Source organism: Kogia breviceps, chromosome 9, assembly GCF_026419965.1.
Source record: "Kogia breviceps isolate mKogBre1 chromosome 9, mKogBre1 haplotype 1, whole genome shotgun sequence".
NCBI classification, from domain to species: Eukaryota; Metazoa; Chordata; class Mammalia; order Artiodactyla; family Physeteridae; genus Kogia; species Kogia breviceps.
In genome coordinates, this window is record NC_081318.1 from 44,567,059 (window position 1) to 45,720,491 (window position 1,153,433).

Below are 1,153,433 nucleotides of genomic sequence, written 5' to 3' on the forward strand. Positions count from 1 at the left end.
TCTTAATAGGTTACTCTTAATCATGCATTTTGCAATAACTTCCCCAGTTTGTAGTTTGCCTGTTGGTACTTTTTGTTTGTTTGTTTTTATTTTTGGCTGTGTTGGGTCTTCGTTGCTGCACACGGGCTTTCTCTAGTTGCGGCAAGTGGGGGCTACTCTTGGTTGTGGTGCGCGGGCTTCTCATTGCAGTGGCTTGTTGCAGAGCATGGGCTCTAGGCACGTGGGCTTCAGTAGTTGTCGCGCAGGCTCAGTAGTTGTGGTGCATGGGCTTAGTTGCTCCGCTGCATGTGGGATCTTCCTGGACCAGGGCTTGAACCCGTGTCCCCTGCATTGGCAGTGCTGTGTTCTCAAACAAGTGGGAGAGAGTTCTGGTGCTTTTTTTGCCACATAGCTTACACACTTTCCTTTTTCAGGAAGGTGAGACTGAGCCAGAAGACTGTATACCAGATGTCCCAGGCAATGAACATGCCAGGGAATTTCTGGCCCATGCACCAACCAAAGGACTTTGGATGCCACTGGTCAAAGTCATGCAGTGTGAGTGTGGAAGGGTTTTAAGTAACACCCTCAATACGTGCAAGTTATAGACCACCATTTACAAAAATGTTCACTTACTTAATTTGTTCTCACCACTGCGCTGTTAAAGCCAGGGTACTATCTCTCTTCTATAGATGAGGAAGCCGCCTAACATATGTTATCAAGTGGTACAAGGTAAGAGGCAGAGCAGTGCTTTGACTCCAGATCTTCTGGCTGCAAGGGCAATGGACTTCCACAGGGCTGTAGCTGCCTGCAGAGTATATACTTAAGTAATATGCCTGTAATAGAAAGGATATTCCATGTTAAGGTTTTATCCAGGTAACCTGAGAGGAGCTCTGGGCCACAGAGGGTGGGTCTGGAACAGGTAGAGCTCTGTGCACACCCTCCACCACACCAGAGCAGCAGCACCTTCATCCAGCGTAAGATGGTGTTTGAAGAAGGGATACGGGATACGGCTGCCTTTAAAGACATTTGTTCGTACAAAGATTTTTCACACACACAATTAAAATAGTGTTTCCCAGCCCCTTTCCTTCATTCCCCTCACCTCCAAGGGACCAACTCAACCTCTTTTAAGAAGTTATTTTGAAGTTTAGCTCTGGACTAAACATACCAAAGGCAAAAAATTTGCTCATAAACTCACCTTGTTTTTAAAAATCCCTTCCAAATCACTGAGCATCAATCAAAGTCATAACAGCCAAGAGTTAAGATGTGACAATACCCCAGCCTTTAAGTAGAAGTGGTAGGCTTAAATATTTCTTGAGTCTAATGGTTTTAGGACTAAGACTGGAACTTATTTAAACTTCCCTGGGGATCTTATGCATCCCATTCTTCACTTACCTGCTTTGCTTCATTCTTTGTACCCCAGAGGTAATCATCTCCCAGAGCTCTCCTTTGGGCCCTCCCTCCCGCCCCACTCCTGTCAGCTGTGCCCCCACCAGTCATACGATGGTCCAAACTCAAGCTTCAACCAGGTGTGGGGAGGCTGCTAGTCTAGTCCCTCAATCTCACCATTTTATGCCCCTCCCACCATAACTCACATGGAAAAGCAAGACAACTTCTCTTCCCAACTTCTGACTCCAGCCTTTTTTAAAAGATTCAATTCTGTTAGTCCCCTCACATATCTTTTACTCCCATGTGAATCAAAACCCTCACCACTTTTTTTGTTGAATAAAACTGGTTTTCAGCCATATAGGCACTCTTCACTCTAATTTCTCCTATAAAATACTGCTGGTTGAAATTCCTACGGCACATTTGTCTCATTACTCAATCTGGATTAGCCCCTTATTGCCTATAGGATAAAAATTTATAAGTGAAGAAAAACACTACGACTTTACCCCATTCTCCTTGGCCTATTTCCCAACAAGTCTCCCCTCTGGCAGGATGGTCTCGAGAGGAACCCTGCTCTGGCTGCCCATTTGAGCTCACGCTACTGTCTCCATTCCCACTCCAAACTTGCTCCTCTTTTGTTTCCAAACCACAGAACCTAAAACTGTCGAAATTCTCTGCCTCCACATGGACTGCCCATTCTCAGCAACCCAGCTAGATTGATGTTCTCCTGACTATCTCAGCCCAACTCTCCTTAACTGCTATCACCCAGCTCTCTGTCACCTTCTACTAGAGTACTTCGTTTCACATTACATTGCAATTTCCTAGAATGCAGTAACTTGGGATTCTCTTTGCAAATCCTATGACTATGGGCACCTACAGCTTAAGTGAAAACATACTTTAAAAATTGAGAAATACTATTGATTCACAGCTGCCTTTGCATCCAGGACCCAGTATGGAACCACCACAGACAACCAAATAAGATGAACCCCCTAGTCACTTATATTCCAATGGTTTGTGAGAGGCTCTCCTGGACTCCAGTCCCTCTGGCTTGGGCATAGTGTGTTTTCTTTGGAGGGTGACACCAGTGCTTTCACAGCCATCCTGTCGTTTCAGCTGGTAAACCACAGGGACGACGTGCTCATGTTCACCACCAGCTTGTAATGACCTGTACTTATTTCTGGTGGGCCAGACCATAAGTTGGGGAGGGACAGAGCACTCAGGTGGCATCCTGATTATCCTTCCAGCCTTCTGATAAGACTTTCCTTTGGAAGATGTCAGAGGGCCCTGTGGGCTCACTTCTTCAAGGAGGCATTCTACCTCATGCATTACATCTTCAACTTCCAACTCAGAGTCTTCTGAATCCTCAGGAAGCACAACGGTCAAGGCAGCGCTTTTCTTCAACAAATAGGCTGTCTTAACATTTGAGAAGCTGCTCAGGTCTTTCACCTTCCCGCCTTTTACAGTCTTTTTAATCTCTGCACACCTTTTCAAGTTCTCTTTATACCCCTCCCCAATCTCATCATTCACCATCACTTCATCTTTGTCTGCACTTAATCTCCTATTTGTGACTGGCTTTTTCCATGACCCCTTGGTTTTGCAGTCTGGTGAGGCCCCTTCATCTCTGGAGGGCATCCGCTGGGGGGATTTCTCTACCTGTGCTTCATACCAACTCATGTCGCACTGGATGCCCTCATCTACTTTGGTAAACTGGGCCAACCAAGTAGGGAGGAACTGTGCCCCTCATAGTTACTGTTCTCTACCTCACCTTCATCTTCATCATCTTTCTGTTTCCTACTCTCCAGCTGCTCTGCTCCCTTTCTCATTTCCCACTGGATGCCATCACCTACTCTACAGGGTGGAAGGAGGGGAGGAATAATGACACCCCTCATAGAGGCTATGAGAGTCACCTCCAGAGGGCCTTTGCTGAGGGAATTCCTCGAGCTGTATGCCCTCACCTACTTCATTTGGCAGGGGGACAGGGGGGCAGGGGACAGTATAGGGGAATAAAAATACTGCTCATAACTCTCAGAGTAATCATCATCATCATCAAATTCAAAGAGGTCCCTATACTTCCACCATGGTCCTTCACTGCTTTCTGATGATGGCTCAGGCTATGCATCATAGCACTGACCCATGGCACCCTGGGTGGCCTCATCTAGTTTGTTGATTGGGACCAACCAGGCAGGGGAGGAACCGTGCCTCATAGTTCTCTACCTCACTTTCATATTCATCTTCATCCTGGTTCCTACTCTCCAGCTGCTCTGCTCCCTTTCTTATTTCCCACTGGATGCCATCACCTACTCTGTACAGGGAAGAATAATGACACTCCTCATAGAGGCTATGAGAGTCACCTCCAGAGGGCATTTGCTGGGGGTATTCCTCGAGCTGTATGCCCTCACCTACTTCATTCGGCATGGGGACGGGAAATTACAGGGGAATAAAAATACTTCTCGTAACTATCAGAATCATCATCATCATCATCAAATTCAAAGAGGTCCCTGTACTTCCACCATGGTCCTTCACTGCTTTCTGATGATGGCTCAGGCTGTGCATCATAGCACTGACCCATGGCACCCTGAGTGGCCTCATCTACTTTGTTGACCTGAGCCAAGCAGGTCGGGGAGGCAGTACCTCCCTCAGGATAGCTATTGTTCTCTACCTCTTCCTTGTCACCCACATTCTCAGGGGAGAATGTATTCACAGGGATACTGGTCACCCTTACTATGTCATGGCTGTCGCCTTCTGAGTTAACATCTTGTTTTTCATTGAAGTTTTCAGCCTGTTGAGGTTCAGTTTCTGTGTCTTTTGTTTTCGTTTCTTCCCAGTAGCCACCATATTGTTGGAATTGTGCAGTGTTATAAAACATAGGAACCATCGGTTTTTGGTTGAGAGTAGTGGGCAATGGGGACTGAAGGACGAGGAAGCTAGGATACTCACTGAACACCACAGGATATGGAAAATACAGACTGGCATTTGTGAAACCTAGAAAGAGAATGGAATAGTTAGCTATTTTGTCTCATGCAGCTGGTCACTACATTCATCCACTACACACTACACCTGTACAGCCACAACTGTTCAAATCCACCACAGGACAACCACCCAGTCTTCTGTTACCTCTTCTGTTACCAATGCAGAGGACTGAAAAGTCCTCCCCAAGTTCTTACATGAATAACTACTAACAACTTTCTTAACCCATCTCCCACACATCTCACAGGTCTGTAATCCATTTTGCTTCCAGAACAATCTTTCTGGACAATCTGTGATCCTCACTTCAGTTACAGTATTTGAATGGCTTATCATTGCCTGTCAGGATAACGAGGAACAATGACCACATTTCTTAGGATGGCATAAAGCACCTCATTATCTAGTTTCTCATGGTATCATCTCAGTAAGATGTAGGTGGTCCAATAAGGACCTTGCCATAGACCGGTTTTTCCACATAAGGCAACTCCTCTTTTCCTCCTTTCCCTGCTACCAAACTGCTACCAAAGCCTAATCATTTTACAAAGGGAATCCTGCCAACACATGGACCTTGAGGCATTTTGCTAAGAAAAATCAGTTGGACAGAAAAAGGCAAATGCTGTATGATCACTTATGTAAATATATGGAAAAATGGAATCACAGAAGTAGAATGGTGGTTGACAGGCGAGGGGTGTTGGGGGAACGGGGAGACGTTGGCCAATGGCAAAAACTCCTCTAATTCAGCTTATTATTCAGAAGACAACACTGAGGCAAAGAGAAGTTAAATATTTACTAAAAGCCCATTTTTAAGAACATAATTCAGGGAATTCTGTGGCGGTCCAGTGGTTAGGACTCTGCACTTTCACTGTTGAGGGCGTGGGTTTGATCCCTGGTTGCAGAACTAAGATCCCACAAGCCTCAGGACGTGGCCAAAAACAAAGACAAAACCCCCATCCCCCATAATTCAGGCCTCTCTTTAAATTCTACAGCACTGTGTACTCCATGTCTTAAATATTTAAAAGGTGGTAGACATTCTGGATATGTAAAATGCTTGGAAGTAACTTACTCCCAAAACAGTAAAAAAGCTAATATATCACAAACTCTTCTCAGATCATTCACAGCAGTGGGTGTACAGGGAAAACTGCTACCCCCAGTATTGGAAAGACGTGAACAGATAACACAACATACAGGAACACAAACCCTGAAGGGGATCTCATCCCCATCTAGCCAACCAGAAGTGGTTTCACTCCTGGAATTCCAGGTTTCACAAGACAATACATCCTATAAATTTCTTCTCACTAAAATCTGAGTCATGTTGCAATTAAGAAAAACCGAGTACAAATCTTATTCCTACTTCCAGCACTTACCCCTTTAATTCTACTAAACCACAACTCTAAAGGACAAATAAAATATTGTAAACCTTAAGGGTGTAGAAAAACCAGGGGCATATATCAGCTCAGCCTGTGAATCCCAAGAATGTTTAAGATACAATATGGGGACTTCCCTGGTGGCTCAGTGGATAAGAATCTGCCTGCAAATGCAGGGGACACGGGTTCAAACCCTGATCCGGGAAGATCCTACATGCCGCGGAGCAGCTAAGCCCGTGTGCCCCAAGTACTGAGCCTGCGCTCTAGAGCTCCACAGCCACAACTACTGAGCCTGCGCTCTAGAGCTCGAGAGCCATAGCTACTGAGTCTGTGCACCAGAGCTACTGAAGCAGGCTGTGGAGGTCGCGGGAACAGACTGGCCTGCGGGGAGGGGGGTGCTAGGAGACGCGGAGCCGGGGGCCTGGACTCCCGGACTGAGGAGGGGTTCGGCCCGGGTGGAGGCTGGGGGGCAGGCTCGAGAGGCTGCGGACAAGGGCGGTGAAGTCGAGGCCTAGGCCGCGTCTCCCAGCGCAGCCGCGGGGCGTGGCCCCAGGCGTTTGGCGCCTGGCACTAGGTACCCCGCGCCTCCAAGGCCTCATCTCCCCATGGTGCTTCTGCCTGGGGAGCCAGACTTGCTTAGCACGACGCGGGCCCGGGCCTCTGGGCGCCGCTCCCCTGGTCGAAACGCACGCAAGGCAGCCCCCGCGTGTCCCTATTCCAGAGGAGCGGGAAGAGAAGGTAAGGGACCTGCCCACCCAGGCTCCGAATCCTGATGGGGGACAAGGACGACTTTCTTCCTTCACAGAACTTTACAGGGCAGAGTGCGGCTGTCCTAACTACAAACACCTGCTTTTCAGCATGGGAAATGAACTCTTCAGGAAACAACGAAAATTGTGAGGGCAGTAACTCCAGACCTTTCTTTTATGTGCACCCCGTGGCCCAGCAGCTTCACCTGGGTCCCTGGTACCAGAATCCTGTCTACAATCCATTCTCCATTCCTGGGGCAGGTAAGGAATCTGAATCCCCAAAGAGGTTCAGTGGGATTAGGGACCCTCCCTGTAAGCCAGAGCCTGAAGGTTTCTAACACCTGTGTCCATTACCTCCCTTTCCTCACCCTGTGCTCACACCAGAGACTGTAGCAGCGCACGGGGCAGTGTTCGTTGTTCAGGTTAATAGGAAACATTCGAATTCTAGCTATATGCCAGTTACTCTGCTAAGTGCTAGAAACAGTTTCTCTCATTGACCTCAGCAGCCCATGAGCTAGGTATTGTTGCTGTCCTTGCTCCCCAAATGAGGGAACTGAGGCTCCCAGTCGGTGCCTGGCCCAGGGTCACAGAGTAATCCAACCAAAGTCTCCTCCTGTTGTGAGACCAGAGGTGCCTTAGTGCTCCTAGTCCCTGTAATTTTTTGACATGGCCTAAAGGTTCTAAAAGCTGTTATGGTGAAGTCAGAAAAGTACTCTGGAGGAAGAATGACAAGCACGACTTGAAAATGTTTGGAAGGTAGACATCTAGCGTTTCATTCAGTACATGGGGGAAGGGGCTTTAGGCAGGCAGGAAGATCCATGGGGTGATTCTCCCATGCCACCTCTCCAAGTAGGAAAGATAATGTTAAACTTGCTCTTCTGAGTATCCTGCTGGAGATAAACATGTTGTAAATATTATGCAGCTTTTCCAAGTAGAAAACTAGGTGTGATGAGGAGAGCTTCTGAATTCATCACTGTTGCCAGCTGAATAGTAGTCTCAGTCTGAGCAACAGGGACCTGTGCCAGCGTATGGCCTGTGACCTACAATCCTTCACTGTGTCTCTACCTGCCAGATGTTGGACTAGCACCTCCACATGAGCCAGCTCCTTCAAGAAATCTTACCGTATATAAACTCTTGGATCTGTTTCTCTGGAGATTCCCTAGTTAGTACAGACATTGAAATGCTATTTTGAAATGGTGCAGAGACAGGAATTGTGTGAAGAAAAGTACAGTGTACTGGCGGGGGGGGGGTTCTGAGAGGAAGAAATTCATATTGTATCTTTTTTTAAAAAGATTTTAAATTTTATTTATTTATGGCTGTGTTGGGTCTTCATTGCCGTGTCCGTGGGCTTTCTCTAGTTGCGGTGAGTGGGGGCTACTCTTCGCCGCGGTGCGCGGGCTTCTCATTGTGGTGGCTTCTCTTGTTGTGGAGCACAGGCTCTAGGCATGTGGGCTTCAGTAGTTGTGGCTCGCCGGCTCTAGATCGCAGGCTCTGTAGTTGTGGCGCACAGGCTTAGTTGCTCCACGGCATGTGGGATCTTCCTGGACCAGGGCTTTACAGTGGCGGTCGGATTCTTAACCACTACGCCACCAGGGAAGTCCCCAGAATATATTATTGATAAGCGTTGAAAACAGTGATGCCCATTAAAAAATAAATGGATAAAGGTCTCACCTCTTTGACTAAGGACATATAGATTCTGATAAGGAAGAGTGAATTTTATTGTTCTGGGTCAGTTTCAAGATTGAGTTTTTCCTTTGTAAAGATAAAAATTATACCTATTAAGAAAAAATAATTCATACCTAAATACTGAGTCAGTGAAATATAGAAAGCAAGGATTAATGGTGATTAGGTGACCAGCATGGTCCTGGTGCCCTGTGCTTCCCACTCACTGACAGAGTCTCTAAGTGGTGAAGCTGGCAGTTGATCTCAGGTCAGCCTGATTCCCAAATCTGCTGCTCTTTGTCTGCTCCAGTCACAGGAGTGTGAGGTCATTTGGCATGAGGCTGGAACAGAGAATGGCTGGAAAAAACTGCGACTACTTTATTCAAGGTTGACCCTGACTGAATCTTAGGCTGTTAAAACATTTCGTTCCCGAACCTAAGAAGAAAAATCATGCATGACATCAGCTGGCCGCCGGAGGGCACTGTGGAACAGGCTATGAGTTGCTGAAGCCACGGGTGTTCGTTTTCCCCAGATCCTGCATTCCAAATCAGGTTCTGGTCTTCTACTCTGCTGTACCTACTTTGGGATCACACCACAAGGGCAGGTAAAGGATTGAATCCATACCATTTTACACTTATTTTTGAAAAGGAGGAATCTTTTCCTTCATATTTTCTACATGAGGTGCTGTAAAAAACTGTCTCTAAGTATATAACGTTGTGGATGAAAACATGGGCTCTAGAATCAGATTCACCTCGACTCTAGTCCCAATCAATCATTTATTAGTGTTGTGAGTTTAGGAGGCTACTTAATGTCTCTGGTTTCAATCGCCTCATTTGTAAATTGGGAAAAATAACTACCTCTCAGGGTTGGAAAAACTAAGATAATACATGTAAAGCATCCAGTATAGCTTTCAGTCATATGGTAAGTGCTCAATAAATGACAGTAGTCATTACTACTATTTTTAAGAGACCTTGGATCAACTTATTTTTATGGTTTTCCTGTCACAGCAGTTCCATTTCAGCAATTCAAGCTGTCACTTAGTCCACAACACTTCCCCCAAGAATTGAGCCCTTTGTCCTCTTTGAATCTTCTACCACAAAGCTCAGTGCCTGGGCACAAGGGTTCACGTGATTTGTTGAACTAAGTGGTGTCAATAAAGCTATCTTTTAAGACGAGCCTGAGAAAGTGGGCTTTATTACTTAGAAGATGGCTGAACTTGCAGAGCAGTTAGCTTTAAGGTTAGCAGAGGGAGTAAAATAAAGAGACAGGGAGATTTTAAAATATTCATGTTTATCATGAATAATGCAGTCATTTACTGAGCACCTACTTTGTGCCTGCCCTCCGGAAGCTCACTGCCTGGCTGGGAGGCACATCTCCCTAGCTGTGATACAGTGGGATGAGTCGGTTAGCTTTTGGAGCACATGGAGAGAGAGGAATGGGTTCTGCTTGTGGTGGGAGTGGGAAGCTGGAATACAGAGTGCTGATGAAAATCAGATCTGGCTCCGAATTGAGCCCTAGCAACATCCAGATGGTGAGGTTAAGGTATTCCCTTCTCTAAAGGATCTGTTTGTACCCTCCTTGTACCTTACAAGGAGGATGGGGAGTCTTTTGGAGGTTGTAGGTTCAGACCCATTCAGGCTTATCTGATGCATTTGGAAGAGAGGGGCTACATATTGGGTCTGCCAAAACGTTCGTCCAGGTTTTTCTGGTGAAATATGATGGCAAAACCCGAACGAACTTTTTGGCCAACCCAGTACCAGTACAGGTTGAAGGGAGGGATTTCAGAGGTCTTGGAATTTCATCAGAGGGGAACAAAGAGTCATAAGTATGGGGAAGTGGTTTCAGAAAGAAGCTGAGGATCAGCAAGGAGTGAAGGTCCTAGGAAAGCGACTATGCTCGAACTCATCCTAACTCATGCCTCCAGGGGTGCATGTCCTGAGGAGGAAAGGGAGTGTCTAAGAGAATGGTAAGAGCTGTCTCTCCAAACTCTGTATACATTGAGGGTCTGACTTTTTCCCTTGAGCACTTTGATAGGAGTACTGTGTCACTAGGACTATCTCAGTCACACTCAGGCAAAGTGGGAAGCTGAACAGTTCAGAAAGAGGCATGAAAAGGCAATCAGGAAACCTGAGTTTGTCGCCAAGTGGCTGTGTAACCTCAGGCAAGTCACCTCTTTTTTTTAGGACTTCAGTTTTCTCATCCATAAAACAGGAGTTGAATTGGATGTTTGGGTTTCCTTCCAGCACTCAACTCTCCACCTTTGGTTGTCTTCATTTCAGCGGAAGAGAAAATCAGTCAAGGGCCGGAGGTCCAAGTGGGGAGGAGGGGTGGTTAACCATAAGTGACAGGTCACGTCTGCAAAGCCCAGGCATGCTCATTCTTCCCTCATGTCAACAGCCACCCCATCACTGCCAGCTGTGGTGTGTTTGGAATCTGTTCTGTGTTAGTAGCCGTTGGGAATTGAGGGCATGTTCCCACATCTGCGGATTTTCCCATGACTTCTTGTCCCATGGGAATCTAGTGGTTTTTGGATACTGTGGCTAATCTTTTAAAGCTATGATGCTTCCTGTTCTCCTTGCTGCCTCTTCCTTTTCTGTTCTGTTTCAATGAGAGTGAACCTGAAAACTGTCAGAGCGGAAACCACATGGAGAGGAATCATGGTCTGGTGTAGAAGCTCTGTCAGTTATTCACTGAGTGAGCTCAGGCAGGCCATTTATCGTCTTTGGGTCTTGGTTTCCTCATCTTTTAAACCAAGACAAGAACTCATGCCTTTCCCATTCTACACAAGTGTTCTGAAGATGCAGGGGTCTCACAGATGTGTAATGCTTTAACTTGGCCAACTGTATGTATTGACATGGGGTCCTATTCTGGATCCCTATTCATTCTTCATTGGACACCAGCTGATAACATCCTGGTTGACTTTTGAATCTACACCCCACAGCTTTCCAAAAAGAACTGTGGTATCGACCGGAATGCCTGCAAAATAATTGATCACTCTATTTTCTATAAAATAGAGTAGAAAATCATGACCATGGAGTGTGGTGAATCATAGATATGTGGGTCATGGGCTCACATGCTTCCCCTGATCTCTGGCAAGGAGTCTATTTACTTCCTTTTAAGTATTTCCTTTTGTCTCCTAATTGCAACTTCTTGGGCCGTGGACCCCATTAACACTTCCTCAGAGCAGCCCTGTTACTTGTCATTGGTTTTAGCCATCTTCATGGTAACCGTCTCATGGGGATAGTAAGAAATGGGAAGGACCTTACTTTTCCCTCTGCTGAAGTGCCTGGAGAGCATCTCGTAGTGATTGCAGCTGGAAGTGTGACATTTAATTAGTGGAGAAAATTGAGTCAGAGAAGATGCAGGCTGTGCCAGCAAGAGGGTGAGAAAAGGCTGGGGAAGAAGTGATATGTTCAGTGTGGCAATTTGGCCCAGGTGTTCTCCCAGATCCAGATTGGGTGTTCACATCACCACAGGTGGAGATTACAGAAGCTTCAGGAATTTTCCATAGTGATGGGAACCACAAATGAGCCCCCAGGGACGCCTAGTTTCTTCTGTCCCACCCTTGCTTTATTTGGGAAAGCAAATGATGACTCCCCCCCTCCTACAAGAGGTGAGGACCTTGCCCAATGAAGCCTGGCCTCCTGCTGGCCTAGTGACTGGTGCTTGGAGATGACATAAGCTTGCATTGAGAGCTGTGGTCTCTTAGAGCTCAGGATCCAGAGTGTGACGAGTTGGAAAGGAGCTTTAGCACCTCTATGCCCTGTCCTGCACCGGGAGAAGAGGAGAGGAGAGGAGGAGAAGAGGAGACCTAGGTCCAGAGAGGGGCATTGACTTGCCTACGGGACTTAGGGGCTGAGCTGGAACCGGTGCTTAGGTCATTGATACCTGGTTCAGAGCTCTTGGCTATGCTACTCCATCTCCATAACTGGATGATGATGTTTGGGTTACACTGGATAAAATTACCCCCTCTCTCCCAGAAGCTGATTGAAATCGCTTGTGTCTGAGCACCTGCACTTCTCCATGTGTGTCTTAGAGATATGCATTCCCAGTTTATTTCAAAAGTACCATTTCTTCCCTGCAGGCGCAGTACTACTTGTAGTAATGCCTCATCTGCCTCTGGGCCCCTGGTACCTTGAAAAAGGCTGACAATCTGCAGCAGGAGCTAAAGGGTGCAGGGGGACCAGGAGGAGGGGCTTAGATGGAACAGGAGGCAGAAAGGAACAGGGCCCAATATGGAACTTAAAGGAAATGTGGGGATCTGGCTTCTAATACTTGCTCTGTTGTGTGCAAATTTGGCAAATTCCAAAATTCCATTTCCTTCTCAGTCCCCCTTTACCATTTCCCAGTCTCTTTTCTTAGGCTAAGCAAGATAAACCAAAATATAATGCTAAAAATATCTCCATTCTTACAAAAAAAGCGAACTCTTAATAAATTGCTTTTTACCTTTATGATTTTGATTATCTATTCCTCATGGGTCAATGACACTTGATAGAAAAGTGAACTCCCCACCTGTGGCTTAAAGCCAAACCTAGGTTTCAGCTTTGAGGGTATTCTTGAGGGTATCCCATTAATAACCCTGAAGCCCTTAGGGAAGAATGGGATGCAGATTCTAGTCAGGATCTCCATCACTCAAGCGGGGGGACCCAGGCATTTTGTAAATCAACTAAGAGAGTAGGTGGCCAGGAATTCGGGAAATGTGTGCTCACCTTTTCACTCGAGTGGTTCTGCAGGGCAGGACAGATGGGCACAACTCTCTACGCATTGGCAGGTGATATAGAGGGTGTGGTGTAAACGTCCTGCCCTCGCGGGCTTGTCCAAGCTCACAGCCACCAGCCAAGTGATCTTGAGTAGGTGACATTTAGTGTGGTTTTTGCTTTGTGTCAGGCAATCTTCTAAGCACACTGCTCCTCACAATGACCCAGTGAGAGGGGATGTATTATTGTCCCCTGTATCAGTCAGGGTTCTCCAGAGAAACTGAACCAATATGAGATCTCTATCTCTCTTCGTATCTCTCTCTATCTCTATAGATCTATTATCTATCCATCATCTATCTATCTATTTATCTACCTACCTACCTACCTACCTATCTATCTCAAGGAATTGGCTTACACAACTGGCAAGTCCTAGGTCCATAGGGCAGATCAGTAGGCTTGGGCAGGAGCCTATGTTGCCAGAGACAGAATTTCTTTCTCTGAGAAACCTCAGTTTTGGCTCCTAAGGCTGTTCACCTAATTGGATGAGACCTGCCCACAATACTGAGAGTAGTCTCCCTCATTTAAAGTCAATTGATTGTAGCTGTTAACCACATCTACAAAACATCTTCACAGCAACACCTAGATTAGTGTTTGATTAAATAGCTGGGCACTACAGCCTAGCCAAGTTGACACATGCAACTAACCATCACAAACCCTTTTACACATGAGCAAACTGAGGCAGAGAGTTCATGCCCAGGGTCTGGGCTGGGATGTGACAAGGTTAGAATTTCAACCCAGGCTCCTCAGCTGTGACCTTCCCTGCTGTGCTGCTCCATGGCCTAACTGATTGCGATTTCAAGTACAGATGAAGCTAATACTGCCTGCCTCTTTCTACTCACAGGATTCCTGTACTTATTTATGTGCTTTTATTCTCTCTCATCCCAAATTGGATTCGAGGAAGCTCTGAGAAATCAACAAGTGAATTCCCATAAAGGTATTTTGAAGACTATGATGAGAAAAAATAAACCAACACTGACCGTGCGCCTATATGTGCCAGACATAATGCCAGCATCTGCACGTTTGTTGTCTAATACTCACAAAAAATGCAAATCCTCCATTCCTCAGCATTCTTTGAGGGCAACTAGACTTTGCTCATATCCTTGTTGCTTTTCACAGGGCTGGGAGCAGTGGAGATACCCATTAAATGCCTATGAATCAATGGAATTATTGCCCAGTGGTGAAACATGAGACCAAGGTGATGGTTGCTAAGAGCTTCTTGAGCAGGACAGAGGATTTTATATGGGATCCAGTCTCTTGCAGGAGCTGAAAATTAGTCCCAGCTCATGTTGCCCTGAGAGGGAAGGAGGAGTCTTCTCCAGCGACTCATTAGAGAAATCATCTGCAGGTGAACTTGCTAAAATTACCCACTCCTTTGGTGCGACATACTCCCCAGGCTGGAAAACGCTGCCACATATGTCACCTGGACTCTTTAAAGCTTGCTCACCCTGTAGGCAAAGTCTCTCCACTCAGTGAGCACTGAATTCCTTTAATCCCCAGCCTTGAAAAGTGTTCCCCTGGAGGGAGGTAACATGAGTAGGTTTCTTCTCTGGTTTATTCTATATCAATCCCTCCTCATATAAACCCAAAGCAGCAAAATAGCTGGCCTGACGTGAAAAGGGCTTCGTGTTAAGTGGATGTGTTTTAAGGAGAGGTTTACCTGTAGGTAGGGTTTAGGTACTAATATGTTAGTATTAGTAGAAGATATCCTGGCAAACAATCAGGTTTATTTTACCTTTGGCTCTGTGAGGACTGGGGCTTTCTGAAGTTCCCAAGAATGTAAACTTGGGTCTTTTGATCTAAGGGAAATGTGCTGAGAGGTGAAGAGGCACTGGCTTCTCGTCATGTGTTAGGAGGAAAGGGTGTGAGGTTTTGGAGTTAACCATGCGGGTTTTTTTGCGGTTTGCGGGCCTCTTGCTGCTGTGGCCTCTCCCGTTGCGGAGCACAGGCTCCGGAGGCGCAGGCTCAGCGGCCGTGGCTCACAGGCCCAGCCGCTCCGCGGCATGTGGGATCTTCCCCGACCGAGGCACAAACCCGTGTCCCCTGCATCGAACCATGTGTTGTTTGAGTCTTGGTTGTGTCAATTCCTAGACATTTGAGATGGAGCAAGTTACTACCCTTTCCAGGTCTGTTTCCATATACATATGTATGTGTATATGTATATGTGTATATATAAGTATATGGGTATGTGTATGCATGTGTACAATATACAACATTGGGAGGACATTGTGAAAAACAGGGCTGTTTTGAGCATCACCATGAGACAATATATATACAGAACTGGGCCTGTAGTAGGTACTCAGTACTAGTCGAGTCTTATCCTTTCCAGAACCACTGCTGGGGGCTGGCCCAAGTCATGCCTCCCCTGTTGCTGATTGAATCTAGATGAAATCTAGTTAGAATAGACACCAGGAACATCTGAGAGGAGAGACTGTGGTTGAGGTGTGGAAATTGAGGGACCTGCTTGGGGAGTGGGTTCTGGGAAATGTAGTGGATGCTGTCAATATCCCTTGTAATTATCCCCTTGAACCTGGAGGTCACTTGTAACTTGGGCGGAGTTTTCCATATCACACCAATGACCTCCTACCTCAAGCACATGATTCTTTCTGTTTAAAGGTTTTCTCTGGCCTGGTGAGCATGCTTTGTTCTTCTTTCTCAGGGCTTTGTTATGTGTGGGTGTGAGGCTGGCACCTGCTGTAGCTATCTCTTTGCCAGTCTGAGAATGAGGGTAAGACATGGAGGAGGTCAAAGAAATGGAGAAAGAACCACCCTACTTCTGGTCTTACAGTTTAGTGGAAGGAATGCATTCCTTATAATAATTTAAGCTCATTTGGGTTGGAATTTTCTATTTTATTGTTTTTTTTTTGCTGCTGGAAGTATGCTAATCAATACAGAACTCTCAACCAATAAACCACAAGAATAATATTGTTCAGATCAAGTCTTCAGTATCCAGAATCTGTCACCCCTCTTGCATTTGTCCTATGTTTTTCTCATTCGATTGGGATTAATCCCAGTAGATGGTATTCTCATATCAAGGCCTCTGACTCTACTTTTGCAGTTGTTTGCAAAAAGTTCATGTTTACTGCGATTTTCATCAATTGATTTCTATTAAGGGTTGTTTCCTCTAATCTGTTTTGCAAAATGCTGAGGTCATTCTGTTTTTGCTTTTCTGCGAGTGGCTCTTATCTTTTTGCTTTGCTGAGAAGCACTCTCTCCATCTGACGCTTTATCTGGTGACTGTTCTCAACCTCAATGAACTTTCTCTGCTTTACTGCTGTACTCTCTGTGGCAAGAAGAGATCCTTTCTGATGGGGGTCTTGTCTGGGCACAGAATGACATCCCCACCCCATTGCATAACACTGTGACATTTCCTGTAATATGGTCTACATCCTCTCTAGCAGGAGTAGCACGAGGATGTGCCTGAACTCCAGGGCTCTTAGTACAGGGGCTAAATAAACACACAGGCCTTTTTTGTTTTAAAGGTTTTCTGCTAATCATAGGGAAGGAGCAGCCAAAGTAAATACGGGGAAATTACAGTGGTTCAAGAAATCTCAGAAAATTCCAATAGTAGTGGTTTTGTCGTCTGTACTAAATTATTCTCAGATCATTTTCTTTTTATGTTGTAGTCCTTTGCTACTACTAATTATACTCTGAATTTTTAAAAATTTTGACTTTAAAACTCAATAAAAAACAGGATGAATATTAAAGCATCAGATCTCTGTTTTAAACCTTGGAAAAGGGAATTCCCTGGTGGTCCAATGGTTAGGACTTGGCCCTTTCACTGCTGTGGCTCAGGTTCAATCCCTGGTGAGGGAACTGAGATCCCGCTAGCTGCACGGTGTGGCCAGAAAAAATAGAAAAAAAATTAAGCCTTGGAACATATCTTTATGGGTTTAGGAGAATGAATAGGGATAGAGGACCATTTGTTTTTTTTGTTTTTGTGGTACGCAGGCCTCTCACTGTGTGGCCTCTCCCGTTGCGGAGCACAGGCTCCAGACGCGCAGGCTCAGCGGCCATGGCTCACGGGCCCAGCTGCTCCACGGCACGTGGGATCTTCCCGGACCGGGGCACGAACCCGTATCCGCTGCATCGGCAGGCGGACTCCAACCACTGCGCCACCAGGGAAGCCCTGTTTTGTTTTTAATTGAATTATCTTGAATAAGAAATGTCTGTGTGATTTTCCCTTGTTGTGACAAGTAACTATTACCTTTGCTCTTACAGTATTTTGAGACGACAATCATATAATTGTATATAATTATATAATTTCCTTATGTAACATAAACACCCCTTGTGTAAATTCAGAGTTTACATATTTCTGAGGTTGTCAAAGATAACTTCCTATCGGGATTCCCTGGTGGAGCAGTGGTTAAGAATCCACCTGCCAGGCTTCCCTCGTGGCGCAGTGGTTGAGAGTCTGCCTGCCGATGCAGGGGACACGGGTTCGTGCCCCGGTCCAGGAAGATCCCACATGCCGCAGAGCAACTAAGCCCGTGTGCCACAACTACTGAGCCTGTGCTCTAGAGCCCGCGAGCCACAACCACTGAAGCCTGCACACCTAGAGCCCGTGCTCTGCAACAAGAGAAGCCACTGCAATGAGAACCCTGCACACCACAAGGAAGAGTAGCCCCTGCTCGCCACAATTAGAGAAAGCCTGCATGCAGCAACAAAGACCCAACACAACCAAAAATAAATAAAATAACATAAAAGAAAGATAACTTCCTATTAAAGCACTTTGTGTTCTTGTTTACATGTTATGAACATTTGAATAATTAGCCTTTATTTTGAGTGAACATTAGGAAATCATGAAGTACCTTGAATGTTGACTTTCAGGGTCAAATAAACCAGTTTAGCTATTTTGCTTAATTTGAACCAAACTTTATTTAGCTAAAAATGGCCAATGACTCATTTATTTTCTCATATGAATTAGAAAAATCAGATGTGATGTAATTATAAGTAAATGCAGTTTTATGAATTACCTCTAATTCAACTGGGAAATCATCATAACTTTTAAACCACCACTTCTTAAAACATGTGATAACTACTCACACTTACTTGAACTTCTAAATCTTAAAATTCCAGTTATGTACAGCAGTAGAGCTACTTGCTTTAAACTTATCAAATTGATGAGCAAATTCTGACTGTCTTAGTGAGTTGCAAATGGAAGTTGGAAGATGTACAGTATTTCCTAGTTCTTTGAGATGCATTTTAATATATCCTTCCATTTTGTTCATTTACATTGAACAAAATGTACATTTACATTTACATTTTTAGCTTCTACCCTTCCTTTTTCCCTCTGTAATTTTATGTTGTGGATTTTGCTCAAAATAAAGACTATCAAAATCCATTAGAATGTATCCAGTCTGGTGCTTTATTTTGCTTTTTCATATAAGAAATAGATAACTTTGTTATGAGTGTCTGCAAATGCATCAACACTCCCTTTTCTTTGTTTCTTTCTGTGTCTGATTAGTTCATTCATATTAAATATGCTTTTGCTTTTTGTATTATGAAGTGGCAAGTCTCTTAGGAAAATGATTGTTTTTTTTTTTTTTTTTTTTTTTTTTTTTTTTTTTTTTGTGGTACGCGGGCCTCTCAACTGTTGTGGCCTCTCCCGCCGCGGAGCACAGGCTCCGGACGCACAGGCTCAGCAGCCATGGCTCACGGGCCCAGCCGCTCCGTGGCATGTGGGATCTTCCCAGACCGGGGCACGAACCCGTGTCCCCTGCATCAGCAGGCGGACTCTCAACCACTGCGCCACCAGGGAAGCCCGGAAAATGATTGTTTTAACTACCAGATTTTATCTGAAAAATGCAGGTTGGAGAATGTCAAGAAAAAAGTACTAATAAATAAGCCTTAATTGTTTCATTAGGAAAATGTTCGAGAATTGCCCAAAGTAAAGGTGATGGTAGGGAGAAGCTCACTGAGGATTTTGTTGTTCACAAGCTGGCAGTTTACAACTTTTTCCTAAGTGAGACGCCATACTGCCTACACAGCTAAAGAGAAGGTTGAATTTTATATACAGATTGGCTAGACCTCCAACCGGAATAATTCAGATCAGAAAGAGAGGAGGGGATTTGCCTGGGTAGACAAAGCCTAGGAAGTTTCATTCTGCTGAATCTTAAGGAAGAGAATTACATCCTGATCTAAATTCTGTGAGTTGAAAATCAAAACTATTGATCAAACAGATTTGAATAGCATTTAGAGTTTTAGACTCATAGGTTAAAGTTGAAGCTAGCAAATAACAGTAAGTTATTTTGGCAGAACTGGTATACTTTACTGCACCTTCAAAAAAGTTTTCAAATGAGAACTTTATTTTAGTCTGATAAGCATTACAGTACAATGACATATCTAGAAAGAATTGACTTAGCATGATAAAAGGACCATGTTTTAAAGCTATGTAGGGACTTCACTCATGGTCCAGTGGCTAAGACTCCTCACTCCCAGTGCAGGGGGACCAGGTTCAATCCCTGGTAGGGGAACTAGATCCCACATGCCACAACTAAAAGATCCCACATGCTGCAACTAAGACCCAGGGCAGCCAAATAAATTAAAAAAAACCCCAAACTCACAAAAAACAAATATTTCTTTCAAAAAAAGAAGCTATGTAATAGTTATTATTTTTGAGAAATATATTAATTCTGCATTTGAATTTCTTTCCTTGAAGAAATGAAAATGTAGTTTTTGACCTGTTTATGAAGACATCTTGACATGCAAATACAGGCATGTTGGTGTGGCTAAAAACAGTTCATTTAGAGGTAAACGTTTTGCTTTGAGATTAGAGTCTAAGAATATACTGAACTAGCTTTAAAATAATGATCATTGGGAGGGGTAGCTGCATATGTTGAAGGATACAGCCTGTGGAATTTGTGCCTTTTGCAAGGCTGAAATTATGGCAGGTCCAAAAACTAATGCCCAATTCCATTTCACTGGTGTTAAAAAATATTTCACTGCTTTGATGGTCTTATCCTTCAAGTTAATGTTTAAAAAGCCTCCTATATGTATATGTATAGCTGATTCACTTTGTTATAAAGCAGAAAGTAACACACCATTGTAAAGCAATTATACTCCAATAAAGATGTTAAAAAAAAAAAACCCTCCAGCTGTGAAAGCAACATAAACAGGTTCTAAATGTACCTCATCTAAATCCCTATGCCTGAGGAAGCTAATATTAACTCATCATGTGGTACTCAATTTGTACAATAAATTATGAACTTGGAAAAAAAATGATCCTCAGAATATATGACTTAACAATCTGTATTGTCTTTCCCTAGCTTGAATTTATTGTTCTATCATTACTTAACATTACTTTTGTGTTTTAAAGTATTTTATACACATTTGTGAATTAATTAGGCTAGATTTAGCATACTCAGGGGCCAAATTTTTAAGGAGATTTGAGGGTTGCAATCCAACCCAGTTGATTAAGATTGTAAGCAGCAGGTCTCAGTGTTTTCCCGTCTCTTGCTCCTCACTGATCCAGAATCTGTGAGACCGACCACATTTTCTGGTCACATCTAACTGTTGAATGCAAAGAGACTCAACTTTTATCTAGTCAAATAAGGGAGTCAGGAAAATATGAACATGCAAAAGTCATTGAACCCAAACTTACATTATATCAACCAACTTACAGGTATTCATGTTAGATTATATTATATGCCAACAATATCCAGGAAGAGTGGTACTGTCATGTCTGTTTGGAATACAGTGTTCCTCCAATACCATGCTAAACATTTTCAATAAAATCATGTAGCAAACTGAAAACGACAAAGAACATCCCTTTCTTAAGAATATCTTATTTCTTCTTACTGGGGGTTTCTTGGAAGTTGTTCTAGTCAAGTGATCTCTGTGAGCTGAAGGAGCAAAGAAGTATATCAAAAACAGTTGGGATTCACAGAAATTTATACAAGAATGTTCATAGAGCATTATCCATAATAACCAAAAGGTGGAAACAATCCAAATGCCCATCAATAGATGAACAGAAAATTAATGGTATATCCATACAATGGAATATTATTCAGCCATGAAAAGGAAAGAAGTATTGATACATGCTACAGCATGGATGAACCTTGAAAACATCATGTGAAGTAAAAGAAGCCAAGCACAAAAGTCACATATTGCATGACTACTTTTATATGATACATCCAGAATAGGCAAATCCATAGATTTGGGAAAACCCATAGAGATTAGAGGTTATCAGGGATGGGGTAGGGGAGAATGGGGAGTGACTACCTAATGAGTACAGGGTATTTTTTATGGGGTGACAAAAACGTTTTGAAACGAGAGAGCTGGTGGTTGCACAATGTTGTGAATATACTAAATACCACTGAACTGTATACTTTAAAATGGTTAATTGTATGTTTTGTGAATTTCCTATCCATAAAAAAAAAAAAATGAGCGGGGAAGGTTTCTAAAAAATCTGAGCCCCTAGTTCTCTCAGCTCCATATATTTTTTTAAATGCTCACTTTTCTTTTTTAATTTCTTTTTAATTTTTTTTTTGGCTGCGTTGGGTCTTCGTTGCTGCTTGAGGCTTTCTCTAGTTGTGGTGAGCGGGGGCTACTCTTCGTTGTGGTGTGCAGACTTCTCATTGCAGTGGCGTGTCTTGTGGCAGACCACGGGCTCTGCACGTGGGCTTCAGTAGTTGTGGCTTGCAGGCTTAGTTGCTCCGCAGCATGTGGGATCTTCCCGGACCAGTGCTCGAACATTTTGTCCCCTTCAATGGCAGGCGGATTCTTAACCACTGTGCCACCAGGGAAGTCATCAGCCCCATATATATATATATATATATATATTTTTTTTTTTGTGGTACGTGGGCCTCTCACTGCTGCGGCCTCTCCCGCCACGGAGCACAGGCTCCGGACGTGCAGGCTCAGCGGCCATGGCTCACGGGCCCAGCTGCTCCGAGGCATGTAGGATCCTCCCAGACCGGGGCACGAACCCGTGTCCCCTGCATCGGCAGGTGGACTCTCAACCACTGCGCCACCAGGGAACCCCCCAGCCCCATATTTTGATTTGCATCCTAGGGAGCATATCGATGTGAAAGCTCACATTTTAAGAGATGTGTGTGAGGTGACTATCTGGCTTAGGGTGACTCATCATCGTTTATTAAGCAACCAGGGAGCTTGAGAGCAGTGCATTTCGGGCAGTTTGCTGATTCCTTTAGGCAATCTTAACGCTGAGCCCCGTGAGCAGCAAGAACTAGCATGTGATTAGAGCAGGAGAGATTACTCTTAGAAAAGCATCATTAATTTCAAAAGCTCTTGTCCTGAGCTATGTGGCTAAGTACAGACAAATTAGGATGCTGTCTAGAGGAGAGAGAGTGAAGTTGTTTTCCCCTCTTTAGGACAGAAGAGAAACCTAAACTCATCTGTTCCAAGTAGTTAATTCTTCCTCTGGGGGGTGGGAGTAGTGGGTTTGGGAGAGGGTGGTGGGTGGAATGTTAGTCATAGGAGGCATGGGGTTTGTATCAATTCTACTGCAAGATGCTTTGGTTCTTTGTTGCTTTGTCTCCTTGGTGATAAAAGGAAGCTGTTCATCTTTCCCATTCGAGTCCATCACAGAATCTTTCTGGGGTCTAATTAGTAAGGTGGAAAGGGCAGTGGACAGTTCTCAGGAGACCTGGTTTCTAGGGTCTGCTCTGGGATCTCTTTCTTGGGCCTTGCTCTTCAGTAAGGTAAATCAGAGCAAAGCAGGATCATCTCCCAGGTCCTTATTTAGAAACAGATCTTGAAACAAACTCATTAACAAAGTGTTCAAAGCATTTGGACAGTGTGCTCTTTACTCTTCACTTAAAAAAAAAAATTATTCATTTATTTATTTATTTTTGGCTGTGTTGGGTCTTCGTTGCTGTGCACGGGCTTTCTCTAATTGTGGCGAGCGGGGGCTACTCTTGGTTGCGGTGCACGGGCTTCTCATTGCAGTGGCTTCTCGTGTTGTGGAGCCACGGGCTCTAGGCATGTGGGCTTCAGTAGTTGTGGTGCACGGGCTTAGTTGCTCTGTGCCATGTGACATCTTTCCCGGACTAGGGCTAGAACACGTGTCCCTTGCATTGGCAGGTGGATTCTTAACCACTGCGCCACCAGGGAAGTCCCTTACTCTTCACTTCTGAAACCCCACTCAGACAGGATATAAAAACAAAACAAAACAAAAACCTCAAGGAATGCAATGGATATTTGTCAAGATTATTGACCTGATTACCTAGGGTAGTAGTTGCTCTCTCGCTGAGGCTTAAAATAACACACACATTGGGCAGATAGGATGTATTAAGCTTTGTACTATGTTCTTTTATAAAGAATATGTCATCGAAAGATATTTCGAGGCGTTACTATTCCAATTTTACTAAGGTCTAAAGAGATTACAAAACAAGCCCCGAATCTTGTAACCGGAGTTTGAATGTAAGTTTTTGCTTCCATATCCAGTGCTTTTTCTCTATCGCAGTATAGCTGATTTTCTTTGGGAGATGACTTAGCCTACACTACACTTCCTCTTCCCATGATCCTCCACTTTCTAGCTCCACAGTAGAATCTGTATTCCTTCGAAAGAAAAAACCACAGCCAATCTCTAAAATTCTATACCCCAATTTCATTTTATAGCCAGAGTAATGTGATTTCTGCTTCCATCTTTCCATTGAAACACTCTGCAAAGGGCAGTTTCTAGAACACATGGGCATATTTAATCATATTCTTATTGGACCTCTCCACGGTGGTTGCGTTGTTGACCACCATCTGACTTCCTCTGGTTGCCTGTCCTGGTCTCTCCCAGTCCTACTCCTTCTCTGAATGTTCCTCCTCAGCTCCTTTGAGGGATCCTCTTAACTCAGAATGATCAACAGTGGAAATGTCCGTGTACTGCAAGGGAAGCCCCATCACCACTCACAGTTACACAATGGTTAGACATAAGAGTATTTCCTGAAGGCCGGATGATTCAAGGTAAACAGCAACACCCGAAGTACAATTCCCAGTCTAGCCTGGGACCTCGTCTGTTTTCTTCACTTCTGAATCCTCACTGCTTGGCCTATTATTGGTGTAGAAGGAAGTATATGCGGATTTAAAAAAAAATTATGGGTAGATCTCCAAATAAAGATGGGTCCACTCCATGCAGAGGATGCAGAAAATGCCCAGGAATGTGGTCAGAAGTGTTTGGGGCTTTCCAGAGTAATTATGAGGAACACAGTATGGCTGTAGTTTAGAGTGGAGGGTTAGAGGCACTGCTGCCAAGGCTGGAAAGTGTAAAAAAATTGTCAAAGACTTTGAAATAGGAAAGGAAAAGAAAAGATTAGGAGGTGTCATATCAATAGAATGCTGGGCATTGACTTGTGCCCTCTTCCATATCATCTGGTTCTATAATGGTCTGCACCTTTCAGTGTCTTTGACCTTTTTTACACATTGTAAGTTATGCAACTCTGATAGCAATGCAAATGATTCTCTATAGAAATGAGAACGAATTTTGTCTGGCAGAGTTGAAGTTGATTCCCTGCCTCCAAAACACCCCAAACCCTACAGCTGGAAGCATCTAATTTTGCATCTGTTAACGAATTCCCTTCAGCATTTCTGAGTGCCTGTGTATGTTTCTGCTCTGTGGACACTCCTTTGAAGTGGGTTTTAATGCCTTATAAGTTCCTCATTAATTCATGGCTAAGTAAAATCTTTGACATGTGCTTACTTTATATTTGTCTGAGTCATGATTTTATCCTTTATGAAAAATGATACTTTAACAGAAAATAGATGAGAGTTCAGTTCTGAAGGGCCTTGAAATCCATTTTAGAGGGTTTAAATTTTAATAGTGTCAGAGGTTCTCAAAGCACAAACAAAATGGGTTTAGATTTGTGTTTTCAAACAAACACATGTGGTTGGGGTGGAGAGACCAGCTATTGGGCCACTGCCAGAGTACAGGTAGGAGAAGGTGGGAGATGGAGTAGGGCCCAGCACAAAGCCTTAACATATAGTGATGCCAGGTGCTTCTTAAACACTTAAAGATTAACAAAATGGACGAATTCAGTACTAACTTAAGGAAAGAGGAGATCAAAGAAGCATTTCTGAAGACAAGTTTCAATTAGGCACACCCACTACCTTCCAGACTCAAATAATTTAAAACTTTCTGGGACTTCCCTGGTGGCACAGTAGTTAAGAATCTGCCTGCCAATGCAGGGGACACAGGTTCGAGCCCTGATCCGGGAAGATCCCACATGCTGCGGAGCAACGAAGCCCGTGTGCCACAAGTACTGACCCTGAGCTCTAGAGCCCATGAGCCACAACTACTGAGCCCATGTGCCACAACTACTGAAGCCTGTGTGCCTAGAGCCTATGCTCCGCAACAAGAGAAGCCACTGCAACAAAGAGTAGCCCCTGCTCCCCGCAACTAGAGAAAGCCCGTGAACAGCAACAAAGACCCAACACAGCCAAAAAAAAAAAAAAAAAAATTTAAACTTTCTGATTAAATGCTTTCGATTTATATTTTCACTGACCTTATTAATATGATGTTTTTTGGTAACACTGAGTACCAAATCTTAACACATATTCTAAAATCCTCTTTAACTCAATTCTGTACTCATTGTTACAGCGCTGTTTCCATTGACTCAGAATCTTTAGCCCATAGGATCTCACAATTGTCCTGTCTAGAAAGAGTATTATGCTTCAAAGAGAGGTAAGTACAGAAATTGGTGCTTTAAGGTTGTGGTAGACAGTTTCAACAGGGCCTCCAGTGAACCACTTGTGGAGTTTCCTCCCACACTGGCCCTGTGACTTTTTTGGCCAATGGGACATTATCACGCGTAGTGTAAGCAGAGGCTGGATACACGGTTGTGTGTTGGGGTTTGTCTTCTGGAACATTCTCTCTTGGAACCCAACTACCATGCTCTATTGAAGTCTAAGTTTCCCTGTTGGAGAGAGGCCACCTGGGAGGAGCCAGAGTTGGAGACAGCACATGAAAAGAAAGGCCATGTAGAGGAGAACTGGGGTTCCTGCCAGCTCCCAGCTGAATGTAGGCTGCATGAGTGACCTGAGACACAGTCTTCCAGACTTAGGAGAAATGATAAATTGTTACAATTTTAAGCTGCTAAGTTTTGCTGCATATGTGCATGTGTATGTTTCATACAGCAAAGGGAAACTGAAACTGAAATAGGGTGAGAGCAGCTTTCCTAGAGGGCAACCAGGAAGGGTACATCTAAGCCAAGTTCACTGTTTGACAAATTCTCAATCAATGGCCCCAGCGATTCTGTTCAACCACAGTTCCTATCTTCAGTGAGGTAGCAAGTGCACCCCCTTTGTGAGCTGTCTTAGCCTCAGCTCTCAGCTGACTAAAGTCAATAGTTCTTTGAGCACCTCATATACTTTATCCCCTGCCTGTTCTTCCTGAATCTCAACAGAGGGAAAGGAAACATGGCAAGCCCTAAGGTACAATCGGATTCTAGAGAGATCCCAATAATTGGCTGTCTATGTAAGACAGACGCCTGTAAAATTGGTTTCACCATAGCAAGCTCTTGAGAAGTTTGGGGAATTGAGTCCATTTGGCTAATTTTTCTTTATATTTAACACACACACACACACACACGTATAAAAAAAAGTTTGAACATGAAATTAGGGCTAATGAAAATAAGGTATGACAACCCTAACTAACTTTGATTTGTTCTTGCTTTGGGTATATTTTTTCATCTCACAGAGACAGGAAATTTTTTTCATTTTTATTTTTTAATATTTATTTATTTATTTATTTATTTATTTTTGGCTGCGTTGGGTCTTTGTTGCTGTGCGCAGGCTCTCTCTCTAGTTGCAGCAAGCAGGAGCCACTCTTCGTTAAGATGCATGGGCTTCTCTTGTTGTGGAGCATGGGCTCCTCTTGTTGCAGAGCACGGGCTCTAGGCGTGTGGGCTTCAGTAGTTGTGGCTTGCGGGCTCTACAGCTCAGGCCCAGTAGTTGTGGTGCATGGGCCTAGCCGCTCCACAGTATGAGGGATCCTCCCGGACCAGGGCTCGAATCCGCATCCCTCACATCGTCAGGCGGATTCCCAACCACTGCGCCACCAGGGAAGTCCCAGGAATTTTAATTGTAGAACTTAGCTACTCTTAGGTGACCTAAAAAACAAACACCTGCTGGAAGATATAACAATAAATACTCTCTTTGCAATACTGTCTATCAGAAATTACTCGGCTTAATCTCCACCCTTTATCCCTTGCTCTCCTACTCATCTTACTTATCAACATCTATAATATTGAATAATTTTAATTGCTTTGCTTGAGGAATAATATTTGGTTCCAAACCCAGGAATGGCTGTTGGGCCTTTGGCTGAGTGGATAAAGTGGGCTGAAGGCAAGAGAGACTACTCAGGGCGATTTCTGTGGAGGGTTTGTGAAGGAAGGGCAGAGGAGAGGTGGTGAGTTACCAGGGTGGTAGGTCTGGAGGAGTGTTTCAAGGGAGAATTGTTGGGGTGAAGGGCTGTGCACTGAGGTTCTCCACTCCTCTGTGTCTGCTTCTATGGACTCTTCAGTGAAATGTCCATGACCAGTAAATTTGCTGAGGAACTGGTCTGTTTTGAGATGTATCAAAGTGCTGAGTCCTTGGGTGTGAGGGAAGCAGAGCCTTCCCACGGAGAGCCACACCACCTGGGTGCCATTGGTAATGTTTGTGGCAAGAACTTCCGTGGTATAGTTAGCAGAAACTGGCCTTCACACAAAGTGCCTCCCCACTCACTAAGAAGAGCTCTCTTCTTTTCTTCTGTGAGTAGGCCAGATGGATTTGATAAATCAAGGACTGACTTCTTGGGGAGGGGTAATGGGTAGGTTGGGAGTAGGAGCCACTGCTGCTGGCTTAGTCTTGTTAAAAGAAGCCCGATTTTGTTTGGGAGGTGATTCCTAGCCCCAGGTGAGGAATCAGGATTGGCTTAAGCTAATCATGGGATCTCATTTCTCTTTGCTAGTGTTTTAGGGAACTGGGCATATGACCTGGTGCTGGCCAGTGAGATGTAGGAGGGGACATTGCTAGGTGATTTCTAGGGACAAGTTTTTTGCCTAACAAAAAAGAGGTATGAAAAAAAAAAAAAAAAAAAAAAAAAAAAAAAGAGGTATGTACTAAGAGAAGGCTCTTTCCCACCGGTCCTCTTCCTTCCTGCTTGGATTGTTATTATGTGACTATGCAATGCTTGGCACAAGTTTTGGCAGCCATCTTGTGATCCTGAGAAGGCCAACACAAGTGCAGAAGAGCTGAACAATCTTGGATCTACCTATCTCCAGATATTTTCTTAGATGAGATAAATAAATACGTTTGTGGTTTTGCTTTCTTTTACTTTTCTACATTAAAAAAATAAATTTATTTGTTTATTTTAATTTTGGCTGCGTTGGGTCTTGGTTGCTGTGCACAGGCTTTCTCTAGTTGTGGCCAGTGGGGGCTACCCTTTGTTGTGGTACGCAGGCTTCTCATTGCAGTGGCCTCTCTTTGTTGTGGAGCACGGGCTCTAGGCGCGAAGGCTTCAGTAGTTGTGGCACGTGGGCTCAGTAGTTGTGGCTTCCAGGTTCTAGAGCACAGGCTCAGTACCTGTGGCGCAAGGGCTTAAGTTGCTCCACGGCATGTTGGATCTTCCTGGACTAGAGATCGAACCTGTGTCCCCTGCATTGGCAGGAAGATTCTTAACCATTTCGCCACCAGGGAAGTCTCTACATTTTTTTTTAATTAAAGAAAAATTCTTAAAAGGTGGTGGGAGATGAGGCAGTTGCAGCCACTGACAGCCTGTTCTTGGATGAAACTTTGTTATGTAGGGAAGTAGGAACCCAGAGCTGCAATTACAAGGAGGTGCGGGGTGAAAGGGGACTTTTCCTTAAGAGGGGAGGAAACTTGCTTTGTCTATAGTTGGATTGCCAGGGCCTAGCATAATGCTGGGCCACTCCCAGGGGGTCAGTGAAGCTTCGAGGCGCCAGGCTCGCAAGACGCTGGAGCCTTTCTTTTTGGATAAGGCAGTGACAGGAAGGCTTAGCCTGATCGCCAACAGCGTAGCACCCTCTCCCTAAGCTCACTCACCTGGGCTGCGTGGGAACGTGGGCTGGGAGGAGGGGATGCTCCTGTGCCCCAGAGCTGGGGGTGGGTGGAGAAAGCAAAGCCCCGCCCGCTGACAAGCTTTTATCTCCAGTCTCTCCGTTCAATGCATTTGTGGTTAAGCAAGCCTCTGTTGGTCAGGTTTTCCTGTTATTCCCAGCTGATATAGAACCAGCTATTTCCCCCTACTCTGTTCATGGGCTAAATGAAGTTGGATGCTTCACTGTCTTCACCTGCAGTGCAGAGTTGGAGTTTCCAAGTTGCAGCCTGAGACAGCTGCAGAATTGAGGTCCTGCTCTGGGGTCATGCTGGGTTTGCTCTGGTTGCTAGGCATCACACTGGGGTCTGGTCCCCACAGAGCTGTCTTTCTCCTTACTTTACCTTCATTTGCACTCCCTTCCTCCTTCCTCTAAGAACTGCATTTGCTGGCTGGGGCATCAGCCCCTAGCTTGGAGGGAGACCCCAGAGGCAGCTCATGCTTCAACTGGACCCGAGTGTGTTCCACTTTGGCTGAGATCCTTTCAACTTAGACAATGCTCCAGGAGTTCCCCACAGCTCATGGGTATAGACGCAGTGCTCCACCTGCAACCACCTTGGTCACCTCTGAGGCGTTCTCTGTTGTGTGGTCTGCCCCTTCCTTTCTTCTACTCCATGCTCCACACCTTAAGCTCTAGTACAAGTCCTGCTGCAGCATTTACTTAAAGGGTAAGTCATTTAACATGTCTATCTCACAGTTTCCAATTTGCTGGATAATCACACATGTATTTAATTGTTACTGTGGGGACCAGAGGAAGTGTAAATGCCCTGGTCCCAGTTGGGCACTGCCGGTTCTCCTGCTTTGACCTCCTGTCCTGGTTAGGCTGCTACTGGGCAACCCCTGGTTGCTGGGGGCCCAGCCCTGCTTCATACAGCAGAACTGGTGACTGATCTCTTGTTTGTCAGGTCATGGCTTCATAGTCTGTTGTGACCCTAGTTCCATTTTGAATAAATAGCCCTTTGGACAAACTGGCAAAAAAAGTTCTTCAAATGTTAAAAAATAGACAAAGTAAATGTGCACAGATCTAAAACAATTCTGTCTTTTTCAAAATGCTCAGATTTGATAAATGGTGGGAGTTTTGACATAGCACAGTGGTTAAGAACATGCGTGGGTCTGAGTCAGAAAGACCTAGATTTGAACCTGCATAAACTTGGACAGGTAGCTTAACCTCCCTGAACATAAAATGGGATTAATCCAAGCTTGACCTTGCTGTTATAATGATGACATGACTATACAGTGATGACATGCTAACAGGTGTTGATATGTACTAGGGCCAGCATTTTATATAGAGCTTTCGATGGCAAATTTCTTATTATCTTCACCCATTTCACAGATGAAGAACCTAAAAAATAGGTGAGATAATCTCCTAACATCATACAGCTATTAATTGTGCAGCTGGGCTTTGAATCTAGGACATCATCAGAAGCCCTGCTCTGAACAATCAGCTAAGTGCTGCATTTAACATATCCTCCAACACATAGAAAATGTTTAAGGAAGACTGTCTATGATAATAATTGTTATTAAGCACATTGTCTGAAGACTCATTAGATGAATTTGTTTAAAATTCCTTAAAATGCTCCAAAGATGGTAAAATAAGAATAATACAAGCTAACAGATGCAAAGACATTGCAGAATGTTAAAAATTAGTTTTAGTTTATAACATAACTTGTAATCATATAAATTATTTTAGAGGAGAAGAGGCCCAACTTCCTGTTGTCAGATGTGGCCTGCCAGCTTGTCCTTGTTATGTATCAGCTTCTTATAGCCTCCTGGTCACCATTTTTGCCTTCCTGCTGGGGCCCACTCCTGCCCTTGATGAAGCCTGGACAGGCCCTGGGGACTAGGCTTCTCTACCTGGCTTCTCTCTCTCCCAGGGCTGGGCACTGGGCCTGCCCCACACTGGCCATGTGTAATGTCCCTCCTAGTTTTGTTTGTTCCACTTTCTGAATTTCTGTTCTAACGCACAGGTGCACAAACTTAGTTTGAGAGTTCAGTAGCCCATCTGGAATAACTGAGTTTATTATGTGTAACCGTTAACTACTTCCCAGGCATTAGCCCATTTAACTTTCACAATGAGACAGATACTATTATGAATTCTAATCTTGATACAGACGTTAAAACTCTTTAAGTGAAAAAATCTAGCCAGAGTCATAGGTTTGATTTTAGCTTGTGCATGTGGGAGGAAAGAAAAGTCAATCTTTTCCCAGCTTAAAGAAAATTTCCAAATATTTGTACCTTCCAGAAAACAAAATATCAATTTAAATATCATTACAAGGGCAATACATTATTAAGAAAGGAGATCAAACTTTAAGAGGTGAAAGTAAAATGACAGACTTTAAGAGGTGAAAGTTTACTTTCATAGTCGGGGTGTCTTAGACGACTTCTTTGGTAGAAAAACCACCTGCAAGGGCAGTTTTGTGACAGAGTCCTCGCTGCTTTTCTGCAGCTGGAGGAGAGGCCTAGCTTGTGGAGATTTCTGTCATCAGCAGCTGGGGCGGCATTTCTCTCTCATGGCTATGACTGGTATTTTTCTCTAGTTAGTACTGATAGAAACAAACGCTGACCTGAGAAACTCAGAACCAACAAGGAGAAAGGGAAACCGGTAGAATAGGATTATTAACAAAAGGCACATGCGCGCTGTTCTGAAGAGTCTTATTTTGTAGCCCCCTCTCTCCCCACCCAGGCCATCCACCTCCACTCTTTTTTTTTTTTAACTTTGCTTTTAGTTGTCGCCCCTAAGCACATACCGGGAATCAGGGCCCAGGCTGGGGCTGCCCGGCTCAGCCAGCGAGTCTATACAGTGTGCGCAGGGGTGCCGTTCGCCCCCTCCAGGTAAATGCAAGGACATGGTCGGCCAGGTCCTGGGGGATTTGGGTGAGATGGGGCCAGGCTGCAGGGCTAGTGGCTTCCATCAGGCAGCTGTCAGATGTCGAGAGAGGAAGAGGGGACAGGGAGGGGGTTCGAGAGGGCATAGTGGGCACCGGCCCCAAGCCCCCAACGCCCAGCACTTCTCCCTGGAAGCTGCTGGTGTCCTTGCCGCCCAGCGAGGCGAGGTGCGAGTTGTGCGTGAACCGGACGCTGGTCACGTGGCTGCCGTGACCCCAGTCCAGGAGGCTCGGCGCCTTGGCGCACGCGCACAGGTACTGGAAGAGGTCCGCTTGGCAGAAGTCGTCGGGCACAGTCACCGTGCGCTCGTTGTGGGAGCAGCACAGCGAGTTGATGTCGGTTCCATCCGAGCCATCTGGCCACATGCCACAGACATGGAAGCCCAGCATGCAGGTGTAGGTGACCCACTCCCGGTCTCAGCTCTCACAGTGATTCCTCAGCAGCTTACAGCCTAGAGCCACGTCCCAGTAAAGGATCTCATAGTGCCAGAACTGGACATGAAGAAGTTCCTATCCTTGGACCAGTCAGGGTGAGTGATGAAGCTGCAGTGACCCACACAGTGGCCAAAGCGGCTGGACTTGGTACCATTACTGGAAGCTCTACTCTTTTTTATCCTGCTCTGTGCCCTGGGAGGTAGATGAAATACAGGAGGCCCAGTTTAATTTGAATTTGAACTTTAATAAACAAATAGGTTTTTAGTATAAGTGTGTCTCATGCAATATTTGGGACATACTTATACCAGAAAGGTATTTGTTGTTTATCTGAAATTTAAATAGATCTAGGCTCCTGTATTTTTTATTTATTTTTATTTTATATTGGAGTATAGTTGATTAACAATGTTGTGTTAGTTTCAGGTGTACAGCAAAGTGATTCAATTATACATGGATCTGTTCTTTTTCAAAAAATTATTTTCCCATTTAGGTTATTATAGAATATTGAGCAGAGTTCCCTGTGCTATACAGTAGGGCCTTGTTGGTTATCTATTTTATTTTTGGGGGGCCACACCACGAGGCTTGTGGTATCTTAGTTCCCCGACCAGGGATCAAACCTGGGCCCCCTGCAGTGGAAGCGCAAGAGTCCTAACCACGGGACCTCCAGGGAATTCCTGAGGTTATCTGTTTTAAATATAGCAGTGTGTGCATGTCAATCCCAAACTTCCAATCTATCCCTCCCCCTTACCCTCCCTGGTAACCATAAGTTCCATTCTCTGAGCCTGTGAGTCTGTTTCTGTTTTGTAAATGAGTTAATTTGTATCTTTTTTTTTTTTTAGATTCCGCATATAAGTGATATCATGATATTTGTCTCTCTCTGTCTGACTGAGTTCTTCACTTAGTATGATAATCTCCAGGTCCATCCATGTTGCTGCAGATGGCATGATTTCATTCTTTTTAATGGCTAATATTCCATTGTATATTATTATATTATTGTTATTATTAAACCTGGCAACCCTAGTTTGGGAGGCTGCATCAACAGGCTCCTGTCCTCTGGCTTCCCATTGTGTTTGATCAGTGGGAGGCACTGGTGGGAGGAAGGGGGCTGGAAGAGGAGGAGGTGGAGGTATTCTCCTCAGGCTCACTGCACATTGGCTGTGTCCATGTAGGCAACCGCTCTGGGGTTGGGTAGCTGCTCCTTTCCCTTACTCTTTTAGGCCTAAGATTGGTACCAGTCTCCTGCCCTTGCTATTCCTGGGATACTATGCTATCGCTTCTTGGTTTTTCTATACTCTGCCCACACCTTTATAGAAGAGACCCTTTGTTAAACTCTTGTCATATTGTCCAGTTTGTAGGTGCTGCCTGCTTCCTGTTGTACCCTAACCGATAAAAACATGTCATGTTTTACATGTAAAGAAGGCATTGTTGGGCTTCCCTGGTGGCGCAGTGGTTGAGAATCCGCCTGCTAATGCAGGGGACACGGGTTCGTGCCCCGGTCCGGGAAGATCCCACATGCCGCGGAGCGGCTGGGCCCGTGAGCCATGGCCGCTGAGCCTGTGCGTCCGGAGCCTGTGCTCCGCAACGGGAGAGGCCACAACAGTGAGAGGCCCACGTACCACAAAAAAAAAAAAAAAAAAAAGAAGGCATTGTTGTTATCTCTATTTTTCAGATGAAACCAGTGAGGGTCAGAGAATGGTGAAGTAACTTGCCCAAGGTTTCAGATGGTGTAAATGGTGACGACTAGGTAACAAACCCAAATCTGTCTATTCCCAAACTCAGTTTGCTCCTGTGCTGTGCTTTATTAATGAGTTTGAGGAGGCTCGAGGCTGGAGCTGCAGTACAGATGACATGAGCTTTATTGCTTATGCTTTTACAACAGTGTGCAGAGGCAGAGACAGATGCTTGTGAGGTAGACTATGTCATCAGCCCCGGTTCCTTACTCCTCCCTTTGGGTGGGGCCTACTTCCCTGACTTCTTTTTTCTTTTTCCATAACATTAATATTTATTGCTTTATATGAATACTGTATTGGAAGCCCATTCCCTGCCTTCTTGACTTGGGTTTGGCTGTGTGACTTGCTCTGGCCAATAAAATGAGGCAGAAGTGATGGATGCCATTGATGAGCCTCAGTGAACCCAGCAGGACTTGTAAGATCCCAGAAGAACAGAGGAAGGGAGCAGCCCTAAGTACAGTGAGGAAGGAGAAGCAGGGCTCTAGGTAGAAAATTGGGATTGGGACAGAGGGGATAACAATTGCTGATTGGCTGGTGCCATTCAATATTCAAGAATATGTTTCTAACAAATCAACAGACTGGTTTTGGGAAGCTGGTGCACCTTAGCTTAGTCTAATTTTTATAGAGTTTTCACTTTTCTGGTTTGTGAGAGTGGAAGCAACAGTGAATCAAAGACTTCATTTGAAAAAATGGCAGAACTTAAATTTTTAAAAATGTTAAGTAAAGAAATTTCATGGATTTCTCATTTTGCTGGGTAAGCTTTGAGAATATTGTCTTGACACCAAGACAGATACGAAAACCATTTCCTAACTCTAAGGGCCTTGCATTTCCATGAAGGCAGTGAAATTTCTTTTGGAGGGTTCTAGGTCAATAGTTCATTTAAGAAAAGCTTTAATTTATGTCTGCAAGAGATAAGGGGATGGACTGTTCTCCTAATAGGTTCTTTTATAGGCCCTCCCCCTCAGTGTAGGGCCGTGGCCACGTCCTCTTCATCTTTTTATTCCTAGCATTCGATGCAGTTCCTGCCATGTAGATAGTGGTTGTGTAAATGTTTGTGGGATTGAAGTGAATTTTAGTCTTTTGCATTTGACAGACTAATATACAAATAGACCATATATGAAAATATAACTCTGATTTTCTATCTATAGCAACCAGTCCAGAAAACCAAACAACTCCCGTAGGAACTGGCCCAAAATGGTCAAGACTTCATTAATAACTGACAGCTTCTCTAATTTTTGCCCCTACTTTTAACTTTGGACCGATTGGAGAAAGCCAAATGTGCTACCCTAACTAATCACATAAGGTGCTCCACTTCTAGTTAGCCTGCCTGCAGCTTCCCATGCCAACAGCCTTCAGTCAAGGGCACACCTCAGGTCTTCCCTTTTTTCCATCATAAAGCTTTTCCACTCCTCTGCCTGGCTTTGAGTCTCTTCCAAAACATGAGTGATGGTGGCTGACTCCTTTGCTAGAGCAGGCTCTGAAAATAATAGCCTTTGGAATATCTGCTTTATTTAATGAATTGAAATGGAAGATTTATTTTAATTAAATGCAACAAACATTCATTGAATGCCAAGTATATGCCAGGTGTTAGGCTATTTGCTGTTTACTACTTAAAAAGAAAATGGTTGTTATAATAATTTTTAAAATTAAAAACTTAAATGTAATATTTTAATTAATAAAATTTTAATATTTAATATATTAATTAAAACAACCATTTGTATTTTGATATTTTATCAAAACATTCAGACCGATCTATTATTTATTAAATTGTTTTAGATTAAGATGTATTATACTTTTTTTTTTTTTTTTTTTTTTTGGTACGCAGGCCTCTCACTGCTGCGGCCTCTCCCGCCGCGGAGCACAGGCTCCGGACGCGCAGGCTCAGCGGCCATGGCCCACGGTCCCAGCCGCTCCGCGGCATGTGGGATCCTCTCGGACGGGGGCACGAACCCGCGTCCCCCGCATCGGCAGGCGGACTCTCAACCACTTCGCCACCAGGGAAGCCCAAGATGTATTATAATAAAATTACATGAGTAAGTACAAACCCCAAATTGCTTGAAATCTTAACTACTTTTGGATCCAAAATCGAGGTTTCAATGCTGAATCTGTAAAAGAAACTAAGTCTTGGACATGATCATGGCCACTTTCCCTCAGAACTTTTTCTGTAAATGGCCAGACAGTGAATATTTTGGCTTTGTGGACCATTCAGTCTTTGTCAAAATGACTCGACTTGAGGGTTGCAGAGCAAAAGCAACAAGAGATAACATGTAAAGGAATGAGTGTTGGTCTGTTCCAGTACTAAAATTTGTTTATGAACCCTGAAAATTGAATTTCATATACTTGTCACATATCATGAAAAATTCTTCTTTTTATTTTTTCCCAACAATTTAGAAGAAATAAAAAACATTCTTAGCTCACAGGCTGTATAAAACAGGCAACAGACCAGATTTGGCTCGGGGGCCATTGTTTGCCTCATAACATAAAAATACTCTGAATATCTTTAAATATAACACCTGGCAATACAGATGATATTGAGACTAGTAGGTCCTTTTCCTATGTATTTCTGCTGTGATTTTATATGTCCTTGTATATGGTATATGGTACAAGTTATATGTCTTTCTATCTTAGTGAGGCTAGATTCATGCATATACACACACACACCCCACATACAAATTTCATATAAAATTGAAAGAATATTTTCACATACATATGTTTTATATATTACCGATAATAAAAAATAACATCATGATGTCTTTCTTCTCTGTCTTTGGCTTCCTTTAGAATTATGTTTCCTGTTTCTGTTTTAGACTGGCTCAGAACTGGGTGGGAGGGAACGAAACAGAATAACCAGCCCAGTAGGTGCAGATGTCCTTTAAAGTCTGAGGGAATTACAGATATTATGTTTCCTTTCCTAGCTTTATTTCCTACCACAGGGTAATGACAATTAAGAGCAATTGAACCACTCCCTGCTAACAGCCTCTAGATTTCAATCACAGGACCTTTGGCAGAAATTCAACCACAGTAAAACCCATGGTGCCTTGCTGGGAAATTAGTGGCATACTTGCCTCTCTCTCCCTACCTCTGTTTTTGACAGACACCTTAAAGCTATCCCAGCATCTTCCCTGCTGTGACTTCACTGTGGCTCCAGATTCCTGCTAAACACAGTGCTGCAGGCAGCCACTACCAATCAAATGCAGGCACACTAAACAAAACTGATTTGCCATGTATGTGATATTTTTGTCTCCATCTTAATCTAAGAAAGCTCAGTTGTTGAAATTTATCATGTGAAGAACAGTTGAAAATCTGGGAAGGGAGATTCATGGGACTTTCAGATTTGGCCTTTTTTTTACTTAGACCATGAAATCTAGTGGTTTTTTATTTTTACTTTTTTTATTCTTTGCTTCTTAGAAGTGGTTCAGTTTAATTTAATTTTTTTTTTTTTTTTGCGGTACGCGGGCCTCTCACTGTTGTGGTCTCTTCCGTTGCGGAGCACAGGCTCTGGACGCGTAGGCTCAGTGGCCATGGCTCACGGGCCTAGCCGCTCCATGGCATGTAGGGTCTTCCTGGACGGGGGCATGAACCCGTGTCCCCTGCATCGGCAGGCGGACTCTCAACCACTGTGCCACCAGGGAAGCCCCAGTTTAATTTAACACAGCTGAGGCAAGACATGAACTTAATTAGAGTAGAAATATATTAAAAATTCTTCATTTAGGTTTAAAGGCCTATGTACCAAACGGGGAAAGAAGCTTGCCCAAAACGGGCCTGGGGTTTTAGTAGATGGCATTTTCAGAACACTTTGATGGAAGTCTAGGGTCTGCTGGATTATATAGGAAGGAACAGTTCCAAAGTATTCATTCTATCCTGATTAGACCACACGTGGATCATGGTCTTCTGTCTTGTAATTCAGCACCCCCAACCCCCAGCAACAACAACTAGAGAGCATTAAAAGGAACACATGGAGGGAAACAAAGGGTCTGAGCAGCCTGTCATATGGAGATGAGCTGATGAAGCGGGCAGTTGGCTCGAAAGAGAGAAGGTTTGTGGGAGCACAATAGCTATCTTCATATACTCACAGTTTTATCACCTAGAAGGCGGCACAGGTTGATTCTCTGTTACTCTGGGGGCATCTTTCTTCGTTTGTTTCTTCCTTTTAAATAATTGGATTAAAAAATTGTGGTTGAATACACATAGCATAAAATTTACCATTGTAGTCATTTATAAGTGTATGATTCAGTGGTGTTATGTATATTCACGTTGCTGTGCAACCCATCTCCAGAACTTTTTCATCTTGCAAAACTGACACTCTATACCCATGAAACAACCCCCTGTCTCTCCTTCCCCTCAGCCCCTGTCAACTACCATTCTTTCTTTTTCTATCAGTTTGACAACTCTTGGTACTTCATAAAAGTGAAGTTATACAGTATTTGTCTTCTGTGACTGACTTGTTTCATTTAGCATAATGTCCTCAAGATTCATCACATGATAGTATGTGACAGAATTTCCTTCTTTTTAAAGACTGAATAATATTCCACTGTATGTGTTTACCACATTTTCTTTATCCATTCATCTATTGATGGACATTTGGGTTGCTTCTACCTTTTGGCTTTTGTGAATAATGCTGCTACGAACAGGGAAATCTCTTCGAGACCCTGCTTTCAATTCTTTTGCTTACATATCCAGAACTGGTATTGCTGAATCATATGATAATTCTATGCTTAACTTTTTGAGGAACTGCCATACTGTTTCCCACAGCAGCTGTGCCATTTTGCGTTCCTATCAACAGTGCACAGGGTTCCAACTTTTCCACATCCTTGCCAGTACAAGGACATATTGTAAAATACAATATTTTATGGGGTTTTTTTGATAATGGCCATCCTATTGGGTGTGAGGTGATTGTGGTGAGGAATGTTTCTCAACCTGTGGGAACCCATGCTCCTTTTGAAAAAAAAAGAAAAATCTCAAGCCCTTTAAAAATGTTATTTGAAATTTTAAAAGATACTGAATATCTTGTCCCCAAACAAATCTCAGCAATGGTAAATTTGCTTTCCCAATCACACAGATCCGAAGACTTCACCAGGGAGACTTTCTTCCTTTCCACAATAAACGTTTTCATTAGAATATCTAGAGCAGGTGTTGGCAAACTATAGCTCACAGGTCAAATTTAGCCTGCTGACCTGCTTTTGTACACTCTTAAAGCTAAGAATCATTTTTACATTTTTGAATGGTTGGGAAAGAAATCAAAAGAAGAATAATATTCTGTGACAAGTGAAAACTGTATGAAATTCAAGTTTTAGTGTCCAATTCAATTCTCAGGAAGGGCTGTATGCTGGCTCAGGCTGAGAGTGAGCCGAAGTTTGGAGGCCTGGAGGAAAGAGAGACGCTTAACCACAGTTTGGTTAACAAGCATTTTGTCCAGTTGATCAGTGGGGATGAAACAGTTCAGCTAATCATTTATGAGGCAAAGAATGGGAATTTGTAGGGTCAGTGTCTACCCTTGTCATAGATAAGTAAAGGGACATCTTTGAGTGTCATCTAAGTCATCTGGGAAAGGGTGTTTTTTGTTGTTGTAAGCTATTTTCCAGGACATGAAAGGACAGGGGATATCTCCACCTTCACTGTTTCAGATAATATTCAACACTGTCAATGGTAGAACCTCCAAGATCCAAAGTCACTCAACTTTGTAGCATGGGTGACTCAGATCTTTCCAAGGCCCCTCAACACACACTCTGCCGACCACCCACTGGTGGAACTGTGGCTGGATAGGAGTGCTCCTGCCCTTGATGGAAGAGGTCAGTGGCCTGGAAGAGGAAAGGCAAGGGCATGAGAATGACATCACCTACAGCTGGCATATTCTCTAACAGCTTTCTCTAACCAAGCTCTAGCTTTCGATACATGGTTTGTTTTTTTGTTTTTGTTTTTCAATGCAAGCAGAAAAGGAAACAGGGAAGATTGTTTCAGGCTCACCTCTTCCCACTTACAGGAGAACTGGCGAGAATCTGATTATCAGCAGTGTCAACAACCAAACTCTTAGTTGAGTTTAGCTTCCCTCCTGGAGGAGTGTGTGTGTGTGTGTGTGGGTGGGTGGGTTTAGGGTAGCAGCTCTTTACCATCCCATTCAAAAGTCCTATGTTTATGTAAATACTTTCCCAATGGGTACAGTCAAGTGGAGTATGTACTCCTAAGTAGGTCCAAAATACCTCCTTCCTCACCTCCTCCCATGCCCACATTTACATTATTGCTAATGATGCCTATGTCAGGTTTGCAGGAAAATCAAGTCAAGGTACAAGAATAGGAAATGTCTGCCCAGGGAGCTCCCTTTCTAAAAGGCCCTTTGGCCAGAGAGAGGATTTCTACTTGTCTGTCAAGTGAGCAAGGAAAGAATAAAAAGCACTTAAAAATTATAAAGAAGTTAATATAGCCATACACACAAATGGGTTGAGGGACACTGTTGCTTTCCTTCTGTGTGCCCTGAGAAGATGGGTTCCTGATGTTAGCAGAGGTGAGAGGACACTCCTGATGGTCCTTGCATGGCATGGGGATCATGGTGTGCATTTGCCTCCATGTAATGTTAGCTCAGGGCCTAGGACTTCAGCTTCTGCCCACTTCACAGGAAACAATGCCAAGCACAGAAAGCTGTGTTATCCCTGCAGCTGTCCCACTTCAGTTAATCCTCTGATTTAAATGCCCGTTGAGCATGGGTTTGTCCATCTGGAAGCCACCTCCATGATAGTACTACTTCTCGCATACTTATTTGTATGCCATTTCACAGATGACAGTGCCAAGAGTCATATCAGTGCTGGGCACTGAGGGAGGAGGGGAGGTTGGATCCCAGGCCAGCTGAGGAATCCCTGATAAAGTCACTCTCCCCTCACACATTCCAACTTCATATGCTGTGTATTTCACAATTGTCTTGCTTCATAGTTCAATGCCTGAAACCTTCAAGATGGGGAGCAGGGAGGATAGGAGACTGGGTTTAGAAAGAGGAGTCCCAGACACAAGATCCAACTCCATTGCTACTAACTAACTGGCTGTGACCTTGGGCAGGACCTAATACCTCTCTGGGCAACAGGGTTTTACCTGGAACTTAATCCCAGACTGCTCTTCCTGCTTCTGGATCCACATTAGGTGTCACCACCTTCTTACTGCAGTCAGAGAAGGGGTGGGGCCAGCAGGGCAGGCCCATTAATAGGGTCCCTGGCTGCTCTGGCTTCCCTTCATGGGAGCCCCCAGGGCTGCTTTCCTGAGGAATTCTATCAGAGTTGCCTCCCCTTGCACCTTGGCTGTCCTTTCTGGCCTCCATCCCCCATGGGAAGGGTGGGCATCTTCTTGGTCCCCACAAGGGGGAGGCACCCAGGATGAGGGGCACGGGAGGAGGTACGCTGGGGAAGGGGATCGCCTAGCCTTCCTCAGGGACAGCCAGGAGCCCAGCCGGGCTCAGCGGGAAGGCACAGCCTGGAAGAGTAGTGATATTGGCCCTAAGAAGAGTAATTGAGAAGAATGTAGGCTCCTCCTCTGCCCTCGCTAAACCCTCCATCCTCTCGGGGGACAGAAGCGGCCCAGATGTGTCGGAAGGAGCAGGAAGGACGTGCCAGTACTTTGGCCCCAGGTGAACAAAGTGCAGAAAGTAGAGAAAAAACCGGTATCCCTCACATAATGCCACGCCCTTTCCCCCCACAATCCCCAGTAAAACCTCTGGACAATCTCTGCGCACTGGCCCCTCCAAGTGTCCTCACCCACCCCGGATTATCGGACAGGTGCGGACACCGCCCGGGTTTTCCTCAGTCCCCGGCGTGGGCGCGCAGCCCTCCCTGCAGCCTCCTCCTCCTCCGCCTCCTCCTCCTCCTCCTCCTCCTCCGCCGCCGCCGCCGCCGAGGAGGGGCTGCAACCCGCGGAGGCACAGGAGGAGCAGAGGCTGGGGGCGCTCCGGCGCGAGGAGAGAGTAAACCTTTGGCGGGCAAGGAGTGCGGGTCCCACCGGGAGCCTTGGCCGCTCTGCCAGGCCCAGCCCGGCCCTCCGAGATGGGCTCCGTCTCCTCGGCGCTGGCGCGGTCCCGCAGCGCCTCGGTGCAGTTGGGCTGCTTGCCGCCGCAGCCCGAGGCGCCCCCGGCTGCTCACGCTGCTCGCAGAGACCCTGTCGCGCTCCCCAAGACCCGGAGCCTTGGACCAGGGCGTGGAGAGGCCGCCCTCCGGCCCGCAGCCGGGAAGGCACAGCGGGCCGCGCCGAGCTCGGAAGGGCGCGCGAAGTTAGAGAGTTCGGAACTGTCCCCGGTGCTGAAGCGTGCGGCAAGTATGTCTCGGCCCCGTTTGTCCGGAAGCCCCCGCTCCGCGGGTAAGTCTCCTTCTCTCGCTCAAGGATCGCGGGGAGCTGCTCCGTGGAGACCTATGGGGGCCCTCTTTACCGTCAGGGCTCGGAGACGTGAAGGCTCTGTCTCCCAACAGGATTTCGGTTTTCTTGTCCTCTTGCCCATAACTTGCCCATAACCTCTTGCCCATAAAACTTGCCCATTAACTTTCACAGATTAAGACTCATGTCTGACTCATGTTAATAAGGGGTTATTTCATAAGGATCATCTTTCACAGGGGTTTAAACAGTGGCTGGCAAGGCAGTTTGCAACCTAAGGATCCCTTTCCCCATCTTTGTACTGGTGTCGGCACCATGAGGAGACGTCTTCCTTGTTTTCTTGGAAAGACAAGGATAAAGGAAGTGCACCTTTTTCCCGGGGGAAGTGGGAAAAGGGCAGGAGATTCCAGCTTGTCCAAGACTTATCCATGTGTGAAGAAGGAAACCAGTATTTGAGCTAGTCTCTTCTGAAGGGACTTGGGGGTGTGTGGCTGGGGAGGACATTTTAAGGGTAGGCAGCAAGGGAGAAGTGAAAAGAGCACATGAGATTTGGAGTCGGTGGTGGGTCTGAGTCTCCATCTCCTGCTTTCATTGTGGTCTTGGGCAGGATACCCTCCTTGTGCCTCAGTTTTATCATCTCTGATATAGGGATGATAATACATTTCTCACTAGGTAGCTGGAAAATCTAACCAGGCACAGTGCATGCAGTAGTGCTTTGAAACTGTCAAGTGCTGTGCAAATACTGATGATCCCTGAACCAGATCTCTAAAACTCTTCAGCTGAAACTGAAGGGAATTGTGAAACGTTTCAATTTTTAGTTTGAGATATGCAAAGGTCCATTTCATAGGGTAAGTCCTGTTTTGTGTAAGTGGGAGGAAAAGTCCTCAGTTGGTTCATGTAATTTAAAAAATCACACTAGAAAAGTTACAAAATACATCAGCTGGGCTTTTGGTCACATACATAAATCCTCACTGCATCCCAAGCAATAGCTCATTGCTATTGTCTGTTGAGTGTTCAAGAAGGATTCAGTAGATTCAGTGGGCAATATTAGTTCCCCTGAAGAGAAAGATGAGGTTAGTGGAGAGGGGGATTGGCTCACACTTTGACTCATGAGAGGTAAGTATACATGTAACCTTATTCCCTTGAGAATTTCCTTTAAAAAAATAGTGTGTTTATCTATTAGCTTTTATTTGTTCTCATTTCACTCAAACAACGTTTTAAAACAAAAATTAAAAGAAGATACATGTACATTATGCTTGCAAGGGGGGATTTATCATTATAAAATATGTTAGTTTTTTTGCATTCATAGGATATCTTGTGGTGTTAATGGAAAGAGAACCAGATTTGGAGTCAGGATATCTGGGTCCTGCTAAGGTCTGTATCCTAGGCCAGGAGACCTATATTTTCTAAGCCTGTACTATCAGCTCTTTTAAAATGAGTACAAATAGAGTTGTGCCATCTCCTATGCCATGAAGCTGAAAGGAAATTATGGAGATAAAATTGGTTTGTAAACTATAAGTACTATACAAGTGTAAGGCATTATTAACATATCTGTAGACTTAATATTTTCCAATGTGTAGGATGGAAATTTCATTTTTATATAATCTTATAGTTACATTGGATGAAACATGGACTTCGTTTATGAAACAATTGAATACTAGATTGTGTGTGTGTGATATCAGTTGAATTACAAATATCTACATGTCTATGGAAGAATATTACCATATTTTTTCCTCATGCTTTTGATGATATGGACAGAAGAGTTGTATATTGCAGTTAATTCACACATTTGTAATTCCTGAAAACTAATTTCTAGGAATTTGAATTGAATTAATTTCTGTTCTGGATTTGATGAATACACGTTGGAAATACTTTTAACTTTAACATTTTGATTGTATGAGAATTCCTTTTTTCCGTTCCTTCCATTTTATTTCATAAAGAATATCTCAAATTAAAAATAACATTCAGAGTTTTATGTCACCTAGGATACTTACACAAAGTTATTCAGTTTCTATATTTTGCTGTTAAAAAAAAAAGAATGGTATTTGAGCTTGAATCTTTGAAGTGTGGTGGGTTTAGATAGTTGGAATTGCAGATGAGGCTCAGTTTTATCATCTTTAAAAGTGAGGTGAGTTGCCCTTACCTGTGAATCCGGGTGGCCCTTTGTTGGACTAGATTGGATTTCTCCAGATATTGGGTCGAAGAGCACAGAACTTGTGAATCTGGGAGAAAAGTAGATATGCTGCAAACTAAAACTTGTACTTTACAAACCAAACTGAATATATACATGTGTGCTATGTGCCAGATGTTATTTTATGAGATGGTGGGATGGGTCCTTTAATTATCATTTTACAGATGAAGATATCAAGGCACAGAGAGGTTAAGTAACTGGTCACACAGCTAGTAAATGACAGCCAGAATTTAAACCTTGGTAGTCTAGTTCTGGAATTATATTCTTATCTACATCTCTGTACTACTTGTCTTAAGTGCTATGGGTTTATTTCCCATTTTCCAGTCCTTTACTTTACTAGTATTTAGTAAGGTCCTTTGAAAGCTTTGTCTTATCTGAGCTATACTCAGGGGAACCAAGGGAAAGTGCGTTGGTCCTGGGAGGGAGATGTCGGAGTATTAAGGAAGAAACAGTTACCTTGGATATTATTGTGGTGGTAATTAAAGTGAAAAAACTTTAAGTGGAAAAACTCGGTGCACAAAGTCAGGGCAGTAAGGCCAGCTGTTTCTCCTCATCTTCATTAAAGGCTATGAGCCTCTGAGATGTGTTTTACTACGGATGGTGATAGTTCCCTACTCCTCTCTCATGACACTATTGTGAAGGTAAGGTATCAAAACCCAAGTGGGGACCTGGCTTATATTAAGCATGGGTGTTTTGTATGTTTGTTTTTTAGAGCTTTGCGGCCCTGCTCACTGGTAGAAAGTAAGAATCAGGTTGATCCATTTTCAATAAAAAGATACCTCAGAATAAACCAATAACCAGATAAACAAAAAAACCTTCCACAGCTACCTGTCTGTTGTGTAATAATCAGCAGTAGATTATCTGAGGCTCCTAGCTTTTGTCAGAAATTCCCCTGGATGGGGAGAGACTTTGACATTATTCATTAAGGTGGTTTTTGGTTAATAATCTGTGTATTAAAATTATTGGGGCTTTATCAATTTTCAGTTGTTATTCCCCCTGCCTTTTTTTTGTCCTGCTGTTTTAATGTTTGGAAAAGGTGTATCCTACAAGAGGTAGTTTCATACTGCAACCGATATTTGTCAAATGATGGTCTTGGAACACTGTCTTGCTGAATTTGTTTTTTGGTTATGCCTCACAGCTCATGGGATCTTAGTTCCCCGACCAGGGACCAAACCCGGGCCCTGGCAGTGAAAGCACCGAGTCCTAACCACTGGACCACCAGGGAATTCCCTGTCTTGCTGAATTTTATTTTCTGTTTCTTGGTTTTCATCTAAATCTTCTGTGACTCCTGAAAAGGTTATCGCCATTGGGAGGAAAAGTTTTCTTCTACCCACTTAGACTTATAGTCAGGAGCCTGTAAATTAACTGACAGTAGTTTAAGAGGAGAAAAGACAAGGTTTAATTATATTCACCTGAGGGAGTACTTAGTAATGAGTAACTTGCTGAATAGCTAGAGATAAAGGTTTATATACCACTTGACAAAAAAAGAGAGGCTGTTTAGGCCTTCAGTGGGACAATATGAAAGGTTTTATTGGGCTTTTTGATGCTAGTGGACAGCTGAATTTGTGTACTTCCCAGTGCTAAGGGTTAGTCTTTTCCCAATCTGGAAACCCCCTCGGGGTGGGGTGGTGGTCAAGGGCAGCTATATTTTCTGGAGGCTCTGCTTAAGTTTAGAAAGTGTTTCTTGCTGTTGATGCCAATCAGATGTTTTCAGTTTAAAGTAAACATCATACCACTTTGGTGGGCTATTAATCCCTTTATCACTGTTTGCCTCTAACTTCAGTCCTCTCATGCTAGGATCAGTGGTTTTCAAATCTTGGTGTTTATCTTAATCACACAGGAGAGCTAATTTCCAAAGTCCAGGCTTGTGGGTATGAGATAGGGCTGGGGGTGTTAATTACTCTAACCAAATTTCCCAGGTGACTCCCTTACCACCAATGTATGTATCACAGTCACCTGGAGGCTGGCCAGAACACAGGCTCCTGGGCCCCAACTCCAGAGTTTCTGATGAGTAAGTCTGGCAAGCAGTCTGAGAATTTGCGTTCATAACAAGTTCCCAAATGCTGTTGATGCTGCAGGTCAAGGGATCACACTTTGAAAACCACTGGTCACAATGCATAGAAACCACCTAGAAGGAACACTATTCTTAGATACATTGTGTAATAGCCATTATTGAATTCTTGATTTTGGATCTTGACAGATCCCCAAAAAGAGACTCTGGATCCTAGGTAGCTTTCATTTGCCCAGTCTCTCTGCTTCACCTGCCCAGCCCCTTAGCAACCACTATTGCTAATTTCTAAAATGACAGGATACTTATGATTCTTCACCAGTGATGCTTTTAATTTGGGATTAATTTTTTTGGAAATTTTCAGCCGAGCTAAAAGGACTGATTAATATAAAAAATAAAACAAAAGCTTTTATCATTTTTAAATACCAGAGGGTGGATGGTGATCCACTAGTGTCTTCATCTTTAACACTCACAGCATCTTCTAAGGTATTTCCCTGTTCCAAGTTAATTTAAACAGACACAAATGGCCTTCTAAAAGCTTAGGTTAGTGGCAGGCAATACTGATGAGAACGGACGTGTGATGGGCAAGTGTTGGACCCCTCTGGATTTGGCATTACCTGCAGGAACTGCCCCCACTTCCACAATGTCTTCCCCGTAGGGAGGCCAGCCCGGGTCTCAGTGCCCTATCAAGGCTGAAAAGTCTCTGAGTCACTTTCCTTTGATTCTCTTTCTTGGCAGTTACTGGAGTCATTGCTTGCAAAGCCAGTCTCAGCTTAGGGCAGGGCTGGGTAAGCTGTTTAGCTCTGAGCCACCAGTGGTGTATTTGCTCCTGTTGGGTGGGGAACTTGGGGAAGGATGCTTCACAGCTGTACAGTACTTTACAGCTTAGAAAGGCCCTAGAGAGTCTCTTTATGTTTGATCTTCAGGACAGCTTTCTGTGGTAGGTGAGACACGTGGCCTTATTGCTGGCCTTTAATAAAGAAAGATTTAAATCAACTTTTATTTTTTACTGATGACATGCTTTATCCTAGATCACTTGCAGTTAGTTAGACTTTCAGGTGGCCCATTATTAATTCTTCCAGCAAGTGGATACCAGGAAAATAGGCTCTGGAATCTTAATCCTTGGCTCTGATACATCCTGGCTCTAGGAACTTGCCTTCTCTGAGCCCATTTCCTTATCTGGGAAATGGAAATGGAAACGGTATTGGTATTGACCTCACCTACACAAGGTGATTTATGCAAGGAACTTAGTACATGCCTTGGGACATGATAAGCATTTAAATATTAATTATCTTTACAGATAAATAATCAGAGATGTAGACCCTGTACATGTAGATGTACAGATATGGGACTCTTTCCTGGAGTCCCACAGCCCATGGACTGGCAGAGCTAGCGTAGAGATCTTTTGATTTCTAGTCCAGTTCTCTTTTCACAATGTCATAGTGATTCTTCTGTGGAAATAAAACAATAACTGTAGTGAGAAAGATAGGAAGGAGAAGGATGTAGAACCAGAGAAATACTGGAGACAAAGGGGAAGAAAGCAAGAAAACACAAAGCCTTTGGTGTTAGGGAGCTGGGGCCCTCGATCACCTACTTCTGGGGTAAGGACATAGATCCCACATACATGTGTCCCCCTTGATGTGATATTGTCTGTAATTTCCTCAAACTGTTCAGCCTATGCAGTGGTCCGTGTGTGCATGTGTGTGTGTGTTTCAATCTGCTTTCTAGGGGCAGGTAGTTAACACCCTATTCAGAAATACTCAATAAGAAGTGTATTCCTACATTCCTCACCTATTCCTCCAACTGCTCCAATTATGTAATGCCTAATTGTGTTAAAGATTTTAAAATCAGAATAAAGGTAATTGGGAATAATTTTTCATTGGTCACAATGAGTGATGTTGAAGGTATGCCAGGGAACTTCTGCCCTTGCATGAGCGAGGAGTAAGAATCTGACGAGTCCAGCGCGCTATATACCTGCCTGAGTGACATCCTAATCCTACGTCTCTGATTTGGGTGGGAGACAAAGGCTGAGGCTAGCTGATTAAGTTGTGCATATTGCTTATAATAAGTGTTCTAAAAATCAGTTGGCCACATCAAAACAGCCATGTCAAAAAGAAATAAAACAAAGACAAAAACCAGAAACAAGACAACCATGTCAAAATGGACATCAAAATGTCCCGTTGTTTCTAATGTATGGATGTGGTGTGTTTCTTCGTAGAGAGTAGCCACTTGGCCAGATCCCTCCAAGGTTATATTTTGAGTTTCCTAGTGGAGCGGGGCAGGGGATGTGTCTACCTCTCTTTCCCTTCCAGACCACACACTGAGGGCAGGGATTTCCCAGAGGCCCTTCTCACCCCTGACCCTGAATAAATATCTAGGTCATTCCCAAGCACACTCTGAGCCTCTGCATCCCAGAGGGAGGGAGAGAGGACGGGAGGAGGGTTCTGGGAAGATCCTGTGATCTTAGATCTAAGATTCTCAATGTGTCCTTTCAGCTCTGCCCAGACCCCTATTTACATATCAGCACCCATCCAAGGCTCCAGTGGCAGGTACATCAGGCCTCATCACACCTGAAGGCTGCAGGGGTGGGAGGGGGTCCCACGCAGCATGCAGCCCCTCTGCACTGCTGAGGGAGGGACGGAGGAAAGCTCTCAGCCTGCTGCCCACTGCCCTGGCTTTTCAGAATTCTGAGGTTCCTTCCCTAAGAACCGGCCCCTGCCCAACTCAGGGGAAAACTCTTCTTCTGCAGGGATTTTCACTCACCGTGTGGTCTTGGCAATGACTAGCCTGTAAGCCAGCCAGCAAGAGTTTTTGCTTTTTCTGCCCTGTCACTTTTCCCACAGCCATACTAATTGTGGCCTCCCCAGGGAAAAGGAAGGGAGGCGTGTGCTGTCTGCTCCAGCCCTGTCCAGCTTCCAGCCTTTTGCTTTGTTATTATGTCCTCAGATTTGGGCTCCACTGGGTTGGGAAATGGAGAGAGGATGAGAGTGCCAGGTAAGTAGGGGCCCGCAGACCACTGCCTGCACCCCATGTCGCTTTTCAAGCTGTCTCATAATGAACTGACCCCCAATACTAGGTGAGTCCTCTTTTTCCCCTTTGAGAAGATTCCTCAAAAATTTTTTTTAAAATGGCATACTTGAACATACAGACTTCAAGGGGACTAGAAAAAAAAATCACATGTCTTTTTAATATTTCTTTTACTTTGTTATACCTATTTAAAAGTCTCAAGAGGCAGAAAATACTTTAGTTTAGAATATTCCTTTTTCCACTCTTACATTTCATAAAACACTTTTTTGTTTTGGTTTTCCCGAGGCCTGTTATTCAATAACTTAACAGATATCTGCATGTTCGTTATGTGCCCCAAACACTTTTATTTACTCTTCTTACGTGCCTTTTTATCACTAGTATTACTGTCTTTACTAAAGTCATTTTGGGATCATCTGACAGTTTTCCAGAGCACATCATCTTCACCTGTGTCTAAGCTGTTTGTATGACAGCACTTTTGGAATCTGTGAGCAATGCTGTTCCTGGAACTTTTACAAGGCATGTACTGACTGAGGTTTAGCTTTCAGCCATTCAGATTCACTTCTCCTCCTTTCGTGAAGTCTGACCTCTAACCTGCTACAAAGGAGAGACTTGAGAGCTCAAGTTTCAGTGAGTCCCTCTTTCCTGAGGGTTAACTTGGTGTGCGCGTGCACGCGCACAGACACACACACACACACACACACACACACACAATCCTTGCTCGTCATTTGGGCATACATGGCATTAATGAATCTTCATAGCTGGAAGGGACCAAGGAGATTGTCTGGTAGTAGATAGTACCAACTTCTTTTAGTATTTTAGTATGAGTTGAAAATGGCTTTATTGTTATAAAAATAATACAAACTTGTTGCAAAAATGTCAAAAAATGTAGAATAGTGCAAAGAATAAAGCAGTAACAAACTCAGCCAAAGATAACCACTGTTAACATTTTGGTGAACACCCTTCCAAGTATCTCTTTAGGCATGCGTGCGCGCACACACATACACACACACACACACACACATATTTTACATAAATTATATCATTTTATACATGCTATTTTATAATAATGCTTTCCACGCAATAATATTTTGTGAGCATTTTTTATATCAATATAGTTAAACATCATTGTTTTTAATGGGTGCTCTTCTGTGTATATGGTATAATTTACTTTTAACTCTGCAACTGATGGATTTTGGGGTTGTTTCCAGTTTTTAAAAAAATAAATTTATTTATTTATGTATTTATTTATTTTTGGCTGCATTGGGTCTTCCTTGCTGTGTGCGGGCTTTCTCTAGTTGCAGCGAGCCAGGGCTACTCTTCATTGCGGTGCATGGGCTTCTCATTGCGGTGGCTTCTCTTGTTGCAGAGCATGGGCTCTATGTGTGCGGGCTTCAGTAGTTGTGGTATGCGGGCTCTAGAGTGCAGGCTCGGTAGTTGTGGCGCACGCGCTTAGTTGCTCCATGGCATGGGGTATCTTCCCAGACCAGTGCTCGAATCTGTGTCCCCTGCATTGGCAGTCAAATTCTTAACTTCTGTGCCACCATGGAAGTCCCTCCAGTTTTCTTAATTTTATACACATCAGTGTATACATGTCAATCCCAATCCCCTAATTCATCACACCACCACCACCACCCCCCACTGCTTTCCCCCCTTGGTGCCCATACATTTGTTCTCTACATCTGTGTCTCAATTTCTGCCCTGCAAACAAACTGGTTCATCTGTACCTTTTTTTTTTTTTTTTGGTACGCAGGCCTCTCACTGCTGTGGCCTCTCCCGTTGCGGAGCACAGGCTCCGGACACGCAGGCTCAGCGGCCATGGCTCATGGACCCAGCCGCTCCGCGGCATGTGGTATCTTCCCGGACCGGGGCATGAACCCGTGTCCCCTGCATCAGCAGGCGGACTCTCAACCACTGCGCCACCAGGGAAGCCCCATCTGTACTATTTTTCTAGGTTCCACATATATGCGTTAATATACCATATTTGTTTTTCTCTTTCTGACTTACTTCACTCTGTATGACAGTCTCTAGATCCATCCATGTCTTAACAAATGACCCAATTTCGTTCCCTTTTATGGCTGAGTAATATTCCCTTGTATATATGTACCACAACTTCTTTATCCATTCATCTGTCAATGGGCATTTAGGTTGCTTCCATGATCTGGCTATTGTAAATAGTGCTGCAATGAACATTGAGGTGCATGTGTCTTTTTGAATTATAATTTTCTCTGGATATATGCCCAGGAGTGGGATTGCTGGGTCATATGGTAATTTTATTTTTAGTTTTTTAAGGAACCTCCATACTGTTCTCCATAGTGACTGTATCAATTTACATTCCTACCAACAGCACAAGAGGGTTCCCTTTTCTCCACACCCTCTCCAGCATTTGTTGTTTGTAGATTTTCTGATGATGCCCATTCTAACTGGTGTGAGGTGATACCTCATTGTAGTTTTGATTTGCATTTCTCTAATAATTAGTGATGTTGAGCAGCTTTTCATGTGCTTCTTGGCCATCTGTATGTTTTCTTTGGAGAAATGTCTATTTAGGTCTTCTGCCCATTTTGGATTGGGTTGTTTGTTTTTTAATATTGAGCTGCATGAGCTGTTTATCTATTTTGGAGATTAATCCTTTGTCCATTGATTTGTTTGCAAATATTTTCTCCCATTCTGAGTGTTGTCTTTTCGTCTTGTTTATGGTTTCCTTTGCTGTGCAAAAGCTTTGAAGTTTCATTAGGTCCCATTTGTTTATTTTTGTTTTTATTTCCATTACTCTAGGAGATGGATCAAAAAAGATCTTGCTGTGATTTATGTCAGAGTGTGTTCTTCCTATATTTTCCTCTAAGAGTTTTATAGTGTCTGGTCTTACAGTTAGGTCTCTAATCCATTTTGAGTTTATTTTTGTGTATGGTGTTAGGGAGTGTTCTAATTTCATTCTTTTACATGTAGCTGTCCAGTTTTCCCAGCACCACTTATTGAAGAGACTATCTTTTCTCCATTGTATATCCTTTCCTCCTTTGTCATAGATTAGTTGATGATAGGTGTGTGGGTTTATCTCTGGACTTTCTATCTTGTTCCATTGATCTATGTTTCTATTTTTGTGCCAGTGCCATATTGTCTTCATTACTGTAGCTTTATAGTATAGTCTGAAGTCAGGGAGCCTGATTCCTCCAGCTCCATTTTTCTTTCTCAGTATTGCTTTGGCTATTCAGGGTCTTTTGTGTCTCCATACAAATTTTAAGATCTTTTGTTCTAGTTATGTGAAAAATACCATTGATAATTTGATAGAGATTGCATTGAATTTGTAGATTGCTTTGGGTAGTAGAGTCATTTTCACAATATTGATTCTTCCAATCCAAGAACATGGTATATCTCTCCATCTGTTGGTATCATCTTTAATTTCTTTCATCAGTGTCTTATAGTTTTCTGCATACAGGTCTTTTGTCTCCCTAGGTATTTTATTCTTTTTGTTGAAGATTTTTTGTTCAGATTTTTCATCATTAGTGTATAGGAATGCAAGAGATTTCTGTGCATTAATTTTGTATCCTGCAACTTTACCAAATTCATTGATTAGCTCTAGGAGTTTCCTGGTGGCATCTTCAGGATTCCCTATGTATAGTATCATGTCATCTGCAAACAATGACAGTTTTACTTCTTCTTTTTCAATTTCTATTCCTTTTATTTCTTTTTCTTTTCTGATTGCCATGGCTAGGACTTCCAAAACTATGTTGAATAGTAGTGGCAAGAGTGGACATCCTTGTCTTGTTCCTGATCTTAGAGGAAATGCTTTCAGTTTTTCACCATTGATAATGATGTTTGCTGTGGGTTTGTCATATATGGCCTTTATTATGTTCAGGTAGGTTCCCTCTATGCCCACCTTCTAGAGGGTTTTTATCATAAATGGGCATTGAATTTTGTCAAAAGCTTTTTCTGCATCTATTGAGATGATCATATGGCTTTTATCCTTCAATTTGTTAATATGGTGTATCACGTTGATTGATTTGCATATATTGAAGAATCCTTGCATCCCTGGGATAAATCCCAATTGATCATGGTGTATGATCCTTTTAATGTGTTGTTGGATTCTGTTTGCCGGTATTTTGTTGAGGATTTTTGCATCTATATTCATCAGTGATATTGCTCTGTAATTTTCTTTTCTTGTAGAATCTTTGTTTTGTTTTGGTATCAGGGTGATGGTGGCCTCATAGAATGCGTTTGGGAGTGTTCCTTCCTCCGCAGTTTTTTGGAAGACTTTGAGAAGGATATGTGTTAGCTCTTCTCTAAATGTTTGATAGAATTCACCTGTGAAGCCATCTGATCCTGGACTTTTGTTTGTTGGAAGATTTTTAATCACAGTTTCAATTTCATTACTTGTTATTGGTTTGTTCATATTTTCTGTTTCTTCCTGGTTCAGTCTTGGAAGGGTATACCTTTCTAAGAATTTGTCCATTTCTTCCAGGTTGTCCATATTATTGGCATAGAGTTGCTTGTAGTAGTCTCTTAGGATGCTTTGTATTTCTGCGGTGTCTGTTGTAACTTCTCCTCTTTCATTTCTAATTTTATTGATTTGCGTCTTCTCCCTCTTTTTCTTGATTAGTCTGGCTAATGGTTTATCAATTTTGTTTATCTTCTCAAAGAACCAGCTTTTAATTTTATTGATCTTTGCTATGGTTTTCTTAGTTTCTATTTCATTTATTTCTGCTCTGATCTTTATGATTTCTTTCCTTCTGCTAACTTTGGGTTTTGTTTGTTCTTCTTTCTCTAGTTCCTTTAGGTGTAAGGTTAGGTTGTTTATTTGAGATGTTTCTTGTTCTTGAGGTAGGCTTGTATAGCTATAAATTTCCCTCTTAGAACTGATTTTGCTGCATCCCATAGGTTTTGGATCATTGTGTTTTCATTGTCATGTGTCTCTAGGTAGTTTTTGATTTCCTCTTTTATTTCTTCAATGATCTCTTGGTTATTTGGTAATGTATTGTTTAGCCTTCATGTGTTTGTGTTCTTCCCATTTTTTTCCCCTGTAATTCATTTCTAATCTCATAGCGTTGTGGTCAGAAAAGATGCTTCATACTATTTCAGTTTTCTTAAATTTACCGAGGCTTGATTTGTGACCCAAGATGTGATCTATCCTGGAGAATGTTCCATGCACACTTGAGAAGAAAGTGTAATCTGCTGTTTTTGGATGGAATGTCCTATACATATCAATTAAATCTATCTGGTCTGTTGTGTCATTTAAAGCTTCTGTTTCCTTATTTATTTTTGTTTTGGATGATCTGTCCATTGGTGTAAGTGAGGTGTTAAAAGTCCCCCACTATTATTGTGTTACTGTCAATTTCCTCTTTTATAGCTGTTAGCAGTTGCCTTATGTATTGAGGTGCTCCTAGGTTGGGTGCACATATATTTATAATTGTTATATCTTCTACTTGGATTGATCCCTTGATCATTATGTAGTGTCCTTCCTTGTCTCTTGTAACATTCTTTATTTTAAAGTCTATTTTATCTGATATGAGTATTGCTACTACAGCTTTCTTTTGATTTCCATTTGCATGGAATATCTTTTTCCATCCCCTCACTTTCAGTCTGTATGTGTCCCCCTAGGTCTGAAGTGGGTCTCTTGTAGACAGTGTATATATGGGTCTTGTTTTTTTTTATCCATTCAGCAAGCCTATGTCTTTTGTTTGGAACATTTAATCCATTCACTTTTAAGGTAATTATCGATTTGTATGTTCCTATGACCATTTTCTTAATTATTTTGGGTTTGTTTTTGTAGGTCTTTTTCTTCTCTTGTGTTTCCCACTTAGAGAAGTTCCTTTAGCATTTGTTGTAGAGCTGATTTAGTGGTGTTGAACTCTGTTAGCTTTTGCTTGTCTGTAAAGCTTTTGATTTCTCCATCGAATATGAATGAGATCATTGCAGGGTCGAGTAATATTGGTTGTAGGTTCTTCCCTTTCATCACTTTAAGTATATCATGCCACTCCCTTCTGGCTTGTAGAGTTTCCACTGAGAAATCAGCTGTTAACATGGGAGTTCCCTTGTATGTTATTTGTCGTTGTTCCCTTGTTGCTTTTAATAATTTTTCTTTGTCTTTAATTTTTGCCAATTTGATTACTGTGTGTCTTGGCGTGTTTCTCCTTGGGTTTATCCTGTATGCGACTCACTGTGCTTCCTGGACTTTGGTGGCTATTTCCTTTCCCATGTTAGGGGAGTTTTCGACTGTATGTGCCAGAACCACACTGTTCTAATTACTGAGGCGTTAGTAAGAGTAGTGTCTGCTCATTGCTTTCCTTCCTCAGAGATTTTCTGGCTGTTTAAATTTCCATGTGAATATTTGAATCAATTTTTCTAGTTAAAAATGAAATAGAGATAAAACTCTATTTGTTGATATTTTTGTTTGGATTAAGAAATTTATGTATTAACCTAGGAGGGAATTGACATCTCGATGATGCTGAATTGTCCTTTCTACGAACATGTCTTTACAATTATTCAAGTGTTTCATATATATATATATATATATATATATATATATATACTCACATATATGCATGTACACACATGGAATTATTCAAAGATTCCTACTTTATTTGGCTTAAATCAAGAATAGCCGTTGAAGTTTGTCAAATTCCCCTTTAGTCTCTAAGGAATCAGTCTGACTTTTCTCCTTAAATCAATAAATATAAATAATAGATTTCCTAATATTGAACCATTTCTGCCTTTGTAGAATCAATTTTACTCTGATATGACATATTATTATTTTAATGTGCTATTGCATTTTGTTGGTTAATATTTTATTTAGGATTTTTGTATTGATATTCTTTTTTTTTTTTTTTTTTTTGCGGTATGCGGACCTCTCACTGTTGTGGCCACTCCCGTTGCGGAGCATGGGCTCCAGATGCGCAGGCTCAGTGGCCATGGCTCACGGGCCCAGTCACTCCGCGGCATGTGGGATCTTCCCAGACCAGGGCACGAACCCGTGTCCCCTGCATCAGCAGGCGGACACTCAACCACTGCACCACCAGGGAAGCCCTGTATTGATATCCTTAAGTGACATTTGTCTTTAGTTTTTTTTTTTTTTTTGGATGTACAACAATTTGTTTATTTTTTCATCTATTAAAAACTGTTTCCAGTTTTTGGCTATTAAAAATAAAGCTGCTATTCCTGCACAAGTCTGTATGGACACATGCTAGTTTTTTCTTTTGGGTAGATACTTAGGAGTGAAATGGTTAGATTATATGGTAGGTGTATGTTTAACATTTTAAGAAACTGTCAAACTGTTTTCCAAAGTGGCTGTACCATTTTACTATCCCATCTGAAGTGTATGAGAGTTCAGTCCTTCACATCTTCACCAACATTTGGTATACATGTTTTTTAAGCCACTGTATTACATGTTCAGTGGTTTTGATTTATTCTCCCTTAAGTACTAATGATGTTCAGCATCCTTCATATGCTTATTTGCCATTTGTAAATCTTCCTTGGTGAAGTGTTGATTCAAAGCTTTTGCCTGTTTTTTTTAATTGGATTGTTTGTTTTTCAGAGCTCTTTATATATTCTGGATGGTAGTTTTTAATGTATATGATTTTTTTTTTAAGAAGAGGATTTGGCTTTCTTTTTTTAAAAAAAAAATTTATTTATTTAGGCTGCTCTGGGTCTTAGCTGCTGCACGCAGGATCTTCATTGTGGCATGAGTGCTCATAGTTGTGGCATGTGAACTCTTAGTTGCGGCATACATACGGGATCTAGTTCCCTGACCAGGGATCGAACCCAGGCCCCCTGCATTGGGAGCACGGAGCCTTACCCACTGGACCACCAGGGAAATATGTGAAATGTTTATTAGATTTTGATATCGATGTAATACTCTCTTTATAAAAATAACTTAGAAGATTTCTTTTTCTTTCCAAACTCTAGACAAGTTCAAATACCACTGAAATTACCTGCTCTTTGAAACTTTGTATAATTCTAGTGGAAACCTTGGACCTCGTGCTTTTTGGAGAGGCAGTTTTTTGGATAACTTCCTTTCTTTCTTCTCCAGAAACTGGACCAGTTAGATATTTGGTTTCTTCTGAGAAATCTTTAGGCAAACTATATTCTCCTAGAAAATTATCTATTCCATTCAGATTTGAAGGTGTATTTATTTAGGGCTGACTAGCTGTTTACAGAAGTTTTAGGGACAGAGGAAATGGGTAACATTGAGCTTAGCACAGCAAACCGCTTAAAATCATACATTAAACTCCTCTGTTTTTTTTCTTCTCCTCATCTCTTGGCCTGCCTCTTGTTGCTTTGCTATTTTCTCTTTCCTGCCTAGTAGCATCTTCCCACCCCTCAGAATTCATCTTAGCTATTATGGAGAGTTTTCTAGTTCTCTTAGTCTTACTTCTCCAGTTGATATGCTGGAGCTGATCTTTTCACAAGTAAACATAATAAACCCCAGCAATGATGGCGCCCTGGGATGATGAAATTCAAATATAACACAACTGACAATCTCTTCCTCCCTCTGCACAGCTGGATTTTAAATTCCAGTCACTTGTGGGGCTGAGGGAGTGTGGTGAGGTGTGGAAGTGACTCCTCTATGATCACGTGGAGCTTTCTCAGTTTCATGTCAATCGTTCCTGACTCCCTGTCTGAGCCAAGAAATGTCCTCATCAGGATACTATCTGTCTTACAGGGGGAGGAGGCCACCACCCTGCCTTCCCTGGCTGGTCAGGCACAGAGTCTGAGCCCAGTGTGATCCTGGCTCTTCCCTTCCTCTCCTGACCTGTGCAGGGTTTGAACTGGAACTGTGTCTCCCTGTGTCCCTGTCTCAGCCAAGAAGACCAGCGGCTTCAAGGAGCACCCCCACAGTCCCACGCACATGCACATTATAAAGTAACTGGAAGCTCTTCTGAAAAATATTGCTTTTCATTAACCTTGCAGTAATGCAACTTAAGCATTTCATGCAATTGGATTTTTCTGGATTACATTTTTTGCGTATGGTGGGGTTTTATTGTAAACATCAATACGTTATGCTGAACAGGAAGAAGAAAATCTGCAGCCTGCTTTGAGTAGCAATTTTTTCCCCATCATACACTAGAAATAGAGGTCATCAATGGCACCTAGGCGCATTTGGTGTTCCTCTCCTTACTGTTCTCTCTACAGTTTGTACCTGAGTGGAGTATACTCGAGGATTTTACTTATTTTCCTCTTCCAACCTGGGAGGTCCTAGGAAGGACTTCCTTTTCTTCTCTTTAGTTTTTCAGTCTCAGTTCCTGACCCCAAGTCTGGTTCATGGTAGGAGCTCAAGAAGTGTGGAGGAAGAATCCATAGGCGAGACCAGGGACTAAATCTCGGTGTATTGCCATGACAGGAGCCTGATGGTGCAGTGGAAAGACAGTGGGTAAAACCAGGAGGCTGCTCCTAGTTTTGCTTCCAGTTGCTTTTTGGCCTCTGTGGGATAAGACACGTAGCTTCTCTAGGCATCTATTTCTTTTCTATAAAATGAAGATAATCATACCTGTAATGTCTACCTTATGGGTTGTTGAGTTTACCAAAGAAAATAGCAAGCATGAAGGGCACTTATAAAAGTATTCTGAGCTCCACAAGCGTGATGACTCATTTATGTAATGTGTGAGGGACAGGTGTGCATCTGATGGGTACGCAGGTATACAAATAGGCTTCTGAGTTCCATCCAATCTTTACAGTGAAATAGGTATCCTGAAAAAGTCTTCTTACGAATTTCTAGAATAATTAATAGAGCACAGCAAACATCTTTTTAAATGCAGAGCTGAGCTTGCAGGAAATTCATGGAACCTCTTGGAGGCCAACGAAGTGAGGTGGGGCTGCAGATCTCTGTAACCAGGGTTTAACCTCGCTGGGGGACAGGAGACAAGGCCTCAGGCCTGAGTTAACTAGGGGATTGGAACTGAAACCCCTGTATAAAGCTAGGGCCCTTGTGGAGAAATGCGCTAAAAGAATTTTTGCCCACCAGCAATAAGAAAAAAATAACAATATGTCATTTATTTTATCTTGGGTTTGAGTCGAGAAAAGAAAGTCTCTTTTAAGTCTTTATCTCTGCAGGTTTGCTATTGCTTGTGTTTGAATTCCTGATTCCTGAGCCTATACTCCCTGTAGGCTCTGGGACATTACAAAGTAGACTTTATAATATTCGATATGTATAAAAGGCAAATATATACATTTGTATAATATACAGTAACATACAAAATAAAGTAGACTTAGGTTGCTAGTTCCTGGCTTCCATACAAAGAAAATTTAACACTTGCTGGAGCGATGTATCCTCAATCCACGCCCCACAGGGCTCCCACAGTCTCGCTGAAATAAATGCTCCATCTAAAATTTTAAGTACAGACTTAAGAACAAACAAGCCACCTTCAACTGTGGTATTTTAAATGAGAGGAGCTAGATGCATAGAAACATATTATAGCATAATCCCATTTTTAAGAGAACAGACACTCTTCTCTCTCACAGACACATACTCACATATACCCCTCTCTGTATAAGTTTGCGTATGATGAGATAAGCACGAATAAAGTACAAGATATGCATGAGTTGTTAACATGGTGATCTGGAGGGGGGGCTGTACCAGGAAAAGGGGAAAAGGGACAAGCAAAAATGAAAAAGAGGTTTATACAATCCTAGTTCCTTCCTTCTTCTGCCCACTCATTCTGCATCACCCTGTGCAGGATTTAGACTAGAGGGCATGTCTCCCTGCTTCCCTGTTTCAGCCAAGGAAAACCAAACAGCTCCAAGGAGCACCCCTATGAAGCACATGGGCACAAAGAATATGTAGAGTCATCAATGCCAGTGGACAAATAAATAACAGCTATTGAAAATTTAAACACTAGTGTAGATGCCATAATTAACAGCCCTCATTTATTTCTTCATTGCTATGTGGCAGGCACTTTCCAAATGCTTTACATGTATAACTATTCTATGAGGTAGGGGCCATCACTGTGATTCCCATTTTACCCACAAGTAAAGGGAAGCACAGAGTCCAGAGAACTTGTCCAAGGTCTCAGGTCCACCTGCCTAACTGGACAGGATCCAGACCCAGCAGTTTACTCCCCAGCCCAGGCGCTTAGTCACTGGGCTAATATGTATGTATGTATCGATATATGAAGGATTTGATGTAATAGTGACAATTTTTTTGTGTCGGGGTGGTAACAGGAGTAAGTTTTGAATTATTATTGTAATTTCATTTTTCCTTAAACTTACTACCCTTAAAATTAAAAAAAAAAAATAGAAGAAATGGAAAAAAGGACATCTGTCCTTTTCCAGCCCTCTCCCTCACCCCCAGTACCTAACACCGTGTTTGGTACTAAGTAAGAATGATTACTGCATGCACTGTTGAATCTGTCAACATAAAATGTGATTTAGGGAGCTCTCTCCCAAAGTGTAGGGGTATAAGAAATGTTTATTGAATGGAGTCAAATTGAATCATGGAGGGCTTTCACGTTGATTGCAAATCGAATCAACGGCAAACCGAGAAGGGCAAACTGAGCCAACATTTCTACGAATTTAGAGAGGACAAGAGTGTGATTGTTGAAAGACCTTTATGTTTCCATGCCTCAGGTCACCTTTAATGATCAAAGTGATGAGTGATTTTAGGACTAGTTTACATTTATGACATGGCTTCTTCTTTATAAGTGTCACTACTCCTCTCATTGCTGGGAACCAACTTGATTCATTCATAAGCGAGAAAGTGGTGAGGCAGATTTAAGTGCCACAGTTTTAGAACTCAGAAAAGGGCAAAGGGACAATAGAAATTGTGAGGAAGTGGAAGTCTGCAATAGAGAGAGGTGGGAATAAATGATGCTTTAAAATCACATAGCTGTCCAGGAAGCATGGAATCCAGGTCTTTAGGCTATGGTCTTTCTCCCACACCTTGGAGCTTAAATGATGTCAATTTATTAATTTAGTTGTCCTCTTATAGAACATTCCTGCTCAGTGAATTCTCTCCACGGAGAACTGAAATGCTTTCAGAAATCTGTCTGATGACCATGGAGTCAGAGTAGAAGTAGCTGATGATCTTAAAGCCGAGAGTCATGGAGCTGGGAAAGTCCCAGGCTTCCACCTCCGATTCAGGTGGGTCTGCCTGGCCCCGGGATAGGGCAGGGCAGGGCACATGCCCACACATTCTTGCCCTCACTGAGGCTCCCTGTAACCCTCTTTCTAACACCTTTTTTTTGTCAGGCAGGGCCTGACATGATTAACTTTCTTTACACTCTTATCCCGATGACTCACCTTGGCACCTTTCTGGGAACTCACCTGGCGATTCAACAATACCTGCTAACATTTATTGAACCCAGGTGCTGTGCTCACACTATACAAGTCCTATTTCTCTCCATTTCGGATAGAAAACAACAGAGGTAGGAGATGCAAGAGGGGGGAGATATGGGGATATATGTATATGTATAACTGATTCACTTTGTTATACGGCAGAAACTAACACACCATTGTAAAGCAATTATACTCCAATAAAGATGTTTAAAAAAATCTTCAGAAAAAAATAGACATTAAAAAAAAAAGAAAACAACAGAGGCTCAGAGAGGGTGAGTGTGGTAGGCAGTAGAGTGGGCAGGTCAGGAGTCAGGAATGTGGAGTCAGGCAAACATGGGCCTCGCTTTAGGCAAATGATGTAGCCTTTAGTGCCTGTGTTTCCTGAGTTATTAAATGGAGATAACAGTAAGTTCATTGCATGACAGACATAAGGATAGATAGCTAATGTGTATCGAACTGCTTAGCAGACTGCCTGATACCTAGTAAATCCCTAATGCACAGGTACTGTTAGCACTTAATGGTATGTGCCCAAAGTCACACGCCAGCAGGGAGATGCAATCAGAATTTGAACGCAGGCCCAGTTCAAGCTGAAGCCCATATTATCCCACACTCCGCTGAAATGCTGCAGATTCTCCCACAAAGGCTAGGTCACCTCTCTCAGAAGTAAGAAGGGCCACTCTAGCAGAGCTTGTCTGCTCAGCTTGCGAGCCTGAGGCTGCCTCTCCTTTTGCTTCCTTTAGGCTGGTAACCTATGGGAGGGCTTGGTGTTGAGCACAGAAGTCTCCAGAGTGAGGAGCATGCACAGCAGCGGAGCCCAAGGCAACCTGCTGGGGGCCGTGTGAAAACATGAGAGCTTTTACTTCTGTTTGTTTCCTCATCTGATTTACATTTCTATTTTCATGAGTTTTATGAAGTCACATTGTCTTAGGACAGCAGAACATACCCATACTTTATAAGTAAATATATTGTACATATCAAAATATTTTTATTGGTTTGCATATACAATCAAAACACTTTCAGACTTCCTTGATGGTCCAGTAGGTGAGACTCCGTGCTCCCAAAGCAGGGGGCCTGGGTTCAATCCTTGGTCAGGGAACTAGATCCTGCAGGCCTGCCGCAACTAAGAGTTCACAGGCTGCAACTAAGAAGCCTGAGTGCCTCAATGAAGACACTGTGTGCTGCAACTAAGACCTGGCGCAGCCAAAAACAAACAAACAAACAGAAATATATATATATATACACACACACATATATATATACACACGCACGTATATATATATATACACACACACATATATACACACACACACACACATATATATATATATACACACACACACACACACACATATATATATATTTTTAAAAAGTGAAAAGGAAAAAAAGCACTTTGGAGGACACTAGTTTAGAAAATGGTGCATCAGTTAGGTCCAGTCCATGGTAATTTGCCACGGGGAAGCAAATGGGAAGCCAGTGTTTGCTGGGAACTTGGATGGAAGATTGATGCATTTTACTCAAGAACCACTTAGGCAAAGTGAAGGTGGATTCTCAGAGTCATAGTGAAGAGCACAGGTCATCTGGGTGACTTTGGCTTGATGTGTGAAGGTGGGAGCTTGCTCAGCAGTGACCATATCAGGGACATGGAAGGGGACCTTCTGTATTAGGGCCCTACAAATACAAACGCTATCTAACAGTATGTTCATGATCTCACTGTCTTAACATTTGTGACTTCATTTCCACTGTCTAGCTTGAGTATTTTTCAAATTCACTTGGAGCTATTCTGTGACAAACCCGTAAAATGTCAGAGCAGGAAAGAGCCTTGAATGCCTTTCTAGTTCAGCATTTTCCAGCACCACTAACTCCATGAGAAGAGAAAGGTTTCCATGGCTAAATGCATGTGAAAATTGCTGGTAAGACAAAGTTAAACAGGTTTTCTCACTGCTGGACTTCTCAGATGCTTTGTGTTCTAGAAATGTGCATCGTGACTCCAAGAGCAGAATCTAGCCTGAAGATTTCCCAGTATTCCCCCCTCCTTTTTTTTTTAATTTTTTTTATTTTTTGCATAGAGCATTTCTCCATGGGATACACTTAGAAAAAATGGATGAGGAAATTCATATTTAGAGAAGGAGACTGATTTCCCAAAAGTCATGCCTTGAGTAAGAGGCAGATTTGGGATTAGAACTCAGGTGTCTTCATTCTCCATTCATGCAATTAAAAAATCATTCTCTGTGACAGACATTTCTGTGATTTCTGTGCCAGGTACCATGCTATAAACCTGAGTAAGAAAGAGTCTTTTTCTGTGGAGGGCTTACACTCTTGTTGGGGAGACAGTTATAACACGGCGTGAATTTAGAGACATACGCAGCGTGCTAGGTTCCTCAGAGAAGGAAACAATGAACTTTCCAGGTTTAGAGCTCTATCTACTACATCAGGCTATTCCAGGACTTTAAAAATAAGTCTTGTTCAGTTCATATAAGGATTCTACAAAGTATTTGCATCTATTATTCCATCATTCTACATCAGTGAGTTTAAGAATTGAATCCAATGCACGGACAAGGCTTTAAGGACAAGAAGTGGTGTGTTAGAGATGACTTGCCCTCTTGTAAGAACCCCTCATGCACATCTCTTCCCATTTCCTCATTCAGTGACCTCATGAAGGTAGCTTGAAATCAGCCATGATGAGAGTATTTACACCATGGAAGACACTACAAATCAGGGTCCTTGTCCCAGTTGTTAAATTTTTGCCAGCATAGCGCTAAATAAGGATGTTCACTCTTTATAATCGTCAAGAATTGGATATAAATTGAATGTGCGGCAAGAGGGAATGTTAAATTATGTGCTGGTTATCTTCTGTTTTATCTTCCAAACCCACCCTCTACTCTTCTCCACCCTCCTCTAGTCTGGGTGGTGACCTTTATTGTCTGCTTTTACCTTCTGACTTCTGTTTGTGTTGGACCAATGAAAAGCACATGCGGAAGGTTGGAGGGTGGAAGAGAGTGATGTCAGGTCATTTATTCCTCCAGCTCAGTCCCTGCGGGGTCACCGTTGGCTGGCTGTCCCTCAGCTGAAGGTCACAGCTCCTATCAAGTGATCCTGCAAATCATTTCGTGTCTGTTCATAGTGGTCTTCTCCCACCTGCCTCTTATAAAAATGTAAACAGCTCCAGAATCTTCTATTGTGTGGATGTCCCAGAGTTTATTCAACCACTTTCCCATCTATGGGCATTAGGTCGTTTCCAACATATTGCAATTACCAGTAAACCTGTAATGAATAACTTTGGGCATTCATTTCGTATTGTTGTATTTTCATATTGTTGGAGGTATTATCATATTGTTGGAGGTATTATCTTCAGGGTAAGTATCTAGAAATGAGATTGCGGAATGAAAAGCCAAATGCGTATGTAATTTATTACTAAATTCCCCTCCATAAGAGTTGTACCAGTTTGCATTCCTACCAGCAATGAATAAGAATGTCTGTTTGCCCCCAGCCTTGTCAATAGAATATGCTGTCAAGCGTTTTAATTTTCGTCAGTCTGTAATGTGAGAAATGGTATGTCAGTGTAGTTTTAGTTTGCATTAAAAAAATTATGGATGAAATTTAATATCTTTTTGCATGAATTATCTGTTCATGTATTTTGCTTATTTTTCTATCGTGTTTCTGGTATTTCTTGCCTCAATTTTTAAGAATTAACAATAGATTAGGACATTAGCCCTTTGTGATATATATTGCAATTTTTTTTTTCTTTTGGCTTTGGTTTTGGTATTTTTTTGTTGTGTAAAAGTGTTTCTATGTAGTCAAATTTATTTCTCTCTTTTTTTTTTTTTTCGGTATGCGGGCCTCTCACTGTTGTGGCCTCTCCCGTTGCGGAGCACAGGCTCCGGACGCACAGGCTCAGCGGCCATAGCTCACCGGCTTAGTTGCTCCGCGGCACGTGGGATCTTCCCGGACCAGGGCACGAACCCGTGTCTCCTGCATCGGCAGGCGGATTCTTAACCACTGCGCCACCAGGGAAGCCCTCTTTTTATTTTTTGTACCTGGTTTTTGAGTCATAGTTAGGAAACTTTACCCTACATTGAGGTTAGAGAGGAATTCACCCATATTTTCATGTAGTACTTGTTTGGTTTCATTTTTTACTTTTAGATCTCTGATCTTTTTGGAGTTTTTCCTTGTCTATGATGTGAGATACAGATCTATTTTCATCTTTTTCCAAATAGCTATCAAGTTGTCCCCAAGTCATTTATTAAAAATGTCCATCTCTGCTTTAAGTGGTTTGAGATGCTACCTTTATCAAATATTAAATTTCCGTATTACTGGGAACTATTTCTGGAATTTGTCATTTATTGTACTTGCTTGTGTGTCTGTTCATGTGCTGGTGTGACATTGTTTTGCCATTGTTTTTCAGATTTTTTCCAACATTTTACTATACAATTTTTCAAACATACATAAAAGTTGAAAGAATTTTACAGTGAATACCTACTTACATACCCATTAGATTCTACCATTTCACCATACTTGCTATATCACATATCTATCCATCTATCTGTCCCTCTGTTCATTCATCAATCCATCTTATTTTTTGATGCATTTCCAGGGGAGTTGCAGGCATTACAACACTTCCCCCCAACTTCAATATGCATATCAGTTTTAATTATAGAGGCTTAGTAATATATTTTGCCATCTGGCAGGGCTAGTTCCCACTCACACCTTTTCTTCTTTGGATTTTCCTAGCTATTCCTAGCTATTGGAAAAATGTTCTTTTTCCATATGAACATTAGTCTCAATTTATCTAGCTTTATTTAGAAAAGGCTTGTTAGTTATTTTTATTGTGATTGCATTTATTTTTAAAATTAGAGAATTATAGAAATTTAAATATTTTAAAAATATTTAAAAGTTTATAATTAACTTTTAAAATGATATTATGTTGTTCTATCTAAGAAGAAAGGATGTCTTTCCAGTTGTTCAAGTCAGTAGCGTTTTAAAGTTTTCCTCATATAGGTTTTGCTAGGAATCTTTCTATTAGATCTCTAACAATTTTTTAATTTTTAAATTTTTTTAAATTTGCGGTACGTGGGCCTCTCACTGTCGTGGCCTCTCGCGTTGCGGAGCACAGGCTCCGGACGCGCAGGCTCAGCGGCCATGGCTCACGGGCCCAGTCGCTCCGCGGCGTGTGGGATCTTCCCAGACCGGTGCACGAACCCGTGTCCCCTGCATCGGCAGGCGGACTCTCAACTACTGCACCACCAGGGAAGCCCTCTAACAAATTGTATTATATCTCTGAGAAATAGCTCTGGTTGCTACCGGTGATCAGTATTCTGCAGAACAACTGCTTGGCGTTACGGCTCTAACTAATTAAAATGTTTTTCCTTATACTGACCCAATATCTTTTTTCCTGTGTATTACAACTTTACCCCAGGTTTTAGTTTAGCTCGACTAGAATAACATGTAAGAACTATAATTTCCCTTCCTGGTTTGCTGGTAGGAGTTTAAGCCCATCCTAATTGGCCTCTGTGCACCTGTTCACTTCCTCTGCCACTACCTTCCACCCTCACTTTGCATCCTAGCATATGGAATCACAAATATCCCCACACATCCCACCCCTTTTTATCCTCTGTGCCTCTGCTCCTGCCTTTGCCTGTGGTTCCTTGCCCCTTCGTCTTTCTAGTAAACATCAATTTCTCTCTGTAAACTCAGTTGAAGAGTCACCTTTTCTAAGAAGGCTTCCCTGATTTTCCACAGCACATCTACTCTCATAGCAGACTCTTCCCTATCCCGTTTCGACTGCTGCTCTTATGGCATGGTGAGGTGATGTGTTTTACGTGTCTTTTTCTCCTTTGTGCGTGGTTTCTCCCCGTTCTTGTATTACTAGCATCTAGTATAGTTCCTGCACATAGTATGTACTCAAATGTTTGTTGAATAAATGAATAGTTACAGGTCAATTTATCACCTTTTCTGTACAGCAGCCCTTCAAGTAGTTGGAGATCCCTGTCATGCCTATTCTTCAGCCACTTTTATTCGGCTCTTTTAACAGTTTCCCCTGTGATGTTCTTTCCAGATAATCCCTTACTGTTTGAAGAAACATTTAACCAGAGCCATGCGTTACTAGCAGACAATGCACCTTAATTACTAACCCCAAGGGGTCCCAGTGGAGGGTCAGACAACCCAGAAGCTTTTTGTGTACTTATTTCTCAACAATTAAATTTTCCACAAACAGCCTTGTACAATGACAGCTCTATATGACGTCATTTCTGAGTCATTAGTAACTTGAATTTTTTTTTCTATCATTCTGAAGCAAAGCATAAAATGTATGTATTTCCCATAAATATTGAACTGTGTGACATTGGGAAAGTATCTCATAAAATGTGTTTAGGGGAAGACATAAAAGTGTAAATGTTCTCTTGGCAACAATAAGATAAAATATATGATTTGAGTGTTAGCACAAATTCAGGCAAAATACTTCACAGGGATTCTGAAGAGACCTCCAAATTCAAGTGGTATAAAGTTATGTTTTTAAATTATGTGAAGCCCAGGTCTGTGCTTTCTAAAAATTCTGAGTATTTCAGGCTCCTAGTGGCTGAAGCAAACATGTTTCCTGGAATTATTCAGGAAATAATTACTGAATAGGATGGCTGATCCATCCTAGGAAAATGCAATAATTTACAATTGAAACAAAGGCCAGTATTGCCGCTTTAAGTCAGAGCCTTGTAGATTAACTTAAACAATGAAAACATTTAAATGATAGACCACAGAATTTTCTTTAGATCTGCAGAGGATTAAATGTACTAGATAGGTTAGAAGGAGAAGAAATCTGTAAAATATTTTAGATACTTCTTTATGTTTTTTCAGGTTATCTGTTTCTGCTTGAGTCAATTTCAGTAAATTATATCTTTTTGGGAATTTGTTCATTTCAGCTAACTTGCCTAATTTGTTGACATAAAGTTGTTTATAGTAGGCCTTATAATTCTTTTTATTTATGTAATATTGTGTAAGGACACATTGAGGGATATTTTGGTAGTGAGATTTGAAAGTTGCCTTAAGACCCAGTGGTGAAAGGCCTTGAATGGGGTGCTTAGGTACTGGGAAAGCCACAGGAATTACTGAGGTGGGGAGTGAAATCTCTTATGAGTTTTAAGATTAACTAAGGAATAATTTGGTTATTATACTATTATTCAAATGATCCAGTCATGCATATACATAAATATATGGTTAATACAATTTTCATTACAACATAATTTATGAGAGTAAAAAATTAGAAACATCCAATTCCCATTTCCAAGAATATGTTGGATCAGGTTAATTCAACCAAACTTTCCCCTTAAAACAATTAAAAATACTAGGCACAAAAATAATGATGTGGCCTGGACTTTCAGACAGGAGTCAAGGAGAAATGGGCCTAACTCTAGGGAGCTGACTGGGGTCTTCCCAGAAAGCCCACTCTCAGAGACCAGGAGTGATGTCTGTGGACACCCCCAGGGTCAGGACTGGAGGTGGATGGGGGAGAAAAAAAGGTGTAAGTTGGGCTTCAAAGGGAGGGCTTTCGTTTCTTTCTGTTAACTCAAACAAGGTAAAGCCTTTCTGGGCTCTCCTTAGCTTCATTTGCTTCTGACCGGTTTGTCTTTCTGCTTGCCCACCTCTTCCTTCCCCCTGGGGGAAAAAGAATGGGGGAGGGAGAAAAAAGTAACAATTATTGGCTACCTACTAAATATCAGGCACTATGCCAGTGTTTTACAAACATGATCTTGTTTAATTGTCATAAGCATGGTATGAGAAAGGTGTGATTATCTCCATTTTACAGATTAGGGACCTGATGCCCAGACAGAACTGACTTGTTAAAGGTTATTCAGCCTGGTTTAGGGATGGCAAATATATGGTAGAACTAGGACTTGAATGAAAGCTGTCTGACTTAGGGGCTCGTGCTTTTTCTATTACCCCTGGTATGTTAGTATATATATATGTATATATCTTGATATATCACATTCTGACCTTTTGATAAGACAACCATGTTTTTAATTTTCTGGGTTATTCCCAATTTAAAACAGTTTGTCCTTTGGTCATCTTAACTATCCTCATACTTGATATATTCATATGTCCTGATTTTTAAAAATAGCACTGCCTGGGGATCTGCTCTTCTTGTTTACTCCCTGTTCCAGAATTATGACTGGAAGGTCATAATCTGATCTTCTAGTGATAGATCTTTCCATGAATGACACCCATAGTTACTGCTATTTCTTAAAATATGTGTCTTTTGTTCCATCATGGAACAAACTGAACTGTGATATATTATGTAATTCATATAGCTGATTTCATGTTACTGTCATCCTTATAGTTCTGTCACATTTTGGATGATTACAATTTTCTTTGTCTCTGAGGACGTTGGAACCTTGCATTATTTACTATATAGGAGAGGAAATTGTAGCCTTATAGGGAGATGTGATAATGTTCTTTTCCTGTTACTATATTTCTGAGAGAAAGCATCTAGTAAGATCCAAATGCAAGCTAGGGGCATAGATAGAAGTATAAATGAAACTTTCAGACCTGTGAGGGACCTTAGAACTCTTCAAATTCAAATCTATTTTTTAAAATTGAGGGCTCAGAGAAGAGAAGGTACTTACACAAAGTCATAAAGCTAATAAATAGTGGTGCCAGAACAATGTTCCTTTACTTTCAATATAATGCTTTTTCCACCCTAACCCAGAGTAAAATGTTATGGGGTTAATTGGGCTTCTACTCTGCAGCTATGACAGCCAAGTTAGGAATTATTACTGACATTTCTTAGGTTTCCCTTTGTGCTGAATGAAATAATATTGGGGGAAAAAAGAAGATAGAACCCACAGAGCAAGAGAGAAGAGATGGCTCTAAGAGGGTGCTTACCTGCTATTCTCCAGGAGGAGATTTATGCCACATGAAAGGGAGGTGAGTACGCTAATCACCTGGTGGGCCTAGATAGGCTGAAATTCATACATTTCATGAAATTCCACCATTTTTAACTTCCATTGTTAGGAGAAAAGTCAGCTGTCAGTCTAATGGTTGTTTGACTACAGATAATCAGCCTTTCCTTTTTGTCTGCTTTTTAAGATTTTCTCTCTATATTTAATGATTTGTAGTTTGAATACAGTGTGTTTGGTATGGTATTTTTGTTGTTGTTTTCATTCTGCTTGGAATTTTCTGGTTAACCTGGGATCACTTTAAACTAATGTTTGGGACTTCCCTGGTGGCACAGTGGTTGTGAATCCGCCTGCCGATGCAAGGGACACAGGTTCATGCCCCAGTCTGGGAAGATCCCAGATGCCGTGGAGCAGCTGGGCCCGTGAGCCATGGCCACTGAGCCTGTGCATCCAGAGCCTGTGCTCCACAACAGGAGAGGCCCATGTACCACAAAAACAAAAAAACAAAAACAAAAATAACTAATGTTTGAGTGGGATTTTTTTTGTCCCCACAGGTAGTGTAGATTCCATCTCTGAATCCACGTGAGTAAAGTCATGTGATGAAGAGTTCTTTAGGGAGAGTCCCCCTCTCTGTTTTTCATACTTGAGCCAGAGTCAAGGTCAAAGCAGTAAAGATATCCACTGTTTACCCATACTGTGGGAAAGATTTTTAAAAAAAATCTAGTTCATACAATTGAGGATGGTGCTTTTTTGGAGGTCCAATTTTTTGGTGAGAGCTCTACTTTAGCATTCCACCCCTTTTTGGTTTCAGACTTTATTTCCTGTGTCCTCTCATGCTCATGAGGCCAATTAAAATCAGTCCCTAAGCCAACAGAGATTGACAGATTTCTCCAGAGAGAATGCCAGTTTCAGTACTTGCTTATCTCTCTGGATTTATGGTTTCTCATTGTTCCTAACCTTTGAGCCTTTCTATAACTCTCATGCCAGCTCAGACATGTCAATGAAAAGAGGTTTAAAAATGTGTTAGTAGCATTTTTTGTATCCCTGTGCCAGGAGTCTTTTTCCTTGACTTCCAAGTCTGTCATATTGTTGAAAATGAAAGTCAGTCTATTTATATTCAGCATAAGAGTTAGACTATTACATTTGGATGTTATCTTGATATCACTCCAGTGCAACAGCCATATGGAACTCATAGTCTATTGAAGGAGGTAGTTTTTAAACCATTATACACAATAAATTGATGTGGAGGATATGTTGGTCATCTATACAGCGTAAATGGGGACACAAAGACATGAACAGAGGGTCCAGGGAAGTCTTCTGGCAAAAGCTGACTTGAGATGGGGTTTGAAAGGAAAGGGTGGAGAGACGAAAGAAAGAGTGGAGTGAGCTGAGTCAGTAAAGGCAGGGGTGTGTGTGAAATAGCATCTTTCCAAACCTACAGTCAGAGCTACTTGGTCACCCCAGTCTTTGAAACAGGTCCCAGTCTTGGTCAGTCCCAGTCCCACATCCAAAATATCATTGCCTAGACCAATATCAAGGAGCTTCTTCCCTATGTTTTCCTTTAGGAATTTTATGGTATCAGGTCTTATGTTTAAGTGTTTAATTCATTTCAAGTTAACTTTTGTGAGTGATGTAAGATAAGGGTCCTGTTTAATTTTTCTGCATGTGGTTATCCAGTTTCCCTACACCATTTGTTGAAGAGACCATTTTCTTCCCCATTGAGTATTCTTGGATCCTTTGTTAAATATTAATTGACTGTATATGAAGGGCTTCCTCCTGTCTTTCTTGTTTCCTGTGCCTGCTCCTTTCTGGGGCTTATTTGACCTTCTGGGACTTAAGCCCTGCCAAGTTCTTGCTAGTCCTCCTGGACATGGTACTGCATGTGACTACAGCCTAGCTCCCTCTCTCCACTCTCTGCTAGTAGGCATTATGCCAGACACCCTTCATAATCTTCTCTTATTTCTTTTTCTCAAATAGTGTATGAAGGAGATTGATTGAATTTGGATTTCAGTGGGTAGAAATAAAGTCCCCGGATGAGCTTCCCACCAGCCTCTGTGAGGGAGCACTCTTCTCCCTAGCAGGTCCCGACCATGTTTGCTTGTGCGGAACCCTGAGGGAGCAGTAGACAGGCTTAAGAAGGGGAGTGCCATGGAGCTACCAACTCCCTGGTCCCTGCCCCATTATATTGGAAGTATTTCAGAAGCTGCCAGAAGGAAGGAAATTGCAGCTCTAGCTTCTTTGGCATTTCAGAGAAGAGAAAAAAAATATATACCTACTGATGGCTCCCAGTTATCTGTGTGTGATCTAGAACTCTCTTCTGAGCTCTCTATCTGTATATTCAACTGCTTACTTGATATCTCTACTTAAAATTTTTAGAGGAACCTCATAAGAACAGTGTGTACAAAGATAAATTCATCTTCTCTCCTGAACTTGGCTTCTCCTTCTGGGCCCCTGTCTCGGTGAATGCCACCTTGATTCACTCAGATGCCTAAGCCAGGAACAGCAACACCATTCTTGGCTTATTCTCCCCTGACAAATCCTGTAATATTCCATCTCTGCTCATCTATTTCTGTTCCATTTGCCACTTCCTCAGCCCATTTCCTCACTATCACTTATCCAGCTGGTGTCCTTGTCTCCTTGGTTCTGCTCTCTTCCAATTCATTTATCAAAACTAGCTAGAGTGATCACTCTAAAACCTTGGTACTCAAAAGTGTGGTCCATGGACCAGCACCATTAGCACCACCTGGGAGCTTATTAGAAATGCAGAATCCTAGGCCCCACCCCAGATCTGCTGAATCAGAATTTGCATTTATAAAACAGCCAGATGATACATACCTAAGTACACTGGGATTTGAGAAGCATAGCTCTAAAATAAATGTCTCATGATATCTCTGCCTTGTAAAATCCCTTAAAGGCTTTCTACTACTGCCCTCAGGAAAATCCGTCCTCCTTAAATGAGCCCATAATGTCTTTTAAGATCTAGTCACTATGGACCTAGGCAGATATGTCTCTTTTCTTGGTACTGTGGTAGCCTCTAAGCAACAGTCACTGCCCTGCTTTCAGTTCTCTGTGTCTTCAGGATTTGCATGTGCTTTTTCCCTCTGCCTGGAATATTCTTTCTCTGAAACATTTCTTCCCCAAGGAAGCCTTTGTGACCTCCCATATCTGATCTTGGTTTCCCTTCTATGTGTTCCTGTGGATTTCCCTTATCTTGCTAATTAATTCTTTTTTTAACTTTATCAAATAGTATTTATACAGTACATGTACCTGTTTGCTCTGTGCTGGGATGCAAGCTGCTGAGAATACTCTGTAGATGCTGTGTTCACCTCCATCTCCCCCTCTAGACTTGAAGCTTAGTGTAGATGGAAGCCATGTTTATTTATTCACTTGTGATCCTGGGACCCAGCATAATACCTGGAGCAAAATGACACTCAAAAATGCAAATCAAAACTACAATGAGGTATCACCTCACACGGGTCAGAATGGCCATCATCAAAAAATCTGCAAACAATCTACAAACAAATCTCCTGCTGGAGAGGGTGTGGAGAAAGGGAACCCTCTTGCACTGTTGGTGGGAATGTAAATTGATACAGCGACTATGGAGGTTCCTAAAAAAACTAAAAATAGAACTACCATATGACCGAGCAGTCCCACTATTGGGCATATACCATGAGAAACATAATTCAAAAAGAGACATGTACCACACTGTTCATTGCAGCACTATTTACAATAGCCCCAGGACATGAAAAGCAACCTAAGTGTCCATTGACAGATGAATGGATAAAGAAGATGTGGTACATATATACAATGGAATATTACTCAGCCATAAAAAGAAACAAAATTGAACTATTTGTAGTGAGATTGATGGACCTAGAGTCTGTCATACAGAGTGAAGTAAGTCAGAAAGAGAAAAACAAATACTGTATGCTAACACATGTATATGGAATCTGAAAAAAAATGTTTCTGATAAACCTAGCGGCAGGACAGGAATAAAGACGCAGACATAGAGAATGGACTTGAGGGCATGGGGCGGGGAAGGGTAAGCTGGGACGAAGTGAGAGAGTGGCATGGACATGTATACACTACCAAATGTAAAATAGATAGCTAGTGGGGAGCAGCCACATAGCACAGGGAGATCAGCTTGGTGCTTTGTGACCACCTAGAGGGGTGGGATAGGGAGGATGGGAGGGAGGGAGACGTCGTAAGAGGGAAGAGAGATATGAGGATATATGTATACATACAGCTGATTCAATTTGTTATACAGTGGAAACTAGCACAACATTGTAAAGCAATTATACTCCAATAAAGATGTTTTAAAAAGATATATAAAATAAATACATAATTAGGAAAAAAAAATGACACTCAATAAAAACTTGTTAAATGGATGGGTGCCGCCAGCCGCGGTGGGTCCTCAAAGTGCAGCAACAATCGACGAGAGGGGGTAGGGAACTGAACGTACCAAGGTATGGGATCAGAAGGGCACAAGCAACTGATGGTTGCAAGGCAAGTTTAATAACAAAACATAGCCGTATATATACCCCTAAAGCAGGGAATTTGCTTAGTCATGCCTTATCGGCATCAGCTGGTTGATTGGCTTCTCAGCTCAGTCACGCCTTATCAGCATCAGCTGGTTGATTGGCTTCTCGGCTTCTCCCTCAAAGGCACCAATTTCCCCTCCAGGGTTGCTTTTCCTAGCTTTAGGGAACAACCAGGGACTCCCAGTAAGTGAGCAGGTCCCTGGAGCGATTTGGCCAAAGGCCATCTCCTTTTTTACGTTCATCCCATAAAGTCCAGGATGCATACCAAGGAGAGTACAATCGGGCCCTGAGGCTTATGAGGGTCGTAATGGCGCCTTCCTCAGAGGGCAATGCTCGCCACATTTCCCCCTCTTTTATTTTTTAAAGCTTGATAATGCAATTTCAACCCATACACCTCCTGACGAAGAGCAGTGAGACGGCCAACAACAAAGCGTAATAAACAAGGTAAGGCAATTAACATCAACAATACACATGACCCCACAGTAATCAATCCTGTGAGTCCATTTTGAAACCAATGCATTGGGTTTAACCATTGAAGCTGATCCAAGAGTCCTTGAATTAATTGTTGGGGCCAGTCTTCTTGTAGATGAGCTTCTTGAATTGCTTGTATTTCCGCATTAAGTTTTTGTATGTCCAAACTAATGTGTCCATCAGTCCATACACTTAAAAAGTGCATTTTTACTTTGTTCCAATCCCAGTCAGTTTCATTATAAGCGTGTTGAGTCACACAAATCCAAGTATATTTAGCATGGCAAATCAAACGCATTTTCAATTTTAAAGCCATAATTTGGTCTCCTAAACCTATGAGAGCATTTTTTAAACTCATCAACCTCAGTTTTTAGTTGAGTATCAATATGACTTTGTAATGCTAATGCAATACTGGTATTTTTAGACGATTGATTAACATAACGTGTTTGTTGTACAGTTTTACTTAATGCTAAACTGGCGGTAGCGGCTGTGGCTGTTAAAGCGGCTAAGGCTAATATGCTACATATTAATATTCCAATGAATCGTTTAGGTCTTTTTAAAGCTTCAGATAATTCTAGCCAAGTTTGCATGCTAGTACTATGATACCATGGTTCAGAAATATTTACAGGCAGCATTACATAGGAAGGTTGTTTTAACATCATAACAGAAAAAGTTCCTTTCATAGGCAGAATGCAAGTACTAAAAATACAATTCTGACAAGTTATATTATAACCTAAGGAACCAGAAATAAACTCAATCTGTAAATCTCCTATTAGCAAGGCATATGAGGGTGTAACACAAGTAATAACTGGTTGATAAGAATAAGACAATGCAAACTTCCCGAAATCCCAATGCTTATTAAAAACCAAACTATTATCAGTAACAGAAACTGAAGAAATTAGAATGGTACCATTATTATAATTTAAGGTGCACCAGATTTGAGAATTCAAAATCAGATTGGGGAAAATCAGAAGGAAAAAAGGAGGGAAACTTCAAACTTGTAACAGCTTTAACTAGCTTTAAACTATGGCTGGCCAGTAAAGTCCCTTGTCCTCCTACGTATATTTCAACACAAAAATAGTATCTTTGACTTTGCAGCTTCTATTAGAGCTCCACTTTCAGCTTTACGGTTAGACGCATCTTTGTTGCTGTAATTACCAGTCTCATTCTTTCCATTTTTGTTATTGTTGCCCTGTGAAATCATTTTTTCTAGAACAGCAAGAAGATGTAAAGCTTTCTCAGCTTGGTAGGTTAATATATACAGGTCTACGAGCAAAAAACACACTGCTTGGGCAAATTTTTCTTCAAAAGGTTCTATGAACTGATAAAGTTTTTCACCAACGGATATGGCTTCTGTATACTGTCGGACATGATACAGGATGACTGCTTGATTGTAATACAACATACTATTTTCAAGATCATCTAGTCCATCCATTTCTTCAACAGCCGAGTGCACCTGATTCTTCAATTGGCTCCTACTGTGTGGGATCTGAGGCCTCTTTGCCTCTCCATAGAATGCCAAATGTAGAAGAGATCTCATTAGAATCCAGTTGGTTCCATCTCTCTTTTCATCAAGGCTCAGAGACACAGAGTGACTTACCCAAGGTAACACAACAAATAAGTGTCTGAGCTGGAGCTCAAACCTGGACCTTTGAGTAGTCCGTTCAGAGCTCTATCCACTGGACTTTGCCACCTCGTATGCAATAGGTACTCAAGAAATGCTTGTTGATGGTGTTGTGATTGTTGCTCACTGCTGGGAGCTCTGGCAGTGTGTGGAATGACTCAGGCCTCAGTCAGAGGCAAGTCCCCAGTGATTTTTAGTAAGCAAAAGAGAAGTTCATGTCTTCAGCTATAATTATCTGTTCAAATTCCTGCAATTAGTGTCAAAGATAATAACTTGATTGTTATTATTAAATGTAAATGGGGATAGTCCTGAGATGCCCCAATGCAGTTGTCTGTTAATTTTGAACAGAGATGTACACTGGCTGAGGCCTTGAGGCCTTGCCTCATGACTCCGAGAGAGAGAGAGAGAGAGAGAGAGAGAGAGAGAGAGAGAGAGAGAGAGAGAGAGAGAGAGAGAGAGAGAGAGAGAGAGAGAGATGGAGAAAATGAGTGTGTGTGTGTGTGTGTGTGTATGCGCGTGTGTGTGCACATACACACATGCATTTGAATGTAACACTCAGAGAGCCAGGACAATATGTTTCAGAATTTTCTACCTGCTGTTGCCTTTGAGATGCACAAAGAGCAAGCAGCCACGTCCGCAGCCTGGGAGAGAGTCTGCCTGGCAACAGTGAGGAGGTGGAGGGACAGCACAGGCACTGGAGTCAGATGAACTGGGCTCAGTCCCACCCTGACCCTTGGCAAGTTTTTAAACTTTATAGATTTACAAAGTGGGTTTGATACTACCTCATGGGATTACATAAGGTAATGTGTGGGAAGTGCTGTACACAGCGCCTGGCACATTGCACGTGATTTGGGAATGGTTAGTGAACTGTACAGGAGTGACTGGTAAGGTTAGCTGGTAGGGGCTTGTGGACAGGCTTCTCCCCATGGGCTGGTTTTGGATGCAGTTACTACTAGGCTGCCAGCCATGTTCTGAGGGGTGAGCCGACTGCATGATGCTCCTGGGATGGGCTCTGTCCAGATAGCCGGATGGTTAGCGCCTGAAGGCCTCTTGGCCAATGCAGAACCAGAAGGCTTCTCGTCTCTGGGGAGGGCTCTTACAGGACCCAGTTCTGGGGACAGGGATTCTGGGCAGATGAGCCAAGACAGAGACTTAGGACTCTTTTACCAAAGAGTAAGATGGAGATGAAGCTACCAGAATTGGGGCCCAGCTGTCAGCAGGGCAGAGCCCTGTGAGCAGAGCTGGGGCCAAGGTCAGAGCCAAGGTTCTGGATGTTAAGTCTAGGCAGGATGGAGCCTCAAAATTCCTCCAAACTACACACTGAGCTCCTTAAGGGAGGTGCATAGTGGTGGTTAGAGAGCAGGTGCTCGGGCCAGACTGTCTGGATTCGAATCCTGGTTATGCCATCTAACTAGCTGTGTGATTTTGAGCAAGATGTACCACCTTTCTGTTCTTTACCTTCTTCTGTGAAATGGGAATGATAATCATATTGCTCACCTTGTTGTCTCTTTGGAGGATTAAATGAGTTCATTTATGTAAAGGACCCAAATCAGTGCTTCACATATGGCAGCGCTCAATGAAGATTTAGAGGCTCTTCTACATGCCAGGCACTGTTCCAGGCTCCAGGAATGTGGCAGGAGACCAAACAAGGTTTCTGTTCTCATGGAGCTGACATTATAGTGTGTGTGTGGGGGGGGCGGGGGCAGACAAATAATAAACAAATACACAAATACATATATACTGTTAAGGGATAATAGGTAAGGCACGCTGAGCAGGGCAGAAAGATCGAAGGGGAGGAAGTATTTTTTCCTTTTTTAAAATATGTATTTATTTATTTATCTTTGGCTGTGTTGGGTCTTCGCTGCTGCACACGGGCTTTCTCTAGTTGCAGCGAGTGGGGACCACTCCTCGCTGCGGTGCACAGGCCTCATTGCGGTGGCCTCTCCCAATGCAGAGCACAGGCTCCAGGCACGCAGGGCCCAGCAGTTGTGGCACATGGGCTCAGGAGTTGTGGCTCGTGGGCTCTAGAGCGCAGGCTCAGTAGTTGTGGCACACTGGTTTAGTTGCTCCGCAGCATGCGGGATCTTCCCCGACCAGGGCTCGAACTCGTGTTCCCCGCATTGGCAGGCGGATTCTCAACCACTGCACCACCAGGGAAGCCCTGGAGGAAGTATTTTTGATGAAGTGGTCAGAGAAAGGCTCTCTGGCTAGGAGACTTGAAAAGAGGCATGAGTAATTGAGAGAGTCGTGTGGATATTAGAGGAGAGTAGCTTTCCAGGCTGAAGAAAGAGTAACTGGGGGGGCCTGAGGTGGAAGCATGCTTGGGTGTTCAGAAAACAGTCAGGAGGCCAGTGCAGCCGGAGTGGGCGGGGGGAGCCAGCAGGTTAGTGGGGAGTGAGGTTGGAGAAGTAATTGAGGCAAGTGCACGCAGACCCAGGCGAAGACACAGTGAGGATTATAAGGGAGATGGAAGGCCATGGAGGGCAGGCAATTGAGCAGTTGAACTGTCAGTTTCACCCAGGGTGCTTGAGTAGAGAATACACTGGTGCTGTGGGGAAATGGGATAACCTTTGAAGCTATTGCAGTAGCACAGACCAGACAGAGCGGTGGTTTGACTTAGAGAAGTGGTGGATGGTAAGGAGTAACCGCACTCTGATGTAGTTTGAAGGCAGAGTGGAGGTGGAGTAAGAAAGAGCGGAGTGAAGGATGACTCTTAACCCCTTCGGTCTGAGCGACTGGAAAAATGGAGTTACTGTATCCTATCTCCTTGGATATAAAGAAGATGGGGAGGAGAAGGGGTTGAGGGGAAAACAGTCCTGCTCGGGACGTGTTAAGCTTGAGAATAGTGGGAGACGTCTAACTGAGGTTGCCAGGAAGCTGTTCAGGAGAGAGGCTGGAACTGGAGGTGTGGAACGGAGCGTGGTTAGCACGTATGTGGGCAAGTCCCCTGGGGAGTGAGACTAAATAGAGAAGAACTCAGCCCTGAGGCTCCCCAGAGTTGGAGGTCAGAAGGATGAGTCCTCAAAGGAGGCTGGGAAGGAATGGCCAGTGAGGGGGGAGGAAAACCAGGAGCGGGGTGTCCGGAAGCCAGTGAGGTGCACGTTTCCAGAAGGGGATAGCGATCAAATGTGTCACAGGTTTCGGAGGCCCAGTGAGGGGAGGCTTGAGGCTGACCATTGATTTGGGAACACAGAGTCATTGCTGAGTTTGATAAGAGCAGCGCCAGAAGAGTGGTGGGGTGAAAGTCCGCCTGGGGCAGGTTCGAGAGAGGCTGGGAAGAGAGGAGAAGAGGTGATAAGTATAGACCATCCTTTGAAGAGTTTTATTAGAAAAGGGAGCAGAGAATGGAACAGTATGTGGAAAAGCGTGTAGTCAAGTGAGAGAGGGTTTTCTTTTAGGATGGAAGAAATAACAGATTTGTGTGCTGATGAGAATGATCCAGTAAAGGGAGGGACACTGAGAGTGCAGGAGAGAGGGGGCAATGGCAATGGCTGTGTCCTTGAGTAGACAACAGGGGGTGGACCTGTGTGCCCTGGGGAGATGCTGGCCTTGCAGAGCTGTTCACACCCCCAACGGAGCCCTAGGCGCTGACTGGGCACTTCCGGGGAGGGGGGGGGAGGGGCAGCGGTGGCAGAGCCGAGAATGTTGAAAGGCTCATTCCAGAGACCAACGCTAAATTCTTTTTAGAGCTTCAGAGTTTTGGCCTTACATGTACAGTGAATTTGATGAACTTATTACCGGAAACCGAACAGGGCAGCCGCTAATAGCAGCTGTAGGAAGTTCTTGACTTCCAAATTATGCAGTTGTCCATCAACAGCTCAATTAAAGCTCTCAGGCAGCAGCGGTTTGTCAGCATTAAAAAGGGTCAGAGTGAAACCCTCAGGAAAATTAATGAGATGCAAGTCCACCCGTTGGGCTTATTCTTAGATATTCTAGGCAACTCTTGTAAGGGTGGAATCTTGGGCTGCTTTATGTCAAGGTCACTGCGCCGGGAATTGACAATCTGAGAGGCTGGCCCTTCAAATAACAGCTTCCTGCAGCTCATGGGCAAGCATCTTACTTTTTTACCCCAAGGCACAATTTCTTTCTTTTTTTTTTTTTTCAGGAATCCTGAGTTGTAGGCAGTCTCTATTTGCCAGCCCTAATTATGGCTTATAACCTTGCAAACTGGCTGGGGTAGCTTGTGGCATTGTCCTCAAACAGGGCATTTGGGGATTTTGCTGTGGCTGAGAGCAGTTCTATCTCTGTTTCTGATGTTGTTTCTGTTTTTCTTCATTATTGAAAGCCCAAACTTCCCTCTTTGTCCCTTTGGTTTGCAGCCGAAGTGTTTGTCTTGGTTAGTACCTCTGATCTTTCTCTCCTTAGCTCCACAGCGTAGGTCTCCACCTACGCTGTCCTAAGCGGTGTCTTGTTGTCTGGACTTGGGCCCTGTCTATCCTACCTGCCTGCAGGTTCTTGCCCTGTATGGCTACTGAGTTTCTGGTTGTCAGCCCCAAGATCTGACTGGCAGAGGAATGGTGCCCCAGGCCCTACCTGAGCCCTGAGGAGATCCACCTGCCTGCCTGGACCAGCCTCATACCTATATTGATGCTCTATGCTGGGTCAGGGCTATGCTTGGCCTTGGGGACTCAGAGACAGTTGGGACATGCCCTCAAGGGTCTGACAGTACAGTGGGGAGACCAACCACAGCGGGGAGTCACCATCCTTCTCTCAGGGAACTGCAAGTCCTTCAGGGCTGGAGCTGAAATGTGATGGGAGCTGGAGCTGGGGAAGTAGGCGGGCCAGATCTGGGACTTCACACTGAGGGCAAGGGGGAGCCACTGAGATTTTAAGAAGGTCAATGACATGTCATATTTGCATTTGAGATTTGCATATCTCTCTGGCTTCTGCTGCTGCTGTGAGGAGTACAGGTTGGAGGGGACAGGAAGACTGGTGAGCAGGCTTCGCTCATCTCTGCACCTGTCTGAGCCAAGGAGGTGGCGGAGGAGATGTGGAGGCAGACATCAAAGAGAGTAAATGCACTCAGTTGGCAGGACTCCCAGCTCGGCTTTAGAACACGATGCTGCTGAAGTTCCTTGCACAAACCTGATTTCCTTCGGTCCTCATACAAACCCCTTACTCTCCCAAACGTAGGGGCTTGGCAGTGGTGTGACTTTAAATACTGTTTCCTCCTCCCAGAAGTATTCTCTCTTTGTAGAGACTAGAGGAGGGGATTATCTTTCTTTGTGGACTCTAGTGCACCAGAAATTACAATCCCAGCCTATGGACCATTGAGACAAAACCAAAGAGGAAACTCATGTGCTGTTTTCACCTTTCCTTCCTCTGTTGCTGCTTTGTTTTGCTCGATGAGAGGTAACAGAGTATAGTGTTGGAAAGCACACATTTTGTAACTGGATTGCCTGGATTGCCTGAATCCCAGCTCCACCATTTACTAGTAACTCTGGGCAAGTTACTGAACCTCTCCTGTTTCAACTTCCTCATGTCTAAAATAAGGATAATAATAGTAACCTATATCATATTGTTACTGTGAAGGTTAAGAGAAATAATACCTGTAGGGTACCTAGACTAGGGGTTGGTCATAGTAGGACTCACTGCATCTTACCTATTATTGTTGGTGACTTGGAACGTTTGAGGACCAGAGGGCAAGGATGAAATGCTTCTCAGTGACAAAGTGACTATAAAAAGACTCACCAAAATAGTCCTTCCCAACTGGGGTACCAAAGAGGCAGTGATGGGGCCCACAGACTATTTTAAACTAGCTAATAGAAAGTGCACATTAATCTTAAGGCAAGCTTCACAGGTGAATTATACTGCAATGCACTATGGTTACAGTGTTGATATAAACAAAGTGCTTGGGAAAACAGAGTGATGCTCAACACTGCTTTTGGTGGGAAGGGTGTGGGCAGCAAGGGAGGTTACCAGGCTCCCGATCTCCTTCCCAGAGACTCAGCCTTACACTGACTATCTGGACCACCCCGGGGTAGCTTCCACTTTGCTCAGCTACTGAATATCCTGGGGTCGTTGTCTCATCCTTTCCATTTCATTCTTAGATTGACTGGAGAGTGGAAGGGTAGGGGGACAGGTGGCTGCAGTAGGGAACACGGTAATTCTCACCTGGGCCCCTAAACGGGGCCCACACTCAGGGAATGGCTACAGGAGGATCTTTGAAAAGGGGAAGGCATTGTATTTTTATGTTTATACAAAGAGATATGGGCTTAGGAGGCTCCAGCAAATGCTGATTTAGTCCACCCCAGGGTCCCTCACACCCTCCCAGGCTCAGACCACTGTGTCTGCTTTTAACAGCTCCCAGTCAGCAATGTTTTATTTCACTAAGCAGGCATTTATCTCCCAATACCTTCAAGGCAAGGTCATTGTAATTAACAAAGGGCAGAAGGTTTTTCTTTCTTTGCTGTCCCAGAGCATGGGAAACACTAAGTTTACCAAGGAGACATTATGGTGTCTTTGCCAGTTGACCAGTGTCTTGGATTTCCTGTAGTTCTAAAGTCTGAGGGTTGGCTAGAGCCTAGGTGATCATCTGCTCCAACATTCCATCCCCGTCCTCTGACAGACCATCCATTCATTCTCTGATGGAACAGAGACTTTTTTCCATCTGAAGGTGTTTCTTAGTTCCCCTAATGTCCACTTTGTGCATGGGTCAGATCCTGTTGTACAATCATCTTTCAAGATATTATCAATGGATGTCTTCCCAATGAGGAACACATCCCAGTGAAATGAAAAATGGTGGCCAAGTGAGTTATACTTTACACTCAAGAGTATCATGGGGGGGCGGGTACTTTCCTGGTGGCACAATGGTTGAGACTCCGAGCTCCCAATGCATGGGGCCCAGGTTCAATCACTGGTCAGGGAACTAGATCCCACATGCGTGCCGCAACTAAAAGTTTGCCTGCTGCAACTAAGGAGCCCATGTGCCGCAACTAAGGAGCCCGCCTGCCACAGTTAAGACCCGGCACAACCAAAGAAATAAGTAAAAAAGAAAAAAAAAAGAGTATCATGGGGGGAACTTGGGAATAAGTTTGTATCTTAGCTTAGATGGGGCCTTTGAGAAAAGCTATCTCTAATATTTATAAAACTTTGAAGCTCCTTTAGGAAATATCTATTTCATAAAGTTGAAGTGATAAGAATCACTGTAATTCAATTTCATTTTAATTCAGCTGACATTTGTTGAGTACCTCCCTTTTGCCAGACCCTGGGATAAACCAGGAGGGCTGCAAAGATAAATAAGGTCCCTGTCCCTGGGGAGTTCATGGTCTGCCTAGTATGCAGGTAAATAAACAAATAACTATAGTACAGCACGTTGGGAGATATCTTAGAAATAGGAACAAACTGCTAAGGGAACTCAGATGAGGGAGCTCCACACCTGGAGTGTTCACTCCAGGTGTGGAGAGGCAAGGAGAGCTAAGACAGGTAATGCTACTTACGATGGAACTTACTAGATCTTGAAACATGGGGAGGAGTTGACTGGATTTGGTAGAAAAGCAGAAGCAGTGGAAGGGAACTGGTGAGGTGGAGACACATAGTAGGAAAGGGAACAGTATTGTGACACTCTAAGGAGTGAGTGCCATGATGCCTTTTCTCTGTTTCAGTAGAAATCCGTTCACCTAGTGAGGTGCTGCAGTGCATGCTTGGAGCCTGACCGCCTCTCCTGGATGGGGTTGTGTGTTTTCTATTTACGGTAAGTCTGTGGTGAGGAATAAGGGAGGCTTGGCTTGCTTCAGGACTGGGCTGATCCCAGCAATCTTGCCTTACCTAGATGCTTTAGTTAATCAAAAATTCAAAGCTCCCCTTTTAACTGCAAGTACAGTTTAAATGGTGGTGACTGGCTTTCACACTTAGGCCTCCCTTTACCCGACAGAGCCATCTCTGGCTTTCTGAACTTCCTTGTGGGTGAAGGAGCTGGGGTGAGTTGCCTGCGACACTTTGAGCGCTGCAAGAGCCTCAGGGGGTTGGAAGGGCCTGAGAAAGACTTTGTAAAGAAGGTTTTAGAATTAAAAAGAAAGTCCTAAAGAGTGGTGAGGATTCTTAGACCTTGTAGAAATCTTCTAGCCCTGGGACAGCAAGTGTGTTTCCTCTTTTGCACTGTCTCTCATTGAATGGTGGTGGTTGTTTGGAAGGCTGGCTTGAGGATGCTCTGGACAAATGGGAAAGGGTCTCGTGAAGTGAGCGGCAATGACAGAATCCAGATCTCGTGATTCCTGGGCGGGACTCTGGGACACGTGGTGTGGCTGTTCTTAACCCATGGGGCGTAGGCTCGTTCCACGTGAGGATTTTTACAACCTCATAAAAGTCAGAAAAATTCAGAGATCTCTGGGAGTCAACTAGATAACAGCATCCTGACAAATGTCATGAGTGAAGAGAAAAAGAGGATTCTCCACATTCATCTTCATTGGCAAGATATTTACATTTTATCAGAGCTCAAGGGGGTGGCCTGGGGTCTGGCGTATTTTATTCTCCTGAAATCATTTGGTAGTTAGGTCTTTTCTAAGAGATTTAGATGTCATACTAATCAGTGAGGATTACAGTCTTGTGAGGAAAGAGGACAGATGAATGTCAAAGGAATGAATATGCTAAGAGTCCTGCCATTGTTGTGCATTGTTCCCTGCACCGGGGCACTCTCTCAGTTGTGCTGGTCCTTTGAGATTTGGGATTGACTTTGAAGGAGACAACATATGACTTGTAGGATCAGAAGAGATTGTATTGATGTCATGATACTCAGTTGGGCAAACTGGGAGTGAGGATACGAATGTCCCTATCTCAGCTCCAAAATGGACATTTCTAAAATAAGACTAATATGAGAAAGAGAAAAATATCTTCTCTAAGATCATTTCATAGACTCCTCCAAGCTTCAGATCCTGTAACATAAGAAATTTAAGCAATCTAAAAGGCAACAAATAATACGCAACAAATTAATTGCATGGAAAATATAGAATGGAGGTGATACCTATAGACTAAAAGAGATTTCAGCAAGTATCAATCAAGTGCCATGTACAGACTTTAGTTGGACCCTGATTCTAACAAACTGAAAAGGAACACTGCAACCGTTTGACTTTTAGGGGACAATTTGGATATTAGAACACTGAATATTTGATGATATTAAGGAATTGTTCTTCAGTTGGTTTAGGTATGGTGATGGTATTGTGGTTATATTAAAAGAAGGCGACCCTTTATGTTTTAGAGATAGTATTGTAGTATGTAAGATGAAATGATATGACGTCTGGGGTTTGCTTCAAAATGATACCGGAAGGGGAGAACTGGATGGAGGTGTACAGAGGACAAAATTTGTGGTAGATTGCTGGTAGTTGGGACTGGTCAGTGGGTACATGGGGGTTCATCGTATTGTTTTGTCTACTTTTGGGTATGTCCAAAAAAGACAATACAGAGGAATGCCACAAGGCAGGACACGGTTATGTATCACGTAATTGTAACGTATCAGGGATATGAATACAAAGTAAGGAACATACTTTTGTTCATAAAGAGACTTATTGCTCGCAGAATATTATTTTTTTTAAAGATTTTTTTTAAATTAAAATTTTTTTGTTAAAAAGGAACTATTTTTAAAAATGGAAGCATAGGGCTTCCCTGGTGGCGCAGTGGTTGAGAGTCCGCCTGCCGATGCAGGGGACGCGGGTTCGTGCTCCGGTCTGGGAAGATCCTACATGCGGCTGGGCCCGTGAGCCATGGCCGCTGAGCCTGCGCGTCCGGAGCCTGTGCTTCGCAACGGGAGAGGCTGCAGCAGTGAGAGGCCCGCGTACCGCAAAAAAAAAAAAAAAAAAAAAAAAAAAGACTCATAGTTAATTTATAATGTGTTTCAAGTGTACAGCACAGTGATTCATATATATATATATTCTTTCTCAGATTCTTTTCCATTATAGGTTATTATAAGATATTGAGTGTAGTTTCCTGTGCTATACAGTAGGTCTCACAGAATATTCTAAACAGAGCTTCTTTTTTGGATCCACTTTAATGAATAGCAGAGACAGCTCTAATTGACAAACTCATTCCTTAATAGATGTTATAAAGGCCAGTTTTGAAAATCCTTTGCTCTCAGTGTTCTTAGAAGACGGTTCTCTAGAGAGTACAGAAGTTAACTTTAGCCCATACATTTCTGGGTGAATTTAAATTTGGATCTCCTCTCTGGAACAGGCAATCCTGCCCTTTCTCTCACCCCCTCCTCACTCATCTGTGTCTTTATAGATCAAGCATATTTGCCCTGTGCCATGGTCTGCCCCACTGTCCCGAGTTCCTTAAGAGCAAGGATGTGCCTCAATCCCACTCTGTGTGCCCAGCCACGGCCCAGGGCCTGGAGCACCATGGGGTTCAATAGAGATGAACTGAACTGAATTGCATAACATTTGGTCCAGTCCCTGAACTTTCTGCCTTGTCTAGAGAACTCCCAGGAGGCCACAGGTCACCCTGAGGGCTGCCTCTGTGGAGGGGCTTGGAAAGGGTCCTTGACACTTGAGAATGAATTTGAAGTGATCCCTGTTTGAGGAGCCTGTTCATTTTTTCTTTGATGATGTGACGCCCCCTGGTGGTTCTCTATTGGAATAGCTTCTTCAGGGTGCTGTCATTCACTGCTTGGGCTGTGTGGCAGAAGAGAATTTAGAATCCTTTGTCATAAATCCAAGCTGCAGCTGGCGGCTCTTGTCATTTATTGCTCTTTAATATAGGAGTGGCCAGTATAGGTGAGCCCACCTCCATATGCCAGGCCATTGGATGGTGCAAATGGGGTGGCCATGTACAGCTCTGTAATAAGAGCTTCAGGGAGTCACTGGCTTAAGATACATCCTTTGCTGGCCTCCTACCCTAGATAAGAAAATGAAGCTGGATCTATTGCCTCTAGAAGGTCACTGTTAAAATGCACACTGACATTTTGGGTTAGGCAGAGAGGAGGAGTCTTCACATGAGTAAAGAGTAAAGTAACACTTAACTGTGTACCTGTTGTGTGCCAGATATTGCTGTAGGCCCATTCACATACCTTCCCATTTTAAGCTATGGCAACCACCCATTCTGATGTTCATGGGATAAAATTGATTTCAGACCCAGTCCCATTTCCCCTGTAAAGTCACTTGTAGTTCTCAGACTATAGATGCTAATATTCAGTTCAGTGAACACGGTTGCTGCACTTATAGTCTACTCCCATGAGCACAGCAGCTCAAGTGCCTTGATAAGATGTAACAATCTGTCTTAGGGTTGGACAGAGTTAAGGATGCCTCTTTTGTATGGGCAATAAATATTTTTCTTTCTTTGTCGTTTACGGTAATGAATTACCATAAACATAGCTGTTGAAAACAACATACATTTATTATCTCCCAGTTTCAGTGGGTCTGGAGGTTAGTATAGCTTAGCTGGATCCTCTGCTGGTGAGCTCATGAGGCTGCAGTTAAGGTGTTGGCTGGACTTCATTCTCATCTGGAGAAATATCTGCCTCTAAGCTCCTCCAGGTTGTTGGCAGAATTCATTTCCTTACAGTCCTGTAACTGAGAGCTCCAGCTTTTTGCTGGCTTTCAGCTGAAGGCTGCCTTCAGATCCTAGAGCTCACCCGCAACTCCCTGCCTGTGGGTTTCCTCGACATGCTGGCTTACTTCATTAAGTCAGCAAGGAGAATCCCTGACCTTGGGAAAAGCTCTCACCTGATTAAACCAGGCCCACCCTTGATAATCTCCCTTTCGATGAACACAAAATCAACTGATTTGGAACCTTAATTACATCTGCAGTGTCTTCACCTTTGCCATATTCTATTGGCTGGAAGCAAGTCACAGATCCTGCCCACACTGAAGGAAAGAGATTATATAGGGAATGACCACAAGGGGGCATATCATTTGTATTCCAGTATCACAGAAAATGCAGGTTCCATGAAGACAGACTAGCCAATAGGGTTCCACTCTTCCTTGATTCCTTAAAAAAATTCAGTACCATGTACTACCCGGGTATTGGCTGTACTGTTCCCCCTCTTGGCAGAAGGTGGGGGGATCTTCAGTTGCCCAGGTGTTCTCAGCCTCAGGACTGATAGTGTTTCCTTGGCTTTGGACTGAGGTGTCCCTGTCCTGTGCAGCTGAGTCTGGCGGCCTGACCAGGCTACCTTACGAGATGTGTGGATCAGTTGTGGGAAATAGGAGCGAGGACATCAGATTCTTTTCTAAGCAACTTTATTGAGATATAATTTGAATACCATAAAATTTACCCATCGTAAGTGTACAGTTCAATGAGTTTTAGTTTGTTTATACATTTAAACCAGCATCACAATCCAGTTTTAGGATACCTCCATTACCCTGAAAGTTCCCTTGAGCCTTCTGTACTCAATCTCTGCTCCCATCCCCCAGCCCCAGATAACCACTCATCTGCTGTCTGACTCTATAGTTTTGCCTTTTTTCCCCTAGAAATATTATATAAATAGAATCATGTAATATGTGGTCCTTGGTGTCAGCTTGTTTTATCAAGCAGAATGGTTGTGAGGTTCACTTATGTTGTTGCATGTATCATTACTTCATTCTTCTTTACTACTGCATACTATTTCTTTCAGGTCTGGCTACATAACTTGTAGGCCCAGTGCAAAATGCAAATGCCAGTCCCCTTGTTCAAAAAGCAGGAAAAAGTGCCATTAACATTATTAAAATATAAAGCTTTTCCTTTTCTTCCGCAGTCTCTTTCTTAGTCTGCCATGGTGCTTTTTATTTGCTATTTGGTGTTGTGTTTAGCACGTGGATACTTAACATGGCTCACTGTGTGCACATGGTCCTCCAGCTGCTGGGTTACCTTTCCCACCTGCCACTGGACATGTGCTGTGGCTTGGCTGGGGGTGTGCAAGTTGAGCCAGGCGTCTCTATTCCACATGGGTCTATTGCCCCAACCCATGGGGACAGGTAACCCCCAAGGGTAGTGCAAACTTTATGCTGGGATGTTCTGGGAACCTAGATCTGTCCCATGTCCCATTGGACTTCACTTACCAAACACAAATTCAAAGATAAACTTACTAAGAAGTTCAAGATGGTGACCACAGAGCATGAAACCCTATGTGTGGGGTCCTTCTGAGAGTGGTTTGTATGCATCTACCCTGGCTGCTTGCCCATGAAGCTGGCCCGGATTCCATTGTTTGATACATCATTTTGTTTATCCATTCACAAAGTGATGGACATTTAAGTTCTAGTTTTTAGTCATTATGAACGTTCATTTATGAGAGTCTTCATGTAGACATGTTTTCCTTCCTCTTGAGTGGAGACCTAAGAGTGTAATTGCTGGGTCATATGGAAAGTGTGGGTTTAACTTTTTGAGAAATCGTCAAATTGTTTTCCAAAGTGGCTGTACCATTTTACATTTCCACTAGCAATGTCTGAGGGTTTCTTCCTGTCCTCACCAACACTTATTATCTGTCTTTTTGATTATAGCCTTTCTGCTGGAGGAGTTGTGATGGTTTTTCATTATGGTTTTTTTTTTTTTTTTTGGTGGTATGCGGGCCTCTCACTGTTGTGGCCTCTCCCGTAGCGGAGCACAGGCGCCGGACGCACCGGCTCAGCGGCCATGGCTCACGGGCCCAGCCGCTCCGCGGCATGTGGGATCTTCCCGGACCGGGGCACGAACCCGTGTCCCCTGCATCGGCAGGCGGACTCTCAACCACTGCGCCACCAGGGAAGCCCTTCATTATGGTTTTGATTTGCATTTTCAGAATGACCAGTAATACTGAACATCTTTTCATGTATTTATTTGCTATCCATATATTTTCTTTGGTGAAGTATCTATTTAAATCTTTTGCCCATTTGTTTTAACATTGGGCATTGGGCATTGTTTTGCCCATCGGGTTGTTTGTGTTGTTGTTGAATTGTGAGACTTAAAAAAATGTTCTGGATACAAGTTGTTCTAGTTATATGATTTGTAAATATTTTCTCCTGGGCCGTGACTTATCTTTTTATTTTCTTAATGCTGTCTTTTGAACAGCAAATGTTTTTAATTTTAATGAAGTCCAATTAATCAAAATGTTTTTTCTTTTATGGTCCATACTTTTGGTGACATATGATTCTTTTTTTCTTTTTTTTTGTGGTACACGGGCCTCTCACTGTTGTGGCCTCTCCCGTTGCGGAGCACAGGCTCCAGATGCACAGGCTCAGTGGCCATGGCTCACGGGCCCAGCCGCTCTGCGGCATGTGGGATCTTCCTGGACCAGGGCACGAACCCGTGTCCCCTGCATTGGCAGGCGGATTCTCAACCACTGCACCACCAGGGAAGCCCTGATTCTTTTTATTACTCTCTTCAGGGGAGAAATTGGGGGCCATGGTGAAAGACAGTCACTGCTTTCTTATTTGTTTGGGGGCATTGAGGGACTGATTTATCTTGTTTTATAGAAACACACAGAGAGAATGAATGTGATTTTTAGATGAACAGGACTTTTGCAGCCTCCCCTTGCCTTCCTCCCCATTGCAGACGTGCAGTACAATGTGTCTGGGGAGAATCTTGTGGGGAGACTTAGAGATGATGGAGAAGAGTCATAGCCTGACAGTTCCACTCTCCACATGAAAAGGGAAAACATCACATGGAAATTTCAGGCATCGTGGGATCCTCTGACCCTGCATGAGGGATTTTTCCAGAAGATCTGACCTTATGATTATGCTGGAAGGGGAATGGTTTGAAGCTGAAGCTCTAGTTTTTCTTTTTTTCAAAATCTAAGCACCATTCAAAGTGAATGATTAGCAGAAACTTCAGTTTTAGGTAAAACTGCAAATAGGATGATAGATATGATACTCATAATATAAATGGTAAAGAGACATTTTATGAGTCAGGATATTTTTATATTATTAATATCTTTCAGTTAGTTTTAAAAGTATTTACTGAAGACCCGGTATCTGCAGGCACTGTTCTAGGCCCCCTTTGTCCTAAAAAGGACAAAGCAATCAAAAATCCTTGCTCTTGTGGAGCTTATCTTCCAGGAGGGGGAGACAGACAATACATAAAAAGTAAGGAAAATGACACAGTATGATAGAAGTGACACATGTTATGGGAAAAAATAGCAGGGGATGGGGGGTGAGGGATGCTGAAGATGTTTCATATCATACAGGGTGATCAGGAGAGAACTCACTGAAGGGGTGCTATTTGAGGTAAGGAAGTGTTATCTGGGGAAAGAGCAAAAAAGGAAGAGGCCCCAGACAGTGCAGAAGCTCCAGGACAATGGTTTGCCCAGCATGTTCATGGGCTCGTGTGGAGGTCCGGGTAGAAAGGGCAGGGAAGAGTGAAGCAGGAGACACACCAGAGAGGAAATGGGGCCGGATAATGTCGGCCTCAAAACCCATTAAGATCTGAGCTCTTACAGAGAGTGAACTAGAACACATTTTGTGCAACTGTAATATCCAAGTTTCTTTTCCATTCAGGTGTTTAACAGTTACATTTTCCTCAAATGATTTCCTGAAGAATACAAGGAATTCAGTGTGTGGCTGAATAGTAGTTAACTTTAAAACATGGCAAATGATGCTGTGTGGATAATAAAAGATAACAAGTGGATCTAAAATGTTATTATGGAGCTGCCAAAAAGATGAAAATACTGGCCTATGTACAAATGAATAAAATTTAAATATTAAAATGCATCTATTTTCTTTGAAATAGGTTTTAAATGGGTTATTAAAAATGGAGACTGGGAAATTACAAAAGATAATTACAAAGCAGGCTATAAATGGGGAAGTACAATGTTACAATGAAGTCATAGATTTAAACAGTGAGTTACCAGAATATGCCATTAGGTACAATTAAGATTCACGCTTAAAGATATTTTTACTTATACTTGAGTAATATGGAATAATATGGACAGTGATTCAATCAGAGTATCTCCGTGTACACTGTGGGAAGAAAGGTACAGCATGAACCCACTAACTCCTTAGGGAGTGGGCTGGGCCCACTGTTGGTGGTTTGTGAACCCAGCTCACCATCTATGAGAAAGTATGCGTCTTGCAACCAAACCTACAAGTGGGGTGTCAACGTGACTCTTTAGAAAAAGGTGTGGGCTATGTGGCTTAAAACTCAAACAAATATCAATCATTTAGAAGAGAAAGTTCTCCAAGCCGAAACTGGACCTTTAAATGTAAAGAAAATATCCTGCCTCAGAGGGACTGGAGTAGACCCAGAAGTCATTCTGGGGTAAATTGACCTGTTTCTTTCTGCCTTTCCCAGTGTTCATTTTTGCACAGCTTTGTCAGAAACCCATTGTTGGCGCCCTCTGGTGGCAGATTCAAGATGAGGCCTAGTGACTGGCGACACCTTGCAGTTAACATTGCCTAACAGCCCTTACTTCACGAGAAATGACTGTACCAACTCACTGCTTGTAAAATCTAGCATTTCCCTTTGTTAGTGATGCATATTCCAGAGTTTAATAAAATTACTTGAACACTGATTTGGGCTTACAAATAAATAAGCACGTGGAATATTTCTGCATAATAGCTAGTACTTTTGGGGTTCTTACTATTCTGAGTGCTTCACATTTATTAACTCATTTAAGTCATACAACAATTGTATGAGGTGCTATTATTATGATTATTATTTTAAACATCTTTATTGGAGTATAATTGCTTAACAGTGGTGTGTTAGTTTCTGCTTTATAACAAAGTGAATCAGCTATACATATATATATATATATATCCCCATATCTCTTCCCTCTTGCGTCTCCCTCCCACCCTCTCTATCCCACCCCTCTAGGTGGTCACAAAGCACTGAGCTGATCTCCCTGTGCTATGCGGCTGCTTCCCACTAGCTATCTATTTTACATTTGGTAGTGTATATGTGTCCATGCCACTCTCTCACTTCGTCCCAGCTTACCCTTCCCTCTCCCCACATCCTCAAGTCCATTGTCTAGTAGGTCTGCGTCTTTATTCCCATCCTGCCCCTAGGTTCTTCATGACCACTTTTTTTTTTTTTTTTTAGATTCCATATATATGTGTTAGCATACGGTATTTGTTTTTCTCTTTCTGACTTACTTCACTCTGTATAACAGACTCTAGGTCCATCTACCTCACTACAAACAACTCAATTTCGTTTCTTTTTATGGCTGAGTAATATTCCATTGTATATATGTGCCACATCTTCTTTATCCATTCATCTGTCGATGGACAATTAGGTTGTTTTCATGTCCTGGCTACTGTAAATAGAGCTTCAATGAACATTGTGGTACATGACTTTTTTTTTTTTTTTTTTGTTACATGACTCTTTTTGAATTATGGTTTTCTCAGGGTATATGCCCAGTAGTGGGATTGCTGGGTCGTACAGTAGTTCTATTTTTAGTTTTATTCTCCATAATAGCTGTATCAATTCACATTCCCACCAACAGTGCAAAAGGGTTCCCTTTTCTCCACACCCTCTCCAGCATTTATTGTTTGTAGATTTTTCAATGATGGCCATTCTGACTGGTGTGAGATGATATCTCATTGTAGTTTTGATTTGCATTTCTCTAATGATTAATGATGTCGAGCATTCTTTCATGTGTTTGTTGGCAATCTATATATCTTCTTTGGAGAAATGTCTGTTTAGGTCTTCTGCCCATTTTTGGATTGGGTTGTTTGTTTTTTTTTGATACTGAGCTGCATGAGCTGCTTGTAAAGTAACCCTTTGTCAGTTGCTTCATTTGCAAATACTTTCTCCCATTCTGAGGGTTGTCTTTTCATCTTGTTTATGGTTTCCTTTGCTGTGCAAAAACTTTTAAGTTTCATTAGGTCCCATTTGTTCATTTTTGTTTTTATTTCCATTTCTCTAGGAGGTGGGTCAAAAAGGATCTTGCTGTGATTTATGTCATAGAGTGTTCTGCCTATGTTTTCCTCTAAGAGTTTGATAGTGTCTAGCCTTACATTTAGTTCTTTAATCCATTTTGAGTTTATTTTTGTGTATGTTGTTAGGGAGTGTTCTAATTTCATTCTTTTACATGTAGCTGTCCAGTTTTCCCAGCACCACTTATTGAAGAGACATGAGGTGCTATTATATTCCCATTTTACAGAAGGGGAAACTGAGGTACAAAGAGGTCTCATTTGCACAAGGTCACATAGCTAGTAAGTCGGAGAGCTGGGATTTAAACTCAGGAAGTCTTCTTCCAGATTCTGTGCTCTTAATCACTACACTATACCATCGCTTATTTGGCTGGGTACACAGTTGATTTTGTCAATGCCTGGCTCTCTATCATTGACTGTCATTCTTCAAATACTTTGCTTTTTGTTTTTATTTATTTATTTATTTTTATTAATTTGTTTTGGAGTATAGTTGCTTTACAGTGTTGTGTTAGTTTCTGCTGCACAGCAAAGTGAATCAACCATATGTATACATATATCCCCTCTTTTTTGGATTTCCTTCCCATTTAGGCCACCACAGAGCATTCAGTAGAGTTCCCTGTGCTATACAGTAGGTTCTCATTAGTTATCTATTTTATACATAGTATCTGTAGTGTATATATGTCAATCCCAATTTCCCAATTCATCCCCCCTCCCCCCGCCCTGCCTTTCCCCCTTGGTATCCATACTTTTGCTGTTCTCTACGTCTGTGTCTCTATTTCTGCTTTTCAAATAAGATCTTCTATAACATTTTTCTAGATTCCACATATATGCATTAATATACAATATTTGCTTTTCTCTTTCTGACTTACTTCTCTCTGTATGACAGTCTCTAGGTCCATCCACATCTCTACAAATAACCCAATTTCATTCCCTTTTATGGCTGAGTAATATACCATTGTATATATGTACCACATCTTCTTTATCCATTCCTCTGTTGATGGACTTTTAGGTTGTTTCCGTTTCCTGGCTCTTGTAAATAGTGCTGCAGTGAACATTGGGGTGCATGTGTCTTTTTGAATTATGGTTTTCTCTGGGTACTTTGCTTTTTAAAAGCAAAGCAAGGTGAAATACTTGTATATATTTGTACATATACTGACTTAAAATATATATTAAGTTAAATATATTTAAAGACAGCTATATAAAAAGGAAGATTATATACATGAAGGAAGATAAATACATCGCTTTGACTTCAAAAGTATTTGAATTTTTTTCTCTGTGGTGATGCATATATTCCAATAACACTTGCTGTCATTTATTAATTCAAGTTGTTCTTCAGATTGGGGTTGAAAATGTAAAGTTTGCATGTCTTAATCTCTGTGTCTAAGTTTCTTGAGAGTAGAATTAGGATGTGATTTATCTTTGAGTGCCAGTAGTGGGGAATCTATCAATACTTATTGAATGAATGAATAATAGAGTAAATATATGAGCTAAACTTTATTCAAAGTAGTGAGTATTCATAGTATTGATAGCAAAGGCTCATATGCTCTTGATGATTCATCACTTTCCTTGCTACTTTACATGTACTAACTCAATCTACAGCAACCTTATGGGACAGGTACTGCTATTACTCAACATTCTATAGGTAAAGAAACTGAGGCACAGAGGTTAAATAAATTGTCCAAGCTGGTAAGTGGCAGAGCTAAGATTCAAACCAGGAAGTTTGGCTCTGGCGTCCATGAACTCAGCCACCATGCTACATGGCCTCATGCAAACAGGCCTGAGCTGGCCTTGGCTATGATGAGTGTGTTTACAGAGCTGCAGGGGTGTACCCTGCATGGCTTTTTCTGTGCTTAGTGCTTATAATGGAAAAAGTATTAGGCATGTTCTCCTTTCAGCTCCGGGAAACTCAGATTTCACACGCCTCCCCCCCACCCCACAACTGAACTCACCATGCCCTTGCCCCAGTCCCTAAACTCACTCCTCTTCTCTGCTCCCTGTCTCAGTAGGTGGCAACAACAGTCTCTTGTCAGGGCTTCCTTTCTCCAGGGTTACCCCTGTCCCATCCATGCTCCACACAGCACTCCAGAGTGATTTTAAAAAATAGACTTAATTTTTTCTAGCAGTTTTAGGTTCACAGTAAAATTGAACATAAAGTACAGAGTTCTCATATGCCCTCTCCACACAGCCGGCCTCCTGCACTGGCTTCTGCCAGGAGTATGTTTGTTACAATTGATGAACCTATGTTGACACATTATTGCCCAAGTCCATAGTTTACCTAGGGTTCACTCTTGGACTTGTGCTTCTTTGGGTTTGGACAAATCTATAATGACATGTATCCACCATTACAGCAGCATACAGAGTAGTTTCACTGCCTTAAAAAGCCCCTGTGCTCTGCCTGTTCATTCCTTTTTCTCCCCTAACTCATGGTAATTGCTGATCTTTTCTTTTTCCTGTCTCCATAGTTTTGCCTTTTCCAGAATGTCACATAGTTGGACTCATACAGGATGTAGCCTTTTCAGATTGGCTTCTTTCACTTAGAAATATGCCTTTAAGGTTCCTCCATGTCTTTTCACGGCTTGATTGCTCATTTCTTTTTAGCACTGAATAATACTCCATTGTCTGATGTATCAGTTTATTTATCAGAGTGATCTTTCAAAAACACAAATCTGATTGCAGTTCTCTCTACTTAAAATCCTTTAATAGCTTCCCTGTGGATAAAAAATAAACTCATTTGCATGTGTTCCAGAGTCTTCACAAAAATAGCCTTGCATTCTATCCATTACCTTCCCCATGGTAGTCAGTTCTCCATCCTTAATGAACTCCTTTCTGTTCCTCAAAGTGACATATTCTCACTTACCCCAGGGCCTTTGCACATGCTGTTCCCCCTTGCTTCACATCCTCCCCCTACTCTAGCTCTTTGTTCTCCTCCTATCTTGTCATTCTTCATGGTGACTTTAGCATCAATGTAGGTGGTCCATTCAATATTCTGGACTCTCAGTTCCTTGACCTCCGGCTCCAAAGACCTTTCATTTGACCTGATTAAGCCGCCTATTCGCAAAGTCATGGACAATAACTACCCCACCTCTTAAATCTGGATTTCTGGCATCCTGCTCTCTGATCCTTCCCTCCTATGTCTCCAGCTCACTTGTTTAAACAGGACTCCCACCCAGGCAAGTCCCAGACCACAGTGAAGCCTCTACTTCTATACCCATCCCCCTCCTCATACCCTCACTTCCCTCTCTGTGCAGCGTAGATTCTATGGCCTGGCATTTAAGCCTTCCCTTGCAAAGTCTTATAAAACTCTTGCCTCTCTCTCTCCTCTATTGTCCTTGCCTGTAAAAAACCACAACCTGGTTAAAGCCACTAACTCTGCCCCTGCCCCTGCGCAGCTGTGCTCTGCTGGAGAAGAGGCCATAACTACTTGTTTCAATACGTAAGACCAGAGAACCCAAACGGTGGCACCACAGTTCCCCATGAACAGCCTTTAATCTTGCTCATCTTCACCCTGCCAGCCTTGACCCCGCCTCCTCCTCCAACTATGGCCACATCTCTGTGCTTCTGTTCAAAGCTAAGAAGTTTGAGAAGTCATGTGTCCTCACTTGCTTGATTTCCTCACCTCCTGGTCTCTTTCCTCCCTACGTTTCCATAAGGCTCCATAACTCACTGTACTGAACGGGCTTTATCAAAGCCTCCAACGCCATATCTTGCCACCGACAGTTCTGTCCTCGTCTTGTTCAACCTGTTAGTAAAATGGACTACTTATTCATTTTTTTTATCCTTCAAAAAAATTAAAATTGTGGTAAAATACATGTGATACACAATTTACCATATTAACCATGTTTAAGTGCACAGTTCAGCAGTGTTAGGCACATTCACGTTGTTGGGCAGCCAGTCTCCAGCAGTCTTTTCTCTGCACCCATTAAACAACAACTCCGCATTCCTCTCTCCCTGCAGCCCTGGCAACCAGCATTCTACTTTCTGTCCCTGTGATTTTGACTACTTTAAGTACTGCATATAAGTGGAATCATAGAGTATTTGTCCTTTCATGACTGACTTATTTCACTTAACGTAATGTCCTCAAGGTTCATGCATGTGGTAGCATGTGGCAGGATTTCCTTCTTTTTTAAGGCTGTAAAATAGTCCATTGTATGTATATAGCATATTTTCCTTATCTGTCCACCCGTTGATGGACATGTAGATTTGCCTCCACCCTTTGGCTGTTGTCAATAAAGCTGCTATGAACATGGGTGTACAAATATCTGTTCAAGTCCCTGCTTTCAGTTCTTTGGAGTATGTACCCAGAGGTGGAATTGCTGGATCATATGGTAATTCTATATGTAATTTTTTTATGAACCTCCAAAACTCTTTTCCTTAGTGGCTGCATCATTTTACATCCCATCCAGCAGTGTACAAGAGTTCCAATTTCTCCACATCCTTGTCAGCACTTGTTATGTTCTGGTGTTTTTGATTGTAGCTGTCCTAATGAGTGTGAGGTGGTATCTCACTGTGGTTTTGATATTAATTTTTCTAACAATTAGTGATGTTAAGTATCTTTTCATGTGCTTGTTGGCCATTTCCATATCTTCCTTGGAGAAATGTCTATTCAAGTCCTTCATCCATTTTTAGATTGGATTGTTGGATTTGTTGTTGTTGTTGAGTTGAATGAGAGTTCTTTATATATCCTAGGTATTAACTCCTTATCAGATATATGATTTGCAAATATTTTCTCCCATTCTTTAGGTTGTCTCCTCATTCTACTGATTGTGTCCTTTGACACACAGAAGTTTTAAATTTTGATATAGTCCAATTTATCTATGTTTTCTTTTGCTGCCTGTGTTTTTGGTGTCATATCCAAGAAATCATTGCCAATTCTATGTCATGAACCTTTCCCCCTATGTTTTCTTCTGAGAGCTTTATAGTTTTAGGCCTTATGTCTACATTTTTATCCATTTTGAGTTAATTTTGATATGTAGCATAAGGATCCAAATTCTTTTTTTTTTTTTTTTTTTTGCATGTGGATATTTCATTTTCCCAGCGCCATTTGTTGAAAAGGCTCCACTTCACTTCTGAGACACTTGCTTTTCTAGTGCTCTGTGACTCTGCATGTTCCTGCCTTGACTCTTACCTCAATGACTGTTCCTTCTCCATCTATTATGCTGGTTCTTCTTCTTTCTGACCTCCAAATACTGGATCTCTATAAGCTCAGTACCTGTCTCTTTCTCCTCCCTTCCCTCCCTTCTCTAGGTGATCTCATTCAATTCCATATCTTTAAATCATGACAACCCCCAATTCTCTATCTCCATCCCAGATCCTGTATTCCGGGCTCACACATCCACTTACCTTTTTGATATCTTCATTCAGATGTCTAAGAAACATCTTAACCTCACCGTATTGATTACCCCATCAAAGTCTGCTCCTTCCTTGTTTTCACCATCTCCCACTTTGCTGATCTTCCCCAAAAAAGAATAATCATTTTTTAACAGCAACTTTTTTTTTTCATTTTACTGCACTGGTTTGGGTCTCCCAGTTACCTGCTCTCATAGCATGTGTTCTTACCTACCAAAGCACTCATGACTCTAGTTTATCGTAATTATTTGTTTCTAGCAATTGGCTGTCTCCTATACTAGACTATCACCTCCAGGGGTGTGCCTGCTTTGTTCAAGATAGAATCCCCAGCCCTCAGCATATTGTCTGGGACATAGTAGGGGCTCAATAAATACCTGTTGATTGAATGAATGAATGATCTGGCAGTGGAGTATGAGAGGTTTAGAGGTGAGGAGACTGGAGTTAGGGAACCCATTTAGGAATCTCTCTAAGTAAGAGGTGATAAATATCTGAGCTAGGAAAGTTGGGGTGGAAAGGAAGAGATATAGTTAAGAATCATGAAAGCTGATTCCATGGAATATGAATGTCTGGGGATGAGAAGGGAGGGGTGACTCAGAACTTGTGCAGAAAGTATGCTTCAGTGATGTGGCTTGGTACTTGATAAATCATGCTCACCAGAGTTGTTTAATATAATTTACTGAAACACTGTTAGCAAAGAACTATATTAGGTAGTTTCCTACTTTCCTGTAGAGAATTCTCTTCTTCTGTGTAGACAATTTTCTTTGCTATGGAAAGTTCTTTTCTATAGGCAGTTCCTGAAAAACTGTACAAATGTTAAATGTATGAAGGCTGTATAAGGTATTTGGATGCTACAAGGGAAACTCCATTCTCCAAGAGCTAAGACACACTTCCCAAGTTACATCTTGTGTTCTAGGTGCAATCTTGGATCATCTGGTTTTAGAAACTAATCTGTGTCCTTTAGCTTTTTTTCTTTTTCTGTCACAGATATACACACATCAGCTTAAGTTCAGTGAACTCCCAGTTGAGAGAGTCCCTGATTCAAGCTCAAATGACAATTCCCATTTTTGTGTCAACTGTAGTAAGGTTATGAGACTTAATGTGTCTAATCACTATAGTTACAGTCTGTCATTTTCCCATTGTCTACACCTTTATTTGACATAATAAGGGCAAAATGCAGTAAAATATTCAAATAAGTGTGTAAATAATCTCTAATGGGTAGAAGTGGGGTGCTGCTAAAATTGAACTATGAGCTGTTGGCTGGCACGACAGTTTGAACGGTTTGCTTGTTGGGTAATATACAAAAGATACCCCATGCTAAGGGCACCTTTGTTAAGAAGTGCCCTGCTGTTGGGCTTCCCTGGTGGTGCAGTGGTTGAGAGTCCGCTTGCCGATGCAGGGAACACAGGTTTGTGCCCCGGTCCGGGAGGATCCCACATGCTGCGGAGCGGCTGGGCCCGTGAGCCATGGCCGCTGAGCCTGCGCGTCCGGAGCCTGCGCTCCGCAACGGGAGAGGCCACAACAGTGAGAGGCACACGTACCGCAAAAAAAACCAAAACAAAACAGTGGAACTCTACTTATATTTCAGGAAATTTGCAGGTAGTTCTGTATAATACCTTTAATTGGACTCTCCTGCTTCTATCAGAACTAGTCTTTCTACTCACTATGTTCGTTTCTTTGACAGGAACCTGTTATGGGCTGAATTGTGCTCCACTCCCTCCCCCCAGCTGAATTCAGATGTTGAAATCCTAGCCCCTAGTACCTTAGAATGTGACTGTATTTGGAGATAAAGCATTTAAAGAAGTAATTAAGGTAAAAGGAGGTTATATGGATGGGCCCCAATCCAATATGACTTTTAAGAAGAGGAGATTAGGACATACACACACAGAGGGAAGACCATGTGAAGACCCAGGGAGGAGATGGCCATCTGCAAGCCAAAGAGAGAGAGACCTCAGAAGAAACCAATTCTGCCAACATCTTGATCTAGGACTTCTAGCCTGCCAAACTGTTTGAACATTAATTTGTGTTGTTTAAGCCTCCCAGTTTGTGGTACTTGGTTATGGCTGCCCCAGCACACTAATACAGAACTCCTTGACCAAACGCCACCAGCCTTGCTGAGACCCTTTGGACACCCTCTCAGCCTTGCAGGGGCCTCTTAGAGGTGGAGAAGCATTCCCTTAGGGCCCAAGCAAGGAACAGAAGTTATGGGTGGTAGGACGACTTGTCCAGAGGCACACGCCCAGGAGGAGGCCAGATTGTAGACTTGAGTTTACTGTTCACCACATAGCCCCCTTAAGAGATTTGGACCTGTCAGTTTTTTAGTCTATTTGATAAAATGCTGGTTAAGGCATACCATTTTGAATACGTCCATGTAATCACTTGCAAACAGATGCTGTCCTTCTTTAGATTTCATGATAATGTTCTTAAATGTTTCACACGAATGGCCAAAATGAAAGAAGTTGCAAGGGAGAGAGCAATGATGGGGGAGGGGAGATATTACAAACCTACACTTAGATCTTTGCCAAGATGTAAAAAACACCATAAAAGTAAAAATCAATTACAGGTCATTTTTAAAAAGAAGAATATTTTCTTAGGTTATTTTAAAAGTAATAAATATTTATGGTGTAACATTTGCAAAAGGCAAAAGTTTAAAGAAAGAAACATGTATCCCCCACAATCTGACCATTCAAAGATAACTCTTAGGAACAATTAAATAGCCATCTTTCTAAAATTTTATTCTATGCCTATGCAAACATACGTATGTATCACAAAAATGAAATTACAGTGTACACGTACAATTTTATAGCATTTATTTTATCCATTTGGAAATATATATATATATATATATATATATATATAATTTTATTTATTTATTTATTTTTGGCTGTGTTGGGTCTTCATTGCTGCATGCGGGCTTTCTCCAGTTGCTGCGAGCTGGGGTTACTCTTCGTGGTGGCGTGCAGTCTTCTCTTTGTGGTGGCTTCTCTTATTGCGGAGTACAGGCTCTAGGTGCATGGGCTTCAGTAGTTGTGGCACACAGGCTCAGTAGTTGTGGCTCGTGGGCTCTAGAGCGCAGGCTCAGTAGTGGTGCACGGGCTTAGTTGCTCCGTGGCATGTGGGATCTTCCCGGACCAGGGTTCGAACCCGTGTCCCCTGCATTGGCAGGCAGATTCTTAACCACTGCGCCACCAGGGAGGTCCCCATTTGGAAATATTTTATGGATATTCTCCCAAATCATCAAATAGTCTTTGAAAATGCAACTCTTATGGTTACACTTTTAATGTCCATTATACAAATATGCCACACTTTATTTAATTAATTTCCTAGTATTCAGGTAAAGTAAGTTCATTTTCTTCTTTTTTACCATTTTATTTATTTATTTATTTTTGAAGCATAAAATACATTTATTGGAAGAGTATTAGGTAGCTGACAGATTCAAAGGTGACCCTGTTGAATGAGGCTTGTTGAGGAACCAAAACTGGCAATGCTTGGGCAAAATTCTGCCACTGAAATAGTCATCTTGGAACAATGCAGCTGGCTCTTCAGCCCCAGGAACTTTCCACTGACAAGGCTTGGCTAGTATGTGGCCACTGGAAACTCACTGTGGCTCCCTTCTCCTCTTCACTAAGTTCATTTTCTAATCACAGATGTGGTCAAAATGTTAGTGGAATTATGCTGAAAAAATATAGGTCAGGAAAAAATTTTTAAAGGACATATTATATATTTAGTTACCCCCAAATTAAGGACTTTTATTTAGACAATTGCAATTGAAGTTATTCTTTCTCAGTAAGTATGTATTGTCACTGTAGGTAGTTTAGTTTTACTGAAAGAAATTTGATTAAATTATGAAATTAGAGTAAATTTACTTTTATGAATTTTATTTTGAACCTTCTTTTCATTGAATCATTAATTGGTGGTTCATTTTATTTTCAGTGTAAGTGTGTGTACCTGAAATGGTGTCTGTTCCATGAATTCCAATTTAAGGTTCCAATGCTTTTCCTCTTTGTATTTGTCTGCTTTTCTTTCTGAAATGACAGAGCCTGGCACGTTTTTAAACATTTTCTGAAAATGTTTATGAAGCAAGTTTAAAAGACCTGAACTTTTGTCCTCATTAAGTTGTGGAGAAAACAGAGAATGTTAATGTGTTTACTTTAAAACGAGTAGAATTGCAAGATCAACTATCTGCTATGTTACTGCAACTCTCTAGCATTTGTCAAGGGCTTAATACACGGCAGGCACTTTCCTGTAAATTATTTCATTTAATTCTCACTCCAGTCTCACAATTTATGTAGAATTTCATATGAGCAGAAACTGAGTCAAAGAGGTTGAATCACTTGTCCAGAGGCACAGAGATAAGTGGTGGACTCCAAAGCATGTGTTCTTTTTCATTACACAGCACAGTTTTATGATGACCAGGACAGCACCTCAGATCGTTTTTGGACTTCTTTAATGGGCATCCAGTGGCAAGGAGCATGCACACATAGACCAGGTGTGATGATTAAATAATCAGACTCATTTTGTGGGTGGTTATGGGAATCATTCTCATTGTTTTATAGTCACAAACTTACATTATGTACAGTATATATCCTTGTGGGTAGTGGGTGTGTACATATATATACAGGTACAAAAGCCTACCTTGAAAAGGATAGAATGATGTCTTTGTAGACCTCCAAAACCCAGCCAAGTCCTATAGTCCGAACACAGGTTGGCAGCCAAATGCTGTAATAACAGTACATCAAGGCTCAGAAAATTAATATTTGAAAATAAAGAGGTTTTACTATTTATTATTATTTTTTCATCCTCATTCTTTTAACTTGGTGCTTGGCACTGATTGGCTATGACCTTGGTTTACCTTGACTATGCTTTTGGTTATTTATTGCAGCTGTATTGCCTCAGGTTGCCATAGGCAAACACTCTTCCGAGAAGTTTTTAGAGTACATTTTTTTTTTTTATGTATAACATAAATATGTTTCAGTGTAGACAGATCACAAGGTACAGGTTGATGGATTTTCATGAAATGGACTCACCCATGTAGCTGACGCCCAGATTAAGAAAAAGAACATTACCAGCATCAGAGAAACCCCCTCATACCCAGTCTTAATCACCATCACCCCCTCCCCAAAAGCTTCCACTCTCCTGACTTTTATCACCAGTTTTGCCTGTTTTCAAACTTCATGTAAGTTGAATCATAGAAAATTTTGCATTTGGTTTCATTTTTCTTTTTCTTTTTTTTTTTTTGGCTGTATGTGGGCCTCTCACTGTTGTGGCCTCTCCCGTTGCGGAGCACAGGCTCCGGACGCGCAGGCTCAGCGGCCATGGCTCACGGGCCCAGCCGCTCCGCGGCACGTGGGATCTTCCCAGACCGGGGCACGAACCCGCATCCCCTGCATCGGCAGGCGGACTCTCAACCACTGCGCCACCAGGGAAGCCCTGGTTTCATTTTTCAATGTTATTTTGTGAGATTCATCCATGCTCTTACATGCAGTATTTGTTTATCCACTTTCATTTCTACACAGCATTACTTTGTCTGAATAAGTCACAATTTATTTTATCCATTCTCTTATGGATGGCCACTTGAGTTTTCCCCAGTTTTTTGCTATTATGAATAGTGCCCCTAAAAACGTTCTCATACATATCTTCTGATACAAATACATGTATATTTCATTGGGTAAATGCCTAGGAGTGGATTGCTGGGTTGTGGGCTATATACATATTCAGCTTTAGTAGATGCTGCCAAACACTTTTTTCCAAAGTAGTTGTACCAATTTAAAATCCCATTCATAATATATAAGAGATTTTGCTGCTCTGGATCTTTGCCAAAAATCGATACTCTTAGTGTTTTCCATCTTAGCCATTTAGTGGGTAGGCTCATTATGGTTTTAGTCTGTGTTTCTCTAATAACTAATGAAGTCGAGCACCTTTTCATATGTTTATTGGCAACTTGGATATCCTTTTTTTGTGAAATGCCTGTTCAGATCTCTTGCCCATTTTCTGTTGGGTTGTTTATGTTTTTTTTTTATTGATTGCAGGAATTCTTTGTGTATATATATATATATATCTCCCAGATAATGTAGCAGCTAGAGGCAGCATGAAAGTCCTGGGATCCTGGAAGGTGTGATATCGAGGGAAGAAGAACAGAAAGGAGGTTGGGGCACCTGGGTAAAACCCCATTTGCGTCTCCTTTCAGCCCTGACATGGGAAAGGTATTTTAGGCGGTCACGCCTTTAGTCCCTGGTGGCTCTGTGCTTCACCAAGGGGTAGGCTGGCCCCACCTCTTGCCTATTGATCTGGATTTTGAAGCCCCATCATCCGGGAATCTATACATTATTCCAAACTCACAATTTCAGATGCTCTTGTCTGGTTCCAAATGTGGGCGTTGTCTCTGTTTCCTCACCTCTCCTCCAAGCCCTCACCTCTCCAGTCCCACCAAGTCCTGGTGATTCTATGTCCAATATATGCATCCAGTTGGATCACTGTGCCCCGCTTCTACCACCAGCACTTGGTTCAAGGCACATTGCTCTTCCCCGAGGCCAATGAGATGGCTTCCAAATGGGCCTCCAACTGCCGCAGTGCACTGTTTTAAAACACAAAGTGAACCTTTCTTGAAGTTCTTTATTCTCCCTGTTATTTTCCCTCATAGCCCCTCTTCTATCCCTCATAGTTCTGTCACAGTTGTTAATTACTGTTTCTTTCTGCCTTTGTTTTCATGTCTGTCTTCTCCACTGACCTGTCAATTCCATGCAGGGATCAGACCTACTTTGTATACCAGTGCAGCTCCATAGTTGTTGCATTTGAACACGAGAGATTGAATGAACACCTCATGTCAAATCTGAATCAAGTCCCCAGCGCCCCTTTCAGGTGATTATCCAGCCTCTTCTGGATACTTCAAGGGATGGAGTTCTCACTACCCCTGAGGCCACCTGTCCTGTATTTGAAAGAAAAGCAACATACCTAACCTCAATGTTCAAAGAGGAGGCAAACTGTGCAAGCTGAAGGAATGCTGAGGTCCCAGTAAGACCGGAAATAGGAAAATCTTCCCAAGGCACCAATGTCCTTGCTTAATTGTTGTAGCTGGAAAACTCCCCTTAGTCATCAGATGCAGTTCCTGGCTCTTTGGCCCTAACTTCCCTCCCACCCACAGTGTTTCTAGGGAACACAGTGCACTTCTGTTTTGGGGGCAAAACAAGCTTAGGGGGGGCGGTGTCGATCTTGTTCCCATGCCATGCCTCTGACCTCTCCCTCTGGAACTGATGTCCAGAGAGGAACGCATCATGACCTGTGGCTCCAAAATGGGCCTCAGCCATCTCTCAATGGCTCAGCTCCTTACCCGAATGTGGATTACTGAACTCACTTTCATCAAAGGTGGTGGCAGGGAGCTAGATATCCAAATGCATCCCCTGAAAGAGACAAGGCTGCAGTTTGAAATTCTGGCTGTATTGAGGCCGTGTCCCCAGTGCTTAGTTGGTCTATTAAGTAGGAATCTCACCCTGTGATGATCTCAATTAATTTGACGTTTTCCCCAGTTCCCTTTAGATCGTCTGTACTCAGCACTGTGGGTTCATGAGCAATTTTAAATCCAACACAGGAAAGGTCCTCCTTGTATCCCCACAGTTCACAGCCAAGGCTAAGTCTATCAGGGTAGCTCAACAAGGCCTTGGAGCCAGAGAGAGCTGTGTTCTATGTGTTCTAGCTTGATCAAGCCACTTGTCAAGTGGGACCCCAGACATTCACTTACCTTGCTGAGTCTCAATGTCCTCATCTGCAAAGTGGAGCTAATTCTTACCTCCAGGGCCATTGTGAAGATTAAGTAAGTTATGGAAGGTGTCCAGCACTGTAGCTAGTATGACTAGATGTCCTGTATGAGATGATTCTTTTTCCAAACAGAGTCTCCCATCTTCTGGGAAAGATGGTCTAATATGGCTTACTGAATCTATTTGGTTGTTCTGGGAGATAACTACCTTTACTCCTGATTCTAGGACAGTATTTGCCGAATTGCTGTACTGCAAGGTACTGCCAGCCTCCTTGGCATCCTTGATGGGGAGACAAAGGCAAGGTGTAGAAGCTGATTTGAGCAAATGAGCTGGAAACAGGCCCAAACGCTGAAGCTTTTAATAATCTATCTTCAGTTCATTCCCAGTTAATTCCCACCAGTTACGGGCGTCGAGGACTTTAATTCCCTCCACTCCTAGCACAGGCCTGAATAATTAGAATCCCCCCAAAGCCCTACTTTGTTCAGCAGTTCCAGGCATGTGCTCTTGTGAGCCTTCTGAGCAACACTGACAGTAAAGGGAAAAAGAAAAAGCAAAGACTTGGAAGAGATCTGCTGATTTTTCCTGGGCGGTAGAAGTATGGATGGTTATTATTTTGCTCATCTGTGTCCCGCATTTTGTAAGTGATAATTTATTAGCATTATTATCAGAATCCCCTTCCCCCCAAACTTTCTGAATTAAAACACCGGGCAAGTTAATTTAAATGCTGCTGCACTTCTGAAGTAAGGGTGAACCTATGTAAAGTGGTCAAAGCAGGGAGCAGGAGGCCCAGGGAACCTCAAGTTCATGCATACTGGATTAAAAGCTCATCAGCATTAAGAGGGAACATGAATGTGGTTTCTGTTGCACAGTACAAGAGGCTTATTCCATTCATAGTAGGTGCTCAGTAAACAGTGGCTAAGGTGATGAATGAATGATGCTTCTCTGCCGATGATCTCAGAACATTTTGCTCTCTCTATTTTCCTCAGTGAGAAATGCCTGCTTAGCTTAGATTCCCCCCAGATAGGGATACTATTTTTAAACCAACCAGCCGATAAAAATTTATTGAGTTCTTATTATGTGCCAGGTACTGGGTATGCAGTAGTGAACAAGAGAGTCATGTCCTTGCTGCCTTGGACCTCATAAGCTGGTGGAGAAGACAGAATGTGGTCAAATAAATAAAGAAATAAGATGTGGAGATGTGTAAGTGCTGCAGAGGAAATAAACTCTTGATAGGGAAGTCAGGTAAGAGTTCCCATCTAAGGAGGCGACTTGTAAGTTGAGACCTGAAGGATTAAGGCAAGAAGGTGGGGTGGGGGATGGAGAGTGGGGCTGTGTTCCAGGCAGAGAGGACAACGTATGCAGAGCCCCTCAACTGGGACAGATCTTCGCTTGTTCCAGGCAGCGAAGGAGACGGGTGTGCCTGGAGCGCAGCGAAAGATGGGGAGTGTGGTTGGCGTGAGATGAAGTGGACAGGTGGGTAGAAGGCAGATCATGCAGGCACTTGGAGGCTGTGGTTATGTGCTTGGGTTTATTCTGAATTCAGTGGGAGCCTGCACTTCTTCCCCCAAACCTACTTCACCAGCAGTTTTTCCATTTCAGTTTTTGGCAATTCCATCTTTCCAGTTGCTCAGGTCAGAAAGTTTGGCATCATCCTTGACTCCTTTTTTCCCCTCTCAGACCACACCTGCCCTGCCAGCAAATCCAGCTGCCTCCTCCTTTAAGTTATAATAGAATCTCACCACTGCTCCCCACCTCCACTCCGCCACCCTGATCCAAGCCACCATCTCTCTAGTCTGAATTATTGCAATCACTTCCCAGCAGCTTGGCTAAGAATGCTGTCACATTATGTCCCTCTTGTGGTCAAAACCTTCCAATGTTTCCCCATCTCAGAGTGAAAGCAAACTTTCTTACCATTGTACAATCTGTCCTTTCCCTTTACCTCTTAGATCCTGGGTACAAAGCCAGTGGGTACACACTGTTCAGAATGGCCATCATCAAAAAAATCTACAAACAATACATGCTGGAGAGGGTGTGGAGAAAGGGAACCCTCCTACACTGTTGGTGGGAATGTAAATTGGTACAGCCACTATGGAGAACAGTATGGAGGTTCCTTAAAAAAACTAAAAATAGAGCTACAATATGATCCAGCAATCCCACTCCTGGGCATATATCTGGAGAAAACTCTCATTCGAAAAGATACATGCACCCCTATGTTCATTGCGGCACTGTTTACAATAGCCAGGACATGGAAGAAACCTAAATGTCCATCAACAGAGGAATGGATAAAGAAGATGTGGTACATATATACAATGGAATATTACTCAACCATAAAAAAGAACTAAATAATGCCATTTGCAGCAACATGGATGGACCTAGAGATTGTCATACTGAGTGAAGTGAGTCGGACAGAGAAAGACAAATATCATGATATAGCTTATATGTGGAATCTAAAAAAATGGTACAAATAGACTTATTTACAAAACAGAAATAGAGGCACAGGTGTAGAAAACAAACTTATGGTTACCAGGGGAAAGTGGGGTGGAGAGGGATAAATTGGGAGATTGGGATTGACATATACACATTACTATATATAAAATAGATAAGTAATAAGGACCTACTGTATATCACAGGGAACTCTACTCAATACTCTGTCATGGCCTATATGGAAAAAGAATCTAAAAAAGTGGATATATGTATATGTATAACAGATTCACTTTGCTGTATACCTGAAACTAACACAACATTGTAAATCAACTATACTCCAATGAAAATTAAAGAAAATATTAGATATGTGGACACCTCAAAAAAAAAAAGCCAGTGGGTAAAACATTGGAGGGGGAAGTCAGTGGCTGTAACCATTTATTCATTCAGTCATTCCTTTAACAATTAGTTATTGAGAGCCTGCCACGTGCCAGGCACTCCTCTAGGTGTTTGGGACATGCTGGTGACAAATCAGATAAGAAGTATCTGCCTCATGGAACTTACATAGTAAATAACTAAATTACATAATTTGTTAGAAGAAAATAAGTGTTGGGGGAAAAAGTAAGGGTAAGGAAAAATCCAGAGTCTTGGGTTGCGGTGAGAGTGTGGTCTTTCGTTTTTTAAAAAATTTAATTAATTAATTAATTATTTTTTGGCTGCGTTGGGTCTTCCTTGTACACAGGCTTTCTCTAGTTGCAGTGAGTGGGGGCCACTCTTTGTTGTGTTGTGTTGTGGTGTGTGGGCTTCTCATTGCGGTGGCTTCTCTTGTTGTGGAGCACGGGGTCTAGGCGCACAGGCTCAGTAGTTGTGGTTCGCGGGCTTAGTTGCTTCACGGCATGTGGGATCTTCCCGGACCAGGGCTGAAACCTGTGTCCCCTGCATCGACAGGCGGACTCTCCACCACTGCGCCACCAGGGAAGTCTGAGAGTGTGGTTTTCAATAAGGTGGCCTTGCTGAGAAGGTGATATCTCAGCAAAGCCTTGTAGGAGTGGGGGGAGTTAGCACTGCAAGTGACAGTGGTGATGAGGTCTTCAGGCAGTGGCCATGCTGGGAGTGGAGCAATGGCTGCTCCCTCCAGCGTGATGCAGGCTGAAGCTGCCATGGAGATTACGCTACCCACAGCCAAGGAGTGGGAGTGGTGGTCATGGTTAAGCCAAATAAGTTAGGTCAGAACAATGAGCTCTCCATGTAGCCTTGATGGCAATATATTTGTCAGATCCCTACTTCCTTTATTTTATTTTATTTTATTTTTTTTCGTGTAGCACTTGATTTTAGAGGGACAGGAGCTGAGGAATGGGCGGGAGGCCTGGGAAGGCGACTGTCATCTAGTCACTGGTTGTCAGAACTGGGATTTTTTTTTTTTTTTTTTTGGTGGTACGCGGGCCTCTCACTGCTGCGGCCTCTCCCATTGCCCAGCACAGGCTCCGGACGCGCAGGCTCAGCGGCCATGGCTCACGGGCCCAGCCGCTCCACGGCATGTGGGATCTTCCCAGACCGGGGCATGAACCCATGTCCCCTGCATCGGCAGGCGGACTCCCAACCACTGCGCCACCAGGGAAGCCCAGAACTGGGATTTTTATTAAATTGGAAACTCTATCCTATTAAGTCAGATGGGGTCGTCAGGGAGCGGTTTCGAGGCTGGGGTGGGAGGTAGCTGGTTTGGGCTCCGGCCACTGTGGACCACGATGTCATCATATTCATCCTGGGGGCAGAGAGGGCCAGGCAGAGGGGCTCAGGCGGCTGCCACCTTGCTCGCTGCCCGAGTTCTCCCACCCACCCTGAGAACCGGGTGCTGCCTTGAAGCCCAAGTTCCCCGCTCCCAGTTCAACTTCCCTGCTCCTAGTTCTCTAAGCACCACTTTGCAGGTCACCTGTGTTCTCCCAGCGCTACTGCGTGGGCTCCAGCCCTGCTGCCTCTCCAGCCCTTCAGCCGCCGCAGCCTGAGGTCTCCCCCTCTGCCCCTTCCGTCTGCCTCTACCCAAATTCCTCGACCCGAACCGTTCAACGACAACCCCTGCCCCCAGCAGTGTCTCTGCTGCCTGGGTTCTCCAGTGAAGCCTCCTCACCGCTGGCTTAGGTCTTTCCCCACCGCTGCCAGTATTTGAATCACTGCTGCCCCAGGTCATCTTTCCACAGCCTACATTCTCCAGCTCTTGCTCCCACAAAACAACTCCCCACGCTGCCACCCTCTGCTGCCGATGTTTACCACCCACTAGGACCAAGGTCTTTTCTCTCCCTCTGCCTGACTTCTCCCCGCCACCCCTATCCAGGTCTCGCCTGATCGCTGTCTGATATCCCTTTCACTGCTGCCTGAGTTCTCTAATCACAGCAGCCCAACGTCAGTCTCAACGTGCTGCCTAATTTCTCTCTCCCCCTTCCACCTGCCCGTTTACCCTGACCCCCAAGCTGGGCCGCCCAGTCTTTCCTGACTCACGCCCTCGTCCCCGCTGTCGCTGTCGCTACTGCTGCTGCAGGGGCCGGGCTTGTCCTCGTCCTCGGGCTCAGGGGCTCCGTGTGCACGGAGGAGGCGGGCGAGGATGGGGTTGGGCCGGAGCGCGGCACTGCCGAGTGGGGTGCGGCCACCATACATGCGGGTGGCGGGGTTGGCACCGGCCTTCAGGAGAAGCTCCAGCACATCGGCTGCCTGAGCCTCCACTGCCAAGTGCAAGGGGCTCCGGCCACACGTGGGCTCCGGTTTGTTGAGGTCAGCTCCGGCCTCCCAGAGCAGTCGGACCATCTCGGCGTCTTTGTGGATGACAGCCACATGGAGTGGGGTGTGGCCCTCATAGTTTTCAGCCTCCAACTGCAGCTTCCAGTCCTCTTCACTCTCATCCCCTTCCTTCTCCAGGTCAGGTTCAGGGTACAAGGCAACAGAGGTGTGGTCGGTGTCAGGGGTGTGGTCAGAGCCCTGAGCGAGGTAGGTGTTGGGGACTCCCCTGGGGCACTGGGGGCGGGGCTGGAGCAGCACACGAGCGCAGGCGTGTGCCCCGACACGGCAGGCCAGGTGCAGCGCCGTGTGGCCCCCACGCTCCGCCACCAGCAAGCTGGCACCCGCCGCATACAGCTTCTCCACCGTGGATGCCTCTTCCAGGATGGCTGCCAGATGTAGGGCTGTCTGGCCCAGGTCATTCTGCAGGTACAGGTACTCAGTACCAGCCGCGAAGCCTAGGAGGAAATCCAGGAAGGGCTCGTGCTGATGAATCACGGCCAAGTGCAGTGCCGCGTCGCCATCCTCAGTGACGTAGCCAAAGATGAGGGGCGCCCACGACAGCCCCGGGCCCAGCTCCACGCCTAGCCCCGGTCCTCCGGGGGCCGCCGCGTCCGGACCCAGAGAGCCCAGGCCGCTGTCGCGCCATTCGTCGGCATCCGCAGTGTTCCCCAAGCACGCGACCCCGGCCATGGCCCCCAAAGCCTCAGGGGACCCCAGCAGCCGCCTGCCAGTCGCTGGGCTCTGCCTGGAATTCTAGCGCTTCCGCCCTGGGGGGGAATTCCCCAACCCCTACTTCCTTTAGAATCAGATTCCCAAAGTGGATTCTGAGCAACAGTTCTCAGCAAAATGATTTCATGGGCAAAGAGTTTGGTAAATGTCCTTGGAGTTTCACAGGGACCGTCAGCATCTTAAAGGCTTTGTGGGATTCTGCGCTAAAGAAGCATGTTTGGCTCAACATTTATTAAGCTTATTTAGTTGTGGAATCCTTTTTTTTTTTTTTTTAAATGGAACTTCTAGTTAAATTCCATAGAACTACAAACTTGGAAATACTTACATAGACAGATTGGAAGCAACCAATCTGGGAAGATTTGACTGGGTTCTCACTAGGAGCAAAGTGCTTGTAGGAGCTGGAAAACAAAGCTAGTTGCTAGGGTGAGTGGGGTCCTCCAACCAGGAAAGTCTAGATAGTTATGAGATTAAGAATGGCTGGGAATGCATCTAGGGTCAAATAATTAGTAATCAAACATTTGTTCAATGTTTCCTTTCTTGTGGCGTCTACGTGCTGAGAGTTGGCAAACTTTTTCTGTAAAGGACCAGAGAGTAAGCATTTTAGGTTTTGTGGGCCATGTGGTAGTATGAAAGCAGCTATAGATAATACATTAATGAAGGAGCATGGCTGTGTTTCAATAAAACTTTGTTTATGGATACTGAAATTTGAATTTAACATAATTTACATGTATCATAAAATATTATTTTTCTTTTTTTTCTTTTCCCCACCATTTAAAGTTGTAAAAACCATTCTTGGCTTGCATACCCTTTATTTATTTATTTACTTTAAAAATTTATTTATTTATTTATTTTTGGCTGTGTTGGGTCTTCATTGTTGTGCATGGGCTTTCTCTAGTTGTGGCGAGCGGGGGCTACTCTTCATTGTGGTGCACGGCCTTCTCATTGCGGTGGCTTCTCTTGTCATGGAGCACGGGCTCTAGGTGTGTGAGCTTCATTAGTTGTGGCACGCAGACTCAGTAGTTGTGGCTCACGGGCTCTAGAGCACAGGCTCAGTAGTTGTGGCGCCCAAGCTTAGTTGCTCCATGGCATGTGGGATCTTCCCGGACCAGGGCTCAAACCCGTGTCCCCTGCATTTACAGGTGGATTCTTAACCACTGTGCCACCAGGGAAGTCCCTGCATACCCTTTAAGAGCAAGTGGTGGGCCACATTTGGCACACTGGTTTGCCAACATCATGTGCTATATGCCTTAAGGAGCTCCCAGCCTAGTGGGAGACATTTACATGGGTAATTACATTTTGTGGAATGTGATTACAAACAAACATTTGTTTGTGGAAAAGGTTGTAGTGGAGGTCAGCACAGGATGCTCTGAGAGACCAGAGGAGGCACTGGGAGGGAGTTGGATGGGTTAGGAGGGGAGCTAACAGCGAAGGCACTCTGGATTCTCTGCTTTGTCTTCAAGACCTGGTTGGATGTTGCCTGAAGGGTATGCCTGCCTGAATTCAGTGTTTCCTCTTCTGACTGGGCATTAGTGTTCACCTAGAGTCTCTTTTCTGGTGCTACTATTTTCCTTTTGCCTCCTTGACTTGTTTCTGTGGTTTCATATCCTCATTTGCCCCCAGTTTACTTTGGGGGCTTTAACTTTTGAGTACCCTCTTGGCTGCTGCAGCCTTCTGGAGATTGAGCACGTGTTCCCTCCCTCCTGAGTGCCCTGGGCCTGTCTCCCTTGGGGGGTGGTATTTCCCCACCCACCTAGCTCTCTGCTCCCTCAGTTTCTGACACTTAACTACAGGAACTTCACACAGAGGTGCCGGCGCAGATCGGCTCACGAGACCCAAATGTACACATCTCATCCCAAATGAGTTCAGTGATGTTTGGTTGGTAGCCTGAAATCTGCTGTGGTGGAAGTATTTACCCCATAGTAATTGGCAAAGAAAACCTGCAAATACAAATCAGCACTATCCCCTGCCCCTTCCCCTCGGCTGTGGCCATTTCTGCCCAGGAGAACTGTTTTACCGGCACAGCACTCCTTATAAGCCCAGGCAAGATTATTTTTTAGGATATTATACAACCCTACTCAGCCTGGGAGAAATCTGGATCTAGGTGTAGTGTCAATTACTAAACTGTTAAAAATGCCTGGAAGGTACCGCCCTCCTGTACCTTCCTGACACATTCCTACTAGACTCTCCCAGTTTGTGTTGGTCTCTCTTCCTTGGTGTGTTCAATCATATCACACTTTTGTGTCATCTTCTGATTCTATGTGTGTCTTTCATTCAACTGTGATCTCCTGGAGAGGCAGCCGTAGAGTAGGGATTAATTGCCAGGACTATAGAGCCAGGCTGTCTGGGTCCAAATTCTGGTTCTATCACTTATGATCCGAGTAACCCTGAGCAAGTTATTAAGTAACTCAGTTTACTTCATCTGTATAATTGGTCAGATTTGCAAGGGCTAAATAATTTCATGTACACAAAAGCACCTAGAACAATATCTGCCCTTAGTAAGCATTCAGTGAATTCAGCTATCATTAGTAATCATTCTGTTTTCAATTCCCATCTGTTGTCTGGCACATGTTGTGTGGTACACACTTAACACATTTAATATGTATATTAAATACTAATTGTATGAGCAGAAGTACAAATAGAGGTAGAGAAGGGAGTGATCCTTGAACAGCTGATGGGGTTTGAAATAGGGCTTGAAGGGTTGGTTGAGTGTGGATAGCTGGGGAAAGTTAATGGTTAATTCAGTTGGCAGTCCAAAAGTTAGGTCATTTGGTAAATATAGAAACTGAATGTGAAAAATAATTAGCATTAAGCTGATTTCATCTCAAGTTAGTAGCAGACCTGCTATCAAAATTTCATTTCTCTCCTCCCCAGTGTCTGCTGAGGTGTTACCAAGTGTTTTGCTTTAGGAATATAATAGATTTAAATTATTGAACGATGCACTTGAAGGGAAAGCAGGAAGTCAGGAATGTTCTGTAACTCTGGAGCATCAATCTTATGCATTCTGGAGAAATTAACATAAGATGGTGACATTTCCACAGCATCCAAAAGTAATTTTACAATGACTGAGAGATTGTGACCCCTTGACCCTTTCCATTCTCACATGCGTTGTCACTTTGCCTTTTGTGCATTATTTTTCCTTTCAGAACTCACCTGTGCTGTCTTTTGGCAAATCAAAGCCAAGCTAACTAATAATGCATGGCTCTGCCCCGTGATGGTGTTAAAAGAAAGACTGCTTCCCCACAGAAGGGAGGGGTATTAATTTGCCTTTTTTAGGACCTGCACAGTGATTGAGGTTGACATAATTCTCTTTGAGGTTTTTATTCCTTTGTCATTGAGTAATTGTTCTTCAGCTGCTAGGAGTAGATCAGAGCAAAGGGATGAGGACTGCTGTAGACGAAGAATCAAGACTGTTGTGAAATTTATCCTTCGTCTTCCCCCCACTCCAAAATTCATAGCCTCTGGGGCAAGACAGATCTGGTTTGAATGAGGACTCTGTCACTTTGCAGTGAGTGATCTAGGACCTGTGATGCACCTTTTATTTTGAGCTTCACTTTTGTCTTCTGTAAACAGGGATTATGACACCTACCTGGCTGGAGGCATGGATTTCAGTGAGATGGAGCTCTGCGGTGACAGTATGAGGCAGAGCCCCAGTGGCTTAGTAGGTGCTCAAGAAATGCTTCTTTCCTCACGTTTCAAAGTTTTTTTTCTCCCTGAAAGTGTCCTATGAATGGTAGGATTTTCCTTAAACATATTTAAATTGACAAAGATGTGAAAATTAACATCCAGATGAAACATCTGTTGTGTGAATGTGTACAGGACTATGGGTGTACATGTTTGTGTGTGTTTGCTCTTGGAGGGCAGGCACGTACAAGAGTGACAATATTTCTAGAACAATTACTTGCATACTACCTTCAACTCCAACTTTTTCTTCTTTTCCATCAAGAAAGCAAATCCATTAACAAAGAGGAACAGAAAAAAGTAGCAGACAGGTCTGAAAAGGCATTGGACAAGAAAACCCCATTCCATTCTTATAAAATCTTTGCTATTTGTGACAAGCATGATACTTGAAATTCACAACACACAAGCAATTGTCATTCTCAAAATATACTATACATTGTGTAGTCTCAGTGACACCCCAAATTTGTGAATTTTACAGCATGTCACTACAGACAGGAGTCTGTCAGTAATCTGCCAATTAGCAGGTTGAAGATTAACTGTTTAGGAAATTATCATTTTAAAAATGATAAAATTATTAAAGTGATAAAATTATTATAGAATTGACATAAAATCACAAGTTGGCTGGGTTGTGGGCAGGGAAGCTTTGCTCTGTGTCCAAGGCCATGGCATTCTGGATGGTCTTTTACCCACCCTGTTCATTAGGATTTGGGGATAGTAAAATGTATAATTATGTTTTATTTATCAATGCTCAGGAGGCATAAAACTATAGAAAACAGAGAATATGCTTTGTCATCGTAAAATACATGCAATTAAACACCATCTTAAGAAAAATTTCTGTAGGAGTATTTTCACTTTAGAATGGACTTAACTTTCCAGCCTTCGTATTCAGAGGGGTGGCTGCGGGGAAGAAGTAAGTGCGCTAGACCTGTTGAAGACCCATGTTCAAACCCTGACTTACCTCTTATGAGCTCCGTGACCTTGAGCATATTACTCAACCTCTCTGAGTTTATTTTCCCACTTGCAAAATGGGAGTCGTTATAACTACTCACAGAGTTGCAGCAAGTGATATTCTATGCTGCAGTTTGTCCTGTGTTTCTATTCCCGTCTCCTCTGGTCCAGTGCTCTCAAGATGCAGGAATATTTGCCTCCTCCAAAATGATTTGTGGGGATCGTCCCAAGTGTCTGGAGGAAGCTCCTCTCACTTTTCCAGCTGTTCCCTTTCCAGGGTTGGTTTGCCCATTGCCCAGATGGCTCAGTTGCTTCCTGTGCTGGCTGAAGAGATTAAGAGTCAATAGCACCCGAGGGGGTGGATGCCATCGCTTGGAGAGTGAGAAGAGAAAAAGGGTCTGGAACAGAACACCAGCGTTTAGGGTGCAGAGGAGGGTCAAAGGCCAGCCAGGAGGGAGCTGGGCATGGGAGTGCAGGAAGACCCAAAGTCAAAAGTGAAGGCAGAAGAACTAGTCAACTGCAGCACACACCCCAGAGAGGTCAGCGAGGATGGGCTCCTCTGGTTATCTTCAGGTGGCTGACGGCATGTTTCTTTTCTTTGCGGATAGAGGCAGGAGCCAGGAGGACAACCGTGGAAGAAGAGTGGAACAGCCCAGGGGAAACCAAGGAGAAACTCGAAGATGCAGGAGAGCAAGGTCAGCCCCCCTGTGCGCAACTGACTTGGTTCAGAATCCTCCAAACACTCTTCTTTCCTCAGCTCTTGCAACAGCTTAAGGGAACACAGAAGTGACCAGTACTATCAGTTTCAATGAAATGATGGAAAAATCAGGACTCAGAGTGCTAATGCTTTTTTTCAGCCATGGAGGAGCTAGGTTTGAATCCACCTCTTCTGAACCCTAGTCCTGAGCCCTTCTCACTGAACCGGCCGCGTCTTTCGGGAGTTTCCTAAGCGTTTACCAAAGCAGCAATGCAGCGCTTCCTGCAGGTCTCTTGGCCACGCAAAAGGCCACCATGCAGGACTCCACGCTGTCTCTCCCCATGGAAAAATATCCAAGCAAATGTGGTCCATCTTAACATCCTCATGGCTAATCACTTCATGATTTCTCGCCTTTACTCCTGCTCCTATGCTCATTGCCCTTCGCCCTGATCACTTCTGCCAGTTAAGTCGGGGGTGGGGGGAGGGGGGTCCTTTCGTTCCGGTGAGAAGAGACCAGGGGCAGCCCGAAATTGTGCTAGGAGTCCTGCCAGCACACGGGCGCCCTCCAGCGGTACTGGCGGTAAGCGCAGCTGTGTGGACGGCGCCCTAAGGACCTGGGCAGGGGAGGGAGAGCCTGTGTTTTCCAAAGTGAGGTTCCTGGTGCTGTGGGCTGTGGCAGTTTGGGGGATGTTGGACAGAGGAACCCTGTGAGACTTTGCAGGGATTTTTATCACACTCAGAAGGACGTTTGGTTTGGATTCTAAGTATTCCCAAATTAACCCTAGGTGTGGGGTTCTCCAATCTGTTGAATGTTGACAGTCACATTGTCTCCTAGTGCCATTTCCCTCCTTGTTTATGTGAAAATTAAGGCTTTTAAAGGAATTTTCATCTAAGAGCTAAGGGTTTAAAAAAAATTATTTTTGAAGTATAGTTGACTTACAATGTTGTGTTAAGAATTCAGGGTTTTAAAACAATTTTATAAAGTGTTGTGAAGCATTAGAAATAACATGGGCTGTCAGAAGTTCTGGTTCCGGAACTGCGCTAACGAGCTGTTAGGACAACCTGTTTCCCTCTCTGACCCTGTCACTTTACCTATGACTTCCTACCCTTCACAGGTTACTACTGTGCAAAAGTGCACCGAGATGCATAAGGTGTGAAAACAAAGTAACAATGACATGATAGCAGCAGCAGCTGATGTTTGTTGAGTGGTTACCTTGTGCTAGATACCTCTCTAAGCACCTTTCATGTGTTAAATCATTTAGTCCTGACAGCAGTCAAATAAGGAAACTGAGGCAAAGCCCAGGGCATACAGCCAGTAAGAGCGGTACCAGGATCTGACCTTGGCAGCTCAGCTTCAGAACTTGCACTGTTCATCGGTGATGTGTTACTGCGTTAACATGAGTGAGGGAGGATGAAAATGAGTATGGTTAGGGTGAAAATGACACCAATATTGTTATAAAAACAAACAAAAGACAAACCGAAACCTTATCATTTTTGCTCACTTTTTTTTTTTTTTTTGCGGTACGCGGACCTCTCACTGTTGTGGCCTCTCCCATTGAGGAGCACAGGCTCCGGACGTGCGGGCTCAGCAGCCATGGCTCACGGGCCCAGCTGCTCCGCGGCTTGTGGGATCTTCCCAGACCGGGCACGAACCTGTGTCCCCTGCATCGGCAGGCGGACTCTCAACCACTGCGCCACCAGGGAAGCCCGCTCACGTCTTTTTATCACTCTTATCTCAAAAAAAAAAGAGACTAGTGTGGATGTTATCTCCTCCAGGAAATTGTGGGCTGGACTAACGGCCCTATGCTGGGCTCCCACCACCACCTCCTGGACATCCCTCTGTCTATGCATCATGTTCAGTTATCATTTGTTCACTTGTGGGTCAGTACACCTAGACAGTGAGCTGCCTGAAGGCAGGGACAGTGAGCCTGGCAGGTAGATTGTGGAGCTTGGACATGGGCCTCTGGGTACTGTTGGCATTTTCTCCCCTTCCTCTCTCCTTGGCACTCCTTTGAGGCAGCTAGAGCTCCCTCCCATCTTCCCAGGGGAGTCCCTGTTAAGTGGTTTCCAGGTCCATCTGGGTATCAATCAGGGAGGCAGGTCTGCAATCCTCTAAGGGGCTGCTGACTTTACATGAGTATCATCATGACGCTTGGGTTTTCTCACTTCCCCTTGTGTAGCAGGAAGCTGAAGGTGGTCAGTGTGGCTGGGGCCTGGCCAGTATTGTGGATGGAAACCGGGACCACATAAGGTACTTGGAGGATGGGCTGGGGGAGAGGCTTGGGGTGGCTCAGGGCTCCTCTCCCAGGGACAGAAACCTCAAGGACAGCTCAAGGGCACAGTTCTGTATTCCAGGTGGGAGATGGAAAAGGAACAGGGCCTACTCTGTGGGCTCTAACTAGTACCTGTCTCCTCTCTGCTTATGTATTTCTTTGGACTTGATTAAACAAGGGAGAGGTTGAAAAAGTAAGAATGGGTGGAAGGGCCAACAGATGGGAGTGTCTGGAACTTTGCACCCTCTGAGAAGATGAAGACAGGCAGCCTAGCATGGTGGATGGAGGTCTGGGGAGAAGAAGTCAGATTGGTCCCCATTTAGATGTCACATCCACCTTGCTGCACCTGGCCTCAGTTTCTTAATGTGCAACATGGGAATTGTTGTGAGGGCTAAGATTCTTTCTGGAGATGAAAGGGTCTGTCTCAGTGGTTGGACCACAGTGAGGACCTCGACAAACAGGAGTTGAAACTGAGGACCCAGTGACTCTTCTTTCAATTTAATCACTGAGTTAACACCTCATTTTTACCCTTCTTCACTTCTTATTTCCAACAAGAGGTCTTGATTTCCAGCATACTTCAACAATTCAATTTTCTTGTGATTTGCTTCAGTTGTCACACATTTTGAGTCAATCCCGTAACGATTCGCTGAATGCAGGCCGCGTGTCAGTGACAGTGCTTTGTGGTTTGGAGGATATCTTCAAAATCACAGGGAGATTAATTAAGCCAAGAGGCAACTCATGTGAAAAGAGGAAACCAAATTGCTTCCATTCTCTCAAATGCCCTTTGTTGGCCTGAGAGGCATTTTGTTAAAAATTCAGTTGCCAGATGTATGTGTAAGAATTTATCACAATTAAAAAAATGCCTTTGGTAACTTAAATACCTGACAAAAGCATCTCAGCATTAAATCGTTAATACTCCCACCTGCTGCCAACATAACTGCTTTCTTTTGTCATGATAATACAGACTGTCTGATTCTCTGGTAGAGTTTTTGGGCGGCAGCATAATCAACATCTGGAAAAATGTCCTTGTGATTCTGAGATTTCAGTCATCTTGTCAATGTAGAGACTTTGTGCTTTCCCCACCCATGAAGGTTTTTATAATTTAAGATTGTAATTTAGAATTTCCACTACACAAGACTACAATCTCTTTCTTTTTGTACCAGCTTGCCTTGTATGGTGAACATGCCTAATTTTTTTTTTTTTTTTTTTCTTTTGCGGTACTCAGGCCTCTCACTGTTGTGGCCTCTCCCATTGCGGAGCACAGGCTCCGGACCCACAGGCTCAGTGGCCATGGCTCACGGGTCCAGCCGCTCCGCGGCATGTGGGATCCTCCCAGACTGGGACACGAACCCGTGTCCCCTGCATCGGCAGGCGGACTCTCAACCACTGCGCCACCAGGGAAGCCCATGCCTAATATTTTTTAAAGTACCAGTAAATAAGGTGTCACTGATAATGTGGTAGCAGGACTTTTCCATTAAGTCCTGGTATGATGGAAGAATGAAATCTCTTCTGAGAAGAGGAGCCCAAGAGTTTTTAGACAATGAATATGAATTCTCCTTTACACAATTGGTGGTAAAGTTGGACCATTTATCCTGATTCATGGAGGCTGGTTAGAGCACATCCTTGACTGAGAAGGCTGACATGTTAATTTCTTAACATATTTCTTCTTAAAGCTACTGTCAGAACCAGAATATTCATTCAACAAGTATTTATTAACTGCCTACTCAGTGCCAAGATTGTTCTAGGTATTTGGAATACATCAGTGAACAAAACAGACATAGCCCTCATGAAGCTTACAGTCTAGGCACGGGTCACTGATCTGGCTCAGGATAATTTACTTTAATATATTTTTTCAATCATAAAATTTTTTAAATAGGACAAATACAGGAAATAACTTAGAGACCCATGTTTGCATTGACAGCTGACTTTTTATTTATTTTATTATTATGTTATTTTTTTGACTGCTCCTTGAGGCTTGCGAGATCTTAGTTCCCCGACCAGGGATTGAACCCCGGGCCAATGCAGTGAAAATGCCGAGTCCTAACCACTGGACCTCCAGGGAATTCCCGACAACTGACTTTTTTTTCTTTTTTTCTAATAATGGGCAGAGTAAAAAAATTTGGAGGACACATAAAAGAAGAAACTAAATTCTACCAAGGTTTCTGGGTGGGAGGATAAGCCTGAACTTGTTGCCTCTGGGTAACCAGGTTACCTGTAACTCCAGCACTAGACTGTAATCACTATCACCATTTTGGTGTGTTTTCTCCCTGTCTTTCTGAAGTGCATTTTTTACATAGTTGTGACCATATTGTATCCTACTTTGCTCTTTTTCTTAAATATAGTTTTTTTACTCTCACCAACTATGTTTTTCTGTGACATTTTCTCCAAAACCCCAGCATGCTTATCATTATCATCAGCAGCAGAGACCGCATCCAGGACACAAACTGTGGGTGGTGTGTGTGTGTGTGTGTGTGTGTGTAGCTAGCTGTGTATATCTGTGTGGGTGTGTGTTTGCTGGTGATAAGGTACATGTTTGTTAATTCTGTTTGAAGTGAATCACTAAGCTGGAACAAAGTCCTGGATGAATTTAGCTGCTAGTGAACAACAGATGGGGGGAAAACTCTCTATTACAAGTCATTGGGATCCACTCTGGTGTCAGAAATCCCCTTCTGAGCTGCCTGTCTGTCCTCTTTGGTTCAGTGTTCTTGGTGCTCTTGATGATTACGTTGCAAGGTTGCCACCGAAAGGAGTTACCTTCTCCAGGGATTTCAGAACCACAGTAAGAAAGATTTCGAACTAAATCTAGCACCATAATTCCACCCTTTGTTATTGGAGGGCTTGAAATGAGACGCATGCATAAAATACTTAGCACAGAGCCTGGCACATGGTGGCTGTTAGATCCCTAAGGCCACTATGTTAGACCCCTAAGAAACCATGCTCCCTTCCCCACGTTCAAGTGCAGGTGCGTGCTGACTCTGCCTTTAACAGTTATCCATCAGGGACCCGTTGCTGTGCAAGTTGTAACCCTGGCTGCTCTGTATTTATTCTAATCTCTATTCCCCAGAGCCTCGTCAGATATCTTGGATGTGGCAGATTTTGCTGGCCTACAGAAGATTCTTCACCGAGTTTCTCTCTGTTTTGCCCCTTGCCTCATAACATACTGACATTTTTGTATTTCTGTATATTTATGTTTTCTATTTACAGAAAGGAAAAAATCATATGTCATAAGGTGATGTAATTTTCAGCTACTACTAATGAATTATTCTTCTGGCTTGCTTACTAAAGCCAGAGCTATAATGTACTGTTGAAATTGTCTATACTCTTAAACCTTCTGTAAGTGATAATACCAACATCAGGCCACATGAAAAAGAGGTGTTCTTTCTGGGGCAAAGCTTTAATTGGTATATCATGGCGGCAGGCTTAGGTACTTTTTTCAACTTCAGACCGAAAGTTTACAGCTGTGATTTGGGGGCAGATTTTTCCTTCAGCCCTTGGCAGACAGGTGTACTATGTCCGCACCTGGTGAATTGGAAATTTGGTCAAAACGGTGAAGAGGGTAGGGTTTCAAATGGATCCACATGTTTACCAAACCCTCTTTTCTTTCCTAATTTCATTTCCTGGAGCCCCTCTTGCAGTTTGATGGGGCCATATGACTAATTTTTGGCTAATGGAATGTAGGAAGAAGGGATATGTGTTTTCTTCCAGGCTCTTGGGGGAGGTCATCGAGGAGATGTGACTGCTGGTTGACCTGTGAGCTGGACCCAGGCAACTGGAGGCTCCCCACCACCTCCCCTGTCTTTGGCCCCTTGCCTTCTGCATTTTCAGAAGCTTCTCTAAGGATACAACCTTTAGAAATGTGGTGTTGAGACTATCTGGATGGTATATGTGACTGAACCCAGCTGAGTCCTCTATATAAACTTTTAAGATTTGGCGGGTGTGTTAGGAAACTTACTCATCTCGCGGCTGCCCAAGACAGGCCTGGTAAGAAAGTTCCCTTGTTTATTAAACCTGCCACCCACCAGTCTGGAGTGGTCTGCCTCTTTCTTCAATATCTCCCTGCCCTCTGCCTATAGGGCTTTGTAATGAGCAAGAAATAAACCTTTAAGTGGTGTCAGGCCACTGAGACTTTGCATAGTTGTTACAGAAATTAGCTACACAGAGCTTCCTTGGTGGCGCAGTGGTTGAGTGTCTGCCTGCTGATGCAGGGGACATAGCTTTGTGCCCTGGTCCGGGAGGATCCCACATGCCGCGGAGTGGCTGGGCCCGTGAGCCATGGCCGCTGAGCCTGTGCGTCCGGAGCCTGTGCTCTGCAACAGGAGAGGCCGCAACAGTGAGAGGCCCGCGTACTGCAAAAAAAAAAAAGAAAAAAAAAATTAGCTACACAAACTAATACAGGATTTGGCACATGAATATTAGTGTGTTTTTCTTTTGGTTCTCAGGAAGCACAGAGTGTCAGAATCCTCTCAAGGAAATCTGAACTGAGAAGGGTTGATACGTCTAAGCAAAGCCCTTGAGAGAAAGTCAGTAGTCAAGCAGGAAAGCCAAATACATCGCCAATGGCATATGGTGGGGTTTGCGAGGAAGACAGGGCTTCGGGCCAGGAGCCAGATAGGAACATCATGATGGAAACAGTTTGGAAATAGACCAGGAGTATTTGGGATGAATGTTGCAAACTGGCAGTGGTTCTGATCCTTGGCTTCTCCCTAGAATCATCTGGTGAGCTTTAAAAAATACCAATGCTTAGCCTCCCATCCCCATTCAGACCAGTGAATCAGAATCTGTTTTGGTGAGCCCTGATGTCTGTATGATCGACTCATTCCACAGGTGATTTCAGCATGCTGTTCTTGTTGAGAACCGCTGCTGTGAGCAGTATTGAAGCATCACTGCTTCATCTTTACTGAGCAGTGGGTACTAGTGTGAGGCAAACTTGGATGACCCAAAGGTACTGAGTAATATTATGGCATGCTAAATAAAGGTCAGAGATAGTTGCAGCCAGAAGAAATTACGGCTCAAACACACCGGGACATCTATGACTTTTTTTTTTCCCTTGGCATTCAGACCTTCCTTGAGGTGTAGAATATGATCCCTGCAGGTTCTCTGATTCCTGGGTCCTCTCAAGCTACTTGATGGCCACTAGTATCCATTTCCCATCTTCTCCAAATTCCTTCTTATTACCCTTGTATTAGTCAGAGAAACAGAACCAACAGGCTGCACCCATCCGTCTATCTATCAGCCTGTCTGTCTGTCTGTCTATCTATCTGTCTCTCCAGAGAGAGGTTGGTTTATTTTAAGGAGTTGGCTCATGTGATTGTAGAGGCTTGGCAAGTCCAAAATTTGCAGGGTAGATTGACAGGCTGGAGACCCAGGGAAGAGTTGCAGTTTGAGGGCAAAGGCTGTCTGTTGGTAGAACTCCTTCTTGCTAGGGGGAGGTCAGGCATTTTTGTAGTAAGATCTTCAACTGATTGGATGAGGCTCACCTACATTATGGAGTGTAATCAGGTTTCCTCAGAGTCCACTGATTTAAATGTTCATCTCATCGCCCCCCACCACCCCAGATATTCACAAAACATCCAGAATGTTTGACCACAGAGCTGGGTACCATGGCCTGGCCCAATTGACATAAAATTAGCCATCACAATCTTCTTGCCCCTCCCATGCACTCTCTACGTGTCAGAGCATGCATGAAAAATGAAGCATCCGAATGCCCATTCTCTGGCTTGTTCTCTGCAACTGTAGTTAGAGTCTTCTTTATACATAGCAAATCAGATGAGCGCAATGTAGCAGATTCTGTCAAGGCCTGGTCTCTGTCCCATGCTCTTACCACTCCCAATTGCTGAACTGGCATTTCTTTGCTTGAAACCTTCATCTATCCACCAGATTTTGCTCTGCTGCCATTTCAGCAGGCCAGGAATACAGTTTGTCTTCTGTTTCCACGGTTCTGCACCTGTGGATTCAGCTAACAGCATATCGAAAATATTTGAAAAAACATTCCAGAAAGTTCCTAAAAAGCAGAACTTGAATTTGCCATGCTCAGTCAACTATTTATGTAGCATTTAGATCGTTTTAGGTATTATAAGTAATCTAGAGATGATTTAAAGTTTATGGGAGGATGTGTGTAGGTTATATGCAAATGCTATACCTTTGATGTGATACTCGAGCATCTGAGGATTTTGGCATCCGGGGGCGGGGGGCTCTGGAATCAATCCCCTGCACACAGCAGGGGATGACTGTGCCAGGGAATTGGTGTCTTCTGGGAGCAGCCCTTCACCAGTGACTGAAGGAATGCCCCGGCTCCTTCTCTCTTCTGGTTGACAACTGAGGCAGGTGCCTCACACTGGCTCCTGATGTTCTGTAGAGGATTAAGCTGCAGTTGCCCACAGAACTAGCTTGTCTTGACTGCTGCTTTCCCTACCCTGTCAAACTTTCCCACTCCCTTCCTGATAGTCCCCATCTCCTATAAAAGCATTTCATGCTTTCTACTTTCTATAGGGGAAAGTCCAAACTTCCCATCATGAAAACCAAGGTCCCTCATGATCTGACTCAGACTTACCTCTCCTAGCATCACCTATACTCCCCTGGACTACTCCCAGTTCTCTCCAGGATTCTGTAGGGCCTTATGAGCCAAGGTAAGGAGGTGGGTTTTTTTGTTGTTGTTGTCTGTTGGTTTTAACTAACTTTTAAGTGTTTATCCTGTTAGTTTATTCTAAGAGGTTTTACTTTGTTCTGAGAGTTTTTCTAGAGTGATGGGGTGTCTCTGAAGTGTTTTAGGCAGAGAAAGGACAGCACTAAATTTTTGTTTAAAAAAGGTCATCTTGGCTGCTGGATAGACAAAGGCTTGGAGCAAGAATGTCAGCAGGTTGCAGGGTTAAGAGGCTGTTGTGACAGTTCACGTGAGAGACAGTGTAGCATGGGCTGGGGAGGGGGAGCATGGAGAGGGGTGGATGGATGCCAGACATTTAGGTGGTAGTTCTGTCGGGACTTAGTGGCTGTTTAGATGAGGAGCGAGAGGGGACAGTCATGACTCATAGGTTCTGATCCGATGGTAGAGTGCATGGGAGGACCATTTACAGAGATGGGGCAACTGGAGGTTAAGAGGGAGGCTTTGATGATATTCTGGAGGTATTATGGCAAGGAACCCCAAGATGCCTGAGGACTACAAGGACAGTGTGGGAGCAACACTCAGCCCATGTCCACTCACCAAGCTCTGTGTTTGTCCTTGCCTGGGCTGCTTCTCCCAGGGGAAGGGGACCCTTTTCTAACTCTCACAGAGGTGCCGGGTGGCTCTTCCTAGCAGAGATCCTTGTCCTAGTGAGTTTGGCCCGAGGAATGCCTTGGAACCCTAATCAGCCAGAGAAGAAATTGGAAGGAGGGTGATAAAGGTGGGCCTGGCCTGGGAAGGGGAGTAGAAGCATTATCCCCCTTCTCCAACACCCCAAGGGAACTCTGGAGGTGGGTTAGGAGGGTGAAGAGTTCAGATTTGGATGAGTCGAGGTTAGGTGCCTATAAGATCTTCTGAAGAAAAAGGAGATACCCTGTTGCTTGGAGAAGTGATCTGAGCTGGAAATAGACACTTGAGAGTCATTAACAGAGCTATCAAAGTGAAGAGGATTGCTCAGCAGAGAGGGAATAGAGTGAGAAGAGGTTCCTGGATAAGAGCTTCTCTGGTTAACAACAGTAAAGGTAGTGACTAAGAAAGCTAGAGGGAAAACCAGGAGCAGGTTGTGCCCTGGATGCCCAGGGAACAAAAGAAATCCTAAATGATGCAGCTGTGGTCCACAGAGTTAAACGCTGCCAAGAAGCTGAGAAGATGAAGGCCACAACATGTCCACTAAATGCAGTGATGCCTAGGTGACAGAAGTGTTGTGGAACAGGGAGGGGGACAGGGGCTGGTGGGTAGGAGAGTATCTGAGCATTTCCTGAGAGTGCTTTCTGAGCCAGGCCTTGTCCATGCTCCAGACGCCAGCTCTCAGGAAGCCCATGAGTGTCTGCAGCTCAGTTGAGTGATGGAGGCTTGGAACCTCTGGCTCCATTGCTCACGGGGTGATTGATACTCTGGGGCCTTGGGCCCAGGGTGAGTGAGCTCTGAGCCTGTTCCTCTTGCTTCTGAGTATGCATTATCTCAAACACTGTGCAGGAAACAAGCACAAAAGGGACCTAGTGTCCTAGTGATGATGATGGTGTTAAAAAATAACATATATTGATGGGAATTCCCTGGTGGTCCGGTGGTTGGGACTTCACGCTTTCACTGCTGAGGGCACGGGTTCAATCCCTGGTAGGGGAACTAAGATCCTGCAAGCCGCACGGTGTGGCCAAATTTAAAAAAAAGAAACAACAATACACCACATATTGAAAGTTTACTATGGGTCAGGTTCAGGGAACGTCTTTAATTTATCTCGGTATAACTCACATATTCCCTATAAGGTAGTTACTACATCTCCGTTTTACAGAAGAAAAAATTGAAACTCAGAGAGGCTAAGCAACTTGCTCAAGGTCACACAGCTAGCAAACAGAGGAGCTTTTTGTTTTATTTATTAGTTTCTTTTAAACATCTTTATTGGAGTATAATTGCTTTACAATGGTGTGTGAGTTTCTGCTGTATCACAAAGTGAATCAGCTATACGTATACATATATCCCCATATCCCCTCCCTCTTGCGTCTCCCTCCCACCCTCCCTAACCCACCCCTCTAGGTGGTCACAAAGCACCAAGCTGATCTCCCTGTATTTATTAGTTTTAAATGTTGTTAACCTGTTTATTATGAGCTGGCTCCAAAGCTCATCACAGAGGAAGATAGAGGGTGAATGGAGAGAGGGAATGACTGAGAATGACTCTTCTGCCCCAATCACATCACCTGCTGGCTGTGCAGCACTGCATGTTACATCTGTGTTCACTCCTTAATTGATCAAATGTTTTAGCAAGGGCCTACTCTGTGCCAGGCACTGCTGGGTATAAGATGGAAGACCCAGACCTGCCACCAGCAGCTTATATCCTTGTGGGGTGACCAGTGTGCAAACAAGCAGTGTGATGGTTCTAGTATGGAGATGCGGAATGGGGTCCAGGGGAGGCTTAAAGTGGAGTGGCCACCTCCCTCCAGAAGAGGCAGGCAGGAAATGCTTTCTGGAGGACCTGGGACATCAGCGGAGACTTGAAGGGTGAGGAGGAGGTCTCTAGGCAAACCAGGGGGGCTGAGGGGGGAAGAATAGTCCAGGCTTGATATTCAGGATTATGAAAAAGAAATTCAAGACCATCATTTTCGTCTCTCCACCTCCACTGCAGAGTGTCTCCAGTTCTAAAAATCTCCTAACTGCAAAGGCTACCAGAAAATTCTCCCTAAATTCTTAGAGCAAAAAAGAATTAATTTACTCTAAGTTGCTCCTGATGTTATGGGGGAAGCATCGCTCAGCTAATACGTTTTGAGACATGGAAGGATTTTTTGAGACACTGAAGGCAGGTATAGAAAAATAGTTATTTCCACGGATGAACTAATGATATGTAAACTTAGAAAAAAAGTTGAAAAATAGACAGTGGCCATTCCTATCACAAAGAAAAATTGCCTCACTGTGCAAATAGAATTCTGTAATTTCCATCAGGGCTTTCACGTCATCTTTCTGGGAACTTTCTCTGACCCTCAAGTGTGTAGGCACTTTGCTTTTTATTCTCTCTGTTTATTTAGATAGTCGCTGCCATCCCTGGGCCTAATAAATACGAGAAACAAAGAATAGGCTCTAGGGAAGCCTAGAGTAGGCTTCTAAAGTAGAAGCAAAATGAAACAGAGAAGGGTGTTAGTGACAGCTGAAGGGAGTAGCTTCCATAGATACAGATTTTCTGAGACTGCTCTCTTATTTGGACACCTGGTTCCAGAGACTGTTCTGGGACTTTCTCTTCTTGTAAAGTCCTCAAAGGCAGGGACTATTTCTTGGTTAGCACAATGCCTAACACATAGTTGGCACTCAGTAATGTTAATTTAATTCCACCCTTTCTTTCTCTGTTTATTTTTTCCTTCTCTCCCTGAAAGGGAGCGCGTTTGATGGATTAGTTAGGACTCATGTTTGCAAGCAGCAGAAACTCCCTTATGCTGGGTCACTCACAAAAAGGGAATGTAGTATAAGGTACTAGGGCATCTCATAGAATTTGGGAGGAGCTGATTTTTAGATGCAGGCTGGAACTGGGTGTGGAACTTTCTCTTCACCTCTCACAATTCCTACTCACAGCAAAGATACTCATTAGCCTTATCTGGACTGTACCAGTTACAGCCAGAAGAACAGGGTTGCAATTCAGAAACTTCATTGCCTGTAGCCATTTCTGTGATGATGTGACTGCAAGGGGGTCCTCTCCAAAAACTGGAGTAGTTGTCAAAGAGCTGAGGATGTCCATGAGGGGTATAAACAATGCTCTTATTGGGGCAACTTGGGTTTACAATTCTTGGGCCATTGGCTGTTGGGAGAATTCCAAATGGTAGATGGCTTCCTATCTGAGAATGGTTAAAATGCATTAATGAAGTGCTGAGTAGCTGTCTTCTCTTTGGTATGACAAATAAAAAGTTATTTTCTTAGAAAACGGACTTTTTTTGATAACATATGCTACACATATATATATATATATATATATATATGCTCATCTTTTTCTAGAGGTTTAAAACCAATGAACAATAAGTACTTTCCACTGACACTCTTTCTTTTACATAGAAACAGTTATCAGCCCCTTCACAAGGAGTATCAAAGGACATGCTGTTAGCACCTGAGTCAGAGGAGTATCCTGCCAGATTAAAATTTTTCCTTTATAGTTGTTATAGTTTGAAGGACATTATTTGATCCATGAGCTATGAACTAATTTAGGTACTGAATTCAGTTCCTATTCTGCTTTCTTGGGATGAAACCAGGGTCATGCATTATCTTGGGAGAAATTAATTCTAACCTAATTAATCTTGGCTAATAACTGGATCAAACTATTATTATGTATGTTGCTTTTTTCCTTCCTTCTTTCATTCATCAAGCATTTGTTGCTGTGCCTTCCTTGTTAGAATCCATTCCAGTAATTAAAAGCAGATCAATGATTTTCCAAACTTATTTTAAAGTAAATATAATAAAACTAGAAGTTATCTAAGCCTGGACAGGTGTAAGATATTTACTATAATCTAGGAGTCAGCAAACATTTTCCATAAAGGGACAGCCAGCCTTTTTTGGCTTTGTAGGCCATGCAGTCTTGGGCACAACTACTCAACTCTGCCTGTTGGTTTCAAAGCAGCCATGCACAATATGTAAATAAATAAGCGTAGTTATGTTCCAATAAAACTTTATTTGTGGACACTGAAATTTGAATTTCATGCAGTTTTAATGTGTCACACGTTCTTCTTTTGAATTTTTTTTTTCAATCACTTAATCACTTCTTAGCTTGAAGACTCTACAAAAACAGGTGACGGGCTGGATCTGACCTGCAGGTCTGTTTGCTGACCCCTGCTCTAACAATTAGAGCATAGGATTCACCCATCTGCTTGGGTATCTTGGTTTAGTTTCCTTACTTCACAGGCATTCTTAAAGGAGCATTTCTGAAAGAACAAGCAAAAGCAATGCTTCTTTTGACCTTAGTCTTGAACTCATTCTTTCTTGGCTTATGTAATGTCAGCACTTGACTTCACTTGGTTTCGTGTAAGAGCCCCACACTGAGAAGGCTTCTTTCAGGCTTTGCACTTGAAGCAGTGCATTCAGTGGTTCTGTAGGTGTGCAATCTCTAAAACCAGGGAGAGAGAACGATTCTGGGGAGAAGCAATTTAAAAACAATTCTAATTGTTCAGGCAAGTTATTTTTACCAGTTTTTAGGGGACAGATAAATGATCACATTGTTATTATTTTTATAGATTATATTTCAAAAAGCTTTTCTGCTAAGAGTGATTAAATACCAAGTTTTAATTTCACTCACTCAGGGAAAATTTTCCATCACATTAGGATTTCTTTTTCTTGGTAACTTAACCATAGGAGACTATAACTCAGGGCTTTCAGGATCCTCATTCCAGAACTTACAGTGCCAGAAAAGAAGGCATGTGATTCTGCTGAAGGTTTGGGAAAGTGGGAGAAATACAGGGAAATGAGAACGATAAGAAACTTTTGGGGGTACTATATTTAAAATACATTATATATAATACATATAAACATTTTACATATATAATTTTCTTATAAAATTAATGATAACAGGGACTTCCTGGTGGCTCAGTGGTTAAGAATCCATCTGCCAATGCAGGGGACATGGGTTCGAGCCTGGGTCCGGGAAGATCCCACACGCTGCGGAGCAACTAAGCCCATGCGCCACAACTACAGCCTGCGCTCCAGAGCCCACGAGCGCAGCCACGAGCCACGAGCCTACTGAAGCCCGCATGCCTAGAGCCTGTGCTCTGCAACAAGAGAAGCCACCACAAGGAGGAGCCTGTGCACCACAATGAAGAGTAGCCCCTGCTCCCTGCAACTAGAGAAAGCCCGTGCTCAGCAATGAAGACCAAATGTGGCCAAAAAAAAAAATTAATGATAACAGTAATGAAAATATATTATTGCTGTGAAGAATTTTCTGCACTGTCTACATAATGAAACTTGGGAGTCACCTGGTGATTGCAATAACTGAAGGCCCACTGCATGCCTAGGTTTCACCCATTTCCTCTCCTAATTCACATTGTAAGATGAGGAAAGCAGACTTAGGGAGGTCTAGCTTCTTGCTCAAGGTCATATAGCTGGTAAGTGGTAAGTGGTGGAGCCACATTTCAGACCCAGGTCTGTTTGTTCCTAGAGCCTTTTTCATGCTTTTGTGTTGTAACAAGTTCCAGTCTCAAGGAGTGCCTCAGGGTTTGAAGCACTCTCTTACTTCCAAGCTGGGACATGCCATTCTGTGTGACACAGGGTCTGTGACATCCATTGCCTTTTGGATCAATTAATCTTGCCATTGACCTGAGAAAACTATCAATATGGTTCTAGGTCTTACCAGAGAGAATTTATAATTGACGTTCCAACTACATCTGACATTTAAAAAATACCCATTTCTCTAAAAATATATGGTAAATTGAAGAAGATTCAATTCCTGAGATATTCACTAACCTGGTTGCCAGTGGGCTTGAGGGTTTTATGGGTCCCCTGAAATTGCATGTGGAATACTGCACATGTGTGTATATGTGCCTTTTTTTGGAGAAGACTTATAATTTTAGTTAGATTCTGAAGACATGTGGACCCACTGTTCTCTAAGAAACAATGACAGATATACCTGATTGTTAGTATTGACAAGTGTTTGGTAATTGTGTCAAATTCCATCATGACAAATGAGGTTAAATTAACTGTAGTCCCTTAATAACCTGACCGTAGCACTGTCATTCCATGGGTTACACTGCATGGACTCCACCAAGGGACTCAGCTCTAGTCTCATTACATGAGCTCCCCAGCCCCTGACACAGAACAGTGCAGCTGTAAATCCTTAGCAATTGCTTGCTGGTTGGAGGGAATGATTTCCCCTGTACAAACCTTTCCTAACTCAGTCATTTCAGGTACTGGAAGGACCAATGATTGTTTTGATGTCATAAAGTGAAACTCTTCTTTCCAAACGCTGCCACTTTTTACCTGTAGGACCTTAGTCAAGCCCCTGTCGACCTCAGTTTCCTCTACTGTAACAAGAGGGGTTAGCTGTAGGATTGGTTAAATTTCTGCCACCTCCACAAATTCCAGGAATCTTTACTTGGCAACACATTCCAGGAGTCTCTATTTGTCAAAACCAAATTGGAAAGAGCTTGGACAATTCGTTTGGAATGACTAGAACTTGCACATCTTAGAGCCTCTGTGTGTAAGCGCTTAGCTACAAATATGGGTTACTTTGATAATTACCTTCTGGCCAGGGACTGCCGAGAAGTAATCTTACCGGGATTCCAGGCTAGTTAGGGAGACAGCTGCTGGGAGGAAGTGGGCGTGGCGATTTTTCCCCGACTTCCTTGTTTGGAGCAAACTTTGGCAGCATCTGACCGGCTTAGATGTTTGCTTTTCCATCTGTTGATGTGCTTTTTGGGAGCTCTCTTGTCCGCCAGAGAAACATCTAGAAGAAGCCCGACGCCAAATCTTAGCCATCCCCTAGAGTCCCCAAACCCCACCAGCCTCCAGAGAGGGGAAGGCGAAGCTGAGAGAAAACAGGCGTGCCTGAAGCGTGCGGGCTTCAGCGGCTCCCAGGGAGTAGGGTGGCAAAGACAGGGATTTCGGCACCCACCCACCCACCGGCCTGCATCCACGCGCACCGGTCCGCGTCGCCTGCCTTTCTTAGCACTCCTCTCGTGGTGTCTGGAACCTGGCACTGGAGATGGAGCAGTTGCGACGCTCGCTGGCTGCGCCGTGTGCCTAGTGCGTTCGTCGACCTCGCGGTCGCGGTGCTTGCAGCCGGCGCGCTCCGCTCGCAGCGAGCGGCGGACCAGCGGAGCCAGCGCGCGGTGCGTCGGAGGAGGGGACACGGCCGAGCGCGAGGCGCCGGCGCGGGGGCTGCGCGCCCCGCCGCGGGAGACCCTGGGACGCCACCGGCCGAGCCATGACGGACGCCAGCAACAGGAAAGAGGGCTTCAAAAAATGCCGGAGTGCCACTTTCAGCATCGATGGCTACAGCTTCACCATCGGTGAGAACTTCCCGCCCTCTGTTGTTCTACTCCCGGCTGGGGCAAACCCCCTCTCCGGTGGCGCCGAGGGTTCTCGGGGTCGGGCTGGGCCGCGAGGCAAGGTGAGGCGCTCGCCAGGCGGGAGACCCGGGGAGCGGCACCGGGGCCGGGAAGTCGCGTGTGTGGCCCGGCCGCCTCACCGGGGCTGTCCCCGCGGTGCCCCTCCCGCCGCTCTAACCCGGCATCCCGCTGAAGCTGGTTTTTAGGGTCACAGCTTTTGGAACTGCTCGATTTCCTCTCTGCGATTTTAGTAACACAAGCCGGGAGAGGAGGGATAGAGACAGAGAGATGGAAATACCGGGAGAGAGAGAGAGTGACAGAAAGACGTGGGCATGACAGGCACTAAGACAGAGACACAGAGACACATAGAGAGACAGAATGACAGAGACGTCTAGACAGAGACATTAGTAGAAACACCTAGACAGCACGTCAGAAATACAAAGTCGGAGATGCCAAGACAGAGACTGACTGATATAGAATGTCAAAGACGTGGAGACAGTTATAGAAACAGAGGCAGAGGCTTTGAGAGACAGACACATAGAGAGATTCAGAGAAAGAGATTGAAGGATAGATTCTACAAAAATTGAAGCAAGAAGAGAAAGGGACACAAGGAGAGAGAGAGAGAAAGAGACAGGAAGGAGGGAGGGAGGGAGAGAGTGAAGATAAAGCAGAAAAAGAGGCACATTTAGAGAGAGAGAGAGAGAGAGAGAAGGCAGGGAGGGAAGGATGTATCATGCTTCTGAAATATTTGAGAAAAATCTGTCTGCTGTCCTCTGGACTCCTAGTGGCTCCTTTCCCAAACCCTGGGGGTGTCTTCATGGCTATTAGAGGGAACAGGACCACAGGGCTGACCCTCTGGAAGCTGAATTTGAAGAGATCAGTTCTTGGTGCTTTTACTGCCCATTCTGTGCTGCACACCAGCTGGTCCAGGGATTGCCTCCTCATCTTCCCAGGAGATGGGCTAAGCCAGGGCAGCTTCCTCTCTGGAATGTCAGAGTTTGGAGAATGGCAGGGCAGAGCCAGGTGTCAAGGAGCTGCTTCAGCATTTCTACTTCTGTGTGTGCTCAGGTCACTATGGCTTTAACTCTGAACTTCACCCCAGAGCCTTTGAAAGTGAGGGGTGTATTAATGTGTTTTTTGGAAGTGTAGCAGGAATTTGCCAGGGGCAAGAAGAGGCTGATGGACAGGAGCTCATCTCTGGACCGCTTTTGCTCCTTCTAATGAAGTGGCCCAAGATTTGGGGGGCATGGGCTGAACAAGTATTACCAGAATTAAGTCTAAACTCCTTTGCCTGCTTCCCAAGCCTCCCCATTCTGGCTTGAACTTGCTTTTCCTGCCTCAACTGTCACTTCAAACCCGTTTCTTCCACACACTCATGATTGTTTGCCCTTGCCCACATCCCACCCCTCAGAGCCTCTGCTCAGGCTGTTCCCTCAGCCAGGAATGCCGTTTCCCCCAACTCTGCATTGAGAAATCTTGTCTATCCTGTCTCTCATTTGCTACCTCCTCTGCTCTCCTTCCCCATCAGAAAGAATTTCTCTCTCTGCAGTCCTCTCAGCCTCTTAGTCCTCTGTGAGAGCTCACACCCGGCCTTGAATCACTTATTTCAGCAACTATTCATTGTCCTCTTACGTTACAGATTCCTTAAGGATGAGACTGTGTCTAATTTATCTTTCATAATGGTGATGGTGGGTGCTTGGGAGTTTTTGTAGGAATGAATTAAAGGTTGCCAAGGTCAAAAGTGATTCATTAAAAGGCCTTTGCTGTCTTAATATTAGTTTTTTTGAATCTGATAAGGAAGCTCCCCAAAATGATTTTGAAGTTTTACCTGGCAGTTCCCTGTGAAATCTTATCTTCCAAGAAGTGTGGCTTCTAAAACCGAGGTTTACGGTGTAGCCCTCCCCGCCCCTCTTTTTGCTCCCATCCTCACTAGAGGAAATGGTCTAGCACATTTGGTGTGGTCTGCTAGTCAGAAGGGACCTCAAAAGTGAGCAGGTCACTTCCTGGTGAGAGAGCTGCCAGCTTGTTTCAGATCTTTGGGCATTTATTCATTCACTCCTTTCCATCTGCCCTCTTCCTCTCCTGCCTTCTTCAAAAACTGCTTTTTGAATTTTACCGTATTAAAAGATACAATTTAATACAATGCCTGCCATATGGCAAATATTCAATAAATGGTAATTGTTGTAATTATTCAAGGCCCTAAGCTAATATCATGGGGACTTTATGATGATGAATCAGACTTAGAACCCAGTGTTCAAGGAATCTGTACTCTTGGGGTGATGCGATGTGTTCATACATAACATTTTACAAAGTAGAAGCTACTAAATGCCATAAGAGACATTTTAGAAGTTTTAGGCCAATATAGACATTTTAGCAAACACAGATAATCAAAAAGAAAGAAAGAAAATCAGTTGTAATTTTATCACCCGATGCTAAACATTATTAATATTTCTTGTCTAGACTTCCAGTACTTTTTTTTTGTATATACACAGGTTTTTTTAAACAAAATACAGTCATAATGTTTGGTAATGTTATTTAATATCATAATAGCTTTGTTTCAAGCTATATTCAAAGTTTTTATTTAAAAAAATCTTCAATTGTTGGCTATTTAGGTTGCTTTTGATTTTTACCATAATAGACAATGAAAACAGGCTCAATCTTTGAGTACATCCAATTAATACTTCTGAGAATAAATTTCTAGAAGTACGATTTCTTGGTCCAAGACTATTTATATTTTTAGGGATTTTAAAACATAATTCTCAACTACCCTCTGGAAATACCAACTTACACTCCCATCAACAACATATCAGGTGCTCACACACTCTCATGAGACCGGACACTATAATTTTTCAAAAGCTGTTGGTTCGAGAGGTGGAAGGTCGTATCTTACTTCCACATGTTATTTCACTTCTTTTGTGAAATTGCCATTTTATGTTCTTTGCCTGTATGTTTTTCCTCTGGGGGAATTTCATCATTTTTTTTAAATTTGCAAGTACAGTTGACCCTTGAACAACGTGGGTTTGAATCACGCAGGTCCACTTATACGAGAATTTTTTTCTATAGTAAATATTACAGTACCATACGATCCGCAGTTGGCTGAATCTGCGGATGTGGAATTGGGGATATGGAGCAATCACATATAGGAAAGGCTGATGGTTAGTTATAATGCAGATTTTCAACTAACCATAACCCCTGAGTTGTTCAAGAGTCAACTGTACTCTTAATGTACATAATACATGTTAGTTACACATATAATCAATATATTAATTATACATAATATATAATTATCACTGTATATTAATTATACAATATACTAATCACATAATAATTATATAATTAATACATATAATAATACACATTATATACAAACACGTACGTGTGTGTGTATAATTTGCAAGTGCTGTCTGTCATATATGTTACATGACATTTTTTTCTGAGCAGGGGACTTCATATTACTGCAACGTCAGTGTGTGGCAGGCAGGACTTGATCTCAGGACATACAGCTATCTTGTAGCCCGTGCCCATGGTTGCCAGCTTGTCCCATGGTTTCAGCAGGGTGGAATAGGTGGACAGTCCCCCTCTTACCATGTGAGAGGAGAATCCTGAAGAGATCCCGGTGCCCAGGTCACTCACTCCCTTTCTCAAGCGTCTGACATTCTGTCATTAAGAATCACCTTCTCTTCCAGTCTGTTAATTATGTAAAATTTCCAGGTCAGAGAACTTTACTAAAGGAATTTATGTTATGGTCCTGGTGAGTCAAGAGATTCTTACCAGGGGAGGCTTATGAGGACAGTGGGGGTCTTGAGGGTTCTTCAGAAGGAGAGGCGTGACCCACCCCTGTGGCAAGGTCAAGAATCAAGTGTCCTTGGAGGGCTCCTGACAGAACTTCTCTCTGTTAAATGGATGTCTCTGGGATAAGAGGAGGCATCTGGCTCAGAGACTCGTGGTTCAGATTGGCAGGGAGAAGGCTTCAGCTGTGGTTCTCTGCCAGGAATGGTACTCCCCGGGGGTATTTGGACACATATGGTGCACTATTAGTAGTTGCGTTCTAGGGGGCTGGGGACAGGCTCTACAGACAGTGAGCAGAGATCAGAGGGGTTAAATGTTCTGCAGTGTGAGGGGCAGTCCTGCACAGTGAGGAATTGCCCTAAACGCCAGTGACACCCTCGGGGAGAAACCCTGTGAGCGTTCCCTCTGGCATGGAAGCCTGGGGCTCCTGAGCTGGCCTGTGCCCTGTCTGCAGGGACTCTGGGACACTGACGGTCAAGGCTGCACGAAGAACAGGCCCTGCCATTTGCCATGCGTAGCTGTGGGGTGTGGGCCAGGCACTGAACTAGGTGCTCTACTCAGCTCATTTGACCACCTTTCACAACGACTCTGAAAGGTATGTGTCATGACCCCCGTTTTAGGAGAAGAAGCTCCTGAGACTCCTAGAGGAAGTAATCTTCCAGAAGTCACAAGCTAGGAAGTGGCAGGGTTGGGTTCAGACGACATCTGCCCTGACTCCTCAGCCCAGGGTTTGTGCTAACCGTGCTCCCTCCCATGGTGGACTTTATTTGTGCCTGAGCCTTGGGACCAGCCCATCATCCTGATGAGGACAGGTCAGGGAGTTTGCCGAGGTCTGATGAGCGAGCACAGGCTGGGGCAAAGCCAGAAAAAGATGGACCATTGTCACAGGTAGGGGAGGGCTGCTCCTGAGAGGAAGATCAGGTTGAAGAAATAGGCTTGTTAGTCCGCCTCCCACCAGGGCTGCCTGTTCAGCGCTCCCCTCAAGTACCTGGGAAATGGTCTGTGTCCTCTCTGAATGATATTCTCAGGTCATGAAATCAGGTATGCGATCAAGAGGTCTGGGAAACGAGACCACGAGCTTGAACACATGCCACATCCAGAAAGCACTACTGTCATCAGCCTTTGTGATTTGAGGGTCCCTTCCCTAGGAAACCACTGAAGTTATGATTGTAGCTAACGATTACAACTGTTAACATTAATTGAAGCCCATATGTAGAAGTTCAAGTGTAGTTTGACTGTGAACTCGCATTTGAATATGAAATGTATGGTTTTGCAGGAGTTGCAGTATCACTGCTTTCCAGAAGAACTTTCCTCGTCTTCGGGGGCTTGGTTATATATTTGGGTTTGTATTCAGTGGATTTGCAGATTCTTACTTTCTCCATGAGGCTGCCTGAAATACAAGCACACACCTTTCCCCCCAAAGTGAAGTATGTCCACAGAAAACAAAAGCACTTTTTTTTTTTTTCCAGCTGCCTGAGGGGGCCTCCCTCGATTTCCCTTGGTGCTACTCACCACTCAGTTTATAGCTGAGAAAATTGGGCTCGGGGGATCCTCATTTCCTCTTCTCCCCTCAGCCATGACCTCCAGGGTGTCAGAAGGAAGTGGGTGAAGCCATGGGCTGGGAGGATGTGAAGTTGGTGGGACGTATGGAAAAGAAGCTGCCTCCTTCAAAAATGAACCTGGTGGTGCTGTGGAAAATTCTAGGCCTGTACTGAAGAAGTGTTGCTAACAGAGGGATACGTTTCCTGTAGCAGCTGCCACTGGCCCCCTTGCCCCTGCGTTTCTCTCTGCAGGGTTGTCCCAGAGGAGGAAAAACAAGGGGCCCCTAGACAGCAATCAGAGGCCCAAGGGGGCTAGGAGTGAGGGTTCCTGTCCCACCCTGGGACTGCCAGGTGCTGGGAAGCCCCGCTAAGTGGGGAGGTCTGCTGGAGGATGCTCCTTTCACAGGGGTTCTGGGTGGGCAGGGCTCCGTGGGTGGCTGGGGTGATGGGACTGCATGCACCGGGGATGTGGCCCCTCTCCAGCCCAGGCATAGGGGCCCCTGGCCTCCCTTGGTGCGTATGGCTGGGGGCTTTCTCAGCCCAGACCGGTCTCAGTGCTCTCTTGGCTGAGTGTCACGTCTGCCTGCTAGTTTGTCTGGGTGGAGGCGAGACCTTTGGGCATTGTACGCCTGGTTGGGGGTGATGGTGGGTCGCAAGGAGCTGAATAAGGATCCAAGGCAAACTGTCCTGCCGCCACCTCCCAGTGCCTGTTGCCCTAATTCCTTCGTCCTCCTCACATCCCTGGGAAGACTGGAGCAGAGTGAGGGGAGGTGGTGTGTGGACCGAGGGCTCACGCAAACTGGGACTGCGGTCTCTACTCTGGCTCTCAACTGCCCCCCTCGATCCCCACTCCTGCATCTGAGCCTCAGTTCCTCACATGTAAGATGCGGAGTGTGATCCTTAGTTACGGGATGTGGTGAGGGTCAAGTGAAGTTATGCATGAAAAAATGTTTGTTAACCCTGAAATGCCATAAAAATGCTTCTTGTTATTAGGGGAGACTTAAATACTGGTTAAAACTTGTGCACCCCTCTGCACAGCATTTGCACTTCAACAAAGGGAAGCTTGAGGAATGAGGCTCTCATGACGGGGTTCTGATAGTCAGCCAGCAACTGGAGTGCATAGCTTTAGGGATGTCTGTCAGCCGAGAGAGGGCATTTGTAGTGGGAAACCCTGGGCTTTGGAGTCACACAAAGCCTTATTGTTCTGGTCAGGCAAGTCAGTTAGCTTCTCTGAGCCTCGGTTTCCTTCTTAGAATAAACGGGGCTAGTGACACCTTCCTCGTGCGTGAATGCGGCCTGGGGAGTGAAGTTCTATGCCCAGTGCCCACTGTCACACTGCATGTTTGCTCAGCAACCCTTCCCTTCCCCTGAAATCATAATGACTAGAGCTGGCTCTGGCTGCGAGTAGGTGAGGGTCGGTGGTGTGATCCTGAGGGTTTGTGGGTGTGTTCTGGGGGCAGGCTTAGACGTGGGGCACTGCTGGTCTGTGCTGGTGCCGGAGTGGCCACCAGGAAACCCTGTACTGTATCCTGGCCCCTGACGCCAGATGGGAACAAGAGCAGAGTGGGCACTGGACACCCTCCTGCCCTCTCATGGACCAATGCACCTTCTGGGGCCACACGGTGTCCCTGGCATGTCTGCCAAGCCTCGTGGACCTAGCAGAGCAATGGGCACAGTCCACCTGGGGCCATGGGGACGTTGAGGGTAGTGGGGAGAACAGCACTGCAGGAAAGAGCTTCTAAACTTGACTTGGGGATTGGCCGTGGGACACAGAAAGAAAAGGGGACCAGGATGGTGACCTGGTAGACCTCATAGAGTCCAGAATATAACAAGCTCTGGAGTTAGACACTTGGGGTTCAGATTCTGAACCTCATCTTTTGCCATGATCTTGGAGAGGTGGCATCAGGTGGCTAAAGTTTAGTGTCTTAAGCTGTAAAATGGACATAATAAACATAGTATCTACCTTGCCGGGTTGGGCAATTAAATGAGATAATGCAAGCAGAGCTCCTAGGCATTATCTTAGTCCATTCAGGCCACCATAACAGAATACCATAGATTGGGTGGCTTAATGGAAATGTATTTCTCACAGCTCTGGAGGCTGGGGAGATTTGGTGTCTGGTGAGGGCCTGCTTCTGGTTCATAGAGGGCTGTCTTCTCACTGTGGGCTGTCCTCACATGGCAAAGGGGTGAAGGAGCTCTCTGGGGTCTCTCTTATAAGGGTGCTAATCCCATTTATGAGGCTCCACCCTCATGACCTAATTACCTTCCAAAGGCCCCACGACCTAATACCATCACAGTGGGGATTAGTTTACAACATATGAATTTTGAAGGGACACAAAATCAGTCTATAGCACTATTATTATTGGGAGTTAATAAACATTTGCTGAATATAGCACTGTAGAAGAGCCAGGGGAACCACAGGGGAAAAAAATGCACAGTGTAGTGGAAAACATATATCAGACTCAGAATTGAAAGTTAGGGTTAGTTTCTTCCTAACTCGCTCCGTAATCCTGGGCAAGTCGCTTAACATGGACGACAGTTTCTCCACCTGTAAGTGAGCTGGCCGGGTACAAAAATCTCTGTGGTTCCTGCCACTCCAGGAAGGGAAGGCGGTGATCTTTGAGTCCTGAAGGCCACCGTAGCTGTCCCAGAGCCGGAAGGTGCAGGGGAATGGCTAAGTTTGGCGCTCTCAGGATTTCTGGTGAAAGAAATTTGCAGAGTTCAGAACAACGCAGAGGCAAATTGAATGTAGGACTAGCAAAGAGCTGAAATTATTCTTTTTTTTTTTTTTTTTTTTTTTTGTGGTACGCGGTCCTCTCACTGTTGTGGCCTCTCCCGTTGCGGAGCACAGGCTCCGGATGCACAGGCTCAGCGGCCATGGCTAACGGGCCCAGCTGCTCCGCGGTATGTGGGATCTTCCCGGACCGGGGCACGAACCCGTGTCCCCTGCATCAGCAGGCGGATTCTCAACCACTGCGCCACCAGGGAAGCCCTGAAATTATTCTTGAAGTAAGTAGACTAGATTTTGTGTACACAACTTTGTATGGTAATTCACTGTACTCACAGTGAAGTTTGATAACCGCTGAGCTCTAACCAAAGACAAGTCAATGTGTAGCTGCCTGCGCCTTCCAGCTGTTTCACCTTTGTGATATCAAATCCCATGAGAAATGTGGGGCTGGGTGGAGATTTCCAAGTGTTTCTGCTTGCCCGCGGGGTTAGCTCCATTCTGATGTGTTATGAAGCCTTCATGGCTTCCGTTCATGTTGCTAGATTCGTTTGTAATGAACAATAAATGTGATAATAGATACTAGTCATGGAAGCACCTAGCATGGATCCTGCTTAATAAATGTTTGCTGTATTTGGGAGGCAGTACGAGTAGAGGTTAAGAGTATGGATTCTGGAGCTTGACTACCTTGGTTTGAATTTTGGCTTCACAGTTTATTAGCTGTGTGATCGCTGTGACCTTGGACAAGTTACTTACCTATTCTTTATCTCAATGTGCTCATCTGTTAAATAGAGATAATTATATTAGCTGTCTCCTAGGGTGTTGGAGGATTAAATGAGTACTCTGAACAGCACCTGGTACATAGTAAGTTCTCTATAAAATGTCATGATATTTTTCCATATTATTATAATATTCATACTGTATGTAGTAATAATAATAAATTTCCATAACAATATTATTAACATGAAGATAATAATAACCATCTCTGAGTCCTGCTTGATCAAACACCCATTCATGCTGTTCCTTGAAAAGCTGTAAGGATGACCTTGGTCTTCTGCTTTCTGTTGTTCAAAACTGGCATTTCCTGCCAAAAGGCATTCACTTTTGTGTGTTCTTGGACATTGGCGTCCCAGTGCTGTACAATTGTTCTTGATGAATCCATGGTGGACCTACAGATGTTCCCATCTTCTTAACCAGTTAATCGTCTTTTAGGACTTAGTGTGTCACTTGTGATGGCTTTGCAGAGTGAGTCCCTAACTGCCAGGCCCTTTTTAGGTGGTTAGCTCTCCTAGGTCAGGATGTTATGTGGAAAGGAAGGAGAGGCAGAAGACCCGGGCTCTAGATCCAGGCCTGGGGCTTCCGGTCTCTGTGACTGTGGGAAAGAGCATCAGTCTTTCTGAGCCTTGGGTCCCTCATTTGTAAATGAGGATAACACTTCCTTTTTTGTTGTGTTGTTGGGGGAATTCAGTAGGATGGGCAACGATGGAACCCAGCATACTCTAGATGCCCAGTAATTGGTAGCTATTGGTTGTGACTGTGGAGAGGCTCTGAAATCAGGAGTGGGCAAGTCTCCCAGACCCACAGCTGCTTCCTTGGCTGGTGCTCCCCGGCCTGCCCCCTGGCTGCCTCTCATAGCCCCCGACCCGCCACTTATGTTGGGTGCTGGCGCGGCTGCAAGGCAGTCTTTGTTTTAGTGTAGGATTTCCCATCAGGCCAGGGATCTGGAGCCCAGACGAGTGTTTCCAGCTGCCTCTGGGTAATTGGTGCCAGCTACTCTGGGGAGAGCTGGCCGGCACTTCCTGTGCTGTTTGGCAGGCAGGCTCTGGAGTGTGGCAGCAGTTTGGCCTGAGAACCAGGCCTTCCCCAAGGCGCCCGCGGGGGTCTTGGAAGCCGAGCTGCTGGAAGTTGGTTTTTACCTGTTGGAGGGCAGTATCTGCCGGACAAAGGTCCAAACCACTCAAGACTCCATCTATGAGTATTAGTCCACTAACGCCGCTGCCGAGGTTCGTTTCTCGGAGAGGAAATCACGTTAATTGATTTGCCGATTCCTGCCTTTTCGCTTTGCTTCTCCAGACAGCTGTGCTTCCTCTCTTCTTGATAACGGCATAGAGTGGCTCAGGTGTGATTCCCTGGGCTTGGAGAAGAAAGTAGGAGAAGGATCAGCTATGCTGGACTTGCATCACTACTGACTACCAGCGTTTGTTTAGCCTTTAAAAAGAGACCTCTAGGGACTTCCCTGGCAGTCCAGAGGTTAAGACTCCAAGCTTCCACTGCAGGGGGCACGGTTTCCATCCCTGGTCGGGGAACTAAGGATCGACTGTTTGTTTTTTTGCACAAACCGGAAGTTGAATTGCTGAGCTCTGATGTTCACCACTGATGAGATATCTGACTACAGTCTTCACCTTTCTGAATCCTGTAAAGTAGGAATAATAATATCTATATTCGATTATGCCATTTATAAAGTGCTGGCCTAGTAATGAGACCATCCCAGGTACTTATAAATCTTAATTCCTTTCCCTTCTCTATTCTCCTTCCTTAGCTCATGCCAAACCTGAAGGCATTTTGGCTGGGTTAGATGTTCACCTGCGATACAAAGTATGGGAGCCCTCCAGTCCTTTGGAAACGTCATCTCTCTGAGAGGCCCCCCAGAAAAAGCTGGCATTGATTTACTCCTGACTCCTGGGCACGAAGATCCCAAACGAACACATGGGATTTAGGTAGCGAGTGGGAAAGTGGATAGATTTCTATTTTAAAGCCATTAGTTTACAATTTCCAAGAAAGGCTCATTGTGTCCAGTGACTCATCTTTCTTTAACATTTGGAAGTTTAGATTTTCAAAATTTGTCAAGTCAGTAAGTATTGAAGGGGAATCCAGCATCTCTTAAAGAGAGACCCAGCAGCATTCTGAACTGGACCAGATCCCAGCCATCTGCTGGACCTCAGAGAAACCCAACTTTCCAACAAGATGCCTTTTCTTCTTTTCTTATCTGGGTCATTCATGAGGCTAACTGTTTAAAAGTTTACAAGATGCAGAAATTTGGCCAGTTGTGTAAGACTATAAGCCTGGTCTTGGTGACCATTCCAAGGAGGCTGTTTTTTTTTTTTTGAATACTGGTCTTGCACAACTTTTTTCAGATTTATTCCTAGGTATTTGTTGTGTTCTTTTTTTAAAAATTAATTAATTAATTAATTAATTTTAGCTGTGTTGGGTCTTTGTTGCTGCACGCGGGCTTTCTCTAGTTGTGGCGAGCGGGGGCTACTCTTCGTTGTGATGCGTGGCCTTCTCATTGCGGTGGCTTCTCTTGTTGCGGAGCACAGGCTCTAGGTGTGCAGACTTCAGTATTTGCAGCCTGCGGGCTCAGTAGTTGTGGCTCGCGGGCTCTAGAGTGCAGGCTCAGTAGTTGTGGTGCATGGGCTTAGTTGCTCCGTGGCATGTGGGATCTTCCCAGACCCAGGCTCGAACCCATGTCCCCTGCATTGGCAGGCGGATTCTCAACCACTGTGCCACCGGGGAAGTCCCCCAAGGAAGCTGTTTTCTGGAGATGATTATGCAGTTGTTCTGTAAGCTGTTACCCCCATGTTGATGATGATAATGATAAGGTTTTACCATTTGTGAAGCACTTTCCCAAACAGCAACTCATTTGATTCTACCAATAACCCTGCAAGAGAACTATGAGCAGCTCCATTTCAAGGGGGCTTCAAGAAGTCAAAGTGCCTTATTTCGGGAGCAGTGACCTAAATCCAGTTTCTGCATTTTGGAAAGCTCATGTATCTGAAGCAGAAATCTGGGAACCATCTTAATTGACTCCTTTTTCTGTGTCCCTACATCTAGTCAGTCATCAGGTCCTATGGATTTTCTTCTCTAAGCTCTTCCCTCTCCATACTTTGCCCTCCATCTCCCCTGCCTTAGTTTAGACCCCTTTTTCTCTCTCTGAGTCTACTGCAATATTTCCAAGTGGTCTCCTCACCTCCCCAACTGGCCTCCCCTCCAAATGCCTCTCAGCACCACAGCTAGAATGTTCTTCTGGAACACACAGCTGACCCTGCTGCCCTGCAGTTTAAAACTGTCCAGTAGCTTCCCGTCGCGTGCAGGATCAAGCCCACATTCCCAAGTAAGGCTTGAAGGCCTTCTGTGATCTGGTCTTTTCTCTAGGCTCACACTTTGCAGTGTCCCTGCCTACCCGTGGATGGTAATCATTCACTTGGCCTTCTGTATGGAGTGCCCACCACATGCCAGCTATTGTGTTAGGCAGTAGGGATACAATGTAAGTCAAACTGACCAGTTCAGTGGAGCCCACAGTGGTGTAACTGTGCTCTGATGGAATGGCTGGGGTGCTGTCCAAGTTCCCAGAAATGGCATGGAACCTAGTCCAGGGGGCGTTGGGGTGGGCTCCCCTGATGGAAGGGGGTGGGAGAAGGAGGTGGGGAAGCATCCAGATGGAGCGGGCAGCCCAGGCCCTGCGCCTGGAGGGTGGGTAGAGGAGGAATATGGGTTAAGAAGAGTCTGGAAAGGTGGGCAGAGGTTCTTGTGGACCAGCTGAAAGGTTTGGTCTTTTTCCCAAGAGCAGCGGGAAGCAACTAATAGTTTTAAGCAGAAGTGACTTGAGGGGCTTCCCTGGTGGCGCAGTGGTTGAGAGTCCGCCTGCCGATGCAGGGGACCCGGGTTCGTGCCCCGGTCCAGGAAGATCCCACATGCCGTGGAGCGGCTGGGCCCGTGAGCCATGGCCGCTGGGCCTGCGCGTCCGGAGCCTGTGCTACGCAATGGGAGAGGCCACAACAGTGAGAGGCCCGCGTACCGCAAAAAAAAAAAAAAAAAAAAAAAAAAAAAAGAAGTGACTTGATCAGATTTGTGTTCACAAATGCAGGGGCTGGCTGCACTGGGGTGAATCACTGTGTGAGTGTTGACTGGTCCTGCTGTTGTGTCATAATGGGCAACTACTGTGCACATGGTGTTGCTCCTCTGTATCTGGGCCTTCCTATACCCTTCTGAATATTCATTCTCTCTTCGGAACAAACCAGACAAACTTTCAGGCTGCCAGAGAGGCAGGTGGTCCGTGGGGGCAAGAGGCTTTCTTCACTTTCCTAATCACTTAATTCATTTTTTAAACACAGTGAAGATGGGATTATTAATTTCATTTGCCTCTAAAAATGATCTGTATTCATTTTGGGAACTCTGGAAAGAAAAACTCATTATCCAGAGATGACCTCTGTTAATATTTAGGTGAATCTGCTTCCATATTTTTTTATCGTAAATTCACATAATATTCTATAGCAGTTTTATATTTAAATGGGATTATCCATGTTGTTCTGTTATCTGCATTTAAAAACTTAATTGTATGCATGGACATTTAAAATTACTCAGCTCCCTCTCTCTCTTAGTGCCTTGGCCCTCTTTTGCACTGTTCTTGGCTTCTTCAACCTGGATACCTCACGAGCCAGGTGAAACTTATCTGAGCATCTCACAGTGTGGCCTGTTTGGGCAGTGCTCTCTCACCAATTATACACACACACGTTTTATGTACAAACACACACACCACATACACTTATTTTCTCTCTCTCTCTCTGTGATTGAGCATTTGCTGTTCTCCAGGCAGTACTCTAAGGGCTTTGTAAGCACTAGCTCATTTACTTCCCCATTTTCTGATGAGGAAACAGACACTTGCCCTGGGAAGTGAGGAGCCCAGGGCTTGAATCCGGGGCATCTGAAGCTAATATAGTTGTGTGTGAGCCTGACCATGCATGGGAGATGTCATTGGAAGGGGCTTCTTACACCTGTGGCACATGCCTTTGGTAAAAATTCAAAGCACTTTTGGGACATCCAGCATCTCCTCTTAGCCTCCCAGTAAGAGGGTTTATGACCTTGAATGGGAGAGGCAACTGGGTATGAAGGTCTTAGGACCAGAATGTTTCTCAGAGTTTATTTCAACAGAAAGCTCGGTCAGCCACTCATTCCTTCTCTTACAAACATTTGCTAGGTGCCCTTTGACTGCCCTGCAAATATAAGGAGACATTAGACAATTTTCTCATTCTTGAAAAGTGTGTGGGCTTGTGAGGAGACTGATATTAAAAAAATAATATCCATGGGCTAAGTGTTGTTTGAGGGATTTATGAAGAATGAGGGTAACACAAGCGCAGGAGGGGCTCACTGCCTGCAGGAATTTGGACCCAGTTTTTTCCTGTCTTGTCTTATCTTGTCTTCCTTTTCCCTCCCCCTTCCCTTCCATTCATTCAGCTTTATTCAGTTTTTATTCAATTTACATACCATAAAATTCACCCCATTTAAAAAGTACAATTCATGATTTTTAGTAAATTTGCAGAGTTGTGCAATCATTACCGTGTATAATTACTTCACTGTTTCCATTTTTTGGCAACTGCGAATAATGCTACTGTAAACATTCACATACAAGTCTTTGTGTGCACACGTATTGTCATTTTCTTGGGTAGATTCCTAGGAGTGGAATTGCTGGGTTGTATGATCAATTAATGTTTAACTTTTGATGAACTGCCAAACTGTTTTCCAAAGTGGTTGTACCAGTTTACAATTCTACCAGCTTGTATAAGAGTCCCAGTTTTAAACCAAGTTTTAACGAAGTAGGAGTTAGCTATATCAGTGGTTTTCAGATACTGCAAGGGCAGGACTGGCTGCATACGAACCAAATGGGGAGGTTGTTAAAGATTTCTGGGCCCCATGCTTTGGAGATTCTGCTTCTGTAGTTATGGAGTGGGACCTTGGCATGTGCATTTTTAGGAAGCTGTCTAAGTAACCCTGATGTGTGGTTTTGTTTGGGAATCACTGAACTGGATGAGGTTCAGGAGGGGATGGGAAGGGGAGAGATTCTGGGAAAATTCTAGGCAGAGAAAATGGCATGTGTAAGAACAGCATAATATGTGCTTGTAGTGAATGGTTAGCAGTAGGAGTGGCCAGAGAGAGAGAGGCCAGTTAGGAGATTTTTGCCTTGGTCCAGTCAAGACCAATTAATTCATTGACCTATCCATTTAGTTTTCTGTGAAAATTTTTTAGAGGAACTAACTTTTTTTGAATACCAGGCACTAGGCTTAGAGCTTTATATTTAATTTTCAGCAATCCTTTTTAAACCTTATTATTCTCAGTTTACAGGTAAGGAAACTGAGTTTTCGGAGATTAAGTAGTAGGGTTGGGACTTGAAACCGGGTTCGTCTAGCTCTTTCATTATAGCAATTTGCCCCAACTCCGTGCAGAGCACTGTATGAACAGGGTCTTGGGATTTCATATTCATTATAGAAGAATTCATTATGCATTTTCATATTACACTTGATTCTCCAGCTTGCTATGTGATCACTGCTATTTGCTCTTCCTTTCTGTGGGTTAGAGGTGTATTAGATTTTCTCTAATGGAAATGACAATATTTAAACATTCTAAACACCTTGAGACTTTATGTCTGCTTCAGTAAAAGTCCTCTGGCTGCTGCTTCTTTCCTGGTCCCTGTTGATCCAGGTTGCATTTACTAACTGTGCCAACACTTGACCGGGATCTCTGGTGGCTGTCGTCTGCGCTCTACAGAAGGCGGAGATTAAGCCCTCTGTGAATCAGGAGTTGGGAGTTCTACGGTAGGGCTGTTTTCAGAGTTGGATGCATGATGAGGGGAAACTTCTAGTAATTACTGAACAGCTGCTCTTAATGAGGTCTCTGCTGGATTTCCAGCTGGCAGTGAGAGCTCTGCATTGGGACAGGGACATTGCAGTCACTGGATCATTATGTGACATCACATCCTCCCCTTGTTGTCATAGCAGCGTAATCATCCCACTGAAAGTGTCCCTCAGGGTGATGGGAAGCCACATCTTTTTTCATTAATGGGAATTCATGGTGCTCTCTTCCATGATGAGGGAAAAAGAACTAGCATATTACTGCTCTTTGAAAGGAGAATAAAGCTTAATGATTTTCAACATATTACTTCTATTGTTGTTATTATTTTAACAATTATTATGCAAGTTGTACACGTTGGTTGTGGAAAAATTTATAAAATAAAGATTGGCAAAGAGAACACAAAATCCTACTTATAATATCAACACGTACAGAGAATTACTGTTAACATTTTGAGAAATGTGTTTTCTGCTTGAGTTTTAAAACATATGAATATTCATTATTATTTTTTCAAATATGAGACCATTATTGTATTGTTGTTTACTTTTTTCCTCCTACCTAACAGTGTGTAATTAATATCATTTCATTCAATAGTCTTCCTCAACAGAGTTTTTAAGGTACCATGGTTTATTTAACTGGTCTCTGATGTTGGACGTTTAGGTTCTTTCTGCTTTCTTGCTGTCACAAATACTGCTCAGTGACTACCATCGTTTTTACATCTTTATAAATCCTTCTAAAAAAGTTTTTAAATTTTTGGCTGCGTTGGGTCTTCGTTGCTGTGCGCGGGCTTTCTCTAGTTGAGGTGAGGGAGGGTTACTCTTTGTTGCAGTGCGCGGGCTTCTCATTGCGTTGGCTTCTCTTGTTGCAGAGCACGGGCTCTAGGTGCGCAGGCTTCAGTAGTTGTGGCATGCGGGCTCAGTAGTTCTGGCTCGCTGGCTCTAGAGCACAGGCTCAGTAGTTGTGGCACATGGGCTTAGTTGTTCCACGGCATGTGGGATCTTCCTGGACCAGGGCTCGAACCCTTGTCCCTTGCATTGGCAGGCGGATTCTTAACCACTGTGCCACCAGGGAAGCCCTATAAATCCTTTTTGCCTTAGGATAAATTCTTACAAGTAAAGTTGTTGAGTAGAAAGAGTTGAATATATCTGAAGCATTTGAAATATATATTCTACCCGTGCAGTGTTGAACCAGTTTACAATTCCACACACAAGTATGACTTTGCCTGTTGACCCTTATATTGGATCTCAATCTTTAAAAAAAGCTATAATTTGGTAGGTCAAAAAATGGCATATAACCCTTCTGTTAATTTGTTTGATTATTTGTGAATTTGAACCTTTATTTATTATCTGTTATTTCTTTTATAAATAGCACCTGTATTTCTTTTATAAATAGCATACTCGTTTTTCTATTGGGGAGTTCTCTGATTTCTATAAACTTTTTATATATATAGTGCTGGTGGGCATCATCTAATTTGTGGCAGATCATGGGACTTCTTGCCTCCGTGATTGTGTGAGCCAATTTCTATAATAAATCTCCTCCTATATATCTCCATATGTATCCTATTGGTTCTGTTTCTTTGGAGAATTCAGATTAATACAAACAGCTTTATCGAGGTGTAATTTACCATAAACTTAACCTACTTTAAGAATACAACTAAATGGGCTTCCCTGGTGGCGCAGTGGTTAAGAATCTGCCTGCCAATGCAGGGGACACAGGTTCGAGCCCTGGTCTGGGAAGATCCCACATGCCGCGGAACAACTAAGCCCATGTACCACAACTACTGAGCCTGCGCTCTAGAGCCACAAGCCACAACTACTGAAACCCGCGTGCCACAACTACTGAAGCCTGGGGGCCTAGAGCCTGTGCTCCACAACAAGAGCAGCCACCGCAATGAGAAGCCCACGCACCGCAATGAAGAGAAGCCCCCACTTGCTGCAACTAGAGAAAGCCTGAGTGCAGCAATGAAGACCCAATGCAGCCAAAACAAATAAATAAATAAATAAATTTATAAGGAAAAAAAAGAATATAACTAAATGATTTTCAGTAAATTTACAGAATTGTGTCACCATCACTACCATCCAATTTTAGAACATTTCCATTACCCTCCAGAGAGCTCTTATACCCATTTGTAGTACTTGAATCTGGTTTCATAGCCAGCTTTCTGCCAATAGATTATCTCTTTAACTAGTTTTTCTTTTTACTGCCAGTCACTTTCATGCCTTTCTGGAACTCTTGTCTTAATATTCAAATTGTTGGATTACAAATTCAAGAGATTTTCTAGAAGCTCCTGTGTGAGCTTAAGAGCTCACATACCTGAAAATCTCTCCCTAACATAAATAAATTGGTGGCATAAAATTGCTGCATGGTAACTTTTTTCTTCTTTAAAATTCTGTAAGCATTGATTCAGTATCTCCTTGAATTTAGCCTAGCATTGGGGAAATCTGGGGCCTGACTTATTTTTCTTATTTTCTAGGCAAGCTAGTTTATCTGCCTGAGTACTTATATATTTTTTTGTTTGTTTGTTTGGTTTTTTTTTTGTGGTACGCGGGCCTCTTACTATTGTGGCCTCTCCCGTTGCGGAGCGCAGGCTCCGGACGCACAGGATCAGCGGCCATGGCCCCCGGGCCCAGCCGCTCCGCGGCACGTGGGATCTTCCCGGACCGGGGCACGAACCCGTGTCCCCTGCATCGGCAGGCGGATTCTCAACCAGTGCGCCACCAGGGAAGCCCCTATTTTTTTAATTAAAAAAAATTATCCTTGTAATTAAATAGTTGTACAAGCATGTGGGTAGTTGTGAGTTTCTTTTAATTGACTTTTATTTTCTTAACATCTTTATTGGAGTATAGTTGCTTTACAATGGTGTGTTAGTTTCTGCTTTATAACAAAGTGAATCAGTTATACATATACATATATCCCCATATCTCTTCCCTCTTGCATCTCCCTCCCTCCCACCCTACCATCCCACCCCTCTAGGTGGTCACAAAGCACTGAGCTGATCTCCCTGTGCTGTGCGGCTGCTTCCCACTAGCTATCTTTTTTTTTTTTTTTTGGTATGCGGGCCTCTCACTGTTGTGGCCTCTCCCGTTGCGGAGCACAGGCTCTGGACGCGCAGGCTCAGCGGCCATGGCTCATGGGCCTAGCCGCTCCGCGGCATGTGGGATCTTCCCGGACCGGGGCACGAACCCGTGTTCCCTGCATTCGCAGGCGGATTCTTAACCACTGCGCCACCAGGGAAGCCCCACTAGCTATCTATTTTATTTTATTTATTTATTTATTTATTTATTTATTTTTATTTTTATTTATTTATTTATTTTTTTTGCGGTATGCGGGCCTCTCACTGCTGTGGCCTCTCCCGTTGCGGAGCACAGGCTCCGGATGCGCAGGCCTAGCGGCCATGGCTCATGGGCCTAGCCGCTCCGCGGCATGTGGGATCTTCCCGGACCAGGGCACGAACCCGTGACCCCTGCATCGGCAGGCGGATTCTCAACCACTGCGCCACCAGGGAAGCCCTAGCTATCTATTTTAAATTAGGTACTGTATATATGTCCATGCCACTCTCTCACTTTGTCCCAGCTTCCCCTTCCCCCTCCCCATGTCCTCAAGTCCATTCTCTAGTAGGTCTGCATCTTTATTCCCGTCTTGCCCCTAGGTTCTTCATAACCATTTTTTTTTTTAGATTCCATATATATGTGTTAGCATACGGTATTTGTTTTTCTCTTTCTGACTTACTTCACTGTGTATGACAGACTCTAGGTCCATCCACCTCATTACAAATAACTCAATTTTGTTTCTTTTTATGGCTGAATAATATTCCATTGTATGTATGTCCCACATCTTCTTTATCCATTAATCTGTTGATGGACACTTAGGTTGCTTCCATGTCCTGGCTATTGTAAATAGAGCTTCAATGAACATTGTGGTACACGTCTCTTTTTGAATTATGGTTTTCAGGGTATATGCCCAGTAGTGGGATTGCTGGGTCATATGGTAGTTCTATTTGTAGTTTTTTAAGGAACCTCCATACTGTTCTCCATAGTGGCTGTATCAATTTACATTCCCACCAACAGTGCAAGAGGGTTCCCTTTTCTCCACACCCCCTCCAGCATTTATTGTTTGTAGATTTTTTGATGATGGCCATTCTAACCGGTGTAAGATGATATCTCATTGTAGTTTTGATTTGCATTTCTCTAATGATTAATGATTTTGAGCATTCTTTCATGTGTTTGTTGGCAATCTGTATATCTTCTTTGGAGAAATGTCTATTTAGGTCTTTTGCCCATTTTTGGATTGGGTTGTTTGTTTTTCTGATATTGAGCTGCATGAGGTGCTTGTAAATTTTGGGGATTAATCCTTTGTCAGTTGCTTCACTTGCAAATATTTTCTCCTATTCCGAGGGTTGTCTTTTCATCTGGTTTATGGTTTCCTTTGCTGTGCAAAAGCTTTTAAGTTTAATTAGGTCCCATTTGTTTATTTTTGTTGTTATTTCCATTTCTGTGGGAGGTGGATCAAAAAGGATCTTGCTGTGATTTATGTCATAGAATATTCTGCTTATGTTTTCCTCTAAGAGTTTGATAGTATCTGGCCTTGCATTTAGGTGTTTAATCCATTTTGAGTTTAGTTGTGTGTATGGTGTTAGGGAGTGTTCTAATTTCATACTTTTACATCTAGCTGTCCAGTTTTCCCAGTACCACTTATTGAAGAGGCTGTCTTTTCTCCACTGTATATTCTTGCCTCCTTCATCAAAAATAAGGTTAACATATGTGCATGGGTTTATCTCTGGGCTTTCTATCCTGTTCCATTGATCTATATTTCTGTTTTTGTGCCAGTACCATACTGTCTTGATTACTGTAGCTTTGTAGTATAGTCTGAAGTCAGGGAGTCTGATTCCTCCAGCTCCATTTTTCTGTCTCAAGGTTGCTTTGGCTATTCGGGGTGGTTTGTGTTTCCATACAAATGGTGAAATTTTTGGTTCTAGTTCTGTGAAAAATGCCATTGGTAGTTTGATAGGTATTGCATTGAATCTGTAGATTGCTTTGGGGAGTATAGTCATTTTCACAATGTTGATACTTCCAATTGAAGAACATGGTATATCTCTCCTTCTATGTGTATCATCTTTAATTTCTTTCATCAGTGTCTTATAATTTTCTGCATACAGGTCTTTTGTCTCCTTAGGTAGGTTTATTCCTATATATTTTATTCTTTTTGTTGCAGTGGTAAATGGGAGTGTTTTCTTAAATTCACTTTCAGATTTTTCATCATTAGTGTATAGGAATGCAAGAGATTTCTGTGCATTAATTTTGTATCCTGCTATTTTACCAAATTCATTGATTGGCTCTAGGAGTTTCCTGGTGGCATCTTTAGGATTCTCTACGTATAATATCATGTCATCTGCAAACAGTGACAGCTTTACTTCTTCTTTTCTGATTTGGATTCCTTTTATTTCTTTTTCTTCTCTGATTGCTGTGGTAAAACTTCCAAAACTATGTTGAATAAGAGTGGTGAGAGTGGGCAACCTTGTCTTGTTCCTGATCTTAGTGGAAATGGTTTCAATTTTTCACCATTGAGGATGATGTTGGCTGTGGGTTTGTCATATATGGCCTTTATTATGTTGGGGAAAGTTCCCTCTATGCCTACTTTCTGAAGGGTTTTTATCATAAATGGGTGTTGGATTTTGTCAAAAGCTTTCTCTGCATCTATTGAGATGATCATACAGTTTTTCTCCTTCAGTTTGTTAATATGGTGTATCACATTGATTGATTTGCATATATTGAAGAATCCTTGCATTCCTGAGATAAACCCCACTTGATCATGGTGTATGATCCTTTTCATGTGCTGTTGCATTCTGTTTGCTAGTATTTTGTTGAGGATTTTTTCATCTATGTTCATCAGTGATCTTGGCCTGTAGCTTTCTTTCTTTGTGACGTCTTTGTCTGGTTTTCGTATCAGGGTGATGGTGGCCTCGTAGAATGAGTTTGGGAGTGTTCCTCCCTCTGGCATATTTTGGAAGAGTTTGAGAAGGTTATGTGTTAGCTCTTCTCTAAATGTTTGGTAGAATTCGCCTGTGAAGCCATCTGGTCCTGGGCTTTTATTTGTTGGAAGATTTTTAATCACAGTTTCAATTTCATTACTTGTGATTGGTCTGTTCGTATTTTCTATTTCTTCCTGGTTCAATCTCAGAAGGTTGTGCTTTTCTAAGAATTTGTGCATTTCTTCCAGGTTGTCCATTTTATTGGAATATAGTTGCTTGTGGTAATCTCTCATGATCCTTTGTATTTCTGCAGTGTCAGTTGTTACTTCTCCTTTTTCACTTCTAATTCTATTGATTTGAGTCTTCTCCCATTTTTTCTTGATGAGTCTGGCTAATTGTTTACCTTCTCAAAGAACCAGATTTTAGTTTTATTGATCTTTGCTATCATTTCCTTCATTTCTTTTTCATTTATTTCTGATCTGATCTTTCTTTCTTTCTTTCTTTCTGCTAACTTTGGGGGTTTTTTGTTCTTATTTTTCTAATTTCTTTAAGTGTAAGGTTAGGTTGTTTATTTTAGATTTTTCTTAAATTTACCAAGGCTTGATTTGTGACCCAAGATATGATCTATTCTGGAGAATGTTCCATGAGCACTTGAGAAGAAAGTGTATTCTGTTGTTTTGGGATGGAATGTCCTATAAATATCAATTAAGTCCATCTTGTTTAATGTATCATTTAAAGCTTGTGTTTCCTTATTTATTTTCATTTTGGATGATCTCTCCATTTGTGAAAGTGGGGTGTTAAAGTCCCCTACTATGCTTTTGTTACTGTCGATTTCCCCTTTTGTGGCTGTTGGTATTTGCCTTATGTATTGAGGTGCTCCTATGTTGGGTGCATAAATATTTACAATTGTTATATCTTCTTCTTGGATTGATCCCTTGATCATTATGTAGTGTCCTTCTTTGTCTCTTGTAATAGTCTTTGTTTTAAAGTCTATTTTGTCTGATATGAGAATTGCTACTCCAGCTTTCTTTTGATTTCCATTTGCATGGAATATCTTTTTCCATCCCCTCACTTTCAGTCTGTATGTGTCCCTAGGTCTGAAGTGGGTCTCTTGTAGACAGCATATGTACGGGTCTTGTTTTCGTATCCATTCAACCCATCTGTGTCTTTTGGCTGGAGCATTTAATCCATTTACATTGAAGGTAATTATTGATATGTATGTTCCTCTTACCATTTTCTTAATTCTTTTGGGTTTGTTATTGTAGGTCTTATCCTTCTCTTGTGTTTCCTGCCTAGAGAAGTTCCTTTAGCATTTGTTGTAAAGCTGGTTTGGTGGTGCTGAATTTTCTTAGGTTTTGCTTATCTGTAAAGGTTTTAATTTCTCCGTCAAATCTGAATGAGATCCTTGCTCATAGAGTACTCTTGGTTGTAGGTTTTTCCCCTTCATCACTTTAAATACCCTGCCATTCTCTTCTGGCTTGCAGAGTTTCTGCTGAAAGATCAGCTGTTAACCTTATGGGGATTCCCTTATGTGTTATTTGTTGTTTTTCCCTTGCTGCTTTTAATATTTTTGTTTGTTTGTTTTTTGTTTTTGTGGTACACGGACCTCTCACTGTTGTGGCCTCTCCCGTTGCGGAGCACAGGCTCCGGATGCACAGGCTCAGCGGCCATGGCTCACAGGCCCAGCTGCTCCGCGGCATGTGGGATCTTCCCGGACCGGGGCACGAACCCGTGTCCCCTGCATCGGCAGGCGGATTCTCAACCACTGCGCCACCAGGGAAGCCCCAATATTTTTTCTTTGTATTTAATTTTTGATTGTTTGAATAATATGTGTCTTGGTGTGTTTTTCCTTGGATTTATCCTGTATGGGACTCTCTGTGATTCCTGGACTTGATTAACTATTTCCTTTCCCATATTAGGGAAGTTTTCAACTATAATTTCTTCAAATATTTTCTCAGTCCCTTTCTTTTTCTCTTCTTCTTCTGGCACCCCTATAATTCAAATGTTGGTGTGTTTAATGTTGTCCCAGAGGTCTCTGAGACTGTCCTCAATTCTTTTCATTCTTTTTTGTTTATTCTGCACTGCAGTAGTTATTTCCACTATTTCATCTTCCAGGTCACTTATCCGTTCTTCTGCCTCAGTTATTCTGCTATTGATCCCTTCTAGAGAATTTTTAATTTCACCTATTGTGTTGTTCATCACTGTTGGTTTGCTCTTTAGTTCTTCTAGGTCCTTGTTAAACGTTTCTTGTATTTTCTCCATTCTATTTCCCAGATTTTGGATCATCTTTACTGTCATTATTCTGATATCTTTTTCAGGTAGACCGCCTATTTCCTCTTCATTTGTTTGGTCTGGTGGGTTTTTGCCTTGCTCCTTCATCTGTGGTGTGTTTTTCTTTCTTCTCATTTTGCTTAACTTACTGTGTTTGGAGTCTCCTTTTTGCAGGCTGCAGGTTCGTATTTCCCGTTGTTTTTGGTGTCTGTCCCCAGTGGCTGAGTTTGGTTCAGTGGGTTGTGTAGGCTTCCTGGTGGCGGGGACTGGTGCCTGTGTTCTGTTGGATGAGGCTGGATCTTGTCTTTCTGGTGGGCAGGTCCATGTCTGGTGGTGTGTTTTGGGGTGTCTGTGGCCTTATTATGATTTTAGGCAGCCTCTCTGCTAATGGGTGGCATTGTGTTCTTGTCTTGCTAGTTGTTTGGCATAGGGTGTCCAGCAGTGTTGCTTGCTGATCATTGACTGGAGCTGGGTCTTGGCGTTGAGATGGAGATCTCTGGGAGATTTTCGCCATTTGATATTACATTGAGCTGGGAGGTATCTTGTGGACCAGTGTCCTGAACTTGGCTCTCCCACCTCAGAGGCACAGCCCTGATGCCTGGCTGGAGCACCAACAGCCTGTCATGCACATGGCACAGAATAAAAGGGAGGAAAAAAACGAGGATAGAAATAAAGTAAAGTAAAGTAAAAAGTAAAGTTAAGTAAAGTAAAATAAAATAAAATAAAAGTTATTAAAATAAAAAATAAGTATTAAAACATTTTTTTAAAAAGTAATGAAAGAAAGAAAGAAAGAAGAGAGCAACCATACCAAAAAACAAATCCACCAATGATAACAAGCGCTAACAACTATATTAAAAACAAAAACAAAAACAAAAACAAAACCGGACTGACAGAACCCTGGGGCAAATGGTAAGAGCAAAGCTCTACAGACAAAAATCACATACAGAAGCATATGCATACACATTCACATTCACAAAAAGAGAAAAAGGGAAAAAAAATATCATTGCTCATTCAGGCCGGGGGGAAGGGAGGGGTGCGGAGTGAGGGGTGAGCCTCTGGCGGCCTGCGTAACATTGCAGCAGCCTGAGGTGCGCCGTGTGTTCTCCCAGGAAGTTGTCCCTGGATCACAGGACCCTGGCCATGGCGGGCTGCACAGGCTCTGGGGAAGGGAGGTGTGGAGAGTGATATGGGCTTGCACACAGGCTCTTGGTGGTGGCAGCAGCAGCCTTAGCATCTCATGCCCGTCTCTGGGGTCCATGCTGATAGCTGTGGCTCACGCCCATCTCTGGAGCTCCATTAAGTGGCGCTCTGTATTCCTTCTCCTCGCGCACCAGGAAACAAAGAGGCAAGAAAAAGTCTCTTGCCTCTTCAGCAGCTCCAGACTTTTTCCCGCACTCCCTCCTGGCTAGCCGTGGCACACTACCCCCCTTCAGGCTGTGTTCACGCAGCCAACCCCAGTCCTCTCCCTGGGTTCTGACCTCCGAAGCCCGAGCCTCAGCTCCCAGCCTCCACCCATCCCCCACCCCAGCGGGTGAGCAGACAAGCCTCTCGGGCTGGTGAGTGCTGGTCGGCACCTGTCCTCTGTGCGGGAATCTCTCCACCTTGCCCTCCGCACCCCTGTTGCTGTGCTCTCCTCCGTGGCTCCGAAGCTTCCCTGCTCTGCCACCTGCAGTCTCCACCTATGAAGGGGTTTCCTAGTGTGTAGAAACCTTTCCTCCTTCACGGCTCCCTCCCAGTGGTGTAGGTCCCGTCCCTATTCTTTTGTCTCTGTTTTTTCTTTTTTCTTTTGCCCTACCCAGGTATGTGGGGAGTTTCTTGCCTTTTGGGAGGTCTGAGGTCTTCTGCCAGTGTTCAGTAGGTGTTCTGTAGGAGTTGTTCCACATGTAGATGTATTTCTGATGTATTTGTGGGGAGGAAGGTGATCTCCATGTCTTAGTCTTCCGCCATCTTGAAGCTTCCCCCCAGAAATTACCAGCCAACAAGTATTTATCGATCAACTCACTATGCACCAGGGAAAGACAGAGTAAATTGTTGAGCAGGAAATCATTCTATGAAACTATCCTCCAGATAAAGTTGGGCAAATTCCATTGTTTCTATCAGTGAGGAGTTGTTCCTTTTTCTTCTAGATCTTTGAAAATCAGAGTGAGAGTTTAGGTCTCAGGGTACACATAAAAGTTGTTTTTTGACTTTCCACTTCAAACACTGGTATTGGAGGACTAGGTTAAAATAACAATAAGGGATATAAATCCTCAGGTGGTGGCACACAGGCACGGAGATATTCAAGCAGAAATTCTGGGTGACCATCTATCAGGAATGAGTTCTGGAGCCTGAAGTTCCAAGATCAAGATGCCAGCAGTGTTGATTTCTCCCGAGGCCTTCTTAGCTTTTACTCTTCATGTGGTTGTCCCTCTGTGCACAAGTCCCTGGTTTCTAATTGACTTTTAAATGAATCCAAAGGCCCTTTTGATCTGCTAATGCAGTTTCTCTTCAGGTTAGGAATGATTTCTTCTATTATATCTTTGATGATTCTTTTCCATTTGTTCTAAATTCTCCTTCAGAAACATCCATCATCCCTATATTGACTTTCCATTCTCTGTTTTCCACAACTAGAATCACTTTAGGTTCCATGTTCTTCCCCTCTAATTCCTCTTTGATTTGACCACTGAATGGATTTCCTACAGCATCAATTCGTTTCTTTAACTGTTTCCAGTGTGTACATTACTTCTGCTATTGAATTTTTTTTCTTGGAATCTTTCTTTCTCTTCTGCATTTGTTTTCTTTGCAATTTTAATTGCATTTTAATTTCCATCTGTTCATGTTTCTACTTTTTTTTTTTTTTTTGCCATATAGTCTGATCCTCTTACCATGTTTGGGGCATGCTGGTATGCCTCACTCCCAGTACAGTTTCCTGTTTCCATTAGGCCATTACCTGTGAGTCCTGCTCTGTAAAGTGGCATCTTTTATCTCCTCTCATTGCCTGATTCTCTGGCATTCTGAGCATGAACAAGCCACAGTTACCAGCATGCGTTGCTATCAGGACTCATCCTGATGGTACAATGCCTTTATCTAAGAGGTGTGTACTGTGCTGTCATTAAGTGTCTTCTCATCCACATCAATGTTGTACTTTCTAGGATTTGTGGTTTCTGCTTAGATTTGGAAGAGGTAGGGGGTGCAGTTGGGGATGAGAATAAGGCAGCAGAACCTGAGACTAAGATGAAAGGGGAAGTTTGAAGCTTCTTACTCTCTCTCTCTCTCTCTCTCTCTCTCTCTCGTCTTGTGGTCTCCGTTTCATTCATCAAAGCTGCTGTGTCAAGAGCTGTAGTCTCAGCAGCTGTTGTTTTAATCCAGTGCCATCTATTCTATAATCCTCATCAGTTGCTCCGAGGTTCTGGTATTGGGCTGTGATCAATTTTAGTTTTGTTATGACTTTTTTCTATGCCTTCTTTGCTGTTAATGAGAACAAAGGAGCATCTGTATTGAGGACTTGTGCCTTTTCTACCGTTTTGGGCCAGAAGCATCGTATTTGATTTTCTAAGACTATTGTAAAACTTTTAAAATGCCTCTTGGCAATTAGTGAAGACTTTGTAAAAGTGAGGTTTATAGAAGATTAAAAGAGATAACTATATCTGAGTAGTGTCATATGTTGCTTATTGTGGGAAAACTTGGCATGGATGCAGTTTTTAAGTGATGTGGGGTGTAGGGATTTTTTTTTTTTTCTTTGAGTGTATCTAGGAGCAGAATAGTGAATAGTTGCTTTATAGAAGCCAGGATTTTGTTCTTTCTATGCTAACCAAAGCCACATTTTCCAGTTCTTTCTTTCTCCAGTGGTGGTAGTAGTGGTAACTGGTGTTGGTTGAGTGGTTCTTGCGGACCAGGTACCATGTTAAGGCTTCACGTGTAGTAGCTCATTTAATCCACACAGCAACCCTGTGAGATAGTTGTTATTATTAGTATTATTCCCACAGAAAGGTCAAGCGATTTGCTTAAGATCCCAGAGCTTATAAGTGGCAGAGCCAGGGTTGGAATCCAGGCTGTCTGGCTCTGGCGCTCCAACTCCTAAGCATCACATAGCACAGTCTCTCAAAATAGCTGCCTTTCCTGTAGTTACTCAGCCCTCCTCCTAGATCCTGAGGTTCCATTTAACCCCTAACTCTATCATTTAATGACTTTCTATTCTTGCATTAAAATGTGTCTCACTTGTGTTAACAGAAGAGCTGAAGATGATGTTTGGGATGTTTAACCTTTTTCTCTACCATGTTTTTTGAATCATGGGTAGATACCAATTAATATCTACATAGGAAAAGGCACATGTTCATTTAAGTTCAGTTTATACTTGTTTTTGTCAGTTCTAATATTTCATTTCTTGTCTTTGGCTCAGTTTTCTTTGCTGTAAAATGGGGCTAGTAGTAGTATCTATTTCTTAGGGTTACAGTGAAAATTAAAGAGGTAATAAATGTAGAGTGCTTATAACTGCTTGGTTACATGGTAATTGATCAATAAATCTAGCTATTATTGATAATATTAGTAGTATTATTGTAATACAGTTTTCTGTATAGCCATTTATGCCCCAAAGAAGTGAAAATATGTTTACATTTTCATAAACTGGATACCTTGCAGTTCATAATTGAGGTCTGCTGGTAGATTGTTTACCAGCAAGTATAGGGTCTTACTAAGTGAGTATGAATCATGTATCATGTCATTATGTCAGTGAATTTGCTAGATGTTTTTATCCAAATTTACCCAAATTTTCTTGGACACATCAGCAATTGTAAATATGTTAATTTATGTTGCAAGATTAGTTGTTTTTCTAGTGGAACTTGAAATAAAGCTTTTTCTATTATTTCAATTTATTTGAGATTGCAGGGTGAGTAGCAAAGCTCCTCCAGTTTGTTCCTACTGATAAGTACCAATCAGTTTTTTTTTTTTTTTGATCCTGTGTAACCAGTACATGACAGAGAAATACACTGGAATACACTGGAAGTGGATATAACACATAACCATCATCCTTTTAACCCCCAGTTTGAAAATTTTACATCCAACGAAATAGCATCCAGTTGATCTCATTTGCCTACTTTACAGTAAATAAAAGTTTTCACTTTTTTTTTTTTTTTAGATGTTGGGGGTAGGAGTTTATTAATTAATTAATTTTATTTTTGCTGTGTTGGGTCTGTTTCTGTGAGAGGGCTTTCTCTAGTTGTGGCAAGCAGGGACCACTGTTCATCGCAGTGCGCGGGCCTCTCATTATCGCTGCCTCTCTTGTTGTGGAGCACAGTCTCCAGATGCGCAGGCTCAGTAGTTGTGGCTCATGGGCCTAGTTGCTTCACGGCATGTGGGATCTTCCCAGACCAGGGATCGAACCCGTGTCCCCTGCATTAGCAGGCAGATTCTCAACCACTGCGCCACCAGGGAAGCCTTAAAAGTTTTCACTTTTAAATAAAATGATGATAAGTAAATACCATTATATCCATATTGGGGTTCTGTGTAAAATTCTATTTGAATAAAAGTTTTACTGTTAAAAATATTTGAGACATACTGGACGGTTCTAAGTGTCCTTCTATTCTAAAACCCTCTTAAGATTTAATGTTAAGCCTTCCTGTTGTTCTTTGGTATATGTTTGTCACTACGCAATCCTCCGTTTCTCTTTTCTATGGTGAGAATAGTGCTCATATCATGGTTTGAGATCTCTAGAAAAGAGGCAGCAGCAGGAGTTGATATTCTAAGTGCATTATTCTCCTTAGGAACCCAATGAGGTAGTGCTATTAGGAATCAGTGATTTTAGATTTGGGGCACTTTCTTTTTTTTGTTTTTGTTTTTGTTTTGCGGTACGCAGGCCTCTCACTGTTGTGGCCTCTCCCGTTGCGGAGCACTGGCTCCGGACGCGCAGGCTCAGCGGCCATGGCTCACGGGTCCAGCCGCTCCGCGGCATGTGGGATCCTCCCAGACCAGGGCACGAACCTGTGTCCCCTGCATCGGCAGGCAGACTCTCAACCACTGCGCCACCAGGCAAGCCCTGGGGCACTGTCATATTTGATTTTTGTGTCACCACAATTATGGTGTCTACACAGTTGATTTTGTTAACAAATCAGTCGGCTTCATGCTGACTACAGACACAACTACGGCTGCAGTGCTTCCACAAATTGGTTGTACTAGCCTTTGAAGGCAAAATACAGACTTCATCCTCTGATTCTCAAGGATGTCCTCCTCTGATCATCACTATGCTCAGCTGTCCAGTCGACTGAGCCCTAAAGTGAATTCTGTCGTACTATCAAGCAAATGCCAAGACCCAGTGGGTTTTGAAACTGAGTTCCAATTCTCTCTGTGATAACTTTATGTCTGCTGTGACTAAGGAAATAGTTGTGGGATGACATCTCTCCTTTGCTGTAACCCCAAAATACTTTCAGAAGCACTGTAATTACAGGAAGTTCTTGGTTTATGTTTATACATTGACTCAAAGCACAGGACCAAAACTTTATCAATTAATTTTTTTATGGATGGTTTTGCTTTCCTCTGATATGTTTTGCAAAATATTGGCTGCCTACTTCACTGGTAGGAAGTATGGCAGGCTCTACATTATTGGCCTCTGACTAGGCACCTTTTGCACTATGTCTGTCTTTGCTGCTACTGCAACTATTGTTCTTTTTTGCAACTAATATTATTTGAGTGCTGTGCTGCAAGAGTCACTCCCTGGGTAAGCTCCAAGCTGAAGTAGATGTCTCCATTGCCAAATGTTAGGGCATTTCCTGTTTAATAACCTGCTCCCCATCTCCATTTTGAGGCTGATGCTACAGAGGTAACTGATTAATTATTCTATATCTGATATCATAGGGTTAACTAAGCATATGGTAGATGCTTAATAAACACTTGTTAAAATTATAGCATGGGCCTGTCTTTTACCAAATGTATTGTTTTACATTGTTACATTTGACATGTATGTCCAATTAGAAAACTTTTCAATTCTAGGCTTTTGTTCTCCAGCTCATCACTTAATAGTGTCCATATGGCTGCCTCAGCAGTTATCCCCTTAAATCTCATTGGCTAGAACTGGGTCACATGCACATTCTTAGGCCAATCACTGGCTTAGTTGTCATTGTTCACTTAGACCAGTCATGAGTCATTCCATGGACTGGGTCCATTGCACCCAAACATAATCAGGATTCTGTTTGCTAGTCTTTGAAGGGAGAAGGGCTTTTGGTTAGACAACAGGCAACCTAACTCTGAATATTTTTCTGGTTGAAAAGTCAAAGTTTTTGCTATGTAATAAATCTCACTGCAGGCAATGAACTTTGGCCTTGAGACTCTATTGATTTGTGCAAATAAGTGTTTAGAATTTTTAGAATTTACTTAAAAATGGGAGAATCACATCTTTGTTGGTTCAGTGTGATGTAACTTATTTTCTGAAATTTCCTTGTGAAACAGGTGGGTGTATATATGTATGATGTGGTCTGATGGGATGTTTGGAATGTTTGTGCTGGATGTGTGAGAATTTAGTCACTTCTTAGTCTGGCTGCATCCCTCAGCACAGGTCAGTCAGGCTGGGTTATGAGGGCTCCCACTGAGTCTGGATCTCACCCTGCTCCATGTGCCTCATCATTCACTCCTGGCCCTGCTGCTCTTTCGAACCCATCTGTCTAGTCTCCATCCTCTTGACTGATCACAAGGGGCAGGGAGATCTGGCTAGGTTTCAGGACACTACACTGCTACACTCTCCAATCTACTCACCCAAGCTAATGAGCATCTTCACTTCTCAGGCAGGGTCCCTCCCAGGCTATGTAATAAATGATGCTGCTGGGGTGAACAGGTGAGACAAAGTGGAGGTGATTTATAGGTACTTGTTGGAACTAAATCAGTGGAAGGAACAGCAGGTCTGCAGTATCCCAGAAGTTCTCCAGCAAGAAGGCCCAGTTTATGTCCTCAAATTCTTCCCTTCATTGCTTCATCCTTTATTTGCAACAAAAAGCCCTCCAAGTTACCTCCCCAGATGTTCTCTGAGGTGGAGCTAGATAGACCACAGGAGGCTGCACCGCTGCCTGGCATTCATTTCATTTGCAAGCATTTTCCCATTTGTCATTATCCTAAGCTAGAGGCCCTGTTGTCTAGTCAGGAAAGGTTGGTGCAAAACCTGAGACAGGTGTGCCAGCTTCTTCCTGGTTTGCCTATTTGTCCATAAGGTCTTGTGGGACTATTAATTTTCCATATTTTCACAAGTAATTTATTTAAGTTCAACTAACTAATCTGATACCATAACTTCCTCTAATGTAATGGATTTCATTCTGATGAAAATTACCCATTTCATAGCATCATTCCTATTGCAGAAGTGATTGTGTTCCTGGATAAAAAAATTCTTTATTTTATTTTTTTTCACATTTTTATTGGAGTGTAATTGCTTTATAATGGTGTGTTAGTTTCTGCTTTATAACAAAGTGAATCAGCTATACATATACATGTATCCCCATATCTCCTCCCTCTTGCATCTTCCTTCCTCTCACCTTCCCTATCCCACCCTTCTAGCTGGTCACAAAGCACCAAGCTGATCTCCCTGTGCTATGCGACTGCTTTCCACTAGCTATCTATTTTACATTTGGTAGGGTATATATGTCCATGCCACTCTCTCACTTTGTCCCAGCTTCCCCTTCCCCTTCCCCGTGTCCTTAAGTCCATTCTCTAGTAGGTCTGACTCTTTATTCCCATCTTGCCCCTGGTTCTTCATGACCTTTTTTTGTTTTTTTCTTTTAGATTCTATATATATATATATGTGTTAGCATATGGTATTTGTTTTTCTCTTTCTGACTTACTTCACTCTGTATGACAGACTCTAGGTTCATCCACCTCACTACAAATAACTCAATTTCGTTTCTTTTTATGGCTGAGTAATATTCCATTGTATATATGTGCCACATCTTTTTTATCCATTCATCTGTTGATGGACACTTAGGTTGCTTCCATATCCTGGCTATTGTAAGTAGAGCTGCAATGAACATTGTGGTACATGACTCTTTTTGAATTATGGTTTTCTCAGGGTATATGCCCAGTAGGGGGATTGCTGGGTTGTATGGTAGTTCTATTTGTAGTTTTTTAAGGAACCTCCATACTATTCTCCATAGCGGCTGTATCAATTTACATTCCCACCAACAGTGTATGAGGGTTCCCTTTTCTCCACACCCTCTCCAGCATTGATTGTTTGTAGAAAAAATTCTTATTTTTAAAGTTTTTCTCTTACAAATATTTCTTTAAAAAATGGTACCTCTTTTTGTTTATTCTAGAATATCATAGCATTCTATCCTCCTACACTCTCATTCAAAGGAAGGGATGTTTACCCGGTTTAGCACAACAATATGTACTTAGGTTAAAAAAATCCGAAAGGATATATGCACCCCAGTGTTCACTGCAGCACTGTTTACAGTAGCCAAGACATGGAAGCAACCTAAATGTCCATCGACAGGGGAGTGGATAAAGAAGATGTGGTATATATATATACAATGGAATATTACTCAGCCATAAAAAAGAATGAAATAATGCCATTTGCAGCAACATGGATGGACCCAGAGATTGTCATACTGAGTGAAGTAAGTCAGACAGATAAAGAGAAATATTGTATGATATTGCTTACATGTGGAATCTAAAAAGAAATGATACAAATGGACGTATTTACCAAACAGAGATGGACTCAGAGACTTAGAGAATGAACTTATGGTTACCAGGGTGGGGGTGGGGGGAAGGGTGGAGGGAAGGGATAGTTAGGGAGTTTGGGATTGACATGTACACACTGCTCTATTTTAAAAGGATAACCAACAATGACCTACTGTATAGCACAGGGAACTCTGCTCAATGTTATGTGACAGCCTAGGTGGGAGGGGAGTCTGGGGGAGGATGGACACGTGTATATATATGGTTGTTGCTTTGCTGTGCATCTGAAACTATCACAACATCACTTATACTCCAGTATAAAATAAAAAGTTAAAGAAAAAATTCCGTCCATGGGCACTGCCTGAAGTTGGTTGGGTTGTCCAGAGGGCTGGCATTGTGGAGGGGACTTCTCAAAGGTCATCTCATTGCACAATTCACCTGGGCCCTGTTTGTATGTCTATTTTGCATGTGAGGAAATGGAGACGTAGAGGGCAGTTAAAGGGCTTCTGCCAAATGGCAAAGCTGGATCTGAATCTGGGTCCCAGCCACTCTGAAGCCCATGCCCCTGCACCGTGCAGCCCATGTGCCAGAAGACTGTTGACTAGGATCTTGAGGGTCACGGCATCCAGGCTAGGGGTGCCTCAGTTCTTGAGGCCAGGTGGCACCTTGGCCGCTGTTCCTAACCAGCTCCTTATTTGTGGAATTTTGAGTTTTCATGTATAAAGTTCTTTCCTCAGGTCAGGCCCCTGGGGACCAATTTCGTTTTCTAAAGGCCTTTTGGGGGACCTTGATGGGCAACGTGGGTACATTTGAAATCAGCCTGACTTCCCGAGAAGTCTTTCATCTCTTTCCTTTCTTGACTCTGCTTGTAGATATATTCTTGTCTATTAATCCAGTGAGAAAGCCTTCTCCTTGGCTTCAGAACCTTTTGCATATTTCTTTCTTCTGCTCTCTCTCCCCCACTCTTTTCTTCCTCCTTCCCTCCCTCTCTTCCTCTATCTCTCAACTCAAATGCTACTTGATTATTGTAGAAAAGAAAAAACGTTAGAAAATACGGTTGCACAAACAGAAAAATTAATTAAAATGACTCTAAAGTCCACCACCTGGAGATAAATACTGTTAGATTTTGTAGTGTATTATTTTAGATTTTTTACATGCAAAATTTGCATAAGAAATAGAATTGTTATGTATATACTGTTTATGCTCTGCTTTTAAATCTTTTTAATCGGATGGCCTCCTTTTATTGCCTAACAATATATCCTAAACGCCTGTTTGTGTGAATATATGTATATCCACCTCATCATTTTTCACAGGTGCACATTATTCCTATATACATTGGTTATTGTGTAAGCAAGGCCTTGCTACTCAAAGTGTGGTTTGCGGGTCAGCAGTGTTGTCTCATCAGGAAGCTTGTTAGAAATGCGGAATCTTGCTACAGCCAGGCCTGCTGGCTTGGAATCTGCAGTTTAGCACGACTCCCAGGTGATTCGTGTCACGTTAATGCGTGAGGAGCACTGGTTGAATGCAGTCTTCCTCGTGGAACATTCCAGTCTTTTAACTATAAACAACACTGTGATGAACACATGTTTAGCAGGCATTTTTCAGGAGGTCTCTGTATACTGCATTGTCACAGCTGTCGTGACAACGTGAGTTCAGCACTTTTTGGCAACTTGTGTTATATAACTCACTGTCTCTTTGAGGCCTCATGGGGAAAGAATTCACAAGATTTGAGAGGTTCTCGCCAAGTCAGGATAAGTAATAATTCATCATCAGGGGTGCTAGCTGGTTCTGTGTCCTCTCTTGCCCCCTCACTGACCGGCACACAGGAATCCTTCCATGTGCATGAGTTTGAGGATGGGGGATGAGAGGTTTAGTTCAATGCTATTAATTAGTGAAAAGCTGCATGTTATTTGAAATGTTACCTATTATCCTAAGTGCATTTAAACACTAGACTATTTCTCCCCTTCCCAGTGAAAGGCTGGAATTCAAATCATAGATATTAAAAACAACCTAACGCATTTCACTGTAGGCAATTTTTCCTCATTTTCTCCTTGAGCCTCTCTGTGGGAGAGCAGGCTCCTTAGTCTCTCTTTCACATTTACTCAGTCAACAAATATTTATCATGTGCCAGCTGCCTTAACTGTCTTTAGAACAAGGCAAGGTAGAAATAAATAAATGTAGAGCCTCTACTTTTTGTTTTTTTTTAACTGTAGCATTTCCTGTATCCTCCAAGTGCTGTGCTTTATATATTGTTATTCAGTCCTTCCATCATTCCAAAAGGAGAGGTATCATTAGTCTCATTTTTCTAGTAAAGGAATGGGGGCTGGAGCCGTTGGTGATTGGCCCATAGCCATAGGATCACTATTCGGTGGGGCTAGAGTTGAAACCCAGGTCTGTCTCCACTTCCCTCCCCCCGCCCCGCCCCTGACCCAATCTGTGCTCAGCAAGGCAGCCTCCTAAGCCTTTTGGGAAAATGTAGGGATGAATGCTTCAGAAACGTCGAGACCAAACTGAATTTAAATTCCTGACATCAGGTCTTACCCTCAGCACCTCAAGGCAAGGTCTAGGAAAGAACGCCCACAGCTGGGGCTCCGCATCTGGCGCAGCCCGTGTGGCTGGGTTGGCAGCCCTGCAGGAGCCTGCTGCTTCCCCACCTCCCTGTGACCATATCTGGTGCACTTGCCACGTCCCCGGAGCACTGCCAGCCCCTTTCTTTACTGATGGGCACATGGTATCACTTTTAGGACAGTTGTCCTCACTAAGCCTCTCTGAGCCTCTGTTTCCACTTCTGTAAAGTGGGGAGAATCATCCCTAATTCCTAGGAGTGCTGTGACGATTAAAAATAGCAATGAATGTAAAGTGCCGAGTGCTCCAGTAGAGGAGGTATTGTGATTGCTGTTTGTGGGTGGCCCCTGCTGGGTAGAGAAAGGAGACGGTGACCAGGAAAAAAAGAAGTGATTTTGGAGGGGATTTCCTCCACTGTGACATTATATCCCTTCCCTGCCAAGGGTGTGAGAAGAGACTCCACTCCGGGTGGTTGAGGGTGTCATTTGCTGGGATGTTAGGGGGATAGAGACAGAGAGAGACAGTGACAGAGAGACAGAGAGAGAGAGAGAGGGATTTTTCTGCAGTTTGAGGGGAAAAGGCCCTTTGGCTCCCTCTCCTCCCAGAAGCTTCCCTGCCTCCAGTGCTTGATGGATGGCCCCTTCCACCTGGCTCCTGTTTCTCGACCTGTTCCTTACATGGAGGTGCCCTGGGTTTGGGTCTCAGCCCACCCTCTTTTCGCAGTACACACCCTGAGGGTTCCCATCCACTTCAAGGTTGTGCCAGAGATTCCCAGAGCTCCCTCCCCAGCCCCGAGATCTCTCTCAAACTCCTGACCCCTGCTCCCTCCCGCCCCCTGGACATCTTGTGTCCCCTACGCGTCTCGCTCAACTTGCCCCAAACTGAACACACTCCTGTTCTCCCTCTGTCCTTAGATGAAGTCCCCTAACCCCAGCCTGTGGTCTGGCCTGTGCATCCCTTTCTGACCCCATCTCCACACTAGGCCTTGCTCACAGAGGCTTTCCCCCTCACCGGATCTGTAACTAAGGAGAGTAACTGACCGAGGGCCTCTCTGCAGTGTTTAGTGGCATTGGTGCTGAGGATGTGCCTCCCAGGGCCTCTCCCAGCCAGTGACTGAGCTTCAGGGAGACCGAGGCAGACAGGTTCCCTGAGCCGAGCCAGGGACTCCTCTGACTGCTGACTGTGGCTCCGGTACTGCCCTGCCAGGGCTCCTTTAGACTGCTTGGTGGTCTAGGATACCTCCACCCAGCCTTCTCTTCCACCCTCCTCCCCTGGGGTCAAGCTCTGGCATTGCACAGTCGGTGGGCTCTTCCAGCCTCTCCAGCTCCCTCCCTCTCTTTACTCACAGGCATCTCATCTCATGATATTCTTGCCTGTTTAATCCCATTTTGCACTGAGGATTGAGCTAACAAACTCATTCACACCCCAGGGCCTTTGCACGTGTGGTTCCCTATGCCTGGAGTGTTCATCCTCGGGGCCAGCTCATCTCCTCATCCAGGTCTCTGCTCAAATGCCGTGTCCTCAGAGAGGCCTGCTCTGACCTTTCTATTCTGAAGAAGAAAGAAGGCCACCCCTCACCCCTGGCCACCGACCTTATCTGTCACATCATGGATTTTAATTCCTTCATAGCCTTCTGAATTCTTTTTATTTGCCAAACTTGCTTTTGTTGCTACTCCTCTCCCTCACCCATCAATTGGAATGCAAGCTCTAAAAGGACAGGGATTTTGTCTGTCTTGTTCTCACCTGGCTTCCAGTGTAAGGAGCACTGCCTGCATATGGCAGGTTCTCCAAAATGGTTTCTTGAATTGTTAATTTGTTCTTTTCCAAGTCTCTCTTCTGCTTCTGCTAATGGGGCCACTTGCTCACCCTACCTCTACCTTAATCAGGAAGTTGGTATTCATCCTTGATTCCTCTCCTGGAGATTTTCTCTCTTACATATTCTCAAATCCACCCTTCTCTCCATCTCTACAGCCTCTTTCTTATCTGTGTTTCTCATCTGGATGCCGTGATTGGCTAGGCTTAAATCAGGTGACCACCCCTAGAGCTGAGGAGCTTCATCAAACCTCATCAAGTGAGAGGGCTTGAGTGTGTGCCCTGCCTAGATTTGCTCATTAGCTGTTAGTAGCAATGTAATTATCTAGGCTAAAGAGTAGTGAGACAGCTCAGAGTGCTGGTGAAATTAATTCCCTTCTCTCTTCTTTCTTGCTAATCTTGCCTTCTCTGAGTGGTCCAGCTATTCTGTTTTGTTAACTGCTTAAACCCATTAATACTCTTTTTTAAAAAACATTTTTTATTAAAAGATTTTTTTATTGAGGTATAATTGACATAGCGTTATATTAGCTCAGGTGTCCAATGTTTATGACTATTCTTAATTTTGTATATCTGAATGAGTTTTATCACAAACTGGACTATTGCCGTTTCTTGGCAAAGTCAGCCTGGATTCCAAAGGGAAATGTAATTCGGATTAAAGAACAATAGGGGGTATTGTAGTATGAACTGGAGGAACAAAAAAGCATCTGTTTGGACATTTTGGAAAAGCCTGCTTGAAAAGGGAAGGAGAAGTTCAGAAGGCTTCTAGGCAGGACCTTTGTTAGTGCTGTGTGGTTGGTTGTTTTCTAGCTCCATGATAGACCTAGAGAATGTGGGGTGTGGAACACTGTGGTTCATCAATGTTAGGACAGATAGAAAAAGGATAGGATCAATGTGAGCACTGAATCCAGTGGATCCTTTTGAATAATTCCTGGTGGACTTTAAAAAAAATAATAAATTTATTTTATTTTATTTATTTATCTTTGGCTGCAGTGGGTCTTTGTTGCTGCACATGGGCTTTTCTAGTTGCGGCAAGTGGGGGCTACTCTTTGTTGTGGTGCACAGGCTTCTCACTGCGGTGGCTTCTCTTGTTGTGCAGCACAGGCTCTAAGTGCACAGGCTTCAGTAGCTGTAGTTGTGGCTGAGTTGTGGCTCGTGGGCTGTAGAGCACAGGCTCAGTAGTTGTGGCACACGGGCTTAGTTGCTTTGTGGCATGTGGGATCTTCCTGGCCTAGGGATCGAACTCGTGTCCCCTGCATTGACAGACAGATTCTTAACCACTGTGCCACCAGGGAAGACCCTTCGTGGTGGACTTTATTGGCCATTCCTTGAGCATTGTACGTGGGCTGCACCCAGCCAGAGTCCTGGATGGCATGGGGTGTTCCTGCCTGAGGTCTCCAACCCCAGTGGACACAGTGTGATGAGACCTAACAGCTTGGATCCATTTCGGAGGGAATCGGAAACTAGCCGTGAAAGTAGTACTGTGTCAAAGGCACAGGCTTTTGAGTCAGATGGACCTACATTAAAATCTCACTGCAGTCACTTGGTAGTTGTTTGACTCTGGACATGTTAGCTAATCCCTCTGAGCCTGAGTGTGATTTTGTGAAAAAAATAAAAACACCTACCTCATAGGGTCATTGAGATAATGTATATAAAGGGCTTGAAAATAGTAGGCGCTTGATAAATGTTGGCTTCCGTTCCTTCAAATGTTATCTTTTATGACCCCTGTAGTTTGCACATTAAATCTTCAACACCTGCCAGTGTTTTTGGAGTTCTCTACCTAGTGGTTCTCAATTGTTTGGAGTATAGTGGTACCCCAGAGACCTCTCTGTGGGATGTGGGAGCATTTAATTATAATTTTGCAAACATCATAGTAAAGATTGGATCAGGCAAGAATCATCAATGGATATGTACTAAATCTAGGGGGTTGGGTGGGGTTTTGATGAAGGATAGTCTCATGGTCCTAAAGCATCTTGCAAGGGAAGAAATAAAATAGTAGGGATATTGAGAAAAAAATCTGACATCCCGTTTGATCAAGTGTTCAAAATTAAAATGACTTATGAAAGATAGATGGACATCATGTGCCTCTGACTGTGAGACCCATAGAGGGAAATGTCTGTGCAGTGTTCTGGCTGAGAATGCAAACCTCAATCTAATCACGAGGAAACTTCAGACATGCAAAATGAGGAACATTCTCTTATAATAAAGAACAAGGAGATTGGTTCAAGATGGTGAACTAGAAGGACGTGCGCTCACTCCCTCTTGTGAGAGCACCGGAATCACAACTAACTGCTGAACAGTCATCAACAGGAAGATACTGGAACTCACCAAAAAAGATACCCCACATCCAAAGATGAAGGAGAAGCTGCAGTGAGACAGTAGGAGAGGCACAATCACAATAAAAACAAATCCCATAACTGCTGGGTGGGTGACTCACAAATTGAAGAACAGTTATACCACAGAAGTCCACCCACTGGAGTGAAGGTTCTGAGCCCCACATCAGGCTTTCTGGCAATGGGAGGAGGAATTCCTAGAGAATCAGACTTTGAAGACTAGTGGGATATGATTGCAGGACTTTAACAGGACTGGTGGAAACAGAGACCCCACTCTTTGAGGGCACACACAAAGTAGTGTGTGCATCAGGACCCATGGGGAAGGAGCAGTGACCTGATATGAGGCTGAACCAGACCTACCTGCTAGTGTTGGAGGGTCTCCTGCAGAGGCGGGGGTTGGCTGTGGCTCACCGTGGGGACAAGGACACTGGCAGAAGAAGTTCTGGGAAGTACTCCTTGGCATGTGCCCTCCTGGAGTCTGCCATTATTCCCACCAAAGAGCCTGTAGCCTCCAATGCTAGGTCGCCTCAGGCCACACAAACAACAGGGGGAGAACTCAGCCCCACCCATCAGCAGGCAAGCGGATTAAAGTTTTACTGAGCTCTGCCTACCAGAGCAACACCCAGCTCTACCACCACCAGTCCCTCCCATCAGAAAGCTTGCACAAGTCTCTTAGATAGCCTCATCCACCAGAGGGCAGACAGCAGAAGCAAGAAGAACTACAATCCTGCATCCTGTGGAATGAAAACCACATTCACAGAAAGATAGACAAAATGAAAATGCAGAGGACTGTGTACCAGATGAAGGGAAAAGATAAAACCCCAGAAAAACAACTAATTGAAGTGGAGATAGGCAACCTTCTAGAAAAAGAATTCAGAATAATGATAGTGAAGATGATCCAGGACCTCAGAAAAAGAATGGAGGCAAACACTTAGAAGATGCAAGAAATGTTTAACAAAGACCTAGAAGAATTAAAGAACAAACACCTAGAAGAATAAAGAACAAATAAACAGAGATGAACAATATAATAACTGAAATGAAAAATACACTAGAGGAAATCAATAGCAGAATAACTGAGGCAGAAGAACGGATAAGTGACCTGGAAGACAGAATGGTGGAATTCACTGCCACCATAAAGAACAGAATAAAGAAAAAAGAATGTAAAGAAATGAAGACAGCCTAAGAGACCTCTGGGACAACATTAAGCACACCAACATTTGCATTATAGGGGTCCCAGAAGGAGAAGAGAGAGAGAAAGGACTCGAGAAAATATTTGAAGAAATTATAGTTGAAAACTTTCCTAACACGGGAAAGGAAATAGCCACCCAAGTCCAGGAACAGCAGAGAGTCCTAGGCAGGATAGACACAGGAAGAAACATACCGAGACACATAGTAATCAAGTTGACAAAAATTAAAGACAAAGAAAAATTACTAAAAGTAACAGGGAAAAACGACAAATAGCATACAAGCATACAAGGAAATTTGCATAAGGTTAACAGCTGATTTCTCAGCAGAAACTCTACAAGCCAGAGGGAGTGGCACTACATATTTAAAGCGTTGAAAGGGAAGAACCTGCAACCAAGATTACTCTACCAGGCAAGGATCTCATTCAGATTCGACGGAGAAATCAAAAGCTTTACAGACAAGCAAAAGCTAAGAGAATTCAGCAGCATCAAACCAGCTCTACAACAAATGCTATAGGAACTTCTCTAAGTGGGAAACACAAGAGAAGAAAAGGACCTACAAAAACAAACCCAAAACAATTAAGAAAATGGTAATAAGAACATACATATCGATAATTACCTTAAATGTGAATGGATTATATGCTCCAACCAAAAGACACAGGCTCACTGAATGGATACAAAAACAAGACCAATATATATGATGTCTACAAGAGACCCACTTCAGACCTAGGGACACATACAGACTGAAAGTGAGGGGATGGAAAAAGATATTCCATGCAAATGGAAATCAAAAGAAAGCTGGAGTAGCAATGCTCATATCAGATAAAATAGACTTTAAAATAAAGAATGTTACAAGAAACAAGGAAGGACACTACATAATGATCAAGGGATCAATCCAAGAAGAAGATATAACAATTATAAATATATATGCACCCAACCTAGGAGCACCTCAATACATAAGGCAACTGCTAACAGCTATAAAAGAGGAAATCGACAGTAACACAGTAATAGTGGGGGACTTTAACACCTCACTTACACCAGTGGACAGATCAGTCAGACAGAAAATTAATAAGGAAACACAAGCTCTAAATGACACAATAGACCAGATAGATTTAATTGATATTTGTAGGACATTTCATCTGAAAACAGCAGATTACACTTTTTTCTCAGGTGCACACAGAACATTCTCCAGGATAGATCACATCTTGGGTCACAAATCAAGCCTCGGTAAATTTAAGAAAATTGAAATCATATCAAGCATCTTTTCTGACAATAGCGCTATGAGATTAGACATCAATAACAGGGAAAAAAGCGTAAAAAACACGAACACGTGGAGGCTAAACAATATGTTACTAAATAACCAAGAGATCACTGAAGAAATCAAAGAGAAAATCAAAAAATACCTAGAGACAAATGACAATGAAAACACAACAATCCAAAACCTATGGGATGCAGCAAAAGCATTTCTAAGAGGGAAGTTTATAGCAATACAAGCCTACCTGAAGAAACAAGAAAAATCTCAAATAAACAAGCTAACATTACACCGAAAGGAACTAGAAAAAGAAGAACAGGCAAAACCCAGAGTTAGTAGAAGGAAAGAAATCATAAAGATCATAGCAGAAATAAATGAAATAGAAACAAAGAAAACAATAACAAAGATCAATAAAACTAAAAGCTGGTTCTTTGAGAAGATAAACAAAATGGATAAACCTTTATCCAGACTCATCAAGAAAAAGAGGGAGAGGACTCAAATCAATAAAATTAGAAATGAAAAAGGAGAAGTTACAATGGACACTGCAGAAATACAAAGCATCCTAAGAGACTACCACAAGCAACTCTATGCCAATAAAATGGACAACCTAGAAGAAATGGACAAATTCTTAGAAAGGTATAACCTTCCAAGAATGAACCAGGAAGAAATAGAAAATATGAACAGACCAATCACAAGTAATGAAATTGAAAAATCTTCCAGCAAACAGAAGTCCAGGACCAGATGGCTTCATAGGTGAATTTTGTCAAGCATTTAGAGAAGAGCTAACACCCATATGTCTCAAACTCTTCCAAAAAATTGCAGAGGAAGGATCACTCCCAAACTCCTTCTATGAGGCCACCATCACCCTGATACCCAAACCAGACAAAGATACTACAAAAAAAGAAAATTACAGACCAGTATCACTGATGAATATAGATGCAGAAATCCTCAACAAAATACTAGCAAACAGAAACCAACAACACATTAAAAGGATCATACACCACAATCAAGTGGGATTTATCCCAGGGATGCAAGGATTCTTCAATGTATGCAAATCAATGTGATACATCATATTAACAAATTGAAGAATAAAAACCATATGATTATCTCAATAGATGCAGAAAAAGCTTTTGACAAAATTCAACACCCATTTATGATAAAAACTCACCAGAGGGAACCTACCTCAACATAATAAAGGCCATATATGGCAAACCCACAGCAAACATCCTTCTCAATGGTGAGAAACTGAAAGCATTTCCTCTAAGATCAAGAACAAGACAAGGATGTCCACTCTCACCACTATTATTCAACATAGTTTTGGAATTCCTAGCCACAGCAATCAGAGAAGAAAAAGAAATAAAAGGAATCCAAATTAGAAAGAAGAAGTAAAACTGTCATGTTTGCAGATGCAGTGATACTATACATAGAGAATCCTAAAGATGCCACCAGAAAACTAGAGCTAATCAATAAATTTGGTAAAGTTGCAGGATACAAAATTAATGCACAGAAATCTCTTGCATTTCTACACACTAATAATGAAAGATCAGAAAGAGAATTTAAGGAAACAATCCCATTCACCATTGCAACAAAAAGAATAAAATACCTAAGAATAAACCTACCTGAGGAGGTAAAAATCCTCTACTCAGAAAACTATAAGACACTGATTAAAGAAATCAAAGATGACACAAAGAGATGGAGAGATATATCCTGTTCTCAGAAGAATCAATATTGTGAAAATGACTATACTTCCCAAAGCAATCTACAGATTCAATGCAATCCCTGTCATTACCAATGGCATTTTTAAAAATAGAACTAGAACAAAAAAATCTTAAAATTTACATGGAGACACAAAAGACCCTGAATAGCCAAAGCAATCTTGAGGGAAAAAAAACGGAGCTGGAGGAATCAGACTCCCTGACTTCAGACTCTACTACAAAGCTACAGTAATCAAGACAATATGGTACTGACATAAAAACAGAAATATAGATCAGTGGAACAGGATAGAAAGCCCAGAGATAAACCCACACACATATGGTCACCTGTCTTTGACAATGGAGGCAAGAATATACAATGGAGAAAAGACAGTCTCTTCAATAAGTGGTGCTGGGAAAACTGGACAGCTACATATAAAAGAATCCCTAACACCATACACAAAAATAAACTCAAAATGGATTAAAGACCTAAATGTAGGGCCAGACACTATAAAACTCTTAGAGGAAAACGTAGGAAGAACACTCTTTGACATAAATCACAGCAAGATCTTTTCTAACCCACCTCCTAGAGTATTGGAAATAAAAACAAAAATAAACAAATGGAACCTAATGAAACTTAACAGGTTTTGCACAGTAAAGGAAATTAGAAACAAGACAAAAAGACAACCCTCAGAATGGGAGAAAATATTTGCAAACAAATCGACAGATAAAGGATTAATCTCCAAAATATATAAACAGCTCATGCAGCTCAATATCAAGAAAACAAACAACCTAATCAAAAAATGGGCAGAAGACCTACATAGATATTTCTCTAAAGAAGACATACAGATGGCCAAGGGGCACATGAAAAACTGCTCAACTTCACTAATTATTAGAGAAATGCAAATCAAAACTACAATGAAGAATCACCTCATACCGGTTAGAATGGGCATCATCAGAAAATCTACAAACAACAAATGCTGGAGAGGGTGTGGAGAAAAGGGAACCCTCTTGCACTGCTGGTGGGAATACAAATTGATACAGTCACTATGGAGAACAGTATGGATGTTCCTTAAAAAACTAAAAATAGAATTACTGTATGACTAAGCAATCCCACTCCTGGGCATATACCCAGAGAAAACCATAATTCAAAAAGACACATGCAGCCCAATGTTCATTGCAGCTCTATTTACAATAGCCAGGTCATGGAAGCAACCTAAATGCCCATTGACAAACGAATGGATAAAGACAATGTGGCACATATACAAAATGGAGTATTGCTCAGCAATGAAAAAGAACGAAATTGAGTCATTTGTAGAGACGTGGATGGACCTAGAGACTGTCTTACAGAGTGAAGTAAGTCAGAAAGAGAAAGACAATTACCATATATTAATGCATATATGTGGAATCTAGAAAAATGATACAGATGAACCGGTTTGCAAGGCAGAAATAGAGACACAGATGTAGAGAACAAACATCTGGACACCAAAGGGGGAAAACGGGGTGGTGGGTGGTTTTGGGATGAATTGGGAGAATGGGATTGCATGTATACACTAATATGTAAAAAATAGATTATGAATAAGAACCTGCTATACTACAAAACATCAAATTAAATTAAATTTTTAAAAAAACAAAAAAAAACCATTGTGCATGGGTGGAGCTGTAGTCTTCAAAAATGTCAGTGTCATAAAAAAATAATCAAAGGCTATTGGAAGTGTCCCAGATTGAAGGAGGCTAAGGAGGCATGACAGTTAAATGCAATGCCTGACCCTAAACTAGATCCTGTTATGGATGGGAAAGGCCATAAAGGATGTTATTAGGTCAGCTAAAAAAATTGGAATATGGATGGTCACTTAGATAAAAATACTGTCAGTGCAAATTTATGAAGGTGAAAACTGTATTGTGGTTATTCCTGTTGTTAGGAAATATACCCATAAACCTCTAGGAGTAAAATGCCATAATGTATGTAACTGGCTCCAAAATGGTTCAGAAAAATAAATTTATATGTATATCCACAGCTACACCCATACCCATATATACACATTACATATGAATGAACATATACATATGGAGAGGGGAGAGAGGAGAAGGGGCAGCTGAGAGAGATAGAAAGGAAAGCAAATGAGGTAAAATGTTAATAATAGGTGAATCTGGGTGAAGTGTTTATGGGTGTTCCTTGTACCATTTTGGGGGCAACTTTTTGCAAAATTTCTCAACAGTTAAAAATAATTCATCATGCTTTTCTCACCTTCCCTGCCCCCAGAGACCTGGCGCACAAAGGATGTTGGCATGGTGGAGATGAACAGGTGTGCATAAGGAAAACTGTCAAGGTGATTCTGATATCCTCCCAACCATACCTGATTGAAAGGTGGGAGCTGGACTCTGCAGGAGGAATCCCACTTGACATCTTAGTTCTTTAATCACGACTCAGAGGTGGTAAAATCAACAGTCATAATTTTGCAGAGTCTTGAATGAAATGGTATTTGTGACGGAGGACTAGAGGATCCAGGAAAGAAAGAGGGAATCAAGGCCGTAAGGGGCAAGGAGAGCCTTTGGGTAGAAATTTTCACCCGCACACCTAGGTGTGCAAGACATACTATCTTTCTAAAAATCATTTAAAGCTTTATTCCAATCTCCTATCCCAGTTGGTTGGCAGGAAGTTCAAAGAGTCATTATGGGGGCTCACCTTCCTAGGTCCTAGGAATGAGAGTGTCACTGGTCCTCACTGGGGACCATGGAGTTCCACACTGGGGACCGTGGAGTTGCCTGGTCCCAGCCTGGTTCCCTGCAGGTCCCACCCTGGTTGGTGGCTTGGCTGGCTGATTCTCCACCATGTTCAATACACAGGGAGTCTTTGGCCAGTCTGGGCACCTGTGTGCCAGGGGTACTGCCATGCTGGGGGCCTCTTGCGGTCACCCCTGTGAGGTCCTCCCACTACCACCCTGGTGCACTGCCACATGGCAGGGTGTGGGCCACTGCTCCCCATGGGACCCCATCCCCAGTCTGGATTGCTTACCATCTGGGGGATGGTCTGCCTTTCCTTCTTCAGAACCTTCAAAGTTACACAGCACCCTCTGTGCCATCCTCCCAGACTAGCTACTCACCCATCAGCATAATTTTTTCAGTGAGTTTAGGATTTTACAAAAGACAAGAAGGGACCACAGACTTAGCCACCTAGTTACTTGCTTGGAATTGGGTGTGAGGTGGAGGTGGGAACCACAGAAAAAACCAAATGAATGTCAAAAAATATCTTGACACGTAACTTTTTATTTCCTATGTATACGTAGTCCAATTTCAAATTTTAAAAATATTCCCATCAAGACGGGCAAATCAGGGGCAGTTCTGCCTGGTCTTTAGAAGCTGTTTTCTCACCAGCTACTAGGTGTCACATCTGAAAATCTCAGAGCAGCCCCAGGTGTGAACCTTCTGTTTTGGGGTCAGCACACAATTTTATAAATATTTTGGTGTTCAGAATGGACTACTCAGGATAATTTTAGTCCATTAGAGATTTTTTTTTCACTAAGAACAATACTTTAAGACTGGTGGCATGTTAAAAGGAAACTCTGCAAAGTAGTGATATTGAACTGATGCGGAGGGAATGAATGATTTCAAAGTAGTGAATGACTTACACCCACCAAAATGTCTGTGTAGCTCTTTTGATTCCCATTGTTTTCCTGTCACATGACTAGACACTTCCTGGCAGGTTCAGTATAATAATCACAGTTGACTTAAATTCTGGCTTCTGATCCTAGAGGCCAGAAGTGAACTCACCGTGCAGAGATGGGAACTTTCTGGGTCCTCTCAGTCCCCCCGGGGTGAGGAAGATGACATCTCTCCCCAGAGAAAACCCATGGAGGGTTGCCCTCCACAGGCTGACCACTCTGCCCATGAAACAAAGAATTGGGGTGGGTGGAATTTGAGGGAAAAGTGACTCATGTTTCATCAGGACCTTCTTGGTGCCACGTGTTTTACTGGTACGTCAACCCATAATGCTTACAGCCGTCCTGAAAAGTAGAGGTAATTACGCATCCCCATTTTGCACATGGAAACACTGAGGCCCAGAAATTTGCATGGCTTTTCCAAGGTCATGTAGCTAGTGAGGGGTGGAGCCAGGCTTGCCTACCTCTCCACTGCTGACTGGTTAGTTCACTTACTTTCGGTTGGATGGTGTTAAATTTAGTTACTGCCCTTCCCGTCATTGCCTCCCTCCCCGACCTTGACTCTAATATTCACAGACTTCCTGCTTGGGGTCAGAAACTTGAAGCCAAAGTCCTAATCACTGAAGTCTCCTCTGGAGAGGTGACCCTCGTCTGTGAGACTGGACACAGGAAGATCTGCTTAGCATCTCTCAGGAGACTGGTTAGGCCCAGTCCTTGGGGTTTGACCACAGTTCTTGGGGAACAGCCCAATGTTTAGGTGAGACAGAGAATTTCTGGGCGCCCGTCCACGACTGGATGAAAGAAAGGACACGCTAGGGGTTTGTTTATGCAGTGACTCTGACAGATGTGTGGAGCGGAAGTGTTGAGAAGTCAGCCTGCAGAATAAATCGACTCATCCTCTGTTTGGAGGCTGGAGGAGCGAGTTGGGATGACAGGTGGCCTCTGTTGACAGTGCTCTCTATCTTTAGATTAATTGGGTCCACTTTGGCTACCTTAGCGAGATATCACAGGGTAGAAATGTAACGATGTTTGCTCAAGGCGTTTCTCTGGGAGTGGATGAGAGAGTAAGTAAAATCCTTCCTGAAGAGCAGTGTTTCTGCTTGTTTTGTTTGTTTGTTTGTTTGTTTTGCTTTTTAAAACTTAAGCCCAGTGTAGTGAGGAAACTGAGAGATTTTAAATCAGATCAAGATTCAAGTCCCAGGAATACCTCATCCTCCCTACGAGGACACATAGAGGTTTGGGAACTTGCCCAAGGTCCCCCTGCTGCTGAGAGGCGGAGCCCAAATTGGACGCACTTGTCCTGATTCCAAGGCAGTATCCTGTCTGGAGCAGAGACTTGTCCCGGGCCCACGAACATGAGGCATTTGCCCTGTACCTTTGGGGCACTTGTCCAGTCATGCCTACCTGTGCCAGTGCATGGGTGGAATTTAAGGATGCGCTGATGAAGGCAGAGAGGAAAAGGAAGAAAAAGGCAGGAGAGGGAAATTCTCCAGCTGAGGTCTCGCTACTGCCCCTCACCAGCCTTGGCCCTGTCATCCTCCTTGTTTAGAGTATGGGACAGCAGTTTATCGAAACTTCTTTTTGGCAGGATAAAAATGCTGGCGACACCTCTGAGTCTGGGAGTTGGGAAACACACACCATATGAAATGTTTATAAATCAGGACTTAAAAAATGTCTTTTTCTTTCTTTCTTTCTTTTATTTATGGCTGTGTTGGGTCTTCGTTTCTGTGCGAGGGCTTTCTACAGTTGTGACGAGCGGGGGCTACTCTTCATCGCGGTGCACGGGCCTCTCACTGTCGCCATCTCTCTTGTTGCGGAGCACAGACTCCAGACATGCAGGCTCAGTAATTGTGGCTCACGGGCCCAGCTGCTTCGCGGCATGTGGGATCCTCCCAGACCAGGGCTCAAACCTGTGTCCCCTGTATTGGCAGGCAGATTCTCAACCACTGCGCCACCAGGGAAGCCCAAAATGTCTTTTTCTTTTTGATAAACTTTTGCTGATTGCCCACCATATGCGATGATCCATCGAGGTCCAAACCATGGAGTGAGATAGGGGACCTGCTGAGGACCTCCATGCTGGCCATGACGAATATGTCAGCTCCTTCAATCCCATAGTTGTTCTGAGAGGTAGATCCAGTTGTTTCCAATTCACAGGTGAAAAGACTGATGCTCCGGGAGGGTCACTGACTTGGGTCTAGCAGGCCTTTTGAGAGCAAGAGCTGCCCCAGGAAGGAGCTCATCCTTTTGAAGAATTCTTTGAGGTTATGACAAAGGATATTCTTTGGCTTCAGTAAAAACAAAAAAAATCACAGAAGGCTGCAAGCTTGGCCAGAATAAAGTTTCAGGAAGTTGACTGCCTTGCCTACTGGGTTTCCTGGAGCTTCCATGTGTGAGCAAGTCCCTGAATTGAGTCACTTGCATTCACTGGCCTGGCTAGTTTTTTAAAAACATGATGATTCCTCAGGGACCCCAAAATCTTGAATTCCCTTGGCTGGCACAGGGTGTGCTCGGCACGCAGAGCTTGTTAGCTGAGAATTCGCCAAGGGTATGCCCTTGCCCTTGTCCCTGTGCACACCAGTCATCCCCATCATGCCACGTTCAGGGGCCCAGCTCGCACGGGGGAGAAGGGAAGCTCATGGAAGATGTGTTGGTGAGAGGGTTGTCAGGCTTCTGTGTTTTGAATTGGCAGGTTAACAGACAAGGGCCGATATTCATACCAGATTCAGTACAGATTCCATTTCCTCTTACAGTTTGGAATGTCTCTGATGTGCTGGACCTTGTGCTATGACATGATTTAATTTTTGAGAAGTTTGTTTTTTTAATCCCCATTATATAGATGAAGACGCATGGATTCTAAGAGGTTAGGGAACTTGCCCAAGGTCTCCAGCTGGTGGGAGGCTGAGAGCAAATTCGAATTCAGAGATATTTGTGCTGTACCTTTGGGGCACTTGTTCCTTCATCTGCTGCCCCTGGAAACTCTGCAGAGGGGTCTGGTGTCTTTGAGTCTGGCTGGCTGGCTCCTTGGAGATCAGCCAACTTGCCGAGCATGTAGATGGGATGGATAGCACGTAGCCTTCTGAACCTATCTCCTTGGCTGCAGGGCAGCCCTGTTTAGGGCTGGTCTCTGTCTGTTTCTTGCAGATGCGTTGTCAGGATGTGGTGAGCATATCTGGTTCCACTCCCAGAGACAGAATGTGGCCAAGCAAAGTCAGAGAGTGCCAGGCAGGGCTCTTCTGGTGTCTGGTGGGCTGGGGGCAGCACCCCCACCCGCCCCCCACCACTGGGGCCCTAGTCTCACCAGGAGCCTGTGCTGGGCTTGGGCAATTGAGATGAATGTGAACTTGAGTGCACTGTCTGTCCTGCTGCCCAAGAGACAGCCGCCACCTCTTCCATTTCACGATTGCTTAAGAATTGATAATAAGTAATGATAATGATGACAACAACAATAATAAAAACACTCATAGAATGATTATGTTGCCAAGCACTGTTCTGAGCATTTTATAAATATCTACTCATTTTAATCTTCACAACAACACTTTAAAGTAGGTGCAACCATTATCTATCTCTTTTATAGATGAAGATGCCGAGGCATAGACAAGTCACATAATTTGCCCATGATCACCCAGTAAATGATGGAACTGGGATTTGAATTAAGGGAGTTGGTTCCTGACGCATCATTTAAGTATAAATAAATCTTCTTCGAGCCTCCCTGGTCATCAAACTCTGGCTGAGAGGCTTATCTGTGAGCTCCTGGAGGTCAGGAACTGTGCGCCTAGTCATCTCAGCAGCTGCACAAAGCTTGATGCGTAAGCTGTTCTCGGTACATGTTTGTAGAACAGGGTGGTGGAGGGGTGGACGGATGGACTGATGAATTGGCTAAAAGTGACAAACAAGAAGCTGAAACTAGGAGGCTGGGTTGGAAGTAGAAAGAATGGACCATTTACTGATTTGCAGATCAGGAAACATTTTTATATACATTGTCATATTTAATCCTCACAATAGCCCACTTTAGGGGTAGAGCATATGCTACTGCTTCCATTTTACAGATGAGGAAACTGAGGGCAGGAGAAATGACTTGCCCAAGGTCACACTACTGTGTATCCAGTGGTTTTCCTACTGCTCTGTGGGACTGGTAAAAGTGTCAGCAGAGGGAACTGGCTGCTTGTGATAGACATACAGTCCCCCTGGTGAGTTGGCCGCCATTCAGCTCATGCTTTGGAGGAAGGGGAGCTAGGAAGTGGATGCCTAGGGCTTTGCCACTGGACAGCTGGCTTGGCACTCCCTTTCTTGGGCCTTCCCTCTTGTCACCTGGCAGGACAGTCATACTGCCAGGCTCACAGTGGGAGCCCCTTATCTCTAACTACAAATGGGAGGTCTACACTAAGCTTTCAGAAAGCTTCATTAAACAAGCTGCTTATACCTTGTACCCACTTGAGTGAAACCTTCTGGGAGACTCTGTTTGTTAAAGTTCAGATGCTTAGGTCTCTGAGGATTAATTCCTTACGTGAACCTTGCGTTACATGAACTATTAAAACACATAGGAAGCAGTGAGGGCAAGTCTTGTGAAATGTCTTTTGGTTTCCTTTCCCGCATCTCCTTCCCCATGTAATGACTCTCGGTCAGACTTTTGCCATCTTGCCTCCTGAAAGGTTTTCCTACTTCTAATCTTGGTCCTCCAGCCCACCTCCACAGTGGCCACAGTGCTCAGTCCAAAACACAGGTATGATTGTGTCACTTCTTTGCTTCAACATTCAATGTATCTTTATTCCCCTGAAATCCTGAGGTATTTCTCACCATAGTCTACCAGGCCCTTCCTGTGTCTGAACTAGCCTCTGCCCCTCCTGTCTGTGCATATTTATGTGTGTCTGGACACACAACAGTATGAGCCAGTTCACTCCCAGGCTTGCCATCTCTTGTCCTGCCTGTGCTTTTGTTTCCGCCTGGGGTGTCCTTTCTCCTCTTCCTGTGGATCCTTCAAGGCTTGTTGCAATGCACCTTCCTCGGTGAAGCTTTTCAAATTCTTTGCTTCCTTGCAGGCAGGACAAATATACTCTTTCTTTGGTTTCCATAGCATTTCATAATATTTGCAATGTTGTACTTAAAACAATGCATTTTAGTCATCTGCTTGTGCCTGGCTCTATGATATTCTCAGGGACAGGAGAGGGCATCTGTTCAGCTCAGTCCCTAGTGCCCAGCACAAGTTGTGGCTCCTTCTGATGAATGTTTCATGACTAGATGATGGTGAAGCCAGAGTCCAGTAGGGCTGTCCTCTGTAGCTGCGTTTTCTTCTCAAGAAGAGGTAAACCTTAAGGAACCCAGAGATTTGATAATATTTTAGTAAATGAAGGGGCGTGTGTGTGTGCGCGCGCACGTGCACGTGTATGCACGCACGCCATACTTTATTTCTGAGATTCAGGCTTCAGGGCCCCAGGATTCCAACTTGTTTTAGTACCTTGGGAGCTTGTTGCTCTCAGTGCAAAATTCTAGATTCCATTTAAAAGTCTAGATTCCATTTATGGAATGCTTCTCACATCTAGTCACTGAAAGACAGGTTCTCCCATGCGATGCCCATGGTGACTCTAGGTGATAGGTAGTGTTATGCTCATTCAGAAGATGAGGAAACTGAAATTTTCAAAATATACAAACAGCTCATGGAGCTCAATATCAAAAAAATAAACAACCCAATTAAAGACCTAAATAGACATTTCACCAAGGAAGACATACAGATGGCCAAGGGGCACATGAAAAGCTGCTCAGCATCACTAATTACTAGAGAAATGCAAATCACAACTACAATGAGGTATCACCTCACACGGGTCAGAATGGCCATCATCAAAAAATCTACAAACAATAAATGCTGGAGAGGGTGTAGAGGAAAGGGAACCCTTTTGCAGTGTTGGTGGGAATATAAATTGATACAGCCACTATGGAGAACAGTATGGAGGTTCCTTAAAGAACTAAAAATAGAATTACCATATGACCCATCAAATCCCACTACTTGGCATATACCCTGAGAAAACTGTAGTTCAAAAGGACACATGTACCCCAATGTTCATTGCAGCACTATTTACAATAGCTAGGACTTGCAGACAACCTAAATGTCCAATGATAGATGAATGGATAAAGAAGATGTGGTGCATATATGCAATGGAATAATACTCATCCATAAAAGGGAACGAAATTGGGCCATTTGTAGAGATGTGGATGGACCTAGAGTCTGTCATACAGAGTGAAGTAAGCCAGAAAGAGGAAAACTAATATCGTATATTAACACATATATGTGGAATCTAGAAAAATGGTACAGGTGAACCTTTTTGTAGGGCGGGAATAGAGACGTAGACATAGAGAATGGATGTGTGGACACAGGGTGAGAAGGGGAGGGCGGGACGAATTGGGAGATTAGATTTGACATAAATACACTACCATATGTAAAATAGCTAGCTAGTGGGAACCTGTTGTATAGCACAGGGAGCTCAGCTCAGTGCTCTGTGATGACCTAGCTGGGTGGGACGGGGGTGGGGGCGGGGGGGGGGCGGGGTGGGGGCGGGGGGGGGGCGGGGTGTGGGAGGGAGGGCCAAGAGGGAGGGAATATATGTATACATATAGCTGATTCCCTTCATTATACAGCAGAAAGTAACACAACTTTGTAAAGCAATTATACTTCAGGTAAAAAAAGAAAACAAAAGATGAGGAAACTGAGGCTTAGGGAAGTTAGGTAACTTGGCACAGGTCACAGAGGTAGTAAGTGGTAGCCCAGGGCTGCTCAAAATGTGGTCCACAGGCTGGGCTGCACTGGCCTCACGTGGGAGCTCGGGCAAAATGCAAATTCTCAGGCCTACACCAGCCTCACCAGCCTCACTGAATCAGAAACTCTAGGGGTGAGGCTCAGGAATCTGTGTTTTAACGAACTCTCCAGGTAGCTCTGATGGACACTCAAGTTTAAGAATTTTAAGTATGCTGACTGTATTTAAACTGAGGTATACGCATCTCCGAAGCCGCCTCCTTCCCTCCCTGTGTCTGCTCGCTCAGTGAAAAAAGGGAAGGATGTGGGAAAGGACCCCTCTGGCGTAGAAATAAATCTGGGCAGTTTATGTTGGTGTCTCCCATCTGAGTGGCCTTGACCCCCGTTAACTCATTAATGCTCTTAACAGCTCTGCAAGGTGATGTCAGCCACCCTGGGTTCATGCTCTGGGCTCTCACCCACCTCTGGGACCTCTTGTTATCAATGTGGGTGATTTCCAAAACAGAGTCTTGGGTTTCATAGCTCTTCTGGGAACAGTTTGGCAACGGGAAAAGGTTGAGTTGTTTCAGTTACTTTAGAATGGCTGCTTTTGACAGACTTCTAAGAGAAAGGAAAGATGTTTCTCCGAGTCAGATTTAAGAATGTGTATTTGACTTTCTGGGGGAGCCTTTATTTCCTGAGAGAATTTCATCAGCAGGAAAGGCTGTGTTGGAAGCATAGAGTTGATTGTAGGGTCCTAGACCCCTTTCTACAGCAGTCCTTCCTAGAAGTGGACCACTCCTCCTAGCGGGAGTCTCTGAGATGTCCTCTGCTCTCTCCTTGCTCACCTACACACGTGTGCACACACGTGCATCTACAGGCACTCTAACATGCACACACGTTCACATGTGCACACACATACGCACATGCCAGTGCACAGAGACATGCACATGTCTCCCCAGCCGGCCACACACACATTCACCCACTGTGGATGGATTTCCCTAAGTAGGTGCTATTTCTCATGAATAGTAGAGAGAAAAAGTCAGGATCGTTCTCTCTTCCCCATCTGCCTAAAAAACAGCATTTATTGATTGCTTTGGGAATCCGGTGATATCACTGAAGGAAGCTGTTGGGCTTTCTGGCTACATTTTAAAGTTGGGAGGAAGGGTGAGCGTTTTTTCCTTGCTCTCTCAGGGGGCTGAGTAGAGAAAAGTTGTTCTTTCCCACCGGGCACCACCCAGAGTTTTGTACCTTCTTATGAATGTGCAGAGAACCTGAGTTTCCTGGATCTGTCAGTACCCGTGAGGTCACATTAGCAAGTCAGATGTCACTGGATTTTGCCCCAACCTGCATATCATAGGACTTCCAGCCCCCTCAGAGTCTCACCGTTGTTTCCGGAGGTATCCACGAAGGGGTGTCATGAGTACGCAACCACTTTTTGGTGCTCTTTCAGCTACAACAAATAATGCCAAAAATGACCCACACTCAGATGTGGAGTCTGGTCCAGCCCAGATCCTCAGACATGCTCTGTATTGTCTCATCTCATGGTTTCATTGGTGCACAAGGCCCTTTGTGATACCCCTGTCCTTGTCCTGCCTTATTCCTTTTCCCTAATTCCCATACATTTTCTTGGTAGTGAGCTTCCTGTGGTTTCCAAATGCATCATGCTGATCTCACTGCCCAGGATGGTGTTCTTAGGAGTGTCTGCTTGGGAAATTCCTTTCCCTGCTTTAAAGATCAGCCACCACCTCATCCAGGAAGGCTTCCCTGACCCACTGTCCCCTGCCCTCAGAGTGGACACTCCCTCTTCCAGGTGTGTATGTCTGTGTAGGGCATTCACCCTGCAGCATTGCCTTTTATTATTTATACATTGTCTCCCTGTGTCTGTAAGCTCAGGGTCCAGCTCAATGCCTGGCACATTGCTCGTGCCACAGCAATGTTTGTTTGAATGAAATTGAAACCATCTTTACATGAGCCCTGTGAGTGAGCCAGAGCAGAGATCATTGGCTCCATTTTGTAGATGAGGAAACCAAGTCTCAGAGAGGCTGAGTGATGAGCACTGGTTCTTGCAGCAGATGCACGATAGAGGCAGGTCTCAGGTGCCTCCCATCTGTAAAGGCAGAGTCCTCTGCTCTTGTTCCTGAGCTGGGCTGCTTCTCGGCCCCCCTGAACCCTTCCCTTCCCCAGCTGCATAAACTCAATTGTCTCCTTTTAAAAGTCATCAGGACCTTTTGGAAATCCATCAGCTTAAGAGAGATGAGAAAATGGTGAAAAGCACAGCCCATTCATTGTAAGCAGATTCTCTTTCTACCTCTGGGGTTTCATTCATTGCAAGGCATTTGCATGAAGAATGGCAGCTGTGTTCTCTGGAAGGCTGGGTAATGCTGGTGGATCACTGTGGGGTTTCAGTAAAAGGCCAGTCGGCTGTAGATGGCATAGAAAGGCTATTTACAGAAGCAGCAATAAAGATCTTGTTATAAGGTCACCAATAAGGTGGCCCTAAGAACTGTATTTAAATAAGGCTTCAGAGAGCCTGGATTTACCAGGTTTTGGGAAATGTGAATGCTACTTCTGGAGATGACCTTAAATCTCACTTAATAATGAATGTTGATGACTCCTTTGTAGGTTACTGCAAGTGTTAAATATCATTCCCGCTAAGGAATATCATCTCTCACCAAGACACCTGCAAGAGCCCCAGTTTCCCCTCTGGCCCCAAAGGCATTACCCACACACCAGCCAGAGTGATCTCTGAAACCCAATTCTGAATTTACCTTACCCAGGCTTAAAGCCTTTGATGGCTTCCCATCCACCATGCCTCTCAAAATGTGGTCTGTGGACAAGTGCCTGCTTGTTACCAATAAGCCCTGAGAAAGGACACAAAGCCCTGAGAGCAAGCATTTAGAAGCTCCTAGAGTAACTGGCAGAATCATTTTACGTCTGTTAAATCTAATAGTGAAAAAAATTGGGCTTGTATTTTCTATGTCTTTTAATTTTTATGCTATTTTATAAAAGTGTCAGTCTGGGACACATTGGCAATAAATCATTTGAGCAGCACTGGCCTGCAAGGCCTGAAAGTTCTGGCCCTGCCTGCCTCCCTAGAGGTCCTCTCACATCCTCCTTTGTGCTGCAGCCACACTGGCCTCCTCACGTTCATTCTCCTTCCACGTGGAGATTTACAGACGCTGTTCCCTCTGCTTGGAATGCTTCCTCCCTGCCTGTCTTCCCCACGGATTTAATTCCCGCTTATTCTTCAGGTCTCAGCTCACTCATCAGTTTCCCAAAGAAGTCTTCTTTTTTTCTTTTTCCCTCCAGACTGACTAGTTATATGATCTCCTTGCACCTGGTTCTTCTTTATAATACAAAATCATCATCAAATAATTAATTGTATAACTTGTTTAAAGCCTATTTTCCGACTAGGATATTGTTCCATGAGGAAAGGGGCTGTTCCTGCTTTGCAGACTGCCCTGTAATCTTGGGATAGTGCACAGTGCCAGGCACCTAGTATATGCTCAATAAAGTTACTGAGTGAGTGAATGCAGAATCAAAGGGCAAATGTTCTTGGTACACATTGTTTATCTGATTATATTGGCTATAATTTTAAAACAAGAGAGCAGGTGCCTAAGAGTAGGCAGGTGAGAGAGGAGGGAATGCAGGTGATCTGTACATCACATGATTAGATCATCACCCCTGGAATAATTAGAATTTGCCTAGAATACTCATAATCCCTGAGTATAATAGAGGAATACAAAATGGAATCCTCCCCGGGCACATTAGCCATCAGTTGGGTTTCTTTACAACCCCAGGCTGAAATCAGATTGATACAGTCAATCAGATGAGATCTCAGCTAAAAGAATTTCACTCTGGCTGGCAAACAACATACCTGGAGAGACGACTATGGCCAACCTTTGTAAGCAATCACAAGGAGCTTGGGCTTTATTTTAATAGCACGAGGGAGCTCTGAAAGTTTAAGGGGTTTGGAGTAGAGAATGGAGAATAGGGGAAGGGCAAGAGGCTATAAATATTTTAATTAGGTCTTTGTTATTCATGGATCCATGGGTTAGTGTGTGTATTACCCTCCTCTGAGCCAGGTACCTCCTGAGTGCAGGTGCTGGGGAGAGAGCAATCCACAAGACAGGGAAGAATCTTGAGGCAGGAGAGCAGTTAGGAGACTGTTACAGTAATCCTGTGAGGCAGCATAGCGGCTAGAACAGGAACCTAGGATCATCCTGGTAGTGGTGGGATGGAAAGAGGCAGACAGACTAGGTAGAATTGACAGGAGTTGGTGATGGATTCGATGTGGAAGGTGAGGGAAAAGGAATGAAGGATGGTGGGTGACTAGGTGCCTGGTCTGGAAAGCGGGGTGGATGATGGTGCCTTTCCCTGAGCTGCAGCTTCAGGCTGCTTGTGCTATGCTTAGATTGGGCCAACCCAGCTTCAAATGTGCAGGCAGGGGTGGGTTGGAAAAGGACCTACGGGGCTTAGCCTGGGTTGTTTGCCTTCAGCCTAAGTGTACTGGTCTGTGGACATGCCAGCTGCAGGTGAATGGATGCAGAAGAATATCCAGCTGTGAGGGGCTGGGGACTGCGCAGGCCCGGAGCAGAACTAGGCTGATGGGGAATCTGCCGCCACAGTTCAAAGAATTTAGCATTAGCCGTGTGTGCGTGTGCGTATGTGTGTTTAATCCATCATTTTCTTTATCTACATCATGCTTCACTAAAGCTCTTGACTTAATCTAGCTTGACTTGTACAAATGTCACCATCTGGCACTAGATCGTGTGCCTTTTCAATCAAAAAGAGTGGAAAGATTCCATTCAGAAATGTAAGTCCATGACTGAATGCCTTCGTGGTGTGTTAGGGCCAGACTCGAACTTGTAATCAGCCTTTGGGGGTATCTTTTAAGTAAAAAGCTTGTTTGGATTAACAATAAAACAGACTTTATGCAGGAAAAGTTCTCACAGTTTCAGGGGCTTTACTCTGCCCTGAATCATTAAAGTAGATCCCGGGCAGCCGGATGTGCTTTTGGAAGGACTTGGGGGCACGTAGCCTCCGAGATGAGGGGTAAGAAGATGTGGCTGTGGTATTATCAGTCATCATCATCAAGCATTTTATTAATAGGCCTGACAGCACCAGACAGACAGCACAAACATGTGGTTTAGTAGAAAGTGTATAAAGCAGGGAGTTAGAGCCTACAGCAGGATTTCTCAGTGTGGTTGGTGGTTTGTCCACATCAGACAGAATCCACTGGGGAAGGGAGCCAGGATTCTGAGTCCATTGGACTGAGATGGACCTAGGAAACTCCATTTTTAACATTTTGCTCCCTAGGTGATTCTGATGCAGAATCACCTGATTTGAGAATAACACCTGAAAGCCCATGTTTTTGAATCATACAGACCTTTGGCTCCAGCTCTGCTACTTATTGGCTGTGTGTGTGACCCAGGGTCACTGCTTCCTTTCAGCCTCAAATGTGTCATCTGTAAAATGAGGATAGGAGCAGTGTCTACCCCATAGATGGGTGGTAGAGGGATTCAATAAAATGCTCAGCGCAGAGCTTAGCAGGCAGTGGGTGCCCAGTCAATGGAAACCATTCAGCTCCTGCCAGGCTAGCTGACATAGGGCAGCTCCTCTGTCTTAATACAAAGCTATAGAGTTTAATAGGCTATGCATATGGTGGAGCAGTAGCATATGCATGCTTGATTTACAAAAACTTAACTGTACATGCTCATTTTCCTCTCTTTTATGTAATTTAAAATTCTCCAAATTTATAGTTTGCATGTATATTCTTTATAAACACTCTACCTAACTGCATGCATTGATCTTGGGCACTGTTTTAGGATTGTATACATAAGACCAAAGAGACTCTACTTTACAATTGATTTAAGGGATTTTCAAAGGCAATCCTTGAGCACATGTGATTTTTGTCTTCTGAGCTAACTTTAGAACCTCACCCCCATGGAAGGTGTGACTCCACTATACTTAAGACACAATGATTGACTTATTTTTGTGCCTTGATTATTTTTTTTTTTTTAATCTGCAAAATTGAAATCATCTCATGGGATGTTGGGTGGATACATGAGATCGCGGTTGTGAAAGGTACTTATTTCTTGAAAAGAAAAAGTTTTAAATTAGTCCAAAGTAGAATTGACAAAAATAGTCACCAGTGTGCTGGGATGGCCCTTTATGATCAACTCCCAGAAACTGATCTGGGGCATCTTTTGTCCCCTTCCCACAGCTGTGAATAGCATTTTTATTAGGCTGGTGTTCAAGGGGCCTTTCTCCTTTCCCCCAGCATCCCATGGAGGGGACTGAGGGGACACCCTTGTTTACATCACTAGTGCCATTTCCCACGGTCCAAGTAAGGTGTGGACGTTATTGTTGACCAGATCCTCTAATGTGCAGTTAAATGCCCACTTCTGTGGGCCTGCATTTACCCACTGTAAGGAAAGGAGAGACCCACCGCTGGTTCTCCAAGCCATATTTTGAAGCATTTAGAAGCACCACCTTCAGTGAAATGATTTAGATTCTTTGCTTAAGAACTATCAAACCTTAGAATCTTAGAAGGGATTTTCTGTGACATACTGGAATGTGCTCCATAGCGTCCCTGATAAGAGGTTGTCCAGACCCTGCTTGGACAATTCCAGTGATGATAGGGAATCACTTGTCCTATTTTCGCCCAAGGTGGCCCACTTTCTTCCGAATATCTTTGACTATTGGATATTTTCTTTCTTTATAATGTTTCATGAAACATTTAACTCCCAAGAGCTTCCATCCATTGGTACCTTAGAACCTATGTCCAGTCCCTCTTCTGCATGACAGCTTTTCATACATTTGAAGACCGTAGATATTTCTCTTCTTGAGCATAAACAACTTTACTGCTGCTCCCACACAGCATGTGTCCTGCCTGTTCTTTAAATATGTGCAATGCACAGAAACAAAAGGAAGCTTTTCACAACGTCTTTCTCTCCAAATGTTTTGTTTTCCAAGTGTTGGTGCCATTTTGCCCAACGGCATGGTTAGAAGTTAATAATGCTTCAACATCTGGGTCAGAGAGTATTTGCTGCAGCAGTGGGTCCTGGCATGTCTGTTTGATGAGAGGCAGTAGTGGTTATTTGTAGAGGTTGTATTTTTCTGTAGTGAACCTTACCTGTCCTTCTAGGTCTCTGCTGAGCTTACCTCCTCCGGAGGTCTCCTGTCATTCTGTCATGTCATCTGGCTTTGTATCTGTGTAATTCACTGTGTAGGCATTCTTCCAGGTCCTGGGAAATCCCTTCTGGGGCTGAATCAAGCTGTTGTTTCAATTTTACATGCTGTTTTCATTCTCCATATGTTTCTCTCTTGACTCCCCCGCTAGATTATAAGCTCATTTAAGGTTAGGATTCTGGCTTGTACATATGAGTATTTGTAGTCCATTGATTTTCACATTCTTGGCGTTCAATGACTATGATATTGATTTGAAGAGGATTTGGTCTTCCCTTCAATACTAAATTCTTTTCCTTTGGAACCTCACCTGTTGAGGTGGTTTCTGTATGGAGTCCCTCGTTGTCTATATCAAACCGCAGACCCATGCGTCCCATTGTCACCTGAATCTCTCTATTTATACATCCCCCAGGGACCTCAGGTGCAACATATACCATATTAACTAAGTATCTTTTAAACCCTCACCTGGGCCGCCCAAGCCTGTTCTTCATGGCAACATATCTTACTTCAACTAACAGCCAGCCCTTGACCACACCCATATAGTATATTCAGTTATTTATTGAGTTGAGGTAATCCAACTTTGGAAATGTCTGTGAAATCCATTCTCTCCTCTCCATCCCTACAGTCATGACTCCCTGGAGGCCCTCCCTGCTACCATAGAGCTGACATTGTTTGGAGAGACAGGCAATAAATCAAAAATCCTGAGCTTGGCCAGCAAGGCCCTTGGCTCTCAAGCCCTAGTCCTTGTTCCCTGCTCCATCTTATACAGCATCTCTGCTAGTCATTTCCAAACACGCCATACTCATAAGTGCTTCTTGGCCTTTGCACGTGCTGAACTCTTGTTTTCATCTATTAACTCCTACTTCTCCTTATAGGTTCAAGTGTCATCTCTTCTGTGGAGCCTCCCTTAACTTTCCCAAGGAGGTTAGTCACTCCTTCCAGATCTCCACAGCACTAATTTTTGCACTTCTATTATTGAACCTGTAAGGTTATGATTATGATTATTTGTTTACATGCCTATCTCTTCCACTGAGTGCTTCTTAACAAGTTTTTTTTTTTTTTTTTTTTTTATTTTGGTGGTACGCGGGCCTCTCACTCTTGTGGCCTCTCCCGTTGCGGAGCACAGGCTCCGGACGTGCAGGCTCAGCAGCCATGGCTCATGGGCCCAGCCGCTCCGCGGCACGTGGGATCCTCCCAGACCGGGGCACGAACCCGTGTCCCCTGCATTGGCAGGCGGACTCTCAACCACTGCACCACTAGGGAAGCCCTTAACAAGCATTTTAAAAAATTAATTAATTAATTTGGCTGCATCGGGTCTTAATTGAGGCATGCAGGATCTTCATTACGGCATGCAGGCTTCTCTCTAGTTGTGAAGCGCAGGCTCCAGAGCTCGTGGGCTCAGTGGTTGTGGCATGTGGGCTTAGTTGCCCCATGGCATGTGGGATCTTAGTTCCCCGACCAGGGATCGAACCCACGTCCCCTGCATTGGAAGGTGGATTCTTAACCACTGGACCACCAGGGAAGTCCCCACTGAGTGCTTCTTTTTTTTTTTTTTTTTTTTTTTTTGTGGTACGCGGGCCTCTCACTGCTGTGGCCTCCCCCGTTGCGGAGCACAGGCTCTGGACGCGCAGGCTCAGCGTGCGGGCCCAGCCGCTCCGCAGCATGCGGGATCCCCCTGGACCGGGGCACAAACCCACGCCCCCTTCATTGGCAGGCGGACTCCCAACCACTGCGCCACCAGGGAAGCCCCCCACTGAGTGCTTCTTGAAGGCAGGCACTGTGTTTTATTTATCTCCTCAGCCTCAGCACAGTATTGTGCTTTGCACAGAGAAGTAACCCAGTTCGTTTAATAAAAATTATAGCCATTGTTTACTGACCTCTTAAGTGCTGTGCATTGTGACAAGAAGTTATTAACACGAGTTATCTCATTTTGTTTTCATAGCGGTATTCTGAGGGAGACATTATTATGAAATCCATTTACAGCTGAGGAGACTGAGGCTTTACAACATTAATGTGCCTAAGGTCACACAGCTGGTAATTAGGAGAGCCAGGGTTGACCGCTCATCTCTTGGACTCCAGAGCCCCTGTTCTTCACAAATGTGCCTCCCTGCCTCTTGCAATAGATATTTCTTGAAAGCATCAATGACAGGACTTTCCAGAAGTTATACATTTCCACGTTTCTATACCACTGGCTCACTTTTGCCAAGTGCTGCTTCTCTGGGTTCTAAGAAGATTCCAAATACATAAACATGGAATAGTATGGCCAATAGCACATTAGGGCTGTGTTCCCTGCAGGAGCTCTGAACATTCAGGTTTTCTTGGCATTATCTAGTTGGCTTTGGGGCAGGGAGAGTATACACCCCATCCCCTGCTCCTGCCTCTAAGGGGGCAAAGCCCTTCTTTCATCATGAGCTTGAGTCCATGCCTGATGCACTTGGAAGAGAACACAGGAGCACAGAATGCTCAGTGGGCTGTCATTCACTGGTGAGCAGAGAGCAGAGGTGGGATGGGAGGGGGTGGGGGTGAGAGGGGGGAGTGGAAGGGGCTGGGCTGGACTAGAGCCAGAAAATGGTATTAGGCAGCAGAGCTCACAGAAATGAATTCTGCTTTATTATATTGCATAATTATTTTATAAATGCAAGGCATTTCAGGATTGAAAGGGGTCTTAGAGGTTTTCTTGCTTCAGCTAAAGATAAGCCAAGAGAGGAGCTGTCTGTCTGTCTGCTTGGGCAAGACTGGATGGCAGTGCCAGGATAGGGTTACCACGGCTCCCACCAGTTTATTTATTTACAGGGAGAAATTTAACTTCCAAGGGCACTAGCACTATCGTGTTGAGGCCAGTGCATTTTCTCCTGCAGAGCACACATGGCAAAGAGCACGGCCTTTGGGTTCCCTCTAGCCTTGGCTGGATCCTGCCCTGCCACACACTGGTTGTGCAAGCTTGGCCCAGTCCAACAGCACGAGGAGAGAGGGCCAGCCTTGCAGGGCTTTCCCAGGGTCCCCATGAGCTCACATGTGTGGAGCACCCAGCACTGCTCCAACAGGAGGCTGTGCTCAAAGAGATTAGCTCTTCAGTTTGACAGTTTATGTGAAAAGCCAGGTGACCCTTGGAAGTGTGCTTGCTGAGATTAGAGTTCCCATTGAAAAATATATGCTTTTAATGGCTCCTCTGTCAGGTTGTGACCAGCTGAGGCAGCCTGCTTCCACCTGAGAGTGTTCTTGCTGGTGGGACTGTAAAAATCCTTGGCTGTTGTCAAGGCAGTTTCCCGAAAATTGTTAGTGTTCTGGCGTGTAACTGACACATTCCTTTTTTTGCGGTACGCGGGCCTCTCACTGTTGTGGCCTCTCCCGTTGTGGAGCACAGGCTCCGGACGCGCAGGCTCAGCGGCCATGGCTCACGGGCCCAGCCGCTCCGCGGCATGTGGGATCCTCCCAGACCAGGGCACGAACCTGTGTCTCCTGCATCGGCAGGTGGACTCTCAACCACTGCGCCACCAGGGAAGCCTGATGCCATCAATTTCTGCTCTTCGTTTCTTAAAGTCATGCCTTTCCCTAAAACTCTTTGTGAACTTCATTTTTTTATGATTCTTTTTTTCTTTAATTGAAGTATAGTTGATTTACAGTGTTGTGTTGTGAACTCTTAACAGTTTTGGAAATCCCGGGTTCAGTGGTTTTCAGACACAAGCATGGATCAGAATCATGTGGGGGAAGCCTGCTTAAAATGCAGATTCCTAGGACACCCTGCCCCCCTAATTCTGATCCAGAAGGTCTGAATGGACTTGGGAATGTGCATTTTATCAAGCTTCTTTTGTGATTCCAACACAGGAGGTAGGATGATGACACACTGAGAAATATTTGCCCTACTCCCGTTAACAACATTTTTACCCACAGTCTTTTTTTTTTTTTTTTTTTTTTTGTGGTACGCGGGCCTCTCACTGCTGTGGCCTCGCCCGTTGCGGAGCACAGGCTCCGGACGCGCAGGCTCAGCGGCCCTGGCTCACGGGCCCAGCTGCTCCGCGGCATGTGGGATCCTCCCAGACCGGGGCACGAACCCGTGTCCCCTGCATCGGCAGGTGGACTCCCAACCACTGTGCCACCAGGGAAGCCCTACCCACAGTCTTTTAATTCATGTGATATTTTTCAATCCATGGATTTATGGGAAAAATGGTAGTTTTGAGGAACAGGTATAAAGTACCTATCCTCACAGTGAGGTTGGTTAATGGCCCTAGATACTCATGTGACAATCAAAGAGAAACCTTAAAATCGAGATGGTCTTCATGATGCCTTCCTTCTAAGAGTATTCTTGGTTCAGCGAAATTGTCAGCCTTCCCCTCTTCTGAAGTCCTATAGCATCTTGTCTGTTCCTCTTTCATGATGCCAACATCTTTTAAAGAATCTTTGCATTCTTCCTGTTTATTTGTGGGATGAAGGAATTCAGAGTCTCCTCGCTTTTGCAGAGTCCAAATCTTTAGCTTAGGTCTGTTTGGTGGGAAGACATGCTTCCTGCATGGACTGTCTTGCAGTGTTGGTATACCATGGAATGCTCATTGGAAAACAGTGCCCCAGGCTGAGGGAGCCAGTGATTAGGTAGAAATAGTGAACACCCACAAAGGAAAAAGAACTAAAGTGGATTCCATTTTCCATGTTCAATGTCAGGGCTCACAGACACCTGCTGTCAGAATGCTGCTTCAGTGCAGGACTGGAAAGAGCTCTCGGAGAGCAGGAGCGTGATATTATCTTGTTTTTGTAGAGGAAGTGAGTCTCATAGTAGCTTTTGTAAAATGTATCTCCTTGGAAACCCACTGACATATAAATAAATCCTCACCTTGAAGGCTTTTGAGACGTGCTTCATTCTACAGCCAGTTCAGAAACTCTTGTGGCTAAGTGTGCTTCCTGATTAGGAGCACCAATATTTTCTTGTCCTCTTACTCAGGTCTGTATGTCCCAGATTTCAGCGTTTCTTTCTGGGAAAGAAGGTGATAAAGAAAACTAGCACTGATTTAGTCCTGAGAGTTCAGTAGACTTTCTCTTCACAGCTACTCTCAAATGTAAATATCATGATCCCCTATATTTACATGGAGAGGAACTAAAACTTGGAGAAATGACTTCCCCTAGGAAAGAGGCAGGATTTGAACCCAGGCCTGCTGACTCTTACCTTCAGCTGTTGATTATTAGAAGGACTTTTCCAGGCCCCACTATCACCAACTCTCCCCCCAACCACAATGTTCTTGAAGACCCATCTCTCTTGCTGATCTGTGTGATGGAGGAGGACTCTTTTGTTATTTGTTTGTTTGTTTTGTTTTTTTCCTTCCAGTTTTATTGAGGTATAATTGACATACAGTGTTTTGTTATTTCTGATGTGCAGTTTGAACGATTTTAAGTCCACCCAGAGCCAGTTCCCGTGACAGGTGGGTCAAGGAAAGTGTGACTCATTGAAAACCACAGATGATTTCCACATTCCGTTTAAAACTAGTGTCATGAGCTTCCTCCCACTCAAAAACATCACCCCAAGCTGCTGATCTTTAAGGACTCAAAGGGCTAATCTGAGTGTTCCTTGTTCTCTCTGCCTTGTAAGTAGTCTGTGCACTTCAACCCGGGAAGACAGGCACTGCCTGTGCGTGGAGCCGCCTCTTACAGCATTCGTATGTAAAAAGCTATTTGTCTTGGAGCCATTTCCCTAAAAATATACATCATGCAGGTGTTCACTGTGCAAGAGTGTGTAGGGCCCGTGTGATCCAGGCAAGCCCCGCTCTCCCTCCTCCTAACTGTCCCCCAACCTTCCCACCCCAATCTGCCCAATAGACCATCTCTCCCTAGTTGTCCATTGGGAGAAACTCATTTGTATCAGGCACCCCAGGAAGTCAAGACTCTGGGTCATCCATCACCATCTCCTGGACACTCATCTCCATATGGCTCTTGTATCTTTTAATTGGACTAAATCTCTCTCTTCTCCCTGTTCCCTTAAACCTTCCACAGGGCCCTATGGAACCCTCAGTATCTTATCAGTAAAATCCCCTGTGTCCTCAATCTTTCCTTTGAATGGCCACTTGACCTTTTTTGCTCCAATTCAAACTGGGCTGTCTTCTGAGGACATTGCTTCCACTGGCGATTTTATTCTCCCATGCCCACCAGGCTCAGGGGCGTGTACGTGAACTTCTCACTCCTCAGGCCACTTCAGGGCGTTATTCTTGCCTCCTCCTGAGAAGCCCCCAGGTCTTTAGAAGCTCCTGCCTCAGTTGGTACTGTCTACCACTCTTCCTCATTATAATCATCTACAAACCCTCTCTAGTCATTCCTTGCAGACTTCTGTACCTGATTCACTACTCTTGTCACAGTTTTTGGTGGTTTTGAGATACCAAGTAGGTGATCCTCGATTTCTATTTATTTCCTCACCTTGAATGATCTTGTCCTTTCTCAGCCACTCATTCCCTTGGGTATACCCCAGACTTTGTCGCTACCAATCATTGTACTCTCCACCCCCAACCCATAATTCCATTAGCAATATCCCACTCGTTGACTGATCCTTTCCTTCCTTCCAGATCATTCCTTCTAGAAGCCCACCTCCAACAATTATTCAACCCCCTGGCAACTCCAGATTGTTGAACCTACTTTCTTTTCACTGGCCATTGCCCCTGTCAGATCATCAGTTTCCTTCTTACCCATCTCGTTTCCATGGGCCACCATTATAATCACTCCTTTGCCTACCATTTCTACTTACCCTCTGTTTTACTTGCCTAGCACAACCCCATAGCCAGGTAAACCAGCAACCCTCTGCCTGCTCTCTGGCAGCTGAATGTGGCTGAGAAGAACATATTACCAGGCTGACTGTCTTATTTAAAAATTCATGACCACGAGATGGACTTGGAGGGTATTATGCTAAGTGAAATACAGACAGAGAAAGACAAATACTGTATGATATCACTTATATATGGAATCTACAAAATAAAACAAACTAGTGAGCATAACAAAAATGAAATAGACTCACAGATATAGAGGACAAACTAGTGGTTTACCAGTGAGGAGGGGGAAGGGGCAGGCGATAGGAGTAGGAGGTTAAGAAGTACAAACTACTATGTATGAAATAGATAAACTACAAGGATATATAGTACAACACAGGGTATGTAGCCACTATTTTATAATCACTATAAATGGAATATAACCTTTAAAAATTGTGAATCACTCTGCTGTATACCTGAAACATATAATATTATACAACAGTTATACCTCAGTAAGAAAAATTCATGACCATGAATGAATCTCATATTGGACGCTTGTACTTCCTGGCAAATCTTAATACCTTCCCCCACTGTGAGAGACAACTGTTTTATATACTCTCTTCTCTCCCCAAATTTTTCACTCTATCTCCTCCTCATTCTCTACTGATGACCTTGCTTCTTATTTCCCTGAGAAAATAGAAGCAATCAGAAGAGAACTTCCACATGCTCCTATTGCCACGTCTTCCACCCTCCTGCATCTGTACTCATAGACTTTGCGTTTATATCCCACACCTGCTGTTTCTCCTCACGTACTCTCTCCTGGTACAGCATGTGGACTGTGTCTAAGGCCAACATCTCCCTTGTGCAGTGGGCCCTATATCCTCTCACCTTCTCAGGAACTTTGCTCACAATCATTCTCCTCCATTTCTTCATCAATTTTTCTTTTTCTTTGGGTTCATTCTCACCAGCATGCAAACATGCTGTAAAAGCTTCTGTCTTAAAAAGAAAGAAAGAAATCCTGTGTGAACATAACATTCTCCTCCAGTGATTGCCCCATTTCTTGGATCTCCTTGGTAGAAAAATTTCTCAGCATAATTTTTATACATGCTGACTCAGTTTTCTCTTTTTTTCAATTGAAATATAGTTGACATGTAGTATTATGTTTGCTTCAGGTGTACTACGTAGTGATTTGACATTTGCTTTCATTATGAAGTGATAACCACAGTAAGTCTGGTAACCATCTGTCCCAATACAAAGTTATTACTATATTATTGACCATATTTCTTATGCTGTATATTGCATCCCCATGGCTTATTTATTTTATAGCTGGAGGTTTATACCTCTTAATCCCCTTCACCTAATTTCTACCATTCCTGACCTCCCTCCCTTCTGGCAACCTCATGTTTGTTCTCTGCATTTATGAGACTATTTTCATTTTGTTTGTTTGTTTTGTTTTTTAGATTCCACAGATAGTGAAATCATATGGTATTTGTCTTTCTCTGTCTTATTTCACTTAGCAAAATACACTCTAGATCCATCCATGTTGTCACAAATGGCAAGATTTCATTTTTTTGTTGGCTGAATAATATTCTGTTGTATATATATACCACATCTTCTTTATCCATTCATTTGTTGATGGACACTGAAGTTGCTCCCATATCTTGGCTATTGTAAATAGTGCTGCAGTGAACATTGGGGTGTATATATCTTTTCAAATTAGTGGGTTTTTTTTTCTTTGGGTAAATACCCAGAAGTAAAATTGCTGGGTCATATGGTAGTTCTATTTATAATTTTTTTAAGTCAAATTTTCTTTTTCTTTTCTTTTCTTTTATTTATTTTTATTTTTGGCTGTGTCGGGTCTTTGTTGCTGTGCGCGGGCTTTCTCTAGTTGCGGTGAGTGGGGGCTACTCTTTGTTGCGGTGCGTGGGCATCTCATTGCGGTGGCTTCTCTTGTTGTGGAGCATGGGCTTTAGGTGCGTGGGCTTCAGTAGTTGTGGCTTGCAGGCTCAGTAGTTGTGGCTCACAGGCTCTAGAGCGCAGGCTCAATAGTTGTGGCACATGGGCTTTGTTGCTCTGTGGCATGTGGGATCTTCCCGGACCAGGGCTCAAACCCATGTCCGCTGCATTGGCAGGCAGATTCTTAACCACTGTGTCACCAGGGCAGTCCTATTTATAATTTTTTGAGGAACCTCCTTATTGTTTTCCATAGTGCCTGCACCAAGTTACATTCTCACCAACAGTGCACGAGGGTTCCCTTTTCTTCTCATCCTTGCCAATACTTGTTAGTTGTTGCCTTTTTGACGATAGCCATTCTGACAGGTTTGAGGAGGTACCTTGTTGTGGTTTTTTTTTTTTTTTTTTTTTTTTTTTTTTTTTTTTTTTTTTTTTTGTGGTATGCGGGCCTCTCACTGTTGTGGCCTCTCCCGTTGCGGAGCACAGGCTCCGGACGCGCAAGCTCAGCGGCCATGGCTCACGGGCCCAGCCGCTCCGCGGCATGTGGGATCTTCCCGGACCGGGGCACGAACCCGTATCCCCTGCATCGGCAGGCGGACTCTCAACCACTGCGCCACCAGGGAAGCCCATTGTTGTGGTTTTGATTTGCATTTTCCTGATGATTGGTAGTATATCGAGCATCTTTTCGTGTGCCTGTTGGCCAGGTGGTCTTCTTTGGAAAAACGTCTCTTCAGATTCTCTACTCATTTTTTAATCAAGTTGGTTTTTTTTTTTGATGTTGGGTGGTATGAATTCTTTGTGTATTTTGGATTAACTCCTTATTGGATATATCATTTGCAAATACATTAAAGTCTTTAATCCATTTTGAGTTTATATTTGTATATGATGTGATAAAGTACTCCAGTTTGATTCTTTTGCATGTTGCAAAAGTTGAGTTTCCTCAACTTTTATTGAAGAGGAAACACAATTTATTGAAGAGGCTGTCTTTTCCCCATCATATACTCTTACCTCTTTTTGGAGATTAAAATAAAATTAATTTTTATTGGAGTATAGTTGCTTTACAATATTGTGTTAGTTTCTTCCCTACAGCAAAGTGAATCAGTTATACGTTTACATATATCCCCTCTTTTTTAGATTTCCTTCCCATTTAGGTCACCATAGATCACTGAGTAGAGTTCCCTGTGCTATAACTCTCATTAGTTATTTATTTTATACATAGTAGAGTATATATGTCAATCCCAGTCTCCCAATTCTCCTTTTTATAGATTAATTGACCCTATAAGCATGAGTTTGTTTCTGGGCTGTCTATTCTGTTCCATTGATCTGTGTCTGTTTCTGTGCCAGTACCATACTGTTTTGATTACTATAACTTTGTGATAGAGTTTGAAATCAGGGAGCATGAAATCAGGGAGCTAGTTTATGCTGCTGTAACAAACAGCTCTCACATTTATTTTTATTTATTTATTTATTTAACATCTTTATTGGAGTATAATTGCTTTACAATGGTGTGTTAGTTTCTGCTGTATAACAAAGTGAGTGAGCTATACATATACATATATCCCCATATCCCCTCCCTCTCACATCTCACTCCCACCCTCCCTAACCCACCCCTCTAGGTGGTCACAAAGCATCGCAGCTCTCACATTTAAGTGGCTTAAGACAAACAAATAGATAAACAAGTAGTCATGTTGTAAGTCCATTCATGGGCTGTCAGAGGCCTAGTCCAGGATCCAGGCTGAGAGCATTGTTGTCAGTCATGCAAAGGGAAAGAGAGATGACAGATTGCATACTGACTCAAAGGTTTCTACCTACAAGTGACACCTCTGCATACACTTGCTTGGCAGAAGCAAATCACACATACTTGCCTAGCTTAACAGGGTGGGGAAGTGCAATCCTACTGTGTACTCGGAGGAGGGGAACACAAACATTTATGAATAGGTCTAATAACTATCACATTTACACATACAGTTATAACCCTCTGTGAACCCCTTCCTGGCCCTCATTTTTCCCTGTCTCTAGAGACTATCACTATGCTTAATTTGGTGATATCTCATTGTGTTAATTTTTATTTCCCTGATTATTATTGAAGTTGAGCATCATTTTATATTTATTAACTATTTTGGTTTTCTCTTTTGTGAGTTGCCTGTTTATATAAACATATATAATTTTAAAAATTATATTATTTGTTGCTTTTATATTGATTTATTAGAGTTCTTTATGTATTTTGGTTACTAGCACTCTGTTGGTTATTTGTTATAAATATATTCTACTCCATTGTTTATATTACCCTTTATTTATGGAATCTATTGAAACACAGAAGTTTTTTTTTTTGTTTGTTTTTTGTTTTTTGTGGTACGCGGGCCTCTCACTGTTGTGGCCTCTCCTGTGGTGGAGCACAGGCTCCGGACGCACAGGCTCAGCGGCCATGGCTCACGGGCCCAGCCGTTCCGTGGCATGTGGGATCTTCCCGGACCGGTGCACGAACCCATGTCCCCTGCATCGGCAGGCAGACTCTCAACCACTGTGCCACCAGGGAAGCCCTGAAACACAGAAGTTATAAAACACTTTATTGTTTACTTTTTAATCTTTTGTTTTATGGTTTGTGATTTTTGCATCTTGCTTAAGAAATCTTTTCCTACCCTGAGGAAATAATACTTTATTTTGAAAGTTTTACTTTTCAAATATAGGTCTTTATTCTACCTTGAGTTAAAAGTTGTACATGGTGTGAATTAGGAGTTTATTTCTTCTCCAGTAAGGGTAATGAACAGTTCCAGCATCCACTAATTTATAATGCTTTTTCTCTTATATATCAAGTTTTCATATAGCAAATATTCCGGGACTCTTTATTCTGTTCCATTACTCTGTGTGTCTGCTCCGGGGCTAATTAAAACATTCTTAATGGCTTCATAATTAAGTGCTAATGTCTAATAGAATGAGAATTATCCTTCTTCCCACCTCTGTTCTGCAAGATTGCTTTGGCTATTTTTGGACCATTGTTCTGCCTTAAAAATTTTTACAACAAGCTTGTCAAGTTCCATGGAAAGCCTTGTTGGAATTTTGATTTATTTGTTTAACAACAGTTATATATCACTTATTATGTGCCAGGCACTGTTCTAAATGCTTTATGAATACTTATTCAGTTAAAACGTATACTTTTATTTGGAGAGAATTGACTTCTTTATGCTGTTGAGTCTTCCCATTCATGAACATGACAAAGATCTGGCCTTCTTTAATATCTTTCAATAACATTTTATAATTTTCTCCATAACAATCTTGATTGTTCAGCTAAATTTATTCCTTGGCACTTTGTAAATTTTTATTGCTCTTGTAGAGGATATCATCTCAAAAATTACACTTCCTAATTGTACATTGCTGGTGTAAAGGAAGCCAGTGCAAATAGATTCTTATTGTTAACCTTAAATCCAGCAACTTTGCTTAACTCTCTTGTTAATTCTGATTATTTGCCTGTGAATTCTCTTGGATTTCCTAGGTGAAAATTATAACCTCTGCTGGTTAGGACTCCTGGTTGAGCAGAAGTGATAATGGGCATCTTTGCTTCATTCCTGACTTTAAAGAGAATCTTTCTCATTTTTCACCACTAAGGAGAAGTTTTCTGTAGTTGTCTGGTAGGTTCTTTTTATCAGATTAAGGAAGTATCCTTATAATTTTAGTTTGCTGAGAGATTTTTGTTTTGTTTTGTTTTGAATTTTATTTTTTAACATAGAATTTTTTCTGGTGTATGGTTCTAAATATTTTAACTTATGCTTAGATTTGTATAAGCACTGCCAGTGAGTTTATAGAACAGTTCTATCGTCCCAAATACCTCCCTCATGCTGTTCTTTAAACCCTCTCTCCAGTTCTAACGTCTGGCAACCACTAATCTCTTCTCTGTCACTATAACTTTATTCTTTTCAAGAATGACACATGATTGGAATCTTACAGTATATAACCTTTGAGACTTTTTTCATTTGGCCTAATGCCTATGAGATTCATCCAAGTTGCAAATATCAGAAGTTTGTTGTGTGGCTGAGCAGTAACCCATTGCGTGGAGGTACCACAGCCTGTTTGTCTGTTTACTCACTGAAGGGCATATGGGTTGTTTCTGGGTTTTGATGATTATGAGTAGAGCTGCCATAAACATTTTTTTTTTTAATTTAAAAAAAATTTTTTTGTGGTATGTGGGCCTCTCACTGCTGTGGCCTCTCCCGTTGCGGAGCACAGGCTCCGGACGCGCAGGCCCAGCAGCCATGGCTCATGGGCCTAGCCGCTCCGCGGCATGTGGGATCTTCCCAGACCGGGGCATGAACTTGCGTCCCCTGCATCGGCAGGCGGACTCTCAACCACTGCGCCATCAGGGAAGCCCTGCCATAAACATTTGTATACAGGTTTTTGTGTCGCCTAAATTTTCATTTCTTTAGATAAATACTTAAGTGTATGTGTAACGTTGTAAGGAAGTGCCAAGTTATTTTCCAGAGTGGCTCTACCAGTTTGTATTCTCACCACATTTGAGAGTTTCAGTTGCTCTGCACTTTCACTAGCACTTCATATTGTCAAAGTTTTTTATTTTACATCTTATTTGTCCTAAGAAGTGTGTAGTGATATCTCATAGTGGTTTTAATTTGTACTTCTCTAATGGCTAATCATGTTGATCATCTTTTTATGTGCTTTTTAAGCCTAGTGTATATATTTTTTTGGTGAAGTGGCTATGTTTTTGCCCAGTTTTTAATTGTGTTGTTTCTTTTCCTACTATTGGGTTTTTAAAAATTATGGTAAAATTTACATAACATAAAATTTACCATTTTAACCATTTTTAAGTTTATAACTTAGTGGCATTAAGTACATTCCCAATGTTGTACAACCATCACCACCATCTATTTCCAGAACTCTTTCATCAGCCCAAACAGAAATTGTACCCATTATATAATAACTCCCCATTCCCTGTTCCCTCCACTCCCTGGTAACCTCTATTCTGCTCTCTATCTCTATGAATTTCCCCATTCTGGGTACCCCATATAAGTAGAATCATACAACATTTGTCCTCTTGTATCTGGCTTATATTACTTAGCATAATGCTTTCAAGGTATATACATGTTGTAGCATGTATCAATATCAGAATTCCATTCCTTTTTATGAATGAAAAATGTTCCACTGTATGGGTGTACTACATTTTGTTTATTTATTCATCTGTTGATGGACATTTGGGTTGTTTCCATTTCTTGGCTATTGTAAATAATGCTACTATGAACATTGGTATACAAGTATCACTTTGAATCCTGGCTTTCAGTTCTTTTGGGTATATACCTAGGAGTGGAATTGCTGGATCATCATTTTTGTTTTGTTTTTGTTCTTCTATTCATTAAAAAAATTGAAGTATAGTTGATTACAATGTGTTAATTTCTGCTGTACAGCAAAGTGACTCGGTTATACATATATATATATATATATATATATATATATATACACGCACGGACACACATTCTTTTTTATATTCTTTTTTCCATTATGGTTTATGTCAGGATATTGACTATAGTTTCCTGTGCTATACAGTAGGACCTTGTTGTTTATTCTGTTCTTTTATTCATGAATAAGTATTCTTTGATTTTTTTCAGACTCTTCCTACATCTATGGATATGATATTTTTGTTTTCTTCTGTAATTTCTTAGTATGCTAAATTATAACATTAATAGATTCTCTAATATTATTCTTACACCTCTGTGATAAGCAGAATTTGTTTAAACTGTATTATAAAAAACAGTTTTGCTTTCAGTTTACTAACTGGTGTTGGCTCTGGTGTTTTTTTTACTATTATTTCCCCTATCCTATGTGCATGTTTATGTTAGTAACATGAAAATATTAAACTTTCCCATACTCTTTCAATGTGTTTCTCTTTTAAATAATTATCCCCACATGCTGGCTTTAAGATTTACTTTGCCCCTGTGAAAAGATAAGCTGGTCTTCCTACTTTATAAAAATTGGACTCTAAGTGTAATGGAAGAGTGCTAAACTAGAAGACAGAACTGTTAGTGGTCACTAGACCCTTCTTCTAGGAGTTACATAAAAGCTTCTTCCAGCATCAGTTTGCAGGTAACTCACTAGTCTCTTCCCTCCTGGGCTGTGTGCAAGGTGTGGAACCTGGGAGCCTGGAGTCCTGGATACTCTTCCTGCCTGGTTCCTAACTAGCTGTGTGCTGGGTCAGTGTCAGTGACTCAAGCAGAGAATGGATGGGTCAGCTTCATGGAAGATGGGCGTGACTGTGTTCAGTGATGTCTAAAATGTCATCTCGTGAATGCTGTTGAGCCAGGAAGGACCAGCTCAGTGATTTCGAGCAGGTCACGCTGGCTCCCTAAGCTTCAGTGTTCAGAGGGAGTCTCCATGGTTCTAGAGGTTTTTAAGGCCATCATGCTGTTTAGCCTACCTTGGGGATTCTTGGGCTCCACTGTCTGGGAAGGAAGCTGGGTGGGCCTTAGGGCATCTGGAAGGGGCTGTTAATGAGGCACCAACAGGAGCAGAGCTGAAAGCAGCCTCAGAACGGTGAAGCGTTTTAATTGGCATCTTCCACGGAATAGGAAATTAAGTGCTCAAATTTCCTACCTGTGCTCTTTCTGCCTTGGCCCCTGTCATGCTGGCTGGAGCCCAGACAGAACTGAGCTGCTGCTTGGGGACCGTCACCATGGTTTTTAGGGGCTCCCAGGGAGGCCTGTGCAGAGTTTGAGTTCTCCCTTCAAGGTGGACGCCTACTGCCTTGAGAACCCCTGGGGAGGGCCTGGAAGCGTCCACTTAGCAACAGTTTCCCTCCCAGGCCCTGGCAGGCCTACAGAGGAACGTACTTCTTGCCTATGCTGGAGAGACTTCTGAGCTGTGGCCCCTTCAGTTCCCCCTTCCCTCCAACCTCCTTTGTTCTTAAGCTTGGACTTCAGAAAGTTGTCTGGTAAGGGATACCCCCTAAGACCATTCACTCACTGCCTCCACCTACAATTGAAAAAGTGATTCTGATGCAAAAAGTTGTGACTCTAGCCTAGATAATCTAGCTCTGATCATCTATGGTTGTGCTTAGAACAACTTTGTATCAGGGCTGGACCTGCCTTTAGTTGCACAAGATGCAAGCCCCAGCTGTGCCATAGCTAGCTGTGTGATCTTGGGCAGCTCACTTCCCCTCTCTGGGCCTTGTATTCTTTCAAAGCAGAAGGAAAGTTTTGAGATAGATTATTGATTGTCAACATTTTTTCCAGCTGAGATGGTCTTGAGGTCTATGACTCCATCTCTGCCAGTTGAACTGTGAAGATATGGAAATGCTTGGAGCTATCCTAAGGAAGGTATAGACATCTGGGGGAAAGAGCAAGGGCTTTGGAGTCAGACATACATAGGGTCAAATCTCCACCTACCAGCAAGGTGGTGGTTATCTAGTAGAACCATTGCTGACTCATATGAGCCTTTGTGCAGATTAGAAAAAGATTTCTGAAGTCACTTTCTGCTGGAAAATTTTCATGACAAATATATAAATCTACAGTGACTATGATGTGACTTGTGCTTCCTAGAGTTGTGCAGTGCCCAACCTGGCCAGCTGTACACAAGAGCTGTCTGTGTCCTTGGGCAAGTTACTCAATCTCTTTGGAACTCTGTTTGCTCATCTGGAAAAAGAAGATACGATGTCTATCTCACAGGGTAGTGGTCAGGATAGAATTGTGTGTAAAAAGCCCAGGACTCATATAGAGTAGTTGCTCTGGAAATATAAATTTCCCTTTTCTTTTTTGAGGAATTGTCTTCCTGGTATGTAGTCTTCAGGGCCCAAAGCACCTCCTCCTCCCAAAAGAGCAGCAGGTGGTGGCTTAGTGTTTCCAAGATGGGTTTGGAGCTTGGAATCACATTCTGTCAGTTTGCCTCAGCTTCTGATGCTGTCTTGGGAGTTCATTCCAAGATGCCTTGGAATGTTACCTTGGTTTGCCCCCAGTGGCAGGGCAATTACCTGGGGCATAGAGTGTCATCACTATTGCGAGGCAGTGGGGTGGCTCAGGAGAGCTGGGCCACAAAGGAAGAGTGGCATAGGCTGCAAGGAGTTCTTGCCTGGCTGGGGATACCCTGGAGAGCTCTCTACATGGGCAGGGCAAGCAGAGACACACAGGCAGTTCATGCCTCGTCCTGCTCCTCCCGGCAGGTAGGGCAGAAGCACTGGTCACCCACTGAGTCAGAGGAGCTGGGGTGGAGGCTGCTGTGGCCCCTGGTTGGAGTCATGGAGCTCTCCTAACACGGATGTGTTGTTAAGAGCACTGGCTCTGGTGTTAATTCCTCCTGCCTTTGAGTTTCAGGACTGCTACTTTTGTCCCCGCCCCCCTCCCAATTGATATGAATCAATGAATGTGATGGTATTTGGAGGTAGGGTCTTTGAGAGGTAATTAGGTCACGAGACTGTAGCCCCTGTGATGGAATTAGTGTCGTTATATGAAGAGGAAGAGAGCTAGCCCTCCTTTCCCCACCCCTGTCTCTCATCCACGCAAGGATATAAAAAGAAGGCAGGTGCCCTTGGACAAATTCCTTAACCTTTCTGAGCTTCAATTGCTTCACTTAGAAGATGTAAATAATTATTATTCCCACCTCTAGAGAGTGCAGACCCTTTAGTATAATATTCAAGGACCGTCAGGACCCAGCCCCAACATACCTTTTCAGTATCATTCCTGGTACCTTGCACTCTGGCCATCTGAGATGCTCTCCCATTTCCCAAACACACAATCCTCATGCACTCTCCATGCCTTTCCTTATTTTTTCCCCTCTGCAGGAAATACAGTGTTTGTCTCTTCTGGGCTTGGTGAAATCCTCCTTGTTCTTCAAAGCCCTGTTCTCTGAAGGTTCTCTAGTCCTTTCCCTTATCAGTTATCTATTGCTGAGTAACAAGTTACCCTGCAGCTTAGTAGCTGAAAGCAACAATGAACACATATCATTTCACACAGTTCTGTGGGTCAAGAATCTAGAATCAGATTAGCTAGGTGGGTTTTGGCTCAGGGTCTCTCATGAAGTCACATTCAAGGTGTCAGCTGGGCCTGCATTCATCTGAAGCCTTGACTAGGCCTGGAGGACCTGTTTCCATATGGCCACTCACATGACTGGCAAGTTGACGTTGGCTTTTGGTGGGAGGCCTCAGCTCTTCACCATGTGGACCCCTCCACAGGGCTGCTTGAGTGTCTTCACAGCATGGCTGCCTGGTTTCCCCAGAGAAGGGATCCAAGAGAGAGCAAGGTGTGAGTAACAATGTTTCTATGACCAGGACTTGGAACTCATACACCATCCCTACCCCAGTATTTTGTTGGTCCCTGGGTTACTACTGACTCAGTGTGAGAAGGGATCACACAAGGGTGTGAGCATTAGGAGGTGAGGCTCACTGGAAACCCTCTTAGAGGCCGATATCACGTTTCCCCAATAGAGTTAAGTGTTCTGGTGTTCAGCCACATTCATATATTTACAGGGTCTTTCTGTGCTATACAGTAGATACTTGTGTGCTAGTTTTATTTGTTGGATGCATTTGATCTGTTCAGCCTGCAGGCAGCTGGTAACGATGTGGTGATTTATGGTGCTGGATGTAGCAGTGCTGGCAGTGCATGTCTGAGCAATGTTTAGTGTGTGTGTGTGTGTGTGTGTGTGTGTGTGTGTGTGTGTGTGTGTGTGTGTGTGTGTGTGGTGTGTGCTCGTACTCATGCCCAGGCACATTGGTTCTCATGAGCTCAACTTCCTGCGAGGTGCTTGGAGAGAAATGGAGCAGCTCTGGTTAGTCGTGGCTGTGTGGTTGACTCGTACCCCAGATCTGAGGACCTCCTTGTTTGTTTCAGGCTTTGCGCCCTGCTGGTGGCTTGGCCAGGGTGGGCAGTGATCTTCTAGGTCAGCTGTTCTATTTAATACCTGTGGAGGGGGGTGAGTTTCCCTTGCCCTCTCTGCTTGGACCCTCCTCCTTCTCACATGCACACCCTCTCTGGTAACTGTTCTTTCTCAACAGCATGGCTGAAAGAAACCAAGGGAATTGGACATTGAATTCAATAATGTGCATTTTCAAAACCACCCAGGGGCTTGTCAGGGAGCTCTTAGAAAGTGTGCTTGGCTGTTCCTTTTCAAGGTGGGTTACGTCCTTCAACACCTTGCTTCTGGACCAGTACCATCAGCACCACCTGGGAGCTCGTTTGAGATGCAGAATCGCAGGCCCCACCCGAAACCAACTGAGACAGAATCTGCAGTTTAACAAGATCCCCAAGTGGTTTTCATGCACGGGGAAGTCTGAGATTCAGTGTTTTGGAAGGCAGCCTTCTGGAAAATTCAGTCCCTTTGGATGGCTCCTGAATGTACAACGCAGAAGAAGGTTCCCAGGTGCCCTGTTGTATCTCCTGAGAATCAAGCAAAAAAGAGGCTTGGCTGAGGAGGTGGAGGTTTGGCTTCGCCTGGAGATCATTGTGGACGTGAGTGTTAACCAGTGGGTTGCTGAGGCTTATTTAAAATAAAAACATCTCTCTTTTCTTTTGGCAACGATTTAAGTGATTTTACTTTTGTGGGTAAAGGGCTTGGGATATTTTTGTCAAATGAGGAGTGAATGAGGCTTGTCACTCTGGAGAAGAGGGGGCTCAAAGGGCTGAGGCCATGATCGTTGTCATCAAATGTTGGAAGGACCCTGAGGGGGAATGGGAATCAGGCTTGTTCTGTGAGGGCAGAAGCAAGACCTTCAGAAGGATTCCATAACCATGCAGATGACCTTGCTAAGGTTGCAGAACTAATTAGAGGTGAAGGGGGGCCTATCTCCACAGGGGCTGAGCTGCCATCTGTAGGGGCAGTCCAGGCATGAGCTGGACCTGCCCTTGTTTGGGACGTTGCAGGGGGTCTAAGCAGGACATGTGGAGCTGGACCAGTTCCAGTCCTGTGAACTGTCAAGAAAAGAAAAGGGCTCACAGAACTGGGTTCAGTTCCAGCTTTCCCATTTACTAGACCTGATTTGGGCAAGTTATTTAACTTTTCTAAACCTCCGTTTCCTTATCTGAAAATGGGAATAATCATACTCACCTCATGGGATGGTGTGAAATTTAAATAAAAACTATGGGTATAAAAAATTATGGGTGTAAATTTCTTGCCGGTGCCTGGCATGAAGTAAGGCGTAATACATTACAGTGTTTTTCCTTCCTCTTCTCTGTACTTATTTCCTTTGCCTTATTTGGGTTGGACTTAATTAGTTAACAGTTTGAACAGCTGGCTTGATATTGGATTTTAATCTTGTTCATTTCTGATTCTTGTTAACTGCTAGTGGTCCTGGTTTGCTCAACTGGGTTGTTTTAATGAGGCCAGAGTAGTAAGGTGGCCCTGTATGGGCACTGCGTTGGTCACTCAGGTATCACCCTTGTGGTGGGCCAGCAGTCCTGCAACCTGGGGTCTGTGGTTGTCACCAGGGCATCAGCCAGGAGGGCTGGACGGAGCCCCACAGGCTGTTACCATTGGGAAGCAGCCGGTGCATGTCGGGTGGCGGTGCTTTGGAGTGACTACTGACTCTGGACTGGTGTACCAGCACCTGAATTTAGAGCATGTTTAGACATATCTGCTCTTGGATAAATTCATGTGTCCATCCGCAGATGCAACACTTTTGTAGATGGGAATAGGAAAGAAGGCAGAGTTGCAGTGAGAGGCATTTTATAATGTATCAAGAGAGGAGAGAGCTCTTTTCTCTGCTTTTTACTACCCCCTCCCTCAATTAAAAGCTTTTCTTGCCTGAGAAAGGAGAGATTTAGGGTATGGTTGGTCCATCTCAGTCTGCTCCCAGGCCTTGAATGTACCACACTTCTCCCCTTTCCCTGGAACAGATCCCATCATCCTCTCCACCTCCCTGGCTCTCACCTGCCCCGGGTCTCCTAGAAGCCTTCTGGTCTCCTCACTCCAGACCACCACAGTCTCTACCTTCTGTGAACAAGGACCCTTCATTTGGCATTCAGCAGAGTTTAGATCATGTCATGTATTAATATTATGTTTCCCCAACTTGGCCTCGGGCTTCCTGAGGTCAGGACCTGGTAGCTTGGCCAGGTGGTTCCTGCAGAAATACCAGGTAGCGTAATAAATTTGTATTGCAATAACTCCAGTAATCTGTGTCAGGAAGCTCAGTGCCAGGCCTCTGGTCTTAGTGGACTCCTGCCCACCCAAGGACCAGTTGTATCCATCCTTGAGTCCAGCAAGACATGGGGAGGAAGGGGCTCAGGGAGTGAGTGCTCAGTAGAGGTTAATACATTGTTTGATCTGAGTTACTGGAAGCCATGGAAAGTCAGTCTGAAACCTGGCAACTTGGAAAGAGAGGCCAGGGAAATGGAGCCAGGAAGTGATTGAAAAACGTAAAATTTACTTTTATTAATATCCCACTTTGTTACGTAAAGGATTGGTGTACAGAACAAAATAGAAATAAAGTATAATTTGTGCAATGAGGTTGGATATAAATAAATAAACAAATGTATACAATTAGGACCAGGGAAGAAAGAAATATATTACATGAACTTTTTCATATGACCCCAATTCCTTCAAATTATTTTTTAAAAAAACATAAAGGGCAATCTGTTTACCAAGCTGTCTTCTCAGGTTGGCAAAGACTTATTTGATTTTCCTCTCTGTCTGTATTTCATCGCACCCTGGGTTGAATGAGCTGGCGAACCACTCTGCCCTCTGGCAGGCAAGCCTTGCCCTCTGCAAGGATTTGCCCATCACTCCAGGAGAGAAGGGCCTGGAAGGTGCACCATCCCTTCCACTCTTAAATTATCAGCACTGATGAGTCATCACTACAAATAGGTTTTATTTTCTTTTGTGCAAGAGCCTGATTCGGAGCCGATTTGACAGACAAATGGGCCCAAAAGGTATAATGAGGCAACGCCAAGCATTTCTGAATAAAGAAGTGGAGAAAGGAACAGGCTGAGGGGTGGCGAGGCCTTTATGTCTCTGGGGCACACAGTCCAGTTGGACTGCAGGGCTCTGTTCTGTTTATGGAGCAGGAGAACAGAGTGCCTCCCTCTGTGGTGCTTCTGACCTGAGGCTCAGTGGAGGGGAGGCAAGGGGTTCTCTTGCCAGGGCTGGGTTTCTTGGCAGTAAGGCTTGTCAAAGAGTACTGATACTCACATGCTAAAAGTGTGATGGGTAGCATGCAGGTTAAGAGCACTGGCTCTGGAATAAGGTGCTACTGGATTCAGTTTCCACATCTGCCATTCGCTAGTTGTTTCATCACAGGGAATTTACTTAAGTTCTCAAAGGCTCAGCTTCCATATCTAGAAAATAGGGAAATAATAGTGATAACCTCAGAGAGTTGCTGTGAAGATAAAATTAGGTAATGAACGAGCAGTGCTTAGTCTGGTCCTTAGTTATGTAGCAGCTCTCATTTTAAGCAAGTCAAGTAATATACTTTTATATAAGTATTTAATTAATTCAGTTATCTCTGTGAATTGTCCATTTTTTTGGCCCTATTATTTTATGGTCTATGCAACCTGGCGGAGATTTTCCCACATACCCATCCTACCTCCCCCCTCCAGCCTCTCCCCATCCCGCCCATGACAGGCTTTGGTAATGTATCACAGACACATCTTGCTAAACTCAGACTCAGCATCAGAAGGCTTCCTAACACAGTACTCTGCTCAGCCATTGCCAGTCAGAGTTGTGTATATTTATGTTTAAAACATATCCTGGGGTTGTCAAGCATCAATATTTATCAAACCCAATGGGGGCAAAGGAAACCAAGCCCTTTACTTTTACCCTTGACAAAACACTACGAGGGAGTTAAAGAGATGGGGTACATTCCCTTCTCTGAGAATGCTGGACTTGGAGCCGGAAGAAATGGATGTTATTTCCAACTCTGATGCTTGGCCTTGGTCTCATCTTGGACAAGCCACTTGATCTCTTGGAATGTCAGTTTCTTCCCCTGTTAAGAGAATAGGTCTTGCCTCCTGGGGGCTGGTTTTATGAGTTGTCCTGTTTTCATGCGAAGATGAATTTGATTCTAGTTCCTATTCCCTTGTTACTGTTTTCTAACTGTGGAAGATTTAATAGGGTTAGGGAGACACCTGGTAGCTGGGGGTTCTTGCATGAATGTGGCAATGAAGCTCGTCTTTTTGTAACTAGATTCTTCCTCTTCTGGATCTTGTTATTGTGAGTCCTGGCCCCTGTGACCATCTCACAGAAGGGCCCCTCTCTGCTGACCACCTCCTGGTCTTGTGCCAGGTATGAAATCCCCAGGCAGGTGACCTCCCCCAATCTCTGTAGGCTGGTACATGGCTCTCACTGGGGCTAGAGCCTTGGGGTAGAGGGTCAGGATTTAGTATGACTTTTCTCTAGGGGTAGCTCTCTCTGGAGCACAGCTCTTATCTGCCTCCCTTTCTTGGAAGGCAAAGAGGCTAAATGGAAAGAACCTGGGCTTTGGAGCCAGGCATACCTTGATTGGGAATTCTGACACACAACTTTGTGGTCTTGGAAAAGTTACCTGACTTTTCTGAGTTCCAATGCCCCATCTATCAAATGGGAATGACAGTCTTACTCGGTGTGAAAGCAGGGACCATGACTGATTGTTCAGGGCTTTATCTGCAATTTAGTCAATGCTTTATAAGTATTCCTGAAGGACAGAATGGATACTTCAAAAAAAAATTTATTGGGCTTCCCTGCTGGCACAGTGGTTAAGAATCCTCCTGCCAATGCAGGGGACACAGGTTCGACCCCTGGCCCAGGAAGATCCCACATGCCACGGAGCAACTAAGCCCGTGCGCCACAACTACCGAGCCTGCGCTCTAGAGCCTGCGAGCCACAACTACTGAAGCCCATGTGCCTAGAGCCCATGCTCCCCAACAAGAGAAGCCCGTGCACCTCAATGAAGAGCAACCCCCGCTCGCCGCAACTAGAGAATGCCACTGCACAGCAACGAAGACCCAACACAGCCAAAAATAAAAACAAATAAATAAATAAATTTCTTTTTAAAAAATTATTTATTTATTTGGATGTGCCAGGTCTTAGTTGTGGCATGTGGAACCTTCGTTGCTGTGTGTGGGATCTTCATTGTGATGTGGGATCTTTAGTTGCAGCATGCGGGATCTAGTTCCCTGACCAGAGATCAACCCTGGGACCCCTGCATTGGGAGCGCAGACTCTTAGCCACTGGACCAGCAGCGAGTCCCCAGAACGAATACTTACAGAACATTTAAATGCTCGGTGGGTGTTAATGTCCTTGTACCATCTTCTTATTCTGCTTCCAGTTCTTGGCCCCCATCGCACTCTGCATGGTAGGAGGTTGGTCGTGGATTCAATACTGTGTGCCAGGCATTTAGGCATTAGGGATATAGTAGCTTTTTCATTGGCAGAGAATCTGTGCTTGTGTGGGGATTAGACTGTAGTGGAAGGAAAACGCAGTAAACCCAGTGAATGAAGAACAGAGCATATGAGAAGGAGATAAGTGCTTCCAGGAGGGATCGTGCAGGGAAGGAGGATGAGACAGAGGGAGAAGGGGAGTCGGGAGCTGTGATCTTAATAAAGTGGTCATGGAACGCCTTAATTAGAAGGTGACAGCTAGGTAAGATGTCACTCAATCTTGGACGGGGTCTCTTTCTCCCCAGTATTCCATTCGGTTTTCCTTGCTTGGGTCTTTGCAAGTAGAAGGCCAGGTGAGGTGAGGCCAAGCATCTGTGAGCAATGCCGAACTTCACCTTCTACAGAAACTAGGAGGGTGCCTGGAACCTCATTCCAACACTCTCTTCTCTGAAGTCCCTTGTGTGTGGTTTTCCAGCCAGCAGTCTTCCCAGAGGACCTCACCTGGAGAGGGTCCCTGGCAAGCCCCAGAGCTCGTGGCAGAACAGCAGCCAGCCAGGCAGATTTCCTTGCAGGAAGTAAGCGTTTCCTGTGGAACAGCTTTCTCATTGTGTGTTTGCCCTGGCACCCAGCACCCCAGCTGCATTTATGCTCACCCAGGTGCCGGGGTTTTCAAAACCAGGGTGGCAGTGTTTTGGGTGCTAGTTTTGGTTACAAAGCAGTGTGTACCTGCCCATGCCACCACAGTGACTGTTTGGACCACCCTCCCTATCTTTTTCTGATGGCCTGGAATGTTTGTGACTCAGTTGGGGTTGGATGCTCATTGCTCTGAGTTAACTTCCTTTCTCACCATCCTGTCTCACCTGCCTCTCCCCACTGGTTTCCTTTGGAGAATCTTTAAGATTTGTTTCTGGCCAATTTTCTGGGGGGGAAACGTAAAGCAAACATACCAGGGGCACACTTCATTTAGAATGCTGCTTCTCAAACATTAAGTAGCTTTTGAGGCAGTTGTTTAAATTCTAGAATCTTGTCTTCCCTCGCAGGATTCCATTTCAGTGGGTCTGGAATGGGACCAAGGAATCTGTATCATATCATCATCATCATTATTTTAAAGTCAGTTCCCTAGCTGAACACACTTGGATAAACCCAGATTGAGAGACATAGTTTACCTCCCTAACTTGCTTGTATGTCAGAGCTGAATGAAATCTACTGTTGCAATCCTCCCAGAGTTTAGCCCAGTGTTGAGCTCCCAGGTGGCTCTCAGTACACATGTATTGAAGGTTAGAGGCAATGTGAGGAGAATCCTTTTATAAAGAACCCTTCACAATGTGAAAAGTTGCCCACTAATTGATCTCCATAGTTATGTTTGCAGTCTTAACTGTTGAATTTTTCATAAAGCAGAGGCATGTCTCTGTTCAGGATTTTAATGACAAAACAATAGCATCCTGAAAAGAAGAACTGAATAGGGGTAATTATCTTTGAAGGCATCTTCCTCCCTGAATGTTGCTTTGATAAAGGTGTCTGAAGTTACACCATTTGTTAGTGCTTCTCAGCCTTAGCTGCTCATTGAAATCATCTGGGAACTTGGAAAGTATGGATGCTTGGGCCCCACCCGCTGAGGCCCTATTTAATTGGTCTGGGCATCAGGATTTTTTAAAACTTCTCTAGTGATTCTTACTTGTGGCCAGGGCTGCAAACCACTGACCTAGAAAGTGTGGAACCCCCTGGAGAAGGGAGTGGGTGATTCATTTCTTGAGACTTATAGGGAGTCCCCTTGGACTAAAGATAGAAGGTCCCCTGGATTCTGTGATCCAAGACTGTTCTGAAATCTGAATCTAAAATATGTTTCATATAAATAAATATACATACATATATAATGACCCAAACTATATATTATAGTTAATTGTTTTCTACCCCTTTAATAAAAGCATTTGTTTCTGATTATAAGGATGGCACGTGCTTATCCAACTGTTGGGTTTATGTAGAAAAGTATTAAAAAGGCTGATAATCTCCCCAAATGCCAGCACATGGAAGAAATAACTGTTAATATATCTGGTGCACATCCTTCCGCTCATTTCTCTGTGGCTAAATACACATGCAGCCGAGATATACAATTCAACACCAGTGGAATTAATAATACATACCGGTCTACGTTTTATACCCAACATGTCTTTCGGTAAATCTACATAATAACTTTCCTTAAATGGCTAACTTTCCTTAAATCTACAGTCATTTTTATGAGATCTTGCCAAATTCGAGCTCTAATTGCACTTGATAAATGGAACATCTGCTTCATTGTTGAAGCTTGCTAGGTATTTTTTTTAAATAAAAGGCAAACAGCAGTGTAGGAAGGCCCCTTGGCTGGTCAAGAAGCCCCCATGTGTCTGAGCCGGCCAGCATTGTGCTGGTGGGCCATCAAACATGTCGGGGCAGTTTGTGGGCTCGGAACAGAGGGGCTTAGCAAGCTTGGCCACAACTGCTCCTTGTAGTGCTGGTCTCTGTTGAGTCTTAGTTTCATTCCTTAAGACCTTTAAGAGATCCTGTTTTCACCTGCCTTCTGGACCCACGCCAAGGGTATAGAAAGCCCACGGCAGTCAGCAAAGAGCTGCCTCCGGAACATCCGGGAGCTAGGCTCACCCATAGGGGGCGTCTCAGTGGTGACCCATTGCTGGCCCATGGGTCTGGACAGTTACTCAGTTATTGAGAGAAGCTGACAGTCTGCATTTATATTTGAAACCTCTTGATTTTTAAATGCAGACCACTAATTGTTTAAAAATTAAAGACATTGTAGGGGCCAAGCAGAACACACCTGGGGCTTTTTATAGTCCTCTGGAAGCCAATCTGAGGGCTCTCTCTACGGAGCCATCAGTGGCACTTGGTATGAATTTCAGTCTGCTTCATTCAGTTCTAAAAATATTGACTGAATGCATTATTCTGTGTGCCAGTCACTGAAAGATTGGAAACAAAAAGATGAAAAGTTATGATCCTTGTCTTGGGTGGGGTAATTTATAGTTTAGAACAGCTGTTCTCAAAATATGGTCCCCAGACGTGCATTCTCAGTGTCACCTGGAAACTTAGAAATGCAAACTCTCGGGCCCCATCCCAGACCCACTGAATCAGAACTTGCATTTTAAAAAACGCTGCAATTTATTTTAACAAACCTTCCTGGTAACTGTGGTGCCTGCGCGGGGCATCGCTGGTCTCACCGCTGAAGCTTGAGAAGCACTGGTCTGTGCTGGGAGTGCGGAGCGCGGGCAGAGATCTGTGGACTGCAGAAGCCATGCTGGGAGCCAGGGGAGCTTTTCAGAAATGAACGGCTCCTCCTGAATCTTAAAGGATGAGCAGGAGTGAAGCAGTGGAGAGGGGTGTGTAGAGGGGAGGGGGCAAAGGAGCAGTAGCAAAGAGGACAGAGAGTATGTAGGGTGTATTTGGGATTTGTCCGTTTAGAGCATGTGGGCCCTGATATCTTTTTGATATCTTTTTTATCCATGAAGATGGTGTCCATTTCTGGGCCCTGAAGGAAGCGCTGGGAAATACAGTGAGCTGAGAAGACTAGGTGGTACCAGGTTTTCAGTACTAGGTCAGGTTAGCTGGATTGCATCCTGTAGATGTTGGGACATCATGGGAGACCTTGGGGCACTGGGTCTGCATTTAGGAAAATAATGCTGGTAGCAGGGTTCAAATTCCTTCTGGGTAGAGACAACTCTCACTGGCCTAGATCTTGATTCCTGCCTCTCCTGGCATGACTTGGATCTGGGTCAGCAATTCCCACCCTTGGATAGGGTGGCGGGAGGGGAGGAAAAAGCCTGTGGGTGAGGAAGCAGCCATGGCTGCATGTGAAACTGTGACCATGTCGTGACCACCCCTCCTTTTTCCCTCAGGGAAAATATGCGCTCTCCAAGCTGAACATTTTAGTGCTTGCTGGTGTTCTCAGCAATGGCGATGGTCTTCATATTCCTACTTTAAAAGCCAGTTTCTGCAGCAAACATAACCTTGCTCTGTTTCTTTCTTTAGAGATCTGTAGTGTCCAAAGAGGAAACGATTTGAACTCAAGGCCAGGAAACTCACGTCAATAGCCAACTAGGTCTTGTTCCTTTCCCCCACCCTCCCTCTCTGTCTTCCACTCTCCATTTCTCTCTCTCTTTCTTTCCAAACTGCTGGGGTGTGAGAGATAATGGGAGCAGGATGCAATGTTACCTCCCCCTGCTGGTTGTTTTGTATAATGTCTTGTTTGTAATACATACAAAGAGTGCAGACAGTGGGGCAGTGCAAATGACAGAAGCACAAAGTAGACGGAGATTAAATTCATTAATTTAAAAAATTATGGTAAATTAAAAAATGTTCACCCTTGGAATTTTTTGACTCCTTCCATTCTTTGCAAAATGATGTAATATATTTCTGAAGTAGTTACTTCTTTTGTCTTGTACTGCAAATTCTCATAGATGAGAATGATTTTAATGATTACATTGGCAATCTCCTTTATTCTGCATATGTATTGGATGTTCTTTCCTAAACTAAAATGAACAGGTTTTTCCAGTTGATTGCTTTGAACGTTCCTTCAAGTTGATCACAAATATCTACAAAACACCCAAGGTTATAGTCATTATGGGCATTAAAAATGATATTTAAAGGGGATGAAACTTGTGTTGCAATTTAACAATTGATATCTTTTTTATCCATGAAGATGGTGTTCGTAAATGTAGGGGATAGTAATTATGACCCTATCAAGATGATAAATTATATAGAGGCTTTTCAGAGGAGGGTGAACGACCCTGCTGAGAAGCGTTAGGGGTAAGGTTTTCTAGGGCAGCTCTCTGGACAATTTTCTCCATCCTCCTATTTGTCAGACTCTAAATTTAAATATCCTTCTTAACAATAACCAACCTTACTATCTTCTGAAATCCCTGCCTTGCTTTGCGCCATGGATCAAGAAAATCAGACTGATGTCAGGTGGTTGGGGTGCATTTGTGTGCTGAAGGACATCCCGGTGAGAGGAAGCTTAAAACAGAAGGATGTGCACTGGCTTTGAAGCCTGGTGTGCATGCCTCTTACTCAGCGCATGCAAGCCAGTTAACTCCTGTAAGCCTAGTAAACTAGGTATTGTTTAGGTCGTCTCCAGCTTAATTCACTATTCTAATCAGAATGATTAAGACTCTTGACGTCGTTTAGATATTGAGAGCAGCACTGGAAATATAGAAAGAGAGGGAGTGAAGTTGCTTTTATCCTCTTACAAAGACTCAAAAACAGCTTAATAGTGAATCATCCAGAGGATTAGCTGTAGGTTGGGCATATTCTATGGACACTTGTGCCTTGCTCTTAATTCTATCTTCTGTGTTTTTTTTTTTTTTTTTCCAGTTGCAAATGAAGCCGGAGATAAGACTGCCAGACCGCTTGCCTACTTCTCCCGTGAGTAAATCTTGTTTCACTCCTTTCCTGGGCTCCTTCAGAGCCTTTTTGCCTGTGTGGTTCACCCTGCCAGGTGTCAGTAAAACAATGCCAGTAAAAGAGTAATATAGGAAATGTCTTCAGTGGGTTATTACTCCATTTGAGCCCCATCACCAGTGAGTTATTCATTGCTATTGCCTTTTCAGTCCTTAGAACTGTGGTTTATCAAACCATGTTTTAGGGCTTTGCTATTCGAAGTGTGGACCTGGGAGCAGCAGAATTGACAGTGCCTGGTGGCTTTTTGAAAATGCAGAGCCCCAGGCTCACCCCAGACCTACTGAATCAGGGTCTGGATTTCAGCAAATCCCCAGATTCCTGTGCACAATTGAGTTCGAGAAACACTGCACTGGAGAATCCCCTCAGAGTACCTTGCTGTGGGGTGAGCTTTTTCTGAAGAATGAGTGCAGAAGAGTCTATGAAATGCTTGTAGTTGTCAAGGTCTGTTACACGTGTGGAAGCATCGTCACCTCCCCATGTGGACTTAAGGCCTAGCTCCACTGGCTTTACCTCAGTTTGGTGATATTTTGAAGCTCAGATGGAATCTGTAACTGGTTCTCCTTTGGCACTGGGATGTTTGTAAGGGCCTAGGAGCTCCTCATCAATTTCACTTGACTCCTTTGTCTCCAGGTCTTCATCCCAATGGGTGAGCAAGAGTCAAAAGCCTCTTGATGTTTTCTGTGCCAGAGTGATCAGCAAGTAATACATTTGCAAGTTAATGCATTCCCTGGGATGAAAACCCAGATCCCAATGAAGGGAGTGGAAATACCAAGGGAGATTGAGTAGGGTTGGGTGGAGATGCTCCCCAAATGGGCTGAGCGTCCAGTGGAGAAATAGTGAAACTGTAAATAAAAATAGATGGACTTTTCTTTCCAGCACCATCACTACTTGCTGGCTTTCACTTAAAGTAATTTCACTTATGCTTTCCGAGCCTCAGTTTTCCCGTCTGAAAAATAGGATACTCATACCCATCTTCTCTCTTTTATAAAAAAGTTACCATCTTTTGAAGTGATGGCATGAGAGTCACTGCATTGTTCACACAGGGCTGACCAAGTCTTGTGTGTGGATTCTGCCAACGTTAAGTCTTAACACGTAGAGTCGAAAGTATCATTTCTCTGTTTATAGGGCTTCTTCCAAATTCTGCCTTCTAGCTCTCTTGCGGGGGGGGGGGCTTCAGAACTTTGGGGTTGATTCCTAAAAATGATTTTTATAGAACTGTAATAATATATGATAATGAAAGAGCATTAAGTGCTCACATTTTAGAAACTGTGTAATAAAACACTTGCTTCTCACAGGCCCCATTTTTCACTGCCCTCCTACCTGGAATCATTATTTCCAAAATAAGGATTTCATCCCACAGCTCAGTGAGGATGATGAATATGCTTTCAGTCCCTTTATTTCTTCGTCTCCTGAGCAGTAGTCAGGCAAATTAATAAGCTGGGGTGGTAATCCGACCACGCTGTGCAGGCTGTACCCCCATGGGAGTTTCTGCAGTTCAGAGGCTCATCACGAGGTTTGGGAAGGGGATGGAGCCCTTTAACGGAGAAGCTAGAATGAAACCTGGAGCAGTTTGGCCCTTCACAGAGAGAAGAGGGTACCTTCTCTTGTAAACGGCTTCTACAGATTCTAAATTGTGTGGCTGGGTTGGAGGGATGGTGTGTCACTTGAAAGCGTGTTAGTAAGGAGCTAAGTGAGGATATGAGGGAAAATAATATCTATATAGGAAAAAAGTAATTAGTGGCAAACCAAATTAAGTTGGGCTGATTCTGAAAAGAAAAAAAGAAAGGAAAAAAGTCTCCTGACTTTGTGCAATGTCCTGGAAAAAAGTCAGATGGCACATTAGCTACTAAATCTTTTTGTAGCAAATACTAGAGGGAAAAAATTAGGTGGCTTTTAGGAAGGGAAAAAAATCCTTAATGTAGCATTGTCTGATTGACACTCACCTCACTTCACCACATTGAAAATGACCTTTTTCATGTGAATGAAGTGTTCGGTTTGGGAAGACTGGAAAGGTTTGGATGATGGACTTTCCTTTGGAGACTGGAAAATGAAATACTGCAGCATTCTCTAACTTTTGCACCTTGCAAGACATATGAAAGCCCTGACAATGTTCGCGGCCCAGCGTGTAATTAGGAGGAATTCAGAGTGGGAGGCAAGAACACAGGCCAGTAATGTTGTGAAAACTGGACCCTCTGGGGGTTAAGCAGCAAAGAGCTCAGGGTAGGGAGGAAGGGGCTGGCCCAGTGGCCACCCAAGTAGTCCCAAGATTTTCATCCCCTTTGGGGTTTTCACATTCTGATTCCCAGTGCCTCATTTCTCTGTAGATTTTGCCCCTGCTTGAATCCATATACTTTTCTTGGCTACCCTCTACTGCAGTGGAAATGAGCTGTGATGATTATAGTGAGAAATCCAAAAGGAGAACCAGAGGAAATAGAGTGTAGGAGTCATGAAGACATCTGGCTTTTCCAAGGGCTGGCTTCCCATCCTACCTTGGCCATCTAGTTTACCAGCCGTGCAGGTTCATTCCAGTCCGTTTCCAAAGAGGGTCGCTTCCACAGTACAACCCTGTGCTTGGCTTTCTTCTCTATGTGACTGACACCACTGCCCAGGACACTGTGCTTTCCTCAAAGAAATTGATTCAAAAACCTATGGGTCAAGCTTATTTCCTATGATTTTTAGACTGGAGACACTTGCTGTGCCATCAAACAGCAGTGCTGAGGTGGTGGGTGCCGTGGAGTGAGTCCTGTGAGACTCTGGATCCTATCAGGACCCTTTGCCACCCCATCTTCATCATTTTAGTCTTAGCAGTGACTTTTTTTTTTTTTTTTTTTTTTCAGTACGCGGGCCTCTCACTGCTGTGGCCTCTCCCGTTGTGGAGCACAGGCTCCGGACGCGCAGGCTCAGCGGCCATGGCTCATGGGCCTAGCCGTTCCGCGGCATGTGGAATCTTCCCTGACCGTGGCACGAACCTGCGTCCCCTGCATCAGCAGGCGGACTCGCAACCACTGCGCCACCAGGGAAGCCCTTAGCAGTGACTTTTGATTGACTCAGCCTTAGTCAGAGCATCTATCTAACAACCACGGACACACAGAGTAACAAGGAAGTCACCCTCCTAGGAGTGGGTTGGGAGAGGAGCAGGAGGGAGAGAGGGGAGCCGTATTCAAAAAAAGTGGAGAATATTATCTTTCCCTCCAAAACCTACAGAAGAACGACAGTGTCAAGGAGAATGAAAGATTGAGAGTGACCCCGACTCTAAGGCACCGTGTGAGCCCAAAGCATGTTGGCTTTGGGTCAATGGGTGGTTTAGAATGGCTCCCACCATGAGGCTATCTATCCTTGGGTTGGAGTCCCTGTGTGTGGGGACCACCCCTCTCTGTGCAGTGGGTGGGGTGAGTGGGCAGAGCATCTCCCATGGGTTCTGCATGCAAAGCTTTCTGACAGGCATTGCTCACCCAGCTTTGTGGTGTCTCCATTTTTACAAAGGAGGACAATGAGGTTGGGAGAAAACACTGAGAATCGCTCACTGCTGGAATTCTAGATCTTTCAACTCCAAATCTTGGCTGTTTCCAGTGCACATGACTTCCTCTGTGGTCTAGGGGTTAGAGTTTGCTGATTCTGGGACTTGGGGATTGGGGGTCTTCCAGCTCAGTCATGGAGGTGCTCAAGCTTTACCACAGGGCAGGCTTCAGAGATCCATGTGGCTGTGACCTCCCCTACAGTTGGTTTCATCTGGGGCGGGAAGACTTCTCCTCCAACATGCCCTTCCACCAGCTTACTTCTATCAGAAATCGCCTAAAATAAGGGAAAAACTTGATATACAAATCCCCTCGGGAGTGGGAACACAGGGATTCATTTTTACTGTGGTGAAAATGATTGATAGCAGACCATTTAATTGTTTTCTCCAGATACCTGAAAATGTATTCTCAGTGTGTAAAGAGAGGGGACAAAGGGGTTACTTCATTTAATTGTTCACTTGCTCATTCATTTAGTTACTCATTCAAATAGGTACTGAACAGTCATCAGGGGACTGGCTCATCCTCGTGCTGAGGATACAAATGCTGATTGAAACAAGATCCCTGCCATCAAGGAGTGTAAAGCCTGATGTGAGAGGACAGAAAAGTTAGTCAACAATGAGGAGTGTGCTATCAGAGGGAGTCAGGAAGTGGGGGCAGAGGAAACACAGGGCAGGGCCTCTAAACAGGTTAGATCAGGTTTCTCTGGGAAGGGCATGCTTGCCTTGAGTGTTGAAGGGTGCTGCAAGTTCAACACCCTTGAGTGTTGAAGAGTGCTGTTGAGGAAGGTGTGGGAAGCATGTCCCAGGCAGAGAGAACACATGGGCACAGAGGAGTCGCGCACATTAGGGAAACTGGCTGGAGAGGCAGCCCAGGGTCAGGCTAAGAGGGGTCTTTGTGCTAGCCCACGGAGTGGACCCTGATTCTGGGGAAGCCTTTGAAGGGTGTCACACTTGGCCAGCATCTCCCCCTCCTCCTGGAGCTGGAGGTGGCCTCTGGGGACCAGAGCTGTGTGATGAAGAACTGGACCTCCCAGCCTAGCTCCAGACCCCAGTCAGGGGACGAGCTCCTGGAGCCCCCTGACACTGGGCTCCTGACATTGGGACTGTTGGGATGGAGTCAGCTGGCCCTGGGGCCGGGACTCCTTCTGGTCCAGATGTCTGGGGTGCTGGGAGGCTGCCCTCCAGCGCCAGCCCCAGAGAGCCCTCCTCTCTCGAGAGGTCTGTTTTATGTGTATGTCTGTCTCCCATTAGACAGTAGGCTCCTGGAGGCCATCGGACCCCTGGTTGAGCATGTATTGACCGTGCCTGGTGCGGGAACAACTGCCTGTTGAACGAAGACTGAGTAAACTACTAGCCTGCCTGCAGCTGCTCCCCGCTCCTCCTCCTTATCCTAACTTCGTAGGCAGGGTAGCCTCTCCCACTGTCAGCACACACACTCCTGGATCCCTCTGGATCCAGGCCTCCCTCAAGGCGCTCCCATATACTAACGTGAGGGTCCTCAGAAGCCACGAGGGACATGGGCTCTGGTGTCAGGGCTGGGTTTGGGTTCTGAGTCCAGGAATTCTGAATTCTGTGTGAACTTGGGCAGGTAACTTAATTATTCTAAGCAGGAATGAGTGCTAAAATGCTTAAAAACATGTGACGTGGTCACCCACCAATCAGGACAGATGTTGGCCATGGGTGATGTGAAGGAGGGTGCAGGAGGCCCTGATAGGCCAGTCACTGGGTAGTGTGGGGACAGCTGAGGTGTATATTGGTCCTGATTACTTGGGGTAAATAGTATAAAGCATAGTGTTTGCACACTGTAAGTGCTCAGTAAGTGTGGGTGATTGTCATTACATATATTATTACTCTGAGTCATTTTCCTCTCCCTGCCTACCTCTCTCCCCACCTCCCTTCCTCCTTTCTTCCCTCCCTTCCTCCCTCCCTTCCTTTCACATGTGTTTATTGAAGATTTTTCTCTGCTAGGCCCTGGGGACACACAGATGAGTAAGTTTGTCTTCCAAGAGCTCACATTCTAATCAGGGAGTTGGAGAAGTAAATGGCTCCAGTGCAGTGTGCGGAGGGAAATGCGAGAGATTGGTACGGGGATGGTGGGAGCTATATGGGGGAGACCTCATCTGGCCTGGGTTGGGGGTGGGTTCAAGGGAGTCTTCCTGGAGGAGACAAGCATTGGCTGAGGCTTGGGGAGTGTGTGGGGGTTAACAGGTAGAAAAGGTAGGGAAAAAAAAAAAAAAGAAGCGATACCACTCTTCAAGGAATAAAGGGCATGTGTAGTGTTCAGACGTGGCCACAGTGTGGCAGGAAAAGCTCAGATTTGGGTGTACATCTCTACTCCAGGAGGCTTAAAAGAGGCTGCATGCAGTGCAATGGACAGAGCACCTTTTGAGAAGGGAGTGCACGGCAGTGGAAGAGACTGTCCTGAGAGAGGAGTTGGCCCCAGAGCTTGTGTAGCTGGGCAGCTCCATCCTGGAATTTTGATTGCTTCCCTAATTGAGGAAGAACAATTTCTCCCCTGAGATGAGTAATGATTGAAAAGAAAATAGTGGTGTCAAAAGCAGTAAGAAAATGGAGCCTAATTAGTAATGCCTGCAAATTTGGCCTCTTTTGCTTTGGGAGGTAATAATCCAGTTACTGTTGAAAATAGATTATCCTGTAAAAGAGCTGGAGTAGTTTCGGTGGATGGATGCTAAAGCAAAGGGAGGTCGCCTAGTATTTTTCTATTGGGTGTATGATTGGGTGAATGGTCCCCTTTCCTGGGCAGAGATGGACAGGGGCAGGCAGGGATGTACAGCTAGGGTGGGTGCTGGGTGAACCTAGTACCTATTAAACGGTAATGGCCATTGTGGAGCCCCAAGGCAAATTCAAATCACGTCTGACAGAGCGCTCAAGTCCAGCCAGAGATTTTTTTCTAAACTGACTGTCACAGCAAGGAGGGTTTGTCACAAGCATCGAGAACTTGAGTTAGGGGTGGATGGGTTACAGAACTAGGATAGGATAAAATGGGTGGGAGTAAGGGCTGAGAAATGCCACGAGCAGGGATGGGCTGTGGCTGTTGGCTGGGTGTTCAGCATTCTCAGGGGTGTGTACTAGAGCCATATAAAGGGCCCAGGGCAGGGTAGGAAGCAGATATGGAGATTTCCTGATTTGTCTTAAACAACTGTAACTATTTCCCAAATGTTCAGATCCTCTGTGGAGCTCTAGGTCCTACCTCAATAGTATTCACAGACCAAGCATCTTCATTTCCTACTTGCTCCCGCAGAAAGTTACCTTCAGCAGTGGCAGCTCTAGGGGCTTATGGATAGCAATGCAGCTCAGTGGTCTTCAAAGTGGGGTCCCTGGGAACTTGTTAGAGATATGAGTATTTGAGCCCTTTACCAGATCTGCTGAATCAGAAACTCCTGGGGGTGTGTCTCAGCAATATGTATTTTAACAGACTCTAGTGGTGATTCTGATGCATGCCAGTATTTGAGAACCACTGCTGTAGTTGGAAGGACTATGTTTTGGTGGTGGTAGAGATAGAGGTAGAGGTAAAAGGCAACATGCAGAGCAGTATAGTGGTTTTATTTCGTTTATAGATTACAGAATAATACAACTAGCAGTTTTCGATAACTGCTTGTAATATGTAATTGCATACAGACATAAGACAGAGCACATGTTAATTGTCCTTGTCAAAAAATAGTATATTATTATTATTTTATTTTATTTTTATTGGGGGAGTTTGTGGGGGCTGATGGAGATTATGGGAAGATGATCTAAAGGTCCCCCTAATCCTCCCTTGTGACTGGCACTGCTCTACATCATCTCTGGAATCTAACCCTCTCTTTTCTAAGATCATCTCCTACCTCGCCCTGGCCTTTCCTACTCCACAACAAGGTCATTATAAGAACTGCTTGGTTGGCCCCTAGCTTCTTGCTTGTAGCTTCAGATCACCCTCCACACAGTAATCTGTACCGTCACGCTCTAGTTTTTGTCATGACATATTTGTGTTTCAGAACCACAGGGAGTTACTCCCTAACTTGTGTTCATCCAAGATTTATCTGCCTGACCACAAGGGTCCCACTGCTTGTTCTTACCCCCTTTCTCCATCTCTTTCATCAAATATAGTCGTTATCAGCCATGCAGATCTGCTTGGTTCAGTAAACAGATATATCAACCCATTATCTTAGATTTGAAAAATTTCAAGTTAGACTAGAACTTGCAAATGATCCAGTCCAAACCTCACTACTTCCTGTAAAACTTATCCTCTTTGTGACATCCCTGTCAGGGGGTCATGAGCTCTCTGAAGGAACCCATCCAGTGGTGGAAAACTCACCTTGTCTTAGCGAGGGTTGATGGTAACGGTCAAACGGTCATAGTGATGGACTGGAGTGTTATGTGTTTGGGGAACTGAAACTCACTCTGCTTTTCTTTCTTTTTTTTTTTTTTTTTTTTGTGGTACGCGGGCCTCTCACTGTTGTGGCTTCTCCCATTGCGGAGCACAGGCTCCGGGCGCAGGCTCAGCGGCCATGGCTCACGGGCCCAGCCGCTCTGTGGCATGTGGGATCTTCCCAGACCGAGGCACGAACCCGTGTCCCCTGTATCGGCAGGCGGACTCTCAACCACTGCGCCATCAGGGAAGCCCTCTGCTTTTCTTTTTTTTTGAATGCGTTTGATCAAGTCTTTGAATACTTCCACTATATCACTTGGTCCTCAGTATGTTAGTCATTGGTCCACCAGTCGATGGCTGATGATACTATAAGTAGCTTCTAGAAGCTTGTGGACAATATGTAACCCAGATGTTAGCTGGAGGCTCTTGGTCCATTGAGATCTAGTTAAATAGGCTCAAATCACTGTTGTGTGCCCTTTGGAGGTTCAGAGCAGACCTCAATGTTTCTGTGAATATCTGGGATCACTTAGTGTTCTTCTGGCCCTGATTTCCTACCTCTCTTGATTGTGTTCCTCTGTATGCTTCTGGCTATTTTCATATCTGCTCTGACATAGACTCAGATGCTGGCCAAAGCCCCTTCCTCTTCTCTTCTTCCGTGTAACCAGAGGCTATTGGTCAAAGCAAGACTTGACTGAAGATTAGGGAAAGAGAGATCACAATAGGCAATTGTGTGCAGACAATTTAAAGTCATAGTTCTCTTCTCAACAGTTCTTTCACCCATTCCACAGCCGGTAATTTTTTTAAAGACCATGCTGCCCGTGTAGCTCCTGGCCTACCACCCCTTGATCCTCCTCTATCCACCGTCCTCCATTCTTTACATTTTATTTCCAATTCTCTCTCAGGAATAAAAAGACACTCCTCCCAGTCTCTCGTGCAGAGCAGCATGACCATGATGTTCATTGCTTTGGTATTTGCTGACACCCTTGCCTTCACCATCTCTCCTTTACTTTCAACTTATTTCTTTTCCTCCATGAAGGCCAGTTTCTACTTCCTTAATGGGAATTGTGGTCCAATCTGTTGAGATACTGACAGATATTTAACTCCTTGCCACAAGTGTATAAGCTTACACAATTAAAAAATCTGATTAGAATTTTTTTTGTGTGTGTGTGTAATGTGACCCCAGGGAGGGCAGGAAAGACATGGATTGGCTGTTGTATGCCAAGCACCTCCTCCCCTGCCCTCTCAATGTATACTCCTTTGAATAAAGTTAGGATAAAGTTTCTGATTCCAGTAAGAGGTGGACTACGAAAACCTGAAAATCCTCCAATTTTTATAAGGCTGTAGGAATGCTGAGTAAAATATTTTTTTAAATGCCCTTAAATGCATAGTTAAACTTGCAGTATAGAAAGGGAACTCTGCAGGTGGTAGAAATGAAAGAGGAATTTAATATCAGTACAGCAAGCTGTAAACATGCCTGCTGATTCTGCAGCTATGCTGCATGGGGGTGGTGCTGCTAGTTCCATGGGATCTAGTAACACATGTTTTAACATCCACCTGGGGAAAGAAGTTAAGGCCTTGGCCTGTGCAGCCTGGGGAGTTGGATATGAGACTTCTGCCTGAACTTGACTCTTAAAACATATGGCAGATCGTGTTTTCCAAAAATATTTGCAGCTCTCTCTCCCATCCCACATGCTCTTCTTGCAGAGTGATGTTGACAAGCCTCCCACTGAGATGTGAAGCCTATGTTCCCTCCCCTTGAATTGGGGTGGCCTGTAACTGTGGCAGAATGTTGCTATGTGACTTGCAAAGTTACATCATCAAAAGTGATGCAGCTTCCACCTGGGGCCTGTTGGGATGCTTGTTCTTGGAACACTGTCATCATGCTGTAAGGAAACAGAGAGGCCATATGGTGAGCCCACTGCTGCACCACCCATCCCAAAGTACAGGTTTGTGAGCAAAATAAATGGTTGTTGTTGTGGTTTGAAGCCACTAAGTTTGGGGTGATTTGTTATGTAGCAATAGATAACTGGAACAAAGGGCTACATCCTCAGTGAAAGAGGGACCTGAAAAACAAAATACATCCATTAACACAGGGAGATAACAAGGAAACTTGTTTGCCTCCTCTTGCTCTTGAGAAAAAGTCTCCCCTGGGCAATGGAAACTACCTGCCTGGTCCAGGTACCCTTTCAAACTAAGAAATTAGTAAAAATTGGTTCTGTGGGCTAGTAATGGCAGAATCAAATGGAAAAACGCAGTAAAATCAATTGTAAAAATATTCTGAAATGCAACCCAAGTCATAATGTATTTTCATAAAGAAGACAAGGAGCACTAAATATCAGCTCACAATCAAAATTTTAAAAAAATCCACAGGGGCAGCAATCTACCAGGATGAGCAAGAGTCAGTGAGCACAATGAATAGAGAATTAGAACCCTAAGACCTCGAGGTAATATATTGACAAACTGAAAGAAAACATGAACTATATATATTTAAAAAATAAAGATATAAAAAGAATTGAAACTCTAAGAAAGGAACAAAAAGGAAGATTTTTAAGAGAACCTATAGAACTTCCAGAAATGTGAAAGTTAACATTAACAACAAACAAACAAACAGACAAATAAACCCAAACACAGTTTATCCACCTGTGTTGGGTAGGACTTAAAAGAGAAATAATGAACTGGAAGATATATCTGAGGAAATTATCCAGAATACAGCACAGACAAACGTGAAAGAATGGTTAAGCAATATGGAAGATAGAACGAGAAGGTCCAACATACATCAAATAGGAATTCTTGAATGAAAGACCAGAGGGAATATGGGAAAACTAGTAACTGAAAATCTAGTAGCTGAGAGTCCTGCATAATTGATTAGTGATATGAATCATCAGATTGAAGAATCATACCTAGTTTCAAGCCCCAAAATAAAAATTAACCCATTGCTAGACACATAATAATGAAACTGTAGAACATAAGCAATGAGAAAAAACTAAAAACAATTGGAGAGAAGAAAGATTACCTACTGTGTCTGAAACTGTAAGTTTAGTTCTTCTATATTAAAAGAACCTTGATTTTTTAGTGGGGCCTATGTCCCCATCCCTCCAAATAGAGTGCATTTCTCAGGTTCTCTTGAAGCTAGGTATGATGATGTAACTAAGTTCTGGTCAATGAAGTGTAAGCAGAACTGTTGGGGTGGATTTCTGGAAACTTTCTTGAGGGTCTTGTGCTCCCTTTCTTCCTTTTCTTATTTATCCCTTCTCCACCCTGCTGCCTGGAAGACAAATGTGATACTGAAAGCTCTAGCTGCCACCTTGGACCACAGGGATAATGGTCACACCAAGGGTTGGTAGTGTGGTAATACGAAGACTTTGTGGAACAAAGTGTAAAAAGTGTAAAAGTAATTCAATGGAGATAATATAGTCAAATGGTGTTGGAGTATTTGATCATTCATAGGCAAAAATTCAAACCTCAACCTGTATTTCAAAACTTATACAAAAATGGACTTCAAAGTAAAATGTAATACTGATACTATGAAACTTAGAAAAACAAAACAGGAGAAAATCTTTGGAATATAGGGCTAGGTAAGAAAGACGTTATTGAAAACATGATCTATAACAGGAAAAAAATGGATAAGTTGGACTTCATCAACATAAAACCTTTCTTCTACAAAATACTTTGTTAAGAGGTTGAAAAGACAAGCTACAGTCAGGGAGAAAATATTTGCAAATAATGCTGCTATCCAAGAAAGTTCTGGTATCTATAATTCTCAAAACTCAAAAGTAAAAAAGTAAACAATCCATTTAGAGTATGGCCAAAAGATATGAAGAGACATTTTACCAAAGAAGGTGTACAGGTGGCAAATAAGCACTTGAAAAGATGTTCAACATCAGTAGCCATTAGGGAAATGCAAATTAAAACCACAATGAGATACCTCTATATACCTATCAGAATGACTAAAATATGGAGAAAACCATGGTTGGAAAGGATACATGCACCCCGATGTTCATTGCAGCGCTGTTTACAATAGCCAAGACATGGAAGCAAACCTGAATGTCCATCGACAGATGAATGGATAAAGGAAATGTGGTACATATATATGCTGTGGAATATTACTTAGCCATTAAAAAAATGAAATAATGCAGCAACAGGGGTGGACCTGGAGATTATCATACTAAGTGAAGTAAGTCAGACAGAGAAGGACAAATGTCATATGATATCGCTTATATGCGGAATCTAAAAAAAATGATACAACTTATTTACAAAACAGAAACACTCACAGACTTAGGGAACGAATTTATGGTTACCAGGGGGAAAGGGTCGGGGGGGGGACAGATTGGGAGTTTGGGATTGACATGTACACACTACTATATTTAAAACAGATAACCAGCAAGGACCTACTGTACTGCACAGGGAACTTGGCTCAATATTCTGTAATAACCTAAATGGGAAAAGAATTTGAAAAAGATTGGATACTTGTATAGATATAACTGAATCACTTTGCTGTACATCTGTGACTAATATATCATTGTTAACCAACTATACTCCAATATAAAATAAAAATTAGAAAAAACAAATACATGATTTAAACATATGCAATTTATTACATGTCAGTTATACTTCAGTAAAACTATTTAAAAAGTCTTAAGAGAAAGAAAAAAGAATGGCTAAAATAAAAAAATAGTGATCACATCAAATCCTGGTGAGGATACAGAGAAACCACATCATTCATACATTGCTGGTGGTACAGCCACTCTGAAAAAGTTTGGCTGTTACTTTAAAAACTAACATGCAACTACCATATGACCCAGCAATTGCACTCCTTGGAATTTATCCCAGAGAAATGAAGTCTTACATTCACACAAAAATCTGTGCATGAGATCTCACACCTATTAGGATGGCTAGATACAGGGGTTGGTGAGGAAGTGGAGAAATTAGAACCTTTGTTCACTGTTGGTGGGAATGTAAGATGGTGTAGCCACTGTGGAAAACAGTGTGATGGCATCTCAAAAAATTAAAAATAAAATTACCATATGATCCAGCAATTTCACTTCTAGATATATACCCCAAAGAATTGAAAACAAGGACTTGAAAAGATATTTGTACTCTCTTGTTCATAGCAGCATTATTCACAACAGCCAAGAGGTAGAAGCAACCCAATTGTCCGTTGATGGATGAATGAATAAACAAAATATGGTAAGTACATACAATGGAATATTAATCATTCATGAAAGCAAAGGAAATTCTGACATGTTGCAGCATGAATGAACCTTGAGGACTTTATGTTAAATAAAACTAGCCAGTCACAAAAAGACAAATGCTATATGATTCTAGTTGTATGAGGTATCTAGAGTAGTCAAATACATAGAGACAGGAAGTAGAATCACGGATGCTGGGGACTCAGAGGAGGGGAGAATATTGTTTAATGGTACACAGCTTCAATTCTGCAAGATGAAAAGAGTTCTGGAGATGGTTGGTGGTGATGGTTGTACAACAGTGTGGATGTACTTCATGCCACTAAACTTCATGTCATATGATATTTTAAGTATGATACACTTAAAAAATGGTTAAGATGGTAAATTTTATGTGATGTTTATTTTAACCACAATTTATAAAACCCTATACATGAATATTTATAAAAGCTTTATTCATAATAACCTCAAATTGGAAACAACTCAGATGTATTTATCCAGTGAGTGGTTAAACAGACTGTGGTACGTTTCTACCATGGAATGCTACTCAGCAATTAAAAGAACAAACTATTGGTACATGCAACAACCTGGATGAATCTCCAGAGAATGATGCTGAGTGAAAAAGCCAACCCGAAGAGGTTATAAATTCCATGTATATAGGATTCTTGAAATGACAAAAATATAGAAATGGAGAACAGGATTAGTAGTTAAAGAGGGAGTGAGGTGGGAGGGAAGTGGGTGTGGCTGTAAGTGGGCAACGTGAGGGATCCTGGTGGTGAAGGCAGTGTTCTGCATCTGTGGCAATATCCTAGTTGTGATGTTGTACTACAGTGTTACAAAATGTTACCATCAGGGGAAACTGGGTAAGGATACGAGGGATCTTCGTATTACCTGTTACAAAGTTCTTGGCATACCACAAAATGCCCTTCAAAATCTGGCCCCAGCTGACCTCTTCTGTAACGCTAATTCATCATTTAAGCCCCAGAAACATGAAAGTACTTGCCTGTCCGTGCTGCTTCCCTCCTCCGTGCCTTTGCACGTGCGTTTCCCTTTGCTGATCACCAAGACAACCCCTTCATCTCTCAAAACTCTGGTCAGAGGGCACCTTTTCTGTAAAGCCTGGTCTGACCCCCAGGACAAAATTATCACTCCCTCATTTGTTTGACATCTATATATTTCTACACAGTTATATCATTACTTGCTTCATACTGTATTATATATAGCTCTTTATTGACTGTTTCCCTACTCGATTTTGAGTTATTTGAAGGCAGAAACTATGCCTTGCCAGTCAGTATATATAAATGTTCAATAAATGTTTATTTACTTGGACTGAAAGCAGAGTGAATGGGAATGTTCCAGATCTGTAACAATTCCAGACAAGGCAAGGGATCCCACTCATTGACTGGACAGCTCTTAGGGATCCATACTCAGTTACCTAACTAGAAAGAAGTCAGATGCATTTTAACTTACAGGACTCCCATGATTTACCAGTCACAACATCCTGTGATGCCTTCTTTTCAACAACTATTTATGGAGCACCTATTGTGTGCCAAGTACTGTGTCTACTCCCCTCCTTGGACAGGCAGGTAGGCCAACGTGGTACAGTGGTTCCTGCCATCATGTGCATTAGGCCCTGGCTAAGTCTTGGATTGAAGCACAGGGTGGACACCTATAGTCCTGTAGGTTGTGAAATGTGTGACTGCAAGGACATCGTCCTACAAACTAAGCTATGAACAACTTCCTCTGCAACTGTACAGTCCTGGAGGCTCTGTTGAAATTCTCCTGTTTGCAGGTGCAGTTCTTGAAACTTGTGAAAGAATTGCCTCAGTTCCAAGTCTGTAAATTTTAGCTTTAAGGAAGCTAGGTTCCCTAATTTAGGGCAAAATAGAAAGGGAGGTCAAGATGTGAAGCCAGTTGGGTGAGAAACTGAAGAAAACTCATGCATGATACAATTAAAACACATAGAAGAAAAGACTGACAAGAAATTCATTCATGTTTTTAATATTGGTTTACAGCCTCAGAAGCAGATATCTTAGAAGCAGATAAAAAAAAGTTAACCTTGAAGGACATTTTGGGTGCAGGAGTATGAAAATGAGTAAATCACAGTCCTTCCCCTAAAGGAGTTTACTGCCGACAGATGATCCATTGTTCTTATTTTATTACCGGCAATGGCTAGTTTGGGCCAGAATTAGAAAGAGTTCTTCTCTGTGACTAATATATTGTCCCCAAAGCCTCTGTTTTTCTGGAACTCTTGATTAAAATCTCCAAATCCCCAAGCGATTACTTTCGAACACTTATATTTTTGATCACAGTATACATACCATTTAAACATGTCTAGGATGAATGTGGCACATTATTCCAAGTGCTCAGAACACTTTCATGTAGACTATATTACCGAATTCATTCGCACCAAGTTTTTATAATAAGGTTAAAAATCAATCCTGGAACTTCCCAAAGGAATACTAGGCAGATTTACAAATGAATCATCCAGCAGATGGTAAGACTTGGGTTTTTGCATGCTTTGCAGACATTAGCATACTTCAAGGTAGTTATGCATTGAAAAATTTTCACAATTATGGGGGAGGTGTTATCTGAATTAGCAATAGTCTAAGTTATAGAAAACTTAAAAAATACTATCTTCTAACTCTCAAGTACCCAACTTACACTAACCATTAACAGTGTTTTTCAAGTAGATTTCACTCTTAGTAGGTAAAGCTTCTCTTTTAATTAGTATACTAAATGAATGCTGTCAAATTTCTTGAAAACAGTCTCCCTTTAATCTTGTCTACATCATTACTCTGCTGAACAGACTCATTCTTTTGATGTGTGACGAAGAGTAATCGAGACATTTCCTCTTGGAATTGATGGTCTCACTATATAGTGATCCACGGCACCAGATGAATTTCTAAATAGACTTTGAAAATTATGTAGGAGCTGTGCCCGTCAGTTGGGTAAAGACAGATGCAAGGCTTTGCTTCAAAGCAGATTGGGCACTGTTCTTACTGTTCTCTTTAGGCTTGGGTTATGCGTTACTTATTGTGAAAACTAGCTGTTTGAATAGGAATGTCAGTCTTACTCTTGGTTCTTTCTGCTGAATTTATCTGGCAGCTGAGGTAGACAGTGAGTGAAACCTAGAGTGACTTACATACCTTGCCTTTCAGAAAACAATGGGCTCTGTTATCAATCTTTTTGCATCCCAGAATGATTAAACTAGGGTTAAATCCAAAATAAAACTCCACAAAATATGAAGAACTAGGGAAATGAAGCACCATCCTAAAGACTTAGGGAATAGGTAGACTTCTGAAAAATGACGTAATATAGGAGCCAAAAGAAAAAATGTAAATGCTACTTTGCATTCTCCGTAAGAAGCAAAAAGACATAGACTCTGTGATATAGGAGCAGAAAGCTGTTAAGAAGAAAAGCAGGTTGATTTTGAGTTGAGATGCAAAAAGGAACAATGCACAGAAAGTAAATATGAAACATAGGAATTAAAATCCTCACTGAAATGTAGAAATGGCACTGAAAAGATTTTAATCAATGATTGGAAGACAAACTTGAGAAACAGTGTGTTAGACTATAGAGGAAAGTGATGAACAATTGAAAACACTGAGAAAAGATAGTAGGAGGTCAGAGAAGAAAGAACCAACACAAATAAATTAATCATAGATATTCTGAGACTAAAGCTACACAGTTGGAACAGAAGCAGTAATCAAAGATAAAGTTGAAGGCAGCTTGCCTGAACAGAAAAAAGTAAGGTCTGAGTTTGCATATTGAAAGAGCTTGTTGTGTTCCAGAAAAAAATTAAAAATCAGTAAAAGTAACCCACAATTACATATACGCTAGCAAAATTTTTGAAATACAAAGATAAAGAAAAATGTCTGCCTACAAAGGGAAAAAACACTATCAGACTTGGTTCTGAATTCTCTTCTACAGCATATAAATAGCAGAAGATAATTGAGAAATTGTTCAGAGTTTAATGTAAATTCAATAAATCTGTCCGTACATTGTTGTTCACGTGTATCTCATTAACCAACATATCATTCTTGAAAAGAATTATTCAAGGATATACTTAAGCCAACTGAAACATGAGTCAAAATAAATTCTGTAGAGCTGTTCTGTCCCATTAAATGTGGCTGTTGGGCACTTGAAATGTGGCTAGTCCTAACTAAGATCTGTAAGTGTAAATACACATTGGTTTTTGAAAAAAAAAGAAAAATATAAAAATCTCATTAATAATTTTTATGTTGATTACTTATTTAAATGTAATATTTTGGATTTATTGTCTTAAAGAACATAATTTATTAAAATTAATTTCATTTGCTTGTCTTTAATAAATGTAGCTACCAGAAAATTTAAAATTACACATGTGACTTATATCTGTTCTGTTGGACAGTGCTGCTCTTGAAGATAAATTATTATGTTGAAACACTGTTGAGCATCAAAACCAGGTAAATTTATCCTTAAGTTCAAATAGCTATTGGACATAAAGTTAGAAAACAAAATGTAATGTGAAACACAATTCTTAACAGTGGAACTTCTTAATATTAAAATAACAATTTAGAAATAAAATTCAAAAATTCACATAACATCAGTGAAAGTGAATAGAGGAATAGGAAGTCTAGGAAGACTAATTTAATCATCGCATACAGGCAAGAGTCAATGGAAACTGTGTTGTTATTGATGTTGGCAGTAAATTAATAAGAGAAAGAATAGAAGAATGTATATTCTTTTTTTTTTTTTTTTTCTTTCGGTATGTGGGCCTCTCACTGTTGTGGCCTCTCCCGTTGCGGAGCACAGGCTCCGGACGCGCAGGCTCAGGGGCCATGGCTCACGGGCCTAGCCGCTCCATGGCATGTGGGATCTTCCTGGACCGGGGCACGAACCCGTGTCCCCTGCATCGGCAGGTGGACTCTCAACCACTGCGCCACCAGGGAAGCCCTATTCTTAAATTTAAAAGTAATTATCATAGTTTTCCAATTATTACAACTATATATTATTTCAAAAGGCAAAATTAAAACAAAAAAATGATAAGAATGTTTCAGGTGAGTACAAAGGAAAAGGAGATAGCTGTGGCAGTATTAAACTTGATAAAATGCAGAACTCAAGAAATAAAAAGCTGAGTCATTTTCTACTGGTAAAGGATGTAGTCCACAATGCAGGTGGGATAGCTCTATACCTTGTTTTCTATACATAGAGTGAATCTTTTCTTTGAATTCAGTGCCCATGAAATAGTTACAAAAATTACCATGTGTTGGATGACAGATGACATCAATAGATTCCCCAAATCAAGATTAGATCACATAAAACATAATCTCTTACTATATTGTTACAAAATCTAGAAAGTAAAAAGAAAAAAAAGAGTTAAAGAAGGAAGGAAAAAAGGAAGAAAGAAAAAAGGAGAATGAAAGAAAGAAAGAAGAAAAGCTTAAATTACAGCAACCAAAAATACTTTAACGACTTGAAATACTTTTTCAGAAGTAGTCAACTTCTGGGTCAAAAAGGACCTGAAAATTTCCATTGCAGTCTTCTTAGAAAGGATATTCAATGAGAAGTTGGCATATCAAAACTGATGACATGCATCCAAAGCCATAGACACAAATGATCTGATTTAAAAAAGTAAATTATGGAAAAAAGAGGAATATAAACTTATTCAGAGTAGGGGAATGAAAATATCAATCTAAAAGCCAAAACAAGTGAATTAGAAATGAGAAAAGCAGTAGAATGTATATAGATTCAAGAGCCAGCTCCTTAAGGCAATAAAAGTAACTTATGGAACGGCACTGTCCAGAAAACATTCTATGATGAAAGAATGTTCTATATTGGCACTGTCCAGTACAGTAGCTACTAGTCACATGTGTCTGTTAAACACTTGAAGTGTGACTGGTGCAACCGAGGAAGTAAATTTTTAATTTTATTCCATTTTTATTTTATTTTAATTTTTTAATTGAAGTATAGTTGATTTACAGTGTTGGGTTTCAGTGATTCATACATATCTGAATAACTTGCTGTACAGTTGAAACTAACACAACATTGTAAATCAACTATCCTTTAATGTATATATATATATATATATATATATATATATATATATATATATATATTCTTTTTCAGATTCTTTTCCATTATAGGTTATTACAAGATATTGAATACAATTTTATCCAGTTTTAATTGATCTAAATTTAAGTCACCACATATGATTAATGGCTACCATATTGGACAAAACAGGTATAGTAAGTAAACAGAGAAGAAAATAAATAAGTAAAGAAATACTCAAAACTATTAATATATAGGTGAATATTAAAATACAAAATGTCATAGAAATCTGTGCTAACAAAATTGAATATCTCTACAAACTGGTAATTTCTAAAGGAAAATATTGACTCCAAAAGAAATAGATACTCTGAATGCAGCAATAACAAAAGAAGACATTGAAAAATTTGTGAAATGATTACTTTGCTAAAGATACTTTGGGTCCTAAGAGTTTTATAGGCAACTTTATTCAAATACCAAGGAATAGGTTATTCCAATGATGATGACTACATAAGAGATGAAACTAATGGCTTATTTCCTTTATGAATATAATATGCATAGTCTTAAATAGAATTCTAGCAATGCAAATCTCTAAGTATACTACAATAACAATACAACATGACCAAATAGAACTTATTTGAGTAATGCAAGGTGGCTTCACTATTAAGAAGCATTTTATAGTATAGTTCAGATTTCGTATAGACATGACTTTTAAGACCTATGCATGGTTGTCTCAAATCCCCACCCCACATCAGTTTCAATCTCTAAATTTCAATAAGCGGATTTTTCAGGAGTTTCTCTAGGTTTCTTCTCATTATCTCTGGCTCTCTTGTCCTGAATCTGTTGAATTTTCCCCTACACTTTGTGTCTTGCAGATGTTGATTCACTCTTTTCAGACAACAAACAAGTATGGGACACAGGCCATTCTTCATAATTTCTGAATCCTCTCCCCAATATTATTTTCACAAAGCAACCTGTGTGTGAGATCTTTACTGTTCTAGAGAGGTGGTTACATTGCAGTTCCACACAGCATTCAGTTTAAACACGGATGTCAGACTTATATGTTCTTAGAAAGTACTTCACTTATTTTTGCCAAGTATGGTTCCAGCAGGTATATTGCTCTGCCTTCTCTCTCTCCTCTCCTTTTCTCCTCTCCTTTGTTCTTGCCCTGCTCTAAATTCTGTGCATTTTGTATGAAGAATAGTTTAACTCTTTCCTTGTTGTTTCTCTGTCCCTTAATCATTCTCTGTCATAACAAGATATTTTTCCCACAAAGTTCCCTAGAAGAAACTTGATTCCATCTGGAAAATAAGTTTTTTTTCCTTTGCTACTAGTTTAACACATCAGTAGGTAAGAGTGAGAGAGTGAGAGAAAGAGAGAGAGATAGAAAGATGAGAGAGAGAGAGAGAGAGAGAAGAAACAACACATGATCATCTCAGTAGATAGCAAAGCCATTACCATTAAATATTTTGTTTCTTGCAACAATAACCCAAACAACTAGCTTATCAAAGGGAATTTATAATAATGCTACAACAGAAAATTTCATCTACATTTCACAAATAGAAAATGAAGTGAAGCCAGCAAAATGATAAGGTTGCTTGCTATTGGCAATGTGGTTTAAAATTCTTCTGGAAGTTTTAGCAAATGCAGTAGGACATGAAACAGAAATAAGAGGCATAACTATTGAAACAGAGAGTGAAAATTATTATCAATGATATATATGCTTACCAAACTGAAACAAAGAAACAAGGAAAAATTCTTAGAAAGAGTAAGAGTTTAGTAAGGATCCAGACTAAGTAAATACACCAAATGAATAGCTATTTTATATTCCAGCAATAACAATTTAAAATATATAATCTAAAAATGTACTCTATTAATGAGCGACAAGCATATAAAATGCCCAGTAAACAAACTTATTAAGAATTTCCAAGACAGAAGAACATTGAAACTTTACCGAAGGAAATTAAAGTCTGAAGTACATGGGAAGGCTTTTGGTTGGTAGGCGACAGAAACTCAACACAAACTCTCTTAAGTTCAAAAGGGGATTTGCTGGAAGGATACCATAGTAGTTCACAGACCTGTAGAAGAGCTGTAGAAAACTCATAGATCTGGGAATATAAGGCATTAGAACCAGCACATGCCACTCTCATTCTTTTTTCCTCCTTTCTCTAGGCGACTGGCTTCATTTTCTCAGGCTCCTCCATGCATTGACTGGGACATGGTTGCTGGCACTAGCAATCTAAAGAGAAGGAAGTGACTTTTCTTTTTGGTTTCAGTATGAAAAATACCACAGGGGAGAACTGTGATTATCTGAGATTGGGTTGTATACCCACTGCTTGACTCATTACTGAGGCTAGGGCCATGGAATAACATAGCTAGAAAGCCCACCAGACTCACATGGGATGAGTAATGGGGGAGGAGACATTCCCAAAATAAAGTGAGAGGGGCTGTTATAAGTAGGGAGGAAATGGTACTTGGGTAAACGAATATGATAGATATTCCATACTGAAAGGACATTTCATCTACCTGGATATGGACATCATATATTGTGAAGATGATAATGCTTATGAGAAATAAATTAATGAAACAATTAATTATACTTTTGTTAAATACCATCTCAATATAAATTCAGAAGGGAGATTTCTCTTTAGAAATTAAAAGAAGTGATTTTAACTAAGGTTTTCTTAGAGACTTAAACAAGTAAGAAAAGCTGAAAGAAAGGGGGAGGTCTTGCACTATCAGATATTATAAAGTTATAATAAGTAAATAATGTGATTCAGCTGTTTAAAAGGTTAATTTAACATGATAACTCAGAAATAAACCCTAACATATTTGAGAATTTAGAATATGTCATCACAAATCAAGTTGCATTCTTATATTTTGCTAGCCCCCCTGCCCCACCTCAGTGTGTATGATATCTGAAATGGACTTAAATTTTCAAATTTCTTTGAAATGGCAGGTAGCAGAATTTCTGAAAAGTTTCTAAAACCAAGACTTAGTATATTGAAAATAACAGAGCAGTACCTGTGTGATTCTTTTAAAGATATTCAAAACATTCTTGACACTTTACATTCTGTACCATCATTATTGTTCTATTTTCGTCAGCATAAAACTCTTCATCTGGGCTTTACTAGGTTCATTCCGGACCTCTGTACCCAAGCCCCAATTTTCCTACCCCCTGGGAATTTTAGGAGCCTTATCCTCGCAAAAAGAGAGAATGCCTATGAATGTCACATCATAGATATTTTGAGAATCGTCGAAGGTTTCCAAGGTTTTTTCTTTTTTTTTTTTTTTACTCCTTTCTGGAGAGTTCTCTTCTTTCCTTTGTAGAACTCTAACTTCTCAGCCTTCTGCCAGCATAATGCTTGTGTATTTATTTTTTTTAATCAGGAACCCAGTTGATAAGTCACTTGTCAGATTTCAATAGGATTACCACATCACCTAGGGCTCCTCATGCCAGCAGTTTATCAGGCTGCCACCATTAGACACGCTTCAAAATGAATCTGTAGTTATTTCGGATTTAGATTCTTCTCATCTCATTTTCTTGCCTTCTTGTCTTTTCTTAACCCATTAAACTCATTTTGCATTATTCATTTCTCCCTGCAGCCTGAACCTCCTTCTTTAAAGGAAGCTGCAAACATGCAAGAGACTACACGTCAAGGTTCTCTCTAGTTGCAGATGGGGTGTATTTTACTTCTTATGTAAAAGGATGTCTTTTCCATAGTAAAAAATGCATAATATTTTGCTTGATCTACACTATGTGTGTGTTTATTTACTCATAAATAAAATATAAACAGTGTGATGTATCACCCTGAGCCCTGGATTAGGAGAATGAGAATTTGGGGTCAAAAGCAATTTGTGTTTTCTAACTCTATGATCTAGGTGGTTTGATTTCTTGGAGACTTAATGTCCTAGTGTTCAATAGTGTTTCAATAATACTTACTTTGGAGGGTTGATGTGATGATTAAATGACGTAGTGCAGATGAAGGCAACATGACAATGCCCAGCACGTAGCAAATACTGAACAAATGTTGGTTCATCTGAATCTGAGCACTAGTTCTCCTGATAAGCTCAGTGATAAGGATGCTGCTACCAGAGTTTGTGACTCTGGAAAATTTATAATCAATCTGGAGTGTTCAGAGTATACAAAAAGTTGTCTTCGTGAAGAGAAGAGAGAAGATTTATGGCAGGGACAGAGGGGGTGATAACAGCAAAGGTGAATGTAATGGGCATTTAGTGAGAGTCAGGAACAAGTCAAAGGAGAGAGGAAAGCTGGGATGGGGAGGAGGGGGGAGTGGGCAGAAGCAGATGAGATGGAGTGGGCTGAATGGAGTTGCTCATCTCCTGCACCTGAGCCACATTATTTTTGGTACCCTGAAGGCTTAGTTTATCTATGATTTCCCTCGTGGGGTTTTTGATATTATTAAGAGAGACCTGTGTGACTGTTTCCATATTTTTGCTTCTACTTACTCAGAAACATTTCATGCTTTCAAAGTCAACTTAAAATAAATTAGAGCAGGGGAATTTTTGTGTGTGTGTGTCAGAACAGACCATTCCAGTGTCCCTGGAGGTTGCTCTGCCCACGTTTGTGGAGAATCAGAGGAAGAGTTCTTTCCCATTCTCTCGGATTTCAAAGAGGAGAGTGCCCAAAAAGCTAACATCACGTTGAGTTGGGATGAGCCGTGTTAGTAGGGGGCTGTGATCCTCCTAAGGCAGGAATGAGTAGCATATGGAATTCTGGTTGTATTCTCTAGGATCCAAAGACTGTGTGGAAACTCTATGAATTGGGTACCTTTTGAACTCAGTGCCACTCCTGTTGGCCCCCTTTTAAAACTCTAGCTCTACTGCATTCTCTTTATTTCTGTCCCAGGGAGTCTCTGATGATGTGGAAGTGGTGCCACAGTCATGCACAGTAGACCCAGAAAGCTAGGGAATTAATACCCTATGGTGTTACCCTTGTCCATGGGATGAGAGCCTGTAGATAAATGCCGTCTCATCCATTCCTCGCGAGGATCATTCTGAGTGTCACCTACAGCTCCTCTGAAGATCTCTGACAGCAATAGTATAAGAGATGGGAGGGAGGAGTTAGGATTATTTTGTTATTATAAGGTACTCAAACTACCTGTGAAGGGGTATGGTATTATTTGAAAGTGGACTTGGATTAGCTGTAAATGTATATTGTGAACTCTAGGGCAACAGCTAAGAAAAGTTAAAAAAATAACAATAAGCAATATGCTAAGAAAGAGGAATCATGTAAGATGCTCATTTAAAACCATAAAAGGCAGAAAAACAATGGAAGACAAAAATAAGAACAGAAAACAAAGGCAACAAAGAGAAAACAGTAATAAATATTGTAGCTATTAATCTGATTATATAAATAATCATTTAAATGTCAGTGGTCTAAATTGACCAATGGTGTCAATGTACTGATTAAAACATGGTTAATAACCAGCCATGGTGATAGCTCAGTTTTGCACCTGTGTGCTATCTTTCCCTTGTTGTACCCTGATTCACTCTCTCTGTCCTCCACTCCTTCCTGAAATCACTTCCAGATAACCTACTTGCCACGAGCCCTTGTCTCAGGATCTACTTTCTAGAAGGAAACTAGGCCACGACCCTACTTTGGAAGCAATTCAGGATGGGCTAAGAAAGGCCCCTTTCTCTGGATATGGTGGTATTCTTTGTTTCACTCTTAATATGTTTCCTGTGATATATTTTTTACTTAAAATTGTTGAAACCATTCTGTTCACCTTTTGCCTTAAAGGTTTATTTTTTAAAAAATAGTCAGTCATTACTAATTAATTTACTCAGCAAACATCTCTTCAAGGCCTGTTGAGAACAATCATAAGTTCATACTGATAGTTCTAATTCAGATCCTAAACGACGAGATTCTTCTTCATATTCTCCTGTTGCTTACTTGTATTTTCCTTTTCCTGAAGTGAGAACTCTGGATCCCTGAACCCTCATGACAGCTGCTCATTTGCTCTTTCCTACGATATGTATGACAGTTTAGATGACTACTTTATGATTACTACTGACTAGAAACCTGCTAATGGAAGTTCAAGATTTCTTTGCGGAGTATATGTTTGTGTGTGTGCCCTTAGAATTGGTCTCTGAGGATGTATAGTTGGAGTACGGTATTCAAAAGATATTTAAATTAATTCTTGTTTTCCATTATGGTTATGTTACCAATTTGATACACAGATTTGATAGTTTCTGTTTGTATTCAGTTTTAGGATTTCTTTATTCCTTCGTGATTTGATTTTCTTTTTGAATATTAAAACATTTGCATAGTTCAAAAGTAAAAACTATCTGCAAATGCAAAGTCTTTCTGTCATCTTTAGTGTATTCTGCCTACTCTCAGCCCATCCCCCTGTAGATAACCATTTTCATGGTTTCTAGTCTGTTATTCTTGTTTGTCTTTTTGCAAAAATATGCAAAGACATTTCCCCTATCTTTTACTCCAGAGATAGCATAATACACTATCAAATACTAGATAGCATAATATACAACTCATGCATGTTGCTTTTTCCCCACTTAGAATACATATTGGAAATCACTCCTCATCAGTTTACAGACTTTGGGATATTAGTAGTTCATTATATATATGTAGCATAGTTAATTCAATTGACTAGTATGGTTAGGTTAATTATAGGAATTTCTCAAGGGGTGCAGCAAATATTGGTTATGGACAGCATGAGGACTTTGGTATTGCTAAAGGATAATTTTAAAAAATCTTAAGAATCCAAAGTGAATATATGTTAAAGATCTTATTTAACTCATTAATTGATGAAGAAACCAGTAAGATGTTACAACTGGTTTGAAGGAGAATCCAAAGAGCAAATATACAAATCTGTCAGGAAAGCTGAGATGAATTTGCTTATTAGATGTAAAACTGGCAAAATGCATCATATATACAGGGCAATAATTAATTGCATTCCATGGGACAACTTTACATTTCTAAAACCAAAAATCATTTGCATTACTATTAGTTTTCTCCAATTTTCAGAACTGTGAAATAGCTACAAGATAATAGAAAATGGAGATAACTGAGATGGGTAAGCTAGACAGGATATTCACTAAACTTTTTTGTCCATTTCAAGTCTTTAACCATTTTTCTTAACAATGTTTATGAAGGGGATGGGATGAGGGGTAGGGGAAAACAGATTTATTTTTCCGAAGACTGGCTCTAGTCTGAACCACTCAGTAGCTGCCTCGCATTTTTCTGCCTCTCCAAAGTTTCTTGAGGGCAGGGATGGTGTAATAAGTTTCCATATGTCTTGAAGGATTCAGCACAGAGCTCTAAAGTGCTCCACACTGTGCTAGAGTATTGGGGGCACAATCGTAAATCCCCTTCGTTTGATGGTTGGCATGTATCAGTGGACTCATGCCCCAGGCATATCCACTATTCTTGTCTTCCCATTTTGTGCTGTGTTGTTCACGTACAGCAGACTGTTGTCAATAATTTACCTTCTGAAAGAGATTAAAACAGAAATAGCAAAATTCTCCTTATAATGCCTCGTGTTATGCCAGCTTCCTGAATCTCTCTCGGGTTTGTGCCTTAGGCCAGGTTATAGGTGATACGGTACTAATGAGCTGTTATAATTAGATCCTTGTGGGTGGAGCCCAAGTTCTACTTAAATTACAGCTTTTATCAAGTCAGATAATGGCTGGAACACTCCAGGACAGGGCTGGGGCTTTGATATTGCCCTTCTTTAAAACATTTATTATTATAGTTTTAAAAAAATTATTGTTTGGGTTCAGTGAGAAGGGTAATTTATTCCCCATTTTATCCTGCTGTGAAATTTTCTTATCTCAGTCATGATAGAAGTGTTTGCTGAAATAGAATATTCTCATTTGAATCACGTATTCATCATCTGTGTGCTTCCTCTTCATGAATATGGAGGGAATCTTTGCTTATATTTTCTATCTTGAAATACAGCTTTTCAGAGCACGGTTCAACTGCAGGCCCACGAGCTGCTCCACCCCCAGCATTTTCTAACGGCATCACAGTCTACCTGGCTGCTTAACCAGACACCTCAATCGATCTTGCCACTTCTCTCTTCATCGTTTACACCCAATCAGTTACCAAATCCTACTGATTCTACTTGCTTATCTCCTAAATCCACCTGTTTCTCTCTGTCTTCATTATCACTGTGCTTTTCCAGACCCCTCATTTTCTCACGGCCAATTTGCCTTTTGGTTGATCACCCAGTTCTAGGCTCATGCACACCTCCCAACTGGAACATCCTCTGTATTGCTGGTTCCCAACATTTTTTTGAGCAAACACCACCCCTCTCTTAAGTTAAAAAACAAAACAAAACAAAACAAAAACCAAATCAAAGACTATCCCATGAGAGTGATTGTTCTCTGGGTTCTCAAAGGTCAAGAGAACCAGGCCATTTCCATTTTTTGAGTTTCCCAGAGTATTAAAAAATGTGAGGAAATGCCAAAATAAGCTATAAAAATTGTAGTGTGTTATAACTGTTTGCATTTAACAAATTAATAATTTTAACATGAGAAAACTGTGCAGTATAGTTATGCCTTTCACAAGATAATTGGAGGATTTATTAAAATGTCAGTTCTTAGTACTTTATAGAGGGTGTATCATTTGGATATGGGGAGCACCTTTATGTTAATATGCTGAGCACACATATAACATTTAGGAAAGCATTTGGCTACAAACAACCAAATACCTAAGAATATAATAAGTCAGTATTCATATGTGTCACATCTAGAAATCTGGAGATGAGGGAGACCAGGGAAGCTGTTCAACTGTGTTGTTGGGGATTGAGATTCTTTCCACTTTTCTATTTTTCCATATGCAAGATGTAAGCTTTTGTCATAATGCTTGTCACCTCATGGTCACGAGATGGCTGCTGTAGCTCTAACACACATTCACCTTCCAGTAAGAAGAAGAAAGAAAAGCAAAGGGGAAAATAGGAAAGGCAAAATTTAAAGGGACAAAAATGTTTTTCTCCTGTTGAGACTTTACTTTTTCATTGGGACAGAGACACTAGTCCCAGGGATTTCCACCTGCATTTCGTTGGCCAGAATTATAACATATGGTTAGCCATAGCAGTAAGGGAGGCTGGGAAATTGAGTATATTGTTTTCTAGCCTCTTTGGAAGAGGAAGGCAAGTAAAAAGGGAGTTGGGAATGAATGTTGAGTGAATCCTATTTATAGCTTCTGTCATAGTCGTCTTCTTTTTTTTTTTTCCCTTCCTTTTTATATATTTTTTTTATTGAGGTGAAATTTACGTAACTTAAAATTAATCTTAAAGATTTTATTATTTTAACATCTTTATTGGAGTATAATTGCTTTACATTGTTGTGTTAGATTCTGCTGTATAACAAAGTGAATCAGCTATACATATACATATATCCCCATGTCCCCTCCCTCTTGTGTCTCTCTCCCAGCCTCCCTATCCTACCCCTCCAGGTGGTCACAAAGCACCGAGCTGACCTCCCTGTGCTATGCAGCTGCTTCCCACTAGCTATCTGTTTTACATTTGGTAATGTATATATGTAAATGCCACTGTCTCACTTTGTCCCAGCCTACCCTTCCCCCTCCCCATGTCCTCAAGTCCATTCTCTACCTCTGCTTCTTTATTCCTGTCCTGCCCCTAGGTTCTTCAGAACCATTTTTTTTTTTAGATTCCATATACATGTGTTAGCATACAGTATTTGTTTTTCTCTTTCTGACTTACTTCACTCTGTATGACAGACTCCAGGTCTATCCACCTCATTACAAATAACTCAGTTTCGTTTCTTTTTATGACTGAGTAATATTCCATTGTATATATGTGCCACATCTTCTTTATCCATCCATCTGTTGATGGACACTTAGGTTGCTTCCATGTTCTGGCTATTGTAAATAGTGCTGCAATGAACATTTTGGTACATGACTCTTTTTGAATTATGGTTTTCTCAGGGTATATGTCCAGTAGGGGGATTGCTGGGTAGTATGGTAGTTCTATTTGTAGTTTTTTAAGGAACCTCCATACTGTTCTCCATAGCAGCTGTCTTCTTTTAAACTTGCCAGTGTATCTTTGTAGCTGCTGGTACCACTTCTAAAGGTGTTATTGCATGTCCATCTCTGACCCCTGATGGACAGATAGCTTGGATCACATGACCCTTCTGATTCACTGACTGAGAAAATGAAAAACCTATTATGCATTCATTAGTGCTTTTACATAAATTTCTAATTTATTAATCATATCTATATATACTTAAAAATTAGTTGTATATATAAACTTCGTTATTTCATCTACAGATACAGTGGATTCACAGACCTCTTCATATAGCCTTGCTAGTCCCCATGGGTTCACTACTCTACAGCAGCCTAGTTTCCTTTCAGGAACACAGAAATGGTCATGTCACCATAACCTTGGTTAAAAATCTTTAGTTCTTTTTTGCCTACAGAAGAAATTCTAAAATGATTAGCATTTTATTCAAGTCCCTATACAACCAATTTTTGGCCTTATCTCTGGTCACTGTCCTCTCTCTCGAGCTGCTTTGTTCTGCCGCGGAGCCTTTGCACATGCTATTTGCACTGAATGCTCTTCTCTCTCTTCCCCATCTGCTGAACATCTGTTCCTGCTTTAGATCCATATCAGACATCACGTTCCTTCTCTGTGTGGCTTTCCCCAGGGCCCTGAGGCAGAGTGGGGGAGCTCTCCTCTGCCCCTTCTAGCACTTCTTTGTCCCTTTGTTATGGTGCATTGCCCATTTATTGTGATTGCTTATAGGCTGACTCATCCCAAGGGAACTAGTCTCATTCATCTGTCTATTTCGAGAGCCCAGAATGGAATCTGGCATATTTAGAGAATTCAAAATTTGTATATTGAATGAGTAAATGAAAGAATGAAGGGAAATAGGCAGGGAGTTTATTTTAAGTTCTTCTCTTAGATCAAATCTAAGAAAACAGGCTGCTGCTTTTGTCTTCCTCCTAGAACCAGACCTTCGTTAACACAAAACCAGACTTTCATTAATAGGACCAGATCTTATTAAGATATGTGTTTAGGACTTTGAAAAAGCTGTCTTGCATTTCAGGAGTTGGAGGGCTCTGTTTTCTGCTCTTAATGTGCCTTAATTTTCTCTGGATTGACACAAAAGCATTTTGGATGTGGGACACCCCCAAGGATCATTCGTGACCATGGTCATTAAAAGAGTTGTTTTCAGGGCTTCCCTGGTGGCGCAGTGGTTAAGAGTCTGCCTGCCGATGCAGGGGACGCGGGTTCGTGCCCCGGTCTGGGAGGATCCCACATGCCGCGGAGTGGCTGGGCCCGTGAGCCATGGCCGCTGAGCCTGCGCGTCCGGAGCCTGTGCTCCGCAACGGGAGAGGCCACAACAGTGAGAGGCCTGCATACCGAAAGAAAAAAAAAAAAAAAAAGAATTGTTTTCAGACCCATGGGTGTCCTTGGTGAAGGTTCAGGTGTCCTCATGAGGTGCTCCCTTTTGTGTGTGAAGTTCTTTTGATCTTAGCTGCAGAGACAACCTTCAGGCACAACAAACTATGGTGATTTCTTCTGTTGTGGGCTGTGGATGATTGATCAGGGAGGCATCCCCACGAGCATACGAATCTGTTCTCTACCCACCGATCACATGCATGTGCATTAGCTGGCACTGCTCCTTACCCCTCCAGGCCCACCTCCTCATGCCCCATAAAGAGTCTTTGTGTGAATTAGAAAAAGGTCCTCCTTCTGCACGGATGGGATAGAAAAAGCCAGCCCCCTCTGGATGGACACAGCTCCATGGGTGCATGACTCAGAGACCTGACAGTATATCTGAGCAAAGATAAAGGCTTTCTTTCCTCTGGGAAGAGGATAACCAGCACCGGCCAATGGTAACTGGGTAATGATAGTGGTCATGCCCTCAGTCTCTACCTTAAAAATGTAACTTGCTCATAGACATTTAAAATGCTAACTATTTTTATTATTTATTTTTAATACTTATTTGTATTTTTATAATAACTCTTAATTTTAGAACATTTTTAGATTTACAGAAGATTAGCAAAGATAGTACAAAGAGCTCCCAAATACCCCATTCCCAGTTTCCCCAATTATTAAGCTTTTATATTAGTATGGTACATTTGTCACTATTAATGAACCAATATCGATATACATTATTATTAACTAATGTACATACTTTATTCAAATTTCCTTAGTTTTTTCTAATGTCCTTTCTTAGTTTCAGGACCCCATCAGGATACTACATTTAGTTATCATGTCTTCTTAGGCTCCTCTAGGCTGTGACAGTTTTTCAGACTTTCCTTGTTTTTTGATTACCTTGTAGGTTTTGAGGAGTACTGGTCAGATGTTTTGCAGAGTGTCTGTCAGTTGGGATTTGTCTTTACCCTATGACTAGACTGAGTGTTTTAATGGGTTTTATTATTTTTAGGTGTGGTAAGGCCAACAGATCAGGGGATGACTGCCATTGAAAAGATAGTTTGTTAGTATTCACAGATCCCAAAAGAGGGGGTACACGTCATACCACAGAGGCCACGCTAAGAAGCATTGGGGCTGTTGTTGTGAGGCGGAGGGAGGGCGGAACTGTGGGCAAGTCTTTTTTTTTTTTTTTTTTTTTTTTTGCGGTACGCAGGCTTCTCACTGCTGTGGCCTCTCCTGTTGCGGAGCACAGGCTCTGGACGCGCAGGCTCAGCGGCCATGGCTCACGGGCCCAGCCGCTCCGCGGCACGTGGGATCTTCCCGGACCGGGGCACGAACCCGTGTCCCCTGCATTGGCAGACAGACTCTCAACCACTGTGCCACCAGGGAAGCCCATGGGCAAGAGTCTTTACTGTGGTTTCTGCAAGAAGGAATGGGTTCTGCCAGGTAAACAGGCTTGGGATTGGCTAGTTTGAATAATTTTAGTGGGCTCTGGGGCATAGGGACTGTCCCTAGATGTCTGGTACCTGTCTGGGGTTATTGGGGCCGGTGGAGAGTGGCTCAGGATGTGAAAGCTTGGTGAGGGAGGTGTTGGGGTGTGGTGCTGGTTTGGTTGGCTTATATCTGAAAAGCATGCCCCTTGGAGGGGGGACTCTTCCTGAGGAATGGAGGGGAGGTGACAGAGGCAGGAGGCCAAGGCAAGAGGACTCAGGTGTATTTTCTGGTTGTCCAAACAGGGCATGTCTGGGATATACATGTAGGGCAGATGTTAAAGTATTAAGTTTACAGAAGATAGAAACATGCTTAGTACTCTGGGGTTATATATCTTGGGGAGAAAGACCATGGAGGTAAAGTGCCATTTTCATCACATCATATCAAGCATATAACTTATCACTGTTGATATTGACCTTGATTACCTGGCTGATCAGGCCCTATTTTGTGGCACCATGTCTACTTCATGTCTGCCTTTAATGTTCATCTCATACGTTTGAAGTGTTTGTAGGGTAGGGTATTGGTAAACATCCAATGTAGTTTTCCTTGAGTCTTGATCTTCCAGAAGAATGAACCTGCCTGTAGTGGGTTCTAGTTCTTAGACAGGGGGCCCTCTTTGGGGTGGATGTCTCCACAGAATACAGTCTTGAAACTTGGGCCTTAGTCAAGATAAGTTCACAGGGGAGGCTTGTGCCTAAATATCCTGCTGTTCTCTGAAGTAGTAGTCCTTTGTATACTTCCAGTTGCTGAATAAATACTTCAGTAAATACCGACAACTCTGTCAGGAGTTGGAGTTGATTACCACTGAAATGAGACAGGATATATATTCATAATGCTTAGCTGTGAGTTAAAATGCTCAGAGTATTAACCTATTTTTGTATATGAATTTAAAAAATCCTGGTTACTACATAAGTTGCCTGACCAAAACCTTCTGGAGCCCTCTGATGTTGGTGGAGATCATGAAAGATATGTCAGTGTTCCTGCTCTGCTTTTGAAAATCCTGAGTTGGGCAAGGCAGGCCGTGGAGTTGGTTGGTAACTCACCTGCACCCCTTTTTCCCCCTCATGCCTCAGGGTCTAAGTCTCAGAACTGTCTGTGGAACTCCCTCATCGACGGTCTCACAGGGAATGTCCAGGAGAAGCCACGGCCGACGATTGTCCATGACCCCCGGCCACCAGAGGAAATCCTAGCTGATGAATTGCCTCAGCTTGATAGCCCGGAAGCCTTGGTGAAAACGTCCTTCAGGTTTGGTGGATTGCAACTCAGTTTGTTCCTTCTTATTTGCTTGTGGAGTTATTTCAGTCCAGTTGGATGCCATGTCAGCGTGGCCAGCAAATTACCTCATTTCTCTGCACTAAATAAATTAGAATTGATGAAGTAGTGTTGGAAGTAATGCCCTCTAAACTTCTGGCTGGATTTCCTGAATGTAGTGAAGACCATATCAGTAGTTAAGTTGCTGTTGGTATTTAATTGGTATTGGCATTTAAATGCTGAGGCAAAGGATTTACTGACATTGGCAATTTGAATTGGATTAATGAGTCTTTTGCTTCAAAGGAGGATGACGCAGGGAGATAAGTTCACAGGGGAAAAAGCTCGTGGTGGGAATTAACTCAGCCCCGTGCCTTTAGAGTCCCTTGCTGGAGGAAGTTTTCTACTTGTAAGAGAAGTGAGAGCTGCTGCCTTCTGAAATGAAGAGCGGATCTTCTTGTGTGGTTTCCCAGGTGGCTGTTGACTCTGTTCTTGTTCATCGTTTAGTCCTGCGTTTTCCCGCAAAGTTCTCTGGTGTTTTCTTTTTGTATTGTACTCCACTTCCATCATGAGGCACCTCCTTACCTTCTCACCTGTATTAAATAAAAATCAGTCTGGGTATGGATGCGGTATAGAAAAGTGATTCTTTTTTCTGAATGGGTCTTTCAAACTCACTTTTGAAATACGCAGTCGTACTGGTATCAGAAATTAAGATTTAATGATTTCGCCAGCTTGCCTTCCTCCCCTCCTTTCCCCCTGTTATTCTAATTTTACTTCTTTCATTTTTCTTTCCATTATATAAGGCTTTCATACTCTCCACATGGCTAGTAGTACATGTAAGCTTCCCTTTTCTTCCCTCAAACAAATCAGACAGGATTTGGAGTCCAGGAAATATACTTGAAAAATGTGCTCTCTTTTGCATCCGGGTGATGTGTGTAATCGCCCAGTAAAAGCCATTTCATTGTGTGAAGGTTCTTAGTGTGGACTGAATTATAGATGAGTTCTGAAAAGGAGTGATGAATAGGGGTTTGGATTTCTTTATATAATGTGACTGATGCAGTGGCGGGACCAGAATTGCAAGGCAAATGCTTTTCTTATTCCTAGTAAGGGTTTACTGCATTGTGAGGTTTAAATAAAATAAAAACCACTCAAGTAGAGAGAAGTACATTCTATGAACCTATGATTCTCTGCAAGTGACTGTGGGAGGAAGAGGGGAGGGTGAATGGGTCTCATGGTCTGTGTGTTCTCATCTCCAAGTGTCTCTGGTGGAGTGAACCCCTTCATATACTGTCTTCTGGTAATTACGCCTTCCACCTCAAACCAGGTTCATTGTCTTCTTCAGTGAATAGCTAAAGAGCTGCTCCCGTGAAAAGAACCTCTTATTTGCTAGCCCAACTCCATTACCATCATCCCTTCTCTTTGCATTCCCTCTGTGCTCTTTAATAGAGGTACTGATGGCCATGAACTTCTTTTGATCTGCTAGTTGTATTATGTGCCAATGTCTTGGTTCCAGAAAGAGATTAAGTTTTAAGTTTGTTAAGGTCAGGATTTATTTCTGATTCCTTGTGGCACTTGGTGTGTAGTAGGAAAAACATAGTAGGTATAAATATGCCAGTCCTATAGCAGTGGAAGCCAGAAATGTATTGGCATTTGTTGTTCATTTACTGGTCTCCTTAATACAATTCTGTGCTATCCTGGAACCATCCTTTCTTCCAAAGAAGATAGTTGATTTCAACAGCAATGTTAGAGGGTAAATATTCTCTAATGCAGTTGTCCTTAATTGTGGTAGTAACGTCGGTTGTGAGATTTGTTGCAGATAAGTTATTATAAGCAAAATGTGGGAACAGCTTACTTATCAAGAAATAATTTAGAGAAGAATCAAGCTTGCTCTTGTAGCAGAAGACCTAAATAGACATATCTCCAAAGAAGACCTACACATGGCCAAGAGGCACATGAAAATCTGCTCAACATTACTAATTATTAGAGAAATGCAAATCAAAACTACAATGAGGTATCACCTCACACCAGTTAGAATGGGCATCATCAGAAAATTTACAAACAACAAATGCTGGAGAGGATGTGGAGAACAGGGAACCCTCTTGTACTGTTGGTGGGAATGTAAATTGATACAGCCACTATGGAGAACAGTATGGAGGTTCCTTAAAAAACTGAAAGTACGGGTTTCCCTGGTGGTGCAGTGGTTGAGGGTCCGCCTGCCGATGCAGGGGACACGGGTTCGTGCCCCGGTCCGGGAAGATCCCACATGCCACGGAGCAGCTGGACCCGTGAGCCATGGCCGCTGCGCATGCGCGTCCAGAGCCTGTGCTCCGCAACGGGAGGGGCCACAGCAGTGAGAGGCCCGCATACTGCAAAAAAACAAAACTAAACTAAACTAAAAATAGAACTACCATATGACCCGGCAATCCCACTCCTGGGCATATACCCAGAGAAAACCATAATTCAAAAAGACACATGCACCCCAATGTTCATTGCAGCAGTATTTACAATAGCCAGGTCATGGAAGCAACCTAAATGCCCATCGACAGACGAATGGATAAAGAAGATGTGGTACATATATACAATGAAATATTGCTCAGCCATAAAAAGGAATGAAATTGCATCATTTGTAGAGACTGTCATACAGAGTGAAGTAAATCAGAAAGAGAAAAACATCGTATATTAACGCATATATGTGGAATCTAGAAAAATGGTACAGATGAACCAGTTTGCAAGGCAGAAATAGAGACACAGATGTAGAGAACAAATGTATGGATACCAAGTGGGGAAAGCAGGGGTGGGGGTGGTGGGATGAATTAGGAGATTGGGATTGACATGTATACACTAATATATATAAAATAGATAACTAATAAGAACCTGCTGTATAAAAAATAAATAAAATAAAATTCAAAAAAAAAAGGTTGCCCTTGTAATAGTACCACTTGTTTTCTAGATGCCTTTTGGATTGCAGAGAAGGAATGAGTTATAGCTGGATATTAAATGTGTGATAGGAATATATCACAGTGTGTTCCCCCCCACCTCCCTTTTTACTCCAGGAGTGAAAAAACCTGGTAATTGCTGACTCCAATATTAGTGACTCTGGAAAATCTAGGACGACCAGTGCATTATGCTCCTACAGTTTTAAACTTCACAGGTGCATCCATGATCAGCACTCTCAGTCCCTACGATAACTTCTTTAACCAAGCAGTACAGTTGTCCCTTTGCTGAGATTGAGGTGTTGGGTTCTTTTTTCTGACTCTGAAATTCAGTCTCTCAGCCACCGTGCCGTGTGTGTGTGTGTGTGTGTGTGTGTGTGTGTGTGTGTGTGTGTGTGTGTGAACACACTTATACACAACCCCACACACAATTAAGGGATCCGGGCATGTGACTGTGAACATCCTGCCCTTTGCAGTTCTGCAGAGTCTTGTTTGCTGTGGAGGAACACGTGGTTCTTGTGAATTGACATCCTCTGTCCTCATAGCTCCTCTGCGGGATCGTTACCACCGAGCAACAGGGGAGAAGTGATAGCTTTGCCCACTCCCTTCTCTTTCTCCTTATTCATACTTGGAGGGCATTTGGAATTTGGGGCCACAAAATATGGTCATCTTTTTTTTTTTTTGCTTGGGCAAGGAAATGCCTCTTTATTGGTGCTGAAGCTGTTCCTGAGGCAGTCAGACCATGGGACCCTCATTGGGACCCTTGCCCTCAGCTACTTCCACCTGTGGGAGATACTCTGTCCCAAGGGCACCTCTTCTACCAGCTTCTGTAACTGATGCAGAAGTGGGTGTGGTAGGTGGGGGTATCCTTCCGGGCAGCAGCTGGGGACGCACGTGCAGGTAGCGCTTGGCAGCCACCTCCCGCTCCTCCACGCCTTTGAGCAGATACACAGAGTGAATAAGATCAGACTTGGGTTTTGTGGGTCCAGGTGCAGACACTGTGGGCTCTGAAAGCTCACGAAGCCTCTTGGCATGAAAAAGTCTGCTTTCAAAACCAGAGACTTTTGAAAAGAGGAAAGTGGGAACCATAACTAAATAAAAAGGCTTGAGTGTCTCGAAAGTAGACACTTCTGGGAACTGTACCCAGGTGCCTGTTTTCCTTGTTCCTCACGACCTGTCCCTTTGAACCTTGTTCTGCTCAGGTTTTTCTTAAAAGGGATGAGAGAATATGCTGAGCATGAAGCTTAAGGAAGATAAACCAGTCCAGCCAGTCTGATTAGTGACCGGAATCTTAGTACTTACCACTAGAGGACCCAAGAGAACAGGAAAGAGCTGGCTGCTGAGACTGTCTCCCCAGCTTCTAGTGTGCACATTTGCAAAGGTGAGACCCAGCCCAGATTGTACTGAAAGTCAAAAAACCAATGTTTATCGAGCATCTGCTATATCTAGGAACTGTACATTCATTTGCTCATTTAATCTCCCCCAACCCTGGCAAGGTGTGTATTGCTATCCCAGTTGTGCAGGTCAGGAAACTGAGGCTCAGAGAGATCAAGTAACTTACTCAAAGCCACCCAGCAAGTGGCAGAGCTGGAAATTTCAACCCAGTCCACCTGGCTCCAAAGCCTTACCTGTCCACCATGTTCTACCACCACATCACCTTGGCTTTCCTGCTTCTGGCTTTGCTGTTGGTGAAATAAGGTAGCCTGATCGGATTTACTAATCTGGATGTGCAATTTGGATATATAGTTTGAGGCTTATCCTATGAGACTGACCCTGTTCTATTGTACTAAATCTTTTTTCTAGTCCAAACTTATGTTTTTGATCCACCTACCCCTTTCTGGTAGGAGCCCATTAAGGTAAACTTTATGTCCAATAAATTCGTTGAGGGATCCTGTTAAATGCAGACCCACATTCAGTAGGTCTGGGTTGCAGCCTGTGAATCTGTGTTTCTAACAAGCTCCCAAGTGATGTGATGGTCCAAGGACCACCCTCTGAGGAGTGAGGCATGGGCTTTGGAATATCACAGGCATGAATTTGCAAATGCTTTTCTCAACTGTGTGATTTTGAGTCATGGTTTTGATTTTCAGTTGCCTCATTTTACAAATGGAAACAGTGAAATAACAGCAGTGGCCTTGGGTCCTGTTGCTAGGATTAAGTGGGCAATGAATATGACAGCTCCTAATTCCTTCTCTCCCAGTTTTTCAAAATCCTGTTTAGGAGTGGATTGATCCTCTGCACCTTGACTCCCTTCTTCTGTGACTGGGCTGTGCAATGTGCCCCAGGCTGGGAATACGAGCCCAGTAGGTACTTTGTGAGCAAGGCCGGGCTTGCTCTGGCCTGACCTCCCTGGGCAGTAGTGGAAATTCTGAAGCCATCCAGCACCTTGGCCATCTCAGTTACTTACCTTGAATTGTGTGACTTAACAGAGGTTTTGATAATTTTGCACTTGGAAGAAGAATATGCTCACTCCCTGGAGAGTCACTGGGGGATTGATGAACTTCTCTTCCCCCATAGAATGGACTTATTTGGGCTTTTGGCAAAAGCGTTCCTGATTCTATACATAACTTACTAAGAAATGTTCCAGAGAGCATAACTGCATTGAGCCAACACCCTCGGCCGCAGATGAGATTAAGTCCTTGTCAGATCCCATTGAATGGATTGCGTTTTCCACGCAGAAGTAAATCATTGAACTCATCCTCATTTTGGCTTTTGGCAGTCATTTTTCCACCAACAGCTATAGCCAGTTTATAGGAGCCAGTTTCTGACTTGATTACTTTCAGGAAACGTGCAATCTGGCCGATGATATGGCTTGGTGTGGGGTAGCGACCCCTGCAGCTTCAGACCCCACCCTGGGATGAGTCATGGGTTAAAATTCCCAATTAGCTCATGGGAAGTCTGGTCACATGTCTTTCTCTATCACCATATGTTGGTCACCCACTGGGAACTTCGGTGGGGTGGGGGGGCTACTTCTGTGATTTAGTGCTGTCTCCCTGGAGTTGACATTTTTCCTTTCTAGTCTTCGCTAATCCAAAGCAGTAGAGTTTTGCTCAGGTCTGTGAAGGGGAAAAATGAAAGAATGAATTCTGATTTTTTTTTAAACTCAGAAGAGTTTCTATTGCACCTTTGGCTTCCCACAAGGGAAATATTTAGGCTTCTCTTTACAAAGCAAGTTTTTATAGACAGATTTTACAATGTTGGAAATTGACAAAGCATATATCATTTAGACACCGTTCCATTTGAATTCTTCCTGGTCCTTCCACTAGTATTTTGGGAAAGAGGGAGTTTGTCTCTGTGGTGGCCATGTGAATGCACCTCTCACATCTCTGACCACAGGGAATGTACTTGACCCATGGCCCCAGCTTCTGTGCGAGGATATTTGTCCCTGTGATGGCTGTGTTTCTCAAGGGCACTTTCAGCCAATGACTAAGAGTGCCAGGGATCCTAAGGGTGGCCATTTCTGGGAGACACGGGACTCCTCTTATGGTGACTTCAGCTTGAGGACTCCAAGTTCCTTGGTGAACTTTCTTTAGAACTGCACTGTGATCTGAGATGTTCCCACCCAACCTGCCATCCTTCTCTCCTTCATTGCGAGTCAGACCTGCATCTCACCTCTCCCTGCCTCCTCTGGCTCCTTCTCCATTTTCTCTTTCAGATGTTCCCCCTGATAAATTTCTTGCATATCTAATCCTTCCTTGGCACCTGCTTCTCAGAAGGCCCCGGCTAACGCAGTCTCACACCATGCTGCGATCCTCTGCTGGCCCACCACTGCCAGCTCTGTGCTGTGGGCACAGCTTCAGCTTCAAGGCTACTGGCCTAGAAATCCTGGGCCAGTTTTCTGTACTTGATTTTATATTTGATGCTGCATCTTCCCCATGGGCTCTAGTGGTGGGGTGAACATGGGGCAGGCCACAATTTTTTTTAGTCTTTTGTACTTTTATTGCCCACTGGAGACTTTGCTGAAACATTGAGATTAACTAAAGAAACTACAACATGAGAAGGGAGCATTTAAAATCGTACCCCAAATACAATTGTTTCTTTTGTACAAGGGAAATGCTAAAGAATGTTGGACATTGTACAGTTGGTTTGAATGCTTTGGTTGCCAGACAGTGGACCTGTCTCCAAGGCTAACTTCCCCTTAAGAGTGTATCCTTTTCCAAGCCAGATACATTCTCATCAGGCTATTGAGGAAGCCAGGGTTCTACGCATAGGAATGACACTCATCCGAGGTGTCCTCAACAACTTGGTGTATGCCTAAATCAGAATAACTCCTAGCAGCACATTTTACAAAGTGTGAGTGAGTCATCCTAGGAGAATCCCACAGGGAGGAGCGGGGCGCTTCAGTACTGTCGGGCGGGGGAGAGGCTCGGATACTCCTGGAGGCTTCGTCTCCATCTCTCTGCCAGTGTGCAGCGTGGGTCAACCTCCCGTGCTTCCCGATGAGCAACAGGAACTTCTGTCCTTGGTCACACAGAGACCTGAAGTTTGCTAGGAGTCTCTGAAGTTCTCTCTAAATGAAGGAAGACCTCCCATCTCTCTATGGCAGTGCTTTGCCTCCCATCGAGGTCTGGTCATGATTCTCATGTGCTTCTGGATCAAATGGTCTGGCCTTTAGCCCTTGGGTACTTTGTCCCCATGTCAACCTCATGGGCCAACTGCCCAATCACAATCCCTGGTAACTTCTGAGGTTCAACCTCAGAAGCTTGTGGGAACCTCTGGGGCCTGTCCAAACCACACAGAACCCAGGAGACAACTTGGGGAAGCTAAAACCCAGCCTCCTTCTACCTGACTCTACTGGCCACAGAATTTACTCAGATGTGGACCTTCTGGTTTATGGGTAGATGTCCCTCTAGAAAGAGAAGAGGAAGTCTCACTCCTGCCCTGTCTGCCTCATCTCCCTATAATCCCCCAAGTCCAAAAAACTGGGTCTCTGGCTTCCTGCTTCTCCCACATTATATCCTCCTCTTCCCCAGGGCCAGGCCTTGGGCTAAGTCTTAATGGTGGATGAGGTAAAGAGACAGATTGGCCTAACTGATATGGGACCCTACACTGGGAAATACCTCAGAAGCACCATATGTTATGCCTTAGAAACTTTCAGTGATGAATGACTTTACCTCATTGGTTTTTCTGCAGTAAAACGAAGGTTCCCTAAATAAAAAGAGAGCAAAACCCTTTGAAACTGTGCCCTGCGGTAATGCAAGCCTGGATATCCCTTGATTGGTGATTGATCCCTGTCCTCAGCAGTGGGGGAACCCCGGGTTATGTCATGAACCTTACGATAATGTTACCTTGTGTTTTACTTTGTAGAAATTTTTGTTCCCACTTGCAGCCTTAAGGCAGGGTTTCTGCCCTTGCTAGCAGGAAAGGAGAGATTTCCTTCTTATTGAATCTTTCTAATAACAGCACTCAAGTGCTCAGTGCTTGTTCTGCAGTCACATCCCATGCCCGGCACTGGAGCCACTTGAGGTGAACTGGACCAGCACATACCCTTGCCCCTGGACCTCACATGGATCAGTGAATATGTTGAATGACACTTGGTGTAACCATTGAAACAGGCCAGCCTGGATCATGGTGGACATAAAAGGGAAGCAAAAGGAACGGTGTTAGCCAGGGTCGGGAGGCTGGAAGACACGACATATGTTGAAGGAACTGTTGGATTTGTGTCTAAGGCATGTGAAAGTGAGGCAGTATTGGAAAAGTAAGGTTGAGATGAAATATGGCAGGGCATTGTTTGCCACGAGAAGAAGGTTCAATTTTATTCCGTAGGCAGAGATCTTTGGAGCTTTTGGAAATCTTTGGGGAAGCAGAAAGAAGACTGCATATTTTTTTCTAATTAAATTACAGAATTAGGATTTATATTTTCATGCCTCTGCGCTCTATACACAGAACATCAAGACTAAGGTTTTCTGCCCGGCAGCAGAGATGGAATAATGGAGCTGGAGAACAGCATGGGATTTAAAAACCTGTGGAGGAAGAGCATGGACAATCTGGGGAAGACACTTGTGAAAATATGTCTTCCCACATGGATTGGAACAGGGACCGTTGTTTTTTCTATTACTTCTAAATGTAGTAGCAACTAATGGTTATTGAATAGACAGCCCCATAACTGTAGTCTAGCTGCTCCCCATTTATTGATTACTGTTAAGTGCAGCAGGAGTTGAATTTGCTAACATGAATTACCTCTAGACCCCAGAGGCCAGCTCGGTTGGGGAAGGATGGTTATTTGAACAAGAGCTGTAGACATGCTTGTCCTGCTTTGGAAGGGATGATGATTCTGGCTCAGGTGATTGGGTCAAGTACTCGGAGGCAGACACGTTGCAAACTGCCCGAGAGTATAACTTGTACACACTCTGCAAAGCCAGAAACAGGAGGATGTGAATCAAATAGCAAACTTGGAATCCGGGATCCAAACCTTGATCTGTACATCAGTTTCATTCTTTGAAAATGGTCCAGATTGAGAATTAGAAAGGGGATGTATGCAGGGGGCTGAATTATATTTATTAAATTTTGTGTTTCTCTACTGTTCTGATAATTATTCTTCGACCCTGTCTGGCCCTGTTGGGGCTGAGTTTCCTTGGTCATTAGGTTTCCATGGGTAGCACTGAATCAGGATTTTGTGTCTAGCTCTAAGCCAACTGGTAGGTACCTACATTGCTTTTCAAAAAACTATTTTGACAATTTTTAAACCTTCAGAGAACTTGTAAGACTAGTAAAATGAACAACTGTCTGTCTTCCACCTAGAGTCACTTTTACTTGCTTGCTATCAAATCTATCATCTATTTATCTTTTTTTTCGAATCTTTTGACCTTAAGTTGTAGACATCATGACCTTTCAGCTTCAGCTTGTATCACTTAAGAGTGAGACCACTTTCTTGCACACACAGTGTAATTACCAAATTCAGGAAGCTTAACTTTGATATAATACTATTATCTAATATATAGCCCACATTCAGATTTCACCAAATGTTCCAATAATGTCTTTTATGACAATCTTTTTTTCTGATCCAGAACCCGTTCCTGAAGCACACATTACATTTAGTTGTCAGTCTCCTTTAATTTGAAGCAGCTTTTTAGTCTTTCTTTGTCTTGCATGGCATTAACATTTTGAAGCAAACGGGTCACATGTTTTGTGCTGCCAAATGTTTCTCAATTTGGGATTGGCTGATCGTTGCCTTGCAATTTGATTCAGGTTATTCATGTTGACAGGAATACTATATAAGTGATGTAGATGTTGCGTCCTCCATGCAGCACTGGAAGAGGGCTGTCGATCATCCCATTACTGGTGATGTTAGTTTTGATTATTTCATTAAGGTTGTTTCCCCTAATGTGTCCCCGGTAAAGGTGCCGTACTGCCCTTTGTAGGTAATAAGTTGTCTGTGGGGAGATAACTTTGAGACGATGAAGATAATCTCTTCTTTCTTTCTTTTTTTTTAAAAACATCTTTATTGGAGTATAATTACTTTACAATGGTGTGTTAGTTTCTGCTGTATAACAAAATGAATCAGCTATGTGTATACATATATCCCCATATCTCCTCACTCTTGTGTCTCCCTCCCACCCCTCTAGGTGGTCACAAAGCACCAAGCTGATCTCCCTGTGCTATGCGGCTGCTGATAATCTCTTTCTTAACAAACTTTTATGCAATGGTTTTAGCATCACTTGATGATTCTTGCCTGAATCAATGGTAATTTCTAACTGTATTATTCCTCCTCCATTTATTAAATGACATTTGATGGTAAATAAGAGCTTTCCCTTTCCTTCCTCTCTTGCTCCCTTTCTAGATTGTAGTGTCAGTATGGACTCTGGATCTTTCTTTCATCCATTGTTTTATAAGCCGTTCTATCTTCATCCTACCTGGAGCCCAGGGAGGGTGTTTGTGAGAGAAAGGACACAAAGAAGGGTGGTATGGGCAGTCCTTTAGTTTAAAATGCATCAACCCTAATGGGCAGAAATAAGTTTGACTTGGGATATGAAGAAGTATATCAGCAAATCCAGGCTCTAAATAATCCCCTGTCCTGCGGGTGGGGGCTCCGTGGGGTGCTCTAATCTGGTGGAAGGCAGTATCTTGACCTGAACCTGGTGGTGCCACTGGAATTATGGGAAATTGCAGAGTGGTGAGAGTGCCATGGAGTGGGTTGGGGGAGGCGTTACTTAGCCAGAGAAAGGAGTGTGAATGTGTTGTCTGGACTTTTAACTGGGTCTCCAAGTCTTTTCTCCTCGCCTCTTTCTGCCATGTAGCACTGCTCGCTGCTCCCCCTCCTGCTGGCCAGTGTCTGATGTCTGTGCCCAACCCCATGGTCTGAAGAGTTGCCCGCATCTTATCACTGACTGGTGTAGCGAGAGTGCCTGAGCTCTGGTTTTAGTCGCAGCTCCACTCCTCACCTGCTGTGTGACCTTGAGCAGGCAGTGGAAGCTGAGCCCCAGTTTCCTCAACCGTTTAATGGGATGAAATCTTCTTTTCCTCGAGGGATACCTGTGAGGAGTCAAGGGAGCTCTGCATGTGGAGCAGTGAGCACAGTGTCTGGTGCCAGCAAGTGCCTTGTGGTCATAGGTGATGTGATCCCGCATCAGCATCCTGCTGAGTGCTGCTTGTAGATGTAGTTGGCTGTAGGCCCTGTGTTGTATGAAGGAATTCACTTTATCTGGCTGTCCCTCAGGTGTGTCCCTTAGTACTGAAAAGCCACTCTGACACCAGGGACCTTTGAGGCACCCTCTCCCTCTCTTTAGTTTCTAGCGTTTTCCTCTTAATCCTTGCCCAGTCACGTTGTGTGTAATAACAGTAGCTAACTACTTGTGTCAAGCACTTTTCTACATGCTTTACATGCTGTCTATTCAATCTGCACAGCAATCCTGAGAGATTTAAAAATTTTTATTACCTTAAATTTACAGATGGAGAAACTGAGGCGCAAAGTTAACTTACCAAAAGTCAGACCACCAGTTGGTAGGTGTGGGTGGGATTTAGAGCCACACATTCTGGCTCCAGAACCGACATATAACCACTAGACCACACTTCCTCCCTGGTCTAGCATGGACGAGTGGGTCTGTGTCTTCTGGTTTGGTTGTTGGTGTGGATTTGCTTTCTAGCTAGGCTCCTGCTTCCTGCCTGCTTCCCAATGAAGTACCAGCATCAGCCTACTCTCTTCATTTCCTGCCATTTCCTCATGCCCAGTATGGACTCTTACTTCATCGCCGACTGGCCTGTTCTCTTGGGCTTCATTCCCTACCTGCCCCTTCCTCCTGCAGAACATAGCTCAGCCTACAAATGCCACTTTAGCTGCTGGGCTGGAGAACTAGAAGGCCCTTCTTAAGACTTACTGTTCGTATGCTAACACATATATATGGCCTGTAAGAAAAAAAAAATGTCATGAAGAGATTAGTGGTAGGACGGGAATAAAACACAGACTTACTAGAGCATGGACTTGAGGATATGGGGAGGGGGAAGGGTAAAAAAAAAAAAAAAGAAAGACTTACTGCTCTCCTGGCTGTGACCTCACACACTTGCTACCCACAGGCCTCTCCTACGAGCTTGTCACCAGCATCACCCTGCAGTCTTGCCAGAGCCCTTTGTCCCCAACGGCCATGAACCATGGTGGTGTGTGTGTGCAATACTGGGACCTGGTAGAGGAAGGTGGTTTAGAACTGGAGCTTGGAATCAGGCAAAGCTGAGTTTATATCCTAATCTTGTCTGTCACTTACCACCTTGGGAAAGTTACTCAGCTTCTCCTGGCCTCAGTTTTCTTTTCTGCAAACTGGAAATAGTAATGATGGGAGGATAAGATGAGAAAGTGTATGTCAAAACACTTAGCATAAAAACTCCTGAAATCTGAGTAAGGTCATATAGGCTAGGTAATTAAACTGTGTCAATGTCACCTTCCTGCCTTTGATAACATACTGTAATTGTGTAAGATGTTATCACTGGCAGAAACTGGGTAATGGGTATGTCAAAGCTCTCTGTACTAGTTTTGGAACTTACTGTGTATCTACAATCATTTCAAAAAAAGATTTAAAAAACATTTAGCATAGTCCCAAATCTCAATTAATTGTAGTTTTTTAAATTATAAAATATCATCAAGAATTCAGTTACTTGGCTCAAGTTCAACTTTTCGAGGCCTGTGTATTTGTGTGTGTGTGTGTGTGTGTGTGTGTGTGTGAGTGTGTGAGAGAGAGAGAGAGAGAGAGAGAGAGAGAGATCTAAGATAAAGTAGACCAGATAATTTCTAAAATTATTTCCCTTTTCTAATGAATAATATCAGTGGCATCAGCAGCAAGCACAGGCAAATTCCCTCCAAGCTGTAGTTTCATCTTCTCCCAGTTGAAAACCTTGTCTTTTACTTAGTAATCTCTATTCTCTTCAGATTTATTATTTACCTTCTATTTCAGGTGTTCTTAATCCGGGCTTCACAGTATACTCACGAGTGATTAAAACAGCATCCCCGGGGTAGCGCCCAGAGAGCTGTATGATTTGAAAGCTTCTTTGTTTGGTTTGTGGAGTGCAACAGGCCTGAGAACCACGGTTCTACCTGCATTGCAGGCTCCCCTTCGGCCTTTTCTCCCTTCCCTCCTTCTCCCACATCCACATTGCCTTGGTGTGTGCTGCTTCCACAGGGCACCATTTTTCTAATGACCATCAAGGCCTTTCCTGACCATGGTTCCCAGATACAGACGTTGCTCCCTTTTCTCTACAGTGTTTATCTGGAGCGGATGTCTGGAGTTTTGGAATCATCACAGAATGAGCTCTCCCACCCCTCGAGATGCCATATGTCCATGCCATTTTAGATAACTGAAGTGTCACCAAATGTCCCTTATGTTGTCTTTCTCCAAAAGCCAATTCAACAGAATTTAGGCGACGTACATGTTTTCTTTTGGGAATGTGATAGGTGGAAGTTTTCAGAAGGCACTGACTACTTTTGCTTACAGTTTCAGTGGCTGACGTGTTTTCACCACCTTCTGGATAAACTCACTTTGAGATATTGCCTCAGTTTCTTAGTCACCAGTCCTCCTTTATTCATCTTTTAAAAAATGAGATTTTGTCATAAAAATAATATACTTGTCTTGTAGAACATTTGATAAAGGGTGAAAGAAAAAAGATCCTGACTATAATCCCTGCTGTCATTTTGGCATCCTTCCTGAAGTCTTTATATCTGTGACTTATTCTTACAGTCATAATTACAGTGTGGATACAGTTTTGTATTCTAATTTTTTTTACTGAATGTTTTATCTTAAGCATTTTTCCAAGTTGCCATATAATGTGCGTGTGTGTGTGTGTGTGTGTGTGTGTGTGTGAGAATATATGTTGGACATTTGGGTTGTCTCCAGTTTTTCATTCTTTACAGGAATGCTGTGATAAAAGTCCTCATGCATCTAGATATTCCCATATTTTAAGCTGTATCCCTAAGAGTAGGTAACTAGAAGTGGAAACACTGGCTCAAAGGGCATCTTGACCCTTAATAAACTGTACCGGAAGAGGAGTCCTGGGTGCTCTTTTCAGTGGGACTTCTTCCAGCAATTCCAATCAGTGCTGAACCCCTTAGGTTGCGCGGGATGGTGCTCATACCTCACAACTTTGAGTTGACTATGATTACTATTTTTTTTCAAGATAGCTTGTCCTTTTTTTTTTTTTTTTTTTTTTTATTGCAGTACGCGGGCCTCTCACTGTTGTGGCCTCTCCCGTTGCGGAGCACAGGCTCCGGACATGCAGGCGCAGCGGCCATGGCTCACAGGCCCAGCCGCTCCGCGGCATGTGGGATCCTCCCGGACCGGGGCACGAACCCGCGTCCCCTGCATTGGCAGGCGGATTCTCAACCACTGCGCCACCAGGGAAGCCCAAATATATGTATCTTTTTGGGGGAGAGGCTTTCTTTATACATTCCCTGCCTGGACATATTGTTGTTTTAACTTCATTTTAGATATCACGTGGAATGCAAAAGAGCTAATTTTCAAAGTTAATAGAAAAAATATAGAAAAAAACCCTGAACTGCTCTGCTTTATCCTTCAGTATTTTATACCTCTTCCTCTCTGTGAATAATAATCCATGTTTATAGGGTAACAATTTACATTTATAGGATTGCTTTTTATTCCACATGATCCCTAAATGTTCCTCTCTGATCTCTGCATTCATCATTAAATAGCAGCAGTTACCTGGCAGAAACACCACTGAACCGTGTCCATGGCACAGAGGAAGTACAATCAGGGAATGTGGTCAGATGTGCCATGTAGAGGAGGTGGCTTAGAAAAGAGCAAGTTTTGAAAAGTAAGGGAATCAGGTCAGGCGTGGATGTGGGATCTTCTTAGGGTTCATTCATTCATGATAACCATTGTCGAACTCCTACCACATGCCAGGCACTGTAGTAGGCATTAGGTTTAACATGGAAACAAAATAGGTGTGATCCCTGTCCTCATAGAGTTCATAACTCTAGTACATGGCAGGGAGCTAAGGACTTCCTCAAGTCTGGACTCAAAGAGGCCCTCCAAAGTGACCATTTTTATTCTAATCAAACATCAAAGAAACCGTTGGACTAAAACCTAGCTTTTCTGCCCTGAAAAATTTAGGTCCTGTGGTCACTGGGTGTTTACCCCAGAAAGGCATTTCTGGAACTTAGAGTTACCAGGCATTCTTTGAAGGTACAAGAGAATCCCTCACTTCCCTATCCCACACTGACTAAAGTGAAACAATGTGGAGGATTTTTTTCTTGAGGATTCTATCCTGACTAAGGCCTTGGCACCTCCCTGTGGCTCCTGATGTTCAGTTTTTCTCCCTTGGGTTAGTATGGATGGGTGTTAAGTGTAGTGCAGTCTCTTAACCTGGGGTCAGGCACTAGTGGATGACTTCAGGGGGTCTGGGAATGCCTCAAAGGGGGCCTAGGGTTACATATTTATTTTCCAGGGAATCTGAACCTTTCAATAGATTGTCACGAGAGTTTGTGATTCAAGAAAAGCTTCAGAACCTTCAGTGCTTTGGAAAGAGCACTGTAGGTGGCAAGAAACCTGGGCCCTTCTCTAGCCATGTATCAGGCAAATTGTTAACTCCCGGTACCTCAGTTTTATCATCTGCACAACAGGGATAAATATTTTCCCTTTCTACCTATCGGGATCATTGTGAGATCAAAGGAGATGATTGTACATGAAAGTACTTAGAAAATGCCCAGTACCATGGAAAATCAAGTACACTGTTGCTGCTATTACCATGGCAGATCATGGTGGGGTTAGTAGCTGGGGCAGGGGATGCAGGACAGGGAGAGGAGTTGATTTGGGCAAGGCGTCTTTCCCCATCATCAGGGAGAGGATTAGCAATCTTTCCTAGTGCCTCGGTGTCCTTAATTCACCCAAGCCCTGGGGCCTTTGCTGTGAGCTCTAATTCATTCTGGGGTGAGAAACAGGAGTCAGGAGAAGGAAGAGAAAATCTTGTGTGGATGACATATGCAGGAAGGAGCAGAACCCCACACCAAAGAGAGAACACTTAACAGAGTAAGCAAACCTTAACAAGTATGATAGAGAAATGTACTTATTTCTCCTAAATACATTTACTCTGAGTCTGGGCCTCACCTGGGAAGACCTTTTGTTTTTGGATCCCAAGAGACCTGGGTTTGAATGGGGCCTCTGTCATATGTGACCCGGCCAAGCTGCTTAATCCCAACCCCCCCGCACCACCCCCAGCACTAGTTTCCTCATGTGTAGAACAGAAATAATCATACTTAAGCTTTGGGGCTATTGTGAGGATTAAAAACAATACATTTTGTAAAGCTCAGCACAGTGCTTGGTGAACTGCAAATGGTCCTGGTACTAGGAGGTGGTCAACCAGTATTGCAAATGAAGGACCCTTTCATGGTTCTTACTAAGGGCCTGGCCCTATTCTAAATGTTCCTTTAATCCTTATAATAATCTTTTGGGATGTGTACTACTAGCACGCTCATTTGACAGATGGGAATACTGAAATGTAGTTAAGTAACTTGTCCAAGATCACTTAGCTCTCAAGTGTTGGAGCTGGGTTTTGAACCTCTGTTCTGTTTGTCTCCAGAATCCAAGTGATTAACCACTGAACTATGCTTAACCCCTCAGCTGAGTTTGAATGGTTCTGCCTGTCCCTCTGGAAGCCCATCAGCAAGATGTGAGACTTTGACTTCTTGGCAGGGGTCGTTCTGCAAATTAGCCCTTGCTCATCCTTGGGATATCCTACCAAACTCGGAAGAAGGATGGTCTATTTCATGATCAAGGCTGGAGGGAAACCTAGGAGGTTTGGGAGTGGTCTTTGCCAGCTTTTGGCTTGCTGCAAGGGCACTTCGTATCCCAGTCTCTTTATCACTGAGAACTCAATGTGGCTTATTCTCTTAAAATAGTGTGAACAACATCTCCCAGAGCTGGGAGGTGATCAGCCAGTTGTGTAAGACAGCCCCACACTGTTGTGGCCCAGCGGGAAGTGGATCTGCTGGAAGCCAGCCAGAGTACTTCGGGAATATGAGCAGCTCTGCTGTGGAAGTTGAGTGTGTCTGCGGGCTGGACTCAGTTCTGCAGAGCTGTGTGACTTTGGGCATCAAGTTAGACTGTGGCCCTGCAGTTGTCACATCCTTCCAAAGGGTGGTGATAGCTCTTGGCTCAGTAGCTTAGACCAACAATTCAGAGAAAAGGATTATCTCCTTGGTTACAAGTGGAAGCCCATTTTCTAAACAAAAAATAGAAGAAGCTTTTCCTTTACTTGGGCTTTATTATCCATGGTGAGGGATGGACAAGGGAGTATTGAAATGTGTTTACCTGTTTGTTTAAAGGAAGCTTTTTTAAAAAAAAATATGTTTCTATTATAAATGTGATACATGCTCATAGAAAAAGGAAAAGGGAAAATGTTACGCATTATTCTTTCTTTGCAGATTGCTAAAATTTGATTTCCTCTATGAATATGTTTAACTTCTCTTTAATCTCACAGTATCATGTTCTAAAATTTAACATTATGACCCAACATTTCTCCATGTTTAAACTTTTATGAGCATCAGAAACTCTTAAATTTAATCACTTAGTGGATGTACTGTAGTTTAGTAAAGTTATTTGCTGATATTTGAAAATTTTCCAGTGTTTTGCAAATGTAATATAAACAATGCTTTGAGGGACATCTTTGTGTAAAATAGATTGTTGTAGATTTAGGATCATTTACTTGGGTTAGATTCTCATACCCCAGGCAGATTTGTGGAACTCCACAGAAGCACAGTGTGGTCTGAGATAAGATGTGCTCCAGCTGTTAATGCCTTTGATGTTCTTCTTTAGATACTGTTCTAACTCTCCTTCACTTGGCATTTTCTTATCAAACAGGTATTAACTGTAATCTCTTTGGTCTTAAAATATTTTGACTTGACTTTTGTCAAGCAACCATATCTTCTGCTAATTGATGCAAAAGATCTATGTAATTTTGATATTCATATTATCTATTGATACAGGACATTGGAGAGAATCCTTTCGCAGCTGTTCTGAGCATTCTTTGTGCACTCTGAAGTGTTTAATTCAATTCTACATACGTTTGTTGATCACTGAAGAGCAGCTGCCAGTGAATTTGAAGGAGTGTTAATTGGGAGTCAGAAAACGTAGGTTCAAAATTTGGCTTTGCCCTTTATTAAGTGACCTTACACACAGAGACTAAGCTTGTTCTAGTTTTGTTTTCTGCCTAAGATGTGGAAATAATATCTCTCTCAGTGGGTATTCATGAAGATGAATAGATGATGACCTTAGTAAACTGTGTAGTGTTATATAAGTAACAGGCACAATTATTGTCATACATGGAAAGTGTTCTGCTCGATACTGTGGGCGATACTAAGAGGAACCATTAATGCATTCATTTATTCAACAAACATTTATTGAGTAACTACTGTGTGCAGTGCAATGACCTGAATGCTGGGCATACAGTGGTGAATAAGGCCCTGTAAACCATTGAGGAGTTTATAATCTAGTAGTATAGATGGCTGTACTGTCCAATATGGTGGCCATTTCCTACATGTGGCTAGTGCCAGTGAGGAACTGAATTTTTAATTTTATTTAATTTTAAGCAATTTAAATATAAGCTTGAAAAAAGAGATAATTCAGTAACGGAGTCACCGTTAGTGATACTGTGTCCTGCACAGCTGAATAACTCCTACCAGCTGATGGGATGTCAACTCTGGAATATCTCTCCGGACTCTTTCCTTTTCATATTCCCTGGTTCAGGCCGTCCCTGAACACTGGACTACTGCAGATGTCTTCTCACTGGGCTCCTTGCCCACCTTCTTTCACACATAGTTCATCCTGTATGTTGGGTCAGAATGATCCTGTAAATCTGCCCCTGTCACACCGTTGCTTGCAAGCTTTAAGTCCCTAAGATATCTCTTTAAAGCATCACTTAGGACTTGCTACGGTAGGGCCTGAACTTTCTTTTACAGGCGCATTTTGCAGGACTCCCATTCTTCCCTGTAGTGTTCCAGCTAAAGTGAACCATAAGCCAGTCCTGACTGTTGACCATGCCCTGCTGTTTTCTGTTTTGGTAGTTCTCTTAGGGAGATCTCTCCACCTGGAATATTCAATTCCCAACTCTGCAAGACCAATAGCTGTCATCCTTTGATGCCACAGATGAATGTCACCCCCTCCCTTTTCCGCATTTGGAACTGCCCTAGAATGTTTTAGTTATTAGGGTCATTTGTATATACATTCTATATTAGGATAGGCTTGCCACCGTAATAAACAAGACAAGCCTCAAATCTCAGAGGCTTAACACAATAAAACTGTATTTCTCACTTGGCCACCATCGTAATGCAGCTTGAACATCTCTTCTCTCTGGCCACCTCTAACTCAGAAACTCAGGAATCTGGGCATCTTCCATAATGTGGCTTTACCATCTCAGAGACCTTAGCTTCCAACGTTCTGTCTAGAGAGCAGGAGAGAAAGAGAGAGAGGATGGTGGATGGTGTGAGATGTTTTAGAGGCCACACTGGGAAGTGGCACATGTTATTTCCATCTACATGCCGCTGGCCAGAACTGAGTCTTATGGTACCAGTCTAAAAGCAAGGGTGGCTGGGGAATGCAGTTTCCGTGTGAACCCTGGAAGGGGAAATGGAATCGGTGAGTCAGTTCCAGCTTCCTACTGGAGAAATTTGTCTCATCATTTCTGCACCCTTTGGCATTTCTGAGCAAAGTACCCTAAACATATAAGGTGACAGTGAAATTGACACCCATGAGGACCTGTGTACGGGCAGCACTGCACACATTATCTTTTGCTACTTTATTTTGCTTTCTTGCTCCTGAGCAGGGATAAAACCTTTAGTGCCTTCACTTTATACCTTCTCCCCACTTCTCCTCCCTCTTCTCCTCCTCCTTCTTCTGTCTACATTTTTCCTCCTTATTATCTAAATTTTTCCTATTCTCTTTGCCTTCTCTTAACCTACTTTAATTCTCACCCAAAAGCCAATTGCAAAAGGTATAAGTATACACAGAGTCAGGAATGGATATGTTTGTGTTCTTGGGCAGGTAGAAAAGATGATAACCACTCCAATTCCTTCTATTCTTTTTTTGGGGGGGGTGTTAAATAAACCTTTTATTTGGGAATAGTTTTAGATTTTCAGAAAAGTTGCAAAAATGATAAAGCATCTCCATATACTCCTCACCCAGTTTCCCCTAACGTTAACTTCTTATATTTATGAGGTACTTTTGTCAAAACTAAGAAACTAACATTAGTACAGTGCTATTAACTGAATTCCAAACTTTATTTGGATTGTGCCAATTTTTCCACCAATGTTTTTTTTCTGTTGCAGGATCCCATTCAGGGTAACACATTTCATTTGGTTTTCATGTCTCCTTAAGTCTCATCTAGTCAGTAATAGTTTCTCAGTCTTTCTTTGTTTTGGATGACTTTGACACTTTTGAGCGAACTGGTCAGATATTGTGTAGAATGTCCCTCAATGTGGGTTTATTTGATATTTTTCATATGATTAGTCTGGGTTCTTGGGAGGAAGACCACAGAGGTGAAGTTCTGTCCCCATCACATCATATCCAGGGATAAATGATATCCACATGATATCACTCATTATAATAAACTTGATCACTTGTTTAAGGTAGTGTTTGCTAAATTTCTGTACTGTAATGTTACTGTTTTCTTCTTTCCATACCCTTATTCACTGGCTACTACTCACTAAGTCCAGCTCAAGGGGGAATGGGATTAAGCTCCACTTCCTGAAAGGGAGAATATCTACTTAATATTATTTGGAGCATCCAATTCTTTATGCTTCCCCACTTAAATGCTTTCAAAGCCCCTATAAATAGATTTGTGCCTCAATGGCAGACATAAATCATGGCCTCAAAAACTATCTCTCTGAAAAAAAAACAAACAAAAAACACACAAACAAACAATCTCTCTGACAACTAAATGAAGAGCCTTGCAAATTCTTATACCAAGAGTCCATCCTGAGGAATCAAAACAAAGCAAGCAAATGAACCTATTAGCATCTAACCCTTCTGTTAAGTAGCACACCTTGGAGTCAGCTAATGACTGCAAAACGCTGCTTGACTCATCACCACTTCCATTACTCATGAATACACACGCTCACTCTTGGGTGAAGTGGTGAGGTGCCTAAGCTTTCCAAAACTGCTCCCGTTCTTGGTGGCAGGCTAAGGTGCTGAGGTGTTCTGTTGGTGGGTAAGGGAAGTGGGCAAGAGGGTGCATTTTGCTGCTGTAACAGCCACAATCATGCCCTCCCTAGCTAGCTAAGAGCATCAGGGATGTCAGAGAGGAACCTTAGAATGTTTGATGGGAGGTGGAGTTTCTCGCTTCAAAGCCCCCTTTCTCAGCTGTCAGGAAAAGTGTGAAGCTTTTGAAATAAAAATTGAAATGAATCACAGCTCTAATTGTTTTCCATTTATAATCATAGTTGGGTGAGATCATCTAGATGGATCACTTTATTCTACATGTGAGAAACTACAGATGATGCGAAAAGTAATGCAGCTGAGTGCAGGAACCAGGCCACCTTAAGACGTACCTGCTAATTCACATGCTCATTGGGACATACAGTTCTGAGAGGCAGGAGCTGGAAGAGAAAGAAGAATGTGGGTTTTGGCATCAGGCACACCCAAGTTTCAATCTTTAAAAAAAAAATTATTTTACTGAAGTATAGTTGATTTACAATGTTGTGTTGATTTCTGCTGTACAGCAAAGTGATTCAGTTATACATATACATTGTTTTTCATATTCTTTTCCATTATGGTTTATCACAGGATGTTGAATATAGTTCCCTGTGCTATACAGTAGGACCTTGTTGTTTATCCATTCTATATATAATAGTTTGCATCTGCTAATCCCAAGCTCCCAATCCATCCCTCCCTCACCCTCCTCCCCCTTGACAACCACAAGTCTGTTCTCTATGTCTGTGCATCTGTTTCTATTTAGTAGATAAGTTCATTTGTGTCATATTTTAGATTCCACATACAAGTGATATCATACGGTATTTGTCTTTCTCTTTCTGATTCACTCCACTTAGTGTGATAATCTCTAGGTCCATCCATGTTGCTGCAGATGGCATTATTTCATTCTTTGTTACGGCTGAGTAGTATTCCGTTGTATATATATGTACCATACCGTCTTTATCCATTCATCTGTCATTGGACATTTAGGTTGCTTCCATGTCTTGGCTATTGTAAATAATGCTGCACTGAACATTGGGGTGCATGTATCTTTTCGAATGAGAGTTTTCTTCGGATATATGCCCAGGAGTGTGATTGCAGGATCGTATGGCAACTGAGTTTCAATCTTGACACTGCCACTTATGTTAGTCAAGTAACCTTTGCAACTTTATCTCTCTTGAGCCTCAGATTTCTCAGCTGCAAAGTGGAGTTACTGAAATTTTCTTAGGATAGTTGTTGCAAGGATTAAATGAGGAGATACCTGTTATGTACCTATCTGGTATTTAATAGATGGCAGCTGCATCAGAATGCTTTTGGTGCAAATATCAGAAAATCCAACTGAAAATGGGCAAAGAATCAAAAGAATATTTATGTTATTTCACATAAATAGAGGAATAGTTGTTTTACTCCAAGATTGGTTGTTTCAGAGGCTCAACATTGTTATCAAAAGTCCAGGTTCTTTCCATTTTTCTGCTCTGTTGTCCTCAGCAGGATGGGTTAGTCTTCAGAGTAGCTCTCCTTACAGTCATAACATGGCTACTGACTTCCAGGCATCACGTTCATAGATGATACCCCAGAGGAAGATGAGGTATCTCTCCCAGTGTCTTTCTTAAGGGTGAGGAAACCATTTTCAAAAGCAACCCATCCGCATTCTTCCTTTCCTAGTTGACTTCTCTTCACATCTCATTGACGAGAATTACACCACAGATTTGTGTCTAAATCATGGGTCACCGTAATTGGTTTAGACCAATCAGGATCCACTCCTGGGACACTGTAATTGGTTAGACCAATTAGGATCCATCCTGAGGCAAACGCTGGTCCAGCCTCCCTGATACCTGAAAAAAAAATATGAATACTGTTAAGAAGGAGGAGCGGGCTTCCCTGGTGGCGCAGTGGTTGTTGAGAGTCTGCCTGACGATGCAGGGGACACGGGTTCGTGCCCCGGTCCGGGAGGATCCCACATGCCACGGAGCGGCTGGGCCCGTGAGCCATGGCCGCTGCGCCTGCGCGTCCGGAGCCTGTGCTCCGCAACGGGAGAGGCCACAACAGTGAGAGGCCCGCGTACCGCAAAAAAAAAAAAAAAAGAAGAAGGAGGATTATCTGAATATGTCAAAACTTTTGCAGGTTCAGCAAACAAGGTTATTGCGGTAATTCATGAGGATGGACATTGACCTGATTGATTAAAATGTAGATATCTCTTCCTCCCCTTCGAATTGGTTCACTCTTTATTTATTTTTTTTTTTTTTAAGTTCAGGTGCCACCACTTATTATCTTTTTTTTTTTTTTTTTTTTTTTAACATCTTTATTGGAGTATAATTGTTTTACAATAGTGTGTTAGTTTTCCCTCTACAACAAACTAAATCAGTTATACATACACACATGCTCCCACATCTCCTCCCTCTTGCATCACCCTCTCTCCCACCCTCCCTATCCCACCCCCCCAGGCGGTCACAAAGCACAGAGGTGATCTCCCTGTGCTATGCAGCAGCTTCCCACCAGCTATCTAATTTACATTTGATAGTGTATATATGTCCCTGCCACTCCCCCACTTCGTCACAGCCCACCCCTCCCCCTCCCCATATCCTCAAGTCCATGCTCGAGTAAGTCTGTGTTTTATTCCCGTCCTACCACTAACCTCTTCATGACATTTTTTTCCCTTAGAGTCCATATATATGTGTTAGCATACGGTATTTGTTTTTCTCCTTCTGACTTACTTCACTCTGTATGACAGACTCCAGGTCCATCCACCTCATTATAAATAACTCAGTTTCATTTCTTTTTATGGCTGAGTAATATTCCATTGTATATATGTGCCACATCTTCTTTATCCATTCATCTGTTGATGGACACTTAGGTTGCTTCCATGTCCTGGCTATTGTAAATAGAGCTGCAATGAACATTTTGGTACATGAGTCTTTCTGAATTATAGTTTTCTCAGGGTATATTCCCAGTAGTGGGATTGCTGGGTCGTATGGTAGTTCTATTTGTAGTTTTTTAAGGAACCTCCATACTGTTCTCCATAGCGGCTGTATCAATTTACATTCCCACCAGCAGTGCAAGAGGGTTCCCTTTTCTCCACACCCTCTCCAGCATTTATTGTTTCTAGAGTTTTTGATGATGGCCAATCTGACCGGTGTGAGATGATATCTCATTGTAGTTTTGATTTGCATTTCTCTAATGATTAATGAGGTTGAGCATTCTTTCATGTGTTTGTTAGCAATCTGTATATCTTCTTTGGAGAAATGTCTATTTAGTTCTTCTGCCCATTTTTGGATTGGGTTGTTTGTTTTTTTGTTATTGAGCTGCATGAGTTGCTTATAAATTTTGGAAATTAATCCTTTGTCAGTTGCTTCATTTGCAAATATTTTCTCCCATTCTGAGGGTTGTCTTTTGGTCTTGTTTATGGTATCCTTTGCTGTGCAAAAGCTTTTAAGTTTCATTAGGTCCCATTTGTTTATTTGTGTTTTTATTTCCATTTCTCTAGGAGATGGGTCAAAAAGGATCTTGCTGTGATTTATGTCGTATAGTGTTCTGCCTATGTTTTCCTCTAAGAGTTTGATAGTGTCTGGCCTTACATTTAGGTCTTTAACCCATTTTGAGTTTATTTTTGTGTGTGGTGTTAGGGATTGTTCTAATCTCATACTTTTACATGTAGCTGTCCAGTTTTCCCAGCACCACTTATTGAAGAGGCTGTCTTTTCTCCACTGTATATCCTTCCCTCCTTTGTCAAAGATAAGGTGACCATATGTGTGTGGGTTTATCTCTGGGCTCTCTATCCTGTTCCATTGATCTATATTTCTGTTTTTGTGCCAGTACCATATTGTCTTGATTACTGTAGCCTTGTAGTAGAGTCTGAAGTCAGGGAGCCTAATTCCTCCAGCTCCGTTTCTCGTTCTCAAGATTGCTTTGGCTATTCGGGGTCTTTTGTGTTTCCATACAAATTGTGAAATTTTTTGTTCTAGTTCTGTAAAAAATGCCAGTGGTAATTTGATAGGGATTGCATTGAATCGGTAGATTGCTTTGGGTAGTATAGTCATTTTCACAATGTTGATTCTTCCAATCCAAGAACATGGTATATTTCTCCACCTATTTGTATCATCTTTAATTTCTTTCATCAGTGTCTTATAGTTTTCTGCATACAAGTCTTTTGTCTCCTTAGGTAGGTTTATTCCTAGATATTTTATTCTTTTTGTTGCAATGGTAAATGGGAGCGTTTTCTTAATTTCACTCTCAGATTTTTCATCATTAGTGTATAAGAATGCCAGAGATTTCTGTGCATTAATTTTGTATCCTGCAACTTTACCAAATTCATTGATTAGCACTAGTAGTTTTCTGGTAGCATCCTTAGGATTCTCTATGTATAGTATCATGTCATCTGCAAACAGTGACAGCTTTACTTCTTCTTTTCCTATTTGGATTCCTTTTATTTCTTTTTCTTCTCTGATTGCTGTGGCTAGAACTTCCAAAACTATGTTGAATAAGAGTGGTGAGAGTGGGCAACCTTGTCTTGTTCCTGATCTTAGTGGAAATGGTTTCAGTTTTTCACCATTGAGAACGATGCTAGCTGTGGGTTTGTCATATATGGCCTTTATTATGTTGAGGAAAGTTCCCTCTATGCCCACTTTCTGCAAGGTTTTTATCATAAATGAGTGTTGAATTTTGTCAAAAGCTTTCTCTGCATCTATTGAGATGATCATATGGTTTTTCTCTCTTTAATACGGTCAGAGTTTGAAGGAATCTCTTTAAAGCATGTCTAAAGAATGATTACTTCCTTTTCTTGAACTCCCACCAGTATACAGGAGTCTGTCCCTGAAGCATGGATGAATGGCTTCTGGTGAACCAACCCTGGGGTTATATCTTGAGGTGATTATTTACATCAAAACTAATTGAAGTTAAATAAAGTTACAAGTTCAGTTCCTCAGTTGTGCTAGGCACATTTCAAGTGCTCAATAGCCACATGTGGCTAGTAGGTACTGTATTAAACAATGCCAATTATATAACATTTCCATCATTGCAGAAAGTTCTTCTGGACACCACTGCTATAGGTTATCCTCCAGACCGTTCCAGTTTTAAAATTCTGAAGAACAGACTCAGGATTACCAATGTCTATGTACAGATTTAATAATTTGATTGGTGTATTGATTGGGTGGAAAAAAAACAAAAATAATTTATGGGTCAACTTTTAGAAATTCTTACTATAAATTGTCAACTGATCCATGTGAAGTAGAATTAATGATTCTCAATGTGCCTAAATCTGCAATATGAGTTTTAATTAATTAGTATTTAATTTCTTTTGTGTTTATTTATTCCTGCAAACCTCAATTCTTGCATATTCTGGGAGTGATAATTTCTGACCTTATTATTTTCTCTCGTCTTGGTCTGCCCAGTACTCTGCATTTCCCAGCTGTTAACATCTTCATCAACCAGAAGATGGGGAAAGGAGAGTGTATTGAATTCAAATAGTGAAAAATTACAGCTTGTCAGTGTCTTGGGTGGAGGTTTGGTGAGAGAACATTGGTTCAAATAAGGAGTTTGGAACATCTGTTGATTTAACTATATACTGGTATCATTACTAATAGTATCTTATATAGGCATCTCCCTTTCACATTTTTTATTTCATTTAATCTTCCTGTAAGTTATTGCATTATCCTCATTTTCATACAAGAAAAGAGACTAAATTACTATTGTGTAATGTGATACATTAGTTGGGGTTAATGTTTTTTAATTTTATTTAATTTTATTTGAATTTGGCTTAATAAAACACACACTGAATACACACACACACACACACACACACACACACATAGCATGTGTTTCAAAAGGTTATAAAACTAGAATTTGAACACAGAACTTCTGATTTAAAATTTGGTGCTATTCATATCTGTGGCTGCTTTCTTTGTTCTTTTCTATACTTTGTACCTTTCCCCTTTGCCAGAGATAATTGACACATGGCCATGCTAAACTCTCATAGGAAGTTGTGAAATACAAAATAAAGGGACTCACTTCATAAATAATCATGAAAGAACTTGGGGGCCTTGACATGAAAGGTATGCTGAATTATAATTATATAGAGGTACATAGATTATAATAGAATTTCCTTTTTCAGTCAGAGATGTAAACACTTATGGGTTGAAGCAAGCCTCTTATTCACCGTAAGTAGCCATTTCTGTGTACATGCTGGGATAATGTCAAAGAGAATGGAGGGTGGGAGTAGGAGATGGTGAATTGAATGGACTGACTGACATGTCTTTTTTCTCTAATGTGTTCTCTGTTAATATTGTTTCCAGAGAGGAAACACTGTTTCAACTAATGTAGACAAAACTTGAATAATAGGTCGAGTGAACTGGATAACAGATATTGAAGTGGAAAATTGTTATTGGATCTTTTCATTATTTAATCTGATGATGAACATCCTTTGTCACCTCCCCTTCTGTTTCTTATCCAGTGGACAGAGGAGATACAACAGCTGGCAATGAATCCATCCCTCACCTGGTTGATTATTCAATTTTAGGACCTTTATTTAACTGTGGTTGCTAATCAGCTTTTTTCCAGGCAGTCTCCACATTGCTTTTTAATAATGGTGGCACCCAAGCAAAGCATGTGACAGGGATTAATTTAATTGTGTTGTCCAGAAAATGGAGCATGGGCTCTAAGGATGCTGCAGTTGTACAGCCCTTGAAGAACCAGGTGATGCTGACATTTTTCCTAATGGGGAGTGAAGATGGAAAGTGCTGGGGCTGGAGGTGGATCTTGTTTTATTTTTATTTTATTTATTTATTTACGGTACGCGGGCCTCTCACCGCTGTGGCCTCTCCCTTTGCGGAGCACAGGCTCCGGACGCGCAGGCTCAGCAGCCATGGCTCACGGGCCTAGCCGCTCCGCGGCATGTGGGATCTTCCCGGACCGGGGCACGAACCCGTGTCCCCTGCATCGGCGGGCAGACTCTCAACCACTGGGCCACCAGGGAAGCCCAGTTTGTTTTTAGATTGCTGTGGATTACTTGCTGTGCATCTTTGCTTGCAGCAGGAAAGCTGGTTTCTGGAAGCAAACTTCTCTTCATAATACATATTGTGTTTTGTATCTTGCAGGGTCTTTATTGAACCAGACCCTTACTCTGTAAAAACATTATGATATTCTCATGCCCCATCATAGATTACTATAAACAGGAATAAAATGGATGAATGGATGAATGAATACCTGACTCTGTGATTAGGGGTGAACTACGTAAAGAAATTGCAATGCTTTATAACTACTGAGTTTAAAAAAAGCCTCTTGGGTGTAATTACTTCCTTCTTTTTCTACTAAGGACTGCTAAATAAACAACACCAAACTACTTCCAATTAAACAAGTGAACTCTGCATGCCTTTTCACATGAAGGCAACTAGGCAACTTTTTGTAAAAGGAGGCAGACATTTTAGATTATCTGAGGCTCAGACACTTCCTCTGTTTAATTATGATGCAGTAGAGAATTTTTAAATTGAAACATAATTGACATATAATTTTACGCTTGTTTCAGGTGTACAACATAATGATTTGATATTTGTATATATTGTGAATGATGCAGTATAGACTTATCTTGGTAACAAAGAACTGAGGTAAAGCCTCCTCAACATGGATCAACATTTCAGCAACTTTGGCCTGCTGTTATTGATACATGCTTGTTTTGCCCCCTCTCTCTTTGTAACTAAATAATCATTTTTATCAGAAAGAGTCCTTTGATGAGAGGTAAAACCAAGAGAGAAGTAACATCGAGCACTTTGAATCAATTCATTCTTTCAACAAATATTTATTGGGCGTTTACTATGTGCTAGACACTTCTGGGCACCGAGGAAGCAAAAACGGATGAATGAATTAAGGTTAAGTTAGCAGAGTTAACCATAGAGGGCTATCTGTGCTTCCTTCAAAATTTACTTTGAGAGGTCTCACTTCTCACCATCACTACCCCAAAAGGTCTTTTTCAAAGTATTTCCAACAACCTACAGGATTTGCTATGAGAGGAGTTCTGGCAATGTTATTTTTTCTGTTGTGTCACATTTCCCTTGATGCTTTAGTCTTCCTTCTAGATTGGCATGTTGGGCAGCAACACTTAAGACTTAATCTGCTGTGAACTCTTTCTGGGGAAGACTTTAGATGTCTGTATGCAGGTCACTGAATGGTTTTGCTTAGGAGCAAGGCATAATGAGTTTTGCATTTAGAAGGAGTTCTCTGTCATCAGAGTGAAGGATGGAAGTCCTTGCCTCTCTTCTTTGCCTTCCTTTCTTTCTTCAACCTCTTCCTGTTGCACTTTTCTCTCTATCCCTTCGTTGGGACTGCTCTTGTCTAGGTTCCAACTGATTCCCACGTTGCCAAATCCGATTGCAGCTTGTTTGCCTTCATCTCATTGGGTCCATGCCAAAGGAATTAACCAATTCCTTCTCTTAAAACACTTTTTCTCTTGGCTAATGTGACCACCACATTCTCCTGGTTTTTAAAAAATACCTCATTGGCCATTTTTTTCTCAGTCTTCTTTACCAGCTCTTCATCCTCTATTTGACCTTTCTATCTCAGATGATCTTGGGGCTTAGTCTTCAGCTTCTTCTCTAGGCTTACCTTTGCTGATTTTATCTGTCCCAAACCTTTATCTTTTGTGTCAACACTTAGACTATTATGTGCCTAGGTGCGGTTTTCTTGAATGTGCTCTTGACTCTGTACATTTTTGTTTTTTACTAAATTTGGGAAGTTTGGGCCATTTTTTCTAGTATTTTTTTTCTGGCCCAATTTCTTTCTCTTCTCCTGGGATTCCAACTACCTTTATGATGGACTTTTGAAATTTTCCACAAGTCCCTAGGCTCTTTTAATTTTTTTCCCTTTTCTTCAGATTACGTGATTTCTATGACATCTATCTTCAAATTCACCTAATGTTCTTTGTCTGTCTGCCCCTACTATAAACTTAATGAAGTTAGGGTCCTTGTCTGTCTTGGTCACTGCTGTGTCTTCACTATCTGGAACACTGTCTGGCAAGGAAAGAAGGTAATGTCTGTGGTCTAGAGTGATACAAGGAGAAGCTGAACTAGAGCACTGGCAATCAGGAGGAAGAGAAGATAGACCCAGTAAGGTATCTTATCATCAGTAATATTATCAGATCAGTTTGAAATTCAATTCAAGCAAATTATCCTAAGGCAGAGATTGAGTGAATTAGGTTTAAATAGATCTCATTGACTCTAATGAGGTGACTTCATTAGGGCTCCTAAGCGTCACTAATTCATTCATGGGAGCCCAAGGCTTGGCTCTGATGTACAAATGACAGAGCATTTGCTTTCTAAACATTTAAGGATTTAAAATTTTCAGTTAATCCATCCAATGAACCAGTCATCTAACCAACAAATTATTACCCTTACTGAGAGTTGGATCCTGGGCCAGATCCTGAGTATACAAGGGTGATTATGTACGTACCTTATGTTATAAGACTAGTAGAGTCAGAAGTTCAAAACAGTCAGTGCCATCCAACATGATAAAATGCTCTATACAGGGTATGTGCCAGGGCCTGTCACTTTGAGAATGAGTATGAAGGGTTCAGGGAGCATTTTGATAGGAGATGCTTGAGTTGTGACATTTGAAGGACAAGTAAAACTCCTCAGACACCAAGGGAAAAGCTTGTGTTCAGTCAGATCCATGCAGAGAAACCATGAAGAGGTCCATAACCAGTGGGAAAATTCCAGCACCCTGTGGTGGAATGTGGCAGTCTTGACTCACATAGCTTTATCCTGACACCCTCAACTTGAAGAAACTAAGAACATGAAGCAGGGATTAGGATCCAAAATGCCCCAAAAAAGTTTGCAGTAATAATGGCACTTATTACCATTATTAGTATAATGGGGGCTGGGCAGAGATGAGCTCAGGAGGTTCTCTTGTACTTCTTGTCATCACTTGCCCTGTTGGAGGCAGTAAGGGCAGAGAGGCTGTCATTTTTCAGGGTCTTGCTTCTCTCCTTTTCCTCAATATATCAGTAATATTCATGGTGATGCCATCTAAGTACTTCATTATCTCTTGCACCAGAGTTGATCAAGGAGGAGAGAGAGGCACAAGGGAATCTGCTTTCTACTGGTTAGGTTGTTGGTGAACGCTGCAGGGCCAGAGGAGTTTGGTCATAAGTAGTTAGGGAAGTAAAGGACTGTGATCATTTTGCAGTTCAGGAACAGGGGGTCTAATGAGGGAAATTCATTATGCTGAGATTACAGATACGAATAATGGCCATACTAGGACAGTAATACTAGGAAGAGAGGAGAGGAGAAAAAGAGAGTAGAGGAAGAAATCCTTAATTAATACTCATATTTTGACCAAGTTTGCAATGTACTTTCCTGGTCTTAGTTATTTAGCTTCTGTACTTTTTAATAGACTTGTTAGTTCGCATTTCTTTCAGGAAAAAACTGTGGTATTTTTCCTTTGGAAGATAGATAGATACATAGCTTCTGTAATGAGAGAGAGAAAGAGTTGTTTTGAACATGAGTGAAAAGCTGTACCTGTAGGCTCTGCCTTTCCTATTTGCACATATTAGCACTATTTTCTGAAAATAAGAACAAACAACAACCAGAAAGAGAAATCTATATTAAAACTATTTAATCTAAGTAAGTGGTCAGCTTCGTTTTTGGACTTGTGTATTAGAAGTATTCTTTCATTATTATTGTATGAGGTATGTTGTTTCCAGGTGACAGGGAAGAAAAAGCTTGGAAGCTCAGAATCACAATTTTATAATTCTCTAACTTTGTAAAGTACCATATAAGAGAACTTTAGGCTTAATTATATTGGAACAATGTGTGCTCTATTTTAATCCTGAACTGAGATAACAGAGTCATTGGGAAGATTATTTCTGTCTTAATTTAGGAGATGAAGAAAAAATATATAAGCCTATTAAAACAACTTAGGGTCTTTGAATGAAAGCAGTAAAGAAGTTATACTATTACAAGACTTTTTAAATGTTATTTCAAGTTAATGTGGAGTGACTTGAAGAGATTAAATGCAAAAAGCTTTGAATCTGAGGAAAACTATTTAACAGCAAGACAATTGAAAAAGCAAGAGTGAGTTTATTAGCAGTGTTTTTTTCTTTTGATAAATCGCTACTAATGTAATGCCTTGATAAAAAGAAGCTTGAGAGTTCCTATTATATTTTAACAAATTAAAAATAATTTGTGTTCCTGTTACTAAAGTATTATGTCACATGTTCACTAATATACGGAATTTGGTAAGCAAGTAAGTATACATTAGACAACCCAGCAATCACACTACTGGACATATACCCTGAGAAAACCATAATTCAAAAAGAGTCATGTACCACAATGTTCACTGAAGCACTATTTACAATAGCCAGGACATGGAAGCAACCTAAGTGTCTATCGACAGATGGATGGATAAAGAAGATGTGGCACATATATACAATGGACTATTACTCAGCCATAGAAAGAAATGAAATTGAGTTATTTGTAGTGAGGTAGATGGACCTAGAGTCTGTCATACAGTGGAGTAAGTCAGAAAGAGAAAAAGAAATACTGTATGCTAACACATATATATGGAATCTAAAAAAAAAGAAATGTTTCTGAAGAACCTAGGGGTGGGACAGGAATAAAGATGCAGACATAGAGAATGGACTTGAGGACATGGGGAGGGGGAAGGGTAAGCTGGGACGAAGTGAGAGAGTGGCATTGACATATATACACTACAAAATGTAAAATAGATAGCTAGTGGGAAGCAGCCACATAGCACAGGGAGATCAGCTTGGTGCTTTGTGACACCTTGAGGGGTGGGATAAGGAGGGTGGGAGGGAGATATGCAAGAGGGAGGGAATATGGGGATATATGTATATGTGTAGCTGATTCACTTTGGTATACAGCAGAAAGTAACACAACATTGTAAAGCAATTATACCCCAATAAAGATGTTAAAAAAAAGAGTATACATTAGTACATTGAAATTAGTATAAAAATAATAAGAAAAAATTTAAAATGTAATTCCAATACCCAGATATAACCATTGCAATGTCTTTTATGTAGTTTTACTGTTTTCATATGTGTTTCTCAAGAACAACTTTATAATTTAAATTTATAATTAAATTTTATTATAAATTATGATTATAAAGCAAATTATAATGTGTTCTTTGCACGAACACTATATCAGGGGCATCTTTCCATATCAGTAGATGTTCATCTTCAATACAGTGGTCTCAACCATTTTGTTTTACTCTAGCATAACTGAGGGATTAAACACAGTATCGATAGTGGTATTCTGTCAATTCTTTTTTTACAGGGTGAGGAGATGGGGTGGAGAGGAGGGAGGAAAAATGGTCACTTTATGTCGAAAAAGCTCCACGTGACAAATACCTATCTGTAACATCACTTTTAATGATTGTATAAATTATAATGTTTTAAAAACAAATTCCCAATTGTTGGCCATTTAGGTTGTTTCTGATTTTTAAACATAATGTGTAATATTGTGATAAACACTTCTCCCCACCCCCATCTGATTTTTTCCTTACAGTAAATTTCGAGGTGTAGAATTACGCTATCAAAGAGCCTTTCCTGCACTAGCAATACCTTGATTTTAGGCCATTGCCAAATTGTTCCCAGAAGTGTCATTCCAGTTGATACTATTGCTAGTAGTTTATGAGATTGTCCATATTTTACCATTTAGGCCAAGATCATTTTAAAAAATCGATGCCAATTTGATGGCAGAAAAAAGTTATCATTGTTTCATTTACATTTTAAAACTGAATGATGAAGATGAACATTTTTATAATTTTATAGACTATTTGAATTTCTTTTTATATGTTTCATAATATATATCTTGTGAATTGTAAGAATTATGACATTACTCCATTTTTATGTCATTAACATGTTACAATTTCTCCCTCGTATATTGTTTACTTTTAATTTTATGTTGGGTGTTGACATGTAAGAATTCTTACAAAGCCAAATTTCTTAACTATTTTCTTTGTTTTTCATGCTTAGAAAAATAAATTTTCTAAGTAAAATTTATGAATAAAATGTTCACTTTCATATCATATACACAGTTCCTTAAGCTTTAATTTAGCATGTATGTATTTCAAATTTTTTCCATTTCTATCTTTAATGTACTGGTGTTTATTTTGGTGTTTTGCATAAGATAGGTACTAAATTAATTTTTTTACCAAATTTCTGTATAGCTAATACAATATTAAAATTCTTTCTCCACCAATGTTAAATGCCACCTTTTCATATTCTAAATTCTGAAGTTTACTTCAATTCTTTCTTGACTTCAAATTCTAAGCTGTTAATCTGCCTTATTTTTCCTGCACTAGTATCACATTATTCGACTTACTGTAGCTTTAGAAAACATCTATTAGTTTCTGGTTGGGCAAGTTTCCTTTCATTACTGTTCTTTTCTTTTTTCCAGAAACATCTTAATCGATGTATACATTTAACCTTCCAAGAAAAAATTAGAGTATCTTTTACATACATCTCAAAATCCAGTTGAGATGGCATTAAATGTATAGCTTATTTGGGGGATAATTTCCATATGTACAATATTGAATCTTTCAGTTCTGGAATTGGTGTGCTCTCTACTTATTCTAGTCCTCTTCTGTGTTCTTCAAGAAGGTTGTATTATTTTTTTATATGGTACTTGTTATGCTTATTTCTAGGTATTTGATATTTATTGTTGCTATTAGAAGATCCCCACCTGCCACATTATGTTGTCCTGATTATTGTTGATGTATATAGGAAATTTTTTATACTGTATTTTTTTATTTTTCTTTCAGAGTTCTTATTGGTCCTCTTTTGAGTTTTCCTGGTAGACAATCACAGCATTTGCAGATCAACCCAGAAAAGTTATCTTCTCTTATGTCTTTGATTATTACCCTTGTTTCATTAGTTCTGCTCCTTCATTAGGAGCTACTGTTATATTAAAGTATAATGGTCCCTAAGTATCCACGGGAGATTGGTTTCAGGAGTCCCTGTGGATACCAAAATCCATGGATGCTCAAGTCCCTGATGTAAAATAATACAATGAATCCAGAGGGCCCTCCATATCTGCAGGATTCAACTAAAGGATGAGAAACCTGAGGATATGGAGGATTGACTGTACTTTCTCAGTGTTTTTCTTTGCATTCTGAAGAGCTCTTACGTTGGTCTTCCACATTAATCTCTATATTAGTTAGGGTTCACTACAGATACAGAACCAATAGGATGTATGTATAGATAGAAAGAGATTTTAAGGAATTGGTTCACATGATTATGGAGGCTGACAAGTCCCAGGACCTGCATTTGCCATGCCAGTGACCCTGGAGAGTTGATGTTATGGTTCTAGTACAAATGCTGACAGGCTTGAGACCCAGGAAGGGTAATTTGAGTCCAAAGGCAGAAAAGAACCAATGTCCTCGCCGAAGATAGTCAGGCAGGGGCTATTCCCTCTTACTGACCAGAGGGTCAGTTTCAGGCTGTTAGGAAAACTGGAACCTTTCCTATTAAGCTGTTGCTTTTCTGAGACTCCTCTGTCAGCTCTCAGTAGGAGCCTTCAGTGAGGCAAGCTTAGACTTGCATTTAAGACTTTGGCTTAACCTGGAGCTTTTCACTGTCATCCTGTATGTTTCCAGTTGACAGTTTTGGCTTACTAGCTTGAGTGTTTGCAGTCTCCCTTCATTTCTTCCAGTTTCCTGAGAATCTTCTTGAGCTTTTTGTAGACTTAGAATATTAGTATAAACAAAGGATGTCCAAATATATCCATGGTCATTGTGAAAGGCAGGGATTCAGTGAGGGAGAAAAGAGAAAATAAAAACTGACTTTCAGTTTGCCATTGAGGCTGGTATTTTTCAGCTCCTCAGTCCCCATGCCTTGGATACCCTCTCACACATTATTTGGCCTGGCATTGGTGCTACTCCCCCCATCCTGGAGGAGTCCTTATAGAAGAAATTCTGGGTCAGGTCAGAAGTCAGCCATAACATCATAGTATCACAAAGAACACAGAGCAACTGCAAAATGCTTTATGACCTCGAGGTACAAGTACTGTCATGTTTTATTTTTATTTTTAAAATAAAATCAAACCTGGCTTTAAGCGCTGCTAGCTATGGTGGGGGAAGAATCTAATGTTTCTTTTTATTGGGGCTCTCTTTCTTCTCTACTGAATCATGCTAGGACCTCAGCAGTTATATGTGCCTCGTGAAATGGAGGAAGGAACTGGCCTGAAGTCCACAGTGGTCAGCATTATCAGTATCCTTCCATCTGCTCCTACGTGCTCCACTTGACACCTGGTCCTTCATTCTGTCAGGCTCTGCTTCTAGACTTGCATGTGAAGATGCTCACAGGATCCCTTCCTACTTGATCATGGGATGCTGTACAACCCCCTCACTTCCTTCTCCCTACCCCTCACTTCCTAAAACATACTCACATGACTTCCCAGTCTCTGGGAATCCAGCCCTTAGGGAAAGGACAAGTCTGTCTTCCTCTTGTTGCACCAGTGTTTATCCTGTCCTCCTTTGGACAGTCTTTCCTAAAGTATTGTCTTGTTAACTTTTCCCTGAGAGCAACAGAAATCAGCCTTTAAGGACACGGACCCCAGCTCCCTCTTGAGTGGAGAATGCAAGAATAGCTTTTGTTCTTGCAGCTAATGAATTCACAACAACATCCTGGCCCCGCCCTCCCACAAATTAAAAGCATGGTACCAATTTAATGTTTCAATAACTTACCTGATTCCAGAATTTTTTTAGACATTTAGGGGAGAAAAGGTGAGCAGTGCATTTTGAACATTCCTGGCCACAACCTATGATAACAAATAGACCTAGCCAGACTGATCAAGAAAATAAGAGAGAAAACAAGTGGCCAATATCAGGAATGAAGGATGGGACATCACTATAGATCCTGGCACACATACATGTATTTGTGCCACGTGTGTGCCCAGTCATGTGGTGAACTAACTGTTATAATAAACTTGAAAGACTTAAGACATAAAGAGGTGAAAGAGTACTTACTATGCTGGAGTTAGAAGTCTTATGTTCCTGTTACGTCTCTGATGATAATTTTTAGCAAGTCGCTCAACTGCTATGGATCTCTGTTTTATTATCTATAAAAGAGTATAATAAACCTGCACTCACAGACTCTGAGACCCAAAAGGAATCACATACATGAAATCACCATACAAACTGTAAAGTTCCATTTACACATGAGATAGTTTTCTTTTTTTTTTTTTTTTTTTTTTGTGGTACGCGGGCCTCTCACTGTTGCGGCCTCTCCCGCTGCGGAGCACAGGCTCCGGACGCACAGGCTCAGCGGCCATGGCTCATGGGCCTAGCCGCTCCGCGGCATGTGGGATCTTCCCGGACCAGGGCACGAACCCGTGTCTCCTGCATCGGCAGGCGGACCCTCAACCACTGCGCCACCAGGGAAGCCCGAGATAGTTTTCTTATAGTTGTTATTATTATTAGCAGAGTTTGGTCAAATAACTCTTGGTCAAATGGTTCGGAAAGCCTAGCCAGACAAACAGCTTGAGATGAATATTTTTCTCTTGACCTTTAAAACAAAATCTCTTTGAGGGGTTGAATAGAAAGAAAAGTTGATCATGTCAAGGGGACGAGAAATTTCAAGGCTGTTTTCCCTCTGATGGGCTTCCAGATGCATACCAAGTAACGGTTTTGATTTCTGCATTTTGCATCTGCCTACTCCCAAGAGCAGAGAAGCAGAGATTTTCACTTGCATTGCTGAGTAATAACTTGCAAATAAGAATGCTCTTTCCCAAATGGTCCAGGAAGTCAAGTGAGATGAGGAGTGCTAGCACTCCATTTTAATGTTTAGTTTATTGCCATGAAATGGGCTATAGGGTGCTGTTGATGAACTTGTCCAGAGATGTGACTGAAGCTCTGGACAGAAATAACTATGTAGCTATAAGGGGCACAAGTTTTATAATTCTGTAGTTTTATGGTCCAAAACAATAACAAAAGAGGACCCAAATCACCTAACAGGGAATGTGGACTGAAAGGGCTGACAGATCCACCTCTCTTGTTCTGGCTTCCTCTCACTCTCCGGCTCCCTCAGCTCCCAGCTTTCCAAGGTTACTGCACCTTCTAGGTTTCCAATAGCTCATCATCCTTCTCACCCTAGGTGGTGGAATCAGGAGAAGAAAGTACAGGTGGCAGAAAAATTCTGGCACCTTCTCTTTTGCGTTTTACCAATGTATGTGCCTATGATGAGCAGCCCCCCTGACATTTGGGGAGATCATCAAGGTGTTTACGTGGAATAAATATGACAAACTCCGCCTACTTCTTCGTTACTAGGATGCATCAGCTTTAATCAGAAGCAGCAAGGACACGATCCTCCCATCCCCTGAGAATAGCAGGTGTATTATCTTCTGGGGTTTGCTGAGCCTATTAGGAGTGTCCTTTGACAATGAGGTAGGTACAGCTCTGTGCTCAGAAGAAAAGTATGCCAAATCTCCTACAAACTGAGTAGCATATGAGCACCCCATAGCAGACGTAGATGCAGGAATAAAAAGGGGGATGGATTGACTAAGATGATGCTTCTAAAACATCCCCTGAAGTTTCAAAGCACCCTATAGTTCCATTCCAGGGAAATATAACATTTAAGGACAAAACTTTCTTGACTTATACTTTTGTAATGTTTCAGGGATTTTAAAGGCTTGGTCTAAGGAAACTCAGTTAAAAACCCCTCATTCTCTATTTATTTTTTATTGAAGTATATTTGATTTAAAATATTATATGAGTTTCAGGTATACAATAGAGTGATTCAGTATTTTTATAGATTATTCACCATTTCATTCTCTCTTTTTATAACCCCAGTCTCCTGGGATTTCCTTACACTTTTGCTTGAGCAGACCTCTTTCACCCATGCCATTTTGTCCCCACCAGCTTGATCCCTTTGCATAATGGACTTCTGAGAAGTCACATCTTTCCACTGTGCAGAGCATTTGGGAGGAGCAGTGCTTCCCTCTCATGGCTCTTCTCTTCAGAATCTGCCTGTGCAGCTTTCATCCTTTCTCTCCTCAGAGAGCTGGGGGCAAGGAAGAAGGTAAGAGAGCAAAGAAATGGAGGAAATATGGTAAAATACCCTACATTTATAATTGTGTCATATGAAGATGAAGTTATCACACTTGCTGACCAACTATTTGGCAGATTGCCTAGACTCATTGGCTTTTGAGGCTTATCTTTCCTCATTAGGACTCTTTAGCCTCCCAGAGTTTAGAAACTGGGAGATTTACAGTGAGCTCAACTTTGCAGATCTAGGTTGTAATTTTTCTTAGAAATTGTACCTCAGAGGCAACTACTGGCCAATCTCATTTCTGAATACAGATGTGAAAAATTCTAAGAACATTATCCAATTAAGTCTAGTAGTATGATGACCAAGTGAAGTGTAGGCCAGAAATGCAAGGATAGTTCAGTACTAGAAATGCATTATATTACGAGATAAATTGACTTTATTTTTTTATTTTTATTTTTTAAAATAAATTTATTTATTTGTTTATTTTTGGCTGTGTTTGAGTCTTCGTTGCTGCTTGTGGGCTTTCTCTGGTTGCAGTGAGCAGGGACTACTCTTCGTTGCAGTGTGCAGGCTTCCCATTGTGGTAGCTTCTCTTGTCGCGGAGTACGGGCTCTAAGCTCATGGGCTTCAGTAGTTGTGGCACATGGGCTTAGTTGCTCCACGGCATGTGGGATCTTCCCGGACCAGGGCTCGAACCTGTGTCCCCTGCAATGGCAGGCAGATTCTTAACCACTGCGCCACCAGGGAAGGCTGATAAATTGACTTTAAAAGGCAGTATCCGTTTCTTTTCTTTTTTTCTGTTATTTAAAAAATTTGTGGTAAGAACACTTAACAAGAGATCTACCCTCTTAACAGATTTTTAAGTGTAATGTTGGCAGTATTCATTTCTAAGTTATCTCTTACAAAAGTAGAATAGAAGGATAGTTATTTTTAGAACACAAAAAATAGTAATGGAGGAAGATTTTCACTGTTAGAAATATGTATTATAAAGCAATAATGATTAAAATGCTGTGTAAAGATTCAAGTGTAGAGAAACAGAGATGATGAAAACAGAGTAAAAAGTCCAGAAATGGACCCAAGTATATATGAGTTTTATGTGTAATAAAGAAGGTTTTTAAATTGATGGGTGAAGGATAGCGAGGTCAATAAAATATATTGGGATTACTGGCAAAAAATTTGTTAAGAATGAAGTTGGAGCACTTATGTCATTCATACAATAAGCTTTAGAAAGAAAAAAAAATATAAGAGGAAGAGGAGGGAGAGGATGAAGAAGCATGAGGAGTAGGCGTAAGAAGAGGAAGACAAGGAAAATAACCTAAGGAAGTGGGAGAAAGCGTAGAAAACATCATTTCCGAGGTGAGGAAGACTGAATGGGGGGGCTCTTCAGCAGCCTGGGGTAAAGACCTTAAATTGTGGGAAGATCCATGAGAGGCCTCATAGCCACCTTGAGGGAGACGCACTCTCTTTAAAACAGAGATTCCCTTATGATTCCCAGGGTGTTTAGAAAGTTTAGGTTTCTGATGACTCATCTTTTGGGAACAGAGAATCTGGTTTCATGATTGAAGGGTAATATTATAGCTATGAAGGAATTCAAGCAGTGTTAGAAGAAGATACCAAGTTGAGGTTGGAAGCACATCAAGGAAAACCAACTTTATTTATTTTCCATTGATATTTTCTCGTAAAGTAGGCAGGCAAGCAACTTATAGGGGTTTATTACTGAATCTTATTCTGTCTACCCTTCTGCCCCTATGCCATTCATGTGCTGACCCATAAAGGTGAGGTCCCAGCCTTTAAAGAGTAGTGGTACACCTCCCTCATTCCCAAGCTGTTCTTGTTCTCGTCCTGTCTCCTCTGACTTTTTCCCCTGCAGTTCTGATTGCTGCCTGATTGTGGTCCGAAGGTCTCCTGGCCTGAACCTCAGTCTCCCAAACAGACTTTGATTTGGGGGGGGCTCATGGCTCCTACCACTTCTGTGGCAGAAGAACCCACCCCACAACTGTGGTTCTACAGTCTCAGGCTAATTGGTTGTGATGAAGCCATCCTTGCCTGCTACCTCACTCCACCTCTAGTCCCTGCACCACTTCCCATGATGAGAGAGGCGTTCCAGCAAGTTAAATATGACCAACACCCCATACTCATACACTTTTGTGTCTTTAAAATGCTGTGAGTATGGTAATCGTTAGACGATTTCAGGGTCTATAATCAAATGTACCATCTTTGGTGTCGCAGTCGCAGAAACATCCTATTGTCACTTCACATCTGCCCTCTCTGCTCCGCGCTTGAAAATCTAGAGACTTGGAACTGGTCATATGTAATTTTTGAGGCTTCTGATTACATTTGCTTACATTTTTTCAAACTTTTAAGAGGTTTCATCCTTTTGAGCCTGACTCCGAGAGGGCTATTGAGTTTGCTGCGGGACAGAGAAGGATGGAACAGCAGCCTTGTTTTGCCATCTGGCTACAACCCCCTTTTCTTGCTGCCATGTGTGTGAAAGGCCTCACAACACGATTTTAATTCGTGTCAGTTCACTCCCTCCCTTGCCTCTGCCAACAGCAGCCTCCAGCTTTGTTCACTTAATGAGAATATGTTCGACGTGAGATGTCTTATTTCTAGCAAATGTGTAGCTATGCTTGGAGGCGCTCTGGAGCTTTTGCGATTTCTCTGGGGAGTTGAAGGAGATTTCTAGTTTCTTCTCAGGCAAAGTTGTCTTCTCATAAGCGGAGTTATTACTTCCCCACCTGGTTCTGAGATTTTAAATGCAGTTGTTTGGAAAATACCACCCATCTCTTGGGTTTGATCAGATGGCAGGCTCTGAAAGGCTGCTGGGTTGGTGGCAGCTGTACCATCTTGAGGGACGATGACTCATCGGCATCGTCATTACAGTGTGTATGGAGTGAGGTTAGTCTTTCACTTTAAATTAGGCAGAGAGAGAGGGAAAGGGCGGGGAGGGAAGGGATGATGACAGAAAGGACCAGGGAAGTGGAACGTGGTGAGACCACTGTGTAGCTACCGCCTTCTTTTGGTCAGTCAAGGGAAAGACCGATTCTTCCTTAGTTGTCATGGTTTCTTCAGGAGAGGCATCAGGACTTCGTAATGAAAGTGATGCTGAATTATGTATCTTACTATGTGCTGGGCACTGCTGTAAGCTCTTGATGCTAGATATCATTTTGGAGAAAGTTCACGGGCTTTGAAGACAGACACACATGGATCTATCACTTGTGTGTTGTAATTCTGGGAGAGTGACTTTTCTAAGCCTCGGTTTCCTCATCTATAGCCTTACTCTGAAGGGAAGTAAGAGAAGGTGCTATAACACTGGCCGGTGGCAGGCCCTCCATGGCAGTTTTGTTTCATGATCCTTCATTGATCCTTCTTGACCTGGGTGTGGTATACCTCATCTCAGCCCCAAACATGTCCTCATCTTGCCGCTGTGAAATATCCTTCCCTCACTTTGTGCATCACCTAGATCTGTTACTCCCCATCCATGTGATGGTCTGGTGATCTTGTTTGGCCGCCCATCCCTCTGTCCTGGGCACGTTCACACGTCTGTCTTGAAAGTGAAGCCCTGCAGAGGGCAGTGGTCAGCTCTCTGCTGCTCTCTCCCTGCTGGGCCAGGGTGGGGCCAGCCAGAGCTAAATAGATCATGAAAGTGCTGTGACAGCTCTCTCAGGGATTCATGAAGGTAGTGGATGAGAATGTCTACACACTTGCCCAGCCAGAGCCCACTCTGTGTGGCCTCAAGAAAGCTAATTCATGCGCATATACGAGGGTATTGGGAGGAACATGTGTACCCCTGCTGCTGAATTTGCATGCTTGATATTCAGGTATTTATTTAGAATGTTGGCATGTGCCAGGCACTGTTCTAGGCACTGGGCGTACCGCGGTGAACACCACAGACACAAGTTCCTGGTCATTTTTAGCTCACATTCTATAGCTAGTAGTAAATAACTAAAACACAGAGTGTGTCACCTGGAGAAGGGCTATGGGCAAAAAGTCAAAAACCAAACAAAATAGGGAAAGGAGTGGGTAGAGAGTGCTGGAGTGAGGAGAGGGCTTACAGTGTCAATTCCGGCCTCCCTGAGAAGGTGAATTTGAGCAGAGACCTGAGACAGGTGAGGGAGTGAGTCAGGTAGACCTGTGAGAGAGAACTTCAGGCCAAAGGAAGGGCCGGTGCAAAGGCCTGGAGGAGGGAGTTGGTTGAGGAACAATGAGGAGGATGGCGTGTGTGGGCTGGAGCAGAGGGGGGAGCGTGGAGGTGGAGGACGTGAGGAGGACGTGGGGGGGACTAGAGGGTCACTAGAGATCCCTTCCATCTCTGAAATTCTGCTATTCACTGAATGAAAGATCATCTCTATTTCAGGTATATCTAAGCATGGACATTCAAGGTCCAAGCACAGAAATAGTACGTTTCATTTTGGGTTTATCAACAAACTCCACTGACCAAGGCGAGTTCTTTGTTTCAACTTGAATATGCAGTATTTTAAAAATATTAATAACTCCTTAAGAAATACATGTTTAAGCTAAAAACATCTGAAGATACCTCAGAGGACAACCTCACTCTAAAATGAAGAAAAGACGAATCACCTGTTATCTTACCAAGCAGAGACAGCCATGGTGAAGGCTTGCTGACTAGTAAATACCCAAATCTACACTGTGTGCCCTCCAGGCTTCTTCATTTAGGGCAGCGATTCTCAACTGGGGACAGTTTTGCTGCTGAGGTACATTTGGCAATGTCCGGAAATATTTTGGGTTGTCACAGCTTGGGAGTAGCTATTGGCACCTAGTGGTGGAGTCCAGGGATGCTGCTAAAAATCCTGCAACACACAGGACCAGCCCCACAACAAATTATCTGGTACAAAACGTCAATAGTTGTGAAGATGAGAAACCCTCATTTAGACCTATTAGATGTTCTCTCTGTACTTTTATTAAAAAACAAAAATGGAATCGAAGGTATATATTATTTTGTAATCTTTTCCCTCACATAGTGATAAGCATCTATCCTTGTATATAAACCCATCTCTGTTATTATTAGAGTCTGTGTTATCCTTTCCTTCGTATGGATGTGCTGTGACTTAAATAACGTCTTCTAAATTTTCAGCTATTTGGGTTATTTCCAGCTTTTTGTTTTTGATTTTTCTGATCATAAACAACAGTATGAGGAGAATTCTTGTACATAAATATTTATGCATTTTGTTAAATTTTGTACCCCAGTGACTCACACTGTGCCCAGAGAAGGGTGGGAACTTGAAAAATGTATCCCAAGGGTGAACTTCCATCTCTCTCAATCCTCTGCTTCTACAGTATTTGTGTCCAATTCCCTGCGTGTTCCTTTGGCCCAGGGTTCTTATTTTATGTAAAGTCCTGGAGTGAGGACCAGATGAATCAGAGTATGTGTGTGCCAGGGGTAAGGTTGAACTGAAGAGAAGGCACGAACATTGGAACAGTAGCATGTGATAGCTGGAGTTCTGCACTGAGTGACTCAGATTTCATTTCAAGTCTCCAAGCTCTGGCACAACGCATAGGCCTGGTTCTGTGGGCCTAGATCAGGCCAGGGAGGACCTCGGTTGATATTTGACAATGTGGAATACAGGAAAAAAACATGGCCAGGTTTTCTAAATCATGATCATTTATGCTGTGCATCCTATATGCTTATTAGAACAAGGAGGGAGCAAATTGATACAGGTTTGGAGCCAAATGTTGATCTTTGTCATGGTACTGGGAACATGGTAAGTGCTCAGTAAACACTTAGGGAAGGATTGGGGTTGTATGTCTTGCATCTCTATAATTTCCTTCTGGCATCATGGCAGAGGCAAATCCTTTGAGCTTTCACTTTCTTCTGAACTGATCCTCTAATTTTCTCAGATTTTCTGGTTCTGCTTATGCATTTTTTCTTTTTTGCTCTATTCTGTGGAAGGATTCCTCAAGATATATTATGAGCTTTGATTGCATTTTAATTGTGCCCAGTTCGGGGAAATGTGTGGTATCATTCCTCTGATAATTTTTCCCTCCGTTTTCTCTTTATCCAGAACTCACCTCCGTGAGGTGTTGGATATTCTGCATTGTCCTCTCATTTTAAAAGATCTTTTCTAGGATTTTCCATGTCTTTGTCTTTTGCTTAACTTTATATTAGATTTTTCCAACCTTATCTTCTATCCTTTGTGTTGAATCTTTTTATTTTTTTCTAACATACTTTAAATATTTTATAGCTTTCTTGTTCTCTTTCTTTTTATTTGAGTAGCATCCTGTTTTTGTGTCTTGCCTGCAATATTTCCTCATATCTCCGTAGATATTAGTTATTGTTTACCTTCAGAAGTTTCTTCTCTTTCCCTCGTTGTATTGATTACCCCCCTCAAGTTTCTTTTTTTTTTTTGCGGTACGCGGGCCTCTCACTGTTGTGGCCTCTCCCATTGTGGAGCACAGGCTCCAGACGCGCAGGCTCAGCAGCCATGGCTCATGGGCCCAGCCGCTCCGCGGCATGTGGGATCTTCCCGGACCGGGGCACAAACCCGTGTCCCCTGCATAGGCAGGTGGACTCTCAACCACTGCGCCACCAGGGATGCCCTGTTTTTGATTCTTATCATGTTGAAGGATTTTCTTTTTTTTTTTTTTTTTTTTTTTTTTTTTTTTTTTTTTTTTTTTTTGCGGTATGCGGGCCTCTCACTGTTGTGGCCTCTCCCGTTGCGGAGCACAGGCTCCGGACGCGCAGGCCTAGCGGCCATGGCTCACGGGCTTAGTTGCTCCGCGGCATGTGGGATCTTCCCGGACCAGGGCACGAACCTGTGTCTCCTGCATCGGCAGGCGGATTCTCAACCACTGGGCCACCAGGGAAGCCCAAGGATTTTCTTGAACATATGACAGTCCTTGTCTGTCCGTTCATATTTAAGAGCACTAAAAGCTGACAGCAAGCCCTGTCTACATGATTAGGCTTGTCAACTATTGGGCTTTACTGTAGGGTAACTGCGCAGGTTTCTGGCTCATCATCTCTTTTTGGGGAATTGCGTCTTAGTACATAGTGGTATTTTCTCTGATGCTCTTCCAAGTCTCAAGAAAGAATCTTCCAGTCTCCCAGCTGGGCAGGAGTGGGTGGGAGATATCTGTCTGGCTGCCAGCATCCTGGGGGTAAGAAGTGGGCTAAGACTTGTGTCCTCAGCCCCATCCTCATCCCTACCTTCTACTGAACTTGACTTCTCTGGTCTCAGATTTTCCCAGTGTTCTGCAGGATGAATCAACTCACTCCTCTTTTAGACTGCAGTGTTCTCTGCTCTGGTAGCATAGCCAAACTTTATCCTTAGCCCTCCAATGATCTGTTGGAATCTTTCACCCTCTGGTACCTCCTCCATATTCTTTTTGCCCATTTTTACTCTTGTAGGGTATGGAGGGGGAGAGGTGAGATGATAAAACCCTGAACTTAATTGATTATATTTAACCAGCATTCCCTGGACCTGTGCTTTTAGCCCAAGCAACTCTCTGTTACTTGTAAGTGACCGCTGAGTTTCAGCTGGCCTAGGCAGAAACCTCTTTCTTTATGGAATAGGATATGATTTTATGTGGCTTGTCACATGCTCCTCAGTCACCTGGAGAAACCCCTCAGTCCTGACTTCTCTATGTGAAGCAGTCCCACTGAGGCCCAGGGAAGGCTGAGAGGTCTCCAGGTATACATTGCAGAGAGCAAGACGCCTGTAATGAACCCTCTCCCCCATGGCCGGCCCTTGGCAGCAGGTGAGTGGCTAGTGTCTCTGGCAGCAGTCCCCAGGAGGCCACACTAGAAACACAGTGGCTCAACAGCAGTCACCTCAAAAGTCATCCTTTGCCCCCTGTCTTCCTTTTGGCAGCGTGCCATGCTGTGCAAGCAGTTGTCACTCCAGACCCTTCAGGAATGAGTGCAGATTTTCCTGGACAGTTGCTTCCTGCCAGATAGGAAAGGAAGGAGGGAAAGGAATTGACATTGACTGAGGTTGGCACCCTGGTGCTTTATATAGGCTTGCTTACCTCATTTTTGTAACAATCCTTTGAGAATAGGATTGCTACACTCACGTTATAGAGGAGGAAGCTGAGATTCAGGGAAGTTAAACAGCTTGCCCAAGGGCATGGTCGTTAAGTGGCCGAATGGGGATTTGAACCCCAGTTTGTCAAGCTCAAAACTAGTAGACCCTCCATAGATCACTGTGGATGATGGTGAAAAAGGGGGCCTCCACTCCCAGCAGACCTCAGAGGAGCCATATTCTGTTAGGTGTGTACCCAGGAGGTGCTAAATAAATGTGCAAGTGAACAAATGTGATGGAAGGACTTTGCTTTTCTAATTACTTTTAGAGCTTTAAGAATACCTGAAATGATAGATTATTGTTTAGAAGAATCCAGAAGTTTAAGGTCCCAACCAACTTTCAATTGTCCTTGACCAAAGAAATGTATATTGGGTATCTGAGAATACTCAAATCAAATTTTTATCATTACTTTCAAGTAATTCCCTCTGTGGAGAATTCATTATAAGAATATCTTTGTTGGTTGATGTCACATCCCTATGTTTGAGAAGCAGGTTGATCTCCTTTTTGTGGTAGTTTTTGCAAGAACATTTAAAAAAGTAACAAGGAAAAAAACATATTCGGGAGGCAAGAGGATTTGGATTTGGGTCATGTTTCTTAATTTCCAGCACTATGGTCCTATGTTTAGCCAGGGATCCCAGTGTGAGAAGTGACATCAAGTGTGACCAAAACATTCAGTTGATCCTGTCTATTGTGCCATGTGGAAATTCCATTAGTTAGAACAGGGTGATGGTGAAGCAAGTCAGTCAGTTCTTAAGGGCATGTTTGTCCAATTCATTCTTTTTCTCCAGCATATTTGTTCAAGTGCTGGGGAGAACATAGGAACACCAGGTCTGGTCCCAGGTGGGGATGTTGGGACTAAGTTGCTGTTCCCGGGCACAGACTCGTCACCGAGGAAATAGGCATATTTTTAAAAAGTGCATCATGAGTACAACTGATAGTGGATGTAGAAAATGGGGAAGCATGATGTTTACTAAACTTACTGTAGTAATCATCTCATAATATATACATATATCAAATCATTATTTTTTGTACCTAAAACGAATGCAGTGTTGTAGATCAATTATATCTCAATTAAAAAAACAAAACAAACAACAAAAACCCAAACAAACAAAAAATAAAGCAGAGATGCAGAAGGTAGAACACACTGCTTTTATGCTGGTGGTGAGAATGATGAAGGGTGGGGACTTGAGAAGGTGAAGGTCCCAGAAGACGTCACCGAAGGGGTGACAGTTGAGTTGGGTTAAAGGAAGAGTCAGGGTGAATTGGGGGAAGTGCACCCACATTGTGAGGGAAGAGGAGGCAGAGCATGGACTTCTAACCAGTGGAAAGAGCATACTCGATGGCAGGTGGGTGGTACACTTGAGAAGAGGCTATGACTGTAGCCTATAAAGTATAAGAGTCATGGGAGAGGAGGAGCTGGAACAGCAGGCTTGCAGGGCCTTACTTGCGATGCCCAGGAGCTCAGGATGGATTTTGCAGACAAGAGGGATCCAGCAGACATTTTGGGTTTTTTTTTTTTAAAGTCGATTAATTTAGTATCTGTTTAACCATGTAATGTGTAAGGACTTGTACAAAATACACAAAGTATTCCACAACTTATGAAAATGTTAGAGTTGAGAAGGACCTGAAGTATCACTCAATCTGCCACTTTTCTTCCAGACGACAACAGAACACAGTGGAGGTGAAACACACATGAACACAGTGTTCTGCAGAATAGCACACAGATACTGAGTATAAATTTTTAGAAGCAAAATCAGATTTCCTGATTCTGTCCAGGGTTCTTTATAAGGCCGAAGATAACATTTTCTCCCTTTAGGTACTTTCTTCTATTGAAACCAAGGAACCTGTGAATAACTTTCTTTTGTAAAGACCTATGCCTGTTTTTTTCCAGGGGGCGGTGCTATTTAATATATTTTACTTCATTTTTTTCATGTTTATGTGGAAATATTAGTGAATCTCTTTTATAGTTCTATCCTTTTTGTATATTGTTAAGAGCCATTATTGTTGCTACAGCAATTTTTCAGAATAATTCACCCCACAGCATTTACTTAATTAACTATACTGTGATAAGGAATACATAATACACATTTTACCATTTAAACTCTTTAAGAGTGTACAGTTCAGTGGCATTAAGTACATTTGCATTTTTGTGCAACCATCACTGCTGTCCATCTCCAGATAGATTTTCACCTGGGTCTGATTTTTCATCATCTCAAACTGAAACTCTCCCCCAACCTCTGGCACCCTCTATGAATCTCCAATATTTTTAGTGAATAACTTCAAATATGTAGTTTAGGTAATAGAATTGTGCAGAGAACATCATATATCTACCACCTCGACTGTACAATTAACAATTGCTATATTTGCTTTCCCACAAATCTCTGCATCTATCCATCTCTCTGTCATTCATCAATCCATGTTATTCTCCCCCCTCTACACACACATGTTATTTGTTGATGCATTTCAAAGTAAGTTGCAGACATCAGTATCCTCTCCCCTAACACTGCAGCAATGAACATCTTTTGAGTTCCACATTTGTTTATGGCAGTAAATAGATGTTTGTGGTTTTTTTTTTTTTTTTTTTTTTTTGGTATGCGGGCCTCACACTGTTGTGGCCTCTCCCGTTGCGGAGCACAGGCTCCGGACGCGCAGGCTCAGCGGCCATGGCTCACGGGCCCAGCCGCTCCGCGGCATGTGGGATCTTCCCGGACCGGGGCACGAACCTGTGTCCCCTGCATCGGCAGGCGGATTCTCAACCACTGCGCCACCAGGGAAGCCCTAAATAGATGTTTTTCATTTCAACAATAGGGGACTGACTTGTTCAGAAAAAGTGCTCTGAGCCCATTCAATAGAAGAGATAAGAAGGGAATGATCTTAGGAGAAATTACTCAAAGGTGTATTGCCCTAGAAAGGCCTGAAGGATGTATAAGCAGAACAAAACAACAAAACAAAAACCTAATTGAGCAATTCTCTCCAGCTTAATTAAGTAAAAGGAGGAAAATCTTTAGAATCAGATAAATCTGGATCATCATCCCAGATGTCTTATACATTCATTTTTCTACTCATCCTTCTACTTTGATTCATAAAGGATTTAATTGTGGCTTATAAGAACACAAGAAAAAAATTGAAATTAAATAAAATCCATAAGCAGGGATTATATTAAGATCATTTGAATTTGAGTTTCATGGCATCTTTAATGAAGGAGCAAATACAATCATTTATATAATTCTCATTGTCCATAAGGAGAAAGGCTCTCCAAGGTCTTAAAACCTTGGGCAAGTCACCTAACTTCTGTGAACCCCAGTTCTCTCATCTATAAAATGGGGGAAACAAATGCTTACCTGCCTCAGGGTGGTGGTGAGAATTATGTGGGTCATTGTCTTTAAAGGGCTTGGCACATTGCCAGGCACATCAGTGCTCAGCAATTGTTAGTTCCTGTTTCCTTTCATGTCATGTTACCTTGTGACTTGTGTTCCTACTATAAAAGTGAAGTGTAAACAATGTTCATTGCAGCCCTATTTACAATAGCCAGGACATGGAAGCAACCTAAGTGTCCACCGACAGATGAAATGGATAAAGAAGATGTGGCACATATTACAATGGAATATTACTCAGCCATAAAAAGAAATGAAATTGAGTTATTTGTAGTCAGGTGGATGGACCTAGAGACTGTCATACAGAGTGAAGTAAGTCAGAAAGAGAAAAACAAATACCATATGCTAACACATATATATGGAATCTAAAAAAAAAAAAGGTTCTGAAGAACCTTGGGGCAGGATGGGAATAAAGATGCAGATGTAGAGAATGGACTTGAGGACACAGGGAGGGGGAAGGGTAAGCTGGGACGAAGTGAGAGAGTGGCATGGCCGTATATACAGTACCAACTATAAAATAGATAGCTAGTGGGAAGCAGCCACATAGCACAGGGAGATCAGCTCGGTGCTTTGTGACCACCTAGAGGGGTGGGATAGGGAGGGTGGGAGGGAGACACAAGAGGGAGGAGATATGGGAACATGTGTATATGTATAGCTGATTCACTTTGTTATACAGCAGAAACTAACGCACCATTGTAAAGCAATTATACTCCAATAAAGATGTTAAAAAAAGAAAAGAAATAGTGAAGTGTAAAGAGCCTAGCAGAATGGGGTCTTAGTTAGGGTCTCACTAATTGAGGCTTTAGTGCTTGCGGCAACTGTTCTCCTCTTTACCCACCCATTTCCCAGTGGCAGTCTCATTTTTTCAGGGCTGGCAGAAGTCTTCTGGGATGCTTCAATGTTTTTTGCTTTTAATACACACCAACAGGGTAGGGCTATATGATTTTAAAAAAAAACAACCCACTGCTCTCAGTGTAGGATTCTTTGTTTGATGGCTTAGAGCATTTTCTCTTTCATTTATGGTTCTCTAAGTGTTGGCATTGAAGTTGGAGCAACAATCATCTGATCTTTGGGGTCAGTCAGGGGGCAGCATGTAAGATTGTTAAATAGTTCATTCTAGCTATTTTATTAAAGGATTCCTTCAGTTATTTAGGCATCTCAGCACTGGAATTGGGTTGTCATTTGGCATTCCAACTTGATGCTTTTGGTACTTTGGTCTTCTGATAGCCCCAAATCCAAGATTTACTCAACCTGGTTAATTTGTAGCTGTATTTAGATTTTTTGTTTGTTTGTTTTGTTTTGTTTTGTGGTACGTGGGCCTCTCCCATTGCGGAGCACAGGCTCCGGACGCGCAGGCTCAGCGGCCATGGTTCACGGGCCCAGCCGCTCCGCGGCATGTGGGATCTTCCCAGACCGGGGCACGAACCCGTGTCACCTGCATCGGCAGGCGGATTCTCAACCACTGCGCCACCAGGGAAGCCCACATGACACTTTTTGAATTATGGTTTTCTCAGGGTATATGCCCAGTAGGGGGATTGCTGGGTCATATGGTAGTTCTATTTGTTGTTTTTTAAGGAACCTCCATACTGTTCTCCATAGTGGCTGTATCAATTTATATTCCCACCAGCAGTGCAAGAGTGTTCCCTTTTCTCCACACCCTCTCCAGCATTTATTGTTTCTAGATTTTTTGATGATGGCCATTCTGACCGGTGTGAAATGATATCTCATTGTAGTTTTGATTTTCATTTCTCTAATGATTAATGATGTTGAGCATTCTTTCATGTGTTTGTTGGCAATCTGTATATCTTCTTTGGAGAAATGTCTATTTAGGTCTTCTGCCCATTTTTGGATTGGGTTGTTTGTTTTTTTGTTATTGAGCTGCATGAGTTGCTTATAAATTTTGGAGATTAATCCTTTGTCAGTTGCTTCATTTGCAACTATTTTTTCCCATTCTGAGGGTTGTCTTTTGGTCTTGTTTATGGTATCCTTTGCTGTGCAAAAGCTTTTAAGTTTCATTAGGTCCCATTTGTTTATTTTAGTTTTTATTTCCATTTCTCTCGGAGGTGGGTCAAAAAGGATCTTGCTTTGATTTATGTCATAGAGTGTTCTGCCTATGTTTTCCTGTAAGAGTTTGATAGTGTCTGGCCTTACATTTAGGTCTTTAACCCATTTTGAGTTTATTTTTGTGTATGGTGTTAGGGAGTGTTCTAATTTCATACTTTTACATGTACCTGTCTAGTTTTCCCAGCACCACTTATTGAAGAGGCTGTCTTTTCTCCACTGTATATCCTTCCCTCCTTTATCAAAGATAAGGTGACCATTTGTGTGTGGGTTTATCTCTGGGCTTTCTATCCTGTTCCATTGATCTATATTTCTGTTTTTGTGCCAGCACCATGCTGTCTTGATTACTGTAGCTTTGTAGTATAGTCTGAAGTCAGGGAGCCTGATTCCTCCAGCTCCATTTTTCATTCTCAGATTGCTTTGGCTATTCAGGATTGTGTCCAGAGCTGGTGGCTCAACGTTTGCCTGGCAGCCTAGCCTAGGTTAACCAGGAATGCTGGTGGGGGAGAGACAGCCCTGACTTCCCACTCTTGTTGTCAGATTCAGGTCACCCGGAAGTCAGCGTCTGTCTAGAGCTCCCAGTTTCAGAAAGCTGTTTGAAAGCACCAGCGTTTTGTGGCCAGCAGGGGTGTGTGTGTCCAGGTACTGACCTGGGGTCTAGCACAGCAGGAGAGAGGATTTTACAGCCTTCCACAGGAGAGAGCATTGTGCAGCCTTAGACATGAAGGGAAGGAGTAAGACAAAGGAAACACTTTCCAAAGCTTGCTTTCCAAAACTTAAATCAAGTGAATAACATACACTTTTAAAGGAATTCCTTCCTGCCTCTTGTCACAGGGCTACATGGAGGGACATCTCTCTTATGAAAAGAAAAAGGGAAACATCTTTGGAAACTTTAAACATCATATTATTTTTCCCAGGTTGATTTTGAGGCTTTGAGAATAAGACAGCAGGCTTTTAAGGCTTGCCCTCTTAGAATGTAGGGATGAGCCTAAACAGATGTCAGTTTTGTTGCTTGGGCCAAAAACCTTAGAGTCATCCTTAACTCCCTCTTGCATATCAGGGATATGCTTCTCTCTATATCCACTGCTACTACCTGGCCAAGCCACCATTATCTTTTGCCTGAATAACTGGATGTGGCCTCCCGCCTGGTCTCCCCACTCTTGCCCTGGCCCCTGCTACGCTCCAGAGTTGTGCCAGCAGCCAAAGACGTCTTTGTAGGCTGGAAGTCAGCTTATGCTCCCACCCTGCTCTGAGTCTTGCAGTGAGTTCCCATTTCACTCTGAGTAAAGGCCAGAGTCCTTGCAGTGACTGACACATGGTCTTTCACAGCCCCCAGTTACCTCTCTGCACCCCCTCGCCTGATTCTGCCATGCTATAGCTCCTTGTTTCTTGAGCCACCAGGCATGCTACCGCGTGGGGGCCTGGCTCGAGCTGTTCACTCGAGCATCGAGCTGTTCCTCTATGCCTCTGCACAGCTCACCCCTTCACCTCCTTCAAGGTTTTGCTCAAATCTCACCTCTGGAGAGTCTGACACTCACCACCCTGGTCAGAGCTATAACCTGCCCCTCCCGCATACTCTCAGTCCCTCATCTTTGGCTTTTCCTGTTTCCCACAGTACTGGCCTCCAACACTGTATATAATTTATTTGTGTTCATGTCTTTGCTTTAGTCTCAGAGAAGATCACATCAAATGTTCATGAAGGTGCAGGGAGAAGGGGACAGATCTGAGTTCAAGTTCCACCTCTACCACTCATTCCCTGATTTGTGTAAGTTAATTTCTCAGAGGCTCCGTTGCCTCATCTACAAATTAGTAATAATTAATTCACTCAAATACTCAGTAAGCACCAGCACTGTGAAAGGCACTGGGGACAGAGAGGTGAATATGAAAGACACCGTCCTTGTTGTTATACAGATGTGAAGCGGATTAAATGCAAAAATGCATGTCATATGCCTGGTAGAGAACTCGACATATATTTTTTGCTCATTAAGCACAGTTCCTTTTTTTTTTTAAGAACTTGAATATACTTTTAATTTTCTTCCCTTTTTAGTTCATACCATTTTCTTTTGATGCTACGAAGAGCAAACACACACACACACACACACACACACACACACACACACCCACACACACACATCCCATGTCATCATTAAGCTACAGCAGGATTTTTGGGAAAGGGGGCTGGATGAGCTCCTCCTAAAGATATATGCAAATCATGGTATACACATTTTATTTAAACAGATAGAAACAAAGTCTGTAACTTTTATCAGATTCTCAAAGGGTGCCCTTGATCCTTAAAAGTTGAAAACATTTCCAACACCCAATGATTGGTCTGCTTTTCTGGACTTCTCTAAACAAAGATTTGTAATGGAAACTCCAAAATGATGATTAATTCCAGGGTGGAAGATAGCTTTTGTCTAGTCTTGGTGCTAAGCTTTGTGGGTGGTGAGAGGAGAGCCTGTGTATGTCAAGGTCATTGCCTTTTGAATCCCTGGTACCACTGGAATTTAGAGGCTTGCTCCCACGCAGATGAAACCACCCCTGAGATGACTGGGATGACAGTGCAAGAAGTGTAGGCACAGGTGTTATGAATGCTTCATTAATCTAGGTTGAGTACAGATCACAGAGGGCAGAACCCCTCCAGCCCTCAGCGTAATTCTGGGCTGTGATTTTGGGAAGCCTGAGAAAAGGACCATCCCAAAGAGAGTTAAATGCAGAAGCGTTATTACTTTATTATGACTGTTATTTATGTTATTACGGTAGGGCTGCTGGCTCACTTAGCCCCATGCATTGATTTCTTGCTTCTTGCAAGAGAAAAACTAGATGAAAGGAATGAGAGGAGTTTAAAGGCAAGAAAATGGTACCAAGAAACTGCTTTGCCTTGCCTTAATGAAGCAAGCAAGTAAAATTTTTACTGTGGTCTTCTCTCTGCTTGGAGAGTAGGAGAAATGCTGCCAAGCAAAAACCGGAGTGGGTGATGGAGGAGTTTCCCGGGAGATATGGGGATATAGGTATATGTAGAGCTGATTCACTTTGATATAAAGCAGAAACTGACACACCATTGTAAAGCAATTATACTCCAATAAAGATGTTTAAAAAAAAATGTGGGATATATTCACAATGGAACATTACTCAGCCGTAAAGAAGAATGAAATAATGCCAATTGCAGCAACATGGGTGGACCTAGAGATTATCATATTAAGTGAAGTAAGTCAGACAGAGAAAGACAAATATCATATGATATGGCTTATATGTGGAATCTAAAAAATGATACAAATGAACTTATTTACAAAACAGAAATAGACTCACAGGCATAGAAAAAAACTTATGGTTATTAAAGGGGAAAGGGCAGGGGAGGGATAAATTAGGAGTTTGGTATTAAAATGTACACACTACTATATATAAAATAGATAACCAACAAGGACCTACTGTATAGCACAGGCAACTATACTCAATATCTTATAATAACCTATAATGGAAAAGAATCTAAAAAAGAATATCTATCTATATATATATACACACATATGTATATATCACTTTGCTGTACACCTGAAACTAACAGAACATTGTAAATCAACTATATTTTAATAAAAATTGAAAAAAAAACACCAGAAAAGAGATTTACTCTCTTAGCAGTCCAACAGAGAGTAGCAGAGAGTAGGATGGTGGTTGCCAGGGGTGGGGGGAAAGGGGAAATGGGGAGATGCTGGTCAAAGGGTACAAAGTTTCAGCTATGCAGGATGAATAAGCTCTGGAGATCTAATAAACAGCATGGCAATTTTAGTTAATAACACTGTATTGTGTACCTGAGATTTGCCCTCAAGTGTTCTCACTGCAGGCTTCTTTTTATTCCAGCACTGCCACTGTCTGCAAGTGTGGCCTTGGGCTAGCGGTCTCTACTGTACTCATTCTTGTTTGTACAGCTGCTTAAACATGGCTTGAAGTGGTTGGTAACTGCAAAGTTCTGGTACCGTCATCAGAAAGCTTTGGGTCAGAGGGCTGTTAGTTGTTCAGACACAGAGAGTTAGCCTCCCAACTTATACAAAAACCCCGATGTCTGAGAGAACCCATAGTGGGGCAGTTCAATGACAGCCTTCAGTTAAAATCCAGTTCTGCCCTTTACAGTGTGACCTTGGGCAAGTTAAGTGTCAGTGTGAGGGTTTCATGGGATATCGTACTTGCAAAGAGGGAAGTGCACACATACATACAATAGAGAGTAGCCATTATTACTATTATTAACTGTACTACTACTGTTAACTGTTACTACTTATGTTGGGAGCAATATTTATGTCTGGGGAAAGAAGAGGGATTGGATAGGTTCTCTAGATATCATCCAGGGTTAAACCTGCCCTTTCAGTAACAGTGATGGCTTTGTCCACACGTGGCCTTTTAGAGCTGTATTTTGACCACTGCTCAATTACCCAGATAGCTGAAAAATGTTAGCCATGGGTCCCAATGCATTATTGATGTTGGCCCTTTTTTTTTTTTTTTTTTTTTTTTTTTTTTTTTTTTTTTTTTTTTTTTTTTTTGGCCCTTTTTCTAGCAGCTGCATTGCACGCTCCTTGTCTGCCGAGAACAGGAAGGGTATTCTCTCTCTCCTGTGTCCCTTGGAGGCAGGCCAGGGTGGAATCCTGCTCCAAAAAGTTACTTCCCTCCAAAGGTGAAAAGCGTGAGTCACATCTGGTCGTCCCGGTGGGTGACTTCCGCGCAGCCTCTCCTCCGCGCAGCTTCTCTCCTGCACCATTTCACGGGTGATTAAAGGCAGGCCAGCGCGCCCCGCTCCGCTGGAGTGAGGTCAGAGCCCGACGATGCGGAGGGATTTTCCCCCGCTTTGCAAACACCGGGCGACGTCACGGAGCCTCGGGGGCGCTATCAGTTGCGGCGGTGAAAGCGCAGGCTGACGGAATATTGATTCGGCGCGAGGGTTCGCAGCAGCTGGGACAGATGGGGCCTCCTCGCCGCTGCGGGGTTCCGGCCGTCTTTGCGACCTAAAGACAAGAAAAGCGTGGCCAAAGACAAGAGTGTTTGCAAATGCCAGGCGGGATGGGCTCAGCCAGCGGCACGAAATGACGCGAGCCAGGCTACAGCCAGGATGCCCAGAATAATGCGTTCACGTGTACTTTTGAAGAGCAAACTCAGATAAGCTCTCACATGTAAGCACCTGCTTAACTGGTTTAAAAAAAAGAAAGTCCAGTCACTACATTTTCAGAAGTCCTTTTGCCTTGAAATATTCCGTAGCTTTTTAAGGAGTGGTTTTTGTTCCTTCTTTCCTTTTTTTTCCCCCCTCCTTTCTTTTGTGTTTTAAATGGTTTATGATAAGACATTTATTAGTCGTGGCCTCCAGGGCTAGATAGTGACCGTGGAAGGTAGGCTGTCACTGAAATTCTAATCAAAATTTATAATCAAATTGAATGGTGAAAGTCTCCCTGCCAATATTCTAACATAAACACATTTTCATTTTGATGGGAACGTTGTTTCTAAAAGCCACAGTTACCAAATAAAACTCCCGAGGTTACCAGTAGTAAATGACCAGCCCTCTGTCAATAAACCCTTAACCAAGTTTGGCTTTGCTATGGGAGGTGGACAGGTTTTGAAAAGATCATGCATTGAAATTTCCTCTCTGACCAGCTGGCTCTGGCACACACAGGCAGATAAGTCCTGCAATAAATTAATAGGAAAAGTGGTCCCAAGTCTCAGGCAATGGTAGCATCTTGAGGAATTGCGTGGAACTGATCTGGCAGAAATGGTTGGTTTCTGGTGGATTGAATCACATACTATAGAATTGGAGTACATATATGGGAAATTATTATGAACATTAAAATTCTGATCATTAAAATTCCAACCTCCACGGCAGATGAGACTGATTTCTGCACAGAATGCAGAGGGCACTTCTGTTATGTTGTATGGATGGCTGAGCTGGGGACTGATTTTCACGAATGCTCTCTGTGCTTGGGTGGAGAAAGAGAAGTATTAAATGATGTTTTTCTTATTTAGAGACTAATTGATTCAGAAAGCTCTGTTTGGTTTGCCCATAGTGAAAGCAGAATGGCTTCTAATTGACTTACAATTGATCTTAATTGACTTGATTGGAGGTATTTTCAAGGACTCAGCACTCTTCCCTTTCAACGCTTTAGTTAAAATTCTCACGGTGCCTCCTCAATCCCATTGAGGAGAGTAATTTTCATGTTTTCATTTACATTAGCCCAGGCTGTGGGGAAGTCACATAACCATATGTGTGAGGGTCCACCTGGTCCCATGGTGGTAATGGAGGCATCTAGCACTTTTAGAGTCTTTTGCTAATTTGCTTTGCATGCTAATTACTTTTAAACTGTGTCCCTAAGTTTCCATTCCTCTCCATAAACCAAGTCCCACTCCCTGCTTATAGGAGTCTGTTTATATCTTAGAAGTAGAAATGTAAGCATACATCAACTTCTGATGGGTCTGACAGTCTGTAAGTGTGAAGGTTTATGGGCCAAATCAAGGTGCCTTCAGGGTCTTTTTTATTAGCCTGAATCTGTCAAAAGTGTGTGGGTTGAAGGTATTCATAGAGCTGCTGTTCTTTAACTCTCCTGGGTCTTAAAAATCCTTTCACTTCTGAGAATCACAGGGGCTAGAATGGACCATTTAGATGTACCCAAGGACAATTTTGAAAATACTGTCAGGAGTAGTTAATATCCCTCATTCCCCTTGTGTGCTGAATCACACAGAAAGTAACATTTCACTTCTCTGGAGGTACAGATGCCAGATAATTGAAAGTTAACATTTTATGCACCAAAATGTAACCTGGCAATGCTTTATTGCCTTTCCCTGGATAGTCCCACATTGGCTTTCGGTCTTGTTGAAGGTTCATTTGTTTCCATGTCTCAGGTTTGCTCTTTGAATATAGTTTATATGGCAGGAATCATCTTGGACCATAATGAAATAAATTTTACAGTCCTTCTCTGAGAAGCCCATTTGGTCATTTTTCATTTGGTCTGTTATGCACTCGAGGACAGTGATGGACAAGACAGTTGTGATCTCTGTCCTCCAGGAGAGTGGTCTAGTGAATCCTGTAGTAACCCCACCAACAGGGAAATTAGTTCATCATCAATGATGAATTAGTTTCGTATTGTCACTGTGGATTTTGGATGCTGGAGCTCATGTGTCTAGAGTCTGTCCTCAGTTCAGGTCACTTCTTGAGATCATTTAGCATCTTTGATTAAGCCAGGGGACATTCTTGCTCCTTTCCAGCCATTCTTCACACAGCAACCAGAGTGATCCTTTATGAACACACAGCTCTTGTAATCCCTAATGATTTCCCATTGCACTTCAAGTGGAAGCTGGTCTGTAAATCTGCCCTCAAGTCTCTGCTGTGGCCCTAGCCACCTGCTTCCTCCACCTAATCCCAGGCCTGTCTTCCCTTTGCCACATCCCTCCAGTCACAACTTGCCTCCTTCCAGTTCCTTGACCCCATCACATGCTTCTTCCTGCCCCAGAATCTTTGCATTTGCTGTTCCCTTTTGTCAGAAATGCTTTTCTTCTGCTTATTACTTGGATGACTCCTTTACCTCCTTCAGGTCTTGGCTCAGATGTCACCTGCTCACGGAGGCCATCCCTGACCACCTAGGTGGAGTAAAGATGGCTGTAAAATCTGTGTCACTTCCACCCTCCCCTCTGCCTTGAGAGGTGGAGTTTATTTCTCCTGCCCTTGAATCAGAGCTAGACCGTGTGGTTGCTTTAATCAGCCAAATGCAACAGAAATGATGCTGTACCAGTTCTGGGCCTGGCCTTTAAGAAGATGGCCGCTTCTACCTCCTCCCACTTAGAACGCTTGCTCTGGCAATGAACTTGCCATCTAAAGAAGTCTCAGCATGGCCATCATAAAAAAATCTACAAACAATAAATGCTGGAGAGGGTGTGGAGAAAAGGGAACCCTCTTGCACTGTTGGTGGGAATGTAAATTGATACAGCCACTATGGAGAACAGTATGGAGATTCCTTAAAAAACTAAAAATAGAACTACCATATGACCCAGCAATCCCACTACTGGGCATATACCCTGAGAAAACCATAATTCAGAAAGAGTCATGTACCACAATGTTCATTGCAGCACTATTTACAATAGCCAGGACATGGAAGCAACCTAAGTGTCCATCGACAGATGAATGGATAAAGAAGATGTGACACATATATACAATGGAATATCACTCAGCCACAAAAAGAAATGAAACTGAGTTATTTGTAGTGAGGTGGATGGACCTAGAGTCTGTCCTACAGAGTGAAGTAAGTCAGAAAGAGAAAAAAAGAAAAAAAATGGTTCTGAAGAACCTAGGGGCAGGACAGGAATAAAGAAGCAGAGGTAGAGAATGGACTTGAGGACACGGGGAGGGGCAAGGGTAAGCTGGGACGAAGTGAGAGAGTGGTATAGACTTATATACATTACTAAATGTAAGATAGATAGCTAGTGGGAAGCAGCCGCAGAGCACAGGGAACTCAGCTCAGTGCTTTGTGACCATCTAGAGGGGCGGGATAGGGAGGGTGGAAGGGAGAACCAAGAGGGAGGGGATATGGGGATACATGTATATGTAAAGCTGATTCACTTTGTTATAAAGCAGAAACTAACACGCCATTGTAAAGCAATTATACTCCAATAAAGATGTTAAAAAAAAAAAGTCTCAGCAAACCACATGGAGACCATGTGGACAGAGGAGAGGGGAGGGAGGGGGGGAAGGGAGAGAGAGGGAGTGGGGGGGGAGGGGAGGGGGGAGAGAGAGGGAGATGTCCTTGCCAAGGCCCCAGACATGTGAATGAAACCATATTTGTTATTGTAGCCCCAACAGACATGTGACTGAAACTGCATGAGAGACCGCAAACAAGATCAGCCGAGGAACTGCCTGGTCAAACCACAGAATCATGAGAGATAAAAGATGGTTTTGCTGTTGTTCTAAATTTTAGCCACTAAATCTTAGAGGGTTGTTTGTTACATAACAATAGTTGGCTCAAATGCCCAACTTATTTATAAATAGGTCCCACCACCATTGTTTTCTATACTGGAGAAAACAGTTTCTGTTTATTTTCTTTTCAGCACTTTTCACAATTGATATTGATGTATTTATTGTTTTATAATCTGTGTAGCAACTGTTACCCTAATTAGACTGATGTTCCATGGAGCAGGCACTGGATTTTTTATTGACCACTGCATACCTACTATCACAGAGTGCCTGGCACATAGTAAGCACTAAGAAAAGGTTTGTTGAATGAATGAATGAATGAATTTAAAAGTTTCCAGCATTTATTTGTGAGATTGTCTCCACCCACCGCCGCCCCCACCAAATACAGAGACAAGCATCTGCAAATCTTTTCTGGTGGCAGTTCAAAAACAATTTTTAAAATTTCTTTTTATCTTTCTTTATAAATCATACTTGTTAAATTACAGTTCTACTTTGCATCTGCTACACACCTGCTCAACAGATGTTAATGATTCTCTATCGACAAGAGCATAAAAAGACTAATGCTTTCCTATGGTAGTTCAGGCCCACCTCAGTCTGCAGATCCAGCCTTTCTCCACTGTCCCTTTCCTGGCCCCCTTACACCCATCACTCCTGGTTATGACCTGAGCCACCGCACACATTTCCACTTTCCTGGAGTCTCTCTTCCTCTAGTTTCTTCCCTTCAGGAAACCTTTGCCAGTGGCCTGTGGTTTTAGTGGGCATTTCTTCTTATCTGTGAACAAACCCTTGAATCAAATCCTCAGGTGGAAGCAAGAGCTGTTCTTGAGACCCGGGAAGGAAGTTCAGAGATAAAGGAGCCTTGGGCCGGGGGTATGGGGACATGGCTTCTGGTCCTGGCTTTGCCAACATCAAGCGCTGGGCCTTGTGCAGTTATCTAACCTGTTGGGGCTGCCCTTTTCTCTCAGTAGAATTCGGAGCTTAGGTAAAGGGATCGCTAAGTTCCCTTTCAGCACTGAGGTTTTCCACATTCAAATTTGCTTTATAGTGACAGAAGAACAACCCGCGGATTTATGTGCATTTGGGTCAGAATTTGGCTGACTGTAGCATCAGCAGTTTTACATGAACAAAATTTTCAATTTCATTAGTACAACCAAGTTAATTTTGCTGGGGTGGCAATTTTTCTGAGAGGCAGAGTGGCCCCTGGGGCCAGGAGTCAGGAAAGCCTTGTGCTGTCATGTTTCCTGGCCACTAGCTGGAGTGTAGGCCATCGGAGGGCACCGAGAGACCTCTCGGATCTCATCCACTTCCTTTCTAAACTGGGGATAAAAATAATATGTGTTTCATTCACTCTAGGGTTGTTCAGAGGGGCTAATGTGTGTAATATGGCAATGCTTTGAGAGGCCATTATCAAAAAATTATTGAAACACAATTTTTTTTAAAGATTTGATGAAAGTACATAATAATGCAATTGACAGGGAAATTTAGTTATTTCTGAGATATACATTTTAAAGTAATAACTAGAATTATGACTTATAATATTATACCAGAACATATAAGATTTTTAGAAATTTCATGTAATGTCTGAAACATTTATATTAACATATTTCCATACAAATAACACAAAGAAAGTTTAGTATTAGTTGTTTTTGTTTGTTTGTTTGTTTATACAGCAGGTTCTTATTGGTCATCAATTTTATACACATCAGTGTATACATGTCAATCCCAATCGCCCAATTCAGCACACCACCATCCCCACCTCACTGCAGATTTCTCCCCTTGGTGTCCATATGTTTGTTCTCTATATCTTTGTCTCAACTTCTGCCCTGCAAACCGGTCCATCTGTACCATTTTCTAGTTTCCACATACATGCGTTAATATACGATATTTCTTTTTCTCTTTCTGACTTCACTCCGTATGACAGTCTCTAGATCCATCCATGTCTCAACAAATGACTCAATTTCGTTCCTTTTTATGGCTGAGTAATATTCCATTGTATATATGTACCACAACTTCTTTATCCACTCGTCTGTCGATGGGCATTTAGGTTGCTTCCATGACCTGGCTATTGTAAATAGTGTTGGAGTGAACATTGGGGTGCATGTCTTTTTGAATTATGGTTTTCTCAGGGTATGTGCCCAGTAGTGGGATTGCTGGATCATACGGTAATTCTATTTTTAGTTTTTTAAGGAAGCTCCATATTGTTCTCCATAGTGGCTGTGTCAATTTACATTCCCACCAACAGTGCAAGAGGGTTCCCTTTTCTCCACACCCTCTCCAGCATTTGTTGTTTGTAGATTTTCTGATCATGCCCATTCTAACTGGTGTGAGGTGATACCTCATTGTAGTTTTGATTTGCATTTCTCTAATAAGTGATGTTGAGCAGCTTTTCATGTGCTTCTTGGCCATCTGTATGTCTTCTTTAGAGAAATGTCTATTTAGGTCTTCTGCCCAATTTTGGATTGGGTTGTTTGTTTCTTTAATATTGAGCTGCATGAGTTGTTTATATATTTTGGAGATAAATCCTTTGTCCATTTATTCGTTTGCAAATATTTTCTCCCATTCTGAAGATTGCCTTTTCGTCTTGTTTATGGTTTCCTTTGCTGTGCAAAAGTTTTGAAGTTTCATTAGGTCCCATTTGTTTATTTTTGTTTTTATTTCCATTACTCTAGGAGGTGTATCAAAAAATATTTTGCTGTGATTTATATCAAAGAGTGTTCTTCCTACATTTTCCTCTAAGAGTTTTATAGTGTCTGGTCTTACATTAAGGTCTCAAATCCACTTTGAGTTTATTTTTGTGTATGGTGTTAGGGAGTGTTCTAATTTCATTCTTTTACATGTACCTGTCCAGTTTTCCCAGCACCACTTATTGAAAAGACTGTCTTTTCTCCATTGTATATGTTTGCTTCCTTTGTCAGAGATTAGTGGACCATAGGTGCGTGGGTTTATCTCTGGGCTTTCTATCTTGTTCCATTGATCTATGTTTCTGTTTTTGTGCCAGTACCATATTGTCTTGATTACTGTAGCTTTGTAGTATAGTCTGAAGTCAGGGAGCCTGATTCCTCCAGCTCCATTTTTGTCCCTCAAGACTGCTTTGGCTATTCGGGGTCTTTTGTGTTTCCATACAAATTTTAAGATGATTTGTTCTAGTTCTGTAAAAAATGCCATTGGTAATTTGATAGGGATTGCATTGAATCTGTAGATTGCTTTGGGTAGTATAGTCATTTTCACAGTTTTGATTCTTCCAATCCAAGAACATGGTATATCTCTCCATCTGTTGGTATCATCTTTAATTTCTTTCATCAGTGTCTTATAGTTTTCTGCATACAGGTCTTTTGTTTCCCTAGGTAGGTTTATTCCTAGGTATTTTATTCTTTTTGTTGCAGTGGTAAATGGAAGTGTTTCCATAATTTCTCTTTCAGATTTTTCATTATTAGTGTATAGGAATGCAAGAGATTTCTGTGCATTAATTTTGTATCCTGCAACTTTACCAAATTCATTGATTAGCTTTAGTAGTTTTCTGGTGGCATTTTTAGGATTCTCTATGTATAGTATCATGTCATCTGCAAACAGTGACATTTTTACTTCTTCTTTTCCAATTTGTATTCCTTTTATTTCTTTTTCTTCTCTAATTGCCATGGCTAGGACTTCTAAAACTGTGTTGAAAAATAGTGGTGAGAGTGGACATCCTTCTCTCGTTTCTGATCTTAGAGGAAATGCTTTCAGTTTTTCACCATTCAGAATGATGTTTGCCATGGGTTTGTCGTATATGGCCTTTATTATGTTGAGGTAGGTTCCCTCTATGCCCACTTTCTGGAGAGTTTTTATCATAAATCGGTGCTGAATTTTGTCAAAAGCTTTTTCTGCATCCATTGAGATTATCATATGGTTTTTCTTCTTCAGTTTGTTACTATGGTGTATCACATTGATTGATTTGCGTATATTGAAGAATCCTTGCATCCCTGGGATAAATCCCACTTGATCATGGTGTATGATCCTTTTAATGTGTTGTTGGATTCTGTTTGCTAGTATTTTGTTGAGGATTTTTCCATCTATATTCATCAGTGATATTGGTCTGTAATTTTATTTTTTTCTAGTATCTTTGTCTTGTTTTGGTATCAGGGTGATGGTGGCCTCATAGAATGAGTTTGGGAGTGTTCCTTCCTCTGCAATTTTTTAGAAGAGTTTAAGAAGGATGGGTGTTAGCTCTTCTCTAAATATTTGATAGAATTCAGCTGTGAAGCCATCTGGTCCTGGACTTTTGTTTGTTGGAAGATTTTTAATCAGTTTCATTTTCATTACGTGTGATTGGTCTGTTTATATTTTCTATTTCTTCCTGGTTCATTCTTGGAAAGTTATACCTTTCTAAGAATTTGTCCATTTCTTCCAGGTTGTCCATTTTATTGGCATAGAGTTGCTTGTAGTAGTCTCTTAGGATGCTTTGTATTTCTGCAGTGTCTGTTGTAACTTCTCCTTTTTCATTTCTAATTTTATTGATTTGAGTCCTGTCCCTCTTTTTTCTTGATGAGTCTGGCTAATGGTTTATCAATTTTGTTTATCACCCTCAGACCAATCACTTTGTTCAGAGATAGGAGGTGGATGGCTCAGACTGGGTAACCTAGGCCATGTTTGTTATAGTCAAATCTAGCCAGGGGCTAGACTCCAGGTTTTCCTACAGCTTTTTTGGGTCAATGAAAAGCTTGGTTAGCTCAGGTCAGGCTGCGGGTTTTGAATCAGGGTATGTGAGAGCTGGGAAAAGATCCAGAGGTCACTGAGCCCAACCCAGCCATGGCCAGAGAAGAGAAGAGAAGGGTCTTGTTCTGGGTCACAGGTGATTCAGTGCTACTCCTCGTCCTTTCCTTTTCCTGTATTTACCTCCATTGGAAGGGTTATGAACTTCTCCTGTCAGAGCAACTGAAGGATCCTTCCAGAGATAGGGGCAAAAACTGGATCACATGCAGTTTACATCAGACCACCCCTGAGCTGGGACTCCATCCTGTCTCTCTTCCTATCTCCTCTCCCTGCCTTGCTGGGCTACACTCTGGATAGTTGAGCCCCATTTCACATGGGGTGAGAATAGGTCCTCTGGGCTTTGTCAGTCCACTGTCTCTTTTTGCATCTTTTTTTTTTTTTTTCCTGGTGGAGGTAGTTCCTAGTATAGAGTCTGCCCCAAACTATGAAACCAAAAAGAGAAGACATTAAAGGGAAAAGCAGTGTGACTGTCATCAAAGAGGCCCCTTGCTGGAAAGAAACGCCCATGGGAGAGAAGAGCCTGTGTTGACCGTGTGTCCTGGGGGCTGGCTCACACCTGGTATAGGCAGGAAGGAGGGGCTGCCTTCCTGATGGTGCTACTTCCAATGTCCTAAATGCTTCCCTAGAATTTTCCCATCAAAAGACTCTAGATGACGCTATTGCCAAATTATGAAAAATGTATCAAGGACACTGGCTTGCTTCATGGAGGTCAAAGCAAGCGGTCATAATCTTGTAGCTAGAAGATGGGTGTTCATGGGAGATAATGCTTTGCTTTTTCTGATTTTGTCTGTTTTCTTTGTCTAGCTCTTCCTTGGTAAGCTGAGGAGCTTGTTTGCATTTGGTAGTTGGATTCCTCTTATGGAGCCCTGGTTATCATTTGCCCCATGGTTGTTTCATGGTCCTGAGGCAGGTTCCCTGAGCTGACCTCAGTATATTATGCATATTCAGGCAGCAGGTACCCTCCACATGTGACCATGCTTCCCTCTGCCTAGAGCCACCCATAGCTCCCTATCATCTGCAGAAGAGAGCCCAAACTCCTTCCATGACCACACAGGTCTGGCTGACACTGCCAGCATTTTTCTCCTGTTCTTCTTAGTCATGCACTTATAGTCAAGCCACAACATTGTTTGCGATCGCTGGCTGTTCTACCCCTTCTCACGCTTCTGTGTATCCTCCCATACAGTTCCCTCTTTCTAGAATCACCTGCCTCCACCCATCTTCCACCTTCAAGATCCAGTTCAGATGTTATCTCCACTACATAGCCACTGTAATTCCCCCACAGTTTTCGGGACCCCTCATCTGTGCTCCTGCAGCTCCACCCTCTCTGTTATATACTTTTAAATTTGTCTTTTTATGTGTCTGCAGAGAGGAGATAATAACAAAGGGAAAAGAACTTTGCACTCTGGTCTTGGTTTAAAACCTGGCTTTGCCACTTTAGCAGTACATCTTTGCAAAATTGATCTGACCTTTGGGAGACTCTTCTGTCTTTACCTGTAAATGGACATAATGAATTCTTCTGAAGTATTTTGTTGAGGGTGAAACTGAACCAACATGTGTTGTGCTTTTAGCATGGTGCTTGGCACATGGTAGTTCTCAGTAGCTAGTAAGGGTAGTGGTTGTTTTTATTGGGGTTGTTATTGAATCGTGACATTGTAGCAATGAAAGGGAACTGAGGGGTCATTCTCATGCCTGTGAAGCCTGATTCCTGCTCCCTTGTCTGATAGTCATGCAGCTTCTCCTTGAACTCTGCCATGTACAGGGAGTTCACTTTCCTTCTGATCTTCTGATACTTAATGCTGATTATGCAGAGGTTTGATAGTACTTGGGCTAAGTTACTCTTTGTCTATTTGGGGCACTATTTTATTTTATTTTTTTTTCTTGAACCAAAGGTTTTATTTATTTATTTTTTTGTTTTTATTTTTTATACAATTTTAAAGGTTATACTCCACTACACAGTTATTACAAAATATTGGCTATATTCCCTGTGTTGTACAATACATCTCTGTAGCCTATCTTACACCGAATAGTTTGCATTCCCCCTCTCCCGTCCCTCTATTGCCTCTCCCCACCTCTCCTCACTGGTAACCACTAGTTTGTTCTCTATATCTGTGAGTCTGCTTGTTTTTTTTTTTATTCACTAGTTTGTTGTATTTTTTTAGATTCCACATATAAGAGAGATCATACAGTATTTGTCTTTCTCTGTGTGACTTATTTCACTTAGCATAGTGCCCTCCAAGTCCATCCATATTGCTGCAAATGTTAAAATTTCATCCTTTTTTATGGCTGAGTAGTATTCCATTGTGTATATGGAATATACATATCTTCTTTAGACATTCGTCTGTTGATGGACACTTAGGTTGCTTCATACCTTGGTAATTGTAAATAATGCTGTTACGAACATTGGGTGCCCATATCTTCTCTTTCTTTTTTTTTTTTTTTTTGTCGTGCTGTGCAGTTTGTGAGGTCTGAGTTCCCTAACCAGGGATCAAACCCATACTTCCTGCAGTGGAAGTATGCAGCCCTAACCACTGGACCACCAGGGAAGTCCCCATGCACGTATCTTTTCGAATTAGTGTTTTAGTTTTTTTTCTGATATATAGCGAGGAGTAGAATTGCTGGGTCATATGGTAGTTCTATTTTTAGTTTTTCAAGAAATTTCCATAATGTTTTCCACAGTGGCTGCACCAATTTACATTCCCACAAACAGTGTACAAAGATTCCTTTTTCTCCACATCCTCGCCAACATTTGTTATTTGTGTTCTTTTTGATGATAGCCATTCTGACAGGTATGAGGTGATACCTCATTGTAGTTTTGATTTGAATTTCCCTGATGACTAGTGATGCTGAGCATCTTTTCATGTGCCTGTTGGCCATCTGCATTTCCTCTTTGAAAAAATGTCAATTCAGTTTTTCTGCCCATTTTTTAATCGGGTTGTTTTTTTGATGTTGAGTTGTATGAACTGTTTATATATGTTGGATATTAATCTCTTATTGGTCATATCATTTGCAAATATTTTCTCCCATTCAGTAGGTTGTCTTTTCATTTTGTCAATGGTTTCCTTTACTGTGCCAAAGCTTTTAAGTTTGATTAGGTCCTGTTTGTTTATTTTTGCTTTTTTTCCCTTTATTTTAGGAGACGGATCCAAAAAAATATTTCTATGATTTATGTCAAAGAGTGTTCTGCCTGTGCTTTCCTCTAGAGTTTTATAGTATCCAATCTTAAATTTAGGTCTTTAATCCATTTTGAGTTTATTTTTGTATACGGTGTTAGAGAATGTTCTAATTTCATTTTTTAACATATAGCTGTCCAGTTTTCCCAGGACCACTTATTGAAGAGACTGTCTTTTCTCCATTGTATATTCTTGCCTCCTTTGTTTAGATTAATTGACCATTAGTGCGTGGGTTTATTTCTGGGCTCTCTATCCTGTTCCGTTGATCTCTGTGTCTATTTTTGTGCCAGTACCATACTGTTTTGATTACTGTGGCTTTGTAGTATTGTGTGAAGTCAGGAAGCATGATTCCTCTAGCTCTCTTCTTCTTTCTCAAGATTGTTTTGGCTATTCAGGGACTTTTGTGTTTCCATACAAATTTTAAAATTATTTGTTCTATTTCTGTGAAAATGCCATTGGTATTTTGATAGGGATTGCATTGAATTTGTAGATTGCCTTGGGTAATGTGGTCATTTAAAAAATACTGATTCTTCTAAACCAAGAACACAGTATATCTTTCCATCTGCTTGTGTCATCTTTAATTTCTTTCTTTAGTGTCTTATAGTTTTTCAAGTACAGGTCTTTTTCCTCCTTAGGTAGGTTGATTTGGCAGACTACCTTAAATTGGCAGTTATATGTATGTATATATGTGACTGTGTATGTATCTATATATATGTTATATATAATATATTTATGTATATATGCATGTCTATGTATAATTAATGATGTTTTACCATATAAGATTTTCTAAAAAGTCTTACTCAAAAAGCTGGGATAGGAAGTCACCATGGAAATTGACCTCCAAAACAAGATTGGGAGTGGCTTTGTGTTTTCCTAGATCTTTTGTTTCTGGGTAGATTTGTATCTAATTTTTTTTTTTTTTTTTTGCGCCTGCCTCTGAGCAGGATGCCAGTAGAAATTGTGGCTTGTAATGTTGCTCCAACATACAAGCATACCCTGTCTTTGATAGATAAAGAGAAAATAAAATCTGAGTAACATAATAACATGGTGTATCTAAAAGTAGTAGTATTTTGTTGGCGGAGAGAAGGCAAACTCTTCCTAATGTAGTTTAGAAAGAACCCTGAATGAGAAGCAAGGAGTCCTGTGGTGTTTTGTGGTACTTTGGCCTCAGTGTCCTCATCTGTGAAGTGGGAGCATTGGTCACTCAGAGATGGGATATGGAGAAAGCAGAGGTGGACTCTGACCCTGAGAACTAAGTATTCCACTTCCTCATTCAACCAAAGCAGCTCTTTCTTTACTTTTAAAATCTGAGGTAGGCATTAGAATCCCTTATAAGATGTTAATTTGAAATAAAATATTCTGTTGCTTAACAAATTCAAAGATGTCTAAATTAGATTATCTTTAAGGTTCCTCCAGCTCCAAAAACTACTATGGCTCTAAAATAAAGAAAAGTTATATCCTTATTAACTTTCTCATACAAGTGTACTTTTTAAGTTTTCTAAAATGAAACAAAATCATGTTTCACAAACTTTTTTAAAGACTATTTTTGATTCTCCTTCTCTGATTAGCTTACTTAAAGTGAAAGGCTATTCTTTTCCTTTTTCTTTCAAAATTTGCTTTTCTCTGACTTCATCAAAATCCCACTAATATGAGGAATAGTCATAGGTATGGTGGAGAGCAGGAAGTTGAGTATCATCCTTTATCATTCCCTTCTATCCTTTCATTGTAGGCCAGTCCTTGGAGAAACCATGACATAGTTAAAGTATGTATTCAGCAATACACATCTGCCTTTTCAGCATTTCCTTTCCCCACTTCTCTCCAGATGACCTCATAGAATAATGAAGCTGGAACAGACATAAAAAAATTTTTGCATAAATTCTTTACTTTAAAGATGTGGAAAATGGGAACCTGTGAGGGGGACAGTTTTGTCTTGGATACAGTAATGTCATAACTCAAACTCTGGTCTTTTCCAGTTCAGTTCTCTTTCTGGTAGGTCAAGATAACCTCCCTGTGCTTCAGTTTTCTGCTATAAAATGGAGATGATAATAATAGCTTTTGCTTCATAACATTGTTGCTAGTGTTATATGAGTGTAGAGCCCTGAGAACAGTATGGACTGGACCGTAGAAAGTTTCGGATATAAGGTTGCCATTATTATCATTACTAGCTTCCTATTCTGACAGCACGCTGCACAAGGTGCACAATCTGATGGAAACTCCATTTGGGGATCATACTTCTGTCTTGTATCCCCAAAACAAGTCATTAAATAATCTCTTGGATTGGAAGAATCAACATTGTGAAAATGACTATACTACCCAATGCAATCTACAGATTCAGTGCAATCCGCATCAAACTACCAACGGCATTTTTCACAGAACTAGAATAAAAAATGTCACAATTTGTATGGAAACACAAAAGACCCCGAATAGCCAAAGCGATCTTGAGAAAAGAAAAGGAGCTGGAGGAATCAGGCTCCCTGACTTCAGACTATACTACAAAGCTACAGTAATCAAGACAGTATGGTACTGGCACAAAAACAGGAATATAGTTCAATGGAACAGGATAGAAAGCCCAGAGATAAACCCACGAACATATGGTCAGCTTATTTTTGATAAAGGAGGCAAGAATATTCAATGAAGAAAAGACAACTTCTTCAATAAGTAGTGCTGGGAAAACTGGACAGCTGCATGTAAAAGAATGAAATTAGAACACTCCCTAACACCATACACAAAAATAAACTCAAAATGGATTAAAGACCTAAATGTAAGGCCAGACACTATAAAACTCTTAGAGGAAAACATAGGCAGAACACTCTATGACATAAATCACAGAAAGATCTTTTTTGACCCACCTCCTAGAGAAATGGAAATAAAAACAAAAATAAACAAATGAGACCTAATGAAACTTAAAAGCTTTTGCATAGCAAAGGAAACCATAAACAAGAGGAAAAGACAACCTTCAGAATGGGAGAAAATATTTGCAAACAAATCAGTGGACAAAGGATTACTCTCCAAAATATACAAGCAGCTCATGTAGCTCAATATCAAGAAAACAAACAACCCAATCAAAAAATGGGCAGAAGACCTAAATAGACATTTCTCCAAAGAAGACATACAGGTGGCCAAGAGGCACATGAAAAGCTGCTCAACATCACTAATCATTAGAGAAATGCAAATCAAAACTACAATGACATATCACCTCTCATGGTTTAGAATGAGCATCATCAGAAGATCTACAAACAACAAATGCTGGAGAGGGTGTGGAGAAAAGGGAACCCTCTTGCACTGTTGGTGAGAATGTAAATTGATACAGCCACTGTGGAGAATGGTATGGAGGTTCCTTAAAAAACTACAAATAGAGCTACCATACCACCCAGCAATCCCACTACTGGGCATATACCCTGAGAAAACCATAATTCAAAACAAATCATGTACCACAATGTTCATTGCAGCTCTGTTTACAATAGCCAGGACATGGAAGCAACTTAAGTGTCCATTGACAGATGAATGGATAAAGAAGATGTGGCACATATATACAATGGAATATTACTCAGCCATAAAAAGAAAAAGCAATTGAGTTATTTGTAGTGGTGGATGGACCTAGAGTCTGTCCTACAGAGTGAAGTAAGTCAGAAAGAGAAAAACAAATATCATATGCTAACACATATATATGGAAGTTTTTAAAAAAAGGGTTCTGAAGAACCTAGGAGCAGGACAAGAATAAAGATGCAGACATAGAGAATGGACTTGAGGACACGGGGAGGAGGAAGGGTAAGCTGGGACGAAGTGAGAGAGTGGCTTGGACTTATAAATACTACCAGATGCAAAATACATAGCTAGTGGGAAGCAGCCACATAGCACAGGGAGATCAGCTTGGTGCTTTGTGACCACGTAGAGGGGTGGGATAGGGAGGGTGGGAGGGAGACACAAGAGGGAGGAGATATGGGGATATATGTATATGTATACCTGATTCACTTTGTTGAAAAGGAAAAACTAACACACCATTGTAAAGCAATTATACTCCAATAAAGATGTTAAAAAATAAAATAACATAAAATAATCTCTTAATGTCCAATTCCATCAACGCACAGTTTCGCATTGGGTGACATTAGGTTGGTAAATTGATTTCCTCGGGTAAACGAATTTTATCGTAAGATGTTGACTGCTTAATGCTGTCTTTGCTTGAGAGTAATGCTTTAACTCACTGGAACTGTATGTGCTTCCAGAAAATCCTTAAGGGCTGACTTTAATGAGGTGACTTCAGCTTGTGTGGTAGGTGAGTGTGTAAGTTCTTTTCAATCAAAAAGTCTGTCATCTCACCTTGAGGCAGGTACCTTCTCCACTGCAATGAATGGGGCTAGCCATGCCATCCTCATCACTCTCATCTCTGATTTCTGGAAAGTAAATGCCCACTTCCAAATGGATGAGCATTTAGGATTTAAACACTGTTTTTAAAATTTCTTTATCAAGGCCACTTGAATGGAACTTTACTTGAGCAATGGAGGAAAAACTAGTTCTCACCTTTAAGTTTATCTGAATTTTGAGAAGCAGGCAAATATCAGATGGATAGAATAAGAATGCTGGGAGTGTGACTGAATCATTAACTGCCAGTGAGGGACAATGCCATTATAGGGCAAGCTGCGTCCTGAATCTCAGGAGCCCTGAGTCCCAGGTTTGAAATGGCCCTTGGGAAGTGGGAAGTGGTGGTGGCTGCATCTGGAAGGGAGCTTGACTACCAGTTCCTGTGATGTCCGGGCCTCAGTCAGCTTGAGCCAGGATCTTTTCTTTCTTTTCTTTTTCTGTCTTTGGTCTTTCTTTTAATCCCACCTCTCTCCTCCCCTCTTAACTGCATTACCTGGACCCACTCCACCTGAGCATTACACTTTATTGACATTGTGAATGACCTATTGGGGGACGCAGATACTGAGTTGTAGCTTCGTGGAGCTGAAACTCCTCTCCAGTGTCAACATCTGCCCAGGGACCCTTTGAGGAGTCTGTCATGAATCAGTGGAAACTCCAACTTCCTTACTTTTGTTTATATTTTCCTTTTTTCACACCATTTTGCGGGGAGAGAGAGAGAGGGAGGGAGGGAGGGAGGGAGGGGGGAAGAGGAGAGAGAGAGAGAGAGAGAGAGAGAGAGAGAGAGAGAGAGAGAGAGAGAGAGAGGGAAAGGGAGTGAGGGAGAGGGAGAGGGAGAGAGAGGGAGGGGTGACTCCCATTAGCAAGAACATATCGGGACTTTCTAAGTATGATGTGTGGTTACTTTAGTACCTGTCAATTGCTTTAATATTTCAAAATGGAACCGGCTCTCTGGCGGGCGTGAGCGCTGTGAATGAAAGCTCCAAGCACAAACTCCGCGGAACCTCGCCGTGGCTGTTTGCCCCACCGGCCCCCTGGGAGGAGACGGACCTCGGTTCCCTGGGATATCCGCGCGTGGTGCCGTGCTATTCATTTTGTGCGGGCTTCGGGAGCCATCGGTGCGCCGGGGCTGGGGGCCCTGTGCCTCGGCGAGCCGCCCTGGCGCGCGCAGGTCTCCGGGTGCGGGGCTGGAGCCCGGCAAGCGTGTGCCCTGCCGCCGGAGGTGCCCGGCGCGCCCCTCCCTCCGCGCCCGCGGGTGCCAGACCAGACGCCGGTCCCGGCGCGCTCGCAGACGACTCTTCTCAGTTGTCAGTTTTCTCTCTTGTCAGCAGAGCTGCTGGTAAGTGACAGAAAACAGAGAGGGGGCGGGAAGGCAGTGTGGCTGGGGAGAGAGCGACCGGGAGGGGGAGCCGCGGGGCGCCCCAGGGCAGGGGGCGCGGGTGGAGCCGGGGTGCACGGCCTCTGGGTCGGACCGCCCAGCCCCGCGTCGGCTCCCCCTAGACTCCCCCCCACCTCGCTCTCCCCTTCTCACTTTCTCCCTCCTCGCCGCCTCTCCTCCCCACTCGGTACTCCCTTTCCCCCCGCGTAGTCCTTCAGCTGCCAAACTGTTCGCTTCCTTGGCTTTGTTTGAGAAAAAAAAAAGAATCCGAATAGGTCTGAGGTGTTTTCTCCTAGAACAGGAGCACAATTCCTACCCTTGGCATTAGCCCAGGAGCATGGCTGGTTCCCGCAGCTGCCTCCGGGGGGCACCTGGGCCCGGGGTCGCCGGCCCTCCGGGCGCGCTTTAAGCCATGGTTTGGGGGTCGCAGAAGGGGGAGCTCACGCAGAAAGTGACAGGCAGACGCGCTCGCCACCTGACTGGGGCTCGAGGGCAGGGCTGGGCAAAGAGGCGGGAGGGGACAGGCCAAACTCTCTCGGCCTCACTCCCAGTGATAACCTGCAGCTATGGAGTCGCCAACCAAGGAGATTGAAGAATTTGAGAGCAACTCTCTGAAATACTTGCAACCAGAACAGATCGAGAAAATCTGGCTTCGGCTCCGAGGGCTGTAAGTAGATCTGTTTACTTCTCTTGCCCTATTTCCCTCTCATCAGTATTTTACTACACAGCCACAGTCACGACTGCTCACCCCCATTCCTGCATGACCCTTAAAAATACAGCCCTAGAAGTTCCACAACCGCTTCTCTGTTAATTACAGTCACTGCTACCTTCCTTTCAACAGCGAGACTTGTCTTTCTGAGTGCTTCGGAATGCCTTGCTGTTTCCAGGTCATGCTTTCTTTGGGGAAGAGGAGATGTCCTTAGATTTCAGTTATAGTAGCTCAATATTCATGGAGATATTTCTGTTTGTTTTTTTGTTTGTCAGGGGAGAAAAGTTTGGGGACTCAGGTCACAGACTTTTAATCAAAGGAAGAGTTATTCTCTGCAGAATGCTTGCAGACACCTTGGCAGGTGGTCCAAGAACTTACCAACAGTTCAAATTCAGCATGCATTCTGGCTCCCTCTCCCTAGGCTACTTCAACTTATGATATTTTCTTAGGATTCTTTCTAGCAGGAAAATAGTTACTGAAAGGAAGGACTATTTTTGGAGAAAGTAGGTTTCAGAACCAATATTGGAGTTTCCTAGTAATATTTGGACAGTGAAATAGGGCGTTTGCTTTCAATACAGTGGCCAGAATTCTAGTTGGACTGGCGAACAGAGATCTCTGAATTTCATTCACTTCATTGGGTGCTGTCTGTTTTTGGGTACTGAGGAGAGGTGACCTGAAAATACGTGTTATTTTCTGTGAAAAGGTTTCATAAACAATGAACTGCTGGTTATCCCAGTCAGGAAGCTGTAGTGTGACAGCTGTATGGTTACAGCTTGCTTCTCAGTTGACCAGGCAGGTCCCAAAGATACCTTCCATAACCACCAGATACTCATTTCCCAGATACTTGGCATCAAGTATCTAGTGCAGATTAAAAAAAATAGGTTTTCTCCAAGTATATTCTCCAGACCTTCTGTTCCTACCAAGGGCAGTGATGGGAAAACCAGCTCCTTGGCAGTTTGTTTTGCTGCAGTTATTGTTTTTGAAAGCGCACACACACACACACACACACACACACGCACACACCCCAAAACAAATCAGAAAGGCACTGATCTAAGTTATCTTTATCTTGGGGGAGACCACATTCCAACCAGGATATTCACAGTTTCTAAAGGGAAACAATAAGGTAGGTGTTTCTTCAAGGTATCCCCCCCATTTAAAGTGCAATTTATAAAAGCCCTTCCATCAATAATCAAAGTGAGTTTCATTGCCATTGATCTAAATGGGAAACCATGCCAAATAACATGATTTTTGGGTTGTCCGGCTGCTGCAAGCAGAGGCTGTAAACTTATTTGGAAATCTTGTCTTTCTGGCTGGCAGGCTCTTCCAACAGTTGAGACACACGCAATGCAGCACCTCTTTCAGAGAGGTGTTTACAATAAGCTCATGTTATATGTGATGAACACTCCATGTGATCGTATTGTGGTGCACACAGAAAGTTTGTTGCATCCACAAAATCTGGGACCACAATGTACAATGTCATAGTGTTGTCAAGTTGGTCTCCTTGACATCCCGGCTGGAGGGACTCATGTGCACACACTCAGGAACTGCTTCTCTCAGGCTGCTTTACAATTCCAACCAACTAAACAGAGCTACTCAGGCTGGGGAAGAGTGTTTGGGCAAATCAGCCATGTTGAGGTGGGAAACTTGTGCGAAAAAGCATTTAGAGCTTACAACCCACTGTCTTGTAGCTTCCTGTTTCATCTGTTAGGCTTCTCTCCCCAGATAGTTGTCTGCATTTTTGTTTTCAAGTTTCTCGTGTTTACCTAGCACCCTGTACCTTTGAACATAAAAGGTGTGGGTTGATTCTTTTCCAAATGTGTGTTTTTGAATCCTTCTCTTTTTACCCTTCCTACTGAGACACCCTGCCCAACAGCAGTCCCAGGAGATCTGTAGCTTCACTTTCTGATTTGAGAAAGGACATGTTACTATTGTTATGACATTTTTTTTTTAACTACTGTTATGGTTCTTACTACCACTTTTTTTTTTTTTTTTAAACAAAACAGTAGTGCTATAATCAGTTGCTAAAGACTCCAGAAACCAAAGCTCACGCTTTTTTATACAACTTGGAATAACACTTTTGCAGTTAACAAAACAGAAACCTTAGGAGATGGAAGGGTGTGTGTCTCTTTGTTCCTACAGTGGATTAACAGTAAGAGAAAGGAAGCTGTTCTTTCAACATTTTAGAAAAACTCAATAGCCAAAATTGAATTTTCATACCAATTTATTACCATGACACCTGTATAGAAGGGACTTTACAGGTGACCACAGACAGTCAGGAATTTGGTTCACCTTGTTTGAGAGCCATCTAAGTTTCAGGACTTGATCATCTCATGCCTGGACTATTTAGTGGTATTGTCAGTATCTAGCCTACTTAATCCATCCTTGAATTTTTCATCTCCTCCAGTAGAATGTCAGTTCCTTAGGACAGACACTTTGTGTGTCTTGCTCACTGCTGTACCTCCAGTGCCTAGAACAGGGTTTGGCACGTAGTAGGTGCTCAATGAATAGGTGATGAAGGAACCATAAAGACCCAAAGGTGAACTTTTCAGTATTCAGAATGAAGGTAAATGTATATCTGGGTCAGCTTGTAGGCCACGTGATACTATCAACACAATATTCTATGAACTAGATGAGAGGTGGATTTAATTAACATCATTACCCAGGTGGGGCACAGGAATCTAAACTGAGGTGGAAACTGGGCAAGATGTGGCAAAGCCACGACCCAGGGCAGAATCCCACTCTTATGTTTACCCAGGTTCTCTCTTTTCCTCCCCTTTTCTGCACTTGCCTACAGTGGTCTTTACCAGCAGCAGGAGGATTATTGCCAAGAATCTACAGTGTGGAGAATATAGAGGATGGTCCTCTCTATGTTACAAGCCCCACACATCCTCCTTTCCACGCTTTCCTTTTTTCTCTAGCGCATTTCACTGTCTTAATACTATATATTTAATGTATTTATTATGCTTATTGTCTGTTTCCTCCAATTAAAATAGAAGTTCCTTGAGGAGGGAGCCTCTTTTTTTGTGTTTCCATTTCCTCAGTTGTCCCCCAAGTGCTGTCGTCCTTACTCTATCCTCTGTAGGAGTGGGTGGAATTGTTAAGAGCCCCTCCCAACGCCTGTTTTGTTAGGGAATCTTCCAGTCAGGGAAAACATGACGACTGCACTTGCTTCCTCTGATGTTGAGGTCCGGGAGCCTCACTGCTGTGTGGTTTTGAGTCATAACTTGTACCCTGGGTCCTGACCAAGAGTTTTTCCTGTTATATGATGACAAAAGGGTGCGTCTATACTTTTTGTAAAAAAAAAATTGAGAGCAAGAGAACAGGTTTCACTTATTTCTTGGCATTTATTGTCACAATTGTAACTAAGCTTTTGTATATCTGTTTTGCCCAACTATGAGGTAATCAGTACAATAAACTATGCTTTTATAACACTCTATGAAGATGATGATGCTTTTTTTTGCATGATCTAAAATAGTATGATGAACATAAACGGAGGTATGGTTTATTATGTTTATTGTCTGTTTCCTCCAACTAAAATACAAGTTCCATGAGGACACAGTTTTTTTTTTTTTTTTTTTTTTTGATCTGTTTTGGTTACTGGAGTATCCCCAGGTGTACGGTTATTAGGGTCACAGACTGGGATTATTGTTTCTGTCTACTCAGCAAGCTTTCCCATCCCCCTTATTATGGCAGTAGACCCTCCCCCCTGACCCCCCAGCCCTCCATGGGCTCAAGATCCAGGATTGGCCAATCATAGAATTTTACCATTCTGGCAACAGCGGTTGGTCTCAAGTGTGGTGCAGAACCCAAGCAGAAGCGGTAGAGTCCTCCGCTGAGATTCTCTGTTGGCTGGGGGAGAGTGCTGCTTTCTCTTCTGGGTTTTCCTGGTGCCTGCTGCTGGCTGCATTTCTCACTGCGTGGAGAAGAGCTTTCAGTGACAGGAGACAGGCCAGAACTTACAGAGAAGCAGAGGGGAGAAGATGGAGTGGAAGTCCCTGGGTCTGTTCCCACAAGCCCCAGTTCCTGCAGTTGTTTCTCTGATTCTGTCTGCTGTCCCAGCTACGCGAATCCGTCAGGCTGTGTTCCTGCATAGGCTACTTCTGAGTTTGGTGTCTCTGAAAGTCTTCACTAATACCCCCACTGAAGTACGGAGAACTTAAGTGACTTTTCCAAAGTATACATCAAAGGCGGGGGGTGGGGGTGGAAATCCAGAGGCAAAGAAGCCTGGATCTTTGGTTTTGTATTTCTTATTTAATAAAGGCTTCTCACTCTGTATTTTCTTTCTACTCCTCTGAAATTTTTAATAGGGTCATCAGTGTTCAGGCAACAGAAGTTTAGTCGGTTAACATTTACTGAGTGTCTGTTATGTGCAGGGCACTTTGATAAACTGTGCAAAAGTAGATAAGCCATAAGGCTGTAAGATATAAAGCTATAGCTAAAGAGATGAACACCCGGAAGTGTTGGCTGTAGTTACAGAGGATACACGGGTAGCTACCTCTGCCTGGGAGGGCCAGAGAAGGTGTGAGCCGTGAGCTGCAGACTTACTTGGAGCAGAGTCCTTAGAGTCACAAGGAAGAAACTTGCACAGATGTCTTTCATTCATGTCAGCCTTTTGCAGAGATGTGAGGAAAACAAGGAGTCATCCAGTCAGCACAGAGTACATCAGCTCAGAATTCTGAGCTCTTTTTATGGACAACTGGAAAAGCTGTGTCTACTTAACTAGGAATATAGCCTGAGTCCTAGTGGACTTCCCTATGTTCACCTCTTACTGGTAATCCCAAAAGAGAGGGTGTGGTTGGGTCTAGCTCCTGTCATTCAGCATGGAGCTATTGGACAGAAATCTCCCAGGTCACCTCAGAAGCAGTTGGCCCCTACATTGGTCCCTGGTCCATCAGCTGTGCAGGTAACAGGGTTACCTTTCCTGACAAACCAACCCCCAGAGGTCTTAGATATTCTCCTTAAAAGGTAGTTGTGAGATATCCTCTTGCAGCTCATCTAGTACAATATTGAGGGATAGATAAAGCTAGTGAATGGAGGTAACAGTGTACAAAGGTACAGAGGTATGGGAGACATTGACACATCAAGGAGGAGTGAGAGGTAAAGTTGGGAAAAAAGGCATGGGCCAGGTAATGATACATGGAATTTTTAAAAATTTACATTTTGTTTTATTCAAAACTATACATGCTCTTAGTTTAAGGAGGCAGGTCTTCGAACACATTACACACACATACAAATGTGTTCCAGACACTCTCCATTCATCTTTCAGGGAATCTTTTTTTGAATGCTTGTAATTTTAAAGAGTTTACACTTTATCCCTTAAGTTCTAGGGAATTGTTAAAAGACTTTAACACAATGAGATTTGAATTTTAGGATGGCTATTCTGGAAGAAGTACAGAGGACAGATTGGAGAAGAGACTTGTGACCTGGAGATCAGTTGGAAAATATTCTTCAGTTATGGTAGTACCACTGAGGAGGAAAAAATAAGGGGCACAGTTGACATTAGAATGGAGCAGAGAGAAAGAGAGAAGGAGAAGTTGTCTTTCAAGCTTGTTTTGTCTCGGATGTATTAGTGAGATTGGTGCCATTTGCCTTGTTAGAGACCATGGAGAGAAGTGCAGGCTTGGATACAGCAGAATGATAAATTTGGGTTTAGACATGCTGGACTGGAGCAGCCTCTGGAAAGTTCAAGTAGCTGGTGGTGATAGCAGCCTGTTACTATGGAGAGACCTTTGGCCTAGAGCCTCAGGTCTGAGAGTCATGGTTCTGAGTTAAAGCCTTGTGAACAGATGACCCAGGGAAGAGGGGCTTCACCTGAATCTCACTAATAAAGCAATTCAAAAAGAATAATTTTTAAAAATTGATGTTTATTTCCCCCAGATTACATATTTTAGGGTGTTAATTGGGCCTTCCACTCTCCCATTTAATTGCAAATGTCAGATGGTTCAGCATAATTTTATTGGGCTCTTATTATATACCAGATATTAGGAGCTTCAGAAGAGAAATGAAAGTATCAGAAGAAAAGCCCTGTTTTCAGGAAACTGAGAGTCTAGTTAGGGAGACAGAAGTGAAAAGTTATAAAACAACAATAAAAGTATGGGCAATAATTAATTGCTAGGTAAATGACATTGACACAATGTCCTAGGATTTAGAGAAGGAAGACATTTGTGTTTGAGGGATTGTTTTTGAGTCCTTCTTTTCCTAGTAAAGGCCAGTTAAGTCTCCCTGAATTATGTTCTTAATGTATATTGAAGGAGAGAAAGAGGTGAATATCAAAAAAGGTTAAGTAGATTCTTATATTTAGAATGAAATTTTCTTTACTTGAATACTAATGTCATATATTAGTACATCATCACTTGCTTATCAGAATTTGGTTGTGCTAACTTATTAGCTAATTACAACTCAGTATTTAGCAGCTGTTTATTATTTTGGCTAAGTTTTACAGCCTCTGTTGGTAAGCAGCCCTAAGCAAAGAGATTTCTTCATTTCTAGCTCCATTTTCCGTCTTTAATTTTTTTCTTCTTTGGTTCATAGAAAACTACTTTCCTTGGTTCCAGTTTCCCCATATGGAGGGAAAGTGCTCACATGACCCACCTCATAGCTTTTTGAGAGATGACAAGAAAAATAATGATTAAATGTGAGACACATAATGTAGTCTGTAACAGCTTTGCGAATGACCATCACAATTTCCCATTATAATACAAATGAATTCTACAACGAATAAAATACTCTGTTTCTGGAGAATGTATACTGAATCCATGCAAAGTGCTATATTCTTCAGGCTTATTGGAATGTACTCTTTATTTAAAGACCTTTTGACAGCTCTTATTAAATAAAATAAATGAGTATAAGAAAAATCTAGATGTTCCTAGGTTGTGAAATTATGAAAAATCTTAAGAGAATAATTCAGTCAAGAAGACATCATTCATAACTATAGGTAATGAGTTTTATTTACAAATTTGAATGAATACACACTCATCTATATGCAGGAATCTCGTCTATCACTCATTCACTCAGCAAACATTTCTCTAGCACTTACCATATGTCAGGCCGTATGCTAGGCACCAGGGATACAGTGGGAAACAAGACAAATGTCCCCGCCTTTAGGGAGCATTCAGTCTACAGGTAGAGGCAGATGTTAAACATCTAATTCCCCAAATAGATATTTACTGTGATGAGTGCCACAAAGAAATACAGAGTGCTGTGGAAACATATAAGAGGGGGCCCACACCAGGTCTAAGAATCAGGAAAACCTTCTCTGAAGAAGTGAGATTTAAGCTGAGATATGAAGAATAAGTAGGTGTTAGTTAAGAGTTGAGGAAGAGTGTTCTAAGGTATCCAAGGCCTGGGAAAATAGCACGTGCAAAGAGCCAAAGGGACATGATGCCTCCGAGAAGACAGAAGAAGGCCAAGTGGCTGCGGCAAAAACAGTGTGGAGACAGGCGGCTCAAGGCACAGCTGGAGAGAGGGGCAGATCTTGCCTTTTCTTTTAGACCAGGGAGGCTTAGCAATGGGAAACCACTGTAGGTCAGTGGGGATAGATTTGAGAGATTTTTAGGAGATAGACTCAACAGGATTTGGACTTGGCATGTGAGGGGGAATGTGGAATTTGGAATAACTCCCAGGTTTTTAGCTTGAATCCACAGTTACTATTTACTTAGATCGGGATCACTGAGCAGGGATCAAGTTTGCAAGTTTGGTTGTGTGTGGCAGCAGAATGAATGCGTAGTAGAAATCATGAGCTCAGTTTTGGACATATTGAATATGAGGGGCCTGTAAGATATCCCTAAGGAGACATGAGCAGTTGGATAAGAGGGCCTGGAGATTTAAGGGAATGTCTGTGTTAGAGATATAAGGTACAGCCCAACAAAGTAAGAAGAAAAAATTATATATATATAAAATAATGATATAATACATATTTTAAATAATATATATAATGTGTATAAATATGTATATGTGAATATGTGTATTCATGTATGTGTCTGAATGATAAATTAATATTCCTATAAATTTTACAAGTAGAGAGAACATAGTTTAGTGGGACCTCTCTAAATAGTCTGAGAGAAGTTGCCAGAAGACTATGAGTTTATATATACTTTCTCATTGGCATTTACTTGTTCAGCATTTGGGAAAGACCAGCTAGTAGTCAATCTACATGACTTTGCTTGGAACCCTTGTACTGACTGCTTGGTGTCATGTCCACAACAACACGGGTTTGGAGCAAAGACAGAAACCTGAGGGCTAGGCAGAATCATTTCCAGTATTCCAGAGGCAGAAAGAGACCATGACCCAAGAAGCTAAGTGGAATGAGGCCCTCATCATGGACCTTGTGGGGACTGTCAGGCATGAGCCAGGCAGTGAGACTCAGAGCTTGGAGCCCAGCCCCCTGCAGAAGGGTCTGGCGGAGATTGGCTGGGTGGAGGCTCCCCAGACCCTGCAGGAGGCTGTCCTGTTGTCTAGGCTCGTCCAGCGGGCGCCGCCGCTGCTCCCAAGGTGTCCTACGTGCACACACTGGGCCTCTGTCTCTTGGGGCATCCGCAGTCCTGCCATAGTACTCACCCTGTACGTCAGCTCTGCCTCATTCATGGCCTTTTCCCCGGAAGCTCTTTAAGGCCTTCCAAAAATGGACCTTCCTCCCTTCTTTTCCACTCCCTTCCAAAGACCTGTTGCAGGGACCCAATATTCAATATTCTGCCAAAATATAGCTTTCCTTTCCCTTAAGGCCAGTGGAAGAGTGAGAAGCAACGTGAGGCTGCATTTTGACTGAAAGTCACTATTAGACATCCAAAGACCATTAAATTCTGTTTATCCAGATTCCAAACAACCAAAATTCTTAAATAAGCAAGACTTTTCCTACACTCTAGAGACACTGAGTAAATCTGGTAGTGAAAGATTAGTCTTTGAAAGCTACTTCCAGGTGTGTTCTTAGGAGTAGTTCAAATTCAGATTAATATCCCACTCCTTTTTTTCTCTACGTCTCTGAGTCTTGTCTGAGGATGACTCTAAGGGGTCTTACAATACTTTTAAATTAACCCCCCCCAAAGTATTTCATATTTAGTATACTACTCTAGGTTGTTACTTGGAACCCTGTCTGCTAACTGTGAGAACCTATAAACACTTTCATGAACAGGGTCCTGCATAGCTCATTTGTGAAATATAAGGATGAATTATTGTAAATCAAGCTTCATAAATGTTTAGAACTGCCATTCTGTCTAGAAAACTACTAACTGAAATTATTCATGGTTAAAACAATGAAAGAATTGTTCAAAGCACCCATTTCTGGGAGTCTTGGATACTTTCAGCACGGGTAACTGTAGCTGAGGAGAATCTGGTTCAAATGCTCAACTGATTCAGTTGACAGTGGCACTCAAAATGGTCCCTAGGAGTGCATCTGCTAGCTGAGTGGGTTGTTTTGTTTTGTTTTTTTTTCCTGTATTTTGGGGATTGGCCTTACTTTTGCCATATTTAAATTGTTGAAATTTACAGAGCCTATGTCCAGAGAAGAGCCTTCTATAGATGATTCTATTGTGAGAGAAGATTTTAGAGGAAATAGGAAGGACATCTGCTTTCAAGGAGCTGTTGTATTGACTTACATTCACCTGGAATTGTAAATGGCCAATAGCTGCTTTCTTCCGGGAGTAGGTTTTGATAACAAGTTGGGAGGAAAGGTGGAGGAGAGAAGGAAGGAGGTAGTACTTGGGGAGATAGGGAAGGCTTAAAAACAGTAGACTGGTCACTGAAGTTAAACTTGGCAGAAGACACAGTTTTTGTTCTGGCTAAATCTACATGGGGAAAACAGAGTAGAGAATTCAAGCATCTCTCTGGATAATTCAATTAAAAAACCTACCCCTCCCCTAATTACAAGGATATATCTGTGAAGAGTGAGGTTTTGTCTCAGTCCTTTGGATTTGTCTCCACTCCGGCAGTGTTGTCACAGATATTAAGAAATATTTTTGTTTTCAGCCTTTCTCATTGATGTTTATTGAAACAGGAGACAGGCTCCCAGGAAGGAGGTCACAAAGATCTCTTCCATTCCCACCCACACAGTTTTATTGTACTTAGAACACTGCAAATGGTTGTAAATGTGTGAATGGGGGGATAGATCATTTATGCAAAAAAGTACTACTTGGACTTCTATAAGCATGACATTTACTTTCTGTTTTCTTTAACAACCTTTCTGTATTTTTTCATTGGCGCCACTGATTAGCTCACTGCCCAGCTTTAAGCAGTAGATTTTAAGCTAGAGGGAAACGGTCCTTGGTTTGCTCAAAAATAATGCTTTTCAGAGGAAGATTTCAGCTTACTTTGGGGAGGGGTCCTATTTGGGGGCCTGTTAGACAGTAATCTGAGTGCTAGAATTTTTAACCGAGGCCCAGGAGAGAAACAAGCATGAACAGGAGATTTGGATTTTTGTGTCTGGCCAGCTGTCTGCAGCTAGACGAGGGGTCTGGGGAGGGGGAGCAATGAGGACACAGCCCTGTGGGAATGTGGGCGCATCCGGCGTGGGGTGGATTGACTCTGAGTTGGTGCCAGTCCAGGTGGGGCTTCCTGTGGGGTTGTTTAGTTTGAACTAAACCTTCTCCTCAAGGATTTCTCCTGTTTCCACTGCCCAGCCAGCATTAGATAGAAACACATTTGCTTCCAGAAGTGAGTTAAACATTGATCATCTTATTTACAGCTGTGTTTCGGATTAGCATTCTCTCATTTTTCTGATTTACCGTGCTCAACCCCAAACCACACTCTTGAAGGCTTTCTTCATTTGAATTTGATCTCATCACTTTGGGTTAAACATATTGGAATTTTGTACTTTGGGAGTTGCTGTTCCCAAACATGATCTTCCTTTTCTAAGAGCCCTAAATGAAAGGGTGGGAATCTGTAGGACAATTTTCCCCAATAGTCAACCTGGCAGAAAAATTCTCTAGAAAATGTAAGCAAAAACAACTCCTTCCTGGGGCTTCCCTGGTGGCGCAGTGGTTGAGAGTCCGCCTCCTGATGCAGGGGACACGTGTTCGTGCCCCGGTCCGGGAAGATCCCACGTGCCGCGGAGCGGCTGGGCCCGTGAGCCGTGGCCGCTGAGGCTGCGCGTCCAGAGCCTGTGCTCCACAACGGGAGAGGCCACAACAGTGAGAGGCCCGCGTACCACCAAAAAAAAAAAAAAAACCAAAAAAACAACTCCTTCCTAATTATTGGGTTATTCTAAGTAAAAGTGAGTTTATATTATTTCATTATTTTTTATTTTTTGTCCTGCCTTAGATCTTTGGCCAACCAGGAAAATAGAATTGTTGCCCATATGGATTTTCATTCTGTAGCTCATCAGTTAAGAAATATTTGAGCTAGTAAGAGAAGAAAGTTTCTTATTTTCTCTAATATCTTTCTTTTCCCCGCCTCTTCCCCAAATAATCTGCTGGAAGGTGCCAGGAAACTGCAATTTATATATATTTTCTCACTGGCATTTACTTGTTAAAAATATGGGAAAGGCCATAAAGCAATCAGTATATATAGCTTTTCAAATCTAGGTTTTAACATGGGTATCATGGAAATGAAATCACTGGGAGAAATGAGAAGAAATGTACAAGGGACTTCCATTCTCAGCAACATCTAAAGTAGTTCATACAAATGATTTAAGACAGATTCAGTGGAAGTTTCTAGCGATATCCAGTTTTGTTCGGTCGGCACCCCATATGCCAGTAAAAAACAAAAACAGAGGATCAGAGGATCATTCGGATCCTCGATCATTTCACGGATATTTGTGGCATTTTATCTTAGTCCACTTTCCCACGAGTGAGCCTCATGTGACCTGAACTTGTGAGAACATGTACTTAACTCCCTGAGTTTTGCTGTGCACTTTTTTTTTCTGAGCCTGTCCCCCAATCTCCTCTCCCTTGAGGGAACTGAAGCCTGAGAACCAACATTTCCAAAGCTTTCTGTGCATCGGCAGCAGTAGTGACCTCAGTAAGGAAGGATGGAGACGGGATCTGATGGGATCTGGGGCAGAGAGAGTCATTATTGCCCAGAAACCATGGAGAGCATTGCAGACAGAACTGGACTTCTCACTGTGTGTGTGGAGTTGTTGCATATTCAGCTTCCCAGACCAGAAAATCTTGTGCTCAACTGGGAGGTATCTTGCTGTCAACTTAGAGACTAAGCACAAGTTTTGGTTTTTCTAAGCCAGCTTGTTTGAATATTAAGCCTATTTATAAACTCATTATTGCAGCAACCATATGGCTCTTACTCAAAGATACTCACTTTAAAAAAAGTGAAAGACTGCCAGGTGCTTCATGATTTAACCTCAATGATTAATTGACTCTCACTCACCCAGGCTATCAGGAATGATTCCCAAGTCATCTGTTTGACTTTGGAGTCTGTGAAACTTACATGTGATTGTGGGTATGCCCAGTACTTTGCAAACTGCTAGCCATCAAAAAGCAAACAAAGCTCTTTAAAAGCATCCTGTGTCTGCCACACTGTTGTTTCTTTTTTGCTATTTCCTTGCTGTCTCTACTCTGCCATTAGGCAGGTCCAGGTGTACTGTGGCCGGAATCACTCCTTATGCTTGCATAGTTTTGTCCTTTCTCTCCCAAATTGGGGCCAAGAGAGCTAAAATGAAGTGCAAAGTCTTGAAGTTCAAGGTGTAGATGACACAGCCATGGACAGCTTTGGGGAACATTTTTAAATATTGGGGGTCAATGCTCTTTGCTCTTTAATGATACTCCCATCTCAGTAGCCATTTGTCAGAATGTGATCAGCTGGGCGTAAATGGACTGAAGCCTTCCAGGGGAGATTTTTCCAGCTTATCACTTCCCCTGTTCTGTACACATGCAAGCACACATAACACGTACACACTATTTGATACTTCTTGGGCAATCCACGATTTCATAGAAACATTCCAGAGTTAAATAGACATGGATTTTCAGTGAAGACCAGGAGTCTTTTAATTTGCCTAACAGGTAAGTGGATGTGGTCAATCAATAATTCTAGTTATAGCATGATATCTCTCTGCTGAGTTATAACTTCTAGAGGATGCTTAGGGATTCTGTGTAAGCAACTCACTGGGCTTCAGTTTTTAGGGAATTATCGATAAAAAGCCGTTTTCTTAAAAGATAATTTTAGATATTTCTAAGGATTACCATGGTGTCCAGTTCCTAAATATCTAATTTTACTTTCTTTTTTTCCTGCTTTCTGAGCAACGACCCAGCTTTGACATTAGAGGAAAGTGTGTGGGTCTGCTAGGCTAACAGGGACCATGCTGCTGGGTGGGTGTCAGAGTGTATACAGCCTTCAGGCTCCCTTGGGCATGTGGGGAGTGAGGAGAGCTGGGCAGAGTTTCAGTTCCTCCTCTGCTTAGTAGGACTGAGATTAGCACCTGCTTTCTTTGTGGCTCAAGTGTTCTGAGATGAGGAGAACTTGGAGTATTCAATTTTTCTACTTTAGAAAACAATCTTAAACTTCTTTTTAAAACTTTTTTAATCAATGAAAGCCTTTTTTTTTTCAAACAAAATTTGGAAACCTATGGAATTATAATACCATTATTACTTATGCAGTACTATTGTTATAAATATAGTAGCTGACTCGTTCTTGAACATTTACTGGATGCCCAACACTGTGCTAAAACTTTACATTCATTATTACATTCAACTCCCACATCAACCTGTGAAGTGCGTATTATTGTTACCCAGATTTTACAGATAAGGAAACTGGTGGTTGGGAAAGTGATGTAAGTTGCCAAAGGTCACATAGCTTATTGGACACAGTAAGTTGAAGAAGGGATTTAGCTTAGGTAAGTGATCCTAAACACTATACTGTAATGCCTCTCTTTGTTTTTTTTTTGGTATGAGGGCCTCTCACTGTTGTGGCCTCTCCCGTTGCGGAGCACAGGCTTCGGACGCACAGGCTCAGCGGCCATGGCTCACGGGCCCAGCCACTCCATGGCATGTGGGATCTTCCCGGACCGGGGCACGAACCCGTGTCCCCTGCATCGGCAGGCGGATTCTCAACCACTGCGCCACCAGGGAAGCCCTGTAATGCCTCTCTTTAAAAAACAAATGAATAGACAAACAAACAATGCCGTGTATGTGTGTGTGTGTGTGTGTGTGTGTGTGTGTGTGTGTGTGTGTGTGTGTGTGTGTGTGTTGAGTGAAGGGTAGAGGGCATTCCAGGGAACAGAGTTTGCAAAGTGCTCTAGGCCTTCATCCACGCAGTTTCCTCAGCCTGGCCTTGTGAAGATGGCCTGCCTTCTGCCTCAGTGTGCGAGTGTGCTCTCTCCATCCCCCACACTGCCGAGATACCAGAGCACAGCAGCTCCTGGTCATTCTCTGTGGTCTGAATTAGGTCAGTCTAGCTACGTGAATCTTGAGACTTGTGATGTATTGTTGTAAGTTCAAAAAATTATAAATTTAAAGTAAGTTTGAGAAACCAAAACAGAACATTTAAAAACATTCCCTTTGTCTTTAAGGTTATGAATCAGGGGCAAATTCTGTTGAAGTTCTTAAAAACAAAAGGCCAAGAATAAACTAGGTTCTTTTCCAGCTCATTTCCTGCGTTTGGATGGAAAGAGCCCAGTATGTTCTGTGGTTGATTTTGTCAAGTGTCTAAATTTCCTCCAGGCATCCTTTGACTTCTTTGACTAATTTCCTCAATTTTCTTTGAGGGCTTCAGAGTTTGCTTTCTGTCTCAACCAGTTCAAGGTTCTGTATCCTTAGTCAAGTTACTTAACCTCTCTGAGCCTCATTGCCATCAAGTATAAAGTGAGGTAAACCTCCTAGGGTCTGTAGGAGGTCAAAGTGAGTTAATTTATGTAACAGACATGGAACAGAGGAGATGCTCAACAATTGTGAGCCTCCTCCCCAGCTTCCCCCTGCCAGCCTTCTCTCATTGCATTCCTCCTGTGTGTAGAAAACCATGACTGTGGTAGATGGCCTCACTGCTTATAGTAAGTCATCACTAAACAGAAAAAAAAAAAGAGTAGAAAGAACGCATTTTGATCAGCGTCTTGATAAATTCACTCATTCACACAACAGCAGTATATTGAACAGCTGTCATTTGTCAAGCACCATGTTAGGCAAGGGAGAAACACTAGCAGATAGTGCACAAGCTATCGATCTTGCCATCAGCATAACAGATGAGCTCTGGCCACCATGGAACACACAAAAGGGATGATCCAGTTTGGGAGGCCTTAGAAGGTTTTGGGGAGAAAGTGATGACTCAGCTGAAAGCTGAAAGCTGAAGGATAAGTAGGACTCAAGCCTCACCATCTTGCCCAGTCAAGGTGATCTGTGAGTAGCATCTTGAGTAGAGTAAGTTCCATGGATCTTGTGCTTTAAGTGCTGACCTTCCAGCTCCAGTGTAAGCTGACACTGTTTGGGTTGGGTCTCGGGTCTCTTTGATTTTTTTGTTTTGTTTTGTTTTTTTCCGTACATAGGCCTCTCACTGTTGCGGCCTCTCCCGTTGTGGAGCACAGGCTCCAGACGCGCAGGCTCAGCGGCCATGGCTCACGGGCCCATCCGCTCCGCGGCATGCGGGATCTTCCCAGACCGGGGCACGAACCCGTGTCCCCTGCATCGGCAGGCGGACCCTCAACCACTGCGCCACCAGGGAAGCCCGAGGGTTGGGTCTCTTTGGATATGGGGGCTGTCTGTCTAAATGGGACAAGATGGGAGGGGAGAGCTTCAGAATCTGTGAAGTCTGGAATGCATCTGTGAAGCTGGGGAGTGAATGTTGGGAAGGTGAGTTGGACTGAAAATCAGATTTTTTGGTCTACCAAATGCACAACCCATGTTTTGATATGTGTGGGTGGCAGCTACAAATGATGTATTTATTTTGCCAGCAGACATTTGTTGTGTACCAACCATGAGCCCATCGATGTGCATGCCCTTGGGATAGATACAGAGACCCATATGACAGGACCCCTGAGCTCAAGAAACTCAAAACAAGGGGAAAGGGTCCTAAACCTTTTAGAATTCCCCTTACATGGCATGCATGGTACCTGGCAAATTCAGTGCATTACGTTCTCTGAGATCATCCCTCCCATTTTATAGATGTGGAAGCTAAAGCTTGCTTTAGTGTAGAGCTTGTCTGAATCACACAGCTAAAGAGGGATAAGTTGGATTTTGAACCAGGTTTATCACATTCCAGAACCCTATTGTCTTTCCACAAGGCAATACAACAGGTGACCCCTTCTCTCAGGTGTCATCTTTTTAAAAAGAAGTATACATTTTATTACTTTTCTTGATTAGCTCAGTACTTTTTAGCCTTAGAACCTTCTCTCTGCCTCTGAATCTGGCTGGGCTGAGCTGGGCTGGTTTGGGGTCATTAGGCACTCCCTTCTTACCTGCTTGCCCACGTACTTACGTATTCCTCCTTGTTGAACTCCTGCCCATCAATCAAAGCTACCTCTTTCTTGAAGCTTCCTGAGCCACCCCTTGTCTTGGTTGTTATAATATAACACTTTTGGTAACATGTATTAATTTCCTTTTTTAGGATTCAGGTTCTTTCAGAGAGTAGATTTTAGTAGAGTTATTATGAGGATTAGTGATGTATGTTAAGTGCTTGTTACTAGTAGGTGCTGAAATTGGAAGCTATTCTTATTTTTGTTCATTTTGATGCACTCAGCGTTCCCAGCAGTGCCTTTGTATGATCCTTGGCAAGTGTTGGGAGAATTCTGTGGAAGCCAATAGCAAAGGTTGTCTTCTTCTGGCCTCTGAAGATACACTCTGTTGACCGAACTAGTTGAGTTTCTGGGTGGGAACCAGGGGCATCCATGTACCCCGACTGCCCCCTTACCTTTGGCCCTTGCACACTCTCACTGGGTTATTTTCCAGTCTTGCCAGAAACTCCCGAGCCTGGTTCATTAGACAGCAGTTCTAACGAGGGCCAAGGGCATGGGTCACACCCACAGCTCACTATGCTCTGTGCCTGTGGATGAAACCTCTGCCTTTGCTAGTGCCTAGAGCATGTGAGCTATCACTGCTGGGGTCGGGGGGTGGTCCAGGATGGTCAGTGCACACCCATCACAGCTTTTGGAGGGAGTGCAAAACACTGTTTTAAGCAGTGGGATACAGTGGGGCGGCATACAAAGAATCTGCCTTTGGGGAGCTGACATTCAGGTGGGTTATCTCATTTATTTCTCACCACAAGGTCTTGAGAGAGGTGCTCTGATTATTCCCACTTTACAGATAAAGAAAGTGAGGCTCAGAGAGGTTGAATATCTGGTCCAACACTGTAGAGCTGAGTGCCACAGCCAAGATCGGAGCACAGGTAGTTTGCTCTCAAGCCCAAGACTTAACCCATCTGTTAGCTGACCTTCCTCCCTACATATATGATATAATTCAAACGTGCAAATATCTCTGTATATTCTTCCTATAGATGTATATATCTGTATATGTGACTGTATGTGAATATTTTATAAATTTTTATAATTATTCTAATTATAATCATAATGCTCATTTAAAATAGAAAATATAGAAAATTCATACAAGTAAAAATAAAAGTAATGATTCATTAACCTACTACCCTGGGCTCATGATTATCACTCTGATGTTTTTCCTTATAGATAAATAGGTATTGGTACCTATCAGGTCAAGACACATTGTGGGTTCGGTGCTGCATGATGCTTACTTCACTTAAACATGTCACACTGCCATGTATGTTTTCATTTAAACAGAGATATCACAGGTCATAGGGATTCTGAACTTGAAACATCTGTGCCTTTTTTTAAAGCATGTGTGACATGTAGCTCTATCAGCAAATCAGTGGCTTGGCTTCCTGGTGCAGTGACTGTAATGGGAATGTCGGTGTGGAACCAAGGACAGCTGTATTGCCCTTCCTGGAGATGCTACTGGGACATGCGTTTTCCTCTCCCAGCACTTCCTTTCCTTTAATCCCCTCCATTAAAGAGTCTTTTAAAACTCTTTTGAGGGTCTTCAGAGCCTAAAAAAGCTGACACAAATGTGAAAAACATTGGGATACACTGGAAAATAAACTTTTATGGCCATTTCCTCTTCAAATGCCACTGTGACCCAGGTGAGATAACCAGGGCAGATGTGACCTCCATTTGATAGATTAAGAAGCCCTGCCCCAATAGATTTTCCCAAGGCTAAGTGAGGACTCTAAACATTAGAGGTGGAGTAGAACTCCAGCTACTTGTGCTTCCTGGGGACGTGTTCTTCCAGGGGCCTGAGCCCACAGCTTAGCCAGTAGCAAGTTCCTGATTCTGCTCTCACTATTTTTGCTTCTAGACTTTCTCATTGTCCCTTTTCTCACGTCTTCCTTCTCTGAAGACCTTATGTCTTGTCTGGTCTTATGGTTTAGTTGCATGACATTTTAAAAGGCAGGTCTTTAAAGGGACTTCGGTGCTAGCTGATGGGGATAATAGTAACAGTAATGACAGTACAAATAGCTAAGAGTTGTGGACCATTTAATATGTGCCAGATACAAGACACGCTTCACAGCCTCTGCCCACTTACTCCGCAACAACTCCATGAACCTGGTGAATGAAGGGCTGATATTTGAACCTGGATCTGGCCGTCTTTAAGGTCTGATCTCAACCAAGATGCTACAGTGCTCTCAGAGGGGAAAGAGCAGAATATCAGGGGCAGAGCCATTGAGCTCTTGGGATGCTATGTGTAGCTGATAAGAATATGATTCTCTGCATCCAACAACAATGTAACACAATAATCCAAAACTTTTAAGTGGGCTTTGAGACCCACAAGCCTCACAGAGAGAACTTTCTACAAAGTGTTCACCTCTGCGTCCATCCCTGCTGAAGCTATCTTTTTCTAACCTACCACCTGCTGCAAACTCTTTTCTGATGTGTGTTTATGCTTCTTTTCCCACAGGAGGAAATATAAGAAAACGTCCCAGAGGTAAGAGCGCCCCTCTGAGAAAGGGGAACTGGTTGGTTGACTCCTTTGTGTCACAACTCTTCGCAAGTCTGGCTCATGGTGGACGTTCATTGTAATAAACAGTCTCTCAGTTCCTTCTCAGCGAGTTGCCTGCTTTATCTTAGAGTTGCTACTGTTTCTGTAATTAAAAATTGACTGCAGGCATTTAGTGTGGCACAGTAAGTGTACATCTTCACATGAGAGTGGATCCGGTGGCTTAAAAAGCTTGTTACTGCTAAATTATCTAGTGATTTTATTAAAGCCTTGACCAGAGTGGGGCTGGGCTGAGGGCATGTGTGAAGGATTATAGGTGGAGCAGAAAAGGTTTGCAAATGCACGTTTAGTGTTTGGATTCTCCTTTGCCTGATTTGCTGACAAAATGCTGTTGAGCTCAAAACATAGATACAAATTCCTTTAAGGGCAGTCTTTTGATTTAACCATGGAAAGGGTAATTTAAAGTAGAATATCATCTGTCTTCACCCTCCGTTACTCTGTTTTATTGAGAAGAGTTTGGAAAGCACATTTTAAAGAAATAGAGTTGCTTAGACCTTCTGTTCGCCAAGCAGCGGAAGACTGCGGCTCAGTCTAAAAGTCTAGTGTCTGCTTTTCATTGATTGACTTTGGCATTATGGCTTTAAACAGATTATATGAGATCAAAAATTGCTCTTGCAATTAAAATCTTCCAATAGGTTTCAACAATGGTTTCAGTGACGACTTTAATCTGACCTTTTCTAGTGGGTCTCATCTCATAGTAGAGGATCCTATGTCCTATGGTTTCCAAATAAAGTCAGTAATCCAAAGTAGTGGTATCATCATTTGACGTGCAGTGTGGAGATGCACAAATCATTGAGAGAAAATGAACTAAAACTTTAAAAGCTTCCTAGAGGTTGCTATACTTTTCTAAATATAGCGAGCTTATACAGATGGCCGAATAACTCTGTCTTGTTCAGGTTCATCAGGCTCATGGTAGTAATTGCATGTGAACCACTGAGCAGGGCGTAAATTAATCACTCAGATTAGAGGGCATAGTAGTCTTTAGTAGTAAAAGGTAATTTATCATTTTCACATGTAGTTAATTTAGGGTATGAGATGTTTCCAAGTTGCCTCAATTTTATTTTAAGGGGAGATAAATAGACAGGTAAGAGAGAGTTTCTGAAGAGAACTGCTCAAACCTGTCAGGTTTCAAATTACTGTGTCAGTTTTTTTGGAAAGCATATTTTTGCATATCTGATGTGAAAGCTGTTGCATTTTTATGTCGATGTAAAAAAAAAACTGGTTTGTATCAGCTTTATTGAAGTCTTATAAGGTGCAAATTAATAGAGGCTTGGTGTGAGCTCTTCTGCTTTTAATCACATGCATATTCTCACGTGAAATATATCCATGTCTACTAATCTATCATTGAGTAACAAACCATCCCCACACTCATGGCTTAGAACAAGGGTTTTACTTTGCTCATGATTTTATAGGTCAGGAATTCAGGAAGGACTTGTCTGGGTGGTTTGGATCTGACCCACCTGGTGTCAGCTGGGGCTGATGCGGATGGAGGATCCACTTCCAAGATTGATTCTTCACTCGCCTGTGGGGAGCTTTCGTGCTCCTTCTTTCTTTCACTCTCTCCACATGGCTTTCATCCTCCAGAATGTCCCCAGGAGTTTGGGCTTCTACTGCATGGCGGTCTCAGGGGTGTTGCACTCTTAGCTGTCTTCCTAGGCCACGTGTTCCAAGAGAAAACGAGTGGAAGGTGCTAGTCTCCCTGAAACTGGCTTAATGTTACTTCTTCTGTATCTTATTGGTCAAGCTATTGCAGAATCCACCCAGAGTCAAGAGAAGGGAATATAGATTACATCTCTTGATGGAAGGGTGTTAAAGAATTTGAGGCCATTTTCATGTATCAAACCTTCAACCTTCATCAGAATGATCTTGCTTGAGACCTTTTCCAAGGATGTGTAAATTTGGAGTATGCGGATACCTCATTTGATGAATGGTAGACACTTTTGAATATATCTTGATACCCTGTCAGATGCTGGTCTGTTTGAATATATGCTTGTCTATTGGATGATTCATTTGGACTGGGAATAGCTGTGATTCCTTTTTCATGTTAAGGACAGGTGTACTAGCGTGGACTCAACTGGTTAGTTGAATTCTAAGTGCAGTTATTTGGATTCAGTCAATAATCAGGTAAAGTTGGTGGCTTCATGTAGGAAAACTAAATGACACAAATGCTACATTAAAAAGCTTTAGATCTTGTAGGTTTGCTTTGGACATTAGGGGAAAAACAGCCCAGGATACAAAAATAATCTACCTTTGTTTAAACTTTTCTTGCTAAGTTTCATTTCATTTTACTCCTGTGTTTATTTACCTTCTAAAGCCATGTTAAAGAAAAAAAAATTGACTAGCTTTCAAAGTCATCATTATCCCACTACAACTCAACTGAGGTAGATATATTTCTTTAAATATTTCATAAATTACTAGGCAGATTTTAGTAACCCACAAGAATATATTTTTTTAACATCTTTATTGGAGTATAATTGCTTTACAATGGTGTGTTAGTTTCTGCTTTATAACAAAGTGAATCAGCTATACATATACATATATCCCCATATCTCTTCCCTCTTGCGTCTCCCTCCCTCCCTATCCCACCCCACTAGGTGGTCACAAAGCACCGAGCTGATCTCCCTGTGCTATGTGGCTGCTTCCTACTAGCTATCTATTTTACATTTGGTAGTGTATATATGTCCATGCGACTCTCTCACTTTGTCCCAGCTTACCCTTCCCCGCCCCATGCCCTCAAGTCCATTCTCTAGTAGGTCTGTGTCTTTATTCCCATCCACAAGAATATTTTGATGTTAGTGATTCTACTAAGTCTCACTTTTAGTGTTAAGGGAAACATACTCATGTCTTTCAAGACCAGAATTTCAACTGAAAGACTGATGTTATAAGTACTCTTTACTGGGTTAGCAAGGGCACCTGTAGTTAGGAGGTAAGCTTCTCCCTGCACTTTATTAGATTGGGCATTAAATAAACACAATTAAGGGGAACTATCCTTTTGCTTTCTGAATGGAGCTTGTCCACGAAGACCAATCATTTCAAGAGATTTGCTGAAGTGGTGAAATGGTAATTTGACAGCTAGAGGGGATTACACTGGAAACCTGCTTCCTCATAAAATTCTCATCAGGTTGTTTTCAATACAGCTGCAGCTTCAAGTTATCAGGTCTGGCTCTGAGAAGTTTGTATCTTTGAGAAAGAATGCCAGACCATGTACAAAATAATCACAAATACCTATAAATAATCTAATATTTCGGGGCTGCCCCTGAAGAAAAGAATTTCTATGAGGGATGATGTTATAAGCTGAGTCTATATTAGAAGAGCTTCCAACACACACACACATGCACACACACTCACTCCCTGTTTCAATGTGCTAGGGAATCTGTGAATGGTCAGCACAATTAGAGGCAGATGTACAAATAAAGACATATTCACAAACCTGAGGGACCTCCACAAACAATAGTTCTGTTTTCATATGTGTGGGCGGTGGAAATATTTTGGTCAGGATGGCCAGGGGTTGGAGTTTTAAGGCCACCAGATAGCAAAACTCTCAGTAGCATGAAGGTTTTTGTTGATTTGTTTGTTACTAACCCTAGCTCTGTTAAGATCATTTAAGTAGAAGTTCTGGTTCTGACTCTATCTGATTTACTCATTTTATAAATCTAGACATTTCTGTAAACAGTTAACTTTAGCCAAAGTTGTCTCTCTTTTTGTTGATAATCATATTGGATTGATAGTCACATGCATAGCACTTTACAAAAATCTCCCATTTTAACAAAAGTTTACTGAATACTTACTGTTGCCATACACTGAAATAAATACCGGAAATAAAAAGATACATAAAAAATAGCCTCTCTGAGGAGGTACACAGGCTTGTAGGTGTGACTGTGAAAAAATTATAATAAAATTTGGTTAAGTACTATAATAGATGTAAATACTGAATGTCATTGGGAATAATTAGATCTTTGGGGAGGATTCTTACATTATCGCATTCTCTTCTTTCACTAGATCACAAAAGAGAGCTGACAGTATTTTTTATTATTCATGGTGCTTGAACGTATGGGCGTATTAAAGTCTAATGGGATAGTTGAGAATTTTTCTTCATGTTTTCAGTGATTTTAAACATGTATGTTTTGCTGATTCTTTAGGCTTTTTCTCAAAGGGGCAAATGGCTCAAAAATATTCTGGACATTAGCAGGAAGACAGCCCAGGACACAAACGTGTGGAAATAATTGATAAAGTGCGTCTTGCACATGTAGATAACAGAATGGCCTCTATCTGTTGCAAGGCATAACAAGGAGTTATTTTTTTCCCTTAAGTGTCTAATGCCTTCTTTTACTTGGATTTTTATGTGGCTCAGTAATCACATTTGATAAGCCCCATAATTGATTAAATCCAGCAAATGATTTCTTTAGTCAGGTCTGCCCATATCATCCTTCATGAATCAGCATACTTAATGAGTCATCAGCAGAACCTCCACCTTTGCTGTTAATAATAGATTGTCGTGTGTGGGCAGGGATGGGTAGGAAGGTGAGTGGATATCACCCTTTGGCAAGACTGCCTTCCAAGCACTCATATTCTTGTGTTAGCAGGTGCATCTTTTGCTGAACTGTGTCCCGTTTCATTCTGGACATATTAAGACTCATTGGTGAATCCTGAAGCTCTTTTGGCGTCACTGACATAGACTCAGTGGATGTTGTCCCCTACCTTTGTGGTAAAAAAAAAAAAAAAGACAGCCAAATAACTTGTGGGGGAAGTTAAAGGGGTGATAGGGTATATCAATGCACATATTTGTGCATGCTTATGGATAACCAATCTTGCACACTACTACTTACTCAGTAGTATTGACATTTAGAGCCCAAGTATTAGTGGTGAAATCCGGGGCAAGAGGATCTTCTAAGAAATAAAGTCCTTTAAAAAATATTGTCCTATATGTATTTGTGATAACTGAAATTCTCAAAGTAGTAGGAATGTGTGCATCCGCTATGAGAATACATCCAGTTTACATTCCAAGTTTGCCAGCTGAGTCAGGGTGACTTTACAACGAATGGTGGCAGACAGAGTGCCAGAGGAAGGAGCAAAGAGGTCTTGTTAGGGCACAAATCACAGATGGACACTGAGAATTAGCCACAAAGGATAATGCCCAAGGCAGTTAACATGGGAAATGGCCTACAAGTACTGTGATTTCAGGTGAAACAGCCAGGGGAGAAAGGAGGGTGATGGAGGGTCCACACAGATAGTCTGGTCAGATTTCAAAGTATCAGGCAACTGCCACTCACCATCCCTTACTCACTCATTCGCCTTCTTAATAGATCAGCAGAGTCTGGGGAGCACAGGTGCAGGGTTCTAGACTCCGAGTGTGTGTAGCAGGAGTTGGGAGTGAGGTATGGTGAGAGGGTGCTCAGGTGGAGTAAGTAGCTCAGGCACTGAGTCTGGGTAGTATATTTAGACACTAGTAACAGGAATGACCTTGGCCTTGAACTGTCATTCTCTGAATCAAGAGGATTGTCTAGGCACAATTCAATCTTCTTTTCTCTTCCATCTTCAGGTCTGATCATTACTACCATTCTCCCACTCACCCAGGATCAACACTTTTGAGTCCTTTTATATGAGCTTCTGTTGTGTGTGTTTCTTCAACTTTTCCTTTTTGTTCTCCCCTTTCACCTGTGATACATGGGTCTCTAACAGGTTGTGGGCTTTTCCTCCTCACTATTTTCATTCTCATCATCTTGGTCCAGTCTCATTGTCCATCTCTTAGAGTCTTGAATAGCCTCCTAACCACTCTTGTTATTCTGGTTTCTTCATCTCCATTCTGCTTACCCGTGTCTGATTCCTTTTTCCACAGTGTCTCTGATGGTGTCACATCTGTTTAGAAAAAAGCAACAGTAACTCAACAGCAACAAACCTCCACTGGCTTCCTTTCAGCTAGTAAAGGCTATCTTCTTGTCTGGGATTTTAAGGCTTTCTTCATCTACCTCCATCTCAATTTTCCTGTTTGTCTCTGTTATCCTCTTTCATTCACCCTGAGTTCCAGTCAAGCTCAACTCCGAGGCCCGCGTACCGCATAAACAAACAAACAAACAAAAAACGAACAAACAAAACAAGTGATGTATGTACATAGTGGTATATGACTCCGCTGTGTGAAAGAATGAAATATTGTCATTTACAGGAATATAGATAAACATAGAGGTAATCATACTAAGTAAAGTCAGTCAGAAAGACAAGTATATGATATCACTTATAGGTGGAATCAAAAAATACTCACCTCTGAAATCATTGAGAAAACATAAACAGACTCAGGGACGTAAAAAACAAACATATGGCTTTCCTGGCGGCGGGGACAGAGGTGGGCCTGGCAGGTCCACGCAGCCTCAGGGCTGGAGCCGGGGTCCCCGCCCGCCCCAACGCCCTCCGCCGGCCAAGACCTGCGCCCTGCGCCTCCGTCCTGGGTCCCAGTGGCTGGAGGTGCGCCCGGGTCCGCGGGACAGGCTCAGAGGTCGCTTGTGTTGGGGAAGGTTGCGGCGAGGTTCCGGCGCCTCGTCGGGGGCTAGGGGCGCTGTGGCTTGCTCTGCTCTCCTCCCTTTCCCGGCTCTGAAGCCACGGCTGTTGGCCTGTGAACCATGTACAAGTATTAGTTGGGTTCATGTTATTCTTCTTGGCATCATTGTGATTTATTTTTTTTTGAGTAGGGACTATGCTCCCCCAAAGCATGATGCCTTGGACCTGATTAGTATTTATTACTGTGGATTGAATTTATGAGTGCATCAGATGGGGATCCTTCATGTATTTCTACCTTGGGTCAGAACTGAAGCCAGAATTACCAGGTGGAACTGCGGTAAATAAGCTCAGATTGATAGATGATTCATACTTGTAGATCACCACGTACTCCCACATTCAGGCTCTATTTGGCCCTCACACTGGCCAGGGTGGGGACCTATGAGGTCAGCAAGCCAGATGGCATGCATGGACAAGAATCAAAAAATATGCAGTTGCTTGGATCATTGACTCTGCTTTCCTGTTTAAGTTCTTTCAATATGAGTCTCTAGCTTTGGGTGGAAACTCTGAGAGTATTTTTGCTCTACATCAGTACTTCAATCTCTACCCCTCCTCCATTCGAACCATTAGTCCTGGAGATGTTTAGTGCAGTATCAATGTATTTGTTTGTCGTGCATTATTCTGAATATTTGATAACTGTGTGGTGTGCATTGACTGTTCTGTGGTGTTTTGAGAATGATTTTCTTAGATTGCCTAATAAGACCTAAGTGCTTCTTTAAGACTTTAGCAGCACTCATGCTGGGCATATCACTGTGCTTCAGAAGTTAAACCCAGACTTTCAGTTGCCCAAGTAGGCAAGTCTATGCCTTCTAATCCCAGTAGCCTTCAATACTAAAGAGGCAGAATTAACTTGATCGGTTCAATCATTGGTGAGAGCTTCCAAATTGGGGCCAAGTCCAATGCCCAACAGCAGCTTAAGAGGCAGCTTTTGGAGTACCGGGAGGCACTGGGTCCAGTAGTGTAGATCAGAGTTTCTTAACCTTGGTACTATTGGTGTTTTCATTGCAGGGACTGTCCTGTGCATTGTAGGGTATTTTGTAACATCTTTGGCCTCTACTCACTAGATTCCAATAGCAAACTCCCTATACCTAGTTGTGACAACCAGAAATGTCCCTTGGGGTGCAAAGTCATCTCTGGTTGAAAACCACTGGTATAGATGAAAGATTAAGAATCAGATTTGTATTCTGTTGCTAGTTTAGCTTTGCAGTTTAATCCTCTCTGATCTCAGTGTCCTCATCTATAAAGGGATGAGGTTGAACACAAGAATTTGTATGGTTCCTTTTGGCTCGAGAATGATACTCTCTGATTCTAATTACTAAGGTTTTCTACAAGAAAACCGAGACCACCAAACAACATTTCCAGTGATGACAAGCACTCTATGACCTATAACTGAATCATTGGGGAGGAGCAACATTGCTGATTAGCACGGAGGTCATTGGACTGGTAACATGGTCTGGCCTTATAGTGATGGTCCTTTGGCCACCAGCCAGATTACCCATGATTTAGATACTTCTAATTTCACCTAAATAGTGTGAACTAATCATGAGAAAGACATTAGAAGGGCAAATGCCAAAACATAAACTTTGGCAAAAACATAGATATGTCTAAAAGGCATTTTATTGATTAAATTTATTGTGAGTTTATCATGTGGCAGGGCTTCACATGCATTATCTTATTTAATCTTCACAGTGATCCTTTTACAGATGAAGAACCCAGGGAAAATAAGTAGCTTGACTGATGTCACAAAGCAGAGAAATGGTTGGGCTAGGGTTTAAAGGCAGGTATTTGAGATGCTAAAAATGTCTTATTTTTTTTCCATTCCGGTGTTTTTATAATTTTTTTACAGCTGTGGAACCTCCCCGCCCCCAAATGAAGCAGCTTAAAGCTGAATAAAATCAAAGGGTCAGAAAAATATGCCTTTTGGAGTTCATTTCCCTACTCTGCCAATTTTTATTTTCTCATCAAGACATTTTACATTTGAAATTTTTCATATTTGGCCTCAACACACAAGTTGAAGTTCTCAGGAAAATTCAATGAAGACTTAAAAAAAACCCCAACAAGCAATAGTGATATTTAAATAATGTGATTGAAAGGGGAAAAATCCTTCACCTCTACCACCAGGCTTTTTTTCAAAATCATCTGTTTTAGTACTTAACTGCTTAAAGTGCTTTTGAACAATGTAATCAGTCATACATGAATACATAACTCTTTATGCATAAAAAGTGAACAACAACATAGAATCAGATAAAGGAAAATTTGTCCTGTATTTTTCTACCCTCTGATTTAATATGATAATGCCTTTTCAAAATTCATGAGATCACTCCTTGAATTTTTCCCTTTGTCTCTGCTCAAGTAGAATGATTCTCTGCACTGTATTGTTTATTCCCATAACTTTGAGGAGAGGGAACCTGCATGAAAATTTCTAAGCAAGCTGGAAGGAGTAGACTTAGCCGAGAATGTGCTTTGGAAGAGGCATGTCTGTAGTCTTTGCTCATTCATGAAAGAAGGGCAGAAAGTTGGGTCAAGAGCAGGAGTTTGGAGTCACCCATTTCTAGATTGAAATATGAATACTTACCAGAACCTTCTTTTCCTGTAGGTCAGATGGAAATAATGATACTTCCTAGGGTTCTTGGGAGCCCAGAATGATATAGTATATGTGAAGCACATAGGAAGGCTTTGGTACTTGGAAAGTGCTTAGTCACTGAAGGCTTGGGGGATCCCTCAGAGAGAAACCAGCATTGAGTGGCCACTGTGCAAATGGCTTGTACTTTGAGACAGAGCAGGGTCAAGTAAGGGAACTGGTAGGAAGCAGATGGCCCTGCTCTTCAGGGGCAGGGATTGTGTCTTATTTACTGAAGAATGGAATCAGCCTTAACCAAGTGATTGGTGACCATCTTTTGGAAAGAAGGTTGGAATAGGTGGGGTAGGGGAGCCCTATGCAAGGTCAACAGCCACTGGGACATGGGCCTTAATTAGGAAAAAAGCTTGGAAGGGCCCAGTTGGGTGTAGTGATGGAAAATCTTTCCACAGGAAGACACTCATAGTTCATCTTCATATTTAGTTTTCTATTTTGAGGGAAAATATATGTCCTTTAAACTATCACAGAGTGAATAGCACTCTGTTTTATTGGTTGATGGCATGCCTTCTAGACTCAGCATGCCTGGCTTCTAATCCCTGCTCTACTTTTTTCCTAAGTATATGACCTTTAGTAAATTCCTTAATTTCTCTAAGCCAGTGGTTCTCAAGTGGAGGCGATTTTTCCCCCAGGGGACATTTGGCGGTGTTGAAGACATCTTTGGTTGTCACATCTGGGAGTGGGATATACTACTGGCATCTGGTAGATAGAGGCCAAGGACGCTGCTAAACATCCTACAATACACAGAACATCCCCACCATAACAAAGAATTATCTGGTCCAAAATGTCAACAGTGCCAAGGTTGAGAAACCTTGCTCTAAGCCTTACTTTCTTCATCTGTACAGAGGGAATAATAATAGTACTTACCTCATAGGGTTGTTGTAAGGGTTAAATGAGATAAAGATTAAACACATTCAGTGCACTTCCTGGCTTTTAGTAAGTGTAAAGAGTATTTTTGCCATTATTATTAACATTACTGTTTTGACCTATGATTCATTGTTTATGTAGCAGATTTATGAATTCTGTTTCATAGTTTATGAAGCTGACATATACAACTTTACAGGTGTTTAGATGCCTTTAAATTTTATAAGGAAAAAATTTTGAAGTACTTTAAATCATGCATTAAAAGAGATTTTGAAGTTGTCCTGAAGGGATAATATTGTTTGGCTTATGTATACTCTGTGCTGAAACAAATCAGATATCATAAGTTCTACATGCTGTTATAGTCTGTTAGACCTAAAAAGCATAAAATCACAGATCTTAAAAGAAATAATTTGATATTATTGCATATTGTTACATAGGCAATAAAACAGAACATATTTACTGAGAAATCAAGTCCCATCTCTTACATGCGGGGGTAGAGAAAGTTAATTATAGTAATTTGAGTGAAAGCTGGTAACTACAAAGTGAGCCTCAATATAAATTGGGATGGGTTCCTACTTAGTACACCAGACAACAAAAATTGATATTCATACAAGTCCAGAGCCAGTGCGACACCTCTGAAAGCTTGTCTCTATCTGGAGTCACAGGGCAAGCTCCTCTCTGCTGTGAGTTTGTGAATTGCAGTGCTCAGCCACTAGGGAATAGGGTTGCCCTTGTTGTCTTGTTGCCCTCTGATATAAATACAAATGGTTGAATATATATATAATATATATATATATATATATATTTTTTTTTTTTTTTTTTTTTTTTTTGCGGTACGCGGGCCTCTCACTGCTTTGGCCTCTCCCGTTGCGGAGCACAGGCTCTGGACGCGCAGGCTCAGCAGCCATGGCTCACGGGCCCAGCCGCTCCGTGGCACATGGGATCCTCCCAAACCGGGGCACGAACCCCTGTCCCCTGCATCGGCAGGTGGACTCTCAACCACTGCGCCACCAGGGAAGCCCCAAATGGTTGACTTTTTAATAATCAGTTACTTAGTCTTTAAGGTACGTTTTATCATTTACATCATAATCAAGAGTTTCTTAGAGTTAGCACAACAATTAAATAGCTTAAGAAAAGAATGTGATGTGTGCAATGTGGACTGTGTGATCACCTCTGCTGGTACGCCAAGTCCATAATTCCAAATAACGTTGTCATGATTTTGTGATAATTTTACTAATTCTAGTGTACTATGTTGTTAGTAAGAGTAATATGTTTGCTAGCTACCACTGCTCACTCAGGACCCATTATTAAGAAAGATGGAAAATTAAGCCTTTTGGTAATGCAAACAGTGCCTGTTTGATAGGTAAACAGAAGCCTCATTCATTAGAGGTCATAGTGCTTCCCCTTGGGAATGAAGTTATTTTATAATAACAATACCAATGATGGTGATGCTGATGGTGATGGTGATGACGGTGGTGGTGGTGATGGTGTTGGTGGTGGCCCATGAGCACAGCTATTCATTAAGACTGTAGCTTATGCTCGTTAGATCACACTAACTTCATACTTTCGCCTGTTTGCTTTACATCTGCTTTTTTCCCCTGCTGATTTCTCTGCGTTGAGAAATGTGTTCCGAGAGCATGATTTAGGGATTTGACAGATGAGGTTCTGATGAAGCCATTGTAAAGCTAAATTGCTTTTCATTTAGCACCATTATTTTGAATAGAAAGAAAATTTCCTTAAATTAGTCTCTTATGTGGAAAATGAATCACGTTTAAAGGGTACTTTTGATCTTTAAATTAATGGGGTGGATGGTTCCTCCTCCTTGAAATCAGTGACTTACTTCTGCCATTGGTTTTCATGGGACCTTGTAGGGGCATAATTACACCAGAAGTCTGTGAGCAAGACAATGCAGCATTGGCACTCAGAGCATAGATTTGGGGGTCTGAGAGGCCTAAATTTAAATCTCATTTTCACCCCTCCTTAACTTTGTGATTTTTCAGCTGGTTAAACATAAATTTTCTCAGGGTATGGGCTACTCATAGTACCTAACTCATAAGGTCGTTGATAAGGATTAAATGAGATAATGTATATATTGTATGTGACCCAGTTCTAGGTATATAGTAAGTACCTAATAAATATTAGCTGTTAATATAATGCCCTGCCTTCCAATAAAAATTAATGGCCACAGAATGCCATTCTTCATCATAATTAAGAATGAGACCTTGCATGTTCTCTGCAAAACTTGACCTCCCTCAAGGACTTATTCTACTTGTACAGGAAATTAATTCTTCATGATCTCATGTGGCAGAGGAGTAGTTGGAATGGTGCCAGCAAATTATGGGCAGGGGGTGGGAGAAGTTGCCACCTTTTGCTTCAGGCTGATCCACAAAGCGTGAAGATAAAGTACAGGTCTGTAGAAAGAGCCTAAAAGAAGGAATCCAGCCATTTTAGCTGGAGTCTAGGTGTCCTCTGTTCACTGGTGCTCTCTTGGTCCCTGTATTCATTCTCAAAGAGGTCCTGCAATGCACAGGTCAATGGGCAGACAGCTAACACACCCACCAGAGTTAGTAAAAAGGGAGGTCAAGTATGCAAAATGAAAGCCAGTCCACGTGGTTTGCATTGACAGTGTTATTTAGAGGTTGAATGACGAGTACATTAGAGGTGTTTAGTTTTAAAAATGAGTTCTACCAAAAGTATTGAGTAAAATCAAGTTAAGCATATTTTATTTATGGATGTAGACTTTGGCCTGTCTGACTCCACTTGCGGACTCTTTCTTTCACTTCATGTTTACTGAGTGTCAACTATGTGATGGTCAGGTACTGTGAGACATTCAAAAATAAAGAAAAAGAGTAAGATGTGGTTTCTACCCTTTCCTACCCTACCCTTTACTGAACCGAAACCCTGCTGAGTTTGGGTTCAGTTAAGGCTTGCTGGAGGTGATGCCTGAGCTGAGACTTCAGGATGAATGAGCAAAAATAGGCAGATGTGGAAAGGTCATATGGGTGTTTATTTAGAGGGAATAACATGAGTAGATAGTCGATTTTAATCAGTTTTGTTATCTGAGCTCCAGTGTCTGCTCTGAGTGAGGTTTGGTATGACAGCTTAAGGCAGGGTCACTGTGCTGTGGGTATCCTTGTGGGTGAGCTTCGAGCCTTAGCTGCTGCGCAGAGAAGTAGATAATCACTCCTCTAAGGGCTGTAAGCAAAGGAAAGTAGACAATTCATAAAGACTTCTCTACTTGAAGGCACGCAGTGTGGCCACCTGGGTAGTGTGGACCTATTGTCTGTCAGAATGGTTCATCCCAAAGAAACTAAGAGTCACTTCAAAACAAGAATCAAAGGGCAGATTAAAAAAATCTCCTACATCTTCCATAAGGGAGTAGAAATTAAAAGTAATGATTAGAAGTGTTCTCTATTTTCTCAAAGAGTTTTTGTAAGGCTGGTATTTTTCTTTCTTCTGTGTCTGATAAAATTTATTAGCCAAAACCATCTGGGCCTGCATTTCTTGTGGGAAGATGGTATTCAAGCAATTCTCAAATGATATCAGGATCATCAGGAGAGCCTGTTAAAACACAACTTGCTGAGACTGCACCCCCAAATTCTGATTCCATAGGTCTGGAGTGGGGCCTGAGGATTTACCTTTCAAAAAGTTCCCAGGTGTACCTGATGGTGCCATTCTGGAGAACCACACTTGGATAAACACTGCCTTAATAGGAATAGGGCTATTTGGATTTTCTATTTCTTCTATGTCATTCTTGATAAGTTGCATTTGTCAAGAAATTTGTTCATTTCATCTGTGTTGTGATATTTGGTATAATGTTGCTTACCATCTTTTTAATGTCTGTAAAATCTGCAGTGGATTTCATTCCTGGTATTAGTAATTTGAGCTTTCTTCTCATTATTTCTTGATCAATCTCGCTGCTTGTTTATTACTTTTGTTAATGATTTTAAAAGCCTAACTTTTTCTATTGGTTATCTGTTTTATATTTCATTGCCTTATGTTCTTATTCTGATTATTTCTTCTGTTTACTTTGGGTTTAATTTTCTAACTTCTTAAGATGAAACTTAGAGCATTGATTTTAAACTTTCATCTTTTCTAATACAAGCATCTAAGCTATACAGTTCCCTCTAAGTTCTGTTTCTCCTCTGTACCTCCCTGGTACCTCATCCATACTTGTAATGTTATAATTGTCAACTGGATTCTTGTTTCTCTCCATAACGGTCCCATAAACTCCTTCATAGAAAAGACCCTCCTACTCATTTTTGTCTCCCTAATAAACTCATAGGATGAGTATGTTGCAGCAGGTGGATGTGTGAATGTGTTTCATCTGGTGGCTTAGATGCTTCCTCCTTTGTTCTTGTTTCTTGCATGTGTGGTTGTCAGACAAAGGAACACCACTTATAGGAGGAAAAGTCATTTCTGAAGCAAGCTATGTGAGAGTAGAGCTGTCCTTGTTTTGAAAAACTGTTACAGTAGGCGTCAGTAAGGCTGGCCTGGCACTCAGAGAACACTGTTCCATTGCCTAAGTTGGTTGTTGGTTGAATTTTCTCTGAGTTTCCCCACCTCTGGCATTTCCTTGGCGGCCAGGCTACCCTTCGTGCTCAGTACCAAATGGAGTCAAGATGAGACTTCTCTCCATTCAGGTCGGATTTCACAATTGACCAGGTGCATTGTAGCTGAAAAGTGGAGTTGCTTTTCGCATTTCCTCAGCTGCAGCTGGTATCTGTGGCTGTGAGAGGCACGAACAGCCCTCTGCTAATGTACTCCCATCCTAGGGCAGATGCGGAGCCATCCTGTTGGAATTTCTAGCTCCTGGCTCTTCAGAGACAAAAACTGTCAAGTGCGTGGATTTTCTGACTTTTGGCAACTCCTTTAAAAGCAGAAGAATTAGGGTGTTTGTTTCCCAGGGGAAAATGGGAACTTCTTTGGGGGATTGAGTTTTGGGGCCCATCATTGTACAAATCATTTACAATAAACAATTATAACAAAATATTCTTTTTTATTCTCACACTTCAAAATCTACACCAGTGGTATAGATCTCAAAACAAACAAGCTAGGCTGAGGAGAAATCAAACTTTGATTTGAAATGCTAATGACTGTGATGGTAATAATAATAATAATAATAGCCATAATAATACATGGTAATACATGATAGTTATTATGTTCCTGGCACTGGGTTATGTGCTTTCCACATGTATCTCGTTTAGTTTTTACTATAGCCTCCGAGGTAGGGGCTATTACTGTCCCTATTTTATGGGTGAGAAAACGGTGTCTTAGAGAATATAACATTCTCAAGGTAGAAAATACTTGGACTTGGTTTCAAATGATGTTGCTTTGGCTCTTGACCCCAAACTTTAAGCCCTGTTCTATCCTGCCTCTGTGTTTGACTTTTGGGACATTGGGATGTGGTGACAAAAGTGGGGTTATGACTTGGTGTTTGCATTAAAATTCATCATAAGTGCTGAAAGCAGTTATTCTGATGTAGATGATTTGGACATCTTCTTAATTCCTGTTTAGTTTTCCTGTGCACTTGTGAGTGGGGCCTACCGTGAACATACCCAGGGCAGAACAGGAGAATAATCTTTGTAGAGAACAAGGACCTTAATGAAAACTCTATTGAAGAAAAGGATCTCCGCATTGTTGAGGCTTTCGTTTTTCTTCTACTGCTAAGGGAAGTCCACATGCCAGATTGGCACCTCTGTGCGAGGCACAAATCAGCTTTTCTTCCTTTTAGTGAGATTTATGAGATGTGGCTTCTGATTGAGCTGTAATTGGGGGAGGGGACGGAGGAAAGAGGGGAGTACCTAGAAGCTCCAGTCCCATCTGTCTGGCCACAGGAGGACTTGATTTCTTCCTCTGTCTGTTTATAGAAGCTTATTATATGAGGAAACTGGTTTTTCTGTTCTCTTTCCATGATTCTTCCCTTCTCTTTTCAGCAAGGGGCTGATCTGCAGGTGCTGTAAGGCAGCAAGTACCTTTCCTGCTTACTGTGACCCACAGTGAAAAACACATGAACACACACTGTGGCTCAGTATGTGTTCATACTCGTACACACATGTATGCTGTCAAACACACACACACGCACAAACTCTCATACTCACACTGAAATAAAAGTTTTATCTTACTACTGGTGACTACATCTGATATTTCCTATTCTATTGTTTTATTTTTTTTTATTTATTGTTTTTGTAGAAGGTGAAAAATAATACACCATTTATTCACAGCTTTTAGCACAGTGCCTGGCACTGAGATGGAACTCAATTCATTTTCTTTTTTTTAAAGTTAATTAATTAATTAATTATGTTGTTGAGGTATAGTTGTTTTACAAAGTTGTTTTAGTTTCCACTGTACAGCATAGTGAAGTAAAGTTCCATGTGCAATACAGCAGGTTCTTTTTTTTTAACATCTTTATTGGAGTGTAATTGCTTTACAATGGTGTGTTATCTTCTTTATAACAAAGTGAATCAGTTATACATATACATATGTTCCCATATCCCCTCCCTCTTGCACCTCCCTCCCTCCCACTCTCCCTATCCCACCCTCTAGGTGGTCACAAAGCACCTAGCTGATCTCCCTGTGCTATGCGGCTGCTTCTCACTAGCTATCTATTTTACGTTTGGTAGTGTATATATGTCCATGCCACTCTCTCACTTCGTCACAGCTTACCCTTCCCCCTCCCCATATCCTCAAGTCCATTCCCTAGTAGGTCTGTGTCTTTATTTCCATCTTACCCCTAGGTTCTTCATGACCTTTTTTCTTTTTTTCTTAGATTCCACATATATGTGTTAGCATACGGCATTTGTTTTTCTCTTTGACTTACTTCACTCCATATGACAGACTCTAGGTCCATCCACCACTACAAATAACTCAATTTTGTTTCTTTTTATGGCTGAGTAATATCCATTGTATATATGTGCCACATCTTCTTTATCCATTCATCTGTTGTTGGACATTTAGGTTGCTTCCCTGTCCTGGCTATTGTAAATACAGCTGCAGTGAACATTTTTGGTACATGACTTTTTGAATTATGGTTTTCTCAGGGTATATGCCCAGGAGTGAGATTGCTGGGTTATATGGTAGTTCTATTTTTAGTTTTTTTAAGGAACTTCCATACTGTTCTCCATAGTGGCTGTATCAATTTACATTCCAACCAATAATGCAAGAGGGTTCCCTTTTCTCCACACCCTCTTTAGCATTTATTGTTTGTAGATTTTTTGATGATAGCCGATCTGACCCATGTGAGATGATATCTCATTGTAGTTTTGATTTGCATTTCTCTAATGATTAATGATGTTGAGCATTCTTTCATGTGTTTGTTGGCAATCTTATACAGCAGGTTCTTATTAGTTATCTAATTTATACATATTAGTGTATGTATGTCCCTAATCTGCCAGTTCATTCCACCACCACCACCCTCCGCCTTCCCCCTTCGGTGTCCATGTTTGTACTCTACATCTGTGTCTCTATTTCTGCCTTGCAAACCAGTTCATCTGTACCATTTTCTAGGTTCCACATATATGCGTTAATATACGATATTTGGTTTTTTTCTTTCTGACTTACTTCACTCTGTATGACAGTCTCTAGGTCCATCCACATCTCTACAAATGACCCAATTTCGTTCCTTTTTATGGCTGAGTAATATTCCATTGTATATATGTACCACATCTTCTTTGTCCATTTGTCTGTCAATGGGCATTTAAGTAGCTTCCATGACCTGGCTATTGTAAATAGTGCTGCAATGAACACTGGGGTGCATGTGTCTTTTTGAATTATGGTTTTCTCTAGGTATATGCCCAGTAGTGGGATTGCTGAGTCATATGGTAATTCTATTAGTTTTTTAGGCACCTCCATACTGTTCTCCATAGTGGCTGCATCAGTTTACATTCCCACCAACAGTGCAAGAGGGTTCCCTTTTCTCCACACCCTCTTCAGCATTTGTTGTTTGTAGATTTCCAGATGATGCCCATTCTAACCCATGTGAGGTGGTACCCCATTGTAGTTTTGATTTGCATTTCTCTAATGATTAGTGATGTTGAGCAGCTTTTCATGTGCCCCTTGGCCATCTGTATGTCTTCTTTGGAGAAGTGACTATTTAGGTCTTCTGCCCATTTTTTGATTAGGTTGTTTTCTTGATATTGAGCTGCATGAGCTGTTTATATATTTTGGAGATAAATCCTTTGTTGATTTGCTTGCAAATATTTTCTCCCATCTGAAGGTTGTCTTTTCCTCTTGTTCATGGTTTCCTTTGCTGTGCAAAATCTTTTAAGTTTCATTAGGTTCATTTGTTTATTTATGTTTTAATTTCTATTACTCTAGGAGGTGGGTCAGAAAAGATCTTGCTGTGATTTATGTCAAAGAGTGTTCTTCCTGCGTTTTCCTCTAAGAGTTTTATAGTGTCCGGCCTTACATTTAGGTCTTTAATCCATTTTGAGTTTATTATTGTGTATGGTGTTAGGGAGTGTTCTAATTTCATTCTTTTACATGTACCTGTCCAGTTTTCCCAGCACCACTTATTGAAGAGACTGTCTTTTCTCCATTTTATACCTTTGCCTCCTTTGTCATAGATGAGTTGACCATAGGTGTGTGAGTTTATCACTGGGCTTTCTATCCTGTCCCATTGATCTATATTTCTGTTTTTGTGCCAGTACCACATTGTCTTGATTACTGTAGCTATGTAGTATAGTCTGAAGTCAGGGAGTCTGATTCCTCCAGCTCCGTTTTTTTTCCTCAAGATTGCTTTGGCTATTTGGGGTCTTTTGTGTCTCCATACATATTTTAAGATTATTTGTTCTAGTTCTGTAAAAAATTTCATTGGTAATTTGATAGGCATTGCATTGAATCTGTAGATTGCTTTGAGTAGTATAGTCATTTTCACAGTATTGATTCTTCCAATCCAAGAACATGGTATATCTCTCCATCTGTTTGTGTCATCTTCGATTTCTTTCATCAGTGTCTTATAGTTTTCTGAGTACAGGTCTTTTACCTCCTTAGGTAGTTTTATTCCTAGGTATTTTATTCTTTTTGTTGCAATGATGAATGGAATTGTTGCCTTAATTTCTCTTTCTGATCTTTCACTCTTAGTGTATAGGAATGCAAGATATTTATGTGCATTAATTTTGTATCCCGCAACTTTACCAAATTAATTGATTAGCTCTAGTAGTTTTCTGGTGGCATCTTTAGGATTCTCTGTGTATAGTATCATGTTGTCTGCAAACAGTGACAGTTGTACTTCTTCCTTTCCAGTTTGTATTCCTCTTATTTCTTTTTCTTCTCTGATTGCCGTGGCTAGGACTTCTAGAGCTATGTTGAATAATAGCGGCAAGAGTGGACATCCTTGTCTTGTTCCTGATCTTAGAGGAAATGCTTTCAGTTTTTCACCATTGAGAATGATATTTGCCATGGTTTTGTCATATATGGCCTTTATTATTTTGAGGTAGGTTCCCTCTATGCCCACTTTCTGGAGAGTTTTCATCATAAATGGGTGTTGAATTTTGTCAAAAGTTTTTTCTGCATCTATTTAGATGATCACATGGGTTTTATTCTTTACTTTGTTAATATGGTGTATCACATTGATTGATTTGTGTATATTGAAGAATCCTTTCATCCCTGGGATAAATCCCACTTGATCATGGTGTATGATCCTTATAATGTGTTGTTTTGGATTCTGTTTGCTAGTATTTTGTTGAGGATTTTTGCATCTGTATTCATCAGTGATATTGGTCTGTAATCTTATTTTTTTGTAGCATCTTTGTCTGGTTTTGGTATCAGGGTGATGGTGGCCTCATAGTATGAGTTTGGGAGTGTTCCTTCCTCTGCAATATTTTTGGAAGAGTTTGAGAAGAATGGGTGTTAGCTCTTCTCTAAATGTTTGATAGAATTCACCTGTGAAGCCATCTGGTCCTGGACTTTTGTTTGTTGGAAGATTTTTAATCACAGTTTCAATTTAATTACTTGTGATTGGTGTGTTCATATTTTCTGTTTCTTCCTGGTTCAATCTTGGAAGGTTATAGCTTTCTAAGAATTTGTCCATTTCTTCTAGGTTGTCCATTTTATTGGCATAGAGTTGCTTGTAGTAGTCTCTTAGGATGCTTTGTATTTCTGCGGTGTCTGTTGTAATTTCTCCTTTTTAATTTCTAATTTTAATGATTTGAGTCCTCTCCCTCTTTTTCTTAATGAGTCTGGCTAATGGTTTATTGAATTTGTTTATCTTCTCAAAGGACCAGCTGTTAGTTTTATTGATCTTTGCTATTGTTTTCTTTGTTTCCATTTCATTTATTTCTGCTCTTATCTTTATGATTTCTTTCCTTCTACTAACTTTGGGTTTTGTTTGTTCTTCTTTCTCTAGTTCCTTTAGGGGTAACGTTAGATTGTTTATTTGAGATTTTTCTTGTTTCTTGAAGTAGGCTTATATTGCTATAAACTTCCCTTTTAGAACTGCTTTTGCTGCATCCTGTAGGTTTTGGATTGTTATGTTTTTGTTGTCATTTGTCTCTAGATATTTTTTGATTTCCTCTTTGATTTCTTCAGTGATCACTTGGTTATTTAGTAATGTATTGTTTAGCCTCCGTGTGTTTGTGTTCTTCCCATTTTTTTCCCTGTAATTCATTTCTAATCTCATAGCGTTATGGTCAGAAAAGATGGTTGATATGATTTCAATTTTCTTAAATTTACTTTGGCTTGATTTGTGACCCAAGATGTGGTCTATCCTGGAGAATGTTCCATGTGCACTTGAGAAGAGAGTGTATTCTGTTGTTTCGGGATGGAATGTCCTATAAATATCAATTAAGTCCAAGTTGTTTAATGTATCATTCAAAGCTTGGTTTTCCTTATTAATTTTCTGTCTGGATGATCTGTCCATTGGTGTAAGTGAGGTGTTAAAGTCCCCCACTATTATTGTGTTACTGTCGATTTCCCCCTTTATAGCTGTTATATTTGCCTTATGTATTGAAGTGCTCCTATGTTGGGTGCATATGTATTTATAATTGTTATATCTTCTTCTTGGATTGATCCCTTGATCATTATGTAGTGTCCTTCCTTGTCTCTTGTAACGTTCTTTATTTTAAAGTCTATTTTATCTGATATGAGTACTGCTACTCCAGCTTTCTTTTGATTTCCATTTGCATGGAATATCTTTTTCCATCCCCTCACTTTCAGTCTGTATGTGTCCGTAGGTCTGAAGTGGGTCTTTTGTAGACAGCATATATATGGGTCTTGTTTTTGCATCCATTCAGCGAACTTGTGTCTTTTGGTTGGAGCATTTAATCCATTCACATTTAAGGTAATTGTCGATACGTATGTTCCTATTACCATTTTCTTAATTGTTTTGTGTTTGTTTTTGTAGGTCCTTTTCTTCTCATGTGTTTCCCACTTAGAGAAGTTCCATTAGCGTTTGCTGTAGAGCTGGTTTGGTGTTGCTGAATTCTCTTAGCTTTTGCTTGTCTATAAAGCTTTTGGTTTCTGTGTTGAATCTGAATGGGATCCTTGCTGGGTAGAGTAATCTTGGTTGTAGTTTCTTCCCTTTCATCACTTTAAATATATTGTGCCACTCCCTTCTGGCTTGTAGGATGTCTGCTGAGAAATCAGCTGTTAACCGTATGGGTATTCCATTGTATGTTATTTGTTGTTTCTCCCTTGTTGCTTTCAATAATTTTTCTTTGTCTTTAATTTTTGTCAGTTTAATTACTGTGTCTCTTGGTGTGTTTCTCCCTCGGTTTATCCTGCCTGGGACTCTCTGCAGGACTTGGGTGGCTATTTCCTTTCCCATGTTAGGGAAGTTTTTGACTACAATCTCTTCAAATATTTTCTTGAGTCCTTTCTGTCTCTCTTCTCCTTCTGGGACCCCTATAATGCAAATGTTTGTGCGTTTAATGTTGTCCCAGAGGTCTCTTAGGCTGTCTTCATTTCTTTTCATTCTTTTTTCTTTAGTCTATTTTTTATGGTAGCAGTGAATTCCACCATTCTGTCTTCCAGGTCACTTATCCATTCTTCTGCCTCAGTTATTCTGCTATTGATTCCTTCTAGTGTATTTTTCATTTCAGTTATTGTATTGTTCATCTGTGTTTATTTGTTCTTTACTTCTTCTAGGTCTTTGTTAAACATTTCTTGCATCTTCTCGATCTTTGCCTCTATGCTTTTTCCAAGGTCCTGGGTCATCTTCACTATCATTATTCTAAAATCTTTTTCTGGAAGGTTGCCTATCTCCACTTCATTTAGTTGTTTTTCTGGGGTTTTATCTTTTTGCTTCATCTGGTACCTAGCCCTCTGCCTTTTCATTTTGTCTCTCTGTGAATGTGCTTTTTGTTCTACAGGCTGCAGGATTGTAGTTCTTCTTGCTTCTGCTCTCTGTCCTCTGGTGGATGAGGCTATCTAAGAGGCTTGTGCAAGTTTCCTGATGGGAGGGACTGGTGGTGGGTAGAGCTGGGTGTTGCTCTGGTGGGCAGAACTAAATAAAACTTTAATCTGCTTGTCTGCTGATGGGTGGGGCTGAGTTCCTTCCCTGTTGGTTGTTTGGCTGAAGCGACCCAGCACTGGAGTGTACAGGCTGTTTGGTGGGGCTAATGGCGGACTCTGGGAGGGCTCATGCCAAGGGGTACTTCCCAGAAGTTCTGCTGCCAGTGTCCTTGTCCCTGCAGTGAGCCACAGCCACCCCCTGCCTCTGCAGGAGACCCTCCAACACTAGCAGGTAGGTGTGGTTCAATCTCCTATGGGGTCACTGCTCCTTCACCCCTGGGTCCTGGTGTGCATGCTGCTTTGTGTGTGCCTTCCAAGAATGAAGTCTCTGTTTTCCCCATTCCTGTTGAAGTCCTGCAGTCAAATCCTGCTAGGCTTTAAAGTCTGATTCTCTGGGAATTCCTCCTCCCGTTGCCAGACACCCAGGTTGGGAAGCCTGATCTGGGGCTCAGAACCTTCATGCCAGTGGGTGGACTTCTGTGGTATAATTGTTCTCCAGTTTGTGAGTCGCCCATCCAGCAGTTGTGGTATTTGATTTTATTGTGATTGCGCCCTTCCTACTGTCTCGTTGCACTTCTCCTTTGTCTTTGGATATGGGGTATCTTTTTTGGTGAGTTCCAGTGTCTTCCTGTTGATGACTGTACAGCAGTTAGTTGTGATTCTGATGCTCTCGCAAGAGGGAGTGAGTGCACCTCCTTCTACTCCGGCATTTTGAACCTATCTCCTCTGTTCTGTTTTATTAACGTACAAAATGTTGACTGTGGCCCAGCAAACTGATGTTCTTATTCACTGATGGGTGGCACCCCATAATTTGAAAATTACTGATGGTGATTGGTGGGACCTGAGTATAAGAGCATAAACTGTATCCTTTTTTTTTTTTTTTTTTTGCGGTACGCGGGCCTCTCACTATTGTGGCCTCTCCCGTTGCGGAGCACAGGCTCCGAACGCACAGGCTCAGCGGCCATGGCTCACAGGCCCAGCCGCTCAGCAGCATGTGGGATCCTCCCGGACCGGGGCACAAACCTGTGTCCCCTGCATCGTCAGGCGGACTCTCAACCACTGAGCCACCAGGGAAGCCCAAACTGTATCCTTTTGTGGATATATTTGAATGTCCATGTGCAGCCTGAGTGCATTAATAAACCCAGGTGCCATATCTTTTTTCTGTGGCTAACTCAATATCCTTTAGGAGTCTCTAGATTTTCCTCTAACCTGACTTAGATGCAAGTCATTTGAACACCTCTCTAAGGTTTGTGGGTCAAGCCAAAGGAAGTGGCCCACAGAGAACGAACCGGTTGGAGTTGCACACTGAAGGCCCAGGGCCCTTGGCCTTCTGCCTACATCATGCAAGGTGAAGGCATAAGTTATGGAGTTGACTTTGTCTATGGAACCACTTCTTACCCTAATAAGCCCTTGACAATCTGCATTCTTTGGGACTTCAGAGTAGGTAACAGCAATAATGGAAAGCAATTTTTGTTTTTTTTCCTTTGCCAAAGTACTGATGGGTGAAGGACATTTATCCTTTTAATGACAAAGGGAATTGGGCTTCTCTGATGCACAGGGTGGCATGACATGCTTGCTACTAACATATTCCATATGCGTTCTTCACCCTGCCTTCCAGACTGTAAGTTCATTAAATCTACTGAATGAATTCCAGGGTAGAGTAGATTAAGCTGTAATTTACTATATTTCATGGCTCGCTTCTCCCTTTTCTTTAAGCTCATTCAGCTGTGGCTGAGTCACAAAGAGAGAGCAAATTCACCACAGTGCATCCTGCATCCTAAGACAGCTTTGGGAACTGACATTTGATTCTGCTGGGATGCAATCAAGAGAGATACAGCCCCTCCCCTCTTGCTTCTCCCTGTCTGTGGGTTCTGTCCTCAGTTCACCATGGGAAGGTCTTAGAGTTGTCAGCTGATCTCAGTTGAGGATGAGTTTTGAGAAGTCACCTTCTGAATGGATTGTGCTGGTAATAGAGCTCCTGTTTTCCAGTTCATGGCCTGGCCTTCCCCATCTCCATCTCGCTTGTTAGTCCTTTGTATACCCATGCTTTGCTGCCTCATCACTCCTACACACTCTACAAGCAGCACTTCTCAAACTTTAATGTGATCATCTGGCAAGGTTGCTAAAATGCAAATTTTGATCTAGTAGGTCTGGGGTAGGGCCTGAGACTCTTAATTTCTAATGGATGATGCTGGTGTCCTGGGTCCTTGGCCGTTCTGTGAATAGCGAGACTCAACAGGTTGGTGTGTAGATGGCTGAGAGGGCACTGTCTGTGTGTGTGTTTATCATTTTCATAATGATATGTATGTGACTATGGGGTGGTAGATTTTAATCTATGAGAAGAGAATCAGGACTGATCATTCCTTCTAGGTAGAGTTGCTCTGTACCCTCCAGTCTGATCACTTCTCTTTATGCATTCATCTTGTATTTCACATGTGCCTTTTGGAAATAAAGGTCCTGTTTCCTGGCAGTGGCTGTCTCCACACACCCTTGGCAGTGAATGGATTCACTGTGACCTCGATTCTTGCCTTGCAGTTGTGAGGAGCATGGTATGCCCAGGTGGCAGAGAGATGGGAAAACTCTCAGGGTGTGAGAAATTCTTGATAGTGACACATTAAACCACAAAAAAAGCAGCCTAGGCTTGTTGTGAAATTCCTGCTGATCTGAGACAGAGCCTAACAGTCAGTCGAGTGACAGCAAGTAGCTTTGTTGTCCTCTTTAAGCCCTGGGGTTTCCACTCCTCTTCAGAGAACACCTCAATGCAGTCTGTTTTCTCCAGGACAGCACATGGCTTTTCTAACTAGTTATGGCATCCTGGATTTCTGTAACACATGTTAATATAATGCAACATGCCACCACCATCAATTTAGGAGGAATCTTAAATCTTATCTGTTCTTTGGATCTTGCTATAGCATCAGTCCTAGAAGGAATCTTAGATGTCATCTTGTTCAGCCTCAGGTGAGGCAAAAAGCTCATATGGTGAAGGGTTGTGCCCAAGGTCATACAGCCTTGCATCTCATCTCCTGACTTCTAGCAAAGTAGAGAGCTCACTTCACAGCCTCTTGGTGTTTTTCCACCAAGGAAAGCTGCTCCTCCAATACACACCTGTGGCTTCTGCTCTTTGGTGCCTCTGACAACCTCTGGATACAGAGCCTCCTTGCCCACCTCCTCCCACTTTCACACCCCCTGCTGTGTACATGCCCTTGGACCTTGTGGTGATGTTGGTGGGGTTTCCCTTTTTTTGCCACACCACATATCCACACTGTGTCCTTACATCTGTTTCCTGTGTCCTGCCAACTCTATTGATTCTGCTTATCCATCAAGACCCTGGTCAAATTCAACTTCTTCCTTGAACCCAAGATCACCGGGCTGGGTGTCAGGAGCCCTGAGTTCTAGCCTCTACCCAAAATAAGCTATGTGGCATGCACAAAATCTTTAGACCTTTGTGCCCCAGTTCCCTCCTATGACAAAGGAACTGGACCTTGATATTTCTCTGATTTCGTGCTACTCCAGTTCCACACTAATCACTCCTTTCTCAGAATAGTGGCGCTTCTCTCAGCTACACTTGAGTTTAGATTTCCAGCTCTACTATTTATCACTGTGTGGCGTTATGCAAGTTGTTTAATCTCTGGGTCTCCATTTCATCATTAGTGAAAGATGGGGCTGTTAGGAGGACTAAATGCATAGTAAAAATTATCTAATGCATACATATTAACACTGTTAAGATAATTTTTTTTAAAGTAAAATTATAACTCATTCAGATGTAAAATAAATGGCCAGGCAAAACTTCTTCCACCATGGAGGAGGGAAGTCAACTGATTCTCCACCAGACAGAATGTATTTGCATGTCTGTAGACAAGGATTATTTTGTATTATTATCAGTTATCCACAGTTTACAAAGTGGTAAAATAGCTCAAATGCTATGTGGGATGTGCCTCTTTTGGTGAGGACAGAAGCAAGAGAAAGACAAACCACTTGGTCACCTTTAAAGCTTTTGCTTCGTTGCAGTGTATGTCATGACTCACATTCCTTTGGATAAAACAAATCTTATGGCCGAATCCAACATCAGTGGATGGAGGAGTGTAGTCCTCCCATGGAGGGAGAAGAGGTCCATATTAGCAAATGACAATAGCATCTTCAGCAGTTAGCATTTATTTTATAAATTCTTGATCAGATTTATTATAAGTTCTAAATCGGCTGTATTATAAAGTTGATCAAAGATGATGAAGAGCTGTGAATCACAGTTGCAATCTTGCGTCAAGCTCCTCTGGTTTATTTCTGTTTTATTTTTATTTCATAGTATCACCAAGACCCTGATTCATACACAGATATGTAGAAGCATACTGATGTATTCAGTTTTACATGAGAAGACTTGCAGAGATCTGAATTTTTTAAAATAAACAATTCAGAGGAACTACTTCTCTGTATTTTAGAATCCATCCACATGTTCAAATACACACAACAGATATAGTGGGAGAAGCTTTATTCTTAGGTGAGCACAAACACCTAAGCATGAGTATGGTGGGTTCTAATGTATTAAATTTTGATTTTGGATAAGCACATTTGAGGGTGTGCCTTGTTGTCTTAAATTCTTTTTTTCTCAACAAGTAAAATATGAATACATTCTCTATAAAGAAATTAAAATATTGCTGAGAAGGCTGAAGTATCCAATCTCCTTTGACTCCCTGTCTGTCCCCTCAACCATCCTTCTCCCAGGTTCCTCTTCAGATAGTGTAACTTTCATCAGCATGGGATGTATACATATTTTATATAATAGGTATTTTTCTGCAACTTGCTTTTTTTACTCAATGATATCTTGAAAAGTTCTATATGGCAGCTCATAAAAGTTTACCTCTTTAAAAAATTCATAATATGGGTAATCATAATTAATTGGGTTGTTCTCCTAATGATAGGCATTTAGGTTGTTTCCGGTTCTTTGCTGGGATAAGTTATGCTGCAATGAAATAGGAAGGCCCATTATGTGTTTATTAAGCGACAGTCTTTAAAATGCACAAATGCAATGGCTAAACTCTGCTTTCTTGTTCTTTCAGATGTATTGGTGCATGTAATTAAGGTTCATTGTTCTGAAAACCCCTTTTATAACATTTACACAGTTTTTTAAAACCCAGGTCGCATTACCTGTTTGGGTGAAAGTCATTCAGTATGAACATCCTGCTCTTAAACTCTTGATTCCTTGAATTTATTTGTATGAAATGATGTTATGTCTGTCCTCCACCTCAGCTTTCTCTCCTCTGCTCCTTTCCTTTCCTCTCACCTCTCACTGCACTTACATCCACTTTTTATGCAGGCCCCAAATAGCATTGCACATGATATTTCTTGATTTATTCTGCATCTTGAAAATCTGTAGATTATTGTTAAGACAGAACTATGTACAACATCACTATGAATCACAAAGATAAACTTGAGATGAGAAATTCTTTGCTTTTTCAAACAGCATGGGAAGAATATGAACTGGAAATAAAATTAATAATAATAATAAAAATTGAAGTTGAACTGGTTTTCACATTAAAATAGATCTTAACTTTTTTTTAAGCTTTGCATAGATCGAAGCGGTGACTTAAGTCTATTACTGCTTCCTCTGGTGAAGTCCTTGTAGCAAGAATAATGACATGTATGAAGAGATTCAATAGGTGTATTTGAATGAGTAAATTAATATTGGAGAAGGGGAAACTTGGGACCATTTAGATTTCCACTGAAAGTCAAAATATGTGCTGTTCAATATGGTAACCACTAGCCACATGTGGCTGTTGATCCTTTGAAATATGGCTGCTGCTGCCACATATTAAAATGGTAAACATTTGGCTACATTGAGTTAAATAAAATATACCATTTGTATTAATTTCATTTGTTTATTTTTTAAAATGTAGGTACTAGGAAGTTTAAAATGCCGTATGTAACTGGCAGTATCTGTCTATTGGACAGCACTGCTCTAGCTGTTAACTGGCCAGGACTGCTTTTGCATCACCCTCTTTGTTAAGGACATACTTAAATTCTAATCCTACCTTTAGTCCCTAAAGATGATTAAGTCAAAATCCCAAGAAGACTTGCTTATTCTTTCTTTCTGATTAGTTTTTGAAGGTTTAATTAATGTGGTTTCAGTGTAAGACTTATTATATCATATTTTTGCTGCTCTGAAAACATAAAGTAAATAATTTGAGGAAATGGTAATCACTACATTAGCCTAACAGATAAAAGCAATTCCTTTTCCGAGTTTTCCTGCAGTAGTTTGTAATGCAGCTCATAGCAGTGAGGCTCATTTTGATAGAGAATCAGAGTTGTGGTTTTTGATTGATAAAAACTCCCTCCTTTAGCCTCTTCACCATTTTTTTATGGGCTCCTTTGCCTTTGCAAAGAAAACTGAAGCAATTGCATTCATTTCTGACCTACTTGAAGTCTTAGAGTTTGCCACATCTGGTAAAACCAGCATTCCTTTAGAGTGCTATAACTTAGTATCTATTCGAACACACACATAAACACACAACACACCACTACTTTTGTATGTCAGTATGTTTGTTTCGGTTTGGCTTTGTCAGTCTCTGAAGCGTTTTTTTTTAAATCAATAAGCTTTATTGTTTTAAGTCAGTTTTAGGTTCACAGCAAAACTGAATAATGGAACGCACAGGGAGTTCCCACATACCCCTGCTCCTACGCACATACAGCCTCCCCACTCTCAATCAAGGAACCTACACTGACATGTCGCTATCATCCAAAGTCCACAGTTTACATTGGGTTCACTCTTGGAGTTGTTTTTTCTATGGGTGTGGACAAATGCATAATGACATGTATCCATTCATTACGGTATCACATAGAGTAATTTCACTGCCCCCCAAATCCTCTGTGCTCCGTCTATTCATCCATTCCTCCCCCAACCTCTGGCAGCCACTGATCTTTTTACCGTCTTCATAATTTTGTCTTTTCCATAATGTCATATAGTTGGAGTCAGTCAGTATTTAGCCTTTTCGGATTGGATTCTTTCATTTACTGATATGCACTTAAGTTTCCTCTGTGTCCTTTCATGGCTTGATAGCTCATTTCTTTTTAGCAATGAATGATGTTTCATTGTCTGGATGTTCCATAGTTTATCCATTCACCTACTGAAGGACATTTTGCTGCTTCCAAGTTTGGGCAATTATAAATAAAGCTGCTGTAAACATCTGTTTGCAGGTTTTTGTGTGGACGAGTTTTCCATTCATTTGGGTAAATACCAAGAAGCATAATTGTAAGATGAGTATATTTAGTTTGGTAAGAAATTACCAAACTGTCTTCCAAAGTTGTTGAACCATTTTGCATTCCCACCAGCAATGAATGAGAGTTCCTGTTGCTCCACATCCTCTCCAGCATTTGGTGTTATCAGCGTTCTGGATTTTGGCCATTCTAATAGGTGGGTAGTGGTGACAGTTGCTTTAATATGACTAGATCAGTGAGTGATTCAGTTGGAATTCTCTTGTCCCAGCAGAATGCTGTTCTTAGAGGGAGGAGGTATGTTCTCGATGTTCTGAGATGGACAGTGAATCCCTTCTGTGGTGGCTGTTGAGAGGGAAGAGAAGATGGGGCACCCACATTTCACCCAGAATTGCAAGTTGTGGCCAGCTCTGCTCTATGGGTGAACGTAAGTATAGCACAGGCTGTGGACCTGGCAAAGGAAAAAGTGGGAATTCTGAGTCTAAGCTGGAGGCAGCCTTTGTTCTATTTGGTGCTGGGTTCATTCTGACCACACTTCATGAATTGTCCTGTTGTGTGTGTGCATGTGTTTGCATGTAGGGGAATACTGGTTACTTCAACATGCAGCTTTTGTTTTCTGAGAGCAGCTTGTGTAACCAGCTGTCGGTTGGAGGGGTCTCATTAGTGGAGCAGATTCCTGGGAAGTTGTTACAAGGAAACACACTGCCGGGGCTTGGTTGGCCTGAAAAGACACAGCTATGTAGGTGTTCTGATCCTCCTCCTTCTGATCAAAAAGAGACTGAAAGAGAATGTGCTCCCCTGTGAACAGAGCGGTGGAGGGGGCCCTCCACCCTGACTGTGTGACCTTTGGCTGTAAGAGTGGATTGGGAACTGCATCCGTAACCTTAACCGTCCTTTCGCCACTGTGGTGAAATCTCACCCATGGCGAACCTACCTTATGGCTCTGCCTCAGTTCTGAGGCTGTAAGAACTGGCTCACCTGGAACTGCTGTTCCTACTCTCCCGGGCACCTCCCACTTCTACCAGGCTCCTCTGGTTGTCTGTCTCATCTTGGAAGCCTCAGCCAGCCCTGCTGGCATCAGCTGCTCACGTTCTGAGTGGTAGCAGGCAGCCGTCTCAGTGATGTCTTCACGCCATGAATACATACACACCCCTGCTTCCTGTCTTCATGCTCCTTGGTTTCTGCTGAGTGTCCCTCCCCACCCCCTACTGTTGTATTTCACCACCACCTCCTCTCCACCCCCCTGGTCCCTGGCCTTGGGTTTCAGTCTGTCCTTGTGTCTGACCTCTCTCTTATGCTGTCTTTTTGGTGTCTAACATACAAATTAATGTAAAGAAGTAGGCACATTTAGAGATGGGACAGTGTTTTCTGAAGAGATGGCAACGTGATACGAAGATGACTCAGTGTGCTGCCCATTTTCTGCTGTGTCTGCTTTGACCCTTGAGGTCAGCAAGGACCCAGTGACCTTGGGATATTTGCCTCTCTGTCAGCTGATCCTGGGACCATTTCCTGCTTTGCTGGTCCTTGACCTGCTCGACTGTGACATTTTAAGCCCCCTGGATGGATTCCCTCATTGGGCCGGTACTTGAAGGCATCGCCTTTCTAGTGTTCTGTTTGCCATCTGTGCAGGTTATAATAATTCACTGAAAGGAAAAAAAAAAGTGGGGGGAGATTATATTCACTGAGAGAAGGGGAATTGCAGTTACCTTGGGAAGGAGACAGAGGTAGAGAGCTTAGGTGTTAAATGTTTGAAGCACGGCTCTTGTTAAAGTGCTATAACATTTCAGCCCCATCGCTGAATTGTGTATGGGATTCTGTGCTTCTGAGAGCTTATAGCGCTGTGACTCTGTAGTTCAGTGATTAAACGTAGGCCTACTTATAACAGATGTGCCTGGATGAAATGAGCTCTGATTTTATGTTTAATCTTTGCTGTCTCTGATGGTTGTTGAAGGAAGAAGACATAATTCTGTCAAGAAATAAGGTCATGCAATAAGGGAATAAGGAAAGAAGAATAAAATGATAGAGAATTTTCTTTTTCTTTTTTGTTTGCTTACTGGAAGAGAGTGAATACTTACTGATTCCCAAGCTCTTAGTAAATGCCATGGATGTTTCTTTAATTTGCACAACTACCTTACAAAGTTGATGGTAGTGTCCCCATTGTATAAAGGTATACTGAAAACTTAAGACAACTTTGTAACATTCTCCAAATCAGATTTTCATCAATTTTAGATCTGCTAGAGATGTTGCACATCTTCCTCCCTTTTCCCTCTCTCCCTTCCTTTCTTCAAAAAGCATTTACAGTAAGCCCTGCATATCCGTGGGTTCTGCATCCATGGATTCAACCAACCATGGATTCATCCCACAGATGCAGAACCCGAGGATACAAAGGGCCAACTGTACTACATCATGTTACATAAAGGACTTGAGCATCTGCAGGTTTGGTATCTGTGGGGGGGGGGGGTGTCCTACAATCAATCTCCCCTGGATACAGAGGGCTGCTGTACTTTGTACCTTAATCTGCGCTCAGTACTGGATTTAGTACTGTTGGAGTTCACTAGAAGTGATCCTCTGGCACATTCTGATATGAATTGACCATATATTTAAAATTTTTTACATTTTTAAATAGTAATAGATTCATAGGAGGTTATGAAGAAATGTACAGGTAAGTCCTGTGCATCCATCTTCTAGCCTCCCCCAGAGTTAACATCTTACATGACTATAGCATGATATCAAAAGTAAGAACTTAACATTGGTGCAATCCATAGAGCTTATTCAGATTTTATGCATGCACTCATTCATGTGTGTGTGTGTGTATAGCTCTATGCAGTTTTGTCACATGTATAACCTTGTGTAATGACCCCCACAACCAAAAGGCTGTTGTACCATTACTATGAGACTCCTTCATGTTATTCCTTTATAGCTATATTCCTCTCCTCTCCTCCATCTCTCTTCCTTGGCAACTACTAATCTGTTCTTCATCTTTATAGTTTTATTTAATGAGGGTTCCATAAATGGAATCATACAGTATGTATCATTTTATAACTGGCTTTTTCTCCACTCAGGACAGTTTCCTTCAGGTTCATTTAAGTTGTTGTTCATGACAGTACTTCCTTTTTATTGCTGAGTAGTAGTTCATGGTATGGATGGACCACAGTTTGTTTAATCATTCACTCATTGTAAGATGTCTGGGTAGCTTCCAGTTTGGGACTATTACAGATAAATCGGCTATGAACATTTGTGTATATAAAAAAGAGATTAAGTTCTTCTGATGTATGTTTAAAATTTCATTTGAACTGAGGCATGAAAATAAATCATCATGTTGTATAGGAAGTTTGATGTAGAGTGAAAACTGCATTAGAACTTGATAGTGGCTGAGGTTGTTTTTCAGCAAATATAATCTTTAACAAACATCGCTGTCAGAAGAGATTTCCCCCATTGTAAGCCGTATGTTAAAGCTTTTACTAATCTCACCGGCTTTTATATGATTTTGCTTTATCCATCTTACTCTAGAGTCAATATTTCTGCCAGGACCAGTTGTGCAGCAGCATGTCCTATTTCTTAGTTCTTTAATAGAAATAACTCAGCCATAAAAGCCAACGGGAGAAGTACTTTGTCCACCCATTGGTTGGCCAGTCTTTAACGTGTACATGTAATAAATGGTGGGGAACAAACAGGCAAGCAGAAGAATAGGAACAGAGCCCTTTTTGTTGACTTTTAAATGAGAAAATATCAGAAATAAAAAGAAAGGCACGAAAAGCAAACTCACACTGGATTTCTGTATTGGTAATAGGAAAATAACAATCTATTTCATATTGATTTTCCATATCCTTGGGATTCAAATAAAATGGCATGCAAATGTGAAATAATTAAAATTGTCATTCTCTTTTATTGTAGTACAGTTGATTTACAATGTTGTGCTAGTTTCAGGTATACAACATAGTGATTGAATATTTTTATAGATTATACTCCATTTAAAGTGATTATAAAATAATGACTACATTTCTCTGTCTTGTACAATATATTCTTGCTGCTTATTTATTTTATACATAGTAGTTTGTATCTCTTAATTCCACAACGCTATCTTACCCCTCCCTCCTTCCCTCCCCTAACTGGTAGCCACTAGTTTGTTCTTGATATCTGTGAGTCTGTTTCTGTTTTGTTTTATTAATTTGTTTTATTTTTAAGATTCCACATATAAGTGATAACACAGAATATTTGTCTTTCTCTATCTGACATTTCAAGTATAATACCTTCTAGGTCCATCTGTGTTGTTGCAAATGGCAGAATTTCATTCTGTTTTATGGCTGAGTAATATTCCATTGTATATATAGATCACATCTTCATCCATTCATCTATTGGTGGACATTTAGGTTGCTTCCATATCTTTGCTATTGTAAATAATGCTGCTATGAACACTGGGGTGTGTGCATCTTTTTGAATTCGTGTTTTCATTTTCTTTGGGTCTATACCCAGCAGTGGACTTGCAGGATCATATGGTAGCTCTGTTTTTACTTCTTTGAGGAACCTCCATCCTGTTTTCCATAGTGGCTGCACCAATTTACATTCCCACCAGTAGTGTACTAGGGTTCCCTTTTATCCATATCCTTGCCAACATTTGTTATTTGTAGGCTTTTTGATGATAACCATTTTGACAGGTACAAAGTGATATCTCATTGTGGTTTTGATTTGCATTTCTCTAATAATTAGTGATATTGAGCATCTTTTCATGTGCCTCTTGGCCATCTGTATGTCTTCTTTGGAGAAATGTCTATTTAGGTCTTCCACCCATTTTTTGATTGGGTTGTTTGGTTTTTTTTTTGATATTGAGTTGTATGAGCTGTTTATATATTTTGGATATAAACCCCTTATCAGTCATATCATTTGCAGATATTTTCTCCCATTCAGTAGGTTGTCTTTTCATTTTGTTGATGGTTTCCTTTGCTGTGCAAAAGCTTTTAAGTTTAATTAGGTCCCATTTGTTTATTTTTGTTTTTGTTTCTTTTGCCTTACGAGACAGATCAAAAAAATTATTTCTGTGATTCATGTCAAAGTGTTCTGCCTATGTTCTCTTCTAGAAGTTTTCTGGTTTCTGGTCTTACATTTAGGTCTTTAATCCATTTGGAGTTTATTTATTTATTTATTTTATGTTTTTTTGGTTGTGTCGGGTCTTAGTTGTGGCACGCAGGATCTTCCTTGAGGCATGCCAGACCTTTTGTTGCAGTGCGGGCTCAACGTTGCAGTGTTCAAGCTTCTCTCTAGTTGTGCTGTGCGGGTTTTCTCTTCTCTAGTTGTGGTGCATGGGCTCCAGAGTGCGTGGGCTCTGTAGTTGTGGCATGTGGGCTTAGTTGCCCTGCAGCGTGTGGGATCTTAGTTCCCTGACCAGGGATCGAACCTGGATCCCCTGCCTTGTAAGGCAAATTCTTTACCACTGGACCACCAGGGAAGTTCCTTGAGTTTATTTTTTTATATGGTGTGAGAAAATGTTCTGATAAAATTTCATTCTTTTACATGAAACTGTCCAGTTTTCCCAACACCACTTACTGAAGAGAGTGTCTTTTCTCCATTATATATTCCTTCCTCCTATGTTGTAGGTCAATTGACCATGAGTGTGTGGGTTTATTTCTGGACTCTCTATTCTGTTCCATTGATCTATGTGTCTGTTTTTTTGCCAGTACTATGCTGTTTTGATTGTAGCTTTGTAGTATAGTCTAAAGTCAGGGAGTGTGATACCTACCTCCAGCTTTGTTGTTTTTTCTCAAGATTGCTTTGGCATTCATTTTTTTAAATTCAAGTAGACCCAATTTGATGGAAGAAGGCTTTCCCAAAAGATCCCTTACAGAGAGATCGAAGTGTAATTTGCAACTGACATCAGCAGATTGATAGTAGAAGCCATATTCATATTCCTCTTTTATTGTTAAAGTGCCAGGCCTAACCTAATTCATTTGTTTATTCATTTGTTCATTCATTCATTTCCTTACTCATTCAAATGGTCTCCCAAATCATTAGTAATACTTCTGCTATATCATTATAAGCCTGGATACTAAAGGAACTCCTTTCTATATTCTATACTCCCTGAAAATACTTTATTTCTCATCCCATGATTTCTCACATTCCTGACTTCTGCTTGGATTACATTTTCCCCTTATGATCACTTGTCTGAATTCTACCTGATGTTTTCTCTATTGACTTGCTCCTCATCTCTCTTATCTAGAAATTACATAACTTTCTTTTGATTTTCCCCAACATTTTATCTGTAGCCCTTTAATATTTTCTACTTTGTATTATGATTATTTATGTACATTTCACATCTTTGCTACCTACTGTTAATTACTTGAATGATGAATTCATGTTTGAGTCTTCTTAGTATTTATTTGTTCTCTCCTTCTCTCCCTTTCCTTTCTTCCTTCCTCCTTCTTGCTCTTTCTTCTATGTCTCCCTCCGTTCATTTTTTTCTCTCTTATGGGTATTCATTAAATATTTGCTTACCACCTGCTATGTGCCAGAGACTATAATAGGGGTTTTGGGTAGAGAGAATAAAAACAAATACTAGGTCCCTGGGTTACCTTGATTATATATTTAAGTTATACATTAGGAATAAAAAAAATCTGATTGGTATATTGAGAGATCAGGGACATATTAAAAGAGAGAGTATGGAATATTCCTCTTCAGAAATTTCACACAAAGGTAAATTGTTTTTTTCCTGAGAGAGGGGCATGTAAATGTAGTCTTCCTTAAATAGGACCAATTTCACTCCTAGATTCAGGATTCTGTGAGTTTAAGAAAAATTATTGTGTTCCTAAGTTTTGCTGACAGACATCAAGAGAGTGTCAGCTGATGATAAAAATTGAAAATGTCAAATAAAACATGACTGGAATTCAAATTATGTTTCAAAATAACTTTTATTGGTACATAAAATGCTTCAGCCAAGCATTTTGGAAGCTCTGAAAATGTAAAAAAGATAAGAGGAAGTAGAGAATAAGCATTTGTTTTATCACTTACCTGTGTGGTATCTGATGTTGTATCTTGTCCCCTGATGTAGGTGCTTGATAAATGGTAAACAGGAATTGTGTCTATAACAGGTAGATGTGTTTTCCTCATGGCATCCTCTAACTCTTCTCTAAAAAAAGTTACTGTGGGGCTTCCCTGGTGGCGCAGTGGTTGAGAATCCGCCTGCCAATTCAGGGGACGCGGGTTCGTGCCCCGGTCTGGGAGGATCCCACATGCCGCGGAGCGACTGGGCCCGTGAGCCATGGCCGCTGAGCCTGCACATCCGGAGCCTGTGCTCCGCAAAGGGAGAGATCACAACAGTGCGAGGCCTGCGTACCGCAAAAAAAAAAAAAAAAAAAAAAAGAACAACAACAACAAAAAAAAGAACAAAAAAAATTTAAAAGTTACCGTGGAAAAAACATACCCAAAACTGAGAACTTTCACTGAGTATAATTTGTTTAAAGAGAAGTCAGCAAGGTAGCGATTTCTAGGGAAATGTCTACAAAGCTGTCAGAAGTTGAGTGCCCTGGATTTCAAGAAAAAAATTGTAAGGAGCCTGAACAAGTCCGTTTCTAAACAACAAAGTCTCGGGCAAATGTTCCTTTCAGTGAAGCTTGAGGAAGGTCTATGGAATGATGAATGTGGGCTTCTCAAGGAGATGGGCTGAGAAAGTGCAGATTCAGGGCAGCCTTTGATGACTGGCTTCACGTGGGATAAAATGGACAGTGAGGCTACCAGTATAACTGGATCATAGTGCAAGACAGGAAGGAATGTAGAGGGATGGATTGAGGAATTCTTTCTAAAATTCACTTATATGTCCTCCTCTGATGTTAGTTTTGTGGAGTTTTTCTTCTGCGGGTAATTGGCCTCTGTCCAGAGCAAAGCATTTGGCAGCAGAGAAATATAGCTGACCCACCTGTCACTGGTCCTAAGAATTTTACCAGATGGAGGGTATAGAAATTACTGCAATGCAAAACATGGCTTTGAATTTTATGTTCCTGGCAGTCGCGAGGAAAACAAAGTATAGGATCTGTACTTTGTCAGGAAGATTTTGATTTGCTCCCCAGAGTAAAATTTTAGATTTGTGTAAAATTCGTATGACACAGACTGAACTCTTTTGGGCCTTGTTTGAATACAGTCTATCCTTGTACAAATTGCCTGGATTTGAGGCTCTGGTGTGCTTTTCAGAAAATGTAACTGCAATTTTACTCTAAATGTTTTTACTCTGTAAAACCAAGAATCTGTTTTTTTTTTTTTTTCTGTCTTGATTTTAAAATATCTCCAAATTTCTGTGCTTTTAGATCTATGGGGTTTGTCCTAAGTGTCCATTTTTGAGAAAATGATCTGTTAAAATTTTGGTATTTTGGAAGTCCTTGTATCACTGTATGTGCTTACTATTTCAGAAAAACAAATCCAGAATTTATAAAATTAAATTACCTTCTTTTGGTTTTTGTCCACAAAAAAAGGAGGAAAAAATATGGGGAATTTCTGTATGTTTATTTTTGGTTATTGTTTTAGGTGTAATGAAAAGGTGCAGAAATTGTAAATGCATTGGTGGATAAGCTACATGGGAGATGTTGGTCCCCTTTTGGCTATCACAGCTGCTCCTTGAGTTATTAGAATTTCTACGAGTGTATTCACATATAGTAAAATGATTATAGACTAACATTTGTATTGCACTTTTGAAAGACACCCTAGTGAGCGGTACCTGGGTCTGGCTCATGGATTAGAATTTTCCTTTTAGTGCTTGCTGTTTAAAAACACAAACCTCATCAAAGCACTATCTGACTCAAAATCCTTCAGTGATTTCCCCCTTCTTGAGATAAAAGGATTTCGTCACTTGTGCTTTGAACTACAGCCATTCTGAAATACTTGCATCCCCTAAACGTTTCTGGGTGTGTTTGATTTCTCCCCTTCCTCTAAAATGCACAGGCTGGAAGCACTCTTTGCTGGGACCTGCCTGTACTTCCTGAGTAGAAGTATGTGCTTCCTGTGGGTGTGGCCCTCACTAGAGGCACTTGCCACGTGGGCCTGATGTCACTTGCATTCTTTTTGTCTCTCTGCCCAACTAGGTGTTTTTATAGCAGGGGATCTGTTGGTTTCTTTATACCAGCACCCAGGACAGTGCTTGGCACATAGCCTCACTTAATATTCTTGGGATGAAAGCTCATCGAAGGAGCACGAAGGGCTAGGATGTCTGTGGGCTAAGGAAGGAAGAGCATATCATTCCGTGGTCAGGCCATAAGTGCCCTGGCTGACCAAGCTCACCACTGTGGTCTTTTGTGTTTGACTTCTTTCAGTTAGAATAATGTCTTCAAGATTTATCCATGTTGTAGCATGTGTCAGTATTTTATTCCTTGTTATTGCCAAATAATATTCCATCTAATGTATATATCATTATCCATTCATCAGTTGATAATGATGACTTTATCCATTCATCAGTTGATAGACATTGGGTTGTTTTCACATATTGGCTATTATGAATAATGCTGCTCTGAACATTCCTCTGTAAGTTTTTGTGTGGACTGTTTTCATTTCTACTGAGTATATAAGTAGGTGTGTATTTGCTGGGTCATGTGGTGACTCTATGTTTAACATTTTGAGAAATTTCCAAATAGTTTTCCAAAGTAGCTATATAATATTACATTCCTATCAACAAGGAATGTGGGTTTCAATTTCTTCACATTATTAGCAACACTTGTTACCTGTTTTTTTGGATTGTTGCCATCCTAGTGGTTGTGAAGTGGTATCTCATTGTGGTTTTGATTTGCATTTCCTTAATGGATAATTATATAGAGCATTTTTCATGTGCTTATTGGCCATTTGTATATTTTCTTTGGAAAAATATCTATTCAGATCCTTTGCCCATTTTTAATTGGGTTATTTGTCTTTTTAATTATTAAGTTTTAAGAGTTCTTTATATAGTCTATATACAAGTTCCTTATCAAATATATGATTTGGAAATATTTTCTTCCATTCTGTTTGTTGTCTTTGTATTTTCTTGATGGTATTCTCTGAAGCACAAAGGCTTTCAATTAGTCCTGTTTTTCAGTTTTTTTGTTTTTTCACTTATGTTTTTGGTGTCATATTTGAGAAAATGTCTAATCCAACTTGAGATTTACTCCTATGTTTTTTACTAAGGGTTTTTAGCTATTTACATTTAGCTATTTTAGCTATTTATTAGCTAAAATTTAGTTTTAGCTATTACATTTAGATCTATAATCCATTTTGAGGTGATTTTTGTGTATAATGAAAGGTAGCAGTCCAATTTCATTCTTTTGTGTGCAGATATTCAGTTGTTCCAGAATCACTTGCTGAAAAGACGTTGATTTTCTCATTGAATTCTCTTGGCATTCTTATCAGTGTCCAGGTATTTTCATCTTACTTGTTCTCAATGTTATTATTATTTATATAAGTAATACATGGCAGAAAGCAGTAATAATAATTAGCATTATTAAGTTTTTACTAGGTATCAGGCACTGTTCTAGGAGATCTACCATTTAGTCCTCATGATAACTCTGTGAGATAGGCACTGTTATCCCCATTTTACAGATAAGGAAGCATGGGAAGGTTAAATAACTTGAAAAAGGACACACAGCTGGTAAATGTTAGAGCCAGGATTTGGACACAGGCAGGCTGACTCTACAGCCTGTGTTCTTAACCATTATGCTTTGTCTGACTGTGTCTTGTTCTCAGGAAAAATAAAAATTTAAAACAGCCAAACTTCAATCTCCAGAGTACTAATGTTGACATTTTCATATACATCCTTCCAAACTTTGTTCAGTGTAAAAAAACGTTATAACAATGGGATTAGACTACATATACATTATTGAGGTGGTTTTATTCAGTTTATTGATATATTATTACTGACTTTACTTGTCCATAAATCTGCATCTAAAGCATCATTCTTAATGGCTGAAAACTGTTCTACCACATGTCTGCACCATCATTGATTTAACCAATCCACTGTTGTTGGATGTTTAGGTTGCTTTCAGTTTTTCATTTCATAAACAGTGTTCTGATGCATGTATTCATTTATGTACTTTTCCACCTTTTTTTTCTTAGGATAGGAGAAAAATTCCTTTAGTGAGAATTTAAGGAGTATGAAAAATCTGTAGGGCTTTTAATACATATTGAAAACTTGTTCTCCAAGAAGTTTCCATAAGCTTACCATTGATATTTTATATTTGATAGGTGACTCTGATCCTACATTGCTTTAGTGTATATCTTTTCTATTATCAGTGAGATTGAACATGTATCAATGACTAATTTTTCTTCTGTGAATTACCTATTCATATTTTATTCCTATTTTCATCTAAGAGCTCTTTATATATTAAAAAAATATTAACCCTGTGTCCTTTTTTTGCATTCCCCTCTAGTTTATCATTATTTTTAAAATTTTTCTCATGACTTTTTTGATGTATAGAAAATTAAATTTCTTAGTAGCAAAATATAGTAGCAAAAATATATTAAGTCTTTCCTTTATGGCATCTTTGTATTTAAAAATAAAGTGTCAAAATACTGTTTTCAGTGTCTGGCTTCCATGAGCTGGGGCAGGATATGAGAAATAGTAATTTTCCCTTATATTTCCCCAGATTGTTTTATTTTAAACATTGGTTATCTATATTCCTTTAGCTTATAGAGAAAATAAACCATCAACTTAACCATTTGGCATTAAAATGTTAGCGGTGAGACAGGCTGGGATGGAGAACTCGGGTCCCTTGTAAATTGCATGGTGTATGGTTTTCGGCAGTATTTTAACTGCCCTCTCCATGGTGTGTACTCATTTAAGTTTGCTCCTAGCATTTAGACATGATATCTTAAAACTCAAACAACTTAATTTGTATGAGGTAATGTGTGCTTTCTTAGCAACATAGGTTAGAAAAATCACCTACTATCCAGCTATGAGCTTCACTCATGTGCCATCTCAGTTAGCATAACATGGAGATTTGGGATCTTCTGCCTGAGTCAACTGGTTAATCTTCAAGCAGTGGAACAATTTTCTGTTCTCCTAATCTGATTTGTGGTTAAGATGATGATGGCAAGCAGATTGATTTCACACAATGCATTTAGAAAATGCATTTTTTTCACTTTAGTCTGGTTTTCCCACATGGATGAAATACATTGCTAATTTTCTCCCAGCTCCATTTCAGATTTATTCTCTTTCAAAGGGTTTAGACAGAGGACTGGAAATGTGCCTGCCTTAAATACAAGCTAATACTAAGTACTTTCTTTTGCAAAGCACTGTTGAACACTTTATCAGCTTTATCTCATTTAATCCTCACAATAAAAATATGCTATTTTTATGCCAGTTTTGCATAGGAGGAAACTGAGTGAGGTCAAGTTAAGCTGCCCAAGATCAAAGATCTAGGAAAGAGTTCTACAGATTCAAATCCAGGTCTCCAGAGTATGGCTGTGCAGTAGCACATAGGGGAAAGGAGTTAGATAACAATTTTGACTTTAAGTATAGTTGAAACCTTACACATATGGAGATAAACTTTAGTGCCTGTACATACTAGAAACCCATTATTATTATAGTTTTTAACTTTTATTTTTTTATCTTAAATTCTTTTTTTAATGTACCCTTTTTATTTTTTTTATCTTTTTAATGTCTTTATTGGAGTATTATTGCTTTACAATAGAAACATTATTATTATAGGTGTTATTATACCTGTAAAAACCTACAGACTAGAGGGCCACCATTTATAAATTTTTTTTTTCAGTTTTTAAAAATTGAAGTATATAGTTGATGTACAATATTATATAAGTTAAAGGTGTAAAAGGGCCACCATTTATATTGTCATCTAAGCATATGATTCCTCATTTTTTGGCCATTTGTTCACTAATGTTTGTTTTGCCTCTGAAAGTTATAAATATACACACCTAGAAAGCTAGGCTTTCAGCATCATACATATAATTGAGATTTCTGTTCAAGACTGTAGACTGTCTTTTTCTATGAGCTTGGAAAATATGTGCTAGGAATAAATGAGTACTTTATAATCTCAGAGTTACAAAAAAGACGTTAATATATTTCTTAGAGATTCAGTAAATAAAAGTTCTTGAAGGTGTTTGTTCCTTAACAAAACCAGATCTGTAGGTATTAAAATGTCATTGCTTTTTCATTATCCATTGCTATGAAGGTGTGATCTTTTCAGTCAGATTACACCAGAGGTTTTTGTTGACTGGATAGGTTTTAAATGTTTTCAAGCTATCTTCTTACTGACTTGACATCTGATGCCTTTTGCATATAAATTTTCCTTATTTTATTTTCCAAAGTCTCAGCAAAGTACTTGTGTATCTTGCATTTTTACTGAATTATTACAGTGCTAAGGGCATCTTTCTAGGCTTGGTCTTCCACCCACATATTATGAAGACATTAATCAGACCTGTTTTTTCTCTTTGCACAATCTCACAGGCCTACCCACCAGTCTATGGGAGAGAACAGCAATCATGCATATGCTTTTTTTCTAGATGGTCTAAACCGCACTTGTATTAAAAGACCTTTAAAGTTGAACATTTTGATATGTGTGTGTGTGTGTGTGTGTGTGTGTTTAAAACTTGAAATGTGGTTTTGCCAACTGCAGTTGAAGAAGGATTACATATGTATGAAAGAGTGTTATTTTGCTGAGACTGTATAACCATTTATACCAGGGTAGGTCACAACTCACATTTGAAAATATTATTTTAAAGAATCCGAAAAACACACTTTTGACTTTCTGCCAGTGCACCTTTGATTTAGCAAAATTCACATTAGCACTATCTGAAACACTGAAGAAAGTGGAGAAGACTCAGCTTTCTAGGTTCTAAAACTACGGGCTGTGTGTCTTATCTTTCACGTTAGCTTTTATAGGAGGTTAAGTAAGAATGGGTAATGTTATTATTGTTATTGTTAATAATAGCTGCAAGTTATTGAGTAACTCATGTTTCACTGAGTTCATTATCAGCTGACATCTGCAATAACTGTGGAAGATAAGTATTATGAATTACCATTTTTACTTGGACAGTGTGAGGCTCAGAGATAACTTGCTTGAGGTAACAAAGTTGGAAAGAGATAGAGCCAGGACTTGAAACAGGAGCCCATCTGAATGTGAAATACACCTTTAAAAATCAGCTTTATTGAGTATAATTCACATGTAATGCACTGTACTTAAAGTACACAATATAAATTTTTTTTTTTTTTTTTTTTTTTTTTTTTTTTGTGGTACGCGGACCTCTCACTGTTGTGGCCTCTCCCGTTGCGGAGCACAGGCTCCGGACGCACAGGCCCAGCAGCCATGGCTCACGGGCCCAGCCGCTCTGCGGCACGTGGGATCTTCCCCGATCGGAGCACGAACCCGCGTCCCCCGCATCGGCAGGCGGACTCTCAACCACTGCGCCACCAGGGAAGCCCCACAATATAAATTTTGACATCTGCATACACCCGTGAAACCATTACCACATTCAAGAAAGAACATATCCATCACTTCCAGAACTTTGCTCAGGACACTTTTTAATGCCTCCCTCCAGCTGCACCCTGCCCTTCTGTCCCCATAAGCCCATTTCCAGGCAGCCAATTATCTACTTTCTAACTCTGTAGCTTATTTGCATTTTCTAGAATTTTACATATATGTATTTATACAGTGTGTGCTTTTTATTTTTTTATTTTTATTTTTTTATATTCAATGTTTCTATTTTTATTTTATTTATTTATTTATTTATTTATTTTTAACATCTTTATTGGAGTATAATTGTTTTACAATAGTGTGTTAGTTTTCCCTCTACAACAAACTAAATCAGTTATACATACACACATGCTCCCACATCTCCTCCCTCTTGCATCACCCTCTCTCCCACCCTCCCTATCCCACCCCCCCAGGCGGTCACAAAGCACAGAGGTGATCTCCCTGTGCTATGCAGCAGCTTCCCACCAGCTATCTAATTTACATTTGATAGTGTATATATGTCCCTGCCACTCCCCCACTTCGTCACAGCCCACCCCTCCCCCTCCCCATATCCTCAAGTCCATGCTCGAGTAAGTCTGTGTTTTATTCCCGTCCTACCACTAACCTCTTCATGACATTTTTTTTCCCTTAGAGTCCATATATATGTGTTAGCATACGGTATTTGTTTTTCTCCTTCTGACTTACTTCACTCTGTATGACAGACTCCAGGTCCATCCACCTCATTATAAATAACTCAGTTTCATTTCTTTTTATGGCTGAGTAATATTCCATTGTATATATGTGCCACATCTTCTTTATCCATTCATCTGTTGATGGACACTTAGGTTGCTTCCATGTCCTGGCTATTGTAAATAGAGCTGCAATGAACATTTTGGTACATGAGTCTTTCTGAATTATAGTTTTCTCAGGGTATATTCCCAGTAGTGGGATTGCTGGGTCGTATGGTAGTTCTATTTGTAGTTTTTTAAGGAACCTCCATACTGTTCTCCATAGCGGCTGTATCAATTTACATTCCCACCAGCAGTGCAAGAGGGTTCCCTTTTCTCCACACCCTCTCCAGCATTTATTGTTTCTAGAGTTTTTGATGATGGCCAATCTGACCGGTGTGAGATGATATCTCATTGTAGTTTTGATTTGCATTTCTCTAATGATTAATGAGGTTGAGCATTCTTTCATGTGTTTGTTAGCAATCTGTATATCTTCTTTGGAGAAATGTCTATTTAGTTCTTCTGCCCATTTTTGGATTGGGTTGTTTGTATTTTTGTTATTGAGCTGCATGAGTTGCTTATAAATTTTGGAAATTAATCCTTTGTCAGTTGCTTCATTTGCAAATATTTTCTCCCATTCTGAGGGTTGTCTTTTGGTCTTGTTTATGGTATCCTTTGCTGTGCAAAAGCTTTTAAGTTTCATTAGGTCCCATTTGTTTATTTGTGTTTTTATTTCCATTTCTCTAGGAGATGGGTCAAAAAGGATCTTGCTGTGATTTATGTCGTATAGTGTTCTGCCTATGTTTTCCTCTAAGAGTTTGATAGTGTCTGGCCTTACATTTAGGTCTTTAACCCATTTTGAGTTTATTTTTGTGTGTGGTGTTAGGGATTGTTCTAATTTCATACTTTTACATGTAGCTGTCCAGTTTTCCCAGCACCACTTATTGAAGAGGCTGTCTTTTCTCCACTGTATATCCTTCCCTCCTTTGTCAAAGATAAGGTGACCATATGTGTGTGGGTTTATCTCTGGGCTCTCTATCCTGTTCCATTGATCTATATTTCTGTTTTTGTGCCAGTACCATATTGTCTTGATTACTGTAGCCTTGTAGTAGAGTCTGAAGTCAGGGAGCCTAATTCCTCCAGCTCCATTTCTCGTTCTCAAGATTGCTTTGGCTATTCGGGGTCTTTTGTGTTTCCATACAAATTGTGAAATTTTTTGTTCTAGTTCTGTAAAAAATGCCAGTGGTAATTTGATAGGGATTGCATTGAATCGGTAGATTGCTTTGGGTAGTATAATCATTTTCACAATGTTGATTCTTCCAATCCAAGAACATGGTATATTTCTCCACCTATTTGTATCATCTTTAATTTCTTTCATCAGTGTCTTATAGTTTTCTGCATACAAGTCTTTTGTCTCCTTAGGTAGGTTTATTCCTAGATATTTTATTCTTTTTGTTGCAATGGTAAATGGGAGCGTTTTCTTAATTTCACTCTCAGATTTTTCATCATTAGTGTATAAGAATGCCAGAGATTTCTGTGCATTAATTTTGTATCCTGCAACTTTACCAAATTCATTGATTAGCTCTAGTAGTTTTCTGGTAGCATCCTTAGGATTCTCTATGTATAGTATCATGTCATCTGCAAACAGTGACAGCTTTACTTCTTCTTTTCCTATTTGGATTCCTTTTATTTCTTTTTCTTCTCTGATTGCTGTGGCTAGAACTTCCAAAACTATGTTGAATAAGAGTGGTGAGAGTGGGCAACCTTGTCTTGTTCCTGATCTTAGTGGAAATGGTTTCAGTTTTTCACCATTGAGAACGATGCTAGCTGTGGGTTTGTCATATATGGCCTTTATTATGTTGAGGAAAGTTCCCTCTATGCCCACTTTCTGCAAGGTTTTTATCATAAATGAGTGTTGAATTTTGTCAAAAGCTTTCTCTGCATCTATTGAGATGATCATATGGTTTTTCTCCTTCAGTTTGTTGATATGGTGTATCACATTGATTGATTTGCGTATATTGAAGAATCCTTGCATTCCTGGGATAAACCCCACTTGATCATGGTGTATGATCCTTTTAATGTGCTGTTGGATTCTGTTTGCTAATATTTTGTTGAGGATTTTTGCATCTATGTTCATCAGTGATATTGGCCTGTAGTTTTCTTTCTTTGTGACGTCTTTGTCTGGTTTTGGTATCAGGGTGATGTTGGCCTCATAGAATGAGTTTGGGAGTGTTCCTCCCTCTGCTATCTGTTGGAAGAGTTTGAGAAGGATAGGTGTTAGCTCTTCTCTAAATGTTTGATAGAATTCGCCTGTGAAGCCATCTGGTCCTGGACTTTTGTTTGCTGGAAGATTTTTAATCACAGTTTCAATTTCAGTGCTTGTGATTGGTCTGTTCATATTTTCTATTTCTTCCTGGTTCAGTCTCGGCAGGTTGTGCATTTCTAAGAATTTGTCCATTTCTTCCAGGTTGTCCATTTTATTGGCATACAGTTGCTTGTAGTAATCTCTAATAATCTTTTGTATTTCTGCAGTGTCAGTTGTTATATCTCCTTTTTCATTTCTAATTCTATTGATTTGAGTCTTCTCCCTTTTATTCTTGATGAGTCTGGCTAATGGTTTATCAATTTTATTTATCTTCTCAAAGAACCAGCTTTTAGTTTTATTGATCTTTGCTATTGTTTCCTTCACTTCTTTTTCATTTATTTCTGATCTGATCTTTATGATTTCTTTCCTTCTGCTAAATTTGGGGGTTTCAGTGTGTGCTTTTTAAAAACTGGCTTCTGTAACTGTTTTGAGAGTCATCCATGTCATTGCATGCATCAGTGGTTCAGTCCTTATATTGTGAAATATTATTCCATTGTATGGATTATATGCCACAGTATTTTATTCATTCACTGTTGATGGGCATTTGAGTTTGAAGCTTGGGGCTGTTACACAGTTGTTAAGAATATTCATAGACAAGTTTTTGTATGGACATAGACTTTTATTTCTCTAGAGTAAATACGTAAAAGTAGAATGGCTAAATCGTATCATAGCCACATGTTTAAAGATGTAAGAAACTGCCAAAGTGTTTTCCAAACTTGTGCCAGTTTACGTTCCCACCAGCAGAGTATGACAGCTCCACCTGATCCATATCCTTGAAGCACTTTTGAAGCACTTGGTATGGCCAATCTTTTGTTTGTTTGTTTGTTAGTTTCTGCTTTATAACAAAGTAAATCAGCTATACATATACATATATCCCCATATCTCCTCCCTCTTGTGTCTCCCTCCCACCCTCCCTATTCCACCCCTCTACGTGGTCACAAAGCACCAAGCTGATCTCCCTGTGCTATGCAGCTGCTTCCCACTAGCTATTTATTTTACATTTGGTGGTGTACATATGTCAATGCTACTCTCTTACATTGTCCCAGCTTACCCTTCCCCCTCCCCGTGTCCTCAAGTCCATTCTCTATGTCTGTGTCTTTTTTAAAAAATAAATTTATTCAATTAATTGATTTATTTGGCTGTATTGCGTCTTTGTTGCTGCACCCATGCTTTCTCTAGTTGCGGCAAGTGGGGGCCACTCTTCGTTGCGGTGTGTGGACTTCGCAGGCTTCTCATTGCAGTGGCTTCTCTTGTTGCGGAGCACAGACTCTAGGTGCACGGGCTTCAGTAGTTGTGGCTCGTGGGCTCTAGAGCGAAGGCTCAGTAGTTGTGGTGCACGGGCTTAGTTGCTCTGCGGCATGTGGGATCTTCCCGGACTAGGGCTCGAACCCATGTCCCCTGCATCGGCAGGCAGACTCTCAACCACTGCACCCTCAGGGAAGCCCTCTGTGTCTGTGTCTTTATTCCTGTCCTGCCCCTAGGTTCTTCAGAACCGTTTTTTTAGATTCCATGTATATGTGTTAGCACACGGTATTTGTTTTTCTCTTTCTGACTTACTTCACTCTGTATGACAGACTCTAGGTCCATCCACCTCACTACAAATAACTCAATTTCGTTTCTTTTAATGGCTGAGTAATATTCCATTGTATATATGTGCCACATCTTCTTTATCCATTCATCTGTCGATGGACATTTAGGTTGCTTCCATGTCCTGGCTATTGTAAATAGTGTTGAAGCTTAATTTTTTGCACATGAATATCCAGTAGTTCCAGCCCCATTTGTTGAAAAGACTGTCCTTTCTCCACTGAATTGCTATTACATCTTTGATTAAAATCAGTTTTCATGCATTTGTATGTCTGTTTTAAGACATTCTCTTCTATTGCTTTGTCTATCTTTATGCTAATACCAAACTAACATTATGATAAGACTTGAAAACAGGTTGCATTAGTCTTCTATCTTTCTTCTTTTTCATAGTTCCTTTGGCTATTTTAGGACCTTTATGTTTCCATATGATTTTTAGAATCAGTTTGTCCATTTCTGCAAAAAGTCCCTCTGTGATTTTGATTTGGATTGTGCTGAATATATACATAAATTTGCAGAGGCTTGACATTTTAACAACATTGAGTCTTTTGACCCATAAGCACGGTCTATCTCATCATGATTTTAGGTTTTCTTTAATTTTACTCAGCAACATTTTGTAATTTTCTGTATTCAGACCTTGACAACCTTTTATCAGATTTATTAGTGTTTCATATTTTTGATATTATTATAAATGGTAGTACTTTTTTTAAAATTAATTTTTATTGGAGAATGGTTGCTTTACAATGTTGTGTTAGCCTTCATTGCACAACAAAATGCATCAGCCATACACATGCAGATATCCCCTCCCTTTTGGACTTCACTCCCATTTAGGTTACCACAGTGCATTAGGTAGAGTTCCCTGTGCTATACAGTATGTTCCCATCAGTTGTCTATTTTATACACAATATCAATAATGTATATGTGTCAATCCCAGTCTCCCAATTCCTCCTGCCCCACCCCTTTCCTCCTTGGTACCCATACTTTTGTTCTCTACATCTGTGTCTCTATTTCTGCTTTGCAAGTAAGATCATCTATATAAATGGTATTACTTTAAAATTTCAACTTCTGATTGTTCATTTATAGTATATATAAATACAATTGATTGTTGTATGATGATCTTATATCCTGAAAGCTTGAAAACTGATTGATTAGTTCTAGTAGCTTTTTGGTAGAGTCCATCAAGTTTTCAATATAAAAGATCATGTTGTCTGTAAATACAGTTTTACTTCTTCCCTTCCAATCTGTATGCCTTTTGTTTCTTTCTCTTGCCCCAATGAACTGGGTACAACCTCCAGAATAACGTTGAATGGAGGTAGTGAGAGGGGACATCCTTGTCTTGTTCCTGATCTTAGGAGGAAAGTGTTCAGTCTTTTACTGTTAAGTATGATGTTAGTCAGGAGTTGCCTATTTTTTTTTTCTGTAAAGAGCCAAATAGTACATTTTTGGCTTTGAGGACCACATGGTCTCCATTGTAACTACTCGACTCTGACACGGTAGTACAGAAGCAGCCATGTCTTCCTCACATATATGCACTGACATTACTTTGCTGCATACTCAGGTGGGGATTCTCTGCAGATCTCTGGTGTTTTCTCTTTGTGCAGTTCTTCTTTCCAGGTAGTGTTTCCTGCACATTCTAGCTGCCTTGGTCTCTCTGGAATCTCAAATCCCTCTCCTAACTCAGAGTCCATGAGCCTTCAGCTGGGTTACCCCTCCTTGCACTGAGCCCTGGAAACTTTCTCAAGACTGTAAGCTGTGGCAGTCATAGAGCTCCCCTTGTTTGTTTCCTGAGTCTTAAATATCACTCTTCCTTAACTATTCTTTGTTGCCTTGATGTCCAGTGGAGTAGGGGATTGGGCCCATCGATCCAGACGGCACTAGGAATATCCATGCTTACCATTTTTTATGTCTAAAAACCATACATGAATTTCTATCAGAAGATTTTGTTTGTAGAAAACATGCTTCTACCACTTATCTTGGAAGTTTCCCTGAAACCTATTATTTAGTATTTTTCATATTATATTAGCTTTTACTTTTTATGACCTTCTTTTTAGAGAGAAGATCTCAAAGAAATATTAGATCTGACCATTCATTCAACAAATATTTTTGAGCATCTGCCCTGTGCCAGGTAGTGTTTTAGGGATAGAGGGTATAGAGGTGAAAATAACCAAATTGATTTTTTCAAGCTTCCATTTGAATAGTATGACACATAAAATGAAGAAAATAAATGAGTAAAATATGTGGAAACACCAGTGCTGTGGATAAAAATAAGGCTAGTTGGGACTGGTGATGATGGTGGCGATGTTAGTGGTATTGGGGTGCAAATAAAAACAGTGAGGTGGGGTAAGGCAAAGACCTGAAGTGGGTGGTCATTATTTATATCATTAGCTATTTTGATTATTTATCTTGTGGTGAACCTCCATGATATATTCAAAGTAACAATTAAAATCATTTTTCAAGCTCAGTTCTTTTCAGTAGCCTCGTTTATTCATAATCCTCATCCTAGCCAAGGGAATTAGGAATACGGCATATCTAATTTACAATATTCTAAAAGCCACTGGGCAGAGGCTTTATTAGGAAAAAAAAAAGTGGAGGGGGGTTGCGGAGTTCCCTGGAAGTCCAATGGTTAGGACTTGGCGCTCTCACTGCCAAGGGCCCAGGTTTAATCCCTGGTTGGGGAACTAAGATCCTGTAAGCCGCATGGCGCAGACCAAAAAGAACCCCCCAAAACAAAAAAAACGAAAAAGTATGTGTGGCAGGCCAATATGGTAGGTGTGCTGAGGTGGCTGTTTGGGGGAAAGGAATTAATGGGGCATATGTGAGCGTAAAGCTTGTTTCTGAGGCCACAAGGCTTAGGTACAGACAGAAGTATCGAATAGACAGCGGCATACAATTCACTTTGACACAGGACCTCTCTGGGTCCTAATAGAGTTAATTAGGCTAATTTAATGAAAAATATGTTGCTATGGGCTTTCCAATTCTGTACTCATTAATTTAGTCATGGTACCTGCACTTGAATATCATCAACAATAAGGTAAACCTTGGAAGACATGGGACTTTGATTATACAAAGGACCATCATAGAAATTGGGTGGGTTTTTAAAGTAATCTTCATACTGTTCCCCATACTGGGTACACCAATTTACATTCCCACCAACAATGTAGGAGGTTTCCCTTTCTACATACCCTCTCCAGCATTTATTATTTAAAGACTTTTTTTTTTCTCGGTACTCGGGCCTCTCACTGCCGCGGCCTCTCCCGCTGCGGAGCACAGGCTCCGGATGCGCAGGCTCAGCGACCACGGCCCACGGGCCCAGCCGCTCTGTGGCATGTGGGATCTTCCCGGACCGGGGCACAAACCCGCGTCCCCTGCATCGGCAGGCGGACTCTCAACCACTGTGCAACCAGGGAAGCCCATTTGCAGACTTTTTGATGATGGCCATTCTGACAAGTGTGAAGTGATAACCTCATTGTGGTTCTGACTTGCATTTCTCTAATAATTAGCAGTGTTCAGCATCATTTCATGTGTCCGTGGGCCGTCTGTATGTCTAATTTGTAAAAATGTCTATTCAGGTCTTCTGCCCTTTTTTTTTTTTTTTAAATTGCGGTACGCTGGCCTCTCACTGCTGTGGCCTCTCCCGTTGCGGAGCACAGGCTCCAGACACACAGGCTCAGCGGCCATGGCTCATGGGCCCAGCCGCTCCACGGCATGTGGGATCTTCCCGGACCGGGGCACGAACCCGTGTCCCCTGCATCGGCAGGCGGACTCTCAACCACCGCACCACCAGGGAAGCCCCTTCTGCTCATTTTTTGATTGGGTTGTTTGGGGTTTTTTTGATATTGAGTTTTATGAGCTGTTTGTATATTTTGGATACTAACCTATTGTTGGTCACATCATTTGCAAACTCATTTTGATCTACCATATGATTCAGCAATTCCACTCTTGGGTATATCTGGCAAAAACAAAAACTCAAATTCAAAAAGATATATGCAACCCAGAGTTCATAGCAGCACTGTTTACAATAGCCAGGACATGGTAGCAGTCCAAGTGTCCATCAGCAGAGGATTGGCTTAAGAAGATGTGATATATATATATATGTGTGTGTATGTGTATATATACATACATGCACACACACAGTGGTATACTACTCAGTCATGACAAAGAATGAACTACTGCCATTTGCAGCAACATGGATGGATCTAGAGAATATTATGCTTAGTGAAATGTCAAATAGAGAAAGGAAAAATACTATATGATATCACTTACATATAGAATCTAAAAAATAATACAAATCAATGTATATACACAACAGAAACAGACTCACAGACATGGAAAACAAACTTATGTTTACCAAAGGGGGGGTCGGGGAGGGACAGTTTAAGAGTATGGTATTGACAGATATGAACTATTATTTAAAAAATAGCTAAGCAACCAGGATTTACTCTATAGCACAGGGAATTATACCCAATATCTTGTGATAACCTATAATAGAATATAATCTGCAAAAAAATAAGAATCGTTGTGCTGTATATCTGAAACTAACACAATATTGTAAATCAACTATACTTCAATTAAAAAAAAAAAAAAAGAAGAAACTGAGTGGGGTGGGGAGAAAGGGAGACCAGTACCACCGAAGTGTTGATGTGCCAGGCGTTGGACGCTTCATATTCTTGTCTTGCTATTTGACGGTGAAGCTGGAGTGCAGCAGAGCTGGGACTTAAACCTGCCCTGGCTGACTCCATGGATCGAGCACTTTGTGTCATGGCTGCCCCTTTTTTCTGATTATGTTTGGTGGCTCCAGGGCCCACAGCATCATCTTCTTTCTTATGTCCATTGGCCCTAAGTGCACCTCACTGCCAGTGTCAATCATGTATCTCTTCCACACCCAACCTACCCATATATGGAATTTCACCATGTTTTTGTTTCCTGCTGTGCCTCTGGGTAGAAGGAAAGCATTCCAACATTGAGCGCTTATCCTCCTATGGAAAATGTCACCAATCTCCTGTACTGCCAGCACCAACTGTAAGTGATGGGCCTGGCAGTGGAGCACAGGGCTTCTGATCCAGGACACCCATCTACTGGTGTCTGAAGGATCTGGGACCCAGGCCATGGTTTATTTCCCCTGTAAACATCTGCTACTGTAGAGGCATTTCTTTTCTTTTACTCATATCCTCCACCCCCTTGACTTGTATAGTGTGGGAGAGGATTTTGTATTTTAAGGTGAAGAAGACAATTTTTCTAAATTGATCAGCCAAAGCAGAAAATGTTAATTCTTCTGAGAGCATCTTTCCTATAAAGTGAAACTGCTTCACCAATTTAGCATTCCAGGAGAACAAGAGAAGAGTCATTTCAGGCAAAGAAGTAGAAATCAATTACCTGTAAAAATTTAAAAATTCCTTTTTTAGGTGAATTTATTTATAGGTTAAATAAATGAAAATCCTTACCTTTTCCTGCCTGATTGGTTTCAGTCAGAACCAGTGGAGCCAAGAAAGTGATAATAGTGATATTGATCTGCAAAAAAAAGAAAATGCCACCAAAGAAAGGCAGTAATGACATTTTAAAGAAGTGACTTTTGAAAAAAATTTTTTCTTCATGAATACTTTAAGCTATCTCCTCTTGTTACACTGGAAAAATCTGATTTAAGTCTGGCTTGAGTCTTTCAGTCTGTTTGCAGATCTCTTTAAAATGACCACATTCAAAATGCCAAATCAGCAATTGGCTAGAAGCAATCCCATAAACTCTGGCTCCATGCTTAGTGGTAAAGTGTCTGTTCTGAGCTACACACCTTTCAAATATGCCAGCCAGTCTGGTGTAGTTTCTTGCTGGTGTGATTGGAGGAACTCCTTGTATACATTTATGGACAGGCCAGTGAGGGGTGTGGGGAGAACACAGTTAAAATTTTGGATCTGGAACTCACAAGTTGTGAGGTTTGGATGATTTCTCAGAATCTCCACTTCCTTGTTCAGTGTGGAGATGCTGTGTGATGAGGAGAGTAAGGCGTTGGTGGGGACTCAATAAAAAGGCCCACGTGTGGGGCAGTGGTGAGAGTTCATAAACTAAGGATTTGGATGAATCTAGTCTGATTCTCTGCACCTGCACTTCAGTGTTTTAGAAGTGCTCTATATCCTAGAAAGCTCTATGAATTAGTAAAGTGTTAGTAATTGTGATAGATTGTAGGATATACACTTTCAAGCCAGGGAAGCAATATTGTATACATTTTCAACCTCTGTAGGAACTGACACCAATAGGGACACATAATATGTGCCAAATAACGAATTATTGATTAATAGAAATCAGAAGAGACCGTTGTCTTATAACAAATGGCTCTTTGGATATATTGAGAGGTGTGTTCAGTTCTCAATAATTTGGTATTAAGGAGAATTTACCTATGATATGTGTTTGGACTGTTTCTGTGGCATGCGATTAAAAAAAAAAACCCGGGCTTCCCTGGTGGCGCAGTGGTTGAGAGTCCGCCTGCCGATGCAGGGGACACAGGTTCGTGCGCCGGTCAGGGAAGATCCCACATGCCGCGGAGCGGCTGGGCCCGTGAGCCATGGCCGCTGAGCCTGCGCTCCGCAACGGAAGAGGCCACAACAGTGAGAGGCCCGCCTAGCACACACACACACAAAAACACCCCATCTTCAACTACAATGGGGAAAAAAATAGTTAATTAATCAATGGATTTTGAGAGTCTGAGAACCTGTTGGATTTAAGTGTGGCTTGATCCAGGTGCTCAGATGAAGGCATCTAGGCCCAGTGTCTCACTCTGTCTTCCCACATCCTGCTCCACAGAGGCTCTGTTCTCTGCCAGGCTTACCTGTTGCAGCGAGGGCTCACATACCTCCAGATTCAGTCCAGCAGAAAAAAATGTTGTCTGTAGGAACTCTTACACAAATCCCAGGACTTACGTGGCCTGGAGAAGCTTGGGCCACATGCCTGTTGCTTACCAGTTCCTGGGGAAGGGAGGGGATTCAGGATGCCCACTGGCAGGTCTGGGTGAGGCATGCCCGCCTGGAGCTGGGAGCGGGTTCCTCTGAAAGCAGGTGATCTGAGAATGGGGGATGAAAGAGTGAGCTACTGCCAGAAGACAGGGAGAGGGGACACCAGGTGGCCAATATACAGCCAGTGTTCACTCCATCTGTGGACCCTTTGGTTGTCCTCTTCCGGCCTTTGTAACCCATTCCTGCTCAAGTAAAGTTTAGAGAAGGGATATTATCCTTAACGAGGTAGTGACAATTCAAAATAGTCTATTTTGTTACATGATTCCTATCTGTTTTCAGGTATCTTGGGGGTCATTTAAACAACAGAGGCTTTCCCCAAATGTCTAAACTACACTTAAGGGTCTGACATGGTCTCTCTAGGGATCCAGAGATTTTGGTGCTTGGAATTGAGTTCAAGTGTTCACAATCCATCTTAGCTGTGGCTTTCTGGCAAACTGAGCAATAGCTCCACGGAAGCTCTACGGAAGTATGAACAGAATAGCCATGTTAAATTCTGGGCGAAGGGCAGTTCTTTGCATGGATGGCCCTTTCTTGTCATCCATATTTCACTTCATCAGAAAGGCCTTTCTGATTCTTAACAATACATCATTATCTGAAAATAGCTTTTGTTTTATTTTATTTATTTTTTCCTCACTAATGTTAAACTCCATAAGAGCAAAAAAATTTTTTCTATTTTGTTTTCTTCAGTAGCCATAGCACCTGGAACAGTGTATGACACCTAGTAGGCACTCAGCAAACACTAGGGCATGAATGAATGGCTCCTACAAACCATTCTTCTACTGCTTGAGTAGGTGCGAAGTGTCCTCTGTAAATGAGGTTGGCTGGAGTAAATACAGTAGCTGAATCCAGCTATAGCTATGTTGTTATAATGGATGGGCCATGTAATATAGTGAAGTTATTAACTCCCAGAGTTTGTACTTTATTCAAAAGACATATTACTGGCTTTAGGCAAGGAATGAATCAGACCTCCATGATAGATGGGGCTTACACTTCAAGACAATAAGCGTTGTACTTGGGACTGTTTTACCTCGAATGACACAATTGCATCTTAGGACAAGCATGATAGACTATGTAGAAATGGAATAAGGTTTGTTATTAATGCAGTCTCAGAGCTCACGGTCTCACAATCTACTTGGCAGAGATTTCTAAGTCGTTAAGCACAGAATTTTACCATAGTGCCTGGAAGTGAGTTAGAGTTTCCATTGTTAATTCCTCCACACATGCCTCCCTTCTCCCAGCAAGCCGTGAGAAAGAGAACTGATTCCAGAGACTGCACTTGTTAAAGGGGGTCTGCACTTCCCCATTCTAGAGAGAACCTAGAGATTGGCTCTCTGTGTAGGTTTGTGGCAGGCTGGGCTCCTTGACAGATTGGATTCATTTGGTCAGATGTGTTGGCTTAAACTTTGCAGAAATGAAGTTGAATGGACATCGAGAGAAGCTACAGGGCTGATGGTGTAGCACATTAGTGGACCTCAGAGTACAAGTTAGCTTTATTTATAGATATTGCTTTTATGGTGAACTAGCTAAAAAGACATCAACAAAATGAAAAGAAACTGAATTTCAGTTCTCAGAATATTGCTTGTAGTCATCATTCTCTGAGTCTAAATGTTTCAAAAATTTTCACTCCATTTTGACATTTTTAACGAACATATATGAGCACTTTCCAAGTACTAAGCACTGAGGATATAAATTTGAATAAGATAAATCTGTTTTGGTTTCAGAAAAACACTCAGTCTAGAAAGGAGAGACAGATCTGCATACACCTAATTTGAAAATCTATGGTAAGTAGTGTGATAGAAGTCTGTGCAGAATACCATAAGAGGTGGCAAGTAATTCTTCTTGGAGTGGGGTGTGTGTGTATATATGCATGTGGTATTTATGCCCTGCCTATGGCTTTTTATCTCTAATAATAATGGAAGCAATAAATACACAACTAACATTCATTGAGTGCTTTTTATGTCAGGCACTGTTCTAATTACTTTATACCTATTATCTCATTTAATCCTTGTAATAGCTTCTATGGAGAAGGTATCTGGATCATCCTCATTTTGCAAAAGAGGAAACTGAGGCTCACAGAGGATCAGTAACCTTTTCAGGTTCATGAAGCAGAGCCTGTATTCATCTAGGTGACTCTTGTTACCTGTGGCCTCCCAGCACCACTGGACCCCTTGCTTCCATGCTAGTTGACAGGAGTCTCCTGGAAGTGCTCTCTGTGGATCCTTAGGGGTTGTTTCCTTCCCGTACGTACGGGTTACTCTCTTCCTGTGTGGAATCCATCATATGTGTGTGCCTCTAAGGTGACTTTACTAATGTGATGGTTCATTTTGTGCGTCAGCCTGACTGGCTATGGAGTGCCTAGATTAAACATTGTTTCTGGATGTGTCTGTGAGGATGCTTCCAAATGAGATGAGCATTTGACATGGTAAACTCAGTAAAGTAGCTCGCCTTCCCCATTGTGTGTGGACATCATCCAATCCATTGAGGACCTGAATAGAACAAAGGGTGGAGGAAGGAGGAATTTGCCTCTTTTTTATTTCCCACTACTTGAGCTGGAACATCTCACCTTATCTTCTCCTGCCTTTGGACTGAAATTTATGCCATCAGCTTCCCTGGTTCTCAGGCCTTCACACTTGGACTGAATCACACCACTGGCCTTCCAGGGTCTCCAGCTTGAGAAGAGCAGGTCATCCATAGTTGAATGAGCCAATTCCTCGTGATAAATCTCATTTTATGTGTGTGTGTATGTATACGTCCCACTGGTTCTTTTTCTCTGGAGAATCCTGACTAATACAGCTCGTGTCAGGGGAATATCTTAACTACATATGTGTGCAATGAAATGACATTGTTGGTCTGTTTTAGAAAACTCACTTCCTAGTAGTCCGAGCTGTGGTTCTCACTGGGCTCTCGGTATTAGTCTCCAGCACTGAGTCCCATCTGTTGTGTTTGAATGTGCCCACTACTGCTGATAGAAAGTTCTGCCTGGAAGTCTTGGGGACCTAGATTTTTCTTGAGCTCCTCTCCCAACTTTTTGACTGTTGGCCATTCACATGACTCCACTGGACCTCAGTTTCCGCATCTGCAAAATGGGCATAAGGATGAATTTGCTTCCTCACCCAGGGGCTGTGGGCAGGACATTTATTCCTGTGCGTTGGTTCACTCAGCTAGTCTGTGATGATGATCTCATGTGTGGGAGACACTGTGTACCCTGTGCGAGTACAGGCCAGTCCAGACAGGAGCTGTCCCCATGGAGCTCACAGCCTCACTGGGGGAATCTGATGTACATAACTGAGCTTGAGCACAGTTATTGCTGTACACATAATTATCATACAAATAATTATACCTTACTTATTAATTATGCAATAGTTCTATACAAATAATAACGGTAGCACAACAGGCAGCTGCCATTTACCAACAACAGTTAACTATGTATCAGGAAAATGTACTTTTATTTAGGCATTAGAATCAACTTCTGATGTGAGATTTCTTGCTTGTGTTTTAAAATCACTTAAAAATTTAAAATGGGACACATGCGTGGTATAAAATTAAGATACAAAAGTGCATTAAATGAAGAGTTCGTCTCTTTCACTGTAGATTTCTCCGTCCTACTCTCCAAGGTAATCTCACTGTAAACTTTTTTTGTATCCTTCAAGAACTCTCATTCAGGTACTGGCAATATACTCATATCCATTCTTTCACACAGAGGCGACCATATTGTGTACAATTCTACATCTTCTTTTTATACTCCATGCACTTTCTTTCTGTCTCTGTCTCTCCCTCTGTCTGTCTCAGTACACACACAGTCACACACACACACATACAGTCACACACACACACATGTACACGGAGAGGTCAATCTCCACCTCATTACTTTTGATAGTGATTAGTTCTCTTTCTCAGGGAATCAGTAGGTTAAAAAAGTCACATCATGTGAAGGTATTCTGTAACCATAACAATATAAAAGAGTAAACATAACCCCTAAGAACTGGCCGGGGTCTTGGAGCTCGAGCTAAGTGGCATCATGAAAGGACTCTGGTTCTGGGGTGGCTTACCTGAAGAGGTGGAACGTGGCTCTGTGGGCAAGAGGGTGGATGTGGAGAGAGTGTTGCTGAGCACTGCGTGTCCAGGGCTCATCTCAGGCACCTGCTCTGTGGGGAAAGCACTGATTCCCACCCCTCTGGCTGGTGGCTGAGGCTGGTGAGAGGGTGCTGTGCTGGCCCGGGTTGGATTGGGAACTGGGTGGGACAGTGCAGCTGATGACAGGGACCTGAGAGGGAAAGGGCTGCCATCTTGGGCCCCAGGCCTCCCAGACCACTTTCCTGGTCTGTTCGCCCCGACCCCTTTCTGCATTTCTACTCCACCCCCCGACCCAGGCTCTCACCAACCTTCCCTGGTGAAATCCTACTCTTCCTTCAAAACTTTCCCCTGCACCTTCATAGCTCCCTTTTAAAACACTGGGAGTGTAGCAGTGGTAAGAGCTGAATTGTTCCAAGTTCTCACTACATTCCAGACACTAAGTTCTTTACATGAATTTACTCATTGAATCCTCACTACCACCCTGTGAGAGACTCTTATCATCCTCATTTGTATAGATGAGGAAGGCTGAGACACAGAAAGTTCACGCATTTAATCAGTGGTGAAGCCTAGTCTCAAATTATGGCAATCCAATGAACTGTCTGATGTAACAGCCGTAATTGCTACCGTTTGGCCCTCACAATGACCTTGAGGTAGGTGTGGTTATCTCCATTTTTACAGATGAGGAAATGGGAGCAAAGCAACTTGGCAAAGGCATATGCAGAAGTAAGAGGCAGAACTGGGTTTTTTCCATCTGGTTCTCATCTCCTTTCCCCTCTAATTCGCTGTCTCTGCACATACACCTAGGGTACTAGAGGCCTTGTGCCTGCTGTACTCACCGCCACTGTAGTCTTCTGCTCTCCCCCAGCAACAGCCATGCTTGGCACTGCTCCTGGCCTATAGCCGATGCTCAGTAAGTAATTGTTTCATGACCAGTCTTTCTGTTGGCTGTGTGAGGGTTCTTACCTTACCTAAACTGAAAGGCATGTCTCACTGCAATCATTTTGAAATTATAGATGGAAAAGTGTCAAAACCTGTGATGGCTTAATGTTGTCATGTCAAGTGGAGTTCATCTGTATTCTTTTTTATTTTAATAGATTTATTTACTTACTTATTTTTGGCTGCGTTGGGTCTTCATTGCTGCACGCGGGCTTTCTTTTTAGTTGCAGCCAGCGGGGGCCACTCTTTGTTGCGGTGTGCAGGCCTCTCATTAAGGTGGCTTCTCTTGTTGCGGAGCACAGGCTCTAGGCACGCAGGCTTCAGTAGTTGTGGCAGATGGGCTCAGGAGTTGTGGCTCGCGGGCTCTAGAGCACAGGCTCAGTAGTTGTGGTGCACGGGCTTAGTTGCTCCGCGGCATGTAGGATCCTCCTGGACCAGAGTTTGAACCCGTGTCCCCTGCATTGGCAGGCGGATTCTTAACCACTGTGCCACCAGGGAAGCCCTCATCTGTGTTCTTGCCCAAAGGTGTTTTTACATCCATGTTGGAGTGCCTTTCCTTCCACATTCCTGATGTTGCATGAAATCAACAGATTTAATAATTTATCAGTGTCACATGGGGCTTGTCCTGTGAAGTGGCTTAAGGGTCCAAGAGCTGGGGAACCACAGGGATTCCTGGCACTTCTTCTGGGTTCTGCTGTGCTCTACTGAGGGTGTTTTACACATATCGCCTGGCCAAACCCACATACACCTGGCTGTGCAGACCCTGAGATGGGCGTTTGGATGGAGTTGTCATACAGTGTATATCAGTTATGTTGGGTCAGTTTCCCAAGTGCAACTTGAGCATGTTGAACAAGTGATGTGCCCTTATGAAGAGCATATTTGCCTATTAATGTGCCTGCGTTTTGATCCTAAGCCCTTTACTTCCTTAGGACTGTGCCACTGACGTTTGTGCTTAGGTCTGAGAATATCTGTAAGTTCTAGCAGAGCCAAGCCTGTGTCTAATGTAACTCTGCCCCCTGGCACAGTACCTGGCACACAGTGAGCTACCATAACATAAATATTGAGTGAATTGATGGTTGTGTCTTTAGGGAGGTGAGAATGGTTCTGGGTGGGAAAGAGTTTCTGAAAATGCTGCAAGTATATCAGTTCCTCTGTTACTGAACCCTGACATTTCCTTCATGTTTCTTTACTTGCAAATGTTTCGTGGTGTTTCTGACCACAGCCATTAGGAGGTGGCACAGTAACCTTGGCTGTAACCTTCTTGGTGCATTCATTGGCTTTTGGACAGAGAGTTGCTAAAATTAAACTGTTGCTTTGGCTTAGTGCTGTTGACCTGCCTTCATCATTTGAGAAAAAGTGCATATATTAGAAAATTTGCCAGGGCCCAGAATTTGCCTATGGAAATGAATGTCAGTTAATCCCACCTTTAACTAAAGAACTTCTAGCCATGTGTTAATCAAATTGTTAATTATGCTCAAAGCAGTGTATATGATGACTAAATTACCATAATTTTGCTACTAATGGTCATTTTCTGCTTCCATCCCTTCAGTTGTATTATGGACCATATACACAATCATGTAGCATTCTTTAATTTAGTTGAACAGTTCTTTTATGAATCACTGATATAATCTTATAGTTGTACCTAGATGTGTACAAGCGTAATTAATGATGATAATCCAGTGTATTACATTTGTTTTCCTGTTGCTGGAATTAATTGAAATAATATACATGCAAAGGCCTAGTACAGAGTCAGACATATGGTAGAGGATTACTAAGTATTTAGTCATCTATCTAATATGCATACATCCATTTTCCCATCTGGTGGTAGTGCTATTAAAATATTTTTTAGCAGCCATATAGAGGCATTTTATTTTTTGTTGTTTTTTTAAAGTAGGTGGCATTTATTCTTAAATATTCCAGGTTCAAATTATTGCTGCAGAGATCTATGATACAGAGTTCTAGAATCCCAATTCATTACTGTCTAAGCATTTGACTGGTTTACGATATATATTTTCTCTGAGACAAAGAATTAGCTTTGTCTGAAATCATGCCTATAGTCGGCCCTCTATGTGGACGTAGGATGGCCCAGTATCTGGGTGAGACAGTCCAAAAGATGTTCATCCCCCCACTTGGCAGTGAGTCCTGCAACAACTCCCTGATTGTGGTTGAGACCATTGTCAATCTAAGAGACAGACCAGCCACCATTTCTTCGGGTTCTCTGTTGTTGAGTCTGTCTAACAATTTATTTAGACCGTTGTGATATCTACACTTTGAGTGGAATGTCTTCAAGGGCATTAGGTCTCTGACTTTTGTTCCATTCATACAAAGACCTGAATCTAACCATTGTGAGTGGGGGCAAGGGGTGGGAGATGGAACCAATATTTTGTGCACCTGCTATTCAGGTACTATGTAAGATCCTTTGCCTGTGTTATCTCATTTAATCCTCATGACAACCTTAAGAGGGAGGTACCATCACCTCCATTTTAGAGATGAGGAATCAGAAGTCTCTTGTGCTTATGTAGCTTGACCAATGTTCTAGTTACTAATTTGAACTCAGGTTTGTCTACTGCAAAACCCATACTCGAAAGTTCTATGCTGACTTGCTTCATGCAGCACTGTTTGTTGTTATTTAATGTTTTGTTAATATTTGTCAACCTATCAATTCATTCTCTACATTTTCATGCAGTAAATTTCTCCTAAATTCTGTGCCAGAAAGACTGATCTTTCTATAAGCTGATGATGCTCCTTTTTATTAGATCATGAGGGTTATTTCACTTCTCATAGTTTCTTCTTGCTTGACTGGAGAGCCAAATTGAGTGCTCAGTTGTAACAATTCTCATCTCTGATTTCTGGTACTATTATCTCCCCCTTTCTATCTAGAATTTTCTGTTAATCTTTTTCTCTTATTTTAACTTGCCTCTTAAGCTTCCAAATTATTTCTTAAAGTATAAATTAGAAAATCATCATAGTATTTTTCAAACATTTAAACAGCTTTACTCATCTTGGAAATCAGCTTTAAAATGTTCAACAAATAGGGAGATACTGGATCCATTTAAGCAATAGCTTTATATCTTGCCCTTTCATGCACAAACATGTGCACAAGTATATCCATGTGCACGCACACACACTATTAGTGGGACATGCCCTTTGAGTCTCCTGCCCATGGCTTGCATCTGTCTGTCTTGTGTGGCATTGGGTTCACTGACCCTTTTCTCTGGTCACCTGATCTGACCAACCACACAGTGTAGCTAAAGGTCATCCATCCAGAGGACACTCTCTCTCACTTCTCTAACTCCCTCGCATTAAAGCTGTTTAAAAGAGGCAATTTCTGGGCTTCCCTGGTGGCGCAGTGGTTGAGAGTACGCCTGCCGATGCAGGGGACGCGGGTTCGTGCCCCGATCTGGGAAGATCCCACATGCCGCAGAGCGGCTAGGCCCGTGAGCCATGGTCGCTGAGCCTGCGTGTCCGGAGCCTGTGCTCTGCAACAGGAGAGGCCACAACAGTGAGAGGCCCACGTACCGCAAAGAGGCAATTTCTGAGTATTTGAAGACTTTACAGTAGATCTATGACCTTGAAATTTAGTTTTGGACATTATCTTGGATTATCTTTAAGTCTTTCAGGCTATAAATTACTACTGTAGCCTGGTGGCTGCGGCTGGAGTGGAGCGTGAGCCGGTGAGGTCCTTGTCCTCCCAGGCAAGGGGACAAGTCTGTATAGTAATCATGGTGGTTCTTCATTGTTCGACATTTAATGTTGCCAGCTTCTCTCTCCAGCTTGGGTTTCATACCCAGTCAATGCATAGAGGAGTGTGTGTGTGTGTGTGTGTGTGTGTGTGTGTGTGTGTGTGTGTGTCCTGAAGCGTAAAGAGGCAGATGGTTCTGAAGGCTGGCACAAAGTGGGAACTTCCTGCTGAACAGCTCTCCCTGTTGGGGTAATGCCGGCTGCCCAATAAACCTATGTTTTCTGGCACCTAAACCCATTGCCAAGGATCCTTCCTCTGCATAGGCAACCTGCACCTCAAGTAACATGAACAAGCACAAAGGCCTTTGTTTGGCCTGAATGCTGATGACAATTTAGAATGGATGCTTTTTGTTTGTTTGTTTTGGTCCTTGAATTTGGTGCTCTCTGCTAGGAGACCAGTTGGCCTATCAGCTATAAGCAGCACTCCCTCTGTATAGATATCAACTCTATGAGATTCTTTGCGGAATTTAAGAGTTGAGTATATAATCAATTCTTGCTCCCAAGAAGCTTGTGAGCCAAACATTTTTCCAATGCCAAAATCTAAGGGAGTTAGGGGAAAAAAAAACCCCTTTGGTGCAAAATTAGGCATGCAATATGATAATTACATTGTAATTTTTTAAATGGTTTACTATTAAATAGATTTAGTTACAAAGTTGGAAAAATGCTGAAGAAATATTCTCTACTATAGAACAGGGCTTCTGGGCATTGGAGGTGTGGTGGAGAATGAGTCGCTGCAGATGGGTGTGTAAGTTTGTATTTCGGGTCCTCAGAAGTTGCAGAATGGACTATCTTGTCCGTTAAGTATTTTACAAAATAGACCAAGAGGGGCCTCGCTGGCTCTCTTCCTTCCCCTTATCTTTTCACTGTAATTTTAGGAGGAACTTGCTCAGTAAGTATACCTGTAATTACAGGCATTACAGGGGGTACTCAGGGGAAAGAAAACGCTTCTTTTTTGGGGGCTTCCCTGGTGGCGCAGGGGTTGGGAGTCCGCCTGCCGATGCAGGGGACATGGGTTCGTGCCCCGGTCTGGGAAGATCCCACATGCCGCGGAGCGGCTGGGCCTGTGAGCCATGGCCGCTGAGCCTGTGCTCCACAACGGGAGAGGCCGCAACGGTGAGAGGTCCCCGTACTGCATAAAAAATAAAAAGCTTCATTTTTGAATAAGGAAAAATATCCAAAATAGTATCTAGAAGCAAGAATACCCATGAAATGAGCAAAGATCATCTAGGATTATTTGGGCTTCCCTCCAGGGTGGTCCTGTTTAGGATACAGGATGGAAAATAAAACATTTCTAGAAAGCGTTATCATGGTCCAGTCAGTCCTGACAACGTGGGTTTTTGTTCCATGGGTGAAGACCCATATCATTACAGACAAGCTCTTTCTACATTTTGAGTGGGACCAGGGATTTTGCTGTAATCATTGGTAAATAAGTATTTGCTAACCCCTCTACTGCTGTTGTTTTACAAACCAGTTAAGAATGATGGCTAAACAGATTCTGACAAGAATCAAGTTACTCTTCCTAGATTCGCATAAAGCTATGAACCTTAGGTTGAATTTACTTCCTTCGTAGATGTTCTTTCACTTTCTGAGGATCCTGAAGTTCCCTGTTGCCCAGTTGTTGGACCTGTGAAACCGAATGGCTAAAGGAGAGTGGGAAAATGGTCATTAGGTTCCTTCCGATTGTGATGAGCTATCAAGAGCTCACTTTTTATCGCCTGCTATAGTCCAAAGAATGCCATGCATTTCATAATCTCATTTGAATTTGGCAACCTTGGGGTAGACAGGGACGATTTTACAATTTGCCCTTATTAGATGAGAAAACTGAGAGAGAGAGGTCAGGAGGTCCTCCAGCTCATTGATAGTAAACCTGCTATAAATCAGTTTTTTATTCCAAGTTCAGTGCCGTTTCCATTAAGCACATTAGCTCTCAAAACTAGTCGTGCTTTCTATTCTTTAATGCTTTGATTCTGAATATTTTAAAAATATTTTTTCTTTTGATGACAAAAGTAGTTTAGATAATATTAATTACATATCCAGATGAGAAAACTAAGGCATAAGGAAATTTGGGGGCTTACTCAAGGTCATAAAATGAAATTAGAGGTGGAGCCTCAGAGAATTTGGCCTTTTCTACTGCACATTGCGATTGTTGTTTGCCTTTGTGTCCTGCTTCCTCCGGCTTGAAGCATTTGCTGCTACTTGAGATATTGAAGAAATACAGGAAAAGGGGACTTGGGTATCTGACACAGACTGTGATTCAGCAACATCATGGAATTTCCACTTTCTAGTTTCTCTGCCTTGGAGGTTAATGATTTATTCTGTCTTCTACATAGGGCGATTGAGAAGTGGGTTGTATGCTTTTTTACATAAATATTGGCCAAAAAGGGAAAATGTAGGACTGTTACATTTGGCCAGCAACAAAAGAGTTTTTTAGTTTTGTTTGTTTTTAAGAGATCACTTTTGTCCATCATTTTCTTTTTACTGATAAGCAAAGAGACTAAGAGAGGTGAAAAGACTTGTTAAGCTTACAAACTTTAGCACCAGGACTCAAGCCTTCTCATTTTCTGTTCTATTCACTTTTTACTCTATTACATCTTTTGCATATGTTGGCATGCAAACTATCTGTTATTTAATAATATTTCCTACTGTTTTGTAAGATTTTATGAGACTTCTCCCTCCAAAATTTCTTCCTTCAGTTTCCCATATCCAAAGCTTTTATATCTATAAACGATTATGTTGTATAATAGGAAAAAAATAGACTTATAAAGGGTATCCATTCATCCTCCTGATTTCTAGTCGATCACTTAGGAGATTTGAAAATATATGCCCCGCATCCCTATGTTTCTCTTTCTTGTTCTTCCCAAGTTCCAGTTCTGAATGCCTGCCAACTAGGCCCTCCAGCACTCTGCGTTTGCCCTCCTCCCCTAATTTCTAGCTCAAACTGTGATCCTTTGTGTATGTTAGAATGCTTTGCATACCCCAGAATACCCTTCAATCAGCCAACTCAAGTATTAACCTGGAAAAAGCAATTATTTATTGGGTTAGACATTCATATTGAATGATCACGAATGATCATGTTCTAGTTCAGACAGAGAGTAAGGTCACAGCTCTTCTCTATATGTCAGACATAGCTGAGGCATATTCACAACATCGTTTTATAGTATCTCAGTGTGAAACCACTTAAAATATTAACCAGTATGTATTGGCAAGTATTGGAAGACACCAAAAGCATAATTATTTTTTTTTAGATTCCATATATATGTGTTAGCATACAGTATTTGTTATTCTCTTTCTGACTTACTTCACTCTGTATGACAGACTCTAGGTCCATCCACCTCACTACAAATGACTCAGTTTTGTTTCTTTTTATATCTGAGTAATATTCCATTGTATATATGTGCCACATCTTCTTTATCCATTCATCTGTCGATGGACACTTAAGTTGCTTCCATATCCTGGCTATTGTAAATAGAGCTGCAATGAACATTTTGGTACATGACTCTTTTTGAATTATGGTTTTCTCAGGGTATATGCCCAGTAGTGGGATTGCTGGTCATATGGTAGTTTTATTTTTAGTTTTTTAAGGAACCTCCATCCCTTGTAAGAAATGTTCCCAGAGCAACTGGCATAAACTAATCAGAGTTTAAGTATTATAGACAATACACTACATAGGTGCTGATTGTATGGTGTGAAGATTAGAGATCAAAACTTCATTATGTTCTTTATAAAATGCCACTGTAGAATGGAAAACAATAAAACTTCAACTGCTTGCAATTGATATTTATATAGCGTCTTTCTCCCAAGATCCGGACAAGCCATCATTATCTATTGTTTCTGTGTGGCAGTGAACAATAAGGGTTCAGCATATGTTTGCTTAAAAAAGTCAAGCTTACTAATATTGGTGCCATAATATTTAGAAACTATGTTATTTACACAGCTGTAATGTAACCATTTACTCTGTTCTGCTATCAAGCCATTGAAACTGAGCTCCCCCAATGACTCTGAGCATGGCTGCAGACACCCCTTACTTAAGGTGCTGGACTTCTTGGATGTGCCCTTCTCTCTGTACCCCTCCTCAGACCTTCCCATCCTGTGATGCAAAATGAATCACATCAAGGGAATTCAAATTTTCCTGGCTGGCATTGCTACTGAGGAGGTATTACCACCTCCCTGCTCCCCGACAAATTCTTCCCCAGTTGTTTGGGAGTTCCAAGGGGTGTCTCAGATGGGATCATGAGAAGTCCTTTCAGGGTTTTCCTCTGTGAACCTTTCTTCCCTGATGTCCACATTGCTTGGAACCCCAGGTACTAGTGCCTCACTCATCCTTGCCCCTGTGGCTGGTGTCCTCTTTAGGAAAATGGCTTTCCCTGGACCGGTGTAGATTTCTATTTCTCCTAAAAGTGCAAACTCTGTGATAGTCCAACGGTATTGTGGTCCCTCGGGTGTCACTGAGCTGAAGTCACGGGTGTTCCATGCATACATGAGAGGGGTTTCTCTTCTCCATTTTCTCACACCCTGGATATCCTTGTGAAGATACTCCTACAGCCTCTGACTACATGTCTCCTCTCAAATGGGCTCATGCGTGGTGTGTGGGGGAGCCCACTGGCAGACAGATACTCTTTACAGGTCATTCTCTTTATACTCACCCCTGACTCCAAAGCCTTTTTCAGGCCTTGCAAATCAACTCATGGAAATAGATGTCTCCAGGCTGCCTCCCTACCTCTTTTCCAAATTAACCCAGAGATCTGGAATCAACTAGCAACCCTATAACGTATTACCAGCCATGACAATGGCTTTGTGACTGTTAGAAGAAACAGTGTGATTCGTACTGCAGAGGCTCAGGGACAGAATGGTGAGCAAGAATTTACGGGCTCTATCAGTGGAAAAGGAAGCACGCTGTTCAGTAGATTGCTTTGAGCCATGGAGACCTCATTTAACTCTGTACCCACTACCCATTTCCAATTTTTGCCTCCGAGGCCCTAACGTTATTTACTTCGTCAGGACCAGGGCTCAAAGCCTCTGAATTTGACCATTGCCCTTATTTTCTCCATGGAGGTGTTTGATTTGGTGACCAGATGCTATAGTATAACAGACTTTTTTTTAAAAAATTGAAGTATAGTTGATTTACACTATTATATTATTTTCAGATGCACAGCATAGTGTTTCAGTATTTTTGCAGATTAGCGTAATAGACTTTTGAGGGCTAGACTGGAAACCTCAGCAATACTAAATATCATTTCTATAGGAAAATGCATGTCACATTCCAATTAAACAACTTACAAATAAATTTTGAATATGTAATAGATATTCAAACATATATATGTAATAAATAAACTTTGAAAAATTTGTTAGTTGGCTATACATAGCATTAATTGAGTTAAATTTATTAGGAAAAAAGAGAACTATCTTCTTCAGTGTCCAGCACCCTCTTTCGTGGTCATGTGTGAGGACTCTAGGAGCCATAATGGAGGCAGCTCAGAGTTGCTGGTAAAAGTCATGTAGGAGGTTCCCTGATATGAGAAGAAAACTCTTGTGGTTTAAACATGAAATAAATAATAAGATCACAATGATGTATTGAACTTTTAAGTGTACTTTTCATTTAAATGAGTTTTTCCCCTACATCTTGCTACTCGAAGGGAATCTCCAGTAGAGGAACAATTTAATTTTGAAGCTGAATTAAGTTCAGTAGTCAGACTCAGCAAAGCAGAAAATTTCTCTTTACGCATATAGAATTCAAGTAAAATTGTATTAATGTCAGTTGAGGAAAGCATCTTTTGGCTGTTGCCACTGTGACTGATACTGTTTCCATAATTCTCAAAATCAACCAGATATTGAGGGTGTTTTTTAATCTGTCTAATTCCATGTAGCATTAGGGACTTGGTTTAGTGGCCCCTTCTTCTGGGAAGTCCTCTCTCATCCCTGCCCACCAGCCAACTGGAAGCCACCCTCCTGTGTGCTCCCACACGGCCCTGCACTAACACCCGTCTTGTTCCCAGACCACACTCACTGTAGTGGTCTCTCTGTTCCTCTGGGCCCCCACCAGACTGCAGGCTCCTTGTCGGAGGGGCTGCTTCAGATCCACCCCTTCCTTGTGCCCCGCAAAGTGTCTAACCCTCAATAAGCAGTTACTGAATAATCAAATCAGTGAATGACTAAATGATTCCCATTTTTTTCTGGTTGGGGAAAGCAAAGCTCAGACAGGATAATTGACTGTGACTGTATAAGTAAGTGATGGAGAAAGTGCCTGCCCAGAAGAAGGCTAAAGACAAAGACACAGCTGGAGAGACCATAGCCAGAGAGACCAAAGACAGTTCACCCATCAGGGGCCAACTACGGCTGTAATGAGCAACATTGATGGGGTCTCGTTAAAGCAAAAAGGGAGAAAGTAAATTTTCTCTGGGAAATACTGAAGAGACACTGAAGAGACAGACAGAGACACTGAAGTATAAGAATGTATAAAGTGTTTGGAAAACTACTTGACCAAAGGTGGAAACATTTTTCTGTCTCTATCTCTCTCCCTGTATCTATATTTGTATCTGTATCATCTATCTACATGTATATATGTCAAAATGGAAGAGGAAAAGTTGATTTAACAAGAAAATTTCAGTGTACAGTGTGTATGTGGATATAGAAGATATAATGTATATATGTATGTAATGTATAAAAACCAGCTATGCATGTTTATGGAAGTGTTCTTGGTTTCATGGTGATTTATGATTGACAGTACCCACCTGGCTAGAGCTTATAGCAACATAACACATTTATTGAGTATGTGTCTGGCACTGAACTAGTTACTGGCGTGGGAGGAGATATAAAAATTAGGACTATTTTGCCGTTGATCTTAAGGAGTTATTAGCTAGAGAAAGAGGATTTGACCTGAATACAAATGAAAATAAAGCAGAATGAGGAAAAATACCATAAGCAGAGTCCAAAATAATACAGTTTTAAAAAACATAGAGGCCCAAATGTGGAAGAAACTGTTTGCAGTTAGAAAATTTGTTAAAAGATTGTTCTTGAAGCATGGGCAAAATTTCAACAGGTGAAGGTGGAATGGAGAGAAGGCAGGTAAGGTGAAGTCAGTCGTCTTATGAGTTGTTGTGATTGTTTATTTGAATTACATGGACATATTCAAAATAGACTTACAGATGTTGGCATTGTTACTTATCAGTCCTGGTTCTGGCTGGAAACCAATGGCACATCTAAGGGTTTAACTCAGGGCTGTTTAATGAAGGTACTCTTTACAGACATGTGGGTAGAGTTAACAGAACCAAAAGGAATGGTAAGGCACACAGGGGCTGGCAATAGCCGGAAGCTGTCACTACCTGGGCCTGATGGGGCAGGGGGAGGGCTGGAGACAGCTCAGAGCTGTGTGAACTGTGACAGTTCCACCTGTCACTGTTGGAACAATAGTGATCTCGGGATAGGTCATGTCATAAGTACTCCAGCTTCCTTCTCTTTCCACTCTCTGATCTGTACTGGTGCCTCCAACAGAAATGCAACAGGGAGTGGAGGGCCAGAGTTATGCACAGTCCATGGGAGTCACCCCCATAGGAGCTGGCAGAGGATAACCAGCACAGATACATAGTATTTTCTATGGATTCCAGCTTTAAACTGAAAGTTCATTATAGAACTGTTTGCATCAGAGAACTCAGAAAAATAGCTCCATATTGGGTATCATTCAAAGAGATTTTATTACTGAAGCTACCAGAAATAACCTCTTTTAAGTCTACTTTGTATGCTAATGAAGCTATAACATGGTTCTCCAGGGGAAAAATTGTAATTATGCTTCAATAAGTTAGTTTTATTAGGGAAGGGGATATTTTGTTATCCAAGACCCTGCCCCTTCATTTGATCCTGGTACTTTGCAGAGGTGAGACTGAGAACAAAGCCCTGAGAGGAGACTGTAGCTGGAGACATTTTCTTGGTTTCAAAGCTCATTTTTTTCCCTTTAGGCTGGGTGTGGTTTTCTCTTTAGGCAATATAAGAAGTTCCAGATCTTGTATTATCTTCCAGTGCTCCAGAGAAGGGATTGAGGAAGGATTTAATTTAGAGACATTCTGAAAGAGTGAGATGGATGCAAGATGAGCTCAGCTGGGTGGACCCACCCTGTCCTGGTTCCTCAGCGCCACTGGGAATAAATGCTTTCAATTGCACATCTCTTTGTTTACTCTTCTTAGTCTCCTCAAGAATCCTTAGTGCATTAAGAGCTGGTTGTTTCTTGAGCAGGGATTTCCTGATAAACAGTTTAAAGGTCCCTTTCTAAAAAAACATTCCACTAAATAAATAAATACATGAATGAATAAATAAATAAAGAAAATAGTAGCTTAATCCTAGTCCATCTAAGAATGCTTTTTTCCACTCAGCTGTTTAAGGCACAGATTCAATGAAATTTAAATAGTTCTGACTCTTGTATTCCTCTGATTTCATCAGTGTTGATATTAAATTATATAAGTTTGGATTTTTGTCTTGAAACAGTTGTATTTCCCCTTCCCTCTTTCCTCCCTCCCTCCCTCCCTCCCTCCCTCCCTTCCTTCCATTTGTCTTTTGGAAAATGGAAGCTCCAGTAAGTGTTGCAATAATTAATCTTCATCAACCTTTCATCCCCCCAGTTAGTTCCTAGGGCTGCTGCAACAAATTGCCACAAACTTGGTGGTTTCAAACAATAGGAATTTATTCCCTCACAGTTCTGTTGGCTGGAAGTCCAGAATCAAGGTGTTGGTGGGCCATGCTCCCTCTGATGACTCTAGGGAAGAATCTTTCCTTGACTCTTCCAGCTTCTGGTGACTCCACATCTCTTGGTTTGGGGGCTGCGTGGCCCCCATCTCTGTCTCAATCTTCACTCTGTGTTCTGTCGTCTTCTTATAGGGACAGCAGTCATCAGATTTAGGAGAAACCCTATTCCAGTATGCTGTCACCTTAATCCTTAACTAATTACATCTGCAAGGACCTGTTTCCACATAAGATCACTGTAACGGGTTGAATAATGTCCCCCCAAAGTTCATGTCCACTACTGGAACCTCAGAATGTGCCTTTATTTGGAAATAGAGTCTTTGCACATGTAATTAGTTAAATTAACATGAGGTCATACAGGATTAGTGTGGACCTAAATCCAATGACTGGTGTCTTTATTAGAAGGGCAGAGGACCCAGAGAGAAGAATGCATGTGAAGTAGGAGGAAGAGATTAGAATAATGCAGCCACAAGCCAAGGAACATGAAGGATTGTTGGGGGCCTCTAGAAGCTAGGAAGGGAAAAGGATGGATTCTTCTCAAGTCTGCAGAGAGAGCATGGCCTTGCCAAAACCTTGATTTTGGCATTCTGGAGTCCAGAATGGTGAGAGAATAAATTTCTGCTGTTTTAAACCACCAAGTTTGTGGTCATTTGTTATGCGGTCCTAGGAAACTAACAATCATGCTCCGGGTTTCCAGGTCAGCATGAATTTGCCGGACCCTATTCAATCCACCATAACTCCTTTTCCTACTCCTCTTCTTTGCCACTTTTCAAACATTTACTGAACATCTACTCTTGCCAGGCACTGTGCCAAGTGAAAACCTCCCCAAAATAAAATAAACACAGGTCCTGCCTTCCAGGAGCTCCCAGTCTAGTGAGGGGGAGAAAAACACCACCTGGAGGATACTATTATAAGCTGCTCCAAGTGCTATGGTACGGTTGAAGGCAGAGTGATGTGGAAGCATGCAGGGATGCCATTACGTCAGGAGTGTGTGTGCGCGCACGCACGCATGCGCTGCACACGTGCATAGAGAAGACTTCTTGGAAGAAGTGACACTGTATGTGGTAAACTAGCCCGTAGTTTATGACCAGGTCTGGCTTTGGAAAAGACCAGGAATGAGAGTTATAACATATGGAACTTATTTGGGAGTAATTCTTAGCTATGACTAAGAGCCTGTGCTCAAATGCCTGGGAAAGTTGAAAAGAAAATGTTTGCAAAATAAGTATCTCTTGTTTGCTAAATTGTAGGACTTAGATAACTTTTGGGTATTCATGGACTTCTGTATTTCTGTATTAAAGCCCTGAAGTTTTCTCTTTTTTTAAAAAAAAGAAGTAACATTGTAACCAACATCCAAATTGAAATCGGAAGAACAAACCCTCATTTCAGGAAACCAGGAAGCCAGAACAGTGTGTGCATTTTAGGGGTCAGAGAGAGCCACTGGTAGAGGACATGTCCAGGCTTGGCTGGGGTCACACTCTGCTTATGCCAGTTTGGGGGTCTAGTGCAGGTGCCCTAATTCTAAAGCTGTCCTGGTGGTGAAGAGGGAGATCCTGGGCAGCATCTGTAGCTGGGGCAGGGCAGGGGCAGGCAGGAGCTGACAGGCTTAGTCTGAGTGAGGAAAAGGGTGTCTTAGGACATCTTGAGTTATAGGGAAGAAAGGGAGCTGTCCCAGGTAGGAAGAGCAACACTTTGCATTAGTGACTATTCACCCAGCTTAATTCAGAAACACCTTCATATAAATGAACGTTTTATTTGGCTCTTAGGACTCCTTACTTTGAGGGGTGTTGGCCAGTGTTGTTCTACCTGTTACACAAATGAGGTACTAAAGGAAAGCACAGAGCAAGAATTTGAGTTTATTTTTTATTTTATTTTATGTTACTTTGTTTTGTTTTCTAAATTGAAGTTCAAAACTCTTTTCTCTTGGAGATAAGAATTCTTGTTTTTTAAGAAACCATTTCTTTGGGTCCAGTTATAAATTTGATTTATCTGATTATATAAACAACACTGCTATTTAAAAAATGTCACCTAAGACCCTTCAGTGCAGTGGTCCCCAACCTTTTTGTCACCAGGGACCAGTTTCATGGAAGGCAATTTTTCTACAGACGAGGTTGTGGGGGTTGGTTCAGGTGGTAATGTGAGCGAGGGGGAGCGATGGGGAGCTAGGGGGAGCGAGGGGGAGAGAGGGGGAGCGAGGGGGTAAAGAGGGGGAGGAGGTGAGGAGTGAGGGGGAGCGAGGGGGAGCGCAAGGAGGGAGCGAGGGGGAGCGATGGGGAGTGAGGGGGGCAGCGAGGGGGGGAGCGAGGGGAGGAGCCAGGGGGAGTGAGGGGAGCACGAGGGGAGGAGCCAGGAGAAGCGAGGGGAGGAGCGAGGGGGAGCGAGGGTGGGAGCGAAGGGGAACGTGAGGGGAGGAGCGAGGGGGAGTGAGGGGGAGCACAAGGGGAGGAGCCAGGGGAAGCGAGGGGAGGAGCCAGGGGGAGTGAGGGGGAGCACGAGGGGAGGGGCCAGGGGAAGCGAGGGGAGGAGCGAGGGTGGGAGCGAAGGGGAGCGTGAGGGGAGGAGCGAGGGGGAGCGGCAGATGAAGCTTCACTCGCTCGCCCACCGCTCACCTCCTGCTGTGCAGCCCGGTTCCTAACAGGCCTGTACTAGTCCACAGTCCGGGGGTTGGGGACCCCTGGTTTTTAGTGCTTTAGTGGAGCGAAGGAGAATCATGGGGAAGCTCATCCCTTCCCTTCCCAGTGAGGATATGGTATTTTATTTCTGTTATGGTACTGAGTGACTCTCTCAGCCCTTCTCCCTGGACTGATAAATCTTTCCTCAGAAGAGAAATTATACACTCATGGCTTGATGGTTCTCAACAGCAGTCCCTCAGTGCTTTTCCTTTACGTGTTGATTTTTAATTATCATTTCCCTACATTTCTCCTCTAGTATTTTGAAGTAAGGATCATCTTTCTTTCAGAGGAGCTGAGGAATGAACCTGGGCTAAAAAGTTTAATGTACAGCTGCTCTGAAGGACGATGTCTTGTTAACTTCCTGGCTTTCCTGTCTGAGGCTTCCATATTGCAATTTGTTGATTTACTGGAATTTCTGAGACAGAAAATGAGTTTGTATTCCTCATGACAAGTTCCATTTATGTCAACATTTAGTTCAGCAGTCAGTGTTTTTATAAACTGAGGTTATAGAGAATCCCCAAACTGAATCAATTTTTAAAAGATCATTGCACCAGAGGTGACCTTTCTCAGGAATATTTTCCCAGAACTCTCCGACCAGACTGGCGAATCCCTAAATCTTCTTGGCAGGACCAGCTACATAATTTGTGCGACCCAGTGCAAAATGAAAACATGGGGCCCCTTGTTCAAAAATTATTAAGAATTTCAAGACGACGACACCAGAGCATTAAATCAAGTGGGGGGGGGGGCTGATGAATCCTGGTGGGCTTCCAGGATGATGACCCAGGATGAGAGAGTAGAGTGGAGGGTACATGTGGGGTGGGGTCCGTTAAAGTTGCTGAAGGCTGGCCAGAAGAAACAAGCAAAGAATAAGGCAAAAAAAAAAAAAGACAGGAAAATAAAGGCATGGGGAAAGACAGTCAAAAGGGAAGGAGGAGGAAGAGTAAGTGAAAGATGGTACCAGAGAGAAGGAGAGGCAAAGGGCTAGATGGTCTGGATGCAGTTTGCCACTGATGTTGCCTCAAAGTTGTTGTGCTTGTTTTCTCTTTCCCTAGGATCCTCACACCATCTTCTAACCTGAGCATCACTTTCTCTTCATGAAGAGTCAGTGCAGAGCTCTGCTTCTCATGCAGATGTTCCTGAATTCCCTGGCTGAGTGTGGGAGAGCAAGATACTTTCAGGGCTTTGCCGATAACTCAATATTTGCAATTTGACTTTCAGCTTTGCTAGACCTCTCCTCTTTTCCACTTTACCACCCTCACACTATGTTGCATCCTGAATGCGTGTCTGCTGGAAGGCTTAGTGCGTCTCCAGCCTGGAAGGATGATTCTGGAGAACAGAGCCTGGACAGAGGTCATTCTTTTTTATCCATAGCAACCAGAACTTAGCTTGGTTATAGTTCTTATCAATTGACTGGAAACTCCATCAGGTCAGGCTGTGTGTCAGGGTTTTTCATTGCTCTGTTTCCAGGGTCTAGCAGTGGGCCACGTACTTAGTAGGCATTAAATTATATATCTGTTTAATGCGTGAGTAAATACTCCAGATGATTACTGTTGGCTAACTCATATAATTACACTCTAGACTTTGAGTTATTTCCTGTAGCGGTGACTACAGGCATACCTCGTTTTATTGTGCTTTCCAGATAATGTGTTTTTTACAAATTGAAGGTTCATGGCAACCCTGCCTTGAGCAAGTCTATCAGCGCCATTTTTCCAACAGCATATGCTCACTTTGTGTCTGTCATATTTTGGTAATTCTCGAAATATTTCACATTTTTCATTACTTTTACATTTGGTATGGTGATCTGTGATCAGTGATCTTTGATGTTACTACTATAACTCACTGAAGGCCCAGATGATGCTTAGCATTTTTTAGCAATAAGTATTTTTTAATTAAGGCATGCACATTGTTTTTTTTAGACATAATGCCACTGTGCATTTAACACACTACAGTATAGAGTAAACATAACTTTTATATATGCTGGGAAACCAAAAAATTCAGTCTTGCTTTATTGTAACATTTGCTTTATTGCAGTGGTCTAGAACCAAACCTGCAGTATCTCAGAGGTATGCCTGTTTATTCTATTTCTCTCCAAATTCCCAGTGAAGGAATGCATGAATGATTCATTCATTGATAAGGGCCACCATAATATGAGAGGGAAATAGCCCAACTGTGTGGAAGAAATGCATTTTCCTCATTGTGGGTGAAAGTATTGCCCTAGAGATACAGCAAGGCGGAAGGTGGTGGTGGGGTGGGGAAGTGCTTCTAAAACAGTGATTCTCACCCTTGGCTGCACACTGGGATCACCTAGGGAGTGTGTGAGATCCTCAGTGCCCAGGCCGCACCCCAGAAGGCTTAAATAAGAAGCTAAGGCATCAGCATTGTTTAAGGTAATTCAAACATGAAGTCAAATTTGGGACCCACTGGTGTTGACAATGACTCTGATCTTTCCCAGGGAGGAGTAGGCTAAAGCTTCATCTGACAGGTTGTCGTAAAGTTTGGCTGACAACACATGCAAAACACTGTCACAATGCCTGGTGTTCACTAACCCACCTGCATATTGTTTATTTTACTGAATATATACCAGGGGTCCTTTTATGGATACTCTCCTATTCTTTTTACTTTGTTCTATAGATGTTATCTCCTTGCTACAGATAAAATAACAAAGCTCAGAAAGGTTTGCCCAAGGTTTCCCAGCTGGGTGGTGCCCAGATCTGTCTATTCCAAAGTCACTGGTCTTTCTAAGACAAATACTGCCTTTCAAAAGTTGGTAATCCTCAGTTAATGTTTTTACAGAGGGTTCAGGTAACTTAGTTTTTAAAGCCTTGTGTATGCCCTGAATACCTTCTCACCTACGTTTGGTTGGGTTGGCCACTTACTGGAGATTCATCTGCTTGTTGAAGGTTAGTTTACAAAGTATAAGCAGGACTCTTCTTATTCTTTCTTTACAATGTCCTATGTAGTTTGGTCACTCATTCTATGTAGTTTGGTCACTAATTTCTAAAATGACTTTCTGTATGGTTTGGTCACTAATTCCTGCCGGTGTTATTTCTTTAGAACTGACTGTAGCCAGCTGGGATGGCCGTGTGCTTGTGGCTGCAGGTTGCCTAAAAGGAGCAGGCAAAAATAGAAAGACCAAAGTGGAAAAGAAATGCTGGAATACAAGGGATGGTAGTGTACCTGAGAGATGAGGTGGGAGAGAAGGAAGAGGTCAGGGCATGAGGTGTGTGGAGAATGAAGTTTGCCACCTGGAGTAACTCAGAGGTTCTTGGCACCTTTGCCAAGAGTTACTCTTTTTTTTTTTCCTGCTTAGTTGGTTTTGCAAGCAAAATATGTAAGGTGTTGGAATTATAAATCCCAGGGTTTCCTAGTGTTTACATTAACTCTCATGTTTAGTGAAAAGGATAAAGAAACATTTGCATCACCCTTTGGGATGTGAAAGTTCTGTGTAGCAGTAGCAGTGTTCTTCCCTGTAAACTATAGCACTTTTTTTTTTTTAAGATTTTGTGTGTGTGTGTGTGTGTGTGTGTGTGTGTGTGTGTGTGTGTGTGTGTGTGTGCGGTACACTGGCCTCTCACTGTTGTGGCCTCTCCCATTGCGGAGCACAGGCTCCGGACGCGCAGGCTCAGTGGCCATGTCTCAGGGGCCTAGCCGATCCGTGCGCGGCATGTGGGATCTTCCCGGACCGGGGCATGAACCCGTGTGCCCTGCATCGGCAGGAGGACTCTCAACCACTGCGCCACCAGGGAAGCCCTAAAGATTTTTTGATGTGGACCATTTTTAAAGTCTTTTATTGAATTTGTTAAAATATTGCTTCTATTTTATGTTTTGTTTTTTTGGCCCCGAGGCATGTGGGATCTTAATTCCCCGACCAGGGATCGAACCCACACCCCATGTATTGGAAAGCAAAGTCTTAACCACTGGACTGCCAGGGAAGTCCCAACCATGGCACTTTTTTATTCTCATTTCACTTTTTCAGGAGCACTTGTTTCACTTTCTAATAATGACAAAATGTTTTGGGTTATCAGCCGTGATAGTAAAGGATATTCACGTTTCAATGCATTTGCTTTTGTGCCAGATTTTCTGTGTGTGTTAAGGAGTCATCCATCAACTGGTCTTAAGTAAAGGCTCTTTTTGTATCTCCCTCCTGGGTTATTCCTCCCCAGCCCCATTCCTGTCTTATTTCCTTCCTCTTTCACAGAAGCTTTCATGAGACTCTTTTTGATCATTCATTGTTTTGGGAAATTTGAGTTCACTAAGGAGTGTGCAGGCATTAGAATGTTAATCATCCCTATCTCTGAGTCTGTGTAATGAGGAGCAATTGTGAGATGTTTCTGTCATTGTTTAGCTCGGGGCAATTTGTCCTCTGACTTAAAAGGTGTGACAAGGACAGTTACATGAAGAGGGGGATGGGCTTAGAATATTTTAATTGCTGTTCTATACATGTCAGTATGACATGATCTGCAAAAGGAAATTTCTCTAAAGAATTTAACCCTATGCCAGTTACGTTTTGTCATTCAGGAGAGGTGTGAAGCAATGTGGATTTCCAGTTTCTCACGTGGTAGATTTCATGTAAAAATTTGGGTGGGATGGGGCTATACATGGAGAGACGAAGTAACTGGTTTGTCTGAATATGCCCCAAATTTATGCAAATTTCTCAAAGTTCATGTTTCAAAAAATTTCTTGTGAATTATTTCTTTTTCTATTTTACTTTTTTATTTCCAACTTTTGATTTTGAATTTTTTCCAAACATAAAGGAAAGTTAAAAGAATAGTGTAATGAACACCCTTACACCTACCACCTAGATTCAACAATTATTATAGTGAGTTGGATCTTGACTCCAATTAGGCGATTATTGTGTGTGTGTGTGTTATTCACAGGCCTCTTTCAAAATCTGTTGGTTTTGGCTTGTCACTAAGAATTTTCCAAACTAAGAGGGACCCATTGACTTCTGCCTGTATGCAAGAAAAAAAAGAAGCATAGAACCTTCTATAATATCTTTAATGACAGGAAGTTGTTACACCTATTGGTTCCAATTAAGTATTCTTAGTTTTTTGAATTTTGTTTATCTTTATCCTTTCACCTTCTTTTATGTAGGCTACCGAGAGTGGACTGTTATGCCTAGCTGAAAAGAGAGGTTGACATTAAATTCCTGGTTTGTATCTGACAATCAGATGAATATCATAGAGAACTGTTTTTCATTCTTTTGAATTCATACTGATGTGCTTGTTGAGAGCAATGTCTGAACAGCAGGAACCTCACTGTGACTTCTGCTGGCAGCCCCCTGTGACTAAATGGCTGCCAGATCTGGGGGCAAGTTGAGAGCCCTTCCCTGGGTTGCCTTTGGTTCCTTGGCAGAGACGCTTTATCTCCACATAACTCTGAATGTTTGCACACGGAAAGAACAGTGCTCTACTCTGCACTTCAGGTAGAACATCAGACCCGATAGTGAATGAATTGTGTTGTGCAGCTTAGAAGAGGGTTATCTAAGGTAATCTAATAGGCTATTTTTAAGGCACTGACGAATGGTATGATAGATTGGAGAATGGCTGTTTGAGTAGAGCACCTGGAACAAAGTCTCACAAGTGAAATGTGCTCAGAAAATGTTCTATTCCCACTTGCCAGGCATCAAGTTCATCTGTAAGATATGGAACTTTCTTTTTTCTATCTCATATGTAACTTTCAGATATAACACTTTCTAAATTGCTTCAATATCATGAAAAGATATAATATATGCAGGTAACACTTTCCCAGTTATCTCCTCTTTTCTTTTATGTGTTTTGACACGTACAACTGTATGTATTGCTATATAAGTATCATCTCCTTAAGCTAAGAAAGTAGGCATGGCTGTCTAGAAAAAGTGCTTGTAAGCAGACATAAGTTTTAAAACTAAAGCAGTGATTAAAATTTTGTCATTTGAGGTAGTGGGGTAAACCGTAGATCATGGTTTGTAAGGTCTTTATTCTTGAGTAAAAATTTTATTGATCAAAATCCAGAGAGAAAACTTGTTTTAGACTGATGGATCTATTGGAACATTTGAGCAAAGATTTTTTTGTTAGCAAAGAATTTTATAATTAAAATATATGAAATGGGCTAAAGACAAGTGATGTGCTATAATGTTAAATTTACTTAGAACTTGGTCTACTACATCTCAGTTATCTACAAATTCATAAGTATATAAATGCACAAAAGCAGAACTTAAGATTTAAAACTTTTTTGCTATACTTTTACACAGTTGATATTACAATGCCAATAGTCTTGGCTGTAGTCTAATATAACTTTCTATTTTAGGGTTGAGATGCTAGATGCGGACAGGGTGGTGTATAGTGGCAAAAATAACTTAAAACTCATTATTTTGGGCATTTAGTGGTTTTATAGAGTAGGAGAAAAGACTTTAAGAATTAGTCTTAAGGGTCAAGTGGCAGGTAGAATAATGACCCCGCCCTCTGCCCTGCTCCCCCCCCCCCAACTAAAGTTGTCCACATCCTAACCCTTGAAATCTGTGAATATGTTACCTTTGGTGGCAAAAAGGACTTTGTAGGTGTGATTAAGTTAAGAATCTTGAGCTGGGAAGATTATTCTGGATTATCTGGGAGAGCCCAATGTAGTTGTAAGGCTATTCATAAGAGGGGGCAGGAGTGCCAGAGATCAGGAGAGACTGAAAATGCCACACTGGCTGGCTTTAAGAGGAAGGAAGGGGCCATAAGCCATGGAATGCAGGCAGTCTCTAGAAGATAGAAAAGGCAAGGAAATAGAGCCACCAGAAGGAACTCAACACTGCTGATATCTTGTTTTTAGCCCAGTGAAACCCATTTTAGATTTCTGACCTCCAGAACTGTAGTATACGGATTGTGTTGTTTTAAGCCACTGAGTTTAGTCAGGAAGCATGTTGGTCATAGGTATAAATGTGTTTTTGATCAAGAAGGTGAAACCAGTTTATGGTTCATTTCCTAGAGTAGTAAACCAAAGATCTTATAAAATATAGAAAAAAATTGGTAATCCTGCTACCCAGGATTTACTGAAGCCCTTGGAATTCATCAGTTAGAAAGTGTTAGGCAAATTCAAAGTACTTTTATCAAGATTAGTCATCATAATTATATTAGTAGGTAGAAATTAAGCCATAATTTAAATCATTCTGCATGGGATAAAGCTTTAATATCTATATTTCTTAAAATTAAATATTATTTCTAAAAAATAATGGCTTCCTGAAATCTTAATCCCCGATACTTATGGACTCACTTTTTATTTGTGACTCACCTGAAACCTTGTGATGAAGTGGATCTGCACAGCTTGTGCTGGGGTACCAGCAGAATGCTAGATTGAATTGCTAGAAGAAGCCATCATCTGGCTGGAAGGCTCATCATTTGCAGAGCAGAGGAGAGCTGACAGCCACAGGGTACCTCCTTCCTGAAGTCTGAGCAAGTGTGAAGAAGGCTACTTTTTGCTAAAGGAGCTCTTTCTTGGAACATTTACGTAGGCTTCTATCTCCCCATGGTGATTTATATGTTATTTCTCCCCTACTGTCAGGTAAGATGAGTATTTTGAGGTCTTATGGTGTGATAAGGTTGGTCCTATCTGTCACCTGTCAAGAAGATGGAGACCAGCGTCTGCTCTAGCTGTTGACCTGCAGCAAAATAACCCTACTTGGGTCCAGACAAGTACGGGGTTGGGTTCTGTTTCTCCTTGTCTAGGACTTGGAGTAATAATTATGTATTTTTCTAGGAATTTTCACATGGAGATCTCAAAGCAAAGCCTGCAAATATGGGTAATCCATCATCCTTCCACCTCATCTGAAAGTGTTTAGCTCAATCCTTCAGCCCCAGGGTTTAGATGTCTTACTCTGGCTCATCCTCTGCTCTGAATCACCTGGTCTTCTTAGCAAGCACACGCATCTTTCATTCTGACCCAGCTTCCCAAAAAGACCAGTTTGGTCTGCCTGAATGTCAGCTTACTGCTTTCTAATTTGACACTCATCTTCCAAACATCTGTACTCAATTTAAGAGTCTTCTGGAACGTACATTCTCTAAGTGCCCATCAGTTAACATAATAATTTCGTGAGGTTCGGAGGGCAGAATTGGCTACTCCTGTGCCCAGCTTCCATCTGTAGGAGATCAGACTTGGGGCATCGCCACAGAGAGAAGGCCGCAACCCATGTTGAAGATATCCAGGCAGGCTCATGTGTTGGTTAAGAGTATGAACTTTTGGAATTGGACAGGCTGGGTTTGGACCCTGGCTCTGTAAATACCAGCTCTGTAGTCTCAGGCAGTTGAATTAACTTCTCTACATCTCAGTGTCTTCATCTCTAAAGTGGGGATGATGATGATTCTACCTCACTGAGCTCTAGGGAGAATTAAAGGGGAAAATACCAGAAAAGATTCTACCCAAGGACTGGCCCATAGTAAGTAGGCAATTTGGATCATTGTTGCTGTAAGTCAGGATTGAGTCTTTATCACTGTTATTGTTCTAACTTTATGTTAAGTGAGTTTATATTGGGTTTATTTATTAACTTATTTAGTAGCTGTTAAGCAACTATTGTGTTTAACCCATTGGGGTCCCAGGGATTGATTAGACAGACCAAGTTCCTTGCTCTCAAGGCAGTCATGTTTTAGTGTATAGACAGAAAATCAACACATGAAGCAAATGAGACAAAATCAAATTGGGCTAAGTGTTATGATGGAAGTAAATAGTGTGATATGATAGAGAGCAACTAGGGTCGGATACAGTTTTTACACGTCCATGGGGAAAGTGTAATCAAGGCAGTGATCTGGGGTAGGCACATTCTAGGCAGAGCTACAGTAAAATGCAAAGCCCCTGAGATGGAAAAGAACTGGGAATTTTCTGACAATAGAAAGAAGGCTAATGAATCTAGAGCAGTGGTTCTCAAATTCTGTTTTGCCGAATCATTGGAGGGCTTGTCGAAACACAGCTTTCTGGGCCTCAAACCCAGAGTCTGTGATTCAGCAGATCTGAAATGAGGTCTGAGAATCTGATTTTCCAAAAAGGTCTCAGGTAATGTTGATGCTGCTGATTCTGGGACCACACCTTGGCTGGTGAGTGGTAGATGATGCTAAAGAGGAAGTAGAGGCCAGGACATGAGGGTCATGGGCCCATGAGAAGGGATTTGTTTGTTATTCCAAGTACAAAGGGAAGCCTTTGGTAAGTGTTAACCTGGGGCATGATATAATTTGATATGTTTTCAAAGCTTCACTCTGCTTTGAGGGAGACTGGTTAGGAGGCTACCAAACTTGTCCCTATGAGGGACTGTAGTGACATGGTCCAGATGGTGGCAGAGGGGTGCACAGGTTCAACAAGCACTTTGGAGGTAGACCCTCCAGTGATTGCTGGTAGTTTGGATATGGCTAGAGGAAAAGGTACTAAGTAAGGATGACTTAATCAATGTTGAATATTTAATGGAGACCCCATATCTGCTTAGATATGTTCATCTTTCATTCTTTTACATACTTATTATGAATGTAATTATCACTGACCGTCAATCTTTTATTAATTCTGAGATTAAGGGCCCAGTAGCATTCTTCATATGTTCCTCTGTAATAAACATTCCACCTTCTGGACTGGTGCTTTTGCCCTTTCACTTATCATTTGTTCAACAAGTGTTTGAATTGGTTGTTGAATGAATAAATTTCTTCTTCCCTAAACTAGATTGCATACAGAGATCCCATAATTTTTCATCTACTGTGGAAACGTGCAATTACATATTATTTGATTTCCCAGGTTGTATTTTAATTCTTTACATGCTAAAATGTTATTTTCCTTTGAAGGAAACCTGCTTATAGCCCATATATATTTCCCTGCCTTCTTACACAGTGTTCTAAGCAGAATTGAGTATTCTCTTGATGGCTCATGGCCTGATGATGAACATTTTCTATTGGAATAAGCTGTACAGAATTGTGGCTTTAAAAGCAGATGGAGATGCTATGGGAGGTGAGAGACTGGCTGCCATCAGTCTCAGTTGTGATGCTGTTTTGGTTGGTCACCTCTGGGTCAAACGCGGAGGAGAGTGTAAGTCAGTGATGTGGTTCTTAGCACATCTGGTTTTCAATAATGTTAATTATTGACCCAGTGGCCTAAATAAGGAAATAGAAGTGAAATGACATCTGTAAATAGTGTAACTATTCCTTATAATAAACTGTGAGGTGTAGGTACAGCTCCATTTTACAGATGAGAAAGTTATGTGCTTGTCTCAGTTCAGGCCGCTGTAATGAAGTACTAGGGACTGGGTAGCTTATGAACGACAAAAATTTATTTCTTGCCCATCTGGTGTCTGGAAGTCTGATACCAGGGTACCTGCATGGTTGGGTTCTGACAAAAACCCTTTTCTGGGGTGCATATTACCAGCTTCTCATCGTGGCCTCATATGGTGGACAGCAGAGAGAGTGAACTCACTCTCTGACCTCTTCTTATAAGGGCGCCCTCAGGACCTAATTACCTTCCAGAGGCCCCACCTGTTAATACCATAACACTGGGAGTTAGATTTCAGCAAACTCCATAACAGTGCTCCTTGGGGAGGTTAAGTAACTTGGATATAACTAGTAAATGGTGGAGCAGGGTTTGAACTCAGGTCCCTGACTTCAAAGTTTGTTCTTACTACTGTACCTGAGAGGGTTTTTGTTGTTGTTGTTTTAACCCATTTTTTTTTTTTAATTGCTGCTGACATAGTTCTTTGACTTGTGTACTGCAAGCAGAATATAAACTTTATTCTCTTGGCTCCCTTCCACAGCGGATCACCTTCTTTTTAGCCTTAACACATCTTGCTCATTGTCTTTTTAGGTCTGAGGAGGAAAGGAGTGGTGCTACATGGATATTTTGATAGAATTGTGAGTGTCTTTGTCATCTTTAAGGAAGAAGTCTTTATAGACAGTGACTTAGCGGGTGCTTTGAGGGTACACGAGAAGAAATGGCCAATTCTACCAAGAGAGTCAGGAAAGCTTCCAGAATAGGGATTAGATTGAGCTGTGTCTTCTACCCCCATTCAGTGTTTGACGGCAGCTGCAGTGAGGAAGACTCAAAGGCGGAAGGCGAAAGAGCAAGGTGAGCAGATATATGGGGATGTAAAACACCTCGGATTTTACGGGAACTGTGGGTTGTTCAGCAGACAGAAGATATGCAGAATGGTGGGTCAGAGGGTTGGGGCAACATGGGCGGTAAAAAAAGATACGATGTGAGATAAGCAGGAGACTTATCATTAAGGATCTTACATGCTTTCATGAATTTGGCAATCCCATTACTTTTTTTTTTCAAAATATCCCAGCACTAAGACCTGTGGTTTAAAGTTGGGCTTCACCTGCATGTGACAATAGCGATAAGACTTACTGTAACACCTCATGTGTTTGTAGCACTTTCTTGCTATTATCATTTCATTTGGTCCCTAGAACAGGTCTGTGAGGTAGAAAAGGCTAGTACTGTCTACAGCATCGCCCCATATCCAGAAGATGACACCAAGGCCCAGGGAGGGGAAGGGACTTTTGTTCAGTTACACAGGCTGCAGGAGGGTGAAGCAGGGTGGGGCTGGAGCTAGGATTTTGGTTGTCATCTTGTCCTGGCCCAGTAGCTTCATTTGGTGTGCCCTCTTCTTCATCTCCCTAGCTCTGTAATACTGGAATCTTTTGAAGTGGAGGGTCTAAGGGTGTGTTAGTCAGCTCAGGCTGCCATAACAAAATACCGCACAGACTAGGTGCCTTACACAAAAGAAAGTTATTTTCTCATGGTTCTGGAGGCTGGAAATCCAAGGTCAAGATGCTGGCAAGTTTGGTTTCCTCTGAGGCTTCTCTCCTTGGCTTGTAGATGGCCATCCTTTTGCTGTTCCTTCTTAATGCCTTCCCTCTGTGCAAGGCACCCTGGTGTCTCTCTGTATGTCCTAATTTCCTCTTCTTATAAGGACACCAGTCAGATTGGATAAGGGCCTGCCCTAACTGCCTCATTTTAACTTAACTGCCTCTTTAAAGACCTTCTCTCCAAATACAGTCACATTCGGAGGCACTGGGGGTTGGAACTTCAACATATGAATTTTGAGGGGACACAATTCAGCCCATGACAGAGGGGTATCGTGTATCATGCACACTGTGACAAACCCTGAACTACATACACTATATCCTCATCAGTGAGGAGATGCTCTGCATAAGGACTGGTAGGAAGGGAACATCAGCTTTAAAAGTGTTACTTTCTCATTTCCTGCTCTTGCCATGAAGTGATTCAACCTAACTTCACTTTGGTCTTGCTCATCATCTGTCCTTCCTCCTCTTCCCTCTTTTCCAGTTTAGGGAGCTGGAAGCTCAACGTATGACTCTGCTGTTAATTAGCTCTGTGACGTTGGCTTGGGAGCATCACCTTTGTGGACCTGAGTTTCTTTAGCTTTAGAAAGGAAGGGGCTGGGCTTCCCTGGTGGCGCAGTGGTTGAGAGTCCGCCTGCCGATGCAGGAGACACGGGTTCGTGCCCTGGTCCGGGAAGATCCCACATGCCGCGGAGCAACTAAGCCCGTGAGCCATGGCTGCTGGGCCTGCGCGTCCGGAGCCTGTGCTCCGCAACGGGAGAGGCCACAACAGTGAGAGGCCCGCATACCGCAAAAAAAAAAAAAAAAAAAGAAAGGAAGGGGCTGAATGAACTCCGTGCTCTACACTTTCCTACCAAATGGAAACAATTCCATGATTTTGTTGACATCTCCATGCCAAATTTGCTGTTTTCTCCTCATGTTTTGGCTTGGTACCATTGTTTAACTTTATCTGCTGTTATTTCCAATATGTAAATGACTTCTGTGAAAAAGATGTGGGAAAAGTTGACAGGTGCATCTTAAGTCACTCATATAGCACTCAGATGAGGGTACAGCATTTGTTAAAATGTTCATACTGACGATAGTGAACATTTGTTGAGTAATTGCTCTCTGCCAGGTATGGTTCCTCCTGTAGTGGCTGACTGCCGTGGGTCTGGCACGGGGAGTGCAGAGGTAGACAGGAGGTGGAGCTCTGATAGCAGAGGTGTCAAGCACAGGCTGGGTTCTCTGAGTGTGTGCAAACCAGGTAGGGTCTGATGGGTATAGGATGCCCATGACATTTGGTGTGGAACAATGAGTGATGCTTTGATGTGGAACACATTAATTAGATGGCAAAGTGAGCTAAGTTTTGAGACATCCAGGTGGACTCATTCATTCATTCGTACATTCGGTTGTTCACTTACCCATTTATCAAGTATTTATTTTTTCCTGCTATGTGCTAGGCAATAACCCAAGAGCTAAATAGGGGTTGGCAACTGGAAAGATGACTGTAAATACAGAAGCATCCTGACAAAAAGGATAAATAGGTCTGGATGAATAGAGTGTGCGTGGAAGGAGGCCCAGATGACGAGGAAGCGTGGCTTAGGTGGCCTTATTCTTCATGGGCCCATCTGACTCCAAAATAGTCTGATGGCATATCTCTCTAATAGGAAGGAATTTTATAAGCATAACTTAATCCACAGTGGAATGCCCTAGCATCTGGGACAAAACCCAGCAGCTGTGTGGCCGTGTGGTGCAGTGTACAGGGCAGGGATTTGGTAAAAGTTATGTATCCAGCTGACATTGCAGCTGGAAATTAAGATTGGCAGAATATACTTATTTAAAGTGGCAAGCCGCCAGGTTCTCAGAGCTCATACTCTGTGCCTGCCTTGCCAGCTTGTTGATGACCAGCATTTGTCAAGACCACTCTTTTATAGCTCCATTCCAAAATGAGAAATTTTCAGTGATTCACTAATAATGTGAGGTCACTTATAAAATTGCTTCAAATCATCAAAACTGATTACAGTCATGTGAAACACTATGGCACATTACTTTGAATGTTTCATCTAATGGGCCTAAGCTTCACACAGCAAAACTGCACCAAAACAAAAGCTATAAAAAGATCTGCAGAAACAGCAAAAAGGAAACACTGAAGCAAACACAAATTTGAGTCTTTGAAAACATACACTACGCCTCTTTTGGATATTGCATCCAATATCCCTTGAGCTTAGAGCGTACAACTAAATGCCCATATAATTACTCTTTAACTGAGTAATTACATGCTTATTCATGCCCTGTGGATTGATTAGCAATTACACATGGAATTGCTAAGGAAAAAAATGAGACCTGCTGAAGTGGTTTCTGTCAAGTGGTAACTGAACATGGTTGAAAATGATTGTTTGCAAAATGACTCCGGTGGTTATGTCGATAATGATGGTTTCCAGAACTTGAAGTTTGTGATAAACAGTTTTCAGAAGGACCGGAGAAAAACTGTGTTGGCTACAGCTGGGGAGTCTTTCTCAAGATTCTATCAAGAGTCTTGGTCTTCTTTTTTCTCAGAGTAAAGTCAATGTTTCCTATATCATCAAATCACCAAATGGGTTTTTCTGTAATTGCTAGTTATACTCTAACAATGCCCTTCTAAGAATGGTTATTTAATAATATTTGGTCGTTTATAAACTTCTGCTGTACTGTAAATTACCATTGGCAATGAATCTTAGAGGTAGCTGGCTCCCTCACTTGCTAACATATGAATTTTGAGTTTGGGTATCACAAAGTGTTTGGCAGGGAGCAGACTCCAACTCAGATGGTTCAAGAGATTTTTAAGGAAGTGGCTACTTGCAAGCATGGGCACGGGGTAAGGGTATTTGTGTTCCCAGAGACTAGTAACAATGGGAAGCTGTTACTACCCTTAGTTCTGAAGGCACAAGGAGAAGAATTAGCATTACAGGAAGCCAGTGAGAGACAGGAGCTGGAGTCTCGGAGGGCCACAGACAGTGCCAGAAAATGTAGCTCACTGGAAGAAGACAGTGGGAGGAGATTCCTCAACTTCTCTCCTCCTGACCTGACCTCTAGTTAGTGGCTCCCATTGGTCTTGTCCAACCAGAAGCCTGCCAGTAAGGGGACTCTGGGTAATGTATCTTTAGGAGGAAGTCTCAGGTCATAGAACAGGGCAGAGAAGGCAGGAGGATGATCCAGAGTGGAGGTGAAAGCAAACAGAAGAATCTATGCAGATCCTAGTAATACTGGCTGCCATCTGTTGTGTTTTTGCTATATGCCAGGCACTGTGCAAACTACTGTACATCCACAATCATCATAGCGATCCTAGGCCCTCATAGTGCTCTGTATCCATAATTTTCAGTGACTGTAGACCCTCATACTACTCTATATACATAATTCTCATAGTGAGGCTCAGACTAGTTATAGCATAAGTGAGGCATATACACATAGGCTTGGGAACATAAAACTAGGGTTTGAATATCAGCTCTGCTGTTTACTAGCAAAAAAAAAAGTTTTCTCCCCATTTTATTAATGAAGAAACGAAATCTCAGTGTGATTAAGTAACTCTCTCAAGATCACACAGCTAGTAAGAACATATATGAAGAGCAAAACACCATAGTTCTTTATTGAGAGAAGCTCTAAATAAATTGACAAATATTCCACGTTTTTGAATGGGAAGGCTTCATATTTTAAGATAGAAATCATTTCATCACGCAGTAAGTGTCTAAGTGCATAACAACAAACAAACAAACCAGCAAATATATGCTGCACAATATAACCTTGCGACGCAGCATGGCATTTGGTCTCAAATATCTGTAAAATAGGCTTCAAAACTTTTTTTCCTTTCCCCGCCCCTTTTTTTTTTTTTTTGCGATACGCGGGCCTCTCACTGTTGTGGCCTCTCCCGTTGCGGAGCACAGGCTCCGGACGTGCAGGCTCAGCGGCCATGGCTCACGGGCCCAACCGCTCCGCAGCATGTGGGATCTTCCCAGACCGGGGCACGAACCCGTGTCTCCTGCATCGGCAGGCGGATTCTCAACCACTGCGCCACCAGGGAAGCCCTCCCTTTTTTTTTTTAAACAACTTTTACCACGAGGATTAAATAAGATAGTATTTGTATGCTTAATAGGGTGTCTGGCATATAGTAATTGATCAATTAATCAATAAATATAGGCAGTTATACTTTTTTTAACATCTTTATTGGAGTATGTATAATTGCTTTACAATGGTGTGTTAGTTTTCACAAAGTGAATCAGCTATACTTATACATATATCCCCATATCTCCTCCCTCTTGCGTCTCCCTCCCACCCTCCCTATCCCACCCCTCTAGGTGGTCATGAAGCACCGAGCTGATCTCCCTGTGCTATGCGGCTGCTTCCCACTAGCTATCTGTTTTACGTTTGGTAGTGTATATTTGTCCATGCCACTCTCTCACTTCGTCACAGCTTACCCTTCTCTGCCCCCCACCCCGCCGTGTCCTCAAGTCCATTCTCTGTGTCTGTGGCTTTATTCCTGTCCTGCCCCTAGGTTCTTCATAACCATTTTTTGTTTGTTTTTTGTGGTACGCAGGCCTCTCACTGTTGTGGCCTCACCCGTTGTGGAGCACAGGCTCCGGATGTGCAGGCCCAGCGGCCATGGCTCATGGACCCAGCCACTCTGTGGTATATGGGATCCTCCCGGACCGGGGCATAAACCTGTGTCCCCTGCATCGGCAGGCAGACTGTCAACCACTGCGCCACCAGGGAAGCCCCATAACCGTTTTTTTAGATTCCATATACATGTGTTAGCATACGGTATTTGTTTTTCTCTTTCTGACTTACTTCACTCTGTATGACAGAGTCTAGGTCCATCCACCTCACTACAAATAACTCAATTTCATTTCTTTTTATGGCTGAGTAATATTCCATTGTATATATGTGCCACGTCTTCTTCATCCATTCAACTGTCAATGGACACTTAGGTTGCTTCCATGTCCTGGCTATTATAAATAGTGCTGCAATGAACATTGTGGTATATGACTCTTTTTGAATTACGGTTTTCTCAGGGTATATGCCCAGTAGTGGGATTTCTGGATCATATGATAGTTCTAGTTTTAGTTTTTTAAGGAACCTCCATACTGTTCTCCTTAGTGTCTGTATTTACATTCCCACCAACAGTGCAAGAGGGTTCCCTTTTCTCCACACCCTCTCCAGCATTTATTGTTTGTAGATTTTTTGATGTTGACCATTTTTGATGTTGACTGGTGTAAGGTGATATTTCATTGTACTTTTGATTTGCATTTCTCTAATAATTAGTGATGTTGAGCATTCTTTCATGTGTTTGTTGACAATCTGTATATCTTCTTTGGAGAAATGTCTATTTAGGTCTTCTGCCCATTTTTGGATTGGGTTGTTTGTTTTTTTGATGTTGAGCTGTTTGTAAATTTTGGAGATTAATCCTTTGTCAGTTGCTTTGTTTGCAAATATTTTCTCCCATTCTGAGAGTTGTCTTTTCGTCTTGTTTATGGTTTCCTTTGCTGTGCAAAAGCTTTTAAGTTTCATTAGGTCCCATTTGTTTATTTTTGTTTTTATTTCCACTTCTCTAGGAGGTGGGTCAAAAAGGATCTTGCTGTGATTTATGTCATAGAGTGTTCTGCCTATGTTTTCCTCTAAGAGTTTTATAGTGTCTGGCCTTACATTTAGGAGATAAAAGACCTATGTGCAGAAGACTATAAGACACTGATGAAAGAAATTAAAGATGATACAAACAGATGGAGAGATATACCATGTTCTTGGATTGGAAGAATCAACATTGTGAAAATGACTATACTACCCAATGCAATCTACAGATTCAGTGCAATTCCTAGCAAACTACCAATGACATTTTTCACAGAACTAGAACAAAAATTTTCACAATTCATTTGGAAACACAAAGACCCTGAATAGTCAAAGCAGTCTTGAGAAAGATAAATGGAGCTGGAGGAATCAGGCTCCCTGACTTCAGACTATACTACAAAGCTACAGTAATCAAGACAGTATGGTACTAGCACAAAAACAGAAATATAGGTCAATGGAACAGGATAGAAAGCCCAGAGATAAACCCACACACATATGGTCATCTTATCTTTGATAAAGAGTCAAGAATACACAGTGGAGAAAAGGCAGCCTCTTCAATGAGTGGTGCTGGCAAAACTGGACAGCTGCATGTAAAAGAATGAAGCTAGAACGCTTCCTAACACCATACACAAAAATGAACTCAAGATGGATCAAAGGCCCTTTTTGTCTGTGTCACATGGCTTGGCTCTAGCATGGATGCAAGGTAATTTATCCTGCAGATGTTTGCATAAGAAAACATTTTACAACTTTAACTTTAGAACAGTTTGTACACAAGAGGAGCCTTTTTATTTAATCTCTGCCATGTATTCAAGGTTTAGAACTCCTCAGTGAGTGGAATGCCAACTGACTGGCATATCCAGCATCCCATGTAGGACCAGCTGGAGAGCCTTGGCTAGAAACTGTGCTTTTAATAAAACCCAGTTGATTTTCAGTCATTTATCATATGAATGGAAACTTGTTAAAAAATATAAAGCACTTCAGGTCCTGGTTGCTGCGCAATGACTTGATAGAGATGATGTTTTCTACTTGCCCTGTCCTCAGCCTCCGCCACTGCCACCGGTAACCAAAGGCACACCTGAGAAGTGAACTGCTGAGAAAATGCATGTTTGCTAAGCTACTCAGGAAAGGAACACCAGTGTAGGTAATGCTTCATGAAAACTAATGTGGCCAATGTTTCCCACTTTAAGAAAATGACAGTGCTAACAGCAAAAGGGAGAATTATCTTATTATATCTTACAGAGGACCAATTTAAATGTGCCGGTGATGGTGCAGCTCCCAGATACCTAGTCATTTCCTACTGTCCTCTTTCTGTGCATCTTGACTATTAGAACCCAGTGCATCACTGAGGGTTAGGTGGTTTGTTCTGTCCATACAAGAAATGGACTACCTAGATTCTACTGTCTGTAGCTGTTTTCGAGGACCACATAGAAAGACACTTTTGAATGACAGAATTGGGTGATGCCAGGGTTACAGGAATAGGTTTATATTTGTGCCTGAGCCACAGGTTAGCTAATGTCCACAGTAGAAGAACAAATAAAAAACTGACATGTTATCTTGTGCTTGAAATGCCAAATATTTGGTTGCATAAAACTTCTTTATGTCAGCGTCAGAGGAGTTAACTGACTTGGCTGTTAATGAAATAAAATGTAAGACTGGGGAAAATCATATACATTTTAAAACTTCTATTTTAGGGACTTCCCTGGTGGCACAGTGGTTAAGAGTCTGCCTGCCAATGCAGGGGACACAGGTTCAATTCCTAGTCCCGGAAGATCCCACATCCCGTGGAGCAAATAGGCCCGTGTGCCACAACTACTGAGCCTGTGTTCTAGAGCCCACGTGCCACAACTACTGAGCCCGCACGCCTAGAGCCTGTGCTCCACAACAAGAGAAACCACCACAGTGAGAAGCCCGCGCACCGCAGCGAAGAGTAGCCCCCATTCACCACAACTAGAGAAAGCCTGTGTGCAGCAATGAAGACCTAAAGCAGCCAAAAATAATTTTTTTTTTAAAAAAAGAAACAAAACTTCTGTGTTAATGGCACTATGGTTTTAATACAGAGCATTTTTTATGCCTCCTTAAACAGGATTATTAATGAGTTTTCCAATTTTTATTCCTTATAGTGCACATATTAGCCAGTTTTGCCTCTGGCACTGGCACACGTTTAGATTATTATCTCTTTGTAGAGAAATAGGTGGGCTTAGGAAGAATATTTGTACTGCAGGAGAAAAATCTCTTCTGCATAATTGGACATGTCAGTTTATAAAAGGGTAGCAGAAACCTATACAAATTGGTTTCATTGTTTATCTGCCCATGATTTTGACTGATTGATTTTCAATTTTCTGTTTGTGGATATTTTGAAAAACTCTTAGTTGTGATAAAGGTTAGGAATTTTGGTTTGGTTGTTGAGTCTTTGATTCTTGGAAAACAAGTGAGTTTGATTTTAGTTTGGGTTTTTGCTTGATTAACTCATTCTGAATGTTCTTTTCCCTGGGTGGCTGCAGGTGACGTGGTTCAGCAGGTTAAATAGAAGCAAATTTCAAGGCAAGATTCCTGAAAGGGCAAGTTTGAGGTGACTCACACATTGACCCTGTGGTGAGAAAGAGAGAAACTTATTAATTACAAGTCACTTCCATTCAAACCCTATTTAAGAAATTTTCATCTAGCTTAACTTATCTCTGCCTACTGAAAGATTTAAATAGCACATAGTCCCTGACAAGAAGGTTCGTGCACACATGTGGAAGTTCATTTTATTTGTAAATCTGTTATCGATCACACTATGACCATACATTTAACTCTGTGTTTTAAATATTAAAACATTAAAAGTGTAAATATTAAAAGTTTAAAAATGTTTCATCTTCATGACTTGCCCTCCAAGTCAAATTGATCATCTTCATCTTTAACTTGGGAAAGTATAAGCAAAGACAGACTTTTGAACTAATTCACGTGGGGACAGTTCCTTAAGCCTTCAAATTCACATCTAAAGTAGGAAGAAGAGTTTTCTCCCTCCTTGAGCAGGGCCCTTCTGCTTGTTTGCGTATGGGCACTTCCATATATATGAGCTGCAGCCTTCTATTTTTTTCTTTCTTTTTTTTTTAACCAGAATCCTCTCAGTAATGATCAAAGAAATAGATCAGTCAGGAGGGGTTTCGGGGCTTCCCTGGTGGCGCAGTGGTTGAGAGTCTGCCTGCCAATGCAGGGGACACGGGTTTGAGCCCTGGTCTGGGAGGATCCCACATGCCGTGGAGCAACTGGGCCCGTGAGCCACAACTACTGAGCCTGCGTGTCTGGAGCCTGTGCTCTGCAACAAGAGAGGCCCGCGCACCGCAATGAAGAGTGGCCCCTGTTCGCCACAACTAGAGAAAACCCTCGCACAGAAACAAAGACCCAACACAGCCAAAATTAAATAAATAAATAAATTTTAAAAGAAGGGGCTTTCCCTACTGTAATAGATTGTCTGACTGAATGTTGAGTCAGACAATCTATGTTCAAAAAAAAAAAGGCAGACACTTGCTGAAGCCACATTCACTCATTCAGTGCCAGGACAGAAGGCTCCATGGGTCCCCATCACATCCCCCTATTTAGCTCCTTTTATTAATCCCATTTTACTGCTGGGGAAACTGAACCTCAGAAAGGATGCGACTGGGTCATGGTTACTCAGCTTGAATCAGGTCACTATTTCCCCAGAGCTCTCAGCATTGTCTGTATTGCCTCTAAAGGAGGATGGTTCAGACAGAAGAGGAGCTCTGACACCAGAGTGACATGCAGCCAGGTGAGTGGGAGTCACTTGGCTGTTACATGGTAAATCAGTATGTTCCTTCAGTGACCACGGGCAAGTCACTTAATCTTCTGGGGCCTCAGTTTCCTTACTTTTAAAATGAGACAGTTGGACAGAATGCCATCTGGGCTTGATAATATTCTTTAAGTGTCCAAGTATGTACTTCCATAGGTTAAATGTCCAGTCTGGAGTACTTCAATTACTTATTGAGAGTAGGGGATTTTTCCATTTTAAGACAGTTAATCAGTATAAACTTCATACTGCCCCACTCCATTTTGGGAACAAGGAAATTTGTTTTTGAACCTACTCTCTGGAAATTGCCTTCTGAAGGCCACACTTTTTGACTTCTTTGTTGGACTAGCTCACATTTAACTGATGGTTTCAGCATGTGGTTTTGATTTGAGGGTGAGTAGTTTTACCAGTGAGGGTGAAACTTTAGCCCTATTTCCTTAACTGCCAGAATAAGGAGGAGGAAAACATCTGAAATGGGTATCCATGAATGTGTCCTGTTTCAGCGAGAAGGATTTAATGAAATGGGCCTAGTCGATGTCAGTTTGACAAATAAATGAGCAGCCACATCAAATTGTACATAACATAATCCAAATTGGGGGTGGGGAAGATTGTCAGGATAAACCTGCGTCAGATCACATGCGGCTGCTTCCAGATGTGCTTCTCATCTGTTACGTCAAACAAGATTCCTTAGTACTAGAATTATTGCCAGGTCTGTTGGGTGATGATTCAAAGTTGAAGAAAGATATGTATGAGACCGTTTGGGGACTAAGTGAAAAGTTATCTCTTCACATTTTGAGATGAGAGAATGAAATGTCAAAAGAGAGATAAAATGTGTTATTGTCCTTTTGCAAAGGAAGAAACTGAGGCTTGGCAAAAGTAAATAATTTGTCCATGGTTACCCAGAATCAGCTGTTAAACTTACATCTATACTCTACATTACAACTCTATTTTAATCACTTCCATCACATAGTAGTAGTGTGGTATGATAAGCCAAGCTGCTACGGATGAATGGAGAAAATAACAGATATATAACTATTTCAGTAAGCCAGAGGGACAAATTCTTGGCAATCCACGCCAGGATTAGATCAGAGAATCAAACTGTTAGTTATAGAGCAATAGACTCATTAAAAGACACGTCAAAATGAAAAGTTGTTTAATAGATAGAAAACTAAACTAGCAAATTGGACCAGTTAGGGTAAAGCTAGCTGCATAACAAACACCAGACTGTCGGTGCCTCAGTGTTACCGAACTTTACTTCTTGCTCTCATGTTCCTGGTCAAGTGGGCGACCACCCATCTAATCAGTGATTTGGGTACGCGAGATCTTTCTGTTCTTCATACAGTCTGTGAAACCTCTGCATTCGGCAGAGAGTGGGGAAAAAGAGTGAAGATAGGGCAGTTGCTCCTTAATATTCCTGGTCCTAGAGTGACATACATCACTATCACTCAAGAACTAATCCCGTGGCCTCCTCACCTCGGTGCAAGGGGGGTTGGGAAATGTAGCCCCTGACTGTGCAGCCACTTCCCAGAAACAACTCTACACTATGGAAGAGGCAACATGAGTCTTTGGGAGATCATCAGCCACTTGGCTACACAAATGGGCCTTCTAGACCTCACCTAAATGAGTTTCACTTACTTGTCACAGCAGAGGATTGACTTGGAGAATATATTTGGGAAAAGGGGCAGCGTGGTGCTTAACTTCAAATGGCGACGTTTCCAGTCATCACAGTTTAAAAATTCCCATCAAAATATTGTGCACAAGGTCCTAAGATACCCTATTTCTGTAGCTCTACTTCTGTTTTGTTGTTGTTGTTTTCTTAACATTTTACAAACTCAAAAGAACAGGACTTATTGCCTTTTTTTTTTCCTTTCTTTTTTCTATTTTTTTCATGCAAGAGATCATGAAATGGTTTCCCAGTTGTAGCTCTCTAAACACAGAGGCTTGCCAAGAGTGTTTTTAATGGCATCATCTGTGACAGTTTCTACAGCTATTCTGATGTGTCAAAATGCATTTCTCTTAGCATGGAACTCCTGTGTCAGAGTAGCTGGCAGGATGAATTGATATTTTCTCTGGAGAGACTGGTTTGAAATGAAAGCAAAATCTGAGCTTATTGACAAATCTAGCAAAGACTGTTCCTAGTGAAGGTGTTCTTATATAGAGCTGTCAAGTACCCTGATTGTTACCAATTTCCAGTTTTGGCTCTTATACTTTCAGTAATTTTGCTGAGAATCTGTCTATATCAAACTTACACAGTGGGGCAAATTATTTTGCATTTACTTGGAGACTAAAGAGTCAGAACCTTCCTCTTCACTCCCAAGGTTCCCCCTCTGCCTTCAGAATGGAGTGTGGGGTCCCTTAGCTATGGAAATGGGATATAAATGGTGGAGTCCATTAAGCTAAGTTATGGGTAGAACCTCCTGCGCTTACTAATTGAATCAGCACAGTTGCAAATCTGTGTTCTTGTAGGCCCGAACAGCTTTAGGCATGTTGGTCAAAGATGCAATTAGTAAACATGCAGTTAATTTTGAAATACCCTTTAATCTGCTGTTTTTAATGGCTGCCAGTTAATACCAGCTTTCTGGCTGTGACAGTAAATATACATATTATTATCAATTCAACCACATGACATTTTTTGAATATCTATCATATGGAAAGCATGCAGGGCACACTATTGGAAATATTAAGAATGATGAGTAAACAGTCTCCAAAATCGAGGTATTTATGGTTCATCCATGTTTCTAGATAGATGCATGTTAATAATACCAGCTGTGGCATTTGTCTTAGGGACAAGAGAGTGAAACAAACTGAATTCTTAGACGACTTTGGAGGAGGGAGGGAACTTGGACGGCTAGGATTGGTTTTCTCTTTTTTCGGTATGCGGGCCCCTCACTGTTGTGGCCTCTCCCGTTGTGGAGCGCAGGCTCTGGATGCGCAGGCTCAGTGGCCATGGCTCATGGGCCCAGCCACTCCGCGGCATGTGGGATCTTCCCGGACCGGGGCACGAACCCGTGTCCCCTGCATCGGCAGGCGGATTCTCAACCACTGCGCCACCAGGGAAGCCCGGCTAGGATTGTTATGTCAAGGGAGATACCATGGGTAATGGTATTCTTCCTTGAATTTTGATTAATATAAATGACTTAAGTTTATTTAACTTTTTGATTGACTGTTTATTGATTTTCCTCAAAACGCATTCACATGCAGCGTCTCATTTGTATTGTTTCAGCTGTTTGTAAATGTGAAAAGCAGGTATTATTGGTCTGTTTTCCAGATGTGGAACTTGAAGCACAGAAAGTCATAGCAGGAGCCCCACCAGAGATCCAGAGTGTGTGAAATCCAGGACTAAACCCAAAGTAGTATTTTTTCTACTAGACCTTTGTACCTCCCTATATAATAAACTTTTGCTAAAAATAAATAGTTCCCTAATAGGAGGCATATTCTTGTACCTAAGTTAGTAGGAAATTTATGCTTGAGTAAGCAGGGAAAGATAGTAGATAAAGCTTGAGTGTTGGAAGTAAAGTGATTAGAATATTCACTCTGCCATTTACTAGTTATATGATCCTGGGGGAGTTACTTAACCTCTCTGAGTCTCAGTTCTCACTTCTGTAAATACTTGGATTTGTTGAGAGGATTTGCAAAACAATATAAGGGAAATAGCACAGTGCCTAGCAAGCAGTAAGCACTCACTAACTAGTACTTCTTATTTTATTTTTAAAGTATTTTTTCCAGTTTTATTGAGATATAATTGACATGCATCTCTGTATAAGGTATACAGCCTAATGGTTCGACTTACACATAGTGTGACATGATTACTGCAGTAAGTTTAGGTCGATTCATCATCTTATATAAGTATAGTAAAAGAAAAGGCAAAAAGAGCAAAAAGTGTTTTTCCTTGTGGTGACAACTCTTAGGATTTACTGTCTAAACAACTTTCGTATATAACATACAGCAGTGTTCATTATATTTGTATTGTTGTACATTACATCTGCAGTACTTATTTATCTTACAACTGGAAGTTTGTACCTTTTGACCACCTTCCTCCAATTTCCTCCCTCCCACCTCTGCCCTTGGATAACCACAAATCTGATCTCTTTTCCTGTGAGCTGGTTGCTTTTTTTAAAGATTCCACGTATAAGTGAGAAAATACAGTTGTATATATATATCTTGAAATCAGGAAGTGCATTATATTCCAAATGGTGTATGGATTTCATAACAGTGGTAGGGCAAGTGGAACTGTAAGTTGGTGTCTCCTTGTGGAAGATCAAAGGGAGGGTGGGAAAGGTTAGTGCACCAACCTTTCCATGGAAGGCACAGAGAGAGAGAGAGAGAGAGAGAGAGAGAGAGAGAGAGAGAGAGAGAGAGAGAGAGAGAGAGAGGCCAGACTAGCTCTCTCACACACGTGGTTTAGGCTTAGCTGCCATTGGGATCAGATATTAGGCCAAGTAAAACAGAACTATTCTCCACGGAGAAGACCCATGAGGGTATGCTGGATAAAAGAAGGCCCTGCCAACTTGTGGATAGCTGTGAGGGGGAAGTCTCAGCCTACTGAGTGATGCCCACAGTTGGGAAGAAAAACTGAGAATTGTGCAGTAGCAAGTGAAATAACTGTTAGTTTCACCATTTCTCCTTTGCCTTATTGCTCAGACTTACTGGCTACCAATAAATGTTGATAGCAACCTCCAGTGAGAAAGAGCAAACTTGGAGAGGGAAAGACAGCTTAACTGAGAGCTGAAAAGTTTAGGAGCTAGTGGCTGAACTACCACATGTAGTTGGTAGGTCCCAAATCACTTAATAGGTTTGGAACCTACTTTTCTTTGAATCTATTCATGGATAATTTCTGGGTCAGATGGCTCTTACATTAATAGGAATAATAGGTAAACTCCTGGGAGGTTATCATGCAGTCAGGGTACTCTGTACCTTGGTGAAGATACTGAAATTTCTAATCTTCTTTAATTCTATTTCAAGTTGAGGTCTTTATTCTTTTTTAATATGTGGCATTTACATGAGATTAGAGTCTCTGGGTAATGTCCAATGTGGATTGATCTTGTGGGGTGTCGCAAGTAATTTGTTATTAATAGGAAAACAGTAAAGTTTGTGAATGAGTCACTTAAATTAATAAGTGGACTCAAGGCTATTCCTGTAACTCTTACTTTCCTTCAAATATACTTTTCATGAGTGAGAGAGAAAGGGAGTGGAGTGATAACAGGAACATACTTAGAACATACAAGAACATATGTGTGTGCATGCTTAAACTCACACTCACATGTACTGAAAGTCTCTGCCAAAGAGATCCCTTATCTGACATGTGGTTAGCAATTATGGCAATAACAATTTATTAGTTCTATTCTGCTCTGCATATTTTTAGGGTGCTAGGGAAGTTGGGGTGAGCTATGAGAGTATGCTTCAATTTAGTATTGACATTGGGGTGGGCTGTACAAGTGTGTTTCACTTTATCAAAATTGGGATGGGCTGTGAGAATGTGTTTCACATGTTTTATATTGATTAACGGTCAGCCCTTAAAAAGACCTCTGTTTTTATGTCACACTCTCTCGGACCCCTTGGGAGACCTTTGCATGCAGTGCTGATTGATTGCAGTGCCAGAGAGATTTGTAAATATTAAATGGGAATTTCAGTTTTTTAACTTGCAGAAGGATAGCTTAAGGAGTAGGTTAGTTAACTGTTACCAAAATAAAGCAAGAGAAATGGGCAAGAAACACTGTCTGCTCTAGTATAGAGCTTTTCTTTATTAAGTGAGAATAGAAAGACATGTACATTTTTTTTAATGTGGAAGCTGAAAAATTATACTTTCAAGCTTATGAAGCCTTCAGACTTCACTAGAGCAGGTCTTTGAAGACACAGGAAAGTCAAACACCAGTTAATCAGGAAAAAAGAAACTAAACTAGCAACTGTTTGTGATAACAGTTGGCTGCTTTTTTGGGCTCTCCGTATGCCTAAGTATATAGTTCATTTATGATCAGGCATCTTTGGAGAACAAAGTGCTCCATGTAACATAATTTTCTAGGTTACCCCTTTATGTCAAATTAAGAGATAAAAATGCTTTATTTGGGGTGAAAATTCCTGTAAAATATTGAAAGTTCTCAATCCAGAAGACAGTGAACCCAGTTCAACCTTTTGATGCATATTAATGACTTCATTTCTTCTATTGTAGATTGTAAGATATATCATTACTGAATTTCATTAAAGGAAAGAAACACTACTATGTTAAAGGAGCAAATCAGTTCCAAGACTGATTTCAATTTCAGAAACATTAAAAAGTGAAAACGTAGAGGAAAATGATAGTAATTAAGACCAAACTGGATAGGGCTATTGAAAATAGTTCCTCAGTCTAAAAGACCCCAGTCTTCGTGGTTTGAGCAGCTTTGTTTGCTCATTGTAGGTTTTCTCATGCCTGGTAAAACCTCCCACTGGAGACAGCATGTCAGCCTTCTGCCTTTGCCCACCCCTTAAGTTTGCAATTTCTAATGTGCTTGGGAGTGGTGAACCAGTCGTTACACAGTTAGGGCTATCTGTAAGATTAGGGGCCTTCCAGAAAACTGCACAAATTTGGGGGCTCTATTTTTGCTGTGCTCCAGCTTGGGTCTTGTCATGGATCTTAGTTGCCGGATTTGTGATTTCTATTAAACTGTGATCTGTAGCTTTAATAAAATATCTCTCACCTAGATGATCAGGAAAGAGTACTAGGTGTTAGGATAATTTAAAAAAAACCAAAAACCCAAACATAAAAATATCCCCCTCCCCAAACAGATACGTCCCTCCCCCCAAAAGTATAAGTAATACTAAAACATCCAGGACATGGAAAAGTAAGGAAAGAAAGTTGGGAGAAGGGAAAATGTCTGGAGAAGATGTCAAGAAGTGGTAATTTTGAACATCACTTTATTTTATGCTTAAAATCACAAGAATATGATTCACAACCTTCATGGAGCTAAGTGAATGTAAAGGAATGAATCATTTCCAAATGATATTAATAAAATAAAATTCAACTATCACTTTAAATAATTGTTTTTAAACTTCAGATGATATTTTTTCAGCCAGTATCTAGACTGTTGTATTAAAGGTAAACTGAACTATACTTGTGCAGAGTTTATCATTTACAGCTCCTTTTCCTGGTTGCCAATCAGCTAAGATATCTATGTTTACCGAGTAAGAGAGTTCCTATTAGTCAGGTCCAAAGTACACATAACTGTATTGATAAGGGAGGAACTCTCAAATGAGTCCCTAAAAGTGACATCTCTAGGGGAATTGGAATGAATTTTTATGTGAGTGTTTGAAAAGATGTCAGCTAGTTGCCTGGTGAGCTGGGTTGTTAAAAAGTCCCAGAGAGAAGTTGTGGTTGAGGACTAGAATGTTTCAGGAGCTGTACCAGTGGGCAGGACCTCATGGCTGATCTGGTTAGTATGGGGGTTCAGTCTCCCAATCTTTGACATGATCCTGAAAATAGAGGTAAATCTCTTAACATTGTTTGTCACATTTTACCACAGTCACCTGTGCATCTGACTACGTTTTCTTTCGACTGGTAATATAGCTAGAGTGGACCTCTCCAGGTAAATATACCTAGTATCTGGACTTGACCTCTCCTTAAGAGTGTGTGTTGAACTGATGCATTATATCTTATCTCTGCAACTACATTTTAAGTTCCTTGAGGTATTTACTACTGTTTATCTCCTACAATGACTTGATTACAATAGATGTTCAATCAATATTTTGAGTGAATGCTGAATTAATTTTCTAAAAGCTACTTCTGGACAAGGGACTATGAGAACATTTATCATTGGTGACCCTGATTATATGAAGATCACTGACACAGATCAGTAAAATGATATTTGGAGTTCTCTGCTTAGCAGCGGGAAATGATTGGAGGCTTTTCCCCTGTGATGAATGGAGAACTGTGAAGGCCTGGCTGACTTTGGAGGTGTGCAGTGATGCCTTTGGAAGTGAAAAAGATGCTGCCTAACTTGGCCTCAAAGGCCTGTCAGTTGTTAAAGGTTAATTTTTTTTTTTTTTAATAGAAGTAAATCATGGCTCTCATTCAGATTGTAATGGTTAATTTTATGTGTTAACTTGGCGAGACCATGGGACCCAGATATTTGATCAAACATTATTTAGATGTTTCTGTGAAGGTATTTTTCTTAAATGAGATTAACATTTAAATCAGTAGACTTTGAATACAGCAGATTACCCTTCCTTCTGTGGGTGAGCCTCATCTAGTCAGTATATCCAATCAGTTGAAGGCCTTAAAAGAAAAAATACTGACTTCCTGGAGGAAGAGGGAATTCTGCCAACAGACTGCCTTCAGCCTCAAGCTACAATATTAACTCTTTCCTGGGTCTCCAACCTGCTGGCCTACCCTGCAGAGTTTGGACTTACCAGAGTCTCCAGGAGCCAGTTCCTTAAAATCAATCTCTCAGGCTCTCTCGTCTCTATCTACAGATATAGATTATATATATATATATATATATATATTCTCTCTATACATATCATATATATATAGTATATACAGTAGTCTGTCCCTCCTTATCTGTGGGAAATATGTTCCACTACCTCCATCAGATGCCTGAAACCTCGAATAGTACCAAATCCTATATATACTATGTTTTTTCCTGTACTGATAGGTAGGTAGTGTACACAGGTAGTGGACAAAGGTAATTCACGACCTGGGTGGGATGGAGAATGATGGCTCAAGCTTTCATCATGCTACTTAGAATGGCACACAATTTAAAACTGATGAATTGTTTATTTCTAGAATTTTCCATTTAATATTTTTGGACTGTGTTTGACTGGATAACTAAAACTGCAGAAATCATGGATAAGGGGGGGGACTATTGTGTAGTATTCTATACATCTCTATGTATCTAATGATAATTTTAAAACCCTAAATATACTATATATATATCTCTACTATTGGTTCTGTTTCTCTAGAGAACCCTGACTAATATACATGCCAAATATTTTATTTAACTCACTTATTAATGAGGGAACTAGTAAGATGTTACAACTGGTTTAAAGGAGAACTCGAAGTACCAACACTGATAAACAAAGAATGTTTTAAGAATAACCACATTTACGGGTAATCTGGGCCTTGGAAAATGTTAACAGCGGTCAACAGATTTGAGAGATTTTATTTTTAAGCAAATTCCATCTGTGAGAGTGTGTGTGAATGTATGTTGTTGAAATAGATTTAGTGACTGAATAGAACTGTTTACTTAATTTCCTTAGCACCATATCTCTTCAAACATTGCTGATATGGCCGCTAGGACTATCTCACTTGAAGGAATTTAGAACTTTCACCGCCTGAAATTTGATTCTTCCATATTTAGGCAACCAAATCTATTTGGCATTACTAGAACTTAGTATAACATTTATAGAGCTGAAGAATGTACCTATGTAGATGGTTTGGGGATGGAAGATTATGATTTTTCTGTTAAAAACTTTTCCTAATCATTTGATAAGATGGTGGATTTCTATACTCAGTTATACATAAATGGCAAATCTTAAAGTAAAAGCAATAAAATGGTAAAATAGTAAGCTAGTCAAATTTTTGTGTTATGAAAATAGTTAACAAAGAACCAGACAAAAGCCTGTACTAAATATTAAAGAAGAGCAATTTATTATAGCTGTAAATACAGATAATGACCACTATATTAATTTTCTATTGTTGCTGTAACAAATTACCACAAATTTAGTGGCTTGAAACAACACAACCATTTTCTTGCTGACCATTGGCCAGGGGTGGTTCTCAGCTTCTGGAGGTTACCCACATTTCTTGGCTTGTGGTTCATTTCCTATCTTCAAAGCCAGCAATGGTGGGTTGAGTCTCTCTCATGCTTCAAATTTCTCCTGCCTCTTCTTCTGCCTCGTCTTGCTACTGCAGCCGGGAAAGGTTCTCAGCTTTCAAAGACTCATTTGATTAGATTTGATCCACCTGGATAACCCAGGACACACTCTCCATTCTAAGGTTCATAACCTTAATCATATCTGCATTCTTTTTTTGCTGTGTATTCAGAGGTTCTGGGAATTAACATGTGGACATCTTTGGGGGGCCATTATTCTGCCAGCTCCTAGCCATGTTGTGAATCATGTGCCACGTACTTGTTGACCCTGATGTAGGGGAATGCTTGAGCATGATCGTGATGGGGAGAGAAAATCAGCAAGAGCAGAGTAAGATGAGGAAGTCTCAAAAGAATTTGAAAGTGGTAAAGGGTGTCTTTTGATGGGTCTTGTTTTGGTGATTTGAAAGTGGGGTTTGGCCTAAGTGAAGTTTAAATACAAGGTAAGAAGGAAATCATTTTAGTTGAGGCGAAGCCATTGGTCTGGGGATGGGAGGGCAGGGAACTGTGCTGAGAGTAATGGGCAGCTTCTATTGGAGAACTCTATTGACCACAGGATGTCTGGGGTTGGAGTCCCACTGTGAAGATTGGGGGAGATTTAACAAATATGAATTTTGTCCTACTTGATGTTTATTTGATGAGATTCTGATATTCTTTGTTTTTTATGTACTCTCCATATCATCAAGAAATAGTATCTTAGAGATTCCACTCTAGTTTTTCTGAACTTACTGCCTTTCACTGGTAGGGATTCAATAAAATCCTCTAACAGTTTTGATCTGAAATTCTGATCCTATTCCAGTGAAATATGTAGTTTCCCATTCCTTGACAGGAAGCCCTCATCACATGCCTCTGGAAAGAAGACCTCGGTGTGTACAGAAATTCTGGGGAGAATTAGTTAAATACCTTGGAAAACCCTATTATTTAGGAGTTTATACTAATGGTAATTGATGTTTATAAGGCTACTATTGGTGGACTTGCTCTTACCTTAAGATTTGAGTACTAATTTTAGATTGACAGAAAATGAGGACTCTGATATCTCCAGGTATATTACCCTGGGTTAGGCAAATCAGTTTATTCATCTGTTTCATTAAAAAAATAGAAAATGAATCAACAATCAATATATCTTTTGTTGAATGAGACTTCCCTTGGAACAAATTCCCTGAAGTGGCTCCCACAGGTTTCTGGCCCCCAGTTGTCTGGTGAGCAGTGACTGCAGGGCAGAGGTCAAACCTCATGTGTTCCGAGCCTCACTGGGCTAGACTTCATATATGCTTTCGATGTTGGAGATAGATTATAGGCATATGGCTCTTAATTGTTACCTCACATGGAACTAAACCAGCAACACTTGTTCTGCGTTTATAGCTCTTCCACGTACACCCTGTGTACCCTGGAGCTCAAAGGTTTCCAAACTGCTAAAGGACGGGGTCTTTTTTAAGGGAAGCCTAACCAGGAGGCACTCCTAGCATAGGAAATTTGCATGCTTTCGGGCATTGGGAATTTCCTTTATACTGTGGACGTGTTCTTGGACACCTCAGCTACCACAGCTGTTTATTCTCCACCAATCATGGCCATTTGTGTTTTTGAGCATTGCGGACACCTTGCTTCTAAAATAGCCCACATGTGCTTCCCTGGTGGTGCAGTGGTTGAGAGTCCTCCTGCTGATGCAGGGGACATGGGTTCATGCCCCGGTCCGGGAAGATCCCACATGCCACAGAGCTGCTAGGCCCATGAGCCATGGCTGCTGAGCCTGCGTATCCAGAGCCTGTGCTATGCAATGGGAGAGGCCACAACAGTGAGAGGCCCACTTACTGCAAAAAAAAAAAAAAAAAGTGTAGTTTTTGTTTATGAACAACAGTAACTATTTTTAAAAGCATCTTAGTGACAGGAACAAGATTGTTAGGCTTATCAGCAGAAAACAATTTCTTCGGTGAATGTAGAAATATTTTGTTATTACACGTGAGGATCAGCTCTACTGGATGAAATGTAAATGAGGACAATATAGATTGTGTTTGCTTTTCACATTTGAACATATCCTAAGGATAGCATTGACCACCAGGATAGATCTAATCTAGGCGAGACTATGCTTATTACTGCCTCTAGACAGTAACTATCACTTGCCTCTAGAAATAAGTGGCTTCCAAGAAGAACGATCTCAAGTTACTATCTCAGATCCTTCTAATATTTTGCATTGCTGCTTACTTGTACAGCATCATTTATTACCTATGAGACAAAGGGCAGCACACATCCATTTTAATACCCCTTGAATCAATTTCAATCCATGACATTTCTAGGATGTATTTCTTCTGGGAATTCAAATGGCTTTGGCATCATTTTGCCAGGTTCATAAATTATTGAGGGTCATAACATAAAATATGTACCCATTTCTGGGGCAACACTGGCAGCATGAGGGAATTGGGTTATGATAAAAGGCTAGTTTAAGGTCATAAGTTGGGAGCTAGCAACCCTTAAACTGATAACTGTTCTGGAGAAGTTTGGAAGGGGTCATGATTCAGATTGACACAAAACACAATGCTTGATACAGCTTATGATTTCCCTCCTGAGCTTTGAAATGAGGTATCCATGGACTCTTCCACTTGAGTCTGTATCACACCAGGTTCTTATTAGTGTGGTTTCCTCAGGCTGCTCTTGAAGGAAAAAAATGGACTTTTTTCTTTATTCTTAGGAAGATATTTAATTATTGTCTTTAGAGGTGAATGTAAAAAGAAAACCCAGAAAGGTTATCTGCCTCCCCTCTATGTATTGACATGAGTAGATATCTGTTTCACAGATATATATCTGATTCTCAGTTGGAAGAATATTCCTTGTTTCATGCATCTTTTATTTTTTAATTTTAAATATCAACATCATTTCTATCAAATAAGACCACTCAAAATACCACTAAATTGTGATTAACAGTTTTCAAGGCACTTTCATACATCATCTTATTTGGCCTACATTGGAACCCTGAGAGGCTCACATCATCGTAAGATTACAAATGACAAAGTCCTTGATGTAAGAAGGTAAGGGATGTGCCCAGGTCACCGGGTTAAAGAGCAGTAGAGATAAAATTAGAAACCAGGTTTCCTGACAACTTTAGTCCAATGCTCTTTTCTCAAAATGTCTGAAAGATTTCGATTAGGGATGACGAACCGGAGGAGGATGTTGGGAGGGCAACAAAATCCTTGATATTTACATATTAATTTAGAGTACCGACATTATTTGGTAACTTCTCCCTGGATCTGTCAAGATCTCAGGAGCAGATATACCCTTTGATTCAATTCTGGGAGCAAGGAGTGGGGCCGTTATTAAGGAAAATAAAGGTTCCTTGAACACAAGCACTTTGATACCATGATTGTTGATCTGATAACCCAGATGGCTACTAAGTGACTAATAGGTGGTATATGCTAGACGAAGTGATGATTCATGTCCTGGGCTGGACGAAGCAGGATGGGGTGAGATTTCATCATGCTACTCAGAATGGCGCATAATTTAAAACTTATGAATTGTTTATCTGGAATTTTCCATTTAATATTTTTGGATCACATTTGACTGCGGGTAACTGAAACTGTGGAAAGTGAAACAGTGAATAAATGGTGGAGGGGACCACTGTGTTCATCTTTAACAGCCCTTCCATTAGAGAGTATGTTGTTTCTAAAAGCACACCATTTGGAGAGACTAATGATCAGTTCTTTGAGAAAGGGTAGGCGTACTTTTCACTACTTGACAGATGAAAAGCTCAAGGACCAGAGAGCACAGATACAGACCTGGGAGAAGGACAGTGGTTTGCAGACTTTTATTTCTAAACTCTCTTCCTAGAATCCAATGTCCAGTTTCCCAGACAAACATACCCCTGGGAGTAGTTAACATCCTGCCCAGGCATGTGGGTCTGCTTGGTGCATTCTAGGATGAGCACTTCCCCAGAGTAAAGACATTGCTTTGAAAATTTGGGCCTCCCACTTACAAGACCACAGTCATGGCATCAGGGCTCTGTTCTTCTTCCCTTCCTGTAAGAGCTAGTGCCCCTTGTCCAGGGGTTTTTTCTCTTCCCCCACTCTGCTTGTTGTATTCCACATCTTCCTCTTTCTTAGATTCATTCCTTTTACTAACCTTTAATTCTTTGAGAGGTGGTCTGTGGAGATACATTCTCTGAATTCTGGAATATCGGAAAAATATCTTTTTCTGCCTTTCCATTTGAGTGTTATTTTGATGGGGTTCCAATTCAAAATAATATCATTTATATTCACACTAAAAGAGTGGTCCTTTCTCTCTTAGCACCCGATGTTGGCAATAAGAAATTTGATGTCAATTTGTACCTTTGTAGGCAATCTGTTTCTTCTATTTTTAAGCTTGTATTATTCCCTTCCTCACTAACTTTGATGTTCTAAAATTTCACCACAGTATACAATGTGTGGTTTAATTCATCCTGCTTGGCACTTGATGAGCCCTTTCAAGTTGAGTCTTGAGTTTTTACCTCAAAAAAAAAAAAAAAAAGGATTTCTTTTTTCCTTTAAAATTCTTCCTTTGTTTTTCCTCCTTCTGAACACCTATTATACGTATATTGAAATATCTTGCTTGATCCTCCATGTCTTTTAACTTTTCTTTCATATTTAGGAACTCTGTATTTTTTTGTTCTGCATTCTGGGAGAGTTCCTTGACTTGTTCTTTCAGTTTCCCAAGTTTCTATTCAGTTGAATACCATCTACATTTTAGTCCCTCATTCGGTTTTCTTCCAGTGATTAAAGTTTTAATTTAAAAGATCTCTAGTTAATCTATTTATGGATATAATATCAAATCCATCTCTTGAAATAAGTAAGTATATTTATTCTAAGTTTATCTTCTCTTTGCTCTATTTCCTCAGGTGTTAGTTCTATTGAGTTCGGCATGAGTTTCCTAAAACATTTGATGATTCTTATTTATCTCTTTGTCTTTGTACTTTAAAATCCCTGTTTTCCCTACCATACTGTATTTCCAGTTAATGTGGAGAGGATTAGGACATTCTCTGGGAGATGTTTGCTGATCACTTGTCTTTTGGATATCAGCAAATTGCTGTCTCTCCTAGGTTTTAGTAACTACTCTGCCTCTATGACCCTAGCTCCACATCTACTGCTTTAGCTAGTGGTCAGTGTCCCTGCTGTCTGTTGCTTAGCACAAGAGAGACGGTAGTAAGGGGTTAAGTGGCAAGAAACTACAAATCTAGTTTCCTAATAGATCACTCTGATGAATACCCCAGGGGCTTCTTCTTATATCCTGCCTCAGTTGACCTTGAGTGTGGCTTTCCCCAAACATTTCTACTTTATAAGCAGTTTTTGCCTCTCTGGGTTTTGGGGTGTGGTTTCTTTCTGGTTTTGCTTCTGAGTCGAGCTGATCCTGCCTGTTTCTGATCTTTCTTAAACTCTGTTTCATCATGGGACCCTTTCTTTGTTTGCAAGGATGTTTCACACGTTTAAAAATACATTTTTAGTTATTTCGCAGAGTTTTAGGTGGGAGATAGGGAAGATTTATGTGCTCAGTTGGTCATCAACCTCTCCCTCCCATTTTTCTCATGCATGGGAGAAATAGACTTTAAAAAATTTCTCTTTGATTGGTTACATCACACGTTGTAACATCAGTGAGAAATCTCATTAGAGCTAGAGGCTTATCAGAGTGTAGCAGAGCAAACTCTTTCGAGGTGGGAAGTGGTAGAGGGTCCTCTGAGGTAGCAGGATAAATGTCTGACAGCAGTGTTCCTCAGTCTCACCCTCTAGTACAAAGGTTGGCAAACGTTTTCTGTAAAGGGCCATATAGCAAATATTTTAAGCTTTATGAGCCATATAGTCTTTGTTGCAGCTACTCAACTCTGCTGTTGTGGTGTGCAAGCAGCCTTAGACAGTATACAAATGAGTTAGTGTAGCTGTGTTCAAATAAAAGTTAATTTTCAAAAACGGTCCTGGGGGCTAGATTTGACTCAAGCCATAGTTTGCCAGCTCCTGCTGATTCAATTTGGGGTCTAGAGTATTATTTAGAATATAAAGTATTTCTCAGACCAGAATTTTAGGAGGAAGTTGATCCATCAGGTGGATCCCATGTATAGAATTTCAATATCAACATAATTTTTAAAATGTCATTTATCATTCTCTTTTTGCCTTGAAAGGAGTTTGTATAACTGCCTGGATCTTCACTTTATTTTTACAGAATGGAAAGCCATGCCTGAGGTGATGTAGGTGAATCAGGACTTGGAGTGAGGGCTCTGGTTTCCCAGTTTGTTGTCTGTTTCATGACATGTGATATCAATAGACGCCAAGAGATAGCTTTAGAGAAAAAAGTCAGAAAATTGTTCGAGGAGATGAATTCCAAACCCCTTTTGGCTGTGGTTTCTTTCCTATCAAACGATAGGAATGAAAATCATGGTTCTAAGCCCTGACTTTGTATTAGAATCACCTGGACATTTAAAAAATAATTTATGTACACAGATTTAACCTGAATCAAATGAATCAGTCTCTCCAGGTGGGTCTGGGCATCGGTATTTTTTAAGTTCCCCAGGCAATTCTAATGTGCAGCCAGAGCTGGATACCATTGGTCTGACATTTCTCCCATTTACATCCCCCAGTTTAGGGGGAATATCCTAGTTTCACAGTTTCTGTTTTGCACATCTCTGTGATGATGGGTGACTCATCCTTTCTCCAGGTTGTGGACGGCCAAACATGTTTCCTCTTTATGAATTTCAGTTGGTGCTAATTGGAGTCTTCTTTGGGCATTGCTGATACTTTTTATCTTTCTAGATGACTTCTTTTCATTCTTCATTGACCTTTGTCATATACTGTCTTGTGTCTTCCCTCTTCTTTCCTTTCTATTACTTTGATCAGTTTCTATCTTATTTTATTAGTCCATTCTGTATAGAAGAGATAAAATGATTTTCTTTCCCGAGCATGGCCTGATGAGTTAAGCAGAGTGAGAACTGTTCTTGCATGTCCTAAAACTGCTCTTGGAAATCTTTTTTTATATTCCTCATCCCCTCCCCCAACAGCAATTCTTTCCCCCTTAAAAATCCCTTGCTTTTCTCAACTCTCAGATGTATTTCTTATTTGTCTCATGTAAGATGCTTGTCAATGTCTCTTCTCTGATTTCTGGTATTATGGCAAAATAGTAATCATATCATTAAATATTAAAGTAGATCATATAACTCAATATTAAAAACAAAGCAAGGGTTTACCCTTAACACTAATTTTTCCTTTTTTTCCCTTTATTTTTTTATTTTTGGCTGCAATGGGTCTTCATTGCTGCGCGCAGGGTTTCTTTAGTTGTGGTGAGCGGGGGCTATTTTTTGTTGCAGTGCGTGGGCTTCTCATTGCGGTGGCTTCTCTTGTTGCAGAGCGCGGGCTCTAGGCGTGCAGGCTTCAGTAGTTGTGGCACACAGGTTTAGTTGCTCTGGGGCATGTGGGATCTTCCTGGACCAGGGCTTGAACCCGTGTCCCCTGCATTGGCAGGCAGATTCTTAACCACTGAGCCACCAGAGAAGCCCTTATTTTTCCTTTTAACTCTTGTCAAACTCTGTCAACTTTATGAATATCAACCTTGAAAACTCAGTGAGTCTGTCTACTCATTGTCCACCCAAGTCAGTTACACATAGGTTAATAACCATGTAAATGATTTAGCTCCTTTCTTTACTCTCTGTATGTGTATGTCTTGAAAAAATAAAAAACAGTCTAGCCACCTAAATAGTTTTGTCCCCATAATGCTAGAGCAATAATTTTAAATTAAATATTTTGCTGGTGCTTGGGCTTGTTTAATTTGGACTCTCTTAAAGGACTTGGATAACGTGTTTGAATTTTTCTGTGCAATACTTAGAACATGCCACTAGGAGCTAAAAATACTTTGGTGTTAGTAGTGGTGTTGCTGAGGGCTTGACAATGATGCTGTATCCTCAGTGCACTATAACCACAATTAAGATTAGAAATATACCATTTGCCTTTGTGTCACTGGGACCTGTAAGATAAACCACTCATTCAATTTTTCATTCTACCCCAAATTTAAATTATTAAATACTTATATGTGCTAGGAACTAATCATGATGTATGAAGATTTTAACAAAACTTTACAGTAAACTTTTGTCAGTGTTTTTGGCATTAGTGAGGTAGAGGCAGATAATTATAGCACTGAACACATGATTAAAAGGGAGGTATTCTAAGAGTAAATATTATATTAGGTATAAAGGGCTTTTTACCACTAAAATTGATACTGGCTTTAAGCTGTTTGGTCTGTTGATCCCCACTTTATCCAGTTGGCCTGCTCTTTTTTGAGATATTTTGCAAAACAAAAGCCACAAAGAAACTATTTTGGATTACCAAAATTTGTGAATAGTTTTGGAAATTGCAAATTCTAGACCTCTACAAATCAATTAAAAATGTGTTAGATGCCTATTGATTTTTTTCAGGACACTAGATTAATAACGATTATTGAATCAGAAATGGATCCATCTTCCAAAATGACATTCTTGCAAGAATTTCAAAGTCTCTTGCAACACCTATAATAGGTGTTAGATTGTATCTACACAATATGAAATGTGTGGTGAGTAATTAGCCAGAGGGCTCAATCAATATAGATTTCTAATCTGGATGATGAAGGATAAAAAAGGGCTTTTTCTTCATCATGAGGGGCTTTTTAAAAATGAGTACAAAACACCTAAGTAAAACAATCTTTTTCTTCCAGTTTTATTGAGATATAATTGATATACAACACTATATAAGTTCAAGGTGTACATACATCATGAAATGATTATCACAATAAGTTTAGTGAACATTCATCATCTCATATAGGTACAAAAAAAGAAATAGAAAATTTTTTCTTGTGATGAGAACTCTTAGGATTCACTTTCTTAACAACTTACATATATAGCACATAGCAGTATTATATTTATCATGTTGTACATTATATCCATAGTACTTGTTTATCTTATAACTGGAAGTTTGTACCTTTTGACCCACTTCATCTAATTCCCCCTCCACCTACCTCCTGACTCTTGTAACCACAAATCTGATCTCTTTTTCAATGAGTTTGTTTTTGAAGTATAATTGATCTACAACACTATGCTAGTTCCTATTACATAACATAGTGATTTGGTATTTCTATACATTTCAAAATGATCACCACAGTTAAGTCTAGTTACAATATGTCACCAAAAATATTACATAGTTATTGACTATATTCCCCACACTGTACATTTCATACCCATGAATCATTTATTTTGCATCTGGGATTTTGTACCTCTTAATCTCCATCACCTCCTTCTTTCTTCCCTCACCCCCTTCCCATCTGGCAACTACCTGTTTGTTCTCCATATCTACAACTATTTCTGATTAGTTGTGTTTGTTCATTTGTTTTGTTTTCTTAAAAATTATACAGTATTTGTCTTTCTCTTTGTGACTTATTTCACTTAGTGTAATACCGTCTAAGTCTATCCATGTTGTTGCAAATGGCAAGATTTCATTTTTATGGCTGAGTAATATTCCATTTTATATTTACATATACCACATTTTCTGTATCCCTTCATCTATTGATGGGGACTTGGGTTGCTTCTGTACCTTGGCTACTGTAAATAATGGTGCAGTGATGTAGGGGTGTATATATCTTGTCTAACTAGTGTTTTTGTTTTCTTTGGTTAAATAGCCAGGAGTGGAATTGCTGGATCATATGGTAGTTCTATTTTTAATTTTTTGATAAGTTTCATACTGTTTTCCACAGTGGCTGCATCAATTTACATTCCCACCAACAGTTCACACTGGTTCCCTTTTCTCCACATCCTTGCCAGCACTTCTTATTTGTTGTCTTTTTGATAATAGCCATTGTGACAAGTGTGAGGTGATATCTCATTGTGGTTTTCATTTGCATTTCCTTGATGATTAGTGATGTTGAACATCTTTTCGTGTGCTGGTTGGCCATCTGTATGTCTTCTTTGGGAAAATGTCTATTTAGATCCTCTGTCCATTTTTAAAAATCAGGTTGTTTGGGTTTTTTTTTTAATGTTGAATTGTATGAGTTCTTTGTATATTTTAGGTATTAACCCCTTATCAGATATATCATTTGCAAAGGTCTTCTCCCATTCAGGAGGTGGCCTTTTCATTTTGTTGGTAGTTTTCCTCACTGTGCAGAAGCTAAAGTTTGATATACTTTCATTTGTTTATTAAGACCAATGTCAAGGAGAGTACTGCCTGTATTTTCTTCCAAAGTTTTGTGGTTTTATGTCTTACATTTAAGTTTTTAACTCATTTTGTATTTATTTTTGTGTGTGGTGTGACAGTAGTCCAGTTTGCTTCTTTTGCATGTAGCTGTCCAGTTTTCCCAACACTATTTACTGAAGATTGTCATGGATTAATTACCCACGTAAGTGTTGGTTTATTTCTGGGCTCTCTATTCTGTTCCATTGGTCTGTGTGTTTGTTTTTATGCCAGTACCATACTGTTTTGATGACTGAAACTTTGTAGAATAACTTGAAATCAAGGAGCATGATACCTCCAGCTTTGTTCTTCTTTCTCAAGATTGTTTTGGCTATTGTTTGGTCTTTTATGTTTCCATACAAATTTTAGGATTCTTTGTTCTAGTTCTGTGAAAAATGCCCTTGGTATTTTGATAGGGTTTGCATTGAATCTGTAGATTGCCTTGCATATTGCAGTCATTTTGACAATATTGATTCTTCCGATTCATGAACGTGCTGTATCTTTTCATCTCTTTGTGTTGTTTTCAGTTTCTTTCATAAGTGTCTTATAGTTTTTAGAGTACAAGTCTTTTACCTACTTAGATTTATTCCTAGATATTTTATTCTTTTTGATAAAATGGTAAATGGGATTGTTTCCTTAATTTCTCTTTCTGATAGTTCATTGTTGGTGTATTGAAATGCAACAGATTTCTGTATATTAATTTTGTCTCCTGAGACTTTACCAAATTCATTGATGACCTCCAGTAGTTTTTTGGTAGTGTCTTGAGGATTTTCTATGTATATACCATGTCATCTGCAAACAGTGACAGTTTTAATTCTCCCTTTTCAATTTAGATTCTTTAATTTCTTTTTGTTCTCTGATTGCTGTGACTAGGACTTCCAAAACCATGTTGAATAAAAGTGGTGAGAGTGAGTGCCCTTGTCTTGTTCCTGATCTTAGAGGAAATGCTTTCAGCTTTTCACTATTGAGTATGATGTTAGCTATGGGCTTATCATATATGGCCTTTATTATGTTGATGTATATTCCCTCTAATCCCATTTTCTGGAGAATTTTTTATCAAAATGGATGTTGAATTTTGTCAAAAGCTTTTTCTGCATTTATTGAGATAATCATATGATTTTTATTCTTCAATTTGTAAATGTGGTGTATCACATTGTTTGATTTGTGAACAGTGAACAATCTTTGCTTATCCAGGATACATCCCACTTGATCATAGTGTGTGATCTTTTTAATGTATTGTTGAATTAGGTTTGCTGATATTTTGTTGAAGATTTTTGTATCTATGTTCATTAGTGATATTGACCTGTAATTTTCTTTTTTTGTGATATCTTTGTCTGGTTTTGGTGTCAGGGTGATTCTGGCCTCACAGAATGAGTTTAGAAGCATTCTTTCCTCCACAATTTTTTGGAATAGTTTGAGAAGGATAGGTGTTAACTATTCTCTAAATGTTTGTTAGAATTCACCTGTAAAGGCATCTGGTCTTGGACTTTTGTTTTGGGGACATGTTGTCCTATTATTGATTCAGTTTCATTACTGGTAACTGGTCTGTTCATATTTTCTATTTCTTCCTGGTTCAGTCTTGGGAGATTGTACATCTATAGGAATCTGTCTGTTTCTTCTAGGTTGTTCATCTTATTGGTGTGTAATTGTTTGTAGTAACCTCTTATGATCCTTTGTATTTCTGTTGATTATAATTTCTGCTTTTTCATTTCTGATTTTATTGATTTGAGCCCCCCTCTCTTTTTCTCTATGAGTCTGGCTAAAGATTTATCAATTTTGTTTATATTTTCAAAGATCCATCTCTTAGTTTGATCTTTTCTATTTTTTAGTCTCTATTTTATTTATTTCTACTCCTATCTTTATGATTAATTTCCTTCTACTACTGTTGGATTTTTTTTTTTTTTTCTTTTTCTGGTTCCTTCAGATGTAAGTAAAGTTGTTTACTGGAGATTTTTCTTGTTTCCTGAGGTAGACTTGTATCACTATAGACTTCCCTCTTAGAACTGCTTTTGCTGCATCCCATAGATTTTGGATTGTTGTGTCTTCAATTTCATTTTTCTACAGGTATTTTTTTTAAATTTCTTCATGATTGATTGGTTGTTTAGTAGCCTATTGTTTAGCCTCCATGTGTTTGTGTTTTTTGCATTTTTTTCTTATAGTTGATTTCTAGTCTCATAGCATTGTGGTCAGAAAATTTGCTTTTTATGATTTCAGTTTTCTTAAATTTACTCAGACTTGTTTTGTGCCCTAGCATGTGATCTGTCCTAGAGAATGTTCCATGTGCACTTGAAAAGAATGTGTATTCTGCTGTTTTTAGATGGAATGTTCTATATATATCAGTAAAGTTCACACCATTGTAAAGCAATTATAGTCCAATGAAGATGTTTAAAAAAAAAAGTTTAATTGGTCTAATGTGTCATTTAAGGCCAGTGTTTCCTTATTGACTTTCTGTCTGGATAATCTGTCCATTGATGTAAGTGGGGTGTTAAAATCCCCTACTATTATTATGTTACTGTCAGTTTCTCCCTTTATGTTTGTTAATATATGCTTTATATATTTAGGTGCTCCTATGTTGGGTGCATATGTATTTATAATTGTATCTTCATCTTGGATTGATCCCCTGATAATTATGTAACGTCCTTCTTTGTCTCTTGATACTTTTTTTGTTTTTTTAAAGTCTGTTTTGTCTGATATAAGTATTGCTACCTGAGCTTTCTTTTTATTTCCATTTTCATGGAATACCTTTTCCCATACCCTCACTTTCAGTCTGTGTATGTCTTTAGATGTGAAATAAGTCTCTTGTAGACAGTATATATATATGGGTCTTGTTTTGATATGCATGCAGCCACTCTTTGTCTTTTGATTGGAACATTTAGTCCATTTACATTTAAAATAATTATTGATAGTTGTCTACTTATTGCCATTTTGTTAATTGTTTTGGGGTTGTTTTTGTAGTTCTCTTTTGTTCATTTCTTCTTCTTTTGTTCTCTTCCCTTAAGATTTGATGACCATCTTTAGTGTTATGTTTGGATTCCTTTCTTTTTTCTGTGTGTATGTGTCTATTATAGATTTTTGGTTTGTGGTTACCATGAGGTTTATATATAGTAATCTCTCTCTATATATAGGTGATTATTTTAAGATGCTGATCTCTTAGTTCAAACACATTTTAACAACCCTGCATTTTTAATCCTCTCTCCCCAGTGTTCACTAATTTTGACATCATATTTTACATCTTTTTGTTTTGTATATGTCTTAACTACTTATTACAGATATAGATGATTTTTACTATTTTTGTCTTTTAACATTTTTGTCTTTTTTATTTGCCTTTACCAATGAGGTTTTTCCTTCCATAATTTTCATGTTTCTAGTTGCAGCCTTTACTTTTTCAGTTAAAGTAGTCCCTTTAACATTTCTTGTAAAGCTAGTTTTGTGTAAAGTGGTTCTGTCTTGTGTGGAATGGAGTTATATCACTATGGGTATGGTTTGTTAGAGCATAGTGTTGAGTTTCCTTTCTGAGTACTTTTTCTTCAAAATTTCTAGGAAAGAAATCTTAAATTTTTGTTGGAATTAGCAGAAACAATCCTTCTAATTAGTTTTTGGAGCATTAGCATTAACATAATTTGGATGTGGTGAAACTTGTTAGTGTCTATCCCAACACATGCAATGAGTTTTATGGGCCATTTCTAACTAATAAAAGCTATTTGTCAAGTATATAGCTATATGTGATTTAATCTTTAGGTCTTTAAAGCTGTTTATGCAAATATACTGAGTTTTTAATTTGAAAAATATGGATCTTTTTCAGACCACATGTCTCAATTTTTGGTCTGCAGTACATGGTCACTGTAGAAGTAGATAATTGGAAATAATTGAAACCTGGATAGAGGTTGCTGCTTATATCAAATGGGAGGTATTCTCTCCTATGTTGCCTTACAGGAAATGCAGTGAATCCTTATCCCTCTATCAAAATGTGAGAAGGGGGAATAATAGACCTTATTGGCCCTACCTCTCCCCAACCCATGAAAATGTAGTGAGCATTGCAGAAGTGCTGATACTGCTAGAATTGTCTTTCTTCCCTACTAGTTGTCCCATGCAAGTGTTTGCACTGATAAATAGGATGCCCCAGAGCCAATTAGGCTTTAGTGCAAAGGATCCCAAAACCCGATTCTTGGGACTACCATAGTATTTTATTTATACTGCTCTTAGCACATGTGTCTTAACTTTAATTCATTTTATTTGTTCCTGACAAGATTTTAAACACCTTAAGACAAGAGACTAAGTCGTATTTGTCATTATATTTGTATCCAAGGCCTAGTACTGGGCCTGCCACAGAGTAGATGGTTGTGAATGAATAAATGAATGTGCCCTTGTATCATTGGAATCTTTCTCTGACCTCGACACTGCTGTTTTTTTATTTGTCCCAAGAGCTGATTTATAGGTTTTCCTTTCAGAGATGTGAACTTCAGTGTGAAAAGCAAGAGCCAGAGGAGAATGAACTTGTGCCCTGAAATCAGTGAGAGGGAAGTTCTGTAATAGAGTGAAGTGTGGGCCTGGGGCATGGGACAGATCTGAAATAACTGACTTGATTGGTTAAGGAATTGGAGAACACCCAGGGCCCAGGGTTGTCAGCCAAAATTTTTTTTTAAGTATTGATTTCAATTAAATGAAGGAGTTTGTGTCAATATATGAAACTTTTTATCTCTTTCCATCTACCAAGGATGGTTTCTCTTCACTATTCAATGTCTTGACATTTTAGAATTTATAGATCCATGTATTGAGGATAGCTTTATCTCCTGGCTCTTATTAAAGAAGGCACTTGAGTTTTTGTTGCATTTGTTGTAAGGGAAGGTTATATGATAAGATAAATCCATTAACTTGACCTTTTAATCCTTATATGTGTGTGTTCCAGAAATGAGATTTTTAGTTTAAAAATACAGTATTATCATTGTATTTTGAAAATGAAATTGGACATAATCACTCACTCTTCCATTTTTTTTTCCTGAAATCAAGTGTTTGTATTATTGGAAAGAGAATTCAGTATCTGAGGACCTTGTTTCTTGTAGAATCAGACCTTCATGGTCTTCTGGCCCACAGTGATCCTACAGAGAATGGAAGTCAAGCCTGTCCATCAGTCACCTAAGAACAGCAAGTGCTAAAAATGACTTTTAGCAAAAGTTCTGGTCACACATGGGCCCTTAATAGAATGGTGGCATAAGAAAAAATTACTCTTCCTCATCTGTATTACAAAATTAGATAACTTTTGAGTATGAGTCAAACAGTTTTACTGTATGAAACCAACTGGCATCAGCTCATATAAGCTAATGTGAATTTTTATATTGGTTGCGCTAATTGAACTTGCTAGAGATGATTACATCACAGATTTTCTGCAATACTTCAAAGAGGTTGTGCTGTGAACCTAAACTAGTTACCATGCAAAGCACGTTACAAAGAAAAAGGTCACTGGAATAAATGACAGATGACATTAATTATTTTGTTGTTATCTGAATTATACCTACCAATAAAAATGTTGTTAATGAACTAAGGCTAAGAGTCTTAGAGATCTATACCCAAAACATTTGATTATAGTAGGTGCATTGTGAAAAATTGAATCATTTTTGAAATTGGTATAATTCTTACAGCAGAGATGTGCATCAAATATAGCAACTGTTTTCATGCTCTGAAAACCTGCTCTTAAATCAGGGGAGTCCTACATTTGATGGTGTCTTAGTGTTGTGGCAACCAGAAGACATAAGGATATGGAGACTCCTGGTAGAGACCTGGGAGGTAACACTTAGCCTTCTTAAAACAACTCTTTCTTCCCATACCATGGAAAACCATAAAATGGTACAGCACATGTTTAATTGCCTTGAAAAAGTAAAATTCATTCTTTGGTTGCTATTCATTTGTGTCATCCTCAGACTGCTACATGCTTTTTTAACATAATGGGCTCTATTGGCTGCGCTTGGCATAAAAACCTGTTATTTAGATGGTAAGTTTCTTCTAATATGATAATTGTTGTTAGAAGGCAAAAGCCTCCTCAGTTCTGGAAAATGAATTAGAAACTATTCTTCAATGACAGCATTCACTGTAGCATCACATTCAGAAATAAATACTTGGGCATTTATCCCTATCCATGTTTTAATTGTTTTAATAAATTGAAAATGCTTTATTGATAGATTTACTGTTTTATCCAATGAAGGAGAAAAACATCTAGTGAACTACTCAGATTTTCTGTTTTCTAACATGGCTATTTCTTTCAGAGGTTAGTTTCTAAAATGTTCATATGTTGGCATTCACTTTCAGCATATGTATCCAGCGTACTCATATTCCACAAACATTTATTGAGTGATTGCTTGGTCCTAGGATCTGAGTTAGGGGCTCTCACATGCTTCAGTTTATCTAACTCTCATGACAGTGCCATCTGTAGGCTTGACCATTAGCATTGTAAATCTTCCAGTAGGAAAATATTTTATATCACAGCCCAGTGAATGACTCACTGAGAAAGAAAAACCATTTGAGGACCCACAGTTGAAAAATACATGAATGTCAGGCTGTATATGTGTGTGTATAATCCTATGTGTGTACATGCACATACAGGCATGTGTGTAGGGTAGATACAGTGTTTTCTAGTTATCCACCATGACGGTAAAACATAATATTCTGTTTACAAGCTGTAACATGTAATAACAGGAATACTTGTATCTTACATTGTAGCCAGTTTGAGAAGAATGGCAGCCTTGTATGGGGGTGGGCTGGAGTGGGCAGGAAGAGAGAAATTTGAGACATAGGGCACAGAATGTACACATATGCACACATGGATATCAGTGTTCACAGTGCTGACAGACACAACTTGCACCTTTGCCAAACCTCTAATCATTTACTGAATACTATTTTTTCTTGAAAATGTACATCCCTTAGGTATAAAATATTTGAACACTAGGCAAAATTATGCAAACACATGGTTCTTTGAAATCGCTTTTTTCATTTTCAGTGAAAATGATGTCTACTTTAGAAAGTGGTGCTGTGACTTAAACACTTACTTTTTAATTATGAAATATTTAATACATCTGTACATGGTAAAAAAAATGTAGTCATGGTGATGGAAATTGAGTTTCCCTTCCACCCAAAGGCACCCCCCCCCCAGAGATTGTCAGTGGTTTCTTGTCTGTTGTACCAAAAGTCGACCATGTAATTAAGTGCACATACAAATACAAATATAAATAATTTTAAAATGTAAATGAAAGACTGTTTACATGATCATCTTTTCTTTCTTTCCTTCTCCTCCTCTCCCTCCCCCTCCTCCCCTCCCTCTCCTCCACCTCTCCCTCCTCCTCCTCCTCCTCCTCATTCTTCTTCTTCTTCTTCCTCCTTCTTGTCCCCCTCCTCCTCTTTCTCCTTCTCCTTCTCCTTCTTCTTCCCCAAGTATCTTGTACAGATTTTCCTCATTCTTTTTAGACTGTGTGAGATTTTATTGTATGGATGACCCAGTCTCTTAACTAGTACCTCACACATGATATACACTTGGTAAATATTTGTTGACTTAATAACTTTAGTAATTTATTTAGCTGCCCCTCCCACTGATGGAGAGGGGTATCTGACTGATAAGAGACATATTCAAGGGAAAAATGAAAACTAATAATGAGGTTCAAGTCAGCATTTCAAACCTTTATCTCTTGGAGTCTACTCAGTGTTGCCGCTGCTTAAAGAAATTCTTCAGCTCTGATCTTGGTATTAATGAATTTCACACACACATATAAAGACATGTCCGTGCCTAAAGAGCTGCTTCAAGTATATGGAATAGATTTTGTTTTTAAATTAAATTTATTTATTTTATTTATTTATTTTTGTCTGTGTTGGGTCTTGATTGCTGCACATGGGCTTTCTCTAGTTGTGGTAAGTGGGGGCTACTCTTCGTTGCAGTGAGAGGGCTTCTCATTGCAGTGGCTTCTCTTGTTGCAGAGCACGGTCTCTAGGTGCATGGGCTTCAGTAGTTGTGGCTCGCCGGCTCTAGAGTGCAGGCTCAGTAGTTGTGGCGCACGGGCTTAGTTGCTCTGCGGCATGTGGGATCTTCCCGGACCAGGGTTCGAACCTGTGTCCCCTGCATTGGCAGGCAGATTCTTAACCACTGTGCCACCAGGGAAGCCCTGGAATAGATTTTCTACCAGATAATTTCTATAAATCTGACCAAACGAGCCATGTATTAGGGAATTTTACATTGATGTCTGAGTTGACTGCTCTTTCTGCTCTGCTGTAAAAGCTCCTTGATTACTGTAGTTAGGTTGTGTTTGGTAGAACACTGAAGTTCTATCTTCTTTTCACATCTCAGAAAGGTATAGTTCTTACTTAGATCCATGATATATCACCTTTCACTCATTCATTTGTCTCCCATCTTTAATATATTTTGGCATTAGGTGGAATGTACATCAGCTGACTTGGTATATGTAATCTGAATAAATTATACTTCAAAAAGAATGGACTTCAGGACATGGGGAGGGGGAAGGGTAAGCTGGGATGAAGTGAGAGAGTGGCATGGACATATATACACTACCAAATGTAAAATAGATAGCTAGTGGGAAGCAGCCACATAGCCCAGGGAGATCAGCTCAGTGCTTTGTGACCACCTAGAGGGGTGGGATACGGAGGGTGGGAGGGAGATGCAAGAGGGAGGAGATATGGGGATATATGTATATGTTTAGTTGATTCACTTTGTTATACAGCAGAAACTAACACAACATTGTAAAGCGATTATACTCCAATAAAGATGTGGAAAAAAAAGTGTACTGTTGGCATGTAAGAGTTACAGTAGTCTAAGACTCTTCTCATTCTTTGCTGATGGTCCTGTGTTTGAACTTCACTCTTTTGGATCCTAAAATTATTTTAATAACAGGAACATATTGTCTCTATAGGCACCAACATTTTCCCCCTGAGGAAAGTGCAATGCTTGTACTTTCCAGTTAGTTCTAGCAGCAGAGCAGAGCATGGACTGCTGCCCATTTCCTTGAATGGGGAAGGCATCAGAGTAAACACTGCTGCAGTGTCCTCTTTCTGAACTCTGCCTGTATATAAAAGCGGGGTCCCCAAAAGGAAGGAGCAGCTGCTGGATCAGTGGAGGAAATGAAAGGCTCTTTACATAAACCAGGTGCCTGTGGCTCTCATTGATTTGTTGATCAAAGCTGTCTGAAACGCTGCAAGGCAGGGATTTATCAGTGCCAGTCATGTGCCTGCAGGCGACAAGCGAGTCCTTTAGGTTCCTTAGGTTGGATTCCAAAGCTGATCCCATGGGAGGAATGGGAAATGCTTGTCAGCTCAGAGGAATCTTCTATTCAGCTTTGCTGCAAATTAAAATAGGTGCTTTCACTTATTTGGGCAGAGACCCTGTATTACCCTTTTCTATTTAAAGTACTCAAAACAAACAGTGCTAGCCAAGATTATAGGAACCCTCACACTTGGATTTTAAAACTCAGGTTTCTTGGAACCCTGTGCAATAGAAAAGAAATTCACCTTAGGAAGTTGGGACTATTACACTTGCTACTGGAGAATACCTTGATATTCAAGCACTGGACTTGGATGGACCTCATCCTGGCTTTGCTGTGACCGAATCCCACTTCTAATCTCATGCAAGTTTCTAACTTTTCAATGTTTAAGCTTCTTGCAAGTATACTGTGAGACACAGACAAATATAGTTGACATAGAATATTTTCATTTATTCATAGTCAGTGTGTCATTTAAATTTTATAGAATATGAAATTGAAGATGACACAAACAGATGGAAAGATATACTGTGTTCATGGATTGGAAGAATTAATATTGTTGAAATGACCGTACTACTCAAGGCAATATACAGATTCAGTGCAATCCCTATCAAAATACCAAGGGTATTTTTCACAGAACTAGAGTAAATAATTTTAAAATGTGTATGCTAACACAGAAGACCCTGAATAGCCAAAACAATCTCAAGAAAGAAGAACAGAGCTAGAGGAATTACTACAGTGCTATAGTAATTAAAACAGTATGGTACCGGCACAAAAACAGACACATAGATCAATGGAACAGAACAGAGAGTCTAGAAATAAACCCATGCACTTTTGATCAATTAATCTATGACAAAGGAGGCAAGAATGTACAACGGGGAAAAGATAGTCTCTTCAATAAGTGGTACTGGGAACGTTCATTGTAGCATTATTCACAATAGCCAAGACATGGACACAATCTAAGTGTCCATCAATGAATGAATGGATAAAGAAAATGTATAGATATAGATATATACAGAATAGAATAGCATTCAGCCATAAAAAGAAGGAAATCATGCCCTGTGCAATGATACGGATGAACCCAAAGGACACTATGCTAAAGGAAATAAGCCAGACAAAGAAAGAAAAATTCTGTATGATCTAACTTACACGTAGAATTAAAAAAAAGTTACTCATAAAAACAGAGTAGAATGGGGGCTACCAAGGGTTGGGCAGTAGGTGAAATGGGGAGATGTTGGTCAAAGGATAAAATCTTTCAAGTATAAGATGAATAAGTTCTGGGAATCTAATGTATGGTATGGTGACTGTAGTTAATAATATTGTACTGTATTGTGTACTTGAAATTTGCTAAGAAAGTAGGTCTTAAGTGTTTGCACTTCCCCCAAAAAAGATAACTACATGAGGTAATGGTGATGGATATGTTAATTAGGTTGACTGTAGTAACTATTCCACAATGTATATGTATCATCACATTGTACACTTTGAATATATATAATTTTATTTGTTAGTTTTACCTCAATAAGCTGGGGGTGGGGAATAAGTGATGCTGGGAAAACTGTACAGCTACATGTAAAAGAATGAAATTAGAACATTCTCTGCATCATATACAAAAATAAACCCCAAATGGATTAAAGACCTAAATGTAAGACTGGAAACTATAAAACTCCTAGAAGAGAACATAGGCAGAATACTCTTTGACATAAATTGTAGCAATATATTTTTGGATCCGTCTTTTGAAGCAAAGTAAATAAAAGCAAAAGTAACAAGCGAGGCCTAATTAAATGTAAAATCTTTTGAGTAGCAAAGGAATCCATCGACAAAATGAAAACACAACCTAATATATGGGAGAAAATATTTGCAAATATTTGCGATAAGGGGTTAATATCCCACATATATAAACAGTTCATACAACTCACCATCAAGAAAATTAACAACCCAATTTAAAAATGGGCAGAAGGCCTGAATAGACATTTTTCCAAAGGAGACATACAGTTGGCCAACAGGCACATGAAAATGTGCTCAACATTTTTCATCATCAGAGAAATGAAAATTAAAATCACGAGATATCACCTCACACCTGGTAGAATAGCTGTCATCAAAAAGACCACAAATAACAAATGTTGGCGAGGATGTGGAGAAAAGGGAGCCCTAGTACACTATTGGTGGGAATGTAAATTGGTGCACTCACTGTGGGAAACAGTATGGAGGCTTCTCAGAAAGCTAAAAGTAGAACTACCATATGATCCAGCAATTATACTCCTAGGTATATGTCTGAAAAAACTGAAAACACTAATTTGAAAAGACACATGTGCCCCAATGTTCATAGCAACATTAGTTACAATTGCTAAGATATGGAAGCAACCTAAGTGTCCATCAAGATATGAATGGATAAAGAAGATGTGGTATATATATATATATATACACACACACACACACACACACATACACACACACAATGGAATACTACTCAACCATAAAAAGAATGAGATTTTGACATTTGCAACAACATGGATGGACTTGGAGTAGATTATGTTAAGTGAAATAAGTCAAATAGAGAAAGACAAATACTGTATGATATCACTCATGTGGAATCTAAAAAATACAACAAATTAGTGAATTTAACAAAAAAGAAACAGACTCACAGATACAGAGGACAAACCTAGTGGTTACCAGTGGGGAGAGGGGCAAGATAAGGGTAGAGGATTAAGAGGCACAGATTACTATGTATAAAATAAATAAGCTACAAGGATATATTATATAACACAGGGAATATAGCCAATAGTTTATAATAACTATAAATGAAGTATAACCCTAAAAATTGTGAATCATTATGTTGTACACTTGAAACATATAATATTGTACATCAACTACACATCAATAAAAAAATTTTTTTAAACTAAAAAAGTTTTTATTGAGTGCTAGCTGGCCTCTTCCATACTACTTTCATTTTACTCAGTCATTAATCATCAAATAAATTTTGCCTTCTACTCACCCTGAACCAGTGGTTCTCAACTCTGGCTGCTCCTTAGAATCAACTGGGGAGCTTTTAAAAATGCCGATGCCTTGGGATGCTTCATCCACCTCCCCTCATCCCCCAATAGATTCCAGTTTAACTAGTCTGGCTGGGACCTGGGCACTCATGATTTTAAAAAGTCCTCTACTCTACCTAATGCACTGTGGTAACCTAAACGGGAGGGAAGTCCAGAAGTGAGGGCCTACCTGCATGTGTGTAGCTGATTCATTCTTTTGTGCAGTGGAGGCTAACACAACAGTGTGAAGCAACCATACTCCAATCAAAAAAATTTTTTTTAAAGTCCTCCAAATGATGCTAACACGCAGCTACTGTGCCTGAATCCTACTGTGTGGTTCAGGTGAGAAGCAGCTCAATCCAAAATCAGGACATTTTAGATCATCTGCCACTGGAATTATTGATTTAGGGGCTCACATTAAATCCCTGTAGCTTTCTCTGTTTAGAGGATCTTATTAATGCATGTTGCTTTGATCTCCCTACTGTGCTTGAGCATCAGCTGCTCTGAGTACTGCCCCCCACATTTCTCTGCCCAAGTCGATTCAGCCTATGCCATTGGTCTATGTTTAGTTATAGCTTCCCAAATGTACACTACAGATACGATGAAAATGCACCCAAGCTGACAGAAACGTCTTTATGTAGAGAGAGATAGGAAGGGAAAAAAAAGGACAGAGGCTTTCAATTCTGGAATAGTGGACCCACTTTCCCAATTATATTGTCTTTTACATCCTTTCAACGACTTTTGTAATGAATTTTTAAAAAATAAAACTCATTTCTGACTCCACACTTTTATCTTGAAGATGAATATCCTTTTTCCCCTTTTGCTTATAAACCACTGAGTGAATAATTGTATTTCCTTCTTCAACTGTTTCTCTGAGCATAGCTGTCAGCTACACAATTGTAAAACTGTTCCATAACAGGATGCAGTTCATACATTTTGTCGACCCAAATCACTTTGTTATATCCTCATTTGCTTCAAATACCCAAATGTAATTTGGTTAACTGTGAGAGAAAGATATGCCAGGGAAGTTTTACGACAGCCTGTGCTTAGATTAAAGGCTTTGGAATACATTTTACCTCTGGAGTATGCTGCTTAAAGAAAGTAAATATTTATACTCATTCAGAAAAATAGGCATACAGAAAAGTTAGTATGATTACAGTCTCCAGATTGACACTTTTAGAATATAAATTTAGAATTAAAACTCTGTAAAGTCTGTATCACTATGCAAATGATGGAGAAAAAAGACTATTAAATTATAAGAAAATCTGGCTCTAATTTCAGAAAGAATTCTTGCTTGGGGCAATGAGATTTTATATTTTAAAAGCTCAATTCCATTGGTGTTTCCAGAGCATTTCCCTAAGATTGTTAACAAGTCTACCCAAAATAATCTGAAGTATTTATAAGAGGGGCCAAGGACATTGTACAATAAAGTATTTAAAGAAAACTTAAATATTATCAATGTAGCTTCTCTTTTCATTCTTCATGCTATGGAATTTCACAGCATACTAAGGTAGTATAATAATGAACTTAAGAGGTGAACTTTGTAGGCTGACAGGATTCAGACTATAGTTCTACTACTTAACTGTGCAACTTCGGCAAATTATTTATTGACCTTTCTTAATTCCGATTTTCTCACCTATACAATTGGTAATTAATAATATGTATCTCATATGGTTGTAAGGATTAAATGAGTTAACGTACATCAAACACTTGGCATAATGGCTGAAACAAAACAAATGTTCAAAGGAGTTATTTAAATTGTTAAATATTATAATTATTAATAATAGAAGCAGTATTGAGTCTGTTGATTCCATTTTCACAAAGAAAAAAATAAAAATCAGACTTGAGAGCAAGATGGTAACACAGGAGGCTCCTGGAGTTCCCTCCTCCTGTGGACTCACCAAATATACAGCTACACATGGATCAAGTCCCTCTAAGAGAAATCCAGAAACTAGTCGTGTGATTCCCACCCATCAGGAAACAGAGAATACACACATTAAATCGGGTAGTAAAGGCTGAGACATGCTCTCGCCATACACCCCACTAACGGCATAGCACATGAAATTGAGAGGGAATCCTCAACTCCCAAAGCATTTGGACCACATGTCTAGCACTCCAACTTTTAAGGCTACTACCAGAAGGACAGGCCCCCAAATCACATAGCTCTGAAAGTCAGTGGGACTTGCATTCATGAGTCCCACAGGACTATAGCAAACAAAGCAGTTGTTAAATGGACATCTAGCACAGTGGCTATACACCTGGGCTCAATGCAGAGGGAGGAGGCAAAAATGCCCATCTCCCAGATTCTCCCTGGAAGGGGTTTGACTGCATAATTTCCCAGCTGCTGCCTGAGGGTCTGCCTCCTGATCAGCCTGCATCTAGGTGCTGACTGTAATCCTCCCCTTTGGGGTCCTGATGAGTCTTAGCACACCTTCAACTACTGCAAGCCACTTAGACAATCACAAAAGTTTGAGAGGCAAATAGGGGCTCAGGCTGTGCTGGTTGATGAGGTTTATCTCCTACACAAGACTACACAATCTGTCAAAACTGGGAGAGGTGGCTAGTTTATCTAATGCACAGAAATCAACACAGAGAGTCAAGGAAAATGAAGAAATGGGAATGAGTTCCAAACAAAAGAATGAGATAAATCTCCAGAAATCTAGCTTAATGAGACAGAGCTAAGTGATTTATAGAATAGAGAGGTCAAAATAATGGTAATAAAGCTGCTTACCAAGGTCAGGAAAGCAATGCATGAACAAAGTGAGAAATGCAACAAAGACATGGAAAATGTTTAAAAAAATACCAAGCAGAAATTGAAGAGATGAAGGATACAATAGTTGAACTGAAAACTTGAATTGAGAGTTTCAACAGAAGACAAGATCAAGTGGAAGAAAAGAAGTGTTCTCTTATCATGTAATCTTTACTTCATCAACCTCACTCTTTTTACTTCCAATATGACCATATTGTATTTAGGGTTGTACGAGTTATCCCCTGACACCATGACTCAACTACTTCTGTTGTCCAGAGCATTCGTTCCTATTTTAAATATTTTAATAAGATACTAATAATTATCCAGATATTCAAATTTGAACTTTGGAATTTATCTGTAAGTCCCAGCCTAATATAATTTATTCATAGCAGTGCTGCTGATGATTATTTTTTGCATATAACCTGATCCATGGAAACAGAGGATCAGGAAAGAAGAAAAGGAATGCCATTCACTTTATTTTATCTTAGTCTGTTCCACATTAGAAGTTGGTCATCTTGAGCCAAGTAGATTTAGATTGGAGTTGTATACTGTGTATAGTACAGTGGAGACTTCTGGCAAAATGTGGCAGATTAAATACTTGAGTTTACCTCTGCTCCTTTATAAAACTCTTCCATGTGACAGTAAAGCAATGAAGAAGGCATAAATGTACAAGAACAGAAGGGAAGAGGAAATGACAGAAGAAAAGAGATATCAATAAAAAATTGAAAGCTGGGAATTGCCAGAAAAATTTGAAAGCTAGTGGTCACTGTCTTAGCAGACTGGACACAGCAGAAAAGCCTTCAGAAAGAGAAGGTGACAAGAAGCAAGCCCCTTTGTGCTGCATAACAACAGAAAGACTCAGGACCTGGGGGCTGAGGAAGCTCAAATGATGGTTAACACTCTTCACGGGGACAGTTGGACTCCCAAGTTCCCTCTGCAACATGCCCAGCTAAGCAACTCTCTTCTTTTTACTCTGGGATGAAGAGAAGTCACTTGGGTTTTCATGAGTCTACAGAGCTGGCCTGGGCATACATGCATGATGTGTTTATATACAAAAATGAATAATGCTTTGCCTCAGAGTTGGCAGTTGGATGCAAATTTTGTTTCTCATGGGATATTCCATTTTCAAAACTCTGAAGCCAGAAGGGGAGAAAATTGTGACACAAAATGTCCCTGTCACGCTTAACTTGAAACCAGGACACTGGAACTACACGTGAGGTGGGGGAGTCTGATTCATATTTTATTAATACCGCTCATTGAAATCGAAAATGAACACATAAAAAAAATCAGTAGCTATTCATGGATCTGTTTGATACAGTAAATCAATAAATGAATTTACATTCTAATTAAGGAGGTCTAATCACCTTGACCTCTTGTAAATCTCCTGGGGCTGGTATTGGAAAGGCCTTCAGTACTAAATATTTTTGACGGTCTTTGATATATGGGGTGTGGGTAGCACTCAGTATTATTTACTATTGTATTATTATTTCCACAGGGTTTAAGTCAGGCCAGTGGTTTGAATCTAAACTATTCAATACAGCATTTCTAAGAGAGGCTTTCCTAGTGCAGAGGTATAGATATTTTTAACAGGTCTTTTGGCAAGGCAAGTTGATTATCAAACATCATGATTGAAGATTAGTATTATACTGAAGAGTATGGTTACTTGGAAGAAACACAGAGAGTTATGACGAGTAGATTGATAGCTTGCCAGGTCCTTAATGTAGGTTTAGTATACTAATTCGGGTAAAAATAATATTATTGGTTGATCCTTACGGTTTCTCGTGTGTTTCTTTTTTTTTTTTTTTTGCAGTACGCGGGCCTCTCACTGCGGTGGCCTCTCCCGTTGCGGAGCACAGGCCCCGGAAGGGCAGGCCCAGCAGCCATGGCTCACGGGCCCAGCCGCTCCACGGCATGTGGGATCTTCCCGGACCGGGGCACGAACCCGTGTCCCCTGCATCGGCAGGCGGACTCTCAACCACTGCGCCACCAGGGAAGCCCTTGTGTGTTTCTTGTTAGGTTTGGTTTTTTCACTCAGTTGCTATATGATAAAGCAACTTACCCAAACCCAGTATCAAGGCAATTAATGTCATTAAGCAAAATATTTATTCGGCAGGCTTATTCGTAGAGCTGAAAAATTAGAACTACTCTACAAAGGCTTGGTTTTGGCAGTGTAATGAACCAAAATGCTCAAGAGACTCATAGGTCTGACTCACTTATATTTAGGTTGACATTAATTAGCTTTAAAAAGCAATGCCTGGGCTTCCCTGGTGGCGCAGTGGTTGAGAGTCCGACTGCTGATGCAGGGGACATGGGTTTGTGCCCCAGTCCGGGAGGATCCCACATGCCGCAGAGCGGCTGGGCCCATGAGCCATGGCCGCTGAGCCTGCGCATCCAGAGCCTGTGCTCCGCAACGGGAGAGGGCACAACAATGAGAGACCCGCGTACCGCAAAAAAAAAAAAAAAAAAAAGCAATGCCCATCTGTGGTTGTGTTGGTAAAAGGTCATGAAATTTTGAATGTGCCTCAAAAACCTTAAAATGAAATTGATGACTGTAAAAATCTTCTTTTTCTTTAAAACAATCCCTGGAATCTTAGATCAGATAATCTAACATAGCATATCTTCTATTTGTAAAAAGAGAATTATCCCCACGATAACAAATTCTCTGTTAACCTTGTGGTATTTGAGATGGAACCTGGGTTAGGATTGGGGCCAGTTACTTCTCCACCTGTGGCTGAATAGAAGTGATGCCTTTCCCATGCAGGAGAACTGCCTTACTTGGAGCTGCTGGGCCTTCCTAGGGGCCACTTAATGTTTCTGTTCATAACTGGTAGTTGGGATTCTTCTCTAGGTAGGTTGTAAAGTATATACTTTCAGCACAGGGATTGGCAGCAAGATAATATTGCACCTCTCTCAGCATCAAATCAATACATTTCCCTTCACCGACCGAATGTTGGGGGAAACTGGTCCAGTGGCTTCTAGAAAGGGATATGAATAAATGGGACATAAGCTGATATTATCATTACAGGTGATATAATGGAACAGTCCCTTAGTATCATGCTTCACACATCACAGTTTGATATGAAGGAATGTTTTGTTTGTATAAACTCTCTCTCCCTCCTTCCCCAAAATGTTAGCTCAATGAGGCAATGCTTTTTGTCTGTTTGGTTTACTGTAGTCTCCTTATACCTAATATAGAGTCTGACACAGGACTGCACAATAAATATATGAATGAATGAACAATGCCTAAACTACCCTATGCCATGTCCTTGCCTACGGAGAAGTAAGTTTACATAAGACAAGGTTGGAGTAAATGCATTAGGTCTCATATCATGAGAACAGTATGGTGTGAAGATGGTGTGTGGAACTAGCAGTGTGGGCTCATGAGTATCTTGCATTCTTGGCTATTTTGGTGACTTTATGTCCTTAAGTAGGTACTTGGATTTCTATGGTCATACTTTCTACAGCTATATGATAGATATAGTATTTCTAGATAGCTTTGTAAAGTACTCAGTAATTCAGTTTTACTTGAAACCACTTATTGCCTGAGATATGCAAATCACCCTTTAGGTCTGAGGAGTTTTAAGAATGAAAGAGACAATCTATCTTCAGAGATCCTACAGCTCACTGGAGGAAACTTTATTATTACAATCATAACTGTAATAATAAAGTCAATCATAACTGTAATAATAATACTAACACAGAGCATGTATTATCTTCCAGGCTCTACTGTAAGTTTCTATGTTTTATGTATTTATAAAACTTATAAAGTATATATGTGTAATATACTTATAAAATATATAAATTTAATCTTCAGAGTATCCTCTGTGGTGGATACTAGCATTATTTCTCTTTTACAGATAAGGAAACCAAGGCATAGAGAAGTTAGTATAGACATTTAACACTAAGCATTCCTGGAGAATAATTCCATGGATTCAATGAAATATGAAAGATAAGTGGATACCATTAATCCCCCATAATGCAGAAGTAGCATCAGTCTAGGCCAATTTTGTTAATTTCAAACTTGGAGGTAGGGTAGGTTTTCATGGTGAGGTAACTCAACTGCAGGCAGCAAGCATAGCAGGCAGTCAGGGATTTTTAGGAAGGTACAGCAATATCCATCCAAGACCTAGATGGAAGGACTGTAACTCAGCAGCTGAACCTTGAATATTGGAAACACTGGAGAACAAGGCCAAGCCTAGGTCGGGGGCTGCTGGGGAGCATCTGGGTTGGGATATTGTGACAGAGATTGGGACATGAAAGCACAACTCTCATTGGGTAAGGTAGGGTCTTATTGAAGGACACAGGCTCAGAACCTACAGGTCAGTGTATACACAGGAATACGGCTGACTTTCGATTAGATTCTTTGGGAACCTTAAGTCCCATCTCGGCTAGCAAATGGATTGGTTCTAGAGGGCTAATACAATGAGTGAATATTTGAATGAATGAATGGACATCGTCTTGGTGAGGCTAAGTAAATAGAACTAAATGAATTAGACTTATTTAGGGACAGACAGACAGATGCATCGTTGTCACATAAGTGGTTTTTCTGTGATAATGGATTTATTCTTGAGCAAACCCTCTCATAGCTTCAGAGGAATAGAGACTGTATTTCATAACTTGAGTCTTGTCTTCCAAACTGTTTTCAAATGGACAGGGATCTTTGATATTATAGCTGTTAAAAGGCAGCATTTATAATAGAAGAAAAAACCTGAAGTACCCATGAAGTTATATTTGTCTATGTGGCATGAACATCTTTTACCAAAGTTGTTATTGAGGTAATGTCTTTTTATTTATTTGATAGCTTAATATTCAACCTTTGTGATGATTGAAGAAAACGTCTGGTAATGGGGGAAAGAAAGGAAACAGTTTGCTTTATCCATGTATCCTTGCCTCGAAAACATGTATTTAGAGTGGGTTGACTATAGGTGAAGTGAGAGGTATTATGTTAGGGCTACTATTTGCTTTCACTAGATTCCTCTTATTTTCAAGCCAGTGTAAGCATCCCTATTTAATACACAAAGAAAAAGCAAGGCGTGTATTGACATTTGGATGTAGATGGATCAAGTTGGATATAGAATTGCTAAATTCTTCCCTGAACTCCTTGTCATAAAGCTTTCCTTTCCAGCCCATGCTTATTCTCACACATGTAATCAGAACTATTACATATGTTTTGATGTGATAGGTTTTTCCCAATGATAATCTCTACATTCTCTAAAGTAGACTGTATTTTAATTAAGTTCTTGGCCTTTGATTTCTTTTATAGTTGTTTTGGAGAATTTGTGTAATTGATTAATACTTGGTACAGAACCAACTTTGAATCTGACCTGTAAATCAGATCGGAGCTACTTAAAAGTCATCTGAGTGATTCTGAGACAATCTGTGTTAATGTTTATGTGAATTTATTTTAGCTAGTATATGCTTTTTTTGCCTTGGACCGAATTCAGACTCACTGTATGGAGTGTCAGTGAGAAGGAATGAAGATAATTGCTGGTTTAAATATATAGCTGTTGGACATAGAGAATGGACTTGAGGACACGGGGAGGGGGAAGGGTAAGCTGGGACAAAGTGAGAGAGTGGCATGGACATATATACACTACCAAATGTAAAATAGCTAGTGGGAAGCAGCCGCATAGCACAAGGAGATCAGCTCCGTGCTTTGTGACCATCTAGAGGGGTGGGATAGGGTGGGGGGGAGGGAGACGCAAGAGGGAGGAGATATGGGGATATATGCATATGTATAGCTGATTCACTTTGTTATAGAGCAGAAACTAACACAACATTGTCAAGAAATTATACTCCAATAAAGATGTTAAAAATATATGTATATAGCTGTTGTAGACTGAACTGGCATACAACCCTGAGATGTAGGCGGAAGGTGGCAAGCTGAAGGGAGATTAATGAAGTGGACTGTGCAGGTTCTTTTTGAAAAACTCTCCTCTTTGTGCTCACGAACAGAGATGGCAAACCAGCATGCAAATGCTGCTCAATAGCCACAGCTGAACTGGTCTTATGAGGCTAGGATTGGAGAACTCCATGTAAGGATGAATACTGGTTAGCGCTTGGTCCTTCAAAAGGGGTGCTGATGCCAGCACCCCTTTTGAAATTACTCCAGACTATTCTTGTTTTGGCCCCAGACCACAAACCCCAGACATGATCATTTGGGTTGCCTTTAAACCTCAAATCAGCCCACTGCTTGCCCTGTTCATTCTGGTGTCTTTTGTCTGCTATTACTCTGTTCATCCACAGTCGCATCTTTAATTTGACATCTGCTGCATCACTCCTGCCCTTCTGACTCCAGACTTTGTCTTTCTGGCCCAATGTTAATTGTTACCTTTAGCCTCCCTCCTTCTACATGACCCCAAGTGGCCACCACTTATTACTCAGGGTGCTTTTTTCCCCCAGTCCACTGCCTTATAAAATGGTGCTAGACACAGCTGCTGCACAGCATTGGCTTGTACCCTGGGGATTGCTTTTCTTTAAAGCAGTATTGAAATTTCACTGAAAGATTTTTCATTGAACATTCATGTGATTGACTGTGTACAACATAGAGGGGTAAAGTGAAAGTGAAAATAAGGTTTATGAATTTTAAAGAGTGTGGGATAAAGTATAGCCCCAAGTGTATGAATCCTTTAATGATGATGATGATATTGAACCCTTACCACCACCCCTTTTTAGGGGAGAAATCTGAGGTCCAAGATGTTTGTGTCCTCGAATTTATGTGGTAAATCAATAGAGCTGGGAAGACTTCTTGGGTCCTGGGCCCTAATGTCTCTTGATCACCAAAACTACAAGTTGAAATATGAAACACTTGGTCTAGCCAACTACTTGGGGTCATGAAGATAAAAATAAGTCCAACTATGTCAGCAAACATTGGAGTACTAATCTATGAAACAAATCATCCTCAGTGATTACCTGTTAAACATGTTTGTGTGTGCAAAAAATAAAATGTATTTTCCATATAATTTCTAGCCCACTAACTGCTGTCCTTATTAAAAACAGCCCTTATTGGATGCATCCTGCTGTTTTAAAGGGAACTAACTCCCTGTCTCAAAGGCCAAAATATTTTTTATTATCTATATTTTAATATACATTATATGAAAATAGTACTTCCTCTCCCCCAATAAACTTCATTTTAGAAATACATGTTTACTCAAATAGAAAGATATCTGTATGCCAAGTCAAAATATTCTGAATATTTCTGGTAATAACAGTGTGGCTATAAGACCATAAGATTAACTAGATTTGAGGTAGAGTTCTTTTTCTTTGTCTATTGTTTCAGAATTAATAAGTTTTACTGATTTTTATCCTCCTTTTTATCATGGTGACTTTGTATAGATAACTTTTGGTCTGTTAACATTACTTCTATCTCTGTAGAGTAACCCTTTGCTCCCTGGAAATTAATGGATTTAACATTTGATTAAAAGAAAACTAACCCGTTGACTTTAATACCACCTGCCTTCACAGGGAAAGCCGAGAAGATAAAAGCTCCTGTGACACCTTGGGTAGAAGGACATGGAGGGGTGGTCTTGAGGAGGAGAACAAAGGAATGAAACCAATTTGCTTCCTCAGGAGGCATAGATAACAGGCCTTTATCTTTAAAAGAAGAAGGAATCTCAGTGGCTGGATTGAGATACAGGCACGAGAGTTTTCACTTGTATTACTTAGTTGATTTGAGGGAAAGTTATTTATCTTTTCTTAGCTTCAGTTTTCCCATCTGTAAAAGGAGCATAATAAAAGTGTAGATGGTTACAAATGCATAGATGGTTGTGAAAGTTTTCTGTGACATGAGCACATCTGGCTCGTAGGAGGTGAAAGTGATTTATTATTTACTATTTTAGAGGGAACCAAGGGGCGGCATCATCGCTGGCTACACACCTCATGGGTGGGAGGAAGTTCCAGGGTGTGTCAGGGAAGCTGATGCAGGAATGGTGTTAGGGAGATTAACTGCAGGTGCTACCTTCTTTGGAAATGAGCTCACGGGGTGAGGTTTGCTTCCTCAGTTAAGACAACTCATATAAAATACTGTAGTCAATGTGGATGGCTCTGAGGGCCAGCTTAGAGGTTATATGGTTACTCGGCGCCTTGAGATTGTCCTGTTTCTGGGGCTACCCACCAGGCAGAAGGGCCCAGGTAGCACCATAAATACCATATGGGCCACTCTCTGTTTTCAAGGATTAAGTTTCTGTTAAGTATATAGATATTAATATTGAAACATCCCAACCATTATTTAATTTTTGTGATTCAGAAGCCACTTTATGATTTAAAGTCATTGTTTTATATCTCTCTCTATATATCTATTATAATAACAGGCATGTGCCATTGTGTAGTATATCAGATATTCAGAAGTGATGGTTCATAAAAAACTGCTAATTTTTACCATTACTAGCATTTTATGAGTTCGTATATATTTTTGTATAAACTAAATCTCAAATGATAGCCAAAGTCTGTTATCCTGCCCTGAATATATGTAAGCAAGTTGCTTATATATTTTTGCTGATTTTAGATTTAGTATTTTGATGTGAGTATTCTATTAAAAAATTAGGCTGATTGGGCTTCCCTGGTGGCGCAGTGGTTAAGAATCCGCCTGCCAATTCAGGGAACACAGGTTCGAACCCTGGTCTGGGAAGGTCCCACATGCCACGGAGCAACTAAGCCTGTGTGCCACAACTACTGAGCCTGCACTCTAGATCCCGTGAGCCACAACTACTGAGGCCGTGTGCCACAACAACTGAAGCCCGCGTTCCTAAGAGCCTGTGCTCTGTGACAAGAGAAGCCACCGCAATGAGAAGCCCACGCACCACAACGAAGAACAGCCCCTGCTTGCCGCCAACTAAAGAAAGCCCACGTGCAGCAATGAACCCAACACAGCCATAAATTTAAAAAAAAAGAAATTAGTCTGACAAATTGGAAACCAGACTGTCAAGCTAAGCAGAAAGTGCACCTCAGTTGTTTTTAGCGTTGGGTCACTGATAATCACAGATACTTCTCTGGTGTTTGCATGGGCCAGGCACTTTACTCTTCCAAGTGTTTTACTCACTAATTTTTCACAACAACTGCATGAAACAAGGGCTGTTATTTCCCCCTTTGACAGAGGAGTAAACTGAGGCAAAGAAGATCCATAGCTCAAGCTCACCCAGTTACTAAGCGGTGGAACGGGAATTGAAACCCAGGCTCTAGAAGCCATGCACTCAGCCACCCATGTAATGCCTCTCAGCTTACAGGCTCCTGAGGCAAGATGGGTTCTCTCATCAGATCATATTATGTTCAAATCATATTCTTTATTTGCCAGGGTTTCATCATCCTACCAACTTTTGAAAAGCCTTTGCTTGGTTTCCTCATCTTCTGGGGTGTGGGTTAGAGCTGGTACAGGCAGGACCAAGGGAGCAGGGGAGGCGCCACCAAGATTGTTCCTGCCCACAAAAGGCAGGTGGAAGGACAGGGGAGAGAGTGCTGTCAGCACTTCCAGAGTGGCTCTTCCAAACTGAAAGTGGAAACTAAGTGAACAGAAATGGGACATGGTAAGAGGATGGAAAGAAGTCTGGCTGGAGGACTGTGCAAAGCTAAAAAGGGGGAGGGCAGTAAGCGTAAAAATAAAAGAAGAAATCAGGGAAAAGGACCATCTTAAGGGGGAAATGTTAAGTTAAGGGGTGTTCCTGATTTCTGGAGAGGACCCAACTTATTTCTGGCTGCAGTGCAAGTCAACCTGGGCATGTCTTCATTTTTAGGGAGGAATATATATTGCATAGGAATTAAGCATGCTCTAGAGCAGTGATTTTTTAATCAGAAGCAGTTTTTGTCCCTCAGGGGACATTTGCAAATGTCTAGAGACATTTTTGGTTGTTACAACTTGGAGACAGGTGCTACTGTCATCTAGTGGGTAGAGGCCAGAGATACTGTTAAACATCCGACAATGTATAGGCAGCCCTCTATAACAAAGAATTATCTAGCCTACAATGTTAATGGTGCCAATTTTGAGAAACCCTACTCTAGAGCTAGACTTCCTGGGTTCAAGTACTGGCTTTGCCACTTACTCTTTGTGTGACTGGGGAAGAGTCTGCCTCTGTGCCTCAGTTTCCTCATCTGTAAAATGGGATGATGGTAAGACCCTATTTCATATAAAATAAATAAAGGTACACCTTCATTTTATGGAAGACAAAGCAGTGCCAACAGGGAGATCAGCTCTGTGCTTTGTGACCACCTAGAGGGGCGATAGGGAGGGTGGGAGGGAGGGAGATGCAAGAGGGAAGAGATATGGGAACATATGTATATGTATAGCTGATTCACTTTGTTATAAAGCAGAAACTAACACACCATTGTAAAGCAATTATACTCCAATAAAGATGTTTAAAAACACACACACACACACACAAAAAACCGTGCCAAATAAAGTCATGATATCCTATGGATTGTACAATGCATCTCTACTTCAGAGATAATAAATGTGACAATAAATAAATAAATGTCTTAGAATTGATAACATATGGTATGACCTGTTTAACAGGTTTTCTTCCTTCCTCCTCCTCAGTTCCCTGTTTGGTGTTAATGAACCTAGGAGAGCCAGTGCCCCGGGACTTTACCTATAACAGAGCATATATTCTGGATCCTGGTTAACAGCTCCAAGTGCAACAAAATAAAAGAGCCAAATATGAAGCCCCAGAGAGTCCAGGTAGTTGATGGTCCCAGGTGTGATAGGAAGGGTGGCTGCAGTCATTGTTCAGAACAGAGGGCATGGAGCCTTACTTAGAGAGTCTGGTGGTATGTTTATGGTACTAGAGTATATCCAAGGAGCTGTGTTTTCCTCTGACAATTTGACTAAGTCACTGATAACCAATGTGTAGACATAGCCATGGTGGCCAAAGCCATTTATTTACCTAGTTATAATTGGATACTGACATCTGAGTAACCATCTAAGAGAATTTAGGTTACATTTTTAAGAAGTTTTCTGTCTTTGGCTCGTTTTCCTGTTTCTCAGTGACGATAACCACATTTTTTTTTTTTTTTTTTTTTTTTTTTTTTTTTTGCGGTACGCGGGCCTCTCACTGCTGTGGCCTCTCCCATTGCGGAGCACAGGCTCTGGACGCACAAGCTCAGCGACCATAGGTCACGGGCCCAGCCGCTCCGCGGCATGTGGGATCTTCCCAGACCGGGGCACGAACCCGTGTCCCCTGCATCGGCAGGCGGACTCCCAACCACTGCGCCACCAGGGAAGCCCCCTATAACCACATTTTTATATTTTAGTGGTTATTCCATTAGGATTCTGGGTGAGAGTTATACAATTTGTAGGTGCAAAATACTGTCTTAAAATAAGAAATTCATGTGGAACTTCTGAAGAATGAAAAGCTCTCAAGCAACTGTTTTATCAGGAGCTATAATTTCTGTGCTAAACTTTTGCATCCTTTCTACCCCAAACATTGCAGTGAAGAATCTGAGAGAGAAATTTAGCACAAGAGAACTGCCAGCCAAATCAATTCATTCATTCACTCAGTTACTCATTCAGTTGTTTATTCACTTATAGGACATTTGTTGAGTACCTCCCATGTGTTCGTCACTGGAGTTATAAAGATGAGTAAGAGTTCAGGGTCTTTATTAAAAAATCCACATAGCCGTATCTTGTTCTTTTTAAAATTTTATTTTTCTTTAAAATGGTGATAGGAACTCCTGCTGTTGCTAAGTTTTAAATTGCTTCCAAACCCTGTTTGCTTCTTGAGTAGAGGCTGATAAATTAACTATAATCACTACAACTCTGTTATGTAAGAGTGCAAAAGAGTAATTGTATCACAGGAAATGGAGGCAGTAGGAGATGTATATTAAGAGAGTTATTGCAAGGAACAGGATTACTCAGTTCTGGGGGCTGGCTAGGTAAGTCCAAAATCTGCAAGGAGGGCAGCCTGGAACTGTCAGACACAGCTTGAAGTTGATGTCCATAGGCAGAATTTATTTTTATTCTGGGACGCCTCAGTTCTGCTTTTAAGGTTTTCAAACTATCTAATATAATTTACTTTATTAAGTCAACTGATTATAGACTTTAATCACATTTACAAAGTACCTAGATCGGTGTTTGATTGAAAAATTAGGGACTAGCCTAGCCAAGTTGACACATCAAAGAGACCTTCACGGTAATGTTTGAAAGAAATTTGTTTTAAATTGTATATTTAAATGAATTAGTAATAGCCAGAGTATATCCATCCACTATTAATTTTCAAATGGTACTTTGACATTATTACATTATTTGGGCTGTATTTATAAAGCATCAGTTAATTGATAGAGTCAATGAAATGAAAAAAAAAAAGATGCCTTTTTGCCTCAGTTTGGTCAGTTTATAAATTAAGGTTTAAAATGTATAACTAGTTGTGTCAGCATTTTGAGGACACAGTCTCTGGCTGCTAATATTTCTCTTCTTCACTTCAGTTCATTCATTGGATGGCAGTGTTCATAATACTGGATATGGTCTTTGGGATCTAATTTTAACTTGGGAAATTTACAAATCAAAATTTAAGAATATTCTATCTCAAACTCGAGAAGCTAAATAAGAATATGATCATGGTATTTATTTTATTTTAGTATGTCTTATTTGCTTAGTCATTTGTTAAATCATCCAATCTATATTATTTGTTGAATAATGATTTAAAACACAGGCTCTGGAGTCAGATGCCATCACTTTCTAGGGGTATGACCTCGGAAGAGTTAAACTAAGCCTTTTTTTCCCACTGTGAAATAGGAATAATAATATTAGCTACTTCATAGATTTGATTTGAGAACTAAATGAGGTTATCCTGCGAAGTCAGAGTAGTTACTTCTTCAGGTCATGGAACTGACTTTCAGTCTTTGTATGTCTTGGCACAGCACAGAGACTGACAAAGTCATAGAAACTGACCATTGCAACACACTGTGATGTGCCCATTAGTGGTGGATGTCCAGAGTGTGGTAGAAACACATTGGAATGAGAATTCCTGCATGCTCTTACTGTACAGGGACGTTTTGGCCCTCCACTTGCCACACAGAGAGTGAACCTTAGCACCACCTTCAAAACTTGGCATTGAGATTAATGACATGATTAAAGAGGAACTGTTTCATCAAGAAGCAACAGTTAAAGAAAATGATATTGAATCTTTGCATGGAAAGTTAGGTCCATTACCTCAAGAACTAAATTTAAAGATCCTAAAGAAATTTCTAGGTTATAGAGCAATATTATGAAATGACTGAATATCACTTTCTTAGGGATTTACCTACTGAGAGTTGTCAAATGACATCAAGATTATACAATAGGTGTCCTGTAATTAAATCATTGTGTGGTTACTGGCTTCATTTTAACTTTGTCTTTAAATTATTGTTTTACATCTTTCTCTCTTCCCTACCCCCTTTTTCCCCTTGCACTCATCTATTTTTTTTTCATAAGGTTTTATTTTGCTCTAGTATTTGGCTGTATATAAATACTTCTTACTTGTAGGAATAATTTTCACCTGTTCCCCAGTGATTTCTGATGTTGAAAGTAAATGACTCTATCAAGTATATTTTCAAAGAACTTCTGCGCAGAGATGTTAACTCGCTTTATGAATGCCTTCGTGTAAGAGATATTTTCCAGCTATGTATAATAAATCTGCTTATATCTTTGGGATATTCTTTCACATTCACAGATTTTATTGTTTTTTATTAGATTAATTTTTACCCTAAAATAAATTGCCTGCCAATGAGTTGCAATACATTAACTTTCAATGAAGAATGAAATGAAAGGGAGGAATATAAAATTATAAATAGATGTATAAATGGCATTTTTCTAACAACAGGAGACTTAACATAGTCTAGTTTGTGGGACATGTGATTACATTCCCATCATCGTTCACAGGCTGAACAGCCTCACAATAGTTCATATAACCCTTTTCGTTAGGCTCGTGTTCCATAAAATGGGACTCAAACACCTGCTTCCCATAAAGTTTTACAGGTTCAAATTTATTAAGTACCTTTATGCTTGCCGACTTTTCTCGGTGCTAGTCTCTGTATAGAAGGAGTTATGAGTCACAGTCAACCCTATCTATGGAGGCCTGTATGGTTTGGGAAGGGAAGAATTGTGCACAGAAATGCAGATGAGGCTAGATTCCCATATAATATTACTTGGATGCCACTTTTCTTGATCTTTACTTCCTTGGAAAAGGATATTTATCTTTAGGCTCAGAACTTCTCACTCCCTGAGGTTATTTTTGACTACACACACACACACACACACACACACACACTCATGACATTCATGACATATCTATTAGGAGGTGGTTGGCTCACTCTCAAAATCTATTCTTGCTCTTCAGTTTAACACTCTCTCTCTCTTTTAAAATTCTGCCTTGCAGCGTAGTTATTTATATACCTAGGAGAGTACATAGCACAAAGTATACACACACATGCACACACAGCAGCTACTGAGGGTTTAAAAGCACTGTGCTAAACTCTCTACATAAGTTATTTTATGTAATTATCACCTAACCTATGACGTAGAAACTCTTATCATCCCTATTTTACCAAAGAAGAAATGGAAATATTGGGAGTTTGAAAAACTTTGTTCAAGGTTTATACAACTAGTAAATGGAGAAGTTAGGCTTTGGATCAGAAGGCTTTATACTCCGAACACCACATGCTGGACTGCCGGGCTATCCCTTCTCTTGTTCACTCACTGGTGCATGAGTCAATGCTTGTCTCCAACACTCAACTGGAAGCTTCTTGCATCTTTTCTCTCTGTAGCCTATATGGCACCTGCCATGGAGTTGGCAACAACAAATACTGTTGACTCAACAGCACGCTTGGCCAAGGGCATGGAGATTTCTGATCTCCACATCTTCGTATATCAAGACCAACCAAAAGAAAGTGCGTTTCACTGTACAGCTAATATATTTAAAGCAAAAGCAAAGATAGGATTCACAGATTGATTGCCATCCGAGTATAAACTTATACTGTAATATAAAAAGTTAACATGCTCTTAGGAATTATTAAGAGAAGTTGACATTTGAGAGTTAATAACTAATTAGAAACTCTTAATACTAACACTTTGAAAAGAGCCTGCAGAAACTGGAAGATTTGTGTAAGAATGAGGGAGATGATTAAGGCTGTTAAATGTGGTATTTGTGAAGAAATGACTTGAGAATATTTAACATAAAGAAAAAAAGGTTATGGTTACATAATGACTTCAAATATAAGAAGATTTAAAAAGAAACTGATAATGACCCATTTTGTATTCAATTTACACCCAAGAGAAAATGTACTTAAAGTAAAATGTTTGGTTTTACATTTATTATTCATCCAACATAATTTACTTAATGTCCACTGTGATCAACCACAAAGGCTTTAAAAGTAGATAAAAATTTGTACACATTAAGTTATATAGTTGCAACTCTCTGTTGAAGTGGCAAAATGTTTCCTAGCTCTAAAGTGTAGACAGAAGTTATTTTACAGATCCTTGCAGAGCATAATTTTGCAAGAAAAGGCATAAACTTTTCAATAGACATTTTATAAAAACATCTTTATTGGAGTATAATTGCTTTACAGTGGTGTGTTAGTTTCTGCTTTATAACAAAATGAATCAGCTATACATATACATGTATGCCCATATCTCCTCCCTCTGCGTCTCCCTTCCACCCTCCCTATCCCACCCCTCTAGGTGGTCACAAAGCACTGAGCTGATCTCCCTGTGCTATGCGGCAGCTTCCCACTAGCTATCTGTTTTACGTTTGCTAGTGTATATATGTCCATGCCACTCCCTCACTTCGTCCCAACTTAAACTTCCCTCCCTGTGTCCACAAGTCCATTCTCTACGTCTGCATCTTTATTCCTGTCCTGCCCCTAGGTTCTTCAGAAGCACTTTCTTCTTTTTTTTAGATTCCATATATATGTGTTAGCATATGTGTTAGATAACATATATATATTCCATATATATATATGTTAGCCAAAGGACCTCCGGTATTTGTTTTTCTCTTTCTGACTTACTTCACTCTGTATGACAGACTCTAGGTCCATCCACCTCACTACAAATAACTCAATTTCATTTCTTTTAATGGCTGAGTAATATTCCATTGTATATATGTGCCACATCTTCTTTATCCATTCATCTGTCGATGGACACTTAGGTTACTTCCATGTCCTGGCTATTGTAAATAGAGCTGCAATGAACATTGCTGTACATGACTCTTTTTTTTTTTTTTTTTTTTTTTTTTGCGGTACACGGGCCTCTCACTGTTGTGGCCTGTCCCGTTGCAGAGCACAGGTTCTGGATGTGCAGGCTCAGCAGCCATGGCTCACGGGCCTAGCTGCTCTGCGGCATGTGGGATCTTCCTGGACTGGGGCACGAACCCATATCCCCTGCATTGGCAGGTGGACTCTCAACCACTGTGCCACCAGGGAAGCCCTATATGACTCATTTTGAATTATGGTTTTCTCAGGGTATATGCCCAGTAGTGAGATTTCTGGGTCATATGGTTGTTCTATTTTTAGTGTTTTAAAGGAACCTCCATACTGTTCTCCATAGTGGCTGTATCAATTTACATTCCCGCCAACAGTGCAAGAGGGTTCCCTTTTCTCCACACCCTCTCTGGCATTTATTGTTTGTAGATTTTTTGATGATAACCATTCTGACTGGTGTGAGATTGTAGTTTTGATTTGCATTTCTCTAATGATTAGTGATGTTGAGCATTCTTTCATGTGTTTGTTGGCAATCTCTATATCTTCTTGGAGAAATGTCTATTATAGTATCCTGTCATCTGCAAACAGTGACAGCTTTACTTCTTTTCTGATTTGGATTCCTTTTATTTCTTTTTCTTCTCTGATTGCTGTGGCTAACACTTCCAAAACTATGTTGAATAATAGTAGTGAGTGTGGACAACCTTGTCTTCTTCCAGATCTTAGAGGAAATGGTTTCAGTTTTTCACCATTGAGAGGGGTGTTGGTTGTGGTTTTGTCATATATGGCCCTTACTATGGTGAGGTGATTTCCCTCTATGCCTACTTTCTGGAGGGTTTTTATCATAAATGGGTGTTGAATTTTGTCATAAGCTTTTCTGCATCTGTTGAGATGATAATATGGCTTTTGTCTTTCAATTTTTAATATGTTTTATCACAGTGATTGATTTGTGTATATTGAACAATCCTTGAATTCCTGGGATAAACCTTACTTGATCATGGTGTATGATCCTTTTAATGTGCTGTTGGATTCTGTTTGCTAGTATTTTGTTGAGGATTTTTGCATCTATGATCATCAGTGATATTGGCCTGTAGTTTTCTTTCTTTGTGACGTCTTTGTCTGGTTTTGGATTCAGGGTGATGGTGGCCTCGTAGAATGAGTTTGTGAATGTTCCTCCCTCTGCTATATTTTGGAAGAGTTTGAGAAGGATAGGTGTCAGCTCTTCTCTAAATGTTAGATAGAATTCTTCTGTGAAGCCATCTGGTCCTGGGCTGTTGTTTCGTGGAAGATTTTTAATCACAGTTTCAATTTCAGTGCTTGTGATTGGTCTGTTTATATTTTCTATTTCTTCCTGGTTCAGTCTTGGAAGGTTGTGCTTTTCTAAGAATTTGTCCATTTCTTCCAGGTTGTCCATTTTATTGGCATATAGTTGCTTGTAGTAATCTCTCATGGTCCTTTGTATTTCTGCAGTGTCAGTTGTTACTTCTCCTTTTTCATTTCTAATTCTATTGATTTGAGTCTTCTTGCTTTTTGTCTTGATGAGTCTAGCGAATGGTTTATAAATTTTGTTTATCTTCTCAGAGAACCAGCTTTTAGTTTTTTTGATCTTTGCTATTGTTTCCTTCATTTCTTTTTCCTTTATTTCTGATCTGATCTTTATGATTTCTTTCCTTCTGCTAACTTTGGAGATTTTTTGTTCTTCCTTCTCTAATTCCTTTAGGTGTAATGTTAGGTTGTTTATTTGAGATGTTTCTTGTTTCTTGATGTAGGATTGTGTAGCTATAAACTTCCCTCTTCGAACTGCTTTTGCTGCATCCCATAGGTTTGGGGTCATCGTGTTTTCATTGTCATTTTTTTCTAGTTATTTTATGATTTCCTCTTTGATTTCTTCAGTGATCTCTTGGTTATTTAGTAGTGTATTGTTCAGCCTCCATGTATGTATATTTTTTACAGATATTTTCCTGTAATTAATATCTAGTCTCATAGCGTTGTGGTCAGAAAAGATACTTGATATGATTTCAATTTTCTTAAATTTACCAAGACTTGATTTGTGACCCAAGATATGATCTATCCTGGAGAATGTTTCATGAGCACTTGAGAAGAAAGTGTATTCTTTTGTTTTTGGATGGAATATCCTATAAATATCAATTAAGTCCATCTTGTTTAATGTATCATTTAAAGCTTGTGTTTCCTTATTTATTTTCATTTTGGATGATCTGTCCATTGGTGAAAGTGGGGTATTAAAGTCCCCTACTATGATTGTGTTACTATTGATTTCCCATTTTATGGCTGTTACCATTTGCCTTATGTATTGAGGTGCTCCTATGTTGGGTGCATAAATCTTTACAATTGTTATATCTTCTTCTTGGATTGATCCCTTGATCATTATGTAGTGTCCTTCTTTGTCTCTTGTAGTAGTCTTTATTTTAAAGTCTATTTTATCTGATATGGGAATTGCTCCTCCAGCTTTCTTTTGATTTCCATTTGCATGGAATATCTTTTTTCATCCCCTCACTTTCAGTCTGTATGTGTCCCTAGGTCTGAAGTGGGTCTCTTGTAGACAGCATATATATGGGTCTTGTTTTTGTATGCATTCAGCCGGTGTACGTCTTTTGGTTGGAGCATTTAATCCATTTACATTTAAGATAGTTATCAGTATGTATGTTCCTATTACCATTTTCTTAATTGTTTTGGGTTTGTTATTGTAGGTCTTTTCCTTCTCTTGTGTTTCCTGCTTAGAGAATTCCTTTATCATTTGTTGTAAAGCTGGTTTGGTGGTGCTGAATTCTCTTAGATTTTGCTTGTCTCTAAAGGTTTTAATTTCTCCGTTGAATCTGAATGAGATCCTTGCTGGATAGAGTAACCTTGGTTGTAGGTTTTTCCCCTTCAGCACTTTAAATATGTTCTGCCACTCACTTCTGGCTTGCAGAGTTTCTTCTGAAAGATCAGCTGTTAACCTTATGTGGATTCCCTTGTATGTTATTTGTTGTTTTTCCCTTGCTGCTTTTAATATTTTTTGTTTGTATTTAATTTTTGATAGTTTGTTTAATATGTGTCTTGGCGTGTTTCTCCTTGGATTTATCCTGTATGGGACCCTCTGCACCTCCTGGACTTGATTGACCACCTCCCCTTCCATATTAGGGAAGTTTTCAGCTATAATCCCTTCAGTATTTTCTCAGTCCCTTTATTTTTCTCTTCTTCTTCTGTGACCCCTACAGTTCGAACATTGGTGAATTTAATGTTGTCCCAGAGGTCTCTGAGACTGTCCTCAATTCTTTTCATTCTTTTTTCTTTATTCTGCTCTGCTGTAGTTATTTCCACTATTTTATCTTCCAGGTCACTTATCCGTTCTTCTGCCTCAGTTATTCTGCTATTGATTCCTTCTAGAGAATTTTTAATTTCATTTATTGTGTCATTCATCTCTGTTTGCTCTTTAGTTCTTCTAGGGCCCTGTTAAACGTTTCTTGTATTTTCTCCATACTATTTCCAAGATTTTGGATCATCTTTACTATCATTACTCTGAATTCTTTTTCAAGTAGACTGCCTATTTCCTCTTCATTTGTTTGGTCTGATGGGTTTTTACTTTGCTCCTTCATCTGCTGTGTATTTCTCTGTCTTCTCATGTTGCTTAACTTACTGTGTTTGTGGTCTCCTTTTCTCAGGCTGCAGGTTCATATTTCCCTTTGTTTTTGGTCTCTACCTCCAGTGGCTCAGGTTGGTTCAGTGGGTTGTGTAGGCTTCCTGGAGGGGGAGACTGGTGCCTGTGTTCTGGTGGATGAGGCTGTATCTTGTCTTTCTGGTGGGCAGGACCACATTCTTGGTGTGTTTTGGGGTGTCTGACCTTATTGTGATTTTTGGCAGCCTCTTTGTTAATGGGTGGGGTTGTGTTCCTATTTTGCTAGTTGTTTGGCATAGGATGTCCAGCACTGTAGCTTTCTGGTCGTTGAGTGGAGCTGGATCTTAGCGTTGAGATGGAGATCTCTGGGAGAACTTTCACCATTTGATATTACATGGAGCTGGGAGGTCTGGTGGACCAATGTTCTGAACTCAGCTCTCCCACCTTAGAGGCACAGGTCTGACACCCAGCTGGAGCACCAAGACCCTGTCAGCCACACGGCTTACATGGGAAAGGAAATACTCACCCAAGTCCAGGAAGCACAGAGAGTCCCATTCAGGACAAACCCTCTTTTCTTTTCCTTCGTGCTTCGTCTAGTTTCACTTGCTCACAGGGAGCCATGGGCAGAGGTCTCTCACACCAGCCCTTCAGACCAGAGTTCCTGGTGCAGAACCACTCTGCTGACACCTCAGCTTGAGACCATGTGCAGAAGCACCATTCACGGGACGATGTGATTCAAGATGGTGGCAGCAGGCTGTGTGCCTCAATAGACATTTTCATCTCTAAAATTTTTCTTAAAATAGATGGCATAATATTTTACCTTAATTCATTTTTTTCCCAGGCAGTCAAGGTAACAAAGTCCAAGTCTATTGATATCTGATGATATATTATAGTGATCATACTTAGTTAATCTATAAAAATAGAGGTGTTCTCTCATATTTGGATGTCTGGAACAAAATAGAACATTGTCAACTTGTGACCTATTTGCTTTGGCCTTCTTGGGTCTAGAATAATGTATACCACATTAGCAGTCTTCAAATGTTTATTAAATTAAATTGAAGCAATCATTTGATATCTTGCAGTGAACTCACACCATTAGGCTATGAGCAATATGAGAGCAAGATCCATGTCAGATTCCTCTGTTGTTCTCCACAGTGTCTCACATAGTATCTAGCCTACAGTAAGTTATGTTCATTTAATATATAAAAGAATAAATTTTTTAGGGGCTTCCCAAGTGGTGCAGTGGTTAAGAATCTGCCTGCCAATGCTGGGGACATGGGTTTGAGCCCTTTTCTGGGAAGATCCCACCTGCCACGGAGCAACTAAGCCCATGCACCACAACTACTGAGCCTGTGCTCTAGAGCCTGCAAGCCATAACTACTGAGCCCGCACGCCTAGAGCCCATGCTCTGCAACAAAGAGAAGCCACCTCAGTGAGAAGCCCACCACACTGCAACAAAGAGTAGACCCTGCTCACCACAACTAGAGAAAGCCTGCGTGCAGCAGTGAAGACCCAACGCAGCCAAAAATAAAAATAAAATTAATTAATTTTTTAAAAAGAATAAAATTTTTAAAAATTCAGCATAGTTTTTGCCAAGTGTTTCCATTAAATAACTATTGGGTAATACATTCAACTACTAATTAAGGTGCTGCTAGTTTATGATGATAAAAATCATCTCATCAACAAATATCATCAGTAGACAGAGCATCCAAATCATTTCCATAAGCCATTTAAAATTATATTTGCGTACCATAGAGGATAGGATGCATCATTTACTGTTAAAATATTAATTTTACCCACTTCATTTGAGATAGGAGGTCTTTATTGATTTGGTCCTTTCTCAGAAGAATGATGGGAAGTCAGTGAATGCTGGAAAAAATTCTTATTCTTAGCCATTTCTGTAGTGGGTTGAAGTAGTACTTAGCAGTGATCAGTAGGAGAATAATTATACGTAAAATCTGCTTTTTTCATATTTATGTGTCTGGACACACTGGATTTAGTTTTTTTTTCTTTTTTAAAGTGAGTGGAGATATGATATCGCCATTCAGGAGACAAAACTAACAAGTGTCATAGGACCCTAAATTTAAAAGAAATTTCTTTAATCATATATAGATTTTTTGTTTTTTGCTTTCAGTGATTTTGCTTGCAAATTTCATGTTGTAAGAGCAATGTCTCGAAATCCAGATTCCTTGTTACCCCCGATGAGAAATGCTAAAGTCTCCCACTGAGATGTGTTTGAATCCATTTTGCTCCTAAATGTTGTCTTTTAAATAATTTGAACTAAAAACAATCTATGCGTGATTTTGTCAAAGTTTCATTAGAATGATTAGTTCACTAAAGTTTAAAGTTGTTTCTCTTTGCTTTTCCATTTTGTTCTGTGCTTCTCTTTGGTGCATATCAAACCAAGAGATGAAATGATTTATTTTCTATTGCCTAGTCCTGGGTCAATTCAGGTTGAATTCAGCTTCTGCCCGGTGTGTTGGTGTGGAGCTGGAAGGACAAACATTTTCCAAAAGACTATACATAAAGCCCTCTATGTTCTTGTGTACTGAGAAGGTTGCTTATGAAATTGAGAAAATTCCCACTCTGTTTGAATTTTCTCATGAGCATAAGTTCACTGCTCTACTTAAGTATAAATAGGGAAACAAAGATCGTGGGTCAAAAAAGTTTAAGAGGGAAATTATCACTTTCTCTCTTGTCTCAATCTTATTTTTCTCAAAGATAGAGATAATCAAAGAAGAGCTGATTATTAAATAAGCATTAATGCTTGCCTTTTGATTAAAGTTGTAAATGTAATTTCCTAGACATCCCATGAGCAAATATAAAACATGATTAGATTGTAATAATAAATGAGTTTGGCCAATTCTTTTCCTGTTTGACTCAAGCTGCTGCCTTTGGAGAAATCTCCCTTAAGGAGGCAGTCTTCCCATTTCATACTCTGAAGCTTTGGCAGAAGAATGGACTATCCTGATATTTAAATTCTTACAATTATTATGGGATATATAGACTGACTAGAGTATCTAGTGCTCAAAGATTTGCATGTTTTACAATGAATATTAATGCAGGAATTGACCTAAGAATCTGGCCTTGTGGTATTTGAGTGCCATTTACAATTCACTGGGGTACTGATGTATGAAAAGTTGGATTGTTAGAATTTCTTACCAGTTGAATTAATTTATTTTATCATCAGTGTCAGTAAGATTAAATATATTTTTCTTGTGTTTCATGGCATATTTGTGAAAACAGAAATCTCTGGACTCTAGCAGCTAGCAGGAAATAAAATACAATTTATTAAAAATTTTAATCATTGTGTATATCTTCAGATATTTTTCTGTGCTCTAGGAAAAGATTTATTTTGGTATTTTAAACAGTTTATTTGTACCATCCTATGACCCCAGTATTTGCAAGAGCTTTATTTCCTTTCAAAAAGTTCTTTTTTCTTGAAAACAAATTAAATATTTTTGTTAGAAATGGAATGGTTTTATAAAAATTACTGATCACTATTAGTGCCTTCTTTCCTTGTTAATGATTATATCCTTAAGAAAGGTTAGTATAGCTTTGAACTTATTACACATTAGTGCATTAAGTTTATTTGTTCAAATAAAACATAAGATTATAAAATACTACAATATGTAACAGAAAAGAAAGTAGCACTCTGATTCTAGAATTGTCATACTTGTTTGGTATTTTCAGCATTTGGTTTGGGAAGGCAAGAAAGGTCTCTTATATGGATTCTGTAAAGTAATTGATAAGTATATATACTTACCCATTTCACTTATATTATGAACATCTTTCAATGTTGATAAATATAAATAATTATACTATATGTTCTATAGTTTTAAATTTCATGTTTTATAATACATAATAATAAAAATTGAAGATTCCCCATTGTATGGCATTGCAATAATATAGTTAATCAATTCTTATTAGTGAAAACTTTTCTGTTTCCCATCTTTGCTGCTATAAGGAGTACACTGATAAACATTTTTACAGATGAATATTTCCGAATTTTCTTATTTATATTTAATAGGTTGAATAAGTAGAAGGGAAATTGTTAAATCAAAGGATACCATATTTCTCAAATTTTGACAGGATGAGTAATTGCGTGGGTTTTTTTTTTTAATTGAAGAGACATATAGTCAATGGCATTGCTTTTATCCAATAAGAACCGATAACTAAACTTGTTTTTCTTGGAGCAGGTTTTCTTGGCATTGTTGACATTTCAGGCCAGATGAGACGTGGTTGTGGGGGACTTTCCTGTGCTTTATGGGATGTTTAGCAGCACCCCGGGCCTCTCATATCCTAGATGCCAGTTACACCCTCCTGTTACAACCAGAATGTCTCCAGACACTGCTGAATTTTCCTATGGGGACAAAATCTCCCCGGCTTGAGAACCACTGCCTGAGGACGAGGTAGTAAGAGTCAGTCTAATCTGATGGAAGCCTTTGGGCAAAACGAAATAGGTAATAGATTAATCTGCTTCCTTTCACTTATTGAGGGAAACACAGACATGTCCATTCTAAGGATTTTCATGTTTGTCCTCACTCCTTCCTCCTCTGCTCCATCCTTCTTTGCACCCCCTTTCTTTCTCTTTCACCTCCCTCTTTCAGCCTGCCTCTTTTTCTTCTTTTGGTCCTAACATCCTTCTCACACATGAACTAAATTCTGTGATACTTTTTTTGTTTTAAGACTTTTGTTAATAACTGGACATTTAGGGATCTTCTGGGGCTTGCAATATCAGTTGCTACTTCTTGATGCACTGTTACCTACAGTCAAGACTGACTGGGTATAAATGGGACATCTGTGCTCTTGGTAAGGACTAGAGCCTAAAGCAATGCTACACTAAAGGCACTCTGGCAGGAGGCTAGACTGCAGAAGTGATGGAAAGCTTCAGACTTGCTGGGCAGAGAAGGAGGGGGGAAGCAGTAAAGAAGATGACTTCTTTACTGTCCTATATTAGAAACATAAATAACTTGCTTCAGTTAAAATCTAGCTGGGGTGGCAAAGAAAGGAAAACTACAGTATTTGTAGAAGAGGCTCTGTGCCCCTTGTATGGACTTGACCTGCTTTTGTGGAAGAGAGCTTCAAAGATAACAGTAATGGTCTATTTCTTAAGACAGCTGTAGCCATATGGGTTTTCATTTTATTATTATTCAAACCACATATATACATTACCTAGACTTTTGAAGTATAATATATTAAGATGTATACTTATTAATATATAGTTATTTAACATAAAAAAAACCTAGTTGGAATGGAGGGAGCCATTCCAGTTAAAGATGGTCAACTTAGTTCAAGCTTTTTATTTTTCTGCTGTCTAAAATTTCCATTGAAAATCCAAAGAATACAAAAATGAGACAAAATATATATCTATGCAAATATATTTCCATTGCCTTTCAAACAGTCTTAACAGGTATTTGTGACGATCTGGAGAAGTGAGCATGCTCATGTTCTGCTGGTGGAAAAGAAGGGATTGCTATAAATTTTTTAGTGGGAAGTTTAGCAATAAGCAGCTAAAAGTTAGAAATATTTTTTTCCTTCAATCCTGAATATTGGACTTCCAAATTTTGTCCTAATAAAAGTGAAGTGCACAAAAAATACAGTTATAAAATTTTTATATAAATATATTATAGTTTGCAATAGCAAAAATTAGGAACAACCTGAATGTACTACATCAGTGGGCCGATGGGATAAATTATGATATATATGTAGTGGCAAATTTTGTTGTTATTAAAATTATGTTGGAGAAAAATAATAACATGGAAAGTGATTTATAATATATTAATGTTAAAGGATTATACCAAATAATATGTGTAGGGAAGATTTAGAAAATCATCATTAAAAAATCTATCTGTGGATATGTGATAAAATAGTAATAATTATTATCTATAGGTGGGACAATTTGATGTGATGTTTATTTTCTCTTATTTGCTAGCAGATATTTTATAAATTTTCTAATGATCATGCAATTGTTTTAAATTTTGTTTTAAAACAAAGGTTTGTAAAGTTTAAGAAAATCTAGTGGGGGACTTAACAGGGAAATGCCAATGACAAGTGTGTTTGTCATTTGTGAAATACTTAATTTCATTTGGAATCTTTTCTGGTACTTTTTGAAGATCACACACTGAGGCAAACTTTATTTTTATCTCGCAGTTTTACATGTGTTATAGTAAAAACAAAACAGTCTCAGTTACTTAGAAGAATGTTAGGAAATGTGTTAAATAAAACCTGAGAAAACTTACACACCAGTGGTGTAGTTGAGAATGTTCTATGGTAAGTAAATAACTTACTGGTTTTCTGACTACTGGAAAGGAAAGAAGTAAAATATTAATACATATCACGTTATTTATAGTCTTGCCCAGAAATTCTTCTACCCCAAAGCATGTGAATATGGAAGAATATATAGGTTAGGGCAGTCCTGTGCTTAATTTGGCACAGTATTCGTATTCCAATCCGGAGCAGTACACTTGAGAATTGGCAGTCATAACTATATGCCCTTTGTCCTTGTAAATTATGTTAACTGGTCATCAGTGTCCAGAGAGAGAAAGAAAAATATTAGGGAAAAATTAGATTCAGAAACAAAGGGAAAGAATTTTTTAAAATATTCTTCCATCATTGCAGAGGTAAAAATGAAATATATGAAAATAGCTGAGAATGCCTGTCATTTAACTTGCGAGATCATCGGTTAAGCATGTAATAACGTGACAAAATTGTGTAAAAGAGAAAACTGAAGTGGATGGAATGTTGGTAAAATAGAAAACTGGCTTCAGGGTTAGTTGAATGGTGGTTTTTCTATTTTGCATCCGTGAATGTATAATCTTGCATGTTTTCTACTCTTTATCTTTTTATCTCATTATATAGTCGAACTTTCAGTGCATAAAACTGTCTTATTTTAAATTTACAATCATCATTTCATCTCAGGTTTTCCAGATCTGTTGACTTTAATGCACGTGCACATCCAGGGAAGTAGGGCTCATTGACAGTGCTCCCTGAATCCCATGCAATAGAACATTTAAGTGCTGGGGGATTTACAAAGAAAAACACAACACTCCTTTGTCAAATCCAGCAGGGAAATGCTGTACCCAGTAGCTTTACCTAGGAGAGTATGAGTGAACATCAATGGAAAAAGCTCTGAGAAGGCAAAGACCAAGCAATCGTTACTTAACTTTTTTCATCTGGGTTTCCCAAACTTTTGCAACCGGGAAGCCTTTCATTAGCAAAGCCTATTAATATCCCGTGGGTCAAGTGTTCTACGGAACTCAGCTTAGAAAGCACTGGTCAAGACTATTCAAACTGTAATGAGGCAGTTTAATTATTCAGGTTATTTGTCTGAAAACATTACCTCCCATGCTGCAAGGTCAGAATTATCAGCACGATTATGTCATTTCACACTCTGGTCTCAAGTCTGGCCTGGGTTTCTATGTTTTTAAAAAAGATCCCTGGGAAATTAGAATGCAGTGTTGGCTTTGGGAATCATTGCACTAGAATCAATTTAGATTAATGCTAATATTATTACCAATATTAGTATTCTTATTACTGTGATAGTAATAGTACTATTAATTCTTTAGAACTCTTTTTTCCCTTCTTACCTCATTATCATTGCCTATTGACTAGCTGCCCTGGAGGCAAATATACCACAAAAATGCAAAAGAAAGGATTCTGGAGAGTATATTCAACAAGGTCCAGTTAGCTGCTCTCATTGTTAAATGACAGTGGTCAACAGTGATGGGAACAAATTCTTACCAAGTAGATGACAAACGCTAGTATGAAGCCCCTAAGGAGAAGGAAATTATTTTTGGTAATAAAATCAAGTAATTTGGTGACCCAACTTCCCCTGCCTTCCCCACTTCTGTCCATTCTCTGTGCAAGTCCCAATTCCACCCCACCCCACTCTCCTCCCTGTGGTCCAGGAGCAGACATCCTCCTGCCTCCCTGCAGAAGCCTCAGTATAACACTGGTGCCCCAAACACCCGCTCATCTAGCATCTGGACATTTTGGCTGGTCTTGGGCACCCAGGCAGCCTTTTTGAAGGAATCTTAATGGATGTTTAACATGTTTGTGCCTTTGTATTTACCCCTATGAAATGATCCCATGGCTTTGCTCCAGTGATATGTAAACTGTTTGAAATGACCAATATAGAGAATCACTCTGCAAAATCACTCTGCATAGTTCTGTCCATTTGCTCTTTATTTTTTAAACTTTTTAATTTTTATACAATTTTAAATGTTACTTTCCATTTACAATTATTGCAAAATATTGGCTATATTCTCCGTGTTGTGCAGTATATCGTTGAGCCTATCTTACACCCAGTAGTTTGTACCTCCCACTCTCCTGCCCCTATATTGTCCCTCCCTCCTCCACCCTGCCACTGGTGACCAGTAGTTTCTTCTCTAAATCTGTGAGTCTGCTTCTTTTATGTTATATTCACAGTGTTGTATTTTTTTAGATCCACATAGAAGTTATATACAGTATTTGTCTTTATCTGAGTGACTTATTTCACTTAGCATAATGCCCTCTAAGTCCATCGATGTTGCTACAGATGGCAAAATTTTGTTCTTTTTTATGGCTGAGTAGTGTTCAATTGTGTATATATACCACATCTTCTTTATGCACTTATCTACTGATGGACACTTGCGTTGCTTCCATGTCTTGGCTATTGTAAATAGTGCTGCTGTGGACATTGGGGTGCATGTATCTTTCTGAATTAGTGTTTTTGTTTTTCTCGGATATATACCCAGGAGTTGAATTACTGGACCATATGGTAGTTCTATTTTTAAATTTTTGAGAAACCTCCATACTGTTGTCCACTGTGGCTGCACCAATTTACATTTCCACCAACAGTGCACAAGGGTTCCCTTTTCTCCACATGCTCACCAACATTTGTTATTTGTAGACTTTTTGTTGATAGCCATTCTGACAGGTACGAGGTGGTATCTTACTGTGGTTTTTTTTTTTTGCATTTCCCTGATGATTAGCGAAGTTGAGCATCTTTTTATGTGCCTGTTAGCCAAATGCATTTCCTCTTTGAAAAAACGTCTATTCAGTTCTTCTGCCCATTTTTAAATTAGGTTGTTTTTTAGTTTTGTTTCGTTTTGTTTTGTTTTTTTTGAGGTTGAATTGTATGCAACATTTGCTATTTACTACTGAGATTCAGGTAGGATAAACAACCAAAAGTCACTACAAGAGCTGCCATATTTACTCATGTTTCTGTCCTTTTTGGAATCTCTTCCCTTCCTTACAGACCACATTTTGGGGTGAAGGAAACTTGATATTTTTTAATCATCCTTTTTCTTCCCTCCCCTTACATTCTTCTCTGTTTGAAGCAGTGACTACCACTGCCCATAGGATGCCATCTTGAGTGGGTGGTACCCCCCCCTTGCTTACCTCCCCCCTCCCTGTGAGTTTATGTTTACTGTTCTTCCACTCCCTCCGGAAGGTGAGCAGGGCTGTTGGTTAGCAGATGCACTGTTGATGCTCTAGGGAGACATGAGCAGTGTACTTGACTTATATTCACCTCCTTCTTCAGTGGGACCAAAGCTATTATATTCCCAAACCTGAAGGGAAGACGTTCAGGAAATACCTTAGAAATAATTTCATATCTTTCCCCTCATATACACCCTTTCTTGTAATATCTCTTTTAAAATACTCTTTACTCCTAAGGAGGGAGTGAAGGGTCCAATGAACTTTTGCACTGATTGCTTTCAACCTTGGGTTTCTTGGTGTTCTTCAGAAATTGAAGCCAACAAGTTCAAACTTTGTGAGTTCTTGCATGATGCCCAGTGCACAGTCTATTCTAAGACTTACTATGTTATATGGAATTTATCTGTTTGTGTCTGCCTCTCCTACCAGACTGTGCCCTCAAGATGCACAGAACCAGCGCAGTAGCAGAGATATTATGGGAATCCATAAAGTATTTGTTAAATTAAGCTGTTGAACCTCATTGTCATGTCGCAGCCTTGTCCTGCCATGACCAGGAGTAATTTCCCTCTTCTCTGGCCTGGAATAATATCTGGTTATAGTTCTACCACCGAATTTGCCATAAAGGTTTCTGGTTGTCTTTGCCATAAAGGTTTCTGGTTGTCTTTGCATTTGCCTCCCACACCAGGTATGAATGCCTAGGAAGTAGGCATGACATCCAATCAGCTCTGCTTCCTGTGTACCCTGCCTGCCACTGAGGAGCTGATTGATGCTGTAATGTAGCAGGGCCAGTCATTTCTTCATGGTGCACTCGAGATGTGCAAAGAAATGGAGGGTTCTTTACTTCCTGTGTGTGATCTGATCTTCCTGAGCCCTGCCTCCTGAGTCTGGGTCAGTAATGGGATGGTGTGTGTGTGTGTGTGTGTGTGTGTGTGTGTGTGTGTGTGTGTGTGTGAGAGAGAGAGAGAGAGAGAGAGAGAGAAAGTGAGAGAGAGAGAGAGGGGTAATGGTGGAAAGAGAGAAACCAATTATAATCCATTTCATGAAACTCCAACCAGTATAATAATTTAAGCAATCTTTTTAGGTAACTCATTTTTTGAAAAATTTAAATATTGAATACTTAAGACTTTCAGATTTCCTTATTCCTCTCCCTACTGCTGTCCAGGGCAGCACAGATCCATGTGTTCTTGTGTCATCCTCTGGTGTCTCTTGTTCACTTGGTCACTTCAAGTCTTGGTGACGACTCTAGCCACAGTCTGTGACTCTGTTCTTCCCCACCCACTTGGCCTGCTCAGCTCCTATGACACTGTGATCCTGCTGAGGTCTGGCTGTAACTCCCACCCAGTCCCTGGCTTGGGGGGAATGTCCCTGGGGCTCTTAGCCATGGTGGCATCACCCCTGCCAGTCAGCACCAGCAGCTGTTGCCCACATCCTGCTGCAGGGCACAGGGGACCTCTGATACCTTCTTCCTCCCTGCTTGGGAGCCGAGAGAGACTTGAGGGATCTAAACTGTGACTTGCCTCTAACTATCATATAGTAGCTGCTTTTCCTCTGATGGCGCCATCCTGGGTTGGTGTGAGGATGTCCTGGGAGTCACTTGGGAGGTCATCCCCTGCTGAGTCCAAAACAGGAAGAGGGACTGAATGCCTCAGCTCTCAGCTTCCCCCGTCCAACCAACAACCTCCAGACCAGGACCTACTTACCTCAGAGAATCCTCTTTACCTGGACTCCTCTTTTCACCACACCCTGGGGGCTCATCCTAGTGGGAATGGATGTTGACAGCAGGGGGGACAAGGGCGGGTGACAACACAAGATACACTTTTCAGTTCCATACAAATGAATTCAGGTGGTGGAAATCCTTACACTAGGAGGAACTAGGGTTTTAGGTGAGGGAAGTCTAGTAGGTGGGTCACCTAGGCCACAAATTTTAGCTTTTCACTTCCTATTCCAATGGTGCCTTTGGAATGGCGTTCAAAAAAATGGGAGGGTGTGGAGGCTAAGAGAACAAGGGAAGGAAGCGATCTGTCCCTGGTCCACAGCCAGCAGTGTTAAATAACTCAGAGCCTAAGGCACACACAGAAGTGGCCTGGGCTATTCATTGAGCCATTATGTGTGACTGTAACTTTTAAAGACCAGTCCCAACTCTAGTAAAGATGCTCCCATTGTTCTTATTTCACACCAGTGTGGGACCTGAGTTCAGCCACTTCTCAGGCTCCACGGAAGACCCATAATCAGGTGTCACACCTACTCTGGGTGGCTTTAGGCTCTGCCGGGTTGTGGACAGAGCAGGTGCCATCTCTATTGTGATGCTAGGTCAAATACTCACCGAGCCCTAGTTGTTTGTGTTTGTAGCCTGATAAGGAGAAAGGAAAGCTCCCTCTTTAGGAACACTCGATAGCATAGGTGTGAACACACCCCTCCATCGAGATTTGGCAAATCTCCTGTAAGCTTCTAAAGAGTCAATATCAAGTGTTGAACATTATGTGATTCCCTCGGTGTCTTGTTTCTTTAATAGAGAATCATCCAATGAAACTGTTTCTTCCTCTTTCCAGTCCCTGAGACAGAGTCTAAAGCTCAATAAAGCTCTTGTGAAAAAAATTCTTCTTTTTTACATTCAATAAATAGAACCTATTACAACACCATGTAGGTTCAAGTGTCATTAAAAAAAAAATCTTACAGAGTGTGTGCCGAGACTTAAGAGGTTTTTAAAATGCTAAATGGGGAAGTTCTAGTTCAGTGGAGCTCACCCTGCTCCTGAGGGGAAAACTCCAAAACATTAGACAGTTGTTTAAACTGCAAAGATTACCATCAAGACCAATGAGGAATAGTTTACTTGGGGCAAGTGGAGTGCTTTATCCATATTGATCCATCAGTATTTGCTATGACTACTGCTAATTCCTTTGTAAATCAACTCTTCTTGTAAATTCTGACAGAAAATAGCTAACAGGGGACGAGTTTGGTTCCTAAACAGTTATGGGAGTTGGGTCCTGTATTATTAGCATTTACCTCATTTAGTTACCTGAGTTACCTCAAGCTTGTGTTTCTAACCACAGAGAGAGAGGGTGCGCTATTTTAATAAAAGGGAAAGTGAAACAAGTCCCAGCCTTCATCTGCAAAGAGAGGGAAGCAATGCTGGTGAGTGAGATGGTAATGTCTGAATAAAAAGTCTCCCCAACTCTTCTTTTTCTATTAATGTGTAGCAAAATAATGAAGTTTCAGCTTTGGACACATTCAGTTATCAGAATTTGCTAGAGCAGACAGACAATGAATGATAAAAGCTAACGATAGGGCTTCCCTGGTGGCGCAGTGGTTGAGAGTCCGCCTGCCGATGCTGGGGACACGGGTTCGTGCCCTGGTCCAGGAGGATCCCACATGCCGCGGAGCGGCTGGGCCTGTGAGCCATAGCCACTGAGCCTGTGCGTCCGGAGCCTGTGCTCCGCAACAGAGAGGCCACAACAGTGAGAGGCCCAAGTACCAAAAAAAAAAAAAAAAAAAACACGAATGATAATGATAACAAACACTACAGGTCCAGAACCCTACCTTCACCCTACCCCAAAGCTATTGCAAAATGATTTATGGTTGGCAGGAAATTGAATGGCAACTTGGTTGAAAACAAATGTTAATACTATGCAAATTGTTTTCCTCTTTGATTGGAAATGACCATACAATGCACCACAATCACCACGGTAACAGCTCTCTCGCACCCCCGCTTATTTACCCCATGTCATCAACCTCATACCTAGCCCTGAATTTCCTCCTTTACAAATCCTTCATGGCCAACCTGTATGGTGAAATTAACTTCGGAATAAAACAAACTTCTAAGGATGAACTGAAAAGGGGGAGGGAAAATGCAAGAAGGGAGAGGGCCTCATACCATAGAGGGCCCAAGGGATAGTGGCCAGCAAAGGAAGAATCAGTGACCTGTTAGTCAAGTCACTGGGGTTCTTCCTCCCTCATCTTGTTCCTGTGCTGACCATTTGCTAGCATCTCTGTTGATCCTGAGAACCTCAAGCATGAAATCTTGAGTCTTTCTCTGTTTCTCAGCAAGCTCCAAACATCACTGGTGGGAAACCCTCCTTGGGTCCACAAAGCCATCAGACATGGGCAACAGCTCACCCATCAACATTTCTCCTTCCTCGCTACTGCGGCTGAAGCCAAGCAGGAGCATCTGGGAGACAGATACTAAATGGGCCACATGAACACAATCATGAAACCAGCCAGGGTAAGGACAACTCAAGTCCAGCCTATTATCATCAATTTTCCATGAGCTAGAGGACTGTGTCTCTTTTACTAAATTAAGCTTTTTATTTTGAGATAATAGTAGATTCACATTACTATAAGAAATAATAACAAAGAGATTCCCATGTACCCTTTAGCCAGTTTTCCCATTGGAAATGTCTTGCAAAACCACGCTACAACCAGGATATTGACATTAGCACAGTCTACCGATCTTCAGATTCCCTAGTTTTATTGTACTCCTGGGTGTGTGTGTGTGTGTGTGTGTGTGTTTAGTTTTATACCATTTTATTATGTGTGTAGGTTTGTGCATCCATTACTACAGCCAAGATATGGAATTATGCCATCACCACAAGGTTCCCTTTTTTACAACCATCTTCATTCCATGCTCCTCTCTCTCTAACCCCTGGCAACCATTAACCTGTCCTTCATTTCATAATTCTGTCATTTCAAGAATGTTATGTAAATGGAGTCATATAGTATTCAAACTTTGGGGACTGACCTTTTTCATTCAGGATCATTCCCTTGAGAACTATCTCATTTTTATTAGAAAGATTAGGAGGTTATCTCATAATTAGGATAATTATGTCTCTCAGTTTAATGGATTATAAAGTAAACAAGCCACTTTATTTTTTTTTATTTTTAACATCTTTATTGGAGCATAATTGCTTTATAATGGTGTGTTAGTTTCTGCTGTATAACAAAGTGAATCAGCTATATGTATACATATATTCCCATATCTCCTCCCTCTGGCGTCTCCTTCCCAACCTCCCTATCCCACCCCTCTGGATGGTCACAAAGCACTGAGCTGATCTCCCTTTGCTATGCGGCTGCTTCCCACTAGTAATCTATTTTACGTTTGGTAGTGTGTATATGTCCATGCCACTCTTGCACTTCATCCCAGATTACCTGTCCCCCTCCCCGTGTCCTCAAGTCCATTCTCTACATCCGCATCTTTATTCCTATCCTGCCTCTATGTTCTTCAGAACAATTTTCTTTCTTTTTTTTTTAGATTCCATATATATGTGTTAGCATACGGTATTTGTTTTTCTCTTTCTGACTTACTTCACTCTGTATGACAGTCTCTAGGTCCATCCACCTCACTACAAATAACTCAATTTCATTTGTTTTTATGGCTGAGTAATATTCCATTGTATATATGTGCCACATCTTCTTTATTCATTCATCTGTCAATGGACACTTAGGTTGCTTCCATGTCCTGGCTATTGTAAATAGAGCTGCTGTGAACATTGTGGTACATGACTCTTTTTGAATTATGATTTTCTCAGGGTATATGCCCAGTAGTGGGATTCCTGAGTCGTATGGTAGTTCATTTTTACTTTTTTAAGGAACCTCCATACTGTTCTCTATAGTGGCTGTATCAATTTGCATTCCCACCAACAGTGCAAGAGGGTTCCCTTTTCTCCACACCCTCTCCAGCATTTATTCCTTGTAGATTTTTTGATGATGGCCATTCTAACTGGTGTGAGGTGATACCTCACTGTAGTTTTGATTTGCATTTCTCTAATGATTAGTGATTTTGAGCATCCTTTCATGTGTGTGTTGGCAATCTGTATATCTTCTTTGGAGAAATGTCTATTTAGGTCTTCTGCCTATTTTTGGATTGGCTTGTTTGTTTTTTTGATATTGACCTGCATGAGCTGCTTGTATATTTTGGAGATTAATCCTTTGTCCATTGCTTCATCTGCAAATATTTTCTCCCATTCTGATGGTTGTCTTTTCATCTTGTTTATGGTTTCCTTTGCTGTGCAAAAGATTTAAGTTTCATTAGGTCCCATTTGTTTATTTTTATTTTTATTTCCATTTCTCTGAGAGGTGGGTCAAAAAGGATCTTGCTGTGATTTATGTCATAGAGTGTTCTGCCTATGTTTTCCTCTAAGAGTTTGATAGTGTCGGCCTTACATTTAGGTCTTTAATCCATTTTGAGTTTATTTTTGTCTATGGTGTTAGGAAGTGTTCTAATTTCATTATTTTACATGTAGCTGTCCAGTTTTCCAAGCACCACTTATTGAAGAGACTGTCTTTTCTCCATTGTATATTCTTGCCTCCTTTATCAAAAATAAGCTGACCATATGTGTGTGGGTTTATCTCTGGGCTTTCTGTCCTATTCCATTGATCTACATTTCTGTTTCTGTGCCAGTACCATACAGTCTTGATTACTGTAGCCTTGTAGTATAGCCTGCAGTCTGGGAGCCTGATTCCTCCAGCTCAGTTTTTCTTTCTCAAGATGGTTTTGGCTATTCGGGGTCTTTTGTGTTTCCATACAAATTGTGAAATTTTTTTTCTGTGAAAAATGCCATTGGTAGTTTGATAGGGATTGCATTGAATCTGTAGATTGCTTTGGGTAGTATAGTCATTTTCACAATGTTGACTCTTCCAATCCAAGAACATGGTATATCTCTTCATCTATTTGTATCATCTTTAATGTCTTTCATCAGTGTCTAATAATTTTCTGCATACAGGTCTTTTGTCTCCTTTGGTAGGTTTATTCCTATATATCTTATTCTTTTGGTTGCAGTGGTAAATGGCAGTGTTTTCTTAATTTCACTTTCAGATTTTTCATCATTAGTGTATAGGAATGCAAGAGATTTCTGTGCATTAATTTTGTATCTTGCTACTTTACCAAATTCATTGATTAGCTCTAGTTGTTTTCCGGTAGCATCTTTAGGATTCTCTATAGTATCATGTCATCTGCAAACAGTGACAGCTTTACTTCTTCTTTTCCTATTTGGATTCCTTTTATTTCTTTTTCTTCTCTGATTGCTGTGTCTAAAACTTCCAAAACTATGTCAAATAATATTGATGAGAATGGGTAACCTTGTCTTGTTCCTGATCTTAGTGGAAATGGTTTCAGTTCTTCACCATTGAGGACGATGTTGGCTATGGGTTTGTCATAATGGCCTTTATTATGTTGAGGAAAGTTCCCTCTATGCCTACTTTCTGGAGGGTTTTTATCATACATGGGTGTTGAATTTTGTCAAAAGCTTTTTCGGCATCTTTTGAGGTGATCATATGGTTTTTCTCCTTCAGTCTGTTAATGTGGTGTATCACGTTGATTTATTTATGTATATTGAAGAATCCTTGCATTCCTGGGATAAACCCCACTTGATCATAATGTATGATCCTTTTAATGTGTTGTTGGATTCTGTTTGCTAGTATTTTTTTTTGAGGATTTTTGCATCTAGATTCATCAGTGATATTGGCCTGTAGTTTTCTTTCTTTGTGACATCTTTGTCTGGTTTTGGTTTCCGGGTGATGGTGGCCTCGTAGAAAGTTTGGGAGTGTTCCTCCTTCTGCTATATTTTGGAAGAGTTTGAGAAGGATAGGTGTTAGCTCTTCTGTAAATGTTTGATAGAATTCACCTATGCAGCCGTCTGGTCCTGGGCTTTTGTTTGTTGGAAGATTTTTAATCACAGTTTCAATTTCAGTGCTTGTGATTGGTCTGTTTGTATTTTCTACTTCTTCCTGGTTCAGTGACAGAAGGTTGCGCTTTTCTAAGAATTTGTCCATTTCTTCCAGGTTGTCCATTTTATTGGCATATAGGTGCTTGTAGTAATCTCTCATGATCCTTTGTATTTCTTCAGTGTCAGTTGTTACTTCTCCTTTTTCATTTCTAATTCTATTGATTTGAGTCTTCTCCCTTTTTTTCTTGATAAATCTGGCTAATGGCTTATCAATTTTGTTTACCTTCTCAAAGAACCAGCTTTTAGTTTTATTGATTGTTGCTATTGTTTCCTTCATTTTTTTTCATTTATTTCTGATCTTATCTTTATGACTTCTTTCCTTCTGCTAACTTTGGGGGTTTTTTGTTCTTCTTTCTCTAATTGCTTTAGGTGTAAGGTTAGCTTGTTTATTTGAGATGTTTCTTATTTCTTAAGGTAGAGTTGTATTGCTATAAACTTCCCTCTTAGAACTGCTTTTGCTGCATCCCATAGGTTTTGGGTCATTGTGTTTTCATTGTCATTTGTTTTAGGTATTTTATGATTTCCTCTTTGATTTCTTCAGTGATCTCTTGGTTATTAAGTAGTGTGTTGTTTAGCCTCCATGTGTTTGTATTTCTTACAGATTTTTTCCTGTAATTGATATCTAGTCTCATAGCATTGTGGTCAGAAAAGATACTTGATACGATTTCAATTTTCTTAATTTTACCAAGGCTTGATTTGTGACCCAAGATATTATCTATCCTGGAGAATGTTCCATGAGCACTTGAGAAGAATGTGTATTCTGTTGTTTTGTGATGGAATGTCCTATAAATATCGATTAAGTCCATCTTGTTTAATGTATCATTTAAAGCTTGTGTTTCCTTATTTATTTTCATTTTGGATGATCTGTCCATGGGTGAAAGTGGGGTGTTAAGGTCCCCTACTATGATTGTGTTACTGTTGATTTACCATTTTGTGGCTGTTACCATTTGCCTTATGTATTGAGGTGCTCCTATGTTGGGTGCATAAATATTTACAATTGTTATATCTTCTTCTTGGATTGATCCCTTGATCATTATGTAGTGACCTTATTTGTCTCTTGTAATAGTCTTATTTGAACGTCTATTTTGTCTGATATGACAATTGCTACTCCAGCTTTCTTTTGATTTCCATTTGGAAGAATATCTTCTTCCATCCCCTCACTTTCAGTCTGTCTGTGTCCCTAGGTCTGAAGTGCATCTCTTGGAGACAGCATATATATGGGTCTTGTTTTTTGTTTGTTTTTTTGTTGTTGTTTTTTTGCGGTACGCAGGCCTCTCACTGTTGTGGCCTCTCCCGTTGTGGAGCACAGGCTCCAGACGCGCAGGTTCAGCGGCCATGGCTCACGGGCCCAGCCGCTCTGCGGCATGTGGGATCCTTCCAGACTGGGGCACGAACCCGTGTCCCCTGCATCAGCAGGCGGAATCTCAACCACTGCGCCGCCAGGGAAGCCCTGGGTCTTGTTTTTATATGCATTCAGCTGGTGTATTTCTTTTGGTTGGAGCATTTAATCCATTTACATTTAAGGTAATTATCAATATGTATGTTCCTATTACCATTTTCTTAATTGTTTTGGGTTTTTTATTGTAGGTCTTTTCCTGATTTTGGTGTCTGTCCCCAGTGGCTAAGGTTGGTTCAGTGGTTTGTGTAGGCTTCCTGGTGGAGGGGATTGGTGCCTGTGTTCTGGTGGATGAGTCTGCATCTTGTCTTTCTGGTGGGCAGGTCCATGTCTGGTGGTGTGTTTTGGGGTGTCTGTGGCCTTATTATGATTTTAGGCAGCCTCTTTGCTAATGGGTGGGGTTGTGTTCCTGTTTTGCTAGTTGTTTGGCACAGGGTGTCCTGCACTGTAGCTTGCTGGTCATTGAGTGGAGCTGGGTCTTGGCATTGAGATGGAGATCTTTGGGAGTTTTTCACCATTTGATATTATGTGGAGCTGGGAGGTCTCTTGTGGACCAGTGTCCTGAACTTGGCTCTCCCACCTCAGTGGCACAGCCCTGATGCCTGGCTGGAGCACTAAGAACCTGCCCTCCACATGGCTCAGAATAAAAAGGAGAAAAAAAAGAAAGAAAGAAAGAAGAAGATAAAATAAAATAAAGTAAAATAAAATAATTAAAATAAAAAATAATTATTAAGAAAATATTGTTTTAAGTAATAAAAAAAATGGACAGACAGAACCCTAGGACAAATGGTAAATGCAAAACTGTACAGACAAAATCACACACAGAAGCATACACGTACACACTCACAAAAAGAGAAAAAGGGAAATATATATATATATATTGTTGCTCCCAAAGTCCACCTCCTCAATTTCAGATGATTCTTTGTCTATTCAGGTATTCCACAAATGCAGGGTACATCAAGTTGATTGTGGAGATTTAATCCGCTGCTCCCGAGGCTGCTGGGAGAGATTTCCCTTTCTCTTCTTTGTTCGCACAGCTCCCGGGGTTTACCTTTGGGTTTGGCCCTGCCTCTGCGTGTAGGTCGCTTGAGGGCGTCTTTTCATCGCTCAGACAGGAGGGGTTAAAGGAGCAGCTGATTCAGGGGCTCTGGCTCACTCAGGCCGGGGGGAGGGAGGGGCACGGATGCGGGGCGAGCCTGCGGCGGCAGAGGCCAGCATGATGTTGCACTAGCCTGAGGCGTGCCGTGCGTTCTCCCGGGGAAGTTGTCCCTGGATCACGGGACCCTGGCAGTGGCGGGCTGCACAGATTCCTGGGAGGGGAGGTGTGGATAGTGACCTGTGCTTGCACACAGGCTTCTTGGTGGCGGCAGCAGCAGCCTTAGCATCCCATGCCCGTCTCTGGGGTCCGTGCTGATAGCCGCGGCTCATGCCCATCTCTGGAGCTCCATTAAGCGGTGCTCTGAATTCCGTCTCCTTGCGCACCAAGAAACAAAGGGGCAAGAAAAAGTCTCTTGTCTCTTTGGCAGCTCCAGACTTTTTCCCATACTCCCTCCCGGCTAGCTGTGGCGCACTAGCCCCTTCAGGCTGTGTTCACACCACCAAACCCAGTCCTCTCCCTGGGATCCAACCTCCTAAGCCCGAGCCTCAGTTCCCAGCCTGCACCCATCCTGGCAGGTGAGCAGAGAAGCCTCTCAGGCTGGTGAGTGCTGGTGGGCACCGATCCTCTGTGCGGGAATCTCTCTGCTTTGCCCTCCACACCCTGTTGCTGCACTCTCCTCCGTGGCTCCAAAGCTCCCCCTTCCACCCACCACAGTCTCCTCTGGCGAAGGGGCTTCTAGTGTGTGGAAACCTTTCCTCCTTCACAGCTCCCTCCCACTGGTGCAGGTCCTGTCCCTATTATTTGTCTCTGGTTTTTCTTTTCCTTTTACCCTACCCAGGTACGTGGGGAGTTTCTGGCCTTTTGGGAGGTCTGAGGTCTTCTGCCAGCGTTCAGTAGGTGTTCTGTAGGAGTTGTTCCACATGTAGATGTATTTCTGGTGTATTTGTGGGGAGGAAGGTGATCTCCACGTCTTACTCTTCCGCCATCTTGAAGCTCCTCCAGTCATGAGTCAATTTAATTGGAGATTCATGAATCTATCATCCTTGAAAGATCACTGTCCCACAGTTGGCCTTAAAGTTTTTTTGTTTTTGTTTTTGTTTTCTGGAAAAGCATATTAATGATGAAATTTTGAGCTTGTCCACAACTGAGAATGTATTTGTTGGCTTCACATATACATGACAGTCCTAGTATACATAGGTAGATATAGATAGCTTGAATTATACCATATTATTTTCAAAAACTGGTGTTGTTATTAAATTGCTTTTTGATATTTGGCATGGTTGAAGTCTTATGGCCAGCTTGAATTTTTGTTACTTTGTAAGTAATATATTTTTTTCTCAACAATTTTCACCTTTTTAAAAAATTCTTGGAGATAAAAAATTACAACTGCATATGTTGGATTTCTTTTTCTGGTTTTATTTGATCCCTTTTCCTCTGCTTATAAAGGTTTTTCTTCAGTCTAAGAAAACTTATTTAATTAAAGCTTCTTCTGTTTGTTTATTTCTTATTTCCCTTTTGTAGGAAGATAGAATCATCTGGTTCTTACTTCTGTTAGTCTTACAGTTTCCGTCATCATTTTTTATGTTTTGTCTTCTCCTCTCAGGTTTTGAGAGCTGAGATGGGTCCTATTAGGGATTCATGTCAATTCCTGGTAGAATCTTTAAGCCCCAAATCAAGGGAGAAAATTTTTAGAAAGTTTAAACTTACCCTCATTTTTCCTTGCCAGTGGAGAGTCAAAACAGGCTGGGGGTAGTTGGGCTCCTGGAGGTGAGAGTCAGAATTGGAGGCAGACTTAGCCAGGAATGTGTTTTGCTAACGAGCTTCCATTTATTATTTGGAACAACTCTCAGGGCTTGCCTCTGCAGTCTCCCCATTGTTTGGCAGGCTGGCTGTCCACTGTGTGTGAGGGACTGATAAACCCTTCCATGCCAACTCCCTGTCTCTCACTGCCTTTGAAACCAGAACACTTCCTAGTGCTGCTAATGGGATCCACAGGCTAACCCTCACCTCCAAGCCTGCAGAGGCCTCTGCTGATTTCCTTTGCATATTTCCCTTTCGCATGTTGGAGATTCACAAGTCAGGTAGCCACTACCCTCAATCTAATTTCCTCTGTATTTTACATCACTGAAATTCCTGGGAATTTATTTTGGATGGCTGACCCTCTTGCCTACTTTTTAAGGGTGATCCTGAGTTTTTCCTCTTTCTTTATTGTTGATCATTTTCATGTAGATCTGGAAGGGAGTAGTTTGTTTATGCCTTGCAGAGAAGTTGACCTGTGCTCTCTTAATGCAAATCCGAGGATAATTTGAAGTCAGGAAAGTGGGAGCAGCCTTGGGAAATGGAGACTTGATAATAATCTTAAGTATTCTGATGGCATGTTTCTCATCTGGTTACCTTTGATAACCAAGGTCACTGAACAACAATGACAATAATGATAACAAATGCCTTTTAAAAAAACAACAGGGAAATGGGGGAAGTTGTTCAGAGTACAGACTTACAGGTGTAAGATAAGTGAATTCTGGGGATCTAATGTACAACCTGGTGGTTATAGTTAGCAAGTACTGGTTTTAAGTATTGTATACGAAAGTTGCTAGAATAGTAAATCCTAAATGTTCTCACCAGAAAAAGAAATTAAATTTATGAGGTTTTGGCTATATTAACTAGCCTTACTGTGATAGTCATTTTGCAACATATATGTGTATCAAATCATCATGTTGTATAAGGACACAATGTTATATATCATTTATATTCAGTAAAGCTGAAAAAAATTACCAGTCGTAGGTCACATGGGTGATGTGACTACATCAATATCAATTTGATTAAATCTTTATATCAACCTAGGAAATTTGGTGGTTGCTTCTTCACTTTATAGCTGACATTCAGCTATTGCCTGGAGTTGCATAGCTAATACTCTGTGATGTACAATTCAAACCCAAGGTTGTCCTCAAAGTTTCTGTTCTTTGCTGGCTGTCAAAGATCCTGAAGAGTTGTCCAATCTCCATATCTCTGTGGTATTTACAGTGTTCCCAGTTGCTGGTCTTTGATAATCTGTTGGCATTTTATTGCTCTCATATGTACTGAGTCCTTCTCTGTGGGGATAGTGTTCATATACATAAGAGGAGGGCATGTTTTATTGTTTCTCTTTTACTGTCTGGAACTCTTTTTTTTTTTTTTTAATTTATTTGTTTATTTATTTATGGCTGTGTTGGGTCTTCGTTTCTGTGCGAGGGCTTTCTCTAGTTGTGGCAAGCGGGGGGCCACTCTTCATCACGGTGCGCAGGCCTCTCACTATCGCGGCCTCTCTTGTTGCAGAGCACAAGCTCCAGACGCGCAGGCTCAGTAGTTGTGGCTCACGGGCCTAGTTGCTCTGCGGCATGTGGGATCTTCCCAGACCAGGGCTCGAACCCGTGTCCCCTGCATTGGCAGGCAGATTCTCAACCACTGCGCCACCAGGGAAGCCCTGTCTGGAACTCTTGACTAGCAGTGGGAAAGGTCTTGTCCTCAGTACCTTGGTTTGTCATCCATCCTCCTTAAAAAAAACAAACAAAAAAACTAGAGTATTTGTCTGCTCCTAGAGGAATTCTTCCTGTCCAGTAAAACAGTTTGCCTTCATGTATTCCTTATGGAGCCCTCTGTGGTTATTTTGGTGGTCTAAGTCTCCTCACCTGTCTTGGAACATGTGTGGGCCATGGGATGGCTATTCTCTATGGTCACAGCTGAACAAAGTACCTGCAACATAGCAGGATCTCAAGCAGTGTTTGGTGATGTTGTTGCTGGTCATGCTTTACTACATACAGTTAGCACCAAAAAAATACGAAAATCAGAAGAGAAGCAAAATCACTGATAATTTAGGAAACTCTTAGCAAGATAAAAGGTAGTTAGAAAGTGTTGGGGGCTGTCAGTGCCTGGTAGATGAGAATATTTTTGTTCTTGATTTAGAGTGGAAAAAAATGTGTGTATTTATTTTATAACTTGCTTCTTTGAGAAATACTGGTCAGTTCCATCATTAGGTTTGTATTTTCCTTTCAGATATATTGGGATAAATAAAAACATTTAATGGCTATAAACTGTGTCCCTCTAATTGTAGTATTATCTTTGGTTTCCTCTAATTGTTTTTCCTCTATTCTGATTGAATCATGTCTTTTCCCCCCAGGTTACGGTCTTTGGTCAAACAATTAGAGAGAGGGGAGGCTTCAGTGGTAGATCTTAAGAAGAATTTGGAATATGCAGCCACAGTGCTTGAATCCGTATACATTGATGAAACCAGGTAAGCTAAAATGACAAGAAGTTGATGTGGTAATATAAATTTTCTGTTATATGGCTTTTCTGAAATGTCCCCCATGGCATGTAGGAGGTAGCATTCAAATGATTGGTCTTGGAGCTTTAGTTTTCACAAACAAATGGGGTAGATTTGGACATCACATATCCTCTGTACATTCTCATTTATTAAAAGGAGCTAATAGAATTTACCTCTCACATGCCCATTATGACAGTGAAGTAAGAAAATGTAAGAGGAAAAAAAGTGATTTTTTTAACATCTTACCAGATTTTTAATCAAATGTAAAGTTCGACTGGAATTATTGAATATTATTCATCTCAGCCTAAAAACATGTTCATACTGTCGCGGCCTCTCCCGTTGCGGAGCACAGGCTCCGGACGCACAGGCTCAGCGTCCATGGCTCACGGGCCCAGCCGCTCCGTAGCATGCGGGATCTTCTCGGACCGGGGCACGAACCCGTGTCCCCTGCATCGGCAGGCGGACTCTCAACCACTGCGCCACCAGGGAAGCCCAACATGTTCATGTTTTAATGCACGTTATCTATCTGTAAATGGAAGCTCCTGAAGGGATGGAGAAGCATTTGTTCTCTTAAACACCCAGTATTCCTTCCTTAATCCTTAGGTATGTTACTGATTTACTTAGCAGACCCTCTCCACTTGAATTATCCATAAATACTAAAGCACTTCTGGTTACTATTGTAAAATGAATTTGAAAGTAACAAAATTGCTTTTCTTTAGAAAAATGTGGAAATGGTAAACATGAAAGGCTTTTCTTCTTTTTTCTACTTCAGATAAGCTTCTCTGTTAGTATTTGTGTTGTATTACTTTTCTATACCAAATTCCAATCCAAAAGGATTTCCCAGTAATCTAAGAATTGTGTGGCTTGGTTTTCAGTGATATGCTTGGTTCCTAATTTAAGGAAATTTGATACCATAGTTTTTTCCCAAATGTTACATCTTTCTCCCCTACCTCCCAATTGATGGGTCTAAAGGGAAAAAAAAAAACCAAAACTTTCCATTGACACCTGTTTTTACTGCTTATTTTTAGTAGGGCTTAGTATAAGTATAAAATACAACATTCAAAGTTTTATTGTAATTTATTACTACTTCTGTTCTAGCCTGACCTATGAACACATTTGAAAAATCTGAGCACACCTGACAGATGACTTAAATCACTGTGTTCAAATAAAGAACTGCATTGTTTTGGAAATTTTGCTTAAATTTAGACATTTAAGTTTCTGTAATGTCCTAACAAACTAGAGAGAATAGCAGTTGATATTATTTGGTTTCATTACTTCAGAGGACTGGGTTGATGTGATTTGGGTAATACTTTGCAAAGTTTTTCTTTTTTAAAATTTATTTTTATTGAGATGTAATTGACATGTAACATTGTATAAGTTTAAGGTGTACAATGTGTTGACTTGATATATTTATATATTACAATATGATTACCACCGTAGCGTTAACTAACACCTCCTAATTATTATTTTTATGGTAGGAACTATTAAGATCTAGGCTCTTAGTAAGTGTGAAGTTTATAATACAGTATTGTTGTCTATAGTTTTTAGTGCCATTATTTTTAAAACAAAATAATGCCACATGGCCATCTATGAAATAAACCTCCCAGTGAATGCATTTTTAAATGGAAGGTTCAGATGCCATTCAAATTCCACAAACCATCTAGGAATAAAGATACTGGGTGCTCCTGTGTGCAATGTTTCTGGGACCTACAAAGCCTGAGATGAAGTATATTTGACTTTCTCTGATTCCTTTGTTCCTTTGTCCAGCCTGAAAAACAAATGGTGGGCTTTCACAAGCCTTGCCAAAAAGGTGCTGGATTTTTTTGTGGCCAACTTATTTTGGTTTCTTTGCACCTGTGTATGCAGGTGGGGTGGAGAGAAAGGACAGCTGCTTTGAACAGAGGGTTCTAACTTCAGATTTAATCTGTGTCCTGGTTCTGTTTCTTGGGTTCAGGAGACTCCTGGATACGGAAGATGAGCTCAGTGACATTCAGTCAGATGCAGTGCCTTCTGAGGTCCGAGACTGGCTGGCCTCCACCTTTACACGGCAGATGGGGATGATACTCAGAAGGAATGAGGAGAAGCCGCGGTTCAAGAGCATCGTCCACGCAGTGCAAGCTGGGATATTTGTGGAGAGGTAAAGATGGCTGTCATTCAGTGACCAAAGCAGGAAAAGGGACACCAGTTTCTAATAACCGAAGGCTTTGCTTTGATGTAGTTTTGGTATCTTTATAAATGCTGAAAATTCTGGGTGGAAAGACAGTCTTGAATGAGAGATGCCAAAAACATATCTCCGCAGCATCATTAGGACAAACTTTTGCCATTGCTTTGAATTCTTTTTGTTAATGTTAACTAGAGAAGATTTAGTTTGAGTTGAGTCCCTAATTTTTAAAGAAGGAATTCTCATCCATCATCATTTGACACATATGGATGATGTCTACATTTGGAACAGGTCAGGAATGCTTTGTTGAGGGTATTGAGCCAGGGAGAAGTTCATTCAAGGTGTTTGAGTTCCCCATGACACTTTCCAATTTTGTAAGTCACTTTGCTCTCTGAAATTAAATTGTCCCCCTTCCCCAAAAATGGATTCCAGAAATCGATTTATTCTTCCTACAACCCTTATCACACAATTACACATTTTAGAAATGCCATGGTCAGCTCGAAGTTCTCTCTAGTTTTTGACAGTTCTAAAGAACAAGCTCTTCTAAATGGTTTGCCCATAGGAGTTCTTTTTCAGGTTAAAGTACTACATTACATACTGTCCGTGCTGTACTATAATTCACTTCCAGCAGAAGAGGAGACCCATTTTAATAATTTAACTTCCAATTTGAAGCACATAGACTTAATATTTTTTATTTCCAATGCTCTACATGTTTGGGATTGCTTTAATTTCATTTCATAGGCCACTTGAATCACTATGAAAAAGGTTATAAAAGAAATTTTAGGTTCCGTGGGTCCATCAGATGACATGACTTAATACTGGTATAAGTCTGTGGCCTGCTAATTCTTCTTTGTAAGACATAATATTGCATTTTTCCCTTCTGACTTTGCCAGAATGTATAGACGAACATCAAACATGGTTGGACTGAGCTACCCACCAGCTGTTATTGAAGCATTAAAGGTAATACCAATGAAAAGGTCTTACAATGTTCAAGGTACCTTATAAAAAGTACAGTTAAATTTCTTGTTGGAAAATAAGAAATTTTCATTTACAATTCTATTTACAGTTTTCCTAGTCATTCCTGACTTTTTTCCTTCATTATCTTTTTGCTATTCGTTCTAACAGTATCACTATCTTTTCAGCCTTTGTACTGCCAAATTTTTAAAAAATTGAACTCTGTGGGTTTCATTTCTTTCTACTCTCTTGGAGTGGTTTAGTGATCTGTATAGCGATCTGGCATTATGAGACTCAGTCTGACTTTGGCCGTAGGAGATCAAATTTGTACTGGTTATAAATATTCAACATTAAGAGGATCTTTGGTGATTATAATTCTACCATTATCTGTTTACGTGCTCTATATCCATTTTATAGATGAAGAAACTAAGACTCAGTGAGACTAAAAAAAAGAGAGACAGAACTGAGGTTTGATACCAGAGTTCCAGGCACATAGTAAGCTAAGCTCTCAGTAACATATTACTGCATGAAAGTATGTCCCCCAGAGCCCTTGTCCTCTTCATATATCCTACTGTTTTCCCAAGTCCCTCACTGAGCCCAGAAGTTCCATGGGAAGTCACACAGATGCTTGAGTTTAAAGGGGCTAAGTACTGCAAGATGACTCTCGATCAGACAAGCTCTTGGAATTGTATAGAGTATCTCTAAGAGCCCCCAAGTAGATGTATTCCTGTAGAAGTGTGTTCATTCAGACCCATTGGTCTAAGGATATCCCAGCTGTGCTGAAGCTGATTTGACTTCTGGACTTGAAGGAGGGGCCGTGCTAAGGTTCAGGATCACAGAGCTGGTTGACATTGCCTGGTGCCTACACAGGGAGTTGTGTCAACCTGCTCAGGGGTATCCCAGCATTCCGACTCTTCTTAAAGCTATTTTAGTCTTTCTCTGAAACCTGAAAAGTGTATTCCTGATGAAATTTTCAGAAGATAATTTAAATTCCCTTTTCACAGAATCAGAGGTGGGAGTGCTTCTTGATCAATTTAAGGTCAAGAGAGGGCCCTTGAGGGTCATTTTGATTTTTATATTTCATAGTCCCTTTCTCTTGACTCAGAGACATTCACTAGCTGAATTTGGGAGACCCTATATATTCAGATCCTCAGTTCTCCATTTTATGTTTCTTCTTAAGTCATCTAGGACAGCAGTCCCCAAACTTTTTGGCACCAGGGACCAGTTTCATGAAAGACATTTTTACACGGATGGGGGGTAGGGTGGGGAGGGTGGTAACGCGAGCGATGGGGAGAGAGAGGGAGCCGCAGATGCAGCTTCGCTCGCTCGCCTGTTGCTCAACTCCTGCTGTGCAGCCCGGTTCCTAACAGGCCTCAGACTGGTACCGGTCAGAGGCTGGGGGGTTGGAGAACCCTGATCTAGGACAGGGATTCAGGAAGGAAACAGCAAGAAGACATATGTTTTCTCTCCCTCCTCTTCAACCCCCACTCTAATGCCCAATAAATTATTGTGTAATTTACAGCAACGTTTCCCATTTAATCTGTGAGATCACTTCATGAGATCTGATGTTTCATAACACCCACTATGAAGTTGCATTGATTTTCATAATTGAACCCAAAACATTCAGTGAAAATCTTGGGAACATTAAAAGCATCTTTTATCCTTAATTTCTTCCTTTATCATGAACATAAATACAGGTGGTTATACCAGTACTAAGAAATTTATGAAAATATTTCTTCCAAATTGGAGCATATTTTCTATGCAGAATAATTGAAGAAATGTGGAACAGCCTGTGATGTGCATGAATTGTTGTTTTATGCTTAGGGAAAAGTAATTCTCAGAGGCACACATGTTGTCTTTCTGAGGGGAACGTTACCTTGATGATTCAGACAAAAAGTAAATACTAACTCTCTGAATTGCTATCCTTCTCCACACCATTGCTGGTATGTACAGAAGGCTAAAGCTGTTGTTTCTCTTGGTTGTATGCTCTGTTTACTGCAGAAGTTCAAGACCTTTTTACAATGTAATATTTTTCTGCATCCCTAGACTCCAGTTTTATTTTCAGTGGATTGGAGGTGAATTGGAGATATGACATAGATTCTTTTTTTATGTAGTGCCTGTTAGAAAAAGGTTATTTTCACTCCACTGCAAGCAATTTATTTTTTTTTTTTTTTTTTTTTTTTTTTTTTTTTTTTTTTTTTTTTTTTTTTTTTGCGGTATGCGGGCCTCTCACTGCTGTGGCCTCTCCCATTGCGGAGCACAGGCTCCGGACGCGCAGGCCCAGCGGCCATGGCTCACGGGCCTAGCTGCTCCACGGCACGCGGGATCTTCCCGGACCAGGGCACGAACCCGTGTCCCCTGCATCCGCAGGCGGACTCTCAACCACTGCGCCACCAGGGAAGCCCTGCAAGCAATTTATATGGAATCACTATTGTTTTCTTCTATCACAGAAAATTTCCCTAAAGCCTGAGAGAATACAAGTCAATAAAATAATCATCATGCTACTGTCATGTTAACCTTTGTGATTTATGTAAGAACATGGCATAAAAAAACATTTAAGTAAAGAGAATACTTAACCACCACCAATTCCTAAATTTTAAATATGCTGCAGTTTTGTTCTTTTTATTTGTTTCCATGCAATGAATACTCACTTCTAATTTGGGGTGTTTTATCTCTAACCTTCTAAGGTGGGGTTATTGGAAATGTAGAATTGTGCTGTTCTTTAGAAGGGCATCTGTTGTGTGACTCAGGAAGAGAAACTCTGGACAGACTCCAGGTTTAAAGCGGGAAGAAATGAGGAGGTTCAGGCTTTCTTCACTTTAGACTAATAGGAAATTCATGCAGTGTTTCCAGAGGAACAGTGCTTGGGCCAAATTTGCTAAGAAAGGAAGAATGGTTTAAGGTGCTTGTTAAAATGCAGATTCCAGGCCACAAGCCAGGATTCTGCAGAGCCCTCCACCAGAGAATCGACATTGTTTTCTGAGTACCCCAGGTGGTTCTAAAAAACACTGAAATTTGAGAATCACAGCTAAGTCTTCCCAAAAATGAGGGGCTGGAGTGAATGTCTATCTCACTGTCTGTATTTACTCATCCTTCTGTTTCTCTAAGACTTAATATTCAGAATAAATCTTGACTTTTTACTATGATAATCTCTTGATTTCCAGTGTTAGAGAACTTTTCTCTTTTTCATTCATTCCAGTGAAGAGGATTAAAAATTGTCAGATATGACAAAGCGTTTTCCAATCTACTGAGTTGTCAGTGGACTTTTCTTTACGACTATTGGCTAGACAGTGGCTGTCATGACAATGCCAATTACAGTAGCCAAGGTGAAGCTTTAGGTCTTGGATTAATTTTAAATGACCCCACTGTCTATGGCCTAGGCCCTAGACAGTGGGGTATTTAGTGCATGAGGCTTGGGTCACAGCATGTATTCCTTGAGTTTACAATGTCATCTGTCACTAATGGTATCACCAAGGGGTGTCAGTGGTTTATTACCTGGTTCTGCTACCAGTTGGCATTAGACACTTCATTTCATCTCTCTGAGGTTGCCATCTGTGAAACTGGGGTAAGTGATACCCATTTCTACAGTTGTGAGGGTTTGCAAATGTGTATCAACACTTCCCACTGTGCCTGGCACTGAAAATGTCCTTAATACTTGTAGCTATTTCTTTAGTTATTATAATGGAGGAGAAATTATTGAAGGCTGAGGTGAGGTTACCACTAAGTGTGAATTGAAACAATCTATTTGAAACCCTTTTGGAAATGTTTGGTTTCACCTATATACAATTTGGTTTTCCTTGTGCCCTGGCATCCATGAGAGAGACTGTTCATGGTCTTGGGGTGATCTTGATGGTTGGGATATTTGTAGAGGGACAGAATTGGGATGGATAGATGATGTTGGAATGCAGTGAGGGCTGAGGTGGGGGTCACTGGATCCAGCAGTTCCTGAGAGCCAAGGTCTCTTCCAGGGGACCATCTGACACCTAGCCTGAACTCAGTGTGGTCTCATATGGGTCCTTATTGTCACACTCATGGCAGCACACTTTCCTTAACCACTGAAAGGGAGACTCTTGGTATACTGAGAAACCAAATGACTATTGCTTTAATTATCGCTTAAACACACCTTTGTTCATAACACCCACAAGTAGCTAGTTGTTATAAGTCAAAGACACATCAGACAATGTTTACATATATTTTGGAGTCACTATTTATGGACAAATAAGACTTTGAACTTCAGGAGAAGTGTGTGAGGAATGTGTTCAGCTTAGCTCTTAGTTTTACTTTTTCAGTAAAGTGACTTACAGATTTGAGGGTTCAGTCGCCAGATCAGTGACTCCAGAAGTGGTAGCATTTTTCCATCCTGTGAAATGAGGGCTCTCTCCTTGGTGTCAGCTCAACAGTTTGGATTGTTGAGGTGACACATTATTTTCTGATCTATATCATGCATGTTTCTGAACACTTTTGAGTGGGTTAGCATTCTCAATGGTGGACTAAGAGGACGTCAGTAGATAGTATCATGGGGCTTGGGAGAAGTTTAGAATAGGGAACACCCTAGGTTATTGGGAAATCAATTAAAGTTTGGAATTCGGCAGAGATAGTAGAAGGTTAATGGGAAGAGCCTGAGTTTAGGCATCAGTTGAGCAAGTGTCCGTGTTTTGTCCTTAGCACTTGCTTGCCATGGGTCTTAGGGAAATTCGGTAACTTCTCAGTTTTCTCATCTGTAAGCTATGACTGATCATACCTACCACTTAGAGTTGTCTTCAGAAAAGAGTACATGTTTATCACTGATCAGAATGCCTAGCATATGGTAGGTACCCAATAAATTATAGCTATTGTTATTACTAATAAAACTATTGAATATTTTATCAGTAAATGCTATGTAGGACTGCCATATTGGAAACAGTTTGAGAGTGGAAAGGGTATTAGAGTCTTAGGCTGTGAACACCCAGGTGAGTGCTGTGGACTAGCTCCAAAGTAGGGAGATTAGTAGCTGTGTAAGTGGCTACCAACTAATGAATTATTTCTCTCCATCCTCTACTGTAGGATGTTGACAAGTGGTCCTTTGATGTCTTTTCCCTCAATGAAGCCAGCGGGGATCATGCACTGAAATTCATTTTCTATGAATTACTCACACGCTATGATCTGATCAGCCGTTTCAAGGTCAGTGTCTAATTTTAAAAAAAAAACTGCACACATTTGTCCATCCTTGCATGATATGGGGGCTAAGACCAAGAGAATCCTTTTAATGTAGACTGAAAACTCTCTGGGGTGACTTGGGAAGCATCATCTGGACAGCCACTGCCATGAACTCCTCTGTGGTGGGAACTTTTCATTACTCCCTTGTCTAGTGGACTCATCAGCAGGGGAGAGGCTGGAGCTTCCCATTTAGATCCCAGTCGTCCTAGAAGTATGGCTGGAAGCCTGAACCAGCAGAGTTCCCCCGCCAGCTCTGCCCACAGATCTCATTTCAGCGAGACTTCGTGTGCTAATGACCACCACTAGCAAGGAGACAGGAATGGAGACAGAGTGCACATCTGTTATCTCCAAAAACTTCTCTTTCAGCCATTTGGCTCAAATTCACACAGATATTCTCAGTTATCATCTGTGACAGATCATTGGTATTTCCTAGCCATTCATGCTTCAAATTAATTCTTCACCTTTAAGTAAAGAGCGTGAATCGATTCCAGTGTTCCACCTCCTCGGCCTTCTAATTCCACAGACTCTGGAGGTGGGGTCCGGTTCTCCAGGGAACTTGAGCATCATCTGCTGGCATCTGTCATATCATGCCAATTACATTTCTCTCATCATATGGATGAGTCTCCGGAAAATGCAGGTCTTTTTCTGTATAACATATTGATTTCTCTGGGCAGCATGATTCTCTCTTTTTTTTTTTTTTTTTTTGCGGTACGCGGGCCTCTCACTGTTGCGGCCTCTCCCGTTGCGGAGCACAGGCTCCGGATGCACAGGCTCAGCGGCCATGGCTCACGGGCCCAGCCGCTCCGCGGCATGTGGGATCTTCCTGGACCGGGGCACGAACCCATGTCCCCTGCATCGGCAGGCGGACTTTCAACCACTGCGCCACCAGGGAAACCCCAGCATGATTCTTTATCACTTTCCTAAGGACTGCACATTTCGGGATATCTTTCTTACATAGCCATAAGCACTTTATGGCAATGGTCCTTAATTTCTTTTGCATCAGAAACCTGCTTGAAGATCCGATGGCTCCTCAAGACCTCAGAAGAAAGTTCCCGTGCACATGCACACACATTTACCTAGCATTTCAGTGGCTCATAGATCTCCAAAGAACAGCCCAAAGAACCGAGGTTCATTGGATCTTCATTTTTTTAAACGATAATGAATTAATCTCTCACATCTAAAAGGTTATATTTAAATTTTAAAAATCCACAAATAGTAAATATGGAACATTGTGCCCAAGGAAGAACATAGTATGGATTCTCATGAAGCACTCTAGTAGTATTTTCCTCATTTTTTCTTATGAATGTGATTTCTAGTCTCCTGGAACATACACTCTCTCCTTTTCCCCCAGTCTTGTAATTGATAATTTACCACAAACCAAGGATTTGATCCAGAAAACTATACAATGAATGTTTTCCGAGTCTCCTTATTTTGTACAGGCATTCTGCACTTACTCACTTTCTGCCAAATAGGAAACGAAGGTGTGTGTGTTATACATATTTGAGACAGAAAGCGGCTAGGATAACTGGAAGTATTTTTCCAAATTGCAAGACACCAATAATAAATTGCCAAGTAATAGACACAAGAACACAGCGTGTTTCTGTTACAGAACAGACTATCACTTGTATTTTGGTTTTTTTTTCTCACCTGTCCAGTGTACACATCACTCCTGCTACAGGGTGCAGTTTTCAGAAGGTGGCGGCTTGTGTTTGTTTGCAATCATTTTATAGCTTAAGATCTTTTTGTACTTATGTTTTCCCACAAGTAAGTGAGATGCTGCATAGTATGTGTTCATTTATTTCTCAGGAAATAAAGACTTGAGCCCTTGCCTGAGAAATAAATGAGCACCTACCTTTTTGCCTTCAATGTCCTTGAGATGATCCTGTGTCATTACCCTGGGCCTCTGAACTGGAGAACAAAGAACAATTTGCAGGGTGGACCAGGGACATCCTGTTAGATTTTCAAATTATCCAATACTTTGTTCAGTGACTTTTATTAACTTAGAAAAGTTCTGATGTCCTCATATGATATCTTACGCCTTCAGAAAGAGGCAGCTAGAGTACCTTAGACTTTTGCATCGTCACTCAAAGCTGCTAAATCACTAGCTAATTAATCTTGCCGCTCTCTTTCAGATCCCCATTTCTGCACTTGTCTCATTTGTGGAGGCCCTGGAAGTAGGATACAGCAAGCACAAAAACCCTTACCACAATTTGATGCACGCTGCCGACGTTACACAGACTGTGCATTACCTCCTCTATAAGACAGGAGTAGCAGTAAGTACAGACAGAAACTCTTAGATTACACAAAAGATTTGATAATGATTTTTTTTAATTGGAGGCTGTTTCTTTTCTGATGAGGTTGAACCCACAAGAAGTGCATGTTTCATGGACTTCCTGTTCCCCAATAATTATCTAACCAATCATGGAAAGTCTTGGGGTTCCTTATTGCCTTTGAATTTTTCTCCATCTTGGACTCAATGAAAGAAATATCTGGTAGTGCCTTGTATCCTTACTAGGCTATGGCCAAATTAAATATAATTTCTATAACTAAATATGTATTTCCAGATATGAAGAGTGGTACTATTAATCTCTTGCTATGATCATTTACAATGATATCCATGCATATTGAAATCGTATTGAGTATACTTGGGAACCATGCTATACACAGTTAGCTTTTGGTTTAAACCAGTAGATCTTTTTCACAAGGACTCTGTTTATTCTCATCTTATTTATGTGCATTTGATTTTTTTTGAACCTAAGGATTAGTCTTTACCTCTAACCATTTGGAATTTTCTTGCTTGTTTTGTAAGTTTTAGCTCTTTAAATATTTTTGAATCTCTGTTCTATAATTCATTGCATTAACAGACCTACTCAACTTGGTTATCTGTGCCTTTGCCCTCTTTACCTTAATATAAGCCATTCATTTTAAACGTATAGCTGTTAGTGACAAACAGCTAGGTCTCTATAGTAGATAGAGACTGTGACTTTTTACTTTGAAATCTTCTTAATTGACATGGAGATAGACATTTTTGGGGGGTGTGGTTATTAATTAACCCATAAACCCAGTACACATTTGTTATCTTTTTCTGCTAGGGTGTGTTGAGAGGCTTGGTCTAATATCTCATATTAAATATGGAATAAAGTGGGAGGAGTGTGGGCTCGAGCTAGATATGGTTGTATATAAATCTTTGCATAATTACTTATTAGATTTTGTGACCTATGATAAATTGTTTGAATCTCTGAGTCAGGATTTCCTCATTTCTAAAACAGTGAAAAATATACTATCTGTAAAAGTACTGTGATGGTTAGGAATAAAGTATCAAAAGTATGAAGTGCTCTGTCTCATAACGGAAGCTCAACAGTTAGGAATTGTTGTTATTAAAGATTTCCCCCAAACCTCGCAGCAGTTTTCATTTTTTCCTTATTGTAAAGCGGATTTCTTAAAAATATTGCTTAAAGAGCTGTGTTTTAAATTTTTAAAACACTACATAGGAATCCTGTTTCATATGATAGTTTTTGCCCAAAATTTAGAGCAAACGTCATAGTTAATGGTGGTTCAATAAAAGCACGGAGCAAAACAGGGATGCTGATATTAATATTGCTAGTGAGCATTTTTCTGGAGATCTCAGTCAGTGCAATATGGTATCTACAAAAGTTGAAGAAGCATCCTATGAAAATAATTTGATCATCTCCTTTAAAAAAACAACAAAAAAAGCCAACTATAAATTATTAGATCATATAAAAGGCCTCAATAAGATATGGATAAAATAACTGTCTTATACACTGGAAATTAACAAGTATAGTAGAAAAACATACATTCCCAATAGTTATTAAAAAATCTATAAATTTCCCATGAAGAACTTCAAAATTAATGAAAAGGAGACTATAAAACTAAATTAAGGGTACAAAAATAATGTTTAAATAAGTGAAGAAATACACCATGTTTTTAATGGGAAGCCTCAGTATTGAATAGATGTCAATTTTCCTCAAACTAATGTTTATAGATTCAAAGCAATACCAATAAAAATTCCAGTAGGATTTAACATGAAACATGATAAGCTGAGTCTAAAATTTATGTAAAATAAATATTTAACAACCTTAGAAAAAACAGTTTTGAAAAAGACAATGTGTATGGTGGAGTAGTTCTTACTCTACTAGATGTTTAAATATCTGCTGAAGCTATAGTAATAAAAACAGTGTGGCATTTGTGCAAAAATAGACAAATATATCAATGGAATTGATTGGAATTTTAAAAACTGAACCCAAATATTTATTGAACACTTTTTATGTGCCAGGTACTTCTTTACAGGATGAAGATACGTTGGTGCTCTTACAGAACGTGCATTCTAATGAGAGGTTACAGATAGAAGACAAATGAAAAAGTAAACAAGAAAATATCACTAGTGTTCTGCAGAGTATTAAAATAGGGCACCCACATAGGGAAAACTGGGAGTTTTATTAGATAGTCAGGAAAGGCATCTTTCCAGAAGTAATGTTTAATCTGAGACGGTTGTGATTTTAGGCTTGAGCCATGCTAAGAACTGAAGAAGGTATGCCAGCAGAATTAGTGCAGGATTAGTACAACATCCCTCATGACTAGAGGGAGTCAAAATGTATACACTTTCATTTATAAAGTAAATAAGCCATGGGGATGTAATGTACAGTATAGTGACTATAGTTAATAATACTGTATTGTGGATTTGAAAGTTGCATAGAGAGTAGATCTTAAAGGTTCTCATCACAAGAAAAAAAATTCTATAACTATGTGTGGTGTGGAGATTTACTGTGGTGATCATCTTGCAATATATACAAATATTGAATCACTGTGTTGTACACCTGAAACTAATGTAATGTTGTATGTCAGTTATACCTCAATTAAAAAACAAAAAAAAGTCCCTCATGAGAGAACAGCTTTGCTACATTCAAAGAGCAGTAATAAGGCAAGCACATGAGGGGGACAGAGGTGCAAGATAAAGTTGGAGGAGAAAATGGGAGTCAGACCAAGTCAGCTTTGTAGGCCTGGGTATTGAGTTCCAGTGTTTTTCTAAGTACAGTGTGAGGCAACTAAAGCGTTTTGACAATGGAATGAGATGATCTGATAAAAACTAGACAAGGATTACTGTGGAGAATGGATCTTGAGGCGGCTTGTTAGAAGAGATACTGGTGAGATAATGGTAGTTGGGACTAGGAAGGACATTGCTGGGATATAGAGACCAAAAGTTCTGTTTCTGAGGTAGAGTTAAAAGAATTGGGTGGTGAATAGGATTTGGAACACTAAGGAGAGGAATCAAGAGGACATCTTAGATTTGGGGTTTGATAAACAGGGTTGATGAGAGAACCTGGTAGCAAAGCAAGCTTTAGGGGAAGGGAAGTCAAGAGTTTTGATTCAGACATGTTGAGTTTAAGATCCTTATTAGATATCATTGTGGAGATGTCAAGCAGGAAGAAAACTAAGGAGTCTAGAGTTCTGGAGAAGGGTCAGGGATGGACATGGAGATTAAGCATTCAGGGGCATATCAATATTATTTAAGAACATGAAACCAGATGACTTGATATAAAGAGAGTGCATAAATAGAAAAGTAGAGGGGCTCTGAAGTGAGTCTTGGAGCAGTTCTAAAGTTTGAAATGAGGTAAGGAATTAGAGCCAAGAATAATAACTTTAAAAGTATGGCTAGTAACATTGGACAAAACCCAAGAGAGTGTGGGGTTATGGACACCAAGGAAAGAAAGTGCTCCAAAAAAAAAAACTGTGACTTATGCGGGACATGCTGAAAGGTCTAGTGGGATGAGGACAGAGAAGTGACCACTGCCTTTGGTAACATGGAAGTCATTGGTGCCCTTGTCATGACCAGTCCCAGTGGTTTGGTGGGGATGGAACATGGACTGGAGTATAAGGACAGAATCGCAGGTGAGAAGGTGAGGAAACATCTATAGAAAACAATATTAGAGGGAAAATTACTCAGTTCAAAAAATGTTTTGGGGACAGTTCATTTGAAAAAAACATACTGTTTTTGTCCTACTTGAAATCATTCACCAAATATCAGACAAATGAATTAAAGATGTGAACATAAAACTTTGATTATATTAGAATAAAATATGAGGATATGTGTATAGCCTTGAAAAAGGAAATCCTTAAATAAGCCTCAAAACATGAGTTATATAACAAAATATTGATTATTTTGAGTACATGGAAATTAAAACCTTCTGTAGAATAAAAAAAATCACCATAATGAAGTAAGTACTTGAGGAAAATACATAGAGAGCAAGGATTAAGATCCAGATTATATAAATAAATCAAAAAGAAAATGGCACAAATTCCATGGAAAAATAGGAGGAAACACATTGACAGAGTTAAGATTCTCCTATCGTAAAGTCTCTGGCATGGGCTGAATTTTGTTCCCCCTCCCTCAAATTTATGTGGTGAAGTCCTAATCTCCAGTGCCTCAGAATGTGACTGTATTTGGAGATAGAGCCTTTAAAGAGATAATTCAGGTAAGATAAGGTCATATGGGTGGGCCCTAAACCAATATGATTGGTGTCCTTATAAGAAGAAGGGATTAGGACACAGACATGCATGTGTACTGAGGAAAGATCTTGTGAGGCAGAGAAAAGGTGGCCCTCTGCAAGCTGGGAAGTGAGCTGTCACCACAAACCAACCCTCCTAAAACCTTGATCTTGGACTACTAGCCTCCAGAACTCTGAGAAAATAAATTTCTGTTGTTTAAGCTGCCTAGTCTGTGTCATTTTGTTATGGCAGTTCTAGCATACTAATACAGTAGCAGAGCCAGCATTTGGTTTCAGTCTAATATTTAAATATAAAAATTTAGATATTTAGCCATGCTTCTGCAATGCTGGTGGCAAAAAAGAACGCTTTATATTCTTATACCTCAGTATCGTCGTGTGGTACTTCAGAGTACTGTGGTGAGGATCAAAATGAATGTGAAAATGTACTTTGAAATCATCTGTTTGACATATCTTTAGTTAATACCTACTGTGTACAGTGTACTATGGAGATATAAAGGTGAATCATACACAGCCTTTTTACCCCCTAGAAAAACTCTCAAGTCTTTATACTAATACAAGTTATTACATAGATGTTATATCATAGCAGCCAATGATCATGATGTACTGCATACTATTCTCAAATGAGCTCATTTGCCATTTGCCATTGAATTTTCATTATCAATTCAGGCCGTATTCAGAATAATTCTTAAATATAGAAACTACTTCCCACCCACTCTCTTGGAAACGCAGCTCAAAACAAGCTTCTTTCATTGCAAGCTTATGAAAACAGTAGGAAGCATTCTGATGAATGGAGAACATATTGTTATGCTAACCTTTCATTACAAACCAGGCGGGGGAAAATGCTCGAGATCATTTCAACTTTATAAACTGTAAGACACATAGGGAATGAAAATATCCCATTGATAAAGTGATGCCTGGGCTTCAACATCAACAGTATTACTCATTGTAATCCGTTTATAGTACTCATTATTGCTTAGCTAAGATGCCTAGGAGATGCTTGAATCTTTTCATAATGACTTTGCTCACGTCTAAGAGAAGATCCTTGAACAGGATTAGATTGAAAAGTTGTTGATTGAATACATATGAATCTCAGCTCCAGTCTGCTTTTGAGTTAGGTCAAAAGATTCCAGACTCCAAACCTGTCCTCTGGCCCTTTCATTGCTTTTATCAGGCAAGATGCTGTTAATTTTCCCTTTGCTTATTTTTTTTTAGAAGGGAGAAGCTGTGTATCTTATTCTTTTGCTCATATATGACATCATTGTATTTACAAGGGAAACACTAAGGACATCTATCTAAATGGCATCTTGGTGCTAAGTAATTTGATAAAGGTTGTGGTCAGTAGAATTTTGGCCCCCATGACCTTTGCCCTCTGATGTCACACTTGTGAATAGGTTACATTAGATGGCAAAAGGGATTCTGCAGATACAGAAGGTTGCTAATCAGAGGGCCTTAAACTAGGGAGATTATGCTGGATTCTCCAGGTGGGCCCAGTGTAATCACATGAGTCCTTAAAAGTCAAGAGATATGACAGAAGAAGAGTGAGCAAGACTCAATCAGCTGTTGCTTGAAGATGGAGGACCCGTGGAAAGCATGAGAAGGAAATGAATTCTGCCAGTACCCTGAATGCACCTGGAAGCGGATTTTCCACAGAGCTTTCGGGAGGAACACAGCCTGCCAACACCTTGGTTTCAGGCTTGTGAGGTCTTCACCAGAAAATCCAGCCTCACGGTGCTGGCTTCTGACCTACAGAACCGTGTGCCAGTAAATGGGAGTGTGTGCCTTACATTTATGGTAATCTGTTAAGGGAGAATTTTGAAAGGTTTTCTATTGAAAACCAATAAGAGTTGGAAACAGATTACTAAAGAAACTCTATCATTTACCTATCAAAGTCAGAACTTGCTAATAATGTCTCCACTAGCAATGGGGAATTATCCGTGTATTTTCCTTCAGGTTTTCACTGACCCCCACGTGTCCCCCGCAACCCACATACATGCCCAGCTTGCTTTCCTGAGTCATACACAGCAGAATTCAAAGTCTACCTTTACCAGTTGTCAAGGTATCCCTGTCATTGAATTAGTTGTGACACTCATATTTTGTAGGTAGGGAAATTCTGGATAGGATCTGTGACTTGTACTTGTCACAGTTTGATAAATCTTGAATAAAATTCTCGCAGGACTTATATTTCTGACATTTTATGGACTGTCATAAAACCTTCGGGGTTCATAGTAATAATGAATTTGGAAAAGGCAAGGAAATCTGAGCTATATTAAAATATTAAACCCCATTTCCCTCAAAATAGCTTCTCCCACTTTCTCTGTTTCTATTAATCCTGCCATCTAACGCCACCCACCGTTTTTTCTTTCCGCTCAGGCTAGGAATGTCGCGGTCATCTTGAATGTATTGTTTTCTTTGACTGCAACCTATTCCTGCCCCTCTGCATTCAGTGAACTGCTCAGCTGTAAGGATTCTACCTCCATACTGTCTGTATATTCTATAAGGACTTTCCAATCCAAAAGTTCAGCCCTTGTTTCTTTCCTTTGTGCTCTCTGCTCTTCTTTCTTCCTTTCAGTGGCATGCTGACCATATTACTCTCTTGCATGTAAACTTCACTGCCTAATGAACCTGGTTTGTGTTCCTTTGGCTTTTAATGCCTGTCATCATAGGGCCCTAATCAACCCTCACTCCTGCTCCACTAAAGGGAATCACTTCCTCACTGGTGATGAATCAGCTTTTGCCACCAGGACTGGCTTCATTGTTCATTCTGAAAATGCCCAATTCCATTCTTGCTCAGTTCAACCTTCATTATGGTTTTATTGTTTGTTGTATGTTCATTTCATCATTGGTTGGTTTTGGTTTGTTAGAAGTAAGTTACACTTAAGATAGGATTTTGTCAGTATATTTGGATAAGGACAGGAGTTACACTGCTGTTTGTGAGAACTGTGATTATGTAGTTACTTAGACACTTTCTGCTGGCTGGGCTGATGCTCTGTGATTCAGATTTATTTAGATGGTACACTGTCTCCCATTCATGATCTTATTTTAACATGTTAAATTAACTTGCCATGAACTTGGAGAAAGAGATACATTGGCACTTGGGAGTGGTTAGAGGGAATTGGGGCAGATGCGTGGGGACAGGGTGTTGGGGAAGAAAAAAAAGACATTGCCAAAATGAGAAAAGTACATGTGAATGGAAAATATCAAGAAAATTTGTAATATAAAATCATACCTATGTAATTTTATGAAGAATTGAGTTAACACATGAACAATGACCCAAAGGAAACGTGACTTAAAAATTATAAGTAAGAATTCTGGAGTCAGAGGGTGTGGCTTGTATCAGGACTAGCTCTGAGACCTTGGCTAAGTTACTGACCCTCTCCCTGCCTCAGTTTTCTCATCTATGAAATGTGGATGACAGAGTACCTACCTTTATGGAGTTGCATGTATTGCATGAGTTTCTATGTATAAATAAGCTGACACAAAATGAGCTCCCATAAGTGTTAACCCTGATGAGGATGATACCCTTTGCTGCTTTCAGAAGCGTTTTTCAGTTTTCTTGCAATCTGCACTTATTTACCCATCTCTTTATTTAATTCTGTTGATTTTTTATCCTATTCTGTTTTCTCCTTGTGTCTTTCTGCTCCTAGTAGTACATCAATTTGTATTTTGCGACATCTTATCAAGGATTCCAAAACGTTTCCTGACATTTCATGCTGGATTCTGCTAGAAATCATTTTTGTTTGTTTGTTTGTTTTTGTTTTACATTTTCATAACATTTTAACACTTAATAGAAACTATGTACAATAATTTTTTTATTGTATCTTACGTAAGATAGCCACTACAGAAATTTACATAGGTAAGAAGTAAGATGGATGGTTAAGGAGGGCCCAGTCCTGTGAGCTATTTTCTCAGAGGCTATAGATCAGAGTTCATTGAGGGGAGGGGCTTCAGATTACCCAATTAGGTGAGAGGTGAGGAAAGTCTAAAACACAGGCTGCTAGACAGAGTTATCCAGCCATCGGGTCCATCAGTGTCCCAAGACTTGGGAAATAACATTACAAAAATCTCTCTTCCCTTAAGTAAGCACAGTCCCAAATACTCTCAATCCCAGCAGCTCTGACAGGAATCACCTATCTCTCTTCCTTGCCTAGAGTGGGAAGACATCCACAACTTTTAAACACTATTGGTCCCTTCCCCCAACGTTTAGCTTGATTGTAGCACTTGATAACCCGGAAGAAAAACGGGGTAGTCTGGGTTGTCCTTTAGTGAGAGACGGTCAGAAATACTTGTTTAAAGAATTTGAAATACAAATCCTCCAAAGACAACTGGTTCCCAAAACAAACTATCAACTGACAGAAGTGCGTTCTGGCTTCCCATCTGCAGTAGCCACTCTACTTTGAGGCAGTGGCACAGAGGTTTTCTCAGAATGGAAATCACACACGCAGGCTCAGGGGCCATGGCTCAAGGGCCCAGCCGCTCCACAGCATGTGGGATCTTCCCAGACCGGGGCACGAACCCGTGTCCCCTGCATCAGCAGGTGGACTCTCAACCACTGCACCACCAGGGAAGCCCTGGAAATCACTTTTTTTAATGTCGTTTTTTTCCTGAGTTATTTCTGTGCTCATTCTTTCCTTAACTCTGAAGTCTTTTTGTCATAGGTTGTATGTAGTTTATTTTTCCCTTAGCCTTCTTCAAAGAAGACAATAATTTCAGTAAGTTTCTTAAATGAAGATGAAAATTAGTAATAATTGGAAAAAAGTTAAAGTGAGAATTATTAAAAATTGACCTGTTCATTTTTATTTTTATTTTGGTTTTTGTGGTACATGGACCTCTCACTGTTGTGGCCTCTCCCGTTGCGGAGCACAGGCTCCGGACGCACAGGCTCAGCGGCCATGGCTCACGGGCCCAGCCGCTCCGCGGCATGTGGGATCTTCCCGGACCGGGGCACGAACCCGTGTCCCCTGCATCGGCAGGCGGACTTTCAACCACTGCGCCACCAGGGAAGCCCAACCTGTTCATTTTTAAATCATTTTGTTAACTTAAATCAAATAAATATATTTTATTCACTAATCTTTAATTCAGTACCCAGGCTGCTTTCTGAATTCTTCCAATTTAGGTACTCATATTTGTCTTGCATTACCCCTGCTCCTGTCTAAGATTTCTAGTTTCATTTCTTTAAAAGGAAATGGGAACTTAAAGATTCTCATGAAGAAAACTGAGTGCAGAATCTCCCTAAATTTTTATAATTGTTTTCTACTGTTTCCCAGTTGTCACACCTATTATGATACCAGTTCTTTTAGTGACTGTGCAAAGCATTGAACTTCTATGGACATAACTTCTTGTATTCACATTTTATTGGTTTAGGTTATATTTTATTACATAATTATAATAATAACTGCAATTTGTTAAAATTGGGTTTGGTATAAACCACACTGAAACTTGGAATCATTAACTCAACTAGTACAAAAGTAAGCAGGGATACCAAAGGGTGAGCTGAGAGTATGGAAGCTCCATCCTGTTGGGCATCGAGCAGTGTGGTTTACAGAAGGGAGGGGAGGCATCAATGAATCCATAGAGTCTCTGAAATGGAAGTCGGTTGAGGGAGCTTCAAACACAGCTGTGGTTCTCAAACTCCAGCATGTATCAGAATTATCTGGATGGCTTGGTAAAACACAGATTTGGTGTGCTGCAACCCAGAGTTTCTGATCCAGTGGGACTGGGGTGGGGTTTTGCATTTCTAACAACTTTCCAGGTGATAACTGACACTACGGTTCCAGAGAACACAACTTGAGGACCACTGAGCTACAGCCAGTTTTGGTGATGTGGGTGGGGACAGGTCTCTTCAAACATCAGCATGCACAAGGCAGAAGACCAGATGTTATCTTTCCATCTGTCTCTACCTATCGTCCTTCTAGTGGATAGGCATTAGGTTTTCTGTTACCCTTAGTTTTTGGTATTGTGTTGAAGCAAATTCTTTTTTTTTCTCTGTCTACTTAGGAACTTCATTTGGAATTTGGGAGAGGATGCAATGAGGGCTGTTAAAGTTTTCATGTTCATTGTTTTTTGCTTCTTTGAAAAATAAAATAAAAACTACTGGTTAGCTCTTTCAGCTGTGCTGGGCATGCTGTTTTCAAATCACACATCCACCAGTCTCCCTACAGAAGGAAAAAAAAACCATTTCTGTCTGTCAGAAAATGTGTGTTTGGCAATAGCTTGCCAGCTGCAGAGAGGAAAAGCAGCAATGTGGGTGTGTTGTCAGCAAGCTGAAGACTTTGAGAAGGAGACAGATTATCTGATTGCTCTGTAATCTCCCTTTCAGAACTGGCTGACAGAGCTGGAGATCTTTGCTATAATCTTCTCAGCTGCCATCCATGACTATGAGCACACCGGAACCACCAACAATTTCCACATTCAGACCCGGTGAGGATGTTGAAACGTTTGGAGAAGAGGCGAGAGGGGGCAGGGATAGAGTGTTGAAGTCAGAGGGGTGCAGTCACCTTTCTTTTGCATGGTGGCTCTATTTTGAGTTTCTGAAAAACTGAAATTATAAATAAGAGATTAGCCCAGTCAGCTTCAATCAAAACTTAAAGAAGCCATTTGCTCCTAATTCTCCTATGTTATTCACAATAAATATGGATATCCTTTTTTTCTCTATTATAATGCTAGCTATTTACGTATGTATGTACTATGCATACTCTACCCATTTCTAATAGGAGGTGGAAGAGTTTCCATAAAGGTGCAGATACCGTGTAGACTAAATCACTGAGGACGGGCAAGGATTGGAGTGAGTCTGTTGACATTAACAGTGGCAGAGCCATCTTACCCTCTTACCTCTGGAATTCTGGTGATGCTCTTCTCATCCTCCCTGATTTCATCTCTGCTCTGTTCAGTGCATATGTTACTCCCTCGCACCGGGCTTGGGGAGCTAGGTTGTCTCATGTAGGCCACTTTGCACCCTCTGTAAGGAACTTCACAGGTAGACACAAACGTCTGTGGGGGTATTAAATACAGGTCCAATTGCCTCCCTCTGAACCTCTTGACTGTAACAGGCATCACTAATTGATTTTGGATTTTTTTTCTTAACGAGCTGCAGATTTATCCTTAGTATTCCTCTCAGCACAGAATTCCAGGCAAGCAGTACAGTCAGCTGTCATTTCCATTTAGGTTGAAACCTTGTCTGCCTTCTCCAGGTCTAAGAACTTAGCTTCTCTTAAGACAATGATGTGGAACTGGGGAGACTCTGACAGTAGGATTAATTGGGTCTTGAGGTAGGAATCAAAAGAAGCTAGAATTGGAAAAAGGTGGTGAGACAGAGAAAGAATATAGTGGGGAGGGTTGAGAGTTTAAGGCTAAATAAATACTTGCTGATTTCACTTGAAAAAAGCAGGTGCACACTCCAGATAGATTTGTATTCGTTAAGTCATTCCATACATTATTTAACGAAGCCAGCACTTAATTATGGGGTACACGAAAGAAGACGATATCGACAACATCGTCTGATCTCTGCTCAGAAGGGGATTTCAGCAGAATGGAAGCGGACAAAAGGACCTAAGCCACATGCTTCATCTTCTGCCTCCTGCTTCCTCACAGAGTAGTTTTGGCTGCTGTGAAGCAGCCTTCTGTAGTGCTGTTGCAAGGTCTTTGAATACAGGGATTCCACAGAGCATCTCTGTTTAATGGATATCTGCCAGTGGAACCTTTGCTCTGAGGAAGAGACAGCCATGAATAGCACCTGCTGAAGGAAGAGAGGTGGGTGGAACAGAGTTGTACATGAATCTTGGCTGGAGACCAGTGTCAAAAGTAGTCACAACTCAGGGGGAAATGGCTCAATTACAGGAGTTGGAAAATAGCTTAATGTCACAAATACACATCAGTTGGTGCCTTACTTACTCAACGGATATAAGATTAGATCCTTCACCTGAGGATTTGCTTGTTTTGTGTTACGTCCATTGTAATGGAAAAATGCCAGAGGGTTCAGTTGAGCTTGCTTTGGAATGAAATTTAAACATTCGCCTTCTTTAAACTGAATTTTATCCAAAGCATCTCAGCCTGTGAGATCCCTGTTTAGGAAACTAAATCTGTGACCTGGTTCTTTGCCCTTTGATGGACAGACTGTTAAGCCTAACACTTTAAAGGTATGCTAAATATATCCCAAAGTTTGGCCAATGACAGGTGGAAGTTATCTTGGGGAGAAATGGCTCAACCGTCAGAAGACATTGCCTTCATCCCAGCGCTGCCACTTAGCCACTGTGGGGCTCAGCGAACTCTCACTTTGTATCTCTGGGATTTAGCCTCCCTGATGAGAAACGGATAAGCTCTAACAATCTAAGGTTTCATTAAATTAAATATATTAAAATAGTATACTGCCCTATGTTTGGTGTCATTCAGCTGTTTGAGAAAGTGACTAACAATTGTCATATAACCCTTTCTCAATTTCCCATGTATGCCTTCTGCATGGCAAGATTTTAGGGTCAAGCTACTAACAGAAGAACTTGAAAACTGTACCTGCCAGGTGGTATGTGTTCAGAGAATTACAACTAAAATAAATAAACACATTCCCTCATTGAATAAAATACAAATAAAAAGTCATTCCAGAAAATATAAGGACGTTTGACATGACCCACATTTTTAAAATAATCACCTTTGCCACTACTGCAGGTAATTGAGATCTGCTTACGGAATAGTTTTCAGAGAGTTCTCAAGTTGGATATCACATGTGAAATAACATCCACATATTGACATTAAAATACTCTGTGTACATCTATTGATAATTTGTAGTGTTGGTGTTAGCTTTTTGGTCGATATAAATGGCATGGGGGCAAAGGTAATTGCTTAAATTGGATAATGAGATGGTGTACTCTACCCTTAGGAGAGTTACCTGAAAAATCTCAGCTGTTCAACATCCTAAATTATTTTGGTTGGCTTTCCTCTCAGGTCTGACCCAGCGATTCTGTACAACGATAGGTCTGTTTTGGAAAATCACCATTTAAGTGCAGCCTATCGCCTTCTACAGGAGGATGAGGAAATGAATATTTTGATCAACCTCTCAAAGGATGACTGGAGGTAAGGAGGAGCTAAGAGAGAGATTAGGAGGCCAGGAAAGGAACTGTGAGGAGAGACGGAGCATGCCTCTTTTGAAGAAATAATACTCTGTTTGAAATTGTTATTGCTGTTCCTTTCTTTCTCTATCTCTCTTCTCTTTCTTGACACAGATACTCAAATATATTGTAGGCACCTTGGGAATATTTGCTGTTGGTTACCTTAGGAAACTTGTGTCTTTTTATCTTACCTTCTTAAACCTATATTTCATCAATTAACTTTTTTTTCACCTTATATTTGATTGGACTTCTTAAAAAAATTCTTTCAAAATTTGCTAAGGAAAGTGACACTTTAAAATAATCATGGGCACTTAATTCTGTCGCCTAAGTGGCACTATGTGTCTCTGAATTGGGGCAGACCTGAGTTTGAATGTGAACACAATCATTTACTAGCTGTATGATATTTAGGAAGTTACTCAACCCCTTTACACCTTTTTAAAATTTAATTTCTAGAAAATAGATAATAACATTTAGCTTGTAATTTGGTTAGGGTAATAATACATGATATAATCCATTTAAAATGCTTAGCACAGTTTGTGACACATATAGCAAGCCTGCAGATCCTTGTAGCCTGCAGATCCGTAATATAAGTGAAGGTGTTTCAAAGCTTGTAGGCAAAATCATTTAAATGCTTAAAAACTTCTGAATCTACTGTGATGCAAATAATACTTATATTTAAATTAAATAATCAGCTGTTTATTGAGTATCTCTGTACCATTATGCAAGGATTCAGAGAAATAAGCCATTCTGAACAACAAATCTGAAACTGATTTTCAGTAAGAGTTGGCTATTAGTTTCCATGCAACTCTAGTTCATTAAAACAGAGAGGAATATCTGGCTTGAATTTTATTGGAAAATATTAGATTTAAGCAGCATCTAAAAAATGCAGAGCATTTCAGTTAATCAATGCACATCTTGTAGAAAAGGGAGCCCTCTATCCAATTTAAATGTTTGTAAAAGTATAAGAAAAGATTTGAATATGGCAGAAAACAGCTTTACACATATTCAGATATATCCCTTTGATCCCAGAGGAAGGAGAGAGAGAGGGAAAATTGGGTATAAGCATCCTAGATCTCCATGCATCCTAAAAAATGTTCAGCAAGGCTGTCAGGAAATTCTTGAGCCAAAGTCGGCCATCAGAGGAGTCCTATGTCTCCCAGGAAGGGATGCCCTCAGTCATTGGCTTGGAGCAGCCCATTGGAAGCATGGCCTTGGGCAAAAATAGCAACAGTTTTCAGAATGTAGTAGCTGAGGCCCATAGCCAATTAAATTCCTGTAGTTGGAGGTCTGTGTGGTATGTTCTCATGGCCACTGTCCCATGGTAATTAAAATATATTAAATGGCTGTATAATACTCCATCTATGGAAGTCCCATAATTACTTTTGAGTCTGTGAGTATGGGTGTGTTCATGTGTTTTGGTTATTATAAAGAATCCTGTGATGAACATCTCTTTAATGTATTTTTTTTTTTTTGTGTGTGTGTGTGTGTGGTATGCGGGCCTCACTGTTGTGGCCTCTCCCCCGTTGCGGAGCACAGGCTCCAGATGCACAGGCTCAGTGGCTAATGTATTTTTATGTGTAGAATTAATGGATCAAAGAATGTTTGTTGTTTTAACGCTCTTGTTGAACTTTGTCAAATTGCTTTCAGGTAATGCACTGATATTGCTGGCCTGTGGGATTTGTGAGCACATGGGATTTATGGCTGGATGGGCATAATTGCCTCTTAATCTATTTTGAAAGCATAGATATGCCACCTCTGTTATCTGTATTTTTGTTAAGGGTTTTCTATTTCTGCTTAACTATACATTTGTCAAAATTTAGCTTAGATTTCTTGTGTTTCCACTCTGCTATGATCATAAGCCTCGTTCATTGTTCAGTCTGCTACTGTGTTAGTGAGGCTGGTTTCGGCAATATCTAAACGCAGAATCATTGCAACAGACCAGAGTATATCCGTTCACACTGGAATACACTGATATTCACCAGTGCAACCATCCTAATTATGTATCATTAGCTCTGCGTTCTTATTGGTGGGTATTTGTGAAGTACTAGTTGTGAATAATTTGAATACTGCCTCTGACCAAAGCAAGTTATAAAACTGAGTGATCCAGCAAAACTTAAGTGAATTTAATATGAAAAAAGTCAAACTAGTTACTTGAAAAATATAGTTTAATGAAATATGTTTATGTACTAGCCTTATATATTTGTGGTTTTTATTCAGCACTATCTTTACTATCACAAAGAGAGAGTGACATATAATTGATTTAGAATCATGGAACATCTCAGGTACAGGAACATTCTGATTCAGTGGAAACTTTATAATTATAGCCCATAGTACCATGCTTTTTTGCTACTCCTGTTTTTGAGGATTCTGTAGGTTAAGAAAAGATTGTAGTTGATGTAACTTAAGTTACATAGATTTAGTGTTCTATTATATTTTCATTTAAGGACAGTTTTAAAAATATTGTTTTATTATTTTATCATATTTTATTAATGTTGAGATACATTGCTCCAAGACAGTGGTATTATCTCACAAATAAAATATTAAGTTATTATTAAAGGCTCTCAGTTAAGCCCATCAACCCAAAGACAACATATGTTTAGTATCCTATGTCTTTCTAGGAAAGCAATTTAATATCTGATAGATTCTATTTGGATACATAAGTGCATTAGACTTTTAGGACCTTTATAAATGAATGTATTACCAGGTATTTACTGCATTTCAAAATGGAAAAATATGGAATTCCACTTTGGGCAGGCCAAATCAGCTACTGCTAAAGCAATTCTCCTGCAAATAAAGCTATAAACTATGGACAAAATACAAGATACAAATAAACACAACCTCCAATGATGTGAGAGCTGTAGAGAGTAAACAAAATCAGACACATTTTGGAGATGTTTTAAAATTTGGAGAATCTGACAGAATGAGGTGAGTGTGACGTTTTGTGTCTTTACTCTGAAGGCAGTCTCAGTCAAGGCAACACTAGATGGATAAAGCTATATTTATACAAAAACCTCCACTATGTTTCTGGCTAGAGAAACCAGTGTAGGAACTACCAGAGCTGCTAGCAAGTGAATTAGAACTCCAGAAAAGAGATTGCCAAATAAGAGGAAACTTAAATTCTGTGACAGTCTCAATGACAACACAGAGAGCAGGAAAATGTGACTTGTTTACAAGGGAAAGAAAATCAACAGATGCAATCTCCAAGATAAACTATTGTTGGAATTATCAGACTAGAACTTTTAAAGCAGTTATTATATTTATGCTCAGTGAGGTAAAGGAAAATATGCTTGTAATAAATAAAATACAGTAAAATTTAACCAGTGAAATGACAATATAAGCAAGAGCACACTGAAATTTTAGAACTGCAAAAGTAAAATATCTATATTGAAAATTCACTGTATTGGCTTAGTAGCAAGTTGGAGAGGACAGAAGAGAGAATTCAGTGAGCTTGAAAAGATCAATCCAAATTATCCATATTGAAGAAGTAGGAGAAAAAAAGATTTTTAAAAATGAGCAGTTTTAGGGATCTATGGGACAATTTCAGGTGGTCAAACATAGGGACAACTACAGTCTCAGCCCAGGTGGTCAAACATAGGGACAACTATGACTAAAAATAGTCTCAGAAAGAGAGGGGAGAGAGAGAGAGAATGAGACACAAGAAATGTTTGAAGAAATAATGGCTGAAAACTTTCCAAACATGGTGAATGAGATAAATGTATAGATTCAAGAAACTCAGCAAATTTAAACAGGATAAATTCAAAGAAAAACATACCTGCATGCATATTATAGTCAAACTGCTAAAAGTCAAAGATAAATTAGAGAAAAATGACACATTACATTCAAGGGAACAATTTGATTTACTTTGGACTTTTCATCAGAAACCATGGAGGCCAAAAGGAAATGGAATAATGTCTTTAAAGTGTTAAAAGAAACAACAGCAAAAAAGTTGAAACAGAATGCTATGTCCCATGAAAATATCCTTTAAAAGTGAAGATGACATAACATTATTTTTAGATGATGGAAAACTACAGAAATTTGTCGCCAACAGAGCTGCATTTTAAGAAATGCTAAAGAACTGCGTGATGACAGTATATCTCTTAATTTATTTAGGTCCTCTTTAATCAGCAGTGTTCTGTAGTTTTCAGTGAACAGGAGTTACACTTACTTTTTAAAGTTACTACTAAGTGTTTTATATTTTGTGCTATCATAAAATAAATTATTTTATTTATTTTCCAATGCTTTGCTGCTAGTCTTTGTGTGTGTGTGTGTGTATGTATAGATATATATCTATATATTTATATCTATATCTGTATCTCCATCCAAGGCATTCAATGGGGAAAGGAAAAGCTTTTCAACAAGTGGTGTTGGAACAGATGGATATCAATATGAAAAAAAGTTTATCCTTACCTCACATCATACTCAAAATTTACCTTGAAATTGATCATAGACCAAATACAAAAGATTAAAATGGTAAGACTTCCAGAGGAAAACAAAGTCCTTGGGGTAGTTGGAGGTTTCTCAGATAGGACCCCCAAAAGCATGAAGCATTAAAAAAAATTGTATTAAAATTTAGATTAACATACACACACTATTATATATAAAATAGATAACCAACAAGGACCTGCTGTATAGCACAGGGAACTCTACTCAATAGTCTGCAGTAACCTATATGGGTAAAGGATCTGAAAAAAAATGAATATATGAATAAGTATAACTGAATCACTTTGCTGTACACCTGAAACTAACACAACATTGTAAATCAACTATACTCCAATAAAATTTTTAAAATTTGTATTAAAATTTAAAACTTTTGCTCTTTGAAAGACACTGTTAAAAAAAAAAGCAAGGTAGGAAGTAGGAGAAGTTATTCACAACATATATATCTTACATAGGATTTGTACCCAGAATGTATAGTGTACTTCTACTGCTCAATAAGAAGAACACAAACTACTCAATTTTTAAAAGGGTAAGGTCCATGAATAGACATTTTGGCAAAGAAGACATACAGATGGCCAGCAAGCACATGGAAAGATGCTCAACATCGCTAATCATCAGAGATGCAAGTCAAAACCACAATGAGATATCACCTCACACCTGTCAGAATGGCTATCATCAAAAAGACCACAAATAACAAATCTTGGGGAGGATGTGGAGAAAGGGAATCTTTGTACACTGTTTGTGGGAATGTAAATCGGTGCTGCCACTGTGGAACACTGTATGGAGGTTCCTCAAAAAACTAAAAATAGAACTACCATATGACCCAGCAATTCCACTTCTCTGTATATATCCAAAGAAAATGAAAACACTAATTAGAAAAGATACATTCTTCCCAATGTTCATAGCAACATTATTTATAATAGCCAAAATATGGAAGCAACTTAAGTGTGTATCAACAGAGAAATGCATAAAGAAGATGTGGTATATGTATATAATACTATTCAGACATAAAAAAGAATGAAATCTTGCCATTTGTGACAACATGGATGGACCTGGAGGGTCTTTTGTGTAGTGAAATAAGTCAGACAGAGAAAGACAAATACTGTATGATATCACTTATATGATAGAGGTAGGAGATTAAGAAGTACAAGCTATTATGTATAAAATAAATTAGCTACAAGACTATATTGTACAACATAGGGAATATGGCCAATATTTTATAATAGCTTTAAATGGAATAAAATTTTTGAATCCTTATGTTTTACACCTAAAACTAATATAATATTGTAAATCAATCATAGCTCAATTTTTAAAAAGGGGGGGAGGGCCTGAAAGAGGCATTTCCCTAAATAAAGATATACAAATGGCCTATAAGTACATGAAAAGGTGCCTGACATAATTAGTCATCAAAGAAATACAAATTTAAAACACACTGAGATACCACTACATATCCCTTAGAATGGCTGAGATCTAAGAAATCTGGAACTTTCATACACTGATTGTCAAAACGTAAAGTGATACAAACCACTTTGAAAAATTTTGGTAGTTTTTTAAATAAAGTTAAACACTCATCTATCTTATAAACAAGCCATTCTACTCCTAGGTATTTACTCAAAAGAAATGAAAACATATCTACACAGTGACTAATACATAAACACTCATAGTTTTATTCATAAGGGCTCCAAACTAGAATCGAATAACCCAAATGTCCATCAGCTGGTGAATGGATAAATAAATTGTAGTGTCCTCGTATGATGGAATACCATTCAGTAGTAAAAACAAATGAACTATTGATGAACAGCTATGCGGATGAATTGCAAATCATTATGCTGAGTAAAGAAGGCTAGAAAAATAAGAGTACATTTTGTATTTTATATGTGTGTGTGTGTGTGTGTGTGTGTGTGTGTAGGCAGATACATATAAGTGTGTATACCTAGTGTTTAGTTTAATATATATGTGCATGTACACATGTACTCTACATATATGTGTATATACACATGCACATATATATCTGCTTTATGCCTCTCTAGTTTGCATTTTCTAGTTATATATATGTATGAGTACACACACACATACATATATAATAAAACCAGAAAGACATAAAGCAAACTATCTAGACGTAAAGCAGATCAAACGTTGCCTGGGGCCTGTGGGTAGAGGAAGAGGTGAGCTTTGTGCAAAGAGGTTTGAGGGCGATGGAAATGTTCAGAACCACGACTGTGGTGGTCCTTCCAAAAGTTTTACTCAACTGTTAAAACTAATTGAAATGTGCATCTTTTAGGGAAGCAGTTTATTCTATGCGAATTTTAATAAAGTTCTTAGAATAAAAAGATCAGTGTTTGGCAGGGGTTCAGCAGGAGGAATGAATAGGTGGAGCACAGGGGATTTTAGGGTGTTGAAACTATTCTGTCTGATACTGTTAATGGTGAGAACATGCGAGTATGCATTTGCCAAACCTCATAGAACTGTGCAACATGAGAGTGGACCCTCAGGTAAACTATGGACTGGAGTGAATGTGAGGTATTGATATTGGTTATCATTTGTAACACATGTACCGCATTAATGTAAGAGGTTAATATTGAGGGAAACTGCAGTGGGGGAGAGGGTATATGGGAACTCTCTATACTATCTTCTCAATTTTTCTGTAAACCTAAAACTGCTCTATAAAAGTCTATTAAAAAAAGTGAAATACCTATATCCAACATGTACTATGGATTATCAGTCCCCCTCCTAGGATTAATTTCAAATTAATTTTTTCTTAAAACTTGAATTCAGTAGAGAAAGGAATGCTTTACTACACTTTCACTTTCTTTGGAATTTTTCCTGTGAGTTAATTTTCCAAATGATATGTGCATTCCACATATCATATTCCTGATAAATGATACCCTTAATCTTTAACCTTCATTTATTCCTCATTAAAAAGTCCGCCTAAAAGACTCAAGTTAGATTCAAAATGTCACAACCAATTAACTGATTTTGGTTAGAAATGGCAAAGAATAAACTAATTTTTTTTCCATTTTTTACTTCTATCCTTTTTTCTCCATGGGGTCTTCCTGAAAGGGAGTTTCGGACCTTGGTAATTGAGATGGTGATGGCTACGGATATGTCCTGTCATTTCCAGCAAATCAAAGCAATGAAGACTGCACTGCAGCAGCCAGAAGCGTGAGTGGGCCTGTGACATCATGTGTTTTCATAGGTGTTTGACCTTGTCTTTGTCCATGTCACTGTACCTTTAAAGTTTATCTCCTTCAATATGACTTTATTGAGTGATCTCATAAAATAATGATGCTTGGAGGAGAAAGCATGAGAATTGTACCTATCACAGATATATTCTCATTAGGGTTGAAATAACAATTTGCCCCAGTAACAATTTGCCCCAATTAGAATGTAAAATATTTCCGTCGGGGCTTCCCTGGTGGCGCAGTGTTTGAGAGTCCGCCTGCCGATGCAGGGGACACGGGTTCGTGCCCCGGTCCGGGAAGATCCCACATGCCGCGGAGCGGCTGGGCCTGAGAGCCATGGCCGCTGAGCCTGCGCGTCCGGAGCCTGTGCTTCGCAACGGGAGAGGCCACTACAGTGAGAGGCCTGCGTACCGCAAAATAATAATAATAAAATAAAATAAAATAAAATATTTCCGTCAGAAACGAAATTATCGAATGCAGAGGCAACAGATAAAGCTCAGTTAGTGACTCTTGGATTCTTGTTGTCTTTTTAATGATGGCAGTCATTCCAGAAACGGTTTTGAGTCAGTTTTTGAGGTGTCCAGTTCAATAAACATGGAGACCTTGCTGATGAAAATCCCAGTTGTAGGATGAATTGATGATTTTCCCCTAGTTCAGCTGCAGTGGGGTTTGAGATGGGAGAATGGAAGGGATTTTATTTTTTTTTAATTTTTAATTTTATTTTATTTACTTTTTATACAGCAAGTTCTTATTAGTCATCAATTTTACACACATCAGTGTATACTTGTCAATCCCAATCGCCCAATTCATCCCACCCCCACCCCACACGGCTTTCCCCCCTTGGTGTCCATACGTTTGTTCTCTACATCTGTCTCTATTTCTGCCCTGCAAACTGGTTCATCTGTACCATTTTTCTAGGTTCCACATACATGCGTTAATATACGATATTTGTTTTTCTCTTTCTGACTTACTTCACTCTATATGACAGTCTCTAGATCCATCCACGTCGCTACAAATGACCCAATTTCATTCCTTTTTATGGCTGAGTAATATTCTATTGTATATATGTGCCACATCTTCTTTATCCATTTATCTGTCAATGGGCATTTAGGTTGCTTCCATGACCTGGCTATTGTAAATAGTGCTGCAGTGAACATTGGGGTGCATGTGTCTTTTTGAATTATGGTTTTCTCTGGGTATATGCCCAGTAGTGGGATTTCTGGGTCATTTGGTAATTCTATTTTTCGTTTTTTAAGGAACCTCCATACTGTTCTCCATAGTGGCTGTATCAATTTGCATTCCCACCAACAGTGCAAGAGGGTTCCCTTTTCTCCACACCCTCTTCAGCATTTGTTGTTTGTAGATTTTCTGATGATGCCCATTCTAACTGGTGTGAGGTGATAACTCATTATAGTTTTGATTTGCATTTCTCTAACAACTAGTGATGTTGAGCAGCTTTTCATGTGCTTCTTGGCCATCTGTATGTCTTCTTTGGAGAAATGTCTATTTAGGTCTTCTGCCCATTTTTCGACTGGGTTGTTTGCTGTTTTAATATTGAGCTGCATGAGCTGTTTATCTATTTTGGAGATTAATCCTTTGTCCGTTGATTCATTCGCAAATATTTTCTCCCATTCTGAGGGTTGTCTTTTCGTCTTGTTTATGGTTTCCTTTGCTGTGCAAAAGCTTTTAAGTTTCATTAGGTCCCATTTGTTTATTTTTGTTTTTATTTCCATTACTCTAGGAGGTGGATCAAAAAAGATCTTGCTATGATTTATGTCAAAGAGTGTTCTGGAAGGGATTTTTTAAAATGGTGATTTGTTAAAAACTCTTATTGAGGTTCTGTAAGTTTGGTCATCATGTGTTTGGATCCTTTGCGTTTACAGAATTGAAAAGCCGAAAGCATTATCCCTGATGTTGCACACTGCAGACATTAGCCATCCAGCAAAAGCCTGGGAGCTCCACCATCGCTGGACGATGTCACTCCTGGAGGAGTTCTTCAGACAGGTACCTTGTTGCTCTGCTAACCACGCTCCCACTGCTGTCATCCATGGACATATCCTGAATTTTATATTTCAGCAACATTGTGATAAAGACTATTGAGATTACAGTCATCTTCTTTGTGGAGGGAGAGTTCACAGCTTTTTTTTTTTTTTTTGGTCTTCTGGTCATGTGATATTTGAATCTCACCTAAATTCTGATTCTCAGAATGTTATGGTATTTCTATCCTATGCAAAAAAAAAAAAGAAATGCATTTCCTTGTGGCAGTCTTTTGTCAAAATGTTAGCTGAGGAATGCTTTTACTTTTTTGAGGGGTGGGTGACCAAATGGCAGTCGCTTTAACTCGCTTCTCTGTTATAATTGGCTGGGTTGTTCCTTTCTAGCAGACGAACCCATGTTGTCAAATTCCAAAGCTGGGTGGGGCAATTTGAGGTCAAGAAATCACTAGAAGCTACTGTTCCAATCATATTTAAACTTAGTACATCCTAAGACACAGGGTTGTGTTTTCTACAAGAATAGTGAGAGTCTTTAATGAGGATACATTGCTTTAAATTTTTTTTTAAAGAGGTGCATAGAAGTAGAGAAATAAAAAGGTAAATAAATGCATAGCCCAAGACTGCTGTCTTCTCAAACCCAGACATGTGAGCTAAGCTCATCTCAAGAAGAGCTGCCATTAAATATCTGCTTCGAGACGTGAGGTTCTGAGGTTGAAGGCAAGATGACATGTAGATTGTGGGACCTGAATTACAGTTAATTCAGATTAATACAGTTAATTCATTAATTCTTGTTTATTTACTGAGGGAGGTTACAGTACGGATTCAGAGACCTCTGAGATTCCATAAAACACTACATATTAACACCAGTCTCAACTTTGTCCTCTAAACTGACAAGAGGTGTACTCTTTCACTGGTTACTCAGATTTTTGGAAGCAAATTACTCTTATGATTACTCTTATTCTTATGATTCTACTTTGAATGGAGAAATTATAGAAGGCATTTCTGTGTTTGTTGTTTTCCTTCTGAAGCTGCACACAATATCCAGTAACAAAGTGGGACTAGAGTTAACAGCATATTAGGCAAAGTTCAGAAGGCCCTTTATTGGAATTTTTATTCCAACTGGTTTGTGGTCTGGAACTAATGAAATCACTCCTCTCGTTCCCAGTGGTCTCATCTGTGATTTGTTTTTTGGAAGGTGGGAGGATTTAAAGGAAAGTTGGACCAAATTTTTTCCTTAGTGTCCTTCCCAGATTAAATGTTCTACAATTCCTTAAAGCTGTCCAAGGGTGCACATCAACACGTACGCACACGTGTGCCCCCCTTAAGCTGTTCTGTGAATACACCAGCAGGTACCTTATTCAGCATATGGCTGTTTCCCTTTCATGGTCATTGCTTGGCCTCACAGAGTAGTTCTCAAGGGGAACCCAAGGACGTGAGAGGAACTACAGCTGTAAAGGTGTGGCCATGCTGTATATACAAGAATGACTGCAAAATCATCCTTAATCGAGGGCTAATTTTGAGCCATTTTTCCAGAGGTTACTTTTCTAATATTAATGAAAGAATATTCTCCAAATCTCCACTTCCCTTATCATGTGCTTTTTTTGATTATTGCTTTTGTAATAATACTCCCTATAACTAGAAATATTTAATCTATAGCCGGAGGCAAATCATCACTAACTCATATAAGTTTGAGGTATTGGAGTGATTCCTTTTTTTAATTGTGAGAGAGTGAATATGAGAAATTACTTAAATATGTGAACATTTTTTCCCATTAAAGGAAAGCTTGTTTGCACAAACATAAGCTTGAATTGAAAGAAAGTGTACCAGAGGCAATGTGAAAATAAGCATATTGAATTTCTTGCCAATTGGGAATGGAATGTTATCTCACTGGACTGGAACTATTTTTTAGCAATCATGATTCAGAAAATTATTTTTATTGACTTAATATTTTAACCCAGATGCCGTAAGCCGTGGTAAGTAACCGACGTAGGAGAAATGTTGCCTGAGTTCTTAACTATAGATTTTAAATTGGACAGTTCAAATGGGAAATCTCAATGGGACTGTAGAATCTTTGAAAAAATTACATTTAGAAGTTGGGTTATATTTCAAAATAAGGGCATAGCCTCAGTGCTGATAGACCAGACCTTCTATGCTTTGCTAAAAGAGTAAGTTATATCTTCAGTTTTACAAAATCCAAGCCACTGCCTCAAGTCTTCTACAATGAAATATTGACTTTAAGGAAGTATAAGTTTGCCTCTTTGGTGAATACATTTTGAGATTCATTTCCTTAGTATTGCTGTATATTTTTCAAACATCTCCTACAATTCTTTATTTATTTATTTAAAAATTTTTTTTTGTTTTTGTTCTTTAAATTTTATTTTATTATTATTATTTTTTTTGCGGTACACGGGCCTCTCACTGTTGTGGCCTCTCCCTTCACGGAGCTCAGGCTCCGGACGCGCAGGCTCAGCAGCCATGGCTCACGGGCCCAGCCGCTCTGTGGCATGTGGGATCTTCCTGGACTGGGGCACAAACCCGTGTCCCCTGCATCGGCAGGCAGACTCTCAACCACTGCGCCACCAGGGAAGCCCCTACAATTCTTTAAATTTCCTCTGTGTTTGTGGTTGTTTCCCCACTTTTATTTCCTATATCTGTTTTTTTTCCTTTCTTCTGTATGAAATTAGTTAATCATTTGATTATTTGCTAATCTTTAGCTAATCTTTTTTATTTTATGATGTCAGTTACTCTTTTCATTTTTATTAATTCATTTCTTCTGCTTGAGTTTATTTTGTTCTTTTGCTAATTCCCTGAGTTGGATGCTCAATTTAATTATTTTCATTCTGCCTATTTGATATTAGAAAATATAAGGCTAGGAGTTTGTGTTATCATGAATCTCGTAGGTTCTAATATGCAGGTGTTCACAATCCTTCTTTTCTAAATATTCTGTAATTTAGGTTTCGATCTCTCTTTTGCCCAAAAGTTGCTTCAGTTGGCGATGTTTGTTTATGTAATTTTCCAGTGGTAGTTTCCTTTGCTTTCTATTTTTGCAATTAATTTGTGGCTTACTGAAATTTGATCAAAGGATTTTTTTCATTGTTCGGATGTTACTGTGAAACTCATTTGTCACCTGCTATATAATCAATTTTTCTGAATGTCCATGGCTCTTGAAAAGTAGGTTTATTTTCTCCTTGCAGGGTATAAAATTCAAAGAACACCAAGTACATACACCTTATTAATTATTTCATTTAGGTATTGTATATATTATTTTTAAAAATTTGATCCATCATGGGCTGACAGGTGTTTCTATTATTTTCTATGTGGTATAGTTTCTGCTCCATGCATGTTGATTCTGTGTTATTTGTGTTCTTGGATATTCATAACTGTTAGATTTTCATAGTTTACTGTACCTTTATCATTATAAAACCCGCTTCTTTGTCTTATCTAATGCTTTTACCTAGAGTTCAAATTCGGCTCATTTTAAGAGGAGACTCTTGTCTTTGTGCAACTTTCTACTCTAACCTTTTCAGAGATGCTTTGATTTGGGTGTGTCTTTTAAACACTGTATATAATTGAGGTTTTTCTATGAGTCAATCTAAGATTCTTTTATTATTTGAAATCAGCCATATTAACATCTATTGAAATGACAGGCATCTTTGCTCTTAGGCGCTATCATATTTTATATTATGATTTCTGTTTTTGTGGCTTCTTTTTAAATCTTTCACTATATTGGTGGTACCATCTGCTTTGTTATGTTTTTATTTCTTCTGATGACTTGGAAGTTTTATAATATATATATATTAAATATATATAAATATATATATTTAATATGTTTATATATTGCAAGTTACATTCATTAAATCTTTAATGATTTCCTTTTCCATTTGTTTTTGTTTCCTTCTTTAGGAAAAAGTTATTCATATGTGGCCTCTCTTGTTTTTCTTCCATGTCTGTTATTTTCCTTTAAATCTTCTTTAACTCTCTGATCAGTGGTATTTTTTTCAGTCCTGAACTCCAAGTCCCTTACTGTGTTTTTATCCAGAATAACTCTCCTTTGTTTGGCTTCCAACACAATCTTTATTTATATGATGGTTCTGTTTTTCTTTTCCATATCTTCCCTGAGTTTTGGTTTCCCTGAGCTCCTGGTTCCCTAAGCCCTGGTTCTTGATAATTTCAGGAGTTTCTTTCTGATCATGGCAGTATGTTTGGTTATGACTTGGTGGCACTGTTTTTTCTGGTTCCCTGTTATTTTTATTTTTCTGTTCCTTTATTTATTTATTTTCTTTTCATGTGAAGTATCTTTTCATAAGTTTTATTTTTTTTCCTGGTAGTGGTGATAGTGCTGCCTCCTCTTTCTCCCCCCTTTCTCCTCCCCCTCTTCTCATTCTCCTCCCTTCTTCCTTCTTCTTCTTCTTCATTTTATTATCATTTACCATCTTTGAGTGAAATGCTTTTTTTTTTTTTTTTGGCGGTATGCGGACCTCTCACTGTTGTGGCCTCTCCCATTGCGGAGCACAGGCTCTGGACGTGCAGGCTCAGCGGCCATGGCTCACGGGCCCAGCCACTCTGTGGCATGTGGGATCCTCCTGAACCGGGGCATGAACCCATGTCCCCTGCATCGGCAGGCGGACTCTCAACCACTGCGCCACCAGGGAAGCCCGAAATGCATTATTTTTTGACCAACTATTTGCAGGAGATATGTGCCAGGGAGAAACTAGAACAGCAATATTCTAAGTTCCATGGTTTATTATGAGGCTTCTATGACATGGGGTGTGTGTGTGTGTTAGCCTTTACTTCTTCCTGGTCAACAGTAGGCAACAATTGTAGGACTACTCACAGTTCAGTCTCTGACATCCACCCACTCTCTTGCCATGCTTGTGTATTTTCTCATTCAACATTTTCTTCTCTACTATTCCTTGGAGCTAAATAGGGTGCAGAGTAGCTCCTCACACCAGCACTTACTGTCTCTCTGGTTTTCCCATGTAATGGATGTGGGGTACTTTTCCTGTCTGAGTGAACTTTGGAAACCTCTATTCTTCAAGATTTATCTGAGATCTGCAGCCATAGGCCTCTTCTCTGGGCATCTTACCTCACCCCTCCCAGATATTCACAGCATTTTGCAGCCGTTCCTCATGTTGTTTTGATTTGAGATTACAGATTTCTCCTAATATTCATTTGTGTTTCTGTTGTTTGTCATTCTCCTGTTTTGAGAAGATAATTTCTGAGAGAGAAGGGCAAAGAAGTCTTTACTGTACTTATCTTAAATCCAAAATCATAATAATTTTCTCATACCTCATATTTGTAACTTCTTCCTCTGGGAAAGAAGAATGTATATTGCTGCATTTTGTTCAACTTGATGTTTTTGTTGCCTCCCCAATCAAATACCTTTTCTTCAGTCTACCTGGAAACACTCACTTGAGATGTCACCTAACAGTCTTTTGAAGCTCTTGCATTGAGAGATGCCGTCTGCCCTGTGAGCTTCCAATACAGAAAGAACCTTTGTTTCTCTTAATTGGTTTGCTGCTTACAGATAGCTGCTGTAACAAACAAACACCCACATGTATAACAGTACACATAAAATGGAATTTTATCACCCACTCACGTAAAGTACCGACAAGTGTTTCTTGATTGGCAGATGGTTTACAATAAGCAGTGATTTTAGATCCAGACTCTACCACCTACATGTCTTCCATGGTGCTTATCTGCATCAATCCAGCAAAAGAAGGGAGGACATAGAAACATAGGCATAGGTGATTTTATAGGCCAGACTGTGGTGGAAATACATCCCCTCTCCTCCTGTTTTATTATCTAGCACAAACTGGCACAGATTCTGGGAATCGTAGTCTAGCTAAGTGTGGACAGGAAATGGAGGGGGGCGGTGGTTTGTGAACAACTAACTTCCCAATTGCTCTCCCAGCTTGCTTGTGATAAATGTCCAAGTGACCAAAGGAACTTGAGTGTTTCTAACCAAATTCATCTTTTCATTCATTCAACATTCCTTGTGTTCCTTTTGTAGATTGATTCTGTGACCTTATCAGTCAGTTATCTTAACCCCTACCACAAGAATGATAGTTATTTATTTTTCTGCACTGTCCTGGAAGAAAAAAAAATGAGTTCCTTTAAAAGAAAATCCGTTGTGCTGACTGAGGCTTTCCCCCTTTTTTGAAAATATTGACCTCTTTAACACAGAGGAAGGTGTATGAATAATTCCACAAGGGCCAGTAGTTAAAGAGTTGTACAATATTGTATCAGTCAAGCTGGATTCGCCTGTAGAAGTACATTCTTCTGTATTATCTTCCACGTATTTTTTCCAATTTATAAATGTATCTGTCCTCCAGAGGGAATTCAGGGACCACTATCTTAAAATAGGTTTTTAGTAGTTGGTAGTAATAGTTCATTAATTCCAAAAGATGTAAGTGATGTGTGGATGTGGGTATGGACAAGTCCATGGGATAAGAAGTTGCTTAATATCATGTACTTTTTCAGTAATAAAATCCAAATTAACGCGTACATCTTAATAGTCAAGTGGTTAGTGTTCTTCTAAGCCACGCCCATTAAAATGCACCAGCAAAACAACTTATATCCCTGCTTCATAGGGAATAAGAGTGGGTTTTATTTGTGTTAGCTGAGCTAGCCCACTAAACCAGCTACACAACAACAATTTATGTTATAAATACTCTTCCTTCTCGTCATACTGCCCAAGTAGAAATAGCTTTGGAGTAAGTTATTTTCATCATGCCACTTGAGAGATAGAGTAGCCCTCAGCAAGGCATACTCAGAAACAGAGGGACCATTGTGTCCCATGGGCTGTTCATACAGGAAAGAGTACAGAAGGAGCTAAGCCACTTCAGGACTGTTCCTGAGACCCTTGGATGTCCCCAGCGCCCATTGTGACCCCCACTATTCAGCTTCCTCAGGCGCCCATTCCTTTTCCTTCTTTTCAGTAGATCTTAAATGTGCATGTGAACTAGCATCCTTTCTCTTTGGTAACATGCCTTAGAAAGAAAAAGCATTCAGTTTTTGAACTTTGGTTGTCGAATTAGGTTATTACTCTTTATTTACTATAGGTTCATTGGCGATATTTATTATAATCAGAGTGTAACAATTAGATGTAACAAGTCCACTAAAAGTTTATCAGATCTTCACTTAGATGGTAGAAATATCTACTGGAAAACAATATAATTTATTTATATACATTTTCTCACTTAATCTTCATTGTTACTTGATGACATAGGGATTATTATCCCACATTTGAATTAAATGTGTGGGGCTTCCCTGGGGGTGCAGTGGTTAAGAATCCGCCTGCCAATGCAGGGGACACGGGTTCGAGCCCTGGTCCGGGAAGATCCCACATGCTGTGGAGCAACAAAGCCCGTGTGCCACAACTACTGAGCCTGCTCTCTAGAGCCTGAGAGCCACAACTACTGAAGCCTGTGCACCTAGAGCCTGTGCTCCGCAACAAGAGAAGCCACCGCAATGAGAACCCCGCACACGGCACTGCGTCAAAGAGTAGCCCCCGCTCGCCACAACTAGAGAAAGCCTGTGCGCAGCAACGAAGACCCAACACAGCCAAAAATAATGAAAAATAAATAAATAAATTTATTTTTAAAAATTGAAATATGGAGAGGGAGTATAAACTTCCTATGATCACACAGGTGGCGAGAGCAAGGCCAGATTCAAGCCCAAGTCAGTAGCCATTAACCTGGGCAGATTCTTTTCTGTTAAGTTGAATCAGCACAACTTTGCAGCTCTCAGAAGGGTGACACATTTTCCCTTTCCTCTGGGTGTGTGACTGAAGTATTGCGCTCTGGTTCAGAACGGTTTTTAAAAATCATCTCCATCATTATTTAGACTTTCCATAGCTCTTGCTTATTATAGTCTTGCTTTTTGGTGAGATTGAGAACATATTGGCCAGAGAATCATGTTTTATTATTGTCTAACTTGATAAACACAAGCAATTATTTACTCTGCTTCCTTTTCGTTCCACTTTTCATCATCACTGAGCCCTGCAGTGAAAAACCCGGAAGCACTTATTCCAGTTGTTTATGGCTTTAGGTAGCACTTGGAGAATGAGTCCAAATCAGTCCAATTAGAATTGGTGTCTTAGACACTCCCCACAACTGGGAGGGGTTTGCTGGCTCAAGAAAGGCTGTAGGTCAGCACAGGGCAACTGGAGAACACACAAGAATTCTGACTGCTGTGCTGGCTCTAGGCCACAGGACACGTTGCTTTTCTTATTTTCCTTGGGGGACCTGTTGCTGTCTGATGAGGCTTTCTATACAACAGCATGCACCTTTGCAATTGGATGGAATGATTGGACCCAGGAGGGCTTCAGCCTCTTGGTGTCTTTTATGCAGAGGAGCAGGTCCCAAAAGGACATATTATATAATGTAATCGGAATAATTAAAATAAAGACCAGTGGCCTTTGTGGCAGCTGAAGTTGTGAAATAAAATCTGGGCGGCTCAGCCTGTTGTTGTTAATTTACTTTGACCTCCTGTTTTTCTAGGGTGATAGAGAAGCAGAGCTGGGGCTGCCTTTTTCTCCTCTGTGTGACCGAAAGTCCACGATGGTTGCCCAGTCACAAGTAGGTACGTGTTTGCCAATCCATTGGATGGAACGAGAAACCAGAGAGGAGTGTCTGGAAGTAAGCTCAGATGCTCCCAGTGATTCTTCAGCTGGGATCCTGGCTCCATTCTGCTTGCTGTGCTCATGGCTTTGGCTAGTTGGGCTGATGGAGCAGCTCTCCCCATCCTTCTCCCTGGAGTGTAGCTGGTTCCCAGAAAGATTAGACAGTGACACTCTGCTGTCTCCATCATTCCCTGCCAAGAGAAAAAGGGACCTGAACACTAAGGCAATGACAAGAATTAGTTGTGGGAAGCCCATTCTATTTCAGTCTCTCCATTCTGCATGCAATACGAGAAGTTTCCTCAGTGATGCTTCCTCTAGCCCTGTTTCCAGGACAGCACCATTTCCTGCATGACCCTACTTCCAGGAATGGCTCTTTAAAAATGTTTCCTTCCCCTTCCTTCCTTCCTCCCTTCCTTCTTCCTCTCTCCCTCCCTCCCTCCTCCCTCCCTTCCTTCCTTCCTTTAAAAATAAATTTAGCACCTTTTTTTTTTTTGGTAAAGATAACTTTTACACTGCTAATAACCATAATATATGGGCATTAAAGAATTCTTCAGGTGTGAGGGAGGGTACCAGTGCCGTACATAAATTAAATGTCATCAGTGATCTCCACCTTGGAAGAGTCTGAAATCATCCAAAAAATAAATTCTACAAAGATTTATTGATTTTTTTCTACTTGTGTTTTGGGGACTTATTAATTTTTTTTCATATTAATATATTGAGTTCCTGTTAGGTGTAGGGCACTGCTAGGTACTGTAACAGATGTTATAAAAAAACAAAGACAAATTATACATGGTGTCTGCTCCCAAAGACATTGAACCAGTATTGGGTGGTAGGCAAGAGGTTGAGAAAACAAAATCTATTAGACTGTTACAATGCTAAGGTAGAGATTGTACATGGTACAATGAGATACAGGACAGAGCATGTGAACATTAGACCCAGAAAGACTTGTTTAAAGGTAATATTTGAATTGAGTCCTAGGAGATAAGTAGGCAGTGTCTAGGCAAATGGTGATATGTGTTAGAGGTGGATAGGGCTGGGTGAGAGGAAATTGTAGACAAGGATCAGCATATACTAAACAAGGAAATTTAAAACAGTATAGTATTGTCAGGGAATTAATTACAAATAGTTCCATTTGGCTGGAGCAGTAGGTAGGGAGTAGGATGTGGTGAGGGACATGTTTGGAGAGAAAATCAGGTCCAGGTTAGGAATAGCATGTGCTTATACTTTCCTGTAGGAAATGAGGGCACAGCTAAAGAATTTTAGGTAAGGTTAAAACTATATATAAATTGATGTTTTAGAGTAAGAATCAGCAAACTATAGCCTGTGGGCCAAATCTGGCCAACTGCTTGGTCTTGTGCATAAAGATTTATTACAACACAGTTAAGCTCATTCATTTGCATATTGTCTGTGGCTGCTTTTGCACTACGGTGGCAGAGTTAAGCAGTTGTATGACAAACTCCTTTGTTTAGGTTTTGTGTGTGGCCCACAGAATCTAAAATATTACTATCTGGCCCTTTACAGAAAAGGTTTGCCAATCCCTGCGTTAGAAAGATTTCTCTATCAGTAGTATGGAGGATTAATTGGAGGGTTTTGAGTAAGACTAGAGGCAAGGGCTCCAGCTGGTGCTTCCTGCAATGTTACAGGGAGGAGATGTTGAGTATCAGAACTAAGGCAATATAGGAGAGAGGTAGCATATAAAACATTAAGGATTCAGCTGGATGCAAGGCTAAGATAAAGGCAGCAATCTAGATTGAGTGGTTGAGCTATGTCCCATTTATAAGGATTGGAGGGAAAGCTGATGAGTTAGTTTGGACATGTTGAATGAATTTAACTTGTGAGAAAAAAAAAGGGAAAATACTGTCATCAAACACTTCAATTTCAGCTTAAAATTATACTGCAATGAACTGCAATTCAAACTTGGCTATCAGTGTTTCTTTATCAGGACACTATTGGTATTTGCTTGGGACAATTCTTGTCTTGCCAATTACATTACAGGATTTTTAGCATCCTTCACTGCTGGGCATTAAATGCCAGTATCACTTCCACCTTGGTCATTGTAAAAACCAAATAAGCATTTGTGTATTTCCAAACACTATATTTCCTTTGACTGGCATTTAGTTTCATGTGGCTGTGTAGTGAGTTATCGCCCTTAGTTCCAGATTCTGTATTTTCTCCTGATGTGTCACAGAACATTTGGGTACTTTTGAACTGTTGAGACAGTCAGTCTAGCCCAGCATCAACTATCTCTCCAACATGGTGATGTCTCAAAGGTATAGTTCCAGATCTGACCCTTCTCCTAGTTTCCAACCCAGTTTCTTCCAATTCTTTTGACCCTCTTCCATGTGGATAGGTCCCTGGTACCTCAAGTCAGCAAATCTAAGACCAAGCCCACCATCTTCCTCCCCAGTCACATTCTCCCCCATTGTCCCTGTTCTCTCTGCCTTCCTTTGGAAGTCTCTGACAGATCCCATCTAGAGGCAGGACCACCTCCTGCTGTGCATGTATCTGTGCCTCCATCACACTCTCACCTTAAAATGGCACTGGATCTTGCCTTCCTTACCTTGCCTTTGAGCTATTGCAACAGCTTCTAAAATGAGTTTCCCAGCCTCAGCCCCTATTGCTCTCTCCCTTCCCATCCATCTTGCCAGATTAACTTTCCCAAATAACATCAGAAAAAAATCTTATTACAGTGCTGCCCAGACATCTCAAGGGGCTTCTAGTGCCTATCTAAATCCTAACCTTTAGCCTGATACTTAAGAACTTCCCTCCTGAGCTGATAATGACCTGCCTCCCCAGGCTTTCCCTTTCTGACTTCAAAAGAATCCCTAAGCCCCAGTCATTCTCCAGACACATCCTGCACTTTTTCCCATCCTTGTCACTTAGCTTATTTCACATGCATCTAGAATGAATACCCTTAAGGGCTCAGCTCAAACATCACAATCTCCATGATGCTGTTTGCAGCCTTCTCGGTGGGAGGGAAAATATCCTCCTTCCCTTACCTTCTCAGAGGCCTTTATTTGGGCTTCTCCTTTAGCCCTTTCCATTTTGGTGCTCATTTAATTCCTCCTATAAGCTTCCAAGGGCAGGCAGGTTGTGTTACACATCTTAGTCTTATGCAGCACCTATTACATCGTTTTTTTACATAGTAGATGTTGAACTTGCATTTTTAAGCACTTTATTGAACTAGCTCCTAAAAAGTTATAGGAAGGTTATGTAGGAGAAATGGAACTGACTCATGATATTCAAAACAAGGAATATGTTAAATGATTAAGACCAACCTATTCTCTCCTAATCTGATCTGGCGCTCCTATGGAGATGAATTTTAAAAGAAAGATACAACCCATCAGTTGGCATGGGAACATATGGAAAGGCCCAAGTTAATATGCAGTTCCTCTGAAGTTTTGCTGTTTCTCTTCAGGCTTCATTGATTTCATTGTGGAACCCACCTTCAGTGTACTCACAGACATGACAGAAAAGATCTTGAGTCCACTAATGGATGACACCTCTCAAACTGGTGGGACAGGACAGAGGCGTTCAAGGTCAGTGCTGAATCTTGAAAGCTGGGGGTCAGGGTGGCCTGTCCATGGGGATAGACTTCTTCTGGAAGGGATGGGGGTGGTACTTCATAATTATGGTCATCCTACCTCCTCCTTATAAAAGATAAAAGGAGGACTCAAAATTGTACTCTCTGGGGCTTCCCTGGTGGCGCAGTGGTTGAGAGTCCACCTGCCGATGCAGGGGACACGGGTTCGTGCCCCGGTCCGGGAGGATCCCACATGCTGCGGAGCGGCTGGGCCCGTGAGCCATGGCCGCTGAGCCTGCGCGTCCGGAGCGTGTGCTCCGCTACGGGAGAGGCCACAACAGTGAGAGGCCCGCATACCACCACCAAAAAAAAAAAAAATTATACTCTCTGTACTCTCCAGGCTGGCCTGTAAGGGGGTGACCAGGGTCTAGGTGATGACCAGCAGGTTCCCAGTACCACCCCCCATACCACATTCTCTCTTTTGGCGGCTTTGCTCACAACAACATCCGTCACTGCACTTTGCCTGCTGTGCCCAGAGAGTCCTTGCTCCCCATACTCCAAAAGAAAAGTACCACTGATCAGAGTCATCACAAGAAATGAAACTGACTTTCATTTCTAGGTTCAGGAAGAAAATAGAAAACAACTGAAATTTTAAATCACCTTCTGCCACAACTTCACTATATTGAGGGTAGTTTAGTAATCAAAGAGCACAGCCTCTGGAGTCACAATCCTGGGTTAAACATCCTGATTCCATTACTTATTAGCTGTGCCCTCTCAGGCAAGTTGCCTCAGTTTCCCCATCTGAGAAAGCATGGATTATACTCATAGGTTACTGGGAGGATTAAATGAATTATTTAATCTCCGTAAAGTCCTTATAACAGGGTCCAGCACAGAGGAAGTGTCAGCTGCAATAAAGCTAATGCTCAGTCTTTACTAGTAGTATTAACAGTAGTACAACTCTCCCCTCCTCCTCATCCATGCAAGACCTTGGGCTTTGTCATAAATGAGAGAAATGTAATGAAGAAAAAGAAGAAAAGAGCAAGAGAAGGAGTAAATAGGAGGAAGAAAGGCAAGAAGAATATTAGGACAGTGGGACCCCAGGGATGCTTAAGGTGGAGGGACCCAGTCAAGGCTGCTAAGAAGGAGGACAGAAGCCCCCTGCTCGAGACCCACAGCTCCACAGCTCTGCCGGTGCTGGGCTGAGACCTGCCCTACTTATCTAGTCAGTCTTGGTTGTCATTCAGTGGATTTGCATTTGTGTCGGTCACTACTGTAGCTCCTTGGAAGTGTGTGATACTTTAAAGTTTCCCAGAAGGATGGCACTTTCTGTGTTATAATATTATATATATTACTGTATTCCCTACGTTTAAAGCTTAAAATGATATCATCTTGGGCTTCCCTGGTGGCGCAGTGGTTGAGAGTCCGCCTGCCGATGCAAGGGACGCGGGTTCGTGCCCCGGTCCGGGAAGATCCCACATGCCGCGGAGCGGCTGGGCCCTTGAGACATGGCCGCTGAGCCTGCGCGTCCGGAGCCTGTGCTCCGCAATGGGAGAGGCCACAACAGTGAGAGGCCCGTGTACTGCAAAAAAAAAAAAAGATATCATCTTTAAAAAGGTCTCCTGCATGACTGATCTCCCACAATCTCCATGCTGTCTGTGCCTCTCCACCATCCCCAGGAACATAAGGAAATCACCTTACTCTGGCCTTGGGGGTCCTGGGATCAGAGGATCTTGACTTCAGGGGGAGGGAGAGCTGGAAAGAAAGAGGACCAAGTGACTGGGTAACTTGGAAAAGTGGTCAGTGTGGAGGCAGGTGGGTGAACTGTGGAACCAAATAGAAGTCAAGTTTAAGTGCATTAATTTCTGAAAGTCAAAGGCAGAGAATTCTTGTGTGGAGAACCTAGTCATCTGGAAAAAGAACATCTGAAATATGGGGACTATGGGGACGATCAATAGTCATGAGGCTGAAATCTTGGGGGGCGGTTTTCCTGCTGAATATGGAGACTTTCGCAGCTATTGAATATGGAAACTAGGAATTACAAAGTTCAAGCCCCAGGAATTTCACGACAGTGAAACTGAGTGTTAACCACTCTTCCTTTAGGCTTGTTTATCGGCACACATTTTCCAAACACTAACCCTCCTCTTCCGTAAGTTTTTTTTTTTTAATTTTTCAATTTAATTTAATTTATTTTTTTATACAGCAGGTTCTTGTTAGTTATCTATTTTATACATATTAGTGTATGTATGTCAATCCCAATCTCGCAGTTCTGCTGTATGGTTTTTTTTGTCCTCCAGTTTGAACAACATCAGTTCGGCAGATGCAAAGCGATCAGGTGTCAAGAGCTCTGGCTCAGAAGGAAGTGCCCCAATCAACAATTCGGTCATCCCTGTGGACCATAAGAGCTTTAAAGCCACTTGGACTGAGGTGGTACACATCAATCGGGAGAGATGGAGGGCCAAGGTGCCCAAAGGTAACGTGCTGCTGGGGAATATTATCCAAGCCACTCAGACCCGCCTACAAAGCAAGGCGCTGCCGCCCCTGATTTATAGGGTTTGTGCAAATGAAGCACCAACTCGGGATATAAATTCAAATTGCTGAATGTTAGGATCGACCATCTGTTGATCTTCATTATATCTAACACTCAGCGCGCGAGAGAATGAGGCTGACCACCAAGCTGCCCAACAGCGTGACTTTTGTGCTATATGACGAGACTCTTCTCAAAATGAAGATTCTACGGAGAATGGGTGTTGCTATTTCTTGGTTTCTGCTAGGCCATTTTGTCATTCTTATTTCATGTCATGCGGCACATTTATGAGGCCTTTATTCCTGCTTTTATCTAAATGAAGCCTGGCCAGTAGCCACTTCGGCCATTATGTTGGGATAGAAGGGGCTTTAATCTCCTTACATGCATTTTTATCTTTCATGTTCTCAATTTCCCTTCAGCCATTACTCAGGCTAACCTTCTACGATGAAGGTAATGTGCAGGTTAACAGAAATTTGAAGACAGAAAAGTCATCACTCTTGATACTAGAAACAAACAAACAAAAAAACCCTGAAATCTGTTTTCTTGAAAGCTGAAATTCATTTGCTTATATGCATGTTTGTGTTTATTGAGCATGTGCTACATGATTCGCACATACTACATGCTCATGCTATAGTCTAGGTAGGAACACATCCCTGAGGTAAGTCTTAGGAAGCTGTGATGCCTGATTCCAGAGAGGGCACAGACGTGGATGGCTCTAGAGCTCAGCAAGGAGACTGATCTCAATGGGATTTGTGGAGGTGAGCCTTCAATAACAGTCAGTTTTTGCCAACATCTATTGAATGCCTACCGTATGCCAGGCTCTGTACTCTGTGTTATTCACAGAGGTGAATGACAGACATCCTTGTCCTCAAAGCTCGCAGTCTCCTGGGTGGGGCGGGGAGGCATTTGTACAGAGTTTCTTTCAAAGTAAGAACAGGAGTTGAGTTGAAGCCTTGCACTCATCGCCAGCACCTACTGGCCCCGAGCCCCAGACACTCACTATAGGCAAGGAAAGTTTTATCTCAGGTCACAGCATCCCACACTTTTATCCACCCAGTGTCTGCACAGGTGAGAAGAAGAGTAGGAGTAGACAGGCACAGCACATTCTGGCAGTCTTGGTCCTCAAACACTGGGGGCAGGGGGCTGCTTCTAGTGTGGAAGAGATGAGACCTCACTGCTGGAGTTATTCAAAGGCCAACAGTGTGTCCTGTCCAAGTGGCTGTTCAGTTCAGGTGAGGCAAAGGGTTTATCTTTACGACTTTTTTAAGGCATAATTGGGCCCTTATCATTTGGGGACAGAGGTTGCATCCTGAGCTCTGGAGGGAGCCAACGCCTCTTCCATATTTTAGGTGTGGCCTCTCACAGTCTATTCAGATGCTTTAAACATTGAAATCCTCCCTGTTGGCAGGCACTGCAAGCAGCAATGGTAGCTACTGCATCATTTCAAAGAAGCACTGTCTTATAATCAATTACATTCATTACACTTGAAAATTCAGTTCCTGACAACACGCAATTGAAAGTGGTACTTCAAAATAATTTGTTTGCAATTATCTGGCTTACTAAAATTACCTTCTGAAACTAATTACCTGGGGGAGCATTAGACAGTTTATTTTCTAGGAGAAAATTGGCCCTTTAAAAAGAACAGATAAATAAGCATTAATAGTTTTTAAATATGTGAGGTATGCTGATAGAGATAGTCTTAAGCTAACTTGTCCCTAACCTTGGTTGGGGTGCTTGAGAAGGCATCTTGTAGCTAGGATTTGAAGGATGCCTGGGGTTGAGCCATGAATTTGTAAAGGGAGAACAAGGAAAAAGGGGTAGACAAAGGCACACATATATTTCGTGGGAGGATAGTTTGGGTATCAAAGCAAAAATTAGTTGGGGAAAGAGAGAGTTGAATCCCTACTTGCCCAGTGCTCTTTGGCAAATTCAGGCAGAGTCTTTGAGAAAAGTTCCCTTGGGGGGATGATAATAGACATCACAGAGTTGATGAAAAGAACAGAAATTACATATGTAAAGCACTGAGAACAGAGCCTGCACATGGTTAGTGCCTGATAAGTAGTAGCTGTTATTTTGAAAAACTGGAAAAGAAAATTAGAAGTTTGAATGCAAAGTTAAGAAGGTGGTGGTCAAAATGCCAACCTATAATTAATATTTTATAACATTTTCAGCTTCCCAATAATGCCGTTGGCTGGTTGGCTGGTATTAAGAAATTCAGTTTGAATCTGTTTTTCCATTGGTGATTGGTTTGTGCTATACTATTCCAGGCTGTTTTGTTCATGATTCTTTTTTACCAGAAAACCCCGATTTCAGCAAAGGCTGCCCTGCATGGGGCACTTGAATATATGTTGTTATTAAATTGATCAGAAATGGAATTGGATCTAAAGTCTTAGTTTTATTAATCAACCTGATTTACAAAGCTAGCTAGGCCAGAACGCATAGTTGTTAGGAAAGATTGAATCAGTATTTTTTTTACAGCTCTTAGGACTGAAAATCATTATTCCCAAACAAAGATATGTAGGTATAACAATTTGCAAGTCTGATAAATATTGATCAGTTTCCATTCAGGATTTAATACTTTTTAAACATTTTTTTCTGGTGTAAGAATATTAGGTGTTTAGGTTACCATGATGAAATATAAACAAAATATATAAAGAAGAAAATAAAAATCACTCATAACCTCTCCAGCCAAGTATAACTACTGTTGAAATTCTGATGTAATTCTTTTTAATTTGATTTTCTATGCATATTTATAAGTAAAAATTTCCCCTTAAGTTGAGATTATAGTATATGTAATATAGTATTTTCCTTCTCTATTTCTATTTTGAAGATTTTATTCTGATACTGAATATTCTTAGAAAATTTGATGTAAATGGCTACATTGCTTGGAATACCATAGTTGAACCATTTCTCTGTTACTGAGCATTTTGGTTTCCAGTTCTTCATTATTGTATATAACGTTGTTATGAACATACAAGTTCAGCAGTCTTTGAGCCTACATCTGATTATTTAGGGTAAATTTCTAGATATGGAATTCCTCTGTCAATGTAGGTGAAAAATTCTAAAGCTCTTGATGTATATTATCAAATTTCTTTCAGGAAAGTTTTTTTTTAACCGTGTTCTCTTTCAGTAGAAGTGTAGTGAGAGTGCCATTTCCCTATATTTTCCCCCTTTATTTTTCTCATTGGGATGTTTATATTTTTATTACCGATTAATAATAACTTTTTATATATTAAGAATAGTAACTCTTCAATTGACAAACTGTCTTGCAGTTTCTGCCCTACCTCTGTCCAGTTAGTTAGTTTGTCATATATTATACCTTTTAACTTTGTTTATGTGTTTAAAAAATATATCCTATTTTTATTTTACTACAGATTATCTTCATATTTTTTATTGAATTATGTCTCTATCAATGTAAATATGAAATAGTATATAATGATACTCCTTTGCAAGTGCTGAGAAGTTTATTGAATTTTTAAAAATTTCCTCCATTGTCACTCAGTTTTTATTGAAACAATAAAAGATTTTCAACCTAGGTGATTGTAAGTAAATTGCTATTTTACAATTAACTTATTCTTTAATATTATTTTAAATATTTGCATCAAGTTTTATATCTAGCTTAACAATTATTTTTATTTAACACTATGATGTACTAATTTTACTGTACAGCATTAACATATTTTCTTCATTCTGATTTTTTTTTTTTTTTTTTTGGTCCACACTGCATGGCTTGCAGTCTTAGTTCCCCAACCAGAGATTGAACCTGCTCCCTCGGCAGTGAAAGGGCAGAGTCCTAACCACTGGACTGCCAGGGAATTCCCTCATTCTGAGTTTTTAATGTTGATTGAATTTTTCTGTCAGCTGAAGCACTTTTGCTAAAATTTTTAGAAAGGTCCAGTGGGAACATCTTCTGAGTCCTGAATTGGCTAGGAGTACCTTTCTGTTGTTCTTGTATATAATCAAAAGTTGACTATTCAGAATTCACATAGTGTCTTGGTTGTCTTTATTAAGTTAGTTTCTCTCCTTTTCTTTCTTTCTCTCTCTGTTTGTAGGTGGTTTAGGTAGGGATTTCAGAGAATTATATTAAGGAATAATGAGCCCAATATCATTTTTAACCAAGAGCCTATAGTATCATTATTCAGAAAGACAAATTAAATGAAGAAATCAATGTATTTCTCCAAGATGCACAGACATTCAGTGTGGGATAGAACCAGCTCTCAGGAGGAATGTAATTTATAGATCATGAGGGCTGTGCTCTACCTTAAGTCTTTAGCTCCTTGCTTTTGGCCATTTTCATAACGATCACATCACTACAGATGGTGTAAAATGGAAAGCAGAAGGAAATGAGATTGAACCACAATGTTTGCTTTCTACTACTCTAGGAGCCTAGGAGTTCCATGGATGTTAAATCTAAAACCTGAAAAGTTAATTATTTGTATATATGTCATCTCTGGAACTGTTACCATATACAAATTAATTGTTCTATCACCTACTTTGTCTCACAGTAGGAAAGATTTTATGTATATTAATATTTCACCTTGAAAATATAAGGGAATTGGATTGCAGTGGAACAGATGTTCCTTCTGTCAATTTATTTTCTCTTTTCTTATTTATGTGTTTGCTTGTTTTTGTCTACTTATTTTGAGTAGTAGCACTGGATGCTGATGGCTGATCACACTAATATCAGATATTTCAGTGATACAAAGAAGAGATAGGAGTAGAGTAGAGAAGTTGTAGAATATTTCAGAGCCATCCATTGGAGCATGATTGCTCCAGAGAAAGGAATCATGTCAGATCTGATAATGATGTCATAAGAGCTACCATTCACTAATTTAAACATTAATTGCCTGCTGTCAACTGTAGTTGAGCCCAAACAGACTTGTTTCTGAAATGTACCCCCCGATTTTTGGGGGGATTTTTGCTAGATTTTCCATAGAAAATTGGTCTGACTCGGTTGTCAAGTGAATTTTTCTTGCTCAGATAATATGCTGCGCTCTTGTAGCAAAGCAGAATTTAACACCTTCAGCTTTCATCAAAATTACTTTTAACTTGGGGATATTTTGAATGTTGAAAGTTTGCAGTAGATTCAGTGGGGATTCTGTGAGAGGATTATACATTATTTTACCTGATATCTGAGTATAAATGAATTCTCCTCCCCCTTGGCCCTCTTTCCCTCTCTGTGTAGTAAGTACAGTCATCTTTTTACTTACCTATAGTCAAATACAGTCAAATGGCTCGTTTTTTTCAGGATAGGACTTTAGGGTATATATAGTTCCTGGATTTTATACTGGCCTGGATTGCTGATGATGGAGTATGAGTCAGGTTCATTGGCAGATAGGGTGAATCACACCCTCTGTGTACACTTCATTTAGTCAACAAATACTCCATGAGTGTCTGCTAGGTGCCAGGCGTTATACCAAGCACTGGGAATTCAGTGATGGAGATGACATTTGACCTTTGTCCTCGGGGTATCACAGAAGGATAAGAGGAAGTCTGGACGAACATTCTAGGGAGCCTTCTGTGGGCCTGCAGCCTGGTTGAGAATGCCATCTCCCTATATTTTGCAAGGGCATTCTTTTACTCTTTTGTTGTACCTTTCTGTAGGAGTCAGAAGACATATTATACTATATATGCACATAATTATGCAATTTTGTTAAAAATTTTTCCTTACCTTTTCACTGTAAATTATAAATATATCCTGTTGGTAGGTAGAATATCATGAAATATTGAATGGCAAACATTTAAAATTTAAATCAGTGCTTATCAATCCTTATTGCATGTTAGACTCATCTGGAGAGCATTAAAAATATCCTATTCTTGCCTCTCTCCCTCCAGAGTCTGATTTAATTTGTCAAGGGTGAGGCCAGGGTATTGGTTTGGATAGGTGGTTGGATGAATCAATGAAAGGATGAATGAAAACTTCATAATATATTAAGGAGGACATCTGAACCAGGCAAATGTAAGGGCAGGAAGAGTAAAATGAAACCAGAGGTCATAGACATGCACAAAATACAATGCCCTAAAGCCCGGAGAACGTGTGAACCTGGAACCAAATCTGGGCTTTGTGCTCTTTAGCAGCTGAAACAAAGGGAAACGTGATCACATGCATAACCACTCTGGTGTCCATTAGATTAAAATCTCACTTGTCATCTATGAAAAACAGCTGTTTTCAGGACCAGGGCTAACCAAGGGAAGTAAAGAAGATGCCTGGTAATGAGGTGTGGGGCATTTATAACACATCTAGAGAAAAAAATGCAATAATGCTTTTCATAGTGGAGGTTGGAAGCCCTTTTGAGTAAATTGAATGCTAGACAGTGAGTCTGTAGACCTTAAGGGAGGATTGATTTCTGTTAGGTGCCTTGCATTGCTCTCTGTAGGTTACTTCCTACAATCCAGCTCCACTTCATTGCCTCCAAGGCTCTGCATGATCTCAACCTTGCATGTCCTTGGTCACTTGACCACATCATCTGTCACTAACCCCTTACTAAATTTGCTTTAGCCATACTGGCTAACTCATTGTCCCTGGAACATAGCAAGCTCATTCCAGTCTTACGGCCTTACACTTTTTATTTCCTCTGCCTGGAATGCTCTTTTTTCTTGACTATTGCATGGTCAACAATTCATCATTCAAGGTTTGGTCAAATGTCACCTCCTTCCCTTATGCTGATCGTGTTCCATCATATTACTGTGCTTTACTTTTTTGTAAAACTCTTTTCACCATCTGAAATTATCCTAGTGATTTGTTTGCTTAATTATGATATTTTCTACTCTATAAGTCTTCTTGCTTGCTGCTGTATTCCCAGTGCCTTAAACAGTACTTGACACTGTAGCTGCTCAATAAATATTAGTTGAATGAATATATCCATTTTTTCATGAATCCTTGACCATAGGCAATTACACTATGTTTTTGATTAAACACAGAGCCAGACCCTTTCACAGTCAACCAAATTGGAAATAAGGCTGACATCCTCTCATTAAAGAGGAAGACACAGACCAGCATCCCTGGCCAAACTAAAGACCACCTCTCATCCTGTGGACAGTTTGAAGACCATGTTTTTTTGTGAGGCCTAATTACCCTCCTCCTACTTTTAAATTCACAGACAGTGGCCTGCAACAGTATTATTCTAGTGGTGGTTATTTTCCCTGTATTTTGGTTTTGTAATCAGTTTTTTTATGTTTAAACTCCAGTTCCTAAGCAAATCTGCATGAAACTTCAGTTTTTACTGGGCTGTGGGAGAGCTTTGTAGTGTCTCTGAGCCTCAATTCCACGTTTGTAAAATAGGGTTACAATAATAGTAGCTGCCATATGAGGTTGAGAATGAGAGGACGTAATCCTTGGCAAGCACTTAGTATAATACCTGGCATAGAGGACACACTCAAGAGAACTTATTGATGGTAATATTAATATTAATAATGCCAATTACAGTATTGGTTTATTAATTATTATTATCCTTATTATTACTGTCTCCCCATCCCCTTCTTCTAACCCACTGTTTTCAGAAATGACATCACCATGAACAGATTTTATTGGTTTCCTGAATATACATACCAATCTGACTTGAATTAACCAAAATTATACCCCAAACACACAGTAAGCACATTAGGTCATTTTAATGCATTAATTCCCAATGCAAATTCTTGCTTTTGTTCAAAGAGGCAATTCTCCTAATGGCATGACCTCTTTTTATCTTTTCTCCACCTTTCCTGGCTTGTTCTGGATGCAGAGGAGAAGGCCAAGAAGGAAGCAGAAGAAAAGGCTCGCCTGGCCGCAGAGGAGAAGCAAAAGGAAATGGAAGCCAAAAGCCAGGCTGAAGAAGGTGCATCTGGTAAAGTCGAGAATAAGGCATCTGGGGAAGCTAAGAATCAAGTCAACGGAACAGGCACAAACAAAAGTGACAGCCCTCGTGGGAAAAATTCCAGAGCTGAGAAGTCATCAGGAGAAAAGCAACAGAATGGTGAGTAGGATTGCGCTGGTGAAAGGCTCTTTTCAGGGTGCTAATGATGTGATGAATGGACGCTGGCAAAGAACTGCCCCTGTGAGGACAGGTCACAGAGCAGGGCTGCCCTGGCCATTCATTGCTGCAGATCATAACCTCCCTAGGCTGTGGATCCTATTAGGATCCCATCAAAAGCAGCCAGAATCTTGCTTAGGCCGTGCTCTCTGGGGAGATTTATATCTTTAGGGCCCTTTCCAGCTGGGTAGTTCTGGAGACTCTGGCCAGCGCCTGCCTACCAGCAGGGGAAATTCCTATTAGCAATCCCAGCACATTCCTGAGTGCTTAGTGCAGGAATGGATGAATAGAAAGGCAGTCTTCTGTAGGTACCATCCCCCTGGCAGGGCCAGCACTCATGTCTGCCTAAGGTCTATTTCCATAGTATCGTCTATATATCTGTAGGTGAACAAGTGTATACATTAGGATGACCAGTCATCCCAGTTAGCCTGGGAATGAGCAGTTTCCTGGGATTCAGGGCTTTCAGTAGTAAAACCAGAAAAGTTCCAGACAAACCAGGATAAGCTGGTAACTGTCCTGTGCATACAGTTGATGATTTCTTACATTTAATGCAACAAATATTTATTGGTTAACAACTCCGTGCCAAGCACTGCTCTTGGCACTGAGAATTTAGAAATGAAAAGGCCACAAGAAGTCCACAATCTCCTAGGGGATATGGACACCCTCAGAATTAATTCTGAGCCAGTAACAGTAGTGGCATGGCAGATAAAATACCCAAGGGCCATGTGCAGAAAAGAGTAGCTTTGTTGGGTCTGGGGATTGCAAGATGTAGTAAATGTCAAAGAAAGCTTCAAGAAGAAGTGATGTCTAAGCTGCGTTTCAAATGCTGAAATTTGGCGGGACACAGGGACTTCTCAGCCAGAGAGAATACAATGAGCTAATGCATAGGGGCATGGAATTGCTTACCTTGTTTAGGGAAGAGCAGGAAGTTCAGATACACTGGAGCTTTCAAGTGCCAGACTGTGGCATGGTCATTTAGCAGTCAGACAGACCTGGATTCAAGTCACAGCTGTGCCTCTCACTTCTTGCTGGCCTTGGCCAAGTTACTTAACCTTCCATTGTCTCTGTAAAATGTGCATAATAATAACTGCTCACAGCCTCGGCCACTTGTGAGCTTCCAATAATAATAATGGTAGCAAAAGCAACAATGACAATAAAACAACTAGCATTTATTGATTATACACCAGATGCTGTTTAAAATTCTCTCTTGGGAATTTCCTGGTTGTTCAGTGGTTAGGACTCGGTGCTTCCACTGCAGAGGGCCCAGGTTCGATCCCAGGTTGGGGAAAAAAGATCCGGCAAGCCACGTGGTGCAGCCAAAAAATAAATAGAAAATAAAACACCATCCTTTAAAAAGAATAAAAATAAATAAATAAGTAGATAAATAAATTCTCTCTTTACATATTCACTCTCTCACCTGCCTGGTAGGTCCAGGTGATATCCTCTGAACCATGGTCTAGCTATCATGCTACACATCCCAAGTAAATGAGAAATACGTAGAAAGTGCTTAGCACGACACTCTCCAATTTTTTTTTTTTTTTTTTTTTGCAATTGACATATATAACATGTAGAACAGAAAACAATGTTTTAATACATGTAATAATGATAAGAGCTCATGTCAGGACTTCCCTGGTGGCACAGTGGTTAAGAATCCGCCTGCCAACGCAGGGAACACAAGTTCAATCCCTGCTGCCGGAAGGTCCCACATGCCGTGGAGCAACTAGTCCTGTGTGCCGCAACTACTGAGCCTGCACTCTACAGCCTGTGAACCACAATTAGTGAGCCCACGTGCCACAACTCCTGAAGTCCTCGTGCCTAGAGCCCGTGCTCTGCAACAAGAGAAGCCACTGCAGTGAGAAGCCCGCGCAGTGCAAGGAAGAGTAACCCCCGCTCGCTGCAACTAGAGAAAGCCCGCGCACAGCAACGAAGACCCAACGCAGCCAAATAAATAAATAAATAAAATGAAAAGGTGTTTTTTTAAAAAAAAGCTCATGTCATGTTCCAAGAGCTTTGCCTAAATTCCTTCAGGTAAGCCCCACAAACACCCCAGGAGGCAGGGAAGGCCATCATCCGACTTGCCCAGCGCCTCAGCAGCCAGGTTCTGGAGACAGCTCGTAACTAGTTTGGTTTGTATTCAAGCGAATCATAGGTCAGAAAATATGTTCAATTCAATAAGAATTTCTAATACAGCTGTTGGAGTTTTAGAGAGCAATGCAAAACACCCCTGTCTTCCCCTACTGAGGGTGGAACCAACTGAGAGGGAAATACCAGAATCAGAAAGTGATCACAATGTTAGCTCCACTGCAACTGGAGCTGAACTGGAAAACACAGACTTGATCTACTGAGCACATGGGCTTCTGTACACATCTGCCCTCAACTGGGCATGGCCCACGGGACACTGGCAGAGCAGGTGGAATCAGTCCTTGCCCCTCACCCCCCACTCCACACCTAAGCAGGCTGCTTCTGCAGTAACAGAAAAGGCGTGGGTCTCATGAAAAACGCATCTCAGAGGGGACTGGGGGCTGGAGAAACGGGTGGCTGGGCTGAGCTGTGCATACTTAACTCTTCCTTCTAGATGAGTCTCTCCTTCCCAGAGGGGGAATATGTAAGGACTGGTGAGAAAGGCAAGATGTGTTTCTTCCCTACTTTTTTTTCTTTTAGGGAAGTGGGTTTAAAATGTCTTTCCCTTAATAAAAACAGCCATTATTATGTCAGTAACAGTTATGGAATGCTTAATATGTGCCAGTCACTGTACATGGGATTTTACAGACATTAAATCATTTAAAAATCCTAACAACTGTATGAGGTAGATATACTCATTTCCATTTTGCAGATGAGGAAACCGAGACTCAGAAAGGTTACATCACTTGCTTAAGGCCAAGCAAACATTAAGTAGAGATTTCAGGTCAAATAGGAATATGTGAGTCCAACTTCTGTATTCCTTAACCAGCATGCCCTTATTTGCGAGGTTTGGTGCTGTTGGTGAGAGTAGGAAATAGGAGAAATATTGAGACCCAGCTGCTGTCCACAAGAAGCTTATAATCTGTTTATTCCAGGGGTTGGCACACTCTTTCTGTAAAGGACCAGACAGTAAATTTTATGCTTTGCAGCCATACAGTTTCTGTTGCAACTACTTAACACGCCTGTTTTAGTACAAAAGCAGCCACAGATAACATGTAAACAAGTGAGCATGGCTATGTTGCAATAAAACTTTATTTATGAAAATTTAAATTTTCACATGTCATTAAATATCCTTCTCTTTTTTCAACCATTTAATAATATTAAAAACTGTTTTCAGGTTGTGGGACCTATATGACCAGGCATTGGGGCCGCGTTTGGCTCATGGGCCATAGTTTGCCAACCCCTGGTCTGGTCAGGGAGAGAAACCAATGAATGCAAACATGCTGGTCACAAAGGAGGTTATACATTCTACGAGACAGGTACAAACAAATACCCAGAGAGGGCAGAGGTGGCAATAATTTATTTTGAAGATGGTTAGGGGAGTGCCTGAAAGAAAACAGGAGCCTGAGCCTTCAGCTAGGCTGGATTGATTCACAACTGCGTTCGTTTCCCAAAGTAAGCAGTAGTCTACCATTTCCCTTAAAAATTAAGTATTAAATGAGAGGTGGGAAAAGAAATCAATTTTGAGCAATAATAACAAAGGCTAATGGTGGTTCGGGACTTGGCTGCAGCAGCCTAATTAAAATGATTTATAACTGCACAGAAAGGCTCTTTTGTTTCCCCCTGTTTATTGAATAACAGCTCACATCAGCCGTTAGTCCATATTCAACCCATGGGAAATTACCTAATGGATTCTGTTCAAGGGACATCATCAAACAAACATGTGTCACTTTCCCGGCACCCTTCATTGTGGTCGCTCAAGATACTTCCAGGATGGAGCTGAAGGATATTGGCTAATTGTGGTTCTAGACATTTGGTCCCCGATCAGCAATCATGGGAACCCCTAAGCTTTGGTCTCCATCAAGGTACTTTCCCCTTTAGCCTCCCCAACCCTGACTGAGGAGAAGGCAGGCTTCCACAGGCTGCTGGCTAGCATCCAGCACATCAGACTACTCCTGCTGACTTCTGGAAGACATCCCGGCCTTGCTGCAGCTGTGAGTAAAGCTCCAGTCCAGGGCAACCCTGAAACCTTAAAGTATTGTGCATTAGAGGTGTGAAGTCTCATTGAGGAAAGAAAGACCATTTTTCTGTAGGGAATTGGTTTGACTACAAGGCTCAGGATCATCCTTGAGTTCATTTCTGGCATCCTTAAAGTAGGGAAAAGCTAGTGTTTGAACTGTTCCATAGGGTTTCCAAAGGAATCCATCTATTTTGGCCATTGGCGGTGGTAATGTGCAATGACCATGTGCTTCATTCAGACTCCTCCTGCTTGCAGTGTGGCCAGAGTTGACTCCCCTTCCCTCAAGCTTAAAATTTGTCAAATTCCATTAAAACTACTTATTTTGTAGAATGTAACCTAAAATGGTCTTGAATTATCCTTGGGTAACTGTCTCTATATAAATCTATAGGCCAAAGGCATTTAAAAATGGCAACAGTAAATGGAAGTCTGAAATCTAGAACTTAAGCTTCATAGGGAAGTTGCAAAATACAGTACTTGAGAGCTTGGCCTCTAGAATCAGACCTATCTGTGTGTGTTATGGTAAATTACTTTATCTGTGCTTTAGGTTCCAGAGCCATAAAATGGAGATGATTCTGTGAGTTTTTGCTTAAGACTATTTAATATTTAAGCAAAATCACTTTGTAGAAAGATCAGTTGGTCATTTGTCAGATCAATGGCTTAAACCAGATCTAAAGTAGCCAATAGGAGCAATTTTGCTATAGCAGCAGACACTCTTGCAAAGTTTGGGGCAGAGTTGCAGCCTGAGAGTGTGTGAAACAGATTCAGGAGAGCAGTCCACTGCACTCAACACAGCTGGCCTGACCAGCGTGTGACAGAGTGTCCGCAGTGAAGTCAAGGAAAAACTCAAACTTGGAAAACATCCTCAATCATTTGGTGACTTTTTTATTCAGCAAATTGATTACTTAGTGAATTAATCTTTGATGAATTTGTCTACTTTCAATAATAGTACCTTCATAATGGGGTTGCTATGAGAATTTAATGAAATGATGCATGTAAAGCATTTAGCACACTGCCTGACACAAAGAAAGTAGAAAAGATAAATGTACCCTTCCCGCCTTGGGCCCTGCTCCCCCCTTTACTGGCTGCAATAATTATTAGGGTCTTTTTACTTTATTAGTGCCAGTAATTTAGTAGTAATTTATTCTTGGTTTTATGCAGGCTAAAAAGAAAGCCGCCATCAATAAGATTTGTAAGAAAAATATCCAAAACTTGAGAATAAATCTGAGAGAAGAAATACCATGTCTTTTCAATGTCACACTGGCATATTGTCAAAAAGACCTGCCCAAGGATTATTTAACTGTCTTAGGCAGGGGTCAGCAAACTTTTTCTGTGTAGGCCCAGATAATAAATATTCCTGGCTTTGCATGTCTCTGCTGCAACTATTCAACTCTACCATTGCAGCAGGAAAGCAACTACAGACATATAAATGAATGGATGTGGCTATGTTCCAGTAAAACTTTATTTCCAAAGATGATAACAAGCCAGATTGGCTCACGGACAATAATTTGCTGACCCCTTGTTTTAGAAGAACACGACTATGTTTAACTTTGTCATTTACTATTTGCTCAAGCCTAGGTACTGTGAAGTTATATACTAACATGTAGATTTTTGACTACTAGAGGAGATAACCCCAACAGTTATAGTTTTATTGCTCTGTAGGACATAACCAGTTTTGTCTCTAACCTTGCAATCTTATTTTAACATATTTCTAAAATATCTAGAAATATCCATTTCCTTAAATGCTCTTGGAATGTCTTCCTGGTTCCTTCATAAATGAATTAAGTAAATTTTTGACATGCATTCCCTCTACACTGGTGTGCATAGTGTTTTTTAACTTTTACATATTACATTTCAACAAGTTCATTAATTAAAGTACCATTTACAGCTCTGTTTTAGAATAACAGCTGTCACTGAGTGACATGCCAGATAGCACATTCAATACCTTAAATGCATGTATCCTTATATTATACCTATAAAGTAGGTATTATTATCACCATTTTGCACATAAGGAAAAGCACATAGAAGTTAAATAGTAGCTATTAATTGATATAACTTACAGTAACCCAGATTTTTCCTCACTCCACAGCCTAATAGTAAAGCTGAACTGCCTTCCTCGGAAAATAAACACCATTGACTTAAGTACAATCCTGTTTAACGTGAACTTTCAGTCTTAATTTCCAGATCATAATCCAATTTCCAGGACCTAATCCAGTTTCCTGATATTTACACTCAGACATGTAACCCCTCACAACTAAAATTATGTGGTTTTTTTCTTTTTTACCTTGACAGGTTTAAAGATATTTATAACTTCCATGTTAGCTTTATACATGTACTGTTTGTCATGTTTATTACTTTCAGGTGACTTGAAAGATGGTAAAAATAAGACAGACAAGAAGGATCAATCCAATGTCAGAAATGATTCAAAGAAAACAGATGGTAAGAGCATAATTCCCATTATATTTTTCCATAAATTGTGCAATTTAATGCAAGCTTGTTAGATTTACACATAAAGTTGCAATTGTGTGAAATTTTTAATATAGTCTTATACCCTGAAAAAAACATTCACTACATTTAAAGAGTACTATTATCCCTTTTTCAGTAATTTACAAATTATTGTTGTATCTTCTCCCTTCCACCATACTTTCTCCATCACAAATGAGTTCTATACTCTTTCTTTTTACACTTGCCATTTTTCATTTTAAACTTTATGAAAAGTTGATTCTGGGCTTGCTGATTATAATGGAATGGAATATAAGTCTGTGAATTATGCAGCGTAAATGGGAAATGTTCCATGTTTTCAGTTTTCAAGTTTTTATACCTTTAGTGAGTTATTATTTTGGGGAAAAACAAAAACAGAACTCTGTTCAGTGTTATCAGTATTTTGGGAGGCCCACATACTGGAGAATGTGCATAGCTGTAGAATACAGTTTGGTCAGCAAGAGTATGTCTTAAAGGCAAGCTTTGGATGACAATCCCAGACCAGTTAGAATGAACCTACATTGTAATGGGCTTCATGAGCACTGCTTTTACTTTGCATAAATAGCATTCCATTCTTTATAAAATCTGAAAGTTCAAATTATATTTGCCTCCAAACTTCGGGCCATCAGATTGAGAAAACTACTCTCACCTTTTATATAATCCTCCTGTTTCAATTATAACATGGGCTTATTCCTAGTTATCCCCCCATACATATAAATGATATTAAACTAAAAATGAAAGTTTTAGGAGGTGGTTTTTGTTAGGGTCTCAGACTCTGTGAACCATACCTCCCTGCAGACATTGTATTAGATGCTAAACTATTCTTTGAGTAGTTTGGTTAGTCAGAGAAGAACAAATGCAGGGTAATCAGGTTGAGGAGTAAGAAGAAATTTGAATACAACTCATACATCTGTTAAAAAGAGAGAATTGCCTTTAGTTTTCATCTCTAAGCCACTGTGATATGCCCTCTTTACCCATATGCATGAAATCAGTTCTTTCTTTGAAGATCATTCAAATAATTCACCCTAGATGTCTCATCACATAATATCTAGGGAACACACATGTCCAATTTTTTTAACCAAATTGTTTATGCAAATGGAACCACTTGCTTAATACATACCCTCCTTGCATAATTGTGACTAAGACATGAATTACATGGAGATAAAATAGGATTCAGAGTGACAGTCTCTTAGCCAGCCTTTGTTATGGGTAAGGTTTGTTCAAGTACCAGACATCATTAGACCCAAGTCAAGGTAACACAAGCCAGAAATATGTACAGTAGAGGAGAATGGTGTTAGTTATAAACCCAGCACCTGGACACCTGACCCATCCTATATCCAGTGACTGACCCATCTGGATTCCTACAGCATAAAAGACCAGAATAATCCAATTCCCAGATCTTTAACACGGGGTCTTAAATCTTGTTGTATGTTTGTATTGTGCTATAAATTACTGTTGTAATGTATTCATGTGAGCATTGTAGGCTAAATTTTATCACCTTCATTACGCCCTTTTGTTTTACCTGTGTCTTTTTTAACTGAATTATCACCAGTATTTTAAATAATTAAACTGCGTTTTTTTTGCGGGGAGAGGTGATGAAATAGATATTTTGTTCTATTGTACAAATAAGCATAAAGCTTGATTATTTAATGAACAGGATTCTTGATCCCATAGGGCAGTGAACAGGATGCAGTAAATAAATAAGGGACATTTTCTGATATCTATCCTTTTTCCCTCCATAACTCCAACCTTCCACTGATTTAAATTGAGTCTGGTGTGTCCATATACTTGTAAGTCTGGGCATGAACAACTTTGTATTTTAATTTCATTGATGGGCTAACACGACATCAGTCATTATCATTGCTTTGGTGTCGTCAGGACTTAGATCATTGGGCTTTAGTTACTTGTGTTATCTTAGCCCAAAATCTTATCAGGACTAAAGTTATTTCTTGGTGGCATGAAGTGGAAAAGAATTTGATCAGCTTCATATACCCCTTCTCCATTGCATTAAAACTCTCTCCTTTAGAAAAAATTTTAAATAATATGCATATCAGTAGATATATTGATTTTTAGAAACTATCTAGTAACAAACAGATACATTTTGAACATTTCTTTTTAATGGATCTTATTACATCTGATGACCAGAGGGAGTCAATTTAACTATTTTTAATGCTCCTACCCTTAATCCAACGCCTGGGAACCAGCTCTAATCTTTGAAAGGGAATATCCAAGCACAATTCGGTGTCCAGTGTGATCAAACCCACTATGTTTTGAAGTTTAATATTGTATACATTCAGAAAGAAACTCAAAGGAAACTAGACTACAGTTGGCTATTCCCAAACTCCAATGAGCTGAGGCACACACAGAGGGAAGGAGCATGTGCTGAAAGGGTAAATTACATCCTGGCAAAATGAACACATTGCAGTTGTACATTATCTCTGTCAGGCTCCTAAAGTACTGTTTAGTACCCTGCAGCACTAATTTTCTAACTGACTTCAAAGAATGAATGCTCTTTGAAAATACCTTGTTTCTTAGGGAGAAATGTACTAACATAAAAAGATCTAGGTTTCTGAGCCCAGATTCTCTCAGGGGCTAAGCTTTTATACTATCATTGGGAGACTTGTGGGGTGCCACATGAATGAATTATTTTCAGTGTGTTTTTAGTCATGTTTGAAACAGCATAGCTATAATTTTTATAGTTGCCCAGAAATATGAATTTGCCCTTAACTTTACTTGACTACATTAACAGAGATATAAGAGACAGCCACTGTTTGTGTCTCTCAAATGATTCTCTATAATTAGGCCCTGCAAGCTTATTTACCAAGTCCCAGGAAGGGAGTTCAGCAGGAATTTTTCCTTTATTGAATGTTCTGGGAATTGGAATGTTTAAAGATGTCAGTTCATGAAATGTAAGTCAGTTGTGAAGAGTGGAAAGAGTGGACAAAATACAATCCATGGACATCTGCTTCTGCAAAGAGGGCTACCAAGAATTAGGTTTACCCTTCCACCTGAAACAATTTTTTTAAAAAGACACATATGTGGAAGAATGGTTTTTCAAGAAATGAAGACATCAAGAATTATTGGGCATCAAAAAATGAAAACAGTGCTCTCTAAGAGACAAGAAACAAATGAAGTAAGCCTGATGATTGCCTCAGCTTACTGTGTTGAGAGGGTTTCCAGGCAGACCTGATGAATTCCTTGAGTTGAGGAGTTGACTAAGGATCCAAGGATACCAAGGCAGCTATAATTAATGGGATAAAACACCAGAGACGATAGAACTGAAGAGAGATAGAACTCTAGAAATCTGAAGAGTATTCATCAGAGTACTAATTGACTCTCAATGAGGAAACCACCTGAGACCAGGAAAGAACCATTCAAGGGGTTTAGAAGGAACAGTCCTGAGTTCACACTTCACACAGAGCAATAAAAGTGCCTATTCCTACTAGCCAGACTAGAATACCTCATAATTTAAAGGGAATTGGAATTTAAAGGGAATTGGGTAGAATACTCATAATTGTCTTTCCTTAGCAGGGGAATAATTAGTCGTAGGCTAAATGTTGCTTTAGGCTCACCTAACAAATCTTAAAATCAAGATATAAGAGGATCAAAGTGTTTCCAAGTAACTGCATCCCAGGATAAAGCATGTGCGTGTGTGTGTATGTGTGTGTGTGTGTGTGTGTGTGTGTATACACACTCCCAGCAAGCTGAAATTCACAATATCTAACATCCAATCAAAATTTACTGGACATGCAAGAAGGAAGAAAACACTACCAGTAATAAGAGGAAAATACAACCAATTGAAATCAACCCAGAACTAAAACAGATGTTAGAATTAGCAGACAAGAGCATTAAAGTAGTTCTTACAGTTCTTACAGCTGTAGCCCATATGTTTAAATAGAGACACGAAAGATATAAAAAAGATCAAATGTCTAGAGATGAAAACTACAGTGTCTGATGTGAAAAATATACTGGATGGTATTAACTAAATAATATTGTATGGGATTAATGATAAACACACTGGATATGATTAGACATTTTGGAAGAGAAGAGTACTGAGAATTAGCAATAGAAACTATCTGAAATGAAGCACAAAAAACAAGAATAGAAATTGTAAAGAGCATCAGTGAGTTGTAAGACACCTTCAAACAGCCTAATGTATGTGTAATTGGAGTCCCTAAAGTAAAGAAGAGGGAAAGGAGGAAAGAATATTTGATGAAGTAATGGCTAAAATTTTGCCAAATGATGAAAACTATAAGTCCATAGACTTAAGAAGCTCAATAAAACACAAGCACAAGGAATATAAAGAAAATTACACCAAAAGCATATTATAATCAAATTACTCCAAACCAGTAATGAAGAGAAAAATTTAAAAAACAGCTAGAGAAAAAAAAAAAGATACATATGGAGAGATGAACAAAGATAAGGATAACAGTAGATATCTCATCAGAAACAATGCAAGTGAGAAAAAAGTGGAGCAACATCTTTAAAGTGCTAAGGGGAAAAATTCAACCAAGAATTTTATACCCAGCAGCAGTATCTTTCAGATACAAAAAATGAAAGAATTCATTACTGGTAGACCTACACTACAAAAAATGTTAAAGAACAGCAGAAGGATAGATATGCCAGATGGAAATATGGATCCACACAAAGAAATGAGGAGCACTAAAAATGGTAACTAGATGGATAAATATACAATATTTTTTCTTATCATTTAAATATCTTGACTATTTAAATAATTGACTATTTGAACAAAATAATAATATATTACTGAGTTTATAGCATATATAAAAACTAAAAAAAAACTAAAATGTATGACAACAATAGCATAAAAGTGAGAAGGGGAGAAATATAAATATGCTATTGTAAAGTTCTAATATCATACATGAAGTGATATAATATCAATTGAAGGTATTGGGTTGGCCAAAAAGTTCGTTCGGGTTTTTGGCCAACCCAATAGATTGAGATAAATTAAGAGCATATACTATAAACTCTAAAGCAATTACTAAAATAACAAGATAATGACATATAGCTAATAAGTCAAAAGAGGTAAAATGGAATCATAAGAATAATTAATCCAAAAAAGGTAGAAAAAGAATAAGAAGAGAACAAAGAATAGATAAGACAAATAGGAAACAAATAGCAAGAATATAGACTTAACACTAAGCATATCAGTTGTCACATTAAATGTAAATGGCCTGAACAGCCCAAATAAAAGGCAGAAATTTTCAGATTGTAAGACCCAAGTATATTCTGCCTTTATATTAAAAGATACAAAAACCCCAAAATAAAAGGATGGAAATTGGTATGCCAAGCTAACAGTAATCAAAAGAAAGCTTACATGATTATATTAATACCTGATAAAGTAGATTTCATAGCAAACACTGTCACCAGAGAAAGGAGGTTCAATTCATGTTAAAGTCTGTTTATCAAGAAGATATAATAATCCTTTACATTTATGTACCAAAATGCATGAAATGAAGTGTAAAAAAATTTTAATACACAATTCTATTTGGAAGCATTAACATCCCTCTCTCAATCGTCGATAGGCTAAGTATACGTAAAATCAGCAAGGAAAAGAAACTTGAATGACATTATCAACCAACTTGATTTAATTGGCCTTCCCAGAACACCCACAGTATGAGAATACATATTCTTTTCAAGAGCACATAGGACATTTATAAATATAGATTACATTTTGGGATGTAAAACAAGTCCCAATAAATGTAAAATGAGTCAAGTCATACAAAGAATGTTCATAGGTCACAATGGAATTACATTGTCATAGGATGTTCATATTGTTTTATTTTCTTTTTAATAGCTATAGAATTTATAGTGATGTTGTCTTTATCATTTTTTATATTGGTGATTTGTGTATTCTCTCTTTTTTTCCTGACCAGTCTGGCTAGAGTTTAATAAATTTTATTAATCACTGTCATTAATATTTTCCATTGTTTTTCTGTTTCTATATCATTGATTCTGATCTGATCTGTATTATTTCCTCTCTTCTGCTTGCTTTTGGGTTTGGATTGCCTTATTTTTCTAGTTTCTTAAAGTGGAAGTTCATGTCATTGATTTGAGATATTTTTTCCTTTTCTAATATAGGCCTTTAATGCTGTATATTTCCTTCTAAATACTATTTTATTTATTTATTTATTTATTTATTTTGCGGGCCTCTCACTGTTGTGGCCTCTCCCGTTTTGGAGCACAGGCTCCGGATGCACAGGCTCAGCAGCCATGGCTCACGGGCCCAGCCGCTCCACGGCATGTGGGATCTTCCCGGACTGGGGCACGAACCCGTGTCCCCTGCATCAGCAGGCGGATTCTCAACCACTGCACCACCAGGGAAGCCCCAAATACTATTTTAGTAACATGCCACAAACTCTGACTTGTGGCATTTTTATTCACATTCATTTCAAAATATTTTCTAATTTTTATTTTAATTTCTACATTGATCTAAGGATTATTTAGAAATATATTTTTAGTTTCCAAATATTTGGGGATTTTCCAGAGATAGTTATAATTTAAGTTCTTTCTAAATTGATCTATAGATTCCATGCAATCCCAATTAAAATCCTAGCAGGCTTTTTGGGTAGAAATTGACATGCTGGTTTTAAAATGTATCTGGAAATGCAAATCACTCAGAATAGACAAAGCAACTTGGGAAAAGAAGGAAAAAATTGGAGGACTAAACAGGTAGGCCTGATTTCAAGACTTATAAAGCTATAATAATCAAGGCAGTATATATAGTATTGGCATTGAGATAGACAAATGGGTCAGTGGAGTAGAATAGAGGGTCTAGAAATAGATCCACATGTATATGGACTTCTTATTTTTGACATTGTCAGATGAAGGAATTCCACATTGACAGTAAATGAAGGGTGGATTATGCTGTAGAAGACTTGTTGACACTAAAATGAATACTTGTGACCAATGTGTGGTTTTGATTGCCAGTTTACTGTGAAATATATCCTTCATGTACACTGGAATGTTCACATCTACTGGCCAGTCAGCGGTTTCTTTCTCCCAAAGGAAAATCTACTTGGGAAGTCAAATCATATCAGAAAGTTGCCTAAGCTGAGAATGTAGGGGTAGTTAGTTGATGAATTGTGACTTCAAGGTAGAATATCCTGAAATGTCTGTCTCTACCATTGGGATGGATCTGCCAAGAAGAGTGAATAGGGACCATCTTGTGTACACTAGATACTGACAGTGCAAGAGGCGGCCCTCCATGGCACCCCTTTTACGTCTAGTCTCCTTTTGGATCTCACATTCAGTATCAGATATGTTGATATCTTGGGGTAGATTCTCATTCTTGTTCATTTTCAGTCATCCTTGATGGCATGTCTGGACCTTGATCTTGATGAAACTTCTTTGTTTTTAAGGCAACGGTCCTCAAACCTTTTCTCTCTTATTTTCTTTTCCTAACATATTATCATAAGCTTTGCATACCTCCCAAAATTATGCCCAGATCATGAACTCTGGTGGGTAAAATAGGCCAAAGGTGGTGAACAGTTCTGGGGACACTAGCTGGTACCCTGTTCTTTTCTCTCATACCCAAGACAGTGCTACACTATAACAATAACCTTGAGTCCTTTCTAGTTTAATTTTAAAATTAAACCTGTAAGACTGTAGGGCTTAACTGTTTTTAGCAATGATTGATTTGCAACACACTTCACCGTTGATTATGCCACTGATGTCAACACTACTGTCTTGAGGTAGTTTCTACAAATAGTTAATCCCATCCTTTGGATTTTTTACTTGCTTCCTTCTCAGAGGATAACATTATTTCTTAGTTCTGGGAAGATATCTCACTGTAGCCTTCTATGTATTGACAAAAGTAGGGCTATTTCTTTAATGAAGGAATTGCCTTCCACATGAGAATCTAGGATCCTTATGGGTTATTTTTCATGAGAGTACAGGGACTAAACATCTGGAGTGCCCTGGGTCCCAATTAAGATAAGTCATCATAACAACACATGTTCTGATTCATATCCCATTTCCCTTAGCCATTTGTCCATGAAAACTCTTGTGACCCATTTACTTAACATATTTATATGTATCAACACATGGAGCATCAACAGTAAGTACATGCTGTGGTTTAGCAAGAAAGAGGCATGAAATATTTGCTTTTAAAAACATTGTATGCCTTTTTTTCTCAAGTAGTGTGATAACCCAAGTGTCTTAACCCTCCACTGCAATGTCCCTGTCAAAGGAAAACAACAAAAAGTTGATAAATGTATGAGAGAATTGCAGTATTGTTTTTAGATGCCTGTTATTCTTATGCATCTAGATAAGATCCCCTAATTAGCTTCTAAAAGGTTTTGTTGCTTAAAATTTTTGATTTATATACTTCAGTGCCATTTTCTAATTGATTTTTGAAGCCATGCTGTAGGTTGACCCAACAAGAGTTGTTGTGAGTGCAACAATACTGAAACCAAATATAATTTTTTTGGATAGATTTTGGGGAAAACTATTAACCAATCCATTATATGTGGGTTGGGAGTGCTCAAATGGGGTGAACTCAGAAAATCTCTTTGCTCCTTTTTGCTGTGGATTATACACTTGAGAGCATGGAGGTACAGAAGCCGTTGACATCCACACGGTTCTAGCATTGATGTGTCACAGTGAATCAGAACAGTTAGCTCTTTTGGTTACAATCATCCATTTCAAACCAATGTGTTTTTAGTATAGCTTTAGGTTCAGTGAATATCCTTGTGCTTTTTAAGGAGGGTATATAATACATAGCCTCATGGTGGATTATAAAGGAACAAGGTGACATGCAACTATTATTATCCTCCTGTAGGTTTTGTGTTATTGAAATTCACATTTGTAGTATCAGACAGCAACTGAAATTGTGTGTGTGTATATATATATATGTATGTATGTATATCGTGTATATATATATGTATTGTGTGTATATATGTATATATACATATATATATAATACAATGTAAGATTGGTGGGTTTAAAATAATTAAATTGTGTTCTACTAAAGAAAACTTCTAAAGTCAATTCATGCTTTTCACATAGCTGTTTAGGTTCCAGTCTCTTACCAAATAACTACATAGTAGAAATGTCACATAAAAGTATATTGTGTACTCTTTGTTAATGATGAAATTAATATTTTTAAACAACTTTTCCCATGCAATTATTGGTGTATAAGCTTTCATTCTTTCACTCTGTCTTCTAGACATTTTGTTATACTCTTAATGTACCATTGTATTTTTAAAGGAACCTGGTTTGACAGAGAGGATTACAGTTTTGGAACTACTGGGGAAATGTGATTTGTCTTTTTTTTTCTTAATACTGATGTGCAGGATTAAAAATAACTTTTTAGTATTCATGAAATAAATATTTATCTGTTCTCCCCCTAGAAAAATTGTATTTTGTCAGATTCTTTGCAAGTGATTGGAGAAACACAAGTAACAATACATTTGTCAAAAGAAACTCTATTAACATTATAAAAAAATTCTTTAAAATAACAGCTGCCTTTGAAATATGTGCCAAAACCAGGAGCTAGAGATGTCTCCATTGTTAACGCCATTTTTTTTCTAGTCTCCCACAAGCTAGGAGAGCTGTTAAAAATGCAATATCAAGCAAGTATTGAAGCTTCTTCTTTGTGTTTATTCTTAGCCTTTTCCACCAAAGGGCAGCCTGATCTCCATGTGATGATATCTGTATTTCATAAGTATTAGCCCTCTACAATATATGCCATTTTTATTTTATACCCTGGAGCTGCAGCGAAAACATGAGAATAAGTGTTTGTTTTTTTTCTTTCATTCATTTTGAATCTTTTATTGTTTTTCCTGAACTAATAAAATGGAGAAAAACACTAAGAGCAGTCAGAATGTTTCAGACCTAAAATCCCAGCCTCACTTAATTTTCTCTGAAGGACTTCCTTAATCTCTAGTTTCTTGTTGGCTTCAAAAACAGCAGATTCAAAGACTGATCAGAAACAAAACTCTTGCGTGCAGACAACTCTACCCTTACCTGAACCAGAGGAGTGCTATGTGCTGTTGATGCCTGACTTTTACTTACCTCTTAAGAGCGGGTCAGGTCCTGGGGCACTTGGATAGTTGAGTGTTTTGTTTCCTTCGGTGTCAAAGTACTAGGTTCTTAATACAGAGAGGAATGGCAGTAAAATACCTTTGGACAATGTGGGACAGAAGAACGGAGACATTCACATATTTTAAGTTTGGAAAGAAAAAACATGCTACATAAAGGAAGAGAGAAGCCAGCAAAGTTAAAGAATAAAAGTTAACAGGATCATTATTCTCAGTGATAGCACAGATTCCAAGGATCAAAAGAAAAGATAAAGAAAAATCACAAAGGTTGAACCTAAGAACTACTATCCTTTGTACAGTACTTATTCTTTATATTTGGATCCAATGGGAAAATTTTAGGAAATGATGGCATAGGCAAGGTTTCAGGAAGTTATATTCCTACAAATTTATCTATCCATAATCTATTTATCTATTCTATCCATCCATCATCCATCCATTCATCCATCCAACAATCCACCCATCTTAGCAGGGCTATAGCATTGGTATTATATGCAGTAACATTAATATTGAATAATCCTAATATAATCATATCCTCTACCATTTGGGATGAGGAGAAAGCATGGATGCATATGTTGGGGTATTTGGTGGTAACCATTTAAAATACCTGTCTTGCACTTATGACCTAGAAGAGTGAAAACAATGCCTGGGTAAATCTTAACAGCTAGCTCTAAGACAATGTTTGTTTGTTTGTTTTTAGTATTTCCACAAAACCAAACCAAGACCTGCTTATAAGCCCCACAGAAATCCTACTACTAGACATTTAAAATTGGGTTTGGTTTTACCACATTTATTCTTCCCTGGGTTTTGTTTTTTGTTTTTTTCCTATTTAGCCTTTTACAACTCTTTCTGTTGCTTACAGTGTCACTTTGTTGTTTTTATAGAAAGTTGACTCCATAGAGAGGCAGCTCTGGAAGGGTTTCTGGGACTTGAAAATCTGGTTTAAATCTCAGCTCTGTGCTCAGCCAAGTCAGCTTACTTTTGAGCTTGGGTGATAGTTGAATCAGGCTGTGAAAAAAATCAAGCCCAAGAAATTGAAAAATAAAAGTGTTTACAGATGTTTTTAAAACCCAGTGCCAGATTCTATGAGGCCTGCCTCACAGATGGTCAGCTTGTGATCTAGTAATAAACATTATGATTGCTAAACACATTTTTAGAGTCAAATCAAACTCAAACTTTAAGCCTCTTTTTAAAACAACTATCTTTAAACCAAATGGTTTTCTGTAGCATCTCCACTTACCTTCAGGAGTAGCCTGAGAAGGGAGGAGTAAGACCACATTGTTGTAAGTCTCCATCTCCTATTTTCCTTTTTAAATTAAGTTGCTGAAACATTCTTTGCTGTTCATTCCCTTAGAGTAGATACATTTCTGTGAATTCATACACCACACACTTCAGGCTTCAGAGCCCCCATGGCTGCCCCTCTATGAGATGTGAGAAGTCTTTCCTCCAGGGGCGGGTGAGGAGGTAGCACTTATTTAGATATTTTCTTGACTTTTCTCAAGTTGGGTGAAGATATTTTCCATTTCAGTTCATCAGTCACTCTTAAAAAGATGAGGAAGTTTAACCACTTTTTGTGGCCTCCAAGAAGCCAACATAGACTTACATACAATCAATGGAATTCAAAGCAGCTTTAACAAAAATAGTCATGTAAATCGGATCAATTCAGAGTGACTTCTCACACTTTGTTTCTAGATCCTCATTTTTATATACTTTGTAGTCTTACCCAATTTTTGTTTTAAATGCTTATGCAATTTTAGTTTACATTGAAAACATATACACGAAACCAAAACACAACAGAACAAGTCTATGACATTTGAAGTTTAGGAGAGGAAATGTGGAGTGAGGAGATTTACAAACCATGTCAAAGCCACCTGGATGGCAGGTGCTCTTTCTTTGGGAGCTTAGTCCCACAAAGAGGCATGCACGGTAGGGCTATTTCTTCCTAAGGAGTATATATTTTTGACTAAATTGTAAAATCAATGTACTTATGATTTCCTTTTTACATCACACTATGAAAGTCAGGATTAGAAAAAGCTTGGAGAGAGACTTCCTATTCATCATTACACCTTTATCTGTCCCATCCACCTCTTGCTTATTCAATTCACTTCCTTTCAATGAAAAACTAATGATTTGTTGAGCATGTGCTGTGTGTCAGGTATTGTACTACATTCAAGAGGAGTTATAAAGATAAATAAGATATTTTCCTTGACCTCAAGGAGTCTACGGTCTGAGGTAGAATATCTTCCTGCAGATAGATATGATACTAGCCACCATAGGGGTGAGTGCCCTAAGAGGAAGTTTTTTAGAGAAAGCATGTGTTTGGGAAGGCTGGGAACAGTCACTCAGGTCACAGACCCAGCTGCAGAGTGTCTGCCTCTTGTTCTTTTATGTTGGTCGTATTTAATGACAGTGAACACAGGCACAGCTTAAACATACAGGCTGCCTTTATTTACCCCTTTTCACCATTCCTTGACCAACTCCTTTCCTCTGTCCCTTGACCAGAAGGCCGAGGAGGGGAGGGGAGAGATCCATAGCCGGCCACTCCACCATTTCACCCATAAGCAATGACTAGCAAGGGAGGAAGATCTCCTCTCAGGGGCCTTTGGGTTCCATTCACACCCCCTGGATGTACCTCTTCCATCTCTGGGACACAGCAATCTGGACAGCGGGCCTCTGCTAACCCAGGCTATACGACACAGGAGGTGCATCACTTTCCTTGTTGGCAAATTGGAGCTCACTGGGCGTAACAGTGATCCTTGTCAGCCATCTCCAGCTATCTGTCCTCACTTCCTTCTGACCAATCTATCATTTAGTAAAAGATTAAACCTAACCTTATATCATCATAATAATATATTGGGTTTTATATGTGAGGGCCTGGGGACATCTCTTAAGGTGATTAAGGAGTCTCATTACCTATGACCCCAAATTGATCATGACAGGGCCAGAGCACTAAGGGGCCCTGTCTTGCCATTCCCTTGTGGCCCAAAATACATAGAGACAATCAGAAACAATGGAAAATTTCTAATCCATGATTTCAGCTTTTGTTTCACTTCTTTCCCTCCCTGGCAAGTTCCAGTAAGGCAACTGGCAACTTTCCTCACCGATCCTACTAGAATCAGAGTGAAGTGATTGGCCAGAAGTTTTTCTTTTTTCCTGTTATTTCTCCCAAATGGGTGAAGGTGCTAATGGAGAGTAAACACTCACAAGACCAGAATGAAGAAAGAGGAACCACAGGAGGTCTGGATCAGTGGCCCCAGAAAATTTGAGAAATGACCGTAATTATAATAGATCGGAAAGGGCTCTCCTGTCTCCCAACTGGTTTGTACCTAATTTCGACCAAGTCTTATTTCGGAGAGTATCTTAGTCTTTAAAGTTGAATGGAAAATTTCCTTGTCCTCTAATGACTCCTAACATTTCTGGAGATGATGATGTTATTCTTTTTAAAGTCTCCTGTCCCTCTGGAACCTTGCGTAGGAGGGAATCCTCTCTCACTCTGAGGCATGCTGACTTGGAGAGCACACAGCACTTAGGGGAAGCAACCATAATAATTTTTGTTTGTTTGCTTTTTTAAAATCCTGTCCAAGTCTGTTGAGGTTACATGTTATCGAATAAGCCAGGTGAAAAAAAAATCCAAGATTGTTTATTTCCATTAATGAGTCCTGTTTCAATCTTTGTCTTCTTCCACCACCTCACCCTAGGCCCCGTAGAGACTTCAGGTGATTTATCCATTTGCACGGTGATTTCAGTTGGGGCGCATCTTGCTTTGAATCTTTTTGGGAAGCATTTGTTAAGCATATGCTGTGTGTCAGGCATTGCACTACATGCAAAAAGAGTTATAAAGATAAAATATTTTCCCTGCCTTTAAGGAGTCTATAGTCTAGGGCAGAACACCTTCCTGCAGATAGCTCTGAATCCTGATAGAGGAGCGTTGCTTTGGTATGGAAATGATTGGGATTAGATGAATCCAATTTCTTCCTATCCCACTGACCCCTGAGGCAAATTGACCAGATCAGATCTGGCAGTCACTGTCATCCTGATTGCAAAACAAAGCATCTTAAAACCCATACTGCATGAACCAAATATTTGATGCTTTAGTTTAAAGCAACTATTAAGGCTTCCAATGTAACCAGTGTTTAAAATTCTCCACTGAGATTTCCCCTTTATGAATAGAAGGATTGTGTTACAAAGAAGACAGCAGTGACTAGCATTGAAATGTGTAATTGATCCCTCTTTTTTTTGTCCCTCAGATTTTCTTCTCAGACCTGGAGGGTTGAGAAGGGGGGGAAAGGCAGCATTGACACTTTTCTTTTTCTTTTTCTTTTTTTCAGATTCAGAAGAGTAAAACACACCTCATAGACAATAAGAGAGGCTGCCAATGTCTTGCATCATTTTAGCTGAGCTTCTTCATTCTCTTCTCCTTCCACAAAGACCTGTATCTGGGGAAGGTGTACAACTTTCAAAAACAAGGCCCACCCCTGCACTTGGCCTTCTCTCATGCCATCTCCTCCCAGGAGATGACTTTCTGGGAGCTGGTTTGAGGTCTTAGAACTCTGGGGGAATCCCCCCAGCCCAAGCAAACAACACAACTTCCGATTTTTGCACAAACAGAAACAACACATGAAGGGACTTCCTCAAAATCCTTTGCTAATGCCCTGGCTTTCAAGGCACCTGTCTGACCTGATGGGAACGGACATCCTGGAAACGCTGAGAGAGGCCTGAGAAAGCCACACACACAGGAATTGCCACTGTATTTCTTTATGTGTTGTTATTTTTGCACTGGTTGCTGATGGTGGATGCAGCCAAGCTGGCCTTCATTGCAGCTAAGATGATGATTTCAGTCTCTGGTTGTTCCTTTCCTGAGTCAGGAACATTCTTTCTCTCCGGTTTTCTTTCAGACTTAGAAATTGTTCCCATGCTTTTCTTTCCATTTATATAATATGAAATTCCTTCTGTTTTATAAAAAAAGGAGATTTTCCTCTCCTTTATTTGATGCTTAATTTACCTGTGCATTCATTAATACAAACCTGAATGTTTCAGTTCATGACCGTATTGTTCAGGTGGGAAACCCAGTGTTTTCACTGAGTAGCATCCATGACTAAGTGGTTACTGAAATTTTTACCACTGGGTGGTCCTCTTCTTTTGAATATTTATGGTTTGACCTAATCGCTCTTCTTTCTATTCAGGGAAGTGCTAAGGGAATTAGTATCAGGGAGATATGTCCAATAATTTTTTTTCATTTTAATGAGCCTTTAGAAATACCAGATAGGAGATGATTAATAGCACGAATCAAAAATAAGAATAGTGGATGTCACAGGGAAAGAGACGAGAAATACAGCCCCCTGAAACCAAATCAAGAATGGGATCCAGTGGAGTGAAAGTCAAGGAATTTTGTGGATCTAAATGGTGTGATTTGAATGAAACTGATTCTTAAAATGGAGTTGTGGTTCACAGAGGAATCTTTGAGTCCTTCCTAAGGGTAAATCACATGAATAGGCTGGTGATGGAAGAGGAATACAAATAGGAAGAGAGAGAGAGCTGGACAGTAGGCTTAACTGTATTCCTCGTTGCAGATTTAATTGCCACATTGAAAACACGAAAACAAACATTTAAAAAATCCTCTCAGAACTAAGGCAAAATGTTGGTATTTCTTCAGACAGAAAGGAGACTGTGTATGTAGTCTACCAGGCCTTTTGTCTCACTGAAATATTCCCCAACAGAAAGATCTGGAGAACTCTGTGGTGTGGAATGCACTGTCGTGTACTGATATTCAAGCAGGGTTCTTAGATCAGATTTCCATTTTGCTTGGTAATAACACGGATTTTTCTGTTGTTCCTCCTGTTTTCCTAACAGTGACCACAGTAAGTCATGTGGTCACAAATTCAAAACAGGAGCTTAGCAGGTCAAGTAAATGAGTACAGCAAGCTATAGTATCAGAGTGATTGTGATGAATGGCAATTCATTGTGGGCCTGGGTATCAGAGAGCCAGTAAGGAGTAGTAGGAGGGAGTGGGGAGGGCATGCATTGCCCCAAGGGGGCAGTGGCTGGCAGCTACAGGATCAGTGCTATGTGGGAAGGAGGGTCCTAGATATCTAAGAGTTTTTGTAAACCCCCTCCAAATTTTTTTAATATTGGCAACTAATTCAGAAACTTACAAACACAGTGCTGGCCAAAGAAAACATCCCTATGAACTGCATTCAATGCATGGGACATCGATTTGCAAACTATGCTCTTTGAGGTGGTTTTAAATAGAAGTGAAATACAACCAGTGCATGTCATTTCTTGACCTTGGAACCTGAACTTTTGACCTCACTTCAATTCTGTATTTTTCTATGTAGAGCTTTGCAACCAATCAAAATAGAAAGGTGCAGCTTCCCTTTTATACTCAATCAAGACTAAACAATATTTGAAAAAGAAATAGGAATATAGCCGTTTTTTCTAGCACCAATAAAGATGGAAATGTTTCACATTTGCTTTAAGTCATTAATTTAGCTGGAAAAAGGTGGGAAGACAATTTTATTCAGAATAGCACTCTGGGGCTTCCTTGGTGGCGCAGTGGTTGAGAGCCCGCCTGCCGATGCAGGGGCCGAGGGTTCGTGCCCCAGTCTGGGAAGATCCCACATGCCGCGGAGTGGCTGGGCCCATGAGCCATGGCCACTGAGCCTGCGCATCCAGAGCCTGTGCTCCGCAACGGGAGAGGCCCCAACAGTGAGAGGCCCGCGTACCACAAAAAAAAAAAAAAAAAAAAAAAAAAAACCAGAATAGCACTCTGCTTGGAACTCTCAGCGTGGAAAAACAAAAACACCATGTAACTTTTATTTTTAAATCCTTAGAAAGTGTTTTGAAGGGACATTGAGTAAAAAATCAAAATTATATATTTTTTTAAATAAAAAACAATGTATTACTGTGCTATAAATTGATACTGGAGCTGGTAAGACAACAGTATTGACTGGAAGAACAGTATTTCCAGAGCTCTAGCTCACTTGCTGTGGTCTTTCCATTCTCTTGGAACAGCTTCCTCCAAGTTGAGCAGCAAAGTGGAAGACACATTCTTCCATTGCACGGATTGTGACATCTTACTCTGTGTTCCATTGTCACTTAAAAAGCAAAGCTTACACACCTGAGTTAAGAATTAACTGGTATGTGGGGAAAGTACTAGGGATGTTCAGTTCTACATGTCCCTGGGTAGAAAGTGACAAATGGAGTTAGCCCTTGAGTTTGGGTCCCCATATCACCAACTAGCTCTACAGCCAAGTTTTGTTGATGCAGTATGTTTTGCTGCCATAATGACCGAACCATAGGCGGGTCTTTGTTCCAGCTTTTATTCACACCTACCTTTCTTAGGTTATGAGCCCTAGTTGTTTATGGCAGCAGGCAAGAGACTCATTTCTAACCCATTAAATTCAAATGGATTTTCTCCCTATGTCCATTTCATTCCTGGAGCTTTTAAAAAGCATTGAAGATATCTGACAGGATCCCATTAAGGATCTGATATACTTAAACAATAAAATGATATCTAGACATCTGAGAGCCAAAGAACAATCTAGTGCACCTGTTCATTTCATTTTCAGCATTAAAGCCATTATATTATATTTTCCACCTGAAGTGATGCCTCTAGTAAATATGAAAAATAGAAAGTAAAGAGCAGTATTATCACAGGATGTGAGACAGCAAATAAAAAGATGGAGACCAATTTTGTAATCCATGTTTTAGGAGTAAGGATGCTGGTCTTTTAATATCACTTCTGTCATGGATCACTTTTCTTTAGATAGATAGATAGGAAAAATATGTAATATGTTTTCTTCTATTCTTAACCTTTCAGCCGAGACTTACAGGGTAGAAATGACTTCATAACATTCCCCATGGAGTAAGTAGGAAAACAAAAGAAAAAAGGCACAAAATCTTTTTCTCATCATGAGATAGGGAAGATTCTGAGATTAAAACCTATGTATGTAGCATTATGTCCCCCATAAAGGGGATTTTAGGAAATAAACTTCGTTCTGATTGCAAGATTCCCATACATCCCAACAGGATGTGCACCACTGGCCTGGCATACAGTCGGCGTTCAGGAAACACATGCAGAACTGTCCAGCTGAATTTCACTAGCCTCCTGTGACTGCAAAGTTCCAAGTTTCCCTGAAAATGCACTCAACGTCTTCTGTATGTCAAGTGTATTGCTAAAGGCTTATCTTCTAAGTATGTGCAGACATACCCTAGTGACACAAATAGCTTATTATAAGGGACAGGAAATTGCAAGTAGTATGGGGGAAATTATCAGAGCCAAGTTTATGAAAATAAAACTTCTCTGTGGTTTCTGGGTTTAAGAAAAACAAACAAATGAAAAAAACAAAAACAGAAACAAACCAAAACAGGATTTATATGAAAATTCACTTCCCAAAGGGAGGATGACACCATTACCAGTGGATTTATTTATAATCCAAGTTGTAACATTTAAAATCCAAAACAGACTTTCTTGAAGCGAGTAAAAGCGTCTATATGTGCAGCATGGGGAATCAGTGCTCTTCCAATATTATGGTCGGTATAGTACTGAACCACAGCAAAGTTGGATGTTAAAGAAATAATGTTGCAATAATGATGTTATATTGGCTCTTCTTTGTGAATAAATGGAAAGTAATATTTGTAATTCATTGATAGTGATCCATGATGAAAGGCCTCATTATCATTTAGAAAATGAACTTGAAAAAATTGTAATGAACAGCACAATATTTGTATAAAATATCCCTCTGAGAACCAAGAGACACATTATCTGCCAAGACCAGATGTCAGTTGTTAAGGTTTCCTCTCATCAAACACACTGGTGGGTACAGAGATGATGGCAGAATTAGAAAGGAAACAGAGCCTGTAGGACATTAGACAGGGTTCATCTGATAAGTGAATTGGGGTCCAGGGAAGTTTAGAAAATGGGAAGAAATCCTCTGGATGTTTTCATTGAACATTTGCAAAAGCCTGGATGCTCCTCCAGGAAATCTGCAATAAACAATGATTATTTCATCAAAAGAATATCTTGTTTTTACATTGAACAAGAGTGGGGTGCAGCAGGAGACCCAGACTGAAAGATTCATGAAAGTCAGTTTAAACATTATTAAGTCCTGATTATTTTAACTAATTCCCCTCCACCTCATCCATTTTTTTCTTTAAAATATTGGCAGACAGGGCTTCCCTGGTGGCACAGCGGTTGAGAGTCCGCCTGCCGATGCAGGGGACACGGGTTCGTGCCCCGGTCCGGGAAGATCCCACATGCCGCGGAGCGGCTGGGCCCGTGAGCCATGGCTGCTGAGCCTGCGCGTCCAGAGCCTGTGCTCTGCAATGGGAGAGCCCACAACAGTGAGAGACCCACGTACTGCAAAAAATAATAATAATAAAATAAAATAAAGCCCATTAAAACCCAGTGGCTATGGAATGGCTTTTCAATAGATTGCCCTGGAGGCATGCCCTTGTACAGTTTTTGCTTCTCTGTGGTGATCTGTCTTAGGGTAGGTATTTGTGGACTAGTGTCCTTGTCTTTGAGTGGATATATGTGTGATGGTACAGAATGTAGTCACACACCAGTAAACATAGATTTATAGTAAAAATCTACAGCCATAGGTATTGTCCAGTAACTGATTCTAGAGACAGAACTGTATAAATTTTCCTTTTTTCTTGCTTTGATGATATTTTTATAAAATTTTATATGCTGTAAAAAATTTTTAAAAATATTTGCTATTTTCATTTGTAGAGCTCGGTTAGGTTTTTATCAACTCTGGGGCCCGCTGTACAGCCAGATTCCTCCCTCCACCTAATCTAAGCATTCTCTCGCTTTTTCATACTTCTTCTCTCTCCTTATTTTCTTCTCTCATTCTTATACCTTTTGCAAGTTCCTTCTTTTGCCTCTGTCCAGGCAAGCCATTCTGTTTGCAGCATCTTTTTTGCACATGGAAACACAAAATAATGGAAAAAACAAAATTATCTTGTTCCAGTGTGATCCACATGAGGAAAGGCTGTGGACCAGGGATGGGGTATGTCTAGATGGGGAGAAGGGAATAGTTTGGGGAAAGGAAGCAGCAACAAGGAAATCCTCATGGGATATCCATTACCCAAAGCAAGGTGACTCACTTTGAGCCTAATATAATGCTCTTATTGTCTCTTCTCAGTCTACAGCACAATTTTTGTACAGGGTTTTTCTCCTTAAGATGTTAAGCCCTCACCATGGGTCTCTAGACCTTTCCTTACTAGGGCACTGGCCACCAACTCAGCTCATCTCCTCAGCCTGAGATTTTGCTGCTGTTCAGCTGGAATTCGGGGAGATATCTGGATCAAAATCAAGAATGTTTAACAAAACTCGAAAGAGGGAGGCAAGCAGAATCAAAACCCCGAACCTCAATCCAAATCATGCCGAATAAATAGTTCTTTTCAGGAATAAGGAAGGGATTTCTAGATGTGTTCTGAGAAAGCTCTTCCAAAAGGGAAGATGATAAAATAGACTTTGTCTGTATTTTATGGCAGTGATAGAATGTACTTCCATGATATGAAATACGTTTTTAGCAGATAAAATGCAGGTTGCAATTTGCAAGAGAATGACCATCCATTTTAAGAAAAGTGTTTTGTTCCCTGTGATGCTGGTTTGTACTAAAAGAAACTATTCAAATGCCATAGCCTCACATCTCTAAATGCAAAAATAAATCATAGGGATTCATGTAAAACAGAATATGCTAAACTGCTCTCAATAAATTATGTGTTTATTGTAAATCTTTATTGCACAGATGAGGCTGACAGTCCCTCAATGTATAATTTTCCCCCAGCATCTAGTAATGAATAAGTACTTGTATGTTCTTCTGATTACCAAATAAAAACAATGAGTTAACCTCTCTATTGGAATTTGAAAAATGAAAAGGCTGTTTTTCTTTACTTTAATGTTTTTCATTGTTGTCAATGTTCTGTCCCAGATATGAGGCTGTCCAGACTCACTCAACCATCTGTCTCTTTTGTATTCTTCCAAATGCCAAGCAATATCCAGGTACCAAGTGCTTTTGCCTGCACACTGAAGATATACACAGTGTATCACGTCTCATATAATCTTTTTTGAGGGCTGAGTGGATGGGCTATCAGAAGCTCCTTGGAGGCTTAAGAAATGTCAGTGTTCCAGGAATTAGGCTGGCTTCCATATGTTCACTTTTCTTCTGAGTACCATGATACGGTTTTACATTCCTACAAAGCTAGTTTTTGAATTCCAAACATTTTTTCCTTTTCCTTCTCCCTCAGGTAGAAAAGGCTATCTGGCAATATTTTCTTTCTCTCCAGCTACAAACATAGGGAGTCTGACTAGGGACTAGTCATTACCCTATTTGTGAGCATACATACATGGTTTAATATAGTGAATGGCGTCCAGCCTTCAAACCAGCCACTAAGAGGCACCCCTAGTGGTGATGGTGCATATTACACAAGTACCCCCCCCTTATCTGGACCACCTCTGTATGTTGTTCCTCTGCAGTAACTCCGCTGGGTGATTACTGACTAAAGAGGCTGGGATATTCCTCCCAAGCGGCCATGCGTTGAAACACATTTTTTTCAATTCCTCTTTTTTCCTGAGAGCAAAAAACAGAACTTATTTTGAAAAATATAGAGAAGTATAATAAAATTTAAATCACTTGTAATACCCCATTCAGTGTCAGTTCTTTACTTCCCGATGGTCTTTTGCTATGTGTTTTTACACAGTTGAGGCCATACAGTACAATATATTTAATTTTGTATTATGGTTTGTTCTCATAATATTAGATTGTAAGCATTACCCATTAAAAAAAACCTCTTTACTAATATAATTTCAATTGCAACATAATTTTTCATTTTGTGGCTCTTGTGAAGTTTACTTAACTACCTGTCTGCTGTTGGACAATTACGTTATATGCTTTTATTTTCTGAAGTTGTAAATAACAGCAGCGGGGCTCTTTGTACATAAGGCTTTGTCGCATTTCTGAATATCTCCATCGGAAGAATTCTTAGAATACTGGATCAAAGGTCATGGACCTTTTTTCAGACTCCTCATTCATATACCCAATCCCAAGGCATATTCGGATATTAAAACGGCCATATTTAAATAGCATATAACGTTGCATGTCTGAATAGCTCTTATGTTTTTGATCATTGTTCTTTGTGATGAATAGAGATCAGGTCACACAAAAGAAAGCATGTATTGTGGAGGAGAAATGTTATCAAACACTCTGACTGTGCTGCTCTAGCTTATACACTGTTGTAAAACAACTCTTAGGAAAGTACAGGAGGTAGGCTTGAAGCCTTCCAAACTTTCAGAGATTCCACAGCCCTAAGCAGAACGTGGACTTCTCTTGATGCCCTTTTGTCAAGGCTGCAAAGGGGCAAGGATAACGATTCATTTAGCTCGTTGATCTCTGCCACCCCCTGAATGGAGCACAGAGAAAATGTTGGTGGATGTGCTCAGCAACGGCTATCAAATGTTGTGGGTATCCGTAAAGGCAGACACTGCAATAGGCTAAAAGAAAGAGAGTGGAAATGCACAGTAGGCTGACAGACACTTTTCCTACTTTAGTCCTTCAGCACCCACTTCTGCCTTGGGACCTCCTTGTGTTGTAACAACATTGCTATTGTTGGACCGTTACTAACGATGACGCTAGGTCTCAAGGGCTTTTTTTTTTTTTTTTTTTTGTGGTACGCGAACCTCTCACCGCTGCAGCCTCTCCCGTCGCAGAGCACAGGCTCCGGACGCACAGGCCCAGCGGCCATGGCTCACGGACCCAGCCGCTCCACGGTACGTGGGATCCTCCCAGACCGGGAAACGAACCCGCGCCCCCTGCATCGGCAGGCGGACCCCCAACCACTGCGCCAACAAGGAAGCCCCTCAAGGGCTTTTAAATCACCTTTCCCGGCAGGCTTTGGCCTGGCCCTGCTAATCTTACTTTGCAGAGGGAAATTACTTGAGGTCAAGTTGCCAATCATTGGGTTTAGTGCTAACCTCATGTCCTGAGTCTTAGATGTGTGTATTTGCCCCAAGGCAGGCAGCCTTGGTTGTCACTTTCATCACTGTCCTCTTCTCCAGACTCCTGATGAATTGGATTTGTTGCCCTTTAGCTGAACCAACCAAGGACATTAATTTGAAATATCTGAAAGCTATTCGTTTCTCAAAAGATACTTCCAGTCACACAAGCTGAAGTGTTGCAGCTCTGCCCTGAGCTGACTGATTGGGTTGTTTACTCCTTGAACATTCACATGCTCTGGGTCAAAGACAATGTAATGCGTGACCTTAAAGTGCTTCTCTCCCAAAGATGACATATTAGCTGCTGTACACACACACACACACACACACACACACACACACACCTTTCTTTTGAATATAAACTAATAACACACTCTATCGCACTTCAGTTTGCTAAGTTCTCTCACTTGGTCCTCACAATGACATCCTGAAATCGATGTTTTTAAATTTGTATAGATGAGGAAAATGGAACTTAGCTCAATGTCAGCACTGATGTAGTTGTTTATTCATGTTTTTATTTCCTTACCTCATTTACAAAATATTTCAGAAGTCTAAAATCACATAAATGTAACCAATTTGCTTTTAAAAAATGAAGACTGCAGAATAAAACCAGAGGCAGGAAGTCAAGCTAGTGTAGATTGAGTCAAACAGGGCAAACGTTAGTGTACAGTCATGCAGGCTGAATAGGCCTCCCCAGTTCCCAGCATTAGATCATAAATTGGGCCTGAGCTTCCAGGAAACCTAAATAAAAATGAAAAGAAACCATTTACAAGGTTCACATCATTCATGAGGACAAACAACGCCAGTTCCTCAGAAGAAAGAACGCTTCCCTTACAGCTGAAAGAAGTGTCTTCCACAGGTGTTCACTGGGTTCACTTACACTGCTTCTCACTCCTGGCTGCAGACAGGCTCGCCCGGGCCCCATCCCAGATCAGTGAAACAGCACATCTAGGGGGAGGCCCAGGTATCAGCATATTTTCTTTAGAACTCCCCAGACCGTCCTAATGTGGAGCCAGGATTGAAAAGCACTGACAGAGTGAATTCTGAGTTACTCACGGAGAAGCATCCCAGGTAGATTTCTACAATAAATCCCAGAGTGAGGTCTATGTGTCCACCAGCCTGGAACAGTAGGGGTCAGTTTGAAAGCTGACCTGGACGTGGACCTTCCAGCTCAACTTCTGATGTGTTCCCTGGGAATGGGAGCAAGGGAGGGTGAAGGGTTTTAGAAAATGAGACTTAGATAAGCTGAGTATTATTCCCACGAACGGAACTTTGAGTAAAGTGATAGGTTATTTGGTGGCTATGGAGTGGAAAATGATTTCAGGGACACAACCTGACTTAACAGGGAGCCCATGGGAGGCTGACTCAGAGCCTAACCACCCCCAATGGTCCATGGGGCCACCTGATGGTCTGGAGAAATTGCCAACAGGTTTATTTTATGCGTCTCTGCCTGCTACCTGTTTGTGACTCACGATTAGGAGAGGCGCATGTGGTTTCTCCCTTTTCCTGATATATTGGGCATTTTGTCAAGCATACAGAGAAAATAACCGCATTGGTAGAGGGCTTGCAGCTCTGCTTTTCCACTGACGCACGGCCCCCAGAGTTTTCTGTCTCATTCACTATCTGCAAAGGAGACACCAAGGGAATGAAAAGTCGCCCCAAGAAAAAGCCATCAAGCTTCAGGCTTTGGGAAGCTCATGATAGGTCAGTTTTTTAAAATATATTTATTTTATTTGTATTTATTTTTGGCTGCGTTGGGTCTTCATTGATGCATACGGGCTTTTTTCTAGTTGCGGTGAACGGGGGCTACTCTTCATTGCTGTGCACGGGCTTCTCATTGAGGTGGCTTCTCTTATTGCAGAGCACGGGCTCTAGAGCGCAGGTTCAGTAGTGGTGGTGCACGGGCCTAGCTGCTCCGCGACATATGGGATCTTTCCGGCCCAGAGATCGAACCCGTGTCCCTTGCATTGGAAGGTGGATTCTTAACCAGTGTGCTACAAGGGAAGTCCCTTGATAGGTGACTTTAATTGCGCCAAGCATTTCTATGAAATAACCTGGCAATAGTGAATATTTTTACAGGTAACACCATTAAAAGCTTGTCGTCATTCAGTGCTTTGCAGGTTTTTAAGTGCTCATTTAGGTCACATTACATTTGATCTCTCAGCTTCATGAGGGTATCTGTGGAAAGCAGAGTGCCCTATTTTCCAGCAGTTAAAGAAGGAAATTTCTATCACATAAGGTTTTCCAAGCCTCCCTGAAGATCAGAATCACCTGGGACACTTGTGACAGATCCACGTCCCTCCAGAAATGCGGGCTCACTAGTGCTTGGCTGGGCTAGGGAATCTGGGTTTTTTTTCCTTTTTGTTAATAATCCCAGGTAGTTCTTATGTGTAGGCAAATTTAGGAAGACGGCACCTGAAGGAAACCTGGATAACGGATTGGTCAAGAAATAGCAAGAGTCATTGGGAAAAGTTTCTCTAGGTTTAAACTCTGAAGGCTCTTGGCTTAAATTTTGCCCCCCAACATTCAGTAACTTTCTGAAAATTACTTACACTTTGTCTCCAAATTCCATAAATTAGGAATCATTCTATCACCAGAGAGTTAGTATCAGAAAAGATAACCAACGTACGTTTAATTGTCCATTACTAATACGGTGCCTAGAACATGGTAGCTGCCTGATATGTGACAGTACCTGATGCTAATGACCAAGTGGCCAAATTGTGAGTCACAGCTCTGAATAAAAAACCCTAAACTCGGGCTTCCCTGGTGGCGCAGTGGTTGAGAATCCGCCTGCCGATGCAGGAGACACGGATTCGTGCCCTGGTCCGGGAAGATCCCACATGCCGCGGAGCAACTAAGCCCGTGAGCCATGGCCGCTAGGCCTGCGCGTCCGGAGCCTGTGCTCCGCAACGGGAGAGGCCACAACAGTGAGAGGCCCGCATACCGCAAAAAAAAAAAAAAAAAAAAAAAAAAAACCCTAAACTCTGCCTCCTTCCTAAAGCAGTGGTTCTTAACGGAGGGTAATTTTGTTCCTAGGGGACATTTATCAGTGTCTGGAGGACATTTTTGATTATCATGACGGTGGGGGCCTTGGTGTGGGGGTGAGGAAGGAGTTTGATGCTGACACCTAGCAGTAGAGGCCAGGGATGCTGCTAAACATTCTACCATGCACAGGACAGCAAAGAATGATGTGACAAAATATCAGTGTGCATCTGTAGAGAGAAACCCTATCTGAAAGGGACAGTGAGACAAGTGAAACGTGCCGTGAGTGGAGGGACAAACACTTTGAGTTATTGGCTTCCCCACCGTGGAGGCGGATCCAATGGGACACAGGTTGTTTCTGGTGGGTCAGGAATGGCTATGGACCTGCACCCTGGTAGTGCCCTGGATTGGGGCTGGCTTGATACACACTCAGGTCCACCATTCTTCCTGTAGGATACAGTGTGAGTGGCACCCCCCGCCCCCCGGAGCTGTGCAGTGAGGCAGCCCTGGCCCGGACCCCACTTATCACTTTGGGTAAATCTTTTTACCTCTAGTGTCTGAGCACCCCATTTGATAGATGATCATTAGACTCACCTGGGGAAACTGTTGACCTGCAAACTTGTGGCTCCATTCCCTGGAGGTTCCCCTTCAGTGGGTCAGCAAATGACCCTGGAAGCCATATTTATAAAAATCACCCAACTCTTACATTCAGGGCATCTACAAGATCTGGAAAACGAAGACCTGAAAGTTCTGCCAGATACCACTTCTCTCACCTCGTGCAAATTAACAGTTTTTGTGGGTCTGAGGTGTTTGGATTAATTTCGCTTTCTCTATTTTTACTATTATTACTACTACTACTAACACTGTTAACAGTACTTCCACTGCTAATAATAATAATAATGATAATAATAATTTACAGTAACACAGAATGTCAAGGGTAGTACCTTGTTCTTTAAGACTAAAATGGAACACTCTCAAACACCATCCCTAGTGTATATCTTCACATCTCACCAGGTATTCCAGGGTTGGGAAAGCTTATCCCTTGCCTGGACCCCAAGTTCCTGCTTCGTCTGATGTCGAGATCAGTCAGTGTGTCTTCTTGTTATCTTTACCCATGACTGTGTTCACTCAGACTAGCACAACCTCCACTCACACCAGGCCTCTGCATGGAAAGTAGACTTTACAAAAAGTTTGCGTAGGTTCAGGGGACTTGTGACAGATAACTTGACGTTAAATCATGCCTACCCTCTGCCCGAGAATTCTCTCTGCTTTTCTGCCAGCTCAGAATCCAGGCATTTGTCATGTTGCTGGATTCTGGCCTTCGGGCCTCTTTTGCCCCACTCTGTATGGCCAAATAAACAAAGAAACGAATGAATAAACAAATAATATTTGCATTTATAGATAAAATATATATGTGTATGTGCATTTTATGTGTATACGTATATTTATGTATAAAATGATATCTACGTGTATGTGTGTATAGGCATATATTATGTATATACAAACATACACACACACACACACACACACACATATGTGTAAATGTTCTTTTGCAGAACAATTCACCTCGCTTCCTTTATTTCTCGCCAGAGCACTTGGGCGTAGTTGTTGTCATTTCCCTTATTTTGCAGATGAAGACTTCCTCTTCACAGATCTTCAGAGGTTCCAGAGAAATCAAGTTTGTTCCTTGAGGTCCAATAGGGAGTAAAGGCTATAGGGACCAAGCAGAGACAAACCCCTGGCTTCTCACTTCTAAATCCAGAACTTCCCCTTTCACAGCAGCAGTTCTCCACTCTGGACGCACATTAGCACCACCTGGGGTGGGCTTTGAAAATCTGGATGCCAGAGCTCCAGCCCAGTACAATGAACACAGAATCTCTGGGTGTGGCGCTCAGGTAACTGCATATTTAGAACGCTTCCCTGGTGATCCTAAAGTGCATGCCCGCTCAGACCAGTCTGGAGACAGAGAACCATCACACACACAGAGGTAAAGGCTGTGCTCCTGGCTTTTCTGGACCATGGCCTATGCCCTGCTTTCCTCCCACACCCTCACCCAACCTTCTTCTCAATGTTGTCTTCAGACCCCAACTTTTGGATCATTGGATAACATTGCACGTGAGCATGTACCGGTCTGAAAAGTCTGTCCACAATCCTATTCTTTCTCATCCTCTTTCCTCTTTACAGGCATAAAGAAGCATTCTCATGGCTCACCAGCCCCAAGCACTAGCTCCACGAGTCGCCTTACCTTGCCAGGTGCGTAAATATCGCTTCATAGTCTTAGCTGATCACAGACAGCAGAAAGGACCCGTTTCTCAGGAGTTGAGTTTAGCAGTTGATAAGTGGGTAATCTGGCCCCTTGTGTATCCTGTTGACCCCATGTTATCAGAGGGCTTTGTCTCTGTCATCCACATTTGTAAGGTTCTCCCAAGAATGGACATAACAAATTCATAGTTGGTTCACAATCTCTCCTGCTCACTGATGGAAAGAGTAGAATCTTGATCTTCCTTAAGGTTCATCGGGACATGCTGTGCAAGTATTTCTTTGAGAGGCAGATGGCACAGGGGGAAGAATGAATTTTTGGTGAGAGAGAGAGACTTGGGTTCAAATCTCAGCTTTGCCATGTTCACACTGTGCAGGCTCACTACACTTATTCAACTTCTTGGAGCTTCTGTTTTCTCATCTGTCTCCATGATAATAAGAATTAGAAATAATACTCATCAATTTAACATAGTACTGACTCATAGATGGTGCTCATAGCGAGTATCTACTGTTGAGAAATAAGGAGGTCATGGACGATCTGTACTGGATCCTATCTAACATTTACTAGAAATTTTTAAGCATTCATGACAATCCTGTGTAATCAGTATTTAATATGAGGGGTACCTATTGGTCACTGTCTCCATGCATAGACTTACATTCTCTATGCAAATTAGTCTCCAAGTAAAACTTGGAAAAACACATTTATTTGGCGGGAAGGAGAGATTATAAAAGGTAAATATGGATATTGTAGAAAAATCAAAAAATAATACAAATTAAAAGAAGGAAAGATGGTGCCAAAATGCTACCACTCAGAGCTAATCAAGATTACCTCTCCTTCCAGTGTTTCTTAATACCTTCTTTTTTTTCTAGATTGAGATTATACTCTACATGGAGTTTTGTTTCCTCCCTTTTAAAATTTACTGTTACATTATGTGCTTTCCCCCATGTTATTAAATATTTTAAAAATATTTCAGCAATTGACTAACATTTCATATGATTGTACCACAATTTATTTATATACAGCATCCATGGGAATTGGTTTCAGGACTACCCACAAATACCAGAATCCATGGATGCTCAAGTCACCCACAGTTAACCCTCCATATCTGCAGGTTCCACATCTGTAGATACAAGGGGCCGACTGTATTCATTAATAATCTGGCATTTATATACCTTGCCTTTTTTTATCATTAATAACTTTACGTTCTTGTATATAAGTCTTCTTCTGAGTCTGTAAATATGGATTTAGGACAGATTCCTGTAGGTACAATTACTGATTCAAAGAGTATGTACATACTTAGGTTCTTGACACGTTATTGTCAAAGTGATTTCCAGAAAAGTAGTATTATTTTATACTTTTAGCAATGAGTTTGCCATTTCACTTTGCTCTTGCTACTGCTACACTGATACTTCACTAATTTGATAAGAAAAATTATATTCATATATTGTTTGCATTTAGTTTATCTTTTAAAAAATCTGTTTTCTAATGTTAATTTATCTTTTACATTGTTTCTTTGGGGAATTTCCATATTTCATCCATTCAAAGAGGGACAGTGACTTGCATTTTAGCTACTCTGAAATAGGAATGTTTTGCAAGCAATGGGGTGTTATAATTGAATTAACAGCATTTTTTTCTTGGTTGTACATGAAATAATAGTTCACGTTATAATCGGCGGCATCTTAGATTAGATGAAATATAATCTACGTCCATCTGCTTTTTCAGCTTCAACTTATGCAGTGTCCCTACCCCAGTCCAACAGCTGGACTCAATGTCCACTGAATAGCCCCTGAACTTACTTGCCTCTCACTCTGCCTAGAACAGTCTTTACCCTTTTCTCCCCTGGTTAATTTCTCTTTGCAGTCTCTCCAAACTATCTAGGTAGAATTAATGCTGATGTATAATTATTTGCTTATAAGTCCTTTAACCATTGATCGGTGGCTTTATCAAGGGTAGGGACTGTCTTATTCTTTTTTGTCCCAGTGCCTGCTGAGGTGACAAGCACATATTGTGTGCTCATAAATGTTTATGAGGCCGGGTGCCCTGGTGTGTGAGTGAGCATTATCCAATTTAATTTATGACTAGATAGAAAGCAGCCATCCTCAGAAGAAGACTCATCTTGGAAATTGGATTTGTATCAACTATACTAACTTACAGCTATACAACTATAACTATACAACTATACTGACTGTTTTCTAGTACTGAGTAGACCTTGCTCTGTAGTCTCTGGAAGCCCATTTCATCTTGTCCCTGTTTGTGGTTATTGTGCTCTTAGGATTATAGTCATTATGAGGAAAACATTTCTAAACCCAACAACTTCAGTGTGTAGTGATGGTGTTTGCTCTTCTTTGTAAAGTCATAACATTCCTGGGTCAAGTGGGACCTCTGACATACTGGACATCTGCACGAACATGCAGACCTAACCTGGTTCCCACCTACTATGCCGGGGACCTATATTGCTGGCCTGCTGGGATTCTAAGACCTTTGAGTCAGAGTCTCAGCCACCCTGTCTTTGGCCTTAGTTTCGCAGTCTAAAGTGGTCCCCAATTGGGTGTCAGGATCTGAGTTCCAACCACTCGAAAGCCTGTGGAGGTGGAGTGGGTAGTTCTCAAAACACTTGACATAATAAACCATGCTTTGTTTAGCAGACGCCCTCCACGTCACTCATAAAGACAGCCAGCCCGCTGTTTCTCCTTGTGACCTCACGAATGCCACAAGTTACCTCCCACAGTGCACATACCTCTACCACAAGCTCTTGGTGCAGGCTGTCAAGCAACTTAAAATATGTTTTAGGATACTCAAAGAGCCAAATGGAGGAATAAAAATCCTTTAAAACCAATAAAGGAAAATTATGCTGAAGCCAAACAAGAACAGAGATATGCAAAAGAAGCAATCCAAAATCTGAAATGTTAAAAAGCAAACAAACATGTAGTCATAGGAATTTTTTAAAAACAAAGAAAAACACAGTTGGTGGTACAAACTCAAGGTAGAGCACAGCTGAAAAGAGAATGTTGGAAGATAGTCCTTAGGACTTTATACCAAACATATTGTACAGATAGAACCATATAAAAAAAAGAAAAGAAAGAGCTTGAAGCATAAAGCTCTTAGAAGAAAACATCCTTATGACCTTGAATTAGACAACAGTTTCTTAGATATGATACTGAAAGCCCAAGCTGCCAAAGAAAAATTAATAATACAACTTCATCAAAATTAAAAACGTTCCATTATCAAGAAAGCTAAAAGAAAATCCATGGAATGAAAGAAAATATTTGCAAACCATAAATCTGATAAGGATTTAGCATCCAGAATATGTAAAGAATTCTTATAACTCAACAATAAAAAGACAAACAAGACAATTTAAAAGTGGGCAAAAGATTTGAAGAAACATTTCTCCAAAGAAGATAGGCAAATGGAACGTGAAAAGATGCTCAACATTATTAGTCAATAGGGAAATGCAAATCAAAACCACAGTGAGATATCACTTCACATGCACTAGAAAGGTAAGAATAAAAAAGATGGATAATAACAAGTTTTGACAATGATGTGGAAATCTTAGTACCACCGTACATTGCTGATGGGAATGTAAATGGTGCAACTACTTTGGAAAACAGTTTGGCAGTTCCTTAAAATGTTAATCATAGAGTGACCATAACACCCAGCAGTTCCACTACTAGGTATGTTCTCAAGAGAACTGAAAACATATGTTCACACAAAAACTTGTCCACAAGTATTCATAGCAACATTACTCATAATAGCCAAAAACTGGAGACAACCTAAATGCCCATCAACTGATGAATATATAAACAAAATGTGGTATATCCATACAATAGATTATTATTTGACCGTACTAGAGGGAGAAAGTACTGATACGTTCTACAACATGAATGAACCTTGAAAACATTTTGCCAAGTGAAAGAAGCCAGACACAAATGGCCACATATTGTATGATTCCATTTATGTGAAATATGCAGAATAGACAAATCTACAGAGACAGAATGTAGACTAGTGGTTACTAGAGCCTGGGGAGGGAGAAGAATGGAGAGTGAATTCTCATGGGAATGGGAATTTTTTATTGGTGAAGAAAATGTTTTGTAAACTGTCACTGTTTGCTGATGACATGATACTATACATTGAAAATCCTAAAGATGCCACCAGAAAACTACTAGAACTAATAACTGAATTTGGTAAGGTTGCAGGATACAAAATTAATGCACAGAAATCTCTTGCACTCCTATACACTAACAATGAAAGATCAGAAATAGAAATTAAGGAAACAATCCCATTTACCATTGCAACAAAAAGAATAAAATACCTAGGAATAAACCTACCTACGGAGACAAAAGACCTGTATGCAGAAAACTATAAAACACTGATGAAAGAAATCAAAGATGACATATACAGATGGAGAGATATACCATGCTCCTGGATTGAAAGAATCAACATTGTGAAAATGACTATACTACCCAAAGCAATCTACAGGTTCAATGCAATCCCTATCAAATTACCAAGGGCATTTTTCACAGAACAAGAACAAAAATGTTTACAATTTGTATGGAAACACAAAAGACCCTGAATAGCCAAAGCAATCTTGAGAAAGAAAAACAGAGCTGGAGGAATCAGGCTACCTGACTTCAGACTATACTACAAAGATACAGTAGTCAAGACAGTATGGTACTGGCACAAAATATAGATGACACCTATGGTCACCTTATCTTTGACAAAGGAGGCAAGAATATCCAATGGAGAAAGACAGCCTCTTCAATAAGTGGTGCTGGGAAAACTGGACAGCTACATGTAAAAGAATGAAATTAGAACACTCCCTAACACCATAGACAAAAATAAATTCAAAATGGATTAAAGACCTAAACGTAAGGCCAGACACTATAAAACTCTTAGAGGAAAACATAGAGGAACACCCTATGACATAAATCACAGCAAGATCCTTTTTGACCCACCTCCTAGAGAAATGGAAATAAAAACAAAAATAAACAAATGGGACCTAATGAAACTTAAAAGCTTTCCCACAGCAAAGGAAACCATAAATAAGACAAAAATACAACCCTCAGAATGGGAGAAAATATTTACAAACAAAGCAACTAACAAAGGATTAATCTCCAAAATATACAAGCAGCTCATGCAGCACAATATCAAAAAAACAAACAACCCAGTCCAAAAATGGGCGGAAGACCTAAATAGCCATTTCTCCCAAGTAGACATACAGATGGCCAACAAACACATGAAAAGATGCTCAACATCACTCATCATTAGAGAAATGCAAATCAAAACCACAATGAGGTATCACCTCACACCGGTCAGAATGGCCATCATCAAAATATCTAGAAACAATAAATGCTGGAGAGGGCATAGAGAAAAGGGAACCCTCCTGCACTGTTGGTGGGAATGTAAATTGATACAGCCACTATGGAGAGCAGTATGGAGGTTCCTTAAAAAACTAAAAATAGAACTACCATATGACCCAGTAATCCCACTACTGGGCATATACCCTGAGAAAACCATAATTCAAAAAGATACATGTGGACTTCCCTGGTGGTGCAGTGGTTAAGAATCCACCTGCCAATGCAGGGGACATGGGTTCGAGCCCTAGTCCAGGAAGATCCCACATGCTGTGGAGCAACTAAGCCTGTGAGCCACAACTACTGAGTCCACGCACTGCAACCACTGAAGCCCGCATGCCTAGAGCCTGTGCTCTGCAACAAGAGAAGCCACCACAATGAGAAGCCTGTGCACCGCAACAAAGAGTAACCCCCGCTCACCACAACTAGAGAAAGCCCACACACAGCAACGAAGACCCAACGCAGCCAAAAATAAAATATAAATAAATAAATTTATATCAAAAAAAATGGTCAGCTTAAAAAAAAATGATACATGTACCACACTGTTCATTGCAACACTATATACAATAGCCAGGACATGGAAGCAACCTAAATGTCTATCAACAGATGAATGGTTAAAGAAGATGTGGCACATATATACAATAGACTATTACTCAGCCATAAAAAGAAACGAAATTGAGTTGTTTGTGGTGAGGTGGATGGACCTAGAGTCTTTCATAGAGAGTGAAGTAAGTCAGAAAGAGAAAAACAAATACCGTATGCTAACGCATATATATGGAAACTAAAAAAGCTGTACTGATGAACCCAGTGGCAGGGCAGGAATAAAGACACAGACGTAGAGATGGGCTTGAGGACACAGGGGTGGAAGGGAAAGCTTGGATGAAGTGGGAGAGTAGCATGGACATATATACACTACCTAATGTAAAATGGATGGCTATTGGGAAGCTGCTGCATAGCACAGGGAGATCAGCTCAGCGCTGTGTGATGACCTAGAGGGATGATATGGGGGGGTAGGAGGGAGGCTCAAGAGGGAGGGGATATGGGGATATATGTATACATATAGCTGATTCACTTTGTTGTACAGCAGAAACTGACACAACATTGTGAAGCAATTATGCTCCAATAAAGATGTGAAAAAAAATGTTTTGTAATTAAATATTGGTGATGATTGCACGACCTTGTGAATAAAATAGAAAGCACCGAACTGTACACTTCAAATGGTGAATTATATGGTAAGTGAATTATGTCTCAATTTTAAAAATGAAAGAGCACGGAAGATAGATAAACAGCTCTAAAGGCTCAAATTCCTAGACAGTAAATGCACCTCACTTGCCATACGAAAGTAATACCAAACACATACCGAAATGCATTGTGTGAGATTGTTCCAAATTATGTCAAGGGTGAGAAAACATTACATGCTATAAGAAGCTGGTTATGTTCAAGGGAGCTGAAAGCATGTTGCCTGTAATAAAATGACAACCAACTGACAGCAAATTTGCGTTAGCAACAGCAGATGCCAAAAGACAATGAAGATATATCTTTCATAGGCTGAGGGAAAAGAAAGCATTATGTAATAGCTAAAATAGCTATTATATAGCTATTTAAAATTATTATAAATTATAAATTATTAGTTATGAATGAAGGCAAAGTAAAAACATTTTAGGTTTACAATGACATAATTTAGCACTCCAGACTTCACTAAAAGAAGTATAAGGGATATACCTCAAGAAGAAGAAAAGTGAACCCAAAAGCAAAGTGTGAGAGACAGGAATTAATGGTGAGCACACAAGTAAATAAAGCATGTTGGTAAATGTGAGTAACTAGGCACCATAAAAATAATGTCCATATTTTTTGCGTTAAAATAGGAAACAGAAGCTATAGATGGAAGAGGGGATATTTAAGGGGGAGTTAAGGAACGCTAAGATCTATTCTGTCTTTGGGCAGAGCTTTGTAATTTTGTAACTTTTTTTGTAACACAAAGATCATCAGTAAATAATAGAAATATAACCTATAGCATCTAAGTCAGCAAATTAACAACAGCAAAGAAAGGGAATACAGAAAATGTATCTACTTGGTAGAAGGCAGAAAGGGAAAAAAAGAAGCAAGGAATAAAGAATGATTATAAAATTAGAGAGTAGAGTCAAGTCCAAAACCAAAACAAAATTAGATAGTAGAATCAAGTCCAAAACTATCAGTAATAAGAATAATTGCAAGTGGCTCAAACTCTGCTCTTAAAATACAGAAATTTGGATAAGAAAAACAAAATCCAGCCCTGTCCTTCTTTTAAAAGAAACACTTTTTGTGTGTGTGTGTGGTACGCGGGCCTCTCACTGCTTTGGCCTCTCCCGTTGCGGAGCACAGGCTCTGGACGCGCAGGCTCAGCAGCCATGGCTCACGGGCCCAGCCGCTCCGCGGCATGTGGGATCTTCCCGGACTGGGGCACGAACCCGTGTCCCCTGCATCGGCAGGCGGACTCTCAACCACTGCGCCACCAGGGAAGCCCTAAAAGAAACACTTAAGAAAAACTCCCAGAAAGTCTGCTAATGTATGGCAAAAGAAATTCCATGCAAAATATAAAGCTAGTTCTTTGAAAAACATCATCCATTTTAACATCTGTACAATATCCTATTATATAAATGTGCCACAGGATATTCAATCATTTTTCTGTTGATGGTGGGTTTCCATTTTTTTGCTATTGCAAACAATGCTCAACATAATGTTGGGCAAGAAAAGCAAGTTTCGGGCTTCCCTGGTGGCGCAGTGGTTGAGAATCCGCCTGCCGATGCAGGGGACACGGGTTCGTGCCCTGGTTCGGGAAGATCCCACATGCCGCGGAGCAACTAAGCCCGTGAGCCATGGCCGCTAGGCCTGCGCGTCCGGAGCCTGTGTTCCGCAATGGGAGAGGCCACAACAGTGAGAGGCCCGCATACCGCAAAAAAAAAAAAAAAAAAAAAAAAGCAAGTTTCAATCAGATTTAACACAATTTGTATTATCTTTTAAAACAAGCAAAAAAAAGTAGTTATTTTATGGTTGCGTAGAAATGCAATAATTGAATGACTATATGCACAGGAATAATAAACATCAAATTCTGGATTTTTGGGGGGGAGAAGGGAAGGGTATATTAGGTACTTAAATTCTACCTTGATATTTAATCTCTTTAAACAAATTTTTGAACAAATATGCAAAATGTTAAGATCTGCTTAAACTGTATTGACAGAGTACCTGGGTATTTGTTATATTATTAATTATAGTTTCTCTATGCTCAAATATTATACATTAAAGAATTTCTAGTGAAAAATCTGTGACTGTCTTCCAAGACAGTTTTGTTTGTCACATGTGTCAGTCCTGAAGCCACCAGAGACCACTTCATTAAAGAAATGCTTGTGTGGTTTCCGAAATTATCAAAGCTTTCTCCTGACACGCCAGCACCAGGAAACTGCTCTGAGGACATCACCTTGATTCCTTGCACGTCCGTAGCAAAGTGACTCTTATATGGTAAAGTAATAGCACCTGCAGACAATTTTTTTCTAGCGCCAACTTCAGGTGTGCCCCATGAGGTCTGTGAACGCAGTCAAGCTCATGGGCGGGCCGTAAATGATGGAGAGCTGAGCAAATGTCGGCTCTCGCTGGAGGAGTGGCCCAGAGCTTCACTTCCAGTCATGACTGCTAACGATGGAGACTAGTCAGTGGCTTCTGAGCAGATGCTCCCAGCACCTCGGTCACATCACTTCCCCGAAGTGATCGTTGGATGGAAAGGTACAGTACCGTAGTCATTCGCTGATGCAGATAGCTGATTGCTCCTGTGTGTGCAGCTTCTGGCTTGCATGGTCGTGTTGGCAGTAGATGCAGCTCTGCTTCTAATCTCCGTTGCCTGATGTAGAAAGAGTTGGTGCGTTGAGATGCCAGCTGGCTTGCAGTGACATTTTTTGTGTGTCCTGTTCTAGGGGACTATGGATAACATATCCATCCAGAGGATTCCTCAGAAGAGAACTGACCAGCCCTGAGGTCTGAAAACATTTTAGGAAGCTTATGTTGCTTTTACAAAAACAAAATATTATGTGTATTGTAAGTTACTGAGTGATTAACTTCAAAAATGGTAACTTCTGATCTTCCTAATACAGGTTTTTAGCAGTAAATACTTTGGTATGTATTGCACATCTCTCAAATATCAGGGACAATGCTAGGTTCTTCACATGTATTATCTCGTTTAATCTTCACAACAACCCTCTAAGGAAGGTATTGTTATCTCCATTTCACAAATTAGGAAACTGAGGCATACGCAGCTAAATAGCTTGCCCAGAGTTAGCAGGTGGCAATCCTGTACTCTTTGCTCGAGTTTCATTGTCAGGGGTAAAGACTGATGTCAAACAGTCCACACTGGAACAGCCTTTCTTTCACAGCTGTACTCTGCCTGGGGTAGAGTACAATTATGCATGTACCGATTTCAGGCACAACTGTGGGGTGTGGAGGGATCCTGCATTGTCTTAATTTTAAGTAAAGATTCCCATGAGTGGTCTCTTTGCAATTGCCTTTTATCTTGAGTTCAGTTTAAAGGATGCCAGTTGTCATTCTTATTATGGACTAGAGCAAAACACATTTGTTATACGTGATTTAGCACTTCAGAGCTCTAGAACCCTAAAGAAATTTAACTTTACAGGCTGCTTCTGGCAGAGGTCATAGTTGGTGTGAGCAAAGGACAGAGCTACTGCTTTGGCCTTACACTCCCCATCTTCAGATGCACACGTGGAAAAAGGCACACACTGATGAAAAAACATCGAACAAAAGACTTAGCTTGCGTAATCTCCCAAATATTTTTCTCCTTTGAAAGAGCATGCTTCATGTTCTTTGTGCTTGCCAGGAGAAACAAAATGAAAACAAAGAACTCAATTGAAGATGATCATCTCCTTGAGGGAGGGCTTTCTTATTCTTTTTTATTAATTAAAATAATATTTTTATTAAATTAAATGATTAATCATTAAATCATAAGGTCGCAGGGCATTTAATGGCTAGCAGTTGTTTGAATAAGAATAGAGCTTAGTTTTCCAGCCTTCCTTACCTAATTGCTCCTGCTCTTTCACCTGTTTGTCAGAGGGACTTGAAAACTGTGCCTCAGCCTCTCCAGACGATAGTAAGACCTGAGTTGAGGTTATAGCTTTGGTGTAAAACAAAAGTGCTCAGGCCTCAAATTTGAAACTTCAAAGGAAAGGAATTTGCTGACATTCTTCACTGAGCAAACACGGGCAGCAAATCTAGGTATCAAGGCATTGCTGATGCAAGGGAGGAATATTAGGTTTTGTAGATTCTCGTCCACTGTGTCAGCTGGTGTGTATTCTAAGTGATTCCCCTCTTCTTTAGTAAATGAGAGATTTATGAAGGTTACTGAGTATGATGCCAAGTAGTTTACTCATTCATTAAATATTTTTCAGCACCAACTGTTATCAGTACTGGGCTTAAATTCTGGGGATGCAAATGTGTATAACACCCTGTCCCGTCCTAATGAAGTTTATAGCCAGGATCAGTGATCTATAGGGTGAAGCATAAGGAAGAGGTACCTCAAAGACCAGGGAATCAGTTGTTCGAGAATGGCTTCCAATGAAGGTGACTCAAAGAATTATTATGGCTCAGCATAATAAATGCAAAGAGTCTTAAGAATCAAAAGTCGTTTGTTTGTCATTTTCCTAATTACGTCAAGATTAGAGTTCAGGGACTGAAACTCCTTCCATCCTGGTTGGGTATCTAAGCCACACTTCCAGCACTCGACACTCATGGTTAGGAATAGCCCAAAGGGATTGAATGAATCTCCGTATTTGTACGTGGTATAAAGAGTTTAGAATGTGGGGATAGATGTTTCTGCTTTGCTTAAAATGTCACTGGGTTTCAGCAAAGTGTTTCCCTTAGGTAGCTGAATGGAAAAACAAACAAACATATATATATATATATATATATATGTGTGTGTATTTTTTTCCCCACAAATGACCATTTTGGATAATTAGCCTTTTGTGAATCACAGTGGTATGTTCTCTGCCAAATAGTCACAAATAAATTCATTAGGTTAATCTCTTCGTTGTGTGCTGAGGCCTTTCATGTGGTAAAATCCATTTGTATGGGGAATGACATGACTTTTCTATACTATAATAAGAAATACCAGCGAGGCCACCATTAAAAGGCTCCTGGTGATGACCTTTCATCTCCTGTGCTGTGTGACGATGGTAGCCACATACCAAGCACCTACGACATACTGGCACTCCGCGAGGTTGCAAGGTACCATACATACATTATCTCAGTTATAGCCCCTTTAAAATCCTCACAACAACCATGCAAAGAGGTTACCATTTTCCCCATTTTACAGAAAAAAAAACAAAAACAAACCCAAAACCCTGAATCCCCAGATTATCTCCTTAGGATCTCACAGCTGGTAATAGCTTAATCCAGTTCTGTGACACCCCAAACCCACACTTCTCTCACAATACCACACCACCTCTCCCAAAAGTAGATCTTCATGGATTTGATTCTTGTCACAGATCTTAGCATGTGGCCAAGGGTTGGCCACTCCTGTGTGCGACGACCAGACCCTGTCAGCTGCCCCAAGCATCCCTCGAAACTTAAGGATAAGCCGACATATTCTCAAAACAAACTGGGCACCTAAGCCAGTGGTTCTCAACCTGGCTACGAGTTAGAACCACCGGGCGTTACAAACATACTTGCTTGGGCTTCACCTTAAAATAATAGATTACTTTCAAGACTCTTGGAGGTGGGGCCTAGGAATCAGTAAATTTGAAGCTTTCCAGGTGATCTGATGGGCATCCAGGGTTGAGAAACATAGGTGGAAGCAAACAGCTTCAGGTTGGATGAAGGGCAACAAAACTATGTGGTTTATTTTTTTTCCCTGTGGCCATGTATTCCTCTGGGGACCTGGAAATGCTGGTCAGGTGATCTTTCCACACTAGGGAGTGGTTTGGTTCAGGCAGTGTCAACTGGCCTTTTTCTGGATAGCTTCTCAGACAGCAAGCTTCCTGTCTGCTGTGCTCTGTGCTCTGTGAGCTTCAGATATGGAACCCGTAGACTGGTTAGTATTCTCATTTTCTTGAGGAAGAGTCCTTGGAGAAGCAGAGTCTTTTCCAGTGTAGATGCTGGGTTTAAGTATTCTAGTTTTAATATAAACTACACCTTGAAGAGTTTAAGAATAGACCCTCACCTTAGACAGCACTACATCTAATGTGCATGGTTTAAGAGTAATGTTCTGGCTGGGTTCATGTTGCTAGATTGTATTTCTGCAAAAGGAAGGAAGACCTATCAGCGTGGCCTTCATATAATGCTTTCATGTCTTGAGGAGACAAAGGATTTCCCTAGCTGGGAAAGTATTCTGATGCTGAGTTTCCTGGCAATTGCAAATCTTCCAGATAATTCCTGAAATGTAGGATCTTCCTCTGAGGAAAGGGATGGAAACTGATACTGGGTGAATGCCTACTATGTGTCAGCGCTGTGCTGGCTGTTTCTCATACGTTGGTTTCTTGTCATTCTCACTCAGGCCTCTGCAGTGAGTGTTATTATCTGTTTTTTTCTTTTTATGGGAAACTGAAATTATGTGTCCCAGTCATATGGGGACAGAGAAAGAACTGAATCTGACTCCCTTCCAAGGATGGGTGAGGGGCGACTACAAATGAGATAATGGATATAAAGACACTGAACGGTGCAGAAGACAGGCCATGCTCCTGGGCTCCTTAAACAGCAAAGCCCCGGGTTCACAAAAAGTTGTTATACTTCACTTTCATTTTTCAAACGGTTTGCTGGGAAGCCTGGATATTGAACAAGGACCAAGTCTCCTGTTCTGGTGAAACAAATTAACATCCTCCACTTGCCCTTTAAGGAAAAGACCAGCTATGAAAACCAATTCAGCCAAACTGCTAATTTTAAAGGGTGTGTTTCTTCCTTTGGGACTGGGATGAACCCGTCTTGATTCCACTCTCTGTGGAGCTGATGTTGGTGAGAGGAGTCTTCTGGCTGATTGCATGTCTTCAGAACGCAGTTAATTCATACCAAATGTGCTAGTGTGGCTGCCTCAGTCAGAAACAGGTATAAGTTGGGTTTGGAATTCCAGATGCTCTGAGAAGATGTCCCAGAAAGAAGCTAGAAAGAGTCCAGAGAGAAGACAAATCCAGAAGGTGAAACTGATGTCAGGCCGATTCTCTGAAAAGGGCAGAAGGGGCGAGCTGCACCCTTTCCACCAGCCCAAGATTGGCGCTGCAAGGGACAGTGGTGCCTGTCCCAGAGTCTTTCCAGAGCTCCATTGGCTCAGGGTTTAGTCCCCCCCTTACGCGCCAGCAGTTCCCCTGGACATGGTCACTGTCACTACAATAATAATAAAAGTTGCCCTTGACTGAAGGCCTTCTTTATGCCAGGCACTGTCATTCACATGGTTCACATGCCCCGTCTCGCTGAGTCCTCCCAAGAAGCCCTGTTAAGTGTGTAACATTGTTATTCAGAGGGGGAAAAGTGACACTTAGAGAGGGCAAAGTGTTTGCCTAAGACTAAACAGCTGGGGGAGGTGAAGGAGGCTTTAAAACCAGGTCTCTCCGACTTCAATGCGCCCACTCTTGCTCTCACGCCTTAGTCAGACACCAGGAACATCCTCTTTGGTCTTACTCTTTGCTTTTCCAAGTGCTCAATATATTTAGAAAAGATCGCCGACTCTAAGTGTTGGCTCTTCTTCTTGCAGATTTCCTCACAATCCTCAGGTGATAGCATCAGAGTTGTTTTTTCCAACAAAAAGAACATTTTTTTTCTGCATTTCTCAGAGCTTTTGTCTTCATGTTAGACCCCACAGGAAGGACAAACTGTGTGGGTAGGAGAGAAAAAAAAAAAAAAGCCTAATTTTGAAGACCACAAGTAACTTTAATTGATGCATAAAGGACTCCTTGCCAGCCAGGCAGTTTGTTGTGATGAAACTATAGCAAGAGCCCTGGCTAGCTCTTTACAGTTTATAGAACACTTGCAGTGTGTGCAAAATATTATCATTGGTGTTCCCTTTGTGAAGATAAGGAGGGGGAAGTTTGGCGAGACTGAAACAGTAGTTTGCAAACTCCGGCACAGTGGAATTATCTGAACGTTAGAAACTCCTGAGGCCTCAGCCTAACCCCACACAAATTCTGCTTTCATGGGTCTGGGGTTTTTAAAAGCTCCCCAGGTGGTTCTCATATGCAGCGAGGGGGGAGAACCACCAAGTTAAAAACTTCACCCAAGACCCTGCGGCTCCCCTGACTTGATTGCTTGTCTCCGGTGCTTAGACTTCTGGAACACCTGTTCCATCCCAAACCCACAAAGGTGAGGGAAGAGACAAAAGCAGCTATTTAAGAGACCTGTTAGCCACGATTTTTATGCAATTCCTTCCTGAGCCATTACCACACAAATTGTATTAAGGGAGAATGATTTGCTTTTACTTTGGGGGAAGTATGATTATGGCTACTAACAATGGTATTCAAGAATCCCATATATCACAGATATATACTCAAATTACTGGTAGTATAAATGAATTACTATTTTAACTTATTATGGTAGTTATTAAAACTGACTCTGAACTTTGGTCCCGGGTTATTTGAAATATGTGAGGTCTGAGGCTAGAGCACTTGGATGTGAACCCAGAATCCAGACTTCCTGCAATGTTAGCTGTGTAAACTTTGGCAAGTTACTTCAGCTCAGTTTCCTCACTCAAACTTTGGCAAGTTACTTAAAAGCCTCAGTTTCCTCACTCAAAAAGGGGGTGATGATAGTGCTTGCCTGTTGAATTGTAGTGAAGATTAAAGGCTGGTTCACGTTAAATTCTTAGCGTTGTGCCTAGTACACGATGTATGTCAGATATTATCATTATTTTACCATCACGGATCCTGAAATGAAAATCACAGGCTCAGTTCTTATATCATTTTATCCTCGTGTAACGGATGTTGACATGTCAATCCCTTGAAATTCAAAACTCATAGATGATTTTTGAGCATTTTTATAAGGACTTTGCATCAAATTTCAGACAGATATCAATAGACACTATTTTAGAAATAGAATGTATGGCAGAGTGGGATTTTGTTCTTCATGTAAAACAACATTTATGAGGCAATAGATGATTGGTTTTTATCTTGTTAGTGTATGTGTTGTGTTGTGTGTGTGTGTGTGTGTGTAAATGCAGTTAGAAAATGTCTACATGTGGAAATGTTTTTTCCAAAGGTCATGTTATGGCATTATCTTTGAAAGAGAAGAAAACACATGCCCAACACTTAAAAAAAATTGTTTTAAAGGTGCCAATATTAGAATTTATTCAGAAGCTAAGAGTAAACCAAGTTTCTGCCTTTGGAGGCAGTCCTCTGCAGCAGAGATTCAGAAATTTTCCCAGTTGCTGCTGCTGTGCAGTGGCCCTGCAAGATCACACTGAAGCCGTGGGGGATTGCAGACACAGAGCTGGGTTCTAATGCAGATCATGGTTTACCGCACGGGAATTAGGCTGCACGTAGATTAGACGAGCACTAGTGACCATCCCTGCTGCCTGCTCTCAGTGCAAACCACAGGGCATACCGAATTAATAAGATACAACATGTTATGACATGATAATGACAGTGATAATGAATTAATCCAGTCTTTCCGAAAGTGTGACATGCTCCTGATAAAGGGGGCGCCTGGGCCTAATCAAAATGAGAAAAACACATGCTGTTGGCTGTTCTTAGGGATTCATAATACATGTCGCCATCATTTAGGTCTCTGAGAAGTCCTGCCATGGACATACTAGTTTAACACAGTTACATTTGATATATGAATAAATCGCAGTCTATTTTCTGAAGAAGAATAGGTCTATGCATTCTTTTCCTATGGGAAAAAAAAGTAGCCACCAAGCAAAGTGGCCTCAGAGAGAGAGAATAAAAAGTTGTTGATGGCAGATGAAAGGGCGAAAGTCATAGACACCTTTGGGAGAAATTGCGTTTGTGAAAAAGATAAGATTTAAACAAATGAGGATTAAAACTCCTCAAAGAGTGTTAACGTCTATGAAAAACAAACATTGTAAGTGTATATTAAAGGATGATGATGTGTCAGTTTTTGTCTTGAACTTTTTTTTTCCTAAGCACATTTGAAAGTAATCTAGATAATGACTTTCCCAAGTTCAGGCTCTGTGCAGAGATACGTGCCTTTGTCAAATCTTCATTAGCTAATGAGATCATTTTCTCCAAGTAAATTGCTCTAGGAGACAAGAGCAGACTTTGTGAACGTGTCCCCAAGAGGAAAAGGGTCCAACTTGTTGATAAGCATATGAAGGGGAGGGGATTCTGTTCCCAATTTGGTTCTTCTCTGCTTGGGGCGGGGAGGGGCTTGGGTTGAGGGAGCAGAGAGGATTTAACACTATTTCCTGGGCTCAGCTGTGGGAGGTACCCAGTCATGGAAAGGGAAAGGGCCAGATCTCCTTCCAGAAATATCTCAGGAATCGCCAAAAGACAAATGAAAGAGTCCTTAAGTGGCCACAGCATGACCCTGGAAGAAAGGTCCCCATTAAATTCAAAATGGTGCCCTTATCCCAGGTGCAGCTGTTTTGTCCTGCATCATTTCATGTTCCCCTGTAGAGGGGAAATGCAGTCAATGCGTACAAACAGCACTGTGTGGATTTTTATTTTTTCCCACATTTTGAGTGAAGGTGACAGCAGGCATATAAGTATTTCCACAATCTCGGTGGGGAGCCGATCTCTATCAGCGGATTCAACTCTATTTGCAGCGACTCCAGTGGCAAGGAGAGCTTTCGTTCTGACAATCAGAATTCTAGCAAACGGTAAATGTTTCTTCATGCTGAGAAGTGGGAAATTCAATAATACTTTGGCTGGGTTCATGCTGAGTAGTGAAAATAGAATGAATATGGAGAGGGACTGTGACTTAAAGAGCAGTAAATCAGCTAGCCCAGAAGTGTGGGACAGTCAGCTTTTAATTCGAAGCCCTAGCCTGTTTCTACTCCATTCTCCAGGGTAATGGGACTATTTTAATATTTGTTCCTAGAGTGTTTTGTGCTGCAATCCCTTGTTCACCCCAAAAAACAGAATTAAACATTCTGAGATTTTTTTTTAATCTGCATATACATTATTATGGCACTATAGGACCATTTGCTGAAAATCTTAACTTATGTGTTAGCCTAACTCCAAAGGCAAAGTAGGTGTGGGTAGTGTGGAGCTTGTAGTAACAGCATTACTTATTATGATTGAACACTTTTTCTTCTGTAAGCAAGTCACAGGTTTCAGAGGGGGTTACTGGAGTGGAAGCCCCATGAGGGTAGAGGTTTCTGCCTGTTTTGTTCATTGTTGTGTCAGCAGGACACACAGTTAAGTGCTTTAAGAAGTCGGTGAATGAATATTGATCTCTAGGCTGTGAAAAGTATACTCAGCTATGAGTGCTCTGAAAGGTCTCGGACTAAAGTGCAGAGTAAACTGAGTTTTCCTGACTTTCCATTATGTACAGTTTTGTAGAATAGCTTTGATACTTGATTCTATGGAAGCAATTTTTAGTAGTATGTTTCTTTTCAAAGAGTTACGTCACTAAAATTTGATCATCATAGAAAAAGTAGAAAGTGTAAACAATTAAAAAGAAAATTGCCATGTTTATACTACTCAGAGATAATCACTGCTATGGTTTAAATGTATGTTCTCCCAGATTTTCCTGTGCACACATTTATATGTTTTTATAACATTAAGATTAGATGTATATATGCGTTTTTTTTATTCAGCAGTACTACATCCTAATAGGTGTGTAGTATATATCATTGTTGTTTTAATTTTCAATGCCCGAGTGACAAAAATTGTTGAGCATCTTTGCCTATGCTTTTGGGTCATTTGTATATCTTCTTTGGCAAGGAGTCTGTTCAGATCTTTGCATATATTTAAATTGGGTTGTTCGTTTCCTTTTGTTGAATTTTAAGAGTTCTTTCCATATGTGGGCTACAAGACCTTTATACATGTGCTTTGCAAATATTTTCTCAGTGATTTGCTTCTTATGAGCACTCCAGGATTGTGGGCGACTTTGCAGCCCTAAAAGCTTACTTACGGTGCTAAGTGCTGATTAATGAGATGGCTGTGCTCACCTATGTTTGCTTTGCTGTTTCCCAAAGTGACACGACCACTCCCTCTCACTTCCTTAACCCATCCATTCATTGTCAAAGAACCTCTGTATTCTGGGGTCATCACTGTCTATCTCTAGGAATGTTTTTTTCCTAGGCATTTGTCTTTATCTGTTTTTTTTTTTTTTTTTTTTTTTTTTTTTTTTTTTGCGGTACATGGGCCTCTCACTGCTGTGGCCTCTCCCGCTGCGGAGCACAGGCTCCAGACGCGCAGGCCCAGCGGCCATGGCTCACGGGCCCAGCCGCTCTGCGGCACGTGGGATCCTCCCGGACCGGGGCACGAACCCGTGTCCCCTGCATCGGCAGGCGGACTCTCAACCACTGCGTCACCAGGGAAGCCCTGTCTTTATCTGTTTTAAGTGAATGACCAAAGTGATGATGTGTTTATTCATCTATTTGCAATAAGATTTCTAGTGAGAGTTCAACCCTGTTTGTTTCCTGGTTTTAAAGAAAACAAACAGGTCCGGGGGCCAGGAAGTCACCCGCAGGATTTCGGAGCACTGGGTAGTTGGTGAAGCTAACCGTTGTCTGTCTTCCTTTGCGTGGCCTGCAGTCATCAAGCCTCCTCTGCGTCATTTTAAATGCCCTGCTTATGCATCTAGCTCCTACGCACCTTCGGTCCCAAAGAAAACTGATGAGCATTCTGCAAGGTACAAGATGTTGGATCAGAGGCTCAAAATGAAAAAGGTTCAGAACATCTCACATAACTGGAACAGAAAATAAATCAGGGGGAAGGGGGAGTGAAGGAGAGGCCCACCCATCTGCCTCTGGGCACTGACCAGCCACAGTGGGATATGTCTCCAGAACGAGGCCTTCAGGGCTGGTGCTATCATTGTTGACTCCACCAAGGCACAGTGAAGCCTATATGTGAGTTTCCCCTTTGCTGTTCTGTTCTAGAGCCATCAGTCACAGAATCTGGAAGTCCATGTAGCCTCTAGCAGCAAACCAGTAAGAGGGTTGTCTCATGCGGCTTTTATTGGTATAGATCTTTCAAAGTCTAAACTGGACCCAAGTTAAAATGATGCTATCCATTCGGAAAAAAACTGAAATTCTCCCATTGACACTTTTTCATCCCTGGAAATTGACTTGCCCCAATGAGAATATCGGTTTAATAATAATCATTGTATTTAAGAAATGCACTTCTAAAAACATCTTTTCCGATTTTTAATACAAATATTTACAATTCAAGTAAACATGGAACTTTCAAAGTCATTGCATTCCCAACAAAAGTTGTACTTCTGAATGGAGCTATCTTAGAGGGAAAGGAGAACTGATGAATTGTATTCATATGTACTTCTGAACTTAGGCTTCATAAAGCAGATCCAAGTTAAAAATAAAGACTGTTGTCTTCGGTTCCCATTGTATGCCTCTTGCCTGATAGCCTCGCTGTACCTTTAAGAACATGAGAGTTTACAGGAGATGGATTTCGGCTCTGCTTTTCTCCGATCTTTCCTCTTCACTCACAGTAGACAATGCCAGAAGTCAATGGGATGCCTGTACCTCAGGACTCTTGGTTTGAGATTCACCCAGGAAATGTCCATTTAGTCTTATGGTCCTGGTTCAAGAGAATATAAAATGCTGAAGCTAATTTGAATGCCTTATTGGCAGATTTTTCTCCATAAGTTTGGAGGTGACTGTAAGTTAAATTTCAGGTCATCTTCCCAACAGGCCACATATCTGAGTCCCTTTGGGAGACCAATTGCTCTCACAGCTGTTGGCGGGATAGAGGTGTATAACTTACCTCTCTTCATGGTGGCATTTTTTAGCCTTTCTGTATCTCTCCCTAAAGTTTTTACTTTGGGACTAAATTCACAGAAATGGTAAGAAAAATCTCAAGGTCAGAAATAGCTTTTGATCCCTTCAGAAATGGTCTGGTGCGGTGGAAAACTTCAGGTTTGTTGTCTGTCAGGTCTGATCTCCGAGCCTCTTCTGTCTATTACTAGTTGCAGGTCCTCGGTCTAAATGGCATAACCTTTAAAAGACTCCGTTTGCTTGACTAGAAAATGGGCTTCATAATCCCCACTCTTGCCTTTTGTGATGAAGATTAGGGATAACATAGGTTTTGTTTGCTATGGCTGAGCCTGGAGAGTCATAGGTACACAGCAGAGGTAGCCGTGAGCATCCCACTGCTGGGAAAACTCTCTGGGACGCCCCTCAAAGAGGGGACTGTACCCTGAGCCGCAGCCTTTGGGGTCTGATTGTAAAGGGCGTAGCACCACATTCATTCCCGATAAACCACAGTTTTGCAAGTTGAGTCAGCACCAGAGTTTAGAGCCCATCAGGCTATTGAGCAATTTATTTATAATGTGCTTTACAATGGTATTTCAAGGAAATTTAATTGCTATACAGAAAGGAAAATCACTGTGACTTTTCATTAAGGAAGTAATTAATTCTTAGCTCCCTGCTTGGTGCCTGAGCAAGAGGACCTTTCTGCTGGCTGGTAGAGTCTAATCCACCTGAATTAGGTTAACTCGACAGGTAATTTCTACCTGTTTGTATACAGATGCCTTAGTGCTTGCTGCACCGTCATTTGGCCACACAGTGAGACTGTCCATGGGGTAGTGGCCTCCACTGGATCAACCCACAAATGATGGTCCTCACCTGTCCCTCAGTATCTTCAGTCTTAGGTATTGAGATTGTAGCTGTGCTTTCTTGACTGTGCTCCTTGGCATTGGAAGCCATGATCCTGAGGAAGAAAGTTGGCTCCTTCTGTATTCTTTTATCCCAAGCTGTTACTCTTTAGCCTTTGCTAATCTTTTAATTGAGCAAATGTACAAGTATTGAAATTCTGCATTGCTTGTAAAATGCCTACCATGTATTTTTGCATGATGGGTTGTATGGACAGGCCAGATTATATTCTTATAGCAAATAAGGTGATGCTTTTAGAGAACTTTCTTGTATGTGAGTCATCTTTTTCTTCTGCAGAATTCTGGTATTCATAGGAAAAGAGTTAGATTTCCCTTATGCTTGGCACTGTTCGGTCCTGAATATGTTGTCAAGATGAATAGTCTAACTTACCCTTTTCAGCTTGCTTCCTGATTGTATAGGCGATAGATTTTTTTTTTTAAAAAAAGCCTCCTCCTCCCTACACCACAAACCCACTAAGTTAATTTGTTGGGTAATAATAGCAGCTAGTCCATAGGTAAACATCTGTGTTATCAACTCAGTTTATATAATTTCAGACTAAGGTGTATAGCTTAGTCTGGAATCTCAGTGGATTCAGAAAAAGGAATATATGTTTGAAGATTAAAGTGCCATTATACTTTTCTTTAAAAAAAAAGTGTCTTTGCTGTTCATATGTGTCTCTGTTTTATCTTTGGATTCAAAATTCCTAGAGAAGAAAAGAATACAGCTCTAGCCTTTAGAGCCTCACCCTTAAAAATAGGTAGTTTGCCTAAGCCATTCTGCCCCACAAACATTTACCCATGGAGGGCCCATATGACCCAGAGTTGTGGATACAAATATCAGGGTGTGAACTCATCATTTCCTAAAATGCCTTGGGTGATGTTGCATTAGACAGCATAGTTGTGTTTCCAGTAAACAATCTCCCACCTGAAGAGAATTTTTATGTTAATAAGCCAAATGAAATGTGTGTCACCCAAAGGGCATCATGCATGGCTCATTTCTGGAAATGAGGTTGAAACCACGATGAGCTGGTGGCACAAGGATATGGATAAGGCACACACTTAAAAATTATATTTATTTATTCAATTTGATGGAATTAAGGTATGGATCCAACTAGATCCACTCACTTCTTACGCTGCACTGCCACCTGGTGTCTCTTAGAGGCATGAAATGTTTGCTGAGTTCCCCGGGATCTTTTTTTTTTTTTTTTTTTTTTCCCTTTATAAGAGGAAGTTTTATTGTTGATGATAGTTTTTAGCTGGATGAATCTTGGAATTTAAAAGGGCAGGTGGCTGTGGAGAAAACCATTTTCATTCTCATAACAGTGCTGCCCCATTTCTGAATAGGTTTACTCTGCTAGCAAACACAGGTCCTTGAAGAGTCCTATTGTTTAAAAATAATAGTAACCCACACAGGAATGCACTAAGAAATCTTAATCTATGGAGAAAATAAAGTAAAATTGGGGGACATATTGGGAGACAAATTGCAGAAGTCCTGGTAAATGTAATAGTGACAGAACGCTAAATAAAAGACAATACCTGTGACATTTAAAATATGGAAATAAACTATTTACAGCACCATTTAATTAATTAATTACCATTTAATTACAGTACCATTACTTTATTATCCCTAGTATGCTCATATGCTCACACAATCTCCATTTCTAAACACTTTGCTTTTCACCTGTCTCTCCTGGAGAAGCTGTAAAAGTTAACATTCAATTGCCCAGTTTTCTTATATGTAGGAGCAGCCATGTGACACAGTTTCAGCTAATGAGCCATAAGCTGCCTTTTCCAGTTCTCCTTCTTGCCTGGAATAGAGACTTTAGCTGGATGTGCAGCAGCCATCTTGGGTGTGTGAGGTGTTGATGAGCATGGAAATAAAGTCCAACATACTGAATGTAAACGGAGCAGAAAGCTAGAAAGAGCCCATGGCTCTGATTATATCACTGAACTGCTTACCACCCCTGAACTGACTCCTTGAGACTTAGTGTTGTGTGAGAAACATAAACTTATATTTCTTTGAGTAACTGTTATTATTTCTCTTGCTACCTCTGAAGCCTATTCCGAAGTAAAAGACCTTGCTTCCCTAAAGTTTCATTAAGATGCTTACAATTTCGTTTTTTTTTAAAAAAAAGAAAAACAGAATTTGTGTGTGTGTGCGTGCGTGTGTGTGCGCACACTGCGTTCTCTGGGCAATTATCCAGCTCTGATGTGATCTTATGATTTCAGTTGTTGACACCATTGAAACTATAAGCTACTGTTTTTTCTTAGGCTCCTGTTTGCTTCCCTTTATCTTAATTGCTGTAGGGGGGCACTTCTCAGGCATCTGAAGGATGGGTAGAAATTAAGAAACTAAAAAGTGGGTAGAAGAACATTCTAATGAGGAGAAAGAGCATGAACAAAAAGCATACACAATCTGAAAAAAGGCCCATATTATAGCAGCATTGTGACCAATCGGGAGGCTGGCATGAGATGAACCTCTCTGGACAAGATTTTTCTCCTGGACTTGATTTTAAGTGTAAGGGGAAGGTTCCAGAAAAATTTAGCAAGTTTCCAGTGGGATAAAATTTGTATTTTTACAAAAATCATCATGGCTGCCCAAAGGAGAATGAATTAGAAGGGGTAAACAGAGAAAACTAAGAAGCCACAAAGGAGACCATAGAGGTCTGGAGGAGTTGAGGCTGATTAGGAGTGGCATTGGAAATAGCGAGGGACGTAGAGTTGATAAGAACTTGGAAAGTACAATCAGCAGAACTTGGATGGGGGCTGAGGGAGCAGTGTGTTCATGAGTGAGGGTAGATTTAGGCAGCAGGTCCAGAGATGGAGAGCACAGGGTGGGGGGGTGGGAAGGATGGAGCAGATGGAGAGGGAGGGTACTGGGGACAGAATGGAAACCAATTATTCTGCTCCACACGTGTAGAGTTTATAAGACACACAATTAGTCCTTTGATTTGCTGGTCAGGAACTCAGAAGAAGGTTCCAATTTGAGTTAGACATTTCAAGAGGACCACACCCCATAATTTCCACACGTTCAGAGGCCACTTGCCCTTATCCCCAACTGCACTTTGCATTACTTTTGGTGGTCTGGGTGGATTCAGTGAAATTAAGCTTTGAGAATCTGGAAAGCCAACATCTCAGAGGGGACCAATGCCGTGTTTCAGTGAAAGGAGACAGGAATGAGTCTTGAATCCAGTTCAGTAGTAACCCTGAAGCCCCAATGCATAGGAAACTTGTAGTTATTAAAAGAACAGAAACTGTAGAGTCCAGAATACTCTCACCAAATAAGACCTTAGGAAGGTGTTGTCTTATCAGTTTATGTTAAGAACCGATTAATAGCAGGAAAGAACAGGGCCTCGGGATTTTTTGAGCAAACAGAAGTCCTGTGACAAGACTGTTCTTTGTTTTCTTAGTTGAATGTGTAGGACGTGTGTTATTGTCCACGAAGGTACATACATGCTACGCCATTTTCATTTTCTTTGCTTATGCCTCTTGTTCCTGGCTTTGAGTACCATCCGTTCACTGTTTTATTGACCGCTAGTGGTTGAATCACTTCACTGTGCTGTGTGCTGGGAACATGCAACAGGGATTAAGATGCAGCCTTTGGTCTCGAGGAGCTCTCACCCAGTGGGGAGGTAACTTTATGAACAAACAACATGATGAGGGCTGTGCCTGAGCTGTAAGAAGAAAGAGAAAAGGCAGAAAGTGTTGTTAAGTCTGGGGATGCTTTAGGAAGAGAATCGGAGCACGTATGATCTGGCCCCTCTTTCTCTCCAATATTGCCTGCAGCCATTTCCCACCCCAGATCCCTTCCATTCCAGTCCTAACAAATTTCCTGTCATCCCTAGCTCAGCTCATTCCTCCTTGGCCCTATGATGAGCCACATGCCAGGCGAATATATGCATGACCTCCGAGAAGAAAGATAAACAATTCTGGTTACAGTCAGGTAGAATGTAAACTGGTATAAAACCAGCCACCCGGGGCTTCCCTGGTGGCGCAGTGGTTGAGAGTCCGCCTGCCGATGCAGGGGACACGTGCTCCCGTTCGGGAAGATCCCACATGCCACGGAGCGGCTGGGCCCGTGAGCCATGGCCGCTGAGCCTGCGCGTCCGGAGCCCGTGCTCTGCAAGGGGAGAGGCCACAACAGTGAGAGGCCCGCGTATCACCAAAAAAAAAAAAAAAGACAAACAAACAAACAAACCAGCCACCTGGTTAGAAGAATCTTAAAGAAGATGAAAATGGGTGAGAATAACTGAAGATACACTTGAAGCTAGTAATTAAAAATAAGATATGAAGTAGTTAAAAACAGAGTAGAATACAATTTAGAGAAAAATAAGAACTCGAGAGACTTTATTAATAAACGAATATAGAAGCTAATAATATTGAAAATAACTAAAGGATAAATTTGGTTTTAGAGCAGGAAAGGCTAGAACTTTAAAAATAGGAGACATAAATATGATAAAGGACTGAAAAATGATAAGGTAAGATATATATTATAAACTTAAAAGAGATGTAAAATTAAGATAAAACCAGTTAATCTAGTTACTATCACCTCATGTAAACCCTCCGAATTTCTCATAATTAATGCCCAGGAAAGATAAAACATAAAGAAATATAAAAACAAAAGATAGGGACTTCCCTGGTGGTGCAAAGGTTAAGAATCCGCCTGCCATTTCAGGGGACACGGGTTCGATCCCTGGTCCAGGAAGATCCCACATGTCGCAGAGCAACTAAGCCCGTGCACCACAACTACTGAGCCTGCGCTCTAGAGCCCGCGAGCCACAACTACTGAAGCCTGCGCACCTAGAGCCCGTGCTCCGCAACAAGAGAAGCCACCACAAAGAGGAGTCAGCGCACTGCAACGAAGAGCAGCTCCTGCTCGCTGCAACTAGGGAAAGCCCGCGCGTAGCAACGAAAACCCAAAGCAGACAAAAATAAATAAATAAAATTTCTAAAAAAACAAAAGATAAAAAGTCACAGCACCACACAATCCGAGACTAAATGTCTATGGATCATCTACTGGAGTTAGAGGACCTGTTATAATGAACAAATGGTTTGCAATGAGAATGTTAACTGCATTAAATGGCCACTTTTAAAATACTTCGAGGCTGACCTGGTTTGGCCTTAGCCTCCCGTGTCCTTTCACACCGTTGTCGCACTTTACGGTTTGGAATGTTACCTGGCTTCTCTTTCTTGCATACACACACACAGAGAGACAAATTTTTTGTGCCTCCATAATATTAACTCTATTACATTTTTATCTCTGATTTAAAAAACTTCAGAAAGCAAAAAATAGGGCTTCCCTGGTGGCGCAGTGGTTGAGAATCCGCCTGCCGATGCAGGGGACACGGGTTCGTGCCTCGGTCCGGGAAGATCCCACATGCCGTGGAGCAGCTGGGCCCGTGAGCCATGGCCGCGCGTCCAGAGCCTGTGCTCCGCAATGGGAGAGGCCACAACAGCGAGAGGCCCGCGTACCGCAAAAAAAAAAAAAAAAAAAAAAAAAAAGAAAGCAAAAAATAAACCTCAGTCTTGTCTAAAAGATCACAAAAATCTGAATATTGCAAATCAACGTTTGCTGAGTATTAAAGGCACTAACAATAGACAGGAAGCTGCAATGTGACAATTTCTCCAGCAGGTGGCGATCCTGTGTAGGAAGAAAAGCTACCTACCCTCAGGCTAGAGGAGAATGGAGGCTGGCTGGGGACAACCATCAGAGAACACTAATTGAACATTTCTAGTTTCCAGGCACTGCCCTAGGTGTGCAGTGAATCCAGTAGGAGTGAGGCAGTGTCCCTCAGCTTTGGGAGCTCACAGTCTTAGGGGAGAATGTGTCCTTGTCTGTCAGGCAAGGTCATTCATTCATGCTGCTTGGAAACGAACTTAAGAACAAACCCCACACCTTGTGCATTGTTGGTAGGAATGTAAAGTGGTGAAAAACAGTGAGGTGGTTCCTCAAAAAATTAAAAACAGAATTACCATATTATCTAGCAATTCCACTTCTGGGTATATACCTAAAAGAATCAAAAGCAGGGTCTGTAAGAGATATTTGTACACCGTGTTCATAGTACCACTAATCACAATAGCTAAAATGTGGAAACAGCCCAAGTGTCTATAGATGGATGAATGGATACAAAAAATGTGGTTATGTTATACAATGGACTATTTATTATTCAGCCTTAAAAAGGAGGAGAATTCTAATACATGCTACAACATGGATGAAGCTTGAGGGCATTATGCTGAGTGAAATAAGCCATTCACAAAAGACAAATACTGTGTGATTCCACTTTTATGAAGTACTTGGAGTAGTTGAATTCATAGAGACAGAAAGTAGAATGGTGGTTGCCAGGGGCTGGAAGGAGGGGAGTTAGTGTTTAGTTACAGAGTTTCAGTTTTACAAGATGAAAAGGGTTCCGGGGATAGATGGTTATACGATATGAATATATTTAGCACCATTGAACTGTACATTTAAACATGGTTAAGATGGTAAATGCTATGTTATGTGTACTTTACCACATACACACCACCAACCCCGAAGCCAATTCTTCTCTGCCTGTTAGCCTGTCTGCAGTGTTTCCCCATATTGTAGGGACACAGCGAAATCCCTTAGGCAAACCTACACACATTTCCAGGCTGCACCCCTTGGTTCAATACCTGGAAAGAGAGGATGTGTTTACGTTTGCTTGGCTATCGTAGTAGGTGTGGTCATCAATCCAGTGATTGAATATGAAATTTGATTTCTCCCTCCCGCAGCTGTGACCTTTCAAAGGTGTAGAAAAGGAAGACAGTCACCTGCCAGAGAGCTGCAGACCCAGGAAGCAAAAAGAAATCATAGTTTATTGTTCTACTCTGGGCCAGGCATTCTACTTTGTAAGCATTATCTCGTTTAACCTTTATTTAATCACCTCAAAGAGACAGGATCAGCCATCATTCTCCCTTGGCAAGTAAGGAAATTGTGGCTCAAATTTCACAATGTTACCCAAGATCCATAGCTAGTAAGCCTAATGGGGGCAGGACCTGAGTTCTGACTGCTCAAATGGATGCTCTCTGTGTGGTCTGATGAGGAGATAACAGGCGTGGGCCGTTTGCTTATACTGCCCTTATGATGCTAAAATGCAGCGCTTTTCAAATGTGAATCATGTGTTAAGGATCACCAGGGTCCCTTGTAAAAAATAAAATTCTGACTTGGCTTCAGCAGGGGATTCTGCATTTCTAATGAGCTCTTAGGGGATACCAAAGGTTCTGGTATCACTTTGAGTAGCAAGACTTTAATTTGCAGAGGTTCCCAAACTTTTTCATTGTCTCAGCAGCTTTTTCTCAGGACTTTGGTTCAAAAGAAATTCCTATTCTGTTTTTTAAGTTGTTAGTTCCAAACAACTTACTAAGTATTATGTTCTAACAGCTTAGTAGCCATTAAACAATTATGTATATGTAAATTGAAGAAAACTATAATGTTTTTATTTTATTCTTGAATAAGCACAATTACTTACTAGTAGTGAGGCTGGAGATAGATGGGCCTCAGGCTGAGCAGCTGGGGATTGTCCCCTGTGGACAGATACTCCAAAACAGCAGGAGGGGGGAGAAGCTCTGCCCAGATAAGAGATAGAAGACCACATATTCCTCATTCTCAAAGTCCAGGAGACCTTCCCAGCTACACACATGCAGAAAGGTTCCTTGAAGGTCAAAAAGAGAGGGGACACCACCGCATAGTAGAAGATGTCAACCTACCCATAGCCTACCCATAGGCTTCTTTGCTAGAATCCATCTTGGCTAAGAGATACACACGTACACATGGGAGGACCCTGAGATATACCAAATATGGACTCAGAACCAGGCAAAGCAAGATGATTTGCCAAAGGAAACCCTAAGGAAATGCGCCATAAAAGTGATTCAAACTACCACGAGGGCGCGACTCTCTCTCTGAGGCTGCCTGTGCGTCTATCCACGTTGTATCCTTTCTCCTCCTAATAAACACTTTACTTGTTTCACTACTGTCGCTGCCAGCACGACCGAGGGCTCGAATTCAGGCGGCAAGGGGATGAGGAAAAAGTTTAAGAGGAAAGAGTGAGGACGGGAGGGACACCAGGAGCCATTGCAAACAAGTGTCCATTTTATTGTTTATATGCACAGCTTTTATAAAATGCAGTTACAGGGAGTTCAGGGAGTTAAAGCACACTAGGTTCTGTTTAAGATTAGGTTAGTTTCTTTCTCGTGGGAACAGTCTGTCCTTCATCCTGCTAGCTTCTTGATAACAATATTTCTACCGTCTGTGTTTGCACCCAAAGTTTCTGTCATGACTGGGCGTATTGTTCTTGACCTTGTGATAAACATTAGCAAAAAGGGGGCTTTCATCCGTCCAGAATGGGCTTCACTTGCACCTGTCATGCATTGATCACCTCGGGGAAAACGTGGGTGGAGAAGTCCCAAGAGCGTTGGCTCAACCTTATTGAGGCATGCATGAATGCCTGCCTCTATTTTGGGAGCCTGTGATCAATTGGTCATTTTCCTCCAGGCCGAATACCCTTAACGGGCATGGCGCGCTCCACACACTACTTTCCGACTCTATGTGGAAATTCATTTCTACACAGCTGATGGGCCAGGTCCTCGTCACTGGCCACTGGTCCCTGGTGGTCTGGGGGCTAGGATTCAGCGCTCTCACGGCCACAGCCTGACTTCAATTTCTGGTAGGGAACTAAATCCTGCTTCAAGCCTCTGCCGGCTGAGGCCACCCGAGATCAGTAGGATATATGCATACCCCGCCCCTGCACAGTTTCTCAAACCTTGGAATCAGCTAGGACACCACCACCCTCCTTTCCTGTTCCGTATTGATCTTTTATGATACTTGCTGTTTAGGACAGCAATTGTCAAAAATCCAGCTTCCAAAAGCTCTGACATCCTCAAAAGAAATTCAGTGCATATTGAAACTGTGAACTACCTGGAACTCACATTTCACACAGAGGCTCACAGATATCAAGTATTGCTGGGTTTCCCTCTGAAACTTAAAACATCGTGAGGCACCCCAGAGCTCCTCGGTGCACAGTTTGGGAACGGTGGTTTTAAAGCACTCTGGCTTGTGTTAGAGAACAGCTGTGTGGAGATGCAGACTAGGAGCCAAGAGACCCTTTCACTAAATTACTCTGTGACCTCAGCAGGTTGCCAAGGTCTTGAGGCCCTTTTCTGACTCGAGAGGGGACCATGTGAACTGACCTTTAACATTCAGATATAATATCTGTGATTCTAATTATCTGTACACATGTCTCAACTCCCCCCTAAGATTAAGCTCTTAGAGGGCAGGGGCTGAGTCTTATTCAGCATCAAATCCCACAGCAACTTCCTCATAGTAGTTGTTTGGTAAAGACTTGTGCAATAAATGCCTTTCGAAAACATCTTAATCAGTTTCCAGGGCTAGGGGGTGGCATGGGGTGGAGGGAGATTTTATCAATTCTTTAATATCCAAAACATTTTTATGTATGCTAGAAGCATTTTAGTGGCAAGTGTTTTAGCAGTAATTAAAAAAGGATACATGCATAGGGGAGACATTTGTACCATGGAATTCCAGAAGGGCAGGAACAGAAATAGCAACCGAGGAGAACTCAATGCAAAAGCCTGGACTCCAGTTCTAGAACACCTGCTTACTACCTGTGAGGATTTAGGCAAGTGACTTGATTCTCTGTACCTCAGTCTCTTTATCTGTTTCATGTGAATCATAACAGCTACTCTCTGCCTATAGGGTAATTAAGACTATTTGAAAAGGTGCCACGTGTGAGTGTGTTTGGTGAGTTAGGCATCCTTGTCAATCCACCACAGTGGGATCCCACCCCTCTCACCGTCCCTGCCACAGAGGGGTGACTACAACTGACCACTATGTCCAGCAAATGACAGCAACTTCCCAAAACCATAACCAGGAGTAGACATCCCTACCCAGCATCACTACTTGAATTATGGGGCTCAGATGTGATCCAGGTAATCGGAGAAGAGCCGAAAGGAGAAGACAAAGAGGCACTCAATCTCTATCCTTGTGAGAGATGACAAATGAGGCAACATAAGTCAATTTATTTCATAAATATTTATGTGTCCTTTGAGACAGACTCTTTCATCTTCATCTAAGGAATAAAAGAAAATGGACATCAGCAGAATGCCAATCATTCTTATTCTTTCCTTGGGACAAATCCAGCTATGGAATGGCTTTCCCTTAAAAATGGAAATTCCAAGCTCAGAACCTGATGCTTCTCCTTAAAACGACAGAACCATCTTCCAATCTCACCTCAGTATCAAGATGAATCACTTTTCCCACCCACCTAAGCCGTCCTCATGTCCCCTAACTGATGAGACCTCAGGGTTCTACTAACCCTCTCTTTTGAGAATCAGATCCAAGAACATCCACCAATTAATCCACAAGGTGTCCCTTCGGTTTACAGTTCATCATTATTTATTTAAGCCATATTAACTATTAAACCTAAAATAGACCAAACACATTTTGTGGGAATGAAGAACTCTATGTGTGTGGGTATATTCATCAGAGTTATTCAGAGAAACAGAACCAATAACACACACACACACACACACACACACACAATGAGAAAGAGAGAGCAAGAGAGAGAGAGAGAGAGAGGTTCTGAGGAATTAGCTCATGTAGTTGTGGGGTTTGACAAGTCTGAAACCTGTAGGGCAGGCTGGAAGCCTGGAAACTCAGACAGGGTTTCTGTTTTGCAGTCTTGAGTCCAAATTTTTGTTCTTTGGGAAATCTCTGTCTTTGTTCTCAAGGCCATCAACTATTAGATGAGGCCCAATACTTTACTGAAAAGTCTACCGATTTAAATTAATCACATATAAAAATTACCTCACAGCAATATCTAGACTGGTGTTTGACAAAACCATTGAATATGTGAGCCTACCCAAGTTGACACATAAAATCAAGCATCAGAGTTGGTGTCCAAAAAATGACTGAGTCCATCCAAAACAGCCTAAAATTGGCTGTTTATTGTAATTCAACTGGTACCATCGTAAGCTGAATGAAACCTCACAGGAGTAGAGACTCAGGATGGAGAAAATTTCCCAGGTAAATGTCTTAGGAGAATGAAACACCAAAGTTCCTCCTCCAATAGCCCATGTCTGGGCTTCCTGGCTCCACACAGTGAACGGGAACATCTGGGTGGGTGTGGAAACACCTGCCCAGGTGTGTTCACTGCAAGGCAATGAATCTTTGGGTTGATGTACCCTTTTCATCAATAGTTTCTCCTCCACTGGGGCGAGTCCTTTCTGAGTAACTCTCTGCTTTATCAGATCCAGAGAAGGGATGGAGCTCTGGGAAAATAAACAATGCAAAATCATCCCTCAGGGAAAGTAATGTCCTCCTACCCATCTCTTCCCTCTCCCTCGGCCAGAACGTGAGTCAGATCAGCCTGGTGGCAAGAAGTTAACATGTTGGAAGGTTGGCCCATGCCTGGAGTATCATGAAAAAGGTATTCCTAGAAATATTTTGCCTACTTATTAAAAAGTATCATTCCCTCCCTCCCACCCCCCAAATGATGTTGTACTTAGTTGTATTAGGAGGTGATTTCTAGCCAGTGATTGGCTGGAGCTTCTGAAAAGAGGTAAACTAACTCACCCATTGATCCTCAGGCTCCCTTTCCATCCTTAGGGTCCTGCAGGTTTCCGTGAGCTTGGCTTGCTGAGCTGTGGTTCCTGATTCCCTTACCTGCCTCCCTCAGGGACCACCTCCTAATCCACACCCACCCCCAACCCCCATGCGGTGAAACACAAACCACAGTGTCACCCCTTTGTGTAATGCCCACTCCATGGCTGACTGTTGATATGACGATGAAGGTCCACGTCCTGTGCGTGGCCTGCAAGGCCCTCCATGGACTGCCTCCCTGTAATTTTCTCATCTTATTTTCCCTAATGTCCTTGCATTTTCTGATCTAGTCATGAGATTTTCTGACCTACCAGGAGATTTTGGATCTCCTTTACTTGTTGCTTCCTTCTTCCCTCTGCAGTATCATTTTCTTTTTTTGTCCATCCTTCATATTCTTTTTTGCCCAGTGAAGGGGCTGAGGAGGAAGTAGAGGGAAGGGAGCAGAACTGAGATTGGAGGTCAGTGATCCTGAATTGCTTTGATTGAGCTGAAAGGATGACATCAGTGTGTGTGTGTGTGTATGTGTGTGCGTGCGTGTATGTGTTGAATGTGTACTTTGTGCAGCACAGTATCTGTTGGTGAACCACCTAAATGATGTAAATAAGGTCTCAGACACCAAGAGGAAAGTGATGGGAAAGAGAGGTGAACTAAGATTGAATTAACATCTAGGGAACCAGAGGCTTTCAATGCATGATCTCAATTACTTGTCACTTCAACCTGGAAAGGCGGTGTAACCAAACAGTTTTTACAGACGAAGACATTGAAGCTAAGAGAGGTTCAGTAACTTGCCGCAGGGGCATAGCTAGCCAACGACTGAGCTGTTAGTGGTACTGGGTCTGGTTCCAAAGCTCCTCATTGTACCACACATCCTTCTCAGATGTGTATTTGTGTTCTCAAATTATGTTTGCATGCCCTCTATACAGAATTGTCCTGAGGACAGTTTAAAATTTTTTGCATCCCAAAGGTGACTCAATCAGAAAAACGTGTCTTATGTAGCTATTATGGATCCCGGATTATAGGGAGAGGATCTTTCGAGATCCTTTTTTGAGCCCAAGCATCCTTCACTTGCCAGATCCTGCTTTCCTTACTAGACTGAGCTTAAGATTTGGACCTGGCCTCCTGTCAACAATCTGGGTGAGAATTATCTGGGTGGTAGCCCTCCCTTTCTCTAATACCCTTGGTGTGAGCCATTCTTCCCCAATGGAAACCAGGTGTGTCACCTACTGGGTGCTTAAGATTCAAAATCTGCAGGTATTGCTGAGATTAAATTGACTGCTATTGTTCAATTTTTAAAGTATCATGCAACAGAGAAAATCTTCCAAAATGCAAAACGTATCACACTCTTTTCTCTCACTGGTTCCTCACCAAGTGTCTACCCTGTGAAGACTTGCGGTGTATCAGGAGTTGAGTTTTTATGAAATTTGTCATTCCTGCCAGAGCAAATCCTTCGAGAAGGAACAAATGGAATTCATTCAACCCAAGGTAACCTCAGACAAGGCCTGTCAAGTGGTTCTCTGGGCCGGGACAGCTGTTTCCAAGAAAGGCCCACATGGAAGATTAGCTGTCCAGTGGAATGAAGACAGAAAATTAACTTTTGTTCCTCCTTCTTGCCAGGATGAGGACTAGAAAATTTCACAAGTGTTTTTACATTTAATCCTCACAAAAACCTAACAAAATCTACATGTATCATTTGTTTTTGCCAATGAGGAAGCAACACTCCAGGAGGTAAAGATGCAGGTCTAAGGTCAAGTCCCAAGTCAGTGGTGTGAAGCCTGAAACCAAACCAAGTCCACCTGATCACAAGGTACAAAACTCAAGTTCTAGGCAGAAAGATTTATCCCCATAGGAGGTGGAATAGATTCTTTTGCTTCCACCCTGCTTTGCTTTCATTCAGGTGTCCCTAGGTCTGAAATACTCTCTCCTTTCCATTCTTTTTCAAAGCAAGCCCAAATTTCACCTCCTCTGTGAATTCTCCTAAGACCTCCCTGGCAGCACTGAGCATCCCCTGCCCCACAGCTCTTCTGGGCTCCCGGACTGACATTTGTTCAGCACTGAACATAGTGGGTCATCGATATTTGCTGGTGGCTCCCTCCAGGATGGTGTGAGCTCAGGGAAGCCTGGGACTGTGTCTGATTCTATCTCTGAACCTCAGGACTCAGAAGACAGTGTATGATCCATAAACACCTGAGGAATGAGAGAATACATGCATAAATGAATTAACATAAATTCCAGAACTTCAGAACAGAAAATTGACTACAAGGACTGTGAAATAACTTCCCAAACAAGACAGTCAAAAACAGAACCAGATAAAACAAATGCTGCATCTCTCATACTCTGGGGATTTGGTTGGGCTAGAATGACCCTTATTAACAAATGGGAGAAACAGGCTGATGGCCTGTGGGCCAATGGGTTGTGCCTTGGGAGATCTGATTGTCTTCACCCCAGAGAGAAGTGCTGGCTTATTTTCTTTCCTGGAGGACACGTGGAAGCTCCAGGCTCCCCTAGGCCTCATGTCCTCCATCAGACTGCTTGGATGGTTGATTCTATTTCCAACCACAGCCTCCTGAAGTAGACAGTTTAACATTCCAAACCTGCATTGCCCAATACAGTAGCCACTACCCACATGTGACTATTTAAATTCTTCAAAATTAAGTAAAATTAAACATTGAGTTCCATAGTTCATTAGCCACATTTCAAGTACTCAGTTGGCACAAGGCGCCTCCCATATTGGAGAGCACAGACCCAGGTCATTTCCATCATTACAGGGAGTTCTATGGTCAGCGCTGTTCCAAATAATTTGGTGTCGTTTCCTAATTTCAGCACCGTAATAAATGAGCCCTGTAGCGGGGATACTATCATCTCTGAATGACAAACATAATCTTTGCTCTAGAATTCTCTTTCTGTTGACTTCTTCCTCTACTCCTCTCAATCAGGGTTGAGACTGAAATGAAATGGACCCCAGAATATTCTGCCTCTTGAAAAGCCATTGTGTGCTTGGCTTTGGTTGGAAAGAGCATTTGGGGTTGAGATTTATATGCATACACTCATATACACATACAGGCATCCTACTGGAGATTAGGTGATGGAGCCTGTGTCTTTAAACCTCTTGGGAGAAACCAAGAATAGTCTTTTCTCTCTAAGATTAATATCTCATAGACTGATAGGAATTTTTTTCAGAGGCAGGGTTTGGTAAAATCAGGCATTGATTCTCTGGAACTCCACTACACCAGAAATAGTGCTTTTAAAGTACTAAAAAAAAATCTAAATATTTGTACTGTTGGCAAATGTACATTGCTCTGTCACCAAATACCCAAATGCAGAAGAAAATAAAGGCTTCCTTTCTGTTTTGGGTCATTAGAGCCAAGCCCTAGGAGGGGATTTATAACTACACAATTACAAATTATGAATGTGCATTTGTTCAAGAACTACACCCTGTTGATTTGCTATTTCGTTTTTTTATTGCTGGCTTTTTGCTTTGCTCTGTAGGAGAGCGACTGCAGATTTGGCTGCTGCTCAGACCGAGGAATCGCCAGGGATGTTGCTCCTACTGAGAAAGGCACAGGGTATATCAAAGACAGAGCTTGCAAACGTGCATATTAAAACCCATACATTACCCACACAATGAAAACCCTCATCACGCTGGACGCAGGAAGCTTGGGGCTGAGTGTGAACGGAGGCCTCTCGTGCTGGAGGCAGCTGAAGGAATCCTCGGCCTCCTTAATTATCTAGTTACAGGGCTTCTGAGCCTGCCTGACAAAGTCCTAGTGTTTCCTTAAGGGCCACCAAAGGAGGTGATAGGAGGAGGAGGGAAGGAGGGGGTGATCATCGGGCATCCTACTGTACTCCCCCTCAGTTCTTCAGATTCAATGTGTTCTACATACTAGCCTTCTCAGTATGATTTCCCTTCAACAAAAGGATCCCCCAAACACTAGATAATGGAAGAAGCTTTCCTATGGGATTAAGGGGCTTAGGGAGGAGCGGGATTGGCCACGGTGCTTGTTTTCTTTCTGGGTAGAAGCCTTAGAGCAATGGGTATTGTCTGGCATGCCTCAAGCCTTTCCTATGTGTGACGGCTCATTTCAATGAATGTGTGGGATTCATTCTTGTTCCAGCTACTGCCTTTCAGATGGAACACAGAGCCATGCGGTCATGCAGTGGGATGGGGAGGGAAGGTAACGTGTGGCTGGGGAAAGGATGGAGGGATCAAGGAAAGAGCTATGTTTCCCGGGACAAGTGAGAACTCAATACCAAGAAATTATAATAGCGTTGACCAGGGCAGTAAAGAGCTGTATCATAGGTCACTCAGCATTGAAGGACAACCTCGTCAACACTACAAGAACTCTGGGAAGACTTCTTTTCTGAATTGCCTGAAATAGGTACTCTTATGTTATTAATATTCACCTTTTAATTCCAGCAATCTTCCTGCTAAAAAATCTGATTAATGAAATTGTGTGGTGAATATATACTATTTGAGAACCACTGCAAAAAAGGGTGAAGGAAACAGGTGGCCAGACTTGCTCAGACTCATAGCAGCTCCCTTTCCCTCATAGTACAGGCAGACAGCTGTCTCTTGCCTGCTAGGGGCAGATTTGTCAAGGAGTTCATAAAGCTTAAACTCCAGGGCCCCTCACTAGCATGTGCCCTCTTGAGTTCTGGGGGTAGCTAGGAACCACAGAGCATTCAGGGAGGAGGGAGAGCCAGGGTGCCATCAGAAAATATTTCTGGTAAGTTGCTAAAGAAATTGCAGAAGAAAAGCACCCAGATATTCAAGATTCCAGAACCTGGATCTACCACTGGGCTCAACCTCTCCCCAATCCCACATCCTCCCCACCCCATCTCCAGGTTTCACACACCTTTCAAACTCCTGTCTCTTAACCTGACTTTGTCTATATCACTGCTGCTGTTTGGGGGCCCCGTGCTGGTAACTGAGGGTCAGTTTGGTATAAAGGCTCTAGTTATATAACCCCAGGAGGGGCACAACCTTGACTCTACTTATACCAGAGGATGTTTCAGACACTTTCCCCCTAAGGCGATCCCAGGACCCGTGACAAGCCCGGAGGAACTACCCTCGGTGCCCAGCAGCTGGGAGATGCAGCAGGTTTTACACAGCGGTCATTCCTCCACACCCAGCTGCCAGGATCACAGCGCTCATGAGTTCGGAAGCCTGAGTTTCCATCCTGGCTTCTCCTCCATGTCAGTTTCCTTGGCTATTTAGTTTTCTTACAATTGCTTTTGAGGCTCAAACGAGACGACAGAGGAAAATGATTGAACAAATGCAAGGGCTGAGAGCATGCTGTTCTTTTCATGAAGGGTATTATTTAAGTAGTGATTAAACAATACATTTTAAATATAGATTATACATGATTGGATGGATAAATATTGTTTTTCTGGAGCGCTAACACATAATTGTAAGGATGTGAGGATCTGTGGTTCGCTGTTTTTATGCAACTCTCAAAATTCCCATTTGGCACCAGATTGGAAGAGTGACATTGGTTCAAAGGAGCCAGTTATCTTCCATTTTCTGCTGCTGCTTCTCAGCAAGTCTCCTGAAGACGAGGAGTCTCACGTTGTTGGAAGGACCTGCTACTGTAGGTCAGGAAATACCTACCTAGCCTTTCTTCTTGAGAAGAATAAGCTGATATCTTGGATTTTTCCCAGGCAGACCACATTTCAAATACTACATTGTTTTCCCTGTAAATACACTTATCTGTGGAGAGTCTCCTGCCCTGATTTGGGGAGGTCAGGAATTATGGTCATTATTGCGTTCTGAACTTCTGTGAAGCTGATCCCTTAACGCCAGTTCAAAGACAATCCTGTCTCCAGGAGACCAGGAGGAGGAGATTTTCAGTCCATCTATTTTCTCTGCATTCATTCACTGCCTTGGGGAGTTTTCTGAGTAAGTCTTCCACACTTAGAAATTACAAGTGACAAGGGAGTCTCATTTACACAAGATGACAGAGTCTACACAATCCATCATGTAACTAGGAAAAGTAAGTGCTCGATCAACCTATTTTCACAACCACATGTCATCTAAGTCTATCCTTGTTTTAAGAAAACAATGTGGACAACACAGGCTTGGCAGGCCTGCAATTCATTTAATTGCATTTAAAAGGAAACAACTGCTTGTGTCCTTTCCCAGCACTGGCTCCGGCCTCTCCAGGTGATAATTAAGCATTAGAAGCTAGCCCTGTGATCTCAGGCAGCAGCTTTTAAGGAGGATCTGGATTTAAATGAAGCCACCAGTGCTACGTGCAGCTAAGACTCTCATGTCTAGCACCTCCTCCTCTCAGGCAGCCTGGGCTTGGAGTAGATGCCATCAGCATGAACAGATGGCCAACCGATTTGCCAGTTCTGTTGGGATGCCTTTAGTTGGGGCCTTCTTTCTGAATGGGCTACCATGTAATGCTCTTTAGTTTCTTAATGTGATGATTATTTAGTTGAAGGGAAGTTATTCACAAGGTATTGAAAACTACTTTAATCCAAATGTAATCCTAATCATTAAGCCTCTAATCTACCTGCCTAGAAAAGGGCTACATGCATCAAGGGAGGTGAGGGAGATTTGGCTTCAATCCAAATCGCCCACTGACATCCAGCGTTGGTTAGATATTCTGACTGGCTTTGTCCCTCACCATTTCTGTGAGTGCTTCTTTGAGGCTGGTCTTTCAGTTAAGGCCACGCAAGTGACTCCCTACTTGAAGTATTTCTTCAGAGGCTCTGATTCAAGGCCACATCATTGCTACTGATTTAATCCCCAGGCAATGGGGATTTGGCAATAGAAAAGGCACAGTCCTCACTCTGAAAATGTCTTAAAATAATCCTGTTACAGACGAACAAGGCTTTTAAGCTTACTACACCCTTTGCCTTATATTATCTCATTTAATTCTCAGACTATGAAGGCAAAGTGGGGATCATCAACCTCATTTTCAAGATAAAGAAACAGACTCAGAGAAATCCAGGGACTTGCTCAGCATTGCACAGTTGGGGCAAGAACCCAAGACCTTTGTCTCTTCAACAGCCAGTCTACTTTCCACCCCACCCCAGGAATCAGAAACGAGGAGAGCTTTTCTGAGCACCTGCGAGTTTATTGAGCACAACCGGTGGGCGTGGCTGCAGGTACACCACGCCTGTACAGCAAAGCTGACAGAACGAGAGTTCCTCTGTGTTTTCTTACTAAGAATCCCTTGGTGGTGATGTAATCCTATTATCCACACGCGTGTAATTGCATTTGGCTTCTTAAAGACTTTACGGTGGCCTATTTCACCACTTATGCTTCAACCAGCCGCCTGGCCACAGTCTTGCTCCCCTCTTCCCAAAGCTGTGATTGGGGCCACCGCTAGTAAAAGTGGAGCACTGGGATGAAAGAGGGGGAGATCATTAGGGACGCAAAGTATGGGTCTTCACCAGAGGTTCCAGACTCAAATGTGAAGGCTGGAGGGTGAAGTCAGTGGGTGAAATACGCCAGGTGGGGCAGATGGAGAGCTGGAGAATGTATATTCCTCCTCAAGGGGCATCTGGTGCTCAGTGCCCACTGATGGTAGTAGCCACGCTTCTAAATCAGGCTCAGGTTGCCAGACCTTGAGATGGTTTCTCAAGAGAATCTGGAAATCTAGGATTTTATGTAAATTCTCCTGATGAGATTATTAAATATTAATGGTTGATTCAAACATTTTTAAACCTCTGTGGGTCAAAAACAAACAAAACAATCCTTGAGGCTCTTTTGCAACCTCTTCTCTTTATAAGTGTAATATAGGGTATTTATAAGTGTAAAATAGGGTATTTTTTAGGAGAAACACACCCGGACATAGCAATGCATCTTATTACCAGAAGCATCTTTATTACCAGCAGGGTCCTGTATCTTTTCCACAGTTGTGAGAAGAACAGAAAGACAGAAGCGATTAACAAACTATTGGAGTCAGGGTGTATACAGAGCTTCCAAATGATCACTTAGGCAGGATCTGTTTGAATATCCACCTTTCTACCTTTGAACGACAGCTTTCATTTTTCCCCATGTCCATCACCTGATAGATGAGGCCCTCGTGCAAAACCTTCTCATGGCACTCACAGATGGCAGGCGGGGGCAGGGGTTATACATAGACTCCTGCTCACGAGCTAATGCCACATCTTTCCCTCGCATCCAAGAAAGCATACTGGGGTCTAAATAAGTGAGATTGCTAAAAGTAGAGGAATGGCCTTCCATTGATCTTACTTAAGTTTTTTAAAAGGAAGTTCATCACAAACATTGGTATTATACCTATCATTAGTAATGGTCATTTGTGACACAACTCACAAAATTTCAGGACAACATAGTTAAGAAACATTTTAAAAAATAAATCGGGTATATTGCTAAGCTTCCCAGATAGACCAGCACCCTCTACCTGTGGTGTTTTCAGTCAAGGCATGGTTGGTTGGGTTGACTCCCCCAGCTCACATATTCGCTTTTAGGATATCAGTTACAGGGGTCTTAGTTAGGTATGTCACAAGAGACATTTGGGCTCTTAAGAAAGGATAAAAGAGATAAAAGACCATGTTCTCCAAAGCAATCAGTGAGTTAGAACCCAAACATTCTCATTTCCCTAACTGGCAACAGGGAGCCCCAACTTGAACTAGTATTTGGATGATGTGAAGTCAAGTCCTGCCCAGCAGCATAAGCCAAGAAATAAAGGATTCCCATGTTATCCATGCTCTTTCCTCCACGAATTGATCCAGAAGATGCAGATTCTGAGCACTAAAGCTTTCCCTGTTATCTCCCAAGTTAGGATGATCTGCTTCCTTTCCACTGCATCAGAAAATGAAAATTCAAGAAGTGGGAATAGAAAACAGATTCAAAAAAGAAGAGGAAGACAAAGAGGTGACTGGCAATCTGATATAGTATGCCTCCTGGGGAAAATGTGTCTGGATCTTAAAGGTGGTCTATGACAAAATGAGAGCAGAAACAAGTCTATTTTTTCTAGGTCGCCACAGGGAACCAATCTAACCTATTTACAGGTGGTCTTAGGGGAAACATCTTTAAATAGCTATTTGTCACCATCTTTTTCATCATCTTCCATGATCACTTTGGGTCTCTCGTCCCTGAGCAGTGTCACACCTGCAAAACAAAAAACAGATCTGCAATTAAGTGCCTCTAATTAAAATATTAGACGACCTTACAGCATACACAGTACACAGGAGCATGGCAACGCAGAAACGTTTTAATGTCTGCAAAGCTAACTGCTAAAGGTGCCAACAGAGAGAGAGGGAACTGAGGGGCCTTATTTGGCCTTCCCAGAGGAGCTGTGGCTCAGTGAGAACACCGTTATGGTTATAAGAGATGCTCAACCTGGAGTCAGAGGCAACTTTCACCCCCTTCTCCACACTCTACATTTAAGCTTACAGCAGTAGGATGGAAAGCATATGGATTTTGGAGTCTAACTGCTTTGGACTCATTCTGCCACTTAATCTGTGTTGGGCCAGATCACACCTTCAGACCTAAGTTTTCTTGTAAGTAACATGAGGGCATTAATATTTACATAAAGGGTTATTGTGACAACTAAATGAGAAGTATGTGATAATTCTTAGCACAGCACTACAGCCGTGAGCAACTCAGTTCTTCCTTTCCTTTCACAATTTGCTAGTTTATTTTCCCTTTGCAAAGAACTGGTAAGCCTCATGAAGTCAAACTAAACATATTTTACTAACATCTGGGGAAAATATTGAGCTGAGACTCTGAACGTGCTGCTTCTGAATGTCAGTGCTGGTAGATGATAAATTTTATGTGGTTTAGAGCAAAACGAGAAAATAAGGAAAATGCAGTGAATTTTTTTCATACAGCTATATGGCTACAGTTCTGTCCTTTATTTTGAGATGATTCTTTTTCTTATTTGGGGGATTAAAATACCCTTTCTTTTATGAAATTTTAGGGGTGTTAGATGGTTGTTTTGTCAGTATCCTTACTAGGCAAAATTCGAAGTTGCTATCCCTATGTTAGGCTCACAATATCTTTTTTTTTTTTTTTTTTTTTTTTTTTTTTTGCGGTACGCGGGCCTCTCACTGTTGTGGCCTCTCCCGTTGCGGAGCACAGGCTCCGGACGCGCAGGCTCAGCGGCCATGGCTCACGGGCCCAGCCGCTCCGCGGCATGTGGGATCTTCCCAGACCGGGGCACGAACCCGTGTCCCCGGCATCGGCAGGCGGACTCTCAACCACTGCGCCACCAGGGAAGCCCAATATCTTGCTTTTACAAGTTTACTAGTCTGTGGAATTCAGAAGCCTGAGCACCATTTTCTGGACTGATCAGTCCAGAAAAAACTATCCAAGGAGGTCTGGATGGTTCTGCTCCTCCTGTGAATTGTGAAATCTGTTGTTCTGATAAAAGGAAAGGGAGCTGCGATTCAGGGCCAGTCCCCCATGGTTTCTGTCGTCCCACTCCAGTCAGTCAGCTTTGTTTTCCCACCACTGCCTTGAATCACTCCCACCCTTCTCAGAATTAGAGACCTTTCTGTTCATGAAGCATTTCATAAAGACCTAAACTTGAGGGAGGAAAGCTGTGCACCACGAGAGGCCTTTCTACAACACTGGACTCCAATCAACAGTGGCAAATTGATGAAAACGATGTGTTGATCTTAATGACTATTCATTTGATTCAGTCTGTAGTTTGTTCATATGGGTTCTTTACCAATTAGCTGATATTTATTGGAGGAGAAAAACAATTTCAAGAGTCTGGCTGAAAATAAGGCTTTTGCATAAATCACTTATGAAACAGAGTGGGAGATATTTTCTCTTATGCCAGTTGCACAGAGGTTTGGATTTTAATTTAGAATTAAGGCTATCTTGATAGAAGAACATAGAGTTAGCTATGCTGAGCCCCCAAACATACCATCCTTCCTTCCTTGATATTTCTTCACATTACACCAAATCTGGGTGGATTCAATGTGGACAGGAGCCTTTAAATTCCCAGATCCTAGTCAACTTTCTGGTTATTTTAAGTATCCTTGACACCAAGTTGTACAAGCATCTGGGCCAAAAAAAAAAAAAAATCCTGGGATTTCAGGGAAGGGGGGAGGCTGTTAAATCATCAAGTTCAGCCCTTCCCAAAGTGGGCTAGGTTTTCCACAGGGACACAGGAGATACTTTCAAATGGAGGTGAACTAGAATTTATAGTAGTATAATTAAGCATTCATTTTAATGTCTTATAATGAAAAAATATATGGTAGTTTATCAAAATCTTGATTTCATGGATATCATTGCTTAGGATGAGGCTTAAATCAGTAGCATCTATATGTCATCACTGTGTGCTTATCCTTGATGCTTCATATCATTGCCTTTGGTCATTTGAAGATGAATGAGATTTAACAAACACTAGTCTATCTGATTTAACCCAGTCCTGATGGTCACATTTTCCTGTATAAGCAGAGGTGTATTATTGGAGAAATGTGCTCTAGAGCCAGAAAACTTTCCCTTCATTGGCCACTGAACTTGGAGCAGGTCATTTAACTTGTTTGAGCCTCAGTTTATTCGTCTGTAAAACTGGAGGAAACATAATTTGTATCTCCCACAGGGGGTGATCCCGCCAAGACAGATTTAGCCCATCATTCTTTTATGCTTCAATCACACCTTACATGAACCTCTGTTAAAGTACTTTACACATTGTAGGAATTATTGGACAAGATTTCCATCTCCTTACCAAACTGTGAGGTTCTCAAAGGATATTCTAACATCTAGCACAAGACTTGGAATATAGTAGGGATTTAGAAAAGTGTCACTTCTTTCCCTTCCACTCTCTATGTAGAAGAGTTTAGGGCACTTGGTTGCTTCTTAGAGCTTGATGTGTTTTTAAGGCCAGAGCTGTTAGTCCAAGGTCTCTAAAGGGTCAATTAGCTCTGCAGCGAGCTGTTTTAGGCCATGATCCCCACCAGAGCACCATCTAAAGCCAGTCACCTGCATTACAGATGTGTGCAGATCTAAGGCAGCCAGGGCTAAGACACCACCGCTCCTGGTAAACCACACCAGAGAGAGCCCTCTATTCCCGGCAGAACAGAAGAGGTGTCACTTTCAAAGGACACATCAGGCTCCTTTCTACAAGTACCATATTGAGCTTTGATCTCCAAGTCTTCACAGCTCAAAGGCCAGTTTTTCAGGAAGCTTCTCTTCAATGCTTGCAGCCTCATTATTCATTACTTTCTCCAGTTCCTTTTGCCACAGACCTCAACTGAAGACTTCGCTTCCTCTTAAGCAGGTCTCGGCTACGCAGATCTGACCAATCCAAAACCAATGCTTCCTGTCCTGCAATTCCTTGGCCCTGGCAACTGTGGGTCACGTTGAGAGCAAAGCTTGGGCTGGCAAGGAAGCCCGAGATGACTCCTCACTGCTCAGAGGAGTTGCCTGATGGTTGGAAGCTGTCAGAGAAGCTCATTAACCTCAGGGAATGAAGGTAGTTAGCTAGAGATTTAAAGAAGAGAGTGAATCCCTGTCCAGCCTTCACTTGCCAAGGGCTAATGAGAGAAAATGTCTCCTGAGTGCATTTTCCTGTGAGTTCCTCTCAAGACCCTTATTAGAACCAGTGTGTCTCTCTAAACATCTGCTGAAGGCTCTATTCTTATCAGCCTAACTAGCATTTCGATGACTGCCAAATCTTTAGATACTAAAAGGCTCCTCAAAAATAAAGTACTTCAGCTAATATGCTAATGAAAGGTAGAATCATAGAACATTATCTATAATTGCAAATACTTGCAACCCAAAGATTTGCTGATTCAATGAATTCCATAATGTATACAGGCCCCTGCTCCAACTCTTGTGTGCTTTGCACTGTTTGATAAACATTTTTTATTTGTGCGGGAAGTTGCTCTCGTAGGATGTCGATATTGGGACGTAAGCAGCCTCCATTCCCAGAGAAATAGAGCTTAACAGTTTAGGAAGTTCCTTGAATCAGCAGGGTTCTATGGAGAGGTAAAACACTGTGACTAGAAAAATTCTCACCTTTAGAAATGATTTAACTTATCTCAAAGAATATAAGCCTCTTGAGGACACGGGGAGGGGGAAGGGTAAGCTGGGACAAAGTGAGAGAGTGGTATGGACATATATACACTACCAAACGTAAAATAGATAGCTAGTGGGAAGCAGCCGCATAGCACAGGGAGATCAGCTGGGTGCTTTGTGACCACCTAGAGGGGTGGAATAGGGAGGGTGGGAGCGAGATGCAAGAGGGAGGAGATATGGGGATACATGTATACGTATAGCTGATTCACTTTGTTATAAAGCAGAAACTAATACACTACTGTAAAGCAATTATACTCCAATAAAGATGTTTAAAAAAAAAGAATATAAGTTTGAAAAGAGATAGAGGTGAACTAACATTTATTGAGGACTTTCAATAAGCCAGGAACTGTGCTAGGTGCTTTATATACTTTATTTAATTGTGTTAACAACCTTGAGAGACAGATTTTATGGTTCTCCTTTCAGAGATGGATGAAATGAAGGAGGCTCTTATGGTCTGTTTCCCAAGGTCACAAAGCTAGAATGGAGCAGAACCAGAGATCAAACCTACACCTGTCTGACTCCAAAGCCCATGTTCAGTGCTGTGTACTAAGGTAACTCTCTGACCATCAGTATTTTTGCTCCTCTACTAAGTCTTCCCTTAGAAGGACTTCAATAAAAACAAATACAAGAATGAGCAGAAAATAATCGGTCTCCTAATGGAGAACTTGAAACTGCTAAATCATGATTGCCAAATGGAATATCTAATGAACAGATACTTATTGAGCACGGCGATATAGGAGGGACTGGACCAGATATCAAGGTGAATACCAGCAACACAGGGCAATCCCAGGCCAATTCTCATGACTTCATCGAAAAAGTCTTTGATGTAAGTCAATTTAAATAACAGCTACAACAACAGCAACAAAAACAACGAGGACAATACTAAAAGAGAGGGCAAAGTCTTGGTATTTGCATGCCCAGCTCTAATACAGAGTTAGTTCAGAATAAGAAATATTCATTTTGGCCTTAGAGGGGTCTGTTGGCAGAGACTTTAAGCTGGCTGAGTCTTAAAAGGTGATTAGAATTTGGACAGAGGCAGAGCTTGGAGGAAATGTGTGACGGGTTGAAGGATCAGTATAGGTAGGGATGCATGTAACCTATGAGAAACATGGCCGAGGCAGGTTCAGACCTTCCCAACTGGTCCTTGGTCCATTTCTCCAGACAAGTGCTCCCTCATGCTCCATCCCTCCTTGCCTGGCCCTGTCTGCTCCCCTGACTGTCTTTTCATGATGTTCTGAGCCATCTTTCAATTTTGTTATTAGATGCAATAATGGGAAAATACAGTTTTATAATAATGACTAAATCTCATCTCCTCCCAAGTGTCCCTTCTGGATTGCTAAAATGCTACCAGTCCAAACCATAGCATGGTGCAATGAAAAACTGCTCACAGATGAGACAGACCTGGACCGGAGCCCCAGCTCTCTCATATAACAGTGTTTGAACGTGAGCATAATTTGATCCAGTCATCAATCGTTCTAAACATCCAATCATCAATTAGCCAATCAGCCATCCATCCATCAGTTTCATCAACAGGAGACTTTAGAGTAGCTAAGTTACTTAAATTCTCTCTCAATTTCTTTATCTGTAAAGTGAGATAATAGTTATTGTGTTGTTCAGTTGATTTTTGAAAATCCACAAGGCATGTAAACTCAGTAGCTAACATTAAGCAGGGTTTCAATAAACATTAGCACATTTTCTCTTCTGCCATTCTCCCACCCCCAACTACTGCATAAAACAAACACGCACTCCATCTTATACTCTAACAGTGATTGTATATGTCTTTCTCCCCAACTTGTACATAAAATTCTCAGGGACAAGACTATACCTCACATGCTGGCTGCCCTGCCCTATAACGTGGGGTTGTGCACATAGTTCAGCAAGATTTTTTGGTTTGATTTGGCACATATTAAGAGAGCTATCATTATTTCTGCAGCTCTTTCTCTCCCTTTCGCTCTCTCTTTCTCTTTTTTTGAGGATTTGGTAAATACATCCAGGTGTGTTGGGAGACTCAGCTGTCAGCCATAGAATGCAAGCTTCCTGGAAGACTGGGGAGGAGGGTATTTAAACTCCTTTCAAGGACCCACTGACATTTCTGTTTCATTGGCTCAGTGAATTCGACCAGCTCTGCTGAAGCATGAGTTATGCTCTGATCCTCACCCAGCTCCAAGTCAGCCCCAGGAGAACGGCCGATGAAGGTAAGCTTGAAAGGCAGCAGTAAATGCTGCTCTTCCCCCGGGCACTTCTTTGAGACACAGATTGCTGGGCCAGGACAAAGGCCATGCCTCTGGCACCTCCAGATGGTAAGGCTCTTGACCTGTTTCCATCACCCCCTGAAAATGCCCTGCACCAGCTCTTTTACCTGCTGCAAAGGGGGACACGTGCAGGGCAGGTGTGTCTTTTCTCCTTGGCTTTTTCTGTTCCAGGTCAGTATTATGAAGAGCTGGACTCATTTTGCCTTTTGGATGTCTCTCTTGGACATCGTATCTTTTAATTAAATGTTCTGAAAGCACACCTGCATAATTAGGGAAACAGAGGGAGAAACAGGGTCAAATACATGCATCCATATTTGCACATACACCTGGTGATGGTAGTCAATAGATCTTTTCAAACATCTTAATAAAAGCAGTTTCTTTAAAATAAGAGTTAGTATTTATTGAGGCTACACTAGAGAACATCGATTGTGCAAAGGATTTTACATGTCTGATTTCATTTTAGCCTCACAAAACCCTGAGCAATTTAATATTACTACCACTGTCCACTTGCTGAGGAAAGTGAGGCAAAGACATGTGCCTGAGGAATGGAGCCCAGGTCTGTCTGCTGCCAAAGTCCACCCCCATTAGAGCGATGGGGCCTTTGCTGTTCCGTAAGCCACAGGCTACACTCTTCACTGACTTAATTAGTCCTTAATTAGTCCTCTACCTGCCTACTACCTCTACCTTAATTAGTCCACCTACCTGCCTACTCTCCTCTCTTCTACGCGTGAAAGTTTTCTCCATCTGTAGAATGGAGAAAGCTCTCTAAAAACAGCCTCCTCTGTCCACAATTCACTGCCCACACTGAGCTCCCAGGGTCCTTATCTGAGGACCTTCGTTATGATGTTACCTCTTGCTGTGTATTTCAGCTGTTTATGTGTTTCCCTTATTTTTTATAAAACTGGAAGAAAGTTCTTTTTCAGAACACTCTGTGTTCTATTTGTTTTGTATCGTGGGTTGTGAATAGAGAGGACATTAAATAAATGGCCTGGAGGGAAGGGGTAAAGGAAATAAGACCAAACAAAACGTTTGGAAACAAGCCACATGCACGGTTGTTATAGAGACTCGTTAGCTGTTCACCAGACTGTTTTGCTCTTCTGGGCACACAGCTGGTCTGCATTTCTCTGCCTCCCTTGCAGTCGGGTGAGGGTTGTGACGGAAGGAAGTGTGTGTGCCACTTGCAGGCTTGCCAGTCCTCCACTCGTCTGCCCTGGGCTTGCTGGATGCCTACAGTGACTTTAGAAGCCATGTAGCGCTGATGTCCATCGACCCGAGTCCCTGCGGGACTGTTTGGAGCACAGCCTGCCTCCCCCACCCCCAGCTTCCACTGATGAGGGAAAAGTAAACTTGTATTGTGTGATCCACTAATGTTTTGGATTTTATATATATATATGTTATAATGGCTGGCCTTATCGTAACTAAGACAAATGTAGAGATTGTAACAATGATTTAAAAACATCCAAATATTAAGGAAAAAATTGTAAGACCAATGTGATCTAGAGGCAAGCAGTTCCCTTTTACAGATGTGCAAACTGACCTCATTGTCCATTACCTGGTATGAAAGGTGGGATGTGCAGGGCTGGTGTATCTTTTCTCCTTGGTTTTTTCTGGTCTGACTCAACATTCAGGGTGACTTGTACATTTTTCCCTTTTCTTGGCTTCTTTTTGAGATCACAGTCCTTAATAAACTGGTCTGAAAGGTCATCTGATTTTGATAAGACGCAAAGAAAAAAAGAATATTACATAAGTGTCCAGTCACGGACTGGCTGGATTCCAATTACACCTGATGATAGGACTAGAAGTCGTTTGGTCTGAAAAAGAATTTATTTATTGTGGCCTCTTCTACAGCGGACTTTACATGCATAAATCATGTAATAAAACTAGAATTCTGTAAAATTCCAAATGGAGAGAGCTTAAATGGGATGGCTAATCAAGGCAAAGAGGAATTTTAAAATATAATTAAGCAAGGCACAGAGTGGGCTTAAGTTACATTTCTGATGGGAGAACAGGTGTCAAATGTTCCTTCCCAATTTCCTTTGCTCAAGCCTTATTCTCTTTGGAGAGCCCAAGGGCCAGGATGGCACCTTATGCTCTCTTTGGTCTTGTAGTTGGGTTCTCAAGTCTGTTCTTCACTGCCTTCATTTCTATGACTGGCCAAGTCATACCAGTGATTCACACTTACACTTCAGCATTGGTCTTTTTAAAGAATTTTTATTTTGTATTGGAGTATAGTTGATTTACAATGATGTATTAGTTTCAGGTGTCCAGCAAAGTGATTCAGTTATACATATACATATCTCTATTCTTTTTCAGATTCTCTCCCCATATAGGTTATTCCAGAGTAGTGAGTAGAGTTCCCTGTGCTATACACTAGTAGGTCCTTGTTGATTATCTATTTTATATATAGTAGTGTGTATATCAGCATTGGTCTTTACCGTGCCCCCTGGCTTCGCAATTCTCCTATTTGCTCATCCTAACCACAGGTCCTCACGTCTTCTTATTCATCTCTTTATTTTTCTCAGTCCCCTGCATTACTTCACCAGAGCTTTTGAAGCCTGGATTCTACATCATGTCCATCAGATGTCATTGTATGTAATTAATTCTATCTGATCACCCCTTGCTCATTAAAGTATTCTCTCTGTTCCATTTTACTCCTGTGCTTTGGTTTATGTTGCTGTCCTTTGAGATCCTCTGTCACTGTTCTAGCATTTGTTCATTCCATAATGATCTATCTCCTGCTCTAGATAGAGCCTTCTTGGAGATTAAAGATTATATATCCTTTTGATAATTTTATTCTTAATTGCCTCTCCCACCAATAAATGCTTGCTGAATGGATAAATAAGGAGAGTTAGACTGATCTAAGTTCAAATCCTGACTCAATTTCTTGTTAGTTCTGAGAACTTGGGCCATAATTTCTTTCTTTTTTCCTTTTTTTGGGGGGGGGCTTAATTTCTAGGAACTTTAATAGTCTCTCAAATTTTCAGGTGAGGATAATAATTAAATCGGTGTGTGTGTGTGTGAGAGAGAGAGAGAGAGAGAGAACAGAGAGAAAGAGAGAGAAGGGGAGAGAGAGTACTAAATTTGTTAATGATGGTAAAGCATTTGATACATTTGATGTATTTCATATCCTCAAAAACTGTTCACTCCGGCCGTGGCTTACCCCCAATACTTTCCCGAAGGCTCAGAGGAAAGCCAGACCCTCCCACTCCCACCCCATCACTGTCTTTTCTTATTAACCCGAGTCCTGGGTGTCCTTTCTCATTTTCTAAGTATCCACAGCATTTTTACTCATGTGAACACCTTTAAAGGGTGATCTAATGATTACTTATGCATATCTTCTTGGCCCTCTTTTATGACAGGTGTCTTGTGTTTTATCTCCTTAGCAACAATGAATAAATATTTGTTGAATGTATGCTTGAATGAATGAACTCAAACATATTATGGATAAGAAGCTATCCCGTTAGGATTCAAAGAAGCTGCAAGGCAGTGAAGCTATTTGTCTCTCTGGAAACTCACTATGGCCTGGATACTGTCCAGCTAGATTTACAACTATGAATGATGTTGGGGAAATTCAGAGAGTAATTGGATTTTTTTAATCCTTCACTCCCTCCCTCCCTCCCTTCCTTCCTTCCTTCCTTTTTTCCTTCCTCCCTTTTGTCTTTCCTCTCTTTCTCTTTCATTTGTTTATGAAAATATTCAGGTCGCTTTCTTTAAAATATTGTAGATTAAATGTGCCAAACCTTTCACTTCACTTTTGTGGGTCTAGACATAACCTGTGTCGTTCATTCGTTTATTTATTCAACAAACATTGATTAAACCTCTACTGTATATGCAGGCATTGAGCTAGGACTGAAAAGAAAAGTAAGAAATGGACCTTGCTTCCAAGTTACTTATGGTCTCTTGGACGTTATATCTGGATGATCCTTTGTTTTAGAAAACCCAATACGTGTGAGGAACCAACTATCAGAAATATTTAGTAACTGTATATCATTATGCCTCTCCCTCATCAGAAGATCATAATACATAACCAAAATATCAAACAGCATCATTCTTCAGCCATATCTAATAGTAATAAATATTTCCTTTTATCTAGGAGATTTTAATAATTTCATCCAATCATTTCAATTTAATAAGCATTGATTGAAATTGTACTATGTGTAAGGCATTGGACTGTATGATTTTATGTTTACATGCATGCAAAAAAAGGAGATGAGAAGGGGGCTTGATTGAGTACTACTTATGTACTAGGTGATTTCACCTCATTTTAGTGTGTGGGATGGACCAACACCTTTTCTGATTCGTCAATGCCTGTGTTTTACTAGCTGTTAAATATTCATACCATCCTGAATAGATTATCTCATTTAGTTCTCACACCATGCCCATGAGGAAAGGTACAATTGTCCCTAACTTGCAGATGAGGAAACTGAAGTTTAGAAGACCAGCTAAAAGGCTGAAGATTCCACTGCTGGCAGGTTATGGCATCAGGATTAAACCCAGGCTCTTGAGTCTATGTATCTTAATGCCGGGTGGAAAATGTAATTTAAAAAATTTATTACCACAGAGCACAGTTCGTTTCCTCCCATATTATACATACCATAGACATTTGTTGAATGAATTAAAGTGGCTCAGAATGGGTGCTGCCCAGCTGTGGGGTCTCTGGAAGTACAGGCTGGCTACGGACCAGCCATGCGTCACCATTCAACCCCAAGAAGCGATTCAGGGCACCGTACAAAGAACGAGACATTTCCTTCAATTTTGACTTTTACTTCAATTGCCTTTTTTCCCATTTTTGGAGAAATCCTGAATATAAAATATCTTGATGGTAAATGGGGAGAGGGGAGAGGCAAAAGGGGAATCATAAGCAGGCGAGGCATATAAACAAAGGCTATGAATATGCAAAAGGCCCGTCCATCAAAAGTCTGAGTGTCTCATTTTTAGAAATGGGTAGAGGCAGAAATGTTTCTGGTATTTTCATTACAAATGTTATGCAAAAAGTCAGTTCTGGAAAGGAAACAGATTGACAATAAAGCAGAAAAAAGCTATTTAAAATTCTGTCTTGATAGGCAAAGAGAGATATTTGAAATATTTTATTGGCACTGCACATGGGGTGTAAGTGTGCCGGGAAGTACTGGAAACAAGCTATAATGTCACATTCCATTTATTGCCTCAAAAATGCTCTGCCTGGGATTCTGTCAGACCCAAAAAAGAGGACAATGCCTTTCCCCTCTTTTTAAAATTCTAATGAACTTCTCTACAGTGCTTCAGCTAATACTTACATGGCAGACCCCACAGACCCATGGCTATTTGCCCGTACATCTGGTGTTGGCTATTATCAAAAGTCACAAACTATCAGGTTTCAGGGGGCCTCCCTCTCACTTGCTTGCAAACTGAATGGCAGAGATGCCCCCTTTCTGACTTTCACCATTGACATTCACACTGGAGCATTTACCTAAGTGGCCACAACGAGGGTCAAGCTTGTCCAGTCTGTCTTCTGAGAGCTCCAGTGGCTGCATTTGCTCAGTGGACATCATCAAAGGAGGGCCCGTGTGTGGATTTCTTCTCCAGCACCACAGAAGTAGAGAAACAAGTCCATTAGTACCTCTTCTGTTTATTCACTCATTACATAAGTATATCTACTGAGCACTTACTACTATGTTCTCAATTCAATCCTATTTTTTTTTCTTTTTCTTTTTGTGGTACGCGGGCCTCTCACTGTTGTGGCCTCTCCCGTTGTGGAGCACAGGCTCCGGACGCGCAGGCTCAGTGGCCATGGCTCACGGGCCCAGCCGCTCTGTGGCACGTGGGATCTTCCCAGACCGGGACGCGAACCCGTGCCCCCTGCATCGGCAGGCGGACTCTCAACCACTGCGCCACCAGGGAAGCCCTTCAATCCTATTTTTAAAGACTGCTTCTTCCACTTAGCTACTAGAAGCTCTAAACTTAAGATTTAAGCCAAAATAAATGAATCACACACACACACACACACACACACACACACGGATTATCAGTAATTGTCATATATCAAATGTTCAATATTTGCTGTCTTTCAGAAGCACTGTGGGAGTTTCAAGAATGAACACTTGTGAAGTCTGAATTAGAAAAGAGTTAGCTGGGAGTTACAGAAAATCTTGATTAAACCATGCCTGTATTTTTTTCTGTTGAGTTTTGCAAAGTAAGATTATGCCTACTTCACAGGTGAGGAAACTGAGGATCAGAACATCTAATGAATTAATTTAGTCACACATCTATTAAATAGCCAAGCTTGGATCCATCTCCATTTCTGAAGACTTCCACTAGAGACACAAGACTCTTAAAACAGTGGTTCCTTTGAATCGAAATTGAACCAGGCTTCTGGTTTTCTACCATTACATGCTTATAACTATGAAGTAATGAGACTTCTTCCCTATCCATATTACAACAGTCATAGAGACATGGTAGGAAAAAATCTAGGTTTTGAAATGGATCTTTATTATTTTCTCCCTAGAGATTTCTGACGTTATAGCAAATCTGTTTCCTCTTCCTCCTCCCCCCATAGCCCATTTTTCCTAAACCGCAAATCCATTGAATTTTTCAGAGCTATTAGTTGTAGCCATTGTCCAGAAGGAGTAGAAATTCAGAATGGACGTGTGTCAGGTCTGAATGAGAAATGCATTAGTTGAGATTTATAGGAAATCTTCATTAGAGTCTGCCTATATTCTGTTTCTTTTAGATGATTTATTACTCATGCCCTACCATAGCAAGAATGGTTGGAGAGGAATAAGATTTAAATGACCCAACTGGTCCTTTTTTCTTGAGATTCTCGGATCACAGGCATGCAGAGGAACACACAGACCAATTGTGTTAATATTTCAAGCTCACAGAATTAGTTCAACTCAGTTGTCTTCTGAGGAATAAGCCAATGTTGTCTGGGAAGGCTAGAGGGCCTCTCCTCCTACAAGCTGAGATCATTGTGTAGCAGATGGAGCCATTAACGGATTACTTGAGCCAGCTTTTTTTTTTTTAATTTTTTTTTTTTGCGGTACGCGGGCCTCTCACTGCTTTGGCCTCTCCCGTTGTGGAGCAGCACAGGCTCCGGACGCGCAGGCTCAGCGGCCATGGCTCACGGGTCCAGCTGCTCCGCGGCACGTGGGATCCTCCCGGACCGGGGCACGAACCCGTGTCCCCTGCATCCGCAGGCGGACTCTCAACCACTGCGCCGCCAGGGAAGCCCTTGAGCCAGGTTTTAGTGTCATTCTGAGCAGACTGACTTCACTGCGTGACTTCAGCAGAAATCAATTCAGACCATTGTTTTTAGTGTTTGTACAGAGACTGCCAACTCCCTGGGACCATAAGGAAGTATGCTGTTAACCTGGGTGGCCGGCCCCTGCCTGCTTGCGTGAAGAGGAAAGCTATGGGACCATCATTCAGGATGAGTGGGCTCAGTGTTGGGGTCTGGAGGCAAAGTCATTCAGATATGGCCTGTGTACCTACTCGATCTTTCATCTCTTTGGGCAGAAAGTCATGGGCCCTGTCATAGACTGTGCTGAACATCACCCCATGCAGGAACTAGTTAAAATATTCATTCTCTAGAAGACGAAACTGAGACTCAAAGAGCTTAAAATGACCTACAATTAGTTACATACTTAGAGTCAGAGTCATCATTTGAACTCAGGCCTCTTACCTTCTACTCTAGGTCCTCTCTGGCAGGAGTACCCCTCTCCTTCTCTCCTACATAATGTAAGCTGTTGTTTTCTACTTGGATCATATGGCTGCTCCCATGTGCTCAATAGCTGGTTTCTTTAATTTGAATCTGAGCTTTCAAGTCAAATAGATCTAGGTTAAATTTCAGCCCTTTACCTAAAAGCAGACTTTGATGAAGTGGCTAAATCGTCATGATGTAGTGAGGGTGGATGGAGCCCAAGTGCAATACCTTTCTACCTACAGTCTGTTGCTGCTGTGGTAGAATTTGCCAAGGCGAGCGTCTTCCTGGTGCACCCACAGACTGGTACCCGGACACATATGGTCCTCTCTGCCCCCATGCTTAGCCTCAGTTTTCTTATCTGTAAAATAGACTTAACAGTAACTATCCCAGAGTTACTATGACGATTAAATAGTAGCTATGTGCTTTGCACGTTGTAGGTATTGAGTAAATGTCAGTCAAGTAACATTGTCTGTACCTTACTAGATAGCTGGCTAATGAAGACCAGCTGACGAACTGAACAATTCTAAAAATCATTGACTTTTTCATTTTCATCTAGATGCTGACCCATGGGACAGCCAGCCACCATCTGAACAAATTGGCTTTCACAGTACTGGATTTGAGAGCAAGGAGGCTGCCTTTGAGAGACGAACTGTACAAGTGTCAGAAGTCCATGGACAAGGTAAGGGTACCTGGTGATTAGTCACAAAACTGACACATGCCTCCTCCCCAAGGTCGCACCTAGTGTCTATGGGGGACACATCACTATTTTAAATCAGTGTGAGGGAAAGAATGATGGTAAGCCTCTGTTTACTAGGAGGCTGAGAGATGATTTTCACATTTGGGATTTTACCTTACAAAAATACCCCATGCTGGGCAGGGATGCATTTTGCCCATGGGATTAGAAGCTACTTTTACTATGGATGATGTCACTACAGTCTTCTCGGCAGAAAACCTTCACACAAAGAAAGCAACGAGTACACGGAGGAGAGAGGTATTTGGAGTTTAGCGTCACCTTATTAATGATTGTCATTTTATCTGCCTGTTGAATCTTAGTATAAGATGACCCCGTCTCCCTACCCCCTCTGCATTTCTACCCTCAGTGAGAAGGGGTGCTCAGGATAACTGAGCCACTGTAAGTCAGGAGCTGGTCTAATTCTTGAACTAGGAAATGGAATATTTCTACTTCGTATTCCTGACTCTGCCCATGCATTTCTCTCTTTAATTCAGTCTCCACCCCAAGCACAACATATGGATGTTGCTTTTGTCATGCTGCCCAGGGAATGTTTCATCATCTCCCTCAGAAGCTCGCTGTAATATGGGAAATTTCTGAAGCATCAGCTCTTTCTTTCATACCTAAACACCTGGTACCCTGGGTCTTCAGATTCCAACCAAAGGGCTAGGGACTGAAGAGATGCTTTGGGGGTATTTTATAAACTGTTTTCTAGTCAAAGATTTGTGATCCTTTGGCATTCTCTTGCTGTTTATTGGTTCAGTGTGGTCTCTGAATTTGAATACTCACACAGTGACGACCGGGACCCCCACTGTGACGGTCCATATTGGCCCTCCCAACCTCTCCTGAAAAGCCTGGGGCTACAAGTATGGTGGAAATCAGGATGTTTTTATTATGTAACACCTCCAGAGGAGTCTCAGGAAGCTCCACAATCACAGGCATTACTTCTGTAGCAAAAATATGAATATTCACACTAAATCACATAAATAAAGCCTACAAAATGATTCATACCTTTCGTGTCAGGTTTAGCTACCAAATGAATTTATGTTGAACCTGACAACAAAAACTTTTGGTTTTCAGATTTTTCCATTAGACAAGAAAGAGCTGTGGGTCTGTATTACTTTTCTCATTGTTGTTTGAGAGAATGTGGGTGTTTTGTTGTAGCATGTACAAGAGACCAGGTGATGGCATTTCAGGGGTTTGAGGAGGTTTTCAGGATCCTGACGCTAAACTCTTGCAATTCCTCTTGGTAATTTTTACATTCCTTTTCTCAGAGAGACACTTGTAAACACAAATACCACTGAGAGAGGAGATACATTAACTGATGTCACAACACACAGGGGTTATTAATGACAAAGGTGTCTTTCTCTTTTGAGAACAGGAGAGGAAAGGTCCAGGCAGCTGGGTGCCAGGGAAGGAAGCTGGCTAAGTTGCAGGACAGGAATGCCAGAGAAGCCTGCCGAAGGCGAGGACACCTCTGAGGGAGCCTGTCTCCACTAGCTCAGAGCTGGTTCCTATTTCAGGAGGATAGTAGGGCTATTTCTGCAGCTAAAAAAGATTGGTCAGTTCACTTTAAGGTCAGAAGCTGCTCTGGGCATTTTGTCCTTTCTCTTAACACTGAGTAGATTTCTCAGTTGGGTGTTAGAATATGTAGTTTAATTCATAGAAAATTCCTCACTGACTGTAAGCATTTGGTGCTGTGAGGTGATATAAGGTAGAAACAAATGCTTGGTTGCTTGTCCCACTCTCTAGCTGGGTGAACTTGGGAAAGTTATATGTCCTCTTGGAAACTTAGTTTCCATATCTGTGAAATGGGCTCTTCTCCAGGGTTGTTGAGAGTATTAACAGTACAATGTGTGTCAAGCTGCCAGCCCAGATCCCAGCATATGCTACCATTTTAAGTACGTCAGTTGCTTTCTTTGCTCTTTTAGTCCTCTGCGTGGAATTACAACATGTACATCTAAATTGAACCATTGGAACCATTTCCTTGTCCCATCTCATCTCTGGCCTTTTCTGAAGCTAATAATAAGAACAATCCAAGGTACAAACCAACTGCAGGACACCCATTTCCAGGCCTTGGGAACATGGTAATACTGATTCTCAGGAGCGAGCTGACACTTAGCCGAGTCATATGGTATTCTAAAGAATTTCCCCAAATTAGTCAGGCCTGGATTTACTTGATGGAATAAAAAGTTAGAAGGTTATGTCCACAGCCCAATGTGGACATAAAGTAGCCTCTTTATGTCTGGTTAAAGTAGCCTCTGCTTATGTAAAAATTCATATCTTTTGTCAAATCTTTTTTTAACCTGAGGACTGGATTCAGGTTAAAAGTACCATGTTTTTAAATGAAATTTGTTCATTTAGAAGGCCTAAATTTGCAGTATTCCTCGAGGAATGACTCTTCCTCGAAGTAGGCCAGAGAGAGGTTTTTTTTGATTAGGACACTCTCCTCAGCCTCGGAAGATAAGCCTCCCTACGCTGCTGTGTGAATACGCAGATATTCCTGTGTTCATTATGAAACTTCGCAATTTAATTTGTGGGGACTCTGGTTCTTACAGAACTCAGGAGTCCACCTCCCTCGGAAAAAATGACTTGCAAGTGGTGACTTTCCCAGCTCCCCATCTAATTCCGGCTTAGTCTCACTCCAGAAAGCATCGCCATCTCCCACGCCCCCTGTACCACCAGCTGCAGCCTTCTTTGTCCCAGCAACCACAAAACAGCTGTAACTTATTGGAAGCTTGCTTTTCTCACCATAAAAGTTCTCAGAGTAAAAATCCAAAGCACTTACCTGACAGTGCAGGTTCTGAGATGAGAAGGCAAGTGATGGGGAGGAAGTGTTTCCTCTCTGAAGCTGGGCTGGCTCCTCAGTGGCAGTGGCTGCTGCTGCCCGGCTTCAGCTCCTCTTATCAAGGGACCAGCTGCCGCTGTTGCCATGGGGATGCTCTGTTTCTCAGGCGCCAGGGCAAGGGGGATGGAGAGGGAAAGAGGACTCATTTCGCGGCCACTGCTCCCTACCGTAATAATTGTCCATTACAGAAACAATGCACGGAGTAGTGCTTTGAGGGCCTGGTGTGCAAGGCTGGAGTAGTCCAGACAAACAGTCTAGGTCCTTTAATCCCCATAACAACCTTATGCAGTAGGATATTTTGTGGCCTGGCTTTGCAAATATGGAAGTTTAGGCCCAGAGAGATTAAGTGACTTGCCCCAAAGGTGCCACAGCTAATTCTGACCCTCAAATCCGTTTGAATTTCAATTCAGAATGCTCTTACTCACCACCGTTGCCTCGAGTAGTGATGAGAAGATGAATAATAGTAACAATCGCTGACATTTACATAAGGCTTCCCACGTGCCAGGCACTCCTCTTTACACATATCAACTCTTCAACCCTCATAACAGCTTTGCAAGATAAGCTTCTGTCATCAGGCCCATCCCACTGATGTGCAATCTGGGGCCCGAGTTCTCACTGCTAGTAAACGGGGAGGCTAGGGTTTGAAGTGGGCATTGAATGTTAGAGTCCATGCTCTTAACCACTTTACAGTCCTGCTCACCAGGGAGAGCATTTTAGAAAGAACTAAAACATAACAAAGAATGCAGCCCTCACCATATAGGTGGGGTACGGAGGGCAGGAAAAATTTTCTCCTTCAAAGGAACTAAACCAAATGTTCTAGTATTAGGAATCCACATGCACTCCAAGAAAGGCTTAGGGTCAAAGGGTATGTAAGCAAGTTGTGTGGGCTTAGGGTCAAAGGGTATTTAAGCATGCTGTCAGATGGAGAGGAAGGGTCCATGTTTCCCATTCTCTCACTGGAGGAAATGTCCTGTGTTGATTGGAGGAGCAGAAGTGTATAGTCACTGGTTTGGGCATCAAGAGCAGGGAGGTCAGTCTGGGAGATCAGATAGGGATCGGCATAGGCTGGAAGGACTTGAGATCCCTGAGGTTAGTCAGGAGGCTACCCACCAATACTGCCCAAGAAATGGGTTCTCCCAGAAGAGGTCTGAGCGCTTTCCATGCATGTGGTTTTCTTTCCTTCCTGAAGATACGGGCTGTGCAGGACCTAAGAAGCTCCTTATGGGCCTCAACTACGAGGTAGTTCCCAGTATTGAGTTGGTCGATGCCTCTTTGACATTTGCTAGCATCTCAGTAATAGAGCAAGAACTCATAATAATAAGTTCATCCTGAGGTTGACCCCAAGGGTTAGAATTTCTTCAAATGCTGTGGTAGTGACTCAGTAGAGAGTAGGCTTCCCTGTTTGATCCACCTTGTCTTGGTCCTTATTGGAAGCTCCAGGACAGAGATGAAGGCTGCCAAAAGGTAACGCTCCTGGCTAGGAAGGGAAACACCTGCATGCTGAGGCAAAGTCCCTAAAAGCAGCTCTCGGCTCCAAACTGCCTGCTCTGTCCTCTTACCAGCAGCCTTGCTGGCCAACAGGTCAGCAGCATCTTCATCTCCAGACTTAAGTGGAAAGAATATACTTTCTTCCTAGACTTCTCAATTCTTTTTAAAGATTAAACCTTTTTTGTTTGTTTGTTAATTGTAGACTCACATGCAGTTATAAAAAATAATACAGAGAAATCACCTGTAGCCTTTAAGTAATTCCTTCAGTGTTACCATCTTGCAAAACTATAGTACAATATCTCAACCAGTGTACTGATACGGATACAGTCAAGATACAGAGCAGTCCCGTCATCTCAAGCCTGCCTCACGTTAGCCCTTCCTTCCTCCCCTCCAGCTCCTCACTCTTCCTACCCTTACCCACTCCTTAACCACAGCAACCGCTAGCCTGCTCTCTATTTCTATAATTTTGTCATTTCAAAAAAGTTATGTAGCTGGAACTGTACAGTATGTAACTTTTTGAGTTTTATTTTTGTTTGTTTGTTTTTAACTCAGCACTGGTCCTGGTGATTCATCCAAGTTTTTTCATGTATCAATAATTTGTTCCTTTTCATCACTGAGGAGCGTTCCACGGTATGCATCAAAGTTTAACCATTCACCTGTTGTAGGACATCGGGATTGTACCTGGTGTTTGGCTATTACAAATAAATCTGTTATGAAAATTGATGTACAGGCTTTTGTGTGAACATAAATGTTCATTTATCTGGATTAAAGCCCAGGAGTGAAATTCCTGGCTCATATGGCAATTGCAAGTTTAATTTGATAAGAAACAGCCAAACTGTTTTCCGGAGTGGCTACACCATTTCATATTTCCACCAGCCATTTATGAGTGATTCAGTTTTCCACATACTTGTCAGTATGCGGTGTTTAATTTTTTAAAAGTCATTCTAATAGGTGTGTAGCATTATCTCATTATGGTTTTGCTTGCATTCCCCTGTTGAGTAAAGATGTTGAACGTCTTTCCATGTGCTTGTTTGCCATCTGTGTGTTTCTTTGGTGAACTGTGTCTTCATGTCTTTCACCCACTTTTCTAATTAGATTGTTTGCTTTTTTTTACTGTCGAGTTTTGAAAATTCTTTATATATTCTAGATACTAATCCTTCTTTACCAGAAATATATTTTTGCAAATGTTTTCTCCCAGTCTTATAACTTATCTTTTCAAACTTTTAGCAGAGTCTTCTGTAGAGCAAAAGTTTAAAATTTTTATCGTCTCATGTATCATTAAATTAACTTTAAAGCATAAAAAGTTGAGATTATTTCTGGGGGCCTTCAGAGAGGCTGAACAGTGTTAGGAATTTTAAAACACTCTTGTCACAATTTCCCAAGTTCAAAGGGAAAATTTTCAAAGAGAGAAGAGAGTATGAATTCTTTATTTCCCCTTTGGATAGACATGTACTTCTCCGAAGTTCAGGTTGTTGTGGTGGTGTTTTTTCCAGGGCTTTCTATGCGCACTTTAATTGATTATGCCCAACCCCCCTTTTAAGACAGATGTAAACAGCAACTGAGATGGCAGATGGTAATGTAAATCTATACCTCAGAGAGTTCTAAATAACAGCCACATATGTGCAGTGTTGAAGTCATGGACCCTTGGCCTACAGTGTTCCCAGTGTAAGAGCAAGGAGCCATTGTGTACGTGACATGATTTGTAGGTCCAGGAGCCCTCTGATGTGTGGCTGAATTGGCTTCCGGCTTCATTCCTGATGGATGCCTAATGGTAACTAGATTTAACTGAATGTATTTTCATTTTAATTACAAATATTCAATCTTTATGAATAAGAATGATCACAGTGATAGACATTTTCAGACAATTTATTTCAGTCAGTAACCTATAAAATGTGCACTTGAAATATTTACCTTCCAAAATCAATCTAAGGCAGTTTCTGTGTTGATGGGTGATGAGGCTCCAGCTTTTCAATTGAGAAAGAGAGAGAGCACTGAATATTTGTAGGCTGGTTCTTATCCCAGAGATCTTGCTGGATCACTTTGCTTATTTCCTTCAACACTCAGAGAGGAGAATTACGGTTTCAGATCAATATCTTCTGGTAAATAAGTGTCTCTGTTTTGCTTTGAGAAGCTTTGAAAACAATTTTACCTCTTTATAACAGAGGACTGTTTGACTTTATCTATAAGAAATTCTGTATCATTTATTCACATCTAATTGAAATAAAAATATAGAATACATTTAACCTTCCAGAAATTGTCAAATACTTAATAAGTGCTTATGGAAATAAGAAGTAATATTAATTCACTTCAGATAATTGTAGATTCACATGTAATTATAAGAAATAATATATAGAGATAGAACTCTTTCTGTATTGTGCTCAATTTCCCCCAATGGTGACATTTTTTAAGACTATAGCACAATATCACAACCGGATATTGATATCCATACAATTCACCTATCTTATTCTGATTTCTCCTGCTGTGCGTGTGTGTATTGTTCATACAATTTTATCACCTGTGTAGGTTAGTGTATCTACCACCACTGTCAAGGTACTGAACATTTCCACCACCAGAAGGGTCCCTCATGTTGTTCTCTTATTTATTTATTTGTTTATTTATTTATTTACTTTTGGCTGTGCTGGGTCTTTGCTGCGCGCGGGCTTTCTCTAGTTGCAGTGAGCAGGGGCTACTCTTCGTTGCGGTGCGCCGGCTTCTCATTGCGGTGGCTTCTCTTGTTGCAGAGCACGGGCTCTAGGCTCGCAGGCTTCAGTAGTTGTGGCATGTGGGCTCAGTAGTTGTGGTTCGCGGACTCTAGAGCGCAGGCTCAGTAGTTGTGGCGCACGAGCTTAGTTGCTCCGTGGCATGTGAGATCTTCCTGGACCAGGGCTCGAACCCGTGCCCCCTGCATTGGCAGGCGGATTCTTAAGCACTGTGCCACCAGAGAAGCCCCCATGTTGTTCTTTTGTAATCACACCCACCTCCCCACCTCCCACTCCTGTTTTCTTTGCCCCATCATAACCTCTGGCCCTCTGGCAGTCACTAATCTATTCTCCATTTGTATAATTTAATCATTTCCAGGATGTTATGTAAATGGGATCATACAGCATGTAACCTTTGGTATTGGCTTTTTCCACTCAGCATAATTCTCTGGAGATTGTTGCCTGTATGTTCTTTTTTCTTGCCAAGAAGTATTCTATGGTATGGATATACCCCAGCTTGCCTAACCATTCACTTGTTGAAAGATATTTGGGCTACTTTCAGTTGTCATTTATTACAAATAAAGCTGCTATGTACATTTATGTACAGGCTTTTGTGTGAGCATAAGTTTTCATTTCTCTGGCGTAAATGCCAAGGGGTACAATTGTTGTTCTGTATGGCATTTGAATGTCTAATTTTTTACTATGCAACACCTTTTATTCCAATCACTTCTCAAAACAGGTTTCAATATGGTGACAACTAAGAGAACACATACATGTGAAGGAGGCAGTGGGTTGTTTAATTTTATAAAAAATTACCAACCTATTTTCTAGAGTGGTTATATCAGCTTACATTCCTGCTAGCAACGTGTGAGTGACCTAGTTTCTCTGCATCCTCACCAGCATTTGATGTTGTCACTATTTTTTATTTTAGCTATCCTAACAGGTTTGCAGTGATATCTCACTGAAGTCTTAGTTTGCATTTTGCTGATGGCTAATGATGTTGAACATCTTTTCATGTACTTAGTTTGCTATCTTTATATCCTTTTCAGTGAAGCGCCTCTTCATGTCTTTTGCTCATTGTCTAATTAGATTGTCCAATTTTTACTGTTGAGTTTTGAGAGTTATTTATATATTCTAGTTATTAGTCTTTTGTTGGATATGTGGTTTGAAAAGATATTCTCATAGTATGTAACTTACCTTTCCATCTTCTTCACATGGGTTTTACAGAACAAAATTTTTAAATTTCATGAGTCTTATTTAATAGAGATTCTCCATTGAAACCATCTGGGCATAGACATTTCTTTTGAGAGCTTTCAAATTACAAATTCAATTTCTTTACTGGTTTAGGTCTACACAGATGACCTATTTCCTGTGGGTTAGACTTTGGTAGTTGCTGGTTTTCAAGGATTGGTCCATTTATTCTAAGTTATTGAATTATGAGCATAAAGTTGTTTCCTTATTATCCTTTAAGTGGCTGCAGGATACATAGTAATATCCCTTACTTCATTCTTGATATTGGTGATTTGTATCTTCTCTCTATTTTTGTAAGTCTTGCTAGTGGTTTATCAATTTTACTGATTTTTTCCCCAAAGAACCAGATTTTTGTTTCATTGATTTTTCTCTACTGTTTTCCTATTTTCAGTTTCATTGATTTCTGCTCTTATCTGTATTATTTCCTTTTTTCTGCTTGCTTTGGATTTATTTTGTCCTTCTTTTATTAGTTTCTTGAGGTAGGAAATTAGGTCATTCATTTGAGACCTTTCTCCATTTCTAAGGTAAGCATTAATGACATAAGTTCCCCTCTCAGAATTGCTTTAGCTGCATTCCACATATTTTGATGTGTTATATTTTCATTTTCATTCAATTCTAGGTATTTTCAAATTTCCTTTGAGACTTCCTTTTGACACATGTGTTAGGTACAGCAGATACAATAGTGAATAAAATACAGTGTCAAAGTCCTTTGCATGGAATATGCAAAGTCCTTTGCATGGAATATGGCCAAGGACAGTCAAAGTTTGAAAGTTGGAAGATTGCAGCAACTATTTACCTACCCTTCTGAAAAAGAACAAAAATTTACAATCTTTCTGGAGGGAGAGTGTTATATCATTTCATGAACTGTCAAATTTTAAATGAAACTTTGACTTATTCCTGATATTTTGGCCTCAATGATAACATCTACCCAGGAATGTGGGTGACTTGCCTTTAAATGGCATGGGTGTCCCTACTTTGTGATGTCAGCTGACCCGCCTGAATGTCTCAGGGGATGCGCCACTCACCTGTCAGGACCTGACATTGCAGCTTTCCTACAGTGCTTGACTGGATATTTGATCTGTGATACATCCTTGTTTTCCACACATACCTCATCTTTTATCTCACCTTCATCTCTACCTTGATTTTCTCTCATTTCCTACAGCTGATTCAATTCCAATGCTTGCCCCACCTACATGCATTTCTATCTAGTTTCCAGGTCCTGGACTATAATGGTTTGTCTTATCCAGTAGAGATCTAGAACCATGAGGGCCTTGAGCATCATTCTTACCAAAGGGGCCATAGTCCCACGGGCCTCAAGTGCATTTTTGACCCAGAAAGTCACAATCACACTGACTGATCTTGAGCACCATTCTGATCCAAACAGCCATAGTCACCCTGACCTAACTACCTTTTACTAAATTCCCACTTCAGTCTAAGTATGTTTTGGTGAATTCTCATCACAACCCATCAGGTATATGTTATTTTATGTTACAGGTTTAAAACTTGATTTTCAGAAACCTAGGTCACTTGTCAATGCTGAATAGCTGCTAAAGAGCAAGGGAGTGGTTTGAACCCACATCTATCTTCTCCAGAGTCAATGTTCTTCCCTTTATCTTGCTCTACAATGCATGTGACACTTTCCCCAGTTGTCTCTGCATTGGTGGTCTTCCCATGCTTCATGCTCTTCTATTCTCTTGCATCAGTGAAACAGACAGATCCGACCCATCCTTTGCTCCCTCATGAAAACCAAGCTGATTTTATTCTTTTTGAGTAACATGCTCTCGAAACTGGACATCTGGCTACTGTATAAAATGGTGATCACCACTCAGCAGAATAGCAAGGGAGCCATGTGGCTTTTCTTTGGTTACTAATCCAAAGCTTTGCTTGAATATTAATTCTATCATGGCTTCTCTGATGCCCTATTAAGTAAATGTACTAAAGATGAGAAACATGCTGAAAATATGCTGACTAATGCAGCTCTAAGTCATTAAGGGCACCCAAATGCTCTCTGGTCACTGGTTACCTCTCCAGCATGCGAGTTTGAATACGCCTGTGGAGAATGAATTCATTGCCCTTTCCCATGCATGCTTCCTTCTAGCTAAGCTATTAGAATTTTCCAAATCTGAGACTTGCCTGGATTCTGAGAAATCTCCACCAGAGGCAACACAATAAGGGAACTGAGCCTAACCCCCACTGCATCACCAAAGCCTATCAAATGTTACTGTAAGCGTTCATATAAGGCTGCCCTGTTGGAGGAAACCAGCGAGGGAATTGATGTGAGCTACCAGATGGTAATGGTGGCAGACATGACACATTGTTTATGGGGGCTTCTAAACACAGAGGGAGCAAGCACATATATTTTCCCAAAAGGCACATCGAATTTTAAGGTATATGCAATGCAGTTTAAAGCTTTTGTTGCTCAGAGAGAAGTAGTTAAATGAGGGGTTATCACGTTTGAATCGTGCTACGAAAATATTAATAAGTTCATTAACTTTCTATGAGCATAAAAAGTGTTGACTAAGGTTTTTATGATATGGAAAAAAATCTTTTAAAATTTTAGGACTTTGCCTCTTTGGTTTCAACTGCATGAAAAATGACACACAATTTAGGAATATGTGAAAGCAAATTTTGAACTCAGCATGTGTTTAAAACAGCGGCTGTAACTTCTGCACTTGATTTCAAGGAAATTACATGCCTCATATTACTACACGCATAAAGCCCAGTGGGAAACTCTCTTGCCTTTTGCCAGTGAGAGGGTCAGCTCCCCGGTTTCTGGCAGGGCCTCCATGCAGAATTTTGGCTTCTCCTCCTGTCTGTCTAGTACACCCTGGCCTGGAAGTGGCAGCTCTAGAATGCCTACATAGGAGCAGCCCCGGGGTGCACTCTGGTTGGAAGGGAAGGTTAGAGGCTCTGCCTCAAAGCTGCATTTGCAAAGCAAGCACATAGTTATTACTAGATTGTATATTCATTTGTGTTTGGATTGGTGGTACACACTATTTGGAGGCTAAGTCTACCAGTCCTTGTCTCTGCCAGTGCTTCCAGAAGAGTTTTCCTTACATTCCCATCACAATCCAGGAAGTTGAAATGAAACCAATTGCCTTTAAGGGCGATTTTGAACATCTGTATCTAGAATCAAGGCTCACTTGATCTGATCTTTTCTTACCTCTCCAACCTAGTCATCTACTACTGCCTAAATGATTTCCTCCCTGTTCTCCACACATTCTTGTCTCAAGCGTATAATATACTGGAAAAGAAAGCACAAGGTTTGAAATCATAGAGACTGGGGTTAAATCTGTATCATGGCTAGTTACACCCTGGGTGATCACAGACAATTTAATCTCTGAGACCTCATTTTCCCACCTATAAATGGTGATAGTAATACTTGTCTTATACGATTCGGATAAGTATTAAGAGCTATAATACCATAAAAGTATCTGATACAGTGCCTTGGCTCAGAGCTGTCACCTAAGAAATACTCATTCTCTTCCATTGTCATTTGCTTCATTTTTTAAATTCTCCCAACCCCATAAATGATAAAATCAAATTTAATTTTGTCAAATAAGAACCTCCTGGATCAACTTAGACAAAATCTGTATTCGGAGGGTCAAGTAGAACTTGGAAAATCATGTATGAGAACAACTAGTAAGAGGTAACAGCTCCATGACCATTCAAACTATGTTCATTAAAATCAAATCTGAAAAAAAAAAAATCAAATCTGGGGAGAGACTTCTGCTACCAGTTAGAATATAGACAATTGCAAGATCCTCACAATGAGTACAAGCAAGATAAACACGAATGACAGAGTTGGCAATGAGTGGGGTCCAATGGAATGCTCATATACTATTGGTGGGAGTAGGAAATAAAACATCCATCTTGGAGAATATTGGCTAGTTTCTTATTAAGTTAAATACTCATCTATCCTTTCACTGTAGAATTCCATTTCTAAATATTTACTTAAAAAGCAAAACTAAAACAAGAATTTTCAAGCAGAAAAAAAAATTCAAACTAGAAACAACCCAAATGTCCATCAACAGGAAAATGGATGAAAATAAATGTGACATCCTTACACATTGGAATGCTATATACTACAATGAAAAGGAATAAACAACTATAACACTAACAATGTAAATGAATCTCAAAACATTTTGTTGAGTGAAAAATCCAGATAATTATTGCATGATTATATTTACATGAAATTCAAGAACAGAAAAATATAATTTTTTTTTTTTTTTTTTTTTTTTTTTTTTTTTTTTTTTTTTTTTTTTTTTTGCGGTATGCGGGCCTCTCACTGTTGTGGCCTCTCCCGTTGCGGAGCACAGGCTCCGGATGCGCAGGCCTAGCGGCCATGGCTCACGGGCTTAGTTGCTCCGCGGCATGTGGGATCTTCCCGGACCAGGGCACGAACCCGTGTCTCCTGCATCGGCAGGTGGATTCTCAACCACTGCGCCACCAGGGAAGCCCGAAAAATATAATTTAATGTGAAAGAAATCAGAAGAGTAGTTGCTTGTGCTAGATAACTAAAAATAGGCACAAGGGAACATTCTTGGAGTAATGTAAATATTCCTATATCATATTTGGGAAAAGATTCCTAGAAATGGCATAATTAAAGGGAGAAAACATATGTCATTGTGCACTTTTATATTCACAATGGTAGTGTTAAGAGACTGTCTGTTTTCTAATAGCCAATATAACAGTATAGTTGTCAAACTTAACAGATTTTGCCAAAATGGTATCTCAATATATTTCCAATTTCTTTCATTTAAGTGAAGTTGAAGAGTCTTTCATATGGTTAAGAGCCAACTGCATGTCTTTTCTGTGAACAACCCATTCATATATCTGATACTTTTCTCAATAGCTCTTATATGTTAGAGTTATTTCTTTGTCTATGATAGAAGTTACACATACTTTTCCCAAGCTTGCTATCTATTTTAAAATTTCCTTCATATTTTGCTATGCAGAAATTTTTTAAAAGTTATATAGTCAAATATATCATTTTTCCCTATTGCATCTGGAATTTATATCATAGAAAAGATTTCTCCACTTCCACATCACAGGGGAATTCAACCATGTTTTCTACTATTTTTATGGTATCATTTTCTGACATTTAAGCATCCGATTCATTTAGAAACTGGTATATCCTAAAAGAAACGGATTCAATTTCATCTTTTTCCATATGACTATCTAGTTATTTCACTTATTTAAAAGTCCACTCCCTCCCTTCACTCTGTATTTTGAGTGTCACTTTTATCGTATTCTAAATTTCTATTTGCTTTTGGGTCTATTTCTGCACTTTCTATTCTGTTCCATTGGTCTGTTCTGTCTATTCAGGCGCTAATACCACACTGATTTAATAATAGAGGACTTATAACATGCTATAATATATGGTAAGACTCTTTCCTTCTCTCATTGTTTTTATTTTTCAGGGATTTTCTGGCTATCTTTGCTTTAAATCTACTTATCTTTTTTGTCCTTCAGGACTGTTTTATAGTTTTTCTCACACAGCTTTTGAATATTCCTTGTTAAGTTAGGTTTGTGACATTATCTTATTTTTCCTATTGTAAATGGGACCTTTTCTTTATGTTTTCTAGCTAGTTTTTGTTTATACATATGAGAGCTATGATTTTTACACATTGATTTTATAATCTGTTATTTTATTAAACTCTTGTGGCTTTTAGCAGTTTTTTCATGATTCTTTGCATTTCCCATACATATATATAATTATCTCATCTATAAGTAGAGCTAGTTCTACCTATTTCCTTTCATGTATCTCTGTTTTCTCTTTATTAATAGCATGGTCTGATACAATATGATAACAATGCTTAAGAGTTGAGGAGACACTGGGCATTCTTGTTCCTGACTAGAGGGAAAGTCTAGAAGTTTTCCAGTATGTAGGGTACTATACTGGCTATTGGGTTGAGTTATTAAGAAGGTATCCATTAATTCTTTTATTATCTAGTTTTTTATATAGGATGGCTTCTGAATTTTATCAAATACCACTTCTGCATCTATGGAGGTAAAAATATAATCTTTCTCCTTATTTTTATTAGTATGCTGAATTAATTTTAAAGCCTTTCTAATACTTAACAAATGTTACATTCCTAGAGGAGGCACTTAGTATATATTATTTTTCATTGTGCCATTGAATTCTATTTGCTAATAGTATTAGATTTTTGTATTGATGTTCATAAGTGAGAATAGTTGTATAGTTTTCTTTTTGGTGTAATCTTTTTCAAATTTTGGTGTCAATCTACTCTCTTTGCAAACTGAATTTGGAAGTGTTTTTTTTTTTACTGTGCTCTGGAGTAGTTTAAGTAATATTAGTATTATTTGATCTGTAAAAATTTTGGTAGAATTTCCCTGAAACTTCACGGTCCTGGTGCTTATTTTGTTGGGAATCCATAAAACTATTTCCTCTTTATCTTCTATGGTAATTGTCCTGTTTAGACTTTCTGTCTCTGCTGTGGTTAATTTTGCTTCTACATTTTTCTACAAAATTATTCATTTTCATTTGTTTCCAAATTTACATACAGAGTTGTGCAAAATTAGGGTAACATTAAAAATCATTTTCCAATTGAGAGCTGAAGCATTTGATAACTGGTTGGGATTCTGGGACCACAGGTATAAACTGCCCTGGATAAGGTGGGACTAATGGCCGATCACCCCTGCAAAGTTGTTTCTTATGATTTGTTAAAAGTCCCTGATTGAGGTTATTTCTCCTTCATCATTTCCCTATCTTGTCCTTTTTTCCCCTTTAATTAGTTGGCTTATGGTTTGTCTATTTCATTTATCTTATTAAAAGAAACAGCTTTTGTATTCATCAAATTCTAGTATTTTTCTGTTTTTTAACTCATTAAATTCTGCCTTTGTCTTATTAGTTCCTTCCTTTGGCTTTATTTTGGTTTACTTTATTCTTTTTTCTAGTTTTTGGAGTTGATAGTATACACACACATTTGTACATGTATGTGCATATTTACTTATGTCATATATATATATATATATAAAATTTTCATCTCATTAGTGTCTTATCACAGCTCCTGATGTGTAATATTTTCATTTTTGCTATTTTTAAGAAATTCTGTAATTTTGTTTTGTATTTTCCTCTTGACCTAGGAGTTGTTTAATAGTATGTGTGTGAGTACATTTCTTAAAACTATTATGATTTTAAATGTACCTAGTTTTATTCCATTGGAGTCAGAGAATGCTCTTTGCACTATTTCTATCCTTGGGAATTTACTGAGGTTTTCTTTGTGTCCTAAGAAACTGTGGCCAATTTTCCTGAATGTTCCATGTGCACTTGAAAAGAAAACATATTTTCTGTTGTCACTTTTCAGAGTTTGCGTTGGATGTGTCTCGGACTCTGGTTCACAGTATCTATTTCCACCCTTTTTCTCTGACCGTTTCTGACAGCCCTTGGCTCTGCTGCACTGGTTGTCTCTGGTGCTCTGCCCTTGGCTTCTCTGCCACTGCCCTGTGGAGCATCCACAGGGGCCTCCTCAGCTGCTCTGGTGCACATGCAAACCTGAAAGCGTTGTGGTATTAACAGGCATTAATATCTTCTGAGGCAACTCTGGGAGATGGTAACCAGTGGTTAAATACTCTCTTCCATGTCTCAGGTGGTAGATTCTGAGATATATTGAACATGGCTCTTCAGATGGATACCTCATACCTGTTTTGTTTTGATATAGATGTTATCAGTGTGTTTTGGTTTTGCTATCTTGTTGCCCTGTCTGGTCTTGTTTTTTTTTTTCTAATGGGTAATTTAGTGAGATTACACTTCCACTGCTGACATTTTCCCACAGTTTTTCTTTATAAATTTAGCATGTTTGTACCCTTAACCAGTATACTGTTTTTGTGTATTTGTGAAACTTACATATGTGTGATTATAATGCTGCAATTTGCCTTTTTAAAAAAATTTTTTTGAGATCCACTTATGATGTATGTAGTTGTGGGTATCAATTAAGGACCAGTCAGGAAAACAAACACCACTCTGGGTACATACGAAAGAAATTTAATACAGGGCAGTGCTTCCATGGAAAATGAAAGATTGGAGAAGTCATATAGAGGATGATGAAGCAAGCTAGCCATTAGCAACAGCACAAGGCACTGCTACCATTAGGGCTGAAAGGACATAGGAGGTAGTCTAACCAGAGACCTAGCTGGGCCATCTGATGTGACTTAGAACCACAGCAGGAACTGGATTCATAGAGAAGGAATTGACTGGTGGAGAATGGCAGAGATGTGGCCTACACTGGGAGAAGCCCACGAAAGCAGAGGAAAAAAGGGAGAAATACCCTGGATTCTCCCTTCCTCCAGCTCCTCAGTCTTCAGGCTGTGTGTCTGATATTCGAGGATGCATATCTAACCAGAAGTCAGTTGGCAAGGGAACCCAGAAAATGTAGTTTGCCTGAGAAGGATAAGGAATAGATCTGAGAGCAAACAAATGAGGATTAGCTGTGGTTAGTTCATTTTTCACCGCTGTAGAGTATTCCATTGAATGAGTACCCCAGGGTTCATTTGTCTATTCTACTACTGATAAACATTGAATTATTTCTGATTTTTTTCCTATAGAAGTAATGCTCCCAGAAACATTCTTTATTCTTATCTCCTGATGCATATGTACAAGATTTTCCCAAAGATTTACTCCTGGCAGCTGAATATCTGTGGTAGAGTATGTCCATGTTGAATTATTCTAGGTAATACCAGACTCTTCCAAAGTGGCTGTAGCAGTATATATTCTTATTAGGGGTGTTTCAGAATTGTATTTTTTTCCATATCCTAATATAATTTTGTATTATCTGCTTTTAAAAAATATTTACCAATCTGATGGGTAAAGAATTTTATCTTGTTGTTTTAATTTGGATTTTGTTGATTGCCAGTGAGGTAAAATACAGTTTCATGTGTTTATGGGATATTAGCCCTTCCTCTTTTTTGTATACTTTGCCATATTTTAAATCCTCCTCTTTCCTATTATTGATTCATATTAGTTAAAAAATATATATTTCAGATTCTAATATGTAGTAAGTATATGTGTAGCAAAAGTCCTCAACTATCTTGTGAATTTTTTCCTCTACTTATCGTGTCTTTTGTTGAACAGAAGTTAAATGTGAATTACTTCGGTTTATGGATGTTCGATATGTGTTCTGTTTAAGAAATGCTTTCCCACAAAAAAGGCCATAAGGATATTTTCTGATAGTAGAAAATATATTTTCTAATATGCTAGGGTTGAATGCAGGCAACATAATCTAGGTATTTTAATGGAGAGGAGTTTACAAGAGGGAGTTCTAACAAAATCTGGAGGCAGTATCAAAATGAATCTATGATCTAGGGTGAAAAAGCCATAATCACAAAGCTGCCATGGCCACCAAATCAAGCACGTCTTGTCTGCTCTGAAGCTGGTGACTGAAGGCTGGAACAGAGCCCAGCTACCGCTACCATCGCAACTGCCTGTCATGTCAGGTGGGCAGGATGCTTGCTGCATTTTCCATGGTCTTGCTTGAAGCAGAATACAGCCTAAGGCAGCAGGTGGGTGGCCTTGCCCTCATTGCCACCTTCTAAATCTCATGTGAGCACACGTATTTGATGAAACCTAATTTGTATCCTGGGCCTTAGCAACTGGGAGTTTGAGAAATGTCTTTTTTTCTTTTAAGATTTCTGCAGTGTAGGGATACACATCAGAAGAAAGTAGAAATGGGTTCTGAGCATCGGTCGACTGCATCTCACACCTCCTCTAAAACTTTCCCAGCTCTGCCTTCCCATTTAAGTCCTTAATTCATCTGGTTTTATGCTGTCAGGAAGGAATCTTATTTTATTTTTTCCACATGGATAACTGATTGTCCAAGTACTCTTTCTTGAAAAGGTTGTTGTTCCTCCACTGATATGAGATGCTGTTTCCATCATAAGTGCAGTTTCTGCATACTTATGGGTTTGCTTTGGGGTTCTTTATTCTGTTTTTTTGGTCAGTTTTTCCATCTCTGTAACACCACATTGTATTGATTAATATATCTTTATATTTTTCTTGATATCTAGCAATATTCCCCTGATCTTGATCTTCTGTAGAAGTGTTTTAGATCTTCTTTGGGTTTGTGCTTTTTTTAAAATTCTAACATTTTATTATGTAAATTTCCAAACATAAAAAGTTGAAAGCATTTTACAGGGAATAAACATATAACTACAACCCAGGTTTTATCATTAACATTTTACTATACTTGCTTATTGTATAGCTATCCATCTACTCATCCCTCTAACTTTTATTTTTGATGTATTTCAAAGTATGTTGTAGACAATAACAGCCAAAACTGATGAATGATGGGAAAAAAACGAAAGAGTGATTGCTTCTGTGTAGGCTGGGGCAGGGCTGACTGGTAAAGAACATGAGGGAACTTCTGAAATGATTGTGATATTCATTATCTTGCTATTATCTTGAAAATATCTGGAGTTGCACAGGTATACCCATTTGTCAAAAGTTGTTGAATGGTATATTTTAGATTGGTACATTTCATGATATTTTTAAAGGAAAAAGACGGTGAACACAAGTCTTGTGAATGAGATGCATACCACTACAGCAATTAGTTCTGGATTTTCTTCTAACTGCCCACAATGGTGTTTACTCCCTGCCCCTTCCGGCATATCACTCTTACCTTTTAAAGCTCTGTGAGGCACTTCGTAAGCTGAGAGTGTAATTAAAACTTCAGAGCCTGCTATTATTATTTAATCAAAACCAAAACTACTGGTGGGAATGTATTGATGGGCAATGAATGGATTTTTAAAATAAGTCATGTTGAGGCAACCACATATCAGTTTGAAGAAAAAGAAAACTAGTCTCCTGCCACCCACCTTACACGAACATAAATTCCAAATACATTAAATGTTTAAAAAGTACAAACATTCGAAGAAAATGCTGGTGAATATTTTATAACATTTGAATGTGAAAAATCTTTCTAGGCTAACTAAAGCAGAGGCTATGAAAATTAAGAGTTTATATAAAATTTAAAAACTGAAGTAACATAAAAACATTAAAAACTCACAATCAATTTGCAACATTTATGTCAAAGATTGAATCTCCTTACCCTATAAAGAGTTCTTACATATCAAAGAGAAAGATATTTTCCCCTCCCCGAAGATTGAATATACAAACAAACAACATACATTAGAAACAAAAAAAGAACTCTGACCCACAGTCTCTGCAGCAATCATCACCAAATAGCTGTAAGTTGATAATTACTGTCAGCTTTCCTAATATTTACCCCCGTTCCAACTCAGGACCAACCAGAGAAAGTTAACTATTCTCCCCAGACCAATCATATGAACTAGCTCCCTTCCAGTTAGTTCGTTTCCAGCTTCCCCATGCCAACAACTTGCAGTCACGGCATTCTTGAAGCCTTCCATTCATTGCACTATAAAGCTTTCCCACTCCCCTGCTTGCCCTAGAGTCCGCCAAACACAAGCACTGCTAGCTGACTCCACTGATGTAGCAAGCTCTGAAATGAGTAGTCTCTGCTTGTTCTCTGTTGAGTGCTCTTCACTTACTTCCACACTCCCAAACATGTGCAAAGAATATGAATAGGCAATTAAAAACCAAAAAAGAAAAAAAAAGAATAAAAGAAAAAAAGTCAGAAGTATATGTAAATACGTTTGATCTCACTCATATTCAGATAAATGCAAACCAAATTCATTTATCAGATTGGTAGAGTTAAATGAATGATAATGATTTGTGAAGAGTATGGAATAAGGGTCATTGTTGGTGAGTTTACCTTTATGTTGAAACTGGGATAGTTTGGCAATATGTATCTAAAGCTTTAAAAATGTTCACATTTTGACTCTGAAATCCCACTTTTATTAATTTAATCTACCAAAACTGTCTGATCTGTGTACAAAGATATATTTTCATTGTTAATAAAAAGGAAACATGAGAAGCTATCCATGTATCAACATGGGGAATTAGCAGTATTGGGAAACAATTATAATAGGCTGTGATGCGGTCATGAAACAATGTTCATGTTTGCAATTGTGTAATTTTTTGAAAGATCATACAATGTATTTCCCTTCTTGGTAAAGTATACCTCCTGCCCCTTGCCAAGCAGTTTTTTTGACATGAACTCTTGGTCCTGAGCCTGAGGCTTCTGGCCCCAGGAGAGGGGAGGACTGATAAAGCTTAGAACATAGAAGTCATAGCTCAGCTTTGAGCATTTTAAAGTCCCTATCAAGAGAAAAAACATAAAAACAGGGCTTTAGGAAAGAAAAATAATAATTTTCTAGAAAATTCCAAAATTTTTCACAAATCAAGGATCAATCCTCAAACCAAGAAAAAATGGAGGTTATGATAAAAGGAACATTCTTATCACACAAGCACAAAAGCCCTTGTGGAGTCAGGGGTAGGAGAAGCTAAGAAAGAGATAAAAGGGGGAAATATTTTAGTTTTAGTGTGGGTTTTGTGCCCTACTTCTGTGTGCTGCTAGATCCCTGTTAGATCTCTGGGATTCCCTGACAGAGGTATGGGAATCCCAGAGCGAAGGGGAGTTATAGCAATGCTTCCCATCCGAGCTTCTGGTGCAGCATCTCTGTGTCTGTCCTGTGGCTCTATGGGGTGGGCATAATAGAAATGCCAGCATGATGGACTTAGGTGGAGAGAGGCTCTGAGACAGGGTCCCATGATTCCTTATAGCCTGGGCACGATGTTGAGGAGAGCTAGATTTTCCAGTGGGCCTCAGTCTGGTGATGAGGGTGGTGGTGTGGAGTGGGGAATGCACAGCAGATAGCTGACTGTTGAGAGCCAGTGGACCTGTGAGGCTATCACCATGGCACAAGGCAATGAGTGACCAGTGAGGTACAATGAGATTTTGTAACAGAGTTGGATGGATAGTCTCATAGCAGTTTATAGACAGGGCTTGAGCCTGAACTTCTAAAGTTACCTGTGAGTCTACTTTAAAGCATAACTTGAATTTTCCAGAATTTAAGCTGTAATGGGACAACAGTTACCAGTCAGAGAGTTTAGGAGCAAAACAAATATCACAGGGAGATATGCAGGATCGTAAAGGAGAGAACATGGAAGAAAATTGCACTGAAGCAGGGGCAGGTTTAGAATTGATAAACAGCCTCTGAAATGATCGTTACAATCACCAGTGCATGGGTATGGCTCAATTTTATGGAGAAGTGGGCATGTGATCTATGAATGTTTGGAGCTGGCTGAAAGACAAGGTGTCAAATCTCTCAGACTTTCAAGGTTGATTGGCTCCTGACATAGAAATATCTGGGTCAAGTGAAAGAGATACCTTGGGACCTGTCACGGGATGGGAGGAGGGCTGGAGGAGTCCCAGATGAGAGTTACACATTCCAAGGTTGAGTACAGTTCTCTGCTGAGCAGCAAACCTCTTCTGTGATAAAAACTGATGAATTTGAAAGGATGGGGGCTGGAGAAAAGAAGGGGCGTTTTTAGGCTTTTATGCTTTTATTTTTAAATTATATTTGCTAATCAAAACGTCTGTAGGCTGCAATTTAGCCCTGGGGAGAGTGCCCATTGAAAATTGTGCTGAATAGCAGACCTCAAATCTCATTATGTGAGTAATGGTCTAACAAAGCCTGCCTATTCTTTACCACCCACTTGAGCTTGCACGATGGAAACAACCCCTAAGGCAAGAAGAGGAATCTAATGCAAACGCTGTTTTTCTACAGATGCCTTATTGTTCTTTTGCCAAATATAGCACTGAAGACTAGTTTGTTTGTGATGTAGGAAAATCATTTGGCTGCTGTGTGCTAGAAAATTGGTGTGGAAAGAGTTGTCGTGGACAAATTAAGTGGCCTGTGTTTTACTTTGACAGTGCTATTTGGAGTGAAAAGCAGGTTTCCATACTAAATTGGGATAATACCTTCTTTATAAGGATTAATTATATAAGAGTTTACATTTTTCATTATTAATAGATTGCTCTCTTGTGAGCAGTGACCGACCGTATAGCTCGTTTGAGGTACTAAAGGTTAACAGTGGGTCAAATATTCTGGATAGTAGTCTTTTTCTAGGGCAACTCATGAAAATTGTTCTGCTAAATATAAAGTGACCTTGCTGTTTATGATAAAGAGAAAGGAAAGGAAGGGAAGGGAAGGGAAGGGAAGGAATCTGACATTTCTGAGTGTTGCTCAAACTGCTATGATAAATCCTGGCAGGTCTGCCTGCTTCCTTTCACTCCCCGGAGTCAATAACCCACAAGAGAGCCAGACTAATCTTCTTAGTATGTTTTGCATCCTGTCACTATCCTACTTCAAAACCTTTGATGGCTTTTCATTACAATCTAAACAAAATTCAGAAAGATCCTACCATGGCTTGAGACCCTTCTGACCTGGTCCCTGCTTCTCCCTCCTTGACTGGCTCCAGCCTTACTTTCTCTGTGTCCCCTAAACAGCGCAAATTCATTCCCAGCCGAGGTGGTGTACTTGCTGTTGCCTCCCTGGAAACACTGCCTCAGGTGTTCATGATGACTTTGTTTTTATTTATTTATTTTGCTTTGCTACCTTTTTAACACTTCATTGAGTTATAATTTACATACGGTTAAAGTGAACAATTTAATGGTTGTTAGTATATTTACAGAATTGTGCAACCATCACCATAATTTCAGAATATTTTCATCACTCCGAAAGAAATTTCCTTCCCACTGGCAGAGTCACTTTCATTCCCCTCCCCTGCCACCTCATTCTCCAGCTCTAGACAACCACTAATCGACATTGTCTCTATAGATTTGACAATTCTGGACATTTTATATGTACGAGATCATATTGTAAAATATATGGTCTCTTGTGACTGGCTTCTTTCACTTAGTGTGATGTTTGAGGTTTATCCTTATTGCAGCATGTATCAGTACTTCATTCTCATAGTCTAATTTATTGATTACATAAATGCACTTATGTGAAATTTCATTGTTTCTGCATATTTGTTTACTAGTCCACTGTCTATTCTAAAGGGCACATACTCCCACTCAAGAAGCCCTTTCATTTGATGTATATAGATAAACATACTCAGCAATCCCAGGAGGGTGAGTAGGTGAAGTGAAAATCTGACATGGCTGGGGCAGAGTTTGTCTGGTTTTTCCACTGTAGAGTTATGTATTTTCCCTCCTTTCTGTACTGTGCTATTTGGAAAGATTTTATTATGCACAGTTCATACTTGAGCATGGGGGAACTACAGTCCACCTCTTTGAGGATGGAGTATCTACAGACATTATTTGAAACTCTTCTACATGGTAGATTTGTCTCTTCTCCCCATGTACTTACATTTTAAAATCATCCACTTATATCAATGAGGACTCATGGAAATTTAGTTCATACCTTGAATATAATCCAAGATGACTTTATTTTGTTGCTTAAATCATTCCATCTTTTGCCATTGAGAGCTCTTACACTTGGCTCCTGTGTCCCTTTGACATAACCCCTACTGGATTGTTTTTGAACACTTACTTCCCTTCTGGCATTACAAGTTGAGCCAGGCTAAGCTTGTATGTTTCCTGCCCCAGTCCTAGAATCAGCCATTTTTCCAAGCAGTCCTATTTTCTTTTATTGGAGGATGATGTTAGAAACTAAGGTCTAAGTGCTAGGTGTGATTGTTGCTACTGCAGTGTCCTTACTTCTAAGTCTGTTCAGCTTATAGAGCAAGAAAATATGTATATTTTCATGTACATTTGTAAGGTATATTAATTGGTAGTTTTTCTCTTGGAATATCTTTTTAAAATTTTGATATCAGGTTATAAAGTCAATACATAAACATTAATAGCCTTCAATATATATAAACAAAAATAATTTTTCTCCCAAGCTCTGTCACAGGGAGACATTCCTGTCTCTCCTTGGCGTGAGGTGGGAGGTTCTCTCGCCTCAAATTTCAAGTACCTTGGTTGCCCTGTGATCTCAGCTGTATGATAGATTTACAAAAATTATGATTTTTATCTAGCTTTCCTCATTGCTCATTAAGAGTGATCCAACTTTATACAGTCTCAGAAGAAACGGATCTCTCAAAAGTTAATCTATAATGTAGTTAGTTATTTTTGAATTCGGACATTTCATAGGAAAATGAGTCACAAGCCAGGGAATAAATTCCTCCACATTCCATTCTCTACTGCATCCACAAGACTAGAGCAGGGGTCTGCAGGATTTGGGGAAACACCAGGGTACAGGTCAAGACTGAATAATGCAGACTTGGAGGGGAGAGAGGATCCTTAGGTGATATCAACATCTGTAAGTAAGATATGTGATTTCTTGAAAAAAGGTATTGCAAATTCTCGTGAAGAAGGTTTGAATGAGGCTCTGTGTGAGAAAAAAATCAAAGCCTGTGGGCAGGTGGCCAAGGATACCACCTGGAAGGCATCCAATGAAGGGACCTTCTAAGAAGTGCCTAACTTGTGAAGTTAGGCACTTCTCCTTTGGACTAGAAGAAAAGTCAAATTCAGCATACATGTTATAATTATTTTCCTACAAATATAATTCTCTATAGATTACTTATACTAGTAGTTCTCAACCCTGTGTACCTATTAAAATTACTTGAAGCACTTTTCTAAAATGCCAGTGCCCATGCCCCATCCTATACCAATTATATAAAAATTTTTGTGGGGACTTCCCTGGCAGTCCAGTGGTTAAGACTCTGCACTTCCACTGTAGGGGATGCGTGTTTGATCCCTGGTCAGGGAACTAAGATCCCACATGCTGAGTGGTGTGGCCAAAACAAACAAACAAAATTCTGTGTTTTTTCCTTGGCAATGGCAACTTTTTGAAAATTCTTAGGTTTATTTTAATAGGCCTCCAGATTTGAGAATCACTGACCTAGATGATTTACTATAATCTGAAAATCTCATACAGGCATGGGATTCAAAAGTAAAGGAAACCTGTCCATACCAAATCCTGATTCAAAGGAGGCCCTTGGGAGGAAGTAGCTTTACAATAAGGTAATGAATTCCATGTGGTGGTGAAGCAAGCAGAGGCTTGGGGTGGAGGAGAAATCTTTGAGGGGGATTATATAATTTGGATCCAGGTTTGTGATTCTGCAACTAAGAGGCAACTCCTCTAATTTAAAAGGAGATGTAACCCTGAAGTAAGAGGAAGAACACTGTTACTTGGGTTGCATTATCCTCATTAAAGACTTGCCCTGTTGTCCTAATATTTTTTTCTCAATTTCCCCGCTGTCTGGTACAAATGATGACCCCAGGCCCAGAAACCCTGCTGTTAATAGGGAATTTTTGAAAAGTATAGATAAATAACATAGACAAGTTGTTAGCTATATGTTTTTTCCTCCCCAAACCAAAAATTCCTTGATGGATTAGACTGTGTCTCATCTTTGTTTATCTAATGTTTATTAGTGTTGATATATTGATTAGTTAATTAGCTAGTTAATTTTCTTGTCTATTCACTCATCAACTTCTTTTATGAACTGATATCATGTCAGGCAGTGTTTTAGGCCTGGAGATAGGATATGGAAAGGTGACAGACAAGTCTCTTCCTTATGAAGCTTACATTCTAATAAGGGAGATAGCCACTAAACAAATAAAGTAATAAAAATCCAGGTAATAAATGCCATGAAGAAAACAAAGTGGATAAGTGGATAGAGATGTGTGTAAGAAGAAGCTCTATTTTGGATAGGGTTGTCATGGGAAACCTTTCTGTAGAGTTTGCATTTGAACAGAGATTTAAATGAGAAGGTACCAGCCATATGAATATCTGGGGAAAGTGGACTAGCAAATGCAAAGAGGGAACAGCAAGGGAAATGCCCTTGAAGTGAGAATGACCTTAATGTGTTCAGGAATTAGCAAAAAGATCCATGAAGTTGGATCATAGTGAGAGAGGCAGAGAGTGGTATGAAATGAGGTCATAAAGGTATGCATGGCTGGGTCATGTAGAGCTTTGTAGATATTGGTAAGGAGTTAGGGATTTAATTATAAATATACTGAAAGCCATTGGAGATTCTTATGCAGAGAAGCAATCCATCTGATTTATGTTTTTAAAAGACGGATCTGGTTATTGGGTGGTAAGTGGATAACTTCAAGAAGGAATTAGATATTATTATGATGTTCCATTATGAGAATAAATGTCTTGGTTAGGTGAGGTGAATTGAGTGTTCCAAGACCCAGTATGGAAAAATATTCCATTCAACTGCATCTCTTGGATACCATCATGATCTAAAAGGACTCAATTAGTCTCTTTGGAAGGAAAAGCTCCTTTGAGAGACAATTCCTGTTGGATGATGTCCCATGTTATTGGCAAGAGTTTATAAAACATCTTTCCTTCAAACCATCTCAGACATGGTAATCCAGGAGGATTCAGGTACTGCATCTTAATTGATGTCATCATAAACAGTTGCATCTGGTTGCTGCAGAGGCAGACACATGAGTCTGTATTCCATACCTATGGTAACTGGAACATCATTTTCTATTATGTTCTATTTTGTTCTGACAGACAAATGATTAATTAGCACAATCAGCATCTCTCCTTGAAAAGGGCCATGGATCAGCGTGTTCCCCTCCATCATGTAATTGAATCAGGGCCCACACACCTGTTTCCACTTCCTTTAAACAAACACCTGTCCAATAACCAACACAAAGCAATATTAAATCTCAACCTGCCTTGTGCATAAGTACATCTTTCAATTTGACCTAATCAGTGCTGAAAGCTAGGAAAACATGGGTCTCAGAGAAGACTGCTGCCTGATCCTCACATGTAATCAGAGCATCTGCAGCTCTGGCCCCACTCATGACTACTTTGCGGAGTGATTCTGGAGTCAGACCAGCCTAGGATCATACCTGGTTTTCCAGTTGTGTGACACTGAGCAATTCAGTTAACCCCTGTTAAGTCTCTATTTCCTCATCTGTAAAATGGGGTTAATGACGTTTATCACAAATGTTTGCCATTTTTCTATATGCAAGTCATGCAAGTAAAAGGCTTAGCACAGTATTTAGCACATAGTAAGCAAGTGTTAGCATTTTTTACTATAATAAGATAATATTAAAAACAATTAGGTTGAAAAATTTCAGTTCTGGTTAAGATAGCTTAAATGCATGCCACCTTCTCTTTTCCACTGATTACATCTAAAAGTCCTGGACAGAATATATGAAGCAACTATCTGAGGACTCTGGAAAGTATCCAACAACAAGTTAACTGGGGAGGAGAAAAAAGCCACAAAGAGCAACACCTATGAAGATGAGTTCCTGTTTCTTCTTTCCTCCCATACTTCCAGGCATAGATTCTAGGACTGCTTGAAATCTTGAGACTGTACAACAGGTGCTAACAGAAAAAGTTGCATGAAAAGTCCTCTCTCTTGGGCCAGAGGGCTGGGAATGGGGCCCCTGGGAAAGAAAGATTTTTTTACCTCTCTAAGCCCTACTTCAGTAATGAGGTGGCATTCCCATGGCAGTGGGAATTGCAGCAGCAGTGGAGGTGGCATCATGGGTAGCAGCTACAGCAGCAAGGATTTCTGCAGGCTCCTTTCTCTTGCTACTTTGCCCTGAGGTAGATCCAGTTTCAGGAAGTTCATTATAGTGCATGGATGCTAAAACCATGGTTTTCTAGGCAGAACCATGAAAAGGAGTCCATAGGAGTCAGAGAATGTGGGGGATCATAAGGAGGACATAGCAGGAGAAAGGGATCCTTTAAATCTGTGTATAACGTTTGGGCTCATCATGAGTTGTGCACGTATAGAACTTGATCATAAGCAACACAGTAAAGTCTCTGAGAACTGAACTACAGTGTAGACCACCACCCTGGTCTCAGACTGAACTTGGATGGTGCATGCACAGGTAGGTCGGATAGTACAGAAAGGCTATGAAAACTGAATTGACAATAGAGCTACAGCCTGCAGGTGGGTCAGGACTGTGGTCTGAACCTAACTAAGTTAATTGCCTACTAAAGAAAACAAACAAAAAAATAACACTCCTCAGAACTTTTTTAACAGATCCTGTATTCTCATAGAATAATATTAAAATGCCCAGGATATAGTCCAAAATTATTTGACATACAAAGCACCAGGAAAATGTTATCAATCTTCAACGGAAAAAGTAATCAACAAATGCAAACTCCAAAATGACCCAGATGTAGGAATTATCAAATATTTCAAAACACCTCTTATAGTGAAGATTCATGCAGTAAGGGTGAACATTCTCAAAATGAACATGTGAGCAGTTAAGTGCCATATAAACGCTGGAGTTAAGGATGAAGTCCATATAAGGTACTCTGGTGACACAAAGGAGGAGGAAGTTGTTTCTATTCAGGTAAAAAGAAGGAACCAGGCATAGTTTCAAGAGGAGATTATGTTTGACTTGAATATTCAAAGGTATATCCCAAAGGGCAGAGAAATTAGTGCAGTATAGTAGATACTCTATAACAGGGAGAAACATGAATACACCCTGCAGTGGTTTGTTGGTATATTTGGGCAACGTTAAGTTTTTTAGTTATTATAGCACATATACTTCTGAACACTTATTTTTCACTTTCACCAAATTTCCAACTTCCAGTTCCTACAGCACATTGATTGAGGGCTGGATCCAATTCTTCTTGCACACAGAGCAATCTGATAATACTGGGGAATTAATGCTCCAGGGGCAGCTTTCAACCAATGACTGATGGAAGTTGATGAATAAATACCCCAGCTCCCATATCCCTTGGACAGGATAACTCTGAAGCACTGGGGTCTCAGATTTCCCCAGTGGAATTAAGTCCTGTTTGCCCACTCCTGTTAACTTGCTTGACAATGCATACATTATTGATTTTCATCCATTCCCTCTCCTACTTCCCCACTTGCCTCAGTAGTGTTTTTAGGGATAACTTCTCTAACAAACTCTTTGAACTTGTATCCTTGTTTCAGGATCTAACTCTGAGATAACTCAAACTAAAATAGTTTCACAGATTAGGTTTCCAAGGAAGCAGATTCTGAAATGGAGATTTAGAATTTATTAAGAGGTACTCTTGGGGCTTCCCTGGTGGCGCAGTGGTTGAGAGTCCGCCTGCCGATACGGGGCACACGGGTTCGTGCCCCGGTCTGGGAGGATCTCACGTGCTGCGGAGCGGCTGGGCCCGTGAGCCATGGCCGCTGAGCCTGCGCGTCCGGAGCCTGTGCTCCGCAACGGGAGAGGCCACAACAGTGAGAGGCCCGCCTACCGCAAAAAAACCAAAAACAAACAAACAAACAAGAAAACTAAAGCTTTTCAGAAAGCAGACCACTCAACCGAAAAAAGGAAACCTATTACCTTTCTAAATTTCAAAGAGCATCCCTATTTATTAATTAATTTATTTATTCTATTTTATATGGCAACTTATATGGTCAGTTCCTTTTATGCAGTTTGATTATATGAAATAACAACCATCAAATCTTCATTTGCATCTGTTTTGTGTGGAAGTAACTCAGGGTTCTAGTAATGGGTAGTTTCAAAAAAAATAGCTTCTTAGTTTCTTTGCCGGAAAGTAACCACCACTGGCCCATCTTATATAAATTATGCACTTCCCTCAAGGAGTTACTTTTCCATGCAGTTTTTCTGACTGTTCCATTCTTCATGCATTCCCCCCTCCTGAGAATTCCTGTAGCACTTAGAGACTGCCAGTGTGCTCAGCCCTGGTGTACACCACCCCGCATTTCACTGGTGAAAGCGGGGTGGAGGGCTCACAAGCCTCCCCAGCTGGATGGAAGCAACTTGACAGCTTTGCTTCTCCATTCAGGTATTACACCAACTGCCTTCTAACGGGAGCTCCTGCACAGCTGTTAAGTCCCCAGTGGTACCTGCTCCACAAGGCAGTCAGCGTGACTTTAAAATGTAAAGCAGATCACAGGACAACTCTGCTTAAAACCTACAATGGCTTTCCGTCACACCTGGGAAAAACTCAGGCTCTCGGACTCCAGCCTACAGTTATGCCGAAGCCCCACCTCTCAGACTTCTGCTCCCTCCACTCCCCTATCCCTCACCCATTCAGCAATGCTGGCTGTTTCTGTCTCAGAGCCTTTAAACTTCCTATTCCTTCTGCTTTATTTTTATTTTATTTTATTTTTTTTTTAGAGAAGGGCTCCTTTAAAAAACAATTAATTAATTAATTAATTAATTAATTTGGGGCTGTGTTGGGTCTTCGTTGCTGCGCGCGGGCTTTCTTTAGTTACGGTGAGCAGGGGCTGCTCTTCGTTGCGGTGCGCAGGCTTCTCCTTGTCGTGGCTTCTCTTGTTGTGGAGCACGGGCTCTAGGCGCACAGGCTTCAGTAGTTGTGGCGCATGGGCTCAGTAGTTGTGGCTTGAGGGCTCTAGAGCTCAGGTTCAGTAGTTGTGGCGCACGGGCTTAGTTGCTCCGCTGCATGTGGGATCTTCCCAGGCCAGGGCTCGAATACGTGTCCCTTGTATTGGCAGGTGGGTTCTTAACTACTGCGCCACCAGGGAAGCCCCCTTCTGCTTTCAATGTTCTTTCCGCAGAATTTCACATGGCTTCCTCTCCTCACCATTCGTGTCTTGCTCAAATAGCTTCCCTTTCGCAAGGCCGACCACTCTGATGAATGTAGTAAGCTTTTCACCCCACATCACTCTCTACAGTATTATCACACGGTCTTCGCCATGGTGAGGAACTGACATGATCTTATTTACTTGTTTGTTGCTGCGGTGGTTGTTTCTCACTCTTCTGTCCGATGCTTTGTTGAGTAGGAGTTCTGTCTCGTTCACAGCTCTGTCTCCAGCACAAGAGGAGCTGCTGACACCTAGTGGGTGCTTCTTCAATAAGTCTGGCTTGCCGATCAACTCAAGGCTTTTGGAGTCTGCTACCTCTGAGGCCTGGATCTTCCTTTCTCCTTCTGTTGTCACTCCTTCAACCAGGCCCTTCTGATACCCTGATCTAAATCAGACTCACTGTTACTCTGTCTTTCATAAAACCCTGTTATTTCCTTCAAAGCCCTTTCACAGTTTCCAAATTCATACCTATTTATATGTTTACATTCTGTCTCCTCCAACAGACTGTAAGTGTCAGCAGGGCAAAGACTGTACACCATATATACCTTGAGGGATATATATTTTATACATCTTGGCCACTGCACCCTATGCCTGGCACATAGTAGGTGCTCACTTATTCTGTATCGAATGAGTATTAAAATATTCTTCCCAGGTTTAACCATAGAGTAGAATATTTAAAAAATAGCTGAGGAAGGATTGATACATACTTCTCCTTAGGGAAAATTTAGATATTCTTGCTCTGGCTAGAATGTGCTTTTACATTTTGTAGAAAGGTCAACAAACCTGCCCTGATCTAGAAGAAGACATCTGTATCCTTTTCTCCAACAGTACAATTTGACAGAGAGGCTGTATCTGATTCTGCCCAAGCTGGAGGAGACATCCTGGTGCTGTTCCCCAAGCTAGATGGAGGAAAGGCAGTTAAATGGGGTACACTTCAGCATGGAGCCCGCTGGCCATCTCTGGGAGGAAAGGCAGCCCCAGGGGCCATGGAGGGGTGGATCTTAGCACATGAAGTCTGGCCATTCTTTTCTTCGGTCCAGTTATACTGATGCAGATTTGTGTAATGTTCAGGTGGTTCCCCTTTGAGAAGCTCAAGCTGCTAAAAGGAAAACAAGAATGAAAAGTGTGGACAACTTCCCATATTTACACCAAGCAGCTAACTCAGACTTGTGGGAAAGGCTCTGATGGGTGTGAATTCTCTAGACTGGGCTCTGTGTGATGGCAACAGATCCCGGCAGTGACTTAGCCCATATTAGGTCAAAAGCTGTGTTTCTTGTTCTCATTTGGAAAATGGGCTACTAATACTTATCCCTTGTTTACAGGGCAGAGGAAAAGATTGGCCTGAGGGTTAGGTGACCCAAGTTCTAGTCCTGAATCACCATCAGCTAGCTGTGTGGCCTTGAGCAAACCAATGTGCTTTTCTGGGCTTCAATTTCTTTATACTTAAAATGAACGTGTTGGCACCTAATCTTAGAATCTGGAATGACTGTACAATCAGGTTTCTCACTTAATGCACCCCTGCTACGATGGGAAGGATCTAGTGAAACCCCACACCCCATCACCGGTACCAATAGCATCCCTTCTTGAATCTGCTGAGTCTGGTCTCCCAGTTGAAATTCTAGCTCCTCCAACTCCTGCTGCAGGGCTTCCAGTAAAGTTTGCAGCTGTTCAGCCTCCTCCCTGCAGGTAAATAATAGAAAACAACCAAATTTCACAAGCACTTCCAGGTGCAATCTTCCATTGTCCCTCTCAAAATGTAGGTCACTCCTTTGACAGGTCTTAAAAGAGAAAGTCACCATCTTTATTTGTATCAGTTGCAGGCATAGGTTTATTAGGAGGGCAGGTTTCCCTTTTTCTTTTTTTTAAACAACTCTGTTGCAGAATAATTTACATACCATAAAGTTTACCTATTCTAAGAGTACAATTCAATGATTGTTAGTAAATCTGCCAAAGTGTGTAACTACCACCACCATTCAGTTTTGGAACACTTGCATCTCACCAGTAAGAAACCTTGTGCTCCCTTATAAATTAATCCCTATTCCTACTCCCAGCCCCAGGCAATGACTAATCCACTTTTGGGACAAATACTTTTAATCTATGTGAAAATACTGCAGATTTCCAAAACTCTAACAACCGCCGATATTCGCATTTGCGTGCGCCCCATTCACATTGATTAAAGATATCCTGCTGGCTAGCCCCCTCTTCCCAGCTGCTGCCTATTTTCTGTCCTCAAATAGCCCTGGCCTTGAAGAGTAAGTGTTGCTATCCAGCAAATGGCTCTCACAGACTCCCACTGAGAAAGTAAGAATGGGAACAGGAAAGCAAAGGGAAAGCTGGCCAATTTCTCATTAGCCTTGCTCCCTGGTGCTCATCTGTCCTGCCCTGATTACCTTTTCTTGCTCCAGGTGTGTGGGCTGGTACTTACTTTTATGGCTCCCTTAGATAATTATCTTTTCTCCTTTGACATGTCCCTGGAAAAGACTGCCTGTTGTTCTCTGAGGTGCTGCTCAATTTCTTCTAAATGCTTTGGGAAACTCTGGCATACCGTCTTCATTGTTTCCATTTCATGGACTGTGCCCTGAGAACGATTAGAGCTGAGAAGGAAGGTCTTTCTGAATCGCTGCAAGAGTTCACCACAGTGGCACCTGCCTTCCCTCCTGGGCTTACCTGCTGCTAATGTGTCAGAAAGAGAATAGAGAAAAAGCCCAGCCTTTGGCTTCGTCAAGCAACTAGAGGCAGTATGTGGCTGGGACAGGAGGGCAGCCATTGTTGGATGGCCCTTGGAGACATTATGTCCCAGAGACAAGAAGGCGCTCTGGAAGACTAGGAGGAGGTAGGGTGCAAGGATGTAGACAGGAGAGGAGGAGGGAAGGGCCAGAATAGTGCGAGCCTGTGCTTAGAATTGTTGAGTTTTGTTTAATCTTGTTTAACTTTGATGCTGAGTACTGCCTCACTCTGAATCTCAATAACACTGAACACGTTTGTTCGGATGGTACGTGTTTGATTAGAGAAAGTCTGCTTAGAATAATTTTTATTAGTCTTAGCTTTGCTTAACCACAGTCTCTGGTGGTTGAAATCTGTAGGATCAGCCCCACCCAGCTAACAAGCCCATTCGGAGTGAGGTAGGCATAGATTAGGCATCCCATCCTCCATGGACTGGAATCTAAAATTGAACTCTCTGTCCTCCCGATCCTGCTTCCCATTGTTCCTGATGTGAATCATTCTTTAAATCTTTCTTTCTCTGTACGACAATGCTGTTGCCTTGGTTTCCTTATTTAAATATCTTCTTGCAGCCACCAAGCCTGGTCTATTTGTCAGTCACTCTGCTGATTTGCTGAGTTCTTACCAGCTATCCTCTTTGTTTTCTAGCCCTGGTTGGATCATGCTTTGAATAGATCCATGATCCAGAACCCCAGAATCTCTACCCATCTGACTTTGAGTAATATTAATGCTAGCTAGACCCTAATGCTAGATCTACCGGGTCCTCCATTTTAAACTCCTCCCTGATTAGTGTGTAGTGTCTGGTCATTGCCTACTCACTATCTCTCCCTCCTGTATTCATAATAACAGAATTCTAATATCTTAGGGGCACTGAGCATCTAACTAAAAACCTACATTTCCCAGTATCCCTTGCAGATAGGATGGCAATGAGATGGAAGTGGAGATGGTGGAGTGGGGCTTCTGGGAAACTCTTCAAAGGAAAAATTTCAATGGCAGGCTGCTTTTAACATTTTCTTCTTCCTCCTCCTTCAGTGGAGACCAATGTTTCAGCTATGTTAATTCCTCCCACCCCCTTTTCTAGGGAGTTCCAGATTTCTTACCTTTCACCCCCAAACCACATGGCCATGCTCTTAGCAACCAGATGGCTATTTTTACTGGTATTGTCATCATGGAAATACTGTCCTAAGAGTGATATTTTGATATTGATACTCTCCATCATTTTGCTTTGAGAGTTCGGTTTTGATTCTCTCCTCATTTTTATACATGAACAACATTTTACAGAGCAAAACTCTCCAATTATTGTTGCTTCGGCGTGAGTGCATTTGAACCAGTTAGAGGAGTATCTGAAGGTTATTGATGTCGGCAAGAGTGCTTGAAAGGTGACTACAGTTATGGTTCTTAAAACTAGAAAAGATCATACAGACCCTGGAGGACTTCTTTTTATAGATAAGTGTTCTGACACAAATAGTTAACTAACTTGTCCGAGGTCAAAACATGGTAGATTTCAAACCCAATTCTCCTGATTCATTTCTTTTCTTCTCAAGATCTAGCTGAGTCACAGCAGGGACTACAGTGCAGCTAGTCATACGGAGAAGTTATTTGTCCCTAAGGAATGAGCCGATTGGTCTTAGTGGATTTTTACAAGGTGACCAAGTTCTAGGGACAGTGAGGCCAGGGCCATGGAAATATGGTGCTCAAGTAGACTGAACGTTATAAACATTGAATTTTGTGCTTCATCTAGGTATTTTGGGGTAACCCTTTGTGATTGGAAGGCACGGGGGCTGGGATTTAGGAATAACTGACGGTGTATAGCTCCCTGTGAAGGGAGCGATGTGGAAGATTCTGAAATGCTGCCATGTCCCCGTCATTTGGAAACACTGAAACTATCAATACATTTCTGCTTTAAAACAGATACAGAAGTTTCAGAAAAAAGGAAACCTTAGGCAGACAAACAAAAAAAGAGACTGTTTTGAACTCTTTTTTTTTCCAATATAAGGGCTAGGTTATAACTCAAACACAATGCACGGTCTACTCTACTGACCCAACCTGGGCCTTAAAACAAACTTTATCTTCAACAGTAAGAGCAACAATATTGACCCTTCACTTTTGAATTGGCTCATATTACTTTTTAAAATTTGTATGATTTTCTTTTTCTTTAAATCTAAATCATAAACATTATAGATGGATCTTCTAATATCCAAAACTCTTATTTTATATACAACTTATTTTCTTTTCTGGAAAGATTTTATTTCGAATTAACAAATTATTGTGAAGAAATCACTTATTTATAAGAAATTAATCATATCAGCAAACCATTATCATAGATAACCCACGAGAGCACACCCTCTCTGTGACATTCTTCTGAAGTTTTAAACACAGTTTTGGTTTTTTATACTTTATTATTTTAAACAAAATATAAAACCAAACATGGTTTAATTTATATTTCCTTATAAAATTTATCTTAAAAATGTAAATTAGAAAAATAATATTTTTTCAGGATATTAGATCAATAATCTGTTTTTCATCATGGAAACTGGAGTACCTAACTGTAGGATTTAATATTTTTCCCCTTATAACCTCTTAAAATGTCACCTTCTCCAGCTGTCTTTCATCCCTAACATTTTCCTACATGAACTATATGGTCAAGTAAATGTTTATTCCCTTAGAGCTGAGTTTTTCAACTTTGACACTGTTGACATTTTAGGTCAGATAATCCTTTGTTGTGAGGGGATGTCCTATGTATTGTAGGATGTTTAGCACCATCCCTGACCTCCACCCACTAAATGCCAGTAGCACCTACCCCAGTTATGACAACCGAACATGTCTCCAGACATTGCCAAATGTCGCCATGGGTGGGGTAAAATTATCCCCAGTTGAAAACCACTGCATTTCCAATCTCTCCACTAACATCAGTGATGATCATGACTCCTACTATTCTCCAGGACTTGAACCTCGGTCTTTTTAGTCCAAAGGACCCCAGCTATACATTAGCTTTTGTTCTCTTCTCTCACTGAAACTTAGCATAATATTATACCTAGAATTGATCTCAACACCTTCTTTTACTAGTTCAACCCTTACTTTATCTTTCATGTAATCACTTTCTATGTTTATATTATATTTGTATAGATTTCTATATCTTGAAGGACCATGTAGTAATTTGCCTTATCTTTCAAATAATCACTTTCTCATGTTACTATTACACTTACATAGATTTAGGTATTTTAAAGTTGGACACATCTTTGGAGTGGATTGTCCAAGAATTTGGTGTCAGCTAAGTTTGAATGTGACTCTGGACGTAGGAGTTGTGGGAAGTTGGAAAGTTAAACTCTCTCAGTTCTTGCTTCCTCATCTCTAAAAGAGGGAGGGCTTGGCACATTTATGGCATGGATGAAAATGGGAGTTATCTGACACAGCATAAAGTGCTTGGTATAGCACTCAGTAAATATTTGTGGAATTAACAGAATGGGAAGGTAACACAGAAGGCACCAAATAGTAGGCACCCAGGAAATTATAGTTGCCCTTCATTCTCCTTTGAACAGCTATAGTCCTACATTATATGTGCTACCTTGTTTTCCCACCCTGTCTATACGTGTAGTTTCATGTTTGATTTAATTTTTTAAATCAATGGCTAGCCTTGATAGCCTAGATTATTTCTGACCTTGAGAATTGCTGAAGAGGGTTCATTGGAAGGACTCACTAAATGCTTGTTTATTTACCAGGAGCTGAACAGGTTTGGGGGTCCTTCAGTCCTCAGTAACCTCAATGTTCACTTTTAAACAAGCTTAGCAAAGGAAGACCAAAAGTTCCTCTATTTGACATGAGAAGTTCTATATTTAAGACCTGAACAATAATAAAATAGTAACAAAAATCGGTAACCACACAATTAGCATTTTCTAGGGCTTTCTATGTACCGGGCACTGTGCGGAGTGTCTGAGTGTGCTGGAGTGCCTTACAAGTTTTCTCTCATTTAATCCGAAAACGATCCTGCATCGATGACATGAATAGTCCCCCTATCTTACAAAACAGGAACTAGGCTCAGAGAGATGAAATGGCTTGTGCAAGATTATACAGCTAAGTGAATATCAGACAGAATTTTCAGTTAGACTGAAGTGAAGAGGAGGTACAGATGCATTGATGCTTAGAACCTTACATATGAATGTACTGTTCTATACCCCTCTGTAAAATGGGGGTGGATAATAAAATTTGCCTTCCTTCCTTCATAAGGTGATTGGAAGTATCAAATAAGAAGAAATGTATGAGAATAGATTGTAAATAATAAAGCAGTCTACAAATATTAGTCATGATTTGAAATGGAAAGGTATGTCCCGAGAGCTCACATTCGGAAGGGAAGCCTGAACTTTATCCCTGAGGTATTTATTGTTGTTGCATCTGCTTCCCCATCTTTGCAGAGGTAAATGCTGACAGAATACAGCTCCCTCACTGTGGTGTCCTGAAGGACTTTCAAAGTCTTCATGAACTGGGCTTCTGGATGGTTATGTGAGCGTGCGCAGTGCCTACAGGCTGAAGACACAAAGCTGGGGCTTTGCCTCGCCACGTGGCAGGGGAGATGGTGGTGACAGCGGCCACCACACTGGGCAGGCACAGCTTGGCAGGTGCCCCCTGGGTAGATACCAGGGAAACATGTGTCTGCAGAGACAGATTTGGTGAGGGGCTGGGCCTTGTTACTTGGAGCTGAACAGCAATGCCAGGGCCTAGGCTCACATGTGTTAAGTCTGAACAGAAACATCATTGAACTGTCTTTGCTTCTGTTCCCAGTCCTGGTTCTGCTGTGGTAACAGGGCCACACGTAGTGCGTTCTAAAGTTGCTTCTCTAGAATCCATTCCCAAGACCACAGCACTCTGAGCAGCAGATGCCAGTTTGGAGAACATCTGGATTGTCACAGACTTGGAGCTAACAGCATTTACGTTAGCATCTGGAGGAAGGTTTCCCATCTCAGATTCTGCCCTAGGTGGTATCTGACCCAAAGCACTACACCTTGGCTTCACTTGGGGAGTATCGCCAGCCACTTAATCTAGATGGGGAATGGACTTTCCAGATGTTTGGACAAGGCGGCCTGTATAGGGCATGGCTTCACTGGGCTTGGGGACGTGCTGTGGGACACTTTGTTTGCATCAGTAAGGCGTTGTTAATATCAGGACAGAGTTTACTGCCTTCTGTTCTTCTTGGGGCCTCCGAGTCAACACGAAAGGACTTGTCTTGAGCACGATCAATTCCAGGTGATCTCTGAGACTCACAGTGGTGGCTTTGTACATATACTGCCCCAGCTCTCTCAGGCCTCAGGAACCCATCCTTCACTTCTGTGACGTGCATCACCAGAAGACCCAGAGGGCAATCGTATTGGGAGGTAACCATGCCTACTATGGCCTCATATTCAGTCTGGGGCATAGGTGGGTGCTGCCACCGATGGCTGTTTTTCCTTGGGGATTCTCCTCCAGGGGTGATCTTATCAAGGGCCAGATCTTGGGTCAACAGCTCTGAGGGCCCGTCCATGGCCTCAAACTGAGACTCTTTCTCTACCACAGAGGTTGAGGCTTTTTCTTTCGAGACACTCCAGTCTTGACTTGAAAAAGATATCCTCACTATGCTCTTGGAATCAGACTCCTGTGACTCTTGCTGACAGCCCTGGGATGACTCTAAGCTGTGGCTCTGATTCCTTGGCTTTCTATACCGATTCTCAGCAGGACTCTGGTAGCCTGACAAGCAGGGTATCTGTGGGAGAAATGGGAATAAAGGCAACTGGGTCAGAAAGGTTGGGGAGGTACTAGATTTAAGAAATGCTGTGTTTTCCTTTTTTCTTATCATTATCATTGACTTAGGAATCAGGAGACAAGGCTTACAAACTTAGATTTGTGTAAGTTTGCTACTTTACCTGGGACCTTCTTTCTACGAGACTCAGTTTCCTTCCTTAGAAAAATCGAAGGAAAATAAAAAGGAAACAAACACTGAGCTTTCTGTACTTGTCCACTGTGACTCCATTGTCCCCCATCTCTTGGGTGCCTATGGCGTGTCTTCTAAGCATTGGTTGCACTTTCCAACTGTGTGACGCCCTCTCATCTTATCTTTCCTTCTATTCCTATTCCATCCTCAACGGACCCTCTACCTGCAGGGGTGGTGCTTCCTCCAGGAACTCGCTGCTGTCAGCCTGGCAGCTGTTTGCTCTGTCGCCATGGCACCTGCAGAAAGATAAAGAGGCATGGGGTCAGTAAAGTGAAAACAGACCGCCAGCAGGACTGGGGTCAAACACTCTCTGTGTCTGACACACTACAGATCCTCAGTAGATGTCCACTGTGTGGAAGTATAAATGAATAAGGGAATTTCAAGGATTTTTTTCTCAGTTATCAGAGGGTCCGTGTAAAATTGAGTCACTGGTTTCCTGTTACAAGGAGTAAAACATGAAACAAAGGAAGAGGAATTAACATCTCTTAAAACTAAATAACAATCTGATTGTAAGATGCATCTTCACTAAGGGGAAGAAAATCCAGAAGGAAATGCATATGCCTTAAATGCCACACTAAAAAAACAATAAACACCATAATTTATATATCTGTGTATATGTATTGCAATGGACAGAATGTTATATTCCCCTTCCACCATGCTATGTAAACATTAGGAGACCCAAAGATTCAACAGAAGGGTTGAAACTTGCTGAAGATGGACAAAACAGACTTTGCAACCTCTCACTTTTTCTATATTTGTTTTGGTGCAAGATTCATGCCACAAGCTGTGAAGGACTCCCAGTATATCATTATTCTTTAAAATTTCCAGATAATGTCTAAGCAATTACTATTCTGGTGTTAGACCTGAACGGTCTCCGAGGGGTCCCAGCTCGCCCAAGAACCGCCAAGAGTCGAGAGTCGTTGCAACACGCAAGAGGTTTATTAGGAGCCGGTGCACCGGGGTTCCTTGGTCCTCACGCAGGAGGCCGAAGAGGAACCCCGTAAAAGCGGAATCACATACATTTTATAGCTTTCATTTTTCATTATGCAAAGTGTGGATATATCGAGGGTTTTTCTGATTGGTTTGTTTGTTCCGGACCAGAGTGGGGGCTTGGCTCTAGTTCCTTGATTGGTTAGCTGTCGGATGCCTACTTTACATTTTCGTGTTTTTGTGGTGGGGGGTTGAGTCACATGAGTTATGGTTGGCTGGGGCGACCTTTAAACTCTTTGGCTTAATCATTCTTACCCCCCGCCGTAGTTGTTTGCTCGCGGTTAGGGCATGTCTCAGACATGTCCTGCTTTCCAGGCCTTTGTTGTTTGCTCTGAACGGTTTCTGCCCAGGGGGGTAGGGGTGTAAGTATAGTTAAGGTCCTACATTCCCCCCTTTTCTTTTTGCAATTAATTTCAATCACGGAATTTCAGCTTCTCTCTGCAAGCTTTGATATTGTTGTCTTAGCATTAATACTTGTACTGCGCTGACACACTGCCTGATAAAGGCTATCAAGCGATTTAAAATGCATGGTCCAAAAGTTAAGAGCAACAACAAAATAATGAGGGGTCCTAACAAGGTGGAAATTAAAGTAGTAAGCCAGGGAGATTTATTGGAACCATCCTTTTTGATTTTCTCTTTCTTGTTGCCTTTTTGTCCAGGCGCTCCCTAAGCCTGTCCATAGTTTTGGTGATAGCCCCAGAATGATCAATATAAAAACAGCACTCTTCTTTTAGTGCAACACATAGTCCACCTTCCTTAAGGAACAGCAGGTCTAGACCCCTCCTATTCTGCATGACCACTTCTGCGAGCAAGGTGAGTGATTCTTTTAACTGAGTTATGGAACTTTCTAATGCCTGTAGGTCGGTATCTACAGCCTGTCTTAAGTTAGCATAGTAGTGAGGTTGCTGGATGAGGGTTGTTGCACCTGTTCCTACTCCGGCTGCCATTCCTAGTCCTAGGAGTACAGCTAGGGTGAGGGTTATGGGCTCCCTCTTAAACCTCCTTTTGCCTTCATATTCGTCTAGAAAGGATGAATCCGAATGATAGATGAGACTGGGGACCAGCTGGACCAACACACAAAAGTCGGTTGAAGCTTTGAGGACCTCTAGAGAAATACAAGGGGCCAGTCCTGTGCTACATGCCCACCATCCGTCCTGAGGAGGGAGGAGATATCCTGAGCCCTGTGGGAGGCTTGAATTGGCACAGAGATGTCGATGGGATGGGGGGGGGGGGGGGCGTTCCTACACATGTACCGTTTCCTGATACTGAGGACAGGGTCAATTTACTATTTCCTTCTTGTATCCATCGACATGGATCTGGAGAGTTGACATTACTAAAATTAGAACCATATCCTATAGCATCATAATAAGGGGGAGGAGCAGCATAGCAAAGCCAACATGATTTGGTAGCCTCTGGATTTGTGGCATTTAGGACCCCGAAAGCCGCCTGAACCAACGAGAGCATTCGGTCCTGGGGGGTTTGGGGTTCAATTGTTATTTTCCTTGGTCCAGAAGTCTGGTTTCTTATCCCTGGTAGCATTGTGGGTGGGGCCAAGGGTAGCAGAGAGTGCCCAATCTCAGGATTGGGGCCCATAGGAACGGGAGTAGGGGTTTCGATTTTTAACTTGATGGTCATTAGCAACCCATCATCATACCCATCTTTATAAAACCTGATACCCCATGAATGGCCATTTATCCAGTCTTTGTTTTTCTTCCCAGGTTCACTAAAAGAAATTTTAAGGGGATAGCACCAGTTTGAACATCCCTCACCATCCCAGTCTACGAGGGTTGAAGGATGAGTGAAATTGGCCATTACTTTGATTAAGTCCCAGCTAGAGGTGGGTTTCCAGTAAGTGTCCCCTGTGGTTTCACATCCCCAGCTTTGGCAATAGAAACTTTCTGTCCCCCCACATTTATAATTCAGGGATCGGTGACAATGGGACCCAGGGCATACATACAAGGAGAGGGTCCTGAGCCTGAGACTTCGAACTGAGTTACGACAACCTGTCCCAGACCAGTCGCTCCCGGTCAAGAGCACGGAGGGGACAGTGTTTTGATCGTAATGTTCTTCTAGACCCCAATTAGGGACTCCTATACTAATTTACAAACGTCGGGGAAGAGGTTTGGCCACCAGGTCCAAGGGGCAGCGGTATGGCTAATAGACAATATTACATCTCCAGTTTGGGAAATTACCTGCCAGGTTAAGCGCTGGGGCAGGTGAGGACTAAAGTTACTCACAGCCAGTAGGGGTAACAAAGTCAGAGTTATGAGTCTGATGAGCGCAGGAGCTTGAGCTTGAGCGGGTTGCTGGTCTTTTGGGCCCGCCATTCTTATGACGATGCAGACGCTGGCGCAGCTTTTACGTGTGAGGCGTGAATCCAAGCAGCGATGCTGTCTACCTTTATAGCCGTGGTGGTGAGCAGGGTGGTGAGCAGGACGATGTATGGTCCTTTCCACCGAGGCTCTAGCGTCTGGGTTCGGTGCCGACGGACGTACACGGAATCTCCAACTTGGAAGGGGTGAGCCTCTGCTGGTGTCCCTGGTCGGTAAGCCTCTGCCAGCTGGGACCACACCTCCTTTTGGACCAACTGGAGCCCCAACAGCTTAGCATATAAGTCAGTGTTATTCGGGCAGTCAGGACTTACTTTTTACCCTAGCGTGAGAAGGGGAGGTGAGGCCCCGTATAGTATCTCAAATGGAGTGAGATGATAGCGGGAGGGGGTATTTCTAGCCCGAAACAGGGCTAAGGGAAGGAGCACCGTCCAATCTGTACCGCCAGTCTCTATGGACAATTTAGTTAGGGTCTCTTTTAGAGTTCTATTCATTCTTTCTACCTGTCCTGAACTCTGGGGTCTATAGGCACAATGTAATTTCCAATCGGTCCCCAGGTATTTGGCCACACCCTGACTTACCTGGGCGACGAAGGCGGGACCATTATCGGACCCTATTACCTTGGGTGCCCCGAACCGGGGGAAAATTTCTTCTAAGATCTTCTTGGCTACCACAGTAGCTGTCTCCTTTTTCGTTGGGAAAGCTTCTATCCATCCTGAGAAGGTATCTATGAAAACTAGGAGATACCTGTTACCATACCTTCCAGGGCGTATTTCAGTGAAGTCGACCTCCCAATAGGTTCCTGGGCGGTCTCCTCTGAGCCTTTTCCCGCTCTCAAGTTTTCCTTTATGGGAGTTTACCTGTTGGCATGGAATGCACTCCCGTGCAATCTGTTCAGCTAATTTGGTTAGTCCAGGGGTATCATAACCTGTCTTGTGTAGTAGGGATACCATTTTTTTGGTTCCCAAGTGTGTCCATCTATGAATCTGTTGTAGCATGGGTTTTGCTTGTTGAAGAGACAATGTTTCTTTGGTTATGGCTGGGCGGGTTATTCCCCTGTCATTTGGTTCCCCAGGACTCTTGTCTGATAGTTCTAGTATGATTTCCCCTAGCGCCACGTCTCGTGCCACCCTATCTGCCATGTTGTTGCCCCGTGTCACTGGGGTATTTTCCTTCTGGTGCCCGGGGCAATGAATGATGCTGACTTTAGTGGGAAGCATGAGGGCAGCTAGCAGGGCCACTATTTCCTCTTTGTTTTTAATTTCTTTGCCCGCCGAGGTGAGCAACCCTCTTTGTTGGTAGATGGCTCCGTGGACGTGGGCGGTAGCAAATGCGTACCTACTGTCCATATAGATGTTTAACTTTTTGTTTTCTGCTAGTTCCAATGCCCTGGTCATGGCAATTAGTTCAGCCCGTTGGGCCGATGTTCCTTGCGGTAATGCGGCTGCCCAGATGACCTCTTTCCCATCTACCACAGCTGCTCCCGCCCGACGCTTACGTTCTTCTAGGAAACTGCTTCCATTGATAAACCAGGTAAAGTTGGCATCGGGGAGAGGCTGATCCATCAAGTCTGGCCTGCTACCGTGTGCTGCAGCCAATACTTCCTGACAATCATGGATGATGGTGGTGCCTTCTAGGTCGGGGTCAGGCAGCAAGGTGGCCGGGATAAGTCCTGTGGCTGATGTAAACTTAATACGGTCTGAATTTAACAGCAGGATTTGGTAATGAGTCATTCTGGCATTTGTTAGCCACATGTCAGGTGGCTGATGAATCACACTTTCTAATGCATGGGGGGCTGTTATCGTTAAGTTCTGTCCCAAAGTCAATTTGTCAGCATCTTTGACCAAAGCGGCCACGGCGGCGATTATTTTTAAGCAGGCGGGCCATCCTGTTGCCACAGGATCCAATTTCTTTGATAGGTTCGCAACCGGGCGATTGCAGGGGCCCAGTTTCTGAGTTAGTACTCCCTTTGCGATACCTTTATTCTTGGCCACGTACAGATGGATGATAGGTTCGCAACCGGGCGATTGCAGGGGCCCAGTTTCTGAGTTAGTACTCCCTTTGCGATACCTTTATTCTTGGCCACGTACAGATGGAAAGGCTTAGTTACATCTGGGAGCCCCAAAGCCGGGGCTGATAGTAGGGCTCGTTTAATTTGGTCAAAAGCCCGTTGTTCTTTATCACCCCAAGCGAAAGGGATGCCGTTCTTGGTCAGGGGATACAAAGGCGCTGCTAATTCAACAAACCCTGGAATCCATAGGCTACAGAATCCGGCCGTCCCCAAAAATTCCCTAACCTGTTAGGGACTCCTGGGGGCCGGTATCTGGGCAACGGTGTCTTTCCTGCTTTCTGAGAGCCATCTCTGTCCTTCTTTTAGCAAGTACCCCAGGTAACTGACCTGTCATTGACATATTTGTGCTTTCTTCGCTGAAGCCCGATATCCCAGTGTCTCAAGTTCCGTTAATAGCCTTTCAGTCCCCCTGATGCAGTCTTCTTGGGTCTCTGCAGCTAAAAGAAGATCATCAACATATTGAAGGAGAGTTACCTGAGGATTGGATTCTCTATAGGATGCCAAATCCTGGTGTAGGGCCTCGTCGAAAATGGTGGGGGAGTTCTTGAATCCTTGGGGTAGGTGAGTCCAGGTCAGCTGGCCTGACATCCCCGACGCTGGATCCTTCCATTCGAATGCAAAGTAAGGCTAGCTGAGAGAGGAGAGTCTCAGGCAGAAGAAAGTATCTTTAAGATCCAAAACAGTGTACCAAGTGTGCTGAGGTGGAAGAGTACTCAAGAGATTGTAGGGGTTGGGTACCGTGGGATGGTGGTCCGCTACCCGCTTATTTACCTCACGTAGGTCTTGTACCGGCCGGTAATCATTAGTTCCTGGCTTTTTAACTGGTAAAAGAGGGGTATTCCATGCAGATTGGCACCTTACCAGGATCCCTAATTCCAGCAACCTTTGTATGTGAGGACGAATGCCATCCCGAGCTTCTTTGCTCATAGGGTACTGGCGGACTGTCACCGGGGTGGCGGTTGCTTTGAGTTCTACCACCACGGGGGGGCGATATTTTGCCATTCCCATACCGGCAGTTTCTGCCCAAGCCTGTGGAAACCTAGTCACCCAATCCTGCATATCAACTTGTGGAGGCGAGGGCACTTCATATAACCTATGTTCATCTTCCAGCTTCATAGTCAAAATTTGGAGTAATCTCCCTTGGTTGTCAGTTATGGTGGGCCCTTCTGGTTGAAAGTGGATTTGGGCCCCCACCTTAGAGAGTAAGTCCCTGCCTAGCAGAGGTATGGGCACTCAGGTATGACCAAGAATGAGTGGGTTACTTGTCCCATCCCAAGGTCTACTGTCCTTCGTGTTGTCCATGAGTACTGCTTATTTCCTGTAGCCCCCTGGACCCATGACCTTTTAGTTGCGAGGGGGCCTTTTGGGTGGAGGAGGACTGAGTGCTGAGCTCCGGTGTCTACCAAGAACTGGACAGGTTCCCCCTCCACTTTAAGAGTTACCCTGGGCTCGGGGAGAGGGTCTGAGCCCTGACTTCCCTAATCTTCCTCTTCCAGGGGTAAAATTTTGTCTCTGGTTGGTTTTCCCCCATTCTTCTTTTTAGGGCATTCTCTTACCCAGTGACCTTTTTCTTTACAGTAGGTACATTGATCCTTGTCTAATGGTCGCCTTCCTGTCCGACCTTCCTGTCTATTCCTGTCTCTAATATTTCCTCCTCTGACTACAGTGGCCAGTATCTTACTCAAATTTCTCTCTTGCCGCTTGTCCCGCCTTAATTCACGGGCCTCTTGCTCCTGCTTTCTTTCTTCCCTTTCCTCTTCTGTTTCCCTCTTATTATGTACTTTATCTGCCTCTTTTACTAAGTCCTGAAGTGAGAAACCTTGTAGGCCATCCAGCCTTTGTAACTTCTTTCTAATGTCAGGGGCCACCTGGTCAATAAAGGCCATTGCTATGGTGGCCTTATGTTCCTCAGAAGTTGGATCATAAGGAGTGAACCGTCTAAAAGCCTCCATTAAGCGTTCTAGGAACACGGTTGGTGACTCCTGGGGCCCCTGAGTTACCTCTCTTACCTTGGCCAAATTCGTGGGGCGCCTGGCCGCTCCATGGAGACCCGCCACCAGAGCCTGGCGATACATCTTCAGGTGCTCCTTACCTTCTGGGGTATTGAAGTCCCAATTCGGCCTGACGAGTGGAAAACCGGCATCAATCTCATTAGGCAACTGGGTAGGTTGCCCATTGGCGCCTAACACATTCTTTCTAGCCTCCAAGAGAACCCGTTGTCTTTCCTCAGTTGTGAGGAGAGTCTGGAGAAGCTGTTGACAATCGTCCCAGGTGGGTTGGTGGGAGAAGACAAGAGACTCTATTAGAGCAGTGAGAGCCTGTGGATTTTCAGAGAAAGTAGGGTTATGCATCTTCCAGTTATAAAGATCTGCAGAGGAAAAGGGCCAGTATTGGAGGGGCCTATTCCCGTGGTTATCGGGGGGGCCATATTCTCTAAGGGGTAGGGCGGTAGAGTCCGGGGACATAGCCCTCTGGCTTCTGGTGCCCGCCGAGGGACCCCCCCCCCTGCCACAACAGGTGGCCCTATTGGTGCGGAGGGTTGTGGAGCTGGGGGATCGGGAGGCGGTATGGGGTCTAGGGCTGGAGGGTAAGGTGGTGGGGGATCGAGGAGAAGCAGATCGGACTGCAAGTCTGGATATATCGCCTTTGGTGGGTCCGGGACTGCAGATGACTTTTCGGAGCCTGGGGCTTTCTTCAGGGCCAGTACTTCCGACCGTGCGGGTGCGCATGCAGACATGCCTGTTGAGGGAACAAAGGGCCGGACCCACGGAGGCGGGGAGAGAACTAGATCTTCCCAGACCAGGATATATGGTATCTGGTCTGGGTGTCCGTGGGGTCCTGTGTTAAAGACCCTAGACTTGACTAGCCTGACCTGATCTAACAGAAAGGATCCCTCGGGTGGTCACCCCGTCTGAAATGTAGGCCACTCAGAGGTACACAGCGTTTGCCATCTCCCTTTCCTTACTTCTACCGAAAGGTTGTGGGCCCTAGCCCTAACTTCGGTCCAGTGACTTAGGGTGAGAGAGAGAGGCGTCGTCATAGTTTGTCCCATTATCGTCCGTCAGGAGAAAGATAGAGCACAGGAGAACAATAAAATTTCAGAAGACACACCTTAATATTGCCACCGCGAGCTCGTTTTAAAACTGAAACCAACTCAGATTCAGATGGCAGTTTGTATATCCTGCCAGGACCGGGTGAAGGGGAGACAAAATTTGTCTCTCCTTCCAGATGGACCACCAGGGCGTCCCCCAGGGTCCGTGGACACCAGCTATTGGCACGTCTGCCTAGCCAGGAGTCCAATACAGATTTCACAGCGAGCCGGTTCGCACGGCTTCTTTCTGATGGCAGCTTACAGAGGACAGAAGACGAACAGACAGACAATTAGGCCTACCTGATACCTCCGACTCCCGATGTTCTTGTGACCCGGGGGCGAGTGGGGATCCCGGACGAGCCCCCAAATGTTAGACCTGAACGGTCTCCGAGGGGTCCCAGCTCGCCCAAGAACCGCCAAGCGTCGAGAGTCGTTGCAACACGCAAGAGGTTTATTAGGAGCCGGTGCACCGGGGTTCCTTGGTCCTCACGCAGGAGGCCGAAGAGGAACCCCCCCAAGCGGAATCACATACATTTTATAGCTTTCATTTTTCATTATGCAAAGTGTGGATATATCGAGGGTTTTTTTTCTGATTGGTTTGTTTGTTCCGGACCGGAGTGGGGACTCGGCTCTAGTTTCTTGATTGGTTAGCTGTCGGATGCCTACTTTACATTTTCGTGTTTTTGTGGTGGGGGGTTGAGTCACATGAGTTATGGTTGGCTCGCGGTTAGGGCATGTCTCAGACATGTCCTGTTTTCCAGGCCTTTGTTGTTTGCTCGGGACGGTTTCTGCCCAGAGGGGTAGGGGTGTAAGTATAGTTAAGGTCCTACACTGGAATGTAAGCTTCATATAAAATGGTTTCTATTCCCTTTCTTATAACTCTGGAATGAAATTATACATTAGAGCACTAGAACAAAATTATCGGTTAAAGCCCATTTATTTGTATGCTGGTAGGTTCAAGTCAATCTGGTCCAAGTGAAAATAAACAACCACAAACATAAAGGGTCCCTAAAAAGTAGAGAGAGTGATTTCCTCTAAAAGGGATATAGTTATATTAAACTGTTACCTTTAGTTAACTGTACTTTGTAAAGCATAAAAAACCAAAAATAAACAAAAATAACCTCTGAAACTCATTTAAGTGAATTTGTGAAGAAACCAGATTATGAAAACTTCTCTTTGATGGTGAGATCAAATGGTGGAATGGGGCATATTTCTGTCAGGAGTAGAGCCTTATTTATCTTGTGTTTTAGAAGCCAAATACATGCATCTGAATCATTTTGAGCAAGTCACCAAGAAAATGTGGTCCAATTTACAAATGGGTTCGTTTCTTCAGGAGGCTAAAAATCGTTCCTGCCTGCAAACCGCCTTTTTGACAACTTGATAATAAACCCTCAAAATTGGGTTTGCAAATTCGTTTTTTAAAATAATTAATTAATTAATTAATTTTGGGCTGCGTTGGGTCTTCGTTGCTGTGCGCAGGCTTTCTCCAGTTGCGGTGAGCAGGGGCTTCTTTTCTTTGCGGTGTGCAGACTTATTGTGGTGGCTTCTCTTGTTTCAGAGCACGGGCTCTAGAGCGCAGGCTCAGTAGTTGTGGCTCATTGGCTTAGTTGCTCTGTGGTATGTGGGACCTTCCCAGACCAGGGCTCGCATCTGTGTCCCCTGCAGTGGCAGGCAGATTCTTAATCACTGCGCCACCAGGGAAGTTCCGGGTTTGCACATTCTAGCCATTCTCTTAGGGTTGTAGGAATTACATGATACAAAGGATGAGAAATCGCCTAGTCCAGGATGGCTATGATAGATGATTAAGCAAATAGACAAATACAAATGTGCATCGTTTAGCACTCCCACACCCTCACACCTAATATGTAATATGAAGGTTGGCATGACTTAGGGGAAGATGATACGGCCTCTGGCAAGAGTGATGGACTTAGTACCTGCACCCCCAGGCCAACCCAACCCAACCCAGTTCCTGAAACTATCAAGGCCAAGACAGGTAGAACTTCAGAAGCCCCATCACCTCCAATAGGATTTTCCCTATGCACTTAATATGCACAAGGAGCCATAGCTCTTCCTTACTCCACTAGATTGGGGCCTTGACTTACCCCTACCTTATCCCTTACCCCTACCAGTCCCTTTCCCCTAACTATATCTTATTATTCAAAGCCTTGACTACTGGGTGGATCCTGTACCACACCACCAGGAATCCCCTCGTGAGTTTCTCACGCCCCTTAGACTGCTGATTCCCCCATTGGGCCAATCCCATAGCTTGGGGGGTTAATCTCTCTATAATGTATGCTACTAAGATCCAGTTTGCTCCCATAGCTGAGTCATCTAGAAAATCTGGAGCCAAGTCTACTGGGTTAAGATTCTGACTCTCCTACTTACTAGTTGTGTGGTCTCGGGCATTCCACTTACACTCTCTGAGTCTGTTTCCTCACGGGGAAAAGAATAAATATGCTGATGATGTTGTTTGTGGGGTTGCGAAGAGGATAATATCCAATAATATATACGTGAAGAATTTATGTACATGGAAAAGATGATGTAATTATATATACATTTTAACTGTAGAACATCATCTTAATATTATATTATCTATCAGAATTCAATCATTACTAATGTTATTAAATATCATTAATGAGTGCCATTATTAATATTAATACTTATTAGAAATTACCTTTTCCAGCACAGGACTGTCCTCACAGAGTTAAGATTTTACCCTCCCAATTAGGTAGACCCTGCCCTGGGAAGGTTTGCTTCACCATCTCACGGGTGTGAAACATTTCTGCCTGGGAGGAGAGTGATGCTGTAGGCACTTTGTCCAAACAGTCACCAGGTGGCAGCATCACACCAACCACAGCACAGAGGAGTCAGGGCCCTGACAAGAGTCTCTGGAATGGCTTAAAGCAGTACGAGAAGTCAACTCGAAGGGCTGCTTTTCTGAGCTGAGTTAGTGATAAAAGCTCTGAATCCTAAGTGGAAAGTTTTTACTTAATGTAGTCTGAGTTCCTAGAGGCTCAGGGGAAAAAAAGAAAAGCCTATGGAATTGAAACATAAATGAGGGGAGGGAGAAAAAGAAATGGAATCTTTAAGGGTGTGATGTATGCTGGAGTTGTGCAGAACAAAAGAAACGGTTCAACCTTAAGCTGTTTGGCGTTCCCATCTTCACTGAGCTATTCTACTCTACCTCTTTGTCAAGTTCTTCTCTCTTCCATCCTCCAATGGCAGAAAATTCTGTGACAGCTCTGTGGTGAAGTTACATCTCAGGGGCAAATTATCTTCGAATTGGACTGGACATTACAGATTATGCAAACTCGAATGTCTGTAGGAGCTGGGCAGGTTGCATAGATATGTGAAGCAGCAAGATTCAAGACAATAGGGAGCCGTGTGAATAGTTTGGACTCCAGAGTGTGTGTTCCCCCAAAGGCATTAAAAAAAATTCATTTGTAGAACAAACAAAACCTCTCTATGGGCCAGTCAGTCCCCCATGTTGGAAGCCTGCATGGTGCATCCTACCATCCAGTGCAGGAGTACCTTCCAGAACATTCCTTATAGATGGTTATCTAGCTGGTTCTTGCCCACTTGTGGTGACAGAGACCTACCCTTGTGTACTCAGAGGGTATCATACCTTTTAGAAAATGCCTTTTTATGTTGAGCCAAATCTACTTTAGCACTTTCAATCTGTTGCTCAATAGTTCACTCCATGGAGTAATACTAGACGTCTCTAACCCATTTTCTTCCAGACAGCTCTCTTGTACTCTGCAGGCCTTCTCTCCTCACCTTAAATCTCCCCAGATCCCCTTAAATCAGCCCTCAGAGGGGAGGGTCTCCAGGCCATTTGTGTTTTGTATTTTGGAATAAGCACTTACTTAATAATGTTTGTTGTAAAGCTGGGTGCCCAGAATTAGATTCCATGATTGAGACATGGTCTGACCAGCATGGAGTGGAGCAGGACTGCCTTTTTCCTTCTTCTAGATATTTCTCTTCTGTACACACAGCCTAAGGTTAGTCTAGTCAGAAGCTGTGTTTGTAGTGTTGGGTTGTACTGAGATCAGTCTCTATTTTGTATTCTCACAAAATTGACCTAGCTAGTTTGGGACCATGTTTTCATACAGTTAAGGATGATTTTGACCTTCATTCTGAACGCTATTTGTGTTATCTATGGCTTTGAAACACATTCTTGCTGTGGGCACAGTCACAGTTACTATTCTGAAGAGAACAGGCCATGAGACAGAGCCGGGCAGGGTACTCTACTGCAAACCCCCCTTCTTCCATTTAATGCACGTTCACTGGCCCTGCAGGGCCCTGCACTGCTCCAGAAACTCCATGGACACAGCAACAAAAGTACCTGGGCTCACACAGCTTATATTTTATCTTGACTGAATTCTAGAACTCAAGAAAGGCTGACAATATTCATGATTGTGGCAGGTACACCTGAAGAGATTTAATTTTTCCTTCTATGCCAGCAGGCTGGAAGCAGAGGAATTTCTATCCCATACAGATTTCTACATAAGGATTTGATAACTTACATTAGCACCCTGCTGACATTTTTGTTTCAATCTCTTTCTTACAACCTGGGAATCCTTACTTTTCCTTTTTCCTTTTTCCTCCTACTCCCCTCCCTCTCCCTCACCTCCTCCCTCTTTTTTTTTTTTTTTTTGTTTTTTGTTTATTGCTCCAGGTTTAGCAATTTCTCCTTTGTTCTTTAGTCAGAATAATCTTCTTTCATCATTAAAAAAAAAAAAAAATAGCTGCTTCTCTAAAATCAGCTTCTTTATGGCTTAATGCCATTAGTTATTTTTTAGCATTATAGAAGTAATACACAGCAGTGAAAAAATTTTGGAAAGTGAAAAAACATAAAAAAGAAAATAAAAATTACGTCTAATCTAACCATACAGGAAAGTTACTATAATATATATCTACTTCAATCCAGTACATTTTCTTTGTGCACATGTATAAGTATGTTTTATAAAATAATCATCCTAACATACTTCTGCTTCTTTTCATATAATATATTGTGAATTTTTCTCTATCAAAAATTCCTTATAATTTGTGTTTGTGTTCATATGTGTGTAGTTGTAAGCACATGAATTTCTTTTTCAGATTTTGATATAATGATTGTGCCACTTGTATAAAAAAATTACTAAATAGTTTTCTTTTTTTTTCCTATGCTCTCAATCAGTGTAGAAAGCTTAGGTAGTATCATGTCCTTAAACTTTTTAAAGTGCTCAGCCATAAAACCACTATACTCACACCCCTACTTCCCTATCGATACCCACGAACTTTTGTTGGGCTTTCCGACTGGCGGATATAAATAAGATACTGGAATGTCCCACTGGGCAGAAACCGTTCCGAGACAAAGGCCTGGGAAACAGGACATGTCTGAGACATGCCCTAACCGCGAGCAAACAAGTACGGCGGGGGGTAAGAACGCTTAAGCCAATGAGTTTAAAGGTCGCCCATGTGACTCAACCCCCCACCACAACAACACGAAAATGTAAAGTAGGCATCCGACAGCTAACCAATCAAGGAACTAGAGCCAAGTCCCCACTCCGGTCCGAAACAAACAAACCAATCAGAAAAACCCTCGATATATCCACACTCTGCATAATGAAAACCGAAACCTATAAAATGTATGTGATTCCGCCTTTAGGGGGTTCCTCTTCGGCCTCCTGCGTGAGGACCAAGGAACCCCGGTGCACCGGCTCCTAATAAACCTGTTGCGTGTTGCAACGACTCTCGACGCTTGGCGGTTCTTGGACGAGCTGGGACCCCTCGGAGACCGTTCAGGTCTAACATTTGGGGGCTCGTCCGGGATCCCCACTCGCCCCCGGGTCACAAGAACATCGGGAGTCGGAGGTTTCAGGTAGGCCTAATTGTCTGTTCGTCTTCTGTCCTCTGTAAGCCGCCATCAGAAAGAAGCCGTGCGAACCGGCTCGCTGTGAAATCTGTATTGGACTCCTGGCTAGACAGACGTGCCAATAGCTGGCGTCCACGGACCCCGGGGGACGCCCTGGTGGTCCATCTGGAAGGAGAGACAAATTTTGTCTCCCCTTCACCCGGTCCAGGCAGGATATACAAACTGCCATCTGAATCTGAGTTGGTTGCAGTTTTAAAACGAGCTCGCGGCGGCAATATTAACGTGTGTCTTCTGAAATTTTATTGTTCTCCTGTGCTCTATCTTTCTCCTGACGGACGATAATGGGACAAACTATGACGACGCCTCTCTCTCTCACCCTAAGTCACTGGACCGAAGTTAGGGCTAGGGCCCACAACCTTTCGGTAGAAGTACGGAAAGGGAGATGGCAAACGCTGTGTACCTCTGAGTGGCCTACATTTCAGACGGGGTGGCCACCCGAGGGATCCTTTATGTTAGATCAGGTCAGGCTAGTCAAGTCTAGGGTCTTTAACACAGGACCCCACGGACACCCAGACCAGATACCATATATCCTGGTCTGGGAAGATCTGGTTCTCTCCCCGCCTCCGTGGGTCCGGTCCTTTGTTCCCTCAACAGGCATGTCTGCATGCGCACCCGCACGGTCGGAAGTACTGGCCCTGAAGAAAGCCCCGGACGCCGAGAAGTCATCTGCAGCCCCGGACCCACCAAAGGCGATATATCCAGACTTGCAGTCCGATCTGCTTTTCCTCGATCCCCCACCACCACCTTACCCTCCAGCCCTAGACCCCATACCGCCTCCCGATTCCCCAGCTCCACAACCCTCCGCACCAATAGGGCCACCTGTTGTGGCAGGGGGATGGGGGGTCCCTCGGCGGGCACCAGAAGCCAGAGGGCTATTTCCCCAGATTCTACCGCTCCACCCCTTAGAGAATATGGCCCCCCCGATAACCACGGGAATAGGCCCCTCCAATACTGGCCCTTTTCCTCTGCAGATCTTTATAACTGGAAGATGCATAACCCTACTTTCTCTGAAAATCCACAGGCTCTCACTGCTTTAATAGAGTCTCTTGTCTTCTTCCACCAACCCACCTGGGACGATTGTCAACAGCTCCTCCAGACTCTCCTCACAACTGAGGAGAGGCAACGGGTTCTCTTGGAGACTAGAAAGAATGTGTTAGGCGCCAATGGGCCACCTACCCAGTTGCCTAACGAGATTGATGCCGGTTTTCCACTCGTCAGGCCGAATTGGGACTTCAATACCCCAGAAGGTAAGGAGCGCCTGAAGATGTATCGCCAGGCTCTGGTGGCGGGTCTCCATGGAGTGGCCAGGCGCCCCATGAATTTGGCCAAGGTAAGAGAGGTAACTCAGGGGCCCCAGGAGTCGCCAACCGTGTTCCTAGAACGCTTAATGGAGGCTTTTAGACGGTTCACTCCTTATGATCCAACTTCTGAGGAACATAAGGCCACCATAGCAATGGCCTTTATTGACCAGGTGGCCCCTGACATTAGAAAGAAGTTACAAAGGCTGGATGGGCCTACAAGGTTTCTCACTTCAGGACTTGGTAAAAGAGGCAGATAAAGTATATAATAAGAGGGAAACAGAAGAGGAAAGGGAAGAAAGAAAGCAGAAGGAGCAAGAGGCCCGCGAATTAAGGCGGGACAAGCGGCAAGAGAGAAATTTGAGTAAGATACTGGCCACTGTAGTCAGAGGAGGAAATATTAGAGACAGGAAGGGCGGACAATGGATAAAAGGGGACCATTAGACAAGGATCAATGTGCCTACTGTAAAGAAAAAGGTCATTAGGCAAGAGAATGCCCTAAAAAGAAGAATGGGGGAAAACCAACCAGAGACGAAATTTTTACCCTGGACGAGGAAGATTAGGGAAGTCAGGGCTTGGACCCTCTCCCCGAGCCCAGGGTAACACTTAAAGTAGAGGGGGAACCCGTCCAGTTCTTGGTAGACACCGGAGCTCAGCACTCAGTCCTCCTCCACCCAAAAGGCCCCCTCGCAACTAAAAGGTCATGGGTCCAGGGGGCTACAGGAAATAAGCAGTACTCATGGACCACACGAAGGACAGTAGACCTTGGGATGGGACAAGTAACCCACTCATTCTTGGTCATACCTGAGTGCCCATACCCTCTGCTAGGCAGGGACTTACTCTCTAAGGTGGGGGCCCAAATCCACTTTCAACCAGAAGGGCCCACCATAACTGACAACCGAGGGAGATTACTCCAAATTTTGACTATAAAGCTGGAAGATGAACATAGGTTATATGAAGTGCCCTCGCCTCCACAAGTTGATATGCAGGATTGGGTGACCAGGTTTCCACAGGCTTGGGCAGAAACTGCCGGTATGGGAATGGCAAAATATCGCCCCCCCGTGGTGGTAGAACTCAAAGCAACCGCCACCCCGGTGACAGTCCGCCAGTACCCTATGAGCAAAGAAGCCCGGGATGGCATTCGTCCTCACATACAAAGGTTGCTGGAATTAGGGATCCTGGTAAGGTGCCAATCTGCATGGAATACCCCTCTTATACCAGTTAAAAAGCCAGGAACTAATGATTACGGGCCGGTACAAGACCTATGTGAGCTGAATAAGCGGGTAGCGGACCTCCACCCCACGGTACCCAACCCCTACAATCTCTTAAGTACTCTTCCACCTCAGCACACTTGGTACACTGTTTTGGATCTTAAAGATGCTTTCTTCTGCCTGAGACTCTCCTCTCTCAGCCAGCCCTACTTTGCATTCGAGTGGAAGGATCCAGCTTCTGGGATGTCAGGCCAGCTGACCTGGACTCGCCTACCCCAAGGATTCAAGAACTCCCCCACCATTTTCGACGAGGCCCTACACCAGGATTTGGCATCTTATAGAGAATCCAATCCTCAGGTAACTCTACTTCAATATGTTGATGACATTCTTTTAGCTGCTGAGACCCAAGAAGACTGCATCAGGGGAACTGAGAGGCTGTTAACAAAACTTGAGACATTGGGATATCGGGCTTCAGCGAAGAAAACACAAATATGTCAACGACAGGTCAGTTACCTGGGGTACTTGTTAAAAGGAGGACAGAGATGGCTCTCGGAAAGCAGGAAAGACACCGTTGCCCAGATACCGGCCCCCAAGAGTCCCAAACAGGTTAGGGAATTTTTGGGGACGGCCGGATTCTGTAGGCTATGGATTCCAGGGTTTGCTGAATTAGCAGCCCCTTTGTATCCCCTGACCAAGAACGGCATCCCTTTCGCTTGGGGTGATAAAGAACAACGGGCTTTTGACCAAATTAAATGAGCCCTACTATCAGCCCCGGCTTTGGGGCTACCAGATGTAACTAAGCCTTTCCATCTGTACGTGGCCGAGAATAAAGGTATCGCAAAGGGAGTACTAACTCAGAAACTGGGCCCCTGGAATCGCCCGGTTGCATACCTATCAAAGAAATTGGATCCTGTGGCAACAGGATGGCCCGCCTGCTTAAAAATAATCGCCGCTGTAGCCGCTTTGGTCAAAGATGCTGACAAATTGACTTTGGGACAGAACTTAACGATAACAGCCCCCCATGCATTAGAAAGTGTGATTCGTCAGCCACCCGACAGGTGGCTAACAAATGCCAGAATGACTCATTACCAAGCGCTGCTGTTAAATTCCGACCGTATTAAGTTTACATCAGCCACAGGACTTAACCCGGCCACCTTGCTGCCTGACCCCGACCTGGAAGGCACCACCGTCATCCATGATTGTCAGGAAGTACTGGCTGCAGCCCACGGTAGCAGGCCAGACTTGAAGGATCAGCCTCTCCCCGATGCCAACATTACCTGGTTTACCAATGGAAGCAGTTTCCTAGAAGAAGGTAAGCGTCGGGCGGGAGCAGCTGTGGTAGATGGGAAAGAGGTCATCTGGGCAGCCGCATTACCGCAAGGGACATCGGCCCAACGGGCTGAACTAATTGCCATGACCAGGGCATTAGAACTAGCAGAAAACAAAAAGGTAAACATCTATACGGACAGTAGGTACGCATTTGCTACTGCCCACGTCCACGGAGCCATCTACCAACAAAGAGGGTTGCTCACCTCAGCGGGCAAAGAAATTAAGAAGAAAGAAAAAATAGTGGCCCTGCTAGCTGCTCTCATGCTTCCCACTAAAGTCAACATCATTCATTGCCCCGGGCACCAGAAGCACAATACCCCGGTGACACGGGGCAACAACATGGCAGATAGAGTGGCACGAAAAATGGCGCTAGGCAAAATCATACTAGAACTATCGGACAAGAGTCCTGGGAAACCAAATGACAGGGGAATAACCCCCCCAGCCATTGCCAAAGGAACATTGTCTCTTCAACAAGCAAAACCCATGCTACCACAGATTCACAGATGGACACACTTGGGAACCAAAAAGATGGTATCCCTACTACACAAGGCAGGTTATAATACCCCTGGACTAACCAAATTAGCTGAACAGATTGCACGGGAGTGCATTCCATGCCAACAGGTAAACTCCCATAAAGGAAAACTTGAGAGCGGGAAAAGGCTCAGAGGAGACCGCCCAGGAGCCTATTGGGAGGTCGACTTCACTGAAATACGCCCTGGAAGGTATGGTAACAGGTATCTCCTAGTTTTTATAGATACCTTCTCAGGATGGATAGAAGCTTTCCCAACGAAAAAGGAGACAGCTACTGTGGTGACCAAGAAGATCTTAGAAGAAATTTTCCCCCGGTTCGGGGCACCCAAGGTAACAGGGTCCGATAATGGTCCCGCCTTCGTCGCCCAGGTAAGTCAGGGTGTGGCCAAATACCTGGGGACCGATTGGAAATTACATTGTGCCTATAGACCCCAGAGTTCAGGACAGGTAGAAAGAATGAATAGAACTCTAAAAGAGACCCTAACTAAATTGTCCATAGAGACTGGCGGTACAGATTGGACGGTGCTCCTTCCCTTAGCCCTGTTTCGGGCTAGAAATATCCCCTCCTCCCACTATCATCTCACTCCATTTGAAATACTATACGGGGCCCCACCTCCCCTTCTCACGCTAGGGAAAGGAATAAATCCTGACTGCCAGAATAACACTGACTTATATGCTAGGCTGTTGGGACTCCAGTTGGTCAAGAAGGAAGTGTGGTCCCAGCTGGCAGAGGCTTACCGACCGGGGACACCAGCAGAGGCTCACCCCTTCCAAGTCGGAGATTCCGTGTACGTCCGTCGGCACCGAACCCAGACGCTAGAGCCTCGGTGGAAAGGACCATATATCGTCCTGCTCACCACCCTGCTCACCACCACGGCTATAAAGGTAGACGGCATCGCTGCTTGGATTCACGCCTCCCACGTAAAAGCTGCGCCAGCGTCTGCATCATCATCGGAATGGCGGGCCCAAAAGACCAGCAACCCGCTCAAGCTCAAGCTCCTGCGCTCATCAGACTCATAACTCTGACTTTGTTACCCCTACTGGCTGTGAGTAACTTTAGTCCTCACCTGCCCCAGCGCTTAACCTGGCAGGTAATTTCCCAAACTGGAGATGTAATATGGTCTGTTAGCCATACCGCTGCCCCTTGGACCTGGTGGCCAGACCTCTTTCCCGATATTTGTAAATTGGCCCTGGAAACCCTCGGCTGGGATCTAGAAGGATATTACAATCAACAAACTGTCCCGACTCAACCTTCCCCGCCCGGGGGGGGGGGACGTCCAAAATTAATATGGGGGGCAGGTTGTTCAACCCAGAGTCGGAGAAACATGCTCAGGGCCCTCTCCTTTTATATATGCCCCGGGTTCCATCGTCACCGATCCCTGAATTATCAATGCGGGGGGAAAGAACATTTCTATTGCAAAAGCTGGGGATGTGAAACCACAGGGGACACCTACTGGAAGCCCACCTCTAGCTGAGACTTTATCAAGGTAATGGCCAACTACATCAGAAAAATAGCCACTGGGCCAACGTGCCCGAATGTTCAAACTGGTGCCATCCCCTTAAAATTTCTTTTAGTGAACCTGGGAAAAAAAACAAAAATTGGGCAAATGGCCATTCATGGGGTATCAGATTTTATAAAGGTGGGTATGATGACGGGTTGCTAATGACCATCCTGTTAAAGATTGAAACCCCTACTCCCGTTCCTATGGGCCCCAATCCTGAGATTGGACATTCTCTGCTACCCTTGGCCCCCCCCACAATGCTACCAGGGATAAAAAAACCAGACTTCTAGACCAAGAGAAATAATAATCAAACCCAAAACCCCCCGGGACCGAATGCTCTCGTTGGTTCAGGCGGCTTTCGGGGTCCTAAATGCCACAAATCCAGAGGCTACCAAATCATGTTGGCTTTGCTATGCTGCTCCTCCCCCTTATTATGATGCTATAGGATATAGTTCTAATTTTAGTAATGTCAACTCTCCAGATCCATGTCGATGGATACAAGAAGGAAATAGTAAATTGACCCTGTCTTCAGTATCAGGAAACGGTACACGTGTAGGAACGCCCCCCCCCCCCCCCCCGTCCCATCGACATCTCTGTCGATGGGACATCTCTGAGCCTCCCACAGGGCTCAGGATATCTCCTCCCTCCTCAGGACGGATGGTGGGCATGTAGCACAGGACTGACCCCTTGCATTTCTCTAGAGGTCCTCAATGCTTCAACCGACTTTTGAGTGTTAGTCCAGCTGGTCCCCAGACTCATCTATCATTCGGATTCATCCTTTCTAGACGAATATGAAGGCAAAAGGAGATTTAAGAGGGAGCCCGTAACCCTCACCCTGGCTGTACTCCTAGGACTAGGAATGGCAGCCGGGGTAGGAACAGGTGCAACAGCCCTCATCCAGCAACCTCACTACTATGCTAACTTAAGACAGGCTGTAGATATCGACCTCCAGGCATTAGAAAGTTCCATAACTCAGTTAAAAGAATCACTCACCTCGCTCACAGAAATGGTAATGCAGAACAGGAGGGGACTAGACCTGCTGTTCCTTAAGGAAGGTGGACTATGTGCCGCACTAAAAGAAGAGTGCTGTTTTTATATTGATCATTCTGGGGCTATCACCAAAACTATGGACAAGGCTTAGGGAGCGCTTAGATAAAAGGCAACAAGACAGGGAAAATCAAAAGGGATGGTTCCAATCATGGTTTGACAAATCTCCCTGGGTTACTACTTTAATTTCCACCTTGTTAGGACCCCTCATTATTTTGTTATTGCTCTTAACTTTTGGACCATGCATTTTAAATCGCTTGATAGCCTTTATCAGACAGCGTGTCGGCACAGTACAAATGTTAATGCTAAGACAACAATACCAAAGCTTGAAGAGAGAAGCTGAAATTCCATGATTGAAGTTAATTGCAAAAAGAAAAGGGGGGAATGTAGGGCCTTAACTATACTCACACCCCTACTTCCCTATCGATACCCACGAACTTCTGTTGGGCTTTCCGGCTGGCGGATACAAATAAGATACTGGAATGTCCCCCTGAGCAGAAACCGTTCCGAGACAAAGGCCTGGGAAACAGGACATGTCTGAGACATGCCCTAACCGCGAGCAAACAAGTACGGTGGGGGGTAAGAACGCTTAAGCCAATGAGTTTAAAGGTTGCCCATGTGACTCAACCCCCCACCACAAAAACACGAAAATGTAAAGTAGGCATCCGACAGCTAACCAATCAAGGAACTAGAGCCAAGTCCCCACTCCGGTCCGAAACAAACAAACCAATCAGAAAAACCCTCGATATATCCACACTCTGCATAATGAAAACTGAAACCTATAAAATGTATGTGATTCCGCCTTTAGGGGGTTCCTCTTCGGCCTCCTGCGTGAGGACCAAGGAACCCCGGTGCACCGGCTCCTAATAAACCTCTTGCGTGTTGCAACGACTCTCAACTCTTGGCGGTTCTTGGGCGAGCTGGGACCCCTCGGAGACCGTTCAGGTCTAACACACTGATCATGGTGCATCTTAAAAGATGAAATTCTTTGACAACTTTTAATTTCTACAATAGTTATTGACATTTTTGGATTTCTACTTCTTGAATTAATGGAAATACTTTCTTATTTTCTAATGTTGTCAGTCAAATAAATCATTTGTTTTCATTCTACAGTCTCTAAAAAGAACAAAGACTAAGTTCCTGCCTCTCGTCATAGCTTTGGCTTTATTTCATAAATTTTGGTATGTACTTTTTTTTCTTGAATTCTACTCTATCTAATAATAATAATGTTGGAATTCCTGTTTTCTTTTTGTTTACTTGAGCATACTTTTTGGTATATTTTTGCCCATTCATTTTTCTTTTAACTTTTCTGTGATTCTTTATTTTAAATGTCATTAAATTATTTTAATGACCTTTGAGTCTTTTCCTTTGTTAGATCCATTTATTATATCTATAACCATTTTCATAAAATATGATCTTGGTCTTATGGTTCGTAATTTTATGTTATCTACTTTTATAATTGTGATTGATGTAGTAAGCATATGGCATACTTGATGCAAATCTTCTCTCTCTCTTTTTTTTTAAATAGGCATCACTAATAGTCCATACTGGTCTTTTCTGCTGAGCTGGGATTTAGCCTCAGAATATTTATCAGTTCAACATTACTAAAGGCTAATACTAATCAATGAGAATTGGGACACAAGTTATAATCTATTTGCTATTCTTGTTGTATAAATAAAGACCATAACTTCACATTTAAGCTGACCTGATTTCGAATTGCATCATAAATAGCTATCTCAGAGACTTAATCGAGGATTAAAGGAGATAATATAAAACACTTAGCCTAGTGCCTGGCACTCAATATTTGTTAGTATCATTAATATGATTAATTTTCAATGATTATTCTTTTGCCAGGTGGACTATATTTTCTTAGGTTGCTTTTTTTCTCTGGTAATTCATAAGCCATATAGTGTGTTTTAAAATTTAATTAATGGTAACTTTAAAAGTTCAAACATATTTCACACTGGGATTTTCAAGAATTATCCATGTCTGTTGACTGCCCAATTATCAGTATTTGTTGATAATTTTATTTTCTTCTGCATTCAGCTTTCTGTGATATGATCTAGGATTTTAGATCTAGAATGTTGTTGTTAAATTATTTTTTTCATGTGCCTTCTTTTTAAGAATTTTCATGACATTTGGATTACATCTGTATAATTTACATTTCCTTCTCCTTTGCCTTGCTTATCCTCTTAAACAGGATTCCTCATTTGGTAGGCTGGTATACATCTTTGAGAAAGAAAATGTGGGTGCTCTACTTCCTGAGAGTTTGCTTATCTGAAATGTTGCTTCACAATTATATGACAACTTAAAAAGGTATAAAATTCTTGAGTTGCAGAATATCTACTTTAAAATGAAACTGATGTGCTCTTATCCTCTGGTTTCTGCTGAGAGGTGAGTGTGAAAAACCTTCTCTATTGGTCTCATGGTCTGACCATATTTTACAGTCATTTTTTGCCCTGTCTTTCCTCCAGGTTTTCACTTGTGTTCAGTCAATGGGAGGCACTGGTAGAGATTGAAGGGCAGGAGAAAGAACACTGAGTACTTACTTACCACCACTTCCTTTGGGATACTATTTGAAAATAGCTGCACTCCTTTACGGTGAGATCTCCAGGTAAAGTGTTTTCCTTCTAAAGCTTCCACTTTTACCAGGACCCAGTAACATGATTCTTTCCCACTGTTTTTTCAGACCTAGGAGTGGTAATTGCTTTCTGCTCTTCCTAGCCTAGGGGTGCTTCCCCATCTCTTATTGGTTCCTTGAATTCAGCCCACCTCAGTAAATAGTTCCTTTTCAAACCTCTCTTCAGTTAAACTTTTTTGAATATGCTATTGCTTTTCTGTCTGAGTGAAACATCCAGGGCAATCACCCAGATAACTAAAAATGCTTTGCCATGGCTAATCTAGTATTCTCATAGCATTGTATCTTTTATTTTATTTAAAATTAAAAAAAATATTTATTTATATATTTATCTGGCCATACTGTGTGTTCAATCTTAGTTCCCTGACCAGGGATCAAACCTGGGCCCTCGGCGGTGAGAGCACAGAGCCCTAATCACTGGGCTGCAAGGGAACTCCCAGTATCTTTAAATTTTAATCCTCATTAATCTCCTTTTTTTTTTTTTTTTTTTTTTTTAAAAAAAAGGAGGTTTGGGTTTTTAGGGACCTTAATCCACTGAAGCTTGTTGGAAAGATGGACAGAGCATTGAGACCCTGCCCTCCATATCTGTCATATTTAATCCCTTTCACCTCTTTGCCTTGTTCATTTTGATTTTTCTCTAAAGAATGTCTTTCATGTCACTTTTTTTATTGCACTACCAATGTTATTTTTTACTACTTCAAAATCATTTTAAATTCTGGTAAAAATTATTTTATATATTGTCATTCATTTACTTGACAACTATGTTACTGATTGGCTACTCTGTGCCAGGCTTTGGATGAATAATGGAGAGACCTGAAAGACACAGACAAGGCTTTGAGGAACTTGTCTAGTCGACAAGGCACAGATTATGGGTAAAATAGATGGTAAAGAAAAATGCTAAAAGTGCCTTTTAATTTAATTTGATAGCAATAAAAATACCCCAGAAGATCTTTTACAACATATGTTTTAGAAACACATAATTTATAAGACATGCCTCCTTAGCAATGAAATAAAATAATTTTAAAGCTGATGACGAGCCACCATCTAGAAAAAAGCTTGCTATATTTATTTATTCATTTCCAGAAATATCTATCTATTGAGTGCTTACTGTGAGTTAGGCAGTGTTCTAGATTCAGAGGATACAATGGTGAATAAGATTGTGTCTCTCCTCGGCAGAAGTTCAGTCAAATGTTCTGAGAATGAACTCTGAGGATGTTGGTAGCCCTTACAAAGAGTAAAATAGCCGTATAACAGAGTCTTTGTACACTTTAAAAACTAAGTCCTTTTATCTGGGGCTCCAGAAGCACTGGCTCCTCTTTAAAGCATGGTTTCACTGACATGTGTAAACGATTTGGATTCAAATGCTAAAAACTCTTCAGAAGAGAAACCCTGAATACCTACTACAGGGGGAAAAATCAAGTGAAGATGTTGTATGCAGTTTTGTGATATTCATGATAGCAAAGGGAAGCATGAAAACAAATGAGAAATATAATCACGGATCTATAAATAGTGAAATGCAAACACAAGTATATTAGAAAAACTTATTTCTACCTAGTAGCACCACATAAGTGATGGCAATTGAAGTATGATTAATGGTAGCGCTCAGAACGAGGTTACACACCCAAACTTAAAGCGTGATTGTGGTCATGTAAGGCCTCAACTGTAGTCACATCCCCACCATCCCCACTTCCCTATCGATAACGAGAACTTTTGGGGCTGTTCAGCTGGCAGGTGTAGATAAGATACTGGAGTGTCCCTTTGGGCATAAACAATTCCGAGAAAGGGACAGGACGCACCCTTATAAGAAAAAGGCTTGAAAAACAGGACAGGCCCGAACCGCAAAAACAGGCAAGAACGCCTAAGCCAATCAATTTAAAGGTCACCCCGTTTACCCAATCATTACAAAACTCCAGATGTACCCGCCCTATGAGTAAAATAAACCTATAAAATGTGTGTGATTCCGCTTTTGGGGGTTCCTCATCGGCCTGCTGCGTGAGGACCAGGGAACCCCGATGCATTGGCTTCTAATAAACCTCTTGCGTGTTGCAGCGGCTCTCGACTCTTGGCGGTTCTTGGGCGAGTGGAATCCCTCGGAGACCGTTTAGGTCTAACATCTGGGGGCTCGTCCGGGATCCCCACTCGCCCCCGGGTCACAAGAACATCGGGAGTCGGAGGTATCAGGTAGGCAGGCCGGAGCCTGATTGTTTGTCTGTTTGTCTCCTATCCTCTGTTAGCCGCCATCAGGAAGAAGTCATGCGAACCGGTTCTCTGTGAAATCTGTATTGGACTCCTGGCTAGGCAGACGTGCCAATAGCTGGTGTCCACGGACCCTGGGGGACGCCCTAGTGGTCCATCTGGAAGGAGAAACAAATCTTGTTTCCCCTTCACCTGGTCCTGGCAGGTTATACAAACTGCCATCTGAATCTGAGTTGGTTTCAGTTTTAAAACGAGCTCGCGGCGGCAATATTAACGTGTGTCTCCTGAAATTTTATTGTTCTCCTGTGCTCTATCTTTCTTTTGACGGACGATAATGGGACAAACTGTGACGATTCCTCTCTCTCTCACCCTAAGCCACTGGACCGAAGTTAGGGCCGTAAAGAGAGGGAAATGGCAGATGCCGTGTACCTCTGAGTGGCCTACATTTCAGACAGGGTGGCCACCCGAGGGATCCTTTCTGTTAGATCAAATCAGGCTAGTCAAATCTAGGGTCTTTAACACAGGACCCCACGGACACCCAGACCAGATATCATATATCTTGGTCTGGGAGGATCTGGTTCTCTCCCCACCTCCGTGGGTCCGGCCTTTTGTTCCCTCAACAGGCATATCTGCATGCGCACCCACACGGTCGGAAGTACTGGCCCTGAAGAAAGCCCCAGGCTCCGAAAAGTCATCTGCAGTCCCGGACCCACCAAAGGCGATATATCCAGACTTGCGGTCCGATCTGCTTCTCCTCGATCCCCCCACCACCACCTTACCCTCCAGCCCTAGACCTCATACCGCCTCCCGATCCCCCAGCTCCACAACCCTCCGCACCAATAGGGCCACCTGTTGTGGCAGAGGGGGGGGGGTTCCCTCGGCGGGCACCAGGAGCCAGAGGGCTATGTCCCCGGACTCTACCGCCCTACCCCTTAGAGAATATGGCCCCCCCGATAACCATGGAATAGGCCCCTCCAATACTGGCCCTTTTCCTCTGCAGATCTTTATAACTGGAAGATGCATAACCCTACTTTCTCTGAAAATCCACAGGCTCTCACTGCTCTAATAGAGTCTCTTGTCTTCTCCCACCAACCCACCTGGGACGATTGTCAACAGCTCCTCCAGACTCTCCTCACAACTGAGGACAGACAACGGGTTCTCTTGGAGGCTAGAAAGAATGTGTTAGGCGCCAATGGGCAACCTACCCAGTTGCCTAACAAGATTGATGCCGGTTTTCCACTCGTCAGGCCGAATTGGGACTTCAGTACCCCAGAAGGTAAGGAGCACCTGAAGATGTATCGCCAGGCTCTGGTGGCGGGTCTCCATGGAGCGGCCAGGCACCCCACGAATTTGGCTACGGTAAGGGAGGTAACTCAGGGGCCCCAGGAATCGCCAAGCGTGTTCTTAGAACGATTAATGGAGGCTTTTAGACTGTTCACTCCTTATGATCCAACCTCTGAAGAACATAAGGCCACCGTAGCAATGGCCTTTATTGACCAGGCGGCCCCTGATATTAGAAGGAAGTTACAAAGACTGGACGGCCTACAAGGCTTCTCCCTTCAGGATTTAGTGAAGGAGGCAGATAAAGTATATAATAAGAGGGAACCAGAAGAGGAAAGGGAAGAAAGAAAGCAGAAGGAGCAAGAGGCCCGCGAATTAAGGCGGGACAAGCGGCAAGAGAAAAATTTGAGTAAGATACTGGCCACTGTAGTCAGAGGAGAAAATATTAGAGACAGAAATAGACAGAAAGGGCGGACAATGGATAGAAGGCGACCATTAGACAAGGATCAATGTGCCTACTGTAAAGAAAAAGGTCATTGGGCAAGAGAATGCCCTAAAAAGAAGAATGGGGGAAAACCAACCAGAGACAAAATTTTTACCCTGGAAGAGGAAGATTAGGGAAGTCAGGGCTCGGACCCTCTCCCCGAGCCCAGGGTAACTCTTAAAGTGGAGGGGGAACCCGTCCAGTTCTTGGTGGACACCGGAGCTCAGCACTCAGTTCTCCTCCACCCAAAGGGCCCCCTCTCAACTAAAAGGTCATGGGTCCAGGGGGCTACAGGAAATAAGCAGTACTCATGGACGACACGAAGGACAGTAGACCTTGGGGTGGGACAAGTAACCCACTCATTCTTGGTCATACCTGAGTGCCCATACCCTCTGCTAGGCAGGGACTTACTCTCTAAGGTGGGGGCCCAAATCCACTTTCAACCAGAAGGGCCCACCATAACTGACAACCAAGGGAGATTACTCCAAATTTTGACTATGAAGCTGGAAGATGAACATAGGTTATATGAAGTGCCCTCGCCTCCAGTAGTTGACATGCAGGATTGGGTGACCAGGTTTCCACAGGCTTGGGCAGAAACTGCCGGTATGGGAATGGCAAAATATCGCCCCCCCGTGGTGGTAGAACTCAAAGCAACCGCCACCCCGGTGACAGTCCGCCAGTACCCTATGAGCAAAGAAGCCCGGGATGGCATTCGTCCTCACAAAGGTTGCTGGAACTAGGGATCCTGGTAAGGTGCCAATCCGCATGGAATACTCCTCTTTTACCAGTTAAAAAGCCAGGAACTAATGATTATCGGCCGGTATAAGACCTACGTGAGGTGAATAAGCGGGTAGCGGACCTCCACCCCACGGTACCCAACCCCTACAATCTCTTAAGTACTCTTCCACCTCAGCACATTTGGTACACTGTTTTGGATCTTAAAGATGCTTTCTTCTGCCTGAGACTCTCCTCTCTCAGCCAGCCCTACTTTGCATTCGAGTGGAAGGATCCAGCTTCTGGGATGTCAGGCCAGCTGACCTGGACTCGCCTACCCCAAGGATTCAAGAACTCCCCCACCATTTTCGACGAGGCTCTCCACCAGGATTTGGCATCTTATAGAGAATCCAATCCTCAGGTAACTCTACTTCAATATGTTGATGACATTCTTTTAGCTGCTGAGACCCAAGAAGACTGCATCAGGGGAACTGAGAGGCTGTTAACAGAACTTGAAACATTGGGATATCGGGCTTCAGCGAAGAAAGCACAAATATGTCAACGACAGGTCAGTTACCTGGGGTACTTGTTAAAAGGAGGACAGAGATGGCTCTCGGAAAGCAGGAAAGACACTGTTGCCCAGATACCGGCCCCCAAGAGTCCCAAACAGGTTAGGGAATTTTTGGGGACGGCCGGATTCTGTAGGCTATGGATTCCAGGGTTTGCTGAATTAGCAGCCCCTTTGTATCCCCTGACCAAGAACAGCATCCCTTTCGCTTGGGGTGATAAAGAACAACGGGCTTTTGACCAAATTAAACGAGCCCTACTATCAGCCCCGGCTTTGGGGCCACCAGATGTTACTAAGCCTTTCCATCTGTACATGGCCGAGAATAAAGGTATCGCAAAGGGAGTACTAACTCAGAAACTGGGCCCCTGGAACCGCCCGGTTGCGTACCTATCAAAGAAATTGGATCCTGTGGCAACAGGATGGCCCGCCTGCTTAAAAATAATCGCCGCCGTGGCCGCTTTGGTCAAAGATGCTGACAAATTGACTTTGGGACAGAACTTAACGATAACAGCCCCCCATGCATTAGAAAGTGTGATTCGTCAGCCACCCGACAGGTGGCTAACAAATGCCAGAATGACTCATTACCAAACCCTGATGTTAAATTCAGACCGTATTAAGTTTACACCAGCCACAGGGCTTAACCCGGCCACCTTGCTGCCTGACCCCGACCTGGAAGGCACCACCGTCATCCATGATTGTCAGGAAGTACTGGCTGCAGCACACGGTAGCAGGCCAGACTTGATGGATCAGCCTCTCCCCGATGCCAACTTTACCTGGTTTACCGATGGAAGCAGTTTCCTAGAAGAAGGTAAGCGTCGGGTGGGAGCAGCTGTGGTAGATGGGAAAGAGGTCATCTGGGCAGCCGCATTACCGCAAGGGACATCGGCCCAACGGGCTGAACTAAGTGCCATGACCAGGGCTTTAGAACTAGCAGAAAACAAAAAGGTAAACATCTACACGGACAGTAGGTACGCATTTGCTACCGCCCACGTCCACGGGGCCATCTACCAACAAAGAGGGTTGCTCACCTCAGCGGGCAAAGAAATTAAGAAGAAAGAAAAAATAGTGGCCCTGCTAGCTGCCCTCATGCTCCCCACTAAAGTCAGCATCATTCATTGCCCCGGGCACCAGAAGGACAATACCCCGGTGACACGGGGCAACAACATGGCAGATAGGGTGGCACGAAAAATGGCGCTAGGGGAAATCATACTAGAACTATCGGACAAGAGTCCTGGGAAACCAAATGACAGGGGAATAACCCCCCCAGCCATAACCAAAGACACATTGTCTCCTCAACAAGCAAAACCCATGCTACAACAGATTCACAGACGGACACACTTGGGAACCAAAAAGATGGTATCCCTACTACACAAGACAGGTTATAATACCCCTGGACTAACCAAATTAGCTGAACAGATTGCACGGGAGTGCATTCCACGCCAACAGGTAAACTCCCATAAAGGAAAACTTGAGAGCGGGAAAAGGCTCAGAGGAGACCGCCCAGGAGCCTATTGGGAGGTCGACTTCACTGAAATATGCCCTGGAAGATATGGTAACAGGTATCTCCTAGTTTTCATAGATACCTTCTCAGGATGGATAGAAGCTTTCCCAACGAAAAAGGAGACAGCTACTGTGGTGACCAAGAAGATCTTAGAAGAAATTTTCCCCCGGTTCGGGGCACCCAAGGTAATAGGGTCCGATAATGGTCCCGCCTTCGTCGCCCAGGTAAGTCAGGGTGTGGCCAAATACCTGGGGACTGATTGGAAATTACATTGTGCCTATAGACCCCAGAGTTCAGGACAGGTAGAAAGAATGAATAGAACTCTAAAAGAGACCCTAACTAAATTGTCCATAGAGACTGGCGGTACAGATTGGACGGTGCTCCTTCCCTTAGCCTGGTTCCGGGCTAGAAATACCCCCTCCCGCTATCATCTCACTCCATTTGAGATACTATACGGGGCCCCACCTCCCCTTCTCACGCTAGGGGAAAAAATAAGTCCTGACTGCCAGAATAACACTGACTTATATGCTAGGCTGTTGGGTCTCCAGTTGGTCCAAAAGGAGGTGTGGTCCCAGCTGGCAGAGGCTTACCGACTGGGGACACCAGCAGAGGCTCACCCCTTCCTAGTCGGAGATTCCATGTACGTCCGTCGGCACAGAACCCAGACACTAGAGCCTCGGTGGAAAGGACCATACAGCGTCCTGCTCACCACCCCCACGGCTATAAAGGTAGACAGCATCGCTGCTTGGATTCACGCCTCACACGTAAAAGCTGCGCCAGCGTCTGCATCATCATCGGAATGGCGGGCCCAAAAGACCAGCAACCCGCTCAAGCTCAAGCTCCTGCGCTCATCAGACTCATAACTCTGACTTTGTTACCCCTACTGGCTGTGAGTAACTTTAGTCCTCACCTGCCCCAGCGCTTAACCTGGCAGGTAATTTCCCAAACTGGAGATATAATATGGTCTGTTAGCCATACCGCTGCCCCTTGGACCTGGTGGCCAGACCTCTTCCCCGACGTTTGTAAATTAGCCATAGGAGCCCCTTCTTGGGATCTAGAAGAACATTACGATCAAAACACTGTCCCTTCCGTGACCTTAAACAGGGGCGACTACTCCGGGATGGGTTGTCATAACTCATATCGAAGAAGCAGGCTCAGGGCCTACCCCTTTTATGTATGCCCTGGGTTCCATCGTCACCGATCCCTGAATTATGCATGTGGGGGAACGGGAAGTTTCTATTGCCAAAGCTGGGGATGTGAAACCACAGGGGACACCTACTGGAAACCCACCTCTAGCTGGGACTTTATCAAGGTAATGGCCAATTACACTCATCATGATGATCTCTGAACTTTTGTATCCGAATGTTCAAACTGGTGCCATCCCCTTAAAATTTCTTTTAGTGAACCGGGGAAGAAAAACAAAAACTGGATAAATGGCCATTCATGGGGTATCAGGTTTTATAAAGGTGGGTATGATGACGGGTTGCTAATGACCATCCTGTTAAAGATTGAAACCCCTACTCCCGTTCCTATGGGCCCCAATCCTGAGATTGGACATTCTCTGCTACCCTTGGCCCCCCCCACAATGCTACCAGGGATAAAAAAACCAGACTTCTAGACCAAGAGAAATAATAATCAAACCCAAAACCCCCCATGACCGAATGCTCTCGTTGGTTCAGGCGGCTTTCGGGGTCCTAAATGCCACAAATCCAGAGGCTACCAAATCATGTTGGCTTTGCTATGCTGCTCCTCCCCCTTATTATGATGCTATAGGATATGGTTCTAATTTTAGTAATGTCAACTCTCCAGATCAATGTCGATGGAAACAAGAAGGAAATAGTAAATTGACCCTGTCTTCAGTATCAGGAAACGGTACATGTGTAGGAACGCAACGCCCCCCCCCACCTCCCCCCGTCCCATCGACATCTCTGTCGATGGGACATCTCTGAGCCTCCCACAGTGCTCAGGATATCTCCTCCCTCCTCAGGACGGATGGTGGGCATGTAGCACAGGACTGACCCCTTGCATTTCTCTAGAGGTCCTCAATGCTTCAACCGACTTTTGTGTGTTAGTCCAGCTGGTCCCCAGACTCATCTATCACTCGGATTCATCCTTTCTAGACGAATATGAAGGCAAAAGGAGATTTAAGAGGGAGCCCGTAACCCTCACCCTGGCTGTACTCCTAGGACTAGGAATGGCAGCCGGAGTAGGAACAGGTGCAACAGCCCTCATCCAACAACCTCACTACTATGTTAACTTAAGACAGGCTGTAGATATCGACCTCCAGGCATTAGAAAGTTCCATAACTCAGTTAAAAGAATCACTCACCTCGCTCACAGAAATGGTAATGCACAACAGGAGGGGACTAGACCTGCTGTTCCTTAAGGAAGGTGGACTATGTGCCGCACTAAAAGAAGAGTGCTGTTTTTATATTGATCATTCTGGGGCTATCACCAAAACTATGGACAAGCTTAGGGAGCGCTTAGATAAAAGGCAACAAGACAGGGAAAATCAAAAAGGATGGTTCCAATCATGGTTTGATAAATCTCCCTGGGTTACTACTTTAATTTCCACCTTGTTAGGACCCCTCATTATTTTGTTGTTGCTCTTAACTTTTGGAGCATGCATTTTAAATCGCTTGATAGCCTTTATCAGACAGCGTGTCAGTACGGTACAGGTGTTAATGTTAAGACAACACTACCAAAGCCTACAAAAAGAAGCTGAAATTCCATGATTGAAATTAATTGCAAAAAGAAAAGGGGGGAATGTAGGGCCTTAACTATACTCACACCCCTACTTCCCTATCGATACCCACGAACTTTTGTTGGGCTTTCCGGCTGGCGGATACAAATAAGATACTGGAATGTCCCCCTGGGCAGAAACCGTTCCGAGACAAAGGCCTGGGAAACAGGACATGTCTGAGACATGCCCTAACCGCGAGCAAACAAGTATGGCGGGGGGTAAGAACGCTTAAGCCAATGAGTTTAAAGGTCGCCCATGTGACTCAACCCCCCACCACAAAAACACGAAAATGTAAAGTAGGCATCCGACAGCTAACCAATCAAGGAACTAGAGCCAAGTCCCCACTCCGGTCCGAAACAAACAAACCAATCAGAAAAACCCTCGATATATCCACACTCTGCATAATGAAAACTGAAACCTGTAAAATGTATGTGATTGCGCTTGGGGGGGGTTCCTCTTCGGCCTCCTGCGTGAGGACCAAGGAACCCCGGTGCACCGGCTCCTAATAAACCTCTTGCGTGTTGCAACGACTCTCAACTCTTGGCGGTTCTTGGGCGAGCTGGGACCCCTCGGAGACCGTTCAGGTCTAACACACTGATCATGGTGCTTCTTAAAAGATGAAATTCTTTGACAACTTTTAATTTCTACAATAGTTATTGACATTTTTGGATTCCTACTTCTTGAATTAATGGAAATACTTTCTTATTTTCTAATGTTGTCAGTCAAATAAATCATTTGTTTTCATTCTACAGTCTCTGAAAAGAACAAAGACTAAGTTCCTGCCTCTCGTCATAGTTTTGGCTTTATTTCATAAATTTTTGTATGTACTTTTTTTTTCTTGAATTCTACTCTATCTAATAATAATAATGTTGGAATTCCTGTTTTCTTTTTGTTTACTTGAGCATACTTTTTGGTATATTTTTGCCCATTCATTTTTCTTTTAACTTTTCTGTGATTCTTTATTTTAAATGTCATTAAATTATTTTAATGACCTTTGAGTCTTTTCCTTTGTTAGATCCATTTATTATATCTATAACCATTTTCATAAAATATGATCTTGGTCTTATGGTTCGTAATTTTATGTTATCTACTTTTATAATTGTGATTGATGTAGTAAGCATATGGCATACTTGATGCAAACCTTCTCTCTCTCTTTTTTTTTAAATAGGCATCACTAATAGTCCATACTGGTCTTTTCTGCTGAGCTGGGATTTAGCCTCAGAATATTTATCAGTTCAACATTACTAAAGGCTAATACTAATCAATGAGAATTGGGACACAAGTTATAATCTATTTGCTATTCTTGTTGTATAAATAAAGACCATAACTTCACATTTAAGCTGACCTGATTTCGAATTGCATCATAAATAGCTATCTCAGAGACTTAATCGAGGATTAAAGGAGATAATATAGAACACGTAGCCTAGTGCCTGGCACTCAATATTTGTTAGTATCATTAATATGATTAATTTTCAATGATTATTCTTTTGCCAGGTGGACTATATTTTCTTAGGTTGCTTTTTTCCTCTGGTAATTCATAAGCCGTATAGTGTGTTTTAAAATTTAATTAATGGTAACTTTAAAAGTTCAAACATATTTCACACTGTGATTTTCAAGAATTATCAAGAATTATCCATGTCTGTTGACTGCCCAATTATCAGTATTTGTTGATAATTTTATTTTCTTCTGCATTCAGCTTTCTGTGATATGATCTAGGATTTTAGATCTAGAATGTTGTTGTTAAATTATTTTTTTCATGTGCCTTCTTTTTAAGAATTTTCATGACATTTGGATTACATCTGTATAATTTACATTTCCTTCTACTTTGCCTTGCTTATCCTCTTAAACAGGATTCCTCATTTGGTAGGCTGGTATACATCTTTGAGAAAGAAAATGTGGGTGCTCTACTTCCTGAGAGTTTGCTTATCTGAAATGTTGCTTCACAATTATGTGACAATTTAAAAAGGTATAAAATTCTTGAGTTGCAGAATATCTACTTTAAAATGAAACTGATGTGCTCTTATCCTCTGGTTTCTGCTGAGAGGTGAGTGTGAAAAACCTTCTCTATTGGTCTCATGGTCTGACCATATTTTACAGTCATTTTTTGCCCTGTCTTTCCTCCAGGTTTTCACTTGTGTTCAGTCAATGGGAGGCACTGGTAGAGATTGAAGGGCAGGAGAAAGAACACTGAGTACTTACTTACCACCACTTCCTTTGGGGTACTATTTGAAAATAGCTGCACTCCTTTACGGTGAGATCTCCAGGTAAAGTGTTTTCCTTCTAAAGCTTCCACTTTTACCAGGATCCAGTAACATGATTGTTTCCCACTGTTTTTTCAGACCTAGGAGTGGTAATTGCTTTCTGCTCTTCCTAGCCTAGGGGTGCTTCCCCATCTCTTATTGGTTCCTTGAATTCAGCCCACCTCAGTAAATAGTTCCTTTTCAAACCTCTCTTCAGTTAAACTTTTTTGAATATGCTATTGCTTTTCTGTCTGAGTGAAACATCCAGGGCAATCACCCAGATAACTAAAAATGCTTTGCCATGGCTAATCTAGTATTCTCATAGCATTGTATCTTTTATTTTATTTAAAATTTAAAAATTTTATTTATTTATATATTTATCTGGCCATACTGTATGTTCAATCTTAGTTCCCTGACCAGGGATCAAACCTGGGCCCTCGGCAGTGAGAGCACAGAGCCCTAATCACTGGGCTGCAAGGGAACTCCCAGTATCTTTAAATTTTAATCCTCATTAATCTCCTTTTTTTTTTTTAAAAAAAAAAAAAAGGAGGTTTGGGTTTTTAGGGACCTTAATCCACTGAAGCTTGTTGGAAAGATGGACAGAGCATTGAGACCCTGCCCTCCATATCTGTCATATTTAATCCCTTTCACCTCTTTGCCTTGTTCATTTTGATTTTTCTCTAAAGAATGTCTTTCATGTCACTCTTTTTTTATTGCACTACCAATGTTATTTTTTACTACTTCAAAATCATTTTAAATTCTGGTAAAAATTATTTTGTATATTGTCATTCATTTACTTGACAACTATATTACTGATTGGCTACTCTGTGCCAGGCTTTGGATGAATAATGGAGAGACCTGAAAGACACAGACAAGGCTTTGAGGAACTTGTCTAGTTGACAAGGCACAGATTATGGGTAAAATAGATGGTAAAGAAAAATGCTAAAAGTGCCTTTTAATTTAATTTGATAGCAATAAAAAATACCCCAGAAGATCTTTTACAACATATGTTTTAGAAACACATAATTTATAAGACATGCCTCCTTAGCAATGAAATAAAATAATTTTAAAGCTGATGACGAGCCACCATCTAGAAAAAAGCTTGCTATATTTATTCATTTCCAGAAATATTTATCTATTGAGTGCTTACTGTGAGTTAGGCAGTGTTCTAGATTCAGAGGATACAATGGTGAATAAGATTGTGTCTCTCCTTGGCAGAGTTCAGTCAAATGTTCTGAGAATGAACTCTGAGGATGTTGGTAGCCCTTACAAAGAGTAAAATAGCCGTATAACAGAGTCTTTGTACACTTTAAAAACTAAGTCCTTTTATCTGGGGCTCCAGAAGCACTGGCTCCTCTTTAAAGCATGGTTTCACTGACATGTGTAAATGATTTGGATTCAAATGCTAAAAACTCTTCAGAAGAGAAACCCTGAATACCTACTACAGGGGGAAAAATCAAGTGAAGATATTGTATGCAGTTTTGTGATATTCATGATAGCAAAGGGAAGCATGAAAACAAATAAGAAATATAATCACGGATCTATAAATAGTGAAATGCAAACACAAGTATATGAGAAAAACTTATTTCTACCTAGTAGCACCACATAAGTGATGGCAATTGAAGTATGATTAATGGTAGCACTCAGAACGAGGTTACACACCCAAACTTAAAGCGTGATTGTGGTCATGTAAGGCCTCAACTGTAGTCACATCCCCACCATCCCCACTTCCCTATCGATAACGAGAACTTTTGGGGCTGTTCAGCTGGCAGGTGTAGATAAGATACTGGAGTGTCCCTTTGGGCATAAACAATTCCGAGAAAGGGACAGGACGCACCCTTATAAGAAAAAGGCTTGAAAAACAGGACAGGCCCGAACCGCAAAAACAGGCAAGAACGCCTAAGCCAATCAATTTAAAGGTCACCCCGTTTACCCAATCACTACAAAACTCCAGATGTACCCGCCCTATGAGTAAAATAAACCTATAAAATGTGTGTGATTCCGCTTTTGGGGGTTCCTCATCGGCCTCCTGCGTGAGGACCAGGGAACCCCGATGCATTGGCTTCTAATAAACCTCTTGCGTGTTGCAGCGGCTCTCGACTCTTGGCGGTTCTTGGGCGAGTGGAATCCCTCGGAGACCGTTTAGGTCTAACATCTGGGGGCTCGTCCAGGATCCCCACTCGCCCCCGGGTCACAAGAACATCGGGAGTCGGAGGTATCAGGTAGGCAGGCCGGAGCCTGATTGTTTGTCTGTCTGTCTCCTATCCTCTGTTAGCCGCCATCAGGACGAAGTCATGCGAACTGGCTCGCTGTGAAATCTGTATTGGACTCCTGGCTAGGCAGACGTGCCAATAGCTGGTGTCCACGGACCCTGGGGGACGCCCTAGTGGTCCATCTGGAAGGAGAAACAAATCTTGTTTCCCCTTCACCTGGTCCTGGCAGGTTATACAAACTGCCATCTGAATCTGAGTTGGTTTCAGTTTTAAAACGAGCTCGCGGCGGCAATATTAACGTGTGTCTCCTGAAATTTTATTGTTCTCCTGTGCTCTATCTTTCTCCTGACGGACGATAATGGGACAAACTGTGACGACTCCTCTCTCTCTCACCCTAAGCCACCGGACCGAAGTTAGGGCTAGGGCCCACAACCTTTCGGTAGAAGTAAGGAGAGGGAAATGGCAGACGCTGTGTACCTCTGAGTGGCCTACATTTCAGACAGGGTGGCCACCCGAGGGATCCTTTCTGTTAGATAAAATCAGGCTAGTCAAATCTAGGGTCTTTCACACAGGACCCCACGGACACCCAGACCAGATATCATATATCTTGGTCTGGGAGGATCTGGTTCTCTCCCCACCTCCGTGGGTCCGGCCCTTTGTTCCCTCAACAGGCATGTCTGCATGCGCACCAGCACGGTCGGAAGTACTGGCTCTGAAGAAAGCCCCAGGCTCCAAAAAGTCATCTGCAGTCCCGGACCCACCAAAGGCGATATATCCAGACTTGCAGTCCGATCTGCTTCTCCTCGATCCCCCACCACCTTACCCTCCAGCCCTAGACCCCATACCGCCTCCCGATCCCCCAGCTCCACAACCCTCCGCACCAATAGGGCCACCTGTTGTGGCAGAGGGGGCGGTCCCTCGGCGGGCACCAGGAGCCAGAGGGGTATGTCCCCGGACTCTACCACCCTACCCCTTAGAGAATATTGCCCCCCCGATAACCACGGAATAGGCCCCTCCAATACTGGCCCTTTTCCTCTGCAGATCTTTATAACTGGAAGATGCATAACCCTACTTTCTCTGAAAATCCACAGGCTCTCACTGCTCTAATAGAGTCTCTTGTCTTCTCCCACCAACCCACCTGGGACGATTGTCAACAGCTCCTCCAGACTCTCCTCACAACCGAGGACAGACAACGGGTTCTCTTGGAGGCTAGAAAGAATGTGTTAGGCGCCAATGGGCCACCTACCCAGTTGCCTAACGAGATTGATGCCGGCTTTCCACTCGTCAGGCCGAATTGGGACTTTAATACCCCAGAAGGTAAGGAGCGCCTGAAAATGTATCGCCAGGCTCTGGTGGCGGGTCTCCATGGAGCGGCCAGGCACCCCACGAATTAGGCCAAGGTAAGAGAGGTAACTCAGGGGCCCCAGGAATCGCCAAGCGTGTTCTTAGAACGATTAATGGAGGCTTTTAGACGGTTCACTCCTTATGATCCAACCTCTGAAGAACATAAGGCCACCGTAGCAATGGCCTTTATTGACCAGGCGGCCCCTGATATTAGAAGGAAGTTACAAAGACTGGACGGCCTACAAGGCTTCTCCCTTCAGGATTTAGTGTAGGAGGCAGATAAAGTATATAATAAGAGGGAAACAGAAGAGGAAAGGGAAGAAAGAAAGCAGAAGGAGCAAGAGGCCCGCGAATTAAGGCGGGACAAGCGGCAAGAGAAAAATTTGAGTAAGATACTGGCCACTGGAGTCAGAGGAGAAAATATTAGAGACAGAAATAGACAGGAAGGGCGGACAATGGATAGAAGGCGACCATTAGACAAGGATCAATGTGCCTACTGTAAAGAAAAAGGTCATTGGGCAAGAGAATGCCCTAAAAAGAAGAATGGGGGAAAACCAACCAGAGACAAAATTTTTACCCTGGAAGAGGAAGATTAGGGAAGTCAGGGCTCGGACCCTCTCCCCGAGCCCAGGGTAACTCTTAAAGTGGAGGGGGAACCCGTCCAGTTCTTGGTGGACACCGGAGCTCAGCACTCAGTGCTCCTCCACCCAAAAGGCCCCCTCTCAACTAAAAGGTCATGGGTCCAGGGGGCTACAGGAAATAAGCAGTACTCCTGGACCACACGAAGGACAGTAGACCTTGGGGTGGGACAAGTAACCCACTCATTCTTGGTCATACCTGAGTGCCCATACCCTCTGCTAGGCAGGGAGGGACTTACTCTCTAAGGTGGGGGCCCAGATCCACTTTCAACCAGAAGGGCCCACTATAACTGACAACCAAGGGAGATTACTCCAAATTTTGACTATGAAGCTGGAAGATGAACATAGGTTATGTGAAGTGCCCTCGCCTCCAGTAGTTGACATGCAGGATTGGGTGACCAGGTTTCCACAGGCTTGGGCAGAAACTGCCGGTATGGGAATGGCAAAATATCGCCCCCCCGTGGTGGGAGAACTCAAAGCAACCGCCACCCCGGTGACAGTCCGCCAGTACCCTATGAGCAAAGAAGCCCGGGATGGCATTCGTCCTCACAAAGGTTGCTGGAACTAGGGATCCTGGTAAGGTGCCAATCCGCATGGAATACTCCTCTTTTACCAGTTAAAAAGCCAGGAACTAATGATTACCGGCCGGTACAAGACCTACGTGAGGTAAATAAGCGGGTAGCGGACCTCCATCCCACGGTACCCAAACCCTACAATCTCTTGAGTACTCTTCCACCTCAGCACACTTGGTACACTGTTCTGGATCTTAAAGATGCTTTCTTCTGCTTGAGACTCTCCTCTCTCAGCCAGTCCTACTTTGCCTTCGAGTGGAAGGATCCAGCCTCTGGAATGTCAGGTCAACTGACCTGTACTCGCCTGCCACAAGGATTCAAGAACTACCCCACCATTTTCGACGAGGCTCTCCACCAGGATTTGGCATCTTATAGAGAATCCAATCCTCAGGTAACTCTCCTTCAATATGTTGATGACCTTCTTTTAGCGGCAGAGACCCAAGAAGACTGCATCAGGGGAACTGAGAAGCTGTTAACAGAGCTTGAGACATTGGGATATCGGGCTTCAGCAAAGAAAGCACAAATATGCCAACAACAGGTCAGGTACCTGGGGTATTTGTTAAAAGGAGGACAGAGATGGCTCTCGGAAAGCAGGAAAAGTACCGTCGCCCGGATACCGGCCCCCAAGAATCCCAAACAGGTTAGGGAATTTGGGGGGACAGCCGGATTCTGTAGCCTATGGATTCCAGGGTTTGCTGAATTAGCAGCCCCTTTGTATCCCCTGACCAAAAACGGCATCCCTTTCGCTTGGGGTGATAAAGAACAACGGGCCTTCGACCAAATTAAACGAGCCCTACTATCAGCCCCGGCTCTGGGGCTACCAGATGTAACTAAGCCTTTCCATCTGTTCATGGCCTAGAATAAAGGTATCGCAAAGGGAGTACTAACTCAGAAACTGGGCCCCTGGAATCGCCCGGTTGCGTACCTATCAAAGAAATTGGATCCTGTGGCAACAGGATGGCCCGCCTGCTTAAAAATAATCGCCGCTGTAGCCGCCTTGGTCAAAGATGCTGACAAATTGACTTTGGGGCAGAACTTAACGATAACAGCCCCCCATGCACTAGAAAGTGTGATTCGCCAACCGCCCGACAGGTGGCTAACAAATGCCAGAATGACTCATTACCAGACCCTGCTGTTAAATTCAGACCGTATTAAGTTTACACCAGCCACAGGGCTTAACCCGGCCACCTTGCTGCCTGACCCCGACCTGGAAGGCACCACCGTCATCCATGATTGTCAGGAAGTACTGGCTGCAGCACACGGTAGCAGGCCAGACTTGATGGATCAGCCTCTCCCCGATGCCAACGTTACCTGGTTCACTGATGGAAGCAGTTTCCTAGAAGAAGGTAAGCGTCGGGCGGGAGCAGCCGTGGTAGACGGGTAAGAGGTCATCTGGGCAGAGGCATTACCGCAAGGGACATCGGCCCAGCGGGCTGAACTAAGTGCCATGACCAGGGCATTAGAACTAGCAGAAAACAAAAAGGTAAACATCTACACGGACAGTAGGTACGCATTTGCTACCGCCCACGTCCACGGGGCCATCTACCAACAAAGAGTGTTGCTCACCTCGGCAGGCAAAGAAATTAAGAAGAAAGAAGAAATAGTGGCCCTGCTAGCTGCCCTCATGCTCCCCACTAAAGTCAGCATCATTCATTGCCCCGGGCACCAGAAGGACAATACCCCGGTGACAAGAGGTAATAACATGGCAGATAGAGTGGCACGAAAAGTGGCGCTAGGGGAAATCATACTAGAACTATCGGACAAGAGTCCTGGGGAACCAAATGACAAGGGAATAACCCCCCCAGCCATAACCAAAGAAACATTGTCTCTTCAACAAGCAAAACCCATGCTACAACAGATTCATAGATGGACACACTTGGGAACCAAAAAGATGGTATCCCTACTACACAAGGCAGGTTATAATACCCCTGGACTAACCAAATTAGCTGAACAGATTGCACGGGAGTGCATTCCATGCCAACAGGTAAACTCCCATAAAGGAAAACTTGAGAGCGGGAAAAGGCTCAGAGGAGACCGCCCAGGAACCTATTGGGAGGTCGACTTCACTGAAATACGCCCTGGAAGATATGGTAACAGGTATCTCCTAGTTTTCATAGATACCTTCTCAGGATGGATAGAAGCTTTCCCAACGAAAAAGGAGACATCTACTGTGGTAGCCAAAAAGATCTTAGAAGAAATTTTCCCCCGGTTCGGGGCACCCAAGGTAACAGGGTCCGATACTGGTCCCGCCTTCGTCACCCAGGTAAGTCAGGGTGTGGCCAAATACCTGGGGACCGATTGGAAATTACATTGTGCCTATAGACCCCAGAGTTCAGGACAGGTAGAAAGAATGAATAGAACTCTAAAAGAGACCCTAACTAAATTGTCCATAGAGACTGGCGGTACAGATTGGATGGTGCTCCTTCCCTTAGCCCTGTTTCGGGCTAGAAATACCCCCTCCTCCTGCTATCATCTCACTCCATTTGAGATACTATACGGGGCCCCACCTCCCCTTCTCACGCTCGGGAAAGGAATAAGTCCTGACTGCCAGAATAACACTGACTTATATGCTAGGCTATTGGGACTCCAGTTGGTCCAGAAGGAAGTGTGGTCCCAGCTGGCAGAGGCTTACCGACCGGGGACATCAGCAGAGGCTCACCCGTTCCAAGTTGGAGATTCCGTGTATGTCCGTCGACACCGAACCCAGACGCTAGAGCCTCGGTGGAAAGGACCATACATCGTCCTGCTCACCACCCCCACGGCTATAAAGGTAGACGGCATCGCTGCTTGGATTCACGCCTCCCACGTAAAAGCTGCGCCAGCGTCTGCATCATCATCAGAATGCCGGGTCCAAAAGACCAGCAACCCGCTCAAGCTCAAGCTCCTGCGCTCATCAGACTCATAACTCTGACTTTGTTACCCCTACTGGCTGTGAGTAACTTTAGTCCTCACCTGCCCCAGCGCTTAACCTGGCAGGTAATTTCCCAAACTGGAGATGTAATATGGTCTGTTAGCCATACCACTGCCCCTTGGACCTGGTGGCCAGACCTCTTTCCCGATATTTGTAAATTGGCCCTGGAAACCCTCGGCTGGGATCTAGAAGGATGTTACAATCAACAAACTGTCCCGACTCAACCTTCCCCGCCCGGGGGGGGACGTCCAAAATTAATATGGGGGGCAGGTTGTTCAACCCAGAGTCGGAGAAACATGCTCAGGGCCCTCTCCTTTTATATATGCCCCGGGTTCCATCGTCACCGATCCCTGAATTATCAATGCGGGGGGAAAGAACATTTCTATTGCAAAAGCTGGGGATGTGAAACCACAGGGGACACCTACTGGAAGCCCACCTCTAGCTGAGACTTTATCAAGGTAATGGCCACATACACCCATCAGAAAAATAGCCACTGGGCCAACGTGCCCGAATGTTCAAACTGGTGCCATCCCCTTAAAATTTCTTTTAGTGAACCTGGGAAAAAAAACAAAAATTGGGCAAATGGCCATTCATGGGGTATCAGGTATTACACACCTGATATTTTTTCATATGATGATGGGTTGCTAATGACCATCAATTTAAAGATCGAAACCCCTACTCCCGTTCCTGTAGGCCCCAATCCTGAGATTGGGCACTCTCTGGTACCCTTGGCCCCACCCACAATGCTACCAGGGATAAGAAACCAGACTTCTGGACCAAGGAAAATAACAATCGAACCCAAAACCCCCCGGGACCGAATGCTCTCGTTGGTTCAGGCGGCTTTCGGGTTCCTAAATGCCACAAATCCAGAGGCTACCAAATTATGTTGGCTTTGCTATGCTGCTCCTCCCCCTTATTATGATGCTATAGGATATGGTTCTAATTTTAGTAATGTCAACTCTCCAGATCAATGTCGATGGAAACAAGAAGGAAATAGTAAATTGACCCTGTCTTCAGTATCAGGAAACGGTACATGTGTAGAAACGCCCCCCCCCCCGTCCCATCGACATCTCTGTACCAATTCAAGCCTCCCACAGGGCTCAGGATATCTCCTCCCTCCTCAGGACGGATGGTGGGCATGTAGCACAGGACTGACCCCTTGCATTTCTCTAGAGGTCCTCAATGCTTCAACCGACTTTTGTGTGTTAGTCCAGCTGGTCCCCAGACTCATCTATCATTCGGATTCATCCTTTCTAGACGAATATATAGGCTAAAGGAGATTTAAGAGGGAGCCCGTAACCCTCACCCTGGCTGTACTCCTAGGACTAGGAATGGCAGCCGGGGTAGGAACAGGTGCAACAGCCCTCATCCAGCAACCTCACTACTATGCTAACTTAAGACAGGCTGTAGATATCGACCTCCAGGCGTTAGAGAGTTCCATAACTCAGTTAAAAGAATCACTCACCTCGCTCGCAGAAGTAGTAATGCAGAACAGGAGGGGACTAGACCTGCTGTTCCTTAAGGAAGGTGGACTATGTGCCGCACTAAAAGAAGAGTGCTGTTTTTATATTGATCATTCTGGGGCTATCACCAAAACTATGGACAAGCTTAGGGAGCGCTTAGATAAAAGGCAACAAGACAGGGAAAATCAAAAAGGATGGTTCCAATCATGGTTTGATAAATCTCCCTGGGTTACTACTTTAATTTCCACCTTGTTAGGACCCCTCATTATTTTGTTGTTGCTCTTAACTTTTGGAGCATGCATTTTAAATCGCTTGATAGCCTTTATCAGACAGCGTGTCAGTACGGTACAGGTGTTAATGTTAAGACAACACTACCAAAGCCTACAAAAAGAAGCTGAAATTCCATGATTGAAATTAATTGCAAAAAGAAAAGGGGGGAATGTAGGGCCTCAACTATACTCACACCCCTACTTCCCTATCGATACCCCAAAACTTTTTGGGCTTTCCGGCTGGCGGATGTAAATAAGATACTAGAATGTCCCCCCTGGGCAGAAACCGTTCTGAGAAAAAGGCCTGGAAAACAGGACATGTCTGAGACATGCCCTAACCGCGAGCAAACAAGTAAGAATGATTAAGCCAAAGAGTTTAAAGGTCGCCCCAGCCAACCATAACTCATGTGACTCAACCACCCCCCACCACAACAACACGAAAATGTAAAGTAGGCATCCGACAGCTAACCAATCAAGGAACTAGAGCCAAGTCCCCACTCCGGTCCGGAACAAATAAACCAATCAAAAAAACCCTCGATATATCCACACTTTGCATAATGAAAAATGAAACCTATAAAATGTATGTGATTCCGCTTTTACGGGGTTCCTCTTCGGCCTCCTGCGTGAGGACCAAGGAACCCCGGTGCACCGGCTCCTAATAAACCTCTTGCGTGTTGCAACGACTCTCGACTCTTGGCGGTTCTTGGGCGAGCTGGGATTCCTCGGAGACCGTTCAGGTCTAACAGCACCACATAAGTGATGGCAATTGAAGTATGATTAATGGTAGCGCTCAGAACGAGGTTACACACCCAAACTTAAAGCATGATTGTGGTCACAAGGTGGCCTATTTCAAATGGACTTTTCAAAAGGAATTCTATATCTGGCTTAATTTCAAACAAGCAATTTTAATATCTTTTGTCACACAAAGTATATTCCATTGCTTTATGTGATGTTATCATTCTTTTTTCTGGTCTTTGCTCTTACAAAAGGAAAACCAGAAGATGCACAGCAGTAACAGATTTTGAGGCTGAATTCTTTTTTTCTTAGAAGGATATGTTTTTGCCAAGTTTGCAACCCACTTGAACTTCTGTTTGTTCTTTGATTTTAGAATAAACTTGGGTTCCTTTTAACATTGGGAAAATTACAGATTTTGCCGTAGATAAAGAAGTCTAACAAAGTTTACTCAAGATTTTTATCATCACCAAGTATCTGTAAATAAAGAACCTTCTCAATACAATCATTGTAGCTGAATCTGAAATATAGTGTCTTAATTTAAGGTGAAACCATTTTATTTTCAATTAAGCATTCATAAAGTAACTTTGTAAAGGAAATATTTTTTAAAAGACATTCTGAGAAAAGCTTACTCTAATTTTTAACTGTTTGAAGAAGAGCTTTCTTTATTTAAAAAACTACTTGATCATTTGTTTCCCCAACAAACATGAGTGTTTGCTCTGTGCTAGGCACTGAGGTAAATTCTGGGGATTGAAAAGAAATCAGACATTATTCATGCCATCAAAATGCTGTTACCTGCTTAAATTTACCTTTACGTATATCGTTTAAACAAATAATAATTTGGAAACATGTTACACAGAGAACTGGTTAATCATAAAATAATCAGAATTGAAGATTCAGAACTGAGAGTCTTGGGTCTGGATTTGTCACTAGTCATCACTGGCATTGGAACAAGTCACTAACCTTGTGGGCCTTTCTTTCCTCATATGTAAAGTATGAGGGTTGGCCTAGAAATGGAGTCATTAAGCCTTCCATTTTATAATGACAACAATTGGATTGCCTGAAATAACCATAACCTCATGCCCACCCTTAAATGTCTGAGCATGCATATTGGCTCAACATGGTCCACCAAAGCCTACCAAGACGTGGAGAGGGTAACTTGCATGTATTTATAGACAAAGAAAAGGAAGGAAGACTAAATCTATTTTTAAAAATAAATAAATTATTATGCTTAATATATACAGATGACAGGTAACATGGGCATATTTTAGAAATTATAAGAAGACGAAGGTGAACAGGGAGACAGAGAGGAGAGCAGAGAGGATTTCCTCTCTCAGACATACTACAAGGTGGTGAGCAATCAGCTTTCACAGAGTGAATCCTGAAAGGCTTTGTGTTACCCATTCCCTTAGGACACCTGTGATAAAACATTTTATCTGCTTTGGCTTCTAATGAAATGCAATCTGCACCAGCAAAACTCATTTTATAATAAAGTTACATCTCAATAGGTTATTTGCAGCACAGAATTTGGGCAGGGCATTCCAACTGGAGTCAGAGAAATCTGGGTTTCGTCCTGATGTCAACACTTGCCAGTTGGGTGAACCTGAGCAAGTTACTTAACTTTTATGAGTCTTGGTTTCCTCATTCACAAATTAGAAAAAATTGTAGGTAAGTCATTATACTCAACTATAATTATGGGGTACTACGTTGTAACCAAATTAAGGAAGGGAAGTTTCTGAAATCTGCCTTTGGCCTTTCTTGACTCCCTTTTACTTTCTTGGCTCAAAGCCTTTTCTAACATCATCTCTACCTTCTCCAAGGAAAAAGGAGGATCCCACTTAGAAGCATTTTGTCTTGGAATTAGGCTATGGATCAGCGAAGAAACAAATAGTTGTGAAACTTGGGTACAAAGAGTTGGCCAGACCCAGATGCCTCTAGCAGTGTTGTGTATCAGAAGCAAAGGGCATGAGAGGGATCCCCCAAAGAATAATGTAAACTTGCCTTCTTTCCATTTCCCCATAAACGGCCCTATTATTTATTATGGAATTCTGGTCATACTGGGGAGAGGGGCACATTGGGTGGTGATTGGAGAGATACACATAAAACAGAAAAGTTCTTATGTTTGGGGAAATGGTTACACCTTTGGTCTGGATACAGACTTCAGAGTCCTTGCTCCCATAACACTAATGAGTACCAAAAAGGCATATGAGTCCTAAGGTCTGCGAGCCAGCTGGCTTCTGTCTTCTCCAGGCTTCCTTAGGATCTCAGGGAGGCCGCAACTACCAGGAACTGTCAGAAGAGCATGTATAATTTCTCTAACAACAGTAAATATGGTGCTTCTGAAATTATTTCCCCACCATTTCCCTTGCTACAAATAGAAAAGGAACTTTATTTTCTTTTCCTACAGTGATTAGTGTTAGAAGTAAATTTAAGCACCTTTCTTCTGAAGTTAAAGATTCTTTTCTGAAATTCAAATATTTTATCTTCGCTCTGTCAACGAAGTTTACTGAATTTATTTTAGGTCCCTAAAGTACTGTGGGAGCAGGAATAGGGCACAAACATAAACTGGAAAATTACAAGAGAACATGGTGATTTTTTTCCTTAGAAGGTGGGACATTGAATTATTTGTAAGGTAAGGGTCTTGTCTAAAGAGTGACTGTTAATGGAGACCAATCAGAATATGTTTCCTCTGAAATAAGTTTGTCCAAACTCTGTTCTTTCCACTTACAGTGAAGCTTTCTTCACAAAAAGCAAGACGATTTTGATTTTATACTGATACACATTTTCTTTTAAGTAAACTGTTGGAGATATTTGGTTATAACTCAATGCCACTCTTGTGTAACTTAGAAATGCTTAATATTGCATGGAGGTATGATACCTTGGCACTCTGAAACTTAAGGCTAATTTTATTATAGGTTATCAATGAAATACTTGCTATTGAGAAACTCCTTTACATAAATCATCCTCTCTGCTCAGGTCTATCACTTTTAAATTGTTGGTGTTGTCTCCATTCTAATTAGAGCAGTGCTTCAAATCTACTGAGGTTATAGGAGTAATAATAGGATTTTCCCTTCTCTAGGTTTTTCTTCCTGAAGGATGCCAAGTGCTTTAAAAATTGAATACGTTGATAGACAAATTATACTGGGATGAGCACACCTACCAAGGATGTGCAGCCATCTCCAGGGGAGCTCCCTGTAGCTGTTTACTACCTCACAGTGGTGCCTAGGAGCAGTTGACTAAAAAGGAAAGAAGAATGCCACTTGGAATATAAGCAACTGGGGGTTTGAGGAAGAGCAGATATAATTATCTAGATTGGAATGTGACCAGCACAACCACACCATATATGCAAACTACTAAGATTAAAAGAATTCCTTTTATTGATGGAGTAATCAGATTTGGAAAGGCAAAAAGTAGGCAGGAGAGGTTTGCGAGTCTGACAGTTGTTTGAAAGACACGCTAGTGTTTTTACGCTGCCAACATATGCATTTTAGAAACCTTTTTGGTCTTGTGTTCTTTGTCTCATTCACTTGTACTAATCCTCATGCTGTTTCTTGCTTTGGGCACAGAGGAAATCAGAAAAAATCCCTTGAAAACTACTCTCCCAGCTATCTAGGGAATCTACTGTGTGATTTAAGGCACTAGCTATTTTCAAAGCTAAAATAACAGATAGTGCCTGTGGAATCAGAGAAAATGAAAAATTGGACCTTTGTCAGTGTGCGGAAGGGGTATGTTAAAAAGTGTATCGCCTCCTTCTGTTCCTAGACCCACTCCACATTCCCCTGCTGTTTTTCCTGGGAACAGTTCCTAATAAATCACTTTAACATGAACTTTCACCAAGGACTGTTTCTGGGGAACACAGTCTAAGATAAATGGTAGGAATGATTCATAAATGAACTCTAGTACATAATGTTAAAAAAATCTAATTATTGAAAGTCCAATATATATAAATATTCATCACAGGCCCTGAAAGGCTAATCATAAATAGAATAAATGAAAAAGAAGTAAATTAAAAATAATTTACATTAAAAAAAACCAAGAAAGAGCCACAATTGAAAACCATGATCAATTCAAGATAATGTTACTAATATGTTGATAACAAACCATAATTCTTGAAAATTGTAAAAATTCCAAAAATTTACATGTTTGTATGTACAGTAGGCATCTTATAACGTTGTCAAAGCATTGTGTAGCAGCCAGGCCCCTATAGAAAACTGAATTAGAATTCTCAGTAAACTCTAATGTACCACTTGTATGAGCCCTTAATTAGTCACTTAGCATGTTACTAGTAATAGTCTGAATCATATCTGAAAATGAAAGTGTGTAATTACACATACTTTCCTTTTAAGAATCAAAGAAAAGACTTCCATTTTTTAATCAGTTAATGTGTCTCATTTTTCTTAAAAGAGTACTAAGGACTATGATGATCACTTCTCATGTCTTCATATCTTTGTCCATAGAAATGACAGAAGAGGATTTACAAATGACTTTCAAGATGAATCCACAGTAATAACTACAGTACTAATAGCCACTATTTATTGCTCACCACTACTGTTTGTGATGTTCTGTACACATTGTTTCTGATCCTTACAACTGCCAAGTTGGGTAGATTTCATCAGGTCCATCATAAAAATGGAAACATGGGGGTTTGCAGGCCTCAAATAACTTACCATAGGTCACACAAACAATGTGACCTGACCTTATGTTCATGCATTTTTCATTAAAGCACACATATAAAATCTTTGGTATTTCATCAGTCAGTCCTGTATCCATGTCCAAAGAAGAAAGGAGAAAGTATTGGCATTTATTTTCTAAGGGCTAAATTCTGGATTATGGTAATTTCTAGAGTTTTGCTAATCAATATATACTTTCGAGAAGCCACTCTTATGCTCCTTAAGGAAATTAATATAAAATTAAGCTAGGGCTTCCCTGGTGGCGCAGTGGTTGCGAGTCTGCCTGCCGATGCAGGGGAAACGGGTTTGTGCCCCGGTCTGGGAGGATCCCACATGCGGCAGAGCGGCTGGGCCTGTGGGCCATGGCCGCTGAACCTGTGTGTCCAGAGCCTGTGCTCCGAGGCGGGAGAGGCCACAGCGGAGAGAGGCCCGCGTACCGCAAAATAAATAAATAAAATTAAACTAAACTAAGTAACATTCTCAAGCTTACAGCTTAGAGTTTAAAAAGAAATATCTGTTTAGTCTCTTGGCTGATGGTGATACAAAACATCAGCAATGGACCTGAAGTGAGGTCCAGTGTTTATTCCTGCCATTCTACTTCAGGGAATAAGAAACGACATTCTAGGGTTCCTTGTGATTTGAAAGTATAAATGGAATTTCTGAGTCAGGAGTTTTCTCAGTGGTTGTTTCTGAAATAGGTTTCAAAAAAATGAGCAATGAATATTCTAAAATCAGATGACAAGGGTGTCCAATCCCTTCTCCTCAGAGAATCTTTCCTAACCATCTAATAAAATATAACTCCCTGTGCCAGGACATTCTAAACTCCATTACTCCATTTTATTTTTTCATAACCTTTAAAAACATCTAAGATTACCTTATTAGTTAATTAATTATATAAATGTATATTTATTGAACACCCATTATGTATCAGGATCTGGGTATGTCCTAAGGAACTGGCCATACAGTATTGTACAAAACAGAGAAAATAACTCTATTCATGAGATGTGTACACCTATTAGTCATATGCCATCTCTTCCTTTTGTGGAGACTTTGTTATTTATAGCTCTGGACACATAATAGGTACTCAATAAATATTTGTTAAATTACTAGAAAAAGTATAAATTTGCAAACTTGCATGCAGTTATTTTTTAAAATAAGCTATTGAGCTAAAGTTGAGTCTCTCCTCCCTTCCATACCCTGCTCCCCACCCAAAACAAAGATAACTAGTCCTGGTCTTCTCTTATACAGCATAATTTTATTGGAAATATTTATGAACTGACCTCTCCATCCCCCTTACTTTAGATGCTTAAGAAAATATTGGAGGTTATGTAGGTATTTTAAGCATTGCATGGTTTGGACTAAATAACAATCTGAAAGTCCATGGTACCTGGAGTTGAGGACACTGGATGGTATAAAGAAGAGGTCTCTAAATTTTAATACAGATGACCTGAATTCAACTTCCAACCTTGGTGCATACTAATTGGTTGTCTTGTGGCAAGTCACTTAACTCCTCTGAGCCAAAGTTTAGCATCTGAAAAATGGAGATAAGCCTGACTGCTTAAGCTACTATACTGCTGACTGTAAGGAAAAAATTTATGAGCTAGAAAAATATGAAGTTCTTATTAATGTCAAGAATAACACAAATGTAACTTAATGTCATGAGAAGCCATCTCTCTAATTCAGGAAGATTCAGAATGCTGTCGGGTATACAACATAAATATAAACATAACCACTGAATCTAGCTTTACACGGAAACAAAACAGACTGCTGATCATATGGGGATTTAAAAGAAGGATGGTCTTAACCAAGAATATCTTTCCTTCTGGTGTGTCTTACTACCTGATATTCTACTAGTAGAAATGTTTCAATCCATTGTTACTGAATAATAAAACAAATGTAGACTCTGGACTAAAATTGTAGAATGAATACATATAATTTTTTTCTTTGCAAATATCTTGCTAAAACTGTAGTAAAGAAATTTGTTCATATAGTAGCACCTTGGACATGGAATTGTTAAACCATCTTTGAGAAATATATGTCAGGATGTGTTCAATAGGTTGGCAGCAGAGGGGCAGAAGGAAGTATAAAAGGGAGGGAAGTATGTGGATGTGTTCCTATTTATATTTTGATGATAACCATTGATGTGTGTGAATCCCTTAGCTGTACTATAGGAATATATTGTTAAGTAATTCAAGGGAAACATACCTCCTTGTTAATACTTTAATAGTTTAGATCAGATAATGAATCCTCTTAAAAAAAAAAAGGAAATTTGTTTTATTACAAAGACATAAAAGGAGAGAAGTACTTCTGGAATAATGGAAAAATAGGCTGCCAAACCCCATTTCTACATAAAAGCAACAAGAACACTAGCAAAAATGGTCAAAATTAACTTTTTCAGAACTCTAGAAATTAACTCAAGGCTTGCAACAACCTAAGGAGCATTTATTCAATGAAAAAAAAAAAGCTGGCTATAAATAAGAACAGTGAACTTTGTGGCATTTTAACTTACCCTAATCCCATCATCCTTTCCCTGGCTCTGCATGAGCCTTGAAAACCAGCAGTCTTGGAACAACAATAGCGGTGAAAATCGGAAGATTTAGCAGTGAGTGGTAGAAGCAGAAAAAGTGTGAACCTCCGAGAAAAGCCCATCCCTGGAGAACTGTCACTAGTTGACCTGGCTGGCAGCTCTCTGGCAAAACCGCATTCACTAAGCTTGTCTTTATTTGATCTGACTCACAGGTCCTTAAGTGAGGGAAACCACATCTTCAGGGTATTTGTCAAAAACAACCAATGATAATTGTTTAACATTGCAGCTACCTGAGACGGCGATACTACTTGGGGCAAACGTGAAGCTGACTAATACCCACAGAAGACTTTGAAAAGCTCCAATATATTCCTATGGATCTAGAAGGTTGTACACATGTGCAAGGTTGTGTGCATGGCAGGAAAGATCTGAGGAGACCCCAATCTTTCACCTCTGGCTGACCTTGAGGCTCTGAACAAGAAGGAAGTAAAGACTAGGCTGAGTTGTATATAGTTCGAGCATTGAAGCTGTGCTCCAACATATGCACAGAAACCATTAGCAGTGCATGGGAGACTTATTTGTTCAAGGCACTCAAAAAAAATATCTGCCCAATCATTAACTGACCACTAAGCTGAGTAGAGACTTCAGTGACTGCACATGACAAAGAAGACAGACTTCACAGAATTAATCGAGGGAAGTCACTTTAAAACAAACCAACCAACCAGAAACAACAACAAACTATCATAACAATCAACTACAGGGAAACTCAAGAAGATTAACAGTTAACTTCCCATCAGAGACCGTGAAGAACAGAGGCTGTGGGATGACATTGTCAAAGCACTGAAAGAGAAAAGAATGCCAACCGAGAAATTCTATATTCAGCAAAACTGTCCTTCAAAAATAAAAGACAATTTAAGACATTCTCAGAAAAACAAAATTGAGAGAATTTATCACTAGCAGACCTGCCCAATGATAAAAACTAATGGAAGTCCTTCAAGTTGAAGTGAAAAAACACTAGAGGGTTGGTGATGCTAAGATATCCTAAAGTGACAGCTGTGCATCAGGCATTAAGTGCCACCATCTGGTTGATTAGAAAGGCACACTAAGAACAGAGTTTTGTTTTCTGATTATATATATATATATATATATATATATATATATATATATATATATATATTTTTGTGTGTGTGTGTGTGGTACGCGGGCCTCTCACTGTGTGGCCTCTCCCGTTGCGGAGCACAGGCTCCGGACGCGCAGGCTCAGCGGCCATGGCTCACGGGCCCAGCCGCTTCGCAGCATGTGGGATCTTCCCGGACCGTGGCACGAGCCCGCGTCCCCTGCATCGGCAGGCGGACTCTCAACCACTGCGCCACCAGGGAAGCCCTGATTATATATCTTTTTAATCTAATGAAATCACTGGAGGATGTTCTCTGAAAAAAAACAGGGGTACCCAAAGAAATAAATGAGTTCTAGGAAAAGGATAATCCAACCCAAAAAGATGTAGGAAAAAGAAGGTGAAGGAAAATCCCTGAGGATGACAGTTTCATAGCAGGGTTAGAAATCATTCTATCCAAAGGAAAAAAAAGGATGGAAATTACCATAAGAGTAGATGCCAAGAGTGAATTGAAATTATTAGATTTGTTAGTTTACCTGGCGTAAAAATTTATTTTATGAAAAAATATATTGAGAAGGTATTGGAAAGTGTAGGAAGAGCTGGTAATGTACATAAAAGAAAATAAACAAAAAGAAAAAAATACCTTGCCCAAAATATCTTGGTCCATTCTTCTATTCAATATCTCCATGTAAACTTTCAATTTCTCTGATAAAATCCCAGTTGATATATTATTTGATATTAATGTTTGAAAATAATAGTCTGATGGGCATAAAATTATTTTATTCTTCTAAATTCAAAGCTTTTTATCATTATCAAGTTAGGTCAACAGAAGTCCACACTACTGTACTACATTACCTTTGCAAAAATTTATTTAAGTGATGTTGATTTTATTTAAGCCTTTAGAGCCTGGCCACTGGCCATCATAAGTTTCCCCATCTCTCTCTTTCTCTAGCTCTCTATCTCTCATATCATTGCTCTATGAAGACATTTAGATAGAGGCTTGATTTTGCCTTTTTATCAAAGGCAGGAATACAGCTCCTGAGAAATCTTTGTTGTCTCATTTATCCATTGAAGAAATACTTTCTGAGCTTCGAATAGGTGTCAGATCCCCCACTAGATTACCAAGGTATGCATGTCAGTGTCTTTGGACTGCTAGGAAATCACAATTTATTCACTTTATCGTTAACAAAGAGCAAATACTGGTTTTTGAAATAGTCATATTTTTCAGGAGGCAAGAATTTATACTAATAATATTACCTATTAATACAATAGGAACAACAATGATAGAAACAGAACTTTGAATTTCCCTGTAGACTCTGCATATTTTTAAAAGAAAGTCATTTAATGAAAATAGAATATTTACAAGTTCATATCATGTTATATTTTATAAAATAAATTTTAATTCCAATTGGTTAGTGCATCAGACCATGACCAAGGTTACACCTGTGCAATTGCCATGCAGGTGGGCAAATTGCACATGCTGAAGGAAATAGACCATGTCAGATATCATCCTTGAAGTCTGTGTGGGCACCAGAAGCAGACTGCAGTTGGCAGCAGAAGAAACCAATCGAATTCTCAGCTGCTCTGTCTCTGAGCCAGTCTCTAACCTCTCTTCCCAGGGAGAAGAACCAGTCTCACCTCTGGTTTCAACTTTCCCAGGGAAGACTAAGAGGGGAAAATGCAAACTCTCTTTCCAAAGTGAGGAGAACAGCCAGAATAAGATCAGATATGGAAGGAAAATCCCTAATATTCAAAGCCTCTTCTAGTACCAGTTTCCTTTCCATTTGCTCAAACTTTTCTGGAGCCTTGTGCTTACCATACAGGATAATGTTTGCTACACAAGACAAGCGCTGGAATCTTTCTTCCAACAGATTCCTGAAAAGAAGGTGGGAAGCTATCATTTTCCCCTTGCACTCACTTAAGCCATTGATCTTCACCTCGATTTCATACTACCTGGGACTTTTGGTAAAACACAAACTCCCTTATTAATGGCCTAGTTTCTTGATGCAATATTCACCTTGAATGGTTTTATACTAGCACTTGGCTGGTAATTAAAGGACCCTAGAAAGGAGTGGGGGAAAAGTGGTGGGGCTGAGCTGGGGCAAGGATAGGGGATAAACCGTGTGATAAAAAACATCTGAAACACATCCTCTTTACCTTCCCTTTCTTCCTCTTTGGTGGCTTCTATCAACCACCATGGCCACACCCTTCATTCCTTCCATAATCACCTCTCCAGGCTCAAAAAAAGGCCTATGAGAGACTGATTTTCTAATCCTCTTCCAAAACAACCTGTTAGGCTAAAACAAAATAAAGGATTCCTGGTTTCATATCTGATATAAGCTATCCTCTGAACAAACCCTGAAAGACGTCTCTTGTCAAACAAAAACTTAATTTTTATAAGGGGCATAGAAGAGCATGCTCTTGTTTATTTTCATCTAGCAAAGCTCTGTGGGGATATATATAATGATAATAATAACTTATTATTATTAAGCCTGAATTTAAATAAACTAAACCCCTAGTTAAATCATAAACTTTGGTTTGCTCCCCCTTTTTTGGTGTGGTTCATTTCAACCATATTAATATACTTTGATTTTAATATTCCCTTAGAAGTACAACAGTGTTTTCTCTGTTGAATTATAAATCTAATTCTACCTATATTTTAATATTAGGGTGGTATCTTGACTATTCTAACATAACATTAAAATTTTTGTTAGGGAAATAGAGGAATGTTTTGGCAAGAATAAAAGTTTTTTTTTTTTTTTGCGGTATGCGGGCCTCTCACTGTTGTGGCCTCTCCCGTTGCGGAGCACAGGCTCCGGACGCGCAGGCCTAGCGGCCATGGCTCACGGGCTTAGTTGCTCCGCGGCATGTGGGATCTTCCCGGACCAGGGCACGAACCCGTGTCTCCTACATCGGCAGGCAGATTCTCAACCACTGCGCCACCAGGGAAGCCCAGGAATAAAAGTTTTTGAATCAGACAGATCTGTGAATCCTAGCTCAGTCACTCAATAGCTGGGTTACCTGGATCCAATTATTTATCCTCTCTCAGCCTCAGTTTCCTCTTCTGTAAAATGGGGGTAAAATCCACTAATTCCTGTGGTTGTTTTAAGGATGAGTTAAGAATGTAAAGTGCTGTGTGTGACGCCTGGCCTATAGAATACTCACTACAGGTTTATACCCATTCTTTAAGCCCATGTCCCATGCTAAGTGCTCCACGGATGTGATGCCAACCCCTAATCAAGACATGGCTACAAAGATGTATGCAAAGAATCCGTAAAAGAAATACCAGTTTAGTTAGAGACATATGTTTTGCACCAGCGAATTATAATTCAAGGCAAACTGTGTTCAGGCCTATGGTAAAGGCATATCAAAATTTATGGGAGCACTGAAGAAGGGGTACTCCAGGGAAGAGGGTTCTTGGAGGAGATGATAGAAGAGGCAATAGCTGAACTGAGACCTTGAGGATGGATGACTTTTGGCATGTAGATAAAGAAATTGGAAGTGGATTCCATGAAAAGGGAGCAAGGCAACTACAAAGAAGTAAAAGTTGGAAGTGCCGAGGGATGCAGAGCAACCCAAATACATGCAGTTTGGGCTGTGGGAAAGGAAGTGAGACTGTCAGGATGTACTGAGGCCAGAATGGGAAAGACCTTGAATTCAATCCTAAGGATATATCCAAGTATAGACAATTAGGAGAAATGAAATTCAAAAAACAATCATCAACGAACACTAGAGCATTCTTATGGAAGTAAAAGCTCCCAAACAAGTGTAGGGTTACAGATATAGAACTTAGCATCAAGCAACTGCCCCTTTTATTCCATAGTGGATAATACCAGCCTTCATGCTATTGGAACATACTCAGTCAATTAAGAAAAGTACTGATTGCCGGCTGCAAAATATCCCCATGGTGCCAAAATGTCTGTGGAGTGGGTGGGGAGGGGGAGGGAAGGTGTGATAATTAAAAGAATTGTTACTTGCAATGTCACAGGAGCCAATGTGTTAACTATGCATGCTGGAAGCTAGACTGCTCCCAGCTGCCACGGGGAGGGAGGATGTGGTTTCATCCCTGGCACCACTCGTTGGGACAAGATGAATCACAAATGTGTTAATAGTGAGGTTCCATGTCATAATGTGCCAGATGGAGGTGGTTACATCTCTGATTGATTGCCTCCTGGCCAAGACAGGGGTTTTCCAGAAGGCGAACGTCTCCAAATTGGTGTTGGAGCTCTAGGGATCAGCAGGTCTTTATTTTGGTCAACGTGGAACTGACATTCTTGACTTTTTAAAAAAAAAATATTTATTTATTTATTTTTGGCTGCGTTGGGTCTTGACTGCTGCGTGCGGGCTCTCTCTAGTTGTGGTGAGCAGGGGCTACTTTTCGTTGTGGTGCCTGGGCTTCTCATTGTGGTGGCTTCTCTTGTTGTGGAGCTCGGGCTCTAGGCGCACGGGCTTCAGTAGCTGTGGCGCACAGGCTCAGTAGTTGTGGCTCGCGGGCTCTAGAGCACAGGCTCAGTAGTTGTGGCACACGGGCTTAGTTGCTCCGTGGCATGTGGGATCTTCCCGGACCAGGGCTCGAACCCGTGTCCCCTGCATCGGCAGGCGGATTCTTAACCACTGCACCACCAGGGAAGCCCCATTCTTGACTTTATGAAGTATGGCTTCCCCAAGACACAGGCAGCCAGAAACAGTATGTGGATGAGGAAAGATGTGATGAGGGTGTGATATATGGAAGAAAGTTTTGCGCTGGACTAAGCGTGGCTGTTAGTGAATCTATGTATGCACTGGAAATAATGCGGTGGAGTGGGGGTGAGGAGATGCACTAGACACCCTGCCTGTGAACGAATTAAATAACTAGAGAGAGGAAAGGAAAGAAAAAGAAGAGAAAGAGCAGGGAGGAAATGCTTCCCAGCCTCAGACACCGAATCCCCACAGCAGATGAACCCGGGTGCCAGGCTGAGGCCACCAAGGCAGAACTACAGAGCAGAGTAATGCTGGGTGACCTTCCCGCCTGTTCCGTTCCTTTCCATTCACCTCAACTATAACCACCCAGCCCTTTGTTGTTGTTGATTTTTCTCCCCAATGCAAGCTTCCGACTATAAACAGCCAACTACAAGGGCAATAACTGTGGCATCCTACTGGGAGCTAACGCAGCCTCTCGTGCAGGCGCCGGGTCCTAATACAGGACAGTGAATAAAGCTTCATTACAGAACAATGGAGTTAGCTGCCAGAGCCTACAGATTTGAATAAACAACAAATAAGCAACATCTGCTCCAGCATATGTGTATGGTAAAAAAAAAAGTCACAAAATAAAAGAATTTGTAAATGCCAAAAGCAACACGAAACTGGCAGTGCTACTGTAGAGTGAATTTTTAATTGCACATGCAAAGAGGCAGGCTGTGGGTATTAGTCTCACATATGTCTTGTTGCTGCCAACCTGGGAGTATAGATGAATTTAATTAAATAAGGATTATCCCTTCTCCCCAGTACAATTACTTATTTATAACAATAATAAAATTGCCTAATAAAAATTGCAATATTTCAAAAACAAGCCTAGAAAACACCCTGCTTTCTGTGTAAGTCGTTCAGGGCTGTTTGAGTTTGAGTGTGTCTTCTAAAATTAAGTCTTTGCCTACTGCCAACGAAGAAAACAACAAACAGTAACCCTTATCATAAAGCCCACTGCAGTTAAACAGCCAAAGATGGTATTATGGAGAAATATAAAGAAGACACAGAGCAGCATGGGAATTGGCTTTCGTGGGGTGTGCAGAAAATTAAGCAATTGGACTCAAATTGAGGCCAGGCGACTGAGCCAAGGGACAGAGCCACTGAGACTTGTGCTCCACCAGTGTATTGGTCCTAATCTGTCTTGTGAACAGGCAGTCTCAAGTGATCAGTTCCCTTCATTCTGGCTATCCTTTTCCCTGTGCACTAATTCCCCCAAAACAAATAACACTACCTAGGCCAAGCAAACAACCAAAGAGGTGGGCACTCCTGTCCCTCTTCTCATTGCCAATGGAGTCCATTTTTACCTTCAAGTTAGCAAATCACACCATTGGGGAGGTCAGTGGTAATAATCCAGGTATGAAGCCATAAACACCAAAGTAGATTCATGTGTAGGAGGTTATTATAGAAATCAGTATCTTCTGAGACTCATGATCTAAGTTTGTTTTATATTTGAGCAATGTTGTTTCAATAGACTTTCTGCACTAGGGTTTAAGGCAAGCGCTAAGAGCTCGTCACCACAGGGATTCTGTCAATGCCAATTTAGAAGGCGACCTGAAACAAAAGACAGTCAGGGGCTCTGAGATGTGTGGCCATGGGCAACAACACAATCTCTATACATCAGTTTCCTCATCTGTGCAATGGGAATGATAATGATAGAATCCACCTCCAAGGGAGGATTCAATGAATTAATAGATGGAAAGTGTCTGGAAGTGTGCCTGACACAGAGTGAGCACTCAGAAGTTGCCAGGAAGTTAAAATGATGCTTTATCAAGGCACTTAAATCTGTACTTGTCTCTTCCCGGGATGTTAGCAGCTTTCAATTCATCTTTTGCTTTTGCCTCTTGACACTTATCACAATTGTACATTATTAATTAGTTTCTCCTAAATCTTGTAAGCTCCATGAGACTAGGCTCTGTTTGCCTTCCATCTGTAACCCCAGCACCTAGAACAGGTTCTTGTATGTATAAATGCTCACTGAATATTTGTTGAATGAATTAATTCAGTATGGAAGGAGGACAAGATCCTGGCTTGAATTTTGATCCTTCCCTTGGCCAGCTGTGTAAACTTAGTCAAGTTAACTTACTGATGTCTTATCTCTAAAGAGGAAAGAATAGTGTGATCATTACATTAAGTAATATAATTAAAACTGCTTGGGACACTACGAATCTGTGTACTGATGTAAATTGTTAATTAACAAGGAAATGTGCCGCCAGCCGCGGCGGGTCCTCAAAGTGCAGCAACAATCGACGAGAGGGGGTAGGGAACTGAACGTAAGTTTTTGTATGTTCAAACTAATGTGTCCATCAGTCCATACGCTTATTCCAATGAATCGTTTAGGTCTTTTTTTAAAGCTTCAGATAATTCTAGCCAAGCTTGTATGCTAGTACTATGATACCATGGTTCAGAAATATTTACAGGCAGCATTACATAGGAAGGTTGTTTTAACATCATAACAGAAAAAGTTCCTTTCATAGGCAGAAGGCAAGTACTAAAAATACAATTCTGACAAGTTATATTATATCCTAAGGAACCAGAAGTAAACTCAATCTGTAAATCTCCTATTAGCAAGGCATATGAGGGTGTAACACAAGTAATAACCAGTTGATAAGAATAAGACAATGCAAACTTCCCAAAATGCCAATGCTTATAAAAAACCAAACTATTATCAGTAACAGAAACTGAAGAAATTAGAATGGTACCATTATTATAATTTAAGGTGCACCAGATTTGAGAATTCAAAATCAGATTGGGGAAAATCAGAAGGAAAAAAGGAGGGAAACTTCAAACTTGTAACAGCTTTAACTACCTTTAAACTATGGCCGGCCAGTAAAGTCCCTTGTCCTCCTACATATATTTCAACACAAAAATAGTATCTTTACCAGTCTCATTCTTTCCATTTTTGTTATTGTTGACCTGTGAAATCATTATTTCTAGAACAGCAAGAAGATGTAAAGCTTTCTCAGCTTGGTAGGTTAATATATACAGGTCTACGAACAAAAAACACACTGCTTGGGCAAATTTTTCTTCAAAAGGTTCTATGAACTGATAAAGTTTTTCACCAACGGATATGGCTTCTGTATACTGTCGGACATGATACAGGATGACTGCTTGATTGTAATACAACATACTGTTTTCAAGATCATCTAGTCCATCTATTTCTTCAACAGCCGAGTGCACCTGATTCTTCAATTGGTTAAGTGTCTGTCTGAAACTGTTGTTGTCTGGTTACTTTTGAAAAACTCAGCTACTGCCATATTCAAAATTATTTTATAATTGTCTTTGTTTATATCTTGTAGGCAGGCAAGATGTTGCAGACAGACATCATAATTTCCAGCTGTAAAAGCCTGGAAAGCACTGGTGGACAACTCCTTCTCTTGATCAGTGATTTCAGGTCGCTTCTTAGATACTTCTTGTCCCATATTTTTTTACTTCTGACTATTGCCCCGAGTTACTATCAACTTTACTATGTGGCCACACTTTCACTCTTCACTCCGGGGGTTCACCTACCGAGATTCAGATGTCCCTCTTGTCAGGTCCCTGGTTCGGGCTCCACTTGCCGCCAGCCGCGGTGGGTCCTCAAAGTGCAGCAACAATCGACGAGAGGGGGTAGGGAACTGAACGCACCAAGGTATGGGATCAGCAAGGCAAGCTTAACAACAAAGCGTAGCCGTATATATACCCCTAAAGCAGGGAATTTGCTTAGTCATGCCTTATCGGCATCAGCTGGTTGATTGGCTTCTCGGCTTAGTCACGCCTTATCGGCATCAGCTGGTTGATTGGCTTCTCGGCTTCTCCCTCAAAGGCACCAATTTCCCCTCCAGGGTTGCTTTTCCTAGCTTTAGGGAACAACCAGGGACTCCCAGTAACTGAGCAGGTCCCTGGAGCGATTTGGCCAAAGGCCATCTCCTTTTTTACGTTCATACCATAAAGTCCAGGATGCATACCAAGGAGAGTACAATCGGGCCCTGAGGCTTATGAGGGTCTTAATGGTGCCTTCCTCAGAGGGCAATGCTCGCCACAGAAATGCTCCTTCATAATAATTGTAATTAATTGGAGTATAAAGTTCAGCAACAGATTTCACATATATTCTGATAAACCAACTTTCTGAGAGATGTTGCTGAAATGTGTATAAAAGTGAAGTAAATTGTCTACATTACTTAGTACTAAATGCAACATGAATAAAATGAAGGAGCAATTCACAGATTTGAAAGGTATGTACAAATTGGATAAATTCCTAATTTACAAATACTGAAATCTATGACAATAAAACCATTAGAAAAACCAAGCACTATATTTTAAGCTAGTCATTATACTCTGCCCATAATGCACTGCTGCAACATTAAATCACTACTGATGAATTAGAATTGGGAACTCTTTTGGCTAAGACAAGAGAAGCCCAGAAGGCAACATGACCAATGTGGGGAGGCAACATGTATGTATGGGATTCCCTGATGGGTCAGGCACTGTGCTAGGCTTACTGGGTATATAGCACAAGATTCCTACCCCTAAAAGGAACACAGTTTGTCACAAGAGAGACAGGTTACAGTTTCTCCAGTAAGTCCTGTGGAGGTGTCATTCACCAAGGGCAATAATAGCAAAAGGAAGCACATATAGGTAGAGAAAATAAAGGTGGAAGAATAGCAGGGACTACGGAATTTGTCTGCCTAACAAAGGAAATAGGCCATTTTTGGTGTTTTCTAAATTCAAATACCAGCCTCTTTGAAATAACAAAGAAAGAAGAATAGGGAGAGGGAGAGGAAGAAAAAGAGAAGGGGAGGGGAGGGGAGGGAAGAGAAGGGGAGGGGAGGGAAGAGAATGGAAGGGAAGGGAAAAATTGAGAGAGAATAAATAATTCTAGTTTAGTGGTAACTGATGAGGAAGAAGACCAACCAGGAGATAGGATATAAAAGTTATCTCTTCAAAGTTCTCTAAGTCCCCAAATATACTCAAATTGTAAAAATTAACATTTAGGATTATCTTCATTGAATGATTATTCTGTGTAGACAAATTAGAAAATACAGATAAGCAAAAGGAGGAAAAACCAGATGTAATTCTATCATCTGGAGATTGCCACTGTTAATACTGTGATCTCTCCCTCTTTCTCTCTCTTGATTGATTGATCAAAGGATTGATTTTTGTTGTTGTTGTTGGAGGGCTAAGGGTTAGAAACTTGTTTCAAACATTTTCATTTGTCTTGTATAAAATGTAAGAAGGGGAAAGACAAAATATTACCTGAAACTCATCACCATGAAATGGTCACCAAACTATTACCTGTAGTTTATCTCATATGTAATTTTAATGTGTATTATATAGATTAAATATGTAATTTTATATAAGCAAATTGAGATATTTTTCTGTAGGAACATGAGTTTTGTTTTTGTTTTTTTTTTTTAAAAAAAACAAAATGTTTTTTAAAACATGAGTTTTATTTTAACTTGTTTTTATCTCCTAACTCTAACTCTTTAACCACTGTGGCGTAAAATACCAGCTGTGTTCTCATTAATCACTGCATGATATGCAGCATTATTTATTTAAACAATCTTTTATGTTGGATATCTAGGCTAGTTCTGATTTTTTAAAAATTTAATTAAAAAAATTTTTTTTATTTTTCACACCTCTTTTATAACTGTTTTAGGATAACTTTCTAGAGGGTGCGCACAACTCGGAAGGTAAACCATTTGCAATATTTCTGATACATGTTGTTATATTGCCTTTGGAAAACAATGTGTATCCTTGACAACATTAGATTATATGATTTCTTAACCCTCCATCAATTTAGTAACTCATTTGTCTATTTTAGTGTAATTTAAATTTATATTTCTTAGATTACTACTGGGTTGAAATTTGCTTCATTTACATTATTTCGTTGAGTAAAATTCCTACTGATGCCTTTGGTTTTTGTTAAATTTTCTCACATTGGGAAATATTTCAAACACTAGAGGGTATAGAAAAATAAAACAACAAATACCTGTTCCTTGAAACCTTCCACCAGCTCTGTTAAAGCACAACATTTAGCCATAGTTTTTTTTTTTTTTTTTTAAAGGAAACACCACAGATAGAGTAGAAGCCCTTGGTTTATCTTGTCCTGATACCATTTCCTCAGTCCTTTCCTTCCTTCCCAGTTAACCAGGATCCTGAATTTGGTGTTTACATTTTTCCTTGTATATTTTTGTGCTTTTACTTTAATATGCATTAATACAGAGCAAATGTTGCTAATATTTGTGATATTTTCCCAAGTGGACAAATTAACTTGTTTATTATCACTGTTGTGTATTATACTACTGTATGACTATAATATCTTTAATGTTTCTGTTATTGATTTGATTGCCCTTAGGTTGTTTTAAGGTTTTCACTATTTCAGTGTTGAAAAAAAATATTCTTATACCTCCATTCTTCTGCATATATGTGAATATCTCTCTAGGGCATATACTAAAAATGGAATGCCCAAATCAGAGTCTGTGTATCTTAAACTTTACTAGATTTTGCTAAACTGCTTTGAAACTGCTTTACAAAATGGTCATACCAATTTATAATCTCACCAGTAGTGTAAGAGTTCTCCCCTTTCTCCATAGGCTTACTGGCATTTGGTAGTATCAAAATATAAAAATTTTGCCAATATTTTGGGTTTAAAATAGTATCTTATTGAAATTTACCTCCTTCTGATTATAATGGATGAAGCATTTTTTTCTTTTTTATTGGCCAACTTTTCTGTGAATTGTATATGTTTTGTCCATTTTTGTTTAGTCATTTGCCTTTTTTCTATTTTCCTATCAGAATTTTTACTGAAGTTGTGTTGCACTTCTAGATTAATTGGTGAAAATTTAATTTTCAATAAATATACTGAGTCTTCATTTAGATATATCCCGAGGTTCTTTTATAGGTTTATTGTTTTTGTTGAAATTCTGAAAGAAATCTTTTTTTTCCCGTTAATGTCTTTGTTTGGTTATTGCTGATGCATGGAAATAATACTGATTTTTGCATTTTGCTCTAGAATTCAACAAGCCTGGTAAAGTTATTATTCTACTAATATGTCTATCAATTCTCTTGAGATTCCTATGTAGACAGTCACCTTGCCTGCAAAGGTGAACAGTTTTTAAGTTTATACAGTTCTTACTTTCATGGTGTTGTCGTTCTGCTTTGACTTTTAGTTCAATGTTGAATAAAAGCAATGTTAGCAGGTTTTGTTCCTGGCTTAATGGAATTTCTTTAAGGTTTCTTTGCTAGGATTGATATTTGCTGTCAAGATTTGATAGATGCCCTTAGATTAAGAAACTTCCCTTCCATCGCAAAGAGTTTTTATTTCTTTGTTTTGATATTTAACCATTAATTACTTTTGCATTTTGTTACTTTCTTTTCTGCATATTTTGAGATTATTAAATGTTTTTTGAACTGTTAATGGATATGTTTTAAGTGATTTTACTGATGATGGTCCATCTTTAAATTTATGGGAAAACACTATTGCTCTTGTTAGATGTTTGATATGCAATAAATTTTATGTAGTAAAAAATCATAATCCTGTCTTCTTTATGATGAAAATATACTTCCAGTTTGTCATTTACCTTTTCATTTTTTATGGTTATTTTCACATGTAGGTTTTCAATTTTAGGTAGAAAAAAGTCTATTAATTTGTTGTATTTTAAGTAAAGCTTTTAAAATCATTCTCTATTTCAAATGATATAAATATTCATCTTTATTTACTTCTAGCCCTTTTGTAACTTGCTTTTTTTTTTTGCATTTAGTTGTCTATCTTAAATGTCATTTATCTGAAATTTCTGTTGATAGAGTGAAATGTTTCATAAACATATACATCTTTTTCATAATCTATCAAGTCGATGTATCATTTATTTCCTTTCATAATTTATCATGGTAGTCAATGATAAATTATATCCGTTTTTCAATTGTTGAAACATTATGGAAATCTTGGAATAAAAGTGAGTTGTCCAAGGATTAGTATTCTTTTATATTTTACTTTATTTAAGTCACCATTATTTTATTAAAATATTTTGTGCCTATATTCATAAGTGAAATTTATCAATTTTGTGGACCATTTTAGTAACATTTTGATATCAGGTTTTTAAAAACCTGTACAGAACTGGAAAGATTGATAAATGCTTACATTATCTGAAAAATGTATATAGAAAAAGCAATTGCTTCTCAAACATTGAAAGAATCTAGTCACATAATTTTTTTTTTGGTCATTGTTGGTCATTGCTACTCTCAGAGGCAGTTTTTTTTTTTTTTTTTTAAAAACATCTTTATGGAGTATAATTGCTTTACAATGGTGTGTTAGTTTCTGCTTTATAATAAAGTGAATCAGCTATAAATATACATATATCCCCATATCTCCTCCTTCTTACGTCTCCCTCCCACCCTCCGTATCCCACCCTTCTGGGTGGTCACAAAGCACCCAGCTGATCTCCCTGTGCTTTGCAGCTTCTTACCACTAGCTATCTATTTTACATTTGGTCGTATATATAAGTCCATGCCACTCTCTGAGGCAGTTTTTGATAAACTTAATTTTTGTTTGTTTCTCCCTCTATAGTGTTAATTTACTTACCTATTTTTTTTGTTAATTTTATATATAGGTAAAATATAGGTAAATAATACCAAAAATATAGGTAAATAATACCAATATAAAATTTACTGATATAAATATTTATTTTTCTAAAATATCATCCATGTTAATTATCTCTGGTTTTAATCCCATTTAAAATGGGTTTGCATATTACACAATTTATTTTTTATATCAGTGACCATGTGTCTTTCCCTAATTTTATTTTGATTACTTAATTCTGTTTGTATGCATTTTTCTCTTTTATTTTTTTGACAGTGTTGTCTTTTTCTTTTTTTTTTTCCTTTTTTCCCCCCAAAATGAAAACTAGTACTTGGATTTTACTTATCAAATCACTTGTTTTCTGCTTCCCACATTATTCATTTCTACTTGTCTATTAACCTTTATCTTTTAATTATGTTTACTTTATTGTTTTTATGATTATTTCTTGAGACGTGCTTAATTTTAGTTTTTACTTATTTGATTGTGAAAGCAATTAAGGCTATGAATTTGCCTCAGATCAGTGCTTCTGTTCCAATTCTCCAGTTTTATATGAAATGTTCTCCATCATTATTCAAATGATCTGAATTTATAGTGTTAACTTTGCATTTTCTGCACTTTTCTATAAGATGGAGGACTCAGTCCCCAAGTCTTGGATTTGGTATTTTGCTTTGTTTGGAGGAGGAAAGTGTCGCTTATATTTTTTTGTTGAATTCAAACATTACTGCATTTATATCTATGGCAAAGTGGCCTATATATTATGTGTGTGTGTATAAGATATACATGAAATAATCTTTGCATACAGTTTGTTAGATATTTTAATAAATATTCCAAGAACACCAGCAAAGAATACTTATTTCAATATTCTTCTATTAAAGGCATATTATCAATTATAATATTAATATCTTTTCTATCATATTTTATTATTTCATGCTTGACCTGTAAAAGATGAGAGGAATAATAAAATCTCCCAATTTGAGCGGAGATGTTGGTCAAAGGGTACAAAGTTGCAGTTATTCAGGATGAGTAAGTCTAGAGATCTAAGGTACTGCACAATGACTATAGTTGGTAATACTGTATTGAATATTAGAAATTTGCTAAGAGAGATTTCTGGTTCATTCATTACACACACACAAAAAGTTAACTATGTGAAGAGATGACATGTTAATTAGCTTGAGTAGTCATCATCATAGTAATTATTTCACTGTGTATATGTACATCAAATTATCACGTTGTACACCTTAACATATATAATTTTTATTAAAACAAAATCTCCCATTTTCATTGTGTCAATTTCCTATAGTATCACAGAGTTTCTTTTGCTAAGTAGTGTTATGAAAATAACATATACACATGGTAACATAATAAAAGATGCCAATTAATTTAAAACATGTGAGTTTCCCTTCTGTTAAGGTACTGCCATTAACAGTCCCTTATACATTCTTTCAGAAGCATCCTGCACATACTTTCCTCCATCAATAGAAATATACTTTTAAGACAAAGAGTATGTACATAGACTCTTTTGCACGTATCTTTTTTCCCCTGCTTTAGCAGCTGTATATCTCAGAGACCTTTCCATATCAACATATAAATATCTGCCTCATTTAAAAAAATAGATTTTAATGTCAGAATAGATGTAGATTTGAATGTAAGAATGTACAATAATTATTTGAAGCAAACATATTTTTGGACTTAGGCTGCCTCTAGTTGCTTGTTATTATAAACATTTTTATAGTAAAAAATCCTTGCGTGTACATTTGAGTCTATTGGTAGGTCAAGTTTCAGAACTATAATAGTTGCACTAAAGTTACATACATTTAAAATTGTGCAACATCAACAGACTATACTCCAAATAATTATGACAATTTAGCTTCCAGCCAACATTGGGTGTTTGTTTTAAATTTTTATTATCACTGGGTATCATATAAATCTTTAAATATTTGCTAATATGGTAGGTGAAACATATGTTATCATTATTGTTTAAATTTGTATTTCTTTTTTTTTTTTTTTTTGTGGTACACGGCCCTCTCACTGTTGTGGCCTCTCCCGTTGTGGAGCACAGGCTCAGCGGCCATGGCTCACGGGCCTAGCGGGGCCTAGCCGCTCCGCGGCATGTGGGATCTTCCCAGACCGGGACACGAACCCGTGTCCCCTGCATCGGCAGGCGGACTCTCAACCACTGCGCCACCAGGGAAGCCCTAAATTTGTATTTCATTAGTTACAGGAGACATTGATCACGTTTTACCATTTTTATGGAGCTTGTATATTTCTTCCCTGGACTTTGTATCTATTTCCTTTCCTCATTAATCTAATAAGGTTTTGTGGTTGTTCTAATTGATTTCTAGAGGCTTTTTACAAATTCATAAAATCAGCCTTTATATATTAGATGTTAATTGTTTGGTATGTAATGATTCATAATTTTTAAATCTTAAATGTGGTTTATAACTTTGATTAAATTTTTAAAGTCTTCTTTTTAATTTTTTTTACCTCGAAGTATACTTTATTAGATTTTTTGTGTGTGTGTGTGTGGTACGCGGGCCTCTCACTGTTGTGGCCTCTTCCGTTGCAGAGCACAGGCCAGGCTCCGGACGCACGGGCTCAGCGGCCATGGCTCACGGACCCAGCCACTCTGCGGCACGTGGGATCTTCCCGGACCAGGGCACGAACCCGCGTCCCCTGCATCGGCAGGCGGACTCTCAACCACTGCGCCACCAGGGAAGCCCTAGATTTTAATATGATAAACCCTGATTAGTTTTTGTCTTTATTTCTCTTTTATTCTATTTCCAGCCTTTCACAGTAGTTTGTTATAATAAAATAGAATTTAAGCAAATTATTATTGTAAATTTTATTTTTATCCCAAGTTACTTTGTAATATTTTGTTTCAAAAAAATTGACAATAATTAATTAATTTTGTACGTTTAGTTGGTTTTTACTTGAGTTCACTTTTTCCATACCCTATTTGAATTATTCTAGAGTACTTTTTTTTTTTTTTCTTGCAGGATCTTAGCTCCCTGACCAGGGATTGAACCTAGGCAGTGACAGCTTGAAGTCCTAACCACTGGACTTCCAGGGAATTCCCAGGACATGTTATTATGTTATTTTGAGTAACATCTTAATCAGTCAGGACATTGTCCTAAAAGGGTAGTGAAGGGACTACTTCATGAATCTTCCTTTGAGAATGACTTTAAGCTGCCCTTGCATATAGAAAAAATATGAATGGGTATAAAATCATTGGTTCACATTTTCCCACTTCTAAATTATGTGCACATCAGTTTACTCCCAACTGCCATTTAGTGTTCCTAATGACATGTTGGAACGTTTTCACTTGTAAGTAATCTATACTTTTCTGTCTGGAAATTTGTGGATCACTCCTTTCCCCACCTTATCATTGTATCTCATACATTTTACTGTGATATTTAGGTGTTCTCATTTCCTTCATGTACCTAGACTTAATAAAAACTATTTTTGTTGCAATATTTATTTATTTATAAAAGGTAAGATTTAGCTAATTTACACTGCTACTGCACTCCCTTTGTCCTTATATTTCTATCATCTATCTATCTATTATCTATCATCTAACTGAACATTTCTTACTTTCACAGTCTATCAGCTTTAATCATTATCTTGCCAACCTTCTATCTAAGGTAAAGACATTAGTGTACTCTACTGAATGTTTTCTGTTTGCTCCTCCAGATCTAGTCCCCTTTCTTCTCTACTCTATGTGTCCCTTATTGACCATATCAATGAGCTTCCTTGATCTCTGGCATCATATTGGGTTTGGCCATTGGAGATTGGAGGATAGCAAGAGAGGGAGTTTGGAGTATTTATTTTCCCACCTGCCTCCCTGCTGGGTCATCCACAGCTTGGCTGCCTCACTCTACAAAAAGCCACAGCTTTCCTTACAGCTGTTCACCCCCAGGTTTCAGCCACTACTCCTTCCCCTGCCCCTGTAGTCCTAAGAGTGGTAATTTCTCCCTAATATTTCCAAAACCTAGGATTTGTCCCCATTCATTGCTGGGTTTAAGCTTGCTCATATGTCTACAGAAACTACTTCTCAGTCACCCAGGTTGGGTGCCATCTGTTTTCTTTTTGGATGAAAGTCCCTGTGCTTTCCTCCACCTTTCTTCCAACTTTTCATCTACCACTTCCCAACAGCTATAATTCTACCTTCAAAATAGTTTATGTGACCAGAATTAAGTCTCTGTGTTTGCCTATTTGTTGATTCTCGAAGCTGAAAACCAATCAACAGTGTTCACATTGTTATAGCTGTGTAAATATGATTCATTGCAGAGTCTGTAGTTTGGTCTGGTGGCATTTCCTTTTCTTTATGCCCATTGGCATCAAATGGTATTAGATACCATTAATTTTAAGATTTCTATTATTTATGTACCACTAAAAAAGGAAAAAAACCCTCTGCCAATTAAATTATGACCTGCCATCAATTGTAAGATGTTTCTTGATTTCAAGGAAAAATTGTTCATCTTATAATTGATGAAATACTGTGGTCAACTCTTCCCTTGCCCTCTTGACTTGTTCTTGAGCAGTTCTCAGCCTGGAGTCACAATCCATTTCACAGCCTGCATTATTTTTCTCATTCACCAACCACATGTCTTCCAACTGCAGAGGAGTTATTTCAAAGTTGTATGGTATAGTATTTAAGAGTACAGACTCTGGTGCTAGATGACCTGAATTTGAAACCTGGAACCACTTCCTATTATCTGTGAGGCCATGGAAAGTTACTTAACCTCTCTGTGTTTCAGTTTCTTCATCTAATAATTAGAAATAATAATAGTGCCTAACTCAATGGTTTATTTTGAGTATTAAAAGGTGTAATGCACGTGAAGTACCCAGAACATGTGAAGTACCTGTCACACTGTGACTGTCCTTGTTAAAGATAATGAAATTGCCCTGTGAGTGGTCTCCTTTAAATGCCCCTTACTGCTTGGGTCTCAAAGCATCCCCAGTCCTCCTCCAAATGGTAGAAGGGCACACAACAGGGCATTACTGTTTGCCAATTAAATATCTTCACCAGTCTTTTCTTTCTCTCTGCACCTTGTCTCCTCTTTAAATACACAATGAGCTCAAGAGTTGTGGAACTGAGTCCTACAATTTCCTTCGAAAAGTTGCATATACAGATTTGTCACATGTTGACTTTGTATTTGATATCTTTTTTAGAACCTCAGTCAAAACTAAGACGGGAAGAGTCCAACTCTAACCACCTGTTACGACTATGTAATATACTCCTTGGATCTGTCTTCCTTGACATTTTGTTTATTATATCCATTTCATTTTTCTACTTGATTCTTAAATAATTTCTCACACGTCTCCTACTTTTAAAATTCAGTTATTTTTCCGCAGTATTCAATCTGCCACTTACTGCCTTCATTGTACTTTTTTGAATTATAATTTAATTTTTCTATTAGCTTTTTGCTATACCTCTGTGATTTTTTAACTTTTTTTTATACAGCAGGTTCTTATTAGTTATCTATTTTATACGCATCAGTGTATACATGTCAATCCCAATCTCCCAATTCATCGCAAAACCACCCACCACCCCGCTTTCCCCCTTTGGTGTCCATATGTTTGTTCTCTACATCTATGTATCTATTCCTACCTTGCAAACTGGTTCACCTGTACTATTTTTCTAGATTCCACATATATGCATTAATATCTGATTTTTATTTTTCTCTTTCTGACTTACTTCACTCTGTATGACAGTCTCTAGATCCATCCACATCTCTACAAATGACCCAGATTCGTTCCTTTTTATGGCTGAGTAATATTCCATTGTATATATGTACCACAACTTCTTTATCCATTCGTCTGTTGATGGGCATTTAGGTTGCTTCCATGACCTGGCTATTGTAAATAGTGCTGCAGTGAACATTGTGGTGCATGTGTCTTTTTGAATTACGGTTTTCTCTGGATATATGCCCAGTAGTGGGATTACTGGATCATATGTAATTCTATTTTCAGTTTTTAAAGGAACCTCCATACTATTCTCCATAGTGGCTGTATCGATTTACATTCCCACCAACAGTGCAAGAGGGTTCCCTTTTCTCCACACCCTCTCCAGCATTCATTGTTTGTAGATTTTCTAATGATGCCCATCCTAATTGGTGTGAGGTGACACCTCATTGTAGTTTTGATTTGCATTTCTCTACTAATTAGTGATGTTGAGCAGCATTTCATGTGCCTCTTGTCCATCTGTATGTCTTCTTTGGAGAAATGTCTGTTTAGGTGTTCTGCCCATTTTTTTTTAACATCTTTATTGGAGTATAATTGCTTTACAATTGTGTGTGAGTTTCTGCTTTATAACAAAGTGAATCAGCTATACATATATCCCCATATCTCCTCCCTCTTGCGTGTCCCTCCCACCCTTCCTATCCCACCCCTCTAGATGGTCACAAAGCACCAAGCTGATCTCCCTGTGCTATGTGGCTGCTTCCCACTAGCTATGCTATCTATTGATTTTTTAATGGTTGCTTTAAATCCTCAAAATTTCACAGTATACTTTATTTTCTTTTTTAAAATTTTATTTATTTATTTATTTTCATTTTTTGGCTGCATTGGGTCTTCATTGCTGCACATGGGCTTTCTCTAGTTGCAGTGAGTGGGGGCTTCTCTTGTTGTGGAGCACGGGCTCTAGGTGCACAGGCTTCAGTACTTGTGGCACACAAGCTCAGTAGTTGTGGCTCACGGTCTCTAGAGTGCAAGCTCAGTAGTTGTGGCTCACAGGCTTAGTTGCTCCATGGCATGTGGGATCTTCCTGGACCAAGGATCGAACCTGTGTCCCCTGCATTGGCAGGTGGATTCTTAACCACTGTGCCACCAGGGAAGTCCCTTGTGGTGTACTTTAATATTGTACCATTTCACATAATATGTAAAAACTTTGAGCTATATAGATCCATTTACCAACCTCCCCTTCCTCCAGGCTGAAAATGTCATATGTATACATTTATGTATGGTATAAACATCACAGTTCACTGTCTATCATTAGCCTGAAAAGCTTCCTTTAGCATTGTAAGTGCACTATAAAACTATACTAACGAGTTATGATCATAATTTCCAAATGAATCTAAGTTAACTCTCAGATTAGTCAAGGCATACCTTTCCTGTCACTATAATATCAGCAAACACAGAAAAATTACCACAGTCTGTAGCACTTCACAGTTAGAGGCTATTCCAAGAAATGCCCACCAATAAAAGAATGACTACAGAGAATCATTTGGAATCCTCAGAAATGAATATTTTCAGTGAGATGAGAATTGTTATATGTTTCCTTCTTATATTTATATTCCCTCATCATTCTAGTGATAATTTTTCAGTGATAAGGGGAGGATGATGCATTTGTGGCCTTGGGTCCCCATCTTTCATAAGAAGAAATTTTGCTCAAATTCATTTAGGGAAATGCTTAAATACACTTTCTCTGCTAATATTCAGAGTATTGTGCTTGAGTAGATGAAATAGTCTTTAAAATATCTTTAAATTTTAAAGGTATTTGAAGTGTTCATCACATGCCTTCATCTATTTGTATGTATATATGTGGCTTAAAACTACAATTCATCATTACTTCCATGGTTCTGTGGATTGATTCAATTTAGCTATGTGGTTGTTGCTTGGATTCTCTCAGGCAGTTGCAGTCTGATGGCATCTGGGTTGGAGTCATTTGAAAGTTTGACTGAACTGGGTAACTAAGATGGTTTATTCACAGGTGAGCTCATTCAAGGCTGTCCCACCAGAGTGATCACATGTGCCATACCCACGTGTTGCACTTTTCACACAGAATGAGCTAGGGCTAGGTTCCCAGAAGGAATGTTCCACGAGCAGGTATCTCAAAACAGGAAGCAGCCAGGTGGGTTAAAGGATAAGCTTGAAAGTGGCACAACATCATTTCTGCCATATCCTATTGGTCCAACAGTCCATGTGCTTTCATCTTTTGAATAAAGTCATCTTTTGAACTTTGTGTAAACATTCATTCATTCATATGTGTATGTATTTAATATGTACATATATAAATCATATATATGTAATCCATTCATATATATCAATCAAAGTAATAATTTTCCCTTTCCCTATTAATCAAACTAGTTTTACTTATTTTTTTCTCAATCTTATTTTTTCTTGGGTTAACAACACTGTTTTTGAAAGTAATAAAATCACATTTGATTTACTATCTGAATCTGAATAATTCAGATTTTCTCCATTAGGCTAACCTTTACCCATCTCAATTTGTTCTATGAATTTGATATTAAATGTAAATTAGTGCTTTTGCCTAACTTCCCAAATCATTTTTTGGAATGACTGAGGAGACTTATATGGTATCAGCAGACCTCTTAATTGAATGTCAAGGAAGGCAATTCCTATTGGCAAGGGGACCTCCAGCTTCACTGAGAAGTGTTCAATTAGATGGAAAACAGATGCATATTTTTGTCTTATAAACCTCAGTGCAGGTTAGTGGTAATTACTTCGAAGAGCAGGATAACAATTTATGTAATCAGCAGGACCCTATAATTACTAATGCGTAATTTCTAAACAGCGTTTAGCAAAATGAGGCCCATACATACACTTTGTAATGAAAAAAATGTGTTTGACACCACACTAAATTAAAATTTAAATTTGCATATTTTCTTCTAGGAAACACGTGAGCTTCATCTGCTTTATTTTGCTTCACTAACCCCTGTCTACTTTTAGCTCTTTTATAGGATCATGGAAATGCTGAATCACAATGATGGCTGAATGGCAGCATAAGAACCAGTAGGGGAGAAAGACTTCCTTCCTTGTTTTCTAGGGTAATATAAGAGATGATTTGGAATGTTACATCTAGGCAACTTGTTTCCACTGTGAAATTAATATGATGGTCATAGAATCATTTAATTTAGACTCTAAGTGCCAGCAGAGAACTTAAAAATTGTCTGTACTTATCTCTTTATTACAGATGTAAAAACTGAGGTCCAGTAAAATAGGACTTGTGCAACAGCAAGCACTCAGTTAGTCCCAGGTCTGTGAAAAATCCATTTCATTAGCCTATTTGGGCCATATAGAAGTTTTGTTAGACAATAACACATACTACATTAGCCCCAGGGATACTGGACATTTCTGTAGCAAGTATTTTGAAATTTACTTGTCCATATGCACTGCTAGCAGGTGTTTAATAATAGTAGGTCGAAGTAGTAGTAATAGTAGGTATAGCATCTCCTGAAGATAATTTAAGTTCTACATATTAAGAAAATTGAGCACTAGTTATTGACATTTTCTTTGTGAAAGACCATTGATGAAATTGTACACCTTGATGAATTCTTACCTACAGTTCCTGAGGTCATGTCAAGAGGATTACCAGCCTCTTCTTCAAAGCTCTGGACCTGAGACACCAAAATGCATCAGTCTCATTAGAAATGCTTTCAAAATAAATTCACTTCATTTATTTAATCAACATATAATGAACACCTACTAGCTACTGCCAAGAGGATTAAACATGATTTCTGAACTCAGAGAGCCAACAGTCTGCGGCAGGCAGGTGGTATGTACAAGGCACTCATAACAAAGATTCAAAGAAGGAAGGGAGTTAAGAAGAGGGAAAAGGAACGATCACTTCTGGGTGGAAGGAATAGAGGCCCTGCCTGGAAAATGTGGTATTTGAACTAAACTTAAATAATATTATTACTATTAACCTAGAAATATTTTTTTGTTCCTAAAGAGCTTTGACTATATTTGGAGCAAGCAAGTTATTTCCCATATTTAATTTTAGCTCTCTAAGGGATTTATTTACAACTTGGTAAATTTGTGGAGAGCAATTCAGGAAATTTCATAACTCAGTTGCTATATAAAGCTTAGCAAGCTCAAAGAAAATTTGATTTTCAAATTGAGAGAGTAGAATTTATTTTAAAAATTCTTTTAAGAAATTAATGAATATTACCCTATTAATGAGAATAAAATTGTTAAAACAAAATAATAATTATTTCTTTAAAAATAATAACAGCTTTCTATAGAAACTTGATAAATATAAAAAGTTAAAGAAGGTAAGAAAATGGTTACTGTTATTATTTTGGAGTATGTCTTTGCAGATTTTCTTTTAATACATTAATTCTGAATATAGTAACGTAGTCAAATTTTCACTCAAAATTTGGAGGGACCTTTTTTCCCCCACATCATAAAATTTCTTTGAAAACATCATCTTCAATGAGTGCACAATAGGCCATATTCTGAAGGTACATTAATTTACTTAACGATTCTCCTAACGTTGGAAAGTTTTCTAAATTTTGCAAATAGAAATGATGCTGAGATGAGTATCTTTGTACAGAAGAGTATCTTTGTACATAAATCTATTTCTACATGTCATATTATTTATTTGGGATTGATGTCTGAATATTGAAGGCTGAATCAAAGGATGAAAACATTTTAAACATTGTGGTACATATGGCCAAAAATTACCTTTAACCCAGGAATAAACAGAGGACTATGAGGATATAGCTCAGCAATGTAAGAAGAAATATTTATTCCCTCTTTTTAATCTTTCATCTCTTTTTTCACAGAAGGTACTTTATACTTGTAATTGATTAAACATACTTCTTAACATTATTTTTACTGGTTTTGTAACTCAAACCAATGTACAACATATAAATTTTTCAGTATGATAAGTAAATTTTTTCTCTGTGACCATTATCCTGGAGAAAAATCCACTTAGCGCAATGTAAAGTACCTATTCATCTATTAAAAAAAGGCACAAAACCAAAAAATTCCCAATAATGTAAAATGGAAACCAGGTGTATTCCTGGGTTATTCCACCTGGGCCAAACTTATTAATTCAAAAAAAAAGGAAATAATTATAACGTTTGAAACATTTCTCACCTAAACAAGATGCTGACTGGCATTGTTTAATAATATGGGTAACATTCTTACATAGGAGTTCCAGAGAGCAGGATCCTTGTATGTCAGCAAGAGGGAAGGTTAAAGATGTTATATTGTAGGTACAAAGAAGCATCCTAAGAGAGTCCACAATTACAGAAGTTTCATAAGTATTAAATTCTCATAATATATTTGGGAATTAAAAAAAGAAAGGAACAGACTCAGTTTAACTCAGTAAAATTAAACACAAAAATGTTGATTTTTGCATTAAAAATCTATGTACAACTTGGTTGGAATCATAATTTTGAGAAGTGAGCCAAATATTACCATATTCAGCCTTTAGTAGGACTTTAGGGAAAGCATCATAGAGTGATCTGGAGGCAGAATTTGGCCAATCAGAGTTGAAATTCTGATAGGTAGATATTTAAGTACATCGGCTTATGTTTTAACTGCCATGAAAATCTGCCAATTTCACACATAGTTTTCATTTCTTATATTTTTAAATTTGCCATTAAAAAATGACTATTAAATCTGGCATTAGCTCCTGTTTAAGCTACAACCTACCCAGTTTCATTTACTCATACTTTGGTATTGAGTGAAAGAAATATTTTTCTCCCAGTCTGTGTGGTGAAGATTTAATATTTTAAATATACACTTTTAAGAAAACAAAATTCGGGACTTCCCTGGTGGTGCAGTGGTTAAGAATCCGCCTGCCAGTTCTGGGGAAATGGGTTCGAGATCTCATCTGGGAAAATCCCCCATGCCGCGGAGCAACTAAGCCCGTGTGCCACAACTACTGATCCTGCACTCTACAGCCCACGAGCCACAACTACTGAGGCCCCCGTGCCTACAGCCCGTGCTCCACAACAAGAGAAGCCACCACAATGAGAAGCCCGCGAGCCCCCCACTCGCTGCAACTAGAGAAAGCCCGTGCACAGCAACAAAGACCCAATGCAGCCAAAAATAAATGCATAAGTAAATAAATTTATTTTTAAAAAGAAAACAAAATTCAAATAGTGAGTTGTTTAAATATCATTTTGAAGGCCCTCTCTGCCTTATATATACATATAGTCTCTTATACAAATCTGGGCAAATATTAAAGAAACACCACAAACATAGTTGCCTTCAAAGTTCAACAGAATATTTTGTTTTTATATGGAAGCCACTCACAGACTAAATTAATATTATCAAATACTTCTAATATTAATTTACTCGTTTATGAATATTTACCAAGTTCCCACTATGTGCCACAAAACATGAGGTTTTTATTTTTTTTATTTTTATTTTTAGTGTCTGAGTGTGTTCTCCCTTACCACACCTATATATACTAATACGTATTGCTTTTCCTTGAATAATTGTCATATAAGAATATTTGAAAGTTTGCCATGCAAGGACTAACATTCTTTTCTTAGTTCTTTATGTTGAATATGAAGATATTTATCTCTCCCTGTACTCTCACATATAGATGACATACAAGGAGCTTTGTTCTCCTCTAAGTCAGTATAGTTTGATGCAGAAGAAGCTTAGTAAGGAGACAGTGGAGTCTAATGAGGCTTGTCAACAGGCTGGAGTTTGATGAATTTCCTGTTTGGATCCTAAGAAATAGACAGCAGACTGAATAATGACTTGCAGATTGTCTTGATAGTTTTTATAGTAATTTAACTATTAGTTTGGTAATTAAATAATTTTACAAGATTGAATAAAAGAAAATACTCTTTTTTAGTGCCACCTGAGATTTTATTCAAATCATGGCACTTGACCAAAGCTCTGTTTTTTCTCCATTTATAATTTTTATTCATTTTTCTGCTACTGTTTTAAAGTCAGAGTAATATTTTAAGGTTCTTAAAATAATTTTTGACATTAAGACATATGCATACAAAAACATATACACATAGATATTACGATCATTAGCAGCTATATATTTTGAAGCAATTTTTATCTCTTTGTACCATGGGGAGACCTACCAATAGGCATTCTTAGACTTCTTTTAAAGTTATTGTTAAGCTTTAACATCCTACGATTTCCTCGATTGTCTCAGCCCCCTGGCTGATTAAGAACCCCTTTTCTTACTCCCCAGATATCCAAACTTGTCTCTTTAGCGACATGAAAGTTTATCAGCAGAGCTGTCACTCTCCCTACCATGTTATTGGTTTTTGTGCTTATCCCTGCCACTACACTGTGGTTCCCTTGAGGGCAGAGTCTGTGTCCCAGAGCCTCACATGTAGTGGGCTCACATGTAGAGTGTCTCACCTGTAGAGGGCTCGAAAGAGAGTGGCCTGACCTTGGGATTGGCATATAAATATCCTACCCGACTTCTAAACAATTTACATGAAAAGGGGGAAAAAGCCTTGCCCTTCTATACTTTCTTTGTAATTAAAGAATAAAGAGATGACTGAAAATGTGTATATATTTTTAAAAAAGACTTTGAAGTACAGTTGGGTGTGCCATCTAAATGACAATGAAAATTAGCATGTGTGAATAAAGGTGGGAGGAAGAGGCAAAGAATATGTGTGAAGTGAAGGTCAAGCTATGTGAGTATCACTAAATCCCAAAGCAAGCAAACAAATACAATGCTATCAAACCCAAGTCCCTACTTTTTTTGTCCAAGGCCTTGCATTAGGTGTTGCAAGGGAAATATTCCCAAGACATATTCCCTTGAGGATAAAATCTAATCCTCAAGGAGCTGACAGCCCAGCGGGGGAGGTGTTATCAACACACACACAATCTTTACTGTAACAAGCTCTCTCTGCCAAGGCTACGAGAACACAGAGGAAGAGGGGTGTGCTAGCTTCACTTAGTGGGAAGTAGTTGAACTGACCCTCAAAGAAGGTGAAACATAAAAAGTTAGAGAGTAGGGCTTCCCTGGTGGCGCAGGGGTTGAGAATCCGCCTGCCGATGCAGGGGACACGGGTTCGTGCCCCGGTCCGGGAGGATCCCACATGCCGCGGAGCGGCTGGGCCCGTGAGCCATGGCCGCTGAGCCTGCGCGTCCGGAGCCTGTGCTCCGCAATGGGAGAGGCCACAACAGTGAGAGGCCCGCGTACCACAAAAAAAAAAAAAAAAAAAAAAAAGTTAGAGAGTAGATGAAAGTATACTGAGATGCATAATAAAACATTGAGGAAAAGCAAAGTGAAAAATAACCTGTGGATTCAGTTGTGAGCAAAAAAAGGAAAAGAAATGGGAGAAAGCAAAGGCTGGCTTCATACTAGTTTAGTTCTGACTGAAGTAACTAGAATGACCTTAAATGTCCTAGATTAAACAGCAGTTTGGAATGATAAGATGTAATGCTGCAGGGTTGAAAGACGAAGGGGTTAAATGAGGGGTGGAAGGCAAAAGATGCCTTGGTCGGAGTTACTTCCCTTAGAAGTTGAGTACACTGACCTCTTCCATTTCGAAGGAGTCTGATGCTTTGCCTGCAAGATAAGACAAGCTCTTGAGTTTGTTAGTCTGAAGTGAGTTCTCCTTTTGAGTTCTGTCCTTGACTAACCCCTCAGACACACAGGAAGGAGAAGCCTGCTTGGCCAGCATGGATGAGTGAGGACACTGCTTGCTCAGAAGAGCTTGGGGAGGATCACAAGGTGTCAAGCCATCACAGGCTTTAAGAGACCAGTGCTCTGCTGAAAGAGACAAATGACTTTGCTCATTTTTGTTTGTCATGGAAACTCTACTCCACACCCTGCTTCTGCAGAGACGATGGAAAATTTGTTTCTCATCTTCAATGACTGTGATGGTCTCAGGCTATAATCACTTCTAGTGTTCTGCTTTGAACCCTTCCTAAAAAGTTCACCCATTCTTCTTTGATGCTCTTTGGCTTCACTCACTGAGGTTATTTGCACACTTTTCCCTTCATCTTCCTCTTCAGCTTTGCTCTGCAGGATGTTGACTTCATTCAGAAAAGATGAGAAAGCACTGGCCACATGATCCAATATTTCCAGCTGTTAGAAACGGCCTGAACAATACAAGGAACACACAATTTTTAGTTTCAACGAAACTGCATTCAGGTAGTAAAAACTGATGAGATTTGTTAACACATGTGATTTTCAAGATGGGAAGGACTTTAAGTTTCTGAAACTCAAGTTTTCCTTAGTGTGTGCCATTGATTATTATGGAGGAGATTCCCCTACATAACAAGGTATCACTGTATTATAGGGAAAGAGAATGCCTTTTATATTTAGTTGATTATGCATAACTATATAGATTCATATAGTTTTTATGTGTTAATCTATAAAAACTATAGGCAAGGATGAATCTTGAGATTAATATCACATGTTAAAGTAAATGTCAAGGAGTGAACCCAGCTCTTTCATATGAAGTGAGCTTGGAGATTCTTCCATAGCTTGAGGCAGTCACCATCCTCATCATCACCTCCATCATATCCATTTATACCCTTCACCTGAGAGTGTGAAAAGATTATGACATATGGAACCAGAAGGCCTGGATCCAAATCCCAGGTCAACCAGTCACTGAAAGTGTGACCACAGAGTAAATGAATTAATAGATTCATGGTGCTTAATCCTGTGCCTGGCACATAGTAAATGGCCAGTTTCTTATCTGGAGAATGAGATAATAATACCAGTCTTACATATCTCTCACATCTGTTGTGAAAAGCACAATGCTACATAAATATCAGTTAAAATAAATAAATGTGCAGACTCAGGAAGGGGATGTATTGTCTTCAGTCTTCCAAGAGAAGATAGTCATTAATGTGAAAACCCATTTACCTTTCCAAACAAACCAGCTCCTCAACTTGTAAGTCTTTCTGAACCACCTGGCCTCACTCATTCGGGCAATATGCAAGAATTGGCTTAATTAGTATGTGGGAGAGATCTAATGTAGCAAGGGCTATTTTGGGGATGCATTGCCACTTTGAAAAAATATTTTTGGTATCTCCAGACAGTAAAACCACAGTGATGGAAACAGAACATTTTGTTTTTATTACACAGCCTTCTCTCAACCCCAGTGATAGCATGAAGGGTTGCATAGCTCATCAATGGCCAAAGGCCCATTGATGTGGAAGGATGCTGTCCTCTGTTCTGTTGTTTGCATCATCATAGCAATGCTGCAGACTCCTCCATGAGCAAATCATTGCGCCTACCTGTTTCCTTCACCTGAAAGTGGAAGATATTGACCATTCATAATTCTACTCCAAAAAAATGTGATGGGCGTCTTATGGAGGACTGTGATATTCTGTCAAGACCTAGAGGAACTCTTGGGTTCCAGATGTTTTCAGAAATATTCTGATTATGCTTCCCCCTTAAATTTAGTTGTAAGCTCAAGAGCATGACTGAATGATAATTCCACTTTTACGATTGTCTTAGTATCCTTTCTATAGACGATTTTTATACTTAGACTAATACAAAACCTATGAGTTTAATTGGTTCAGGCAATTCAGAGAACATAATAGTGTGAAGTGTTGGATGGAGGGTTTTGTTTGTTTTGCTTTGAGGTACACTGAACAATGAACCAACTGATTCTTATCCCTTCAAGTTGGAATGTTTTGTACTGACTTTGAAGGAGACATATTTTTCCATTCTGTCTATGGAACAACCAACTAATTTTACTATTGCTTGTTTTACATTTGACTTTCTCAGTTTTCTCGAGTTGAAAGTGTACTGTAAGCGTTGAGTGAGAATAGTTACCGTGCTCTATTAGCACAGCTCTAAGTGGTGGAAATAAGAGGGGGCCAGCAGTCACAGGATCAGGGGCCAACTCCTGGTTTCCCTATAATCCATGTGTCAATTTCATCTGTGAAATGTTTATTTCGCAGATCTGCTCAATCACTCCTCAAATATTGGTAAGTGTTATTATTCTCCCCAAATAAATAATTGATCAAAGATTTTGCATTTCTGTGGGGTTTGGAGCAGGAGACAACAAAGAATGGTATTGATTTCTTCTAAAGGTAAAGAAACATTACATTGCAACACCTTCAGTTTTGCATACTCTTTTTAAAAAATGTCATTGCTGAGATTTCTGAGACCCATTTCACCCATATGAAAGCAGGGAAAACAGAAACTGAAATGAAACCTCTGTTCCTGATATTTGTTTGCGAGAAACACTTCATCTCACCTGACTTTCCTTTCAGTGAGTTTATTTATTTAGAAGAAGTTATTTAACAGGATTTTGACATGTTCCCCAGTCCAGAATTCTGCAAACTCTATTCCATGGAGGAGATGTTCTTTAATGCTCCTCTAAGAGAGGTTCTGTACTGAAATGATTTTGAAAACGCTGCACTGCATTCCCTCTAGTAGACTGAGAGTGCACCTCAGCATATTAAACAAATCCTGCAGTAAATAAACCTGTTTCACTGTAAGCCATCTTTCTCCCAAATTATTTGAGCACAGTACACATACTCCAAGAATATCCTCAGTAGTGTCCTAGAGAAAAGTATTTCATTAACCATCAGTTGGAGAAAAACTGCAGCATGCATGATAACTATACGATTTAAACACAGTTAATCCACAAATCTGAAGATATGACAGATTTATAACTACCGATTACAGCTTGGGGTAGAAATAAGCAGTGTTCTAAGCCTCATAGATGAGAAAATTAAGATGTCACTGAGTGACTCATGATCAGCCTTGCCAGATCCTGGTTTCTCTGACCTCTGGGTATGTGGCTATGGAATGTATTAGTGCTATTCACCAGTATTGTCTTCCTTCTGGGCATGTGGTAGGCTTGCACATTGTCACCCCTTTGGAGTGAAGTGTGGCCACATGACTTATTTTGGACAATGAAATGTGAGCACGCTTGATATGTGTAAGTTCTGAGCAAGAGGCTTTAAGACCCAAGTATGGCTCTCTATTTCCACCTTTTTTCCCTGTCATTACAACCAGTGATGTTCCAGATAGTTGAGCCAAGTCCATGGATAAGGAAAACATCATGGAACAGATCTTTCTTCCTCCCCAAATATACACCAATCCACAGTGATCATGACATAAACCTGTTTCTGTCTGAAGCCACTGAGATATTGGGGTTGGTTGCCACTGCACAGATCTCCTGGCCCATCCCTCCCAATACTGTGGCTCATCTGACTGTTCGTTGCCATTGCTGAGACTCTGACGCCACGTGTCCTCACTTACCGTACAAGTCAGAGTTCTCAATGTCCATTCGCTGCTTTTGAGCTTCAAGAAAAACACGGATGTTGATTCCTCTGGCTGCTGAGCCACAACCCAGGAATCTGGCTGGGATTCGTGTGTAGATGTCTGGCTCGTCAGCACCAAACCCCAGATCCAAGAGAATCTCCACTGGATCTTTTTCCCAAAATTCCAGCCATTCAGGAATGCTGCAGTAAAAATATGAATATCTTTTTCCAGTTAACAGTTCACTTAACCGAAAGCCATTTTTTTTCCTAGTCACCTCACCCACCCAATCTTCCAGAAATTGAGTAAAGGAGGAATCTGAATAGACAAACAGATGGTGCATTTCCTAGAGCTCATATATATTTCCTAAAAGGACAGTCCTTCACCCCCGCTCAGGGACTGCTTGTCTGTACTTTAAAGTGAGTTTACTTAACAGGTTTTCCATTTCACAACAGGCAGATGTTAAATTAGATATGGCAGGGAGATTGTGGGACAAAAACCAGAGGCAGTGAAGTGATAACCAAAAAAAAAAAATGGTATTTGATGGCAATATGAAACAGAAGAAAAAAAAATACAACAACCCTGAAGGGCTTCCCTGGTGGCTCAGTGGTTGAGAGTCCGCCTGCCGATGCAGGGGTGCAGGGGACACGGGTTCGTGCCCCGGTCCGGGAAGATCCCACATGCCGCGGAGCAGCTGGGCCCGTGAGCCATGGCAGCTGGGCCTGCGTGTCCGGAGCCTGTGCCCCACAACGGGAGAGGCCACAACAATGAGAGGCCACAACAGTGAGAGGCCCACGTACCGCAAAAACAAAAACAACAACGCCCCCCCCTGAAAACAGTAGACTAAAAAAAAGAATATTTAAAAAGAGTATCAGTTTGGGGCATCCCCAGTCATGCAGATTTGTTGAGGATATCACTAAATGGAGACTACAGGACTAATGTTCACAAATAATGACTTTAAGTCCCTAGGTGAGGTTAAAATATGTTCTGTATTTTTTTTGGACTTGGCTGAGAAACAAGAAGTACTTTTTTCAACTTGTTTTATTCAGTGCTGGCACTTAAAATGATATGCTTCAGTTATGTGGAAATTATATTTATATATACCAGCTCACTTCCCCCTCACTGACTACCCATTTACACAAATATTTATTGAACATCTGTCATGTTCTAGGCTCTCTGGTAGGTACCCAAGGCACAAAAAAGAACAAAAATAATATAGTCCTGCTTTCTAATGGCTCACATTCTCATGGCCAAGAATATAATTATTGATTGATTTGTCATTAAAAATACTTTCAATATTATTTACTTTTTAAAATCTACATTTAATCAGGTAAGAAAGACATAAAATACACTCAACTCGTTAAAAATTGTAATGTCCTACATAAGGGTCTCTCTCCCCTTGGCCATTACCCCTACAAATCCTGACTGCCTTCCTACTGAATTTATGGGTATCCTTCCAGACATTTATTTTTAATGTAGTTACATATATGCTTTATAGTTTTCACTTGTTGGCTTTATTAGCAGTAACATATTCTATGTATCTTTCTGCATCTTGATTTTTTTCCTCTTAAAATATGACTTCAAGATCATTGTAGTTATCTCTACCTATTCCTTTTATCACTGTATAGAATTCCATAAAATGGGTGGGCCAATAGTTTAACTGGCCATTTCCCCATTGACAGATATTTAGTCCACCTTCACTGAATCTTTTACATCGTTCTTGCAAGTTGGGGTTCTGAAATCCTTTATTCATTCTCTCATCCACCCATTCAACAAGTATTTCTCAAGTGCCTATTTGTAATTTCATGAAATCCGTCGCTGAAGAGAATGATTTTTCTGGATGAAAAGTGTCTGGAAATCACATACCTTTGTGGTATACTTGCAGCAGAATGGCAAGAGTTGAAACTGGTCCCTCTGGAGAGAGTGGGAGTTTCTAAGAACTGATGCACAGATCTGCAGTCGGGGGCGGGGCAGGAGGGGGGGAAATACCAACGATTAGATGTGTCGATTTAGGTAGTCCCCTGGGAGGTCATTGCGCCTCTTTCCCTTCCAGAGCAAACATTTGCGTTTCCTCTCTATTTCTAATAATCTCGTAATGGCCACACCTTTGCAGAAGAGGGAGTGTGATGCAGAGGAACTTCCCCTCTCTTCAAGAGCGTTGTGTTACAGAAGGTGTAGGAATTTAAGTGTTAGGTGCCCGCAAGTGCTCATTATAAAGGTGACAGAATGTCTCACTTTGGACAGATGGCAAATCATTGCGGAACCTTTCAGGAATACAGCTTTGCTAGGCACCAACTTTCAGAAAAAAAGTTAAAATTATGTGATGAAAGAGGTAGAGCAAGCAACCACTGAAGCGACTCTGCATGAAATCTCATAATGGTGGTGGGTTTCCTATTGCATGGTGAACACTCTCTAAGTGCTGTCTCCTGTGATCATCCATATGCAACACTAACAAACTCCTTTCTTACGGCAAAGGCAAAAACGAGCGTCTCTCTCTCTCCAAATAGGCCTGCAATGCAAGTCATTTGAAAGGGTTTCCAAACAGAATGGAACCCTGTTATAATATAGTTCACTTTTATATGGCTCAGATATACCATAACATATCTAGCCTCATCAAGTATAACAGCAAGTGGGCACATCAAAGAATACAATGTTGATATCAGTTCTCCCAAGGAGACCAAGTTATCTTACATGGGCTCCTGAATTTGCCTTAGCCTGGTCCACATTTGGTAAGAAGAGCTGGGCCCCGTCTCTTCTTTGTTTAATTGCTTCTCTGTATTAAGGCCGAGAAAGTGCACGTTTCTGAATAATATTCTGTTTTAGCAGATGACTGAGCTGGCTGAGAGCCTTGGAAGGCAGGAAGAAGATACCTTTCACTTACTGCCTCCCCTCAGTTTGCATTAGGTTTGCCATAATTTTTGTTTCACTCTGTGTTTGAGATTCACACTTTATTTTATAATGTTCAGCAGAGCTACCCCAAAACTGCCCTGACCTTGGATCCAGGAGAATCCACGTACAGTCACAGTTCTATTCAAGCTGTAGGAGCATGGGTGAGTCACTGACCTTAACTTGTCATTTTCCTCTTCAACAAAACGAGTTGCCTGAGAGATTTCTGTGGTCCCCACGCCTCTATGATTCTGTGAGTAGCAAAAACATCTAATCTTCTAAGAGGGAAAAACTATGCCAAAGTAGCATTTTAGGTGTGAATCGGTAGGAGGTAGAGGGATACAGTGTTGAACGTTTGGTTTTGGACAAGTTCGAATTATCCTGAGAAGGCAAGAGTGACTAGAGCCTGGGAAGCAGAGTTCCCAAGCCCCCAAAGCACGCTGTCTGTTCCGGTGGTTCTTCCACTAGAGTGGGCCTCAGAATATTTGAAGGGCTTGCAAAAACGTCGATTTCTGATCCCTACGTCCAGATTTTCTGATGTGATGTGACTGGGGTGAGGCTTGGAAACTTGCAGTTCTACTGAGTTGCCAGGTGATGTTCCTGCTGCTGTTGGGACCCCTTTGGGACCTAGTCTCTCTCCTCATATTAGGAACACTCAAAATGCTTTCTACCTAACAGTGGAAACCGTAGGCATTCTTGTCCGGCAAATAGCGTGATTATAACGGACAATATGGAAACACGGATGTAACTACTTTATGAACAGGTCCTCATGAATAGCTGAATTTTAGTAGAATACCATTTATGTGGATGCTTTAATTAAACTCCCCCCAAGCCACCGTTTGCCGAGTTAATTTGCGCACTCCTTTATGACAATTAAAGAACCTCTAACTCTCTCGAAGCTGGTACAAACGGTTTAGGCACTGTGGCTAAACCAGTGACAAGATCCCAAGATCCATGGCATTATAAAGAGACCTCCTCACTTCCACTTCATTTATGAAAGACGTGCCTGTAAAATCCTGCAGTGAAATAACAGTGGCTCTGTCACCTACCTCGTGTAGTCTTTCACAGTCGTTTGAACCATTCCTTGTTCATGAAAAGGAACTGCAACAAAAAAGAGGAGATGAGCTTAATTTCCTTTTTTTCTAAAGGAAGATTTTGTCACCTTCAAACGAACCAACATGGCATTGATTTCCATATCCAAGACTGTATCGGTCTGAGGTACAAGGCATCTCTGTAGTGAACAAGACAGAATGTAATTAATGGCTAAACTGTGTGACAAGCACTTGAAGAAATGTGGTACTTACTCAGTGAAGGGGGAAGTCAGTGGCAAATGAAGTAGTCAGCAAGGATTTCATGCAGGAAACAGTGCTTGTCTTGGATTTTTAAGAATGGGGAGAATTTGATAGATGGAAAAGAGGTGTCGTCATGAAAGAAGAGTGTCTATAGCAAGTGCCAAGAACAGCGATAGGGCTAGGCTGATTAGATCACAAGGCATTTTCGAATACTCTCTCCTGGTACAAAAGGTTGAGGAGAAAGGATGGGGACAGGCAAAAGAATACATGAAGAACCCAGCATTCACGGAGCAGTTTCCATTAATTTGTGTCACCTAATCCTTACCACAGTCTCATAATTTAGCACCTATTCTTATTTTTCAGATAAGGAGACTGAGACTCACAGAAGTTGAGTAATGAGCCCAGGACCACACAGTCAGAAGTAGCAGATCCAGGAATTTATCATTACATTTATTATTGATTATAACAATAATAGTTACTATTTATTTAACATTAAGTTTGTGTGAGGCAATGTGCTAAGCATGTTACATGCACAATCTGTTTATCCGTGAAATAGGTATCATTGATTCCCACTTAGTAGAGAAGTAAATTGAGGCTCTGGGTAGATAAATTCCCCATGGCCAATAGGATGCCACAGCTTCTTTTTATTTGTTGCTGTTGTTTCTTTTCAAGACGCTAAGCTGTCAACAGATTGTTTTGCTGCTTATTTGAAGGCCGGAAAGAAGAGTTTATTATGTATGTGTTAGGACATGGAAAACCATAAAAAGTTTTTGAGCAAACAAGTAAATGTAAGAAGGATGATGCTGAAAGTCCATTTGCCTGGTTAGTGGTGCTGAGGACAGAATAGAAGAGCTACGTATTGGATGTCTATTAGAGAGGCCTATTCAGGGGCCAAAGCAGTACTCAGACCTGTGTTGTGAGGTAACGCTGCGGCAGACATCTGCGGAAGGAAGTGTTCACAAGACAGGCAGTTCCTCAGAAGTCTCCCACTCCATGCCCGGGGCTTCCAATTTCCTCTCACTGTGGCTCTCCTGGGCGCAAATGTGTGACATGTATCAAACTGGAAGTATTACCACCCAGCACTTCTATGAGAATGTGAAGTTCTTCACCATAAGAAATATAACACAGGTTGGGAGAGATTTTGGAAAAACAAGCTTAGATGATTGAAACATATATAAAAAGGGAAAATAATAAAGGGCTCTTCAGTCTGGAGCCAGAGTTCCTCTCTGGGTAGGGGGTCTCTGAATAGATCTCAAGGTATCTGGGAACTTGTCTCTAAATACCAAATTTTGAGGGTGAAGATAAGAATATTCATAGTTTTCAGCTGTTTTTTTTTTTTTTTTTTAAGGCTCAGTGACCCTGCTGAATGGAAAAGGGCAACTGGTCTAGAAAGATAAAGACTAGAGGTATATTACTGAGGCGTGAGCAAATAGTGGATTCTTAATTAAGTCTGAAATACATAACTACAATTTAAAAAGGTAATGAGAAAACAGATACAGTAAGTTCTGCCCTACAAAACAAATGGAATTCTGTCACCACAAGAGCTATATAGGATGAAAAATATTAATCTATGATAAAGGTTTCAAAATAAGGTATATATATCTCCATGCTACCACTCTCAATCACACTCTCATAGCAGACATCATTAATCAATTACATCACTTTCTCATAGAGCCTAGATAGGCTCTCAAAATTGTCAGGAATTGAATGAGATGAAGCTTTTATGCCATCCTTTATGTAGAGTAAACTTCATGAGTGGCTTTTTTTTTTTTAATAAACAAACTTCATCCTTTGTTTAGAATAAACTATGAGATTAGAATAAACTGCTTCATAGAACATTAAAGGGAACCACTACCAAGGATGGAATATCAAGGTGAATGACCATTATTATGATACAAATGTGACATTTATTAAATGTGCTATGTGATATCTGGTGACAGTTATTCATGTAAGTTAAAATATCTGACTCAAACTTATGCACCAATTTAGAAATGAGCTTAGAATCCAAACTCCAGTCTTTTGCCCATTACATCAGTAGTTTTAAAACTACGGGTTTTAGTGAGGAATTCTTTTGCAAATTTCTAGTAATTTAAATAGATAAAAGGAATGCTGTTCTGGGCAGAGTGGTCTCCCATTTAGCTCTTCCTTCACTCTGTCAGTCACCTCCACAATCCAGAGTTTGAAAAACATCATCTATTCAACACCAAATCTCTCACCTAGGCAGGCATTGCTAATCCACTGCAGCACTCTTGCTCACTGAACTCAGCCTCAAAGCTTCTCAAATCATAAAGCCAATGCCAATTGATTAATGTTGTCACATGGGAGAAAGCCTATTTGCCACTTTATTAATCGTGTTATAGATGCAAGCACAGCATAATTTTTTGGCAGTCATGTTGTAATGACTTGATGAATTAAATAATAGGTTGCCCAAAATGGAAGGTTAAAATAAATATTCATCATTTTCAGCAATTTTTTGTCTATTTCTCCCTGCTGCCACCATCTCCATCTATTGCTTTGCATGTATCTCACACAGGCAGGCTCCATTTGTGCCTAGTTAGCTCATCCAGAGAATTCTGGAATTTCCGAGCAGCTCTTGCATAAAATACTCTGGGGTTCTAGGACATTTGGCTTCATATTCTGCCAGTACTGCCACCCTTGCCATTGTTTCAGTCTTTTCTGGTTGTCTGCTATTGCTCTGGATTTCCTAGAACATGTGAATGGATGTATGCGTCCAGGCCAGGGGTCTGGCATTGCGGCCACAGTGAATTGCTCAAACTGTCAGAGGGGAAATGGACCATTTTCAGATATTGATGAAAAGAGTTAGCTCAGCCTTGTTGAGGTTTCAAAAACCCTAGCCCCACAGAAAATCTAAGTCATCCATAAAATTCCACATCCCTTCACTCAGGGCTTCTTCATGAGATTCTAGTGCCCACACCCATCTAGCAGCCACATTCCACGGATCACACCCTGCAGCTCTGCCGTCCAGGTTCAGGAGCAATCTGGTTGCCAGGAAACCAAGGGCAGCCCCAAAGGGGACAAGAAGCCCCTGAAGGAAACATATTTTCTAAGGAACATGCAAAGTGGACCTGGCTAGCTCACCGTGGTGTTGTTTTCTGGTCTGATGACACACATGAAAGCCTTACACAGTTTTAGCATCAGCGGGCCCTGTAAGGCCCAGCCGTCGCTGACAGCTAAGGGCTGGGCAGGATGTTTGACCCGCCTCACCTGAATCTCGCCCTCACTGATATACAGATATAGCTTTTACATCTTTTGTTAGACTCTTTATACTCTTTCTTTTTGATCTTGTTTAAAATGACACAAGTGTCTATCTCTATCCAATATATTCAGACACATAGCCTTCTCTGCTGCCAAGCTTAGATTCTGGAGAAAATGAAGCCAGGGAAAATCGATATAATTTTTTAAACTCACAAGACAAGCCTGATTTTTAGAATTGTAATATAATTATCAAAAATTAATTAACTTCACTGCTTCATTTCCATTTTCCACTCCCTGGACACCCTGAGTCCTGGGAGACCAAGGGGCATTCTCAGCGTTACTACGTGTTCACTTCCTGATATGACTGTGGAAACAGGAACTGGCCTTCCCAGTGTTGGACACTGACAGTTGAGTCTTGAACAGGAAAGTGTGAAACTATTATTCCTTGCTTGTTTGAGGTTTTTTTTGGTTTTACTTTAGCTTTTTTTTTTTTTTTTCCCCACTTTGTTAATTGGTAAGGTAAACTTCCTGGAACCTGAGGACAAGCTGGTCAGGGTCAGGCCCTTGCTTCTTTGCCTGTTTTCAATAATGAACCTGAAGCTGGTAGCCCAGTTCTCAGCAGCATTGGTATTCCTAGGCTTTTGTTAAAACCCAGAAGATCCAGCAGCTCTGGCTCAGGTCTCTTCAGGGCAACATCTGCTGGAGGTGATGCGCTCTGCAATTCTCTGCAGTCTCTCCGCCTGCCTGGTTCATTAACATTCACCTGCCTGCCTCACAGAAGCATTTAAGTCTGTGACCTTCAATCAGAGCACAAATTTGACACCTAGGGAATGCCATCATGGGACAAACAAACTGCTCGTGTTACCCCGGATTTCCCCAAGCTTCTTCAGGTAGAAGGTGGGACCCTTACAGATGCACCTGTGCTCACCACATAAGCCTGCCTGCTAAGCCTCCTCAAATCCACACTGGCTTTTCTGGGTGCTTGGCTCTGGTATTTTCTCCATTTCTTTGTCCTTCCAAGATAGCACTCTTATTAGGTTTTTAAAGCCAGATTTTACTCTCTAAAAGCATTGAGGGAACAAAGAAAGAAAGAAAAAATTCAAGTCCTCCTATCCTTAAGTTTCCTAAGGGTTGGTCTGAAGGAAAATTAAAGTGAGAAAAAAAAAAAATTCCCTGCTCTACTCAATACATCCCATTGCATGGGTTAAAACGCCAGTTCTGATTCCCTTTTAGATACTTGAGTCTCCAGCCACCCTCCCTACTGTTAGGTGGACTTCTGCCATCTGAAGCAGCAGACACTGCACTTAACCCTGCAAAATGTATTACTGGAGAAGATGTAGTGAGATATGCAGAAGGCACTAATTAGCACCTTTATTGGCTTGGAAAGCATTTTTTATTTTGGTTTTCCTAAGCATTTCTGACTGATTCATGGAAGACATTTGGTTCTTTGGAATATCGTCCAATAGACTAATCAAATTGCATTTTCACAGGGCTCTAAAATAATAGCATTCTGCAGCTTTCTGTATATTTAACTCCTGCATGACCAAGACACTTAGTAGAGGCAGTCATCAGGGTTTATTTGTCTCAGTTGGCAATTTATTAAACTATATTCTTACAAAAAAAAGAGACTGACATTCTCCCTGACCCTCATGCTCAGAACTTTAAAGCCAGTTGTGATGCTTTGCTCTTGTTAACCCAGATAGCTGTTTATTTTCCAGATGCTGTGGACTCTTCTTCTCTATCCCTCTGCTGACACCTAGCCCAAGCCCTCATCACCCCAAGCCTAAGGTCATAATAGCTTCTTCCCAAAGGGTGCACCTTCTTCCCATTGCCAGGATAAACACTGGAATCTGTCATCTCTCTTCTTAGAAACCATTCGTAACTCATTACAATAGAGATGGCAAATGTGAAACACACCTGCCTCAATTCCCCAATGCTGCACCTGTGGAGTTATTACTTATTATTCATGACCCTTTATTCAGGTGAGCAAAGATATGGCTTCACAGCTCTACTCAACACAGACCCCAGCTGTAACTACCTATCCTTCGGCTGGAACTTGAGATGACACTTCTTTGCCATCCCTGTCCTAAGACGTCAAGCGTGATTCCCTCTTTCTGGATTTTAAGGCATTTATAACCTGACCACACCCTATTTAACAGAAACATGTCTCCCTTTGCTCCTTAGCATGAAACCTTTTCTCTAGTCTTATTACCCTATATGCTTTCCTGCACACATTCAGTTTGCTTCTCACTCTATGCCTTTATTCAAGCTCCTATTGCTTTCAGGAAATGACATCGACTTGCTTTGTCTCTGTTTTTTCAAAACTGTATTTCTCTTTGATTGACTAGCTCGTGTCTCACCTTTTTTGAAGATTGCCCAATCTGACTAAATCATGTTTATTATGGACCAGTTTTACTAAGATCTTTTTGTTGACTAGCTTTAGGGAAATCAGATGTGTGAGAGATGATTCTTGCCTCAGTGGCCTTTACAATTTTGTTAATGAGGCCGATCATATACTAATAATTTGAGGCAGCACAGACCAAGTGTCATATGGGTAGAACCCATGATGGATGTCACTTATGTTCAGAAGAGAGACTGAGTCTCTTAGTGCAGATGTCAGGAAGGGCCTTACAGAGAATATGGGACTTGGGTAAAGTCTCAAAAGAAGGGCAAGAGGTAAACGGAACAGGAAAGACTTTAAGACAGGAGGAACTGGATGAAGAAAGAGAAAGAACTAGGTATAATGAGAGGAGATAAGACTAGACAGTCTTGTAGAAAATTGGAACAGGTTATATTCACATTGTAATGGTCCTGGAAAGTCAGAGTGACATACTTGAGAGCAGGAGTCATATATTCTACATCTTTGCATCCTCTACCTTACATAGTTCTCTGCTTTGAATGTTTTCATTTGATAAACATTATGCTTTCATATTATAAATATTCTTATAATATAGACAACAAATTTAGAACTTGAACTTGTAAGTTCTTATTATTTAATAATTTTTTTAAAAATTAATTAATTTATTTATTGATTTTTGGCTGCGTTGGGTCTTCGCTGCTGTGCGCGGGCTTTCTCTAACTGTGGCTAGTGGGGGCTACTCTTGGTTGCAGTACTCGGGCTTCTCATTGCAGTGGCTTCTCTTGTTGTGTAGCGCGGGCTCTAAGTGCGTGGGTTTCAGTAGTTGTGGCATGTGGGCTAAGTAGTTGTGGCTCGCGGCTCTAGAGCGCAGGCTCCGTGGTTGTGATGCACTGGCTTAGTTGCTCCGTGGCATGTGGGATCTTCCCGGACCAGGACTTGAACCCATGTCCCCTGCATTGGCAGGCAGATTCTTAACCACTGTGCTACCAGGGAAGTCCCCAAAATGGGTAAGTTTACTCCTCAGGGACCTCTCTGAGAATCAGAGAAGAAATGTCTAAATATTAAAAAGGACAGATGAATTAACCACCCATCAGGTAATCAATGGCACCAAGCAGACCTTTGATAGAAACTGTCTTTTTGCTGCAGGAGATCGTTCTAGTCTTTTTACTTGCAGTTATGCGTGGATGTGTTGTTGAACAAGCACACATGATATAAACCACCATGTTGACACATGCACTCAATGTATGCGTCTGCCCTTGCAGCATCAGGATGGTATGCTCCACAGTCAGGAAGAGCTGATGTTGGGTTTGTTCTCTGGTGGTGGGAATGGGTTTGCCACAGTCCAGCTCCTCTCTCCAAGCTTTCTTATACACAATTTGAATATGAAACCTGGGATTAGGAATGAGTCAGCAGCCTGAGAAGAGGAAATTTAACATCCATGACCATGATCCCTTTAGTACCACCGCTGACCCCAAAGAGGCTCTGAATGTCCTATTGTGTTTGTGATTACAGGAAGGTCTGTAGATCCTTATTGAGCTCAAACCAAGAATCAAACTTGTTTGCTCGTGAAGTTGGTGACCAAGAGGAGTTAATCTGCACCCAGTGGTGGTGGTTCTTGGAAAGGGAAAAGAGAAAGAAATCGAACGATTCCCATGAGGCTCTTTCCTGTCATGTGCCCTAAGCAGATGGTGTCCTGGAGATACATCAAAAGGAGACCGTCAGACCACTCAGCTAAGATATCCTAATGTTTGTCAGAAGACAGGGCAGAAGGTGAGAAACCTTTGTGAAGTGCATTAGTGAGACTCGGGATTCAAGCTGTATGGGCAGTTGTCCAACGTTTTACAGTTATTGATGTTCATATGGAAGGAAGGAGCAAGGGAAGTTATTTTTCACAAAGGGAGAAGCCCAAATGATTTCTATTGGTAAATAATCCTGGGTAAGCGATGTTACAGTGGAAGAGACCTCAAAGCCCCAGGAGGCAAAGCCCCAGGAGGCAAGGTCCCAGAGGGGAGACCCAGGCTCTGCCAATGGCTCTGGGAAGCCAGGGGAAGGTGCCACGACCACTTCAGTACTTCTTGGCCACTGGATCATTCCCATCAGCCAATACACCTTGCCTCAATAGCTCTCACTCCTGGAAGAGAATATCTTTTGTCTCCACCTCTCCTCCAGCTGTCATTTAAATTCACGGCTCCCTTTTACCTCGTAACTCCTCCAAATACTTTTCTGTTTCTACTTCTTCTATTCCCATTTTCACTTGAAAGCAGTGCAATCAGGCTTTCTCCTCCACTGTTCCTCTGAAATAGCTCTTTTCAAGGTCACCAATGACCTAACTGCCAAACCTAACAGTCAATTCTCATTCCTCATCATATACGACACATTAACAACAGTTGACAGTGTTGATCACTCCCTCCTTGATACCCTAACTTCACTCATCTTCCAGACACTTTTCTCTTGGTCCTCTTTTTACTTCATGACCTACTCCCTCTCCTCCTCCCTTGCTGGTTTTTCTATATCTTCCTGACTTCTTCTCTGTCTCTGTGCACTTGCTTAGTGATCTTATTTGGACTTCTAGCTTATCATCATCTATATGCCAACTAGACCCAAACATTTGTCTATTCCTGGACTTTCCCCTGAACTCTAGATTTGTATTTCCAATTCGTACTAATGTATACTTATTTACTAGTATCTCCTTGGGTATCTATTAGGTATTTGAGTCATAGCATGCCTAAAATTGCATCTCTTACTGCCAGCCTGATCCTTCATGTTCTTCCCATCCCAATAAATAACCTTGCATCTTCCCAGATGCTTGTGTAAAACCCACTGCATTCATCCTTGACTTCTCTCTCTCTCTTTCATACCCTACATCCATGAGCATATCCTGTCCTGCCTATATTCCAGATATATCCAGAATCTAGCACTTCTCTCTGCAACAACTGCTACTGCCCTGGTCTATGCCCCCATCCTCTCTCCTCTGAATTATTTCCTTAGCCTCCTAACTGGGCTCCCTGCTTCAAAATTTTCCCCAGCAGAGTTTATTTTCCAAGTAGCAGCCAGAGCTGTCCTGTTAAAAAGAACCAAGACTATGCCACTCCTTTGTATAAAACATGTTAAAAGTTCACTTTTCCCTCAGAAGAAAAGTCAAAGTCCTTACAGGGATACATATAGCCCTAAATTATTTGGCGTCTGAATAATTCTTGAACTCATAGCTCTTTATTGTATCCCTTGCTCCTTTAGCTGCAACCATTCAGGCCTCCTTGCTGTTCTTGGAATACAGAGGGTACATTCCACCCCAGGACCTTTGCACATGCTGTCTCATTTGCATGGAGCATCTCATCCTACAGACAAGCAAATGTCAGATAACTTCACTTCTTTCAGGTAGCTGCTCACAGTTAACCTTATCTAAGATACCTTCCCTGGCCATCTATACTCCTGGCATATTACATATTTATTTGTTTATTGTGTCTATCTCCACTGCATCTTTCTTCTTCGCTATCTCCAATCTTAATGGAGTGTCTAGTTTGGAGGAGGCATTCTATACATATTTGTTAAATAACTGAAAAATGGAATAAAAGGGAATTTTTCAGAAGTGTTGTGTGCTATGGACAAGGAAATGAAGTTGATAGCATGTTTGTTCTCTAGCATGTTTATTCTCTAGTCTCCAGACTAAGTCTAAGGCTCAAGGAGAGATATGGGCTGCAGGAAGAAGCTGAAAGTTTATTTCCATCATGAGTTTTGTGTGACACAGAACACTAGTCATGCTGCCTAGATCCCTAAATACAGTATAATAGAAAAGAGTGTTTCTACAAATTCTGCAAGAATTAGAGCACTGTAAGTACTCAAAGACAGTACCCAGAGGAGCACAAGAAAAACTAATGCTCAGGGAGGAGCTTCAAGATGGCGGAAGAGTGGGACGTGGCGGTCACCTTCCTCCCCACAAACACATCAGAAATACATCTACACGTGGAACAACTCCTACAGAACACCTACTGAACGCCGGCAGAAGACCTCAGACTTCCCAAAAGGTACGCGAGGAGAGGGGATTAAGAGCACCGCCTAAAGGAGCTCCAGAGATGGGCGCGAGCCGCGGCTATCAGCACGGACCCCAGAGACGGACATGAGATGCTAAGGCTGCTGCTGCCGCCACCAAGAAGCCTGTGTGAGAGCACAGGTCACTGTCCACACCTCCCCTCCCGGGAGCCTGTGCAGCCCGCCACTGCCAGGGTCTCGTGATCCAGGGACAACTTCTCCGGGAGAACGCATGGAGAACCATCTCAGGCTGGTGCAACGTCATGCTGGCCTCTGCCGCAGGCTCACCCCGCATCCGTACCCCTCCCTCCCCCCGGCCTGAGTGAGCCAGAGCCCCCGAATCAGCTGCTCCTTTAACCCCGTCCTGTCTGAGCAAAGAACAGACGCCCACAGGCGACCTACACGCAGAGGCAGGGCCAAATCCAGAGCTGAACCCCAGGAGCTGAGCAAACAAAGAAGAGAAAGGGAAATCTCTTCCAGCAGCCTCAGGAGCAGTGGATTAAATCTCTACAATCAACTTGATGTACCCTGCATCTGTGGAATACCTGAATAGACAACAAATCATCCCAAATTGAGGAGGTGGACTTTGGGAGCAATGATATACATATTTTTTTCCTTTTTCTCTTTTTGTGGGTGTGTATGTGTATGCTTCTGTGTCTGATTTTGTCTGTAGAGCTTTGCTTTTACCATTTGTCCTAGGGTTCTGTCTGTCCATTAAAAATTTTTTATTACTTAAAAATTTTTTTTGTAATAATAATTTTTTAAATAACTTTATTTTATTTTACTTTACTTTATTTTATCTTCTTCTTCATTCTTTCTTTTTTTTCCTCCCTTTCATTGTGAGCCATGTGGAGGTCAGGCTCTTGGTGCTCCAGCCAGGTGTCAGAGCTGTGCCACTGATGTGGGAGAACCCAGTTCAGGACACTGGTCCACAAGAGACCTCCCAGCTCCACGTAATATCAAATGGTGAAAATCTCCCAGAGACCTCCATCTCAACACCAAGACCCAGCTCCACTCAACGACCAGCAAGCTACAGTGCTGGACACCCTATGCCCAACAACTAGCAAGCTACAGTGCTGGACACCCTATGCCCAACAACTAGCAAGACAGGAACACAACCCCATCCATTAGCAGAGAGGCTGCCTAAAATCATAATAAGGTCACAGACACCCCAAAACACACCACCAGACGTGGATCTGCCCACCAGAAAGACAAGATCCAGCCTCATCCACCAGAACACAGGCACTAGTCTCCTCCACTAGGAAGCCTACACAAGCCACTGAACCAATCTTAGCCACTGGGGACAGATACCAAAAACAATGGAAACTATGAACATGCAGCCTGCGAAAAGGAGACCCCAAACACAGTAAGTTAAGCAAAATAAGAAGGCAGAGAAACAGAGCAGATGAAGGAGCAAGGCAAAAACCCACCAGACCAAAAAATGAAGAGGAAATAGGCACTCTACCTGAAAAAGAATTCAGAATAATAATAGTAAAGATGATCCAAAACCTTGGAAATAGAATGGAGAAAATACAAGAAACGTTTAACAAGGACCTAGAAGAACTAAAGAGCAAACAAACAGTGATGAACAACACAATAAATGAAATTAAAAATTCTCTAGAAGGGATCAATAGCAGAATAACTGAGGCAGAAGAACGGATAAGTGACCTGGAAGATAAAATAGTGGAAATAACTACTGCAGAGCAGAATAAAGAAAAAAGAATGAAAAGAATTGAGGACAGTCTCAGAGACCTCTGGGACAACATTAAATGCACCAACATTCGAATTATAGGGGTCCCAGAAGAAGAAGAGAAAAAGAAAGGGACTGAGAAAATATTTGAAGAGATTATAGTTGAAAACTTCCCTAATATGGGAGAGGAAATAGTTAATCAAGTCCAGGAAGCACAGAGAGTCCGGTACAGGATAAATCCAAGGAGAAACAAGCCAAGACACATATTAATCAAGCTATCAAAAATTAAATACAAAGAACAAATATTAAAAGCAGCAAGGGAAAAACAACAAATAACACATAAGGGAATCCCCATAAGGTTAACAACTGATCTTTCACCAGAAACTCTGCAAGCCAGAAGGGAGTGGCAGGACATATTTAAAGTGATGAAGGAGAAAAACCTACAACCAAGATTACTCTACCCACCAAGGATCTCATTCGGATTTGACGGAGAAATTAAAAGCTTTAGAGACAAGCAAAAACTAAGAGAATTGAGCACCACCAAACCAGCTTTACAACAAATGCTAAAGGAACTTCCCTAGGCAGGAAACACAAGAGAAGGAAAAGACCTACAATAATAAACCCAAAACAATTAAGAAAATGGTAATAGGAGCATACATATTGATAATTACCTTAAATGTAAATGGATTAAATGCTCCAAACAAAAGACATAGACTCACTGAATGGATATAAAAACAACACCTGTATATATGATGTCTACAAGAGACCCACTTCAGACCTAGGGACACATACAGACTGAAAGTGAGGGGATGGAAAAAGATAGTCCATGCAAATGGAAATCAAAAGAAAGCTGGAGTAGCAATTCTCATACCAGACATAATAGACTTTAAAACAAAGGCTATTACAAGAGACAAAGAAGGACACTACATAATGATCAAGGGATCAATCCAAGAAGAAGATATAACAATTGTAAATATTTATGCACCCAAAATAGGAGCACCTCAATACATAAGGCAAATTCTAACAGCCATAAAAGGGGAAATCGACAGTAACACAATCATTGTAGGGGACTTTAACACTCCACTTTCACCAATGGACAGATCATCCAAAATGAAAATAAATAAGGAAACACAAGCTTTAAATGATACATTAAACAAGATGGACTTAATTGATATTTATAGGACATTCTACCCCAAAACAACAGAATACACATTCTTCTCAAGTGCTCATGGAACATTCATCAGGATAGATCATATCTTGGGTCACAAATCAAGCCTTGGTAAATTTAAGAAAACTGAAATTGTATCAATTATCTTTTCCGACAACAACACTATGAGACTAGATATCAATTATAGGAAAAAAACTGTAAGAAATACAAACACATGTAGGCTAAACAACACACTACTTAATAACCAAGAGATCACTGAAGAAATCAAAGAGGAAATCATAAAATGCCTAAAACAAATGATAATGAAAACACAATGACCCAAAACCTATGGGATGCAGCAAAAGCAGTTCTAAGAGGGAAGTTTATAGCAATACAATCCTATATTAAGAAAAAAGAAACATCTCAAATAAACAAGCTAACCTTATATCTAAAGCAATTAGAGAAAGAAGAACAACAAAACCACAAAGTTAGCTGAAGGAAAGAAATCATAAAGATCAGTTCAGAAATAAATGAAAAAGAAATGAAGGAAATGATAGCAAAGATCAATAAAACTAAAAGCTGGTTCTTTGAGAAGATAAACAAAATTGATAAACCATTATCCAGACTTATCAAGAAAAAAAAGAAGACTCAAATCAATAGAATTAGAAATGAAAAAGAAGTAACAACTGACGACACTGCAGAAATACAAAGGATCATTAAAGATTACGACAAGCAACAATAAGCAAATAAAATGGACAACCTGGAAGAAATGGACAAATTCTTAGAAATGCACAACCTTCCGAGACTGAACCAGGAAGAAATAGAAAATATGAATAGACCAATCACAAGCACTGAAATTGAAACTGTGATTAAAAATCTTCCAACAAACAAAAGCCCAGGACCAGATGGCTTCACAGACAAATTCTATCAAACATTTAGAGAAAAGCTAATGCCTAGCCTTCTCAAACTCTTCCAAAAGATAGCAGAGGGAGGAACACTCCCAAACTCATTCTACGAGGCCACCATCACTCTGATACAAAAACCAGACAAAGATGTCAGAAAGAAGGAAAACTACAGGCCTATATCACTGACGAACATAGATGCAAAAATCCTCAACAAAATACTAGCAAACAGAATCCAACAGCACATTAAAAGTAACATACATTATGATCAAGTGGGGTTTAGCCCAGGAATGCAAGGATTCTTCAATAAACGCAAATCAATCAATGTGATACACCATACTAACAAATTGAAGGAGAAAAACCATACAATCATCTCAATACATGCAGAGAAAGCTTTCGACAAAATTCAACACCCATTTATGATAAAAACCCTCCAGAAAGTAGGCATAGAGGGAACTTTCCTCAACATAGTAAAGGCCATATATGACAAACCCACAGCCAACATCATCCTCAATGGTGAAAAACTGAAAACATTTCCACTAAGATCAGGAAGATGACAAGGTTGCCCACACTCACCACTATTATTCAACATAGATTTGGAAGTTTTAGCCACAGCAATCAGAGAAGAAAAAGAAATAAAAGGAATACAAACTGGAAAAGAAAAAGTAAAGCTGTCACTGTTTGCAGATGACATGATACTATATGTAGAGAATCCTAAAGATGTTCCCAGAAAACTACTAGAGCTAATCATGTATTTGGTTAAGAAGCAGGATACGAAATTAATGCACAGAAATCTCTTGCATTCCTATACACTAATGATGAAAAATCTGAAAGTGAAATTAAGAAAACACTCTCATTAACCATTACAACAAAAATAATAAAATATCTAGGAATAAACCTACTTAAGAAGACAAAAGACCTGTATGCAGAAAATTATAAGACACTGATGAAAGAAATTAAAGGTGATATAAATAGATGGAGAGATATACCATGTTCTTGAATTGCAAGAATCAACATTGTGAAAATGACTCTACTACCCAAAGCAATGTACAGAGTCAATGCAATCCCCATCAAATTACCACTGGCATTTTCACAGAACTAGAACAAAAATTTTCACAATTTGTATGGAAACGCAAAAGACCCTGAACAGCCAAAGCAATCTTGAGGAAGAAAACCAGAGCTGGAGGAATCAGGCTCCTTGACTTCAGGCTATACTACAAAGCTACAGTAATCAAGACAGTATGGTACTGCCACAAACACAGAAATACAGATCAATGGAACAGGATAGAAAGCCCAGAGATAAACTCAAATAAACTCAAGCACATATGGTCACCTTATCTTTGATAAAGGAGGCAAGAATATACAGTGGAGAAAAGACAGCCTCTTCAGTAAGTGGTGCTGGGAAAACTGGACAGCTACATGTAAAAGAATGAAATTAGAAAACTCTCTAACACCATACAGAAAAATAAACTCAAGATGGATTAAAGACCTAAATGTAAGATGGGGCACTGTAAAACTCTTAGAGGAAAACATAGGCAGAACACTCAATGACATAAATCACTGCAAGATCCTTTTTGACCCACCTCCTAGAGAAATGGAAATAAAAACAATCAAATGGGACCTAATGAAACTTAAAAGCTTTTGCACAGCAAAGGAAACCAGAAACAAGACGAAAAGACAACCCTCAGAATGGGAGGAAATATTTACAAATGAAGCAACTGACAAAGGATTAATCTCCAAAATTTACAAGTAGCTCATGCAGCTCAATATCAAAAAACCAAAAAACCCAGTCCAAAAATGGGCAGAAGAACTAAATAGACATTTCTCCAAAGAAGATACACAGATTACCAACAAACATATGAAAGAATGCTCAACATCATTAATCATTAGAGAAATGCAAATCAAAACTACAATGAGATATCATCTCACACCAGTCAGAATGGCCATTATCAGAGGGTGTGGAGAAAAGGGAACTGTCCTGCACTGCTGGTGGGAATGTAAATTGATACAGCCACTATGGAGAACAGTATGCAGGTTCTGCAAAAAACTAAAAATAGAACTACCATACGACCCAGCAATCCCACTACTGGGCATATACCCTGAGAAAACCATAATTCAAAAAGAGTCATGTTCTCAATTGTTCATTGCAGCTCTATTTACAATAGCCTTGACATGGAAGCAACCTAAGTGTCCATCAACAGATGAATGGATAAAGAAGATGTGGCACATATATACAATGGAATATTACTCAGCCATAAAAAGGAACGAAACTGAGTTATTTGTAGTGAGGTGGATGGACCTAGAGACTGTCATTCAGAGTGAAGTAAGTCAGAAAGAGAAAAACAAATATCATATGATAACACATATATATGGAATCTAAAAAAAGGTGGGGGGTCATGAAGAACCTAGGGGCAAGATGGGAATAAAGATGCAGACCTACTAGAGAATGGACTTGAGGCTACAGGGAGGGGGAAGGGTAAGCTGGGAGAAAGTGAGACAGTGGCATGGACATATATACACTACCAAACATAAAATAGATAGCTAGTGGGAAGCAGCCACATAGCACAGGGTGATCAGCTCGGTGCTTTGTGACCACATAGAGGGCTGGGATAGGGAGGGTGGAAGGGAGGGAGATGCAAGAGGGAAGAGATATGCAGACATATGTATATGCATAACTGATTCACTTTGTTATAAAGCAGAAACTAACACACCATTGTAAAGCAATTATACTCCAATAAAGATGTTTAAAAAAAGAAAAAAAAAACCTGATGCTCAGGGAATGATGAAACATCAATTGTCCATATGTTGGCACCCAGAGGAATCTGTTGGAGTAGAAGCAGTGACAATGGAAATCAACTCATTCATGAAAACGTGTGAGGCATCTTCTGATGAATCCCAGAAATACTTATGGGCGATGCTTTGCAATAGACCCTGTGTCACCAAGATGGAGGCAATAATCTATCAAATTTGGGGCACTAATTTCATTATAATTTAATTTTTACCCACAGACTGGTGAAACCTGAGGCAAATTTGCATTATAGGAGTTATTTACAGGTTAATTTCAGAATAGCTTTATATGTCTTCCTCTACAATTATTTGTTTTCTATACTAAAAGCAAACTATTTAATGTTATTTTTCTTTTTCCTTTTTAAATTTTTTAAAAATTTAATTTATTTTTTTATACAGCAGGTTCTTATTAGTCATCCATTTTATACACATCAGTGTATACATGTCAATCCCAATTGCACAATTCATCACAACACCACCTCCACACCCACCGCTTTTCCCTCTTGGTGTCCATACATTTTTTCTCTACTTCTGTGTCTCAATTTCTGCTCTGCAAACCGTTGCATCTGTACCATTTTCTAGGTTCCACATATATGCGTTAGTATATGATATTTGTTTTCCTCTTTCTGACTTACTTCACTCTGTATGACAGTCTCTAGATGCATCCACATCTCTACAAATGATGCAGTTCATTCCTTTCTATGGCTGAGTAATATTCCATTGTATATATGTATCACAACTTCTTTATCCATTCGTCTGTTGATGGGCATTTAGGTTGCTTCCATGACCTGGCTATTGTAAATAGTGCTGCAATGAACATTGGGGTGCATGTGTCTTTTTGAATTATGGTTTTCTCTGCATATATGCCCAGTAGTGGGATTGATGGGTCATATGGTACTTCTATTTTTAGTTTTTTAAGGAACTTCCATACTGTTCTTCTCCATAGTGGCTGTATCAATTTACATTCCCACCAACAGTGCAAGTGGGTTCCCTTTTCTCCACACCCTCTCCAGCATTTGTTGTTTGTAGATTTTCTGATGATACCCATTCTAACTGGTGTGAAGTGATACCTCATTGTAGTTTTGATTTGTATTTCTCTAACAATTAGTGATGTTGAGCATCTTTCCATGTGTCTCTTGGCCATCTGTATGTCTTCTTTGGAGAAGTGTCTATTTAGGTCTTCTGCCCATTTTTGGATTGGGTTGTTTGTTGTTTTAATATTGAGCTGCATGAGCTGTTTATATATTTTGGAGAATAATACTTTGTCCGTTGATTCATTTGCAAATATTTTCTCCCATTCTGAGGGTTGTCTTTTTGTCTTGTTTATGGTTGCCTTTGCTGTGCAAATGCTTTTAAGTTTCATTAGGTCCCATTTGTTTATTTTTGCTTTTATTTCGATTACTTTAGGAGATGGATCAAAAAATATCTTGCTGTGATTTATGCCAGAGAGTGTTCTTCCTATGTTTTCCTCTAAGAGTTTTACAGTGCTCCATCTTACATTTAGGTCTCTAATCCATTTTGATTTTATTTTTGTGTATGGTGTTCAGGTGTGTTCTAATTTCATTCTTTTACATGTAGCTGTCCAATTTTCCCAGCACCACGTATTGAAGAGACTGTCTTTTCTCCATTGTATATCCTTGCCTCCTTTGTCATAGATTAATTGACCACAGGTGCGTGGGTTTATTTCTAGGCTTTCTATCCTGTTCCATTGATCTATATTTCTGTTATTGTGCCAGTACCTTATTCTCTTGATTACTGTAGCTTTGTAGTATACTCTGAAGTCAGGAAGTCTGATTCCTCCAGTTCCATTTTTTTCCCTCAAGACTGCTCGGCTATTTGGGGTCTTTTTTGTCTCCATACAAATTTTAAGATTTTTTTTCTAGTTCTGTGAAAAATGCCTTTGGTAATTTGATAGGGATTGCATTGAATCTGTTGATTGCTTTGGGTAGTACAGTCATTTTCACAATACTGATTCTTTCAATCCAAGAACATGGCATATCTCTCCATCTGTTTGTATCCTCTTTAATTTCTTTCATCAGTGTCTTATAGTTTTCTGCATACAGGTCTTTTGTCTCCCTAGGTACGTTTATTCCTCAGTATTTTATTCTTTTTGTTGCAATGGTAAATGGGAATGTTTCTTTAATTTCTCTTTCAGATTTTTCATCATTAGTGTATAGGAATGCAAGAGATTTCTGTGCATTAATTTTGTATCCTGCAACTTTACCAAATTCATTGATTAGCTCTAGTACTATTCTGGTGGCATCTTTAGAATTAACTATGTATAGTATCATGTCATCTGCAAACAGTGACGGTTTTACTTCTTCTTTTTCCAATTTGTATTCTTTTTATTTATTTTTCTTCTCTGATTGCCATGGCTAGGACTTCTAAAACTATGTTGAATAGTAGGGCTGAGAGTGGACATCCTTGTCTTGCTCCTGATCTTAGAGGAAATGCTTTCAGTTTTTCACCATTGAAAATGATGTTTGCTGTGGGTTTGTCAGATATGGCCCTTATTATGTTGAGGTAGTTTCTCTCTATGCCCACTTTCTGGAGAGTTTTTATCATAAATCGTTGTTGAATTTTGTCAAAGGTTTTTTCTGCATCTATTGAGATGATCATATGGTTTTTATTGTTCAGTTTGTTAATATGGTGTATCACATTGATTGTTTTGTGTATATTGAAGAATCCTTGCATCCCTGGGATAAATCCCACTTGATCATGGTGTATGATCCTTTTAATGTGTTGTTGGATTCTGTTTGCTAGTAGTTTGTTGAGGATTTTTGCATCTGTATTCATCAGTAATATTGGTCTGTGATTTTCTTTTTTTGTAGTATCTTTGGCTTGTTTTGGTATCAGGGTGATGGTGGCCTCATAGAATGAGTTTGGGAGTGTTCCTTCCTCTGCAATTCTTTGGAAGAGTTTGAGAAGAATGGGTGTTAGCTCTTCTCTAAATGATTGATAGAATTCACCTGTGAAGCCATCTGGTCCTGGACTTTTGTTTGTTGGAAGATTATTAGTTACAGTTTCAACTTCAGTACTGTGATTGGTCTGTTAATATTTTCTGTTTCTTCCTGGTTCAGTCCTGGAAGGTTATACCTTTCTAAGAATTTGTCCATTTCTTCCAGGTTGTCCATTTTATTGGCATAGAGTTGCTTGTAGTAGCCTCTTAGGATGCTTTGTACTTCTACTTCTGTGGTGTCTGTTGTAAATTCTCCTTTTTCATTTCTAATTTTATTGATTTGAGTCCTCTCCATCTTTTTCTTGATCAGTCTGGCTAATGGTTTATCCATTTTGTTTATCTTCTCAAAGAATCAGCTTTTAGTTTTATTGATCTTTGCTATTGTTTTCTTTGTTTCTATTTCATTTATTTCTGCTCTAATCTTGATGATTTCTTCCCTTCTGCTAACTCTGGGTTTTGTTTGTTCTTCTTTCTCTAGTTCCTTTAGGTGTAAGGTTAGATTGTTTATTTGAGATTTTTCTTGTTTCTTGAGGTAGGCTTGTATAGCTATAAACTTCCCTCTTAGAACTGCTTTTGCTGCATCCCATAGGTTTTGGATTGTCATGTTTTCATTGTCATTTGTCTCTAGGTATTTTTTGATTTCCTCTTTGATTTCTTCAGTGATCTCTTGGTTATTTAGTAACGTATTGTTTAGCCTCCATGTATTTGTGTTCTTCCCGTTTTTTTCCCTGTAATTCACTTCTAATCTCATAGCGTTGTGGTCAGAAAAGATGCTTGATATGATTTCAATTTTCTTAAATTTACTGAGGCTTGATTTGAGATCCAAGATGTGACCTATCCTGGAGAATGTTCCATGTGCACTTGAGAAGAAATTATAATCTGCTGTTTTTGGGTGGAATGTTCTCTAAATATCCTTTAAATCTATCTGGTCCATTGTGTCATTTAATGCTTGTGTTTCCTTATTAATTTTCTGTTTGGATGATCTGTACATTGGTGTAAGTGAGGTATTAATGCCCCCCACTATTATTGTGTTACTGTCGATTTCCTCTTTTAGAGCTGTTAGCACATGTGTTATGTATTGAGGTGCTCCTATGTTGGGTGCATATATATTTATAATTTTTATATCTTCTTCTTGGATTGATCCCTTGATCATTATGTAGTGTCTTTCCTTGTCTCTTGTACCATTCTTTATTTTAAAGTCTATTTTATCTGATATGAGAATTGCTACTCCAGTTTTCTTTTGATTTCCATTTGCATGGAATATCTTTCCATCTCCTCACTTTCAGTCTGTATGTGTCCCTAGGTCTGAAGTGGGTCTCTTGTAGACAGCATACATATGGGCCTTGTTTTTGTATCCATTCAGCAAGCTTGTGTCTTTTGGTTGGAGCATTTAATCCATTCATGTTTAAGGTAATTATTGATGTGTATATTCCTATGCCCATTTTCTTAATTGTTTTGGGTTTGTTTTTGTAGGTCCTTTCTTCTCTTGTGTTTCCCACTTAGAGAAGTTCCTTTAGCATTTGTTGTAGAGCTGGATTGGTGGTGCTGAATTCTCTTAGCTTTTGCTTGTCTGTAAAGGTTTTGATTTCTCCATCGCATCTGAATGAGATCCTTGCTGGGTAGAGTAATCTTGATTGTAGGTTCTTCCCTTTCATCACTTTAAGTATATCATGACACTCCCTTCTGGCTTGTAGAGTTTCCACTGAGAAATCAGCTGTTAACCTTATGGGAGTTCCCTTGTATGTTATTTGTCATTTTTCCCTTGCTGCTTTTAATAATTTTTCTTTGTCTTTAATTTTTGCTAATTTGATTAGTATGTGTCTTGGCGTTTCTTTCCTTGGGTTTATCCTGTATGGGACTCTCTGCGCTTCCTGGACTTGGGTGGTTATTTCCTTTTCCACGTTAGGGAAGTTTTCGACTAAAATCTCTTCAAATATTTTCTCTGGTCCTTTCTCTCTCTCTCTCTTCTCATTCTCGGACCCCTATAATGTGAATGTTGTTGCATTTAATGTTATCCCAGAGGTCTCTTAGGCTGTCTTCATTTCTTTCATTCTTTTTTCTTTATTCTGTTCCGCAGCAGTGAATCCCACTATTCTGTCTTCCAGTTCACTTATTCGTTCTTCTGCCTCAGTTATTCTGCTATTGATTCCTTTGAGTGTATTTTTCATTTCAGTTATTGTATTGTTTATCTCTGTTTGTTCTTTAATTCCTGTAGATCTTTGTTAAACATTTCTTGCGTCTTCTCGATCTTTGCCTCCATTCATTTTCTGAGGTCCTGGATCATTTTCCCTATTGTTGTTCTGAATTCTCTTTCTGGAAGATTGCCTATCTCCGTTTCATTTAGTTGTTTTTCTGGGGTTTTATCTTGTTCCTTCATCTGGTACATAGCCCTCTGCCTTTTCATCTTGTCTATCTTTCTGTGAATTTGGTTTTTGTTCCACAGGCTGCAGGATTGTAGTACTTCTTGCTTCTGCTTTCTGCCCTCTCTACAATTATTTTTAATTAATAATATTTAAATCTGCTTTGTGTACCTCAAGTGTAAATGAAATAAGGTTTTATCAATACAAAAAAGCCCTTAAATGGAAGTGTCCCTTTTTGCCATCCAAGCTTGGCTCACAGAAATAAGGAAAAGCTAGGGATAAAATTAATCGTCATGGATTTATACCAGTATGCAGTATACTGGTTTCTGGTAAAAAGAGCATGAACTTTGAAATCAAACAGAATTTCAAATCATGTGTCCATCTCTTTGGCTTTATGTGGTTTTAGGTAAATCTCTTAACTTTACTGAGTCTCTGTTTCTTCAATATTTAATGAGGTTAATCAATCACCTTGTTTGAGAAATACTTCACAGTTATTTTTAAAATATGCAACAGGCACTCAATATATGATAATTACTAATTATTACTAATTATAATTTTGAGACTGAAATGTATAGGGATCAGAAACCTAGTGAGCCTCAGGAAAAAAAACAATAACCATGGAATTTTCCAATTCTTAAGCGCTAGTATCTCACTCATGTCAATTTTCCAAGAGTTTAGTTTCTTAGAATTTAATATTTCTGGAGATAAGGTAGAATGGGCTTCTTATGACTTTCTAGAAAACTAATTTGATGCATCTTTTTTATTCTAAGATCGAGATGTGTTCATTTTTCATTTCTACAGATACTTGACTGACATTTAAAAAATTGTCCTACTTCAAAACATTTAAATTCAAGAGGACTGAGTTGTGGCCATAAAAGCTGGTGCACAAGAGTCAGAAGACCTGGAGGGAGAAGTAGATGCCAGTGAACTGACCCACATTGTTCATGCTTTGACTTTTCTAGCAGGGACACTGATGCAGAGCTTTCCTCCCAGGATACTTCCAGGAGTGTCCATGCATAACACGGATAGTAAATTATACTATAGTCCTCTAGAGAGGAAACGTGGCTGCAGAGTCAGACAGACCCATGTTCAAATCTCAACTCACTTATCTACTAACTGGGTTACTTTGGGCAATTTACTTAACCTTTCTGAGTCTCATTTTCCTCTTTGCAAAAGTTAATAATGATAATATCCACCTCAGAAGATGGTTCTGGTAAATGATATAATATACATAAAAAGTACCTAGGCTGTGTGCCCTCCACATGTACTAATTTCATTCCCCTCTGGGAGCTCTACCTAGCATAATGGTGGTAAACAACATAGGCCAACCAGATTCCAGTTTAATAAAAATTAGACTTTAAAAAAAATTAGACTTTAGGTAGCTGCAGAGCAGCATGAAAGCCAAAATATCACCATTAGAAGCCAAGACCTGACCTTGGCCATCTCAAGACATAGGAGGAAATCAGCAATAGGGCCACTGAAGCCTTATTCCACCTCTTCATTTTATTTGAGGTCCACTAGAATGCTTTCCATGGGAGGTACAGGGTCACCTGGAAGATGAGCAGGCACTTGGATCTTGTTACTACTTTAATGTATAAAGCCTCAGAATGATCACCGAGGGAAACCAGCCTCAGAGTGATTTCTACTGGTAGTCAGTTGAATAGTATCCCCCTCAAATTTCATTTCAGTATCTGAAATTTCATATCAGAATGTATCCTTTATCTGGAAATAGGGTCTCTGCAGATATAATTAATAAAGGTGAGGTCATACTGGATACGGGTGAGCCTTAAATCCTAAAGCCAGTGACTGGGGTCCTTAAGAGAACAGAGAAGACTCACAGGGAAAAGACAGCCATGTGAAAACAGAGGCAGAGCATGCAATGATGTAGCTACCAGTCAAGGAATGCCAGGGTTTGATGGGAACCACAAGAAAGAGGCCAGGAAGGATTCTTCCCTTAGAACCTTCATAGAGAGAATAACCTTGCTGACACTTTGATTTCAGACTTTCAGCCTTCACAACTGTGAGAAAACAAATTTCTGTTTTAAGCTACCAAGTTTGCGGTAATTCGTTATGGCTTACCTAGGAAAGAATGCACCACTCTTCATCATACTGAGATTGTGGGAGCTTTTACAGGATTTTCCCTCCAGCAGAGACTACTTTCCTTTCTCTTCTTCAGTTCCTTTTTGTTTCACCACAGTTTTCTCTCTGACACACCCCTCATGACCTTCAGGTCTCCAGTTTCTGCTACTACTGTTATAGTTTCCACTTCCTGGTACAGTCCTTGGCTTCCCTAAACTCAGGGTGCCTTGAGCTCATTGCAGGAAAACCATCACAAAGAGGGACTGAGAGAGAATGCCCAGCCACAGGTCCCTCCACCCACTTCCAACCAGCTGTAACTAAAAATCGTGGCACTTGACCACCCAGATTCTCCACCTGCAAACACAGATGAATACCAGTCTTGCTACCACACACATTACTGAGTTTAAAATATGATAGATGAGGAAGGGCCTTGTAAAAGTGAAGGCTCAATTAAACTTGTAAGAAGCTATGCCATTATTATTAAAAACTTCGCTAAAGACAAAGGACCTGGCAAATAGAAACTGTGCATGTCTCATCTCCGAGTCATGTTGTTACCCTTCTTTCCTCCAACTCTTCACCTCACGCTTTTACTTCATTGACTTGATTCAAAGGAGGAAGGGCAATGATTTGTCTTAATTTCTGGGAAGTGAAGCTTTTAATATAGTTACTGACAACCCCAGAACTGGTGCCAGGCATCCTACTATAACCTGGGAAAGATGAAGTATCAGAGGGTGATGAAATGCTGGCTATATTTCTTAACTTCCTGCCTTTTCATGAGAATAAACTGTCAGGAACAAAGGTGCTTAAATTCAATTTATTGGCAAATATCTTCAGAGATTTTTGGCATCATGGAACTTTTATATTAAAAAAAATAAAGCAGCTTGGCAAAGGAGGAAATTTGAACGATATACCTAGATTTTTAAAGTAAAAATTCCTAAATTGAAACTGGTTTGTAGCCAATGGTCAATCTTAATTTAAGTGGCAGTGAAGGAAGTGAAATAATTAAAACCATCCAAGTAAGTAGCAATTAGACTAATAATTTTCCTTCTAATCATTAAACTCCTTATTTATGTCATTTTTTGCACGCATTATTTATGGCATTACATCACTTTTAAAACACACTGTTTTCACATTTTAACATCTATGAAATCAGGATGTGTCTAGTAGTCAATGTTGCCTACTATAATGCCTAGTTATAATTGACAGGGATGACAAGGATGGTTGTTTTATTTTCGTATTGGAGTGGTACTTAAAATGTGGGTGCATTTTATGATTGAGGAGTCTTACATTCTATGAAATACCATATTTGATTTAATGAAGATGTAAACTGTGAGACCTGTAGTTAACTTTCTTTTTCTTCTTGTAATGTTCTTATCAAATCTCAATGTAACAAGTGTGATACATTTTCTGCCTCGGAAATACATATTTGTACTGTTTGCTATAGAATTCAGTCATTTGTTGTTTTTGAGAACAAATGCATCATTAGAAAGAGAGGATATAATTTTAAGACTGAAGAACAGAAAGAAACTAGATTTAGAAATAAGTACAATACAGTGTGAGGAAAAATTAAACAATTTCATTTTCATTTCCATAATTACATCACTGCTAAATGTCTTCACAGACCCAGCGAGTTTTCTGTTACAGTCTGAGCTAATAATGATATGGCAAGAGTCCTTGTTTCTAGCCCCCAACCTGCTGCTGGATAACACCTATCCTTTCTGAGCTTGCCTTAAATATTAAAGAAAGTGATTGAGCTGAATGGTTTCTGAGATTGTTTTTCCGTTTCTAGGAACCTCTGATAATTCTCATTTTTAAAAGATTTATTCACACAAACACTTTAATACATCTCCTACTCAGGTCCACAAAGCATAACTGCTTCTGGGTTCTCTGGTCTTACCAGTGTGGCTGATGACTGGCTGATGGTTTTCATTTACAGAGACACTATAAAGAAACAAAAGTATTGTGAGTCAAACAATGTGTGTAAATAAATTATGCTAAATTTCTCCTTAATTAAACAGAGTTATGCAGTTAGGCTTTATTACAAGAGGACTTTTGGAAACCAATGAACAGCTGGGGGCTGAAATAATATTATTCTATTTTGTACTTTTAAACCAATATATAACTTTTGCAATAACAGAGTAATCCTTCAAACACCCAGTTAAAATGAAAATCCCTACATGTCGCACCTGTCCCAGAAGGATTACCCATAATGTTTTCATGGATCTTTGCAAGAAGGATGTGTAAGGGCATAAAGAAACACTTACAAGAATCCAGAGTCCAGCCAGTGCTGAATATTTTCTTGTTTGGAACCTTCTACTAATGAGAAACAGACCAGTCAGTCAAAGCATAACCAGCTAAAGTGATCCCACCCCGTTATTCAGCCACCACCCAATAGGTCTGTTTCCTAGTATTTAGTCACATGTTTCTATGAGCATATTCATTTTTTCCCCAAGGTAAAACTTCCGGTTTTCCATAATCAGCTTTTCCTGAAAATGAAGTGTAAAGTTAGTCTTTTTGCCAAAAGACTAACTTAAAAAAAAGAGAAAGAAAAAAATGTGAAAAGGAAAAAAATAAATCACCAAAGAACAAGAGATGTTAGAATAATTTTTTTTTTTTTTTTTTGTACGCGGGCCTCTCACTGTCGTGGCCTCTCCCGTTGTGGAGCACAGGCTCCGGACGCGCAGGCTCAGCGGCCATGGCTCACGGGCCTAGTTGCTCTACGGCATGTGGGAAGATCCCGGACCGGGGCACGAACCCGTGTCTCCTGCACCGGCAGGCGGACTCTCAACCACTGCACCACCAGGGAAGCCCAGAATAATTTTTAAATTACCTGGTGTGAATACAAAGGGTGAAAAAGCATAGGAGACTTTTGCCTTTCTCTTGTTGGATATAAATCACACGGAGCCTCTCCTTACTGAATCACATTTACATAAGGCAGCTAGCCAGTGATGTTCATTTGCAAGGAATTCTCTGCCAGGTTAGAAACCAAATTTGCATTCACTCCAGGGGCAAATTGCACTACAGTCCCAGAATTGCCAAAGGCACCCTGTGTTAAAAAGGCACCCAGTCTTTTAAGGTGGATCTTAATCACTGGCTGAACAAATAATCAACAGGCAAAAAGGAAAGGATATAAAAGTAGTTTTCCTGTAAATATTTGTTTCCATTCTGGTTGGTTACAGGTTACTCTGGGCTTATTCTTTGACTTTATCCTACGAAGCAGTGAGGTACCTAAATTACCCCCTCACAAGGTGTCTGGGGAACCAAAAAGGCCAAGTGGACATGGGAGGTGCTTAGTCTTCAACTGAGATACTGTGAAGGGATAGAATAAATTGGTGGGGGGTAAATAAGAAAAGCCATCAAACAGTTACATCATAAAAAATCAAACAAACAAAAAATCATAGTGAAGGAAGAAGTGTTTTCTTACTTATTACTCTTTAAACAATTAAAATTATTATCAACACCTTGTGCAAGACCCAGCAAATAAAAGCCTTTCAATAAGATGTTTGATGCCCTACAAGAAGCTTCATGTCTCTGGCATGGACTCCACATAGCTTTATGATCGTGGGGACTTAGGATGAGGGGATCTTGCAGTGGAAAGGAAGCAGAGTTCATTCCTTAGTTGGTCTGTTTCCACCAAGGTCTGTGTTTTAGGTGTCTGTAGGGGAAGTCAGATGTGCCCATTTCATAGAAGTTTCTGGTATCATGCCAGGAGTACTGGTATCTTCAAAGTCAAGTCTTTGTTCCAAAATCATTTGCCCCCAGCCCCAAACCCCCATATCCCTCACCACTCACAGTAGGTTGGATTCAAATAGCCCTGAGGGCCTGTTCTCACCCAGCACGGGGGTGGTGAGACTGTGGCTCTCCTCCTGAGAGCCAGGGGGCAGCTGCTCATCCAGGGGAGCCCATGTCCTCTTGGTGGACCTCAGGATATCTCTCCTGCTCTTTTCCTGGTCTCCTTGAGACTTCTCCGCCATCTTTAAGAGAGAAATTCAATAAGCGAATTAAAAACACACACACACACAGATTAGACACAAAGAGCTCAGCTTTTGGGCTTGGCTCAGTGAGAGGGAGAGGACGACAGGATTCACAATTCAATGAGTGGACCCAGCTTTACAAGTTTTGGCAGCCTGGCTCACCTACCCAAGCAAGGTCCCTGTCTCAATGAGATAACTGTTTCTTTCTCAATGGAGAGGCAGCTGGAGACCAAGGACTAATGTGGTCTCACCCTTCACCAGGCCACATCCACACTCTGGAGGATTCAATCTGGTGGTCTGGGATGTGGATGGTAAGCAAAGAAATTGGACTGGAGGGCCTACCCAGCCAAGGAGAAAGTTTAAAAGCATTGATTAACATAATAAGTATCCTTCAAATTCATCCAACAGTTACATCTATGACAATATGTTTGGAGACCCAAAATGTAAAAAGTGAGGGCTTTGGTGGAGTCTCATCTCTGTAACTTATTGTGTGGCCTTGAATAAATTTTATAACCTCTCTGCATTCCCTTAGTTTTAATTGGGGATCAATTGCACTGAATTTTAATAACTGTTAACCTCAGCAGAATACTTATTATGTGCTAGATTCTACAATCTGTTATTTAATTTAATTGTCAATGAAGGAAGTAATCTAATTGCTTTTTTAAATGAATTTATTTATTTATTCTTGGCTGCATTGGGTCTTTGTTGCTGTGCGCGGGCTTCCTCTAGTTGCTGCGAGCAGGGGCTACTCTTCATTGCGGTGCATGGGCTTCTCATTGTGGTGGCTTCTCTTGTTGTGAAGCTCTACAGGCTCTAGGTGTGCAGGCTTCAGTAGTTGTGGCGCGTGGGCTCAGTAGTTGTGGCTCACGGACCCTAGAGCACAGGCTCAGTAGTTGTGGCGCACGGGCTTAGTTGTTCTGCAGCATGTGGGATCTTCCCGGACCAGGGCTCAAACCCGTGTCCCCTGTATTGGCAGGCAGATTCTTAACCACTGCACCACCAGAGAAGTCTGGAAGTAATCTAATTGTCACAATTTTGTAGTAAATCTAAGAGCAGTGGGGTTAAATTGCTTACCCAAAGCCACACAACAGCCAGGATTCAAACCCAGGCTCGGAACTCTAAGCATGTTCCCATGACAATTAAGCTGCACTATCTGCCCTGTAAGATGGTTGGGACAATTGGGATATTAATAAGTACAGTATTTACATGGCACAAGAAATACAGGCTGTCCCCATCATCTCATTTGACATTTATTAATATAGTTGTGAGGCTCACAGAGTAAGAAAGGAGACAGAAGTTTAGAGAAGCTGTGTAAATTGTGCAAACATCCCAGACTATCAGCACATAGAGAACAAAGGCCTCCTTCTTACTAGTTGATGTGTCAGTATTTGACTGAATTCTTAGCATATGGTAGGTGCTAAATAAATATGTACAAAACTAAAGTAGCAAAGCTAGAGTTCAAAACCACTAAACCGTGACTGAATTCCTTCCATGGCATCTACTTGAAATTGCATTAGTTTATTCTTCAAGTTTAGAGAAATGATCGAATAGTTAAATACCTACTTCAGCAGCATGTCTTGCATCCCTAAACTTATGCATAATCACTGATCACATGACATGTAGACAATCATTTCTAATCAGCATTTTAACAAGTCAAGTTGTTCAGATTTATTATAAACATTTGAATATTTTCATTTAATTACAGATGAGCATTCCAGGTGCAATTGTCAATAAGGGTCTTCCTATATGATTTATATATTAAAATTCTGTCATTCAGTTGAAGTATAAATATACAATTACTGTTGCAATAATAAATTACTGCAAAAATTAATTGTGATGACTGTTAATTTTATGTTTAAAAAAGCAATTATTAAGAAATCCCAATTAATTAAAATTTAAGGCAAAGGGTGGATAGTTAATATCTATACTAATGGTAGGTCTTTTAGCCAGCTAACTTTAGAAAGTTAACTTTAGGAATATCTTCTGGGAGCAAATAAATTTTTATAAAAATTTCTATGATAACATAAGACAAAAATCATACAGAGATGATTATATTTCTAAAATTTACAGAATTACTTCATATGCTTGAATTCATAACGTGGCAAAATAAAGTTTAGAAACTACATTTAATTTTTAGTTGTTTAATTTTTGAGTAGAAAAAAAGTTCTCTTTGGTAATGCCTTGTATGTGTGAATTATAATAAAAGCATCAACTCTGACAGTACAAAATCTCACAAGGAGGAAACCTCCAAAATCATGCTCAACAACATTCATGAAATATCAGACTCCCTAAAGGATCAGGGCTTGAAGGAAAGAATAATGTACTACAAAAAAATAAGATTCCCCCAGTAATCTTGCTCCTCCACTGACCTCAGCTGAAAGTCAGTTTCTGTTTAGCACAAAGATTTTGCTTTGTAGTGGGAGCAAGGGCTGTCAAGCAGTTCAGACCTCAAATTGCTGCTTCTGGACTATAATGTTGAATTTTCACCTAGCTACCACTTTCTCAAATACAACACTGTAAAAGTCATCCAGATTTTAGATAAAGGTGCTGCTTTATTTGTATATCCCCAAACTTCCATTCTACAATGGCATGTGTGACCTCAGCCAGCAGCCTTGCACAGCCAGTGAGGATACGCGCCCTGCCTGCTCAGTTGTACTTGGCTTTCGAGCAGGAAAAAGCTTGCCAAGGAAAGTGGGAATCCTTGCTAAAAGCAAGGGTCAGGGACAGGTTTGTAAAGAAAAACTCGTTTGTTCCCTCTGTTATAGTGGATACCTTCCCAGTTAGTAAACAAATCTGCTTCTGGAAATGTATTCTCTGATGCTTGAATGACCTTGCTTTGGCATCCACTGGCTTGACCCACAGAGAATCCTTTGGAAAGGGACAGAGATCAGGTGGCAGGCCCAAATAGTCCAGTGGACTGACAGGGCAAAAGTTATGGCATGTGGCCTCTGCTGACTCCTCTAGTTAACCCCTCCCCAGGACCGCTTGGAACCTAAGTCTTGCCAACTCTGACTTGGCCCGAAATGAATCCTTATTCTGGATGGCGTCGTCTCCTGTGCCTGAGAGGCCCTTCTCTCTCTTCAGTTCCCTTGTATTATGATTACTATGTCATTAATCGTTATGTGTATGAAGAACTGCCATTAACATGGGAAATTTCTTATACTATCTAGTTTAACTGAAAAACACAAGAGGATGTGAAACTATATACGCATCAAGAACTCAATTTTGCAAGAACAAAACAAGACCAAAACCAATGTATTGAAGAGACAAAAAGTAACGTACTAAAATGTTATCAGAGTTTCAAAATTTTTTAAATAGTCAAAATGAGAAAAAATTGCCTTTGTTACATTAATATTACATCACATTTTCTTTCACTCGAGCAAATTCAACCATACATGATACTCAGAGCAGTGATAATGATTACATCTTTGTCCTCTGGAATTATTTAACTTTTTGCACCTCTATGCAAACAGGTTGTCTTCCCAAATTGGTAGTTCATACTGTGGAATAGAGACTGTGCTTTATTTACTTCTGTATTTCTCATAGATCCTAGCACAGCATTTTACCCAGAGTAAATAATCTTTAACTATTAGTTGCTTGCTTGGTTATTTGGGAAAGGAACGTGCAGTTGGCTTAGCTAGTATTCTTGGTTGGTATGTGGTTAAAAGAGCAAGTGTTTTCAGATCAGATAACTCCAGGTTTTAATCACCTCTGCTGCTTTTCTGACATCTCCTTGGGGAAATTTTCAAATTCCTCTGATAATCTGTTTCCTCATCTCTGTAATGAGTATGAAATAGTAACTTCATAGGGTTGTTGGGAAAATTTAATGAAAAATGTATATAGAACAATCAATACCCATATTGGTCAGTTTTTTGTTTTTGTTTTTTCTTTTTTCTTCTCTTCTTTATGTTGCCTCTTGTCATTGTTCTGGCAAGAACTGTCAAGTAAAGAAGATGAGTCAACAACCAATGCAATAGTTTTTCTCATAGGAGATAAATTTGACACTTATTTTGTAGATAACCCATGTCATCTTGAGATTACTTAGTTTGGATAATTGAGAAGTAGATATATTTGGGGAGTATGAGAATAAAATAATTCTGTGACCATGAGAATGCAGATTTCCCTGAGACTAGTTAGAGGTTCATATCAGAGTTTGGAAATTCTCTTAACTATGGACTTGGCCACCACATCTGAATGAGCCCTGTGGTCAAGAAGAGAACTTCATAATGAGAGAACAGCTCCAAGGCATTCTGGGTCCAAAAGGGATCTCACGATCTCTATGTCTCCCTCTGGATTCTTGTTATCACAGCCTTTGTTCAAGCCTTTGTAAGATCTCACATAGTATCCAGGCTTGCCTTTCTCCCCTCCATCTTCCATATGTAATGCCTTCCCTAGTAGCAGGATTTAAGAGAAATCTACATAGAGCCATGAGCTCCAGGAAGACCTGTCCCTTTTCCAGCTGTAATGCCATTCATAGACATTTGAAAAGGGAGCCCCCAGAGCTCCTTATATTCTCAAAAAGATAATTACCATGAATATCAGTACCACTCACCTCTCTTTACAAACTAAGAGATCAGTACTGAGAGGCTGACACTCACAGAGAACTGATTTACACTTCTTGCCCTAGGAGACCACAGGATTAATCCCATCATGCCCTAGAGCCATGCTCATATGGCAGTGAATGTTGCCTCATCTGGCCCAATCTCCCACCCTTTCAGGACTCTCCTAAGCCTTGTGCCCTCTGGATTTCATGGATTGGAACCTGCCACATCCCCTTTATCTGAAGCTCTTCACTGAATGTCCCTTTAATTCTTTCTCTAATTGAAACCTGGACACAGCTTCCTTTGTCACTGTCTCAAGTTGTGGCTTTTCCTTTTTTGCCCATTGAAATAGGAACATAGTCTTGAAGATGGTGTAAATTTCCTTCATGTTCTTCATTGCTGCTTTCAGATCTTGTTTCCTCTGTCCTTTGAAGAGCATGCTATCAGACTATGTAGGACATCAACATCTAGGACATTTGCCCCACTTACTGAAACTTTTAAGATGGTATTTCTGTCATCTTTCTGGAAGATTTCATTATCAATCTAGATGACTTATCAACAACTGAGCACTCAGTTTAATAATCTGTCCACTTTTCATATCTGGAGAAAACCACAACTTGAAAAGATAAAACACCCCAATGTTCTCTGCAGCACTATTTACAATAGCCAAGACATGGAAGCAACCTCAATGTTCATTGACAGATGAATGGATAAAGAAGATGTGGTGTATATACATACAATGGAATACTACTCAGCCATAAAAAGGAATGAAATAATGCCATTTGCAGCAACGTGGATGGACCTAGAGATTATCATACTAAGTGAAGTAAGCCAGACAAAGACAAATATCATATGATATCACTTATATGTGGAATCCAAAAAAAAAATAAAATAAACTTATATGCAAAACAGAAATCGACCCACAGACACAGAAAACCAGCTTATGGTTACCAAAGGGGAAAGGAGGGGAGGGATAAATTAGGAGTTTGGTATTAAACATATACACTACTATATATAGAATAGATAACCAATAAGGACCTACTGTATAGCATAGGGAACGATACTCACTATTTTGTAATAACCTATAAGGGAAAAGAATCTGAAAAATATACATATATATTATATATATATGCATGTATAACTGAATCACTTTGCAGTACACCTGAAACTAACAATATTGTAAATCGACTATACTCCAATTAAAAAAAAAATCTGCCTACTCTCAACAATCCTTCACTCTACTTGATTCTCATACTTCAACATTGTAAATGAACATCCTTTTAAATCCCAATTTCAAGCAACCCCTGTCACCACTATTCTGCTCACATCTTTGCCTGGGCACAATTATCGGGTCATTCCCTTCAGCTTACAACATGGTATAATGTTTCCCATCTTAAAATAATCCTCCATTGACCCTTTCAATCTCTCTCCAACTCCTACTCTACTTTGCTATTCGACTGATGGTGATTCCCAAATTCACATTTCCAAATCTGGTCCATAGCTTCAGAATAAGGTCCCTGAGACTCAGAATGGGGTATTCCCAGTTATGTGACATCTCCACTTAGATACTTGTAGACATCTTTAACTTAATATGTACTGCACTGAATTCTTCGTTCTTTCCTTGACTTCTACATGACCCTCCCACATACCTGCATCTATTACAGTGTCCATCTCAATAAATAGCACCACTATTCAAGTAGTTGCTCAGGCCAAGAACTTGTGAGTCTTCCTTGATTCCTCTGTTCCTTTCACATCACACATCAAGACATTAAATTGAGAGAGAGAGGCAGACAGACAGACAGACAAAAGAGCCCTTGCAATATATCTCAGACCAACCACCTTCACTGGTATCAACCTGAGGTGAATCAGAACTTGTAGTTTCATGTGGATCATAGCAAAGATTCCCATCCACACCTCCCATTCTCTTTATAACCCACTCAAATCAGCATAATAATGGTCAACTATCAGTTCTTAACATTTTAGAATTTTCAGCAGCGTTTGATATAGCTGACCCCTTCCTCTTAATGGAAACAATCTTTTCATTTGTTTTTGAATACCACAATTTCCCAGGTTTCCTTCTATCTTACTCAAAGCTTTTTTTTTTTCAAGCTCTTTTTCTGGTTTTCTCCTTTCCACCCTCTAAATTTTGAATGGTCTATACCACAGTCCTCAGCCCTCTCTTATCCTCTCTATCTACATGCTCTCCCTACATGAGTGCGGCTTTAACTGCTACTCTCTAATTCCATAGTTCAGTGTAAATCACTATTAAAGTATTTTTACATTGTTTTATAAGTCTGCTTAATGTCTGTTTAACAACTCTGCTTAACCATCCCTGTTCTTCAGGACAGAGATCTTAGCTCTCATATCATAATTATGTGGAAAAGATAATGTATGTTTGTTGAATGAATGAATGAATGCCAACAAGGGATTGAGAATATCAAAGAAAATCTGGTTATGAAATCATTAAGAATGGTTTGGTATTTAGCAGTTAAACAACTTATCAGAAGGTGAAACTTGCCAGGAATAGGTATACAGAATCAGGGAATAGTGCATTGTGGATCTGAATTTTAAAATGGTTAAGATTTTATATATATATTCATATATACACACACACACGCATATATATATATATATATATATATATATATATATATATATATATATATATATAACATCACCATTTTGAAGCAGAATTTTCTGTCATCACTTGATGCCCACTTCTGCCATTTTGACCAAAACTATCTGAGTAGATACCTTTTTCTACTCTTCCCTTATGAGCCTTCCAACAGCTAACAAGCAGATGAAAGATATTAATTCATCACCAGAGAAATTAATCAACAAATAGTTAATTGGTATATGACATTGGGCATGTAGTTTCAAGTTGTCTTGGGATGTAATTTCTTCTTGCATGATATGAGAGAATTGGATGAGATGAGATAATTCCATAAGTTGATTATTCAATTTCTAGCCTCCACACAGACTGTTTAATTTTTGACCAATGGAGCTCATATTTAAAAAATATTTTAAAGCTATATTCATCAAAACTATAAAAGTGAGAAGAATAAAACATTGTTCCTATTACTCACAAGTTTGGAAGACCACTCAAAAACTCAAGCAACAAACCCAAGCCAGGAATGCCCTTCTGCTCTTCCTACCTATCCAAGTATCAAAGTCCCACAAATACTTGTAAATGTTCCCAAATGATTCAGTGAAGTAGAGGCAGAGCCTGGGAATAGAGTGTTCTGTTATCACTCTGCTGGGAGGAACAAGCAGTCTGTGATGACTTGTTCTGTGGGTGGTTTCCTCCCACCAGGAAATATGTGAAGGGTGTTCACTCCTGCCATTTAGGAGCAAGCTGGATCTAAAGACAAGGCAGTTGTGCCCAAGTTGGAACCCAAAGTCAGTTCTCTTGGACTTGGAGTTTTCCTCTTTTGCTGGGGAAAATAAGCAAAAGATTATTATTTCAAGAACCTTATATACAGCTTCCTGGAAACTTGAAATGACTCTGAGGCTGGTAAAGTTGGATCGAATGATCCATCTACTGCTAGCTCTGTTCCAATCCCTTTCCAGCTTTAAAGAGATTTTTATTTCTCAATGATCCTCTCCTTTGTCATCATTTCTACTCTTGTCTTCTAAACATTTGCTTTGCTTCATGCTAGGGAGGGAGGATGAAAGGATGTGGGGGCATCTATGCACTACTTCTGGTCTCCCATTTCAACATCATTGCAGCCTAGGTTCCTTCATGTACATCATATTCTGGATACACAGAACTACTTGTTCCCAAATGTGCCTTCCTCTCTGATCCCACTGGGTACAGATCCTTCTATAGTGCTGCCCCTTCTCCTTACCGGATACCATCTCATTGAGTTCAAACAGAACTTATTCTGTAGAACTTTTTCTCCTTATCACTCTTCACTCCCACCCCAGCCTGCTTCTGGAACTCACAGCAAACTGTATGACCCCTTATTGTAGCATGCTTCACACTCAAGTTAAGTAGTTTATTTACACTTCTCACTCATCTAAATGGACTTGCTGGGGACAAGGACCATGACTTACTCATTTTTGTATGCATGATACTTAGTCTAGGACATGGATAATAATAGGTGATTAGCAATAACTGCTTAATGAATGTATAATTACTTCTGACCCTGGACTCTGTCTTTGTTCAAAATTGTGGGAATTGTGAGTTACTCATCTTTGTAGTTTTCATCATTTTAGGCAAGGTACTGTACACCTGTAGTTGCTCATAAAAGCACATGGTATAAATGAACTATAAGTTAAATAAATTCAATAGTGATATCTACTAATTCAATTCAGTTCAATATTTTACCATCTATTGTGTACAAAGAAACTTTGAGGAGCTTACAGTATAAGAAATAGCATTTATTAACTACATATTGTGAAGCAGAATATGCATTTTAAAAGAAGTACAATACAACTGTTCTCAAAAATTAAAAGAGGAAAAGGTTCTTTTAGGGGCATAAGGAAAGGTTTCTTGGAAGCAAAAGTATTCATTCTGGCTCCTGAAGATGGGATAATGGCTAGGCAAGCATTCTAGACAAGGGGTTCATAATACATGTAAGCAATGATAGCATAAATTTTACCAAAGGGCTATTAACCGGTGATTTTGCAACAATTAAACAGATGTTCTTCAGTGTTAACTTACTGAAATCTTGTGTCATCTTATCTGATGGTGTGATGATTAATTTTATGTGTTCACTTCACTGGGCCACAGGGTGCCCAAATAGCTGGCTAATTATTATTTCTGGGTGTGTCTGTGAGGGTGTTTCCAGAAGAGATTAGCATTTGACTCAGTAGATTGAGTAATGCAGATTGTTCTCCCCACTGTGGATGAGTATCATTCAATCTTTTGAGGGCCTGAATAGAAGAAAAAGGTGAAGGGAAAATTCTTTTTCTCTGCCTGATTGATTGAGTTGGGACACGAGTCTCCTCCTGCTTGGGAAGTGGGATTTATACTATTGACGCTCTTGGTTCTCAAGTTTCGGACTCAGATGGGAACCTCACCACCAGCTTTCCTGGGTCTCCAGCTGGCAGACGACATATCATGGAACTTCTCAAGTTCCGTTATTGTGTGAGGCAATTCCTTATAATAAATCTCTCGATAGATAGATAGACAGACACATAGATAGGTAGGTAGAGATATTTCTTTCTTTGCATATATCTATGTCTGTATCTATCTACGTATCTATGTATCTATGTTCTGTTTCATTTCTCTGGAGAAAGCTGACCAATGCAGATGTTTATTTCTCTCTCTTTTAAAAAAATCTTTTATTTACTAAAAAAATTTTTTTAATAGATCTTTATTGGAGTATAATTGCTTCACAATACCGTGTTAGTTTCTGTTGTACAACAAAGTGAATCAGCCATATAGTTGGGCTCTATCACACTTTCCTTCCATCTACCTTTGCTAATAACCTTTGCAAATGATTGGTCCAGCAATTTGCTTTAAGATCTTCAGGTGCATACATCTCAAGTTTAAAAGTATACTGTTACACAATAAAAACTGCATCATATTTCAGTTCAATAGGAAACTAACACAATGGTAAAGATCTTAATTATATAAATGAGAAAGTGTTCACAAAGAAATAGCTGATAGTGAAGAGAAGAGATCAAGATTGAAGCCAACTCCTGTTCCTAAACACGCTTTCCTCCTAGACTTCTTACAGAGGTAAATTCTAGCAGTATTCTTTACTCCTTTGGTATCAGAGATGTCATCATTGTTCCTTTCCCACTGTGATCATAACCATAAAATCTCAGGGAATGTAGCAAAGGGAATAGATCTTATTCCTTATAAATGATCTTAAGAAACTGTCATGATATTACAGCTTCGTACCCACTGACTGTGTTGGGAAGACAAACTCTTCCCAGATAAAATCTGCATATGCAGAAATAAGTTATGTATGCATTGTTAAAAAGATTCCTGCATTAAGGCAGGAAGAATTTGCACTATTTCTTACAACCAACAGTATGTGAATCTACAATTATTTCTTTCTTTTTTTTTTCCTATTTTATTTATTTTTTAACATCTTTATTTGAGTATAACTGTTTTACAATGGTGTGTTAGTTTCTCCTTTACAACAAAGTGAATCAGTTATACATATACATATGTTCCCATATCTCTTCCCTCTTGCATCACCCTCCCTCCCACCCTCCCTATCCCACCCCTCTAGGTGGTCACAAAGCACAGAGGTGAACTCCCTGTGCTATGCGGCTGCTTCCCACTAGCTATCTAATTTACATTTGGTAGTGTGTGTATATGTCCCTGCCACTCTCTCACATCGTCACAGCTTTATTTCTAAATTAAGTATTAATTAAAAAACAAAAGAAAAAGAGTCCTAAACAATTCATCAAAACAAATTTCAATAGTGTTAATGATTTAATGTGAAAAAATGAAATACAAATAGTCCTAGAATAAAATATTGTGAATACTTTTTCTAATCTTGAGGTGGTAAAAGCCTAGAGAGAAATGACACCAAAGGCAATGAAGGGAAATCATGATGGATTTAACCAGATAAAATTTTTAAATTTACTGTGGCAAAAATAGTAAACATGTCAAAATGTTTAAAAAAATGTAAAAATATTTGCAGTATATGTGACATTAAAAGTTTTCATATCCTTAATGTATGACATGCAATTACAAATCAAAAAGAAAAACATGCATGGAAGTAGAAGCAGTGTGATGATCAGGCAATTCAAAAATAGAAAATCTATGAATGACTAAAAAATGTAAATGTAATGTCTTATTATTATTTAAGAAAAGGAAAACTAAAAGGAGAATGAGTTACCATATTAGATTTTCAGATAGAAATTCATTAGCGTGAGAATAACTGACTCATTATGATTATTTTTGACTATTGCTTGCTTCTTCCTTTTAAGGTTTGAGTCCCACTATTAAATCATTTCCTAACATATTATAATAAGACTGATAATTAGGTGATCTTTTGACGGAACTTTACAGTGAAAGGTTTATAGTGAGAAAAATGCATACTCTTTTTTTTTTTTCCTTACAATTCTTCAATTTTCATCCCTGAATCAAATTGCCTGGCTTCTCAACTAAAAAAATACAGGTGTTCTGTTACATTTAAATTTCAGGTAAAAAATAAATAGTTTAGCATAAGTATGGGTCATACATTATTTGGGACCTATTCATACCAAAAAATTTTGCTGTCTATTTAAAATTCAAATGTAACTGGGTGTCTTGTATTTATCTGGCAAGCCTATCCTTGAATCAACTTTCTATACTCTTGCAAAAGAAGTTTTCACATCTACAGCAGCTTCCACCTGTACGAGAAAGCCCACATGGCCTGAGCACATCAAGCTCAGTTTTCATGTTTAGTGAATTAACTGATTAGTTAAAAGCCAAAGCGTGTAACTCTTTTACTTCATCTTAATAAATTAGACTTCCTTCAGATAGTAAGGGAAAAGTGACACAAATGATCCAAGATACAAAAGGAAGGAAATATAATTTCTGCATCTTAGAAACATTGCTTGAAATAATATTCACAACATAGAAGAAATAAGCTAACCATTTTGAGCCTAGAGCATTCCCATCCCCTGTGTTTTAGACCTTTCTGTGTTAATGGCAGCCACCCAGGCAGTCACAGGGATGCTGAAATCATCCAGGCCAGAACGCATGACAATTAGATTTCTTACCTTATTGCTAATAGTCTCTCTTCCTAGGAATCACTCCGTCACACAGCTGCAGGTAAAAAAAAGTTTCAGAACATGCCACAGCTGCCCTTTCATTCCAACTGCGAGAAAATGAGAACAGAGAACAAATATCCCCTCCCCCACAACAAACAAACAAACAAATGATAAAAGTTACTCTACCAGAAGAAAGGAATCTCAGCAGAGAAGTGGCCTTTGTAGTTAGTCTGCTGTAGCTGTTCTCAAAAAGTGTTTGTAGTGGTCTTGGATTCTTTCCTGTCTCCTTGAGCATCAGAGCTGCTAACATTAAAAAGCCTTTGTGACAGAACTGTGACCTAGGTTTTTATTTGCGCCTATTTAAAAGTTAGTCATTGAAAGCCAGGACAGTCTGCTTGCAAAGATCCGTGGTCAAGTTGGAGATAAAGATATGTAGTGATTCCCTTTATCCTCCCTTTTAAGGAAAGAAGCAGCAAGAAAGTACTAGTTAGAAATAGCAGAAGTTATTAGTAAGAAGTACTGGACTCAGAGGAATGCGTGGAGAATGGATACAATGGTTCCAGTTGTGTTTTTATTTCTATGAATCCTCTTGCTGTCCCTTTAATGCCCTCTGACCTGTGGGCAGTAGCATCAGGTCTGAATGCAAGACTGGAAAGCACTTCACTGAGGAAGTAAAGCAAACTTGTCTTCATTTGGTTAGCATGGTTATGGTACTGTGTGTTACCAACCTGATGATTTGCATTGCAAACCATCACTGGAAATGAGGACAGTGGAACTTGATATTCCAGGTGGAGAGGTTCAATTCACAGGAACTTCTATTGGAAAGTTCAGAACAAACAGAACATAAATATACACACATACTCCCAAACCCATAAAGAAGAGGACCAAACTGTAAGGGCTAACAGTCAGTCTTATCCTCCTTGGAATTTCAGTATCTATGAAGTATTTTAGTTGAAAGATCAGACAATTTCATTTTAGAAAGGTAAATAAGCACATTATTGGCCTCATTTTAAAAAATTAAATTTCACAGTCACATTCAGCGTGCATTCTTGTGAAAGACATAATGCTAAAGCACTCCCTGAAAATTATTCTATCCTGAGTCATGCATGCCAACAAATAGTCTTCATTTTGAAAAGCTGCATTAGCAGAGTTTGAAATGATGGAAAAGACCGTGTGCATTTCAACTTATATTTAACTTCAAACAAACAGGAACCCCAATATATAAAAGGAGAGTGCTGAGGTTGTCTTCAAGAGGAATGAGTGGAAAGGGCCTCATCAAATCTTCCCTCTCCCTCTATGACAGCTAGTGAGGTTCCTCTGCAGAGCTCTTAATATTAGTGGGTAGAATCCTAATAGCCCTATAAACTGGCCTGAAACCTATCCTGGGAGAAACTCTTGTCTTTTAGGCTTCTCTCACCTCTTCACCACCAGGTTCTAAGACCCTTACTCTCAGAAGCCCAGGAGTCTCTCGAGGCCTGAGATAACACCACAGCCACCTTTTCCTCCTGTGGCATCCACAACCCACTCAGACTTAGGAAGAGCAGAACTTTTGTCTTGGACAAAGGCTAACTGGCAAAGCATACTTTAACTGAAGTATCATGTGCAGAACTACACTTGGAAAATGGAGTCCATATTTTAACAGTTTTCATTTTAATAAAAGTGATTTTTAAAATACAAATAGACATTCAATTGCACCCACAAAGAAATCTTCAACTAGCCATATTTTAGTTGCCTATTAGTTATATATGTATTATTTATGTAGATCATTTATTGGGAAGTTGAAGTACACGATGCATTGAAATTTGCATTAGAAATTAGGAGAATAGGACCCTATCTTAACCCAGTTCCTACTAGAATGGTCTTGGGAAAATCAATTCCTCTTCAGAGACATAGTTAATTTGGAAAAAAAATGTGTGCATTTTGAAAAAGCTCTCTGCATGAAAATTAAAGATATCATATTGTATCAAAGTCTGTGAAACAAGGGAAATTGATAGCCAATACATTGTTATTCTATGAACAGTCTTCCAAATAAAACACCTTCCTTCTAGTTCTGTTCCCTAACATGCAGAATAATTTCTTCCTTAGTAATAAAGAAATACTTAAAGTTGAATTAGCTCACTATCTAAGGGAGAGGTAATGAAGTAAATCAAAGTGACAATAGAGTTGCTAAGTTTTGGGGGATAAAGGAGAGGGTTCTGTGGAATCTCATAGTTAGAGTCCTCAGCCCAGGTTTGAGGGTTTGGAAAAAGCATCCTGGAAAATATGGAGTCTAAACTTGATCCTAAGGGAGAACAGAACTTAGTCAAGGAGGTGAAGAAGGAGGGAAATAAGCTAAAGGGGGTGCTCCAATTAGTAGGGAGATGAGGGTAGGGCAAAATTGAGACTGGAAAAGTGAACCCATGTATTTTCCATATTTTCAATAAGTGTATCATTCTCATAACCTCGATCTCTTTGGAATTTCTGTAATACAATGGCAGGGATAAGAAAAGTGAGACTCAGAAAAGCTAATTGATTTGAGAATATCACAAAATGAATTTTTGGTATATTAGGCCCTGGAATTAAGGTCTCAGGAATCCCTCTCCTAATGCTTCTACCATTAATGGATCATCCTGGGAAAACAGGTTAAAAGAAGAGGCACAAGTTTAATGTCTTTCCAATTAACTGAGTTTACTTGTAGTTCCATTTGTCTGGGGTAGCCTTCTTAAGAATGCCAGTAAGTAAACGTAAGCTCCTATCCTCTGCATGGGGTGGGGAGAAGGAGGGCAATCCAGGCAGAGGGAACAGCATGTGCAAAGGTCTGGGGGCCAGAGAGAGAATGGTGCACTTGAAGAATTGCAAGAGTCTAAGTATGGCTACTGCATAATATATGAAGAGTCAATGTCAAGTGATATAGCTGGTAAGAAAAGGAGTAAGCAGATCATAAAGGCTTTGCATTCCATTAAGAGATTTGAACTTTATTCTGAGGGTAGTGAGAAGTGACATCATGAGATTTATATGCTAAAAAAGATCCTCTTGCTTTAATTGGAGAACTCAATGAGTGGAAGGATCATGACTAAAGACAGGAGGCTGGGGACCAGGTGAGATGCAATAGTGACTGCAGCCATAGTCCCACGGTTAAACACATGAGTTACTTTAGAACCATGTGTGAGAAAAAATTAGCAGGTCTTATTAACTGATCCACTCTGTGGGGAAAGACAGTGGTCAAAGATTTTTCTCAAGTATAGGTTTATAAAGGGATCTAGTGTGTTTTGTTTGAAAATATAGAGTTTGGGGTTCCCATGGAAACACCAAGGGGAAGTATCAGTATGCAGTTTGGATACATGAGTCTAGTGTTCAGTAATGAAGTCTCGGTTTACATGCATGTCCAGTAACAAAATAGCTTCTAATTGAAGCCAAGGTGACAGGTGAGTTCACTACAGGAAGGACTGTGGAGTGAGAGTAGGTCCTAGACCAAGATGCAGATCAAGATGAAGGGAAGAATTAAGAGTGCCAAAATCAGAAGCGGGCTTGTAAGTTCTGGAGAACTGAAACCTTTGATCTACATGAGAAGACAAGTTACAATCATCAGGCATCTTGATGAATCTAGAATAGAGTCAATTGTATTGCTGAAATGTCTAATGGGTTCAAACTATCAGAAGGAGACACAACAGACAGTTGAAACTTTTGATTCAAAGTTTTCTCAAACCTAAATGTGCATGGAAGTCCCTAGTGCTAGAGATTTTAGTCAGTAGGTCTGGGGTGGGATGAGAAAATATGCATTGTTATTGATAAGTTCTCCAAAGCAACTCTGATGTAGCGTGTCCCAACGGAAGAATTTCAGAATCATTGTTTCTGGTTAGTGCATCCTTTCTCCTGATTGGCCAGTTTTGCTTCTTGACATTGTTCTTCTACACACAGAAATACTCACCTTCTATTATTAAGCATTTAAAAGGTGTATTGATTGTTGAGCTATACATGGAGCTTGTGGTTTCTAGTACATTTCCAGCTAATTGGGACTGTTCCCACTTTTACTCTTCTCACTTTTACCCTGTGAAAACTTCACTTACAGAGAACATGTGAATGATGATGGTGGTGGTGGTTTTTAATGATCAGAGGCAGAGCCTAGGGGAGGGAGACAGACCTTCAGCCTCCCTAGAATCTCATCAGACCCACATTCTTTAGTAAGATCAATTGAAGTGTTTTCCAAATAGCTCTTAATGTCCAGTAAATGGACATTAAGATGGTGTTTCACTTTAGTAAGAACTTTAATGATGCTTATTACTGTTTTTTACCCCTTTGAGTTAGATTTGTCATATCGTGTGTGCTCAATAAATATTTGGGCATTCATTCTTATCACAATAAGTCCTGCTAGGTCAATTTAATCTTTCTACAGTAAAGATCCAAATCAAATGCTGCCTCCACCGGGAATGGGACTCCCCTATTTTACTCTCATTTTGCTTATGCTTGTCACGGAGCACTTACCACATTGTGCCTGCTCTTAGACCACTGATTCTTAAATGGAATTTATTTTGCCCCCAAGGGGACCTTTGCCAATGTCTGAAGACGTTTTTGGCTGTCACAGTGGGATGGATGATACTACTAGTGTCTTATGGGTAGAGGCCAAGGATAGTGTTAAGCATGCTATAATACACAGAGCACTCCCCCCACCACAAAGAACTTTTCAGTCCCAAATCTCAAGAGCATTGAGATTGAAAAAAACTCTGTATTAGACAAAGGAAAGACATAAATTGCTTAGGACTTAGAGCCACAGGTGCTTAGTTTCAGCTCTGGCTCCAATGTTTACGACCTGTGAGACAATGGGCAGGTCTCAATTTTTAAATCTGAGTATTCTCATCAGTAAAATGTAGATACTTATTTTACAGATGCTCCTGTCACAGAAATATTTAGGGTTCATGGCAATAATGCACAAAAATGGCCTGTAAACTTAATACAATCATCATTGGATGCTTTGAGATTGTATGTATAATGATGACTATAATAATAATAATTATGCAGAGAGTTTGGATATATAGGTCTAGAGCTCAGTAATGAAATCTAGGCCCAATTTCAAATTTAACTAGAATCTTACTCATTTTAATTTCATCTCAGTGAGTATTTATTGAGCAGGATCTCTGGGCTGGCATTTTCTAGGTACTACAGATATAAAAATGAGACATTCTCCTTGAATTAAGGGCTCTTTTTTAGGATGGAGATAGAGACATAAACAAAAATTATAATATGTAAAATAGCCTAAGATAACAGAGAATAGGTGAATGAAGTTTTTTAAGAAAAATAGCAATTCAAGATATATTTTTAAAGTTTATGGGTTGCATTATTACTGGCAACAAAAAAACTTTCTTTACTACCTCTCTTTACTGATCCCCACGGGGAAAAATATATATTCTAATGACTTAGATTACCCACTCTACAGAGTAGATGAAAGTCAGTAAAGAACTGAAATTGCTTTTTAACAATGAATATATTAAATCTGACCATATAGAAAAGTAACAAAAGGAGGCAGCTCTCTAGTCTTTAATCCTAAAATGGGACCACTAGCCATGACTCAAAACAGTAGCATATGCTGTGCATTGCTCATTGCTCTAACTGAGGCATAAAATGCTCTCAAAATGCAAACTAATGTATTTGGGGAATGCAAACTAATAGTATACTTGAAGTTTTCTAGAACATACCAGGCAGCTGGACACTATTCCCAGTTATCTTGCTCATAGGAAATAAAAAACTTCTCAGTAAATGTCCGATAAACTGAACGGGATTACTTGACAGTAATAGAGGAAGTGGGCAGTGATTTTGCCCCTTTCTCTACAAAGCCCCACAATGTTTGGTTGGAAGGGAGAGTACCAAATACCCAGGGATATCTCATTGAAAAGAGTGAGTGGACTCATGTTGCCTCTACACTCTCTTGGGTACTCAACAATTTCAGCATAACTGAATAGTTGATATACTACTAACATGTACTTCCTACACTGTCCATTGTCATATTCCCTTCGTGGATCTCCTAACCTAGAACATACTCAGTATTGCCTAGGCTAATAGCTCCAAGCCATTTTAATCCAAAAGGCTACTCAGTGGTTCAAGAAGAACCAACACCCTTACAACTACCATTTACATCAACAAACCTCATAGAGTTAGTAAGTAAAAAAACCTACTATTCCACACCATGAACACAGTGAATATGGCACAGTTGGACAGCACCTAAGATCTCTAAAGGATGCAGTCCAAGAGAATCTCTCGCATTTTTGTGAACTTTACCTTCAGGAAACCCAACATGTCCTCACAATGAGGATGCAAAAAAGAGACTCTCATGGCTCTGGGAGCAGTAGGGGAAGAGTAATCATTGTGAAATATGCTCAGATCCTTCTCCATAACAAAGGCCTGTTCTCCAAGAGAAAATATTTTGCCAGAACCTCACCCCAGTTGTGGAAAAGCATTCCTCCTACTCTAGACCACTTTAGATTTCTTGTCTCACCTAAGAAAAACCATAGTCAATAGGGGTCAGGGCTTCAAGGAAATAGATTGGGAATGCTGCTGCCAGGTATGGCAATAGGGGCAGGAAGGAAGAAGCTATACTATTGGAGAAACACTTGTGAAAGTCTCAGCCCCAACACAGAGACCCACTAAAACACTGAGATCTAATCAGAAGATTGCAGAATGCATCCTCTCCCCCACATTCTACTAACATACCAACAGAGTTCTGATATAATCATAGTGGATTACAACTTAAAAATTTACAATCTCTCTCTCTCTTTCTCCCTCTCCTCTCTTTCTCTCTCTGAGGAGTACTTGGGGAAAATCAAAGTCAAGATGGGAGACAAAAAAACACTACTCTAGAGGAATTTGAAAGCCTCTGGCATCTATAGCCACAGCTAACATAAAATACAGCCCAATCTCTGGTCAAATAACATAAATTCTTACACTAAAGGCTATTTACTTCAGTTCTTATTACCTGATACAACATGTATTACTTTCAACAAAAAATTACAAGGGAAGAAAAAACACAGTCTAAAGAGGTAAAACAATTATCAGAACCAAAATCAACCATGATACAGATGTTGGAACTATCAGATAAGAAATGTAAAATAACTATGATTAATATGTTAAGGGTCTAATGGAAAAAGTATATAGCATACAAAGAAAGATGGGTAATATAAGCAGAGAGATGGAAACTGTAAGAAAAAATCTAAAGGAAAGTCTAGAAATCAAAAATGCTATAACAAAAATGAAGAATACATTTGATGTACTCATCAGGAGACTCACACAGCCATGAAAAGAATCAGTGATCTTAAAAATAGGTCAGTAGAAACTTCCCAAACTGAAAATCAAATGAAATAATGACAGACTCCACAGATTTAGGACATTTAGAAAGCACTAAGTAGGATAAATACTAGAAAACCATAACTAGGCATATTATTTTCAAATTATAGAAAACCAAAAACAAAGAGAAAAGTTTGCAAGAAGCTGGGGGGCTTGGGGAGATGTATTTATAAAGAAACAAGGATAAGAATTACACTGGACTTCTCACCAGCCATAAAAGCAAGAAAAGAGTGAGGTAAAATATTTCAAATACTGAATGAAAACCTCCCATCAAATTAGAATTTTTATAACCAATGAAATTATCCTTCAAATGTGAAGAAGAAATAAATGTTTTCTCAGAAACACAAAAATTAGGAGAATCACTAGCTGGACTACCCTACAAGATATGTTAAAATTTTTTCTTCAGGTAGAAGGAATATGAAACAGGTCAGAAATTTAGATCTACAAAAGAAAGGAGAAACATTGAAGAAAGAATATATATATGTAAAATAAAATTTTTTATTTTTCCTATTCTTAATTTATGTAAACTATAACTGCTTGCAGTAATAGTAGTAGCAATGTATTGTATGATTAAAGTATATGAATAAGTGAAATAAAATATAATATCACAAGGATGGGAGAGAGGAAGTGGGAATACCCCATTATAAGTTACCTGCATTACATGAGAGGTGGCATAATGTTATTTAAAGGTGACTTTAGATTAGTTAAAAACTAGTAGTGTAAACTCTAAGGAAACCACTAAGTATGTTTTAAAATAAGTATACAACACGCTAAAAGAGAAAATAGAATAGAGTCATATAAAATGCTCAATAAAACCAGAGGAAGCAGAAAAAAAGAGGGGAAAAAAGAAACAAAGAACAAATGCAACAAATAGAAAACAATTACAGACATAGTAGGCATAACATAGAGACATTATGCCAATTATATCAATAATCACTCTAAATGTGAATGCTCAAAATACAGCAGTTAAAAGACAGAGATTGTCAGAGTGGGTTAAAAACAACAACCCCCAATTTGATGTTATCTACAAGAAATCCATTTTAAATATAAACACTCAGATAGAATCAAAGTAAAAGGGATGGAGAAAGATACACCACACTAATCAAAAGAAAGCTGGATTAGCTATATTCACTTCAAACAAAGCAGACTTTAGAACAAGGAAGATTATCAGAGGTAAATATTGGCATTATGTAATGATAAAGGTATAAATTCTCCAGAAGACATAACAATTCTAAATGTGTATGTGTAACAGAGAACAAATCTGACTCCATATTGGCTCAATTCCTTTAGTTCTAACCTTTGTGCTCTGTTGCCTGTGCTTAGTCATGATGGCTCTGTGCCTTTCTCTCTTCAAACAGTAAAATAATGTTGCCTATAGCCTGAAATATACATAGATAACCCTTTCTCAAGGCTCTGCCTCCCAGGCTTGACCTTTAAAGGCATTACACTTTTCATTCAAATAGAGATAAAAAGTTGCAGAACAGAAAATAACATTGGTCTTTTTGAAGGTTTATAGGAACATTGTGATCAGACCTATGTGGACAGCTGTAAGAACAAAGAATTATCACATCCCCTCCAGAGTCTGACTGGCACCAAGATGTCTGAAACAATCAGCCACACCCTCTCCTCTTTTAGTATAAAAGAAGGCTCACTTCTAACTCAGGTGAGATGGTTCACTAGTCCACCACCTTCTTGGTCTGCTGTCAGCCTGAATAAAATCGCTATCCTTTGCCCCAACAACTTCTCTCTTGATTTATTGGCGTGTCATGCAGTGAGGAGTAAAGCTTGGACCAGGTAACATATGCACTTAACACAAAAGCATAAACATACACGAGGTGAAAATTGATATAACTGAAAGGAGAAATAGGCAAATCCACTATTGTAGTTGGAGACTTCACCACCCCTCTTTCAGTAATTGATACACAAAGCAGGCAGAAAATCAGTGAGCATACTGATGACATGAACAGCACTGTTAACCAACTTGATCCTGTTTAAATGTATAGAAAATTTCATTCAACTATAGAATACATATTCTTCTCAAGCTCACATAGAACATTCAACAAAGTTGACCACATTCCAGGTCATAAAATGTACCTTAATAAATTTATAAGGCTAGAAATCACATAAAGTGTGTTTTCACGCCACAACAGAATCAAACTAGAAATCAGGAACAGAAACATAACTATAAAATTTCAAAATATTTGAAGATTAAACAACACAATTCTAAATAACACCTGGGTTAAAGAAGAAATCTTAGGTTTAAAAATATTTTGAACTAAATGAAAATGAAGATACAACTTAGCACAATTATCAAAATTTGTAAGATATAGCAAAAGCAGTGCTTAGAAGGAAATTTATAGTATTAAATACATATTTTAGAAAATAATAAAGATCTAAAATCTATAATCTAAGCAACATAAGCTTAAAGCAAGCAGAAGAAAAGAAATAATAAAAATAAGAGCAAAAATCAATGAAATTGAAATACAGGAAGACAATAGAGAAAAATCAATGAAACCAAAAACTGGTTATTTGAAAAGATCAATAAAAAGGATGACTCTTTAGCCAGGCTAAGTGAAAATAAAAGGGAAAAGAAACAAACAATGTGAGAGCCAGGTTTCTCACAGTTGGAGTGGAAATTTCCAAATAAACAAGGCGAAGAGGCTAGAACCACCCAGGTGGTAATGGATTAGAGTTGAGGACAATAGTATTAACTCATGGTTAGCTTAATATACATACAGATGGTTACATATGGAAATATTTATACATATGTTTATATAGATGAGTTAGCATACACATATATATTTCCTCCCTCTGTCAACTGAGAGGGCCTAGAAGCAAAACACCCAGTAGTAATAAGCATGTATAGTACCCAGATCTTGGTTTCTAATATATCATTCTCTTGTAAAAGGAACCAATGCACCTTGAGAGATTGTTGAACTATAAATGATAAACTTGTAACATCTTAAAGTAAGGAAGTGCTAAACACGCGCGCGCGCGCGCACACACACACACACACACACACACACACACACACAAAATGATGTGGTATGTCAAAGAGAAACAAAAGCCAGCTGAAAAAGCTCCTAATGACCCAAGCTGGTACAATTTGAGCACACAATACGTAAAGCAGTATTGGATTATAACCCAAAATTTAAAATAAATATCCATGAGTCCATACTCATATAAATAAGTGATTTATATAAATAAATAACTGTGGGAGAATAGACAAACCTCCTGTGCAGAAGAATTCCAAATAATTTATTTAGATACTACACTTTCTAACTTCTTACTCCTTGAGTGTGGACTCTCTTCCAAATAATAAAGTATGGAAAGGTGGGAGGGAGTAACTTTACAGATAAGAAACCTGACAAACAATACCTGAACCAGGTGATCAAGGTTAACATCAACAGTCATGTCATGCTGATAGTTTGCACCCTTGATACAATGCATGAGAATGCTATTTTACCTCTGTGACCTTCCTCCCTCACACCCGTAACTCCAGTCTGCTTATAAGAAAAATACCAGACAAATCCCAGCTGAAGGACACTCTACAAAATATTTGATCAATATTCTTCAAAAAATGTCAAGGTTACTAAAAACAAGGAAAGTCTCAGATACTATAACAGTTAAGAGGAACCTAAGAAGATGTGAAAACTAAATGTAGTGTGGTATCTTGGATGGGATCATGGAACAGAAAAAGAACAGTAGGTAAAAACTAAGGAAATAAAGGTACAGACTGTAGTTAATAACGATGTAGATTTATTAATTGTAATAAATTACCATACTAATGTAAGATGTTAATAATAGAGGAAAGTGGATATGGGGAACTCTGTACTATCTTTGCAATTTTTCTGTAAATTTTAAACTATTCAAAAATTTGTAAAAATTATTTATTTGGCAGTTGGACAAGATGGTATTTAGTATATTTATTCTAACTGTGATATTCAGTGATTTTAAAATAAGATATCTGTGATTTGCTAAGTGACAAATAGCAGCAGCATGCATATATATATATACATTAAAATTATACATATATTGAGAGAGACTAGAAATATATACATATATGCATAATTGTGTGTATATATCTATGTAGATGTAATATTACTATATTAGGATATATAAGACAATGTTAAGAATAGTTATCTCTGGATGATATGATTATGGACAATTTTTACTTTCTTCATTTTATTGACAGTATTTTAAAAACAATTGACTAAGGACACAATTATTTTTGTAAAATAAAAACAAGTCAGTAAAGTTTTTATTTTAAAAATCAGTGAACATCCATGATGAGTGATGCCCGTCTGGACTATGTGCCCCTCCTCCAAGCCTAACCAATTCTTCATGCTTACTTCTATCATTGTATTTACAAAATACATTATATATGTACGTTATTTGCCTGTCTGCCTTCCTAGAGTATAAAATTCTTAAGGACAAAAAAATCTGTCACTTCTGCATCACTACTGTCTAGTATAGAGCCCAGTATGTTGTGCAGTTAGGGGCACAGGCAGAGGGCAATGCAATGTGAAATCTTGGGCAAGCAACTGAAGTAACTAACCCAGTTTTCTCATACATAAAATGAGAAATCTGGGCTACTTCCATCTCTGGGGTTCCTTCCAGATTTAAGATTCAACATTCTCTGCCTGTCTCAATGAATTAGGCATAATTTCACAAAATAAGAACTCCAGGGAAATTATGTGACTTGCCCAACTTCTTCTTTTGCATCTTCTGGAAGATGATAGAAGATTGAGATTCAGGAAATGTCTGCTCCGTGGGAATTGGTTCAGAAAGCCTTTTTCTGTAGGTTTTAAATAATTTATTATTTGCAGTTAAATTTGTCCTTGAAAATTTACAAAGGTTTGGGCAAATCAGAGTGGTTAAAATATGGAAGGATTAAATACAAGGATAATTATTTCATTAAGACCTTACTGAAATTATTCTTTTAAAAATTTCTGCAATATGCAGAAAATACTCTGTGTGATAAAGTGAACATATTGCTACATGTGTGTCATTCTGATTACACTGCTTTTTCCTTGGTCCTGAGATTAAGGAAGAATGATGAAAAAGGACAAGTCACCATCCATACATCTTGAAGTCAAACTCTGAGACCCTTCCACCATCAGTGGTTCTGCCATCTCTTAATCAGCAACATTTTCCAGTTTTCCTACTCCTATTCCCCACTGACACTGATCCCTTGAAACATCAAGTTCACCTAGAAGAGCCTTTTACAATTTGTTTTAGTTTTCTATCGAGCTGCAACAAAGTACTACAAATTTAGTAGCTTAAGACAACACAAATTATATTATAGTTCTAGAGGTCAGAAATCCAAAATTCGTCTCACTGGTCTAAATTAAGGGGTTAGCAAGTCTGCACTCCTTTCTGAGGGCTCTTGGGAAGAATCCATTTCCTGCCTTTTCCAGCTTCTAGAGGCTTCCCACATTCTTCAGATCATGGCCCCTCCTCCAGTTTCAATACCAGCAGTACAGCATAGTCCAATCTCTCAGACATTGATATTCTACTCATGCTATCACATCTCCTTTTCCGACTCTGACTGTCCTCCCTCTCTCCAATAAGGACACTTACAGTCACGTTGGGCCCACCCAGATAATCCAGGATAGTCTCCCCATCTCAAGATCCTTAATTTATTCATATCTACAAAGTCCTTTTTGATATGTAAGGTAGCATATGGACATTTTTGGTGTGGGGGCCATGTTTCTGTCTACCATGTATCTGTCTTTCTCTCAATATCCAACAGAGTGGACACCTCTATTTTCGTGGCAATCTCTGAGTTAGGCACTTTTTGGTACCAGTCACATCTTGTCACAGGGAAGTCACTACTTTGTCAGTTCTATAAGATGACCATTTTAGAAAGTGTAAATGGATATGTGAGGCTCTAATTAAAGCATGCAATACTTTTCTATTCAGACAAAATTTGTTTTTTCTTAAGAGTATATAGCTTTGGTGAGATAGACTCAGATTTAAATCTGGGCTATATCATCAATTATCTGTGTCACTTAGAATAAACTGCTTTCTTTTTCTGAGTTTGCCATCTCTAATTCAGCCACATTTTCTACCACCTAATTAAAGACCCCATCATCTCTGAGATTTTTTCTTTAATGTGAGATTTGAAGGATATACAGGGTGTCTTAAATTATACAGTAACAGTCATAATTGAGTTTCACAGACTTATTAGAAATAAATGAGTAGAAAATAAATAATTTGGGTGGGCTTTTTACTTGAAACATCTAAGGTTTGATATATTCATTCTCTTCTCTGAAAATATTTTCAATATTTATTCTCTGGAACCTATAAACACATGCCATAAAATCATAGAAAAACCACCTAAGTGTCTAACAAAACACCCAGGTGATGAAGTATTATGCAGATTATAAGATATGATGTTTATAAAAAGAGCTTTATTTTTAATCTCCTGGTCCCTTCCTCTCCTAGCCCAACCCTTGTGTCTCTGTGATTCTCTGAAACTTGTCCAAGTTGCTCTTCATGCCCTATGTTTTTGGGAGTCCAGCTCTTTTTTCCTTTTAAAAAATTAAACTAAGTTCCCAAATGTACCCTCCTTCCTTCCCCAGTGCTGCTCTTTAATAAAATTATATTAAATTTGTTAAAGTTCAATGTTTAACTAGAAACCTAGTATATTATTAGTGATATAACTTATTCAGGATGACTCAAAATATATAGACTATTTCTTTTCCTAGCACAATATCAATGGCATCTTCAAATATGACAGAGAAAATCATTAGTCCTACCTGTAAAGAGTGTCACACCTTGATCATATTCTTGGGATCTGTGTCCTGCTTCCTTCATTCTCTTCTCCTCTCTCATTCTCTCATTTACATTCCTACCTTCAGTCATTCTTTATTTAAAAATGTATCAGTCTGGCTCATTGCAAACATTTTAAACAATACATATTAAACAACATAATGTGTATAAAATGAAGTGAAATTTTCCCCACCTTCTCAATCTTGTGAGGTAGTTATTATAAAAAGTGTTGCCAATCATTGTCCTCCATAATTTTTCACTTATGAACACCTGCTGGACATCACACCATGTCCAAGCGTGTAGATCTGACTTATTTTTGGTGGCCACACAGCAGCCATTGAATGGACATACCATGATTTGTTTCTCTCTAATGCTCTCTTTATTGTTGCTGCAGAAAGCAGGATGTGTCCCTTGTTGCATTTATCACTCCATGTAATTTTCAGTGGAGAAATACCAAAAAATAATGAAAAAAGCCATCCTTAAAAATATTTTTCCCCCCGAAATTTCTCACTTCTGGATCTTTTGCCTTGGAGGAGTTTGGGGAGTGGTCTGGTAAAGTTATTATTTAGCTGCACATTATCAAACATGAATAGACAATTACTAGAGCCCAATTCCCCCTCTCTTGCCAGTTCCTTAGTGATAGTGATTGAAATGGGCCATTCTCAGGTCACAACCAGAAGTGAGAGGGAGTCCTGTGCTGACTTAATAAATGTATCTGCCGAAAATACAATTGTTTTTATTCTACAGGGGGACAGACAGGCAGACACATATATATGTGTATATATATATATAAACATATATATAGCAATTGTATTTATATATGTTGATATATAAATATATATCTTTAAATATGTTCTATTGTCTGATTGGAACATTTAATTTCATCAGTATTTAGTATGTTTCATTAATTAACAACTTATATTAAAGATGAGGTACTAAAATACCATTCTGATTATGGCATTTTGAACATTCTTTTGAATGACATCCTCACACAGAAATATCACTGTCTGGAAACCAGAAATGGAGCATCATGCTTATAAGCAGTTCTTAACTCCTGGACTTTCTCTGTCTCTCTGTCTGTCTCTGTCTCTCTCTCTCTGTCTCTCTCTCTCCCCACCACACACACCCCTCTCCTTCCCTGGAATTAGCTATCTCTCATGACCACATATTTATTTGTCAATTCTCAGCTGCAACGCTAGATTATCATTTGATTTGCACCCATCCACAGGGAATTACTTCTCCTTCTTCTGTCTCTTTCCCAGTGAACTGTTCAACCCCCTCATCATCAATGGCATTTAACATCATTCTATTTGTTTCTAACAGCTGCAGTCCCCTCAGTTTCACCTGCATTCAACTCAAGTCTGTTAGCTTAGTTTCAGTCAAAATATTCTTACCAATAGGAAGGAGAAAGGAAGCTGATTTCCTGTGTCTCTCCTTTTAACCATCAGGGAGAGCAATTAGGTTGCTATGGCACAAAGAAAAGGTCCTGATAAACAGTCTTACCTCCTCCAGTTGGAGTGAAGCTCAGGGACAAGCAAAGTTCATCTCCTAAAGAAGCTGACTGTCATAGTCCCATCCACCGGCCCCATCCACCTGCAACAAAAGCTTCACTGCTGAACTGTCTGAAAGTTGTATATGTGGACAGTTCCTGCAGGAAACAGTGTAGCATTTGCCTAATATTGCATAACATTTTCATAATCCATGCCCATTTGTCGTAAGAAAAGACCTGTTTTCCTGATATTTTATATCAGGAAGCACTTGAAACAGGGGACTGAGACAGTGAGGCTCCTTCACACAAATGAACCGGACTAGAGAAGACTTCTTACATTCCTTGGTCCCACAAGATTTTTGGAGGTCTACTTTGTGCCAGACCATGGGCTAGAAAAAGGAAATGTGAACATGAATAAATAATTCGCCTGTCCCCCAAGAAGCTTGTAGCCATTTGAGGGCCACAGCCAGTAACTCCCAGGGAGGAACAGTGAGGTCAGAGAGGGAGAGGGCATGTATTATCTAATGGAAATTTGGGAAGGCTTCACCAAGGACATAATGCATGCCATGAGTTTTGAAGCATGAGTAGGAGCTTCCCTGATGAACAAAGATTGTACTAGGCTTGAAGCTGTGGGGAGGATGCATATACAAAGGCACAAAATTATTGAACGGATGATACCTTTGGGGAACTGCAAATTGTCTGCATGGCTGAAACACAGAGTATGTGGTAGCAAAGGGGAGAAATGAGGCTGAAGAAGAAGGAAGCCTCACCTGGTGGGCTGACTTATGACTTAGAAAACTGAATTTAGCTAATTATAATGATTCTATACTTTAGTGTCTGAACTTAGCATATTATTTGTAATTGTGAGAGAGAAGCATTGAAGGCAAGAGTTCAATATATATTTAGTAACTCAGTATACTCAGAAAATGAGTGATTTGTTTGGGCAAAGGACTTAGTTTGAATTAGGGCACTGAATACCAACTTCCAAATAATTAGAATAATTAAAGTACATTAAATATGAAAGCTATCATTAGTTCATAGGAATATTCCTTTGACACTTCAGAAGGATCTTCAAGGCTTTAGAAAGGGTCGGGACTCTGATCAGCTTGATTACCACTCTGTGTGAGAGCCAAGGTGATTGCCCCCAAGATCTGCTGGGGACGAGGTGAGCTTAGTGTTCTCCTATTCTAAAAATCACTTGCATTTAGAGTATTTTTACACTTTTGTGTTCTGTGAAGCCTCCTGACAGATTGAATTTGGGTCAGCATAATAAATGAAGCACTGCACTAATAATGTTAATACAAAAAATAATCAGAATAAACCACATTTACCCACATGATCTAACAAACATATGGTCTTGTGGTTGAAACTTGGCAAGTTAACTGTCATAAGAACCCTGAAAGGAAGGTGGAATGAATTGGTAATTTTATCCCTAGGTCAGACCTCTCTGTTCTTGATATTTCCCTGTTCCCACAGAATGGCAAACCTTGAAATAGCAAGCACATTCTATTGTTAACATTTCTTCCTCTGTGCAATTGAATTAATGATTATAATTTGCTCCATTAATATTGGCTTTACAGCTTCATTAAGTGCTTTCACATGCATTATTTTACTTTGTTTCTAAAGATTTGTTGGATACCCAGGGCAGGAAAGTTGTTGTTTTTTATTGTTTGTTTTTTTATCCCCCTCCTACATTTAACATGTAAGAAGCTAAGACTCAGAAAGGTGACTTGCTTTGTCCAAGGTCACATGACCTGAACCACAATGCTTGCTTCTATCTCCAAGTCTGAATACCCTTTTGCAATCATACTGTCTCGAGGACATTTCCTTAAAAAGGAGTTGCGCATGGTTAGTAACTTGTACTGTTTGGACGGTCTCCAGGAACTCCTGACCGTTTCCCAGAGCTCCCAAGTGATTTTGGATGGCACAGTGTCCATCTTCCCTAGCCGCCTTCACTGTCCTGACCAGGACATCACCTCATAAAAATTGGCTTGTTTCCTTCCACCTTGTCTTTGACCTCCCTTGTACTCACGTGGCTTTCCCAGGTTCTGTCTCCTGCCTCTACTTGGACTCTCTCTCTCTCTCTCTCTGTCTAGCATCTTAGAGTTTCACATCTCTTTTGAATGCCTGACTGTCCTCAATTTATTTCTTTTATCAATACTGCTCTTTTATTGTTTCTATGAGGACGCAGGACTGCAGATGATAAAACAAGTACTGTCTCAATTTTATGTCTGTCCCAGTTCCATGCTCAGCATCTCAGACTTCCAATTACCTGTCAGGGAGGATGAGTCACTGAGGGGTATAGGCACAAAATTAACTGCCCCCCGAGAACAAGAGCAGGGTGAAAACCACCTCCATTCCTCACCAGAACCAAAATAGGCATTCTGGGACAGGTCAGTCCAAAAGGGTTACTTACTCAAGATAGATTGGGTGGATGGCATAAGAATATAAATTTGGTCAAGAGGAAACCAAGGCCATGTCTAGAAATATAATGCAGAAGTTCAAGTCTGAGGATCAATGAGTTTTCAACACTAAGATTCTGAGGGAGTCCTATGGTAGAGGTGAGATTTGTTACTACATGAACCAGGTATGTTGGATAGGAGATGTTTAAGCAACAAGGATTAACTTGATTTTGGCTTTCGGATTAGTTACAGGATGCAGGCATGAATACAGAGGGGCAAAGTCTTAAAATACACAGATCCATGAATAGCCATCTGTAAGATAAAGACAGCAAGCAGAAAAAGGAAAGGACTTGCAAGAGAGAAAAGGTGATAGGCAGTGGAAAGAAGGATGACAAAGAGTAACAGAGTCTGATTTAATAAACCAGAGCTTCATAGGGCTCCAGTCCCTTTCCAGCACGTCTACCTCTAATACAAGACAAAAGTAGAAACCTCCAGCTATGTGGAGCTAGTCAAATCTCCCCAGAGCCTCAACTTTATCTTGCCTCCATGACTTTGCATATGCTTTACCTTCTCCCTGACATCCTCCTGGTTAGTCCACTTGAAAAACACCTTAGCACTTATCAGGGCTTGACTTATAGATGATCTCCTTTATAAACCTCTCCTTGATGCCTTACTCACCAATTTATTTAAGCACAGTTTGTGTTCCCAACATTGTTCTAATGAAAACCTCACATTAACCCTATGGTATAGATGCTAATGTTATTCACATTTTGCAGATGAGAAACCTGAACGAAAAGGTTAAGGAACACATTATCTCAAAGGAAGAATTAGGAGTCAAACCCGGGTGGTAGTGGGTTCCAGAGTCTGTACGGTTAACTACTATTGATACGCCTCTCCAAGGCTGCTAATCTCCCCTTTCTGATACCATTACTGTATCTTGAATATACTACTATAATATCACTTGTCCATGTGACTTTCTTACCCACTAAACTTGAAGATTCTGTACAGCTGAGCCAATGACTTACCTTTGTTCATAGCCTTGCGCTTGTTAACTCCAGAAAATATTCCTCTGTATTTCTTTTTTTTAAAAAAATAGATCTTTATTGGAGTATAATTGCTTCACAATTCTGTGTTAGTTTCTGCTGCACAACAAAGCGAATCAGCCATATGCACACACATGTCCCAGTATCCCCTCCCTCTTGAGCCTCCCTCCCATCCTTCCTAGCCCATCCCTCTAGGTCATCGCAAAGCACCGAGCTGGAGCTGATCTCCCTGTGCTATGCAGCTGCTTCCCACTGGCCAGCTATTTTACATTTGGTAGGGTATATATGTTGATGCTACTCTCACTTTGCTCCAGCTTAGCCCTCCCACCCCATGTCCTCAAGTCCACTTTCTATGTCTACCTCTTAATTCCTTCCCTGCAACTAGGCTCATCAGTACCATTTTATGTGTTAGCATATGGTATTTGTTTTTCTCTTTATGACTTACTTCACTCTATATGATAGACTCTAGGTCCATCCACCTCATTACAAATAGCTCAGTTTCATTTCTTTTTATGGCTGAGTAATAGTCCATTGTATATATGTCCACATCTTCTTTATCCATTCATCTGCCAATGGACATTTAGGTTGGTTCCATGTCCTCGGTATTGTAAATAGTGCGGCAATGAACATTGTGGTACATGTCTCTTTTTGAATTATGGTTTTCTTAGGGTATATGCCCAGTAGCAGGATTGCTGGGTCATATGGTAGTTCTATTTTTAGTTTTTTAAGGAACCTCCATACTGTTTTCCATAGTGGTTATATCAATCTACATTCCTACCAACAGTGTAGGATGGTTCCGTTTCACCACACCCTTTCCAGCATTTATTGTTTCTAGATTTTATGATAGTGACCATTCTGACCAGCATGAAGTGATACGTCATTGTAGTTTTGATTTGCATTTCTCTAATAATTAGTGATACTGAGCATCTTTTCATGTGCCTCTTGGCCATCTGTATGTCTTCCTTGGTGAAATGTCTATTTAGGTCTTCCACCCATTTTTTAACTGGATTGTTTGTTTTTCTGATATTGAGCTCCATGAGCTGTTTGTATATTTTGGAGATTAATACTTTGTTGTTTCATTTGAAAATATTTTCTCCCATTCTGAGAGTTGTCTTTTAGTCTTGTCTATGGTTTCCTTTGCTGCACAAAAGCTTTTAAATTTAATGAAGTCCCATTTGTTTATTTTTGTTTTTATTTCCATTACTCTAGGAGGTGGGTCACAAAAGATTTTGCTGTGGTTTATGTCAAAGAGTGTTTTTCCTATGTTTTCCTCTAAGAGTTTTATAGTGTCTGGTTGTACATTTAAGTCTTTAATCCATTTGGAGTTTATTTTTGTGTATGGTGTTAGGTAGTTTTCTAATTTCATTCTTTTACATGTAGCTGTCCACTTTTCCCAGCACCACTTATTGAAGAGGCTGCCTTTTCTCCATTGTATGTTCTTGCCACCTTTGTCATAAATTAGGTGCCCACATGTGCGTGGGTTTATCTCTGGGCATTCTATCCTGTACCACTGGTCTATATTTCTGTTTCTGTGCCAGTACCATACTGTCTTGATTACTGTAGCTTTGTGATATAGTCTGAAGTCTGGAAGCCTGATTCTTCCAGCTCCATTTTTCTTTCTCAAGATTGCTTTGGCTATTTGGGGTCTTTTGTGTTTCCATATGAATTGTAAAATTTTTTGTTCTAATTCTGTTAAGAATGCCATTGGTAGGTTGATAGGGATTGCATTGAATCTGTAGATTGCTTTGGGGAGTATAGTCATTTTCACAATATTGATTCTTCCAATCCAAGAACATGGTATATCTCTCCATCTGTTTATAACATCTTTGATTTCTTTCATCAGTGTTTTATAGTTTTCTGAGTACAAGACTTTCACCTCCTTAGGCAGGTTTATTCCTAGGTATTTTATTCTTTTTGTTGCAGTGGTAAATGGGAGTGTTTCCTTACTTTCTCTTACAGATTTTTCATCATTAGTGTATAGGAATACAAGAGATTTCTGTGCATTAATTTTGTATTCTGCAACCTTACCAAATTCATTGATTAATTCTAGTATTTTTCTGGTGGCATCTTTAGGATTTTCTATGTATAGTATCATGTCATCGACAAACAGTGACAGTTTTACTTCTTCTTTTCCAATTTGTATTCCTTTTATTTTTTCTTCTCTGATTGCTGTGGCTAGGACTTCCAAAACTCTGTTGAATAGGAGTGGTGAGAGTGGACATCCTTGTATTGCTCCTGATCTTAGAAGAAATGCTTTCAGTTTTTCACCATTGAGTATGATGCTTGCTGTGGGTTTGTCATATATGGCCTTTATTATGTTGAGGTACGTTCCCTTTATGCCCATTTTCTGGGGAGTTTTTATCATAAATTGGTGTTGAATTTTGTCAAAAGCTTTTTCTGCATCTATTGAGATGATCATATGGTTTTTATTCCTTAATTTGTTAATGTAGTGTATCACATTGATTGATTTGTGTATATTGAAGAATCCTTGTATCCCTGGGATAAATCCCACTTGATCATGGTGTATGATCCTTTTAATGTGCCGTTGGATTCTGTTTGCTAGTATTTTGTTCAGGATTTTTGCATCTATGTTCATCAGTGATATTGGTCTATAATTTTCTTTTTTTGTGACATCTTTTCCTGGTTTTGGTATCAGGATGATGGTGGCATTGCAGAATGAATTTGGGAGTGCTTCTCCCTCTGAAATTCTTTGGAAGTGTTTTAGAAGGAGGTGTTAGCTCTTCTCTAAATGTTTGATAGAATTCACCTGTGAAGCCATCTGGTCCTGGACTTTTTTTGTTGGAAGATTTTTATTATGGTTTCAATTTCATTACTTGTGATAGGTCTGTTTATATTTTCTAATTCTTCCTGGTTCAGTCTTGGAAAATTGTACCTTTCTAAGAATTTGTTTCTTCATGGTTGTCCATTTTATTGGCATGTAATTGTTTGTAGTAGTCTCTTATAATCCCTTGTAATTCTGCAGTGTCAGTTGTGATTTCTCCTTTTTCATTTCTAATTTTATTGATTTGCATCCTCTCCTTTTTTTTCTTGATGAGTCTGGCTAAGGGTTTATCAATTTTGCTTATCTTCTCAAAGAACGAGCTTTTAGTTTTACTGATCTTTGCTATTGTGCTCTTTGTTTCTATTTCATTTATTTCTGCTCTGTTCTTTATGATTTCTTTCCTTCTACTGACTTTGGGTTTTCTTTGTTCTTCTTTCTCTAGTTGTTTTAAGTGTAGGGTTACATTGTTTATTTGAGATTTTTCTTGTTTCTTGAGGTAGGCTTGTACAGCTATAAACTTCCCTCTTAGAACTTCTTTTGCTGCATTCCACAGGTTTTGGGTCATCATGTTTTCATTGTCATTTGTTTCTATGTTTTTTTTTAGTTTCTTCTTTGATTTCTTCAGTGATCTCTTGTTTATTTAGAAGTGCACTGTTTAACCTCCATGTATTTGTGTTTTTTACAGTTTTTTTTCCTGTAATTGATTTCCAATCTCATAGTGTTGTGGTCAGAAAAGTTGCTTGATATGATTTCAATTTTCTTAAATTTTCTGAGGCTTCATTTGTGACCCAAGATGTGAACTATCCTGGAGAACGTTCCATGTGCATTTGAGAAGAAAGTGTATTCTTCCACTTTTGGGTGGAATGTTGTATAAAGATCAATTAGATCTATCTGGTCTATCATGTCATTTAAAGCTTGTGTTTCCTTACTTATTTTCTGTTTGGATGATCTGTCCATTGGTGTAAGTGGGGTGTTAATAGTCTCCTACTACTGTTGTGTTACTGTTGATTTCTCCTTTGATGGTTGTTAGCATTCACCTTATGTATTGAGGTGCTCTTATGTTGGGTGCATGGACATTTATAATTGTTATATCTTTTTCTTGGATTGATCATTATGTAGTGTCCCTCCTTACCTCTTGTAACAGTCTTTATTTTAAAGTTCATTTTATCTGATATGAGTATTGCTACTCCAAATTTCTTTTGATTTTCACTTGCATGGAATGTCTTTTTCCATCTCTTCACTTTCAGTCTGTATGTGTCCCTAGGTCTGAAGTGGGTCTCTTGTAGACAGTATATATATGGGTCTTTTTTTGTTTGTTTTTATTTGCGGTACGTGGGCCTCTCATGGTTGTGGCCTCTCCCGTTGTGAAGCACAGGCTCTGGATGAACATTCTCAGTGGCCATGGCTCATGGGCACAGCCGCTCCGCAGCATGTGGGATTTTCCTGGACTGGGGCATGAACCTATGTCCCCTGTATTGGCAGGTGGATTCTCAACCACTGCACCACCAGGGAAGCCCAGGGTCTTGTTTTGGTATCCATTCAGCCAGTCCCTGTCTTTTGGTTGGGGCATTTAATCAATTTACATTCAAAGTTATTATCAATATGTATGTTCCTATTACCATTTTCTTTATTGTTTTGGGTTTGTTTTTGTAGGTCTTTCTCTTCTCTTGTGTTTCCTGCCTAGAGAAGTTTCTTTAGCATTTGTTGTAAAGCTGGTTTGGTGGTGCTGAATTCTTTTAGCTTTTGCTTGTCTGAAAAGCTTTTGACTTTTCCATCGAATCTGAATGAGATCCTTGCTGGGTAGAGTAATCTTGGTTGTAGGTTTTTCTCTTTCATCACTTTAAGTATATACTGCCACTTCTGGCTTGCAGAGTTTCCACTGAAAAATCAGCTCATAACCTTATGGGGATTCCTTTGTATGTTATTTTTTGTTTTTCCCTTGCTGCTTTTAATATTTTTTTTAATTTAATTTTTGTAAGTTTGATTAATGTGTCTTGGTGTGTTTTTCCTAGGGTTTATCCTGTATGGGACTCTCTGTACTTCCTGGACTTCGGTGACTATTTCCTTTCCCATGTTAGGGAAGTTTTTGATATATTCTCTTCAAATATATTCTCAGACCCTTTCTTTTCCTCTTCTTCTTCTGGGAACCCTATAATTTGAATGTTGGTGTGTTTAGTGTTTTCCCAGAGGTCTCTGAGATTGTCTTCAATTCTTTTTATTCTTTTTTCTGTATTCTGCTCCTTGGCAGTTATTTCCACCATTTTGTCTTCCAGCTCACTTATTCGTCTTCTGCCTCAGTTATTCTGTTACTGGTTCCTTCTAGTGTATTTTTCATTTCAGTTATTGTGTTGTTCATCTCTATTTGTTTATTCTTTAGTTCTTCTAGATCTTTGTTAAACATTTCTTGTATTTTCTCAATCTGTGCCTCCATTCTATTTCCCAGATTCTGGATCATCTTTACTATCATTACTCTGAATTCTTTTTCAGATAGATTGCCTATTTCCTCTTCATTTACTTGGTCTTGTAGGTTTTTACTTTGCTCCTTCATCTGTGACATTATTTTTTGCCATTTCTTTTTTAAAAAAATAATTAATTAATTATTTTTTCACTGTGTTGGGTCTTAGTTTCTATGTGAGGGCTTTCTCTAGTTGTGACAAGCGGGGGCCACTCTTCATCATGGTGTGCGGGCCTCTCACTATCAAGGACTCTCTTTTTGCAGAGCACAGGCTCCAGACATGCAGGCTCAGTAGTTGTGGCTCGTGGGCCTAGTTGCTCCACGGCATGTGGGATCTTCCCAGACCAGGGCTCAAACCTGTGTCCCCTGCATTAGCAGGCAGATTCTCAACCACTGCACCACCAGGGAAGCCCTCTTTTTTTTTTTTTTTTAATGAGTGGGATTGTGTTCCTGTCTTACTGGTTGCTTGGCCTGAGGTTCCAACACTGGCTTTTGTAGGCATTTGAGTAGAGCTGGGTCTTGGTGCTCAGATGAGTAACTCTGTGAGACCTCACTCCGATGAATATTGCCGGGGGTCTGAGGTTCTCTGTTAGTCCAGTGGTTCAGACTTGGTGCTCCCACTGCAGGAGCTTTGGCCCATCCCAGGGCTCATGAACCAAGATCCTACAAGCTTCTGGTTCACTTTGGGATTCCTCCTGTCTCCTTGGGCATCAGAGTCCCCCACCAGAAGCCAGCAGGAGCCCTAGTTGTGGGGAGATGCTAACTCCATGTCTTCCCACACTGCTATCCTGACTCCGCCTCCGAGGATGTCTTCCTCTGTATTTCTGATCTCAATAAATGATATAACCATTCACTCAGAGTCCAAGCCAGAAACATGGGAATTATTTAAGACATCTCTTCTTCCTCATTCTCATCACCATTAAGCCCTGTCAATTCTTCCTAAATTCCTCTCATATTTATCCTTTCTTCTCTATCTTTCACCACCACTCTCTGTTTATGCCTGAACATTTCTTTTCTGAGTTACATCAGCTACCTTGTTTGAAGTACCCAAAAGTTTTTTATCCACACATCACACCCATATAGATGCTGCTTCCTCTTTGGGCATAAACTTCCCCTACTTCTTTGCCTGTATAGTTCCTACTCATCATATAAGACACAACACAATCAATTTATTTTACTTATCCATTCCACCATGGATAGAACCTCACCTGAGCTCCAATGCTACCTAATCACCTACAATTAAATTATGTGCTTTCTTATGGAAAACAAAAATAAGCAAATGGGACCTAATTAAACTCAAAAGCTTTTGCTCAGCAAAGGAAACCATAAACAAAATGAAAAGACAACCCACAGAATGGGAGAAAATATTTGCAAGTGATGCAACTGACAAAGGATTAGTGTCCAAAATTTATAAACAGCTCATGTGGCTCAATACCATAAAAACAAAAAAAAATTTTTTAAATGGGCAGAAAAACCTAAATAGACATTTCTCCAAAGAAGACATATACATGGTCAGGAGGCACATGAAAAGATGTTCAACATCGCTAATTATTAGAGAACTGCAAATCAAAACTATGAGATATCAACTCACACCAGTCAGAATGGCCATAAACTTTACAAACAATAAAAGCTGGAGAGGGTATGGAAAAAAGGGAATTCTCTTATACTGTTGGTGGGAATGTAAATTGGTACAGCCACTGTGGAGAACAGGGAGGTTCCTTAAAAAACTGAAAATAGAGCTACCATATATCCAGCAATCCCACTCCTGGGCATATATCCAGGGAAAAACTTGGTTCAAAAGTATACAGGCACCCTAATGTTCATTGCAGCACTGTTTACAATGGCCAAGACATGGAAGCAACCTAAATGTCCATTGACATAGGAATGGATAAAGAAGATGTGGTACATATATACAATGGAATATTACTCAACCACTAAAAAGAATGAAATAATGCCACTTGCAGCAAAATGGATGGACATGGAGATTATCATACTAAGTGAAGTAAGTCAGGCAGAGAAAGACAAATATCACATGATATTGCTTATATGCAGAATCTAAAAAAAATGATACAAATGAACTTACTTACAAAACAGAAACAGACTCACAGACTTAGAGAATGAACTTATGGTTGGTGGGAAGGATAGATTGGGAGTTTGGTATTGACACGTACACCTTGCTTTATTTTTTAAAAAATTATGTGCATTCTTGTTCATGTCTTTCATGACTAGTTTTTCATAATCCTGTCTATGAGTTTATCAGGGCTACATACCTAGCAGTGAGATTTTCGGATCAAGGTCAGCTAGTCAAAGTCACAAAAGCTGATCCAGGGTCAAGAATTGGTGAGAATGATAATTTAGATATGGCTAAGCTTATATTTTTACTTTGTTTTTGTGTAAATAACATACTTAAGATCAAGGATCTATGGTGTTTTCAATGATCATAGTTCCCTGGGGTCTCTTTTTAACTCAAGGGGATACCTCCAAAGTTTAGAGATCTCAGCTAGCCTCAAAGAGTGAAGGTCATGCCATAACTGAGAATCTTAGGCTGTCTTCTATGCTGCTTTAGGTGGGAGTGTAGGGTGGTTGTGTGTAGCATTAACATCAATGGCCCACCTTATTAAGACAAAGGGAACTTTATGCCATAGCAGAACTGAATGATCTAGTTGCTTTTCTGTTTTCTTTTCCTTATGGTATCACTGTTCCTATTCATCTCTGCAGGTCAGTCAGGCCATTGCCTACCTGAGAGGGTTTATGCATTCCTAATTTCACCTAGTTCTGATACATCACTCTCCAGAAGGGTGCTTTATTTTCTGTATTCCCACCAGTGGTTCAGGAGAGATCCCATCACCCAAGCACTTGCTAACTCTGGGTGTTACCTGATTTTCATCAAGATGGGTATAAAGCAGTGTGTCTATATTATTTAACTTTCATTTCTCTTATCACACTTTCACTAACAGGGTTGAGAATTTCTTCATATACTTATCATCCTTCCATCTTCTTCTATCTTTGAATTGTATAGTCATAACCTTTGCCTATTTTCTATCGTGTTCAATTTTTTTTCCTGGTTGTTTCATTAGAGTCCCTTGTATTTTCTAGATTAATCCCTTGTTGGTTTTTGAAGTTGCAAATTGTTCTCCTTATCTGCCACCCATATGTTAACATAATTTACAGAGTAGTTCACTGAATAGAGGTCTTTAATTTTGATGTTGCAAATCCAATTTTTGCCTTATGGTTTGTGATTTGGGGTTCTTATTTAAGAAGTACTCCCCTACCTAATGATTAAAAAAATATCATGTTTTCTCCTGTTCATTTTATAGCTTTACCTTTTATATATAGGTCTTTTATACCTCTGGAGTTCACTATTATATATGGTATAAAATGTGGACTAAAACTTATTTTTTATGTATATTGTGAACCAGTTTTCTGAATACCATCTACTAAACAATCTTCAGTCAATTCACTTCCCCTTACTCCTGTTTGTGGTGCCATTTCTTTAATATATCAAATCCTTCTCTGTCTCTCTGACTTTGTCTCTGTCTCTGTGTGTATGTCTGTCTATCTGTGTGTCTGTGTTTCTCTCCATATCATATATATATTATATATATATATATACATATATATATATATATCTTTGGTTATATCTATCTATGAAGAGAGAGACATGTATATCCCCAAATTTAGACACATATACACATGCACACATCCTATTGGTTCCATTTCTCCAAAGAACTCTGATTAATTCAAGTATAGAAGAATGATACTGATGCATTCATTGATACCTAAGTTTGTGTCTGACAATTTTGCTGAACTCTCTTATTTGTTACCATATTTTGAAAATTCCATTAAGCTTTCTATGCAGATGATCACATACTTCACAGCAATATTTATGTTGCCCCTTTACTTTCTATCTTTGTAACTTTTCTTTCTTCTTCCCCCTCTTTTACTTATATTTTTATTTTATTGCATTGCCAAAACCTCTAATACTGTTTTAAACAACACAGTAGTAGTGATAGTGGGCATATCCTTGTCTTATTCCCTACATTAAAAGGATCAAGTTTATATTTCTCTGTTGCATGTGATGTTTTCTGGATATCTTTAATATGTAGACTTTCTCAAGTTAAGGAGACTATCTTCTAGACTTCCAGTTTTCTAATAATTTTTCTGACTTAAGTGTTCATTTTATGTACCACTTTCCTGAGATAAATCCTCATTTAAGTGGTGTATTATCTCTTAAATACACTAAGTATTCCATCAGCTAATATCTAATTTGACTTTTTTAATCTATGTTTTTAAGTGAAATGTCCCTACAATTTCCATTTCTTGTTCTTATCTAGATTTGAAATTGCAAATACACTAGCCTCAAGAAAAAAGTTAATCAACTTTCCCTCTTTTTAAAAAAACTTTTATTTAAAAATGGATAGAACTCTCATTTAAAGCCATCTGGGCCTGGGGTTTTCTGTTGGTGAAAGCAGGGTATAGGCCTTTGATTGTTTCTTTGATGTTATGATTTATTTATTTTTCTATTTCTTCTTGTGCCAACTTTGGTATTTAATATATTTCTAGAAATTTGTACACTTGGCTCAAGCCTTCCAAATTGTTGCCTGTAGTTGTTCATGATATTCTCTTAAACTTAAAATGCTTTCCATTTTGTCCATAGTTATTTCTGTTGTTGTTTTTTAAACTAGACAGATTTCCTTTCTATTTTTTTAAATTTAATTTTTATTTTTGGTTGCATTGGGTCTTTGTTGTTGCGTGTGGGCTTTCTAGTTGCAGCAAGTGGGGGCTACTCTTTGTTTTGGTACACGGCCTTCTCATTAAGGTGGCTTCTCTTGTTGTGAAGCATGGGCTCTAGGTGCATGGGCTTCAGTAGTTGCAGCATGTGGGCTCAGTAGTTGTGGCTTGTGGGCTCTAGAGCACGGGTTCTAGAGTGCAGGCTCAGTAGTTGTGGTGCACAGGCTTAATTGTTCCATGGCATGTGGGATCTTACTGGACCAGGGCTCGAACCTGTATCCCCTGCGTTGGCAGGCAGATTCTTAACCACTGTGACACCAGGGAAGTCCCCATAGTTATTTCTTAACTTTCCAAAATATTTTACAGATAAATATTTTTAATTTTCTTAATTAGTCTTGCCAAATGCCTAAAGTTTATAAATCTTTGTAAAGACCCAAGTTTTGGTTTTTTTCATCTTCTCTATTGCTCTTTTGTTTTCTATTCCATTTATTTCTCCTCAAATCTTTATTATTTCCTCCTTCCTCATTTTTAAGGGTTAACTTCCTTGCTTTATATCTACCTTCTATATAAGATAATTTGTTTTGTGTTTATCTTACTTATTGATTATATATTTAAAATTATAAGATTTTTTAAGTGATTACAAACTTCTTTTTATTTTGTGTGATGCTGATGATCAGAAATTGATTGATGGTTAGTACTTCAATTTTTATGATTGCTCCTTGTATTATTATAAATAATGTGAATTTCTCTTTTGTGGGTTCTCTGTATAGATATTTGTTCTGATATTCCTTACATTTCTGAGACTATCTTTTTTAATGTTCAAATTTAAGTGAGAATTTTGCTAGAAATAAAATTCTAGATTCAATGTTCTTTTCCTTCAATCTTTTGAAATTGCATTTCATTGTACAGTTGCATCCGGGATTGCTATTGAGAAATCTGGTGCCTCTCTGATTATCATTCCTCTGTAGGTGACTGTAGGTGATCTTTTTCTGCTCAAGAGCTTTCAGAACTTTCTTTTTTCTTTCATGTTCTTAAATTTCACCATAATGTAACTGTAATATATTTTATACCCAGTACCTTCAAAAGTTCTTCTTTATGAATTCTTGTTCCAGGTTCATTTTTCCAACATCCTCCCTTGAGAATATTCATTGAATAGCTATTACACATTTATTTGTTGTATTGGCACTTATTATTTGTCAGGTATTATTCTTCATACTGGTAATACAGCTTGGGCAAAACATGTCTCATTGAATTTATATTAGAGTGGAGGGAGACTGAGAAATAATCACATAAATATGTCAGGTGGTAATAAGTGTAGAAGAGAAATATAAAACAAGGAAAGGGATAGGAAACTTGTGTGGGAGTCATATTTTTAAACTTTTAATTTTGACATAATTTCATTCTTAGAGAAAACTTACAAAAATAATGCAAATAATGTATACATGTCATTCACTCCAATTCTTTATTCTTAACATTTTACCATACTTGCTTACTGTGTTCTCTCTCTCTCTCTCTGTTTGTAATTATCTTTATCTATTTTTCTATCTATCTACAGGTATAGATGATCTATCTATAGATACATATATGTAGGTCTAAATCATCTAAGAGTAAATTACAGACATGATACCTCTTTATCCCTAAAGATTTCAGTGTTTAATGTCTAAAAGCAAGAGCAATCTCCCAGATACTATTTAGTGTTCAAAATCAGGAAATTAATGTTGATAGAATATTATTGTCTAATCTATAGACCTTATTCAGCATTCACCAATTTTGTTGCCCATAGTGTCTTTTATAACAAAAGATATAGATAACAAAAGATGGATCATGAACTGCATTCAGTTGTGATGTCTTTTTATTCTCCTTTAATCTGGAACATTCCTAAGTCTTTTGAATACAATGGCAGCAACATTTTGAAGCATTATCTTGCAGAATATTCCTCAATTTGGGTTTGTCTAATGTTTCCCTATGATTAGATTCAGGCTATGCAATTTTGCAGAAATAACACTAAAGTGATTCTGTGTTCTGTGTTCTTCTCAGTGTATCATATCAAGAGTCATATGAAGTCAGTTTGTCCCATTACTGGTAATGTTAACTTTTATAATTTGGTTAAGGTGGTGTCTTGCCAAATAGGGAGTCATTTTAAATTTTTCTCTGGCTTATTAATATTCCTTTATCCAGCATAGGCTGTTCAAGTTGCTCTCTTCCTCTTAATGTGGTTTGATCCTTAGCTATCTTTCTGGCTTTCCCTCTGAGTTCACATTCCCTTGGATATAGTGGACATCTCAGCTGGTGATATGAACCTGTAGGAAAGAGCTGAAGCCTATATCCTTCCTTATGTCCATAGGAGTTTAAATAGTAGGTGGGGATAAAGGAATCCCCCTCAGACAGGAGAGCCTCTGGAGCTACATTCATGCCTGTGTGCTGGCTCTGCTCTTTTACTATAGAACTTTCACTCATTTGTCATCACCTAACCAACCTCTTGGGGTGGGGGAGCTTGGTTATTAAGGAATAAAAGTCCAATTACTGAATGATCCAGTTGTCATGTATCTGTTGGTACTGGCTCTAACTGTGGTCGCCTCCAGCCCTGGCCTGACTAGGTATCCCCCAGCCTCCCTGGGCTGGCTGCTGATCTTGACTTTCAGAAATAATAGGGTGGGTAGCAGTCCGCTCAGGGTAATGTGGGGAGAAAAAAAGAGCACATGTAAAATCCCTTCTCTACTCAATCACTCATCTGTGATGCTTGTCCTTCTGTTGTCTGGGAATGTCTTGTGTTTTATGTAGGTTGGTTGGGGCTATCTTTGTTTTCCTTTATCATCTGTGGTAGCTCCAGGGTTGGACCTCAGAAAGGGGACCACAGGCCATGTCAGCTTTTCATCTTGTCTAGTGTTTTTATGAGGATTAAATGAAATAACTATACAAATGAATCAAGAGGACAGTATGTCACTGGTAAATGTCACCACACTAGGATTATTATATGATTATTATTATTGTTATCATTAATTATAACTTTTTCATTTCTCATCATAATAAACATTCTCATAAATATATATTAAGCCTTTTCTACACCTTAGACTCCATTCTGGATGAAAAGCTATAAAATGTATTCCACACAGACCTTGCTCTGTAGGTGACACAAACTACTGAGTATTTTCAATGTGCACAGCAAGAGGGGCACTTGTCCACATGGGAGAGAGAGGGTGTTCATAATGCCTCAGAAAGGAAACAGCTTATAAAATCCCTGTGAGTTTTCCAATAGCTCTTACTACGTTTGGCAGAGACACAGTCATGGACATCAGTCTCAAGGAAATGCAGGGCCAGAGAGCCCGATGGACACTCAAAGTTTCACTGATGTTGGGCCTGAGGATAACACATTGTGATATGTTGGGAAGAGAGCTGTAAAAAGAGGCTGTTCCAGGGCTTTCATTATCATAGAATTTTACTTGTGAAAGGTTTTCCTGTATGCAACAGGCTTTCTTTCTCTCCTTTCCTGCTCCTACCAAACTGGAATGAATTTGCAACCTTTGCACAGAACAGTGGTGTTGAGTAAAATATTTCTTTTCCACTTAAGAAATGTAAACCACTCTGCAAATATTCTCCTGGGTCTGTTGACATAGCAGGAGTGGCAGTAAACCTCCTAGTCAAAACGTATTAAGACATTGCTGGATTCCCTTCTCCCTTCTAGTTGTTTTAGGAACAAAACTTTTGGCAACCTGACCCTTTTCATGGAAGTAGAGCTGGAGGCACAGAGCTGATTATGAAGATCATGTATGCAGGATTAGGGAAATGAAGGCTTTCTGACCTTCAGTCCCAGGAAATATGACCTCATAGTACTCTCCCTCTCCACTCTCCAAATTTTTTTTCCATGACTATGGCCATGGGAACATCAACTCTTCCTACTACAATACGTAACCTAATATTACAACAATGTTTCCCACGACCAAACAAGTGATACATGGTGAAGCTGGAGTGCAAACCTAGGTCTTTATTACTCCAAAGCTGAGAGACTTTCCATGATGTGCTAGGTGTTTAACATGTGTTGCTTCACACAGGTCCACACCAGGCCCACAGCTTATCTTCCTTTAACTATCTGAAGCCCAGACTAAAGGGACCATATTTCTTCAATCAATAATCAAGACAAAATTACATCTCTATATATAATGAGGTAGAATGTTTAAAACAAAGAAAGTTCTGGAAAAATCTAGTAAGCATGGTCAGCACACTCCTTGTTCTTGGGCTCCAACATTTTCTGTAAATATTTACTAAATGTCTGCTCTCTTCCTTAGTCTCTGTTAGAAGATAAGTAAGTTCAAAATATGAGCAATTAGAGCCAGCCATAGGCAAAAATTGTGGTTTTCACTTCCTGCTTTAGGAGTTCCAGCACCGATCTTACCAAGTCCTAGCAAAGGGGCCCAGAAACAGGACCTGCACCAAAATTCAAACCCAACTTAAGGTATACTTCTTCACTCTGAGTCTCTAAGTATTACGGTTCAACAAAGCCAAATCTCTAGAACTTTCAAGAGCAGGGATGTATCAGCATTGTGTTCAAGAGAAGTTTAAGAATCAAATACGTTTTTCTGTTTTGAAAAACTCAGTGGAATTATTCCCTTTAGGCTTCTAAAGCTATGGAGCAACACACCAAGACCATAGCACAAAGCTGATGGACACCTGAGCCATGGAAGGAAGCAAAGTCATCCCAAACCAGTGGGCCTGAGAACAGCAAAGTGGTCCTCAGTGGCCCTGTCAGGTCCCACAGACCTGTGACCCACATGGCTGGCATCTCCATTGTGCAGGGCTTGGAGAAAAGCCTGGAATCAGGGCTTGAACTTCTGGGAAAATTCTACAGTCTTCATAGGACTGGTTTTTCAAATAAAGCAAAGAACAATAAATAATTCAGATAAGCTTGTTAAAGGTAGGCCAAGGAGGGGGAACAAAGGAGATTGGTGATATGTATTTCCCTTATTAGTGAAGGCTCACCCTTTGGGGGCAGGTGGAATGTTCATAAGAGGTGTGATAGGTGACGGAGCACATATACAACCTGGCAAATATTTTCTGTTTCTCTCATTCTCTATAGGACACTTTAGGCTTGTTTGGAGTCAAATTTCCTCTCAGGTTTGTAAAATAGTTTACATTTCTTACAAAAGCAATTTGATCTGAAGGGTAAGGTAACACTTGGTAATAAAAGCTACTAAGAAAAAAATTCAATCTTCTTTAAATTTCATAACTGACCTTTCCTTAAGCTGGTAATATGACATCCTCTTTAATACCTATCCATATCTGACACTAAAACAAACAAAAATGGTCATCTTCCAAAGACTTCCAACATTTAGCACTTTGGCTGGAAGCTAAATCCAAAAACTCAACCTGGTTTATTTGGAAATTTTGCTCTTAATTTGCTAATGCTTTCATAGATTAACCATTTGTTATTAAATTCTAGTATTATTGCATTAGGTCAGAGATCAAGACATTGAGACCTGTACTATTGCTTTTTGGGAATTTTTGATGCTGTTTATATGAATTAGCTCATATAGATTGATTTGTGTACATGTTTTATGGGCACTGATATTTTAGATCCTCAGTTTTGTAAGAATGTAAGTGTGAGATTATATATACATATAAAATCATCTTATTAATTATATTATTCACTTCATATATAATCTTGCTTATCATTATATATATATAAAATATTAAATTATATATCTACAATATATAAAATATTTTGCATGTCAGTTCTACTCTCTTCCAATGTAAACTTTAATGGTACTATTATCTTTTAAGATTCCTTGAAATGTTATAGTATCTCAGTTAAGTATATAAATATATATAATATATATACATATATGTATATTGTGCATTTGTTCTGACAAAGAATTGTGTAAACAGGCCAGCAAGTACTCAGAATCACTCCTTTTATATTATGACTTCTTCATTCTTGAGCTCTTGAGCTCTGAAGTTTGCTTCCTGGCTAATTGGAGTGGATCTGCAAATAATTTTATTAGGTAGGGTAGGTAAGTCATTGGTATATTTTATGAGCTTCTGTTTATCAGAAAATACATTTATATTGCCTTCTCACAATTGTCTGAGTCTAAAATTCTTGGGTCTAAAAACTCTTCATTGAGAGAGAAAAAACATCGCTTTATTGTATACTGACATTTAAGGTTATAAATGAGAAACGGAGCTAAATTAATGTTTGTTTCTTTGCAGAAAACCTGTTTTCCTTATTTGGATCATAATTGATTTTTATCTTTATCCTAGTTGTTTGTCTTTATCCAAATGTTTAGATGTATGTGTCATTGCTTTGACTTCACATGGAACTTGCAGAAAATGTTCTATTATTATAAATTTCTGTCTTTTCTACTTTGTCCAGGGTTTCATTCAGAAATAATACTTATTTGCAAGTTGGCCACCTATGTTTGCCCTTAGCATTTATAATCTTTTTTCCCCAGCACTGTACTCTTCTTTTTGTGTATTCTCTCTTTGTTCTGGAAGAATTTTACAAACTTGTCATTCATATCACTGATAATTCTTTTACACATCAGTTCTACTCTCTTCCAATGTAAGCTTTAATGCTGCTATTGTAATTCTTTTACACATCAGTTCTACTCTCTTCCAATGTAAGCTTTAATGCTGCTATTGCCTTTTAAGATTCCTTGAAATTCTATATTATTTCATTTAAGTCTATTTTCATCCCACACTCCAGACTTTTAATCTCAATCTGCTCTCTTAATGGCTGTATCTGCTCATGTTTCACAGAGTATATGTCTTTTTGTTCTGTACTGAATATTCCAAATCTCTTCTCCCAATTTTCTTTGGGATCATGAATAGATGATTTGTACAAATACCTTCCTTTGCTTGTTTTCTCCAGCAGCACACCAAATGTCCTATTTGGAGGTTATTTTCTATCATAGTCCCCATGTTGTTTCCTTACTATTATTGTCTATCCTTAAAGTAAGGTGAGATCTAGTAATTCCCCATATTTATTTTCAGACAGCATGAAAGGAGAGGCCTTTTCTTGTTCAGATTCCACTTGTTGATTTCCCTTCTCAAATCTAAAATGTGAAGGCAGGTTAATGGGCACATCTTCCAGATCCATGACCAGTCTCTAGGAAGCTTTTAACTAGTGTCTAATTTTCCTGCCTTGGGTCTCTCATGCTATGAACCCAAACAATAGGTGAAAATTGACCATGCCAAGCTTGTTGTGCTCTGTAAGTTTTTCCTTCCTCAGCCTTGGGCTTCACTGTTTTCTTCATAGGATAGAATTTTCCAGAATGCACTCTACCCACCCCTGCCCTCTACATCTCCTAGTTGAGTTCTAAGATTTATAGTCTCTGCCTGAGATTTTTAAAAGTGGGAGGGAAGAACTGGGGGATAAATACATTCCCAATCTGGTGGGTACAGGTCCTGGTTCCTAAGTCTACAGGAGATGGTACAGAAGGATTATAACATCTATTATTTCTTTAATGATACTGTTTCATGACATTGAACCAGGTCATGACACAAACTGATAGTTTTTTTCCTAAAATAATTGCATTTGTGTTTTATTGACAAGGCATTCCAAATCCTGGTATGTTGTCTATAAATTTCAGTTTCTAATGCTTTGGATTTCCTCTTATTCTAATTCTTCATGAGTATTTTAGAAGACTCTTGGAGAGCCTATATTGGGGGCTACTTGCCAAGCAGCATTCTGAACAAGAATGCCATAATGATCAATCTTCAGTAACGCTTATATAAAGATGGTTAAAATCGTCAAGTCATGGGCCATTACTCTGTTAGCAGCCTTAAATATCATCCAGTATAGTCTTATCTATCTGAGATATGGAACCGTGGTAGAAGAACTTTCACCCAAGCAGACTCTTCAAAGTCTGCACTTCCATCCGAGGAGATCCTAAAATTTTCCTATCAGCCTCTCTCTCTACCTGTAGGTCAGGGGTATATATGCAGTGGCTCAGGGAAGCTGGGCCGTAATTTGCCCTGCCAACTTTCCTAAGAGAATCTGGTACATTCTGTCTTATCCCAGACTTTAGCATCATCTGTCCACACCAGGAAATGGATTCATCTTTACCTTCCTTTCTTCCTCCCACCCTTGCCTATTCCCACCGCTCCCAGCAAAACATGCTAATCCCTGACAAAATTACTTCCCATTAAATTCCCATTTGCAATATTCATATGACAATTGGTAAGAAGAAAATTTTGGGCAATCGTTGAGCCTACTTGTAGGGAAAAGCAAGCAAAGTGACTGAACTTATCTGTATTCATCTGCTCCTTCTTCTCAATTAGGCATGCTGATAGGACTCAGGCTCGCTCGCTCTCTGGTTCTCTTATGCACACACACACACATACAACACACACACGTGTGTAACACACATACACACACACATACACACAAAGAGAGTACTAATGATTGTCTGTCCCTACCATGACTTTGATTTCATCCTAAGAGCAGAATAAACCAGGGTTTCGCAAATTATAATCCAAGGTCCATGGAATGTTAACATATATTACATGGAAACAAAGAACAGCCACCTAAACAGCAACAATGAATGGTGGTAAGGAGAGGCTTGGTGGTCAGATACCTTTGGGAAATGCTGATTAAGCACAAACAGTCCTTATAGCAGGAATTCTTAGGATCTCTACTGAGTTCATGTGCTCGCTTGAGAATATCCAAATTCAGTGTGGAATAAGCAATGTTTCCCACCTTACTTAATCGTGATTATCTCACAGGGATCAAAGCTTTTACCCAGAGAAAGTCTTAGAAGTAATAAACTAAATACCTTCCCCAGTCTTCCCCAAACCTTCCAGATATGGGGGCTCTGGAATTACAAAGACCTGTATTTAAAACCAGATTCTAGGACTTCACTGGTGGTGCAGTGGTTAAGAATCTGCCTGCCAATACAGGGGACACGGGTTCGAGCCCTGGTCCAGCAAGATCCCACATGCCGCGGAGCAACTAAGCCCCTGTGCCACAACTACTGAGCCTGCGTGCCACAACTACTGAAGCCCACGCACTTAGAGCCCATGCTCCGCAACAAGAGAAGCCACCGCAATGAGAAGTCTGCACACTGCAATGAAGAGTAACTCCCTCTCGCCACAACTAGAGAAAGCCTGCGTGCAGCAAGGAAGACCCAACGCAGCCAAAAGTAAATAAAATAAATTTATAAATCAAACAAACAAAAAAACCCCAAACAGATTCTGCTACTTGCTATGTGGCCTCTGTTAAGTTGGTAAACCATTCTGAGCTTTGGTTTCATTTTCTATAGGAATTTAAATAATAATATGTGTTTCACTGCATCATTTAGAGGATTAAATAATAATTCCACTCAAATGCCTAGCAGAGTGTCTGTCTCCTTTTTCCCGAAGATGCATTGCTCATAAAACATTTTCAAGTATGGTAATGAACATGGTTAGACCCTACCCAAAATGCATAGATCTCCAACAAGTGGCTAGTCACTGAGGAAAATCTCCCATGCTCCCTCAAACCTCTATGAGGTTGCCAAGGTGCCCAAACATTTCACATACTATACGTTTGTGTTAAAGCACTGAAGACACTGCTAAAATATAGGGGCCCCTGGGAAGCCAATAATAGCATTTAGAACTACTGTGTGAGTCAGCTTCTCAGATTAAAATTTACTAACCAACTAGGCCCGTAAAAAGAGCAGTGGCTGAGAAATACTATGTGCAAGGACCAACATTAGGGGGACAGGTTTTGAATACCTGATCTACAACTCACTGGGTGGGGATAGGACTGAATGATGTGTGAATCTCTTAGCATAATACCTAGTACATTGCAGGAACTTGATTGGAAAAGCATGCATGCATGTATGTATTATTATTACTCACTCATTAATTGGGCATTTTGTCTGTGCCAGGCACTGGGGATACAATTCTTGCTCTCATTATATGGATGTGTTCACTGAGAAGTCCATGCACAGTTTAAATAACATTAAATCATCCAAGCCACTTTAATCCACTCCCTACCATCCAGTGGTTAAATCCACTCCAAATATTCACCTAACAGTTACCTGGGTTCTGCTGGACACGTGAATGGAAACGGGGAGCTCACTGTTTTCCAAGGCAGCTGATTCCAATTTCAGCGTCTCTGGTAGTGGATCACCGCTCTCAGTGAATCCAGGTCTCCCACACTGCCGATTTTACTTCACAAGAATAACTTCCATGCACATTTCAAATAACCTTGACCCACATTAAAATCATAGCCAGCATCTTTTCCCCCTTTCTTTTAGAAACAGTAAGTCATAGCTGAAACATTCCTCTTTACCTGCCATTCCTTTTGCCTGGTATTGCTAGTGACCCCTGCCCTTCTTTTGTTTCAAATAGAGCTGATACTACAATATCTGACATGATTAACTACAATGTCTCCTCGAAGGCTTGATTAACTGCAAAGTCCACTTGCCCTCCTGAGCAGCAAGGACTCCCTTTCCATTGTCACCACGGGATGCAGCCCTGGCAGACCAGGCAGTTTATGCTCACATCAGCGGTGAGGTCCACTTCCCCTTGGGACAGGTGGCTGTTTATTGCTGCTGAGCTTAAGGAGAGCTGTTTGTCCTTGGCTTCATCTGGGTCCCCGTGGCCTACATCAAAGGGAGCCACAGAATTTCGATTTCCCGCCTAGTGAGAGCACTGGAAAGTGAAGGTAGGGGAGATGATCCCATGCTAAAGATATTGGATTATTCTTTCCTTTATACTTGGAAGGGACAGACTCAAGTCCTCACTTATTCAAGATAAATGTTACGTCAAGACAAATGTGAGTCAATGCTCTGCTTCAGCTCCTATCTTCTGCTTCTCTACTCTCAGACTCAACGCCTGCTGAAAGTCAAGGACTCACTTCATCAAGTCCCTTTCCCCTCCCTCATTCCTCTTCATTTTTTCTAACAATGAGAGGGCAAACCACTGGGGTTGGCTGAGTGAGCAAATTAGATTTAGGAGGATTGAAGAAGTTCCGGTCTCATTTTCAATGTTATTATCTCACAGGGCAAACTCTAGCATTAGTGACGGGGCTCAAATTCTGGTTTTGCCCTTTGCTAATGGTGCGATTTGGGGCAAGTTAGTTCTCAAACAACTCTAGAAGACGTGTTAAATAAATTATTTAGGAGAAGAGAAAACTGTGACTCAGAGTGAAGTGACAACCTAAAATCAAAAGATAAATGTGTTCTAAGGCAATGTCTTAAACTTAAGGCTGAGTCCAAAATCCATGTCTTTGTTACTTGCTCAAGCTCCCTGATCAACTAAAAGATGCTGAATGAATCCATACCAGTTGCTGGATAAAGACTATTCCAGATTTTGCATTCATGGATTTCTCTTGTCAGCGACAGGTTTTGCCTGAAGAGTTGTTTGTTCTTTTCAGTGATGCTGATATAGGAAACAGCTCCCAAGGGGACTGAGTTTGAGACAAACCTCCATTTTGCCTCAACTCAGTTAAACTCTTTGAGCCTCAACTTTCTTATTAAAAAAACAAGAAAGTAGTACCTGTCTTATGGGTTAGTGTCACGATTAAAAGATGATGACTATGAAAGTACTTTTTAATCCCTAAAGCACATTATATAAGTGTAAGGGATTTCTAGCATTGTTGTCATTGCCATGATGCATCCAGGACTCTGGGGGCAGGGATTTCTGTGCATTAGGACGAGCTCCCCTTTTGCCAAAATGATAAGGAATGCGTAGAGGAAATGGTAGAGTCCCCACTTCCAGATGTGAATAGAAAATAAGTGGTCTTGGTTCTTCCTGACACTTTGTCATGTAAAAGCTATTTCTGTTGCAATGTGCAAAGAACAATGAGGGGGCAAAGAATCTTTGAGGCAAAGTCATTAATGAACATTCCCCAATCCCTGGCAGGAGTGGGCAGCCTAAGTGCTTCAGAAGGGGAAAATTTGCCTAGCAATTCGGCCAGAGGTCAGGAGCAAAGATATTTCTGCCAGCAGAGTTAAAGCTCAGGTATTCTTTTGATGGCATCTTTAATCATATTACCTCTTCCTCAATTACTCTACCATCATTATTCATTAAACAATGATTTATTATGCTCTAAGCCCTCGAGAGAGAGCAGTGGACAAAACCAACAAGGACCCTCACCTCATGGAACGGACCTTCCAGTAGGGGGAAGAGAAACAATAAATAACCAAGCAAATAAATGGTAAGATAATTCTAGGTGGTGATAAGTGTTATAAAGAAAATGCAGGGTGATGGAGTTGAAAAGGATTGGTGAAAGTTCCTTTAGACTGGGTGGTAAGGAAAGCCATTCTGAGGGGATGGAAATGACATAACAAGAAGTCAGGTGAACTGGTGGTTCTCCATTTGCCCCCATCCATGCTCTGCTTTTCTCTATTCTGACTTCCTTCCCAGCTTATTTCCAATGGGATTTAGCCAATGAGACACCAGAGGGCAGCAGGAGGGAGGATAAGTAAATCTTTCCTTGCTTAGAGCCTGAGCCTTATCAGACAGGTGGAGACTGTGGTCCTCTACAATGGCAGCTCGCCTGGGGTGGCCCCCTCCCCGGTTCCAGCTCCAGCAGGGCCCCAGTAACATGGTTCCTCGCACCCCAGCCCCAGTTCTTCTGGCCTTAGAGGTAGCAATGGCTTCTCAGTACTGGTACTGTCTAGGTTTCCCACCTTTCCTGGCTGTCTCCTTAACCCAATCCACAGTACAGTCCCTCAACCAAAAAATTTGGGATGGACTCTGTTTCTTGCTGGAATCTGAAACAACACACCTTGCAAAGATGCAGGGACAGAGCATTCCAGGCAGAGGGAACGCCATTATTTTATGGACAAAATGAAGAGGATGTCATCAATAATTAAGCTTTCTGGGGCTTCCCTGGTGGCGCAGTGGTTGGGAGTCCGCCTGCCGATGCAGGAGACACGGGTTCGTGCCCTGGTCCGGGAGGATCCCACGTGCCGTGGAGCGGCTGGGCCCGTGAGCCATGGCCGCTGGGCCTGCGCGTCCGGAGCCTGTGCTCCGCGGTGGGAGAGGCCACGGCAGTGAGAGGCCCGCATACCGCAAAAAAAAAAAAAAAAAAAAAAAAAAAATTAAGCTTTCTGTGATTTTTTTTTTTATAGATTAGGAAGTGTTTTCACATGTATAATCTCATTTAAATCCCATGACGACATAGACAGTTTGGGCAGCTATTACTCCCATTTTACAAACAAGGAACGGGAAGCTCTAAGAAGTAAATGACTTGCTAAAGGGCGACACGAATGGTCGTTACTAGAGCCTAACCTCAAACGAGGTTTCTGGCTCCAAGTCTAGGCTTCTCCACTTCTACCCCTGTCACCTAGCAGGCAGGTAGAAAAGAGAATCCAGGGACATTTCCCAGGGACCAGCTTACCAGCTTCAGTAGCAGCTCACAAAATCCGTCACACTCAGCAAATGACCAACTAGAATCTTTCATTCAGCCACAGAGTCCCATGAAGTGCAAAAATCTCCCTAAAAAGTGACAAAGATAAATCAAATCATCAAATCTTATTAAAGGGAAAACCATGTGATTAAATCTTACAAGTTGATACTTTTGTTTCAGAGAACATATATTCTCCACCTTACTCAATATATTACTTTTCCCTAAATATATGTAAGTAGTCACAAATAATCTATCTTAAAGGAACTGAAGAAGATGGGTGTTTATTAGAATCATTTGATGGAAAAATGTATTAATAGAATTATTTTGAAGGTCAAATAACTAAGTGTATACCTAATGTGTCTCGGAGTTGAGAATTTTGTATAAATGGTTCTCAAAATGGGCACGTTCATAGTCATAACACCACGTGTATGAGCAATATAGTATAGATCTAGGATTAACAGTAGAATTTATTCTTAAAAGTAGAGCAAGCCACAGAAAAATCCAATTTCCAGCAGTAGATCATTCGTTCCAAGACTCCTACAAGCCACCTTCCTCATTAACTTATCATTTGCAGTTTAAAATATCTACATGCACCTCTGTGACACACCAATAGTTAGTCCTCTGGGGGTTTCTAAGCCAGATTGAACATCTGGATTTGCAGCGAATCCTAAAGATCACCAGATTCAGTGTGGTAGAAGGAGATGGATAGCTGGGCACATGACAATAGGTAGCTACCAAGACAAACTGCTCCTGCTGGCCCAGGCCAGCTCTGAAAGCTTAGACACATTGAAACCACATGGATATCCGCTGAAGGATGAATTGTTATATGGCTTTGGAAAAAGTCAGTGTTTCCATTTCTTTCTCTCCCACTTGGCATTTTGGAGCCTGCTGTCAGGATTCACACCGATTTTTGGCTTGGTTTTAGAGGCTTTTTTCCTCTTACTACAGTTGAGCTTAAAGAAAAACAGCACAAAGAAATTGTTAAGAAGAAAGGAAATCATGCTCCAGATGGTTTTGAAGAACTCTAAACTGACCCAGAGCCCAAGAAAAGGCCTTTCATTTATAGAACATTGAGGAAAATGATATTCCTTTTATTTGGTCATAAAAGCAACAATTGAAAATGCCCTGAGCATCCATAAGAATGCACTCCAGCATGTGTGCCTTTGTGTGTCTGTATGCTCATCTGTGTGCATATCTGTGAGGATACGGTATGTATATGTCCAAACTAGAGACTCATAGAAGCTATGGGGAATATTCACTTATGAACTTCCAATTATCTAACAGCTGCTATGATAAAGGACAGCTCCAAAAAATTAAGAAATGGTCAAATTCAGTTTCCCAATGGTAGAAAGTTTCTGACAAACCCACTTTGGGAAACATGGACTTTCCCTCACTGTATTTAAAATATGTGAAGGGAGATGAAGTCCTGCACAAGGTGGGAGTGTGGAAAGGGACAGGCCCTGGAGGAGGTCAAGAGTCTGGGAGGCTGCAGTTGTAATGTCTTTGTAGTTACAGGTCACAGAAACTGTACTCAAACAAGCTTAGGCAAAACAATAAGTAAAAAGGATTTATTAGAATGTTTCTAGGGTAATGAAGGAACCAGGGCAGCGTAAACGGTGAGAGACTGGGACCTGTGACTGATACTATTCCAACTTTCTGTCCATCTATCTTTTATGTCAGACTGCCTCTTTTTGACCCTATTCACTCCAATGCACACAAGTTTTTTCCTTGAGGTGGAGAATGTAGTCACAGGCAGTTGGAGTCCAGTCACAAAAGACACATACTGTAAACCTCAGAAAGGTAACCCGATGAGTTCGGCTTTTGTCACACATTCTTCTCTTGACCGATCACTGAGCCCAAGCAGATTATGCCTGCCCAGCCTCATGCCCCAGGATCAGAGTTTGTACCAAAATAAGCAACAGCGCAGGGAGGAGCAGTCATGGAGGATGGTGGTGGAAGTGCCCTACACAGTTGGAAAACAATGTCCCACACTGCAGCTAACGGAAGCTTACCAGGTTGAGTTGGCTTGTGTTACTCACACTTAATATCCCCAATAATATACAATTCAAAGATGGGGTACAAGTTTTAAAGTCGGGGACAGACTTCTCATTGCATTTAGAGTGGAGTGCGAACAGCTCACCATGGCCGACAGATGCTATATGATGTGGCATGCCACCTCTCAACCTCACCTCATGTCCCTCTGTCTAATCACACTGCTCTACTTTCAGGTCCTGCTCTACTTTCAGGGAAAGAGGGCTCTTTCCCTTCTTTGGATTTAGTGCATTTTATTCCTTCTTCATATAAATGTTCTTCCCTTGCTATTTGCATGGTTAAGACCTCGTCATACTTCAGAGCTCCTGTCCTCAGAGAGGGCTTCACTGAACACCCTGTTTAAGGAAGCTTTGCTCTCTAATTTATCAGAGCACTTTGTTTAGCTTTTATGGTACGTCACCTGTTTGTAACTGATATATTTATTTGTCTGTGTAATTGTTCATCTGGTCTCTGTTCTAGACTGTAATCTAGGTAAAGGTAGGTACCATGTCTGATTCTTTCATCACTATATTCCCACATCTGTAAATGTGCCCCACCCATAGTAGGGGCTCATAAGTATTTGTTGAATGAATGGATAGATGGATGGATACACTGCCCAGATGAATGCAGCAGCAAGTGAGGAATAAAAAGGGAAAATGAAATACAACCTGAAAGGTAGGAAGGGGATACAAAGCGTGGATCCTGGTCGGCTGTGCAGGACCCACACAGGGCTGCTATGCTCAGAACACCAGGGGGCGCCATTTGCATAGACTACAATGATGCTGGACCCCCCACCCCCCACCCCTGCTCCCCGGAGTTAGTTGTTTCTAGAACACATCTACCCAGTTTGGTACATCTCCCTGTTAGGAACAAATAAACCAGTTCTAGAAAACTACAGAACTTTTGAGCTGTCTCAGACTTGAGGTCAGTGATTCTTAAATTATCTGTGATGAAGGACCAGTTTTGTAAAATTATTTCGAAACTTTTGTAAACTACAATAAAAATGAATTGCTAAAAAAGAAAATTAAAAAACCTAGAAGACATGCAAAATAAAAGCCCAAATTTGTAAACAGATTGAGCATAACATCACTGTCCAATTACCATAAAAATATATAAACACTTTAACTTCTGTACTTATCTCACTGTAGACTAACAATGGTTTACAGATCAACACTGGTCTGTGAGCCACACTCAGGGCATCGCTGCTTTAGAGAAAACTCAAGTCAGAGTGAAAGACCAGCCACCAGGCTAGGTGGCTCTTAACACCCTGCATTGAGTCCTCACAGTTATACTGTAAGAAGGACAGGATGAAGAGAGTGAGGTGAGTTGTGTAAGTGCAGGGTAGATACCATTTTTATTAGATTCTGAAATTGCATTCATCATGGATTTTTTGCACTAATTTTGATTTTTAAAAATATTATATTAAAATAATATTTTCTTGATTCCTGAGTTTTTTGGTGTCCCCTTAAATTTTGCATCCAAAGTGAATCCCTCATTCACCTCTCCCTAGTCCTGGCCCTGAGGAAGGGCATAATATTTGCTATTAATTTACTATCATAGATTAATTACTATGAATTAATCTATGTGAACATGTGGCTGAGACCTGAACAGAGGTCTAACCTTTCCATTGCACTACACTACTGCCCATACTGAGCATCTATCATTCACTAATTCATTCACTCATTCATTTATTCACTAGCAATGCCAACAGAGATTAAGTGTGTGCTACATGTGTAGCTGGAAATGAGTAAGTTCCCAGCAGTAAGCAGGGGCCAGGTAATACATGACCTTGAATGTGAACTTGAGGAGTATGGATTTTATCTGGAGTTACTGGGACATTCTAGAAGTGACACGGTCAGATTAAATATTTAGAAGGTTCACTCTGAATGCAGTGGGGTGAGTTGGTAGACAGGAGTGAGCAGAACTGGAGAGAGGTATCCAGTTAATGGAAGGATACAACAATACAGGGAAAAGAAGAAAAAGAAGGTAAAGATGCTGGTCACATTTGGAAGGACTCTTACCATTGGCATTTTGAGGGTTCAAGGAAAAAACAAAATCACCCCTGCTACCACCAGGCTATGCTCTATCATGCTCCCTGGGATAAGGAAAGACATAACATAGGTCTATTGGAGAAACCAACCAATATAAAACTGCATGGGGGATGGGGAGGGATAAGGAAGAAAACACAGGGATAAGTGAGAATCTGGAGAGAGGCAAACGGGTGCAAGGAGACATGGAAATACAAGAAGCTGGTAAAGGAGAGAGCAGAAGGCAGGCGGCAGCTGCGTGCTCAAGGACAGGAGGAAGGGGGAAGGAGGGAGTGGGCGGGAACAGCAGTCAGATTCTCAGCAGCACTAAAATTGTCCCTGCCACTTGGCAGGAGTCAGTTCAGATGTCCCAGATCCAAGAGCCAGGGCCTTTTCCTCATTCATATAACACAAGGAGCAAATTAGTGAGATTCGTGGACCAAAAGATCCCTTGGCAAATATTGGTTCTATCCTTGGGGGTGTTTTAAGCCCTCAAAGCACTGTTTATCGAAGTGATGGCAATGACAATGAATTATTTCTGCCAGAATGAACTATAAGAAATTTAGTCTGGCTGATTAAAAGAAAGTTTATAAAGCACAGTTCAAACATGCACGATGCCTTTTAGGAAAAATTAATTTAACATTTAAATGAATACACAACTGATACTGTGATTCAATCTTTAGAGACCCTAAAGAGCACTCTTTTCATTATTGACCATTTTTATAATGAAAAAGAGAGACCCCTGATACTGTGGACAACTTTACAATCCTCTATGCTTTTTCACTCAAATTATGCATTCATTTTTGCATTTGCACTTGCTTTGCACATTCATTATGCAATTGTTGATTCTTTCAATAATTCTATAAAGTATAAAGGGCAGGAATTATTATTCCTATTTTACAGAAGTGAAGACTGAGGCCCAGAGTGGTGCAGAGATTTGCTCAAGGTCACACATAGGCCAAGTGTTAGAGCTGACCCTGTAACCTAGCTCTCTTGACTAATAGAACTCTTTCTACTCGTTTCTATCATTCCACTCTGAACAGCCTATGTTGTGTGGCTTTTCTGGAAGTGCAACATGATGATCATTCCATCATCTTCTCCCAAAGATCTACTGAAGGACAATTGTGAAGGAGGATCACATACTTCCTAAAGGAGGCAACTGGAGAGACTTGGGCCTGGAGTCAAAAGGTTTAGACACTCCCACACTGCAACTTACCACCCCTATGACCTTGGGCAAGACATTAAGCCCTGAAAGTCTCAGTTTCCTTAGCTGAAAAATGGCTGCCGTCGCCCCTATTTTACTAGATTGTTGTAAAGTGTTATGTCCAGTAGAATAGAGAGGGGTAAAGGGATGGGACACAGGTCGAGCAAATGAGATTGGAGGAAAAAAAGACGAAGAACCCCAGAGTATTTAAGGTCCATAAGGAGAAGCAGACCCGGCAAGGACATATGAGTGGAAAAGAGGGCATACAGAAATAAATTAGAAATTAGCACGAGTCCTGTAAGCATCTGGAAGACAGAAGAAAGCTCATTCCTTGAGTACCTGCTGTGTGCCAAGCACTGCTGGACCCTTTGGAGTATATCATTTATTCAATGACTGGTTTTGACCACTTATTATGAGCTGAGCACTGTTGTAGGTGCTCACAGACAGATTGCATGGCCCTAGAGGCTCACCTCCTCTCCTCTAGTGGTCCACCAAGGAGAGTTAGCTCCCTGGGACAGGGACCAAAGCAGACATTCCTGGAGCTCTGAGGTTCCGCCTTTCTAATGAGGACACATCTACCAGGAAGTTTCTACTGTTATGTGGTTGCCCCCTTCCCACCATTATAAATATGTAGAATTTCAGAGGAGTGGAAGATTTCTCTCTACCAGAGCTGTTTTAATGGTGTCTCTGACCTGGATACCTTTCTCTGGAATAATAAACTTTGGAGGATCATGTACATTCTACTCCCCATCTGCTGGTAATATTTTCCCCAAACGCTCCAGTCTATATTTATATCACACGATAATAGTGGCATGTGTGCCAATGCCTTTTTTGCAGAACACAAAGATTCTATTCCCAAGAAGCTAACATTCCTGTGGGCAAGACAGACAATGAACAGTCTAATAAGATAATACTCTGTCATTGGCTCCATCCAACTTTACCGTAACTGCTCAGGTTTGAATCCCTGCAGGCGATCTGTGACTCTCATCCAACTATGGCTGATACACTCCCCTGGGTGCTCTCGGCTACTCTTGTGGCTTCGACCATCATCTACAACTACTCTTGTGGCTTCAACTGTCATCCCCTAGACCTTTATCCCCAGCTTAGGTCTCTCTTCTGAGTACCAGACTCTTCCTTTCAGCTGCTTCCCTGACATCTCCATATGCATGCCAGAAGCGCTGCAGACTCCTCCTTTTCCGTTTTCAGTCTTCACTGATCCTGCTGCCCAGGCTAAGAATCAATCAGTCTCAATCTTTCCCTCACCCTTTCTTCCTACAACCAGTCTGTCACCATGCCCTGTCAAGTCTTGCATTTCTGGCCTCTTAATCTCTCCTCACACCCTCTCTGACTTAGATTCCACTCTAAAATCTGAGCTCATGCTCACAATAGTCTGTTGACTGGTTCTCTCTTGCAATTACCCTTCCCCCTAGAACCCTCTCAACCCTGTACCACTGTGATCTTCCTAGAGTAGACATTTAAGCAGATTACTCTCCAATTTCCAAAAGCTTGTAGGGAAAGGACCAAGCTTCCAAGTAGGCTTGGCTCTTTCTCTCCCACCTCCCCACCCCACCCCCCTTTGACTCCTTTCCCTGGAAATGGCCTATGCTCTGGCCACACTAAATTTCTCACCAATTTCCAAACATAACTTGCCATCTTGAGACTATTTAAAGCTGCAAACCCTTCCTAGAATGCCGTTCCTCTCATCAACCTGCAGAACCCCAACCCTCTACCAAGACCCAGCCTCAGGCCACATACATTTAAAATGTCTTCCCAACTTCACCTAGCTAGAGAGAGTCTGGGCTCTCAAAACACTTAGAAAGATTTATCTTAATATGTCTTCTTTATATGCCTAATTTTCCACTAGAATGTGAACCCCTTAAAGACCTCTTTGTATTCTTAGGGCCTAGAAATTGATACATAATAATATTATAATAATTATATTAATAAAATAACAATAAATAATGATAATATCTATCATTACATAGTGCTTACTGTGTTCTCAGCAGCAAATTTGTATATGCGAATATATGCACACATATGCATGTAGATTCAAAAGAAACTTTGAACTAATGCTATCATTAGTTCCATTTTACAGATGAAGAGACTGAGGCAAATGTGTTAACTGACTAGGCAAATATCACATAGCTAGTATGTGGCAAAACTGAGTTTCGAACTCAGGACCAGAGTCCTTGGTCATGACCACTAAGCTTTACTGCCTCTCACAGGGCATTCTGCACATTTTGGATATGGCTGGCCGACTGAATGAATGATTAAAACACAAGGCAAAAGGTGGTGAGAATGATAAGAATGGTTAAAACCAAGAGACCAAGACCTATGATGCAATCTAACAAAGGCACCGAGGCAGGTGACACTACAGTGTTTGCCTTGTGAGGAAGATGGTGAGGACAGAGGATATGCTGTAGACAATAGGAACAGCATAAGCAGACAAGACTCTGGAAAGATTGCAGTGCTTTTAGGAGAACAGTGCAGAGCCGAGAGTGGCTGCAGAACTCCAGAGCAATACTGAATCCAAGTGAATGAAATGTTTCCCTTGGAAGTAAAAGTATTTTCATTATGTGGTACTTTTCTCAGGCCTGCATAGGATGTTCTGGGCCTGAGGCACTTTTGCCTTTGTGGGCCCTCTCCTTCATAAACTGTATGAAAAATTATAATTTACAACTACATTGGTGTAAAGATGAACTTGTTAATATTATATATTAAAATATTTCATTTGATCTAAAAGTTTACTTTTTTCTTTGGATGTTAAAATAAATTAAAAATAGGCCCTATGAGAAATCTGAAAGAGAAATTAAGGAAACACTCCCATTCACCATTGCAACAAAAATAATAAAATACTTAGGAATAAACCTACCTAAGAAGACAAAAGATCTGTATGCAGAAAACTATAAGACATTGATGAAAGAAATTAAAGATGATACAACATATGGAGAGATGTACCATGTTCTTCGATTGGAAGAATCAACATTGTGAAAATGACTATACTCCCTGAAGCAATCTACAGATTCAATGCAATCCCTATCAAACTACCAATGGCATTTTTCACAGAACTAGAACAAAAAAATTCACAATTTGTATGGAAACACAAAAGACCCCGAATAACCAAAGCAATCTTGAGAAAGAAAAATGGAGCTGGAGGAATCAGGCTTCCAGACTTCAGACTATACCACAAAGCTACAGTAATCAAGACAGTATGGTACTGGCACAAAAACAGAAATATAGATCAATGGAACAGGCTAGAAAGCCCAGAGATAAATCCACACACATATGGCCACCTTATTTTTGATAAAGGAGGCAAGAATATACAATGGAGAAAAGACAGCCTCTTCAATAAGTGGTGCTGGGAAAACTGGACAGCTGCATGTAAAAGAATGAAATTAGAACACTCCCTAACACCATACATAAAAATAAACTCCAAATGGATTAGAGACCTAAATGTAAGGCCAGACACTATCAAACTGTTAGAGGAAAACATAGGCAGAACACTCTATCACATAAATCACAGCAAGATCCTTTTTGACCCACCTCCTAGAGAAATGGAAATAGAAACAAAAATAAACAAATGGGACTAATGAAACTTAGAAGCTTTTGCACAGCAAAGGAAAACATAAACAAGATGAAAAGACAACCTCAGGATGGGAGAAAATATTTGCACATGAAGCAACTGACAAAGGATTCATCTCCAAAATTTACAAGCAGCTCATGCAGCTCAATATCAAAAAAAACAAACAACCCAATCCAAAAATGGGAAGAAGATCTAAACAGACATTTCTCCAAAGAAGATATACAGATTGGCAACAAACACATGAAAGGATGCTCAACATCACTAATCATTAGAGAAATGCAAATCAAAACTACAATGAGGTATCACCTCACACCAGTCAGAATGGCCATCAGCAAAACATCTGCAAACAATAAATGCTGGAGAGGGTGGGGAGAAAAGGGAACCCTCTTGCACTGTTGGTGGGAATGTAAACTGATACAGTCACTATGGAGAACAGTATGGAGGTTCCTTAAAAAACTAAAAATAGAACTACCATATGACCCAGCAATGCTACTACTAGGCATATACCCTGAGAAAACCGTAATTCAAAAAGAGACATGTACCACAATGTTCACTGCAGCTCTATTTACAATAGCCAGGACATGAAAGCAACCAGTGTCCATCGACAGATGAATGGATAAAGAAGATGTGGCACATATATGCAATGGAATAGTACTCAGCCATAAAAAGCAACGAAATTGAGTTATTTGTGTGAGGTGGATGGACCTAGCGTCTGTCATACAGAGTGAAGTAAGTCAGAAAGAGAAAAACAAATACTGTATGCTAACACATATATATGGAATCTAAAAGAAAAAATATAAAATGGTTATGAAGAACCTAGGGGCAGGACACGAATAAAGATGCAGACGTAGAGAATGGACTTGAGGACATGGGGAGGGGGAAGGGTAAGCTGGAACAAAGTGAGAGAGTGGCATGGACATATATACACTACTAAATGTAAAATAGATATCTAATGGGAAGCAGCTGCATAGCACAGGGAGATCAGCTGGGTGCTGATCTGGGTGCTGATCAGCTGGGTGGGATAGAGAGGGTGGGAGGGAGACACAAGAGGGAGGGGATATGGGGATATATATATATATAATATATATATATATGATTAGGAAATGGTGAAGCCAAGACAAGAACCCATATGTCTAACTCCAAGCCCAGGACAATTTCTACTACACCATGTGGCCAGATCCAAGTTCATGACCTATCGTACATAACTATGTAAACCACACATGGATATAAGCCTCTCTTTTACCCCAGGGATTATTTCCTGGAAATATATATATATATATACACATATATACATATATATGATATATATATCATATATATATGTATATATATATGTATAGCTGGTTCACTTTGTTTCAGCAGAAATAACACAACACTGTAAAGCAATTATACTCCACTAAAGATGATTAAAGAAAAAATTAGGCCCTTAAGTCCTGTGTACTTTACATACCATACCTTCTGTGCCTAATGAATAAATTAGCCCTGACTTCTCTCTTAATTGTTTAAATCAACAGCCCCCAAATGTTCTCTCAGGGATGAATGGAGGATGACTCTGACAGGGTTAGTTCTCAAAGATCATTGTTTATTATCAATTTCCTTATTTGCAAAGTGAGAGAAATAGTCTCTATCATCTCTGAGGGGCCTTCTGACTAAAAATTAATGTGTTATCCGTTGTTTTTGAGGTGTTTAACAGCTCAGAAATATACTTCAAGTTTATCACCCAATTTGATTCCACAAATTCCCACTATTCATATAAGGAAACTGAGGCTGAGGGTAGCAGGCTGCCTGGTTTCACAGCTCATACACGGTGGAGGGTGAGGCAAAGCTAAGTCTTCTAACTCCCATGCACTGCTCACATTAGTGGTGTGTTCTAGGAAATAATCCCTGGGGTAAAAGAGAGGCTTATATCCATGTGTGGTTTACATAGTTATGTATGATAGGTCATGAACTTGGAGCTGGCCACATGGTGTAGTAGAAATTGTCCTGGGCTTGGAGTTAGACATATGGGTTCTTGTCTTGGCTTCACCATTTCCGAATCATGTGCCCTTGGGCTTGGTATTTAATCACTCTGAACATCAATTCTTGTATTAGTCAGCTCAGGCTGCCATATCAAGACACCACAGACTGGATGGCTTAAACAACAGAAATTAATTTCTCATAATTCTGGAGGCTGGAAGTCCTGTATCAAGGTATCAACAAATTTAGTTCCTGATGAGAGCTCTTTCTGGCTTGCCGATGGCTGCCATCTTGAAGTGCATTCACATGGTCTTTCTCTGAGCACTGCACACAGAGAGAGGTTTACCTCTTCCTCTTCTTATAAGGCCACTAATCCATCATGAAGGCTCTACTATCATAACCTCATCTAATCCTAATTATCTCCCAAATGTCCCATCTTCAAATACCCTCACATTGGAGGGGTAGGGTTTCAACATATGAATTTTGAGGGGACACGATTCAGTCCATAATGTTTTTCTAATCCAAGAAGTGGGCATAATAGAATACTTGGGAGAATAAGCTACAATTCAATAAGAAACGATATATATATATGTATATATATATATATATATATATATATATATATATATATATGCTACCTTCATAATGACAGGATATTTGGCTTTAAAAGGTTTAGATTCTTAGATTTTGTCTTTGTTCCTGTTTCTGTGGCTTAGCAGGTAACTGAACTCTGGTACTGACTCCTCATCTGGTCCTCTTCCAGATCAAGTGCAGAATTATCGGTCAATACAAGGGGTCCAGTCTGTTCAAACCCACATACGTTTTACTTTTCAGTATCTACAGTATTTTGGGCACTGGGCTGGACGCAAGCAGGGCAGGAAAAGGAGACAGAGGTGCCGAGCCACACACTAAGACTGGTGTCTAGTCCAATGGTGTTTAGTTTAAACGGAACACAGGTTTGATAAGAAATATGTGGCCAAAATAGCATAGGATGCTAGGAGACAAAACAGAATGAGGAGGAAGGAAGTACAGTTGAGAAGCTGAAAATCTTCCTGCTTTCCTTGGGGCTGGTCAGCTCTCCCCTTCTTGCTTCTGCACCCACAAAAAGAAAAATCCAGAATAAAACCTCTTAACAGGCAAAGAAATATTTGTTTGTATAATTTCCTATTAAAACTAAAAGTTGGCCTGATTCTAGTCAGCTGAACATTTTCCACCCTCTCCCTTACCCCATGTTGGCCAGGCTAATAAGAAAAGCACTGTATTGAGGAAGTCTGGGCATGAATTTTATCACTCCCTGAACAGTTCTGAACAATAGAAGGGGAGGCATTACTATGAAGTTTTAAAACTCATACTACTTTGAAGTTATCGCGTAAGAATTGTCACAGGGGAACGCAGTAAGACTGTGATTTCTTCTTGTTTTACACCACAGGACTGAAAAGGGAGTTGAAGGAGATTAATTACATTCCCTGCTAATCAATGCAAAGACATATTTTCTGCTTCTCCATCTCATAATTTTTATTTCATCTAGTTTGGGCTTTTTTAGGGTTGCCAGATGTCCCAGTTTCAGTGGGACAATCCTGCATTTTGAAGGTACGTCCCATCTGCTCTTGAAAATATTTCTGCTCACTGCTCTCTCGTGGACTGCAGGGTTTTTAGAGCTGCCAGCCAGAGTACGGCTGCTGGAGAGAAGATGATAAATTATTGTAACACTATAAAAAAAAATCACTCACACCCACCACCACCCCACCTTAGCAATGCTGTGAATTAATTCTGCAGGAATCTTTGTCATGAAAGGTGAATCTCCAAGTCTCCAGATGGGAACGTGAAGCTCCTTCCACACTGGCTTTGAGAGGACAGAAGAAGTAGGCAGGGCAGGAAAGCAGGCATGGACTGATTCTTGGATTTGCTGTCAGAACACCTGGCTCTGCCATTTTCCACAAGAGTGACTTTGGTCCAATTGGTTAAAAGAACAAACTGTTTTTTGAGCACCTACTGCCTACCTGACTTGATGCTAGGCACTTTTGATAAAGTAGCTGATTAATTTCTATAATAATGTTGGATAGTAGAGGTTTTATCCCCATTTTATAGACAAGGATGTTGATGTTCAGATCCACTGAATCCAGAACTCCATGGTACCAAACCCCACTCTTTTCACTGCAGATGACTCACTTTCTTTATCTATTAAGCAAGAATAATAATAATCTATACCTTGTAAGATATGAAACAGAAGTTGATGAATAGATTCTCTAAAGATCTCTTCCAGGGCTCCTATAATGGGGATGAGGGACATTGTCAATTGAGGTTCCATCTGTGGAAGGTTTGAAAAGGAAAAGTTCCACTGAGCAAACATTCTTAGTGCTGGTCTAAGTGCTTTTCAACTTGACTTCAGATTAGACATCAAGGATGGCACTGTCAGAGAGAAGCTAAGTGATCTTACCAAAATGGAACCAAATTATCTTCTTCCTTTGTATTCTTGCATTCCTCACGTCTCCTAGCTGAGGCTTTGAAACTGATGCTTCAATTCAGCTGTCATTTCAATAGGGCCACTCATTACATTATGAACAGCCATGTTATAGAGAGTGAGTTTATCATATTTATTTTAACAGAAAAAGGCCCTAACAGCAGAGGCCAGGCTGGGCAAACACTGTTGGTAGCATTGAGGCAATGCCTGGGAGAGACATTGCAGAGGAAACCCTGCCACCAAGAGGCAAGTGAGAATGTTCTGGTATCCTGTGGGAAAGGCACTGGATGAGTTCATTAATACACATTGCCTACTTTTCATCACACCAGTAGCTTGATGCTTCTTCCAGGCCCATAGCTTTGATATTGTTATGCCTCAGTGGGAAAGCCTCAATGGAAAGAGAGTCGATAATCTGTAACGTGGGCCTTTGTCAGTGTATTGAAGTAACAAATGTGCAAGTGGTGGAGAGATCCTAAAATACTGCTAGCACGTCACTTGTCATCACTTTGGATGTTTTGCTGGCAGCATGTCATATGGCTTACTCATCTTCTTGTTTTCCTCCTGCCCTTTGCAAAGACATTTTCTCCCAGTAATGACGAAAACTGTTTTCTTTGACTTCAGTTTCGCGCACTCTAACCCTTCCCACCTCTTTCTGTCCTTTATCGGGGGCTATGAGTTTTTACCTTATAAACTGTAGAAGTGCTTCAGCGGGTCAATAAACCCCTCGCAATTTTGCAAAAGTGTGTATATATGTATACATTCCATCAGATTCTCAAAGGGATCCATGACATCAAAATAATTAAGATCTAATGCAGTAAAATATCTCCTTTTCTGGGGTTACAGGGCCACACATAGCAATCTGAATGGGTGGTAGGGACACCAGCCAGTGTTCTACCTGTGGAGAAAAGAGTTATTTCTAATCCAAATTACTTACATTACCACAAGCAAATTACTTTAGCTGCAAATTCTTCTGTTTTCTCAGCTGTACAATGGGCTCAATGAATCTCTCACCGGCTCGATAGCCTCTTGTTGTCACTGCCTCTGCTGTTCCAGGCACACAGATTTTCTACCAGTTCTGAATACTCCACACCTTGTCACATCTTGGTTTCTGTACTTCTGACCACTAACCATTCTCCTATCACACTGTACAATAGCTACCTACTTACGTGCCAGCATCCCCTCTGTCTGCATCATCCTGGAGAGGAGTCGCCCTGGCTTATTCATTTACCGCCAGTGTCAGGCAGTGGGGAATGAAGGAAGGAATTCATAAAGTTGTGAGATTCAGCTTGTTTGAACTCCCACACACTCCACCTCCTTGCACAGAGAGAAAGGAGAAATTAGCTCTGCTGGCCTGAGTTTCCACGGGCATAGACAGTAGGGTGTGTAGAAAACCTAACTGCCTTCCAGCTTTCAGTGTCCAAAGAGTGGCTCATTTAAAATACAGATTCCTAGGCACCACCCGCAAAGATTCCGATCCTATTTGGGATGGAGTACCTGAAAGTAGTGCACCCGGGCGGTCCAGCGAGGCTTGGTTCGTCAGGGCAGCTGGGGACCAGACATTAGTGGACTCAGAGATAACTGCAGCCTCTTTTCCTGAGATCAGAAACAGGTCTGAAGAGCTGAGGAACCACTGTATTTCCTTGATTGTCCTCTGGGTGGCGCTGTGCAGAAGCTTCAGCGAGACGAAGCTCTTGAAAACTCATTCTTCAGGGCTGGCCCCCAAGTGGGGCTTCTGCTTGTTGGCTCAGGATTGCCAACGCCAGGAATTTATATGCGGTGATGTCGGGCAAGTATGAGGTTCTCAGCCAGATTTCTCTGCTCACCCGGACTTGAGGAGACAGCATTGTTTCCAAGACAGGAAGATGTGTTTGGGTCCCAGCCGTCCTTGTTACTTCTCGCAAAAAGCAATGAGCTCAGAATGGCTGCGGGCTTCAGTTACTTCACTAGTTACTTTTCTCCTTCACTGTGAGTTTCAATTACAGAGGTAATGCATGTTTTTGTAGATGATTTCAAAAAAAGCGTATAAACAAAAATAATTTTAAAAAGTCACCTGAAATCACAGCACCCACAAAGAACCACTGTTAACATTTAGTTCATATCCTTAAAAGGATACTGTTTGGTAACCTGCTTTTTCTAACTTAACCATATAAGAAGAACATTTTCCAGGCTAGTAACTACATTTAAACTATTTTAAAAAGTTGCCCAGTATTATAGTATTTCATTTATAGATGGACCATGGTTTATTTAACCAATTCCATACTGTGAGACAATAAAGTTTCTCTCTCTCTTGCCTTCTTCCATCCTTCCCTTCCACTCTCCCTTTTTCAGCTTTTATGACCAACTCTGCCATCAGAATTTTACAGGTGCTCAGTTGCCTCTTCAGATGCTTGTCCAATAATTTCCTAAAGTATAAATTCCGAAATAGAATATCTGGGACAAAGGATACGTAATTACAGTTTGCAGTTCTGGCTGCTTTCTGGAAAAGCAGCCCATTTTACTCACACCGCCAGCAAACGAGAGGGGGTGCAGAGGGACTTCTGAAGGGACACTCTGAAGTCTTTGACGATTTGTCCTGCTGTTAGTTTGGTAGAATTTGGTGATACATTAGCTCACCAGTGCTTTATTCCTGGGAGGCAGAGAATCGGGCTGTAGAATACCTGCACAGAGAGGCTGTTGATTCTGCCTCATTCTAACAGAGCAGTCTGGATGGGAAGCCTGCTCATCCTCTCCACCCTTACCTCTTGGGCTTGGGAGCCTGAAATTTACTGAAACTACCTTAGAATTAGTACAAGAGAAGAAATATGGGCAAGGTGGTGGTGACACTGCATGGAGCAGCTAACATAAATGCAGTGTCAGTTCCACTAATCTTCTCTCTCTCTTTTGGACAATGATAGTGGCTGTCTTTTCTTCCTATCACACTGAATTTCCCGGATATGGGGAGTGGGAGAATGGCTGCGACTTCATGCTTTGCCCCAGGGTAGGTGACCCAACAACATCCACAGGCAAAATATTGGAATCTGCTCCATCCCAGAAGGAGTGAGAGGGTGAATAGCCTTGCCATGGCCAGGGTTAAAATTCTATGTGGCCATGAAGTTATGATGGAAGAAACCCACATGATAACACTTAACATCAAAAGTCATAGGTGTGAATTAGCCAAAGACCAAGAAGTAAAAAGAGGTAGGAAAGTTGCCGAAGGATACAACAATCCAAGTTGGATACAGAGTCCAGAACCTAAAGGCACAAGGCCAGGAGCAAGGACAGGTGGCTGCAGGGCCTGGGCACAGTCTTGGGTGTCTTGTTGATTCGAGTTTGTTTTTACCACCCCACATGGTCATGGCACTGGGATGGATAACATGCAGCCTCCATGCATACAAACTCACAAGCCCTCTGCCCTAAGGTCCAAGGGCAGAACAACCTGGCAGATACAGCCAGATCTTCCAAGTGCACAATGTTTATGGTCATTATTAAATGGCTAAGCAGCAGAACTGAGCTTTTGCAGCCAGGGTAGAGGGGGTGAGTATTTCACACATTTAGGCAAAAACTATTAAGGAAGAAGTGTCCCTGGCTAGGGATGCAGAGAAGCTGTGTGCAAACACCTCCGTCCCATTTCTGCAGCTCAGCTACTCTACAACTGGCTGCAGGATGACCACAGAGAGTCGGAGATTTGCCCTAATAGCAAGAGGCCTGGCAGGCATTTTACCAGTGTGCCAGGGATGAGATAGGGCTGGGTGTGGGTAGGGAGAGACTATACTGTTGTATACTCCTGACTTGTCTACCATATGAATATATTTGTTTCATGATTAAAAGAAAAACTAACTAAATCTGTTTTCCAAATTCTTTTTGAAGAATTTTGCATGCTGTAACAATATAAAGTAAAAAGAAAGCAGAAAATAAAAATGTCTATGGTATAATTTCAATGCAGCAAAAATGTTTATACACTTACATAGAAAAGGTGTTAGAATGAAATAAAGCAATATTTTGACAATATGGGGGAAATGTTGAACTTCAATCTATTTTATTAGCTTATATTGGTCGTTCTCTGTCATTGATTATAAGTCTCCAGTTTAAGAAAGCAAGAAGCAACCATTCCTGTACTACCCTCCAGCCTGTGATAAGAACCAGGTAGAGCCCAGGCAGGAGTGTTAGTGGGATTCAGGAAATGAAGGAAGAGGGCACCGTGTGGAGCAAAGTCGCATCCTTAGCCAAAATGCAGCTCTTCCTCATTTCCTATTTTTGCTTCATCTGCTTTCCTCTATGATATTTTTAACTTGTTAAACTGTCTGTGCTCTTTCATAATCAAGGTAGCTGTCAGTCAACTAACTAGTTGATTACAGTGAGACAGGTATAGCAAAAAATGCCAGCAGGAATATAATGATTATACTCAGGTTAACTGAAAAGTAAACTGTGAATAGTTCTTATCCCATGATACAGATTCAGCCATGTTCATGTAATCTGTGTTTGTAATTCACTAGCTAAAAAACACCTCCAAATATCATTAGAAAGAGATATTGAAACTGGGGGCACCCAACTGTGTGATGAGAGGCAGCTAGGATGGAGCAGTAAAGATCACGTATGATGAGGAATGAATGATATGGGGTTTGGTCCCAGCACCAAAACATCCTTGCCAAATTGCCAGCTATGTGACCTGGGGTAAGTCACATACACTCTCTGAGCCTCAGTTTTCTCATTTGTTAAATGGCAATGTAATACCTGTCCACCAGGTTAGTAAAATTTATGTAAAACCAGTGCTAGAGGACCCAGCATCAAGAAGAGAGCTGCCATTTTCTGCCCCTGCTACCCACCATATCTTCTCAACCCCAAAACCAGTTAAGATTATTCCTAAGAAGATGCTCTCTTTCCAGGTGGAGATCACTAGCCCAGAGGCTTGAAATGTGAGCCATTCTTGCCCTCCTTCATGGCCTCTACCTGCTCCTAAGTCTAGATTTCTCTCCACAGAATTCACTGTGAATTAGTCTCCCCATTCCCAGCCTGAAGTTTTAGCTTTGCTAAGTATCATATCTGTTCCTTTATTAGCCCAGGGTGGATGCCAAGACAGGCATATCTTTCAGAAATTTGGAGTGCATTTTAGAAGAAATTAATTGGAGCTCAGAAATACCATCACTTAATGTGAATATTTTCTGTATTTGACAATAGTAAAAAGTAGTGAAGCTACTGTTGCTCTTAAATATACATGTTCCATGAACTCTGAATTTCCAAAGATTAATTTGTCTGGTTTGAATAACAATGCCTAATAACTAGTCTTTTAGCAACTTTTTTTTTCTATGAAAAATGAGAATTTTCTGCCTGACCATCAAGCTAGATCAGACAAGCTTTTTCAATTCCCCTTTTTTCCCAGAACCTTCAGGCTCTAGAAAGTTCTAAATCTATTTGATAAGCACCTGAAACTTTAGTGTCCCTATGAGCTACAGTTCTCTAAGTTAATGTTTGGTATAACAATTCACAAAGCAACCCTTGGCAGTTCCATTTGCCTATAGACATGCTAAGAGTTGGCCTTAACTACTGGTCACAATGTGTGAAGGCAGTTTTCCAACTAGAACTGGCCATTTGAATAACTATGACATTGATAACAGCAGTGCAGCAATAGGCATTTTACCACCAGATCAAATATTGGGTTGGCCAAAACGTTCGTTCGTTTGTTTCCATAAGATGGCTCTAGTAGCACCTAGTTGTCTTTAACTTCATTTAAAATAATTTTGTTAGATTGTATGTGACTGCTGTCATATCAGCGTGCATTTAGAAAAAGACATCAAATTGGTGAATTTTTGTGTAGCCATTTTAATATTGAAGATGGAAGGAAAAAAGCAACATTTTCAAGCTATTATGATATATTATTTCAAGAAAGGTAAAAATGCAACTGAAGCACAAAAAAAGATCTGTGCAGTGTATGGAGAAGGTGCTGTGAATGATAGAACATGTCAAAAGTGGTTTGTGAAGTTTCGTGCTGGAGATTTCTCACTGGACGATGCTCCACGGTTGGGTAGACCAGTTGAAGTTGATAGTGATCAAATCGAGACATTAATTGAGAACAATCAACGTTATACCACGTGGGAGATAGCTGACATACTCAAAATATCCAAATCAAGCGTTGAAAATCATTTGCACCACTTTGGTTATGTTAATCACTTTGATGTTTGCGTTCCACATAAGTTAAGCGAAAAAAACCTTCTTGACCATATTTCCACATGCGATTCTCTACATGAACGTAATGAAAACGTTCTGTTTTTAAAACAAATTGTGATGGGGGATGAAAAGTGGATACTGTACAATAATGTGGAACAGAATAGATCGTGGGGCAAGTGAAATAAACCACCACCAACCACACCAAAGTCAAGTCTTCATCCATGATGTTGTGTATATGGTGGGAATGGAAGGGAGGCCTCAATTATGAGCTCCTTCTGGAAAACCAAACGATTAATTCCAACAAGTACCGCTCCCAGTTAGACCAAATGAAAGCAGCATCTGATGAAAAGCATCCAGAATCAGTCAACAGAAAATGCATAATCTTCCATCAGGATAACGCAAGACTGCATGTTTCCTTGGTGACCAGGCAAAAACTGTTACAGCTTGGCTGGGAAGTTCTGATTCATCTGCCGTATTCACCAGACATTGCACCTTTGGATTTCCATTTATTTCGGTCTTCACAAAATTCTCTTAATGGAAAAAATTTCAATTCCCTGGAAGACTGTAAAAGGCACTTGGAACAGTTCTTTGCTCAAAAAGATAAAAAATTTTGGGAAGATGGAATTATGAAGTTGCCTGAAAAATGGCAGAAAGTAGTGGAACAAAAGGATGAATACGTTGTTCAATAAAGTTCTTGGTGAAAATGAAAAATGTGTCTTTTATTTTTACTTAGAAGATGAAGGCACTTTTTGTCCAACCCAATACATTTTAAAGAACAATAGAGGCTGAGCATTCAAGAAATCTCTTGCAATTATGAAGACAGAGTTAGACTTCCCATCACCACTTTCTCCCACATTCAGTTTCTATAGGTAATTCCTCTTTAGCAATCATTGTCAAGTCCACTCAGAAGTGGAGAATAACCCAAAACACTTAGATTGTTTTAAGGCTCTACTATACTAAAAAAAGATAAAGAAATGTCAAAACAGGGTCACCTAAATGATGCTATTTTTTAAATATTTACTTTTAACAAATTAATGTTTTATACCAGAAATATTTACAATGTAATGCAATCATGCTGTTCACAAGCGTCTGGTAGTAAGAAAAATAATAACAACTTACATGTATTGAGTGCTTACTATATGCTGCTCAAAGCACTTTTCATATCTTACATCATTTAATTTTCCAACAACCTTATGAGGTATGTTCCATTATCGTTACTTCAAAGACAAAGAAATTGGGGCACAGAAATGTTCAGTAGCTTGCCCGAGGTGAAAGGGAATAGAGACTTTTACAGGTTTTGGATACCTTCTTTCCAATCCTGCTAGTGTACTTCTGAGACTGTGTGTGTTGCCTCAGTTAGACTCAGGGACGGAAGTCTAAATTTGAGAACTTTGTGAATGTGAGACCTCTGGTCATTTGCAGTAATCAGGAGGACACGTCACCTTAACTGCAGGACCTCGGCACAGTGCTCACCAGGGATGGCCTCACAGGGGCCGTACTCTGACTACACACTTCCTTCTGGCTGAGTCTCAGCTTAGACCCAGGGTTAGTCTTCCTCTGGAAGGCAATGAATACTCCCCAAATCTCTTGTCTTCTTAAAGGAGGAATGAAGCCCACTTGTTCAGCGATTTCCCTAGCTTCATATATCACTCCCAGACTGAGGCTTGGAGCAGGGCCAGAAGTGCAGGGCCATCACCTTTGCTGCCCTGGCTTTGTTCTCAGCCCCTGGGGAGAATGGGCTGTTCCTGGATACCTCCAATACATCTCAAGCATTCTCAGCAGACTGAATGAGCAGAAATTATTAGAAAAAGAATAAACTTGGTGTTAAATTCTGCACAAGTAAAATATTTAACTCAGCACACATTACAATTCTTTCCATTGTAGTTATTGTAATTATAGCCTAAATTGTAATCTGAAGTTGCAAATGACTGGTTGAGTCTTCTTTTCTATTTCTTGTTTCCCCACTCAGTGGACAGCTGTTTACACTGATGTTTTTCTGGTGGAATCATACCCATAATTTCACTGCTGCCACAGGTCAGCTATCAGTCTATTTCTTAATCTAAAAACAAAGATTGGAAGGAACTGTATATACTGGTTTATTTCAATTTAGGGATAAGCATGTGAAAAAGTGTCTCCAAAGGTCCCACTTCTCACTTTCATCCAGATGTAAGCCTCAAGTGCAACTTCATCTTTCCAAATATTTAAAAAATATTATATCCCATCTACTTCCACCACCTGTACCCAGGACCAGCTACATAATTTGCGAGGCCCAGTGCAAAATGAAAATGCAGAGTCCTTTGTTAAAAACTTAAGAATTTCAAGATGATGAAAGCCATGCATTAGTTGAAGTTTGGGGCCCTTCCAAGTATGGGGCATAGGTCATACACCCATCACTTGAGAATAATGTGTATTATGTCATTGGGTACAATGTTCTGTATGTGTCTGTTAGATCTAGCTGATTTACTATGTTGTATATGTCCACTATTTCCTTATTTATTTTCTGTTTGGTTATTCTAGCCATTATTGAGAATGTATATTGAAGTCTACAACTATTACTGTAGGCCTGTATTTTTCCCTTCAATTCTGTCATTTTTTGCTTCATGTATTTTCATGGTCTTTTATTAGGTACATAAATGTTTATAATTGGTATATCTTCTTGCTGTATTGACCCTTTTATTAATATATAATGTCCTTCTTTGTCTCTTGTAAACTTTTTAATTTAAAGTCTACTTTATCTGATATTACTATAGCCACCTCCGCTCTCTTTTGATTACTACTTGCATAGAATATCTTTTTCCATGTGCTCACGTTCAATCTATTTGTGTCTCTTATAAATAGATTTAGTTGGATCATTGTCTTTTGACTGAACAGTTTAATCCATTTACATTTAAAGTAATTACTGATAAGAAGAGACTTCTGTCATTTTGCTCTTTGTTTTCTATGTGCCTTATAGCTTTTCTGTCTCGCATTTCCTGCATGTCATCTTCTTTTGTGTATAGTTGACTTTCTGTAGTGAAATGTTTACATTTCTTTTTCATTTCCTTTTTGTATATTCTATATCTGTTTTCTTTGCTGTTACCATGGGTATTACATTTAACATCCTAAAGTTATAACACCGTAATTTGAATTTATACCAACCTAATTTCAATAACATATAAAAACTCTGCTCTTTTACAGCCCTATCCCCATCTTTTTTGATTTTTAATATCACAAAATTACACCTTTATACACTCTGTGCCCTAAAACATAAACTGATAATTATTTTAAATTCGTTGATCTCTTAAATCATATAGGAAACAAAAAGTGGAGTTACAAACCATTGTTACAATAGCTTCTATAATTGTCCATATTTTTACTTTTATTGATATCTCTATTTCTTCATACAGCTTTGAGATATTGTCTAATGTCTTTTCATTTTACCCTGCAGGAGTCTCTTGAGCATTCTTTTAGTAATGGACTTTGTCAGCTTTTGTTTTTATGGGGAGTCTTAATTTCTCCCACACTTTTGTAGAACAGTTTTGCTGGATGTAGGATTCTAGGTGACACAGTGGGGGTTTTTTGTTTTGTTTTGGTTTGGTTTGGGGTTTTTTTCACTTTTAGTACTTTGAATACATATGCCTATTGCCTTTTTGCTTCCAAAGTTTCTGATGAGAAATCTGCTGATATTCTTATTAAGGATCCTGTGTGTGACGAGTTTTTTCTCTCTTGCTGCTTTCAAGATTCTCTCTCTCTCTTTGACTTTTTAAAATTTGATTGTACTGTGTCTTAGTGTAAGTCTCTTTTAGTTCATCTTATTTGGAGTCCATTGAGCTATTTGGATGTTTATATTCATGTATTTTATCGGGGAGTTTTGAGCCATTATTTCTTCAAATATGCTCTCTTCTTCTTTCTCTTTTTCTTACTTCTTAGACTCCCACAATGCATATGTTTGTCTGCTTGATGGTGTCCCACAGGCACCTTGGGCTTTGTTCACTTTTTCCAATCTTTTTTATTTTTTGTTCCTTAGACTTGATAATTTCCATTGTCCCCTCTTCAAGCTCACTGATTCTTTCTTCTGCCCTCTTAGTCTGTCTTTGAATCCCTCTAGTGAATTTTTCATTTTAGTTATTGTACTTTTCAACTTCAGAATTTCAATTTTATTTGCTTTTAAGTTTTCTATCTCTTTATTGATATTTCCATTCTGTTCATTCATAATTTTCTTGCTTTATTCACATCTTTCTTGGTTCTTTGAGCATCTTTAAGGCAGCTGCTTTAAAGTCTTTGTCTGTTAGATCAACCATCAGGTCTTTTTCAGGGACAATTTCTGCTGATTTTTTTCTTCCTTTGAATTAGCCATACTTTCCCCTTTCTTTCTATGCCTTGAGATTTGTTGTTTTTGTTGAGAACTGGACATTTGAATCTAATAATGTGGTAACTCTGGCAATTAGATTCTTCCCCTTCTCCAGAGTTTGCTGTTTCTTGTAATTGTATTTGTTTATTGTTTTTGTAAATTGTTGTAGGCTGTCTCTGTACCAAGGATCAAGGATCAGCCTGAGGTGTAAACTTAATGTCGTCTCAGTTTTTTTCTGAGGCTTAGGCTTTCCCTGGACATGTGTGGTCACTTTCTAATTTTCCACATATGTGTATTTGTTTTAAATATCCTAGTCTTTAATGTCTGACTTCTAGAAGGGGAAATGAGAAAAAATAGAGGGGAGGGAGGAAAGGGCACTAACCCTTTAAATACCCTAAAAAAAATCACTTCAGTCAGAGGAGGAGGGGCTCACAACAATGAGGACAGCCATGTTACTGCAACAAAAGAGGCTGCCTATCTCTCGGCCTGAGCCTGTGTGATCAGAAGCAGCAATCAGTGATCAGAATACAGATCCCGGATACTTGGAGAACAGGTTCCTTTTTCCCCACCCTAGCTCCTGCAAACTGTGTGTAGGCTGCTTCAGGAACATATGCACAGCAGGCTGCCATGGGAGTGAGGGTGGGGGGTGCATAGCTGCTACTCTACTAAGAGCTGAAGTTGACTGGAATTAACTGCAATTTACCTACCAAGGCTTCCCCTGGAAGTTGCAAACCTTCAATAGACTACAGAGTTCTGAAAGAGTTATATCTGATGAATTCTGCCAGTGAAATTGTTTAGGTGGAGAGACAGATTCCCAGTACTGCCTACTCTGCCATCTTCCCAGAATGCTCTCTCCAGCCAGATCGCTTTAAAAATTTTTTTTTAACTTTTGATGAAAGCCCACATACCAGCTTTTGAAAAAATAATGGAGGAGATAAGCAAATGTGCTAAAAAGGCATCAAAGTTCAGTGCAAAGAACAAGAGACCAGGAATAAAAAACTAGATTTGTAGTCTTGTTTGTTTTATCCTCTAAAGCAGCACTATCCAACAGAAATATAATGTGAGCCACATATGTAATTACATTTTTAGCAGCCACATTAAAACAAAGTACAAAGAGACAGGTAAAATTAATTTTAATAGATTTTATTTAATTCAATATATCCAAAACATTATTTCAACATAAAATCAATATAAAATATATTGATGAAATATTTGTATTTTTAATAACAAACTCTCTGAAATCTGATGTGTATTTTACACTTATAGCACCTCTTGATTTAGATGTTAAATTTTCCTCAGAAATAATTGATCTGTATTTAGATTCCATAAAGTTCACAGTTAAAAAGTAGATTAACATAGCCAAGTTACTTTGACATAATGAAAATGTTCCAATAACTGAACCAAACAGCAGTTTTTAAATTTAAATTAATTAAAATAAAATAAAATTTAGTATTCAATTATTTTAGTTTCTCTAGTCACATTTCAAGTGCCCAATAGCGATGTGTGGCTAATGTTGACCAGATAGGACAGCACAGATTTAGAGTGTAACCTTAGAGAAGTCAGTTACCACCTTGAAAATCAGATTTACCATGTGGATCATGAAATGATTGGACTAGTTTATTTCTTATGTCACTTGGGGTTCTATCACTTAGTAATTCAAAATGAAATAAAAAACAGAATTATGGAGCACCTCAGAATCTTCACTTCACATCCTTGAAAAATTTCTGGGCTGATTTCCACATCTCTGAGTTTTAGACATTTCTGAGGGTATTTCAAACCTTAGTATGCTAATTGTAAGTGAACAGACCCCACAATTTTTTTTAATTTGCTAAATTAACCTTGAAGTTATACTATCATATTCTTCAAATGCCTTTGCTTTTTTTGTTATATATTTAAGTGTTTGCTCCTAAATTTTTGGAAATCTTCAGGGTGGCTGTGCCAGAATCAGTAAGGCCTGGGAACATAACACAACCCACCGCCAACTGCTTCCCTCTATCATTATTCATCTGCTCAAGGATGATTCCTTTCCATCTCCACATGAGCTTGTTTTCTACTTCACCTACCTGTCCATATGAGTTAAAGTTAACTTCTACTTTTCAATATTATCTAGGAAGCCAAGAAAGTAAGTTGAGAACTGCATGTGAGCTTCTTTCATTTTAGATAACTGCAGGCAATAACATTCTACATATGGATCATACTCTATAAGTTTCAAAAATTTTTATATAAATAATCTCACTTGAACAGTCAATATACATGTCAATATGAATGAAAGGAAAAGAGGAATTTAAAATCATGCAGCCAATAAATAGAAACATCTGTATTACAAAAATAGTGTTCTAAGTCTTAGTCGAGTGCTCTACTAACACATCATTTTGAATCTCCCATATCAGTTTTCTGCTGGAGCTAACATGACACTAACTGCACTTAGTACATATAATAAACCTCCAACTTAGGCACTTTTCTTAGGTCCTCAGGATGTCCTACCATTCACAGAGCAGCCTCATAGAAAAGTAGGATATTATTCTGCTTTTTCAGATGTCAGGCTTCTAGCAAGTTTCTCCAACTCTCTAGAACACAGTTCTGAATTCAAAATCAAGAATAAATAAACCAAAATTATTCCATTACTTGATACTGAGTAATAGGTGATTAATTGGGTTGTCAGTTGCCACTGTTTCCAAGGAGATGTTACTTGAAATTTCCATCATGCAAAACAACGGGGAATCATTTTCTGACTCAGATTCCAAATAAGAAGGTCACTCTTTCCTCCCAATGGATGTTTTTTCCACAAGAAAAAACAAACAAACAAACAAAAAACCAAAAAAAAAAAAAGAAAAACATGGGAAGGAACAGGGCACAGAAGTACAATCAAGGACAACAAATGGTCCTCGATGAGCCCAAGGAACAGGATGAAATGAGGTTCACCAAAGGTCGTGGACTGAGCCTATTAGAGAGGAACCCAGGCTTTCAGCATCCCCACAAATATGTGATACAATAAGTCAACAGAGAAATAACAACAATAATGTCATCTCATTGCCACAGTCATTTGAGGGAACATGGACTTAGAAAATTCAGTTTAATGAGATAGAGAGCTATAACTTCTCCCACCATATCAGGGCAAAGACGGACACCAAACTTACATTAATAATAATTGCCTGGAAGCAAGAAAGGGACATTAAGAAACAACTGATCATTATAATAAAATTAACAGTATAAATGGTGATGATGATGATGATGACACCAATGGCAGTGAAATGCTGATTTACTTTCTTTGTTTTGCTTACTTGCAGTTAGGCCTGAGAGAGAAGGTCTAGGGCAGATCATCACAATTAATCTGGCTGAGACAACAGGACAAATCCTTGTTCTTATTCTTCCATGGCTAACTGGCTTATCTTCAGACTGGGCTTTCCTAGCCATTTGAGGGGAAAGATATAGAGGACTTGAGATTCAGAAGCTTAGGAGAAAGGGGGCAAAGGAAGTTGTGCAGGTCTCTTTATTCTAGGCCAGAGTCTTCTGCATGGCTCAGTCTAACTCCCCAGAGGAATACATTGTGATTTCAGTTCCTAATAAGTCTCTAAACAATATAATTAATACCCAATACAAATCCCAGCTTGCACTGGGGTGTCTCCTTTCCTGGCCTTGTCCTTGGTGCAGATGGTATACTTGGGAGCAGTGCTCTGGCAGAACAGACCTGGGTGATGGGTTCATGGGACCTCTTATGAACCTCCAACAGACAAAGGCAGTATAGGTACAGGAGACTAGAATGTGGGCAGCAGGCTCCCACATTGTGGCAGGTACAACTGGCATTAGGAGAGACCTCCAGTGCCCTGTTTCTAAGCCATCATCCCTAGATCTCTAGGATCCCCTCAAGAACCACTCAGGAAAAGGGCAGGGAAGCTGTGTATTCAAGGCTGTGGGCTGATGATCCTTATTCCAACCAGAATAGCTCTCCATTAACAACTTTATACACTGCTGTCCATGTAAATAAGATTTCATTTGAAAACACAATTCAGGGGCATAAAAAAAACAAACAAAAGGTCTGCAAACCACCACTTTAATGTTTATACCCCCAAGGGCAAACTGCATCAACCATATCTTTTTATTTTCTGTATTCTGATGCTTTGCCATCTAAGGTCTTGTTGACCCTGGATAGACTGCACCACACAGGGTTAGCCAATTCCTAGAGACAGAGACAGGAAACAAGTCAGCCAGTGGCATGCCTTTCATATGCAAGCCAACCAATACCTCTAACTGGAGTCTTTACTAGGTTTTCACATTCCAGGCTACTACCATTTCCCTGCCCTTATCACCCCAGGAACAGGTACCAAACCACTAGGTACAGCCCCTATGCCTCAGAGCCTGCTGAAATTATTCAAACAAGCCAATCCCAAACTTGCTTACCCTGCCTTGCCTCTTCCTTCCCACAGAAACCAAAAGAAAAGCTCTTGCCCACATTTCCCCACCTCTCACCTCCTGTCCAACTCTGTGCTTCTCCACGTGGCCCTGCATGGCACACCAAGCTTCCTGTTTCTAGGGAATTGTATAAACTTCTTAACCTCATGACAGTCATTTCTGTGCCTACATGTCTTATCATACTTGATTAAAATAAATCCCAGCTACCCTTAAAACACAAAATACAGCTCCAGATCTTGCAAGCAACATCCCATGTATTGTAAGCAGAATCTGGTGTTAGCAAGAATAGGAATTTGTAGGGAGGCTGAGAACAGCTTGCCCAGGAACCTTGAGCAGCTCTACAGTTGCATTCTTGGTGGGTAACTTCCCACAGCAGGGAGCACAGCTAGTGTGGGGCTTTATTTCTAGCATCAGAGCAGGCTCCCCTCCTACCACCAGAGTTCTGACATGCAGGTTTGGACCTTTTGGATTGAAAGAGTCAGACACAGGTGGGTGGCCTGGTGCTAGCTAGAATAGGCTATTTTTCCTTTCTTCTGTCCCTCAGCCATTGTTGAGGCTGATGTGCCTCTGTAGGTTAAAAAGGGATGTTTCTGTTGCAATTAGAATAATGCGGGTTATACAGGCAAAGGAATTTAAACATGGCACAAGAGATGTTTGGGGATGGGGCAAATGACAAAGGACATAATGTCTTCTTCCTCTGTGTTCTGCTCTCCCATTAGAATTAGAGGCTGTGTCATGGACAGAGAGGATGAGGCTCAACAGTGCTGATATTGCATTGTTGGACCACATTGCTCTTTGATGCATAATATATTTTCTATTGAATTCAAAAGAAAAATGTAACTGATTATAATTCAAAATTGGGAAAAATGCACTTGAATTTTAAGGTCTGATTAATTGTAAATCCTCTGATTCAGGGTAAATTTTATTAACTTCCAGTACAAATCAATTTCAATGTTGGAAGAAGCATTTAAAAAACATTGGTAAAGGCTTTGGGAGTTGAACTGTCTACCCTATAGGGCCCAGTGGATACTGGGAATAAAGGTGAAGATTTGGAAGAAGGGAAGCAGATTTTCTAAGGATGCTTGATAGATTTCCTCTCCTTAGGAGGATGGCTACATCTCTGTTTAGCCATACATCTGAACAATGAGGTCATTGAGAGTGAGGAAAGAATAAAAAGTGGAGAAACGCTATCAACTATAGAGGTTCAAAGCTCCTCTTGGCTCCATTCTGCCCCCTTTCTACCCCATCACTAGAAGAGTAAGGTAGAAATAGAAGTGAGGACATTTTATAAGGTCACAGTTCTGGGGATACTCACTAGGATAAGCAAAGGGGATAAATGTCTGTAATGTGACTTATAATAAGAAATAGATATATTTGGTCTTAGTCTCCAACTTTCTGGCACAACTCCTAAAACACTTGGCATTTCCTAACCATTAAGAGCAATGAGAGAATCTTTTGCTATATTTGGTCTTTTGTCCTTTGTTCCTGAAATACCTCCAGAGCTATAAAGGTAAAAAGAGCATCTTATTACTCATAACAAGCCCCTTTCAACCACACCTGATTTTGTGTTAATAAAGAGAATTTTGGAAAGCTCCAAAAGGATGGGGGCTGGTTGCCTGTAGAATTAATCATGTGATTATAAGGTTGGAATTTCTGGTTCCATCCTCACCCCTACCTGTGGGAAGGGACATGGGATGGAGATTGAGTTCAATCACCAATGGCCAATGATTTAATCAATCTTGCCTATGTAATGAAGCCTCCACAAAAACCCAGAAGGACAAGGTTCAGAGAGCATCCACGTCGGTGAACAAGTGGAGGTGGCACACCATGGAATCTCCATGCCTTTCCCACATACCTTGCCCTATGCATCTCTTCCATCTGGCTGTTCCTTTATAATAATCCAGTCATCTAGCTAGAATCATGCTTCCCTGAATTCTGTGAGCCACTCTTGTAAATTAATCAAATCTGAGGAGGGGATGTGGGAACCTCCGATTTAGAGCCAGCTGGTCAGAAGCACAGGTGACAACCTGGACTTGTGACTGGCATCTGAGGTTGACCAGAGAAGGCAGAACTGTGGGACTGAGCCCTTAACTTATGGGACTTGGAGTTATCTCTGGGAGATAGTGTCAGAATTAAGTTAAATTGCAGGACACCCAGCTGACGTCACAGAATTGCCTGGTGTGAAAAACAACCACCACCACCACCACAAAAACTACTACACATTTGGTGGCCAGAGTACAGAAGTGTTTGTAGTGCAAAGGAAAAGAGTTGAGTTTTTTCCTTTATAACTCTGATCCCACACAAGAACTGAACTCTGATCATTTGTCTCACTGACATCTCTTTGCTCTTCTCATGGAGGTAAGATGACCCCAGGAAGCAGCTCTGCCCTAAGCCAGCCTGGGATGGGCAGCCAGATGAATTGTGCTCTAGACATCGACACAAATACCATTGCGCTCTTCAATTCATCTTGTTGACTTGCCTGTCTTTCTTAGGACTGGACTTTCCTCAGCATGGGATGGTGCAGTCATTAGGTCTACTTTGGTTCTTAGTGACTCAAACTCAACTTATATGAACTGAGTATAAAGGGAAGTTCAATGATCATGGAGGCAGACCACAGGTCTTAGGACCAATAGCTCCAGATGCTCAAATGCCACCAGAAGTTCACTCCACGTTATCTCTTCTCCTTAACTTGACTCCCTTACAGAAGCTTAGTCTATGTCTGGTAACCTGGCCACCAATAGCTCCCAGGCTCATGACATCCAAATTTGTTACTGGAAGAAAGTTTTGAACCTCCCAGGTCAGTGAGAGCACCTTGAAAATACTCTGATCGCAGCAGCTGAACTAGGCATCTAGCCTCGGTCAGGTCACATTTTGGACAGGAAGAGGGGTCACATGACACCCAGAAGCACCCATCAAGGTCGCCCTTTAACTTTGCAGCAGGGAAATGATCATTTACCAGAAGAAGTGTATTTGTGTGTTTGGGTTAGAGCAGGGAAAAACAGATCCTTTTCCTTCCTATGTAGGGAAAAACCCAGTTCTTCCCTGCTATGAGTTTCTTCCCTGAGTCTCCTTTACCTTCACACGGAACACTTCACTTCTGACACTCCTGGTCACCAAATGTGTGGAGAGTTTTCCCAACAACAACAAGCAATTCTCAGACACCAGCTAAGTGTCTTACAATTTAACTCAATCTACAGTATACACAGGGAAATAGTAGTAGATCTCACAGGAAAGGGCTCAGTCCCACAAGACTGCCTTGCCCCACCTCACTTCACATGCCACACAGCTCAGGTTATCACCTATGCTTCTGACTGACCGGCTATAGATCAAAGCTTCTATCAATCCCCTCCTCAAGTTCAATTAACTAGAGCGGCTCACAGAACTCAGGAAAGCACTTATTTACATTTACCAGTTTATTAGAAGATATGATGTGAGGTCTGGGAGGATCCCAAGCACAGGTGGTTCTGTCCCTGTGGAGTTTGGGTGCATCACCCACCTGATGTGGGTGTGTTCACCCCCTGGAAGCTCTCGGAACCCCATTATTTGAGGATTTTTATGCCTCCTCGGGTAGGCATGAGAATTTATTAATCCCATTTCTAGCCCCTCACAACTCTCTGGAGGATGAGGAGTGGGGGTGAAAATTCCAAGCTTCTCATCATGGCTTGGCCTTTCTGGTGACCAGCCCCCATCCAGGAGCCCATGTGGAGTTGCCTCAATAGAACAAAAGACACTCCTAGTACTCTTACCACTTAGGAATTTGCAGAGGTTTTAAGAGTCCTGTGTCAGGGATGAGGTCAAAGACAAATATTAGAACAAGAGATGCTCTTAGTGTTCTCATCACTTAGGAAATTACAAGGGTTTTAGGAGCTCTGTGTCAGGAACTGGGGGCAGAGATCATTATAAATATTTTATATTATATCCCACAAGCGTTCTCAAATAGGGGTGGTTTTGCCCCACCCTAACCCCCAGGGGACATTTGACAATATCCGGATACATTTCTGATTTTTACACCTGGTGTGTGTGGAGGGTGCAACTGGCATCTAGTCTGTCACGGTCATTGATGCTGATATACATCCTACAACATAAAGAAGAGGCCCCGGGACTTCCCTGGTGACACAATGGTTAAGAATCCGCCTGCCAATGCAGGGGACACGGGTTCGAGCCCTGGTCCGGGAAGATCCCACATGCCGCAGAGCAACTAAGCCCACGCTCTACAACTACTGAAGCCCTAGTGCTTAGAGCCTGTGAGAAGCCCGCGTGCAGCAACGAAGACCCCACGCAGAATATAAATAACAAAAATAAATAACAAACAAATAAATAAATTTATTAGAAAAAAGAAAAAGAAGAGGCCCCCACAGCAAAGAAGTATCAGTCCAAAATGTCAATAGTAGCGAGGTTGAGAAACCCTGTGCTGAAGAGTAGGGAAACGGTGGGGAAAATCTTGTATTACTAGAAGGGACAGAAAAGTTGAGCTGATTTGACAGTAGAAGTCCCTGCAAATGGCAAGCTATGGAGGCTGGGATTCAAGCCTGGGAATAAAGGACAAGAGGTCAGGGGCCACCTGATCTACTCTGATTCTCATGTTTTACTTGCCTGAATCTGGGCAGGAATGTTCTGCATGCTCCAGCCTAGTTGGCAAACACTTCATTCTTCTGAGGAGGCAAAGCCTCACATTATTAAAGGCTTTCTCTAAGCTTTGTTCTTGTACTTTCAGCTCTCAGAACCATGTCAGTGGCTGAGTATGCTGGGAGCAGGGCTACCTCTGCTTACAAAGTGTGCTAACCCAATGCCCTCTCGTGTTCTCCCTCACAAGGAACTCTGTGCCTCACTGCATTAGCCTTACTCTCAGCCTTGTGCCTCTGTGTATGCTTGTCCCTTTTCCTCTGACTGCTTTGCTACTCTTGCTACTCTTACTCTTTATGGGTCACTCCCCCAGGAAGACTTCCATGAACCACACTCCCTCCCGCCCAGAGGAGATGCCCCAAACCTGTGCTCCTATGCCATTCTAGGCTCACCTTCACCAAAGCAAGCATCACATACTGCACCAAAGTGACATTTTTGATCTCGTGTCTCCAAAATTCAGCAGTCTCCCTGAGCTAAGTGACTATTTTAGGCCCTCTGGATCTCCAGCACCTAGGACAGTGCCTCCCATGGTGATTGTGACCTTACCTGCCCGAAGTATAAATGATCTCTAAAGGCTCCTTACCACCTCAAGATTTTGGACAACTTACAACAAGTTGGAAAAGTCAGAGGTCAAAGTAGATCTTTGATCTATTTCTGTGCAATAAAAATGAAAGAATCTCCTATAAAAGAACCATAATGGCAATAAAAGGAAGGGGCAGTCCCTATCTTTGTTCTACCTAGATAGGCCTCAATCCAAAATGTCAGCCTGAAAACCATTTTTTCCTGAGGATGTGTTAAGAGCTCTTGTTTTCAACCTGGCACAGAAACAGTTAAAGCTGCACCATTTGCTGTGTGAGGTTTTGATTCTGCTGACTTTATTTCAAGCAATCAAAAATATCTAATTTGCATTCACATTCACATCAGTGGCCCATATGTTAGCCCTGCTTAAAAGCTATAGGCTTGCATTCATTATGAAAGACTTGGCTCCCCTTCCTTATCTTTTCACTTGAAAATTATTGAGATACTGTTGCTACAAAGGGTTATATTTAGCTAAGACACAGCGTTTCCGTGTGCGTATGTGTCTCTGCCCATGTCTGTGTGTCTGAAAGGGATTTGATATTTGCATCTTCCTCCAAAATATCTGATAACTTTCAAAATGGGAAAAGGAAGAGCCGTCTCTTTCTCTAGCCATTTCATATGTGACAGCGCTGCCTCCTACCTAAGGCATCATTAAAATACGGCGTTGCAATATGTCAGTGCACATGACTCTAGACCACACACTGAGCCCTGATGAGCAGACCCCTCTAGAGAGCTGCAGTGAGGAATTCAGTTCCTTGAGAAGAAGCCCAACCAGGATTTGCTCCTGGGATTCAATCACATTTCAATTAGGTTCAGCTCACCAGTGGGAAGGTCTTGCCTGTGTCTTCTTTTATTTTTCAAAAATTTACGGAGCCCCTACTATGTGATAAGCCCTCTTCTATGTAGAGTCAGGGAGATTTGTAATGAAGGATTTCTGCGATCAAGGAATTTATAGGGAGCAAGGACAGAGGAGAGCAAGCATTCCAACAATTATGCCACTGTTGGAAACATGCTAGAGTACTGGTATGTGCAAAGTGCTCAGGGTGCACTCCAAGGAGATGATGGGTTCTTCCTGGAGAGCTGGGGCAGCAGGCAGGATGAGGTGGGAAGGCAGGTGGTCCCAGAGATGGACACATTTAATCTGGACATTCATGAGGAACTCACGGTTGTGGAAAAGCAGAGAAAGGACAGAACAGCAGGAGCAAGAGTAAGGTGTGAGTTCAGAAAGCACCTTTATTCCATTCCCTGGCAGATTCTGATGCCATGAACACCCCACCCCCGATGGGGCATAGATAAAAGACATAATGGCTGGGGTGTGTACAACCAATTACAGTAGTTTCTTTGTTCTCCCGAAGGATACATGAGCAAATGGTAGAGTGGTTGCCTAATGGGAAGAAAACCAAGGGACTAAGGACAGAAGTCAGGAGAAGTCTATATCTTTTTTACTTGCTTGGATCTTCTTCCTGCTCTGTGTATGGCATTGTTATTTAAAGAAAAATGAGAAAAATATTTCAAAAGTTTTACTATTAGAGAGGCTAATCAGAGCAGATGTACCATGACATCAAGTTAAAAAGATCAAATAAAGTGAAGGGATTCAATAGCATGTATGTATATTCAATATTTTAACTATAGGTAGCAACAACTCCCTCCCAACAACTCTGGACTGATGGAGATCTCCCATCCCCACCCCGAGAGCTGGAACACTTGGTTGAGAAGCCCAGGGCTCTGCTCTGGCTGAAGTAAAGAGCAAGAAATGCCAGTCAATTTGCCGGCTATGCTCAGATTGCCTTAGAATCCTGGCTTTACCATTTACAGTATGACCTTGGTAAGTCACTTAGCTCTGTCCTGCCTCATTTTCCTCATCTGTAAAATGGAGATGATAGTATTATTTCATAGGGTTGCTGTAGGAAGCAAATTAGATTAGTGTTAGTAATAGTAGTAGTAGTAGCAGTAGAAGTAGTAGTAGTAGTACTAAGTGATACTTCCCACAGCCCCTGCTCAGGAAAACAGCCCTGGGCTGCTATTTGCTTTGGAATGGGCACTAAGATTGAATGAGAGATTAGGCATGGGAAGTGACCTATATATGGCCTGGGAATGGACAAAAGACCTGTGTGGCCTGGTTCTAAATGATGATATCTATTAATTACACATACTCTTTTCAAATCTGAACAGAATTACAAATGAAAGTTGCAGTGATAGAAGGGCAACTTTATCTCACATCTTACAGATGAATCAGAGGAGTCAAGAGAAAGTAGAGAGCAGAGGGTAAAGCAGATGCCCAGAGAAAAGCAGAGAGAGAGAGAGAGAGAGAGAGAGAGAGAGAGAGAGAGCAAGTGTAAACTTGCAGCCCCTATGAAAGGTAGCCCAGGGTCCTGTCCACTTTCTAGTTCTCAGTTCCAGTCCCCAGGAGTTCTGGCTGTACTTTGGTTTCTGCCCTTTGATTTCAGTAAGTGTCCTTAGTGTGACTTTAAACTAACTGTCCCCATTTTGAAGCTAGATTGAGGGATTCTCTGTTCTAGTCATCCAAAACATTCCAAATACGACTTAGTTGCAGGCATGTCTTACTCCACCTCTAAACTGTAGACTGTGAACAACTTTAAGAGCTAAATCACTTTTTTAACTTATAAACTATTTCAAACATAATAAAAAATAGAAATAATTAATGTGAATCTGTGAACCCAATAATTAGTTTGAATAATTGTTTGATTAAATAGTTTTGCCATGTTTGCCTCATAATTTTTTAAGAGAAATAAAACATTTCAGTACAGGTGAAACCCCTAAGATACTCATCCTCAGTTCTATTCCCCACCCTCAAAAATAGCCACTATCTTGAATTTGGTATTTATCCTTCACATAATATATACGTATATATACACACACATATACACAAAATGCTCATATATACATATCACATATATGTGATATGTATTATATAAATATGCTAAAATTTACAAAATGATATAATTCTGCTACTTCAATATATTATGTTTTTGAAAGTTATCCATGTAGATATACAACTCAATTTCACTGCATGACTAAATCATAATTTGTCTCTTCTGTTGATCATTTGGGTTTTTCTCAGATTTTTTTTGCTGTTATAGGCAATGCTTCAATGAACATTCTTGCATATGTAATCTCACAGACACACTGAAACCTTCTCTAGGATAATTGCTTAAAGGTGGATGTTGTGGGCTTCCCTGGTGACGCAGTGGTTGAGAGTCCTCCTGCCGATGCAGGGGACACGGGTTCGTGCCCCAGTCCGGGAAGATCCCACATGCCGCGGAGCGGCTGGGCCTGTGAGCCGTGGCGTCCGGAGCCTGTGCTCCGCAATGGGAGAGACCACAACAGTGAGAGGCCCGCATACCAAAAAAAAAAAAAAAAAAAAAAAAGGTGGATATTGAGTCCTACCATCCATGAACATGGTATAAATCTTTTTTTTTTAAAGATCTTTCGTGTCCTGCAGAAGTATTTTACCACTTTTGTAAGGATTTTTCACATTGTGACATGAATGGGCTACTGAAAACAATTCAAACCTCTCCTTTCTTGCTTTCCTGTGTCTTGGAGGAAAGCAAAAATGCTTGACTACCCAGACTCTCTTATCTAAGGGATGAGAAACATTTAGGAGTGTTGAAAACAGGGATGGCAGATCTGGCTTCGATTTTTAAAGGGTTATTCTAGACGCTGTGTTGAGAATAGATTGTATGTAGGGGACAAGGCATAGAACAGACAGAATAATACTTCAGAGGCTTTAGCAATAATCCAGAGCAGAGCTAATGGTGTGGACCAGGGTAGTAGTAATATAGGTGGTGAGCAGTAGTCAGATATATCTCAATATATTTTGAAGATAGACCTGATAGGATTGGCTTATTGGCTTGTTGGATGAGGGGTGTGAGCATATTAAAGGAGACAGTGACAGATGCCAAGGTTTATGTCTTGAGTAAATGGAAGGATGGAGTCATAATTTACTAGGATGGGGAAAACTCTAAGGAGAGCCAATTGGGGGTGTGTGTGGAATTTAGTAGTTTTGTTTTGGACATATTGTTTGAGGTGTGTCTTAGACATCTAAGTAGAGAAGTAGAAAATTGGGTTTATAAGGTCTAAAACTGAGAGAACAGATCTATGATGGAGATGCAAATTTGAGATTCATAAACGTATGACTGGTATTTATAGCCATCATGATAGAATAATCAGTCAGGGCCTGAGTGTAGACAGAGAAGAAAGAAGTTCCAGGATTAAGTGCTGGTACACTCTACCTTATTAAGAGACTGAGGAGATGTGGAAGAACCAGCAAGGAAACTTAGAATTGGCCAATGAGGTGGGAGGAAAGGCAAGAGAGTACTGTGTCCTAGAGGTAAATTGAAGAAAGTATCTCCAGGAAGAGAGACTGATTGTGTCAAATCTGTTACTGTGACAAGTACAATGAGAATGGAGAAGAGACCATTGGATTTCGCAATGAGGAAGTTACTAGTGGGATTGACATGAGCAGTTTTGGTGGAGTGGTGCTGGCAAAAGTCTGATTTAAATGAATTCAAGAAAAAACAAGAGGTGAGAAATTGGAGTGAGTAGAGACAACTCTTTTAAGGTGTTTTGTTGAAAAGGTTAGCAGATAAATGTCCTTCTAGCAGAAAAGGGATGTGAGTTCAAGAGAGAATTCTTTTTGATGTGATAGGACTCAGAGCACATTTATATGCCAATGAAGATGACCCAGGAGAGAGTACAGAGAGTGGGAGGTGATGATAAAGATACTACAGAGGGGAGTGGGGATGATTACCGGAGCAGAGATAGAGGGATGGAATCTAGGCTTCAAACAGCATGGTTAGCTTTAGTTGGAAGCATAAGCATAAGAGGCAGCATGAGAGGTAGATGATACAGGCACTGATGGAGATAGGGGAGTAGGTGTGAGAGAGACGAAATTCTCTTTTAATTGTTTCTGTTTTCTCTGTGGAATAGGAAGAAGGTCAGCAATTAAGAGCATGAAGGATGATGACAGGTTAGCGTTTTGAGGAATGAACATACCTATTGGCTTCAATAATTGACCTAAAATGAATGACCCACCCTCTTCTTTTAATCTGATAAGCCTTTGGAAATGGAAGGCCAAAGTGAACCAAGAAGAATGTTCTTATTTTCTGACGTGACCTGTGGTTTAGGATGTTGGAAAGGTTAAACCAACCTCTACATTAATTGAGAAGAAGTGTTTTATTCCCGTAGGCTATTCCCCATAACCCATCATTCATCCTCTTTCCAAAGGTTTCACTCTCACATCGCTGTAACCCATCTCTTACCCTGAAGTCATTTTTTTTAAACACATATAATCATTTTATTCCCCATATTTTTTGCATGTTGAACATCTCTTCACCTTCTATACTATTCAAATGTTACTTTTTAGACACATTTTCTAGTAGGAGCTTTATCCCCTCCAACTATTGTCTCTTGTCTATACTGCCATCAAATTTATCTATCTCACTCACTAAATGTTGAAATCTTAGAACAGGGGTCATCAAACTTTTTCTGTAAAGGGTAAGGTAATAAATATTCTAGGCTTTGTGGACCATAAAATCTCTGCCATAACTACTCAGCTCTGCTGTTGCAGTGGAAAAGCAGCCATAGACAGTACCTTGAAAATGGGCATGGCTGTGTTCCAAAAAAACTTCATTTATCAACACTGAAATTTGAATTTCATATATTCTTCTTTTGATTTTTTTCCCAATTCTTTAAATATGTGAAAACAATCCTTAGCTCACAGGCTGTACAAAAACAGTGACAGGGAGATCAGCTAGGTGGTTTGTGACCACCTAGAGGGGTGGGATAGGGAGGGTGGGAGGGAGGGAGACGCAAGAGGGAAGAGATATGGGAACATATGTATATGTATAACTGATTCACTTTGTTGTAAAGCAGAAACTAACACACCATTGTAAAGCAATTATACTCCAATAAAGATGTTAAAAAAACAAACAAACAAAAAAAAAAAACTGTGAGCTGGATTTGGTCCACAGGTCATAATTTGCCAACTCCCGTCCTGGAAGCCTGTGATTATATCTTTTCAGCTTTGCATCTCTATCACCCATCCTGGTGCCTGACACAGTATATGCTCATTAAACTTTATCAAATAAATGAATAAAGAAAAGAAAGAGAAAGGGCAATAGGAGAAAATAAGCATGTCTGTTCTCTCCATGCACATGGTTTAGGGACCAGGGCTTTTAGCTGTGGGGTTATCGGAATATGAACAGAGCACATTCAGAGCCTAGCCAGCATCTTCTATGGTTCTGTTCTCAGCAGGGTCAGTAGAATCACTGAAGACAGTTCAGAATCAGGTTAGCATTCTCAAAGGAGTCAAAACAAAAAGGCAATGGCAGCTTGCGGACATGAGCTAGATGGGGAAAGAGGGGAGCCAGGGGAGCTGAACATGAGCAGGCTCAGAGCAGTCCAATGAAAGGTGAAGTCCGGGAGGTTAATCTGCTTCAGCAGCTGCTGCTACAGCCTTGACTTCTTTCCTACAGCTGCAGGCAAGGGTGTCCTGAGTCCTTGAGAGAACAACTTGGGAGATGAGACTTATGTGAGATGACAGGAAGACTCACTGTAACAGAGGGATGGGATAGAGTAGGAAAAAAAAGTGAGATGGCTGACATAGCGCCAGATTGACAGGAGTTTTATAAACCAGGCAGAGGGTGTTAGACATGAAATATGATCAGAGAGTTCGAGCCACGAAAGTTTTTTGTAGGGGGAAGATAAGATTTAAGAAAGTTTGTTGCCATTTATAGGCTTGGGAGAGATAGAAGTAAAAAAAGAAAGTTAGGAGTTTCTTGAATGAATTCAGGTGTGACGTGATGAAGGTTGGCAAGGGAAATGAGGAAAAATGGCGTTTTTAAGAGAAACTTCACAGGAACAACCATTAAGACTCTGCATGCCCTTAGTGTGTGGAGATAGATAAAACAAAGATAATACAAAGATTTTATGCATAGCTGACTGAAAAATATGTAGTTCCTTTCTCAAAAGAGACAAGGGATAGAGAAGGGGAGGGGAACACATTTGAGACTCAAGTTTTACTTTTTGCCAGTAGAGTTTGAGATGGCCATAATATATTCAAATTTCAGCCTGATATCTGTCAGGATGAAAGTTAGACTTGAGATAGAGAGATGTGTAGTGGTGTACTGACAAATGTTTAACAATTGGCTCTCCAGGAATAAAAGCACTCTGATATTGTATTTGCCAATTTCTGAGGTGTAAATGCTCCTACCATGATGATTTTAAGCTACCAATCTGACGTTACTGAATGCAGAGTTGGAAAGAGCTGCCACTGTGGACCAGTGGGAGCTGACCCCAGCATGCCACTGGAAGACAGCAAAGATGTAGACTTAAAAATCAAAGAAAAAAAACAGAACTGGGTGAACCTTAGAAATCTTGGGCTGAGTCCCTCATTTTACAGAGATGAAATTGAAACTAGAAATGGGACACAGAGCAAAGCTGAGCTCTTCTTTTTTTTTTTTTTGGTGGTATGCGGGCCTCTCAGTGTCGCGGCCTCTCCCGTTGCGGAGCACAGGCTCCGGAAGCGCAGGCTCAGCGGCCATGGCTTACGGGCCCAGCCGCTCCGCGGCATGTGGGATCCTCCCGAATCAGGGCACGCGTCCCCTGCATCGGCAGGCGAACTCTCAACCACTGCGCCACCAGGGAAGCCCTGGGCTCTTCTTTTTCAAAATTTTTATTTATTTTTGGCTCCATTGGGTCTTCATTGCTGCGCGCGGGCTTTTCTGTAGTTGCAGCGAGCGGGGGCTACTCTTCGTTGCAGTGTGCGGGTTTCTCCTTGTGGTGGCTTCTCTTGTTGCAGAGCACGGGCTCTAGGCACGCAGGCTTCAGTAGTTGTGGCGCACGGGCTTAGTTGCCCCGCGGCATGTAGGATCTTCCCAGACCAGGGCTCGAACCCACATCCCCTGTATAGGCAGGTGGATTCTTATCCACTGCACGACCAGGGAAGTCCAAGCTGAACTCTTGAAAGTAGTAGTAGGATGGTTTAGAGATAGAAGAGCGAAGTATAATGGGTGTAGTCTTTATCTACATAGACACAGCATGGTGCTATAAAAACACCCCATTTGAAGATTAAGAAAATTATCGCATCTACAGTAAGAGAAATATAATTCCCCATGATTTTCATAGAGAAAAGAATAATTCTCATAGAGTTGGCCACAATTTTCTATTCTAGATCCTGATTCCTACTGTCTGTTTTCTTTAGCTAACGGAACAAATTACTTCAGATGCTAAGGCTCTAAGTTTGCATGCACATTCAATTTCACTTATTCTTATAATATAGCAAAAGAAGGAAATGATCCCTGTGGGTGTTTACCTGGGCATCCTAAAGAGAAGACTACAAACCCACTATCTCTCAGATTCCATTGAGATCATTGGAACATCCAGGAGCATGGTGGGAATTCATCTGTTGTCTTTAGAGTGGTGAGGGTGTGTCATCTTCTTGGTTCCTCACCATGACTCATAAAACCTTACTTAAAAGGAGACTGCCCTAGGAACACTGTTATTACACCCACCACTCCATTTGGTATAGCTTATCTGCTGAGAGAAGTAAGGGGCCCCTTAGAATGCAGGGGTTACAGGTCTTATCAAATCCTCAAGTTCAAGGGAAGTTCAGTAAGTATTTTTCTTTTGATACCTTGAACTTTGATGATGTGACAGTTCTTAATAGTCTCACCACATTGAGTATACCCAGCTGTGGGCTTAGGAAAACATAGGCTGGTTCAACTTTATGGTTTGTTGTGGAATTTTCCCCCAAAAGTCTCATTCAAATGTTGCTTCAGCCTCCCTTCTTATCCTAACGTTTCTTAATCAATTGAGGTCCTGTGAGAACTTAATTTCATGGAGGGGGGAGGATCCTCCTATGTGGAAATATTCTAAAGATTTCTTTCAATTTTTTGGAAATGAAGAAAATCATGTTTCTCCTTAAGACTTTGAACTAGGTGAGATCAGACCCTATAGACTGCTGATAGATCTCAGAAGCCAATACTGATATTGACTTCAGAAAGTTACAAGGCTATTTGAAAATTTTAAACCTACAATGAACACATGGTTCACCAGGCTCACTTTGATCTTGCTGAGAAAATGTTCATAGGGAAACATTTGCTGGCTTGCATGCAAATACTTATGAGTGTAAACCAGATCTCTAAACCACTTGTAACTCACTCATTTTCCTACTGGGTGAACCCCCTCAATTGCTCAATCAGCAAAGAGTCAACTTATTAGTTACTTATTAGTTACAGTTTACTTCTATAATCCAAATTAAACTGGCCCTGTGGCCTTCAGGCTCATTTCATCACACACAAAATACACACACTCACACAAACACACATGCACACATACACAATGTCGACAAAAGCTTTAAAGGGTAATATAACTCTTTTCTAGAGGTTTTCCCAGAATTGGGTAGTATGTCAAGGGAGGAATTATATTTGATATATCCAAATTTTATAAAAAAGCTTCTTAACTGCATGGTAGGTTTCCCAGCCTCCTTTCTTTCTTAAACTTCCACTGTCAACTCTTTCTCCTCTCCTTTCTTCCATGTTGGTCCTCTGGCCTCCTTTCTGTTCATTTTCTTCTCTGTCTGCTATGGTCTGAATGTTTGCTCCCCCCCCCACAATTCACAGGTTAGAATCCTACTGCCTAACATAATGGTGTTAATAGGTGGGTTCTTTGGGTGGTGATTAGGTCATGAGTGTGGAGCCCTCATGAATGGGATTATTGCCCTTATAAAAGAGACTCTACAGACTCTACAGAGCTCCCTTGCCCCTTCCACCAGTGAAGACACAGCAACAAGTCTGGGACCTTGAAGAGATCCCTCACCCAACCATGCTGGCACTCTGATCTTGGACTTCCAGCCTCCAGAACTGTGAAAAACAAATTTCTGTTGTTTACAAGCCATCCAGTCTGTGATATTTTGTTATAGCAGCCCAAATGGACTAAGACAGTGACCATCTTTTTTGTTAAGGAAAGCAATCTGGTCCTTCCTTAAATCCTCTCAAAATCTTCTTCACATAAAGCCCATGTGAAAGAAAATGTGGTAAATATTTTTACTTTAATTTTTTGTCCTGTTATAAAAATACTTTGCCATGATTGTTATGCAAATAAATAGTTTGCTTTTACACCAAATCACTGATGTAATCTGTAAGTTGTGACTGTTGCCACTGTTCCTTCTCCTCATTTCTTTTTTCCCACAGAATGAATCTTCCATGTTTCTTAGGAGAGAGGAGAGTAGAATCACTCTGCTATCCGTGGGCTCTTGTCTACAGGCCATTTGGGTGTCTACACCGAGGACAGATAACCCTGATCTTACTGAAAACCAGAGATTCCCTTTCTCAATTTGTTCCTAATACCACCCACTCCCTTTCTTCCGAGTGAAAACATAGTCTGTTTTCAGAAATACACTAGTGTACTTCCCACTGTGGGCCATGACTCACTGTACATCATGAAATCATGTTAGTAGGTCACACTGGCTTTTTTTTTTTTTAAATGAAGTATGGTAGAAAAAAAATAAAACATCTGAATGAGATCGATAGGAAGGGTGAGTATAGTTTTATGAAATATTCAGTTATAACTAATGTAAAACATATTTCTTACTGTGAACAAGTCAAAAATGTTTGAAAGTTTGAAAGCCACTACCTTATGTAATGTTTTATTTGAGAGTTCAAAGGTCGTCGTTACAAACTCTACAGAGTAGACTGGGGTGGGGGAATTAGGCATGATCCTGCTCTGGCTCTTGTGTGCCCTGTACCAAAACTTCCCCCAGTGTCCTTGGGGCAGGGGGTTCTCAAATATCCTCTCTCCACGCTATCCATTAGGCTCTGGGCTCGCCCCGGCTCCCGTAGGAGGGTGGCAGAGCCTTTGGGAGGTTTGTATAAGGATGACTGACTCTGGTCTTTGAGTACACTCTGATGGGGTAGAAGGTAGCAGCTTTCAGCTGAATTCAGAGCAACTCTGCACAGCCACTCAATACCCGGGGGGTGGTGTACACACAGCACAGTCCCCAGAGTCATCTGGACTGCACCCCCTTGAGGATCACAATATAGCATCATTAGGGATCAGAGACAAAACCATGTGTGTCTGCCCACTGCCTCTGGCTGGCCTTCCCTGGGTCCTGGACATCTGGGGACAGTGAGGACCTATGGATGAGAGGGAGCCACTGCAGTCCTGCCCACTGTCTCACCAGTAGTGCTGTCCTCTTGACTTCTGTACAAGGCAGTGGCAGCCACACCAGGGCTTTCTGCCCTCCTTGCTGACCTCCAGGGTCAACAGTAGCAGTCCCCATAGTGACTTTCAGTTTGGTAAAGGAAAGTGGCCTGTGAGCCAAGAGGCGACACCAGGAAAAGTCCCAGGTAATAAGGACTCCTGACAAAATGGAACGAGGATGCTCGATCCAAGTTCAGGAAAAGGTACCAGGGATGCCCAAGTGCAAAGGGGTCCCAAGGTAGGTATGTGACCACTAGTGACTTGACCTCTTCCAGTCAGCCTAGTTTCTCTGAGGTGGGCTGGGGAGTCCCGTGAGTCTCTCGAAGAGGCCCCAGGAGGCCCCAGCGATATGGTGAGTACCCCATGAGAATCCCTTGTGCTTTTAGCTCTCACGCAGTCCAAAGTCCAAAAACTCCTCCTTACTGGCCAGAAGGAGGAAAGAGAAGAGCCCTGCCTCAGCCAGCTGTGCCACCCCCTAATGAACCATGTTTGTCAGAAACTAGCGTGGCTAGGCTGCCCTGGCCCAGAGGCAGCCCCGTCTAACCCTCTGTGGGACATTCTGACTGAGACTGCTGAGGGAGTGACTACCTCTAGCACAGGCCATTACAAATTCAAAGGGGACCCCCAGTTATAAGTTATAAGTTATATCAGAGTCCATGCCAGACTCCTATTTTGACCTTTTGAGGAATCCATTAACAGTTTGTTTCTGATTCCAAATTTCCTAACCAGAAATCTTACTTGGGTCAGATCTTGTGGCATTTGCATGCCAAAAAAATCACTCCAATTGCCCCTCTCTCCCACCCCCAGTAGTTGGGAACAAATCCAAAACAGAACATCTAAGGTATGGGGAACCCAAACATCCACCATACTGAAGGATACCCATTCAGGTGCATCCTGCAGAACTAGAAGTTTTTCAAAAATCACCCCTTGACCCCCAAACATTTAATCTTCCTATGGAATAAAGCCTGGCCCCAATACCAGCTGGCAGATGGGGAATGGTGGCCCCTTCAATGGGTCTCTAAATTGCAACATCATCTTACAACTGGACCTGCTATGACAGAGACAAAAAAAAAAAAAAATGGGATAAACTTCCCTAGATCCAGTTTTTTTTTAATGGCCTTATATCAGAACAAAGGCCTTCAAAAGGGATGTGAGCTCTCCTCCACTGAGGTAGCACCAGTCCTTGAACCTCCCCCCCAGGACCTCCTTGATCTCCTTCCTAACCCTCCTCCTATTGCTCCCTCCCTACCCCCTTCCTTCATATGTCCCAGTTTGGGCCACAGGCCTGAGGGGCCCCCTCCATACCAGCCAGAACCTAACCTACAGAACCCAGCCCAGCATTTTAATCCTGCCACTCTGCTACCTACAGAAATGGGGGCCCTGGAAATAGAAACCTATTCCAGTTGCCCCGACCCAGGAGAGAGTGAAAAAGGCTGGTGGGATATGCAGTAACCTCCCAGACCCCAGTCATAGAAGCAAGAAGTCTACCCCCAGGGACTTCTGCCCTAAAGGCAGAGCTGACAGCCCACCCAAACCTTAGCTTGGGACAGGGAAGATCTTAAATGTTTACAAAGATTCCTGATATGCATATACTATCCTATACACAGGGGGCTACTTGGGAGGAAAGAGGTACACTTACTGAAAAGAATAAATAGGTGAAATGTGGCTTGATCATATTGAAGTTCTTAGAAGCAGTACAGTTTCAAAAACAATGTGGCAGTGATTCGTCATAGGGGTCGCCAAAAGGGGGATGCAGAGGTAATAAAGGTAAACAACGAAGTGGATGCAACTGCCCAAAGGGTGGCCCTGGAACCAGTAACTTTGTCACTACCCCTCAAACCTCAAAAGCTAAATCCATCCAATTATTCCCTAATCTACACAAAGGAAAAATTAGACAAAGACTGGAAAATGGGGCTTCGGTCGAGATCTAGAAGATCATGCATGGCTGGTTAATGAACACGGGCAATACTTCTTTCCCCAAACTGCAGCTTATCAAGCTATCAGGGAGGCTCATCAAGGAATTCACTATAGAGGGGGGAGCCCTATATATTGGCTAGTTGAGGTCATGGTAACTCCTGGAATGAAAGTAGAATCAGTTGAAGAGTTGAGATATGTTCCATCTGCACAATGAACAACCCCAAAACCAGACACCCCCAGGGGCTCCCAGATAAGGCTCATTCAGGCCAGAGGGACATATAATGGAGAAGATTGGCAGATTGATTTCACCATCAGGTCGAGAGTACTGCGCAATTTCAGGTATTTCTTAGTGCTAGTGGACACATTTTCTGGGTGTATAGGCGCACTCCTTGTTAGAACTGAAATGGCAGCTGAAGCAGCTAAGGCATTACTAAAAGAAATAATCCCTAGGTTTGGGCTCCCAGGATCCTACAAAGCGATAATGGTCCAGCATTTGTGCCCCAAGTGACAAAGGGGATAATGAGTGCCTTGGGCATAAAATGGACCTTGCACTCACTCTGAAGACCCCAATTGCTGGGGAAAGTAGAGAGATCCAATTGGACCTTGAAACGGGCCTTAGCCAAGCTGGGTCAGGAAACTGAAGAAAACTGGATTAAGCTGCTTCTGATTGCCCTGCTCCACATACAGTCAGTCCCAAGAGATAAGATTTGAACTCACGTACGTAGACCCATTCTCCAAGCCTCAGAGAAGAGACACCTTAACCCCCTTTAAACAGAACAACTCGAGAATGCCCTCCAGGTAGAAGAATTCATGAAATCTCTCATGGAATGTGATAACCAGGTGCTGTCCACACCCACCAACCTGGCCCTACACCTCTTCTGGCCAAGATACTGGGTGCACCTAAAAACCTGGAAAACCAGCAGCCCAAAAGATCAGCTCACTTCTAAGTGGAATGGACCCCACCTGGCGATCCTAACCACCCAACCTGTCCTGAAGTTGCGGGGAATCACTCCATGGACACATCACACGTGAGAGAAGAGGGCCCCCAAGCCCCAAACTCTGGAGAGACCACCTGAGGCAATGGTCCCCTTGACTAATCATATGAACGTCTGTCTGACTTGAAGCTTCTCTTCTGAAAAACCAACGTGTGATCAGGGATATTCAGGCCACAGCATTGAGCCTCAGCATCCGGGCACACTTTTGCCTACAGGCAAAAGACCTAGACACGTTCATTTTTAGGAAAATCTGACATGTGACCATTGTTCTTTTGCTAATGTTTGGGCCATGTACCTTATATTGTCTGCTGTCCTTTTTCTCCTAAAGATTAAACAAATGGTGGTCACTCAGGGATATGAACAGTTAGGGCTGACACCTGGGGACAACCACACACATCTAAAGGCAGCTGGGGAGAATCGTCGCTCCTCCGTTGGCGTTATGACGACACCCAAACTCAGCAGGAAGTATCAACAGTTGCAGAAGATAGACCATCCCCCCTCAGCACCCCTCATGAATGAGGAGCAGGACAAAAGAAAGGTATTTGTGAGCAGCAAAGCCCATTAACAATTCCCAGGAAATAAAAATAGAATCTGCGTAATAAAATAAAGTCTGACCTTTTTTTTCCTTTTCCTTTGTGCTCAGTCTAGTTCCACTTGCTCAAAGGGTGCCATGTGCAGAGGCCTTGCAACAAACACGTAGGACTAGAGTTCCCAGCACAGATTCACCGCGCCGACACTTCAGCTCTGCGACCGTGTAGAGAAGCGCCGCGCGCAACATTCAGCTCAAGATGGCGGCTGTGAGCCGCGTGCCGAGGTGCTGCAACCAACTGCGATCTGAGCCTGAGCAGCACAGCTGTGCCTGCCTGGCTAGGCAATTGCCCCCTCCCCGCTGACAGAACTCCGTAAAGCAGCCCCGCCCACAGCCTGTCAGAGAGAGCGTGTACTCCAGAGCCTGTGCTCACACCTCTCCAGTCTCTGGTCAAAGAATGAAGCTTTCCTTTGCTTCTGAACTGAACTCGGTCTTGTTCTATTGGCTTGAATGACACCAGACAGGAGGACCCTGGTTGGGGCTTGACTCGAAGGGGTAGGGAGCAAAAACATTTGATGAAGGACTTCGAGTTCTACTTATTGCCTGAAAACCACCAATTAACACATTCTGGTAAGACCAAGAAACTTCCAGTGTCAAAAATTGCAGAATGGGGGCTTCCCTGGTGACACAGTGGTTAAGAATCCACCTGCTAATGCTGGGGACACGGGTTCGAGCCCGGGTCCAGGAAGATCCCACATGCTGCGGAGCGACTAAGCCAGTGCGCCACAACTACTAAGCCTGCGCTCTGGAGCCCGTGAGCCACAACTACTGAAGCCCATGCGCCTAGAGCCCATGCTCCACAACAAGAGAAGCCACAGCAATGAGAAGCCCGCGCACCGCGATGAAGAGTAGTCCTCGCTCCCTGCAGCCCGCGTGCAGCAACAAAGACCCAACACAGCCAAAAATAAATAAATTTATAAAAAGTTGCAGAATGGATATTAGTAACTTAGAAAAAGATCGGAACCAAAAGTGGCATGCTCTTTCAAAGAAATGACTTAGAAAAAGATCGGAACCAAAAGTGGCATGCTCTTTCAAAGAAATGCACATAACCAGCATTCTTGATGATACAGAAAATGATGCTGATGGAAAAGCATGGACATCAACAATACTGAGCAGAAAACTGACTCAGAAGACTCCAACTCTGAAATTTCATTTTATTTTGCTTGAATTTTCCTGTGGTGTATACCAAAAAGAAAGATATATGATTTTAGAAATAAGTCAATAAGTCTAAAAGAGCTACTTCAGTATATAAAATAAAAATTCCAACTGGATAAGAGTATTTTATTATAGTTTATTAAGCAGTTTTTGTTTTTTCTTAGTGGTACAGAAAAAACGTTCATCTTACCTACAATGGCATCTTGAATTGATGAAACATGGAATTACATTTTGAACCCCACTTCCTCACTTGTGACATGTCCAAGGTCACCAAGTATGATTAACCCAGAACCATAATCCACCCTTCCTATTCTTGGCCTACTTCATCCCCTTCTATATGTGAGTGCTTGTGCTAAGCCACCAGGCCCTTAGAGGCAGACTCTGTTTTTTGTTAGAATCCAGCAAAGTGTCTGACATGTAATACCATGCAATTAGTATTTGTCTTTTGAATAAAGGAATGGATGAATAACACTATGGACATTCAAGCATTCAAAGTGATATGTTTTTTGCTTTCTGAGAAATGATCACCGGTAAGTACCAAACGCAATTTCAGAAATAGCTATCTCCCTTCTTCTGCAACAATGGAATGATTTCAATATGCAGGTTAAGAGGCAGAGCAATTCACCTTTCATGAAGACATCATGGTTTCATGCCATTTGATTAGTAAGAATGAAGAAGAAAAAATATCCATTCTTCACCAAATCCATCTAAATTTAATTAGCAAAGCTAAAAGAAAGGAACTTTATTTGTGAAGGATTATTATTCCTTTCCACATGGAGGAATGCATTTTTTCTTTAATTTGTGCATGGAATCTCTAAAGATAACAGGATGTACAACCCCAGATCTAGATAAATTCAAGCCAGTACCCAAGACACTCTCTGAGTCTTTCAGGAGGCTCATCAGTGATGGAAATATGTCACTTTTGCCTAAGGCAATGTCATTGCTCAAGGGAAAGCAAAGCACAAGTGTGAGGTCAAGGGAGTTGTATACACAGAACACCCACAGGCATTTAAGAGATTTCTTCAAAGAAAAATGTAGGGAGAACTATGAGTGAACGTATGCAAATTGCCTCGAAAATGAGATGAGAAAGTCTTTGAGAACTATGTGAAGCTCTTGATAAACCCAAAGCTCCAATGCCTCATTTACATGCCAATTAATTAGAGAACCCTTCTAAGGAAGACAGAAAACTTGGATTAAAAACAAAATTGAAGCAGCACTTGGGCCATAACCTGTAAATAATCAGTAAGATGTCTGATGGACCAACATTATGCAGAAGAGATTTTGGCTTTAGATTTGGGGAAAATCTCTTTTATGGAAGTAGAGAAAAATTGATGAAACATGGAATTACATTTTGAACCCCATTTCTGAAAGTCATCAACTGAGGAAAATAGAACACCCAACTCAAGAGGAAAATAGAATCAAGAGGAAGATAGAAAACTCAGAAGACAGTTGGTCAAGGCCTATCTTCCTACCAAAAGTAGTCAGCTTACCATTCACCTAAACAAATTTGATAACCGTTTTGTTCTTGAGTCCTGACGTGGGAGTGGGGGACAATTTTTACCCCTCTATTATACCTTGTTTCCCAAATGGCTAAATCATCACTAAGGTGAAAGTAAGAGACTGATAAGGGAGGGGGAGGGGAGGGAGAAGAACAATAGTTTACTGGTCTACAATAATGAAATGACCTAAGAAAGACTCCACAACTCAGCAGCAGTATCTACTTAACACTATTGGAGCTCATATTTCAAGTCCCAAACTGCTACCTCACTGACTTCTGATAGAATAGAGCCCTGGGCAGGGTTCAAGGAGAAACAGCCTGCAGCAATTCATCTACTTCCACTGGTATGAACCAATAGAAAAAGTAGTCAGAAAATCCAAGCCCAGTCCTGGCTCTGCCTCCAACTAAACATAAAACCCTGGAGTACCAGTTCACATCGCTGGGTCTCAGTTTCTTCATATTTAAAGTGGAGATGCATGAGTAGGTTACAAGACCTTACAGATCCATCATGCTATAGGTCACTCCTGCTCTCAAGAAATTCAATTTTAGGCAGTAAAAAGAAATTATAAATACAAATCTAAATGGCAAATTAGAAATTAGCGAGTTCTAAAGGGGAAGAATAAATAAGTGCTATACGTGTGCAATGGAAGAAGAAATACTTCAGGGAGGAGGTTCAAGTGAAATTTCATGTCCTGAGCATCATTTAGAATGAGCAGAACTTGAACTTTTATAGAATTAAGGAAAAGCATTTCAGGCAGAAGATAATAGCAAGAGCAATTCTGGAGAAGGGAGAGATTCCTGTGGAAAATAGGAAGGAGAAGAGGGAAGAGGGAGTAAGAAGGAAGGAGAAAACTATGATTTATTAATTTCCTCCTGTGTAATAAATTCTATGTTAGGAACGTTAAACGTGTTAATCACTTAATCTATAGAACCATAACAAGTGTCTATTATTAGGCTTCCATTATAAATGAAGAAATTAATGCTCAGAAAGTTTAATAATACTCCTAGAGTCATATAACAAGTAAATATGAAAGTAATGATATGAACTCATGTCTGCCCAGCTTCAAGGATGAGTTGGAATCTGCAGAGTCTTTAAGAGCACCCAGGAACTGGATGGGTTGAGAGGGGATAGGAATTAGCCTCACGACTAAGATCTTGATGTTGGTAATACATTGATTCTGAGATGGTGAGTCATGGAGTTGGGGCTCACTAGAGAAGGATCATGTCTGCCTTGCCATGACATTCACCCATGACAGCATCACAAGTCCCCAGTGGGTTCCATCACATGAGGGCATGGGGGATGTGAGGTGGGGATAATGTGCCAATGTAGAAACAATACATTTCTGCATACACACTGTGCTTTTTCACATGTCAATGGTGCTTGTATTTTTCACCTCACTTCTTCCTGACTACCTTGGGAGACAGTACAGGAACCTGTTACAATTCCTTTGATGAAGGAGAGTCTTTGTGTCTGGCCTAGACCACTGGTGTACTTAGTGACAGAGTTGGGAATGCTCAGGTCACCTCTCTTCTCTCTCTTTTTCCATTCTCCCTGATATCCTCTCATGTGCATCTACTCTTTCAAATTTGTATGGTATTTAGACTATAAAAGTCATTTATATACAGTATTCCACTAAATGCAGTCCTCCCAACAATTTATTCCCATTTTGCAGGTGAGAAAACTGAAGTTTAGAAAGGCTAATCACAGAACAAATGATAAATGATGCAGAAGACTCTCTATGAGGAGCTATGAAAGTGGCACAGATGATTTCTTTCCTTGGGAGTTTGAAAGGCAGAGGAACATGGGATCATAGGTAAAGCTAAAACTCTTGGCTGGCAGCTCTCTTCAAATATTTGAAGGCTGTCATAGATAAAAGAAGTTAGATTTGCTCACTTTTTCATCTCTAAAAGGAACAATAAGAACCAGTTGATTTGATAAGAGTGAGACAGATTTCAACTCAATTTAAGGAAGAATTTTTTTCCATGTTTTCTGCTTGTAGAGGAAATACATGATGATGGGGGAAAATAAAAAAAACAGAGAAAAATATAATAACTGTTCATAATACTATAATCTAAAGGTTATATTAACATTTTAGCATATTTCTTTCCAGCATTTTTCAATGAGTATGTATGATTAAATAAGAGATCATACTGTACATAAAATTTTGTATGCTATTTTTTCACTCAACATTATAACATCTCATAAGCATTTTTTTCAGCTTATTAAAAGCTCTTCATAAACATAATTTAATGGATGCATAAGATTCAATTGTATGGTTGTATCACTATTTAACTAATATCCTATTTTTGGACATTTATGTTTTACATAATTTTTGGTTATTATGAAATAAAGCTTCAATGAAAATATCTTGTGCATAAATCTTGTTCCATAGTTTTTAGAATTTTATAGGCTAGATTTTTAGAAGTTGAATTACTTAATAAAAAGTGTGATTATCTTTAAGACATTGATACATATTGCCATTTTCCCTCTGTGAAATTTATACTAATTAACCTCTGCATACTCACTTTTTTCTCTTGATATTCAAGACTCTACATGCTTCTGTTTGTATTTTCCTCCTTCACTGACTATTCCTTCTCAATCCATTTGGCTGACTTTTCTCTTCTGATTGGCCCCTAAATGCTGGAGGGTCACAGGGCTCTCTCTGACCCTCCCTTCTCTTCACTACTAATATATATTTCCCTACATGAATTAAAACAGTCCTTTGGTTTTGAAAACCATATAAAACTCCCAAATTTATATCTCTACCATGACCTTTCCCTGCAAACTGAACCTAGTATATTTAATTACTCATATGACAACTGTACTTGGACATATAATAAATATCTCAAAGACATGCCCAAACTCTTGATTTTCCTCCCAACCCATCCCAACCTGCTTCTCCACAAGCCTTTCCCATTTCAGTAAATGGAAATCCCATCCACTCAGCCGTTCATGACGAGCATTACTGTCCTGGAAGGATAGGTTCAGGAATGGGCATATCCCAATTTAAAACAAGAAAACTCATAAAAAGCTTTTCTGGGATTTTGGGGAGAGAAGTTTCCTCATTCTTATGAGTGGATCCAAGAAGCGTCCTTCTCTCTTCTTCTGGACATTGCAAAGCGAGGACCCAAGGTCTGATACTGCAGGAGCCGTCTCACTGCCAGATGGAAGACAAAGCTAGCATGGCAGGAGAGGGGAGAGACAAGAGAAGCGCAGACCCATAGCCTCTGGATTAATCTGACTATGGGACCCACCTACTTTTGTTTCAGTGTGACAGGTGAGCCAATAAATGTTCTTTTGTTTAAGTCATTTGGAGGTGAGTTTTCTGTGTCATTGGGACACCAAAGGGTAGTGTCAATGAGATGGAAACCAAGGGAGTTATCTGGCTTGGAGATGTGAATTTGAGACACAGCAACACAAAGATGGTTTTCAAATCCACATGGTAGAATGAACTCATTTGAGCAACGACAATCGCTAGAGAGCAGAAGAGGCTCAGGACTCAAATCCAAGGAACCACAAACTTGAGACTCTGGATAGAGGGTGATAGGAGCCAGCAGTGGGCCAGGAGGGTCAGTGGACTGATTGCTACTGACAGCAAGGAAGACTGGCACAAGTGCACTTGTTTCCCTAAGCTCTTGCCAGCATAGTGCAATGTTTGATTTCATTTTTCCCCACTACTGTTTATAACATCTTCCCCAGACTCAAAACTTGCCAAAGCTCTCATGCAAATGGGAATTGTTTTCATGTAAAAAGCAATTAATATGCATGAAATGGATTATTTTAGTGTTTGAATTGTATCCCCCCAAAACACATTTTAAAACTCTACAAAGCAGTGTGAATACAAATTCCTTTTTCTTTCTCTCACGTGGGGAAAGTCCTTGCTTAAAAAAAGAATGCATGCAGTACTATGAATTTACTATGTGTGCAGAGTGTTTGCTCCTTTTCAGTCTACCAGTATGGAAAGGTGATTGGCCAAAATGAGATTCGTGGGCCAGGACCCAGAATGGTGAGGCCATGGTGAGCTTAAGGAGTCTTCTCTATACTTCTTCAGGAGCATGGAAAAGTGCAGTCATGAACAACAGTGAAGGTGATAACAGCAATCCTCAACTGCTAGGGAGATGGTGCAAGGCAAAAGCCTTGGGAAATGTTGATTTTTTTTTTTTTAAGTCAACCTTTATATGGACTATCCTACACAGAACTGCCCTGTTTAACATTTGTTGGTATTAGAAAAATCACCTTTAAAAGGAGTATATCTTTAACAGGTCACTGTCTCATGGAGACTTGGTACACTCCACCTGGACTATATCATCCCGTTTTGTGCCCTGACATTTTATCTGGGGGCACCATTCAGTCCTCAGTGATGGAACCATGATGCCCTTTGCCATCTGGTGTGATGTCTTCCGTGCTGCTTCCTTCCGCACTTGCTCCAAACACATGCCTTCAACCCCCAACATTCCATCACAAAAACATTATGTACCTTCTGTCATGTCTCAGTCAACCAAATAGATTTCCAATAGTACACACAGAGCAGCTTACATTTCCTTTGAATGGTAACAATTCATTCCAGAAAAGAGCTAGTCTTCATCTCAGACACCTCACTGAAACTGCTTCCCCTTAACTTTCTGCGTTATTTTTTTCCAGGCAGCAATTGCAAACTTGTGATCTTCCTGAATTTGATTGGCATTCATGTTTTATTTGTTCTATAAGTTATTTTTTAAAAGATCTATTTTAAATCGTAGGACATTTCAACATAAAAATCCAGGCTACTGGTTTCTCTTGCAAATTCACAAGACCTGGGAATCTTGGGCTCGATTCCCACATGGTGACAACTGGACCTCACCATAGTCCTCACCATTCCCGACTGTCTCCATGACCTAAGGTCACACAATATATGCCATTTATCATTATACTTATGCTATTTCTCTTCTTTTAGTAGAGAAATATTTCTCTGTACCTGGGTCTCCATCAAAAATGATGGACCACATATTTAATGAAAAATTCTCTTTCTTTGTAAAAGTAAAAATTATTCCAATGTGTTTTAAAGAAAATGTAACTCCACTTCACTTGTTTTTTAATTACCTCAGTGTCCATTTGAATTGGAAACCCCAGTGTATAAGACACTGACTTTCAGCACTGTCTCTGATTATTACAAAAGAAGCCATAATATTCCTCAAAAGGAAACATTTCATTAGCTTAAATACTAAATATATTATTCAACACCTTTTCAAAGGATGGGTAGAAACAAGGTTAGGGAGTCATGAAAGCAAACAATATTATTCAGGACTATCCTTGTTATAGCTCAGAACCAAGGCTTTCTGAGAACAGGTGATCTTTCATTGCTCTACAGCTGCATATCCAAATTTACTTGTAATTTGAATTCTGAAGGTATAAGAAATGTGACTACTTATTCTAATGCAGAAAAGAAATTTTACTCTTACAAAATATTCTAATGGAATGGGAATGGATTTCTTTTTAAAATAATGAATCTAAACCTTTACCTATATTTAAAGTGATATTTTCTAACTTGAGAAAAGCCTGATTTTTTTAAAGATGATAAACATATTTGGTTTTGAATATTTGCCATAAATGGCAATTTCTTTGCCATAAATGGCAATTTCTTTGCCATTCACAGACTTCAGTTTCAAAGAAAAAAACTGAGAAAAGAAAAAAATAAAAAGCAATTTCTGTGTTTCATCCTGAATTTTAGTAGCAATTCTTCTATTCAAAACTTATTTGAATTGAGATTATGAAGAACACATTACTTAGTACTGGTGGCATGTGATAGTTATCTCTCTAAAAGAATGATTTCATTCAGGCACATGCTTTCTATTAAATATTTGTTTGTATATAGTTCCTTTCAGTCTCCTCAAACCTCTTTTAGGAGAAGGAGGGGAATCAATTCTAGGAAATGATATATTGTAACTTCTTTCTAAGTGGAGATGGAAGGAAGGAAAGAAGGAAGGAAACTAAGATTTGAGTTTCCATGAAATGGAAGGAATTCTGTTACATATTCTCATTTAACTAATTTAACCCTTTCAACTCAATGAACAACCATGTGAAGCATATATTATCCTGGCTTTTTATATGAAGAAACACCTTACTCTCTAACACACAGCTAATAATCAGAGGAGACAAGATTCAATTCCAAGGGCATGTGGATTTCAAACTCTGTACTTTCCACTTCATAGAAATAAGAGGCTTAAAGAGAAAAGTTGAAACCTGCCTTCCAATACAATGAACTTGGACATGAAAAATAATGACAGAAAGAGATGAAGATGTAGATTGAGGCATATGAGGAAGAAAAGGCAATAAATTCCGTCCACGATTTATTTTTTTTTATGTAAAAAAAGTTTCTGTGTTGTTTAAAATATTTACTCTCTAATTTTTATTTGGATCTTAAAATAGAAAGTTTCTAAAAGAACCTGGTCTGATAAAAGATCCCAACAGGGGTAATTTCAGGGGACTGGTAGTAGAAATGAAATGGAGCAGGGCTCTATGGCCCTTGCTCCCACCCCATGTCCTCTGCCTGCCTTTTGTCTGTGGAAAAACTTTAGCCAAAGAATAAGTTTAATCAGAGAAGTGAGAAAATGCAAAAACAAAGGAAAACTGTCCAACAAGACTAAATAATAATAGTTTAGTCATTAAGCATAACTCAGGACCTTTAGTTCCTCCTCGAGGGCTGTAGATAATATTCTGAGCTATCTCCTGTGAGCTGTCTTACAGATACTGAAACCTCCACTGGGTGGAAGAAGTTAACTACATGATGACCAGGCTGTACCATGACATAAGCTGCCACAATTCCAAGAACTGGCCTCAGGGAAATGGGAACAAACCGACCTGGAACCGAAGACTAACTATACCTAAAACAGTCAAGATGACGCTGGTCAGACCACCGATGACCAATTTCAAGATGCCTGTCAGAGCTGACTGCGCAGTTTCTGCCTGTAGCCCCCTCCGTCCGTCTATAACAGCTCTTGCCTCCTGATTGTCACGGCGGGAGTTGGCCTTTGGACAGGAGTCTGCCCTCTCCCCCGGTTGCTGGCATCCAAAACAAAGCAAACTTTCCTTCCCACCAACCTGGCCTCTTTATTGGCTTTTGAGCAGCGAACAACCAGACCTCCCTTTTGGTTACAGAAACAGTTTTGAAAAAATAACCTTAAGAGCTCTGGCTGGATGTTGGCCTGGCCTGGGGCCTCCCCTACCTCAGAAGAGTCAAGGTAAGACTGGGAGGGCAAAATTCTCCATAAAAGTGGTCAAAGGGACCATTTCTCTCTCTTCTTGTAAAGCAGTGGTTCTCAACCTTGCCTGCATTTTGGAACCACGTGGGAAACTTTATAAAATTCTTGAAGCCCTGTCCCAAGAAATTCTGATTTAATCGAGCTGGGATGTGGCTTGAACTAGGGGTTTTTAAAAGCCCCCCAGGAGATTCTAATGCTCATCCACGTTTGAACCCTCTACCAGAAAGGAAGAATATCCTCATTACCTGTCTGGTTCTCCTTAGCCAGAAAAGCCCGTGTCCTGGCCGTGGAAGGTGGTTGAAAGTAAATCACACCCAAGAATACCTTTGTTTCCCAGCTGTACCTGAAGCTACAGAAAACTTGTGAACCATCATCAGTGAGTCGGGCCTACTGTGGGCATCTACCTCTCCTCTGGGGAGCCCTGGAGATTGACTGTGCCATCTTCTTGTCTGGGATGAAGAGTTGGGCATCTCAGAGTGTGGTCCTGGATCCAGCAGCATCAACCTTGCCTGGGAACTGGTTAGAGAAGCAGAGTCTCAGGCCCTGCCCAGACCTATCGAATGAAAACCTGCATTTTAACAAGACCCCAGGTGATTCCGATGCACATTAAAGTTTGAAAAGCATTGTTGGAATAGAAATGATGTATTTGTTTATTTGTAAATTATTTAAGGTTAGCTATAAAACCTATATTCATTAATGCAACACATTAGGAATAAACATTTAAAAATCAAGACAGGAGAAACTGTAAATTGGAAGAGGATATTAAGAAAAGGAACAGGGATTCCCTGGTGGTGCAGTGGTTAAGAGTCCGCCTGCCGATGCAGGGGACATGGGTTTGTGCCCTGGTCGGGAAGATCCCACATGCCGTGGAGCGGCTGGGCCCGTGACCCATGGCCTCTGAGCCTGCGCGTCTGGAGCCTGTGCTCCGCAACAGGAGAGGCCACAACAGTGAGAGGCCCGCGTACCGCAAAAAAAAGAAAAAAAAAAAAAAAGGAAAAGGAACAAAAAATAATAATAGATAATTAAATCATAAGGAACTTGTCAGTTAAATTGTTAAGCACAAATTTGAATCTAAGTTTCCTAGACTCCAAAGGGAAAAATATAAGAGTTCATATTGCCCAAGGAAAGAAGCAAGTATTTTTCATGGGACTTCATGAGAGGCACTAAGTGATATGGTGTTAAATATCTTTAATAAGCACCACACTTGAAGTCAAAGAGATTCTGCACATGCCACTGTCTAATGTCTTAACATGGACAAGTTACCTATCACCAACTATTATCTTAGTTTCATTATCGCTAACATAGGAATAACACTTTCAATCTTACAAGATTGTTTTGAGGACTAATTACAGATAGTACACGATATGTCCTTGGGGTCTGAGTAAATTCATACCTTGTTTTTGATCCAGATAAAGTGACTATCCATTTATCGTTGATGAATATTTAGGTTGCTTCCATACATTTGTGGTAAATATATGTAATGGACTATTACTCAGCCATAAAAAAGAATGAAATTTTCCCATTTGCAACAATACTGATAGACCTGGAGGCTATTATGCTCAATGAATTAAGTCAGACAGAGAAAGACAAATACTATATGTTATCATTTATATGTGGAATCTAAAAAATAAACAAACAAATTAATATAACTAAACGTAAAAAGACTCATAAATACAGAGAACAAACAGTGATTACCTGTGGGGAAAGAGAAGGGAGGAGGGGCAAGATAGGGTTACAGGGATTAAGAGGTACAAACAACTGTGTATAAATAAATAAGCTACAAGGGTATATTGTACAACATAGGGAATAGAGCCAATATTTTATAATAATTTTAAATGGAGTATAATCTATAAAAATATTGAATCACTATGTTGTATACCTGAAACTAATGTAATATTGTAAATCAACTATACTTCAATTTTAAAAGAGAAGTATAAAAAAATTAAGTAACTATCTCACTATCTAATCCACATTTCTAATTTTGAAAAATAAATGTGTGAATCTTATCCTATCAGATATCAAGCTTTGTTTAAATCTATAATGATTAAAAGAATATTGTATTGGTTCAGAGATGAAGGTATAAATTAACAGACTTCTAGAGTGGTCAAAAATAGACCCATAAGTATATCAACACTTGAAATAGAAAGCAGGGTGCATCACAAGTCAGTAAAGGATAAAATGTTCTATTTCATAAGTGACAGTGTGACATGTGAAAATCCTATCTCACACATTATATAAAAATAAATTTCAATTTAATTTAAAAATTAAATATGACAATGTGAGAAATTAGAAAAAGCTCCCTTTAATAGAAAAATGGCTAAATTAAAATATATGAATATAATGTAAAATTATATATGTATACATATATATACACACATAGGGAGAGAGAGAGAGAAATTAAAACAAATGAACTAGATCTGGTTCTGCATTAAATGGATAACTTTTAAAAGTTAATTTTGGGTTAAACTGAAGGACACATAGAGTATGATAATATTTATTTAAGTTTTAAGCACATCTATACTTTATATCATTTATGGGCTCATAGTTACATTCATGTAACCATGAATGAGAAGGTTCACATCACCTATGGAAGAGTAGGAAGGAGGAAAGAGAGAGGAAGGGAAGGTAACAAAAATGGAATCAAAATAGACTTTAGCTGTATAAGTAATTTTTTTGTTTTTAATCTACAGGTTACATGGTAAGTTGGAAGTCAAAGTATTTTTTCATAAATCAATTTATCTGAAAGCTGTTATGTTTCTCTGAAGTAATTTAAAGGTTAGGTTCCTTATATCATTTATAATACGATTTTGACATCACGGCATTGTATCATGACTAAGCTTACTGACTTTGGGTATCGTTCTGGCTTTGCCACTTTCTAGCAATGTGACCTTAGGTAAGTCACTTAACCATTCTCTACCTCATTTCCTCATCTGGAAAGTGGAGAAAACAATAGACCTACCTCCTAGGGTGTTGTGAGGGCAGTTAGTACACATAAAAGCACTTAGAATCACACTGGCAAATACCACTAAATAAATCACTATCGTCATCACCATCACTGAGATTTTCATTTAAAAGGAAGTTACTGAAGCATCTTAGTACCTAGCCTCACTGTGCACTCCACAGTCCAAGGATCAGAAATTCAAGCCCTAGAGGAAGGGGACTGATAAGAGCAGAGAGGAGCCTCTTCAGCCCCAGATATTGGCTGACATTTGGGCAAAACCCCAAGCTTAGTGGGGACCTGGCAGGCTGGGCCAGGAAAGGAGATGGAACTCCCCCCGGATGAGGAGCTGTGGGGGAAAGATTATTGCTCAGGGAAGATTGCCACCCGGAAGGGACACAGGCCCCCAAGTGTCATCCCTGACATGATAGATATCAGCTCTACTGGTAACTAGATCAATTTCAAGCCTCCCTGGATGGTGGCTCTGGGGTTTTGCTCTATTTTCTGCCTTTTCTATGGAGCTGGGCTATGCTTTGTTCCAGAGATGGGGGCCCAGTTTTAGACAAAACTCTGAAAGTGACAGAATAACACTGTGGATAAAAATCATATACCATGGTGCCAGACAGGCACAAGTGTGAATCTAAGCCCTGCCATTTTCTAATGAATGTTTTTTTAAATTGTTGCTGTGAAGACTAAATGAGATAATCTACGGAAAGGCCTTGGCCTTGTATGTGGCATATGGAAGTGATCATAGCTAGTGGGCTAGCTGTTATCACTATTACTATTAAGACAATCTGACGAAGATGATGCTGATGAGATGAGATGAGATGATGAACGTGATGTTGGAGAAGACCAAGGGAGGGAAACAAGGATGAGACTATCCCCCGTGATACAAAAAGAGGTAAAGATTTAACCAGTATTTTAATCAAGTAAAATGAACCCCCAAGAGAAGCAATTGTACTTAAATTGAAATGGGACACTGCTAGTTGATCTTGCACAAGCCGTCTCTTCCAGACACAGGAGTCTCATGTTTCTAAATTGGTTTACGGGGCACATTTCTTCCCACAATCATTTAAAACCCTGGTTAGCCATAATAGGATAAAAGCCCACATTAGACTGCACTCAGAAAACGGAACTTAAAACTCAAGGAACAAAGATTTAAATAACAGAGCTGACAGCAGAGAGTTACATTCCCACACCTTTGGCAGCGAGTGCAGATCTTTGACATTTCACCAAAGCTAAATGTTCTGTCTCTAGAACCTGACTTGTTCTTCACTATTTTTATTGTGTTGCAGCTTTTAAAAAATGCCAATTAAGTTAAACTAAACTGTTGCACAATCAGCTTCTATAATTACCATCAATGGTTTATGATAGGTTCAAGAAGAGGGTTTGAATTTTTTTTTTTTTTTTTTTGCCTGAGTTGAAGTTTCTTTTTGTAGAAACAATCATCATGGCAGTGCTTCCCAGCAAAGGGAAAAGGTGGCCTGAAGCCATTGCATATTTCATTTGTAGTCCAGCAGTTTTAGAGTTCTTGCTTTTCCCAGTGACTATTCAGTGGGACGAAAAGATAACCAAAGGCCCTGGGTAAAGCATGGTCTCTCATAAAGCAGGCAGCGAGACCACCAGACGCTGGGCAAAAGGAACGCTGCCCTCATCCAGGGCAGCTCCCAGGTTCCCACGCATTCATCCACAGGATGGAGTAATGACAGAATTGGAATCACATATCACAACCAAATTAATGCAGTCGCTCTCCAGCAACATACGTCATGATGCACAAGGATACAGATCTAAAGTTAGATTTAGTAACAATCAATAAATGGCAAAGACATGAAACAGCTAGTTGGTAGGTGGCACAAGGAATGCACCTGGGGTTAAACCACTGTTCCATCACCTACTGGTTGAGCAAGTAACGTAATCTTATAAATTCTCTGTTTTCTCATGAGTAAAATAGAGTTGCTGGTAACATTTAGCTCAGAGAGCTGCTTTGAAGATTAGGTAAGCTAATCATGGGTTCAATCATTTATTCAACGAATATTTATCAAGCAGTTACTATGTCTCCAACACTGTCCTAAGTGTTGGGGATACGAGAATGAACAAAACAAACAAAACAGTCCAAAGGAGCTTAGAGGAAAATTGTCTAGCACATAACAGGCACAGGTAAGATGTGAGCCATGATTTTTATGTTTGTATTATTTTATTGTTACATGTGGGATTTGTTTTTGTCATTGTTAGCTATTATATTTTATATTCATAATGATATGATATGATTCCTGCATCACCCATGGGAAAACTGAAGTTCAGAGAACCTCAGTAATTCATACAAGGTCATAGGACTAGTATGTTAGAATAAAGTTTCAAACCTAAGTTTATGGGACCTATGTCCATCTTCTACCTAAACTCAGAGCACAGTTTGAGGCCTCTCATGTGGGATCAGGCCATGGATTCAGCGCTGCGCTTGCCTCTCAATCACAGCATGATCTTAAATCTTCATTATACCCAGTGATCGATAGCTGAATGTTGTGGGCATGGTCCATTTCCCGGAGAGGAAATAAGGATGGTGGGTAGAAATGAAGAAAAGGTAAGATTCAGTTAATCATGAGGAAGAACTTTTCAACAATTAAAGTGATTAGACTTTGGTATGGGTTATGATACCGGGTACCATAAGAGGTGAATTCCTTGTCTTCAAATAGAAGTGAAAAAACATTGAACGTCCATGTTGCCTGGGGGATTTAAATATCCATTAGGGAGTTGGTCCCTAGTTCCTACTTCCCCAATCTGAGAATCTCTCAAAGAGCTTGATAAAAATACAGATTCTGTGGACTCCCTCCTAGATTTTTAGAGTATCTAGGATATTTGGTATGTAGCTCAGATAGCTGTCTTAAAAATTAGGTAAACTAATAGTGTATTCCCTTACTTATTTAACAAGTATTTATTGAGCAGTTACTGTGTGCCAGGCCCTGTCCTGAAAGCTGGGGATAAAACAATGAACAAAGTAAGCAAAGTGCTCAACTAAAGGAGCCTAGCGGAAAATCATCTAGCACCATGCTCAGCACATAATAAGCATGTGATAAATGTTAGCTATGATTTTTATAATTGTGTTATTTTACTATGCAGACTCATGAGACATCCCTGGTCTTCCAGGGTAGCCTGTCCTTAGATAGGCTGAACTGAAGGATTGGCTCTGAGATGTGACCATTTCAGATCTCAGGAATGGTATCTTGCACAAACACTGCACAACCATTTCCTAACTGATTATTGAATTTGCCACGAGTGTTGATTCATCTGCAGCACTGAATTGTTGATGAGCAGAAGACGAAAGGATGAACTGGCAGCTTTCTGCAAGTACCACAAGCTCCTTCTAGACTGTAGACTCCTGGAGGGCAGATTCCACATTTATTTCTGCTCTACCCCCATAGTTACTTGTACAAAATTGGTTATCAACTGGAGTTTATTTAGAGAATGGATACATAAATAAATAAGGGCAGCATTTTCTAACTTGCCTGATCATAAGGTTCACTCAGAACACTTCTCTTTTTTAAAAAAAAAATTAATTTATTTATTTTTGGCTATGTTAGGTCTTTGTTGCTGTGCGCGGGCTTTCTCTAGTTGCAGTGAGCGGGGGCTACTCTTCGTTGCGGTGTGCGGGCTTCTCATTGCGGTGGCTTCTCTTGCTGCAGAACACGGGCTCTAGGCACATGGGCTTCAGTAGCTGCAGTGCGTGGGCTCAGTAGTTGTGGCGCACGGGCTTAGTTGCTCCACAGCATGTGGGATCTTCCCAGACCAGGGCTCGAACCCGTGTCCCCTGCATTGGCAGGTGGATTCTTAACCACTGCGCCACCAGGGAAGTCCTGCAGAACACTTCTTAACGTATGGATTCTCATTACCCACCCCAGGCTGACCAAGTCAGAATTTCTAGTGACTGGTGTCTGGGAATCGATATCTTTAACAACCCACCTCCCCCAGTGGCTGTGATGTCAAGAAGGTGAGGGGTACACTGATATATGCTAGTCTTCTACTCTGCCCTGGTTGTACTAGACCTGAGACTTTCTCCTGGCTCAGGCTACTCTCAGTTGGTTGAACATCAGGGATGCTGGTCTGGAGACGAATTCCCATGCTTGGTTTTCCCCAGTTCATTTCTGAAACACCTGGAGGCTGGGGGGTGGCAGTGGCTTATGCTGGAAGGCACTTGAGGTTAATTCACCTCACTCTTCTGCCTCCTTCTCCCCTGTGCTCGGCACCTATTTTGGAAGAATTTCCAAGGAGGTTTCCTAAGTGCTCATGTTAAGGAGGGAAGAAACGCTACAAGAAATGCACTTTTTTTTTTTTTTTTTTGCTTGCTGAAATCAAAACCTGTGTTTTCTTCTTCTCCCACTGATTAGAATCTCAGCATTCCACTAAGACAATCTCCAAAAAAGGAAAAGCAAATTAGCAGGGCTGTTTCTGAGGATATGAAATACTTTACAATTAAATAAGGTATGGTTGGGCTCGGGGCTGATCACTGGTGATGGGTAGGTTTCTGTGAGGCTGCAAATGAATTCAGCACGGGACAGCATTCCAAATGGCTCTTACAAGCTTTCCCTTTATTATTTTTATTTGGTTATGTGCTGACTCTCATCCAGAATTGCACTTAATGCCCTAGTCTGAAGTTGTTGAAATGGCCCCCCATGGCACAGTGTGACAGTGAAAGGATATTGCCTTTGGAAGCTGCTAATGGTCCATGAAAAGGAAACAGCAGCAAGCAGGAAAGCAATGCTCCAGAATAATGTCAGATAAAAATATTCACATCTTCACTTTCATGTCCATTTATTGGGAGAGAGGTGTGATCACAGGGAAGGCAACAATTTCCAAAACAGGAAAAGGTAGAAAGAATGCAGCCATCCAAGGTTAAAAATATACCCACATTCATACGTATATTTTTCTCCAATTCATAATTAAAAGATGGAATCTACATTTGGAAACCTAACTGAGCTCCAGACTCTAAACACAGAAGGGAAAGCACTCTGGAGCTATAATGGTACAAATGGCGGTCAGATATGGGCAGGGTTGTTAACTCATCTATCTAACCAGTCTGCATGGGCACTCACTATGTGCCAGGCCATGTGTTAGGAGCTGGGATACGGAAGTGAGTAAGACAGGTCCCTGGCCAGAAGGATCCCACTCTTGGCAGGGAAGAGAGACAAACCACACCTCTTACGGTAACATAAGTCAAAACGAAGTGCTGGAGGAGCGCAGAACATTCAGGATTCGGGGAGGAGCTGGCATTGGCCAGCTGGCCAAGAGAAGTTGAAGAGAGCTGTTGGGTGGGTGGAGGGGGGAGTGGAAAGAATGTTCTAGGCAGAGGGAAAGTTAAGTGTAAAGGCACAGCATGGATAAGGTGTTGATGAGTTGGAAGAATGTCGAGAGGTTGAGTGTGGAGGAAAGAAGGGGTGCTCGTGGAAAGAAGGTCCAGGTAAAGCTAAGGAGAGCTGTGGATGTTGGGCATCAGGGAGGTTCAGAGAGGCCTGGTCAGACACCATAAAGGACAGACGGGCTCCTAGTGACCAACTAACCCCTCACTATTGACAAGGGCCCTCACATACTCTCCTTCTATACTTAGGGAGTGTTTTGCTCTCAATGTCTTGAGTGAGAGTAGGAGAAAAAGCATTACTATATATTTATATTAATTAATGAAATTCATTCAGATCCCTTCCCTCCTGTTTCCACCTGTGAATGATGTCTATGATTTATGTATGTTATGTAGTATGGCTATTTTGGTAAAGGTTACAAAGGCCTTCTGGCATCAATTCAGAAATGCCATGGTTTAGTAAAGATCAACGGATAGAGAGCTGGAAGAGCTGGGCCTTAGTCTTAGTTCTACTACTAATCACCTGTGTAACTTGGTCCCACTGATGGCCTTCCTTTTCTGGATTCAGCCTCCTCACCTGTGAAATGGGTTGGGGTGTGTGACTGTCGAGATGCTGTCCAGCTTGGACACTGAGGAATTCTATGACCATCCTTTGGCTGCCTGTAAGCAAGAGCGACTCTGAACTCAGCAGTGCTACTTGGAGGTTTTCTGGGAAGGGTAGCCAAGAGGCAGATGTGAGTAAAGACAGAGGCCTGAGACCCAAAGCCACAAACCAGGCAGGGGTCTCGGGTCTATTCCTTGCCTTCCTCATCCCAGAAGCCAGAATTTCTGCAAACCAATCTTTATTCCAAATTCCATACCCACAGACCTGAACCCTATGACCTCATGAAGGCACAACAGGAGAATAAGAATAGCTAACATTTATTAAGTTCTTACCATGTGGCAGACTTTGTGCTAAAATATGCCCACTACACAAATGAGTAGACTTCAGTTCGGGGAGTTGTAACTTGCCCAGGGTATCACAGCTGAAAACTGATAGAATCAGCATTCAGACCCAGGGTGCCTGGTGCATTGGTGCACTTGACTCCATGCAGTGTTGCAAGATTTGCCCAGCTCACTCAGAACTACCATAACCATCAGGTATCAGAGACTATTAAGAAGCTGAGAATCAGTTAATTAACAACTTATTAAAACTATTATGATGCATCTGGTACAGGGCTGAGGGCTAAGAGAGTAGTAGAAGTATGAAATGTGGTATCTGATTCCCAGGAACTATCTATAATAAAAAGAGCAAACACACAGAGTGCTTATGAGATGAAAGACATTATTCTAAATGCTTTACATGTATTGATTTATGAAATCCTCACAGTAACTCTCTGAGAGAAATGCTATTATTTCCCAATTTTTGCAGATGAGGAAACTAAGAGGTTAATAACTTGCTCAAAGTCACATAGCTAATAAGTGGCAAAGTTGGGAGTCACACCCAGGGCAGTTGGCTCCAGAGGCCATACTTTTAACTATGCTGTACTGCCTATACGTTCGCAATTCAGCTCCAACTGGCAAACGTTTTGAGCCACGTGACCAGGGACCTATGCTGACAATCCAGAGGCAGTACCCTGGGTACTGTGGGTGGAGAAATGCCATGGAATAGCTGTGAACAATGCCGGGCAGCATACAATGGAAAGGGAGAAGGCGTGAAGGTCATAAGAGGAGGGAGAATAAACTTTTTTCCAGTTCTGAAGAGATAACAATATACATTAAATGAATCAATAACCAGAAGTAATCAAGGAAAAGTACACACAGGTATTCATGTGCACACAGTTCAGACGGTTGAAAGCACAAAAGCCTTTATGGTCTCTAGTGGGTGAGCATCAGTAAATATAAAAATGCCTTTCAAATTAAATTGAAATGTAAACTCTACTCAGTGTCAGAGTCTATCCAGGTTGCCATAATAAAGCATCATAGACTGGGCAGCTTAAAAAACAGAAATTTATTCCTCACACTTTTGAAGGCTAGACGTGCAAGATCCAGCTGCTGGCCAATTCCACTGCTGGCAAGGGCTCTGTTCCTGGCTTTCAGCTGGCCACCTTCTTGCTATGTCTTTACATGGCCTCTCCTCTATACTCGCAGAGGGAGAAAAAGTGATATGCGTCTTCCTCTTCTTGTAAGGACACAAGTCCTATTGGATTAAGGCCCTATCTTTATGTCCTCATTTAACCTTAATTATTGAATACCTCCCAAGGACCCATTCTCCAAGTACAATCACATTGCGGGTTAGAGCTTCAATAAAGACATTTTTAAAAAGTCTTTATTGAATTTGTTACAATATTGCTTCAGTTTTATGTTTTTTAGTTTTTTTGGCAGTGAGGCATGTAGGATCTTAGTTCCCCGACCAGGGATTGAACCCGCAACCCCTGCACTGGAAGGTGAAGTCTTTACCACTGGACTGCCAGGGAAGTCCCCCAACATAGACTTTTGAAGGGAACACAATTCGGCCCACAACGCTCAGTTTGGCTATCCTTTGTTGAAAAGTGTGGGAAAAATTACTTTGTAACTGTCTACATTACACGTTGCCTAGAAATAAAAGATTTCATTTTCCAATGTAACTATAATGTGGCAGTTTTCAACCTTGAGTATTTTTTCATCTTCTTTCTTCACCATATAACAATAATAAAAAAATAATAATAATAACATTTAGGAGAAAAACATTTTACCCTAAGAGACAGCCATGTTTACTGTGCAGTGATTTCCCAACAGAAATTAATTCCAAGCAAATTTACATTCTACATTTAAAGAAGATATAAATAATTCATATTTTCATATCATCGGCACTGTGCGTTTCCTACACCAGGGTACCTGTAATTTTTTCAGTTTATCTGTTCTAAATTTTGGTTCCATAGCTCATTATCACATTGTTTGTGCTTCTGTTCCAAGGTGGTAATTTAATAGTCTTCCACAGAATTATGTTCAATTAAAATGTATTCAGTTTTACCATTCAAAACCTTTTTAGTTTTTAATTTAATTGCTGTAGGATTCATGTTTATGTACCATCGACATGCTTTATTTGCTCACTGCACTCACACAAATACCAAACCTGCTAAGTAAATGAAATCCTTGACAGCTACGGGTGTGCCTAAGTGTCTTCTTCCTCCATACCATTCATGCCAGCCTCTTAGAAGGAACTGACTCAGCAAAATGTTCTTTCTAGCATCTTCAACATTTTGATTCCACAGTCTCTTTAATAGGCTGCACAGTGTAGAAAACTGAGTAGAATTCTGTTTTACCAACTCCTGTTGCTTTTTTGAAAAGCCCATGTAGCCTATTTATATTTTGCACTGCTACATTCAGCATGGGTCTGCATATTACATATTCATGGCATATATCTAGATAGATTTACAAGCAAGAACCCAGGGAATTCCAAGCTGTAAACTGCAGAAACCTCACTGGTTTTTTCACAAAAGTTTGCAAATTATAGATTGTGGTTTTTGTCAGGGAAGCTGTCTAAACGTTGCAAAACCATTCTATCTACCACCTACAATACTTACACTGGAAAGAGGATATGACATGTCTCAAGCAATAAGAATGTCAAACAGGGAGTATAAAAGGTAAGATGGAGAATTTTAAGTCAAATCTCACCTACTACACTTAAGAAATGATGAAAATTTTAGTACTATCCGCCAGTAGTCTATGTTTCAAATAATTCCAGCAAAAGTAATACACTGGTATTTTGGGGAGGCAAGCAAGTCACTTACCTTGTTCGTTGCCGGCTGGTAAAGCCGCTAACATTACCACAAGGTCTCTAAGAGAACAACACAGAGACACCTCAGAGAAGACTGCTGACTGAGGATTTTTCCTATTATAGTAGAAATGCTCTAATCACCTCTGAGCTCCTTGGATTTTGTCCACCCCTGTTGATAGGTAAAGATGGGTGAGGAAAATGGAGGTCAGATGTGTAGTGGGACAATTCTAGGGAAACTGCTGAAAGTTGAAGGAAGGATGTGATGGTGGCTGTGGCCCCATGACTTGGGAACAAGAGATGCACCTACCTGTTTACTGAAGGCAGCCAAACCCACAGCCCTGGCCTCCTTGACACTCCCACATTGCTCATTATTAATGCAGTGATATCCTGGCTCTTTGCTTCAATTGCTTGAGGAAGAGTGAGTCCCTCTCCATGGAATGCTTGGATCAAGTTGCTCACAAGTACTAAAGAAGTCCTTTGGTTCTTGCTAAGTTGCCATTTTATTTGAAATGATCAAGAGCCCACAATTTACATGGATATAAATACAGACCTTTGAAAATAAGGGTATGGGTAGGCTTAAGGCACTGTAATAATTCCATTTTCTTAATCCAAAAAGGAAAATGACTGTAATTAGGCTGAGATGTCTGCCAAGTTTCAGCCCAGAGGGACTATTTTGGCCAAGATATAAACCCCTGAGAATACAGACTCATAATGGACGTATCAAATCACACTTAACTATGGCAGAACAAGTAGCTGCTTTGTAATGCTGTCACTCAGTGATCATGCCTTATGTTAGCATTTTAATTAAAATAAAGAATACTTCTTCCTTTTTACTGTCTATCACCGCTTCTCAGATATTATTATCAGATATTTAGATTAGCAAAAAAGTCTGTAAAATACAAAAGTGGAAATGAAACATCAACTTCATCATGCCCCCACTCACAAGATACCTTCATCAAGACAGACTGGGAGGCAACAAACATAAGTAAAGTGAGCCTTAAGAAAGACTCAGCTTTTGGTGTGTTCATGCCTGGGTCTATTTAGTGTGAACCTCACATTCACTATGGCTATAGGAAGTTTAATTTTTAGGGAAGTTGAGTATAGTTTAATTAGTTATAATTGCAGAGCACTAACTGGAACCTCAATGACTTGAGTGAATGAATTCACCTCCCAAAGAGCCTAACCTCCTCTCAGTGAAAATTTGTCCAAAGGGAAGATCAAAATGATTATTAAATGAAGTTACACAGTTGCAGTCAAAAACTGCAGCTATGCCACAAATTTCATATCCTATCCAATGGAGATATGGAAAGCAAAGTGGCACCTGGCTTACAGCTCCATATCCAACTTAGATGAAAGCTCATGACACCAGCCAAGCTTAACCTGAAAAGTAATCACATCTTGGTATCTAGGGGTAATTGACATGGGTGATAAGCGGAGTGTTATTAAAAATATTTATCATCCAGACATGACAGATGCTGGCCACGAACAACTTCAGTGGTCATAGTGGAGGGTGCTGGCTGAACATCAGCCTCAGTTATACAGAAGGTGGAATGACGTTAAGAGGAATCTACCCAGGCTTCGGTAAATGAGACTTTATGAAACCATAGGAGACCATGATTTAAAAAAAAAAAAAAAAAAAAAGAAGGAAAAAAATGTTCATGTCTCTCCCCACCAATCTGCTCCCTGACTTGGAGATGTGGGACCTACAGCTGTGAAAGGATGAGACATCCATTCATCTTCTATACTTCTTGAAGTACTCTGGAAGGTGGCTGGAGGATGGACCCTGATCTCCTCCCTGTCTCAATTTCCCCACATCCATATGGGTGCTGAAAATTGCAAGGCAGAAAAAGAACCTGAGGGAGGGCTGATGGTGGTACATTTCATTCTGGGAAAAGTCCCTCAGAACAAAGCACTTAAGTCAGAGACATAAGCAAGAAGAAATCTAGGAATAGCAATTTTGAAAAAGAGAAATAAAGTTGAAGGACTCATATTTACTGATTTCATAATCTATTATAAAACCTTAGAAATTGAGATAATATGATAATGAGAACAATAGACATATAGACATATTCCATAACAATGAAATAGAACTGAGAATCCAGAAATGAACCCTGCCATTTATGGTCAATTGATTTTCAACAAATGTTCTGGACAATGCAATTGGGAAAGATTAGGTTTTTCAACAAATGATGGATGCTAGTACAGCTGAATATCCACATGCAAAAGAATGAATTTGGACCCCTCCCTAATACCGTACACAAAAATTAACTCAAAATGGATTATAGACCTCAGTGTAAGAGCTAAAACTATAAAACGAAAAGGAAAACAAGGAATCAAATCTTCATCGCCTTGGGTTAGGCAATAATTACAAATTATTGTAATTTCCTAGTTATAATACCACATGCTTAACTGATAGAACAAAAAAGACAAAGTGAACTTCATCAAATTTATAAACTTTTGTGCATCAAATGACATCATCAAGAAATTGAGGGGGCTTCCCTGGTGGCGCAGTGGTTGAGAATCTGCCTGCCAATGCAGGGGACACGGGTTCGAGCCCTGGTCTGGGAAGATCCCACATGCCGTGGAGCAACTAGGCCCATGAGCCACAACTACTGAGCCTGCGTGTCTGGAGCCTGTGCTCTGCAACAAGAGAGGCCGCAACAGTGAGAGGCCCGCGCACTGCGATGAAGAGTGGCCCCCACTTGCCACAACTAGAGAAAGCCCTTGCACGGAAACGAAGACCCAACACAGCCAAAAATAAATAAATAAGAAAGAAATTGAAAAGACGACAGAATAGGATAAAATATCTGCAAATTATATATCTGACAAGAGACTTGTATCCAAAATATATACAGCTCTCTTACAACTCAACAATAAAAAGACAATCAAATCAAAAATGGGCAAAGCCTCTGAATAGACATTGCTCCAAAGAAGAGATACAAATGTCCAATAAACACTTAAAAAGACACTCAACATTATTAGTCATTAAGGAAATACAACAGAAAACTACAGAGATATTCTACTTTGTACCTGTTTAGGTGGCTATAATAAAAACAACAGTCAAGAGAAAGTGTTGACAAGGATGTGAAGGAATTGAAACTCTCATATTCTGCTGATAGGAATGTGAAATGGTACAGGCACTTTGCAAAGCAGTTTGACAGTTTCTCAAAAATTTAAACATAGAGTCACCCTAATAGCCAATAATTCCACTTCTAGGTATATACCCAAGAGAAATGCAAAATATATGTCCAAACGAAACTTGCACATGAAGGTTCATAGCAGCATTATTCATAATGGCCCCAAAGCAGACACAATTCAAATATTCATCAGCAGTACGGTAACTATATGGAATAAACAAGATGTGGTATATCCAAACAACGGAATATTACTCAGCAACAAAAGGAATGAAGTACTTATATAAGCTACAACATGGATAAAACTTGAAAGCATTTTTCTAGATGAAAGAAACCAGTGACAAAAGGCCATGTATTTGTTAAGATTCCATTTTTGTGAAATGTCTAGAATAGGAAAATCCATAGGGGTAGAGAGTAGGTTCCTGGTTGCCAGGGGCCAGGAGGAGAGGGGAATGAGGCATGACTGCTAATGTGAATGGAGTTTCCCTTGGATCATGAACATGTTTTAAAATAGATTGTAGTGTTGGATGCACAAATCCATGAATATGCTAAAAAATCGCTATACTATTCACCTTAAATGTGTGAATGTTATGGTATGTAAAATACATTTCAATAAAGCTTTAATAAATAAACACAGGATTTTGAGTGCCAAAGTTTTTGATCCAAGGCAAAGCTGGGTTTTCACAAAGTGAAAGCATTGAAATATAGTTTCAGATTTAAAAAATGTATTATTTTTAAAATATTATTTGGTGATATATTTCAACTAACCGAGGAAGAGATCTAAAAAAGGGGAACTTGGCAAGACTATAGCTACCTATCCAATATCAATTTTCCCTCTCTAATTTACTAATAGAATCCCAATTGTGTTAGAGTTGGCATTGTGTCCACCTAGAAACCACAAGTCTCCCGGGCAGCTGGCCAGACACAGGTCATGACCAATGACATGTAGGCAGAGTGTGCTGGTTGTTTCTGTGAAAGTATTGCTCTCCTGATATATGCACAGTCTTCTTTCTTCTTAGAACCCTTCTTCCTATTTCTTGTCCCTAATGCAGTCATCTTGCTAGCAACAGGAAAAAGACCACAGTCCAGGGATGGCACAAGTGGGTAGCCAGTGATATTATGAAGTTGCTATTCCATCCCTGATTGCCCTACCTTTAGACTTCTTGCTACATTAAAGAAATCAAATAGCTGTCTTGTTTAAGCTGTTACATGTTGCTGAATTCAATCTCTAGCCAACAAAGGCTATGAAGTATTGGGTTTAAACACTGCAACCAGTTAATTTAGAAATAAGTCTAAAGAACATTTAAAAATCTGGCTAAAAAACAATGAAAATGTCAAACATTATTCTTCAAAGAGGAAAAAAATATAAAGAAAGAGCTAATAATGTAATGTATTATTACATATTTCCTTCTAGAGTCATGAACATTTTCTAAAATAGATTGTGGTGATGGGTGTACAACTTGTGAATATACTAAAACCCAATACACTGCATAATAAAGTATATTATATTCTAGATCTAAATATAAAATATTAATATAGGTCAGGTAACAGGGGTGTGATTAAGTATAAGAAAAGGGAAAGTTGGGAATTAATAACTACTTCTCTTAAATAATGGAATATTAAAGATATCATTCCAGCTTGAATCTTATCATAAGAGAAACATAGGTTAAAATTTCTTTTCAACAAACATAGTTAACTACTAGTAGAAATTTAAAAAGAGGAGAAAAGAAAAAAGTAAAAAAATTATCTTCTGTAAAATACTAAAATATTTTTTTAAAGGGAGAAGCATAATGAGAGGATTAAAATCAATTACAAGAATAAAAAGCATAATGAGAGGATTAAAATCAATTACAAGAATAAATTTAAAAGTCATTTCAGGGCTTCCCTGGTGGCGCAGTGGTTGAGAGTCCCCCTGCCTGCTGATGCAGGGGACATGGGTTCGTGCCCCGATCTGGGAAGATCCCACATGCCCCGGAGCAGTTAGGCCCGTGAGCCATGGCCGCTGACCCTGTGCGTCCGGAGCCTGTGCTCTGCAATGGGAGAGACCACAACAGTGAGAGGCCCGCGTACCAAAAAAAAAAAAAAAGTCATTTCAGATTGGGTAAAAAAATCATGATATTTTATTTCAAATAGTTATATTGTAGCAGACAATAGTTTGTTGGTTAATCAATCAGATACTTCCAACTTATTCCTCCTCTACTACAGACTCTAGACCAGATGAATACTCACTTTCAGCCTCCCTTGCAGCTAAGGGTGGTCATGTGATACAGTTTTAGCCAATGATATGGAAGTAAGGGTATCTGGGAAAGTTTTTGCTTTTCAGATTAAAGGAACTGACATAGCTGGTGCCACCCTTACCCTTCCTTCCTGAATTGGGAAAGTTATGATGTCTAGAACTGCAAATCAAAACTACAATGAGATATCATCTCACACTGGTCAGAATGGCCATCATCAAAAAATCTAGAAACAATAAATGCTGGAGAGAGTGTGGAGAAACGGGAACACTCTTGCACTGCTGGTGGGAATGTAAATTGATACAGCCACTATGGAGAATGGTATGGAGGTTCCTTAAAAAACTAAAAATAGAACTACCATACGACCCCACAATCCCACTACTGGGCATATACCTTGAGAAAATCATAATTCATAAAGAGTCATGTACCAAAATGTTCATTGTAGTTCTATTTACAATAGCCAGGACATGGAAGCAACCTAAGTGTCCATCAACAGATGAATGGATAAAGAAGATGTGGCACATATATACAATGGAATATTACTCAGCCATAAAAAGAAATGAAACTGAGTTATTTGTAATGAGGTGGATAGACCTGGAGTCTGTCATACAGAGTGAAGTAAGTCAGAAGGAGAAAAACAAATACCATATGCTAACACATATATATGGAATCTAAGAAAAAAAATGTCATGAAGAGACTAGGGGTAGGATGGGAATAAAACACAGACCTACTAGAGCATGGACTTGAGGATATGGAGAGGGGGAAGGGTAAGCTGTGATGAAGTGAGAGAGTGGCATGGACATACATACACTACCAAATGTAAAATAGATAGCTAGTGGGAAGCAGCCACATAGCACAGGGAGATCAGCTGGGTGTTTTGTGACCACCTAGAGGGGTGGGATAGGGAGGGTGGGATGGAGGGAGACGCAAGAGGGAAGAGATATGGGAACATATGTATATGTATAACTGATTCACTTTGTTGTAAAGCAGAAACTAACACACCATTGTAAAACAGTTATACTCTAATAAAGATGTTAAAAAAAAAATAGAGAGCTGCAGTATCCATACAGCAACCAGGAGGCAACAAAGTAACATGCTAAAGATGGATAGCATTATGAAAGCTATTTGCCTATTTGAAAATGCAAAACAAAACAAAATTGAAAAGCAAAAGGGATTATACTTGTTTAAGCTATGGTTAGTTCTGATTTCTGATCTGCAGCTAAAAGCTCTCCTAGCTGATATTTACAATATACATAAAATAAAATGACAGAAAAAGTTCTAAGTAATACATTGCATGAGAACAAGCAATAGCATTAACACAAAAGAATATGTTCCTATGTTAATACAAGACAATAAGAATGAAGGAAAAAAGTTTGAATAAAGAGGGTCTTATTACAGGATAAAGGATAAATGTTACAGTGGTGATACAATAAATAAAAGCAACAAATAAAAGTTTATTGAAATATGGAAAAAATTGAAATCAATAGAAAAACATTTTATAGAAACAGTAGTGGTAGGATTTTTTAAAACCTCTATCTGAATAGAATAAAAAATAAGGTTCATAGAATTAATAAATGAATACAACAACTGTTTCTTTGGAAAGAACAATGAAATAGGCAATTTTAAAGTGGATAAAAATGACAAGAAAGAAAAAACACAAATATGCAACATCTAGAATTAGAATATAGACGAGAATGTGACAACTATAAGTGAATACTGGCTGTAACTCTTTAAAACTAAATTTGAAGATACAGATAAAATGAATAATTTTCTAGGGAAGTATAAATTACCAAAATCTAACTGAAGAAGAGGAAGAAAGTTTGAATATATTAATAATCATGGACAAAATTGAAAATATATTTCAAAACTTTCTTAGCCCAGATTGTTTTATATGCAGGACTGTAGACCCTGTGAAAAAACAGATAAATTTTATGTAATTCCAGGGCATAGCAAGAGATGGAAATTTCTCAAATGATGCTAGTAAGTTAGCAAAACCTTGATACTTAAAACATGGTTTTAAAACAGAGTACCACTGAAGGTAAATATCACTTGCTAATGTAGATACCAAAAAACTAAATAAAATGTTAAAAAATATGAGCATCTACACCATGGCCAAGAAATAGTTCAGCCAGAAACTTAGGAATGATTTCACATTTTGAAATTAATGGAATTCGTGGTATTAATAGACAAACAAGACAAAGCATATAATCATCTTGGAAATGCTGAAAATATGCAATCTTGTTTTAAAAAGAAAAAATAAAATCAAAAACATCCATAAGTAAATGAGATAAAGGAGAACACTTTCCACAAATGGCAAAATTCTAGAGTATGAATGGTAAATGGTCTTCTCTGTCTGCTTATTCCTACCAGATGATGGTAGCTATGGGGGCAGCTATGGGGGGTATAAGTGTAGTGTATCAACAGAGTCCAAATTCTGCAAAAAGAGTTCTGAGATTGACTACCATTTTAAATTATTAGTGCAGGGCTGGGGAAAGGCAGCACATTTTTCATGAGTGCCATGAAATCAAGAATAAGACCAAAATGTTCACTTTCATATTAATATTCAACATTTTCTAAAGTTTTAGCAAGAACAAAATAACAGTTCTTAGAAAGGGGTGGGGGGAAATGTTACCATAATTTCTAATGCTGCTGCTTAGCTTGAGTTGAATCAGGACCATGCTAAGTGAAGGTCACCATTATGGCAGTTCATAGAGCAGGGGGATGTGGTGACAATGACAGATTGAACCTGAGCCTGAGAGGTGAGGCAGTCACATAGCACAGGGAGAAGACCACTGGTAACGGGCAAAGGGAGGAACCCCACCCTGTCCTTTCTCCATGCTTGCCTCCACTTTGAGAATGGAGCACCTCCAGCACCAATCTGGCCCCAAAGTGTCTCTATTGGAGTGTATTTCTAAGGAATTACAGATTTAGGAGACATGAGACATCTCCAAAAAATAATGAGGCATTTATTGTTACAGGAAGAACAAGAGCCAGGAAGGCAGGAGTCCTGGATTCTGGCCCTGCCTTTGCTGTATAATCTTGAGAGTATCAGTTGACTTTGGTGGTCATCACCTGCAACTAAGGCGTCTTTAAAAAAAAAAGATCTTTAATCCACCTTCTTTTCTACTATAGAATTACATTCTTTACTGGCAGAAGTAAACACACTTTCTAGTGAACTGAACCTAGACATTGTGTTCATACCAAAGATCGTCAAATTATTATCATCATCACATTGTCTTTGAAAAAATAAAAGTAGGACAACAATCTTGAGCTCAGCTTTTGCTCAATAAAGACTTTTCATGTAATCTGGCCTAAAATGTGTTGAACATTAAGTCATTACCTGAATGGAGTTCTATTTGGCAACTGGTTTAATCAACTGCTTTACAATTTGTCAAACATTTATGCCAGTTAATTTGGTTGTCTGACAATGGGAAATTTGCTTGTAAAGACTGTGATTATTACATGAATGGCATCACCCTTCCCACTCCTAAATTAAATATCACAAATTTGAACAATAATGCCCATTCTGCCTATAAATGAACAAACAAATAGGTAAATAAATATACTTAATTTTCAGGAGGAAAGGAAAAAAATGTGTTTCCCTCATCAGCACCTCTCAATTACTGTATCATTATTAGGAGGTAGTATTTTCACAATCATTTTTGGATGGGTGAACTCTATAATTATTTATATGACCTATTTTTAAATATACTCCTAAAAGCACTGAATGCACCAACTGATTTTTGACATCACTCATTCTAGTTTTGTAAGAATTTCAAAAGATATCCTGAGAAGGCAGAAAACCTTGGAATGAAAGAAAGCTAAGGGATAATAATATTTCTAGTTCACCTTAAGTAGGAGTTTGTTGTGTTCAAGTTGATGCTCTAAATAAAAAGAGTGGTTACGAACGCAGACTTGGGGGAGCCAGTAGCTGGTCAGAATTGCCTGGCAGAGTTTTCTGTAGTTTCTTACTTGGTGTTGGTGAACCATTTCTAGGGTGGCCCTCATCTTTGTTTGGTTAGACAGCACCTCATCTGGGACCAGCTTGCGTTGATATCTGCAATATTTATCTTCTCTTGTGCCTGACCCACAAACCTGTGAGCCTCTGGAGGTCGGGGATTGAATCTGGTTCCGTTGGATCCTAGGCAGGGCTAGCACAATTCCTACCACTCATCTGATTCTTAATAAAAGTTTGTGGGGGAGAAAAAAAAAAAGAATGAGGCTTGGGAAACAAAATTCAGCCCTGACACTTACTAGCCTTGCTATGCCTCCATTTCCTCATTTGCCAAGTGATAAAAACTGCATTACCTCATGGGGTTGTATTAGTAAGGTAATATATAAAGCACTTAGAGCAGTGCCTAGCCCACAAATGTGAGCCACTATTTTTATGTGTACTATCTCATTTCATCCTCACAACAGCTCTAAAATGTAGCCATGAGGTTCTTCCACAGTTGAGGAAAGCTTAAAGGTTCAGTGATCACCAGAGGCCACACTGCTGGGGAGAGCTGAGATTCCAACCCAGGCAGTTCTTTCTAGAACCTGAGCTCTCCAAGAATGGCATAAATGATACATAGACAAATATAAGAGAAGGAAAAAAGTAGATGGCAAGCCAACTAGAGAGGAACTAGAACTTGATGTCTGGAATGAAGAGCTCTGTGGGGTATCACCGAAGATGCAAAGATAACCTGGGTCACATAGCCAGACCAGCCTGGAAAGAGCCCATTTTTTTTTTTGGCTCCACCCTCCCCCATTACTTGGTGGATACTTGAGCGTTGCCTCAGATACCTCTACACTGGTTCTGAGGATGGGTCCTTCTGGTGAGTCCATGCATGAGTCATACCTATTTCCTCCTGCTCAAGCAGCAGTGGGATGTCTGCTGGGACTGGGCCTCAAAACTCCTCAAGCGAGGTGTCCCTCAAAGCCTCCCCCAGCTCATCATCAAGCCCATGATTCGTGCCATCACTCAGACCAAGTGTGAACAGTGCCCTACAGCTCCTTGTGCCACATGTGATACACGGGCTGCAACACAATGCTGACTTCTGCTTGCAGCATCTTAATGCCCCTGGTTCCACTTTTGACTTGTTCTTATTGCACTGTTCTTCTTGGGACTTAGGCAGAAGTCACGAGGCTTGGGCTACAGTACATCCCGTGTCATGGACACCACACCGCAGCCAGAGTCACCCCTTGGACAATAATCTCAAACCTACCCCCAACATCTCTCCTCTGTTGGTGTAAACTCCTCCTGGGAGGACCTCTGCACAGGCCCTCCTGGTAAGTCTCTGAATATTAATTACTTCTGGATTTCAACTTCTCTGTGCCAGCACCGGATTTTACATGAGTTTTCTTAGTCAATCAATGATTCTTTGGGATGGAAATCATCCCCCACATTACAGTGAGGAAAACTGAGGCTCAGAGAATTAAATGCCTCACCCAACATTTGTCAGCCAGTTTATTGGAGTCAAGATTTATGCTCGAGTGTTCTGCTCTCCAAGAATAAAACTCTTCACAGGTAGACAAAATTCGTTCCGGGGTAATGCAGCTCAGACAGGGGTTCCCATGTACTTGGGGCAAGATTCAGGGCTGTCTCTTGCCTAGATTTAAAGCCACTACATTCCTTTAAACTGAATATCCAAGGAAGAGGACATGATAAAATAATTTATTCTGCCTCAAAGCTTACGGAATCCCTTAACAACTATTGATTCCTACAAACTAGTCTCAATCACGTTAGATAGGAGAGGTAAAATTGCTTCAGGCTAACAAAAATTTTGTATGAAGTAAAAAGAAATGGTGTTTTTCAAGGCTGAAAAATTCCAAAGATCTGCATTAACACAGTGCATGCGTACCTGCAATATGCACTTTAACAGAGTAATAGTGTACAATCATAACAGAAATGTTTCTTTAAATATTTCAGTTTTATAAGACAATTAGTGACAAAGAACACAGCCATAGGAAATTAAGTGTCATTGTTTGATGCTGCCGTATGGAGTGGAAACGTTGTAAATTTTAATTCCAAGACCCAAACGATTCTAAGTAAGACAGCAGAGAACAGTCATTCTACCTGATGTTCAGAAGCAACTACACAACTGTAGGAGTGTATCTGAGTTTGTGAGAAACTGAAAATGACAATCAAAGCATGTGCAAATGTTTGTCTTATATGTATAGGGGGAAAAAAGCTGGCTGTGCAGATTCTAGGTATACACTGGCAGGGCCGGACATAGGGAAATAATAAAATCAGTCTATCGTGTTCCCTTCCCTGGGCTCTCTTTCCTTCCCAACCCCCATGCCCATGATTGATATTCTCACTCAGGAGGTTCTGCTCTTAGCTGTTGACAAAGCCAAGACTAAAATGTCTTTCAGGAACATATCTCAATATGTGGAATTCTAGGTACTTTTAGAGGCAATGTGGGAACCATTTTGTACCCCTATATTCACACATCCATTTTTGTTCTTCCTTTTACTAGTTCATTTATTCTATTTCTTTGGATTTACATTTCGCTCATTTGTTTACAACATTTCTTAACTTCTAACGTAAATATTCAATTCTATTTATTCTATTTCTTTGGATTTACATTCAGCTCATTTGTTGACAACATTTCTTAACTTCTAACGTAAATATCCAATTCTGTATCAAAATGAGTCATGACAGAAAACACTACATTCAAATGAGTCAGCTGACAAGAGCTTAATAAAGGAATTATATGTAATTTGTGGACAGAGTTAAGGAGTCTGTTTCACATAGTGAAGTCTGAAGTTCATCTATATGTCTGTTTATCCTACAGCAGCATGCCCTTGGGAAGCTTTAAATCCAATTTCCCATTCTCAGTCTTGCATGTTATTCTGATCTCATAGCTTTGTTCCAACTTATTTTTACCTATCCTATACCCCACTTAGCGATTATTGTTATGGTTTTGCTTTTACAGTCATTTTTTTCTTTAGGTTTACCTCTTTTGTTTCTCATGATTTCATTCTCCTTCTGGATCTCTCTGGGTGCAATTTCCTGCTTTTTAAAGTTCAGTATTCCTTTCCTTGACTGGCAAACTGAGCCATTTACTAAAATTATTATTATTTTGTCCTCACTCTGGAATGATAGCTTTTATGTTGATTACTCAGCACTGAGTTTCCTCACCATGTTTTTGGTACACTTGGGATTCCACACTGCAGTGGTGCAGGCATAGGATCTCAAGTTTTTGTGGATGTTTTCCCTCCTCTCAGAGCAAACTTTTTTGCTGCTTCACCAGACTAGCACATGGAGATTTTCCAGATGATGAAGACTTTGATGCTGGAAGCTTTCTATGTGGAGCTCTGGTCTTTCTTCCCTGCCCTGGATGTGCTGTAGCCCTGTGTAGACATTCAAACTCCAGTCTCCCACCTCAAGATCCTCTATTATGAAAAAATCCATGGGTTGCTCTAGTTCAGCTTCTGTTTTATACTCATGCTTTGTTTCTCTTTTCATTTTTACTACCTCCCTTTTTCATTCAGTAACTTGCACATTCATTAATATTCATTGCCATACAGTATTTCATTATATGAATATGCCACATTTTATTTATCTAGTCTCCTCTTAATGGACATTTTGGCTCAAAATTATGTCCTTTTGGACATGTGCTCATGTGCTCACATATACAAGTCTCTAGAATATACACGGAGAATTGAAACTACTGGATCATAAAGTATGCACATCCTCATCCTTACTAGATTTTGCTGTTTTGTCTTTCAAAGTAGTTGTGGAAGTTGACAATCCTATGAGCAGTATGTGAGCGTTTCTTTAATCCTACATCCTTGCCAATAGTTTGTATCCTCAGGTTTTTTTTTTTGACTTTTTGTCAATTTGACAGGTATGAAATCTATGTTCTTATTTGCATTTCTCCTGATAACTCAAGAGGTTGAGCATCTTTTCCCTTGTTTCTCTACTCTTTCATTTCTTTACTCATTGTTCTATTTTTAAATTTTCTTCTTATTGATTTGTAAATGTCATATATTCTGGATGCTAATGCTGTATTGGTTATACAAGTTAGAAATATCTCTCCAGTCTGTGGGTTGTCTTCTCAGAAATTTTTTTTTTTTTTTTTTTTGCCTTTTGACGAAAAGAAAATTTCAATTTTAATGTTAAAATGGTCTCTTTTCCTTCCAGTCTTGCATTTTTTTGAGGATTGATTAAGAATTTTTTTCCTACTCCGACTTCATAAAACATCATCCTATATTTTCTTCTAAATGTTTAACACTTTGCTTCTTGCATTTAATTTTTAAAACCATCTTTATGTTTGATATGAGGAAGGAAACCAATTTTATCTTTTACTCTATGGGTAATCATCAGACTCTTCCTGGTAACAATTAGGATTGATTTTTGTGAATGGCCCATTGAGGAAAAATGGGCTTACATTGGGTAACCCTCAGCAATTTGTTACAAGCAGCAAGATTTGGAGCAAAAGCTTTTTAAAGATTACTTTAAAACTACTCAAGTTTTGCTCTACTATTGAGCCTTTGTCTGAACTTCTTTCCTTAAGACAAAGAGATAAGTAGTCTTTCACTCTGCAACCCAACACTGAATTTTTCTACTTTAGCAATTATTTCTTTTTCCTGGGAATATCTGTGTCCCCATCTATTTCCTCCACTAACCTGCGGGGCCTTGAGGTTTGGTCCAGTGCCTTCTGATATTTGCATCCCTGGTGCCTGATATGTAATAGACACTAAACGTTTGGCAGATTAATGAATTAATGAGCATTTTTGGATCACTCAGAGGGGAGTTTGGACGAGCCCCAGCCAGCTTGCTTAATGCTGGATGGAATCCTGTTTACTCTTCTCATTCCTATGTCTAAAAATTGGGGAAGAGAAAGATATTCTAAGCTATGCAATAATTAGTTCTAGAATTGTCTTGTCCTAGGCTTTTGTGAATTAATTTGGGAAGCAGCACAATGCCCCATTTACTTTCATTTTACTTTTAAAGAGAGGTAGAGAAACATCATGCATACAAAAAGCTGCATTAGGCTGAACCCAGCTCCAAGTGGTTAAAGAGTTACAATCCAATCCCGTGCCCGTGATTCTGATCTTTTTTCATTTGTTTTATCTCAGTAATTATTTGTTTCATACCTCAGTTTTTTTACCTGCCTTAACACATTTGAACTCTGTAAAATTCTCCTTTGCACATGAATTAGTGTGAAATTTATTACCATATTCTTTCCACTTATTAAAAGGGATGTACTTTACAAATATGACTGTAGTGCAAATTTATTATTTACATCCCGAGCCCTAGCCTTCATAACTACTTAATATGGATAAGGTGTTTCATTTTCCAATGGAGTCCAGCTGCATCACTGGCATCAAACTTGTAATTGCCTCTTTGGGATTTAAAACCATTATAGTTGTGCTTTTATGTTCTCTTTTGTTTTGCTTGAATCACTTTTTCAGGTCTATGAAGTACAGCTGGCACAATAAAAGTTTGATCAATGCATAACCAATGCAGTGTATATTTCTTCCAGAAATATAAAACCCAGGTGAAAAATGTTAATCTATGAAAATTATCTCTGTCAGCTACTTATTCTTGGAATTTAAATGGGTTTCAATCTTGAGGTAAGATCTGAGCTTGGATTTCTGTGTTAAAGTTTTCTGAGTTTGCCAATGTTGTACACTGATGTGTATGTTAGGGGCTACAGGATATAGAGTTTCTATTATTGAAAAAACAGATCATTTTATTGTCTCTAAAATACTCTATACTTATTGATTGATTTTAACATCTTTATTGGAATATAATTGCTTTACAATGGTGTGTTAATTTCTGCTGTATAACAAAGTGAATCAGCTATACATAAACATATATCTCCATATCCCCTCCCTCTTGCGTCTCCCTCCCACCCTCCCTATCCCACCCCTCTAGGTGGACACAAAGCACAGAGCTGATCTCCCTGTGCTATGTGGCTACTTCCCAGTAGCTAGCTATTTTACATTTGGTAGTGTATATATGTCCATGCCACCCACTCACTTCGTCCCAGCTTACACTTCCCCCTCCCCATGTCCTCAAGTCCATTCTCTACATCTGCGTCTTTATTCCTGTCCTACCCCTAGGTTCATCAGAAACATTTTTTTTTAAAGATTCCATATGTATGTGTTAGCATACGGTATTTGTTTTTCTCTTTCTGACTTACTTCACTCTGTATGACAGTATCTAGGTCCATCCACCTCACTACAAGTAACTCAATTTTGTTTCTTTTTATGGCTGACTAATATTCTATTGTATATATGTGCCACATCTCCTTTATCCATTCATCTGTCGATGGACACTTAGGTTGCTTCCATGTCCTGGCTATTGTAAACAGAGCTGCAGTGAACATTGTGGTACATGACTCTTTTTGAATTATGGTTTTCTCAGGGTATATGCCCTGTAGTGGGATTGCTGGCTCGTATGGTAGTTCTATTTTTAGTTTTTTAAGGAATCTCCATACTGTTCTCCATAGTGGCTGTATCAATTTACATTCCCACCAGCAGTGCAAGAGGCTTCCCTTTTCTCCACACCCTCTCCAGTATTTATTGTTTCTAGATTTTTTGATGATGGCCATTCTGACTGGTGTGAGGTGATACCTCATTGTAGTTTTGATTTGCATTTCTCTAATGATTTGTGATGTTGAGCATCCTTTCATATGTTTGTTGGCAATCTGCAAAATACTCTATATTTAGACTGGTTAAATAATGTACACTTGGATTGTCTTAAATATTCTCTTGATTAGAAAATGGGGACAATGAAATGAAATATTTTGTTTTTAATTTTTTAGGGGGACAAATGATCACAAACTCAAATTTTAAAAAATATAAACATTATGGTTATAAAGAAATATATTTCAAAACCCTGGCAATTTAAAACTGACTACTAGCATTTTTTTTCTTTTTTGGAGACAAAGTTCCGAGAATGACTAGTTTCACTTGAAGGTGATATTATGATTTCAAAACGGTGTGATTGTCTCTAATTTCTAAATGCAAGCAGGTTTAATCATGGAACAGATGTTCACCATCAACTCTCAATTTCTTTGTTCTTGTCCATTAAAATTAGCTATATTTTGAAGGAAACACAAAGCTGTGTCCATGGCTCCTCCATAAAAAAAAAAAACCCTTTATACTTTATATGGAATATATGGCAGTGATAGCCACTGCCTCAAAAGCTCTGGATCCACCATTTGTACCACTTGGGATCAACCTGGACTGTAACACAGATGTCTCTGTCTTATTTGTCCCCAGACTTTCCTGCCTATGCATTTTCTCCCACTGCAGGGCATGGGTGTTTACCTGGATTCTTTTCTCCTCCTCTTTATCCTAAATCTGATCCTTGTAAAGAATTGATATTAGTCAACTCCTCAGAAGTATACATTAAAATCACCCTTCTATCTTTTCCCTGACATCTTAAGTCTAGAATTTGTTATTGTGGAATGAAGTGCTTTATCCCTAGATAAGTACATTTAAGCAGGAGCCCCGGAGAGCAGGGAGAGTGAGGCCATTCTAGTTTCTACAACGTTTAGGCAGCCATGAGGTCTGCCTGGTGGCCGGATTGGGACTAGGGGAAGGACAGTGGGGCACTAGACTTGGGTGTAAAATTTAAGGTGGCATACACACACACACAAAAACCTCTCAGTAATCAAGGTAAATATCTTAGTACAAAATTTAAGAAATAAATTTTTGGTATTTTGTTCATCCCAGATGATTATGTTTTACCTTTTAAAATTGAGCCTGAGGTGAATGATTCATCCTAGATCTGGTCTTTCTTGGTCATTCTATTCCAAACATCATCTACAGAAACTATTTCTACCTAGTATCTGCCTGATACCTTGGGCATCAGGGATAGTCTGAACTAAGCTCTCCCCATGGAAGGTAGATAATCAGCTCATTACATGGACTCTGAGAAGAGTGTTCATTGTCACAGCATGCCCGGCACAAAAAATAATAAATGTTCAATAAATATTTTGAAATAGGATTGAATGAGTGAGTCAGTACATATTTGGTATTATTAGTGCACCAATGAAGAGGAGACTATTTAAATGTGCTCATTAAATGAAGGCTACTTCCGCGTGTGTCGGCTACCCCTCTGGAAAGCGACTTAAGTAACAATAAACCTTAATACAAAATGCTCTGTTTTAAGTCACCACAATATAAATTAGACATGCAGCTGGTAGCATAAATATAATACATTTTTTTTAGAAAAAGGTCTTCAATTTCTTATATAAGGCAATATAATAAGCAAGTTATTTTAGTAACCATATTCCTATTTAATCTTGGGATGAACTAGGATAATTTTACTTTTGTGGTGAGAAGGCACTTATTTTTTTATTTTTTATTTTTTTGGCGGTACGCGGGCCTCTCACTGCTATGGCCTCTCCCGTTGCGGACCACAGGCTCCGGACGCGCAGGCTCAGCGGCCATGGCTCACGGGCCCAGCCGCTTGGCGGCACGTGGGATCTTCCCCGACCGGGGTACGAACCCGCGTCCCCTGCATCGGCAGGCGGACCCTCAACCACTGCGCCACCAGGGAAGCCCGAAAAGGCACTTTTTTGATGGCAAATTAAATTGTAGGCCTATTGATTTTTAAACCTATGGAATTAATAAGAACTTAGCTTTGGGATACCCTATTCAACCAAAATCAGGTCCATTTTCCTCTGTGCCTTGAAAAATAGGTCAAATCTTATTGTATTGAATATTAAGGAGGTAATGTCTGTGTCAGTTAATTAGTTCACTAGAGCACAGACATATTTGTTATAGATAGCCAATCAAGTCCCATTCTCTATAGTAAAGAGTATCAGATCATTTAAAATGGTGAAAAACCCAAGAATCACTTACACAGCATTTGCTTAAACTTCCAAGTTTTTACATAGTTAAATATGCACAGGTCTGGTGCTCTTGGAATTCAGTTTAAACAAAATAGCTAAAACACATGGTGAATACCCAGTCAGGAAGAGTTGGGAATTATATCACTTCCTCTCTTACCTGTGCCTAGAACTTTCACCCACCTCTCTGTGCCATGCTATAGTTTGACCAAATAATCCTTTAGAAAGAGGCAGTCTTCTTTGATTTTATTTGTGGTTCAGTCGAGAACATTCAGAATCATTGAGCAGAGATGAATATGAAGGGAGGGCCAGGAGGAGGTGCTGAGGCAGGTAAAGGCAGCAGGAGCATTTCCTGCTGAGACACAGACCTGGGGTGCAGTGTTGCACGCAGCCTTTGCAGTCTGGTCGGAATCACAAAAATGTGTGGGGACTGACGTGGGCTGAAAAGGCAGGGGAAGCATGATCATGTAAGGTCTAAGTTTTCATCTTGTTCTGAAAAATATGGAGCTACCGAAAGATTTTAAACAGAGGGGTGACATATACGACCAGATTTGCATTTTGTAAGGATCCGTTTAGGGGCAGGAGGAGTTTGGATTGGAGCAGGGACAGGACTGGAAGCCAGCGGAGAGGCAGACACTGGTACAGTGAAGGTTATGATAATTTGACAGCTGAGGGTGGTTTGAACTAAGATAGAGGCTCTGAGGATGGAAAAGAGAGCACAGAGCACATTTTGGCTTAGAGTCTGTAAATACTTTCACTAAAAATACCTTTTGCTGTTTGCAAGCTCTAAAGGAAGTAAGCTAAACAAGAGATGGCAAATGATCAGATTTTGGTAAACTCTCTGGAAAATTTCACTAAGAATTTGAAGCAGTTCACCTCAGATAAATTGGGGTAGAGATAGCCTAAGTAGAAACATAAATGTGTGCAGTCTAGGTATAGTCAGGCCCTAATGAATAAGCACATTGGTCATTATTCACTACAGTGAGGCTACGTCTGTGCTCTGGCCACCAACTTAAAACTTTGCTCTGCTGGTGGATCCACAACATATTCCACTGGATAAAAAAAAAAGTTTCAAAATCTTTTTTGACTATTTCAAGTTACTATTTATTTAACACAGATTTATGTATTTAGGTTTGGAAAAGTGTTACTTTGTGGAATGCAGTAATAATTACATTAAAAAGCTTTTACACACATGCACATGAATGTAGTGCCAGGTACATTCTGTGTGTGTTTTACATGATGGTGAAGGTTTTCAGCCTACTGGTGTTTCAACTGATTATCTCAAATATATCCAGGATCCTGCTGATACTGCCGTGGGGTCAGCAAGGAGAAACCCCATGGCTACATTCATTCATTTAACAAGCGCCAGGGCTTCCCTGGTGGCGCAGTGGTTGAGAATCCGCCTGCCGATGCAGGGGACACGGGTTCGTGCCCCGGTCCGGGAAGATCCCACGTGCTGCCGAGCGGCTGGGCCCGTGAGCCATGGCCGCTGAGCCTGCGCGTCCGGAGCCTGTGCTCCGCAACGGGAGAGGCCACAACAGTGAGAGGCCCGCGTACCGCAAAAAAAAAAAACAAACAAAAAAAAACAAGCGCCAGTTGAGAGTCTTAGCAGCTCGAGGCTCTAGCTTAGCAGCTAGAGCTGAATGGCTCCCAAAGGATTCATCGGTGGGTGGCCCCTTTCTTTCTCACACTCCCTCCTCCCCCAAAACACAGTGGTCCCCAGGGGAGGTAGCTCTTCTTTGTTAGTGGACATACACTCTCCCTGTGCCAACAGGCAGCCGAGCTCTGTTTCCAAAACTCTCCCTTGCATCAGGCACAATCATAATAATGATAATATATATAACATATATTATAATAACGATATATGTGTATTATACGTAATATACATATAAATCATCGAGCACCATAGATATTAGGTCCTTGCATATGTATCAAATGACTGGCAGGCCATATATACATTTATATCATTGAAACCATAGCCCAGGTACCTGTATCACATCCTTTGGCTTGTGTCTGATATCAGTGACAGCTCACCTGATTTTGGACTCACTCCCCTTAAGTGGCGCCACGTGTCTCCATCTTCTGTCCCAGAGCCTTCTCCACTCTGTGAGAGAGTGCATCACCCTCAGAGGCAGCCTTCAACCTATGTGGGATGGGAGCCAGTGGGTAAAGGAGGCAGCCTTTCCAGATACTTCTGCCTACTCCTGGGAGTGCACTCTGTACCCTTCTGAGGAGGTCTCACTGGAATCAGGACCCTGTAGTCCTCAGCAACCCCTGCATAACATACCCTTGTATTGGCTTTTCCTTGTTCCTGTCACACTACCCCGACCCTCACTCCTGCTTCCTGTGATCCACGCTCCCCAGATAAACAGCTGTACCCAAGTCCTTATCTTGGACTTTGTTTTTGGAGTAATTCCAACTAAAACAAAAGCAATGTCTGGCACACAGTAGGTCCTCAACAAATGTAATCTCTTGACCCCTTCTTCCCATGGTAAAAATGAGAACTCAGAGGCTCACGGGCACTGAGTAACTTGCTGGAGACGACACAGACTGAAACCAGCAGAAAATTCAAGTCAAAGCTTCTTCCTAGTGGTTTCTGTCTTAGAAACTGGCTTTTGCTCTGTCCAGTGCAAACCAATGAGGACCCCTAGTGGCATGAATAGGATGGACATACAGCAACCAAAGGCCATGCCTTTAAACAGCCTGACACCATTCAGAAAAGAGGTGTGAAGTCGGAATCCGCACCAGGATTCCTGGGAGAAGTTCAGCCTAACAGGTTACACACAGGCTTCAAACCATCAAGGGTGGTTCCACAACCATGGGAGCTGCCCCAAAGATGACATGTCTCTTTCCTGTATAGGAAAAATGAGCATCTTATTCCCAGGTTTCCAAAGGAGGTTTTCTCTTTCTGGATCTTAAACCACCTTTTACTGGGTTGGATAATTTCTAACCTTTCCTGCATTTGCCAATTACTTTATTCATCTATTTCTGAAGTATGGGAAACTTCTATCCCCCAGATGGAGCATCAGTGAGAGAGGGAGAGCAGGGGACAGGGTCTACATCAAAACTGGGGCAGATTAGTGGGCTTTCGTGGAGGATGCACCCCTCCTCGTGTTGGAGCGTTTTCTCACCAGGCTGGGCACAGATGCCCACCAGCCTCCTACACTGCAGCAAATTTGAGGAGCAGGAGTCTTATTCTTGCCCCTTTCTGAAGCCCTTGCAGCCTACAAGCATTCATTCCAGAGATGTCTGGTGGGTGTCTGTCTTTTTTTTTTTTTAACATCTTTATTGGAGTATAATTGCTTTACAATGGTGCGTTAGTTTCTGCTTTATAACAAAGTGAATCAGTTATACATATACATATGTTCCCATATCTCTTCCCTCTTGCGTCTCCCTCCCACCCTCCCTATCCCACCCCTCTAGGGGGGGTCACAAAGCAACGAGCTGATCTCCCTGTGCTATGCGGCTACTTCCCACTAGCTATCTATTTTACATCTGTCTTTGACATGTGCACACACTTCAGCCCCCATGAAGCCAAACAGACTGTTCTACATCCTATTCTAACAAGGTTTCTTTACTGCGCATGCCCTGTGCCGTATGTGTCACCCTCTACTCTGGGAAGCTTGGGTATATGTAGTCACTGTCCTGGGTGGCCTCAATCAAGGGCTATGGGAGGTTGCTCAGTGGTGAGGAAGCAGATAGAGCACATGGAGACCCAGTGGCAGAGCATAAACCCGAGAATAGATATAATGGGGGCCAAACCAGCATGGGACACAAGGGGGAGTAAGAAGGAGGCGGAATTTGGCTTTACTGGTCTTTTTAGCCCAGTTGGTGAAGCCATCCCCTCTCCTTTACCTGCTCCTTTCGTAGGGTACCGCGCAAGTATCAGGAGTCCAGGATGCCCCTAAATGCAGGGCAATCTCCCCAAGTCTTCCTCCCCAGGGACTGCCTGCTTGTAAGCAAGACTGATTACAGACAGATAACATGGGGGAAGTGTAAAACAAAATAAGCTAAGTGCAAAGGGCAGATATGAAACAGATTTTTTCCAGGGCTCCAACTGTGGTAGATATTATAAGCAGAACAGATTTCATATGGAAGACATTGACAAGGAATAAACATAGCACCCAAAGCTAGCGTTTTCAAGGATCTGCTTCTTTGAATGTAAGCGTTTAAAGAAAAAAAATCACATACTTATCAAACAATAGGCAGCAAAATCTCTCCCCCCAAATGGCAAAGGCAGATCAAACCTAGGTATGGGTTACCTGTATTTGCAAGACCTGCTTCAAAAATCCCATTTCAATTTGCTAGGAAAGCATGTGCTGCCCTAGCTTTCTAATCTATGTTGAACGCTCAAAGGTTAAAGAGACTTGGCTGAATTTGTCTTAAGATATACCCTTTGTTCTGATTCAATCATTTATTTGAATTTAATATTTTAAAGGACACTTCAAACAGACTTCACAAAGCCCCGTTACCATCAGGACCATATTTATTATTTAATATTTAACTGGGGAGATTTGTTAAAACCCTTAAGAATTAATGGTTACAAACTTGTGGAGTTAAAAGGTTTGTGGAGGAAACCATTTTCAAACAACAGGGGGACAATCCCCTTGTAGGCTGAGCCCCCGCAGACCGGGCCACCACCATAACGTGAATAAAATTTGCGATCTAGTGACATGTTGAACCCATCTCTCCAGAAAAAGCAGGAAGTGTAATTGCCTTTAAATAAATATTCTAACGTGCTTAACTTTTGAATTGTAAAGCTCAGCTTGTGCCTTAAGAAAGGAGGTGAGAGTGAGAGCAAAGAATCTTGAAAGGAAATTGTAAACAAACTGTTATTTCAGGTCTTCTACAAAGACACAGGAGAGAGTCCCAGGAGTCGGGATCAATCCAACCACATTAAAATGTACCTTTGCTTAAAAGATCTTCAGACTTGGGGGAAAATGTTTTTGATCTTCAGGATCCATAGCTTTATGATGCCAAATATCAAGAAGAAAATTCAAAGCCTGAATGTCTATATATAGGTGAGTGGGTCATATTTTAGAGATGACAGACCATAGTGATTATTGAATTGTTCATTCAGATATTCCTGTGTCCTATAGACCAACAAGGCGGTCGGGTGGAATTTGTCATAGCTTTCGATGTCTTTACAGGGGTTCAATAATCTTGATTAACTGCCCCAACTATGCAAACTTCCTAAAAATAAAAATAGGCGAGGTTCTGTCAGCTACAGGCCAAGAATGTCACAGAATACATGTCAGACATAATGCTGACCAAGTCCAGGTTGAGGAATGGAATACCCAAGCTGCAATTTCTGGCTATAAAAGGGTGCACTTAAGCAGGTTAATCATCAGCAGAGCCTCACAAACACCCAGACTGACAAGAGTAGGGCTGCGGTAAAGGGTGGCCCATGGGAGCAAATCTCAATTTTATGAATAATGCCACAAAGTAGTGCAGTTTACAGGCCACATGCCTCTGTCTTAGCTTATACTTGGCCAGCTGAAGGGCTAAGCCAATCTGGAGTAGCTGTAAATGACACCAATAGAAACCATGATGGCCCAGGGGTCTCCCACCTCCAAGATGGAGTAGCCAGAATCTCTAGGCAAGAGTGAGTGAAACAGAGCCCTCTAAACAGTGAAAAGACAGCCCCTGCCAGTGGCTTCAGAAAGTGTGAATGGGACTGAAAATGGGTGTCATTCTGCAGCCTGGACCACACACACGGTAGGCCAGGTACTAAGTGACACAGAGAAAAAAGCCATGGGCTCCAGAATGCAGAATTGCTTCTGGCTGTATTTCCTACTCTGTCTTCTCAAGCATTTGGAACCTTTATCTGCCAAAATAAAACTGCAGAAAATATAAGCTGTTTTTATTTCTTTTTGTCTAGAACTAAAATACATGTGAACAGGGATCTATAAAATTGCCAATGAAGCCATCATAATACTTAAAATAAACAAACATCTATATCTGCTCCTACTCCCAAAGGTGAAGATTCACCAGACATATGGAAAGATTCACTTGACCAAAAGAAGCAACAGAACCAAATTCCCAAAATGATATAGGTTTATGATAAGAAATTTTAAAAACTGTGTATTTGAAGCTGTGTATTAAGTATATATGACAATACATACTGTTGTAAATTCAGTATCTTTCAGAGTTGCATCTCTGAAAAGAAAAAAAAAAAAATCTGCTTCCAGAAGAGAATGCTGTCAGACAAAAAACAGGTTTTTCAAATGTAAAAGTACTAGTGAAGTGGTGAATAGCAGAAAATGGAATTTGTGAATTGGAACACTAGAGCTTCACCCAGAGAGCTCAGTGTAAGACGATAAATACAGAGCAAGCAACAAGTGGAAAGATAAGTGACACAGATGATTGATCCACAAGATGTAGTATGAGTATGATGAGAGAATAAAGAAAATAGAAATATGCAGGAGACATAATTATTTATGATTAAAATAACAACAGAAAGATTTCTGTGATGAAAAAAATGCTAAATGAACCTGGAGTTCATGGGTCCAGTACAAAAGGTAATGAAGAAAGGCACACACACACATACACACACACACAAACTCTAGTTATGGTTTTCTACTTGAAAGACAAAGAAAATATATATATATATTTAGGCATGAGTAATTTTTTTAAAAAAAGGTAATCAGATTAGAACTCAAAAGCCAGAAAATAATTGGGGTGAATATGTAAAGAAATTTTAAGAATAGCAAAAACAAGATTGCATGCCATTTATGTTTGAAGACAAGAGAAACATTTTTTTCCTGATAAGCAAGGGCTATATATGTTTATCACCCATATGCTTCTTCTGAAAAATGTCCTCAAAAAAGTATTTCAGTTCATTGAGAAAGTAGCAAAATAAAGCATTTAAATATTATATATGTAAAATGTTGTTTAAAAGAAATGGCAGTGAGCAATGAAGGCAGTTAACAGCTAAACAATTGCTAATATTATTATAAACAATGCAAATATCAAACATAATTCTTGAAAGAAGAGATACAAATTGTATTTCAAGAAATGGATACAAAAGCCCCAAATTATTTACCGTCAACTGAGCATAGGAGATGGGAGGAGACAATAAAAGCGGAAATATTGGGCTTCCCTGGTGGCGCAGTGGTTGAGAGTCCCGCCTGCCGATGCAGGGGACGCGGGTTCGTGCCCCGGTCCGGGAAGATCCCACATGCTGCGGAGCGGCTGGGCCCGTGAGCCATGGCTGCTGAGCCTGCGCGTCCGGAGTCTGTGCTCCGCACAGGAGAGGCCACAACAGTGAGTGGCCCGTGTACCGCAAAAAAAAAAAAAAAAAAGCAGAAATATCTACTCTGGGAGGAAAGAGAAGGTGGGGAAATTAGCAGAAACTGATTAAACCCTAACACTGATAAAGATGGATTCAAATATTTTCAATAAAAAGATAATGACTATTTGAGAACAATAAGTTTAGAAGTCTCAAACCACTACTTGAAAGAAATGTAAGCAACAAAGATAAGAAAGGAAAAGGGAAGATCGACAACAAAATAGGATGACATATAAATATAAAAAAGATTGAACTGCAAACAATTCAAAATATCCCATCACATGGGACTAGTTGAATAAATTATGGAATATCCATGCCCACAACTGAATACTCTGCAGTCACAAAAATGACGTGCATTTTGAAAAACTGACACCAGTAAGTACAGATATGCACACGCATGCATGCGCACGCACACACACACACACACACACACACACACACACACACCCCAATATGGAGAGACTGACTCCACTTTTGTTAAACAGATACAAGGTGACACTCAGAGTATTTATCAATCTATACAGCACCGATTCCTTTTTTTTTCCACTGAAGTAAAATTGCTTAACAATGTTGTGTTAGTTTCTGCAATACAATGAAGTGAATCAGCTATATATACACCTATATCCCCTCTCTCTTGGACCTCCCTCTCACCCATCTAGGTTGTCACAGAGCACCGATATACAGCATTGATTCTGACCAATCAGAATAAGCCTTAAACAAGTGATCCAGCTGCAGCATCAATGCAAACCCCAGGAATGTTAGAGATATATCCGTAGAGAAGTATGAATGTACATAGATACTAACAGTTCTAGATGTAGCTATACATAAAAATCAGGAAGGGTAGAACCCTAAATATTTACAGTGGTCACCTTTGGATTATAAGATTAAGGGTGATTTTTATTTTTCTTTATGCTAAACCATGAATATAAAATAATAGTTTTAAAAGGGCAAGGATTTTAAGTTGCTTTTCCTAGAAAGCTAATGTATTCCTTCTCATATGCTGTGGCACATGTTTTCAGAAGAGGTAGCTACAGTGTGGGTGTACAGAACACAAAGTTCCTTACCATAAGCCAATTGGTCATTCTGGGACATGAAGCGTTCAACCTCAGTTCATTAGCATCATCCTTTAACTACAGCTGATTGCTAAAAAATGTGAGGCCAAAAGCAAAACTCAATAACTTCTCATCTAAAACATGGGTTAGGAAAAGTAATCTATTGAAAAAATATCTTTTTTCCTAAAAAATATGACTTAAATATAAAACACATCTAGCATGTGGCATAGGGTTTTTAATTTAATTATCTGAAGAAATATATATTTTTTCCATTTCACCTTCATAAAGCATTTATTAATAGCATATATTTTTTTCTTTCAGATGGAATTGTGAAGGTTCAGTTCTCCAGATTTGGGCCATCCCCTTTTACATTCTTAAAATCTGCATCATGATTCACTTTTATGGGACTAATTAGGTTCTAAGATACTGCGCTCAGGCTCTCACATTAAATGAATAATTAGCATAGCTCTCCCCTTTGGGCCCTGTAGAGCACAGCTATATGCCCTGCAGAGTGGAAGGGTTTGAATTCCCCCATGCACACAAACTCACTTGGTAAGGTGGCTCACTGGCTTTTCGAAGGCTGTTCTGAGATCAGCAGGTTGAAGGCTTCTGCTGAAGAATTGTTAATCATCCAGCGCAAGCCATGCAACAATCAAAAGACTGTCTCACCTTTGAGAAAGTAATCTCCAAATTGTGTTCATATCAAAATAGAGAATAAGAGAAGTGAGCTGCGCTGGGGAAGATGAGGCTGTTACAAGCATGGGAAACACCTTGGCTCCACCAGTCAACCAACAAGCAGTTGTGTACAGACTATCGAGCAACACTGTCCTTGCTGACAGGGTACATACAAAGCAATAAGTATTTACAGTTTATTAACATACATGGAAATACAATAAGAAGGAAAAGGCATTTCAGAGGAAGATGAGATGGGTTTCAAGTAAGTTGTGCTGGAAATGAACACAGATCATTTAAGAATGACTTTTAAGTGCTCTGTCAGTGATTTAAAACATGGCACTAGGCACCCAGCCAGACAGCCACCTACTAGTGGCAGTTGAAACTTGGAGAAGAGATTGAACTCAGGGAGGAAAGTTTAAAGAGGGAAGAGGAGGGGATAAAGTAGGGAGCCCTGGAATCAACTCATGCATGGAGTGGAAAGAAGAGATAGGAAGGAGGCCCATTGCTCGGCAAACAATGGAAGTATGATGCAGAAAGGCAGCGAGGATTTGTGCGTTCTCTAGGCTAATCAAATGCTTGGATCGTCTGTCCAACCACCTCCTCTGCTGCCAGCCCTCTGGGTCCTGGACCTTGGTTACACCTTCCCCTTTGGTGCCCTGCAGTCTAATTGGTCATCTACCTTGGCTCCTTCCTGTTCCCTTTCCTCCATCCCTGCTTCTCTTCCCCACTTCCTACCTCCCTCATTTAGTCCCTTGGTTTGTATTCTCATTTGCTATCACTCATACATCTTACTTTGTCCTGTTCTGTACCTTGGGCACGTGGCTAATTTGGGAGAATGAAGTTAATATTAGTCTTATTTTTGTTAAATGCTTTACATATACAGACATTTCTGAAGCCTTAGAAAACCTTCCAAAGCACTTGCAAAATATGTCTATGAACTGAAACAATGTGAAGGCTTAGCACGAGAGGCCACCATGGCACAAAAACCTGAGAACACAGGGTAGGAAAAGCAAAATGGGTTCTCATTGATGACTAAAATTGGCATAGCCCTATACACATTGCTTTTACAATTGTGGTCTCCTTCTACCCTCAACACAAAGCCATGAGGTGGTGAAAAGAAAAATAATAATGTCGATGCTGAGAATAAGAATAACAAACAACAATACTAAGGATTTTTCACTAATTATCTCAGTTACTCCTCACAACCACGTATGAGAAAGGGAGCACTGTTATCTCTACTTTGTCAATGTGAAAACTGAGGAATTGAGATTTCGAGTAGTATGTATCCTTTGATCCAGCAGCTCTATTTTCAGATTTCATCCTGCAGATCTACCTCCATATGGGCAAAGTATTGTATGTACAAGAATATTAATTGCAGCCTTATTTGTAGAAGTTGAAAATTGGAAACAACCGAAAGATCCATCACTTGGTGGCTAATACGGGTTAATTACTGTACTCTCATACAATGTGAAACATTCATGCTTAAAAAGTACAAGGTAGGGCTTCCCTGGTGGCACACTGATTGGGAATCTGCCTGCCAATGCAAGGGACATGGGTTCAAGCCCTGGTCTGGGAGGATCCCACATGCCACGGAGCAGCTAAGCCCGTGCGCCACAACTACTGAGCCTGCGCTCTAGAGCCTGTGAGCCCAACTACTGAAGCCCATGCTCCTGGAGCCCATGCTCTACAATGAGAGAAGCCACCTCAATGAGAAGCCCGCGCACCACAACGAGGAGTGGCCCCCACTCGCCACAGCTGGAGAAAGCCTGCACGCAGCAACGACGACCAAAAATAAATAAATAAATTTATATATGTAAAAAAAGTACAAGGTAGTTTAAGAGTAAGATGCAGAAGAGGGTCATGGTATGCTATCATTCGTGTGTGGGGAAATACACACACACACAAGTACAGTGACTATCACTGAAGTACACACAGGAATTAGTTGTTGCCACTGGGGAAGGGACAGAGAGGCTAAGGGTCAGGGAAGGAGACTAACTTTTTACTCAGTAAAAAGTGTATCTTGTACACTGTTTGAATTTTGTACCATGTACATGTACCCTCCATTCCAATTCTTTAAAAACATTTCAAAAGTAAATAATTTTTATAAATAATAAAAAGTACAGTCACATAGAGAGCAACTGAGGGAGTGAGGACCGGGTGCCGACTGCAAAGGCCTGGCAACCACCACAGCGCTGATGAGGAATCCACCACTCCTGCTTTCACAGATGAAGAAACTGACACCATGAGGTTAAATGGCTTGCCCAAGATTACAAAACCAGTAATGGGTGAGCCAGGCCTTGAATGCCAGTTGCCCAGCTGCAATGATAGCAGTTTCCTTTTTATTGCTCAGTCATCAAATCCCACATGGAGAAGGCACAATAGAGAGGAAAGAGCATGGGGAATTCAAATAGAAATTTCTTTCTGAGAAGAAGGAAATGAAGGGACATTTAACACATGAGGATTTAAATCTTAACCACCATGGCTCCCTCCTTTCATCTCCTAATCAGTGAGTATCACTTGGCATCTACCCAATAATAAAGGCAAGACTGTTCATGAATGAGTTATTGTCACCTTGAATAGTCTTGAGGTTCTTGAAGGCTGCAGCCATTCATTCATTCATTCATTCAATCAATCATTCAGCAAATACTTATTGAATGTTCTATCTGGGCAAAGAACAGACACAGCCTCTTATTCTCAGAGAATTCAAAGGCTAATTGGGAGAGACTGTTTCTCATATGTCACTCTATCCCCCAAGATGGGTCGTTAGAAACACAGTAGGTCACCAAAAAGAATTTACTAAATAAATAAGTCTGAATGAGCACAATATCCCTCCTAAACATTGTGAAAGATAGTTTCCTCTCCTAAGAGCTACGCCTCACCTTGTCCTGAACCCACTTCCCCATGATACAGTCCTTCACTGAGTCTCTAAACCGGAATAAAACTTTTCATTCAAGAGCATGGAAATCAAGATGGTAACTTTGGCTTAAAACAACAATAACAACAAAAAAACCCTTAAGAGTCCGCCTGCCAGTGCAGGGGACACGGGTTCGTGCCCCGGTCCGGGAAGATCCCACATGCTGCGGAGCAGGTAGGCCCGTGAGCCATAGTCGCTGGGCCTGCGCGTCCGGAGCCTGTGCTCCGCAGCGGGAGAGGCCACAACAGTGAGAGCCCCGCTCACCGCGATGAAGAGTGGCCCCCCACTCGCAGCAACTGGAGAAAGCCCACGCACAGAAATGAAGACCCAATGCAGCCAAAAATAAATAAATAAATAAATAATTTTTTTAAAACCCTGAGAATATTGGATCCCAAGCTATAGTGTTTCAGCAAAGAAATGTGATTCCCTTTCTATAGTCTCATTTTATTTTTAAGTGTTTTGCTGCAAAGTGGGTGAACTGTCGAGCTCCATGTCACAGCCTGCAGCACAGCAAACTGGCGTTTTCTGAAGCCAGTAATGTGATAATTAAATTGCTAACAGGCACCTTAGTGATGGCATTTGCTGAAGATGTGAAAGCCCTCTCACAATTGCACCTTTCTAGAGGGGACTAGTCAGTGAGAGCATAGTGATCAACTCAGGGTGTCTTTCTTTTTATATATTTTCTTCCATGAGTACATTAAATTTTTATGTGGAGTGAAATGGGACAGGACTTGTTTCCCTTCCACTGCACAATGATTTATTACCCAAAAAAGACCGCAGAACTAATTAGCAGAGTAATTAATTAATATAAATTTGCATATTTGCATTTGCAATTAGTGCAGCCGACTGATTAGTCTGAAAATGAGAAGTTTGACTCATTAGATGTTAGTGTCTGCTGGACCAGAAAGCGGCTGCCAGATGAGGCGGAAAAGGGTGGAATAAGCATGTGTGTTTCTTTTGTTAGAAGAATGGAGAATATGCTCAAATATCTGGGGCCAGACATCAGGGTTCGCAATATTTTTTTTAAAGTAGTAAATTATTTGCTTCCATTTCTGCTACTCAATGTTCCTTGCCCTTTTGCCTACAGCAAGTTATTCCAACCAACCCTGGGAGTCAATGTGCCCCTCAGACCAGGCTCCTCCTATTCCCCAAAGGCAGAGGGGTCTCTGTTGTTTGTGGGTGAGTGGGAAATCTGTCCTGGTTTGATGTCCCAGGAATGTGACTCCTGCACTCAATTCAGTGGTTCTGTCAAAACAGTTCTCTAGTGCTGATGAGGCCCCTCAGGGGACTGAGAGCGTTCACTACCTTCCCTTCAGGGGGTTCTGATTGCCTTCTCTTTGTTCCTCCAGCTGATAGCTGAGCTCAAAGCTCTCCTATCTAGTTGACTGAGTGAATCCATTTTTGCAGAATGACACGGGGCAAATAAACTATAAACATACGCACAGACGTGTAGACACACAGACTTCAAAAACAGACATTAAGCACCCATAGTAAAATGAGGGACCTGCTCAAAAATTTCCAGGGAGGTTGGGGAATCAGGGTGAATAAGAAATAGCATCTTGATTTGACTTCACTAAATACATTTTCAGGGTAAGGATGCACATCGCAATAGGAGAGAGCCTGACTTGGTATGAATGCTTTTTTTAGGGATAAGGGATACATTTAGTCTCAAATCAAACCAAAACGGAAATAAAAAATTATTTCATTTGTTTTCTTAACATTCTTTCTAAAACTGAAATGAATTGTATATACTTTCCTTGGTGTTCGTATACCTTTTACAGATGCCAAAAGAAATTTCTGAAAATATGCCGCTTTAGCTCAATCCTACAGATTCTTTGTAGATGAAAATTACCATTGAGCTTTGTTAATTTATTAGATAACTTTCTAAACCACACAATTAGTGATGTTGTGGGTCAAATCCTGTCCTCAGGAGCTGGAGAGATTCTAGAGAGGAAATATACATGCATATTATATCAGAGCTGTACTTTTATTCGTCCCATCTCTCTCCTTTGCATTATATTTTCCAGGTTCAAATAACATCCGATGCCTCCCCCACCCCAAACCCTAAGCCAGGGCCTCTGCCTTGCACATTCCAGGGGACAGCCATCCCGTAGTGGCCCTACTTGTCCTTCAAAGCTCCCTCAGACCTCACCTCCCCAACTCTGCCCACACAGCAATTTCCTTGCTACATCTTTTGTCCTCCAAAGCACCTGGTCCTTGCCCCTGACACACTGCTTGCCAGACAGTATTCCAACCATTTCTTTATACCTTCACCTCACTTCTTAGACTGATCAATTTTTTGACATAGCTGTCTTATACTTGCATCTTTGTATCCCAGAGCCTGGCATACTACCTGGTACATAGTAAAAAATAAATGCTTGTTAAATCACTGCATGGATGAATTAATGAAGGCATTTATGGTTTGATTATAGAATACATTCATCAAGGGATCTGCCTACAATGTAAAAAAGCAGCTCCAAAACATATGCAAGGGCATAAGTAACTCGAAATGCAGTCAAGTAAAACAAAAGAAAATAAAAATGACGGGTGGATCAGTACAGTTCCCAGTTCAAACTTTTACTTGGGGTCTGTACTTCATTTGTCTTGGTTTTTCCCTCTCTCAGTGCTTAAAGGAAAACCTCTGGTGCTTAACTGTTTGGCATTTTACAACAAAAATACTGATTTTTCACATATAAGTTCAAAATAAAGACTTAAACAAGTAGCTTGAGTATTATTTTCAACCATAACCTAAAGGTAACATATGACCAGTAGTCCTAAAGAATTGGAGCTGGTGAGTCGGATTAAAAACAAATGTAAAAAATTTAGTGGTGAGGCAAAGGCTTAATGTGGTATTTGAATCTACAATGAAAGGAAACAAGTTTATTTTGATCAATTATCAAATTTTTTTTTTGTTTGTGTATATGTTTTGCTGTCAGTTATACAGTCTTTCCTGGTAGACCCTAATCAGGTCTTTTTCAACAATGTACTCTCCTGTCCCCAGGGCAGGCATCTAGCACAATGGCTGTAATATGGGGGCACTTGATCAAGGCAAAATAGACCTTAATAAAATCACGTGGAACTTAACTAGATATTACTACATAACATCTATACAGATGTCACCATAGATCCTAAGATACATTGAGAGCAAATTCTTCGTTATAAACTTTTTCTTTGCCTACAAATTTTATACACAAATACTATGCTGGTAGTCACTCAGTCACTTATGTATTTGTTGGTCTGAGTGTTTTAAATTTATTCTCCACTTACCTCCAAGATTTGAGGTAGCAATTGAGCTGAACATTTTTATATCCTTTGTAGAGCAATTCGCCATTTAGAAAGATTCCTTGTTTCCTAACAGTGCCATAATACATATGATGAAATATATCTTTATATTTGTTTCTATAAACTGCATGGTTTATTTTCCGGAAATGTACCACAGATATATTGAGAGGATACCAGCAACGATAATGGATGGCAATACCTTCTGTCTTTATCACTGGAATAGAGGGAAAATCAAGTCATATCTCAGAAAATGTACGGTAGGAATTGCTATAATTGTCCGTTCCATATTTGCTCGCTGAGAAAACGAGTAGTGATTTTTATACTTGTTGGAAAACATAAATTAAGATTTGCTTATCCATTTAGCCATCTCCAAATGAGACATGAAAATACAGACTCATGTACGACTACAGTCCAAACATGGCATTTCTTCTGTACTAAGACTTTGGTTTTTGGGTTTTGTGATTTAATTTCCTATTCAGACACTGACCAGAAACAACAGAGGTTTCCTTGTGAGGGATGGTCTTTATATTAGACAAACAGCTCTGGTAATGGCAGAAACTTTTTTGTGTTCTGCTAACTTAAACTGATTTTTTAAAAGAATCATTTTAGGTCACTAGTCCATTAGGTGAATTAAACACTTTGGTTATTTTAGTAAAACACATTGCAGGCTTTTAACATTGTTTTTTTTTGAAAAGGGAGACACATGCCCCATGCAGGGCCCAAGTCCTCAGCAACTGCACTTCTCTGTGGGTTTTGCCTCCCTGGAATCCTCACTGACAGGCAGTCTCCTGGCCACCAACCTCTCACATTTCAAATAGTATTTTGTGAATTCATCCTCTCTCTTTCACAAACTATAAGGTTTAATAGCGATTAACACTAGACCACAGCATTTTCAAATTAACGATAGCCCTGCCAGTTCTAATTGGTATTCTAATTAGCCCAACCGATTCAACTAATTAAGAACATTAAACTTTTTAACAAAGGCTAGCTTGCTTTGTGTGTTGTATAATGGAATCTAAGAGGAGTGGAGATGGTGGGGGGCAAGGAGGGTAAGAACAAGCCTGGATTTCCATTACAGACCCGGAGCAGGGTGGGGTGGGCTGATGCCTCCTTTGATGGGGGGAAGGGTCACAGCAGCCTTGGTATTCAAGAAGGGTGAGAACAGGTTCATGCAGCGATGGTACCCTGAGACTTCTCATAAGTGGTAATAAGGGCAAACCAGCTCTGTGGTGGTTCACAATGAAGTGGAACCATAAACCATCCAGCTTTATACACAGTGTGACCTTTGTTACAATGAAGGAGACCGGGGCTGCGCAACTGAATCTCTGCAATTTCAAAATGTGTTTAATCGAAATCTCCTATTTTCAAAAGCACTCTGTGCTCTGGTAAACTTGGCAATGGAGCAGGAAGAGCAGTGCAGGCTATCCTGGGGGCTGGCCGGGTTTACAGTGAAAATCAAAATCGTAGTGTCGGATTTGACTCCCCTATTTTGCTCACATTCCAGATCCAATTTGTTAGTAGATTCTGTGAGCCCTTCCTTTAAAATAGATCCAAATTGGGCTTCCCTGCTGGCGCAGTGGTTGAGAGTCCGCCTGCTTGTGCAGGGGACACGGGTTCGTGCCCCGGTCCGGGAGGATCCCACATGCCGCGCAGCGGCTGGGCCCGTGAGCCATGGCCGCTGAGCCTGCGCGTCCGGAGCCTGTGCTCCGCAACGGGAGAGGCCACAACAGTGAGAGGCCCGCGTACCGCAATAAAAAAAAAAATAAATAAAATAAAATAGATCCAAATTCTGGTGACCTCTCTCACTTCCTATACAGAATCCCTTTTATCCCAGCCACCAGGGCCGAAATGTAAGGGGATGCTTACCCCTAGGGTGGTACACCAGTGCTCACGTGACCCTAAGGGTGAGTGCCTCCCTCAACTTAGAATCCCAGGTGCCCCACTCACTTCCCCTCCATCACAGCCCTGCACCCACCATGTCTATCACCTGACACCTGCCATACTTTCGCCCTCTTAAAGCCTCTTCGCCAGCAGCAGCTCAAGGCCCTCCAACGACTGACTGCCTATCACACTTAAGAGAAAGTCTGCAATCCTCACCAAGGCTTACCAGGCCCTACGTGGTCCACAACTAGATGCCTCTTTGGCAATCTCTCATATTTTTCTCTTCCTTGGTCACTACATTCCTGGCATGAGGGCTTCCGGGGGTGAACCAAGTTTGGGGTGGTGGTCCACCCCAGGTGCAGGCCAGAGGGGGTACACTGTCTGCAGAGAATTTTAAAAGGTTTACAATACTGACATAGTCTATCTGCTTTCTATAATCTCCATTTTACTAGCAATTCTAAACCACGCCAGTGAAAATACTCTCTGCAAAAAACAATCTCTTGTTCTTCTAAGTCTGTGCTGTCCAATATAGTAGCTATTGAGCCCTTAAAATGTGACTGGAGTAATTGGGAAACTAAATTGTTCATGTTAAAATTTTAATTGAAAGTTAATTAACTTAAAATTTAAAACTTCAACTACCAGAAAACTTTTAAGAATGTTTTCTAACAACTTGTGAATCTATTTTTCAACTGTAAATTTTATGAAATCTAAATACAGATCAAATATTTCTGATAAAAATTTAGCATACAAATGGAGACATGCTGTAATGTAAAATATACACCAAATTTCTAACAGCCCAAAAATAAAGAATGTAAAACACCTCATTAATGAATTTTTATATTGAATACCAGTTGAAATGGTAATAGTTTGGTTATATTGGAAGAATTCAAATATCTTATTAAAATTAATTTCATCTGTTTCTTTTTGCCTTTTTTTTTTTTTTTACTATGGATACCAGAAAATTTTAAATGACTTGTGTGGTTCACATTATATTTCTATTGGAAAGTGCTGGTCTAAATTCTAAACCAGGATATGCAAATTTCTGCCTATAGGCAAAATTCAGTTCACCACCTATTTTTGCACAGGCCAAGAGCTAAGAATGGTTTTGCCTTTTTAAATAGTTGAAAAATATCAAGGAAGAACCAATATTTCACAATATGTAAAGACTGTATGAAATTCAAATTTCATAAATGGAGTTTTATTGGAACATAGCCACACCCATTTGTTTATATATTGCATAAGGCTGCTTTCACATTACGATAGTAAAAGAGACCCTATGACCCGCAAAAAAAGCCTTTAAATTTTTACTGCTGGGCCTTTGATAGAGAAGTTTCTCCACCTCTGTTCTAAAGAATTGGTTCAGTTGTTCTTGAGTTTTAATATATGTTCGAAAGGGATGTAAATTCTGAAAACTCCTAGTGACATAGTTGGCCCCAGACACACACACACAGAGCTACAAGCCAGTCACAAAGATACTAAGAAAAAAAGGCACAGATACTTTCCAGGATTATTGTGACAATTAGATAATGGAATAAAGTACCCAATAGAGCCTAACACTTAGTAAGCACCAAATGAATGCCCTTGAGCCCCAAAACAGTCTCCAAAGGGGCTTATCACAGACTTCCCTGGCAGTCCAGTGGTTAAGACTTCACGTGTTTCCACTGCAGTGGGCACAGGTTCAATCTCTGGTCAGGGAACTAAGAACCCACAAGCTGCATGGCCAAAAACAAACAAACAAACAAACACAAACACACACATACACACACACACACAAAGGGGCTTATCACAGTTCAAGAGAAGAGACAGACACATAAGCAGGCAGTTACAATTCTTTGTGCAAGTGTACCAGTCCAGGTACTTATAAGGAGGCATCTAACATAGTCTGGGGAAAGGTATCAATTAATGAGCCCTCAGACTGACTCCAGTATTACTAAGGGACCACTTTTGCAATATAATCATCACTCATCTCCAGTTCTGAAATTTCTGTGCATTAAAGTTTGTCAGTACTCTTAGTAATAAGTGACAGAAACTTAAACCAGAATTTTTAAAGTGAACTTATTGTTTCCATAACGAAAAGTCTGGGGTAGTCTTGCTTCAGACATGGCTTGATCCAGGTGTTCAAAAAATGCCATTAGGGGTCTGCTCCTCACCATGTCTTGGCCTCTCTCCCTCTGTGAGTGCATCTTTCTCCAACAGCCTCTCCTCAGGAGTAGCCAAGATGGCACTAGCAGCTCCAGGCTGACATTCTTCCAGCTCAGCAGCCTCAGTGGAAAAAAAAGTTCCTTTTTCTAATAGTTACATCAAAAGCCTGGGGCTGATTCTCACTGGGCTTACTTGGGTCCCGTGCTGATCCCCAGGCAAGCACTCCATCCAGGGAGCAGAATTGTTGACTGGCCCCTGGGTCTAAGCTATCTCTAGAGGTGGAGTTAGGACCACAAAAAGCATGTGGACTGGAGAGGGATCATCTGCCAAAGAAAAGAAGAGCATTTTGCCAAAATATAAAGAAATGACTCTTGGCACTCAGAAACAGATGGCCACTACAAGTAAGCAAAAATTCAAAAAAATAAATCAACAGTGGTCCAGAAACTTAAGAAAATAACTAAAGCTGTGATTTGTTAAATAAGAACAGCCTCTTTTGCATTATTCAGAAGTTATGATTAACCAAGTAACTGTTTTCATATGGAGAATGGAAAAACATATAGCAGATAAATTAGCAGATAAAATATGTTTGGCCACAATTATTTTTTAGAATTTGCCTTTCTTAAAACAAACACTCATCTGAAATAAGTATAATTCTAATGACAAATAGATTATCTTACATTTTTCATTTCCATTTGAAGTATTCTTAAAGAATGATTCTAGATTTTGTGCCAGCTATTTCCAAGAAATCATATTTATTCATTGGGGTGTATGTATGTATCTATGTAATATGTATGTAGCTCTGTGTTTGAGTTGTAAAACAGAAATAAATGCAGAAAATGTTTCCCTTTTTGAAATATGTTTTAAAGTAAATAATGATAGAGCATAATTTTTCATCACCATTTGCCAGGCCAGGGTTAGGGGCGTGTGAGTGAGCACTCACCCCAGAACAAAATTTAAGAGGGTGCCTGTTATGGAGTAAATGTCTACACCCCCCAAAAACTGTAGTTGAAGCCCTAACTCCCAATGTGATAGTTTTTGGAGATGGGGCCTTTGGGATGTAAATAGGGTTAGATTAAGTCATGAGGTTGTGTCCCTCGTGATAGGATTAGTGGCCTTATGAGATGAGGAAGAGATCTCCCTCTCTCTCCCTCTCTATCTGTCTCCTTCACTCTTCCAGTATGTGCAACAAAGAAAGGTCATGTGAGGACACAGTGAGAAGGTGGCTGTCTGCAGGCCAGGAAGAGAGGCTTCCTTCACTAGAAACTGAATTTACTGGCACATTGATCTTGGACTTCCAGCTTCCAGAACTGTGAGAAGTAAATTTCTGTTGTTTAAGCTACCCAGTCTTGGTTTCTTTGTTATAGCAGCCTGAGCAGACTAAGATAGCATCAAAATCAATATAAATAATATTTTAATACAAGGTTTTTAAAATTCAAAATTAATGCAAAAATCCACAATAAATAAAATATCAAAATTCTATGTCTTCTGGGGCCCAATCTAGTTATCTTGCTTCTGCTTATGACTTCTTGGTAACTATGAAGACAGTTTTGATTATTAGCCTTTGAAAACTCTTTCTGGGGTTTCCTGGGTGAAGACTCTCAGTGTCTTGACACTGAGGATGGTGCTCCCACAGGGCTGACTTTCATGGGCGTGCCACCTGAGCGGGCACTCACTCAGAAAGACCCTGCACTCAGAAGGGCCCCATGCTTGGTTTAATGATCTATTGTTGCCGTCTTGAAATTCTTAATAATTTCCGAACTAGGGTCCCTGCATCCTCAATTGATTCTCAGCCCCACTAATTATGTGGCTGGCCCTGTACACCTGCTTTAGGGGCCCTTCATTCAACAATAAGATAAAATTCATGATAAAGAAGATGTGGTACATATATACAATGGAATACTCAGTTATAAAAAAGAATAAAATAATGCCATTTGCAGCAACATGGATGAACTTAAAGATTATCATACTAAGTGAAGTAAGTCAGCAAGAGAAAGACAAATACCATACGATACCACTTAAATGTAGAATCTCAAATATGACACAAAAGAACATGTCTATGAAACAGAAACAGATTCACAGACATAGAGAACAGACTTGTGGTTGCCAAGTCTGAGGGGATATAGGGAGGGAAGGATTGGGAGTTTGAGATTAGCAGATGTACACTATTATATATGGAATGGACAAACGACAAGGTCCTAGTATATAGCACAGACAACTACATTTGATATTCCATAAGAGACCGTAAAGGAAAAGAATATATATATATATATATAAAGAATATATATATATATATATCTGAATCACTTTGCTGTACAGCAGAAATTAACACAACATTGTAAATCAACTATACTCTAGCTCTAACTAAACCTACCCCAGTCACAAAGGGAGACTGTAAAACACTTGAGACAAAAGAGAAAGCTGGATTTCACCCTGCAATGTACAACTCATCACAGAAGCCAGTAAGAGCAAAAAAGGAAAGGAAAGTAAATCAGTGAGGCAGGTTCAAAATACCCATCACGCTCATCATAAATAAAAGCATATTGGCCCTTGGCAGGATACTGTGTGTGTCCCATCAGAAATTTCAGTTCTGCAAGATACTCCAGGAAGAAAGAAAGTCACTCATAGTGGTCTAACAAATTTGGGACATGCTCCCCTCCTCTTGGAAAGTCATAATGTGATTGGGCATATGGAAGAAATCAAGAGAGCCCACTTGAAAGAAAATACCTTAGACCACGCAACTCTTTTCCCTGTGATTCCCATTAACAGTCTACAGAGCATTCTTTGGAAAACACTCTATCAGTGCATAGCATATTAATCAGAAAGTGTATTTTACGAGGAAAAAGCAACTTGGGGTTCCAAGAATAAACGAAGCATACAGAGTTGCCAGGTAAAATATACGATGCCCAGTTAAATCTGAATTTCAGAAAGACAATGAATACTTTTCAGTATGTTTGTCCCATACATAAATATGTCTGAAATTCAAAATCAACGAGGTGTCCTGCATTTTTATTTGCTAAATCTGGCAATCTTAGTAGTATATCCATTCTGCCATGTCCTCCAACCAGCTGTATTTCATATGGAGAGTGGATGGCTTATGAAAACTGGAAGTTGAAGGAAATAAAAGAGGCAGACACTTCTAAAAGGTATTCCTAAGGTCTTTGCAGGTTAGCGGGTAACTCCCAAAGCACAGAGATTCTCAACCATGCGGAGGTTTAAAAAGTGCTGTTGGCAAGGCCCTATCTCCAATGACAGGTGGCTAGGTCGATTTATCCATTAAGCACAGTACACAACAATAAAAAACATAAACATGTTTATATATATTATTGTATATATAAACATATATATACTTATTCATATAATAATACAATCCATCTTGGATTATACTTCTTATATAGCGACACAATCAGCAAGTATAATTTTTATAATTTGTATTATTCTTTTATGGAGGACAGGACCTACAAAAGCACAGTATCTAGGGTCCACAAAAGTCATAACTCCATGCTGCCCAGACATCCTGAATTAAATGCCACACCACCTCATCTATACAATTCTCACTTTTTATTTAGTTATGACTAGAATTCTCATGGAAAATAAAGTTTTGCAGTCTCCTGAGGAATAGTTAAAAACCAAGTTCTCCAAGACCTCACGAGTTACATTTCAAAATTTCCTTTTCAATCTGCTCTTTCCTATCGCAGAAAAATTATAATTCTTCCGGGTAAGAATGGTAATTTCATCCACATTTCCAATGAGCTATTATGTTTTTATTGCCATCACTACCAAAAATGTCTATGATCATTTCAAACCTGAAAGAGACAGACTTCTTCTATGGAGTGTTATAAATCAGGGGTCCCCAACCCCCGGGCCATGGACTGGTATCAGTCCGAGGCCTGTTAGGAACTGAGCTACACAGCAGGAGGGGAGCCGTGGGCAAGCGAGCAAAGTTTTATCTCCCGCTTCCCATCGCTCGCATTGCCACCTGAGCCATCCCCCCGCCCCAACCCCGTCCATGGAAAAATTGTCTTCCACGAAACCAGTCCCTGGTGCCAAAAAGGTTGGGGCCCACTGTTATAAATGACTCTTACCCCCCACTACTTTAGGGATGTGTCTACATGAGTCTAAATGTCCCTAAAGACCAGAAGTCTTTTAAGGACAGGCACCGTGTTCTATTGGTTTATCATGCTAGACATGCAATAATCGCAGCTGTTAAGTACATGCCATCTTTAGGTGTCCTGTCTGGTCTTTAATTCCAAATACGTAATATATTCACTTACTTCTGTTTCATTTTCTCCACTGATTCTCTCTCAGCCCCCTCCCAACATGGATTGTTTGTAAGAGACATGCTAATCTGGAAGGATTTTTGCTTTGGAGAAGAGGATCGTTATTAATATCGTGGATTTCCCATTCCTTATCAGTCCACCAAATGTATGCGCTGCCTCAGCAGCCAAGTAACCAGCAGGGCCAGATGGAGCATGACGGAGGACGGTCCCTTCCATTCTTTTTTATATCAATATCTCCCAAAAAAGTAACAGGGGGAAAAGTAGAGCTGGCGTACTGCAAGTTATCATCGCCACTAACAAGCCAAAGTTATATCCTGCGAATGGTAGAAAATCCAGCCTGAGGAATGCTTAATCTTTGAATCAAAGGGATAATGATATATTTCCTGCAGAAAATGACACTGGCCAATAAGAGAATTCAAAGCCATGTGCCACAATCTGAGACTGGATTTTGTACCAGTAATGGTGGCCAAAATGAACTGCAAACTGCTTAGTGAAATAGTTACTCTAGCTTTTGAAAGAAATAATTAGCACTGCAGAAGCCTTTTTGGATTAAAAAAAAATAGGAAGGAGATATCTGGGTTCAATCTTCACACGTAGGCTGAATAAAATGACTGATCATTTTTGCCACCTCAGAGCCTCATGCTTTCCAAAGGATTTTTTCCTGCTTAAGGAATTATATAATCTACCATTTAACTTATGGTAGGTGAGGCATGAAGCTCTCCGTCACTGACTTATTACCTCATTGCTTAGCCATGGTGTTAATGAAGAAAAGATTACAGCTTTGATTGACAGATGGGCCTCATTGCTCTAAGGTGAGCAGCCAAATGTGCTATGACTACAATTGATCGATTGTAGTCATTCGATCAATTGCCTCATTGCTCTAAGGTGAGCAGTCAAATGTGCTATGACTACAGTTGATCAATTCATTTCTACTATCAGTATTGATTGAGTCCCTACTAAGTACAAATCAGCGTGTTGTGTGACGTAGGGACTGCAAAACAGAATGAAACAAACAGAAATCCGAGACAGTTTTTATCCTCACGATCTAGCTGGGGAGACAGATGCATTCACAAATAGCTCCACTACAAAGTAAATTATGCTACGCACTATAATAGAACCACAAAGTGTAGTGGGAAATCAGAGGAGAAAGATTAATTCCAACCCATGAGGATGTGAATGGATCGCCATGAATTTATTACCACCCCAGGAACAACAACTTACCACATATGTTGTAATAACAGTGGGTTCGGATTGCTATTTTAAAACACAAATGAAAAATATACTGTAATTAGATGAGATTTGCCAGCCAAACACAGCAAATCAACCAGAAGTCTAAAATACAAAAAGAAAAATAATGATTTGGGCTTTTTCATTTTGTGTAGGATTAGTTCGCTGCTTATTCTATTGCTATAGGTGTAAACAATGATTTTTTTTTTTTTTTTTTTTAGTGTGATCTAGGGGTTATAAGTTCTACCTGCATATGGCAGATCTCAGGACAAATACATGTGGTCTCTGGGGGGTGACTGGATTGTGCCTGTATGCGTTTGAATCCGTGGCATTAGCAAAGTTAGCCTTTTAATCTAATGCTTTAGTTTCCAAAGTCATCTTATGGCCTTATATCTGCAAGCATGTAAACATTAGGACTAAAAATGCTTTCTGTCTGTTTATCGTCCAGGTGTGTAGTGTATTCCTTCCATCAAAGCCACTAAGAAATTCAAAAGTAGGTGGAGACAAAGTGCAAAGTCTTCAGTGTTTCTATAGGAAAGAAATTGAGTATTCATAGCAGAGAAGCTCAAGTCCTTTAAATATTTGCAGCCTGGCTCAACCTTCCCTCAGATGGTATTTGTCTCTAACATTTTGCTATATTTCCTGGCCCAAGGAGCTAAATTTGTAAACAAACGGATATAACATTTTCAAAATAATTGATTTCATTGACAACGTAATATGTGCTCTCCATCTATAAGCCGAATGCTTGGAAAACCAGAGGACATTGTCATAGACGTGAGCCTTTCCTTCACAGAGTTGAGGAATTATTTCACATAAATGCATTTTTAACCTCCCCCCATTTTTATTTTAAAATAATCCAGCAAATAATAATGCAAGGCTTACTATGTGCCAGCTAATATTATAGCCATGTACATCCAACGACCTGTGAGATAAGAATATATTTATCCCCATCTGACGGATGGAAAACCTGAAGCATAGGACCTTACTGAGAGTCAACCAGCAAGAAAGTGTTAGAACCAGGGGTTCTGGTTCCCGACACCACATACCGATATGCTTATGTACTTATGCTTTAGCTACTATACTGGTCTGCTTATGTATATAATCCTCACAGCTGTTGTAAGAATTATATAGCATATGCAGAAAAGCTGGTACAAAGAAAGTATTAAAATATTAGTCAATATTAACATGATCAAATGTTAGTCAATAATTTAGCCATCATGTCTTAAAACTTAAAATCAACTAAAGTACTCTTTAAGTGCAAGTATTCTGAAATATGTCCTTGGTAAACCTTCTGCATAATCTTAAATTTGCACTGTCTTCCTAAAGGATATTACGTAAACAAAGCAAATATTCATTTGTTTGATACTCTACACCATAGTCTGCCCCTCATGCATCTCAATGCTTTAAGTTTGTTAGTTTCATTTCCTAAACAGGATTCTTGAGTCATGGAAGGAAAGAATTGTGTCTTCTACTGTCTTTCTCCAGCATTACAGTGGCTTGTTGTATAGGAATCACTCAGTAAATCCTTGTAGATTGGTAACAGATTCCATAGCTTTGGGATAATGTTATTGATCTTGTGTAATGATCTTAGAAAGTGTTTGACTATTATGTAGGTAATTACTAAAGATTAACTCTTTCTAAATGTCCTATTCCGAATTCCTCTTAAAATTACACATGCAGAATACATGTATGCATTTCTGTTGGATATATATCTAGGAATGGACTATACCTAACATATATATGTTTACTAAATTATTTGTATTAGGCTAACACTACTTATAATAACCCCAAACTGGAAATTATCCAAACACCTGTCAACAACAGAATGGAGAAACAAATTATGATATAGTCATACAATTGAATATTATACAGCAATGAGAATGAACATTCTACAGTTACGTGCAACAACATGGATAAACTGCACAAACAAATTGCTAAGATAAAGAAATCAGACCCCTCAAAAGTATATACTGAATGATTCCATTTATATAATGTACAAAATGAACAAAACCAAGCAATACTGTTAGAATTCAGGATAGTGCTCTCTCTTGGGGAAAAGTGTTGGGTACCTGGAAGGGGCAGGAAGGAGGCTTCTGGTAATGTTCTGTTTCTTGATCACAATCTTATTACACAGATGTGTTCAATTTGTCAAAATTAATTGAGCTGTGCACTTATTGTCATGTGTGCTTTTCAGTCTTTATTATACTTAAAATGAAAATAATTCTCCAAATACTTGCAAACTCTACTCAAATGCTTTCTTCATTCCCTACCAACAAACTCTCTTATCATAGTAAGCTCACTCTGCTTTTAATTAGAATATTGTGGACATATTTTGTGTTAATTCAACTGTAACTTCCTTGAGAGGTGGGGCTCTTTGTTGTTTATCTTTATTTCTCCTAATAATCTAGAATGGTAACACACAAATGTAAGTGTTTTGTTGAAGGAATGAAAAAGAATGAAAGAATAAATGAACAACTCAACCCTCAACTATTTCAGACAAACAGAAGCTCAGTCATGACAACTGTAATCATTGTTATAGGATTATGTCATACATGGCAGTCTACTGATCTACCTGTCTATGCACATGGCTCTAAATGACAATGTATAGTAAAAACGCTGAAGTCACCAAATTATATTAATAGGATAATTCTTCATTTTGTGAATAGATTCATGGTTAAGTTTTTCTACTTCATCTAATATTTGTTATTTATTCAGGATTTATTTTGTACTAGAAACAGTTCTAGGCAGTTCATTGACATTTGATCATTTAATTCTTAAATCAGTAAAGTGTGAGTTGTTAAGAAACTAGGATTTTGGATTCAGACAGACTTATGTCCAAATCGTGATTCTCCCACTTAAAAACTGAGAGGTTGTGGGTACATTAATTCTCTGAGCCACATAGTTTCGTAGAGTCTACAACGGAGATAGTCACATCTACCTTATTGCAAGGTTCCCATGAGACGATGTACAGCTGACCCTTGAACAACACAGTTGGAATTGCATGGGTACACTTACAAATTTTTTCAATAGTAAATATCATAGTACTACATCATCCACCATTGATTGAAGCCCAGGATGCGGAACCATGGATACAAAGGAATTGTGTGTGTGGAAGGCCAACTATAAGTTTTACATGGACTTTTGACTGTGAAGAGGGTTGGTACCCCTATCACCCACCCCCAAATTATTCAAGGGTCAATTGTAAATGAGGCATTTAGCCTGGTGCTTGGCGGATTACACGTGGAAGAGTACTGTTCATTATCATCAGGACCAGAGGTTAAGAACTTTCCCACATCTAATCCACGCCCATCCATCAGTAAGTTCTGCTGACTGTATCTCCAAAATATATTTCCGGGCCTCCTCTCTCCATTTCCATTACCACCACCCTAATCCAGACCACAGCCACGCCCCTCTTGTTCTGTCCACTGTCATAGGCTTTGTAAATCTCTCCCTGTTTCTTCTTTTCTTCTCTCCAAAGCAGCCAGAATGATCCTTTCAAATCTTCAATTGCCTTAAACCCTCAATGTCTTCCTTTGAAATAAATTCCAAATACTTCACCAACACACAATCTCATATGGTCTGATCCTTACTCTCTCACTGTGCTCTGACCCTCCTGGTCCTCCCAGAACGTTAGACATTTCACATGTACTCTTGCCTCTGTTGCTCTTTCTTCACAGCTCAGCATAAAAGATGACTCAGAAAAAGGTTCCCATGTAATCCAGTAGATCTTCCCATGATTCTCTGTAGCCACCAACATGTAAATTTCACTGTTCTATGTTTACCTGTTCATGGCCTGCCCACAGTTTAGACTGTAAACTTCCCAACAATTTTGCCATGGCTGTTCTACACGCCACTGAATAGCCACCACTAACCCAGTGCCTGGAACAAATATCTTCATTCGACAAGTATGTACTTATGGCCTTTCATGAGCAGGCACTAGAACTGCACATTAATACACACATTAAATAAGTAAATGTATTGTGTTAGCAAGTGCTAATCCCTACTGAGAAAAGCAAAACTGGTGGAAGGTGGATAGAGAGGGATAGATGGGGGTAGGGGTACAGTATAAACGAGGGTGGTCAAAGGGGACCTCCCTGACAGGAGCATTTGAGCAGAGACGAAGAATGTGAGAATAAACCATGGAAGGGGATTCCAAGTAGGACTAAGTGCAACTATCCTGAGGTAGGAGCATGCCTGAGAGTGTGAGGAAGAGCTGAGGGCCAGTGTGGCTGGAGCTGAGTGAGTGAAGGGGAGAGTAGTAAAAGGTGAGATCAGGAAGGCCAGAGGAAGCCTCTGGGCCTCTGTTAAGTTTAGGTTTTGACTGAGGGAGAGGGGAAGCCATTGAAGGTTTCTGAGCATAGAGGAATACAATCTGATTCATGTTTTAACCAGAAGCTCAGGATGCTGAATTGAGGACTGTGTATGGAATGTAAAGGAGCCAAGAGTGAAAGCCCAGGTGCCATTTAGGCCAGGTGAAAGATGAAGGCAGTTTGGACCAGGGTAGGAGTAGTGGAATTGCCAGGAAGTGGTCAGATCCTGCATAAAGTTTTAAGATAGTACTGAGAGAATTTGCAGACATTTGGTTCTAGTGTGTGAAAAAGAGGAGTCAAGAATTACTCCAAAAGAAATATTCAGTAAACCTTTGTTGAATGGATGGATAAATGAATGAATGAATAAATGAATGAATGACACATAGCTATTAAACAGCAGGATGAGACTTAAAGCAAGGTTAGTTGGTCATCAAAATTCTTGTTGTGATTCTCAACTTTTTAAGAATCTGAGAGAAAGCCTTTCTTCAGAAAAATGTACATATATGTACTTTTATGCCAAATTTGTACATCATCTTAGGAAGCTCCCGGAACCTCTTAAAATCCATCCAGGAATCCCGTGTGAAGAGAGCCTGCATGTCATCATACAAGCAACTAATATAAAACTTGATTTTCAAGATGTGGTTTGCATAAACTTTTGCAAAGAAATATCTCCTTATAAAGTACCCACTCCAATCTTACAAAATGGATTCATGTACCAGGAAAAAGACAAACTGCACTTCTGTTTTCTATGTTTATAAGTAACGATTACAACACTGGAATATAGCAATAATTTTGAATCCAGCAGCATAAAAAATAGTAATCAGGGACAATAAATCATTCTTAATATTTGTAAAAGCCTAAAGGAAACTACATTTTCTTACAGTAAGATCACAAAAGTCAATAAAACACTAGTTCTTTACTAATGGCTGGAAGTATAATAACTCAGTCCAATAATACTGGTTTTCTCATACTGGTAGAAGTTTTCACTGGCAGATTCAGGTGACCTTATTCGATAACAAATTAGAAAATGAATTTCATAAATGCGGTTTGGTGAGTAAAATAAAAAGTATGCTTCACGGAAGAAAAATGAGAAAGGTATTTCTGGAAAGGACTGCAGTGCTATTTTGTGCAAAGACTAAAGTTGCAATGTTTTGTGAGTGGCATAAACCACTATATATTTTTAAATTGCATAATAATAGTACAATTCACTCTAGTCTTCACTCTGAAAGAAATCTAAAAAACAATCCAAATGTTGCTTTATTTCCAGATTATCTGTTTAGTCTAAGTAATCCTAGTGTAATACACATAAATAAAATATTAAGACATCTAGTTTAAATGATATTTTTAAGCCCTCTAAAGTTTCAAGGGGAATAAGGTTGTTTTGTGTCTTGTCTTACAAGTTAAATACCTTTATTTAAACCCCAAGGGCTGTTTTCCAAAGTGGGATGCTCTGCCACAGCCATAAAACTCTTTCAAGGCAATGCGGATCACAGAGTTAAAACTCTAGGGATTAACACTGGGCTAGTTCACAGGCTTCCAGGCTGCCCTGAAGCATTTGTCTAAAAGCTTTAAAAAAAAAAAAAAAAAAAAAAAGGCAATAGAGAAAATTGTCCAAAATCTATCTCTGGAAGTTCCCTACTTCTGGGGAAAAAAACTCTGGTCCTGAGGTTTTGCTGCCTGATCCTGCCCAGGTCTACATTCTGCTGCCTTATACCCTTGGAGAGCTGAGAAAAATGCCTGTCATGTTCCAAACTGATCTCTTAAATAATGAGGGGATTGTGAAAAAGAGAGTCAACAGAATTCCCATTTGCTAAGACACAGGTACCAACTGGATGACCTAAAAATAACAACACTTGAGTCTTAATTTAGACTTTACGCCTCTGTTGGCTTGCAACTGAGTCAAATTATACCTAAATTTTCTCTGGGTCATTTTTAGTGAAATATGAACATTTACCCAGTGAAAGCAAGACAGAGGCAGGCAGATAGACATTGGGCAATTTTTAAAAATCTATTAAAAAATGTCATAGCCTCAGAAGCAAAGAACATATCAGTTCAATTAATATTAAACTGAGATATAGATGTAAACTTTGGTGTGCAGTGATTGCCATAAAATGAGAAATGGTGATGATACACTCCCTATACTCTGAGTATTTGTCTATAACTCACAATGTATTTCTGTTTGGAGTACTGGTGTTAACATGCTTTCTTAGCAGAGAGTAGAACAGCCATTATGGTGTATGTTATGAATGCATATTAACAGCACAGACATTTGCATATCTGGAACTACAGTAGAAAATGCATAACAAAATTTCTTTTGAAAGACTGTTGTACAAACACACTGAATCCTTGCTAAATCTTGACATAACAACTTTTTGTTTCCTCCCTTTAAAAAGAAAAAAACTAAGACATTCAAACAATAGATTAATACTCAGAAAACTTCAACACAGATTCTATACCCCCTCTCACCACATCACTACCACCACCAAAGGGTTTTATTTCATGTTCAAAGGCAGAAATAGAACAGCCCCAAATGTTTTCATGGAAAAGCTGTTTCTCATTTGTCTGCACATCGCAAAGATAAAATATAAAATCTATCCTTGGGATGAGCTACGTCGGTGATAATTTTCTACTAATGTGTCACTTTATCTGTTCCTTGGATTTTGATTTTCATGTTTGTGATGGCTGAAATACAATGCAGCTTCTGGAGACTTTGCAAGTTTAGAATATGGTGCAATATGCAACATTCATGACAGGGCTGGCTGCTTCGTAGTTTGTGACTCTGATACTTAACGTTCCTTTACATTTAAAAAGTAAACCATTCGTGAGAACAAACAAAATTCTGCACCCGGTCTTCCTGTAGATATTCTCTGTGCTGATATAAAAAGTGTGTGTAGTTTTTGAACCAAAAGCTATATGAAATACACTTAATGCACCCATTACCAGGACTATCCCCTTAAACAACAAACTTGAAATGCCTTTGGTGTGTCTGATTTTTTAAAAAACATGAACTAGGCCAACCTACCCCCCTATTTTCAGTTATGAGTTATAGCCTTATTTTTATTTTAAATTTGCTTTTTTTTTTTACCAGACCACTGAGAGAAAAAAAATGACCCTCCTTTACTTAGCATGATTCCTCTTTTTGCCAACTTCCCCATCTTTTCTCAAACAGTCCAGGCAAAGACAGGTAACTTTGTGGGGAGACGGAAATGAGTGGGGTATGACAGGAGAAAAATTGCGTTTAGCTTGAGTCCCCCGATGCCAATTTGGAATCAAAGTGCATTAAAGCAGCAGAATTTTAAACCTTTCAAAACTGGGATTTATAAGGGGAATGCTAACACAGATTCAACAGTTACAACTCTGCCAGGGATTACTTTAATACCAAAAGCATACTGTCTCACTTTATAGAAAGAGATTACTCAGTTGTCAAACAACAAAGGTTGTGTTTGTCTATTTTTAAACTTTTATTTTTTTTTAAAGCGCCCTTTTAACTTTAGTGACAGGCAATCCTGAAATAAAATGTCCTTTTATTTCAGGGGTAGGGGGCTGGTGGTGGCAGGGGAGTAGAGAAAAGGAGAAGAAGGAGAGGTTTGCCTCTGGCTTCACAGTTCGTTTTATCTATAAGGCTTTGCCAGCTTTGCTTAACTGTTTGTACCCTGCTTTTGTTAAGAAACCAAAAGGGAAAAGTGGAAGAAAAAGATAAATATGAAATGAATCTGACAGAGAAAAAGAACTGGACACTGATACAGGGATGAGAAGATGTTTAAAATGATTTTGATCTAGAGGGGGAAAAATGTGAGGGGATGATTTTTAGGAGAAAGAAAAAAATCCGAAAGCCCCCCAAAATAGGAAAGCTAACCTTTGACTAAAATACTCAGCAAAATGCTAGGGAAAGACAAAAACCTAAGTGATAATTTTTATGTTCATTGTATATGAAATGAAATGAGAAGGAACAGGCCAGTGAAGGCTGTAAAGAGAGGGACAATAAGAGAGTGAAGTTGTGACTTTGGGTAGAGGACATAAGAATGTAGTTTGAAATCTTTCACAGTGGACTTGCAGTTGTCTCTGCATTTTACACAGATATACAAAGAATCTCTCTGAAAAGTTGTTGAAAGATACCAGCAAGTGTAGAAAGGGGAGCATCTGAGGATGTCTTTCACAGACCCCAGATGGAGAAACTGTTCTTTTATTCCAAATTCTTAAGAAGCACAGAAGTCTTACATGTCAATAAGAGAACACACAGACACACACCCACAAGTTACATGCCATGAAAGGAAATAAGGAGACCTTTGTTGATCCCTGTTCGCTTACACAAATCTTAGTTTGGTTAAGCATCTCAAGACCATTTTCCTGATTTCAGCTCCTTTTCACGGCTTTCTTTCCCTGGGTACCCAGGTGCACAAATGGGATGGAGATCTTTACAAAACATCAACAACAACAACAAGAAACCTCTCGATCACACAAAAGCCCACCTTGTAAATGAATGGAATATTAACGACTACCTAATAGTTGCACCGTTGGCAGGGTGAAACTGAACACTAACACAGCTATTTCTACAGATTGCCAGTGAAGCCGAAGCAGCTCGAGGAGAAACGCACCTACTGTATGTGAAAGGCTGGTGCAGATTTTTTTCCTATCAGTCTAACCTTCTGTGTTGATGCATGAATGCTGGTACCCACTTACAGGGATGCCAGATGATCAGTGCAGAATGAAGGTCCCAAGAGAGAGGATCACATGGTTCTCTCTGCCCTGTGACGTCACTAGCAGATGGCATGGGTACCAGCTCTGGCAGTTGGCATCAATGTCACTTTTTAGAGATCAATGAGATAGTGCAGATACACACAGATCTAGAGACTCCAGGAGACGATGCGACACTCAGCCTGAAAAGATGTGGAAGATCCAAAATGAAAACTGATTATTGAATGAAATTAAAACCTAAGGTAATATAAATAAAGATATACTTCAATTGATGCTGGCTTTGCATGCAAGTATTTAAAGATACAGTGTCACTGTCTTATAGTATTTATATGGTCTTTTGTCATCTATAACTTCTTATCATATTTCATTCTTATGATGTAATTATCACATACTTTCACGGCTATTATGTAACTGCAAGTATGTGGACATTATTAAGAGTTTGCGTGTGTGTGTTTGTGTGTGTGTGTGTGTGTGTGTGTGTGTGTGTGTGTGTGTTGAGGGAGCTGGAGATTGTTAAATTAAAAAGTCTCTGTTTTAACATGCCTATTTGTTTGAAGACTTTAGATGAAAATACTTGCTGCTTCGCCAAACGAAAGCCAAAATTGCATTTGAAACACAAATTATTTTCCCCTTTCATTCGGGATTCTGAATACACGTGCACAATTGCAGTCAGAATCCTTGGACCGTTCCTGTCAGATATTAGCTAGAGGGAGACTTCTGTGGCTCGTAGAACAAAAACACTACGAGAGTGTTTTTTGTCAGGATGATTTGAACAGCAGTAAACAGACAATTACACTGAGAAAAATTTAAAATAGAAAAGCAGTCTCAATATTTTTCTTGACTTAAAATAATGCCAGTGATTTTAAAAATTTATTTATAGAGTTTATCCCAAATTAGCCTAATCCTCCCCCTCGCTTTTTTTGATGAAGGTTGGGAAAAGAGTGCTCTTTTACATGTTTCTTTACGGATCAGAAAGAAAGCAGTTTTTAAATTGGCTCTGATGAATCTTTTCTTTAAATTTGTGTATTTCAACAGCCACTTATCTAAATTCACAGTTATATAATACAGCAAATAAAGTTAAGGCTTATTTTCTTTCTAAAAAATAAATCTCCACAAATTTGTCAGCTAATGGACAGGTAGCATTTTTTATTTTAAAAACTGGTGCCTCTTCTCGTTTTGCACTCAGGGGAATTGGAATTAATGAAATTCTGCATTGCTATATCATGTTTTGCATTTGTTTGAATTTCACTGCCCTTTTCGTGTATTAAAAATCAGTTTAAAATCAAAGAGAAATGGAGGTGGTGGTGGTATTACAATAAATACTTCCTGTTTTATTTTCTTTTGATAATTTGGTATAAATTAATCCTATTGCATGTGTCATTGTTTTCTTTAATAATTACTAGGCTGCACAAACTCAAAAATTTTATTTAATGTAAAACTCAGTCTTTTTCTCATGTTTTTGTATTCTTATGATTAAGTCATTGAATATGTTTTACGTGTATAAACTTTAAAAATGAAAACACTTTAAATATTGTGCTGGCATTTTTTCAGGTAATTTAAGATTAGAGAACCATGTTAACACTACCGTTTGATGAGTCAGTTGTAATGCCAGAATCCCAGATGTGCAGAAAGTTTTCTAGAGAATGCGAGGACCAGAAGCAAATTAAGAAACCAGAAAGCTTTTCCAAACAGATTGTCCTTCGAGGAAAGAGCATCAAAAGGGCCCCTGGAGAAGAGACTGAGAAAGAAGAAGAGGAGGAAGACAGGGAAGAGGAAGATGAAAATGGGTTGCCCAGAAGGAGGGGTCTTAGGAAAAAAAAGACGACCAAGCTCCGACTGGAGAGGGTCAAGTTCAGGAGACAGGAAGCTAACGCGCGCGAGAGGAACAGGATGCACGGCCTCAACGACGCCCTGGACAATTTAAGAAAAGTGGTCCCCTGTTATTCTAAAACCCAAAAACTGTCCAAAATAGAAACTTTACGACTGGCCAAAAACTACATCTGGGCACTTTCTGAAATTCTGAGAATCGGCAAGAGACCTGATCTGCTCACGTTCGTCCAAAACTTATGCAAAGGTCTTTCCCAGCCAACTACAAACTTGGTGGCAGGCTGCTTGCAGCTCAATGCCAGGAGTTTCCTGATGGGTCAGGGTGGGGAGGCGGCACACCACACAAGGTCACCCTACTCTACCTTCTACCCGCCCTACCACAGCCCTGAGCTCACCCCTCCCCCAGGGCATGGAACTCTTGATAATTCCAAGTCCATGAAACCCTACAATTATTGCAGTGCGTATGAATCCTTCTATGAAAGCACTTCCCCTGAGTGTGCCAGCCCTCAGTTTGAGGGTCCCTTAAGTCCTCCCCCAATTAACTATAATGGGATATTTTCCCTGAAGCAAGAAGAAACCTTGGACTATGGCAAAAATTACAATTACGGCATGCATTACTGTGCAGTGCCACCCAGGGGTCCCCTTGGGCAGGGTGCCATGTTCAGGTTGCCCACCGACAGCCACTTCCCTTACGACTTACATCTGCGCAGCCAATCTCTCACCATGCAAGATGAATTAAATGCAGTTTTTCATAATTAATGAGGAAAATGAAAATAAACAGTGGTCATTCACCTCCCCCTTCTGATTAAGACAAAGCAGATGCTTGTGGGCTGAGTAACAGGCACAACTCTAGCTAAGGTGTTTACTAGTTTCTGGAGTGTGTTTCAACTATTGTGAGAATTTTCTATGTAATAATAAATCTCTTTTCCTATGAGAACTTTTTTTCCTTTCCTTTTGTCTGTAAAGCACTGTGATTCTGTTTCTACTGGAAGGATATTTTTTTCATGTTTTATTTTCTTTTAAATTCACTTAATTTGTTTGAACAAGGTGTCTAAGAATATACTGTTGAATAAAGACATGCACACAGCATAATTCAGTGTCTACTTCAGTTGTACAGTGATTATAAAAATGCATGTTATTAAAAATCAGATGAATAAAATGATGTGTTTATAATTATTAGGAATTTATATATAATGTATCTCTGAAAAATTGAACATTTTAAATATCCGGAATAACACTAAGCTAACAATGATATTGGAAGATGCATTTGAGGGTGTACAACAGTATAAAAAGCTATGCAATTTTCTTTTTCTAAGGACAAGTCTAAATGCATTCGATCGGTAACTATTCCTCTTCAAGGATTTGCAGATGGGGCAACATGATATTTGGGTAGGTGGTGTCATAATTTTGGAATAATTATATCAATCCTAAAGAAAAAATTTTCAGCATTTGTTTTGTATTTGTTCAGAAATTATCTGTACAGGTTTGTTATCACAATGTATAATTGTGGTTTTCCACCCACATTTTTAAAGCAATTAAACATAGATATTTCCACTCGTAAAGGACATCTATTAGCTGTGATATTTTTGCATGATACTTATTATTTCCTGGTACACAGCTGGTTTCTGTCTCCAATACTGCATCCTCCCAATTTCAGACATAGTTCTGGATTTCAAAACCGGGCGAGATAAAACAAATTTCTTAAACAAAATGGCCAAAGTGCTTACAAGAATTTTTTTTTTCTTTTTTCTTTTTTTAAGTATCTTAAATGAAAGAAGAGGCGCCCATGAGGGTTAACATCCTGGGGAAACAATGATAAATCCTGGTAACCTTCAGCTCGCGCCGAAATTCGGTGGCAAATTTCCAGCAAACACCAGAGTGGATGTTAAAACTGGAAGGTTTTATACTCTGTGCCGTTTAAATAAGTCTGGCCGATTAGAGGCTAAATTCTGTGTGAGTATAAGTTTAAACCCTACTTGAATAGCGCAAAGGAGCTCACCCTCTTTAGCAGAACTGAGACTCTTCTAAAATAAAAATCAAGGTGGCAGTGACCTCACTCCAGACGCCCTCGTGCGCAGGTTGCCTCCAGGGGGAAGATGGGGACAGCAGCGAAGGCTGGTGAAGCCAGTAGAAATGGGTCCACCGATGGCGGGACCGCGTGGTGCTGGGTGGGCCGAGGCAGGGGGTCCGCGCTCCACGGCTGCGCCCACGCTGCCCATTTGTGCGCCCCGCGGGTATCGACTGAGCGGGCGCAGGCCCGACCTCGCCTCGCTGCTGGCGCGGGGAGGAGGTGGAGGCGGCTTCCCGTCGCCTGCAGTCAGCGGGCTCAGGGACACGGGCTGCACTGCCCGGGTACCGCCCGCAGTGGGCGCCCTGGGACCCGGGGGCCGCGGCTCTTGCTCCGGCCTTGCAGGCCGGGGAAGACACTTCACCGCGGGGGCAGCGGGCGCGCCGGGCAGACCATGCCCCGAACCGGGGAGGAGGCGACCTCTTGGTGGCCAGGCCCCGAGGGGCGGGAAAGGGGTCGCCCCATCACCCGGGCTGTCTGCCACGATGGGGGACGCGCGGCGGCGGCACCTTCAGTTTGCCCAAGTTCGGCTAAGAGCTGCCCCGTCCTGCCCCTCCGCGGCTGGCGGGGCTTCTTGAGCCGAGGCCGAGAGACTCAGCGTCCCCCGTCCCTCAGCTCCCCCTGCCTTAAGCTCCCAGCCCTGTGGCGCGCGCGGCCGCCGCGCTCCGAGGGGCAAGGGTGCCAGCAGCTGCTGGCGCGAGACTCGGTGGGTGACGGACGCGCCCTTCTAAGCGGGTGTGTTAACACCTGCCCGTTCACACCCCGCGAGGGCCGGGGCGAAGGAGTCGGGAAAGAGGAGGCAGTGTGCCCTCCAGGGATAGAGAGCAGTCTGCCTTAGGTAGAGAGCCGCCTGTACCCTGTCTGTCGCCGACACGGGAGTGACCCGTGGTGGCTTCGTCGAATCCGCGCACAACACCTGCCCTCCCTGGGATTGTGTCCAGGATTGCCCGGCCTCGTTAAGGCCCCTCAGACGCTGAGAGTCAGATCTTTGCTCACCCTGTCTGAGCGAAGAGCACGAAAGTGAGGAAGCACCTGCAACTAGAAGAGTCTGTTGTGTTTGGTTTAAAAAAAAGAAAAAGAAAATTAAGGCAGTTCTGTTTGGTCATTAGCAGAATAGGTGCGGTGTTCCCACACCCTTGCTCCAAGGTGACCCCCATTGCGCCTGCTCAGTGTCTTGTTGGTCCAGACAACCTTTGAAAACCGCCGTCTTTCGAGGGTCACAAACTCATGTTGGAACTAGAGATTGCAACAGGAGCTGCATTCTCCTGTCTCCCTTCTGGCAATATGGGAGAGCTGCGAAGAAAAGCAGCTGGCTGAATGTCTGGGGAAGAAGCAAACGTTCAGAAGAAGCATCTCATCTCAGAGCTTTGTTCGTAAGGAATTCAAGCAAGAGTGGGAATTTTAGGCACAGACCCTAGAGATAATGAAATTTCTTCCATAATTTGGATGCACAAATCTGATGTGTGCTCTCTCCTTCAGTGGACTGATAGAATCAGGGTGTGTGGGGCTGATCCCTGTGGCTTAATTATCCTTCAGATCCCACTGATGACCTCTGGCATGGGAATCACCCAGCTGCCACCTTTACACTCACCAAGGACAGAGTGTCAGTTCTTTCCCAACAGGGCCCTCCCTGTTCCTGGTTGACTGCAACCCTGAGAAATCATATGAATTGTTCATTCATATACCAAAGTCACAGATGCAATGCATTACAGAATCCTACCTCTTATGGTATCGCTCCAATGGAAGAGGAAATAGTACAGAATAGAGAGCTCAATTGAGGATCAGGAAGGCTTGGAGCCGGACAGATTTGGGTCAAAATCTGCCTCACTGCTAACCTCTTATTGCAGCCTCAGTGAGATAGTATACAGCACCCAGAAGGCTTGAGGTCAGGACACCTTAACTCCTTGCTCTCTTCCTGACCCCATGCTTCCCTTACCTCCCAGCATGAGAGGTATTTCTATTTTCTGAAACCTTTTAATAATTAATGCCTTTCAAATTGATTAAGCATCTCTTCTTTTTAGCTGAGTTATGTGAATCTCATATTTAATCTCAGGATTAGTGTGTGTGTGTGTGTATTATGGAAGTGGCCTCAACAAAATAAAGATGTATTTCACGCTCATTTAAAAGAAGTGGTAGATAAAGTAGGACTTGTATGGCTGTCCAAAGGCACCAGAGGCTTAAGTTCCTTCTACCTTTCTATTCCTCTAACCTTAGTATGGGGCTTCCATTCTCAAGTTCACCTCATGGCCCAAGATGGCTGCTGGAGTTCTAGCCATTGTGTCCTCATTCCAATGAAGAACAAGGAAAGGGGATGGCAAAAGAACGTCCCACCCACCTGATCAGACCCCTTTAGAGAATATTTATGAAAGCCCCACCCAATGACTTATACTTACATCTCACTGACCACTTCTAGATTTCAGAGAAGCTGTAAAATGTATCCTTTTTATCAGAGTATATTGCCACTTGGAATAAATTCACGTCCTGAATAAGAAAGAGGGAGAAAATGGATGTTGGTTAGGCACCTAGCAATCTCTGCCATGCCTGTCCTTCTAAAGTCTGAAGCCTCAAGACCTTTGGCCTCACCTTATACACTGTGAGGACCACTTCAGCAGTCTGCCTTGCACATCATAGGTGTTCAATATAGTTTTAAATTATTTTAAAAATCCTCATGACAGTTCAGAAGGGAAACGTTCCAGGGCATGTCTTCCATCTGTGTGCTCATGAGATACACTGCATATCAAACTTCAACCGGACCATTTCTGCAGTACAACCATCGTTCACTAATGCCCCTCAAGGGGTTGTCTTGATCACACTGATCTTTGTTTCCTCACACTGCACTGCTTCTGGCCTCCAAGATGACACTTTTGTGCCGCCCATGGCATCGCCTGCCTTAGAGAGTTCAGTCTGCCAGATAAGAGACTGTCTTAGCTTATTTTCTTTTTAGTACAGTGATCCCCATCCCTTCCCAGCTGTATGTGGCCAGGTTTGCTTACCTCTTTCCAAGACCAATGCCTTTAACTCTGCTGTCCACCAATTCCTTCTTCTCTCTGAGATCTTATACTTTTCCCAAGTATTCTTTTTTCTGTTTCTCCTATCTTTTTCCTCTTTGACTACATACATGCATGCTACCAAATGGTCTCTTTGGCTTCCCCAGCTTATAGATTCTATGTAGGTTTGTTCTTAAGTCCAGTCTTCCTTCCCATGCAAAATGCAAGACCTCAAGCCTCTCGCTTTCTGTATTTTGAAGGCATGGAAGGAAAGGATTTAATCTACCAATCCTGGTGCTACCTGTGCCTTTTCTCAGTCATGTCCCCATGCCCAGGTTGCCCATGCCAATGCCACCTCCAATGAAGCATTGTGTGGCTGATGTTCTACTCTGTGGCCCACCTGGTGGCACCGGCCCACCTTTGACCTCCATCAGATGCCTTCTGGGCATGTGTGCTCCCCCTTGAGACTGCTTTCTCTCTCTCATCACTTCTCTGCGGGTCTCTGGCTTATAACAAAAAATATGTTCATATTTTGAAGAGAGGGCAGAGTGCTCAAGCTCCTGATAAGGGTCTCTTGCTTTAATCACCCAGCCCTCTTGGTCGCAGGGCACTCAGCCACCCAGGGAGCTGGGTCAGGGTAGGTTTAAGCATGGCCTCCTGTTTTCTCAAAGCTACTGCAGCTTGTCTCCCCTTGCACCTGTTACTGAGTTGTCTTAGATGAATTTGAGACGTTCTGTATGTGTGGGGTATCCTCCCTTTCCAACAGGGACCCTATTTATTAATCAGGCTTCCAGTGGAAACCCAAAGTAGGACAAGGTTCAGGTTCTTCCTCTGAGTAACGCTATACCAGGAGCATAGGAAGGGGAGGGTCTATACCCTGCCCTCTCATACTAAAGTATATAACATGGTGCTCTAATCTTGGCAGAGACCCAGCCATGTATATAAGACTTTCTTCCCAAATTGGAGACCCAAACCAAAACAACAACAAAACACCCTTCTTCACTCTAAAGCCCCACCTAGACTTTTGCTCCCTTCCCTTCCTAAGCAAAGTTCTTCAATAGGTACTTGAGGGGCTTCCCTGGTGGCGCAGTGGTTGAGAGTCCGCCTGCCGATGCAGGGGACACGGGTTAGTGCCCCGGTCTGGGAGGAGCCCACATGCCGCGGAGCGGCTGGGCCCGTGAGCCATGGCCGCTGAGCCTGCGCATCCTCCGCAACGGAAAAGGCCACAACAGTGAGAGGCCCGCGTACCGCAAAAAAAAAAGAAAAGGTACTTGACAAGGAATGTCTCACCTGCTCTCTTTAATCTGCTGTAGTCCTTCCTCCACCTCTACCATCTGAGGCTGCATATGTTTTAATATTTACTCCCGAGATACCGTTTTAACAAAGCACACTGATGTTTCAAAAGAAAGACCTCTTCACCAGCTGACAGGAAGCAGTCGGGGTCTTCGCAGTCCGAGCACTGGCCCCAGTGCGCAGGCGCATGCCCCTGGGGCACCTCCAGGAGGGGAAGGGGCAGCTGGAGGAAAAGGTGTGGCTCCACCTGCTGGTTGGGGGCGTGGGTCACGTGGCAAGGAAGGAGGCAGACATCTCGGGCTGGTGGCAGGGAGGGAGGGAGGGAGATAGATAGATAGATAGGAAAAAGAAAAAAAAGTGTGTAAAAACCACTGATAAAAAGAATTGGGATATCAGGTTGGAAAAGTTGACTAGAGATCTCATCTCATACAAGGCCCTGGGTGCCAGGTAAGGGGATACGGAAGATCATCCAAGGGTGTTAGGTCTGAGGGCCCAAATTTGTCCAGTTATGTCTGTCAGCTTTGTGCCCCTGAGCAAGTAACACGACCTTGCAGGTTCTTAGTTTCTGGTAAAATAAGGATCATAAAAAGTATCATGGTTTCTTGATGTCGAATGACTATTATTCAATGCCTGTTCTCTTTGCTGTCTCTCTGGCTGCCCCCGCCCTCCCAAGCTATCATGGATTTCCTCACACTTTGTTGGCTATTCTTCTGTCTGCTTTACAAGCCCTCCCTTCTCTTACCTTTCCTCAGCCCTTTGCACCTCTTCCTTGTCCTGCAGAGCCCATTTCTCTTCCTCCCATCCCCTCTATATGAAAACTACCAGATCTGCACTTCAGCCCACCAAACATCTTCACCTGGATATCCCATTGTCCTCCAAACATCTTCACCTGGATATCCCATTGTCCTCTACAATGAAACACTTTCCAAAACACTAACCCCTCCTTCCAGCCTTATCTAGAACATTTCTGAAACTTCCCGTGAATAAACATTCTGAGCCTTCTCTGGTTAAATGAGCAGGAATGTGAAAAGCATTTTGTAAAAAAAAAAAAAAAAAAGGTATTTCCTTCTTTTTCTGGCCATTGCCTTTAAAGTTAGTCTCCAGGTTCTGTTGATTTCCCCTTATCCCTTCACATCTTGACTAATTTACTGTCCTCCAAGCTAATCACCCCTGTTCCGCCCTTCCTCCTTCCAGCTAATTTCCCAAGGCCGGATTAATCTTCCCAAAATACTCCAACACACCAATCCCTTGGAGTAACACCTTTCACGGTTTTCATTTACTATCTGATAAATGATAAAATTTTTCATTGGTCTAAATTCTCCATATTAACAGTAAAAACAACTGCTGACATCATATAGGACTTTAGAATTTACAAAACACTTTTCACATATTCACCTTATTTACTCCTAGGAACTTATCATGGAAAAGTTGGAAAAGTTGACTAGAGGTCTCATACAAGGCCCTGGGTGCCAGGTAAGGGGCGATAATACCAATGATTCTTATTTTACTGGAAACAGCATCAGCAAAGTCGTGTCGCTTGCCCCTGGGCACAGAGCTAATGGACATAGGTGGACAAACCAGTTCTCAGATTTTTGCCCCTTGCTTGGGCACCCAAGGCCTTATGTATGGGATGTCTAGTCCACTTTTTCAACCTGATATCCTGTTTCATTATATAAATGGTCCTCACCCACTTTTTTAAAAAAGCATCAGTACACTTTGTTCAAATGATTTCTTGGGAGCTAGTGTGCAAATGAAAATGTTTCTGGCCTTGGTAAAGACAGGTGTGGTGAGCCAAGACCAAGACACCCCCATATCTGCCCGAGCTCCTGAGATATCTCTGAGGAGCAAGGGTAGACAACTCCTACTCTACAGAAATACATCCCTGGTTAAGCCTGTTTACTGCATGTCCATCCTCCTTTGTGTCTTGCATTGCTCCACCTGTCTGAGATGTCCTCATTTCTATTCTATACCATTTCAAATTCATGTGTCCTTTAAGGCCACCTCCTACATGAAGCCTCCCAGGTCCCTCTAGGCTAAAGTGACATCATGCTGCTCTGAAGTCACAGCCCTATTGTTTCAATCACATAATTGTCAACTAAATTTTCACTGTCTAGATATTATGTTATATTCGAAATCTTATTTAGGCCATACATTGTTATTTAAGGTAGAGATCTGACTAGCTTGTACATTCTCTGTGAGCAGGGGCAATGTTTAATCCTCTTTGTGTGTCTACAGGGCATGCGCTCATTAAGTTCTTGATTCATTGATTGTAATTAGGGCTAGAAGCTCTAGTTTGATTACAGGATAACCTCAATTCAAAGGCAAAGCAGCACGGACCTTTCATATCCAACAACTGACACTGAGCAACTGCATAAGATAGAGATTTTCACCTTTAACGTGAGAATAATAACACATACGTCATAGGGTTATGAAGATAAAATGCAATCATTTATGAAAAGTGGTTAGCCCACTTCCTGATTCAAAGTAAACAAGCAGCTGATGAAACCAGATATTATTTCTATTACTAATATGGTATAAATGTATTAACTCCTGCTAAATCTGAACAGTATGAATATTTTTCTAAGTGCAGGTTTGATCGAGGTTACACATTGTGATACAAATTTAGTCTAGTGAACTTAATCAATATATTTTTAATAGAATGAAAAATAGAGTCCCTCACACATAGTAAAAGGAAGTACTGGTTCATCTGAAACTTTGCTTCAGCTACACACACACGTGCGCACACACACACACACACACACACACACGGTAATATATATTTAACGACATCAAATGTCAAAAATGTTGGAAAGCCCCTAATCTGGAAGATATCTATGGTGGAATAAATGTATGAAAAAGCCGGAGAACCCAAGCTCTGTATACACCTGCACCCAATCTTGTGAACTGTATTACACATTACGTCAGACCCCATCACACCAGAAAGGTGAGAATTCCCTGTATTCTCACCTGCTAATTTCCAGGGATGACTTTTATAATGTGACAAGAATTGCCAAGGTGCCACATCAGGGACCTTATCTCTCTCCAGAGTTTGAAAAAGGCAGTACTTCAATGAGAACTCTGAGGGAAAGATGGTAAAGAACCAGCATCCTTAACATCAGGAAGGGGAGGATGACCCCAGTAAGTTCAGAGACTATATTGGAGTATAGCTTAAGAACCAAAAAAGGCTTAAAGGACCCATCATAACTGCCTGCAAGAATCCAGTCAAGTCCTAGCTTTGGAGGTCAGGATTCCCATGTTTTGCTCAGCAACAGAATCACCCACGGATTGTTTTTTGGAATACCAGTTCTCAGTTTCCATCTCCGCTTACTGATTCTTTGCTACTTCATTACCTGGTCCACATACGTTCCTGGAATGCCAACGCCAGAGGTATTTCAGATCACTAAACAATGAACACAATCTTTGGGGTGACAGATAAAAGCAAAGGAAAGAAAAACTGAAATATCTTTTCAGCTCTCAGCAAGATAGTTAGATACAGACAATGGAAAAGAGGAGGAATTCCTGGTGCCATTAGTGTTTCCGTTAAAGAAGAAAGTAAAGTCACAACATGAGTCACACTGGCCTTTGTGCAGCAGCCTTGGTCAGGAATATCACAGGTGTGTGATCTGCTGAGACACAAGGGCTGTTTTTCTTTCCAGCCTTCGAGCAGTCAGCACTCCCGACAAAAATTTGGATAAACATGTAGAAGAGCTGAGATATGTCGTTAGAGAGCAATGATTCCCAACTATTTTGGCATTCTTCCTGGTACACTTTTGAAATGCATCCACTCTCAAATCCCCCTTGCTGAACATTCCGAATCTATTTCTTCTCAAAATATAATGGAAGTAAAATTAGTCATGAAGGATTTTTGTGTGTTTGTATTAAGACAGGACTCATAATAACAGGGGACATCCTGGTGGATCCTGACCTGGGACTGTCACTCTTCTTTTGTGGTGGAAGAATCCAGACTTGCTGTAACCCTGGGAACATTAAATACAGTTTTCCTCATGGAAGTGTCTTAAAAGCAGTGCCATGGGCTTGCAATTAGGATGGTGGGCTTGTCATAATGGAAAAATTGGTCTTTGTGCATGTTCTCCAAGACCCTCTCCCAGACTTGGAAAATAAAAGAGATATCCCCCAACGAATTTTTTAAATTTTATTCTATACTGCATCTGGAGACTTGCAAATTCCCATTGGGTGACTATGCAAGGGGGTCCCATATCACATCAAAGAGGATCTAGACAGGAATGTAGACTGGCCAGCACCTCTGGAGAACTGGAATTGTGGGCAAAAAGGAATATGTACCAGATCCTCACTTTCCTAATTGGATATTTCAGGGTTCTATAGACATATATTTCAATCAGTTTGTGACACAATGGCTAATGGAAAGAGGAATGGAAATATTACCAACCTTCCTTACAAAACACTCGGGCAATAATTTGGCAATTGCTCTGTGCCTTCAAAAAAACCGCAAAATAATGGGTCTTGGCCTTCACCTTTTCCGTCTCAACAGGAGGGAAAAGTGGAGGATTCAATGAGAGGAGTTGTTCATTCAACAATTATTTATTGTGTCCCTACTCTGATGAGTCCTTCACTGTGCTGGGCAGTGAGGATAGAGTGACATAGGAGGAGACAAGCTTCCTGATCTCCTGGAGTTCCTGGTGTGGTGAGGATGCCCATGTGTCCTTCACCCAGGTAAGAGGCTGTTCAGTAGAGCCACCCTGCGCCACGTGCTGTGAAGAGGGTGCTGGGAAGAGAGTGGACACGGTGGTGAGCAGGCTAGGCGTGGTTCCTGCTCTCTTGGATCGTGAATAATCAAGGCCAAAAGAGCACCCATTCATTCAACAAATATCTATTACTAAACTGCTATTCTTCAGAAACTACATTAGGTGTGAAGACATAAAAATGAAAAAGACACTACTCTCCAAGAACAGGGAGCCCAAGACAGAAGAAAGATATTTAGATAAATATAAATTAATAAATCAAAAACTTTAGTGGAGAGGACACAAATGGTTCAGTTATGTTTAAAAGGTTCAGTTGCAGCTCTCTAAGTCTGGAGTTGGGGAGACATGTCTGAGCTGCAGTTGTAGACTTGGAGGTATGAATGGACTCAAACCCAGAGTGTGGGGTGTGAATAGAAAAGAAGAGTAAAGCCAGAGGGCTGATAGTTAGTATTACTCTAAGTACAGTCCCTTCCAGTGTTAAATATTCCACAGAATAAGTTCTCTGTTTGTATTTGCAGTTATTATCCCAGATTCCTCTCAAAATTACTGCAGAACATGTAGCATAACTGTACCAAACCAGGCCTTTGATTTCTAGATAGGATTATTAAGGACCATGCAGACAAATTAAAACATGGTTCCTAATTTCAAGATATTGGAACAATATTGCTCTAAAGTTTTTTAAAGTTCTTTGTTGTAAAGTTCTGTGTTATGAAATCAGATGGTAACAAGAAAAGGCCAAAACTGACCACTCTACACCATTCTATCATTTAAGCTGAACAATCAATCTAGGAAGTGACTGGAGTGATTTTTTTTTTTTTTTTTTTTTTTTTTTTTTTTGCGGTATGCGGGCCTCTCACTGTTGTGGCCCCTCCCGTTGCGGAGCACAGGCTCCGGACGCGCAGGCCCAGCGGCCATGGCTCACGGGCTCAGCCGCTCCGCGGCATGTGGGATCCTCCCGGACCAGGGCACGAACCCGTGTCTCCTGCATCGGCAGGCGGACCCTCAACCACTGCGCCACCAGGGAAGCCCTGGAGTGATTTTTTTAACCTCTCTAACCATCAGTATCTTTGCAATTGTGAGAACCATAACAATTACTTGATAGCATTTAGGGGAAGATTTAATTAGATATTGTATATAAATTACTCAGCATGTCTGGCACATAGTGAGTACTCAATAAGTATTATTATTTTTTTTTGAATTTTATTTTGTTTATTTTTTATACAACCGATTCTTATTAGTTATCTATTTTATACATATTAGTGTATATATGTCAATCCCAATCTCCCAATTCATCCCAGCACCACCAACACCCCCCCCAGTAATATTATTATTATTTGTGAAGTGGTTGAACATTTTTGATGATAAAATTCCAATTACTCACATGCAGATTACCCACAGCAATATTTTTTAAGTACGGGCTAGTTTTCTCTTTTCTATCTCCTCCATTCATCGCCAGTCTGTGTTACTCAGGGAAGGCCAACCAATTTTAATATTATCTGATAGCGAATATAATTAGGAAGAAAAATCTGTAGCCAAAACAATGCATTTTTAAACTCACATATAAACATTTGTTATGTTATTTGCGAGTGTAGATTTTTCATACCACTATTCCCTATTGTCAGAAGTCTCCTTTGACATGGAGCCTAAGAACACAGGGAAGAAATAGGCCATCTGACTTAGCTGTGACCCCGTTCCCCACCCGAAATAATAGAACTGAGAATACTTCCCATGGAAGAGAAAGGAAATGAATATTAATGAATTTATTGAAACTATTACGTGACCATGAGCATGTTATAATTCTTGACGTTGTTTCATCTTATATATTCCTCCCAACAGTGCAGGGAGATGAGTCTGGTGTGAGAATTTCATTTTTCAGACAAAGATTGAGGTTCAGAGCAGTGAAGCAACTTGTCCAAGTGATAAATGGTGGACCTGGAATTCAGCCAGATCTGCCTGACCTGCAGCCTCACAATCTCCGCGTGAACCTCGTTCTCTCCCAGAGAATTACAGCAGCTCAATTTAATGAGGCTTCTTCGAGGCAGGTCTCAACCTACACACTTCACGTGTACTTTCTCATTTAATCCTCTCAATGACCTGGGGGGCACATCCTATTATTAGCCCCCTCAGGACACTGAGGCACAAAAACTAGCCCCGGGTCACACAATTAAGAAGCACTGGGATGAAAATTCAATCCAAGGGAACCCACACTCTCTGCCACCAAACTAAGACATTTAAGACAACCAACCATAATCTTCAAAGCTGTGCACTGACATGAAAGCATGATTAGTTTCAATCCGGCAGGGGAGAGAAAAATGATAAGCTATATGATAAAGACAAATCACCTATAAAATAGGGGAAAAAATACTTGCAACAATTCAGTTCCCACCCGGCTGTACCAGGAAGTTAACTGTTACTGAGTAGTAATACGGCCATTGTTTATCAACTCAGGTGTCCAGCTGGAGCAAAATCGTTTTCTCTCTAAAAATTTGGTGTTAGGGGGAAATAGAAAATTAACTCTTAAGCTTTCAAAATGATAATCTAGCATTACTTAAAAGTCTACAAATTTTTTCCTAAATGTATTTAAATCTTACCAGCGAACATGATGCTTGGTTATTAAAAAGTAATTCCAGAGAAATTAGCTTGCAGCTACAAAATTAATATAATTCATTTATTACTTGCAGCCACAAATCAAGATGTTGTTAACACTGCTACACACAATTTAATGTGCACAGTAAGTTTCCATATGGCTTCAATTTTAGGTTTCTGGTCACTCCATTGAATCATTTACAGAAGAGCCCAGCATGTCTAGTCGGAGGGCGCTTGACCTAACCAGTGTGAAGCTTTGACTTTCAAACTATGTAATTAGAGGTTTGGTTTATTTCTTATTTATATTGTATTAAACAAATATGTTTTAAAATATATAGGCTTATTATTACATAGAGATTTAGTGATGGAGAAAAACCAAAAGCACCCAGTCTCCAATGCTAGCCGAGCCTCATCTATTTTTCCTCGTTCGCCACTTCCTTTTTCTTTTTACTGTTTTTCCTTAGACGATGAAGGACAAGGAATACACACACACACACACACACACACACACACACACACACACACACCCCTACACACCAAGCTGATTTAAGAATGCTGAGATAAAAGAGTTGTTCAGAGTTTAAACTTTCTTCTTCATGATCCTGCCAGAATGATATGTCATCTGGGTTTCACAGCTAGATTTCATGCCTCCATTAAAAGGAGTTCAAGTTCCCTAATGAATGAGATACACAACTTGCATCATGCTCGATGAGAAACAAATATTTTAATTGTACTTCATGTCTCAGGCCTAAAAGAGAACAATCAGCCTAAAGAGTAGGGAATATGTCTCTCACCTGTATTTTCCTTTAGTGTTTCGTTTTCTTGGGAACTTGTGTCTCCACAGAGCCCCTCAGGGTATTTTGTGTGGGCAACTGCTTTTCTTCCTTAGTCATTCCCACCATGAAGCCTGGTTGTCAGATCAGACAGATCAACCACTTTTCTTCCAGAATTTGTCCTGGAAAGGATCTCTTCATCCATCGTGATGAAGTCTCTGCTTTAGTCACTCCATTTCATTCTGTAAGTCTTGCCAAATTCTTTTTACTGCCACTTTCAAAAGTTAAACTGACAAGAGAAACCTATGATTCAGAAAAAAAAAAATTAGTGACAGAGATTTCTCAACTCTATATTTGGCAATTGCACATTTTTGCTTCTGTTATTTACAGGAGGGGTGGGTGATAGAGAGGGGAGGAAGACAGGAGCTGAGAATACAAAAAGGCAATATGCTTTGGCTCTGATTCATACCAAACAACGATGTTCCCATAAGAAAGGGGAGCAAGGTTACATGAGGGAAACGACCCCAAAGGGTTTCTATTCTCAAACTGATGCAAAGGTGCACATCTTTGTAAAAGACTTATGGGTTTTGATCCTAAGCTAGAAAAAGTGGAGAAATTAGAAAAGAAACATTCTATAAAGATCAGTGAAGAAAAATAGAAACGCAACTTTGATAACTGTTTACGACTAGTGAAACAGGAACCAAACTATACCCAAGAGTTTATTTCAAAGCTTGTTCAAACAGTGATGCTTTCCTTCTGAATGATACCTTTAAGCATTATTTTACATGGATTATCACAACTTTTTTTTTTTTTTTTTTTGCTGTACGCGAGCCTCTCTCTGTTGTGGCCTCTCCCGTTGCGGAGCACGGGCTCTGGACGCACAGGCTCAGCGGCCATGGCTCACAGGCCCAGCCGCTCCATGGCATGTGGGATCCTCCTGGACCGGGGCATGAACCCATGTCCCCTGCATTGGCAGGCGGACTCTCAACCACTGCACCACCAGCGAAGCCCACAACAAACTTTTTGACATCTTGCAGTAAATGAATGTAATTACTAGTCTTGGATATGGAAAAGCAGAGAAGTAGGTGACTCTCCAAAACTCATACTGTTAGCAAGGAGCAGAGTTTAAATTAGACCCAAGTCTTTCAAAAACCAGTTCAACAGTCCTTCCATAGTATTGCTCAGAAAGTCCTGGTAATGTCTAAGTTTCACTGTTTTAGTAAAGTAATGGCAAAATCTTGCTTTAAGGATGAGACAAGTATGACTTGTGTATTTCCAGCAAAGAGTGTACTATAATATTGTTTGTGTTTTGTGACTTTTAAGAATTGACTGTATTTCCTTGGACGTTTCACTGCAAGCCTAAATATTTAAGATGTTTGCAAACATTGTAAATCTATCAATTTGAATACAGACTCCAGACCATGGAAAACGCTGTGCCCTGGTAGAAGAAAGAAAATATGAGAAAGAAAATCTGAATCATGGATTCCCTTTGTTTTCCCCAATCTTAACATGTGTTACCCATCTCTCTCTTGACTTTCTGAGATGTTTACTCCATCACCTGGTCTTATTGTATTTATTCACTTTGTGAACTTTAAGAATTCTATGTTCAAGTGGCCCTCCGAATCCAAGGGTTTGGCATCTGTGGGTTCACCAACTGTGGATCAAAAATATTTGTAAAAAAATTCCAGAATGTTCCAAAACGCAAAACTTGAATTTGCAGTTCACATTTACATAGCATTTACATTGTATTAGGCATTAGACATAATCTAGAAATGATATAAAATATACAGGAGGATGTGCATAAGTTGTATGCAAATACTACACCATTTTATTATATAAGGGTCTTGAGCAACCATGGATTTTGGTATCTGCAGGGGTCTTAGAACCAATCACCTGCAGATGCCGAGGGACCACTGTATATCCATGTAAAGGTATATGCTCTATCAAATTGTAAATCCTGGTCATCTTGTTGACCTACACAGCACTCATTACAGCACTCAACACAATGTCCTGCATACAGCAGGTGCTCAATAAATGTTTGTTTAACTGAATCCATTTATACTGTATGCATAAAGTACTCTTTGTGTTTACCAAGTGCTAATCCTGTCCTAAAAGATAAGAATAGTATCCGTTTTCTAAAAATGTTTAATTCCCTTTATTTTTTGTACATCTTTATTGGAGTATAATTGCTTTACAATGCTGTATTCGTTTCTGCTGTACAACAGAGTGAATCAACTGTATGCATACATATATCCCCATATCCCCTCCCTCTTGAGCCTCCCTCCCACCCTCCCTATCCCACACCTCTAGATGTTCACAAAACATTGAGCTGATCTCCCTGTGCTATGCAGCTGCTTCCCACTAGCTATCTATTTTACATTTGGTAGTTTATATATGTCAGTGCTACTCTCTCACTACACCCCAGCCTTCCCCTCCCCGCCGTGTCCTCAAGTCCATTCTCAACATCTGCATCTTTATTCCTGCCCTACCGCTAGGTTCATCAGTACCATTTTACTAGATTCCATACATATGTGTTAGCATACGGTACTTGTTTTTCTCTTTCTGACTTATTTCACTCTGTATGACAGACTCTAGGTCCATCCACCTCACTAAAAATAACTCATTTTCATTCCTTTTTATGGCTGAGTAGTATTCCATTGTATATATGTGCCACATCTTCTTTATCCATTCATATATCAATGGACATTTAGGTTGTTTCCATGTCCTGGCTATTGTAAATAGTGCTGCAATGAGCACTGTGGTACATGTATCTTTTTGAATTATGGTTTTCTCAGGGTATGTGCCCAGTGGCATTGCTGGGTCATATGGTAGTTCTATTTTTATTTTTTTTAAGGAATCTCCATACTGTTCTCCATAGTGGCTGTATCAATTTACATTCCCACTAACAGTGCAGGAGGGTTCCCTTTTCTCCACACCCTCTCCAGTATTTATTGTTTGTAGATTTTTTGATGATGGCCATTCTGACTGGTGTGAGATGATATCTCATTGTAGTTTTGATTTGCATTTCTCTAATGATTAGTGATGTTGAGCAGCTTTCCATGTGTTTTTTGGCCATCTGTATGTCTTCTTTGGAGAAATGTCTATTTAGGTCTTCCACCCATTTTTGGATTGGGTTTGTTTTTTTGAGAGAATAATACCAGTTTGAAATGCTAATTTCTTGCCTGGTTTCTGAATACTGAGCATCCAGGCCACAATCTGGAACCTGACATGGAGACAGGCAAAAAGGCACACCACCACCTGAATAAAAGACAACAGTATTTTGTGTGCATGATTTTCTCCAGGGGAACCCCCCAAAAAGTAGAAGCCTTTTCATGTCTTTTAATAAGTTTAGAAAAAGAAGGCAGTGCCCCTTTAAGAAACCACTTATGTCAAAAGATTGGTCAGAGGTCAGGCTATAAAACTATAAGATTAGTACGAAGTACTAGTGAGTACACTTTCCTGGTTGGTTGTTAATGGAAGGAAAGACTCAGCTTCAAAGGGTGGAAAGCTAGGCAGGAAAATAATGAGGTGGAGGGAAATTACTCCCTTCTGATTGGAAAAGGATCATTAGGAGGGATTCACACTGAGGAGCCCTAGTGGGGCTCTGATCTCTCCCTTCCAGCTTTTCCTAAGCCGTGTGAGTCAGAACACCATGCGGACCTGAGAGCTGAACAAAACTCCAGGGCCACTTCCTCTTTTCACTGGGAGCGCTGGCCTGATCGTCCTGAAGCCCAGATGTTCAGGACAACCTCTTAGAATTTAAAACTTCTGTCCAAGTCTGGACACAGGGGGACACAGAATCGGGGTTAGGTTAGGAGGGGACCCACGGCAGGTACTTGACAACAGTTGATGAGTAAGGAGAAGGTATCTGATTGTTTATATGATTATATTCCTAATAATGTGTCCTGATTCTATCATTCTCTAAGTGTTATACAACACAAATAAGAGTGCTTAGAATTTTAAAAAGCTGTGTAATGAAAACTCACCATCCTGCTTCGTGTTACTGTTTCTCTCTTTCCAAAGAGAATAATTTTCTTTCATCCAAGAATGATTTCTTTGTACTAATATTACAGATTCTGGCTATGTGATTATCAGCATACTGAGTGCGTGACCCCACCAATCCAAAATGGTCTTCGGCTGTGAGATCTATGCTTGGCTCCATCCCTCAGGAGTGGTATGAGGGACATATTGCTTATTAGTTTCAGCCACGGTGACAAGGCTCCTATCATATGAGCAGCAAGATGTGCTTCTACTTGCCCAAGCCCCGAAGTATGTGTCCTGCTTTGTCAGGGTATTTTTCCAGGAGCTGGAGCAGCATTTGTTGCGCCTTCTCTGTCCCACAGGCCTGGGTAAGACAGGCAGGTGGGAACCTGGGACCCTTTGCTGCAGGTGCTTGCACCTGGACAAACATCTCCTTTAGCAACAAAATACAAAGACACCATAAAGGACTAAACATAATTGTGAGCATGTGCAGTTGGGGCAAATTATGAACAAGATACAAAAAGACCAAAAAGCCAGCAAAAGTAGGGTGTCTGGAGCAAAAGCAGGGTACCGCGCACACCCCCTGCACACAGCACCACCAAGGGTGTGGAAAGACCCCCCCTAAGCCACCCCTCCTGCCGACCCCTGGATCCACCCCTACCCTCATCCCATATAAGGGAGCAGCTCGCACCACCCCCCTCGGGGAGCAAGCAAGGGCACCTGCTACTTGTTTTCGCTCCCCCGTGCTGCAGCACAAATCCCTTAAAGCCTTGCCTGAACTTCTTGTCTGGCCTCTTACCAGTTTCTATGGATTAAGGAGGCCAAGAACTCTGGTGGGTAACATTGGGATCTTGGTAATCCTGAATGTTACTGCCTAAGTCCCTTCAACCCTTCCCAGATTCCAAAGATACAGCAGACTGATGGCCTAGTGCACTTTCCTGACACGCCAAAAAGAGTTCCCAAATGGAATGTCCAGATTAGGCTTTTAAAGTTTTGTTTGCATGTTTTGACATTTGACAAGTTTTTCATTATTAGTTTTGATAATACAAGGATTGCACATTCATTGTAAAACATTTAAGTTATAAATCTAGCTAACAAACTATTAAATAAAATATGTCCTATACTCCTCTTTTGATAAATGTGCCTGTATAATGAATGGGAAGGCCTAGTTCAAATGGAGAATAATCTGACTTGGGACCCCGGCAGTGTGGGGAAAGACAGCCTTTAGGTGCCAGCCTGTCCTCCTTTTCTTCCCACCCCCGACTCCTCTTGGCCATCACTAGAGGCTGAGAAAGCATGGTTCACTATGCAAGGACTGGCCCAGCAGGTCAGCAGCTGAGGAAACCAGCCCCGAGTACATTTGTGAAAGGAATTCTGGGCCTTGGGTACCTGGATCTTGGTCCAGAGTGTGTGCAAAGACTCAGGATGAACATCTGCCTTTGCCCCTCTGCCTCTCTCTCTCTCACATGACCTCTCCTTATAGATGAAATTTTGGGGATCTGGCTAAGGAAAGCTGAGTTGGGGATAAATTTAGTCTGGGGTTGTGGTCCTCAGTCATTCAAGACTATTGCTGGCTCTTTAGGTGCAGGAATGGCTTTCTGGAATAGTCCTACTACCCAAGTAGGCTGAGTTAACCCTCAAGGTCCTGTACCATAGACTGTGTCTTATAGTACTAGTGCTAATGGGGGAAAAATATGAAGCCAGAAGCTAGTAGTGAGAAATTCTTCCAATTATCAGATATGTATATTTGTAAGTGGAACATGCAGTCTCATCCAGGACTGGCCAAATGGAGTTCTCTCCTGTCAGGAATGCATCTGATAAGGCAGCATATCCAAGTATAAATGGACCATACATTTCCCCCTTTTTCTGATGCAATAACACATTTGATAGAGCTAAAAAAGTACCATTTTAACTGCCATTTGTAGAGCCATTTTGGAAAGTTCAGTAAAACAAGTGTGAAATTACAAAATCTTGATTTGAACATATGTGAAGTATATTTTCTTTGCTAATAATTAAATTGATTTGTAAACACACACACACACACACACACACACACACACACACACACACTTTGGATAAAAATGATGGGCCATTAAACAAAAGTGATACTGTGCTCAGCTGTGGTAGAGGAAAGACTGGCTTAGCTTTCTACTCTATTAGAAATTGTATTAGCAAATTGTTGTTATAGGAAGGGTAGATCAACCATTATGCAGGAAAAAAATAATGTAGGGGGAAAAAGGTATTTGTAAGTTGTCAGCCAGTTAACTATTAAAAATATTTTGTGTGTGTGTCTATATTTTTGGATTTCTTTTTTTTTTTCGGTACAAGGGCCTCTCACTGCTGTGGCCTCTCGCATTGCAGAGCACACGCTCCAGACACGCAGTCTCAGCGGCCATGGCTCACGGGCCCACACGCTTCAAGGCATGTGGTATCCTCCCGGACCGGGGCACGAACCCACGTCCGCTGCATCGGCAGGAGGACTCTCAACCACTGCGCCACCAGGGAAGCCCTGGATTTCTTAATGTTTGTAGTATTTTCCAGCTTTAAAAAAATCTCTAATGTGTTGTGATTCCTTTGTTCACCTTAATCACTCATTTTGGACCTAATTTTGTGTTTTGCACTTTGCATTCTTTGTGTTAAAAGTCTCCTGCCCCACCTCCACCCCAATCATATAAACTCCAGGTTCCCCAAACCTAGGTCTGCCTCTGGGTTCAGGGATGGAACAGATGAGCAAAGGTGCGCAGTCTCAAGCCATGCAGGAGGTTTAGGTCCAGAAAGGCAGTGACAAGCAGAGAGTTTAAACGGATAGGAAAGGTATTCTTTAACTCAGATTAGAAGGTATGAACACTGAGTAAAAACCAATATATTCAGACTAATAGAAGGGAAAAGTCAATATAAACTAAGAAAATATTTGACTGAGAGGTAGTTTAATGGAAACGTGCTTATTTTTTTTCAAGTCCATAAATGAGCTGAAGTAATTCAAATAAAATATTTGGGTATACATATCCTTCAGTTAATCAAATACAATTCATTTAATATTTAGGGCCTTTTATTGTATTTACATATAAATGTTTAATATACAGTCCGACAATTCTGAACAAAAACTGTCTTGTTCTTTTAAAGCAAGGGGTTATATGAACACGGACTGTGGATTTACCCCATGCAGAGGCAAATCCTGGATCCCTTGCTTACCATCTGTGTGACCTTGGGCAGGTGACTTACTCTCTCTGGCCCTCACGTTTTTCCCTTGGATATTTCACCTAACAGTAGCACCTGCCTCATAGTATTGATGTGAGGATTAAATGAGATAATACATGCAAAATGCCGAAAACAGTGCCTGACCCAGAATAAGTGCTGAATTCATGTTACCTCTGTCTTGTTAATCAAATACCTTCCTCATAGACCATGATAACAATTAATTTCAAACAAGCCAGGATGAGTTATTACAAAACCCGAATCAGATGGTAGCCAAATAGGTTTGGCTGAATAAATTGTTCCATCTCTGGCCCAGTCACACTGTGGCAGAGACTTTGATAGATCATGCAGTGTTAGGCTGATGGGAGAACATGGTAAGAAGGAGATTAAATTAGTCATGAGTGTAGCAAGTGATTGATATCATCTGTAACCCTCTAGGATTTCTCTGCATTGCCATGCTGACCAATTTAAAGCACAGCATTTATTCTCTCAGTCAGATGTTTGAATTCTAGATTTATACCAAGTGACTTCATCCATCTGACAAAATATAGAGAAGAATTACGAAAACAGAATAAATCTTTAAGTGGTTAATTGCCATGGCAATAAAACTGAAATAGATTCATCATGTGATTATAGTATAAGATTCCAGGTACTATAACTGATATTCACAAATATATATTTAAGAATTTTCTGCTCAAATGTAACTCTATTGCAAATTAGCAAGTTGTAATGGGAAAATATTATCATTTCTCCTCTTTATCTTTAAAACACATTCCTTCCCTTGAAAAATTAGCTTTGGGCCTACAATAATGATGTTTTAGAAAAAGAAACAATAAATCCTGGCATTAAGCAAAAGGCTCAGTATTTTTCAACCATAGACTCAGTGACAGTTTAGAGAATAACATGTGATGTTCATTGCACAAAGATTTCTTAAAAAGACTATCAGCACCATAAGCTTTCGTGGGTTTTTTAATAACATTTTCCTACTAAAATACAAAAGAAATTAATAGATATAATTTAAACCATATTCAAAAATAAAGAGAGAAGAATTGGGTAGTTCTTAATGTGCCTCATACCTCATAATGGGCTTAGATTAAAAAGTAGCATTTTCTTCAGTGATGAGTCAGGAAATGTGGAACGGATAGACAGGTCCAGAGTTACATATCCTAATTAAAATACAGACCCCTAGTATTTTATGTGATTAACGCGATTTCATTAAACATGTGTTTGCAAGCCACACGTGTGGACAGTGCTACAGTTAAATTCTGTTTTGTTAAGTTACAGGTATAGTTAAAATTGAGTCAGAAATAAGTATTGTTGAAAATAAGAGAGGGAGACTTCTAGTTCTAGAAAGCTGAGGACACATGACCACTATCTCCCCAAATTCCCTTAAACTGCAGGAAGAAGATAAAAAATTAAATACACAGCAGCGCTCAAAAGCTGGACAGTATAGTACCAAAAGATCAGAGCAAAGAAAATTTTCTCTAATATGTAACAGAAAAAGGGAAAATGCAACTGAAAAACCTACAACCACTTCAAATGAAAGAGAATTCTCTGTGTCCAGGTGAGTTTCCCCAACAGAAACTCTAATAATTCCAAACGCAGAAGCAGCAGAGGCTTAGAAGGAAGACAAGAGAGACTGGCTAGTTAAAGAATTAAGTGGCAAAAAAGTTAGGGCAATTCCATAATCTCATGCTTCTGGATTTGGCATTTGGCTATGGATGAAATTCTGGAGTCCTCTGTGACTTCAGAATTCTGACAAGAGAGACTTAGCAATTGGTATGGGGCTCTAGAACCACACAGCATTCTAACAAATGTATGGTCACGAAGAAACTGGTCTTCATAACGCAGAAGAAAAACCACCCAGAGACCTGAAAAGAAAGCCTGCCCTGCCCTATATGTCTTCTTCCTCCCTCCAGCAGGCAGAAGTAGGGCTTTCCAAATCAGAACACAAATTCATGGGCGGATAGGAAGTTTCAACTGAGCAGAGGAAATAACGCTTCCTAATAACATTGTTTAAATTAGATCCTCATCTATAATACGAACAGACCACAAAGAATCACCAAACATCCAAGAAAAACTCTAGCATGCAAGAGACACAGTATTTAGCAAACAAAAGAACTATATCCGGAGAACACAGAATTAATGCTGAAAACAAAAGAAAATTTTAAGTACATTATTCTCCAAGAGATTTGGAAAGCTATCACATTTATAAATTTAAAAAGAAATAGCAGGCTGCTATAAAAAAAAAAAAAAGCAGTGAGAGGTCTTATCAGTTAAAGCAGATTGCTAAGAAAAAATCAGTAGATGATCTGAAGTGTAGAATGTACACACTGAACGTGATAACAGAACTCTAGAACAATGTGCAAGGTGTGTTAGTCACGTCTTCTATTAGTAAAAAAAAAATAGCGTGGAAGAGCATGGGCCATGTTTGGGGCAGGAAGTCATTTAGTTTGGCTACCAGGTAGTTATGCGCAGCAGGCGTGGTGGGAGATCCTGCAGAAAGTGGGGATTAGGAGATCTCCAGGGAGAAACTAAGGTTGTCCCAGGGCTGGCGAACAGTCAGGAATGGAAACGTGGTAACGGAGGGAGCAGGTCCAAGGCAGCTGACTGGTTAAGCCTCAGCTGCCTTTATCTTCCTCTCACTGTGATAAGAGCTAATCCCAGGAGAGCCTACAGATACAACAGAAAACATCTGGCTGGATATTCTGAGTGTAGGAGCAAGAACAAACTCTTCTCTAGCAGACGCAGTTCTCTGCAGGTGAGGGGCTAAGGATCCGGGGAGGCTGCCTGACCCACATTGGAAGGAATGTCCCGATCTTGAGCTCAGTAACGGCTAGGGTAAGAAGCTAACTAGGCACAGGCGAGGGCATTTACCTGTCTTCCAAAGGAATCCCACTGTATGGTATTCCTGCTTCCTGGAACAAACATCCTACCCAAGCCAGACTTTAAAGTAAACCAATTTTTGTTAAAGTTAGATTGAAACAGTGTTCCGGTGAGGGACATTTATCCTAGGATAGAGCTGTGTAGACAATAGAGATGTCATTTACACTTGTGTCATTGGTGAACAAGGTAACAGTGCTATGCTGGTAAGTGTTTAACAACAGGCTCTGCAGGGAACAAGCCTAGATGGTAGCATTTGCCAATTTTGTATCGCAAATACTCCTACCGTGGCCGATTTCAAGTTATCTGTGCAATGTCCTTGCATATGGTATCGTGAAGAGATGCCCAGCCAGACCCAGTGAACCACTGCATGCAGATCACTCCCATGTTGACACTGGACCTTCCAACACAAGCCCCATGACTTGCTGTGATTTTTCTGACTCTTCGTGAACCATCAAAAAAAAGAAAAAAGAAAATCAGACACTTAAAAATTATTTATCTTTCACTCTTTTGAAAATCAGCCAGCTCCTTGTCCACATACTTTGAAATTTACTTGCTTAGTACCTTTTACCAGTGGAATGGAACTCGTTTAAACAGATATTTAGGTGAGAATATACAATAGATGTCTAAGAGAATGATCCATAGAAAGCCAGTTCAGAAACCTATTAAAATGACACAAAACAAGGGGAAGAAATCTCCCTCTGCCTCTAAAAAGCCAGAGACAAATCTGGACTCTCTTCCACTATTTTCCCAGGGCTAGAAAGAAAGTAACTAGTTCATAAATTCCATCAGGAGCTTGGGGGTTTTTGATGTAATGAGTTTTACAGTTTCAGAGGAGAATGCTTTGCTAATAATTATGTAACAGTAATTAAATCTGAAAAAGGCTGTACTCTAACTATGTTGATTTATTGCAGCTCCTACAAAGTACTCCTCAAGAGTACATTGGAGTGTGTGCTGCCTCCCTCCAGTTTTCTTTAAATTCTCGCAGAGCACTGGGTCACAGATGGTCTGAGCTGCTATATTTTCCCTATTAAATTCCTAATAATCTTTTTCTGAGGCTGAGTCATGGAAGCCTGGGGATTTCTCATTTTAATTAGAAGGTTTAAGGAGCTAACTCTGTTTGAAATTTTCTCCTAGGAGAGATGGGTGCAGGTGATCCCATTCAGAAGAATGACACAGTACCGTGGCCAGGACACATTTCCATATTAGATTGCAGCTTGCTTGGCTCAGCTCCTATTTCTGAGGTTGATGATGTATTGTCTGAAACTGAAGAATAAGCTTTGGAGAATAGGGTTATTTGGGAATTTTTCTTTTGGGGGACATATTTTGGCATTTGGTTCCCATCCTTACTTTGCATATAGAGCAATGATTCAGGGACATGAAGTATTTGTTATTCCAAAAGAAGTTTATAAATCATATCAACCTGAGCCAAAGTCACCAGGGAACAGATTTGGAGACCATTTGTCCATCTTCAGTCCTGTAGTTTTCTCCCTTTGACCCCCTCAGACCTAATTTCTAAATCTTCCAAGTTTGGGGACAAGCTCATATTAAATACCATCTTTCCTGTTTAATTTTACTAGCAAAAGACTATAAAAATGTGTATGAACAGGCAGGAAAAGCTATTTAAAATACCATGTATAATGGACTGAGCATTCAGAGAGTAGCATTCAGGATGAGACATATAGCTGAAATCAGATGATCTTGGGGAGTTTACCAATGAGTCTGATTGTTTGTAGAAAGCCTATTATGTAAGACAAAGTGTGTGGAGCTAGGCACAGTTCCCTTGATATTATAAGTGTACAAAAAAGAAAATGCTTCTTCTAAGACAGTTGTTCAAGTTCTGTCTGCCCCGATCTTGCAAAGCTGGTTTCTCTGCTGTTGTAAAATAATGAGCACCTCATGCTTTGCATGTGGCACCATCCAGAGAAGAAGTCAAACTAAAGTGTCACTACCTTTGTAGCCCCCCTGTAGTTTTCATATGTGCATATGTTCCAGAGCTGGCAGCAAATGCATTTTATAAAACTAAAATGTATCAGCAGAACAAATGCATTATTGAAAAAATAGATTTTTGTAAATGTAGAATGCTGGCTTTTTAGTTGAGACCACGAAAAAGATTTTTTCCCCCTTTCACATCAAAATGATATTCTCCTTTCGGTCTGTATTATTGAATTCTCTGGCCACTTCAGATTCAGCTAACTGAGTTATTTCAAGGTTTGAGAAATATCCTTACTCAGTTATTAGTAATCCCCAGCAATTACTTTTGTGGCTTCATTTTTTCATAGCAATTCATTAGATTTCTCAGGACAGGTCCTAGTCTCTATAGCCATAATTTTAAATGTAAGCATATTTATATTCTGTACCTATGGTAAATAAAATACAAAAAATATACATATATATATACATCTATATTTTCCACTGTTAGGATATGTCATTTGCCATGTGTTATAATCAAAAATAAATCAAGAAAGGAAATAATAATTTCCACACTAAATTCCGGGTTACATCAGAAGGTTTAAAAAGCAAAGACATGGGCAGCTTGAGAATGTTATACTGAAAAAAAATCTTTGAAGGCATATAAGGATTTTTAATCTGTAAGAATAAGTTTTCTCTCAGATACCTCTGGGCCAAGCTGATGTTTCTAGAATGTGCTGGCGATAGCCATATGCTTAGTGAGTCCATTCTTGAAATGTGTGGACAAGGTGGCTGAGAGCTGCCAGACTGCCCTGTGTGAGCAGGTTGGCCTGCATGATGGGTGTGGATAACACTGTAATAATAAGGCAAACGACACCCAACACCGTCATTGTGAGACAGCCAACCACATTCACTTCAAAGTCCTGGTTTAGGAGAGGAGACAATCTTTTCATACCTCATTCATAATATGGCTGGATAGGAAAGGAAACTCTGTATGAAATAGCCAAATAAAAATGTACGTGGATACATGGAACTGGAGAGAATTTCAAGTTATATATGTTTATGCAAGCTCCTAATGACCAAAATCTTTCACTGGAAATTCCAGATCTCCATGCACCACATCTAACCTAATGTAGGAAGCATGCTGTCTGAGCATTTGGTCAAGGAAAGAGTTAAGGGCATGATGTCTACAGCCAGGTTCTTAAAGGAGTTAAACAAGAACATGTTTCAGACTCCTGATTAATGGCCAGGGACATTCTAAGCTGCCTTGCCTACCTCAGCAGTACATGACTCGTACAGCAGGGTAATATCTAATAACTAATCTTTGACACAAGAATTAAGTCATTTTGCAAGAAAGCAGATCATTAGAAGCCAAACTGAATTATAAGTAATACTATCTCTGTAGAGGATTGTAAATTAATTGGTTTTTAACAATAACATTTCTATATTTTATTAAAGCAGCATAAGAATTCAGCGAAGAAACGAATGTAGCAGATAAACAGGCCAGGTGCTGGTGATGCAAATGAAATAGATGACAGATGGTGAGTAGCACGCTCACTCACTGTGTGTGTATAATGGATAGAGGTAATCAAAGTCCTTTGTGAATTGGCGACTTTCTGTACATCAAGAACTTTAACACGGACTTGCTTACACATCTCTCTACCCCCTGCTCTCAGCACACACATGTGCCCGTACACACACACACACACACACACCCTCTCAAACACACACACAGCATCATTACACATACATCCTAATTATAGCCTAAGTTACTATCAGAAGGATGGGCTATAAGTCTATTTACATAACACCACAGAGAGATACCATTCCACCAAATCAACCTGTATACGCTAAACAACAGATTTCTCTGATGAGATCACACTAAGGAAACAAAGCAACCTGTTTCCATGAAAGAAGTTCTATTCAGTAAGGAAGTGATACTTAGACCAAGAGGCTGGGCTTCAGTGGGAAAGAATTACTGCTGGATCTTATGTTGAGTTTTCCACTAGAATCTTTAAAATGTTGATGAACATTCTGATGGGTTTCCTTTTTGCCTTCAAATAATGGTTAAGGACTCTCAACACTCAAAGAAAATGCTGACCCAAGTTGACTATTAGATTTCTAGATTGTATGTAGACTTCTCTCCTCTCCATTCTGGTACCAAGAAGATTGCTTTATTTTACTACTTCTTTTAATAAAGGGAAAACTGTACTCAGTTAATTCCAGGACATAAATTCATATCCCATGTGGAATACAGAAAATAGTTCCTCTCAGGATCATAATAAATGAAAATACAACTCACTGAGAATTACCTTGTGTATGTCAAATTGTATTTCCTGTCCTATGTTATTATCTTAGCTTTATTTCCATCTTTCTTCCTGCTCACTGGACATTTCCACTTGGATGTTTAGATGTGACTTTAACATCAGTATGCTCGATAGTACATGCATAGTCATTTTTCCACAACCAAGTTCACATGGAAAGTTTCCTTTCTCTAATCTTACTTTCACTCAGATGTGAAATTCTGAACTTTTCCTCTTCTTTTCTTTAAACTTCATCTACAGTCAAAATACAAACCCTGTTGATTTTCCTTCTAAAATGTCCTGACATTTATCATTTCTACACTAAGCATTGTGGCTGGACCACTTCATCAGCTGGCTGCCATGTGGTTTCCTCATACTCTGTCTCTTCCTTCTCCCACTTTTCCCTATTCCCCTCCTGACTAGTATTCTCTTCACATTGCCTTCAGGGCTCTCTCTTTTCTACTTCATCCAAATCTTTTCTGGCCCTCAACCTTCTCCAGCCAGACCCAGTTTCTACTGGCTCTCACAGTGCACCATTTGCTCCGCTGGGGCCAGATTCCTGTGGTCTGTGCAGTGCCATGTTTGTTGTGGGTTAATCTCCCATGACCCATGCAGCTGCCATGTTCCTTCAACCTCAGAGCCTTTGTACATGCTGTACCTCTGCCTGGGATGTCCCCAATCCCTCTCCCTTCCCCTAAGCTTATTGAAGTCTGCTTGATCTCCCCTCTCTGTGAGGACTTCACTGACTATTCTCTCTGAATCTCACACAGTCAGTCCACAACCCACTATTTAGTCCTTCATCATTTGCTATTTTGAATTGTTCTCTGGTTGCTTCACATATGATCGAGTCGGCCCAGCTACACTGGGAGTCCTTTGAGTAGAAGCACTGCATGTGGCATGTGTCTGTACCCATCCTCATTGGCACACACTCGTGGTGCCTTGAAGCCATTGTGCCTGCTTTCTTACTGAACAGCAGATACCAGGCAAGGGAGCCACAAGTACTCTGGTTCTTCACCAACACTTTATCATCCACTTCAAATCATTGTCCCTTCTTTCTGTGCCCTTGAGGTTTGATTCTAACCACAGACTTCTCTGACGAATGCTTGACCTCTTGGACCTTAATTCTGACCAGGTGCCCTACCTTAGGTAAGCCCCTTTCTGGCTCACCTTGGTCCTGGGACCCTACTTTGGAGCCCCTTCTCTTTCTCCTTTGAAGAATCTGCTCAGATAATCTACCCTTATGAGTGCTGAGCAATAGAAAATACCCAATTAGTGTGTGTTCATTAATGTGTCATTTATGGGAAAAATACATTTCTTTTTTTAAGCTACAGCACAAATCTGCCAGATCATTCTAAAGTACAATTTACTTGCCCTTCCTTTATTTATATATATGTGTCTACCAGAACACTTCTATACACCAGGCCTTAAATTTGATTCCAAGAAGCTGAAATGACATTTGCATTGCAGGATTCTGTGCTTAAGGCCGCAGAAGGAGCTGGAGTTGGCCTGGTGGTACTAATTTTGTGTTGACTCTTCCTCAGGGAATAGTATGCTTTTGGACTGTTTCTGATTTCCTATTAGATGGCATTAAAGGAAGTATATTATATCCTGAACCTAAAAGGATCAGCTCTTTAATAAACCAAATTGACCTTTCTGCTTTTTTCCCAAAGGGATTAGGGTCCTCCTCCATGCCTTGAAACCCCCTTTCTTCCCTGGAAATAAATTGATTTTGTGACTGTTTTGTTTGGCTTTTTTACATGACAACCACATATATGGTGAAGAATAATGACCAAAAGTCATACTCCTGGGCAACTGGGTATAGCCAGATGAGACGATAAATATAATTTGTTGAATTACAGAGGTAGCTCCTGTTCTTTTGGGTGTGTGTTCGGCTTTGACATCTTGGCAAAGAGATGATGTCATCAGAGTCACAAGGCAAGTGGCAGACCACCTGTTAAGCATCTAGTCACAAGTCAAAACCAAGAGCCCCAGGTTTATAAATGTTCCCCTTTAAGTCTCATTATTCCAATTTGAAGTTATACCATTTTCAACAAAAATCTTTTTATTATCAAAGCTCTAGGTTAAGGATAATCAAATATCAGAAGACTTGATGTTTTAGTACCTACCTATAATCATTGAATTTATCATAGTGGAATTGGACAGCCTTGCAATTCATGGATAATTGGAACACTAACAGTTCTTTAACATGTAGGAACTATATTAATACCCTAAATGAAAGGTGCATTGGTACACACTGCTTTTGCGGGCCTATGTAAGAGTAATGGATATACTGGGAAATAAAGGCATGACTGGACTGTTCTGAACTTAGATCACCTTTCTTGTGACCACTCAAAACCAAGATTTTGCTTCATTGCAATTGTAATGCTCAGTATTAGCACCTCGAGCACTTGCTGAAAATTAAATTTACTCATATCCCTTAGCTATCCCCCTTCTCTGACAATTTTGGCCTTTCTTTTGCACGGGAGAAATTCTGCAACTGAGTTCCAAAATCTCTTCTTCCTAATGCATCTGTAAACAGCTGCAGCTCCCTGTTCAATATTGGCTGCAGCTGCCATAATGTCCCAGAAGGACAACAAAATGGAGAGAGCTCCCCTTAATTGCCTTGCCACTCCCGATTGAATTTATGTTTTGTTTTTAAGTAACATTTTGTTGCATTTGTATTACTGAAATCACCAGGTTACAGTAAACTATATTCCCAGATCAATGTCCCCCGAAAGAAAGCAGACGTGAACTTTATCACCACCAACAAATTCAATTTTCACATTACCTGCTGACAAAGAAGCTTGTTTCAACTACACTTAGGTATTCCTGAAAAGTCCACCAAACAAGAAGAAATCCACAAGTCTCAGGTTTTAATGTCACATAGGTTCACTATTTAGCTATTGCTTTTCACCTCTAGGTGAATTAATCTTGGCATTTTAAAATTTTGTTTCAAAATCAGATAGGGTGACACATAAAGATGTTCCCAATTGGAACCCTAGTGCATTGCTGGTGGGAACGTGCAAGCTTTATGGAAAACAGTTTGGCAGTTCTTCAAAAAGTTAAACAAAATTACCATATGACCCACCAATTCCACTCCTAGGTATATACGCCAAAGAACTGTAAACAGGGACTCAGGTACTTGTACACCAAAGCTCATAGCTGCATTATTTGTAATAGCTAAAAGGTGGAAACAACCAAATGTCCATCAACAGATGAATGAATAAGTGTAATGTAGTATATACATACAATGGAATATTACTCAGCTGTAAAAAGGAATGAAATTCTGTCACATGCTACAACATGGATGAACCTTGAATATATTATACTAGGTAAAACAAACCAGGCACAAAAGGACAAATATATGATACCATTAATACGAGATATCTAGAATAGGCAAATTCATAGACAGAGAATGTAGAATAGTGGTTATCAGGGGCTGGAGAGAGTAGGAATGGGGAACTATTGCTTAATGGACACAGAGTTTCTGTTTGGGATGATGAAAAGTTCTAGAAATAGATAGTGGTAGTGACTACCATACTCAGTGGCACTGAATTATACACTTTAAGGTGGTAAATGGGGCTTCCCCAGTGGCGCAGTGGTTGAGAGTCTGCCTGCTGATGCAGGGGACACAGGTTCGTGCCCCGGTCCAGGAAGATCCCACATGCCACGGAGCGGCTGGGCCCGTGAGCCATGGCCACTGAGCCTGCGTGTCCGGAGCCTGTGCTCCGCAACGGGAGGGGCCACAACAGTCAGAGGCCCTCGCACCGCAAAAAAAAAAAGATGGTAAAATGGTATGTTATGTATATTTTACCACAATAAAAAAAGTTATTTTCAAACCATCTAGAGCTTAAAGTTGTGTTACAAATTTTAATGTGAATTCTAATAATTAGTTTATTAGAGATGGGTCAAAGTATAAGGTTTGAAGCAATAGGAATTTTATCTATTAATTTCTAAAATCTTCATCAAAGATAAAACTAAATTAATGTTTTTTATGTCTTTTGTTCCATTTTTTTCTCTGTGATTTGTAGAAATACATGCACACGTATATAACATTACTTTGCGAATTAAATGTTACATATCTTTGAATTTGTGACTTGTCTTTCATTTTCTTTAGAGTTTTAATGAGTTAATTTTACACTTTAATATCGACACTATTTTTGTGCTTCATCTAAAAAAGCCAAAAAGCCTTTTTCCTTAACCTGAGGTCAAAAAGATAATATTTTCTTCTAAAACTTCTACTGTTGTGTCTTTCATATATAAATTCAGTAACTGGGTTTTGTACATGGTGTAAGGTAGGGTTAAACTTCATTATTTTTTTCTGTATTAAAAACCACTAGTTCTTCTGCCTATTTTTGGAATTCTCTATTCTTTCCCCCAACAATCTAAAACACTCCCCTGTCACATATAAACATTCCATATATACGTAGGTCTATTTCTGGGTTCCCTCTTCCGTTCTGTTGGTCAGTTTCTCTATTCCTGCATCAATACTATACTGACTTAATTACATAGTTTTATAACAAGCCTTGACACCAAGTACAGCAAGTTCTTCCATCCATCTCTTCCTCTGTATACTTTGACTTTTCTTGACTCCATGGTCTTACATACAAATTTTAGAACCAACTTCTCAGGTTCCATGGAAAACACTCTTAAGAGTTTGATTGGAAATTCATTGAATTTATGTGGAGAGAATTAACATCTTTACAACATTGGGTTATCCTGTCTATGAACACGCACTACCTCACCACTTATTAGGCTGATTTAGTGCTTTTTAACAAAGTTTTCTAATTTTCTCCATACAAGTCTGTGCACATTTTGTTAGATTTATTCTTATGTCCTTTACAGTTTGTTGTTGTTATTGTAAATAAAAAGGTTTTTGTCTTTATTTGCGTTTTCTAACTGTGGTTGGTACTTATTATTTTTGTATATTGACCTTAAATACAAATACTTTAATAGATTTTCTTATTATTTCAAATAATTTGTAGATTATTTGGGGTTTTCTAGAAATAGTTCTATTGTCCACAAATGGTGATAGTTCTGTTTCTTCTTTTCTCATTTTTATAACTTTAATTTTTTTTCCTTATCTTATTCCACCGACTAGAATTTCCAAAACAATGTAGAATAAAAACCGTGAGAATGGATATTTTTGTCTTTTCTTGCTATCGAGAGACCTCTTTCAAAGTTTTTCTATAAAAAACAATGTTGGTTGAGGTTTGGGATAGATATTCTTCATAGGTTTCTAAAGACTTTCCTGATTTGTATGGGTTTTTAGTAATAAAAATGTATTTAATTTTATCAATGTCATTGCTTTTCCTCCTTTTATTGAGACAATCATATATTTTTAAACTTTAATATATTAAGTGAATTTGATAATAATTTAGACTGTCTAAGATTTTAAAAATTAAAATAATAATTCATGTGACTAAAACAAAGAAAGAACTAAAACAACAGCATGTAATTTGGGAAATAAAAAAGCAGTCCCCTGCTACTCTGAAAGTGGTTGAGATCAGAAATATTTAAATCTCATAATATATATGAGTTAAAAGAGTTTGATTAAAATCTATAATTTAAATGGCATACTTAGGAATCATTGAATTATCTTCCATTTGAATTCTTTCAAACTGTGTTTCTTGTTGAGGAATAAATGTGTAACAATAATCTAGCATAGAAAAACAAGTTAATACAGAGCTATGGGCCAAGGATCTTCTCAGTTCAAAGAGAATTAAGGGTCACAAAAACTTGATTTGGACACCCCAGCTGTAAAAGGCATTTGGGGAACAATTTGGAAAATTCTAAAATGGTCTGATTATTGCACAATATTAGGGAATTATTGATAATTTTGTCAAATGTGATCATGGTTTTGTGATTACGTAGGAACACGGACTCCTTTTCCATGGATGTCTTTTGAAGTTTTTCTAGGTGAAATGTCATGATGTCCATAACTAACATAAAAACACTTAAATGGAAATAAGAAAATTAATGAAGCAAATATGGCAAAATGTTAACAATTGTTAAAGTTAGGTGCTGGATATATGATTGCTTATTATATGGTTGCAATTTCCCATAAGAAAATAAGGAAGATTTCTGGTATTAAGTAATAAGAGAAAATGTTGTGCTAGGCAATTCCTGAGAAAGCCCCAAAGATCCTCGCCTCCTGGTATCTGCGTCCTTGTGTTCCCTTCCCCTTGAGTGTGGGCTGGACCTAGTGACTAATGAACAGAATAGGGCAAAAGTGGTAGCATATCACTTCTGAGATTAGATAACATAAAGACTGTGGCTTTTGACTTGCCCTCTCTTGTTTCTCTCTCTTGGTCTCTCTCTCCTCCCTCCCTCTGGGAAAAGCCAGCTGCCATATTGTGAGCTGCCCTATGTGGGGGCAGAGGGGGGAGAGGAGCGGGGGTGCCAATGGCAAGGAAGTGATGCCTCTAGCCAACAGCCAAGGAGGATCTGAGGTCTGCCAATAGCCATGAGTGAACTTGGAAGAGGATCTTCCCTAAGTCAAGTCTCAGAAGACTGAGCCAGAGGTACTAGCTAAACTGTTCTGGATTCCTGACCTATAGAAACTGATATGGTACAAGTTTGTTGTTTTAAGCTGCTAAATTTGGGGGTAATTCGGTATGCAGTAATAGATAACTAACACAAATATTATGAGAATAAAAGAAGCTAAACACATTACATTGCTAGAGACATTTTGAAACATCATGATTTCAATTATTGTTTTCAACAAGGAGTTAGCTCTTACTATTTCAGGAGTTAATCAGTTTGGTAGGAAAGGGAGGTCCATTTGGCAGTAGGAAATGATCACTAAAAATTAAGAAATGCTAAGCTATCATTCTGCAAGAGAGGTCTGTTGACTTATGATTAAATCAGTAAGCATGTATAAGACACCTACAATTTGTGCAGCACTGTTTTGGGTGACAGAATGAAAACAACATAATTGAAAGGTACCCCCTGCCATTTATTGAACTAGAGTCTATTGATGCATAAACTACTCACTGAGATTATACTAGGCAGATTTTGATGCCATTTTCATTCTTCCAGGCCATCTGAACACCACACAAGGAAACTCCAAATGGACAACACAGCTTCTAAGATTTAGTTAGCTTACATCTAGAAATTAGTTTATATAATAGGAAGAGCTGCAATTAAAGACTCACATCTGCCAACGTCTGTGTAAGATGGTGGCATAAGCATAGATGCAGGGGAATACATTTTCAAACTTCCCTTTTAAACGGCCATGAAAACACACCAATGAGAGAACATCTGCAATCATCATTCATTAACAATTATTTATTGAGCACCTACTGGGTGCTAGAGACCCTGTTATGTGCAGCCTAACAGAGGTGAATAAATTAGACGTGGACCTTGCCCTCACTAAGTTTATACTATACTGGAAGATGTACAAATAAGTTATATCTATGTATTATGATGGATACTATGAGGGAGAAGTACAGTATGGCTGGACTGCTTAACTGAGGATGTTTGATTTAGGCTGTGACCTGAAGAATAACGAAAATGAGAATATTTCTAGTGAGGGCAGCAGCATTCCCAAAGGACTTGAGATGAGAAAGAACTTGGTCCGAAAAGAACAGAAAGAAGGTCAGTGTAGCTGGAATGTTGGGAGTATGAAGATAGAAGATGGCTAGAGAGGACAGTGGACAGTTCTGTAGCCAGTCAAGAATGTTGTATTTCATCTGAAATGCAATGGAAAGCCTCTGAGGGGATTTAAGAAGGTGGTGAACTGGTCCTGATTTATACTATGAATAGATCGCTCTAGCTACTGTGCAGAAAATTGTGGGAGGACAAGCACTGAAATTGAGGGGGAGGGGGAAGTGTAAGCTGGGATGGAGTGAGAGAGTGGCATGGACATATATACATTACCAAATGTAAAATAGAGAGCTGGTAAGAAGCAGCCAGTGGCCCCCAAAGCCACTTCACAGCCCATCTTGCCAGAGTGGTTTCAGATACCCATCTACCAAAATGGTTTCAGACACCACAGACTGGTTTTGCCTAGCTCTGTGCTTATATAACCTGAATCATACAGTATGTGCTTCTTTGTATCTGGCCTCCTTCTCTCAACTTCATTATTGCATATGGTGTCAACTTCATCCTTTTGTCTGTTGGGCACACAACAAGAAAGGTTAGCACATTTTAGCCTCCTCTTTCTCTCCACTCCCACATCTAATCTATGAACAGGTAGTTATATTTTCAACTCATCCCTAAAATTAAAGACTCAAAAAAAGGTTCTAATCACCTCTCATGGAAACTATTAACATATTTTCTCAACTGGTTTCCTTGCCTCCTTTCTCTTGGTCCCTCCACTTTGGTGCCAATTTGGTCATTTAAAATGAATGACACTCTTCCTGACTTAAAAGTGAAACATCAGGAACCAAGTTTTCAAATACCACCATCTGTTTTCTTTTCTTCCTGCAATTTCCCTCTTTCTCACTGCAACTGGGGATGTTCCTGATGGCAGAAAATAGTCAGTTACAAGCCAAAAACTTTACAGTTCTCTTCTGTTACTACTCAGGAGAACTAACCCATTCCCCTTTGTTCCAGTTGGAAAGGAAATTCCTGGAGAAGGATATTGATTGGTCCAGTCGGGGTCAGGTGCCCAACCCTGGATAGCCAGGGTGGATTCAGGCCAGAAAGCACAGGCATGGCCATGGGAGACCCACATAATGAGTGGCATCTCCAAGGTCTTTAACCACACACTGGGTCCTATACAATCCATGTAAGCGGAGCTCTAGAAAGCTGAATTTGAGTGGAGAGAGGGGAAACAAAGTTCAAAAATAGAAAGATGAAAAAAAGACTTGAGTCATCAGATCTAAAAGGTCCTGGACAGGAATATTGAAACCACGCATTAGTCATATCATATTGACATTTCCAAATACCAAGAATAAATGACAAGTGAACCAGAAGAGCACTGGACTAAATACTAGAAGATGAAGAAACGTTCACAGAGTTATAAGGAAACAGAAATTTTCTCTTAGAATTCTGTATTCAGACAGACTGGTGTGTAAACAAGAGGGGAAAAGTATAACATTTGCGAACATTTAAAGATTTGAAAATGTACCACCTATGTCCATTTTCTGGAAAAAACACCTTTTTTAAGTCCTAGGGAAAATCATTTAGTCAATCACTCCAATGACAGCAACAACAAAAAAGACTCTGAATGCAGGGCTCAAGAGAGGAAAAATTAACATACAAAAATAAGCAATGTAACTGCTAAAATATATAAGTAAACCTAAACAATTGTGGTTAATGAGTTGTGAAGTTTAATGCTGTTGTTTAGAAACGAACCTTAAAGTCAAAGATATTACATCAAAGTAAACTGAAACTAGAACTCTAGGTTATTAAAATAATTGGGAGAAGGGCAGGTAGAAGGTAAATAAAAACATATTCATGTCCTTTTATTTTTTAAGGAATGAACAGTGTTATAAACACTGTTAAATTCTGGGTGTTCAAAGACAAAGCTAAATTCCCATACATGTGCTACAAAGCTAAAATCAAATCAGCAAACTATAGTCCAAGAGCTAGCTGGCTGTCTTTGTACGTCCAGTTTTATTAGATCCTGGTCTGGAGTTAGGATGAGGCAAAGTGTGCAGTGCAGATTTCTGTGTTTATTTAAAATTTTTTTTTTTTTTTTTTTTTCGGTACACGGGCCTCTCACTGTTGTGGCCTCTCCCGTTGCGGAGCACAGGCTCCAGACGCTCAGGCTCAGCGGCCATGGCTCACGGGCCCAGCTGCTCCGCGGCATGTGGGATCTTCCCGGACCGGGGCACGAACCCGCGTCCCCTGCATCGGCAGGCGGATTCTCAACCACTGTGCCATCAGGGAAGCCCTATTTAAATTTTTGATGTTATTCATCATGGACTTTTTGCATTAATTTTGATTTTTTTAATATATTGCATGAAAATATCCTTTATCTTGATTACTGAGTTTTTGGTGCCCTCTGAAATTTTACATTCAAGGCCTCTCACTCATCTCACTCTAATCCTAGCTCTGCATCAAAACTATCTGAAGAAATAAATAAAAAAGCGAAACTTGGTCAATCCCTTAAAAACCACTAAAGAGAAAAAAGGAAACAACAGCACACACAATGAGGGAGAATTGATAAGCAAAATATACCATATAAAAGCTGATGACGGGCTTCCCTGGTGGCGCAGTGGTTAAGAATCCGCCTGCCAATGCAGGGGACACGGGTTCGAGCCCTGGTCCGGGAAGATCCCACATGCCGGGGGGGCAACTGGGCCCGTGAGCCACAACTACTGAGCCTGCGCATTTGGAGCCTGTGCTCCGCAACAAGAGAGGCCACGACAGTACGAGGCCCATGCACTGCGATGAAGAGTGGCCCCCGCTCGCCGCAACTAGAGAAAGCCCTTGCACAGAAACGAAGACCCAACACAGCAAAAATAAATAAATAAATAAAAATTTTTTTAAAAAAAGCTGATGACAAGAAAGCAGAGGATGTAGTAAGCTCAGAAAAAGAAAAAAAATCAAAGAAAAGGGATATTTTTCATTGATAATATAGATACTAGTACTTTTCTACTTGATAAGCAGTATTTATTGATATTTCTATTCACATGTTGTCCTGTATCAAAGAGATACTGAGATACCATTTACCAATCAATATTGTACTGAAATGTATACATCCACATCAGCTGAAAGACAAGGAAATTTATAGAAAACCTTCAAGGGTTTTCCATTGTCCTTAAGGTAAAATTAGTTCTCTCAGCCTCTCCTAGGATCTGCATGATCTGCTCTTAAACTCATTTTCCGAGGCCCTCTTACACGCCAGTCACAAGTTTCCCTATGTTTAAATATGCCAGACTGCTCCCACATGGGGTGCTTCCCCCCTGAGCCATGTCCTCTTGACACGGCCCTTCTTAACCTGGCTAACTGTGGTGATCCTTCAAGTCTCGCCAGAATCTCAGCCTCAGGGATGCTTCTCTTGGGTCCCACACTAGGATCCGTCACTCTGTTTTATGTTTCATAGCACCTTTCACTCTCCCTGACATTTCTCATACTTTGCAAACATCCAGTCTATAACGAGGGCAATGACTGTATATTGTTCACAGCTTTTGACCAATGACTAGCATAGCCTCCGGCACATAGTACACGCCCAATAAATTACTTGTTGAATGATTGCAGTTAGGTCTTTACTATTATGTTTTCACAATTTACTATTGCTATTCCAGTACCACAGGATTTTTTTTTTTTTTTTTTTTTTTTTTTTTTTTTTGCGGTATGCGGGCCTCTCACTGTTGTGGCCTCTCCTGTTGCGGAGCACAGGCTCCGGACGCACAGGCTCAGCGGCCATGGCTCACGGGCTTAGTTGCTCCGCGGCATGTGGGATCTTCCCGGACCAGGGCACGAACCCGTGTCTCCTGCATCGGCAGGCGGATTCTCAACCACTGCGCCACCAGGGAAGCCCAACCACAGGATTTTTATTGCAGTATTTTTAGTGTCTATTTATGGCTGATAGAGTAAATGCCTCTCACAAGCTCTTTTTAAAAATTCTCTTGACAACTATCATATATTTAGAACCAGCTTGTCCAGGTCCAGAGACAAGCAAACAGAAAAGGCAGTTGGGATTCTGATTGTAATTGCATTATGTGTCTGTATTCATCTGGGAAAGACCAACATTTGCATTATCTTGTTTCAGGTCATAGGCACTGCATTTTCCCCTGTTATGGTCCCCCAAGGCTGTATGTGTAACATTCAGCTGGTTGACAAATTTTAGAGGTTTTGCTTATGCTCATGGGAGAGGTTAGACCGAGGGAGTCAGGTAACACCCTTCTCCCAGTACAAACACAAACATCCCACAAAATGAAGCAGAACAGTGGAGGAGTGTCTCAGGAGAACTTGACTTTCTTCACACTTCATTTTAGGAGTTCTCTAATTTTATCCTGTCTTTGTGAGCTCTTACACCTTCCTGATCTTTCCCATCACCCATACCCAAAGCATCTAAGCATTAGCAGCATCATGGAACCCAGACCTAGCCTCTGCTATTCTTTTTTTTAAAATAAATTTTAAAATATATTTTATTTTTGGTTGTGTTGGGTCTTCGTTGCTGCACGCGGGCTTTCTCTAGTTCCGGTGAGTGGGGGCTACTCTTCGTCGCTGCGGTGCGTGGGCTTCTCACTGTGGTGGCTTCTCTTGTTGCGGAGCACGGGCTCTAGGCTCGCAGGCATCCGTAGTTGTGGCTCGTGGGTTTAGTTGCTCCATGGCATGTGGGATCTTCCCAGGCTTGGGCTTGTATCCCCTGCATTGGCTGGCGGATTCTCAACCACTGTGCCACCTGGGAAGTCCAGCCTCTGCTATTGTAAATGGACATACTAGTTCGAGGAAATCAAGCATGCTTCACTTTTACTACCTGAAATCTTATTTACAGAGGTAAGTAATGGTTTGAAAGTCTGCATGCAGCCACGTTTCCTTAATAATGGGGATTCTCTAACTCAGCCAGGGAAGAAAAGCACCAAGGAAAGGCAGATGTCTGGCGGTTCTAAGCATTTGGCCTTAAGACGCCTCCAGGAATGAGTTGGAGGAGGGAGAATAGTTTGACAGTTTTCTGCTTCTTTAGGCTTTTCTGTATGTTTTATTTTGATATTAGACAACCAAATGTTTAATACTACTATAACCTCATACTCCATTTATTCTGGTCTTACTTTACGTCCTTCAGAAAACTTGTATACCACAGTGGCAACTCATCTTACACAAGGGTTGGTTTCCAAAACCAGCAGTCAAGGTGACAATTGCTTATAGTTAAGATTATCCTTGAAAGGCCTTTAAATTGCCCTTGATAAACAGTATACAGATGTAATATCTTACAATAAATTCAACACAGTCAGCTTTTCCTCCAATATTGAAACAGATTGCTGTTTCTTACGTTGAACACCCAGTATAGGACTTGGCCTATATCTGGGGGCTCAACTGCATGAATTATACATACCTTAAAAAAAAAAAAGAAGCATGTGCAGCATGGAATAAGTTTAATTTGTATGTGATAAATGGGCATATGTTATGACTCCACTATATTTCTCTTTATGTAGATTTTTTCTTATTAAATGTATTCCCAAGTAACTTATAGTTTCTACAGTCATTATGAATGAGATCTTATTTTTTCATTTCAACTTTTTGTCACTTATAGCTAGGAAATGGGAAAGCTATTGATTTTGTGTGTGTTTTTGTACTCTAGCAATTTAATAAATTCTTTTAGCTTTATTAATAGTTTTATAACTGATGCTCTTGTATTTTGTAGGTATACAATCATATACTCATATCAACTGTTAATAATAGTTTCTCTTATATTCCAACATTTATACTGATTATTTTCTTGCATTATGATATTTTCTTGAACCTTCAGAATGTTTAAAAAATAATGATGACAGTAGATATATTATTGTTTCTTAATCTAATATGGAATAACTTTATCATTTTCCCTCTACTATAATTATCACTCTTGGTTCCTGATAAAATTATCTTCATGATTTTTAAGAAGTTTCCCTATATACCTTGTAATAAATATAAATTCAATATTTATGATAAATCATGAATGACTACCTCTTGTTTAAGAAAACTACACATAGATTGCTAGACAGGGTTTACCAAGAGGTAAATAAGTATATTGATTAAGTTTGGTTTATTTGCCATGCTCTTAGGTTTTGGAAAATATACTCAGACTATCTATAATAATAAGGAATTATTTAAGTATATCCAAGAATATGAAGTAGCATGGAACAGGGCCTCTGCAATTATGTCCACATACTTTCTAGGCTGAGATGGAAAGCACATATCAGAAGGACCTAGAAACATATGTCAGAGTTTCTCAAAGCGCACACTAGTTTTAATTTCTTTCAAATTGCTGAGTGTTTATGCTTTTCAAAAGAAGATGTGATATTTATAACATTTATAACACTTATATTAACATATAATGATATAATTATATAACATATAACACTTATATAGCTAGATAACAAAAATGCTATAAAATTATTTCTACTCATCCTGTGTATCCTTAGAGAAATTCTGAGTGACATTCAAATATTAACACTGTGATTTCTGGGTAGTTGGTTTTGAGGTGTGTCTTTGAACATTTCATGTTGATTAAATGCTTTTTACGAAGCACATGTGTAACACTTTTCAATTAAAATGGATATGCTTTAAAAAAATATAACGAAGAAGAAGATCTGATGGGATGGGTTTATACTATCCAATACTTAGCAGAATTTTACCACAAGCCAATTCAGAGTGTAGTAGCCTCTCTGACGCTTAAGTAAGCTTCCTTGTGGCTAATACTTCAATCACGGATCCAATCAGTTGTAATTATATCCAGCCTATGCTCTATTAGATATACTGATGCATAAAAAGTAACAAGATTGGGGCACTTTTTAAAAAGATAAATATGCATGGTAGACTTGAGGCTTCACGAACATTGTAAGCATTCTGCCCACTGTATTAGGTTGAATCCCAGATGCTGTGTAGATGTTTTAAATAAAAATGGAAATTAACAAACTGGATTTTTGAAAGTAATATTATTGTTTCATTTTAGCATTTTATTGAGAGCATGGAACAAGTAATAGTTCATATAATGACTTAACCACATAATGTTAAGTGAAGTCTTTTTATTTTATCAGATCTTAATGCATTAAAATAATATGAGCATTTATCACGTGGATTCAATTCCTATAGATTAAGAAATCATTTTCTTGATATTTGGTTTACAAAACTAGCACCTGCTGATTTAACTGAAATATGTAATGATCTTTCTGTTTTCTATTACATTTAAACAGATGTATATAGAACTAACGCTAACCGAGGTATTTGACTTAAGGCCACGTGTCTCGGTTCTGTGTCTGTTCTATTTTTTTCTACTAGAGTTATATATTTATCATCTTCGAATATTTCTTGTTACATGCTACCTAAAGCAGCAGAAATGTCAGTGTTATCCAGTATGTTAATCAAACAGCAAAATATTTAGTCTCTATACTAAAAGTAACCAATGGTCATGCTTGTCACCATATAAATACTATTTGAGTATTTTAAATTGCATTCTATATATAAAACTTTTATTAGCTTCGTTCTTGCCCTCCAAGACTTTTGGAGGGGGTTTAACCCTCGGTAGCAGTAGAAGGTGATGCCAGCCTTCAAGACAGCAAGCTGCCTCAATTTCTAAACTCCAAATCTAATCCTTAAATCTAATATCCAGTCCTGGTATTAGACAGTATTAATCAGTAATGGCCACCAAAAAAACTGTGGTGTGACCTGAATTCATGAAAACACTGACTGTAATTCCATCACCGGGAGAAACAAAATACTGTACAACCCATGGGTTCACGTGCTTGCCTGTCCAGTAACATCTCTCTTACTTGCAATCCAAGACCATCCTTCCTGCTCTTGCCTTTGTCTTTTCTCCTTTGCATATCACCACACTGCCAACTACTCTCCAGAACTTTTCCCCAAGATAGAGCAGTAAGACTATGTGTTTTTCCATCATTAATTACTATTTATTTGTACATGGCTTTTCATTTTAATATCATGGTTATGATTCAAGGTTTTAGAATTGAGGTGATGGGAAGTGGTGTCCACAAAGTTCAGTATTAGCTGCATCTGCTCCACTGGTCTGAACTTCATCTGTGTTATGGGCTCACATGAATCTCATAGTTTGAAGAATGTAATCACTCAGCAGGCTCCCTAGCTAACCATTCTTCTCAATATCTTTACTGAATTCATGACCCAGCATACCCTATTTTTGTCAACTAAACCTAACACATTTCCCTCTTCCAATAAAATGGATACTTCATTGAACAAAAACTACCCAATAATATTCATTAAAATATTTAGATTTGCTAATATTAACTTTTAGTTGAATTCTACGTATGTGTGTAAATCTGGCAATAGTGCCTTTATCTTATAATTAGTAGTATTATTAGCATGTTCATCATCTTATTCATCCATCATTCCTCCCACTGTTACTTATTACACACCTACTGGGTACCAGATACTATGCTAGGCAAAAAGTATGAAATTTATGCTCTTTTCTCCCAAGTAGATGATTTGGGTATATCTCTTAAGAGGATAAAGTTCAAAGGACAAACTTAGAATGAAACTATAACACATGCTATAGCATATAAAAGACTTTTATTTCTAAATCTAGCTTTGCTAGTCAGAAAAAACTTGTCATTAGTAGATTCTGGATAGATCTAATTTCTTAGCCAAATAAACTAGAGCTTATACTTAGAATTCTTGTTGAGTAATTTGTCTCTAAAGGTAACATATAATTCCTAGAAATCAGTTCTGAAAGGATTTCCTTTTCCATCCAGGATGGAAGAAAAGATTTACACACACATACCACACACAAACACCTAAAACAACTAAATATCTGGTCAAGATATACTAAGCTATGATCTAGACATTGGACAATAGGGAGGACAATGACTCCTAAGAGAAGGAAACAAATTATGTGAGTCATATGATTATGCCAGCTATCGGTCCAAAGAAAGTTTCCAAGCCATGGCGCAGTCAAGGGGAACCTAGGCAGAGGCCAACAGTCTCAATTTGTTGAGGAGCCATTGCTGGGAGTCTGGGGAGTCTTACTGTGGCTAGAGCTCTTAGGGCCAAGTAGTGGGGTGAGGAGAGCTGCATAGAGAGAGTGATCTGGGGAATTGCAGAGGGATCCCCTCAAGTCTTCAGCTGCATGCTGCTCTGGGCATTTGTCTGAAGAAATCGCCCAAGGTTGGGGGAAGAACCATCTGAAAGCATTAGAGCTAACACTCCTCAAAACTAACACAGCGGGGCTTCCCTGGTGGCGCAGTGGTTGAGAATCTGCCTACCAATGCAGGGGACACGGGTTCGAGCCCTGGTCTGGGAAGATCCCACATGCTGCGGAGCAGCTAAGCCCCGTGAGCCATAACTACTGAGCCTGCACATCTGGAGCCTGTGCTCTTCAACAAGAGAGGCTGCGATAGTGAGAGGCCCGTGCACCACGATGAAGAGTGGCCCCTGCTTGTCACAACTAGAGAAAGCCCTCGCACAGAAATGAAGACCCAACACAGCCAAAAATAAATAAATAATTAAATAATTTAAAAAAAAAAAAACACCACACAGGGATTTCAATCCTACTACTGTTATTTCCTGTGTATGGTCTTTGGCAAATTGCTTCTGCTCACTGAATCTCAGTTTCTTCATCAGCAAAATGGATACATAATACCACTGACACCAAAGAGCTTTTGCAAGAATCAGAAGTAATGTATATTAAACACACAACATGGGACCTGTCACATAATAGGTACTCAATTTTTTTTAAAAAAAGTGTTCCTGCACAAAAATAAGTAAATGAATAAAACTGGCACAGAGCTTGGACTAATTCATGTTCCCGCCAGCCAGAGAGGAAAACCATGTAATTCATGAGGCATTGCATAAAGTACTCAAAAGGATATTACCTCAGTAGTGGTAGAAAAAATAGCCCTAGATTAAATGCTGCTCTGGTCCCATCTAACAAATCTTAAAAATCAAGCCTTGAAAGGATAAAATGGTTTTCAGGTAACTTAACTGCATTCCAGAGCAAAGCTCAAGAATATTTATGGAAACACAACAATATCCAACACACACCAAGGTAAAATACACAATCCAAAATCCAATAGAAAATTACTAGGCATGCAAAAAGGCAAGAAAATATGGCCCATAATGAGGAGAAAATTGATCAACAGAAATACATTCTGGGGCTTCCCTGGTGGCGCAGTGGTTGGGAGTCCACCTGCCAATGCAGGGGACACGGGTTCGTGCCCCGGTCTGGGAAGATCCCACATGCCGCGGAGCGGCTGGGCCCGTGAGCCACGGCCGCTGAGCCTGTGTGTCTGAAGCCTGTGCTCCACAACGGGAGAGGCCACAACAGTGAGAGGCCCGCATACCGCAAAAAAAAAAAAAAAAAAGAAATACATTCTGAAATGATGCAGATGATTAAATTAGAAAATAACATTAAAGTAATTATTATAACTATATTCCACATGTAGAAGAAAGATTGAGTGTTTTAAGTAGAAACATGCAAGATATAAAGACCCAAATAGAATTTCCAGAGATGAAAACTACAATGTCTAAGATGAAAAGTCCATTGGATAAAATTAACAGCAGTCAGATAATATAGAAAAAGAGATTAGCAAACATGAAGACACAGCAATAGAAATTATCCAAAAGTGAAACATAGACAAAGACTAAAAGAAATGAACAGAGAATCAGTGAGTGTGGAACAACTTCAAACATCCTACTGTACATGTAATTGGTGTCTCAGGAGGATAGGATAAGGGGTCAGAAAAAATACTTGAAAACAAAGGGCTGAAAATTTTCTAAATTTGAAGAAAACTGCAAACCTCCAGATCCAAACTCAACAAATCCCAGGCCCAAGAAACCTGAAGAAAACTACATCAAGTAACATCATATTCAAATTGCTTAAAACCCATGAAAAAGAGAAACCTAAAGAGTTGCCAGAGAAGAAAAAGCTCACAGTATGTAGAGTAACAAAGATAAGAATGACAAGAAACTTCTTGTCAGAAACAATGCAAGCTGGAAGTGAGTAGAACAACATTTCTAATATATTAATACTACAAGAAAAAAATTATCAATCTGGAATTCTATACCCCACAAAAAAAAAAATCTTTCAAAAGCAATGGCAAAATACAGATTTTTGCAGACACACAAAAGTTGAAAGAAATCATCTCCAGCAGATCTGCACTACCAGAAAAGTGAAATGAAGCCCTTCAGGTTGAAGGAAAATGATCAATGATACCAGGTGGAAATCTGGAGATACACAGAGGAATAAAGAGCATCAGAAATGGTAAATATGTGACTAAATATAAAAGAATATTTTCACTTATAAAATATCTTTAAAAAAGATTTGATTGTTTAAAACAAAAACTAAAAACAATGTATTGTGGAATTTATAACATATGTACAAGAAAAGTAAATGACAAAAGTAGCACACGGCAGGAGGGAGGGATGAATATATTCAGTTGTGAAGTTCTTATTCTATACATAAAGTGGTATAATGTTACTTCAAGGTACACTGTGCTGAGTTCAATATGTATGCTATCAGTACTAAAGCAACCACTGAAACAGAGTTATAGTGAATGAGCCAATAAAGGAGATAAAATGGAATCACAAAAAATTTTAATCAAATGAAGACAGAAAAGGTGGAAACATGGAACAAAGAACAGATGGGATAAATATCTATTCTGAAGGAATAATCTGAAATACAAAAGTTAGAAGCAAAGGCGTTTATCATAGCACTATCCACAATACAAGACATTGGAAACAACTTATCCAGGGATAGGAAAATGGTTAGTAAACAACATGATGGAATACTATGCAGACACTAAAACTGATGTTTATGAAGAGCTCATAACGAGATGAGAAAATGTTGGAGTTATAAAGTACATTGAATTAAGGTAGAATCTAAAATTTTATAGTGAGCATTACCTCAACTACAAAAACCATGATAGGAAATAGTCCAGCAAAAAAACTGGATGGTGTGGCAATGGTGATTTTTTCTGCTTTTTTTCCCTAATTTTCTACAATACGCTTATATTACTTTCCATAATCAACAACAACACACCCACACATACACACACAGTAATTAAACTCTTAAATTTTGTCAGGTCCCGTGCCAAATCTATTCACATATTATCTCCTGACTCCTCACAACAGCCTTACAAAAAAAGGCATAATTTCTTATGTTTTAAGTTAAGGAAATTGAAGCCAGAGAGTATATGCCTTGGTTCAAACAGTGAGTAAGTGTCAGATTGTTGGTAGTGACTGACGTCTTCTGCACAGGTTTAATTCTTTTACCAGAGTATTAGAAACCAAGCATGTCTGATTCCAAAGACTGGTTTGTATTTGTCACAGAACTAATGATAAGTGGCATATAATTCTCTTTTTTGTACATTTAGTTTTCAATTTGGGAGATAAAAGATACAGAAGATTAGCTGATGTAATTCAGCTGATTTTTTTTTTAAGCTGCTCTCTGTAAGCTGCACTTGTTAAAATAGAAAGATAACACATCTTACTTATAATAAATACAAAAAGCAAAATGGCAACTACAAAAATTCTTCAAGTTCTTATAGGCGTGATCTTTTCAAAGAAGGACAGATATCTATTGATTAGGACCACAAATCCTTTGCCTGATGGAGTTTAAGACATATTAGAAGACATTATTCACAGAACAATAGAAATAAATATCAACTTGTTTGCCAAGTCCCCATGCTCTGTAGTATTAGCATATTGTGGATATTTTGTACACACTGGCACTCATGTTTACTAAATACATGTATTGTCAATTGATATCCTTAATCACAGAATAATTTATTTATACCAACATAATTGAAACTGCTAAAAACTTTTACTATTTATAAAGGCAGAGAAATCTAGTTTTAAAATATCTCAGGTAACAAACTTGAAAGAATGATCTATTCCAAGATCAAATAACCTAAAGAAATCTGCATGTTATTGAGATGTTTATGGCTGGCAAGCACAAGGCAGTTATATCATTTACACTTGAATGTCCTTAATATGTTGAATCCTCTAGCTAAACAAGTCTAATCAGATGCAAAGAGAAAGCAAAATACTGTGATTTTGTTTTTGTTTTTGAATGCTGGTTGCCTGGAGAGCAGACAAAATGCTTCTACTCCTGTGAAAAATCGGAAGCTACAAAAGTGATTTTCAAAATTAATGGCAGCTCACAGCTGAAAATTATACCTTTGGGCAAAGGGCCAATTCGAGATGCGTTTCGCTCTGATTTGGAGCCCTGCCAGAGTCCCTCAGTCCCATTTGCTCGGTTATGTAGCTAACAAACAAAAAGGAAACACTGAGAGTATAGCTGAAATGCGGCTGCCTGAAAGTCAGTATTTAAGGTCTTGCTAAGATGCATGTTAACATGTAGAGCTGCATGGTGAGAACAAGAGTCATTGGACATTCTCAAACAACCAAGCAGAACATGACTGTGTAAGGAATGCTGCTTATTAGTGGAGCGTTCCAGCGTCCCTTGGTATACCAGTCAGCGGGCATTGCATAGGGGAAACGGGAGGGGCACGGAAACCCGGGGACAAGAGTACCACATTCTGACGTTAGCGCGAAAAACAGGAAGTTTGACGGAAGTTGACGAGACCCATTTCTAAAATAAACACACGGTATAATTTCACCTGATTACCATACTAAAATCGTTATTTATTTTCACCTTACACTTACGTAACAGCTAAAGATCAAGCTAATTGGATTTGATAGTTTTTGCAAATAAAATTCCTAAGAATAATTTATTAATACTACTAATACTTTTCAGGATGCAGATAAACAATACTGATAATTGCTCGTTATGAACCTAGATTAGGGAACAAATTTAGTTCCCTGCGTTCTTCGACTTAAAAAGAGTCGCGGGGGGCTTCCCAGGTGGCGCAGTGGTTGAGAGTCCGCCTGCTGATGCAGAGGACACGGGTTCGTGCCCCGGTCCGGGAAGATCCCATATTCCGCGCAGCGACTGGGCCCGTGAGCCATGGCCGCTGAACCTGCGCGTCCGGAGCCTGTGCCCCGCAATGGGAGAGGCCACAACAGTGAGAGGCCCGCGTACCGCAAACAAACAAACAAAAAAAGAGCAGGGGTTTGGGGGGCTTTGTTGTTTTTTGTTTTGTTTATTGGAATGTTACAACTTTTAAAAGAACTGACTGTAGAAAATACAGACAGAAAGAAGAAAGATTATTCTGACTTAGCCATTGTTAACATTTTAGGGTAATAATATCCTGCCATTTATATAAAAGGAATATATATATTTGCCATATATTATATATACATACATATATTTGCCATACATATATGTATTTGCCATACATATATGTATTTGCCATACATATATATATTTGCCATACATATATATATTTGCCATATATATATATATATTTGCCATATACATATATTTGCCGTATATATTGAAGGGCATTACTATCCTGCCATATATACATATATATAAACATAAAAGGATATTTTTGTGCAAAAGTGTATCATTCTGCTCTGCAGTGTGTTTTGGGGTTTGGCTTTTTCTTTTTCACTTAACCATATATAATGAACAGCTTTCCATAAGACTACTATTTTAAGTGTAGGTAAAGAATGGTTTTGAATATCCCTTTTTGAATAGTCTGTAAAGGGAATGTGAGTAACTCTATTTAGTGGAAACTGCTTCTTCTTCAAATAGGCTAGACAAAATTCATAATACAAAAAATTTAAAGGGCTGTTGCTCTTGCAGTATATAATATGGTTATTAAAACATCTCAGTTTCTGGAATAAGGCCATCAGACCTGTGTTGGAGTCCCCATTCCACCCAGCTGTGTAACCCTTAGAAAATTATTTAACCTTTCCGAGCCTAAGCTTAGACTTAAAATTTCATGAGGATCAAGTGAGACAATACATAAAAAGTGCTTAACCCAGAAATGCCATTGACAGCTAGCACTTATTTATTCCCCTACACTATCTTAAAAATCATTTTATTGGTCTTACCCAGCTCTCGCTCCCCAAAATCTCATAGTGATTTTCATTTGGTGTTGCAGTAAACTTATACCTTGATTTGAGAGATCTTCCATCTTATAACATTCAGGTTTCCCTGAGTGTTTCAAGAAGTCCTTCTTATACCTTAGAGAAGTAGACTTGGTTCAGGTGTGTTTTTCCCCATAAAAATACTAAACATTTTTTGTTAGTATTTTCCCTAGGTAATTTGTATTTCCACTATTTCCAACATGGCCATTTTTCCCATATATTTTCTACTGACAACTGAAGGCACAGGGAAAAGTTATTATGTTTATTTTTTTCACTTGTTATATTATTTAAATATATTGGTTCAGAATGGTCTCTTTAATTCTCATGGGAGAAGTTCGCATTATCTATAAATAATGATTATTCTGTATCCTTCCTTATAATAATTATATTTCTGTTTTATATCTATTACAGTAGTTAGACTTCCCAAAAAGTACTCGATAATAATAGAAATAAGAATTTTTGTCTTATTCTTAATTTTAAATATTCTTTATGTGGTAAAAGAAGTTTGCCACTATTTTTAATTTTCTAACATCTTTTTCAATCAGTGATAGATGTTAAATATTTTTAAATGCTTATATAAAGCATCTATGGTGATGATTTTATGTTGTTCTCTTTCTGATCTGTTAATTAAATGAATTAATAGATATTCTAACACTAAACTACTCCTTCTGGAATAAAGCCTAACTATGGTGTATTATTACTTTGATAGACTGCTCTATTTAGTTTGGAAATATTTTATTTATAATTGCTAGCATTGACATTAATAAGTGCACTCATTCTCTAGTTTTCATATCTTTATCAGGTTTTGATATAAATGTGTTAGTTTCTGAAAACAACTTAGGAAGTTTTTCATTCTTTCATTTGACCTAGAATAGATAAATGATTTTGGAACAATATGTTCTTCAATGTCCACACTATCTGGGTTATGACACTTTTAATGGTAGATATTCATCTAATTAACTTTCTAATCAATTTTATGATTATTCATTCATCTCCTCCTCCTCCTCTTTCTAATTGATATATTATCTTTAGTGCCTCAAATGTAAATTATCCTCTTTAATTATATCTGCTAACTTTCTATCATGGATCACTTATGGCATCGAAAATTAAGAAATCTCTCTGAACACTCTAAGAAAAGAGAAGTATTAAATTTGTCATAGGTATATTTAGTTCTTTCCATGTCAGGACTGTTAAAGAATAGCCTGAACTCCTGGTACTATGGTTCTCAACTCACAGACCCTATAATCTACAGTCTATAACTCTATAACCATTGAGCATTGTTGTAGACAGAATAAATAGGTTTATTTCTATATGTATTTATTTAATTTCTCCCTCTCCTGAGTGACAATAACCTCCATGAGTGACAGGAACATTGTTTATCATGTTATTCATTATCTTGTTTGTACTCAATACATATTAAATGAATAAATGAATTAAATTAATAAATAAATAATAATTAAATGAATAAATGCACAAATGGATTAAGTGCATTTTAAAATAATATCAATTAACTATAATAGTATTAATTAACAAAAATGTCAGCTAGGAATTCAAGAGGTACACAAAATTGGCCAGACCACCTAGAGCCCTCTCTGACTTCTGCAAATTTCTGAGCAGCTTACATTCTCTAGTCCTCTTCTGCATCCTTACTGTCTAAGACGTTTAAGGCTTCAGTCCAGCATGAAACATCTCTTTCTTTAGTGTTCACGACCAAAGTTCACTCACATCATGCATTTCTGAGTTTATCAAACTGTTGAAGTTTGTGGATGAGTGGGTGAAGGTCAAAGGCAGAGAGTCATCATTCCAGGGAACAAATCCTTCTCCCCATTTGCTAGCCTGTCTCTCTCCCCTCTCCTCCCCGCCCCACCTCCTTTCCCATACCCCTCCTTCTTTTCATCCTCTTGTACTGCCTTCCAAAACTCCAAACTTCTCACACCAGCCTATTCTCCTGTCCTCCACATTCCCACCATTGCCCGTACATAATCATCAGGTTCTTTTACCAAAGAGAATTCTCTCCCTAGAAAAATCCTGGTACTAACTCTATTTTTTTCTAGCCTAACTCTTAAGATAAAAATGTCTCAGTCTTGCTACATTTACTTAGATGTTAACATGATTCATATAATACAAATTAATTTTAAAGTGTTACTCAAATGCATAGCAACTTTTTATCATTATGTATTTGCACAAGCAACAGATATTAAAAATTGATAACCTTGTTTTACAGGCACATCTGTGGTAGTTATTAGCGCCGTTTACCCAATATATCCAAGTTCTCTCATCCTCTGAACCCACACTAGGGTTGCAGATCTTGTGGTGCCATATGACTAGTTCTAGTGAATGAAAGGAAGTGGCGATTGTCACTTCTGAGCCAGGCTTTAATGGCCAGTGGGAGACCCTCCAAAGCTCTGCTCTTCTCTCTGCTTCTGTAATCAGAGGTGATGGCGCCTCTGTCAGCCTGTCTGCCAGAGTGACTATGATGATCAGAGGCCTTCATTGATTCAGGATGCTCTTTGTGGATGAGCTGATCCAGAAAGAAATTTTGTGGCTTAAAGCTTCTCACATTCCAAAGCTGTTTGTTATTACCACTTTCCCTAGCCTATCCTGACTGGTACAGAGTCTACGGCAATTTTTGACATGAAAAGTAACTTCTCATATTTGAAAAGGTTTAAACTACTCATTTTCAGAGTAGCTGACAGCTATCTGGAATCCTAGGATAGGGAATGATCCAGAGCATATCCATGCTCCTTGGGTCCACATTTGTCCCATTCAACAAATATTACTGTAAACTCTTCAAGAGCATCAAAGGTTTTCTATTTTACTTGGATCCTCCTTCTCCCCCCTTATTACTATTATAGCAACCAGCCCATACATATACTCTAAAATTTTACTTGGCTTATTCATAACTTGTGTCTTTCCCTAAAAGCTTTAAATTAGTATATAACCAAAATCACTGACAAAAAAGTAAATAAAAAAGGAATATAGGGGCTACCGTGGTGGCACAGTGGCTGAGAGTCCGCCTGCCGATGCAGGGGACACGGGTTCGTGCCCCGGTCCGGGAAGATCCCACATGCCGCGGAGCGGCTGGGCCCGTGAGCCACGGCCGCTGAGCCTGCGCGTCCGGAGCCTGTGCTCCGCAACGGGAGAGGCCACAACAGGGAGAGGCCCGCGTACCACAAAAAAAAAAAAAAAAAAAAAAAAAAAAAGGAATATAAAATTAATATTATAGAGAAAAGGAAATTGCAAATATATTGATATGCATAAACTCACTAACTCTAAACTCAACATGGGAATTCTAATTTGGCAGCCATGACAAGAAGAGAAATGGGACATTGCTACATAGCTTTTCTTACTGAAAAGTAGGCAGTATTCCAGGGTTTTGGAGGGAAATGCAGGGGATTATGGAGGAGTAGAAAAGGAAGTAAGGTTAAGGTAAAGGGAGCTCCACTTCTAATCTTTGGCCTGTAGAGGGAACAATGTGCACGACGAGCAGATTGTACTAGGCTACCAAAGCCCGAATGCTGGGATCTCTGGTAAAGCCACAACTAGCCACTGACTAAAAGAAAAAGAATTTCAATTTGATTTAAATGTCTAATTTTTACATAAGTCAAAATTGGATCCCATTCTTCTTTTTCCTTATCTAATACTAAACTGACAAAGCAAATCAGGAAACCTTTATGTTAATGACAGCTGAGCATTAAAAAAAAAATAAAGATCTGATCACAGTGAATTGTTATTTTCCTGGCACAAACTACGATGCGAATTGTTATAAAACTGCAGTGCATTGCTTGTTGTTGTTGTTGTGTGTGTGGTGTGTGTCTCTGTGGGTGTGTCTGTGTGTGTGTGTGTGTTTTAATGAAGCTGGTTTAGGTACAAACAATATCAGATGCTAAACACATTTTTAGGTAATAGCTCTTTTCTTTTGAACAACAGAGAAGCTAAAAACACTATAAGAAATGAGTATGAAAGTGAAAAAATTAAAATCTTGTGAAGAAATGAGCAAAATATACCAGATGGAATAATATTAAGTTATTGAATATAGAGAAGTATTAAATAAAAAGCACAGAGGTTCAACTCATCCCCATTCATTTATTCAGTAAATATTTACCAAGTGTTTACTCTATGCCAGGCACAGTTCTAGGCTCTAGGGATACAACAGTGGACAAAAGGGACAAAGATCTCTGTCCTAATGGAATTTACATTCTGGGAAGTGAGGAGGGATGCAGACAATAAATAAGTCGTAAAATATATTAGAAAGTGAGAAGTGCTTTGGAGAAAACCAAAGTAGAGAAGGGGGACAGGGAGTGAGGTGTGCAGTTTGTTCCCAGCATCCTAAGTAGTTCCTGGCACACAGAAGGGCTCCACATGTGTTTGAGAGGCAGTAGTCAAGAGTTCAGTGCCTTCCTAACAGGCATGTATCCAGCATTTGAAATTTTAGAGGCTCACTACGTCCTGATCGTTTCAATTAGCACCTTAGGGGTGCTAACAAAGCATAAATACAAGACTCCCAACTTGGAATAAAGTTTTGATATACTTGTACCAGTTTCCTGTCAGAGAGGACTTCTGAAAGTTAAGAGGTGATTGAGCAGCAAGGATTTGGTTTTGTTTGTTTTTCTTTCTTTATTCAATCATAGGGAACACAGTGTACTCGGTTGCTTTTGACTTCCTCTAATCCTTTTATCCATCTTGCAGTACCAGCACCCTGATTTTTCTTTTAAGAACTGTCCTTCCTCATTCTTGGTCCATGTGGCTTGAGTGGGCATACACCACCCAAACTCCAGGATGGGAGAGGTGCCCAAAGTCTGGCCAATTACCAGTGTTATAGTACCAATTTTACTGTAATATTACCAATATTATGGTAATATTTCAATTCCTTGGCCAAAGTATTCGGTTCAGGGGTATTGCTCAGTAGAGCTCAGGAGAGCCCTGAATCCTGCTCACACTACTGGGAAAGAGGCATGTCCTCATCTCTGGATATTTTAACCTGGTTTGCTCTAAGCCCTGGGTTGCCAGGGTTCATGATGAGGAAAGAGTCTGCCAGAGAATGAAGCCAACAGGGAGGAAAGCCAAGCTGAGGGGCAGAGAGAGAGTCCCAGTGACCTTGTGTGAGGGTATCATCTACCACCTATATAAGACAAGATTTCTTTTATTTCAGTGAGCCAATGAATTATTTTTTGTTTCTTAAATAACTTTTCTATCAGTTTATTAGTTCATTTATTCAGAAAATACTTTCTAAGTACCTAACCAATGGGCAAGGCATTGTTTTAAGTGTTGGCAATATAGCAGTGAACAAGACAAAGTTGGGCCCTCATAGAAGTGATATTGGTGAACAGATAAATATATCAATAAACATTTAACATAATGCCAAGAATCAAGAACCATAAAGAAGAATAGGCAAGGTAGTGGGATAGTAAGTTTGGGGAGATAGTTATAAAGGGGCATTAGGGAAGACCTCTCTAAACAGAGACTTAAATAAATCAGGGGTAAACACCCTGTAAGTATTTGGGGAAGGTTGTTTTAGGCAGAGAGACCAAAAGTTCAAACTAAGATGAGAAAGTGCTTTGTATACCTGAGGAAAAACAAGGAGGCCAATGTGGAGTGGCTGACACAGAAATGACAATCTTTCTCTCAGTGACTCTCTGACCCACCATTTATTTAACTCCCATCATACGCAAAGCCAGTTAGTGCTATTCAAAATGGAGAAAGGACTCATGCAAAGACATGATAAAACCAAGCCATCCATGAAACACATAAAACTTTCTTTCACTTTAGTCTTATGACTAAATCCTGCAAGAAGTGTCCTTCATCTGGTTTTGTCCACAAGGCCAGAAAGTTCTAAGGAAGCCAGTTTAAGCCCAGCCATTTCGACCCTACTGTTTGATTATTTAACCACCACCAGTTTTTTGCTGCTTGCTTATCTTACTGCTGCCAATTTTACAACAACTCTGATTTTTCAGCCAATTTGTTTATTCCTCATTTCATTTCCTGGCCTTTGTCAGTTACCTGTAAACTGTAAGAAGGGTAATGTATTCAGATGAAGGAAGGTTGGCAGAGTCTTAGTCGGGATATTTTGAGAGAAAGCATGCATATGGAGATGGGGTGCTTGGTGAAAATTAATGAGTAGTGATTGGAGTGAAGAAGATACAATCAAGAAATTTTTGTCAAGAGGAGAAAATACCCAGTGTTTTCATTTCACCCTCACACCTTTCTCCCTAAAAGGCAAATTATATAACTTTCGGCTGTTAACTGTTTCTGCTGAATTCTCTCAACCACCAACAATACAATACTACAGAGCACAAAGCCATGTGTGTGAGGGTCCTCCCTCTATTAACAATGCCACATACATCTCACTCTTTGCATTTTATTTTATTTTTTATTTATTTATTTATTTATTTATTTATTTTGTGGTATGTGGGCCTCACTGTTGTGGCCTCTCCCATTGCGGAGCACAGGCTCCGGACGCGCAGGCTCAGCGGCCATGGCTCACGGGCCCAGCCGCTCCGCGGCATGTGGGATCTTCCCAGACCGGGGCACGAACCCATGTCCCCTGCATCGGCAGGCGGATTCTCAACCACTGCGCCACCAGGGAAGCCCTGCATTTTAATTAGTAGCCACATCTTGCTTCACTGCTTGAGAAAAGTACATTTTTTGTTTGCTTTGTGAATTGATCTGAAGTATACAGAAGAATTGATTAAGCAGATAAAATGGCTTTCTCAAAATGGCGGAGTCAAATGTTGGAATCAAAAGTGGAAATTTGGGCTTCCCTAGTGGCGCAGTGGTTGAGAGCCCGCCTGCCAATGCAGGGGACGAGGGTTCGTGCCCCCATCCGGGAAGACCCCACGTGCCACTGAGCGGCTGGGCCCGTGAGCCATGGCCACCGGGCCTGCGCGTCCGGAGCCTGTGCCTCGCAACGGGAGAGGCCACAACAGTGAGAGGCCCGCATTATGGAAACCTAAATGCCATGTGTTTCTTTGGGCACCAGAATTTTTATTCTCATTGTCAGATATTATAGACTCATTCCAGGTATTATCTATCGGTAAAAGTGTTTCCCAATATGAATAGCTTATTCCTCAGTCAAATAAATTTGGAGTACCTCAGGTCAAAACAAAGTTAAATAGACGATGTTCAATCGTGAAAGGTTGAAAGCTCTTCCCCTAAGATCTGGGACTAGACAAGAATGTCTTTACGGAGACAAATTATTAGAATTCATAAGTGAACTCAGATAGTCACTGGTTATGAGTCAATAACAAAATCAATCATTCATATATATAAAATCTAATGAACAACAAATTAATGAAAACTACATAAATTTATTAAGAATCAGTTTTTAAAACCTGAATAAATGAAATAACAGAACATAATTATGAATTTGAAGACTCAATATTGTTAAAGTGTGAGTTCTTCCCAAATGATCAGAAGAGTCAACACAGTCCTAGCCAATACCCAAACAGGATTTTTACTTGTGTGTAAGTAAAGCTCATATGGAAATGCAATGGCCAAGAATAGCAGAGACAGCTTTGCATATGAAGAAGAAAACTGGAGTACTTAACCTCCTGGATATCTTGATTTTTTAGAAAGTTGTAGTAATTAAGGTAGCATGGTATTTGGTACAAGGATTAACAGAATAATGGAACTGAAGAGAGGATCCAGAAACATATGAACCTTACACAAACACTCAATTTATGACAAAGGTAAAACTGCAGTGTGACACTGAAAAGATGGTCTTTGCAATAAACAGTGCTGAGTGAACTGGATATCCATACAGAAAAAGAAAACTTTTATTCCTACCTCAGCCCATACCAAAAAAAAAAAATCAGTTGAAGGAGGATTGTTGATCTAAATATGAAAAGCAAAACAATAAAACTTCTAGAAAAAACACATAAAAATATCTTCCTGACTTTAGGGTAGACAAAAATTTCTTAAAGTGGACCCAGGAAGCACTATCCATCCTGCAGAAGACTGGTAAATTGGATTACTTAAAATTTTACAACTTCTGATTATAAAGAGATACTTCTAAGAGAGTGAAAAGGCAAGATTGGGAGAAGATATTTGTAATACATATAGCTGTCAAAAGACTCATCAAATATCTATAAATAACTCAAAAATTAATTTTTTAAAACACAGATAACTGAATAGAAAAATAAGCAAAGGTCTTGAATAGACACTTCACAAAACAGGATATCCAACTAGCCAATAAACATATGAAAAGAAACTCTACATCATTATTCACCAAGGAAGTGCAAATTCAACAATGAGCTATCAGTACACACCTTTGAGAATGGTTCAAATTAAGATCACTGGTAACAAGTGATAACCCAGTTTAGGCAAGAATATGTATCCATTGGAATTCTCATAAACTGCTGGTGGGAGGGTAAATTGTTACACCACCATGGGAAAAACTATTTGGTGGTATTTGTTAAAGCTGAATATATACATGCACTGTTACCTAGAAATTTCATTTCTAGATTTTCATACCAAACAGATATGTGTATATGTGTTCACCAAAAGACACGGACAAAAAGGTTATATTGGTACTATTCATAATAGCTAAAATAGGTAAATATATCAAATGTCCACCAATAGCAGAATAGATAAACTATAGTATATTCTTTAAAAATACTACACAGCAATAAATTGTTGTGTCTGTTATTCACAACAATAGACATAATGTTAAGTGAAAAAAACCCAAAAAAGTAGTACATAATGCCTGATTTCATTTATATAAAAATCAAAAACAGGCGAAACATATTAATGGTGATTTTGGTTGATTATAAAAACGGCCAAAATACTTTGAAGACCCTTGCATTAAGAAGTAGAGTCTCACCCCTTGAAACTAGGTTGGCCTTGTGATTTTCTTTGACAAAGAAAATGTGACGAAGTGATATACCAGTTCTGAGCCTAGGCCATAAGAAGCCTTGTAACTTCTATTCCTGCTACTGTTGCAGTTCTGCCACTAGGAGGACAAGCCTCAGTTGGCTTGTTGGAGGGATTATATGGAGGAGAACCTTGACACTCCAGCCAGAAGTCAACCAGCCCCCAGGCAATCTAGCAGCCACAAGCTGATGCAGGAGCAAGCACCCACCCTGAGATTAGCTGAGCCTCATCCAGATCAACAGAACTTCCCTGCTGAGCTGAGCCCAAATTGACAACCCACAGAATTTTATCAATAAATGACTGTTGTCTTAAGCCACTCAGTTTTGGAGTATATCTAACGGATACTATGGTGGAAGAGATGGTAGTAATTCAGAGACCTGCTAATAGGGCCTCATAGGGTTTTTATAATAACCTATTTCCTGATCCAAATTTTGATAACACATATGCATTCACACTAAGATTCATTGAACTGTATAATTACGATATTTGTGTGTGTGTGTGTGTGTGTGTGTGTGTATTTTTTTTTTACTTCGGTTTAAAAAGTAGAAATAAAATATTTATGTACTGATATGGGATAATTTCCTAAATATATTGTTAAAGGAGAAAATAAGAGCTCAGAAGAAGACATATGGTATCGACCATTTGTGTAAAAAAAGGACAAAGAATATGTGTGTATGCATATGTGTTCATGTGTGTGTATGACTTCTTTACTTGTATATGAACCCTTTATATCTTTAAATATACATAAGAAACTCAGTAATACTGTCTCATGCTGCTTCCAGGAGGGAAATGGGTAACTAGGGGATGGAATAGGAATACAGAGACAATTTTCACTGCTGATTATTTTATACTTTTTGAATTTTGAACCACACAAGCTTATTACCTATGTTTTAAAATTTAATAATAAAATTATAACTCTAAAAGACCATTCTCTTACGTACTCTACTGTAAAGGCCACATAAAAATTCAGAAGAAGCAAATATCAAGATAAATGCTAGAGAAACACCCAGCTACATGAGCTCAAGAGTTAAGATTTGGAATGGGAAAGAAAATACTGTATCACTTTCACAGTTGTAATTTGTCACTCAAGTCTGCAGTCAAGAAAAGCCAGTCCTTGGATCTGAATTGTTTTACATGACAGTTTTATGGGCTTGCCCTCAACTTAGTGGAATAAAAATGCAAGAATTCTGGGCTTCCCTGGTGGTGCAGTGGTTGAGGGTCTGCCTGCCTATGCAGGGCACACGGGTTCGTGCCCCGGTCCAGGAAGATCCCACATGCCGCGGAGTGGCTGGGCCCGTGAGCCATGGCCACTGAGCCTGCGCATCCGGAGTCTGTGCTCCGCAACGAGAGAGACCACAACGGTGAGAGACCTGTGTACCACAAAAAAAATAATAATAATAAACAAATAAATAAATAAATGCAAGAATTCTGAGTCCAGAGAATTGATTAGATTATTGGAAAAGATGGTAAAGAAAAGACAAATTCCAGACTCCATATTACCTGAGGACACCGGGATGGAGAAGGGTAAGCTGGGACACAGTGAGAGAGTAGCACTGATATATATATATATATATATATATATATATGTATATATATATATATACATATATACACTACCAAATGTAAAATAGATAACTAGTGGGAAGCAGCTGCATAGCACAGGGAGATCAGCTCGGTGCTTTGTGACATCTAGAGGGGTGGGATAGGGAGGGTGGGAGGGAGATGCAAGAGGGAGGGGATATGGGGATATATGTATACATATAGCTGATTTACTTTGTTATACAGCAGAAACTAACACAACATTGTAAAGCAATTACACTCCAATAAAGATGTTTAAAAAAAAAAAACAATTCTTGGAAGTCTATCAGAAGGAAAGACCATTTCCTGAATTGGCGTTCACTCCTAATTACCTCTGTAATTGCTTTTTCCTATTATTTTGTACCCTTGTAATACAATACCCTCTTAACTGGTGTCTCTAACTGTTGTGTCTCCCTTCCCCAGTCTTTATTCCACATAACAAATACAAAATTATGTTTGTGAAACACACACACATACACACACACACACACACACACACACACACGACTCCAAATTAGGAGAAGTCGAGTACATTGAAAGGGATATTCTAATTGGTGCTGATTCATAAAATCATGAATCAAGTGTAATTGAAATTCTTAAGAATTAGTGGAAGAGTCATCAATTTTTTTCAAGATAATTAAGAAAATGGAGTCTTTCTTAAGAAAAACAAAACCATTTACTTCAGTTAGGGAACAGTTGACTGAAACCACCAACCTTGGCCAGGCCTGCTTGCCTGAATTGTCTCACAACAGGAGGTCCTGATAAGGAACATGGTGCTGCCTCCATAAACTAACCAGAAGCCTCCATAAACTAACCAGAATTATCCAGAAGAGGGAGGAGACAACCAACCACCCAGAGTCCTTCTTGTTGGAATCCATCTTGGCTGAGAGATGCACATGCCACCAGGAAGGACCCTGAGTCAGACTATGGACCAAACAAGATGACTGGCCAGAGACAACCCGGAAACCTACTCCATGACCGTAAAACCTGAGACTGTGAGACACATGGCAGAGCAGTTCTCCTGGGTTCACTTACATTGCTGCTCTCCACCTGGGCACCCCTTCCCAATAAAGTCTCTTGCTTTGTCAGCACGTGTGTCTCCTCGGATAATTCATTTCCGAGTGTAAGACCAGAACCCACTCTTGGGCCCTGGAAGGGAGTCCCCTTCCTGCAACACTTCCATGATTAATTCTGGAGGAGAATCTTGTTGGCTGGGGAGACCAAGAGACAGCATTCTTGTTGCCTTGAGTTTACCTTCTTCTACGGCCTGAATGTTTGTGCCCCATCCACAAATTCACATGTTGAGATCCTAAATCCCAATGTGATAGTATTAGGAGGTGGGGCCTTTGAGAGGTGATTTGGTCATGAAGGTGAAGCCCTCATGAATGGGATTACAGTTGACCCTTGAATAACTTGGGGTTAGGGACATCAACCCTCCACGCAATTGAAAATCTTCATATAACTTCACAGTTATCTCTCTGTATCAACAGTTCCACATCTAAGGATTAAACCAATTGCAGATCCTATAGTATTATAGTATGTATTTATTGAAAAAAAAATCACAAACCCATATTGTTCAAGGGTCAACTACAGTTTGCTTCTAAAAGATACTCCAGAGAGCTTCCTTGACCCTTCCACCATGTGAGGACAGAGTGAGAAGGCACTGTCTATGAACCAGAAAATGGACTCTCACCAGACCCCGAATCTGCCAGCACATTGATCTTGGACCTCCCAGTCTTCAGAACTGTGAGAAATAAATTTGTTGTTTATATGCCACCCAGTCTATAGTGTTCTGTAATAGCAGCCTGCCTGAATGAACTAAGACATCTTTCCTTTTATTCTTTTTCTTTTTTTTTTTCCTAAACAATCACTTCTCCACTACCATGGTATTGGGCCATAGCCTTTGGTGGGGGTCTTTATTTACTAGAAACATGAACTCTTTTCAAGGGCAGAGATCACTCACATTGCAATCCCCAACTTTTTACTGCCTTTTCCATACCTTGATCTTTCCCTTACTAAGAACAAACTATCAAGAACAAGAGAACTTCACACCTTCGGGCTCCTCTTAGTCCCTATTTCCCAAAAGCAAAGCACATCTTTTTTCTAGATAATTGGCACCAGAAATTCTTCAGGTAAGTCTCCGTCTCTGATTACATAGATTGGCCTAATACCCACTAGAGATCAAAGAGAGTAGCCTAATTTGATGCAGAAATCATAGAAGTCATATAATAAAAAATATACCAATTTATTTCTTGAAGAATTTTTTGACTTAATGTTTTAAGTTAATTATTGGGAAAACTTAAAATATGTCTAAAATAAAGTTTAAAGGGAGGAGAAAGCAGGTATATTTAAATTAAAATTAAGCTGCTTATGACTTGTAATAGGGTAATGTTAGGCTATGTTATGGCAACAAAACTCATTGGCTTATTGTAATATAAAGTCTATTTCTCATTCATGCAAAAGTTACTGCAGATGGGGCAGCTGTCCTGTGTGTCTCTCTTTTAAGTTATGACTCAGGGATCCAGGTTTTTACCATGTCAAAGCTATAACCCAGGAACATGTGGTCTCTGAAGTCACCATGGTGGGGGGAAAGGAGGGATAGAGAAAGCACACTGATCCTTAATTACCTTGGCCTGGAAGTGACACAGATTACTGATGCTCAGGGTGATTGGTCAGAACTAACCACACAGCCCCAATCTAATGGCAAAGGAAGCTGGGATATATAGGGGTACATGGATATTTGGTGAACACTAACTCACTAACTATCTCTTCCATGTGACTTTAGACCGGTAACTTGGGAAAGCAAGCAATGCATCTATTGACTCATTTAATCCTGTAGGTCACCCCATGAGGCAGGAACTATTAATATTCCCATTTTGCTGATGTGGAAAGTGAGGTATATGGAGTTTAAGTAGGTTTCCCAAAGTCACACAGCCACCAAGGTGAAGAAATAAGATTCAGATCCATGCAGTATGGCTCCAGTGCCTGCACATTTAATTCCTATAATGCTTGCTTTCCACACTGAAAGAAAAGTAGGGGGGCTGAGAAATTGTCAACACATTGGTCAATCCTCTTCTTTAAAGGGGTTAGATAGGGCTTTCCTGGTGGCGCAGTGGTTGAGAGTCTGCCTGCCGATGCAGGGGACTCGGGTTCGTGCTCTGGTCTGGGAGGATCCCACATGCCGCGGAGCGGCTGGGCCCGTGAGCCATGGCCGCTGAGCCTGCGCCTCCAGAGCCTGTGCTCCACAAAGGAAGAGGCCACAATACAATAGTGAGAGGCCCGCATACCGCAAAAAAAAAAAAAAAAATGAGGGGGGGTTAGATAAAGGCTTGGTAGATACAGGATTCTTTCAATCATAGAAGAGGGTCAATGCATATGTTTTGTTTATAATATTCACCTAGACTTCCTAAACTACCAGAACAAAAAAAAGAAAAAACATGTAATTGTTGAATCTTGCTCTTTGCTTCAGCTACATAATCTTGGCTTTGAGGTTCCCCGAGGATTTTGGAGCTGAAATCCAGCGTATTTTCTCACCATCATCCTCTACATAGGTTGCTACTGTGTAGAGCATTTGCAAAGTGCTGAATCAAAGAGATAATTGCCCCGGGCTTCCCTGGTGGCTCAGTGGTTGTGAATCCGCCTGCCGATGCAGGGGACGCGGGTTTGTGCCCCGGCCCGGGAGGATCCCACATGCCGCGGAGCAGATAGGCCCGTGAGCCATGGCCGCTGAGCCTGCGCGTCCGGAGCACAGGCTCCGCAACAGGAGAGGCCACGGCAGTGAGAGGCCCGCATACCACACACACACACACACACACGATAATTGCTCTGAATTAATGAGGAAAGAAATTCACATTTTAAAAATTTCAAATATTATTCATTTCTGTACCCTCTAGTTATCTGTAAAAAAAATGATAATAATCACAATTAAAAATAACATCTGACAAATATTTAAAACCAAAGGGATAATATCACTGAACAGCAAATGGCCTCATATTCCATTCCAAGGACTCTATTTATATAGATCCAAACCAGATAAAAAGATACTATGCTTTTTTTTTTTTTATTGTTACCAGATAGAGTTGACTAGTGCTCTCAGAGTTTAAAACAAAAACTGTTCAAATTTTAGTTCCATGCAGGAAACTAGAATCCATCAGGTCAAACCTAAATTTACTTATTTTACTCGATCAACTGTAATATTTGAAGAAATGGTACTTCTGCAATAGTTTGTGAGTCAGTGCTCACTATGAGATTTTTCTGAACTACAAAAATTCATGGCTTTTTCAACCTAAACGTTTTTTAAACTTTTGGAGAGGGGGAATTGAAGCCAGGAATATCATTTATTCATTAATTTTTTAAATGAAGAAGTTACTTTTGATGTACTCAGCCTAGCGAATCAACAACAACAAAATATTGCCGTATTTAGAACAGGTGTTTCTGTAATTGTGATACATTAGCTAGAATTTTTGCAATGCATGCCGGTTCTCAAATCCATGTTTCTTTCTGAAGCAAACAAAAACTTTTTGCAAATCTGCTGCAATCAGTGATCTGTAAGGATTCCTCAAGCAAAGTTCCTTGAAGACCTGAGAGATTTGCAAAGGCTGCGTGCTGAGAACCAGGGACGGCTACTCTATCTCAGCATTCTCATTCCTGCTTTGCTCTGTCCCCAAAATAGAGTCATTCTGTCTGTCAAGTACCCTTTCACAGCCCTTCGTCACTCCCTCTGTCTCTTGTTGAACTGTCTTTCAAGACTTGGCTAAAGATTTTCCTCTGTAAAGTTTTCTTTAATTCGGCAAGGAACATTTTTTCTTATGCTACTATACACTTATAGCAACTGCTTTAATGTATTATAATAGCCTCCCTGGTAGACTGTGAAGTTCACGGAGGTAAGAATCATGACTTTTTACCTTTTTAAACCAGGGCTCTTTAAACATTAGGTCCTGACACATGACAGATGTTTAATAAATATTGTTTAATGAATGAAACAATTCTAGGTTGAATAAGAAAATATATTCTAGTTTGAAATAAGAACATATACTACATTTGGAAAACTGAATTCCATACTAAAATAGTTAAACTGTGCTTTCTTTACTGTTTGAGGATGAAAACCAATTTAAAATATAATATATAGTAAAAACAATTTCTATTATATAAGCCACACAGCATTTGAATGCAAGCAATTTGATCTCCCAGTGGTGGCAGAAGACAAATTGTTTCCATCTCTAACTAGATTTCACATGCGTTATCGGGAGAAGTTGGTAGGATTAAGAGCAAGCATGAGCTGGCAAGAAAGCTAATACCATGCTGGACTGCTGAAAACTCAGCAAAACAATTCCCCAATTAGAATCTAAAATATAGGAAGAGGGTTTCTCCTTTAGCTAATCATCACATCATCAGTGAGTTGCAGAGAAGATGAAAGATGTGGGACACGGGTCAAGACCCAAGTCTCATTGGCAAGAGAGTTCTGACGGTCTGCCCCAGAGGAAAGGCTGCTCCCTAGTCCTAGCCCCCCATGGACCAGATCCAGATGGTAGCCTGGGGCCTGCCATGGTACCGACAGCCCAGTGCAAAACCCCATTACTGGGAAGCTGCAAACTTACTTTAAGAGGATGGCCGGGAAAAACCTAAGGCTTTCATCTGTTGCAGGCATCTAGGGTCTGATGTGGCACAATATCAGTGGCTGTTCAATGCCGTTGCTTCCCCATTCCACTCTTAATTCCCCTCCTTTCCTTGCCAACCACTCTAGTATTATTATCATTGAGCCTTTGTGTCTACGTTTAATATGTCTGTGTAGACATCATGTAGCATAAAAAATGCAGAGTAGTTGTTTGATGTGTGTGTGTTTAATTATTGTCATAGTGTTATGCTATTAATCATTTTCCATTTTTATGTCACCCCATATTATAAAATCTATCCTTGTTGCTACATGTACACTTAGTCCATTATTGTTGATGGTATAACCACATTTCATTTACACATTACCTGGTGATCTTCAACTCCTTCAAAGCTATCCTGCTATGAACATGACCTTTGGTAACCTGCCTGAACTGAGATGACTCCCTAAGTTTGAAGTCAGACAGCACAGAATTGTATTCAGAGAAGCACTATTTTGATAAATTAAAATAATTAAAAAGCTATTTAAATACTTTAAATATATTATTTTTCCTGTTTAACTCTCATTCAAACCAGCCTTTAGAAATGTTGGTCCTTTTACTGCCACCCTCCCCCATTTCTGGGCCATTCTTTCTATTAGTTCTCTTCCATTTCCAATAGAAAACGGCCTTTCATTTCAGCCTCTTTCATTGTACACTCGTATCCGTCCTAATATCATCTTTCCCAGGAGCCAGGTAGATGGAGGAACCAAAGAGGAAAGCTTGACATTAACTTTCTCCCCAGCTTTTTTTGTTTTTTCCTTTGAGTCTCTCTTAGGTTTCTCTGTACAAAATGACAGCTCTGACTGGGGAATTTTCCTATTTACTATGACTGTGCTCTCTTTCGACCAATTGAAAGGATATTTAAGAATGATGTATGATCACTGGTCATATGCATTAATTTATTTATGGTGATTTTAAATGAACTGGATGCATGCCCACTTGACATATCACATAAGATGATGCAGCCTTCCACAAGGAGCCCTGAGCACTCCAATCAATACTTACCTCGCTAATGAAGGCCTGCACCCCAGCTCCCCTGGCACCCCCAAGACCCAGCCTCTGCTCTAAGAAAACAGCATAGCAATAGTTACTTTCTAACATACTCTATAGTTTATGTATTTATCAGGTTCCGTTCACTGTCTGCCACCCCTCTGCTACTCAAGAGCAAGTATCTGTGTCTGCTGTGTTCTCTGATGTAATCAAAGCACGGAGAACCCTACATACCCAGCATGTAGTACAAATCTTTGATAAGGAATGAATGAATGAGTGAATGAATGAATGACCTCCACTGGTGCTCCCTGACCTTTAGATGATTGCTGCTATGGGACGTTTTCATAAATCCTGCAGAAAGTTCTTCCTTGAGGACATTAGCCTTGACCTCCCTCAGTTCTCCTCCGGGTGGCACCTTATAGGAACTTCCTCAGTGCCTGAAATTGGAAGGCCTCTTTCTGCCAAAGTCTCTTTGTCTGGAAGGAAGCCCTCCTGAGTGGATCTCATTTTCAAATAACCTGCAGTTCCAGTCCCTGCCAGGGGACCCGTGTCCGAACCATGAGAAATAGGCCTCTCTGTCCTGTCCTCCAGGGAGGCACAGCTTGCTTTTAACACACCCTCTCCCCCTTGCTCACTGTCAAGCAGATAACCCCTGCCAGTCTTTAATTTGAGTCTACCAGGCACATAACTCCATCAGCTCCCGCTCTCTCCAGGCTGCAGGTTCTTCAGGCCTTTCTCAGGAGGGGTTTATAGAAGGAAGCACACCATCCTCTCTCCCATGAGGGTGGGGATAATGAGAATGACACCAAACTCTATCACCTGGACTCCACAGCCTCTACACTTTGATAACAATATATTCAATGTGTCACTAAAAATGCTCAGACACCACCTTTTGCAAGTCCTGTAAATGTGGGGCATACTCATGCTAAAAAAAAATTATTCCTTGTTTCTCTGAAATTCGAATTTAACTGAGCAAGTTCTATTTTATTTGGCAAACTTATATACAGCTGGTGTATTTCTCATGTTGAAATAAAGGCTATTAACACCTATTGTTTTTCTTTGGCTTTTGGCCTCCAAACGAAAAGCAATGATACCAAATAAGTCCATCCACAGAACAACATGTTAAACCATATAGCGCTCCCCTTGTGTTATGTATCTCATTTATATTATTCTTTGCTTCCTTCTGTCACTCAGTATCCATACAACCAGACTTTATTCATTTTTGTATTTTCATCTACTAGAATGGATTCATCAAGATGCAATTTCTCGAAAATTCATACCTTTAGGAGAAGCCATATTAAAACTTTTTATATGGTGGAAGTGGGCATAAATAATATCAAATTTCAGAAATTCTCAGGCAAATTTTTCTCTTTCATAGAGAATCGCTTGCGCAAATATCTGGAGCAGTTTCAAGCCTGTTATTCTTTGAGGAGGAGCCTGGCCTGGCCTGCAGTGTCCCTTGAAGAACTTTTCGCACAGAGATCACTGCTCCTCCAGGGCGAGAAATGAAACTGTGGCTTCTTAAATAAATGGATCAGCTTTAAGTGATTCCTGGTCTTTCTCAATACCTCATTAAAATATCTCTGAAGACACACAAAGATGAAAATTCGTAACACCAGTGAAAACTAGAACAATGAGCTTGTTTCCAAATACTAGGAGAACCTGGCTTTAATGTCACTATAACCAGATTCATAAACACCATGCCACAACAAAGGACACTGTAAGCTTTGTTTCTAAAGGAAAAAAATGAAACAAAACAAAAACCTGTATACCTGAACAAAGGAAGAAAAATCCTTTTTTTCCTCCTCCAGTGTAGGATGCCTAGTTGAGAAACACAAGAACTGTACCCACCAGAAAACTAGCCATCTAGCCCTTCACTGAGCTCATGTTATTTTTTAGGACAGCCAGATGGTAATTTCTCATTTCACTCACCCCCACCTCACCCCTATCTATATCCAGAGACTTCAACTCTTCAGAAAACACCTGGGCAAGACTTAGGTTGTGGGCTACCAGCATAGTAGTCTCCATAAATAAAACAAAATAGGCCTGGGAGAAGATAGAAATAGAAGCAGTAAAACCAGGGCTATAGTTTTCCATGCAGTCCATCTGTTTCATGCGCTTGAGAGCTGGCGATGGACGTAGGAGGGGATCCCATTTCTGTCTTAGGGAGCAGAACTAGACAGGAAACATGTGAGGCACTGGACTCACCAACCTACCTTCCATCTGTGACTCCAGGAAGGAGATTCAGCCACTACAGAAGTGGTCAGAGCACAGGGGTTTGGGTACTCTCCCACCAGCTCCCCAGGTAAGGATAGAGCAACCTAAAAAATAAGGGGGATTAAGAGAAAGGTAACACCTTCTGAAAGACTCAGAAAAAGGATACCTCTAGACATTTTTGCTCAAAGAAGCAAAAAAAAAAAAAAAGAGTTGTTTATATATCAATAAATGATGAGATGAAATGGAAAAAGAAGGTTAATGATAAAATAAACCTATAAGCAATAAGATGAGAAGAAAGTAGGGTTTACTGAAGTAAGACATGGCTATCAGGAAAAGAAAATTTCAAAAGGCAGAATTAAGCCCTTACTTAAGGCAGAAATAGCAGAATTGGCATTGACATATGAATAAGTAATATAGAGGACAAACTTGAGAATTCATTATAGAATAAAGAGGGAAAAGACAAAAATGGAAATGGGGAGAGAAAAAATGATGGAAATGACAGAAATTCAAAGATCTAACTGATTATCTAAGTGATGTTCTACATGGGAATATTGGTGAGTCAAGTAAAGATTGATGGATCAAAATTCAAGAATTTCTTCTAAAGAGGACAGCATAGCAAAGTTCACAGGAAGGGCATAAGTTGAGAGAAAATATTTGAATTGCTTAAACTTACAAGAGATTGCCATCCAGAACAGCAAGGAATGCCTCCAAGTCAGCAAGGATGAAGGAAGGAAGGAAGGAAGGAAAGGAGGGAGGGAGGGAGGGGCAAATGAATGAACAACCCCCACACGCCCCACACCCAGAAAATGGGCAAAGGATCTATAAACTGAATTCACAGAAAGGGAAAGCCAAAACTCTAGTAAGAACATGAAAAAGAGTTCAGTCTCACTGGAAATCACAGAAATGCAATTCAAAACAAGACATGACTCTTCATATGTCCAAATAGCAAAAACAGTAAAGTTAAATTATATATATAAAGTGCTGGTGAGGATGAGGAGAAAGGGTGAAATTATAGATGCCTTTCAGGAGTGTAATCTGGCAGTGAATAAAATATGTGAATACCCTTTGCCTCATGAACATCAGAAGAAGCAGCAGAAGGTGGAGGAGGAGGTAGAAGCAGGAAGAGAGGGACAAAGGAAGGAGCAAAGAAAAAAGACAAGTGATAATTGATCCAGAAGAAGAAAGTAAAACAACAAACAGAATTAGGAGAAATAAGCCAAAAGTATTTTTATTTTCTTTTTACTTTTCTGAAATTTTCATTTTTAATCATGTATTTTATACCATATATGTATTATGCATGAATTTTGTAATGTATTATACGTAAATATCAAAAAGAAGTTATTTTTAAGCATCCACAATCCCACCACCCAAGGTTTATAACTACTGCTAACATTTGGTATATTTCTTTTGGAACATTTTCTATGCATAAGCACTTTCCCAAATCATTAAATATTCTTCAAAAATGATTTCATCATTTTTAAAGATGGCATAGCATTATATTAATTGAATGTACTATAATAATTTCAAATTTTATCCTCATTATAGAAATTGTAGCTATTTCTAAATTTTAAAATTACAATTAAATAATTTTTATACCAGTTTTGTTGGCATCCCAGATTACTTTTTTTTTTTTTTTTTTTTTTTTTTTTTTTGTGATACGCGGGCCTCTCACTGTTGTGGCCTCTCCCATTGCGGAGCACAGGCTCAGCGGCCATGGCTCACGGGCCCAGCCGCTCTGCGGCATGTGGGATCTTCCCAGACTGGGGCATGAACCCGCGTCCCCCGCATCGGCAGGCGGACTCTCAACCACTGCGCCACCAGGGAAGCCCCCAGATTACTTTTTAACCATCCATTTATAGATGTAGAATGACTGTGTTTAAACATTGTTAAGATTCCATATTCCATATTACACCATTTCCTTCAATAACGATTATAGAAGTTACTATTTTTTCCTACTGTGTGAAATCTCCACATAACATAATTGACCCTGTATTTTTAAAAGCTTTTGCCAATTTAATAAGTGAAATATTATAGCATTGTTTGAATTTGCCTTTTATATTAGTAGTAAGTTTAAATTTTTTACATTTACAGGCCATCTGTTTGTACTGATCTCCATCAACTCTGAGTGTAAGTATCATCTTCTTATGGGGCTCTGACACCTTATTCACAATTGCCACCTGCTGCCTTATCTCACCAGCCCCCACACTCCCAATTCCCTTACTTTGCTCTCTTTTATACTTTGCCATAGCAGTTACCACTTTCAGTATACATTAAAATTTATCTATTTATTGTTTCTCTTCTTTATTTTCTGTGTGTCTGTCTCCTCCCACGTTCATATAGCTTCCCAAGAGCAAAGATCATTGCATATTTTGCTCATTGATACATCCCAAGACTCGAGGAGAGGGCTTGGCCCATGGTAGGCTCTCATAAATGTTTGTTTTTCCTTGGTGTGCACCCTCCCAGAGTCTGCAATTAGCCCCACCAAAGAGCCGGGTAGGCTCCAGTGCTGGGTTGCCTCAGGCGAAACAAACAACAGGGAGGGAACCCAGCCCCACCAATCAGCAGACAAACGGATTAAAGTTTTACTGAGTTATGCCCACCAGAACAACAACCAGCTCTAACACAACCAGTCCCTCCCATCAGGAAGCTTGCACAAGCCTCTTAGATAGCCTCATCCACCAGAGGGCAGACAGCAGAAGCAAGAAGAACTACAATTCTGCAGCCTGTGGAAGGAAAACCACATTCACAGAAAGATAGATAAAATGAAAAGGCAGAGGACTATGCACCAGATGAAGGAACAAGATAAAACACCAGGAAAACAACTAAATGAAGTGGAGACAGGCAACCTTCCAGAAAAAAAACTCAGAATAATGAAAGTGAAGATGATCCAAGACCTCGGAGAAAGAATGGAGGCAAAGATCGAGAAGATGCAAGAAATGTTTAATGAACACCTAGAAGAATTAAAGAACAAACACCTAGAAGAATTAAAGAACAAACAGAGATGAACAATGCAATAACTGAAATGAAAAATACACTAGAAGGAATCAATAGCAGAATAACTGAGGCAGAAAATGGATAAGTGACCTGGAAGACAGAATGGAGGAATTCTCCTGTGGAACAGAATAAAGAAAAAAGAATAAAAAGAAATGAAGACAGCCTAAGAGACCTCTGCGACAACATTAAACACAACAACATTCACATTTTAGGGGTCCCAGAAGGAGCAGAGAGAGAGAAAGGACCCAAGAAAATATTTGAAGAGATTATAGTCGAAAACTTCCCTAACATGGGAAAGGAAATAGTCACCCAAGTCCAGGAAGTGCAGAGAGTCCCATACAGGATAAACCCAAGGAGAAACACGTCAAGACACATAGTAATCAAATTGGCAAAAATTAAAGACAAAGAAAAATTATTGAAAGCAGCAAGGGAAAAATGACAAATAATATACAAGGGAACTCCCATAAGGTTAACAGCTGATTTCTCAGCAGAAACTCTACAAGCCAGAAGGGAGTGGCATGATATACTTAAAGTGATGAAAGGGAAGAACCTACAACCAAGATTACTCTACCCAGCAAGGATCTCATTCAGATTTGATGAAGAAATCAAAAGCTTTACACACAAGAAAAAACTAAGAGAATTCAGCACCACCAAACCAGCTCTACAACAATGCTAAAGGAACTTCTCTAAGTGGGACACACAAGAAAAGAAAAGGACCTATAAAAACAAACCCATAACAATTGAGAAAATGGTAATAGGAGCATACATATCGATAATTACCTTAAATGTAAATGGATTAAATGCTCCAACCAAAAGACACAGGCTCACTGAATGGATACAAATACAAGACCCATATATATGCTGTCTACAAGAGACCCACTTCAGACCTAGGGACACATACAAACTGAAAGGAGGGGATGGAAAAAGATATTCCATGCAAATGGAAATCAAAAGAAAGCTGGAGTAGAAATATTCATATCAGATAAAACAGACTTTAAAATAAAGGCTGTTACAAAAGACAGGGAAGAACACTACATAATGATCAAGGGATCGATCCAAGAAGAAGATATAAAAATCATAAATATATATGCACTCAACACAGGAGCACCTCAATACATAAGGTAACTGCTAACAGCTATAAAAGAGGAAATTGACAGTAACACAGTAACAGTGGGGGACTTTAACACCTCACTTACACCAATAGACAGATCATCCAGACAGAAAATTAAAAAGGAAACACAGTTTTACATGACACAATAGATCAGATAGATTTAATTGATATTTATAGGACATTCCATCCAAAAAACAGCAGACTACACTTTCTTCTCAAGTACACACGGAACATTCTCCAGGATAGATCAAATCTTGTGTCACAAATCAAACCTTGGTAAATTTAAGAAAATTGAAATCATATCAAGCATCTTTTCCAATGACAATGTTATGAGATTAGAAATCAATTACAGGGGGAAAACCCATACAAACACTTGGAGGCAAACAATACATTACTAAATAACCAAAAGATCACTGAAGAAATCAAAGAGAAAATTAAAAAATACCTAGAGGCAAATGACAACGAAAACACGATGATCCAAAACCTATGGGATGCAGCAAAAGCAGTTCTAAGAGGGAAGTTATAGCAATGCAAGCCTACCTCAAGGAACAAGAAAATGTCAAATAAACAATCTAAACTTACATCTAAAGGAACTAGAGAAAGAAGAACGAACAAAACCCAAAGTTAATAGAAGGAAAGAAATCATAAAGATCAGAGCAGAAATAAATGAAATAGAAACAAAGAAAACAATAGCAAAGATCAATAAAATTAAAAGCTGGTTCTTTGAGAAGATAAACAAATGGATAAACCATTGGCCAGAATCATCAAGAGAAAGAGGGAGAGGGCTCAAATCAACAACATTAGAAATGAAAACAGAGAAGTTACAATGGACACCGCAGAAATACAAAGCATCCTAGGAGACTACTACAAGCAACTCTATACCAATAAAATGGACAACCTGGAAGAAATGGACAAATTCTTAGAAAGGTGTAACCTTCCAAGACTGAACCAGGAAGAAATAAAAAATATGAACAAACTAATCACAAGTAATGAAATTGAAACTGTGATTAAAAATCTTCCAACAAACAAAAGTCCAGGACCAGATGGCTTCACAGGTGAATTCTACCAAATATTTAGAGAAGCGCTAACATCCATCCTTCTCAAACTCTTCCAAAAAATTTCAGAGGAAGGTAAACTCCCAAACTCATTCTATGAGGCCACCATCACCCTGACACCAAAATCAGACAAAGATACTACAAAAAAAGAAAATTACAGACCAATATCACTGATGAATATAGATGCAAAAATCCTCAACAAAATATTAGCAAACAGAATCCAACAACACATTAAAAGGATCATACACCACAATCAAGTGGGATTTATCCCAGGGATGCAAGGATTCTGCAATATACACAAATCAATCAATGTGTTACACCATATTAACAAATTGAAGAATAAAAACCATATGATCTTCTCAATAGATGCAGAAAAAGCTGTTGACAAAATTCAATACCCATTTATGATAAAAACTCTCCAGAAAGTGGGCATAGAGGGAACCTACCTCAATGTAATGAAAGCCATGTACAACAAACCCACAGCAAACATCATTCTCAATGGTGAAAAACTGAAAGCACTTTTTCTAAGATAAAGAACAAGACAAGGATGTCCACTCTCACCACTACTATTCAACATAGTTTTGGCAGTCCTAGCCATGGCAATCAGAGAAGAAAAAGAAATAAAAGGAATACAAATTGGAAAAGAAGAATTAAAACTGTCACTGTTTGCAGATGACATGGTACTATACATACAGAATCCTAAAGATGCCACCAGAAAACTCCTAGAGTTAATCAATGAATTTGGTGAAGTTGCAGGATACAAAATTAATGCACAGAAATCTCTTGCATTCCTATACACTAAAAACAGAAGATCAGAAAGAGAAATTAAGTAAAGAATCCCATTCACCATTGCAACAAAAAGAATAAAATACCTAGGAATAAACCTACCTAAGGAGGTAAAAGACCTGTACTCAGAAAACTATAAGACACTGATGAAAGAAATCAAAGATGACACAAACAGATGGAGAGATATACCATGTTCTTGGATTGGAAGAATCAACATTGTGAAAATGACTAAACTACACAAAGCAATCTACAAATTCTATGCAATCCCTATCAAATTACCAGTGGTATTTTTTACCAAACTAGAACAAAAATCTTAAAATTTGTATGGAGACCCCGAATACAAAAAGCAATCTTGAGAGAGAAAAACAGAGCTGGAGAATCAGACTCCCTGACTTCAGACTATACTACACAGCTACAGTAATCAAGACAATATGGTACTGGCACAAAAACAGAAATACAGATCAATGGAACAGGATAGAAAGCCCAGAGATAAACCCATGCATCTATGGTCAACTAATCCATGACAAAGGAGGCAAGGATATACAATGGAGAAAAGACAGTCTCTTCAATAAGTGGTGCTGGGAAAAATGGACAGCTACATGCAAAAGAATGAAATTAGAACACTTCCTAACACCATACACAAAAATAAACTCAAAATGGATTCGAGACATAAATGTAAGACTACACAGTATAAAACTCTTAGAGGAAAACATAAGAAGAACACTCTTTGACATAAACCACAGCAAGATCTTTTTTGATCCACCTCCTAGAGAAATGGAAATAAAAACAAAAATAAACAAATGGGACCCAATGAAACTTAAAAGCTTTTGCAAAACAAAGGAAACTACAAACAAGACAAAAAGACAACCCTCAGAATGGGAGAAAATATTTGCAAATGAATCAACAGACAAAGGATTAATCTCCAAAATATATAAACAGCTCATGCAGCTCAATATTAAAAAAACAAACAACCCAATCAAAAAATAGGCAGAAGACCTAAATAGACATTTCTCCAAAGAAGATATACAGATGGCCAAGAAGTGCATGAAAAGCTGCTCAACATCACTTATTATTAGAGAAATGCAAATCAAAACTACAATGAGGTATCACCTCACACCAGTTAGAGGGGGCATCATCAGAAAATCTACAAACAACAAATGCTGGAGAGGGTGTGGAGAAAAGGGAACCCTCTTGCACTGTTGGTGGGAATGTAAATTGATACAGCCACTATGGAAAACGGTATGGAGGTTCCTTATAAAACTAAAAATAGAATTACCAGATGACCCAGCAATCCTACTACTGGGCATATACCCAGAGAAAACCATAATTCAAAAAGACACATGCACCCCAATGTTCACTGCAGCACTGTTTACAATAGCCAGGTCATGGAAGCAACCTAAATGCCCATCAACAGATGAATGGATAAAGAAGATGTGGTACATATATACAATGGAATATTACTCAGCCATAAAAAGGAATGAAACTGGGTCATTTGTAGAGACGTAGATGGATCTAGAGACTGTCATACAGAGTGAAGTAAGTAAGAAAGAGAAAAACAAATATCGTATATTAATGCATATATGTGGAACCTAGAAAAATGGTACACATGAACTGTTTTGCAGGGCAGATATAGAGACACAGATGTAAAGAACAAATGTATGGACACCAAGGGGGGAAAGTGGAGGGGTGGGTGGTGCTGGTGGGATGAACTGGGAGATTGGGATTGACATATATACACTAATATGTATAAAATGGATAACTAATAAGAATCTGCTGTATAAAAAATAAGTAAAATAAAATTTAAAAATTCAAGAAAGTAAAATAAATGTTTTGTTTTATTTTGTTTTAATGAATATTACAAAATTTCCTTTAAAAATATCTAGTGTATCAATATGTAAATGGAGAAATAAACTATGGCACATCCATGCAATGGAATATTATTCAGTGTTAAGAAGAAATAAGTTATTAAATCATGAAAAATCAAGGAGAAACTTTAAATTTGTATTGTTAAATGAAAGAAGCCAGTCTAAAAGGACTACATACTGTGTGATTCCAACTAAGTGACACTCTGGAAAAATGCAATACTATATAGGTAGTAAAAAATATATATTCAATGGTTTCCAGGGGCTCAACAGGGATGAACAGGTGGAGCTTAAGAGATTTTTTGTGAGACTACCTGTGTAATACTGTAATGGTGGATACATGACACATGCATTTGTCAAAATCCTAATAACTATATAACACAAAGTGAGCCCTAATGTAAACTACAATTGTTAATAGTAATGTATCAATATGGGTTCATCAATGATGACAAATGTACCAATGCAAGATGTTACTAATTGGAGCAACTGTGAAGGGAAAATGGGGAAGAGGCATATGGGAACCCTGTACTTTCTGTGCAATTTTTCTGTAAACCTAACATTCTATAAACTCTAAAAAATAACTATTAATTTAAAAACAAACAATGTATCTTTATTTTCTCCTAGTTCTCCTGTGTTTTGTTTCTTTACATTTAAATCCCTTCTCCATCTGGAAATTGTATATAGCATGAAATGAGGAACTAAATTTAATTTATAAACTGTTATCCAATATCTGCAGCAACATTACCCAATCTTACATTTACGTATGATTCTACCTTTATTTTACATTGTCTTTAGGTATAAAAATGCCTTTTAATATTCTAGTGTCTCTTGGATTATTCTTGCATGGTACAGTGTGGTTTTGAGACTTAACAGCTTTTAATGTATTTAAGTAATTAGCATTGCTGATTTCCCCTAATTGCTCTTTATTATTATTTTTTGGCTATTTCTACCCATTTATCTTCTAGTTGAACTTTAGAAACACTTTACCAAGTTCTAAACTGGGATTTTAAATAACATTGTGTTTAATTAATATTTTAGTATGTCCTACAATATTGAATGATTTCATCCATAGATATGGTAGATCTGTTAATTTATGGATCATTTATATATTAATTTTTACAATTTGGGTTATTTAAATCATATATATTTATGTGAGGTTTATTCCTAAGTTGTTGTATTTTGTTAGTCATTATGTTTTGTTATACTTGTTAGTAAATGAGGGCTCTTTTCTTTTCCCATAATATTTTCTAAGATGATCACCATTATCTATGTACTATATATAGTCATTTTCAATATTTCTTTTTTAACCTCACATATATTTCTTGTTAGTTGAATAGGCTTGCCCAGTTGATTTCCTTGTGTTTTCAGAGTTGATTGATATTATCTGCAAAATAGTCATTTGGTCTTTCTGTACTGCTGCTCCTTTTTTTCCTCCTTTTTTCTTTAGTCTTACTGCATTGGCTCAACCTTTACAGAATGATGTAAGTAATCATGAAGACAAATGCATCCTTGTTTTATTTCTTAATTTAAAGTAAAATCCTGTAGTGCAACTAGTACTGTTGCACGGCATTAGTTCTAACAGGTACTGTGTGCATACATGCACACACACACACCTAAAAAGTATGGGAAACATAAATAATAAATTTATTAATTGAAAAATACACCAGAACCTTTAATATTTTAATTAAAATAGTGAATTTTTGAGAGATAAAATTACAGCATTTTCTACTTCCTTAATTGTATAAGTCTTTAGTCCGGGACTCCTACTGATATTTCTCAGAAGCAGTGTTTCATGAAACCCAGTATGGGAAAATGTCCATTGGCTATTACCTTGACATCGACTGTTGGTTTGAAAGCTTCTATCAAGTCACACATTTACATATTTATCAAATATGTATGAAGCCCCTACTATGTGCCAGGGCTCTGCTAACACTAAAGGCTCACTGAAGTTCTGACAATGACATCCCTGACTTACATACCTTCAGTCTAATGGAAGGTCTAGATAAGTCAATACAGAATAACAATAGTATGTAGTAGAGTGCTCAAGGAACACAGAGAATGGGGAACTAATTCAGGAAAGGGAGGTTGAGGATGTCAAGGTAGAAGTAACGATGTCTGAGCTGACTTCTAACGGATGAGTATTGGAGATTTGGTGAGGGGTGGGGAGGAATGGAGTCTGATAACAGAGATGGCTATTCCGGACAAAGAAGAATGTAAGAAGGGCATATATATACATGGCATATTTGAGAAACTGAAAGAATTTAGGAATAAACTATGGAAAGAACTTAAAGTCAGGGAGTGACACAATGAGAGCTATGCTTCAGAAATACTACACAGGGCTTCCCTGGTGGCACAGTGGTTGGGAATCCGCTTGCCAGTGCAGGGGACACAGGTTCGAGCCCTGGTCCAGGAAGATCCCACATGCCACGAAGCAATTAAGCCCGTGCTCCACAATTGCTGAGCCTGCACTCTAGAGCCCACAAGCCATATCTACTGAGCCCACATGCCACAGCTACTGAAACCCACACATCTAGAGCCCGTGCTCTGCAACAAGAGAAGCCACTGCAATGAGAAGCTCACGCACCACAACGAAGAGAAGCCCTCGCTCGCCACAACTAGAGAAAGCCTGCGTGCAGCAACAAAGACCCAATGCAGCCAAAAATAAATTAGTTAATTAAAAAAAGAAAAAAGAAATACTACACAGGCTGCAGTATAAAGAAAGAGTGTCAAGGTGGGAAAGATTGGAGCTAAGGAGACCAGTTAGGAAGCTTATGTAACATCGAAGTAAACCATGACAACTCACATTGGAAAATGATTACAGAAAGAACATAAACCAAATGATTTCTCTAGTTTCTTTAGGTTGTATTGCTGCATTTATTCATTTTATTAGAAAACAGATGTCTGGGTTATCTTCTCTCAGTTCTCTATAGAATACCTTTAGGAACCTTCAACACAACCCTACATTCATAGCTTTTAATTTGCAGTCAATAGAATAAATAGGACACAGAGGACCTTCTCTGTCTACTGTAAAATTTCTACTGTGTATTTCACTGTCTCTGATAGACATAATCATGTAATAATTCATATTATAATTAAAACAAAATAATATTTCTTACCTTATAAGATTTCATTTTATATTTTATTTTACTGTAATAGGATATGACTATGGTGTTTTGCTTTTGTTTCCAAGAAGCTCACTACTAAGGTTTTAGCTCAATTATAATAGGCTTTCTTAGCTTATCTCTTCTCCCTTTAGCATGTTTTTGGTTCTTATTCTGTTCTTTTTATTATTAGAGTTTTTTTTTAATATGACAAAACTTAATCTTTTATAGACTGTATTTGGGGACAGGGATAGGTGGGGAGAAAGAATTTCACACATCTTACTTCTTGTGGGGTAATAATAATAATAATGATAATATTACTGTTCATAGTAAATATTATCCTTACTCAAGATTCAGAGACATTGAGTAACTTACCCATGAGCACATCTATAGTAAATTTCAGGGCCAAGATTTATATCTGTATCTGTCTTTCCCCAAATCTTAGACTCTTCTCCCCCTTTACCCAATGCCTATTAGGCAGGAGGACCTAAAAAGAATGAATTAAATCTATTAGTCTTTAAATTAAATTTTGAATAAAACTATTGTTAAAATTGTAAAAATGCACAAGGTATATTTATATAAAATTATCATGTCAAAGACTTTAAATACCTTACAATTTTATTTGACAGTTATACATCAACAAGGGTGAAGAAATTAAATAAACAAATAAACCAATTCTAAAGGCAAAATGACAGAATGAGAAAGAACATAGCAAATGAAACCTATCCAAAAAAATTTTTATAAGAATAAAAAATAAAGGGCTTCCCTGGTGGCGCAGTGGTTGTGAGTCTGCCTGCCGATGCAGGGGACACGGGTTTGTGCCCCGATCCGGGAGGATCCCACATGCCACGGAGCGGCTGGGCCCGTGAGCCACTGGCCGCTGAGCCTGCGTGTGCGGAGCCTGTGCTCTGCAACGGGAGGGGCCACAACAGTGAGAGGCCCGCGTACCACAAAAAAAAGAAAAATATGAATGGAATTTAAATTATTTAGTCTAAATCAGAAAGGTGAGAAGCAATTTCAAATATATAAAATATAATTAGTCAGGTAGATGGGGACACCCAGATTTCTTCAATTAACTGGGTTGCTTATAAGGCTGCATGTGGGAATTGAAAAAGACAGAAATCTCTCCCAGCAACCTCTTAGCCACACTCATAGACACTGGATTGACTTTTAAGACACAAGCCAAGTTGAGCCACCTATTTCCTTTTCCTTTGCATGGCAGGCCAATGTTGCTTCTTACTCCAGTGATCCACCACTGTGGCCATGCAGCTCCACACAGCTGCTCTGTATTTGCTAATACTTCTCCACTACTGACAGATTCTTAGGGGAATCCAAACCAAGGCACCCAACATTATCTATGCCCCTTGTATTTTGCTCAGTGATGGAGATGTTCATTTGTTGCTTTTTGATTATACAGATAGTTCCCTGCACTTGGGGTAACCAATCCTGGTCCTGTTTGCCTAGGAATGAGGTGGTTACCATGACTTGGGACTTTTAGCACTAAAACCAAGAAAGTCATGGGCAAGATGGGATGAGATGGTCATCCCAGAAGCCCACTGTCTGCCTGCACTGGTGAATGTCTGCAGCTACTTCCTTCTTATAGACAGGAGGCAGACAGCTGGAGGTTGCTCTGAATTAACCAAGGATGGAACAGTATCATTAGCATGGGGGTTAATTAACTGGAAAAGAAGCAGAATTCTTCACCCACTGTGCACAATAGGTATGCTGAGGAAGGATAATAAAGGGCCTGAGAGCCTGAGTGGACCATATGACTAGCAATCATCGTCTTGAGACACTGACAAGTGGTTATCACTTAACAATTATTAATATTTCCTAGCAGTGCCTCGCACAAGGATCTCACTATTTGCCAAAAGTCCTGCCATACTACATGGGATGTGAAGAAAATTAAGATGTTCATTAAACCAAGTGTCACTCAGTATAACTTTCAAGTCTCAAACATATGAAAGTATGGTAAGGTCTCTTGTGGAATTAACTAGCAGATTTTCTTATAAGTTCTGAAATAGGCTCTCAAGCATATCCTTTCTAATGGAAAAATATATGCACAAACAATACTTTCATAATATAACCAGGAACATCTGTCTAAATCTGAATGTTAAGTTATACCTGGAACGTCCCAATAAAGATACTTGGGTTGTAATGATGTATGAAAACATTTTGTAAACCATAAAGCATCATGTAAGTTGAGTAACCCATAATTCATCCATCACACATCATTGGAACAATTAAAACTATAAAATTTTATATTAATGTTCTAGAATCTTTTTCATTTGGACTGTGAGCAGGGATTATTTTTTTCTTTTTATCGCTCAATTCCAGCCCTACGAGCATGAATGACACAAATCAGGTAATCAACAAATATTTGCTTCATGAATACATAACCAAACAGACTAATAAGTGCTGCATTCTGAACCCAGATCTGTGCATCAGGGCATAGTGGTTCTCTGACTTTCCACTAATAGTGCCTTGGGTGGAATGCTTCGTCCAGTCTAGGTTTAAGGGAAAGGGTGTATTTCATTACAGTTCTTGAATTGTACTGTGAGCCACTCCATTACAAACACCTTAAATTGTACCTTCCTTCTTTCAGAGGTGAAGTCTATGTTACTTTCAGAATTTGTGTCTTAGCAAATACTTTTTCTCCCTGAGAATGTACTTCCTTCTTTTTGATAATAAAAAATTATGCAGTTTTCCATGTTTCTCTTTTTGCTTTGGCTTCTAGGAAGCTCAGAAGAAATATACATATTCCTATTCAAATGAACTTCCTCTTTATATTCCTTTGAATCTTAATTTTAAAAAATTACTTTTCCTTTAAGATATTCCATATGCTTCTGGGAGACAGAATATCAACATATATGTATTTGGAGCCACACCTTTTATAAATTTAAAAGCAGGTGTCTAATTTAACAAGGCTTTGTTCTAGACCTTTGGTAGTAAGTATCATCCTTACTTTACTCTTCAAGCTTTTTTTTTTTTTTTTTTTTTTTAACGTGGGCCTCTCACTGCTGTGGCCTCTCCCGTTGCGGAGCAGAGCACAGGCTCCAGACACGCAGGCTCAGCGGCCATGGCTCATGGGCCTAGCCGCTGCACGGCATGTGGGATCTTCCCGGACCCAGGCACGAACCCGTGTCCCCTGCATCGGCAGGCAGACTCTCAACCACTGCGCCATCAGGGAAGCCCTTCTGCAAGCTTTTAGAAGTACCACATGGTGCTTTTTTAACAGGCAAGGAAGACTTGATTCAAGGCATAAATGTGCTTGTTTCAACCAAATTGAAAACCAGTGGTGTGGACTTAGTTAAACAATAGGAAAGTTGTTTGGAATATGTTATTCAGGGTATAAACAACATCTGTATTGTGCAGGTAAGAGACCTAGCTCCCTCTACTACCCAATAGTTTGGATTGGGTTTTCTCTACTGGTTGAGAAGCTGAAGCTCCAAACTCCATGTGGCCAATTGAGCAGCCAAATCTACCGTCTGGTTCCCAATGTGTTTGTGACCAGCATTTGGGCCTCTTAAATAATAATTTCAATATTGACAATGGAGCAAAGTGATGAAGAACATAGAGTCTGGTTTTACAAAATTCAGACTCTTCCGCCTATAGAATGTCCTTGGGCAAGTCACGTAAGTGTTGATCACAGGGTAAGCCCTCAATGGATGGTTGTTGTTGGTCTCCTCGCTGTCTTTTCTGGGCTAAAACCTTTAACGTTAGGCTCGTTTTCTTCAGAAAAGTTTCCTGGTCCTTCTATACTGGGTTAGCTGTTCCTACCAGGTGCTCCCCTGATCTTTTATACTCACATGGAGTTAGTCGTCTCTGCTTGTTTAATCACCTCTCTCCACAGCCAGACTAGAAGCCTTGGAAAGGCAGGGACTGTGTCTGTCTACCTCATTCACCATCGTATCGCCAACAGGTGGCACAATACCAGGTGCATAGTAGGTGTTGGATAAATCTGATGGATAAATGAGTGAGTGAATGGAAGACCTTAGAATTCTTCTGATGCAGTCTCTTTATTTTCCAGAAGTACCTTAAATTTGGGCTATAGGAAGGTAATTTCCAGCAAGGTCCTAATCCATGACAATTTCAACATTTTTAATTCCTACCCAAGCACACCTGAGTCACTAATTACTGAGTCAGCACAACTCATGTGCTCAGATGGGGTCCATTTGAGCCTTGCAATAACGTTGGCCTCTTTCTTAGGTGTTGGCCTCTCCAGGGTCAAGACCCAAATAAACCAAACTTGTTCCAGTAAAGGTGGGACTAGCTTCTGGTGGTTATCACAACTATACCATCCCTAGGGTTGGAACCCTCTCTATATCTATCCTTCCAATTGACATATATATACTATTGATACTATGTATAAAATACATAACTTATGAGAACCTACTGTGTAGCACAGGGAACTCTACTCAATGCTCTGTGGTGATCTAAATGGGAAGGAAATCCAAAAAAGAGGGGATATACGTATAGCTGATTCACCTTGCTGTACAGTAGAAACTAACACAACACTGTAAAGCAACTATACTCCAATAAAAATTTTAAAACAAAAACCCTTCAGAGGCCAGCAAGAACAAGGAAGAGAACTGCCCACATGATTTTCAGAAATGTCAACCTGAGAGGCATACCTGCCAGATATCATTAATCAGGACTGGGAAACTCATGGCCTGGCCACTAATTTGGCAGATCAGGTCTATCTGACTTGGTCCTTGGGATTCCTCTTCCTACCTAGAGTCCATGGCTACTAACTTGATCATACAGCCAAGTCTCCCAACCCTACCTCAATGCTGGGGCTGCTGCCTCTCCTACTGCTGAAGGTCTCCCTCCCCAGCACTCCTCAGAGGGCTCAGAAGAAACAGAATCAACAGGATCAGCGGATTCCATGAGACCTCTTATCTACACTCTTGCTCAGACCAAAAGACCCTTTTCATTAACTCTTCCAGGAGTTAATGAACTCTTCCCTGGCCTTCCTGGGTGACTGACTCCCAGGCTGAAGTAAGAGTCAATTCTCTCTGGTCCCTGGATCAATATACCTACCTAATAACACACACATATTTTAGTATGTGTACTATACTATATATACTATGTTTAAATTTTATTTATTTTTGGCTGCGTTTTTGGTCTTCGTTGCTGAACACGGGCTTTTCTCTGGTTGCGGCGAGCGGGGGCTACTCTGTTGTGGTGTGTGGGCTTCTCATTGCCGTGGCTTCTCTTGTTGCGGAGCACGGGCTCTAGGTGCGGGGGCTTCAGTAGTTGTGGCACGTGGGCTCAGTAGTTGTGGCTCGCAGGCTCTAGAGTGCAGGCTCAGTAGTTGTGGCACACGGGCTTAGTTGCTCCGCGGCACATGGGATCTTCCCAGACGAAGGATCGAACCGGTGTCCCTGCATTGGCAGGCGGATTCTTAACCACTGTGCCACCAGGGAAGTCCCTATACTTAAACTTTTAATTTTTGTTATACTCTTAATATCGTTAATAATTTAATAGTGTAATTATACATATGTGTACTTGTCTTCCATCTTAGACTATGAGCTTCTTGAGTGCAGGGAATAGATCTGGCTCATCCCACTGGCTAGCACAGTGCCTGCTTCCTAGCAGACAGTAAATGGGGGCTGAACTGTTCTGATTTCATAAGGAAGAACAAAACTATAAATTTTCAAAGGTGGTTTGTTCATTGTTAAGGCCCAAACGAATGTGTAACATCAGAAGTACAGTTTTAACAGAACAGTAAGGTTGTCTAATTGTTGTATTTCAGGTAGGCCCCCGCCACCAGGCCCCCCAAAATACCTTAGTAAAATTATTTTATAATTAAAATAATTAAAAGAAAACTTTTATATTTTCTTATGTAACGTTACACTATTCAGGAAGGCATGTCAAAACCCACATCACCTTTGGTAGGATTCCAGCAGATAACCCTTCGCAATTCTAATCAACATCCCTTTCATCTTCATCTAAAAAACAAAACAAAACAAAACAAACAACAAAAACGAGGTGAAAAGTTAAAATAGAATAATATTGCTGTGTACACAATTTTTTTTTCTCCCTTCCCACTGTTTTTCTCCTCAATGTACGCAATTGGTAATTAAATATATTTCTGCTGGTCTTGTGGCCATATGCCTACAATATGTAAAAATACATTTGCTCTTTTTTTTCCCCTCCATTCCTTTTGTTCCCAGTGCTGACTGCTGTCAGAGTGAACGGTCCAGATTCCCGTGTGCTGGTATCCATGGGCTCTGTCTTGCCAAGCTGCCAGTCTGGAGCGTCACACCTTACTGCCTTTAAAGATTGCCCTGCAGAGATAGAGGGAAATGGCAATTTTTACATGATGCAGTCTGGCGACCCAGGAGATTTGAAGTCAGAACTGGTGCCAAGATTTACCCAGGAGAGCAAGCAGAGGCAAAAACAGAGAACCTGGGCCAAAAGGAAAAAAAAAAAAGAAGAAGAAAAAAGAAGAGGAAGGCTGAGGGCTGGGGAAACCATAGTCAGCTCTCCTGGGGGGGGGTTCTCTCAAAAGGCCAGAACTTAAGGCCACTGACTGGGTGATGGCCCTGTTATTAGGAGTGTGTGGGTTCTAAAGAAAGTCAAAGGGAAGAGGTCGGCTTTTTTTGCATGCCCTAAATTGTAGTAGATTGCAGAATGTAAATGAGACAATTATTACACCAACGCTCATCAAGCTGGGCTGGAAAGACTTCAATAGCCTGATGAATATGCATGCAAATTTGTTAATTAAGTTAATTATTCTGCTGAAAATTCATTTGTCTTCCAAGGACATTTTCCCAATGATTTTAACATGCTAGCGCCATTAGTCATGCTCCATGCTATTTAACATTATTTTTTGTCCACTTTCGTTACCCCACCTTTTTTTAAAAAAATATTTTAAAGTTTTAAAAACAGTTGATTCGTTCTTTTAATTGACCCCTGCAACACTGGAAGATGCCTAGAGCCAGGTCGGTAGGCATTCTCAGAAGCACATTTCAATTCAATATTTCCTTGATATATAAAATGTCTGCAAAATGTCACATTGGTGGGGAGGAGAAGGGCTCTATCTGGGATCATTAAAGCTAGCATTTGAATCGTTCTCCATACTGACTGTAAGAGGTAATCTGTCCCTGCTGTGGGCGATTTTCCCAGCTCTGAGTGTGACTTGATACATGGGTTTACCTTGCTGTGGGAAGTGCAGTGATTCCAACCTCCTCTGTCCTCGCACTGCAAGGCAAGACCCAGTGAACATGGGTGTTCAAACAGGAACCAGTCCTGTGATACTTTCCTGTCACCCATGAGGGCCCAAACCTGTTACCATGGCAACAAAGGGGAATAGTGTGTTTAAAATCACATTGAAATGGCAACTTGAGATATTTGAAAGAAACAGTCAAGTTTAATTTTGTTAAAAATTAGCCCAAAAAAGGCAGTATAGTGTTTTTTTTTAAAACGGCATGTTATTTTACTGGGTAAACCAGTTTTATTTAATCAAGGCCTTCATCGTGGGCCTTAAAATTAGAATCTTTGAGGGTTGGGTGAGCTTTATTCAACCAGATTCTTGATCTTCAGGCACACAGACGCACATGAAGCAGCCTATACAAATCTTCTAAAAATCTATGTACAGAGATTATAGCTCCCCATCTCAACTCAAACATCTGAACATGAGGTCTGATAGATGCAAGTGTTCTTAGTGGGATGGTAACACAGAATATTTGAAATCAAGGGTATTCCAGAAAATCAGAGGAATATGGTTGCTCACATACACTAGGTAATCATATTTTAAAAAGAAAGATTAATCTATGCAACACTCCAGGGGGCTGCCACACTCAGGCTTAAAGGCTTAAAGTCATTTATTTTCTTTAGAAAGAAGGTAAATTCAGATTCTCTCCACCCTTCAGTCATCCTAAAAGAAACTCTCCAATATGGTTCAGGTTACAACCTGTATCTTCACAGTTAGGGTTGACCAGACTAGCTTGGAGCCAGGCTAAAGGAAAGGGGATTAAATAACAAAGACAACAAGATTTAATTGAAAGAGTTAAAGACAAATTAATTGGCGTTCTATCTCTATCAAGCCATTCGTATATATTTTATACAGTATGAATGGCACTGTGTGTCACATAGATCGTAAACCAATTAAAATGATACCTCTAATTTCTATAATTCCATCTGTTTTAGAAGGTTTAATTAGCGAAGTTACAAAAGCCAAATATATTTGAATATTTTGAAAGCAGGCTGAACAGGAAAAACTGAAAAGTTTCCATAAACATTTAACCACACAGCCATGTACATTTCACGAGAATATACTTCAGAATAAAATATGAAGTTTTCTTAATTTTACCAACAATAAACACATGCGAAGAAAATTATGATCATGTTAGGCTGTGTAAATTAATTCCGTTTTTTTTTTTTTTCTGTTTTTCCTCTAACTTCCAGAATGATTTCTTCTGATGAAAATCCCATTCCTGTCATTTAATCTCAGTTGTGGGCCCAAAGAAGCAACAGTTAGATAAAACTAACATTATTGAACACTCTCCCTTAAGTATTCTTTCCACAGGCTTATAAGAGATGTTTGCCATTTTACAAGTGGAAGGGAATCTTTTCCAGAGATATTCAAAAACACTTTTCAGCCTGCCAGTAACCTATTTTTGAGAAATAGAAGTATAGGGAAGTTATGTCATCTTTAAATATTGAACACAAAATCCAAAGCTACAGTAAAGTACTCCACCCATTTTTCCACTATTAACGGAAAATATGATTTTGAATTTTTTAAATAATGGGTCAGTATATAAGACCTTGCTGTATTCTTTGGTTTGGATGCTGTGCTGAGCAGCTGTGCGTTGTTTCGGGCCTCATATGGCCGCGTCACCTATGACTGACAGAGTGACGGGGACAGCGTGACGTACAATATTCTCTCTTATCAAAATGTTCGCCTTACCATGGTTGTGACTCAGTGGGTGTCCAGCTCTGTGTTTCCTTTCTACTGGATTTCTGACATATAACAAGGTGTAATTAATTTTTTTATATGCTTGTCTTTTTCATTACCAGAAATATGGTGAGCATAGTTTATTATTAATTCTGCTTCTGGTCCATACCAACTGAACGAACTACTTTTGCTTCCATTTGTATTGTATACTGTCAACTGGGAAAAAATGGCTAATAAAGGGAAAGGGAAATCAAACTTGATTGTGTCAAGAGTATACATCCTGCTGGAAAACCACCCGTTATTGAGGATCTACTACATGACACGTATTTTATGTGCATCATCTCTTTAACCCTTGCATCAACCATCCAAGAAAAGTATAGCCTCATCTGACAAGTGAATGAAGCAAAATCCAAAGAAATTCAGTCCCTTGCTCAAGTAATAAAAAAGAAAGAAATGAAAAATTCCAATAAGCAAAAGCAGCAGGAACAAGATTTGGAACCAGAAAACATATTCAGATTCTTTGTTTTACCCCAAAGCTTTTAAGTATTCTAAATGTACCTAGCTACCATTACCACTCTTTAAAAGCTCACCTTGGAAGGCCGGAATACATCCAACACCTAACATTTTTATTATGCAGCAGCATTTACTTTAATCACAAAATACTATCTGGACTTCCTATCTTTATTTCATTTAACTGTATTGCATTAAGTTTTACTCTCTATGGACTTCCTATCTTTAAAAGGATTATCTTTGCCACTTTGATGTACTTTGAATTTAAAAAAAGATGGGAAGTTTCCCAAGAAAGAGGTTAAATAGATTTTGTTTGTAAACAGTTCAACAGTTGTGAGAGGCTTCTGTTATTTTTTGCCTCACCTGCACTTCTCTTTCTTTGGATCTGTACTTCCTCCCCACCTGCCACTGTCTTCAGGAGACCCAACTCCCCAGCCTGCCCTTTTCAGAGTCCTGAAGAGGGGGCTGATATGTATATCAGAGGAAAGAGGTTCTTTCTCCTTCTAAAATGATGACCCTCCATAAGGGTCTATGGAGCTACAGGGGCCATCTTTGTTTCTGTGATGAGTGTGCTCTTTCCTGATAAAATCCTTCATACTGAGAAGTAGGGGAGAAAGACAGAGATGGAGAGAGAGAGGGCGAGAGTCAGAAAGTTAATGTTAAAATTAATGCTCACTGCTGGTGGGAATGTAAATTGATACAGCCACTATGGAGAACAGTATGGAGGTTCCTTAAAAAACTACAAATAGAACTACCATACGACCCAGCGATCCCACTACTGGGCATATACCCTGAGGAAACCATAATTTAAAGAGTCACGTACCACAATATTCATTGCAGCTCTATTTACAATAGCCAGGAGATGGAAGCAACTTAAGTGTCCATCATCGGATGAATGGATAAAGAAGATGTGTCACATATATACAATGGAATGTTACTCAGCCATAAAAAGAAATGAAACTGAGTTATTTGTAGTGAGGTGGATGGACCTAGAGTCTCTCCTACAGAGTGAAGTAAGTCAGAAAGAGAAAAACAAATACCGTATGCTAACATATATATATGGAATCTAAGAAAGAAAAAAAAAGGTCATGAAGAACCTAGGGGTAAGATGGGAATAAAGACACAGACCTACTAGAGAATGGACTTGAGGATATGGGGAGAGGCAAGGGTAAGCTGTGACAAAGTGAGAGAGTGGCATGGACATATATACACTACCAAACGTAAAATAGATAGCTAGTGGGAAGCAGCCGCATAGCACAGGGAGATCAGCTCAGTGCTTTGTGACCACCTAGAGGGGTGGGATAGGGAGGGTTGGAGGGAGGGAGACGCAAGAGGGAAGAGATATGGGAACATATGTGTGTGTATGGCTGATTCACTTTGTTGTAAAGCACAAACTAACGCACCATTGTAAAGCAATTATACTCCAGTAAGGATGTTAAAAAAAAAATTAATGCTCAGCTTGTCTGAAACTTCTCAGTGACAGGCGCCTAAAAGTTCTCTCTCTCTCTCTCTCTCTCTCTCTCTCAAGCTACTTTGAGTTGGCTAATTATCCTAATATAGGCATTTGTAAAAGTCAGAAGCAATATTATGTACCAATTGCACCAATTTATATTTCTTAATTCTGCAGGCTTTTTATGCAAATTTTCCAAGGGCAAACATGGATCAATATCTCAAAAGATCCATATATGCTGATTTTAAAAGGAAGGGTACTCCACTAGCCCATCTTTAATTATCTATGTCATTTTTAGTCATTGATCTGTATCTACCAAATATTTCAGTAGTCCTGAGGAATCTTCCATCCACCACAGGCAATGTATCAATTTGTAATTCTATGCCAGAATTGAGTTTCCATATTAGAGAGACTGGCCATGAGACAAAACTACATTTTTTTATAGTCCTCGCCCGTTCTGTAACGCTTTGAATATGACATTTGGCAATACTCATTGTGAAATGCTAGTCAGATAATTCAGACCTAAGAATACACTTTGTGACAGAATACACATCAGCTAGTTAGTTAGTTGGTTGGTGTAACTAACGCTAACGATGTGCAAAATCCTGGCTAAAAGTCTTCATGTTTCTCAGTAGCTTAAAGAAAGTTCAATTTATTTTCTTTTCATCTTAAAAAAAGTATTACGTATCTCTTACGTGCATGATACTGTGTTGAGTGTTGATGGGATGTGCATAGTCACGTCATGGAGGAAATGTGAACCCTGCCCTCTCATATTAAGAATAAATTTGGAAAGTTATGATATGTACACAAAAAAGTGAGACATGCTGCAAAGATAGGTGTTAGCGACTGAATAGTGTCTGTTGAAGCCCCAATCCCTAGTACCTCAGAATTTAACTGTATTTGGAGACAGTTTCTTTAAAGGGGCAATTAAGTTAAAATGAGGTGATTTGGGCAGACCCTAACCCAATATGACTGCTGTCCTTTTAAGAGAAGGAGATTAGGACACTGACACACACAGAGGGAAGACCACGTGAAGACACAGGGAGAAGACCGCCATGCCTAGGCCAAGGAAAAAGGCCTCAATCCTGCCAACACCTTAATCTCAGACTTCTAGGCCTCCAGATTTGGCAGAAAATAAATTTCTATTGTTTAAGTCCCCCAGTCTTTGTACTTTGTTTTGGCAGCTCTGGTAAACTAATGAGATAGATAAAAGAAAAACGAAAACTATGTGGATTCAGGGAACTGGAAGCATCCTTCCAGCTGGGAGCCTTGGCGAAAGCTTTATCTAGGTGGCTTCTGTAATGGCGTTTGGAGTAGAAAATGGCCATACGTAGTTGGAGAAGCTAGGTGTTTATCACAGTGGGAAGAGCATGTCAAGCGCATGGCTGCAGAAAGTAGGAGAAAAGACCAAAAGTGTACGTTAAGGCCAAATTGCGAGCCTGGATTTTAGGCTGAATGCAAAGGAAAGCCACTGAAATACCTTGGCGGCACTGTAACAAAATCAGAATTGTGCTTGAAAAAGATTAATCTGGAAGTCAGGTAATAATCAGTTGGAAGAGGAAAGCGTTTTGAGTTGGGGCAGAAGAGCTGGCAACCCAATGCAGTAGAGCAGAGTAAGGGTCAGAAAAGACAGACACTGAAGAAGAGGTAAAGTCACTGGGACTCAGCAGATGGCTTTGCTATCGGAGGCAAGGGGTAGAAAAAGAACTGAAGAGCTGAAAGACAGCCAGGAGGTTCTGCTTGGGGTCTGGGAAGATGAGACGATAGAATTGACTACAGAAATAGGAAGAGAGTAGAAAAACAGGTCTAGGGCATCCCTGGTAGAGCAGTGGTTAAGAATCCGCCTGCCAGTGCAGGGAACACAGGTTCGAACCCTGGTCCGGGAAGCTCCCACAGGCCGCTGGGCAACTAAGCCTGTGCACCACAACTACTGAGCCTGTGCTCTAGAGCCCGCGAGCCACAACTACTGAGCCCGCATGCCACAACTACTGAAGCCCGCGCGCCTAGAGCCCGTGCTCCTCAACAAGAGAAGCCACCACAATGAGAAGCCCACGCACTGCAACGAAGAGTAGGCCCCGATCACTGCAACTAGAGAAAGTCCACGCACAGCAACGAAGACCCAGCACAGCCAAAAATAGACAAAATAAAAATAAATAAATAAACAAAAAAGAAAAACAGGTCTAGGAAGGATGATGACCAGTACAATTTTAGAGCTCCTGGGGACTGACAACTTTAAATGTGGTTGGAGATACAGAACTGTAGACATGTAAATCGGGATATATATATACACACAATATATATACATACATATTATATACACACAATCTTTGTTTGGAAATGTATATTATATTTGCTTTGGGGAAAGTTTGCTTATATATGCTTGGGACATTTACAGACTTAGAACTAAGGGTGAAGATACAAATTTTGGATCATCACTGAAGCCGTAAGAGGGGATTAAATTGCCAAGAGAAATAACAGAAAAACAGGAGAGGTTTGGGCAAAGGACACAGGGAGCATTTAAGGAACAAGGGTTAGAAGAGAAGTAAATGGTGCATTCTTTGGAGAGGCAAGAGAAGAGCTTTTACTTGTTGGAAAACCTCTGTTCAGCCACTGTAGTTGTCCCAGAAACTTGAAAAAAATTCCTTCCATTTAAATAATTAAAATTTTCAAGGGAACAGATGAAAGGATTCCCCCTGTTTTAGACAATAAAGTAGATCCATTTTTACTTGCATTATCAGAAGAAGACACAGGAATCTTAATTTCTTCTTAGCTACAGTGAATCTAAATAAAAGTTTCAAAAATCAAAGAACTTAGTGGCTACTAGCTATTGCTAGCCTCAAAATTTCCTTTAAGGAAAATAAATGTATTTTCGTAAAATATGAAGAAAAAAATCAAATACAGCTACATAGAGTATTGGTCCTAGAAGTGATCCAATCTAACCTCTTTTTCCCAGGAAGCAGTAGAATTTCAGTCAAAGAACTCAAGAGAGTTTACATTACTAAACACTGGTTTTTCATATTTCCATTGCATCAGTGATAGAACATTGATACAAACATCAAAGCCATAAAACTATTCTTGCTGGTACATTGCATGGCCTCTTCTTTCTGTTTCTCTCTGCACAAGGCTGACCTGCAACACTTGTGTTTAAATATCCCTGGTTACAGCCACATGCAAGGACCACCCAGTGCCCACCTGATCTGCTGAGGGAAGAAGGGCAGAATCTATCCCAACATACAAATGTGGTTGCCAGGGCTCACAGTTGTGACCCCACAGGAGGTGATGCTTATTGAAAGGATGGGCTGAGAAGGGTCCCCAAAAGATGACTTCCTCCTTGATAAGAGAACTATCTTTAAACTCTTCCTTTTCATTCCCCAAGGCCCTGAGCTTGAAAGAGATAATGATACTTTATATAAGTGGATTTATGAGCAGTTGTAAGCTTTATAGAGTATTGAACCTTCTGTGCATTTTTGGCTACTGTAGAATAGAGGCTCCCTAACATACTTCCTGAGTGTCTGTTTATATAATATCCAGAAATAATTAACTAACCAATAAGATATCAATTTAATAAATTGAGTTTATTATTCCTATTGCAACATCTTTGCTGTTAATATCTATCAATCATTTGCCAACAACTACTTGATTGGCATTTTGAATAAACCTTTAAAGAATTTATAAATTATGGATTTATAGGAAACACAGAGCATATAATGCAGTTGAAGAAAATTTATCATTATTTCTCTTTTGTAAATGGAAAATCAATCGTTAGGAAACATCAAAGGTTTTATTTGCTTGGTCAAATCAATTCACAACCATTGATCTGAGAGTGTCTGTATATCTCCTTCCAAATAGGATTTGAGAGCTACTATCAACAGATAGTGTACATTCAATATGTTTATTATAGAAATAGAAAATCAGAGTCATGACTAGTGAAACAAGGAAAACATGAAATAGTGACAAACTTCCACAGAAAAAACAGAAAGCTAGCCTTTCTTCTATATTGCAGTAAATGCAAACACATTACCCCCAAATATGGCACTTGGCATATTGAATATTTAAAGCTGAAGAAGTTGGAGAAAACAGCAGAAGGAGGAAAGTCCCTTTGACTTTCCTCCCACCCTGCTTCCCTGAAACAGGTCATAAACCTTCATGTGAGACATCCCTTCCCTACACCTGGAAGAAAGGAGAGCATCCTTATCTTTGAAGACAAAGGACACAGTGTCCTAACAAACGGGTCTTGCTAAGTTTCCCCCAGTTTGCTACGCTTGCTTCTTACTCCATAACCTATATCATATCTCTGCATGACTGCCCACTCCGCATCAAACCCAGCATAAAAGTTCTCAAGTCAAACTGTTTCTTCGCGTCTTCATTTCCTTATGAAGGTTTCCATGTCAGGTAAAACTTAAACTTGGTGAATTTTCGTACTTTTCTCTGTTAATCTGTCTTTGTTAATTTAATGTTCAGACTCAGCCAGAGACCCTAAGAGGGTCGAGGAAAACTTTTTCCTCCCCTATAAAACCATCAAGCAAGGAGAAGTAAGGCTCAAAATATATTCGCTGGTGTTAAATTATACAACTATGCTGACCATCTCAGGAATCTGGTTAAAGGAGTTTGAAAGAATTTTCTTTCCACCTGCTTCATAGGGCATAATACTAGTGCTTTCAGCAGCCTCCTTCTATATGAAGCATCAATTATTAGATGGGACATCATAATCATCATAACATATTTCATTGCAACATTTCCTCCCATATAAAGCCTTTCTGCATGCTTTATGTCAAGAAAGGATTGTTATTTTTGGCAGTAATGTATCTTAAACGGAATTTGTATGAAACCATACTGTCTTTTTAAGCTATGTACAGACCATGTGGTGTTCCCAATATTAAATTTCCCATTAAAGAAATTGTCAACTTTGAACTTGAGGATATGTCTACAAGCATTGGTGACTCAAAGACATAGCTGTTTAACTATAGTGGTACAAGGTATTAATATGCATCTACAAAGACTAATTTTAGTTACTTTTTTTTATCACAAGTGCATTGATGTTGCAACAATAAAATGGTGAAAAGGCTGCCACAGATGCTATTTGCATTGGGGCTGGAGGTGGGTAATTGGGTCAATTGAGTTCATATATTAAAGAATTGTCTGCTGGCTATTGTGTTGGCTGTCACAGTCTGTCTCAATCAAGCACAACTGCAGATCTCCAGAAAGCTGTACTGATCAAAATAAAAATCTACATTTTATTTAGGTTCAAAGGGCTGGTGCTAATATCAACTACATTTGATCACCAAGTGTGTGATAGTTGAGTATTCAGGTTTACTGTCCTGCAGCTTGCTAAAATAAAAAAGTCTTGGTCTCTGGAAATACAGACAGGTCTGATTATTTGTCTCAGTTTGAGAACAAAAAGTGATGTTGAAGGAATGAATGTTTATTTGATGATGTCCCATCTCTGAATAAAAAGAAAAAAACAATCAACAACCAATATATAAAAATAGTTGAACCCCATCACACAAATTTCTGACTTCCATAATCAATCCACATTTCCTAAAGACACGCATGTTTTTCCTCACTGTCGATTTAAATGGCTCAAAAAATGACATCGCAATGGACAGACTCCCTTGTTAGAGGAAACAATTACTTGGTAGTATAGGTTATTTTAATGGACATAACACTTTAAACGAAGCCATCACATCTGTTCCACCTTCTAATTACAAATGCAAAAGAAATACAAGTCACCAAAGCATCATAAAAGAGTAAAACATAAGTGATTTAATGCATATGTATGTTCCTAAGTCAATGCAGCATGCAATCTGCTATGTTTTTTACATGTTCTGAGCACAAATCAGATGGAAAACCTGTTCTCTGATGACATGTGATTTCTTCTCCCTGGATAAGTTTGGTGCTGTATGGAAGCAATGCTTTGCACAAACGATTTGCACACTGCACTGCTGCTCTAGCAAGTGTTCTTGGCTAAGCTCTTCCTGGGGACTACTATTTTATGATCAACATAATGGCTTGCACCACTCTGATGCAGGTTGAGTACAAAAATATCTTAACCTAATGTATAGGGGAAATTTTCACTGACACATTAAGAAACAACTTCTTTTTCCCTCATTTTTCCTAAAGGGGCGGGGGAACATCAGAAGTATTAATAGTGTTATCCTTGCTCAAGGGGGCGACTAAATGGCATTAATGCTCCTCAGTGACTGCTTAAAGAATTGTGTGTAGTTCTCATATTAGTGGTAGAATAGACATTGGTAAATGAGGATATTATTTTCTTGTTTCTAGTAAAAAAATAGTCTCATTTAAAGAAAATATTTGAATGGGGTTAGCTTTCGGTACCTCTCAGTCAAGCAGAAAGGCAAGAATTTGGTTAGAGTTAGAGGTCAGGAAGGGCAATACTCCCGACTTACGACAAAGCAGCATAATCACAATTCCATGATAGCAACCAAAATTGAATTAACAATTCAATCTTAAATGTTAAGAAACTGTTAGTTATCGTATCTCTTCCTCAATCAAGGTTGGATCCATCCAGTTTCTCTTACCCGTTTTTCACCAGGGCAGGAAGTGTTGGCGGCAGGTAGGTGGACCTCCGTTCTCTCTCCGCTAAGATGTAGGCATCTCAAAAGCAGGGGCTATGTTTGATCCATCAGCATGGTCCATTACTGAAAAAAGACCCATTACTGAGAACAGAACTGAATAAATATTAGCTGGCAGCATTTTCTGAGTGAATGAGTAAACCTGAAAGTATGGATGGGTAATTGACTAGTCCTGACAAAATTCCGTTTCCAAAGGGTCATTTTATGTGGAAATATTAAAACAAGTGTTAATACAGCCTTTCAATCTGAGGGCAATTTTTCCACCTTGTTGATTATTGCTAAATTTCAGAAAAACCCCGTTGGTACCTCTCTCCCAGAACTGTCGTGAGGATAAAATGAGATAATATAGGTAAAGGACTTAAACAGTGCCTGGCCCAAAGTAAGCGCTTGGTGTAAACATTAGCTATAATTCTTCTGTTCATTCTTACCTATGCCCAAATAACTCAGCCAGAGCCTGATCAATTTCTCATCCAATAGAAAATTAATCATATTAACTATTAATATGTTTAAAAACCTGACTTTGATGGCAGCACTGGATAAAGCCAAAGATTCAAATGCACTGAGTACACACACACACACACACACACACACACACACACACACACACACAAGCATACATAATTAACAGGTGGTAGACAATCATCAGCATAAATTTTATTGAGATACAATAGAGAATAAAAGTTAAGAATATGGCCTTTAGAGCTGGCCAGTTCTGCCTTAGAGAACTAACTTTGTCTCCTCTTCTCTGTGTGAACTTAGACTTAACTTGTCTAAGTCTCTGCTTCCTTATCTGTAACATGGGAATAATAAAGAATACCTGCCACCTCATAGGTTTGTTGCCAGTGATTAATAAGACATAGTGCAGGGCTTCCCTGGTGGCACAGTGGTTGAGAGTCCGCCTGCCAATGCAGGGGACATGGGTTTGTGCCCCGGTCCGGGAAGATCCCACATGCTGCTGGGCCCGTGAGCCATGGCCGCTGAGCCTGCGCGTCCGGAGCCTGCGCTCCGCAACAGGAGAGGCCACAACAGTGAGAGGCCTGCGTACCGCGAAAAAAAAAAAAAAAAAGACATAGTGCAAAGCACGCTGCCTGGATCATTGTAAGTACTCAATAAATATTAGCTAATATTATTTTTATGGTTACCACCTCTGGTAGCAATAAAAGTTTCATCACATGCTGTCAAAGCATTTAAAGTGAATTCTGTCATTTTCATGAGCAAGAAGAAGGAAATCCTGATAGAGTTTGACAAATAAAGACCCCAACATAAATTATTTTCTCCTTTCCATACACAACTGACTTCCTTTGATATGAATATGAAATCTCCATGTGCATAGAAATGAGGAGAGACCAAATGCTCTTCACATCTATTTGGCTTTCTAACTTCAAAAGCAGAACTCTGAGGCAATCTGCTGCAGCATTCAGTCCTCACAGCCTCCTGACTGGGTTCACTAATACAGCATCAGATAGAAGCTCTAGTCTTCAAACAGCAACTGTCTATCACCTGATTGGCATAAAAGACATGTATACACCGAATATTTTTCTTCCAAGCTTCTTCTCCATCCTCTCCATTCCCATTGCAACACCTTCATGTCAAGGACATTCAGACTGTTGGTCTCCTGGTAGATATCCCTTCTGTAAATCACCCAAACTTTACTGCCACCTTTATCCTAAAACATAGTCCAATAATATTATGTCTTTACTCAGAAAAAGTTGTCATAACTTCCCAATGACTCCAGAATGCAGAAATATCCTTAGTGCTGGGTCTTCTCCATTTGCCCTTCCAGATCCACTCTCCACCCTTCTCCACTGTGCTCTGTCCAGTAGGCTCACCTCCAGAGGTGAACACTAGGAGCTCTTGTTCTTTGGCTTCCAATTGAGTTTAACCAAAGAGAAAACCTAAAAGGTCTAAATGAGGACATTGCTTGAAGTGAGGAAGAAGAGGGAGCCACCTTATTCTTCCCTGCCAGAATATGGTTTGGGGACTGGCTGCATTTCTCTACTTAAGGCCACAGTTCCTGCCAGGCATCCATTTCCCATGTAGCACTTTCCACATTCTGGTAACAGTTTCCTCCTCTTGCCCATTCAGGTCTAAAGGTGAGGATTGCTTCCCTTTTTAAACTCTTCTATTTTATCCCATTAAAGTATGTGATCTATTTCTTGATAGGACCTTGACTAATACAGGTTAGTTCTAGAAAACAGACCCTCAAAGTGGGATTCTGGGAATGAGTTGCCCACATATTTCATGAAAGCACAAACAAACTTCCTGGCAGGGAAAAATAAGACACTGGCAATCCATGGCATGTGCTACCATCATGAACACTCAAACTATCATCATCTCCTAACCATTCCCCTGAGAGGACCTGGACAATGCTTTATCAAGGCATTTAGAAATGCACTGACAAGAGAAGAACCAGCATCTTTGAAAGTCCCTGAGGTGGTGATGCAGAAGACAAAGGTGGAAGCTGGCATTGAACTTCCTGATTTCAAAGGAAATAATGGGACCTCAGAGTAATAGAAACCAGATGGCAGTGCTTAATCATCACATTAATTACCCCAATAAACCAGGGAAGGGATAAGAAAATATACATAGAATAGGTTGTCTTCAAGTAGAAGGGACAACTGTATACTTTGCAAGGGTTCTGTCTACTCTCTTGCTTTCTGTCATAAGACAGTCCAGAGGTATCTTGATTGCCTTGGTGTCCTGCAGAATATTTCTCTGGTCCAGTTCATCCCTGATATCATGCTAGTTGGATCTGGAGAACAGACAGTAGCAAGAACTTCAGGTGTCTTAGAAAGACATGTGCATCCCAGACTATGGAAGAAAATCTCCACAAAATTTCAGGGGCCTGCCATATCAGTGAAGGTTCCAAGTGTCCAGCGGTTGGGGAGCATAGCAGGGTATCTCTTTAAAGTATAAGACAAATATTTTACCTTGACCCATTTTTCCCAAAGAGCATTAGGTTTGTTGGGCCTCTTTGTATTCTAGAAAAAAACATAGGTGTGCTGCTCTGACCCAAGTTCTGGATCACCTGTGAGGCTGGCAGTTTTGATTAAACATGGGCGGCCATTCAAACTGCTTAGCCACTTGGGCCGTCTGACCAATCATATCCAACTGGACTGGAAGGGTCTATGGCAGACAGGGATGCTCATGGATTCTCTGGCAAGTCCTAGTAGGAGAAACGCAGAACACCTCCCTTGGGGTTTGGAGTATGGCCATGCCAACTCCTACCAATGGCAATTCTGTTAGAAAGTCAGATCCAGACTTGCTACCAAGCCTAGTAGAGTCTGAACACCTGACCATGGAACATCAAGTGGTTACCTGTCATGAACCAGATGTGATTTGATTGACTGGATCAGAAAATTGGATGTGCACAGCAGTATTCCATTATCAAATGGAAATGGGTTGCTTAAGACTTCGCCCAGGCAAGTCTGCAAGGGACTGTAAAGAGCACAGACGGTGACTCAGACCCCCACTGTACTTGCTCCTCATACTGGGTTATCTCTTTCCCAGCCCGAACCTACGATATCTTGGAGAGTTCTCTCCATTACCGGTTAACAGAAGAAGGGAATGCATGGGCAGGTTTACTGATGTGTTTTCCAGCCTACTGGCACCAGCCAGAGGTGGAAGGTGGTTATGTTCCAGCCCTGAAGGCAGTAGAGGAGAAAAATCCTCCCAGGGAGCCAAACTGTGGGCAGTACATCTAATTGTCCACTTTATATGCAAGGAGAGAAGGCTTCATATGTGAATCTACAATTATTCATAAGCAATGCTCAAAGGTTTGTCAGAAGGTCAAGTTTTAGGAAAAAATGACATTGGAAAAATGGTGGCAAGGAGGTCTAAAGGAGGAGGTGGGTAGGTAACTCCTAGGAATGGGCACAGCATATGAAGATATTCGTGCCCCACATAAATTTCTACCATTGGACATCCACTGAGGAGGAGGATCTCAGGAATCTGGTGGACAATGTGACCTGTCTGACGGGTGTCAATCAGCTTCTTTTTCCAGCCACCCCAATACTTGTCCAATGGTACCATGTACAAAGTGGTCATGGTGGCAGAGAGGGAGGTTTGCATGGGCACAGAGATGGGGACTTTCCCTCACCAGCACTCACTGGCCACCTTCATTGCTGGCTATCCAAACAGCCATCAGCAAAGACAACTCAGCCTCTACTATGAAATCCTCCTGGACAGCAAAATGAGGAAAAGATTTTTCATAGAGCTAAACAGATCCATTGCAAAAGACAATTCTCTATTTTGAGATTAGGTCCTTCTGCTTTTTGGTATAAAAATATATTTTTATTTGATTGCATAATGATGGTAGGGTTTTTTGCTTTTATTATTTGTTTGTTACTCAATGTTTATACTAGACAAAATAAAATATGACTACCTTATGTTGGTTTCTGGAAATTTTATTAGTTTGTAAAATCTAGCAGTCTAGAAACCACTGGTGTACTGGTTAAGAGCACTGAAGCCCTTGGCAATAGACCACCAACCCCAACTCCACTACTAACCTCTGGAGGAAATTTACTTACCCTTTGTAGATCTCTGTTTCCTTACTGACTTCATATGATTTGAGGGCAAATTAAATGAGGCATTGCCTATTCTGGATATTTCATATACATGCAGTCTTATAATATACAACCCTTTGTGCCTGGTTTCTTTTACTTAGCATGTTTTTGAGGTTCATCTATGTTGTAGAAAGTATCAGTACTTCATTTCTTTTCATGGCTGATACCCTATTAGTATGTACATACTACAATTTACTCATCATTTCATCCATTGATGGACATTTGGGTTATTGTAGCCATTTTCTAATCACCCTTCATCATTAATGATTTCCAGCATGGTTATTCCTTTCTATTTTTCACTTGCTTCTATTATTTTGCAGTAAAAGACATTCAAGATCATTTGACACTTTAGTTAATGTTGAAGGACCCATATTCCAAAAATGCCTTATTTCTACAGATATTTGTTTCTGCAAGAGCGTCCTCCAAGACACAAATCATAAAACCTGAGTGGCTCAGTGAAAACTCTGAAGGGAAGATAATCATATAAAGAGAGAACTTTGGTTCAGTCAGTTAGATGGCAAATGGTACATCTTCACGGCACCAGCCCCAGCATTGGCATGAGGTATCATGAAAGAGGTCTTCCCTGGGTGTGGAAAGGCTCTGTCATCTCTTCTACTTCTGTCTAGTCACTCAGTCCCCTAATTACAGACCAACATCAAGAGGACCTTTTCCCTAATTGGATACCAACTCCCAGGAAGAATAAGGAGTATGGTCCCATACAGAGATTATGGGGCCTGCTGAATTGATTATGTGATTAGGAAGTAAACTAAGTCCATGACCTCTCATATGGATTATCCAAATGTAAGGATGACATCATCACTTGCTTTGTGGTGTTTTTCCCCTCCCCTTAGACTCTGCTGCTTCACATGATGAATTCTGTCTCTGAAACTGCCTCACCCAAAAAGTTGTATATCTACACCTCACTGAAGGAAATGGAGATCTGGCAATGATCCAGTTCATTTGATCAACATAGCTGGCGGAACCAGATAATTTAAGCTCCAAATTTCCCCATTAATCAAAATTGTCTGACGACGGCTACATCTGCTTTTACTTTGGGTTGTGTAGACACAGTCTAATTGTGCATTTCCTAAAACCTGAATTTTATCATCTGTAACATTCATAGAGCTCTTCTTGCCCACATTTCTTTCCCAGCCTGTTTGACTGAACAGATAACTCAGTAATTAAAATTCATAATCAACACACGTTGAGTATTTTTCCTCTTTCTTATGTTTTTTACAATCCTTTCCCCTGACTTCTGGGTGGTTTGCCAACTGTCCGACTTTTCAGGAGTAAATGCTAGAGGTTATCTTCCCAAGGGGCCACCATATTGGCCGCCTTTCTTAACCCTTTCCTCTCATCTCAACCTCCCACCCCACCACCTCTGGAGGCAGGAACTTCAGAAACATGGACAGTTCTGACTATACCTCAAAGGCTAGTTGCAGAGTAAAGTAGTAAGTAGAGAAATAAAAAATGGAGACAACAGACAGTCTGGTTTGAAGCAAATATACCATTGGCTTTACGGCTATGATCTCCCTTTTCAGAAGGTCTGTGAGTCCTAGACAAAGCCCATTAGGCAAGTACCACTGGAATGGAGCCTGGCCAAGCCAAGCTTGTGTCAGACAAGGAGGAGGAAGGGTCAGTGGGCTGGCAGGCAGCTAAGGTTGCAGTTAACAGGAGGCAAGAAAGCCCTTTGTAAAATGTTTGCCTGGGGGCACAAAACAGATGCCTTCTGAAGAGGAAGACCAAGCTCATGAACCTGACTTAGTTTCTTTCCCAGTTGACCATGTGGGGGAGAAAACAAAACTCACATGGCTTCTAAAGTAAACCTGAACCAAGATTATCACCAACATCCTTAACTGGAAACGGACCCTCAGAGTCAGGTCTTCTTCTGGAGTCCTTGCATCCTTCCCTTCAACGCACCCATAGTTTCTTTTCTCCTCAGCACTTATGGAAGCCTTCCTCATGAACAGATCTCTTTCATCCCACACAATAGTCCTGTAGCTCCATCTTACAGATGAAGCCACCAGCAAAGTCACACCTTGGCGGAGCTGCCTGCCTCTGTCCCATTCCATCCCAAGAAGCTTTGCTTCTTGGGCCCCAAGAAGCAAAGCTTCTTGGGGCCCAAGAAGTTGCTGGTTCTTTAAAATCTTAAGCACTGAGATTCAAAGCTGCTGTTGCACAATCCAATTAGACAAATCCTTTTAATTGGCTTGTGCATTTCTCCCAGAATTACCTTCACCCCAGTACATAAATGAGGATGCCTCCTCACTGTTCCATAAACTTGTGAAGCTGAGATGGTATTTTTAACGCACTCATTTTAAACAATGTCTGTGCCGTACCCCTTTTGCTTTTGCTGTTGGTGCAGGTGAGGAGCTGCCTAACAGCTGAGCTCCGGATCCGACATGTGTGGCCCGGGGCGGGCCTTGGATTCTTCAAAGGGTAATGTTTTCACACGTGGCAAAACCCTCAAGTGTTTTCAGTATTCGTGGCTCAGTATAGCTCCTTCATGTGTATTTCACAGACAGGCGAGAGGCACCTAACAATGGAAATTCTATCACCTTATCTGTTTTACCTTCCTTCCAACTGGAAAGCACACACACACACACACACACACACACACACACACACACACACACCCCTAGGAAGTTCACTTTCTTCTTGAACTCCAAAAAACTTTTATGATTGTACATAGAATCCTCTTAGAGTAGTTAGAAGTGCTATGCATATTCCCAAAGCCCTGAAGAAAACATGGTCTGGAATTCTTTACTCCAGCAGAACCTGCCTAGAAGCAATAAGATTTCCTAAAGTTCCCAGATAGATAGGACGCTGACTTCCTAGCAAGAGAAGGCTGTGGGCCATACCCTGAGGGCTGCGTGGAAATGAGGGTGCAGTGCCCTTAGTCATGCTGCAGAGAAACCTCAGATGGGGCAGAACTGCACTTCCTCGAAGCAGGGCCACCTACTCAGCTCTCTATGTGAAGGAAAATAGGAAATTTTGATCTCCCTATGGTCCCCCACAGACCATGCTACCTTTGGTGGTAAAGGGTTCCCAAACACACCACTGTGGCATTAAAGACTATTTTGAGCAGAGGCATTTGAGTTCCTGAAATCTCTTTTCTGCCTAAAAGCAGAGTCTCACAAAAGGACTCAAAAGAACTCAGTCGTCATGAGTCCCAGAGCTTGCAACTGGGAAGACTGGCTCATCATGGGAGATGAGACACTGTCATAAAACTATCATGTCTCCCACCTCTTCTTCTAAGCATCCATCTATCTTTTCAAAAAGTCATTTATGGGCTTCCCTGGTGGCACAGCGGTTGAGAGTCCGCCTGCCGATGCAGGGGACACGGGTTCGTGCCCCGGTCCGGGAAGATCCCACATGCCGCGGAGCGGCTGGGCCCGTGAGCCATGGCCACTGAGCCTGCGTGTCTGGAGCCTGGGCTCCACAATGGCAGAGGCCCCAACAGTGAGAGGCCCGCGTACCGCAAAAAAAAAAAAAAAAAGTCATTTATTTTCCGGTAAGTGCCCTTCTCCCTTTTCCTTTCCGCTATTAAGATGGTGTATAAGCCCCAAATTCTAACCACTTCCTTGAGTTACATCTTTCTGTGAGTTCCCTTCGATACATTTTAAATCTATCTTGTTAATCTGTCTTTTGTCAGTTTAATTTGCAGGTCCTCAAGTTCTGAACCTAAGAGGGTAGAAGAAAGGCTCTTCCTCCTCTACAGTGGGATCAGCATGTGCTGGGTATCCTCCCTTTTCCCCTCCAGATCCACTCTCTCCTCTCTGCTCTCTGCTCTGCCCTAGGAGACTCACCTGTATGGACTACTTCAACAGGCTCCCTTGGTCCTCTAGTTTCCAGTTGGGTTTGGCTAATGGGAAGCCTCAGGAAGAGCTCAGAGAAAGAAGAATGAGGTCAAGGTATTTATTCCCTCAGTTCCCTCCAGTGCTGTGAGGTCACCATGGGCTATGTCCCTCAGCTGAAAGCCCAGCTCCTGCAAAGGAGCCCACTCCACATAACTTCTCTGACTGCCTCTTCTTACCTTTCTGGTCTAAGGGTGAGAGAGTCCTATCTAGCCCCTGGGTACTACTGTACCCCTTGAAGCTTTCTGTAACCCTCTCTGCCTTTGTTCATGGTTTCATATGAACTCCTCCAAATTACCCAATTTGGATGTGCTTTTTTTGTTTTTACCGGAACCCTTGCTCATATATAAGGAAGATGGAAGACAATCATGAATTTGGAGGCAATCTCATTACCTTTGAATGTAATCCCCATCTCTGGGGAGTCATTGAACGCCTGCTACTCCAAGCCCTCTCTCCTGATTTGGCAACAGGGTCCCAGCCAACTATTTCATGCTCCTTTGGAGCCGTGAAAGCTCAATCACTGCTCTTGCCACTTCAGCCACCGTCCTTGTGCTTATGATCAAGGTGAGGGGAGTAAGTAACCAGGTACCACCACCAGCATGCCAGCACTTGTGAGTAAAGGACAAACTGATCTTTTCTGTCTCTCTTTCATCAGAGAGTTGATTAAGTCTCTGCAGGATGTGGTGAGAAGACAGCTGAGCCAGCACCCACCATGTGCCCAGAAGAATTCTCTGCAGTTACTTTGCCTTAGGTCTCAGTACAAAGCTGCAGCCTCTTCACACCCTCCCCACAGAAGCCAAAGTGTCATTTAACAGAGCACTCCCCTTAGAGGTGGGAGGAAGTCTTTCTCTTCTCTCTTAGAAGAAAACTCTCATCCATCTATCTTAGCCAGAGTCCCCCCTGCATCCTCTCTCCAGTAGATCTCCCAGAAAGGGGGTGTCCCACCTAGGACATTACATGTTAGCTGCCAATGCAGGAATGTGACCCCTTGCTTCTTGTCAGGGTTTATAAACAAAAGAGGAGTCACCTGGCCTCCCCATATGATAAGGGACACCTCTGGCCATGACACACTCACCTGCACTGTCTTCCCATTACCTAAAGGATTCCATCTAAACTCCTCCACCTGGCATTCAAGGTCCATCAGGATCTGCCCTCAATCTGTCTTTCCAAGTATAACTGAAACTACTCATCAGGTGACAGGTTAGATGATCAGAGACCTTACAGGCCAAGTCAGGAGTCTTCACCTTCCTTGTAGGTGATGGGCCCTGGGCAGTGGGGGAGATAAGATGATTGCAATGAAAGATCATCCAGACCCCACGTGGTGGAAGACCAGAATGGAGGTGGCCTGCGCAGAAGTGGGATAGGGAGGTTGGGAGGAGGGAGAACCACGGCTTCCTTGGAATGTGACCCTCCCCAAGGTCAGGAGAGGTTGTGAGTGAGCCTGCACTCTCTTGAGAGGAGCACGTAGTATGGAACAAGCTGCTGGCAGCTCCCAGGGGGAATCGAGGGGTCAGAGTCTCAGCTGCTGCAGCCCTGCAGCCCACCTGACCCCCTGTACAAGGGAAACTGGAAAAGGGAGGGAGAGAGAGGTTCAAAAAAGGAAAGGAAGGGAAAAGAGAGGCCAGTTCTTAAAAGTCAAAGTCTCTGGGTTCTTCCAATGTCCTGAGCTGAGATTTATTCTCACACCCTCTCTAACCTTCCTTGGCATTTCAGAAAGCTGATCAGACCCTGTAACTCAGGGAGTCAAAAGGAAAGGGACATTCAGAAGTTAGGGTTAGGAGGCAGGGATTCCTGCACTGATAGCATCTCCTCGCCTTTCTGCCAGCCTGTGTGCTGAGATGCTGGCAGGGTTGCCTGGGAACAGTCATGAATCCCCAAGGTGAGCAAAGAGGCTGAGAATCCTTGCGTCCTGACTTCAAGAGAGACATCCACCTCCTTAAAGATATCCCTGTCAAAGACCCGAAGAGACAATTCACAGAAGAAGAAATAAAGGTTCAATAGCACACGTAATGCTGGACAACCTCACTACTGATGAAAAATGCAAATTAAGACATCATTTTTTATCTATTAAACTACCAAGCACTGAGAAAAAGATAATACCCATTATCGGGGAGAGTTTAAAGAAACAGAGCCTGTTATAAATCACTGGTACTCATGTAAAGTGGAACTGTCTTCCTGGTACTTTTTAGTAAATATCAAAACCCTGAAAAGTGGCATACCTGTCACCCAGCCATCTCTCTTAGTGGATTTATCCCAAATGACTAATTAAGAATGTGACCAAGGTACTAACTTTCATCAGATGATTGCCTTATGTTCAATCCTCAATCCTCCATATCAAAGGACTGAAGATGGTATTTACCCCTCTTAACAAACAACTCCTCATTATGTTACCAGCTGAGTGAAAAGAATATTGATTTTTAATAAGCACATGTAGGACAAAAACATTACCTTAGTGGCCATATAAACCAAAGTCCCACATTTCTTTTTTTTTTAATTGAAAAGCCTTATATAATACATACGACAAATAATTCAATATGGATTTGGTCCATGCTGGGTCACTCAAGAGAGATTAAGATGCAGTAACAAAAACTTTACAAATGTGTGTCATTTGTCACCACACAGCTGTATTTCTTGCTCATGTTACACATCTCATATGGGTAAATGGAGGGTCTGCTTCTCATCTCCACACTCAGGGACCCAATGTCCTGGAGCCTCTGTATCTGGAGCATTACTGGTTATGCAGGCAGGGGAAGGGAACCTGAGTGGGTACTGCAACAGCAATTCAATGCTTCAGCCTAGGACAGATACCCATCACTTGTTTTCTAGGAAGAAAAGAAGTCACGTGGTTGCACAAATAATTTCAAGGGTGTGGGAATTGCCATTCTACTATGATTGTAAGGAAGAAAAGCAGAAGCAAGTGAATCATCCTTGTGTCTATCACACAGGCCAGGGCCAGGGAGTTTGTCTCTAAGACGTGAGACTTAGTATCAGACTGCATACTTCACCCCTGAAATTTTCTGAGGGCATTAGGAAAGAAGAAGAAACAGGATCAGTCCCATTTACTGATGATTCATTCAGTGATTATTGAGTATTTGTTCAGCATTGTGCTAGGAAATTAGGAAAATACAAGGAATTATAATCACAGTGTTTCCAGGTGCTTAAATCTAGTGGAAGAGGTAATACTATAATATTTCATTTAAATTTAATTTATATAACATTGCATATAATACAGCATATAAAATGTAGGGGCTCCATAATAACTACTGACAACGATACAAGACTATGGTTTCTTAGCCTGTTTCAGGCTTTAGAATCACTCAGAGAGCTATTTCAATGATACATAATCACATTCCAGTGCCAGAAATATTGAATATTTGAATCAGCAAATATTCAGTGAGATAAAGGCCAGGCACATGAATTTTGATTAAAATTCCCTAGATGACTCTGGGCTTACCCCATTTTAAGAACCCTTGAAAAATGAAAATCCAACAGTCATGCTCTTAGGGACAAGTGGGTATTAGAGACACTAAACAGAGATTCAGAGGAGGAAGAGGAACCTGTAGCCTGTAGCCTTGTGGTCAGGAAAGTTTTCAAGGGGAAGGTGGCCCTGGGTCCATGAAGGAGGTGTAGGGTTTGGCTAAGTGGATACAAGAAGTGAGGAATGGCCAGGGTTCAGGAGTAGGTGTATGTATATATAAATTATACTAGAGGGATAAAAAACATGTCAATCAAGTGAGAAATTAAGTTGCAATGATGATTAAAAAGTGAGTATTTAGTTTAGACCAATATCCAACTCTATAGAAAGCCTTTGAATCAGCATAGTTCCTCAGCTATTTAGACAATGACAGGCAAGTGCTTCATTAATATTTGTTGAATTAATTAAATTATTAAATAATCAATTCTGAATTGAGTAACTGAAGATCGAACCTCAAAAGTCTAAGAAGGTAATTAATGGCTGTTTATGAATAACTGATATCCAACTTCTTTGGTTTTACTTGTCCCAGAGATCAAAACTAGAAGTTATATGGCCCTTTTGTTCTTTTTAATAATCTATAAGCTACTCCTACTTCCATAAAGCATTCTCAAAGCTCACTGAATGAGCTGAGGAGGTCATTGAGATCTCCTAAAAGGCAGAAGCATTTTGCTATACTAGCCTCTCCTAAAAGGAGAGGCTAGTATAGCAAAATGGTTAAAATCATGACTGTTGGGGTCAAACAGACCTTGCTTTATCACTTACTAGCTGTGTGGCCTTGGACAAATCAGTCAACCTCTTTGGAAAGTTTAGATAATACTATCTAACTCATACCTAACTCACTTGAGGATTAAATAATATCAAGACCATAAAGACAATTTAGAAAAATCTAGAACAATGACATGGTCAGGACCAGTACATCTTAACAATTACCTGAAACTATCCCCTGTGACAGTTGAGGATATCAAAATCTGCATTCAACTAAAGCAACAGAAAGATCCACATGGTAAAACTCAAATATCAAACCACTCAGTGACCATACCTTTATTGACATTGGATTTTAGACTTTATTAATTTATACAATTGCATTAAAAATACTGGACATTTTGCCATATGCTTAAACTACCTTGCTGATAGATGGAGAAAACTCCCTGCATTTTGTTTTCACAAATCACTGAGACACAAATGATTAGCCAACAAACTTTCTTTGCATTGGCCTGACCTGTATTTACAAGGTTCTCTGTTGGCCATTCTACCTCGTTTTCTTCCCAGCCCTGTGCCACCAGCTAAAACAAACACGTGCATCTGCTCATAAGAAGCACACTCAGATCTTTGTCTCTTCCAGGCAAAGAAACAAAACAAACAAGTAAACAAAAAAGGTTGATATGATAAAAATTGAGCCAACCATGGTTTTTGGCTATAGAACACCAAACTAGCTAAACTAATTTTAAAAATCAAAACAGACTTGACTGCATGAATGCACAGTTTATTGTATACTAATCCAAAAGAGTGGGTTCATAGCTGGCCAAATAAAAGCAATAATAAGAGTAGTTAGCACTTTTAAGCATGACACTGTGTGCCAGGAATTGTGCTAAATGCTTTGTATGGATTACTGTGCTATCCACACAACAACCTAATAATGTAGTACTATTTTATCCACATTTTTCTTAGGAGGCAGTAATAACACCGAGAGGGTAAGCAATTTGCCTAAAGAAACAACAAATCACTAAAACTCAAGTTATGTTACATGGACCTCAATTCCAATGCTTGGTTATTGCCAATAATACCAATATCAGGATTGCTATGGATATAACACATCTTGATTTTAATACGGTCTTCAACAAAACTTCCTGAAATTCTTGTGCTCAGTATCTGAACATTTTAGCTGGGTATTAGCAAAATGAAATAAATATATAGTACACTGATTAGCCCTGGCCAAGAAGTGTGGATTACTATCATTACTATTCTTATTAAACTTTATGAAGGATGGTGTCTAGTTAGGTCCTATATAGCTCTGTCTTCATCAAAATATTACTGACTTGGGATGAAAACATAGAAGAGCACTTAATATATTTACATGCTACAAATAATGTTGTAAAAGTTATGAATAAGAAACTGAAGATTCAAAGACTCTCAATTGGCTCATTCTTTCAGCCCACAGGCATTTGTTAAGCACCTATGAAATGCCAGGCACTGTGCTGGGCACACACAGAGTTAAGAGACACAGTCTCTGACCTCAATGAATTCATAATCTAGCCAAAGAAACTAATAGTCTGCAAAATGAACAATTGGTATTGATGAGACAAATACAGAATCCAGTTTCTGAACTCAAACAATCAGTCAAACAAGTACAGGATGGGAAGCGGGGAGTAATGTGGTTCAATAGCCCTTGATGTGAAAAAACTTTGGAGTTTATTTTGTTCCATGCTCCATGATTCAAGAGCAAAATGTTGCTCTGAGAGACACTAATGTACTCCTGGAATGTGTTAACGACAGTGCAGTGTTTAGAATAAAGCAGGTGATAAACTAGCACTCTGGGAAAATCCGATCTAATCCACAGTTCCGGGTTCAATTTGGGTACCAAAATCTAAGAGGTGATGAGAGACATTTACAAACTGGAGAAGATCTAGAAGCTAATGGCAACCAAGATAATGATGATTCTGAATCATGCTCCATGAAGAATGGCTGGAGACCTGTGAAAGAGAATTCAGGAGCCTTGGTAGCTGTCTTTGAATATCCCCAGAACTGACAGGTGAAAAGAAGGATTAGATGCCAGCCCCTCTCCAGAAGGCAGACTAAGTACTAACAGGAGGAAAATGTACATGGCAGGATCTTCAAACATCACAAATGTAGCAAAATCAATGGAAAAAGAAGACAGAAAAGCCTAAAGGCAGTGGTCTATTGTTGGATTAACTTTCTTAACTACTTATCTTGTATAGGTTGTTTGCAGAGAAAGAATGGTACCCAAGATAGCTCATAAGGGGAAGATCGCATCTTGTCCAGCAATTCACACCATAGCAAGCATTTTAATAAGCACCCCTTGCACATGAAGCCAAAGCAGGTAACACACAGCCAGCTGAACCACAGAGCAAGAAATAAAATACCCAAAGTCCCCAAGAAAGTCCTGTTCCTTTGGAATTTGAACTTGACAGGGTTACTAAATCCTGAGAATTGCCCCTTGAAAATGTGTCTGGGGGCAGACTCTTCCTTTCCAACACCTGCCACCCTGACTGTTATCACCCCACTCCTGACTCCTTCACCAGATTCCCAAGGGACATTCCTTCTGCTTTAGTTGGACATTGTGTTTTCGTATTGGGATGGGGGAAGGGACTCACGAAATATATTTAAAGAAGATTACTCTGGTAGTCATGTAGGGTACAAACTGGAAGGAGTAAAATTGTGCTTCCCAAGATGAACCAGGGCATTCCCACCCCTTCCTAAAAATTCAAGGACTGCCTTTGTAATGCTTCCAATGGTAACTATTAATGTCAGCCAACGGTCACTGAATGTTTACCGAATTATCTTGTAGGAACTTTTTAAAAAATGAATTCTCTCGATTCACCATCATTTTACAGATAAGTAAACTGAGGGACAGAGAGGTTAAGGACGTACAGATTGTTACAGATTGTTAGTGATAATCCTTTGCCTCCCAGCCCATCTGAACACAGGTAATCCGCCTCTGACGTCCTCCAGTTAATTACTATGCTAGTTTGCCATCTAATAACTACTTTTTATATCATTTTAGAGCCTTTAAATTAGTAATCATTCATAAGGTTTTTAAAAGAAATAACGAACAAGATTACATATAGTGGAAATAACCTTCAGCTGAGACGTCTCCTGTGATAACCAAGGCTGTTTGTTTGTTTTCTCCTCTGGGCCTCAGTTTCTTTGTGGATGAAGGGTTGACATAAGGATTCACTTTGTTGTAAAGCAGAAACTAACACACCATTGTAAAGCAATTATACTCCAATAAAGATGTTAAAAAAATTAAATTAAAAAAAAGTATATGAAGTTTCTCACAGCTCTAACATTTTATGGCTCTTGGATGCAAGAGGTTGAATGCAGCACAAGCAAAAATTAGAGATTATTAGAAAATATTACTAAACCATCTAGAGCCATCTTTCTTTTCTTTTTTGTCTTTTACCATTAAGAAGTGAGGCTAACCCCATGAAATTGAAGAAAAATTTGACCTTTTCTGCCTTCGGAAAAACGCGTCTTCAGGAGGAGAACCGCGGGAGGGGCTGAGGCGGGGCGGCGGCGCGCAGTGGCGGGGACGACCGGGATGCCTTCTGGGGCCTTCACGGAAGCCGCGTGGCCCTGGCGCACAGCTCCTCTCGTGCCCAGAGAGGCACGTATCCGGACAATCCCTGGATCAGACTGACCCCTAGGGGCAGCGCGGCAATCCGCAGCCAGGGCTCCCGCGCACACAAAAGGAGTCGCCGGAGCTTCCAGCTGGAGCGGCCCAACAAATCTGCAGCGAGGGCTCTCAGATGCAGACACCACAAAGCCAAAACATTAACATTTTGCTTGCTATTTATTCAGCTTCTCCGTCTTGAATTCCCCCTCGCCAAGTAGCTTCCAAATGTGTCTCTTTGAGTATCAAAGTGATCACTTTGGATTAAAGTATTCCTTCTCAAAAGATACCTTAATTAAAATGTGTGTGGTGGAGGGAGGAGGGTGGAGAGAGACCTCTGTACTTCTAATTCCTCTATGAAAAAGAAATGACTAGTTAAAGGAAAAGGGGGATGGCCTTTTCACAACAGGAATTAGGAGATACAAAATAAGTTATTTTCAAGCTTTTTATTTGTTTCTTTCCGGTAATTGTTCAAAAGCTTTGGATAATGATGACAATAATAACAGTATCAGGTAACATTTACTAAGTGCTTACTATATGCTGCTAGGCGCTGTTCTCATTACTTTCACTTAGCATACATATTATAAGGCACAGAGAGGTTAAGTGACTTACCCAAGGTCACACAGCTGGCAAGTTGCAGAGTTAGGATTCCACCCCATAGCCTCCTTCCCTAACAGGTATACTGCACTCCCTTCTAAGCTGTAGCACTCAAAGCATTTTTCAAACCTGAATTTACACACTCAACGACTTCAGCAGATAGCAAAATTTTATTAACACTTAGATAACCTAGCACTCCAGGTTCAAAAGGAAAAGTCAAGAGTTTCTCAAACAGGATGAAAAGAAGTAGGATTATCTACAGGGCTGGATCACTGCCACAGTAAGGACTCGACACTGGAGACTGATCCCAGTTATTTTGGGCATCACTTAAAAGTTTCTTTGGAGGAGATTCTTAAACTCTCCCTCAGTTTCCTCATCTCTAGAATGAGGATACTAAAACAGCTTCATCATAAGGTTCTTGTGAAATTATGTGAGATGATTCATGTTAAGGGCGTACCACAGTGCCTGGTACTGAGAAAAGGTACCTGATTTTTTATTGCTTCTTATTGAAACCTGACTATGCAGGTTCAGGGTAGGGGAGAAAAAGATGGTTATGAAGTTGATTTCCACATGCTTCCCTTGGGAAACCCACTACAGAGAAGGAAAAAGGAAGACTCATGCCTAAAAAGCTCTAATATCAGGCAAAAAATTATTGACCAGAAAATATCAGTGAGGTGGACCCTGGAGGAGTATGCACCCTAATGTGGGAAATGTGCCCCATCCCCCTGTACACCCAGAACCGCACCCAAGACTCAGTGCCCAAGAAATGGTCTGTGACATTACCTCTAAAGCATTCTTACCCCACATTTCAAACCTGAGTCTGATCAAGTCTGTAGAACTAACTACCAATTTATGGGTAATACAGAAGACAGAAGAACATATTAAGCCACGCTACAGGAATGCAATCAGCAAAAAACAGAATGTGGGAAATTCTATAGGACAAATGATCCAGTTTCTTTAACAAATAAATTATAAGGAAAAAAAGGGAATGTATAGATTAAAAGAGATTTAAGTGACATATCAACCAAAGACAATGGATGGACTTTCTTGGAATCCTGATTTGAATAACCAACTAAAACTAAGTATGTAAACATTTATGAGACAGTCAGAGAAATTTAAACATTGACTATAAACTTGATATTAAAGAATGACTTTTTATTTTTTTGGATGTGATCATGGTATTGTGTTTATGTTTTTTAAAAGAGTCCTTGTCTTTTAGAGATACTTACTGAAGTACTTATGAATGAAACAGTATGGTGTCTGGGATCTGCTTTAAAATAGTCTATTAAAATGCCACTTGCAGCAACATGGATGGACCTGGAGATTATTATACTAAGTGAAGTAAGTCAGACAGAGAAAGACAAATATCATGTGATATCACTTACATGTGGAATCTAAAAAAATGACACAAATGAACTTATTTACAAAACAGAAACAGATTCACAGACATACAGAACAGACTTGTGGTTGCTGGGAGGAGGCTGGGGGAGGGATGGTTAGGAGTTTGGGATTAGCAGTTGCAAACTATTATATGTAGGATGGATAAACAACAAGGTCCTACTGTATAGCACAGGGAACTATATTCAATATCCTGTGATAAATCATAATGGAAAAGAATATGAAAAAGAATGTATATATATGTATAACTGAATCACTGCTGTGTAGCAAAAATTAACACAATATTTTAAATCAACTATACTTCAATAAAATAAATTTTAAAAAATAAAAATAATCTATTAAGGGTAAAGTTGAAACAAGTCTGGCCATGTATTGGTTATTGTTGAAGCTGGGTGACAGGTACATGAAGGGTCATTTAACTATTCTATTTAGTGTATACAGTTGGCCCTTGAGCAACAGGGGTCCACTTATACATGGATTTTTTTCAATAAATGCATTCTACAGTACTACACAATCTGTGGTTGGTTGAATCCATGGGTGCAGGACTGAAAATACAGAGGAACCTCAGATACGGAGGGCCGGCTGTAAAGTTAGACTTGGATTTTCTACTGCATGGGGGTCAAGTGCTCCAAACCCTTGAGTTGTTCAAGGGTTAACTATATACATGAAAATTTACATAATTTTTTTAATGAATGACTGATCTAACCATGGATAAATAAGGAACCAGGTGAAAAGACGTACATGGGTGCAAGTGCAGAGGTGGGAACATCCAGGAACAGTGAGCAACGTAGACTAACACAGATTATGTAAAGAGGGGTGGTGACACATGGGTTTGGGCAGAAATGATGAGAACTGATTAGGAAGAGCCACGAATACCTATCATAAAAAGAGCAGCTAACGTTCTTTGACAATTTCTATGTGCCAAGCATATAGTTTCCCTAACACTGTTTGGTGTTAGATCAATAATTAATTCCATCTTCCCGAATAAAGTGAAGCTTACAGAAGGGATGTGACTTTTGCAAGCACACAGAGTCAGCAAGCTGAGGAGCGAAGATCCAAACCGAAGAGTCTGACTAAATAGTCCACCACCTTAACCACTGCTGGCGAGCAGTGTGGGTTCAACTCAGAGCCGGGGCCGGGCTTACTCAGAGCTGTGCCCCAGGAAGATTCATCTGGCAGCAGCACATGAGACGTCTTGGAAAGAAAAGAGACTGGAGGTGGGGAAACCAAAAGATACTGCAGTTATCGAAATGAGAGGTGGAGAAGGCTTGAACAAAGAAATGAGAGAGAAAGTAAAGTGACTGAGAGCAGAAATGAAGAACGTAAGAACACATAAGGGTCAAACAGCAGATTGGATTCAAATGACTAGAGAAAGGGAACCATCAAAGAGAGCTCTGAACTTGGAGGGATATTTAGGGAGAATAATTCCTTTCAACTGCTGATATTGGGGGAAGAAGGACATATACGCTGTTACATTTGATGTACTTATGTTTGGGCGCACATTCTTTGCTGTGGAGTATTATTCAGGTGTCTTTTTACAAAATGATGCTTTGCCTCGTGATTTATACACCATTATCTATTTAATTTCAGCTATGAAATTGAAATTAGACATGTCTTTTAAAGAAAAAATAAAAGCAGACTTTGATGTATTTTTGTGCCTCCCAATTCCAGAGGCACCCTTGGTGATCCCTGGAGCCTTCTTGACAGATCTGGACAAAACAGCCAAACCACCTAGAGCTTATTGTGGGAGAGATTAAAATGGCCTCGAGTGAGAGGAAGAACCTTCTTACGTAGGCAGAAAATTGAATCCCTGATGCTCCAATAATGTCACCATGCTTGATTTATTAGACATGCAAGGAACTCTCATCCCTTATGAGTGTGAAGCCCAGAAGGGTGAGGTGACCAGTCCGAAGTCACACAGCTAGATGTTGGCAGAGGCAGGCCTAGAAGTCAGGGCTCCTGCTGCCCTGTTTCATGCAATGTGTACGCCACTGGGCCTTGAGGCTTCTAAAACACAGCACCTTAGGAGCAATAGAAACATACTTAATAACTCCTCCAGTGAACTAATAATTTCTCATATTTTTTCAGATTAAGAACCCAAACGCAGCTTAACTGTCAAGGTAACAATCTGCTCACTTGGCTGGTAAATAATTGGACTTTACAAGGGTCTATTCACCAACTTGAACAGGCATGAACATGATTAATTGCCAGTACTCTGGGGAGAGCATCTTAGCACCTTCATCCCAGGCACAACACCAGCTCATCATAGATATATTCCATGCCTACTTGGTGAACACATGAGGTGGGGTTCTAAGAGAATGAACTTGACCTAGTTATGTCTCCACTCTATGACAAGATGATCTTAGGGAAGTTTTGTTAGCTTACTTTAAAGGCCCATTGAAAAATTAACAAATACAGATTTACGAGGGCCAAGACAGACATCTAAGAACTCGGACAGTTTTAGAAGAGTTCCTCTATACTCAGGGCAGGTGGGAGAGCCCGCTCTGGCCGCTTGGCCTGGCATCCTGATGGAGGTACACTGGGAGAGATGGCAGTGTCTTCGGATGCCAAGCCTGCCAGAGGCACTCAGAGACATCTGGCCACTCTTTTAAGAAGGCAGAGACTCCAAACGGCAGGGAAAATTAATTCAACGGAGCAGGATGAGCAGTGCCACGCTGCTATGGTCCATCTCAGCAGAATTCGAGTGCCATCAAAGACAGGCAAAGAGCACCGAGAAGCGGATCCAGGCTTCCTGTCAAACCACGATTCTGCATCTGAGGCAGGTTGAATAGTAAGCCTTTGGGGTCTGCTGGGAAGTCACCAAAATGGGAAGGAAACGCACAGCAGTGTACTAGTAGCAATGTTCAATAGTACCAGTAGGAGTCAGTGCAAGTTGGCTGCTCCGTGCAATTTCACCCCCAAGATTTGCAGAGAGAGAACTTCTGCTGCAATGATCCCATCCCTGTGCAGACGGACAGCATCAGAAATTAACACATTGTACCATGGGAGAATTTGGTCATAAAATTGGAGTGGTGGTTGGTCAATATACATAATAGATGAATAACCTCACTCATTTATTCACTTTCTGGGCCAGCCACTGTGCTAATACCAGAGACACAAGAATGAAGAAAACTTAGGCCACTTCCCTTGATGACTTACTGATCTAGTGAAACAAGATAAACACTTGTTTACAATATGGGGTAGGGTCCACAACAGAGGCATGAAAAAAAGTGTGAGAACTTAGAGGAGAAAGCAACTAACTCCATCTGGGGGGAAAACGATGGTCAGGAAGGCTGCACAACGGAAGTGACATCTGAGTAGAATCCATACGAGATTAGTTCACCAGGCTGGGCGAAATATCATTCCCAGGATGCAAGGATGCAGCAAGCTTGGAAACAGAAGGAATAGCATCTTCAGCCTGTTGCTATGGCTTCACAACCTTCCTTATCAGAGGACTTGTGGCTCTGATGATTGTCTCTCCCAAATGTATGCTTTAGGTCACTCACAAGAATTGTCTGGTTAGTGCCAACTCTTATAATTGCTTGTTTATGGGCCAGTGATGGAACGAGCAAAATATTATAAAGCCTCCCTTTAATTTACAAAAGTACAAGAAAATAAACGTTTAAGGTATAGAGCTAAAATAGCCACTATTAAAATCCCTTCCACTCAGCCCTTAGACACATCAGAAAGAAGAAGCATTTGCAGTCAAGCACATGCCCTGCTGACCATCTTGCTCAGTATTATTGCAAGAGGAAGGAGGTTACCAGCAGCCAGAGTTTTTCTCATTTCCCACACAAATTTCCAGTCATCTTGGGCAACCCACTTGGATTGTTCTGTCATGCCATTTTTCAGAAAAGGCTCATTGCTTGCTTATCCCTTCTTGCAATGAAAGATGTTATGCTCCCTGAAAAATTCTATTTTTATTTTAAATGCTCAGTTGGGAACTTTAAACTTTGTTTTGCTAACTCATTTGCAACTGAAGCTGAAAAACAGCATATGATCCAAATTCTATAAATTTTCCTCCTAGCTTCAAAGACTTCCACTCCCAAGAGCTTGAACTCTGGCACTTTACACCGCCACGTGGTTGGAATGTGTCAGAGGACTAAGGGTAAAACTTTCCATCAGAATAGGATTGGGGGCTGAAATAGTCCCATAGTCACAATTGGGGCATCCCCACCCTTCTGTCTGGATTTTTGCTGCCCTCACCCAGCCATCCTGGTTCCCACAGTGACCCCAGTAGGAAAAGGGAAGCAGAATATAAAAAGGTCATGGATGTTCCCTCGTGATATCCATGCATAGAGGCTGCCAAATAATAGCATTTATTCACCAGTCTTGGTGTGCCAAGTGCTAGGAATACCATGACAATAAAAAACAAAGTCCAGGCCTCATGGTGCATGCATTCCTTTGGGGAGACAGAAAATATATACCATCATGTTAGTTATGTAATGAAATGTAAAGCTGGCTAAGTGGGCAGAGAGTGACGGTGTAGGTGGAGCCTATTTTTGTTCAGATGATCAGGGGCTGCTTCTTTGAGAAGCCAATATTTGAGCGGAGATTTGTCTAAAGGGAGGAAGAATCCAGACGAATATCCAAGGGAAGTTGCTGCCCCATCTTCTGGGAAAGACATGTCTAAGTACCTAGACCCAGAGTAGGGGGGCAAAGGTGGACTCCGGTTGCCATTAGGAACCTGCCCAGGCATAAGCAGAGTGGTGATCCTGGTGGTCTGTTTTCTGTAAGAACTCTCAGTCTGCATGGCAAAAGCGCTTTGGCTGTGTCAGTGGTTAAGATGAGTAGGTTTCATCAACGCTCAAGACACCGAAGGGAAAGGAGTGATTCTGAGTTTCTAAAACCAGTAATCTACTCAGAGGAGAGAAGAATCCATTCAAATTCAAAACAAGATGAACAAGGTGGTTATTAGCATGTGTTTCCAGGTCCCTCCCTTATAACCATCCCTGAACCTGTCATGGGAAAGTCAGGCTGATATTCAAATGGAAACACTGAGTCAGCAGTTAGCTGTGAGTATAGAGTTTGGAGTTAAGGTCAGGGCTGTGCATGTATATTCGAAGGCATTAACATGGATACAGTATTAACAGCCAGGAGAATGCATGAGCACACCCGCTGTCCTGCATATAAATAGTGAAGAGAAGGGGTTCTCTTCTCCTAGAGCAGATCTCTGGAGTTGCCTCCATCTAAAGGTCAGCAAAAGGCAAAGAAGAATGGGAACATGTGGCCAGTGAAGAAAGGGGAAAATCATCTAGTTGAGTGGAACCAAAATGAAAAAGAATTCAAAAGGTGGGCAACGATAATTCTGACAAATGTTATTGAGCGGTTACTTAGAACTGACATTTGAATTCAGCAACATGATCGTTGGTGATCCTGACGGCAATTTGGTTGTACTTAATGAAAGTAGGTTTACATATATCAACACAGTAGGTCAAGCAGTTCCACTTACAGTGTGTAACCCAGAGAAGCTCTCTAATCGTCACATGGGGACATTTATTAGGATTTTCATTGTAGCAACATTTATGAGAACAAGGAATTGGATATAACAACAGGAAAATGGATAAATAAAATAGGAGTTTAAGCGGGATGGAATATAATTTAGCAGTCAGAAATAACGGACTAAATTATGTATGGCATTTGAGATAGATTTTGAAAAATAATACTCAGTGACAGTAAAGAAAAAAGTTTCTTAAATTAAGAAATAGTAAGATTTAGAGCATGATACTACTATCATATAAATTTTAAAATTACAAACTCAAAACCACACTACCTATTTTTTAAGAATATTAGGAAAGTAGACTGAAAGGACATAGCTTGAACATAACAGAGTGGGTGCATATGGAGTAATGAGAAGGGCTGCAGAGAACGAGGAATGGGTGGAAAAAATAAAACCAAACCAAAGAGATGCCTCACATGGACCAACTATGTTCACTGCCGTGAACTGAGGAGTCTGACTGACCCAGTTCTGTTCACCTGAGGTCCTTACCTCACATCCTTGCAACAAGAGGTAACAAAGCTAAGAAACAAAGGGCAGAGTGAGAGGGTGAGCGATTTGTCACAAACTCGTTCCCTTTATAGGCTTCACCATCCCTATCATCTCCCTCCCATCCTCCTCCTCTTCCTGATCTTTCTAAAAGCACCTCTGGTCAACCATCACTGCTGGATGTGTCTTTCCACATTTGCCCACTTAGGGTCTCTCTTCTTAGGGCCCCTAGTGCACACTCTGTATACTGTCCTTGTATTGTCAGTACTCACCACAGTGTATGGGATTATCTGTTTCTACCTCCACCTGCCTATTCTGGGCTGCCCCAGAGGTTTCAGAGCCCATTTAGGAATTTTCCCAGCGATTCAGCTAACATTTCTGCACTAATTGAGAACTGCCTATACTGTTTATCCTTTAGCTTTTTTGCACAATGCCTGGCACATCTGCAGCCATGATTGTATTTTAGGTTTATGGAGTGAATGATTCAAAATATATGTCTCAGGTGGACAGATTAGTAACACTGTGGAGAAATGATACCATATCTTCCTTCTAAAAGCTTTTATACTGTTGCCTTTAATAACTTTTGAAAAGTGATTTCTGTGATGGAAGAGACAAATTTCCCATACAGAAGAATTCCAAATCATCGATGTAGAGACTCTGCCCTCAGGGACAGGGGGTATAACTTCCCACTCCTTAGGTGTGGGCTGCACATAGTAGGTGTGGGAAAATCATAACTCTGCAGTGCTGAAATATGACAAACACTACCTCATCCAGGTTATCAAGGTCAATATTAACAATCATAAATCACATTGATAGGATGTACCTTTGCAATGCCGTAATGCAAATGGCACTTTACCTCTGTGATCTGCCCCCCAAAACACATAACCCCAGTCTAATCACAAGGAAAGCACCAGACAAATCTCCAAACACCCGACAACTGTTTCTCAAAACAGTCAAGGTCATCAAACACAAGGAAAGTCTAGAAATGGTCCCAGCAAAGAGGAGCCTAGAGAGACGGGATACCTAAATGTAATACAGTATCCTGGATGGGATCCTGGAACAGAAAAAAGATATTTGGTAAAAACTAAGGAAATATGAGCGAACTATGGATTTTAGTTAATAATAATAGACTAATATTTGTTGACCAATTACTATGCCAAATATATTTATAATAACAAATATACCATACTCCTGTAAGTGTTACTAATAGGGGAAACCGGGTGTGTGGTGTATGGGAACTCTCTGTACTATGTTGTCAATTTTTCCATAAATCTAACACTGTTCCAAAAAATAGTCTATTAAAAAATAAATTGGATTTTTAAAAGTGATTGCCAATACCGTAAGACCAACGGCTATGTGCTTTGCATCATCGTTAGCGTTAGCTCCTAACCATGGGTTACCCCCTCTTCTCCCCTCACCCAACTAGTTCAGCCCACAGGTAATGAACATAGTCACTCATCTATAAGGCTGACACAACCAAAAAAAAGAGTCAAGAAATAAGTGCCGAGGAGACAAGTCAGCCCTCTGGCTCTTAGAAAGTAGAGCAGGATCAGGACTAGGAAGTCCCCCAACCAGTGAGTGTATGAGATGAGTCTCCGCTCAGTGGAAAAGAGGTCCCAGCTACTTTACTGCACTAGTAGCAAGGAGATGCAACCCCAGAGAGGAGCGATGAGAGACAGATACCACAAGATAGAGAGATAGAGAGATAGAGACAGAGATAGAGAGATAGAGATAATGTATTAGTCAGGGTTCTTCAGAGAAAAAGAACCAATGGAATATATGTGGTCACTTTTTGCACATTTTTGCAAAGACAATAACCTAATGCAATATTTTGCTGAGAAAATATGATTTTCTTTTCTGAGCAAACACGTTTCTTTAGGATTAGGGGAGATCTGAATAAGAAAACAGTTTATAAACTGTGATAAACTATTCACATTTTAGTTATATTATTCAACATTAGTAGCATCTTAAGGTAATCAACAGAACCATCATACACTGATCTACAGGCTCATAGCTAACAAATCAAGAACCACTGCTGATAACAAATAAGAAACCTCAATTTGCAAAAGCCATAATGGAAAGCCCAAGCAGGTTACATACGGAGATTTCAGCAAGTTAATGTGGAATGGTGCTGGACACTTAGGCAAAGAGACCGTCCTTCCAAAACGGATGTGAGAACTGAGCAAGCAGAAAAAAAGCTGAGTCAGAATAGAAGTGCTCTTTTTCATTAGTTGAAAGTGTTCGATTTTCTTTCTTTTTTTCTGGGTCGTTTCCTGCAAGAGAATGGACTGTTAATTAAAAAAAAAAAAAAAAAAAAAAAAGCCTGATGGTATTGGTATTTTATGTAGTGCTAACAGAAATATGCAAATGCAATCATTAAATGCTTAACGTAAGACTAGTTAATAAAACCAAACCCTCCCTTCTCCCAATAGCTTTTCAAAAGTTTTCTGCCAAATACCAATCACAACAGAGAGCACAAAGGAGCATGCAATTATTATGCAAGGATCACTCCTGCAGTTAGCTGACATCAGAAGCATTCATCAAGAATGGGAGAGTGTCTTTGGATGCTCAGAAAGAGAGAGGAATTTTCCTGCTTGGAAATCTGACTGCTTTTGATCTGTGTGGTTTCCATTTTGTTGCCTGTTTCTGCTGCTGTGCAATGCTTGATGGCGTTAGGCCAGGATTGAAGGTGGGAGAAATGAAGCACTGTGAAAACAAAATGATCATTCAGAGACTTCCCTGTTGAAAACTGCAAAACCTTAGGGGAGGGGTGCTTAAGAAAAGCCAGTGAGGTATCTTCATTCCTCCATCCTAGTCTGTTCCTGTGTTCTTCCTCTGTTGCCAGGTTCCTTTAGGGAAAAAGAAACATACACTAAGTGCCTCCTCATAGTATCTGAAACACCTAGTAAAGCGGATCCCAAAAGGTTAAGTCTAGATGGTTCCTACTATCAGAAAGAATTGTTTTCATAACTTCAGTTGCTGAGAGTTTTTTGTTTGGGTTTGGTTCTCTTTCTTAAACTAGCTGATTCCTGTTGGTGAATGAAAGTTTCTATCTGGTTAGGCTTTCTTCTCTGCACAGAAGCTGGAGAAGGTCTTAAAACAGTAGTTCTTAAACTTTTGTGAGGTAATCCATCACCATTCTGATTATTTCTTCACAGAGTGATGTGCGCGTGCGCGTGCGCACACACACACGGATGCCACGTAAAAAACCCTTGCGGTAAGTAATTTTCCACAGTTCCTCGTATTTCCATAGTTTTACACATTTGGTGTGCATTCCTATAAGCTTATACAAGTTGCAGCAAAGTTAAACGTGTTCCTAGAATCCTTGCAGGTATCGTTTCTGAAGGCACGCAAGTGCAGGTTTGATTGAGGAAATGACACTAGGTGTGAGAAAGCGAGGCAGCGCCGTCTGGAGGCTAAAGCATGCATTTCGGTGTCCAGGCTAGTTGACCTGCTGTGGCACCTTGGGCAAGTGACTTTAGCTGTTTCCTCAGCTGTGAAAAGAAGATAAAATAGCACTACCTCACAGGACCAGTACTGCCCAACCCTGCCAAGCACTTGGTAAGCTCTCAATAAAAGTTAGCAATTATTATTTATGCTTCAATTACTTAAACGATGCTCCCTTTACTACTTGGCTACTCTATCCTCATTCTTCTTTCAAATCTTAAGATTCAGAAACACAGATTCATGGGAAGTGGAAGGGGATGGAGAATCCATTCCAAGGACAGCCCAAACAGGGGGTCATCCTGTCTCTACCTGATGCTTCCTCTAGGACAACTAAGATCCCTTGTCACGCTAACCTACCATGAAGCCCTGCAACAGGAAGCCTTGCTGTGTCTTAAGCCGCCCTTTCTAACTTGGGACAGGTGCGTTTATAAACGTCCTTTTATGAAACTGAAACCTTCCTGTCTTAGAGCCGCTACTGTCATCCCAGTTTGCTCTTTAGAAGCACGCAGAGGGCTTCCCTGGTGGCGCAGTGGTTGAGAATCCGCCTGCCGATACAGGAGACACGGGTTCGTGCCCTGGTCCGGGAAGATCCCACATGCCGCGGAGCAACTACGCCCGTGAGCCATGGCCGCTAGGCCTGCACGTCTGGAGCCTGTGCTCCGCAATGGGAGAGGCCACAACAGTGAGAGGCCCGCATACCGCAAAAAAAAAAAAAAAAAAAAAAATTGGAAAAGAAGCACGCAGAGTCCATTTCATTTTCCTTCCTGCATCCAGAAGGCAGGATGTATCCATATTCATCTACTCATCCCAGGCTCCATGTACTGGGCTGGCTCTGAGCTAGTGCTCAGATTTTTATTTAATTCACTAAGGCTTTAAATATTTGGAAGCAGCTATGAGGTACCTCCACGGCCTTAAGTGTCCCCTCTTGAAATCTAACTTTCCTGTTTCTTCAAAATTCCTCATAAACGCGATTCCCAGACCGTCACCATCTCAGTGGTCCTTTGGTTTGAGCACAATATTTCAGGTGCAATCTGGCCACAGGTCAGAGAAGGAACATCATCATCCTTGTTCTGTCCAGTTCATTCACTCACTGGCACCTTCTATTCTTGTTCCTAGAAAATTTTCGGAGTTCTCAAAATGGGGATTATACTTAATACACAGCTCAACACACTTACTTCTTTCTGCTTTTCCCTTCACTCAGTGGCCAATGTATATCTCTTCTTCCCTTTTGATCTATGAAGTGGCAGAAGATGTCAGCCATTCCCAGAGGAACTTAGCCTTCAGATACTAATCACCACCACAGGGGCAGGGGAAATAAAAGGAGAAATATTTTGCTAACTTGAGATTTAAAAAAACAAAACACTGCTTCCATACTTCTGCAGGCAAGTCAGCTACACAAATGTCTGAAACTTTGCGATTCTCCCAAGGAACAGCTGACAGGTTTAATTTTAGCACAATTCTTGGAAGAGCTTAGGGAGCTCAGGATAACTGGTGTGCTCTCAACCCATGATACAACAGGACAGGAGGGGTGGCCATCCGCTAATAAATATGGATACTGGCCCTCAGACTTTCATATGATGACTGTTTTCAAAGGGAGAGTCTTTTATCTGAAGGATCAGATTGACAGGTAATGTTTTAGAAGCTCTTTCATCAACAAAATGGGTGGAGAAACACTAGCATAATTAACTATTTTAGCTGCTGCTTATTTTTTTTAAGAGCTGTGATTCCACAACTCTTAGTTCACTATTCTCTTTCTGAAGTAAGCTCTATTTCCCACGTGGTCAAAGACGGTCTACCAACTTCTTCAAGGTCAAACTACCTTTGGGTAGTTTGAAAAAACCAGTGGGATATTTGAAGTCAGGCTGCTTCTGTATGATTGTAGCTGAGTCAGACAAGAGCATGGGGTGTGGTGCATGTGACCCTCTGTGGGGCAGGTGAAGGTCTAAGGGAGGGACATGAAGGGGCTCGTGGGGCTTCCCTAGCAGTCCAGTGGTTAAGACTCTGCCCTTCACGCAGATGTAGAAAATGGACATGTGGACACAGTGGGGAAAGGGGAGGGTGGGATGAATTGGGTGATTAGATTTGACATAAATACACTAGCATATGTAAAAATACATAGCTAGTGGGAACCATCGGTGCAGCACAGGGAGCTCAGCTCCGTGCTCTGTAATGACCTAGATAGGCAGGAAGCCGGGGGATGGGAGGGAGGTCCAAGAGGGAGGGGATATATGCATACATATAGCCGATTCACTTCGTTGTACAGCAGAAACTAACACAACATTGTAAAGCAATTATACTCCAATTAAAAAAAAAAAAAGACTCTGCGCTTCCAGTGTAGGGGGTGCTGGTTCCATCCCTTGTCAGGGAACTAAGATCCCACATGCCATGTGGTGCAGCCAAAAAATAAAAAAAATTTAAAAAAAGAAGGGGCCCGTGTGAAGACCCGGAAGAAGTGAAAACGGCTGTCCTACAGTGTGCATGCGCATAAACACTTGGAAGGAAATTCTACCGAAGTACCTCAAACCCACGACTCTTCCCACTTACACAATTTCACAGAGAATAATCACAGAGCTGGGAGAAACGTGGAGTGCAACACCAGGGAATCTGAGTTGAAAACAGAAGGAAATTCAGGTGGTGTTTTCGTCTCCTCTTCCCTAGAAAGTTGTGGTTTTTTTTAACTTTTATTTATTTTTGGCTGCATTGGGTCTTCGTTGCTGCGCGCGGGCTTTCTCTAGTTGCAGCAAGAGGGGGCTACTCTTCGTTGCAGTGTGCGGTTTTCTCATTGCGGTGGCTTCTTTTGTTGTGGAGCACGGGCTCTAGGCAGGAGGGTTTCAGTAGTTGTGGCACGCGGGCTCAGTAGTTGTGACTCGCGGGCTCTAGAGCACAGGCTCAGTAGTTGTGGCGCACGGGCTTTGTTGCCCCGCGGCATGTGGGATCTTCCTGGACCAGGGCTCGACCCCGTGTCCCCTGCACTGGCAGGCGGATTCTTAACCACTGTGCTACCTGGGAAGTCCCCCTAGAAAGTTTTGATTCTGGAAGAGAAAGGAGGCTGAAGTAAGTAACCAGCTGGACTGGATTTTAAGGTGCCTCTTACAACGCCAACATGATGACTACTGGCGTGAGTGCATCCAGTGGGAACTGGGAAGACATCGCTGGCAAGAAAATTCTGAATAAAGAGGGCTTTAAATCAGGCAAGAGAGAAGAGTGCCCACACGACATGGTAGAAACAGAGTATGATGGAAGACAAATCCACATTCATATATAAAAAAGAAGAGCATTTGGCTTCTTCAGAGAACATAAAAATCCTAAACTCTTAATATTATTATTCTTATTAAATCTTTGTATAAACAGTTGATAGGATGACTTGAATTCAGCAGTGGAACACTGTATACATTGTCCCTTTCAAATGAATTTTATTTTAACAGAACCAAATGAGATAATGCATACAAAGGGCCCAGCAGTTAAAACTCTATTCATTCACTTATTCATTTATTGATTCTATGAAGATTTACTGCCCAGCAACTCCATGTCAGATCCTGCACTACAGACACTGCAGCTACTTAAGAAAGTAAACACAACTACTTCTTGCTCTTATAAAGCTTACTAGCTAGTGAGGTCCCCATAGAACATGTCATGTCAGAAAGAGATATAATTGAAGTCAAAGAGGGGGAAAAAAGATTCTAATACAGATCACGTGGAGAAAAGACCATAATGGGCAGAGACAAAGTAAGAAATCTAGGTCAGCCCTGCAAGAATTAAATGCAGTCCAGTGCGATGATTAAGAGAATGGGTTTTGTTACCTGGTGGACCTTCTGGAAAAATGATTTAATCTGCGTGCCTCATTTTTGTTATCTGCAAAATAGGAATAATAGTGCCCATTTACAGAGTTATTGCAAGACATGAATGAGGGTGTGTATATAAAAGCATATGGGACATGGTTAAGTAACCAACAAATAATAATTTTTTTAAAAAAAAATTAAAGAAGCTTTCACTTTCTGTCATATATTTCTGTACTATTTGCATTTTTACAATAAGTATGTATTATGATAATAGAAAAAAGGACAGAAAAGAGCCCTACCAAAAATACAAGGAAATATGCAAATTAATCCTCAAAAAAGTTGATTTTAAAAAAATACGAACGGGCTTCCCTGGTGGCGCAGTGGTTGAGAATCCGCCTGCCGATGCAGGGGACACGGGTTCGTGCCCCGGTCCGGGAAGATCCCACGTGCCGCGGAGCAGCTGGGCCCATGAGCCATGGCCGCTGAGCCTGTGGGTCCGGAGCCTGTGCTCCACAGCGGGAGAGGCCACAACAGTGAGAGGCCTGCGTACCACCAAAAAAAAAAAAAAAAAAAAAAACGAGGTAGTATATAGATGAAGTGCTAATTTCAAAAACAAGGACAGAATTAGCCAAAGCCAACTTCTTTTCCTCAGAGGACTTGCTACAGATTTAGGTACCCACCCAATCAGTACCACACTTGAAGAGAAGCCCCCTATGTGCTGGGACCCAGCACTCCAGCACTGGTGCCTGCCACACACTGAGCTTGCCAACGTCAGATACTGAGAAGGGAAATCCCAGGCCTCCCTCAGAAGGGGCAAAGTGTAGATTCTCTGGAAGGTCAAGCTACATGGAGATTTTTCACACAGGTATCACCTTGGATAAAGAGTGTTCTTTCTGATACACACAGAACTGGATATCAAGAGGATACTCTGCCACATAAAAAGGAATGGCGCTTCAGAAAACAGCCCCTCAACTCAACAAGTACAGACTGACCCATGTGAATCATTCAGACATTTAGACATTTAATACATGCTGTGCATTTGAGCTTTCCAAATACTCTGTGTTGTGTGGTGGAAAGAGTAGGGCCTGGATTCAGACAGACCTGACTTCAAATCTGCTTTCAATCACTTATTACTATGCGGTCATCTCTAGTTTACTTAACTATCTCCTTCTATGTACTGGACTGTAAAAATAGGGATAATACTACCTGTCTTGTAATAAATGATCTTTCAGTCTGTGAAATCTCCTAACCTAACATCATTTAAATAGTAAATGCTGTAAATAGTAAATGGTGGCTGTTAATACCTGGCTTTCCAGATTATGATTACTTGATTAGTCAAGCACATTGAAAATTTGCCCAATCTTTACTTAAATTTGATTGTGTGAATTGAATCAGATATAGTAGAATGGACAAAATATTGGATTGGGGTATTTTATGGCCCCAGAATAATAACCACTGACTATTAAGACCTGCTGGTCTGCTTGTTTAGACTCTTTGTATGGAACTTATTCATATTTCTTTTTTCACAGATTCAAATGGCTAAACAAGTAGTAGTTCCCAAATAATAATAATAATAATCTAAGATTAGAACATGAAGCATGTTCAGGGTGACTAACACGGAAGCCTGGGGAGCTGTGCCTGGAAATCTTGGGCCTCTTTGATGTTTCCCTGTGCTTTCTTTCTCCTGCTGTACTATATTCTCTACTTGACTAAAGGCTTACAGGAGTACACTCTCTGGAGTTTTGTGAATCCTTTCAATGATTCAATCTTGTGTAATTGATGCAGGAACTGTTCTAGATTAGAAGATTTAAGAAATGCAACAACTAAGTGTAATGTGTAATCCTTTATTGGAACTCAGATTGAAAAAAAAAGCTATTAAGAACATTATTGAACGACTGAGAAAATTTGAATATGACTATATTAGATAATGGTATTTATCAATGTTTAGCATAATCAGTATTTTATGCTAATATATGAGAATGTTCTAATTCTTAGGAGATACATGATGAAATATTCAAAGATAAAGTATTATTATATCAACAACTTTTTTTTTTTTTTTTTTTTTTTTTTTTTTTGCGGTATGCGGGCCTCTCACTGTTGTGGCCTCTCCCGTTGCGGAGCACAGGCTCCGGACGCACAGGCTCAGCGGCCATGGCTCACGGACTTAGTTGCTCCGCGGCATGTGGGATCTTCCCGGACCAGGGCACGAACCCGTGTCTCCTGCATTGGCAGGCGGATTCTCAACCACTGCGCCACCAGGGAAGCCCTATATCAACAACTTTAAAAAAATTTGGCAAATAAAAGTAAATAATGCACACATGTATAGACAGAGATACAGAGCAAATTAGTAAAATGTTAACAATTGGTAAATATAGATGAAACATATATGGATGTTGGCTTTAATATCTTTTCTATTTTTCTGGACAGTTGAAATTTATTTAAATAAAAAGTTGGGAAAAAACTTTACTTAAACATTAAATTTAAAAATGTAAAATTCTGTTTTGAAAGGACACACTAAATGTTGGAAAATTTTATCCACAATGGCCAACACCAAGACAGAGTCTAGTAATTTTATCAAAACTTTAACAAAAATAAAAGAAAACATATATTGGATATCCAGACAAAAAGACTAAGTCACTGTTATGGGAAAGAAAATCAGACTGTCATTTTGTTTTTGATGGTAATGTGATATGCCAGATGATAATAAGAGTAACAGTTTATATACTTAAAAAAATAAAATGTGAGCCTTTTATATCAGGCTAAACTGACCTCAAGAACAGAGGACATCAACATTTTAACTTTTTATTTTTAAATAACTTTATAGTTACAGAACAATTACGAACAAAATAGTACAGAGAGTTCCTGTGCACCCTTTACCCAAGTTTCCCTAATGTTCTCATTTACCATACCACAGTGCAATTATCAAAACAGGAAGTTAGCATTGACACAAGACTATGAACAAAACTATAGCCCTTATTTATTCAAACTTCACCAGTTTTTCTAAATTGTCCTTTCTCTATTCTGAGATCTAATCCAGGATCTCACATTGCATTTATGTCCCTTTAGTGTCCACCAATTTGTGATAATTCCTCAATCTTCTTTGTCTTTCATGATCTTGGCATTTTGAAAAGTATTGGTCAATTATTTCATATGAAGTCTCCCACTTTGGGTTTGTCTGATAATTTCTCATGATTGTATTGAAGTTATGCATTTTTGCAAGAATATTTAGAAGTGGGGCTTCCCTGGTGGCGCTGTGGTTGAGAGCCCGCCTGCCAATGCAGGGGACATGGGTTCGTTTCCCGGTCCGGGAGGATCCCACATGCCGCGGAGCGGCTGGGCCCGTGAGCCATGGCCGCTGGGCCTGCGCGTTCGGAGCCTGCGCTCCGCAATGGGAGAGGCCACAACAGTGAGAGGCCTGCGTACCGCAAAAAAAAAAAAAAAAAAAAAATATTTAGAAGTGATGTGTTCTCTTTCCAGTGCATCATACAAAGGGTTACATGGTATCAGTACATCTTATTACCTGTGGTGTTAACTGATCACCTAGTTAAGATGGTGTCTACTGGGTTTTTCCATTACAAAGTCATTATTTTTCCCTTTGTAATTAATAAATTTCTTGATGAAATACTCTGAGATTAAACAAATATCCTGTTTCTCCTCAAAGTGTCATCCACTGATTTTAGCATCCTTTGGAGATCTTGGATCTTAAATCCAAGTTGTTGCATTTCTTAAATATTATGGTGTTTGCCTAACAGTGACTTTCTATTGCCTTATATCTTCTACATTTTAAAATTATTATTCTTCTATAAGGAAGAGCTATCCCTCTTCCTGCTTTTTTATTTATTCAATGATTTATTTGTATCAGTATGAGTTAATAGCTATTTATTTTATTCTGTGGGTTATAACCTAATATTATCATTATTTATTTTGTTGCTCAAGCTGTTTTAGTTTTGGATATTGGCAGCACCATCTGATTGGCCCTTGTATCCTAGAAAAAAACTTCTTTAAAAAGAGATGTAAACATCATTATTAAAGAAAAGATTTAAACGCTTACCATTAAAATAAGAAAAAAAAATTATGTTCATCAAAAGAGGTCACTAAGAGAATGAAATGTAAGCCACAGAAGAGCAGAAGATTTCTGCAATACTTATTACATTCAGAATAAGTAAAGGACTCCTAAGTCAGTAAGAAAATGTCAGCTGACCAAGACCAACAGACTTGAAATGGCACTTCAGGAAGGAGGAAATTCAAGCAGCTAATAAACACATGAAAAGGAGCTCAACCTTATGAGTAAACAGGGCAGGGCAAATTAAAACCACAAGTCACTACACACCCGCTAGACTGGTTTAAAATGAAGTACAACCGCTTTGGGAAGCAGGCTGTATTTTCCCACTATAGTTAAGATACCTGTAAACTATTACATGTTAATTCTATTCCTAGGTATATACCTTATAGAAATGCATACTTCTGTGTACCATATACATATATGATGACATTCATAGAAGCACTATTCATAATTGCCACAATAATTGGAAATAACCAAATGTCTATCCATGTAGCATTGATAAGTTGTAGTATCTTTACTTAATGGAATACCATATAGTAATAAAAATGAATAAACTATTACTATACATAACAACTGATGAATCTTAAGAAGAAAGCATAAGCAAAAATTATATATATACATATATATGTGTGTATATATATATATATATATATATACACATTCACACAGGTGGTATTAAGTGCTATGGTGAAAAAAATGAAATAAATAAAAACTTTTAAAAATAATAAAGATGTAGAAAAGGTAGATTAGCCACGAGCCCTGAAATCAGTTAAAATTTTGGTGAATTATAAATTATAAATATGGTAGAAAATGGAATATAAATTTAAATGATTTTTTAAAAGAGAAGAGATATAGTAAAAATAATCATAAATCAATTTAAGAGTATTAAAATTAATAATTATATTGATTAATAGTCATAAACATTATAATCACATAAAATTAATACTCTTACAATAAGAACAAATCCAAAAATTCCTATATGGGTACATTTTAATTATTACCATTTTATATATTTTAATAATGAATAGAGAAAATCATTCCCCCCTCTCTCTCTTTAGCAAAACTTTCTTAGTAATTTCCTTCCATTTGTTATTATATATGACTTTCAGGATCATGTTGTCACATCCCAAAAAAGGCATATATTTCATAAAGCTTTTCAAACATATGAGTATAAATCAGCTCCCCTTGAATTTGGTGGCAAATATCATTTTTCTAATTTCTGATTCTGTGTCTGTGTTTTCTTTTTTCTTGACAAAATCAGCCAAAGACTTAATTATTTTACTTTCTCTTTGAATGAATTAATTGTTAGGCTTATTTATTGGCTTTACTTATTTTCAATAAAATATGTTAATTTTTATTTTCATATTTATTATCATCTTCTTGTTTGCCTTAATCAAATAGCCACAAATTGGGACATCTTCATGACTCCCAATAGTGGCCATATCTGTGCAACTCCAGACCCTTCTGGTAACAGACCCAACCCTGGTCAGAGGAGTGTGTACATAATTCAGCCCATCCTATTGTCTTATCCTCCTGTCCACACTGATTAGTCCAGGTAAGCGAATTTGAATCCATCAGACTCCTTCAGGATTTTGCTCTAGCTCTTGGGGAATGTATCCTAGTCACTACAGTATCTGACTCATTTAGATGAGGTGAGGTTATGCTATGGTAGCAAAGTTCAAAATTTATTTCTCACTCACATGAAGTCTTCAGCACGTCCATAAGCACTCAAGAGCAACCCCTCACAACTTGTAGCTCAAAGATCCCCGTATCTTTGCTTCTCAACATAGCACTTCTAGGGTCACTGTGCAGGGGAGGAGAGAACAAAGAGAACTCTTAAGTACCTCCAACTAGATGTGGTTTGTGTCTCTTCCACGTAAAGCTCACTGACAACTTGGCCCCAAACTAACTGCAAAGGAGGCTGGGAAATGTCATAGTCCTTTGTGCAAGGAAGAGGCCACAGAGTAGTAAGCACATAGTGGCTTTCTCTGCTACAGCCACTGAAATGGTCCAAGCCACGTCCCCCAGTCTGGGAGAAACCCTCTGTGCAGAAGCTATGAGAGGAGTGGAAATTAAAAATAATGACGGAAAGTCTGACAGCTTATGGTCTGAACCCACTTATCTTTAATGCCAGGCCCACCTCACCTTTCCACCGTCTGGGTAAGTGTCCATAAATCCCTCTTCTAGGCTTGAGTGAATTGGTATTGGGTTTCTGTCTTTTGCAGCCAAAGAATCCTAACTAACATAGCTGAGATTTTTTTATAGGTGTTTTTCTAACACTAATAGAACCCTTAATTCACTGATATTTGTGTTTTTTTGTTTATGCATCTAAAAAAAATTAATGTAGTGAGGAAATTTTTGAGACCCTATATATTATACACTAAATAAAATTTTGGAAAAAGTGAATTTTTTATTGTGTATGCAGATTTTTATGGATTTACTATCAATCACATTAATTTTGAATGAACAGATATCCTATAATCTTATTCTGGTTTGTGGATCTATTAGAGGCTAAGGACTGCTTATTAAAGTGTCCAAATACAATTGTGTGTCTGTCAACTTGTCCTTGTATTCTTAACATTTTATTTAACTGATATATTACTAAGTTATTCTGTACACAAATATTTAAGCATTGAGGATTATAAATTCCCCTTCACCATTGTGCCACATCCTAAAATGTTTAATGGATTATACAAGTTTTAATGTATAGTATTTTCATTGTCATTTAGTTCTAAGCATTTTTGAAATTTCTATTAAGTTTTCTAATGTACCTGAAGTCAGAAAACAAAATCATCTTATTGAAATTGCTGTAAATTCTTATACACGTTTCATTGTGTTTAAGACTAACACATACTCTATTTGACAGGTGCAGAATTTTTTGCAAGCTCCGTTAGCTCAAACTTATTAGATTATATATTTAAATTTTTGCTGGTTTTACTAATATTTATCTGCCTTTCTATAATTGGAAGGGCTGTGTTGAAATCTCCCATCGTGATGGTAACTTTGTCAATTTCTCTTTATAATTTTTATCAATCTGATGTATGTATTACTTATATATTTATATTTCTCTAGATTACTTTCTTAGATGCCTAGAAATTTATAATGGTTATGGCTTCCTAGTGAATTAAAATTTTTATATTATGTAGTGACCCTCCTTGTCCTAAATTATTCTATTTGACTTAAAATTCTATTTTGACTAAATTTAATGATGCTACTGTAGCTTTGTTTTGGTTAGTGTTGTCGGGTATATATTTTTCTATCCTTTCACTTCCAATCTTTCCAGATTCTTCTTTTTCCTTATAAATAGCAAAAATAGGTATTTTTTTAAATTTTAATCTAAACTTACAGACTTCATCTTGTAACCGATGGATTTAGTTTACTTTTAATGTGATTCTTGATATATTCTGATTGGTGTCTACAACCTTAATAACTGATTCATCTTTGTCTCTCTTTTTCTATGCTGTTTTTTCTTCTCTTTTTTTCCCCTTTTTATATTTAATAAACTCGTATTCATTCTTTTCTTCTTCCATTTTTTCTCCCCTACTGGTTTGGAATTTTACATTCCTATTTACATTTTGATTCTGTTTTCCTAAATTCCGTAAGTTGGACATTAATATTATTTATTGATAAATAATATTTTCTTAGGTTTATAAACTTAAGTATGTATGTATTTCTTACCTTTCCTTCTTGCATCTTAGATCAAAGACATTTTAGGATCATTTCCCTCCTACATGAACCAATGTTCCTTTAATGAATGTCTCTTAAAGGTAAATTACTTTTGTTTTCATTTATCTGAAAACGCCTTGCAGGATAATTTTCTCAGTTAATAATTATTTTAAATCAACCAATTGAAAACATTATTCCATTATGCTCTATCTTCTATTATTGCCACTAACATCTCCTGTCAATTGAATTGTCTTTCTTTTATAAGTCCTGTCTTCTATTTCTAGCTGCTGTAACAGTAACAGAAACAGAAGAAGCCCGTTAGCTCATATAAGTCACTGCCTGAATCTACTAGGAACACATTGGTAATAAGCAAACAAATATATATCACAAGACTTAAGTGTTATGAAAAAAAGATAATAAAGCTGTGTAAGAAGGAAAAGAAAGTGACAGTGAGTTCTATTTTCTACGTGATGGTCAGAAAATACTTCTTTGTCAAGGAGCTCTTTAAACAGGGACCTTGCAGCAGTGAGGCTCTCTAAGGCAAAGCATCCCAGGGACAGAGAATAGCCATTGCAAAGGCCCTGACATGGGAGTATGCTTGGTGTCAGAGATACAGTAAGAAGATTAACGTGGCTGGAGTGCAATACACAAAGGTGAAGAGTGTTACAAGAAAATGTTGGAGAGGCAGCATTGAACCAGATTACACTGGCACTTTCAGGCCATTTTAAGGCCTTTGAAGAATTTTAAAGAGAGGAGTATTATAGACTGAATTATGTTTCCCCAAAATTCATATGTTGAAGCACTAAATGTGACTGTATTTGGAGATAGGGTCCTTTAAAGAGATAACTAATATTAAATGAGATCATAAGGGTCCAATATGACTAGTGTCCTTATAAGAAGAGGAAGAGACACTTGAGATGCACATATACAGAGAAAAGGCCAGGTGAGCACACAGGCAGAAGCAGCTATCTGCAAGCCAGTGAGAGTTCTCAAGAAAAATCACCCCTGCCAGTACCTCAATCTTGGACTTTCAGCCTCCAGAACTCTGAGAAAATAAATTTCTGTTGTTTGGGCCACCCAGTCTGTGGTATTTTGTTATGATAGCCCAAGCAAACTAACGCAAGGAGTGACATGATCTGACTTCCATGTTTTCTGCAGGCAATCCTTTCTTCCCAGCCTCTCCCCTCCAA

General features: G+C 40.8%; 5 protein-coding genes and 2 long non-coding RNA genes across 30 annotated transcripts; 3 read left to right on the forward strand and 4 right to left on the reverse strand.

The window, feature by feature from the left end:
- The first annotated feature begins 41,654 nt into the window (after nucleotides 1-41,654).
- On the forward strand, nucleotides 41,655-742,708 carry PDE1C (phosphodiesterase 1C). Of its 20 annotated transcripts, none has more exons than XR_010842164.1 (23): nucleotides 41,762-42,275; nucleotides 119,278-119,364; nucleotides 227,537-227,587; nucleotides 260,674-260,845; nucleotides 531,760-531,873; nucleotides 533,858-534,040; nucleotides 534,958-535,024; nucleotides 540,062-540,178; nucleotides 542,347-542,487; nucleotides 553,055-553,155; nucleotides 555,670-555,798; nucleotides 563,331-563,432; nucleotides 565,336-565,456; nucleotides 573,951-574,032; nucleotides 577,491-577,611; nucleotides 579,890-580,065; nucleotides 587,844-588,074; nucleotides 594,631-594,708; nucleotides 622,978-623,046; nucleotides 669,219-669,346; nucleotides 670,905-670,990; nucleotides 679,285-679,407; nucleotides 742,645-742,708. XR_010842164.1 is itself a non-coding variant. In XM_067042374.1 (20 exons), exons 1-20 carry the CDS (start codon nucleotides 41,966-41,968, stop codon nucleotides 625,881-625,883), a joined length of 2,637 nt encoding a protein of 878 aa, XP_066898475.1. In that variant the 5' UTR covers nucleotides 41,755-41,965; the 3' UTR covers nucleotides 625,884-625,927. The 20 variants fall into 20 exon arrangements, 18 of the variants coding, with proteins under 18 accessions (XP_066898483.1, XP_066898475.1, XP_066898476.1 ...); XR_010842165.1 differs by lacking the exon at nucleotides 742,645-742,708 and adding an exon at nucleotides 741,284-741,351; XM_067042374.1 differs by lacking the exons at nucleotides 669,219-669,346; nucleotides 670,905-670,990; nucleotides 679,285-679,407; nucleotides 742,645-742,708 and adding an exon at nucleotides 625,699-625,927 and having other exon boundaries at nucleotides 41,755-42,275.
- Nucleotides 112,174-114,004, reverse strand: LOC131762831 (NF-kappa-B inhibitor beta-like). Its single transcript, XM_059074649.2, has 2 exons — nucleotides 113,039-114,004; nucleotides 112,174-112,307 (listed from the first exon to the last, which is right to left on the reverse strand). Exons 1-2 carry the CDS (start codon nucleotides 114,002-114,004, stop codon nucleotides 112,212-112,214), a joined length of 1,062 nt encoding a protein of 353 aa, XP_058930632.1. The 3' UTR covers nucleotides 112,174-112,211.
- Nucleotides 663,595-682,750, reverse strand: PPP1R17 (protein phosphatase 1 regulatory subunit 17). 2 transcript variants are annotated; one of them, XM_059074298.2, is made up of 5 exons: nucleotides 682,247-682,750; nucleotides 676,497-676,603; nucleotides 672,600-672,752; nucleotides 671,155-671,307; nucleotides 663,595-664,871 (listed from the first exon to the last, which is right to left on the reverse strand). In XM_059074298.2, the coding sequence occupies exons 1-5, from the start codon at nucleotides 682,450-682,452 to the stop codon at nucleotides 664,801-664,803; spliced, it is 690 nt and encodes a 229-aa protein (XP_058930281.2). In that variant the 5' UTR covers nucleotides 682,453-682,750; the 3' UTR covers nucleotides 663,595-664,800. The 2 variants fall into 2 exon arrangements, with proteins under 2 accessions (XP_058930281.2, XP_066898492.1); XM_067042391.1 differs by having other exon boundaries at nucleotides 676,497-676,606; nucleotides 682,247-682,530.
- On the reverse strand, nucleotides 711,108-905,627 carry ITPRID1 (ITPR interacting domain containing 1). Its single transcript, XM_059073973.2, is given in 19 exon segments — nucleotides 711,108-711,272; nucleotides 711,742-711,855; nucleotides 712,626-712,751; nucleotides 717,318-717,591; nucleotides 717,626-717,654; nucleotides 717,656-718,024; nucleotides 718,026-718,625; nucleotides 719,017-719,074; nucleotides 795,549-795,622; nucleotides 800,486-800,766; nucleotides 800,769-801,053; nucleotides 804,184-804,386; nucleotides 806,050-806,136; nucleotides 808,119-808,170; nucleotides 833,784-833,827; nucleotides 834,151-834,199; nucleotides 835,719-835,860; nucleotides 890,384-890,481; nucleotides 905,149-905,627. Coding segments are annotated over 18 exon segments (3,015 nt in total). The 5' UTR covers nucleotides 890,447-890,481; nucleotides 905,149-905,627.
- Nucleotides 754,142-756,789, forward strand: LOC131762661 (uncharacterized). Its single transcript, XR_010841993.1, has 3 exons — nucleotides 754,142-754,338; nucleotides 754,419-754,558; nucleotides 756,625-756,789. It is a non-coding gene; the product is annotated as an uncharacterized lncRNA (long non-coding RNA).
- Nucleotides 905,628-1,012,143: 106,516 nt separating the features above from the next.
- On the forward strand, nucleotides 1,012,144-1,015,677 carry NEUROD6 (neuronal differentiation 6). Of its 2 annotated transcripts, none has more exons than XM_059074334.2 (2): nucleotides 1,012,144-1,012,530; nucleotides 1,013,840-1,015,677. In XM_059074334.2, the coding sequence occupies exon 2, from the start codon at nucleotides 1,013,861-1,013,863 to the stop codon at nucleotides 1,014,872-1,014,874; it is 1,014 nt and encodes a 337-aa protein (XP_058930317.1). In that variant the 5' UTR covers nucleotides 1,012,144-1,012,530; nucleotides 1,013,840-1,013,860; the 3' UTR covers nucleotides 1,014,875-1,015,677. The 2 variants fall into 2 exon arrangements, with proteins under 2 accessions (XP_058930317.1, XP_066898491.1); XM_067042390.1 differs by having other exon boundaries at nucleotides 1,012,234-1,012,530; nucleotides 1,013,981-1,015,677.
- Nucleotides 1,015,678-1,018,584: 2,907 nt separating this feature from the next.
- Nucleotides 1,018,585-1,129,282, reverse strand: LOC136794842 (uncharacterized). 3 transcript variants are annotated; one of them, XR_010842168.1, is made up of 8 exons: nucleotides 1,129,144-1,129,282; nucleotides 1,113,006-1,113,125; nucleotides 1,101,494-1,101,555; nucleotides 1,095,977-1,096,088; nucleotides 1,084,692-1,084,796; nucleotides 1,028,565-1,028,846; nucleotides 1,020,461-1,020,763; nucleotides 1,018,585-1,018,664 (listed from the first exon to the last, which is right to left on the reverse strand). It is a non-coding gene; the product is annotated as an uncharacterized lncRNA (long non-coding RNA). The 3 variants fall into 3 exon arrangements; XR_010842169.1 differs by lacking the exon at nucleotides 1,084,692-1,084,796; XR_010842170.1 differs by lacking the exons at nucleotides 1,084,692-1,084,796; nucleotides 1,095,977-1,096,088.
- Between the last annotated feature and the right edge of the window lie 24,151 nt (nucleotides 1,129,283-1,153,433).

Excerpts from the sequence above, each read along its gene's own strand:
- PDE1C (XM_067042374.1), top strand. The coding sequence starts at position 41,966 with ATGGGCTCCGTCTCCTCGGCGCTGGCGCGGTCCCGCAGCGCCTCGGTG. Across the intron at positions 531,874-533,857 it reads GTATACATTGATGAAACCAG|GAGACTCCTGGATACGGAAG; the intron begins GTAAGCTAAAAT and ends TCTTGGGTTCAG. Across the intron at positions 542,488-553,054 it reads TCTATAAGACAGGAGTAGCA|AACTGGCTGACAGAGCTGGA; the intron begins GTAAGTACAGAC and ends TCTCCCTTTCAG.
- LOC131762831 (XM_059074649.2), bottom strand. The coding sequence starts at position 114,004 with ATGGCCGGGGTCGCGTGCTTGGGGAACACTGCGGATGCCGACGAATGG. Across the intron at positions 112,308-113,038 it reads GCGACAGCGGGGACGAGGGC|GATGAATATGATGACATCGT; the intron begins GTGAGTCAGGAA and ends CTCTGCCCCCAG.
- PPP1R17 (XM_067042391.1), bottom strand. The coding sequence starts at position 682,452 with ATGAGTCCTCTTTCCCTCTCCATCCCCCTTGCCCTGGCGCCTGAGAAA. Across the intron at positions 672,753-676,496 it reads CCCTCGTTGTGGCCACTTAG|ATGACCTTTCAGACCAGTTT; the intron begins GTAAATGCTCCA and ends TATCAAAATCAG. Across the intron at positions 664,872-671,154 it reads CGTGTCCCCCTTTGCAGCAG|GTGTGACACTGCTCAGGGAC; the intron begins GTAAAAGAGCTG and ends TTTGTTTTGCAG.
- NEUROD6 (XM_059074334.2), top strand. The coding sequence starts at position 1,013,861 with ATGTTAACACTACCGTTTGATGAGTCAGTTGTAATGCCAGAATCCCAG.